At 44.2% G+C, this 1153433-nt stretch overlaps 21 protein-coding genes, 2 long non-coding RNA genes and 1 pseudogene across 56 annotated transcripts in view; 14 read left to right on the top strand and 10 right to left on the bottom strand.

The window, feature by feature from the left end:
* Nucleotides 1-52512, top strand: part of EFCAB5 (EF-hand calcium binding domain 5) — a gene marked incomplete at both ends in the record, with an annotated part of 137916 nt that extends 85404 nt beyond the window's left edge. Inside the window, 17 exon segments of the mRNA XM_081027072.1 lie at nucleotides 9993-10148; nucleotides 15217-15316; nucleotides 16623-17588; nucleotides 19029-19106; nucleotides 19203-19295; nucleotides 20777-20991; nucleotides 22282-22438; nucleotides 27705-27994; nucleotides 30115-30284; nucleotides 30755-30983; nucleotides 32557-32709; nucleotides 36230-36333; nucleotides 38317-38570; nucleotides 39888-40174; nucleotides 43243-43339; nucleotides 52321-52492; nucleotides 52494-52512. Of these exon segments, the coding sequence (XP_080883198.1) occupies nucleotides 9993-10148; nucleotides 15217-15316; nucleotides 16623-17588; nucleotides 19029-19106; nucleotides 19203-19295; nucleotides 20777-20991; nucleotides 22282-22438; nucleotides 27705-27994; nucleotides 30115-30284; nucleotides 30755-30983; nucleotides 32557-32709; nucleotides 36230-36333; nucleotides 38317-38570; nucleotides 39888-40174; nucleotides 43243-43339; nucleotides 52321-52492; nucleotides 52494-52512 (3540 nt within the window).
* A 7030-nt stretch (nucleotides 52513-59542) lies between these two features.
* On the top strand, nucleotides 59543-93416 carry NSRP1 (nuclear speckle splicing regulatory protein 1). 2 transcript variants are annotated; one of them, XM_081027833.1, is made up of 8 exons: nucleotides 59543-59602; nucleotides 60797-60890; nucleotides 81755-81811; nucleotides 83507-83582; nucleotides 85980-86108; nucleotides 87009-87216; nucleotides 88196-88304; nucleotides 89954-93416. In XM_081027833.1, exons 4-8 carry the CDS (start codon nucleotides 83517-83519, stop codon nucleotides 90993-90995), a joined length of 1554 nt encoding a protein of 517 aa, XP_080883959.1. In that variant the 5' UTR covers nucleotides 59543-59602; nucleotides 60797-60890; nucleotides 81755-81811; nucleotides 83507-83516; the 3' UTR covers nucleotides 90996-93416. The 2 variants fall into 2 exon arrangements, with proteins under 2 accessions (XP_080883959.1, XP_080883958.1); XM_081027832.1 differs by lacking the exon at nucleotides 83507-83582 and having other exon boundaries at nucleotides 59554-59602.
* Nucleotides 93417-97820: 4404 nt separating this feature from the next.
* SLC6A4 (solute carrier family 6 member 4) lies at nucleotides 97821-157588 on the bottom strand. Its single transcript, XM_081027831.1, has 14 exons — nucleotides 157555-157588; nucleotides 119322-119775; nucleotides 116974-117108; nucleotides 116316-116535; nucleotides 115065-115203; nucleotides 114406-114540; nucleotides 113938-114041; nucleotides 112747-112874; nucleotides 112369-112481; nucleotides 111451-111582; nucleotides 110296-110395; nucleotides 108782-108882; nucleotides 105012-105179; nucleotides 97821-101008 (listed from the first exon to the last, which is right to left on the bottom strand). Exons 2-14 carry the CDS (start codon nucleotides 119662-119664, stop codon nucleotides 100934-100936), a joined length of 1893 nt encoding a protein of 630 aa, XP_080883957.1. The 5' UTR covers nucleotides 119665-119775; nucleotides 157555-157588; the 3' UTR covers nucleotides 97821-100933.
* On the bottom strand, nucleotides 142154-184853 carry BLMH (bleomycin hydrolase). Its single transcript, XM_081027834.1, has 12 exons — nucleotides 184623-184853; nucleotides 184122-184319; nucleotides 181032-181141; nucleotides 180064-180205; nucleotides 179390-179478; nucleotides 177939-178031; nucleotides 162717-162872; nucleotides 161721-161879; nucleotides 161538-161605; nucleotides 160388-160505; nucleotides 157555-157624; nucleotides 142154-143143 (listed from the first exon to the last, which is right to left on the bottom strand). Exons 1-12 carry the CDS (start codon nucleotides 184633-184635, stop codon nucleotides 142992-142994), a joined length of 1368 nt encoding a protein of 455 aa, XP_080883960.1. The 5' UTR covers nucleotides 184636-184853; the 3' UTR covers nucleotides 142154-142991.
* A 78-nt stretch (nucleotides 184854-184931) lies between these two features.
* On the top strand, nucleotides 184932-227134 carry LOC308488268. Its single transcript, XR_013991882.1, has 3 exons — nucleotides 184932-185419; nucleotides 223559-223719; nucleotides 227021-227134. It is a non-coding gene; the product is annotated as an uncharacterized lncRNA (long non-coding RNA).
* Nucleotides 204909-218520, bottom strand: TMIGD1 (transmembrane and immunoglobulin domain containing 1). Its single transcript, XM_081027836.1, has 7 exons — nucleotides 218419-218520; nucleotides 216581-216684; nucleotides 214412-214690; nucleotides 210797-211075; nucleotides 207041-207144; nucleotides 205994-206034; nucleotides 204909-205468 (listed from the first exon to the last, which is right to left on the bottom strand). Exons 2-7 carry the CDS (start codon nucleotides 216660-216662, stop codon nucleotides 205465-205467), a joined length of 789 nt encoding a protein of 262 aa, XP_080883962.1. The 5' UTR covers nucleotides 216663-216684; nucleotides 218419-218520; the 3' UTR covers nucleotides 204909-205464.
* Nucleotides 227135-250393: 23259 nt separating the features above from the next.
* Nucleotides 250394-314466, top strand: CPD (carboxypeptidase D). 2 transcript variants are annotated; one of them, XM_081027830.1, is made up of 21 exons: nucleotides 250394-251183; nucleotides 256404-256651; nucleotides 275998-276140; nucleotides 276840-277009; nucleotides 277858-278207; nucleotides 278692-278883; nucleotides 280231-280398; nucleotides 284610-284719; nucleotides 291589-291691; nucleotides 292172-292314; nucleotides 293646-293815; nucleotides 295206-295529; nucleotides 297270-297465; nucleotides 300174-300309; nucleotides 303254-303385; nucleotides 304175-304270; nucleotides 304355-304419; nucleotides 307619-307750; nucleotides 308283-308468; nucleotides 308764-308863; nucleotides 310345-314466. In XM_081027830.1, exons 1-21 carry the CDS (start codon nucleotides 250441-250443, stop codon nucleotides 310569-310571), a joined length of 4134 nt encoding a protein of 1377 aa, XP_080883956.1. In that variant the 5' UTR covers nucleotides 250394-250440; the 3' UTR covers nucleotides 310572-314466. The 2 variants fall into 2 exon arrangements, with proteins under 2 accessions (XP_080883956.1, XP_080883955.1); XM_081027829.1 differs by having other exon boundaries at nucleotides 304175-304419.
* A 6559-nt stretch (nucleotides 314467-321025) lies between these two features.
* GOSR1 (golgi SNAP receptor complex member 1) lies at nucleotides 321026-360721 on the top strand. 4 transcript variants are annotated; one of them, XR_013991822.1, is made up of 10 exons: nucleotides 321087-321183; nucleotides 323531-323645; nucleotides 327796-327883; nucleotides 328227-328334; nucleotides 331404-331495; nucleotides 334299-334373; nucleotides 349003-349032; nucleotides 353750-353832; nucleotides 356676-357076; nucleotides 357369-358692. XR_013991822.1 is itself a non-coding variant. In XM_081027071.1 (9 exons), the coding sequence occupies exons 1-9, from the start codon at nucleotides 321153-321155 to the stop codon at nucleotides 356798-356800; spliced, it is 747 nt and encodes a 248-aa protein (XP_080883197.1). In that variant the 5' UTR covers nucleotides 321026-321152; the 3' UTR covers nucleotides 356801-360721. The 4 variants fall into 4 exon arrangements, 2 of the variants coding, with proteins under 2 accessions (XP_080883197.1, XP_080883196.1); XR_013991823.1 differs by having other exon boundaries at nucleotides 323531-323651; XM_081027071.1 differs by having other exon boundaries at nucleotides 321026-321183; nucleotides 356676-360721.
* Nucleotides 360722-388019: 27298 nt separating this feature from the next.
* On the bottom strand, nucleotides 388020-404982 carry TRARG1 (trafficking regulator of GLUT4 (SLC2A4) 1). Its single transcript, XM_081028750.1, has 3 exons — nucleotides 404139-404982; nucleotides 392117-392249; nucleotides 388020-390695 (listed from the first exon to the last, which is right to left on the bottom strand). Exons 1-3 carry the CDS (start codon nucleotides 404517-404519, stop codon nucleotides 390682-390684), a joined length of 528 nt encoding a protein of 175 aa, XP_080884876.1. The 5' UTR covers nucleotides 404520-404982; the 3' UTR covers nucleotides 388020-390681.
* Nucleotides 404983-411770: 6788 nt separating this feature from the next.
* On the bottom strand, nucleotides 411771-413096 carry BHLHA9 (basic helix-loop-helix family member a9; the record flags this gene model as incomplete). The annotated part of the gene is made up of 1 exon (XM_081028248.1): nucleotides 411771-413096. One exon carries the CDS (start codon nucleotides 413094-413096, stop codon nucleotides 412395-412397), a length of 702 nt encoding a protein of 233 aa, XP_080884374.1. The 3' UTR covers nucleotides 411771-412394.
* A 38163-nt stretch (nucleotides 413097-451259) lies between these two features.
* Nucleotides 451260-623504, top strand: ABR (ABR activator of RhoGEF and GTPase). 6 transcript variants are annotated; one of them, XM_081029805.1, is made up of 23 exons: nucleotides 451260-451412; nucleotides 528728-528912; nucleotides 550834-550932; nucleotides 558403-558588; nucleotides 564178-564285; nucleotides 567109-567169; nucleotides 572242-572294; nucleotides 572870-573010; nucleotides 574797-574918; nucleotides 576460-576625; nucleotides 580000-580122; nucleotides 580486-580561; nucleotides 581058-581162; nucleotides 582129-582203; nucleotides 585182-585279; nucleotides 585634-585765; nucleotides 614372-614431; nucleotides 614690-614799; nucleotides 615531-615670; nucleotides 616725-616859; nucleotides 617777-617882; nucleotides 620032-620179; nucleotides 620822-623504. In XM_081029805.1, the coding sequence occupies exons 2-23, from the start codon at nucleotides 528805-528807 to the stop codon at nucleotides 620909-620911; spliced, it is 2442 nt and encodes an 813-aa protein (XP_080885931.1). In that variant the 5' UTR covers nucleotides 451260-451412; nucleotides 528728-528804; the 3' UTR covers nucleotides 620912-623504. The 6 variants fall into 6 exon arrangements, with proteins under 6 accessions (XP_080885931.1, XP_080885934.1, XP_080885933.1 ...); XM_081029808.1 differs by lacking the exon at nucleotides 451260-451412 and adding an exon at nucleotides 485209-485728; XM_081029807.1 differs by lacking the exon at nucleotides 451260-451412 and adding an exon at nucleotides 489920-490632.
* Nucleotides 623505-623974: 470 nt separating this feature from the next.
* On the bottom strand, nucleotides 623975-631296 carry TIMM22 (translocase of inner mitochondrial membrane 22). Its single transcript, XM_081029811.1, has 4 exons — nucleotides 630779-631296; nucleotides 628213-628409; nucleotides 627456-627528; nucleotides 623975-626071 (listed from the first exon to the last, which is right to left on the bottom strand). The coding sequence occupies exons 1-4, from the start codon at nucleotides 631014-631016 to the stop codon at nucleotides 625995-625997; spliced, it is 585 nt and encodes a 194-aa protein (XP_080885937.1). The 5' UTR covers nucleotides 631017-631296; the 3' UTR covers nucleotides 623975-625994.
* Nucleotides 631297-643974: 12678 nt separating this feature from the next.
* On the top strand, nucleotides 643975-787029 carry NXN (nucleoredoxin). The gene is made up of 8 exons (XM_081029789.1): nucleotides 643975-644406; nucleotides 758832-758949; nucleotides 761017-761150; nucleotides 761613-761713; nucleotides 763202-763308; nucleotides 778679-778858; nucleotides 780855-780979; nucleotides 783924-787029. The coding sequence occupies exons 1-8, from the start codon at nucleotides 644035-644037 to the stop codon at nucleotides 784104-784106; spliced, it is 1320 nt and encodes a 439-aa protein (XP_080885915.1). The 5' UTR covers nucleotides 643975-644034; the 3' UTR covers nucleotides 784107-787029.
* Nucleotides 787030-791084: 4055 nt separating this feature from the next.
* On the bottom strand, nucleotides 791085-797842 carry MRM3 (mitochondrial rRNA methyltransferase 3). Of its 2 annotated transcripts, none has more exons than XM_081029791.1 (4): nucleotides 797521-797842; nucleotides 797095-797281; nucleotides 794103-794270; nucleotides 791085-792123 (listed from the first exon to the last, which is right to left on the bottom strand). In XM_081029791.1, the coding sequence occupies exons 3-4, from the start codon at nucleotides 794239-794241 to the stop codon at nucleotides 791576-791578; spliced, it is 687 nt and encodes a 228-aa protein (XP_080885917.1). In that variant the 5' UTR covers nucleotides 794242-794270; nucleotides 797095-797281; nucleotides 797521-797842; the 3' UTR covers nucleotides 791085-791575. The 2 variants fall into 2 exon arrangements, with proteins under 2 accessions (XP_080885917.1, XP_080885916.1); XM_081029790.1 differs by having other exon boundaries at nucleotides 797037-797281; nucleotides 797521-797836.
* Nucleotides 797843-797879: 37 nt separating this feature from the next.
* GLOD4 (glyoxalase domain containing 4) lies at nucleotides 797880-827099 on the top strand. 2 transcript variants are annotated; one of them, XM_081029793.1, is made up of 9 exons: nucleotides 797880-798039; nucleotides 800521-800570; nucleotides 801027-801147; nucleotides 805469-805613; nucleotides 808980-809116; nucleotides 809905-809991; nucleotides 810257-810370; nucleotides 810460-810546; nucleotides 823739-827099. In XM_081029793.1, exons 1-9 carry the CDS (start codon nucleotides 797950-797952, stop codon nucleotides 823745-823747), a joined length of 840 nt encoding a protein of 279 aa, XP_080885919.1. In that variant the 5' UTR covers nucleotides 797880-797949; the 3' UTR covers nucleotides 823748-827099. The 2 variants fall into 2 exon arrangements, with proteins under 2 accessions (XP_080885919.1, XP_080885918.1); XM_081029792.1 differs by lacking the exon at nucleotides 823739-827099 and adding an exon at nucleotides 815483-816801.
* Nucleotides 819423-819686, bottom strand: LOC308489127 (diazepam-binding inhibitor-like 5; the record flags this gene model as incomplete). The annotated part of the gene is made up of 1 exon (XM_081029804.1): nucleotides 819423-819686. One exon carries the CDS (start codon nucleotides 819684-819686, stop codon nucleotides 819423-819425), a length of 264 nt encoding a protein of 87 aa, XP_080885930.1.
* Nucleotides 820718-827098, top strand: GEMIN4 (gem nuclear organelle associated protein 4). 2 transcript variants are annotated; one of them, XM_081029786.1, is made up of 2 exons: nucleotides 820718-820787; nucleotides 823739-827098. In XM_081029786.1, the coding sequence occupies exons 1-2, from the start codon at nucleotides 820778-820780 to the stop codon at nucleotides 826906-826908; spliced, it is 3180 nt and encodes a 1059-aa protein (XP_080885912.1). In that variant the 5' UTR covers nucleotides 820718-820777; the 3' UTR covers nucleotides 826909-827098. The 2 variants fall into 2 exon arrangements, with proteins under 2 accessions (XP_080885912.1, XP_080885911.1); XM_081029785.1 differs by having other exon boundaries at nucleotides 820743-820787; nucleotides 823724-827098.
* A 1256-nt stretch (nucleotides 827100-828355) lies between the features above and the next one.
* TLCD3A (TLC domain containing 3A) lies at nucleotides 828356-852033 on the bottom strand. Of its 6 annotated transcripts, none has more exons than XM_081029796.1 (5): nucleotides 851677-851994; nucleotides 835274-835357; nucleotides 831717-831921; nucleotides 830532-830627; nucleotides 828356-830094 (listed from the first exon to the last, which is right to left on the bottom strand). In XM_081029796.1, exons 3-5 carry the CDS (start codon nucleotides 831876-831878, stop codon nucleotides 829825-829827), a joined length of 528 nt encoding a protein of 175 aa, XP_080885922.1. In that variant the 5' UTR covers nucleotides 831879-831921; nucleotides 835274-835357; nucleotides 851677-851994; the 3' UTR covers nucleotides 828356-829824. The 6 variants fall into 6 exon arrangements, with proteins under 6 accessions (XP_080885922.1, XP_080885925.1, XP_080885921.1 ...); XM_081029799.1 differs by having other exon boundaries at nucleotides 835257-835357; nucleotides 851677-851986; XM_081029795.1 differs by lacking the exon at nucleotides 851677-851994 and adding an exon at nucleotides 835827-836095.
* On the top strand, nucleotides 836216-847023 carry LOC308489128. Its single transcript, XR_013992047.1, has 2 exons — nucleotides 836216-836568; nucleotides 845743-847023. It is a non-coding gene; the product is annotated as an uncharacterized lncRNA (long non-coding RNA).
* An 11-nt stretch (nucleotides 852034-852044) lies between the features above and the next one.
* VPS53 (VPS53 subunit of GARP complex) lies at nucleotides 852045-987333 on the top strand. 2 transcript variants are annotated; one of them, XM_081029787.1, is made up of 22 exons: nucleotides 852045-852278; nucleotides 854275-854355; nucleotides 862093-862142; nucleotides 863750-863816; nucleotides 891026-891112; nucleotides 892910-893025; nucleotides 894723-894842; nucleotides 900357-900435; nucleotides 903536-903679; nucleotides 904141-904283; nucleotides 906813-906954; nucleotides 921757-921858; nucleotides 929528-929622; nucleotides 939926-940168; nucleotides 942807-942954; nucleotides 947648-947730; nucleotides 948713-948791; nucleotides 964139-964287; nucleotides 968311-968380; nucleotides 981129-981266; nucleotides 982794-982898; nucleotides 983388-987333. In XM_081029787.1, exons 1-22 carry the CDS (start codon nucleotides 852192-852194, stop codon nucleotides 983556-983558), a joined length of 2499 nt encoding a protein of 832 aa, XP_080885913.1. In that variant the 5' UTR covers nucleotides 852045-852191; the 3' UTR covers nucleotides 983559-987333. The 2 variants fall into 2 exon arrangements, with proteins under 2 accessions (XP_080885913.1, XP_080885914.1); XM_081029788.1 differs by lacking the exons at nucleotides 862093-862142; nucleotides 863750-863816.
* LOC308488322 (potassium channel subfamily K member 5-like) lies at nucleotides 874902-876346 on the top strand (annotated as a pseudogene). The gene has a single exon. The product of its transcript is annotated as a potassium channel subfamily K member 5-like (transcript).
* Nucleotides 987334-1000172: 12839 nt separating the features above from the next.
* Nucleotides 1000173-1008120, top strand: RFLNB (refilin B; the record flags this gene model as incomplete). Its single annotated transcript, XM_081028715.1, has 3 exons — nucleotides 1000173-1000388; nucleotides 1003115-1003224; nucleotides 1004928-1008120. The coding sequence occupies 3 exons, from the start codon at nucleotides 1000173-1000175 to the stop codon at nucleotides 1005256-1005258; spliced, it is 657 nt and encodes a 218-aa protein (XP_080884841.1). The 3' UTR covers nucleotides 1005259-1008120.
* Nucleotides 1008121-1017362: 9242 nt separating this feature from the next.
* Nucleotides 1017363-1020295, bottom strand: LIAT1 (ligand of ATE1; the record flags this gene model as incomplete). The annotated part of the gene is made up of 2 exons (XM_081030174.1): nucleotides 1017363-1017895; nucleotides 1020103-1020295. The coding sequence occupies 2 exons, from the start codon at nucleotides 1020293-1020295 to the stop codon at nucleotides 1017405-1017407; spliced, it is 684 nt and encodes a 227-aa protein (XP_080886300.1). The 3' UTR covers nucleotides 1017363-1017404.
* A 10455-nt stretch (nucleotides 1020296-1030750) lies between these two features.
* The window catches only part of RPH3AL (rabphilin 3A like (without C2 domains)), a 147571-nt gene continuing 24888 nt past the window's right edge, over nucleotides 1030751-1153433 (top strand). For 3 of the 14 annotated variants that reach the window (XM_081029478.1, XM_081029469.1, XM_081029465.1), the window contains exons 1-6: nucleotides 1054027-1054153; nucleotides 1079303-1079413; nucleotides 1083143-1083286; nucleotides 1086018-1086147; nucleotides 1116719-1116805; nucleotides 1145384-1145558. In XM_081029478.1, coding sequence (XP_080885604.1) covers nucleotides 1079337-1079413; nucleotides 1083143-1083286; nucleotides 1086018-1086147; nucleotides 1116719-1116805; nucleotides 1145384-1145558 — 613 coding nt within the window. In that variant the 5' untranslated portion in view covers nucleotides 1054027-1054153; nucleotides 1079303-1079336. Of the gene's footprint in view, nucleotides 1030801-1035363; nucleotides 1035524-1054005; nucleotides 1054154-1070556; nucleotides 1070689-1076774; nucleotides 1076817-1079302; nucleotides 1079414-1083142; nucleotides 1083287-1086017; nucleotides 1086148-1116718; nucleotides 1116806-1145383; nucleotides 1145559-1153433 lie in introns of those variants that run through there. The other 11 variants (XM_081029474.1, XM_081029470.1, XM_081029471.1 and 8 more) reach the window with 11 other exon arrangements.

Genomic DNA, 1153433 nt, shown 5'->3' with positions numbered 1-1153433 from the left:
GTATGAAGGTGGGGATTTTAAAATCACCATAAATTTGTTACCCAGAAATAACCATTGTCACCCTTAAATAAACATTATTTTAAACAGCTTTATATACTTTGTCTCAATAGATAGATGGGTATATAGATGTAGATGATCATAAATTCTGTTATAAGATTTTAATCACTTAAAATAAAAAACATTTAATTGTACTTGATTCTAATAGAGAAAAGAGAAACTGAAGTAAAAATAAGGAAATTGTTGAAATTAAACATATCTTCACAAAAGTTATTCTAAAATCATTCCAACACAAGACCATATGATGAAGATCAGGAAAGGTTGCAGTCATTATTTTTTTAAATCACATAGTTCAATTATAGAAATAACAGTTGACACCTTATAAAAAATGAAGGTATTTCCTCATGTTTTCCTATCTTTTTCCTAGCCAGACAATCAGCTCTAATTGTCTTTTGGAACAAAAATTAATATAAGACCCGGTCTTATTTTACTATAAGTAAAGTAAAAAATATAATATAATATAATAAATACAATGTAATGTAATGTAATATAATATAATGTAATATAATATAATATAATACTGGGTCTTATATTAATTTTTGCTCCAAAAGACGCATCAGAATTGATTGTCTGGCTAGGTCTTATTTTCGGGGAAACAGGGTACGTATCATATATGACAAACGAGGTCTGACAATTAAGTTCACGAACTCATCCAAGAAAAAGTGCTACATACATCATTGCTGAATATCACTACAGTCACCTTCGAAGTACTCCCCTTGGAAAACTATGCACCGACGCCAGCTCCTAGTCCACCCTTCAAAGCAATTTTGGAACTCTTTCTGGAATGGCCATCAGAGCCATTCCAGAGCTGTCATCGTATTACCCTTAATGTCCTGAATGTTATTCAAATGTCTTCTTTTCAATGTTTCCTTTATCTTTGGGTAAAGAAAGAAGTCATTGGGGGCCAGATCAGGTGAGTAGGATGGGTGTTCCAATACAGTTATTTGTTTACTGGCTCAGAACTCCCTCACAGACAGTGCCGTGTGAGCTGGTGCATTGTCGTGATGCAAGAGCCATGAATTGCTGGTGAAAAGTTCAGGGCGTCTAACTTTTTCATGCAGCCTTTTCAGCACTTCCAAATAGAAAACTTGGTTAAATGTTTTTTTGATATCAAAAAAAGGTTAGCAACATTGTTGCAACAAGTTCGCGAACTTAATTGTCTGACCTCATATATGTACGAAAGGCTCCATGTCACAATCACTTCTGAAACGGCAATTTCTGTCAAATAAAAACATTACACTGTGTCCTCATCCACCTTATTCCCTACATCTGGCACTGTGTGACTTCTGGCTCTTCCCCAAAGTCAAAATGACCATGAAAGGTAAACATTTTGAATCGATTCAAGACATCGAGGCAGCCATGACAGTGTAGTGAGACACTCACAAAAGGACTTCCAGAACTGCTTCAGAAAGTGGCAAGAATGATGGGATGAATGTGTTTGAAGCGAGGGGGAGTATTTTGAGGGGAATTAATGGCAATGGGTCTTTTACTGTAGTAATTTTTAAAAATTTAAACATTCACCGTATTTTTTTATCACACCTTGTTGTATGTGTATGTGTATGTATGTATGTATATCCATCAATTTAAGAAGAAAATGGGTAAAGGTGATGTATACCTACTAATACTTGATACAAACTCATTAGCATTCTACATAATACTTTTGTGGGTATCTATCCACCTAATTTCGTTTTAATGGATGGTTTGGGTTATTAATATTAGTTTTCCTGACAATTGCCAACTTCTCTTCCTGAAATGCAAAGAGCACATATTCAGGTACTATCATTATAGAGAAGTGCTGTTGCATCAATTAGAAACAAAGAAAGTACTTCTTGTATAGAAATATTTATTGAAAAAATTTAATTATCTGATCAATAAATCATTGAGCCATCTTATCTGACATAGAAGTAGTGTTTGGAACACTTGCTTTAAAAGAGATTTGTTCTAAGGCTATTTTGTCAGAACTGTTTAATGAAACTGAAAGAAAATAAATGTCAGGCTAAAAGGCAACATATTACACACAGGTGCCATCCAGTGGAGAAACAATGCCTTGCGATTGCCCCGCTGATTGTAATGAGTGAGCAGTGTGATTAGCACTTAGGAAGGAGAATATTTGGAGGAAATGGAGTCAAAGAGTAATAGTTAATGTAGAGAAAAAGACAAATGTAGGGAATGGTCACAGATGCCTGGATATGCATATCACTTTTCTAGCACGTCTGTTTTCTGGTGGATAAACGAACAGGTGATGATGTTTTTGTTTATTATAAGTTCTTTCACTGTTTGTATATTTTATTCTGGTAAATGCAGACCCAAAGTAAGTATTTTAGAATATTTATTCCTAGTTTTTTGGTTGTTAAGTATGTACTGAATGTTTACTCTGTGTGCTAGGAGAAATGTCAAAATAAGAAGTTGTATTTCTTATCCTTAAGGATGCATTGTTATGGGACTGTGTCTGTGGGTATGTGTAGGCATTTGTGTGTGTGTGTGTGTGTGTGTGTGTGTGTGGGTGAGCGCATGCGTGCACGTGTGTGTACATGCACGCATACATACACACACTGGATGGAACCAAAATAGGATCCAGGGATTGGAAGGATCAAAATGTAAGCAAATTAAGGACACACACCACAAAAAGACAATTATAAAGCAGTGAACAGGTGCAAAACATTATGAATTATTATATTCATCGCTGCCAAGGGATACAGAGTAAAAGAAAAATGAGACTTCAGTGGGGCAGGTTTCATGTAGGAAGTTCCTCTGGTGGTCATGAGTTTTGAATTTCTTCCACCTGCCATACCTTGTATCTCTTTACTTTGAAAGGAACTTTAAGAACAATGCTTTAAACATTTATATATTGACAGAACTAATTTAAAATATCTAATGTATTGGTTTCTTTGAGATTTGTTTCATTTTATAAGTTGAATATTTAGGTACATAAGAAATATGTTTTGGGAGAGTGTTAGTTAGGCTTTGTTTTAAATTCTCAGAATGCTCTGGTTCCCAAGAGATCTCACTCTAGGAGACAAAACTTACTATTTGTATAATTTTAACACTGGTATTGAGTTGTTCAAATAGGTATTGTGTTCCCAATACAAATTTGAAAAGGAACAGAAATCTTAACCTTTAGATTTCAGTGGGCTCCCACTAGCAAAATTAACTGTATTGTCTTCAGGCCAGGAGTAGGCAGGAGCTGATAAATGGATCAGTTCTGGAATTCCCAGATTTCAATCTTATAAAAGATCTACCCTTTCATTTCACTATCTGATTGGTTAATTTGTTTATCAACAGAAGACCATTTCAAGTATATTTGTTTTATCTAAACATCATTAACATGGTTATAGAAAATGTAGTTAACTTAGGTAGGAGGATTCTTTTTGAATTTTCTGGACTTTTGAGCTCTATAAATTCCCTTTGTTTTGATCAAGGCTTTCCTAATAATCTGCTTCAGGAGAAGTCTGGAGAGATAAGCATGTCTTATTTTGGTATTTTTTTTGGTATGTCTTAAGGCAAAGGTTACCTTGAGTTGTTAAAGTGCCCGTAACTTTTGAAATGATGGTTCCACAAATGGCTGTATGTCCCTCTCCCCAAAAAAAGTTTCTGTAAGTTGATTGGTGGTTTAGAACTTGGATCCGTTTTCCAAATAGAAGCAGTATTTTATATAGTGGCAGGGGTGTTTGGTTTCATTGTGCCTGAAGTGGAGTTCTTAGTAAGAGTGACTATTTCTGTGGGGAAAATACTCTCTGAAGAAAAGGACGTCATCACGATGCACTACCAGGGGAAGGAAATTTCTTTTCTCTAACCGTGTAATGACTACATACAAGACCTTCAGTATGACAAGAGTGCATGGAGTGAGGGGTAAGGATGGCCTCAGGAAGAGGTGAGCCTCCAAAGACTCCAGAGTAAGGAGCTGGGGGAGGTGACCTCTTATCAGTACAGATCCTCTTTCCCCATCTCTGGGGGCTCCAGAGATGACACACTTTTATTTCCACTGATATTATGAGTTGGCTCTGGCCTGGGTTATATTCTTTCCTGATTTATTCTTCTCACAGTTAGTTCCCTAAACTCTTGCCTCCGAAGTAGAGCTTTCTCAGACAAGAGTGAATCCTCTTAAAGGACTATTCTCTGGGGGAGTGTGGCCTGCTTATCTGTTCTGCTCACTCTAGGCACCAGAATAATGACTCAGATTATCATTTGTGTTTAACATCCCCAGTTATCCATAACAAACATTTAGATTTTTTTGTCTTATGATTACATAAATACAAAAATGGGTTGAGAATGGGTGAATGCACACTATAGAATAAAACTCTAGTTTGCTTTATGTCTAGTTGTCCCAATGGCATGGTGATGGGAAGATGCCGCAGACACAGTTAAAGGCTGTAGCGTTTCTTTTATGGCAAAGGATACTTACAGAGGTAGTTTGTTCTATAAAGCAAGATGCACCACAGCATGCTTCCAAACAGAGGTTCCCCAAAGTCCCTCACAGGAGTTAGACCATTGGCACAGATCAAGGTATAGGGTTTCAAAGCATCCTGGTTTGCCTGGGACTAAGGGGTTTCTCAGAACATGGGACTTTCAGTGCTAAAACCAGGAAAGTCCCAGGCAAAGTGAGGCAGTTGGTCACCCTAATTTAGGAGTTTGCTTTGCTTTGACGTCTCCCACCTGGTCATTGTGTGGATGCTAGCCACACATGTACCTCCTCAATGAGGGCAAGTGAAACAGTCCAATACCTTCCTGATTATACTAGGTAAAGTGAGGGTCAGTTTCCCTGGAACATCCTTCAGCAGCCTGGGCTTCAAGTGGTCTGAGGTTATATAATGGGCTTAAGAATAATTTTATGCAAAAACAACACATACTGTACAGTGGGATTCAGGTATTAACTTTTGATTGTGCCATACTGAGGAACTGGTGCACCCCTTGGCCAGAAGTAAATAAGGGCCATGCTTGTACCTGGATTCTCTTCTTTGGAACTCAGTCTGTTCTTGCTTCATAGTGGTCTGCTTTGAGATAGTCACTGCCTTATGCTGGGTTGTTTCTTATCAATTACATAGTCCGAGGCCTTCAGACAGACATGGTTCAAAGTTTAAAATTTAAATAGAGGCTCCATCAACTGTACTCAAAGATTGCCTTTCCTTTAACATGTTCTACTAAATCCAGGCTTTGTATTTTCCCTGAAATAGTATGTGTCTGAGTGGCTTTCTATTCTATCATTTGTAATTTTGTATTTTGTGATTTTTATTTGGCTCATTTTATTTTTCATGTGCTTTGAGCTGTGGCAGGGGAGGACAGAATGATCGCTTGGAGAGAGGTAGAGGCGGCAACATTGATAGAATAGAAAGCCACTCAGATACATACTATTTCAGGGAAAATACAAAGCCTGGATTTAGTAGAATCTGTTAAAGGAAAGCCAATCTTTGAGTACAGTTGATGAAGCCTCTCTGTTTAAATTTTAAACTTTGAACCATGTCAGTCCGAAGGCCTCGGACTATGCAATTGATAACAACCCAGCATAAGGCAGTGACCATCTCAAAGCAGTGAAACTACATGAAGAAACCTTGGGGGGGAAGGGGGCATTTTAGGCCAGGGAAATGGGGGGCCTGTGGCAAACTATCCTCTAAGTTGGTGTGTGTCTTCCTCGGTGGTCTTCAACTGCAAGGAATACATAAATCCATGAACTGTGTCATGAGTGCCTCCTTATTATTTGTAATAGTTTCCTAGGCCTGCCATAACAAAGTACCGTAGACTGGGTGACTTAAACATCAAAAATGTAATTTCTCACAGTTCTGGAGGCCAGAGGGCCAAGACAAGGTATTGGCAGGGTTGGTTTCTTCTGAGGGCTTCTCTCCTTGGCTTGTAGGTGGCTGTCTTCTCTCTATGTCTTCATGTAGTCTTTTTTCTGTATGTGTCTGAGTCCACATTTCCTCCTTTTATAAGGGCACAAGTCATATTAGCTTATGACAGCTCTGGGCCCCCCCCAGGGCTCACCCTAATGAGTAGATTTTAATTTAATTACCTCTTTAAAGACCCTATCTCAAAATACAGTCACATTCTGAGGAACTGGGGGTTAGGTCTTCAACATATGAATTTGGGGGAACTCAACTCAGCCCATCACATTGCCTAAGCTACCTTTCACCAGTAGGGGTAAAATTGTGTGTTTCAGTCTGATGATGATGATGATGATGATGATGATGATGATGATGATTAGATATTAAATGGGGCCTTTGTTCAATTCATTTGTTAAGCAAATTTTTTGAAATCAGAGGGGTTAAAGTATTCGTCTGCTTTGTTGAGTATATAATTAGCATTAATTGTTTTTAAAATTTTTCTCTCTGAGACAAGAAAGCTAATTTTCTGTCTAAATGCCATATGAACACACCACCTCATCAATTATAGATAGCAAATATAATCTGCGTATTTCAATATTAAAGTCCTTGTTTGCAGACATTCCTGAAAATGTTATTGACTCCCAAGGCTTACAAAGACAGTTTAGAAGTTAATACCTAAGAGAGTTTCCAAACATAGTTTTCTTTCTATTGTTCTTACATCAACCACTGCATCAACCCCCCAGTTGATCTGCAGTTAAATTAAGTGTGGATCCCAATGGCCCAGAACTGTAGAATCTAACAGTAGCTACCAACCTATGAAGTGTGACATTTATCATATTCTCAATATTTTGGTTTTCAAGTCAGAAAGGAAAAGCCCCAAACTCATTACACTGGAACCCAGCATATAGAGACAACTTGATTAAATACAGTTCAAGTGTGTAACAGCTCACAGAGCTATTAAACTGAAGGATATCAGTAGTTAAATATGTTGTTAAATTAATTTAAACACTCACTTCAGGATTTATGAATGTTAATTGATTTATTCCTTGGGAGGATATGAAAATGCAAAGGCTACCATGTGTTTTCACTTTTTCTGATTTTACAAGAGACACTGGCAAACTGCTGTAATTGTTCTATTCGGAATTTGATTTGCAGTTGAGTTGGCAACTGGTAGTCTTTATAGCATATACCTAACACTTACAGAACATGCTCGTTCAGAAAGCCCACAGGTTATAAATCCAGAATGTTAAAGTGTCTGTCGGAGAAATAGTTAAACCAATTCTTGATTTAATAGCATTCCCACAGCCAGAAAACTCGTACAGCTTTGAAGTCAATTCCAAAAAGCTTAATATAAAACAGGATGATTCTTTTAATAAATCAGTCCTTTTTTTCAGCATTAGAGGATTGTGCCACAGTATTTCCAGAAAATGTCAACTATTCAGTAACCCACGCCTATATAGTCATTTAATTTATGACAATGGAAGCAAGAATATACATTGGGGCAAAGATAGTGTATTCAATAAATGTTGCTGGGAAAACTGGACAGATATATGCAAACAAACAAACAAACAAAAAACAATGAAACTAGGACACCTTCTCACTCCATATACAGGAATAAACTCAAAATGGATTAAAGACTTAGATGTAAGACCTGAAACCATAAAATTCCTAGAAGAAAACATAGGAAGTCAACTCTCATACATTACCCCTAGTAATATTTTTACTGACAATGCTCCTCAGGCAAGGGAAACAAAAGAAAAAATAAACAAATGGGACTACATCAAACTAAAGTTTTTGCACAGCAAAGGAAACAGTCAAAACGAAAAGACATTCTACTCAATGGGAGAAGATACTTGCCAATTATACTCATACATCTGATAAGGGTTTAATATCCCAAATTTGTAAAAAACTCATACAACTCAACACCAAAAAAGCAGTCCAAGTAACAATTGGGCAGAGGACTTAAATAGACATTTCTCCAATGAGTACATACAGATGGCCAACATACATATGAAAAGATGCTCAATGTCACTAATTATCAGAGAAATACAAATAAAAACCACAATGAGATATCATCTCATACCTGTCAATGTTGGTATCATCAATAAATAAACAAGTGTTAGCGAGGATGTGGAGAAAAGGGAACACTTGTGCACCGTGAGTGGGATTGCAAATTGTTGCTGCCACTGTAAAAAACAGTATCGAGTTTCCTCAAAAAATTAAAAATAGAACTATCCTATGACCCAGCAATTCCACTTCTGGGTATTTATCCGAAGAAATCCAAAACATTAATTTGAAAAGATAAAAGATATATGCACCCATATGTTCACTTGGCTATTTACAATAGCCAAGATATAGAAGCAACCGAAGTAGCCTCAATAGGTGATGGGATAAAGAAATTGTGGTACATACATACAATGGAATATTACTAGGCCATAAAAATGAATGAAATATTACCATTTGTGACAAATGGATAGACCTACAGGGTATTATGCTAAGCGAAATAAGTCATACTGAGAAAGACAAATACCACATGATCTCACTTAAACTCATATGTGGAATATAAAGAACAAAATAAACAAAACAGAAACAGATTCATGGATACAGAGAGCAAACTGATGGTTATTAGTTGGAAGGGCGGTGGGGGGACTAGGTGAGAAAGGTGAAAGGATTAAGAAGAACAAATTGGTAGTTACAAAATGGTCACAGGATATAAAAAAGTACAGTATGGGGAATATAGTCAATAACATTGTAAAAACTATGTATAATTATATACATGTCTATCCTTTACACTATACATCTGAAACTAATATAAAATGATACTGAGTGGCAACCATAATTGAAAAAAATAGTCAGGGGATGTAAAGTACAGCATAGGGAATATAGTCAATAATATTATAATAGCTATGTACTGTGTCAGATAGGTAATAGACTTATTTGGATTATCACTCTGTGAGGTATATAAATGTCTAATCACTATGTTGTTTTGTACTCCTGAAACTAATATAACTTGTACATCAACAGTAATTGAAAAATACATTTTTAAAAATTAAAAAAAAACTCTCTTGCTCTGCTTTAAATTTTCCTCTTTTGATCTCTAAGCCAGTTAATAATGGTTTATGATTTATTAGCATGGATTCAAACCTAATGCATCTCTTACATAATACATTCTAAATTTTCCTGGATGATATTAATGAGGAAGTGAAATATCGACTATCCTTCATTTCAAAAATTATGTGTCAATGAAATATACCAACAACATGTTCCCTTTTAAAAACTGCATTAGTTACTATACTTTAATTGCATGAAACAGAAACCAACCGGAGGTAACGTAACTGAAAATGAAATGTGCAGAATCCAAGGGCAGAAATAGGACCTGACTTCAGGAAGGGACTAGAACAGGGACTTGGAAAACATCACGACTCTTTCCTCTCTGCTTTCTGATTCATCTGTCTATATATAGGCTTTCGTGCATCCTCACTTCACACATGGAGGAATCTGGCCACCCAACAATTCTTAAGTTCACATTTGCAAGTCCAGCCTCTCTCAGACACTGAGTGGCCATTCCCTCGTCCTAATTCCCCGTTCCCAGTGGAAAGAATCTGAATGGCGTTGTTTAGGTGAAGTATCCTCCCCTGGTCCAATCACTTATGGCTACGGAAGTAGGGTCATGAAGACAAACTGACTACCAGTACACATTTGGCTAACTGCGGTGCTTGGGGCAGAGGAGGAAATCATTGACTGTGAATTGGGCTACAACTTCGAGAGGAGTCCACTCAGAAACTCTTCCGATGCTTGATCTATTTCTCTCTATCATGAGATATTATAGTGTGAGGTAAAAAGTCTGCCCTATACAATGCTGATGTAATCTAGAGGGGAAACAGCTCCAAAAATATCTAGTCCCACTGGTGTATGGTGTTGGAACCTGTAGTAATCACCTTTTTCTGTGGCACAGCTTGTAGAATAGCATGAACGTGAAAATGCTTTATCTAAGGGACAAGCAAATGATATGGGGAGAAAAAAATTGCAGCCAATAATTTCACATACATCAACTGAATCCTTAGGAAAATCCAAATAAAGAGCATGGCTTCTAATCATTTATCTTCTTTTTCTCTGCAGTATATCTTTTCACAGATTGCAGACTTTAAAAGTGAAATGTTTGAGGAACTCCTTAAGCACCTTTGCCACTATGCAGATGAATTCCGGGAGGTCATCAAAGCTGATATGCGGAGGCAGATGTTTGCTGAACTCTTCCTGCATTGTGACAGTGGGAAGGTAGGGTAAGACCCTTAGCCATGCTTCTCAAACTATTGGTTGTGAAGGACCAGTTTTTAGGTTGTTGTTGTTGATGACTTTTTCGTTTGTTTTTGTTTTTAAACTTTATTGGGGAATAGTGTATTCCTCCAGGGTTCATCAGCTCCAAGTCGTTGTCCTTCAATCTAGTTGTGGAGGGCGCAGGTCACTGGCCCATGTGGGAATCCAACCGGCAACCCTGTTGTTCACAGCTCGCACTCTAACCAACTGAGCCATCTGGCTGCCCTGATGATGTTTTTAATTTCCAATCTGTTGTGGACTGATACTCAATGAAAATGCGTTAGTAGAGGGGTATAAGGACATACAAAACATAACCCACGTTATCTTTTTATCAGATTCAAATCTGATTTATTATCTGTTCCTTCCTCAAATTGCTATAAAATTTTCTAGATGCTATTCTCAATTTCTGTACCTTTCTCATCATAGACTTGTACCAGTTTACAGACCACACCTTGCATGGCATGACATTTCCCAATGTATACCTTGTCTCTAAATCTCTTTCCCATGCTTAAGAATGGGTTGCTTAAGATTGTTTTTGTTTGCTCTCTTTCCTGGTGGCTTCCTATAGAAAAGAGCTGCAGGGAATAGAAAGCCTACCACATTTTAATATGCTGTTTCTTAAAAACAAGAAAAGTTTATATCAAAAAGGGTTTCTAAAAATGGTATTTGGGAGGATATTGGGATGCCAGGATACCAAATGGATTGCAAAAATAGAGACAAACTTTACTGATACATATTTGTTTATGAACTTTATTTGTTTGTATCACCAACAAATATCTTTTCTGTTCCAGAAAAGATTTAAGGAAGCTTACCAGAAAAGATAAAATGCAACAAAGGAACATAACTTAAAAGTAGGATGAAAAAAGTAAAAAATACAAGAGAGGGTACTAAATGAAACCGGGAACAAAGCCCCACATGCATACCATAATGATCTAAATATGTGTCTACAAGTTTGAATTTAAGCTTCCTAGCAGTGAATGTGAAAAAGGAAACATGACCAAACACTCTATCAACAATGTTTATAAGATAAATACAAACTGGTGCTAAGAAGAAGTATAGAAACTTGGGGTTCAAAGTCGGGAGTTTATCCCACAAGTACTCATTAAAGGGGCCCTATATGTTAAAGTGAACATCCTTTATGATGGACTTATAATAAGTCAAACAATGACTTTCTTAGGGCAGTTTTTTATAATCACCTTAAATGTAGGCAAATGATACCATACCCGACTGCAATTCAGTGAAAGCAATTCTTAAAGGAGCCAATGTATTGTGGTCTAGGTTCTCAAATCCCTGATAATTTGGCTTAAGTCAGGTATGTATTTTATAAAATCTGAAATGTCTATGTGTCTTTCAGGCAATCCTCCTTGAAAATTCCTTCCTTTAACAATGTTGGATGACAGCAGGTCAAGATTTTACTTCCTGGTAAAAGCCTGGCTATCTACAGAGTACTGTTGGCCAATTTAATACCAATTTATGTGACATAACAAATACAATGGGATAATATTTAGAGGAATTAACTGAGGTTTGCTTGTGCCTTTTGCTTTCCTTCCCAGCATTCAAATAGTAGTTGTGTGCTGATTTTGTAGGGAAGGTAGATGCAGTATAGAATAAAGAAGTTAATTGTGTCTGAATATTTTTAACCAGTGGCCAACTCAAGAGTTCAAAAGCCTGTACTTTCAGTTAAGAATGCTGAGCGCTTGAGGAGAAAAATGAAGAACCATAGAATAAAGAAGAATGCAGAATATGACATCAAAGCACTTTTTCTATCACTGGGAGATTATGACCAGCTGATGGAAGAAGTAGGTTGGAGGGGTTGTGACTAGGGGTTAGAGATTGTCTGGGTTCCTAAGTCAGAGTTAGTTGCTGATCCCCCACCCCTGAGCCCCAATCAGGGTTGGAGGTTGAAAGCAATATTATAGACACTCTTGGAAATTCCAAGTAGGTTGAAAAGAAATTTAAGAGCAGGGCTTATGCTTCATTTCCTGGGTGTAGCTTAGAGACTGCAATCTTCGTAGAGATGAGGGCTTATGCTTCATTTCCTGGGTGTAGCTTAGAGACTGCAATCTTCGTAGAGATGTCCTGAACCCAACATGACATTAAAGAGGGAGGGTAACTACTATTGAAAGAGGAGTTTAGGTGGGTGATCTTGAGGTTAGTCCCACTCCTGTGGCTAGAGGAAAGGGGATGAGTGTTCCCAAATACTTGTGTGTGAAGGGGAGTGAATGTGCTGAGAAGACGGCAGTAAAAAGTTCTGGGAGTACCCCCAGCAAGACACCTAAAGTTCGGACAAGAAGAGCCATGGGCATAAGCAATACAAAAGAAAACTTCCAAATGACTCAATGGGATGAACTCCATACGGTTAGAATCAACAAGTACTATGGCTGTCACTGAAAAAAATGCCACTTTCTCTGATGGTGGGACACTATATAAGCTCCCAAAGAAAAATGGTCAAAAAATATGAACACACAATTTATGGAATCATTATATACTCAACAGATGAGCAAAAATATTTTAAATAGATAATACCTATTGCTGGTAGGGATAGAGGAATAGTATTTTCTGAGACATTCCTGGTGAAATTTTAGTATAGTATCTTTTTAAAGTAATCTAGATATGTCTATTTAAATAAAAAGTACTTACATCCTTCAACCAAGTGATCCCATTCCTGAAATTTTTATCCCAAAGAAATAAAAGCACTAGTAAATAGAAAATACATGTACAAGAATGATTTGTGTGGCATTGTTTATGAAAGAGAGAGAGAGAGAGAGAGAGAGAGAGAGAGAGAGAGAGAGAGAGAGAGAGGTGTCTTGTGTGTCTGAAGGTGGACAATAAAAACCATAAAAATTCAAGGTTTAACATTGGTAAATTTTTAACAGTTAAGTAGTCTGAAGCATGACAGGATATCTCAAGTACAAGGCAAATTGCTGTACCTTGCGCCACCTACCATTAAGAAAGAGGCACAATGCTTATTGGATCTTTTTACATTTTAGGAACAACGTTTACTCTCATGTGCTGCTTTTATGTATGAACTGAGCCATCAGCAGCCAGAGTGGGTCCCAGAGCAAGAAAAGGCTTTGTAGACTTTGTAGGCTATGGTACAAAAACTCTTCTTTTCCTCGTGCCTTCTCCCCTAGAAGGTCCCACGGTATTTGAAGTATATAAGAGGAATTGGAATGCTATGGCAATAGTAGAATCACAGTGTAGATCCATCAAGTTTTGGAGCAAAATCATGCCCCCTACTAAAGTTACCATTTTCCTTAGAGAAACAAGTCCTGAGTGTGTTTATACTATGAAATGCTCATGAAATCATACCCTTATTATTTGTATACTTTTCTGTATGTATGTTGTATTTTTTTTTAAAAAGGGTTTAGCTTTTAAAAATTACATGGAAAAAAAGGTTTAAATATAGCAAAAATAATAACAAAAAGAAGAACACGTTGGGGAGAATTTCCCTATTTTTAAGAACAGACTTATACTAACAGGCTACTGAACCTAGCATCAGACCCATGAGAATGTGGGAATTTAGTGTATGACATGGGTAGCAATATAAATCAGTGGGAAGGACAATGCTATTGGGACAATTGGCTTTCCATAGTAGGAAAAATATAAAATTAGATTTTAACCTCATTTATGAGGAAAAATAAGTCTCATATTATCAGAGACCTAGATGTAGAAAACAAAATTTTAAAAGTTTTAGAAGCAAATATAGATCATAACTTTTGATAATATGGGTAATATTTCCTGAAAAGTACTCCTAATAAGCACAAACCGTAGAGGATGTGACTGACACATTTGACTACCCCAAAACAAAAAATATTGATATGGCTAAACTCACCAAAATTTAAATTAAAAAATAAAAAATAAACTGGGAAAAAAAATAAAATAAACTGGGAAAGGATATTTGCTATGTAAATAACAGGATGATGATCATCAAAAGTTTACAAATTAATAAGAAATAGACAACTCTTCCCAACTGAAAAAGGTAAAAGCCATTCATAAAGGAGGGAACTCAAATACATAATTAACATCAAAATATATTTAATATCACTAGTAATCAGGGAAATGCAAATTAAAATAATTAGATGACATACTTTATCCATCAGATTGGGAAAAAATTATAAATTCTAACGATATCAAATATTGGGTGGATATGGAAAAATGATATCCTCATTCAGTAATGGTAAGTATGTAAATTGGCAACGGTGTATTGTGGAGCAGTTTGGCAAGAAGTACTAAGTTGAAAATACACATAGTATACAATCCATTAATTACCCTTCTAGTTATTTATCCTAGGGAAATGTTTACACATGTGCACAGGTGATATGTGTAAGGATGTCCATTGCGTTATTGTTTTGGTATCAAAATATTGGAAATCTAAATGAGAAATATTGGAAATCATCAAAAGAGAGATTTTTTTAAAAAAATTATATTTTCATATTATAGAATACCCTACAGCGGTTAAAAGGAATAAAGTCTATTTCTTTACATACATGTATTGGATCTCAATGTTGAGTAAATAAAAGCAATTTAAAGGACATATGTACTATGATATCAGTTATACATTTTTAAAGTAAATACACAAAATGTTAACAATAATCATTTCTGGGTGTTGGGAACAAAGTGTTAGTTTTATCATTTTCTTATTTTTCTATAATTAAAAGTTTTCTCAAAATAAAAACAGTGCAAAAAAAGAACAAGTAGGAAGCAGTGAATTATTCCTAGTGTCATACTCAGGTCAGATTAGCTAAGAATTGAACTTTGTACATTGGATTTAGCAATTAAGTCAGTACAACAAATATTTGTTAAGCATCTATTTTATTAAGTGTAAGGCATTTTGACATGTTGCAGAATGGGGAAGGAGAGTATAAGCCTAGAAGCAAGATATAGATAGCTTTCTTAATTTTGACTCTGCAGCTTTTATTTACATGGTGGTGGTGAGGGTGATAATAAATGCTTTAGTAAACCATAGTCCGTCTACACAAAAAATCTCAAATCTCCTATAAAAACTAATTGCAAACTTTCTGCTTAGGTAGGGTTTTTGGATCGGCAGAGGACATTGGCCTTGCTGGAAACCTTCTATGACCAAAGTTCAAAAATGCTTAGACGTTTACTCTGTAACCCAAGACAATGTAAGTGCTACTCAGAGGGAGTATGCTCAAGTTGGAATGAGGCAGTGCACTAATATGAGAATACAAGGTCATTTTATCCCTGTGGAATTTCTTCACATACATCTCCCTGAGACCCTGATAGCTATATCTGATTGTTCATTCCACACAAAATTCATTCTTTATCACAACTAGATGAATTTTTCCCTACAGAGCAATATTAAAAGTTGTCAGGCTAGAACTCAGCTAGAACTCAATTTTCAATTCATTCAAATGAAGAGGTGTTTTAGTAACAATCTGAATGTTTTAGAAATTAAGTTGGTAATGGTAATTACAATTTTAATGTGCAACTTAGAATTCTAAGATTTCTAAGAAAAATGTTTCCTTCTCACAAGCATTTTTACTTGTATGTTTTTACTGTACTTATACAGTGGGATATCTTTTTTATCTTACTACCCAAACAAATAAGAATACGGGCTTTATTTTTATTTTTTAAAGAGATAGTCATTGAATAGATGGGTTTTCCAAAGAATATCAGGATTTTATTTCTGTGTGAAAATGTATTACTTGTATACTTAAAAATCTGTGAGTGATATATGCAGAATATTCCCCAAAACGGTGGGAATTACAGTTTTATAGCTTAAATACTGTTTTAGCAGAGAGAGAAGATACAGTCTTATGGCATGGTCCCACTGTTGGTAGTCCTGAACACTGGGATTGTTTTGTTGTTGTTTTTTTTTAACAGTGGGGTTCTGGTGCACGGTACTCAGTCTTTCCCTAGAATTCTGAACCAGGTGTCCACATAAGGTGTGGAGGAAAAGAATTAAGGAATGAAGAAGAAAGGAAGGTAGAGAAGAAGAAGAGAGAAAATGAATATTGGCGGGGGTGGGGGGGATAGCCCAGTGAAAGATAGTTGTGGATTGAGACTTGCTTTTATTTTGAAATTGTAGATATGGAAAAGGTATTTAAGGTGGAAGATGTGTGTTCCCTGCCTCATCCAAAAGTAAAAAAGACCAAAGTAAAAAAGAAATTCTATTTGCCTTGGCAGTTTACACAACTCTCCAACTACCTAAAGAAGAATCCTGTTCATCTTCAAAACCACACCTTTTAGGAAAGAGATAATTTCTAATTTACAGTAGTGAGCACCTTTTATGTTCCTTTGGATACCTTTTTACTTTTTATTGTAAAGGGAAAAGTTACTGATATTTATTTAAAGCAGTAGACCTATTTTATAATCACTGTGCTCAATGCTTTTTTGTATTAACTTACTAGCTCTGATTCTGCATTTTAGGATCAATTATTTAGGTAAATGATTTGTTTTCTGCATTAGGGCCCTTCATTGAGTTTGAAGAGATAGACTTGCCTGAGTTCTGGGGCGATATGGATGATCAGAAACATATATATGAAGACTTTGACAAAGTGCTCTTAGAGATGAATACATTACTTCCCGAAAAACATGCTAGCAAAACCCAAAGTAAATTGTTAGAAAATCCAGAAGATCTACATAAACATAGAAAATCAACACTATCACCAAGCCCATCAGAAGAGCAGAAAGAAACAACTGCAGGACAAGAACCAAACGAAATTTTAACCAAAGAACAAGAACAGGACTCAGAGTCAGCTGGAGAACAGGAACTGTGCAGAGAATCAGTAACAGAACAAGGAACCTACATAGGGTTAACTCCAGAGCAAGGATCAATGGGAGAGTTAATAACAGAACAAAGACTTCATCGTGAGTCAATAACAGAGCAAGGCTCACCACCTAGAATGTCAACTTCAGAACAAGGAATCCATATAGAATCTACTGCAGAACACAGACTTGACAGTGAATCAATAACAGCACAAGGACAACACAAAGAGTCAACATTGGGACAAGAAACACACAGAGGGTCAACTGCAGAACAAGGATCACGCAGAGAGTCAGTAATACAAGGACCACAAAGAGGGTCAATTGCAGAAGGACCACGCAGAAAATCAGTAGTACGAAAAGGATCACACAAAGGGTCAACTCCAGAACAAGGATCACGCAGAGGGTCAATAACAGAAGAACCACTCAAAGGATCAACTGAAGAACAAGAACCATCCAGAGAGAGAACTCCAGAAAAACAGGATGTGGACTCAGCTTCACAATTAAGGGAAGGTAATATCTTAAGAGAAAGTGAAACATCTAGGGAGCACATTGAAATCCCTCCACAGGAAGAGCAGACTCAGGAGCAAGCATATGAAGAGGCACTAGTCACGATTTCTGAACTGCAAGAGGATGATCCAGTATCAAGAACAGAAGGTCACCTTTCAGGTAATAATGCAGTTCTCCCACAACGTTAGCTCTCTGTTTTGTGGAGCAGTTTTTAAAGTCTTCAGAAAATACTCATTTCAGTTAGGATCTTTTCTGGCATATCAGGTCATGCAAACGTCAGACATATTTTGCTACTCAGTATGAGTCTAGACCTTGAACCATCAATTAAGTGCAAACCAAAAAGCCTCTATTGTCAATTTACCTAGAATTCCTTTTGCATTAGAAGCCCATTTGTAAGGAAGAAACCTGGTAACGCTACATACAGAAATTTACACTGGACTCCTGAAAAAGCAGTAGAAGCCATTTTGTTTTAAGTGTGGTGTCTGGTATTAGAAACCATTTTTAAAAATTACTTTTATTTCAACTATAAAGTGGAACTTGCTTTTTCAGTTACATATAAGATGTATGTTCTAGAAGAGTTTCTGAAAGTCATATTTAAAACAGCACAAAGCATTTCAAATATTTATTCTGCAGAAGACTTTTCCTCTGAATTGCTTATGCCAATTTATGACCTTTTTTGAAAAATTCTACCCCTTTAGAGAGCCAATTTCAATATCACTTAAGGCCTCAGTTAGGCATAATTTTTTTTTTTAAGTTCTGCCCTTTAATTCTAAAGTCTACAGTCCCGAAGGAAATTCTTATTTAAAACTCCTAAGAGATGTGTAACCTGTGTTCTAGATTCTACATGATCATCAATTAATTTGATTTCTTTCTTTTTTTTTTTTTTTTAGCATTATGTTTATTTCTCCACAAAACAACTACTAATGTTTGGCTCTCCTTACATAGTAGGAATGCAGCTTTAAAACAAATTAGTGAAGTTACTATTCAGTCCGGTGTTATGTTAGTGAGGGCTTAGTTTTGACTATGTGTAACAGTGATCCAACATGACAGTGTCTAAGAAAAATCTCAGGAAAACAAAATAAAACAATAATGTCTACACAAGATAGGAGTTTCTTTGTCGTATAAAAGTCAAGGTACATGACAGCTCAGGCCCATGAAATCAGCAGTGGCTCCAGCTCCTTCTATCTTGTGTCTCCTCCAACCACATGATTTAAGATGGCTCACTAACATGTCCACATTCTGATAATCAGAGAAGGAGAAATGAGAAGGGATAAACATCACATCACACCCTTCACATATCATTGGTCAGTATTTAGGCATAGAGTGACACCTAGCTGTGAGGGAGGGTAGGAAATGTAGCCCTCCTTTTGCACGGCCAGATTAGGGTACAACAAATTGCTTTTGTGACAGAGCCACTCTCAACAACTAGGAGTTATTAAATGATATCATTGTGATTATAACACAACATCTATGGGAAAGTACCTGAAATAAAGTTTTTGGTATTACATATGCAAGGCATTTCTCTCATTCATTAACTTAAGAATACATAATAGAATATATAATGTCCAACTCATAGGCATTTTCTTTTGTACCTTTTAGAAACCGCAAAAAAGGAAGTTCAGAAAGACAAGTTCTGTGAACCCAAGTCCCCAGAAATAGAAGGAAAGTCATGGTCAGGTGACTCATTTAATCCTCCTTTCATTAATACTCTGGAACAAAAACACTGTGAAAGTTAAGTTAAATTGGCTATGTTGTGGAATCTGTATTTTATAGGTGAACTTTTGACTTGTAACTGGAAGATGAAGTATGCCAAATGTGAAGATGAAAAACAGGCAAACTTAATCTATGGTAACTCCAGATTCACAGGTACATGTTAACAACAAAACTAGGAGGGATAGATGGAAGTTCAGTTGATGGATTTAATTTACCCCGTGATAAAAAGTGGACTTAGCCAAGACACAACAGCAGGGTGATCCTTGCATTATTTTGTCCCTCAGCTGATGCATTCAAATATATACCAGATGAATGTTTTTGGTGGTAGTAGGCATGAGCTATTGATGAATGTTCTGTTTTAAAATATATTCATTAGTATTCAGTTGGGTTTTGTTTTTTGCCATTACATGGCCCTACAACTGCTTTGAGGCTATGGTCCAGGTATACAAAGGGAATAAAATATTAGACATTAAAACTCAACAAAAATCATTCCAGCTATTCCTCTCCCTGATAGTTCCACATCCAAACATGTGAGACTGGTGAGAATCTAGGGTTTTTTGAAGACTTATAATATACTCCACAGAGAGAGCAAAGAGTAGCTTTTAGATCTGAGGTAAACCATGTGTTTAACAGTGATTGTTCCAACAAGTACTCATATTTTACTACAATGCAATTTTATCATTTTACTTTTCATCGACAAGTAGTAGAACTAATTAGATCAATTTTATTCTCTTCCTATCTGCAATTTTTTTCTCTGGGTCAAATAACAAACTTTCCATCCTCAAAATATTTTAGTGAAAATGCATGGCATTGGTTAAGCTCTTGTGGCCTGCTAGTTCATGTTCTTCTCTTGGTCTGACTTCTTCATTTCAATTTTGCTTTATTATTTGAAAAAAACTGCATGGGTGATCATTTTTAAGTTCCATCAAATCTGATATTGAAGGCATGAATGAGTAAATGAATGAATAAATCAAACACAAGTCACTGGATTGAAATTTTATGAAGTATGCTTCATGTTATAACATTGAGCTTCAAGATAAATATATTCAAGGCTCTTTGGGGAAGAGGTGGTAGTGCTGGTATTTACAGATATATTTAACTGGCCAGTAGAGATTGCAGGGGGCTTTAGGCACAGTGATACCAAGGGCTCAACAATAGCAGCAGGACACCATCACTCTGCCTCTCAGCCCTGCTCTTCTCTGTGTCACTTCCAGTTTTAGTTTCTTTTTTCTATACTGCGACAAAGATAGCCACGAGAGTGTCTCTACGCCTACATCTTACAAGTTCAGGAATCAAAGGACAAAAAGAGTGGTTCTTGCCTAATAGTTTCCCAAAAAGTTCTGGGTCTAATCCTCATTGGCCTGTAGTGGATTATCTTGCTGTCGTATATGCATTCTGTATCACGTGGCCATCCTTGAGGGTGGGGGAGGCTCAGTACCACCTGATGTATCTAAACTGACAACGAGGGAGAGATGTTTTGTCAAATAAGAAGGGTGCTGTCCTCATGAAGGGAGCACGGATTCCTGACAGGGAAAAAAGTAGTAGATATCCATTACAATAAGTACTCATAGATTGTCCTAATTTTTGAGAAAATCCTTCCGTTTACTGTTTGGTATGTGTTTCCTGTTCGATAGACCTACATCCAATTATCAGAAATATCCAGTCTTACAAGGAAGTAAAAGGTCTGAGTGCCTTCAATGGAGTTTCCTTGAATCTGCTCCAGTTTGTACAACTCCTGGAGACATTTGTGGGTGAAGATACCCCCTTGAGTGTCAGTGAGACCCTCACCTCCTTTTTTAAGAGGGGCTATGTTGAAACTGAAGAAGAGAAAATAAGTGGCTTAGAAGAGGTGAGTGATATTGTGTATCAGTGAAACAAGTGAGGTCACTATTCTAAGTAAATCTCTCAACCTCAGTTGTTCTTTGTGTGGCTCTTCTTTAAAAATTTGCCATCAAACTTATCATTGTATTTCAATGACCATGGCCATTAAATATTTTATTTTATTGTCAAATATTCTAAGATCACACTCCAGAGCACTCATTCCCCTAATAATATCATGATCACTGATGGTAGGAGATGGTTTATTGTATAGCTTTGTTTTTCCTCCTCTGAAGTTTGAAGAGATTTTGAGGAGCAGATATGTGTATGAACAAAGATTGTGTGTGTGTGTGGGTGTGTGTACTGTCTGTCTGCTGTGTGAGTGCATTTACAAATGCACATACTTAGGGTTATTGTTATGGCTTGAATATATATTTTTATTTAGGTGTGCTGCATCCAGGCAGTATATATTTCCTTACTTAGGTGATAGATAAATGCACACACATTAGCTTACATTATAATTAATTGTAAATTATAAACAATTTATGTACTCTTGTATGAAATATGTAAATTAGATTCACCAGGCATATTCAGTAATCTCATCAGCCTTATGAGTCTTCTCAACCTAATTCTAGAGTTGATATCCCTTTTGCCTCCTAAATTGCATCTCCCCGCAATTAACCAAATGGTATATGTTCACTGTCATTTAGCAATTAAAACTATCTAGATGTTAAATTACTATCTAATTGATATAATTAATCTAGAACAAAATCTAAAAAGAAATTAATGTCAAGTCAATGTTAAATATAAAAGAATTTTTGAAATGTAAATATAAATGTAGGAAGGTAGAAATGGGAATGTATCAGTAATCCTAATAAATGTAAACTGATAAATCATAAAAAAATTTTTGAACAGTCTTTCATTGTTTGAACACTGCCATTCCTGCCCTTTCACTACAAAACACATCCCACCAAAAAGCCAGGCAGAGCACCCCATGTGTTTAATCACAGTCCTGAACAACCAGCGAGGGAGCGGAAAGGAATGAATTAAAGATTCTTAAGGAGTGTAGTCCTCTTCCTAAATTAATGTATTTTAATCCAATCAGAGAATGCATGTTTTTTTATCTAGAGGTAAAACAGAGAATGGTATTTAGAAGATCAAAATTAAGTGCTTCATTTTCCCATTAATATCATGCTTAGTCTCAAAATAAAGCTTTTTTTTTTTTAAGTACTGTACTTTCTGGGAAATGAACATAGGAGGCTGCCTGAGAGTACAATGAACAGATTGTCTTCTTTGCTTTAATAATCTATTTTCATCCTAGGTTAAACAAAATGCTTCCCGAATCCGACGGGGACTTCTCCTAGAAGCCCTTTTTCAGAAGTGGGACAGTGATGGCTCAGGCTTCCTGGATCTGAAGGAAATTGATGAACTCTTGTACACATACAAGGAAGGAATGGAAAAAGACTCTATGAAGAAAGGTAAAAATATAAGAATTTTCTTATGTAAGTTGTGGTAACATCTTAACTTCAACTTTCCCAGTACTATGGCATATATACAGTTAAACACTGATTATTCTAAAACCATGAAATACCACCTTCACGCCTACTAGTATGGTTATACATTTTTTGGCTTTATTGAGATACAATTGACATATAACATTTTATAAGTTTAAGGTGTACAACATGTACACACACACACACTTATATATTGTGAAATTATTCCCACAGTAGTGTTAGTTAAAATTTCCATCACCTCACATAATTACCATTTTTTATTTTATTAAATTTATTAAGGTGACATTGGTTAATAAAATTCTATAGGTTTCAAGTGTACAATTCTATGATACATTATCTGTATTACATTGCATGTTCACCACCCAAAAGTCTAATCTCTTTTCATCACTGTATATTTGACCCCCTTTACCTTTTTCTACCACACCCCACACTCCTTTCCCTCTAGTAACCACTATACTGCTGTCTATGAGTTTTTGTTTGTCTGTTTTGTTCAATTTTTGCTTTCAGTTTTATATCCCATATATGGGTGAAGTCATACGATTCTTGACTTTTTCCATCTGATTTATTTTGCTTAACATGTTATTCTCCAGATCCATCCATGTTGTCACAAATGGCAGTATTTCATCTTTTCTTGTGGCTGAGTAGTATTTCATTGTATATATGTACCACATCTTCTTTATCCAATCATCTATCGAAGGACACTTCGGTTGTTTCCATGTCTTGGCCACTGTGAATAATCCTGCAATGAACATAGGAGTACATATATATTTACAAATAAATGTTTTCAAACTTTTGGGGTAGATACCCAGAAGAGGAATTGCAGGATTATATAATATGGTAATTCCATTCTTAATTTTTTGAGGAACCTCCATATTGTTTTCCACAGTGGAAATACCGGTTTACATTCCCACCAGCAGTGTTTGAGAGTTCATTTTTCTCCACAACCTCTCCCACACTTGTTATTACTTGTCTTGTTGATCATAACCATTCTAACAGGTGTGAGGTGGTATTTCATTGTAGTTTTGATTTGCATTTCCCTAATAGCTAGTGAAGTTGAGCATCTTTTCATAGATCTGTTGGCTGTTTGTATGTCTTCTTGGGGAAAGTGTCTGTTTTCTTTGTTTTTGTTGTTGAGTTGTATGAGTTTTTTATATAGTTTGGATATTAGCCCCTTACTGGAGGTGTTGTTTCAAGTTTCTTCTCCCATTCAGTTGATTGCCTCTTTTTTTGTTGATGGCTTGTTTGTTTGTTTGCTGTGAAGAAGCTTTCTAATTTGATATAGTCCCATTCATTTATTTTTGCTTTTACTTCCCTTGCCTTTGAGGTAAAATTCATAAAATCCTCACTAAGAACAAGGTCCATGAATTTAGTACCTATGTTTTCTTCTATATATGTTATTGTTTCAGGTTTTATATTTAGGTCTTTTATCCATTTGGGGTTAATTTTTATGTATGGTGACAAATAGCAGTCTAGTTTCATTCTTTTGCATATGGCTTTCCAATTTTCGCAGTACCATTGAAGAGGCTTTCTTTTCTCCATTTTAAGTTTTTGGCTCCTTTATTGAAAATTGTTTGCCCATACATACTTGCATATACCACATTTTCTTCATTTATCTGTTGATGACACTTAGGTTGTTTTCCATATTTTGGCTATTGTGAATAATTCTGCAGTGAACACAGGGGTGCAGATATCTCTTCGAGATAATGATTTCATTTCCTTTGGATATATACCTGGAAGTGGAATTGCTGGATCATGTGACAGTTCTATTTTTATTTTTTTGAGGAAACTCCATACTGTTTTCCATAGTGACTACACCAATTTACATTTCCATCAACAGTGCACAACAGTTGCTTTTTCTTGACATCCTCACCAACACTTGTTATCTCTTGTCTTTTGATGATAGCCATTCTGACAGGTGTGTGGTGATATTTCATTATGGTTTTGATTTGCATTTTCCTCATGATTAGTGATGTTAAGCATCTTTTCATGCACTTTTTGGTCATTTGCATGTCTTCTTTGGAAAAATGTCTGTGCAGTTCCTCTGCCCAATTTTTAATCAGATCATTATTATTTTTTTGCTATTGAGAGCTGGGTTCCAATACTGGATCTTTCACTAAATGGTCTAAATGATCAAGGGCCAGTTACTGAACCTCCGTAGATACAAGCGTCTTCATTTGTAAAATGAAGGAGTTAGACATGATGAATTTTAGAATTTAAGGAACCTGAGCATGCTATTATAAAGATGTTCCATCATAAATGATGAAAGTACAGCAGTAGGGATAGGTAGAAAGCATAAAATGTAATGGGTTCAGCCCAGCACTGAAGAATGAGAAAAGTAATGAGGAGGCAGAATCTGCTGCCAGAAGAAAATGTCTGCAAGCGGGTAGAACAAATTATTCTCTCCAAGGGTAGGCTTATACAAAATGCCTCTCTCTCTGAACACATATTGGGAGCCACCTGGACTAAGAAGGTGATTGCTGAACTGATGGCCATATGGAAGAAGAAAGGCAGATTTAGTTTCTTAAAAAGGAAGACAAATTTAAATTCAAACATTAGCAAATAATAGATCGGTAAATCTTCAAACAACTCATTTGTTTTTTGTTTTGCTCTAGCCTTCATATCCATCTCTGCGTCCAAGGTTAAAAATCTGGATTTAAATAGGATAAAGTCACAGAATTAGAAATTTCTAGAGATGTTTCTGTTGGTGTCTTCAAAATGGAAGTTGTCTATATGTAAGGGGAAACTTTAAGCTTCTAACTTTTAATTTCTGTATTCCTGTCTAATACAGCCTAATTTTTTAAGCAGAAATATCACATATAAAAAGCTGTAGAACATGGGACCTGTTCCCACCCTGGAGTCACTCATGTCTCCAAGGAACCCTGTTTTCTTTTAGTGGAACATGGTAATTAGAAGCCAAGATCTGGGTTCTACACATACTCAGCGCTCTTAGGTCTCTGATCCCGTTTCTCATGGGGAATGTGTGTGATGTATACAAACATTTACATCTGTACATATTTATGTAAATATCTATAAAAATTAGAAACCATAAGTTCACACCCCTACCTCCAAGTCCAATCCAATAGCACAGGGTTCACTCTAGTTTTCTCCCTTTTTTGTAGCTCCCATATATCTTGCTCGTATTATCCTAAATGTATTTACAGTCATGCACCTCATGATGACATTTGAGTCAATGACAAACTGCATATATGACGAGGTTCCCATAAGATTATAATGGAGCAGAAAAATTACTCTCTCCCAGAGATGTCATAGCCGTGACAACACTGTAGCACAATACAGTACTCACGTGTGTGTGGTGATGCTGGTGTAAACAAACTTACTGCGCTGCCAGTTGGATAAAATTATAACACATGCAATTATGTGCAATACATAATATGTGATAATGAAAATAAATGGCTTTATTACTGGTTTATGTATTTACTATACTATACTCCTTATTGTTATTTTAACCGTATTGTTAATTTAGTGTACTTTTTCTATGTATAAAAAATAGATTTGGGGGTTCAAATATTGACATTAGAACAGGTGTCTGGCCCTGCTGTCTTCTGTGTGTTGACTCCATTTTCAAACAGCGTTTCTCGTTGTGACCAGGTCCAATCTCACATACTCACAGGTTTACTCAAGTCCAGTGAGAATGAGAAGGAAAATGTCCTTTTCCTAATCGTTCAGCCAAAGAGTCTGCCATTAGTCTGGACTAAACTAACCACTCTGACTAGGGGAATAGAATGTTCTGATGGGTGTAGGCCTGAGATGCATGCTTCATTTCTAGAACCACAAGTGGAACCCTTCTCAAACAGGTGAACTGAGGTGGGAATTTCCCCAAAGCAAAATTTGGGATTCAAGTACCAGGAGAAAGGTTAAGTGGATGCTAAGGAGCAAAAATCAACAAAAGTCTGTCTTCAGAAATGAGATGCTTTCATACAAGACGACTAAAAGTACCAGGCCGTATTTGTTAATTGTGAAAGAAATGGCATAGAATGGATGCTATTGTCTTTAGGGGAAGGAGAAATCACCGTGGAAGCCTTCTTGAGGAAGGAGAGATTTTGAACTTTAAAGGGGAAAGGCACATATTCTATGACTTATTAATTTATAATAAATGTCAGAGACCTGACACATGTGCACCAGGAGACATGTACAAAAATGCTCATAGCACTGTTCACAACAGCAAAATACTGGCAACAGCCTACATGCCCCCTGACAGGAGGATAAATAAATCAGTGGTGGGATACTTACAGAATGGATACATTGTAGTGAAAATGAGTAAGTCACAGCCACAGGGACAACATGGATGGATATGGTAGCATAGTGTTGAATAAAAAAGCAAGTCCAAGAAAACTGCATATAGTATGATGTCCTTCTTCTAAAGCCTAAAAACACATAAAACTAAACCACATATTGTTTAGAAGCACACACACACACAATAACACGACTGAGAAAGTAAAGGAAGGGAAAGATAAAGCAAAAGCAAAATTTCAGGATATTGGGAAGGGGTATAGGGACGCAGGGCGTTTAACAACAGCAGGGACATAGAGGAAGATGTAAGTTATTGGTCATGTTCAGGTCTGGTAGTAGATTCATGATTGTATTATAAAAACATAAAAGAAAGAGGTGGATGCAGAAATATGCAAGGCATGGTCAAGAACCATGAGTAGATGGGGATGTTGGAGCAAATCATTCCTATGTGGTATTATGGGCAAATATTATTGGAAAATTGACTGGATCCAAATATACTTTGAACCAGGGAATTGCATAACGCAAATTGTGTTTTAATTTAATTTTATAAATTTATATGTATTGAACCTTACTATTGGTAATTCAATTATAAAGTGATTAATACTAGTTTGGGATTATGGATGTAGGAATGGAGAGGAATGGCCATGAGATACCTTGTCAAAGAATAACAGGACAGAATTAAGTGACTTGGATATGGAAGGTAAAAAGTAGGGAGGGATCAAAATTGACCCTTGTGTTTTCACCGAAGTGGTAGAATTAAAAAAACAAAACAAAACAAAACCAGAGAAGATGACATAGGAGTCTAGCATAAGAAGTCACTGTAAGATGTTCCTTTGGGCTTAGAGATGGCTTTGATACCTGGTTTCCATGGGGAGCAGTTGTCAGGGGCTTCAGTTTGCTGTAAAAGGAGAATAAAAATGTCCCCCTGCAGACAAATGAGTCTTTGGTTAGATCTTGGTTTTGTGTTTATGTCTTTTAGCTAAACTACACATCCAGTTGCCAAAGCCACACCCTGGTCATGAAGTGAGATTGTCTTCCAAACAATTTCTGAAATACATAGAATTGGTCATATCTGAACTCAGGGGCAATGAAGATCATGTTCTGGAAAGTGTTGTGGAGTTTCTGACAACGGCTTTGGAAAGGAGCCATATAGAGGACCTGAGGAATCGTGCCAGACGGAAGTGGCTGCACCAAATTCAATGGGCTGCGGAGACCAGTGGGGTGTCCTTGGAGCCAGTGTACACTGAGACCTTTAAGGCCCTCACACAGGTACATTTTCTAAAATGATATCTAACAGGGAAAAGTTTCCTCGTTGTAGGTGATATTCAATGGTCGCAAGCGAGAGGAGCACGCTAAATTCTCTTAAAATTCGCTGGGTACTGCTGTAGATGATTTATTCACTCCAGTACATTACAATGACCCAAAGCCTAGGAGAGATGCAACTGGAGTGATTGCAGGTTGGCAAGGTAGAAGCAGAGAGGAAAGGTATAAAAGACAAAATTATGTCCTGGGATTTCTAATTTCATTTGTTCTGAGGGTCAAATAAGCCTAGGACAGACAATAGACTGATATTGAAAAATACCAGTAGGGAGATGTGCAAGCAGTTCAAGCTCCATTTCCCTTGCATGAGGTTTTGGGAATCAGTTTAAAAAGAAAGTATTTAAATTATAAAGTCATTATAAAGTAGAATTCAACATCACACGATATTTCCTAGCACTGCCTAGAGACAAACTGAGACTATTATAGAATCCTGACACTTAAAACACATGATTCCGATGGGCCACTGCCCACAGCTTTGGCAGCCCCTCGAGACTCCCAGCTTGCTGCTGCTCCCAGACAGAAACAGCATGGTGATTTTCCATATACGAGGTGTGATCAAAACATATGGAGAATGTTTAAATTTAAAAAAATGTATTACAGTGAAAGACACATTGCCATTAACACCCCTCAAAATACTCTCCCGGCCTTTGAACGCACTTATCCCATCTTCTTGCCACTTTCTGAAGCAGTTCTGGAAGTCTTCTTTCATGAATATCTTGAGTTGCTCTGTCGTGACTGCCTCGATGCCCTGAACTGATTCAAAACGTTGAACTTTCATGGTCATTTTGACTTTGGGGAAGAGCTAGAAGTCACACAGTACCGGATTCAGTGAATAATGTGGATGAGGACACACCGTAATGTTTTTATCTGACAGAAATTGCCATATACCAGAAGCGACGTGTGACACGGCGGAGCGTTGTCATGATGGAGGATGAAGGAAACACGCTCAAGAAAGAAGACTTCCAGAACTGCTTCAGAAAGTGGCAAGAATGATGGGATAATTGTATTCAAAGTGAAGGAGAGTGTTTTGAGGGAGATTAATGGCAATGTGTCGTCTACTGTAATACATGTTTTTTCAATATAAACATTCACCGTATTTTTCAATCATACCTCATATACCACAGATTCCAGTGACCCAGGGAAATTGTGTCATTCAGCTCAGCTAAGTAACAACACTTGGTTATTGCAATCATCTGAATGGCTGAAGTTTCCAATGTAGTTTGAAATGATGTGATGAGGAACTGGAGACCAGTCAAGAAAAATAAGTTATTACTTCAACTTGCTTCAGAGCTCTGCAGTACCTTAAGAGAAATCTCACAACATTTTTCTTAGTTTCTCTGTAGATCTTTTAGAGTAAAAAGAGGAATAAAGGCAGAAGAAAAAAAGGCATGAAAAGCAAACCCAAATATATAAAAAGAGGAGACAAATATCAAGGAAAGTCTCTCTCATGTTCCCCAGTTTATGGGCATGTTCAATATATGTGTAAACACATAATATTCTCAATAACATAATTTTTAGGTACAGGGAATTTTCAGTTCTTTCAATTAGAAATAGCAAGTCTGCAATCTGGGGCCCCAAGAAATCCTTTCCTAAAATGACATAAATCAAAAGTCATAGCTAACTATGTTAAGAATACCCTTGAGAGCATTTTTTTCCGCATTCATATCATAGTAGGTGGTTAAGATATATGAGTAAAATAAAGCCAGTTTCTTGTTCCACCTCTCAAAAAAACTTTTAACTGAAGCTCAGATAATATGATTACAGTTCAAAGGGATCCATGTTTTAAACCTCTGAATTTGGGTAGATTTTGAGAGATTTTTATTTATTTTTATTTTTTAGTAAACCAGTCTAGTTGGTATAAAGTAAATCCATTCCACTCACTATAACTCAGGTTTGGGGAACAGCTGTGGTGTCAGCCTTTTCCTCACTGCCCATGAACGGTAATATCTGCATCATTTATCCATGAAAATGAAATTATTGGGGTCAGATGCACAAACTGGCTAATCAAGGGAGACGTGATTAAGAGAATAGCTATTGGCAAATACGTGGTGAGAAACATTTTGTCATAGGACGCTCAAGCCCATGGACATAAGAAGATCAGTGCTCACATTTCCCTCTTAGAAGAAAATCTACTACTGCCTGTTCGAGGGAGTGTTCTGTTGAGGAACGTAGCTTGTACTTTAGATGATGCTCCATTTGTACTGAACAAAGTGCTCTACAGGGACATGAAGGGAATCAGGTAAGAATTTCTTGAAAAGGTTTCACCCTTCTAAAAATAATAATTCCCTTTCTGAAGTAAACTAGCATTGAACTCCCAGTTAGCTGCCCAGGCGAAAAATTGCCTCAGGCCACTTACGCCTCTACAGTGGGAGGTGATGGGTTTCCGGTCTTAGATGATTTCACCTGATCATTTCTAGAGCTCAAATCTTGCATGGCATTGATTTGCCATGCAAGAACTCCGCTTCACAAGACCAGCTCAATTATTTTAGCCTGCTGTATAAGTTATGTCTCCTGCATCCCGTTTTCTCAGTTATGGCCTAAGCTTGTTTTCTAAATCTTTTTCTCAAGTCAAACTGGTAATTTTTTGAGTCCACTGCTCTGACATATGATGCCAATGATTATGAATGGAGAATTGATTTTGTTTCCTGCATGGTTTAATCTAAAGCCCCTCCTGTACCTTTCTCCCATCTCCATATTCCTATTCCACAGTTTTACAGTAGTGGATGAAGGGACGCCAATACACGTCCCCCAAGTTCAACATCATGGGAACATTTTCTTCTGGAACCGTTCCCACCAGAAGTCTGATCAAAATGGATCATTCCTGGCTCTGCCTCTTCAGGATGCACATATGAGGATCTTTGGGGTCATGGCTGTTGACACGCTAAGAGATCCCCATAAAATAAACATCTTCTTACCTCATGAGATCAGATTCTATCAGGTAAATCATAGAAGAATTCTTCAATAGCAATGGTAGGATGGCCTCTCCTTCTATATTTTTTTAAAAAGCAAAACCTGAGACCAGATGAAGGTAGAGCTATGCATGTAGATAGTGTCATCATACTGATTCCAGTTCCCTGTGTGTGCATGTCAGTCTTTGGAGAGGTTTCCCCATTACACATGGAAGAACTCTCAGCCTCAGTTGCACATTATGTCTCAAAATGTTGGGGAAGATTGTTAATAAGTGTCCCATTGCATTAATCATAGAAACATAATTTGTATGCTGTAGAACTGAAATCCAACTATTAGACCACTAAGAACCACATACACATAGAATGAACTTTCAGAAAGGACATATTTATGTTTTATTGAAGTCGTACCTAGAAATCCTTTGCTCTTTCCACAAATAGTGCTAAATATGATATGCATTCCCATAACTCTTGATATCAGTGTTACAACTTTTGAGGATGAAGAATGAAGGCAAAAGCTTAAATGTTTCTTGAGTATTCATGTTTTCAAATTAGATCACAAAAAGGATAGGCGCTTTTAAGATTATAAAATAACTGGATCCTTGCTATAAACCTTTTAAATTTAATTTTTGTGACTAGAAATTGCAGTGAAGGCAGATTGAAAGCCCCGACGGAGGCAAAGGACTGGGATGTAGCCATAATGAGGAACTTGCTGTGCTTTTATCGTTTGTTCCCCTGTAAGCCCCTGGCTCTAGAGGTTTATTTACCATTATTTTAAAATCTCTCTTCTCACTTACTGGATGTATAACTGTGGAAAGTGGTAGAATCTTTTTCTGGGGACATCTTTTTAATAATAATAATAATAATGATAATAATAATAATAATAATAACAATAAGAATGATGTGAATATATTAAGAAGCAAAACGGAGGAGTATGGAGTTATCAGTAGATGAACTATATGTAGCCTTGTTAGAGAACATGTCAAAAATGAATTATAAGTTTATACTCTAGCCCTTGGAGGTAAAGGCTCCTGCGTTACCCTTACATGCCTTGGGTCCTAATATAAAATGTATATATTTTTGAAGAATTTGTGGTTCCTAGAGTTTTTTGACAAGACAAACAAGATGAGTTCTAAGGACTTCCCATTCCTTCTCTATGGTACAGGCTTTCTTTATGCCTGTAAGAAGACTGTGTAATCTAGCATGTTGCAGGTTTCGGAATCCAATGCATTCTGTACTGATCTGATGACAGTAGCCATGTAAAGATGTAGACATTAATATTGCATCAGGTCAGGGCAGCTCCTACTCATCTGCCCAACACTGGCCTTAGTTCTTGGCTTTGAAGCATTTTTTTCTCATTTCACAGTTTATCTTGTTCTGCTGACATGATTCGATAGTTGTACATACCATAAATTTTACCAGATGATTATCAGGAAACATAATTTATTGGGATCTTATGGTAGATCTCTCCATACACCTTTGAGTTCTTGATGGTCCCTTTTTCCATAGTAGAAGCTGGAACACTGCAGCTAATGTACTGATGTACTGCTAATTATTTTGCTCCTTTTAAAAAGAAAAGGCAATTAAAATTCTCCGTCTCTACAGGGTGTTGCCAATGCCTTTAGCACCGCCTATCACTATGTCCACAGCAGGGAGCACATCCTGCACGTCGTCATCACTGGCATCAGCTGGCTCTATGACGTCGCTCCAGGCATTAGCACCATTACTACGTCCTTCATTGAGCCTAGTCCAGAGAAGGTAGGTGAGGCTGGGCAGTGTTAGACTTTGCCAGGGTCACAGAGTTCCTAAACGTTATTGTCTCACTGATATTTTAAAACCACATTTAGTTAGCTATTAGGCTAACTAAAAACATATCTCCCATGACCCCAACTCAAGATCCTTGGTTGTGAGTGGCAGAATTCCAGCTCAAATGGCCTCAGTCCAAAGGGGGAATTGATTGGCTCATGTGACCAAAATGAAGAAAAGGCAGGAGTCAAGCTGGCTTCTAGGATGACCGGATCCAGGGATTTGATACCATCAGGGCTCTCTCATGTTCTTTCTCTCCCCACCCAGTTCTCATGTTTGCTTCCCTCTGCACTTTGGTTTTGTCCTTCTGGCTAAAGATGGGCTTTCTCCACAAGGCAAGCCAGATGCCTAGTAACTAGAAAAGAATCTTTTCTTCTTGTTCCAATTTGGAAAACCCAAGAAAGAAAACCCTTTTTGATCTACCCTGAGCTATGCCCCCTTGGCCAGGATGTGGAGTTTATAGTAACTGGCAAGGATGACAGGGAATTTACAATCTTGTTCTGGGCAAGGATGGCTAAACCTACATGAAAGCTGAAACACTTAAGGCAAGGTTGATACATTGACTACATAAAAAAGTAAAACTTTCCTGCACCAAAGTTAAAGAAGACATAAATTTCTTTTGACAAACTGGGAGGGAATTACCACATACCTGACAAAGGGTTAACACTGTTGTGCACAAATCAGTGAGATTTTTTAAAATCCAAAAGAAAAATAAGCAAAGGACAAGTCCACTACAAAAAACAAAAACAAAAACAAACAAAATATCTCATGCACATGGTTAATAAATATGAAAAAAAGTTCAATTGTTCTCATAATGAAATAAATACAAAGTTAAATAACAGATAACTTTTACCTACTAAATTGAAAAAGATGTTTTTATTATTATTATTGGGGAATATTGGGGAACAGTGTGTTTTTCCAGGATGTCAAGTCGCTGTTTTTTTCAACGTAGGTGTGGGGGGCACAGCTCAGTTCCAAGTCAAGTCCTTGTTTTCAATCTAGTTGTGGAGGGTGCAGCTCACTGGCCCATGTGGGACTCGAACAGGTGACCTTGGTGTTATGAGCACCGTGCTCTAACCACTGAGCAAACCGATTGTCCGGCAGCTCAGCTCTAAGCTCAAACTGTTGCTTCTCACTGGACCATGTGGGAATCGAACTGGCGACCTTGGTGTTATAAGCAGCGCACTCCAACCACTAAGCCAACCGGTCGCCCACCGGGGGCTCAGCTCCAAGCTCAAGCCGTTGTCTTCAATCTAGTTGTGGAAGGCACAGAGCAGTTCACTGGTCCATGTGGGGATGGAACCGGCAACTTGACGCTTGAACAAACTGAGCCATCAGGCCGACCCAAACAAGATTATTTTAACTGTAATTTGAAATGTTTGTTATATATCTAAGTGAAGATTACTACAGAGGCAGTTGGATATATAAACGTAGTGTCTGTGGAGAAATCGAGGCTAATGAATTAGTGGTATTTAAAACCATGAGACTGGGTTATACAACATTGTGAATGTATTTAATGCATTCATACACTTTATGAATCATACACTTATGAATGGTTAAAATGATAATATTATGAATGTGTATTTTATCAAAATAACCAAAACAAAGCAAAAACCATGAGACTGGGTGGGATGACCAAGGAAATGAATGAAGATAGAAAGAAAAAACCGAGGTCTGAGTCCAGAGACATTTCAAGCGTTTGGAATCACTGTGGCTCAAAATTCTATTGACCTTGACTTATAGTATGAAAAACATTTTATATCCTGACCTCTTACAAACACACACACACACACACACACACACACACACACACACAAAACGGAAGTTTCTCAAAACAAAATAATACCTACTTTTACTACACGTGATATTTTATGATACTTTCTATCCTATTTCATTCTTTAAAAAAAAAAAGTTTGTCAAAAGAGAAAAAAGCAGAATAGGATAAATACATAAGATAAATAATGTGTAATGAGAAAGGTGAGAATAAATAGATATTGGAAAGGTAAAGAGGAAAAAATAATAAGTCAGTAGCAGAAAAAAAATGGAGGGAAAAATAATGGCTGCTCTCTCTCTAAACGGTTTCCCAGGAAATTTTAACTAGGAGTTGTTATCTCACTACTGAATAATTGCCGAGGTACTTGCTGAATTTATAGTTTGTTAGTCCAAATAAAAGTAAATGAGAAACTTATTTTTAGTTATATTATTGTAAGTCCTTTATTTTTCATATTATGCTTCTGGTCTAGCAGCAGAATTTATCAACTTACATAACTTTGTGGGGAAAAAAGGAGAGAAACTATTTGGTTTTAGCTAAAGATTTAAACCTAGAAACACAGTCACGCCAAGATTATAACAAAGTGTATCAGTCTGGTACTAGGCGTAACACCAAACAACAAACTGTGGAAAAAATAAGTTAGGAAAGAAACTAGAAGCCCAACTGCCAATGTGGGATCATCTTTACAGTTTGCTAAGTGTGCTGGTGAAAACATTTCATCTAAGGAGTTTGGTAGAACACTTGAGGTCATGGAGTGTAGAGAGGCAAGAGAAAGTTTCACATTACAAAGCAGTTGTTCTTCCAAGCACCATTCATCATGTAGCCCTGTGGATCCTTTTATCACGGTTTCCCTTTTCATGAAAGAATTCTTTTAAAGAGAACATAAAAAAGCCTTTTTGCTTCTCCCCAGTGAATTTGTCTTTCCTATAGTTTAGTGTATTTTACAGAATATATTAATATTACTTTCTTATAAACAAACTAGTCTCGACCAAAAAAAAAAAAATTGTTGACCAAGACTCATTAATCCTAACTTATCAAATTGTAGACATTAGATATGTGCATTTTTGTATATCAGTTATACCTCAATAAAGCTGTTTAAAAAGACATTAAAATATTTTTATAACCCATATGTCGGTGATGACCTACAGTTTGAAAACCTCTTAGAGGTAAGGGAGACAAAGAAGCAAGGAGAATGAGAGAACCAGGAGAGAATTGTGTCCCATAAGCCAAATGAAGGAAATGCTGCCGAGAGGTAGAGGAAGATGAGGGTTAGGGATCTGACAATGAGAGAGTCACTACTATCCTTGACAAGAACAATTTTGGTGAAGTAATGAACACAAAGACCTCACTAAAGAATATTTTTTATTGTCCTTATTCGGGGGCGGGGGGTTCTGTATTTTCCAAGTGTCCTACAATGCACTTTTAATATCAGAAAAATAATATAAACACTCTATTTTATCACAATTGTAAAAAATAAGTTTGCATATTTAAAAGAATCTTGTGTTTTGAAATTTTTCTCTTGTGGAACACCTCATTCCTTCTACAATTTGATGGTATTAAACAAGTAAAATGTCACTATACTGAAAGCTAGAGGTCATCTAAACTTTTCTAATATTTTTCCTATATATCTGTTCCTAAAAGCTTTAATGAGAATATTACATCTAATTATTCTCTGTAATGAAATCTCTTCCTCTTTTCAAGGGTTCAGACTATGTATTACGCAACATGATGGTTACAGGGCCTCTGGGTCTAACAGAAATCCACAAAAATCCCCCTACCATCTTCAGGAAGACATGTATCTTCAGGTATGAGACAATTGGAGTGACAATGGTTAGTAAAATTACATAGGTTTCAAGTGTACAACCTATGAATATCACATTGTGTGTTCTATGTATCACATTGTGTTCACGCCCCAGAGTCAGTTCTCCTTCCATCACCACATATTTCACCCCCTTTACCCTCTTCTACCTTTCCCCCTTCCTTCTTATTCGCTGGTAACCACTAAACTGTTGTCTGTGTCTATGAGTTTTTGTTTCTTTGTCTTGTTCCTTTGTCGCTTTCAGTTTTATATCCCACATATAAGTGAAGTCATATGGTTCTCGACCTTTTCTGTCGGACTTATTTCGCTTAACATAATAATCTCAAGACCCATCCACGTTGTCGCAAATGGCAGTGTTTCATCTTTTCTTATGGCCGAGTAGTATTCCATTGTGTATATGTACCACATCTTCTTTAGCCAAATCGTCTATTGAAGGGAGATGCATCTTCATGTCTGTTTTGTTTCACTGCCAAAAGACACCCCGTCCTTGTGTGATAGATCTGAAGACACAACTTTCACCTCTCATTACTATGCATTCACTCTCATTCTCACTGGGTGTTAGAGAAAAACTCCTGTCTGCATGGGTCATATAAACTCCTTTTCCCCTCAAGACCTTTTAAAAATATATTTCTTTGGTATGTTACATTAAAAATGCATATTTTCAAGTGTTTTATTATCTATAATTTTTCTTGTAAACATGGAATCTAATAAAACCGCACCACGATTATGACAAATACAGCCACATCCCTTATCAGAGCTCCGCACCTCAAGGTTGGCTAGCTTGTGAACAAGAATATTTTATGCAAAGAGGGCAGACTGGATAAAATAGAGAGGAGCCAGAGAATGTTGCCTTTAATTTGGAGTCCCCAGTTCTAGGTTACTTTGAATGCCTCTCCCTTGTGGAATGCAACGAACACTTAAACCGTGGGCAGATGCAAAACTGGGGGGGAGGGGCAGTGTAGCTGAGTAGGCAATAACCTGTCTCAGACTGTAGGCTAATTTGATATTTAAGTACCTATGTTAATTAAATTTTAGTTTGGCCTCATACTGGAATGTTCATTCAGTTTTAAGTTCTTTTCCACATAGTTATTCCTTGTGCTGGTCAAGAGTTTTACGGGAGTGTTTGTAACACTCAGACTCATAACCTTGGATTTCTGTGTGTAACTTAGAGCGGGTGCATTGTGAGGAACCCCGTTGACCAATGAGCTTTATCATTATGCCTGGAAAGTTTATCATGATGCATCATTACTCACACTGTCGCTTTCCCTGGAGGAGTGCCCTTGAGAGACGGGAATCCCTCACCATGAGGTGCCTGAGTTACGTAAACACCCTCACCACACACACCCAGAGCCACTTAGAGCAATGACGACCAAAGACCTTTTCCTTGCCTCAAGGTGGAGCAGATTTTGGTACAGTCTGCCGTCCGGAGCTCCCCTTGGGGTCAGGCTGAGAGAGACTTCACCTGAAATGACATGCGAACGAAGCTTTTCCCTCTTCCCTACCCTGTTTGTCTCAGTCCCTTACAGGTTTCCCCTGAGAGCATTCCCTCAATAAGTCATCACGTAAGCTTCCCTGTGTCAGGTGCTACTTCTAGAGAACCTAACACACTCACGCTTCCTTCAGGCATTCAACCAGTACTTACTGGACAACATGTAAACAAACAAAACGCATTCCTTTAGATAAGTATAAGGATAGTAAAGACAATAAAGCACAATATGGTGATGGAACATGACTTGGGCTGCTGCTACGCTAGATTGTGTGGTCAGGGAAGGCTTCTCTATGAGGAGCTGAGGGAGTGAGCTGAGGGAGGAGCTCTGTGAAATCGGGGTGGAGTGACCCAGGCAGACGAAAACAGCTACAAGAGCTCCTGGGGTGGAGTGCTGCAGGCACAAAGAAGAGTGATTCAATATGTTTGGGTATAAACAGGCTGATGTTTTATATCCTTATGCTTACTTGATTTTGGTTCCAGAGATTTCCTCTTTAAGTGTACGGACAGTTCCGAAGTTGTTTTGGCCTCTGTCCGTGGAGAAAACCACATGGTAATTCCACTTCGTGAGAGAACAGGAGAGGCTTTGGGAGCTCTCGATTTCAACATTGGCGGGAGTAGGATGTTGTTGTATCGAGAATTTAAAGATCTACAAAAAATGATGAAGGTGATCCAAGCTGCCTGCTATGAAATACTGGGCGAATTATCTGAAGAAATAAAGAAAACCCGTGTCTTAGGTATTGTGACTATGGCGACAGTCTGCAGTTATGGATTTAATAAGTTTGGGGGGAAATCACAGACAATGCAATGAAGGATGCATTTTCTAAAACGAGTTGTTGCAAAATACAAATTTCAAAATACAAAAATACCTACATGAAAGGTATTCCCTCATGCAATCTTGGGCTGATGAATATGGCCTATAAATCAGAGTAAAGGGTAAAGAATAACATTTTGTGTGTGTGTGTGTGTGTGTGTGTGTGTGTGTGTGTGTGTGTGTGGCTAGAATCACATGGTTTTAAAACTGGAAAGACTTCTAAAGGCAATACTGAACTTTCATGTATTAAATGCTCCATATGTATCAAGCACATTAAATATGTTATTTCACTTAGTCTTTACCATAACTCTATGAGGTTAATGATGAGGCCTCATTTTCTAGGTGAGGAAAGTAAAGTTCTGAGAAACAAAACAACTTGCACCAAATCATACAGTTAACAAGTGGTGAAGGCTGGATTTGCACTGCAGTTTGGGTGGTCTTTCCACTATATTTAAGTGTATGGAGATTTCAGAAGTTGTTTTGGCCTCTGTCTGTGGAGAAAACCACATAATAATTCCTCTAGCATCAACTCATCGAACAGCTCATTTTACAGATAAAGAAGCTAAAGCCCATCAACATAAAGGTCCAATAGCAAGCTGGGGGCAGAACCAAAACCAGACCTTTGTCCTTGTGATTCCACACTCACTAGCCTACTCTTAGCACAAAACCAATTTAGGCAGAAGGGAGGGAAGAAAGCATGGAAACCTTTGGCTACCTAGAATGAAGTGACTAGAATTAGAAGAATGAACATATGTGTGATTAAGCTGAAAGTTTTCTAGCCATTATATAGGGTGGGATAAGAAGAAAATTCATGTCTTTTGAGTGTCCACTACGTGTATGGCCTGAGACTAAGCACGTTTACGTATACTCATACCATCTCATTTAATTCACACAGCTCACCAGGCACGTAGGGATCAGCCCCATTCTCACAGAAAAGGAAAAGGAGGTTTATTGAGACAACAAAACTAACAAGGGAGAGAGTAGATATTCAGACTAAGGTCTAACCCCAAAACACGAGTTTTCACCTTTTCTCAAAGCCTCCCTCTGTGAGCTTCACCAGGTGTAATTTCATTTCAGTCTTTTGATTTCATGACTAGAGAAACTAAGATTGTTTAAAACTATAGGATATGGTCTTCTTTTTCCTGAAAAAAAAAAAGGTTTACTATATTATGCTCAGAATCCTATGAAAAAGTAATGTATGTGCTGAACAACCATGTGGGATGTCATTCTGTTATCCCAGAGATTGAATATGGAGGAGAAGTCCAGCGGGCAGGAGTTCTCTTCTTCCGAATCATGCTGCAAGAGCTGCAGGAAAGCATCCGACTGCTGACCTCCATGAACTTTGTATCACTGTTGCTCTATGATTATGATCCTGTGGCAGAGCCAAAATCTCCACCAGACAGCCAGTCCCAGGAGTTGGAAGCTAATGCAAAACTAATACGTGACATCCTGACAGGGGTTATCTTGTTCTTTCATCCAGAGTTGGAATTATCAAGTGACTTGGAAAACTGGGATAAGTGTAAACTGGTGAGTTTTTTAAAAATAATTTTTTATCTTCAATTACAGTTGACATATGATATTATATTAGTTTCAGGTGTACAACAAAGTGATTAGACATTTATATAACTTACAAAGTGATCACCCTGATAAATCTAGTACCGATCTGACCCCATACATCGATATTACAATATTACTGACTATATTCCCCATGCTATACTCTAAATCCCCATGACTGTTTTGTAACTACCAATTTCTACTTCTTAATCCCTTCCCCTTTTTCCTCAAAGGACTGAGACCCAAACTGGGCCAAGGCATAGCTTTTATTGATTAACAAATGAGGAAGTAAAGTTTGTTAATCTCAAGATCTGTGAATCTCACACTTTATACTAGGAAACTGATTCAAACCAATCATCCTTGCCTGCAGACAGCCAGAACCATAAGTCTCAGGATGTATGTACCTCCCCAAGGTACAAAAACTTTATACATATGAATAGACGGAGAGCTGATGTTATCACTCCATTGAATCTCTTCCCAAGCAGGATGTGGGAAGGAATGTAGCCACAGAGGCAGAAGCTCTCCTTAGCCGGGGGAAGATAGGGGTCTGTGCCCACCTCTATCAACCCCGTGAGTTCTCCAGATGGCCCCCATGTGACTGTGCCTGGCTTAAGCTGTTCCTTCCTTGAAGAATCTTACCCGTCATTGACTAACCAGCCATTCTTTGGGGCCAAACAGGGAGACATAAGGTGTAAGCATAAAGGTGAAGTAAAGTCCATGAAAGGATCTGTCTTACAGACTCTCCTTTCTTTAGGCACAGGTACGAGGGGACAGACAGGTAGGCTGCTGTGTGGCAACACTCACTTGCTTGGGTTCTTTTTTCTTTTTGCTGTTCTGATTAGGTGTTTCCTGCTACTTTATCTTCCAAATCACTGATTCAGTTCTCTGCTTCATCTAATCTGTTGATTCCCTCAAATGTATTCTGCATTTCAGTTATTGTATTCTTCATTTCTGACTGGTTCTTTTTTATGTTTTCTATCTCCATTTTTATATTTCCTATTCTTTGTTGAAGTTCTTACTGAGATCATTGGACATCCTATAACCAGTGTTTTGAACTCTGCATTTGGTAAATTGCTTGTCTCCATTTTGTTTAGTTATTTTTCTGGAGTTTTGTTCTGTTCTTTCATTTGGGACATGTTTCTTTTTCTCCTCAGTTTGGCTGCCTGCCCTGTATTTGTTTTTATGTAGAGCTGTTATGTCTCTGGTCTTAGTAAAGTGGCTTTATATAGTAAATGTCTTGTGGGGCCCTGTGGCACAGTGTCTTTGGTCCCCTAAGCCAGGTTTTCCAGGTGTGTGCTTTGTGTGGGTTGTGTATGCCCTCATATTATAGTCCAACCTTGATACCATTGGTATGTCAATAGGAGGAATTGTCCCTCAGGTTGATTGGTTGATTGGTTGTGAGGATTGGCTGTGACTAGAGTGGGAGCTGTTATGCAGATGCTGACCCTATGAAGCAGGATTTTCTTTAGCAGGGCTCTGGTGTCATTTGTGGAGGTGATTGGATGGTACTCTGATGTGGTCTAAAGCTGGCCACCAGGCATGTTGGTTCTGGGGCTTTTGGGGAAGGGCTCTGGTACAGGCCAAGGTCAGCCACTGTCTATGCCCTGCCTGGGGCAACTTGGTATGAGATACAAAATAATATGCAGGTGGTTGCCACTTGTGCTGGGCTTGGAGGTATCTGGGAGAGGCTAAGCTGCCAACTGAGGTGGGCTGTTGCAAATGTTGGGCTTGGGGCTGTGTAGCAAGAGGTACAGGGCATGGTGAGTCCAGATGCTGCTGTGTGGTGTTTGTGAACCCTTGAGAAATTTCAGGAAAGTCTGCAGCATGAGCCAAGACAGACTGTTTGTATGGAAAAGCTGCTGAAAGTGGCTTGGGGGTGGGGGTGGGGGTCCTGCAAGGTGGGTGGGGTGGAGTCTCAAGGAATCACCAGGGTGGGGTGAATGGAGTTAGCCAGGTTTATGGAGACTCAAATATAGCACTCACCTGTGCGTGCAGGCTGGATAGCAAGAAAAGCTCAACAAAGGAACCGTGGCTTCTGCCAGCACTTTTGTCTAGGAGAAAACTGCCTCTCCAGCCCTCACCCTGAATCCAGTTCCTCCCTGTATGTCCTTGGTATCTTTCAAGCTCCTGTCCCAACACTGAAGCTCAGAGCGAGTGAGTTTGTCAGCGAGTCGGTACTCGTGTCCTTTAAGAGGAACACTTGGGATGCCAGCAGTCTTTTGTCTCACTCAGCCATGATCTCTGCTGGTTTTCACAGCCAGAAGTTATAAGGACTTCTCTTCCTGGCTCTGAAACACTGGGCTGGGAAGCCTGGTGTGGAGCTGGGAGTCCTCACTCCCCCGGGCTCCTCCACAGCTGATTTTTACCTACTGATTTTTAATCTCCACACGTGGGTGTCGGACTAACCCATATGTCTTTGCACCTCCTACCAGTCTTGACATGGCTTCTTCTGTTAACTTCCTATAACTATATCCTTAGTTATAGGACTTCTGTTTAGTTAGAGTTGAGGTGATTCTCAATGATGGTTGTTCTGTAGTTTAGTTGTAATTTTGATGTGGTCATGGGAGGAGGCAAGCACAGTGTTTACCTATTCTGCCATCTTGACTAGAAGCAGTGGTAAGTTTGTTTTTGTTTTGTTTTTGTATTTTTTTTTAAAGTACTCTTTTTTATTGAAAATGAACCCATACAAGTTTAGGTATACAAATCATGATTGCACAAATCGTAAGTGTCCAAGTGTTCAAATGCAAGAAGTTTTACACAATGAACATTTTAAACTAGCACCTAGATCAAGAAACAGATCATTAGTGGCATCCCAAAAGCCCTCTTTTGTACCCTCTTCTATCACCCCCAACACACACACACACACACACACACACACACACACACACACACTCCAAAGGTGACCAGAATCCTGACTTCTAACACCATAGATTGGTTTTGCCTGTTTTCAAATTTATATACATGAAATTATGTAAACTGGTGAATTGGGTACTCCAGTTCCACTTGCTGCTGAATCCATAATTTTTGTTTTTTGTTTACAGTACGTTAACAGATACTTAGTCGAGAATATTTGTTCCTTTGATCCAACTGCTAAGCATGTGCAAGTTAACGTAAAGCTCATTGGTGAATATATCAGAGGTAAATTTCCACTTAATTATGGTCTAAATCTATACTAACAGCAACAAAACACAGTTGCAATTCAGGGATATTTGAATAAAGCAAGTGGCTCATAAGTTCAATTTTTAAGAAAAAAAGAGTTCTGATTATAGTCTTCTAAATGGAGGGACACTATATATAATTTACTGCATTCCCCAAAGTGACTGCCTGTGCCACACATGTGAGAATTCAAAAGTACATCTATCTCCCACTTACTGATTACATGTGCAGTATTCAGTAAAAAATAAAAGTGAATAGAGGCTGTATTGAGGAGAGGAAACAAGTACATTAAGCAAAAAAGGCTGTGATTATCTTTAGTTTCAATGAAGAGCCAAAGAAAATAACAGATTACGAGTCTTTATGACTAGTATTATAGACTTTTTGAAGGAAGAGAGTCAGCAGGAATTGAAAGCAGTAAGGCTCCCAGGTTGGAGAAGGTGATGAGCTCTTTGGTAACACAGAATTGGCCACATATGAGAGTAAATATATATATAGAAGCACTCATTCCTCCATGGGTGCATATTACCCCATCAGAGACCCCAGGTCGTATATGTGAATGGAACAGTGAGGAATAAATTTAAAGTTTGTTTCTTTTTTGTTACTCATGAAAAACTAATCATTAATTGGGAAAATGGCTCTATAGCAATTGCACTCTAAAAGTGTCCCTCTCCTCCCTCTCCCTGTCTCCTACTCTCTGTGGAGACTGAACCAAATCAAAAGGGTTTCTGGACTTCTGTGATATATATTAGGCTTAGAGGCTCAGAACCAGAGAGACTCCTCAGACAAGAGGAAGGAAAAGGCAACCCAGAGGAAGACAGCCCCACTTGTCAGGGTGTCTGTGGCAGTGGACACATGTAGTACAGGGGAAGCACATAGCAGTGAGCCAGGACACATGGGTGACAGAGAGATTTTCTGGCTTAGGAAGGTGAGATACTCCCACAAGTTTGGGAGTGCTAGAGAATAAGAGAGAACACAAGAGTCAAATAAAAGTTAACATGAATATGGATTATGACTGATGTGCATAAAGATTAGCATTCTTACTTGGAATGGCGTCTGTTGTAGCCTCATGGCTCAGGGCTGATTCATAGGAGCCTCTGGATTCATAGGTGCTACAGGTATCATGTCTTCTAAGGAAGTGGTTCAAGGGAAACAATAACAACAGCAACAACGAAAACAAACACTTGTTTACGGTATACTTCCATATACTCAGTGTATACTTGTTGCCTGTTCACTGAGGACTTTAAAATCCTGAAGAAATGTTTTCTATGTCAGTGCCGCATTGCTGCTCTTCCCTTTGGAGCAGATTTAGTCCCCACCTTGAGCCCTGGTACCCCCCGCCCTCCATGTGTGACCAGTTTGTCGAACTGACATTCTCCCTGAGTTCCTATCCACTTTTGTCCTCGCTCAACCTGCCAGCCTCTTGGCCTAGAGCCAGACCCTGCTGCCAGGGTCGCTTGTGTCCTCTCAGACTGACGCTCCCCTTCTTGCGTGAGGACCCAGGCACCCACCAGTGTCCAATCCCGTCCCTCCGTCAGACAGGATCTGGGGATGAGGAGCAGGCCCCTCCACTCTCTGCCTTGCAGGTGTATCAGGAATTGGCTCTCAGGCCTTAATAAGCTCATCCCCAGACAAAGGCATCTTCTGTGGCTTTGTACCAATGCTTCAAGGGAATCTCTTCAGGCTCCACCTTCAATTTGCTTACCAGAATTACCTCCTATTGTCAGAGACAGAAAACATATGAATGTGCTTCCTCTGCTTGCCTCCACTTTGACCTGTGCCAGCTATTTCCGGAGCACCCTTGACTTCCAGTGCTCCCCACCACGTTCTCTTTTCCTACAGTGTCCTCAGGTGGCAAGAAGACCAACTGCAATTAACAGAGCTAGATTCAGCCAGAAACCACATCCCTTGGGCTCCCCAAGTACCACCCTCCCGCCTTAGCATTGTCACATCTCTGCAGCCACTGAGACAGTTCCTCAGCCACCCAGATACCAACCCTCTCTCTTTCAGATGCACTTGTGTCCGGAAATTCTAAGCTCCCTGTTTGGGGAAAGGAAGGGGGACTCTTTGAGGCACCTTTCTCTTTGTGCTGGAAAGAGAGGAGTCTTCTGGCATCGCAATCTGTCTGTCAAAGTTTATCTGAGCCTTCTGGTAGCATTAAGTAAGGCCCCTACTCAACGACCCCACCCAGCAGGAAATGATACTAACCATATCTGTAGTCCCGGCCCAGGATGGGGAAGGACGCTTATCATAGTTCCTAACCCACCAGGCCTTCCAAACTAATGATTTTGCCAAGAAGATAGAATTAGGGCTGATGATGTGTCCACACTTTCTCAGGCCTTCTGATGCCAACTCCTAGCGGACTTTATCCTAGTTCTAGAAAGGAGTCCTTTTTTAATGTTCAGGACAGGTACACTTTATTGTTTCCAGTTTTGTTGCGATAATGACATATAACATTGTATTAGTTTAAAGTGTACAGCATAATGATTTGATATATGTATATATTGTGAAATAATCACAATATATTTAGTTGACATCCATCACCACACATAGTTACAATTTTTACTTGTGATGAGAACTATTAAGATCTACTATTTTAGCAGCTTTCAAGTATACAATACAGTATTGTTAACTGTAGTCACAAGGCTGTACATTACACCTCCCAGAATTTATTTATAACTAGAAGTTTGTACCTTTTGACCACCTTCACCCATTTCCTCCAACTTCCAACTTCACCCATTTTCCCTATCCCCCGCCTTTGGCAACTACCAATCTGTTTTATTTACATTCCACATGTAAGTGAGATCATACAGTATTTGTCTTTCTCTGTCTGACCTATTTCACTTAGCATAGCGCCTTCAAGTTCCATCAGTGTTGTTGCAGATGGCAGGATTTCCTTCTTTTTTCTGGCTGAATAATATTCCATTATACATATGTACCACATTTATTTCCTTTATCCATTCATCTGTCAGTGGACAGTTAGGTTGTTTCCATGTCTTAGCTATTGTAATGTTGTAATGAACAAGGGGGTGCAGATATCTCTTCAAGATAGTGATTTCATTTCCTTTGGGTATCTACCCAAAAGTGGAACTGCTGGATCATGTGGTAGTTGTATTTCTAATGTTTTGAGGAACCTCCATATTGTTTTCCATAGCGGCTATATCAATTCACATTCCCACTGACAGTGCATAACTCTTCTCCTTTCTTCACATACTCATCAACACTTGTCATTGCTTGTCTTTTTGATCATAGCCGTTCTAACGGGTGTGATGTGGTATCTCATTGTGGTTTTGATTTACATTTCTAGAAAGAGGTATTTTATATTCTGGTTCATTCCAGGCAGCTGGGTGACCTTTAGATGGAGGCAGTAACTGGTGATGGAACCGCTTTGTTCAGCAGGCTTGGCTTACCAAGGCTGGGCTATTGCATGTGAATTGCCTGTGGCTGAGATACTTCCCTGGGGGGACCTGGTGACGCCAGTGATCACGCCCAGACAGCTGTACGAGCAGTCGGCGCATCAGTAACCTGCTACTCTCTGCCTAAAGTACTCCCAGTAATTGGCCTCTTCTACCTGAAGAACCCATGACCTGACCACCTTCTCGGATCTGTTCTCCCCACTCCACTTTGGACCTCTGCTGCCAGCCTCCCTGATCTTTCTGTAGGGCGCCCATACCTGTCTGTCCCACATCCCTCTCCCAAGAGGTTTGGACAGATGTTATACCCGGAAACGTTCTCAGACCTACAGGCAAGAAGAGCTGTCTCCATTAAAGTGTGACCAGAATCGTTTTGCTGTCTAGAACCTGTATTCCTGCCAAATGGCTATACTTCCTTCCTACACCTAAATCCAAGGGTCTATACATCCAAAACACTGGCTTCAGCAAGAGTTCCCTAGGCCCCCCTACTTTTCCTGCAAGAGTCCCAGGATTCCCCCTCTGCCAAAGCAGACAGAGCCTCAGTGCTATGTATTATCTATAAAGATGACGATGGAAGGAGATGCCCTGCCATCCGGGGAAAGGACTGCTGGATTCACAGTTGTGATTAACACTTGTCCGCAAGATTCATCCTCCCCAGGAGATCTTTTCTTAACTGCTACTTCCACTAAGGTGCCTCTAGTGAGGGAGGTTCTCCACCCCTCTACATTCCATAAGTGGATCAAGATTCTTTCCTTCACTTCCCACTGCATAGCTGAAAAGCAGACAGGAAACTTTCACAAGATTCTACCAACCATCCAGAAATAACAAATACAAATACAGTACGGGCTGAGTCTACAACTGTGAAGATGTACTTGGTTCTCTCAAAGGAGTCAGAACGAATGGACAACAGGATACCAAGAACATTGTTTTGTCCTATTCATGTGGACCTTCTGTATGCGGCCATTGGTTTGGACTTGGTACCAGTTCTCTACCACCTTTTTGTACCTAGTATTCTTGGGTGGTGGTCCCTTCCAGGACTCGTTGGAAGGGACCAACGAGTTGGCTCCTACTTGTAGTCAAAGAGCTGCTATCATGGTTAGACATGGGTTTAACAGGGAGCCTAGAGCGTGCCGTTTATGAATTGCTCATAGATTTCAGGCTCTAGAGAAGGAAACATCCGTTCAATTTTAGAATAGATTCCGTTTTTCCTGGCAAGAATCTCTTAAAGGGCCCTTTTAGTTAAGATATTACACAAGTATTCAGTCACACACTGTTCAAGAGAATATTTGGGGGCTTGGTAAAAACCTGGGGCCAGGATGCTTGACTCATTTCCCACGCAAGCAGACCTCTTCCATTTTCAGTCTAAGTCATGGCGGGCAGGGGGTGGGGGGATGAAAAACAAACAGCAATTCTTTTTCTGTTCCTTATCACACCTTTTGATTTTAAATTTTGAAGTTTTCCAACAGTATCTATTAAGATAAATAACTAAAAATGTTTTTTTGTCTAGTTAACATCACTGCTGCTTTCATATCTCCTAAAGGCAATTAAAATCAATTTAATGAGAACATTTTTCTATTTAAGGCAATTATATTTTTCAAGTTCCCTTGACACTCATATATATATATATTTTTCATTTTAGTGATGTTAAAACAATCTTTTATCCCAAAATGATTATAAAATTTATATTTTTATTAAAGTACTCTGAAAGATCTACTAGAACTAAAAGCCTTCTAACTAGAAAAGTCACTGGCTCATCCCCCTTCTCTCTTATTGCTCTCCCAGATCCCTTCACTAGAGGCCATTCTTTTAGACTATTTTAACTGTTTTATCTGGCATTTGCACATTTCTTTGTTTCTAATATTATGCAATATTTCTATCTTTTGATTCATCAATTTTAAACCTTGTCAATTGATTTCCTCATTGTAGATGGAAGTTTAGTTCTGTTACATCACCATCATCTTACCCTATCCTCCCAATGTAGTTATATTACAATGGAGGATAAAATCAAAATGCGGTGTTTGTATGATTTGGCCTATGCAAATATTACCCACAGCTGAACATTATAGCATATTTTGGTTGCTCCTTTTTTTCACTTTTAGTTTTTCATGAAGTAAATAATTGCCTTTTAGTTTAAAATTTGCTTAGCTTTCTTTGTACTTCTTGATAACTTTTATTTATAATGATTTAATCCCACTAATGTCTAATTTCTATTTTTTTAAAATGATTTAAAACAATGTATATATAAATATACATAAATTGGGATCATGCTCAACATTTTTACTGATAGAGGTACATGATCAAAGAATTTGGATTAAAATATGAATTTTTGTAAAGATGAATTGCATTGATTTCAATTCCTTCATAATTTGATTTATAGCTACATCATTTTAAAAAGCCAATACAATGTGATATTGTACAGATATTATGCTTCCAATAGGAATGGAACTAATATACTTGCAAGAACTTAATGTTCGGCCTGGAATAAACTTCCCCCCAAGCTTTGATAACTCAAGAAAAAATGTGTTTTTCCTCCTCATTTAATGCTGATTCTTTCCTGATAAGCTGGAAGCCACATTCACCAGTACCTCTGGGACCACATTAAATTAACAATGACATATTAAATTAACAATGACATATTAAATGTCCGACTGCCGTGGCAAATATGAGTTCTCCTGCCTACATAAAAACTGCATGAAATTTGCACACATATAGCCATTTAATTATATAACGTTGCATAGACCTTCAGCTCACTGCATGTGGCAGTAATGTTAAAGGATGACATAGGGTATGTGAAACAATAGAAATAAAAGAACTAAAACTAAGAGAACTAATGATAAGAAGAGGAGCATTCAGGAAATATTGCTGATCTTGGGCTAGTTGTTAGTTGAAAGAGGCAGTTAGTTACACTTTAACTTTTGGACTTAAAGCTTAAGCACTTCATTCTTTTTTGCTTTGCCCATCTTTCTAATTGTCTATAATTTCTAAAGGATTTAACTTAACCCAGTGTAAAGCAGTATAGTCCATAAATGGAATTTTAATTAGAAATATCCCATAGTATCCCACTGTTTCCAGCAAAATGAATTCCCTATGTAATTAAAAGTCTGATTAAATGGGAACCTACAAAAATACTATAAAATGGTTCTAAATAGGTTTATAAACAAATCCAAAAGTTTACTCAGCAATTATTTTAGGTCAGATGTATTCAAAAATTTACTATAACCCTTACCAAGGCAAAACAAAAACGCATAATTTCTCATGGTTAGAAAATTTTTTTTTTTTTAAGTAGTATATCTGTTTGAAAGAATTACGAATCTGCAAAGAGCTGGCATCCATCCACCACAAGAGGGCAGTAGTGCTCAACCGCTGTTAATGGATCCCAACAGAGCGATGGAGGCTTCATTAGAGGAATCATTAGAGCCAGTAGTTAACGCATCAATCTCTCATTGGAAAGGGCAGGGAAACAGGAACTACGGCCCAGACAGGCTTGGAGCCTCTGTCCCCGGTAACAATAAGACAGGAAATAAGCAACAGGGGCTCCTGAAAGGGAGCGACCTCGCTTCCCATCCTCATGTCCTTGAATCACCATGGAGATGGCTGACTAGCTTATTAATGGTTGCAGATAGGGGTCTGTTCATTTGGATGTCAGATAAGAACACTGTGGCAGGCGTCAATAGAGCAGAGCTCTTAATGGGGATTTAGGAAGGACAGAATAAAAGCTGCAGGGAGCAGCAGAGCCGTTATATCTCAGAAAACCAGTTAGGACTAGTTTTAGGAGTGTTCTAGAGTGCACTTTAATTTAGATTCATAACATTGGAATATTAAGATAATCAGAGTAAACTTTACAGCCTATGGTATTACCTTGTAGAGGTTCCAGGAAGCTAATAAGTACAAAAAGGAATCAATTATACAAATGCACCTCAACATTTTGAGTATGTATGTTGATTGTTCCAGTATTAGCTGCAACATAACATGAGATGAATCAGGTACTTTGAATATGCTCTCATGACCAGCATTTGTTTTTGTTTTTATTCATAATTGTCACTAATGTTGCTGAGCTATAATCTGAAATGACTTCTAGTATTAATAATTAACCTAAGTTAATTATTCCATTATTTAATGTTGTCTTAATTCAACATTTATTGAACACTTACAATTGGAAGAAAAAACAGTGTCTCTGTGCGTGTGTGTTAAAAAGTAATTTTAGAACATTGTGCCCATATGTTTTAAAGTCAGCCTCAAATGAAAATTGAGACTTGTGAATGTTTTCCACATTTTATGTGCTTTTCCTATCCCATATTGTATTGTCGTAGTAATACCCTCAAAACCATACAGAGGCTAAATCTAATTCAGGGAACCTTGTTCCTTCATGTTGATAGATGATAGGGAAATAAAATGTGTTCTGCTTTGTCATTCTAATAGATATCCGTAAGTGACATAATTGTCATTGGTGTTAATGAGCTATAGCTAGAAGATGGTATTTAAAACCTCTTAGTCAATTATAAGTATCATTTATGGTTTGTCCAACTCAAATCAGTAAACATTTATTAGGTTAGGTACTGCATTAGATCCTAGAAGTAACAAAAATAAATAAAACATAGACCTGAGCATGGGAGGCACCTGAAAGTAGGGATGTAATCAACATTTTTTGAGCAACTGCTCTGTGACAGATTTTTGCATATCTTTTCTCATTAATCCTCATAACAATCCTGAAGTATTATCCCTGTTTTATGGAAGAAGATATACAGGCTCAGAGCAATTAAATAACCTGCTCAAGGTCACAAGACTAGTTGGGGTAGAGTCAAGATTGGAACCCATATCTGTTCAACTCTAAAGTATATTCTCTTTCCATTGGACCATTCTATCTGAATACTAGTCATTGACTACTGGGAAAAAGTAACTTTCATAAATGGCAGTTTAATAGTTTGCATTTTAACAAATGAAATATAATGGTGTGTAGTGATTATATATTTAAAAATATTTTTAAATTAGGAAATATTCTAAACATAGAAGTTAGAGACTAACACGTGTGTAGTCATCATGGAGCCACATTCTATATCCAACCTTAACATTATGCATGTTTAAGTCGGACTTTTTTAAAGAAATAAAATATTATAGAATAGTTGAGACTTTCTACCCCTCCCTGATCCTATTCTCTTTTCTTCCTCCCTAGAGATAATACTATTATGAATTTGGTGTTTATCAGTTTTATTCATGATTTCTTACTTTCATACATGTTTGAGTCCATAAGTAATATATTATTTTGCAGGTTTTAAGCTATTTTTTAATTGTATCCAAAGAACATTTTCTGCTCAATAATGTTTTTGAGATTTAGCCACATGACATATGTAGCTCTAGTTTTTTAATTGTTAAATGCTGTGTAGTATTCCATTAGATGAATATACCAAAATTTATCTGTCCATTTTCCTGTAATTACATTTTTAAATAATATTCTGCTATGGTTTTAACTCAAAACATATCTAACGAATTTTCATCATAATACTAGAACTTATATTTTGATAATACTATCCACACTAACTTTTTTTTCTTGTGCAGATCATTCTCGAATCGAAGTATGGAAATTTGGTAATACTGTTATCGAGTACCTATACCACTGGCTACACATCTGTTTAGCTCTCATGGAGCTAAACAAAAAACAAAATAGTGCTATTACACCCCCGTTACCTTCCAAGACTGACTCCTGTGTGTATGCAAAAATGCCAGGTGGAGCTGCTAGGTAAATGCTAATGGAATTGGTGCTGCATTTAGAATACTTTAGTTGTGTTCAGTTTTGTTAAATATAAAATATTTTCAATTGGAAGGGAGTGACATATAGACATATTCTGTTCCTAAGACACTTATCTCAGCACTTTCTAAAACCAAAAGTGCTACCTAAGGAGAAATTTGAATCTAAAAAAATACCCAGTTAAGGTATCCATAATCAGATGTATGTTATAGAATATATTTAGAAATTTCCTTTTAGTTTTAGCTTTACATCTGCCATGGGATTATTATGGCTGAATGGGTAGAATTATTTTAACTCTTTTAAGGTACAAAGACGGAAGATTTATTTTAAAAATGGAAGGTTTTACATCAAAAGAGTACCAAATAAAGAATTTAAGAAATGGACTGGGAATTGTTTTTCTAATTTTTCAAAGACTTATATGAGCACCACTTCTCCCCTCTCCTCATCTCCCTCACCACCCATCTACCTTAACAACTTAAAAGTTATTTCAATGAGAAGAAATTCTTGTGGGAAAATGTTTGTCCATGACTCATGGGAAAAAGAAAATACCTGTTTTTGTAACAAAAACCTCTCAAGTTCAAGAACTGGAAAAAGAATTTATATTTGTTTAAAGCTTGTTATTACAGCAAACTTTACTGCTCTGTTGTGAGATTTCATCTTTGCAATAAAATATCTGATGACAGTGTCCATTTTTAATAAAATTTTGGGAAATTAAACTTCATTTTCTTTATTTGGTTGACAAAATGTGATGTGTTCCAAACATCTTATAATTTGAGATTGGAGGTCCCTTTTTAACCTTTTCTGATAAGATGGCAGTGTTATTACCAGTCCTCATCTCTTGGATGATCGCGTGCCCAGTTTCAACCTATAAGCCTGTTTCATATTTGGAAGAGGGCTTTTCAGGGCATTTACAGCAACATTTTCTAGGAACGATGTTCTTGAAGATATTAAACTGATAGCCACACATCCTGATGGCTTCAGAACAAGCTTCTAAAGAGTTCACTGTGAATACAAATGGCATTTTAGGCAGCAAGAAAGGGACAGTTTTGCAAAATGCTACCTTTTTAACCACTGTCATTCATGATAATTAATGAAACAGCATTTAGCTTAGTGATAATAAGTATCGCATATTTGCATGGTGCTTTATGTTGTCTGAAGTATTTTCACATACTACCTCATTTGACCCTCCCAATAACCTGTAACGTGGCAGTATCGATATTATTACCCCCATTTTATAAATGAGGAAACAGTCTCAAAGAGTGAGTTACCTAGATCTCAATAGCTAGTAAGAGACAGGATGGACCTAGCCCCCGTGTCCTAATTTCTGGTTTACTGCCCTTGCCAACCCTCCAGACATCTCATGAATGCTTTCCAACCTTTACAAGGCTAACAACCATGTTACCAGTCTTTTGGAAACTACTTTAAAATTAAACAAACAACAACACAGATTGATTGAATGTATTTAATCATCATTCAAGTAAAACACTATCCCTTAATACAAGGAGCTTACTTTTTTTAGTGAAGATGTTACTTGTAGTTCACAAAAATTGAGACATAGATTTATGTTTAAATCTATTAAATCAATAAATAGATTTATTGGTTTAGTTATACTTCAGAAGCTTAGGCTCGATTAGTTGTGTTTTTTGACTTTCTACAGTTTATAGGTAACGATGGTGTAGGTTATTCAGACTACTTTCCTTTCTAATTATGGCTTTTCATGGTCCAGGAACAACATACCGTTTCAAGACAATGATAATTGGAATCTTAGAAAAGCTCCTATTGGCTCCTTTAACAGCTTTAATGAAATATAACTCACATGCTCTACAATTCATCCACTTAACATGTACAATTCAGTGGTTTTTAGAATATTCACAGAATTGTGCAACCATTATAACAATCCATTTTAGAACATCTGTATCACCCCCATAGGAAACCCCATACCCATTAGCAGTCACTCCCCATTTTTTCCCACCCCAGCCCTAGGCAACTACTAATCATGCTTTCTCTATGCATTTATTTATTCTGGATATTTTATATAAATGGGATCATACAATATGTGATCTCTTGTGACTGACTTCCAATTCCTTCTTAATCTAAGTATGATCAAACAACCGGCTGCCCTTAACTTCCACAGACTTTCCCAATCCACTGACTCAGAAGACCCTTTTGCAGGTAACGTAGGGAATTTCATTCCTCTCATGTAAGGTTTCACGCAATGCCACTCCAATCTAACCTCATCCCACATCATCAACCCTGTATTCTCCCCTATAGGATCTTATAAAGACTTCTCTAACAGACAAGATCAACTAATTAAACATTGCCTATTTCTTTGTCCTTAGGGATGGTAATTACTCTCGATGGGTGTTCCATCGCCTTGTCATTTACCATATTTCACCTCTCCTCCATTTACTCTTCCATTTAGACTATCCTGCCCACAACCTGCAACTGATGAGGCACCTCTAGGTGGCCATATTTTGTTCCATGGCACCCTGACTCTCCAGCCACAGCTCTGTATATTGGGGTTGACCCCTTGTCAAAGGGAGACCAATTTGTGAAATGGCCTAATAAAAAAATACCCAAGCCATGGACAAATCAAACTGGAAATAACAATAGGAGCAGAGTTTAGAAGGATATTAAGTGTTTAAAGAGGGCAAAAGTGTCATATTAGGCCTTAAGCAAATTGAAGCATACTGCCTTCCAGGTGCTACAAGTTAGTAGAAGCTGTAGATAGAGAAAAGGTGTAGACAGAGTAGTTGGTTAAGGAAAAGAATGGACACAGAGACAAGCAGAGACTGAAAGAGTAGGGAAGTAACATTAGTAACATTGTCCAAAAAATTAAAAGATCAGGAGTTTGGGTGCTGAGGTCCCCACTGTTGCCTTGGATCCAATACCAGGGGACAGTTCTGTTCTTGAAGTCTTATTTCTGGAAGTCTAAAACAGTCGGAATTCTCTGTTGTATAACAATCAGGAGTATGATAGTGATGGCCTACCTTTCACTGCTTCTGTCCTTCCAGCATCTTCAATCAAAATTCCCAAACTTGGGTTTGCAATGTTAGAAGGCTTCTCTGTGTCTCTGATTCACATTGCAGGTACCATCATTGCTGCAAAACCTGCCAAGTGATTAAAAACTTGAACTCTCTGTAACACTGAATCTGAGAAATCAGCATCCTAGCTTTCAGAAAATCTCACAAAGGCAGTGGGAGAATACAGAATTCAATACCCCAACTCAAAACTTCGCATTTATGTAGGATATTGAGCTTTAACTTTGTGTTGACTAATTTCCCACTCAGTCTCTTCCAGCAAGAGTCTCTTCCATTCAGTCTCTTCCAAGGCCTGGAAGAGGGCTTTATTTTTACCCTTTATTGATTCTTTTTATTTTAAACAAAGTAACAACACATGCTCATAGTTTAAACATTCTGTTGTATAAGGTCTGTTAAGACCAGAGTATTTCCCAGCCCCACCTCACCCCTATTTTCCTTGCTTTGGAGTTAAGTACTTTCAAATCTTTTAGCTCAGGAGTTAGTCAACATCCCACTAAATCTGACCAGCTGTTACGATCAAGTTTTATTGGAAAAGCCATGCCCGTATTGTCTACGAATACTTTCACATTACACGTGCAGAGTAAAGTAGCTGCCAGAGACCTACGACCCACAAAGCCAAAATATTTACTATCTGATTCTTTGCATAAAAAAAGGTTGCCAACCCTTATTTTGGCGTAGTTTTGACAGGTACCTCCAGATTGTGACATAATATGCTGTGTGGCTACTTTTTTTTCTGATTTAGGCAATATTTATTAACCTCCCACTATGCAATACAAAGATTTAGCTCCTTCCTCAGCATGTGTGTCCACACACACAAAAATCATACACATTTCCCATCCCTCCATTCTTCCCAATATAATTACATTGTGATATAGAGTAGACAGATATTCAGTGTTTGCATTATTATGAATATGTATGCTATTTAGGGCTTAACCATGTAGTAAATTACAATTATTTTCCTTTTCCAAACATCTTTTTTGCTCTCCCTGGAGTTAATGTCAAAAGAAAACTTTTGGAGTAGCTGGAATGACTATAATATCACACAAAGTAGATTTCAGAGCAAAGAATAGTATCATTATAAAGGTTTTTTCATAATGAAAAAGTGGTCAATTAATTAAAAAGACATAATAATCTTAAATATTTGTACATCTAAAACAGAGTTTTAAAATACATGGAGCAAAAACTGATAAACGTCCAAGTCCATTGAGACAGAAGTAGATTACTGGTTGCTTAGAGTTGGAGGGTTTGGGGGAAAGTGGGAGTGACTAATGGGATATTGAAAATATTCTAAAATTGATTCTGGTAATGGTAGTACAACTTTCTGAATATACCAAAAACCCATGAATTGTATACTTTAAATGGATGAGTTGCATGGTATGTGAATTATATCTCAATAAGGGTGTTTAAAAAAATGATTATACTAGATAGAAATCTGGATCTACACAAAGATATGGAAATATTGGAAATGGTAAATATGTGGATAAACATAATATTTTCTTAAAATATTCTTGATAATTGTTTAAAGCAAAAATAATAATTTATTGTGCCTTTATAACATAGGTAGAAATAAAATGTGTGATAACTATAGCACAAAGTCTAAGAGAGGGAAAATGGAAGTACTGTTTACTTTTGTAAGTTTTTTTAATGCTATACATAACGTGGTATATTCTTACTTGAAGGGAGACTGTGATAAGTTAAAGATTGTACTGGAATCCGTAAAGCAACAACTTAAAAAAGTTGGCTGGGGCGGCAGGATGGTTCAGTTGGTTGGAGCGTGTGGCTCTTAACAACAAGGTTGCCAGTTGGGATGGTGGGCTCCACCCCCCACCCTCCACCCCTCCCATGCCCCTCCCCCCCAGCAAGTGGGGACTGGACTCACAGCTGAGCTGCGCCCTCCACAACTAAGATTGAAGGACAACGACTTAGAGCTGATGGGTCCTGGGAAACACACTGTTCCCCAATAAAGTCCTGGAAATACAATTTCCCTTCCTCAATAAAATCTTTAAAAAAAAAAATCTTAAACTGAATCATAAAAGGTTCCTGATTAATCCAAAAGAGTGCAGAAAAGGGGGTGGAGGGAGAACAAAGAACAGATGGAAAAAGTAGAAAACAAATTGCAACCATACTGTGGATGAAAAAGGGGCCACGTACTAAACCTGACAAGCTCAGGGGGTGGCCGCGTGGCAGGCCCTACAAACTCAGAGACAGAAAGTAACCACATAAGACGGTCTGAACATAAGAATTCTAACTAAAAGCGAGTCATGGAGGGTAGTCAAATCCTAGACCTGTAGCTTCCTTGACAAAGGTCAATTTTTGCCTTAACTGAGCCTGCCAATTATCTTTTTTAATCTAAAATAACGTACCTTTGAACTGTCAGAGTAATCTTTTTTTCCAGACAGACCCCTTAGGGCACAACGGCTGTTCCAGAGCAGAGACCACAGAACCCCTCATCGTTATCTTGTTTCCCACATACCATCTCTATGTGTTATAAATGTTAATTATTAACTATCCCGTATCTTGCTTTCTCCCGCCCCCTTATCTACCACAAATGGATTTCATGTAACCCTCTTTACATCTCCTCCTTTTACTCTAACGTATAAAATAAGCTGCAAAATAGCCATTCCCCGGAACATTTTCTCAATCCGCTGAGATTTTGCTTCCCAGCAACGGTTGTCACTTTGGCGGAAATAAACTCATAAAAATTCTCTACAGGTTTGGATGTTTCTCACCGGGACAATACTAATTACTACTTTAATGAAAGTGTTCTAAACACCCAGCTTAAAAGGAAGCACCTGTCTCACTGGATAAGAAAGCAAGACCCAAATGCATGCTATCAACAAGAGATCCACTCGGAATATAAAGACACCACTAGACTGACATAGGCTACAAGTAAAAGGACAGAAACAGATATACCATGCTAACAAAGCTCGTTATGTTCATCAAAGTGGGTAAGAGAAATAAAAGACTAAAAAGGGTCATGTCTTCAATTCCAGAGACATAATTTTTTTTTTACAGAAGAGTGGAGAATGTTTCAGATATTATTTAGGCATCTGGGTGAATCATTAGGACCCCTGTCTTTTCTGACTCATCGCATTTGAGAGAAACTCAGGAACGCAGAGTAATGCCACCGCAACCCTGTTTTCACTTGAGAATAAACTTCCGATGCTAGAAGAGAGGTACCATTTTTACGGACGAAGTATGACATTTTGACACGGAAAAAAAGGGTCATCTCTTAATGGTACAGGGGTCCACGCGAGAAGACGAAGCAATCCTCCATGTTTATATACCTCGTAACAGAACTTCAACGTACATGAGGTAGAACTGACGGAATTCAAAGAATAGACAAAACCACAACTAGGGTTGAAGATTTAAACCTCTCTCTGCAGTCATTGAAAGACTTCGTGGGCTGTTACGGTGTAAGACTCGTTTGGAACGGGCCGAGAATGAGCAGGTGCACAGACGGAACGGGGCTAGAATCTTTACAAGCCCATGGGATACAATGTTGATTCCTATACCCAACGGATACCACGGTATCGTTATCAAGTCAGTTTGGTCCTGTAATGAGACACTATTAGCATATAGATTTTCATCTTCTGCCCAATTACCGAGGCAGCGGTTTTCAAACCTGAGTATCAGAATTACCTGCAGGGCTCGTTAACAAGACTGACTGCTGGGCCCCGTCTAGAGTTCCTGATTCGGTAGGACTGGGATCAAGTCCGAGACTCTAGCTGCATTTGTAACACATTCCGGCTGATGCTATCTGCCGGTCCCGGGACCACACCTAGGGAACCACCAGGCTAGAATCTTTTCATTCCTTTCTTCCCCTTGATATCGAGGCACCCAATTGATTTCCAAATGAAATCGCGGGCCAAAGGACTCGGAGCCCAGCATCAGGCAACCGACTCAGAAGAGCGACACAGCCGCTAGGTGGGTGCCAGGCCGCCCAAACCCGCGCGAGAGTTTACGTGGCTGCGTCAGCGTCTGCGTCAGCGTCATACTGGCGTCGGCCACGTTCAGCGGACGGGAGCAAGATGGCGATCCCGGGCAGGCAGTGAGTGATTCGGGAGTTAGGGTCAGGCTGGGGATGGAGAAACTACCGCGACTGTGTCTTTGGCCGAGGAGTAAAAGTGCGCTGGAAGTGAAGGGGCTGTATCGTCAGGAATAGAGACGGGGGAAAGCGAGAAATCCTGAGGAACATATATGCCCCGCCCCGCCCCCCACATTTTCCAGGATGGAAGCCCGAAGTTTGAGGGAGAAACTTGTGAGGAAATAAAGGAAGTTAGGCTGAGGGGCAGAGAGCGAGACTTTTCTATTTTCCAAAAGCTCGGTCTGAGGCCCCTCAGTCTTGCTTCCTACCCCGCGCTTGAGTTTCTCCCCGTTTGGATGCCTTCAGGGGCAGTGAGAAGATAACAGTTCCTGGCTTCCTTAGAGGGCCTTGTTCTGCTGGGCAGCTCCAGGCCCGATTCCCGCCCTCCCTTCTCGTTTTAGGAATGTTGTGCTGAGAAGCCACAGGAAAGGGTAGGCATATAGGGAGTTGGGTTTTACGTTGCCGCAAAAGAGACAAATATTGTTATGTTCTGGGAAGTTTTACCTTTGGTGTATAATCCTGACTTTGGATGTGGCTTCCTGTGATTGCTGCATGTTAAAGGCCCAACTGTGAGAAACTAAATGAGTTGGCACTGATGCAGTGGTTCTCTCAGATGCTACAAATAAAGCAAGTGAGCGTAATATTAATAAGATGTAATGGGAATTTACCCTGTGGCTGCTTTGGTTTCTCAATCTTTAAAAAAATTTTTTTTGTGTGTGTGTGACATTCTCCAATAACTTCTTTAAACCCGTGTAAGTACCCAGTAGGAAAAAAAATTTTTTTTCTGGACTCTTGTTAAGACCACAGGGTAATTGAGAATATTTTCATTGTTAGCGGACATGAACTGAGCTTTCCACTAACGTGTTCTTTTTGAAACCTTAACTATGTCATTCACCATCTAAAACATTTCTGAACTCTTCAGTTACTTCTTCGATTAAAATGGCATTTGAGTTTGGCCCGCGTCCACAAATAATTAGAGTAATAATAATAAAATCTTAACATTAGAATTGTGAGATGATTGAAAATCAGAAAGTGTTATGTGTTCATAGGCGATGACATGTCTTGACTTGGTAGCTTCATCTGGAAGAGGTAGTGGATATATTGTGTTTTAACATTTAAATATAATGGTGTAATTTCTATTTCAAAAAAAATATGCAGGTATGGGCTTGTTTTGCCAAAGAAAGCACAGCAGTTGCTCCCTGTTTTGCAAAAACCATCAGTGTTTGGGAATGATTCTGATGATGATGATGAGGTAAGGGAACCTGTTTTTCTACCGAATTGTTGGAAGCGTATATTTTTTAAATGGCACTTATAAAGTTGATGTCTTTGCTTGTCTTAGTTGTTTGTCAATACAGTGTATCTAGATTATATTATAATTTACAGAATTATCAAAGGGAATATTTAAAGAAAGAAGCTCCATTGATATTTTTTCTTTATAAGTGATGCATGGATAACCTGATTTTTTTTCAGAAGCTATAAACTTCAGTTATTTTAAGCAGTTACATAGAGTAGTCATTTCAGACAAATAATACTGAGGTAACAAAATTGGTGTAAAGTTACCTGAAAATAAGCTGGTAAGATGTCACCAATTTCCTAGAAATTTTTATTAGCCAAGTAGTTTCTTATGAGACTACTTTTGTGGTTATTCGGTGTCATCTAAATGTAATTGCTGGTATAATTATGGTAGTGTGTAAAGTTACCATAGGTAGTACTACAATAATAACATCTAATATGAACATTTTATATTTCAGCAAGCCAAAACAGTGTTTTCCTGTGATACCCACAGGAAACAACCCCAAACGTGTGCTTATCTAATACTTCAGTCATTTTCTGTGTTTCTAAAAGACGTTTGCATCAATCTGGTACTTCCTTTGCTCTGGCAGAAAAATAGCTTCCTTTTCCATTTTTATTAACTATATAATAGTATAGGTAGGTAATTGAACATATTTAATACGTTGCTTCTTGCTTTCTTTCTGTTGAAGAAACTGACTCGAGATGGCTCACTTTTTTAAAAATTGAGGTATAATTTACATATAAAATTTGTGGACTTTTAAGTGTACAGGTTGATGACATCTAACAAATGTATATGCCCCAACATAGAACATTCCCCTTTCCCCTGGAAGTTCTTTAATGCCCCTTTGCAGTCAGTCTACTTACCCACATTTTGCCCCCAACAGTTATCTCATTGTGGTTTTGATTTGCATTTCCCTAATAGCCAGTGGTGTTGGCCATTTATGTATCATCTTTAGAGAAATGTCTGTTCATATCATTGCCTATTTTTTAATTGGTTATTTGTCATTTTGTTATGAGTTGTAAGATTTCTTTACATATTCTAGATAAAAGTCTCTTATTAGATATAATTTGTAAATATTTTCTCCCATTCTGTGGGTTTTTTCACTTTCTTGATAATGTCCTTTGAAGCACAAAAGTTCAGTTTTGAGGAAGTCCACTTTATTTTTTTTCTTAGGTTGCTAACTGCTTTGGTGTCATATAAGAAACCATTGCTTATACCAATGTCACAAATATTTATGCCTATGTTTTCTTCTAAGAATTTTGTCATTTTAGCTCTTACATTTAGGTCTATGATCCATTTTGAGTTAATTTTTTGTATACGGTATGAAGTAGGGGCCCAACTTGATTCTTTGCATGTGGACATCCAGTTGTCCAAACACTATTTGTTGAAGATTATTCCCCCATTGAATTGACAGCACCCTTGTGGTTTGTTTTAATATACAAATAATTTTTTAAATTACTTAACCGTGGACACAACAGAAAAATACAGCGTGCTTATCCTGCAGTTTCACATAAGCCATCGTGGCATTACATGTAATAATACAAAGCAACGTATACTCCATTTTGAGAAGAATGTGATCTAGAAATCACTAGAAATACAAGTGATCTAGAAAGTTTGCTTATGTTATTGCTGTTTCTTTTCCATTATGAAATGAGGCTGGTGGTGGCTGGACAGTGGGTACACTAGAGTCAGAAAAGATAGGTTGAGGCCATTTTGCTCTTTCTTTTTTCCTTCCCTTCCTCTATTTCTCCTTCCTCGTTTTACGTAGAGCGACTTTAATTCAGAGAATTGGTTACATGGTAGGTGATAGAAGACGTGAGTAGCCAAAAGACAATGGTGATGCAATGCAGGGATTAGCAGTAATAAGAAGCAAGGAATGATAAGTGGAGGGCTACAGACAGGAGATGGGTCCTGGGGTCCTGGGGCTCTGGTTACCTGGACTTTTCTAGAAGGAGTTGAAGCCACTGGGGAGATTCAGTCTTAGGTAGAAAGAAAGGCAGGGAGAAATACCTTGTCTTCTCCCTTTCTCCTACCCTCCAATATACCATCTTTATCTTCCTTTGGTAGAACCCAGCCAGAAGTCACTGACAAGGAAGCTGCAGCTTAGTTCTTAATGAACAGAATATAAAACTGTTCTTTAGCATAATTTCCTTACCTGAAAAAATTAGTCTGGTGAATTCCAGCTTAGTCTCATATTAGTAAGCGAATTTCTTAGTTGAGTATATTTAAATATTTGTGAGGTTTGATGATAAAATCTCTTATTTAAAAATTAATCAACAATTTAAGCAACAATAAAATTATTGGTGCTTTGAAAGATATTTTGGTTTATATTTATTGTTATATTTATGGCTCCACTCCTGAGAAGGGCATTTGGTATGCACCGGAGAGGAGCCGCTGTGAATCAAATCCATTTATTGTTTTCAGCAATTCAGCAGAAGCAATCTAGAGTCCAAATTTAAGATCAGACTTTCCTTCCTGTGATCCAGCAGAGGGGGCCCTAGCAAATGAATTCTATTTTAATACGTGCTGTATCCAGAGTTAGTTTTAAAATGGGACAGTGATAATCTAGCATCTTAAATTATTATTTAAATAGTTCCTCTTTTTAAAATTATCAGAACTAATTAGGAATAATCATCATTTTGTTCAAAGGTAGGAGAGAGGAAGAGTTTTTACCCTGGATGAGTAAGAGGTTTATATTATGTCCAAATGCTGCTGTCTGATCATAAATGTTTGAGTGGTTTTGCTGTGATAGCAGTGTGTTTATTCCATTTATTTTCCAGTTCTATTGCAACAACTTTCGTTACTTCTCTCTTGGATTATTTTAGTTTTTTAACTAGTTTCCTTATCTCCTCAAAGTCGGTTTGAATCACTGTTAGTTCTTCTCTTGTTCTTGAACCTAATTGTATTTAAAATCTAAACTGCTAATCCCGATACTGAAAGCCTTCCCTATCCTTTGGCTTCAAAATGCTTACTAGCATTTTCTCCAACCATCCTCCTCCATGCAAAGTACACTGTTATGTTTGTATTTTTTCACAAGTCTGCTTTTCTTCACACTGGAAGTCTTCCCATCCTATTTGTCAAAATTATAGCCAGCTTTCAAAACCCAGTGCAAAAGCTGCTGCTTTCAAGATTTCCCCCACTGGAAAGTCTCTTCCCTTTTTTGACGCTCCACCTTTCTTAGAGCACTTAGCTTTTTATACCTTGTATTGTAAGCTGTTTGCATACAATTCTTGTCACTGTATTAGAGTATAAGCTCCATCTGTCAGGATCTGGATATCTGTGCTGACTTCCAAGAATGAGTAAAATTATTTACTCAGATGTTTTAGCTGTTTATATTGTAAAGAGCCAGGTAGATATTTTAGGCTTTGCAGGCCAATTACTCAACTTTGCTCTCATAGTGTGAAAGCAGCCATTAGATAATATGTAAATGAATGAGAAAGACTAATAAATGTGTTCTAATAAAACTTTATTTACAAAAAGGGAGGTGGCTGGAGTTGGCTGTAACTTGCTGACCCCTGGTCTGTACAATTCTCAGAAATACTTGTGATATCCAATATTTCACAAGTGTTACAAGTGGTTAGTGACTAAAAGGTAGACGTTGCATGACAAGTCAAACATGAAACTTTCTTTGAGATATTTTTCCATAATAAATACTTGCTCATTTCAGAGTATAATGAATTTTCCTTTTAATCTTGGCAGTTCATATTCTTATTTCTAGACAGTAATACTCTTGTGAGATTCAGTTTTGCAACGTAGTACATATTCCATGAAGAGGTATGATCCATACAACCTGAGGATTGTTACTTTTGGGTAAAGGTACAAAACTCCTTACTCTCTTTAAAAGAGGGTACTAAGTTAAACTAGACAGCTAAAATCTATTAATAGTTTTATATCTATGTCAGGTGGATGATAGCAATAATTGTACTTTGAGTCACTCAGAAAGCTGTGGTATAGTCGTTTTATATGTTAAGCATTTGTTTTCCTAAGATATAAAAAGCATTTATAAAAACTAAGAAAAACACTAAAACCCCAACAGAAAAATGAGGAAAACACATTGATAGACAAATATAAAAGAAATAGAAATATCTAATAAACTTAAAAATATTTAATCTTACTGTATTTAACAAATGTAAATTAGGACAACCAGTGAACTGCCAGTTTGTGCTATATTAGCAGGTACTTTTAAAAAATAATAATAGCAAAATTTTGATGAAACGGGCACTTGTGGCAACATTTTGTTAGTGTAAATTGATGTCCCTTTTTGGAAAGAGGTTTGTAATTTGTATCAGTCCTTTAAAAGTTAAGTATATTTAACCCAGTGTATCAATCAAAGACGGAAACTGTGCCAATATTTTCCCTTCAAAAATTTTCTTGAAGCAATTGTCAGAAATTTGTATTAAAGACTTACAGGTATTTAAAAAGTCTTTAGGGTTGTTTATTACAGCAAAAACTTAGAACCAACCCAATTTTCAACAGTGAAAAAGCATGACAAAGTAAAGTGTGCTACAGTGTATATACAAAATTGTTATGGGTAAAAATCAAAGGAAAAAGTAAAGAAAACATTTCAGAATATTAATGGTAGTTGTCTTTGTGTGGGATTTATGGGTAGTTTTGTTTTTATATTTTTCTGTATTTTCCAAATTTCTACAATAATTTTATAATTGAAAATTTTTTAAAAAAATATTTATTGGGGAACAGTGTGTTTTTCCAGGACTCAACAACTCCAAGTCAAGTCGTTGTTTTCAGTCTAGTTGTGGAGGGTGCAGCTCACAGGCCTATGTGGGTATCGAATTGGCGACCTTGGTGTTAGTATGAGCACTGTGCTCTAACCAACTGAGCCAACCTACGCCCCTAAACTTTTATTTATTTAAGTATTTTTTTCCAGGACCCATCAGCTCCAAGTCAAGTAGTTGTTTTAATCTAATTGTGGAGGGCGCAGCTCACAGTCGCCCATGTGGGGATTGAATAGGCAACCTTGTTAAGAGCACTGAGCTCTAACCAACTGAGCTAACTGGTCACCCCCAAAAAGATATTTTTAAGGAAAAGTTTATGGTGAATTTTAAGGAATTTCTGTAAAATACTAAATATATTGCTATAATATAAGACTGGGTATAATAGATATGATATGATATGATATGATATGATATGATATGATATGATGATATGATGTAATTAATAATATACCAGGTCTTATATTAATTTTTGCTCCAAAAGACACATTAGAGTAGATTGTCCAGCTAGGTTTTATTTTGGGGGAAATGGTATGTTGGCACATGGGCAGATTATTTTTTAAAAATCCTTTTTTGGGGGGTGAGGGGGTGTCTGAAATAAAATGCATGAGCACTGTTGAATTTTTCAATTCTAGAGTATGTTTTTATAATTTCTGTCTCTATCTCTATTGGTATTCTCTGGTTGGTGAGACATTGTTCTCGTACTTCAGTTTTTTATACATGGTTTCTTTTAAGTTTTTTGAATACATTTATTCTGTGTATGGATCATACTCTCGTTTTTTTACATCTCATAATTTTCAGTCGAAAACTGAACCTTTAAAATAATATGTACAATGCAGAAACTAGAAACCAGAGCTTCCCCTCTTCCCAAGGTTTGTTGTTTTTGCTTTTTATTAGTTATTTTTCTGAACTAATTCTTAAAGTTTATATTCATTTATGTGTGTGGCCACTGAAGTCTTTCCTTGATTAGCTTGGTGGTCAGCAAATGATTTGACAGAGATTTCCTTAAACACTAGCTAATAAGTCTCCAATCTTCCAGGGGCTCTGTGTGCATGTTGAGACACACCTTCACTACACAGCGAGGCATTTTACAACTTTCCCTTAACTTTTACTTCTTGCACTTGCCAAGCCTCAAGGTCAGTTGTGAGAGCTTAGGACTTCTCAGATCTTTTCTGATCAAGCACAAATGCCTTTGTATGCATGTGGCCTTCATGATCCTCAAGTATATGTTGATTTCAAAACCCTTGTAGACTTCCGATTCCTCAGCTTTTAAAGCTCTTTTGGTTAGCTTTGTTTGTCCCAGCCATTAACAACTGTTATCCACTGCCTTAGGCAGCCCTGATGTTCAACAGTTGTCTTTGATTGTTTCTGACAGACGCCCACAGGGAAAAGGCTATTTTACTTGGCAGCTCTGTCAGGTCAAATAAAGACAGCCTTGTGAGTGTTGTCTTACAGGGATCCACCAGGGAGTTTCAATAATAATTCTCTGGGGTAGAGGTTTTGAAGGAAGTCTAATCCCATTCTCTCTTCAGTGGCTGCCAGACTGCTGGTTTCTACCATGATTGTGGGCTGTTGTTTTTAGGCTATGGTGGTACTTGGCAGGGGATGATGGAAATAGGGCAAGTTAAAATGCTGCAGATTTCTTACGGAGATCCTGTTGTTCTTGAATAAATGCTCCCTGGATTGCTGTAAGCCTTTGGTTAATTTCCAGAGTTGTAAAAAAGCTGATTCTGACATTTTTTGCCAGTTTTTCATGCTTTTATGGAGAAGAGAATTTTTATAGGTCCATACTCTGCCATTTTCAGTGACTTCCCAGGCTCTTTTAAGCCTCTCCAGTACATTTTTGCACACTTCAGATAAAGTCATCTTACTGGTTTTAAAATCACTATTGACTTCCCATTTCTCTTAGGATAAAGGCCAAAATCCTTATTTTTGACTTACAGAGTTATACATTGTCTTACTATTCTCTTCAGCCTCTTCTCCATTATAGTTTTCTATCTTGTTCATTTTTTTAAAATTTATTGGGGTGACAATTGTTAGTAAAATTACATAGATTTCAGGTGTACGATTCTGTATTACATCATCTATAAATCCCATTGTGTGTTCACCACCCAGAGTCAGTTCTCCTTCCATCACCATATATTTGATCCCCCTTACCCTCATCTCCCACTCCCCACCCCCCTATTTTGTTCTTTAAAATTGCTTTGGGTCTTGTCATCTAAGTGAATTTTAGTGTCATCTTCATTTTCAGAATAAGAAAACTAAAGGGATTTTGATTGAAATTGCATTGAATTTATAAATTAGGAGAGAAGTCATATTTTAATTCACTTTCATTTGTGAAGATTGCATATTTATTCAGGTGTTTTATATGTCCTTTATTACAATTTTATAATTTCTTTGGTGAAGTTCATATACGTCTTTTGTTAGATTTATTTCTAGGTACCTTATAGTCCTTGTTGCTGTTGTATGAGGGAATATCTTAAAATTTATTACTCGTTTATGAATGCTTCTGATGTTTTTTGTTGTTTTAATTGTAGCACCCGTATAGTTTTAGTAGTTTGCCTGATGATTCTTTTGGATTTCCTTTGTAGACAATCATATTGTCTGCAAATGAGTTTAATTTTGTCTCTTAATTCTTTTACCTTATATTTTTTTCTCTGTGGATCATATGTGTCAAATTGCATTGTGTGGCAGCTATAATATAAATAGAAGCAATGATAGAAATGTTACATTGCTGACTTGGAGGAATTGCTTATATAAAGTTTCACAAATGTGATGTTTGCTGTAATGTTTTATTGCTGTTTCTACTTTACTAAGAATTTTTCTCATAAGTGAATATTAAATTTTAATGTTTTTAGCATGTTAATGTATATTTACATTAATTTTTTTTGCAGTTAAATCATCCTTGCATTCCCGTAATACTTGGTTTGTAATTTAATTTGATTCATTGCACTCTACTAGTCCTTTTATCCGTGCTTTCCATTTTTGAGGTGTTTGGCTTAATTTCACTGATGAGTAGTTTTTCAGCATGTGCTCATAGGAGCATTATTTCCTAAGTTTTTTTGTTTTTAAGTATTTTTTTCAGTTAACATTCAGTATAATTTTATTTCCTAAGTTCTTGATTGTGAAGGACTGGTTGCCTATTAATTTTATCACTTAAATATCTACTTGAATGAGTGTAGTGTTTCAAGAATAACCGTTTATTTCAAAACCTACAGATATGAGTCACTTTTCCTGGCACTGAATATTCTTATGAGGAAGTATAATACTGTAGTTTTTATTTTTAATCCCACTTCTAGATGACTCTTAATAAGCTTGGACAACTGGTGAATATTTTCTTTATATCCTTCAAGTTTATCTTTATATCCTTTGTGTTACATGTGTTATTGTGTTTTTTGTGTGTGTGTGTGTGTGTGTTATTGTTTTTAATCTAAATATTTAACTTTTCCTTCATTTCATAGAAATTTGTCATTGTATTAGAATACTTCTTTGATCCATTTACTAGATTATCATTTTGGAGGATCATCTTTGTCTTCCATATTATCATGCATTTGTTCATTAGTTCATTAGTTCATTCCCCAAATAAGTGATTCCCTGCTCTGCCAGTGAAACAAAACACGGCTATGGCCCTTGTAGAATTTACATTTTAGTGGGAGGAGGAGAGGTGATAAACAGCCTAACAGATACGTAAATTACATGTTAATTTAGAAATGACAAGGATCAAGAACAAATAGGATTGGCTGGGTGAGATGAGATGGTTAAATAGATTTGGGGAGTAATTACTCAATATTTGTGTTTTTCTCTGCAGTAACCATGATTATGTTAGTTTGTTGTGTCATTGGAATTAACCCCTGGCCTTTCACAAAAGGTAAAAGAATTCAAAATCTCAAAAAGTAAGAGAACAAGATTTATTGAAGATCGGGCAGAGAGAACGTCCATGTTTAAAGAAGAAGGCTGCCCCAGGTAGTAAGGAGAGAAACACCGGCAGGGGGATTGCCAGTTCAGAGTCTTAGAATAGACAACTGCACCTAACATTTTAACTCTTTCTTATATAGGAAAGGGTAGGTGAATTTCCTTACAGCAGGAGATGTTACGTATAGACTGAGATCATTTGATTGACATATGTTGGTTATATAACTAATTTCTTCTGCACATGCTCTTCCCCAGAATGCATACAAAAAAAAAACCAAAAAAAAACCATGGTGGAGGGGGGCAGCTAATGTTCATTTTATTTTAATTGTATTATAATGAGACTAGAGTTCAAGTGACAGGTTTCAGCAGTTTGCACATGTGTGAGGAACCAGCTATAACCAGTTGGGTCTTATCTTCTCTTTTTAGGTGTGTTTGGACATCTTGATTGATCTCTGGAAGATGAGCCTGTGTGGTTCCTGGAGGGGGTGCAAGTCTGGGCAGTCCCTCTTCAGGCCCACTTTTATTAACCCTTTTTCTGCCTCATCATTTGTCAGTATTTCAGTTGTCTTTTCTGTTTCTTACTATTTCTAATTATTAGCTCTAAGGGTGTTTTAGTCCTCAGTGTTTTCTTAGCTCTGCAGTCTCCCTCTCTTATTATTCTATTATGTGATCATTAACTTGTTTGATTCAATTCATGGTCTTATTTTGTAAGCGTTTGACAGGGAAGAGAGAGAAGGAGATGGAGATGATAGTTTGAAGGAATAATGGTAGAGTTGTGGAATTTTTCTTTTTCTTAAGATAGAGAAAATTTGTTCATGTTTAAACTAAAAGAGAAAAAGCTAAAGAAAAGGAGAGATTTTACAGCTAAGGAAACTAAGGTGCCAGGAAGTTAAATAAATTGGCCTATATCACACACAGAGTACTTAGGTAATAGAAGTAGAATTTGAACCCAGATCTGCCTGATTCCAGAGTCCATGCTTTAAAACATTATAATGTAGTCCCTCTGAGACGCAATTTGTTTATAATGGAGTTTTAAAGTTTGAGAGAATTGAAGAAATAATAGAAAAAGGGTTAGTTGGGGAACTGGCAGAGATCAGACAAACTTCAGACAAACTTCAAAGAGATGTGGTTTTTGTCATGTGAAATTACACAATTCTGCTTTCTGTTGACTTAGGAATATTTTGAGGAGATGGAGCTATTGATTTTCAACAAAGTAGATGTTCTGTTGTCGAGATTTTTTTTTTTTTGAACAGTCTTATCCTAAGGGTTTTCATTGGGGGTGTTACTACTTCCAGAGGGGTATTAAGAAATTTGTGGAATGGCTTTTGTTGATCACAGTTACCATGTTTCCCCCCAAAAAAACCCCAGTTAAGATCGTCAGCTAGATAGACGCATTTAGTACGTTATGACGATGTTTCATAAGAAGGTGACATGACAGTATTTGAATAAATGTAAATTGTTGTACATGAAAAAATAAGACATCCCCTGAAAACACGCCGTAATGCATCTTTTGGAGCAAAAATTAATATAAGACCTCATCTTATTTTCGGGGAAATACGGTTTAAGACCCGGTCTTATTTTCAGGGAAACTGGTAATTGAGAGTTAGTATTGACACCAATTTTGGATGTGGGCCAGGGATGGCAGATATTCTGCATCTCATGACCCCCATCCATATAGGTAAAATCCCTCTCAACATGTTTATAAATAAAACCTATTTATAATTTTATGAGCCTAGGACCTAAGTTTTTATTACACACAAACTCAAGATATGTTTTGTACATTTTATTTTTATTAAAATATTTTAAATAAAATAAAATTTAAAATACTTTTTTTAAAGTATTGTTTTTTGGCAAAATACAGGCTAAATTTTTTCCTAATTTGATTATCTTCTAGATTGAGAGAAGATCATATCTTATTTTGTTTAGAACTTTACCAAGAGTTCACCATTTTAAGAAAATCAGGTCACTGTCACCAGCGTCACTTGGTATTTGAGTCACCAGTTCTTCAGTCAGCATTTGTGTTTTTGCATTAATAGTGATTATGGTGATTCTGCATGGTAGACTCACCATGGACAGCTTACTGTCTTCTAGCATGCTTGTGCACTTTCATATTGATGTATAGTATATAGTATACTATTACAAATTACTCTCCCTTTATTCTTTATAGTTCTGTAAGGATGTATAAATGTGTGTATCCAAAACTGGATTACAAAGAAGTAATGTAATTTTTAAAAATTGTGTGTAGAAAGTTTTTATTATGTATGCATTTCATTTCACTATTCTTCCTATAAAAGAGGAGTATAGAGTATGACAGGTTGAAGAACTACCATTTTGTGCCTTCCTCCCTGATATAATGGCTCACTTATTATATATTAAATACATTAAAGTTCCATAATAGGGAGGTGGGGGGTGGGAGGTAAGCGGAGGGGGATCAAATATATGGTGATGGAAGGAGAACTGACTCTGGATGAACACACAGTGGGATTTATAGATGATGTAATACAGAATTGTACACCGGAAATCTATGTAATTTCACTAACAATTGTCACCCCAATAAATTTTTTAAAAAGTTCCATAAATATGTGGGTCTGTTTCTCTGGACTTCTTTATGCTGTTCATTAATTTCTTTTTCTAATCCTAATAGTATTCACCATTCCCAACTACGGGCAGAAATGAAATCTATTATTTATCTTTTCCCAAAAGGGCACTATGTAAGGATTCGCTTGCTTTGCTTCTTCTAATGCAAAAACGAATTTGTCTTCTCTGTCTTCTGCTCTTTGTGTCCCTTACCTCAGAACATGTAGTGCCCTGGGAACCATTCCCGTCTTCTCTAGCATTCAACCTCTGTGGGTAGTGTGGTTTCTTGCTTCCTATGTTCCTCAGATTTCCTGTTCATTGAAGGTACCCCTTTATGTTTTCTAGCATGATGATGGATTTCTTTTTTGTCATTCTGAGGGTTTGGAGGAGGAGGAGATTGCAACATACGAGTATATTTATTTGGCTGCTTAAACCAGAAGTTTTGCATTGCTTTCCTAGTTTTAAGATCTTAGGTAAATTATATAATGTTTCAGTTTCAATTCCACATTAAAAAAATATTTATCTTTATAACATTAGTTACTAAAAGTTTATTTTAAGGATTAGAGATAGTATAGCCTAGTACAGTGCATGGCACAGAGTAGAAGTGTAATAAATGGTAACTGTATTGCTACAATAAAAATATCTTGTGTAATAGTTATCATTAATCACTAGTTATCTGAAAGTTTCTTATGCTGTCTCCGTCCCACTTTGTGTTTGACAGTCATATTTGGTAGCCTGGCTTTTTTGTCACTTTTTAATAGAATCTTAATCTCCATTTTGGGTTGTGGTCATTAGCTAAGAACCATTATATTAGAAAAATTCCCTAAAGGTAGTAATAATAACCATAATTATGTTTTTGAATTATTGTTTATTTGATTTGTTTACAATCTCTTCGCACCGTTTACTCATCATTTTTAACTGACAATTTCTGATAAGATAGTAAAAGCCTTACTTCCAAATTTGCTGTTAAATAACAAAATTAGCTTTCTATTTTTACAAAACCATATACATCTTCCTTATATACTGACAGGCTTTGATATTGCCTATTCTAACTTTACCATAAAAATCATTTAAAAAAAGTTTTTTCTTTATTTTTATGTTGTGTTTCAGTGTGTATAGTCAGACAAAAAGCAATAATCCCCCATCTCATTCTTGGATTTATCAGAAACTGAAAATAAAATAGATCAGATCACTTTCAGAAACAAAATTACTTTATTAGTTTCGTAATAATTTGAGGTTACTTTTAAGATAAGACACAGCATTTGGGAGGAGATTCATTTCCTGTCTTTGGGCTTTATCTGCAAGAACTACATCTTCAATGTCAAGAGATTGTGTTATTTATAACTGAACTCTAATAAAGTCTGTACTGGGGACGCTGCACACCTGACTTGGTCATTGTGGTTATATATTAGGTGCCAAACTGTTGCTTGTCTTTTGAAAAAATACATTTCCAAGTGTATTTCATTAAAATTTTGCCTGTGTGTGGAAGATGACAAGACCTTGACTGTTGATTATATGTGTGCTAGTTATTACCAGCATAGTTAATGATATTCCTTTGGAAAATAAGTTTGGGTTTCTAAGTGGAATAAAATGTAGTTTTCCTTTTATTGGTGAATTCAGCAGTGTTTGGAAGAGGTATCATTAATTATAATAAATACATTTTCAGTAGACATAAAACGTTTTTCTACCGCTTTTTTTAAAGACTAATGCAACATAGAGAACCGTGTTGTGAGTTTTTTCCTTTCATCTGCATCTTAGCGCTGTATGTGGTGTTCAAGAACTGTTTTCCCATGAGCAGATCAAACTTACCCTCCTTTTTGCATTCCTTTTGTGCCTCTTCTGCTTTTTGCTGTCTTCCGTTGCAGAGAAATCGTCACGTGAAACAAAGATTGTTTTTTCAGAACTGCATCCTTCATGACGTTTCATGTCTGTCTCTATATGTTTGTGTGTGTGCCTCTGTCAGTGTGTGTCTGTGTCTTCTTTCTGGAGCTGTGACGTCTCTTTGACAATGCAATAAACTTGTTTTTTGAAGCATACGGAACGGACAATTGTTAGTTGTACTTCTCATTTCAGGGCACATTCACATTCTTAGCCTGCACGAGGTTCTTGTTTTCCTGTTCGTCCCTGATCTCCTATCCCATTCCCCTTTAAATGCACTCTGATGTGTTTGATATGTATGCTTAAATATGTATGTATCCTTTTATATTGTGTTGTTTTGAGTGTGTATGTGTTATATATATAAATATTGAATTTCAGATGTCATCTTTTTTTCACTCAACACTACATGATATAGTGTATACCTCGTCGATTCTGACTACAGCGTATACGTCCACTGTATTTTATCCCATTCCCTCAGAGATAAGCATGTAAGTTACCTTCAGTTCCCTGCTATCGCAACATCATTGTAAAAAACATTCTCATACATGTCCCAATCGAAACCGGAGAGTTTCTTTTGGGGTATATACCCAAAAATGGGACTTCTGGGTCAGGGAGCATATAGATACATTATTTCACTAAGTGCTGGCAGATTGCTTTCTGGAATGATTATACCAATTTATATTCCCTTGGAGGTCACTGTTTCTTCATCTTCTTATCAACACTTCATAATATTTTCCATTCTTTGTTGTTTTACTTTGCATTTCATTGATTATTAATGAACTTGAGTATTTCTTCATGTATTTACTAGGCATTCCTTATTACTCTACTATAAATTTCTCATTTATGTCCACTGCCCTCTTTTCTATTTTCTTTCTTTTTTATGATTTATAAGAGTCCCGTATATGGTTTAGATACTAACTCATTGTTGGTTTTAAGATACTGAAAATCTGTTTAGTCTGTTTTTGTTTGTTTGCTTTTTGTGATCTCTATGGTGAAGACTGTTAATAAGTCAGCAAAATCTGTTCTTCCCTTCTGTATTAACAGTTTAAGCTGGGTTCATAGCTTCTCAGTTAGATTACATTTTCTACTTGATCATTAGCTAACTGAGGCCATGTGACTAATTTTTCCAATCAAATATGGGCAAAAGTATTATGTGCACTTCTACTTCAATAACTTAAAATAAATTTTTTTATTTGAGGTAATAACCTTGGTTTATAACACCATATGTTTCAGGTGTGCAACATTATGATTAGACATCAGTATAGGCTACATCGGGCTCACCACCAAAAGTCTAATTTCTGTCACCATACAACAGACCCCCTTTTCCTGTTTTGCCCTTCCTGTTTCTCTCCACTCCCCTTTTCCTCTGTAACCACCAGTCTGTTGTCTGCCTCTGGGTTCATATATTTTTGTCGTTGTTCTTTTGTTTTATATTCCACACGAGTGAAATCATACGGTATTTGTCTTTTTCCATCTTACTTAATTCACTTAGCATAATACCCTCAACGTCCATGTCGCAAATGGAAGCATGAATAATATTCCGGGTGTGTGTGTGTGTGTGTGTGTGTGTGTGTGTGTCACATCTGCTTTATCCATTCATCTGTCGATGGACACTTAGGTTGTTTCCGTATCTTGGCTATTGTAAATAATGCTGCACTGAACATAGTGTGCGTATATCTTTCCGAATTAGATATTTGATATATATGCACACCTGTGTTTGTATTCTTTGGATAAATACCCAGAAGTGGAATAATTGGATCATATGTTAGTTCTTTTCTTAATTTTTTGAGGACTCTTTCATACTGTTTCCGTAGTGGCTGTACTAACTTACATTCACCAACAGTGTATGAGGGTTCATTTTCTCTGCATCCTCTCCAACACTTGTTTGTCTTGTTTCTTGTCTTTTTAATGATAGCCATTCTAACAGGTGTGAAGTGATAGCTATCTCATTACGAAATTCACCATCTGGTCCATGAAGAGAGTTTTCTGACTCCTGCTCTAGATCTGTGCTGTCTAATATGGTAGCCAGTATGTCATAGAGACTTTTGATTTTAAACTTAAAATGAAATTTAAAAATTAGTTCCTCAGTCACATTAGTCACATTTCACACGCTCAATAGCCAAATGTGACTAATAGCTACCATATATAACTACATATTTTAGTTATTTCAGAAAGTTCTATTATACAGAGTTGCTCAAGATTTTTGGTTCTGGATTGTTTGATGTTGAAAGTTAGGTTGCTTCAAGTTTTTCACTAATGTGAATAGGTATCACACTATATAATGCAGTGAATATCACAGTACGTTTCATCTCTTTAGCTGGTAAGATTGATCATTTTTTCATATAGTTAATGGACATTCGTATTTTCTTTTTTTCTAAATGTTTTTATGCATAGTCATGTCTGTTTTTTCTATATGAGCTTATATAATGAAAAGTTGCTGTATTTTTCACAACTCTTAAACAGGCTTTGTACTTAGAAAAGAGTCATGTGAATATGGACAAATAAAACTCATAATAGAGCTTACTGAGTTGTAGGACCTTTTTAATAAATGATCTATTGCTAAGTTAAAAAAAAAAAGAACAGGAAGTTTTCATTTCTAACTTTTTAGAGTACAACATAAAATTGTACCCATAAGCCATTTGAAGAAGGATTGATTCTTGAACTGTTTTTTTCTTAAGCTGAGTTAATTTGGATAAGTAGATAGTTAAATCTCATATTTGAGAAAGAAGCCCATGTGATTTTTTTCCCTTTGTGGTTTATTAGTTATGGAATAACAGAATTTCTGCAAAAAAAGACATTCAGAACTTATTTTTTAATTTAAAAAATGTCAGTAAAGAAAGGTAATTTAATAATATGAATAATGGTCCAGTATCTGTATTTCCAGTGCCACTAGACTATATTTTGTGTATTGGTGAGGGAGTTCCAGTAATACATATGGAACTATTAATATTTCTCTTTGGGTGTTATCACAATCCAGGAAGCAGCCCATCTAGACATGCATAGTGATGTAATAAGGTGCACAATCGTGTACTTTCTCTTCTATTAAACCTGAGCTAACTGCAGAGATTTTTAAAATCGTCTCTCTTTTAGTCAGCTCTCTGTCTGACTGCAGTTCAGTGAAACAGACATTAGATTGATTAAAAATTTTTTGTTATCTACACACAGCATGGAGGGAGTAGGATAGATTAAGAAAATTCAGTTGTAGTGTTTTTCTTAAATCTGCAATTTGTGGTGCCTGTATTTGATGGCCACATCTTTATAATTGTATGTGTGTGTGTAGGTGTGTGTGTGTAGAGGGGGGTTATATATTATTAGTACGTATAAAATGGACTAGGCATTTTATATTCTTTTTCTTCACATCCATTTCTTATTTGCAGTTGAAGCTAATAGGAAACTACCGACTCATAGATTATGTAGAACATAAAAAATTAAGATGTTGACCAAATATGGCTCCTCCCCCACTCTTAGTGCTATAACACATAGTAGGGTCTCAGAACATGTTTGTTGAATTAAGTTGAAACATTTGTAAAGAACGACTACACGTTCTTTTAAAGGTATTTTCTTGAGATTTTTGATAGTCTATTTTGAAAGATCAATATGGCAGTTTTTATACTTTTAGGACAGTTAGAATGTTTGCATTTGAACTGATTTATAAATTGAATTATTTTCTTCTTTAAGATAAAGGCTCTTACAGGGAGTAATTTTTGTCTTCCAAAATTTAAACCTAACGATAATTTATGGTTTTATTAGAAGACATCATTAATGAATACTTTCTTGTGTTATCCTGTGATCTGATCTTCAGGCATAAAGTAGGATAATTAATTGCCTGCCTACTAATTTTGAAAGTAATTTGTTAACAACTGTATTGTGTGGTTTGGTCACATTCAACCTTAATCATTTTTTTAACAGCTATTTTTTCTTAGGTCACTTGCAGGCTAGAATATTTTGTGGCAAGAAGTGAAGTGTTTTGTAATGTCAGTACTAAGCAAAATACATTCATTTAAAATAATGCTTAATGAAAAAAGTCAGTCTCAAAATGATTCCATTTATTTAACATTCATGAAGTAACTAATAATTACAGAGAAAGAGAACAGATTAGTGGTTGCCAGAAATTAGGGATGGGAGAGAAGAGGTGGGTATGGCTACAAAGGATTAGCACAAAGGAATGTTGTGGTGATGGTACAATTAAGTATCTTGATTGTGGTGGTAGTTACAGAAAGCTATACATGTAATAAAATAGCATAGAGCTATATACATACACAGATATGTGCACGTGTAACTGTGAATATGAATAAGCTTTGTGGTTTGTACCAATGTCTAGTTCCTGGTATTGATATCCAGTTATATAAGATGTTAACGTTGGGGGAGGCTGGGTGTAGGACTTCCTGTATATTTCTTTACAACTTCCTGTGAATTTATAATTATTTCAAAATAAAGTTTAAAAAATATATATTTTTAAAAAGAACTCCCACCCCAAACCAAGGCAGTTATTAAAGGCAGATGTCCATTCAGTTGATCTTCCCTTGCTATCAAGGCCCACCATCCAATTATCACTATAGCAGTACAGCAGAGGACTCACTCAAAGAAGAGTTCTTGATAATCTACTTATGCTTTGGGACATTGTGTTTTACAAGTAGTTCCTGGTAAAACCACTGCTGGTTCTAGAAAACCCATTTCTAGCTATGCCATAGCTCCTGTAGCTAGTGAAGGATTCAGATGTATGCATCTTCCATTTTCCTCTTTTGATTTAGTGAATATGAAACCTTAAGGAATCTTAAAACACAAAAGAAGACATGTACAGCGTTTTAAATATTTAACAGAATAGATTTTCCTGTTTCCATAGATGCAAATTGAATCATACTATACAACTTCAAATAAAATCCAATCTTATATTTTATTAAATACACTGATAAATATTACTATAAAATGGAGCATAGTTTACATACTTTTCTGGTGAACACTTTGGTTTAACTATAATACTCCAAGGGTGGGGAACCTACAGCTACTCTTTCCTATAACTTAACTTATTTAAATATAAGCCTTTCTTTAAGCCCCATGCTCTTAAATATGAGCATGGTGATAATGATAGCTAACCCTTAATTGAGCATTTTGAACCAGATGCGTGCTAAGCATTTTTTACATATTATCTCATTTAATCCTCAGATTGTGAGGTAGGTACTATTATATATTAATAGGTGAGTAACATACCTGGAATAACACACCTAGTAAGAGAGGGGACAGATTGAAACTCAGATTCCAGAGCTTTCGCTGTGACCATTATTCTGTACTTCCTCCTTGTACCATACTGTATAGGCAATCTAAAGTTAGAGGCTGATATGTTGGTTCTTTTTGTTTTATTTTATTGATAACACACACGTATGAAATCTATTTCATCTCTTGCCGAGTTCAATAAGTTGAAGCCTTCCCTTACATATGCAGGAGGATCTGCTTTTGTCATTTTTTCCTTCTGTCACATAACCTTCCTCTTTATGGAAACCAGATTAAAAGTTGAGTCTTAAAATTTGTATTGGTATTTTAATTTAAGCATAGCTCTAAAAACTTGGAAAGACTTGATCTTTAAAATCTTATTGATCCTGCTTTTTAAATTTTACTAGTTATTTTTATCTCCAGTGTGGATCTAGACTACAGTTTCTTATGTTTATAATATGGAAGATTTTAAAATATTTAATACATTTATTGATTTTAATGCAGGATCACTCTTACAGAAACAACTGAAAGTTTTACTGCTACTCTTCATTTTTAACTTTTTGTATGTGTTTAAACAAGTTGTCATCACCTTTAATAGTATTGTCAGAGTTTCTTTAGCTAGAAAACTGAGAATCAGATGAGCTTCAGAAAGAGGTAATTCTCCCTGACCTTTTCAGCTTTAGTTCATAGTTACCTCTTTATCCACTGATGCTATTGGAATTCCGCAGGTGTAAGTCTGTTAATAGGATATGTGAATTACTGTACTTCCTCCATGATGTTATCATCCTATAAGTAATCACATCTGATTTTTTTCAAAGGTCAGACTTCATCCTTCTAAACAGCTATAAACAAGGAAAAGGCCTCTTGGATGTCTCAAAAGTATATATACTTTATATTGGAAAAGCCCTTCCCAGTCTGCTTATTCTACAGTCCGAAAAGTAATAGCCTTGTGTTTTATTTTTCCAAATTCGGTAGTTTGGGTTGAAGCAACCAGTTTTAAAGTGACAGCAGGTGCATTGTGACAGACTGAAGGAGAGAGAGGAAAAATAATAAAAGCAAGAAAAAGTCTGAGGATATTGCTAACTAACTCAGTCATCAAGAAAAATAAATTTACATGAATTATAGAGACATAAGAATATGTTGGGAAGAATTTCATGAGATGCCTATTAACGTATTTAATATTTTAATGTTTAAAATTGATACTCTAGTGAAAAATGTGCCATAGCATATGACAGATTAGCATAGCACCTGGCTCTATAAATGTTAGCTACTATTACTATTTTTTGTTATCAACATCTTTTCCTCTAATTGGAGTCAATTTACTATCTAAAATGTCCGTAGTTCTTTGCCTGTACACTTGTTTTAATTTATTAAGTAAGTTTTCTATTACTTGTATGGCCTTTGTGTATTAACTTTGTCTCCATGATCACAGGGAACTAGAATTAGGTTTGTTTATTTTGTTGTTTGTTGCCATGAAAAACAAAGGCAGCACCAGTTGATACTATACAGCTAAAACAGCAAATGCCAATAGTCTGGAGAACGATAGTCCTAGGCCTGAGGCTTATATTTTTAATTAAAAATAAATTTATCAGTAGCCTTATTTATTGTTTTTTAAAGATAATTCACACACCATAACATTCACCTTTTTAAAGTGTACGTTTTAGTGTTGGTTAGTATGTTTACAAAGCCTTACTTACACTTTTAAGGAAATATTTTACTTAAGTATTCTAATTTTTTTCTTAGGTTGCTAGGTACCTCCTATACTCCTTGCCATCTCTTAAATTCTTTTTGATTCAGGTCTAATGCCATGCCTCTTAGGAAGGCTTTCTTGATTCCTCATGCATTTAGTTTTCTTCTACTCTGTTCTCCCACAGCCCCTTTTTAAAAATCCCTTTATTGTATTGCTTATCACATTTATATTATAATTATCTCGTTAGTTATTTGTCTTCCCTTTCAGACTGTTTCTCTCTCAAGGACAAAGACTTTTCTTGTTTTTCTACTATCTTCAGGAGCTAGAACAATGCTTGATATGGTAGGCATTTCAGTACACATTTATTGACTGATTGTAACCTCAGGTTTACTGCCCGTAAACCTTAAGCATATACTAAGAGCTTGATATAGTATATTCAGTGGTGAATATTAAAATAATTGTGCTTTCGTTGCTGGGAATCATACCATTTTAGTGTTGGAAGCGACCAGTCCTTCCTCACCTATACGTGCACACTCACACACACATTCACATGAGCACACAAAGCAGATTGAAATCCATAGAGATTGGTGGCTTAGTGTGAAGTTGGAACTAAAAGTCCTATACTATTCTGTTTTCTCTTACACCTTACAGCCTTATCTGGTGGTTTACAATGAAAATTCATGTTTCCAAAAATTGAGGGAAAAGATCTTGAAAATGTTAATTTATAATATTATGTTTCTATTTTTAACTGTAAGTATGGAACCAGTTGCCAACTAGAATATTGGAAAAGAAGTGTTAAACAATGACAGCATTTTTCTGTGTCATAGACCTCCGTGAGTGAAAGCCTTCAGAGGGAAGCTGCTAAAAAGCAAGCAATGAAACAGGTAAGGTGGGAGAGTGAGTTAAATACATTTGGTGAAGTATTTCAGCACATATTTTTAAGTATTAGTTTTGGTATCTAGGTGCTGAGACTAAACAAAATAGGTGTGTATAAAGAAATAATTTTATCTTGACCCTTGTTTTCTGATAATGTGTAAGATGTTTCTTGATTTATATGGATTTCTGGTTACCTGTATATGTTTTAAAGGAAAAAACACAGTGAAGAATTAGCTCTTTATTGCTCTGCTGTAGATTAAACCCATTTCTGCTTTTAGATGACTGAGTAGTCGTGACACTGGATTATATGGTTTATTCCAGCTAGTGAGCTTACTTGCTAAAAAAAATTCTTCACAATAAGAGTGATTTCACAATTCCATAATTATTTGAAATTCATGTACGAAGAAAGGGGAATATCAGATAATTTTAATAGACTTGCTAACACCTTATATTTATTTATACAGTACTTTATATATTTCCAAGCAGTTTTTATATGCATACATTATCTTTTTACAAATTTTCACAAACCTTTCATGGTCCTGATTAAGAAATCTGAAACTTCAAAAGGATAAATTACCCCTCATGATCACACAGCTAATTACAGAAGTAAGCCTGAAGGCTTACTAATTTTTTCTATTACACCAATGTATCTTAGATTTAGCTGCTGTAGAACATAATGGAATTAAACAATGACAAAGTACCTTTTTTTTGTTTTAATTTTTTGCCCCTCCACATTTTCTATAAGTTTTGACATTCACTTGTCCCTTAGCTAACTAGAATTCAGCATAAGGATGAATTTGTTAGGTACTTTCTATGTGCCAGACATTATAGCAACTACTTCCTAAGAATTATTTTAATTCTTACCACAATCCTATGAGATAGATACTCATAATCCCCATTTCATAATTGAGGAAATGAAAGTAAAAAGGATTTACGTGACTTTCATGAGGTATGTTCAAATTAGGCAGGGAAATTTTAGCTTCTGTGTTTTACTGCCTCCCTGGGGAATGGACACAGAATTATGTATTTAGTTATTTTAAGATAATACCTTAGTTTCCTAGTGGAGTGTGTTGTGTAACTCAGCAGCCTCACAATGATTTCATAAAAACCTAAAATCATTAAATTAAACTGTGATTTCTTTGACATAAATACTGGAGTGCTTTGAATCCAAATTTTAGAGTTCACTGGAATTTTAGAGAACATCGAGTTCAACTTTTTACTGTATAGATGAGAGAATTAGTTCCAGAGAGTCTGGAAACTTCTCCAAGGTCATGTAGGTGTCTTGTTTTCTGGTGTTCTTTTGACATTTTTGTATTGCCTTTTCATGATCACTTAAAGCATAAATCCCAAATCTAATTTCATTCTTCACTCGGGCTTGTTCACAGCCACTTTTTCTATTTAGTGGGACTTTTTCATAGTTTGCTTGGAAATGGGGAATGCTGCTGCAGTTCTTCTAGTACCTCTAACCTGCTTGCTGCTGCTGTGATCTCCTGTCTGTACCACCTCCTTTTCACCTTATTTTCCATGTGGAGGTTTCAGCTCTTGTCTTCTACTTTTATCCCTCTTGTCTAAAACTTTTATCATGAAGAGTACTAGTTTGATTGCATTTATTAAATCTAAGAGAAAATACTCTTAGAAATGGTATACTTTACCTAATAGATCACTTTTTTCTTTTTTTTTCATTCTTTTATCTGAATCTCAAGTGATGACAACATGTTATTCGCTGTTTCATTGGATAAACTTGATATGTCATCATTAAATATTTGCTGTAGGTCTTCGGTAGGTATCTGTTGTCAAGTTAAGGAAGTTATTTCTGATCTTGATTTGAGGTTTTGTTTATTGTTTGTTTATTTGTTTAAATCATGAGTAAACTATATAGAAAAGATAATAAGTTTTATGACCATGCTGAATTCATACCAATAAAATAAGATGGATTTAACTTTAGAAAAATCAATCATAACTTCACATAAATGTTATACCCAACATAGGCATAACGTATTATTCTTTTTATATATCATTGCATTTGGTTTACTAAAATTTGATTAAGGATTTTTGTACAAGTGTTGAGTTTTGCATCACAAGTGAAGTTAGCCTATAATTTTTCTTATCCTTCACTGTAATTATCCAGATTGAAAAAAAATGTAAAAATCTGACAACTCCAAGGTTTGATGGGTCTTAAGGAGCTAATGATAAATATGTTTTATAAGTTTATTTCTACTTCGTTAATTTCTGCCTTACAAATGAGTGTTTTCTTCATTCTGCTGTCTTTGGGTGTATTTTGTTATTTTCCTGAGTTTTTGAGATGGGTGCATTAGCTCTGTTTTTTTGCCCTTTTTCTTTTCTAATTTATGTACTTAAAGCTATACATTTTCCTCTAAACACTGGTATCACTATATCTCACAAATTTGGTAAGTAGTATTTTTGTTACTCAGTTCAAAATATTTTCTAATTTCCATTATGATTGATTTTTCTAAATATATAGGGACTTTTTGTTATTGATTTTTAACATAATTTATTTGTGTTCCAACACATGTATTGTATTGTTTCATATCTTTAAAATTGTTGAGATTAAGTTTATGGTCCAATAAATAATTTTTATAAATATTGCTTCTATGCTTGAAAAATGTTCTCTATGTTTCCATTGGGTCAATTGTTTACCATGAATATTCATACTAATTTTTTTGTCTGTTCTATTGATTCCTGAGAGACATATGTTAAAATCCTCTACTATGGGTGTGGACTTATCTGTTTTTCCTTAGATTTCTGTTCAGTTTTTTGCTTTATGTGTTTTGAGACTGAAGTTAATAACTTATTTCTACAAAAGTGCTCTCCTACCACTCTCCCAACAGTACAAAGGCATGTTGTCTATTTAAAACAGCCTTACTGTCCCTTTTCCCTTGCTTTTTATTGTCGTGGTGGTTATTATTTCTTAGATTCTCCAGGTTGGGTTTGAGGAGGGAGCAGCAGCGCTAATTCACCATGTAGGCAGGAGAATCATTGTTTTTCCAAGGTTAAAGTAAATGTTGAAAAGTAAGAAAATTAAAAAATTTTTTATGTCTTAAAACAGTATTCCATTAAAAAGTTAGCATGTACATCATTTCAGAGTCTTAATTGTTGCTATGCAAAAACCGGAGAATATCAGGTCGGTTCTTTGAATAATTATAATATCACTCTGTCACTTAAAAAGGATCCCTCTTGTGTTCCACCTTGCAATAGGCAATGTAACAATTAAAGAAAAAGTAAAAATGTGTGGTCTCAGGAACTTACAAGCTAGTGCAACAGACTAAGATTTGTAAAACAACTAGAAAGCAATAACATCAAGCATATCATTAAGAGCTAAATATTGCAGTATAGAATGTGCCATCAGACAGAGATCATTGGAGGTAAAAGTCCTCAGAGATGGCCTTATTTAAGAGGTAGAATTTGAGCTTAGCTCTGAAGCGCAAGATAAGATTTTAATGGCCTGAAAGAAGGAAGAAGAACATTTAAGACAAAGGGAACATGATGAAAAAGGCAGAGGATTTTATATAATTAAAATTACAAAAAATGTTAATTACAGAATGTCCCCACTTTTCTGTTATGTTGGGAGCTTTTTATAAAGTATTTCCTACCATTTGGGAACTGAACATTCTATTTGGTAACTCAATTAAAAATGATAAAGTATAATATAGTATAATATAATACAATATAATATAATATAAGCATCTCAAAACCAAGGTTAGATATTTCTAAGTCATACCTTGGACCTTTTGACCTTTTGATGTGAATACTTCTATTTGAATAGCATACTTCTATTATGTACAGATGAATAAATAATAATAGCTAACGTTTATTAAACAATTACTTTCTGTCAGGCTCTAAGTATTTTAAGTTTATTAAGTTATTTAATGATCACAACAACTTGGAAGGTAGATAACAATTATTCTCATTTTTTTTAGATGAGGAAAACTGAAACACAAAAAGAGATTAAACAAACTTGCCAAAGTAGCTATTAAGTGTAGAACCAGGATTCAGACCCAGGTAGCCTGACTCCAGAATTGATGTTTATATTTTTTGTCTTAAAATGTGATTGACATAATTTTATCATGTATTTCTGATTTCTGATCCTTTCTCAAGAAATTACTTAGATTTTTAGCTGGCTCATATTTTTGAAACATGTTTAATTTTTTTTTTAAGACCAAATTGGAAATCCAGAAGGCCCTTGCAGAAGATTCTACTGTATATGAATATGACAGTATTTATGATGAAATGCAGAAAAAAAAGGAAGAAAATAATCCCAAATTACTCTTGGGAAAGGACCGAAAGGTTTGTAGCTGAAAATACAAACTTTCTTTGATCTTGATCTGCATTTTATATCTTAATTTTATTTCAGCATGAAGATGATCTAAAGCTTTTAGGTGTTTGAAGTGTGAAGAGCCCCTAGTCCAGTTGTTGTAGATTTGATTTAGAACTCAGGAAGCCTTACATTTAGTATTGCAGCAGGAACAAGTGAATTATCTTAACAATTTTGTGAATTTTATTTTTTACTTTAAAACGTTTGCAAATAATTTTTTGAAAAATTTTTCTTAGAAAGTCTTTGTCCTGCTCTTGTTCATCTTTATTTGTATTTTATCATTGTCATTTTTTATTACTTCCTATGTAGTAACTGAATCGTATATACATACCATGATCAGATTTTTAGTTTGAAAAAAAATTGAGGGCCAGGAGAATTGAAGTTAGTTCAGACTTTCTGTCACTCTTATTTTTTCACAAGTACAAACTGATTTTTAAAGGATCTTTGCATCTTACAGTATCTACAAATAAAGTGGTGGTATAAAATTATATTAAATCTATTATTTTAAATAATCATATTTCAACTAATGTGAAAAACTAGTAGGAACCTTTTCAATTTACTTATCTGTTGAAGAACCGTTAAGACAATACCATTTAAAAGGGTGAGAAACACTGGGAAAATTCCTTATTTAGTTTGAGATTTAAAAAAAAAAATAGTAAAATAGCACTTTGAATAATTTTTGTCTTTACACTTAACATTTTTATTGAAAATAACTTTAGTTTTAATCTTGCTGGTAAATTTATATTGACTTTTCAGAAGATGACATTTCTACTTGTTTGGCCTAGAAGTTTCTATCTTAATGAATTAATTATAAAAAATAGAATATTAACAATTATCTTTGACTCTTTCCTAAATCTTATTTTTTCACCTAGCCCAAGTATATTCACAACTTACTAAAAGCAGTTGAGATCAGAAAAAAGGAACAAGAAAAAAGAATGGAAAAGAAAATACAAAGAGAACGAGAAATGGAAAAGGGAGAATTTGATGACAAAGAAGCATTTGTGACATCTGCTTATAAGAAAAAACTGCAAGAAAGAGCTGAAGAGGAGGAAAGAGAAAAGAGAGCTGCTGCACTTGAAGGTGAAATGGAAGAGGGAGAGGGTAGAAGAAAACAAGCAGCAGAATTCTGCTCTGTGGTTAGCCGTTTGTTTGCTCTGTCCCCTAACTTTGTGTGGTTATAATTCATGTATATAAATTCAATGTACAAAATATGGTATTGTATAGTATCATAAAACAGAGGAGATTTTAACTGAAAACACAGTTGTACTCTTAGTAACTATAACTTCTGAACTTTTCACTTACATCTCATTTTGTTGCTTAAACTTCTGGTCATTATAAATCATTGCCTTGGAAAATGATTCCAAATGTAGAAACGTTGATTATAAGGCACAATACCATGACATTTATCAGCAGCAATACAAACTGAGATTTAAATCCTAGTTATATTTTCTGGGATGAGAAAACTAGAGGAATACCACCCAAGGAGCATCAGCTGGGCATTTAGAAAAACAATAACATTAATTCAAGAAAGAACAAAGATATGCAGAGGCCAAAGAATATCATAGTGCTTTATTTCAGTGCTTTCTACTCATGATTATTTCTCAGGATCTAACTAAAATATGTACTTATAGGTAGCTTAATTGGCAAGTGCTCATCAACTTTTAAGTGGAAGGAAACCAAATCTGTAAGACTTGGTCTAAGCATGTACTGTGTGTCATCTAGAGCACCAGTCCACAAATTTTCTATAAAGCACCAGATAAACATCTTATTTTAGGCTTTGTGTACCGTATGGTCTCTGTTGCAACTACTCAGCTCTGCCTTTGTATCGCAAAAGCAGACCTGGACAATACATAAACAAATGAACAAGGGCTAAGTTGCAATAAAAGTTTATTTAGAAAGATAGGCAGCAGGCCAAATTTGGCCTATAGGCTTTAGTTTGCCAACCCTGATCTAGAGAATAGTTTACATCCTGTGTATGTTATATACTCTCTACCTGTAAAACAACTGCATTTTTGCTTTGTTGAATATATTCTCACTTTTGCTTTCCTTTCCCTCTTAGCACGTTTGGATGTAACCAAGCAGAAAGATCTCAGTGGATTTTATAGGCACCTGTTAAATCAAGCAGTTGGTGAAGAGGAAGTACCTACATGCAGCTTTCGTGAAGCCAGGTGAGATGTGACATATGGAACATTTAGAAGAAAGATACTGTTCATGATCTGTGGTTATGGGATCGTTTTAACCCTCTGAAAGATAGAGGATTGCATATTGTTTTGTCAGCCAAACCTGACCTAATTGAATGAATGGGTAAGGATGTACAGTTTCTTAATTTAAAAACCTGCAGATTTAGTTCAAGGTAATTTTTCTTCTGCAGTAATCCTATATGCATGTTCAGGTAATATATAAAAAGAGACATGGGTGATTTTCATAAATAGGACCCAGCCTCCATAAAAAGTAAGATGCACATGTCAAGAAATGTGTGGCTGTTTAATATTAAATATAAAGTTTGGTAACAATGGCCACATCTCAGGTACTCGCTTGCCACATTTGGCTAGTGGCTACCTTATTATCAAACAGCACAGATATGGACATGACCGTTTCTATAGACATTTCTGCCAATACTGGCCTGAAAAGGAAGGATTGGAGGGGTTTTTGCATAAAATTGTAACGGTTTAAACAGGAATGGTGAAATGATTATGCCATAGGTGTACAGCTGAAGGTAAAAGGGAGAATTTTTTCTAACTTGTATATAAGTAAACTTTTTTGGGGGAACAGAAACATTCAGATAAGAGGATTTGGCTCTTTGCAGCTCGGGAAAGAGGAGAGGCAGGAGAATAGAATTAAGGATGAAGAGAGGGAATTAGGTTTATTCTTTCTACCCCAACCCCCAACTACTAGTTTTTGGTTACAAAATTGATGAGAATTATGATTCTTAAGTATATTTGAAGGTTGAGATTTTTGAATAGAAAATAAGTTTTTCTATTAGAGTTTCATCTGGAATAGTTGTGAGGCCGGCCATGATACTTCATAACGTCACTGAATATTGCACTTCTCAGAATCTACTAGAATTCCTAATTATTAGTGAGTACGTTAGCCAAGACAGTTCTGCTAGGAATTTCTAGAGAACCATACTTACTGCTGTTTGTATGATTAGTAAGAATGAATGTGTGAGTAATGTAAATAAACTAACCACACTTATTAGCTGGGAAGATGTAGATGATACAAACATTTATAGTGTTACTGATTGTAATAGGTGAATGTATTTACATATTTCCCTTTTGTTGTGGTAAGTGCCAGAGAGTATGTCAGGATGCTCGTGCCTTTTTAATCATAAGAGGGTTTATTTAGAGTTAGATTTTGTCACCATTTTGCTGTGAAAAAATTTCATTTATGTCCAGGACTTTCCTTAAAATTTTTTAGGAGAAAAATAAAAATCCAACAGAGCCACAATTTGAATTTTATGTTGTAAAAATAACTACTAAGATCCAGAATATATCTTACTTTTCCCAATTTTTCTTTGTCTATGCTTATTAGCAAAAAGACCTTGCACAGACCTCTGCCTGAGGGTTGTAGTGGTCCAGTACAGAAGGGCTTATTGTCTTTTTCATTTCTTCCAATAATGAAAATATTCTGAATGGTTAGAGAATGCTAGTTTGCAGATGTTTACAAGGTAAATAGACCTTTTTTACATTTGGATAATCAGAAAGTATACATAATTGTTATTGTATTGACTTAATTATTGAGAATTGTATGAATACTTCATTTGCTTACTAACTACAGTTGATAATATGGCATTTAGTGTTATATTATTTTTTTGAAGGTCTGGGATAAAGGAAGAGAAACCAAGGGGTTATTCTGATGAAGTAAGTTCAGAGAACAGCACACATGAGAAATGCATTCTCCAAACTGTTGTGAAAGTAGAGGAAAACCTAGATGCAGACAGTGACTTGAATGCTAGCAGCAGTGAGGATGATGAAGTGGAAGAAAAAGGAAACTGCAGAAGGGAAAAGAGCATAGAGCCCTCCATGAATGACTCCAAGCATCACAGGAATCAAACCCATTCACGGTCATCTAGTGTAGAAAGAGAACATGGTACCAAACACCACGCAAAAAGTTCCAAGTCAAAAGGACATGAGAAAAGGGAAGATCAGCATCAAGAGAGACAATCCAGGGACCAGAACTATTATACTGACCGTGATTACCGAAAAGAAAAGAAGGATTCCCATAGGCACAGAGAGGCTAGTCAGAGAGATTCCCACTGGAAGAGGCATGAACAAGAAGATAAACTGAGGGGAAGAGACCAAAGAGAAAGAAATGACAGAGAATGGAAAAGGGAGAAATATCCCAGAAGAGAACAAGAAAGAGATAGACAACGAAATGATCATGACCAACACAGAGAGAAAGGAGAAGAGAAGGAAGAGAAAAACAAAGAAAAGGAAGAGCAGATGAAAGCAAGGAAAGAAAGATATGAAGACAGTGATAAATACCGAGATAGAGAAAAACGAGAAGTAAGTGGTCAGTCTTCAGAAAGAAAGCGAGACAGAAAGGAAAGCAGCCCGAATTCTAGGGCGAAAAATAGGTTTCTTGAGCAGGAAAGATCCCACAAAATGAGAAACATGGAAAAGGACAAAGAAAGAAACACAGAGAAACCCTCTAGTTCTGAAACAGCACTGGGAGCAAAACACAGCATCACAGAGGAATGCCAAGAGACTGGCAAAGAACAAGAGAAACTAGATGAGGCAGTGAACAAGTTTGCAAAGCGGAACAATGAAGAAACTGTAATGTCAGCTAGAGACAGGTACTTGGCCAGGCAAATGGCACGTGGTAACGCAAAGACATATATTGAGAAAGAAGATGACTGAATATTCCTGCAAGATGCTGTGTGAACACATAAAGAAGTATGTTAACAGTGGTTGGGAGGATATTTTGAAAATATATTTTAAAAATTCATTTTTGATTTAGGTTTAAGTCAAAAGTCAGTCCTTTATCTTGAATGTTTGACTGAATCGATATATAATACTTAGATATGTAATACTGACTTATGAACCAACACATTCTTGGTTGTATTCAGGCAACCTAAAGAGTGTGCTAAATTCCAGTAGGAACTTTATGAGGAAAATTAGCTCCACTACAACCATTAAAAAATAATTTAAACAACTCTCCCAATGTTGGTATTGTTGCAGGAACTGTTTGTTTTATAAATGTTTCAGATAAAATTATGTGGATTTGAACAATAGAGAATATCGTTATACCTTGTTTTGAAAGTGTAAAATATGGATATACATCTTGTCTAAATAACTTTAGCATACTTGGCTTAACTGAAAATAAAAATAGTGATATGTTTATACATTTAATTCATGCTTGTATTTTATTTTAAAAATAGTCACTCATTTATGCCACAGTTCCTCTTTTTTTCCATTAAAAATCACTTTGATTCTGAAACCCTAGCAAGTTAGTGAATTGGTTATGTATATAAATTAGTTTTAGCTAAGTGTGAAAAGATGGAGCCATTTAGCCTAAATGAAATTAGCTAAAGATCCAGCTGGCCTATTTATGAACATGTCTTGTTTTATATAGCTTATTACAGCTTCCATTTATGTATCAGGAAAAAAAAACCCACTAGAATCTCGGTACTAAGTCTTTGAAATTTATTACTTGAAATTAAATATTGTAAATAATTTATTCATGGGAAAAGGATGAATGGTATGGAGAAAATAGTTCTCCAACAGGTCTTCCCATTAAGAAAGTGCTATTTATATCTCTTACACTTTATCATAAAGAGTTAACCCCATTTTATTTTTAGGATAAACTTAGTTTAATAAGAATATTGACTTTTGGAAAATTATATTAAGGATCAAATTAAGCATTCATAATCATTTTATTGTACTTTTGAAACCAGAAAAGTAACATGAAACCTAGTGCTCTTATCTCTTTAATGACACATTAAATATCAGTTACATCCTAATATTTTAAAATAGATCAATGACAAACACTTAAAAAGCACTGACTAAGTGTGCACAGAGGAATGCAGTATAATGTAACTATGAAAAAGTTAGGGTGAGATCATGGAAGACCACGAATGACAGGCTAAAACTCTTCAACTTTGATAGAGAATTTGGTTCCTTTGTTAGGGTGGTTATAAGTAGAGCCATATATTGAAAAGATTAACCATAGTATGCAAGATACAGTCTAGGAGGGAGAGACTGGAGTCTGAGGGATCTGATAAGCTGTTGATTTCCCTCTTCCAGAAGTTCAGAGACTTTCACAAAGTAGCTTGGATGCTTTAGCTAGGAAAAGCTATATACAGTTGACCCTTGAACAACATGAGTTTGAACTGTGTGAGTCTAATTATATGCAAATTTTTTCAATAATGTAAATGTATTCCTTATGATTTTCTTAACATTTTCTTTAGCTTACTTTATTGTAAGAATATAGTACATAATACATACAACATACAAAATATGCTGGCTGACTGTTTATGTTATTGATAAGGCTTCCAGTTGGTCACCAGTAGGCTATTAGTCAACTTTGGGGGGATCAAAAGTTATACACAGATTTTCGACTATGTGGGAGGTTGCTTCCCCTAACCTCACCCCTGTGTTGTTCAAGAGCCAACTGTATATTATTAACTTTGACCTAACTCCGGGAGAAGCTGCAAATTAAAGGTTTCTTCTATGTCCTTTCCCAGATAGATTTTTTTGCCTCTGGCATTCATTTACTTTTTCTGGAAACAGTGCCTTGACCTTGGGAAGTACCCCTTCACTACTCAGTCCAGTGATTCAAATGGGATCGAATAGGCTCCAGGAAAGGTATGTGACTCAGGCTAGGCCAATTCAGAGATTTGTCAGAACTTAAAAGAGATGTTTTCCACTAGCATTGGCAAAGGTGACAATGAGGTAAGTCCAGAGTTGCATGGGACAATGAGTACCTGACTGCCTGACAGGAGAAAGCCCACACAAAAGAAAACAAAGGAGAGGAAGACAGACCTGATGATTGCTTTTGAGTCTCTGGCTCTTGTGAGGCATATGTATTTCTTAGATACAGTGGTACCTCGGTTTTCGAACGTAATCCGTTCCAGAACACCTTTCGAGTTCTAAAACATTCGAAAACAGCCGACAGCTAGGCCTCAGGATCTTGCACTCAGCGGAAGCCATGTGACATGTTTGACTTCTGAGTCATGTTCGAAAACCGAAGCATTTACTTCCGGGTTTACGGCATTCATAAACCAAAATGTTTGTCAAGGGAGACGTTCAAAAACCGAGGTACCACTGTACTTAAATCAATACTGTTCCTTTTTCTCTTGGGCCAATTTAAATTGGATTTCTGCCACAATAGCCAAAAAGCTCTATTTGATACAAGGTTCCACCTACAATAGATCCATGCCAAGTTACAGAACCTTAATAAATTTAAAAATTGTATAACATGCATAAAGAAAGTACATATACCCAAACACATAGTTTAATGGATTTACACAGACTGAACACACTGGTTCAAAAATAGAACATTACGTGTACCACAGATGCTCTCCTCAAATCCCTTCCCAGCCTGCTCCCCACCTTGATTTTTAACACCATAGATTAATTTTGCTTGTTACCTAAATTGAATAGTATCCATCTACTATGGATGGACATGGAGTTGATTCCTATTTGGGGTTATTATGAATAATGCTTTTAGGAATATTTTTGTACTTGTATGTAAATTTTACGTATATATGTATATATACATTGTTTGTATGTATGTATTTTGATTGGGTAATTCCTAGGCATGGATTTGCTGATCCATAGGGTATGTATATGTTCATTCAGCTTTTGTAGATATTGTTTGTTTTCTAAAATAGTACCAAAATATATTCCATCAGTGTATGAGAGTTCTAGTTGCTCCACATTCTTGCTTATACTTGTATATGTTTAAACATCTTTTGTCTTTTTGTTTGTCTTAATTTTACCCATTCCAGTGGGTGGAGTGTTATCTCATGGTTTTATTTTGTGGTTCCCTGATAGCTATCATATATCAATGTACACACACACTATAGTCCTGTCCACGAGAGGATTTGGTATCCTCTTGGACAGGACTATCTGATACCGTGTTTCCCCAAAAATAAGACCTAGCCAGACAGTCAGTTCTAATGCATCTTTTGGAGCAAAAATTAATATAAGACCCAATCTTATATAAGACCCAGTCTTATTTTACTATAAGTATTAATATACTTATATTAATTTTTGCTCCAAAAGACGCATTAGAGCTGATTGTCTGGCTAGGTCTTTTTTTTTTTTTTTTTTGTAACAGACAGGCAGTTCATAGTATTTTTTTAAATTTTTTTTCTGGGGGGAATATTGGGGAACAGTGTTTCTCCCGGGCCCATCAGCTGCAAGTCGTCCTTCAATCTAGTTGTGGAGGGCGCAGTTTAGTTCCAAGTCCAGTCACCATTTTCAATCTTTAGTTGCAGGGGGTGCAGCCCACCATCCCATGCAGGAATTGAACCAGCAACCTTGTTGAGAGCTCGCGCTCTAACCAACTGAGCCATCTGGCCGCCCCTCCAGTAGCTCAGTGGCAGCACGTTGTCTTCAGTCTAGTTGTGGAGGGCACAGTTCACTGACTCATGTAGGAATCGAACCAGCAACCCTGTTGTTCAGAGCTCGCACTCTAACCAACTGAGCTATCGGCCGCTGCCGGGTAGGTCTTATTTGGGGGAAACACGGTAGCAATGAGCACAATTTAGTACCTAGATCTTGGTTTCTAGATAAATTCTTCACTAAAAGGAACCAGGGCTTGGAGAAATAGCTGTGGCAGAGAAAGTACAAGATGATACTGAAATATCTTAATCCAAATGGTGAGGAAGTTTTGCAAGAATTATGGGGATATGTCAAAAGACACAGAAGCCAGCTTGAAAGGATCTCACTGACTAAATATAGGACAATTTGAGCGTGAAAATAAATTATAATCCACTGAATAATTCGTAAAAAATAAATGAATTGAAACTTAGATGAGGAACTGGATATTTGCACAGTCTCAGAGTAATCCCTTCCTACAAAATACAAATTAACTACAAAAAGAAATAATGGAGAGACTGACAGACACTACCTAGGTCAAATGATTGAAGTTATTAACATCACCAGTACAGGGACTCATCATACAGTGTTCTGCCTGATAGGATGCAGTGAGAACATACCATTATCACGCTATTTCTGCCAAAAATACACAGCCTGAATTCACTATTCATTAGGAATCAATTATCAGACAAAACAAATTGAAGTACATTGAACAAAATAACTGGCCTGTAATCTTCAAGTGTCCAGTTATGAAAATCAAGAAAAGGCTGGGAAACTGTTCCAGACTGAAGGAGACAAAAGAGACATGAAAGTAAATGAAAAGTGTGATTCTGAAATGGATCCTTTTGCTAAAAGGACATCATTGAATGGGCTTTGAGATTAGATGACAGTAATGTATCAGAGTTAGTTTCCTGATCTTGATAGTTGCATTGTGGTTTTGTAGGAGAATGAATGTCTTTGTTGGGAATAGATCCCTCATGGTTTTCTTTTTTGAATTTAGGATCTGTGTATTTAGGCTTCTATGGATGACAACTTGAAAGATAGACATGCAGGTAACCTTTGGCCAGCAATCAGAAAACCTAGGCATAAGGCCTGTTCTGGAATTTTCCAGCTGTGTGAATTTGGGCAAATCAGTTAATCTCTCTGAGACTCAGGCTCCTCTTCTGGGAAATAACATCTTGTCACCCAGAGCTCTGATGATCAAGTAAGATGATCTATGTGAAAGCACGTTATAAAGCTGCACAAATTGCAAGGAATTACAAGTAGCATTACTAAAATTTAATATTTCTAATTTTAGGTAGGTTTGATGCTAAAGATTTGCAAATGATGTGCAGTAATATTTTGGGGAAATGTGTACATGTTTTGACAATATACAGTTAAAATTCAGATTTTTATTTTAACCTTAAAAGTTTCGAAGTTTTTTGTTGTTGTTAATTTTTTGAAACAACAAATCTATCATGTTAAGAGTTATCACAGTAATACTTCACAGCCTAAGACATTTATTGATGTGTTACAATCTAACTTGGAGCATTTATGACTAAATTGCTGCATAAATGAATACGGGGCCTTCTATGTATATTAAAGAGGTGACACTTTTATACAAATAAAACTTAGGTTTACTTCTGCCACTAAAGTTCAAAAATAAAATGTTTCATGTAAAATATAACATTGGTAAATTTTATATTACCACTTTACAAAGGTGAATAGTGGAAGAAATGTTCTTATTCTTAGTTGTAAGTCATGTGGAAGGAGAAAGGAAAGATGAGGGAAAAGAAATACCATTTATATAGTTCAATTAATCATAATCTAGAATTTGAAGTACCTTACTGATATGTCCAATACACAAAGTATCCTGAAAAATTGTAAGTCAAATCATTTTAAATGGCCACTGGAGAAATAGCTGCAAATTCTTTTTTGAAGTCCCTAATTTTATCTTTTAAACTATGCATTTTTCATATATCAGGTTTTCTTAAGGTATACCTTTTATATTAGAGTTTGAATAGAAATAATCTTTCAAAACACCTTTGTTTTAAATTAGCAAATGTTCTTATTTATAGAAATTTAGGGATTTTAACATAAAGGTAAGATAATTTCTCCCCAAATGTTTGTTATTTGGACTCTCAGTGTTCACAAACTGCTAGAAATAAATTACCTACTATATTTGGAGTCTTCAGTTAAATAGAATTGAAGGACTGGTATCTATCCTCTTCCCTAAATGATAAGGTTGTTCTTTAGCAGACATTAAAACATTTTTCTGATGAGGCGCTCCACCAATGCACACTGTTTCTAAAGTGGAATTGCCAATGCAGAAAATCTATTTGGATAGCTTAAAAAAACAAACAAAAACTTGTAGTGATGGTAGAGCAGCAGTTTGGCATGGATTTTGTGATGTGTTGGTAAGAGAAATACCATCTAAAATTCTAATTGAAATAAATTGTGAGTCACGCCCAGAAAAAGACTTCTCTTGAAAAGGTGACTTGTTTAGAAACACCTAATGTAGAAACAATACTGAATAGATTCCAATACTATATGAAACAAAAGGACAGGCATATTTAAGATCCCATCCTAAAATGTTTATTTTTTCCATTGTAAATGCGTACTAAACCAATTGAGAGGGATACTATTTCATTCTAGCGGAGGAAATAAAACTTAAGTTCACCTTTCTTTAGGAAGTTCCAGATTCCAAGAAGAGCAGAGAAATTAGGTTAGTTACCAGGTTTGCTTTTGCCTCTAGTTACCTGAACTTAAAATATTGTTCTATCATTGAAATTTAGAGACAGTTAAGCAATGAGGGGAAAGGTGATTTTACAGAAAATAAGAAAAAAGATTTAGAGCTTTGAAATAGTCCTTCCATGGAACTAAACACAATAAATTTTAATAACTAATCATTGACTTAGCTCTGATATTGAAGAAAAAAACCTCAAGACTGTTTCAAGTAGTCTTTGTATAGTATAGTATAGGGATGTTTCCTTTCTTAACATTTCCTTTTCCGTGTTTGGATTTATAAATTTCATTCTCTAACATGCATTATCTAAGCTCACCTTACAAATTTAGACCTTTCTGTATAACTCTCCTTGCGTTTTACATAATGCGTGAATTCCTTGATGACTTTAAAATACACAACATCCCACATAGCGTATGAGTATTTTGCTTTTATTACCTTACTTATGGGGATGACAGGTTGTGGCACAGTCTCTCTGAGCAACTTACTGCTCTTCTTCCCCACCCCTCCCTGATGACCGGAAAAAAAAAAAGAGAGAGGAGGGTGAAAAATATCCTCCAATTACTGTTGTGTTTAATGGTATCTTAAGCACCAGCTATTGATTTATGAGTAAAGAGGCATGCTGAGAAAGGAACCAGGCTTGTATTGTACCATTGGGTAGCTAAGCATTACCTAAGATACATGTGAGAACAGCACAGTTAAGCCATTGCATTCCATAGTTCTAAGCTTTGCTTTGACAGTGAACTCCAAATCAATGATACAACAGATAGAAAACTCGGGCCAGTCTTTCCTACTTATCAGAAAGAATACAATGCTAATTCCAGGAGAATAATCTCCCTTTTAAGGGGTGGGGGTGTTGTGTGTGAGTTAAGTGGAAATTCAGACTTGCACTTAAATTTTGAGATTGGTGGCACCAAATTAACAAGCTTAGTAAAAAGAGAATGCTGAGAGAATGCCTCACAGAATAACTTTTTGCCTTAATTTGAGATTTCATTACTTGATTTTGGAGCTATTCTGTTGATTTTGAATTTGTCAGGGGTCTTTGCATCCATCTCCAGATGAGGCAGCGAGGGCAATGAATTTAGGTTACAGGTCATATGCATTCCATGCAACAAGCAGAATAAATTTAAAATGGGTTGTAAGTTTTCTGGAAGAGAGGCAAATTCTTTGGACTTCGTTACATATCAGTATAGGAAACAACCTCAATTGAATCACCTCCATGCCTTTGTCTTGTGTCTTGCTTGGGTATTTCTAACTAATAAAATCATATCAAAAAAATTAAATTCAGTACTTAAATAACTTTATAATTCCATTTTTATTTTTTACTTTTATGCAAATGCTATATTAGATGTAAAAGTTCTTTTAAAAATTATTTTAAAGTCCATCTACCTACTCCTCCTTTAAAAAAAAATCCATAGTAGTATTGATAAATAGGGGTCAAGAAAATACAAACCAGGCAGAACAGAGGTTTGGGATTTTTTTTTAGTCTAGTGAAGTTTGAAAACTTTTCAAAACGCCTATATAATCCCCTTAACACCAATCTTGGCAGAACTCTAATTCTGTTTGAATAAGTGCTTTTAAAAAATATTATCTTTGGAGACTGCATAAGTGTGTGTGGAATGGGGAGAATCCATATCCGAATATAAAGCAAGTCTTAAAATTGCTAAGCTATTGACCACTAAATATGCTGCCACTTATATAACCTGTCTCCTTTCAGCATTCTAGAAAGCAAAAAGAATGGAAATAAGATAGGAAAAAGGAATGAAAAAGTGAAGATAATGAAGGTAGGTCAGTACTGAATTTTTTAAATCCCCCTCCTCTTTTTCTGTACTATTTCGGGAAACTTCTCAGTAGCTATCATCTATAAAGAAAATATCCCACTGGGAAAAGCAAAGAATCAGAAATAGAAGGATGTTGGGGGAAATACAAGAAGATGGCCAGGGAAGATTGTTGGGGAAAGGAAGCTGAGAGAGGAAGAACTATAAATGAATAAAAATAGGCCTCTGCTATATGGATCTTTCTATAAGATTGTTAGAATTATATTTGATTTATATAGAGGACTGAAGTGAAATGGGGCTAGATGACGGAGTCCTTTTATCATTGACTATGTTTTATTCCCTTTAAGATTTCGATAAGGAAATCTCACACTACAATGTAAAATTAGCTTCTCTGCCTATACATCTGAGAGTCACAAGCCACTGAAGGTCAAATTTACTTGATCTATATTAAGCGTATTATGTCGAATGAAAGGTTATTCACTTAACTGACCATTTCCCAATCAGCCTTACTTAGGCTCAATCTTGAAAATTATCTGGAGGAATCACAATCCTGGTAGCCTACCAGAAAGGGTCATGGGGTTGGGGGGTGGGAGGGGAGGGCCATTTAAGGCTATCCCAGACTCTCCAATTACTTTTGGATTGAGGAAGATCTTGGTATAGGTCAGGGTGCCAAATCTATACACCCGGTAAGTGAGAACTGGATTTATTCTCTCTTTCCAAAGCAAAGTAACCTCAACAGTCAGACTCAGTCATTTGAAGTATACAGAGCTTAAATCAGATAGCCAACTGAAAACCGAAGATGAATTTGTCAATATCCATCTTCAAAGTAGTAGTTCCTGGCCGAGCCACAGTGACTAATGAAACAGGCCAGCTTTGCTGTGGAACATTATCCTAAATGTTTAGCAGAGAGAGAGACAGGAAAATGGCAAGTGCGGCACATTCTAAAGCCTGGCCCAAAAAAAAGAGGTGTGTGAGCTCAGGTAGTGTCACTAGCAAAGGAAAAGGTGGCAGAACATGTTGTAGTAATTATGCTCTTCAAATAATAACACATTTGAGGAGGTGGACTGTGTGTTAATGTTAGAAAAATCAGGAAATTAATATAGTTTGTAATGGGCCCAAAGTATTGGAATAAAGATAAGAATACACTGAGACACCAGGATACACAGACACACATGTTCACATGTACACATTTTTCAGTTTAGTTTCTTACATCTTCCTCTCCTGACTCCACAGCAGCACATGGGTTACAGGGTTCTAGTAGATCCAGCTATAGAATTCTATTCTACTCAGAAAATATATGGCTAGCAAGACAGCATCCCTGTTTTCTCCACATGGTTTATGCATTCATAAACAGTGAAACCTTTAGAAGCAAACACATGTCACATACCAGTGATCACAATGAGAAATGATACAGGAGACTTCCACAGACTTCATTCCACACATAATCCTAACTGGTTATATGGTGGTTCTCGTCACCTTCATATGCACCCTCACACATCCAAAATAGTTCAGTTCAGCTGCATCAGAGTCTAACACGGTAATATGTCCAGGAGATTTCACAGAAAGAAGTGGCTGGAGGCCATAAGAGTCTGGGCACCGTAGTCTTTTGGGACTATGTCCCAATACATGAAGAAGGCCCTTCCATTGTCAGGCTTAGCCGGAAACTCATTCACTTAGAGGGAGAAGGCAGGCGTGACTTGTCAGAACTGGAGGAAGAGGTTGGGAAGCCATTTTCCTCTCCCTGAAGTGCTTTAAACAGCATTCAAGCGGATAGCCCCACAGGGAATTTCTGTTGGTGTTTCTGGAGTGATACTTTTAATAATACGCTGTTAGGAAGAAAATTTGATGTCATAAGCATTCTTCTAATTTAACAGTATTGAAAAAATTTTCAACATTAATATTAAAACAAAGTTTAAATAGCATTTTAATGGCATTTAATAGTAAGTTGGAATAGTCCCATTGACTCCTTAAGGAATTTCCAATTTATTTATTCTCAAGTACGGATAAAACTGGAATATTCAGGAACTAGACGCATCTATAAACTAATTAAGAAAGTCATTATATCACTAATGGGAGAAAATGATGAGCCTTCAGTAGAACCTCTGCTGGCCTATAACATACCATTGATGACCTGGGAAAGGGCATCTTTTTTTCTCGATAGAGGAGACTTCATGTGGCCACACAGAAGAGAGTGAGTCATGGATTCTGCCCCTCCCCCCACCTCACCTGTCCCCTCAGCCCTGCATACACACAGGCACATGGCACAGTGCCATCAGCCACGGTAACAGCCAGGATGTTACTGATTTAATGAATCCACCTATAAAGGAGTACTGGTTAGGTCCTAGGCGTACAGTGGTGCAAATTATCCCGTAATTAAATTTAAAAAGATGTGACCATTGAGATCATCACTCCTAAAGCAATCTCCTGTGCACAGGGGAAAGGCTGAGAATTTTTACTTCAGAAACAGCTGAGGTAGACAGAAGCTTTAAGACAGATCTGAAATATGCTTGGGCTTATGTATGAAATATACAGCCTGCCTTGTAAAATCATCAGGGTAACGTGAAGCAGCTCAGGGATGTGGAGAAGGAAAAACAGCAGCACTACAGAAGCTTAGAAAAATCTTTATGATGGGTACTAGACTTAATGGGGTGATCACTTCATAAGTTATATAAATGTCTGATCACTAGGTTGTACCCCTTAAACTATAATATTTATGTCAACTAATTGAAAAATTAAAACATATTTAAAAAGAAAAATAAGTTGCTTAGTAAAGTCTTTGATGGCAAAAGTCTGTACAGTAAGCAGGCAAAGTTGTATTTAAAAGCATCTTTTGATTTATTGATTTTAGGTGAAGCTCTACTACTTGTCCTTTTGGTTTTGTTTTGAAAAAATGTGTAGTCCCCTTCAATCTTTTTTTATTTCCTGGTTATGGAAGTTTGTTCTTCTTTAAGGAACAGGGCCTATGGAATTCAGAAAGTTCCATTCTCATAGTTAATAAATTCACAAAATTGTACATGTTGTGTTCCTAATGACCTTAATATTCAAATACTGAAACCTCATACTGGAAACCTTTAAAAAGGAGTCGCTGCAATGCTCATCAGCTACATGGACACGTCTAGTCATAGAAAGCAAAATTTCACACACCATCCTTCCCCACAAATGAATATATAACCTGATTACACAGAATTATATCTCACTAATTGGGAACTGGACACAGATCACTCTAAGTAGTCTTAAGTGTTGTGCAGAGAGAGAAAAGAGCACTTAGGTGTATGGGGGAGGCACGGCCCACAATGAACCACATTAAAGTAGAACATTTAGCTTTTATGCCCCCACCCACCCATTCTGCTGCCTTTCTGGATGCTGAGGCCCAAAAATGCCAGGCCTACCTTTGTTTTCCATATTTCATTTTCCAGTAGTAGTCTGACCTGGCCAGCCCTGGCCTTCTCCAAGGTCATAATCTAAGAAATGGATCACTGTTGACATCTTCATGAGCGCTCACTTATTAGGGACCATCTTCCCAGTATCTTTGTGCAGTTACTAAGGGCTTCTGTGACAATGGCCTAATCGAGTTGATGACTCCCACCTTGAGACTTCCAGGCTGCAGGTGCACGTGATATCCATTGAATTACAGGTGAGCAAGTGGTGGCTCCCTCCACACACTCCAACCTTGTGTATGGTTAGGGCCCAAAAGAGTTAATAAATTTACCTTTCTCTTAGTCTTTTTTTTTTTTAACCATACCAAAATTTCATATGAGGCCTCCCTCCCTCACAAGTAGAATGTAACAGATCATCAAGTATAGTAGTCACAAAGAATTATAGTCCCTTGGGGTTCTTGGCGAAAAGCATGGCACACTTTATCCCTCTCGGATACTAAGCATGCACATGGGCATATTAAGGCTTTTGCAAAGTCTCACAGTAAAGAAACCTATTTAACTTAATCTTAATCCATCATTCTCCAAAATTATTTCACTACATAACCTTTTCCCCCAGCACCCCAGCAGTAACACCTATTTGATATCCTGTTGAACTACTGCTCCTTAAAATACATTAACAGTTGGGAAATGTTAATCCAGTCCAATGAGCACATTTTAAAGATGAAGAAACTAAGGTCCAGAGAAGGTAACTTGCCATAGCTGACTAGGTCTTTTCCCTCCTGGTCCTCCTTGACTGGCTGTATCATGATGCTTCCTGGTAACACACTGTTCCCCATCTGATGGCCTATGGAAAAGATGCCCCTGCAGTCCACCGTACTTCTATTGCTAATGGATCTGAGCTCTTTTAATTATACATCTTTGGGTGGTACTTCCTTGTGACCAACAGGGAATTTGCAAGAAAGATAACCAAGAGTTGAGGTGCAGTCTGTGACCAAAGAATACTGACATTTATTAACCTGACTAGAGTTCCCACTCCTGACCTTAACCTCTGGGTTTGAATCAATAGAGCCAGCAGACCATCACGACTGCCTCAAAGGACAACCTAAAGGGACAAATTCAACGACTCTGGTTCTGAGCATGTATTTCAAGCAACACCAGAGTCCAAGGCCCTTTGGGAGGAATAAGGTTGTGATAGGACTGGTTTGTGGATAGGAAATGAGTAACTCCTCACAGAGTTCTATTCACTTAGAATTTAGCTTTTCTGTTTGGAAAAATAAATGAACTGGGTTCTCAGAAAGAGCTGTGGTTTAATTGCCTCATATTTTCTTGCTTCATGTTTCTCATGAAATGTTTTAGGACGATGAGTGTGATGGTCTCATGCTTGAGTTTTGCTTCCAAGAGCACACAGACCAGCCCATCTCAGTTCTCAGGTCATTAGAGAGTCTGGGCCCGTTTCCCTAAATACCACTCTTCACCTCTGAGCTTATCCCATACAAAAGCACTACCCACAGACCTGCAAGTGACCCGACCTACTAACTCTAACAAGACAGGATGAAAAATAGTAACTCATCTCTCCCTAACCTGTAGCACCAATTTCTATATTAGCAAACTACGAGTAAGAGCAAACTGAAGACAAAAGAGAAACTCCATATAAAAGTGAAAGAGCATTGGACCAGGAATCAGAAGACCCTGGATTCTGAGCCTCCCTGTACTGTGTGGCCTTGGAAAAGTCACTAAAAAAAAGGGAATTTTGAACAGCATTATTCCCAGTCTCAGTACCATTTTCTGCTAATAATAGCTGTGCATCCACCTCACAAGGTATTTTGAGATCATCTACATGAAGGTGTTTTGAAAATACACAATCTGATACAAACTGTAAGGTTCTGTTATTAACGTTTTTATAGCACATTATTCAGTATTGAAATGAGTCTTGCTATAACAGCAACTTTTTTTTTTTACTCCAATGGCTTGAGCTAAAACTATGATATTGTTGCCACATCCTTAATTAGTGATGAGTTTCAAAACAGCCCTGTCGCATTGCTGTTAGGAAACTGACCATGAATATTTCCCACCATAATCTCCACTCACATTAAAATTTGGTTGTTGCCCCAGACACCATGCCTAATGGCAAGCAAGTGGCAAAGTAGTTACCTGATGATTTTAGGACACTACACAAGCGCACGCCACGTGCTGTGGTGCACCCAAATCATCAGCTCACTCTTTCGCCGTTGTGTTTGACATTTATGGAAGATGCCTCAAGATGACAGTGGCAGCCATTAGAAATCTACATGGTGTAGGTATCTAAATATATAAGGTTGAGAGCCTTCTGGTGAATTTCATGTGATGGACTTATTTCCTTCTAATAGAGCATAACAAAAAAACCCTTTCGTCCTCAAATAATTACTAGTCTGAAAACACACACACACACACACAGGCACACACTAGCACATACCTCCTTTAATGTCCCTGGAGTGATGATCAGCCGGTAAGTTATATATGTGGGGATGCAGATGAAAGATGAGGTTCCTATGCAGTAACCCAGGATGATACTCCACTGAGGATAACTGTACTGGAAAAGTCGTAGCTGTGGCGGGCTCATCAAAAAACTGCAAATAATGAACTGAAACAAATTCCAACAAATGTGAAAAATCAACAATATCTGTGCAGATAAGAGACAATTCTGATACCATAAACACCAAATGCTAAAGGTAAGATACTTTCGGGAAATTCCCAAAATATGATATATCTTAGGTTGAACTCTGACACGTAGAATTCACTAATTTCTGTGCCTAAGCTGCAAAAATAAAACAGGTGCTTATCTTGATTTTCCTTCCCATCCCCACCCCCCCACTCTGCAGTGGGGCTGCCAGGGTCTCAGAATGTTATTGAAGGGAGTTACAGCACCCCCTTCATGACAAAAGGAAAGAGATTGGCACTGATCAGGAGTGTTTTGGGCCGTTTCTTTGGGAGAAATATGCTGGGTAACCTCTCCACGGCCCCGTCAGTCCCAGGACTTCCTATTTCTATCTTCTTTGCGTTCATTTCCCTCTGCATTTCTCTCCTGTGATTGTTTTGGTCAGATGGAAGTTACCTGTCTCCAGGAGGGATATAAAGATTCTCAAGACCTGGACAGGAAGCGGGTTCCTGGGTACATGTTCCTTCTCTCCCCTTTGCTGGAGCTCTCTGCTTTCTACCTACGTCAAGTGCCTTAGCCTGAGGTTTCAACAAGCATGGCTCTGCCGCGAGCATCTCAACAATGAATGGCCGCCGGCCACAGGACTTTGTAATGAAAGGAATAATGGAAGGGAAAGCAACTTAATACACTTTTTACTTGAAAATTCGGTGAAAATTTCGACCAAGAAAAATTCCACGGTGTGCTCCCAACACTCAATTTATGAGTTCTCTGATTTCAGTTTGGTTTCCAGAGAGAGTGTAAATATCAGTTTTTGCCTAGTAACCACTGTGCTGAAATCGTTATTGCTCTTGATTTAATTTTATTATTTCATAGTCATAAAGAAGACAGTAATGTAAATTATTTGTGTGGTTAAACATCTATTTATATCTTTTTTTTTTTGTCTGCAGGTAATAAAATGGGAAATTGTTAAACACACATCCATCTTCTGAACAGTGTTATCCTAAGTCTAGGAGGAAGCTTTCAAAACAGGAGCCGGGCCAATTGCAAACCCTTCTGTGGACTTACTCTTCTCACCCCCAGGTCCGGCTACTAACGAAGATAGTTGTGAAACAGGGAATGGGGTCTGGTCAGGAGCCATCCCTGCTGTAACTCGTCTCATCTTGATGTCAGGTGTGAAACCCAGCGTAGCTCAGGGAGGTCTCAAGCTCTGGCTGTGGCCAGTCAGTGCTGCTTCAGACACCCCTTGGCATGTCCCAGCCTCTCCTTGCTCATACGCAATATTTTCTTTTTTTATAACTTGGCTTCAGTGAAAAAGAATATTTTTAGTAAGCTACTCATTGTTTACCTAAAGCAGCCTTAAAAAGCCCAGAGCAAGGGAGCTGTTAAGTAAACCCAGAAGTGGAAGACAGATTTGCCTCCTCTTCCTCGTGCCCTGGAACACTTGCTTTTAGAGGACATGAGTACAGCGAACGTCACAGGACTTATGAGTAATGTGCCTAAACCCACATCTGTACGTGGCTTTTGTTGCGCACTGAAACTCATTGATAGTCCACCAGGAATTCAGCCAGTCCACTGGAAAACCAGAAGTTCACAGACACGAAAATACTAAAAGCCTGGGGTCAGGATTGGGGTGAGACATAGGAGGCAATCCCCTCGGGCACAACATTTAAAAGGCGCCAAAATTTTAGTCATCAAGATAAATAAGATTTGAGTGCAATATTTTGAAAAGACTGGATCTGACAGAGCCAGATGAGGCTGAGGTAAGTCATCCAAGCGTTGGGTCGGATCCTGTGTTTATTTAAAATGTTGACATTTTGTTCATCAGGAATTTTTTTTTTTGCATTGATTTTTAAAAATATTGCATTAAAATAGCATTTATCTCAAGGACTGAGATTTTGGGTGCCCCCTGAAATTTTACGCCTAAAAAATGCCTCAGTGTCTTCCCCAAACCTCAGCCCTGGGCATCATTTGCCCCTGTGTGGGGACTACTAAAGTAAACAAGCACAACCACTTCTTCCCTCAAGGACATAATCCAGCGTCTCTCCTTCCTTTGAAAAACAAATGAAAGGATTTAAATAGATTACCGAGAGGCACGGGTCATAATATAAATTAATAACCCATTTATGTCAGGACTTCTGCTTCTAGTAATGGCAGTCTAGGTGATTCAGACCAACTCTCTCACTGAAAACAATGAAAATTTCTGGATTTAAAAATACGTATGTTTTTAATTTATGTAAAAGCAACAGCAAGTTGATAAGGTAATGAGGAATTACCAGGCTAAGACCTGGGAGAACGCTGGAGCGCAGAGCATGGCCCAGAGACACTGGGCCCTGAGAATACCTGCTGCTCAGGACAAAGGTTAACTTTGGTTTTGGAAACCTCCAGATCCAGGGAAATGGAAGTCAAGGAAGGATTCTGGGGTAGAGAGAGAGACATGCAGCATTGCAAAGGCAAGAATGAGCACATTGTCCATCTTATAGGTTAATGTGTGGGTACAAAAAGGTACAAAAAAAATAAAGGACTGCCCTGAGAAAGTCAACACAGAGCACGAAAAGGAGCTGTTCTCAAAGAGGGGGGAAGGCATAGCCATACCCTACCGAAGGCAGAGATGGCCTAAGACGAAATCAGTGGCCCAGACACGCCTCATCATTCAGCTGGAGCTGAACTGAAGGAACAGTGTAACCTTTTTGGCTCTAAAAGATCAGAAAGCCCCCCTAGAATAAAGTTACACATAAATGAACAGAGAGTGGTCCTTGCGGATGTGCACAGAGACACTTTACCCCAGGCTACCCCAGTGCACACTTGGGATGTTAGCAGGGTGGTTTATCCATCTTGGGACAAACATCTCCTTCAGACAGACACCAGGAGGAAAGGCAGGGGCATGTGCAGCAAGGATGAAGTGAACCTTGAACACATCTTAGCCAATGGGCAACCCTTGGAACTGAACTTTCTCACCCAGGTCCTTTGACCATAAATGGATTCTACTTTTGATTCAGGTCATGCTTGAGGACCTTTTGTGGGGCGTCTTTAAGAAAACTCAAAATGATCAGCACCTTTCCTCAGGCTCATGACCAGCATGGTAAATCCTTCTCCGGGCTTGAACAGATCTTGTCACGTGACCTTGGACCCTTTACTTAACATCTCTCAGCCTCAATTTCCTTAAATGTACAGCAAGGTATTCGAACTATATTACCTCATAGAATTGTGCGGATTAAACAAAGCAATGGGCATAAGCTTTGCACAAAGTCTAGCCTGGCACTTAATGTTCATTAAATGTTATTTGTCATTATCACTGAGCAGGGGAGAGATGCAATAAACTGACTATATAGTGTTAGAAGAGTGATAACCCTGGAGGACACAGTGACCGGGAGGGGACCCAAGAGGGGCTTCTGGCATGCTCGTCATATTTTTGTTTCTTGGTATGATTTTCGTTACAGAAGTGTGCTCCATTTATAAAATTTCATTGAGATGTACACTTATGATTTGCGCCCTTTTCTGTTATATGTTACACTTCAATAAAATTTATTTTTTATAGGTGTTTGAGTGAATCTTTCTCCAGGGTCAGAAGGGGAAGGGAAACAACTCACCAGGAGAAACAGAGGGCTGATGGCTACCCAGCAGATCCTCCAAAACCATCCAGGACTGAAGCCAAGCATTTCCTTCACATCACTGCAGAACTGAGTGATGCCTAAAATCATCCAAAAGAGAAAGATTTTGATTGACCACAAGAGGACATGGATTGTCCTATCCCCTGATTCTCAGAGAGAGAGGCAGCTCTGGAATTTCTCAGAGGAGGGACTCAGGGGCACCAATCTGGTCTGAAAATGGGACATGGGGACCTGTTACCAAACTGTATGTGATAGCAAACAATGTTCTTTCTACATAGAGTGGGAAGATAGGTGGACATCTTGGGAGGGACCCAAAGTCCCCTCTAGCTGCCCACGTTGCCTTCCTAAGAGCTCAGCATATATTTTATTTTATTGTTACTGTAGAAGAGAAAGTTAAATTTTGTCTAATGATGAACCAGCTCAACAGACACTGACTTTAACCATATACTAGAAACTTTCAAGAGAAAAATTTAACAATATGGCCCATTCATGTGCTAGGTCAGAGTCCTCCTCTGAAAAGTCACTGGCATGGAAGTGAGAAGTGAGAACTCTGACTGGTGACAAATTGAGAAGAGGCACTTGCTTCCCTGAGAGTGCCCAGCAATTCTCCAGCAGGTCTATAGTGATTCATACACTTTGGACTCTGTCTCCGGAATTGCTGATGAGATGGGGAGGAGTTCTTTTTAAAAAACTGGGCTCCCATGCAACTCAAAATATGGGGCCCCTTCTTCATCCTATGTGTAATGACAAACATGCTAAAGCTGTTTTATTATCATAGAAATGAGGAAAATAAATACATTTTCAGAATGAAATAGTCACTTCTTGATTTTTATAGATGAAGAGAGGCATCTCTGAATCCGGTTGTCTTCAGTTCAATTGCCTGCGCCCATCTCCACCCAGGGGCTCCCGGGACCCCTGCCAATGGACCCATGTCAGCTCACTGTCTGCGCTCCCCCAGCTGGTCTCACCCTTATCAAATTCCATCCCAGGATCAGAGGGGGTGAACTGGGGGTTCCTCCAGGGCAGATAATACAAATAGGAACTTTCTTGCCTCTTACCTAGAAGATAAGCCCAGGGCTCTGGAGGGAGCTCTTGCGAAATTTAAATCACTGTCCCAGTAGCATATGGGACACTCTGCAAATACATTCACTGTGCACTAATTCTTCATGTTCTGTCCAATGCTTAGCCAGTCACTGGCTCTAAGCCAGTCAGGATCTTTCGCATCCACTGTGGATGAGCTGCAGGGAAGTGTCAGCCTTTCTCCACCAGGTAAGCATTTAAACTCAGAAGGAAAAAAAAGCCCTCCCAAGGGTACGAGTCATCTGTTGTGAAGAGTATGGAGGAGGAGATGACCTGTTTCTGGAGAGGGCACTCAGCTGAGCTTACTTCACAGACTCACCAGGAAGTGACCTTTTGTATACTGCCCTGCCCTTTGATGAAATCAGCCCATCTCTGTTCTGGTGGCTACGGGCTGGCAGAGGGAGGTATCTTACCATAGAACCAATACACAGCGACTGCTTCTATCAGTGCGACGGTGAGCACAGCGGGCCCTGTGGCGTACTCCTCCAGCAGCTTTACCACGTAGGCCCCTCCCTGGAAAAGAGATCGTGAACCTCGTTAAGGGCGCTGTGAGGCACTGCCTCCTATTTATGAACGAGGCCAAAAGAAGCTTCTTAACTTAGGATAATTCTGGAAAATTCCCACCATGAACCTAATATAAGTATCCCAGAGCCTGCCTCTTGGACTGGCCTTGTCCGAGTGGGCCAGATTTCATCCCATCAGATGCCTCTTCCTTCCCTATGGAACACTCTCTTCATGTTTCCTCTCCCCACTAAGTGGTAAGAGACAAACTCAAAAGGATTGATTTTCAACTTTCTTCAATTAACTGAACACCTACTGTGCTTTCCACCTTGGAGAATCCGGTCCCTAAAGACTTAATCTGAGACAGTCCGCAGTACCACACGCACTGAGCGCATTGGTCACGGTTTGGCCCTCTGTCCTAAGTCACAAATCCCTTGGGTCCTGCTCAGGGCCCCGCCACCTTCCTGAGGCTCCACAACCATTGGGGTCATGGCTTGACGGAGCAAATCTGCAAAATCCACATTGAGTCAGGAGGCACAAGCCTAAGATGCCGGTGGGTACTAACTGATGCCTGTTTTACAATATTTCCTTCAGCTACAAAGAAAAAAAATCACCACAGAGAGTAGGACTCCTTTACCATTGAAAGTTCTCAGAAGAGACAAAGTGACATTATAAACGTGAGCCATCAGCCTCCAGATATTCTGCGTATCAGGACATCTGGTCCTTATTCCCATGAAAGCAGCCTAGATGAAAGCAACTGGATATAAACTGGAAAAGCCAATCTTAGTTTTTCTCCAGATATTCTGCCACGCCTGCAATCTAGGTGGATCTACCGTAACATGCTAAGAGCCTCCAGATACCATGCACAGATTCTACAAACAGACACTACCAGAAACAACTTTTTTTCTCTGATCCTTGATGACAAACTTTTTTATAAGCAGTGACAACCTCTCTCCCTTCGGCCTCAAAGCCAGGGCACCATGAGGGATAGAAGGAAAGGAACCGCTTCTGTACCATTCTGTTTCCCTGGGGGAGGTTGACTCAAAGCTGAGGGCTGTGGTACTCACGAAAGTTAGGGTGACCAGGGACCCAAAGAAGCAGGTCACGACCACACCAAGGACTAACCCCTCCCGGCGCTTGGACCAGATGTGCGGGAACTCATCCAACACAGCCGTGATCACGCCCTCCAAGCCTGCAAACTGAGAGGGACACACAAACGGTCACAGGGGAGGCTTTGGGACGACTGTTACCTCCTAGCACAGTGAACAGGAGAGGGGTTAAGACTGCCGAGTGACCAGTCACGGCGATCCTGAGCAGCCTCCCCTACACACCAGATTACACTAGAAATCGATTTCCACTGTTTTACACTGTCATTGAGGACCCATCCCTAAGGACATCGAAGAAAGAAAACATGGACAGGACTTCTTTATGTGAGGTCTCTTGGGGAGACTTTGATTATACCAGAAAGGCCAACTCAAAGCTGAGACGCACTCCATACTACAAAGTGCAAGGCCCTGGGCTGGCTGGCTGGCAGGGCACTGAGAGGCAAGAGTGGCCTTGTCCTGGCCCATAGGTGCTGCTGTCTGGTCAAGGGACAGTGTATAGTTCACATGTCTGAGTCCCTGGCCTGTGCCAGCCACTTTACCCTCATTTTCCCATTAATGACTCTAGTGCAGTGTAGGGCGGGAAGCACAGTCCCGAGGAATGACAACGGGCTGGGGGGCACCAGGAGGGGGCAGCCAACACCCCTGGGGTGACCTGGATGGGAAGGAATGGACACGGCTTCTTCCTTCTCCTCCCCTCCTCCTCCCCTTCTTCTCCCCTCCTCTCCTCAACCTCCCCTCCTCCCCTCCATCCCTCCTCCTCTCCTCTCCACCTCCTCTCCTCATCCTTCCCTCCTCCTCATCCTCCCTTTCTCCCTTCCTTCTCTCCTCCTCTCCCTCTTCCTAAGTCTTGGAGTCCGATTTCACTTCCCATTCACTCACCGTGCTATCCAAGCCCAATGTGATTAACATCAAAAAGAAGATGATGGCAAAGAACGTGGACGCCGGCATGTTGGCTATGGCTTCTGCATAGGTGATGAAGAGGAGGCTGGGGCCTGAGACAGAGGGGGAGAGAGGAGGAGCCCAGAGTCTATTCAAGGAACCAGTCCTGGGTGCCAAGGGGAGCTGCCCCATTGCCACATGGCCTGAACACAGGCAAAGGGTTGCGCTCTCCAAGACAGTAAGTTTCTCTAAAACCTTTGAAACATTTAAAAGGACCATTTAGAAATAATTCAAAAGTTAACTATTGAAAAGATCCACAGAGCAGCAAAGCAATTCAGTGAGAGCAAGGGACCGAAACAGAGCCCAAGGGCCTCCTACCTGCATCTTTGGCTACCTCGGACACGTCTTCGTTCCTCATCTCAGCCATATACCCGAGTACCGTGAAGATGACAAATCCTGAGACAAAGCTCGTCATGCAGTTCACCACACTGGTCACCAGGGCATCTCTGGAGCAAAAACCCAATGGGGCTGAGACATTTCCAAGCCAGCCACGGCCAGGGTGAGCAGGCCCAGCTCCCGGGGGCTTCAGGCCTGTCCTGATGTCCCTTCCCAGTGCTCAGCCTCTGAGACTGGTTGGATCAGCCCTGACGCACACACATGACTGCCACACACAGCATGGGAGGGCAGCAAGTCAGGGGAGGTTTTATTTTAAGAGACAGTCCTGCTGCGAATCAGCACGACACAAGGCTTGGCGTGGGGGCCAGAAAGAGGTCTTGGCCTCACATTTGCGAAGTCCTCAGATTTAGACTTTTGACGTTACGTGTAAATGAGGTTACAACTGTCACAGAGATACCCAGACATTTACAAAAAAAAAAAAAAAGACCTCATCATACCACTTCCGGCTGGTGTCCCAAGGTAAGGCCACATGGCTTAGGGTGTATGCGAATTCCTTTTTTAAAAAAAAAAATAAATTCTGTAACTACCTTATGAATAGCATAATTAGATTGCTGGATGTTGTCATCTGTGACAGAACATTAAAACAAAGCTAACTCTAAAGATGAGTGATATTCAAATCACAATTGGTGCAGCACTCTCTGATTCGTCCAGATTCGTAAAATGAGATTTTTACCACAAAATCATGGCATTTTGTCTTGGTCGAAAGAGTTCAATCATTATACTTTCTGTGGATATATACAAAAACAAATCATCACAGTATAATTTTTGTTGTTAAACACAGTAAGTCAAATCTAAACCTTTAATGTCTATTGCAATTTTTATAAACCTGCTTTCGAATTTCTTAGTTTTTTTATATACTGAGATTCTCACAAAACGGTAGTGGCTTGAGGCTTCTTTCAACCCCCGAGTGGCCCGAGTGAGGCTACAGTTTGGGTGGATGCTCTGGCCATGGTGAATTGGTCAGTGACCTGGAGCATCCCTGAGGGTCAGTGTCAGCATGGCTTGAGCCCGGACAGGTTTGAGACCAACGGTTCGAACAACCCCTCCCTCCAGACCAGCTCACTCACACTCCCCCCACTTTTCAGCTTTGCTTGCGGGGCCCCTGATACTCACTGATAACAGTTGTTGTTGAATTTGTTATAGCTAGCAAAAGCCAGTAGGACCCCAAAGCCAGGACCAAGAGAGAAGAAGATCTGAGCGGCGGCATCCACCCACACCTAGAACACAGCAGAGAAAAGGGGCCCGGAGGGGCACCTGAGCCAACGCTGGGTACCAGCAGGATCAGCACTCTCGTGCCTCCACGGGGCCACATGCAGACATGAAAAACCAGCTCTCCAGGCTCATTCCAGGGATGGCCACATACCGAGGACAAACAAATGGGATTTCTCTACCTATCACGTAGGCATAAACCAATCCAGCGGCCTCAATTGTACTGTTTATGCTTGTATTTCTAGCTTTCAAGCATCATTGCAGACTTGCCACTGAACCCAAATTTCCGTTGTTCCCAATGTCCTATTTGGAGGACTAGCTTCAGTCAGTAAAATGACAGATAGGTATACACCGTTTTCCTCATTGTCTTACCCCTGTCTCCAGGAGTTTCTGCCAGTTGGGTTTCAGGTAGAAGACAACACCTCTCCAGGCTCCGGGGAGGGTGGCCCCCCTCACCAGCAGGATGGAAAGGATGATGTAAGGAAAGGTGGCTGTCACCCACACCACCTATGAGAAAGGAAACACGGGTTATCATCATGTGGATGTTGGTGTCTTTTATTCTTGAAAATCTCCAAGAAAGGAGATCTACCTCTTTTTTTTCCTGTAATTTTAGGAGACAGAGTGATGTGGCAGAAAGATCACAGCCTTTAGAATCAGACAGGGATCTGATTCACTGGTGGCTGGTCCTAACCACCTCTAAACCCATTCCCCATCTATAAAATGGGGGAAATATCTAGCAGGAGACAATCAAGTAGTAGCTAGTAGATATAAAGCACTGAACATGGTCCACAATGGGTTTTCAATAAATTATTGCCACTATTATTAATTGTGACACTACCAGTGTGTTAAAGGAATTTTAAAAATTATTTAATGGTTCTTGGAATTGGCCCATTTCTGGAATTTTCTAACAGACTTGGCAAAAAGACAGATTGAGCACCATGGAATGCGTTTGGTGTTGAAAGAAATAATGTCCCCCTGTTGGGGCTACAGGGTTCTGAGTTTGGATCAGCAGCCAGAGTCCTCCTCCTCACCTTGCCAGATGTTTTGACACCTTTCCAGATGCTAAAGTAGATCACAGTGAAGATCAGCATGATGCAGAGGACAAGCTGCCAGCTGATGCCCCCCAGGTCCTGGAGTCCCTTTGACCGATGGATCTGTAGGACGTGGCGCCTGGAGTCGGAGAGAAAGAAGGGCCCGTGAGATGGTCTGAACAGTGACCTGAGCATAGCGTCGGTGATGCCTCAAGGAGAGTGCCGGGAGAAGAAATGGATGCCGTGCTGCGAGGGCCAAGCGGTCACTACGCCTCCGGGAGAGCTGGGATTGGCTGTGCCCATCCTGAAGGAGAGAACAGCAAATTCAGCCCCCAGAGCCTGGAAGACTTCCAGCTCTCTCCTTTCCTGCCTGGGACCTCACCAACCAGGAAACATGGCCTACGTGACTGGCTTTTGGGTCCATGAAGACTTGTATGTGTGCATAGTGGACCCCTTCCCCATCCCCAAATAACTCTCTCTTTGGGCTGCCATTGCCTGAAATTCCAGCATTAAAGAATACTACAGGGGCGGCCAGATGGCTCAGTTGGTTAGAGCGCGAGCTCTCAACAACAAGGTTGCCGGTTCAATTCCCTCATGGGATGGTGGGCTGTGCCCCCTGCAACTAAGATTGAAAACGGCAACTAGACTTGGAGCTGAGCTGTGCCCTCCACAACTAGATTGAAGGACAACGACTTGGAGCTGATGGGCCCTGGAGAAACACACTGTACCCCAATAAAAATAATAATTTAAAAGAAAAGAACTATGTACTCCAGGGATTCCAGGGATTGTCTTCCAAAGGGTAGATCTCACTTATGAAGTGAACGCATGAAACCAGGAACTGTGTGAATAGTTTCAAACTACTGATGGAGGCTTTGCTTCCATGACACTGAGAGGCTGATTGGAGGGCCCAGAAAGAAGGACGCTGTTGAAGCAGTGGAGTCATTGCGGATTGTGAAGGTAGAGATCGCCCTGGACTTGTGGGGGCTGTCTGACATGGCACCAGAAAGGAGGGGATGGCACAGAGGGCTAGGTTGCAGAACACTCAAGGTGGAGTCTCCCAGCTCCCAATCCAGCCTGGGGCTGGCCCTGCCTTTCCCTCTCTCCTCTTTACTCCCCTCCCCCTGACAGCTTCAAGTCTCAGAAATCCAGCAGGAAAGAGGTGAGAGCCCCTTCCCCCACCTCCCTCTTGAGAAGCCAAACGCCAGGCCTGCCTGCCCCCAATAAACCTCCCCCTCACTTACAGGCACTTACGTGTAAAACTCCTCCGCAGGGGACGTGGAGTGGGGTGTCCATGTGATGTTTTCCTCAGACAAGTAGTTGGTGCAGTTGCCAGTGTTCCAGGAGTTCTTGCAGCTGGTCCAGGGCAGCTGGTCCGTGAAGGAGGAGATGAGGTAGTAGAGTGCCCAGGCCATGATGGTGTTGTAGTAGGAGGCGATATAAAAGGCAATAATGCAGATAGCGTACCCGATCCCTGAGAGAGAGGGGGAGGGAGGCCAGGTGGAAAAGGCTGCAGATGGTGAAAGATAGAAACGGTACTGGTGGGCACTACAGCCGGGGGAGGGGGAACCGTGGGGGGCTGCCATTCATTTCATTCCTGGAAGACTCTGGGAGATGGCGGAAAAGTGACAAGGTGGTAAACGCCTTCTGTGCATTTGCAAGGTTACATGTTGTAGAACATGTGTGTGTGTGCTGTTAATGCATTTGGTTTTCTATTTGGTTTATTTTTCATTGTCATTTATTATTTCTTTTCAACCATCTCATACCACTTGAGCAGTCCCAAACTTAATTACTGTACTCAAGTTATCTCCCAGGATTAACTAATTGCAGAAGAAGGTCCCCAGCTGCCATCCACCATGGAAATCACCACTCCCGTGGAAAACCTACCTACCCACCCAAGCCTTTCAGTTACCTTTGAAAATCGGGCAGATTTTCCTCCATATTGAAATGCATCCATTTCGGTGGTACTGGCCCAGCACGAGCTCCATGTAGAAGAGTGGGATCCCCCCAAAGATGGCCATGATGGTGTAGGGGAGGAGGAACGCCCCTGAGGCAGATGAAAGACAATTTCACTCCCTGCCCACATCCGTCCCAGGACGGCCCAACTGATCTGGACGCCAGGGATCACACCGAGAATCACAGAGCACCACATGCTCAAGTGTCACGCACTCCCCTGGGCTGAGTCACCTCACACTGTCTTTCCCTGGACTTGGTATTTTGTCAGAAGCAGTCGTAGACACAGCTCCACAGCACAAGTGAGGTTTTGGAGGAGGCAGAGAGGACCTGGAAAGAAAGCTGAGTTTGGGAGTCAACAGAACAGGCTCTGGGCCCAATTGCATTTCTCACTGCCTGGAGGACCCTGGACCACTTCTCCCCTCTGCGTATTTCTTCCCCTGTAAAATGACAGGATTGAGGACAGCTGAGATTCCCAAACTCAGCCATGCATCATAATCACTGCTGGACTTCTGATCTCCTGAAGCAGAAGCTCCAGGAATGGGTAGAACACGAAATTTTTAAAGCTCTCCCAGGTGATATTAATGCAGCCAGGACATGGACCAGCATTTGGAACCCTTGGAACAGGTCTCCTGTGACAACCTGTACAATGGCTGCAATAATCTATGAATCTCTGAATTAGTATTTTTGTCCATGTGTGTTATCCCTGGCTCCAAACACTTGATTATTGATGTTTGGCTACTTTCCATAATTCCACTGAGCCAGGATAATACACATGGCTCCCTCCTGAGCCACCTTTGCAGGGGTGGCAGAAAAGGGGAGTTAGTCACAGACAGAAAGGGTGGAGCTCTTGCATGTCTGGCGATGCTGGTGTTGCCTGGTTCTCATGGCTAAGGGAGAATTTGGAAATGACAAGTTGGGGATTGCTACCCTGCAGCCTGAGTTATAGCCCAAACGATGGGTCAGCTGTGATTTTCCCTAAGAACCTTCCCTCCCACAAAGTGCTCTGCACCTAGAAACCTGAAGTCAGTGCAGCTCAGAAAGGTCCCGCCTAACTTAGAATCACACGGGGGAAATCTGGATTGAGAACAAGAACCATGTTGTGTTCTCACGGTGGCATGTGTCCAAAGGGTTTGCTTATTCGACTTTACAGTAGGAAATGAGTGTAGGGGAAATGACACCTGTGACCCAGCCCCTTATGTAAGGCTCAGGCTAAAGGTGAGATCTCCGAGCTGGAGATAAGGCTATTCTAACCTCAGCTCCTCCCAAGCAGGGAGCGCTGCACTTCCAGCACCCCACCCCCACCCAAGAACCAAACTGCCTTTGCAGCTGCATGGACCATGGCCCTTAAAAGCAGTAAATCCAGGCAACTCTGTGTCAGGCCGCGGAGGAAATGAGGGGGAACACCAATGAATTATCCCCTAAACCTCATTTAGCTACCCTCCCAAATCTGTTGCCAGAGCTCCTGTCGGAATAAATATTGACTGATTTGACTCCCATCTCTCATCCTTTTCCTATTCTGATAGCAAGTCCCATGTCAGCACAGAGGCCCCACCCCTACGCACCCTTCTCTCCTACTCTACTCTCTGGGCCTCCCATATCCATGCCTACAGTCCGCTACTACTTTTCATAATCTTACTAGTTAACTGCCCTGGAGGCAGTGGGGGCAGAAAGAGAACAAGAAACAGTCTCTGGCCTCAAAATTCAAATATTCTTGTAGGAGATATAAGGTCCATCCACTCAGAGTTTGGGGTTGGCATGAGTGTCATACCGGGGCTGGGTTCACTCTGGGTCATGCCCAGATTGTCCCTTCAGCGCCTGGACCTGAGCTGACACCCTTCTCTGACTTCACACAGGTCCAAAGGCCCCAGGGGATCTGGAACCCTGGAGACACTTTCCAATTTGTCCTCACACAGAACTACCCTCTCTGGACTCATCTGAGCAGAACCTGCCAGCAGGAGTGAAGACCCCAACAAAACGCTGCTGGTTATCCCTCGCTGGTTGGAGAGTGAAGCTCGGAAAACACAGGGATGAGAAGGCGGCTCTCCAATAAATGGACCACTAATGATGCTGAACATATGCTAAGGTCAGGTTTGGGAGATTTCACCCGACGTCGTAACCCTGGGGGCCTCTGACATGCTGACTTAAAAGTGGTGGCTTATTGGAGATTTACCTTTTAGATAAGTTTCAACGTCTAAGCCATCATGTCCCCAGAATTCTATCACTTCAACAAGGCAGAAAAGATATGATTTATCCTCTGGCCTCCCAAGAGGCTCTACAGGCCACCCCTGGGCCCATGATACTGACCCCCTCCATTCTGGTAACATATGTAGGGAAAGCGCCAGACGTTGCCCAGGTCCACGGCGTAGCCAATGACCGACAGGAGGAAATCCACCTTCTTGCCCCAGGTCTCCCGTTCCCCCTCATGAACCTCAGCCTCTAGGACCGCGGTGGCAGCTGGGTCAGAGCACTGAGTGTCATCTCCTGCACGGGGGCTTGGTGCCACCAAGTACCCACTGGAGATTTGGCCGGACTCCAATTTGTCCTCAGGAGTGGGGATACCCTTCTGTAGAATTCCATTTTCCTGACAATCTTCTCCATCCTTACACACCGACAGCTCCTTCTGGGAATTTAAAGGTGTGGTATCCATCCTGTTGGCTAGTAGATGCTACTGACACCCATCTGCCGAAGACCTGAACTGAATTCTTAGTGCGCGATCAGTGGGTGTCCTCGGAGCTTTATATCAATGGGATTGAGAGCTCTGTTGGAGAAAGCACACAGAGAAATGAGAATGGAAATTAGGCATTTTACTTGTCTTGGGTATTACCTCATCCTACATCTTCAACTACACTAGCTAATGGGATTACAAGTGCATCTGTTAAATGGGAGACACACTATTTGCCATATGAGAGTCAATAAAATCAACTACATTTTTCAACCGATATAAGGTATCAAACCACAATCAAGTCATTCAAAGAGGAAAAACAACAAAAGAACAGCAACAAATAGACAGCAAGTCACCAAACTTTGGCACAGGCTCTTCAAGAATCACACTGGAGTTTACCAGTGACTCAGAAGAATGAAGAAGAGGGCTCGCCTCAGCCAAGCTTCTCAGAGCCCTTACTGTGTCCTGCACGCTGTGCTGGGAAAAGAATAACACATAAAGAGGCAGTTTCAGCCTGCAAGTAGATAAGGACACAACTCTCCATCTTGTAAGCAGAACACTCACAGTATATTTTCTGCACGCTGTAGATAGGACTTAAAAAGAGAAACAGCAGGGGATAGACGTGAAAAGGCCACCTTTTGTGAGGCACCCTTAGCTCCTTCGCTGCGGACTTTTCGCTCTCCCTGCAGCCCAGCTCTTAGAAGCCTTTGGGCAGCTTTAGCTGCTTCTGGCTGTGTCCAGTCCACCTGTGCTTCTCCTTTCTGTGTTCCCATTACACCTCTGCACTTCCGACTGGGCCTTACAATGCTTGCTGCTCACCATTCATTCTTCTTGCCACTCCACAGCAACTCCTGTGGCTAATCCACTTATTATTCTGCTACAGTGGCAGGTGGAATCACCTCTCATCCACACCGGAAGAGCCAGGGAGAAGAGCACAGAAGTTACGGATGCCGCATGGCTGGTGTCTCTGTCCCCAAGCGCTGCAGTGGGGAGAGCTGGCCCAGGGCTGTGTAGCCTTCTTCACATCGAGGCTGTGGGCTGGAGTGCAAGGATGTCAGCTCAGCTCACTCTCCTCTGGATTGAGGTCTGAGACACGTCAAACATGGGGTAGAAATCCGAGCCCTTTTGGACTTTAAACCCATGGCCTGTTATAAAGTGGTAATCAACCTAAACCTTTTAGCTAACTTCATTTCTTCTGGGCCTGAACGTTTCAAACTCCTGAAATAGTCAGGGAGTTGAAACCATGTTTCTGCTTCGCTCATACCTTTCTAGGAAAAGGCATCCAGGATGACGGCAACCACTCTCCACCACTGTAAAGAGCTGATCCTAACCTTGCCAATCCAACAGTCGGAGAACAGCTAGGAATTGGTGGCTAATAACAATGGCAGCTTATGAGTCCTATGTATTTGGGGCTTTCAGTGACTATAACTCAACTATCCACACAGGGAAATGGGAAAATAAAAACATAATTAGTGAAAAATTAGAACACAAAGTAGTAGCTTCACACTGGTGACTACATACATAAATATTGGGGAGGATTACACAGGAACACCAAGCGACCCAAGTAGTTGGAGATTTATGTTCATTGGGTTTTCTTTTCTGTAGAGGAGAAATTAAAAATGTTAAAGGGAATGACAGTTGCCAAAAATATTACAGCAACAAGAGAGAAACCAGCTCTATGGAGCTAGTGTGTGTGTGTGTGTGTGTGTGTGTGTGTGTGTGTGTGTGTGTGTGTGTGTGTGTTAGGGTGTGTACTGGGTTCTACTTTATCTAGCTATTTGGTGCCCACCCTGATCCTATCCTGGGCTCAAGGATGCAGACACCACTCATAAACGAATATGAATTTTTGGCAGAGTGATCTAGATAAAACCCCGTTCTGCTCATCTTTAAGCTGCTGCCCAGCCTCTACCTGCTCCCCGTTTCCTGTGACCTCAACTAGACTTGATGAACTTTTCAAATAACCACACATCCTCTCATCCACCATGAGTAACCATTTATGAGGCCAGGGAACTTTTTTTAAGTTCTTTTTAAATTTTTTAATTTTTATTTAGAGGTAAGATGTCAATATATTTAAATACACAGCTAAATTAAACCTGAACTTGGCGCTCTCTGGCTGTGTTGTTTGAAGAAGGCTTCTGCACTTCCCTCCGGCCTACAGCAATGACACGCTTTCCACATTAAACACTGAAGAGCTAGAAGACCAGATGGCAGAGATAAAGAGCTTTACTACGTGCAGCCAGATGGCACCCAACTGACAGAGCCTTCCTGCCAGTGACGCTTCACTCCCATAATCTTCCTTTCTCTGCCTTCAAAATTTCACCCAAAATTTTCTGAAGGAAATTCTTCCTATCCTTAAGACTGCAACTTTCCTCTCATTTAAATGTAATGAAAGCTCAAAGAACAAATGCATCGCTCAACCTTTCTCTGGCATGTTTACTACGGTCTGTGGAAAAAAAACGTCATCCATCTCCAAGGATACACTGGTAGGGGAATAAGCATTTAGCTATACGAGTGACTCGTCACCTTCAAGCCGGACTTGAGTGATTATACATGTCATTTACTTTCTCCCTTAGGGCACTCTGCAGGCAAGTTGGAAAATGTGTTGGTGAACTTTTGGGGGGCAATGTGTGTTCATCAGGGTCCTCGGGCTCAGCCCCCAAGGCATCTGACCTTGATTTCTTGGCAACTGTCATGAGTAGTTCCTAGAATAATAGTAATACACTGTCCTCTCCTTTTGTTCTGAGCATTACAAAGGTCTTGTTTCCTGAAATATCTCCAGCACTTTTTTAAAAAGGAAAATTTTTTGTCAGCAGGCTGAAATGGCCCAAGTCATCAGAAAACTTGGGAAGAGCATCCCTTGGTCAACTCATGGCCCCTCCCTAGAGGTTGGTCTCTCTCCATCCAGCTCTGCTTTCTGGGGTTCTCCTACTGTGCTCCCACCCCTGATCATAGGTGTGCAAACAAATAAGTTACAGCCACTTGAAGCCACCAGCCTGGTAGAGACGCACATCTCCTTTTCTTCAACTCACTCCTCGGTCTCTCCCAATAAAAAGAAAACCCCTCCAGTTACTACTCGGGTCAGCCAAGAGCGGAGGACCTGGCCTGGGCCCCTTTCTGCCTGCAGGATGCTGCCATGTGGATCCTGACTCTTTCCCACTTTCCTGATTCTACAGAACACTGACCAGCTTTGTCTCCTGAGACCAGCAGATAACAATGATTGACAGCAAGCTGGCCCAGGAATATAGAAGTAAGAGTTGTTAAGAAGATTGGTTTCCAAGAATGCTCTCTTGAAAGCTTTCTTTTGTAAAAGATATTTTTATTTTGCGGAGTCGAGAGATTGCAAATGAGGTCAGTATTAGAGCTCTGACCTCCTCCAGGTAGCCTCTGAGAATCTCCGGGACCAGAAAAAGCCTTTCTTTGCACCTTGAATGTGTGCCGTTGTCCCAGGCGGGGCAGGGATAGGCCGTGGGTGGTGCATGTAACCAGCTAGCTCCTCAGAAGGATGCCAGTGTGACCTGTCATTCATTCACCACGTCATTGCCATACAAGAGGGGCAGCGCAGTGGAGTGGTGCAGTTGACAGGCTGATAGGCCACTTCCTGTTCACACTCCTGCTTCCCTGAGCCTGGGGAGTGGACTCATTCACCCCACCTCCCCCTTAGTAAAAAAGATTGTTTCTATTTAAACTTTTCCTGATCACATCTCCACCCCTGTTTCCACAAACCCTGTCTCTGTAGCCAGGGGAACCATATCTGAATAAGCACATCATTACAGGTACAGTGATTAGTCATGAAACCACCCAGCCCTTTGGAAATGCCCATGATCCTACGCGTCTGTTTGACAACAAATTCTAAGCAGAAACAACAGAGAAATGTTGTACTTTTGAGTTCGCGTGTGGACATCACAGTGAGTTCATTGCTCAGGATGCTCAATTCCCATTTCAAAACCAAACCAAAACAGAAACCAGCACAAATTATGGGTTTACCACTGAGATAAGATAAGTACAGGTCATATAGCCAAGTGGCAATTTGCGTTCTCTATTCAGAGGGAGTCTAAATGTCTTGAGACACCTACCAAGGATGATAGGAATTACAGAGCTCTGGTTCCAACTAACGCGGTAAACACCAGACTGACTCTCTGCCACGGATCAAGCCTCATTCAGCCGTGAAATGCTGTTTGCCTACTATGTGCTAGGTTCTTGGAAACAAGGCAAGACTTCATGGCGTTCTGGGTGGGAAAAACAAGAAGATGCTTAAGGAGGGAGTGGCTGGTGCTGCGGCATCTCTGTTGTAAGCTGAGGTCTCTGCAGAATTGGTGCAGCATGATCTCCGGGCAGGCTCTGAGTTTCTCCGTGACCAAAAAAAGCCCCGGAAGCCTTCCTTTGCAACTTGAATGCATGCTGTTGTCCCAGGCTGAGCGGAGACATGCCGTGGGTGGAGCCACGCAACTGAGACAGCTCCTGGGATACCTCACATATCTAGCTCCAAATTGCCCTCAGGCTTCAAAAGTCTTCCTTTTGTTGCTATTGCACAGCTGCTGTCACAGGGTCCGAGGCTTAAGTTGATTCTGGCTCACAAGCTCCACAGTGTCAAAAGCAGATTTGTATTCGCCTCTGTTGAAGAGACTGTTGAGTTCTCTGAGGTGCGAGTGTAAACCACAGGGACTCTTGCCTCGCCTTTCAGACAAAATAAAGAGACGTCATGCTCGGAGGGGAGAGAGTAGAGAAAATCTGCTTGTGTTTCGGACTTAAGAGGTAGAAGTGAACTCCGCTCTCACAGCCATCTCCTTATCCAAAGAATTCTTTATACGAAGACAGTCAGTTCAATTTTTTTGGAGAGGAATTAAACAGGCTGAAATCTTTAGGGCCACGTGGGCCAGTTACCAGGAGAAAGGAAAAGGGTCTCCGTCCAGAACGTTCTGTGCCTAAGAGAAGGTAGCTTCCAGCTTCTCTCCAGCTTCTCTCCACACACAGTGTAAAATCTAGAGGGTTAGCCATTTGGGGTGGGGTTGAGGTCACTGCCCAAACTGGCCAAAAGTACAATGGATTATTCATTTTGACTTTCATAAAAAGAAATAGATTTGGCCTAGATGGGCATGAATAGTCCTCCTCTAGTGGGTATGAACAGCCAAGCCCTTGACTATCCACCTTCCTGAGGCATCACTGAATAGTCCCTGCGTGTCTCCAACCCACGGCTTTCTGGCTCACAGATCTGCACTGGAATCCCAGGTCTACCACTTCCTGGCTATGTGACTTTGGGCAAGTTGCTTAACCTCTCTGAGCTTTCATTTCCTCATGTATAAAACAGACCATTAAAGTTCCCTATTTCCTAATAGGCTGTTGTAGGGATTAAATAAAAGTACGACACATACGGAACTCAGTGTTGGGCACATGGAAAGCATCAGTAAATGATGGGGAGTTGATGGCCCCTGTGCCACCACACATATGCCACCCATTCTGCTCTTTTACTTCACACCCCAGTCAGGGAAACTGAGGCCCGCAGGGCTAAGTGACTCACAGCCCAGTGCACAACGAGTGGGCAGCTGGAGCCAGGAGCCCGGGCTGCCGTCTCCTTCCACACGCCCTTACTAGTTAGCTTGCGCCTCTCAATCAGTGGCTTAGAATCACTGGGAAGCTCATACACAGCAGAGCCCGGGCTGCTCCCCCAGAGATTCTAAGTCAAGAGATCTATGTGGGTGCTGAATTTTAAAAAGAACTCCAGTGCCTCCCCACCCGCACCTTTGCTCCCTCTAATGACCCTGCAGCCTCTGAGGCCTGGCCTGGCTTACGTTTCTATCCTCCCCTCTGCAGGAAGCTTCCTCTCACCACCCGAGGCCACGATGATCTCTCCCCACTCCATCAGTCATTGATTATCACGTATCATTTGTTATCTGTTCACATGTACTGGCTTTGCATTCCCCTGGAAGCAGCAGCCATGGCTTATACATCTCCGTGCTCAGTACATCACTGCACAGCTCCCAGCCCGGAGGGTCTGTTTCAGGTTTCTGGGCACAGAGCCCTGGGAACCACAGTGGCCTTGCTGGCAGGCTTGAGCCTCAGGTGAAACACTCCTCTTTTCCCCAGAGTCCCACTCCCAGGATCCCTGCCCCTCTTGTTCTCATCCACTGGGAAGATCTGCTGTGCATCCTGGGGACAGAGGGCAGGCTGTTACCAACAACACTTTTAATGGACTATGGACTGGGAAAGACTGACATGTCTTGGACGAAAGAAAAGCATGAGTTGTGCTTTTTAGACTTTGAAACAAGTGCCTGCGGGCACACCCATCAACGGTCTGTGTTCCAAATGTTCATTTGTGAGTCGCTTGTTTGGAACTTGGAATATATTTTCTACCCACAGAAATAAATGTTGTGAACGCTCGTTATCCTCCTAAGCCGGCTTACAAAATCCTAATTGAACTATAAACATACGAAAACATGTCAAATGCATTGCTAGGCCCTACAAAAGTGGGTGGGGGTGGGAGTGACAATGAAACTGATTAGAGGTTATTGATTTATTTTCACATTCTTTCTGGCTCTTGAGGAAAACTAAATTGAAGGACAGAAGGACAAGGAAGTAGTGAGACGCTTGTATAGATTCTATGGACGTGTCCTTTAGGCACCTTTAAAGAGCTTTAGAAACTGATGACACGAATTCCTTATTACACTTCACTACTTGCTTTTCTGCAGAAAACAAAACTGCTTTCACTCAGTTGCTGTCATGTTTCAACATGGTCAAGGCCAGGAAAGAGACTTGGGAAACTCAAACAGGTGATGTATGAGATTAAGCAGGATGAGGATCATCACATCTTCCTTTATTGTTGTAATAAGGCAATTTATGCAATAAATAGAAATCGAGACAAAAAAATGTGGGGGCATTTCCGAACACAGATTTTCTTTTCCTTAGTAATAGGTACATTACTAAGATGATTTTATTGTGAAACAGACACAATTAGACCCACAAAGGGAGCGGAGACAGGGAGAGGAGGCAGGAGAGAGAAGAAAACCAGCCCCAGGGCAAGTGTGTTATGAAAGGAGGGTGGAGTTACTTGTGGCAGCTCAGCCAGGGGGGACAGAGAAGGGGAGGAGAAAGTCATTTGAGATGGAGTTAAATAAAATGTGAGCGGTGAAAATAAGAGAGGGAGGACTGCGCCCATTTCTCTGGGGTGTGGGGGAGAACAAATGGGGGAGAACGAAGAGGGAGGGAGTGATGGGATTGGGCAACCGAGTGGCTGGAGGGCATGGAGGCCGCATGCAGCCAATGCTTCAGCCATAGAATGTTTGTGACTTGGGTGTTGCTTGAACTGAAGATGCCTATACTCTTAGGTCAAGAAGTTCTGAAAGGTTCTTTACAAGGAGTCACCTATGCTGTTTGGGGACCTTCATGAAAAATCAATTCATCATGACACAGCGCTGATCTGGTTCTCACATGCACTGAAATAAGGGTGAGAGGCATTTCCAATCCCTGGGAGTTTCCAGTCTCAAAAAGTAACCCTCGAAACTAACGAAAGAGACATCATGAGAGAGTGGGGAACATTTGAATATGGACTGTACATTCGCTAATAATATTTGATCAATGTTAAGTTTTCCAGGTGTGATTAATAATGGGGTTCTGTCATGTCGGAGAATGAATGTCGCTGTTCTTAGGAGACCCAGGCTGAAGTATTTAGGAGGAGCTATTTGGATGTCTGCCAATTCTCAAAGCTTCAACACAACAATTATTACATTAATTGATGTCATATATACAATGCATCCAATTACGTATATGTTACATATATAAACATTAGTGCCTAATTAGAGAGAGAGAACATTCACAAACGTGGCAAAATGTTCACAACTGGTGAATCTGGCTGAGGGTTCATTGGATCATTTCTCCGACATTTCAGTTGAAATTTTTCAAAATAAAAAATTGGGGGGAGGGGAGGAAATACTTCTAGCCCTCAGAGGAGCTGGGAAAGCTCCAGTCAGTCAAACCTCTGTGCTGCCCGTGGTGCACCCAGAATAGCATATCTCCTCTCTCCCCACAGTCCCTTCCCTCCCCTTTCCTCCCTGCCCCAGCTCTTTTCCTCGGAGACAAGGGAAAGAGCCAGCTAACTAGATTAGCGTTTAAAAACAACACACCCAGGGGAGAGAAAAGAACAGAGTGCAGGAGACTCAGGTTCCAGGCCTGGCTGTGTCCTCAAGGGCTGCAAGCGGGAGCAAGCCAGGGAAGACTGGCTCCCAGACAAGGCCCTCCCAGCTCTGCCCCTCCCGAATGCTAGGGAGCCCCTTAGTTAGAGGAAAAGATTCAGTCCGTGCTATTTTCATTCAGCAGGTCTGTAACAAGGGAAAGAGAATGTTCTTTTTCTTTGACTATGCCCAGGAAGACCACATCAAAAACACAAGAAAATGAAGGCCCACCGACTTGCTGCCTCCCACCGAGCCTACCACCCAGCCCCCAACTCTGATTCCCGGAGTGCAGCTGGCTCTCAGATCTGCCACTTGGCCTAATTCTCACCTCAAATAATGACACAAAACTGGACCTCCAGCATCCCAGGAGACCTGCCCCATGCCATCTGTCAGTGCCTGGGGACCCTGGCCACCGAGCTGGCCCTAGGACATCACCTCTATGTCTCTATGTCACTGGGGTTCATCTCTCACGCTGCAGTCCAGGGGTTTCTGGGTTAATGGAGGGTTATTTGGTCCTGGCTTTTAGAAAGCCTATGGTTTAAAAAGCTTTGGTCCAGGATTGGAGTGGCAGTGAAGGAGCTACTGTCAGAGCCAAAGGAAAGAAGAAAATAAGGCAGTCACACTTATCTCTACTCGTTCTGCCACCCCATTAGACACAGGGCTGGGAAAACACACAATTGGTTTAAAAATGTGTTGTTGACCTTCCATAAATGAGCATTCATCTTCCTAGTCCCCAAGAGCCGACAAAGGTCAGGCTAGAGGGGAATGCCCCTTCATAGAGATGTTACTCAGAGACTATTTCTGAATGTGGCCCCAACTCAGTACCATGAACTCTGCCTGGATATAAGGGGTCTGTGTCACCAATGGTGGGTCTGTGGCCACCCTAGAAAAGCAGTTCACCTCTCTGCCCAGGGAAAATCATTTATGCCAGGTTTCTTTTCAAGGATAGGTTCCTCTGTTTTCTATCTGGGTCTCTCCTAGAAGGATGAGTGTTTGTTTGTTTTTTCCTTCACGTGCTGTTTTGCCCAGTTAAACCCAGAAACTGCCAAGTACCCTTGGTCCAAGGTTGGGGTGGCAGTGCCTGGACCCATCAGAGCAGAGTGAGTCAGCATCACTCGCCCAGGTATGGACAAACGGGCACTTTATCAGACGTCTGACTCCACACCCCAGCCTGTTCTGTGCACAAACTTCAGGGGAATGCAGTCAATTGGCAAGAGCTCAGTGATTGGGAAGAAAACCCACACAGCCCAAATCTGTTCTGCCTGGAGGCCATTTCTACCACACCACACCCTGGGCATGTCAAAAAGGGGATTTGGGGAGTCAGGAACTCGGGCCACTGGTTGGATGTGGTTGAGGTGCAGGACTTAACTTGCATGTGTCAGAATGTGCAAAACCTCCTCCTTAGAGTGAAACCCAGGAGGCCCCCAGGGGACCCTGATTTGAGGGTACATTTGGGTCGAAAGTCCCTGCCCCACAGCATTTTGCCCCATCATTTCAATGCGTGTTTGCTTAAAGCAAAGAGATTGGGTCACAGCACAGAATGAGTCGGAGGGGACTTGGACTCATATTATGCAGGACCCCCTCTTTCCTCTCAGCGCTAAGGACATGAGACCCAGGGGGGCTGATCTATGATCCGGAATAACTAAGGTCCAAGGTACTTTCTTACATGGACAGAAAAATGACTGCATAATTTTCCCTTTGACCATCCAGTCATCTTTCTTAAAAAAGTCAAGTCATGACCATATCCTGTTGATTCACTAAGCCAAATTAAAACTAAACTTCTTCAGGCAGCCCTGCCTTTGTTCTCTCAGATTACGCCACTTGACATGTACGAAGGAGAAGAAACTGCCACTTACTGGCTTAATGTCTAGAATCACCTGTGTTTTTCTTTGGAGGGGTCATCCATGGTGTTTTTGCAAGCCTGCTCCATGAGATACCCCCCTCCAGCCAAGCACCCCATTCCACTGTCATCTCACCCATTGGTGAAACTCTTTGATACGCCTCTCTGACTTTCAGGAAAATGCCCAGGCAACTCTAAAAATACCCCAAGGAGGAATTTCTGAGGTTTTGCTGATTTCATTAAAATTTCCATGTTATTCCATCCCCACCCTCAACCCACCACCTACTCCTAGTATATGTATTTCTTAAGCAAGAAGACTGAAAAAAGTGGGTTTGAATATCTCTGCTGGTATTACATCTCCGAAATGTCCTAGATGGATTATCAGTGTGTTGAAAGGATTTTTGATTAATTGTGAAGCAGTCTCAATCTGCCGTTATTCAGGCTCAGTGCAAAAAAAAAAAAAAAAAAAAGAAAAAGAAAAAGACAAACCCATGCTCCAAAGAGCTTGCTCAGTTTACAGCAGCCCCATAAGAAACTGTCCCTCACCCATGCTGGAAGCAGCCACCCTCGCCGCAGTCTGTGGTAGGAAAACTTGAACCTTTGGGCATCAGCGGCTCCACACAAAAGCAAGCAGTGGACAAAGAAAGCTGTGCGTTTCAGACGCTAATGCAGCCCATACTGCCCCTCCACTTTATAAAACACAAAAATCCCAGTGTTGCTTTCTTAGAGACATTTTTCCTGTGTAACTGAAGGCAAAACACATTAAATATTTGATCTCGTGTTACTGTGATGAGAGCTAGCAGGCTCATAAATAATCCATTGACGTCTTTTGTGTTTTTTTTCCCTGGACAAAATTGATCATAAAAATACACACAAGCCTTTGTTATATCGGACTCAGAAATTCTAGCCCTCTCGAATCCTGTAGAACCCCGACTGAAAGAGAAATTCATTACTCAAAAGACCAAGTGCGAAAGGTAATGTGCTCCTTAGCGCACCTCAGCTCCAGAGAGCTTTTTCAAAAACAAGTCGGTGCACATTTTTCAAGCCACGGACGGTCACATACTTCCCCCGTGGCAGAGAGCTGGCTGGAGTTTGGGTTTTCACATCCATTCTGCATGGCCTGCGGGACGTCTGGGCGCGCAGCGGCTCTGCCAGCGAGAGCAACCCGAGCGCACGGAGACTCGTCCCACTTAAGTGTCATTCGGAGATTTCTCTAGGTAGTTGGGCATTGGTGTCAACCAGAACTCGCCCTGCAGAAGGGCGTTTGCATGAAGCCACCAGCACGCGACGGCAGTCGGTCAAGAGCACACAGAAGCTACGGGGTGAAAAGACTAAAGCAACTTTTCCCAAAGCGCAGGGCAGCACTTGGCTGAAGACCCTCTGTTTACAGGGTCTTCCTCCGGTCCTCGGGACACAACAAGCCTGCGCAGGCGACAGACGCGGGTCCTCTCCACGGTCCCCTTTGCCTCCTGCCGACTGCGCTCCCCGGGAACCCCCCGCACAGGCGCACGCACGCCCTCGCCGGTGCCGAGGAGCCAGGGAGGGACGAAGTTCTGGAAAGAAGTGCGGGTTAGAAACAAGAGTGAAAGCGGACCCACCTGCCGGGGAGTCCGTGGGCGGCGGGTCCGGGGCTCTCCGAGGCGGGGCGACCCTCGCGCCTTCGAGGTCCCCGGGGAGGCCGCTGCCTGTGCGGGAGCCGCGCCCGAGCCGCCGTATTTGTACTCTCGGCCCCTCACATGGTCTGATCTCTAGATATCCGCCGCCAAAGAGCTCTTTAAGAATTTTTGCGTCACTTTGAGCCGCACAAACTTTACGTTTGCCCGGGGCCGCGGCTCGCCGTTCCTCCCGGGCTGGGCGGTGACCGGGGGCAGGGGGCTGCAGGGGCGGTAAGTGGGGAGGGGGCGGGGAGGGCGCAGGGGAGACGACGGACACCCTCCCTGGTCACTCCCTCCCTCCCTCCCTCCGTAGGAGGCAAGTGCCCTAGAAAGAGAGGGAGCCCCGGGCGTTGAGAGGTTGGCAGCTGGCCGAGCGGAGCCAAGAACCCCCAATTTCCTGCTTGTTAACCTTTCGGGGGAGGGGGGCTCCTTCACGACTGACAGGTATAGTTCCTCCCCTACCAGTTGCTCCCACGTTTTTCATTGTGTTTCTGCTCCATGTCACTTCCTCTGAGCGATCTGCCTGGAGCACTGATACCTGCCCATCGCCCCCATCCCCAATCCTGCCCTACTTTTCTTCCAGGACTTAACAGCACCTGGCTTTCCTGAGCGCACCTGGTTCTCCTGCGGGGGTGTGAGCTAAGCCAGAGGGACCTTGTCTAATTCCTCGCCACCCGTAGGGCCTCCTACAGTGCTCAGCAGTGCCCAGCCTCCAGGCTCACAGTAAATACCTGCAGAAAGAATGAATGAAGAATTCTTTCCCACGTTGTGAACCAGCCCCAGTCAAAGGCAGTCACAGGGCAGATACATGGGTGGTGATCTGCAAAAACTATCTGCCTGTGGTTTGGGTGAGGGGATGTTACTACAGTACCCAATTAACCAAAAAGGTTCAACAGGGCCTTTTGTTTTGAATCATGTGCATATATTGCTTTGATAATTAAAAAAGAAAAAACTGAAGTTGAAAAAGGAATTTAATGTCAAGACATTTTTTTTCAGTATGTTTTTGTTTGTTTGTTTTACATTTGAAAAGAACAGATGTCGCACTTGCTTTGGGATATCCTGAAGCTGAGAGAGGACCAGGGCTGATCTGTCCCCAGAGGAGCAAGGGACCTAGCAAAGCAGAAAGGAAATGACAAGTGTGCAGCCCCCTTGGACTTGGAGCATTGGAACCGGGAAAGCTGAGCTCACACCCAGCTGAGCTGAGCAGGCATCTGGAGGGTCTGGGTTAGAACAAGTCTGTACCCGCGTGTGGGCGGTGCCCCCCATCTGGGAGGAATGGACACATGTGAGGTTTTGGTGCCACCTAGATGTCAGGGTGGCGATTGCAAGGAGAGTGGGTCATGCTTCTGAGCTCACCCAAGCTGCTCTGGTGAGCTAGCTGGCATTCAGGGCGGCAAAGCCAGGCGGGTGATTTCTGGGCAAGTAGAATTTCATCTCCTGGCTAAATCGGATGATTACGGTATCTGCTATATCCCAGGTTCCCTTGGCCTTCATAAACTAATGTGTAAGCCTGTCTAAACAAGGGGCTACATACAAGTAATGTATGGTTCCAAGGAAAGGGCAGGGCAGACCCAAGGGACGAGGGCACTGGGAGGGGGTCCAACGGCAGTGAGGTGACTTCAGTCCTTGGCTAAGGCTCTTGTCTCCACCCAAAGTGTTCTCCACTCTGGCTCAATGTGGCTTTTTAACACCATTCCACAGTTTCATGAACTGCTGAACTCACCACTCCTGGCCTTTCTAGACCCTATTCCTACCCAGCCACCCTGGGCCCCTCATGGAACTGCTTCCCTCCGTCTAGGTGCCTGGAGAGTGGGAGCCCCACAGACCTGGATTAAATCCCAGCTCTGACCCTGTACTGTCCATATGGGTTTATTCCCACACAAGGAAAATTCCTTCATCTCAGATTTTATGGTCTTCGGTTCCCTCGTCAGTAAAATGAGAATCGTAATAATGTTGGGTACCACCCAGCTGTGGGGAATGAAGGGGCTGACATGTGTGTGCGATAACCCCAGTGCCCTATTCTCCCAGAGAGACTTCCAACTTATCCTCTCTCTTGGACTGAGGGGCGCTGTCGGAAAAAGGCATTTTCCTCGTTCCTCATGGCTTCCCTTGCACAGTTCACACAAAATTGTCCCGGACGGTCCATCCTGTCTCTACACACATGCTTTCTCTTTCTCTTGTCCCTCTAGGTGCCTTTCCACAGAGACCACTTAGCTTCAGCTGCCCCACTTTCACCTCAGCAAATCCAGTCTCTCATCTCCTTACAGTTAACCCTTCCCTGTCCTGCTTCCCATTCTCAGTGCCACGACTGCCCTATCATTCTCGGCACCCTGACTCCCTCCCTTGCCAACATCCTCAGGTCCTGCACCATATTGTGACTGCCTGTAGAGCTCCACTTGATGGCCCATCTTTATCCCCAAATCAGGGTGAGTGGACAGATGTCATCATCTACTGTCCAAAACAGGGCAGCCCTTCCCAGCTGTCCACTGTAACTCCTTCATGACCCAGCTTCCTACTCCATGCCCAACACTGAGGAAGACACAACCTTTGCCCTTAGGAGTCAGGGAGAGGGGCCAAACATGGCCAGCTCTAGGGTGCCCTGAGTGGCAGCGGCATGAGGAAAGACGTGTTTTCAGGGAAGGATCCACTTGGGCTGGAGGTACAGCAGGGCGTGGGGTGGCTAGAGGCAGATGGATTCCTTAGAACATGAGTGTAGGGGTGAGGCAGGGTGGTACCAGTGCAAACAGGGAAGAAATGGACGTCAAGAACCAAAAGAAGAACCTGTGAAGCTCATGGACTGATTGGTGCATGGGGAAGGTGATGGAGCTGTCAGAGACGACGTGAACTTGGGTGACCGGGCGAAGAGACGGGCCAGGAGCTCACAGTTCAGCAATAACGTCTCTTTGTTCCACTAGCTCTTGCCCAGAATTAGACGGGCCTTAGCCCGCTATGAGCCTGCAGAGTAAACACAGTCTTCAGCTTTGAGAGGTAAAGAGCACATTTAAATAATGACCTCTCTCCAGCCCGCTGCCCCTCACCACACACAAACCACCACCACCAAGAAGACCAGCTTTCTGGGTGTCTGAAGGCCCAGCAGCTATTCCCCCAGGAGCCAGGCCAGGACAAACCATGGAGGTCTGAGCCTCTCCCTCCGGAAGCCTTGGTGCCATCTGTCTGTCCTGCCTCCGCTCTGTTTACACAATAATGGAAGATGAGCCCCACCCCTTGTTGTGGGCTTTTCCTCAGCATTCCCAGCCCTCAGAGTGCCTTCCTGCTCCATCCTTTCCAGGCACCGCCGCCTCTCGCCCCACCGCAAGTTTTTCCTGGGAGGTGAAATAGTTTGGGTGACTGTTCATGTTCAACCTTGCACGAATATAGCACCTCCAGGGCAGGATTTGCTGCCACTGTGAACCCTGGGCTTGTCCCGACAGAGGTCTGACATAGAAGGCACCTGGGGCAGGACCTCTCTGGTCCAGATGACACAAGGCAAAGGGAGCAGGAGGGAAAGCCCATCGGTGCTGAGGTGTGGAGAGGAACCCGAGGTTGGGTGAGGCTCAGCCCTGGGGAAGACAGAAAACATTTGGAAGAAGATGAATTGTGTCTTTGGTCACCTTTTCCTGGCCTCGTCTCTCCCATTCCTTATGAACCTACTGCCTTGGCCAGATAAACGCTCTTCCCCTAGATTTTATAGGTATGGTGAGTACCCTCTGCTGTGTCTGCAATCTTTGAAGCCAGGGTTTTTAACTTACGCTTCCTTCCTACAGGATTTCCTCCCTGATTGTGAACACCCTAAGCTTGGCCACCTTCTGGAGGGCAGCTGTTTTCACTTTGTGCCTTGGCAGAGAAGTTGAAATCAAGAGAAGCACAGAGTCCCCGGAAGGGCTCTCCCCGCCCCACGTACACACATTCTGTTATAGTCCTTTGATGTCTGCTACATGCCAGCCCCACGAGTCTCAGAGTTCCTAAGGGGTGGGGACCCACCTCTCTCCATGTCTCAGCACCCACCACAGTGTCAACACACAGCCGGCCCCATACACATAGGAACTGGCAGTGAATGACTAGGGAAATACCTGTTACTCATAACAGACGTACTGCAATAAAAACCAAGGCCTTAGGGACTGGTAAGCAAATCGTGCTGCATCAAACAATGGAGTACCACCCAGCTGTGAAGAGTGAGGGGGTTTTATCGGGCTGATTTGAGGAGGTTCACAAGATTTATTGTTAACTGAGAAAAAAAGGAAAAACACACAGCAGCTGTTGCTCCAATTTGGAGAGAGAGAGGCAGGCAGATGTGTGTATCGAAACCTAAGTATATAGAAGAAACTAGGAATAGTGAGTGCCTTGGAAGGAAAGGACATTAGAAGAGAACCCTGCTTTTTCACTACCCTTCTATACTACTCCAATATTTGCCACGAGTAGGTAATCATTTTATAAAACTTCTTCAGAAAAGCAGCATTTTTTAAAAAGTTACAAACGTGAAAAAAAAGGGGTGGCGGGCGGAACAAACAACACAGGAAGACATTCTAGGGGGCTCCAAGCTCATCACAAAGCAGGAAGAAGCCTGAAGGAGTTCTCAGGGGCACAGCTCCTCGGGATGCAGCATATGGGTATCTGTTTCCCAAATGGGGCCAAATTACTCAGCGCCACTGTCATTTTTCGGCTTTTACCCTTGGGAAGGAGGCAAATATTTTCTCTGATTTACTAGCAAGGATGCTGTGAGCCAAGAGGTGAGGTTCAGGGTTTTGCTCAGGATCTGATCAAGAGGGAGAGAATGAACTTTGGAACTCAAGTCCTCTGCTTCGTCCCTGAAGACACTCCTCTCCTGCGCCGCCATTTCCAGTTTTCCATAAAACATTCACCCTCTCTTGGGCTCTTTTTCCCCTCCAGGAACTCTGAGGTAACTTGTGCCTCTGCGTAAGAGAGGTTTACCCTTGGTCTCTTCTTGGCAAACTGATCACCCTCCCTCTGTGATGTCTGAGGTCACGGGTTAGAAGTTAGTTTAAACCCCGTCAGTGTTTCTCTCTTTTCCAATGTCCAGCCCTTCCATAAGGCGCTTACTAGAAGACCTCATATAAAAAGCCACCTTCTTTTTCAACGGGCTCACCTATATACATCTTATTTTCCCAACTAAATGATAGACTTCTGGAGAGCAGGGAATATTTTAACCCCTTCTCAGAGGGCCTGCCACAATACTCGGCGTGTTGGAGCAGCTCTGAGAGGGCTGGTGATTAACAAAAGCTGCACTTCACTGAGCATCCATCAGGCCCATCATCTGCATTCTCTTTGGTTCTTTTCCTACCATGTGGGTAAATAGGCTGTGTTTTGCTGTCAACGTTATTTAAAAGACATGACAGGTTTCCTTTTTCAAACTGTGAGTTTCCTATTTGATACATTTAAATAGTTCTATAAAAGTGGTATGGAGACTGAGCTCAGGGATGTCAGTAACCTGTCTCTGCCGACACAGGCTCCAAGCATCACAGCCGGCCTGAGTCCAACGCCCTGAATTTCCACTGTGCTGGGCAGACTGGAAACAGGGAAGGTGCAAGCAGTGAGCGGAGGCATAAACCTTTGTCGTTTCCCCTCCTGGACGCCTGTCACCTTCCCAAAATCTAGATAGACCTTTCTGTGAAGCCTTGAAACAAGAAGCTACAGGGGCTTTGCTCTCGTCCTGCTCGTCCCTGTTGAGCAAGTTATAGGGAGGCAGACTTCGGATCTATGTATAAACTTTTAATTGAGTATACCTGTCAGGATAGAGGGCATTTTCAATCAGTCAGCCAACCGTATTTACCACTCACTGGTGAATACAGCGGTGAACAAGACAAAACCCCTGCCAGTGGGGAGCTGACAGGGAGTATCGACTGTGGGGAAAACAGATATAAACATATAAACAAAGGAGATAATTTCAGAAAGTGATAAGCACTGTGAAGAAAATAAGACCCCAGTCCCAGCATAGTGACAGGTGTGGGCGTGATAGAAGCAGTGGGGAGGAAGCTGGCTACTTGGGTAAGGGGGTCAGGTGGCCTTGACATCCCAGCCATGACCTAAATCACAAGAAGCCAGCCACGCAAAGACCTGACGGAAGCGCTTCAGGAAGAAGGAATAGCAAGGAGGCGGGATGAGCTTGGTGTGTTTGAGGGACAAAGTGGGTTGGCAGGAGCAGAGCAAACAAGAAGGGAAATGACGTTGAGTGTGGAGAAGTGGGCAGTGGCCACAAGGGAGGGGGCTGTGTGCTCCTCTCACTGTGTCCAAGGAGGACTTACCTGTTTTAGACAAGTATCGAGGAGGTAACCCGTGAGGTCCCTGCCAAGTGCGATGCAGAGAGGCTACAACTGTGAGTTAAGTACACCCTGATGCACTCCACCATACACCCACCCTGCCTCAGCTACCCTACCCTTCTGTATGGCAGCTGATTTAAAACACAAACTGTCATGCGGTAGCCTGAGAGATGGTTCCAGAGCCCACCCCATCCACTTCAAGGGCAGCTACTGAACTGGAGCTTTTCTAGAGAAGTGAGAAAGAGCAATTAATATTCAAACTGTACCCAGCAAGAGGCAAGCAGAAGGGCTTCCCATCGTCACACCACCCTGTTCCCAAAGAACCGCAGCCTGTAGGAATTGAGCCCTCCCTCCCTCTTTCTCTCCCTTTCCCTTTGTAGCAATGTGTAGAGGCCTTGGAGTTTGAAAAGGGAAACAAAACAAAACTCTGGCCAGTTTATTCCTAGTTTTTGATCAAATCGTACCACAGACCCCAGGGAGACTCAGCTTCATGGTTCTGAACAAGTTGTCCTAAATAGGACAATGCACATCTGCAGTCACTTAAATGAAAAAAATCCAACTTAACCACTGACCTTGGCACCCATGCCACGTGACTGGAGAACCGGGAACTAAAGTGCAAGTGTCCTGGTCCTGCCAACAGCAAACTAGAGCTAAGCTGACATCTCAGGACAAGCCGGAGCGCGTGGATAGGTCCAATCACATCCTGAAGCCACGTTCCATTATCAGCTCCTGGCTTCTTGGACTGGACGTGTAGGGTCAGCATGACTGCACGTCTCAAGAGGAGTCTGGGGTCTGGCGAGGACTCTCCAGAGGTCACAGTATCATTCCAAAGAGACAGGGGACCATTCACTCACATCTTTCCTTTTCTGAGATCACCAGTTACCCAAATGTCAGTTAAGTTCTTCCAGCTCCGATCTCTGGCTAAAACTTTGGTCCATTTTTTATCTTCGGCAGAGAAGATTTACCCACCATTCTTTGTTTCTCCCCACTGGATCCTAATTTTATTTGAGAAATAACTTTTATTAAATATTTGGTTATGAAACTTACCTTTTCACCTTTATTGCTGGATTTGGTTTATATTTGGATTATATTAGGATTTACACATTACGTTTATGGGTGAGATTTGCGTTTTTTTCTTTTTTTTTTTTCTTTTACTATCCTTGTCAGCGTTATGCCAGCCTCATAAACTAATTCTTTATGCAATATAACAGTTCTTCACATCTTTCCTCTTGCGCTAGTCGAGATTCTCCAGAGAAGACTTCCAATCAGCTGGGCACTGCAGTTTTAGGAATCCAACGTGATCGAGGACATTCAGAATGCAAATACTCACTTGATCCCCACGTGGTACTTGCACCTTCAGCTGTTTCTAACACCCCCCCCCCCCCCCCGACCGTAAACTTTTGCCCTCTCAAAAATAAGTTGAGGTGGCACCTGAGCAGGGCAGGGACAATCACCTAGCTCCCTAGAGTAGGGAGGGGATCTAACTGACCTCCAACCCTTCAGTAACCCTCCTTTCACTCCCAATTCCCGGAGTAAGGCTGTATCTGAACTTTTTGGGGATTGTGCAAGGTAAATTGGTTTGCTTATCACTGGCTCTCCCCACCACTGGCTCAGGATTTATTTTTTTCAGCTCGGCTAAATCTTCTAACACCTCTATCTTCTTTCCAGCTTGTTTCTCCGTTTCATGTTCTTGATTAAGTTTGTGGATTGTTTTCTAAACAAATCCCTTTGTCACTTTTGACAAAGTTAAGAGTATCTTTTATTTTTCAAATATCTGCACCAATAATAGTATCCTTTTTTATTTTTATTTTGATCAGTCTTGCCCAAGATGTTAATTTGCTTCATTATTTTTAAAAGAACAAACTTGTGGCTTTGTTGATCTGTTTAATTTCTGCACATATCTTTCTTATTACCTAGTTTCTTTAGGTTTATTTTGCTGTTCTAATTTCTTGAAACAGATGCTTAGCTCAGTTTTCAGTCTTTCTACATTTAATAAATGTGAGAAATAAAATTAAGTATTGTCTCTCTCATTTTGATACATAGTATTTTTATTATTGTGCAGGTTCAATTTCCTTTATATTTTCTTCTTATGAGTTCATTTCCAAACATATATGGGTTTTCTAGTTACCTTTTAATTTTGGTTTCTAACTTAATTGCCCTGTAGCTTGCACTGCAAGATAACAGACCTTTGAAATTTGTTGAGGTTCGCTCTACTGCCCAACATATTTGGTCACCTTTTTTTTTTTTAACAGGACTTTATTGGGGAACAGTGTGTACTTCCAGGCCTTTTTTCCAAGTCAAGTCGTTGTCCTTTCAATCTTAGTTGTGGAGGGTGCCGTTCAGTTTCAAGTTAAGTTGTTCAGCTTCAAGTTTTCAGTCTTAGTTGTGGAGGGCGCAGCTCAGCTCCAGGTCCAGTTGCCATTGCTAGTTGCAGGGGGAGCAGCTCACCATCCCTTGCAGGAGTCCAACAGGCAACCTGGTGGTTGAGAGGACGCGCTCCAACCAACTGAGCCATCCGGGAGGCAGCTCAGTTCAAGGTGTCGTGTTCAATCTTAGTTGCAGGAGGCGGAGCCCACCATCCCTTGCGGGAGTCGAGGAATTGAACTGGCAACCTCGTGGTTGAGAGTCCCCTGGCCCATGTGGGAATCAAACCGGCAGCCTTCAGAGTTAGGAACATGGAGCTCTAACAGCCTGAGTCACCGGGCCGTCCCCTATTTGGTCAATTTTTGAAAAAGTTCCATGTATGCTTAGAAACAATGTGCTCACGTGGAAGGTCGTTAGATGTAGTGTTCTACAGATGTCCCTTACACCAAAATTATTAAGTATTTGACTCTTATATAGACACCTGAGTTTTTGGTCAAACTATCGATAATTGACAGGTCAAAATTTTCCATTATGATACTGGCTTACTTACCAGTTCTTGTTTTATATATTTTGAGGTAATGTTATTAGGTACATGCTAACTTAGAATCTGTATTTTTCTGGAGAATCGAGTAAACATGTATTATGTAGTGATTCTATCTCTAGTAATGTTTTTTGTTTGAATCTTATTTCCAGGCCAACTCCAGGGAGGCTGTGAATAACATACCCTAGAATTAGTCTGTTTGTATTCAGAGTGGCCCTAGTTTTGCTGATTAGTATAGCTACACCAGATTCATTTTGGTTAGTGTCTGCCAAGTACAGCTTTCTTATCCTACATTGCTAATATCTCTTGTAATAAGCTTATGGCTGAATTTCTTTGAAAAATCCAGTTTGACAATTTGTCTTTTTTCGGACCCTATTTTTTCATATAACCCATTTATATTGTAGTTATTGACACAAAGAGATTATTTCTGCTATCTTATTTGGACACTCTATTTGTCCTGCACTTTTCTTTCTCTCCCCTACCTTGTCTTTTTATGGATTGATTATGATTATATTCTTGCTTGGGAACTACATCCTGTTTTTTAGTAGTTAATCTTGAAATTTTTAGCATGTACAATTTGCATACCAAAGTCTGAAGTTAACCAATATACTTACCTTCTTCCTGAATGACATAAGGACTTTAGAATGTTTATTCCAATCATCTCCCTCCCTAATTATCTATTTCATGTGTTTTATCTTTTTTTGAACTCTGGAAGACTTACTTAGTCACTTTGTATTTATTACTTTCTTTGATCCACATTCTTTGCTGAGTTGCAGACCTTCCACACTGGATCACTTCCCCTCTGTTTGGGCAGTTTTTGAATGAAAATGTCTTTTATTTCTTTCTGGTTCTTGAAAAAATTTCACTGAGTATAGACTTCTAGGTTCACAGTTAATTTCTCAGAGTACTTTGAAAATATTTTTCATTGTCTTCCAGTTTATATAGTTGCTAATGAGAAGTTAGCTGTCAATCTAATTTTTATTTATTTATTTTTTGGAGATAATCTGGTTTTTTTCCTGGGTGCCTCTAAGCTCAATTCTAGGGCTCCACCATGAAGTATCTAAAAATGGATTTATTTATCTTGCTTGGAACAAGATTAGATTATTGTCAACATTTTGATTGAAGCTTGAGCCTTTATCTAATGTTATCTTGGAAAGTGCTGTGACAGACAATATCCCTTGCCTAGGACTGAGAAGAGTCTTGGAGACCCAGAAAGGTAGGGGGCTCAGGCACTGATGGAAATGTTGATTATCAGAGTGCTACACTTACTTGCTTTCACCAAAAGGGAGGCCCCGTCTCAGAGCCATCCATACCCTCCTGCCCATGCTAAGGCTGGCTCCAGTGAAGCGTCACTTGCCACCCCTGTAGGGAGGGACCCTGGATCTGGGTAAAAGAACAGTTAAGTGGCAGGGGCACCACTCCTCCTTACGATGGTGCCTGGAAGCCTCCACAGAAGCCAGTGAGGATCAGCGCAGGCTGGGAAGGGCCATACGTGTACATCCCAGAGAGAAGCTGAAGCAGGAAAGCCCTGAATCATCTTGTTGTTTTTTTTAACTCTGTAGAACATGAGCCACCTGGTTGCTTTTCTTTGTAGCTAAATAAAGGAATACTTTTTAGATGAAATAAAGCCAACTTACTCTCATTTAGCAAAGTGTTTTATTCAAAAGCTTTTCAGCACCATCGGGTTGTCAGAAAGAATGGGAACCGCTTTTTCCTGCCCTCCCAACTCCCAATTCCAGAGGCAGAAGGGAAACCATTTGGCTCGAGCTCCCCCTAATAATTATAATTCACATCGTGACCTAATAACTGTAATTCAGATCATGATAAGGTTTTGGTTGTTCTCTCACCCAACGTTCTCTAAGCCTCTACTGAAACCTGACTCAAGTTGAGCTGTGCTCCCTACAGTTCAGAACAACTGGAAGGAATCATGCCCGACTTGACCAAACCCCCATTCCTGGGCTACTAGAGGCACATACAATTACCTTGGAAAAATTGAATTCAGCGACTGCCATGTAGGAAGGACAGTGATACTGTCAGGGCAGCATGCAGTTCTGAGAGCTCAAATCTTAAGGTGACCCTCCCCTAACTCTACTCTAGACACAAGGAGTATTAGGTCCATTTTCTCTCCATACTCCTCAATTGCTCATCCTCCCCTGTCTAATGCAAAGACACTGAACCAAACCTTCATGACAGAGTGAAGACAAACAATTACATCAGACTAAAATGCTAAGAGATCCTGCGCTGTTGGAGATGAGGAGAGAGTGTGACCCGATCTTTCCCTTTGATTTTCTTTAAGAGTATTTTGTTTCAACATAAAGCACACGTCCCCAAAGAGGTTCCTGGAGGAGAAATCCAGGGGTCTGACTGTGTCCTGTGGGAAGACACAGTCCCCTGTGTCACTTTGGCTTCAGTTCCTGGATCTGTCCTTTGCAGCTACGTCAGGTTCCGCGGGAGGAGGAAGGAAAGGGAGGGGTATCACTTGGCCAGAGCCCCCATGGGGTCCCAGGCTGGCAGGATGATGGGCTCCTGCTCTAACACAGCCAGCACCTCTTCAGGGACATGCTTCTTGTCCACCACCACTTCGTAGACATATTCGGAGAACCACTCATCTGTCATGCACAGGTAGCCTGGAGGACAGGACAGAAGCCCGTAAGTCCGGAGGGCGAGGGGCACAGAGCAGAAACCCCACGGGCACTACAAAGAAGCTTGTTAACAAACTAGTATCTGCACGTGGTTCAGCTTTCCCATCTCTAATCTCACTTCATCTAAGTCTTACTGGCAATTCTGTGAAGCAGACAGGACGGGCGTGGCTGTATTTTTAACAATTAGAAAACGGGGGCTGAGTGACTTAGTGGCGTGCCCAGTCACACAGCTGAGATTCAGAGCGGGGCCTTGGGCCTCAGGCTGTTCCCGGATCCTGCGCTGGCCACTGTCCAGGCTGCCTCACTGCAGGTGAATGGGTGGTGAATGGGTGGCCCGAGAAGGGAGGTGGAAACGCTTCTTGTTCATCCAGTCACACCGAGGTGATGAATCCCTAGGGTCAGAAGGGCGAGCAGACCGGTCCCATTCTTACCCTACCCACTGTCTCTGCATCGCTGGCTGTTCTCCTTCCTTCCTCTCTGCCATAAATTCCTACAACAATCAGCTACGCTGCTAGGGGAATCCTGATGGGCCACATCGTCATTGCCAGGTAGCCACTTATTTGCAGATAGCACTATGTGAGTCAAATGATAACACAGTCCTCGCTTTCCCAGGAGGACATACGTCTGTGATGAGGAGCAGGCAGAGCTGGACGACTGAGGCAGCTGCTCAGCCTCTCTTCCTCATTAAGTCCCGAGGGTTGATGAATCTCTCCAGTGCGTAGGGCTGTAGAGAGACATAGCTGTACGAACAGCCCAGGTTGAGAGCTCGGCTCAGAGAAAAAGTGCCATGTCACTAGGTATCCATCATAGAAGACTGCCTGTCTCAGGTCCCACTAGGACAACACAAACTCCTCTTCGGGAATATACGTCCAACAAATTTAACTGGGGGAAATGCTTCACCTAAGCCATTGTTAATATAAAGAGCAAAATTACAGCAAGAGACTACAGTGTGTGTAATTTACAACAAGAATAGGCCAGGGAGTGAGCAGAGAGCACAGAAACGTGTCCCTCACAGGGACCCTGCATGCACCCACACACCCGAGGGTTCATGGGAACTAACAGTCACCATCACCACCATCTCACCATATCTGGCACCTACTATACATACACCAGACACTGGAGCCAATTTTCTCTGAAAGTGTTTGTGCAAATCTAGGCGTGTGCTACGTCCTTTCTCACTATGCAGTACCAAGAGAAAGGAAGATGCCGGTATTTCTCAAGGATGGTCCTCTAGGAGAGCAGTTCTCAAACTTCTTGGCTCCAGGACCAACACTGTACATTCTCACAATTATTGAGAACCCAAAAACGTGTTTATGTGGGTTATAACTACTAGTATTTACCACAATAGAAATTAAAACAGGAAATTAAAAATGTTAATTCACTTGAAAATAAAAATTAAAAAACATGAATATAAGTAACAGATTCTTTGGGGGGAAAAATTATATCTTCTAGAACAAAATAAATGTTAGTTAGAAAAGTGGCACTGTTTTACAATTCAATGTCTGGCGTCCCAGCAGACAGCTGGATTCTTCTATCTGCCTTCCGTGTTCAACCTGTTTTCTTGCTTAAGTCGATGAAGAAAATCTGACCTCACACAGATACTCTGCTGGAAAAGGGAAGACCTTGCAGATTCCCAAGAGGGTCTCAGGGACCCTCAGGGGTCCCCAGACCATACTCTGAGAACTGCTGCTCTAAAAGCAAGACTGTTTTAAATAATTCAAAGGCAACATGATGGTAAGTCTAATTCTGTGAGTTAAATGGTGTGACAGAGGACATTACTTAACTTGAAGACACGGCTGCTTTGGTGAGGTCATCTATGCCCAACGCTGCTCTCCACCTCTGACAGAAATCACAGCCAGCTCGTCCTGACGTGGCACAGCACGTTTCCCCTCACAAGAAAATGCTCTGGGAAAATGCTCACGGGCTCTGAGCAAGTCAGGTCAGGCTCCTTGCTCCCTGATGCTGGCCAGCCTCCTGATCCAGTGTTCCTTTCCTCACCAGGAGACAGAGAAGGAGAGCACCGACATACTCCAGCCTGCGCTGATTCTGGTTTAGGGCTTGATTGTCTATATACTCCCAAGTCCTTGGCTTTAATGGTATCAGTCAGTCAGGACCTGGCCCGTATTCACCATCACCTACCTACCCTACTGCCACTGAGTTTAGAAACCAAAGCTTGGTCAGCTAAAGGGCCAACCAGTACCATTTCTTGGTGCATCCCAAGTAATTGCATTCTGAGAAACTCAGCATCTGCCTTGCCCAAAAGGAACTTTCAGTAGGTAGGAGACCAGACTACTAAACCCTACACCAGTTGAGACATTAGTCATCCTTCCCCTCACCCATAACGCTGGTGGAATAAATCCGAAGATTCGCTCTGGACAGCGAGGCTGGTGAAGAAGGGTAGAGGCAGATTCATGTAATAAAGTTCTGTGTCCTCATGACAATCCTATCATCACACCATCAGATGAGTCTTCAAAGAACGCACAGAGAAAATGGACACTAAGTACATCTACACATCTTGTTCCACCAGCAGGTAAGATTAAGCCCTCGCAAATTAAAACTCCTATCAACTGCAATCCACCCTTTCAGTGTCCCTGCCAAGAGGACCTGCCTTGATTAGTCTCTCTCTTCAGGATATGAGTTCTTTGGAGGCCCACAAAAACGTCACAGTCTAGGTGGCTGCCAAGTAATTGCACTCTAAGTAGATAATGAACTTGTGGCTGCCGTAACTGTTGACTCTACGTGTCTTGGAGTTTGGCTCAAAAGATTAGGATCAGTCCGTCTGAAACCCAAGTTAGCAAAGTACCTACTCAGGCGGCTTTAAAGTGACCGTTTTGATGAGGAAAGTCTTAGCTTCTAGCCCTTAAGCCCTCTGGCCATTAGAAAAAGGCACTTCCCCAGGAAAAGGGAAAAGAAGAGGAAAATCTGCTGCAGGGATCCCAAGGTTCACACTTAGGGAAACAAATAGGTAAGTAGACAAAGAAAAGTCAGCTGAGGTGAAATTCAATTTTGTTTAAACTTTAATGTCTTGTTTACACGCAATGAGAAAGAAAGAAAAGAAGTAAACAGTCCCTCAGAGAAACTGGCAATGTTTCTGTGTTTCAGAGAAAAAAAGAGTAGTGTCAGTCTGTAAAGGGAAGAACTGTGTCTGCGAATACACCTCTAGACCGGTTAGACCAAACTCATTCGCTCAGAGACAGAATAGTTTAAAAAGGGTTAATTTAAGGAAAACAGGACCTTTACCGGAGAAAACAGTTTTCTGAAATCCTACTAGAGATCTAAGAGGTAATTAAGCCTCTCAGACTAAATTAAGCTGACAAATGCATTATCATTTATGAATTAGATATAGTTTATATTTTTTATTGACTTTGGTCTATAAAGTATTTCACTTCACTTCACTAACAAATTATTTGTGGTTATTTTATTTTCGCTATTTAAAAACAAAAGGTGTGACAAAATCAAGCTATGGTTCTGCTCGGAGGGATCTGTCTGGCAGCACGGAGTAAGGAAGCCGAGCGACCGAGGCCTCATTAAGTCACTGCCAATCTTCCACCTGACGGTGACAACTCTAGTTGGAAGAAAGGCTTCCAGAAAGGAAAGCAAAAACCTCCCTGACACTTGTCTCACATTTCAAACTTCCAGTAAGTACTAAGAAACCACGCCATAGAATATTAGTCATTTAAAACGGAATTGCAAAGACTATGTAGCAACATGGGAAAATGTTTAAAAGTGATGCAAGTGTTAAAAAATGGTATATCCTATATTATTACAACTATGTTACAAATCCAGATACACAGCAGGGGGTGAAGTAGGGGGAGGGGAACGGGATGAAGGGGGAAAAACAACAAAATGAGAATTTCATACCATAGGGTAGGTAATTTCCCCCCTAAATTTCTGAAGCATTATATTGCTTTTTGACTCCTTAAAGATTACCTAAGTAATTCATGTTCATTATAAAAAATTTTGGAAACGGGAGGAGGAGAAAGATGAGAAGGAGAAAGAGGTAGATGAGAAGGAGACAAATATAAATTTAAAAACTGCCTACAAGGAGTGATAAATGCTCTTTCAATTTTACATATATCCTTTGATAGCTTCTACATGTAGACTACACATTTAATAAAAATGAGACATCATACATGCTCTTTTATTACAAAGTATCACACATGCTGTGTTCCAATATTGCTCTTTCCAAACAAAAAATAAAAATACTTCTGTCTATATCATAATTTTCAAGTGCTGTATCTGTATGAGTAAACTGAAATGTATCCCATATTGGTGGAATCTAAATTGTTTTTTTGTGCTTCGAAACAACACTGCTATAAACATTTTTGTAACAAAAATCGTTGTCACATCCTTAATTATCTATTTAATTTCCTTATATCCTCATCAATACTTGGTCTATATAATTACAAGTTTCTCTTTGAGTCCAATTTGAACTGTGTGTGGGTTTGCTTGCTATTTACAGTTTTCTTTTGTAAAGTGCCCGTTTGGGACCTCTGCTTATTTTCAACGGGTGGTTTTGCTTTCTCTCATAGTAATCAGAAATAGTGAACTATAAGATAATAATCATGGTGGCAAACAGTTTTCCTATTATATAATTTGTCTTCTAATTCAGTTTACGATGTTTCCTAGTCCACTGAATTTTTTTATTTCTATGAAGCCAAATTTACCAATCTCTTCCTTTATGGCTTCTAAATTTGGTAAATGCATACAAATATCTTTCTGCAATTATAATAAAAAAATAAATAAGAGAAAAAAGTAGGGCAATGTTGTTAAGAAAACATTAGAAACAGTCTCAATGAAAAACTCATCACTCACTGAGGACTTGACACAGTCTAGTCCCTAATTATGAACATATACAATTTTAATGGATAATTAAGTAGTGACAGCCTGTCAACCACTTCTGTTAGGTACCCACTGTACAAAGCATGCCCTAACGCCTTACATTTGTATAGACTATGTTGCAAATGTGCAAAATGACACTATTCCTATAGAATGGAATTTGGCAATATCTAGAAAAATGTCAAATGCATTTAATTTACCCTTTTCACTAAGCAATGCGATTTCTGGGACTCTATCCTACAGACACAAAGAACTTGCATGCACACAATATGAATTATGCATTCTGTATTTATTAATGCATAATAATAACTAATACTTATTTAGTTCTTACTATGTGTCAGGCACTATTCTAAGCATTGTACATGTATTAATTCACTGCAATGTTATTTATAATAGCAAAAGACTGGAAACAACACAAATTCTGTCAGTAAGAGAACCGGTTAAATAAATTATGGTCCATCCCGACAATGGAAGATAATGAAGCTGTACTGACGTGGAAAAGTACTGATACGGACACTGATACGGAAATGCCGCCAAGGTTAAATGAAGTGAGAGCAAGATGCAAAGCAGAGTATAAGGTATGCTACCTTTGGTGCACTAAAAAACACTGGAAAGATATAAGAGAAACAAACAAATGGTAAGATGGGGATAGAATGGACAGTGACAAAGATGGAAACAACATTCCTCTTTATATACTTTGTATTTTGATTTTGGAACAATGTAATTTTATTATTTATTAAATGAATTACACTCTAGAAGCAAAACCTAACACACACACACACACACACACACACGCACACACATTTAAATCTATAGGGAGCTTACATTTCACAATGCAATTTCCCATCCATTATCCTTCTTTTGATCCTAATCCTTACAACTACAAGGTAGGCAGGGTTGGTACGAGATGTCTAAAGTCATGTGGCCAGTAAGTAAAAGCCTACACTCAATCACAGCTCTTCACTTCAGATCCAGTCTTTTCCAGGGGCTCAGCTTTCTCCAGTAGAGCACTCAGCAGCAAGCAATGTGGCACGTAGTTATGGCTTCAGCAACAGATAATAGCATGTAATCTAGCTTAGTGAGGCACCTCAGTGGAATCAATTCCATCTGCTCACACATCCTACCTCAATAGTCACACGCCTAGTTTTTGTGGAGTCCATTTATGAGGTATTTTGCATCTTTAAATCAAAGCAATGTGTTCTAAGTGCACGTATTCAGAAGAATGGAGAACAGCATTGGCTGGAAGTTAAAAACAAAACAAAACAAAAAAAACCACAACCAGAGGAAGGGAACCAAAACCACCACTTATGAGACAGACATTTGGACAGGCATCTGAGAAGAGGCTTCTTTTTCATCCAGAGTAAACACAGAAGTCCAGCTATGTGGTGAGGATGCATTCGTGCCCCGGAACCTTTTCTTGGTAAGAGAAGGGATACCCTTATAGCTGGATGTTAACTGCGGCCTCTTTCAGAAACAAAAGCTAAAGAAGATACGATTTCCCTGGTAAATATACCAGGAAAAAGCCGAGTGGAAAGTATGGTAGGGAAAGGGGGTTGTTTTGGTTTGTGGGTTGTACTTTTTTAAACCATCAAACCACAACAAAGTTATGAGGAAGTGCCCTCTGCTAAAGAGTCCAGAAGCCTGTTTGTCTCTGAGCTGAGGAGAGAAGGCAACACACCCACCAGCCTGATGCCCCCCTCCCCTGGCCCAGTGAGTATGATCCAGGCAAGTGTGAGAGCACACACAATTCTGCCAGGATCTCGCTGTAGGATAGCAGAGGAAAACACAAATTTTCAGGTGTCATCCACAGGTCTGTTTTCCTGCAGAAACTCAATGACTTCTCTCTGACCCCCAAACTGTCACTACTCCTATTTGTTTCAGGCAAAGTCTGCTTTTTGGTCATTCCTCAAAAGCTGCATGGATGGCAGGCCATGTTACTTCTTGGCCTCACTCCTTGACCTGCCTGCCCAAAGAAGACTCCACGTGGTAAGATCTACCCTTCTCAGCTACCGTTTCCCTGGCTGGCCTCCCACTTCCTTTCCCAAACAACCCACAACCTTAGCCATCGTTCCTAAAACTCCACTCACCCATGAAGAATCACTAAGGAGCCTTCACATTTCCAATCACTCACCCTCTCCCTTGCAGTTTATCTCCTATATTACTTTGTCCCTATTCCTGTGTTTTACGATATTTGTTCTTATAACAAATTACTAACACCTTATGGAGCAAGATTTACAGCCTGTTATTCCAGCTTCAGTTTTACAGCCCCACAGCCCCCGACACACACTGTACCTAGAATTTGAAGGAATTAAGTAATAAAATGCGGATGTGGCATAACAGGACCACTGATTGGGCTTCCACCCTCACCGCTTGTAAAGTTTCCAAAAATTGCCTTCAGGTCCAACCCCAAAGCCTTTTCCTTGACTCATTTTTCGGACTGCTCTGCCGTAGCACCATGTGCCACCAGGTTCTGCCTGCCACCACCTACTCCCCCTCGGCTTCTCTAACTCCTCACCTGCCACAATAACCCCAGCTTCAATGTCTTCCTATTGTGTCCCCACTGGGAGAGCCCTTCCTGGTTCTTCCTCTTTGTCCCCTGCCTTCTTGGAGAAATCATCTCTTCTCTTGCTTTTCTCAGTCTATTTATCCCCTATCTTACAGTCTGAGGAGCACTCCATGAATGTCACTCTGTCACATCACAGCCCTCTTCAAGCTCCCTTCCTGTGTCCCAGGTGAGTAAGTATAAATTCCTCTGAGGGTGAGAGACAGTCATTTCACCAAGGTCTGTGCACAGTTCCCTGCATCCCATCAATAAACATGAAGTGATGTTATTGCTAATGGGTTCCCCTCAGCACTAGGTTTATTCACCTCCACTGCTTTCTCTCCCGAAACGAAGCCCCTGTGAGTCATCCATCCAGGAAATGGGTGACGTAGCACAATGGCTGCACTGGGGGCCTGAAGCAGTAGAGACCCACAGCTAGCACCATGGGCACGTGAGACAGCCCTCCTCTGGGAGGGAAGGTTAAGGAGCCGTCTGTGCTCGTTTTCCTGCCCTCACTGATCTACAGGTAACATTAGCAACGGTCACATGATAGCTATTCATAGTATTTTTGTGCGCTTTTTATATGCCTGGCACAACTGATGTGCACATACCTTACATCAACTGAGGTAAGTACAATTCTTCTCCCCATTTGTAGTGGAGGCACCTAAGGCTTAGACTGGCAGAAGGTGGGTGCCAGGATGCGGACCCAGGCAACTTCTGTGCTTTAGCCTCTATCCTTCTCAAACCAATGTAAACATACCTTGGAGACAATCTGGTGAACATAACAGATCCTCTCAACAGGCGAAAGCAAACACACACACATAAATTTACATTATATGCGAGGGGATTTCTCCCTGAAACGGATGCCTGGTTGTAGGTTAGGAGGAGCCTCTGTCCCTTAGTTTGTTCTCCTCGCAAACGGTAGCCCTCTCTCCTAGTCACACACTTTGATAAGAAAGCAGCGGTCAATCTGAGAGCACATACTTCCTCTGTTCCACTCAAATGTACTATTTTTAGCCCGGTCATGCATGCTCTTGAGTTAATAAAAATGGAGCATGAGAAGTCCCTCTGCAAGAACTCAGATACCCTCATTTATGGTAGCAGCACTTTCCCAAGCCTGCAGACAGGAAAACCCTGAGGTGACATAACAAATTTATATCTTGCCCCTTTTCCAGGAAATCAGAAGCCTCTGCTTTTAGCGCATGTAATTTTCTTTTGTTTTGGCAAGTTCAGCTTAACATTGTCTATAATTTAAATTATTTGTGCCCAAAATCCAAAACTGAAACTCACCTGCAAATAATCAGTTATCTTTTATAGGTAACAAACGTTTTTAAGGAAGCTGCCTGTGTGAAATTAAGAAATCTGAATCCCAATTCTACTTCTGACACTGTGCAACTGAGTAAGTCAATACCTCTCAATAAGCTTCAGTTTTTCCCCCACATAAACTTGGCCATAATCACCCATGTTCAAATCCTGATGCCATGAGGAAAAATAAATACAAATATATTAGCAAACTTTGAATTCTTATGAAGCAAGATGCTATGACCTATATGTCCTGAGGACCTCTGACAGAAATTTGGAATATTCATTAAACTCTTTAGAGTTACATAACAGTACACCATTTGAAAATTGCTTTCATACATTATTTCATTTGATGGATATATGTAGACATACTGTAGGAGGATATATGTAGACATACTGTAGGACCTCATAAGGAAACAGTAGTTATCCATGTTACTGACGGAAAAATGGGAAATCATAAAGAGTTAAATTACTGTCCAGGATCTACAATCAAGAAATTAGTGACTGTCTTTCCTGGTTCCACAGTGTAACATTTTTATATGAAGGACATGACAGGTGTCGTGCCTAGCTGTGGACATACTGGCTCCAGAATCACATGGGGTAATCTGGCTGGTGAGGCAAGTAAAGGCCATACTGCTGGTTTTCAGGAAGCAGGAGAAGTCCAGATATAATGTGAATCAGCCATGTAAGTTTCTTTCCAGATTAATCTCTAATATGCCGAAGTATCTTTAACAGATCATCAAGAGACTCCCTTTTAGGAGGAAATCTGGAAATTTTACTGAAATGAAATCAGGAACTGAGAGACTTATTTGTAAGAAAGATGAAGAATGTGGTTTCAAAACAACTTCAAATGTTCATGTATCTGAAAGGCACAGAAGCAATTTGAAAAATGAAACACTAATCTTGATTCAAAATGAAAACCAGAACAAAATTTTTAAAAAGATAAAGATTTTTCCTTCAGTGACTACTGAAGAATTAGAGAATAACAGTCCCCCTACCCTCACTTAAATGTTATTATTTAGCATATTAAGAAACTAGATTAGGGGCGGCTGGTTAGCTCAGTTGGTTAGAGCGGTGCTCTTAACAAGGTTGCCGGTTCGATCCCAACATGGGCCACTGTGAGCTGTGCCCTCCACAACTAGATTGAAACAACTACTTGACTTGGAGCTGATGGGTCCTGGAAAAACACACTTAAAATAAATAAAAGTTAAAAACAAACAAACAAAGAAACTAGACTAAATAAGCATTAAGAATGATGCAATGACAATTCTAGGTTCAGAGCTCTGCTGTACCAGATTTTAGGGCTGGGGGGTGGGGGTTCCTTAATACTATTCTGTTTACATATGCTTGAAATTGTTCAGGATAAAAAATTAAAAAGAAAATTAAAACCATATTACACAGCAGCATGTGCAAAATAATTCTGGCAAATCTGGGGTACTGTGTTTCCCCGAAAATAAGACCTAGCTAGACAATCAGCTCTAATGCATCTTTTGGAGGAAAAATTAAGATAAGACCTGGTATTATATTATGTTATTATTATATTATATAAGACCCAGTCTTATATTATGTTACATAAGACCCGGTCACATATTATAGTAAAATAAAACCGGGTATTAAATTAATTTTTGCTCCAAAAGAAGCATTAGAGCTGATTGTCTGGCTAGGTCCTCTTTTTGGGAAGCATGGTAATTACATATAGTTTTTGCCTGACTCACAATGTGCTAACTTTTGACACAAAGTCTCACCAGATGCCCAACCCTCCCCCTCCTCACTCAGATTCCCAGGCAAATTGGTGCTTTAAGAGCCCTTTCTCCTGACATCAGACATTTACATGATGTCTTCAGATCCTTTATAGTTTTATGTCCTCTAGGTCACTAGTTTCTGGTCACCAAAGATCACGAAGTATCTTATTTCCATGAGTGGACTAGATATTACTAGAACAGAGAAGCTGAGAGGAAGCACATTTTAGTGGTTAAGAAAACAGGCTCTAGCGTCAGACTGGGGTCACTTTGGCTTAAAGATTATGCTCTTCTCAGATGAAATTTTACAAACTATTTACTCTAACAAGCCTATCATATTTTTAAAATGAGAGACAATGTAAGAAATCCGACGATATTCTTTCATCCAATTGTGAAATCCGTTTCTGACATGATCCATAAACAAGGTACAAAACGCAGTCAAGTATTTTAAGCAGCGGAGAAAAGAAAGCCATGTTGGTTGTACATGTTAGATACACATCCAATTTTCCGTTGGCTGACTAAGAAACTAGACTAATTCACCAACATGAAGGAATGCAACAGGCTCAGTAAGACAAGAATTAATTTCTCCTTTTATGTCTCTTGAGATCAGAGGGAACCTGTATCCATGTGGCGAACCAGTCAGGTTATTTGATTTTCTTTAGTCGTCTCTGGACAGGAAGGGTGATGAACATGACCAGTGGGGAAAGCGAAAGCCAGAGCAGGGCAGAGGGCAAGGGCAGCCTGCCCAGGTAACTCTGCTCTCTTTACCTCCAGCTTATACTACCAACACTGCTTTTTCAGAAACCATCAATGTTAACAGGTAGAAATCCCAAAGAGAATAGTAACAAACTGTTAACAACGTTATCTACAGAAACAAAATCCCAGCAATGCTGTTTAAGGTGGTCCCATCTCGTGAGAGCACAAACAGAGAGGTTCTTCCTCAGACGTGCTAGCCAATACCCACCAGGATGACAGACAGGAGGGCCCTGCTGGGTAAACACACATCACCAGCATAATAACATACTACACAGTCTCCTAAGGTCAGGCCAAGTGTGCCAATTAAATTAGATCATGTTTTCTTTCCTTCCTTCCTGTTAAGTCTTCATTACCAAGAAATACATGAGAATAATTTATTTTGGCTCTGAATGAACTATTCCCTACCCCCACTCAGTTCAATTTCTTATCTTTTGGCTCTCTACTGAAATGCTTTGCTCTGCATAATCTCAGGTATTTCAGTTGTTAAGAACAAAAAAAGTTACTTTAATCTTAACTGGACAGCTGTAGACTTCACGAGGAAGGATTACAGGCAGACCACTGGGATCAAGATCCCAGCTCTCTCAACACTCAGTCAATCTCGTGTATCTGCGGGTTCCACATCTATGGATTCAACCAATCGCAGACGGAAAATATTTGGGGAAAAAAAAGTTATGTTGTAGCTGATGTGTACTATGTAGTTAGGCCTACAATGGGTGTGTCTGTACTGAACGTGTACAGACTTCTTTGTTGTCATTATTCCCTAAACAATACAGTATAACAACTATTTACAAAACATTTAAATTGTGTTAGTTATATAAGTAATCTAGAAGTGATTACAGGAGGATGGGCGTAGGTCGTGGGCAAATACTACACCATTTTATATAAGGCCTTGCACCTCCGTGGATTCTGGTGTCCATGGCCTCCTGAAATCAATCCCCTGCGTATACAGAGGGGAAGACTGCAATAACAGAGTAAGTCAGAAAAACCAAAACTTTTGTTGAGTAGGAGTAAAGAGGTACAGTTGAATGAAAACAGAAAAATAGCAAAGTGGCCCAGAATCTTCTGTAAGAGTAGGTATTTAGGCTCAAAGTAAGAGACAATAACTCACACTACTCAAAACACAGAGCATTTGCCTGACTTTATGAGTGTTTATCCTCTCTTAATGGGTATCACTACTATCTATAAACTCAATGACTGATAAAGATAAAAAAAAGTCACAGAAACAAGCCAACAGATCCAGGCTCATCTAAACAAACCATAATTTTAGTCCTTTTCCTGGACACTAACTTTTATGATAACTAACCCAACTAGAGGAAAATGAGACCAAAAATGAAACAGAAGCTACAGAGGTTCATCTGAAGCAGTATCTTATGTTTTAAAATGTTACAAATGATCAAATCCTTCCAATTGAAGAAAAGCTATTCCCTTGCACTCATTTCTTAATAATCACCAATTTACAGATATAATTGTGAACTGTTTATTTTTAATCTCTCTGCTAGCTTTGTTAAGGTTTATAACCCCTCTCTACCTGACCCCAACGTGTATTTGTCTTAAAACGAAAATTCAACTTATAAGAAATAACCAATTAAAAATGTTGCACTTTTAATTCAAAATAGTAATTTAACAAGCACCATGTAATCACAGAACTGTAACAGAAACCACAGAAGGGGGACACGCAACTACCTTAAGATGAACAGAAATGCACTAACAACACTGTTTGTTTATATAGAAACACTGAGCTGCTGAGTTTCACAGCAGATCCCAGGGTTACTGAGCCAAAATTCACCAAAGATCATTTCGTAGGGAAATGACAAGACTTGGAAGGACAGATTAAATGGCCTTCAGGTTTGGGCCATCACATACCCACCTGTGCTGCTCAAATGCAGCCCACTCAAGCCGGGTCAAGTTCAAAACTCAGGTTAATAGGCTCTTCTATGACAAAAGTTTTCAAATAGAAACGACTGAAACCCCACGTGCTTACTTCCAAACCTCCACCCCCACTCTTCCTCTATCTTTTACCCTTGGAAATCCTGGGGCTCTGAGGAATAGTTGGAAAATCACTATTCTAAACACAGAGAGAGGCAAGAAGCAAAGAGTTGCTGAGATCTCTATTTCTTTTCTTTCCCCTTCTCTCCTTTCTTTCTTTCTTTTTTTTTTTTTTTTTAAAGAAAATTTTGGCTGCTTCCTGCTTGGGTGAGATGTATGCTGAAGTTTGAGTCCGAGTGTCTGGGTATCTCACTGGCTTCTCTATTTCCTTCCTCCAAGTCTTCTATCCAGTCTAGTAAGCTTGGTTCCTGTGTTTCTCCTAGCCAGAATCCACTGGCTAAAAGGAAGGATATGAACTCTGCAAAAGAGCTGCTACAAAATGCCACCAGCACATAGCACACATGCAAATACATGCAAATACATGCACACATGCACTATTACTCTATAGTAGTCACCACTTTTGGTTTGAAACCCTAAATATTAAAGCATAAAAGCTCATTAAAAGGCTTTGATTTACTATAAAAAAGTCTTTAAAAATATGGTCTCAAAAATTTGCAAGAAAATACCCTGAACTGTGAATCAATGGTGATCTCTGGGTGGTACGATTATCAGAGATTTTCATTTTCTTCTTTTTGCTTATCTGTATTTTTTTATTTTTCTACAACTCATATGTTACCTGTGGGGATTTTTTACTCTAATTATTATAATTTACTTATGACTTCCGCCTGGGTTTTGATTTTTCAGAATAAAACAAAGTGTTCTTTTCCTTTTTAGACTTTATAACTTCTAGAGTCTCCAATAAATGCCTAAAGTTTCTTGCCACCCATTCTCCCACGCAGGAGGCTCTGACTTTCCAAGGAGCTAGTGCAGTTAATGAAAATGCACCAAATGCTATATGGACTCGAACAGCAAGTGTCCTGGCAAAGGGCACTCAACCTTCTCATTGCCAACTTCTTCTAGTACAAAGAGGTCTAGTGGGTCAGCATGGTTTGGAACGAATATTAGCACACACTGATCTCAGAGTCAACCTGGAGGGTTCAGCACGCCATGATGGTCAGAGGGATCCTGGAGACAAGCCAGAGCCTCAGATTTTTCTCTAGAACAGTCTATCTAATGGGACCAATTACTGAAAAAAGCTGTACACTCGGGCAGCATTCCACCCCTCTCTCTCTTAGGAAGCAGAGAGAGCCGACGCCAGTCACCCTGCGTTGGTTTTACCAGATGAAGCTCACCTTTGTGGCCGTGGTCTTCACCCCATGAATTCTCCACTCTCCATTTCAGGAACACACTATCCCGATCATCCTGCGAAAGAGTGGATAACAGTGTGTAGTCTGAAACTAGGTCCCTCCTGGTGAGGTGTCAGGTAATTTTAGCTCTAATTCAGCCACTCAGAAGAAATAGCCTTCTCTATATACCCATAAAATACACGATCGGGGCCATATATTTTCTACTAGAACTAAAGATTAAGGGGTAGAATATAATCTTAACAAGCCATGCCAATGAATGAATGAAAGTTCCTGAGAAAATGACATGGCTATGTATGATTTTACTTCTGATACTCTAACAGAAGGGTTCAAATCTCTTGGGGTAAAAGTGCAATGAACCTAACAAAGCAATACATACTATTTTCTCCTTTACGTTCTATTCTGTACAGAAAATAAGCATATTAAAGTCCTACTTGGCTAAGAAAAACAAAACATTAAATTACTAGAGCAGTGAACACCATCTGAAAGCCAGGGACTCTTGCTTTTAATTGATCAGCATTCTTTGCAAAAGCATCCCACTGTATTTATTTTAGAAATGATTCTAAGATCTGGTCAGAGTTTTAAAAAGAAAACAAACACATTCTCATCATACTGCCTAATTTCCTCCATAGGAGAACCAAGTAATGATACTCTCCAAATGTGTTCTTTTACTGATTCGGTTACACTAATATTGAATTTAATACAATAGAGATTGAATGGCAAAGCAGAAGTAAAAAGACTATTTTCATAAAACAAAACCCAGGCAGTACTACTGCTCTCCCTCTTCTATCTTCATTAATAAAATAAGCTCAATTTTCATCTTCTTAAAGGAACAACGATATGCACCATGAAAACCTTCACTTGCAGTCTTTACTACAGTGACACAGAGAGGGATGACAGAAAGGCTCCATTTGGGAAAAGACTTTCTCTTTTATGTTTACCCGGGGAATTCGCCAATGTCAAAACAACTTAAATCTTTGTAGCATGAGAAGAGAGCTGGTTCCTGTATTATCTCCTAATGATTTCATCAGTCAACCCCCACTTGTATATAACTGCACAAGTCTCATCTACATGGGATTTGACTCTACTCTTGGCAGTTTTCTTGGATCTCCGTAATTTTCAGTCTCAGAAAGAGCGAACAACCAAACTCATAAGTTTCAAACACCCTTACCTGTACTATGCCTGAATCGTAGCACCAGGTACCTTCAAAACTACATCATTAAACTTTCCTACTAAGGTTAACCTACTAAATGTCTATTTTGGCTTTCTACTCCATCTTTCCCTCCCTTTTAAATACCGCTGCTAGAATCTCTATCACCTAAAGTCATTTATTTCAATAAGTCTGAAAATATTTCCTCTTCTTTCCTTTGCTAGTGAATTCCGGCATGACCCAGATCAAGACATTCCCTGTGTCATCTACAAATATAGAATGATACCTGGATCTCCCTCAAAGGGATTCTAAGAAATCAGCAACAAGAAAGACTATCCCAGAATACAGCTTCTGGCATTTATCTCTGCATTATCATTCAAAGGCAGTGCAAACTAGTTTTAGTGGTCAAAGACTCAAATTGGAGGGAGAAAAATCTCATGATTTTTCCAGTTATGATAATATAAATTCTGCTTTATACTATTAGCATAAACTCCAGTTATGATCATATAAATTCTGCTTTATACTTTAGCATGTAAGGTAGCTCCATTTCTGAGGAAGAAATGGCATGTTAATAAACCATGTCAATCAATGAATGACAATTCTTGAGAAAAATGACATGGTGTGTATGATTTTTTACTTATGAAAAAAGGAAAACTATGAGATAGAAAATGATAAAAGCCAAACCTCTCTTAGAAATTACAAGGTTTTTAGGTTTGTTTCTTAATAGTTCTCTAAATAATTTAAAAGTTTAACTTTAACTTAAGGAGCGTTAGTTAAAAATCCTCTGAAATTTACAATATAGCAGGTCCAAACATATAAATATGAAGAACTTAGTATTTTAGTAGTATTTTACTTACTTTAGTATTTTATTATTTACCGTATTTTATTAAAAGTTCCTTCTAAGGTCAAGGTAGTTAGTTATTCTATGACTTGCTCTCTAGACAGGTTAGGAAAAAGAACATTTTTGCTTAAGATGATAAAGAATTGAAGTAGTTTGAAGTATTTTCTTCCTTATGATCTCTGAACATAGGTGTAAAATATCCATTCTATAGCCTAAAAATGGGAAGGCTTATTTGTGAAAGATAGAATTTCAGTTGTAAAAAAAAAAAAAAAAAAAATTCAGTTGTTGTTTCTAGGACACAATGTCACTGTGTCCTAGAAACAGTGATATTACTTTTCAGAGTATTTCATAGGAAATTCAAAATACTTTACATCTAATTTCCTGAAGCCCTATATAAATCCAGTAATGGGCATGGAGTCCACAAATTACTATTACTGAGATTTTACTACAGAAGAATCTGAATGACAGATGAAAGGAAGGAAAGTGTGACCAGAAATCATCAAGTTAGGAACACTTTGAGTTCTCATTTAAATTCCTTAGTCAACAGAAGTTATTTCTCCCTGCTGATCTCTCTTCATACCAAGAACTCCCAAAGTTACAGAAAAGGATCCCTGCTGACCCAAATTCTGCTCCTCATGAAAAGTTCCTATTTTTATTACCTCTGAGCATGCAGCCAAACCCCAAGTGACGTGGGTATACTGTCTTGCTTGGAACCTAACTTTTAACAGAAATCACATACACTATGAACGGAGCTCTGTTGGATAAATAGTCTGCAGGGGAATGTGGGTCCATCTGTGCAAACACTGTAGTAGGCATGCTGAGGGTCATACCTTCTCAGAGACAGCCGTGAAGGTCATGGCGTGGGTCATAAGTGATTCACCAAAAGTCAGCCTCTCAGCTTTATTCATATTCTTCAAGGAGACACCAAATACTAACTCATGGTCATAGCTGTAGTAAAAAAAAAAAAAAAAAAAAAAAAAATGACACCACAGAATAAGGAGAGAGTACAATCAAAGGGGAAAGCTAGCTGCTGGTTGCCAAAGAAACATAGAACTTAAGGGGCCCAATAGCTCCAAGTAAATATGTACTGTAGCCCTTCAGAGAACTGGGTACATGCAGAATTTAGCCTCTCAACGGGATTCCAGTCTCAACGTGGCACAAGAGTACTCAAGAAAATATGAAGTGATTAAATATAAATTCCCCATATATAAAAGCTGACAAGATGGGCTTACACTGTCATTTTGCCAAGAAAACTTTAAAAAAAGCTTTTGAGGTAAGTCTTTCAAAAATGGTCTCTTTTAAGCTGGTAGAACGACCCAGTTTCTGAATTCTTTTAGACCATTGTTGATTGTGAAATTTAAATAATGTCAAAAACTGGAGAATATTTTCAAAGTTAAAAAATATCACTAATTCTTTTTGCAGATGTCTTGAGTAAATAACTATCCAGTTATTTACTCAACTTCCTACAAATAACAATTACTTATAAATAACCCTAAAGTGGTATACTTTTAAAATTCAAGAAATCTTACATGATTTAGTTCACAAATGAACCTTCGCTGTCATAAGCAATGTGTTCAAGTGTGTATGTAAATTAGTCCCAGTTGTCATAAAGACAAAATACGTAAGCATCAAAGTAAGAGAAGTAGCTAAGCGTGATCAAATAGCAAACAGTACATTCCCAAATGCACTGAGCAGATTTACACAGTGATTGATTATTTTTTCAAAGGGACTTTCTCACGTAGGATGGCTTTTGCGGCACACACCCAACAATTTCAATTCAGACACGAAGTATGATCTTGACTTCCCAGGTTAGCGCACATAAGTATGTGGGGTTTCTGCTATGAGTCCTCAAACTCTGTAAGATGGAAAGAAAGAGACCTACCCTCAGGCCAGCCTTACTCTCTGGGTGAACCTCAGCTGAGTGCACTCCCACAGAAACAACCCACAAATGCCTTCCTCTTTTAAGGTTCTTGTACTCACACGTTCATGTCACTGAGGCCCAGCTTGCTATTGAAGTGTTTCCCAACATCACAGCCAAACCACACAGCCTAGAAATAAGGGAAAGAGGAAGAAAGTCAATATAAATCCCATTTTCCTATTAAACCAAAGAAGTGGAAGAAGAGGTTTTAATCCCAATGCAGAAGACACAGAAACAATACCAACCTCTCCATCTTTAATGGAGGCAGCAACCATCTTTTTCAAGAAGTCAATGGGCTGGTTGTTATATAGAGTTTTTCTCCCTCCAACCATATTGCTTAAGTATTCCACAGTGTAAAGTTTATTATACTTGTGCTGGGGCCGAGGGTCATTCACTAAGCAAATCTATGAGATCAAGGACATGTTGATTAGAATATAAAAGCAGAAATGTCCAGGAAGACACACACATCTCCTTTAAGTTCATATGTCTGCAGCTCTGCCTACAAGAATAAGCATTACAAACACATTGTTAAATAAAGAAACAAAAGGTGGCAAAGTCTGTGACAGACATCCTTGTATATTTTAACTAGGGCAAGGGACACATGTGGGAGCGGCATCTTTCCTACTGGCAAGAATTGCCCCAAAACTTATTCCAAAGAATTGCAAGGTGGAGATCGCATTACTACAAGATTTCTGCTCTCAAGTTACAAGACAGGCTTAACAGCCGACCATACCTCAACCGAGTTGGGATTCCAAGCTTAAAGCAAGCCACTTGCTTAGGAGAGAGTCAAGGTTAAGATGACAATAAAGGAAGGGGCTCTGGTCATCTTGCTAGGGAGTGGATAAGACCTGAAGAGAGCAGGAAAAACTAGAATGGGGCACTGTTCTTTTTCACGAGAGTCCCCGGGGCGGGGGATGGGGTGGAGAATGGGGGGCACAGAACAGAGGTGCTCTGAAACCACAGTAAGACACACCCAATACACTTTTCTTTCTGCACCTGAATAATTCTTGGCCCAAATCATGGGGGCATATGGGAATGAAACTGAAAACTACTGGTCTACAGTTAGAAAAGTCTCTGAAGAGATGCACTGGGGATCCTAATACGATCAACTTTTTTAGGTCCATAAAATACCTCAGCGGAAGGGGGCTAAGTTGGCTTAGTTTCTAGTTTGATGATCATGCATGTTCACCCAGGAATCTTATACCCTTCCTTGTAGTCAACAGGCAGTGCCAGTGTCCAACCTTATTTTCCATATTGAAGAGTGGCTTGACATGTTCCCTGTAAAACTCCACGGGTGTTATGGGGCCAATCTTCTGATAATTTTTGTCTTTGTCTCGATACTCCCAGGTGAATGTCTCTGGTGGGTTACCCAAACAGATGCACACCACTCGGAATATCTGGAAGAAAAGGGGAGGACAGATGAGTGATGGCTACAGGAAAAGGGTTGATTGTCCTCTTCATTTTCCTCTAGCTTGCGAAACACAAGAAATCAGAGACTAAATTCAAGCCAGGAACTTCACAGGAAATCAATTATTGTTCCAAACATTGGAAGGTTGATATCTAGGATTTGGAATCAGTCAACTTCTGAGTTCTTAAACAAACACTCTGAACAATACAATTCTGAAATGTTAATATTTAGTGCTTAGTATTTGCCCTGCAAATAAAACTTCCTACGCCAAGACACTGCTCACCACTGATACACACGATCTGGGTTGCTGCTCTGCTGATTCTATTTTAAGTGACCAAAAAATGACATATATTTTATAAATGGATTTCCTTCCCTTTATTCTTTCAGGTTTTGCTTTGATTGTGACAGGGGTCTCCACTCAGAAAAGTCATTAACTTTTCAGCCTGGAGCTTGGAAATAATTAAAACTATAATAGTAAAGTAAATAGTAAATAGTAAAGTAAAATAATACGTTAAAAGTATTATTAGAATAAGACTAACTTTTAGTCGTAAGGTACCATTTTTGGGGTTGCAAGATATTTTCTAATGATGTCACAATACCTTCAAGTTAGCATTATTACAGTCCCAACAAAACATTTTATATTATTTTTATTTTATAGAAAGACAAAAATAGAAACAAAGAGACAGTATAAGGTCAGAGTATAGAAAGTACTTCCTCTTCTATATCAAATTTGCTGTGTCTTTAAAAAAATGTAACACTATGGTCTCCTCTTTTTCCTCCATGCCAGTCACCACTATGACCCAATTTCATCCCTTAATACCTGCATTATTTGTAGTACATGTTGTACATTCCATTGTATTCAAGAGATGAATCTGGTATTTAATAAGTGTGCCTATTTTGGGCTAGGTAATACATATCTGCTAGGTTCACTTAATTCTCAAAACACTCTCTTAAGATGTAATTTCCCTTCCTTGTTTTCTTTTTGCAAAAGAGATCAAGACTCAAAGAAATTAAGAACCTACGTAAGGTCCTATAGCCAGTAAGTGGCAGAACCACACTCTGAACTCAGGCCACATACAGTCCAAAAAAAAAAGTATTACTCCATGGACACAGGGTTTAAAAAAAGGGAACATTCACTGAATATTTATTGTGCCATACTACAATCTTTGAACACTATCTTTTATTCCTCTCAACAAAAGTAACAGATATTATTCCCTTTTTTTTTTTTTTAAAGAGAAGGAAACCACGGTTCAGGGAAATAAAACAGCCTGACTGAAGTCACAAAGCCAATAAATGGCAGAATTAGGATTTGAATTCAGATCTGACTTCAGTGCCATTTCCATAACACCATGAATTAAGCCTTTATCGTTCACTGTAACTTTCTGGGTTTCTCCAAAAGATAAACTTCTTAAGGAGAAGGACCAGGTCATGGATATTTTGTGTCTCCTACAGCATGTTGCACTATATCTGACCTAGATATAATAGCTGATCTCAACACTATTTCATTCTCTACATCACTACAGGATGAATAATTTTAGAAAAACCGCTTTCTCCAAGTCACTTTCCTGTTGAAATCATTAATGCTTCCCTGTCACCTCCCACAAATCTAAACTCCATGACCTGATTTCTTTTGCTTTCTTTGACATAGGCGTATTCCACTCCGTAAATATATAAAGTACACTAACCTTAAGTATACAGCTCAATTCAATTTTTTACATTCATATACACCCAGGTAACCGCCATTCAGATCAATATATAGAACAGTCCCAGGGCTCCAGAGGTTCCCTGGCCCCTCTGCTGTCAGTTACTCAAATCTCCCTCAAGGTAAGCACCGTTATGATTTATGTAACCATTGATTAGTTCTGCCAGTCCTTTAACTTTATGTAAATGGAATCATACGGCATACTTCTTCATATCTGGCTTCCTTTGTTGACGTAATGCTGTGAAATTCACTCACGGTGCTGTGAACAGCAGTAATTTGTTCTTTATGCCGTGTATTATTCCATCGTGTAAGTACATTGCATTTTTTCTACTCTCCTGCTGATAGACAGGTGAATTGTTTTCAGTTTGGGGTTATTATGAATAAAGCTGCTAACACTTTTATCCAACAGTTTTCAACGGGGCTGAAGACATTTACATGCTCACCAGCAAAGTGAGAGAGGTCCAGTTGTTCTGCCTTCTTGCCAATACCTGACACTGTAATTTTACTTTTGGTGGGTACGTAGTGGTATCCCAGTGTGGTTTGAATCTGCATTTCCCTGATGGGCCTGGTCAGATTGTAAAGGCCCTCAGTAACCTCGCCCAACTGCATTTCCCATCACGGACCCTGCACTGCAGTCGGGCCTGTCTGTCGCTCCTCACTGTCTGCTCAATGCACGCAGTTCACTGTCATTTGCATACTTTTGCTGTCTCCTCTATGCCTCACATCCCAATCCTAGTCCCATGCTTTCGAGCTCAGTGCAAGGTGCCTCTCCTCCAGAAAGTTGTCACTAATTAATTATTATAGTTCACACTAACTGCTCCTTTCTTTGAATACTCCTGGCATAAAAATTTAACATTTGATTCCATAGTGCCATTTACGTTTCTCTAATGTCTCCCCAGCTAGACTCCATCTACTAGGGACAGGAACTAGATCACAGACATATCCCAACGAACTCTACAAGAACCACATTAAAAACAGGTTCCTTAAATCAAAAGTTCTCATCCAAAGACTGATACGAAATTTGAATTTAGGAGTGCAAAGTGGGCTTCTGCTCTCTTTAAAAACGTGCTGATGGTAAAGCCTTACCCATATGTATGGGCAATGTTTCCCTAGACTTAACACCCAGAATTCGGTAGTGAAGTCAAACATGCCGCCAGCTCTAGTCCTTGTCTGACTGACAGAACACGGATTCACACCTGCCACAAGCTGATTACAGCAAATCATCACCTATCAATTCCATTTATAACTAAGGACATGTCCCTCTTTTTTCTCTAGTTAGGGAAGAACAATGGCTCCCAAAATACATTGCTATTTTCTCATTTCATAGATTAGAATCTTATACGTTGGAAAATTCTGTATTGGGATGGTGTGTTCCCCTAACTTTGTCTTTCTAAATTTCAAGAAGAGGTGCTCCAAATATGGGTAAGATTAGGGCAGACAATCCTACCCATATTGCAGTCATTCTTGGAAGCAGTGGAGCTATTTTATCTTTCAAATAATGTCCTACAAATTCTACGGGCTATTCCTATCCCTCTGGTCTCAACCAGGGCAAGACGATATGGCACAGAGGATAACCTGAGCCACATCCCAAAGGCACTCTAAAAGCGGGCAAAGGGAAGGCTTAGATTTTAGTAAAACTGTGATTGGAAGCATGCAACTTTTGTATCATTTGTTTACCACGATTAGAAATTATCCAAAGTCATTCACATTCAAGTCAGTTTGTAACACTGTCTGTGGAAGAAATATCTGGCTCCAAGCCAACTAACAATAGTTAAACAAGCCCTAATTAAAAATGTTCTCCCAAGTATAATCTCCAGGGTCCCTGATACTGTATTTTCTTGAGAAGGGACTCTGCTGTTCTGAAATGACACCCTGCTCCCAAAGGTACGGAACCGGCAATGAGCTTTGGATACCCAAGTCTGCTCTCTGGTGGACAACTCGGGAGCGTCACCTGCTTCTCACAAGATGCACTTGTCATGCAGGACAAAAAAGAGACTGGACGTGGAACACAAGTCATTATACAGAATTAAATCCCGGTGAATAACAGAATCAGGAAAGGGAATGAAAAGAAAGGAGGACACAGAAAGCCTGAGACATGGAACGTGGGGAAAGAATGTGTGGATTCCACCTTAAAGACAAATGATATGGGACTCAGTCAGTTCCGGTGCCCACAGCTAACTGGGGAGACAGACATCAAGTGAAAGAAGGAAGGCAGGACGTGATAGTTGACAGTAAGTCATAAATACTTACAAGGGTGAGAGTTTAAAGCCAGCTATAGGCAGACATAAGACTGGGTTGCTGAAAGTATAAAGTCTAAAGCACTGAAGAAACATTAATGACTTCTAGTATAAAAATGCATAGCTATAATGTCCTCAAGAAATCATCTATTCCAAGTTTTTAGTTTTATTGATGGAGAAACTAGGCTCAAAGATAAAATGACCTGTTGATCACAGAGTAGAATGGCCGCAAGTACACAAATGTGGTCACAGAAAATAGCTGAACTTTGAAGAAAGTTCAGTGCTGATGGTAAATGAGCTAGTTCCAAGAGGGAAGGAGTAGGGAACTGGCTGACTACTGACATGCAGAGAAAGGAGAGAGAAGACAGCTCTCTACTGCTTTCTGGTGGGGAATGAAAGAAAGGCAAGGGTCTATTAAAAAACAAGAAACAAAAAACCACTTGGACCTGCAAAAGCAGGCTGGGAGATACTTTCTGGAAGCATTAAGTATATTTTCAGGCAGGGAAAACATACAAGAAGGTACACTTAAAAGGTACGTGCCCTTCTGTGATGTTAAAGGAAATGAGCTCATATAGAGAACTCCTTATAGAGGATGACAGTCAAATGAAGATCTTGAGACTACTTCTAGAGTGCTGTCTGAATCAAAGAAATAGTTAAAAACGCCCTCTCCTGCCCCACCTCAAACCTGAATCTGCATTTTAACAAGACTCCAGGGAATTCGTAGGCACATTCAAGTTTGTTAGACCACATCTATTCTTTCCTTCCTCCAAAATCCTGGCTGCTTTAACTATCTCATTTGCACGTCCCTTCCCACACACAGGTTCCTTCACACTGCCCTCACCAAAGGGCCTTCTCTCATACCTGCATGCCCTTCACTTCAAGATACCATGACATCATCCGATTCTTTCCTTTCCCTTGTCCTGTACTTCAGCAAGTCCTGACAGCTCCACTTCTGAAATACGCCGCACGTGTATTCACTTCTCTCCATCCTCACTCGCACCAACCTGGTCCAAACCACGATCATCTCATACACACAACCACAAGAACCTAACTGGTCACCCGACTCCCTCTCCCGCTGTTTTACAAGCCGTTCTCAGAACACCCAGAGGGAATTTTTTTCAAAGAAAAATCAAACCATGTCGTTCAGCTTAAACCCCTCGAAGGTGACCCTACTTAAACACGCATACTCCTTCCACAGTCTCCAGGCCCCACGCAAGCAGGTTCTGTTTCCTCTACAGGATGTTTCCCACCCGCCCTCTTCCCAAGCTCAAGCCGCACTGCCTTCTTTTCCTCAAAAATACCAATCTTTCTCCCATCTTAGTGAGGGCTTTGGCACCTACTGTCTCCTCTGCCTGGTATGCCCTGTGTCCAGATCTTTACAAGGCTAGATTCTTTCTGTTACTCATGTCTCAGCTCAGAAAGACCTTTTTTGACCACCCTATCCATCACCCTATTTTATGTTCTTTACAACACATAGCGCGTCAGATAGTTCCTTGTTTATCTACTTGTGTATTCTGTCTCCCTCCACTAGTACGTAAAGTCCATGAGAGCAAGGGCCATGTCTACCTTGGTCATCACTGTACCCCGTGCTAGGACATGTTTTTGCTTCCCCAACTGACTTGAGGCTCTTTGCTGTTTCATAGCTGAAAATGATGAAGAGTAAAGACTCTTCCAATATAAATAACCTGTATTAAGATTCTTTTTCTTATAGAAAATGATAATCTTTGAGCTAGCTATACTGTGTTTCCCCGAAAATAAGACCTGATCGGACAATCAGCTCTAATACGTCTTTTGGAGCAAAAATTAATATAAGACCCGGTCTTATATTATACCCGGTGTTATAGTAAAATGAGAGCTGATTGTCCGTCCACATCTTATTTTCAGGGAAACACAGTATATACTTCATTTTTACTATTATTAGCTGTGAGGCTACAGTCTCCTAGAAGCAGCTGCATTACACACACAGCCAGATAAAAACAGAAAAGAGGGATAAGTCCAAAGCAGTTTAGAAGAATCCAAAAAAATACTATAATACTTTAGGCAGGCGGGGCAAACTTTTGGCCCCTGGGCCAAATCCAGCCCACACAGATGTTGAATTTGGCCTGCAAAGTGTTTTTCTTTATAAATTTTTTAGTTACGAGCATATTGAAATGGAAGATTTCCCATTTTTCTGAGAAAAGAAAACCCGACAGCAATGGGCCTGTGTTCCTACTGGGTAACAAGTGGCTGAGCTCAGTAGGGCTGCCTTCTTCTGGTCCGACAGCCATGACTGATCCTGCCTGCCTTACTCATATACTGAATTCCCTGCCAAGTGCTTCCTATAGGCTCTTACCCTGGGTCTAGGGAGCACCAAGAGACCAGTGAATAAAAATCAGGAGGATCTGTGAACTTGGATGGGAAAAGAAATTCCATTGTTATTTTCACAAACCTTTGAATTGTAGTTAGCATGTCCCTCTGTTATGAATGCAGACAGAAAGCCACAGCAGTATGACCAGTACTGCCTTTGCCACCAGTGGGCATCAGACAGTTTTATATCAATTACAGTTGTTGCAGATGTCTCAAAATATTTTTGATTCTCATTACTATTTGAAAATCATACCTATGAGACCCATTGTTAGATCTTGTCATTTAACGTTATTAAAATCAATAAAGAAGCACATACTGTACTCTCTTAATGTATTTTTTTTAACATTTATTTATTTTAAGTGTGTTTTTCCAGACCCATCAGCTCCAAGTCAAGTAGCTGTTTCAATCTAGTTGTGGAGGGCGCAGCTCACAGTGGCCCATGCGGGGATCGAACCGGCAACCTTGTTGTTAAGAGCACCGCGCTCTAACCAACTGGGCTAACCGGCTGCCCCTCTCTTAATAGTTTTATAACTGCATTTTAATATAGATGAATCCTTTGTAATCCTATGTACTTTTATTTTATACATTTGAAAACACATTTTGAGAAGGGGTTAGGGTTATCAGATAAAGCACAAGTCGCTCAGCCACATTTAGATTTCAGACAAACAATGAATGATTTTTTAGTATACATAGATCCCAAGTACTGCACGGGACAGTCTTACACTAAGAAACCATTTGATCTGAAATTCAAACTCCACTGGGTGTCCCTCCTTTTGTCCCCCTAAATCTGGCAACCCTGGGAGCGGTCCGTGGCTCTCAACAGATAACAAGAGGGGTTCCGGGTACAAAACAGTTGAAGTCCATCCCAGCCGCATTCTTCCCACTTCCTGTTGCTTATTGATCAAACATGTCCCCTGAGATATTAACTGCCTTTTACCTCAGGGATGTGCAGCGCGGTCCCCCTGGGTAGCCCCTGGAAAAGCCAGGGTGGAACCTGCGTAGTACTGTAGAGTCTTTCCCTTTGTTGGCTTTTCTTGAGACAATGCCAAGCTCAGCTCCCACCTCAGAAGGGGGCATGTACAGAGACAATGATGGCAGGAGGCCAGGTAACAGCATCAGTGTTGGTGCTATGTTCACAGGAAAAATGCGAGCCATTGTTGACCTGCTCTGGCAGGGAAGGGAGGCACAAGGCCAGGGTCTGGAGGACAGGCAGTGCCGAGCACGTCGGTGTACTGCAAACTGGGAGGAATACACTGCATTCAGTGGATTCGCCACCTTAGGAGTCGGGTGGAAGGCAGCTCTGCTCTCACCACAGACACTGGAAACCCTTTGCCTGTCACTCCTGTTGTCAGGATGCAGCAAGGCTACATTCAGGGCTGTGCTTGTGAGACGCACCCGTACTGGGTTTGGACTCCGAAGCTATTTATTCAAGAGTTAGGGACTGCCCAGAAGTCATTCTGGGGAGGGAGAGGTAGCACAAGAAGCTGTGATACATCAGCTTCCAGGGACTGGAACATCGGTGTCCAGCATTAGACATGTCTGCACCCAGTGGTGGCAGAATCTTCCAGAGAGAAACCAATTTTATTGGGAAATTTTGGATGTCATTCCTAACATCTCCACACTCAAAGTCTGGTTCTCCCCACCTTTCTGGGGATCCTGTGAGCTACCTATATCACCTAATATATGGCTCCTGTGTTTACATTAGCCAAGGTCTTGTACCTAAAAACCCTGACTGACACAATGCCAACAGGAAATGTCTATAAGTGGCTGAGAAATAGTTGTGAAATGTTAACCATTTTTCCTATTCCCTATGTCATTTCATGCCTGTCTTTTCTGGGGAGAAATATGATAGGTTGAAAACAAAGGGGATAAAAAGGACAATTTCTGGCGTCTAAAGGTTGGTGACCTTGGGAGGGTAACAACAAACGCCAGCAGATAAAATGACATTTCTGCCACTTCCAGACAATGGGCTCTCCAGGAAGATATTAACTTGAATGATATAGGAAAATAAAAATTTATCTGCCCCCCCCCCAAAAGTGAAGTCCAGAGGTAATTTGATTTTGTAACTCCTACTTTAGAATTAGACCAGTGTGGAGTTCACTAATATTGTCAGAAAAAGTTAGGAAAGGCTTGGGATTGGTTTGAATTTCATGATGGTGTACTTTTAACAGTCCTCCCTTTTCTCCTACCTCCTTTCCCCATACTTTATTCTCTGTAACTAAGCTTCATTTTGCTTTTCTTTTTTGTTATTGTTACCTGGCTGCATCTGTTACTAATTTTTGTTTTGCTTTTTATTTAAACTAAAAACAAAACAAAACAACAAAACAATTCACCCATTTCTCTCACCCTCCAGCCCACCCCCAGCCTCTGGCAAACACATACATCCATAATCTCATAACACATATATGGATATATATGTTATGTATATGTAACATACATTTTTTTAGATTCCACATATAAGAGAGATCATATAGTATTTGTCTTTCTCTGACTTATTTCACTTAGCATAATGTCTTCAAGGTCCATCCATGTTGTTTTATGGCTGAATAAGACACACACACACATACAAACACACACACACCACCATCTTAATCCATTCATCCATCAATGGACACTTAGGTTGTTTCCATATCCTGGCTATTGTAAACAATGCTGCAATGAACATTGGGATGCATAAAACTTTTCAAATTGTTTTTGTTTTCTTCAGATAAATACCCAGAAGTGGAATTATTGGATCACATTAATTTTCGAAGTACCTCTATATTGTTTCCCACAGTGACTACACCAATTTACATTCCTATCGATAGTGACAAGTTCTCATTTTTCCACATCCTCATAAACACTTGTTATTTCTAGTCTTTCTGTTAACAGCTACCGTAAAAGGTGTGAGATGATATCTCATTGTGGTTTTGATTTGCATCTCCATGATGATTGACACTGGGCATCTTTTCATATACCTGTTGGCCACATGTATGCATTCTTTAGAAAAATGTCTATTGAGATCTGCCCGTTTTTAAGTCAAAAATTTTTTTATCGAGTTATATGAGTTCTTTAAAAACTTTGGATATTAGCCTCATAAGATATATGATTTGCAAATATTTCTTCCCATTCAGAAAGTTATGTTTTCATTCTGTTGATCGTTTCCTTTACTGTGCAGCTTTTAGTTGGATGTAGTTTCACTTATTTATTTTTGCTTTTGGCGTCAGATTAAAAAAATCATCACCAAGACCTATGTCAAGATTACTGCCTATGTTTTCTTTTAGGAGTTCAGCGGTTTCAGGTCTTACTTCAAGTCTTTAATCCATTCTGAGTTGATTTTTGTGTTTGCTGTAAGACAGTGGTCCAGTTTCATCCTTTTGTGTGTTTTGTGTGTTTTTCCCAGCATCATTTAGTGGAGAGACTGTCCTTTCCCCATTGTATATTCTTGGCTCCTTTTTATAAATTAATTGGCCATATATATGGATTTATTTTGGGGCTCTCTATTCTGTTTTGTTGATTTATGTGTCTGTTTTTATGCCAACACCACACTTTTATTTACTATAACTTTGCGATATAGTTTGAACTCAGGGAGGGTGATGTCTCCAGCTTTCTTCTTTTTCAACACTGCTTTGGCTATTCAGGGTTTTTTATGGTCCCATATCAATTTTAGAACTGTTTGTTCTATTTCTGTGAAAAATGCAATTTAAATTTTGACAGGAATTGCACTGAATCTATTTACTGCTTTGGGCAGTATAGACACTTGAACAATATTAATTCTTCCAATCCATGATAATGGACTATGTTTTCATTTATTTGTGTCTTCTTCAATTTCTTTTATTAAAGTCTTGTAGTTTTCAATATACAGGTCTTTCACCTCCTTGGTTAAATTTATTTCTAGGTATTTTATTCTTTTTGATATCATTGTAAATGGGATTATTTTCTTAATTTCTCTTTCTGACTGTTCATTATTAGTGTATAGAAACACAACAGATTTTTGTATATTGATTTTGTTTCCTGCAACTTTATTGAACGCATTCATTAGTTTTGGGTTGTTTTTTTTCATTTAGTATAAGTGTTAACATTTTTCTGATTGAGTCTTTAGGGCTTTCGGTATGTTGTATTTCATCTGCAAACAGTGACATGTTTAATATTTCATAGGTACTCCATAAAAACACGAAATTAATGACTATTAATTTTTTCTTTCTCTCCACTGCCAAGCTCCTCGAAACTGCCTGCCTTTTCTAACCATGACTCCTCTCCATCTAGCTTCTTCCCTTCTCCATCCTACTGGTGCTGGTCTACAAACCCTATTTCAGAAAATCCAGCGGCCCCTTCTGTTTCATATTCTTCGATCTGTTGATCTAGTCCTCCCTCATCTGACACTGATACCAGCATCCACATTAAAACATAGTTCTGGCACTTACTTTTATAGAAAAGATGTTTTACGGAATAGTTCCCACAATTCTTTACTCGGACCTAGTCTAGCCTTCTATTCTCCTTCACAGATTTCCATCATTCCCAAGGCTTCAGTCATCTGCATTACCATCACTATTACTTTGCTAGATCATTCTTTTTCCTGAGCTCCAGGGTTGTTTTCATATGCTTGAAACCCAATTCCAACTGGACTGTATTGTACCTTGGGCCGAGGCACGAGGCACGGAAAAGCCATGTTCCTCCTCTCCACGGTGGCCTCTGAAAGGAGCTTCTCTTACTGGCCTATTTGTGTGAACCATGGCAGCGTTATCCCAGTTACCAGGCTTTTCATGGTGAATCCTCCTTTGCAGGTTAAGTTGCCAAGTCCTACGGATTTTTCCTCTAAGATCTCTCTCACATTCCCCCTCCCACCCACGTTCCATTTCAATTGTCACTATCCTTATTCAGGCCAAATTAGTACCATCTAGATGGCTACCTCTTTCCAATGGGTCCTTCTACCTCTACTTCTTCCCGTTTCACCTATTGAACTAAATTAATCTCCTTTTAAGTACAGCTTTACTTCACATGACTTCTCTACTGAAACATCTTCCTGACTTCTTATTTCCTACTGAATTAGGACAAACTCTCATCCTAGTATTCAAAGCTCTTGCCATATATATACATACATGTATATATATATGTGCGTATATGTATATATATATAATTCTAACTTTCTGCATATATGTATATATGTGTGTATATGTATATATATATAATTCTAATTTTCCATGTTTCTAGCTTCAGGATCACTGTGCCTCAGGAAGAAAAACAAGTAAACTATATGAATAAACAGTTCACAGAAACAATGCTCAGCCCCACTCAAAGTAAGAAAAATATAAATTAAAACTACAACAAGATAGTTTACCTATCAAATTGTTTACCTATCAGATAGGTTAAGAATCTAATTGTTTGATAAGTACATTGCCTGGATAAAACTAAAGGGAAACAGGTTCTATCAGACATTGCTGATGAGAGTGTAAATTGATATAATCCCCAAAGAGGACAATTTGGCATTATGTATCTAAATTAGAAATATATATTTTCTCTGACTCAAAACTTCTACTTCTAGAAATAAAATCAATAGGTATACACATACATATGCAAAATGACATATGTATGAGATTATTTATTGCAGTTTTCTAAAATAGAAGTTTGAAAATAACCAACATGTCCATTCAGAGGGACCAATTAATTATGGTTTATCCAGAAAATAGAATACTATGCAAATATTTTTTAAAATGCAGAAATTCTTTATGTATCAATATGGAAAGATTTCTAAGACACATTGTTAAGCTTAAAAAAACATTATACAGAATATGAATAATATATTAACATCTGTGCAAAAAAAGGAGGGGGGAATATATACTTGTATTGGATTGTTAAAAAAAAGATCTCTGAAAGGATAACTAACTGCTAATATTAATAACAAACTAATAAAACTAATTTTGGGGATATGAGGAACTGGGGGGAAGGAGAACAGGATGAAAGACTTTTCACTGTATTCCTCTATATTTTAATGTTAAAAAAATTTTTTTAATCAAAGACGTCTTTAAAATAAAAAACCAAAAATATACATAATGAGGCTCCATTCTCAGGGAAACCAATTTTGTAGGTCTGGAGTAAGCCTAGGACTATATACTGTTTTTAAGAGCTGAGAGCCACTGCTATAGAATTTCCTAAGCAAATAATAAAGGTTTCCTGTCTCTTTTCATGGCACTGACACATATTGTTACTAGTCTTTGTTTTACGTTTGACAGAGTTTTGGTAGAGGACACATGAATAATCCTAAGGGGATCTAAAGGCTTAAAAAAAAAAAAAAAAAAGAAAGAAAAGGAGAGTAGATGCACTGAGAAAAAAATACTGCAGCGGAGGTGATAACACGTTTCCAAAACGTATCTGCCTTGCCCTCATCTCAACAAGCAACTGCACTTCTCTTCTCTCAGAAAGAATGCCATTAGCATAAACCCTTTCCATTCAAAGCTTTCTGAGCTTCATGGCTGTTGATTTAAGTCATCATTCTGACGTGCCTACAAGGCTAGGCGCATCACAGGTACTCATCTGTGGCTTTAAATCCATAGCTCCACTCCTCATTACCAAAGAGTCAGGTTCAATAAAGAGGAGTTATTTGGAGGATTGTAAAAATCTAAAAACCTACCACACAGAATCCTATGGTCAACAGTTTGGACAGAATCATTAAGTAAATAATCCTATGAAGCATCCATACTCAGGACTTGGTATGGTGTTTTACTATTTTTCCATGGTAGGGGTGGGGGAGGAAAGATATATGAAACATATTTGCCCTAATTCTTATCTGCCAATTCTATGGTCAGGAGTGGATCTTAGATATAGCCTTTAAAAGATCATTAAAGCAGGGCCGGCCCGGTAGCTCAGGCGGTTAGAGCTCCATGCTCCTAACTCCGAAAGCTGCCAGTTCGATTCCCACATGGGCCAGTGGGCTCTCAACCACAAGGTTGCCAGTTCAACTCCTTGAATCCTGCAAGGGATGGTGGGCTCCGCCCCCTGCAACTAGCAACGGCAACTGGACCTGGAGCTGAGCTGCGCTCTCCAAGACTAAGACGGAAAGGACAACTTGAAGCTGAACGGCACCCTCCACAACTAAGATTGACACACTGTTCCCCAATAAAGTCCTGTTCCCTTTCCCCAATTAAAAAAAAATATATACATTTTTTTTTAAAAAAAAAGATCATTAAAGCAAACATAAAAAGCCAGCAGGATGCTGGGGATCTGTAAGAAATATTACCTGGGTCCTTCTCCATATTGTTTATACATAGAAACCTTCATCCTTACTATAGCGCACCATCTTACTGAACAACTACTACTGCTATATGTCAGCACAATGCCTTGCATTCTTATATTTAATTCCTTATCTGAGTCCCACAAAAACCCAATGAATATATTTTAAATCCCAAACTGAAACTCAGACAGGTTCAGTACCTTACCTAAGATCACAGAGCTGTTAAGTGATAGAGCAAGAATCGAAACCCACGTCCGTCTAGCTCCAAAGCCGATTTTTTCCCCACTACGCCCCTCCATACCTCTCTTAAATAGGAACATTTAGGAAGCATAGAAAAGAGTTAAGTATGAGTTAATTTAAATGCATTTAGAAAAATGAAGCCTCCGCATTTATCCATTCAGCCATAGTGTTAGGCACTGGGCTATACATGTTACACTTGAATAAACTGAGACTTGAGAGTTGAAGGAACCTGTCCCAGGTCACATGGCTGTTAAGTAATGAGAAGCCCATCTGACTCTATGGAGACCAGGCCCTCAGATACAGTCTAGTCCCCTTCTCTAAAATTCAAAGGAAAACATGAGTGTTGCCAATTGCAGTGAAAAAATAAGGCCATTTTAACTCCACACAAACAATCTTGAAAGGAAACTCTTAATGATTCCTAGTAATGGGTCCACAAAAAAAGGGGAATGTTTGTTCTTTTCTCAACACAATTTCAGGGATTTATGCATATTTATCTGGATTATAGATGGTATTAAGTAATATTCTTATCTGCCTTGATAGTAAACATTACTTAACCTTATATTTGTTTAACGCTTTTTAGGTTTTCCAAAATGTTTTCTGACATAATCATCAATACATTATTATACGTACATTATGTTAACTGATATAACCATCAACAATTTCCCATCTTCATTCCTATAGAATAAAGCGAAAAGTCCTGGTATATAATCCCCTCACAACTCTTCCTTTCTAGCTTAATTTACTACCAATCACACAAACTATGTTTCAACTACACTATTCTCTGAGGAATCCACCTTTGTTCATATAATTAATTCCTTTTGTCTAGAATGGTCTTCCCTATTATCCATCTGGTAAATTCCTACTGCTCTTTTGAGGGCTGGTTCCAATACCTTCCCCACGAAACCTTCAGCTCACCGAATTAGTCACTCTCCCCTATGTGACCACCAAATCCTTTTTAACACATCTCTAGCATAGGATTTACTATAATTATTCATGTGTTTCTTTCCTCCAAGAGATTGAGCTCCTTAAGAGTGGAGATTATGTCTTTTTCATCTCTGTATCCCCAGTGCCAAACTCATAAAGGGTACTCAATATTTATGAATTATATAGACTACCAAACTGGGAATTAGGAGATGGAAGTACATGCAAGTCCTGTACTAAAATACAAAGTTTACACCTCAGTTTTTACAGCTGCAAAATAAGTAATTTCCAATTCAATTCAATAGTTATTGCAATGATTACACTTCCTAATCAGTTTAACAGATGGGAATATTCTGAGAGTTCTTTAGAAGGATCACAAACAATGCAAATAATTGGTATTACCTCCTCCATCATGGCATCCTGTGTAGCTGTGATTTCTCCTTTGGTTGCTCCACTGTGTACCAGGTTCCGTAGTCGTATACAGAACTCTCTCATCTATGACAGAAAGTTATTTAGCACTCCAATATTTACCCAAATTCAATTGTAAATGAGCCTAACAGACCAACACTAGTTCTATTCTGAAATATAATTCAGCTAAGACCCAGGGCAAAGTTCATAAAATAAATGTTTTTTCCCAACCAATCCACTTAAACACATAGCTAAAAATACTTTCCATAAAAAAACAAACCGGACTATTCCCAAAGAATACTAGATGAACAGCTTCTGCTCTGTAACAGATGGCACTCTGTGACACTACATGCCTGGGTATGGGGAAAACATCTGATTCCATATGCCTCTTGCCCCTTAGAAAAAGCAGACTTATGATGATTATGCCACTAAGTCACTCTAATAGAGTTTTATTTAGAATTTTACTAAATAAAATTTAGTAAAAATTTGTCAACTTCTCTGCCAAATCATCATGACCACAGCTATGCCAACCCCCAATATAGTTTTCATTTCTGTTGTTTTCAATTTTGAGAGATGCCTAAGATAAAGGCGAGTCTGAAATCTAATCGTGGTGCTAACGAGGAGCTTGCTCCCATCTGAAATGGAAGCCAGTGCTATACCATTAACCTTTTGGCCTGTAGGTAAGGGCCTCCAGCATTTCCTGGGTGGAAAATAACCCACTTCTAATATTGGGCAAACACATCTACAGTTTATTTTTAAATGTAATTTTTCTCCCAGGGATGACAAATCCGATTTTAGCCTCATAGATCTGGATAGCAGATTCTGGCAACTCCCAGTTCTCAAAAAAGATGTCTGGTTGGCAAAGAGGTATCCCTGTAGGATTTATAACCCTCCTTGGAAAATGGGTTATGTGGAGAAGAGAGAATGATTTATTAAAATAAATCAAGCAATAAAAAGCACTTCAGAGACTACATCAACTCTTTAGTGTATGAATAAACTACCCTGATGTGGTTTGGGGAAGCCTGTGCACTCAGCATACTCTTTAAGGAAGTCTCATCAATAGGTCTTTTTGGTTTTACCAGTACATGAAGCTGTCCCAACCCCTCTCTTCTAGAACCAACTGACAGGCACAGCACCCAGTGTGCTTCTGGCCCATATTAATTGGATGTAGAACTTTCTTTCCTGAGTACCAATAAGAAAACATTAAAAATCAATAGAAATAAAAGTGGAATATGTTTAAAAAGAAAAAAACACACCCTAACCTCAATTACTTTTAAATTTAATATATAGCTACATTGCTTTTGAGAGACACTGAGTACGTATCTACAAGAGACACTTGTACATAAACTGTGCACTGAAATACCCAGGAATCCCCTTGGAGAATCAGTTAGGAATTTCAAGGTAAATAAACTCATTTCAATCCCACCCTGGTCCATATGTTGTACCTTGTGATTCAGAATATCATTCATCCTTCTGGATGCTTCTGTTGTATGAGATTCAGGGAAGCACTTCTTAGGAATAACACCATATTTTTCTAAAAGAAAATTTAGTGTTTGATAAGGTAAAAGTATATATACTCCAAAACTCCAGCATTAGAAACGATGGCAAAAATAGCTATTGCTTTAAAATACAGGCCATATTTGGGTGGTCTAATTCAGAGAACTTAACAATCTTATGTCTCATATTATTAAACAGATTATTTAATCTGCACATTTATCCATCTTTCTTAGAATTTTATTTTTTATCCTACTTTGTGAAGTGCTCAGCATGATCAGGTTTTCCCAAAAGACAACCATTTATAAGAATGAGGACATTTTCAGATGTGTTTCAATGTGTTTCTTGATTACATCAGTGGACAAGAGATAAGCTTTCTCATAGACAGTTAGTTCTAGTTAATACAACCTTTTCTTCTCCAACTCACCCTTCGCAGTCCTAGCTCCTTACCTCTAATTTAAGAAAGATACTTTAAAGGTGAGAGTATGAACTAAATGTTCTTAAAGCTAACTTTCTGGAAGACCAATTCGACTCTGACATAACTACCAAAAAACTGGCCTATGCCTAACTAAAGAGTGTTACTAGATAATGCTGAGTTTCATTCCCCCTAAAGAAAGACTCTTACCAATAATATTGACAAGCATATCCCATTGTCCACCATCATTCACAGGATTCGTAAGCAAATACTGCATTAGCCTACCATCCTCAGGTTCCTTTTTCTGGGCTGTGTCCACAAAAGCATTTAAGAAGAAATAACAGCGCTCAACCTAGAGTAAGAGAAGTTAAATAAAATTAAAGGACAAGAGAGTAATTCCTTTATTTGCATTATCAACAGAGCAGGAGTCTTGTAACTACTATAGCCCCAACACAGTATGTTGTTTTTTCCTTTTAAATTGAATATAATTGACATATTAGTTTCAGGTGGGGTGTTTTTTTGGCTTTTATTATGGAGGTATAACTCACATAACATTGTATTAGTTTCAGGTATACACAGTAGGTATTTTTAAACTAGAGTTGGTAATTAAATATCAGTATCTGGCCTCATAAAAACATTTGAAGTTTCTTCTTATATCTGTGTGTATAAATTCTAATAGTTTATCCAAAACAAGGCATTGCTTTATTTTGAAATAAAATCTGATATTTAGAGCCTTCAATCAATAAACATCTAATGGACATTTATATAATATACATTTTAAGGATTTAAAAAATTGAATAAAATTATTTACTGTTTTCAGACAAGTACTACTCAGAGAAGGGGAATTGGGTCCTAGAAAGACCAAATAACCTAAAGGAAGATGCTAAAAGGAGAAATTATTGAAAACAAAATAAAAAATTTTAAGTAAGTTAAGAAAGAAACAAGGAAGCAGCAGGGTGAGTCAGCAGACTTATTTCAGTGCAAAAAGTGGCCACTGACCAACCAAAAGCAGTTCTGCCTTTGAAAAAAAGTCAACTTTGATACTTTGGAAATCAGAATAAATGGTGTCATATCTATAATGGAAGGCAGACTACAACTGGAAAAGCAAGAAATGAAGAGATAGTCCCCACCAAGGCTGATACTAAAACAAAAAGAATCTTTCAAGGTCAGTCTCATACCTTATCCCAGAAAAAGACGTAAGATTGACTAAATTCAAATTCTTCAATATTTAATTTTTTCATGAATGGAAGTCTCATAACGTTCAGACAAGAAAAGATCCAGCATCGCCCTACAACAAGAAAGCAAACCAAGAAATTATGATGAGTATTCACATAGATTACATTGTTCCAACTGTATTTCCCAACAATGAACCCAAGACAAAATCTTGGGCAATTTAAGACTAAATCAGAAAGAGCAGAAAGATGAAAAACAACAAAACAAAATAAGAAAAGTAGTAATTACTATTTGCAATATATATGCAAAGGTTTACTATCCTTAACATATAAAAAAAATCTTTTTATATATCACATAAAGAATCCAATATAAATCACTGAGGAAAATTACATTAGAAGTACTGCTAAAAAAAACATGAGCAAAGATCACGAACAGATAACGGCTGAAAAAGATACAAATGGCAAAAAAAACTCACTTTTTAAAGCTCATCATAAGACACCTGTTAAGTGGGGAAACATTTTTAAATTGATAATGCGCAATATTGACAAGAACCTTAATGGGGAAATACCATTATTAGACACTCTGGATCTAAATAGTACTAAATATCTGAGGGCAATTTGGCAAAAGCTTTAAAAAGTCCCTACCCTTTAATCTGGAATATGTTATATGCTTCACTATAAGGCGGCCCTAACCTAAGTCAATTCCCCGTTTCCCAATAAGAATTTTTTTTAAAAAGTTGTTTATCTAACTGGATTATAGAAATATTTAAAGTACAGATGAAATAGTAACTGTCTACCTAGAATATTTAGTAATTTAAATACAGAGACAACTGAAATTGTGTTAATGCAATAAATTGATGTAGAAGCATTGTTTTTTCCATTTTCACACTGATTCATACTCTTCACATGCATTCTGGCACCAGTGTCTTTGCCATGATTTGATCCACTCTTTCAATCAGAGCACATCATTTCTTCCATCTAATATGTTTGAGTCTCAGCAATGTTTTGAAGCCATGCATGAGCACTTTATGCCACACCTCAACCATACATTATTCGTTTGTCCTTGAAGTGGATAATCACAAACTCCACATTGTCACCATTTCCTATACTGACTTAAGTGATCTTTACACGGCCTATTTATAATGATATCCAACACTTCCATGAAAGGTCATGTCCTAGGAATATACTGTATTCAAATGTTTTGCCTTTTCAAAAAACTGATTCATTCAATTGATCTCTATAAGCATCCCAAACTAGCACAGATTGAGGTCATTCCAGAGGAATGTCTTTGCCAAACTGTACTCTACTTCAAAATAAATTAACTGAGAATGGACATTATGAAAGTCTTTGTAAGGCCTCAAATACAGAATAACTCTCTTTTCTGAAGGAAAATTCAGAGGGGAAAAAAATTGACTTTTATTTGGGCATAACTTTTTTACTGACATGAAAATATGTTTACAATATATTGGCAAATGAAAAAGGTAGGTAGGTTACCCAACAACATATAAGGGATCCACCCATATTTCATACACACCCACCCACACACCCACATAGAATAAAGAACTGACAACAAATATGTACTTGTTGGTATTTTGCAAATATTCCTCATTGAACAACAGTCATTTTATAACAAGAAAAAACAATTAAAAATAAGTAACTATAGTGTCTTTTGAAAATCACTAATGACTTAGTATAGCTGATCTCTGCCTTGGGTTTATCTGTATGCCACCCCTCTCATATCCACTGTATTACTTCCCATTAGAGGGAATCTGTACGAACTGTTAATGTAAAAAGTGCATGAAAATAAATTACATAGCTCATGTGCTATTGTATCTTTTGTAAACCAAAGTGACACTACAGAATACATGAGAACTAATCTCTTCCAAAGGAACATTTTCAGGCTTTTCCCTAAGAGGTCACTGCAGTTTAAACTATGTGAGTACTACTGTGACATTACTAACTGTACAATTTGTAGCTTGACAGTTCACACCACCCCAAGCACTTTCTACTACGGCAAAACATTATTTACTCTGTTTCCCCGAAAATAAGACCTAACCGGACAATCAGCTCTAATGCATCTTTTGGAGCAAAAATTAATATAAGACCCAGTATTTATATTATATTATATTAATTATATTATATTATTATATTATATTATATATTACATTATATTATTATAATCATATTAGACCAGGTCTTACAGTAAAATAAGACTAGGTCTTACATTAATTTTTGCTTATATTAAAAGACGCAGTAGAGCTGATTGTCCAGCTAGGTCTTATTTTCAGGGAAACATGGTATTGTTAATGTCATGATTTTTTCCCTTGAAATCTAAAAAATTAACTTTACTGAGGTGTAATTTACATACAATAAAATATATCCACGTTAAATTCTGACTGGCTCTAAGCAAGCACTGATTTGCTTTCTGTCAAAATGAGTAAGTAGAATGGAGTAGTTTTAAAATGCATAGACTTTGTGAGAATGTCTTCTTTACTTACATTCCTGGATAACCAATCTTTCACTGTAGCTGTTTTTCTGACAGTGTTGCTAGAGAGCAGAGAGCAAAACAAGAGCTCTTGCCTGGTACGACATGAGAACTGAGTATTTTTCTGCATTACAAACTGGTCGACTTGTGGGAACTGAGCCCACTAGTACATCTGCTCAAGTTGCAACCAAGAAGCATAATTAAAAATAACATTTAATGGTATGTCGATGTGATTGTCTTTTCCATTTCATACATTTGTGTATGGCCTTGCGGAAATCTGGGTGAGTCCTTAAGGACATGAACATTTTTGCATGGTCTGTTTTGTAGCAAGAACACATTATCTCCAAGGCATGGGGCTGCAATCACATAACTTCAGCACAGAATATACTGAATGACATTCAAACAGATGATCATGGACTTGCCACTTCAGTGCTCAAATCAAACATACCAAAACGAGTCACAAAGTAATGTTCTTGAACCTGCCTTTACCTGTGTCTAGGAATTTACCACCAGTTCTTTCACTACAAACCTCTGCTCCCCTAAGACCATTCTTAAAATGGGACATTGTCAGGAAGGTCAAGTAAAGTGTGCAAAAACTTTTAAGACCTCACCTGAGCTCTTCTGGTTGGTGACTGGCTTGCCTTCCAGAGGCACAACGTGCTGGAACACATGCTGAGTACCCTGCACCGTGGCCCTCTTCAGACTGATGTCCAGCAGGTCATGTGTGGTCCCGACATTCTGGGCAAGTACGAACTGAGGGTCAGAATTCAGTTTCTGAATCAGAGCAGCTACCTTCTCCGAATTCAGTCCTGTTGGAAGACCAAACGGGATTGTAACACCAAAAGGAGGCTGCAGAGGGCTGATCCGGCATTCCCACACCCTGGCTCTTAACTTCCTAAGAACATCCTGAGCTGACCATTGCAATGGAAAAGCCCTTTTCCGGCGTCCTCCGCCAAGATGCTTTCTCCCTCCCTGCCGCTCCAGCCAGCTCAGAAAGCGCCGTCCCCTCCGATCCCACAACCGGCCCTTCCACGCCGCCCGGCCCCCGGGGCCCAGCTGAGCCCCCATAGGGGGCGCCGGCAAAGCCCCTGCGGGGACGATCGGAGCCTCACCCGCGTTGTTCATGGCGCGCACGCTGCCCAGCGGGGGAACACTAGCTTTCAGGGTTCTCAGACGAACGGCCGCGTCGCACACCGGCTCGGACTCCGCGTCGCGACCTGCCCTCCGCACCCCTAGAGCCGGAAAGAGGAAACCGGGTCGTGGTCGGCGGAATGCAGAGGCTGACAGACGGGATCCGGGGAGGGACAAAACTCGCAGCCTCGCGTTGCTGAGTCAGCGCCGCTGAGGCAGGCCCCGCCCCGGGAGAGCTGACAGGGGCGGGCGCGCCGACGTGCTCCGTCCCGCCCGCCTCGCCGCCCCGCGCGGTTCCGGAGGCTGGTCGGGCCCCCGCTCCCTCTCCCTGCTGCCCGCAGGTCGCCCGGGCGGCGTGGGCGTCCTCGGCCAACTGCGATCCCCCTTCCCCGCCACCAGGGCGGCCTTCTCACTGTCAGCTCGGAGCGGGTAACCTGAGGGTCTCCTCGCTGGGAGAACTGACCCCGTAAAGCCTTTTCAGAGGATAGAAGGGGCTCGAGGCGGTAGGGCGGAGCCGAGGGACCTCACACTTACGCACGGGGCTCAGGGTGGGTTGACTCATCACAAAAAACGTACCCAACAGCTCTACCTATAGACATCCTTTGCTCACCAATGACTATTTGTCAATGGCAACTTGTTGCTTGGATTCCAGTCGGAACCAAGGCCTGTATGGGCGAGGACATTGGTACCAAGTTCTTCCCCGCCCATGCAGAAGCGGCTTCCACCGTTCTACAAATATGCATCCGCTCATTTCAAGAAAACTACGCATTCAGAGTCGGTGAGTGTCTGCCATCTCGCCCAGCACGTACTGTGGGCGTTCACTACGGGGAATGACAGGTCAGTCTTCAGCATCCATGCTGTTTCGCCAGACCTACAAAACCTGCAAATGAGCCCCCCGCCACCCGTCCAGATAACAGCAGTTTTCCAAAGTTTTGAGATTGTGAAGTCCTTATGCGGCAGTACCTTGGTTTTCGAACGTCTCTGTTAACGAACATTTCGCCATAAATTTTATGGATCTATATAGTATCATTAGACAGTAAAATTCATGCTAAATTTGCAGTTTTAGGGGTTGATGTTAAAGGCCAGAAACGCATTACTTTCTATGGGGAAACCGGGCCTCGGTTTTCGAACATTTCAGAACTCGAACGATCTTCCGGAACGGGTTACGTTAAAAAACCGAGGCATATGTATATGTGTATGTATTTTTTTCGTATTCTAGCATCTCAACCCATAGGTGATAAAACAAATACAAATATACCTGCCTTATCATTGAAAACCTGGACTCTGCTGCTCACAACAGTGAGAGTCTTCTGTGGAACCTAGGTTCTAGGTCGTAAGTTGAAAGCCGTCACTGGTTCTAAGAAACTCTAATATTGGGGAAAACCCACACACAGACACCAGTCAGTCATTTGAAAAATTGTTACCAGAGACCCTTCCCCGTGGTGTCCAGATTCTTGTTATCCCAAACAAAGAACTGAGTGGCGGGACCCAGAAAGGCAGTGGTGAAAGAGCAGATTATTAGAAGCAAAAGTACACTCCAAAGGAATAGGAGCGGCCCAAGCAAGAGTAGCTCAGAAGGTGCCACCTGGCAAGGACTTGGAGTTTTTCATTTCTTTTCTCTAGAGGGGGCTACTCTTCTCTAGGTGTGGGGCCACGTGATCGGCACCTGTGATTGACAAGACGCTATTACCTCATCTTTTTAGACTGTGCATGTTCCTTCCCAGAATTCAGTCTGTTACAATGATGTTAATCAACTTCCAGGCATATGCATGATATTATAAGGATGGTATTATATAATGAGGCTAAGGTGAGATGAAGGTGGTTGTAGCCTTTACTGCACAGGTGTGAGTGACCGGTCTAATCTAGTTAGGCAATTTGTGTCTTCTAGTGTCTTCATAGCGGTTAACGTGATGGTAGATAAGGAAAAATTTGGGCGTAGGGGGAGGTTTCTGGGAGGTCTCTGGGCGGTTGCTGTCCATAGGCCGTGTCGAACGTGCAGGAATGTCTGGAGATCCCATTCCTATCTCGAAATTCCTGCCTCATTTCCCCTGAGAGGCGTCATCCCCATAATTCTTTATGGGAAGTTGAAGGACAGGAGGTCTCTTCTTCTGTATCTGCTTCCTGCTGAATGTGGCCATTGTCCCTGCCTATGGGGATTCATGGAACTCTCGCCTTATCTGATCTTAAATGAAAAGAAGGGGTCTCAAGATCCACCTGGAAGACCGCGTTGGCTTCCTTGGTTGGGGTGTACTGGAAGCCTTGCTGGGAACTCATTTGTACCCCAGTGGCCCCTAGATGAGGAGAGAGAGATTTTGGTTAATAGATTTAAAAGCGCCGGCCCAAGGAGCAGGACTCGAAGCTACTGATGCAGCGTGAAAGCCCATTTAGCTTCAAAAGGTCTGTGGCCTTTTCCTCTGGTTTTAACTAGTTATTCAGGTGGCGTTGTTTACCCAGGAGTTGGGCCTGGAATGGCCTGGAAGGAATGCTGGGCCACAATGATTACAAGCAACAAGCTTCTGGGTAATTATCTGAAGCAGGAAGTAAAAGACATTCTATGATTCAGGCTAAGAACAATATTTAGTCTAAGATTAAGAAATTGATTAAGACCAGGGACTAGGGAGCTAAGAAACTAGGGGAAAGGAAACTTAAGATTCCTGTAGTGAGGTGGCTCTCCCATATCAAAATCATAGCCTCGAAGTCCCTAGAGAGACAGACCTAGCTAAAGTTTGTGGATATGACATAGCAACTATCTCCAATTAACCATCCTATTCTGAGATTCTTCTGATGTCTGAAGAAAAGAGACAGGCTAAAAATTATGCTGAAAGAAATCATTGGTCCTTTCACAAAATAATATTCAAGCATCCTGACAATTTCATAAAATTTCATTCAATACCTACCAGGTAGCAGGCACTGGGCAAGCTGCTGATGATAAGGAGACTAACAAAGTTTAATCTTGCCCTTAGGAAACTCACAGTGTAGTAGGAAAGATGCGAAATATCTTTCAGACAATCTTTACTAGCATACCAGTAGTGCTGTAGAAGTAGTAAGGAGAGAGCTGTTACCTAAGGGCCAGAGGTGCCTGAAGAAAGAGGGGACAAGTAAGCATTATCTTAAAGAGTGGACGGGATTTTACAAGACAAAAAACAAACAAACAAACAAGAAGGCTTGCAAGGCATCAGCAAAGGCACAGAGGCTTTAAAACACATGACAAAATCATGTTTGTTTAAGAAACTGTGTCATGGTTTGATGTGGTGAAGAGCAAGGAAGGTGTTGAGATGTGGGGCAAGGTGTAGGACTGGAAAGGTTGGTTTGGGTCAGGATATGAAGGGTTTTATATGCAATGCCTGAACACTTGAACTTTATCCTATAGTTAATTGGAAGCCAAAATAAGTTTTTTTAAGATTTTTATTAAAATATAGCTAACATACAATATTATATTAGTTGCAGGTGTACACTATAGTTATTCAACATTTATATACCTAAAGAAGTGATCACCATGATAAGAAACCATCTGACCCCGTAACGTGCTATCACAATATTATTGACTATATTCCCTATGCTGTACATTTCATCCCCATGACTTACTGGTTTTATACCTGGAGACCTGAACCTATTTCCCTTCACTCCCCCCCCCCTTTTTAATTTTTCAATTACGGTTGACGTTCAGTATTATTTTATATTAATTTCAGGTGTACAGTATAGTGGTTAGACATTTATATAATTTAAGAAGAGATCCCCTGACTAGTCTAGTACCCACCTGGCACCATACATAGTTATTACAATAGTTTTATTGAGTTATTCCTTATGCTTTACTTTACATCCCCATGACTATTTTGTAACTACCAATTTATACTTCTTAATGCCTTTACCTTTTTCACTCACCCCCAACTCGCCTCCTATCTGGCAATCATCAAAATATTCTCTGTATTTATGAGTTTGTTCCTGTTTTGCTTTGTTTGTTTATTTTGTTCCTTAGATTCCACATATAAGCGAAATCACATTGTGTCTGTCTTTCTCTGTCTGACATACTTAACTTAGCAAAATACCCTCCATGTCCATTCATGCTGCTGCAGATGGCAAGAACCCATTCCCTTCCATGCCCAAGCAATATTATATTGTATATATGTACTACCTACTCTTTATTCACTCATCCATTGATAGACACCCAGGCTGCCTCCATATCTTGGCCATTATAAACAATGTTGCAATGAACATGGATGCCCATGTCCCTTTGAAGTTTTGGGTTTCTTTGGGTAAATATCCAGAAGTGGGATTATTGGGTCCTTCTTTGCATCTTGTTATAGCCTTTGTTTTAAAGTCTGTTTTGTCTGGTGTAAGTATTGCTACCCCAGATTTTTTGTTTGTTTCAATTTTCATGAAATACCTTTTCCCCATCTTTTAACTTACAGTCTGTGTGTGTTTTTTCGATATGAAGTGAGTCTCTTGTGGGCAGCATATACAAGGGTCTTGTTTTCTTATCCACTAAGCCACTGTATCTTTTGATTAGAGCATTTAATCCATTTACATTGAAAGTAATTGTTGGTAGATACAGCCATTTTCTACTCATAGTTGTGATCTTTCTTTTTTTCATCTTAAATAAGTCCCTCTAAGATTCCTTGTAATTCTGGTTTGGTGCTGATGAACTCCTTTAGCTTTTTCTTGTCTGGAAAGCTCTTTATCTGTCCTTTGATTCTAAATGATAGCTTTTCTGGGTCGAGTAATCTTGGTTATAAGTCCTGACTTTTCATCACTTTCAATATTTCCTGCCAACCCCTTCTAGTCTGCAAAGTTTCTGTTGAGAAATAAACCGATGGTCTTCTGGGAGCTCCTTTGTGGGTAACTATCTGCTTTTCTCTTGATGCTTTTAAGATTCTCTGTCTTTTACCTTTGGCATTTTTATTATAACGTGTCTTGGTGTGGGCCTTTTTGGGTTCATCTTGTTGTGACTGTCCGTGCTTCCTTGGCTTGTATATTTATTTCCTTCTCTAGATTAGGGAAGTTCTCTGTCATTATTTCTTCAAAAAGGTTTCCAATTCCTTGCTCTCTCTCTTCTCCTTCTGGTACCCTATGATGGGAATGTTGGTATGCTTGATGTTGTTACAGAGGCCTCTTAAACTACACTCATTTTTGGGGGGGAGGGGGGATTCTTTTTTCTTTTTGCTGTTCTGTTTGGGTGTTTTCTTTTACCTTATCTTCTAAATTGCTGATTAAGTTCTCTGCTTCATCTAAGCTACTGTTAATTCCCTCTAATGTAGTCTTCATTTCAGTTATTGTATTCTTTATTTCTGATTGATTTTTTGTTTTCTATCTCCATTTTTATGTTTCCTATCTCTTTTTTGAAATTCTTCCTGAGATCACTGAGCATCCTTATAACCAGTGTTTTTAACTTAGCATCTGGTGGATTGCTTGTCTCCATTCTGTTTAGTTCTTTTTCTGGAGCTTTGTTCTGTTCTTTTATTTGGGACATTTCTTTGTCCATTTTGGCTGCCTCCCTGTGTTTGTTTCTATGCATTAGGTAGGGCTGCTATTTCTCCTGGTTTTAGTAGAGGGCTTTATGTAGTAGGTGTCCTGTGGGCCCATTGGTGCCGTCTCCCGGGTCACCAAAGCACGGTGCTCCAGGTGTGTGCCTTGTGTGGGTTGTGTGCGCCCTCCTGTTGCACCCTTGGCTGCTGTTTGCACGTCAGTGGGAAGGATTGACCCTTGGGCTGATAGATTGTGAGGACTGGTCATGACTACAGTGGAGGAGCTGTTGTGCAGGGGCTAACCTTACAGAGCAGGATTTGCTTTAGCAAGGCTCTGGGTTTATTGTCTTTGGAGGTGGTCTGGTGATGCTCCGGCTCAGTCTGAAGCTGGCCACTGGCTGTGAAGGGACATCTATGAGGGGGCTCGCTGCAGACCAAGTTCAGCTGCAGCCTGTTCCCTGCCTCAGGCCCCCTAGCTTGAGCCACAAAGTCATCTGCAGACGGTTGTTGCCCATGGAGGGCATGGAGGTGCCTCAAGAGGCCAAGCCACAACAGGCTGGCTGCCGCTAGTGCCAGGCTTAGGGCTGCTCAGCCAGAGGTGTGGGACATGCTGAAGCCAGATGCTGCTTGTTTGGTGTTTGTGAACCTTTGAGAGATTTTCGGAGAGTGAAGCATGAGGCAAGACTGGCCATTTATACAGAAAAAGCTGCTAGAAACAGCTTGGGTGTGCCAGAAAGTTGAGGGGGCGGGGTCTCAAGGAATTGGGGTGAATCAAAGGTGTTAGCCAGGTTGATTGAGACTCGGATATGGTGGATGCCTGCATCTGCACTCTGGGAGGGGGTGGTTTTAACAAAGAAACAATGGCTTCTGCCAGCTCCTCCATCTGGAAGAAAGCTGCTTCTCTAGCTCTTGCCCTGGAGCCAGATGATTCAGTTCCTCCCTGTATGTTTCTGCCTCTTCGAGCTGCTGCCCCAGCTCTAGAGCTTGGAGGAAGTGAATCTGTCAGCGAGTAAGTCCATGGGTGGGCCCTTTAAGAGGAGCACCTGGGGCTGCAACCACACTTGTCTCACTCAGCCACAATCTCCGCTGGTTTGCACAGCCAGAAGTTATGGGGATGTCTCTCTCCAGCACTGGAACCCTGGGCTGGGACCCTTGTGTGAGGGCTGAGACCCCTCACTCCTCTGGGGGGGCCTCCACAGCTGAGATATCCCTCCCGATTTATAACGTTCACACGTGTGTGTGGGACCAGTCCATTCCGTGTCTCTGCCCCTCCGACCCGTTTTGAGGTGGCTTCTTCTGTATGTTCTTAGTTGTAGGGCTTTGGTTCTTCTAGACTTCAGGTGATTCTCAATGATGATTGTTCTGCAGTGTAATTGTAATTTTGATGTGGTCATGAGAGGACGTAAGCGCAGCATTTACCTACTCCACCATCTTGACTGGATTTCCCCCAAATAGGTCTTCAAACAAAGGAGTAATGTGCTCAGTTCTGTGTAAAGGAAGAAACCCAGTGGCAGTGGGGAGGGTGATGTGGAGGGGAGAGATTCTGGAGAGGGGTAAGCTAGTTAGGAGGCTATTCGAGTAGTGCGTGTGGGAGATGACACAAGCCTTAAACTGTGGGAAGCCAGACAGACAAGGTTCCTGCCCTCCTGGTGCTTACATTCTAGTGGAGGAGACAGATAAACAAATGAATGCAGACGATTTCAATAATGGTATAAAGAAAAGAATAGATAGTCTGGAAGTTTTCAGTTGAATGAGGGACTGGATGGTGGTGTCATCAACCAAGAGAGGGAATACAGAAAAATAGACATATTTGGGAGTATGTGAGTGAGCAGATAATGAATTCAGTTTGTGCCTTGGCAAGTCACAGGACACCCAAGAAGAGAAATCCAGGAAGCAGATGAAAAGATGTCTAGAGATTAAGTAGGACACATAGGTCTTGGAACAATGAAAGCAACAAGTTTGTAGAGGGAAAGAGTAAGGCAAAAAAGTGATGAGGACTGCGTATAGCACTTTGGGCCGCAGCATGCAGTTGTACAAGGTATTCATGGTACAAGGGGACCAGGCTGAGTGGGGTGAATGAGGCCTGAAGTCCAGCCCAAGCGCTGATGGCTAAGCCACACACCCTGGCCCAATTAGAGTATGATGTACCTTTTACTGCTTCTTACAAGGATGGCATATGGGGGTAGCATTTGCTTTAGAAACAGTAACATTTAAAGAATGGGTGAAGGCAAAGGAGCCAGCAGAAAAAGACAGAAAGAGCAGTCACAGAGATAGGAGAAGGCCTGGAGAGTTATGTCCTGGAATCTCAGGAAGGCGAGGAGAAGATGGTGACTGGGACTGAAAACTTTAGAAAAGTCAGATTGAGTTTGGCAAACTGAGTGAGAGGTGACGTGAGAAGGGACAACTTCATTGGAAGGGTAGGGTAGGCAGAAGCCATACTGCAGTAAATTGAGAGGGAGGAAAATATGAGGGAAGCTCTTTTGGGAGAAAAGGAAAACTTATGTCTTCCTGGAGGAGATGAAAGGCAGAAATCAGGATTGATGAGAGCTGGAATATATGCCAGAGAGTGTACAATTGCTAGAATAAGAGCCCAGGAAAGGAGGAGGGATGGAATCACTGGAGAAGGTGGGGGGGACCAGTTTTACAGCTTCTGCCACCCTTTTCTTTCCACTGATTACATTGCACCAGAGATTCCTATTATCATTTTGACAGGTCTCCTACTCTGCCCTCATTGTCAGGGTGGCACCCTTCATACCAGTTTTCCACCCGGCAACCCACACCCATGCACTCAGGCCCTATGTGGGCACAGAGAAGAGATACAGAAGAAAACTGGTTCCCCAGTGGGTTCGCTCCAAATGATCCACCCAGGAAGACATTTCCCCAAGAATAGAATTCTTATGCTCTACCCTGCTAACTCCATACAGAAGACATGTTCTTGGGCTCTATGACACCTGATGGAACAAAGCAACCAGAAACAGAATTCTAGTATTAAATCTGCAACATTAAAAATGAAAATATAAGTCCTGTGAAGTGACGTCATCTGCCATTGCAGATATTCCTGCTGATTGCTTCCATGGGGCTCCCCCCAGTTCAAGCAAACAGGGCCGGTCTCAAGGCAAATTATCCATCCTGTGACCCCCTCCTTTGCTCTTCACCAGTCTTTGACATGTGTTGGCCAACTGCGTCTACTTTGGCGGAAAAGACCAGATTTTTATGTTGGATGGAAGCCTGGACTAGAATCTAACACAAATATTCTGCAATTTTATGAAACATTCACATTGAAGTGTTGCCCACATTAGCTCTGAGATTGGATTTGTTCAGAAAGCCTCATGATATTTCACCAGACCTGATAGTAAATTTCAGGTCATACGCTGGTGTCCTACTGGGCCAAATTCAGCATCTAGATACATTGCTTGGCCTGTGTGGTGTTTTAAATTTTTTGAGCCAATTTTTAGAATTGGGAAGCTTTGTATACAAATCTGGGTTGCTGGCTTCTCTTGAAAATATTGTTGTTTCTTCATGATTGTCATTTCTCCATCAAAACTGAAACAAAACAAAACTGGTGGAGGGGGCCCCCGCATAATTTTCTTTTTTTGTTTTTCAAGTCAGACGGGTAATGCGCCATTGCCCCGATGTCGTAATAAGGTTTGTGGGAGGCACATCTCACGCAAAAGCGTGCACACCCAATCATCACACTTATGAACTACAAAAGGATCTATAATTTTCTTTATATCTAGCTTGCCGTAATCATTTACATTTATTGTCTGTGGATACTTGAGTTTTTCAACCTCTGATTTAGGGTGACATGGGTAGAATTTGGGAGAATTACCTCTCTCCTTCTGCCCTCACCCCTCCCCTTAACCCTAGTCCCTGCCTCCCTGGGATGAGCAGGACCAGCAGGACCTGACTTCACTAAGGCTTTCAGATACTGGATATTGGGACTTTCTGGGCCCAAAGAAGCTTGTATCCCTTCACTATGATTTTCCGGCATACAACCGTCTGAATATAGGTAACTGGCAGCCTCAGGACTTCTCCTACCTTCCCTGCCATTCCTACATTCTATGTGGACCTAACCCAACCCTTGTCTCCCTTTGCTCAGAAAACTTTAGATTTTAAGTGTGTTTCAACATATTCAACATTCATTGTAAATCACGTCTGGGCCTTTTTAAAAAACACTTCCCATCTTCTGGAATAACACTGTTATACCAACAACATTATTTATATCCTCTAGATATGACATTTATGCCACTCACTATTCCAGGTGCTAGCAATTCACAGAGCATGCCAGGCAGAGGAAACAGCATATGAGAAGGCCAAGAGGCATAAATGGGCCCGAGTGTGATTCAGGAACTGTGAGAAAGTCTGGTCAAGTTTTGCAGAGTATTTGAATTATGCAAATTTGAAGTCATTCCTAATAAACTATTAATAACACTGTACTACATGCACAAAATTTGAAGCAATGTTTAACATGAATTGCATGCTTTCAAAGCTGGTGGTAGCTCAGTGAATTAGATACTTTATGCTATTGCCACATGGCGGAGCTGTTTTAGCTGGTAAAATAGTATGTTCCCTTCAATAAGTTCACGTTTATCACTAAATAGTCTTGCTAAATACTATTACTAAGTAGACTTGAATTATGGATGTTTTTCATTGTGTGTGAAGGTTTCAGGAATGTATCCCTTGCATAAAATTCAACTGCACTAGAATTAGTGTGGCAAGAGTACAGAGTAAATGGTAGGGGGAAGGAAGACATGAAGAAAGTGTGAATTGAGGTTGAAAAGATGGTTTATAGTCAGATTGTGAAGTAGTTTGAAGGGCATGCATTCTTTATTCTTGGGGATATTACTATATCCACAAAATCCTTCCATAGGCAGTGAGAAGAATGGGAGAGAATCTTCTTCAAGTGATATTGCCAATAAAGGCAATAGGTTGGCACTATATTTTCCCCAAATATTTCCCTCTCTCTTTCCCCCTCATTCTCTCTCTCTCTCTCTCATTCATTTATTCAGTAGCTTAATGAACACCTACTTTTTGGCAGCAGCTGTGCTAGGCACTTGAAATACAAAAATGAGTATGACATTGGTCCCTGACCTCAAGGAGCTACAGTCCAGTAGGGAAAACAAAAACAAAAATTAATCACTATTTTTTGATTACTGCAAAAAATATTCAGTGAGCACTTACTATGTGCCGGACACTGTATAGAAATACACAAGACAGACAGACAAGGTTCCTGCTCTCCTCGGGCTTACGTTCTAGTGGGGGAGACAGATAACATACAAATGCAGATAATTTCAGTAGTGACATAAAGAAAATGAAACAGCATGACATGATAGTGACAGGCCAGGGATAGCGATGGTATAAGAAGCCCCTCTGAGGAGGTGACCATTTGGGCTGAGACTAAACGGCAATAAAGATCCAGCCATGTGAGAATCAGTGAGATAGTTGCAAGAAGAGGGGAAAGCAAGTGCCAGGGCCTCAGGATAGGAACAAGTAATGCCCAACAAGGGAGTAAAGAACTCAGTTTCTATACGGCACTGGGATCTGCCACCCACAGTGATAGCGCCATTCTTGAACTCATTCCCCTCAGGCTTCCTACTTCAAGTCCACTGGAAAAAAATCTAGCTTTTTCTCACTTCCTCCAAAAAGTGAAGATCATATTTCCCAAAAGCTTTGAGCAAAGTTCTCCCAAAATTTTATTGTCTAAAATGAGGTCATGTGCCTTTTCCTAAACGAGTCATTGGTTAGGGGAATGAGATTACCCTTGTATCAGTCAGGCCTATCCTGACTACAGTAGTCAATTTCCCTAATGGTGTTGCTTCTCCCGAGAGTGGGTGGTGGGGGTAGGGTGGGCATGGGTGGGTGGGGTGGATGTTGGGAGTCAACCATAACGTTCACTACACCATGGTAAGGAGTTTAGATTTTATTCCAAGTACAATGGTAAGGAGTGAAGGGACGTGATCAGATTTTTGTTTTCAAGGATACATTGAAGATATCTGCAGCACATTTAATAAGAAAAAGTAACATTAAAAAATATAAAGAACTCCTAAATATAAATAGGAAAAGGACAAACAACCCAACAGAAAAATGGGAAGAAGACCTAAACAGGCATTTCACAAAAAGGAAGCATGTCTGGCAAATAAATAGTAATGATGGAAATGCAAAATAAAATTATAGTAAGATGCCACTTTATGTAGCTAGATAGGCAAACATTTTACAGGCAAACATTAAAAAGTACTGTTGATAATCCTTATATACTGCTTATGGGTGTATAAATTAATATTACTACTTTGGAAAACATTTGTCAATATTGTGTAAAATTGAAAATGTACATACTCTATAAACCAGCAACCTTATTCCTGGGTATATAGTCTAAAGCTATGTTGTCCAATATGGTAGCCACCCGCCACTTGTGACCATTTATATTTAAATGCATTAAAATTAAATAAAATTAAAATTGTGCTTTCTCGTTTGTAGTAATCATATTCCAAGTGCTCAATAACTACATGTGGCCACCATATTGGACAGCGTATATATAGAACACTTTCATCATCACGGTAAGTTCTCTTGGAAAGCCCTGCCCTAGAGAAGTTCTTGCATACATGCCCTAGGAATCATAGTCAAGACTGTTTATTTTAGCATTGTTGGTGATTGCATAGCTTATCAATAAGAATTTGCATGGTGCTCACTTCGGCAGCACATATACTAAAATAAGAATTTGCATGAATTGTGACATACTCATGTGACAGAATACTAAACAGAATGTGGAAATCAACATGGATGAATTTCAGAAATACAATGTTGAGTGCACAAAGCAAATTGCAAAGTAAATGACATGCAGCCATTTTTTTAAAGTTCAAAAACAAGCAAAATTAAATAATGTATTGTTTAGAGATATAGACATACATGGTAAAAGAAATAAAAAAACACACCAAGGGCACATTAAATATCAAATTCAAGATAGTGTTATCTTTGGGAAAGCGACACAGTCAGCTTCAAAGGTGTTGACAATATTCTGTTTCTTAAACAGTAGTGGGTACTTGGGTGTTTATTTTATTCATTATACCTAATTTTATACATTATACTTCTGTACATATGAAATATTTTTTTCTTAAAAGGATCACTCTAGCTGCAGTGTGAATGACGGACTGAAGACAGACAGGAATATAAGCAGGAGACTTATTAGGAGACTATAACTTGCCCAGCAAAGGGTAAGTGTTAACCTGAATCAAGAAGGCAGTAGCGGAAATGAAAAGAGGAGGATGAATACCGCGTATGTTTGGAAGGACTAAATCACCTAACCCTAATCATTAGGGTTTAACTCTGATCATTAGCTCTGGTAAAGTTTTGCACAGTGTAATATGGAGCATGGAAGAGGGAAATCAAAGTCAGAGCTTTTAAGGAACCCTTGGAAGAGATGGCTGATATCTGAGTTTGGGATTGTTAGGAGTTTGTTCATGACATTCTGGTTGAAGGTAATGAATGGTTTATGCAAAGATCTTAAGGCGACAAGTTTCTGGAAACTGAATGCCTTGAGCATAGCTCTACTAAAGAGTGAGAGGGCAGGGACCAAACATGAGGGCCAGCTATGCTCACTGAGAGACTGTGACCTCATTCTGAAAGATGCAGGGAAACTGCCTCCATTTTTCTTTCATTTTGCCAGGGAGAAAGGAAGATTGCAGCGGACAAAAATAAGGCACTGATACAAAACTGTGAGAATCTAGCCACAAGGAGGTCCTGATTGGGCTAACTCTAAAAATGCTTCTTTTTGTACTAATCAGTTTTATAAAATGAACACCTATGATCACCAAAATCTAAATTTTGTGGAATTACAGAAAGATCAAAATGAAGATAAAAAGTAAAAGAAGGGGAAATGGAAGAAAAAATGATAGTGATAAAAATGGAGATATTGGACTTGAGAGAAAATAATAATTATTAATAAATACAATTGGAGACTGCAGATCCTGGTTTCCTTTTAGAAATGCTGTTAGACTGGCTTTGCTGAAAGCTGCAACAAGCCCATAGCTTTTTTTTATTCTTTCAGTTATGAACTACGTACTTTAGTATCTGAAACAAATATCTAAACATAATAGTTACAGCATTCTTATCCTCTTTTCAGAGACTTTTCTTGAGACTAAGCATAAAAATCTCAGAAATAAAGTTAACATGCAGGAGTTGGTGACTCAAATCCACCTTTCCAATGCATACCTTTTGTAATATTTTCTTATCAGACTTCCAGTTTTGTGTCTCAGGTTTTTTTTCTTTCAGTTAATTTTCTTTCATCTTTGTTCTGAGGAGAATGATTCATCAAATGAAGTAAAACTGAACACATTCACACGGTAAATGAAAAACTGAAAGATAATGTGCATCTCACTCTGAAAGTGGATGAAAAAAATTGGTGTCTCTTTTTAGTACTAGAAAAAGAAAGACTTTGTTTCTTAAAAACCCTCAATTAGACATCCTGATTTCTTATGTTAAATAAGAAAGGTAGCATGTAGTTAAGAAAAGAGGCCAAGGTTTGAAGTCCATTAGACCTGGTTTTACGTTCTAAGTACTATTTATGGGCATATACAGCCAGTACGTGAGTCTTAGTCTCCTCTGAAAAGTGGGGTACTATCTATAATAGCTAAAATGTATTGAGTGCTTACTATGCTGCAGATCTTACAATGTACAAATCTTAACTCATTTATTTGTCACAGTCACCCTAAATCAGGAGGTAGATGCTATTACTATGCCCATTTTACAGATGAGGAAATGCAGGCACAGAGAGGTTAGGAAACTTGCACATCATCACACAGCTAGCAGAGTAGTATAGAGTTAGGATATGTACTCAGGTATTTGATTCCAGCGACTAAGAATTTAAGCTTTCTAAGCCTAGGGATCAAAAGATATAATGTAAGTAAATGCTTTTTGAAACTTAAGTACCTTAGATATGCCAGTCTAAACAATAAACATGCAGATTTATAAATTGCTGAGTGTTGTTGTATGTTATTTTTCAACTTGCAACAAAGCAATCATTTGTAGATATTCCGTGGGTGGATGGTTTAGGTTTATGGGTGCTTTTACTCTAGGCTTTGACAAATGGAACATAATCAGGAAGTTTTCCTTAGGCGCATATATACTGCTGTTAAATTTTCATAGTGGCCCATTTTAATTTGACAGGTAGAAAATCATCATGACCCCTCATTGTGACAAATAAGGATCAGTGATGGAAGCCTTAATTAGATGATTAAGAGCATTGTGGAATCATAAAATGCATATGCCAAAAAATGCATATGCCTACATTTAGAATATTCGAAAGAGATTGTGTAGAAATCTTTAGCAGAAATGTGAACTTGTTAATAAATCATTAAATAGTTTCTTAAAAACAAGAGTGATCCACATCTCAAGTTGGAGCAAAGTCCTTCAGGTTGGTGATTTCCAAGTGAGCCACGTTTGTTATTAAACACTTTTATGAGTACCATAACTATAAAATTCAGGAATTCAAGGCTATGATTCTTTACTGGCAACAAAGTTTATATCCTTTTTGGTGGAATGTTTTGAATGATGCCCTTGAGCTGCCTATAAAACCTACAAATGACCCTGTTTGGGGCTGAGAATCTGTTGCAGAAGACGGAGGTAGTAAAGCCCCCTAAGAGTTGTTTCATTATCGTTCAATTCATTTTAATGTCCATCATATCATATGAGGGCGCGTGGGATCTTTGAGATTATCTTTTGGTCTAGTCCCTCAGTTTAGAGTCTCTGAAAGATTATGTGATATCCTTGTGGTAAGCAGCTCGTTAAGTGGCCAAGCCAGGATAAGAGGTCTGTGTTTTGAAGCAACTGTTTGTCCATCTGGTACCTTTACACACATCTGGTAGCTAAAACTTTTCCGTGAGCAATGTTGAATATACATAGCAGAGTTGCATTACAAACTATATGACTCCAACTACTCCCTTCAGCGCTGATCATGTTCAGTGATACAAGTGGGTTGTGGCTTATTCAAGGATTAAGTTCCAAAGTCAGGCAAAAATTAATTGTAGTCAAAATTATCCTTGGAAATTCCCTGGGAAAGAATCACTTCAAAGGCCTAAACGCCTCCTCTTAGTAAGTACAGCAGAGCAGGTGTTTATTCCAGTACGGAAAGAGATTGCTGTTTCTTTGGTTGAGAACCAAATGAAGTAGTTGGCTTGTGTGTAGGGGCCATGTAAGAAAAACACAAATCCTTGAACACTTGATTCATCCTGAGCACATGAGAAGCTCACACTTTAAGAGCCATGAGGGAACCAGCACTGGCTCTCCTCACCTTATGCTCACTTCAGGGCACATGTTTTGAATGGCAAGTCTCATGGCAGACACTTTTAAGTCTCTCTCTCTCTCTCTCTCTCTCTCTCTCTTTCTCTCTCCCTCTCTCTCCCCCTTTCTCCCCCTCCCTCCCTCCCTCCCTCCATCCCTCTCCTCACCACCTGCCTTTTTTAAACCCACTCTCCTCTTCCTCCCTGTCTCTTATCTACTTTCTATATTAATTCAAATGTTAAATGTGTCACTAATATGGATTAAATGAGTCTATATACGAGTATGAATGTCCCTGCCATATAAGATGTACTATATAAGTTAGTTCTTTTTATTTATTTTATTTTATTTTTATTTTATTTTTTTTAATTTATTAGTTTCAGGTGTACAAGACAAGGTAATACTTAGACATTCATCATTTATATCCCTCACACTGTGAATCCCCCTCCCCCCATCCATTATCCCTCCGACCTCACACCGAGCCATCATATTATATATATAAAATTATAGTTGGCATTCATTAATGTTTAGCTTCTGGTGTACAATGCCATGATCAGGCATCCACAGTATCTCTGAGGTGGTATATAAGTTAGTTCTTAATGTGAGAGGCAATTTTGCCTAGCGGTTAAGGACCCAGAAGCCATATTGCCTAGATCTAAATCCTGGTCCAGCCACTAATAAGCCATGTGACCGAGGACACATGACTTAAATTCTCTGTGCCTCAGTTTTTCTCCCCTGTAAAATGGGTATAATAAAAATAGGACCCTGTTATGTGATTTTTATGAGGATTTAGTGAGTTACAATATATTTCAAGTGCTTAGGACAGTACAAGGTAAGTGCATATAGGAGTGTAACTATTGTTATATGAGGTCACTATACTTCAGGTAACTCAGAGAATTAAATTTTGACAATTCCTAATAATTGTGTGTGCTAGTTTAATTTCTCATCTCTGGTTTCCATTCTTCCTGGCATATAGCAATCACCCATAAAACAACAGGGCCGAATGATTGTCCTGTACAAAACTGAGAGCAATTGTAGTATTTACTTAGAGCCAAAGGGCAGGGTAATGAGAAGCGTGACTGTTCTCACTAGCTGTGTGACCTTGGACTTGAGTATCTCCAGTTGCAAATCATAAATAATGACAGCACCACCTAGGAGTATATCTCACAGTGTCTGGGAGGATCAAACAAGATATGTCTAAAAAATGCCTTATAAACTCTAAGGTAACATGAAAATGTAAGCAATTGTTGTTTATAACCATAATTCAAACAGAGGCTGACACTGTTTTTTCTATCAAGATCATCGAGAGAAATGAAGACAAATAATTCATGAGTTTCCACAGCAACATTTTGCTGTAGGACTCTACTGGCTGGAATGCAAAATCTCCAATTGTTTTCTTAGTCTAGTGTACACAATTCTCTGAGAGCTCAGGTTTTTGGGAATTCTCAGTAGTATCCTTCAGGTTTTCCAGTATTACATAAGTGAAAATTACCCGTGATGTAAGTCATTTGCTATATAACAACCTTGATATTGCAGAGATAGGCTCTTGAAAGATTACCTAAGTGTTAATGAATTTGTGATTAATGTGTAGATTTTATTTTCTATAGTCACTGGCATGAGATTAAATATAATTTGGATTTTTTAAGAAAATGAGACAAATTCATTTTTTTCTGGCTTGCACTACTGATGCCCTATTTTTAAAAAATATGCTGTCAATACATATATCTATTCAAAGGGAAAAACATGATTTTATTGCAGGTTATCCAGCATTTTATATGACTCAGTGTCCCTGGTGGGAGGGATGGGGGTTATTATGAACTTGCCCCTGAAATTAAGCATTCTTCCCTTAAACTAGATGAAATGCTCCTGAATTCTTATAATGAAAATACCTACGTTAGTCAGGATAGGTTAAGTTATGCTGCAGTAACAAATTAACTATAAAAATCTGGTGGCTTAACACACAGGTGTACTTCACTTACATGTGAGCAGGTTTCTCTGTTCCACGTTGTTATTCAGAATGTCCGCCTGACAGAGGTTCCAGGATCTCTCCACAGCTGCCATGTCAGGGGAAGAAAGCACCTAACAAACAGGCACCCATTCTGCTCTATTTAGCCCAGAAGTGACACCATTCATTCTATCCATAGCCCCTTGACTAGCAGTCACGTGGATTATCTAATGGCCAGGGGACAGGGGAATGTGAAGAGCATAAGAATATTAAGGGAATGATAAATATCAGGTTGGTGCAAAAGTAACTGCAGTTTAAAAGGTTAAAAATAATTGCAAAAACCACAATTACTTTTGCACCAACCTAATAGCTCTGCCACAATCCCCAAACCCCTAAAGCAGTAAAATGCTCTCAATCACATTGCAGTACTTTGCCCCCACCCCCTCACCCCAGGACAGTGCAGTATAGAGGAAAGAGCATGAACTGTGGGGTAAGACTGCCCTGGCTTTGAATCCCAGCTGCTGTACCTCCTGCTAGTTGTGTGAGTTTGAGCAAGTTAATTTTGTTTCTCTAATCCTCAGTTTTATCATCTGTAAAATGGGGATTCCTACACCTACCTTTTCAGGCTGTTGCAACAATAAGAAATTATCTATGCAAACCTTTTGGTGATTAATATCATCAGAAGGATGAGCTTGGAAGCTGTTTTCAATGATTCAAAAAATCTAATGTCAGTGATTACGAGTATATTGTTAACCTCTAAAAGACTACATAGGTTAAGTATATTTCTTCGCTCTTAGGTGGAGTTACATCAGCTGGGTAATTGTGTTATCATTAAAGAAATTCAGATTGGCAAGTAGATTATCACTGAAAAATATTTTTAAAATTGTGCAAATAGATTACTATTATTTAATACATAAAGTTTGCTTGATAGACCACTTCTTTCAAAAATGAGGCCCAAGGATGAGAAAAATAGTATACAATGTGTCCTCATTGGTGGTAAGGTTGAGAAGGGAGCAAGTGGCTTTGGTATTTGTAGTCCTAAGGGACAAAAACCAGAAGAATGAATGTTGAAATTTCAGGTATCACAGTAGGTAGAGAAGACATTTGAGGAAAGGCGATGGAGGATTCTTTTGAATTTCATGTCTTTCTAAGTCAGGCTCTAACTTCTAATTTTAAGTAATAGACATAGTTTTTAATACAGGCTCTGTTTTTTCAAAACCTAAGCATAATAAAATGCAATGGCCATTTATGATATCACCATGCTCTGCTAAACTAGTTAATAGTCCGTGTTTGTGCTAATGTACAAGGTCACTGTATTTGTAAGAGTGAAGAAACTCTTCACTGCTGACCTGTAATTCTGAAGGATTGTTACGTGTCCTAGAACAAAGCTGATTCATAATTCTACTAGGTGGGGCAAAGGTATTACATTTTTCACTCTCTTTTGCCAACTCCTTCCAGCATTTCACTAAATTATTTGGGAATCTGTAGGGAATTTTCAAGTAACATGAAAATCAATGCATAATCCTCCTCCAAATCCAACCTCTTCATTTTCCAAAGACAGGGAGATGGACTTGCCCAAGGAAACACAGCCAAGACTAGAACTCAGGTCTTCTGATCCCAAGTCCAATCAGATATGTGAGTTTTTCTGTTTCCTCTTCCACTTAAACTATCCCAACCCACCATTACCTGAAAGTTTTCTTGCCTTTATGATCTCCAGGCTTCTACTTAATTGTCTAAACTTTCAGATTTTCACAGTCCTCCTACCTTGTCCTTACAGCACTTCCTCAGGGCTTCCAAATGCTACTTTGAGAAATCCTGAATGAGAGACAGGATCTGAATGTTTCCCCACAAAAACGTGCTGGGGCCTCCAAGAAGACAAAGAAATCTGTAAACTAGTCTTTATTAGTCTCTCTCTCTCTCCCCCCTCCACTCCTTCCCCCCCCCCATTCCATGCTGAAGTTTCAAAGGAAGCAAAAAGAAACCTAACAGGAAGATGTGTCTGTTCCTCTTAGAAACACATCCACTGAGATTTTATATATTTCGCTCGTTTCTTCTTTTTGCTTCTATGTCAATAAGGGGCTTTTACCACCTGTCTGACAGCAGATCTCTCTCTCTCTCTCTTTCTCTCTCTCTCACTGTGGAACATTTAGCTACTGCAATATTCGACAAAATTTTTTTTCTAAGATAGAGGGGGAGAGCACAGCAGAAACTCAAAGGTGGTTCTGGCCAGATCCCCTTTGCCCCCTAATCTGCCCCAGTTGTGTGGGAAAGCACAGTGGAGACTCTTATGGGGGAAAAAAATCAAGACAGAATGGAAGCAGAGAAAGTCAGCGATAAATTATTAAAAAGCTGCAATTTAAAATGGCGGTACAGACATAAGAAAAGCACAGGCTGACTCATAATTGATACAGCTAGATCTAAGCAGCTGACTATACAAAAAGAGGCAAAGGATGCTTGTAAACAAGCGTGACAGCCAGCCCCTGTCCCCTGCTGTTCTCATTCATCATCATCACTACATAAAACTTACAAACTTTGTGACTTGTCAACCACGATGAGATGAGAAAAATAAGGACATATGCTGAGTTTTTCATAATACTAAATTTCTTCCATTTAAAGAAGTATTTTATATTCTGAGATTATATCTTTCCTTTTTTAGTCCTAGAACATTTCTTTTATAAAACAACACTGAAAGTTGACGATAATTGATATTTTTTACGGGCTTCCTTAGCAACTTAAAAAATGTCTCACTCTTTGTTGCCCTCCCCCCACCTCCATTTGTGTGTGTGTGTGTTGCACTGATTTGTGAAACCCAAATATCTGTTCATCTCCTACCTAGAAAAATACATTCTAAATGGTAAGTGGTCACTTACCTTTTCAGAACAAATCTCAATTAACATACCCTTCAAGAAGAACACTTAACAAAATCTTACTTTTCATTCTTAACAGCTTTCTCCATAAAAACGTTCCACAAGTATATCAAATTAGCCCTAACAACTATTGTCAAGTACTTAATGAAACACTTCTTCATAACCTCTGACAATTTAACAGGAGTGAATTTAATAATAGCAATAAATACAGATGGGACTACACAAATGAAGAGGGTTCTGATGCATAATTCTGTCTGTATTAGGTGGCATCTCAGCTTTCTCATCTGAAATGAACCAACAAATTAATTATAGCGATCATAGCAGTAAGAAAAAAAAATCAAAATCAAATTGATACTCTTGGAAAGAATGCTTTAGTTCTTTTTACCCACCACCCACTTCACGTATGCTGGAGCCAACAGACTAAAGGAAGCTCCAAAGAGAAGGCAGGCTTTAGGATAAGGAATGTGGTTTCTGACCTTGTTGTGAAGGAGAGTGCAATAATGGCTTCTCCCATTTACATTGTAGGGCAATAAAATGCAGTTGCACAAGCATTAGCCCAAAATTGCTTCAAGAGAGAATAGGCTTACGAGCAAAGGTATTCTCAATTCTAGGCAAACTTCCAACCTGCCTCACCTATCTTCCTCTAATGTGAAGGCAGATTCTCCTCCACCCTCCATCCTCCTCTGAACCCCTTCACCTTCCGGCACCTCCCATCTCAGGAGGAATTTGCCTGGGATGGACTTTATATTGCACACCACTGCTACCTGTCTGCTTATGGAAGATCATTGGCCCCAGCCCAGAGTACTTACAGAGCCGTTTCTCTTTGAGGATCTTCACCCTTTATGCAGAGCTAAAGGCAAACGGAACAAGGGTAATGAGTTTGCCTGCTTTTCTGAAGCCCATGGATAAACACTTTGAATGCATCAGGGTGTCTCAAGGGACAGGAAACCCAAATGTCTGTCAATCTCCTACCTAGAAAAAGACACACTCACACAGAGGTGGCTGGAAAGACAGCCACCTCTTCACTAGTCTAAGCCTTATTTCTTTGGCCAGATTAATCATTTTTATTGAACATAGAGAATGTGTAATTCTTAAGCCAAAATGCTTCCAGGATTCTGAGGTTGTTGAGTATTTCTTTATTTTGTAGGAAAAAATTTTCTTTGATTTGGAACAGGGGGTGGGTGGATTTCTTCTGGGGAGACACTGTTGCTCTGAATCATACCCAGTTACCATATGTTTCAAGGAGAATGCCTTTTGTTGGAGAGTGAACTCAGCCTCAGCCACACTGGCCTTTCCTTAGAGACTTTCTGCCCGATTTGCTTCCCTTTGGCACTGGATTAACTGGTGGAGTCAAATACCTGGCATTAACCTCTGCATGCACATACTCTGACCTGCGTCATGCTAACCAACAGGGTTAACTATTCAGCAATTCTAACTCCAGCCCACCACAGCCAGGGCATATGGCTGTACCCAAGAGGTGAGCAGCAAGTGCCATCCTTTTCATGCTGACCTCGGAATCCAGGGCAGATGCTCCTATATTTATTTATTGCACCAAAGGTACTCAGAGCAACAATAAGGGAAATTTAAAAGGAATAAAAATCAGCCCCAATACCCTCTACCCCTAACACCACAGCAATTTTCATTCTGGTCTTGTCCATATGTACTTCTGTTCTTTGTAAATCTGTACTCATAATGTATGTGCAACTTTCATTCCCTCGAGCAACTTCCATTTTAGATCTTATGGTAGAGAGACCAGATTGTCCAATTATGGCTCCTAATGCTAGTCACTTACAGAGTTAGTTCTCTGCCTTTATTTAGATGACTTTTTACCTAAATGGCTTAGAATACTTAGATACCTTCATGATTCTTTTTCTTCTAGCAATCAGTCCAAAACACAGTGTCAGAAAGACCACAACACTGGCAGCAATAATGGGTTCTATGGGTACAGCCGCAGCTCTATCTGTTGAAAATGCAAACACATAAAACAAGAACTAACATTTATATGCTTCTAATTTATGTACGTTTCATATGTCCCAGCCACAGTGCTTTGCAACTTTACATAAGTATTATTAGCCCTGATTTTACAGGTGATAAGCCAGGGACTTGGAGAGGTTAGTTTACTTGTCCAAAGTCACAGAACTGGTAACTGGCAGAGACAGGTTTCAAATCCATTCCTCTGTGGAAGGATCATTTACGGTCGTATGAGTAACTGCCCCAAAGCAGGTCGTCAGACCATTTTATGCCATGTGGAAAGCAGAAGTAAGATGAAGTCAATGGTTTTTCCTGCTTTTTGAAAAGCCCGAAAGATAGTGGGAGGTGTCCCAGAGGGGGAAAGAGAGGGAGGAAAGCTTTAAGAGAAAAAAGTGGAAAGGTGAAGAGTCTGCTGGACTGACGGGAGAGATGTCTCTGGGCCCCAGGAGCAGTGGGGGCCCTTGTAGCTGTACTGTGATCTGCTCCAAGCAGGTGACAAGACATTATATAAGGTGGCTGCACAGTGCCCCTAGGGAAGAAGTACTTTAAGCACCAGCCTTGCCAACCCTTGTATAGATTTTTATACCTCTCTAAATGACAGGGAAGAACAGAGACTTTACTTCTAACTTGGACTAGGAAGAGATTAGCAGCAACCATGACAGCCCGGAAATGCAAGTTTCCTTGTTTTCTTACATTAGGTAGGCTCAGAGCTATTTTGTTCATCAGGCATGACGGGCACAGGTGCCCGTGATCGCAAGCTTTCCAAGAGCCTTTGAAAATAATTGAGACCTGAAAAAATAGTATTGGCTCCGAAACAAGAAAAAGTGACAACATTAATCAATATTAATAAATGTTTAAACATCTATAAATATAACTGTGTGTCCACTATAACTCACTGTTAAATAATAATGTTTAAACCTTAAGAATCACATGAACAATTTATAACAAGGTATGTACATTATAAAAATCCTTTCAAAATTTTTACAGCAGAAAAGTGTATTTAATGTGCTTCATTTTACTATGTTTGATAGGATATGGGATGAAATTTTCAAAAGTGAAGTGTGCGTAAGGTCAAAAAGGTACTTAAACGACCCTGTCTAAGCCCCTTGGTTCTGATGCCACCCTAGAAGGGTAAGGGCCTCCAATTATGGTTCGGATAAAATTTTAGGAATGTATAGAAAATCAAGAGTGTACTCTTTATTGTACAATTGAGTTTGTGGAGGAAAATATGTAGTCAACAAATATTTACTGGATGTGTGTAACTGTGTGTTGGGTGCAATGCTTGCCCTGGCAAAAAAAAAAAGAGCAGACATGGAAGGCTCCTGCCTTCGTGGAGCTCATATTCTAGTGGGGAAGCCAGATACTGAACAAACAAAAACTATCAATTGAGGTAAATATTATAAAGGACACAGAGAGTATATGAGGGGTGAAAGGCGGAGAGGAGGGGAAAGAGGAGAATTTAGATATATCTAATTTTAAAACCCAATGCCTGTATGACTCAAGATTCTGATATAGGTTTTATCCGTCCGTAGTTGTATGATGCATTAACCAACTACCTTCTAATTGTTCCCTTCTCCACTTTTGTCCAGTTCCTTCTTAGGATCATTTTGGGGAGCATAATAAATGGATCAAGCATCCTTTACTCTTGCTCCCTTTTGGTTGTTGCTAAAAATTATTCTCATAAGGGTGTGGGCTGCATTAACCTTCTAGAGAAACTGCTCCGTGGGCCTGGGCCTTATCATAAGCCCTGGCCCGTAATTGCCAACCCTGGGAAATGCCAAAGGGCTTCACCTTACAGGGGACCCTCTCTATTTGCAGGACGAATGAAAGATGTGAAAATGAAGGGGGAGCAACTGTGGGATAATTAGGACAAGAGATCAGAATTCAGTCACAAAGTGGAATCATCTTACCGAGCTCAATAAAATGAAGCCACGTGGGACAGCTTTCACTCCATAAACAAGCTGAAATAAATTGCCTGACCCATTGGCTCACTTTGGATTCCAAGTTTCTGTTGAAACCTGGCAAGTGTAACTGCATCTCTCCCCTTGCCCTGTTTTACTCTCTTGTTTGTAACTAGACCTGGTATTTTCCCCCCATGTTCCTTATGGTACAATAATCCCAGCACATGGGCTAAAAATCTTATGCTCAAGAAAAGACCCTTGATGTCATTCCCAGCTTTGCATGGCCTCATTTAGAAACTTCCCCACTGAGCTGTGAAGGTGAGAGAGGCAAACGTGGCATTCAGCCTGACCATCAGCAGCCCCATGCTTATGCCGCTCAGGCTGCCAACCACCAGGGAAGTAATAAAGCAGGATGAAATAAGAAAAACAAGTTGGTTTGGAAGAGCTCCACCCCAAACAGGATTCTGCCCACCTGAAAGCCAATTTGTCAAGCTGGCATCCTGCTTGCCACACAAGCTGTATACTTTTTTTTTATGTGACATAGAGCAATTATGATTCCGTCTGAACTAAGAGGGATGTTGCAATTCCCCGTCTCTGCATGTGGTCTTTATAATGAGTTAGACCGGCATGGCCCGAGGCCCCCCACCAATTACGCTTCTGTGGTCCTGGGGGAAGCCACAGATTTCAATATGGTGCCCCTTCCACTACTTCTGACCCCGTGAGTACTTAGGTTATTTATGTGTGTGGTTTCTAAAGCAGATAGCCCCTGGGCATACCGTCACTGTTCTGCAGGACAAATTACTGAACACACCAGCAACCACAAGAATGGGCATTCCACCAGCAGCAGCTCTTCCCTCGCTCCCTACCAGCCACTCTGTGGGGTGCCCGGACCCCACGAGGGGGAGGAAATAAGAAGCCCTATGGCCACATCAGTCTAACACTTCTGGCAGGGGTTCAGTTAGCCTCCTGGGAACTGGCAAGAAAGGCAACAAGTGGGCACAGGGAGACAAATGACAAAGTGAATGATGTTCTAATAAACATACAGGAGCCTCAGCTTGTTTGGCTGTTCCTACCTTCATGGCCCCAGACCAGGAGATGTGTGTGCGAGCATTGTCTGCATCTGCTACACCAGGTATCTCGCCTTTCTCTTTTTGCATGAACATGAAATATGGGGAGGGACAAATACTTAGAGCTTCATTTGTTCCTTGTATTGTGGGGATGATAAACCTGAGTAGCTATAGCATGAAGCCAAGATAAAGGGCTTTTACCTTCCATTTCCCCCCACTCCCTCTTCTGAATGGCCTACAGGTTACAATTTTAGAGTTAGGAGTGATTTTAGAGATCCATTTTCCTATCTAGTCAGTATCTTTTTTCTTTACGTGTTTCTGCCCTCTGTCTGTTGTTAGGCTGTGAACTCAAAAGTCCAGTTCTTACAAACCTTGTTGCCCAAGAGAATTCATGGAAATACTCCCTAAAAGCCAACCAGAATCGTCTTCTCCTATGTGGTTCTAGAAAAGGACCTTTGCTCAAAAAGCAGTGTCTTACCTATATAGAATGGGCATAATTCCCATAAAAGGAAGGACTAAAATTCTTAGTGGAAAACTAAGGGGGACAATTCTCCAAAGACCATCCTCGCTGCTAATCATAACTGTCATCATCATTTGTTGTCATGAAAAATATTTACTGAGCATCTATTCTGAGTTTTGCACTGTGCTGGATACTATTTAAAAAGAGAGTTACCTGTGACAAAGAGGTGAAAGTCCTTGGTCACTGTGTTCAGAGGTGAGTTTGCAAAACAGCGGTAGGTTCCATTGTCAGATTTCTTGACTTTCGTGATTGACAGCTGAAGAGACTCACTTGTCTGTTGGACTTGGTGACGATTTTTCTCTAAATTCAGGATGCTGTTGTTTTTGTACCACATCATTTGAGCCTGGGGGTTGGATTTCACATTGCAAACCAACTTCACATCACTGCCTTCCTCAGCCGTTTGGAAGTCATCTCCACTTAGGAGAGGAGGAACTGCAAGACTCAAGAATTTAGGTTTCATTAGCAGATAAGCAGTCGTTTACCATCAGTGTTCGGGGTCTTCCTTCAGTCTATCTCATGTAGTCAGTCATTCATTCATTTGACAAAAATTTATTGAGTACCTACTGTATGCCAAGCACTGGGCTAGGAATTGAGGATACAATGCTAAATAACATACATCCAGTTCCAAACCTCATAGAGCTTTTTCCTTTTTTCTTTCTGTTTCTTTTTTCCTTTTTTTTTTTTTTAAGGAGCGCGCAGGTCACAGTGGCCCACGCGGGGATCAAACCAGCAACCTTGGTGTTATTAGCACCACGCTGTAACCAACTGAGCTAACCAGCCGCCCCAAACCTCATAGGACTTTTAATGTGGTGGAGAAGACAAACCATGAAACAAATCTAGATAAAAATGAATCTGTGCCCAGTAGACAATTTGTACCACCACCCAAGAGTATAAGCCTTGTATCTACTCTGACAGTTAATATAATAAACCAATCTGGGCTAGGGATGGAGAAAACAGTATGATATTAAGACAGCAGGCATTGCAGTTAGCCCTAATTCCATCTATATATAGCCCTTACTGTGACCTTGAGAAATTAACTGCTAAGTAACTGCTTAGTTTCCTTATCTAAAAAGTGGGATAATAGCCACCCCATGAGTTGCTGTGAACATTAAATGAGACAATGCCTGTAACGAATTTACAACAGTGCTAGTTAGTACTATTATTATCATGGTGGTGGTGGTGGTGGTGGTGGTGGTGATGGTGGTGGTGGTGATGGTGGTGGTGGTTTTAAGAGCTCGTCACACTCTCTGTTTTTCCATTTTATCTAAGCACATTTGCCTCACACACATATTTACCAATGCATATTGCATTTCCTCAATTATTCTCTAGAAATAATGTCCTCCTTCTAGGTGTTCCAATTGAGGCAACTCTGGCATCTATGGAAGATGAGTGTGACTTTCTGAGTCCCTCTCATCCCTCAGTGTGAGCGATTCCTTACTCCCTCCATGGTAAGGGCAGTCGTGGACCCATAGATAGTTGAACACATTTATCTTCACAGATAATTCCAACCCTCGTCCCCACGAAGGCTTTCCAACATCTATGGGGAGAAATGGCTGAGCTGACTCTCTCTTCTCCTCTATTTGCATTTTCTGGCCAAGGTGTAGAAGAGTAATAAAATGCTTGAAAAGTGGGCAATAGGAGAGAGATTAAAGGTAGAGAAGGAAGAAGACAGGAGCTTGTATAATCTGCTCACTGAATAATTAGACCCTGAGTAGGATGTGCTATTAATAACTCTCTCAGAATGACATTTTGTTGCTCTTTGGAAGGAGCTTGAATTTCGCATCTAAATCTGAGGATTTTATGTGGTATCCAGATATGTAGGAAGCTGCTAGAATGGAGAATATAATTACCAAGTATACCAGTACCACCAATTCCACAGGTCCTATTAGTTATTTATTTTTATTTAACTATTTTTATGCTTATCAACTATACATGTGTATTCCATTTTTTAAAAATCAGTACGTTTCAGATACAGTTGAGGTCCTTCTTGACTCCACCCTCATCATTTCCTGGCTCCCCAGAAATACTCACTGCTATGAGTTTGATGTAAATCCTTGCAGATCTTTTATTTCTAAATAGTTTTTTACACATATAATGTACCTACAGGAAATATATCGTATTGTTTTAGGAGTGTGAGAAGGGTTTACATAAAAGACTTCAGTCTCTCAATTACTTGGATGTTTTTGGATATTACTTGGATATCTATATTGAATCACAGAGATATGGCTCATTGCTTTTACAGTGCTGTAGTCATATGATAATTCTCTATATAATTATATGTAATATGTATAATACATGACTCTTTAATCATTTTGATGGGCATTAGGTGTTTTCATTTTTGAAATGTTAAACAATGCTTCGATAAACATTCCTTGTATAAGTCTCTTTAAGCACATCACATGGGCATGTGTTTCTCCACATGTTAACATATAGAAGTAGGAATGCTGGGTCATAGAGTAGGCGCACTTTAAATTTTGATAGGTATTGCAAAAGAGGTGATTTCAATTTATACTTTCAGCAACAACATACGAAAGAAACTGTTTCTGCACACACTCCCCCAAAGAGTGTGTTATTAACTGCTACTTCTAACAATAATAATTTCTCAGGATTTAACATGCTATTCTTGTCAATTTTTATGAGCTCATTTTGATTGATCGATTCATGAGTTTATGTCAGTTATTGTCACTATGAATCACTAACCTGTTTGGGTTTTGTTTGTGTGCTTAGCAACAATATTTAGAAGGTGGTTATAAAGATTATTTTATTTTATTTTATTGTCAACACTTTTTTTTAAATGAAAGATGATGTTAAATGTTAATTCAGGCTAGAAAACTGAAAATCATTTTTTAAAGTCACCAAATCATCTTATTGGCATTTCTGTCCTGCCTCCCTTAGGAAGGTAAGGAACCTGGGGATTTGTGTTCTGTTCCTACTAGCTGCAGCTGTGATAATTCGGGCCCTTAGTATGAACCTCAGTTTCCTCATCTGTCATTTTTAAAGGATTACAAGACTTCAATGGTTCCCTTGATAGTCTTGGATTCTATCAAAGTAGGCAGGAAGAAGCTTGCTAAAAATCACATTTTATTAATTCATAGACAATGAAAAACAAAACTCCTTTGCTCGGAACAAGCAAATGATTCACTCTAGAAACTCAAGCTGCAGGATGCCAGTATTTTCCAGAGCTAGATTCCTCGGCATTTTCTCTACGCTTTTCTCCCAGGACCAATGGTATTAATTTTTCACAGAAAAGTTTGCTGAGCTCGAGTCCAGAGCTCTTTCTACTAAATCATACCACGTCATCACCCTATCCCACATCGCCCCTCATCACACCATTCACACCACCCTCATGTAGAACCAGCTTTCCACCCAAACCATGATCACCTATATAATATCCTTTGAAGGATCCCTAACCCCATAGAATTCCACCAGGGGGTTACCAATTTCTAGAACCCAGCCATCAAAGAGTTTCATCTTTTTGGATTTCAAACATGAACGGCCAATACATTTATGAAAAGGTGAAGACCCTCGTTCTCAATATGGAATATGAAAATAAAATTTCATATCAGGCTGGCAGATTTCAAACTCAGTGCTTAGGAGGGTGTGGGGAAACAGGCACCCTCATGCTTTGTTGTGGGAGCATAAATAGGGCAATTTGGCAGTATCAGGCAAATGTTAAAATGCATACACTTTTTAGACTCAGATTTCAACTACCCCTTAATGTAGTACAGACAACACAGACTAACCAGAAGTTCTCCCCCGTTTACTCACAAGTGACATTCAGCACCACTGAGACAGACACCAACTGATCACTTTGCAACTTGCAGGTAAAAGTGACTCCATTGTCATTTTCACTGATGGAAGAGACACAGACGGAGCTGGAATTTATTTTATTTCCAGATTTCAAATCCACAGTTCCCTCTTCTCGGTACCAGAGAAGTTCTTCCTCTCTGGTGTGGTTTTGAACAGCACATTCCAGAGATTCTTGAAAGCCAAGATGAGTGTTTAGAATATAGTTCTCAGTTTTACCATTCACAGTTAAAACAGAACCTGGGAGTACAGGAAGACATTATTAAGATAGAGTGAACAATATAAATGGCCATCAACAAGGGATTGGTTAAATAGATTTATGTTACATGAGGATAATGAAATACTCTGCAACAATTAAAAAGTCATATTGACCTCTATACTTTTATAAGGAAAAAGATCCATAATATATTGTTGACTAAAAAAAAGGAAAAGGTTAAAATGACAGTTACCAAATTTTGCTGCACATTGGGATCATCTGGGGATCTTAAAAAACTTACTGATGCCTTGCTCCCACCCCCAACCATTCTTATTAATTGATATGACTGCAACCTAAGCATTGTGTTTTTTAAAAGCCCTGAGGCAATTCTAACGTGCAGTGAAATTGGAGAACTGTGGGCTTAGAAAATAGTATGTACAGAATTATCCCATTTACACACACACTCACACACACACACATACACTTATCAGGAAAAGTGTTCAGAAAAATTCTATCTATGTGGAATCATATTGATAAAAATAGAGAAAAAAGTGCAGAAATACTTACCAGACTTAATTTGTTTACGTCAAGGGGTTGGAAGTAGCAAAGTAAAGGGGTGGGAGTGGGGAAATACAAAGAAAAAAGGAATATAGCAAAATGGAAAAATATTTAAGACATAAGACATAAGACATTATTATCTAATATTATCTAATATTTAAGACATTAGATAAATAGGCAGAATGTAAGTTACATTTCTAATATTACTATAAAAAAATCAAAATTGAATATGCATATGGGCAAACAATTCTGATTAGATAATCGGATTTGGTCTTGCCATTCTGATGTCTTAATATTGTTTTTGCAGTAAAATAAAAAGCTGTTTAAACAGCTGTGGTTTGTGAGATAGACAAATTATTGTGGGGTGGGTAATCAGGATATATACTAGCTTGTTTTCATCTCTGATTTTTAGAAATACACATATTCATTGTATAGTAACAAACCTGAATTTCAGTTTTTACTTTCCAAGTTCAAAAGCAAGTAACAAAAACTAAAAATGACTTTAGCTGTCACAAATTGCCCCTACATAACATCGTTAATATATTCTATAAACACATTAACTTTTACTTTATAAAGTATAATCTGGAGAAAATAATGAGATGGCTGCCTAGTATTTTTTTAATCTGGAAGAATATACACCAAAACGTTGAGTGGTTATCTTTGGATGATGGCATTCGGAGGGATTTTTACTCTTCTTTATTCTTTTTTATATTTTCTAATTTAATTTACAATGACTACATATTACTTTTAAAATCATGGTGGAGGAGCTATTACTTTCAGATTGGGGTGAGGAGCAAATGCAGGAAAGATTTTCATGTTAGTGGTATGTTCAGATAAACAGCAGAAGATTATTTGGATATGATTAGTAATAAAATGCATTAAAATGTAGGAAAATTTTGACTGTGGCTTTGGAGAGAATAGAATACTTTACCCTGCTTACAATATCAGAACCATAAAAATATTTTTTTGTTTAATTTTTTAGTATATTATCTGACTCCTGTATTCCAAGCTGTACCAACTCTGTAGACATTCCAATTTGGATTTTGGATTTTCCCAATGCCCACTGATCATTTTTTAATCTGAAATTTTTCTTTATTTAGAAAGAGGCCAAAGACAATAGTATGGTGGTTACCAGAGAGAAAGGAGATGGAGGGGAGGTAGAAAAGGGTAAAGGAGTGTCACATATATGGTGAGGAAAGGAGATTTGCCTCAGTAGTAAACACAATACAATATATGGATGATGTATTATAGAATTGTACACTGTATTAATTAATGTCACCCCAATTTAATAAAATTAAATTTAATTTAGTAAAATTTAAAAAAAATCACAATACAATTCCAACATAGAAAAGAGGACAAAAAGAATGTGAACTTACTGGTCATCTCACGTGGCAGAAATAAAATCAGTAAGAGGAGAAATCTGCATGTTTGCATTAGGCCACCACTCTTCCATGCCATCTTTAACGAATTCAAGTTGGATCTGCGGGGGGCAAAAGTGCAGTTGTTTCTGTTCTTTGGTCTACACTGAGTTTATGAACTTCCCTTTGTCTGTTATGCACTTAAAATGAGGTTCCAGATCAGTCATCCCAGTTATAACGGTACTATTTCTAGTTTTTAAACAAGCCTGTTCTGACTACTTAAATTCAAAGTACTTTTAGTATTAAGGATTTTTCCTTAAGATAACAAAAAGAAATCCACGAGGACATAAGCTATAAAATATAGGGCAGCTATAGGGCAGTCCTAGGGAAGATAAAGCCAGCCTTCCCCAGAAAAAATTGAGAATGTCATTTTACCGTGTTTCCCTGAAAATAAGACTTAGCCAGACCATCAGCTCTAATGCATATTTTGGAGCAAAAATTAATATAAGACTTGGTCTTATTTTAATATAATATAAGACTGGGTCTTATATAATATAATATAATATAATATAATATAATATAATATAATACAATATAATATAATACCAGGTCTTATATTAATTTTTGCTCCAAAAGACACATTAAAGCTGATAGTATGACTAGGTCTTATTTTTGGGAAAACACGGTAACAGAAAGAGAAATGAAACTTGCTTCATTCTCAGATGGTCTCTACTGAACAAAATAAATCTCTTGGGTCATTTTTGTCAAGTTGCTCTCTGGTAATAGAGAGTTTTTGAGACTATTCCAAATCTCATAGATTCAAATGATTTGTACCCTAGGAAACAGTCGCAACATAGCCTCTAGTCTTAAACCATGTTAATCTCCGCTTTTCCCCATCTTTCCACTACTGTCTGGCTCGCAGTACTCCTTCCCCTTGACCTACTCTGGACTACAAATAATAAGTAACAAAGGCCCCTTTACTCCCTTCTTCTGTGCTTTGCTGCTGCCATCCTTCTTCCTAAAATATTTTGCATTTCTATCTAGGAAAAGCAAGTATTTATTACTTCCTTTCAAGAGTACTACTACGAATATAGTAGAAACACACGTGGAATGCTCTCTATGTAACAGACACTGTGTTACACACTCTGCGTATAGTATTTAAATATCATTTAAACCCCTAACAACCTCATGAGGTAATTTCTAAAGGTTTAGAGAGATTATATAATTTGCCCAAGATCCCAAAGACAGTAAATGTCAGGGCTAATTTGAGTCTAGGACTCTTTAAGGCCATCGTCTTTACCACCCTACTGCCTAGATTAATAGTCTCTTCCTTTAAGAAGTGGCTGTTAATCCTTTCAGTCCCTGGCCACTCCTTAGACCTTCGCAACTTGGAGTTTTATATTAACCTTCAAGAGCTGAGATAGACCGATGACTTCTTCAAGCCAGCTCTGCCTCTTCCCATCCCAGGCCTGTCCTGACAGGAGCCAGTTTCGTGCCTGCCAGTCTCACCCTTTCTGGCTGGCAAACTTGCATCAATCTTTCAATCAGATGCAATGAGTACTAATATTGATTGTTTTTTAATTTAAAAATTTTGCCAAAGAGCTTTCTGTCACAGCATCGTAACAGTGATAATTTCAGAATTTGGTCATTAATAGAGTTTTCTCAAGCATTGTCCACTAAAAACTGAAAGTATGGGCTTCTTGGCAGACCTCATGCTACCCTATTAAGAAGGAATATTGATGTCTCCCCTTTGCTTCCACCCACCAAAACTGCAACTTTTCAAAATGAATTTCCCTCCCTTGACTTGTTTTTAGTTTTCTTGATGCTCTACTTTCTACACAGGTCTTACCACTTACCGGCTGAGCTCTGAAAAGCTGACTTCCTTGGCCAATTGCTCCTCCGTCTGAGAACCCAGAATCTTTTCCCTGTTACCATCTTTATAATACTTGAATTAGAATACTTTATGACAGTAAGGTCAAGTAAATAATTAAATTGGGTTCAAAGTCTGTTTCTGGTTATGGATTCTTAGAGAAGACAGTAATTAGGGAAGACATCTTCTTAAGTTCTAAGTGTTTATGTGTACCCAAGTTACTAGGTGGGGCCAGATATTACTAACAGGAATGTAATTGTTCCAAGACAGCCTGACCTTACGCAAAAATTGGTAGCTCATCTCACTGAACATTGTCATGCTCAAATGAGATGACTGTGCTTTGATAATCTGACAGCCTGAGAATTGTGATGGGGGCAAGTCTGAGGACAGGTTTGGTTTTCACAGCAGCCAAAACGTTAGGAGAGATTCCGCACAATTAAAATAGTGCTAGAAAAATCTGACTCACCGCTAGTGACCCAAACCCCCTGTGTAAGTTGTACTGAGCCAGCCATGGCAGGGACGGTTTTATTCCTCGGAGATTCTCGCCTGATTGGGGAATCCTTCCATTGCACTTTTAAGAATTAGCACTTGAGGAGAACTATTTTTTTTATTGGTTAAAACATACATATGTTGATGGTGTTGTTACAATGTGAATTTTATCTGGCAAGTACTATTGTTCCCATTTATACTAGACTAGAATGAAATAGTATTTACGGTTATCTGCACATTTGAGCACATTGGTTAAGCACGCCAGGGATCTGTCTCTTCCTAGCTGTGAGCTAGGAAAGTTATTTCACCTCTGTGAGCCTCAGGTTCTTTGTCAATACAATAGGGAAAATAATAGTGCCCTCCCTACAAAGTCATTGTGAGAATTAAATGAGATAAAGTATGTGAAGCAGCCACACAGCAAGCTTTTAATAAGCAGTAGCTATTGTTATTTTTAACATAGGCTGGGAAGGGCATAATAAATAAACACGGCCTCACTATAGCATTGTTCCAGTAAGAATCATAACTGAGAGCAGTTCCTGTCAGCTGGGTGGCAAGCACCACTTTAGCAGGTTTTGAGTTTGCTTCTCTAGGGTTCTAACAGCAGGGTGTTTTACTATTATCATTTTTAAATGAATTCAACAATTGATGTCTTGGTTCTGGGTCCCTCCAAAGCTGACCCTAAGACACAGCTTTGGCTGCAAGTAGTTTATTTAAAGGTTATCTCAGGAAGCACAGTAAAGGAGAGACAGAGGGAAGGGAGGAAAACCAGCAAAGGGTGTGATAATGAATAGATTTCTGCTGTGGGCAACTTCACTGGGGACCTTTTGACAAGCTCTGTGGAACACACTTCAGAATCAACTCTGGAGGTGGAAGGAAGCTTGGGTATTTATCCAACTTCTCTCCATCACTGGTTCGGGGACACTCTTGGAGTGTTGACTCCCCAGCACCTCCAGCCCGCCTGCCCTGTGAGGGCAGAGTGCACTGTCTCTGTCCAGCAATGAATTATTAGCAAAGACACTCAGGAAATCACCTGCTACTGTGTTTCCCCGAAAATAAGACCCAGCTGGACCATCAGCTCTAATGCGTCTTTTGGAACAAAAATTAATGTAAGACCCGGTATTATATTATATTATTATAGAAGACTGGTCTTATAGTAAAATAAGACTGGGTCTTATATTAATTTTTGCTCCAAAAGACGCATCAGAGCTGATGGTTTGGCTAGGTCTTATTTTCGGGGAAACACGGTATTTAGGAACTCTTTACAGGTGACCTCTAGGCCAACCAAGGGAAAGTGGGCAGGGCACCAACATCCCCTTTTACAACCAGATATTAAATGATATTAGGAAATATGGTTTTTTTTTTATGTGTGATAATGGCATTGCAGTTACATAGGAGAGTGTCCTTATTCTTAGGAGATGCCTGCTGGAATATTTGTGGGTTAAGTGTCACGATGATTGCAACTAACTTTCAAATGATCCAGCAAAAATAAATAAATTACACATACACAAAGCAAATATAGCAAAATATTAACACTTACTGAATCTGACTTAGATAGGGTTACACAGTCATTATACTAGTCTTTCAACTATTCTGTACATTTGACATTTTCATAATTAAAATATGAGAGGAAAGTAGCAGTTTTTATTGAGTATCCATATGCTAAGCATTGGGGATACCAGTACCATCCAAGCCAATATGCTGTCTTTTTCATGAATTACTAAAAGACTTGGCTTCTCAAGTCAGTCTACTGCCATCTGTATACAATTGTTTTATACACATCTATAATTTCTGCAAAATGAATGGTGCCCCCTAAATCCCACAACAATGATTGAGTCCCCTGGGAGATACACAGAGCAAAACAAAGCTCCTGGTCTTTAAGGGTCTTACATTCCAGAGGGGGAAAGTCAATGATGGTCAGGATCCAGGTAGAGTGTACTTGGTGCTGGGGAGGATGTCAGATGTTTAAAATGGTACCATGGCGCCCCTTCTGGAGAGTCAAAGAAGTGACAAGATTTGTCCAAGGTCCCGTAAGTCGTCCCTGGAACAGTCCTCTTTCCTAGACCTGATAGAGAGGGGAAACCATTTCATCATAAGTAGCTAAGCCGAGCAGTTAACCGTTAAACCCCAGTAGGTTGTCTGGTTGGAGTATTAACAGAGTCTAACGTGTCACATCTTCCACAAGTAACTCAGGTGCAGAGGGAGAGAAGAAAGGCAGCGCCGAATCTGGAAATTCCTGAGAGTAGAAACCAATTTGTTCCACAACAGATGCATGCACTTCTGGACAGAGAAGGGGGTCCAAGAACTGGCAGCCATGGCCTCCTGAGCATAAGAAGCACCTGGGGAAGTCTTCAGGCACCTTTCCTGTATCAGTTCTGATGAGACTCAGGAATCTCATCTTTAACAACCTACCAGGTGACTGACACAGATGTACAGGAATCTCATTTTGAGAATCATGGGACTAAGCATTGATGAGGGTGATGAAGGTGGAAGCCCCTCAGCTAAGGGGAAGTGCCTAGTACATGGTGGGTACTCAAGGAAGGGGAAGGAAGGAAGGAAGGAAGGAAGGAAGGAAGGAAGGAAGGAAGGAAGGAAGGAAGGAAGGAAGGGAAACAAGGAAAGAAAGGAAAGGAAGGGGAAGGATACCCACTCAGAGGTGAATTACAGGTGCAAGTTGGGTACTGTGCCCCAGAAGAGAATGCACACTGTGGGGACAGAGCTCCAGAGAGCAGTTTCCAGGCTCTCGGCCTCATGTGGAGGGGTGCTGGCTCGGATAGTAGATGGCTGTCAGCAGTGGCTGGTTGGCCATCAGCTGTAGCCATTGAGCCATTGGCCACTAATATAACTGCCGCGGCTACGGAGGGGAGCGGAGGAGAGTGAAGGAGGAGACTGAAGGAGAGTCAATTTTGGCCTAGCCACATCCTGCATTCTTATGTGGGGAGTGGGAGCTGAGACCGCGCCGGACGCCCCACATGGTACACACACAGGGCTGCTCTGTGGCAGACAGACTGCAGGGGCTCAGGCCTCACAGTACTTCCTGTTATATGGGAATGAAGAACAGGAGAGGGAAACGAGCAACCAGAATGCAGGAAAGGCCTGAGGGGCTGTGTGGGGACAGAGTCCCAGAGAGCAAGTTTCCAGCCTCATGTGGAAAGGTGCTGGCTCGGGTAGTAGATGGCCATCAGCTGTAACCAGTTAGCCATTAGCCACTAATATAACTGCCGTGGCTATGCTAGCGGGTTGGTTGTTTTTTGGTTGGCAGAGAAGTGGATGGCAGATTGCAGTTAGCAAGTGAGGTTGGTTGATTGGCAGAGAAGCTGACGGCAGGTTGTGGAACATGTGACTCCTGCTTCCTGTGTCTCCAACCCACCCACCATTAAGAATATAGTGGTATGACTCCCCTATCCATGGCTCCGTGGGTGTTCCTTTTTGACTTCGCCGTATCTTGCGTTCTTGTGCGGGGAGTGGGAGCAGAGTCTCTGCATGACAGGCTGTGTAGCTACTGCTGACCAGTGCCATCTCCAAAGACCTTGGAGCCACGGCCTTCATATCTGCTGTCACCAAAATTGATGTGACAGTGGCAGCAGCTTGGCAAATGGCTGGAGGTCATAGGCCAGCAAGGTCATCTAGCCAGGCTACTGGAAATGCAATTGAGGGTTTTACACTGGCAGAAAAGCTAGAAATCTGGCTGTCACAACCTAGCAATGATACAGTGGTGTGGGAACAGAGCCAGGAGTGCAGTTTCCAGGCTCTCGGCCTCACGTGGAAAGGTGCTGGCTCAAGTAGTAAATGGCCATCAACTGTGATTGGATGGCCATCAGCTGTGGCTAGTTGTCCGTCTGCCGTAACCAGTGAGCCATTCGCCACTAATCTAACTGCCGTGGCTACGCTAGCAGAAAAATTGGTGCTAGCAAGAAGATGGTGGCTGAGCTAGCAAGAGTGGATTGCAGTTAGCACAGCGGATTGCAGCTAGCAAGTGAGGTGGGTTGGTAGAGAGAAGTGGACGGCAGATTGTGGATAGTGTGGCTCCTGCTTCCTGTGTCTCCAACCCGGCCTCCAGCGAGAATATGGTAGTATGACTCCCCTATCTATGGCTCTGTGGGTGTTCCTTTTTGGCCTCACCATATCCTGTGTTCTTGTGTGGGGAGCGGGAGCTGAGACCCCGCATGACACCCCTACAACAGTGGTTTTTTGAAAAATCAAGTGGTGCCTTTTCTATCCAGAACCCAACACAATGTCCACTAAGCTGCTTAAAATTGGTCATGCGACTTCACAATTTCCAGCTTAAACAGTGATTAATGAACCTCTAACTTCCCATCCTCCATTAGGATTCCTTCATCACCAAAAACCTTAGGCCCTAAATCATGACCTAAAAAGCCTCCTGTCTAGGGTTGCCAAATTCAGCAAATAAAAATACAGGACACCCCATTAAATTTGAGTTTCAGGTAAACAGTGAATATTTATTTCGTATAAGTATATCCCATATAACAACTATCCATTAATTCACAATAAAGCCAATATTTCAGATACATTTTTACTAAAAAAAAACACGTTGTTTCTCTGAAATTCGGATTTAACTGGGTGTTCTGTCTTTTAGCTGGCACTCCTACATCTGTCTAATCCTTCCTTTTTTTTAATAGGTGAGGAAATGAAGTTCAGAGAGGTAAAGGAACTTGTCCAAAGTGATACAAGGTTTAGAATCCATTCAAGATCTGGCTGCCACACGACTGCCTTTTCGAAATACCTTACTTCAGAGTCTCCTAACTTGACTTCCTGAGCCACTGTGGATGGGCTTTAGAGGGTCAGTGAAATCCCTGATTTGTAGGCAAACGTGTGTTTGTGTGTATGTGTATGTGTGTATGCATGTATATGTGCATGTTCATATTTTTCTAGGAAGACAATCTCTGAATTTTTAAATAGCTTCTTAAAAGAGTCATGATTTTCAAAAAAATATTAAAACCCACTCTTTCACAGTATTGTGCTCTGCTTTCAAAATGCAGAATATCTATTACTTTGGGCTGAGGTCTCATTGCTGCTTCCCCTATAGCCCTTCATTCTCGCACAGCACTGGGCCCAGTCGTGCTAGGAAATGGGTAGATTTTGTCTGCAAGTCTACAGGAAAAGATCCACTATGTTCTCTACATGCCATGCAATAGAAGCTATCCTACTCTCCACAACCTGGCTATACCGAAACCAAACCTCCTTCTGATCTGTGCTGTATTTTCCTTTCTCCACCTCTTGGAATTGACACCCTGGAGTTGACAGGCCAACACCTTGAAGAGAATAGAAAGGTAGAAGGTAGCACTAATGTGATCTTTGAGATTGACCACTAGAGGTCTCTTCTCATCCACAGTGATTCTGAAGTTAGGCGTTAGGGATTAGAGAAGATACTTCCTTGGTCGGATGGCGGTTACAGGTGTCACTGGTGTATTCTGTACCAAGCGGCAGGGAGTAGCTGTGTGACACAATAGGTAGGAGTAATGCACAATACAATGGCTTCCCCAGAAGAACCTGGATAATGTCTCCCAGTATCAGGCTCAAAGGCAGAGATTTTTAAGGAGGAGCAGAGTGCTGAAGCTTCGTCCTCATCCAAAAGGAAAAATGCAGGACATTCCACCACTCACTGTCACCAGGCAAACATCCGATTTCCTTCTGAGTATAGTCTGGCTCCAGGGATATATTTACTAGAAGCTAATAAGGGTTTGGAACAGACCCTCATTAGCATAGGCCCCTTTCCTGACCCTAGTAACTTTATATTTGTAATTTTGTATTCCTTTCCTTAAAGAAGGCCCCCCCCCCCAAAGAATAGAAACACCAGGCCCCACTGGGCCTGGATCTAGTTCTGTCTGACTCGGGATACAGGATTTCAGAGAGGAAGGAGGTGAGGCGAATTGAAAACGGAAGCCTCCCTGCCGCCCCACCCCATTGGAGACTAATGAGAGAAGGTTTCCTGTGGGAGAGGGAGGAGAGTCATAGATGCGTCAAAGAACTAGGCAGCCGCTTAATTGGCAAAGAGCTGGAACTGTGGGGGCACCAGAAGTGAAGGAGCCCCCTCTTGTCTGCTGGGGACTTTTCCTTGGCCAGCAGGAGTTTGCCAAATCGTCAAGGGCACGGTGGTTCACTCAGGCCTAGAGCATCCTGTTGGCTGCTTTCTGAATAAACAAATGGTCTTGCCAACCATTGTGTAGATTTTGAGGGGGGGGGAACCATTCCAGTTCCAGAATTCCTATGGGCTGTGATGAGCCATGAACTTTACAAAACACTAAAGAATCAATCGGGGTTGAATGAACAATTCTGTTTGGGAGGTATGGATAGATTTTGGAATAAAAGTTAAAGCAATATCACGACTTTCGAAGCTGGGAAGTTTTCCTGTTTTTGAAAAAGAGTGGTGCTGGAAACCTGCAGCCTGCCCTGTGTTGGAAGTGGCTTGCCCTGACTGGTGCGAGCTGACTCTGCACGTTCCTTTTCAACTCTGCATTCAGTGACTTCAACTTGGTTGCTTGAAATCAGCCTCAGTGAGAATATTTACACCATCAGAATTGGCAGCCACTACAGATCAGAGCTCTTCTCTCCCGACCTGGCTGTTAGACTTTTTACCAGCACATCATTGCCTGTATTCCACTCCTAAGACACTCCCCATCCCTCTCTCACACACACACACGCACAGTCAGCAAGCACGTCCCCCTGTGTGTTGTGTGTGTATAAACACACAGAGAATCACATATGTACACGTTCCCCTTACAGCTAGCTTGGATATCAGCAATCCTCCTTGCTCCATCATACTGCTGTCTTTAGTGTTTTTCTACTCGTTACATCCTGATCCCAGGCAGTGATCTCTCTCTCTCACTCACTCTTGAATTCACAATTGTTCTCTCTCTCACGTCATGAGACCCTCAGTGTCTCAGGGAATAAGTCCAGGATTGTGAAAGCTTCTGAGGCAATAACATAATCCGAACAGTGGATTACCTTAGCTGTCCAGAAGTCAACAGGGAAGATTGTATCAACAACTGCATAGTATTGTCCCAATGAAAATTATGTTAATATTTGATCGGGGTTCTTTCAAGACATTCAGTTCTCACCAATGTGCATCCTGTTTCCCTCGCACTCAGAGAAATTTGAGATGAGTATCTCGGTGTCAGATGGACAGAGGCAGGCAAAGAAAACTCATGGGACTTGCTCTGGCCAAACCCAAGAACAACTGTCACTGCTCAGCCTGAAAACCTTGAGCTGCAAAATCTTACATGGGATACATAAGAGAAGGGACTGACATTTTCATGCCTACTTTATGCCAGGTACTCCTGCAACAAATTGTGTTTGAGGGTAGCATTATTATCCCCAATTCCCAGACAAAAGAGTGGAGGCCCAGAGAATTTATTCTTTTCAAGGATATATCGCTAGTAAGTAGTAAGTAGGATATTTTGTTAACAATTTAAAAATGTTTGTATCTATTGAGAAGTATCAAATATACTATATGTAAAAATATATATAAGTATTGTATTTTGCATATATGTATATATACATATGTACATATTTATACGTATATGTATACATATACATATACATATATACATATACGTATACATATGTATGCATATATGTATATATGTGTATATATATATTATATATATATTCAAATAACATGGCAGGATTTGTCAGGAAAAACCATCCCTTGCCCTATTTCTCTCTACCCCTTCCCTCTCCTAAATCCACTTCCAAGGCAACTCTTTTAGACTATTTACTGTTTCTTCTGGTCTCTATCTTTGGTCTCTATCATTGGTTAATGATATCTATCTTTAACCAGTAGACTTATTAGTAGAATAATAGGTGCAGTGAGTTTGTTTCATTTATTTTATGTCTGTACCCTCAATACCTAGAATAACACTTGGCACGTCATAAATATTTGTTGAAAAAATACCGTCATTTCTTGATTTATCAATCGACTTCCTGCTATGAGAGAGATAAGGACCCAATACACAAACATTTCCCTTTCTCCTCCCCAACTGCTTCCTAGTAGGGTTTATCAATATTTTAAGTTACTCAGCTGGTCACCTGTGTAACTGAGTAATGCACATACTTCTTTATTTCTTGTTACACAACTGCAGATAATATCTTCGGACTCCAGTGTGAGAGTCTTGATTTCAGTGCAGACCTGCCGGACTTGAGGAGCCACGCCCTTTCTTTCCCACACTGAGCCTACACCGACCACTTCTGGACCAGTGAGTGTCTCTCCGCCTCATTTTGGGAAATATATTTGAAAATAATAGGTACTGGAAAATGGATTTTGAACTAGAGGCATTCTTGGGCCAGTATATATTAAGAGAAAACAGTCTAAAGAGAATGGAGTGAGTTTATCAAACTAAAGTTAAATTTAGTTCAGAAGCATTCAAAAAAGTATGCACAGTCCAGAATTTTGACGGCAGGTTATAATTTGCTGAAAATCTCCTGTTCTCTAAGGTAAATGCCCATCCTTTCCACAAGGCAGGACTTCTATTTTATAATAGGGATACTTTTGGCCTAAGAAACTGGTGGATAACTGTGGGTTCTTCACTGCTCTCATCAGCACGAAATACCCCAGAAATGCCCCCTATGTGTACCCTCAGGCAAGTTATTTTCTTGGCATGCTGTGAAAAGGAGAGTGGGAGCTGAGCACGGCCCTGGCAGAAGCCTGGGTGTGGGTTTCACTGGAGAAAGTCATCGACACCGTGGAGCAGAGGCCACGAAAGGAAAACAGACATGGCCTTTGTTTTCCCAGGGGCCCCTGGCTGGCATTGCACCACACAATGCAAACACTGTCTACGTTGACAGAATTTTTGTTTGTGTCTATTCCCTGCCCGCTTCCAGAAGACGGATTCACTTGTCTTTTATCTGCACTTCCTTGTCCCTGATGAGTCCACTCCTTGTTCTTAAAGGGACCTACTGGCTCTGCACATCTTAGTTAGACAAGAACTTGACCTACAGATCTTAAATCTGTCAGGCCTTTGAACTTAGGGAACACCCAGGGCAAATGGCAGGAGAGCTCAGTTCAGGACCCCACAGCCTCCTGCTGGTCCTGCTACCTGAAGAGAACCCCAAGGACGAGCCCCTGCCTGACCTAGTCCTACCCCTGCAGATCAGCAAGAGCTTACAGCCCTCTGCAGATTGCCCCATACTCAGGACATGGCTGGTCAGCACATCCTTGGTCCTCACCCATTACCAGTGGGAACCTGGCAATGTTTGCTATAACTATGTGCACTATGTTTGTTGAAAATATCTTCCCACTGGAAGAACAGTGTAGGAAGTAGAGGAGCAGCTCAGGTCCTGGTAAGACTGGATTTGAATTGCATACTTTTAGGATCTGGACTTGAACAAAGCCACATCATTAGTTAGGATTAGATTCAGTTAAAAGTAACAGAAAAATCTAGAAATGACTTAAACAAAAATGCAAATTTCTTTCTTTCTTATATTTAAGATGTCCAGAGATAGTCATCCCAGGATTTGCATGGCATGCCATAGTGTCTTTGTTTCATGTTGTTTTATCCTGCATGGCTTCTATTCCCAAGGTTACCTCATGAGTTCCAGTCATTGCATCCATATTCTAGCCAAAACAAAGGAAGAAGGGCAAAGCAGGACATACTGCTTTCCTTTAAGGCCACTTCCCGGAAATAGTTTATACCAACCACCTATATTGCTCATCTAACTATGGTTTATATCTCATTGGCTAGAACATAGTCACATGATCACATCTAACTGCAAGAAAACAGATCATTATTGTCTATATTCTAGGCAGCCATGTGCCCAACTAATACTTGGGGATTTTGTTACTAAGGACAAAAAGAAAAATGGAGATTAAAGGACAACCAGCTGGCTCTAATCTCTGGTGGAAGAGATTGGCTCTCACTCACTGCCTCAATTCAGGCCACTCTTATTTGGGTCAACTGGCCTAAACAAACAATGTATAAAGTTTGAGAGCCAACTCCCGAGCCATAAAGATGGAACATGCTCTCAGGTCAAACCAACTCCATTTGAGGAACCAGGATGAATTAGGTTCTCAATGTGTCCTGGCTAAGAGAGCATGCTAACTGAAGGCAACCTTTGTCCATGCCATGCGAAAGAACAGTAGGCATAAACCTGTCCCACCAAAGAGCCATGCCATCTTAAGGGGGCGGGGGGGAAACCCACCAGCTCTATAAAAGATGTGTTCCCAAGGGCACTGGACTTCTAAATTAGGATTTGATTTACACCGTGCATCCATTTTCAACAACTAACATGGCTGGTCAAGTTTTATCTCCTGGATCACAGAACACAGAGAGAGGAGTAGAGAGCTTCCCTGTCCAAGATCTGATGACTTGTGTGCCACCTTAGTCTAGGTAAAGCCACACCCATGGAAGTATATGGTTAGGCCGCCTCTGAGAGGGACCCAGTGATCCCCACCTCCTGGGTGGGCTGGACCTGTTGACTAATTTCTAACAAAATAGGGCAGAAGTTACAGGATGTCACCTCTGAGATTAGGTTACAGAAAGACTGTGGCTTCTCTCTTGCTCGCCCTCTCTCATTCTCTCACTCACTTGCTCTGGGGGAAGCCAGCTGCCATGTTGTGAAGTGCCCCACATGGCAAGGAATGGGCCTCTCCAGCCAAGAGCCAGTGATGACAGAGGCCTGCCAACAGTCATCTGAGTGAGCTTGGTAATGGATCCTTCTCCAGTCGAGCCTTAATATGGCTACGAGTACGAGTATAGCCCCAGCTGATAAGCTTGACCACAACCTCACAAGGGTCCCTGAGCTTGCCCCACAGAAACTGTGGGATCATAAATGTTTGTTGTTTTAAGCTGCCAAATTTTGGGATAACTTGTTAGGCAGCGATACATACTATATGTTGTTTATATCTCCTTAAGAAATTTTGTTAGTTTATTCTCATTCTTGACTTTTAAAACCTGTTGCTCTATCAGTTTTGAAGTGACAGGTTTAGGTCATGCGAGAATTTGAACACAACGCTGAGATAATTCACTTGAAAATAGAGAAATATCTCTGTCGGCATTATAAGTACCATAAAGAAATACTACAAATTATTTCTTGTGTTTAAATAATTTGTGGGCATGCCTTTCCCTGGCAACATTCCTCCACATAGAAAAGCAATCTTATTTCTTCTCACAACATGCTAAAAAGACATTCACTCAGTGGTTGCGACCTGATCATATTTGTGATCTTCACTCTTTCTTTCATTCCCGATTCAAGGTCAGGGCACAGGTTGTCTGCTAACTGTTCTCTGAATGAAGCTGTGTGTGTATTGACATTCAAGTGCAATCTTTTTCTATAATTAACTCTTCTTTGCTAAACATATGGCCAGGTTTCTCAGTACCAACTCCAACATATATTTTCTCACCAAATAATTATTACAGATGAAAAATCTCTTTGCTCATAGCATGAGTCTGCAGTGATAAATAGAATAAGATATCATGGAGCATTTTCCCCTCATCTGTGTAGCACACATATGCCAAGGGCTGATTTTTACATAGCACATCAGCCGTTTCCTTCCTGTGTGAAAGGAAGCATCTTCCAGGATATACCCAAAAGAATTGCTCTTTCACATTGTATGCTGTTGAATCTTTGCAACAACCTATAACTTCACTAGATAAAGGACTTTTGTTTGCTTTCCCTTCAAGCATAAAATGTGCCATTATCTTTGTAATTGAATTTATACCTTTTTGGCAGTACAGTGATTTATAGCCTTGTTTTGCTGAAGAAATGTAGATTTCAATGATGTCGCTATGGTTTTGATATTTTCTGTTGTCTGCCTTTAGAAACAAACCACGTCAATTTGGAGAGTATTGTTTTGTTCTTATTTTAGAAAAAATATCACTTCCTTACTAGAGAACTCATTGTGTTTTGGTTGAAAATGACAATCATGGGTGGCTTTATGATCATATGTGAACACATTCATAATAAACAAAAGAATAGAGACGAATACATTGCTAGACCAGTACAATCCAATTTTAAGATACTCATCATCCATTTTATAATTTGCACTGCTATTTTTGGCTACTTGTGCAAAACAATCATATTTTCGGATGTTTATCCAATAACATACAGAATCGTACTCTACATTTTCACTAGAGTCCTGTTCACTATTTAACTTGATGATGCTCTTCTGATTTATGGCATTCACATTACAACCTTCATGATTTTTTTGAAAAACTTTGATAACAGGTTTATTGAGATATGATTCACATAAAATTTGCCCTTTTAAAGTATGCAATTTAGTGGTTTTCAGAACATAGAGTTGTGCAATCATCCCTACCGTCTAATTTTAGAAAATGTTTATCACTCCAAAATGTGCGCCTGTACCTTTTAGCAGTCACTTCCTATTTCACCCTTTTCCTGAGCCCCTGGAAACCTCTAATATACACTTTCTATCTCTATGGATTTGCTTATTCTGGACATTTTCTATAAACGGAATCACACAATATGTGGTCTTTTACATCTGCTTTCGCTTAGCATGATGTTTTCAAGACTCATCCATGTTGTAGCAGCACGTATCATTCATTACTTCATTCCTTTTTATTGTCAAATATTATTCCATCATATAGATATACCACATTTTGCTTCTTCATTCATCAGTTAGATATAGGTTGTTTCCATTTTTAAACTATTATGAATAATGCGTCTATGAACATTTATGTACAAGTTTTTGTGTGAACATGTTTTCCTTTCTCTTGGGTATATACCTATGAGTGGAATTACTGGGCCATATGCTAACTCTATGTTTAACATTTTGAGGAACTGCCAAACTGTTTTTCAAAGTGGCTGCATCATTATACAATCCTACCAGCAATGCATGAGGATTGCAATTTTTCTACATATTAGGCAATGCTTGCTGTTGTCTGTCTTTTCTATTTTAGCCATCCTGGTAGGTATAAAGTGACATCTCATTGTGGGGTTTTGGGTAACAGCTTTATTGAAATATAATTTACCTGCATAAAATTCATCCATTTTAAGTGTACAATTTCGGGTTATTAGTACATTTACAGTTGGGTAACCATCAACACACTCAGTTTTAGAAAATTTTCATCATCCCCCAAAGAAACTCGGTGCCCTTTAGCAATCTCATTGTGGTTTTCATTTCCATCTCCCTAATGAGTAGTGATGTTGAACATCTTTTTATGTGCTTATTGGCTATTTGTATATCTTCTTTGGAAAATCTTTCAAATCTTTTGCCCATTTTTAAATGGATTATTTTTCTTTTCAGTGTTGAGTTATAAAATTCTTTATGTATTCTAAACACAAATCCCTTATCAGATATATAACTTGAAAATATTTTTCCCATTATATAGGTTGTGTTTTCACTTTCTTGATAGTGTCCTTTGAAGCACAAAAAGTTTTTATTTTGAAGAAGTCTAATTTATCTGTTTTTCCTTTTGTAACTTATATTTCTGATGTCATATCAAAGATAACGTTGCCTAATCCAAAGACACAAGGATTTACTCCTATATTTTCTTGTAAGAGTTTTATAGTTTGGGTTCTTACATTTAGGTTGATGATCCATTTTGAGTTCATTTTTTTGTATATGGTGTGAGAAAGGAGTCCAAATTCATTCATTTTTATGTGGATATCCAGTTGTCTCAGCACTATTTGTTGAAAAGACTATTTTCCCCCATTGAATGATCTTGTCACCCTTGCCAAAACCTAATTCACCAAAAATGGGGAGGTTTATTTCTGAATGCTCAGTTTATTCCATTAATCTGTATGTCTATCCTTATGCTATTACCACACTGTTTTGATCACTGTAGCTTTTTACTAGGTTTTAAAATCAGGAAGTATGAGTCCTTCAACTTTGTTCTTCTTTTTCAAGATTGTTTTGGCTATTCTAAGTCCCTTGCATTTCCATATGAATGTTAGGATCAACTTATCAATTTCTGCAAAGAAGGAATCTATAGGAATTGCCTTGAGTCTATGTATTAATTTGGAGTATTGCTATTTTAACAGTATCAAGTCTTCTGATCCATGAGCATGGGATGTCTTTCCATTTCTTTATGTCTTTTTAAAATTTCTTTTGATAATGTTTTATAGTTTTCAGGGTACAAGTCCTTTTGTTGAATTGATTTTGATGCCACTGTAAATAGAATTATTTTCTTAATTTCATTTTCAGATTGTTCATTGCTAGTGTGCAGAAATATAATTGATTTTTGCATGTTGATCTTGTATCCTGCAAACTTGCTGGACTTGTTTATTAGTTCTAATATGTTTTAGTGAATTCTTTAGGATTTTCTATATAAAAAATAATCTGCAAATAGAGCTTTATATCTTTCTTTTCTATCTTGATGCCTTTTATTTCTATTTTCTTGTCTAATTGCCCTGAATGGAACATCCAGTACAATGTTTAATAGAAGTGGTGTAAGCGGACCCTTGGCTTGTTTCTGATTTTAGGGGAAAGCTTTCAGGTTTTTTTTTACTATTAAGTATAATATTAGCTGTGGGTTATATTAATATAGCAATGTACCACTTTTGAGCTACTAGTCTTTTTTTACTTTTAAAATGCAATGCACAATGAACATGCAAATTTAAGCATCATTCAGTCAGAGTTCTTAGTTGCAAGCAACATAAACTAACACTAGGTGACTTAAGCACAAAAGAAAATTTACTGAAAAGGTATTGCTGGGAAGAATGGAGAAGTAGGCTCTAAAAATGGTCAGAACAAAGAAGTCACAGCATCAACCAGGACCACAGCCTAAATATTGCCATAAATCAGTCCAGGAACACACTGCAACCATGACTGCTGAACCATTAAAAGCCACAGGTTGGACCCCATTCCCCAGTGGCACTGGTCACTACCCCACTGCTGAGACTGTAGCCCTGCAAATGGATGTTTCTGTGACTACTTCTGCCACTAGTCACTATAACCAATTCCTTATTCTTTATGCCACTTGCTCGCAAAGTTGGGGAATGATGGGATTAGTGCTCTTATAAAAGTGACCCCAGAGAACTCTCTTGCCTCTTCTGCCGTATCTGAAGACACAATGAGAGGATGGCCATCTACGAACCAGGGAATAGGTTCTCACCAGACACTGAATCTGCTGGTGCCTTGACTTTGGACTTTCTAGTCTCCAGAACTGTGAGAAATAAATTTCTGTTGCTTATAAGCCACCCGGTCTGTAGTATTTTGTTATACAAGCCTGAACTGAGACACCTTACATCTATATAGAAGTCTGAAGTCATTGAAGTGATATACATTGAGAAAACACAACAGAAATACACCATACACACACACACACACACACACACACACGGTGGCAAAAAAAATGTGTACGTATTTTAAGAAAGGAAAAAACTATTAAAATTGTAATACTTGATATATACCAATAACATTTGACTTCTGCAATTACAAGAGGTGCTCAAAGTGGTTTCCATCTGTGTAATTTTAATACAATTTTTTCCTTTCTTAAAATGTGTATACATTTTTGGCACCCTCTGTATACCTATATATATATATGTGTGTGTCTCTGAGGTAGAAAGCAGAGCAAATGAAATGAAGAAATTTCCTGAAATGAAGAACAAAATCTACAGATTTAAAGATGTACCCAGTTGTAGAAAAAATTAACACAGAGGCATAAAAACATGACAAAGCCACAGGAAGTGACTAAAATTCATGAACTAAATGAATAATCCTATGGGTGTCTAGGCAAAAAGCACAAGTCACTTACAATAGGAAGTGCTAAAGCTAGGTTCAAACTTATTCACAGCAAGGATCCATGCCGGAAGATGACAGAGCAATGTTTACAGAGATCTAAGGTGAAATGAGTGTGACCCAAGAATTTTATACCCAGCCAAATTTCTACCTGTCTTTGAAAGCAACCACCAAATAGTTTAAAATATGCAAAGCCTTAACTCAGGCAAGGCACATATAGATACTTTTTGAAAAAGCTACCTGATGATGAAATTCAGACAACTAAGACATTTCAGAATGAAAACTAGGGAATGCAGAATATAAGATATAACAGGATTAGTCACGAAGTCAACTCTATGTACATCTAGAAATAAAGCAAAACAATTGCAGATATTACAAAATAGGACCTATGTGTTTTAACAAGGAAGATGAGTTGGCAAGCAAAGTGAGGACATCCATGCAACGGTGTGGCCCAGCATCGGTGTCAGAGCCTAAGTGGAGTAAGGAGGTCATATGCTCAGGGGAGCAATCCAGCACAGGATACGTGTCAGAATCTGAGCGGGACTCTGTGTTGGAGAGCTGCTTGAGTGTAAGGAGTTGATGACTGAGCAGGTGACAAAGGGTGTTCACATTGAAAGGTGGTGGTGATGGTGGTGGTGGTGGTGGCTCAACAGGGTGTCAGAGTCTGAGCCAGATGAGAACGGTGTCCATGCATGGGGGTAACCTGGCGAGGGTGTCAGAACTCAAGCTGGGTGAAGAGGGCCTCTTGGGGCATAGCCACGCACAGGGTGTGAGAGCTTGAACAGGATAAAAGGGAATCCCCATTAAAGGGGCATAAAAATGTGTCGTTATTTGCAATTTTTCTGAATGTGTGTGGTTGTTTTTTTTTTTAAATAACTTACTTGGGATGAAACAACATAAAAAATATATTTAAGTCTTATTTGATGTATATGTATACAAAGACTCGGATTATCACATTAATCACATGACACTGACTCCTTTCAACTGTATCTTGCTTTTCTAATACATAATTTTGAATGTATCATCAAGAAATTTTGTTATGCTAATGTAATAAAATATTGTAATGCTACTTAAAGAATATGAAATGAATAGATTTCATGTAGACCCTCAGGATTTCTGGACCACCTCACTTTGCTTTGCCCATTCACCTGTTTCCAAGGCAGGCACATAAAGCTTACCAGTGTTCAGGCTCCCAGAATTTTCGGTGATTCTATTCACTGCAAAGGTTGAACCTTGAAACTAACTATGAATTTCCTTGTGGTTTCACACTTGTTTCATTTTCTTCTCACCTTGCCACCACTCATGCAAACTCAGCCTCTCTGGCTGTATCAGCTTTGGGTTATAGCACTTCCTGGCTTCTGGGAAACAGCAGCTGCAAGAGCTTTTGCTGGCTAAGCAAGTGCCCCATTACAGGCACACTAATTAGAACATAGGTGCAGGAGAGACACAAGTGCGCCGATGGTGTCAGGGGGAGAACATTATTTTCCCAGTCCTCCCTATCTATCATCCTCTGGTGAAGAGGCCTTTCTGGTCTTCAGTCTTTCAGTAACTGTCTCCGAGACTTTTTTTTTTTTTACCATTATACTTCTATTTTTATTGGTAAAATATTGCAATTTGGCTGGACATAATTATGAATTATGTCTGTCCATAACCAATTCCAAGTCATTTCTGCTCAATAGGTTATACCTAAATGTTTTTTGTTTGCCACTAGGAAAAACGTCAGACTTATCAGAATAGCCATTGATACGGCAAGATTAGGACAGGTGGACTCCATGTGTGGGGGAGCATGTGCATGCGTTCATGTGTTTTGACATTCTATATTATTTTATATTACTTTGAGGCATGCAGCACAGTGACTAGACATTTATATAATTTACAAAGTGATCCTCTGATTAATCTAGTACCCACCTGGCACTATACATAATTATTACCATATTATTGATTATATTCCCTATGCTTTACTTTATATCCCCTCTGAGACATTTTTGCATGTTCTCCACGTGAATGAAAGCGTGCTTTCAGGACACCAGAAGGGCCATATTAGGTCAATGGTTTGCTGAGCTTAGGGTTTTTACCACCGGTGGTGCCATCGACCCCCACTTTGTGGTATCTACTGGTAGCAGTTCCAAACTCTGGTATCCAAATTGGTGCCGATATGGGAAGAATTTTTTTTTTATTGATCTGTAATGAAATAAAAAGTGAAAATAAGAAAAAGGAGGAAAACATGTCCAAATGTCATATTTTGGGAAAGAACTGTTCTTTATCCTGAGACTGTCTTTCTTTCATTTTTAAATTTGAAAAATATTCCTCTTTTTATGAAATGCAGGTGATCGTAGATGGTGATTTGTTTGTGTTTTTCAGTGTCCTTACTGGCGAAGTGAAAAGTAGACAACCGTATGTCAGTCCCTGGGCAACTTGTTTTTAATTCTCTCTTTTTTTTAGATTGTGATAAAAGACACATAACTTAAAATTTACCATTTTAATCATTTTTAAATATACAGTTCAGCAGTATTTATGAAGTACATTCACATTACTGTGCAACTTTCACCAGTATTCACCTCCAGAACTCTTATCATCTTGCAAAACTGCAATTTTGTATCCATTAAACAATAACTCTCCATTTCCTCCTCCCATCAAACCCTGGCAACCATCATTCTACTTTCTGTCTCTATGAATTTGACTACTCTATGTACCTCATTTAAGTGGAATCTACAGTATTTGTCTTTTTGTGACTGGCTTCTTTCATTTAGCATAATGTCCTCTAAGTTCATCCGTGTTGTAGCATGTGTCACAATTTCCTTCCCTTGTAGGGTTGAATAATATTCCATTGTATGTATACACCACATTTTGTTTATCCATTCATCTGTCAGTGGATACTTGTATTGCTTCCACCTTTTGGCTATTGTGAATAATGCTGCTATGAACATGGGTGTACAAATATCCTTTTTTTAAATTGAGGTATAATTTCTGTAAAATACAATGCACAGATTTGAAGTGAACTGTTTATGAATTTTGATATATACAATATATTGATCAATGTAACTGCCACTCTAATCAAAATATGGAATATTTCTATTACCTCAGAAAGTTCCCTTGTGCCTCTTTTCAGTCAACCTCTTCTCCCAAACCCCACTGCTCTTATTTTTATCACCATAGATTAGTTTTGCCTGTTCTAGAACTTAATATAAATGGAATTATACAGTATATACTCTTTTGTGCCTGCCATTTTTTGCTCAATATGTTTTCGAGATTCAGCCTCATTGTTGTAATTCATTTCTTTTTATTGTTAAATATTATGGCATTGTGTGACTATACTGTTGACCCTTGAACACCACAGACTCGAACTGCATGGGTCCATTTATATGCGATTTTCTTAAAAAACTACACACAGTACTGTTAATACTTTTTCTCTTCCTTATGATTTTCTTAATAACATTTTCTTTTGTATAGCTTATTTTATTGTAAGACTACAGTATATAATACATATAACACAAAATGTATGTTCATCGACTATTATAGGTAAGGCTTCTGGTCAACTGTAGGCTATTAGTAGTTAAGTTTGGGGGGAGTCAGTAGTTATATGCAGGTTTCAACTGTGTGTGTGGGGGTTGGCACCCCTAATCCCTGTGTTGTTTAAAGGTCAACTGTATGCAATTTGATTATCGATTCTCATTTAGGTTGCTTCCAGTTGGGGGGCTATCATGAATAAAGCTGCTATGGAGATTCTTATACATATTTTTGTGGACGTGTATTTTCATTTCTCTTGGCTAAAGGCCTAGAAGAGGAGTTGCTCTCATAAGATAGGTATATGTGTAACTTTATTAGAAAATTCCAGACAGTTTTCCAAAGTGTTTTATTCTATTTTTACCATTTAGTTCCCATCCCCCAGCAATGTATGAGTTTCTGTTTTTCACCATTTTCACCGTTTGGTATTGTCAGTTTTAAAAATTTTAACCATTCTTGTTGGTATGTAGTAATACTTGTGTAACTTTTAGCACATCCCCCCAGGTAATTAATTTCAGGGAATATTGCCAAACGGCTTTGCTTGGACAGGATTCTTTGGCTAAAAGTTAAAGAAACACAATTTAAACTAGTTTAAGTGGAAAGCAAAATATATTGCCTCCTGCAACCAAACCATGCAAGGCAGAAGTGGAGCCGCCCTCAGGAGTGACTGAAATTACCTTCATTCTGCCATCTGTCCTCTACTCTCTGCCTCTTCTTTCTCGAAACTCAACTGTCCCCACTACTTGTATAGTGGAATTTTGTCTTCAAGCAAGTCTAGGCTTTTATTCACACAGTCTTCCAACAGGAGAGAGAAGAAAGTACCTTCCCATCAGTTCAGTTAGAGAACTCTGATGATCCTGGCTTGGCATACATTACATCCCTGAACCAGTCACCATATTTATGGTGGAGACCAGCCTGGGTTTGTGTGCTCGCCCTGTAGCTGAAGAATAGAGAAAGTGCGATTGTGCAACTACTCCATAGCTATGTTTGGAATGGAGAAGAGCAGCTTCCAAAGAAGTTGAGTACTCTTTGAGGCAGGTAAAACGATAAGTGTCTATGTACTCACCCTGAGTTTTAAGAAAAGTTTACATTACCACGAAATCCAAAAGTCTTAGAACCCTGGTTCTTTAATTCACTGACAATCTCAAGTCAGGGATGGAGCCCAGACATGTCTACTCTCACTTAACTCACTGTACATCTCTCAGCAATGAGCTTATCTAACCATCCATAAACCAATTCTATTTAGGTTTTGGCCCATATGGTCTCTCAGGCTACCCTAAGAACTGGGAGAGGACTGTCGCTTAAGCAACATTCTGTTGGGCCCAGTAGCCAAAATCCCCTCTAGGGCTCCGAGCAAGCCCACTCCACCCTGCTAACATGTTGACATTCTCTTTTCCCATCGTCTCCTTGACTATTTAATCTTGCCTTTAAACCCAACTCAATTCTTATTCATAAATCATTGGCTTTTAACTCCTTTTGTCCAGCTTTTACCTTTGGAAACGGTCTTTTTCTACAATTTCTAGGTTCCAAACCTAATTATTTTGGCTATGGGAAGCTATCTCGGATCTTTTCCTCCCTGGCCTTGACCCATTTCTGCACTGCTTTTCTCTGGATCTGCCATTCACCACGTCCTGGCTTAACATTATCTCCAGACTTCAGCTACTGAACTTGACTGGTACCTGAGCTCAGTTATATGAAGTAACCTCTAATTCTAGTGTTTAGTATGGACAAGTCTACGTTGTCTAAAGACATATCTTTCTGATTTGGGTCATATAACTTCCAAATTTCTATATTTTTAGGTAGTGTTAAAGGTATGAAACGATTTAATATATTATAAGATGGAAGCCATTCCAGCCCTCTGATATCTTGGTGTTCTTCTCAAAACCTTCTCCACATCTTGAAGCACAGCTACCAAAAGTGCGTTCAGCATCCTGATAGGAGAGCCCAGTGATTTTGTGAGGCTGGCGCCTTTTCCAGAATACCAATTCCTCCCCCTGTTGCCTTCTCATCCTCCTTCCACTCATTAACGAACATGGTGGCTACCAGAAATTGGGAAAGAAAACAGCAGTCATGATAAACAGAGAGGCAAGCATCAGCCCCCCATGAGCTTTATAAGGGCAAGGAAAGGGTTCTAGCACTTAAGGCACTAGCAAAGCGAGAAACAACCAAAATGAGAACGAGAGAAACATTTATCTTTAATTAATGTAATCTGAATTTTGTAATCCTCAAATTTAGAAAGAGGCTATTTTAATTCTAGCAAATATGTAAGGTTTGTGTCATTTTGAAAAAGAAAATTTGGGTTTGACTTTTCTTTTGGGAGGGGGACACCATCATCTCTTTCGTGCTGAAGGCCTCTGAGGCTCTTTTTAATTGTGTTTTCCTCACTTCTGTATGTCCAGAGCCTTGTCCTGGGTCTGGCATAGAGACTGTGCTTAGTCAGGGTCTGTTGGATGATTTAATAAATGGACGGAAGAGCTGCAGAGCTGAACAAAGTGCTGGGAAAGGGGTAAAGATGGGAGTAGGGTGGTGTTGGGAAGCAGCATTAAGAGAACCTGACAGGAACGTCTGCTCTGGAGCCCCCAGAGATTTGCTATAATTCTCACCCATGCTGTTTTATCATTGACTGCATCATTTCACTCTGTTTTATCTGGCTTCTTTGTCCTTTCCTTTCTTTGACTGCTGAGAAGAGTGATTCCCTTCTCTACTGAGCATATGAACTAGTAATTGCTTCTTACAAGGGTCATTTTGCAAACCCACTGCCTTATTCTGCGGCCCAGACCCTCAGAGTCTCCTAGGGAGCTTTGCCTCTGGTGTGCACTTGCAGCATTTTGGTTGCTGCTTTCTCCTTCTAACTGCTATACTTCCTTTGCACCATTTCTACCCAGACCTATAGCACAGAGAAGACTGCAGATTGCTCCCATAAATAGCATCAATCTCTTCACCTTCTGGAGCTTCAGCTTGTACTCTTGAGATGGAGTCCAGCTGGCTGGGTGTGAATGTGCTTTGTTTGTGCCAAGTCAGTCTCAGCAAGTATTTCTATCAGAATTAGAGGCTGAAATTGCTGGTTGCTTGGGCATCCCTGGTAACTGAATATTTTTCTGGTTAGGAGGTGGGAGTTGTGCTCTGGGGCCTTTATGCAAGAATGCAGAGTCCCAGTTTCTTGCTATTTTAATTGGAGGGTGTCTTTAGATCTGGGCATACCCTACTACATCCGGGCAAGAGGGCACTTGGTTCCTTTGAATTTATTGCTAGAATTTGTTGCCAACCTCGGGCAAAATAGGTATAAGGTGTAACCCAAGGAAAATGAGGCTATACTTAGCTCTTGCTCAGCACTGTCATATCCAATAGAAATCCAAATACAATTCCCATAAGCCTTAAAAAGCAAAGTGTAACTTCACTGAAGGTATCTTGAAGACATCTAGAAGAAAGGTATGGAGTCTATTACAGAGCACGCCTTCTCTCCTCAAGTCTCACCCTCCTCAGGAGTTTCCTCCACTCTTCCTTTTCTCTCTGAAATTCCCCCACCCTCCTGCACTCCCTTATTACTCTCTCCCCTCATAGAGAATGCAGGGTGTTGGTATTTTTACATTGTTTACTTAATTGAGGTAAAATTCACGTAACATAAAATTAACCATTTTAAAGCCTACAGTTCAATGGCATTTAGTACGTTCACAACGTTGTACAACCATCAGCTTTATTGTAATTCCACCATATTTTCATCACCCCAAAAGGAAACCCTGTCCCCGTTAAGCAGCCATTTTCCATCTCCCCCCCCCCCCCCCGCACTTATAAGTTTGAAAAGCTCCCCAGGTGATTCTAAAGGGGAAGAGGATTGAGAACCATCAGTATCAAGCCATCGAATCTTCTCTGGGGCTTCCCCTGCTGACATCTCCACTCTAATCCTGGTGGACTAAGCAGCCGACCTAAAGATCCTCTTTAGAATCCTTAGAATTGTAGGCGCAGGTTCAGTGTTTTGCCCCCGTTATATGGCAACTCTATCCCCCCCCTTTTAAGTATTTCTCTCCCTCTCCTGTTCCACCCACTGCATCCCACTCTCATGGGCCCTTACTCTCAAGTTGTTAAACAAGCCCTCTCTGAGGTAAGAATCCTCACCATTCCCACCCAGTCCCTGGGGTCCGCTAATAAGATCTCAAGATCGCTGGAGTGTTTGCCTTTCAATTTAGGGGAAAGCCTTTCAGACTCAGAGGAACCCCTCTCTAATGGCACATTGTAGGCACTAGACAGATGGGGAGAGGAAGTGGCTTTTTGGGGAATGAAGGAGGCTTTCTTTCTCAGTTTCTCCTTTACCTATGAATGAGGCATGTACTGAAAAACGTCTGAGGTTTGAAGCTGGAAAGTAGCGTGGCCCTAAGCATCAGTTCCTTAATATCTCAGAGCCTGTATTCTCAGCTGGACAATGGAGATAATAATAGCGACCTCAGAGGGTTGAATTTCAATAAGTTGCAACCTTAGAAACTGATTCTGTCTGAAAAGGAATTTGTCGAAAGGATATTGGTTGGCTCACAGACGTGCTAGGAGGGCTGGAAAACCAGAGGTTAACACAGATAGGTAAACTACCCCAAAGCAAGTGGCAGAATTTAGGAGACTGCTGCCACTGTCCCCAGCTGCTACCACTTGTTCTGTCACCAGCACTGGTGCTGGGAGCTGGGGTCCTATTTGCTCTATGGTTCCAGCAACTGTGTGTTGCTGCCACCCTCCCCCGCACCAGCCAAAAAGAATTATCCACAATCTCTGCTTCTTGGTGTCACCAGCTCCCAATTCAAAGTCTATCACAGGTTCATCTGCTTGGCCAAATCTAGGCTGTGTGCCCATGTCCTGGGAGGGCAAGCACCTGGCATGTTCAGCCTGTGTAGTGGGAGAAGGCCCTGCCTTTCATCAAGACCCTAAGGTAGAAGGTTCCCCAAGTGAGGGGAAGGTGCTCAGAGGATGGACAGCCAAAAATAAGGACAAATGCTCCTTTTCAAACCGTGAGGATGAGGGAGACAAGGTACATATTGTGAACGCTAAAGCCCCATGCAGGTATCAGTTATCAGCACTTGTACACACTGTTATTTCACTGTGTTACAGCATTTCCTCTTCCTTCTCCCTCCCTTCTTCCTTCACGTGCCCCTCCCCCATCCCAGGACTGGGCACACAGATACACCTCATAAATGCTGAGTGAATAAAATATACTGCTGCTTTCACTTGCATGGTGACTGAAGCAGGTTGGTATTGGTTGGTTGTCTTCCCAGCTTCCATTCCCCACTTTTCCTTTGCCATAGGTCCTGCTTTCCATTTAGGGATGCATGTAATTCTTGGGGCTCAGACTCCGTCCCCAGCCCCAGCAATGGAGTTCATATGCTAAGCAAAGCCGACCAGCATGCTCTGTCTTTCTGGCCATAGTGATTGGTTCAGGGGTAGGCATATGACCTAAACTGATCCAACCAGAGTGAAACTCAACAAAATTAGTAAGACAAGGCATCCTCTGTTTCTTGCTGAGTATAAATGAAAAAGTATGTGGCTTTGGGAGCTTCTGGAAGCCCTCTTGGGACGACAAGGGGACTCAGACTTAGAATAAAATCAATATTGTAGAAGGCAGGGCCAAGGGACAAAAAGAAACCAGGTGCTTCATGACTATTCAGCCACAAGATAAAGCTATGCCTGAATCCAGACTTCTCCTTTGGACTTCTTAGTTATATGAGCCAATAAATTCCATTTATTATTCACATTAGAATGAGTCAGGTTTTCTAATATGTACAACAGAAAGTATTTGATACCTGCTTCCCTCCCTGCCTGCCTCATGAGAATAGAACTGCTGTCCATTTGGTGCTGGCTAATACTGAGTTTTTTGGAAAGACAGATCAAAATCACTGTCAGGGCCTCATGATTGGGCAGCAGCACATTTATGCCCCAGCAACAGGCCTCACTAAAATTTAAAATAGAATAGGCCTACCAAAGAGCATATTTTGAAAGAGATTTTGATAAACATCTTTCATTTCTTTTTTGGCCTGGGGAGATAAAGACACCAAGGAAGTAAGAGCACACTCTTTAAAACACACACACACACACACACACACACACAAAACAATAAAAGCAAAACGTAGTCCATCTAACCCACACAGGAAGTACTAAGGAGTTACATCCAACCTGGCTGCCTTAACGTAGGTTCTCTAGAAGCACAGTCTGAGACAGGGATTTTTGTATGAATGATTAATTGAGGGAGTGCTCTTAGGAGAAATCTGTAAGAGACTAAGGGGACCAAGATAGGAAAAGAAGCTAAACAAGGATGAGAGCACTCCCAACTTCGCCTGATTCCACAGAAAGTTCTGGAGCATAGATTGCTCCCAAGTTGGTCCCATCCAGAGGTAAGGGACCCTGCATCTGTGAGACAGTAGGAGGCTCCTGGTGGTAATGGGTGGGGCAGGGGCAGGGTGCAGGCAGTTTGTGTAACTTTGCAGGAATATCTGGTAAAGCAACTCCTGTCAGCTAAGGAAAGTCTTCCGAAGAAGGTGGAGGTATAAGCAGTGGAGGGGTAGGATGGCCGGGGAAAGAGGATCTGGGTGGGGAACCAACAGCACCTGCAAGAACTGATGTGGTCAAAGTTGCTCTTGAAAATTCCCTTAATTTGCCCATTTTGAGACTTCACTCCATTGAAAAAAATTCCTCTTCAGAAATAAGTCATTCTTGTTTCTTGCTGCTTAGAACAACACATCAACAAATTTATGAAAAGGCTAATTGCATGCCGCTGTGTGTTTTCATCATCCTTGTGTTTTTCTATAGACAACGTTTTGTCAGTTCTTCTAATTCTTAAGTTAATGTATCTCTTTAGTCCTCAGTTAAGTCTTCAATTTCTTCCTCCACAGGCACTACCCATGTGTCTGGTAACCCGACTTATGCGTTTCATTTCTTTGTTAACATAGTAAACGCTCAAAATCATTCCCACATTCTTTCCCAGTTTTAATCAACATGCACTTCTGTGTTAGGCTTGGTTGCTTATATCTTTCTCTCACTCCTTCTCATGGTAAGTTAGATGTGCACACAATGTACATAGAGTGCAGACCGAGTTAAGTACAATGAACCCTGGAGTGTGATGGCAGGAGCTCTGGACACATATTGCAGAGAGGGCTAGAGTTCCCAGCTCTGCTGTGTGTCTAGCTGTGTGACGTGCCTGAGCTGGTTAGTGGCGATTTAAAAATGGAATCTTCTCTAGGCTTCCGTGCTTGTTCTCAGTTGTGAGTATTGATTAAGAGAACAATACTGGAAAGGACATGCGAACACAAGGTGGTATTATTAAGCAGACTGTATCGACCTGGTATTTTCTTTCAAATCCCAAATTTGATTTCAGATCGTTGTTTTTGGGTTCTAAGATGACTTAATCTCTTCTTAGTATTTCTTGGGCTGCAAGTTGCTCGGATTTGACTCTCTTGCAGAGGTGATGCAGAGCAAGTGGCTACTTGTCTGGGTGAGTTAACCGTAGGGAGACCTGGGCATGGAGCAAAATTGAAATGGAGGTTTTCACTGTGATCCAGTCTTTCCTCTCCCTTGTCTACAATCAGCTCCTCAGGGACCAGCCAGCCCAACAGGCTGGCTCTTCAGAACCCAATTATTTGGACTGTAACCACACTTTTCATGCCCCAGAGAGCCTCCTCCTCAAACCAATCAACCAACCCACCCTTCTGTTCCATGTCCCATTAGATTTCAGGTCTACATAACATGGTAGAAAACTGCTGGTCCCTACTAAGAGTCAATGGCTGAAAACTATTGTTACTATTTCTCTCTCCCACTCTTTGAAATGATTATTTCACACCTTCCTCTCTTTCCTCAAGCCTCCAACACCTACTGTAACATCCTTACAGCTGATGGCCTGACTTCCCATTTCATTAAGAAAATAAAGGTAATCAGCATTCACCATCTCCCAACACCTCACCTACCCACTTACTCGTACCTAAGCTCAGATATTCTGCCTTTCCATGTCCGACTACAGGTGACGCATTTCTGTTCCTACCCAGTTCTTCTACCCGGGTATTAGATCCTATCCCTTCTCAACTACTTATACTCAAAAGTATGGCTCCAGCAATTCCCCCACAATGCTTCATTAAAATTTCCCTCTTTACTTAATCATTCCAATCAGGATATAAACAACCTGTCATTTCTCCCATATTAAAAAAACAAAACCCGAAGTCCATCCCCATCCAGCTTTGTTCCCTTTTTCTATTCCCCTTTATAGCAGACTCCCCCAAAGAATTATTTCACCCACTCCGCCTCATCACCGTTTAGTCTCTCTTGAACCCACTCCATTCAGGTTTTCCCTGCACCATTCCACGACAACTGCTCTTATAAAGGTCATCAGTAACCTCTGCATTGCTAATCCAGTGGTCAATTGAATTTAGTCCACATCTCAAAGAGATTTTCTCTTGCCTTCCTTGTTTTGGATACTGGCAAGGCCATCTACTCGGTTACCCTCACCAGATTGTGAAATCATATTTTACTGATTCTTCGTCCCTTTATCCAATCTTGCTAATTCTTGTCAATTCAATAATCTAAACACCATTTTAATGTATCATCTTTCTGTCCTCACTAATCTTGGCAGAATCCGCTCTTGTCTGGATGGTGACTGCTCTTTATTCTGTCCCACACAGCCCCTGGAACTCTCTTGCTAAAACACAGATGTGATCCACACCACTCCTCTCAGAAACTGCTCTGTAAGTTTTCCATTTGCCGTGGAATAAAGCAAACCCCCTTTAGCGAAGTATTCAAGGCCTTTCATCATCTGGCATCATCCTCACGTCCTAGCTATGGCTCCTGCTGCTGCTCCTCCCAACACATCTTATATTCCAGCCACCATTCATGACATGCCTCTGTGCCTCTTCTCTCTGTCTCAAGTGCTCTTTTCTCTATTTTTTTCCTGTTCGAGAATTCTTCTTATTATTAAAAGCAATAAAAATGACGATTTCTGAAAACTTGTTATATGCAAAATATCTATTACATTAAATATTATCCATATATTATCTCATTTAATTCTCAGGGGGAAAAATGAAATCGCTTTTCCAAGTTAAAACAGCTAGAAAATGGTTGATCTAGGATTCGAACTTAGTTTTCCGATGCCAAAGCTCATGATCTAACAGTACTGGTGAAGTTTCCTTTGACTTCTCATCACAATTAGTTGCTTTTTCCTCTGCGTTCCAATAGCAGTTTTTGTTGTTGGTTTTAGTTCACTCCATAGAACTAATTTTATTATAGAGATAAAACACACAGGTTCTGAAGCCGGAATCCTTGGGTTTGAGTCCTGGATCTGTGGCTTGCCAGCTGTGAGACCTCATGCCTCAGTCTCTTTATCTTTGAAATGGGAATGATATTAATACCTACCTCAGGATTGTTGTGAAGGTTAAATGCATCAAACAACGTAAACAGTTTAGTACAGTGCCTTTTACATAACACTGGCCCTAGAAACACATCCTGTCTATGTTCTATCTCCCTCACTAGACCCTGGCTTTCCAGGACAGGTGAATCCCTCATTCATCCTCTAATCCTCCTGCACCCAGCACAGCAGACCTTTCACCGGAGTTAGTGATCCATAAACATTTGTCAAATTGAATGTATGAGTCTGTGAGTGTTTCTGCCAGACATTTACAAGTTCATGATTTATGCTGTGCTTCAGTTACCTATGATTCTTTTAAAGAAAGTGGTTACCAAAGTCAGGCAGGCCATCTAACAGCTCTGCCCTGTTTTTAAAAATCCGGGTCATAACTACTCTGCTGCTGGGAACAGGGAGCCTTTTCCCGAGTTACCTCCCTTGTGAAGCCAAGACTTTCCTTGGGGGTGGAGGGAAGGCGGGGGGCGGGGTGAGGCTGGAATGGGACACCTGTCACAAGGTTCAAAACTTCTCTGGGACAGCTGGAGGTATTTAGCTGGAGGTTTCCCCTCTAGTGAGCAGTGATCCGGGTCAGGAGCTTTAAGTTTCACTTCTAACCACTGGCACAACCTACCTGCTTAAAGTTGGAGGCTCCAGACATGAAAGAGGCTGCAAAGCCGCTGCTGGAGGCCTGAGGATTCCTGGGAGGCTGCTGACTCCGGTTAGATCATGTTATTTCACTGTCCTCATACTTGTTTACTCAAGTTTCAAGCCTGCCTCACTAGGTGAGGTGGCAGGAGTGAGGTGGCAGGAAGAGGTTTCAAAGGGGAGTGAAAATGGTAGAAAAGGAAACACTTGATTAGAGGTTAACCTGTCCCCTGAGGCTTCTTTGATTTGGATTACTGTAAACGTGCATAGTGTACTGACTAAGCACTCCCAGGGGAATAGAGGTCTCTGGACAGAGTTGGGGTTTTGTTTCTGATGAGTTGCAGCTGCTGTGTATGATGCAGGCTAGCCCAAATGAGGCATGGAGGAGGAGAAGCATTCACAGGACCAGAGTGATGGGCTTTCCTGATCCCCTTCACGTAAGCCTGCGCTGTCTGCTGTCCCACACCTCAGCGAACACCGGCAAGTTGCTTAGGCTGTAACTTGGAGTCAGCCTTACAATCCTCTCTGTCACCAGATCCTGTCCACTTTCCCTCGTAAAGGTCTTTCAAGAATACATTTCGTTCTCTCCATCTACACTGGCACTACCCTCAAGGGATCAGAGTCTCATAATGTCTTCTTGCATTAGAACTTTGTTACAGGTTGCTCAGGCTTGAGTCTGAGGTCTTCCACTCCATTCTCCAGGTTACTGCCAGAGGGATTTTTCTAAACCAGCTTCAAATCCGTCCGTGGCTCTCCATAGTCTTATGGATCAAGTGCTCCCCAGAGCCTGACTTGTGAGTTTCTTCAGGTGCTGGTCCTGCTTCTCTGGCTGGTGTCCTGCCAGGTCACCTCCTATGAGCTCCTTCACCTCAGTAATCTTGACCTGCATGGAGTTCCCAGAATGTGCAGTATTTGCTCTCAAGCCTTGCAGCCTTCTGTATTTGCTCCTCCTCCTGTCCAGAAGTCCTCCCTTCCCCTCTACCCCAGTTTCTCTCCTTCTTCCTTCCTCCTACTCAGGTTGAATGAGGTTAGCCTCACCGGGCCCCTATATCTCTATTGTAGCACTTATCACAAACTGTATCCAATTTCCAACTGAGCAGAATGATTTGCTTACTAGTCCCTAGCTCTGGCATACAGCAGTTGCTCAATAAGTAGTTGATAAACGAATGAATGAATCCTTTACTAGTCATATTCGGGTTCAATCATAGTTCAAGGAAGGGTCCTTGAAATGCTAGGCTCTGAAAGAACGAAATACAACAGTAATGACAATTATGTTGTTAGATGGGTAGAATTTCACACTTGATAAAAGGATTGTGAGGTTTTGTGTTTCTTCAAGTAAAAGTGACTAAAGCCTACTTTAAAGACCAGTTTGAAAGGCCTCTTTAGATGATAAAACACTGTGTTTGCCAGCTTTGACAGACCATTGAGGAGTTCAGGAATTATACTCACCAAGCGTTTCCAAAAATGTCATACCTGCTGCTTTTAAAATGTCATTCTAATGTTACACTTAAACAAATAACTCGCCCGGGAAAGTTGTGAGGGATGGCCAAGTGAACTATGAAATGAAGAAATCTCTCTACAGAGGGCTGAGACCAGCACACACAGGAGCTAGTTGACAACGAAATAACCCGGGGTGACACCGAAAAAATATGTACATGAACACAAAGGGAGCCTACTACATAACAGATATCCGCTAAACCTAAAGGAGACACCTCCTTTCAACACGGAGACCAAGACTGGAATGTCCTGCCTTGTGACGGAGTGAGGCTTCCACTGTGCCAAGTGTCCCATTCTCTTCAAACGCGTGCAGGGCGCTGGGCGCAAGCCGGGGCAGGACGACTCCGGTGCAAAGGGCTAAGGCGTTCTTTGGCTCTTCCAAGAGAGATCCTTTCGAACCTTTCGATTTTTGTCGAGTCCTCTGATCCTTTCGAACCTTCCGATTCTTTCGAGTCTCGGTCCGAAGCGTTAAAAGCGCAGCGGGGAAGAGCTGCCACCGAGGTGGGAAGGGGACTCCGAGCAATAGAAGTGAGAATGTAAGGGTTTCAGCCACACAGAAAAGACTAAGGAGAAGCGGAGCATATGCAGAAGAGGAAACGGGAAGTAGGGAAAGAGCGAGAGGAACCGTAAGCCCAGGGAGAGAGTGATCAAACTTGTCCGGGACAGGAGGAAGGCACGCCCAGAGGGAATTGGCTGCTTTAAGGACAGCCCCGCCCCCTGAGTGACGCAGGGCAGGCCCTCCGCGATTGGCTGCGGTCGGAGGGCGGGATGGGGTTGCTAGGCGCGGAGGGGATCCGGCGGGCCCTGGCGGCCCGGAGTGCGGAGCCGCGGGAGCGGAGCCGGGGTTAGCGGCGCTGCTGAAGATGGCGAGCTGCTGGGACGCGCGGCCGCCCTGGCGGCTCGGCCGCCTCCCGCTGCTGCTGTGCCTGCTGCCGCTGCTGCTGCTGCTGCGGAGCCCGGCCCGGGCAGCGCACATCAAGAAGGCGGAGGCGACGACGACGACGACGAGCGCGGGCGCCGAGGCAGACGAGGGCCAGTTCGACCACTACTACCACGAAGAGGAGCTGGGCTCGGCGCTGCGGGAGGCGGCGGCCGCGGGGCCCCCGGGCCTGGCGCGCCTCTTCAGCATCGGCAGCTCGGTGGAGGGCCGGCCGCTGTGGGTGCTGCGCCTCACGGCCGGCCTGGGGCCGCCGCCCCCTGACGGCGACGCGGGGCCGGAGGCGGCGGGGCCGCTGCTGCCGGGCCGGCCGCAGGTGAAGCTGGTGGGCAACATGCACGGCGACGAGACCGTGTCGCGCCAGGTGTTGGTCTACCTGGCCCGCGAGCTGGCGGCCGGCTACCGCCGCGGGGAGCCGCGCCTCGTCCGCTTGCTGAACACCACCGACGTGTACGTGCTGCCCAGCCTCAACCCCGACGGCTTTGAGCGCGCCCGCGAGGGCGACTGCGGCCTCGGCGACAGTGGCCCTCCCGGCTCCAGCGGCCGCGACAACAGCCGCGGCCGCGACCTCAACCGCAGTTTCCCGGACCAGTTCGGCACCGGCGAGCCCCCGGCCCTGGACGACGTGCCCGAGGTGCGCGCCCTCATCGACTGGATCCGCGGGAACAAGTGAGTGTCGTCCTCCCTCCCCCACAGGCCACGCGAGCCGCCGGGGCCACGGGCTGCGTTCCGCACGCAGCGGGCGCTCAGACGGTGCTTTGAGGCCCAAGGACCGGGGGTCGTTAGGGTGGAGGGCGACCTCCCATGACGGGAACAGGGCCGCACAGCCTCCTGTCCCGCATCGTGTCCGGGAAGCGCTGCCCGGAGGCTGCCATGCGTCCCGCGGAGGCGAGGAGAGCAGCTGGGCTGGAGGGGAGGCCCCTTGCTGGCGTGCTGGTCCCTGTCTGCACAGGACCGCAGAATCTGCGGGATGGAGGAGACCTTAAGGGATAACCTAGGGTAGCTCCGTCCTGCCTGGGGGAGCTGGCAGTCCTGCGATTATCGTCTTACCGTAGGCGCGGTGGTGAGCCCGGTTCGCGGCCACAACCTCTGAGATAGACACCCTTGATAGCCCTGTTTTGCATATGGGAAATGGAGGGTCAGATTGGTTAAATAATTTACACAGCAGAGTGTAGCTGGGACGGAGACTTAGGCATCTGGTTACTCAGTGCTCTTAGCAGCCGTAGAAGGGGACTGTAGCCCAGCAATGATAAAGGACGCTCCCGGGTCTTCCTCGTGGTCGACAGAAACTGGTTCTCTTCCAGTCTTTATTACCTCTGACTCAGCTTAGGAGCATATGGCTCTGGTTGGAGAATGTGCACAGGATCTGGAACCCTCATCTGTGAGCTGCTTCATTTTAGACTCTCGGAAGGGTTTCTGGCCCGTGTCATCTGTGCACTTTATTGGTGGGCCAGGACTAAATGGCTCATTGTCACACTTCATATGCACTGTATGTGGTATTGAGCACTAAATGGGATTTTAAAAATCAAAAGCATGAGGACCTCAAAAATGGGTATATAACAAGAGAATGTTATAAATACATATACCCAGTTAAACTTCACATGAATTGTTCCCACTGGCAAAAATCTGTGTGGGCTGCAATACTATGGATCATCTCTGTGGAAGAGGTAGAACTTGAACTGAGTCTGGGTAGGATTTTCAGCAAAAAGGAGGAGAAATATAAAGGAAGACGGAACTTACTCCAGATGGAATAATGTCTGAAGTGAGCGTGCACGTCTTCCCTTTTTCAAGGATCGGTTTTGCCAGCATATCCCTATTTTTTGTCTTCATAAGACTAATTAATCTCTCCATCTTGATTTGAAGATTTCTGAGTGACAGATAAAAGTAGTAATGAACAGAGAAGTTTCTCTGTGGGCCTTGGAATCATCTCTTCTACAAGATTTCAGTATATTTAGCACCCAGAAAATTCATGGGAATTGTGACAATTCTAGATTCTTTTTATCTTCCACCTTTCACTTTACTCCTTTTGCGTTCCCTTATAAATATTTAATTTCACATATGCTTTCTGGGGAGATTTTTTTTCTTTTAAAGATAACCGTGACATGATCACTAAACATTTGCATAAGAAATCCGACTTTAATGTACATCTTATTGTCAGAAGCTGATGATGACCAAGGCTTTTCTGAGATGATATATCATACACACTGTTTGCATTGCTTAAATGACATGCTCAAAATGCCCTGTCACGGCACTTGCAGGAATGTAAATTCTGTGACTAGATTCTTCTCTTTAGTATTAGTTCTGCTGTGACCAAAAATGAAAATGAGCTTTGTCTAAGATCCAAGTCAGCTTGAGGCTATACTGAAAGCTTTAAACTTTAAATCTGGAACCCAGAGTTTGCTCTCTGACTAACTGTTTCATATCGCCAGTATTTAATGATTATAAATTGTGGTCTGGACCAGTTAGTTCAATGGTAGGAGCTTGTGAAGATTTTTAAAAGTTCATCTGTGTCAGTTGGTATTACATAGAAAGGCATTTTGTTCTGCAACTGTGGACTACCCTAATCATACCCAAACGTTCTTCAAACGTGTAACTCTAACCAGAAGAGAAAGTAGACAACTACATAGGGTGAAAAGTACATCCATCCATCCTCAGACTTCAAAAATTAACTCAAAATGCACATTCTTTAATGATTAATCAGTTACAAAGGACACTGATATGTGAATAAAATTAAAAACACAAGCACACACAGAATTTGAGACTGATGCTTAAATATAGACTCAGCTTTATGGATAGGAAATTTGAAAACTGTGAACATTAGTCTGAATGGGGAAATTACCTCTTTTAGTGTATTTTATGATATAAGTCAGTTGAATAACTTCTTGATACCCTATTCATCCAGCTATATTAGAAATAGATTTTTGTTGTTATTTTGAATGTCTAAAATTTTCAGACTCATTTCCTCCGGCTTAGGAAAGTGAAGTTTATTTTCTCTGTCTCATTTTATACTTCACAGAATGGGTGTTTTTGAGAACTGAGACATATGCTTAGGAAAATACACAAAATTTTAACTCCCTCATTAAAATAAAGATTTTACAATGTACTTGACTCCCACATTTTTGTCACACGGGACTTCTTTAATTAAAGATATCTGCTTAGATTTTAATAGATTGGCATATCGAATTTTTTGGTATGTTTGTGAAAAGCATTATCATATTGTTGGGGTTGGGTGCAGATTACTTCTGGAGGCTTTTATGTATATCTACAATTTCCTGAATCTTTAGAATTTAGTTTATCAGACATCAAGTTCTCTTAGTTTTTAAAAGTTATTTATTTTAAAAATAAATAACTGGAGAGCATAATAGAGTCAACTTAGAGGTTTACTTTTTAATATCTTGTTTGTAATATAATATATTTAGCAGCTACTTTAAATCTTATGCAAGGAATAATATATGATGCTAAAGGCAAGTATGAGAAAAACTTCAGAGAACTGATTTGAATGGAAACCATACAGTACCTTGCAAGTAAAATTGCATTGGTATGCAAAGTTGGTTTGACAAAGACTGAAAGTGGTATGGTATCACTTTCTCTTGAAATCCTCATTATGAGAGTGGCACTGGTACTTTTAAAACTGTAAGTATAGTAAGGAAAATCTAATAATTGAATTTTATCGCTCAAGTAGATTGCAAATATTTCATTGTACTAAAATTACCACGTTTGCCTAGGCCATTTTAATAATATATCTGAGAAAGGTTGCAAGAAATGTTTAACAAAGTAAAAAATAGCATTTAGTAGAGAATTTTGGAATTTAAAGTTTTAATTTAAAGTATCTAATTAAAGTTGCATGTTTCACTTATTTAGAATACTCAATTATCCATTTTATTTCACTAGAATATGAATACCTTGAGGGCATTTTTGTGGTGTTTCTTCTTCACTGAGGTTTTCTCTAGTGTGTAGGATGTTTGGCACGCAGTTGACACTCAAGAAAATATGTTGCTGAATGGATTGCCTGAACTGGGTCAGCCTTCTTGTAACTCCCAAAGTCAGTAGGGAGAAAAAAATGATTTTATGCATACAAACTAGAAAATAAATTGCTAATACCTTGAGCCATGGGGGAGGGGTAGGTAAGGTGAAGTTAAAATGTTAGAATATTACTTAATTTTCTTTTTTTCTGTATCGTTGTGTCACCCAAGGGCTGGCATTGGAAGTGAGGAGTAGAATGATAGTCTGTAAGGCAGTGATTCCCTAAGCAGGTTGCTAGCTGTCTCCAAAGAGTGAACATTTGTTGAGCAGTTACTGTAAAGCTGTCATTGTGTTGGAGATGTTTCACATATATTATCTTATTTAATTCTCAGAACAACCCTGGAAAGCAGGTCTCGTTATCCCCATTGTACAGATGAGACAGTAACTAGGGTTCAATGAATTTAGAGGCAGTAACTTCTCTTGATCATACTGTTAGCGAGATAGAGGTCTGGGACACCGAATGTTCTTACCCCTATTCGGCTGGCTCCAAAGCCGGTGCTGTTGCTGCTACACCAAATGGCATTCTCCTCTGGTGTCTGGAAGAGTGCTAATCATAATTATATTCGTTTTTAATTAGTATCTTTTCATATTCTATATTAGTATTTAATCACTATCTTAATGGCTAGATTCTATCTATTGATGAACAGATTCTGTGTCATTTTCATTGTTTGGTCTCTGGGGTGGTGCTGATCATACTTAACGTAACCTTTCAAATTAGACAAATCATTTCTAGCCGATAGAAATAAATGTTATATATCAGGCCCCGTTACAATTTCTGTGGGTCAGTTCATTTCAACCACAAAAAGGCAGAAGCAAGAAAATCCAATTTAAAGTGCAGAGAGAAAAAGTATTTAATCTCTACTCATAGTGATGGTTTAAATTGTCATATGAGGGAGAGATGTATAAATAGGACTTTAGCATGTTTTTGCCTTTAGCTTTCACCATAAAAGGCACATTTCTGGATCTATAAATTCGACCAGATTGTAAATGTATTCACTTAAAAGTAGAAATATAAAACAATACAAATGTTTCTTTTATTTGTAGAATAATGGAGCAGCCTTGTCTCCATGTCAGTGTATTTTCTAATGGTCCAATCAGGAGCCTTGGGCCTAGAAAGAGCTGCTTTTACAGTGATGCAGTGGAAGACTAGTCTTTTATGTGCTGTATTGTTTTTCTCTGAAAGCAGCTCAGCGTATCAGGTTCCACAACCCCCCCCTCCCAACTCTGAGTCTTCTCAACTGTGGGTGGCTTCGCTCTAGAAAATGTGAGTTTAGTGTATTGTGAACCTGGAATAAGGTAAAATACATCCTGTTTTTAATTAGACTCCCTATCTTAAAAATTTCTTTGGATAGTAATATAAAAAGCATGAAAGTTATTAACCTAACTAATGTATTCAGCCACTATTTATTTATACAAGCCACGCTTTGTACGAAATTAACGCATTATGAAATATAACTATTGGGTTGATTTGTAGAAAACTGTCATTTTTGTAGGTCAAAACATGATTGAATATTGGCAAGTTCATATTGTTCAACCTAATACATGAATTTGGAATTCCCTGAATAAGACATCTCCTGAAACATTAATTTATACTCTGTTATCCAGCTACTTTTTCAATGATGGGGGGGAAATTTTTTTAAGTTATTTGAACTGTAAAAACTATTTGAAATGTTATATATTGATGGTGCTTTCTTTCCATTTTGTTTTTCGTTGTTGGTGGTTGTGGTCTACTTAAAACGGCTGATAGAGTTGTCTTCTAGGTCTCAAGAGAGATACTAAGCTTATTTATGAAAGAGGTAGAATTTTTAAATACATGGTATTTTTATGCTGTTTTGGGTGATATGTGATGTGGTTGTATTTTCAAAGGTTTGTGCTTTCTGGAAATCTGCATGGTGGCTCAGTGGTAGCAAGCTATCCTTTTGATGATTCTCCAGAACATAAGGCCGCTGGAATCTATAGCAAAACCTCAGATGATGAAGTATTTAAATACTTGGCAAAAGCCTATGCTTCAAACCACCCCATAATGAAAACTGGGGCACCTCATTGTCCTGGAGATGAAGAGGAGACTTTCAAAGATGGGATCACAAATGGCGCACATTGGTACGATGTAGAAGGTATGTAAAGCACTGAATTTGCTATATTTTTCCCATTGTTCATTCAGCTTTCTTAAGTATACTCTGAGTGGAAAAGAGGAAACTTTGAGGAATTCTGATGTTTTTAAAACTGTCTTTTTTTAAATTTTGAAATTTAAAAACCCACAGTAAATTTTGAAAGAAAACTACGCAAACACCTACGTATATAGCCTTCATTTAAATTCAGTAACTGTTATCTTACGAAAACTACGCAAACACCTACGTATATAGCCTTCATTTAAATTCAGTAACTGTTATCTTACCTCAGATATTCCAGTGTGTTCTCTCCGTGTCTCCCCCTCCCCCACCACATTCTCTTTTGCCAAATCATCCAAAAGTAGATTGCAGATTTCATGACACTTCACCTGTAAGTACCTCAGCATATGTTTCCCACGTCCAGGGACATTGTCTTGTATAACCATGTACCATGACTATACCTGGGAAATTAACAATAATTCCGTGTCATCCCACATGGTGTCCGTAACTCAAATTTCCTCTATTATCCCCAAAATATTCTTTATAGCTCCTTTTCCTACAGATCAGATCCAATCAGGGTCCAAGAATTGCATTTGGCTCTGGCGTTTTTTTGGTTTCCTTAATCTAGTACAGTCGTATCACCACACTCCTAATGACAGTGAATCCTTTGAAGAGTTTAGACCAGTTGTCCTACAGAACATCCCATATTATAGATTTGTCACTTTCTTTATAAGATTCAGGTCACATTTTTCCAGTGAGACCATTATATAGATCACATCATATCAGGTGAGGCTGCTGGTGACCAAGTTGGACAGCTTGGTTAATGTATGACCACCGGTGCTCTCCATTTTATATAGAGGCACATTTTCCTTTTGTATTTTAATTTGTGGGGTGATCATGGAATGATGTTGTTTTTAAATTCTGGTAGTGTGTGTAGGTGTGTGTGTGTGTGCGCATGTGTGTGTATAGGTGTGTATCTCATAAAATTTGCCATTCATTGTTACCATTTTTAAACGTAGAATTAAGTGGCATTAATTACATTCGCAATGTTGTATCACTGCTATCTATTTGCAAAACTTTTTCATCATCTCAAATAGGAACTCTGTAACCATTAAGCAATAAGTCCCTATTCCCTTCTCCTCGGCCACCGGTAACTTCTTTTTTTAATTTATTTTTCAATTATAGTTGACATACAATATTATATTAGTTTCAGATGTACAACATAGTGATTAGACATTTATATACTGGTGATGTCTAATCTACTTTCTAGCTCTGAATTGACCTATTCTAGACATTTCAAATAACTGAAATCTTGTAATATTTGTCCTTCTGTGTCTGACTCATTTTACTTAGCATAGTGTTTTCAAGATTCATCCATGTTGTAGCATGTACCAGAATTTCATTCCTTTTTATGGCTGAGAAATATTCCATGTTATGTATATGTGTACATTTCGTTTATCCATTCATCTGTTGATGAGCACAGGGTTGGTTTTACCTATTGGTTAGTGAATAATGCTGCTATAAATGTTGGTGTACAAATAACTGTTTGAGTCCTTGTTTTTAAATCTTTTGGGTATATACTCACAAGTTGAATTGCTGGGTCATATGGTAATTCGACAAATATGTTTAGTCTTTGAGGAATTCCCAAACTGTTTACTACATTGGCTGCAGCATTTTACACCAGCAATGCACAAGGCTTTCGATTTCTCATGGAATGCTATATTTAAACAAATTGTTTAAGTAAGCTTGAATTGTTTACCTTTTCTTTTAAATGTTATAAAAACAGCTATTGTCATTTTAAAGCGTTTGGTTTCCTTTGAATAATAACTTTTTTGTTTTTATATCCAGACTTAGAGTGTTTAGTTAAAAGTAAGCAGAAGGAACAAGTCAACCCATGGAAATGTCATCAGTATAAACTTTTTCTCTTAGAATCTGCCCATGATGAAATGCCATAGGTCTTCCTTTCCTTTTTAATGCCAGTTAGTCACATTATAACGTGTCTTATGACATTTCTCTTATGTGCCTTCATTTAAACTTTTGAAGTACTCTTTGACTTTTTATGTCAAGCCACATGTATTCAACTTGGGCCCTATGTGTGAGGATTCGATACTTTCTAGAGTTTTCTGATTCCCCTATAGTTTCTACCAGTGTTTCTTATACATCATCAGCATCTACAAAGAATTTTGAAATATTTAGAAGCAAAACTTTCTTCCTATAACAATTAGGGGTGATTTGAAAACCAGTTAAGCTTTTTATAGGTAAGGGATATACTTTAATGTTTAATTTTATTTCAATCTTCAGCAAATGTATTTAATAAAACCTGACTGCTTGAATTAGTAGTTTTATGATTTAGGCAAGTTGCTCCATTATTTGAGATATTATTTAAAATAATGGGTTAAAAATAATTTATTTTTCCTTTTTGGAGAAAGTTGTAAAAGATTAGGACGTTATTTCTAATTATATGGGAGATAAATCTGTTACACTATTTAAAAAATAAGTGTTCTGCCTTCACAGTAAGATTATTTAGTTAAATGAGGTAACAGATTTTTCTGATTCTTCAAATATCTGAAGACTCTGTATTTTGCTGCTGCCATTGATGTTGTTTTTATGAGCGTCAGCTTCTCTCCTGTTTTAGCTGAGTGGTCAGACGTATTTTATGTTACATTATTTCTACAACAGCTAGCTTATATCTCTTCCTACCTCAGCAATATTGAGCAGTTCCAGTATTTTCACAGGGCAAATTCATTGTTTATCTTATGTGGGACTGCATAAGTGAGATGTTGTAAGATGTGAAACCTTGTGACTAGGCATGTATTCAGACCCACACTGATGCTTTATGTGTCGTATTTAGAAATTCTAGGTCAAAGAAGTATGACTTTCAGAGCTGGAAGTGTATATATTAATCTAGTCCAACTCTTTTGCACTATAGGAGATCAAGGCCTGAGAGAAGAAATATTTTGTGAATAACATGTGCAATATTCACTTAGCAGGTATTTACTACGTACCTGCCATGGCCAGTACGCTGTCTGAGGTGATGGGGATATGGTGGGAGCAAAACAAAAACCATTCCTGCTCTCCAGGATGAGTCAGTGTAGTAGGAGTGCGATGTGAGCTGATCGGGCCTCGCCATCTTCACCTTCAGGGTGGGCTCAGCACATCTAGCTGCCTATGTCGGTGGGCCTTGCTTCTCTCAGACGTATCTCTCAGACCTGGAGCATGCATGTAGGCAATGCTTATCTTAATAAGGCTTGCGAATAGTCGTGCTACTCTGCTATAGCTTATTACTGTGAGAGCTTAAGTGGAACTTATTCAGGGAGCAGGCCTTCTTCTATTTTTTTTAACCACATTGTGCTGATTTATATGCCTCGTGTCTGTCATTCATTATTTTCTTCCTTCACGGTTTTGAAGGCATTATAAAAACCATCTGATGGTTTAGTATGTTTATTCCAAAGCAAGCAAATTTAATGAAACTGAATTGTAGTGTGAGTCAACTTTTAAGAATTGCCCTCTTTCAATTGATGTAATTTTAAAAAGACAAATAATCCCACTTTATTTTCCTGCAGATACAAGTACTCTGGAAGACAGTGTAGTGTTGTGGCTAAGAGGAGAGCTTTAGAATCCTGCTGCCTTGGGTTTGAATCCCAGCTCTGCCATTGTAGCCGTGTGTGTGAGTGTGTGTGTGTGTGTGTGTGTGTGTCTCTGTGTCTCTCTCTCTCTTTCTCTCTCTCACACACACACACCTTGGACAAGTTAAACAACTTCTCTAAGCCTCAGTTGCTACATATAAAAAATGAAGACAAATGATAAGTACTATCTACCGTATAGAATTATGAGATCCAAGTGAGAATGTATGTACAGCACTTAGCCTAGCACCTGGCACCAGGATTACTTATCTCTGGTAGAATTTGAATTTCATGAGGGCAGGGAGTTCAGTTTTATTCAGTTTCCTATTTCCAGCACATAGAACCATGCCTGGTATATAGAAGGTACGCAAAATAGTCTTTTTTGAACTTTTGAATAAATGAATTCTTGGCATCTGAAACATGAGTACATAGTTATTTAAAATCTTGGGTAGATGATGTTTAGACTAGATAATCTTACAAAAATGTATAAAAATATTCCTAATTTTGCTCCTACTCTGAGAAAATAAGCTTATCTTACCAGCAGATCTTAGATAGGAGTAAATATTTTTCAGACTTTTTTTATTGGGACCTACCATATAAAATACCTTTCATAATAGTAAGTGGTAATATTAGCATAGTGTTCACTAATTGCCCATCGTTAGCTAAGGACTTGACTACCCACAGTGAGTGTTATGTCATCTCCCCCCCCCCCCCCCCGTCTGTTTCCCTCCTTCCCCATCTCATACTTACTGTACAGTTTATGGACAGAAAGATATTTTCCAGGGTTTGTAATCCCTTCTCCTATGCTGTAGTGATTGGTCCATTTGAGCAGGTCTGAGTCAATTCGGAATGTTTCTGCTCCAGGCAATGGTTCAGGAATGGGCTAGTTATTAACATCTGGATAGGTTTCCTGAGAATGTCTGGGAAAGTTCTCCATCACTGTCATGGGCGAGCTTTTTGAAGAGATCATTTTTTTCACTTCTTTGTTTTGGATGAGGAAGCCTATTGATAGTCTCTCATGACTCTGAGGGAAAACCAACCTTAAACTGAATCTGACATCTTAGAAGGCAAAGCAGAGGGAGAGAAAGAGAAATAGGTCCTTGATCCTGTGGCTGAACCACTGAATCAAACCAAACCTGAATCCTACTTTTCCTCTGACTTTGAGATAAGTGAGCCAATAAAACACTTGTTTTAAAAAAAAAAAATACATTTCAGACATTTATGTACCTTTCATATATATATATATATATATATATATATATATACATATACATATATATGTGTGTGTGTGTGTGTACATAAAACTGAAACGTTTTCATGAAACAATACTTACCTTTGCAATGTATTCTGGTATTGTTTCTAGTCTCTATTTCATTACACAAAAAAAGCTAATCTCAATCCACTAATATATTTCACAATCCATTAATGGGTCATAACCTGCAGTTTAAAAACAAAAACATTGTTTTTGGTCACTCTATGGTAAAATTGATTTATTTTCATATTCTTAGAGGAATAAAATACCTTACAAGTTGCATTTGTTAACCCACTAGTGTATTTAGGGTTTTTGTTTTGTCCTATCTTGTTTATATATCAGTCATTTCCAGTGAGGACTGAGCCAGACACTTATCTCAGATGACCTACTTTTAGATTTCCTCACATATGAATGAGCACTGAGATAGGAAATTGGTCTGACGTATAGTTGTCAGGCCTACATGTTATTCTTGTGAGTCTGTGCATTCCATGATTAATTAGATCTGCTGCCGTGAGGCTTTCTACTTATGTCTTTTTAAACCACTACTAACTTGGGCCTGAGTCTTTTCAAACTGGTAATTATTTTCCTCTTCTGAAAGAAGAAGAAAATGTTCTGTGATTTATCAAACTTTCTTCCCTCTCCTTTTATGCTATGGGCAGAGAGTTCTGAAATGTAACCAGATAGCATATAATGTAACTGATTCAGATTTTGTGTGTGTGAATATAAACTCCTGTGACCATGTGGGCCATCATTCCTTGCGTAAAGTGGAGGTCAGACTGAGCAGCACTGATTAATGTGCTCTAACTGAGGTATATTTGGCTTGAAGTAGATTGCTGACAGAAAGGGAAGAGCATGGGGAAAATAATTACCAAACTGTTTTGAACAGCATAGCGGGTTATATTTGGTTCAAAAAATGGACTGGAAAGCTTCTTCTTAAAGAGCATTTTCTGTGTCATTAAAAAGAGCATTATGGATTAATCCACATGACACCCGAAAATTAGAATCTATTTAAAACAAAATGAAAAAACAAAACAAAGAATCGAATGGACAGTGTAGAACTGAAAAAAATACAATACCTGATGTTAAGAAATAGGCAAACTGTGTACAGCACAGGAAATAGAGTCAATAATAATAGCTTTGCATAGTGACAGGTGGTTACTAGACTTGGTGGGGTGACCACATCATAAGATATATAAATGTCAAATCACTTATGTTGTACACCTGAAACTAATACGATACTGTATGCCATTATACTTTTTTTTAAATTTATTGGGGTGACAATTGTTAGTAAAATTACATAGATTTCAGGTGTACAATTCTGTAATACATCATCTATAAATCCCATTGTGTGTTCACCACCCAGAGTCAGTTCTCCTTCCGTCACCACATATTTGATCCCCCTTACCTTCATCTCCCATCCCCCACCCCCCAGTATGACAGTATACTTTTAATAAACATTTTTAAAAAAGAAATAGAGAAATGCATAAATAAAGTAGGACATTTTATACATGCCTTTCTCAGTAATTATTAGATCATGAAGACAAAAATATCAGTAAGGGGGTGGCTGATTAGCTCAGTTGGTTAAAGCGCAGTGCTCTTAACAAGGTTGCCGGTGCGATCCCCACATGGGCCACTGTGAGCTGCTCCCTCCACAACTAGATTGAAACAACAACTGGACTTGGAGCTGATGGGTCTGGAAAAACACACTTAAATAAAAGTTTTAAAATATATGTGTGTGTGTGTGTGTGTGTGTGTGTGTGTGTATTAGTAAGGACACAGTAGATTTAAATACCATAAATAAACCCATTTGACCTAATGAACATGTAAAGAATATTGTCCTCATATCTAATTTTCCTACAGAATCTGTTTACTAATTTGAAGTGTGATGATAAGTAATTTATCATTGGTCACAGTTCTGGAAGATATGTCTGGTTTTATTAATTAATTTGTTTTTATAATTACATATTAAAAACAAAGTATCAAATGCACAAACACTTAAAGCCTTCTCATATATTTGCTTGTTTCACATTTTAATAGGATGGAGTCTAAACTTCTTGGCATGACAGTAAAGGTCCCACAGTCGGAGTCTGCTCCCTTACTTCTCCCCTCGCCCCTGCACTTGTCTCCTTCCCTCAGAACGTGAATCTTCACACAGTTGGGCTGTTCTGTCCGGAATGCTTTTCTCCAGTTCAGCTGTAACCTCCTCTGAAACCTCCTCTGTGGCAACTGTCACTTTCTTGCCTTCCTAGAGCTGTTCGTTTATACCATCAGTATAATGCTTATCTGCTTGTGTTAATAGTTTGTTTTGTGTCACCTGCTAGAGTGTGAATTCTTTGATAATAGGACAGTGTGATGCTTTTCATTTTGGTATTATCTTTATAGAAAATACTTTGGCTGGGACAGAGTCCTAGAGAGAGAGAGACTGGGGAAATTTTTACAATGATTTGGAGTGAGGCTGTTTTTGCAGATAAGAGCTTTATGCTCAGAGATGCAGTGGAAGGAAAAGGGAGTATGAGATATAGTATATAAGAAATTGTGCGAGAAAAATGCAGGTTGACTATCAGATAGTAGAAGAGTGGTAAGGAGAAAAAAGGACCCAAAGATACAACTTTGACAGTTTGAACCTGAATAATTAAGAATGATAATGGAATGGGAAAAACTAATTGAAAGAGTGTGTGTGTGTGTGCGCTCATTCTATTTAGATGGAAGAGGAGTGAAAATGGGAGGTGGTCCTTGAGGTACTAGTTACAAGTACCCAATGGGCAGTTGGGAAATAGGCTCTGGAGCTTGGGAGGGAGGTCAAGATGATGAAGAGACTTAGGAGTTAGGAGAGATGCAGAAAGCATATGGCAGTATGCATGATTTTGGAAATTGAATTCATATTGTTTCCTGGTATAATTTAATTACTTGAAACAAGAAATTCAACTAGAATATATGTAGTCATGCATTGCATAATGACATTTAGGTCAATGACAGATGTTATAAAGGATGGTGGTCTCATAAGATTATAATGGAGCTGAAATAGTGACGTTGTAGCCATTGTAACATCATAGTGCATCGCTCACCTGTCTGGGTCTGCTGGTGTAAACAAACCTGCGCTGCCAGTCGTATAAAAGTACAGCACGTACAATTATGTACAATGCATCATACTTGATAAAGATCATAAACAACCGTGTTACTGGTTTATGTATTTACCATACTATACTTTTTATCATTATTTTAGAGTGTACTCTTTCTACTTACTGAAAAATTGCTGAGAAACAGTCTGCTGGCAGCACCTCACACATCTTGTGTTTACCGAGCCTCTTGATTGCATTGTTTTCTCTTGTGCTTGATTTAATCTCGTGTTGTTTTGTACAGTCACATGCTGTACAGGCTTGTAGCCCAGGAGCAATAGGCTGTACCATAGAGCCCAGGTGTGTAGTGGGCTATAGCATCTAGGTTTGCATAAGTGCATTTTGTTATGTTCCACAATGATGAAATTGCCTAACAACACGTTTCTCAGAATATATACCTGTCATTAAGCAGCACATGACTATATGTCCATCTATCTACCTATCTATAAAGCTATTGAGACTATATAACACACACACAAACACACACACAAATGGGTGCTTTTTTACATCCAAAGTGAATGTACTTCATACTGGATTTTGTTATTTTTTTTAAAGAATGCTGAAAGTTCAGATATTCTCAGCCTATTGTTCATGCTTTGAGAATTACTATTGCTAATCAGCTGTGGAAAGTGCATTTGGTCTTATCTAATCTTGTACATTCAGGAGCTGGTTGGATCTCATTCTGGCTTTTTCTTTCTCACTTTTAATCTGAGTGCTACCTAATTTAAAAAGAAAGCAAAAAGCTAAAACAATTCTCAAACAGAATATTTGCTTCTACTTGAGTCATGAGTTTACTTTAGTGAACTGAAATATCACCTAATGTAAAATCTGACTTCTAGGAGCAGTGCAGTTGTGTATTTTGTAAAGTGATCATGGGCTGATATGAAGGTTGAGAGCCAAATACTACACACTACTTCAGGATTTGGCCCCTAAATCTTCAGATTCAGTGTTTAAGTTAGATGGGCTTTTTCTCCTTTTTTCGATTTAACTCAGGGGGTAGAGAATTGAAAAATGCTTTAAAAAGGATGGGAGGCGGGGATTCAGTTCAGAGAACTGTGTGTGAGAGAATGTTGACTGAGTTAGATAAAACTGAAAACAGATGCAGGACTGTGTAATTTAGTTTAACTTTGTAGAATCTTATCACTAGCAAATATATATTCAAAGGGAGTGGTGAAGGAAATGGAGTTTCATAAGATAAGTTGCTCAGAATACAAAGACCAAGTTCAGTTAAGATTTGGTCAAAATGAGGTTGAATTTAAAGACCAGGATCTGGGGAATTTTTTTCCAAGGGTAACCTCTGTGCTTTCCATCCATTTGACCCAGATGTTCATCTTAAAATTCTTCATGAACATCATGCTCATTAGGTTTTTAACAATATCTCAAGGAGTGCAAAATCATCACTTAATAAGACTTATTATCTATAAATAAATTGTTCACAACACTGAAAGTTGTGAGAACTTCTCACTATCCTTTGAAGTAGTTTTATTTAAAAAATAAACATAAAGCTCCAAATTTAAATATAGAGTGGCAATTGCCTATGTATATTCGTACACTCTCAAGTGCTTTTCCGAATAAAAAAATACATTGAAGTTTTTTTTCTGTAAAAGATTTATAGGATTCTTGCATAATACAGTATGATATTTTATAGTTATACTACTGAGGCAAATTGGAAAAAAAACTTGCTATGTTTGTCTTAACACTGAAGCATTGATTGTATTTTTTCTGTTGGCTTTCTGCTTGAGACATTAGAGAATTATTAGTGCCCCGTTTTTGAATGAAGGGTTGAATTTATTTAAGTTCCCCTGCCCCCTCCCCTTAAAACTGATCTCTGTAGTGAAAACAGTAATAGGGACTGGTTCCATGATAAAAAAAAAAAAAAGAATTGAATATCTTAAAGCATATGAAGATTAATTGTGAGACAGATGACTTCAAGCAGTTCAATGGGCATGAGTAGATTCTTCGATCAGAAAAGTTAGCCACCCATAACCATTAGTACTGATCACAATTTGTTACAGTACTGGACAGATTCCTAATGGTTACACTTTTAGTCTTATTCTTTGACATTGATAAAAAAATGAGCATTATAGGTTTCAGAGTACATTGCACTCAATTTTTTCTGAGCATAGAAAACTCTAGATTGGTAGGTAGGTTTAAAAGCAAAATTTATACCTTTTGTCTTCGTCAGCCCCCAGTGGCTTTCAAATTGAGGTATGCGTAGTATAGGGAGGAAGAAGAGACCAGTTAATTTGGATAACTTTAGGGAAACAAATGTGCAGATCTTCCATACCTGCTCTTTCCTAAAGTTCGTCTGCCTGAGAGAAATATGTTTGCTGCAGAGGTTCAGTCTCATATTCTCTTCTCCCGCTTGGCTAAAGACATACTTTTCTACCCATCTGAATCACACTATGGTATGTTTACTCAGTTTTACCAACTTTCAGGGCACCAAAACAAAACGGACAATTTGGTGATTAATAGTATAAAAGCAGCATTCTAAACTTCTCACTAAAAGACATAGTTTCAGTAACTATTACCTATTACATTTATTATTTGTCAAAATTTATGAGACTGTGCCTTTCTGATAAATTACATACCAGTAGTTATTGTAATCAATCTAGAAGACAAAATATTAATACTTAGAGCATTAAGATTATTGGAAAGTAAGACAAATTTAACACATACAAATTGTGTTTAAATTTGTTAAACACAAATTTAACACATACACATACATACATATGTGTAGATTGAAGTATACATAGATTGAAGTATTACAGTATGATCAGTGAAAGACTTTCAAGCATACAAGTATATCGCATTCAAATAACAATCTTTGGACGAAGTGGAATGGAAGTAAAACTCAAGGAGAAAAAGGGAAGATGTAGATTGCAAATTTTAAATAGATGATTCTATAGATAATCAAATACAGTATTTTTATTTAATTAGATGCATCTAAAAATATAAAAATTATATTATTTAAGAAATATTAAAATTTACATATTATTTTCACAACTATTCAACTTAAAATGTGTGAAGTGTTACATAATTTTTCAAAATTATTTTAGTAGGAATAAAAATGTTCAAGGTCATTGGTTTAGTTAGCTCCCTGAGAGACTAATGGATAATAGGGCTTACTTGTTTATGATTGTTAGTAAGTAGGACAAATAACACATTCTTTATATTTTTAGTAAAGTGCTTTGTTGCTTTGAGGTACGCCTATAATTAATATTTCACTTCCAAAATTAAAAATTTTCTTTGACTAAACATATTGTTCTGAAATCTTACATTTTATTCTTTAGTCTGTGTTGAGCCACATGGCATATCAGCTTAAAAAAAATAAACAAAGGTATTAACTGAATCTGGCAGTAGCTGTGGCTGTCAGCAACATCAGGCCTTTGTACAGACCAGTGGTTATTCTCTGTTGTAACGAGCTCTAGCTTTGTGTAAGGAAAAAATCAAGACAACAAATTTGAACCAGCTACTTAGTTAAGATTACTGTTTTTCCAGTCTTTGACATTTAGTATTGGAAAAGTAAATGTTAAGTTTAATCCAGATGGCAAATAATGCCTATTTGTAGCATCTCACAAAAATTCTTAAATTATTCATAACTCAGTTAATATCCCCAATTGTTTCCAGTTTTTTAAACAAATTTGAAATGGGTGAATAAAAACGTTTTGATATTCTAAAGTTAGGATAGCTTCATTGTTTTTTGTCAAAGTTAGTTTGCTATTCTGAGAATATTGATTGACTCCTATGAGTTTAGAAAGAGATAGATTGAGGTATATATCACACACGACTCACTAATTGCCTTCTGGGAATAGTTCACTATTACAGACTCAGGAAATGTGCCTCTTACGAGATTTCATCAAGAGAAAGTGTCTTTGTAGATAGCTTTCTGTTATTGATGTCTATGTAATTCCATCATGTTAGAGAAGATATTTTGTCTGATTTTAGTTCTTTTTAAATTTGTTAAGTTTTTTTTATGACCCTGGATAAGGTCTGTCTTGGTGAACGTTCCATGTGTACTTGAAAAGCATGTGTATTCTGCTGTCGTTTGGTGGGATGTACTATAAATGTCATTTAAAACTAGTTAGTTGATGGTGTTTTTGAATTCTCTCCGTTGCTGTTTCTGTCTACTTGTTTAGTTCATTACTGAGAGGAATGTGAAGTCTGCAATTATAATTGTGGATTTGTCCATTTTTCCTTTTAGAATTATCAGTTTTGTTTCATGTACTTTGAAGTTCTATTGTTGGGTGCCACATTTAGTATTGTTAGGTCTTCTTGGTGAATTGAACCTTTTATCATTGTGTGATCTCCCTCTTTATCCCTGCCACTTTTCCTTGCTCTGAAGTCTATCTGATGTTAATATAGACACTCCTTCTTTGGATTTGTGTTTGCAAGAATATGTTTTTCCATTTTTTAATTTACCTATACCATTATATTTAAAGTGAATTTCTTATAGACAGCATATAGTTGGGTCTTGTTTTTTTAATTCAGTTTGACAATTTCTGTCTTTCAAATGGTGTGTTTATACCATTTACATTAAATATAATTATTGATAAGTTTGGATAAGTTTTTTTTCTTTTTCTGTTTGCTCCTCTGTTTTTTTTATTCCATTGCTTCTTCTTTTCTGCCTTCCGTTGGATTGTCTGAATGTTTAGTAGTTGATTGTTTGAATGTTTATAGTGTTTTTACTATATCTATTTGTAAAGTTTGTTTTGGTAGTTGCTCTAGGAATTAAAATTTACTTACTTAACATTTCATAGATCTATCTAGAATTAGTATTTTACCATTTCAAAATGAATGTACAAATCTTATTTCCACACTTTTTACCGCCCTTTATGTTGTAGTTGTCATATATGTATTATACATATATACGTTGAAAACCCCACTAGTGTTATGATTTTTGCTTTCAACTGTCATACATATTTTAAAGAATTTAAGAGGAGAAAAAAAGTTTATTATGTTTACCCAGATATTTTATCTGTTCTGTTTATTCATTCCTGAAGTTCCAAGTTTTTCTGTGGTATCATTTCTCTATTGCCTGAGGAACTTTCTTTAGCATTTCTTTCAAAGCAAGTCTGTTTATGACTGATTCTTTTAGCCTTCACTGAGAATGTGTTTTTGCCTTTATTCCCTGAAGGATATTTTCACTGGATATAAAACTCTTGGTTCTGGGTTAACGAGGTGCGATTCTTTTTTTTTTTTTTTTAAACATCTTGTACCTTCTGGCCTCTGTCGCTTCTGATGAGAAATTCAGTCATTTGAATTGTTGTTCCCCTATATAAGCGTGTCATTTTTCTCTACTTTCAAGATTTTTTTCCTTTGTCTTTAGTTTTCAGCAGTTTGATTATGAAGTATCTAGGCATGAATTTCTTTGAGTTTATCCTGTTTGGGATTTGCTGAATTTCTTGAAATGTATGTAAGTTCCTATCTTTTGCCAAATATGGAGAGTTTTCAGCTGTTAATTCTTTGACATTTTTTTCAGCATTAGTCTCCTTCTGAGACCAATGACAAGAATGTTAGACCTTTTGTGTATTCCCTAAAACTCTGTTCATTTAAAAAAAATTTTTTCTCTGTTACATTGGATAATTTGTACTTATCTATATTCAAGTTAACTCATTCTTTCCCCTTGTCATTTCCATTTCTCTGTTTAACTCATCCAATAAATTTTAAAATGTTGGTTATTGTGCTTTTCACTTCTGAAATAATCCATTTTGTTCTTTTTTCTGTCTTCTTTTTCTTTTATTTCATTTCAAGAATGTGTAATCCTATTTCCTTAGAGCATACCATAACTGCTTTATGGTTAGTTTGATAATTTCAACACGTGTCATTTTGTGGTTGGTATCTATTGATTTTGTTTTCTTTGCAAGTTGTTGACATTTTCATGCTTCTTTGAATGTCAAATAATTTTGGATTATATCCTGACATTTTGAATCTTATAAGATCTGAGCCTTGTTGAAATATTATAAACCATAGTAATTTTTTGTTAGTTTGTTTGAGCAGTGAATGACCCAGTTAAGTTTTACAAGTTTTGACCCGTCTTCTGTGGGCTGTGATTCCAATGTCCATTCAATTTTCAAAGCCTTTGCACTGCCTGTTCAGATCTGTCTTGTGTATGTACCAGTCTGGGATGAGGGCAGTGGTCTGTTTTGTAGTTCACTATTCAGTGCTTCTGGTATGCTGTTTAGGGTCAGACCCACACATATGCATTTCAGGGTTGAGCCCAGCAGTTCATAGAAAGCTTTATGAGGTTCCGTTTTTGAGCTCCCTCCTCTCTATAACCTCACTTATATTCTGGTTTCTAAGGTCTCACAAAATAGATAATAAATAAACGCATGAAAGGATGTGCAGTATCATTAGTTATCAGGGAAATACAAATTAAAACCACAAGGAGAAACCACTACACACCCACTAGGGTGCTTAAATTAAAAAGGCTGACCAGTTGCTTGAGCAGCTTATTAGGTGAGGATTCAGAGCGACTAGAACATTCATGCATTGCTAGTGGGAATGTGAAATGCCACAGCATTTCACATGTTCTACTTCGGAGAACAGTTTGATAGTGAATGATCTGTGGGACTAGAGGCCACTGAATGCAGTTTCTTCTCTTGGTATTAAGTCTTGTTTTTAAGACTTCTGTCCTTCCCTCCAACTCCCTAACCTGGCAAAATATTTGTATGTCATTGTTTGGAGCTGGCTGGTTACAGTCCTATTAAAGTTACTCTAAAAAACTGATTAGATGCCACTCTAATATTATTGTAAACTTGGTGTTGCTCCTAGCTAGTCTTTCTTAATTGCTACCGAAGTAGAACAATTAAGGGACAGACAGAAGAATACTAGGACTCAAGCCTGTGACTGTAGTGTTATAAGTAGTCTACTTCACTGCCTTATGGCATAGTTAAAATGTGAGTTGGCCAGTTTTGCAATTTAGCACAGCTATTAAGTTTTACCTATGTAAAAAAACTTAGGTTAGTTCATATTTGCATTGTTTGAAATTATTTTTATGTGTTCTGCTTCCTCACCAAGACTAAACTCTGAATGAAAGTATGTCTCTTGCGTATAAATCCCTATAATCTTAGTATAATGTCTTACACACAATGACCATTGTACTGTGACCAATATAGCAGTGAAAATTGGAAAAGGTTGATATCATATACGATGAATAGTATGTGTATGTCCATATGGTATGTACATACCAGTAAGAGTTACCAAAGGTGATTATAGATCAACAATGACTAAATGTGACTGGGTAAAGATATGAAACTCAGCATCTCACCAGTTTCCTGCCAGACCCAAACTGAGTGCCAAGATGTTGAAAGATAAGAGAAAGCCAAAAGTGATACCTTGCCGTCTCAGAAAAAAAGGTTAAGACCACGTTACTGAACTTGTGGTTGTTATAAACCTGCATGTGTTTCGGGTAGAGAAAGTCTGTTTGACATCTCCACGTCGATGCTCAATGGGCATTTCAAATTTAATACATTCAAAACAGAAGTTTTAATTTCCTACTGCCCCAACCTCCTTACTTTCATTCCTTCAACAACTATTTATTGAAGGACTACTATTTCCAGGTACTGTTCTGGTGCTTGGAATATCCATCATGGGCATCTTAAGTATCTCTCCCCTTGTTTACAATCTAGCAGGGAGAAACGTTTAGGCAGTAAATAATAAACATAATAGGTAAATTATTAAGTGCTGTAGGAAACATACCAAAGTAGGAAAGGATGAGAGGAATTATGAGTGCTGGACTTGGGATAGTGATAGAAAGAAGTGAGTAGCAACTTTAAATGGGGAGGTAAGTGTGAGGCTCATTGTCAAGTTGAAATTGGAACGAAGATCTGGAGGCGAGAGAGTCAAGTAGGGTTATCTGGCAGAAAAGCATTCCAGGCAAAGGGAACAGCTGGAGCCAAGAGGCAAAGTGAGGAGATGCCTGGTCTATCCTGGCAAGGAGGCCAGTGTGGCTGGCCCAGAGCCAGTGATGGGCGGAGCACGAGAAGAGGTGACAGAGGGAGGGGGTGGCAGAGGACAAACCATGGAGGGCTTTCGGCCACTGTAAAAACTTTGGCTTTTTAGTCTGAATGAAATAGGGAGTCATGGTACAGAGGAATAACAACTGACTTCCATTTCAACACAATTACTGTGGCATCTCTGTTGAGAAAAGAATAAAGACGGGCAAAAGCAGGAACAGGGAGATCTGTTAAGAGTGATTGCAGAAATCCAGGCAGAGAAAGGATGGTGGCTTGTACCAGGGCCGCAGCAGTGCAGGTGAGGAGAAATCTTACGATTCTGGGTATACTTTGAAGTTAGAGCTAGCATGATTTCCTGACACTTTGCATGTGGAATGTGACTCCCAGGCTTTTGTCCTGCGCAATTAGAAGGATGCAAGAACTATTATAACCCAAATGGGAGAGGCTTCGGGTGGAGCAGGTTTGGGGAAGATGAGGATATGTTGAGTTTGTGATATCCAAGTAGAGATATTGAAGAGGCAATCGGATTTACAGGACTGGAGTCTGGGAAAGAAATCTAGGCTAGAGACAGTAATTTGAGAGTTGTCAGCTTGTAGATAATATTTAAAACCATGGGGCTGCATGAGACACCAAGGGAATAAGTAAAGTAAGAGAAGAAGACCAAAGGTAGAACATTAGGCATGCCATATCTGTTTCCTTTGTTCTCCTTTATCTTCCCAGTAAATGGCACTACTATCTCCCTAGTTTCTCAAGCCAAAAGTCTAGAAATCATCCTTGATTCCTTATAAACAAGTCCTTTGTACATCCAAATCTGTTCACTTCATCTCCACTATCACCAATCTAGTCTAAGCCATCATTCTCTTCTGATTCATCTCCCAGCTTTCCTTTGTGCCGACCCCCTCCCCAGTCATTTTCCACCCAGTCAGAATGATCTTCTAAAAAGACAGTTCAGATCATATTACACATCTGCTCAGAACCACCAATGTTCTGTGCAGCACGGGAAACAACAGAGTGAAAAAGCAACCTATGGAAAATATTTGCAAACCATATATCTGAGAAGGGGTTAATATTCAGAATATATAAAGAACTACAACTCAACAACAACAACAAAAGTAATTCGATTAATAAATGAGCAAAGGACTAAAAGAGACATTTCTTCAAAGAAGATATACAAATGGCCAAAACACATAAAAGATTCTCAGTATCATTAATCATCAGGGAAATGCAAATGAAAACCTCAGTGAGATACCATCTCTTACACCTCTTAGGTTGACCACTATCAAACAAAAAAAAACAAAATAGCATGTATTGGTGAGGATGTGGAGAATTTGGAACTCTTCGTATGGTTGGCGGAAATATAAAATGATATAGCTGCTGTGGAAAACAGTATGGAGCTGCCTTACAGAGTTAAAAATAGAATTACCATATGATTTAGCAATTCCATCTGCATATATATGCAGAAGAATTGAAAATAACATCTTGAAAAAATATTTGCACACCTATGTTCACTGTACATTATTCACAATTGCCAAGGAGCAACCTAAATGTCCATTGACAGATGAATGGACAAAAGAAATGCAGTATATACATAAAATGGAACATTATTCAGCCACCCAAAGAAAGAAATCACATCTGATGAAGGACTGTTATCCAAAATGTGCAAAAATGCCCTCAAGACTCAGCAATAAGAAAACAACTAGATTTTAAAATGGGCCAAAGATCTTAAGACACCTCACCAAAGAAGATATGTGGATGGTAAATAAACATGAAAAGACACTCCACATCGTACATCATCAGGGAAGTGCAAATAAATTAAAACGAGTTACTACTGTACACCTATCCAGAATGGCCTCAATCTGGAACACTGACAACAGCAAATGCTGCCAAAGATGTAGAACAACAGGAGCTCTTACGCATTGTTGGTGGGAATGCAAAAGGTACAGCCACTTTGGAAGACAGTGTGGTGGTTTCTTACAAAACTCTTACCGTACGATCCAGCAATTGAGCTCCTTGGTATTTATTTACCCGAGGGAGTTGATAACTTATATCCATACAAAAATCTGCACACAGATGTTTATAGCAGCTTTATTCATAATTGCCAAAATGTGGAAGCAACCAATATATCCTTCAGTACATGAATGGATAAACTGTGGGACATCCAAACAATGGCATATTATTTAGCATTAAAAGAAACGAGCTATCAAACCATGAAAAGACACGAGGAACCTTAAATACCTATTACTAAATGAGAGAAACCAATCTGAAACGGTTACATACTATATGATTCCAGCTACGTGACTTCTGGAAATGGCACAAACCATATGGAGATTGTAAAAAGATCAGTGGTTGGCAGGGATTAGTGGGGAGGGAGGGATGAATAGGCAGAGCACAGAGGATTTTTAGGGCAGTGAGACTATTTTGTATGCTACTGTAATGGTAGAAAAATATCATCCATTTGTCCAAACCCATAGAATGTACAAGAATGAACCCTAATGTAAACTATAGACTTTGGGTGGTAATAATATAGTCAATGTAGGTCCACCAATTGGAACAAATGTACACTTTGGTGTGGGATGGTGGTAATGGAGGCTCTGCATGTGTGGGGGCTGGGAAATCTGTACCTTCTGCCTCAGTTTTACTGTGAACCTAAAATTACCCTAAAAAATAAAGTCTGTTTTTTAAAAATCAAGTGACAGGGATGATAAGATAATAGGCTTTCTACAGAATGAGTGCGTGGGCTTCAAAAGGTGTAGAATAGTGAAAGTGGCTAACTATGGATGCTTATTCCCTTTTTTCTTCCCTCTACCATTAATACCTTTTCAAAGGGTTTTTTGGTTTTTGGTCTTTTCCCTGATTTGTGTAGCCGCGCCACACTTTTGTTTTCTCTTGCCACCCTCTTGATAAAGAGGAGTACAGTTAGAATAGGCACTTAATAATGCTTTGGCATGAATGTCTTTAACAGCTTTAACATCACATTTGCCCTGCATGTTCCTTCTGTCAAAAATATTAACTTCTCTGTGCCTCCCATCTGTAAAATGGCTGAAATAGTAATATCTACTTTGACAGTTGTTGTAAAGAATAAATGTCAGTGCGCACAAAGCTCGTAGAGCATGTGTGGCACGTAGAGCTGTTGTCATTATTGCTATTGTTATTAACTGATGTGTTCATGCTATTCATAACTTCATCGTATCACTCAGATGTATTTCCTTTATGTATATTCCTTTTCAATGTACATAGCTTTAACCTTCCTTCTTAGTCTTCTCTGTAATTCAAGAGCCTTCTCCAATTTCAAACAATTTAATGAAAAGAAAATTTATACATGCAGACATGGCAGATTTAGTTTCTTTGGTCTTTTTGAGAGTCGCATCCTGAGAATAAATTTTCTTTTTCCTTCATGTTATAGGTGGTATGCAAGATTACAATTACGTATGGGCTAACTGTTTTGAGATCACATTAGAACTGTCGTGTTGCAAGTACCCACCTGCTTCACAGCTTCGACAAGAATGGGAGAACAATCGTGAGTCTTTGATCACATTGATTGAAAAGGTAAAAGTAGCTGCCTGGAAGATTTGCAAGGTTGGGGTATGGAAATAATGGTTTAAAGAAGGGGGAAATTCGGTTGCATATGAATAACAGTCTATACTAGATGTCCTGTATTTGTTTTATTGTTTAAAATTGTGGATTATTTTTAGAAACTCTTGTGTTAAAGTCTATTAGAACGTATTTTAGCTGTGCCTCCTTGCCTTCTCCCCCTGCTCTTTTCCCTTTGGAGGGCTTCTTTTGACTGTCTTAGAAACCTTTGCAAACTGAAATAATTAGCCAAATTTGTACTACCACGTTTTTACAATGTCATGTGACTGTATTTGCTAGAGAGCCTTGACCACTATATGCACCATGGACATAAGTTTAATTTAAACATCAGGCAGGCTAATATACTACTGGGTATACCAGAAATTATTATCTACACCTTGTTGAGAAAAATTAGAACTCTAGCTTTGAGGAGAGGGGATTTCATAAGCACATTACCAGTCTAGATTTCAGACACATAGTATATCTTCAACTTAAGAATTTAATATTTTTGTCCATATTTTATTTTAACTTGGAGGGATTGAAAAATATTTCATGGAGATAGAGGGAGTAACCTTAATTTTTTTAGAAATTCTGTATCAATACAGAGAGGTTATGCTTTCTTGCCTTCCAAATTGATGTCTCTAAGCAGTCTACTTTGGTTCTTGTTTTCTTTAGGTCCACATTGGAGTTAAAGGATTTGTTAAAGATTCAGTAACGGGATCTGGCTTAGAGAATGCAACCATATCAGTGGCTGGTATTAATCATAATATCACAACAGGCAGATTTGGTGATTTCCACAGATTACTTCTTCCTGGAACTTACAACATTACAGCAGTCTTAACTGGGTAAGAATTTAACTTAGACTCATAAAATGCCAAACCTTTGTTTACTTCTAATACAGAAATATAGTCTAAGAAATGTTATTTACTGTATCTGGCTTTTATTTTTCCTTGTTTTCTGATTGTTTCCTCCTTTTACAATGAGAAAATACTGTTGTGGAGTCTTTTGTCACATAGTCTAACAATACAACTGTTTGTGAAGCATAATTGTAAAATTGGGGAAAAGAACAGTTTTAAAAGCTTGAAAACATGGTTATCTGTGTAAAGCATTGCCTCAAGACTAATTGAATACCCGAGTACAGGAAACTCAGTAAGAGTACAAGAAAAAGTTCAAGAAACACTGTAAAAGGTATTTTGAAAGGCTGTCTTTATCATTAGCTTTCTAATATATGAAATGAATGGTTTCCCACCTCCTCTGGAAGCCTTTCTGGAAGATTACTTTGCTAAGGATTTAATTGATAACTTATTTTGCACTTTCCTATTTGGAAAGGTAGTTGGAAAGTCAGTTTGATAAGGCACTACAAAGAATTGGATAATTTATCCCTTTGAGTATTGTAGCAATGGTAACAATGGATTATGACCGCCATCTTTCATCATATTCTCTCCCTTAAATGTAATTTTTGGTAAACATTTTTATCTGTGGAACCTGAGAAGATGGTAAGAGAAATAGTTCTTTAAAGACTTGGAGATTCTCTGAGATAATATCCTAAAAGTGTAGAATTTACACATTTATGTTTGAGTTTTGATAGACCACCAAGTGCTAGAGTATGAAAAGATTATTGTGCTTTCATAATATTAAAGCATTGTGTGTTTTAACTCCAAACCGTCTACTTCTAAAAAAATTTTTTTTTCAGGTATATGCCACTGACTGTTAATAATATAATAGTGAAGGAAGGACCAGCTACAAAGGTGAACTTTTCGCTTCGGCCAACTGTGGCTTCAGTAATCCCTGACACAACTGAGGTTGTAGTAACTGCAAGCACAGTTGCTACACTTAATGTTTCTCCTGGAACACAATCCTCTCACCAGCCAATTCAGCCAAAGGACTTTCACCACCACCATTTCCCTGATATGGAAATCTTCTTGAGAAGGTTTGCCAATGAATATCCTAATGTCACCCGACTTTATTCATTGGGAAAATCGGTAGAGTCAAGAGAACTTTATGTAATGGAGATTTCTGATAATCCAGGTGTCCATGAACCAGGTAATTGGTGTGGTCTTGCACAAAATTTCAGTAGTGCTTTTCAGAGCTATGTAGTATATTGCTATGTTTCATCTAGAAAGGTCACCAATAGCATATTTAACTGGAACAAAGAAAATGGAACCAATCTTGCCAGGAAAGAAGAAATTTCACTTGATAACTTATGTTAGGCAAAATATTTAACATACTGCATAGATTAGATTCTTTCTGCTAATAGTATTTTTATTATTGTTTCATATATATGTTATTTATATATAATACACATTATATATATACATATGTGTGTGTGTGTGTGTGTGTTGAGCCTGCTCAGATGTATATATTAATAAGGAAGTTGCTTTATAAGATGCTTTTTGCTGCTGCTTTTGTTGAAATATATCTTTTCTTAAATTTTTGGTTCAGGGTCTTTGCATATGTTGGGGAAAGTGGAGATAGTTTATGACAATGGAAAGGAAAAAAGTCTTCTATGTAATTATTTTGTTTTCAGGTGAACCAGAATTTAAATATATTGGAAATATGCATGGAAATGAAGTGGTTGGAAGGGAACTGCTATTGAACCTCATAGAATACCTTTGTAAGAACTTTGGAACAGACCCTGAAGTAACAGATTTGGTTCGTAGGACTAGAATTCACCTTATGCCATCTATGAATCCTGATGGGTATGAAAAGGCCCAGGAAGGTAAAACATAGCTGTCTATTAATGCTTAGCCTTTTTTATTCTATAGTATTATCTGGAATTTCTTTCTATTTTATTCTTATAATTTATAATTGGTTCTAGCTTTTATATTCTGGTATGAAAGGCTAGTTCATTTATTGATTATGTGATCAAGTTTATATTTAATGGAGTGCTCCACTTTGGTAATGGCTCTTACTTACTAAAAATAGATAAGATTTTTACAAATTGTTCCATTTTAACAGTGATTCTCATTTAATTATTATATCAGGAACCTTGTAAGTGAAAATTCAGACCAAGTGTCTTTTGAAGCTAGTAACTGTTTTGAGTCTCAGTTCTATCCCCCATGCATATTGTACACCTGCTATGTTGTTGACTTCCCATTCCTCTGCCTCCTCTGGGCTAGCCATCTCTCCCGGGACAATATAGTAAGGGCAACTTGCTTACACAGGCCACCTTATACAGAATACTCTAGGAGAGTGAGAATCTATCTTGTCCCAAGCTGTGGTTCCTTCCAGGCAATGATACCAGTGAGTAGAGTATCACAATATGGATATGCAGCTACATGATTTATTACATTCACTGACTGAACACTGGGAGAATCAACTAATGAATGACCAGGTTAATCCATATATGTATGTCATTCAAATTCCTTCCCTAAGGACCTCATCCTTTGTCAGCTTCATAAATCCCTCTCACATTCCTTCCTTGAGATCTTTCCGAAAGATGGAACTACTTACTACTAGTAAGCCCTCTAGTATGTTTTCTTCATTCACTTGCAAGTTTTTTCTCATTATAACCACAATAATAGGGCTCCTGCCCCATATTAAAATGGAATAAACCTAAGTTAAATCCTTTCTCCATCATCAGGTTAAACTTCCAACTGTAGTCATGGCTAACTTTCCCTTTTTGTGATCACTTTAATGTGATCCGCAGTGTTCTTCTTTTCATGTGGTGGGTTTCTTTACGATGTTTTAGTGACCTGTATACCAGTCCTATAGAGTCCCCCTCTGATCAGTCATGCGCACGTGGCATTGTGATCACGTCATTATATGTGGAATGTTGACAACTGAACAATACTTTAATATCATTTGGGTACAGTTGGATTTTTTCCCCTCAAAGTATGACCAGGGGGCAGAAACAAAAAGAAAATGTTTTTACCTCTCTGTTGAAAAGATCTGGGTGAAAGAGATTTTTTTTTTAATGTACAGTGTAAAAAAGATGTGCATTTTAATTAAAGTGTGATTGATCATAGTGAAGCCTGATGTGCTCACACTTACCTTTGAGTTAAGATATGTGTTGGATTAAAATGTAAGTGAAACATGGCTTAAATTTGAATCCTTTATCACACAGGAGATTCAATTAGTGTAATTGGAAGAAACAACAGCAACAACTTTGACTTAAACCGAAATTTCCCAGACCAGTTTGTTCAGATCACAGATCCTACCCAACCAGAAACTATTGCTGTAATGAGCTGGATGAAGTCCTATCCATTTGTGTTGTCAGCAAACCTGCATGGAGGTAATAGCAACTTGATATTCTACTTATTAATTCTCATTGAGAGCATTTGAAAATCCTGGTAGAATTTTATCTGTCTTAAGCTACCTTAAAATGTATATCCTGTTATTGCTTTTATGGCAGACAATGATAAAGTTTCTTTTTCATTACTTTTTAAGCCAATTTCCTGGCTGTTTTGACCTTCCTCTCCCACCCCTTTCCTCTCCCATATTCTTTCCCCCATCAATTCTTCCTTCTCCCCTTCCCTCCTTCTCTCCCTCCCTCCCTCCTTCTCCCTCTTTTTTTTTCTCTCTCTCTCCTCACTTAGTTCTTTGAGTGTTTTGTATTTATCCCTCAAGTGTTTTATATTTATTCCTCTCACTGGGAAGTTGGTAACATGCTTTTTGTCATTTACAAAAATTAAACACTAACAGATCCAAATGTTTAGTCCTATTTCTCCCTAAAGTTTAATAAACTTGTACGTAGCTTGAAATTTTAACATTCTCTTTATCTATTACTTGCTATATACTTAACTATAACACAATGACCTCATTCTCATGTAGTGTCTGAACTTATACACTTCCATATAATTCAGTAGGAATTGATCAGTTGAATAGGATTAGAGGTCAAGATTAAACATTATCACAATGTCCAGTTAGGGTTGTGTGAATAAGAGTGACAGTGTCAATATCCAAGAGAACTGAAAACATAGGTCTACACGTAAACTTGTACATGAATGTTCATAGTAGTATTATTCGTAATAATCAAAAAGTATAATAAAAAACTCGTGTCCACTGACTGATGATTGGATAAATAAAATTTGGCGTGCCCATACGATTGAATATTATTTGGCCATGAAAAAGGGCGGAAGTACTGAGGCATAATACTACATAGATGAACTTTAAAAACATTCTGAGGGATAGAGGCTAATGACAAGAAACCATATTATTTTTTTCAGAAATATTCAGAATAGGAAACTCCATGGAGATAGAAAGTAGTGGATAGTAGTGGGAGGGAATGGGGAGTAACTGCTAATGGGTACAGTTTTTTTGGGAGGTGATGAAATGTTCTGTAATTAGATAGTAGTGAAGGTTGTACAACTCTGTGAATATACTAAACAACATCGAATTATATACTTTAAATGGATGAATTTTCTAGTATGTGAATTACATCTCAATAAATGTAAATGTTTTGGTTTTTTAAGGGTCAAAGTGTTAGCTCCAGGGGCAAGGAGAAAGAAATGTAATGTCAACATTTGTTGCAATATCCAAAGAGGTAGTATCACAGTTGAGATTTGATGGCATATAAATTAACCTGCCAATTTAGTATGAGAGTACACACTTAAGAGATTTAGATTTCAGAAGTAAATTGAGGTTCTCCAAAAATTACTTTGACAGTTTGCAAGTAGTAAAAAAAAAAAAAAAAAAAAAATACTTCTGCCATTTGGTAATCATGAACAATTCTCTAAGACTCAAATAGGAATTATGAAGTTACAGCCTGGTTGGCACAATAATTTTAAAATAATTTTATGTATTTTATACTGTGTTTGATAGAAAATATGTTTTTATTTTGAGCTTTAAAAAATGTTCTCAGAATACAGCACATGTCATATGACTAAATCTGAAAACTTAACACTAGTTACATGCCAGTGAAAATAATTTACAAATTTACACATGTGGTATCAAGACCTTGGCATGAGGGGGGATTCATCTTCAATCATTTTTCTTTCCATGACATGTTTCTTTCCATGACTTATTTTGTTTTCTTATCTTAAAATCTTTAAATGGTTTTTAAATCTTGGCAAAGAAATTTAAAAGAGGATTTCAATTCAGAAGGATTCTGAAAGAATGTACAGAAAAGGAAGGTTCCTTTTTGTAAATTTTGATACTAATTTTTTACTGAGGTGAAATTCATATAACAAAATTAACTACATTAAAGTGAACAATTCAGTAATATTTTTAGTGTATTCACAACGTTGTGAAACCACTGTCTCGATCCAGTTCCACAACGTTTTTATCTCCTCACCTGCTAAGTTGCTCCCTGTTCCCCCCTTTCCCCTAGCCCTGGTAACCATCAGTCTGTTCTGTCTCTGTGGACTGGCCTACTTTGGATATTTCATAGAAATGGAGTCATACAATTTGTGACCTTTTGTGTCTGTCTTCTTTCATTTAGCATAATGGTTCATACTGTAGCATGTATCAGTACTTCATTCTTTTTGTAGCTGAATAATATTCCATGGTATGCATATACCACGATTTGTTTATCCATTTCTCAGTTGATGGATATTTGGGTTGTTTAAACTTTTTTACTATTATGAATAACACTGCTGCGAGCATTGGCACACAATCTCTATTTGTGTCCCTGTTTTCAATTCTTTTTGGTAATTTTATGTTTCGCTTTTTGAGGAACTGCCAAACTGTTTTCCACAGTGACAAAACTACTTTACGTTCCAACCAGCAATGTATCAGGGTTCCAGTTTCACCACATCCTCACCAATACTTGTTAGTTTTCTTTTCTTTTCCCTTTCTCTCTCTCTCTCTCTCTCTCTCTCTCTCTCTCTCTCTCTCTCTCCTTCCTTCCTTCCTTCCTTCCTTCCTCCCTCCCTCCCTCCCTCCCTCCCCCCTCCCTTCTTTCTTTCTTTTTGATTATAGCCATTCTAGTGAGTGAAAAGTAGTACCTCATTGTGGTTTTGATTTGCATTTCCCTGATGACTAATAATGTTGAGCATCTCTTCAGGTGCTTTATATATTTATTTTCTTTGGAGAAATATCTGTTCAAGTCTTTTGCCTATTTTTACCTGTGGTGTTTTTTTGGTTTTTTTTTTTTTTTGGTTGTTGTTGAGTTGTAATAGTTCTTTATATAGTCTGGATTCTAGACCCTTATCAGATTGCTGATTTGAAAATATTTTTTCCCATTCTATAGGTTGTATTTTAACTTTCTTAATAATGTCCTTTGATGCACAGAAATTCTTAATTATGATAAAGTCAAATTTATCTATTTTTTCCTTTCATTGCTCATGCTCTTTGTGTGGATACTAATTATTTTTAAAAAACAAACTATCGCAGAAGTAGTCTTTTATGACCCCCTTTTTTTTGTCCTTTTGAGAATTAGCCATTTGAAAAACAGTATTGAGTAGAAGTTGATGTTGACTTTTTTTGGTTTGAATTTTCAGGTATGGATCCAGGGTGAAATTAAATTTTTTTGAGAAATTAGTCTAAGAAAGGTGTTGAAGTACACTTGTTCTTGTTAGAACTATTTTGGGGAATAGAATGAGCATAGTTTTTCACACTTGCTCTTGAAAGAACATTTTTAAAAATATGTAAATGTTTGCTGTTATTTGTTATTACAGGATTACTTCATCTGAATTCAGGTTGAATGTGTTCGTTCACTTCCATTCTCATGAAATGGCATGATAAAAAAGGCAAAGATGAATGACTTATAGAAGCAGAATAAATGGACAGATAGACAAATGAAAACAATGTGATTGATACAAAAATAAAGAATTTGATCCTATGGTGGGGGAGTAGGCATGTGTAGCTCAGGGCTCTTGTCTGAGAAGCACCCTGTTTTATGTCCTGTGGGGAGCGTGAAGGGAGTTGGTATCCTTTATATATGTTTTAAAGTATCTCTTTCTTTACCTGAGGTCCTGAAAAAAAATCACGTAACTCCAATTGACTAATTTTTAATCTGAGCATAAGAGATATTAACTTTTTTTTTTCTGAGTGTAGATCTGGGCTGGCTCTGCTATCCATACATAAGACATTTAACCTCTGTTTTAGAATCCACAGCTGCAAAATAAGATGGATGGATTAATTGGACTTCAAGAGTCCCTTCTTATTTTAAAATTCCATGACCTGAATTTTACTGAAAAAGTATCCAATTTTGTTCAATTTATCTGATCCAAAATATTATAACAGTAAAATTGTTCAAATTAAGCCTATATACTTCAGGTTTCAGCTCTGACATATAAATTATACCTATAAGTTCAGGTAAATTCCCAAGATTTTTCTAGTTAAGGCAACTTTTAAGTGTCATACATAGCTATTTAATATTTCACTTACGTATTTTGATTTTCTGTGGAGGAAATTAGCAACTTTTTCATTTTTATTGAAGAAATTAGTCTTGGAAAATTGTATTGGTTTCCTGCCTCTGGCGGTATTGTGAAAAGCTTACTTTATGTTAATGATCCATCTTGAAATAGGTAACATGGTACATTTTCCTCTTTTCCCTTGTAGGTTCTTTGGTGGTTAACTACCCTTTTGATGATGATGAACAAGGTGTCGCCACATACAGTAAATCACCAGATGATGCTGTGTTCCAACAAATAGCACTTTCTTATTCCAAGGTAGGCTTGTGCCTAAACATAACAAGCTATACAACCAATTCTATTATTTTAAAAAAATGCATTAAGACAATGTCCTGCAAGTCTCAGGTCAAGTGCTTTCTTCTCAATTACACCTTTCATGATTCCTTCCAGGCAGCCTTACTTTGTTTTCTCCTGTTGACTACCTCACTTTGAACATATTGCATGTCTTTCCCTATTAGCTTTAAAGCTCAGGTAATATCTTTTCATCTACGGTTTTTAGCACAGTACCCGAAACATAATGCACGTTGGTGTATTTTGTTTGGCAAGCAATTAAGTTATAAACCTAGTAAAGTAGTCTAAAGCAGGCGTTGATAACTACAGTTCTGGGGCCAAATCCAGCCCACCACCTGTTTTTGCAAATCAAGTTTTATTGACTCACAGCCACATCTGTTCTTTCACACGTTGTCTGTGGCTGCTTTCTCTCTCGTCGTTTGAAAATAAGTCCGTGTGATTCGCTGTATTAACAGACTGAAGAAGGAAAACACTGCAGTCATCTCGGTAGATGTAGAGGCTGGAGCTGAGTAATAGTAACAGACATTTTGAGCCTATAAAGTCTAAAATTTTTACTGTCTGGTCCTTTACAGAAAAAATTGCCAACCTCTAGTCAAAAGTATTTAAGAGCCTATAGTAACATATAGCAAGAGAAAGCAGGTAGAAATTTCCATGTGTTCTGAACTTCCTATAATGAACACTATACTTTTACAATCAGAAATGTGTGTGTGTGTGTGTGTGTGTGTGTAAATTCAATTTAGAAATTGTTTTTAAAAAACGTTAAAAGTTGGAGCTTAGAACTAGGCTTGTTAGTTTCAATTTTTGATCTTAGTACTGACTCAATGATGTTATTAGTTATAGATGATGAAGATTGTTACTTCAACCCTATGCTCTCTAATCACAACCTCTATCGTTCCACTTTCCCCCGCCCCCTCATTCTCTACAAATAGACCTTGTGAGATTATGCAGAGTTTCTAACGGGAGTATATCTATCATTTTACTGTAAAGAATAGTTGTCTTCTGCTTGGGCACACCATTTTTAGAGGAATGTATGTGGAGTAATAAGAGAAGAATGGGACACCCTTTGAATCATCAAACTAAAATTACGTGATCAGATTTTGCCAATATCTCTGTGACATTCTGTGCCTATTCTTATAGTTCTGCTTTTCACCCTCATTGTGACTTCTAGTTCCGTAGCCTTTTTAAAATTTCCTTTGACATTTAACCCTTTAATTTGATTTCTACTCAGCCAAGACCCATGGACATACCTTTCAGTTTTGCTCTCATTTACATCTTAGGATCTTTTACACCCTTTTGACATATCTGCCTTGCTAATATCCAATCCTCAATAATTGCCCCCATTTCTCTTCTCCATCCTAGTATTCCAAATATAGTCCAAAAAAGTCACAAAGTCATGGCAGTTGACTACACTACATATGTATGCTCTCTAACTTCAGCTGAATACTCAATTCTACTTGACAGTATTTCATGTTTTGCTCCTTGACTCCATGGCTTGTTTCTCACTATGGTGATTCTAAGCCTTTATCCAATACCTGAGCCTCCTAATCCCAGCTTTACTCCTCTTATTCTCGGTAGATCACTTTGCCTTGAGTTAAAGTAGAACTTTGAGTAACATGATGTGAGTTCATTCAGATTATGTATTCTCAATTATTATTTATTTGTATCTTAACCCAAGTTCTCCTCCATTACTTGATCCCACCACACCTACCTCTTTTAGAATCTTGTCTTTCTCTTCTGTTATAAATGGGAAAGTTAAGAAAAACCTCAGCCTTCACTCTCAGCCTCATTTCTCTTGATTGTGACCAGTCATGATTATCATGGACCCAGCCCACCTTTGCCCACCACAAGGCTTCATGGTGAGGAGAAGCAGACCAAGAAAATCTGTAAAGACAGAAGAGGGGAGCTAGTGAAGGGCTGGCCTAAAGGTGATTTGGAATGACAACCAAACTTTAAATACACCCTAAATCTGAAAATATTAAAAAAGTAACTGGGCAGATGAGAGCACTGGAAAACAAGGAAGAGATTTCAAAGAACTTACAACTTAAAAACTCTGGTATGATTTAAAGAGATGGGCGCAATTGAAAAGGATAGGTGGATTTAAAGGGAAATCTTCCAAACTCATAGTTTCTGAGGGAGAGAAGGGGCAATTGAATAGTGAAGGGGAAAACAAAAAATATATAAAAAGAAAAATGGAAATACAGGGTTGTCCAAGACAGAGGAGAATCATAAAATCAGAAGACTTGCAACTCCACCCTTACACCAAGGCAAATAAACAAAAATACCACGCTAAAGTATCTAGACTGCTAGACTGACAGAAAAGGGCACCATTAACTAGGAATCATGTAAAACAGCCCAATAACGTAAAAATGAACATGAGGTAAATAAAACCAATTGAGAACTATTGCAGAAAATCGGGAAATGAATTTCACACATGTAAGTCTACACTCCAGATATACCCAAACACGCACTGAGAATATGAAAAGCCATAGAGGCTCAGATATTTTAAAAATGAAAACAGAAAGGGGAAAAAATAAGAAGAAACGAAGGACAGTTGATAGAACTCAGGAAAGAAATGGAAGAAAAAGACAAAATTATCTCCAAAATGAAGAACAGATTACAAGAGGTAAAGGCATTATACCTCCCAATTTCAAACTTAGTACAAAGCTACTGTAGTAATTAATGCACTATAATACTGGCATAAGGATGGGCATATAGAGCAATGAAATAGAATTGAGAGTCCAGAAATAAACACACTTATGGTCAATTGATTTTTTTGACAAAGGGCACCAAGACAATTCAATAGGAAAAGAACAATCTTTTCAGCAAATGGTGACAGGAAAACTGAATATTCACATGCAGAAGAATGAATTTGGACCCCTTCCTCACACCATACCTCACAACTGTCTCAAAATGGATCATAGACCTAAATTGTAGAAGCTGAAACTATAAAACTTAGAAAAAAATGTAGGAATAAATTTTTGTGACTTTGGGTTATACAGTGTTTTCCTAGATATACCATCAAGAGCACAAGTGACAAAAAATAGATACATTGGATATCATCAAAGTTAAAGCTATTTTTGCTACAAAAGCTACTGTATTAGTTTCTTTGGGTTGTTATAACAAAGTTCACATACTGGGTGGTTTAAGACAACAAAAACTTACTGTCTCGCAGGTTTAGAGACTAGAAGTCTAAAACCAAGGTGTTGGCGGGGCCATGTTTCCTCTGAAATCCGTAGGGAATGCTTCCTTTTTCTTCCTAGCTTCTGGTATTTTGATGGCAGTCTTTGGCATTCCTTGGCTTCTACATGGATTACTTCAATCCTCTTATCTTCACATGCCATTCTCCCTGTATCCATGGTCAAATTTTCCTCTTTTTATATGGACACCAGTTATATTGGAATAGAGCCCATCCTAATCAACTTATTTTAACTTGATTACCTCTATAATCAAATACAGTCATATTCTTAGGTACTTGGGGTTAGGACTTCAAGAGCTCTTTTTTTAGGGGGCACACTTCAACACATAACAGACAGCATCAAGGAAGTAAAAAGACAACCCATAGAATAGGAGAAAAATTTTGTAAATCATACCTCTGATAAGTATCTTATATCTAGAATATATAAAAAAATTCTTACAACTAAACAATAAATAGACACCCCAAGTGAAAAATGGGCAAAGGATCTGAATATGCATTTCTCCAAAGAAGATGTACAAATGGCAACAAACTCACAAAACTACACTCCATGTCATTGGCCATCAGGGAAATGCAAATCAAAACCACAAGGTACCACTTTTCACCAACATAGGATGACTATAATTTAAAAAACAGAAAATAAGTGTTGGTGAGGATGTGGAGAAATTGGAACCCTTGTGCATTGCGGGTGGGAATGTAAAATGGTACAGCTACTTTGGAAAACATTTTGGCAGTTCCTCAAAATGTTAAATACAGAATTGCCATATGACCTGACAATTCCACACAAAAGCTTGTACATGAATGTTCATGGCAGCATTATCCATAATAGTCAAACATGGAAATAGCCCAAATGTCCATCAGCTGATGAAAGGATAAAGAAAATATGGTATAGTCATATAATGGAATATTAATCAGCCATAAAAAGAATGAAGTACTAACACATGCTACAATATGAATGAACCTTGAAATCATTTTATGCTAAGTGAGAGAATCCAGTCATAAGAGACCACATATTATATGATTTCATTTATATGAAATGTCCAGAATAGGCAAATCCATAGAGACAGAAAATAGCCTGGTGGTTGCTTAGGACCTGGGCAGTGGGGGAGGAATGGGGAAGAGGTTGGAGGAAAATGGGGAGTGCTAATGGGCATGGGTTTCTTTGGGGGTGATTAAAATGTCCTCAAGTTTACTGTGGTGATGGTCGCACAATTCAGTGAATATACCAAAAACCACTGAGGTGTATACTTCAAATGGGTGAGTTGTGTGGTATATGAATTATGTCTAAATAAAGTAGATTTTGAGAACTGAAGAAGACTAAGGGGGTGGGGCATCCATTCTCAGTTCATACGTACATCGAAAAAAAGTCTAAAAGTTATATACCAAAATATTCATTGATTGATCATCTCTAGGTTTTTATTTTTCTTCTTTTTGCTTGCCTAGATTCTCTAATCTTTGTACAATAACTTATATTTTAAGTATAAAGAAATTCAGTGAATTCAATTGAGTAGTATTATACCAGTATAAATTTCCTTGTTTTAATAATTATACTATGGTTACATAAGATGCTAACATTAGGGAATAGCTAGATCAAGGGTATATAAAGCTCTGTACTATTTATGCAACTCCTCTGCATGTCTAAAATTAGTTCAAAAGAACTTAAGAAGTAAAGTGAATAGTCTCTACGTGTCTCCACTTCGTTATTGTTCTCTCATGCTTCTATATTTAGTGGTCTTTTGCTTGCATTGTTTTACCTGAAAGTGCCCCCTCAAAGGTTACCAGAAACCTATTTTTTTAAACTTTCTTGATCACGGAGTCTGACACTATTTTTTTCTCCCCTTGATCTCTGTCACATTATATAGCAGAGAGTTCCACTTTCTTTTTTTCTCTTTTCATTGGCTCAACATTGTATCTTCTACTTTTCTCCCCTTCTATAATACGTTTTTAGCCATTTTTGCTGTCTTGACAATTGCATCCAATTTCTTTCCCTGTCACCACTATATAACTGCCTCTTTAAAAACAATTATATAATAAAGTTATTGTGAAAAGACGAGAAAATAGAGGCAAACAAAAAGAAGAAAATAAACCTAGAGCTCATCAACTGTTTAATATCTTGGTATATAACTTTTAGACTCTTTGTATATGGACTGAAACTGGACACTTACATTCTCACTCTCAGTCTTTAAGTTGTCATACTGCTTTAAAATTTCTAATTAGATTTTTTAAAATTATCAAATTAGAGCAGTGAGAAGTAAGGGAGATAGTAAAATGCACAGGTGTTCATTATCTCTGACTGGGATTATTTCAGTAATACTCTGATGAGTCTTCCTGACTTTGGTCCATTTTTAACATTATTATCAGAATAAACTTCCTAAAGCCAAGAATATATCATTTGTCACCTATCTTCAGAGATGTTCACTGGCTTCTTATTACTCTGAAAATAAAGTTGAAATGTTAGTACTGTCTAGAACTATGGTGTCCAGAGTGAGATTTATACTAGATAATCCAGTACAATGTAGGAAGAATATATTAGAAAAATCTATATTTTAATTTTTATGCAGGTTTATAATACCCATATTATATTCGTACAGTAGTATATCTACATAATTTATAATTAAATGGATAGATAGATATTGATGGACATGGAGATAGAGACATAAAAGAGGTGTGCAAGTCTTTAGTAGAAAAAAACGAAGCAAGAGAGCATCACAAAAATCTAAAATAATTTTTATTTGATAAGAGAGCAGTGGGATCATAAGCCTGTAATTGGTATATTAAGCGTATGAAATGAGGTCATTTATATGTTTTAAAGTTAAATGGTTAATTCTCAGTGGCGGAAAATGGGAAATTATAATTTTTATCTTCATGCTTTTCTGTACTTTTCTATTTCCAAAAGAGAGAAATAAAATTTTGACCATCTTTCAAAGCTTGATTTCTTCAGGAAACTTCCCCTGCCAATCTAATCAGAAGTGAACTTTCTCTTAACTAGATTCCAGTAACATTTATTTGTGCCTCCATAATAGTTCTGGCTCTTTTTACTCTTCGTTAAGCAAGGTATTGTACGTGTACTATGCTAGACACAGTGCTAGAGGCTGAGCACACAAAGACTCAACTGTTTGGAGGAGTAGTTTTCTTCAGGGAAGATAAAGGTGCAACCAGTTGTAACAGGATAAGATAATTGTACAGAGTGCAGTCCAAGCATAGAGGGACCATCTTAGTCCCCCGTAGAAGTCGGAGAAAGCTGCTTACTGCACGTTTTATGTGAATGATTATCTTTTCTGGACTTTAAGATTCTTGAAAACATGCAATGAAAGTATGAATATGAAGTTTTTTGTTTTTTGTAGAAGAGTTGGGTTGGATTTAAAATTACTTTAATTGTAAGAACTAGTGTTTAGGTTTGTTTTATTAACAGAGCATGTTTAATTTTGATTTAAAAAATAGATAATAAAATCATATATTAAAAATCAAAATGACATAGGAAGCTATACATTGAAAAACCTCACTGCCTCCCCTGGCTCCATGCTCCTCATTCCCGCCCCTATATATACCCTTCTGGTAACCATTTTTATTATTTTTCCTTATCCTTCCCATGTTTTTGATGCAGATACAAACAAATACAAATAAAGATTTTCTTTCTCTTCAGGAAAATTCCCAGATGTTTCAAGGTAGACCTTGCAAGAATATGTACCCTAATGAATACTTTCCTCATGGAATAACTAACGGAGCTAGTTGGTATAATGTCCCAGGTAAACATTCTTTTATTTTAAGGCCGTATAACTTGATGGATTTTCTTTTCCCCTGGATGTTGCTGCTTGTTACTAATTTTTTAATTTTGAGAAAGAGTCATTCTTTTAAAAGTATTGTTTAAATAGTTTAAAACATTCAAATAATCTTGTCGACTATTTTTACATTTAACGCACTTTGAGTAAAAATAATGTACTAAAACTAGATGAAAGTGTTATATTTTACCTCTGACTATTATGAGGAACCTTTGATGTGCTAATAAGAAGAGTTGGGAAGCTACACTTGAATTCTTCTTCTGGAACGTGAAAGTACAAGTGTTATACCACAAGCATCGAAGAGCTCTCAAATGAACACGTTTTGTTATTCAACCAATGCTGAGAAAAGATGAATTTGGCTTTTTACCAGAAATATAGAAAGTTTACCTTTGGAATCTGAGCTAGTTAGAACTTCAGAGTGACTGATTTTAACTTTTTATCCTTTAGGTGGTATGCAGGACTGGAACTATTTACAAACAAATTGCTTTGAAGTGACTATTGAACTAGGTTGTGTGAAATACCCATTTGAGAAGGATCTGCCAAAATTTTGGGAACAGAATCGAAGATCTCTAATCCAGTTTATGAAACAGGTGAAGTCAGGAGTTAAGTATGAAATTTCCCCAAAGAGCAAGAAGATTTTTGTGTGTACATGTGGTTTCCATGCAGTGGTTTTAAAATACATCCATTTGAATTCCAGTTTGGCCTATTCATGTTTTAGTACATTTATCTAGAAAATTCATGGATGGGAATGAGTTTGTTTGTATGCATGGGGAAGAGTTGAAAATGATTAAACAGTATAGTAATTTTTTGCTCTTAATGGTTAGTGGTCACTTTTTACCGTCTTTGTAAAAGACAAACATAAATTTGATACACATGTAAGCATTTGTCAGGTGATACAAAGATGGGCTATGGGGTAAACATTTTTATTCTTTTTATTTTTGCCAATGGTTTAGTGTGAAATGATTAATGTCCTTTTTTTTGGATATGCATGGTGGTCAATCAATAAAGACTGTAAGAAATATGCTAATAATAGTTAATTATTAGGATAATCTGACAAATACTTTGTGCCAGTACTTTTCTGCTTGTAATTTTTGCTGAATGGAGTGGCCTAAAGGCTCTTGAGTTGGCATACTAATTTTTAAAAATATTTTATTCTAAAAAATTTTTTAAAATACAGAAAAGTTATAAGACAAAAAACAATAAACACTACTATTCCTTCATCTTTATTCAACATTTTTAAACATTTTGCTGTATTTGCTTTACTTACATATAAATTATACACACCCATATTTTTTCTGAACTATTACAATGTAAATTACAGCTGTTGATATTTTACCCCTAAATATTTCAAAATGTATCTTTTAGAAATAAGGATATTCTGTATGCTATCCCCAAATGCCGTTATCTATCCTAAGAAAATTAACACTATTCCCTAATATTATCTAGAAGCTAGTCCATATTCAAATTTCCCCCTGTTGATCCCAAAGTGTCTTTTTATAGTTGTATTTTAGAACCAGGATCAAGTGAAGTTTCATGCATTGCATTTGAATATCACGTCTCTTTACTCTCTAATCTGGAGTAGTGCTTCCATTTTTAAAAAATGACATTTTCCTTTTAAAGAAGCCAGGCCAGTTTTCTTAATGTCCTGTATTCTGAAACTGTCAAATGTGCTAAAGTTTAAAAGTGTATTTTTATATTCCTTATGATAAAGACAGACCTAGCCTATGAAAAATTAGCCTTTCAAAAACTAAAGTATTTTGTTTAATGGGTGTTTACATTTAGCTTTACTCTGAACTCCTAAATTCCTGTTTGTTCCACATGTTTACATTATTAACAATCTGTTATTTTAGATTTGAGCTCCCAAAATAATTAGATTTTGATCTTTACCACTGAAATCTGGGTGTCCTTATACTTTATCCAGGTTCATCAGGGTGTCAAAGGATTTGTCCTCGATGCCACAGATGGCAGGGGTATCTTAAATGCCACCATTAGTGTTGCTGAAATTAATCACCCAGTGACTACTTACAAAACTGGAGATTACTGGCGTCTCTTGGTTCCAGGAACTTATAAAATCACTGCATCTGCTCGAGGGTGAGTGACTGAATACTTTGAAATTGTGCTTGGGGATAAGATAGACATGGTTCTATTCTGGAAGATTATTGCCAGAAAGCCCGAGAGGCTAAGCCACCTTGAGTTTAATGCTGGGAAGTTTAGAGCTCGTTACACATTTGACCTCCTCTAGTGGCAAAGTGAGTACACAAACCCTCAAATGTAAGAAATCTATGAAATTATGCACTTTGAACAGTGGCCTCTTCTACCTTCCTCCTCTCAGATCACCTGCGCGTAGTCCAGATGTAAAGCCATGAGTGATTTCCTTCACTATTAGTAACTATTCTGGGAAGAACCTGTTAGTAGAGACCAAAAAAAAAAATCCCCTTTTGCTGGATACTTAGTCATGTTGTCCAAAAATACCCACTTTACATTCGTACCCTTTTAAAGCTCTTTCACAGACATTCATTTTTTATTATTGTCCGTTTGCTTTATTGCTTCAGTGAAATTTTGTTTCTTGTTGCTAATTCTCCAAGAAAGGCCATGTTCATATTTTTTACAGGTTTTCTTTCCACAAAGATACATGTACTTAAAAAGAGAAAATGAACTTATGACTTTTTTTCCCTTGGAAAAAACGTAATTTTCTTTATTTTCCCCTCCTTTACAAACAGCTTAGAATTGGAACCACCTGACTGTTTAATCTGAAACATCATTTTTACCCTCTTACAGTTTTCTTTTTTATATTTTGATAAGTAGAGAGGTTACCACAGGATATTTCCCTCCCCCTACTAGCTGTCTTATTTCTGAAGAGTTCATTTGAACACCCATTGATATAAGGGTAAGTATATAGTTTATAGTTTATGTAAGTATGTATAAACTATATAAGTAAGTATATAAGTTTATGGTTATTGCGACCTTTTTTTTGAAAAATGATTTTTAATTATCTAGTGGTCCATAAATGGATGACTTAGAATTTCACACTAATGAATAATGAATTTCATTCATTAGAATTTCACACTATGCTCATTTTTGGCATAGTACTAGAAAAACTAAAGCAACAAGGTATCTGAAAAATAGGGCAAGAATGATATGTTTGGGAGATAATGTCCTAAGTTAGTACCTCTCAAACTTTTCCAACCATGTATTCTGATGAGATATGGGGGTATTCACTACAAGTACAAATTTTCTTTTGAAGTAAAACTTTCTTTTAATCTTAAAAACTCATTCATATTTTACATTCTACTCACGTCTGTTCTTTGTTTAATATTTAAAACAAATATTAAATTATCACAAAGTTGAAAATTTGACTCTTAGGAAGATGTACCACATTTTTCTCATGGATTCACATATCCTCTGCACACCTTTCTTTGCCCAGGGCTCAGGTACTCCAGCTGCAAAACGTGTGGCTCTGACCTGTCTACTTTTATCACAGGTATAATCCAGTTACCAAGAATGTGACCGTAAAGAGTGAAGGTGCTATTCAGGTCAACTTCACACTTGTTCGATCTTCAACAGATTCAAACAATGAATCAAAGAAAGGGAAGGGGGACAGCACCAACACTGCTGACGCCAGTGATCCAACTACTAAAGAGTTTGAAACTTTAATTAAAGACCTTTCTGCTGAGAATGGTTTGGAAGGCTTCATGTTACGCTCCTCCTCAAATCTGGCTCTTTATCGATACCATTCATACAAAGACTTATCAGAGTTTCTGAGAGGACTTGTGATGAACTATCCACATATTACAAATCTTACCAGGTGCGTGTCACCTTCTTACTACCTTGCCTTTTCTTTGTTTCTTTCCTTTTTTTTTTCTTTTTTAAGAAATTATATTCAACATAAGCTGGGTTGAATAGTTCTTCTAATTTGTTTGGGAGCATAGAGGGTCGGAGTTCACTTATTTTGAAACATATTTGCGTGGAGAGCTTTGTAACAACAAATCTTGAAAACTTTTATGAGGAACATTGGAGTGTATGTCCTGTGCCTCCAGGAAATGTAAAATTACTGTTCCTAGTGGTTACTTTGATTCCTTTCCACTTTTCAGCTGCAGACTCATGTTCTGACTAAATATTAGTTTGTTTTATTTTGCTGGAAGCAAGGAACAAATTTGGAACTTTGAGCTCACCTATCAGGGATCATTGTTTTTTTCAAATTAGAAAATGAAGCCTAGTTGCTGTCATGTTCTATACTGCAGTTTCTCATCACAGCTGAATGGTTGCTTTTTCCTGAATCCTTGGCGACATATGTGATTAAGGGTCTCTGGAAAATATGCAGTACTGGCTTATGTGAAAGTGATGGCTGAGACAGCCTTCACCTTCACTTTCTGGGGCTTCTCTGCCTTGCTCTCACTGTTTCATTATAAATCCTCTTTAGGTCTTGTTACTCCAAAATTATTTCCTTGATTTGTTGATTTCTATTGTTTGCCTGTTTAGTGCCTTTACTTTCCTTTTGCCCTCAGTTTGTCATTGTCTACCACATAAGTAATGAACATTGTCTAGCCTTTTACTTTGTTTTTCTTCATTGGTCCTTTTAATTTTACCAGCAAATACTGGTTTACAATGTTCATGGATGCAAAGAGTGACATTTACTTTGGCAATACTAATTACCTCTCTTCTTCAACTGATTCTTGAATATTTCTGCCCAGTTCAGGTGTTAATATTGTCCATATTAGTGCCACATAGAGCTTATAGATTTTGTTCTTTTAAAATTAAAAAAAATTGGAAATTATTTTGCTATCCATTTACTTAATTCACTTAAGTTTTTTTAACCTTCCAATTCAAGAGAACTTTTTAGTTAAATATTTCCCCCAAAATATACAACACCTGCCAATGGTGGGACACAAAACAGTGTTAGGTAGTCCACCAATGGGTGCTAAGTGTCATTGAATAGAATTGACAGAAAGCAATACTTTTTCTAGTCTATTAATCCTTCTCAATTTAATGCTAATATATTTTTTTCTAACCCTTGTAAATCTCCCTTTATATCAAAGAAAGCAGGCCTTAAGATCAGACCTCTTGGGCAAGCAGAGCATTTTCAATCATCTTTACTGTGATACTGTTACTACATTTATAGTAAAGTATAAAGTATCTAATTTACATAAATTAATTTGGATTTGAAAAGTGAGGTTTTCTACATTTGTCTATATTTAAATTTTTCCACAATAAAAATGTAAATGAGGTAATTTGAAAGACGTGTGTTAACTAAATAGTAATGTAGATTGTAGAAGATAGGACAAATATTGTGAAGATGGTATGAGAATGATGAAATTTGGAGGAATGCTATATTGAATCATAATCTTTCCTGAATCTGATAATATATCACTTCTATTTGACTTTCTTTGTTCAAGGAAAACTAATTTTCTTGAGGTTTCCTGACACAATGATTCATTCTTTAAATACTTTTTAAGGCTTTTCATGTTTATTTTATTTTAAATTTTATAATTCAGCATTAACATAATGCTTGATTACTTGCTGACTTTTTGTTTCTGGTTTTTGAAAGTTTGGGACAGAGTGCTGAATATCGTCATATCTGGTCCCTTGAAATATCCAATAAGCCCAACGTATCTGAGCCTGAAGAACCAAAGATTCGTTTTGTTGCTGGTATCCATGGAAATGCTCCTGTTGGAACTGAACTGCTATTGGCTCTGGCAGAATTTCTCTGCCTAAACTACAAAAAGAACCCAGCTGTTACCCAAGTAAGAGAATAGCCTGTTTTGACATGTTAAAAGGGAAAAGCTCAGTGATACATTGATATAAAGGCACCGTTTTGAAATTTTAATTTTTTGTTAGGTTTTACACAGAGTCACTTTTAGTGCATTATAAACTTTACTCTTTAAAAATATACTATCTTTGTATATACTCATTGTTAATAGTGTCTTTCTTTTTTTTAAAGATTTTATTGGGGAAGGGGAACGGGACTTTATTGGGGAACAGTGTGTACTTCCAGGACTTTTTTCCAAGTCAAATTGTTGTCCTTCAATTTTTTTAGTTGTGGAGGGTGCTGTTCAGCTTCAAGTTGTTGTCCTTTCAGTCTTAGTTGTGGAGGGCGCAGCTCAGCTCCGGGTCCAGTTGCCTTTTCTAGTTGCAGTGGGCGCAGCCCACCATGCCTTGCGGGAGTCGAACCGGCAACCTTCTGGTTGAGAGCCCGCGCTCCAACCAACTGAGCCATCCAGGAGGCAGCTCAGCTCAAGGTGCTGGGTTCAATCTTAGTTGCAGAGGGCAGAGCCCACCATCCCTTGCGTGACTCAAGGAGTTGACCCAGCAACCTTGTGGTTGAGAGCCCACCGGCCCATGTGGGAATCGAACCGGCAGCCTTTGGAGTTAGGAGCACGGAGCTCTAACCGCCTGAGCCACCAAGCGGGCCCAATAGTGTCTTTCTGTTCTATTTCTTTGGTTAGAATTAAGGCACATAGAGGAAAATATATTAAAGATTTGCATTCAATCCTCTACTCCCTTATTTAATAGCCAAGTTAAACTTCCAATCTTTACTTACGATTTTGTGCATTCTAACTTGAGGACTTCCTTCCTAGTTACTGATAACTAGGATACTTCATTGAAAAATGAGGTGAAAGACAAATAGTTTTTCTTTTCATGTAGTAAATACAAAATTATTGGACATCTTGGCTGCTAAGGGATTTTAGAAAAAGCAATGTGGCACTGTCTACTTTAGTTATCCATGACTATAGAAAAGAACTTTGATTCAGAGACGTGGTCGTGTATGATTAAGCAGTCTGTGATCTCTTAGAGATCGAGTGGAAAGTGTGTGCATCCTTCTAGAACACTCAGTAATTAGCAGTGTCTACGTAGAATTTAGGAAGGACAAAGGAACTGATATTTATTTAATACCTACTGTGTGCTGGGTTCTATACCAAGTACTTTACATGCATCAGAATTTAATCCTCAACCCTGTAATTATGTTATCTCCGCTTTGTACATGTGAAAACTGAGGCAGATATTTGATAACTTACAGAGGTTACATGGACAGTAAGTGGTAAAACAAATTGAACCCAAACCCTATGCTGTTGTGTTGTACATACTGTCTCCCCTAAAAGAAATTTGGAAAGAATTGATGTCATGATTAGGATCAGAAGGGAACTGTGGGATTAGGTGAGATTAATTTATATCAGAATTGATCAAAAAAGTAATTTACAACCTTCAGCAAAGCAAATTCCATTGACTTCTTCATGTGAGTTATGAGTTACAAGGAGTATCTCAAAGACATTTTTTACTCTTTTATAAAATGGTAGAGTCCCTAAGACAGTAGTTGTCAACCCTGGCTACACATTAGAAACATCTAGGAAGTTTTTTAAAATACCAGTGACTGGGTCTCATCCCCAGAAGCATCAATATTCCTTTAAAAGCTCCTTAGGTTATTCTAATATTTGGGCAGAGTTACTACTGATAGATCTTATGGTTGTAAGAGACTGCATACCCCAGGTAAAACACCTACCAGGAGTTTCAAAACTCCAGTTTATGAGGATTTGCCTCACTGGTCTCGATGGGTTTGAACTAGATCACTTTACTTTGCCATTTATTTTGCGCTAAAGGTCAGAATTGTCTGGCAAGTTCAAGAAAATATACACATACCCAGAGACCTATAGTGAAACCCAAGCATGTATACTTTAGAAAAAGATCTCCCCCAGAGAGAGATTTAAGAACCAATTAATTAAAGGGTCTCAAATATTTTCAATCCATAGACTATTTTAACAGACTAAATAAACCAGGGATCACTTATTCTGATTTACTATTAGAAATACATAGGACGAAGTATATCAGAAATTAGTTCATGCCACATATGTAGGTATTGATGCCTATAAATCATCTGGAGGAGAAATAATGGGTAAGACAAATATCCTATTTCATTTTTTTTGACATGCTAATTTCAACTCTTCTGTCTCGTTGTTTCCAGATATACATTGATAGTTGTCAGATTATGCATTCCAGTTTTTAATCTGGAAAACACAATCTTACTGATTTAAGTCATTGGTCAGCAAACTTTTTCTATAAAAGGCCATGTAGTATATATGTCAGGCTTTGTGGGACAGATGTTCTGTGTTACAACTACTCAACCATTACAGCACAAAAACAGTCATGGCCTGGGTATGACTATGTGCCAATAAAACGTTATTTACAACAACAAGCAAAAGGCTGGATTTAGCCTGCAGGCAGTGGTTTTTGACCCCTGTTGTAAGTCATCAGGAGGTCTCTGGGAACATTAGTTCTACAGTAGTTTTTTGTTTCTTTTTTTAATGTACTTGGAGCAAGAATTTTTATTTTTTAAAAATTTTTGCTGCCTTTTAAAATCTGCGTTTAAAATAAACAAGATTTTCCATTTGAGGCATGGTAGCTATCTTTTGATTCCACATACAACTGATAAACTCATTGACTTCTGTTTCTGTTTTAGTTGGTTGACAGGACTAGAATTGTGATTGTCCCTTCTCTAAATCCAGATGGGCGAGAACGAGCACAAGAGAAAGAATGTACTTCAAATATAGGACAAACGAATGCTCGTGGCAAAGACCTGGATACAGACTTTACAAGTAAGGTTCATTGTTTGGCATTAAAGTATTTTGTAGTTTTTGAGGGAAGACGTTTGCTCTGCTTTCACATCATTTGCCTTCATTCAAGAGTCCAAATAACTTGATTTGGGCGGAGAAGAGGAGCCTTACATAGCTTGTAGGCAGTTGACAATGTTTTTGGGTCCTTTATTTGGCAGGGAGAATTGGTAAAGCGAATGATAACACTACTTTTGGAAGGTAAGTAACTGCCCTTTAGAGTAAATCAAAGGGTAATAGGAGGATAGAAATGTAAATTCTCAGGCATAGCCACAGAAATTTAACAACCAGCAGAGTAATGGAATGTTCCATTGGCCAGGTGGCCCATTGCAATTTATGAGGAATCCCAGAAGGCACTGAGCATGGGCAGCTCTATTAAGACAGTATAGTCCTATGACCACATCAAAATTACAACTAAACTACAGAACAACCATCACTGAAAATCACCTGAAGTCTAGCTGAACAGAAGTCCTGCAACTAAAGACATACACAAGAAGCCATCTCGAGACTGGCAGAAGGGGCAGAGACATGGGACGGGCTGGTCCCACACCCGCTTGTGGCAGTTAAAAATCGGGAGGGATGTCTTAGCTGTGGAGGTCCCCCTGAGAAGCGAGGGGACCCAGTCCCTCACCAGCCCAGGGTTGCAGGGATGGGGAGAGAAGAACCCACAACTTCTAGTTGTGAAAACCAGCGCAGATTGTGGCTAAGAGAGATGGAGGGTGCTGGAGACCCAGGCGTTCCTCTTCAAGGGCCCACACACAGACTTACTCGTTGAAGGACTCACTCACTCTGAGCTCCAGTGCTGGGGCAGCAGCTCAAAAGGCACCAGGGACATACTGTTGGTGATTCCCTGAGGCCCCTCCCAACCAACTTGTATGGACACATATATATGGATACATAAAATGGATACATATATACAGTGGAATATTACTCAGCCATAAAAAAGAATGAAATTTTGCCGTCTGCAACAACATAGATGGACCTAGAAGGTATTAGACTGAGTGGAGTAAGTAAGACAGAGAAAGGTAAATGCTGTATGATTTCACTTTTATGTGGACTCTGAAGAACACAATAAACAAACAAACAAAACAGAAACAAACTCATACAGATACAGAGAACATTTTGAGAGTTACCAGATGGAAGGGGGGTTAGAAGGATGGGTAAAAAGGGGGAAGAGATTAAGAAGTACAAATTGATACATGCAAAATAGTCATGGGGATGTAGGATATAGCATAAGAAATATAGTCAGTAATTTTGTAGTAACTGTATGGTGTCAGATGGGTACTAAATTTATTGGGGTGATCACTTCATAAGTTATATAAATGTCTAATTACTATGTTTAGCCATGAAATTAATATAATATTATATGTCAACTTTAATTGAAAAGGAGAAATATTATTTTTAAAAAAGAGACATTATAGTCCTTGGACCTGGGAGGCCCAGAGACCCTTTCAAAATGCCTATGAGGTAAAAAATTGTCATAATGAAACAAACGTATTACTTTGCCTTTTTCACCATTCTCAAGTAAACTGAGTTTTCTAATAACATAACTGAATGAACGGAAAGCAGAAGCCCATGAGAACCTAGGCTTTTATTAAAGATATCCATTTCTGATGTATTTATGAATTATAATAAAAAATGACTATGTACATTAAAAAAATAAAGTACTTTGCAGATAATGTTATTTCTCTTTGCTAGGAGATTGGTTGATCCTATTTTGTAGATGAGTAATGGGGTACTTTCATTCTAGGTGATAGATATAAGGTATAAACGAATACAGACATTTAGAAAATTTTTTGAATTTTTCTCCTTTATTGCAAAAATAATTCAAGTTTTTTCTTAGAAATTCAGTCGATAATATTGGTAGTTTTATTACTGGTTATACAGAGATGTGTGTTTTTCTCTCTACCCTTTCACATATGTGCATGTACACATACACTCACACGATATATGTGTATGTTTTGAAGGAGCCTGTTTCTTTACTTACATAGGATCATCTACTATACATATTGTTCTGCCACTTTTGTCATTAAATATATCATTGACATCTTCCCATTTCAGTAATTACAGATCTTTAACATTCTTTACCCCCCTCTCTTCTGCCTCCCCCCCCACACTCTGATTCAAGCTGTTGTTTCTCAGTCTAGCTGTGTAGGACACAGCTCCCTGGCCCAGGCTGGTGTTATGAGCCTTGCACTTCCCCCAGCTGAGGCCGTCGGTCAGCCGCTCACGGCAGCCCATGGCAGCCCAGCTCCAGGGAGAGCCATTGTTCACAACCTTAGCTGTAGAGGGTGCAGCTTACTGACCCATCGGGGAATCGACCTGGCAACCTCAGTGTTAGGAGCATGGCGCTCCAACCACCTGAGCCACCAGGCCGGGCTTTAACATTCTTATTAATGGCATCTTAGTATGCTGTCAATGTGTGGCAATATTCTTAATTTAGTCAATCATTTCTATGCTGATGAATATTTAGTTTCTTCCTAATTGTTTGATCTTGCAAACAATGCTGCAGAAAACACACTGCTTTCTGAAAATCTTATTTTCTTTCAACGATAAATTATATATTTCCTAAATTATTATTATTTTTTAATTAAAGTTTATTGGGGTAACAATTGTTAGTAAAGTTACCCTAAATTATTTTTAAAGGAAGATATGTCCACCCCTTTTTGTTTCCAGTAAGAATTGTCTTAAAAATCGCTTAGAGTCATTAACCTTTACACGTTATCTTGAAGTATGTAAAACTCAAAATAACCTACCTTTTAAAATATATATTTCTAGCTTGAGATAGTGGCTTATGGAGTAATAAAGTGTTTATTACAGATTTCGTAATTTAGCCTTCTGATTGTGGTCAAGTAGAGAATATTTGCTTGGCTACTCATACTAAAATTTTAAAACATATTATGTTATATTTTACTTTTTTATTTTTTAGATAATGCCTCCCAGCCTGAGACTAAAGCCATCATTGAAAATTTGATTCAAAAACAAGACTTCAGTCTTTCTGTTGCTTTAGATGGTGGTTCGGTGCTGGTCACATACCCCTATGACAAGCCAGTACAAACAGGTGTGTAGAATGTCACTTTGCATATATACTGTTTAAGCTTAGATAGGAAATTCCAATAAGGTAATGTCCCTTCTAAATGGTGAGACATTTTTTTTAATGGTGAGCATTTGAGCACACTCCCTGAGCAAATAACTAACCTAATAGGATTGTATGCATATATCAACAGTTCAAACAGTTCCTTGGAAAAGAACGATTAGATCTAATGATGGCCTAGCTAAGTGGGGCCATCGTGTCACATCTGTTCAATTTAGACCGCAATCATTTGTTGAGCAATTATGTCTATAGACATTGGGAGTACAGAAGAGAATCAGACACAATGCCTGCGTCAAGAAACTCGTACGTAACCAAATACTAACAATACAGAATTGCCCTCCCCTGCTTTAAACCTTGACTGACTGATTATACCTTATGGTGAGTTAAACAGTTGTTTGTAGAATCTCTCTGGGGCCATTATGTATGGAGATAGTTTGCATGGTTTTCAATGCAGCTTACAAGGAAATATCGTTAGTAGGCCACAGTTGCCCCAAAATTTAGTAAAACATACTAAAACAAGTTTGTATTTTGGTGTGGTCGCGTGCTATGTAAACTAACCATTAGTACCTTTTCATACTGGCAGGACGTGTGTCTTTCTAGTCTGTGTGATTATCCTGGGCTAAACAGAACCATGTGGTTCGTCATAATAGTTCCTCAGTGGTATGCAAGGAGAGAAAGATGACTTGTACCCATGAGTTGAACTTAGAGAGAAATCTTTTGGATTTCTCCACCAACTTCTGAATTTTTCCTTTGTAGTGGAAAACAAAGAGACTCTGAAGCATCTGGCATCTCTTTACGCAAATAATCATCCATCGATGCACATGGGTCAGCCCAGTTGCCCAAATAAATCAGGTAAGTATTTTCCCTACCCCTTGTTATTGTTTCTGCTTTGGCCTTATGGTCTCGTTGATCCCATATCTCTTAATGCTTTTGTAGATGAGAATATTCCAGGAGGAGTAATGCGTGGAGCAGAATGGCACAGTCACCTGGGCAGCATGAAGGTATACTTTATAGAATGCAGCAAGAATGGAATTATAAATATTGGCCATTGTCTTTTCTCATATAAGCAGAATGAACAGCGTCTGCTTCATGGCTTTCTTGACAAAATAGCCCTGAACTTTACCTCTAACAGCATTTTGGTTTTTTGCCATTTTAATCATTTTTGATTGTACAATTCAGTGATATTTAATTACATTTACAATGTTGTGCAGCCATCACCATTCTAAACCATCTATTTGCAAAACCTTTTCATCACCCGAAATAGAAATTCTGTAGCCACTAAACAATAACTTCTCATTCCCCCAATCCCTGGCAACCTCTTACCTATTTTATATCTCTGTGTATTTGCCTGGTCTAGATATTTCAGATAAGTGGAATAGTACAATATTTGTCCTCCTCTGTATTTGGCTTCTTGTGTCTGGCTTCTTTCACAGACTGTAATGTTTTTAGGGTTTATCCATTGTATAGCAGGCAGGTATCAGTACTCCACTCCTTTTTATGGCTGAATAACGTTCTGTTGTATGTATACACCACATTTTGTTTATCATTTTTATCTGTTGATGGATACTTGAGTTGTTTCTACTTTTGCTATTGAGAATAATGCTGCAATGAACAATCATAGACAAGTACCTTTTGAGCTTGTGTTTACAATTCTTTTGAGTATATACCTAGAAGTAGAATTGCTAGTCATATTCTAATTCTATATTTGACTTTCTGAGGAACCACCAAACTGTTTTCCGCATAAACTGAACCATTTTACATTCCCACCAACAATGTACAAGAGTTCCAGTTTTTCCACATCCATGTCAATACTTGTTATTTTCCATTTTTTAAATTATAGCCATGCCAGTAGGTGTGAAGTGATACCTCGTTGTAGTTTGGATTTGCTTTTCCGTGATGACTAATGATGTTGAGCATCTCTTCATGTGCTTGTTGGCCATTTGTATATCTTCTTTGGAGAATCTATTCAAGTCTTTTGCCCATTTTAAAATTGGGTTGTTTGTCTTTATGTTGTTGAGTTGCAAGAATTCTTTATATATTTTGGGTACTAAACCCTTATCAGATGTTTGATTTGCCAATAATTTCTCCCTTTCTGTAGGTTGTTGTTTCACTTTCTTAATAATATCCTTTGATGCACAGAAGTTTCTAATTTTGATGAAGTCATATTTACCTATTGTTTTGTTACTCATGCTTTTGTTGTCTGTCATACCTAAGAATTCATTGCCGAACCCAGGGTCATGAAGATTTACCCCTATGTTTTCTTCTAATGAGTTTTATGGATTCAGTAAGCTTTTACATTTGATTTGAGTTGGTTTTTGTGTATGATATGAAGTAGGAGCTCAACTTCATTTGTATGTGGATGTCCAGTTGTCTGAGCACCATTTGTTGAAAAGACTATTCTTTCCCCTGTTGAATGGTCTTGGCACCCTTGTCAAAAATCAGTTGACCAAAGGTGTATGGGTTTACTTCTGGACTCTCAATTCTATTCCATTGGTCTATGTGTTCATTTTTATGCCCGTACCACTGTTTTGATTACTGTAGGTTGGTAGTAAGTTTTGAAATTGGGAAGTGTGAGTACTCCAACTTTGTTATTTTCAAAATTGTTTTGACCGTTCAAAGCTGCTTGTAATTCCATTTGAATGTGAGAATTGGCTTTTCTTTTTCTGCAAAAAACAAAAGGCTGTTGGAATTTTGTTAGGGGTATGTTGAATCTGTAGATTACTTTGGGTTGTATTGACATCTCAACAGTATTGTCTTCTTATCCATGAACACAGTATGTTTTTCTGTTTACTTAGGTCTTCCTTAATTTCTTTCTGATAGCATTTTAGTTGATTGTCCATCCACTTCAAATTAGTCAGTAGTTCTTAGCAAATGGGTAGTTAGCTTGCCATTCCATTCACTTGTGCAATCAGAAAATTAGTTTCGTTCACTACCTGCCTTCCCTCCTTTATTTATTAAGAACTTACTATGTGTGAGGCACTCTGTTATATTAGTGATAAATAAAATATATCCTCAGGCCCATTCAGTAAGCTATGTATAAATAACTGTGTTACAGAATTAATTGATTTGATCTAGAAGAGAGCAACAACTCTCAACATGCCACGAGAAATTAAAGAGAGAAAAGGTTACACCTAGCCAGAGATGTAGCCTTCTCTTTATAGAGGAGATGGCATTTGGGTGCAGAGATGGTGAAACAGGACATTCTAGAAAGAGGAAGCAGTATGGCCAGAGGACAATAAGCAGTCTAGTTGTGTTAGAATATGGTGTATAATGGAAAGCAGTAAAAGACAAGAACGGAAAGAATTTGGGGCTTTGAATGCTTTGTTTTAGTAAGGAATGGGAATCCACTGAAGGTTTTGGGTAGGTATATAATGGTATAATCTGAGCTGTTCTGTGGGAAGACTCATCTCTTAGCAGTGGGTTAAGATAGTTTGGAGGAAGGAGAGTCCTTGTGCAGGGAGACTGGTTTGGAATAGCCAAGACAAGAAATAACAAAGGCCTAGACTGGGGTAGTAGCAATGGGGGCGGAGTCAAGGGATGAAGTTTCAGAGAATCTGTAGAGGTGGAATTGACAGGATTTGGCAAATTATGGCTGATAGCAAGAAAGTGAAGTCAAAACCGAGAGATTTCATGTCTTTGTGAGCAAATGAGTTAATACTATTAACTGAATTAGGAAAAAGAACAGGTTTGGGGGAAAAGGTGAAAGTTAGGTTTCGGAACCTGTCTACACAAATAGTTCCTGCACCTGGATAATTGCTATATTGCAAACAATGGCTGTTGTCACCGGCAGGCTTGAGGCTGCAGGTTGAGGGTATCAGATGGCGAGTGCTTGTGCTTCTACCTCCAGAGCTCCAAGAACAACCTGGAGGGAATATGGCCTACTGCATGTACTCATTCATTCATTCATTCATTCAACAAGCCCTAATAAACCGCTCTCCCTGCCAGGCACTGTGGGAAGCACTGGAAATACAAAAATGAATTAGACATAGTCCCTGGTCTCAAGGGCACTCTTAGGAGCAGCCATGTTTGTGACTGATTATAATACCAAGTGGTTTATTTACATTTGCTGTAAAATGCTTTACAGAGTCTTTGTTTACATCACCCAGGTTTTCTTTTTATTCCATTTGTTGAATTACAAAGCCTCACTCTTATTTTTACTTATTAATTTTCCCACATTTGTTTTTGAATTTTATATTCCAGGATTATAGCGTCACCTATGGCCATTGTCCGGAAATCACAGTATACACAAGCTGCTGCTACTTTCCTAGCGCAGCACAGCTCCCTTCCTTGTGGGCAGAAAATAAAAAATCTCTTCTTAGCATGCTGGTGGAGGTGAGTCTTTCCCTTTTAACTAGAGGCAAACTCCCAGGAATATGTTCAATGGAAACCTTTATCAAAACATTTTCTTCATCTTTTACCAAAAATTTATATTATTTATTTTAAATTTTAAATGTACGTAGGAAGAGTTTGTTCAATTTATAGTGCCTAAATAGGTGCCTTGATTTCACACATCTGGAATCTGCTATAATGTAGATAATGTCACCCTAAGAGATGTTACATGTTCTTTCATTTGAATATCACGTGAAGTTACTCGAGATTTTGTACTGTGGAAAGTTAAAGGCATCAGAAGATTTGGGTTCTAACACTTTAGGCTTTGACTCTGTTGGAGTTCTCCTTTCCCTTATCTCTATGCCTCTGAAGCAGTGAATGAGTAGCTAAGAAGGTCAGAGGCAGTGGAGAAGGACAACTAAGCCAGTCTTAGAGGGATTTTTGTTGTTTTGTTTGTTGTTTTTGTCATGCCTCAAGCTATTGCCTCCATCTGACATTATGAAAAGATAAATTTATGTTTTAAACATCTTTTCAGGTTCACAAGGGAGTTCATGGATTTGTTAAAGACAAGACTGGAAAACCAATCTCTAAAGCAGTCATTGTACTCAATGAAGGGATAAAGGTGCACACGAAAGAGGGAGGCTATTTCCATGTGCTGTTAGCCCCAGGTGTCCATAACATCAATGCCATCGCAGAGGGATATCAGCAACAACATTCACAGGTAAGAAACTCAGATTGAGGAGTGTCATGTAAATTCTTATTCTTAAAAGTTCAATTTTATTTTGAAACACTTGTTAGAAAATTTGTGAGATATGAAGAAATAAAAAGCATGACCAACTCTTGATTATGAGATCTTGTTATCTTTAGCAACAAAAGGGACATTTTTATAGCATTTTGTATACTTGAGATGACAGTGAATCATCTCTTCGGTTTACTATAAAGGTCATAGGAATACGGCAGGGATACAATACACCTTAAGTAAACTTTTTCATAATTCTCGCTCTTTATCTTCCTAGGTCTTTGTGCATCATGATGCCGCGAGCTCTGTGGTAATCGTCTTTGACACAGATAACCGGATATTTGGTTTGCCAAGGGAGCTTGTGGTAACTGTATCAGGTAAAGAAATTTACATTTTTAGTAGATGTTAACCCCAGTCCTGACATTTCTATTTTTTTTGTTGTTGGACAAGCCATTTTTTAAATTAAACTTATTGGGGTCACATTGGTTTATAAAAACTGACATTTCAATTTGAGAGTGGATATTCTGTATAATCCCCTGAGGCTAATCACTTTTCTTCTACTGTTTCCTTATCTAAACTTGATTTTTCTTGAACTCTGTTTTCCTGTATGTGTCCATGGCTTGCCCCTTCACATTTTCAGGTCTGTACTCAAATGTCACTTCCACAGAGAGACCTTCCCTGATCACCCTAGCTGAAATAGTCCCCCTGGCACTATCTCCACCTCACTTGTTTCTATTAAAGCTCTTAATCACTAGCGGACATATTATATATTTAGTCATTTATTTGTCTGTATTCAATCTCTCCCACTAAAACAGAAGCTCTGAGGGAGGTGGGAGTTTACCTGCATCCGCCGTGCCTAGAACCATGGTTGACATGTAGTGGGTCTCAATGAATGATTTGCTTTAAGATCATAAGTAAGTCCCTTGGAGGACAACTTGTTACTTCTATTTTTTCCATGACCCTGAAAGGAGGAAGTATTTGTTTTCTCCAGTATTAATGTGTGCCATTACTTGAATTACTAAAAGGTTAGAACAAAAAAAAAAGATGTGGTAAAATAATAAATATTGTGTTGTATTGTCTTTTTGACAGAGAGCCTTGGTTCGTTTCTAAGTGCCACTTGGACTTGACGCAAAATAACCAAGTTTTATTACAGAGTATGTGAGGGAAAAATCCTTAGTTGAAGGAGAGGGGCATATTAGAAACATGGTCAAATTACAGAACATGTTGTGGCATGTTTAAAGTAAAGAGTTCTCAGCTTGAACCAGATAAAATATGAATCACTTAGTGGTTAGAAACACAGGAGCTAGGATTCAGCCACAGTTTAAATCTGGCTCTGCCAATATTTGCTGTTATGAACTTAATTTTAATTATGATTTTATTATCACTTTTTCTTACTAAGACTCTAATTCTGACAACCTCATGTACAAATATTTTAAATAAATGAGAGGCTTTGAATGAGATGAAAATTTACTGGAAACGAAAAGAAGTCATTGATAAATTGCAGAACAGTAACAGTTTGATTTCATTGTAATAAATGAAAAATAAATATATGAGTTATATACATACACATGCATGAAGAAAAATCTGGGAAAATATGCCTAGGGTTGTTAAAAATGATTTTGAGGTAACGGAAATGTGAAGATGTGAGGCTTTTGGTTTGGTTTTTAGTATTTTTGCTTATCTTTTTCTAGTATACTATAAACGTACTGCTTCTGTAATCATGAAAGGTTTTTGAGTACATGAAATAAAAATAAAACAAATGAAGGGCATACTATAATATTAGAAGTGCCATTGTAAGAAGCTGCTTATTTATATCCTGAAAGTATAATACCATTCACGTCGTGGTTTTGTTTCTCAGGGGCCACCATGTCGGCATTGATCCTAACAGCTTGCATTATTTGGTGCATCTGCTCAATCAAGTCTAACAGACACAAGGATGGCTTTCATCGGCTCAGGCAGCATCATGATGAGTATGAAGATGAAATTCGCATGATGTCAACCGGCTCCAAGAAGTCCCTCTTAAGCCATGAGTTCCAGGATGAAACAGACACTGAAGAGGAAACATTATATTCCAGCAAACATTGAAACGCACACCTTGCATATCTCCCAGCATCAGTACCAAGCAAAATTACAGTTCCTTTTGGGAGACACTGCATTAAGAAGAGAGACTATCTTGCTTCTTCAAAGAGCTTTGGGAAGTTAACTTGCTAAATTTGTATTCTCTGTGAGTTTGGCTGGCAGTTTTGAACTTCCCCTCCTTAAAGTACTCTTACCTTTAAAAAAAAAAAAAAAAAAAAGAAATCTGCTTTCTATTTATGCAGCAGAGATGGGACAGCCACTTTGTGTGTTTTTTTAATTTAAGATAAGCTGTCGGAGCTTATGTTATAAGTACAAAAGCCAACTAGTGGATGTTGTATTTTGCACATCAGGTGTTTACTAGTGGCTTTAGCTTTTTTCTTTATTTTAAATGGCCAAAAGAATCCAGAATCATTAAGGCAGGGACAGCAGTCAGAATCTGACATAAAGCTTTAAAACTCGAGGTTTTCTCAACCTACTGAGGAGTTCTTTTCTCTAGTTATTAAATAGCTGGAGTTTCTCCCATTATTCAGGTTTAATGGAGGCTGAATTCATTTTTAAACATATAATATTAGGAAATGAATAAATGGGCTTTTGCATTTGCTTTCTACCTGTTCCAAGGCTAGATCAGAACTGGTAGGCTATGCTCTAAGCAGGATTTCACTACCTCTCTTGTAAGGTTTAGCAAAGTTCTAAATAGCCCCTTTTTAAGGGAGAACTTGTTGACTTTGTTGTAAAAGATCTAAATGTCTATTTGAATGAAGCTAAGAGAGTGATCTAGCAAAAGCTAAAACTCATGTTGCCTATCTTTTAACTTGGTAAAAACCCACAGGTGCTGCTGCTTTTATCTGTGAAGCACTAGTTTATTCTAGGAATGCTTAACTCTTTAATATTTCCCAAATTTGAACCTTTTTCTATGTTGTACACTTACGGTTTTCAGATTACCCAGCAATCTAGAAGATACGAATTCTTCTGAAAGTATCTGGAAGTGTGGAAGAAACCTACTTGCACATTCTTACCCTACATTTGAACACAAAATAACTACATTTCATACTCCAGCCCAAAACTATGCCTTGGAATAGCATACTGTTATTGAACTAGCTTGGTCAGTCTTATATAGACCTCTGCAAGTGATTGGGTTCTTGGTCCTAATGTTTCATTTGACAGTCTCTTTTTGATCAACCAATTTTGTTAAAAGTTCAGTTGAAAGCATTTAAAATGGCTCCCTCCATTTAAAAAAATGTAAACTATGAACTGCTGTGTGCTATGACACTGTGGTGACAAGAGGTTATTTAAAAGACCTGAAAGATTTGCATTTTATTGTGTCTGTTATTCAGTGGAAGTGATGCTTTTCGTAAGTATGAGTCTTACCAATGATCTAATGGTTTAATACCTTTGAATGTTTTAATGGCCAAGTTGCTGCTGAACTTATACTAATCAGGGGATCAAAAAACTTGCTCTCATCCTTTCAAATTGTATTCTATATCCATTAATACATCAATCATCCCAAAGCTTTCCTGTGGAGTGGTTTACCACCCACCTAGATCATTCAACCAGGTTTTGTAAGGAATGCACCCAAAATGGCTTTATAAAAAGAGATTTGGTTGAGCAGGAATAACAAAGTCATGGCACTTATTAATGAGTACCTGTGATAAATTTGGGTTGTTCACAGTTAAGCCATTCTGGTATTAACAACTCTAAATTTTGAGCCCATGCCACCCCACTCTTACCCCAGCACATACATGAAACAGTGTTGGTGGGGTGCTAATACTTAATGAAATATACGTGATTTAATTGCTTCTAATAATATTTCACATTTTCCTTAAGGGGATGATGTGGTCTTTTCAGCTTTATTTTTAAGAATGAAAAGTCAGAAAACAAACAAAGGGCCTATGAGTGGCTGGCTCTGCTTGAGACATTGCAGGTAGAAATGAAACAAAGTTGATGTTACAGCCTGTAGTTAATTAGGTCTTCGCTAGAGGATGCCTTATAAATTCATTTCTCTCTTGAATTAAACATGTCTTTAACTGTACATCACAGTGGCTGGATTCCACCCCTTTTAAGCATGTATAAATTTTTTTTAGAAATGAACGTACAAGTAGTTCTTTTTATCATTTTTTTTTTCTGAACGAAAAACCAAATTCTGCTATGAATCTTGAATCTTTAATGAATTTCTATGTAATGCATTATCCTAGAAAACAGGGCCTTCTCAGCCTGTGTTACCTATTAACGTGAATGTACAGATCGTGACTACTAGGACTGTGTTCTCTGCCCTGCTTTGTCTTTTATTTGTGGATCTAATCTAATATTAGACCACATTGACTGCTTAAGGCATTGAAGCCATATGGGATGAGGAATGCATTTTTTCAGTGTTTCTCCTAGAGACTTTCCATTTCCTTGGAGTCATGGAGGCAAGTAAGTATCACAGTATTAAGAAATTTGCCCAATCCTGAGTTGTGCCTTTCTTTACTCGTAAGGCATGGGTTTTGGTTTTGTTTTGTTTTGTTGTTTTTTTTTGTCCTGTGATCAGTTTGTAAGCCTTCTTCTCTCCCAGCTCCTTAATAAAAGCAAAGTGATTGAGTAGGTAATGTGCAAAGTGTCTGCCTGTGTAAATGTATTTGTACTGATGATGTAGTTCAAAGATAAACTCAAGTTAATTTCAGAAGGAAAGACTCTTTGGTTTTGATATATGTTGCTGAACATTTGGGTAGTGATTGGGATCCCATCCAGTGGAGGAATGCTTGCAATTCTCATTGGAAGGAATTTGCTTTGGGATTTTGTCATCCTCCAGAGAGGAAACATAATGTATAGTAGGCCCAGTGTGATCAATTGGTTTATCTTCAGCAACTTTCACCTGAATGGGATTTGCTGAATTAATGAATATTGAACTTAAAACTAATTATGAGTTGACAAATAAATAAAAGGTAGTACTTATGCCTGAGCTTATTGTGTTTCTGAGCTAACACCAGCTTACTCAGTAACCATGACCTATTCCTCCATTTTCATTTATTCTCAGCAGTAAATACTTTTATTTTCTTGTCACCAGAAATGCACTTGTGCCAGGTTTTGTCCCTGCTCTATTAAAGGCTTCTGGGCTATAAATGCTGAATTTGTGCCCTATGTTATGGTTCTCTGCTAGAATTGTTTTTTAACAGCAGCAACTTTATTGTTAGTACAAAAATTCCACTGTGGTTGATGTTCAGTGATTTTCTATCTAGCAACTTTTTGATGACTATCTGGGTTTCTGATTTGTCTTAAAGCAGATTTGGAGGGGGGGTGATTAGAGCCCTGACTAATGTCAACTGAACTTGGATTTCCAGTTCATAAAGAGGTATCTCCCAACACCCATTTCTTCTGTGTTTTGGCAATAATCAATATTCCACTTGACTTTCAGCATACTGTCCTAGTTGATTTTGATTTGACAGAATACATTATGAAATTTGAAAGTAGGCTACCATTTTGAGGTAACTGGATATAAATTATGTAAATATGTATGATTATGACTTTTATAAACAGCATAACATGAGTGTACTAGCTACATTCTATTCTGGCCATGCTGCAGATTTTCTGGAGGTATGACATAATGATATTTTGTTATACTCTGATTAAAAATCAGTTTTTCACCTCTCCATTTTTTCAGAGTGACATTCCCCAGCTCCAGAACAATCTATAGCTATTTATATGAGGTGCCCAACACTCATTCATTTCAAGTGCTTCAGTCTTTGGTTTATTTCATGCACTGTGCCTTCAAAATGAAGTTTTTAAAGGGGACTTTAAACAAAGTTGAATCATAGTTTTAAAAAGTCAATCTGTGTAACTTATGTGAAATCTAACTGTAATGAGGTCCTTTCTGTTTTTTATATGTAAACAGATCTACTAATCCTGTATAAAAGTTATTTTATGATGTTTGTCTTTCTTTGTGTTTTGTCTCATAATCTCTTTTCAAAAGCAATAGACCAGAAAACGTATTGTTCCAACTTGTAAGTTATGTATTTAGCTTTTCTACCTATGCAAGAAGAAAAATAGTGCTAGGCTAGGAATACAGTGTGTTACCTGTAGAGTGTAGAGTGTTTTTATCATCATGAATTGACCCAAAAGAAAACTATGTTTCTGAAATAATCACATCAGATAATAGCCACATTTCTCCTTTCTGTCTGTAGCCAGCCCAGTCGACATATGTCTAATCATTCCACAATGAACACCACAGAACTGGCCATGGAAATGTTAATATGCCCATTTTAAACTTGTTTGTTAAAAAGTTGGTCCTTTTCACAGATGAATCCAGTGAGAATAATTTGTCATGACATTCCTCGGCACAGTGGTGATGAATTCATTTAGCAATAATTTGTTGATACTGCTGCTCCAGTAGGAATTGGGAAAACAAAGTTACATAAGCAACATGGGCTCTGCTGACAAGGAACTCAGTCCAGACCAGGGAAATAGAAATGGAAATTAGCTGTACAGTGTTTTCCTGAAAATAAAACCTAGCCAGACAATCAGCTCTAATGCGTCTTTTGGAGTGAAAATTAATATAAGACTCAGTCTTATTTAACTATAATATAATGTAATGTAATATAATATTATATAATACCAGGTCTTAATAAGACCTCTAAAAAGAAAGTCTGCTCTAGAAGAAGTATAGCATAAAAATTTGACCCTGGACTTTGAAGTTGAACCAATCTATGATTGATTCTTGGCTCTGCCACTTGCTCCCTATGTGACTTTGTTTTTTTATACAAGTTTCTTAATATTATCTGAGTGTCATTTTCTCTACTGGTTAAGGAATAATACCTGATAGAATTGTAATGGGAACTAAGGGAAATAATGTTAGCAAAGGGCCCAATATAATATTTGACTTGGAATTGAATGACGATGGCAACCAGCATCATTTGCTGTTTTCTGATCCCTTTGAAAGAAAGTTATTTTATCAAATATGTGAACAAAGATCTGTTTACAGGCAGTCTTCTTAATTTAGAAAAAATCCTGAGACGTGAATACTAAAGGAAAAAAACTATGAAATTTTCCATTATGTGGTAGATTGTCTATAGCATGGCAGTAAGGTTTTTAAATTTGTGCCAAATGCTTCAGATTTGTTTTAAAATAAAATTAGATTGTATTTATGCTTATTTGATGAAAACAGCCTTAACTGCTACAAGAAGTCTCAACAGTGATGATGGTTCTTCCCCCCTCCCCCCAGTGTTTGAAATACTGTCCTGAATTTTTGTCAGGCATTTTCTTATAACGGAATCAAGAACCTTTTGGTTTGTATCATGAACAGTAATTTGGTTATGTTCAGTTTTTCAGATTTCTAGAAAATGATTGTTCTCGGCAAAGCTCAATGCTAATGCACTACTCAGATATGCTCATACACTACTCAGTTATAACTACTCAGTTATGAATGTCATCATGTAGGTCTTTATCTCTTATTCTCACTTGCAGTTAGAATGCCAACTGATTATGCTATTTATTGCAAACCTCAGATATATATATTGTTAATTATTACCCACAATGTAAAAGCAATGAAATCAGCATATAAAGCCCAATTGTAACTTTAGTATCACAATTTCCACCTTACATTAATCAGTACAATGTTAACAGCAAGCCTGGTAAGTTTTGGCATTTTGGTTGGGGTTAGATGGAATCCAATTCCCTATTACTGTGTAAACAAATGTAGGTGAGGCGAGTAAGATTTGGAGTAGAAAGATGTTCAAGTTTCAAGGCCATCCTGGAAGATGTCTGAAACCAAGAGAGTGAGAAGATCGATTCGATTGAAACTATGGTAACTAGAAGTGGGAGTACGATATTGAGATGGATGCCTCAAACTCAGCAAAGACTTGATTCATTTAGAAGCAATATGAAGAGGCAGTGAGAAAGCTGTAGGTGGAAAATAAAAGCAACGGGTGAAGATTTTAGATGGAACATGTACAAAGAGATACAGATTAATTAGAAATTGTTATAATATGGATTATATTCTGTGATTGTCATTGAGGTTGAGCCAAAGTGAAGGGGTCCAGGGGAAGATCCAGATTGCTAGATCTGAACCACGACTAATCTCAAGTATTTGAAGTTATTCCAAATAATTATTATTGTCACTTATTATGTATTGTATGGTTCCTAGCAAGAGTTTATTTTTTAAGATCAAACAGGTTTTTGATTTAGCGCTTGAAAGATACGAAGATGCCCAGAAGAATTGATCCTAAAGATAGTTAGGGAATAGGATAGATGGGGAGCGGGCCAATAATGGTAATGGATGAATTGGATGACTGCTGGGTTTTTCAAAAATAATTTTAGAATAGCTTTAGATTTACAAAAAGTTGCAAAAATAATACAGATTTGGCTGCTGGGTTTTTATTTGGAGGATGTGGATGATGGGAGAGCAAAAGAGGAAGAATTGTGTGTAGTTTTCAGCAGTTCTTGAATCCATTTGGAAAGGACGGGGCATAGGAAATGTGTCAGGTATGCATAGCTTGGGGATCCAGGTGTTAAGCCATGTGGTACTACTTCTAGGAGACTGAGTTTAAGTCAGATCTCTAGTGGAAGGTATCTGCATCCTAGATTTGGAGACCTCACAATTTTTCGAGGGCAATGACCAAATATGGACAAAGATAACCAATCATGTTGAGAAATAAGACACTACCAGTGAGAAAGCAGAAAAAGTTCTACACCGGTTTCAGATGTTGACATTGTAAAACAACTGTAAAACAAATATACTTAACTGTTTTCAAAGTAATAAAATATAAGTCTGAGACTGTCACAGAAAACGATCACATAATAGAACTTTCACAAATGGAAGTACAGAAACTAAAGTTAAATAGATAGTTGTAATGGCAGATTAGGCACCGAGAAGCAATGAACTAGAAGACAGATCCATAGAAATTCTCTCTTAGGTAGCACAGGCTGAAAGTTAGCAAATAGGAAGGAGAGGGTAAAAATGTGGATTTTAACACAAGACAAATACATGTTTGATAATCATATATTAAAGAAACAATCCAAGCAAGAAAAAGTAAACATCCATACCTAGACACATCAGTGAAACTGCTGAGTGCCAAAAATGAAACAATGAGTAAAGCAGTGAGAGAAAATAAATTAAGTTCAAAGTATTAGCAGTTAGACTAAGAGATTAGACTCACTCCCAACAATGGAAAACAGAATACAGTGAAATACTTTGAAAGTGCTGGGGAAAACATTAAATAACTTCCAACAGAATTCTATATTGAACACATCTTTCAAGAATGAAGGTGAGGGGCGACCCGTTAGCTCAGTTGGTTAGAGCGTGGTGCTCTTAACAGCAAGGTTGCCTGTTCGATCCCCACATGGGCCACTGTGAGCTGCTCCCTCCACAACTAGTTTGAAACAACTACTTGACTTGGATCTGATGGGTCCTGGAAAAACACACTTAAAAAAAGAATGAAGGTGAACTTCCAGGTAGCTGAAAAGATTCATGTCAACCTAAGCTATCTGTCTCCCAATATTTCATTTCAAAATAATGCAAAAAAAAAGAAGAACGAAAAAGTAAATCTATACAGGAACCACACTTAGCATAACTTGAAGGCAGAGAATTTTCAAACTGACTGGATAAAATGAGAAAAATCACCAAATCTCAGCATATTCTCTCATATGCCTGTCCCAGCCCCACCCCAGGGCAGGCTATGTGGAGAGAAAGCAGATGGAGACAAACTGCACGAAAGACAGAAGAGGGATGCCAGCGAAAGGGCCTAAAGTGGGTCTAAACTATTGCCTGAAAGATTAATTCCACCTTAAGTCTGAATGGTCTCAAAATCGTGTTCAAGGAGATCAGAGCACAAAGTATAGGGAAGGGACTTCAGAGTGAACCCAATTTAAATGGGCAGTCATGATTTAAAGGGGCAGTGTTGAAACACATAGCTTCTGCTGAAGGAAAAACATGGGAAAGAATGGAGAAGCCTGCTTTGACATTTAGGTGATGAAGGAGAAAAGAAGCAAAAGAGGAAAATCAAGAGTCCTGCAAGATAAATGAGAACTGCAATATTATAGCACTTAAAACCCCTCCCTAAAACAAACAAAAACCCCACTCAAATACCTAAACTTTGCTCTATTGACAGAAGAGACCTCAGTCATGATGCCTGAGAATATAAATAACATGATTATTGATAATGAAGAAATAAATTTGTCATTACTGGTAGGTATGATTGTGTATGTGGAAAATACAAAATAATCTACTGGTGAATTAGAAATAATAAAAATTTAGTTCTACTTTCAGTCATGAGTGGATTGGATTAAAACAGACCTTCCCAACAAGACCAATTAGAAAAGCTGTATTAAAAAAAAAAAAACTGCTTGAAGGATTGGAGAGCTACTTAAGGTAACAAGAACTGATGGGACATCAAGATCCTAGACCAAAGGGAGCTCGAGCATGAACATGATAGTAAAGTTTTCACTTTGAGGTATTTGTTGATTTGTAAATGGTGAATAAGAGAGACACTTAGTAGCAGAGAAGCCAGGCAAGAGGCAGAGAACCGGAGTAGAAGCTTTAGGTAATATCAGTGGGTCAGGAAGACTATAAATTCAGCACCTATCAAGGAAGAGGGTACTGGTCAGTAGGCTTTGTTAGGGCACTTGTGTGGCTACACATTAGAAGTAAGGACTCATCAGAAACAGACCAATTCTTACAAAAAATACAGTCCCACTTGGTCTTAGTTCCACGCTTTCCTGGAGTAAGCTGATGTGCCCTTACCTGAACTGCCTGTAAGAAGCAGCGCTGTCTCTGGAGGAAGGTATCATCTGGAGCCCCAAATGATTACTACAAATTGTAATCTGTTATATACAGCATCCAATGAAAAGTTACTTTTATTATCAAAGGACAATATCAAATGATGGAGGATAAAGAAAAAAAAACAGAAATAGTCCCATGGGAGTTACAGATTTTTTTTCCAGTTACCAGTCAATAATCAACCTGTGTCGTGCGGGTTGGCCTGTGGGGTCTCTGGTTCCGCTCCCCACATAAGAACGCAGGACGTGGTGAGGCCAAAAAGGAACACCCACGGAGCCATAGATAGGGGAGTCATACCACTATATTCTCGCTGGCGGCACTATAGTCTCACCGGAGACTGGATCCACACTGTCCACAACCCTCACTGCTCCGCTTGCAGGCTCAGCCACCATCTTCTTGCTAGCCCCCATTTTCTGCTGGCGTAGCCACAGCAGTTATATTAGTGGCCAGTGGCTCACTGGTTACAGCTGACGGCCAACTAGCCACAGCTGATGGCCATCTGATCACAGTTGATGGCCATTTACTACCTGAGCCAGCACCTTTCTATGTGAGGCAGAGCGCCTGGAAACTGCTTTCCGGGGCTCTGTCCCCACATTCTGAAAATTAAAAAAAAGTTTTGAAAGCAATGAGAGAGGAAAGATGCCTTAGCTATAATGGAAAAGCAATTCTAGTAACAGGCCAATTTCTCATGAGAAACTGTGGAGGCCAGGAGGAATTGTCGTGTTTTTCAAGTGCTGAAAAAAAGAAATTGTCAGATTTCCCAGATTCTATATCCGACAACATCTTTCAGGAATGAAGGGGAAATCGAGACAATCTCAGATGACGAAAAACTAATAGAATTGGTCTCCAGGTGACCTACTGTAAAAAATGGTTAAAAGAAGTTCTTGCAACAGATAGAAAATGACAAAAGAAGGAATCTTGGAACATCAGGAAGGAAGGAAGAAAAATGCAGAGTAAAATATGGGTAAACACACTAGGCTTTTCTTCTTTTGAGTTCTACAAATTATGTTTGACAGTTGCAGTGAAAATTAAAACATTTATCTAATGTGGTTCTCAATGAATGTAGAGGAAAGATTAAAGACAATTATAAATGGGAGTGGGTAAAAGGACAGGTGTGATTTAAATACCTTTACAGGAGGTAAGGTTTCTGCATTTCACTAGAGCTGGTAAAATGTGGACACAAGTAGACTGTGATAATTTATGTATCTATAAAGGGTGGGTTTGGACAGTGGGTTTAAACAGCTTGAGGGGACAAGATGAGGCACATGGAAGCAGTTAACACACACTTTCTAGATTTTGTGGCTGGACAGAAAAGAGGGCTGGGACTGTAACTGCTGCAGGTAGAGGAGAAGGTGGCCAGCGGAGAAGAGCACGTGTCGGAGATCGCGGGATAATGGAGCGCAGGCGCAGGTAGGACGAGGCGGTGGGTCTCGGGACGAAAAGAAGCACTGGCTCTGAGAAGGGAAAAAGGCTGGCTGAAGATACTCATCGAGAAAAGGTGAGGGAAACAGGGAATTGTGTCTGGGAATGACTCTTTTCTCAGCCTGGTAGGTAGGCCCCTGCTGAAAGAGGGATAAGCCCAGGCGAGGGCGCTGATGCACGTTTGGGCACGGCGAACGGATATGATCCCGGGAAAGAAGACAGTGTCAGGTGCTAAACTTGAAATTTTCAGTCTCGCCGCTCGAAAGGTGTAAAAGGATGAATTGACCACCAGGTGGCGGTGTGTGTGGAAGCTCACGTATCCCATCGGCCCCAGCGTCAGAGCGGAAGAAGGCGCGGAGGTGACTCTCTGGCTCGCAGCGCCTCTACTCTCCTATCCCGACTGACGTTGGACAACAAAGATGGCGGCAGGAACCAGCAATTACTGGGAAGGTGAGGGCGAGGCCTCCGGGTGGGACTCGCCTAGAGGCAGAGGGGTTGAGTGAGGATGGGTCTTGGACGAGGCCGCAGAGGAAAGAGCCTGGCGTCCGGAGCGGCCGGGCTGAGGGGCGGGGCTTGTCCAGGGGGAGCCTCGGGCCCGGGGACTGCGGGGACCGAGTGGTCGGGGGCAGGGGGCTGACCTGAGTGGCAGCGGGATCCAGGGCACGGGGTGGACGGAGAGGGCTGAGCGGGCATTGAGAGGAAGACGGCCTGACTCGCCGGAGGAGAACTGGGTTGAGAGGGTAGCGGAACTCGGACGGAAGGGCTTGAGGCATGAACTCGGAGAGGAAACGAGTGTTGCACGAGGGTATCCCGAGCGCAGGAGACCGGAGGCGTCCGCGCCTTGAGACAATTGAGTAGGAAACGAGAAAGGAGGAACTTGTCGGTCCGGTTCGTCGAGGGAAGCTGTACGAGCGGAATGTCTCCTGTCGGGTCCCCTTGGCTGCTGATTCCAGGCTGGGACTTCGAGGATTGGGTGTCGTGTCCGCGATTGGCAGGCAGAGGAAATAACTGCACCCTCTGCTCCGGAGATGGGTTTTGTCAAAGAAAGTTCAGAGAACCAGTGTGAAAATTGTATAATGATGATCGCATTTGCTATACCTGTTCTGTCGAAAAAAACCATCCTGTGATTTGGCGAAGTACTTTTATTTAATGACTGAAAATATAAAGTGGGCGCTTGGGAAACTCACTCCTGGACCAGGAGGGTGAGCAAAGAATAGAGAAGGCTCACCGTTTGCTTCGCGAGTGTTTCTTTGCTTTACTGCAACATAGAGACTACTCTTCGATTCCTCTTTCCCTTGGAACCTATTGCTACCCCCCTGCAGCCTCTGGAAACCACGACAAGCAGCCGTCTCGCTACTGTCGGCCACTGGGTCTAAGATATTTCATCCTAGGGTCATCCGTGCTTGCCTGTCGTACTTTCAAAATGCTTTTGTTGTACTGGTCGTTTTCTGCTAGAAAAGACAGTTACTCATCACAGAGAAGCGTGATTCTAGTTTAAAACATGTATTTAAAAAAAAATGACTATTTGAAATGTGTGTCCTAGCTAGAAAATATTTTTAAATTACGTAGAAGTTGCTGTTGGTTTCTTTGGAGCCATTAGGCTGTAGTGTTGTTGTTTTTTTTGAAGCACCAAGCTGTAATAATCATAGCAGCTTGTTATTGACAACCTACTCTGTGCCCATATACTTTAACTACGTGGTTACTAATGCATAGAAAAACCCTGAAGGTAGGGGTTGGGGGGGAAAAAAAGAGTTGAGGTTCCATAAACCTCCAGCCAGTTCTCAGAATCTCAGAACTGTAGGCTGAACTGAGCTTCTGAGATTTGGTCTCTGAGAAAATATGCTCCACTGTAGTTACGCTGCTTCTTCATACTTCTGGTTGCTGATAAGTATATTGAAATAATAGTTTGCATTTCGTGTTCCTGAAAGATGAGATCCTTATGCTATTCTTACCGTATTTCAGCCCTTTTATTTTGACCCCCCTCACCATGAATGAATGAGAGCACTTAACATCTAGATGTAGTTTTTCGGACTGGGGCTTCTCTGAGAACTCAGCCCCTTATGCCAAGTTCATCTATATATGCCAAACTGCTATAAGTTTCTCTGCTTGCTTGTTTGCTTCTGTTTTGTTTTTTTTTTTTTGACTTATGCTTATTTTTGTTATACCTATATTTGATCTCATTAATAGCACATTTTTAGTGTTAATTTCAGCCTCTCCAAATTTCTTTTAGTAAGTTTATTGAAAGACAATGTTTTTATCTTTGTCAGTGATTATTTTTTCTTCATGCTCAATCACTAAGTCATTCTGTTAAGAATTTCTTAAGCCTAATAAAGCTGTGGAACGTAAAGAGACAGGAAAATCCCTGTCAAAACCAATGATGGTTTCTTTTTTTATAAAGTTAGCTGGTAAATTGATATAATGCTGGTCATAAACCATAGTCAGTTCCTTTGTGATTTCTATTCTGTTTTCTCTGAATTACAAACATTATTTATTGCTATACAGATAATTTCGGGGATGTTAGAACAACAATTTGTTGTCGAGCTATGTTAGGGATAAACCTGAAAATTTGCATCCCCCCACTGTTTCTCCCGTTTGCCCCATCTGAAGTTTAAATAAGTGACAGTTTGCTTTCCTGGGTACGCCTTTGGCTTCTTCCTTTTAACACTTTCTTTATTGGGGAATCTAGATCAATATATGATCATTTTCTTAGTTTGTTTTGTTCAGAATAGTTTTGTTAGTTTTATGTGTATGATGGACTTTTTGTGTCTAATTGTTTGCTTTTATAATTTTGTTAAAGATCTCAGGAAACAGGCTCGACAACTGGAAAATGAACTTGACCTGAAACTAGTTTCCTTCAGTAAACTATGTACCAGTTACAGTCACAGCAGTGCTCGAGATGGAAGGCGCGACAGGTATAGGTACTACCAGATTCTGTCTCTTATGCCTTAAACTATATGTTTTTAAAGCATTAAAAAATAACCTAAAATATATAACTCTGTAATTCGTTCTATTCGTGACTGTTTGGTATTTATTTTTATGTTATTATTTTTGTTTTTTAGTGATTTATAAAACAATTCTTGAGACTTAGAGATCCTTAGGCAAAGATTGTGACAGTGTCAGGAGGAGGAAAATGTGAAGGCTTAAGAATGAGTTTGTGTTAAAAATAAGTTACTAGTTCAGCCAGTGTAGGAAAATGTGGTTAATTTGCCCACATTGTACTTCTTACATCTTCTGATTACTAAATAGATCTGAGGAACTACCCACATGCAAAGGACACATACTGCTATTCTGGCATTTTAGAATGAATCTAATGTGTGTAGCCTCGCTATAAATCAAGCTATTTTTCATATTGGTTCTTTTTTGAAAAACCAGTATACTACTTTATTGAGCATATAGAAAATGTATTATTTTAATTTTTTTCCAAATTGAAGTAGCATTGGTTAATAACATTATCTAAGTTTCAGGTGTGCAACATTGTAATTTGGTATCTTTATGCACTATAGTGTACTCACTACCAAAAGTCCAGTTTCCATCTGTCATCATACATTTGACCCTCTTTTCCCATGTTTACCCTCCCCCAACCACCCATCTGTTTTCTGTATCTATGAGTTTGTTTTTGTTTTGTGTGTTGGTTTATTTTTTTTTTGTTTTTTATTCCACATGAGTGAAATCATAGGGTTTTTGTCCTTTTCTGTCCTTTCTTATTTCACTTCACATAATAACCTCAAGGACCATTCATATTGTTCAAATGGCAAGATTTCATCTTTTTTTATGGCTGAGCAGTATTCCATTTTGTGTGTGTGTGTGTGTGTGTGTGTGTGTGTGTGTGTGCACGCGCGCGCGCCACATATGCTTTACCCATTCATTCATCGATGGACACTAGGTTGTTTCCATATCTTGGCTATTAGAAATAATGCTGCAGTGAGCATAGATAGGGCTGTATGTAGCTTTTCAAATTAGTGTTTTCATATGCTTCAGATAAATACCCAGAAGAGGTATTGCTGGATTATATGGTACAGCCCTATACCATATATTACATATATATACAAATATATTGGCAATATATTTTTGCCAATATATTATACGAAAATATATTCGTATCTTTGAATCTTACGTTCACTTTAGGGCATCCACTTATTTCAAAAAATATTAGGAAATATTTAAGACACTTAGAAAGAGGTATAAAGGATAATATAATGGATCCTCATGTACCTATCTCCCATTTTAAGAAATAATCGTTACCAATTCAGTCGAAGCCCCTGATGGCGTCCATTTTTTTCTCTCCCTGTAATCTCCGTATATTTTTACTGTACTGTATATATGTTCCTAAACAATTCGTAGTATCTTACTGTAGTTCTTTTGCAACTTGCTTTTTTGTTTAACATTATCTTTGAGATTAAGCTATGGATACATTTAACTCTGGTATATTCATTTGCTACATATAGAATTACCTTTATGATTATATCAATTTATTATGTAGATGGATATTGTTTTCAATTTTTGCTAATTAATAATAATTTTAATAGCTGGCACTGTTCATCATGTGTCAGGTACTGTTTTAAGAGCTGTATATAAAGACTGCTGGGAAAATTTTTACTTATAAAAATGTTTTTATCTATCAGTGAAATTGCTAGTAGCAGAGTTGTTAGTTGTTATCCTGTGTTTGTTTTACATACTTTTTTGAGGGTTGTTGGTGGTGGGATATTTTTCAGCTAATAACAATAAAAAGTGAGCTTGGATTTGAACCCAGGTCTTTCTGTCTCTATAGCCATGCTCTAAAACCATCTATGCACATTCTAACAGAAGACTCATTTCAACGCTATAGCCAAAGTGTTGCTTCTTTATAATAGGGCACATTATAAAAGAATGAATGATAACAGGGCCAACATCAACATATTGAGTCTAGGATCTGGGATCTGAAAGTAAGCTGTTGGCATGTCACAGAGCATTTATTTGCAGAGCATTGCTTTGGGCTTCCCTTTACTTAGCAAGTAAAGAGAGTTGAAGAATGTTTTTTTCCATGATTAAGTTTATTTTACCACTGCAAAGCCTATTTCCTGAATTTAGGTCTCCTACTTGGCTATGCCAGTGATTATACAATTTTAAAACTCCAAATAGTTAAGAGGTAAAATTACATGATGCTTTTTCTGTGTTCTCTGTACTTCATAAACTTAATACTTTCGTGACTCCTTTAAAGGCAAAACTATGTTGAAGACATTCTTTAAGACATTCTACAACAAATTGGGACTGACTTTGTGGACTTACTTCAGCCTCTCTGTCCTGTTCAGTAAGAAACCGAAGGTCCTGAGGCTCAAGATCCCATGTGCATTTTAAAGTCTTTTGTTTGTTGCCCAGGTGGAAAACATGTCAGAATGAATGAGTTCACTGATGACCAGAGTTTTCCTTCCAAGAGTAATTTTGTTTATTTTCTGTATTTTAAGAACTTAATGGTCAATGGATCATCACATACCTATAAATTGAATTAAATTTAACTGAATTTTATTATTGTGGAGAAGGAGTTTTTGACCATTTCCCTAGACTTCATATACTCTCCTGAGAATGGTGAATGTAGAGATTGCTTCCTCATTCATTCTACAAGTACTTAATAAGCATCTGCCATGTGTCAAGCTGTATTCTAGGAACTGGATATTTATCTTTGAATAAGACATAGGTAATTTCCTTCCTCATGGAGCTTACATTCATTGGTCAATTGTTCTTTTTCATATATTTGGTATGGGAGGATCTGTATTAGTAGTATATAAGTATTTTTGCCTGGGCACATTTAAGGGATAACCACAGAAACTTGGGTTGGCTCTGACAATAATAAAGAATTAGATATTTTTACATATTTTAACACAAATAAATTGAAATGTTTCAAGAAGAAATAAAAATTTGGACCTAGGTAAACATCTTAAAAGTACTTATTAGCTACTTTGTTGTCTATTTCATTGCTTGTTACTATTGCTGTGGAAATGTATGTGGAGAAGGGAAATAGTAGTCGCTAAGGTACTATTTTGATGTTAAATTGATGACTTGATCTGTTTTCATTTGCCATACCCCAATCATTGTCCCAGGGCAGGACAATGTCTTCAGTAAGATTGGAGAGCATGTCATTGCCTGGGTATTTGTCTGTGTTCAGTATAACTAAGAGCCATATTGAGCTGCTTGTGTGATAATACATACCACTTGGGGACCTTATGAAGGTTAGTGGTTTTTCAGAGGAGGCAAAAGAACTTTCAGGGCATGTGGTTTTAGAATTTGAATCTGTCAACCATAAGTTTCATTTGTAAAAAGTTATATTTTTGACTGTCTGAAATTTAGATTTTAAAAGAGTTCAAATTTTTCCCAAACAAAACTGAAACAATTGCGTAATGTAAGTGGAAATGTAGAGGGTTGGTACTAAACAACTTCCCTCCTGGACATGGCTGTCTATGTCAGTTCCTGATTATTTCATAACTAGTTATCCAATCTGTTGATCATTTAAATCTCTATTTTATTTTATTTCTACATGGTAAGAGTCAAGGAAAGAAGAGAGAACTTAATTTAAGGTCTATACTATGGCAACCATAAGGTCTATACTATAAGCAGTGATAATAGCTTTGCAGTAAAAAAGTTAAAAGATGATTCCTCACAGATCCCATAGCATAATCTATAATACATTTTATGACTCCTCGTATATGCAGTATTACAAAGTTCTACAGTTTTATTTCAGATGATATGTTCTTTTAGATTCAGCATTTAATTGGGCACTGCCATAGCTTAAGTTACTTTCATTTGGGAAACAGTAAACAAGCATTTGGAATTTCTTTACATTATTAAGATTGAATGTATTAAAGCTTGGGAAAATCTTACATTCAATTATATTTTATACTGAATTTAATATTTAGGATATGTGTGATCCATATAGGAAAACTTTTATAAAAAGTACAGCTTCTTAAGAAACAGAGAGAATGTCTCAGGAATTCTACCTGATCTCTTTAGGGATAATTGCCTTATTCTTTTAAGTATGTTTTAAAGGATTGGGTTTAAGTAATGGATTCTCTTATTTGTGCTTCTCTCTAGCTCTGACACAACACCCCTTTTAAATGGATCAAGCCAAGACAGAATGTTTGAAACAATGGCAATTGAGATTGAACAGCTTTTGGCAAGGGTAAGCTCTTTCTGTTAAATGGCTATTTTACTAACTGTGTACTTGTTAGATACGGTACTGGATTATATTAATGTAGACATGTTTATTGAAATCACTCTTTCATTCAAGATGTGTGCCTCCCAGGCCACTTGAATTTTGATGATAGCCATGGGTGTTATTTTAGCTTTTAAGTATTATTTGGCAGAGATACTGACTCCTTGCCTACTGTCTTCTTGTATTTGGTTGGTTTGTTTTGCTGTTAGCCAAAGGGTAAACAGGCATGTACTTTACTCTTATCTCTTTATAGTGCTTTTTACAATATTTTTATGGGTTTTTTTCTTCTTCTTTTTTTTTTTTTTTTTAGCTTACAGAAGTAAATGATAAAATGGCAGAATATACCAATAGTGCGGGTGTACCCTCTTTGAATGCGGCACTGATGCATACATTACAGCGACATAGAGACATACTGCAGGTAATGTATGGGGCTTGAGATTTTATGTTGTTATGGGATTTGTTATTTAATCCCTGAATAGAATGAGTGTGCATATGTATTCAAGAGAACAAAGGGAAAAATCTGGGAGGATAAATGCTATGCTATAGAAGTTTGTCTTGTTTTACCCTTTTTCTTGGTATTATAAAATTCTGAAAATGTCTAATAGCTGTTGCTTTTGCCTGGTAAAATTAAACAATATTCATCAGTAGGTAACAGTACTACTGCTAGCAAGGGAGACCTTGCTAGCTAACTGTAACAGTGAAATAGCCAATGGTCATGCTTAGGCAATAATATGGTGGTTTAGAGTATATTTTCATTAGGCTTTGAACGTAACATGGAAGGGGAGTAATTTACTATATTTAGTATATTATTTGAGAAAATGCTAAAAGTGTATGAAGGAAATGGAATAAACTTTAAAATTTACCTATGGGGATATTAAAAATATAGCAGGCAAATATTTTTAATATTGAAAAAGTCAGCAACCATTTCTAATTTTAAAAACTCTGTTAAAAATAAGAATAAAAGGATACTTTATTTGCCTGATGCAAAAATGTGTATATCAGATTAAAAGCTAGCATCATGCTTAATAATAAAGCACTAAAAACATTCCTATTCAAGAAAAAAACAAGACAAGTATACCCATAGTCACCACAGATATATAACATTGTTTTGGAAGTTCTTGGTGGTGCAGTTAGACAATAAAAAGAAACAAGATATAAATATTAGAAAGGACGAGACAAAATTTATATTATGTGGCAGTGATAAGATTATAATATATATATAGCTAATACAAACAAGAAATCTAAAAAAATATTAGAAACAAATTCAATAAGATGGTACAAAATTAGCATATAAAAGTAAGTAGTTTTTCTCATACAAAGAAAAAACTGTTAGAAAGTATAATGGAAGAAACTATAAATTCCTTATGTGTAAATTTAATGAGAATGTATAGGACTTGTATGTGTAGAACTCTACTGAGGAACGTAAAAGCTTTTGGATAGGAAGAATTCTCTAAATCTATCTATAAATTGCTTTCACGATGGAAATACAGGGTTTTTTGTTTGCTTGTTTCATTTTTTTTTAATTGGCAAAATGACACCAAAGTTTACTTGGAATCAGACATAACAATAATAACCAAGGAAAAACATGTAAAACTGAAGATAAGTAGTAAAAGATACCTAGTTCTACCAGATAATAAAACCTCTTAAGAAGCTAGAATAATTAAGACAGTTTGATTCTAGAGGAAAAGAGACCAATAGAACAGAATAGAGTTCATGTATAGACCCAAATATGCATGGAAACTTAGTTTTACCATAAAGGTGGTAAAGGTGGTATTTTAGATTTGTTGGGGGAAAAGAGAGGGATTATAAAATAAATAGAGCTTATCTTTGTAACAGGTAAGTTATTTATAAAAATTAAAAAACCTGAAAAAATGAAATAGAGCTGTAACAATTGGCTAATTATTTGGGGAGGGAACCCTCAAATTCTTATCTCATGCCGCCTACCCAAACTAAATTCCAAATAGATCAAAGACTTATATGTAGAAAAAGAAACCATAAAAGATCAGGATGAAGCCTGGGTGAAATTATACATTTCGGGTAGTAAAGTACTTTCTAAGCAAGATCTAATACCAGAAACTACGACAAATGACTAATTTGCTTAATGTACAGAGAAATAATAGAAATAAGAAAAAGATAACCTAATGGGAAAATGGGCAAAGGATATGAACTTGTTTACAGAAAATGAGTAGCCAGAACCATAAGTATTCGGCTACATTTCCAAATAAAAATATGCAAATAAAAATGAGACACGATTTTATATCTGTCAGATTAGAAAATATTGAAACATTTGTAACCTGTTATTGGCAAGAGTGTAGAAAAATGGGCATTCATCGATTTTGCTGGGAACATAAATCAGTGCAGTCTATCTATATGACAGTTTAGCGCTACGAAAATTTAATGTAAGATTCTTTGATCCAGTTATTCTGCTAGGTATCTACTCTTTAAATGCATTTTAATAAGAGAGAGAGTTCAATAAAATATATATACAAGAATGTTTATTGTGGCATTTTTTAAACAGCAAAAAGAATGAAAGCAACTAAAATGTTCATCAATAGGCAATTTATTAAATTATGATAGTCATAAGATAGAATTCTATATAGCTATTAAAAAGAATGTAGATTTCTATTTGCTAATATGGAAAGATTACTTGATATTTTATGAACTACAGAAAACAAGGTGTACAGCAGAATATAGTATGATTTCTTTAGCATACATGAAAGAAATAATAGATAAGCTTGTACATGCAAAAACGTATCCTGAAAGAAAATTAAAGAAAGTGATGAATAAAGATCTGAGATGTGGAGCAAGCGTGGTTTTCACTTTTTTTCCTTTTGGTGCTCTTTCAGTATTCTCCCCATGTTCGTGTATTATTTTTGTTTTTAAAGTGTCAACAGGGACTCTCTGAAAAATGAGATTATGATTTTCATCTTTATATATGTCTCTGAATTTTAAAAAAAGTAATGGATTCTCCTTACTGTCTTAAAAATATGGTAATACAAAAAGAAAGGAAAATATTTAAAGCTTATTTTGTTCTTTATGATTTTCTTGGTTCTGTTCTTTCTTTAACTGGTTTAAGAATTAAATTTCTGCAGGAGTTCCAAAAGGATGAAATTTTAAAATAAGCCCCATCAGATGCACTGATGAGTAGAAAGAGCCTCTTAAGTTTTATCCTAGTCTATTTGAAGTCATTTTATCGTAGAATTTTTTTCTTTACAATTCTGCTCCACAAGAAGACAAGGTATTATAATAGGAGATAGGAAGCATAGTGATTTAGTGGCACTGTTACCCTAGCACTGAATTGTTTTCATTTAAAAGGTCACGCTTCAGGAAAGTGATTATAATGTCATTTTTACCTCTTGGCAGTTTGATGTGTTAAATAGCAGTTTGCTTGTTGGAAATTTATGATAGGATGACAATATATAACTGGCTCAGTAAGGTGAAAATATATAATTAGCTTATGTTGAGACTGGATACTGATTTATTGCAGGATTATACACATGAATTCCATAAAACCAAAGCAAACTTTATGGCAATACGGGAAAGGGAGAATCTCATGGGATCAGTACAAAAGGATATCGAGTAAGTTACCTTTTATATTATTTTGTAGGATATTTATTCAGATTTAAATTTAGAGTATATCCATGATTAACCGTAAATTGAGTTGCAGAACCGTGATTTAGATTTCAAGGTTTCTAATTTGATTTCACTGTTTTTAAACATTTCTGCTTACAATATGGTCCTAACCTACGTGTTGGTCTTATCTCCAACTTCCCCTAAGTTTTTATCATGGGCTCCTGACAACCTTGACTCTCCTATCTTAATTCAAAGTCCAGCTTAGATGACATCTCCATGAGTTTTTCTCTGATCCTACTACCTACCTTAAGAATTATAACATTATCAGTAACTGAAGCTCTCTGTGTTTCCCTTCCTGATTACCACCTCTGCCCCTACCTTCTCCTTGCCCCAACAATTATACATTCAGGTGGCTATCAAAGTAGCTTTTACTTACCTAGAATCTGAAGTACCTTTCGTTCCAGATTTTGTACAAACTCATAGCCTTATGTCACATTATTTATGGACTTCAAACATTTTTATGCTGATCTCAATCCATAATTTTAAAGTTTTATTCTTCTATCCCTTTACCTCACTGCCAATATTATATTCTAGCAGTTTATACACGTACATATTTTTGACATTTTTTTTGCAACTGAACATAGCTGACAAGGTTAAATCCATTGACCATCTAATTAAAGTTGAAGACTTCCCCCTTTTGGATTGATACCTATCATTGTCTCACTTGTGATAAGTTTATGATACTTAACGTTTCATAAGTAAGTATGGTCCTTGTGTTTCATAAACTGTGGTATACATTATCATATCATAAACTGATGTAAATCACATGTACTCTGAGAAACATTTTCCTAGATATCCTTTATTTTGTTGTTAACAGTGAGACAGTTTTGTGGCAGAAATAATTTAATAGTCAATGCATTCAAAATTTTTCCCCAAAACTTTAACCCAGTATTATCCAGCCACCAAAGTTATGTTTCTACCTCTAGAAATTATCTTGGAAAATTAATTCTTATTGTTTGTCTCTATTTTATCTATGTTTTTAAAGTTTATTCATATGTACTTTGTGTAACATATAGGAGTAAAAAAATGAAACGTTTTGCCATAATTAGGAATTTTGTGATACTTTTAATTCTCAGGAACATGTAAATCTTTTTATTTCTGTACCGTCTATTTACATATATCTGTTAAGGAATGCATTGAGAACCAGTGTAGGGGATAACCTTTAATGTACAGGCATTTAGCTCCCCCACAACTTGTGGAAATCACTGGAATACAGCCTTATTTTCTGAAAGATGATCATAAGAGAAACATGTTCATCATTCGTTAAACTATTTCTTGATTACCAACAATGAATAAGACACTGTGTAAGTCATAGTAGAAGGTAGAAATGAAAAGATCAACTTGGCCCTGTAGGAGTTTATAATCTAGTTGCTAGAGGAGAGTAAGGCACGTACTCAAATGAATATAATATGAGGCAGAATACTATTAGTCAGATGAGATATAGTAGTAGTAACTGATATTTTAAAGTTTTTTTCAGTCACATACCACTTTTCCATATATTATATCCCTTTTGGCTTCATATAATTTTTTGGTATAGATAGACATTATTAGTTCTATTTTATAAAACTAGGTATTAACTCTTTCACTGCATTAGTTGATTTTAAGTTTTTCCAAAATGTGTCAAAAATCGACAAACAGTAAAAAATTGGTATTTTGACTATTTTATCATTTAATAACATTTTGAGCTGCTTTGTACATAAATGATATTATTTTTATTTTAAACCTTTACTATATGTTAATAAATTTACTATTATATTGAATTTTAGCCAAAAATACTCAACACATACTAAGTAGCATCAATTAGATTTAAGTATAGATAAATTAGAATCTACTGACTTTGATGACATAAAATATTTATTACAAAATGTCACACAACGTGGCATACAAAACATCTTCGTTGATAAAGCAAGCCACAGGAAAACATATCCGAACATCGCAGCAAAAGAGTCAAGAGACTTGTCTGAGGTTAACTGACTAATAAATGATGGAATATAGATTTAAATTGAAATCATCAGCCTTCCCAGCCCAGTGTGTTCTCAGTTCTATCATGCTGCTTTCCCTGGTGTTTTCTTTCCCGCTGCGCTTTGCACAGTAGCACTGCCTCTCAGCCAGTGGTTGAGTTTTAGCAGCATGAAGCTCTTTTGTCTTACTGCAGTAGTACGTGCAGTTACTTGAATTTTGTATTTTGTTCTTGATACTTTATTGTAAGTAAAGAACAGAAATATGAAAGTGTTGATAGTAATGATACAAAGCGTTTTCTGGTAAATTTTGATGCACTTAAGACCAAGATAGAAATCCTTAAGTATGCCAAAACTGGCAGATCTTTAGCTTCATTTTAGTGCTCTTTAGGCTTCAGTTGTTGGACTGCATGTACCAAATGGAATGAAGGCAACATTCCATTTCGGTAGCTTCCCCAACCTGAGTACTGTGTAGTAATCGTTCCAAAGTTTTACTTCCACTTGAACAAAATCAAGATACAGGAGATAAAAGAGAAAGGGAAAGTAAGATTGTTTGTTTAAGAATGTTGGATCACTTTGGTGAAAAATAATAAATTAGAGGCATTCATATTTATTTATACTACATGTCATTTTTAGAAGGAAATGAAAAGGATTGTACATTTTAATTGTTCATTCAAAACTGTGGAGAGGCTCAATTTGTCCACTTTGGAAATTACTAGACTCAGTCACTTCATCTTTTTTTGCAATCAGTATCTGCCAAGTGTGTTCTTAAATTTTCTATTCTGTTCTAGGTCATATAAAAGTGGTTCTGGAGTAAACAACAGAAGAACTGAACTATTTTTGAAAGAACATGACCACCTTCGAAAGTAGGTATTATTGAACATAGGCATAATATGTAGTTTTCCATGCTTATTAATTCATTTACTTATGTAAGAAACATTTTATAGCATTTATTACAGTAAGTGTTTTATCAGTGCTAATTCATTTAATTCTTCTAATGATCCTATTTGGTAGAAATGGAATTGCAACTCCTTTGACCATAATTAGGAAAGAAATTATGCTGTCAAATATCCAAAATCTGCATTCACATCACTTCATTGTTACCTGTAATATGTCTTTTATTGCCTAATGTTTCTTTTCTTTAGCAAGTCTATTGTTCTAATACTTTTGTCCACTTCTGTAGGTTATTAGTAATAAAGTAGCAATAATACTGATGCTGAGTTATGTTTAAATGGCCTGATGCCACTTACATATGTCAAGAAGCTTTATAAAGGATAATTAGCCATTCATCAAATCCAAAAAAAAATCTTATTTTCTAAGAATTCAGAAAAAAATACCTAAAAACTTGGATGAATTGTATATGTGCATCTTAATACAAGTCACCATACTATATCCTTGCTTCATCTATTTTTTTCTCTGAAATGTACCAATTTCTTTCATTATTCTATATTTTGTCATAGAACTTAAAGATCAGAAAATTATTTATTTCTGTGAGCTCAGCTCCTGAGCACTTGAGCAGCTAGTGTCGATGATAGTTACGTTATAAATTCTCTTATTTGCTGCTGAATGTCATAAATTAATCATATTCATATCAGCTTAATGTACTGTTCAATTGATTTTTCTTTAAAGACGACCACTTTAAATATAAGCTGTTGAAATCAGAACATGTAAATATCAAGACGTTTTTAGAAGTCTAGGTGCTTCCAGTGTCAAATAATTTAGTTTTCCCTTAATCTGTTGAATATTATTAATTGGCACAAGGGGGCAGTCTTTTCTAGAGTATGTGTAGTTTGCAGTTATTCATAGCTTTGGTTGTTCATTTTGTATTTGATAAAGACCACCATAAAAAGAATTTTTGCATTACATCCAAAACTATTAAATACAGAGGGTGCCAAAAAATGTATACACTTTAAGAAAGGAAAAAGCTGTATTAAAATGGTAACAGTGAATGACACTCAAGTCCACGTGATTAACGCCATCTTTTGAGCGAACGTCACACTACACATTGCTGCCGTAATTCAATTCAACTTCGAAAAGTAATACATAGATAACATCTCTTAAAATGTGTACATTCTTTTGGCATCCACGGTATATGCTTGGGGTACAGAGTAATTTCAGGGATATGATTCCCAAGTGATACAAAATAAAGATTGATTACCTTAGTGTTTTTATATTTATTGCCTCAAAAAGAAATAAAACAGAAATACAGTAGTTTCATTACTTTAAGAATGATTTGTTGCTGAAAAGAGTATACCAGAGTAGTTAAATGAATTACTATCCCTTATTTCATTATTTTAGAACATGATGTTTATTATAAATTTTATATGAAAATGTGCTATTTTGATAATTCAAAGAAAACTCATGGGGCATTCGGTTAGCTCAGTTGGTTAGAGCGTGGGGGGGGGGCGGGGGGGGGCTCTTAACAACAAGGTTGCCAGTTTGATCCCCGCATGGGCCACCGTGAGCTGCACCCTCCATATCTAGATTGAAACAATTATTTGACTTGGAGCTGATGGGTCCTGGAAAAACACACTTAAAATAAAAGTTAAAAAAGAAAACCTTCAGGAGTTTAATATTGTTCTTTTAACAGAAAAAAATACAATAATTCAGAGGCACACAGCTTAAATAATTTGTTTAGGGTTATAAAAGTGACTAGAGTATTGGAAATCAAAAAGGTATTTTCTATTTTTGTTTTTCAGACAATTTTATATATAATACATTCCTTTCAACATTCTTATGAGAAAGTTTGTGCTCATGCTGTACAGAGAGAAATTGAGTCAGATGAACTTGAATGGAATATAAGCTTCTGATGAATTAGGGGACTTGTTGAGACTGAAAACAAGGGCTTAGTCATTGCTCTTTATATTAAAACACAGCTTCCAAATACATTTTTGAAAAATCAATATTTTGTGTAAATTACAAATACTAGTTAGGTAATAACATTAGGGACTAATATATGTACAAAAAAATGCGAAAAACATTCTCTGTTTTTTTAGTGTTGTCTCCGTATTTTATTTGCTAAATGTTTTGTGGAAGAATTAGCAAGATTTTTTTTTTTTTAGAGTAACTTTTTAAATAAAATCTGTAAGTACTCTTTTTATTACCCATTTTAGAAATTATGAGTAATTCACCACAAAAAAGAAATCACTCATCAGTATAGATTCTGTAATCATTTTCACTCATTGGTAGATTGTGAGCCTTTTCCCATGTTATTTGATTTTTTTTAAATTATTTTTTGTGTTTTGAATAGTTTTTATGATTATTTTGTTCTTTTGATTATTCAAAAGTTATAATAGTTCTTTTGATTATTTTGTGTTTGAATAGTTCTTTTAACTTTTAATAGTGCATATATCACATAAAACAGATAAACCCTAATTCATGTAACTGTTTCCCTAATGTTGGCCTTTTGGATTATTTTCAGTTTTTACTATTTTTCATATTGAAGTCTTTGCATGTATCCATAATTATTTCCTTATGATAAATTTCTAGGATTAGAATTGCAGGATTAAGGAATATATTTGTTTTTAAAGTTTTTGATATAGTATTGTCAGATTTCCCTCTATAAAGTTTTTCTAGTTTAGAGTCCCATTAATAGTGTATATGTAAACATTCCCCAGAGCCTTCAGTAACACTTTTGTTGTTTTTTAAATTCATGCCACAAAAATAGGGAAAAATTCTCAGGCAATAGATTTTTTTTTTAATACAAGGAATAATACATTTTCATTAGAGAAAATGTAGTTACACAGCCAAGCAAAAGAAACATAAAGAATAATAGTTAAATTAACCTAAAAATAAGATAGACAGTAAGAGATTGTATATTTCATCAAGCCCATTTATAATTAATAGGCCACATTTGCTGCTAGGGTACTTTTTATTTTGATCTCTCATGAATAAAGTGTTTTTTAAATACCCAGTAACTCAGGTAACTAGTTTGATTTTGTGCGATAGGGTCAGACTTTTTATGGCTAGAAGCATATTTAGATTTTTATTTGATTCTTCAACTGTTGTTTTTTCTTATTACTGTAAATTTCTACACCTTGTTTCAAAAGTATGTATTTTTGTACTCTTGAAAAGAGTAAAACAATTTTTATAAATGAATGCCAAACTTAAAAAAAAACTGACTTTGTAGTGAATTGCTTTTACCAGCTCCCCTTAATACTCTTTCTGTCAAAAAATTAATATTGTTAGCTTATAACAGTTTATTTTAAGGATGACAGTAATTTCTACTCCTATATGGTGGATAAGGTAGCTTTCATTTTTTACTCACATTTTCCTGAGTCTCTTTCAGTATGTCAGTCAGAAAAAAATGTGGGCTTTGAATTAGTGTCAAGCTGTTTGTTTTTTGCTGGACTGTAGATGCCTTCCTGTGAGCTCTTTGGTTCCCATTTAGATTAATTTCTCTTCCTTTACGTAATTGTTCTCTTTCATTTCTCCCTTATATTGTCCTGTGTGAAAGAAGTATTCTGAGTTAGTCTTTTATTTTAAAGTTCTTTTTTTCCTCCTAAAGAACTTCTGCCTTTATGATCTGCCTCTCTTCATATTTATTTTTAAAGGATGTAGGGCTAATTGTATTGTTGCTATTTTTAGAGATGGGAAGTTAAGGAACTAAGAGAATAAACAGACTGGATTATCTCAAGCCTTAAAATGCTATCATTTGTCCAAAGTCGTACACTCAGTATCTGACCAGGCATTGATGCTTTTTCTCTAGAAGCGTTTCATCATTTTAAATAAAACATCTTTTCTGCATTACCCTAATGAAGCTGACAAATTTCAGAGATGTTCAGTAGTGGTGAGAAACTTGTATTAAGAGATAAGTGATCACAAATAGAAAGAGCCTACTCTCTTCCTGGATTTATTTAATGCCAGCGATTGTTACCTCCAAGGGAAAATTTTTACCAGGGCTGCAACCTCCCTCTTATCTGTAGTTATACAACCTCAGAAATCTTCAACTCGAACACCTCTCTATGACCAACACATTTTATCCTGCCAAGCCTGTCTACAGGGTCACTAGCTTTTCTCTTACATTTTTTTCCTTACAACCTCTTTTCCTAGGAAACCCAGCTACCCTGGATCTCATAGCTGATTAACTGAAATGCTCCCAACATTTGTCCTTCTTTGCCTTCCTATCCTTCTGCTATACCTTTGTAAAATGCCAACCCAATCCTTAGTGTGCTGTTCTACTCCTGTGTCTGAGGGCTACAGAAAAAGGATTCAATATACAGATTAACCTTGTTTTAAATTCATCATTTTCACCCTCATCTGAGTATTCAGCATTGCCCATTGCCATTCGCTTGCTTGACCCCATTTAGTTCTCTCTCTCATTCTGTTCAAGAACTTGACCAAAACTTCTCATTCTCCTTCTTGACTTTCCTGTCACTTCATCCAAAAGAAAGATCCTTAACTCCTACTTCACTGACATGTTTAACTTTTTGCTCTTTGCTCCAAATTTACCTGTAGGAGTGCCCTTTCTTACCGCTTTCTTTTCGTTTTTAGAGAATGAGGTGTTTCTCCCCAGGGGGCGGGGGCAGTACATCCCCCAGCCTTTTTTCTGTCCTTATCTGCTCCATCAAATATTTTACTCTTCAGTCATCTTATGTACTGGCTCCATCTCTGTGGGTTATAAATACAGGCACACCCCCTTTCATTGTGCTTTGTTAGGTGGTATCTGTCAGGTTTCTCCGCTGTAAAATGACTGTATTTCCAATTGTAATTAATTAATATAGGGGAAGATGCTTTGAGACTATGCACGAATTCTGTTTCTTGTCGAACTTGATTAACTTTACCATCCATTAGTGAATCATGCTTCCCCAGTTATTCCTGTGGTGTTGGCCTACTGGTGATTTTCTGTTTCCATCAGTCCTTGTACATTTGTTAGTTGTAATTCTGAGGAAGAGCTATCCTTTCTCCATCATTTATTTTACTTAATTATTTATTAGTGTGGACTCATAGCTACTTTCTTATACTAGGGGTTATAGTCCAGCACGGTTATTATTTTGTTGTTCAAATCGTTCCACCTTTGGCCACTGGGAGCTCCTTCACATTAGCTTCTGTCATTTGACATGGCCCATCCTTTTCTGAGCACTTTACTATCTGGCGCCACAAAATGTTTATGGTTTGTCTTGTGTTTTCCCTGCCCCAGCTCTAAAACCTACCACTTCTCCAAGTAACCTTGGTTCCTTTTATCAGCGAAGGGTTCAGATGCAAAGATCTGGGTGCTGATGTGCTTGTTGTTATTGAGGTGTCATTTGGTCCTAGGCTTTCTCTTGTTAAAAGTTTTCATCATGAATGGGGTTGAATTTTTTCATACCATTTTTTGCATCTACTGAGACGATCAGTTGTTTTTTTCCTTTAATATGATGAATGATATTGATTATTTTCAAACATTAAACCAACCTTGATTTCTAGAATAAACCCCACTGTGTTTTGATACGTTTATGATCCTTTTTATGTATCGCTGGGTTGATTTTGTAAAGGATTTTTACATTATGCTTGTGAAGAATATCTTTAGTTTTCTTTTTCTTAGATGTCTTTGCCTGGTTTTACTGTAAGGGTAATACTGGGCCCATTAAAACCAGTTCTTTCTGTTTGCTGAAAGAGTTTGTGCAGGCTCGGTATTATTTCTTTAAATGTTTGGTAGAATTTACCAGTGAATCCATCTAAGCCTGAAGTTTTAATTATGGCAAGACTTTTAAATTACAAATTCAGTTGCTTTTGTAGATAGTAGACTATGGCTCTTTGTATTTATCCCTGGGCCCTGGGGGATGGGTGACTGTGATTGGCCAGGCCTGTCACAAATGCATTCTGGTGGCCAGTAGACTTACTTAGAAAGTGTTTCCAGAAGAGAATGTGGCAGCTTCATGGTCCCAGGGAAGTTATCAGACAACTTCATTTTGGGTTTACTTACTCCAAGCCACACATAAGAAATAGTATTGTTATGCAAAATCTTTTTTTCTAGTAATATTTATTAAGTGGACTTTTATTTTAATATTCCACTCCTTTCTCTGTCCCCCGACCAATGAATTATAAACTTTTTATGCCCTCCCACCCCAGGACCCTACCTGGTTAACCGGCTACCTAAATCTCCCACTTCATGTCTTTCTTTCCATACCTTCATTTGTATCACTCTCACCCTTTGCTTCATAGGTACCAGCCATACAGGCTTCTATTCATTTCCTTTCCCAAAGATAAGGCTTTTCCCTTCTCAGCCTCTTTGTACTTATATTTTGTTTTATCTGTAGAATACTCTTAGTTTTTCTTTCTTTCTTTTTTTTTAATTGTGTTACCAAAACCCTTCTTTTAGTAAAAAGAAGGGTTTATTTGGGAGAAGAAAACAAAACCACCATAGCAGTGTGGGAACATACACCTTCCTCCGGCCATCCACATACAAAAGAGCTCGTAATTTTTCACGTAGCTTATCCATTGGCGTCTTTCTGGTATAAGCTCACTTGTCACCCCTTTAAAGTCGCCTTTTCTAACTATCTTGTCTGAAGTAGACTCTCCCTTATTAATATTTAACAAAGCACTTTTTTGTTTCCTTCATAGCATTTATGGGAATCTGGAATAATTTGTTCTTTTTCTTGTTTTTCTATCTGATTCCTTGAAAGTAAGCTTCATGAGGAAAGGGACGAGGTTAGTCTAGTTCTTAGCACTTCCTGTTATATCATAGATATTTAATATTTATTTGTTTGAATAAATGGATGTAAACAGATATTAATTTTGGCCCCCAGTTCCTCTTATATCATAGATATTTAATATTTATTTGTTTGAATAAATGGATGTAAACAGATACTAATTTTGGTTTCATATAAATGTGTATATACATGTGTGCTCCAATATAGAAAACCTTTTTCATTCATTTACTTATTCCCCAAATATTTATTGAATACATACTATGTACAAGGTAGTGGTCCAGATGCTATATATACATATGAAATCTGTTTTTGAGAACTAAAATCATATTTCATATGTGTATATAGCATCTGAATATTATTAGTGTAATGAAGTATTTTTTTGCTTTGCAAAATGAATTCCCCATGAAATACCTTTTTAAAATAAAATTATTATATAGCATATAATAAAAGTATTTGGCAAGCATCTCTTTTATTTACAGATGAGGAAACAAGATTCAGACAGCATAAGCCAAGGTCTCATAACTTTTTAATAGCTCTCACTAAATCCACATTTCCTAATCCATTTCCATATTGTCCCACATCACAGAGCCTCCCCTCTGATTTGCTTCTTTAAAATTTTATTTTTCTTGTATTAGGGAACCAGCAGGGTGTAATGCTACTGAGAATTGAAAGGCCAGTTGCTTTACCCTTCTCTAAAAAGTAAATGACCTGGCCTCTGTTTTGTTTTGTTTTTTTTCATCTTCAAATTGGGATAGTTGCTATCCCTTTATGTTAAATGATTTTAAGGGAGAATGACAAGGCATTTTACAAAATTAAAATTACTCTAAAGATCTAAAAGAATTTGTTTTAACTTTTTAAATACGGGCCTGTTTCTATAAAGCAAGTTACACTTAAATAAACAGGCTCATTTATGGTATTTAGTTGAGTATTTGTTTTGGTTTCATTCCATTTGACTAACAGATATGATTGCGTTATTATCTGAGATCACACACATATTTGTATTGTAATTGTACACTTGGATATAAATGTGTCTATGAATGAGTAAAGAATAATTATATTTTCGGTTGGAGGCTTACCTTTTCTCTGCTGACAATTTTTCTTTTGACTGTCTTAGTCTGTGTTTAGACTACTGATATTTTGAATTTTTTTAATTTACCAGACTTGTTATTTGGATGATCCAAAGGTGTGGTTTTGGAAATATTTTAGGTAGGCATTTTAAAAACGTTAAAAATGGTTTCACTTTTTGTTTCATGATTTTAGTTAAATTTTCCTCACATTCCATGGCTAATAAAAGCTGAGCTTCAAACCCAGGTCCTCTGATTGTGTTATTTCAGCAATACTGCATTGCCTCTCTACGATTTCATGTGGTGTCTAGTTCACATAGTTGCTAAGATAAGGCATTGTAAACAGTGAAGCTTTGTAAACAGTGAGGCATTTCGGCATAAAGCAGAACATACCTAGTAAGGGTTGTAAGAGTAAGAAAAGTACATACTAAAGGAGAAAACCTTTTACTGTGTATACATTGTTAATTTACATTTCTTAAATAGAATTGGAAATAGTTTTGATACCAGAATAATTTTCACAAAATGAAATTCTAATTGTATTAACGGGCTATGACCATATTTGAAAAAATATGAGACATGTGAACACCGTAATTTAGTGACCTTTAGAAGGAGTGCTTTTATCCCAGTTATTTTGGTATAGTTATATGTATATTATTTAATAAATGTATGATTCAATTAAATAATGGTCAGATTCATCTATGAATGAGATAAGATAGTAGACTCTTGGCATTCAAGATTTGACATTAGCTTTCTTAATATGGTTTTCTCAGTGTAGTTTTGTTGAGATACAAACTTGAATGTTATGAGTTAATGAAGCTGGTGTTGGGGAAGTCACTTGGCTAATGAGTACATCTAACCTGTCTGGACAACAGCATTTACACTTCAACCTCACTTCTAACTTCCTATTTGCCTTTTGTTGTTATTTACTTAGTGACTACCATGAAATGGTTTATATACACACATACATATGCTTTGTTTCTTTGTGAAACATTACTCTAAGGAGAAAACACCCATTATAAAGTGAGGTAATAATAGTGAGGTAATCCTAAGAAAACAGTGCTCTTAAGTAAAAAAGTGGGAAATTTATGGAAGAAACTATATTTAATAGTAGCCATAAACTTGAGCATATGCAAAGATCTTGAGATTTATCCCTTACCTATGTCAGGGGTCATTTGTATAATGAGAATTGAATTTGTAGCCTATGAGAACTGGTAGCATTTGATTATTTCACAATATATCTATCATTCCATTCATGGAATATTTTAAAATTACATATCAAGCGCTAATTGTCTTTAGTGGTACAGTTGTCTGCCATAATGAAATAGAAGACAAAGCAAATTAATATTATCCTGGACAGACTTTGCTTATTTTTATATTCATTTGATAATGTCCAGTTTTACAAAGCAGGGGTGACCTAGTTAGGAGCTTTTATACAGAACTCATTTTCCTTCATTTGGAGCTATAGTAACATCAAATTCATCTTCGGTTGGTACATGGCTTTGTGAAACAGTAAAACTTGAGTTGGAGGTGATCTGCTCCAGTGAGGAATATGTTGTATAATGTAAAATACAGTAGTCCTCCCTACCCATGGAGCATAGTGCCAAGACCCTGTGGATGCCTGAAACTGCAGATAGTACCAAACCCTTTTTGTACTGTTTTTTCCTGTACATAACATACCTATGATAAAGTTGAATTTACAAATTAGGCAAGGAAAGAGATTAATAGTTACTAATAAAATAGAATAATTATAACAATATATGCTAATAAAGGTTATGTGAATGTGGTCACTCATTTCAGGGATCCCTTGCTGAAGTCTTCATACAGGCTCAATGCTTTCTGGCACAACGCGTTGCCGTCCATTAGAACAAGTTTTCTGTTCCTATCTTCCACAAATGTAATGCCTTTTCCGTCCTAACTAAACACTTATCATGCTCTGTGGCTATAACTTTTGCAGTTTGAAGTATAACAGCAAAATTAGCACAAATGTCTTTTTCCTTCTTCACAATTTCACAGATAGAAGATTCGTTTTTGCCATAGATCTTAGCAACCTCAGCATGCAATTTTTTTCTTATTAAGTCAAGACCTTTCACCTTTTCACTGAAGGGAGACACTTTATGTCTTCTCTTTGGCAGATCCGAATTGCCAGCATCACTGCTCTTGCCCTTTTGTGCCACTACTAACGTAAGCGTTACTTGAACATTAACCCTGCGATTCCGGGCCAGTTGCTCTGATAACCAAGGTGGTACTCCGTGAGAGGCTAACGGATGGGGAACATATGCAGCATGGAGATGCTGGACAAAGGGATGAATCACATCCCAGTCATTTTATTCCTTATGCTGGACAAAGGGATGAATCACATCCCAGGCAGGGCAGAGCGGGACAGCGGGACATTTCATCATGCTGCTCAGAACAGCATGCAATTTAAAACGTATGATTTGTTTGTTTCTGGGATTTTCCATTGAATATTTTTCAGACAGTGGTTAACCACAGGTAACTGAAACTGCAGAAAGTGAAACCACGGATAAGGGAGGACTATTGTATATATCTTCCTCAGACACCGCCCCCCCGCCCCGTGGAAATTTACAAGGATTATTTCAGTGTTAACTCTGATTGCTATTTTATTACTCCAAGTGTCTCATTTATTCATTCATTTAGTAAACATTTAATGAGCGTCTCCTGTGTGTCAGGTACTGTAGTACACTCCCGGGAATCAAAGATGAATCAGATTCAGTCTCTACCCCAAGTGAACTCATTCTGGTTAGAGAAATAATAAACATATAATCATGGTATCCTGTAATTATCCTACAAATATTTAAAAAAACATAAAATGAGATAATATATATGAAAAAACTTCAATTTTACAAATTTAAGACATTTTTCCTCCAGTGCATGTTACAATGTTTGTTATGTTCTTGAATTGATGAAGAGCAAAGAACTATAAAAACATAATAGTATAAAGAGGAATTGGTTCTGCTTGTACAGATGGATGAAGGAAGGTTTTGCAAAGGATGTGACTTTGGATCTGGACTTTGAAAAATTAGCAATTTATGTTGAGAATCAGGAAAGGGGACTGTAAAGCAAGAAGGACACAGGCATAAAAGTGCTTTGTTCTATGTCAGCCACGTATCTAGTTTTATGCAGTTTACCAGATTACTTTTGTTTACATTATCTCTGGGGTTTTATGACAACTCCGTGAGGCAAGTTCATTCAGCCAATTGCTTGAGCCTTGACTAAAACACAGGTTCTAGGGTGTAATAGAGAGTAACTAGTCATTTTATTCCTTACAGTTTTCATGAATGTCATTCGTGATTGCTAGTACTATTGAATTTCTATGATAATATTTATGGAAGAAGTGTTTTTTCACAAGTATGTGAAACGTACATATAATGAAAACAGTAGTCCCATTTTATTTATGTAAGCAGATTAGTTTATATTGATACACAAGTTACTTTTTAGAGGTTCCAGAAACAAATTGAAAATGCTTACTTAAGATTTCATAGGTTCTTTATGATTCAGGCAGTTTTGCGGGATTTTCAGTCTAAAGAAACGACAAACAAATGGCAACTGTGATTCCCCACATTCTCTCTTAAGCTTTGTGTCTGCAGTAGTTGAACAAATTTGCTGACATTAATTTTTTTTTTTTTTTTTTTTTTTTTTTGCACTACAATGTTTGGTTAGAATACTTTGTGGGGGAAAGAAAGAAACAAAAACTTCCCCATTTAAACTTGATTTCTTGTTGTATATGTATTGTATGTAGTCAAGGCAGTGTGGCACTGGTGAAAGAATAGACAAATAGATCAGGGGACAGAATAGAGAGCCCAGAAATTGACCCGCACATATAGTCAATACAAGAGCAAAAGACCATTCAATGGAAAAAAAGATAGTCTTTTCAACAAATGGTGCTAGAACAACTGGGCATCCATGCAAAAAAAAAGAATATAGACTCTGACCTTACACTTTTCCCCAAAATAACTCAAAACAGATCGTAGACCTAAATGTCAAATACAAAACTATTTCTGTAGAGGCTGCACCAATTTGTGATCCAACCAACAGTACTTGGGGGTTCCCTTTTCTCTGCATTCTCACCAACACTTGTTTGTTGATATGTTGATGGTGGCCGTTCTGACAGGTGTGAGGTGATACCTCATTGTGGTTTTGATTTACATTTCTCTGAGGATTAGATGTTGAGTATCTTTTCATATGTCTGTTGTCCATCTGTATGTCCTCTTTGTCGAAATGTGTATTCAGGTAACCTGCCCATTTTTTAATTGGATTGTCTTTTTGGTGTTAAGTTGTATGAGTTCTTTATAAGATTTAACCCCTTATCCCATGTATCATTGGCAAAGAACTTCCAACACTGTGTTGAATAAAGAGTGGGGAGGATGGGCTTCCTTGCTTTTTTCCAAATCTTAGGGAGAAATGTTCCATCTTTCACTGTTAATTATAATGCTAGCTGTAAGTTTTTTAGATGCTCTTTGTAAGTTGAGCAAGTACTCCTCTATTTTTCTTCTTCTGAGAATTTTTCTCGTGAATAGGTGTTGGATTTTGTCAAATGCTTTTAAGCATAATATAGCGGATTACATTAAATGATGTTTAAATATTGAATCAGCCTGGCATCCCAGGAATAAACCCTACTTATAGTCATGATGTATAATTTTTTTATATCACGGAATTCTCTTAAACTTTTGGAAATCATGATTATCAAGTTTATTTGTCTCAAGAGCCCTTTGAGGAGCCCTTTACCTGATTATTAAGACAAAAATTGAATGATGACTGTGGAAAAGGAGGTAAGTTAAAATCTGAGAAAGACAAATTATAGGAGCAATCTTGTGTTCATTCTTTGATGTAAAAGGAACTGTGCTTCTTAGGGTATGGATAGTCTGTTCTCTGTGGCTATTTAAGTTGTCTAGAATGATGATAAAATTTGGAATGAAGAGATCCTCCAATGACCTGAGATTATTAGATTAGAGGGAAGGGAGAGGATAGAGAAACAGAATGAACTCAGAGTACACATTTTTGCTAGAGTAGGGATGAGTGATGATCTCGAAGTAGCTGGGGGAAACTGGAACTGATTGTGGAGAAAGAGAGGAGAAAGAGGTACCTCTTATCAAGATGGTAAGAGCCAAATCTCTGAAGTCAGACCGCTTAGGTTTAAATCCAAACTGTGCTGATGATTGTGTGGCACATGAACAAGTTCATTCTGTAGGCCTCAATTTCTGTATCTATAAATGATCAGAATGGTAGCCTCAATCTCATAGAGTTGTGAGGATGAAGGTACAAAAAAGGCATTTAGAATAATATATCGCTCATAATAAGCTCTCTCCAAGTATTAGGCACCATTAGTTTTAACAAAGTTAGCAAATGAATAGATTGTCTACTCTTTTGCACTTAGACGTTTATTTAATTGATTTTATCTTCATTAAAACTATTAACACAAAACTAGTTTGTTGAATTTGGCAATAGAATTATTTTCATATACGTCCTGGATTTTCAGTACAGTCATGCTTCACACAACGACATTTCGGTCAATAAAGACTGCATATGCCATGGTGGGCCCCTAAGATTATAATGCAGCGGAATTTCATGGAAGAAATGGAAGGCTCAAGAGGATCTTTTTTTTTCCTCTGTCGGGAGCATTATCTGTGGGGCTTAGCAATAGATTCCCTCACTCGCAGCACATCAATTTTGAATGCAGATTATCGCAGTCAGTCAGAGGAGCCTGTCTCCCCAGCGCTACATGCTCCCAGATCTAGCTTGATGGTCTTCAGAGTACATTGCTGTAACTTTAGAATACGTTGTTATTTATTACTGTTGAGATCCTAAGATCCTGTACAAGGACACAGGTCCTTAGGAGCTCCCTTCACAAGTAGTGAGTGCCACTGCCACTTTAGTGAAAGTTTTTCTGTGGGAGTATGGAGCCAGCCTATCCTTGTACATTGGAAACATTTTCAAGTCGTAATGATATAAAGCACAAATAAGTTTTATTTCTTCCATCAATTCCATGCCAGAGAGATCGCTTTGTGCCAGATAGGATCAATGGAACCAAAACAAATTTCCAAAGTCAAAATATTTCGTCCTCAGTTCTATACCCTCTCCATGTTAAACACCCCTTTTTTAATGACTACTACAAAGTTCTTTAATCTGACCACTGCTCCAACATGCAGTCCTTTATCAAACTTAGCTACCTATAAATTCCTCCCTAAAGTGATTTCTTGGGAGACTTTCTTTCCAGTGTGCGATGCATAAAGGCAAATATTTTATAGATCAAAAGTGTATTTGGTGTCTTTATTCAGATTCTTGAATTCTAAAGTGCGGTAAGCTGAGATTTGGTTTAGTTTCCCAAACATGAAGGAACTTTTTTTTTTTTTTTTAAATTTATTAGGGACATGAAGGAACTTTAGAGTGTAAATAATTATTACTTATAGGCATCAGAACTGTATTTATCTCTCCTGTCTCAAAAAGTTGTTGTAATTCTTAAGTTTAGAATAGCTGATAGTGACAACTTTGAGCTATCTAGATTAAAGAAGTTTCATTTATTTATGCTGACATTAAAACAGCTCTGACTTTAATCATTAATTTTCTCTATGGAAGAAATAGATTTAAGCCAACAAATAAAAGAAAGATGAATATTACATATGTGGATATTTCAGAGTCCAGAATTTTTTCAGATGTTTTCAAAAGTATGGGTATTCTGTTAAATAAATGGCTGGAAAGTTTATCTATAAAATGTAGAAAATTTATTTACAAGTTTTAAATGTGCTTTTAATAATTCCATAATTTGAATTTTCTTATTATTGCAGCTCAGATCGTCTGATAGAAGAGACAATAAGGTAGGAAAGTTTTTTTGTATTTATTGTGGGTTTTTTTGTTTGTTTGTTTGTATATAAATGAACAGATCAGGTTAACTCTATAATAGAGTTAAAGTTCATTTATCCTCCTTAAAGATGAGAATTTCATTAAATGGTAATGTGTTCTTACTGTGTCTTTCTCTTGTAAGAGATAGCTGAAGCCCAAAACATTTGTTTCCAGAATTACTAGAATTAGACTGTTTTATATAGGTTGATTTTTCTGATTAATTCATACTCAACATTTTCAGCCTCAAATCTTTTTACTCTCATTTTTTAATGGAAAACAGTCTTAAACATGGAATCTGGTAAATGCCTTATTTATACCATTTATTAGGTTGGTGCCAAAATCATTGTGGTTTTTTGCAATTATTTTTAACCTTTTAAACCGCAATGACTTTTGCACCAACCTAATATGTAGACTTGGTTTTCGGTTACAACAGATATAGAAAATCTGCTGTAATAATTTAATATTCTCTGTATTAACATTGAAGTAGTTTGTTGCTTAAGGGAAGGACATTTATTTGTTGGTTTGAACTGCTGAATTCCCTAGGTTTAGTGAATTTTCAATACCGATTTTAGGACGATAAGAAAGTAAGTTAACTAGGGATGGTCTCTAACTTTAGAATTCAGCAGTGTCTAAAGCACTGTTTTTCAGGAAAGGTAGCATGAAATGCGTGGAAACAGCAAACATGGGTATACCATAGGCCTTGGTATTGTGCTCAGGTGCTTTACACACTTTATTTTATTTAACCTCTTCAATAACCCATGAGGTAGACACTGATCGTTAGACACTACCTCCAAAACAGCAACAAAAAGTTAAGGTACGTTAGATGCCTGTGGTCACATGACTAATAAATAGTCCTCAAACCTGAGTCTCTCTAACTGCAGAACCAGAGCTCTATCTAAACCACTGCTGTATTTACTGTCTTGTAGAAAAGAGTACAAGCTTTGGCGTGTGATATGGTTTGAAGCCTGGCTGTGCTATTATTAGATCTCTGTTCTTGGATAAATTATTTGGGGTCTTCATTTTCTTATGTGTTTAAAACCAATGGAATTGGTGATAATACCTATCCTAATAGTAAACACGTAATATGAGTACAATGCCTGACTGATAACTAGGTAATCTGGTAGCTCTATTGTCAATTTTTTTTAACTTTTTATTTTGATATCATTTCAGATTTCAGAAAAGTTCCAATAATAACAAAGAATTCCTATATACCCTTTACCTAGATGTCCCAAATGTTAACATTTTGCCACATTTGCTTTTTTCACAATTTTTTTCCAAATTACTGGAAAATAAGTTGCAGACGTGATTCCTCTTTACCCCTAAATATTTCAGTGTTCACATCCTAAATATTTATTTATACTGATATGAACTCATGGATTCTTATTCAGTGGGTTATAAGTTTCTACTATTATTTAATAATCTTAATAAATTATAATTTCTTATAATAATATGCAGTTGTCACATCTTGGAATTTTGTTTAAATTGCATGTACTTCTATCTGAACAAAGTTTTCATAGAATTGCCTACTCGTTAACAGAAATATCTCCTTGTGACGCTTTCCCTTTCATCAGTACATAAGATCAGATCACACTTTGCCAGAGATTCCCTATAACCCTTTTTCTTTTTTCCTTCCCTTTATTTCTTCCTCTTTCTGCCTGATCTTCTAGGGCCAGGCTACCTTAACTCAGCTTTCCAATTCAAAGCTGGCCTACTTAAGGGATGACATATGAGTATAAAAATTTGAGTACCTTGTAGATTAGGAACATTTGAGAACCGTTGAATCACTGTTCCTGTTATTTTGCTAGTTAAAAGCAAAAAAACCACATTAATTAGAAGGTCTTTTATTTCACTAGTTCCCTTTGTTTCAAAATATGATAGGTATCACAAGTGAAATGCCATTGAATGTAAAGCTAGTTATGATTACTTACGGATAATATACAATTTTTTAGTGTCAAATAATTATTTTTATATATTCTGTATGTAAACATTTACTTTTTTCTCTTGGTGATATGTTTTAAAAATATGTACACAACTGATTATAAACTTTGGCATCAATTTATTGGCAAGAATTAATATTTTTAATATTTATAAGTTCTTAAGCTTTAAATGTATAACTAGCATTGTCTTTTGTTGGAAATACATGTGTCTGAGTAGTTCACAGAACAGGTAAGAAAGTTGAAGTTCCAGTAAGCACATCAATGATTTATCATTTTAAAAGCATTATATATTATTTGGAGCTTATGTTTTGCCTCTTAGTATCTGACCCTTGAAATAACAACAGCCTAGATTCCACTCAGCTTGATTGCCAGTGATGGAGTGAAATGGGAAAGTATGTCTAGATGTACTTTGTGTGGTACTGGAAATCATGCATATTCGACAAGATAATAACATAATGTATGTTGATATTATCCATTCTCCAAGGAATGCAAAGTGCTTTGTGGAAATTATTTTTTAATCTTCTGTATCCACTTCTGAATCAAAGTGCATGGGAGATGGTGATAGTCCCAATTTAAAAAACAGAGGCATATATGATTCAAAGATTGCCCTCAGCTTGCTCCACCCAGATTTGAATTGTTACTTTACACAAGAGCATAATACCCATTTGAAAATACCTTGTAAATTTATCTTAAAACAACCACATTTTAAATGTTTCATATTCTGTCATATATATATACTTAAACTGAAAAATTATGACTAAGAACTAAAGATAACAAAGTATCGTTATATATAAATATAAATATGTATAATATATATTACAAAAAGTACAATGTTTTTATTGTAACAATTTAAGTAATTCTATCAGTGTATAAAGAAAAAAGATTCATCTCCAGGTAATGCCCCTCCATTCCCCCTAAAGTAACTTGTATTACCTGACAGTTGTGTATCTAATACCTTTCTTACTGTAGTACAAACATACACAGAGATGTTTTGATTGATTGTTTCTTTAAAAAGGACTCATACTCTGCATATTCTGTGGTTTGCTTTAATCATTCAGTATATCATAAACATCCCTCCAGGTTGATAGAAATAATACCAACTCATTCTTTTTAATAACTATTATTTCATAATGATTATATCATAACCTACTAAACTATTCTACTGTTGTTTCCATTGGGAGGGAAAGAAGATTGGTGGGGTCTTTTTGTTTATCTTACCATTCCAAGCAATGCTTCAATAAGTATCCTTTGATTTATCTTCTTATACACTATTTTTTCTTCTTTGCCTTCTCAAATCTTGAAACTTCAGTTTTGATTCCTTTATCATTTGCTTGTAGTACTCGATCATTTTGCTCCAGCAGGATACTACTAGGTCCTGCCTGTCCAAAAATGTGTTCAGTCAGCTCCCTGAAATGTCAGGCTACTAGAGACTCTAAAGCAATGACCTACCAGGAGCCAGTGGATGGCCCAGCAGTTTTTCCTCTTAGGGGCTGGGTATCACACCAGCTGGTAGACTGTCAACTTCCTGCTGATAGGTCTCTCCGGCCATTTGTGGCAGTCCTTTTCTAGCTGCAGGGACTGGGGGCAGTTCAGTCCATCACTGCAACCCCTGTACATGCAGACCCCAATCTCCTACTGCCTGGGCTCCGCAGGATGCAGTGAGACCCAGGTCTTTGCCCCAACCTGGAAGAAAAATCTGGTCTTCCTGCCATCAGTTCCCTGGTTCTTCCCTTGCTTGAGACAGTGTAGCCCTCCCTGGCTTTCTTCCCTGGAGATCTCAAGAGAACTTGGGACCTCAGATGGACCCTCCCCAGCATGTCTGCCTTTGTTCTTGTGTTCCCCCATGGAGGTAATGAGGTCAGGAATTTGTGTTATGACCACCATCTTCCCAGAAGCTCCTCAGAAGCAGGAGGCTTTAAAAGAAATGTTTCACATATTTTCAGAATTACTCGAGAACATTCTATTTCCTATTGCTTTTTATGTCAATATCTAAAATAGTCCCCTGTGTGTAACATATGAAAATGGATACTGACCCCATCCTCTAGGATTCTAGTGTCCAGGGAGATAAGACTGTTGGCAATGAATAATCCTGGCAGTGATAGCGAAAAGATGTTAACTGAGATTCTCTTGAAAAGGACGTCAGAGTAGTCACACAGAAGAAACTATATTCTGCAAAGAGTGCCTTTTCCTTCTCTTTCAGTAGCTTGATGAATCTGTGACCTTTGTCATCTGGCTTAGAAATCCAGCGTAACTGTTGTATGTGGGTCCTAAAATCTGCTTGGTAGGTTCTCAAGTAGAACTTTGGAACATAGTCTTTTCAACTGAAGGCTTGTTATGTATGAGTATTTTGTGATATGTTGCACTTTGGGTTCTATTTTTATGGTTGTAATTCCCTACTTCCCTCTCAACAGTTTTTCCTGACTGGCCCCTTTTAAAACCATTTTAAGAAGCTCTTACAATATTTATCTATGATTTCTCTGTTAATATCTTATTTCGTTTGTTAACTTTGGGGAAAAAACACAGAAAATGGCTTATTGCTCCCCAAAGACATCAGAGGACAGCAGTGGGGATGGCGTGGTCATTCAGAAAAAGGACAATGGGAAGGTGACTTAGGAGGTGATTTCTTTTTCTTTTCATTTTTCTGCCCATTGCTTTTCAATATCATCTTAGTTTTCTGTTCACTTTTAAGGATATGATGGATCCATGCAGGATAATTTTAAATGCCAGTTTAATTAGCTTCTCTTCTCCCTTGCAGCATTGCTATGGCAACAAAGGAAAATATGACTTCACAAAGAGGAGTGTTGAAGTCAATTCACAGCAAAATGAACACTTTGGCCAGTATCCTTTTTGAAAATTTGAAATCTGTGGGGTTTAGGGGGTGGGGGGAATAAGTATGTCTCTCTCTCTCTCTCTCTCTCTCTCTCTCTCTCTCTCTCTCTCTCTCTCTCTCACACACACACACACACACACACAGCAGGTTGCCCTCATCAGTAGTAGCAGGAGAGGCCAGTCATTAATCACATAATATGAATATACCTTGGATTACTACTTGATGAAAGTTCATACTGTTTAAGTACCATTTCTAAAAGATTGCACAACAGAAGTTTATTAGTAGATTGAGAAAAAAATTATAAATGTGAATTTTCAAATTATTTTACATTTTAAAAGCTTTCATATCCATGTTAGAACTCCACACATGTACAGTATTCTTACCTAAACACCATAAATTACATGCTTTTTCTTTTTTCAGTTTGAAAAATAAGTCAGTGGCAGATGCTTAGCAGGGGAAGGAAGGAGACAGCACATGCACAGATGAGTTGTAACTGCTTATGGAGTATTTTCATTGTGACTTGTTACACACAAGCTGAACTCTAGGATAGATTTGCTACTTGTTTGTTGTGACCTCTACCTTTTCAACTCTTCAGTTTTCCAATTTAAGTTAGTATTACTGATACTTCGGAGAAATCCAGTGAGAAAACGGATAAGCCTGTTTACTCTCTGAGAAGCCAAGACTTTTAGGGAAAAAGGTTTCCTTTACCAATTACTAAGGGGGAAGGACCTATATTATTTTCAGAAGTTGATATTTGTCTTGGGTAATTTCAAGTCACTTAGTTTGAAACCTTACTTGCCTGAGGAAAAGAATATTCTGAAGTGTGTTGATTTTTTGTGAATTTTGTTCTTCCTTGTCACCCTAAATACAAAACCACACATCCAAAATTATTTATATTTTATCTAAGGCAGTACAGTTTAAGTAGTACTGTTATATACATTATCTCCTTTTATCGTTACCACAAATTACAATCATTCCAAAAGAATGTGTGTTAAAAAAATAAATAAATAAAATGTGTATGAGTTAGTCAGGACTCCATAGAGAGGTAGTGACAGAAACTGAATTCAGACAGACTTGAGAATGGAAAGGAGGGAATTAATTTGTTCCTATATCTATAAAATTCAGGGATAGAATTTGGCTTAAGGCATGGCTAGATTCAGGAGCTCAGATTTTATTAAATCAAGAATCTGCCTTTCCTTTTACTGTTCCCCCCACCTACTCTTTCTCTTATTTCTGTTTCCAGTGTGTTGGCCTCATTTTCAGGCAGGTTTTCTCCTCGTGGTGCTAGCGATCACTGAGAGTCACCTCCTACGACTTTAAAAATCCCCATGATAAAAGGATGTCTTTTCTAACAGCTGTGGCAAATGTCCCAAGAGGACTGTGGTTGCCCCCAGCCTGAGTCACTGCCTCTTCCTAACCCAGTCACCAACCGAGGAGGGAGTGTTCTTCCTGACCAATCCCGAGGTGGTAAGGCTGCATGTACACCTGCTGGCAAAGGACAGGGACATCTCCACCCTACTCCATGGCCTGAGCGGGATTCTGCTAAAGGGAGAGGGGAGGCTCCCTAAAGGTAAACTGGACAGAAGTAGGTCTACAATAGATGAGGTTTTCTAATCCCAGAAGTTTTCATACTTTCTCCAAGGGGATTGTCGATCCTTCTTTCACCAAGTAAGGCAAGTATGAGATTTGTACCTTGTAGAAGTTTCTGCCTATAACTTCGTGCTTCCTGTTCTTCATCTTAAGAGTTATTTCTGCAAATTGTTCTTTTATTATTAATTAAAAAAACACATTAATGCCTACAGTGTATAAAGCTCTATTCTGGATGCACAGGGCAATTGAAGATTAGAAGAAAACATGGTCCTGATGTAGAATACATCAATATACAAATGTAGTCGCTGCTGGGAGTCATTTTGCTACAGGAAAATGCAGTGAGGATTCGCAGGGAGAAGGGATTGTGTCAGCTTTCCAGTAGCCCCGGTGCTTTTGTGGTGGCATTCCTGATCTTGATGTAATACCTCTATTAGCAAAAGGATATCCCTGCAGGTGTAGAGTCAGAAGCCATTGCTAGAAACGCAAAACAGTGTAGGATACACGGGCAGGCACTGTGGTCTGCAACATACAAACAAGTAAGAGTATGAAGACGTTTTGAAATACTAAGTAAAACACAGTTGTGACTACTGTTAAATCCCTAAAATGGGAATTTTCCTGTCTTTCCTTTTTTTTCAGTTCCCCAAATAAGACAGCTAGAGCAGTTTAACTCACGTTCCTACCATATCCTGCCTGCTGATGCCAAAGAAAATTTAAAAACATTAAGTAATTAACAGAGCGTGATTATACAGACCCAAGAGTTGGTTCCAACCAATTGCCTGAATCCAAGGGGGCTTAGCACCCTGTGAGGAGAGGTCAGGTACTCCTCAAAACCCTCTGGCAAAACTTCTCAGTCTGCTGAGAGGAAGAAGGGAGGGAGGGAGGGAGGAGCAGTGGGGTGGAATGGGGATGACGGTGGCTTTACCTATGCCCCCCTCTGTTCCTGCCCACACTGGCTCCCACCCTGACCTAAAACCTGGCAGTAATCCCTCAATACATGGTAGGTGTTCCTGTTATTTTCTGCTCCGTCTCTCTCTCTGTTTTTCTTTTCATTATTCTTAGCTGTGTACTGGGAGACTCAGATTTGTTTGCGACCTGGGCATTTCCAGTTCTGGCATGTGTATTTACTAAAGACTCCCTCAGTGTGGTTTTCTTTCCATCAGTTAGTGTTTCTGGACTCCCCTGATCTCTATTTTTGTGGTTTCTGTGACTTTTCACTAAAGAGGCTTCTTCCAAATATGACCTTAATAAAGATTTCCCAAAGATCGTTTTCCTGCTGTGAACAGCCTGATCCAGCGTATCAACCTTAGGAAGCGGCGAGACTCCCTCATCCTGGGTGGTGTTATTGGGGTCTGTACCATCCTGTTGCTGCTGTATGCTTTCCATTGATGGGGCGTCTCCAGGGACTCTTGACAACCACCGCTTTCACGCCCTGATCTGGAAGAAGGAAGAGTAGGAAGGAGAAGTCTATTGCCCTGATAATTAGCCTGACCAGCAGGATGAATTCAAGACTCAGTAGTGATGGGCTCTGTGACGTGGTCAGGTGGAACTGAAGCCAGTTCTTCTGCGCTATGTTTTCTAACACACACTTCCTTCTGTTTTTAGTTTTAAGAGGAGAAAGAGAGAGAGAGAAAGAGTTCTCAGTTGCTTTTGTCTCCCCAGGAGGTAAGTAAACCAGTCAGAAACAGAGTTTCTGTGCCTCAGTGGTAGTGTAGAAGGCTGATGACAGGTCATGTCTCCTAGCTAGCCGGGCTCTTCAGGAAACCAGGTTTCTCCGTATCCAAAGACTGCTTTCCTTTCAGCCACCAGATTGGGTTGTGAATAAAAATAGTTCTTGTCCTTTTATTTTACCCTCATGATGAGAAATCACAAGTCATTTCTTGATAATCTGTGCTATAAATTTCTACTCTGTATCCCCAACTCTTTTGGTATGCAAGGAAAATTCCATTTTTCACAGATTCTTTAAGATGCTGACGGGCCAACTTCAACAGAGTTGAGGTTGTCTGAAACAGAAGACACACACTTCGAAAACGCGTTTGCCTTTATTTTTTAATCCCGTGCACACTGAGGTTAACTGTATTGCTGGAAAAATAGCAAGAATGACAGGCTTCTATTTGAAAGGATGCAGTTACTGTTTTGATTTTTTTTGTTTCTTCCATTGGGTTAATATTTGCTGCTACACGAAAATGAAATCTCAATTCTGCCATGAAAAAAGAAGCTAAGAGCCAATGTTTGTCAGTGTCCCCGGCTATTTCCCCACATGTCAGGATTAACACTGGTAATTGAGTGGGGACGGCTCAGTGTTCCGTGAGATCTGTTCAACAAGCCACGTGTAACAAAGACATTGATTGAGGGGTCACCATTCAGATAATTCCATTTGTAAATGCCCCACAATTTCCGAGCAAAAGCTTTGTGAACTATACTGCCCAATGTATCAGGAATTCTGTATTCTGTGAAAACCTATTCATTCCAAATCTGGTAAGCTTTTCCACACATCCAGAGAATGATTTCAGCTGTTGAAGGTCCATGTGACAGAATCTCTCTTCTGTCTGCACCTCTCTTCTGTTATCATCCCTGGACAGTGACATTTAAACCACTCACCAGAATTATTTTCAAGTTTAACCATTTCTCAATTTCTGTAAATTCATTACTTGTCTAACTGAATTACCACAAATAGTTTGAAGACTTCCAACATCTACAATCCTTACCAAGAAAGAAGGCTGCTTTTCATTACTGGAATTTATTATGGTATTTACAGTACTGACTTCAGATTGTGCCATGGGGAATAAAAGGAAAATAGCATGTAGTTCTTAACTACATCATAATGTGTTGATGGAGTCGTTTAGATGAACATGATACACAGGCTGATGGGTAGACTAACCCTGGTCTGGTACGGAGACTGAGAGGTTTTTCATTCTGGTGTCAAAGTTTTAATTATGTTCTGGGTGTGAAGGGCGTTTGATATATTTTTTTTAACTAGGGGGTTTATTTTTCTAAATATGGGTTGTTTGATCAGTAGTTGATTGGGGGTGCCCTTGAAAGAAAGTTTAAGTTTTCCCAATGTGAACCTTCAGTGATCAGGGAAATAAGTTCATTTCTCAAATTCTCTACTGGGGGAACAAAACTTGTCTCCCTTGACACTTTATTATCTTTGATTTTTCAAAGGGCCTTGATTGGTGGTTATGCGTCAGCTAGAATTTATGGGACTTTGGTTGCTACAGAGTTGTCATTTATAAAATTTGAAGTATCATAAATAAAGTTATTTATTTAATTGTAATGCCAGTCTTTTTTACTGGTCTGATTATTTGGTGCATTCATTGAAGCTGATTGTGTGACAGTAAAACCAGAACCTGAGCTAATCTAGCTTGCTGCAACTAAGTAAACACTTTCGATGACTGATGAGCCTTTCCATTAGGTTTCTACTTAAGTGAAGTAACAGAATTGTGTTGGTTATTTTCTTTACGAAAATAAAGAAACTAGTTCTTCCAAGGAAGTTGAAAAAGCGTGGTGTAGATGTTGGTGTCAGATAGGTCTGGCTAACCTCCCATTGCTGTAGCCCATAGTGAGGTGACCCGGGGCCAAATGTAGATAGCTAGGACAGAGTTCATCCTTTCCTCTTTCTTGTTTGCAGAAAGAAACCCTAGAGCAAGGAAATAGAAGTGTGCCATTATAAGGAGAGGCTCAATTTGGATCCCATATAGCTGACTGGAACTCTTTCAGTTTCATGCCATTTTTTTTTTTATTTTTTTATTTTTTTTAACCATCTTGGTTTTCTCTTCTTTTTTGCTGTCCTTACAGACCTGTTGGTAGGCCCAAGAGTCAATAGTAAACTCCTTGTTAGAGCCAGTCAGAACTGGGAGGTCAGAAGGAATTTTCTATTGCTAGTCCCAAATGTTGCCTCTTAGGGCAAGTGTTTGCCCTCAGCCATTTCTTATATAATACATCTTTCCTTTAGAGATCTTTTTTTGTAATCACTCAAAAACGTTTCCATTTCACTAAAAAGTATGAAAAATCATGGCAACGTAAACGGCAGAAAATTCCCAGAGGTATACTTCTGAGATTTTGTTTCTATGTGTGCTGATAACTTTAGTAAAAAAAAAAAAAAGTTTAATAATTAATCTTTTAACTCAAGTTCAAGCCCAGATATCCAAGTGCTTTAGTTGATCTGTCCTGCCTATCTCTACATTTTTTATTATTACTAGTAGATGCTGAAAGATTCCCTGTAACTTGCATTGGTCTCCCTTTATTTTTCTTATGTTAGGAAAGGGGCTTACCTTCTCCACAATTCCTCTGTCCAAATTCACTTTTACAGAGAATGCCTTTTCCATACTGCGTAGTACTCAGATCAGGCATAGGAGTAAAATCCTAAGAATGGAGACATCACGAGGGCACTTTTTGTACCTTGAACCAAATAATATTTAATTCTTTCCTATTGGATGCTGAATACATCTGAATAGAAAAATTGAGTCTTGATATAATGACTTTTGGAATTGAGGCACCTTGGATTTTCATTCCCACCATTAATTTTCTGTCACTGTTAATCTCAACCTGATGAAAAGGTCTTTAAAGAACTGGACTGGCCCTTTTGGATTTCTAACACCTCGTGTTTGATCATTAGCCAGATGTGATTTCGTGGGAACTGGGTTTTCTAGCTGGCAGTACGAAGCTGTTGAGGGTAAATGGCCATGTCTAGTGTTACACTGAATTTTGTGTAACTAATGAGCAAGTGTCACTAACGAGCAAACAGATTCCACGCAGAAAATTAAAGTGGTTGTGTTCCTTTCTCCTTTGGGGCTAGAGGTTGTTTAGCATCGTCTCCAAAAGGATGCAGAGCTTTTCATCATGGTCTTTCTCAGCTCATCTTGTTATTCCTTTGTAAATCTGCATATCCTTAAGTTTTATTGGGGAAAAGAAAGAGAAGGGACAAGTGACTCTGAAGCATGTTTACTGGGTAAGAAACAGACAAAGCTGACCCGTGTCTTGAATCCTTCTCATTTCCTTTGTAAGTTCTCACTTTAATATCAAAGTCTTTGCATTTATTGCCATCCTGTTCGCTCTCAGAGAGGGAGGGAAATCAGTTCCAGTCACACTTGACCATGATGGAAGATGTTTCCTCATGAAAAATGCCAATACAGATTTTTAAAAATCTATCCCAAACGCACTTTCTAATTTTTTGCTTTTAAAATGGCTTCTTGGAACCAGTTTTATTGTATTTGTATTTAATTTTTGTTCTCATCTAAATGTGCATCTTCTGACTGTATGGAAGAAGCTTTATTATGTAATTTAATAATAAATTAGAAATCTAAATGGTTGTGCGTATGGTTGTTTGTACTGGAACAGTACCGTCAAGGTGGTTTGGGGTCACGATTGTAAAATCTTTGGTTCTCATAAGTGTGTTTCATGATGTCTTAAAAAAAAAAAAATCCCAGGGTGAAACAATAGAGGTATGAAAAGCTATCACTTATCATTCAAAAACGTCCAAGAGAAACACCTACCACACGCATTGTCAGAAGAAAGACTTATAAAAGCTGGTGTTGGGGTTTTATTTCTTTACCATTAGAGTTATAATAGATTTTGGTTCCCCCCTGGGGTTGTTGTGGTTGGCGCAGTGAGACAGGGGAGGGTAAATCACATCACTTGGTGCAGACTTGCAGTTTAGAGGTGAGCTTATGTTACAGTGACTAAGTGAGGATAAACGTGGAAGGAAATGAGTCTTCATTAAGCATGCATCCTGGAGAGCCTGTGGGAAGAGAGAAGGAAGGACTCGGCTCCTATCTGCCATGGTGCGGAAGGATGAGTTTATTATCTGAGGGCACTTACATACGAAACCCTGAAGTTCTGTTTCCCACACTTGTCCTGGAAGCCTCCTCTTGTTCTGCACTCCACCTTCCGAGTCATGTCCTAGCCCCCTGTCGTCACACTGTGTGTGTGTGTGTGTGTGTGTGTGGAGAGGGGACAAGGTGTAGGACCTGCAAACTGTCCATGGGGTCCTTTGGATGGCTACCTAATGTGCCCCGTCCTGTGTGTGCACACCCCCACTGAGTTACATAAAAACCAGCAACACCGAGTGAGGTCGACTTCTTTTTACAGATAAGGAAACAAGCCCAGAAGGATTAAGTAATTTGCTCAAAATCAGAGTGAACAGTAAAGCAAGGAATTTTCATCTTGAGGGCTCTTTGATGCCAAATCTTGTGCTAGTCCCACAAAATACATTTTAAATCATGCTGCATGATTAGGAAAGAGCTATAAAACAACCACCAATTTTGCCTGGTTTAAAGACAAGACATTTAAAATCTGTCTCAAGCCCTGTGGCTCGATTATTTTCAAGGAATGCTAGCTATTAGCAAAATGCTTCATCAAAAGGACTCGTTTGTAAATCACTTTCCTTTACAAGAACTAATGCGTTGAAGTTGTAGAAAATGTTATTTTAGTGGCCTTAATTCCGACCAAAAGTCCTGCCCACCTCTGTACCTTCTAGTTTAGAATCTCAGGTCTTCCTCGAGATGGCTGACAGCACCCCAGCAGAGATCCTCGGTCAGTGCCACCCAATCCAGGGCAGTGTGCGTTTCCCTTCAGGTGGAATGGCTTTGACCGGCTGCCCCTCCCATTGTACGTGGCCTTTCCTGGGGAAATGACCTGAGGCTCTGCCCCGACGTGCCTTGTCAGATACAAGGGATGCCTAGGAGTAAAAACAGGCGGCTGGAGAATCTCACTGAAGATGGTGACTGTCAGGACATTTTCTCTTGTTTCTCTAAAGCGAAAGCCAGGGAAAAACAAGTATATTCGTCCCACTGAAGATACAGATTTGCTGGCTGAGTTGGAACAGAGAGAATGGCACTTTAGCCTGATACCTTCCGCTCCACTTGGCTAAGCTTTCCCACTTGGGCAGAGCTGCTCCGCTTTCAAAGCTCTGTATCACTAACTCTGAAGATGCTTGAAAGCTGAGAAGATTGGCTGCTGAAAGTCTGTAACTTTCTGCTTAGAGGAATCCCAGAGATCACGTGACAGTGTTTTCCTCACCCTTGTAAAATTATCTCCTCATTTTTCAGCCTCGTTTGTGGTATTCAGTTTCCCTCCTTTGAGGTAAAGAAGCTCTAAGGAAACAATCACTTTCCCTTAATTAGCATATTCATTTTAGATCTTTTCAAACATCCAATTGGCCTTTTATTAATGAGATTGTTTATTGCTTAAAGGGGAGCAGGCAGAAATGGTAACTACTTTTAACTCCGTGCCCCAAAAGTATGGTTTAAACATAATCATTTCCCCCAAAGTGACAAATTATCTCTAAACGAATGTGGCACTTAATTCTTAAAATTCTTCCACTGGTCGTGGATAATATGCTGAGACTATGGCATTTTGTATTTTTCACCCTCAGTCTTCTCCAATTCCCTCTCTTGTCCCTCATTGCGTGTCCCACAAGCTGGGGCCTTATTCTTCATTACTGGATTGCATGTAACAGCCACCCTCTGACCTAAGTGCTCTGCCTCATCTAACCCCTCTCACTACTCTGCACATACTTAGCTGCATAGTTTATCTTCCTTAACTTCCAACTTCTCATCACTGTTCGAGAATATCTGGCAGCAACCTGTCATCTATGCTGGTGTTATAGTGAGTTAATGCATGGAAGGTACGGCCAGGGTTTTGCTTCATTCATTCATACATACGTATGTACATACGTACATACACACACACGCACAGAATCCTGTTCCCTTAGTGAGGTGGTATTCTTGTTGTATAGTCCTTGATAAGGAAACAAACCCAAGAGATCAGAGTAGAGCAGGTCCTCAAATAACACTGATTTGTTCCCCCATCATTTCATTGTAACGTCGATGAGATTCCGTAGCAGCTTCACTCTTATATCAATTAGCCATTTGGTTTCATTATACATCATTTTTTTCTTAAAGTCGCAACCTATGCCAACGCTAAGTGAGGACTTACATCCTCCTGACAACCCTCAGCTTCCCTTTGCCTAACCAGATTCCTCATCCCTTGTGAACTATAATCAACAGCGAAAGGAACGAGGCTTGGGGTCAGAAGTTCCCGTGCTGGATCTGATACTTTTAGGCCATGGGAAGTCCCTGAATCACTCTGAGTTCAGTCTTCTCATCTGCAAAATGGACTCCTGCAACTCTATGCAGTTGTAGAAATCAAATTAAGTAAAAGATTACAATGGTACATAATTCCTCAGAATGTTCTCAACAAAGAATGCGGGGACCTGGGGAGTCTTCCATCAGACTCCGTCCCTGGAGATCCTGGGCGGTGGTCTGTTCATCCTGATATCATTTGTGTGGACTTTAGGCGGAAACTGCTGCGTAACTCTTCTGAAGTCAGTTACATCTGACTCCGAGCCCCCATCCTACTGGGCTTAGCAAAAAAAAAAAAAATCCTGGTCATCATTGAATCTCCCTCCCTTTGCCTCTTGGCTCGTGCAAAGCTCCCAAGAGCCTTTCCATCCAGAACAGTCGGGACAGGCACTCTGATCCACGCCAGATGCCACCGATGTGCTCACGTGGTCCTCCTTGAAGTCACCAGCTGCTTTGCTTCTATGTCACCTTCGGAGACAGGGATCTTAGCCAAGGAGCGCCAGGGCCTGGGGTCCAGCCTCCCTGGTGCACCCCAGCCCACCCCACAGCCATTCCCCTGACGTTCTGCCACGGCCAAAAGCTCTGAGAGACGGGGACGCTAGCCAGGAGCAAGGCCCAAGCTGGTACCAGTGACCCCTCACCTCCTACCACTTGGCAGCGCCCACCGCCCTCCCCCAGGACGCCCTCCCCCAGCGCTGTCAGTCTTCCCACCTCCCTCCCTCCCCACCCCCTCCAAGAGGAGCCACTGCTCTCTTAGAAGCAGGATGTTGACATCTTCTTTGTGGAGATGAAGTGAAAGAATGAGATGCAACATCCCTCAGTGACCCGTCCCCATGGTGGTAACCTCAGCACCTGGCACACAGTAGGCATTAAGTGGTCGAATAAACGGAGAATGAATTTTTAAAATGCCATGAAGTTTGAACACTAATTTGCTTGTGTTTGTAAGCTTCTTTGAGGACCCAGATCCCAGTTCTCAGAGGTGGTGCCGCCCATGTCCTGTTGTCTCCCTATAGCTCGGAGGGGGGTCCTCCCACAGCACCATATGATTTGCCGGTCCTTAAAATTGTGAAGTACAAGGTCAGAGTCCTTCCCTGGTTCTCAACGGGGGGCAATTTTGCCCCTCCCCCAGGCGACGTGTAGCAGTTCCTGGAGACATCTTTGGTTGTCACAACTGGGGGGCAGGGTGGGTGCTCCTGGTTGTTAGTAGGCAGAGGCCAGAGGTGCTGCTAAATATCCTGCAGTGCACAGGACAGCCCTCACAGTAAGGAACTATCCAGCCCCAAACGTCATTAGTGCCAAGGTTGAGAAACTGGCTTGAATGGAATTTGGATTGAAGTTGACACTACCCCCCAGGGGTGAAGATAAGTCACGTGGGTCCCGTAGCCACCAGATCCTCCTCACCACCGCTGACCAGCTTGCGCTGCTTCGGACAGAGCTGGCACATGATCCTCACTGCCCCTTGCCCGGCCTTTCCCTCCTGCCTCACCCCTTCACTTCTGCACCCCCACAACACACACTTGCACCCTCCCAAGTGACTTGATGTCCCCAGGCCCTTGGGAAGTTCTTCTTTTGGAATGGCCTCCTTGCCAAGCCTATCTGTGAAATGCTTCCTCCTTGTTTTTTAAAAAACCCTGCCTATGAGGAGTAACTGCTTAATTATGGGTCTGGGGTTTCCTTCTGGGGTGACGAAATGTTTTGGAACTACAAGAGGTGGTGGTTGCACAACAGTGTGAATGTACTAGGTGCCACTGGATTGTGTACTTTAAAATGATGACTTCTATGTTATGGGACTTTCACCTCAATTTTTGAGACAGGAAAAAGGACTACTTAAATGGCCTCTCCTCTGGGAAGGCTCCCTGCCCTGCCCCCTCCTTTGCGCCTCCTGTTTTTCTTTGTGCCCCCCCAACCCTTATCAATGAACGTAGTCGGTGCTCAGTAATTATTGAGAAAGAGAGCGGGAGAGAGAAATGGAAGGATCCAGTTGCCCCGGACTCAAGTATAGAGGCTGTAACGCTGGGAAACGAATGTCGTCAGATGCTATGGCCTCTTCGTTTCCTGCCACCTCTCTGTTTTCCAGTAGCCCAGGCCTTCCTTCCGCTTCCTGTCCTTGTGACCAATCAGGTAAAGCAGGCACCACGCTCCAGAGTACCTGATTTCCCACAGCGATTTCAAGGCAGTGCTTTTGCCAGCAAAATCTTGGTGATTTCCCAGGAGCGTGATCACCAAGGAAGTCCCACTTTGTGGAACTCAGATAGCTGTTGGGCACTGCCTTTCACCTACATGGGGACCGTCCCTTCCATTTCAGAGTAGGCAGGACTTGAGCCAGTGAGAAAAATGGGGCAGCTTCATAGTATCTATCAAAGTCGTCAATTACGATAACCTTTGATTCAGCCAATCCGCTTCAAAGAATTTATCTTACAGGCACAAAAAGATGTGTATATAGGATGTTCCTAGCAGCATTAACTAAAAGAAAAACTGTAAGTAACTTAAATGTCCACCAGAAGGAGGATGGCGAAATAAGTCACGTAAACCTATATATATCATGGAATACCATTCAGTTGTTGGTATTCCAAGAAAGGTAACTTACCGTGTACTGATATGGAATGGTCTCCAAGATAGGTTGTTAAATGGGGAAAAGGATATGCATGTGTCACATACACATATATATGTTTTTAAAGCAGTTGTATTGAAGTATAATGAACATACAGTGAGCTCCATATTATTTAAAGTGAACAGTTCGTTCATCGTTATCAAAATCATGAACATACTCATCATCCCCAAAAGTTTCCCTGTGCTCCTTCGTAAATCTCTCCCTCTGGCCCCTTCCCATTTTCTCATCCCAAGTAACCCCTGCTCTGCTTTTTGTCACTATAGATTAGTTTGCATTTTCTAAAGATGTACATAATGGCATCACACAATGTGCACTCTTTTGGAGTGGGTCTGGCTTCTTTCACTTAGCATGATTATTTTGAGATTTATCCACGTTGTTGTGTGTACCAATAGTGTGCCACTCTTTTTGATTGCTGCGTAGTGTTCCATTCTGTGGATGTACCACAGTTTGCTCACCCACTTCCCTGTTGTTGGACATCTGGGTTGTTCCCAGTTGTGGCCATTGCAAACAAAGTTGTTATGAACATTCACGTACACGTTTCTGTGTGGACATATATTTCCTTGTCTCTTAGGTAAATACCTCAGAGTGGAGTGACTGGACCAACTGCAAGTGTGGGTCTCATTTTTTAGGAACTCACCAAGTTGTTTTCCAAAGCGTACCACTTTACAATCCAATCCATGGGAGTTCCAGTTTATCTACATCCTCACCAACAATTGGTATAAGTCTTTTAAGTTTTAACCATTGTCATTCTCAGAGGTGTGTAGTGATGTCTCACCGTGGTACTAATTTGTATTTCCCTAATAACTGATGATGTTAAGCGTCTCTCATGTGTTTGTCACTATATCTTTTTTGGTGAAATGTCCAAATCTTCTGCTCATTTTTAATAGGTTCTTTTATGTATAGAATATTGGTAAAGAAGTTCAGGAAGATGGTATGAGCCGTTGCCTCTGGGAAACAGATTGAGCAGACCGGAGGTCCTAGATGAAAAGGATTCTTAATTTTTTACCCCACATATGCTACATTTTTTAATTGTGTAACTTATAGTTTTAAGAAGAGAAATAAGCTGCTTTGAAAAATGTCGGTATGGAAAGCATGTTTTTTAATGGGTGGATGGAGACTGTTCTGTTTAGCCAAGAGCAAACACTTCAGAAACTCCACACTGGTAGGAAATTGGAGCACTGAACCCTTAATAGCATCGTGAGCATTTTACATTGTGTCACACTGAATCATTTATGGTCGTGCACAAATGGCGTGGATGACATCCAGGCCATGGCTTCTCTAAGACCCCATCAAGCAGGACTTGGTATTTATATTTAAGTGAATACTGTTCTGGCTTTTTAATTTCCTTCCTCCTCGCGGCTGAAGGTGACCTATGGAATGAGAACCCAAGCGTGGCTCTCCCAGCTTGTGTGTCTGTGATAGAAGATTTTGTAAGGTGTCCTCACGGCCTGCTTTCTACTTGCAGCCCTGCTTCCCAGCTGGGACCTGACTTAGGTTTGTGTGTTGCAGACCCTGGGTAGGTAAGTGCCTCACCCAAGTTCCTGTCGTTTACAGGTGAATTCACAAGAAAAGCTTTATCTTTTAAGACTTCTTCGAGACTCTATTCTGGTCCTGCTTTTTGACCCACTAATCGGTTCATAAACATTTCACATAAACTAAAATGTATTTCCTAGGCTGGGACGGGTTCTATCGGATTAATATTTAACTCGAAAGAAACATGGACATTTGCTTTAAAGAAGTTCCTTATTCTAAGGAGGGATCTATATTTTTGTCGTGATTTCAATGGCATTGATTATTCTGTGAAGTTTTATTTCCGTCTACCACTCCCTGTGTCCCTCTTTTGAAAGTGGCAGATTCTTACGGATCAATTCACTGGTTCAGCATCTAAACTGTTTTTTTTTTATTACCTTTTCTCCTGACAAAATTAATGTCTGACAAATAAGGATCAAATTAAAAAATAAACAGAAAAGAAAAACTGCACATTTCCCCAACATCCTGTGATAATGGCCAACACTTGGAATGTTTTTTTAATTTTTTAAATATCTAAACACTTACAAGCATTTAAAAAAATTGAGACACAAATCATCTTGTGACCAGATTTTTTTCATGTGATACAGCGTGCACAGCTCCCCATCTCATTAAATTTTCATATGCAGCATATTTTACAAGGGCTGCATGAATTTTATTAGGTCGACACCCAACTCCTGATTATTTATTTGTACAAATATGACCAACACCCTATTTTTAAACTATAAAGTGGTTTCCAATTTTTATCACGTTATAAATAACTGAGCAACACTTGATTTTTCTTTTTTTTTTAAATCTTCAAAGCAGAATAATACATTCTGCCAACTCCCAGACTACTGTTACGTCTCTTGGTTTCTTTCTGGGTGTGTGTATGTATTTGTTTGTTTGTTTTTTGAATTGGACCCAGTTCAGCTCTCCAATTTATGGAATGGCTAGGCTATTTCTAGTGGAGGTAAGAGGGGAGCCCACGGAGGGTGACACCAGAGTGGAAAGAGCAGCACTCGCCTATTTAGAGTGCACCAGGAATAGTTTTCATGGAAGTAGGGCTAAGGGGGAGAACTAAATGAGCTCCCCTGAAAGGTTCCTTCTAAAACGCCAAGTCTCAAATCCCCCAGTGCTGCCTGTTCTTTGGGACACTCCATCTCCTATTTGTTGGTTCAGTACCATGTCATTCTCAATCTTTGTTGCATATTAGAATCACCTGGGAAAGAAAGGTTTAAATATATATGTAGGCTGGATCTACCCCAAGAAGTTTTAATCCAGTTGGACTCGGGTAGAGCCCAGACATCAGATTTTTTTTTTCTTAACTCTAGGTGATTTCAGTTGCTCTGCTTTATACCTTCTTATCCCCCCAGCAGGGCTTGGGTTGCTGGCCTTGGTGCTGAATCTCTCCAGACCTCCCACTGATCTTAGGGTGTCCCCACTTCCCATGGGGCTCTGCCAAAGTTCTAAACAGCTGTTTCCAAAAATGCTGATGCATGGAGGAAGCAATATCCCAGCTCACTCTGAGTGATTAGGCTGAATGATCAGCATTTTATTGCAGCTGCGTCCACCTCCCCAGACAGCCAATTAGCGGCAGAAACAGCAGACACTGCCTTAAAGGAGCTCTTTCAGGGCTGAGCTTTTAATGCCCAAAAGAAAATGAGCTAAACAATACTATAAGTAAACAATACGACAGCTAAACAATACTGTAGCTAAACAATACTATATTCACATCAGGCAAAAGCATCTTGCTTTGGGTTGCAGTGTTTGCTTCCTGGAGAAAGAGGGCCTCACCTTGAACCCGGTACTTGGTAGCACGTGGATGGATGGAGAAGAAGGAGAAGCATGCCTGGCATTCTGGGGATGCAGCCAGCTATGGAGGAACGAGCATTAGACCCAGAGTCAGAAGATGTGGGTTTGAATCTCAGTTCTCCTTTAGCCTAGCAGCATGACCTTGCAATTAATGCAGCTAATGGTCAATTCTTTCTCTATACAACAGAAATAAAGATGGCTGCCATAATTATGCTGTAGTTATGTTGTCAGTTTTGTGAATTGCCATGAGATCATAAGTATATCAACAAAGTCGGGTGCAGGGCTGACCTTCCAGGAGTGAGATTTGTGTGTTTGTGCTAATGGTCAGAAACCAGGTCTCCTCTTATACCTCCTTAGTTCCCTCTCTTGCTGATACAGGAAAGGAGCGAACACTCAGGGCGTGGCTGGCAGCCATCTTCAGCTATGGCAAGGACAGCGAAGGGGAAGAAATGTGAGATCTTCTGTGTGGTGCCAGGGGCCAGGCAGGCAGAAGCCAGCGATCAGTAGTTTAGCAGGCACTTCAGGTGATTCTGGTACACGCCAATGTCTGAGAACCATTGCTCTAGAGTCTTTCATGGTATAAATCCCCACAGTCTGTGTAACCATTCTATTGTAGATGGATAATTTTTATTTTTAGTTACAAACTTTGCTGCTCTGAAAATTCTTGAACGTGGGTTTTGGGACACATAGGTACACTTTTCTGTTGGTTGTATATACTTAGGAATCGGGTTGTGGGATTATAGGTTATGCATATATTCAGCTTTAGGATATACTGTCAAAGTGTTTTCCAAAGTGATTGTACCAATTTCTATTCCCACCAGCAATGTATGAATATTCCAGTTCCTCTCCATCCTCACCAACACTTGGTGTTGTCAGTCTGAATTTGCATTCCTCTGATGAGGAATGATGTGTAGCATTTTTGTATGCTCAGTCACTATTAGGGTATTCTTTATATAGTACCCCTCAAGTTTTTACATGTATTCATTGAATTATCTTTTTCCAGTTAATTTTGCCGTTATTGGATAAATATATTGCAAATACACCCTCCCATTTTGTGGCTTGTCTTTTCTTAATGGTGGTTTGTTGAACAGAAGTTCTTAATTTTAATGTAATCCCGTTTCTAATATTTTTTTCCTTTGTAGTTGGTGTTTTTTGTATCCTGTTAAGAAATCTTTGCCTATCCCCAAGGCCAGGGAAATATTCTCCAATATTTTCTTCTGGAAGCTGTATTGGTTTATTTTCTATGCTTAGAGCTATAATTATTCTTCACTTGATTTCTATGTGGATATGAGCTAGAGGTCAAGATTCATTTTTCCATGTGGATATGCAGTTGATCCAGCATCATTTATTGGAAAGGCTCTTTTTCCCTCACTGCACTGGTGTGTCAATTTTGTCATAAATCAAGTAACCACATACGTATAGGCCTTCGTTCTTCTCCACTGGCCTATTTTTTTCTATCCTGAGTTAATACCACTCTATCTTAATTACTGAATTTTATAATGAGTCTGATAGTATTCGTCCTACAGATTTGTTCTTTTCCTCAAAATTGTCTTGGCTATTCTTGGTCCTTTGCAATTTTTTTAAACTATGTATTTAAGTGTGTTTTGCCAGGACCCATCAGCTCCAAGTCAAGTAGTTGTTTCAATCTAGTTGTGGAGGGCGCAGCTCACAGTGGCCCATGTGGGGATCAAACCGGCAACCTTGTTGTTAAAAGCACCTCGCTCTAACCTACTGAGCTAACCGGCCGTCCCCATCATTTTTATATAAATTTCAGAATCACTTTTTCAGCTTCCACAAAAAGCTTACTGGATTTTGGTTGAGATTACACTGACTATGTAGATTAATTGGAAGAGAATTAACATCTTTACAATATTGAAATTTCCCATCCAAGTACATGGTGTTTCCTTCCATGATTATGTCTTGTTAATATTTCCGTGCCTTTTACTGGCAGATCCTAATGTCTGATCACAATCCATTTGAACAGAGCCTCTTTCCCTCCATGCCCTCCCTGTATGACAGACAGGGAGCAGGATATAAAACTGTGGGCTTACATCTCACACCCATTAGGGTGGTTACTATAAAAAAGAAAAGAACAAGTGTCTGTGAGGATGCTGAGAAATTGGATCCCTTGTACACTGTTGGTGGTAATGTAATTTCCAGCTGCTATGGAAAACAGTACAGCAGTTCCTCAAAAAATTAAAAATAGAATTGCCATGAGATCGAGCAACTCCATTTCTAGGTATAGACTCAAAAAGAATGAAATCAGGGTCTCTGCAAGATGCATGTACACTATATTCATAGCAATGTTATCCACAATAGCCCCAAACTGGAAGCAACCTAAGTATCTATTGATGGATGAATGGATCGACAAGACGTGGTATGTCTGTACAATGGAATATTATTCTCCCTAAAAAGGAAGGGTATCCTGACAGATGCAACATCATGGATGAACCTTGAGGACACTATGCTAAGTGAGAGAAGCCAGTCACCCAAAGGCAAACACGGCATGATCCCACTTAGACGAGGTACTCAAATTCTTAGAGGCAGAAAGTAAAATGGTGGTTGCCAGGCACTGGGGGCAGGGTAATAGGACTTGAGTACAGAGTTTCCGTTTTGGAAGATGAAGAGAGTTCTGGAGATGGATGGGGGTGATGGTTGCACAACAATATGAATGTTGAACTATACACTGAAACATGAGTAAGATGGTCAATTTTATGTTGTGTTTTTTACCACAATTTAAAATTTTTTAAAAACGGGGGGCTTAAAAACATTTAGGAGAGATTCTTTGCTGTTAGGGTGAAAGGCAAAGATGTTAGTTTTTATTCTCCAGTGGTCATGGCCATGTGTCCTTGCATGGTAACTTCAACATTTGTAAGCTTTTGTTTTCTCATCTGTGAAATGGGAAGACTAACCGCTATTTAAAATAGTTTGTCATGGGGCCGGCCCGGTGGCTCAGGCGGTTGGAGCTCCATGCTCCTAACTCCGAAGGCCGCCGGTTCAATTCCCACATGGGCCAGTGGGCTCTCAACCACAGGTTGCGGGCTCAACTCCCACAAGGGATGGTGGGCTGTGCCCCCTGCAACTAAGATTGAACACGGCACCTTGAGTTGAGCTGCCACTGAGCTCCCTGATGGCTCAGTTGGTTGGAGCTCATCCTCTCAACCACAAGGTTGCCGGTTTGACTCCCGCAAGGGATGGTGGGCTGTGCCCCCTGCAACTAGCAACGGCAACTGGACCTGGAGCTGAGCTGCACCCTCCACAACTAAGACTGAAAGGACAACAACTTGAAGCTGAACGGCACCCTCCACAACTAAGATTGAAAGGACAACAACTTGACTTGGAAAAAGTCCTGGAAGTACACACTGTTCCCCAATAAAGCCCTGTTCCCCTGTTTTTTTTAAAAAAAAAAATCTATTTTTTTAAAGATTTTTTAAAAATCTTTAAAAAAATAAAGTAAAATAAATAAATAAAATAGGTTGTCATGAGGATCACGTGAGAAGTGTATGTGAAAGTAAGTGGTACATAGTAGATGTTCAATAAATGGTGATTGAATGTGAATTTGTTCATCTAAAATAGAGCTTCTGAGAGTGAAAGGGAGTATCTTATGATTTTCCCCCAGGTAATTAGCATTAAGAACGAGACTGAAATTTTTGGTGAAATGAAAATCTGTGATTTACTACGAATTCATCTATGCTCCGCCTATCTGCCCTCTATTAGCCATCTATAAAGGGGGTGACTTTTTCGTGTCTGTCTGCTCTCCAATCACATGACCATGTCCCCAGTTGGACGGTTTTCTTAATTTCTGCATCACTGAATTTCTCCTTTGAACAGGGAGAAGGCTCAAGAGAGGTGGTTTTCCTTCCCTGCAAGACCAAGTATCCTCCTGAGAATGAGCGTCCAGGGCTCGACTCCCACCAACACCCCACCTCCCCACACCCTGTTCTGCCCTGGGGAGATGCCACTGAGTGAGGGAGGCTTGGGGCGGGGGTAGAGGGCTCTCTGGGGAGCACATTCTGTTGGGCATGTGGAGGCTCCTTGGGCAGGTGGGACTTTCCCCTTGATTGGACGGGCTAGTCAGGGCTTCCAGCAGGGCCAGGACCAAGCTGGAGGAAACGTTCAGGAACAGGCTCCCCGGAAACCTGAGTGGTGATCCAGAGATGAGAACCCTAAGGCTTCTCATTAAAAGGATAGTTTGGCCTGTGAAGTTAAATCCATACCAAATATAGTTCTGACTAGGTAAGTGCTGGTGGCTGTGGCTGACCAGAAAGAAGGCTGACAGCTGGGAAAGAGCCAGGATCTGGGGGACAGAAAGATCTGTGCTGTATTTTGAGCTAGAAACTGTCAGAAGCTCTTTTGTGGGATCACATTTGTAAACAGTGTGGGTAGGAAGCAGCAAATTGCAATAGTCATTCCAAAAGTGCTCTGAGAGGTTTTTAGTTTTGAAAGAACAAAGAGCCGGAGAGGTGGGATAATTTATTTTTAATTCAAAGTGCAATTGATATTTGGTTTCATTTGAAGTGATGAATATATACGACTGGTAAACTATTATCATCTCCTGCTTTAATCACAGTTTTTTCACAATTATCTAAAATATGTTTTACAAATATAGAGCTTGGCATTGCGGTTGGATTAAGGTGAACTCTTATATTAAACCAATCTGACAGCAAAAGAATCTTTATCTTTCTGCATTGATGAGAACAAAGGGTCACCCAACTTTAAATGCCCACAAAACTTTTGCCTCAATTCATTAATCAGCTAACCAAACCTCTTTATTGAATTCAACCTTATGAACCCCATTTTCTTATCAGCACAGACTACGGATAGAACAGTGTCCAAATGAAAAAGACATTGAGGTGTGCTTCAGAGCTTCTTCTTAATTAAAAGCCTTCTTAAAAGGTAACCTGTACTTCTTATTTGATGTTTTTTCTAACAGATGAAAAACACATCTGAAGATAGCATTATATCTGCAGTTCTCGATTTAATGCCATTGCTGACCAGCTTTGACACCTTGAGCAAGTTCAGTTCATGTCTCACATTTCTGTGCAAATGCCCCAAAGGTGAGATGTAGTCCCACATGAGGCCTACACAGAGCCGCTCCTTTGCCCTCAGTCTGCCCGATTAGTGGTGCTTGGGCAGAGGTGTGACTTGGACATCAGTGTCCTTAGACCACCTTCTCTGTGCTCTCCCCCATCCTCCCTGTGCCTAGGCCTGGGCTCAGAGCCGCCTCTGCTCTCCCCTACCCGACCCCACTGGCATGAAGAACGGGAAGAAATCAGTATACAAAATACCACGAACTAGGTGATCACAACGGAGTGAAAACATACACATCACCCTGGATTCATTCATTCATCACACATGCAGTAAAGCACCTACTATGTGCCCAGCCCTGTCCTGGGCATTAACTATACAAGAGAGACTTAAGACAGACTGTTTCTTGGGGTTCTGTTCAACTCAACTCTGTACACTGTGTACACACAACCAGCTAAATGAAACCCCAAAACCCAATGGCAAACCAAGCAACAAACAAGATAGATTTTAGATTATGGTGGGAAGAAACAGACAGTAAACCAAAAAATCAACAAGATGAATTCAGATGGCGGCAGGTGCTAAATAAGCCATGTGAAAAAGAGTGGCTGGAGTATGCAATTCCCCACTTTCTGTCCTGTCGTCATTATGTTGCTCTTATAATTAAACGCACTGCACAGGGAGCCACTGTTCCCGTCTCCTTGGTGTGTGTTTACCTCCTGCCTGTTTAACCAGCGCAAGCGCGGCTCCCATGGGCCATGATCAAAACATGAGTTCACTGCGTTTGGTTCCCCAGGGAGGGCAGCCGGGCCATGCCTGCAACTGTGTGTCCCCCTCTCTGGGGACTGTCCTGAGAACCTAGAATGTCTCCTCTAGCCAACCAGCGAAAGGTAGCCTGGCGGGGGACTTCCATGCCTGGGGCCTCCCTCAGTTTTCCAAAGCCCCTCAACACATGGATAGGTTTGGAGAGGGCTGTGGAGTCTGGTTCAACGATTGAAAGGAAATCACACGGGACCATTCTTACATCCAGGTTCCAGACTATTACATGGACTTTCCAGCATCCCAGTGGCCCCTTAAGTGGACATCTTGCTACAGCCATCGGCCCTCAGAAAGCTTAGCAAATGGAAAAGGGGCCCCGACTTCAGGAGGGGAAGGAGGAGGTATCAGAGGAATCTGCGTCCAGCTGGGGCGATGGGAGGGCATGGTTACAAAGGCAAATGGGCGCGGGGCAGAGACGAGGCTCCTGAAAGAGACAAGAGCCTGATGTGCTGGGGTGAGGGCCAAGAGCAGAATTGAATCCAAAGCAGAGGTCAGCAGAAGCGAATCCTGGGAAGGTCCCTGGAGGCGATACCAAGGGAGGGAGCTTTTCTGGACACCGGCCCAGTCAGTGCTAGGAGGGAGAGAGCTATGGGCTTCCAGCCCCTCTAAAAACACTCGCTCCATCCCACCCACCCTCTCACATTGTTCCCATTTTGTATGTCCTTTCAGCCAGGTGAAGCTGGCCTGTGTCAAGAGTTAGGTTGGGGGAAACTGAGGGGACCTGCTACTTCCGAGCACTGCAAAAGCCGCCTACAAGACAAAGAGCCCTTTTATTGTAAAGTGACAGTTACTGTATATTAAATACAAGTTCCTTTTTAAAAGCCTGGAAGAAAAAAGCTCAATATTCCCATTGATTGTCTCGGCTAATGGATTATGGGGAGCATTTTTCCTCCCTCATCCATTACTATTTTTTAAATCAAATTCTAAATTTTAAAAGTCATACAAAAATAAATGTCATAAGATTCTGAGGATATAGGTTTATGGAATAAAAATGGGAAGGCTGCTTTGATCGCCTCCCACCCCGCGGGTAACAGCTGATATGTTTGATGTATGTAACTATGAGTATTGCTTTTATGTTTAAAAAAAAAGTTTCAAGAATGAATACTGCATGGGCCAGAGTCCTAGAAAGTTCTTTTGGAGGAGGGTTGCTTAATGGCATCTGTCATGCCTGTGTGTGAGAGTCAGGGTGAGCATTGCACTATCAGGCAGAGGCCTCGGGACACTGGTCCTTGCACCACGGTTCTCCGGCTCACCGCATTCCTGGGAGATTCCCAAGAAGACCAGGTCTCCTCTCACCCAGAAATCTGTTCCTCTGTCAGGAAGCTATGCCCAAGGGGATCCTTGGAAAAATTCCTTGAGGAGCCTAGACTTCACACCAAATTAAAAACTGTGTGGAAGAAAATTCTTCATCCAGGGAAAAACAAGTGGAGAAACTTTGGAGACACAGGAGCAAATGGAAGAGAGAATGAAGGCTCCTCTGTCCCCAGTTACCCACCTTCCAGCTCTTCTGACCTCTGCCTGCCACTTTGTCCCCGACAGGCAAATTCATGGTGAAAAGGAGGCTCTCAGTGCTGGTAGCCTGGTGCTGCCGGGAGCCACGAAGAAAGGAAAGGCAGCTTCGAGGCCCATCCATCATTCCCGGGGGCTCCCCCAATAGTCAGGTTTGGTCAGCCTCAGCATCCGGGGCTCCCAGCTGCTTGGCCCTGGGAGCCGCCAGCATCTTCCCTCTTTCCTGACCCAGGTGGTTGCTGTGGCAACTAGTCATCTGCCCCTGTGGGGAGGCGGGGCTCTTCTCCCTGGCTCCTGACAGCGGTGGACCCTAGCAAGGTGTCAACAGCAAGAACTGCTCCTGGAGTACTTTCAGAATTTGCTCCCCACGTGCTTAAGCTCTGCTTGTACATTACCAGCAAGACAAAAAATGGGAGAAAAACCAGACACCTAAGTGCCCAGCAATGGGAGAAAAGACAAGTGAATAAATAATTGATGGCTTATACATATACAGCCACTAAAAAGGATGTTCACAAAGAGACTTCAATATCATAGGGAAATGCTTAGCTCAGCCAATGGAAAGTAGATTTGCAAGAAAATACTCCTCAAAGAAAGGGCTTGGCAGTGCATTAACTTTAGGAAGCACTGCTCTCTATCCTCTCTTAAAGATTCATGTTGTATGCCAGCATGTTAAAGACTGACACGCTTACAGTCAAGCAACTGTATTCAGTTTTATTTCATTCCGTGTTTCTTAATCTATTTGATGGCAGAGCCCTTTTCTGTAGAGCCCCCTGGCCCAACCACAGGGCCAAAGCATGTCTCCCTGCCTCATTGTCTCCCTGTTGGGGTGGTCACTGTGTGTCCAGCAGATGGCTGGCTCCCCATACCTCCCTGGAGGCCCCAGGAGCTCCTGGAAGCAGGGGCTGCATTTCCTATCTCCCTACCTTGCCCCCAATTCCCAACGCATGGCCTGGCACATGGGAGTTGGACTGAATTAGAGTCTGTTGTTTGTTTCCCATTTAGATTATAATGGTATGACTTTTCCTTCCTTCTCTTTTTAATGGTGTTTATCATAGATCTTATCAGAGGCCGAGCAATTAATCAACCCCACCATTGTCATTAATCTACCTGTATAGTAAGGGATTACTCACCAGTTGGGCAGGAGCCAGGAGCACTAACTGGCCTTCCTGACATCGCTGTGGGATGATCTCAGCGCTTTCTCACCTGGGCGTTGGCTCATGCCAAAAACAAAAACCTAGCCAGTCCCTGCCACAGAAACTAATATATGGAGTGAGTTTAGAGCAGGCGTCAGCAGACTGGTCCATGGGCCAATTCCAGTCCACCACATGTTTTGGTAAATAAAGTTTTGTCGGAACGCAGCCATACTCGCTCATTCACATCAGGCATAGCTCAGACATACTGCAGGTTCAGGTACCAGACCACCACAGTAAAGCAAGTATTGCAGTAAAGCGAGTTGTAATCTTTTTGCTGGTAGAGGGTCTTGCCTTCAAGTTGTAAAAAACACAATAAAGTAAAGCACAATAAAACAAGGAATGCCTGTAGTCTGGCTCCTTCAGGGCTACGTTGGCAGAGTGGAGTAGTTGCAACAGAGACCACATGGCCTGCAAAGCCTAAAATATTTACTCTCTGGCCTCTTACAGAAAAAGTTAGCCAATTCCTGATTCAGAGGATTTCCCAAGAAGTTTTATTTATGATAACTTTACCTTGTGTAATAAGGATAGGAAAAGTGTCGAGTCTGACAATACATTGCAAATACTGTTTCAAAACAAAAAAAAAGTGACCTTGTACTCACTCTTTAACAATTGCTAATTGCAAACTAACTGCAATGATAATAATAATAATAATATTCATTTTGGTCATCTTAACTCTTATTTTTGTTTTATTTTAAGATTTTTATTAAAAATACAGCTAACAGGGCGGCCAGGTGGCTCAGTTGGTTAGAGCTCAGTGCTTATAACACCAACATCACTGGTTCAATTCCCACATGGGCCACTGAGCTGCGCCCTCCACAACTAGAGTAAAAACAATAGCTTGTCCCGCCTCCCCACAGGGGCAATAGTGCAGAGTCCCCAGTGGATGGCTGGGTGGCTCAGTTGGTTATAGTGCAGTGCTCATAACACCAAGGTTGCCGGTTCGATTCCCACATGGACCAGTGAGATGCGCCCTCCACAACTAGATTGAAACACATCAACTTGACTTGGAGCTGATGGGTCTTGGAAAAACACACTGTTCCCCAATATTTCCCAATAAAAAAGAAATTTTTTAAAAATAATAAATAAAAATAAATAACAAAATATAAAAAAAAATGTTTTTAAACTATAGCTAACATATAACATTATATTAGTTTCAAGGATATACCGTGGTTATTTAACATTTATATACCTAAAGATGTGATCACCAGAAGTCAGCAACGATCTGACACCGTACTATACTATCACAATATTATTGACTATATTCCTTATGCTGTACATTATATCCCCAAGACTTATTTGTTTTATACCTGGAAATTTGAACCTCTTATTCCTCCTCCCCTCCCCTCTCTTTTAAATTTATCAATTGTAGTTGACATTCAATATTTTATATTTCAGGTGTATAGCATAGTGGTTAGACATTTATATAATTTAAGAAGTGATCCCCCGGGCCAGCCGGGTGGTACAGGCGGTTAGAACTCCATGCTTCTAACTCCAAAAGCTGCCAGTTCGATTCCCACATGGGCCAGTGGGCTCTCAACAAAAAAAAAAAAAAAGAAAGAAAAAAAAAAAGAAGTGATCCCCCGACTAGTCTACTACCCACCTAACACTATACATAGTTATTACCATATTACTGAGTATATTCCCCATGCTTTACTTTACATCCCCATGACTATTTTGTACCTATCAATTTGTACTTCTTAATCCCTTCCCCTTCTTTCACCCACACCCCAATCCCCATCCCATCTGGCAACCATCAAAATGTTTTCTGTATCTATGAGTTTGTTTCTATTTTGTTTGTTTATTTTGTTCTTAGATTCCACATATAAGCAAAATCACATTACATCTGTCTTTCTCTGTCTGACATACTTAACTTAGCAAAATACCCTCCAGGTCCATTCAAGCTGCTGCAGATGGCAAGAACCCATTCCCTTCCATGGCCAAGCAATATTCCATTGTATATATGTACCATCTACTCTTTATCCATTCCTCCATCAACAGACACCCAGGCTGCCTCCACATCTTGGTTATTGTAAACAATGCTGCAATGAATATATGGATGCACAAATCCTCTCGAAGTAGCATTTTGGGTTTCTTCAGGTAAGTACCCTGACGTGGGACTACTGGGTCCTTCTTTGTCTCTTATAGCTTATGTTTTAAAATCTGTTTTGTCTTATATAAGTATTGCTATCCCAGCTCTTTGTTTATTTGTTTTTTGCATTTTCATTTTCATGAAATATCTTTTTCCATCCCTTTGCTTTCTCTCTGTGTGTCTTTCAGTCTGAAATGATTCTCTTGTAGGCAGCATATTTAAGGGTTTTGTTTTCTTATCCATTCAACCCTCCTTTGTCTTTTGAAAGGAACATTTAATCCATTTACATTGAAAGTAATTGTTGATAGATATGTAGCTATTGCCATTTTATTATTATTTATTTTGATTTATATTTTTTTCATCTTAAAGTAGTCCTTCTAACATTCCTTGTAATACTGGTATGGTGGTAATGAACTTCTTTAGCTTTTTCTTGTCTGGGAAGCTCTTTATCCTTTGATTTTAAGTGATAGCCTTGCTGGGTAGAATAGTCTTAGTTGTAGGTTCTCGTTTATCACCACATTGACTATTTCCTACCAATCCCTTCTGGCCTGCAAAGTTTCTGTTGAGAAATCAGCTGACAACCTTATGGGAGCTCCCTTATAATTTACTAGTTGCCTTTCTCTTGCTGGTTTTAGGATTCTCTATCTTTAACCTTTGTCATGCTAATTATAATGTGTCTTGATGTGACGTATCCCACTGAGGGGGATTCATCCCAATGGGCTCCAGTGCCTGTTGAGACCATCCTTTGTGTGTGTCACTTGTGGGGCTAGTTGGGCAGTGCTCTGCTGTGATCTAAAGCCAACTTCCAAGTATGTAGGTTCTGGGATCTCTTAGGAGGGGCTCTGGTACAGGCCCAGGTAACCCACTTTCTGTGACCGCCTAGGGTCTACCTGGTAGGAGCTACAATGTTTGCTGCCTGTGCTAAACCTGGAGGCATGTGGGAGAGGCCACACTGGGAACCGAGAATGTCTGCCTCCAGTACCAGGCCTGGAGTAACTCCAGAAAAAGCCAGAACACCCAGAGGTCTGCTGCCACTGCCAACTCCCTTAAGGTTCAGCCACTGATAAATCCTCCTGCACTACAAGAGTTAAGTGAGGCAGGGTCTCAAGGAGTCACTAGAGTGGGAAGAGTTGTGGTCACCAGGTTAATGTAAACTCTGGTTTGGTGCCAGTGCTGAGCCTGGAGTGACTCAGCAAAAGTCTCAGAGCACACTGAGGCCAATTGCTGCCCACCTGGGGCCCGTGGACTCTGATAGTTTTCTAAGAAAAAGTGCAATGAGGAAGGGGCTGGCTGCTCAAGGAGAAAGTGTCTCCAGTGGTGATTGAGTTGCATGGGGAAGGGTCCCAGCTGAGTTAACAGGGCGGAGCAGCAGAGTTCACCAGGCCAATCAGATTCAGATTTGGTGGGGGTGGGCTCAACATAGGAAAGATGGCGGCCGCCTGCCCAGCTGCACAGGACTAGGACCTCTCACCAGAAAAATGCCAACTGTCCTCCAGTCCTCCTCTGAAGCCACACTCCTCAGTCTGCCCCCCACCCCCATATCTCTCCGAGGCCTGCAGAGTCACTGTCCCTCCACTGGAGCTCAAGGTAAGTGCCTGCGAGCGAGCGAGTGAGTCAGTGTGTGAGCCATTTAAGAGGACCTCTGGGTTTCCCGCAGCCTTCCGTCCCACCCGAATGGTCAGAATCCCCACTGTTTTACACAGCCAGATGTTGTGGGGGCTTCCCTTCCTGGCACCAGTGCTCTGGGCTGGGGAGTCTAGTGTAGGGTCTGGGGTCCGTCGTTCCTCCGGGGGGAACCTCTGTGGGTATCTCTTCTGATTCTCAGCCACCACAGGGACGTTTGAGTCTTGTTTGGCATCTCTGCTCCTCCTACCTGTCTCAACGTGGCTTCTTTGTATTTTTAGTTATAGGACTTCTGTTCAGCTAGACTTCAGATGGTTCTCTAGATTGATTGTTCTATAATTTAGTTGTAATTTTAACGTGTTCATGGAAGGAAGCAGGTACTGTGTTTGTCTACTCCACCATCTTGGCGCTCTTAACTTTTTGTTTTAATAGAAAGATGAAAGCAGTTGAATGCTAAGAAGTATATATTCCCTTCTGATATGGCAACCTGAAGAGTAAGTGGCCCAATAAGTAAGGCCTTGCTTCTGGAGAGATGGCGTAGTCAAAAGCAGGCTTCACTTAATGACAAGAGCAGGGACCAAAACAAAATTCTTCAAGGATGGCAGGGGCTCCCAGGCCTCCAGTGATCTGACCCTCCCTGCTTGTCTGCACCCACCCTTCCCAAGCATAATGTTCTTTGCAGCATATACCACTTCAGAACTCTGGCTCTTTACTCAGGCTGTCCTCCACCTGGGACGCCCTTCCTCACCCTCCACCTTTCTTCCCATGACAGCATTCACTCACCTCAGAGCTCAGCTCCACAGGGAGCCATCTGATCCCCTTCTCTGAGCTGCTGTGGTTCTCTCTGCTCACTGCCATCTTTTCATACAACCTGGACTTCAGTCTACATGTCTCTCCCCTCCTAGACTTTGAGCAAGTTTGGAGCACGCATTCTTCAATCCTGCACCCCTGCTCACATAACTAGGAAAAACATTCAGCACAGTGTAGTTCTAGGTATAGAGTCACAGAGGCGACATTGGGTATTATTTTGAAATATTAACCACATTTTTCCCTTTTTCTGTATTTTCTTGGATTCTTTTCTGCTCCGTTCATTTATATTCCTTATCTCAAGGCAGGACAAACCCAGGAAAAGGCAGAAAGTAAAAGGAGAATTTTACTTCTCGGCTTTGAGTTTCAAAAGCCTGGTCTTTAGGGAGGAATCAAAAGAAGTAAGGGCTTAAGAAATAGATTTAGAAGACTAAATGTAAGAGGAGTCACAGCAAAACTCCTATCCTAAGAATCTGATCAGAGGGGAAGTGAGGAATGTGGATAGGGGCCCTGTTTGCTATCTTTCTCCTTGGGTTAAATTCCTGTGATGGTGGTGGTAGTAGTGAGGAGTCTGATGCAACGCGACCTCAGACTGGTTTATAGGACCCAAGAACAGAAGGATGCTGAGCACCTGTCTCTGGTTGAGCAGGTAGAAAGGAGAACCTGGAGAAGATAGCATTACCCGGTGGATCTGGACAGGCAGCAGCTGGGACAGCCTGACAGAATTTCTGCCATCCCACATAACAAATGTGGCCAGGAACACTGTTTGCTACCCAGTATCTGTTCCTACCTCCTTCCTCACAGAACCTTGATTTTCCTGGGGCCAGCCGTGTACCCAGCTAAGAAGACTGTATTTTCCAGCCTCCCTTGCAGCTAAGGGTGGCCATGTGACACAGCTGTGGACGGAATGTAAAGCAGAAGTCACTAGATAGGACTTTCCAGGAGGCTCTTTAAAAGGGACTTATTCAGGGTTCATATGCCCTTTTTGCCCTCCTCCCCTTTCTTCCTTCTTGCCACCTGGAATCGCTGGAGCTGGGGCAGTCACCCTGTTGGCCGTTAGGTAGCCCTACGTTAGGATGGTGAAGCAAGAAGACTGAAGGCACCTAGGTGAAGACTTCATGGAGGCATTGACCTCTCTGGGCTGCCTACCTCTGGACTTCTTGTTAAATGACCAAAAAAATAACCCTATTTTGGAGGGCCTCCGCCAAAAACGTTTCTTAATGGAGTCAGTGAAGAAACAACTGAATTACCCCAGGGCATATGAGAAGGTACAGGAACAGCACAGCAAGAGCTGGGATGGAAGTGGGAGACTGAAGGTTGACTCAGCAGCCACCTGCAGGGACTAAGAGCGACAGAATGAGGATGTGTCAGCCACTAGAGTGAGGACCAGATGGTTGCCACCCCTGTCCTGGACACCTCAGCCTGCTGTCATCCCAAGGAAAGGGGAAAGAAATCTGAGCTAACTGAGCTTAAGTTTCTGCCATCGGGGCCAAATAGAGGCAAAGGAGAAAATAAATTTTGTTATAAAGAAAAGAAGAAAATGTTTCCTGCATACCTGGGGTTGTACATTGTACAGCACCCTTAATAAATATGGATTAAATGGAACTGTTGAACAGAACTGAGCTGATGGACTCCAATACCTGCAGTCCCACCCCTACACCGGGGAGTGCTCCCCTGCCTTTTCCCTGCCATTTTGAAGACCCTGAGACTCATGTGGAAAAGTTTAGTTGGAGAGGGAAAGTCACCGTTGGAATCTACATAATTCTTTCAGTTTCCCCCCACCACCACCACCACCACCTCCTGTCCCACACTGCCAGCCCCACTCACACCCTCATCCAGAGGTCCTACACCCCTGAAGCTCTGATTGCACCCCACCCCAAGCAGGCTTATCCATCATCCAGCGCTCACCCCCTTCCCAGCTGGTGCCCTCAGCCCTTCACCAAGACCTTGGCAACAATTGAAAAAGCCACCATTTGTTCTAAATGACACCAACAGTAGCAGTTCATGTTCATTGCGCAGTTCCTGCAGGTCAGGATGATGTTAGATCTTCCTCACGCATAGAACATCCCCCCTAATCAGAGAGGTTAAAGCGCTCAGTGTATGAATCACGGCATGACCCAGAAGCATGGCAAGATGGGCACCAGCTCCTGGGGCTACAGGCGGTTCTGTCCGAATTCAGACAGGTTCATTGCAACTCCAAAACTGCAAGACCTTTCCTGGGCCTGCCCTGTGGGCAGGAGAAACTTGAGATTCGGCAGGGTCTCCCCAGAAGCCTCTTAAGCAAAGTAAGCCCTGAGCTAGGATGCCTCCGGCCGGGTTTGCAATCCTCAATGCTTCCTTCTCCTGATGAATTATTCATGTCCATGACCAGAGGGCAAATTAATAATGCAGGAGGCAGAAGCCCTGGCAGGGCCCAGCCTCCATCTGACCTGCTCTTCCCCACTCCAGGGAGGGACTCTCCTCAGCCCTCCTGTAATGGGGTGGTGTGCCAGGCCTCTGTGCAGTGGCCTCTGAAATCCAGCTGTCCTCAGTTCCCAGGCTGGGATGAGGCTGCAAACATACCCAGGAAGGGGACCTTTAACAATTTCCATACCTCCTCTGCCTGGAGGGGCCTGTTTGGCCATCAGCACAAACGAACCATATGTACCTGAGCTGAGCGTGGGCATAGGAATTCCTGCCACAGGACAAGGGTGCAAGAGAGATCACAGCTTCTCAAGGTCCCTTCTTCCCAGGACTAGGACCTGAGGGCCGGAGACCCGGGAGAACCAGGGTGTCAATTGTGGTTGTGAGTAGAAGTTTCCATCCAAGCAGCTCTAAGATACCTGCTTGACTTTTCTCCATCCCTGAGCAGGTTCTAGCAGGTCCACAGTCGGGGGCCAGAGGCTGAGGGAAGAAGAGCGGTCTGTACTTCCCTGAAAAAAACGTACCTTTAGGGCACACTCACACACACACACACACACACACACAGGCCACCTTCTCCACAAAGACTGTAGCCTCACTGGCAAACACTCTGGGAAGTGGGGTGCAAACCTCTTCTGCTATGAGACCCCCAAACTTACATGGGATGTCTCTATGTCCTCTTTGCCTCTCAGTACTGCCTACATTTTCTCAATTTGTTACAATAGACCCTGTAGTAAGAAAGGAAAACGATGATGGTTTTTAGAGAGGAGATCAAAACCCACTAGAGAAGGTGTGCCTAAGGTGAGTCTGCCGCAAAGCTGAGGCAGAGCTGACCGCCTGGGCTTCAGGCACTTCGCCAGGAGCTTCCCCAGCTTTAAAGGGCAGTGAGCCGCCTGAGATCTTGGTAGGTAAAGGGCAGGTATTCGGAGTCATTAGGTCAGGGCGTGGCGTGAGTCTCTGCATTGCTGACAGCTCCAGTGAAGCCCTGCTAATGATGCAGGGACCACATTTGAGTAGCAAAGCTCTAGAGTGTAGCCCAGTGGCTCCTAACCTCAAATGACCACTGGGATCACCTGGAAAGCTTTTCAAAATCCAGATACTCAGGCCACACCCCAGACCACTTACACCAGATTCTCTACGAGTGGCAGCCAGGCATCTGCGTCTTTGAAAGTTCCCAGGTGATTCCAACATGCAGCCAGGATTGAGAAGCGCACTGTAGAGCAGCTCAGCTCCCGCCTTTACCTGAGGAGACTGAGGCCCGGAGAGAGGCTGGGGCCGGCCTAAGATGACACAGCCAATAAGCGAGAGGCGTGGGCCGTGGGCTGTGGCCAGAGAGCTTTCCTGTCTCCTGTCATGTGTCAGGGGGGGCTGGGCGAGGAAGAGAGCAGGGACTCAGAGGTCAGCCTGGGGTGCCCAGAACCTCCCAGATTCTGGGGTGCTCTCCAGGCTGTGCCCCGGGAATTGGTTATTCATGTTTCCCATGCATCTCCAGCCCTCAGGATTCATCAGGAGGTGCCATCAGACCGCCAACAGCCCTGCAGGTATGCAGACCAGATTATCACACCGTTTGTAGGTGGAGAGTCAAGATTCAGAGAGGCCAGGCTGTTTGTCCCAGGGCACAGCCATCTGTCATGTGAGGCCTCCTGCATTGTGCAAGCGCCAGCATTTCCCTTCCTGATTCTAAAACACATGTCCCCTCCTTTCCCCGTGTTAAAGTTTCTAAAATCGGGTTGTGTCTGACAAACGATGCCAAAAAAACATTCAGGCCACCACGCTAGACAACAAAGTGATGTGATTGTTCCTGGCAGTTTCCGTGTATAGAAGGTGGCTGTTCACCTGATCGTTGTTAAATTAGTAGCATTGCACTGGTGGCGTTTCAACTGAATTTAGACCCCCAGGTGGTGCTTACAATGCCTTTGGAAAGGTCACGCTGCAACCCTGAAACAAAAGGCTGTAGCCACGTCGGGCTGTCCCAGTGCCAAGCAGTGCGGTCAAAGGACATGGAAAGGGCGAGCTCCCTCGGACGAGTTCACAGACTTTATAAGGTGGGGGAGGCTCCCATCACGAAAGCATTCGCAAAGGACTGTCCTGCTGCCCCGTGTCCTGACTGTATGACCTTGGACAATTCACTGGGGCTCTCTAAGCTTCATTTTCTTCTCAGGAAAATGGGACGACACACCTCATCAGGGGCGGTGAGGATTCAGTGAGATGATTTGCACCAAACACAGAGCCCAGCGCCTGGCACATGGGAAGTGCTCCCCTGGCCCCTATTTTGGCTGAAAGGAATTTCCCCAAAGGGACTCAGCTAACACGTGACCAGGCAGGACTTGAACCCAGGCGGGCTGGCCTCAGCTCCCACACCCTGATCCACTCTGCTCCACTGCAGGGGTGCTGTGACCCTCCCTCCCTTTCGTCCCACCCCAGCCTCTAGCCCTGGTGTTGGCACCTCATCATGGCCATATGGCAATTTCTTCCCTTCCCGCTGGCTGCCCAGCTGGGCCATTCTGCCCACACCCACCTCCCCTCTTGGCCTCTTCCCCCTGAAGCCCTTGTCACCTTCCACAGTCAACCAAGCCACCCCTGCCTGCTCCGTCCTGCAGACTGAGAAATGGATCCCCCCTCCTTCTTCTCCACATAAAACTACCTCTCGCCTTCCTTCTGCAGGGCTTTCTCTGGGCAACAGCATGGCAGCAATAAGCCAACGTAGGGATGGGGTCAGTTCACCAGCATTCATTCAGTGCCTTCTGTGTGCCAGGCATGGTGGGACCTGAGACAAGTCCCTGAACCTCTCTGAGCCTCCATTTACCAATCTGAACCCCGGGATAACACTAGTCACCCCCTAGGACTGCTGTGTGAATTTCCCAGTGTATGTAAAACGCCCAACATATACCAGGATATCAGCAATTGCAAGTTTCCTGTCCCCTTCTCTCCATTCCTGAGATCTTTGTTCATATGTGCAAAGAACCACTGAGGGAAGATAGGAAAGATGGGCCCGGCCTTACTCACCAGAGAAACTGAGGCCCAGACTTGCCCAGGGCATGCCTTGCACTGGCCCATGGTGCCCAGGCTTCACCAGTGCCCAGCTCTCAGCCCTGACTCCAGCGGCACAAACACACAGGCCCATAGTACACATGTAGGGTGGGCTTTATTTCTTTCCATGCTGAGAAATACAGAGGAGGGAACTGGTGAGTGGGGCCAGCAGTGATGAGGGGTCGTTCTCGCTGCTCCCTATGGGACATGGGGAGAAGCTGGGTCCACACCCTGAGCCGGGGGCCACTGTGTTCAAGAAGCCAGCGGCTGGACCTACAATAGAGCTTGGTCAGCAGGACTGCTGTTCCCTCCAGCTTCAGGGAGGCCTGGGCTGCCAGGCTGCCTGGGAGGCGGGGATAGCAGGGGACCCTCCCTCCCAGTCTTATCTCTGCCAGGTTTCTCATCCTCGGGCCCTGTGCACCTCTCTGCCAGAGGAACCGATCTCTTGGGGTCTCTGCTCTTTCCACACCCCTTGGAAACCTCTGAGCTACGTCCTTGGTACGACTAGAAAACTCTCAAGTTGCTCTGGCCTGAATGGAAGAATGTTCCATCTTGTGGCTGTTCTGTGGCTGTGTGCTGGTGGCTTCTCTCTTTCTCAACTGTTCTGGGTTTTAAGTGTGAACACGCGTGTGTATGTGCGGGCGTGAGTCCATGGCAGGGTCTGTGCCTGTGTGTGTGACTGCAGGTGGCAGGGGGCGTCTGAGTGTGTGTGTGTGTCAGTCCCGTGTATACGGGCTGCAGAGGCCCACCTCTGCCATCACGTTTCCTATGAGACCATGGTTTCTTTCTCTCTTCTCCCAAAACTGCTGAAGCTGAGGACCCCTGGGGCCTGCTGGGAAACTGTCAGTGCCTGATCCCTCATTCCAGAGCTGGAGCCTATGAACGTCATATTCCATAGACCTCACGTCTCCCTGGCCTGACCTGACCTTGCAAGTGACACAAATACACTGGGCTCATCCCCACACTCCTCTGACAAATAGGGGCAACTCTATTTTGGCCTCAAACTTCCCATAAAGCAAACCCAGCCAGCCCCTCCTTTAGGGTAGGGAGAGGCCGAGTTTACTCCCTGGTGGGGGACTGACTCAGGAAAGCCTGTCCCAGTGCCCTGGGCCCTGCCCCCTCCACCTCCTGGTGGTCACTCCCAGAAGACTCGGGGATGCGCCCAGGACCCAGAGCCCCTCCTGGCAGACAAAGTCTCTGTGCTAACAGGCTCCCTCCCAGGGGTCTCTGAGGGTCCTGAATGGGTGCAGGGAAAACATTCTTGGCTCACCTGGGGCCACTCTGGCTGTGGCTGGGAACCTGCCCTCCCATAGAGTGCAGTAACCCTGGCTGCTAGGCAGGGCCTCCCAGGGCAAGAAAGTCTGGAGCGTGTCCCTCCGAGTGTCTGGAAGCCAAAGCCAGTAGGAAAGGTGGGTACAGGGGAGGCACCTGTGGGCAGAGCCTGTACCAGAGAGAAGTCTGGGGAGAATCTGGGGCCAAAAGCCAGGCAGGAGGCCCAGGGTTCCCGCTTGGTCCTTTCAGGTATCCCATTAGGTCCTGAGACAAAGGCTGTGGTGTCTAGCCCCCTGCCTCCGGGCATATGAGTGTATTCCTGACCTCAGGGTCCCCCACAGACTGGATCCTTCAACCAAGCTCTTCCCTCTGTCTTGGAATTCTCTACACCAAGAAACAAACCTTCAGGAGAACTCTCTTGCCCACTCCCTTACAGGGAGTACAAACACTGCTAAGGCCTATGGGAAGTGCCCACGGGAAGTGCCCCACAGGGTGGCCCAAAGCCTCTTCCAGGGAAAGCCTCTGCTGTTTGTGGGTGGCCAGGGGCACAGGGTGAGGCACAGAGCCTCAGGTGTGGCTGGGTTGGGAGCCAGGAGCTCCATCTGAGCCAGTCTGCATGGGGACAGTGGGGGGGGGCATGGCAGCAGAGAGCTCAGGCCCCCCTGCTCCTCCTCACTGGCTGACCAGGGGTGGGGCCATCAGGCCCTGGAAGTTCTTGTTTGGTGCAGGTAGGGAGCACAGGTGGATGGGGTCATCCTGGGAGCCTTGCCAGCACCACAGCTCTTAGCAGAGATGTTCCCGAGGCCAAAAAGTTCAGGGAGAGGTCTGTGGGTCGGCATTCCTACCGGTGCCTCCAGCCTGCAATGGAGGATTTCAGTGTGGCTGGCGCCTTTTTCCAGAGCAGCTGCTCATCTGTGTGCTGGAGATTCCAGGGAATATGCAGGGCAGCAGCTCGGCCTCTGAGCTCAGGGCGCCAGCTGGGATCGCAGCAGGTGTGTGGCACAAGGCATGCGAACAATCTGTTCTCATCCCTCATCCCAAGAAAAATACAACGGTAGCGCCCCGTCTGTGCTCCTGGTCATGCAGGGAGTGCGCTGCTTCTCTCCCCACCATAGTTCATGTGTTATGGGGCTGGTTTCTTCTCCTTCTGGCAGTAGATGCTGCTAGGTCGATGGGAAATGGTGGGGATAAGAAACAGGCCAGAACACTGGGGTCAAAATGCCGGGCTGCGTCCATGAGATTAAACCACATGATTCACTGGTTTCACAGTAAATTTAGTTTTCTTCCTTCCTTTCTTCCTCTCGTTTTTGCCATCTGTTGTGGGCTGACAATGGAGTGACTTAGAGGTTTCCCTCCACGTTTGTGCTTTTGGAGCTCGGGGACAGGTGGGCAGTCACTGTCCTGTCCGCCATGGGACGGGGTGTGTGGGTTGGGAGCATTCCACCTGGTCACAGCCTGCCTCTGCTCGCACAGAGCCCTGGTTACTTTTATTTCTTCGGAACTGTAAAGAAAAGAACAGAACGGCAGATCAGTGCTCAGAACACAGGGTCTTCAGGTCCCTGTTGTGAGGAGTTGGGGGAAATGGCAATAGGGATCATTTGCTTTGGGGCTCTTGGTGGAACTGAATTCCTGCCCATGAGTGGACTGCAGCCTGGGGGCCTGGTTCAGAGCCGGGCACGTGACCCCGGAACACAAAACTATCCATGGAAGCTGGAACTTCTTAGGGAAAGCAAAACAATTCCCTTTGCCATTTTAAGTTCCGTAGTTGTCACTTGCCATCGCAAAAGGCATGGCTAAAAGGACAAGCAGCAGGACAAAGGAGACTGAGGCATCCTAAGGTGACACTGAGGCTAGTGCCCTGGGAGAGCGGGGTCCTGCCTCTCACCTACCTACAGGTCTGTCAGACTCAGAGAGATCACAGAATGTGCTCCAGCCCAGGCAGATAGAAAGTGGAAGATGTGGCTTTGGACCCAGGCCGGCTGAGTCCAAACTTGAACTCTGCCCTGTCCTTGGTGGCGAGGACTGTCCACGACCCATGGCTGAGTCCCAGGCTTTCTGTACCAAGTTGAATACTCCACGCTCTAGGCCAGTGCCTCCTACACTTGAATGCATGGGCTGGGAATCTTAGGAAAATGCAGACTCTGATTCAGTGGGTCTGAATGGGGCCTGAGATTCTGCATTTCTGACACGTTCCCAGTGTCAGCAGTCTCTGCGACTGGTCCATGGAATGCATGTAGAGTAGGCATATCTTTAGAGGAAGAGCTTACGTTGATCACTGCAAGGGATAGAGATCCCTCAGGGATTCCCAGTGCCAGAGTGTGAAGGGAGGAGATGGACAGAGCTGACTTGCATATCCCAGAAGCTGCCTGGGCCTTCTGAGCAGCTGCCAGTCATCCTTGAAAATCATCCGGTTTGGAGAACTTCCTGGGCCACCTCTGGGTGCTCACAGAAGTGTTACTTCCTGCCTTCCACCACATGCATTGTTTACTTCTGGCATGTCCCTGCTATCTCAGGGACAGTGGCCAGTCCACGGTTTACGAAGACAGTCACAGCCATGGTCTTGGGTGACACTCACAAAAGCCTCTGTGCCAGAGGCTTCTTCCTCATACTTCAGACATAAAAACGTGAGACTCAACCAGACAGCCACTGACCCAGGACCCAGGGCCATTGAAGCCTCTGCTCTTCCCGCCCCCACCCCTTTCCTTTTGATCCACTCAGGCTTAGGACAAGTCAGACAGGGAGTCCCATTCTTCTGGTCCTTGCCGGAGACCAGGTTGCTTTCCCAGAGTGCAAGGATAAGCTGTGCCCCCCCCCCCCGCCCCGGGCTCTTACCTCCCCCACCCCTGCCCCTGCCCCAGGGGCCAAGCTGCGCCCTTAGCAGTCCTCACACCGAGCCAGCTGGTATGTGTGACTGGGCCTCACCTGCGAAGTTGACCGTCGTGGCCACGACGATGATGATGATCCCCATGACAATGAAGGTGATACTGAGCATCCGGGCCAGGCGGCCCAGCCTGCGGGCCCCGTCCACGTCCCCCTGCTGCACGCTGCTTCGAGACTGCAGAGAGAGGGTGGCAGACCTCAGGTAGGCTGTCCGTGGCAGCCCTGCGGTGGAGGGGGGAGGCCTGGCCTGGGCTTCCAGAACACACCCGGTCCCCACTGCAGCCTGCACTCCAGCAGCCCCCCGGAGGGAACAGGAAGCCAGCTCCTCCTGGAGAAGTGGCCAGAACTCAAGGAGTTAGGACCTCTTGTGGGGACCCCTAACCAAGCCTGCCCCTCACTGGCTGGGAACAGCTGGCGCAGAACCACAGGATGGTGCAGTGAGGACCGAGGGCCCGAGAGGGTGGACCAGGTCCAGGCCACGCGGAGCTGGTGTGAGCAGATAAGCCAGGTCCCTCCAGACACCAGGCTCAGGCTCAGTGCTGCAGCTACACCGACATCCTAAGGCAGCCGGCAGCCCCTGTGGCTTTTTTTTTTTTATTGGAGAACCATGTGCCCCTCAAAGACCCATCAGCTCCACGTCAAGTCGCTGTTTTGTTTTTTCAATCTAGTTAAGGGGGGTGGTGCAGCCCAGCCCCAAGTCAAGTCATTGTTTTTTCAATCCAGTTGTGGAGGGTGCAACTCACCGGCCCATGTGGGAATTGAACCGGCAACCCTGTTGTTCAGAGTTTGCACTGTAACCGCTGAGCCACCCAGCTGCCCCTTCCTGACCCTGTGGCTTTTTCTACAGGCCTGATGGGCCTGCCTCCTTTCCTCTGTGAGCCCCCTCCTGCCACAAAAGAAAATAAAATCACTGGGCCTCCCTTCCCACCCAGGAGTCCACACCCTTGTTCAGCGAAGCCCACTTCCTGGGTCACACCGGAAAGATGGGTATCTTGGGTTTGAACAGGAAGGCTAGGGCCCGAAGGAGCCACACATGGCATCACAGGGGCCCATTTGGTATTTCACTCCATCTCGGTGAGCTTGGTTTTTCTTGGCCCTATTTAATTTGGTTAAATCAGGTGCACGAGGGTGAGGATGAAAAGTCTAAGGACAGAGAGTATCCTGAGAGTTCCTGGGGTGACTCAGAGGTGTATTCCAGACATCTCCATGGAGGCCTGCGCCCCTGCCCATGATGGTTCAGGTGTCTACCTGCTGACCAGGGGTGACCTTGAGATTCCCCCGGCTCTAGAGCTCCTACATTGGACTTTCAGAACAGCATTTTTAGAGCTAAAGGTGTGACTGCTGTCAAGGCCTCAGGCCACGTCTTTGGTTATTTATTTTCTGAATATTTGAGGCTTCTGAGTTCAGCATGGAAATGTAGTCAAGTATTTTGATGCTGATGATGGGTATTTATGGAGCCTTTACTTTGTGCCAGGCAACTTGCAAAGGACTCTACCGAAATGATCTTACTTAGCCTCAGAATCATCTTTTGAGGTTGGCAGGGTTGCCGACTTTTGAAGAAGCTAAAGTTCTGCCTTTGGAGCCTCTTCTTTTGCTCGGCCCGCTCCAAACTCTTTGGAGTGTACCTTTTCTCCTAATAATATCACCTTGGGCCTTTGCCCCATTCTCTACTGCTGGGGTCCGCTTCTATCTCTTTGAGGTGTACTATCTGTTCTGTTAAACTACTCTTTCACCACTTTATTTCTGTGTCTCGTTCAATTCTTTGCCCGAGATGCCAAGAACCTGGACATTGCACCGAGAAGGACTCACTCTCCAGTAACAGGAGGAGAGCTGGGGTGGGACTGGCTCCCTCTGCTGAGCCCTAACCCCTCCTCCCCTCACCCCTACACTCTTGCATCAGACAGAAGGATCCCACACCCCCACTCCAGGGCAGTGGCGATGTTTTCAGAGCCACAAATCAAGAAGAGCCTGGTCTGAGAGGCAGGCAGGCATGCATGCAGTGCTCACATGGAGACTGGCAGGAAAAGGGGGGCTGTTTGAAATCCGGGACACAGCAGGGTGGAAGGAGGGCCAGAGCTGTTCTAATTCAGAGCTCAACACTTGGGAAGAGAGAGGAAGAGAGTTCCAGGCAGGAAATCAAGGTACTGCCTGTGCCCAAAGAGCTAGTAGATTGCATGAGCTAACTTGTGTAATCCCAGAACAGGGCCTAGCATTATAGGGGTGCCAAAAATGCATGCCTTAATTACTATTATTACTGTTGTTGTTACTGTGTCCTCTCTCTGGGTCCTCAGTTCTCCACAGTCCCTCTGCCTACCCCCATGTGAGGGGGAAGGTGTTTTCCCAAACGGGGTGGGTTTAGCGACCTCAGGATGGTCTCCAGGACTCTTCTGTCCTCTGCTGGGGGCGCACAGCACAAGCAGGGTCCCCTTCTCAAACCCATCTCTATGTCAGAGCCCAGCTTGGATTTTATTAATTCCCTGTTCATTCTCTCTCAGCTTGAATTTCCGGGAACATGTCAATCCATGTTGGGTTGTCCTAGTGTTGCTAGCCTTGCGAATAGGATTAAAATTAGTCACTGGAACTAATTCTGTTCATTCTATAGTCATCCATTGATTTTACAAATATTTCTTGAGCCCTATCATGTGCCAGGCTCTGTGTTGGAGGACAAGTTGCAAGGATAAAGAAAAAGATGGGCCCACCTCCCAGCATTCAAGAGTTGAGCGGGGGAACAGGGTGCCAAAAAAAAAAAAAAGAAGAAGAAGAAGAAGAAGCTAAAGTTCAGAAAAGTGACCCTTCCCTTTTCTGTTTGCTTTCTGTCAGCCTCCCCAGGGTTCTGTCCTCTTCACCTCTCAGAATTCTAACTGAGCTCCCACCCCCACCCTGTCGTTCCCCGTTCCAAGCTCCTTTCAGAACAACACTACCTGCCTGCCACAGTGGGACATCCAACTCGCTTTGCCCCACACCATAACATCCTGCTTCCCAGGTCTTCTCCTGGCTCCTCCTTTCACTTGTCCAAGCCTCAGTTACTGGCAACAGCCTGGAGTATTCCACGTGGTCACAACTCCTCTCCCATCCCATCCTGCTAATCAATTTCCTCTCCTCGTCAATTCTATTACCACTCTCCTCTCTAGGTCCCTTACACCTGGTCCAAGTTCCAGGCACCGCTTCTCATTCAAACCATGCCAACAGCCTCCTGAAGATCCCCGTGACTCCGGGCTCTGTTCTCCATTCTATTCCCCAACCACCACTACATCCCACAGGTATTGATGCCAGGCACCGTGCTATGCCCCTGGGATGCAGTAGAGAGTCCCAAGTTCAAGAGAGTCCCAGTTCCTGTGCTCAACAGAGCATATAGCCTGGTGGAGAGGATGGCCTCCCTTGTGATCACACAAATAGAGGTGAAATTGCGACTGTGGGCAGTGTTACAAAGGAGAGGTCCCTGGTACCGTGAGAGCTTATAAAAGGGGAGAGTCAGGGAAGACTCCTGGAAGAAGGACATTTGGATTGAGATGTGCAGGATGAGTAAGAATTAAATAGGTTTTTTGTTTGTTTTCCAAAGAAGAATGTGCCAGGCAAATAGAACAGCATGTGCAAGGGCCCTGAGGGCGGCCCTGCAGGCACATAGGTAGCTCTGCACTACATGGCTGTTGACTGAAAGAAACAGATTAGACACTGGACAGAGGCCAGTGTGGATGGAGCTGAGAGAGCGAGAAGGCGGTGGGTGGGGCCAGGCCAGACAGGGCTCTGCTCACACAGAGAGGAGGTTGGTCCTTATCCCAGAGGCAGTGGGTGCCAGTGAAGCTGTAAGGCTGGGGCAGGGGAATTAGTTCCAAAAGACCCCTGTGGCAATAGTGTGGGATGAGAGAGGAGGTAGGGAGTCAGGCGCTGATGCAAAAGTTCAGCAACATTTGGGTGGCTGAGGTAATCACTTCCGCCCAGCAGCTTCCATGGCTCCCCACTGTCCACAGAACAAAGTCCAAACTCAGGCTTGCTTTGCATTTCCTGATTTTATCCTCTACTAGTCTCTTCCACAACTTCTGGGCCTAGCCAGGTCGAGCCACTCAGGGGATGAGCACTGAATTCCATGTGCCTTTGTTCCTGCTATTTCTCCTGCCTTCACTCCCACTCCCCCACAAGGCCACGTGTCCTCCTCCTCTCCATCTTTCAATGGCTGGCTTTAATGCCACCCCCTCTGTGAAGCCCACCAAGATTCCTCCACCCCCACAGGAATCATCATAACCCTTAACGTGATTTGAACATTTACTTTGTGTCAGGAACTGTGTTAAGTACTTGCATCCAATAGAGCATTTGATCCTCCTAATACTCCTGTGAATTACGATTGTGATTAGGCCATTTTACAGATGAGGAGCTGCATGGAGCACAGGGCGCTATGCAGGCATGGTGAGAGAAGCAGCTGGGAAAGGCCAGATCAAGAAGGGCCATGACTCTCACAAAACAGAATCTGGATTTTTGTCCTATAGTCATTGGGGAACATACAACTGGATGAGACAAATAGAGGATTTCTTCAAGACAGGAAAGAACAAGACTCAGTGCAAAGAGAGGCTGAGGTCTGGACTTGAGCACAGGGGGATTATGGACAGTGGAAGAAAGCACTCCTGTCCTCGGAGGCTGGATGGATGTAGGTGCAGGTGAGCTTACACCTGGACAGGTGTGCAGCTGGGTCTGGGCCGGAAGTTACAAGTGTTTATGCCTCTGGATCTCATGGCTCTCAGTAAAAATAGACCAGTGTCGTCCAGGGAGAGATGAAAGAGAAGGTGGGTCTGGCTTGCGGAGGGGGCCTGGGATGAGACTCAGGCAGCAGTCCATCCTGAGACTGAGCAGTCCATGGGGACTTAGCAGGGGCCCAACCAGGGGCAGGGGCAGCCTCCAGCTCCCTACAAGGGAAGTCTGGATAGGAGCACAGGTTCTGGAGCCAGACCTCCTGGATGCCTGTCCCAGCTCCATCATTTACTAGCTGGGTGACTTTGGACGAGTGACTTAACCTTTTCTATCCTTCAGTTTCCTCAGCTGTAAAATTATGCTTCGATTTCCTCATCAGGTAAAAATATTACCTACCTCATTGTGTCGTTATGGGATTAAATAAGATAATACAAGTAAGGGGAAGCTTAGCGTGGTGCCTGGCAATTGTAGGTGCTCAATAAATATCATTATGTAGTAGTTTTGTTGTTGTTCTCAAGAGAGTCTCTTTCCTCCGCTGAGTTTGAGAAGGAAAAAGGATCAGAACCCACCAACGCCAGCAGTAGAGGGGTAATCTGTTCTAGGAGGAAAAGCCTATTTGATGGGTCTTGGTAAAATTACTAATAGCACCCTTGGCACTTTCAGAGCATAGAAACATCCCGGTTAGGATGTTAATTATATGTTCACCATATGTCCGAGAACCTGCCACTCCTCTTCTTTTGCTTTCTTTCCTCATCCTGCTCGCCCCTCCACCCCAGTTTGATTGCGATGGTGGTAGGATGGGACGATGTTGTCCTGGTATCTGTCTGCCCCAGTGGAGCACAGCCTTTTTCCATCCTCATCTTTGATTCCCAGCCTCGGCAAGGCTCCTCGCTCCGGCCTGGTACACCATGCATAGCAAAGCCTCGTTGCAGGGCTGTTTCTACAGCTCCAATTTCTGGGAGAGAATCCTAGCATCGCCCCTCCTGGATTTCCTCTCTGTCTCTCCCCACCTCAAATACAGTCAGGGAAGAATTCCCGACCTTTCAAATGTCCCTCACGTCTGACCTTACCTCTCCACTGTCCTAGCCCACTCCCTCGACATGTTTCATCTGAAGATTGCATCAGCCTCTTTCCTCCTCACTGGTCTCTCTGCTCCAGCCTTGCCTCCATCCAACTTATCAGCTAAGGTGAGATCTTTGAAATACAATCCTGGTCACATGACTCCCTATAAAAAGGATACATTTTTATGCCTCAGTGCCTTTGCACGTACTGTTGTCTCTGCTCAGATGTCTTTCCTCCTTAGCATATTTCCACCTCAACAGAGCCTCCTCAGCCTTCAAGAGTCACCTCCAATAAAATTTTCCTTGGCTCCCACAACAATTAATCAGCCCCTCCCTGGGGCTTTTGTAGCGTCTTACACCATTCTCTATTACTCCCTTACCACTATGTATCATTGCTTGTGGCTGTGCCAGTTTTTCTCTAGACTGTAAGCCCCTTGAAGGTAGGGACAATGCAGCCTTCGTATCTCGGTATCCCTTTTATGTAACCTAAGGACAGGCCCTCGTAGGTATTCAGTAAATGTTTGAGAAAGTAAAGAATAAAAGAAGAGAGAAAAAGAACAAGAGGAGAGAGTCTCTTTTCTAACCACTGAACTTAGCCAGTGGAATGCTCCAGTTAATAGAAGATTCACGAAAGAAATAAGGGCAATAGGTCCCACCCACTAACCCATGCCACTTCCTCCTCTCAGCGTGACCAACCCAGGTCACTCAACTTGGGACTTCATCACCAAGGCAACATTTGGAGGGGGAGGGGGAAACATACAGAAAGGATTCAGGGATTTCCAGGAAATTCGGCTTTAGAAATTCTGGGGCTACCTTGAGTCGTGACCAAGGGACTCGCTCTCAGCTGTAAGCCTGGCATGCAGAGGGAGGGGCGCAGGGTTTGAGATGAGTCCTGCCCCCCATTTTCCAGAGAAACAGTTGTGCGGTCGGTAATCATTCAGGACCATGGAGAGAGGCGTACGTGTGGTTGTCTTGGACGTGAGAGGTGAGGAGGGGCGGCAACAGGAAGAGTTTTTTTCAGTCTCACTAAGCCCAGTTTCTTCTTTTTATCCACAGAGACATAAGTCCCTACATCCCAATCATGCCTGTTCCTTTGAGCCCAAGAGACACTGTGGAAGGAGATGCCTTGGGAATGGCTGGCTGCAACAGGCCTGATTGCAGCGTCTTTGTTTTTTGTGTCAGACACGTTAGACACACTCTAATGTAAACCTCACAACTATTAGTTTTCTCTCAGACTTAGTTTTCTGATCTGTAAAACGGAGGGGAAAATAGCTGCCTCTAAGAATAGAGCCCTATTTTTAGATAGAGAAGTTCCTCACCGCTAGCTGGCACTCATTTCTGAAGACCCCCCCCCAATAGCACCAAATGAAAGATCTATCCTTTGATTCCAGGGGTGGTAGAAGACCCTTCATGTCTTTTTATGAGTAAATTATCAGCTGCTCTCTCATCCCCATTTAGTGGCATCAGCTTCTCTTTGTACAAAATGGCTTTTAAGTTGAAGGCACAATAATAATAATTGCAGTAATGGTTGTAATGACTATAAATTAATAGATCATTTGTGATTACAATGGCTGTGGGAATGATGAGGGAGAAAATAAATTCAGGTGAATAGATCAAGGAAGAAAGACTTTGAAAAAAGTCTGAGAGTGGGGTGGGGGTGGGAGGATGTTGGGGGAGCTGCCAGAGGCTGAAACCAGCCAGAGAAGGGAGGCAAGGGAACTTCTCAGGAAAGAGCTTCTCCACCCACGGGCTCAAGCCAAACCCCAGCAGCTCTGAGGCGAACTGGCCAGATGTGCCAGGGCTGATCAGCTATTAGTCCTCCCACGGAGATCAAGCACTTCCCCGGAGGTCAAAGCAAAGGGATGTGCTTCTCCACGCCCCCTTCCCAACTCTCTCTCTGCAACAGTGCAGTTGTTTCTGGAATGTCCTGACTACAGGTTAACCCTTCAGTTACTGGAGAGTGGGGAAGCATGGGGGTTGGGGGTCCAGGGGATGAGTCAGGGCATTTGTGATGAGTAGGAGGGACTGGAACTGCTTAGGGGCTTGAGAGCGCAGCTATTTACCAACTGATTCTGAAGTCTGTCAATATTGTGAGCCAGCGGACTAGCTGACCATCAGCCCCGGTTGGAGTTCAGCACTCTTGTTGAATGAATGGATGAATGCATAAATGAATGAAAGTGACCCTGCAACACATCAGTTAAATAAGTAGGTTATCAAAAATGCCTAAGAAAGGAAATGTTGAAGCCACTCTGGAGCTCTTCAGTGCTTCCACATGTTACAGGAACAACCTACAGAGAAGGGATGGCTCAGAGGCTTCCACCAAAACCCCAGGCAGGGCCGTCCACCTACCCCAGGTGGTATAAGGAAGGGAGAGACTCCATTATCCCAAAATAGGTTAAAGGAAGAATTGCCTGGCCACGGGGATTTGCCCCTTCTTTTGGCATTGCAAAGTTTCTTACAGTGTTAATAATAACAGCAACCATTTCCATTTCCATCCCTCCCAGCCCAGCCTCGTTCTTCAGACACCCCGGCCAATATCTTCTGTGCCATCTGGCCCTGCCCTCATGGCAACTCTGCCATCCCCCAGCCTTAGGTGGGCCCAGGGTCACATCTGTGACACTAGAACTACAGCTGGAGAAAAACCACATCCCCATGCAGGCTGATAACAACTCAGAGCCATGGTCTCAGCCTCAGCAGAGCACTTGGGCCGTCGACCTGCCTGTCCCTAGTTATGTCTCCTCCCCTCTGCTACCAGGCCCTTATTTCTCAGTCAATGACCTTGCCCTCCCCGTTCCTGGTGGCATGGAAGCCATGCTACAGCACGAACCAGCTCCCTTTCCTTTGAGTATTTCTCTCTGCTTCTGTCCTCATGGCTCCTAGGAAGGGTGGCCTCCTCCCGAATCTCATTTCTCCACTCTTCTCCACTCACCTCATCCTTCTCCTCTCCTTTTTGCCTATGCCTCTCCATCACCAGAGTCACCAGGGGTCTACAAATGGCCAAGCCAGTGGTCACTCCCATACTTATTGGACCTGATCTCTCCTCTGCATCCGACCACTTCTTCTTTCAAACTCACTTCTCCCTCTTTCAAACTCACTTCTCCCTTCAAACTCACTTCCGCTCTCTTTTCCAGCCCCCCCCACCTCCTAGAATCTTCTTTTCCAAACCCTTTTCTGTCCACGTCCCCCTGCCCACCCCTGAAATGCTGTGGTCCCCAATGCTTTCTCTATGATAGGCCCATTATTTTTGAGTTGGATAACCAGGAGTCTAAAGCAAGTGCAGCACTGACCGACCTCCTAAGCAATTCCCTCATCAGTGCCCTCCTTTCTAAGCCCATTACTGAGTTCTGGCCTTCACATCCTGCCTGGACAATCTCAAGAGCCTCCTCCAGAGTCTCCCTGCCCCCAGTCCTGCCTACTCTAGTTCATTTCCCACAATGCAGTTGACTGTTGGTTTTAAAATATGAACTGATCACATCACACCGCTGCTTAAAAATATTTTGGAGCCCTCAGAGCCACGAGGATAAAACTTAGATTCTTAGAGCAGGTCCCTGCACACCTCCCTCCACCACCACACTCTGGCACCTTTCTCATGCCAAACAGACCACATCTTACCCTTCTATTTCCCAAATGCCTAGCGTGGTGCCTGGTTCATAAAAAAGCACATTCATTCATGGGGGAGGGGAGGTTTAATCATCCTCTACCACTTATTTCCTTCCAGACAAGCGACATGCCATTCAAGTGAATGGTCGACTGAATGAATGAATGGTCTGTGTTACTAACTTTTAGAAGCTTTCCAGAAACCCCCTCTGCCTCTTGCCATGGCCCTGGTCTAGGCCCCTTTGTCTCTCGCCTGCGTTCCTGCAAAGGTCCCCTCTCCCGAATGCCAGGCTCAGAGGGGTCCCTGCCGTCCTTCCTCTCATCCTGCACTGATCCACCAAAATGGAAATCTGACAACACCCCAATCTGGCTCCAAACCCTACAGCGCATATGCTCCAACATGAGCGAAGCTGGAAAACACAATGCCAAGCGAAAGCAGCCAGTCTCAATGGACCACATACTGTATGATTCCATTTATCTGAAACGTCCACAAGAGGCAAATCCATAAAGACAGAAAGATTAGTGGTTGCTTAGGACTGGAAGGGATCGGGGTAAGGTAGGAGGTGGTGATAGAAAAAAGGTACAGGCTTTCTTCTGGAGGTGAGGAAAATGTTCTAAAATTGAGTGTGATTATGGTTGCACTTATCTGTGAACATACTGAAAATCATTGAATTGTATACTTTACTTGGGTGAATTGTATAGTTGAATTATATCTCAAAGCTCTTAAAAAAAAACAGTAAACATACGATGGCTTCCACCCCTCACCAGGGAGATACTCAGCTGCCACAGAATTATTGTCACCATGTAGTCACACTATGTGCTGGGTGTAGTTCTTAAGCAGTCTGTATGGCTCGTCTCCTTTCACCCTCACACAGCTCTGTAATGTAGGTGTTACAGTGACACCTGTTTTGCAGATAGGAATACGGAAGAGAAGAGAGGTTCAGCTGACTTGCCCGAGGCCACACAATTCCTTGTGGTTTTGTCTAGCATGGATACTTCTTGCAATGTGTTTGAAGGCTCTGTTTACAAGTTTCTCCCCACTGGACTAGGGGCTTCTGGGAATTGGTAATGACGTCTGGTTTACCTCCCTAGTCCCTGCCTCAGGTCCAGTGACCATCAGGCCTCATTGAAGAGCCTGAGGAGGACGGAGAAATGCCCAGAGGGTGGGTTCAGTGGTCTCATAGTCGGGCCCAGGTTTCCTTTGACAAAGGCAATTTCTATCCAGCCTGCACCATGCCACCTCCACTAGAAGACAGCTTCCACAACTGTTTTCTCCTGGGTCCTTGTGTGATTTTCTTCCCCAAAGCCTGTCTCCCCCACTGGGGCCTCTCCTATAACCAGGAGGTTGGCCCCACCCACAGCCATTGGCTGTAGCCCTGGGGGCTGGCCCTGCCCCCAGCAACCCCCAGGTATAGCAAGCCGAGCAGGAAATTCCTCAGAGGCCCCACCCTGGGCCCTGTCCAGCCATGACTGGTGCCCATGCCAAGTCCCTTGGACTCAGGGACGCTGCCAGGATCCACTGACATCCTGCTAGATGGGGCTGGATTTGATGGGGGTCAGGGAGGGCTTTCCTGTCTATGGACTAGGCATCAGTGAAGTGGAGGAAGACGTAGGAGGAAATAGGGGCTTTCTCAGAAGACAGCCCCAGAGGCAGCAGCAGTGACCACACCTGGGGGGGGTAGGGGGGTTGGGTGATAGATGACTCAGCAATGAAGTCGCTCCAGAGAAAAGCAGACGATGTCTCCCCACCCAATCCTCTGGCCCTGACCAGCTGGGAGTCGGCAGTTTACTTCCCCCTGCTCCTAACCTCATTCGGAAAGTCATTGCCTGTCTCTCTCTCTATACCTATCCAGCTCTAGCTCTAGCTCTCTTCTTCCCAGACCTCAAAAGTCATGTGCCAACATCTACTGACATTATCTGTGCGTTCTCCGTAAGCAGCTGTATGCAAATAGCTTGGTTTGAGGACAATCTAAGACAATTTAGCAAAACCCCACAGCACGAGTGTGTGAGGAGCAAAGACTAGCACACATGCCCTCCTTGGCAAGGGCAGCCATGCCCTCTGACACAGTTTTCACCCACGGCCCAAGCCTCCCCTACCCTGAGGACAGATACTGAAATCAATGCCACCACCAAGGTCCAGAGGACCTCAGTGAGAACTGGCCCCCAGAGGAGCAGCCACTGGGGAGCCAGGAACCAGGGCCCTCAGTGCACGGCAGGGAAATAAGACCTGGCAAAGCTTCTAAGGACACCCAGGTGGCCTGGGGTTGGGGGACAGAAGTTGTAGGGGGTTGGGTCCCCCCCTGAGTACACGGTCCCTGGGACTCCATGCAGGCTGCAACTTCTGTTGATACATAGCTCCGCTCAAGAATGACGCCTCAGGGTAACCCCCCACATACCCCACAACATGCAGGACCCCCAACCTGGCTGTCTTTCTGCAGTGCAGAGTTGAACTCCAGGGGGCCTCCTCCTCAGCAGGGTTGTATACAAACAAAGTGGAGATGTGATGCCCAGGAGCAGAGAGGAAAAAGATCAGCAATCAGAAGCTCTCCGGGCCCCTGGACCTTCTCCAGAGGGGAGGAGTAGGCGAGCTGGGAAAGGGAGTCTCTCCCTACGCCCCTAACACCTAGCTCTTTACACCCTAGGCAGGGTGTCTGGCGCCTGCCAAGGGAACATGCCTGCCGCCCCCGGGACCCAGCCCCTGCCCTGGAACAAAGAGCAGCACTTACCATGATGGAAAAGATGAGGGGGATGAGGTTGAGGGGCCAGACAGGGCAGAAGCAGGAGGCGATGGCTAAGAAGAGGTAATCTTTGGGAACTTCTTGGTCCTGGGCGTAGGAGATGGTAGCAGTGGAGGAGGCCCGCCTCGAACTGGCCCGAGACTGAGGGAGGGAGGCCGCCAGGTGCCCCTCAGATACCACCTTGAAGGGCAGGCCATGGCCATTCTGCTCCAGGTCCAGAGTTCCTGACAGGGACTTGGACAGCTTCAGGGGCTTGTCATCCTTGCCCTCCACCTTGGTGAGAAGCATCTCCATCTCCGGCAGGTCCAGGGGTGAGGAGGTCCCTGGCTCCCGTGCTGGGGGAAACTGAGACTGCATGGGATTGGCCATGTTGGCCTAGGCCTTACGCTGCTCCAGCTCCCGGCAGGAACAAGGGGCTCCAGAAGGACCTCAGCGCACCATTCCTCAGCCCAGACTGGGGGCCTCGAGGTCAGGGGCAGAAGGGTCACCTGAGGACCAAGGGCCAGCTGTGGGCAGAGAGGGCTGGCTTCTTCGAACCAGCTCCAAGTTCAGAGGCTGGGTCCTGCCTGCTGCCCCACAGAGTCCCTGGAAGCTGGAGCCTTCAGTTCCTTTCAAGTTCGAGGCCAACTTTGCTGGCGCTGCTGACAGCACAGATGGGCGGGGAAGCAACAGAAAGCAGCTCCAAGAGCAAAGAGCAGATGCTACTCTCCCTCCTGAGTAGGCTCAGACTAATTCAGGGCGGCTCTGTGTGTGTGTGTGTGTGTGTACCTATGCCACACAGCCTCCCGCCCTCGCTGCCCTCCTCAGAGATGCTTTTCCTTTTCAATTCTCCTCTCCCCAGAGAACCGCCCAGAAGCATTCTGCCTCTGCCCAGCCCAGCCCAGCCCAGCCCAGAGAGACTTGAGCCGGCCTCTGCTTTCCATTGCAGCCACAGGCTCCTCTAGGCTAGGAGCTCTGGAAGGGGAAAAAGGCAAAGTGGGTCACAAGGGGGTATGTCTTCCACCGTCCTGGGAAACTGAGCCCTCTGCTTTTCTCCTACTGGAGCAGGCTGGTGCTGTCTCCTATCTTTTCGGAAAGACTGGGCCCTGAAGCTATCACAACCCACCCTGACCCTGACCTCCAACTCAGAGCCTGGCTCCTGGCTCCAGGAGTGAAGGGGAGATGGGAGCACCGGTGTGGCTCCTGCAGGGCTCACCAATGGGTGGGGCAGATGGGGTGCTGGGGGGAAGTGTTGGCCCCATCTCATGCCCATCAGAGTATTTTGCGGTGCTGAAGAGCAGTCAAATGTCCTCCTGTGAGGGGCTTCTGGGGACACATGCCAACTCGGAAGGGCCTGGATTCTGGCTGCCTGTCCGCTCTCTTTCTTATTATCCGCCTTTGTTCTCTCTTACTTCTCCTCCCCAGTCTCTTTCCTTACATTGTTTTATAAGGATGACCTGGAGCCACCAGGGTGTGTGTGTGTATGTGTGTAGTTTAGGGGAGGATGTAGGAAACAGTTTAAGACCCTGGAGTCATGCACGATGGGGAGGTGGGATGGTAGAGATGGAAGGGGCTTCTGAGGTGAGAGTCCAAGACCTTTGATAACACTGATTAGAAAACTGAGGCCCAGAAATGGAAAGAAATGCTCATTTCAAACTATATCCAAACCAGACTTCGTCTCTGTCCGGTCTGGGGGCTAGTTTGAAGCAAAATGAACCATTTTAGTGGAAACAAATGGCGTTGGGTCGGGTATCTAGCTGACTTCAGAAATGCTGCTTCTAGCTTGGGGAGTGACAACTGAAAGAGGGAGTGAGATGGGTCAGAGAGAGGGCAGGACCCGCCCCCAGAGGGAAGGGAGGGGAGCAGCCAAGAGCCACTTGCTAAGGTCTGAGGGGGACCCTGGGGAACCAAGACTGGAGGCAATTAAGTGTCCACACTAGTTTGTGGCTTTGTGACAAATTTCAGGTTTGATAAAATATAGATCTCCAGGGCAGTGAGATGGAGGGGAACCTTCCTCACCTAGGTCCTCAGGGAGGCTCTTACCGCCCCAGGCCATGGTGAGGGAGGAATGTGTGTGTGAGCTGGGCTCCTCTGCCCAGGAACTTCCAGAAATGTGCTGATGCCTTTTAAAAATTATTATTATTATTATTACTATAACTATTATTATTTTATTATTATTTTTATTTATTTATTTATTTATTTTTAATTAAATTTATTGGGGTGACAATTGTTAGTAAATTTACATAGATTTCAGGTGTACAATTCTGTATTACATCGTCTATAAATCCCATTGTGTGTTCACCACCCAGAGTCAGTTCTCCTTCCATCACCATATATTTGATCCCCTTTACCCTCATCACCCACCCCCCACCCCCTTACCCTCTGGTAACAACTATTATTATTTTAAGTGTGTTTTTCCAGGACCCATTAGCTCCAAGTCAAGTAATTGTTTCAATCTAGATGTGGAGGGCGCAGCTTGCAGTGGCCCGTGAGGGGACTGAACTGACAACCTTGTTGTTAAGAGCCCCACGCTCTAACCAATGGAGCTAACCAGCCGCCCCTATGCCTTTTTAAAATATGAGAGCTCTTGCAGAGGGTTGGGTCCCTGAGATCCCTAGACTCTAAGTCAGTATCCAACTTGGACAGAATCCCATGTTACAACCTGGGAGTTGACCCTTGGGGGGCGGAACTCAGGCCCTCCACTGGGCCTACAGCTGCCCAGCCCAATTCTGTAGCCTATAGCTAGATGGAACTACTGAACCTTTGAAATGTGGCTAGTCCACATCGAGATGTTCTGTGAGTATAAAACACACACACGGAATTTTGAATACTTAGTACCCCAAAAAAGTAAAATATCTTGTTAATACTTTATACATTGATAACCTATTAAAATGAGAATATTTTGGATATATTGGGCTAAATAAAACATTACCAACATTAATATCACCTGTGTCTTTCTCCTTTTCTTAATGTGCCTGCAAGAAACTTAAAAATTACAAATGTGGCTTGTATTATGTTTCTATTGGGCATCGCTGGCCTAGGGAACAGAATGAACGTGACATAAAGGGGTCTTTTTCACTTAATAAAAACTCAGAAAAGAAAAAGCCAAGAAGTCCCCATGGCTGTGAGGGTGGGCTGGGATTGGGAGCTTGGGGACTCAGGTTTGCCCGCCCCTGGGCTCGTGATGCCATCTAGTGGCCTGGTGGCGCTGAGGGGAATGACCAGAGGTGGAGCGGAGACCGCAGGGAGGAGGGGCAGGGAGGGAGCTTCCGGTCTGGGATCCAGGGCTGCTGAGCCCATCCCAGCCAGCTGTGCCTGCGCCGGCCTGCGGGGCTACCTCCTCATTCCCCCAAACCCCAACTGAAGTCTTAAGTGGACGCCCTCGGGCCGTATTCATCATACAAAGGGGGGCTGGCCTGCACAGTATGGACTCAATATGTATTTTTTTAAAATCTCCATTTCACATAAAAACTTTAAAGTTTTAGACTTGTAACATGAAGATCTGAGGACCCTGGGCCCATTTTCAGCCCAGCCACAAGGTCAGCTGCAGCCTTTAAGAAGGGAGGGCATTGAGTTCCTCCAACTTCACCTTCCACCTGTCCTGCCTGATTTCAGGGGCCTGAGCTATGAGCCCCCGCCCAGCTAGACTGATGTATGGACCTCCTTCTGTTCCACAGCTGGCTGCTCCCGCGTGTGGACATAGGGAACCGAAGAAAGTCCTTGCCCTCTCTGTTCGCCTTTCCCCCTGGGCTGTGAGGTCCTGGAGGGGGCAGGCGTACCCACAGCTCCCCAGCCCAGAGCCTGGCTCACAGTGAAGACCAGCTGGGTGAACCAGAGGAAGGCCCAGGGAGTGTCCACACCAACAGCCACTCCCCCTCTGCCGCCCCCAACTTTAGCAGGAAGGATGCTGAGATGTAACAGTGGAAGGTGGACCTGCATACGGGAGGGTGGGGCGGGCAGGGAAGCAAACCTCAGAAGGGTAGGAAAGTTGGAACCTAATCCAAGGGGAAGAGGTAATAGAGCCCCCACAGCGCTTTCTCCCCTTGGCTCATTCAGTGTCAGGAACTCTTATGTGGCTGACAGGGCAGGAGCAAGTAAGCAAAATCTTCTTCTCGCTGAGGCCTTCCTGGGCCCAGCTCACCCTCCTCTGGTGTCTACACACACACACACACACACATACACACACACACACACACACACACACACGCCAAGTGTAAAGAAAACTTGATGTGATCATGCTCCCGACACCAAGCACCCCAGTTTCCCATCCGTGAGGTGGGGTCCCTCCAAAGGAGTCCACTCAAGATACTTCATCCGTGCTGTCCTTGCTCAAAACATTTTCTTACTCCTCTTAAAAAGAGGAGTCTCCTACAGAGACAAATCTTTCACCTTTTAAAAACAATGACAAAGAACCTAATGTACATTAACCCTGTTTACGTCCTTCTGTATTCTCTCAAGGTCTTTTCATGCACATACATGTTTGTCTACAGTTATAATCAGTGGGCACAGAGCCCTTTGGGATCTGCTCCCCCACCTCATCGTGATTTTCACCTTGATTGACTCCCAGAGTGCGCTTTGCCGGGCCTCTCTGGTTGGGCTTTGTGTTGTTTCAAATCTTTCACTATGTTGTACAGTACTGCTGGGACTGCCTTTTTGCAAATTTGTTTTCCTTTTGGGTTATTGTCTTGGAGTGTTTTTATTTTATTATGATTTTGCCAATTTGTTATTTACCAAAAAAGAAAGAAAGAACAGATGCACAGCACAACTAGAAATCTGTAAATGTGCCCTTTTTACCACATCCTCGACAACACTGGGTCTTATCATTGTTATTTATTTTTGCTGCCTGTCTCATTCATTGCTAGAGAGGTGAGGTACTACTGTTTCCTGTGATAGAGGGAGGGGGTATAAGGAAAGGGCTTGGAAGAGAAGCCAAGAGACTGAGTGCATAAGAGCCCTTTGTGAGCTATCAAGTTGCTGAACGTGCTAGAATGATTATTCTCTGCCCTTTAGTAGTTCTCTCTCTCTCCTTTGAACACTTTTTGAGTGGGTCATTGTTACTAACCTTATAGATACATAATTTCTGTCTTTATGTATACCTTATGGCCATCACTTTTAGCAGCTCAGTCTTACATGTTTTCTCTTTCCAGTACTTTCCATTTTTTATTCATTTAACACCTATCTTTGTACTATTTTTCTCTATATTTGGACAAACCTATCTGGTCTCGGTTCATAAATTCCTTTTCTTTAACAATCACAGATTTGTCTTTTCTCCACAATGACCAGTCATCTTGGAGAATGGATATGGTCTTGGGAAGCAGATTTTAAAAACTCAAGCAAAGGTTCCCGAAAACCTGGAAGGCACATAATTAAATGTATTCTGGCCTAGGATCCCCTAACGCATACATACACGTATACATACATACACGTATACACACACAAATACTCACACATCCACACATCTCTATAAGCATGCACACAATGTGTGCATGTCAAAAAAAACCTCCAAATGCTAGGCAAATACGTATCAGCAGGCAAACATACAGGTGTGTGCACTCAAACACATAGCCCTGATAAAATAATGATAATAACAAGTGTGTTGTAGACTTTAGTTTATAAAACACCTTCCCATGAATTCTTTCCTTATAACAACCTTGTGAATAGAATATGTTCTTGTGTGTGTGTGTGTGTGTGTGTGTGTGTGTGTGTGGAAACACATGTGTGTTTCCAGGACCCATCAGATCCAAGTCAGGTAGTTGTTTCAATCTAGTTGTGGAGGGCGCAGCTCACAGTGGCCCATGTGGGGATCGCACCAGCAACCTTGTTGTTAAGAGCACTCTAACCATCAAATATATGGTGATGGAAGGAGAACTGACTCTGGGTGGTGAACACACAATGGGATTTATAGATGATGTAATACAGAATTGTACACCTGAAATCTATGTAAATTTACTAACAATCGTCACCCCAATAAATTTAATTTAAAAAAAAAGAGCACTCTAACCAACTGAGCGAGCCGGGCGCCCCTAGAATATGTTTTAACAGCTTCCACTCAGTGAGTACTTGCCTGGACCAGGTACTGTACCAAGTGTTTTCAGTGCATTATCCCATTTAGTCTGCACAACAGCCTCTGATGTAAGTCATATCCTGTAACGGATGGGAACACCAAGGCTCAAAGTCATGAAGCGATTTGCCAAGGTCACTTTGCTGGTCAGTGAGGAGACAGAGAAATACCTCCTGCTGACCTCACACTTCTACACACTCACTCTTCCACCTGCAGAGAGTGTCCTCACCAACCTGGAGCTGAAAGTGCAGCTGGGCAAGAAAAACTCTCCGCTCTTTCTATCCTGGAATATAGGAAAGCAGGACTTGCTTGTCATATTATCGTGTTTCCAGAGAATAAAACCTGAGGCTGAAGCAAGATGGAAGCATTGTGATAAGATTCTAATAATACATAAACACTAACAATTTGTGGCACAGCTTCTTATTGCCAGCAACTGTAGGTTATGAAGGAATGTACGCTGAGGTGGAATCACCTGGGTCAGAGGTGAGGAACTGGAGGCTTAGTGACGTGAAGTGATGCCATGGGTCACACATGGAAGAAGCGGCCGAGTGGAGATTGGATCCCAGGCCCATCTGGCTCTTTTCTGTGCACCTCAGACTATCGCACTGCCTCTCCATGAGAGGGAAGGCTCCGTGGGCGGGCCTGGGGCCAGAGTCCCACAGTTTGCTCCTGGCTGGACCCCATGACCCTTATGACCCAGAGTCAAAGCCGTCCTGTGATCTGTGTCATAGCCACCTGCCCTGTGAAACCGGGAGTCTGTGAGCTGGGGACAGGATGCCAAGTGTGCCAGCCAGTCTTGGGGCTTGCAGAAAGCAAAGATATCTCTGCTTATGGCAGTGAGCCTCACCTCGACTGCTCTGGGGAACCCTCATTCCTCCATGGGGCTAAGAGCATGTCTCCAGCTCCTATGGGGTCCCCCATTCTGAGCTGTGGAACTCTTCCCCACAGCTGGCAAGAGCCCAGCTCTCCAAGGAGACCAGAAAGGCATCAGCCCTCCCCTGACATGTCTGGTTCCTTACCCAGCAAGCAGCACCAGTCCCACCAGCCCAGCCAGCCTGGGCGAGGCCAGACGCTCATGCAGGAGTGCTTGTCTTAGATGGGAGCAGTTCTCCAGGTATCTCTGGGGAGCTGGCTGTGCCTCCTATTTCCTCAGGGACCTTGGCCTGAGGCCTCACTTTCCTTAACCGCCTCCCCATAATCTTTCCTGAATTCCAAATCTGTCCCTCATCACAAAGGCCCTGCCTGCACTGGCTCCCTCTTCCCTGGAAGCTTTATCTTATCACGTGGGATTCAGGCAGGACTCGCTGACACACACACCACCACCACCACCACACACAATTTGGCCTTACCTTCAGCTTCCTTCCCTGAGACTGTCCCAGACTCTATTTGCACTGCCACTCTCACCATGACTCACTGCAGAGCAGACCTGCAGCAGGTCCAGAGATGGGGCTAACCATACCTTTAGCCTCCAGGTCCCACTTCCCGTCTCCAAATAATGTCCTCTCCCACAGTGCCCTTCACAGTGCTCAGCCACTCCAGGAGTTTTGCCATAACCCAGTGGCCCCATGGGTCTACCCGTGGGCTCCAGTCTGGGGCCCAACATGCCAGGGTGAGCCACCAAGGCCTGGAGCACCTCAGCCTTCCTACTCCCTGGGTCACTGAGCCCAGTGGAGTCCTGGTAGCAGACGGAGATGAGAGCTTCCTTTTTATTTGGCTGCTTCTGATTGCCTCGCCCGCCGGGGTCACAGACTTGGGGCATCAGCACAGGCAGGGGCAGGGGACCCCACACTGTGCCATCAGACCACACACCAGGTGCCACCCACACTCCTACGTACAAGTCTCCCTGTCCAAAAGCTCCCATTTTCCTGAAAAGCAACCAGAGAAAATAGGCCTCAGAGGCACAGGGATGCGAACGGCACGTTCCAAGAAGAATTCATCAAGTCCGAATGGAAGAAAGAGCCGGCAGGATCCTTCCTGCTCCTTTCTCCGACCTGCCACCCGAGGCTGGGATTGTGGAGAGTGGGGTGCGCAGCCTGAGGCTCCGGAGTTCCTTCCCACGAGCAAGTCCAACACCGCTTTTCCGCTCAGGCTTCAGCCTGGTCAGCTTTGCTCCTTCTGGCACGTTCTCTGCAGTCTTCCGTTGTGTAGTCATCCTGCCATGGGCTCCCCCCGGGCCAGCCTCCCCCCACCTGCTCCTGGCCAGGTCAAGGGTGCTGGGAGCCCAGCGCGGAGCCCACCCGCGGGTGGCCCAGCGGCCAGGCAAAGGGAGCCCCTGGACATCGGCGCCAGCTTCCCGCGGAGGCCTGGGCCAAGCCCTGCGCCTCGGCCGCCAGCCTGGGCCGCCCCAGGGGCGTGTGCGAGGAGCACGAGGCGCAGCGCGGCGCAAAGAGCCTGGCGGGCTGCGGCGCGAGCCGCGCTGGGCTGGAGCCCGCGTCCCCGGCGTCCCCGGCGTCCCCGGCGTCCCCGGCTCCCCCCGCGCGCGCGGCCTGGCCGTGGCACTCCAGGTGCCCGCAGGGCCAGCGGGGCGCGGGGCTGGCGCGCAGGACCAAGGAGAGCGCCGTTATGCGGTGGATGGCCCTGCGCAGCGTGGCGATCTTGGAGAGCCTCTTGCCGCCCAGGTCGTGCCGCAACGCCCGGCGCAGCGCGTTGAAGGCCTCGTTGTAGTCCAGGATGCGCTTGCGCTCCCGCACGTTGGCCGCCACGCGCCGCGCCTTGGACCGCACGGGCCGCGTGCGCTTCCTGCTGCTTGGTACCTCCTCTGCCTCTCCCAGGCCACGGGGGGCGCCGTTCTCCCTCAGCACCCCCAAATCCCTCCCGGCCTCCAGGCAAGCGTCCCCCCAGCCCTTCGCAGAGCCCTCAGCCGCCTTCAGGCCCCTGAGGCCTGGTCCTGGCACGTCCCGGTGCATGGCCTTCTCCAGGGCCTGGTGCCCAGGCTCGCAAAGCTGAGAGCCCACCTCCCCGGCGTTGGCTGCTGCAGGCTGGACACTCCCAGGACGGGCCCTCTCTAGCTGGCTTTATGGCACCAGAGTCTCTCTGCCTTCTTTATCCATCCATCTCCCTCCTCCAGCTTTATTACCTGCCTCCAGGTAGGTTGTGGAGGGCGGGGACCCAGAGGAAGGAAACAAGGAGGGAGGAAGCGTGCAGGTTCTTGTATGAGGGGACGAGACGGGCAGCCAGGCCACGCCCAGGACAGTGCTCCAGCCCCAGGGAGAGCTTGCCCTGCCTCACTCCAGGGCCTCTCTGGGGTGGCTGGGTTCCACATTCTTCCTCTCCACCCCAAACAGAGTTACAAATTTGGCTTCTGGGCGGGCGAGCACCGAAAGATCGCAGTGGTAGTTGAATGTATTTCAAGAACCTTGAAAGTTTCTGTCACATACTATACAACCACAGAGCTGTCATTGCGGAAAACATGACTGTTCCATCAGGGAGGGGTAGATCTGTTACTGCAGTACCCTGCAGGTTAAGATGGGCCTGGAGTTTCTGGCTTCTGCAGCTACCAGAGTGAGCAGTGGAATTCTGGGTTTGGGTTTTGATTAGGCCTTACTCTCCCCTCTCTCCCTCTGGCTCCCCTTTCCACAGGCAGAGCTGGGCTGAGTCAGCAGCACAAGGTGACTGAGAAGATTGTCTTGTGGTCTTCTGGACCCCCTGGTGGTACCCATCAGGGGCATTTTTGGGGGGTCAGGGCCCTTGGGCAGCCCTATCTCATGAGAAAGCACTGCCATGTTATGAATTCAGTAAATCACCTGGCACCCCCACCCCCAAGCATTTCAATTTTAAACAAGGTCTCAGTAAAATAGTAATGCTCAAGCCTAGAGAAAGACCCCCAGTGGAATTTCATGCATCCCCAGGTGACTTATTCGGAGCATCAAGGTCAATCTCATTCCCAGCCATGATCCAAATGCCTCTAAAATGCCAAGGCCTGCTGTGGTGTAGGCTGGGATGGCCATAGGGTTCCCATCCATCTTACCAAAGAGGATACCATTAACACAATTATTTAAAACTGAATTACTCCATGAAGAGAAAGAGCCAGGCACTAGGAAACAAATCAGTGTATTTATTTGTCTGATTATTTGTTTTATTGTCTGTCTCACCCACCAGACTGTAAGCACCCAATGCTGTTTGTATTTCTGAGGCTGTATTCCCCAAATCTAAAATATCTGTGAAATTAAAAAGTGAATGAGTGCTGGCCCGGTGGCTCAGGTGGTGGGAGCACCATGCTCCTAATGCTGAGGTGGCCGGTTCGACTCCCATATGGGCCAGTAAGCTGCACCCTCTACAGCTAAGATTGTGAATAACAGCTCTCCCTGGAGCTGAGCAGCCGTGAGCAGCCAGAGGTTGGCGTGAGTTGCCGTAGGCTGCAGAATGCTGCCATGTGCCGCAGTCCAGCATGAGTGGCCGACAGCGGGTGAGAGCTCCCGTGAGCTGCTGTGTGGGTGATCGGCGCTCATAATACCAGCATGGGCCAGGGAGCTGTGTCCTACACAATTAGACTGAGGAAAAACGGCCTGAATCGGAGGGGGGAAGGCGAAAAAAGGGAGAAAAAGAAAAAAAAGTGAATGAAAGCAGCTGGAACTGGATGTTTTCTCCTCTATGCTCAAAATGTTTCCCACCATCCCCACAACACACACACACACACACACACACACAGAGCTACATGCAATCACACAGAAATACACGCCTCAAGCAGAATTCTATACAGAGCGTAGGCCCCAGATAGCTGAGCATTCATGTCCACACCTCCAAGGATGTCAGTTTCAATGGGTCTCAGAGTGAGAGGCAGGGAATCAGGTCAAAGCCCAGACTTGTTCTTGAGAGTCCCATTCCCTGGCCACCTCTGCTCCCACCCTCATCCATGCCCCTTGGCTCCTTGATGCCACTCTAGAGAGAGTTGACTCACTGCTCTGCTCATCAGCCTTGCCCAGCCCCTCAGAAAAGCCTGACCCCTGCGCTCAAAGGTGGGCAGGCCAGGAGGCAGCAAGTGAACATTTAAGTCTCAAAAGGGCCAGGTGGAGAGGTGGTTTGGTGGGTGGGAGCCCTCTCTTACCCTCCCCCCCCCCAGCCAGTAGCCTCTTCCAGAACTTCCCCCATTTAGGGCATAGTTGGACACATGAGTGATTCTAGAGAATTCTACTGGACCTGCTCTAGTTCTGCCATCAACTTGCTACGTGACCTTGTGCCAGTCACATCCCCCTCCCTGCACCCTTTTGATTTTGTTTACAAGGAAGACATCTACAAAAGAGGATAGGAAGGACCAGCAACATAATTTTCAGGGCTCAGTGCAAAATGAAAATGCAGGGCCCCTTGTTCAAAATTATTAAGAATTTGAAGATGGTGACAGCAGAACACTAAACCGAGATTGGGGCCCTTCTAAGCATAGGGTTTGTGCAGCTACACAGGTCCCAACCCATTAAGCTGGCCCTAAGTGTAGCATAGAGTAGTGTAATGGTCATGATCACAAGATTAATTCTAAACTCACCTGATATTTGTCACTTTCATGAAGACCTTGGGGAAAGCTCCAACCCTCAGTTTTCTATCTGCAAAATGGGTGTGATATCAACCCCAGAGGACTCAGTGACATAGAACCTGATAAAGAGTGGGCCTCAAGAAATACTGCATCTTGTTATCTGGAGGATAACCTCAGCCTAAGCCTGACCATTAGTGGGCTTCCTCTCCCCAGTGGTGTTCCTGGGGAGCCCATACGACCCACGATCAGAAGGAAATCAATGGGCAAGGCCAGAGCACTTCCATCTCCATGGAAGGATGGAGATAACCTATCCAAGGGAGCCTTCCCTTCCCACCTGTCCCCAGGGCAGCCTTGCAAAGGGGAGAATCTGCCTGGGCCAATGCAGGAGCTGAGGGGAGGGCGCCAGTCAGGTGATAAAATAAACAAGCTTAAACTGCTTCCAATAGTTTTCCTTCTTCCGGTGAGAACTCACAGTCCACCATGCTACTTAGTTATAATTAGCAACAATAACAATAATCATCTTGATAACATTGGTACTGACTCCTACTGAGTGCTTATAGGCACGGTACTAAGTGCTTTATAAATATACATTATCTTAGCTTCACAACAATCCTATACAGTAGGTCCTATTATTAATGCCCATTGTATAGACTGGAAACTGAGACTGACAGAGTTAAGAAACTTGCCCCAAGTTAGAGGGCTGAGCTGTGGCTGAGCCAGAATTTCAAATCAGGTGGTGTGGCTCCTATTTGAAGACCAAGCTCTTAATCACTCTGGGCTGTACCTGCATTCTCAGTTCAAAGAACACCTGCACCCCAACCCCAGTCCCCACAGCCCCCACTGACCACCTGCAGGTATTAGAGGCCTGGCATCTGCTCTTTGAAACAAAAGCCAGTGAGATAGTCAGATAATTTCAACCAGGTGTGAAAAATAAAAAGAGCTTGACCAATATAGAGAAAACATGGAGGGAGGGAAAGGTGGGGAGGGAGGAAGGGAGTGAGGGAGGGAGGAAGGGAGCGAGGGAGGGAGGGAGGGCCCTCTAAATGAACAGAGACAAGCAGGAAGGAATAGAGAATACGGGTTGGAAGCCAGAAGTCTGGAGCCGCTCCACTGCCTGCCTCCTGGGCTGAATTTTGCTGCCTGTGCTTTTCTGGATAATTCAGTCTCTGAACTGATGATTGCTGGGACCCCAGGCACAGCACCAGAGAGCCAAAGCGACCAGCAAGTCCCCACCGGCTGATCCTGCTGCAGGTGAGCTAGGGCCCAGGGAGCCAGGAGCAGCCTGAGGGGACTCTGGGACTCAGCTCCCTGCATGCAGTGTTGGGAAGGCTTCAGATCTCATTGCCTGTCTGAGTTCTGGATCCAGTTCAATGGCCTGCAGTGGCCTGATTGAGTTCAGTCACCAGCCTCCAAGAATCTTGCTAACCTTTCCTCCTTTGTGAAACCAGCCCTTGGCCCTCTCCCACAGGGCTCCCCTGTGCTTAATCCCACCTTAGAACTTAATAGCTCATATTGTACTTTTACGTTCATGCTGGGTCCACATCTAGGTCACGTCTGTATTTCCGTTCCTAGCACAGTGCCTGGTACATGGTGAGTACAAGGAAATATTTGCCGAATGTTGAATAAACGGTTCAATCCCTGATACGAAGATATTCACGAATCTCTGGAAATTCCACACTGGTCTGATCAAACAAGCTGTATATTCAAATCCAGTAAATATTTATTGAGCACCTATTACATACCAGGCCCAGGGCTACAGGCGTTCACGTGGATTGACACCCATAAACCTGTGTGTGAACTTAAGTCTATAGAAGTTCATTATTAAAAATAAAAGGAAGTAAACCTTGAAGCCAAATAGATATGCTTTATAATTGCCCACTCATCCAGGGACCTGGGGGGAATTTGATGGTTTTCTTAAAGCTGTGGTTCTCAACATGTGGTTGGCACCTTAAAACTTCTCAGACACCACCGCTAGGTATTTTGAATTCAAAATTCTGTCTTTACAGCAAAGTGGTTTGCATGCTCAGAAAGATGTAATACATATTTGTTCTTTCAGAGTCTGGCTCAGGGCTTATTAAATGTTAGCTTGCATAAGAATTGTTCCAGGCTATATACATAATGCCTGGTGTACTGCAATTTCAGTCTTACTCAAGGATAATTTTGACTGCACACAATTTCCTTCTTGCACATTAATTAGAACATCCCCTTCCACGCGTTGGTTGGAGGGAAAATCCATCGCAGTGGAGAGCGATGGGGCTCAAAAGAAACAAAACCATCAGGAAGGGAAGGAAATGAACTTGAACCACCGCTGTCCCTGCTGACCCCCTAACCGCCAACCCTCAAGTCAGCACTATTAAGACATGAAGAGGTTAGTACAAGTAAAGCAAATGCCCAAACAGCACACATTACCCAGGGCTGGCAGCGGGCCTACCTTCCCATCCCTTCCCCAAACGGGTTTGGCCTTTCCTGCCAGTGTTTCATGCATTTCCAGGCTGGTTCCCTCTCTTATGCCGGCACATGTCAGGAAATGGCCCAGTTAATAAAGCTGGGGCGACACTCTCTTGACAAATGGTGGGGGCTGTCACTCTCTTGACAGATGGTGGGGGCTCCCAGAGACAGGCGCCCCCGTTGCACTCGGCCCCCTTCCCACGAATCCGCAGGGATTCCCTTGGATCGCTAGGTGCGATCCGGAACAGGGAGCTGGGGGGGGGGGCGGGAGCTCCCGGGGGGGGGGGGGCGCAGGCGGACCCGGCGGGAGAGGGGTCGCCGCCGACTTCAAAGCCGGCAGCAGAGCAAGTATTTCCGCGGCACCTGCACCTGCAGCGGGGCCCGGTCGCAGCGCCCGGCGGCAGGAACCCGCCCCTGCCCGGGAGCGCAGCTTCTCCAGGCCCGGCCGCAGGAGGCAGGCCGAGGGAGGAGGGGCCGCGGCCGTGATTTAGGGCCTGGCGGTTCCGCTGGCGGCCCCGAAGGTGCCTATTACCGCTCGGCTGAGCCTGGATTTCAGAAATTCCTGCTCGTCCTCTGGAAGTTCCGGCGTCGCTCCCCCGAGGGAGGACAGGACTCCCACCTTGGAGACAAAGCCGGGAACGGGCTTGCGGGAGAAACCGACCCTATGGGGCTCTAAGGATTCGACCCTCCCGGGAGAGTTGGCTTCCGGAAAGGTCTCTCAAAGAAACAGGGAAGAGGGGAGACATCGCTCGGTAGGAGGGCCAGTGGCAGCAGCCACGGGAGGGTACTGGCTAGGCTGAGGGTCCAGCCACGCAGGTTCCTGTAACTCCTATGAGTCTCCCAAACTTAATTCTCAGGCTTTCTTAACTTTCCATTGATCTTCTGAGATCCTTCGGATCTGCCCAATAACTTCCTCTTCTGCTTATGTGAAACGAATTAGATTTACCACCAAGAATGCTGACAACACAGAGCAGAAAGTAAGCAACCATCCTATTTCTTCTCTTTTTATCCCAAGCCAATCCTTGTACCTGCTATTTGCCAGCTTTGAGACCTGAGGCCAGTGATTTACCCTCCCTGGCCTCGGTTTCCTCATCTGTAAGATGGGTTAGTAACTGCCTCCTCATGGAGTTGTGAGAGTTAAAGGACACCCTGCACAGAAAGCCCTTAGTGCAGTGGCTGGTACATAGTAGGTACTCAGTAATATTCTGTTGTTGTTATTATTACTATCCTCTTTCTGGCAAACTTACTTAGCACCCCAGGGGTTCTTTCTTCCAAGCTCATGCAGGGATATGACCCTCTCCCCTGCCCCTATTCTCAGCCCACAGAGTAACATCCCTCTATAAAGCACATCCTGACAGTTGGTTCCTTCTTGGTCCAAAGCTAGAATATTTCTTAGCCCTTCACCTACATTCACCTCTGCGGTGCCTATAACACAGAACAGCAGAGTATTTATTAGCTGTATAGCCTCAGTTTCCTTGTCTGTAAAATGGGGATATGTTATACTATTGCTTCATCAGATTTGTTGTGAGGATTAAATAAAAGAGAGCATGACATACTCCCAGTATAGGGCCTGGCTCCTCTAAGATGCTTGGTGAATATTATTAACTTTCTCCTGCCTCTTGGCTCCCTTCCCCAGTCAGCCTGGCCACTGCAGCTGTAAATCATCCAGGTAACCCAGACTATCCTCCTCCCTCCCACCCCAGTACCAAACTCCTCATCACCTCCACCCACTAATGACCTAGTGATTGGCTTCTCATTAAAGCAATGACAAAGAGACCTCTGTGCTTTTAGCCAGGTTCTAATCAGCCATAGATCTGCCCCAGGGTCAGACAGGGGTGAAGTAGGAATTCTGGGTCTGGGGCCTGCTTGGTGTAGATAGAGGGCTCTGTCCATGTCTCCCAAGAGAGACAGCTTCTGCCCTGGTCTGCAAGTCTCAAGACAGGGTTCAGCTGTTGTAAAGAGGGGAAATGAGGCTCTTACCTAGTGTGTGGGAGACTGAGCCATGTGAGATTTCAAGGAGCCATTTTTGCCCTCATGAGGTTGTTTTCTCGTCTGTGAATTGGAAATAATAAATGAGAATATCTACCTTGTAGAGTTGATGTGTGAATAGAATGAGATAAATCCAATGAAAACTTCTAGCACTTTGTAGATTTCAGTAAATGGTAGCCATTATTATTGTAGTTGTTATTGCTTTCATGATTATTAATTTTTGTTTTTATTGGAATCCAGGTGCCAATTTTTCCAACTCTGTTTGGTGAATAGTTTATTCTGTCTCTGATTGTTTGTAATGCCACATGTCTATAATATGATAATGATATAATAATGCCACCTCCAGCCATCTCTCTTTAATGCCTGTTTAATCCCTTGGTCTCCTTGTTCATTGTCAGAATTGTCTTGGGTGTTCTTGGCCCTTTACACTTCTATGGGAATTTAGAATCCCTTCTTTTTGTTGTTTAATCATCCGTTTAATTATTCTTTTGTGATTTTTTTCATAGGTTGTCTATGTATGTTTCTTTTTCTAGGTGGCTTCCCTTATGGTGGCAAAATGGCTGCAGGAGTTCTAGGAATCACATACATACTCCATCAGGCACAAAAAGGGGAAGAGAACCTTCCAGGTAGGCCACTCCTGAAATCCTGTCCCATAGAAACTGTAGAATAATAAATGTTCATTCTTCTTTTAAGCCAGTAAGTTTTCAGGTCACTTGTTACACAGCAACAGATAAAGAATGCAGCCGTTACACCATCTCCCAGCCTTTCCTGCAGTTGTCTGAGTTCTCCTATGAATGTGAGCAGAAGTGATATGCGCCACTTCCAGGCCGGCCCATAACAACTTCCCTTCTGCATTCTCTATTCTTCTTGCCCTTCCTCCTGGCTCGAAGACCTAGGGCAGCCACCAGAGCCACCAGCTAAAGATGGCGAGCCTGGGCCCTTCCTCATGCCTGGAGGAGATCTGCCCAGGAAAATTGTCTGACTAGGAACACCCACATTGAATGACAACATGAGCAAGAAATAAACCCATGTTTAGACCACTGAGATTTGGAGATTTATCCACTCAAGTATTTGACATCACCTTAACTAATAATACACTGTCATACAGAGCTTTACAGATAACCTTTTTTATACAACCAGTGTTTATTTAAATTCGCTCATATATTTACTAATTTCTTTGCTGTTCATTACCTCCTGCATCTCAGACATTCCAACTGGGATATTTTCTTTCTGCCTGAATTCCGTTCTTGAGAATTTCCTCTAGGGAAAGACTGCTGGTGATGACTCGCTCACCTTTATTTCCCTTATGCAAGTCTTGGTTGGTGGTTATGTTTTTTTGAATTGCTTTGAAGATATGATGTTGTCGGTTTACTTTCATTGCAAATTGATGAGATGTCAGCTTCAGAGTAACTGTTGCTCCTTTGAAGGTAATTTGTTTTCCAGTTTGGCTTTGAAACTTGCATTGTTTTGGTTTTAATATTTCACTATGATGCACCTAAGTGTATGGGGTTTAAAATTATTTTATCTTCTAGGATTTGTTGGGCTTCTTGAATTGGTGGCTTGTTTCTTTCCTCAGCTTGGTAAAGTTCCTCACCTTTATCTTTTCAAATATTGCTTCTGTTGCACTTTTGCTTTTCTTTCTCATAGTTCTCCCATCACACACAGAATAGATGTTCTATCTCCTTCACATCTATTTTCACTTTATTCTACAGATAATTTTTTAAAAAGCATTTGCATAAGCTTCAGTTTAACTTGATCCTCCTAACTCCTTTTGAATTTACCACCTCAAAATAAAAGGAGGCAGAGGGCCTCTTTTGCCAATGAGGACTGAGTCTCTCTGCAAGGTTAAGACCTCCGGAGTGCAGCAGGAAGATAGTGAGGCACATGGCAGCAAAGAGGCAGGATAATCTAGTCACAAAAGTTTAAGCTCCAGGGACCAATAGCCAGGGATATGAGTCCTGAACCCACTACCCACTCACTTAGTGACCTTGGACGAGTCATGTAAATGTTTCTTGATTGGATTTCTCCATCTGAAAAATGGGAACCATACTGACTAACTTGTAGGGCTGTTTGGGGACGTTCATGAGATAATGAGATAATGAGAGTATATGCAAGATTCTTGGCATCGAATAGGCATTCAATAACTATTTGATGAATGAATTAATAAGGTGTTTAGCCCAGTTTGGCGCAGTCCCTCAATGAATGTTAGCTATGGCAATTATTATGTTTATATTTTATTTACATAAACATATTACAGTTTATTACTATCAAGATTGTCATTTCAACAAGGCCCTCAGAATTGGGGAGCTTCTCAGGTCTCTTCCCCCCTGCCCCTCCAGGCTCCGCGAGACGTGCCCAGCCCCCGCCGCAGGACTCGGACAGCCCCGCGATAAATCAGGCCCCTCAGGTCCCCAGCCTGTAATTAACACACCGCAGTGGGCGGGTCTGGGGCGGCCCCGCCCACCCTGTCCCAGGGGCTTCCTGCGCCCCCGCCCTCTCCAGAAGGGGGAGGGAGGGCTCAGGCTGCTGGGGGGTCCTCCACTGCCCCTTGATTTATCGCCCTCTGTGTGAAGGAGATTTACGAGCTAAGACCTGGAGCTAGAACCGTGTTGGAAGGCGGGGGCGGGGGCGGGGGCGCGGGGGGTTGGGGGGGTTGGGGGGGTGGGGAGGGTGGGGAGGGCGGGGAGGGCGGGGAGGGCGAGGGTGAACGCAGCGCCCTGAAGCAACCGAGACTGGTGGTGACCCGCGTTAGTCCTGCGGGCTGGCCGCACATCCTGCCACAAGCCGCTCGAATGGGAGGGGCCGGGGGCTCGCGGACCCCAGGTCCTGGCGCTTCCTTCACTGGGTCTCCCAGGGCCAGGATCTGAGCTGGGGATTCCTGGTGCTTACTGATTATTCCCTACGTCCTGCAGGGTTCTGGCATATATCCATATATTCTCCCATAATGCAAAGAGCCCAGGCCGGGACCGGACAGCTGCTGGGGATGGGGATGGGTCAGGGAAGGGGAAGAAAGGGAGTGAACATTCTCCAGGGAATGCTGAGGTCTCCTTAGCTTTAGAACAGCCCTTTGCCATAGGTATTGTTATGCCCATTTCAGAGATGTGGAAACAGCCTCCCAGAGGTTTAGCAGCTAGTGGGAGGTCAGGTATCGGGATTGTTGTCCATTGTGGGGCTGAGGCAGGCCCATAGAAACACCGTAAATGTCTTCACAAGGATTCAGTGAGGAAAGGGGCTTCGGCTCCAGGGGCCTGTGGGCAGATCTGGCACTTGTAACCAGATCTCACTCAATTGGGAATATTCCTGATAGGCAGCAATGAATCCCAGCTGCTTCTCTGGTGGGATGAGGCCTGTCTTCAAATACAGCCCTCCACCCTGCCCACTGTGGTGTGTGGCAGCTCCTGAGTGGGCTGGGTTTCCCCACCCAACAGGGTCTCAGCTCCCTCAATACTTATGTTGGAAGGAATAAGTATAACCCTCACCTCGGGGTCATCAGGACATAGAAGAAAGACCTTTCAGTGGATTTTGAGCCATACAGATTTGAGCTCAAATCCTGGCTCCACCTGTGACTAGCTGGGTAACCTTAGGTAAATAACTGTTAACTTCTCTGAGCCTGTTTCCTCATTTTAAAAATTAGGCTAATAAAACCCTCCTCACTGGGTGTTGTGAGGGTTAAATCAGATAAAATGTGGAATCATTTAAAACAACTCAGGGACTCCTGGCACAAATATTGTGCTGTCTAGCAAATATTTCCTCCCAGGGTACAGGGTTGGAAATTTTGTTTGCTTCTACGTTTTTGTTCAAATGAGCTCCATAGTCGACATCAGGACTCAGGGTGGAATTTCATAGACTCCAAGAATGTTAAGACAGGAACAGATCATCTTACTCCAGGATTCTGTACCTTGACTAACTTAAGATGTATGTGTGGGGGGAAGGGGTGACTCTCCCCAAATTAATTCATCAGTATTTATGGAATAGTTACTGTGTGTCAGGCACTGTTCTAGTCTATGGCAATAAACAAAACAGACAACAAACCCTGCTTCATGGAGCTTACATTCTAGTGATTAGAGACAAATAGATCAAATATATATTGTGTATCTAAAATGTTACCTCTACAGTCACGCTCAGCTTAGTGATGAGGATACTTTCTGAGAAATAGGTCTTTAGATGATTTCGTTGTGGGATCATAGCTGCACTTAGACAAACCTGGATGGCATCGTCTACATGTGCACCTGGGCTATATGGTACAGCTTATTGCTCCTATTACACTACACACCTATACAGCATGTTACCGTATAAAACACCAGATTAAATCAATCACAAGAGAAAATGATGCAATCGAGAGAGACGGGGTAAACACAAGATGTATTAGGCTGCTGCCCATGTAACGTGGCAGATTGTTTTATAGCAAACTTTTTTTATAAGTAGAAAGAGTATACTCTAAAATAACAATAAAAAGTGTAGTAAATACAAAAAAATCAGTAAATAGTTGTTAATTATCACTATCAAGTATTATGTACTACATGTAATTGTCTGTGCCATACTTTATACGACTGGCAGCACAGTAGGTTTGTTTACACCAGCATCATCACAAATATGGGAGTAATGCGTTGTACTAGGGCCTTACGACAGCTCTGATGTCACTAGGCAATAGGAATTTTTCAGCCCCATCTTATGGGACCACCCTCGCATATGCTTTATCATAGGTATGTATGTATAGGAAAAAACAATATATGTAGGGTTTGGTACTATCTGCAGTTTCAGTATTTTTGAATGTATCCCCTGTGGCTAAAGGGGGGGCTACTGTACTCAGTAATGGTGGTCTTCTCAGAGCTTCCTGGAGGAAGGCAAGTAAAAGAAATTAGCTCTCAGAAACATAGCTAAATTCTTTCCCCTGAAAGGTGTTCCTTTGGGCTATTTCGAAAAGTTTTCCTTCAAACATGGGTAACTTAGAAAAGAACTTTTTACTACTAGAATCAGAGACTTGGGAACTTTGGAATGAGAAAATTGGGCGATCTAAAGGGGGGGGCGGGGGGGGGGGGAGCAAAAGTTGAGTGGTGTCTCGGCGCCGTCTGCTGGTCAAGATGTGGAACTCCAAGGAGACAGTCAATCTAGGCCTCTAGGCCTGCCGCCTCAAGACTAGATCTTTGGGGGCCTCACGGAAGCGCAGATCCGTGATGAGAAGGGATATTGTTCTTTACTGCCCTTGGTCAGCTTCCTCCTGCATTTCCCTCAGGGGTCTCCAAATTTTCACCACTTGCGACTCACAGTCTTTTGATAGGCCCTCTTTCAGCAAGTACCCCACCCTCACCTCCTGACTCATGAAAGAACATTGAGGTTATTGGCTATGGCCCTCAACATCTGGCCCTGGCCCCAAAAAATACCTGTCTGCACCCACCTGTGCGTTTCTTTCTGCTGTCTGAAGCTAGTCCCTCCTGCTGAGCGGGGACCCTGTCCACTCCCATCTCACAAAACCTAGACTTTGTCCCTGTCTCTCTCCAGTATTTTTTTCTTTTACTTTTTTCTTTAATAGACGATTTTTTAAATGATGTTAAATTTACAGAAAAATTGAGAGGAAAGTACAGAAAGTTCCCATATCCTCTGCACCCAGTTTCCTTTATTATTAACACCTTACATTGCAATAGTACATTTGTACAACTAATGAACCACTATCAATGCATTATTATTATTAAGTAAAGTCCATCGTTTATTCCGATTTCCTTAGTTTTTGTATGATATCCTTTTTCGGTTCCAGGATCCCATCCAGGATACTAGATCACATTTATTTGGAATTTCAAATTATTTGGAATTTTTCTGCATTGGAGATTTGTCTCTTTTCCCCCATTTATTTATTTATTCAATCTTTTATTTATTTCATTATGAACTCATAGATATTCATCTAATATAAATTTAACATAACTTTGGGTTATAATCCAATATTTTATTTATTTTATTGCTCAAATTGTTCTCTCTCCTATATTTTTAACTTCTTCGGTGTTAGATACATAGTAATATAATCAAGCCTTGCTCAAGGATATTTATTGCAGCACTGTTTCAAATAGACAATATTGGAGGTAACCTAAATATCCATGAATTGGGGAATCATTAAATGAGTTTTGTTACAACCATTGTATGGAATACTGTGTAACTCCCTCCCCGCTCCCTATCACTTTCTTTCAATAAAAACAGCTCTTCGTATACTTGCATGGAAAAATATAGTGATTAAAGCCACAGGATCTGGAGACCAACCGAGTTCAAATTTTGGTTCCATGAACTTGAGCAAGTTATCTCCCTGAGCTTATTTCCTTATCTGTAAAATAGTGATTACAAGAGAATCTGTATCATAGGGTTGTTGTGAGAATTAAGTAATACACATAGAGTACCAAAAACTGTGCCTGGCATATAGTAAGCTTCAATAAATGTCAATTCTTATTGATGTTATTATGGAAATGATGATGATGATGATGACTGTTCTTAGGTCTAGTGAGGCTGAAGAACACGTACAGGTAGAATGGCAGGGAGAGGGAGATAAAGGAGAGAAATTGTGTTCAAGAGAGGGGAACATTGGGGTTTATGGTTTCAAAGCAGGAGCAGTTCCTGGGATGTAATAGCTTAGGCTGAGGTCCTGGAGGGGACAGGGTGATATGGACACACCTGAAAGCTCCTTCCTCCCTGCACCTGCAGGCATTCGGAGTGTCCATCCTTTGTGTCCCCTGGGGTCTCACCCAGGATCCACTCTTCCTACCTCAGCTTCATAGGAGCCTTTTGCCAATCCCTGATGCCTTTTCAGAGGTACCAGAGAATAAGTGGTCTGGCAGAGCAGTCAGGTGGCACACAGGCGACTGGTGAGAGCTTGGGCTCCCGGGGAGCTTCCAGAACATGAGGTTATTTTTACCCTGGCACAGATGTCCAATTCCCAGCTTAGGGAGGGGGCATGGTAGGTGGAAAGCAATTTTGTTTTCACCGTTTATTATTTTATTAACTACTTAGGATGCCACACACAGTGAGCATCACCTGGTTTTATTGCTAGGTTTCCTTTTCACGATTCCTTGCTGCTTATTACTTCAGAAACAACATTCTCCCCTAGGGGCCAGAGAGGGATCAGGGAGAAAATGAAATTGACCAAGTGACAATGAATGAGGGCAAGGAAGGGATAAATATTCCATGCTGCTCAATCAGCAGTGGGATTGGGTCCAAAAAAACACTTAGCCTCACAAATTGCTCTCTTATCTTCCCTGTAGTGAGTTTGCTCCAAACGGTTTGGAAAACTATTGCTGCTAATCAAAGGCGGCAGGCCCTTTGCTGGAAGGGGGCCAGCATAAGGCCCAGCAGGAGTCTGAATTGTGCCTGGATTCATTATCTAGTCCAGCGTTTTAGTGGTAGGTTTTTGTTTGATTTCAAAGTGAGATGGTTAAGTCATTATTTGTTAAATTATAGCTTTTAATTAGCAGATCTATTGAAATGAAAACCTGACAGAAGCTCACATGTCTCTAAGTTTTTGTTTGGAATTTATAATTATCGTCTGTTAAAGATTAGTTGGGGGCGTTAAAGTCTTTCATTTAAGAAAATCCTCAAATTATACGCTGTTGGGGGAGGGGTGAATAGAGATGTCAGTAAGCTAGAGATAGACCTTACAAGTGATGCTATGTTCATCAATACCAAAGCCCAGGCTCCTTGCATTTGCAGAAAAAGAGAGGGACAAATGTTTTATAATAATTCATATTTTTTTCCCTAGAATAAGCCCAAGATACAAATTAAGGCACCAAGAGGGTAGTGAGTTGGCCAAGAGAGTGGGTAGCCAAGGCCCTGGTTACAGATGGAGTTTTGTTTACCACTTACCCTTTCCTGAATCTCCCAGAAGGTAAGGAAGATAAGGGCTCAGGATCAGCCTTGGTAGATTTTCCCCCTTGGGAATTAGCTTTCTGCAATCTATAGGAAAATAGTTCAGACCTAGCGTCTAAAGCTGCCTTCTTCCTAGTACCTGGATCAGCCGATGCACCGCGAGTTGCAGAACGGTCTTGTATCCAGCAGGGGGCGCGCCACTGCCTTATTTAGAGCTCTCGCCTCCATCCCTCCGGAAATCACATCTCCGTGAGCTGTGTGATTTTCTTCCAGTCTCTGTGGGTTTTTCTTTTCTGGTAACTGCCAGGGTGCAGATTACAATTTCTGCGCGTTGGGCCTCGGGCTGTGAGCGGCTGTTAAGGAGGGTGCCCGTTTTTCTTCATCTTTCCACACCCAAAGAAAGCATCACTGCTCACTGCACAGGGGACCCAGGCAGCGAGAGGCCCCAGAATCGGGGACATTTCTCCCAAGACTCCTTGGTCTGTGCTCCGCAGGTCCCACCGACAGCGGATGGTAAGCCTCTCTAGAGCGCAGGGGGACCCCACACCCACTGTCCCTTCTGCGACCTCCTCTGGTGCTTCGACATCTAGTGCCATTGGGCCACAAACTTCATTAGGGCAGAAACCAGGCTTGTCCTGTCATCTATTACCTGCACCCAGCACAGGGCCGACACAGGCACACAAAAAGTACTCAGTGGATGAATGAATAAATACATGTAAGCTGTTATTTTAATTATTTCATTCTCTCGTGTACTGAGCATGTACTCTGTGTGCCACGCACTGGGAAATTCATTAGAGATTGAAAATATAAATCCAGTCCTCAAGGAGATTACAATCTGGAGACAGAAACAGGCATGAACCTAAGCAACAAGAATTTCTACCTTCCCCTGGTTTGTGGCTAACTTCATTAAATCAGCAAAATCACACTAGTCACATAAGTAGGGGTGCATACTGGCTGAATGTGACAATTTCCTTTTGAAATTCAACCACTTCTTGTCTTGATGATGAGCTTGACTCCTGTCCACTTCCCAGAGTTGTGAGGGCAGGGTCAGGTTCCAATTCAGGTTCCAATCCCCTCAGTCTCCTATGACTTTGAAGCCCCAAATTAAACTCTACACCCTACACTTCCTATGAAACCAGGCCATCTTGCAAAAGGTTGCTTTTGACCCAACACCTTTTGGCTGTGCCTCAGGGTCTTTGTGAGTGATTTTTCCTTTGCAAGGGGAGATGAGAACACAGCCCATTAATAAATAGCACTTTGTCCTAAAGAAGTTTTGCTGCTAAAGGGGTTTTGTTTATTTTGATTTTGCTTTGGACTGTAGATTTGATGCTCTGCCTCCTCATCTTGCTTTCATCTTTTTTTTTTTTTTTAGATTTTTTTTATTGGAAAAGGGGACAGGACTTTATTGGGGAACAGTGTGTATTTCCAGGACTTTTTATTGAGGAACAGTAGAGTGTTTTTCCAAGGACTCATAAGCTCCATTCAAGTCAAGTTGTTGTCCTTTCAGTCTTAGTTGTGGAGGGCACAGCTCAGCTCCAGGTCCAGTTGCCCTTGTTAGTTGCAGGGGGTGCAGCCCACCATCCCTTGTAGGAGTTGAACCAGCAACCTTATGGTTGAGAGGACGCGCTCCAACCAACTGAGCCATCTGGCCACCCCGGAGCTCAGCAGCAGCTCATTGACTTCATTCTAGTTACACAGGTCGCAGCTCGCTGGCCCATGTGGGAATCTAACTGGCAGCCCCGTTGCCCAGAGCTCATGCTCTAACCAACTGAGCCACCTGTCCTCCCTTTCATCTTTATTTTTAATGATCACATTTACTCCATTTATAGGAGCAATCAAAGAGATAAAAACCTCCCCCTTTGGGGGAGAACAACACAGATAAGAAGCCCAGAAATAGGAATTGTTTTCTGAGGAGCAAAATGTCAAATTTTATAGGAGATTAGCTTTGGGAATTGCAGGAAGGATTATCATTATGGCCTGAAGCAACTAGACACATCTCTAGAATTCTGAGGGCTGAGAAACACAGAATAAAGTTTGGGAAGTGGTTGAACATAGTTTGTTCTCTGAAAAAGGCTAGAGCATGAAATAAGTAAAAGAAAAGATTTAAAGCTTTTTGACTCTTGCAACAACAAAAAACCAAAAATTTAATCTTTATAATTTCATAGTATTGAAATTTTACTAGAATTATTTTTTTTAATTACACAATTGCTCCAGCTCCAGCTGTGTGCACTACTGTGAATCAAATATTGTCTGTCATTTAGATTACAGTTCTCTCTTTCATAGCCCCCCACCTCCCAGCAAGGGTACGGACAGCTACAATTAAAACCACTGTACTACGTGGTTTCACAGGGGAATTCTACCAAGTCTTTAAAGAGAAGATAACCCCAGCCTTGTTTAAATAGTTACATACTAGAAAAAAAGAAGGAAAATTTCCAAAATCCTTTAAAAATAGCACAAGACTGATGCCAAACCAGTAAAGACTTCACTAAATATATAGAGTATCTCATTAATTAATATAAATGCAAAAAGTCCAAATACAATATTAGTAAATAGAATATTAAAATTTTAATATATTAAAATTAATATATCATGACGATGTGGGGTTTATTCCAGGAATTCAAGGATGGTTCAACATATTAAACTCCACAGAACTTCCTTTTCTGGTAGTAGTGGAACTAGGTAATTTAGAACAATTCTCTCCATGAATAAGAATTAAAAAGTTAGACAAAGTATGACAAAAATATTTTTTTTAAGCATCAAAGAGTTAACAAGATAGGGATTAATTACTGGATGAGATCTGGGAGAGGTTGGAAATGCAGCTGGATGAGCAAAGCACTTGGGGTCACTTTTTCCAGAAACATTTGCTGAGCGTCTAAGGAGTACTTTGGGCAATCCTACAGGGATGGGGGACAAAATATGGAATCTGCCTACAGTAGGGACTCTAGTAAACCACTCCATCTCACAGTCTTCAGACAGAATCCAAAACCAGTGGGGGAATGAATTGATTTCTCAATATATAGTATTGGAACAACTGAGTAGCCACTGGAAAAACAAAGTTGGATCCACACTTCATATTGCATAGGAGGATAAATTCCAACTGGGTTAAAGTTTGAGATGAGAAAAAGAAATGAAATCATGAAAGTAATAGAAGAAAATGTGAGAGAATTCTGTTATAACTCCAAAGAGAATGAGGCCTTTCTCATCATATAACAAAATCCAAAACCCACTAAAAAGAAATTAATAAAAATGGGATATACAAAAAATTCTGCAAGGCAAATAACAAAGTCAAAAGGCAAATGACAAACTTGGAAAAATATTTTCAACTAATATCACAGGCAAAGGATTAATTTACCTAATATTTAAAGAGCTCCTACAAATTGATGAAAAAAAGATTAACAACCCAAGAGAAGAATGAGCAAAAGATATAAACAGATGGTCCACAGAGAGAAAAAATGGCTTTTATTATAAAAAGCTGCTCAACCCAAGTCATATGATAAATGCAAATTAAACCACATTGAGATATCATTTTTCACCCATTATACTAGTAAAAATCCAAAAATTTGATATCTGTGGGCCAGAAAGCAAGCATTCTAATACATTGCTGGTAGGAAGGTAAATTGACACCCCATATCAAGGGCAATTTGTCAGTATTTATCAAAATTACAAATGCATATAACCTCTGATCCAGTAATCCCACTTCCAAATATCCTTACACATGTGCAAAATGACATTCATGCAAGGTTATCCATTATAATTATGTGATGGCCAAATATTAGAAACAGCTAAATGTTTAACAACAAAGGATTGGTTAAATTATGGTACCTCCATATGTTGGAATATTATACAGATGTAAAAAGAGAGTAAGAAATCTCCTTATGTATTTTATGGAAAATTCAGCAAGATATGTTCTCACAGGGCTGGCCCGGTGGCTCAGGTGGTTGGAGCGCTGTGCTCCTAACACCGACCTCACCAGTTCGATTCCTACATGGGCCACTGAGCTGCGTTCTCTACAGCTAAGATTGCGAACAACGGTTCTCTCTGGAGCTGGCTGCTGTGGGCTGTCAGGAGCAGCCGTCAGACAACCTGGACAACCGACTGCCTCTGTCAGGAAGGGAGCGCAAGGCTCATCACACCAGCATGGGCCAGGGAGCTGTGTCCTACACAACTAGACTGAGAAACAATGCTTTAACTGCAGTGGGGGCTGGAGGCGGAAGAAGCGGGGAGAAAAGATATATTCTAAAAACAAAAAAAGGCAAGATTCAGAACAGTGTACTACCATTTGCGTAAACAAAGAGAGGGGAAAATAATGTGTATCCATAGTAGCTTCTATATACTTATAACTTTTCCAGAAAGATAAACAAGAAACTAAAAATAAGAATCACCTGTTGGGGGAACGTTGGAATTTAAGGGAATGGAGAAAAGAGTGGGAGGGAGACTTGTACTACCTGCGGTTTTTGATGTTTGAACAATGCAGGTGTCTTATTTATTTACACTTCTGAGGTGTACTTTTCAGTGTCATAGCCAACTCTCTTAACCCACTATTAAAGCAGCAAATGAATTGTATTTCCCAGCAACTGGAAGAGACTGCCCTGAGCCAGACCCACTTCTGGCCGAGGGCACTGATTTCTAATCACCAGCTGGGCTTGGGATGGGTCTGAGGTGGTAGGAGACACAGTGGCACTGATAGGCCCCTATGTAGATTTTGCCCCTAACTTTGACTTAAAATTTTTTTTTAATTGTAGAAAAATATGCATAATATAAAAGTGACAATTTTAACCATTTTTAAGTGTATAATGCAGTGGCATTAAATACATTCACAGTGTTGTGCAACCATCACCACCATCCAATTCCAGAACATTTGCATCAGCTCACACAGAAACTGTACTCATCACACAATAATTTTCCATTCCTCCTTATCACCAGTCCCTGGAAACCTTATTCTGCTTTCTGTCCCTATGAATTTACCTTATATAAGAGGAATCATACCGGATGTGTCCTTTGGTGTCTCTCTTATTTTATTTAGCATGGTATTTTGAAGGTTCATCCATATTGTGGCATATACTAGAATTTCATTCTTTTTGTGGTTGAATAATATTCCATTGTGTGAATATACCACATTTTATTTATTAATTTATCTGTCAATGGCTATTTGGGTTGTTTCCACTTTTTGGTGGTTGTGGATAATGCTGCTATGAACGTTGGTGTCCAAGTATCTGTTTGAGTTCCTGCTTTCAGTATTTTTAGGAATATGCACATATACCTGAGAGTGGAATTGCCCTAATTTTGGCTTTTAACTAAGTGAGTTAACCAGAGCCAACACTCCTCAGAGATTAAGGACTGGATGTTAAGAACCTTGACTGTGAGGATTGGTTAAATTATGATACCTCCATATGTTGGAATATTATGCAGATGTAAAAAGAGAATAAGAAATCTTCTTATGTATTTTATGAAAAGTTCAGCAAGATATGTTCTCACAGGGCTGGCCCGGTGGCTCAGGTGGTTGGAGCGCTGTGTTCCTAACACCGAGCTCGCCAGTTCGATTCCTACATGGGCCAGTGAGCTGTGTTCTGGAAAGTAAAATCCCTCTTCTTTTGGGGGAAAAATGCCAATCAGGAAGAAAGTTGAAGTGCAAACCATTAAACAATGTAGGACAGCCAACCACCATCTATACATAAATATATCACAACCAAAACAGTGAATTAGGAGCGTGAGGCCACTAAATGGCCACAGGCTTTGATATCTCCTCTTTGTTTCCACACGACCCATGGTTGTGTTTGTATCTTACATCAGTCTTCATCCTAGGGTGGAAAGGATTTCAAAGAACTCCTGACACCCCTCCCTCGCCACCATCCCCATAGGAAAGACAGATGGGTCTGCAGCTTCCACTTCATTATCCTAAATTGGAACGAGAGCAGTGCCTCTAACTATCACAGTTTTTTGGCACTCAACAAAGTAGCCTGTGGTGACACTAATGTATCGCTTGCTAATGAGAACTCTGAAAAAGCCTGCAAGCTTAGTAATTTGCTGATTGCCTTACTATGACCTCCTCTGAGAGGCCTGTGGCCAGGGGCACCCTAAATGGCATTAAAACTGTGCCAAGGCATCACTGAATTAGTGAAACGAGCACTCTGCCCTGCTCACTTCTCTGGCATCAGTTTTTACTCATCCTGGAGAGTGGGTGAGCGGTTGTTTCCAGCACAACTCCCTCAGACATCTCAAACCCTCCCACAGTGGGTCACCTGAACACTCCCACTTTCAGATGCACAGCTGGCCACCAAGATGTGCCCGTTGGGAACACAGCTGCCCCACATGCACCCTGGGTGCCATTCACACATGACTTGTGTGCCAGGAAGGTGAGTGCAAAGATAATAAGGGAGGGATAGTATATTTCTCCTCCGCCTGGAGAAGAAAACAAACACACTAGAATAGTGAACTCTCAGGCATGAGAGAGTTCTTTGAGGACTCTTAGTTCAACCCCAGGCAGACATTTTTGTTTGCCAATCTCTCTTCTCCTGCCAACACCGGGCCTGATTTCTCATGGGGAAAACCCTTCCCTGGTGCTGAGCCATGTGGTTTAGGTACAGTTAACCCTACCCCCAGCTCCAGGATGGATCCTGATTGGCTTAAGACAATGTCCCAACTGTTGTGGCTGCTCACTCGAAGGTTGTGAAAGAATTCACGAGGCAGGTAGAAATACAGAAGGAAGATTTATTAAAGTAAGAGAAGAGTCTGGGCAGAGTCTGCTGGAAACTACTGCATCGAGTCTTTGTTTCATCTCAAGTTTTGTATTTTCTAATCAGGATGTAAATTGCTTTGGCCTATAGTGGAATATTTTACTGAGTTCAGCTTTGTCCGTTGGGGTGGGGGGAGGTGCGGTTAAACTGATTATCAAAACCTTTGCATATGATGTAGATTTAAGTTGCAGCCAGGACTGGATCCCATACCAATGCAAAACCTCTCCCAAGTGACTGGGCCTGCAGGGGCCAAGTAAACAGAACCACTGAAACTGCGTAGTAAAAGTATAGTAATCAGTCACTAAGGTTTGGTGGGAGGAGAGGGAGGCAAAGAAAAGAAAGCTTTCTCCCTGATCACTGCACTGTACACCTGAAGCTGAAGCTGAACAATAATGAATGTCAACTACAATTTTATATATATAGACATATATATATATATATATATATATATATATATATATCCAGATAGATAGATAGATAGATAGATGATGGATAGATAGACAGATAGTTACAAGAAGCAGAGTACAGCACTAGGAATAGACACAGTGGAAATATAATGTCTGTGTGCGATGTCAGAGGGGTAGTGAATGGGGGCGGGGGTTGTCACTGTGTGAAGGATATAAATGATAAATGTCTAACAATTACATTGTTTTGTGCAACTGAAACTAATAAAAATTAATTAATTAACTAATTCTAAAAAATAAAAGAAAGCTTTCAAAAAGTCCCAAGACAAATTACTTGTTAAATTGAATCTCAAAATAGAAGATTTAGTGCCACTAGAAGTGGCACTAGAAATAGAAGATTTAGGGGCCATTACAATAGCCCCTGTCTCATTACCAACCTCTGGATGCAGTGATTGGTTTAAAATGGATAATTAAACCAAGCCAATAAGAAGCAAAGAAATGATTACTGGGGTTTCTGGAAAGTAAAATCCCGCTTCTTTTGGGGGGAAATATGCCAGTCAGGAAGAATGTAGCCTCAGGAGTTTCTGGCAGCCGTTTTTTCACCATGAGGGAGAGCATGCCTGAGATTAAAACCAATGCTGAGGATGATGAGAAACAGAGAGAAGCTGGGTCCTGGGCCCATTGTTTGAACGTATATCAAGCCCCCACCTGAAGTTAGCCCTATCTCTGGACTGCTCAGTTATGTGAGCCCATACATGACCTTTATCTTTTAAGCCAATTTGAGTTAGGTATTTGCAATATAAAGTTGTCCAGCTAATTCAAGCCTTCATAATCATTGCCACAATAACTCTAGTACTTCCAGTGAGAAAACAATTGGTAACTGTTTCTGTGACGTATTACTAGATGTTCAGCAGAAGATAAGGGCAGGAGAATGTGAAGCATGGAAGGAGGAAGTTTGGTATCTGCCCCAAGGGAGTGACAGTCCCTGCTGAAAACCACTTATTCCTAAGGGGAGATACTGTGTCCCAGGTGACGGCATTAGGGCTACCCCTGTATCCCCCGAAAGAAGACAAATTCATCTCAGTCTGATCTCCCCATATGATTCCCATTTCCTCTCTCTAAAGTGAGGATGACGGATTTGGTGAGCTATGATGCCCGTCTAGCTCTAGCATTCCACAGGTTCTTGTTTCCGTAGAAAGAGCACAGCCTTTGGAATTTCACATACCTGAGTTCAGATCCTGCCAGCATCCACTGACCAACCTCAGTCGAGACACTTAGTATATCTGACCCTCAGTTTCCTCAGCTATAAGATAAGAATATTGATTGTAGCTTCCATACAGTGAATTTTGTGAGGATTAAATGAAATACTGTGTATCAAAGGTGCTAGCCCAGTGCCTGAAATGTAATATACACCTTACAAATGTCAGCTCTCCCGACCCCATCCCACCGCCCTTCTCTATAAATAGAACAAGAGATTGACAACCTCCTGGCCAATGGGCCAAGTCCGGCTCCTGCTTTTATAAATAAAGCTTTATTGAAACACAACTATGCTCCTTCATTTATATATTATCTGTAGCTGTTTTCTAGCTACCTATTTTCCAGCTACCAGAGGAGTCTTGAGAGGTGCAGACGGAGACTATATAGCCCACACATCCTAAAATATTTACTCTCTGGCCCTTTAGAGAATAAGCTTGCTGCCTCTTGGCGTAGAACATAAGGCATGAGCTGGTATAAGGAAGTCAGACGTGACTCAGCAGGAAGGGGAAATATTAGAAAGTTATAAAAGAACTTCATGTTGCCCTTTGAGCCTTTCACGCTGACCCTATGGTCATGTGACTCTTCATTCCAAGGGTGGCAGCCAGTCCCTGAGGAGAGTGCCCTGCAGCAGGGAAAACTCCCAGTTGAAATAGTTGAAGTTCGTGCAGGATTCAAACCTCCCCCAGCATTTGGGTAAAGGGGCCAAAAGGAAGGTTGTCTCCCGTAACATATCACACACACAACACACACACACACACACACACACACACACTGCTTCAAGGAAATTACTAGAGTTTTTTTTTTAGTACAAAAAAAAAAAGGAAATATTACAATAGGTGTCCAGTTCTGTCCTAGTGTGAAGAAGAAACTACTTCCTTTGGGGCAGCATTTTCAGTGGGCATGGCCTCTGGAAGGGATTCTTCACGCTGGGGTCATGAGCACTGCTTGATTGTGGGATGATCCGGTGGCCCCAGCACTGACCATTTAGAATACCCACTGACCAGGGCAATTTATGGGTTTCTCTGCACACGTAACTGTCTGAGCAAATGACATGCTCCACAGATCTATCTGTTGCTATTCTAGGTGACTCAACCCATGGTAACTCAGACTATCCCTGCAGATTAAGTGCAGTTCGCCCTCTTCTGAGCTGCATGTCAGTCTCCATAGAAGATACCATCGCTAGTAACTTGGCTTCTTCAAACAGATAACAGGAGGTATACATGCCACTGAACAATGTGTTGTTTTTCTTAGCAAGACATACCTTGTCAGGTGAGACCAGGGGCCTCCGTCTGTTCTTGGCCCTGAGTAACACAATACCTCTGGGCAGTTTTTTGTTTGTTTGGGTTTGGGGGAGCGGAGGGAGTAGCCTTTGCTCTGTGAGTAAAGCTCACCTCTGAGTATCCCATTTTCTTCCCAGAACTCAGGGCTGGAAACCACTCCCATCCCCAGCAGCCCACCTAACTGGAGAAACAGCTTTGATGAACCTGCTCTTTCACCTTCCCTCCTTTCTTTTCTTCCTCTCTCTGTTAGACACCACACAAACTGTTGCTTATGACGACTCTGTTTTTCATGGGTTAACTCTTTTAATCCTTCTGACTATCTTATGAAGTTGGTAATGCTATAATCCTTATTTTACAGATGAGGAAACTGAGGCACACGTCGTTAAGTGATTTGTCCAAGGTTATGTAGCTAGCAAGGGGCAAGGGTGATAGTCAAGTTCAGGTTGCCTGGTTCGTAATCACTGTGCTTTATTGTTTCTCTAGAAGACACACACACACACACACACACACACACACACACACAAGCACTCGCACATTTGCACATTCCTGGTCTTCACCGATCTGGACCCTCCTGGGCTGGACATGCCGTGGGCTTCAGGGTTCAGTGAATCTCCTCTCCTAGACTTCACCATGCCCTTTCCTGCTGGGCTGTGCCCCTGCTCTGAAGGCAAGTCCCTTTTGTGACTATCACAGTTTGCACTGTGCTAACCTCGGCTCCTCCAGGATCTGGGCGTGGCTGCTTTAACTCTTCAGTTTAGGAGCTGGTTACTGCAGCTCCTTGGGTGTGACTTTTCTGTCAGTGACACCAGAAAGAATCTTGCTGGCATGGACTGGGACCACCCACCACCAGTCCTGACCCGGGAACCCAAATGGGAGAAAAGAAATGGCTGTAAGGAACCACTGTTCTTACTTCTAAACTAGGAACTCTGCACAAAAATGGAAGAGTTACACACCATGCCTTGAAACCTGGAAGGGACTGCAAATCATTTACTCCAACTTCCCTGTTTTACGGATGAGGAATTGAAATCTAGTGTGGCCATGCATTTCCCCAAGACACCCAGCTGGCTCACAGCAGCTATGCAAATCCAGTCCCAGTTCCTCTTCCTCCTTTTCTCCGTATCAAATGGTAAAGTCCATCATTGTCAGGTACAGCTGCCTGTAGCACCAAGTGAGGGCAGGTGTTTGATCTGGCTTTCCTCACATCTTTTTCTTCTGAAAGATACGTTGACATGGGGGGCAATGACTGACATCTCTCATTCCATTCCAGTCACAGAATGTCAAAACCTGCAGGGCAGTGGCTCCCAGAGCGTGGTACTCACGCCACAGGCGGGTGATACGTGAGATGTTTTCAGGAGGTGCCCATTTTTTTACTTTAAGAGTAATGTATTTATGTAACTGTGTACTAGGGAAGTATGTAACTACTTAAGTTCTGACAATTAAGTTTGTGAACTTGTTGCAACGATGTTGCTAACCTTGTTTTGATATCAGAGGGATTATTCATTTTGAATTTGTACCAACTGGACCGACAGTTAACCAAACATACTATTTGGAAGTGCTGAAAAGGCTGCGTGAAAAAGTTAGACGACCTGAACTTTTCGCCAACAATTCATGGCTCTTGCATCACGACAATGAACCAGCTCATAGGGCACTGTCTGTGAGGGAGTTTTTAGCCAGTAAACAAATAACTGTATTGGAACACCCTCCCTACTCACCTGATCTGGGCCCCAGTGACTTCTTTCTTTACCCGAAGACAAAGGAAATATTGAAGACATTTTGATGATATTGAGGACATCAAGGGTAATACGATGACAGCTCTGATGGCCATTCCAAAAAGAAAGTTCCAAAATTGCTTTGAAGGGTGGACTAGGCGCTGGCATCGGTGCATAGCTTCCCGAGGGGAGTACTTCGAAGGTGACTGTAGTGATATTCAGCAGTGAGGTATGTAGCAATTTTTCTAGGGTAAGTTCGCGAACTTAAATGTCTGACCTTGTAGACACCAAATCCATTTATATTTACTACACTTGTATAGGACTGTCTAGGAGGGGGCTTAGTAACTAAAAATATATTCAGTAAATAATAGCATGGGTGATTTGTTGATTAGGAAAAAACATACTATGCAGATGACTGAAGTTGGGAAATGCTGTTGTGGAGAATACCTACAATTTGGGAGGAAAGGCTTAAACCAGTAACTTGCCTAAAATAAAAAGACATACCCTCAGCCTTATTAATTACCAAAGAAATGCAAAATAAAACTAGAATGAGATAAAGAAAACCTATTTATTAATGAAAATATAATACATATAAAAGAAGTTGGCTCCGTAAAAAAAAAAAAAAAAAAAAAAGATACAATTTTTCACCTTTCAGATTGGTAAAGATTATAAAGTTTGTTCTCACGTTGGTAGCACATATACTAAATTTAGAATGACACAGAGAGGATTGGCACGGTCTCTGGGCACAGATGACATGCAAATTAATGACAAAATCCATGAGGCTATTGTATGAGTAATCAAATTAGTATTTTTGAGAACAGGAACTCTTTTTTTTGAGGAGAAAAAGAAGGAGATAGTGAGATCTATGAGATTAAGTAAAAAATTTGTCAAAGAATATTAAATATATATTTAAACTATGTCATGACTAATGTATATATTTTCTAGCTTTTTCTACTAAAAAGACATTTAAATAATGACCAACTCAATAGAAATAAAAACCTCTACTATCCTGATTGAGGTGTCTAAATGCCATTTCCCACTACAAGGAACCAGGGCTCTTTGGGAAAATATCTAATTTTATTTCCCGGACAGGAAATATACAAGATAAATCTGGAACATCTTGTCAAACAAAAGAGCAGGAAAGCTATCAAAGACCACTGCATTGATGTCGAAAGACTTTGAAAAGCAACTTGAAGAGGTTCCCACTGGCTAAAGATGGAACAAAGGTAATAATTACAGTGGAACAAAATGCATAAATATGTTTAAATTCCTGAAATTATCATTATACTAAAAATAACTCAAAGCAAAAGAAAACCTCATTGGTTACCTTTCAAGGACTCATTACTTTAAAAAATTGGAGATAAAGGTAAAGAATCGCGCATCTATCATGTGATGCCTTTACGAACTGTACTTCTGGGCAACCAAATAGTTGATGAGGGGAAGTTTCTCTTTATAGACATTTGCCAGCTACTAAACGAAGAAGGAATGATGGCATAACATCATTTGCAATTATCATCAATGGCTACTTAACACCACAAGAAGATACATGGCTAGACATGATGGTATGATGTACCTTCTGAGGGAAGAACAAAACTCTACCTGTGAAGCAACCTTACCTCCTCCCCCAATTAAAGCTGATCAAGCCTTTAAATCTAACCACCAATTCACAGGAAGGACATGGCAAAAGATACCACATACCATAAAGTTAGAATCAACAAAATACAGACTGTGGGAGACTCTACAGGACTAACCATCTAATTTCTTTAACAAATAAATTATGACAAAGGCAGGGATGAGGGGTGGGGCGAGAGACATGGAAGCTCCATGCCCCTCCCCCATACTTTGTAGTATGCATCTCTTCCAACTGGCTGTTCCGGTTATAAAGCTGAGGGAAGAGAACAAAATACAGCTGCAGACACTATCTGAGCAGAAATTCCCTTCAAAAGTGATTGTCACGTGGCGTGACACAATGGATCCATGGAGTGTAAAAGGATCCGATATGTTGTTGTTAGTGTAGTTGTTAGTCAGTTAGAAACTGACCCCAATTAGCCAAAGCAATCTTGAAAAAGAACAAATCTGAAAGCATCATACTTCCTGATTTCAGACTATATTACAAAGCTATGGTAATCAAAGCAGTATGGTACCAGTGTAGAAATAGACACATAGACCAATGGAAGAGAATTGAGAACCCAGAAATAAACTGTTGCAGACAGGTCAACTAATATTTGACAAGAGAGCCAAGAATACTCAATGGGGGAAATGCAGGTATCTCTTCAAGATAGTATTTCCATTTCCTTTGGATATATACCCAGAAGTGGGATCACTGGATCATATGGTAGTTCTATTTTTAGTTTTTGATGAATATTGATACTGTTTTCCATCGTGGCTGTACCAATTTACATTCCTACCAACAGTGCACAAGGGTTCCCTTTTCTCTACATCTTACCAATATTTTTTATCTCTTATCTTTTTGATAATACACATTCTAACAGGTACGAGGTGATGTTTCATTTTGGTTTTGATTTGCATTTCCCTGATGCTTAGTGAGAACCTTTTCATATACCTACTGGTCATTCAAATATCTTCTTTGGAAGATATGGTCCTCTGCCCATTTTTTATTGGATATTTGTTGTGTTGCTATTGAGTTGTATGAGGTTCTCATATATTTTGGATATTAACCCCTTATCAGATATGTGGTTTGCAAATATTTTCTTCCATTCCGTAGATGACCTTCTCATTTTGTTGGTTTTTTCTTTTGGGTGCAGAAGCTTTTTAGTCTGATGTATTCCCACTTATTTATGTTTGCTTTTGTTGCTTGTGCTTTTCGTATCATATCCAAAAAACTGTTGCCAAGACAAGTGTCAAGGAGTTTTATCCCTATTTTCTTCCAGGAGTTTTATGGTTTCAGGTCTTACGTGTAAGCTTTTAATCCATTTAACTTTTGTGAGTAGTGTAAGATAGACATCCAGTTTCATTTTTATGCATGTGATGATGCAGTTTTCCCAACACCATTTAAATGTTCTCACCAAGAAAAAAGTGGTAACTATGTAAAATGATGGGTGTGTTAACGAACCCTATTGTGGTAATGATTTCTGAATATATACGTGTATCAACTCATCATGTTGTATACTTTAAACTTATAGAATGTTATATATCACTTATGTCTCATTAAATCTGAAGGAAAAAAAGAATGAAGTTGGACGTTTTTCTTACTCCATGTACAAAAATTAACTCAAAATGGATCAAAGACCTAAATACAAGAGCTAAAACTATATAACTCTTAGAAGAAAACATCGGAGTGAATCTTCATGATCTTAGGTTAGACAATGATTTCTTAGATATGACACCAAAAGCAGAAGCAACCAGGTTAAAGGTAGATAAACTGGACTTCATCAAAATTCTAAATTTCTGTGCATCAAAGAACACTATCAAGAAAGTGGAAAGACAACCTACAGGATGTAAGAAATATTTAAAAATCATATATCTGATAAGGGCCTAGTATCCAGAGTATATAAAGAACTCTTACAACTTAACAATTAAAAGACAAATAATCCAACTGAAAATGAGCAAGAGATTTGAATAGACATTTCTCCAAAGAAGATATACAAATAGCCAATAAGCACACAAAAAGATGTTCAACATCGTTAATCATTAGGAAAATATAAATACATCAAAGCCACAATGAGATACCATTTGATATGCAGTAGAATGGCTATGATTGAAAAAATAATAAGTATTGGTGAGAATGTGGGGAAATTTAGAAGCTTCATAGCTTGCAGGTGGGAATGTAAAATGAGTCAGCCACTTCAGGAAACTGTTTGGCAGTTCCTCAATAAGTTAAACATAGAGTTCATCTGATCCATTTCTAGGAAATACCAGAGAGAATTGAAAACATGCCCATGCAAAAACTTGTACTTGACTATTCATAACAGAATTATTCATAATAGCCAAAAAGTAAAACCAACTCAAATGACCATCAACTGATGAATGAATAAACAAAATGTAGCATATCCATACAATAAAATATTATTCAGCCATACAAAGGAATGAAATATTGATACATGCTACAACACAGATGAACCTGGAGAACATTATTAAGTGAAAGAAGTCAAAAGCAAAGGGCTGCGTACTGTATAATTCATTTATAGTAAAGGTCCAGAAGAGGCAAATCCATAGAGACAGAAAGTTGATTAGTGGTTTCCTAGGGCTAGTGGGCTGGGGGAAAATGGGGAGAGACTGATAATGGGTATGAATTACTTTTGGGGGTGATAAAATTATTCTGGAAATAAATAAGGGTGATGGTTATACAAGTGAGAAAATATACTAAAAACCACTGAATTGTACACTTTAAAGTGGCAAGATTTATGGCATGGGAATTTTATCTCAATAAAAAATCAAAACAAGGGGCGGCCTGTTAGCTCAGTTGGTTAGAGCACAATGTTTGTAACACCAAGGTTGCTGTTTTGATCCCCGCCTGGGCCAGTGCGAGCTGCGCCCTCCACACCTAGACTGAAACAACTACTTGACTTGGAGCTGACGGATCCTGGAAAAACACACTTAAAATAAATAAAAGTTAAAAAGAAATCAAAACAAAATGAATAATGAATCTACACTAGAGCTACTAGAACTACTAAGTGTAGTGAGGTCTCAGGATACAAGGTCAATATACAAAAACCGACTGTAATCTTATACACCAGCAATGAACAATTGAAAACTGAAGTTTGAAACAACTCCGTTTACAGTAGCATCAAGAAAAATAAAATTCTTAGAAATTGAGCAAAAGATGTACAAATACATACACTGAAAACGTGAAGCTTTGCTAAGGGAAATCAGAGAAGACCTTAATAAATGGGGAGATTCCGTGTTTGTAGTTTGAAAGACTTAATATTGTTACCATGGCGATTGTCCCCAAATCTATCTGCACATTCAAAGAAATCTCAATCAAAATCCAAACAGGCTTTTCTGGAAAATTGGCAGGCTGATTTTAACATTTATGTCAAAGGCGAGGGACCTGGGAATTACCAAAATAATTTTTTAAAAAGGACTGTTAGAGGACTTACATGCTCTCAGACCTATAAAACTATGGTAATCGAGACAAGTGGTATTGCCATGAGCACCGACATATGCATCAATGGAACGGAATAGGATCTAGAAATGGATTCACACTTACATAGTTAGTTGCATTTTTCATAAAGCTGCCAAAGTAATTTAGTGCTTCAACAACTGGATACCCACATGGAAAAAAACTATCAAATGTCTAGCAAAGAACATAGGAGAAATCGTTGTGGCATTGGGTGAGGGAAAGATTTCTTAAACAGAACACAAAAACTATTAAAAGCTTAACAAAATGGACTTCAGCAAAATAAAAAATGTTCACTGTTCAAAAGCTACAGATAAGAAAATGAAAAGGCAAGCCACAGACTAGAAGGAAATTATTTACACAACACGTATCTGACAAAAGGCTTGCATAAAGAATATAAAGAGCTATTCAACTCAATTATAAGGAAAACACCCAATAAAAATGAACAAAAGATTTGTACAGACACTTCACAAAGAAGATATACAAATGGCCAATAAGCACCTGGAAAGATGTTACACACCACTAGTCATCAGGGAAATGCAAATTAAAGCCACAATGAGATACCATTACATACCCTCTAAAATGGTGTAATGAAATGAAAACGTAGTCCACACAAAGACGACCCAAATGTCCATCAACTGGAGAATGGATAAATAATAGGAGTATATTCATAGTATGGAATGCTACTCAGCAATAAAAAGAATTATGTAATCTTTACCAATTCTCATATTCTCATCAAACCATAATTTATTTATCTGCACGATGATAATACTTCTGTCACAGAACTATGATGAGGGATAAAAGTGATAACGTACATTAAAAGGCCTATCCTTGACTTTGGGGGTACGGGGATGGGAAGGAAGGAAATATAAATACACATAACATAGATGAAACTCAAAAACATTATGCTAAGTTTCAGCACTCAGTCAAATACCAAAGACTACAGTCAGTCATATAAAATTCTAGAAGAGGCGAAACTACAGTGACAGAAATTATAGGAAACTACGGTTGCTTGAGACTGGGAGTCAGGAAAAGGTATGGACTGCAAAAAAGGGCAGGAGGGAACTTTTTAGGGTGATGGAGCTATTTTATATCTTGTTTATTGAGGCGATTACATGACTGTTTGCAATTACCAAAATTTATCCAACTGCATATTAAAAACCACTGGATTTATTGTATTGTATCTCAATGAAGCCAAAAATTAATAAAATATTGATGTGAGGTCCCATTCCTAAGATTCAGAATGAATTGGTATTAGAGGAAGTTCAAGACTGGACAGTTTTAATAACTCCCAGGTTATTCTAATTTGTAGTCAGGAGAACTTTTGCATTCGAAGAAGCAAGCCTAGTGGAAAAGGTACTCAAAGGAAGAGACCTCTTTTTCTGTGTTCACACCTTCAGCACTCAAATTTGCAGGTCCCACCATTGCCCAGTCCTTTCCGGGCTATGCTCCTTCTTCTGGCTGCACTGTTTCCATTCTCCATTCTAGTCCAAACTCCCAGCCCTTTCAGATAACCCTGAAGAAAGCCAGGGAGAAGGCAGTTCACACTGAAGTGTGAATGATTGATAGTTAAAATTTGTGTTTCCATAGAGGCTGCTTGTTAATTTAAAGGAATTTTTTAAAAAGCAGAGCTCCTGGCAGCATCACCTCAGAGATGTCTTTCCACTCTTCCTTTGGGTAAGGGTGGTCCTACTTTAAAATGGCATGCAGTTAAGGCCTAAAGAGTCCAGGTAGAGTATAATCATTCACTTATTCACCATTCATTCCTTCATTCCTTCATTCACTCAGTAGACACATACTAGGCACTGACTCTGTTGGCACCATGTTAGGGGCTGTGGCAGTTGGAGGAATAAGAGATGCCAGCTGGCTGGAGCCAGGATTTCCTCAAAAAAGCCGTGGAATTATAGTGTGGTATGACCAGTGCTGAGACCAAGGCAAATCCCTCTGTAGATAAGCATGCGTATCTGGACTTGGGGAAGGGAAGGCTTTACAGAGCAAGTCATAGGCTAGAGAGGCTTGGACAGGCAAAAAGGACCAGGTAAAGGAGGAAATAGCATGGCAAAGGAAGACATAAGAGACCAAGGGGTAACAGGAAGAATGCTGAAGCACCTTGTGTGGCTGTATCAAAGAGGGCACAGGGAGGCTGGAGGGTGTCTTGGTGGAAGGAGCCGGAGGAGGAAAGCCGGAACGGACACAAGGATCTGCTGTACATAATTTAGTCAGGATATTGTCCCCGGAAGCAGGAGTGAGGGAGAGGGAAAGGGAGACAGACAAGCAGGGAACGCCAATTGAGAGCTCATTTTGGATTGGTTACCAGTGTGAATAACTGGGCTCATTCTTGTTGGAGACCACTGAGCATCAGAAATGCCCTTCAAAGACAGGCGCCTGGGGCACTTATTAACCAGCTCCCAATTTCACTGGCCATGAAATGCTCAGAGGATGTTAACTTCCCCCATAGAAACTTTCACCTGGGATGCCCTTGAGAGCTTTGTGACTGAGAAAAATCCTAGGGCAGAAAAGTGGAGAGTAGTAGGGGTTGGCACTTGATGTGAGACCCCGGCAACCCATGGAAACTGTCCACAGCAGCAGCAGCAGCAGCAGAAATTCAAGATGGCATGGGACATAAAATGCATCTGCTCAGAGGGTGACTCAGAGCAGGGGGCTGAATGGGTGCCACCAAGAGAAGAAATTCAGTAAATGAGGTTGGAAAAGTAGGCTGAGGTGAGAGGACCCATTGTGAAGATTCTGATATGCCAGGTTACAAAGTTGAAACTTTATTTTCCAGGCCCTGGCACCTAGTAGGTGCTCAACAGATATTTATTGAATGAATAAATGCTAATGACAGACGTGCCTGGGCCAAGTCCTTACAAAGCTACTGGACTTTAGAATCCAGCAGATTGACTGTGTGACCTTTGACCTCTTTGATTTTCATTTCTCTCTCTCTCTCTCTCTGAAGTGACAACAATAATACCTTCTTTACAGGGTTGTTGTGAGGAATTAGATGCAATAAAAAATGTACGACATCTAGAAGTGTGGACTCAATAAATGTCAGCCACTCTGCCTCTGCCCTCATGATGACCCATAGCCAAGTAATAAACCGAACCATCTACCAGCTACATACAATGAAGTTTGCTCTTGGGATCTGTTTATAGAAGATGTATGCTGGCGTTTCCAGCTATATTGGTCCTCGTGGAAAAAATTAGTGGTATTGGTAACAACTTCCTTGGACCAAAGGGGAATCATACTGCTGCTTTAATTAAAGGACAGAGTTGAAACTGTCTTCTCAGGGAACTTATAAATTCAGAAATTGATGCTTGTAGTAACTTACAAGTTTTTTTTTCTTTGTGCATTTAAATATACATATTGAAACATCTTCCAATCAATATGCTATTGTTGACTGGGGTCATCCATCCCTGCCCTTCTCATTCTGAGATCGTAACAGAGTCCAAGATGCTTATGGACTTCGTCTAATGGAATACCCTGCACTGGCTGCTGTAGGCACTGGGAGCTCCTCAGTCCTTCCCAGGGGACAAAGGAGATTGTGGTGGCCTCTGGTAAGGTAGGGACAGTCTCTTCGACATATGAAGGTAAGGTGGGAGGGAACACTTGAGGAACTAGGTAAACAATTGAGAATTCACACAAACTGGGGAATACTCAATTAATGTATTTGAAAACATATCCACTCCCCCCATAGCAGTCAGGCGAAAAGACAAAACACTGTGATGAGTCATGCCAGTGGCACACCAAATTAAAAAAGGAAGAAGGGATACTGGGAAAATGAGTAAACACACACTTTGTCAAAGAAAGAAAATCTGGAATTGAAAAGCCGCTGTGGGAAGCAAATCTGCCCCCAGTCTGGAGTCATTCACAGCTGGAGAAGCCAAGCAGGAACCGCAGGATGGGGAATTCCTTCATCTGTTTGTCCATCCATACATTTTTTCATTTCCTTCATTCAACAACATTTACCTACCACATTCTTCCAGAAGCGTCAGGAATACAGAAATGGAAGACACGATCTCTGCCCTTGAGGGATTCTGAAAGTAGGGGAAACAAAAGATGTCACTAATAATTATAAGAAAATGGAACAAGAGCAAAGATAAAGACACGTACAAAATGGAATGGTGACACGAAGAAGAGGGAGGGGGCCAGAAAGGTGGGGATGCTTTAGCTGGGTCTTAAAAGAGGGCTGGAGAACCCCAGACAGCAGGGAGTTGTGTCCATGCACAGGGACAGGAGTTCCAAGGAAGAGGAAAAGACACCCATCAATTGAGCCATCTTTGGGGACAGCATAGAGTTGGTAAGGCTAAAGTACAGAAGGAAGGCAGAGAAGATGGTTGAGACCAAATGTGGGAGGACCTCCTCTGTCACGCAGAGGAATCTGGACTCCATCTGTAGGTGACCAGGAGTCACTGAAGGATTTTGAGCAAAAGCATGGCATGATCTCATTTGTGGTTAAGAACTATCTTCCTGGTAGCTTCCCAATATCCAGCCTTGAGGGATTGATTGAAAGGGATTGAAAAGCAAACTGGAGCAGGATAGTCTGTTCAGACGGTTCAGGTGACAGGCGAGTGGCAGGGAGGTGGAGAGAAAAGGTGGTGGGGTTTAGCGTCAGTCTCCAAAGGGCACTGAGGATAGGAAGAATTTCCAGCTGCCTAGTCACTTAGTTTCTTAAAGTATCAATTTCCTCATCGTTAAAATGAAGGAAATGTGAATCAAAGATAAGGTCTCCCCCTTGCGGCTAGCACAAGCCAATTTATCAGGACCTCTCTCTGCAGACAGTAGGACCTCACCCAATAAATACCCTGGAAAAGTGTGATGCAACCAGGTATGGAGTGGAGGGCGAAGCGGGAGTCCCCCATTCACCCCACCCCGAGGGCCAGCGCAGGTGCCTGTACCCAGCTCCTTCTTTCTTTGCTCCGTAGAATTGCTGAGGCCACGAAGAGGAGGTGGACTGGAGGGTCCTCTTAGACACGCAAGTGTCTAAGGCCCCTATTGTCATGTTTCAACTCAGTCACACGGGAGTACATAGCCATTTGGCTATGTCCAATTGCCCATTTTTTCCCTGAAAAGCTCTAGTGAGCACTGGAGAGAAGGCTTTCAAGGGACTCAGAAAATCCAAAGTTTTATCCTCATCTTTGGATTAAACAGCTCCGTGATTTTGATCAAGTTAGCTCAAGGTGCTCAATAAATGCTGGCGAATGACAACCCTGAGGGTCAGCCGACCACCCTCTTGCACACTTGCCCTCGCCGCCGCGCCACATCGCCTTGGCCCCACCTTTCCTTCTGGGTCCCCGGCGCCGCCCTGACCCTGCGTAGGGAAGGCCTTGGAGCGCCGGGTGGAGGAAGCTTGGCCCGTGGCCCACGAGCCCCTGCGCGCTCCCTCACCTGGGCCGCTCGGGGCCGCGCAGTCCCGCGCTCGGGTGCAGGGAGCCCGCGCCGCGGCGGGAGCTGCGCAGCCGGGGTGGCCGGGAAGGCGCGAGCCGGGCCCACCGCGCCTCTGGGTGCACCGCTCGCAGGCCCGCCCCGCGCGCTCTCTCCCAGCCTCCCCGCCGCCAGCGCAGCTCCGGGGCCCGCCGGCAGGGCCTGGCCCGGCGCCACCGAGGCTCCGCCCCCGCCGCGGCTCTACAGACGCGGGAGCCCGCGGGGCACCCGGCCCGGGAGTGGGGGCTGCGGACCCGGCCGGCTCGGCGCGTTCTGCCCGGGGCGGACCACGGGCCACCAGACGCCTGCCTCCGCCGCGGGTAGCAGCTTACGTCAGGGAGGCGAAACCCAGAACAAGAAGGGGAAAAAAAAAAAACCGCACGAGGGCGGAAGGGGAAAAACTTTATTTTTTTCTCTCATTCTTTGCTGGGGCTGCAGGGAAGGGCAGGCTACGGCGCCAGGGCGGGCTCCCGGGAGCGAGCCCGGCGCGACCCCAGCCCGCTGCGCGCGGAGGAGCTGGGCCCCGGAGAGCCGCAAGGGGCGCCCGGCATGTGGGACCCCCAGGACTTCGAGCGCCACTGGCAGGCCGAGTTCCCCGGGGAGGCGGCGCCAGCCATGCGGCTGGACTCAGTGCTCGACATGCAGCGGGAGCTGGAGCGCTGCAAACTGAACCTGAAGCGGCTGCAACAGGTGTTGGCAGAGGAGAAGTTTAAAGTCTTCTACCTGCAGGCAGCCCTGGCCGGGGAGAAGCCGGAGCTCGGCTGCGGGCCCCTGGAGGGCGCAGACGGCGGCAGCGGGGGAGCTTCCGCGGAGGAGCCGGCGCCCGTCGCGCCGGGGCAGGCGCAGCCACCGCCGGAGGAGAAAGGCTCGGCGCGCGGCGGCGAAGACCCCCTGGGTCTCGCGCGTCTAGACCCGGAGGTGGCCGCCCAGGCCGAGACGCCTCCGTTCGTGTGCCTGGACCTTCCCGCCTGGCCCGGGGCGGCGGGGGCCGGGGGCGCCGTGCGCACCTTGACCGCCGCCATCCACCAGCAGCTGCTGCAGCCTCGCCTCCTCTTCAGGCCCCGGGCAGACTGCGAGCCCCCCGGTCACGATGGCACAATTCCCAGCGCCCCGGGAGAGGAGCGATCCTCTGGGACCCGCGAGGGGCGGGGCTCGGAGGAGGGCGAGCTGGACGCCGCGGGGGCCGACGATGGGGGCGACAGCAGTGACCACGACTTCGAGATGGTGGATTTGAACGAGAAATTTGTCCTAGGCCACTTGCTCGTGGCCCCCTGCCGGCTCGGGACCCGCGAGGAGGCCGAAAAGCCGGCGCGGGCGTCCAGCCCCCCTCGCTGGATGCACCTGATCCCGGGGGGCCGGCGGCAGCAGCGCCAGAGCCGCGACCTGGAGCAGCTGGAGTCGGAGGCCAAGGACGGGAGGGGCTCGCCCCTAGCGGTGGACGAGCCCCCACGGCGCGGGGCCCGCGAGCACCTCCCCCGGTGGCGGCGCAAGAGGTTCCTGTGGGTGCCGGAGCGAGACTCACCCAGCCATAGCTCGCCGGAGAGGAGCAGTGACTGCAGCCACAACAGTTCGGACCACGAAGACGGCTGCTCTGCAGGTAGGCTCACCTCTCGCTGGATCGTCTCGCGCTTCCTTGGGGGGGGGGGGCTTCCCCAGGGGTGCTGGCCGCTTCCTGCACCCCATCCCTGGCACACCTTGTTGGTCCTGTTTAACTTCAGGCTTCTCCTTTGAAGGGAGATACGATTTATGTGTTTACCTTGAAGCCACTGGTGGAACTTAAGAAAAGAGAGTGCAACCTTAAAGATTTCAGCTTAGGCGAGTTTATGAAAACACGCATTATAGCGATGGCTGGAGGGTGATGGAATGATGCGCTTGGCTAGACCGTGGGAGGAATCTTTTGCTGAGGCCTCAGCCTTTCTGCTCTGACTATTGCAACATTATCCGTTCTGGCCCCTTTCAACCCATCCTCCACAGGTCCCCCCAGATTCCTTTGGGCCCGCCCCATGCCCCTGCACTGACACCCGCTAGTATCCTCTGCACGAACTCCAGTGGTTCCCATTTCCCCTGGATTCCTCCATATGGAAGTCTAAACCTTCCACTTAATTTTCTGAATTTATCTCTCCTTTACTCCAGCCTGTTTTGGTGTTTGGGCCAAATTGAAACAGGCTCTCCTTTGGGAAAATGTACCTTTTCCTCATGGCCCCCTGCCTTTGTTGACTGGCCCCCTTCCTACAAGGCTGCGCTTGATCTGTCAGCTTCCTAGGAGCCTAGGAGCCTGAGTGGGAAGAGAAGGCTTAGAATCATAGAGTCTTCAAGCTGGCCTAGTGTCTAGATATCATGTCTCATGCAGTGCCTTTATTTGATAAAGGAGTTAACCGAAGCTCAGAACGATTTGGTGCTTGGTTGGAGAGAGCTGAGACCTCTACTGGGACTTCCAGTCCTTTGTTGTTTCCCTTCACATCTGCCCTCTCTTCCCAGGACAGGACCTGGTCTTAGTCATCTTTGAATCCCCTTACACATAGTAATAAGTGCTCAATAAATATTTCTTGAACAAGTGGATGATTGCACGGAACTGACTGTCTCCCACCCACCCAGCTCCTCATAGATCAGGGCGTGGGAATGGGGCTGAGGAGGAAAGGACAGCCGTGTGAGGTGACCTGTGACTGCCCCCTTTGCTGCCCGAGGGACAGTCACAGTCTCCTCAGCTATAGGGAAAGCACAACTTGGCGTCTGGGTAGTTCAAGCTGTGACCAGGAACTTCAGATGCTTTCCTGCTAAGTGAAAAAAAGAAAAGAAAAGAAAAGAAAAGAAATCACTGATGCTGGGATTGTTCCAAAATCTCCATTATTAGATCTTAGCTGGATAAGTTTGCATTTGAATGAAAAACTGTCTGCTTTGCTAAAAGCACATTTGGAAGATCCATCCAGTCATTTGTTGTGATCAATTACGCTTATTCATTAGCAGAAATTGGCTGCATTTCCCATAGCTCATGCTTTTGCCACTCATGCTAGTAACATTTTTTATGTGCCCCTTTAACTTAAAGGAAGAGTCTGAAGATTTCACTCTAGTGCCAAGTTCCAAATGGAGGCTGCCCAAGTGGCCCAGAGGTGCTTCGGAGCTGGCTCCAATCCCATCTCCCCTCAGACCCACACCAATCACCTTGCCAGGTGTGCCCAATGCACTGGAGTTTCCCCAGGGAGTGACTTATTTGTGTGAGCTATCTCCTCTCTTCCTAAGGGTACTCTAGCACATAGAGCATCCTGATGTCAATGAGGAACTCTGTTCCCTCTGGCCTAACAATTTACAAAAGGTGCCCTCTCTGGGTGGATCAATGATAAAGATTCTCCTTCTTCTGGACGGCAGACTCCAGCCAAGGCACATGTTTGGCACTCGTGGCTTTGGCTAGGGGTGCCCAGGCTGTATCTCCAGCCCCATTCCAGGACCTCTTTGCAGGGCAAGCTTGGTAGGGAACCCCTGCAGAGCTGCATATGGGTATCCTGCCTCCTGTCTCCAAAACGTCTCCAGTAAGGAAGTGAATGGGGGTGGATATGCACATGCATACATGTATGCCCACACCTCCACACACTCCTATACATGTGCACACATGTGCACGTGGTCACATCCAAGTGCACATGGGCTCACAATCTAGGAAGACATACAGAGAGTCACTAGAGTGGAAGGATTAAGGGCAGGTGTTTTCACACTGTGAGTAACAGCCCACGGAAATCAGTGAGGTGAGGAATGAAAGCATGGTCAGGCCTTCCTTGGTCACCCTTGGCCGTCCCTGCTTTCTTTTTCTCCTCACTCACCAAATTACCATCTCAGATGGTACAATTTTGCACGTGGATCGTATTCATCTTTTTCTCCGGTAAAATGCAAGCTCCCAGAGGGTAAGGATTTTTGTCTGTTTCATCCACTGACTTAGCCCCAAAGCCTAGAACGTCTAACATGTATTAGGTGTTCCATACATATTAATTGAATGATGTATTTTTTTAAATGGGATGGAACAGGATAGAAAACATCGGAGTGCATTGCACATGGTAATGGTGAATATTATTCTGTTTAAGAACTTTGTTTCAATTATGTATAAATGTGTGATGTAGCATCGATCCTGGTGTGGAATGTGTTTCCGGTGTGGGTTGGACAAAAAGCTTTGAAAACGCTGATAAAAACTATGGGCCCTTAAGCTAGACTGCTTGTGTGACCTTGGGAAAAATTATTTGAATTTTCTGTATTTCAGTTTTCTCATCTGTAAAATGAGGCTAATAAACACTGCTTACCTCATGCTGTTGATAGGAAGAGTAAATGAGATATTATTTCTAAAGGGCTTTGAACAGGTCCTGGCACATAGCAAATATCCATAGTGTTTACTAACCATGACTACAGGTTATTTTGATTTGATGCTTCAAAGCGTCTCACTCCCAGATCATTCTGGATCACAGATGGTTTGGTTTCTATGATGCATGTGTTTTTCCTGGCTCAGACTCTTCCTAGAACCTTCCAGGCAGCAGAGCAGAACCCAGGGCAGAGGGGTCATCTGCACTCTTGAGGCTCTTTTGCTGGCTTGGCCCTCATGTTGTTTCTCCCTCTCCACCAGCAACCATGCCATTTTCCTGTGTTCAGATATCCTTGACTAAAGGTTGGATTTATTGGGCAATTCAGGCTGTGCCTCTCTCTCAGGGTTTCTAGGAAAGAGAGCACATGAGACCTCTTTTTAAAAGGTCCAGAGGCAGAGGTGCTCCTGCCTCTGATAAGGGCTGTTTTCTCTTAGATGAGGGAGGGGCAGAGCCCTGTACCGAGACACATGGGTTTTGTTTTGTTTTGTTTCTCCGTATAGCAGCCAAATCCGAGTTCAAATAAGTTAAAACCCCCATTCTTTTAGTATCTTCCTTTGAGCACCTGGTAGCCTAGGCCACGTTGCCATGGATGAGGGTTGTGGAGTGAATGGGATGGGGGTTGGGGGCTGCAGAGCTAGAAGCAGCTGTATTAGGTCATGTGTGCCATGGAGTCATACCTGTGTCTGTATCCTGTCCCGGCCTCTCACCGGGTGTGAGGCCAGGGGCAACCCACTTACCTTTCCCCAGTCTCTGGCAATTAGATGGGAATGATCGGAATAGCTAACACTGAGGGCTGACTTTGTGCCAGCTGCTGTTTTAAGCATTTCACACCTATGAACTCATTTATACCGCACAACAGCTGTATGAGACGGTCACTATAATTATTTCCACTTTACATATGAGAATCTTGAGGCCCAGAGAGCTTCAATAACCCTGTTCAAGGTCACCCAGCTTATAAGCGGCACTTAGGATTTGAACCCAGGCAGTCTGGCTCCTGTGCCTGTGCTTTCAAATAATAGCACCTCCCTCTCAGGACAGTTAAGAACGAATACAATAAAATATTGAAAGCATTTAACAAAGCATCTGGAACACAATGCCCAGTACGTGCACACCTGTGTAGCGTATATGTGTGTGTGTGTGTTATTATTTTTTTTATCACTAAAGTCCCCAGCAGACCGTGCATCTGCTGCTGAGGTCAACTTTCAGGGCTCCTGGGTAGACTTGGCCTCAGATCCCTGGTGGATCTGAGACCTCTCCTCACCTGGGCACTCTTGGGCAGCCATAATGCATAACCACAGGAGAAGGCCTTGGTGTTTTACCTTTCACGCTGACGTACTTCTGGGCTACCCCTGCTAGGAAGGTTGAATGACATGTCCTTCTTGGGGTTTATGCATTCCTTCTGCAGCCTGTGGTATCCCCTAGGCCACACATGTACTCCTTGTAGACCAAAATGCTCTCTTCTAGCAAAGCCCAAAGATGGCTTTCAGGGTCAGGCACCCTTTTGACTGGCAGTGACTATTCATCTGATATTCTGGTTTTAGTTCAGATGACAAAGTAAATATCATTATGATTTTAAATTGATAGCATTTTCTCCTTGCATTAAACTTTGCTCAGTGGAGAACAAGCAGTCTCCATTTTTGCTGGCCCTTGGAATCCATCCATCCATCCATCCATCCCACTCAACAAGGATTTATCGAGGTCTTACTTCATGCCTCTGTGTTAAGGGCTACGACTGCAAAAGTTGGTGACCTGCCTTTAAGGTTCTCACTGACTCTTTGGCTCCTGGGGTAGAAACCATAGGTTTTAGGTAAAGAAACAACTTTCTAGCAGGTGACTTGTTAAATCCTGAAAGGAGCGGCTAAGGACTGTTACTTAGAACTTCAATGACATTCAAGAGCCTAGAACAGGAAGAGATCTTACGGTTAGTCTAATCCTGCCCCTCTCCAGACAGATAAGGACCCCAGAGTCCTTAAAAGTAAACTCAAGCTCATGTGCTCATGACCCTCAAGGCAGGGTCTGTGAGTTGGATCTAGGCTCTTTCCATTGGATCCTATGGCTTTTCCTTTCCTAGGATTTTAATCAGAGAACACCAAAGATGGGAGGCCTGTCAGTCATAGTAACAGGAGCAGCAGACCATCGCGTGAAGCCTCACAGCCATCCCTGCAGGTGGAAATTATTAGTCCCATTTTATAGGTGAAGGGGCTGAGGCTTGGAGAGGTCAATTTACCCAGAATCAAACTGCTTGTCTGGACTTGGGTCAGCACTGGAACTTGGGTCAGCCTTGTAAAACTGACACTCTTTTTTTTTTTTTTTTTAAGATTTTATTGGGGAAGGGGAACAGGACTTTATTGGGAAACGGTGTGTACTTCTGGGACTTTTTCTAAGTCAAGTTGTTGTCCTTTCAACCTTAGTACTGGAGGGCGCAGCTCAGCTCCAGGTCCAGTTGCCGTTGCTAGTTGCAGGGGGCGCAGCCCACCATCCTTTGCAGGAGTCGAACCGGCAACCTTGTGGTTGAGAGCCCACTGGCCCATGTGGGAATCGAACCTGCAGCCTTCGGAGTTAGGAGCATGGAGCTCCAACTGCCTGAGCCACTAGGCTGGTCCCAAACAGGACTCTCTTTAACTTGCAGCATTTAATGCTGTTCTGGGTCAGCTGTAGAATTCTAGATTCTCAATGTGAGAAGCCCTACCATCAGATTCTGCCAAGCTGCCGATGCAGACTTTTTATTTCTAATCTTCACAGGAAATGCATTTCCTGCTAGATACTCATGTTACCTAGTTCATTTGTAACCTGATGGGTTTTTTCCCCCTTCCTGTTAGTAACTAATGAGATTTTTTTGCTCCAGAAGGAATTTCTTGTGTTCAGTGAATGTGTTTGAATAACTTAATTCAAAATACTGGATTTTCAGCCTTAGCCGTGATAGAGTAATTTTTATTTCCATTCCCTGTTGCGGAGAGATATTAAAAAACTATTTGAGACGCATGAGCTGGTGGCTGGCTGTGATTCATTTGTAACTGAAGTTGACATTGCGTTACTGTTTGCTTTGTTCTTCAAAGCTGGCCTCTCCCCTCCTCTCACCCCCATCATAACACCGTCTACACTTCATGAACACATTACCAGCCAGCCAGAGTGTCTGGGTGGGTTTGTTTAACAATTCATTCCTCCTCCACAAGTAAGAAATGTGACCAAGCCTGAACACTTTTCTACTCTATGTTTTTCTTTTGGCTAAGAAACTATTCACAAAGCGATTGGCTCTGTATGGGGACAGAGTCCCAGAGAGCCTTTTCCAGGCTCTTGGCCTCACATGGAAAGGTGCTGGCTTGGTTATTAGATGGCCATCAGCTGTAACCAGTTAGCCATTAGCCACTAATATAACTGCCATGGCTACACGAGGGGGTTGGTTGGTTGACAGAGAAGTGGACGGCAGGTTGCGGATCATGTGGCTCCTGTTTCCTGTGTCTCCAAGCTAGCCGCCAGTGAGAATATAGTGGTATGATGCCCCTATCTATGGCTCCGTGGGTGTTCCTTTTTGGCCTCACCATATCCTGTGTTCTTGTGCGGGGAGCGGGAGCTGAGTCCCTGCGTGACACTCTGTATTTGACTGTGGATATTTATGTTTTAAAAGTCAGGATCTTCATACATGTTCCTGACTTTGAAATAATGGTACAAAAACTTTTTGCATCTGAAAATTGGGCTTGACGTTCCCCAGCTGGCAAGATTGTGAGGCATCCATTGGATGAGTTACTAACTTTCTCTCAGCTCCAGGTTGCTTGTCTGCCAAGTGGGTGTGATAATGATAGGACTATGTCATAGACTTGTTGTGACATTTCAGTGAAATAATGTATTTAAGTGCACAACAGTCGGGCATCTAAGAATCTTCGATGGTGTTATTGTTATTATTTTAAGTACAGGAACTTTCAGTTGGCTAAACCAAGCCGCAGCTCATAGTCACGTCTCTCCATGTCGTGAAGTTCCCCAAACCTCGTCATCTTCCTCTTTCTCTCCTTTCTTACCTCCCTCCAGGTCCAGAGGTGTTTTGCTGCTTTGGAGGGAAACAAGCTTTCTTGGTCCTTTGTGGTCCCTGGTCTTTCCCCAATCAAGCCCTGTCTCCGCAACATCTATAAAACCGTCATCCGGTTTCTTCTTATTTCCTACTCTCTACCCATTTGCATTCAGCCAGTGCTTATTTCTGCCAGTGTCTCTTCCTGTGTTCTTTCTGACATTTGAGATGCCCTCCTACCTCCATTTGCCCATTCACAAAGCCAACCCTTCCTTTAAGACCTGGCTTTTTCATGGAATCTTGTATTGTTTAAGATGTGGGTTTGCTGCAGATGACAAAACCCCAGAAAGTGGCTTAAGCAGGATGGAGGTTTATTTATCTCTCACGTAAAAGAATTCCAGAAGTAAGCAGTCCAGGGAGAGGACCAGGACTCCACCATCATCAGTAATTCAGGCTTCTTTTTTCTTTCTGTTTTTCTGTCTCAAAGTTGCCTCAGGGTCCAAAATAGCTGCTCGAAATACAGCCATCACACTCATGTTTCAGACATGAATTAAAAGAAATGGAGGAAAGATGTGAGAATGAGTGGTAGCTGTTGGTCTGCCTTTTAAGTCACTTTCCTGGAAGCCTCTCGACAATTGCTCATTAGCCACTCTAGCTAGCTACAAGGTAGGCTGGGAAATGTAGTATTTTATCTGAGCATACGGTCACCTTCTATAAAAGAGAGGGCTCTGTTACAAGGGAAAATGGAAGAATTGATACTGAGTAGGCAACTAGCAGACTCTGACACAAGCCTTTCCAACTACTCCAACCCATCTTGTGGTTCTTAGAGGGAGCCCCACACTTGCACAATTGTCTTATTGTGCCATCTATTAAGTCATTGAACCAGTGAACAAATAATGACTGAACCACTGCTCCGTGCAAGGCACGATGCCTTTTACATATATATATACTGTGAAGTGCTGCTCCCAAACGAAGAGGTTAGCAGGCTCCCGGAGAGCAGAAATTATGGCTTATGCTTCTTTTTCTCCCTCACAACTATATTTCTCACAGGGCTGAGGACATGGCAAGCACTTGGTAAATGCCTGGTTGATTTCAGAATAGTCACAAATGAGAAGCTCAATGAAAATATCAATGCCTTGATTTGGTGCTGTGCTGGACAATTCTGTTTGGGTTCATTCTGGTGTTGAGGAGTCATAGCAAGAACTTGATACATGGTGTCTCTGCCAACATTAGGGTTTCAGGGTACCCCCAGGGACTTCTCCAGGTGTTGAGAGAGATTTGACGCTTTTGGAAACTGGACTGTTTGCATACACAACTAGAACGATAAGCAGAAATCTCTGTGCCCCACCTGCCTTATGTGCCACCGCTCTGTCTCTGTAGCTGTATTTACAGCACGTGAATCGCTCTTGCTGTTTCTGCACTGCATAGCTGCAGAGTAAACCTGCGTCAGCTTCGGTTTGTGTTTCTGCCTTCCCATGTGATCCTTGCTCCAGTCTGCCTGAGACAAGACTGTCTGAAGGGAGGCTGCCTATAGCTTGTGTCATATCTTGTATCTGCTGAGAAAATGATGGTTTTAAAGTTTTTACTGGCACTTAGGAGGAAAGGAACTAGAATGTATTTAGTTTCTACAAGGTACTGTGTTAAGTGTTTAAACCTACCTTATCACATTTAATAATTAGAAGAGTCTACTGTTCTGTTCAATTGGAAAGTACTACTATTCTCATTTTGCAGGTGAGGAAACTGAGTCTCTGACTGGTTCACTGACACGCCCAAGTTTGCTTAGAGCTAAGTAGTAGGGTTATTTTTTCCTCCTATTTAAAAAATTAATTAGTTAATTTTATTGAGAGATAATTCACATACTGTACAATTCACCTTTTTTTAAAAGTGTATATCATGTTTCCCCAAAAATAAGACCTAGCCGGACAATCAGCACTAATGAATCTTTTGGAGCAAAAATTAATATAAGACCCGGTCTTATTTTACTATAAGTAAAATAAAAACTTATAGTAAAAACTTATAGTAAAATAAGACCGGGTCTTATATAATATAAGACTGGGTATAATATAATACAATATAATATAATATAATATAATATAATACTGGGTATTATATTAATTTTTTGCTCCAAAAGACGCATTAGAGCTGATGGTCTGGCTAGGTCTTATTTTTTGGGAAACATGGTTTTTAGTATATTCACCAAGTTGTACAACCATCACCACTCTCTAATTCCAGACCATTTCATCAGGTGGGGCTGTTTTGAGTCCAGGCTTCTCTTCCAGTGATGCCATTTTCTTTTCTAATGTGCCACATGCAGTGATTTTAAATAACTAGACCAGCTCTTGGGGAACATCAGGGCTTGTTTGGATGAGATATGTACATAAAAGGACCATCCGCTTCTTCAGTCGCTTTCCCATCACCATGATGGTCCAGATGGCCCTTTGAATTGCTGCAGAATGGGGCTGGCCTAATTCCTCTGGCTCCATCTTACCGGTACCGTTTGTGTTTTCTAGACTTGGCGCAGGGAGCAGAATGTCCCAAACTTGAGGTTCTACCAGCACGCCTCATTCCTGCTCTTGGGGTTGTGATTGGCATGGAGGGAGGGGCCCTTGTACTGACCTGTGTCTTTTTTGTCTTTGTAACCCCAGAATGTCATAGCTCCTGGCATATAGAAGGTACTCAAGTAATGAAATGAATGTCCAGGTATTCATGAGCGTTAATTGAGTACCTTCTATATGCCAGGAGCTATGACATTCTGGGGCTACAAAGACAAAAAAGACACAGGTCAGTACAAGGGCTACTCCCACCATGCCAATCACTGTCAGCTGGGTTTTGGAGAAAGGGCAAAACAGAGCAGAGCTCCCAGTGAACTCTCAAAGGACATATACTAGAGTGAGAAATAAGCCATCATTATTATAAGCCACTGAAATGTTTGGTGCTGTTTGTTACTGCAGAATTGCCTAGTGTATCATGACTAATACGAACACCCAACCTATATTCATACAGAAGAGTGGCTCTTCTGAGCTTAAGAAACCAAAGTATTTTCCTCAAAACCTCTAAATTCCCGTCTCACTAAGGCCAAGTGGTAACCATAGCTGTTTGTATGTGTATGTGAGAGGGCGGATCTCAAAAATGTAAAAAACAACATTAGAAATGGCTAAATTGTTTCTCTATTGTTTTATTTGGTATTTGCTAGAAGGACTTATAAGACTCAACAGCAGATTATACTCATGGCTAAGATTTTTTTTACAGAGGATACAGAGCAAAAGCAGCAAGAAAAATATATGTATCAGCAGACTCCAGAGAGGTCCAGCACAGGCTTTTCACGTCCTTCCTTGTCTGAGGCCATATAAGAGTGCTCTGTCTCTAATAGCAAATTACTAGGACATGTGTGGAATATCTTGCCTCGAGAAACTCGGTTTGAGACTTTCAAGGGGGCTGGTCACATAGGCGAATCCTGCTAAACAATTAGCCATGGCAACGAAAAATAAGAACCCCGAAAATGAAACCAGATATACATCCCAATCTTGATGTTTGTGCAAAGGAACCTGACAAGCCATCACAGCATGGTCCATGGTGCCAGGAGCAAAATCATGAAATCACTAATATTATAAAAAGGATACTAGAATTTAAAAACATGGAAACCTATTTTGTCCACAATGTCATTGATCTCGTAGTATATTTATTTGTGAAGGTGGAAGGCCTAAATGTGCCCAGATCTCTAGATTGCCCAGATCTCTGAGAAATGTGATTTCCTTGGCGATTTTGTACATTTGGAATGAGTGTGACGCTCAAAAAAGTTCCAGAAGTGCACTGCAATTTTCCAAGGTCTTTATTAATTAGATTTTGGGGGTCATCCTTGCAGCCTACTCATCACTTACACCATAATTTAATTCAAATCATAAAAACAGACATAAACAAAAATTTGAAACTATCAATCTATAATGGGGAGATATCGGACTATAATGAAATAGTTTTGCGATGCCACATATGTAGTAAAGGTGCATATTACACATATATTTTAATCAGTACAGCCCCATGAGACTAAGGATTATTATTCCCATTCTATAGTAATAAGCCTAGAAACATTAAGTCACTTGCCCAGGTCACACAGCTAATAAAGGGCAGAACTAGAATTGGAACCCAGCTCTTTCTGGGGCCAAAGTTACTCTACTCCATCTCTTCACTAACTCTTATTCTCTCCAGGCTGCAGGTCCTCATCTCTAAAATAAGGTGATTGGACTAAGTGGTTTTCCAGCTCTAATTTAAAGAACACCAGTCAGTTAGATGAGCTCGGACTCTGTACCAAGTAATGGTTAAGAGCTTGGCTTGGAATCGGAGGAACCCAGCTTTGGATCCAAGCTATAGGCTGCTTTTTATTTTGTGCCTTTAACCGAGTTACCTCAACTTTCTGTAAACCTATTTTCTTTTCTGTACAGTGGAGATGATTATACATCACCTGGTATTATAGAGATTAAATGGAGTGATCTTTGGAAAACATGTGGCATGGCCTGGCATACAGTAAGCTCTGTGTAAATGTAAACAGCCACTGGTATGATGGTCAAGGGCAACCTGTCTGGGACCACATTGCCTGGGTTGGAATCCCAGCTCTGCTACTTAACTGCTTTGGGACCCTGAGCTAACCTACGTTCTTTGTGCCTCAGTTTCCATCTCTGTAGACTGAAGGTGATTAATAATAAGATATCAATGCCTAACAAAGTTGGTGTGAAGATAAAATGACTCAATATAGAAAGCACTTAGCAGCTGACACACAGTAAACAGTGTGTATTGGTTCCTTTTCTTATTATCATCACAGTCATGACTGGTTTAGCCATGTCTGTTGCTGAGATAGACAGGAAGGGTGAAAAATGGTATCTTACTCATCTTGTTGCCTGGTCATATCCTTAACGGAAACCTGAGGCTTCTGGAAATCCTGCAGTTTGAATAATCCAAGAGCCAGAGTAGTGGAGCATCCAATTACGGATGCCTCACAGCTGCAGCCCTGGAGGAAGGTGAGACCTGGGTGCTGTCTAGCTGAGGTTGTGGTCCTGGTGTGGAGAAAGGCCTGCTTTGTATGCAGCTGCCTTGCCTTGGTTCAGCTGCAGAATTGCGCCTTTTTGTTTTACTTTAAAGCATCTTGAGGAATTCAGAGCCCTCACCCGCTGACAGCAGCGAAAGCCACAGAGTGTCATGTCTCTGATGAGCCTTGCAGACTCTGACAGCCCCACTGTGGCAGCCATGCAGGGAGCACACACACGGGCCTGCACGGGCATCCACAGGCTCCCTCTGAACACAGGCCTCCATGCCGGATTTTGTTATGGGGCTCCCTGAACATCCCTAGGACCGCCTCATGCCTGTTCTCTTTATCTCAGAAGGGCACAGAGTTGCTTCCTGAATGCTGGGCTTGTTGGTAACCTTTGCAAGCTGGCAGTGAGAAAACAGAAATTAATTATTCATATCAGCGGGCCTGAAGGAGCTGTTGTTTGCCGAGTTGACTCCCCTTCTGGCTTCCAGACCCAGAATTCCCCAGAGCCTATGGACAAGCAGAAGACAGTGTGGTCCTTGGGTACAGCTGCTCTGAAAGCGGAGGTGGAAAGTGGCCAAGCCCAGGCTACACTCGGTCTGCTGATGGACTTTGTTTGGGCTGCAGTGGGTTAAAACAAAATGGAAACAATTTAAAATGAGGCTATTTTATATAAAATTGGGATTTCTGGCTTTTCTTGAACGATGGGAAAATCTATAATACATGTGGAAGTCATCAGGCGCAATAGCTGAACTCTTCAGTCTGGATATGATTCCCTAATTGCTTCAGACTTCGTCTGATCCCTCTACCCACTCACATTGTGAGAGGTGTGTGTATAAAGTAGTGAACAGAGCAAGACTCTGGAGCTCGGCTGCCTGGCCTTGCACCCTGCCTCTGCCACTGACTAGCTATGGGCACTTAGGCAAATTACTTAACCCCCCGCGGGACTCAGTTTTTTCATCTGCAAAATGGGTATTATAAAAGTTTACCTCACAAATTTGGAAGAACTAATGAGTTAGTGCTTAGAACAGTGCCTTTTGCATGTTAAGTGTTGCGTAGGCGTTAATAGCTATTAGTATCACATGACCTGGCTCGTGTTGCAGGCATTTGAGATTACAATCCCTGTGTTAAAGTTTTCCATAGAAGGAAAAAATGTATTTCTTTCCTAGCCTTTTAACTCACCTGTAAGCATTTACTCCCTCCTCCAGCCCCCAATCTCAGCCCCTTGGAATGTAACACTTAGAGTAGTGCCACCTACTGTAACAAACCAACTGGCACGTGTCAGCCAGCAGCTAACAGGCTAAATTTCTTCTGGTTCACATTAACAGTGAATGTAGGTGCTCCTGATGGGCAGGTTTGCTTCCCAAGGTCACTTGGAACCCAGGCTCCAGAACTCTTGTGGATCTGCCCTCCCCTAGTTCCTGCCTGGGAGTTCTCAGCTTCAGAGGGCAATGGGGGAAAGAAGGGAGTAAAGATACATTTGCTCCTTTTCTCTCTTAGCACAGACGTGATACCCATGTCTTCGGCTCATAGCCCACTGGCAAAGACGAAGTACCTGTCCCCTCTTAGACGCAGATGTCCTGGCAAGTGTAGCCCCTGCCTGGGCAGCTGCTCCCCAGCAACAGCCCTCCTCTGGGGAGGGGACTGGGGCAGGAATCCTTGGTGGACTCCGGCTGTCTGCCACCAAGGCCAGTAAGTCCCAAATCCCACATCTCACTGGACCTGTTTTCTTGTTGCCTCTTTTAGCCTCTGAAATGTTTCCAAGGGTGGGTGCCTTGTTTTTATTTTTTGGTTTGGCTTATTCGGGAGAGAAGGAGAGAAACAACCTTTCGGTTTTGAATTCTATGCTTCAAATTCATATGTACCATGAAAGCATTGATTTAGGATATCAAAATTAGATTTGGGCCATAGTATTTCCTCTGAGTTGCTTACTTGGAAGAAATACAGCTTGGCTCTTGTGCTTATATGTGCATTGAAAGAGCTGCCAAATGAGAGGGTAAAGGACATTTATAATCAGAGTTTTTAGAGACACATCGTAAATCTAGTAGTATATAAAACCTCTCCTGTTTTCTTTATTTAAATTGGGTTAACTGTAGACATTTTAGCATCTAGTCTTGTTAAGTAGGTAACTTAAACTTGTTAAGACAGGTACTCATGAGAGATATATATCAATAAAATATATGAGTATCATAGATTTCAAAAACTGATGAAAGTCAAAATAAATTTTTAGGTTGGAGGGAACTTCTAATAGCTCGTCTTTAAGATTAGAAAGGGGAAAAAAAGTACGAGTCCCAGACAGCATTTCACACCTCTTCAAAATAGCAAGCGTCTTACACTGCCTTTTTTTTAACCAGTTTGTTTCTTTGGAACCACAGAGCCTGTCATCTTTGAAGAAGTGAGCTTAGTATGAGGTCAGACAGTGTCTACTGCAGTTTGCACACAATCTCTGAGACGCCACCACACAAGAATCGACGCATTAGGAAAATGACCTTCAACCTCTGCCACCTTAATTCAGGCTTAATAATGTCTGCTTAGCACCTAAAATGGGGTCATCTTCCTGCTCTGGATGCCCCTTAGTTTACTCTTGGGTCTCAAATTGACTGACAGCTTTCTCTGTCCTCCCACATCACAGTTTTGAGGTGAATCCATTGCAGGCAGGCACAGTGCGGAAGGAAAACCGACAATCAGCAGTTTCACGTCTAACCACTTCTCAGCCTGACCTGAGCACGTTACAAAATCTTTCTAAAAGAGGTTTTAGAAACTGAAAAGTGGAAATAGCCAGCTTTCTCCTTTGGTCCCGGGCGGGCACTTGTGTAGTACCCTGTCTTGTAGACATCTATGTTAGAACAATGGGTGGATCTGTGCTGGGCTGTATAGGGTGGGTTGACTCTTGCTGATTCTTTGTGGCTCCATTCAGGGATTTGCTGGGGAATTCCACACTCCTTTAAGCTGTTTGGCAAAAGGGTGAAAAATCTTTTGAGTCCACACCGTCATCCCAGATAGGGCTCCTCCCTCGGTGCTTGTCTCTGTATCTCAATTTAACAGGGGTTTCAATCTGCCTCTTATTATGGTCGTTTCAAGGTACCCCCCAGCTTACAAAGCTCTCTGAAAATAGGACTTCGTTTATGGTGGTAAAGGGTGCAGTCTCTGGAGCCAGATTTATTCGTTGTGAGGATTTAAAAAAGTTAGTTCACCTCCCCGTGCCTTGGTTTTCTCATCTGCAAAAATGGGTGTGTTAATAGCATCCACCTCCTGGAATGTCGGTGAGGATTAACCAAATCAATCCACGGGGTAAGCATTCAGAACAGTGCCTGACTGACGTGTAGTGAAGACTCACCAAGTAACTCCTATTATTTATTATTCACCCCCTGTTTTCCTAGCATCTGCCTTAGTGCCTTCCGTGTCCTACCTGCTTGACAAGTGTGTGCTCGTTAACCTGAAAGAGTGATGGAGGAAATTACTAAACTGTTAATCTTCTTTTGGAATAATCTACATAAAGAAGTGACTGCAAGTCAGAGTTCTCTGCAGGAACACTGTAAAAAGACAGATTCCTGTGCTTGCCCCCCTTTCCTCTCCCCGCCCCCCCCCCCCCCCCCCGCCCATGTGGAATCTCAGTGGATCCAGGCAAAACCTGGAATCTACATTTTTAACAAGTCCAGGGGGTTCTTAGCACCCCAGAGTTAGGCTTGATGTGAGGGGATGGTCACTGTCTTTTTTTTTTTTAAATGTGCATTTTTATAGTTTGTTTTATTGAAAAAGACATTTTATTACAGTTGTCACCAAATATGGAAAACAGAGTGAGGCTACATACATTATATCCCTTTTATCCCCCCAAATGTTTAGTGTGGTAAAATAATCATAACAAAATTTATCCTCTTAACCATTATAAGTGTACAGTTCTGTGGTGGTAAATACATTTGTACTGTTGTGCAATCATCACCACCATCCACCCCCAAAACGTGGTTCATCTTGCAAAACTGAAACTATACCCATAAAACAGCTCCCCATCCCCCTTCCCACTGCCTTGGGCAACCACCATTCTACGTCTGTCTCTATGAATTTGACTATTTTGTAAGTACCTCATATTAGTGGAATCATACAGTATTTGTCTTTTTGTGACTGGCTTATTTCACTTAGTATAATGTCCTTAAGCTTCATCCATATTGTAGCATATGTCAGAATTTCTTCCTTTTTAAGGCTCTTTATTTCCTTATTTTTAAGGCTAAATAATATTCCGTTGTACGTATATGTATGGATAAGCACATTGTGCTTTTCCATTTATCTGTCAATGGCCACTTGGTTGCTTCTGCATTTTAGTAATTGTGAATAAGGCTGGTGTAAAAATACCTTTTGAGACCCTGGTGTCAATTTTTTGGGGTATATACCCAGAAGTAGAATTAGTGGATCATGTCTAGTGAGGCCCTTTTTGCCGGCACAGCCCCAAAGGTTCACATTAAAAGGAAGCCAAAACAAAAAATAAAACAAAATCCCCTGTTTACTTAAGAACTTTAAGTGCTTCTAAGCAAAATGGGGAGGGAAAAGCCCTTTTGAGTTGGTGTGTGAGTGGATAAGGAGTTGCCAGACAGTGGATAATCTATTTGTGTTAGGAGCCAGCAAGCAGTCAGAGAGAGGAGAAGCCCAAGGTGACCTCTGGCCTGAGAGCACACATAGCAGCAGGAAGCTGAGTGACATGTGGTGGATGGGACAGAGAAGTCCCATTGAGATCCGCTATTTCAAAACACTTGGCCAGGTGTGCTTTGAATGATGTTGGTGGCTATCTTGCTGTCCCCAGGTAGTGATTGTGGTGTTTGAAGGTGTCACGTTCTGGCTTTGAATGCTCACCCACATTCATTCCTCCTGTTGAGCTCTGGGGAAGGAGGGCACTGGGTCACATCTCACCACCCAGGTGACAAGCGACTGCCCCAAAGTCCCAACACAGGTAGGCTGAACCTCTGCCTCCCCAGATTCCATTACTTCCTGCCACTACTTTCTCCCTCTCAAAGAGACCAGCCTTCAGTGGCTTAAATGTAGGTGCCATGAAATACATGTGTGTGTTTTCTTTAGGGGCAGAGATTGATCTGTGTGGAAGTAAGACGACAATTTCACTGAAATTTGAAAGCTGCTGAGTTTGTAAATAGGCAAACCTACTGGGTTTTGAAAAATTGAACTTTTTTTCTGGTGTTTTTTAAAAGTCACTGTGGAGAGCAGGGAGTACTTATAACCTCCAAGACAATCAATTAAAAAATAGTTAACAAAACACCTTTACTATAATACTCAACGTTTATGGAGTATCTAACTCACCAAGCATTAGAGAGTTAAAAGAGAAAGATTTGGATAATAAAACATCACCCACCTCAAAGTAGGTTCCAGGAGGAAAGCATTGTATGTCTGATTTTATGAGCAGGAGGTGTCAATTCTGGGCTACCATACACTCCTTCTTTCTAGGAGAAAGGGATACAGGCACCATTAAAGCAACCTTTATCGACGCCTGAATTGTGCCAAGCCGTGCATCTGGGGAACGGGTGCAACCCTCTGCTTTAAGAACCTTCAGTCTCCCTGTGGGAGTACACAGGCTAGTAAACAGCTTTACACTGCCTAGATATCCATACACTAGAGACCCATGCTTTCACTGGCTCACGAGATACAAGGCAGGCCTTTATAAACTGTTGACCGCCGCTGCTGTTCAAATACTAAACAGAAACAACCACGTCTTTGCTAGCTGACCAGTAGTTACGGAAGTGGTAGCACCCACTCCACAGTGTTGAAGGCACATCCTCTGGCACTTTTCTTTATTTCCTCAGTTCCAGTGTCCACTTGCCTACCAGCAGAAAGCCCATCCGATCCCTGTTGAAGCTCTTCCTTAGAGAGTCAAAAAGGGCGCAGTGGTTGGTGCCTCTACACCCCGAGTTGGCAGAGAACCTGCGTTTCTTTCGCAGTACTGAGACCGTGCCAACAGATGACCCTGGTACGCAAAGGTGGTGCGGGAATGCACTGATCTAGACCCACCTATTGAACTGCCATTGTCCTTGGAGGGGAATATGTCAATTCCTCAGTGCTGAGCTCGGCGGGGGGCACCTGCTCCTAATACCTAGTTCCTTCAGGTCACAGACAGATTCCCATGTGTCAATCTGCCCAGGAAAGCCAAGCAGGACAAGTTCTAGCATCCACCACTTCCTTTCCATCCCTGGGGACGCACTGGGAGTGGGGAGGGGGGTCTGGCTACTTCTCTTTTTAAACCATTAGAACACAGTGGGTCTTCTTAGCACCCTCTTTCCTCAACTAGAGCAAAGAGGCCACCTCTGATATCAGTGGCTCCAAAGTGGTGGATCTTTTAAGAGAATAATTATAAGGTTATAAGGTCTGTGATTCCAAAGCATTTCTACACTGGAGAAAAGGCAACAGGGACAAATCTAATCCCCAGCAAAGTATCCTGATTTCTGCTATTCCAAACACCTCCACAATGAAAATGAAAAATCGTGGACGGTACACAACCCATGTGTGAATAGCCATGAATTTTTCTCTGGAGACTAGCTAGACATGGAATTGCGAAATTGAAAATTATGTGCACTTAAAATTTAATAGATGTTGTCAAACTGTCCTCCAAAAATGTTACTCCAGTTTATATTCTCACTGTACTTTTAGAGAGAACCTGTTCACTCTCTCACCAACATTTGTTATTATTTTTCACTTGTGCCAATCTCATGGACAAAAAAAATGGCATCTCAATGTACCTATGACCCTGATTACTAATGAGGCACTATATCTTATATTCTTTGGCTATTCCTATTTCCTCTTCTTTGTGATATTCTTTGCCCATTCTTTTTGTTTGTTCGTTTAATACAAATACATTTGACACTTCACCATTGAATAGTATGCTAATTATAGATTTACTTAAGTTAAGGAAATTTGTTGTCTTTTTTATTGCTAGTTTCCAGGAGTATTATTTTGTTGTTGTTCTCTTTAAGCAGAGATCAGTATTAAATTTTAACAAATGCTTTTCTCAAATATGTTAAGATGATTGTATTCTCCTTTCTTCCTTAATCTATCAATGTAGTGAATTGCACAAAAAGATTTTCTAACATTGATCTAGGCTTATATTCCCGGAATAAACCCCATTTGATCTGATTTACAGGGTTGCAGGCTGCTCTATTGTTCACTAAAAAACTCATGCACACGACAGCAAGTTGTGCAGTGTGTAACCTGCACAACCATGCATAGCGGCCTGAGATGCACTGTTTGTTTAAGAAACGCTGCTGGATTCAGGATGCCAATTGCAATTAAGATCATTTGCATCTCATAGAAAATATGACTTAAGTTTTCTTTCCTTTTACTGCCCTTATCCAGTTTTAGTGTCAGAATTATGGTAGTGTCATGAAATTAGGTAGTTTCCCATCTTCTCCTATGCCCTGAAACAGTTTATGTAACATGGGCATTTTCTGTTGGTAAAGGTTTGGGAGCTCTTGCCTTTATAACCGGGTCTTGTGTGTAGGTCTTTGCCTACTTGTCCACTTATTTAAGGGTTAGTCCTTTTTCAAGTTTTTTGTTTTTCTTCCAAACCAATATTTGGACTTTATATTTTCCTGAAAAATTGATCACTTCAACTTTTTTTGATCAAGTTCATGCTGTGAATTCATGCTTTAAGCGTATCCCTCTGTTCTAAATAAAGTCGTGATAAGTAAAAACATTTTTTTAAATTAAAAAAGATAGAGATGTACTTAAAAATAAGATATACATCTCCATGCACCAGAAATGGAATAATAGCCACAGAGTGAAAAAGGGGGCTGAAGCCAGAGCCTGTTGGGCTCTGGGTCTGGGGAAAGGGAGATGGGAGAGGAGGGGTATCTGGCTGCTGCTCCTGCTTCCTGTCCACTGGTCTCCCAGGTGGCTGCACCTGGATGCTTTCCTGCTGCAGGATCGGCTTCTCCCCTGCACCCCACGTGCTGGCAGCATTTCTCTCCTGGGCATTTTGTGGTCTGTGGTTTCCTCCTTCGATCCCCTTCTATCAGGGGTTACTTAAAATTCCTGATCCTTGAGAATCCCCTGTGTCATTTTCCTGGGCTGTTACAGGTTTTGTGTTAATATGTGATTTATAGCATGTCTAGAGATTTGGCTTAAGAAGGAGAAGCATATGACAAGTTTATCATAATAGTGTAAAACAAACAAAAACACTACATGCCCAGTCTGCCACCTTGAACCAGAAGCCCCAAAGGAAAACTGAGTTAGAGCTAAATCTCAGTTTTAAAAATTAACAACCTAATATACCATGAATCAGTCCCTGTATTATGCATAAATGTATTTTCAATATAAAAGATGCAAGCAGTACTGAAGTCTTTGCAGTAAAACATCCCAGTTCTTTTTATCTCTCCCCATCACTTCCAATCCTCTCTCCAGAGGAACCTGCAGTTAATAGTTTGTTGTAGGTTATATATCCTTCCAGTCCTTTTATGGCATACGTACAAGGATTTGTACATAATTTGTGTATTGTTTCATTTATTCTCACAATAACCGTAAGAGGTTAGTATTATTAACACCATTTTATGGATGAGAAAACTGAGGCCTAAGAAGGTTGGATAATGTGTGAAGGGGCCCACAGCTAATTAGTTTGAATCCATGCTTCTCACTTTGAAAAAAAGCCAGTGCTTCTTTTTCAGCAGATCAAAGCACTACTCTTGAAAAATAAATGAATGAGTCTTGCTCAGTGGTGTATTTCTTACAAACCAAAAACGGTCTGAGGGAGTCCCAAGGGACACTGGGGTCTCTCAGCTCTGCTACTCTCTCGTCTAGCAGCTTCCTTTGGGAGACCTGAGTGGGCAAGCCCTTTGCCTGATCATTTGAATTTCAGGAGACTTTTAATCTGGATTTCAGATCTTCCCTCTTGCTATGGGCATTTTAAGCCCCGTGAAGAGAGATATCTTGAAGTGCCTCCAGGAAAGGTTTTCAAGTTCTAGGGACCCTGTTTCCCCAAGTGCCCCTGGGGGAAATCCGGGAGACCCTGGTAGTGACGTCAGCTGAGTTTGGGGAAAACCAAGAGGAAGTGGGCGGACCACGCGCCTTGGGCCTGCTTTTTCGCACATTCCCTCTTTGGTCCAGGGATTTTCCCAGGGGACCCCGCCCTGAAACCAGGAAACGAAAACTCTTTGATCTGTTTATTTTAAAGCCAGAATAAAGGGTTGGAGCTGGTTTCACCTTCCGCGTCTGCCGGCGCCTCCTGGAGTGTACCACGCTTCCTGCTGGGGGTTTGGCGGAGGTGGGGCAGGACGCACACGGGCGCCTCACCCCCTTGGCGGGTCTGGTCTCCGAGGGCCTGGGGAGAGCCTGGGCCTCCCTTCATTTCTCGCACCTCCACCACCACCAGGTGCGGAGGGTGTCGATAGCCTTCCGGTGGGTTGCGGCATCTGCCTTCTCGCACATAAACAGGGTCCCAAGCCCTGAGTGCATTTGCATGGCAATAACTGTGTAAACCTCAGAAAAAGGGCATCTCCCGTGGCCCACCAAGCCCGGCTTCTAGAGCAGCGGCCGCCGCACAGCTTCCGATTTGATGTAGGATTAATCACGCGTGTAGGCGGAGGCAGTTCGGCCGCGGGTGCCGCATGTCACATTTAAATGTCACAGCGCCTGCGGCGTCGCCCCCATCCGGCCCCGCCCCCTGGGAGCCCTCGGGGAGCACCCCTGGACTCAGAAGCCCCATCCAAGGGGTCTCCCCAGGAACCACTGCTCACAAGCATTCACGGAGAAAATAGTAGAAAGCGGAGAGGGCTGAATCGACCCTTTTCGCCGGCAGCTGGGGCCTCCTCGTGGAAACCAGAGGGCCCTTTGTCTTCAAGCCAGCTGTTTCCAGCCGCAGTGTTTCTAAACCCTAAATTTAGACAGACTTTCATCAAGGGTCTGCGGATTAGGAACAGATGACTGAATCATGTTCTCTTCCCTAACAGGGTCATCAGATTTCATGCAACATTTACCAAGAGCTAGCATGTCAACACACGAAAAGGGCACGGTGGGCACCATAGCGGGGTCCTCCAGAAGAGGGTTGGGAAGTTGGGCCTTGTTGTCCACAGGGAAAATGCCCTTAAATGTGACTTCATAGTGTGTGTGTGTGTGTGTGTGTGTGTGTGTGTGTGTGTGTGTTCGTGCTTGGCACATTTGTGTTTGCGGACTGTATGGTGAAGAGTATATGAAAAGGTAGCAATTTGCAATATAGAAAGAGCGATCCCGTAGAACTCCAAGATAAGTAATAGAAATAGATGAGATTTCTTTTGATGTGAACTGTGGGGCTATAGCAGAGCTGAATTTGTTATTATAAGAGGTCCTTCTGGATGGCAACATGTCCCTAAATACTGAGACATACCCTAAATTGTGTGTGTGTGTGTGTGTGTGTGCATTCGGATGGGTATACATTAATTTCTGATTTTAAGAAAAAAATTTTTTGGTTCAACATGTTGATTTAGTGTTTACTCTGGATAATCCAAGATATCCAATTTTAACAAAAAACTACCCATGTATCTTTTTTGTCTTTGGGCACACTTAGACATTTCAGACCTCAGTTTCCCTTGTGCTCAGGGAGGTTGTTCGGCCTTGGTGCCTTGGAGAAAATTCTGTTTGTTTAGAGAGTGTATATTGTATTTAACTTTTCAGCTTCCATTACCCTTGGAATCTTTCAGGGAATTGAAGTCTAGAAGCTCCTGCCTCTTTTAAGCGTGAGAGCCCTGAATTTAAGGCTAGGGGTTGTCTTTCTAGATGGATCTTCTTTTTCTTATTCTAACTGCTATTGAATAGCAAAGTATAGAGGGGGCACACTTCTGAGGAATAGGGTTGCTTTGACTTTTCAAAACACTAATGAGTTGTTAACTCTGCAGTGACAATGAGACACCTACAGAAAACAAAGTGTGTGGTTAGGTGTTGGTAACCTTAGTTTTTTGGGATAACTACCATGTTTCCCAAAAAATAAGACCTAGCTGGCCCATCAGCTCTAATGCATCTTTTGGAGCAAAAAATTACATATGATATGATATGATATGATATGATATGATATGATATGATATGATATTATGTTATATTATACCCGGTCTTATATAAAACCCATCTTATATTAAAAATAAGACCGGGTCTTATATTAATTTTTGCTCCACAAGATGCATTGGAGCTGATGGGCCGGCTACATCTTATTTTCAGGGAAACAAGGTACTCACACTATCTCTTTACTAGGCTTGCTGTAATCTTTTTTGGGGGTCGGGGAGCGGGGAGGGTGTTGTTTCACATTTTGCGTTGTTTTGGCCCTCAGGGGAGAGATGTAGTCTGCGTGTGTGGCCCAGCGGACGTAATGATAATCACGAGCATTCATTGCTTGAGTGTGTGTGACGGAGCAGGCGCTGTGTTGTGTGTCTTACATCTGTTATCTCATTGGAGCCTCTCAACCATTTCATCTGAGGCAGTTACCATGGCCATCCTCATTTTACAGTGAAAGGAACAGAGGCTCAGAGAGGTTCAATAGCTTCAGGACACTAGGTCTCGCACCCAGGTCTGTTCTAGCTCCAGCACCCACATCCTGACCTAAACCATTCAAGTCTGCATCCGGAAGAGCAGCCCAGAAACTGGCCCCATGAAGCCATTGCTAATGGGAGCCGCTTTGGGTGACGCTGCTGCATGCAGGGGACCGAAGCTCTTGGCCTCAGTGCCCGGGGGGAATTAGCAGGTGTCCTTAACCCCCCCTTTTTGGAAGGATGGGTGAACCCCATCGGGGAGCATCAGAGAAGAACCACGACTGTTTTGGCAGTTCTGCTTTTGTACAAGTAAATAGCAGTCTCCACCTTGGCTGGGACATAGGAACCTTTTGACAAGATTGGCATAACTGATACCTGGCCCACGCTGCGGCATTCTCTTCCAGGCTGTCAATTCTGCTTTATCAGCAGCCATGCGCAGCAGATAGGATGTCTGCTTGGGACATGTGCCCTTAGCCCCACTGACTGAGTATGCAGGTGAACTCACCTGGACATCACCTCATTTCACCTGCTGTGGGGGCTGGGATTGCTGCCTGAGAGGGAGTTGCATTGATTTTTATCATGGCCATTTGGGGACTTCTAAAATCAGAAATGCTTATGAAGCCTGAGGCCCCTTGGGAGGGTTTGTTAGAAGTAGAAAGCCATCTCTCCCCTCGCCCTCTCCCAAACTTCCTAGTCAGTGTGCCTAGGATGGGTTGAAGGTGTGGGGGCACACCGATGTCAGTCTCAGGGTGCTAGGCACGTCGTGGGGCAGGGAGGTGCACCTGCCTCTGACCGCTGACAGCTTTGTCTGCTGACCCCCATATGCTGTGCCAACACTGGTGTTTCCTGCGTGTGCCATAATGTGACAAAGCTTGGAAAGGACTTCTCTCCTGTGCTCCTGAGATTGGAATGGCAAACCCAACCCTCCACTCACTTTGTCCTTGTCAGGGATTAGGGTTTGGGCAGTGAATGCAAACGTAAATTTCTCCTTATTATTCTCCCTGCACCCCGCTCATCGCCACCTCCTCAGTTTCTGTGGCTAAAGCGCTGATGTCACTAATACAGCCCCCCATGAGGCTGGTGGGTAGCCCTACTCAACCCCAAGACTTCCTTCTAATCTCAAAGCTATTGCCCAGCCCTGAGGAAGGAAGAGGGCTGAGGCACTTCAGAAGCAGTTCTCAGCTTCCTTCTGACGACACGACGGATGACACTTTCTGTCTGGTGACCCTGGACAGCACTGACAAGCTGTTAGTAGTCCTCCCTTCCACAAGGAACCAGCGACGTCTTCCTTGCACTGTGAACAAACTTGGACGAGGAACTAGAGTTTCTGTTCCCTCCAGAGGCTCATCTTTGTGTTTGGGGCCCAGCGGACCCTGAGTGAAGCGAGGTCCTTCCTTGCTTACGGCGATAGCACAGGCCCTGGATGTAACAGGACAAGGGGACAGAAGGAAGGCTGGACTGGCCAAGAATCAGTGGCTGAGCAATTCCCAGCGCAGTCTGGGGAGCTGCTTTGATGATAACAACGGAAAGACCCGCATTGTATGCGTGCCAAGGAGGGCTGGAAAATGCTAATCAAGGTGGTGCATTTAGGGATCACATTTCACTCTTTTATTGTCTAAAAATTTTTTTTATTGTGGCTTTATTACTTTTGCAACAGGAAAAAAATAGAATAAACTTATAATTTTTGTTTTTTTTTTAATAAACCTCGACAGCCTATATGTTTCACACCTTCCATGCAGCCTTTTGATGATGTGTGAAATGCCTACAAATGAGCAAATGACGAGGTGCTAATTGCAGTGTGGCATCTGAGCCAGCAGCTTGGGTGTTCTTCCGAGCAGGACCTTGGCACCGAACAGGACCTTGGCACCGAGCAGGACCTTGGCACCGCTTACCTGTTTCCCCATTCTTCCCTGCTACCTGCAGAGCTGGAGAGAACTTTCCAGCTTGTAGGAACTAGGTGTCTGTGACTCTGACCACTCCGGAGTGAAGCTCCACACCTTCAGGAACGAGGGTCTGGGAGGGAGATAGCCTCCTCCTACGAACCAGGCACCTGTGCATGCAGGACCAGGCAGGCCGGGGGGAAGTCAGTTCCTGGTATGTCTGGACCATGCTCTCCTCAGCAAGACAGAACCTATTCCTTTTTGGCTTTGAAAACCACATTAGAAATCAGCAGAAGTGCTGCCTTGGGTAGATGTGTCCACATGTACTAGTGTTGGGGTTAGTGGTCTTTGTAGGAAGTCAGGGCTCCTGGTAGGCCTGGAGAGTTATGTGGCGAGCTTGCCTGTGTAGTTCCATGTGCGGCGTCCCAGAGAACCAGGAACTCAGAGGGCCAGAGCGTCTCCGGTTGCTTCCTCATCCGCGGAGAGCTATGGTGGGAGGCCAATAGGGGCTCTTTTACAAAAGCAGCCCAGAAAAACCCAGCCTCCTTAAGAGCCCCTGTATGGAGGCTCCGGCCAGCCAGGTGCAGAAGCAACAAACGTTCCTGTCTCAGGCCTCTTGCATGGCTTTGCTCCACCAGTCAGCTGGGTGCATTTGCCCCAAGAGCCAGGGATCCAAGGTGCAGAATAGGCCTGGAACCAGGTCCAGCTGGCATTAAGAGGAGGTACCATGTCCTCCTGGCCTATACACAGTGGTTGCTACTGTCTCCCGCTTCGGGCTGCCTGGCATACATCCCATGTGCAGGGGCCACCTGCAAAAGTCTCCCTGGGGAGACTGAAAACCAAGTCATGATCTCATCTGGGGCTGCACTGTTCTTCCCTGGGTGGTCCCAGTCTCTCTGTGTTGGCTGCGGGGAGCGGGGTGCCACCACCCAAGGCTCTGGAGACCAGCCTGGGGTCCAGGAAAGGGAACCCCTTCCAGCACCATACCCCCTCCACTGGTGATCTGTGGCTACTCTCATGTGATGAGCCTGTGACTTCCTGGAGGAAAGAAACTTGCATAATCAGACAGAAATAGGAACCTGGAAAATAACTCAGTGGGGCGTGGGGGATTGGGCAATGAGTTGTCTAGAAGACTTTGGGCCCTGAGATGAGTGTTAAGGTGAGGAAACACGTTTAATCTGTGCTATGGCTAAGACCCAAGGGGGTCCCTAGAGCTTGGGACTTTGGAGGAGTCCAGAGGCAGAGGGACAATAGTTTCCTGTCTGCGACCTGTCAAACTAGAAATTGAGCATGGGACTCACCCTGGAGGGGGTAGGCAGGGGCGGAAGTTTGAACCCATTCTGCACGAAGCTGAGTTGCTGTAGCTCCAAGCCCCCAGGCACCCCCCTCTCCACCCCAAACCATGAGATCAGACTCTGTTTCCTGGTGCTTCCAGAATAGGAATGATTCTCTTTACAGGCTCCTTACACTACTCAGCTGAGTCTGGACCAGGCAGGAGTGGGCTGCCTTGTGGGAGACATGCCTCAGAAGTTAGATAACCCCTCAGGATTGGAAAGTGCTGGTGCCCAGGTGGCACTGCTGGGGACCCAGAAATCTTCAGAGCTTTTGCCCTTTGAATGCTATAGGAAAGTTTCTCAGAAGTACAGGTCCTTCCTTAGGAAAGCGAATCTCTCATCCCTCACCATGTGGTGGTATCATCCCCCAGGGCCCCTAGCTCTGTTCAGAGCACAGAAAAATTTCAAGAAAGTTCTGAGTGTACTGATCCTCTTCTTTAGGGCCGGAAAATTTGAATGAGGCAGATGTAGAGCAGATACCCCAATTTTCTCCTGCATTCCCCTGAGAGATTAGTTAAGGAATAATTTTCCCTACGATGCTTCTTACAATACGTGGCTGAACCTGGGCCAGGCAGGGCTGGGGGCTGCTTCTGTGAGAGACATGCCCCAGAGATTAGGTAACTCTTACAGCATTGGAAAACACCCTTACCACCAGGGACGCTCCAGATACCTGCCCACAGAGTAGTTGAAAGACCCAAGAGCTTGTCAGACTTCAGTTGAGGAGAAAGAGGGTGGTAATGCATCATTGTGTCTTCTTTTCCTTGCCACTCCCCCCGGAGAGTAGCTTTGAGAGCTTTGCTGATAAATTCATATTAGTGTCAGGTGCCAGTGCTACCTGGTATCTCGCCGTCCTTGCTAGTGAAGAATCTTGTCCTATTAAAGGCTACAGTGCTTTCTGCAGCATCGCGACTGGTGGATGGTTATGGTTGTTTGGTGGCTGTCTTAGCTCAGGCTGCTGTAACAAAATACCGTAGACTGGGTGGCTTAAACGATAGACATTTATTTCTCACAGTTCTGAAGGCTGGGAAGTCCGAGATCAGGGTGCCAGCATGGGTGGGTTCTTGGTGAGGGCTCTCCTCCTGGCTTGTAGTGTGCCACCGTCTTGCTGTGTTCTCCATGGGAGAAAGAGAGAGGGAGAGGGAGAGGGAGAAGGAGAGGAAGAGAGAGAGAGAGAGAGAGAGAGAGAGAGAGAGCTGTTTGCTCTCTTCCTCTTCTTATAAGGGCACTAATCCCATAATCGGGGCCCCACTCTCATGACCTCATCTAAGCCTAATCACCTCCCAAAGGCCTCACTTCCAAATGCTGTCACACTGAGGATTAGGGCTTCAATCTATGAATTTTAGGGGGACACAAACATCAGTGGTTGGGGAGCTTGGGCTCTAGCCCCAGTCAGATCTGAGTGAACTTGTCTCCATCACTTACTAGAGGGGTGACCTTGAGCCTCTTCTACAAAGTGGGGAACATGATCATATCCTCCACACAGAGGGGTCCTGTATTAAAAATGAGAGTGACATAAAAACAGAGTAGATTGATGGTTACCAGGGGCTGGGGTGGGGGTAGGGGGAATGGGGACATGTTGGTCAAAGGGTACAAACTTTAAGTTACCAGATGAATGAGTTCCGGGGATCTAATGTACAGCATGGTTACTATAGTTAACAATACCATATTGTATACTTGAAGTTTTCTCAGAGAGTAGATCTTAAACCCCCACCTGCCGCCCCCCAAAAAGGTAACTGTGAGGTAATAGATGCATTAGATGTGTTAACTAATCTTATTGTGGTAATCATTTCATAATACATGCTTTTATCAAATCATCACATTGTATACCTTAGACTTACACAATGTTATCGGTCAATTATTCAATAAAGCTGGAAAGCAAAAAGTTAGAGGGAAAGTAATATACTTAACACAGTGCCCAGAACATAAATATCGGTGAAGCCAGGTACACATTGACTGAAGAGCTTTCAGTAACTAGATGCCTTGGCCCACAGACTCACAGTGGGGAGAGGTGGGTCCTAAAACTTTCTGTGAGTGTTAAGGGGTATGTGTGTGTCCCAAAAGGCTTTTTTATAAAGACAGGCCCTAAGAAAGGCTGCAGATTCTGTTGTGTCCCTGAATTCATGCTGAGGCCACACATTATATTAGCAATAGTCTATTGTCTACCCCACTTCCCCAAAGAATCTTCTCTTATCATCCATTCTAGTTCCTCTCTTCACCCCCATTTTTGCCTCTGGGGGCAATTGCTTTTGCCCCCATAATGCCCTGCCTCCCCACCCTACCATTTTTGCCAATGTAATATTTAGTGCCAGTTCAAATGGCACTTCGACTAAGAAGCATTTGGTCATCAACTCAGTTCAAAATGGTGACCACCCCCCCTCCCTCCATAACACACTATCCAGGCCACTGTCTGGACCCACCAGGCACTGACTTGCCTCTTGGTGACTTCTGTGCATGTCTCAAATCCATTGTCATAAGCATCTTAGGCAAACGAGCCCTGTCATATATAAGGCTCAGGGAATATTCCATGAACTAAGGAATAACTTTTCTAGCCCTCAAAGCCCACTGCACTTCCTGAAATATTGGGGACCTGAGGAATAGGAAAGAGGAAAGGTTTTTCCCCTTCCCTTATAACTACGAGGTATAATTTAAAAACTATATGGTGAATTAAATTTAAAAAAATTTGTTACAGTGAAAGACACATTGCCATTAATCCCCCTCAAAATACCTCCCCTCGCTTCAAACACACTTATCCCATTGTTCTTGCCACTTTGTGAAGCAGTTCTGGGAGTCCTTTTTTGTGGCTGCAGTTGGGCTGTCGTGGCTGCCTTGATGTCCTGAATTGATTCAAAACGTTTACCTTTCATGATCATTTTGACTTTGGAGAAGAGCCAGAAGTTGCATGTTGTCAGATCCAGTGAATAAGGTGGATGAGGACATACCATAATATTTTTATTTGACAGAAATTGCCATGTACCAGAAGTGATGTGTGACACAGAGCCTTTCCATTGTGATCACAAAATACAGTGAATGCTGCTGCCGAGTGCCATCCAATGGAAAGGCAGGGATCTTCAACATGGGAGGTGGCACATTAAACTTTAGTAACATTGCATGACAAGTTTCAACTTGTTTGGTGTGTTCGGGTGTGAGATATGGTTGAGGGAAGGTGTGTTTTAAAGTGTGCCATAAAGCATACTCCATCATGACAACACTCCGTGTCATACATTGCTTCTGGTATGTGGCAGTTTCTGTCAAATAAAAACATTATGGTGTGTCCTCATCCACCTTATTCAGCGGATCTGGCACCATGCGACTTCTGTCTCTTCCCCAAAGTCAAAATGACCATGAAAGGAAAACATTTTCAGGACATCGAGGCAGCCATGACAGCACAACTAAAGACACTCACAAAAGAGGACTTCCAGAACTGCTTCCAAAAGTGGCAAGAATGATGGGGGATTAATGGCAATGTGTCTTTTACTGTAATAAGGGGGATTACTGTTTTGAGGGGGATTAATGGCAATGTGTCTTTTACTGTAATAGATTTTGTTTTATTTAAACATTGACTGTATTGTTTAATCACACCTTGTATATCCTCATTATTTCTCTCTCAGGAATCATAGATGACCTTCATTCCTGCATGTCAAGGTGAGGAAACCAAGGCCCAGAGAGGGAAAGGAAGTTCCTCCAGGTCACACAGCAAGTCAGTTGCAGAGCCAGGCTCTAGATTCAGGGTGTGGTCAGTTTAGTGCTATTTCCCTTCTGTTGGAGAGAGGTAGTGGAGTATTGAGGGGCTAAGACGTAGATTCTGAAGCAGTCGAGGGTTACTGTGATAATTCAATGATTTAATACATACAGACTCCTTAGCTCAGTGCTGGCACAGAAAACACAAAATAAGTGTTTGTTGCTATCACCTTTATTATTTCTCGACCCTTCACCGACAACCACTGCCTCTTCCTGCCAAGTCCCTTCATGTCAGGGAAGACAAGAACCCTGAGAATATTAGCTATGCCAGAATATTCTTACTAGGCAGCAGGTGAGAAGCTGGCAGGTAGCTTAGAGGACTAACTATCTGGGGTACTGATTCCAGTGGCCTAGGATGATTTTTTGGACCATCACAGACCCAAGGCCAGCAAATCTGACCTTGACTAAAAATTGGGTGTTCAGTTTGTCTCTTTGTTTCAGTGAAGGGAAAACGAACCTTCTTCCCTTTTTGCAGGTGCCTAGCAGACCAGCTGAGTCTGGGGCAGTGCCCTCCAGAGCTCTCAGGCCTGCCCAGTGGTCACCATGGCTCAGTGCAAGCAGTAGTCCCAGAGGTGTGCCCAAGGCCTGTCTGTCTGTCCATTCGTCAGCCAGTCTGCAGAGTATCTCCAGCTCGGACCGTGGGGGGATAGAGTCCCTAGAGCAGTTTCCATTATCGTTTTTCTCTCACTAAGCTGAAAGCAAGATTTTTCCAGCTATCTGGTTGGAAGGGCATCAGTGAGTGACAGCTTCAGCCTACAGCCCCCTGAGACAGGGGTGGTCAGGATCCCTGCTGACAACCGGCATCTGTTTTTTCAGATTCCCAACCAAACAGAAAGAGGAGACCCAGGGCAGGCACCCACTCAAACACTGCTTTTTCCCAGGGAAGAACACCAGTTTGCCTCTTTCATCTAAAAAAAACAAATTTAATTGCAAATTTGGGACAGGACTAGGAAGAACTCCGAGAATTGAGACCAAAGTTCCCTGAGTGGGATGAACCATTTCTGAGTTCCTATTCCACTTCCATGTCAGAGTCTGATTGGGTGAAAAAGAGTGCACACCAAATGCTGGCCGCTCAGCACGGGAGCCCTGTGCATTGGGAGTTTTTAGCTGGGATTTTGTGTGAGCAGTTAGAGAATTAATTGGAGCAGCCATTCTCCTGCCCCAAATCTGATCCTATGATCCTGTTGTTTTTTCTGAGTCTTTCTGGAGAGTATGGCCATTCTTTATTATTATTATTATTATTATTATTATTATTATTATTACTAGGGAAGGAGAACAGGACTTTATTGGGGAACAGTGTGTACTTCTGGGACTTTTCTAAGTCAAGTTGCTGTCCTTTCAATCTTAGTTGCAGGGGGCACAGCCCACCATCTCTTGTGGGAGTCGAGGAGTCAAACCTTGTGGTTGAGAGGATGCGCTCCAACCAACTGAGCCATCAGGGAGCTCAGTGGCAGCTCAGCTCAAGGTTACATGTTCAGTCTTAGTTGCAGGGGAAGGAGCCCACCCTCCCTTATGGGAGTCGAACTAGCAACCTTGAGGTTGACAGCCCATTTTCCCACCAACTGAGCCATCTGGCCACCTGGGCAGCTGAGCAGCAGCTCATTGACTCCACTCTAGTTGCAGAGAGCGCAGCTCGCTGGCCCATGTGGGAATCGAACCAGCAGCCCTGTTGCCCAGAGCTCACGCTCTAACCATCTGAGCCACCCGTCTGCCCCGAGTATGGCCATTCTTGACATGATGTTGAAACCAGCCCAGACAGTTCTTTTCCAGTTGGTGAAGCTAGGCTAGCTAAGGTACCTGTCCTTCCTCATTCCAGGCCCTTTGTGACCAGGACCATATTTGGTCATTTATTCATTCATTTACTCACTCATTTATTCATTGAAACCACTATTTCAAGGTGCTCGGTTTACAGTGGTGAATGAGAGATGTGGTTCCTACCCTCTTGGATCTCTCAGTTTAGCAGACGAAACAAGCAAACAGGCATTGAGTGATTCACAAGAGCACTAAGTAATCTGAAGTGCAAGTCTCCCTGGTCTGGTGGGTAAGGAAAGCTTCTTAGCAGAAGTAATATTTACATTTAGATCAGGAGAAGAGTAGGAGATATCCAGGCAGAGTCAGGGGTAGAGCATTTTAGGCAGAGATATCAACCTGTGCAAAAGTCCTGAAAAAGCAAAAGAGAGCAAGGAGGAGAAAGTGCCAGATGAAACTGAAAGGAGATGCAGGGGCCAGGCCACAGGGGCTTTTGTGCCACCAAGAGGATATGAGTCTTTGTTCTGACAGCCGTGGGAAGCCATAGATGGGTCTTAGAAAGGAGTGATCTGCCAGATGTGTTTTAGAAAGTGCTCGCTAGTTTCTGTGGGCTGCTGGGAAACCTACTTCTCCAATTGACCATTCTAGCTGTGACGCCAGCCTTGTGAGCCTGGGGCTGCTGAAACCAACAGTCCAGCTCAAAGGTGGCCACTGTGCAGCTTTCACTGACCACCACAGCCAGTTCCATTCTTTTCCACTTTTCCTTCATTTGAATACGTGTCACATGAGTTGGTTTCTCACGTCACCTACTGGTACCGGACTGTGTTCACGAGACTGAGCTGACCCGCCCAGGACAGGGTGCAACAAGTTTGGGAAAGGGGAAATTAGGAGTCACAAAGTTTCATAACCAGAATCTGAAAGTGCCTTTTGTAAACGACGCACGTCTTGGGGCTGTAGGGGGACAGAGAGCAGGGTGAGGCCGAGTCATCCATGTAGGAAGGCAGGCAAGGGTAGTCCCTTGCAGGAAGGGGATGGCTGGTCTTCTGTGATTTCTTCTCAGAGACTATCCACTGGTTCCTAATGACCTGAGCTAGCCCACTAGCCCATCTGCTTCTTCCTTCCAGGGGGCATGACGATACAATGCAGGCTGGGTGCAGGGATGTGCCCAGCTTCTGGGGAGGGGTAGCCAGAGCCACTGGCATCCCTTATGGAGGTGGCCTGGGCCAGAGGTAAAATTTAGGGAGGACACCAAAGGGAAAAGAAGAACGGGGGGTCTGAGCTTGCCAAGGAACTATACTCAGTTCCCCCTAATCAAGTAGTGTTCTCAGCGTTGTTGGCATTTGGAGACAAACATTCTTTGGGACAGTTCTGCATATTGCAAGACATTTTAACTTCTCTGTCTTTAAAACGCTCCTGCATAGTGCAAACACTTTCTGGTGGGGCAATACCAACTACCCTTCCCCTAACTGAGAATCACTGTTCCAGTGTTTATGGGGACCGAGTATGTACAGCTGTGCTTTAGGTCTTGCAGCTGACAAGCAGGAGACTAGGGAAATCCAGGTATCTCAAATCTCCCCTAAGATATTCTCAAATATCTTAGGGGAGATTTGGATGATTATTCTTAGGCCCCTCTTGGGGGCTCCTGCTGTCTCCTAACCCCAAATGGAGTTCCTCCTGACCTCCACCCTTGCTGCTCACAAGGGTAACCTGCAGCCCTGTGCAGAATCTGTGGGTGCAGCTGAGATTTGAGTGCAGGCCTTTCCTTTCTGTGGCTGAGGTGCTGCTCTGTTGGGTCACCAGATGGCGCTCAAGAGGGCCCACTGTCTGCCGCAGGAGGTCTGGTCGCAGGAGTGACTGCAGAGGGAACTTGACTTAAAGAGGCCCGGTCCTTAAAGAGACAGGGCCACACACGCGCCAACTTGAACGGTAACCCCAAAGCGAGACTCCACGGATGACGAGTCCCACTGGCGAGGCTCTGATGCTCCTTTGTCCCAGCCTTCGTGAATGTTGAGCTGCCACTTCTTGAAGCCAGTCTCCTTGACAGCCTGCCCCTGTGGCCACTCCTGGGCCTGACAGGGCCAGGGCCAGCCTGGTGGGTGGCGTCAGAACTCCTGACAGAGCAGCGCAGGGCTGGGATTCATCTGCAGAACTCTGGCTGAAAGAACGAGGAGCACAGCCAGCTTCAGGGGAACGGTGATGGTGACGACAGAAAGGCAGAGGGCCAGCCTCTGAGTTCTGACCCCAGCTGGATATGCCCCTGCTTTGTTTCATTGGAGCTGATAAGGTTGGAGCCATTGAACTTTCTTTCTGGATTTGGGGACTTAGAGAATCCTTCCGTCTCTTCTGCTGGCCTCTTTCCGAGTGCTGATGAAGACGTGGTAAGTAAATTAGGAAGAGGGCTCCAGACCCTACTGCTGAGCCCTCTGACCATCTCTCTAGGGAATCTCTCATGGTGCCATCTGAGCCATGTTGGATGGGGGCCACTTGAGCGGGGGCTTGGCACGAGACCCTCCTGAAACTGCCTCTTGCTTAGCTAATCTAAGGCAGCTACTCTGCCCAGAAAGCTGGATGGATGGTGTGACCCTGGCCATGGGAGCGGGCTTCAACACACTCTGGGTACGCTACAGGGACATGGGTGTCACTGTGCTTTCTCCTGGCCGTGGAACTGAGGGAGGCGGCAAGAGGGTGAATGCAGTTCTTCGGTTTCCATCTTGCCAGAGCTGCAGAGCTTTCCCATGACTCAAGCTGACACAAAACTTTGGTAGAGAAATGAATAAGTTGGGAGGGCTGTGAGTTAATCTGTGCTGCCTGCAGATCTCACTGTCTGCTGGGAAAACAAGGAGGCTAGAAGAGGCAGGGAGGAAGAGAGCCAAGGATAGAACTGTTAGGCCAAGGTTTCTCCCGTAGAGGTGATTCAGTGGAAGCCTGGGGAATTTTCTTCTTTCTTAGGCACAAGGGGTGGAGGGGAACTGAGAACAGTAAGTACCACTTTACTGTACCAAGGTAAAGGAAATGAAGCAAGGAGTGGGAAACAGACCACCCCAGGGTTTGCTAGGAAGCAAAGTGTATAGTCCCCTAGGGCGAGTAGAAAGCCAGGAAGTCATCTACCTGATCCATCTGGGTATTTACCTACAGATGTGAAAACTGAGGCTGGAAGGGCTTGAGACTATGCCCAAGTCACAGAAGCAGTAGGGTTTGGCAGGGCCTAGAGCTCAGGAGGCTGTCATTGGATTGCGTGTAGCTTGTCTCCAGGGTCATCTGGCCTGTTGTAGTAGATGTGGTTTTCTTTGGGAACCGGTTCTCTTTTGCTTAATCATTGGTGACCCAAGGGGTTCTGAAATTACACTGCCTTGTACTCTTCCTGTAGCTCCGATTTCTTCCTCCTAGAGTTTAACTTCACTGTGTTTGTTCATTTGTTCACTCATTGTAGCCCAATACAGAGATTACACGTGCGGACTCTGGATTCAGAATCTCAGTTCATTTCCAAGGTCACCACTGCTAGCCAATTGTTTAGTCTTTATGCTTCTGTGGAATGGGGAGGATGGTAACCTATCTCACTGGCTTATTATGAGGATTGAGTTAGATAATCTGTGGGAAGTACATAGAGCAGTGCCTGGCACTGAAGAAGCATTCAATAAATGTTAACTATCATTAACTTTATTTATTCAACGTGTATTATTGGATACTAATCTGTTGGGCTTTTTCCATCCTGGCCAAATGGCTGGTAGAAGCAAGAATTGGTTGTTGGAGAGACAGTGAGTAGCAACCCCCTGGGAATTAAGGGCGAGGCCACAGACCTTCAGAATGGGACATATCGTCTCCCCACTTAGCCCCTCATCATCAGTACCCCTGGCAAGGCAATTGACTCTTAAATCTCCCTGAAGTCTGGTGACGAGGCAGGTCGGTCAGGATGGGAGGGGGGACGCTGAGGGCAGCCTGAGGGCACAGGCCAGAGGGAGGGTCAGGGAAGATGGAGGGCGCTCGCCTCAAGGACTGGACAGCGAATGGTTAGTGCGGGCTTGGGGGACGCAGTGTAATGGGTGCTGAATCAGTGCCTTGTGGTGAACAGACAGGTCTGCACTTAGCTGAATCAGGGTGACCTGTCCACAGAAATGCCCCACTGCCGTTCAGACAGATTGGGGTTGCTGAAAGAGCACTTCACCTTTGTCAAAATGCAGATGAGAGTGACTCTTGAACTGATACCGTGTCTCCCCCAACCTCCTCCCCACCCTTAGTGCCAGGAATCTGGAGGGTTCTGTTCTAGTCTCAGATGACCCTGGTGCGCAAAGGCCCACATCCGTGTCTCTGCAGCTGAGGTTAGAATTGGGCTGTGTGGTGCAAATATCTTCTGGAAGCTGTCCAGGAAGAGCCTCAAGGAAACTTTGAAGTAACTGCCCTTTCCCTGGACACGTATGTGTGAGACAGGTGTGTGGAGACAGAAAGGGGCTGGAAGGGTTTCCTAGAGGGTGGTCTCTAACCCATGATCAGCAAAGATTCCCAGGGACCTTTGCCACGCCGCTTCCACCAGTAAGCTGCCAGTGGAGGGCAGCATGCATGGCATTTAAGAGCATGAGTGGATGGCTGGGGTTCAAGTCCCAGCCCTCCACTTACTGGCTGGGCAGGTTACTTAGCTGCTCCGTGCCTCAGGTTTCTCATCTGGAAAATGGGATAACAGTGAGGTTCACAGTGAAATAATCTTGTAAACAAAACACTAAGGTCTAAGCCAGGTGCGCTGTAGGCATTTTCTGTTAATTATTAGAAGTGACCCTCCATACTGCCTCTAAGATTCCTTTTTCCGTCTATCCTGTTTTGTGTCCTGGGGTGGAAGGCCCAGGACAGGATTGGACAGAAGGTAGAAAAAAGCAAACTATGGCGATGCTAAGGAGAGCAACTGTAACATTTTTAGCTTGAAAAGTGCTGAAAATAGCTTGTTCAAGTTTTTGTAGATAAAAATGTAAAATGTATGCAAATGTATGTGACTCACGCAGAAACATACATTCATGGCCTGCTTACAGCCAGTGCCCGGATGTAGCCATCAGGAAAATCCCCACAGTGTGCAGAGAGGGCCCAGACTGCCTTGGTGATGGTGGTGGTGGTGGTGGTGGTGGTGGTTGGGGAGGGGGCAGTGCTCCTGCTTGCCTGGGCTGTGCTCCTGTTGACATTTTTCTTCTGGGTTCTATGCCTTTGGAGAGTTCCATGTGGGCAGAAGAGAGCCCTGGGCCCCACTCTGCTCCCCCATGCTCACCGTCCGCCCTCTGGTTCCGTGGAGAGCCCACTTGCTCCCTCTTCCATTCTGCCTCTATTTCTGGAGCATCTCATTGGAGATGCACGCCCCCCTCTCTGCCAAGCTCCAGGTGCCTGCTTGGTCTTCCCAGTCTTGTATGCAAGACACGATGGTGGGAGGGTGACAACTGAGCAGGGAGGGGCCACAAGAGTGGGAGCCAGAGCCTGAGGCAGGAGGGCTGGGTAGAGGAGAGCCGAGTGGATGCAGGGAGGGCCCAATGTTTCCTCATGGTTCAACTGCAGCTACCTGAGGAGGCTTTCCACACTCCAGAGTATCTTTCCCTGCTTCTCGCAGGGGCTCCCCCTACCTGTGTAAGCTGGTGGCCACCATCTCCTTTCGGGCAGCTCTGGGCAGCCTCTATGCAAGTGAGTGTTGGGGCTGGGTGCAGGCTTCCCTTCAGCATCGTGGGTGAAGGCCTGCTTCTCCCCTTAAGAAGAACTAGACCTACAGTTTGGAAAGATGAGGAGACCCCCCCCACCCCCATCCCCACACACACATCCTCCGTGGATGCTGGCCCCCCACAAAGGCCAGGAGGAGATTTCACCTTGCAGGCCTGTCTGTAGAGCTGGGTCCCATGAAGTGCTTGGGGGTGGGGCGGCGGGAGGGTCTACTCACTATCTGAGGTGAAACCAGCATAAATGGCCCAGTGGGCCATTCATTCCCTTGGTGGCCCCACTGCCTCCCTTCCCTTGGGCTCAGGAGATGGACCACCCTAGGCTGACCTGCTCCCCTCCAGTCCCTTCTCCTGAGTCCTTTGGCCCAAGGTGGCCCAAGTTGCCTTGGGTCGCATGGAACCAGCACCTAGGGGCCACTGCTCCTGGGGAGTGGTCTTAGAAGGGATTTTGTTTCTAAAGGTTCTGTTCTCAGAGGCATCTTGACCCCAAACTTCCCTCAACTTGTATGTGATTATGCATACATGGTATGCCTGCTGGGCTGTGCTAGGAATCCCCAGAAAAGGCTCCTGGAGGGTACCTGGCAGAGACCCTGGAGCCTCTCTGTACCCCAGTTTGTCCTCCACAGCCCCACACTGACCCCCAGCCTCCTGCCTTTCTCCAGCAGCCCACCCCTGGCGTGTAGTGCAGGAACCGCTTGGCTTTTAGATTAAGGGTGTTTAAATAGATGAAGCCCTGTTAAGGTTTGGAAGGAAAGAGCTCCAGGGCAGACAAGGCTGCGGACCGGCAGGACCTTAACCCCTTCAGCACCACCCGCCAGGCTTGCCTAGGGAGGGGCCTGGCAGCCGCACCGGCCCCTTGAAACTGCGCTTTGAGATCCTGGGGTGTCAGGTGATGTCACCCCTGCGGGCCCATAGGTCTCCCTGCGGCACCTAGTCTGCGGGTTGCCAGAATTCGGCTGGGCCCAGCGGGGGGAGGAGGAGAAGCCTGAGCCTGCGCCGCAGCCGGGAGAGCCCTGCAAGACCCTCCTCCATCACGGGTCGGAGCCCTTCTCGCCCGGGCGTCGGTGGGGACCCGGGCTGCTTCCCACACCCCCACGGGGTCCGGAGGCGTGCTGCGGAGGGGAGGGGGCGCGGGAGCCTCACGCCCATTGGTCGCTGCCCGCGTCCCCCGCCCCTCGGCTCCGCGCAGCCCCCGGGAAGTTGCTAGTTGGAGCGCGGGCTGCGAGGCCGAATCTCCGGGATCCGCAGCGGGGCTCGCGGCGGACGCAGTGGCCGAAAGGGCTCCCGGGGGCGCTGGGCTGCCCGCGCCCGCCCGCCTGTGCCCTCCGGGCAGCGCCGGCTCACTCCTCCCTGCTACCTGTTTCCCTGCCTCCCCCAGCCTCCACCCCGCGCTGGGCAACTTCGGCCTCCGGGGCTGGCTGCCCCTCACGGCTCCCGGCCGGCCCGCCCGCCCGCCACCGGCGCCCTCCCTCCTTTGTTGTGCGATGAGGGTCGGGTTTCCGATCTGACGGAGCCGCCACCGCCGCCGTGCGGAGCCGCGGGCATGGAGCCTCTGAGCCACCGGGGCCTGCCGCGCCTCTCCTGGATCGACACCCTCTACAGCAGTACGTGCGCGCGCGGGGCCGGGAAGGCCGGGTGGGAACGGGCCCGAGTCCCGCGCGGCGCCCCGACGGCCCTGGGGCCCGAGGTGCCAGGCTTGTCCGGGGAGCCCGGCGCGGGCCTGGGGCTGCGGGCACGGTCGGCCAGGTGCCCAGCGGGCTGGGAGGCGGGAGAGCGGCGTGGGGCGCCCGCGACCGGCCGCAGACAGGGTCCCCAGAGCGGACTTCAGGTGGGTGGGAGGGGGGCAGCGAGTCGCCTGAGCCAGGAGAGCTGTGTCACCCCTCTCCCACCTGTTGTGTAACTGAGCACTTCCCAGCCCTCAGGAAGAGGAGATAGCCCTTGGGGGTGCTGCCTCCCCTCCCTGGCTGCTCCTTCTGTCCAGGCTGAAGCAGAAAGGCCATTTTGGCAAAGCCCTTGGGGCCGGAGTTTGCCACCTCAGGGACCTCCTGAGACGGGTGTGTGTTTTGGGGTGGGGGTGGCTGGGAAGGGAGACTGTGTGTGCAGATCTCTCCGTGGGGGCCATTTGGATGGAGCTGAAAACCCCCGGCTCTGCAGTCTTTCCTGCCCCCATCCTCACCCCCCCCAAGAAGAAAAAAACAGACCTTCTAGGCTTCTCCACCCCCTTGCTCCCAAATCTGCCCTGATCATGTGATTGCTCTTGCGCTGCGGCTGAGGATGTGTAACTGATCACTCACACATTCTGGGGGTGAGCGTCCCCCACCCCCAACCCCCTCCACCTTCCTTACGTGGCTAAAGCACTGCATGCACTTCTCCCCACCCCTGCCTTGAGACACATTCTCCAACGCTCTCAGGGATGTAGGAAGAGGATCCTGTTGGCTGGCCCCCGAGGAAGATAGGAAGTGGATTTCTCCCTCCCCCGTCACTTCAGTAGGACCCTCCCACTCTCTCTCGCTACTCTCTTAGCCCAGAAACCTAAGGCGGGCGGCAGCAGTTGGGGGAGGCAAGTGGAGCCAGGATCTGGTTCTGGACACTGGATGCCATGAGACAAGGACATTTTTAAGGGACAACCTGGTATCTGTCATGTGGAGGGTGGGGGGAGGGAGTGGACAAGGATAGTGCCTTGAGCTCTAGAGGCTCCTCGGTGCTCAGCATCCAGCCTCTGACCTCTGCATCCCCTTGGATCCCCATAATTCCCCATGCCTTCTCTTCCCTCTTCTCCCTTCTCCTCCCCCTCCATCCTTTTTTCCTCCCTTTCCTCCCCTTAGGAGGTCTCCTTGTGATGGTTCATTCTACTTTGGTTTTTCAACATCAAAGGGGCAAAGAGGGATCCCCTGGGCACGGGTCCTTTCGCCCAGCCCAGCCACTCCATCTGCGCCTTCCCTTGTGGAGGCCGGCACTGTTGGGTGAAGGTCAGGGCCCACGGCTGTGTGGCGTGTGTGTGCACGTGTGTCTGCATGAATGGGGGCACACATCTGTTCAGAGTCCTGCTGCAGATCAGCTCCTGGCCCTCAGGAAGGATTAGTGACCTCTTAGCTGTGCTCTTGCAAATAACAGTCATAACAATGCCTCGTATTCACATGCTGCTTGTGTTCCTGAATATCTCTGGCTCTTTGTGAAACCCAGTATTGGTTTCCCTGTTTCCCAAAGCATAGAATCCTGGCTCTGGCTTTCTCTTCATTGCCCTGAAGAACTGTCTCTGACCTGATTATTTCTAAATTTTCCTATCTCCCCCTTCTCCCGGCGCCCCTCAACAGAGAAGAAAATTGCCTGAGGTTGCCTTGAAATTTTCTGACCAAAGGAAGGCAGGTCCAGGAAAGTGAATTAGACGAAGGGCCTCTTTGGGGGTGTCTGTGAACCAGCGCTGACTCAGGCAGGCTAGTATCTGAGCTGTCTACTCTGCTGCTGCTTTTACCCTGGCCTCTGGCTCCTAGGGCAGCCTGATTGGGGGCGGGGTGGGGGGACTGACTTGGCAGCAATGTGAGGAGTCCCTGCCTCCTTCTTCAAAACAACTTATTTGAGAGCTGGAGAATGAGGCTTCCTGGGGAGGTGCTGTGCAGTCATGTTTGGGCTGTTAGCCATGAAGTTTCCTCTTGACAAGAGCCTAAATTAAAACAAATACCCAGCCTGTCATTTGCCTGGCAGCAGGGTTTTGTGGCTCCCAGAGGAAGTTCCTTTGTCTCCCGGGAAACTGTTTGCTTACAAGGCTCACAGTCCTGGGGTGCAAAGTTACCAGCAGAGCCAAATCCATCAGGAATTGTAAAGGCGAGGTACCCAGGGCACAGGGTAGCCAGGGTACTTCTTAGGGATGTGAGTGACCCAGCGATAAGTCTCCTTCTAAGCTGGTGATGATAGCATCTAACCGTGATAACGGCGTCTCCTGAGGATCTGCTATGTGCCAGGCACCACGTTCCATCCTTTCTCTCCAAACCTCACCCCTTGGCAAGATGGGTCGTCTTACCTCCATTTTACAGAGAGAGAAACTCAGTAAGTTCCAATCATTACCCAAGGTCCCATAACTGATAAGTGACAAAGCTGGAATTCAGATCATACCCTAGGAAGACTGAATTTCACCTGGCGATGTCTGAGCTTATTCAAGGCCTTGAAATGTCATGAAGTGGGGAGCATCTGTCTCTTTGGTCCTCTGTCACAGAGTTCTCCCTGAAATGGTCCAGCAGGGTATGTGGCCTCAGTGACTGGCCTGTCCTTGTACCTAGGAACTGGGACCTGGTCCTGGAGCCAAGGGATTGCTGGTTGAGGCTCTGTCTGAGCTCACTGAAGCCAGTGATTCTCTGCTCCGAAAGTGCCCCATGCCAACCAGCCCTTCTTCACACGCTTCCTGATTTCAGAGTTGTCAGCGCATTTTTTCTGGCTTCAGCATCTGTGCTGGGGGAGTGTGTCTACTGCCATTATAGGGTGATGGTCATTTGATAGGGGTGGGCAGTAGACCCCCTCTCCCCTGTGGTACAAGTCCCGAAGGGCTGCGGTGATGGTGATTTGTCTGACTCAGGGAGATGGGTGCACTCCCAGCTGCCGGAGTGAACTGGGACCGATTGGAGCTGAGTCTTTGCCCCTGAGAAGCTGGAGTGGCCAGTGAGGGTTCCAGCCACTCCACTTCCTGTCTCTGTATCACTCATTTTCCTACACTAATGGAATACTGTCAGCGTCACCCCCGAGTGCTTTGTCTACATTCTTTCCCTGGAGCTGGTGTGATTCTCTCTGTAGGGCTGTGTTCTTCGTTTTATCTTCTCTGTATCTTTTTTTTTTTTAATTTTTATTGGGGATCTCTGTATCTTTCATCACCCTTTCCACAAAACACGTATCACTTTCTCTTGGTTTTCTCTATACCATGGGATTAGGTTGACTAAATTAAATTCTGTGGAATCACCTCAAAGTGGTGAGGCGGGGCGGGGGGGTTTGCTCTGAAGCTTCCTCTGTCCCTCGAAGTGGAGACTGTCCTCCAAACAGATCCAAATTCAGATGTGAATGGGCCCAGGTAGGCTAATAATAATTTGGCACATCTTCAAATGGAAAGCCTGTAGCCATATGTTCAGGATTTATTTAATAGAGAGCCGAGGGCTAGATGTAAGATCTTTTCCTTTGCCCATTTCAGCCTCTTTTTGTCCCAAGCCATTCAGCTCTGGCCTCAAACATACCTACGCTGTGGAGCCAGGCAAAAGCCTGCAGTTACTTCGACCTCTCAGAAGGCAGAATCAGCTCTTGTTATCAGAACCTCTTTTGGAGCTCACTTCTCTTACCCCAAGCAACATTTCCAAGGGCTATTTCAGCCTCTCGTGATATTTCCATGCCCACTATAGACTCAGCGCTTTGTCTAAGGGCCAGGAAAGCATCTGGGGCTGTGAGGACACCAACCCATTCCCAGAGGAGCAGGAACCTGCCTCAGTTTCCCACCTTATTCCTGTGTTAGCCACTGGCGTGGCAGACTATGTAGGTTTGATCAGAGCCACTCTCTCACCCAGACCACCCCTGATGTGTTAGTGAACCCCTATAGATGGATATTTCCTTTTCCTCGGCAGCCCCAGGCGTAATACCAGCCCATAATTGTCATGGCTGCTGGAGTCTCAGAGGTGGGGCTGGCAGAAGAATGAAATCATCCATTCAGAGAAACGTAATTTGTTGTTGTGATGGCTGCTGTCGTTCTTTGGAAAGAGGAAGAAGTGACAGGAACGCTCGTGAAGAATTAGCTAGAAAATCCTGTGAGGTGGGTAGAAGATGGGGGAATAAATAGTGAGAAAACCCCATTCTGTCTCACGCTTGTGGGTGGGATACATGGAAGACTTGGGCTGTTCTCTGAGGTATGGTCTGTTTCCTGGGCTATTTGGGTGCACACGCCTTGTGGACACTCCTCTGTAAAGCGAGGCTGTGATGTCTCCCGTGGGTACCATGTCGATGAGTCAATGTTTATATAAAGTGCTTTGAAGATGAGGGGTGCTGTTGAACGGCTTGGCTGTCCAGCTCATCATGGTCCCCAGCGGTGAAAGGAATCCGTGAAAGGCTTGCGGAGGAGTTTGGAAGGGAGTAGGAAGGGGGTGTGAGGGTCAGAGTGTTGGTCCAAGTTCTTAGGTGCTTAGTCCTGTGCTGAATAAGCCCTCAGTACTTTTTGGTTGTGTGAGCGAGTCTGGGAGTGAAAAGAAAGCTTCTGGGTTCTTGGCTGCTTGCATTCCTTACTCCACTAGCAATCCCAGAAACCCGTGGCTGGCCCATTCACAAGTTTCCAGCTGTGTGGATTTGGTAATTGAAGTAGCTTGTAGTGGAGTCGGAGACCCCCCAAGGGAGTCCCACGCGTTGCTAGGGCTTGTGATTCTGTGATTGGAAGACTGCACTGCCAGTGTTTGTGCTGTGGCTTTGGACTCGGCTTTGAGGGCAAACCCGGAAGTAGGCGGCTTCAGGACAACTCGACATCATCTCCATGCCATTTGTCTCTGTCGGGCCCCTGGTGTGGCAGGCTGAGGCCATCCATGGGGCTTGAGGTACCCATCACATCGTACCTACGGGGCCATGGCACTTGCCACTGATGCCAGTAGGAAAGGCCTGCAGGCTTCCCTGTCTCCAGGGCGGCTTGGGAGAGGCTGATGTTGACTTGTGACCTTCGCGTGCATTCTTTGGGCAAAATAGAGGCAGTGGGAGCCGTGGACGCACCAGACGGGCAGGGGGAGCGTTCTGCTTGTCCCTGAAGCTTGGGGAGAACACGTCCGGACCCCGTAAATGGGGAATAAGAAAGAAATCAGGGCAACAGGCAGACTTTAGGATGCCTCCCCGAATGGGGGTTGGGGATGGACGCTCAGTCCAACCCTCTTCTCAAGGCACAGGCAAAGAGCCCTTTGAAGTGGGGCCGAGTGGCACTATGACCAACTGCAGACGGGACAGCCCATTCTCTGTCCCCAGATTCAGACCTGATTCGGGCCTCTCCCTCAGTTTGCTGCCCTTATGCTTTATTCCTGTCTTCTCTTCCTGCCCTTGCTTTCCCATCACATGTCGGAACAAAAGATGAATATGGGTTGACTGGCCAAATCGAAACCGACAGCGTGGTCTTCAGAAGGTGGGGTCAGATGGGGTGGGCTCTATGGCCACCTAATTGGTCAGGTGCTAGTCCCCTCTTTTGACCCTCACCTGTGATGCCTTCACGTCCCTCTAGACCACAGGGAGACATGGCAGATGCGGTCAGGCATTTTGCCCAAGGTGACCAAGGTCTCCAGAAGGGATGGGGTGGCTGGGAGGTCTCAGCCACCCAGTCCTGATGGAGCTCAGAGTCCTTGTCACTCTGGTTGACATGGCCACTGGCCTCTGGGGTTTCGGTGGAACTGGTGCTGCCTCGAGAAGCCCTGTATTGACTAGGGATCTGTGGGTTTACTCAGGGCTGCTGGGGAAAGATGTGGCCGTAATTACGTTCATGGGAGTGAAGGGTTGATCCTATTAGGATGCTGGGTTCACCCCGTCCTCCTGGGCATTGCCTCCTGGCCAGCAGCAAGGGTTTAATGGCTCGAGATTACAGAGAGTCCAAAGATGTTGTGTAATTAAGCCCAGTTGTTTTCCTAGCTGGAGGATATCTACTCCCCACAGCAGCAATTGATTTCCTCGCTTGTGGTCGCCCTGTTCAGCTGCATGTTACCCTCAGCCTAAACAGCCGATGGACCATCTTTGTAAGTGGGTTTCCCCTTTGAAGGTGCAGTTTTAGGAGAAAAACTTCTTTCTGAGAGTTTTGGGGTCAGGATGGCAGTGTGTGCTATGTGGTGGTGCCCCCTGGAGTTGTGCAATGGGGACCTCTTTCGGAAAGTGTCTGGATTCTGTGAAGGGACATAGAGACCTCATCCTTGGGTCTCACACCACCACGGGACCCAATGAAAAGAAAGCTCATCCGTCCTGCTGGGTTCATGGAAATTAGATTTCTCCATTTGGTATAGGAAGGATGAAAGAAAAGATAACATTTCACCAGCCCTACTATGTGCCACATGCTATGCTAGGTACTTTCCTTACATTATCCGAACAACCCAACAAGGTACCTGTTATCATCCCCATTTTATAGATGAGGAAACTGAGGCTCTGAGAGGTTAAGTTATTGCACAAGTTCTCTCAGTTTGAGCTGGATAAAATCTCAGATTACTCTGACTCTCTATATAAGCCCATTCAGCTTCCAACAACAATAACCATTATAGCCAATATCGACTGAGTACCTACTATGTGCCAACAGTGTTCCAGACGTTTCCCATATGGTATCACCAATCTTCAACAGCCCTTCTCCTATGAGGCAGGAATTATTATCTCTGTTTCATAGGGAGGAAACTGGGGCTCAGGGAAGTGAAGTAATTAATTCAAGGTCCTAGAGCTAGAATACAAGCCAGGAACTGAGCTCAGGTTTGGCCTGACTTTAAACTGCTCTTTCTGCCTTGCAGTGCCAGTGCAGGCCCCTTGGCAGCTGGTCTTTCCCCGAGGTGGACTGATCTGGTCATCTCTCTAGCTAGCATGACAACTGTGAAGGCTGTCTTGGCTCCCCCCATGGCATTTGGGCAGCTCTCAGTCCTGTAAGTGCTCACTAATTGGGCTGCCTCTTCCTAAGGGGTGATCCTAAGAAGATCTTTCCATGGGCGCTTGGAGCCCATATTTCAGTGTTACCTTGTCCCTGAGATTGTTGGCAAGAAGCACTGATTGTGTGTGTGTGTGTGTGTGTGTGTGTGTGTGTGTGTGTGTGAGAGAGAGAGAGAGAGAGAGAGAGAGAGAGAGAGAGAGAGAGAGAGAAAGACAGAGACACTGGGGGGTTGGGGGTAGGGATGGGGTACAGCTAGTGCCCAGTTTCCAGAGCAGAGCAGGGCTAGGGGCAAGGAAGTGGGGACTGCAGGCAGAGAGGACTTGGCAGAGCCCACATGTGCTGGCCCTCCTCTCAGGCCTTTTTAAAATCATCTCCACAGCTTCCAAAGGAAAATAAAGAGAGCCCTGGGCCCTAAATCAGGCCACTGCACACCGAGGTCCTTTGCTGAGGCTCGGAGCCATCTGGGCTGCAGATCCAACTTCTGCATTTGAACTCAGCTGCATACAGCATGTTAATGATGGGGTAGATCCCAGCAGACCCTCAGCCCCACTCCCCACACCCACTAAGACCCCCCCACAACCCAGAGTCCCCTGTTGAGGTCAGTCCCCTGGGGACGCCTGTGCTGGGGGGCTTTACACCTGAGCAGACCTCTCTTGAGCTGGAGCCAGACTGGCTGGAAGAAGATTGGAGGGCTTGTTGCACAAAGCCTTTGTGTGTGGTGAATTTTTTGGATGTGGTAAAGGGGATGAAAGCTGCCCTGAGCTGACAACCAAAGCAGGAAGGTGAAAGTGGGATAGTGGGAGGGGCTACTCCACAACTCTGTTCACTTCCTTGCCCTTTGCTGCTCAAAATTTCACTGGCAGCCTACTTCCTACACTTAGTCTGTAGGCATTTTTAGGAACCCTTGCTTGGTTGGGTGTAGGGACCCATGACCCCCTCCACTCACTCATATGTTTGTAGGGGGGCACATGTGGAATTTCAGCTGCCCCTAAGGTCTGAGCTGCTCCCGACCCTTCCTCTCACCAAATATAATATAATATGATGTAATATAATATAATACCAGGTCTTACTAATTTTTGCTCCAAAAGACACATTAGAGCTGATTGTCCGGCTAGATCTTATTTTCAGGGAAATACGGTAGTACGTGTCAGCAACAACATAATATTTTTTTCAAATATTTCCATCCATGATTGGTTGAATCTGTGGATGCAGAACCCGTGGATTGAGAGGGCCGATGACGGTACATGCATTTTACATCATAAGCCAGTATTCACACGAGCAAAGTTTCATGGGACAATACTTACCCTATCACAGGTGCAATGCACTCATATTTTTATGCTCTTCTGGTCTATTCTATTCCATTCTACTCCATTAAAAACAAACCCCAAAAGTACTGGTCATGACCTACTACATTAATTTCATGACCTGCCATATGAAACACAGTGGATGAAATGATCTCAAAGGGCTTTCTGAACTGCAAGCAGGAATAATTTACCGAACTGCAGTCCTTTATATACTGTTGTGGTTTTTGCCAGATTCACACGCTTCTGTTATGGACTTCATGTTTTTCTTTACTGTGATTCATTGTTTAAAATATAACTTAGAAAGGAAACTAATGGGACATCGGTACCACTTGCAATAGATCAAAAATTACCTTACAAATAACTGCTCGAAAAACTAAACGATGTTATTCATCCTAGTGACGCACTGTTGCCGTTGGAAAGATCTAGGTCTGAGCCTCCCGTGTTTTTATTTAAAGGAAAGGAAAGAGAGGATAGAGGATAGAGGGATGTGAAAGGGATACTGGTACGAAACAGAGTCTTTCTTCTTCAGTAACAGGAAAGATTGAAAGGAATCCAGAAGGGAATGATTTTCTCAACATGCGATTGAATGTGCTTTAATGCAGATGGCCACCGAGCAGGTGCTCCTCACGGGCTCTTCTGGTCCGGCTCCCTATCTACCCAGAGCCCTGCAACTCGTGTTTCCTGTGATGGAAGAGGGGAGGGGAGAAAACGATTTTTTCCTAGGACCAAATATACTAGAGCCGCCGCTCAAATTCTACTGTGCATTTGAATCACCTAAGGGTCTTGTTAAAATGCAGCTTCTCACACCGTAGGTGCGGGATGGGGCCTGAGGTTGTGCATTGTAGCAAAACCCCAGGCAATGCCCACGCCGCCGATGGGGGTGTAGGTGCCACGATTTGGGTAGCAGGTCTCCAGGGCCCTTTAGTCCCCACTCCTAAAGGATTGACTGCAGACCTTGAACCAAGTCAGACCCTTCTGTAACTCTGGGTTCTGGCCGGATAAAGGCAATCCACGGCACATCTCTCTTTTGCGCCCGTTTCCCAATCAAAATAAAAATGGAGCAATTGATTGGACACCGAATGGGTGATAGACTTGCGCTAGTGTTCTCACGTTCATGCTATCATTTAGTCCTTAGTAAATCTGTGAAAGGCTCTTACCCTCATTTTCAGGATGAGAAGAAGGAACAGCCATTGTGATCAGCCTCTGCTGGGGACTTCCGCCGTGGTGGAGGGGGACACCTGCCATGCTGGGGACCTACCAGTTCTCCTCTGCCCACCCCCTTTCTGAGGTGCAGAAGCTCAGGCGTCTGGTCTTTATGAGTGCTTCTGTCTAGACAAAACCCATGCCCTCCCCACCCCCGTACCCCCTGAAGGGACAACTTCAGTGTTAATGGAGCAGAAAGCCTTGGTTGTTAATTTTCTAGTGCATCATTGAGAGGGCTAATGAGAGACCAGCTGGTGTGCTACCCACCCGTGTAGAAGCCCCATTTTCCCTTGATTTAGGTGGGCAAACGCTTTGCAGACCCGTGGCAGCTTCTGACCAAACGTCCCACCCTTGGGCCTCGATGGTGCCCACCTGGGTGGGTCAGTGGGCACCATGTGTTGTCTTTGGGTGCAGAACCTTTAGAGACCAAATGCAAGAGCTGGTGATGTCTCCTGCTCCCTGGAAAGGAAGGAAGGAAGGGACCCAAATTTGATGTCAGAAGAGCTATTTCTGGCCTTGGGGCCCAATGGTGGCTGGTCAGCTGCTGCCACAGCCAGGCCCTTGCAGTGACACCTGAGCTTCCTCTACCCCCAACCCCACTGAGACACCACCCCCTTTCCACATGGCTGTGGCTCCACTGCACTCCCACCCACCTCTCCTTTGTCTAGAAACCTCCCGTGGGGCATTTGCTTTCCACCACATTCAAGACGCCCTCATTTGGATTTTGGATTTCCCCGCAGCATACTCAGCAACCCCGCCCCCCCCCCCCCCCCCCCCCGCCCCCGCCCCGCCCCAGTCAGTGAGGCTTCTCACCTACCCACAGCCAGCCTCTGCTCTGGGGAACACCCTCCCACCCAGCGCTAACCCTCTCTGTCCCAGAGACCCCCCCCCCCCAGAAGTCAGAACACGGGTTGCCCTGGGACACATCACTGAGAATTTTCTTATCTAGTGTTTTATAATGTTTACCTATACAGTGTTTTGTGCCTCTTGTCATTTCTTCTCTGCCCGACTCTAAACTCCTCAGAGGCATGAAGAAGAATAACTAAGGCTGCCATTTATAGGGTGTGACATTGTCCTTAAGTACTTTACAATGTCCCATTTAATTGTCAACCTCCCAGGGAGGTCCCGACTCTTTTTACTCAGCTGGATGGATGAGGAAACTTCCCCCAAGATTCTACAGTGGTTAAGCAGCTTTTCTAAGGTCACACAGCCTATAAAGAGCCGAGCTGGGCTATGAACCCGGATCTTTGTGGATGACCAGCCTGGGCACGTGGCCAGGGGTGCCATGTGGGGGACACACCAGGCCTTCTCTGAATGAGAACCTGGGGGTGAGGCCCAGGCATCTGTGTGTTTGAAAAGCTCCTCTGTGTGCCCAGCTCCATTCGGGAATCTTTCCTGCAACACCCAGCTGTGCCCCTAGCGAATGGGAGCTTGGAAATGCTTTGTGATTGGTTGGGGGGTATGAAGAAAGGGAATGTCCTGGGGGCCTGGGGTCCATTTTTCTAACTGGAGGGCCACCTAAGAATCAAGGAGCGGAGAGGGTGCGAGGAGGAGGTAGAGCTGGGCATAAGGAAGGGGGAGAGAGGCCTTCCGATGGCATTTCTGACATGCCGTCAGGTGATGCCCAGGCTGGGTAGGAAGGACCTAGATTCCTCCGAGCCTTCCTGGAGGATCTGGTTCAGCCAATGGCCAGTCTCACACCTTCCCCCTCCCTCCTTCCTGGAGGATAAAGTCCTTGGCGGAGCACAGAGCTCTTTCAGACGCTGCTTCCGTCCTGACCACCCTCCCGACCCTCCATCCACACTGAATTCCTTCAGCTCCCCAGACACACTTTTCTGTACATGCTGTTCCTTGGCCTCGAGGCCGCCCCTTGGCCTTTCTTGGCCAGGTGACATGAGGCTGAATGTCACCTCCTTGAGAAGTCACAGACTAGGGAGTGGGCTCTAGACCTAGACTCCTGGCCCTGTGAGGAGCCCCCAAGAGGTTTCTTGAACCATTCCCTGTCCCTGCTCCCAGCAAAGGTTAGCCGTGGTCCCTGGCCTTGCAGAGGTGTGGAAATCAGGTGACTGAACTGTCCTGCTTTGAACACCATTTCTTGCCACCTTTGAGTAAAAATAGAGCTGAGAATGACTGAAGTGAAACCCCCACTTGGAATCTGGGAGAGCAGAGGTGGGGCCCCTTCAGGGGAAGGTGCATGGGGCACTCTGGGGGGCCCGAGGCCACCTGTGTAACCTCTGGGGAGGGGCCTTGTGACCTGGGCTGGAGCTCGGGCCACTGTAGTCATGCCCCAAACTCTGAGACTCTGTTAGTACCGAGTGCTGCTTTCACTTTAACAGTTTCTCTCTTGGCCATGGAAATATTTCAGGACTTCCGGAGGGGTTTCCTTTGGTGCTTCCTGAGTTTTCTCCTGGGCTTCTTGCCTCTAGGTTCCAGCCCCAGGCAGGGACAGCTCCCGGAAGGGCTGTGGGTGCCACCCTGGCTGACTATAGCCCTTGTTGGGAGGTTCCCATCCCTGGCCACCCACCCTCCCTCTTCTACTGGAAGGTTTCCTGATGCACTGGTTTGGGGGAGAAATACCTCCCTCGCTCTGGGAAAAAATGGCTCTTCCTGCATGCAGGCTCCGTCCAGGGGCTGAAGAGAATGCTGTGATGTAGGAAGGTAACAGGGCTCAGTTTCTGTCGCTCTAGGCCTGTTTCCTCTTCTGCAAAGAGGGGTGCAGCTGGAGGGAAAAGCGTGCTGCGGACAGGGAGCGTAGCCTTTGACTATGTGCTGGGACAGTTATCTCCAGACACTGAGCCCCTTTGAGTTTCGTCACTCCCACCTCTAAAATGGGAACAACCTTACCAGCCTCACTGAGAGGGCTGCCAAATTTTTTAGAAATAAAAATACAGGATGCCCAATTAAATTTGAATTTTACATAAGCCATGACTTTCTTTCTTTCTTTTTATTTTTTTTTTTAGTATAAGTATATTCCATGCAACTCATCCGAAGTTCAAATTTTACTGGGTGTCTTGTCTTGCATTTTCTCTGGTGTCCCTACCACCGGATTAAATGGTACCTATGTAGTAACACTTAGCAAGGGGATCCATCTAGAGTTCTTTGCTCATTTCATTACTTTCTTCTCTCCTCTGTGCCCCCCCCCCCACCCCTACAGGCCAAGCCGATAAGAAATTTCTGTGGAGTTGTCACAGAAATCCTGAGGTGGTTTTTTGTAGTGTTGACACAAAAAAATAATGATGTGATGAATGGAGAAATGCTAGTCATAATGGCTGTCACTTACCTAGCACTTACTATGTGTCCTACGTTGTTCCAAGCACTTCCTGTGTATTAATTCCCTTATTCTTGACAATAATCTGATGAAGAAGACACTTACGTCCACTTAACAGATGAGAACACAGAGGCACAGATTAGGTAAGTAGCTTACACAAGGACACTAGCTAGTCCCCCTGTTCTCTCACTATTAAACAGGACACCAGGCTGCATCTTGCCTACCAACTGCCACTGTAAAAAAATGTCAAGTTTCTTTAAGCTCAAGGGCATGGAAACCTACAGAGATGGTTTCACAAAGCAGGTGATAAGGCAGCATACTCCCAGAGGGAGCTGTGACTTCCTCGGTTCCCCTGAGATCCTTGAATGGAGGGAGGGTTCAGCCAGGCATAAGGAGCTCACATCTTCCTGCCCACCGCCCCTGAATGTCATGGAGACACTGGCCGTGTGCCAGCCTGTCACCAGGTGTAAGACACCCCGCTGCATCCCTGAATATTTGTTCAGACACTGTATAAAGTGAAGGTCCCTAAAAGACTTGGGCTTCAGGCCCGACTGAGGTCCGTGCCTGCAAATCCTCATTATTCCTGGTCCTCCCCAGAGACATTCCTCCATACCTAACTGTGCCACGGTGTGATGTCTTCCTTCTCCTTGAGAGTCTTAATCATTCTCCAGGATAGATATTTCCCCCCCTTTATAAAATGAAAGCATGTAGTTATGAAAGACTAGAAAAATACCTAAAAGTAGGAGAAAGGAAATCCACGTGCCATTGTCCCACCCTCTGAGAAGAGCCTTTCCTCTTTGCTCTTCTGTTGTCCAGGGTCTGGCCATGTGGCCCAACTGTGTGCTCCTGGCCGAGATGACCTCAAAGAGTCCCATGTCCTAGTACCCACCCTGGATGCTTGTGCCAAGGGGGATGAATGGGAAAGAGGGTCTGGAAGCCAACAGGTGGCATCTCCTCTTCTCCAGCTGGCTCTTTCAGACGCTGAGGGGGGGGATCAGATGCTTGCAGCTTCTCTCTCTCTCAAGGCCATCCCATGTTCCCGCCCCCCTCTGTACCCCAGCCCATCACAGGAGCACCGTCTGGAAGTGCCCCTTGTTACAAGGGCTGCCCCGTCCTTGCCCCGGCTTGTAAACAGAGACCGGTTTCCAGAACGCTCATGGAGGCAGAACGAGTGGCTCGCTTGGCCTGAAGCCCAGACGAAAGTCTTCCCGCATCTCATCCCACCGCAGGCCTCTCCCGGGGTCCCTTCTCAGGATTGTGGTCTTTCCCCATTTTCTGAAGGTGAACCCCAGTTAGTTCAAAGAGAACCCTGAGACCAAGAGCTTGGCTTGCTGTTTCTGCTACCAGCTCCTTGCAGTTCTCTGCCACCTTCCTTTTCACTCTGTCCCCTCCCCACAAGTCCCCCGAGGGACTACTCAGTAAGTGGTCAGGTTCTCAGAATCCCTGGTTCATCCATCAGGAGACCAGGGTCCCCATCCTGGTGATGTCCACATCCTTCAGGGTCCAGCAGGAAGCAGATGGCACACACACACTGGGGAGTTTGGAGAGAGTTTCTAAGGGGACCATGACCAAAATGTGGTCAGGGTGAGGGGCAGATCTGGTTCCCACACCTAGAGACACAGAGATGGTGTGAGAAGCTTCCTGGCAGGAGCTGCAACCTTTGATTACAGCACACAGCCTGGGTGGACCATAGGAAATATCCCAGCCTCACACCCCTTTCTTCCTCTGATGTCTGTTGAGGCAGAAAGCAGGGTAGAGAAGCAGGGAGAATGGACCTGGAGGGGCACATTCCAGGAAACTAGCCCATGTCTAGGTAAAATCATCCCACCGACTCCCTACCTGCAAAGTGCGCATTATAAATACCTGCCTCATGTATGTCCTGGGGTTGTGGGAAACGTCAGCTAAGCTGATGATTGGTTACAACGTATGTTCCTATGTTCATCATACTGTTTTATACCCCAGTAAAGGATCATTGTTATTGATAAATGCTCGCTGAGTACCCGTCACAGTGTGAGTCTTATACATTGTCACTTCTGCTGGGGAGCTTCCCATCTCTAAGGGATATGTAGGTAAAGGAAAAAAAGTTGCAAAATTACAAAATTACAAAAGCCTGGATTTGATTCCCAGAGCCCCAGCTTAATGTTCGTGTGGCATCGGATGAGTCACTTCACGAGACTCTCTGCAGTGGAGACGGACTCATGGGGCTGCTTTGGGGTTCAGAGGAGAGTGGATGCTGTCGTTACTATTAGTCAGCCATGTGGCGGGTGCTGAGGACCTCGCAGGTGTCCTTGGCCCGGTTGTAAAGACTTGACTTCTAGGCGAGTGGGCCTTTCTAAAAAGCCCAGGATGGGGTGCTGAAGAGGAGGCAAGATTTTAGGGCCCCCGCCTTGGTGTACCTGAGAAGGGATGGTGTACCTGGGCTAGAGGTCTGCAGGGTTCTCTAGAAGGCAGTGAGGCCTGGCTGCCACCTGCCCCCTTCTCTGGCCCAGGGCGCTTGTCAACAGTACTCCCTGGAGGCCCAAAGGGTAAAGAATAGCAGCCCCATCAAGTGACAGTGTCTTCACTGGAGAAGTACCCCACCTTGGGAGATTTCCATGTAACTGAAGGTTTGTTGAGTGAATGCATGAACAAATGAATGGATGAATGAATGAATGATTGTGAGTCTGCATTAGAGGTTCTCCTTATGGCCAGACACCTGGATGTTAATACTGATTCTATGAAGTCATTACATCTTTGAGCCTCAGTTTCCTCATCTGCAAGATCTGGGTATAATCCACATGTAGTGTGCAGTCGCAAAGCTGACATTTGAACAAATTCAGTTATATAATGTGTGGCGAGTGCTGGGCCCCTAGAGGCACCTATTAAGTGTCACTTTCTGCCCTTTAGCAATGCACGTGACTAGGCCCCGAGGGCTCTGATCCTGGCTGTGTTTGTTCTTTCCTCTGGGGGCCTACCTCCCTGTCTCCAGGCAAGGCCTGCTGTGTGTGTCTCTCCTCTCAGCCCTGAGGGACCTGTTCTCCCGGGACAGCACCCCGCTGCTTGGTGGCAGCCTCACGCACAGGGCCTGCAGTTCAGGGCAGCTTTCCCCCTCCCTCAGCCGAGCCCAGGCTCCGAGGCATGGGTCTCAGGGTGTCCCCACTCAGCTTCACTGACCCAGGCCCAAGGAAAAGGAACTAACTCCTAATATGCACAGTAAAAACCATCACTGAATTGTGTTGAGTGCTTCCTGTGTCCAGGCACTGATCAGTTCGTTCATTCTCCTGGACTCACCAAGTCCCCATGGCTAGAATAGCATTTTGATGTAACTGATTTCCTTTGTGGTCCTATGCATTGTGTTCATGACCCACGGCGCAGGAGAGTGAAGGGTCTCTACTGCTTCCCAGAAGACTGTGAGTTCAGGGTTCCCTGTGCTCTGCACAGAATTTGGCCTTTTCTGCGTAACCCTGGGCCGTGACTATGCTGGCGGCTTTCACGGAGCTGGGAGGTGCGAGACCTGGGCTCTTGTTCTAATTTGGCCACACACCTGGTATGTGATCTAAGGTGGGTCCTCCATGCCCTCACCTGTAAAATTAACAGTTGGATGACCCCTGTGTGGTTTTTATTTCTATTTTATATATATGACATACGTCATCTATGTGAAAGAGCATAGAAAGTGTCTGGATTTGGTTTGGTAAAGACTTATGAGACAAACATCCATTTGCCCTTTGTTAGGCTTGAAGGGGCCACTGGCACTCAGTCCTAAGAAGCTGCCATGTGCCTCACTGTTCGTTTACTAATACAGAGCACCGCAGACTGGGGGCTTAAGCAACCCCCCTGGAGGTGCTGTCTCCCAGTTCTGCACTCCAGAAGTCCAAGACCAAGGTGTCGGCAGTCTTGGTTCCTTCGAAGGCCCTGAGGGAGACTGTTCTAGGTCTCTCTCTCAGCTTCTGGTAGTTTGTTGGCAGTCTTTACATCCCTTGGTTTGTAGGCACATTGCCTCCATCTTTGCCTTCATTTTCACATTACCCCCCTCTGTCTCTGCAAGCCGATCTCCACTTTGTATAAAGAAACCAGTCATGTAGGATTAGGACACACTGTAATGGCCTCATTTTAACTTAATTACCTCTGTAAAGACTATTATTTCCAAATAAGTCACATTCTGAGTTAACATATCTTTTGGGGTGGGGGGACACACTTCAACCCATCACACTGTCCCCTCCCACTTCCCCCCATTGCAGACAGGCAACCACCATCCAGAATTTTGTGTTCATCATTTTCTCCTTTTCTTTAGAGTTTTACTACATAGGTACGCACTCCTAAATAATATAACTGGGTAGTTTTGCCCGTAATTTATATAAATAGAATCATAGTATAAATATTTTTCTGACTTGCCTTTTTCTGCTTACAATTATGTTTTTGAGATTCATCGTTGTTCTCTAGATTATTCATCGTCAAAGCTGCGTAGAATTCCATTATAGGAATAAACTACAGCTTATTTAGTAGAAATAATGGTAGTCCTACATTTTTGGACAAAATCCATAGTAGGAAAATCATTTTATAATGCAACACACATAACACCATATATGTCTATATACACGTGTGTGTATACATATCTGAACCAAGATTCATAAAACAATACCTGCCCTTAGTATGTGAGATGCTCCTTTGCAATCCATTCCAAAAGGGGACCTGCCGAACTGACCGCATGATCCACTCATGGGTCAACCTGCAGTGACTGGATGCTTCCCTCATGTGTCCAGGTGGGCAGCACAGTGGTCCTACGCCCAGCAGGCAGGCAGAGGGCACGGCCCCGATGCCCTCACCAGGGCTGTCTGCCCACACACCCTTTGCTGAGAGACCACCGTACCTTTGGTTTCTCATCCGTTCACCTGTCCTCCTGTCAGCTTCTCCCTACTCTTGCTGGGCACGTTCTAGCCATGGCCTTGCCTTGTAGTTACTGCATCTCGTGGGCTATGGCCTGCGAGACCGGACCCCTGGGCATGTTAGAAGTGCGCTGTTGCACTACTTATGTAGTCAGGTAGCAAAAGAGAGGGCGGTGTCTGAGACAGGCTGCTCGGGTTCCAAGTTTGGCCACTCAGCAGCTGTTGACCTTGGGCAAGACACGTGACCTCCCTGTGCCTCAGTTTCCTCATCTGTAAAATGGGGATATTAATAGAACCTACCTCGTGAGGTGCTATGAGGTTAAAATGAGTTAATTTATTGTGTAAATGTGGGCTGTTATTACTGTGCAACAGGGTCTGAAATCTAATTCCTTTCTAGTATCTAGAAACAATGGCTATGTTTAGAAGTCAAAACACTGTTAAAATGAGGATGGAGGTGGATAGAAGAGCTTGTTCTGGACTCAGGCTGCCTGTTTCGGATCCCAGCTCTACCATTAACTAGCCAGGGCAAGTTAGTTAACCTTCCTGCACCTCCGCTTACTCATCTACTAAATGGGGGCAAAGTAGAACTCACTGCACAGTTGTTAAGAGGATTAAGTAAGGTAATGCACATAAAGCTTGTAATACAGCATCTGGGTTCACCTGCTCCCTGGGTACCCAGCCAGAAACTCAGGAGGTGGCTTTTCTTTTTCTTTTCTTTTTTTTTCTTTTTTCTTTTTGCTTGAAACGAAGTTTATTTTCTCACAGGGTGCTGTTACCCCATGTGAAGGGAGCAGTCCCCTGGTTCTATCTCAGCAGAGGCTCATTTCTTGGAACTGCTCCATCCCTGAGCCCACTGCAGCTGAGGCCAGGGCTCTCCTGTCACAGAACAAAGTCGCTTTCCCTTGGGTGGAGGCTGCTGGGTTGTGTGTCTGAATTCAGGTCCCCCAGAGCTCTCACTGTCCGCACTGAGGATCACACCGGCATGAGGCCTAGTGAGCCCTAGTGAGCTCCTTTTCTTCTGTCCCTTGATGGCCAGCGGACGCCCACCCTGCTCACCCATTCTTGTTATAGACATGGCTATAACGAGGAGGAGGATGGGATGGGGTGCTCTCCAGCACTGTTGGCCGCCACCGGCACCTGAGTTGTCATCTCTCTCCAGGCCTCCCCAGTTGGTCAGCCAGACCACCTGTCTGCCCTGGGCACCCCCACCCAGCCCCCTTAGGGCATCCATAAACCAAAATTGGGTCAGGTCTCCCGCATGCTTAAAACCTTTCCATGGCTCCCCTTTGCCCTCTTGGAGGGAGGAATACCGCTGCCTACCATAGCCTTCTCCGGCCGTGTCACTGTCCCCAACCCTCACCTGGCACTTACACTTTCTGCTTCAGTACCACTGAACCCGCCAGTGTTTCCTCAACTCTGTTGATTCTTGTCTCTGTGCCTCTGCAAGTCTCCTTCCCTGTTTGCTTGCCTGAGGAAGACTTTCAAACCCCGTTCACCATCACCTCCCTCAAGCAGCCCTCTCTGACTCCCGGTAGAATGAATCGCTTCAAGAAAACTCTTAACATCATGCAGTTGTTCAGAACATGGACCCTGGAGAAAACTGCCCTGGGTGTGAATCTCGGACCTGCCATTTACTAGCGGTGTGATCTTGAGCTGGTTCCTCAACCTCTCGATGCCTCAGTTTCCTCATCTGTAAAATGGGGCTCTCAGAGTACCTACCCCATTGTGAGGATTAAGTGAGTTGCGACGTGTACAGGCACATGGTGGATGTGTACTCTCTGCCCACTGGATGTGAGTCTCCTGAGGGCAGAGGCCGAGTCTGCTTTGCCTCCCATTTGTGTCCCTCTTGTGCAGCACAGTGCCTGGCACATAATAGGTGCACACCAGGTGTTCTGTCTATTGCATGAAAGGAAGCCATCTTTACCGTCTTTGGAGAAATGTCTATTCAGATCCTTTGTCTATTTTTTAGTTGGGTTTTTTTATTGTTGAGTTGTAAGACTTCTTTATATAGTCTAGATAGAAGTCCCTTATTAGATATATGATTTGCAAAGATTTTCTCTTCTGTGGGTTGTCTTTTTACTTTCTTGATAGTGTCCTTGGAAGCACAAACGTGTTTCATTTTGATGATGTCCAGTTTATCTATGTTTTCTTTTGTTGCTTGTGCTTTTGGTGTCATATCTAAGAATCCTTAGCTAAATCCAAGGTCGGGAGCTTTACCTCTGTGTTTTCTTCTGAGACTTCTATAGTTTTAGCTCTTCCATTTAGGTCTTCAGTCCATTTTGAGTTAATTTTGGCATATGGCATGATGTAAGAGTCCAACTTCATTCTTTTGTAGGTGGCTCTCCAGTTGCCCCGGCCCCATTTGTTGAAAAAACTTTTGAATGGTTTTGGCACCCTTGTTGAAAATCAGTTGACCATACATAGATGTGTTTCTGTCTGGACTCTCTCTACCCCATTGACCTTCAGATCTGGACAGCCGCCTCCAGCTCTAACAGCTTAGCCTCTCTGCCTACCTCCTCTCAGTGATCGGGGAGGCTCCTGCAGGACGTGTTGCTGGGATGTCCCCCAGCCCAATGCATCTCTCTAGTGAGCGGCCCCAGGAGACCATCACTTCCTGCATCTGTCAGGGTGGCCATGGGGAGGCCCAGTGGGACTGGCCCCCGCGGGCACACGGCAGGGTGCTGTGGAGGCATGCTTTCCCTCCCTCCGCCCGCACGCCTGCACATCTCCCAGTGCAGGGTGCCAGGTCCCAGAGCAGGGCCTGTTTGTGCCATGGCCCCTTCCTGATTGGGTAGATGCCCTTGGTGCGGGCCAGGTAGGAGGGAGCATAGGCCAGAAGAGGCTGTTGGGATAGAGAAGGGCGTGGGGCCTGCCGGATGGAGCATCCCTGGTGCTAGAGGCACCTTCACCAGGACGGCAGCCTTGGGAGGAGAGCCCTGCAGCCATGGGTAGGCGCCGGGAGGCGACAGAGGGCCCCTAGCATTGCCAAGCTCTCGTCCTAACATGGCTCCCTTCCCTGTTTCCTGGGTGTGTGTGTGTGGGGGGGGGGGAGTTGGGGGGAGTGACCTGACCGCCCTCCTTTCTGAGTGTTCAATCTGTGAGGTTGGGTGACTTAGACATTAAGAGGTCGGGTGGTTCTTGGCCTGTGTGTCCTTCGTGTAGGACTGTTGGACTCCAGCGAGATGCCCAGGGGAGCCAGAGACCCTTTTGGAGTGGGGTAGAGAGCTGGGAGGATGGGGCGCAGTGGTATTCTGGGGACAATTTAGCTTGCAGGGGCTGGATTTATGGGTGCTTTAATGCAACTATGGCAGAGACACAACTGAGCAGAGAACGGTAAAGCTGCACCTGTTGAATTCTGAAGAGCTGCCTGTCTGCGGGCTGAGGGAATCAGGGGTGCTGAGCTGGTGGGGTGCTGGCTCAGAAGGTTGGTAAGGGCTCACGTGATAGCAGAGAGGCACACGGTGCAGTCTGTCTCCCCCTCCTCCAGATTGCCTAAGGCCTTGGAGATGAATCTTCCAGAAGTGGCAGCCACTGCAGTGACACCATGTTTGTTAGGGACATGGGAGGGGAACCCCCTGCTCTCTTCAGAGCTCACATTCCTTGGATCCAGCCCTCAGAGCAGAACTGGGGGGAGAACAGAGAATTCTGTAGGGTGTGTGCCCATCTCCTCCCTCTTCATTTGTTCTCCCCAGTCACCCACCCTTGAGTGGGAACAGAGCTGTGTAAGCTGAGTTGGAGTTGCTCACTGCCTGAGAATTGCATCAGCCCCCTCCGCCTGGCAGGCTGGAGCGGGAGCCTGTTGCTATGGTGACCACTAGACTTCAAATCAGTGAGAAGGATGAGTTAGTCACAGGGTGTGGTTTTCCTGCCTAGTGATGCCGTCATGTGATAGGCACACGGATCTGTGAGCCTATATTCCCAGCCCTTCCACAGGGAGCTGTGCCATCTGCTTAGGTGGGCATGATGGGGCAACTGCTCCAAAAGCCATTGACCAGGTGGGGTGTGTGTCACTAGAGAACACAGGTGGTTCCCTTGGCCCTTCTGCCTAATTCTGGGGGCAGTGAACCAGATTCTGGGGGAAGAGAGGGGTCCAGGGTGCACCCCGTCATGCAGAACAGTGGCTGAATCCCGGCCAGTAAAACCTACCCAGGCTGTGTCATGGATATTTTTCTAAACCACCTGACAGAGCTCATCATCTTGCTAAAGATAACGGACTGCTTGGCCAAGCCAGCACAGAGCCTCGGCTCAGATCTCTTCTCTCACGTTTTGCCTATAATGGGAGAGGAGGGAAACAGTCCACGTTCCAGACGCATTGAGCACTTGCTGTGTGCCAGGCACTGCACTAGACGCTGCCTCCTCATCTTACCATCTCCTGCCCTCTGTCCTGCAGATTGGGTAATGCTGTCCCGTTTTGCAGAGCAGCAAACTCAGGGACCTAGAGAGTTTAAGTGACTTCCCCAAGAGTTAAACCTGAATCTTTGGGGTTTAGTTCCAGTGTTCTTTTGGATTCCCGGTGCCCCCCTAGAACCAGCAATTCTTGTCCAGTAATGAAATACACTGTGCATGTGCTAATGGGAAAACCATAGTAGTCTCTCTCCAGAGAAAAACACAAGTTTGTGGGACATGGTTGGCTTGAACGGTTTCTGATTTCTGAACGGGACGAATAGAGAAGTGGGTGTCACCTGTGGACAGAGGCAGACCCAGGAAGCAGTTGGAGAGTGGAGTCAGGGTGGGGCATTGGCAAAGCCCATGGTACATAGACTGAGATTTCTGCCAGGAGCCCTCCAGGGGTGAGTACTGCTTGTCAGATGAGTTCTCAGCATGGAGGGTTTTGGTGAACTGGTCCAGGGTGAGATGTAGAACCAGATGAGAACTAGGGTCTCGGCGAGAGCCTGGCAGTCATTTGATCTGACTTGCTGAGCGTATAAGGCATAGGAATAGCAGTTAGTACTGAGAGGTGCTGGCACTCTTCTAAGTGCACTTTAGATATAATTACTCATTTCATCCTCACAGAAACCCTGGGAGTCTGGGTGCTATTATTCCATTTTGAAAATGAAACAGAGGGACAGAGAGGTTATATGACTTGCCCAAGGTCACACAGCAGGTAAGGGGTAGAGCTGGATTCAAGCCCCAGCAGTCTGGCTCTAGAGCATGAGCTCTTGACCAGACTGTTCTACTGTCTCTGCCCTTACCTTCTAGAAAGACGATCGTGAGCTAGCATGCATGGCCCACATACGCACGCCGATATACCAGCTGCACTTGTGAATTCTGTGTGTTGATGACCACTCCCTGTGCATGTGCAGGAGCCCAGGGAGACCTGTACCTGTGTGTGAGTGCTTCTCCCTTCCTCCCTTCCTGACTTCATGGTTCTCAGGAGGCTGAGGGCTCTGCCTCTTCTATGTAGGACTGTGGAGGATACTGCTGCAGACAGCTGCCTGGATTGCTTCCTAACCCTGTGGAAGGGCCCCAGGCTCCCAGGAAGGAGCTCAGATCTAAGGCCAAGAGCCGTCAGTGGCCCCAGGAGGAGCAAGCAGCGAAAGTGGGAGCATGGTTGCCATGTGTAGGGGGGTCGTTCTCTTGTGCCTGTTTTGGTGCTTGGGTAACCTGTGCGCTGCCCACACAATGTGCAGCTGTCTCCAGCCCTTGAGAAGACGTCAGACAAACTGGGCTACTTCTCAGCGTCTTTCCCAGGGCCAGGATTGTGGGGAGAAATAATAATAATAATAATAGCATCAATCAGTGACAACCACAAAGACTACTTACTACATTACTTACTAAAGGCACTGCTCTTAGTGACTAACTCGTTTAACTGTCACAAAAGCTCTACGAGATAGTGTTTTTATTATTATCTTTATTTGATAGGGGAGGAAACTAATGCACAGAGAGGTTAAGCAAGCTGCCCAAGATCACACAGCTAAAACTGGGATGTGAATTTGGGTAGCCTGGCTCCAGAGCCAGTACTATGTCCATTCATAGCTCCTAGAGGATGCCTCCAGACCCTGTGACTCTTCTCTTGTCCCCCGTTCAGAATCGACTTCATTTTCTTGGGAGACTGGGATGTGCCCACTTGCCTGCCCACAGAGTCTATGCATGATATGTGGCCTCTAATATGAGCCAAGCCCTGGTTTTTGTGGGGACTGTACCCCTTCTCTCATCTCACACTCACAAGTCCAAGCATGGGAAGGATGCTTCCAGGAGCTCTCCTGGGAGTCGAGGTAATTGACCTTGGCCACTGCGGCTCTGGCCTCATCTTGCTAGCCTGCCCGCGCACAGATGGTTCCAGTGTAAACACGTGGGGCAGGGCAGGTCCCGCCAGCCCTGTGGGCCCTGGTACCTGTCTCTCTCAGCCTGTCTTCTCTGGCCTGTGGTGTTCAGCCGCCCTTGTTTTGAGGGCCAAATTGAAACATCTCTTTTGCTTTCCACACACCATCCCTTGTCAGCCCCTGGGCCCTGTCTGCTCCTCAGCTTAATTCTTGAAGGAGGCTGCCTTCCTGTGGGAGGTGAGGCTGGCATCTCTCATTGCCAGGTGGAAGGATGGAGCGGTATGGATCTGAGTGGAGTACTTGGAGGGTGCCAGAGGGGTAGGGCAGAGCCAGGGAAAGCAGTGACCTGGGGGAAGTTCACCCTGCACTGGTCTCCATGCGCGCTGAGACCTTGCCGTTGGCATTGGTTGGGTGTGGGGTAGGTTGAACTTGGTAGTGGGTGCCTAGGTACTACCAGATAGGGGAAGAAGTGTTCGAATGGAAGCTGACAAATGTCTGGCAGCCCCTGCCTAAGGCAGAGCCAGGCTTGTCTTATGCCAGGAAGTTGGCAGCAAAACAGAAATGAACTGTGGAGGTGGAAGCTGCCTTTGTAACTCAGAAGGTGACTCCAAAGTCCGTTTTGGAAGCTGAGTGGGCTCCAGGCCTGGTTTAGTCTCCTTGTACCCTGCTAATCCCCATGACAGAGTTTCTGTCTCTGGTATTGCTCCTTCCCTGCCTGTCTTGGTTTGTTTGTTATATTTCATTCATTTCTAAAATTGTGGTAAAATGCATATAACAGAATTTACCATCATAATCAATTTTAAGTATGCAGTTTAGCGGCATTAAGTACATTCACAATGTTGTGCAACCATCACCATCATCCATCTCCAAAAGTCTTTCATCTTGCAAAACTGAAACTCTGCACCTATGAAACACTAACAACCCTTCTCCCCCACCCCCCAGACCCTGGCAACTATCTTTCTACTTCCTGTCACTATGAATTTTACTATTCTAGTACCTCATATAGGTGAAATAATATGATCTTTTTCTGACTGCTTATTTTACTTAGCATAATCTCCTCTAGGTTCATCTTCACTATAGCACCTGTCAGAATTTCCTTCCTAGTTAAGGCTGAATAATAATATGTATAGATCGCATTTCATCTATCCATCCATCAGTGAACACTTGGGTTGCTTCCACCTTTTGGCTATTGTGAATAATGCTGCAATGAAAATGCGTGTTTCCGTCTCCGTTTGGGCTTGCTTCACATGTCAGCAACAGGCCATCCTTGGCTCTTGGTTAGGGATAGGCCCACTGACTCAGTCCCAGGAGAGTGGGTAGGTCACCAAATTGGTGGGGAAGGCTTGGCCCTCTGGTGCTAGCTGCTAAACCAAAACATTAGGCTGAGGACATTCCAGATTTCTTTCCCCTCTACCCTCAGAAGAGGGGGCTGGGTTCCTGGTTTTCTCCTGAACAGGAGGAGAGTGGCTGTGGGTCACCATGAGCCCAGCATGGGTGATATTAAGAGAAAGGAACTCTCATGCATTGGGAAGAACATATGGGGCTTCTTGGGGCCTAGGGCTGGCTGGCTGACCTTACATGGAGGAGTTGCAGGGGTGTTAGGGTAGGCTGGTTATGCTGGGGAACCAACTTAATCGTGAAGTCCCTATAACTCAACACAAGCAGGATTTCCTGCTTGCTCACACCCAACCATCACAGGTAGGTGGGGACCTCTGTTCCACACGGTCACTCAGGGACCCAGCCCGATGGAGGCTGCACCAGCTGGAACCCGTGGTCTCCAAGGTCATTGCAGCAAGGGAAGGAGAATGGAGAATTGTGCATGAGTGCTGACCAGAGCAATGGGACTCAGAAGGTGCCAGGGCCTTAAGGAGGAGGTGGGTCTGTCTGAATATGTGCCTGTGTGTGCAAAGGGCAGAAACAAGCTGGCTGGGCGAGCCTTTTCCCAGCGCAGCCCTCACCTGGCTTTGCACCAGCCCAGAGGAAAGGTGGTGTTCTGAGAAGAGGCCGTTGACTTGGGTAGGTCCTGTCATCTCCTCTCAGTAGGTGACAACAGGAAGCTGGAACAGGCAGACCCACTGGTACTTGGGAGATGAGGGAATGAGAGAAGGACTTGAATTTTGAGGCGCCCTCTGGTGGCCCTGTTCAGTAGTAAAATTATTTTTAAAGTCCCGGAGGCTGTGTGTGGAGAGCCAGCAGCTTGATCTGAATGCCAGTGAGTCGGCCTCCTGATAGCGCTGGGCAGAGGTCAGGCTGTTTCTGGGGGTGTATGTGTGAGGTGTGTGAGGGTGTGCAAGCCTGTGCAAGTTGGGAATGTCTTGGCTGACTTCTGCAGAGAGGGGAGGGAGCCTGGAGCCACTTGGCTCTGGGATTTAAGACCCCCCCCCCCACATACTCCCCGGTGGAAGGCAGGGGTCATAGATTTCTGATCCTGGCTGCCACCAACAAGCGAGGCTCCTCTGAGAGTCTTCATGACCTCTCTGGACCTTATATTACTTATCTGTTCTTTGAACTGGCCCTTACTAGTACTTCTCAGCACTAGATTGAGAGTCATTTAATTTTTCATAAATACCCTAAGGACTCATGAAGCCACGTATGGAAGAGGGGCTCTGAGGAAGCCATCCCAGGCGGGTAATAAGTGGGATTGGATTCGAAGGTCATTGTCCTAATGGTCCTTTGATTCTCCTTTCTCATCACCTCCTGGCCACTTCCTCCACCCCACACCCCACCCCCCAGCCTCTTTGGAGCCACACGCTATTTTCCACCAGCATGGGGGAAGGGAGGGAGAGCAGATCAGATCAGTCAGGGATCATTACTTATCATCATTTCATGACGGTTTAGAGGGGAAGGAGGAAGCCAGATAAAGCTGCTAACTCTCACAAGGGCCAGCACTCCTGCAGGATTTGTCAGTGATCTCCTGGCCCCAGACCCTAAACAATTGAATTGGTTGCTATGGGGAGAGATTAGGAGGAGTTTTAGGGGCTTGTATCAGCCAGTAGGCAGTTACAAGCATCTGCTACGTGTGAATACTGTCCTGAGTGCCACGAATAATATGAGCTAAATGGAAGGGGGCCGTCCTTGCTCTCCAGACTCCTGCCACCTAGTGGGGAAGCCAGAATGTACCAAAGGCCAAATGAAGATGAACTTGACTTTCTTTGTAGAGGAATTTTATTTATTTTTTTGTCTGCTTGATGGAATGCTATACTGTTTGTGGAATACTCTTCTTCTATGGTATCTCTCATTGCTCTTCAGAGCAGCCCTGTGTCAGGAGCAGGGCAGCTGTGTCACTCCATTTACCGTGAGAAAGTAGAGGCTCTCAGAATACGAGCAACTTGCTGGAAGTCCTATAGAGCTGGAACCAGAACTCACATCCGTCTGACCTCTGGCCTTAACGCATTGTATCCCACTGACTGGCTGATGGGCTACTGGTAGTAGAGCTGGGGGTGCTGAGACTCGCGGGGGGTCTGTAACTATCACTGCATCCGGCACATAATATGATGAGGAGATGTTTGTTGAATGACCATTGCCCATTTACCCATGAAGTAAACTTCCCTCCATTATGGCAAGGCCATCCGGCCATTCTGCACCAATATTCCTATATATTTATTTTATATATTTTCCTACAGAGTAATTAGGGATTTTAGGCCCCGCTGCCTGAATGGGAGATTATGTCAAAATGCAAAAGGCAATGGACTTGGTCCAAAAAGCGAGTTGTGCTCAGGTGTTTATTAGCCAAGTGGCAAGGGACGAGACCCAGAACTTCTGAGCCTCAGTTTTACCCTGTGTAAAATGAAGGAATAATATCTACTCTGACAACCTGCCTGGGTTGTGAAGATGAAATGACATTCCGGCTGTGGGCTTGATGTGTACACTGTAAAATACAGTTCAGATAATAACGTTTCTCCTCCATCCCTGAGCCTGGACACTTATGCAGCTGTTCTCCCTTTCCTGCCCAGGGCCAGCTGGCAGGTCCCCAGCCCCTCTCCTGCCTCTTTTGCCCCTACTGCTGTTGCCCAATACCTAGGATTTCTTTGTCTCAGGATTTGGAGCCCTGGCTTCTCTAGGCGGCCACGGTCCCTGCCTCCCTCCTCTAGGGAGCCTGTAGGTGGAGGAGCGGTCGCGTCTCCATGGCAACCTCAAAGGCCGAGCCGCACCCCCGCGGGGGGCCTTGAGTCTGTTTTCAGCAGCGGGGGCGGAGCCAGAACCCAGCGCTCCAGCGATGCGACCTCCAGGAATGAGCAGCCGCGTCGCCTCTGCCCTGTCTTCCAGTTGTCCCTTTGCTGGGTTAATGTCCCTGCTCCAGGCCTACCTGGAGTCCTGGAGGTGAGGAGGAGTTCATCTTATGGTCCAGGCGGCGGCTGCAGGCTGAGGGCCCTGTCTGAACAGGACACGGGCTGCGTGCTGCCTGCAAGCCCTCATGTACGGAGCAAAGCCCTTCCCGTGCGCCTCTGCACCTCTTCCCAGGCAAACCTCCCAGCCCTTCAAGACTTAATTCAAACCCTGCCTCTTCCAAGAAACCTCTCCTGTGCCTCTCGTACATCCTGGCTGATGACTTCTTTGGCTGTTTCAGAGGAGTTGCATTCAACTTGAAGGGGTTTGACCTCAGGGTCGTTGCCTTAAACCGGTGGTTCTCAGCTTTTACAATCCATGAGAGTCACCTGGGGAGCTTTTAGCAGCCCGGCTGCCTGGGCCGCCCCACACCAATTCAATAATGGATCTCTGGGTTGGGAGCCAGACACCAGTCATTTCTAAACCCCCCAGGGGATTCCAGTGTGCAGCGTAGGATGGAATTGGTGTCTTAACGTTTAAGATTTAAACTACTCAGAGGGTCCGAGATGTCTGGCTTGATGTTGAGACTACTGAAGGAATTGTAGGCTGACCGAGGAAGTTGAGGGAGGAAGAAGGCTTGGCAGAGCTTAGCCTGGCTGTGTTTCCAAAGCCCTGGTTTGGTTTTTTTGTTTTTCAAGGACTAGGAGATCCCCAAGGGCACTTACTGCTCTGGAAGGGGACCGGGGTAGTAGTGGTAATAGCTACTGTTTACTTGGCACTTGCCCTGGGCCAGGTGCCTTGCTTGCATATGTTTTCTCATTGCAACCCCACAAAAAACTCTTGTGGTATAGATATGGTGTGTTAGTCTCATTTTATAGGTAAGGAAACAGGCTCTGGGAGGTTAAGTAGCTCGCCCTAGGTCACATGGCTATTAGGTGGTAATACTGGGATTGGAACCTGAATCTGACTCAAAGCCTACGCCCTCCATCACCTGCTGTCCTGGCTCCCCACCCCCTCTTCCATCAGTTATAGAGCAAGGGGTGCAGAGAAGGAGGTGGCTTGTCCCATGGGAAAGATGTTGACCCCAGGACGCCTCATTTGGTACCCACAATTGAGGGGCTCCTGATGGTATCCCCTGTGTCATCTGTGCTCACAGACCCCTGAAGATCCCGTTCTCCTGTTCCTTCAGCCAATCTCTACCGAGAACGGTTCTGCCAGATGCTTCCCAAGTTCTTTAACCTACGCGATGTTATTTAATGTCTCACAACCAGCCTATGTTATCCCTGTCTCAATGATGAGAAGCTGAAGCTAAGAGAGGAGACTCAGAGCCAGCTGTCAATCCGCAGGGCTGATAAAGCCAGTTTTCCCGGTTCGACAGCAGCTCAGCTCTGCATGGTGAGAAGACCCTGGACTCCATGTCTGCCTTGGGGTCTTGGCTTCTACCATGCTGGGGGGAGGCCAAGTTGCATAGCCCTGTGTGCCCCTCAGCTGTGGGAAGGAGACTAGAGTCACTGTAGGGGTTGTCAGATGGCCCTAACTGTTGAGCTGATCTGCGGGGAATGTAGGGAAGACCCAGCTTCATTGGAGGAGTTAGGGGACTTGGAAAATGGACCCATCTCTGCACCTCCTGGGAGAGAGGCTGCCATCAGGAAACCACGTGTACACAGGTTCATAGCCGGGTCCAGGCAGGCCTCAGTCCAGTGCCCAGCACCCAGCACCCAGGGCAGATCCGAGCAGGGAGCGGAATCGTTTTCTGGGCGTTAGTGACAGGAATGGCAAGTTGGAAGGACTCTACCCACACAGGAGGAGAGCTCCTGGGACCTCAGCTTTAGTTCCACTGGTCGGTTCATCAGTGCCCTGAACAAAAGGGTGCAGTCCTGCCCCCCTCCTTTGCAACACTGTCGCCCTCGCCGAGAAGGGCCTTTTCCTTCCCCTCCTCTCTCACGTCTGTCATGCCACGCTCAGACTCTTCGCCATACGGACCTTTTCCTCCTCTGGCTTTGACACGGGTTGTTTCTTCCAGTCGGGGTCCCGGAGAGCAACCCACCTGTGTGGTTTTTCCTGCGTGTACGAGTCCTACATAGTAGTATAATGGTTAAAGCACAGGTCCTGGAGTCAGACCTGCTGTGTTCGATCCAGTTTTCCACTCAGCCACTAAACCTTGGGCAAGTGACTTAACCCCCTATGCCTTCACTTCCTCGGTTGTAAGTGAGCGTCATAATGGGACTGCCTACTTGGTTTTTAAATTAAAAAAACAACAACACACAAAACTTTTTAAAGTGCCCGAATCTGAAGCATACAGCGTGTAACCACCCCCCAGATACAGGATGTTTCCAGCACCCCAGAAAGTTCCCTGATGCTCTTCCCCTGTCAGCACCCGCTGACCACCACCGCCCACCCCCAGGGAGCCACAGCCGTGAACTTCATGTACATGGAATCCTACGGCACGTGCTCTTCTGTGTCTGGTTTGTTTTGTTCAACATAGTGTTTGTAAGATCTGTCTGTCCCGCGGTTGCTGTGAGGTAGTGCACAGCGCAGGCCTGGCACAGGTGACAGTGAGCATGCGTGGGGCTAACTGGGAGATCCTGGAGGGCAGGAATGGAGTCTGCGCATTGTTACTCTGTCACCGCCTGATGCCGCGTGTGGCACACAGAGAATTTGGATGTTCTCTGAAGACTTTTGATGCTGCTTCAGTGGGAATGATGGTCAGGCCTGGGCTTCCCTCAGTTGTACTCCCAAGGTCCCCCCGCCCCCACTCCCATCAGTTCTAAGGCAGAAAATAAGTTTATCACCTAACATTAGCCTTTGTACCACCCCTGCTGGGAGGGCAGGACCACTCCACACCTAGAACTTTATCCTGCACCCACAGGTTCTTAGAGTGTCCAAGAAGAGGTTGGAAAGATCCTCAAAACTGCCCTCAGCATCGTTTTTGGAGGCTGGGAGGACCAGGATGTATTCTGGCTGTGTCCATTGGTCATTGGTGCTAGACAGCCTCAGGGGAAAGTGGTACACAGCTTGACACCTGTGTGCCTCTACCTTGCGCCTGCCAGGGCTTAAGATGGTAGAAATGAGGGTCAGTCATTTGGCTTAGAACCTGTCCCCCACAGGCCAACTCTTCACATTGCCCAAAAAGAGCACGTCTCCATGGTCTGTTACTGGTGGTCTCAGAACCTGGCACATGCTCCATCCATTACTGGCTCTGAATAGGTAACCCTATGCTGGCGTGTGGTCCCAATCTGCGTGTCCCCTAGGATAGCTGGAGGTCCCAGCATTCTGCCTACGTGGTAAGTCAACATACGCATTGGGAGGAATTACGTAAAGTTAGCGATATTCGGCAGTCATGTAGCTAGCCAGACCCCGCAGTGGGTATGATCCGGATCAGTGGCCCTTGCTGGGTCCTGCCTGACTCTTAGCTTGGCCCAGGAGGCCCTCTGTGCTGGTCTATACCCACTTCTCCACGGCGAGCTGCCTCCTCACCCTCCTGCTCACGCAGTGTTCTAGCCATGCCGGGCTATTCTATTTATAGTCCCCTTAAGGGGCCCTGCTGTTTCACACTGTGTGCCTTTGCCAAGCCTCTTCTCATTGCCTAGAACTCTGCTCCCGTCCCCCATCTGCCTGGCAAGCACCTACACATCTTTCAAGATGCAATTAATAATAATAGCTGCTCAGATTTATTGGGTGCTTACCATGTGCTAAGTGCTTTGCATTATCCAGTTTAATCCTCGCAGCAGCCCTGTGTGCTCAGTCCCTGCGTCATGTTCTTTCACGTTCATCGGTTTACCCACGATCCGTTTATAAGAGGCCGTTTTGTTCCAGGCACTCTTCTGAGTACGAAGAGGTTAGGAAGCGATGGAGCCTGGATTGGAATCTAAGCTGTGTGGCCCCGGCATCCTTGCTCTTTGCCACAGTGAGAAGCCTGCTCCCTTCAAGTATCACCCAAGCCCTTCTAGCCGTCCTCTTACTCACACTGTTGGCTGCTCCCTCTTCTCTGTCTCACCTGTGAGGTACTTCTGTCATAGCATCTAGAATGTTTTGTTGCTTGTTGGACTACCTTCCTCTGCTGGGCTGTAAAGGTATCACTTGGGAATGTGTTCATTTTAAGTGGCAGAAAACCCACCGTACGAGCTTATCTTTCCCACGTAGCAGGAAAATGAGGTAAGCTGGTGCTAGTGTGGCTCAGTAGCTCATCAGCATCAGGGAAATGTCTTCGTTCTTTTGCGATGAGTTCCTCATGGCAGCAATATGGACACTGTAGCTCCTGTCATCACATCTGCCTTCAAGGCGAGAAGGCCCTTTTTTAATTTTCAAAGCAAAGGCCTTGCCAGAGGTCCCGTTATATTTCACTAGGGTCTCATTGACCAGAATGATGTCACATGGCCACTCCTTGTTGTAAGAAAGGCAGAGAAAATGGGTATCTTACCTGGAACTGGATCCATGGCCACCTCATATAAAACCAGAGTGCGGTAAGCAGGGAAGAAGGGAAGACGGATATTGGGTAGGAGACAAGCAGCGTCCGCTAGGGTCCTAGAGAGCAGAAACCACGTATTAATTTCTTCCCAAGTCCCAGAATCTAAATGCTTTATAATTGTTCTGTGTTGTTGCCTTGTAGGCTTTATTCTATGCATATACAAACATTTCTATTCTTTTCAAACATAGTATCATACTATACTTTCATTTCCTTTTCATTTAATCAGGTGATGTACATCATTCATATTTTTTTATCATCCATATAATTTTTAACAGTTACTTAATAGTCCATCTTGCAGAAATACCACAATTTACTCAACCAACCCCTATAATTAATCATTCAGGTTGTTTTTAATAGTTCATAAGCATAAACAGCCCTATGATTAATAACCTTGAAACTTTATTTTTATGTACATTTAGAATTACTTTCTTATGACTCAGTCTTGGATTATGTTGGGTTTAAAAGCTGTACCAACTATTAAAGCTTTTGATACCAGTTACCAAATTGACTTCAGAAAAGTTGTGCCAGTTGTACATACCCTCCAAGAAGTTCTGAGTGTCTGTTCCCTGACAATTCTCGGTATTTTTTTTTTTTCTAATCTTTGTAATTTGATAGGAAAAAAACCACACACACACACTGGGCATTAGTAGTTCTCTTTTTAATTTTCATTCCTCTAACTTACTTAGAAAATTGAGGTATTCATATTTTTTTCTCATTGGTTTGCAAAAGTGCTTTATATGTTCAGGAGACAAGGGGGTTCCCAGGAGAAGGGTGTAACTGAGCTGGATTTGTAGGCTAAATGGAGTTTTACCAGGGGCGGCCGGTTAGCTCAGTTGGTTAGAGCACGGGGCTCTTAACAAGGTTGCCAGTTCGATTCCCACATGGGCCACTGTGAGCTGCGCCCTCCACAACTAGATTGAAATGACTACTTGACTTGGAGCTGATGGGTCCTGTAAACACACACTTAAATAAATAAAAGTTAAAAAAAAAAAAAGAATTCCACTGGATTGGACAAGGGATTAGGAGGGTATTGTAGATATAGGAACAGCATGTGCAAAGGTCCAGTGATGGGAAACAGTGTTGTGTGTTTGGGGACTGTATTAATTTCATAGGAGCTGCCGTAAAAATAAGAAACACACAAACAAGAAAACCCACCAACTTTGTGGCCTAAAACCACAAGAATGTATTTTCTCAGTCTGGAGGCCAGAGTCAAAAACCACGGTGTAGGCAGGGCCATGCTCCCGGCCAAGGCTCTAGGGAGAGAATTCTGGCTTGCCTCTTCCAACATCTGGTGACTCCATGCATTCCCTGACTTTGGCAGCCGAACTCCATCTCTGCCTGCATCTTTACATGGCCTTCTTCTGCGTGTCTGTGTCTTTTCCCCTTCTGTTTCCTATAAGGACACATCATCAGATTTAGGACCCACTCAGTTAATCTAGGAGGATCTCATCCTTAATTTAATTACACCTGCAAAGACTTTTTTCCCAAATCAAGTCACATTCACAGGTAACCAAGGTTAGGATTTGGACACATACATGTGGGAACTGCTATTCAACCAAATACAGGGACCTAGAAGATATTCTATTACAGGGCAGCAGACTAGGGTGCTGTAAAGGTAGAGTCGGGTGCTAACTATGAAGGACCTCGAGCTGAGGAGATTGACTGTATCCTTGAAGTGAATGGGGAACTGTTGAATTTTGACCAGGGGAGAAACATGGTCAGATAGGCAGTCTGGCTGTCATGGAGAGAGAATGTTGGAATTGTCTTCATAAGAGTTAGTGAGGGTCAGGAGGAGGATGGGAAATGGGGAGAGTTCAGAGTGTCGGAGATGAGGAATCTAGAGTGTCTCCTAGGTTTCCAAGTTGAGTGATTGGCATAGTAGATGGAGATGTTCAGGAAACCATCAGAGAGACGCAGCTCATACCTCTCCCCGGCGTATAAGTAAGATTAGGGAGAGGGAGCAGAGCATGAGTGACAGAAGCCTGGGGGAACACCAATTTTTCCCCATCATTTGATTGTGAAAAATTTCAAACGTACATAAAAGTTTAAAAAATGATACAGGGAACACCCATGTACCCATCATCTGGAGTCTATAATTACCTTTTTTCTACACTTGCCTTATCACACATCTATTCATCCCTCTGAATGTCACCAACCCGTCTTATTTTTTCATGTGGTTCAGAGTAAGTTGCCGACATCAGTACACGTTTCTTCAGTACGTTAAGCATGATTTCATTCACTAGAGTTCAATGTTTAGTGAAACACACAGATCTGAGGTGTACTATTTGACGAATGTATCCACCCGTGTACCTGAAATCCCTGCCAAGATACAGAATATTTTCATCACCCCAGAAAGTTACCTCTGCCCCCTACAGTCACTTCCTCTCTCTACCCCACCCCCAGAGGCAACCACTACTTGTATATTTCTTTCATCACAGATTAGTTTTGTCTGTTCTAGAACTTCATATAAGTAGAACCATGTAGGATGTGCCCTTTTGTTTCACTTAGTAAAAAGTGTATGAGAGTTATTTATGTTGTGGCGTGTATCTGTAGTTTGTCCCTTGTTATTGCTGAGCAGTCCTCTATTGTAAGGATATATAAGGAATACCAATTTTTTTAAGGGGTGGGAAGAAAAAGAGGATTCCACCCAGGAGACTTAGAAGAAACGGAGATGGCAGCCAGGAAAGCACCCAGACAACATATCAAGGAAAACCATCTGGATCCGTTACAATAAGATTTGAGTTCCTCTAATAACATAAAAACTAAATAACAGTGGCTTAAATAACATAGGCATTTTTTTCTTCATGGAAAAGAAGTCCAGTGGTAGACAGTCCTGGGGTGGAATGGGGGCTCATTGTGCCATTATCAGCCCAGGTTCCTAACTTTCTGTTCAGCTCTCTTCACTGCTGGCTTCTATCTCCTCATGCTTTCATATTTCTGCTGGGGCTCCAACCGTATCATCTGCTTTCCAAACGGGCAACAGGAGGAGGAAACATGAAGAGGCACCCCCCACACACACCCAAAAAGCATACTTTTCAGCTAGAACAGTCTCTTTTAGCAGCCTTTCTTAAAGTATCCAGTTAACATCTCATTGGCCAGAAGTTAATCCCATGGCCCACACCACTAGGAAAAGTAGTCTTTTCCCTGGCCGCTTGGCACACTGCCACTCCGAATATAATGAGATTTATGTTCCTATGAGGGAAGTGGATATTGGCTGTCAGCGACCTTCTCTGCCTTCTCTCTTTCGAGACCTGGTGGCCAAGCCATGGTCCACTGCTATCTGGGGCCTTCCATCATCCGAAGCCCGTGCTTGGCAGATTTCCATCCTCCCAAGGTCCCAGGGTTCCTTCCTTCTCTGAGGGTTGTTTTCTCTGTCTTTTCTGTGTCCCTCTTCCTGGTAGGGTCCTCCTGGGTCTCTGACTGACTGTCTGGGCTGTCAGGGTCTTCTGGAGGATGGAAGGAAAGCAGAGGTATCCAGGAACATTTGCAGAGAGGTCTGTGGGCATTTGCCTCCACCCCTGAGCCTGCCCGCTCCTGTGGCTAGCATCTCACTCTCAGGCACCCTTCCCTTTCCTCTTTGGTAAGTCTGCTGACAAGGAGGGCTCTCTCGAGAAGATTTCTCTGGGAGGTTAGTGAGATTCCGAGGGGGAAAAGATGGCATTGGGGGGCGGGGCAGAGACCTTCCCGCCCTGCTGTGACCCAGGGGTGCCGCCGACGTGAGCCTCATCACCTTCCCTGTTCTCTCTTCTGCTGTTGGGAAAGGTCTTGAGTGAGGGATCTGGTCCTGTGACCCCTGGGAATTGGTCAGTGTACGGGAGAGCCAGGGTGGCCTGCTGGAATCTGAACTGTTGGCCACGCCAGAGTTCACCATAGCTCCAACTCCCAGCCTTGACTTCGGGCAGTCATAGGGCAGCGTGGAACCTCCTGGGAGAGACATGGCAGGTTAACATGATGTTTCATTTCTTCCTCCTGGTGCTTCTCCCAAGAGGACAGGTCTCAGCAAACAGGCAGCCCCCCTCACAGTGCCAGACTCGGGCAGAATGGATGCTGCGGCTCTTTCCCCTCCCGACCCCTGGCAATAGCAGAGTTGGCTCACCCCCTGCCCGCCTCAGACACAGGCCCGTAGCCTCCACGGCCGTGGGCCCTATTTGCCGGGTACGTGGCATACACACGTCTCAGTGGCTGATCACTAGGTCCAGTGGTTCTTCACGTGTGGCCTATCCTGCGACAAAATAGCCCATGTTCCCTGACAGCTTAACGGACTGTCCACACGGGGACTGGAGAGGACGTCGCGGGAGCAGGTGCAAGGCTGGGGGAAGCTCTTGGCTGCCAAAGGGCCAGATTGGGCTGAGTGCGGCTGTGGCCCGGAGCCCTAGTGACCCGTTGACACCATTCTCAGGCTGCCGGCTGCCTGGGGGCTGGTGTGTTGTGACACAGAAGGAGCAGCCAGGTCCCAGTGGAGACCTTGGCTCAAGCCTCAGACCTGAGAGGAACCGTGCATTTCTCTGCTCACTTGTTCCCTCCACACGAGTCTCCAGAGGTCCTGCTGCTGCACGTGGGCCTGTGGGTGCTGGGCACGTCGTGGTGAAGGAGAGACCCTCACTGGTGGGCTTAGGCCTGGGGCCTTTCTGAGGTGCTGCCCTGCGCCCCCAGGAGCTCAGCCTGCTGTCGGAGGAGAGAGGTGCCTGTGCGTGGGCTCTGGAGCCTGAGTGGTGCCAGCAGCCACGGGGGTTCACAGCAGCCGGACTTCCTACAGCCTTTGCTTCCCTCCTGCTCTGAAGGAGGCCTCCATTGAAATGATAGAAGTCAATGCCGGCTTTTCAGAAGTCTGTGTTCAGTCGTGTCCCTGCCAGGTCTCTGTGCCGCCTTCTCGCCCACGCTCTGCCAGCCTTGGGCTCCATCCTGCACGGGGCCTTGTTCAGAGGGGTGAGGGCTCCCTTGGGTGCAGTTCCTCAACCCCCACCCCGAAACCTGTTCTGCCCCTCCCCCCCAGGGATTGGGCTCAGTGTACAAATGGTACCCTAGGAGGAGGAGCTCAGGAAGTGACATCGCTCGGCCCGCCCCACCTCCTTATTCCCTATAAAAAGCAAAATGGTGACTCAGAGAGGAGAGTTGGAAGCGTCCTGCCTCCTGCTCCCACTGTTCATTTTTAGACTTGGAATTAGGCAGGAGGCAAAGGAAACAGCAGCTCGAAATACGCGACCGGCATGCTATTAAGCGGGTGGCAACAGCGGAGCCGTTCCTCCCTGGCTCCCAGCAGCCCCTGAACTGCTACCCGTGCCTGCTGGTGCTGCTCAGCCCTTCACGAAGCCTGGGCCCCACGCAGCCCCTGTTCGTGCCGGGCCGTGGATGCTGTGGCCAGGGTGATGGCCGCCGGGGGCCGCCGCAGGCGCCCACTGCGCTACCAGTCCCTGGCCGCCCTGGTGGAAGACTCTCAGTGGCCTTTCTTGTTCCTTGTCTCAGATTTCAGCTACGGGGCAGACGACTACGACGGAGAGGGGAATGAGGAGCAGAAGGGGCCCCCAGAGGGCTCGGAGACTATGCCGTACATCGACGAGTCACCCACCATGTCGCCCCAGCTCAGCGCCCGCAACCAGGGTGGCGGGGACAGCATCTCCCCCACCCCACCTGAGGGGCTGGCACCTGCGGTAGGTACACCTGCTTTTCTTTCTGGGTATAGGGAAGAGAGGGCTTTCGGGGAGGGTGGAGGCAGGCGTCGGTGTCATGGGCCAGGCTCTGCCTGGGACACTACTTGGCGAGCAGGACTGGGGACATGAGGATCTGGCTAGTGTCGCTGCCCTCATCCTCGCATTCCAGTCCTGAGCCCCTGTCAGACTAGGCTCCTCTCCCACCACCCGCTGCTCTCTCTGCCTCCTCTTCAACCATCTGCTCCCCCTCCCTGCTGGACACCCTCACCTCCTCTTTCAGTCCCTCTAGCAGGACGGGCCCTGAGGGAAGGAACAGGCTCTTCTCTCTGGGCCCGGGCTGGGCAGTGGCTGCGTCTGTGACCTGCGGGCTGTAGATGTACAGATGCCCGCTCAGCAAACCAAGGCGGGACTCGGCGCTCACCATAGGGTGGGGGGAACTGCTTCTGTAACATTCCTTGAGGACCAAGGCCCCCTCCAGCCCTCCTCTGTGGACTCCGGAAGGGAGGGAGCCCTAATGGTGTTCCCCTCGCCTCTTGTCCACTGATGGATGCTTTGCTCCAAAGAGAAGCGTTTGATAAGGGATATTAAGTGTGTGCTCTGAGACAGGCCAGAGGGCTGGAAATGTGTGGAGGTTTGCAATCCTTGTAATTAATGCTGTCGCTGGCCAGGGACTGGTTGTGTCTGGGCCTAGATTGTATGCGTGTGTCTGAGACACATGAGCAGATGAGACAGAGGGATTCCTGGGGGCTGTTTTTCTGAAGTTGGGGAGAATCAAAACTGTTACCCCATTGGGAGAGTACTCCATTAGAGTACCCAGTCCTGTTTGGTAGAGGGCTTGTCCAGGTGTGTTTTGTGTGCGGGGATCCCCTTTCTTCCCTCTAATACCCCCAAGGAGCAATCACTGAGATGCTGTGAGATACATGTTCCCCTTCTACAGGGCCCAGCACCCCCCAGTCTGGCTGGGGATGAATGTCTGGATGCCACCATTTCTTGAGAACCCCTTGCTTCCTTCCCTTCTAGGCTCCTTGGCCACCCTCCACCTCTCTGTCGAGCTCTCACCCCCCTCTTCACACACCAGGGTGGCTGTTATAGCCTTTGGCAACAGGGCCTTGGCAACCAGCTTCCCACTTGGGGGAAGCCACATTGTTGCCATAGCAACAGAGGCAGAGCTTAGCGGCTACCAGGCAGTGCAAGTTTGGGAAGGGATGGTGGGGACAGGTGGTAGTTGGAGGGGATGGGTGAGGGTGTTGGTGAGGTCCAGGCCCCCCACAGCCAGCATTCTGGGGTGTTGCTCTGTCATTCTAGGAAGGGTGGAAGGTGAGAGATAGCCATCGTGGACATACCAGGCAGGATTTTTGCTACTGATGGAGGAGAGGGTATTCTGGGACTTGAAATGAAGGCAACGGGGGAAGCGAGGAGAAAACTCTGGCTTCCCATCTCTGTGTTTAGGTCTCTGACCACAACAGGGCTCAGAGATCCGCTGGGATCTAAGCTTTTACCCCACTGGGAGCAGGTGCAGGAAGATTTCCTGTAGGACCCAACACAGGGCGAGAAACACTGGCTGAGAGAATGTGTGGCCAAAGAGAGCCGCTCGCTAAAGAGAAAAGTATCTTTGCCATTTCATTCTCCCCTCTCTGCCTTCCTCCTCGCTTCCTGTCCTGGTTTCTTCCCTCATCACATGACCACCTTGCTGGAGGGCTTATTCATCGATTTTTAGATTCCCTGGTGAAGGGTACCGTCAGGTGCTTTCACTCTCCAGTGAAATGGGTCACAGACATAACGGGGAGATGCCCGGCCTGGAGCTCTGAGGCTTCGGGCAGTGACTTAACTTCAGTTTGTGGCTGCCCATTTTGCCTCGGGGCTTATGAGGGAATAACTTGGTTTGAGGACTTTGAAATCCAGACATGCTGCAGTGACAGACTGAAGTGCTTGAAAACCCAAGGATTGATTTTTACACTGCTGATTAGAAGTCATGCAAGGCAGGGGTGAGAGCTTTTATGTACCTTGGGGACCCTAGGTGACACAGCCTACTGCCCCCCTGCCTCTACCTTCCCTCCTGGAGTTGCATTTTTGCCCTTTCTTCTGTGTCGCGGGCCCCATCTAGTGGACTCTGCAAGTATTGCTATTTACATTGGGGTGCAAGGGAGAATTGACACACCTCTTCCTGAGTACTTTAAAAATAAAGAAAGAAAAGAGAAAGCTAACGTTTCTGCTACTTGGCTCTGCTCATTTCGCCAGGCAGGTCCCCTCCCTACCAGGCTTCCTGTTTGGGTCTTGGGCACTGAGGGGACTTTTGGACCAAATTAGACAATTGTTCTCGATATTTAGATTATCTGGCCTCTGGCAGCTTGGCATTCCACACCCAAATATGCAGCCAACTTGTGCCTGGAAGCCCAAGGTTTGGTCTTTGTATTAGTTGGGATTCTCCAGAAAAACATAACCCATGGGGGAGGGCAGGATATTGATTGATTATAAGGAATTAGAGGCTGAGAGGTCCCAAGGCATGGAGTCAGCAAGCTGGATACCCAGGAGAGCTGGGGTTCCACTCTGAGTCTGGAACCAGCAGAGCCAATGGTGTAAGTTCCAATCTGAAAGCCATCAGGCTTGAGATCCAAGAACTGATGTTTCAGTCTGAGTCTGAAGGCTGAAAAAGACCCATATTCCAGCTCAACACGGAGCTGGAGGAGTTCCCTCTTACTCAGTGTACTTTTTGTTCTATTCGGGTCTTTAGTTGATTAGATGTGGCCCACCCACACTGGGGAGGGCAATCTGCTTTACTCGGTCAACTGATTGAAATGTTAATCTCGTCCAGACACCAGAATAACATTTTGCCAAATGTCTGGACACCGTGGCCCTGTCACGTTAACACACAAACCATCACAGTCTTACTCTCCCAGCAGCCCAGAGAATGGCATAAACATGAGCTTTGGATAGATACACATCTGCTCTCTCAAGCTGTGAGATGTTGGAGGAAGTGTCATAAACCCTCTGAGCCTCAGTTTCCTCATTTCTAAATAGGACTAACTACCTAAAGGGTTGTTAAGGGGGCAGACTGGGCTAGCTCAGAGAGACCTACAGCATTGGGCCTGGCTCACTGTGGGTGCTCAGTCCCCGGTGACTGGGCGCACAACACTTTCCTCAGCAGCTTTTTGAGGGGTGGGGTGCCAAGAGCAGTGCAAAGACCCAGGCTAGTAAATATTTACTGGACAATGACTGAATCTGCTTTTGCAGCCTTCTTTCTGGGGCTGGATTAGTTCTGCCAGGTGTGGAAGCCTAGAGGAAGCCAGAGCTCTGTGATGTTGGCAGGACACACACTTCTCCCTCACTGGCACACCCCCCTCCAGCCTTGTTCTTCCGTGCAGTACCTCCCTCCGCAAGGTGTCAGGGTGAAACCCGAAGCTCTGTCCTAAAGATGCCTCGTTGTCCCCAGGCCCAGGCTGAGCAGAGCCTCTGGCAGGGCCAGGGCCACACACCACTGTTGGCTCAGTTCAACGGAGAGTGCCTGGTTTCATCCTGAGAATGAGGGCCAGGGACTCTCCATCTCAGCGAACAGGTGCGGCATCCCTCCCTCTGCCAGGACCATGGCTTTACATGGTTTTGCTCCCCAGACACCAAGACTCCTCTGTCTTCCCTCTCGGGAGGAGCAGTAAAAAGGGGGCTACAAGACAGAGAGAAGACCTGGGTGTTGTCTCAGCACTGTCATTTTCTATCTGTGTGATCTAGGGGACGTCACTCATGCTTTCTGAGCACCAGTTTGCTCATCTGTAAAGTGCAGATACTGAGAATGTCCGCCTGACCTCGCACAGCTGTGTGACACTTCTGTGAGATGGTGTGAGGCAGAGCACTTTGTAAACGGCAGTCTGGGGACTACTCAATATCAGACTCATTCTGTACTTCCTGTGGTACCCAGAACAAGTCAAAGGGTGTTTAATAAAAGGCAGAATTGAGGGGTTCAGATGCCAGCTAGCAGGAGGATCTGAAGATAAGGGTGGGGGAGGGTTGAAATGATCACCATCGTCATCCTTTTCATCTCCCTCCCCCCGTTCCCCTCCCCTTCACCAGCACAGCTTCTTAGACTTGCTCTGAGCTCGTGGCTTGTCTCGTTTAAGTCCAACCACAGCCCTACATCCAATGATCATCATTTTGCAGTTGAGGAAACTGAGGCTCAGACAGGTGATGTAATTTGCCCAAGACCAGCCAGGGGAACCGAGAGTTAAACTTGGGTCTTTCTAATGCTGGAGCCTGCCAGGTCTGCTCAGACCCCACCTCCCTTGTGAAGCTTTTACAGGCCATCGCTGAGCCCTTCGTGGTCTGGGAGGCGCCCAGTTACTACTAGCTCCATGGTCCCCACTGGCAGCTCCCAGGCGGGCACCTGCCGGTACTCACGCGGTGTTTGTGGAATTGAAACGATGGCCCGGGAGGAAAAAGGAGGGCAGGTGCAGGCTTGTGGGTGAATTGCTGCCCCCTCTTCCCTTCCTCAGTGCCTTCTGAAGACTTGGGGTTTGGGATTTGAGGTTGTACAACAAGGAATTTGCTGCTACGTAAATGGAGAGGCCACATGGAAAGCTGGGAGCATCTGAGATTGTGTCCCAGCGTGCTCCCATCGGATGGCGCTCAAGGCCTGGGTTGGGTGTGTTTGCGGCTCTCATGCTTTTGATTGCCTCTCAGGTGTTCCTTGCCCCTGCTGGAATCAGAGACGTGCTTTCCTGAAGTTGCCAACCTCATGTCTCAGCAGGCTCGCTCTTCATTTCTCCCCTCCTGAGTCTTTGGTCCCCGCGGCAAAGAGAAGGAGACTGTCTCCTTCCACGTGCCAGGTGCTATGCTGGGAGGCCGTGGGCCTCATTGCCACCTAACTCCAACCACGACGGGAGCCCCCCATTTTGTAGATGAGTAAACTAAGGAGCAAGGGGGTTCCTTAGCTTATCTGAGTTGAGAAGGAGGTAAGTAGGAAGTAGGGAGACACCCTCAGCCCCCTGCACAGCTGGCCCTCCCTGTCCTCTCTGGCCCATCCCCCCTTTCACACCTGTCTGAGCTAGTCTTACCTGATGAAGCACACTGGGAACTTGGAGCTCTCCCAGCCTGTCTGGGATCTCCCTCTCCCTGCCAGGCGCTGGGGTCATAGTTCATCACCATTTTACATCGGCTAATCAGGCCGCTTCCAAAGTAACATTCATTCAATTAAAGTTTGTTGATCTCCTACAGATCCCAGGTACATGGGCCAGACCCATGCTCTGCCCTGGAGCCCTGGGGTCTTTGTAGGTGGGACTGGGAGGCTGGCTGACCCACATAATCACCCCAACAGGTGTTACATTGCCCCTGAAACAAGTACAGGGAGAGCCCCTGAGAATTGAGGCATTTGGCCGCCAGAGGGCAGAGGCTGGATGGCCTGTGGGCTTTGTGCTCTGCCGGCTCCAGAAGGGCAGAGAACACCCCATCGCAGGCTGGCTCTTACCCCACGGACTCTATTTTCCATCATTGTTGCCCAGTTTCTCCACTAGTGGGTGCTAGTGCCGTCTTTCACATGGATGACACTCTTGTCCACCTTGGACTGGTTGCTTCTGTCTGGAGACTCCTCACCCTCCTGCCTGTGTGGCGGAAGGAAGAGAAAAAATGGACACACTTTCCTAGCATTTACTAAATGCTGGGCCCTGTTCTGGGACTTTGTAATATTAACTCATTCAGTCTTCACCACAACCTGTGTAGTAAGTAGGCAGCATTATGGCCCCATTTTACAGACATGGAAACTAATGTGGGACCTCTTCCTAAGGTCCCACAGCTGCTGGTAAGTGGTGGGGGACTCAGCACCACTACTGTCTGCTCCCGCTTGTGTTACCTCTTCCCGCCGGTGTGACTTTGGGCAACCTGTAGTGTCTTGGTTCCCTCAGCTGTAAATGAGAATAAATACCTCCTGTGGAAGAGCTGCTGCGAGGACCAAGGGACATAATGACTGTGAAAACACCTAGTGCTGTACCCCATGGAAGACCTGCTCCCGAGGTGATGGCTGACCCTGAATCTCTCCTGGGATGTGCACTCAGCTCTCCATAAGCCCCTAGCTCTGGCTGCTCTCTGGCCTTCCCGTCCTGCTCTAGTCCTGGCAGAATTGGTTCTGCTCCCAGTGGCATTTGCCGGGTGAAGGCCCCTCTGGAGGGTGCCACCTTGGGGGATTCAGAGGAAGGAGAGAGGCACCCCGTTGCTCGGAAAGGGGTTAGAGTGACCTTGGCCCATTTCCCACCTGGCCTTAATCTGCTTTCCCTTTCCCCAGCCCCAGCTGTGGGGGCGTCCCCTGTGAGCCCATCTTGCAGGACACCAATCTACCATGAGGGTTTGGGAGTTGAGGAAGCAGGGAGTGCTGGGCAATAGAAATCAAGTGGTGCTTGACCCGCTGTATTTGGCACTGGTTACGTGCACTCTCCTCCCTCCTCAGCCTGGGTTCTGGTTCTGGACTGTTGAGAGCAGGGTTTGTGCTCTGGAAATGGCCAGAAGATTATTTGTTGTGGGAGCTTGTCCTGTGCATTGTAGGGTATTTAGCACCATCCCTGGCCTCTACCCACTAGGTACCAGTAGCAAACCCCAGTTGTGATGACCAAAAATGTCTCCAGACGTTGCCAAATGTCTCCTGGGAAGCAATATGCCCTTGGTTGAGAAACACTGGTCTAGAAGGAGGTTAGAAATGTGCGAGTCTAGAACGCTGGTTCTCGGGGGAAGAAGGCCCCTTAGGGGACATTGGGCATTCATTAAGTGGGCAAAGGTACGTGCTCAGAAAAGATTGAGTGGGTGGTAATGGCCCCAGGAGGCGTATGAGACAAGGTAAGTCAAGGCATTCTGGTTGGGCGGATGGTTTCTATATAACCAGTTTCTATCGCTATAGGACCTTAGGGCTATGGGGAAGCCAACAATCTCAGGGTCTTAGAGGGTGACATGCAATAGAGGGTGTCTGTACAGGAATAGGAGGGGACTGCTCACACTAGTCCCTTTTATACTTGTTGCATTGGAAAGTATTACCCAATTAAATTAAAGAAAATTATCTTGTGTTGCCGTGGAGAGCAGGATGATGATATAGTATCTACTATGAGGTAAGATTTGAATAAATATTAAGGAGAGTATTTCAAGTGTTAGAATTGTCTGGCAGTGGGACAGGTAATGAGCTTCCTGTCCTTGGAAGGATTTAAGCAGAGGTTGGTGACTAAAGGTAGAGAGGAGATTTTTTCTTTGGAAGAACTGAGTGACTTTTGGGTTCCCTCTAGCCCCAGGAGCCCACATCATATGACCAGTTTCCATAGGAACCACCCACCCAACCTGAACCCTTGATTTATCTTCTTGGGAGACCCTTTTCTTGGCCCTGTAAGCCTTTTGGGGTCACTTCCACTCACTAAGTATTTTCTGAGCATGCATTTTTTACAAAATATGCTTCTGGGTGCTGTTGGGAATTAGTATGAACAGGGGTTGCCCCCCCCCACACACACACACAAACACACCCTCCCTCTATTTCAAGGCCATCTGTACATCTGAAAGATGTATAGCGTCTGAGGGAGGAGTCATGTGACCTCAGGTGGGGGAATCAGGAAGGAGGCAGCCTCAGAGAGTAGATAGTGTTCTGCCTGGGCACTGGTCAGGAAAGATATTCTAGATAAAGGTGGAAGTTCTGGAATGTGGGTAAACCTCTGGAGGTTCAAGAAAAGGAGGATAGTCTGGTGTGACTGGGCATTTGGTTCATTGGAAGAGGTGGGAGGTACAGCTGGGGAGTAGGCTAGAGATCCCCACTTCTGTCGTCCCCACACCTATCACCACTACCAAATAAGAAGAGAAAAGGCGGTGCTTAGGAGAACTTGACATGTGCCAGGCACTGCCGTATATGTACTAGTCCTTGCAGCAACCCTAGAGTTCATGCTGTAATTATTCCCATTTTACAGATGAGAAAAATGAGGCCCATGGAGTATGAATGACTTGCCCAGGGTCACACAGCTGGCAAGAGGCAAAGTGAGGATTCAAATCCAGAACCCACGAGAGTTTTTTTGTTTTCATTTGTTTTACTATAGAAACAGTGTTGTGTACTGGCTTATACCCAACACTTGCTTTATGTAATTAAACTCTATATAAGATTTATGGAATGACTTCTATAACAGAGAAAGAGAAGGCAGAGGGAGGAGCACAGTTATCAGGAAGATGCTGAATCTGTTTCCATCTGCGCCTGTAACCGACCACCTGCCCCTGGTACTGGCCCCTTGAGGTCAGTTCTCCTTGGCCCGGGGTATACTGAGCTTCAGAAAATCCAGAGGTGGGGCTTGAACTTCTGCCAAGAAAATTGGGAGGCTGAGAAGAGGGAGAAGGGGCTTCAAACCAAGGCCTGGAGGAAGGCCTGGAGGTGAGACTGTGCCTGGCCCTTTCTGGAGGCAGCAAGCAGCAGAGGTTGTGAACAGTTAGATCTGTTGAGTCATCAGCAAGAGTCCCGCTGCCCTTGTTCGGGCTGGCGTGGCTTCCTGCTGGGTGCAGGGGGAGCCAGTGTCTTAGACAGTGTAATCTGATGTGTATGTGGGGCGATATGCATTGAAGACTGGTCATGACACTCCCTGCTTACAAGCGGTCAGTGCCTTCCCTTCGTCCTGTGGCAAAAGCCAGCCCTTAGCCATCCCAGGCTGTCAAGGCCCTGCCTGGCCTGACCAGTTGACCCCTGTCTACCTCTGCGGGCCTTGTTGCCTGCCAACCATGCCCCCAACTAGAATGTGAGCTTTGCAATGAAACTTTGTCAGTTTTTTAATGAAACATTTGCTCCTTGCAAACTCCAGTGCCTCGAACTGTGCCTGGCACACAGTAGATACTCAGTAAATGTCTGTTGAATGAATGAAAGAACACTCTCCACCCCATCTGAACTCATGTCATTTTGCCTCACACAGTTCCGTCTGCCCTGCAGCCCCCTCTGACGTGGCTAATCCTTATGCATTTTTAGGTATGAGTTTTAATGTTAGCTCCTCCAGAGAACCTTCCGTGACTCCACTTTTGCTGTGTCAGATATGCCTGTCTTGTGCCCCCAGAGCTCACTCTACTTTCGCAATCATAGCACTTACCACACTTCTTTTTTAAACTTCTTTGTTTTCCCTGATTACATCACTGAAAATTCGAACTTTACAGAAATACATAATATAGAAAGTGAAAGCCTCCTTAAGTCCCATCCTATAGTGAGAACATCTGTTAAGAGTTGGTTGTATGTTTCTCATTTTCCTATATGACATATTTATGTGCGCACACACACACACACACACACACAGTGGGATCATATTTCATACTATCATGCAATTTGCTCTTATTTTACTTAGTAGGTGGACATGTTGCATATCAGTAATTAAAGGTCTACCTCGTCCTTCTTTATCATTCATTCATTCATTCATTCACATCCAGAGAAAAGGCCTGGCATTACCATCACTCTGTATTTCATTTTATGGGTGTACCGTAACTCACTTAACCAATCCTCTTCTGATAGACATTTGGGCTGTTTCCAGTCTTTCCCTAGTAGAAACACCAATGCAATAAACACCTTGCACATAGATCTTTGTGCCCTCATACAAATGTTTTTGCAGAAAAATCCTTTAAAGTGGAGTTGCTGAGTCAGAGGGTGTGAACATTTAAAATCACAATAGATATTTCCATGTTAGCCTTTCTGAAAGAGTTATACCTCAGCGCTACAGTTCTGAGACTGTGCCCCTCCCCTGGCACTGTCTCGGCTCACAGGGGTCCGTCTGTCCCTGAGGCCATCCGTGTGTCTGTCTGTGGCTGTGTTCTGAATGTTAGCACAGTACCTGGTGCACAGTAGGCAATTAATAAATACTCATTGGTTGAGTGGGTGAGGGAATGAGGGATGGAGAATACGTGTGCGAGAAGGCCGTGGGGTTGAGGCAAGTACACTCTCGGTGGCTTTAAGAGTGTGGGCCTGGTGAGTGTCCTATAGCTCAGTGGGTGCCCCTTGCCCAGGGCGGAGTCCTTGCCCCTCCTCGCTCTTCAAGGTGTGGTTCTAGCCACTTCTCCAAGTCCACCTCCTGCCCCTTTTCTCTGCTGTCCTCCAGCCGTGCTTTCTGGGATTCCTTATAAAACATTTTCCTGTCTTGCCTTCCTCTCTTTGCCTGGAAACCCTTCCCCTTTTCAAGGTGCCGCTCAGAAGCCCCTCCCCCCTCAAGCTTTTCCTCTCAGGCAGGGTTACTGCCTTTGTCCTATGTTCCCACTACTGTCAATCAATGAGAACTCTGCCTTTGCTCCTGTGTCCTTCACCCGCTAAGGAGAGCACTCTAATGGCGGCCCCGCGTCTCCCCGATGTGTGTGTTTGTAATGCCAGGCCTTTTCTATGGGTGTGAATGAATGAATGATGGACAGAAGAGGACAGGCAAGAACAGGAGTCAGAATGGAATCATGTGTGGTTGTCTAGGTGTGAGATGCTGCAAACCTTGTTTGGGGGGCGGGGAGTGGCTTTGGGAGAAGGAAAACAGGAAGAACCAAAGGAACTTAGTAAAAGGGATGTGGGACCTGAGGGAAGGAAGAGTCACAAAATGGTGGCCCTGTTAACAGCCGTGGAGAAGCCAGAAGGGGAAGCTGGTTTAGGGAAGGGGAAGGGTCATTTGGTTTGGAGATATGGAGTCGAGGGGCTGTTGATGGGACTTCCAAGTCAGGTGATTCCGCTGACAGCACAGATGTCACACTTGGAGCTGAGCAAGATGCTGGAGTGGCAGTTGGTGAAGGGCTACCACTGGCCTAGAATGAGACGGGATGAGTTCTCTAAGGGCTGAGGCTGGGGTCCTGAATGGGTGACTCCACATTCCTAGGAGGCAGGAGAAAGAAGGGCCAGTCTAAACCAGAGTGGTCAGAAGTAATACGAGCATGGTCACGACAGCTGGGGGAATTTGAGAAGATGCAGACTGCAGAGGCCACGGAGTAGAGAGGGAGGCTTCTGATTTTGGAAAAAGGCAATTTAGGGGACTTTGGATTGAGCTGCTGCTCTAGAGAGGATCCTTAGGAGGCGGGCTGAAGGAGGTGGAGCATGGAGGCCGAGGGGAGGAAGCTCGGGGCTGGCGCTGGCTCAGAGCATTTGTAAGGGAAAGGAGGGAACATCAGTGGGACTTGTGAGTCATTTCCCCTCCAGGGGGAGGACTTAGGACCTCTGAGTGGCGTCTGTGTGCCCGCTGGAGATGGAAGGCCATTCGAGTTATTCACTGGAATTTCCAGCCAACTGGGATGGGGTGGAGTAGAGATGCTGTAGATATTCAGGGAGCAGCTTCTGAGAGGTGTCAGGGTTTGGGGAAGAAGTGGGTATCAGTCTTGTCATTCTGGATAGGGACGTGGGGAAGGGAGTTAGGGATACTCTAGATTTCTCAGGGCACCTCATACTCCCTTGTTTGGGGAAACAGACATAGGAGGGGCGCTTGGGTTTGAAGGCCCTTCTATCATGCCACCTGCTTGTCTGGGGGCAGCCTGCAGGATGAGACACAGAACTTGTGGCACAGAGCCCTGGGCTGGCACACTTGTGTCCTGGGGAATGCTAGGCTTGGTTGTTCCCAAGCCCTGGGAACAGCCTCACCCGCCCAAACCAAATGAGGAATTATGGCTGAAAGGGCCCTTCAGATGTGCCCTGGCTATTTATAACCCAGCTAAGGCAAGGACGGGGAAAACCAAGGATTGAAGGAGAGGGTGGGGTATGGGGTGGGGTGTGACTCTGTGGAACCCTGTCAGCCCAGAGGCCCCAGAGAGCCTGCCCAAAATCCCTTGTAAATCAGCTTTGATGACAGGGAGGAGCCTGTCACTGGTGAGGACAGGTTCTCTGCTCTAATAGAATAGCAGGAGCCCCCTCCCCCCCAGAGCTTAGAGTGTCCACAGACTTTTTGGGGGAGTTGGGATAAGAAACTAGGTTCATTCTTCTCCTTTTCCCTTCTCTCTCCTCTTCAACCCTCTGCCCAGTTTGGAGGCTCAGGCAAGCGCCCTGTTTTCAGCTGAGGTACCCAGTGGAGAGGAGAGGTGCTGACACCAGGTGGGCCAAGGATGGTGCACAGGTGACCCTCTTTTGGAACTCCTTTCCAAATCAATTCCAAAGAATGTGACTCTTCCCCCTGTGGCCACACAGCTGCCACCTTGCAGGGGTTGTGACGTGTGTATAAGGATGCTGATGGCAGACACACGAGAAATGGGTGGACAGCTCAGATGCTGTATCATGAAGAGCCACAGTAGCTGGTCATGGCACCTGTGTACTGGGAGAGAGAATTGTGAGCTAGAAGCATCAGGAAGGTTTCAGGGGAATCCCTGGCTAGAGATATGGGGGGGGGGGGCTAGTGGGAGATTGGGGGGTGTTGGCTTGAGTGGGGCTGGAGCTTTGGGGCTCACCACCCAGAATCCTGAGTTTTCACTTGATCTACCTAATTGGTGGCACCTATTATATAGATTTAGAAAGGTAAGGGGTGGGTTGGTAGTGAATGAAGCCGAATTTGATTCCACGATGTCAGATCCAATGAGGAAAGGGGACAGAGGAGATAGTCAGGGAACCCCCTCCCTGACACAACTCCCAGTTTTCCCCTCAAAGAAACAACCAGCTGCAAGAAGGTAGCAATCTTGTCTGTGGGCCTAATTCAATGCACAGATGTCTTTCATTTTGACCACACCAGGTTTTCTGTGTGTTTTTTTTAATGTAATTTATCTGCCATCATTTAAAAATCGAGAGCTATCACATAAGAACCCAGATCTCCAGCTTTTCTTGAGCAGTCCTTGATGGAGCAGCCATGAGCTGGAGCCCAGGGGTTTCTTCAGTTCCACAGTCCCCAGCTGGTTCACTTCGCTGATTGAGCTTATCTGCACCATCATAGGTACTGGAGTGTGTAACCTTTGCCCTGGGTGTTGTGCAAGAGCTTTTGGAGGTGCTGCCCCAAACTTCTCCTCCACAAGAGTGGGTGCATGTCCATCTCTGGATCCCAGCTGGGATCCCTTCACTCTCTGGAGGGATTCAGCTTCAATAACTGTTCAAGCAGCCAAGGGAAGCGAGCTAAGGGGTGGGCAGGGCTGGCCAAGTTCCCTGTCCTGGGTCACATGCACCCTCTCCTGTGGGCTTGGCTCTATTAGGCCCAGGCCCCACTTGAGGGAAAAGAGCCCCGAGGAGGTAGTACTGCTAATCTCAGCAGCATCTGGGAGTAGAAGTTGCGGCACCTGCAGCGTCCAAGGTGGCCCTGCTGCAAACCCTGGCTGGCACTTGTGCTCTGTTGTGGTGAGGCAGGTCAGGCCTCTTTGCACAAAGCCTTGTTCCTCCAACCTAGTTGGGTCCGGAAACTGTTTTCTCACCAGACCTTGGACTCCCTTTCATAAAGGTGTCAGAGCCTGAGGCAGAGGTGAGAAGGGGACTCAGGCTTGTGGGGATCCCAAGGTGACACTGAGGTTGGCCCAGGTCGTCCACGAGGCTGTGCGGGCAGCTGCTCCTCCGCTCCTCCCCCTGCCGGCACGCTGGGCTCCGGAGAGGGGCTGTAAATAAAGCCTGTCTCTGGGAGGCAGACCTCCCCCTGCGACCGGCCCGTCTGCGGCCTCCTCGCCCCTCCTCCGCGCTCCAGAAGCCTCTGCCAGCCCGCTGGCCCGGTGACCACAGAGAGGGAACGGCTCCACCTCGCAAGTCAAGTCGTGCATTTCCTGTGTATTAATAGCAAACGCGAACCTCGCAGCCCAGAAAGGGCGGGATCGCAGGGGTCGGCGCGGCGGCGGCGCCGAGACAGACCTCGGGAGCGGCGGCCAAGGAGCGCGGGGCCCCGCCTGCGCCCGGCCCGCGCGCACAGCAGGAAGGGCCGGGCGGCCGCGCAGGGGCGCCTCCTGCTCCGCCGGCGCGCCTTCCTCCGCTGACAGCCCTGACGTCCAGGCGGCCGCGGCCGCCCGGAGCTCCGCAGGGAGGCGGCCAAAGCCTGCGGGACTGCCCTGGAGGACCCGCTCCCCCTTTCTCAGGGTGGGGACGCGCGCGAGGCCGGCCCGCAGCCCCGCGCTCAGGAGGGCTGGGAAGCTGCTGCAGGAAAAGGTTCATAATGGAGCCTTTCATCGGGAGCCGGTGGCCAGGTGCCAGGACTGACTCCAGGGAGGCCAGCATGCTGGTTTAGGCCTGCCCTGCACGCTCTTCCCCTCCTTGCCCGCCTGCCTCCCTCCCGGGCGGCGGCAACGGCTTCTGCTGCTGTTGCTGCTGCGTGGACCCTGCTTCCTGTTTGCCCTCCGCGGCTCCGGCTGCCATGGAAGAGGAAGAGGCGATAGGCTTTTTGGACAAGGTTCTGGAGGATGAAGATGTGTTTCTCCTGGAGGAATGCGAGCTGGGAACCCCGACCAGCCCTGGCTCAGGGTCCCCCTTCTTGGTGGCTGTGAAGGTGGGAATGTGACACGCCCTGGATGCTTGTCGGGGGAGGGGGCAGGGCTAGCAGTTCTCTGTCTGCTGCCGAAGCCGTGTGCGGGCAGAAATGGCTGATTGGTGCACAAACCTCACTCAGTCTGAGAGAGGCTGGCACATGCCTGCGAGGGGATGTGAGGGGCTGTGCTCCCTGGCAGCTGTTCCTGGGGGAGAAGGGCCGTGCCTGCCTCCTCTGGACCAGTTGTCTTCAGGGCGAGTGGTTGTTGGCTTTCCCCAGCTGTGCTGGGGGCTTTCTCTGACAGTGACATGAGTCACCTGGTGGGCACGTCAGTGGCGTGAGCCTGCTGCCCCAGAGGAACTGGCTGATGTGAAAGCAGGAGGCCATACTTTATTGTTTCCATGGCAACAGTGGTATAAGTGCACTTAATGAAGTTCAGGCAAGGGGATCACTCTTCCTAGGAAGGAGGTTTGGTGAATCTGGGCCAGGGCAAGAGAGCATTTGGAGAGAGAGCGAGCCAGAGATCACTGAGCTTCCTTGACAGAAAAGAATTGGATCCGCTGAAGATGGGGAGGTGACAACTGGCTTTGAGGCAGGAGCCAGGCGGGTAGGCCCTTTTCCTAAGGCGGGCATAGGCACGAAGCATCTGCTGGACCCCAGCCCACCCACTCTGGAGCTGTGGGCATGCTCCACAGCAGTGCCCCCTAAGAGAAGTTGCCTTGAAGGTAGAGCAGGAGAGGAGTGGCTGCATCAATCCCTTCCCTTCTCTTCACCTCCTTTTTCCCCTGGAAACCACACCAGTGCTGCTTGAGGCATGGCACACCAAACCGGTCTTTCTGTCTCCTAAGACCACTTCTAAGCGCGCTAACCTCAGCCTTTTGCTCACCTCTTCTCCGTTCTGTGGTTAGGAGGGCCAGTTAGAAAGTATGGCAGGGAGTTTGCAGCCTGCAAGCCAGGTTGCCTAACAGAGAGCACCCATCTGTGGACCCCAGGCAACACTGCACCCTAGAGGGTGTGGTGCACAGAGCAATGCCGTGGGCAGGAGGCTGTCACTGAGCCTCTCCTGGCCTCTTTGTCTCTCCTGTAAAATGGGGCTCACAGCCCCACCCCACCCACGATATAGTGTGGTTCTGAGGAGGAGCTAATGGAGGTAAAAATAGACTGCAGGCCCAAGTAGAGGTAGAGGGCTGTTGTGTGGAGTGTGGGTGGAGCAATAGCTGTAGGCCTGGGTGCAGAGCAGAGAGGAGCTGTAATGGGAGGCTGGCAGTGGCTAGCGTTCCACTCCTTGTTCTCTCATCTGGTGTTAGCTCGGAGCACTGGGAGTAAGTCACGTTCTTCAATGGGCCCACGAAGGCCTTAGGGTCTGACCAGCCTCCGCACAAGGAGAGGCTGGGAACATGTCTGATTATGAACAAGGAGTTCTGGCTGGGAGCTCAGTAGTGTGTGGATCGAAGTATGTGGGGTTCCTAATGGGCCTTCTCTGAGAAACGCTTCCCAGCACAGATGGGGTTCCGCTCATCTGATGCCATAGGGGTCCACCCTTACTCTGGTCTCTGGCTTATACCTCAGTCTCAGCCCAAAGTTTATTCTGCTTGGAACTCTAGACATCTGCCTCCTCGAGCATATCCTATTCTCGAGGGCAAGGGCCACGTTGTATTTATTCATTGCGGAATGCTGCATGGTGTTTGGTGCTTGGCTGGTGCCCAGTGCATTTGTCAAGTGAGTGAGACTTGATGAGGCCTGCAAAGCGTGCACCATGTCCCTGGTCTTGTTCCATCTCAGACGTGGTCTAAGGAGGCAGCACATGGGTGCCTGGGCACATGTCGCCCCTAAACACACTGACCCTCCTAGATCCTGTTTCCTCCTCTCTGCCTTGCTGCCTCAGTGTTCCTGGACTTGTCTCTAGCATGGCGGGAGGGAGCCTTTTCTGGGAGATAGGGAATTCCAGGCCCCCTATCCCATCCTGAACTCCTGTAGGATGCTCTCCACCTCTACCAGGCCTGGCCACTTGAGAAGATAAGCAGGGTGGCTGCAAAGAGGCGGTGAGAAACCTTGTTGATTCATTCAACACCACCATCAGGTTGTGTTCTAGTCAAAGCACTCTGCCTGACATGGGGAGGAGATGAGATGAACAAGGTCGGGTCCTTTCTCACAAAGCGTTCACAGGTCAGGGCAAGCGGGCAAGTGCACAGATAGTAGGAATATAATGAGAAAGTCGTCAGGGCCATGAGAAGGATTCTGATAAAAGGGGACTAAATTCGGAGGAGGAGATACCACTTCTTGTTGAGTCGGGGCTGGACTGGGTGCACGTGTATGGTCGGGGCATTTCTGGAGGGTGTGCTCCTGTCCTGGGCTGCAGACGGTCTTGGTCAGCTCTTGTAAGATAGACATTTCCCAGCAGCTGGTAGGAATCCAAGACAGTTCTCTCTCTGCTATTACTTTATTTCAAGAGCACTCACCTTAAACAGTCATCGTGTTCCTGGGCATGTGTCCAGATGCCAGTCCTATAAATCAATCCTGTTTTCAGTGTCATTTCCCAGATGCTTCATCCTCCTGGGGGACAGATGTGAGAAGATGACAGTAGTTTTCCCTAGAGCTGGGGTTGGAGCTTTCTGTATCTTTTAACCCACATTTCCCTTTGAGGAGTTAATGATCATAAAACTAATAATAATGCGAATACCGACAGCAATATCACCTCCCATCTGCAAAGTGTTGTATGCTTTCCAAAAATCTTTCATGCAATTCTATTTATTGGTACGTATGGCTGATAGGGACCTTCCCATATAAAAGCTGCGATTTAAGGGAACTCATGTCAGGAATAAAAATCCTTTTGCAATGCAGATTAACCCTTCAGGTGTTACTCTGTGCCAATTTTTAATGGGTTGTCTGAAATGCCTGTATTGCTGTTTCACCTGTCCGGGTCTCTTTTCCTTCCACAGGCAGTGATGGCTGTGCCTGGGCCCCAACTTGGGTATTTCCCAAAGTGGGAGCCACATATGTTATGATTTAAGAGATGATTTTAGGTGGCTCCTGGATATATTAATATATTTTGTGTTTTAATAGTTAGGTATATATTTTAATGTATATTAAAAAAAATATGATTTGCACATCTTTCCTATGATTTCAGATGTCATACATGGGATAAGGCTGTGCTTTTAAGAAGTCAGTTGTCGTAAAGAACAGTATGAAGGAAATAATAGTGCGTGCAGGTGGTGTGTGAGTATGACAAAACTACAACGTTGGGATGAACAACTGAAGTTTAGAAACATTGATGAACCCATGGGACTGTCTGAAGCTTCAGATAGCCGGGAGCCCAGAGTACAGAGATCCACCCTTCAGGAGAGTGGGGCTGCTGGAATTTGGGCTTCGTTCCCCAGCAGTTGCCCCTGTCCTCTCCGCTCTATAATCTGCTGAGGAATTAGCTGAGAGACACCTCCCTGGCGTCTGGCATTATGGAGAGGAGAAGAGTGGCTGGACGTCCCTGCGTTGTCTCCACTCATAGAGGGGCCAGCTGACCTGAGGCTGATGCTTGGCATGGACACAGCCCCTAGACCCAGTAGCATTGACTTGGAGCAGATGCTGCTGGGTGCTCCTTGCAAACTGGGGTGGCCCATGAGCTGAATTCTGCTGTCTGCACAGCCACTTGGCCTAAGGCAGCCCTGCCTATTCAGTCCTCACTGTTGCCTTGGAGGAGATCAAAGCGCCTTGGCCTAGAACCAAACCTTGGAGGTTTTATTTAGCCCTACTGTAGTAGTCCAGGCCAGAGCTGGCCAAGCCCTACTTGTAGGCACTGTCTCTCCCAGAGTGACTGGACTGGACTTGGAGGCCTTGAGCTGACAGATTGTCAGCCCATCAGATTGTGTAAAATATTGGGAGTGAATGAGCCCACCGTGGCTGTGTTTCATAAGCTCCGCTTGGGGAGGAAGTGAAGACAGTGTTACTGAGAAGGCAGCTTTCCCGTGCTGGGGGGCTGGCAAGCAGCATGACGTCGGCTAGGGGACCATGAACTCTTTAGAGGACTCGCCCTGGGGTTTCTGGGCATGGGCACCTCTAGAGGGCTCTGGGGGGGACAGAGACTGTCTCCCTCTCTTGTATTCCCAGTGCCTGGCACCTAATGGAGAATGAATGAATGAATGAATGAATGAATGAATGAATGTTGAGCCCTGGCATTTATGAGGTAAGGATAGCCTCACAAGGATTCAAGAAACAATTGTGAATTTCCAAATGATTCTAAACCAGGAACATGTGGGGTCTGAGGAAAGCAAAGAAAAGATAGAAGAGGTTTTTGGTGGTAGCTGAGACGAGACCCCCCTGTGGTAAGATGCACAGAATTTAATTTCACCTCCTTTCATAGCATCTCCACCCTCATGCCAGTGAAAACATCAGAATGAATGTGGCCCAGAGTGAGAGGACTCTTGGGGGTGAGATCTTATTCCCTTTTGGGGAGCTCTTTCAAGATTGGACTCTGAGGTGGGAGTCTCTTGAGGAGAGGGTCTTGCTGAAATGGGCTGACACAGGGGTCTGTGCTCATGCCAGGGAGGCTGAAGGCTTGGCGGGAGCTGCGAAGCACCAGGTCTCCATCCAGGTCCTCGTCCAACCAGCTGTAGAGTTAAGCTCACAGTGTGCCCCACGTGACTTCCAGGCTCTCAGGCAAATCCTCAGTTGGCAGGGAATAAGAGGAGAATGGGGCACAGCAGGAGAGCACGGCCCCCAACATGGAGGGTGAGTTCCCATGTGTCAGGCTGGGGAAGCAGCATGGTTTGTGTGACGCGCAGGGAGGCCGCCTCGGGTCTGACCTTGGGGGGCCGGGGCTGGGCCCTGCTCCAAGCTCTGATCTTCTTTCTCAGAGGATATGCTGCCCGCCTGCAATGTGGACAGCTCTAGGCAGCTGGCAGTTTCCACTCTCTGTGGCTCGGGAATAATGGTAACACCTTCCAGACTGTGGGATTCCCGGGAGTTCATCCATGGAGAGCACTTAGAACGGTTCTGGTACCTGTGAAACCATCAATAAGTAACTATTGCCCTTCCCCAAGTCTCGGCATCCATACTTGTTTCCTAATGCCGCTGAAACAAATAACCACACATTTAGTGGCTTAAACCAACACAAATTTTTTCACGTACACACAAGTCCACAGAGGTCTGTAGGACTGCGTTCCTTCTGGACGTTCCAGGGAAGAGAATCCGTTTCCTGGCCTTTTCCAGCTTCTAGAGGCTCCCTGTATTCCTTGGCTCATGGCCCCATCCTCTGTCTTCAAAGCTAGCATCTTCCAATCTTGCACCCAGTCTCTCCCCCGCTCCCTCTTTCTGTGGCCACTTCACCTTTTCTCTGACCCTCTGGCCTCCCTCTCCTAGGACCCTTGTGACACATGAGGTCCACTGGATAGTCCGTGATAATCTTCCCTTCTAAAAATCCGTAACTTAATCATATCTGCAGAGTCCCTTTTGCCATGTAAGAGAACATATTCACAGGTTTGGGGGATTAGCATGTTGACCTCTTTGGCAAGACACTGTTCTTCTGTCACAAAGTCACATACCGTTTCAAAGACTTGTGGGGGCAGCAGCCGCCGCCACAGATCTGCTAACTGGTTACTAATGGAAGGCTAAGGATTAAATCCCTCGCCTGGGGAAAGGGTGGAAAAGCCTGTGGGAACTCGCCGGGGAAGGGAAACCAGCTGGAGGAAAGCTGCTCTTCTCAGGACTTGGGGAATTTCTGATAGTTTCCTACGCGCTCCCGGCCTACGTTCAGGGATCTGTTGGAGATTCCGGGTAAGCTGCTGATGCTTGAAAAAGGTGCATGAGGGTGAGGAAATTATCCGAGCAGTGGAAGAGCATGGAATTTGGTGTTCAAAGGACTGGGGTGAAATCCCAGCTCTGCCACTTCCTGGGCTAGCCCCTCCCCTCTTTTAAGTCTTGTTTGTTTCCATTTGTATAATGGAAACATATAGTACCCACCTCTCAGTGAGACATTTGAGGGCTAAGTGAGAGAGTGGAAAGGACTTACAAGGCTTAATAAATGTTAGGTGCCTACATGTTAGGGGTGTCACGTGGTGCTGGGCTTCAAGGAAGTACCCAGGAGGGTGATGCAGGTGCTTCAAAGGCCCCGCGAAATCACAGGGCAGGTAACCGGATGGGGCACGGGTCAAGCTGGAGGGTCAGTGCCGCAGACTCTGACACGAGAGCTGAGAGCTGCTGCGGCTGCTGCAGGCCAGAGACTTCAGCTGTGCCTTAAGTGGAGGTGGGATTCAGACAAGAGAAAAGCCGGTAAAGGAGAAGTCGCTTTTAGGCAGCAGGGGTAACAAGAACCAAAGTTCAGAGGCGAGCACACTCCTGGCACATTGCGAAGGCAGAGATCTGATGGCTTTTGGGCGATCAAAAGGATCAGAAGAGGCACTAGGAGCCACTAAAGGTGTTTAAAGAATAAGCTGGACCCTGTGTCACAATTTATATTTGCATTTACTTTTTTTTTGTTAAACATCTTTTTGTCCCACTAGATTAGAAGCCACATGAGAGGAGGGGCTACTGTATACTTGTTTCCTGTTGTGTTGCCAGGGTCTGGTGGGCATTCAGTACATATTTGTTGAATGGATACATAAATGGGCAAATAACCGAATCTCCAGGTCATCACATTTTGCCGTATTGATATTAAGTCCTTGGCAAGCCTCTGGTGGAAGGTGGCATTCTCAGAAGATTGATCTGGCTTTGGTGTGTGGAGCTGAGGAGGGAGGAGAGAAGCAGAGGTCAGTTAGAAGAACGGAAGGGGGGTGGAGGGGACACCGGTGAGATGCTGTGGGCCTTGACCACTGCTGGGGGAGGTGTGGAACGCAAGGGAAGAGTCTTGGTGAGAGATTAGCAAGATGGGCCTTGAAAGCTAAAGGAACCTTTGTCTTTACCTTAGAGGAGAGTGGGGGATGGGGAGGCCACTATGGGTCTGTGCCTTATACAATGGACAGTCAGGAAAGGGCGGGAGGTGTGGTGGCGGTGGGCTAAGAGGGATAAAGGTTGAGGGCCCCACAGTTAGCACCTTCTGTTGTGGGAGTTTGCCCCTGGGGTCAGGAAGATAGAGTCTGAGGTTTAGCTAGAAGGCACACAGCTGGGGTTCCTATGGCCACTTTCATCCCATTCTCTCTGCTCACAGTTTATATATCACTTCCTCTGAGAGCCTCCTGAGGCCCCTGCTGTGCCCTCCCATGTGCCGAGCTCTGCCTCAGTCATTTCTCTGATTTCCCTTCTTAATTATGTCCCCCTATTGAATTGCCCCCACTCATGAGGCCAGGTCCTTCCTTATCTTGCTGATTATTATAAGGTTCGCTAGGTGGGTGGATGGATGGATAGATGGATGGATGGATGGATATAAAATAAGGACATGTGGAATAAAGGATGGGAGAGAAACAAAGCAAGATGTTAGCAGTAGGAATGTGGGTGATTGTTTTTCCTTTTATATTTCTATATTTGCCAAAGTTTCTATACTAAGTATAGTTGGCTTTTATCTCCTGTAGAAGTGTTAGTTAAAGAAGCGACAAATGATAAGGAAACAGGCCACAAAGGATTCTAGCCTCCTTTCTCATGAGCTGTTGGCTTCTGGTTTGTGCAGGTGGAAGCAGGGAAAGGCCTGGAGATGAGGAAGCTGGTTCTCTCGGGGTTCCTGGCCAGCGAAGAAATCTACATTAACCAGCTGGAAGCCCTCTTGCTGGTGAGTACGTGTTCTGGGGCCTTCGAGTCCCTTTGTCGGGTTATGATCTAAAACTGCTTTTGGAGTTGGAAAGGAAGGAGGACCTGGACCAGTCCTTGTCTGTGGGCAGAGTCTGGGGTACTTCTCTGCTTACAGCTCGGTGTCAGGCAGCTGGGGCCATTGCCAGAAAGGTCTCGGCCCCGACTCTTCATTACCTGCCCTGGGAAAGCAGGATTAGAAGCAGTCAGGTTGGGGGTGGCAAACACTCCATCACCCATGACCATGCACCGGCATTACTAATCCATCTGTCCAGGTGGAGGCCTAGCCATCTCCTGCACTCTGTGCTCCGGGAGTCTCTTATCAATCATTCTTTGTCATACCTGGTCCCCCCTGGAATGGTGAACCATTCGTGCCATGCCAAGGCCCTGTGGCAGGAAATGTGTGGTGGAGGGTTGTCTGTGCCATTTTGACACATGCCATGGCTTGGAGGCATTAGACCAACTCCAGTCCTCTGTGAAGGTGCCTCAGTTTCCTCTCCAAGATGGAGGCATTGTTGTGAGAATCAGACTGGGAGGAGAATACTATTGAAAGATTTTCAAAAGGTGAAAGTACTACAGAGATGTAAGGTGTTTCTGCCTTTGAAGAAAGTACTTCTTAGATGCGTCTGGAGATCATGCCGTGATTGTGGCAGGTAAAGTTGTTTCCCTGGGTGTTCTGCAGTCAGACGTAAGAGGATACAAAGGAGGAATAAGACATGTAGGTGTAGCTCGATAGAAACTCTTACAAGAATTATAAGATACAACATATATGTGCTTATGGGATGGGGTCACCCAGTGTCCCAGGGGACTTGGCGTTTGTTCGCCAAGAAGAACTATTGAAATGTGCAGATACTTTGCAACACGCTGAACAGTGTCTGTGGTACATCCCTGGTGTTTACTGGAATGTGCAGTCGTATTTTCAAGTGAAGGACAGTGTGGTGGCAGGGACCTCGGTTTGGGGCCAGAAGTAGGGCAAGACTTGGCTCTGCTATGAATAGTACACTTACTGCAACTGTTTTACAAACTGGGGGTCTCAACCATTAGTGGGTTGTGAAATCAACGTGGTGGGTTGAACCAGCGTTTAAAACCAAATAAGAAAACACCAGCATGTATCACCATAATAAGTACCGTTTCATGAAACTTTCGGTTTGCTGTGGGTATGTGTATATGTATGTACTTAGTCCATATTATTTCTTACGTGGGTTGTAGGGTTTGAAAAACCACTGGCTTTGGGTAAGCCATGCATAACGTCCTTGAGCCTGTTTCCTCATATGAGGATGAGACTAATACCATTACCTTCTCTCTCTTTATGGAGTTGAGAAGACCAGGTGATCCTTTTTGGAACCCAGTACAATGCTAGGTACTTAGGCACTCAAATATTAACTGAAGGACAGGCAGATAAACAGTCAGATACATGTGACATACACCTTCTAAACTATGAATTACTGTACCAAAATAACGGGGCGTAGTTGTCATTAGTAGTAAAAGGGTGCATATTTGAAAGGAGTTCAAACAAAGGAACCAGAGCACGGGGATTTGAATCCTTACCTGACTGCTTACTCGCTCTAGGCCTTTAGCAGATTAATGAACCTTTGGGCCTCATTTTCCCCATCTGCAGGCTGGGTATACTATGTAATAGTAGTACAGCCTTGTTAGAACATTGATGAGATGCTGTAGAAACTTAACTCTTGTTTATATCAATTAGCTATGGTAAAATTGGTTTTGCTTAAAGTTGCAGAACCGATGGATGACATTAAGTGAGGACTTACTGTACGCTGTCCAGGGGGTTGTTGTGAGGATTATATGAGTTTGTCTGTGACGCTCTTAAAAAAGAGCCAAAGTCTTAGCTGATGCTATTATTTTCTCCAGTGCTGGGAGAGAATGCAAGTTAGGGCCTGTTTTTCTCTATCAACACACCCTTTGCCTGAGGAAAGGGGCGGTGCCTGTCCTCCTCTCTTCAGAAGCGTGCCACTCTTAGATTCCAACTTGAAGCTCTCATCTGTCATTGGGCCTAACCTGAGCTTCCGTTTGCCGGGGCAAAGATAACAACAGATTTAGGGGCCAAGACACTCCCTCCCTGCCTCGCCTTTCAAACAGCTCCTGCCTCAAAGGCAAAAACTGTGAGACTGGGGCCCCTCTTCTCTCCCCAGTTTGTTCATCCGGGGCCCCTGACGGGTTCTTTCTGGAGCAGAAGCTACAGTGTGGGGGGGAGGGACCAGCTGGGAGGCCTGGTCTGGGGCTTGAGGGCTCCAGGAAGGGGGGGCAGGACCCTCTACTGCCACAGCCTCAGCTGATAAGCCTCCGAGATAAGGCACCAAGCCTTCTCTTCTCCCTGAGCTGGGAACCGTCCCCTCTCAGCCCCCCTGTAGCTAATCCCTTTGCTTTTGGAGGTGATCTGACCAAGGGGCTCAGAGAAGAAAATCTGTCCTCTGCAAGCTCCCCTTCTCCTCCTACGCCCAGATCTCCCTCTTTCTCATCACCCCACCCCCATTCCCACATCTCTGCTCCTAACAGTGTTTGAATGTTCTCAGCTTAACACTTCCTGATATGCAAACAACTAGATGTGTGTACCTAAGACTGTGTACACACACAGGCACAGACAGGGACGCCACACTGGAGTCTCAGTTCCTGCCCCCAGGTTGCTGGCTGGGCAAGGTCTGGTCATCTCCTGGAACCCTCCAGGTTCCTGGTGGTCTCAGATTATAAGTAAAATGGTCCTGGGAGCCTGGGCTGCGGTGGGGGTGGAGGGAGACAAACCGAATGCTTGTAATTCGGCATCTCCCCGACTCTGGGTAATGAGCTGGGTGGGCACTGCCTCTGGCTGCACCATCACCCACAGCACCTCCCACCACTGGGCTTGACTAACAGGCAGTCCTCTCTCAGACTCTCATTCTGGCAGTTTGCTTTGTAGTTCCTCGGCCCACGGCTCTCAGGTTCCTTATCTGTGAAAGAGGTTAGTGACGCCCTCCTGCCTGGGCCCCAGGGAGGAGGAGGGCAGCTAGGTGTTAGTAACAGGCCTTGCTGACAGCCTCCAGGCCTCTGGGATAGGAGGTGGAGGAAATGGGCGATTTCTTTCCCGTTTCGAAAGGCAGGTTGCTGGGGCACAGAGCAGACCAAGGCCTGTATGGGGCTTCACCAGATAAAAATGACTGCCTTCCAGGGCCAGCCAAGGGCGCACACCCAGTGCTTTCCCCTCCCCCGTGAACTCAGGGCTGAGACCGTAGGTCCCCAACCTTGTCCTGAGAACTGTCTGATGGCCCAGTGCAGCCCCTGTCCATGTGACCCGCTGCTGGTGAGTGCCCATTTCTTCCCCTTTTGTAGACGGAGTGGGAAGTTTAGGAGGAAGCAGAGCACTTGTTGTCTTGTCCCTGCGTGGGCGGTAGATGGGTGCTTCCCCAGCAGCTTCTGAGAAATCCAGACTTTTTTGCCTTCCCAGGATGGTTCTCTCCCTATTTCCTTTATTCCCCCCTCAGTGGGAACGGCACTGGAGCAGCGACAGGGATTGGTGGTTTTGGGCCTCTGTGGTGACTGGGACCCTCCATTGTCTCCTGAGTAGAGGGACTAAGGATAAACTGTGACAGTGATCCTGAGGGCCAGTCTGTATCCTTTTCGGAGCCCTGGGAGCCTTGAAGCTGAATGTGGCCTCTCACCTTTCTCATGGCTCCCGGTTCCTTCTGTTTCTTTATGAGGCCTGCTTACCAGGCCTCACCCCTCCACCTGCTCAGATCTTCCCAACCTTCACGGCCTGTTTCGGTCACCTCCTCTGGGAAGCCCTCCAAGTTGCACCAGCACAACCTCGAGACCACTTGGTTGGTACTTATAGGACAAGTCAGGTTATACCCTATCTTGCTTTGTCTGCTAAATTGTTTCATTTATCTTGTTCCAGTTTACCCAAAGAGATTATAACATTCTCTAGAGCAAGGATCATGAGTCATAAAAATAATCTTCTAAAAAGAAAACTGGATCCTGTCACTCCCTTGCTTAAATCCTTCCAGGGAAAATCAGGTCATTGCTTAGGCTTAAAAGCCACGTTCCTTCGCCTGCATGATCTAGCCGCTGCCCCCCCTCCTGCCCTGCTTTAGGTCCCTCTCTTTACCCTTGCCCACTGCATACAGGCTCACTGGTTGTCTCCCAGCTTCTGTCTCACTGAGCCTGTTCCCGCCTCAGTACTGGGCCCTGAGGAAGTCCTCCTGGAATACTGTTCCTGTGTCTGTGTGCTTACATTTCAGGGTAAATATCCCCTTTTTGGAGAAGCTGTCCTTCAGCACCTGACTTGGGACCCTTCTGACTTCCCTCATTGCATATATGTGTGATTATATGGTCGATTGCTTCCTTGTGTTTTGTCTCCCCTCCTAGATGGGAGGCTCCATGGGGCAATGATTTGTGAACCACAGAACAGCACCCCTCTGAAACCTCCTCCCCTACCCCAGTCTTGCCTCACGGTAGATACTTGGTACATTATTTGTGGGGTGAACAATAATAATAGCAGCTAACATTGATTGATTGCCTTCTACCGTGTTTCCCCGAAAATAAGACCTAGTTGGACAGTCAGCTCTAATGTGTCTTTTGGAGCAAAAGTTAATATAAGAGCTGGTCTTATTTTACTATAATATAAGACCAGATCTTACAATGTTGTATAATATAGTATATATCATATCATTTCATATATCATATCATTTCATATTAAAGACCCATCTTATAGTAAAATAAGACCAGGTCTTAGATTAATGTTTGTTCCAAGAGACGCGTTAGAGGTGATTGTCCGGCTAGGTCTTATTTTCGGGAAAACACGGTATGTAGCAGGCACCGAGTCAATATTTTAGATAAATTATGGCTTTCGATCTTCCTATCCGTGTTCTTGAGAAGGTAATATTCTCCCAGATTTACAAATGAGACTGCTGAGGCCCAGAGATGCTGGGTAACTCGCCCACTGTTAGTAAGTGGCAGAGTTGGGGCTCAAACCCACACTGCCTGGCCTGCACCAGGTGGAACCCATTCTACTTCCCTCGCCAAGGGCTAGACATTAAGGGTTTGTTGGTTCCAACGCTGAGAGGGTCAGAAGGGGGCCTTCTGCTTTCTCCTGCCTGGACTTTATGGAGCTGGGAGGATGACGGAGCCAGAAGTCAGAGCGCTCATCTGAGTCCATGAGACTTTCTCTGGTGGACAGACTTGGGCGCTGCCACCATCAGAGTGAGACAGATATGTGAGGAGAGAGTGAACCCTGGCTGGGAGTTTGCTGCTGAGGCTGGCTCGAGCCGGTGGTCGTGTCTCAGAGAGAGCCAGCAATAAGTTCGGCCTGCCTCGGTGTAGGTGTTCCCTCCAGTCTAGCATTGGGTCACCCACTCCCTGCTAGAATGCTGCTCTTGTCGGAAAGCTCACTACCGGATCCTATGACAGAGTGGGGGACAGTTTTAAGGAGGCCACACTTGACCCCATGACTTCTTGCTGCTCATGAGTCTGCACAGTGACCCAGACTGCGTCAAAGACCCCTTTCCATACAGCCCTTCGTCACATGAGCCGTGGCTGACTCAGGCGTCTCTCTTCCGGTGCCCTCCCCTCCCTTGCCTTCTCTTTGTGGCGGGTTTCCAGACCCTGTCTCCTGGAGGGCCTTTGGAATCCAGGCTGGGCATCTCTGAGGGCTTTGAGGCCGAAGGAAGGTCAACCAAGGAGGGCCTCTTTATCCTTCAGTATCAGTGTTTTGTTTCAACTATGAATTGTAATACCTTTTCCCCTGATTATATAAAACTAGTGTTCACTCTAACCTCTGTGCTGTACACCTGAAACTGATGATATTGAATGTCAACCGTAATTGAAAAATTAAAATTTTTTTCATCCAAAAGTAAATTAAGCAGCAAAATAAATACATAAAGTTAGTGTTTACTTATTGTAAACACTAATGATTTAGAAAATGCAGAATATTATTCTGAAGAAAATGCAAGGGGGGTGGGAGAGGGAGATGAGGGGAAGGGGGATCAAATATATGGTGATGGAAGGAGAACTGACTCTGGGTGGTGAACACAGAGTGGGATTTATAGATGATGTAATACAGAATTGTACACCTGAAATCTATGTAGTTTTGCTGACAATTGCCACCCCAATAAGTTATAAATAAGTAAATAAATAAATAAATAAAATTAAAAAAGAAAGAAAATGCACCCAAGCCCCATTATCACACAGTCCTACTGTTGGGCGTGGAGGTGATGGCTTCCGCTCCCAGCCATTGTTGGGAGAGGATCGTGAGTTATTGTCTGTCACTTCACCGTCTCCACCTGCAGGCCAGGGAGCAGCTTGGTGTAGACAACAGAGATGACAGATAGGTTTCATCATACATGTCAACCTCAGCATTGAGAAAGAGTCTGAGACTACAAGCAGGCTCAATGAGGAAGATCATTGTGATCGCTTAGCCATGTTTGCCACGGGTACAGGAAGTAGGACAGTGGCATATGTGCCGCCTGTTTACTCTTTGTCTACCAAGTGATGAGAACTTGAAATACTGGTGCCGCTGAGATTGACATTCAGTCCCTTGAAGACTGCACTCCCAAGTCTTAGAATCACGTTCTGTTTCTTTGTTGTTGTTTTTTTTTTACTTTATTGGGGAACAGTGTGTACTTCCAGGACTTTTTTCCAAGTCACGTTGTTGTCTTTCAGTCTTAGTTGTGGAGGGCGCAGCTCAGTCAGCTCCAGGTCCAGCTGCCGTTGCTAGTTGCTGGAGGCACAGCCCACCATCCCTTGTGGGATTCGAGGAATCGAACTGGCAACCTTTTGGTTGAGAGACATCGCTCCAACCAACTGAGCCATTCGGGAGGCAGCTCAGCTCAAGGTGCCGTGTTCAATCTTAGTTGCAGGGGGCGCTGCCCACCATCCCTTGCGGGACTCGAGGAATCGAACCAGCAACCTTGTGGTTGAGAGCCCACTGGCCCATGTGGGAATCGAACCGGCAGCCTTCTGAGTTAGGAGCAAGGAGCTCCAAACGCCTGAGCCACTGGGTCAGCCCAGGTTCTGTTTCTTGGAAGGAGACAGCTGAGGGATTCCCAGTCAACCCTCCCTTCTGCTGAAGTGTGACTGTGAGAGGAGAGCTTGTGTCTGAGAGCAGGAGGCCACTGTGGAAGAAAGATGTGGAGCCTGTTAAATTCAAAAGTGAGCCCAGTAGTACAGACTGCAGGCCGGGGGTTCCTCAGGGGAGAAGGGTGAGGGAAATGTATCCCTTAGGCCTGGCAGGACTGCCTGACCAGGCTCTGGCTGTTAGGTTCCCTCTCCTTGCAGGTGCACATGGCTTGTTGGGGCCTGTGGCAGCAGCTACTTGACACAAAGCACACTTCAGGTGTCCTACGGTCCGTGGCCTTGTCAAGGGAGAACCTGGGCAGCAGGAAGAGCTAATCGTTGCCCTGGGCCTGCTGACGTTCTGGTTTATTTGCCCCTCACCTCTGCTCTGTTTTTCCCTCCTCTCTCCCAGCCCATGAAACCCCTGAAGGCCACAGCCACCACCTCCCAGCCTGTGCTCACCATCCAGCAGATCGAAACCATCTTCTACAAGATCCAGGACATCTATGAGATCCACAAAGAGTTCTACGACAACCTCTGCCCCAAAGTGCAGCAGTGGGACAGCCAGGTCACCATGGGCCACCTCTTCCAGAAGCTGGTGAGTCTCCTGTTGGTGGAGGGTCCTCAGTGGAGCTACTGGTGTCAGGGGAGGACTGGTCAGCCCCAGCCCTCCTGGTCTCCCGGAAGCTTTCCGAGTCCTGGAGGAAAGCCTGGGCCTCTGCTTTATGGGAATGCTGGACCTGCGGCCTCAACTCCTGGTCTCCGCCGTGAAACCTAAATGTTCTAGGGATGCTGGTGACAGTCCGTGTGCATAGGTGCTCCTGACAGGGCACGTTTCTCTCTCCTCCCTGCTGGGCTTCAGTCCGCTGTCCGTGAGCTAACAGAGGGGTGTGTGCCCGGTGGACAGGCAGGGACTGCTCGTCTGAGACCCCAGGCATTCGCCGTACCTGAGCGCTGCCTGTGAAATGCAGTGGTCAGCTGGGAGACTGTCAGCGAAGGATCTTCTCCTGAGGACTTTAGAGCAGAAAGCACTAAGCCTAGTCATCCCGCCACTGCAGGGGAGGGACAAGGCCTGAGGGGGTAGAATCCACATGGAGGCTTAGTGTTGGGAAAGGCTCCCAGAGGTCTTCTAGGTCCCAGGGCTCCTGGGACACTGTCTCCCCGAGCTCTGTGTATGTCTCTGGCTCTGTCCCCCGGAGGAGCTCCAGGTGAGACCCACAGCACCCCTCGCCCCCACCTGGCTCTCCCCTTCATAACTTCTGCCAGCCTGACAGGTGGGAAGGGATTCACTGGCGGTTGTTCTCTAGTGTGAATGGTGGGGGGCAGAGAGCAGCACATCTCTCCTTTTCCTCCCTGCAATGGTGGGACTGGTTGAGTGGACAGGTCTCTGCTTTTCTTAACACTGGAGAAAACTCTTGCTTGGCTACTTACTCCCAGGGCCTCCAGCTCAGCATGTTCAAAATTGAACTCATTGTCTCTGAAGTTCTTTGCTCTTCTTCCTGCCTCTACCATGTTTCCCCAAAAATAAGACCTAGCTGGATAATCAGCTCTAATACGTCTTTTGGGCAAAAATTAATATAAGACCCAGTATTATTATATTATATTATATTATGTTATGTTATGTTATGTTATGTTATGTTATGTTATATTATTATATTATATTATATTATATTACATTACATTACATTACATTACATTATATTCCCAGTCTTATAGTAAAATAAGACTGGGTCTTATAGTAAAATAAGACTGGGTCTTATATTAATTTTTGCTCCAAAAGACGCATTAGAGCTGATTGTCCAGCTAGGTCTTATTTTCGGGGAAACACTCAGTGGGTACTGCTGCTGTCTCATCCCCCATCCATCCGCACCTCCTTGGACTCCCCCTTAGCACCTCCCTTCCCCCGCTCCGCCTCCCTCACCCCCTCCTCCCGAGTCCACTTCTTAAAAGTTCACTGCCACCTGCTTCCCTCCACCAGCTCTGGTGCCCTCACCTGGACCACTGCGGTAGCCTCAGGAGTGGCTCCTGCCTCCAGGCCGCCCTCCCTCTCCCCTTCCGCCTCCTACCTTTACTTAGCAGCCGAGAGGTACCTAAGCTCCTGACCAGGCCTCCCACTCCTCTGCTTACATCCTGTCAGTGACCCCCTTTGCCCATGGAATGCAGACCAGGCGCCAAGGAGACCCTTTGAGTGCTGCTCTCTGGCCTCTGGCCGCTGTCTCCCCCACCCTCTGTGCCCCTGACGCTGAACTTTCTGTTCTCAGTTCACACTGCAGGCACTCTTGACCTCTCTGTACTAATGGCTCTAGCTGCCTGAAATGTCCTTCCCCGTCGGGTGTGGCTTCTCCTGGTCAGTTCCCAGCCATGAAGTGATGTCTTTGGATAAGACTACCCCAACCCCTCGAATGCAGCCTCTATGCGTATCCCTCAGTGAACACGATAGCAGCCTGACTCCCCGAAACCATAAGCTCCCGGAGGACAGAATGTATTTGCTTCATCAGTAGACACCCCCTCCACCGACCCCCCCCCCAGGACCAGCCCAGTGCTCAGTACATGAATGAATGAGGGAGTAAGTGAGTGCACCATGACCTTGACCCCCGGGACTAAGGAGAACTTGGAAGGGCGGGGAGGGCGACATCACAGGATTCGAGGCCTGTGTCCTGAGAGACCAGCAGTGTTGTCGGGACAAGCGCAGCTTTGGAGCCAGGTCACAGCTGGGTTTGAATCCTGGTTCTGCCACCAATTAAACCTGTGATTTTGGGCAACTTACCCAACCTCTCCGAGATGCGGCTTCCTCATCTGTATAAATGAGGATAATAAAAGTATTTATCTCATTGGATTGTTGTGAGGACTGAGTGAGCTAATACCTGAAAAGTGCTTAGAACAAGGCCTGGAACATAGTAAATTAGTAAATACTCAATAGTCAGCCATTTTCATTACTGTTGTTATTATTGCTATTACTATTATCATTAATAATAATATTAGGAAGAGGTGCCCCTAGAAGGTGTTGCAGAGGAACTCCACACTTCTGCTTCTGGCAGCCCCAGAGTGGTCACCCCAGGTCAGGGATGGTGAACATCCAGCCCTCACTCCGGCCTGGTCCCCGGAGCTGGACCTGATTGGCTGGGGGCAGTGCTCTTCAGCCCTCAGGAGGGCAAAAGAGAGCAAACCTGGGGGCAGGACGGCGAATAGCCCAGAGCACAGCGCAAAGGCTTTCCCAGTTTATCTTTGTCACTTGGACCCTGCTGTCACCAGGGTCCCCCGTTTTGGTCTCAGCTCCACAGGCCTCGTCATGAATTTGCTCCCCACCTTGCCTCCCACAGCACCATGAACTGAGGTCTGAAGCCCCTGGGAAGGCCTGGGTAGAGTCAGGGCCGGCCAGGCCAGGCGTCCAGAGGCGGTTTCTTTTCTCTGGTCTCCGGGTATTTGATTATCCATCACGGAGAGAGGGGAATTAGCATCTCTGCTGTTTGTTTTATGAGGTCACCCCAGCGCCAAACTGCTGTTTCCAAGCAACACCCACTTCCCAGTTAACTGCCCTGGCAGGCTGGGCCTTGCGCCCTCTAGACGAGGGTGCCCCATGGGGATGACAGCACCTGGGGTGGTCAGTGGCTCCTGAACGCAGGCCTTCTTCCCAGGCTCCTGCTTCTGTTTTACCTCCTGCTGCTCCCTTAGGCAGTGGGATGGGAGGGTACCGTTCCAACCTGGCATCCAGCCTCCTGGGAAAGGGGACAAGGAGGGCGCATACCTGGAAGAAGAATAGCAATGATTTTTACTTCAGTTTAGGAAGCGACTGTCTAGCTCATCCCCTGTAGCCTGGGACACCAGTGGGCCAGTATTCTGCCGGAAAAATAAACAAACTCCATCCCTTCCTGCCCCTCCCCCAAGATTTTTCTTTTTGAAAAGCCGGGCTTGTCTGGGGCTGAGAGACCTGCATGTCTCTGACTGTGGCTTTTCCGCAGGCATCCCAGTTCTCACTTTTCCCTCTGGCTTTCCTGGACTCCACTACCTGCTTCCTCAGGCTGCTCCAAGCCCCCTGCCCCACCTTCTTTGGGTCCTTGAGGAGCACAGGGATTCTGCAGTAAGCAGAGTGGTCCAGGGAAGGGCTTAGGGGCAGCCCACTTTCCCCAGCACTTTGGTGAGAGCGCCAGGGAAACCTCGCAGCTACTTTACTGAAAAAAATTTAAATCAAAAAATATAGAGAATAATGTAGCAGACAACTGTGTGCTCACCTCTCAGAATTAACAGATGCTAAGCTCTGAAGATACACGGCAGAATATTTTAATCAAAACAATAAAGCATTGCAGATGCAGACGAAGTCTCTCCCGTCCCCTTTCCTCTCAACCTAGAAGTAGCTACTGGCATGAATTTGGTGTGTAGCCTTCTAGCTTGTAGTTTGTGTTTTTACTACATATCTATAGCTTTTTCTGGCATTGCATGTACTTTTTAAATGGACATAATGTACATATATATATAAATATATGTATGTATGTATTCTCTGTATGTTGATATATATATATATATATACTCTACCAGGGGTGCCAAAAATGTATATACATGACTTGTATTCATCTTTTGTTATTGGTATATATTGAGTGTTACAATTTTAAATACAGTTTTTTCCTTTCTTAAAATGTGTATATGTTTTTTTTGGCACCCTCTGATATGTATATTATGTATTTTGCAATTCAATCAACATTTGTTTTAAAACTTGTTGGTGGTGCTACACATAGCTCTAATTCATTAATTTTAACTGCAGCATGTGTGTGTGTGTTCCCCTTATTATGAGCATTTGTTTCCAGTCTTTCTACAGAAAGAAGAGTGAGGTTGTGAATCCCCACTCTCACATTTTCTTGGGCACCTATATATGCAAATTTCTCTAGAGCAGCACTTTCCAGTGGAAATATAAGCGAGCCACAACTAGAAATTAAAAATTTCTCGTAGTAGCCATGCATATAATCTAAAATTTAAGAGTAGAAACACACAGGTGAAATTAATTTTAAGAATATATTTTATTTAGCCCAATAGAGTTACAATATTATCGTTTCAACATGTTATCAATATTTTAAAAATGAGATAATTTACATTCTCTTCTACATATGAAGCCTTTGAAATCCAGTGTGTATTTTACGCTTATAGCACATTTCAATTTGGATTCGCCACATTTCAGGTGTTCAGTAGACATATGTAGTGAGTGGCTCCTGTATTGGATAGCAGAGCTCTCTATGCAGAAGTGGATTTGCTAAGTAGTAGGCTGAACTGTGCATATTTTTAACTTTGTTAGTTATTAACAAATTACTCTCCAAAGAATTGTATTAATTTACACCCCCACAAGCAGTCTATACAAGTTCCTATTTCCCCCTCTTTCTTGCAATTCCTTGATATCATTAGACTTTTAAATTTTGGCCAGATTGATGGGTATAAAATAGTATCTCATTGTAGTTTTAATTCAAATTTCCACCCTTTGCTCCCTTAAGAGGAAGTGCACAAAGGCTTTCCTTAAATGTGTGAGGGATTGAGTGACTGTGCCTTGGTTTCCCCTTTTGCGGAAAGGGCTGATGGCATCTGTTCCGCCTCCCAGAAGAGGTGAGGCTCTATGTGGTGACTTGTAAATGAGTAGTGAGGCAGGGCCTCTGGCTCCTTGGGAGCTTAGGAGATGGGGACAGGGACCTAGAAGCTGAGGGGCGTGGGGACTGTGCCTTCAAATACTGTGCCTCACACTCCACATGGGGAGTGAGGCACTGAGCTGGCCACACGTGCCCACCCTGCTCCTCCCCTGTCTCCCTGCTCCAGCGAATTCCAGGACATGAAAGAGATGTGAGGCATTCAGGGGTTTCAAACCCAGAGAGAACTTGATGATGCTAAATAAAGCCAAATGCTGCTGATGAGTTGAATTTCTAGCATACCAATAAAGGCCCTGCCCTGGGGGTTCCCCCCCACAGCCCTCAGTACCCCCTTGTTAACCTTGCTGGCTAAATCCGTTTCCATGGAAACTGTCAAGTTCAAAGGGATACTGTAGTATGTATATTCATTCTGCCTTTCCCCTCTGTTCCAGCTAGCCCTTAGAAGCTGAGTTAGAGGTTTTGAGTGTTAAGGGAACTCCAGGTGCTCTGGTTAAGCTTTCATCCATTCATTAATCCTCTCTCCCCATCCCACTCCTGCCCTTCTCTCTCTCCTCTCCTCCCTGCAGGCCAGCCAGCTGGGCGTGTACAAAGCGTTTGTGGATAACTATAAAGTCGCTCTGGAGACAGCTGAGAAGTGCAGCCAGTCCAACAACCAGTTCCAGAAGATCTCTGAGGTGGGCAGCTCCCTGCACAGCCACCCCTATGCCTCAGGGATTTGGGGGGCTGCTCCGAGCCTTCCAGCCTTTGGGCCTCTCCTTTTTCCTGCTTGCCAGTTAGAAAAATGGTTCTCATGATGGGTAACGGCCTGCCATTTGTTTTCTTGCACTTGACATTTTCCCTCTTAATGTAAGAACACCAATTTGTTTGATTCTTGTCATTCTGTTTTAGGTTTTTCTGTGTTAGAACAGGGAAGCAAAAAAAGGGGGGGCAGTATTTCCCACACTGTGGTGATCTTGAACAAGTCACTTCCCTTCTGTTGGCCTTTGTTTCTGTAGAGTCAGGTATCTAGATTCCTCCAACTCATCCCGCACTTGCTTGATTAGAACTACCATGGACACTGTGTAAAATGCGGATCTTCAGGTACCTTCCCTATAGCTTCAACTTCAGTAGGTTTGCCGTGGGGCCTGGGAGTCTGTATTTTTAAACAAGTTTCCCGAGTTATTTTTATGATCAGGAAGATTGGAGGAAGGCTGGACTAGGTGGTCTTTTCAGATCCTTGCAATCCCACAAACAGAGAGCACAAAGGCCACTTATGTGGAGTAGAAGCCGACGGCCCCTCTGGCTGGGAATATGCCTGTCCTGCTGCTGCAGCGAAGCCTTCCCTCCATGCTCCTCTATAGGGCATCGTCTGCCATCAACACTTCTGTGTCCAGGAAGTGGCAGGGCTGGACTCGAGGATCCTTCAGGAGCACAGCCCAACTCACCCCGTTAGCCAGAACGACCTCAGTGAGCCCCCCACTTCTGGCCTTGTAGTCACAGCACCCAGCCCCAAGTTCAGGGCTAGAGAACCTCTGGTTCCAGGATTGGGGAGCTCCTTCTGCAATTTTGGAGGTCCTGCCTTACAGGCCCCTCTGGACCTTTTGCTTTCTCATCCTCGGCTCTGATGCTAGAAAAGTTGGTGAGATGCAGGGTAGTTCTCATGAAACTACTGGGGTTAGGGGTTATACGCAAGTTTGAAATTTGCCTAGAGGCAGCACGGAGTTGGACAGACAGAGGTGAAAATGTCCGTTTGATTACTCATCAAAGCCAAATTGGCAAAATGTGGACTTGGATCTGTAGCCACGTTGGACTTGCTAACATTTCCACTCAATAATTACACACTACGGCTGGAGGCAGAGAGAGGAGGCCTGAGTTCAGTTTCTTCTCCCAAACCCAGGGATCAGGTGAGTCCGCCTCCTCCTCTGAGGACAGAGTGAGGGGTAGGGAATTCCCTCTACATGGAGGCACGAGGCTGAAGAAATGGTGCTTCCCCCCACAGCTCCCAGCCCTCCCTGGGAACAAACTGGATTCCCTGATCTGTGTTGAGAGAAGTCCAGCCAAGGGTGCCCAGGTACCCTGGGTCATATCTGGTCCAGAGAGTGGGGGTATCTCCTTAGTCTGGGCTAAGAAACCCAGCCTACCCAGAAACCCCTATTCTCATCCCTAAGCCCCTCTCAAAGCCTGCTGCCTCCAAGGGCAGAGCCAGGCTCATGGCCTGCTGCCAGGTGGCTTCTCACCCTGACTCATGCGCTGACGCTGTGACTTCCTACTGGCACTGTCACTTAATTACTGCAATTAGGCCCTTCTCCACTGCAGCGGGAATGATTTCATACTTCTAGGCTGCCCTGAAGGGGGCCATGGAGAAAAATTCGGTAAAGCTGGGAACCGCACACCAGCCAGAGACACAGCCTTGAGGAGATGAGTGACCCCCCCTTCACCCCACCCCCAAGCCCCAGACTCAGTCCCGGAAGGTGTTCTCTGTCTAGAAACAGCTTGAGGCAGGACCAGGAAAAGGGGTGTTCCCGCTGCCTAGGCATTTCCTCCCTCCCAGGCGAAGCAGGCACCTGGGTATCTGACCTTGGCCTCGCCTCGACCCCACCTTCCCGCTGACATCCTCTTTGGAGCCCTCTTCCCTGCACTCAACGCTCCAAGTGGGGATTGCATTACATCTCCAGTTACAGGCCACGCTGGTGGGTTGGCAGGCGCTGGAGCTGGCCCTCTCTCTCTAAAGGCAGATAAAACAAGTGTGGATCAAATAAGCTGTGCTGGAGTCCGTTTGCAGCACTCACTACCCAGTCATTTTGCCTGGGATCCAGGAAGACTGTTGCTTCTTTCTCTCTGACTGTTTCCTCTCTGATGCCCAGCACAGGGTGGGGAATGTCAGATGGGGCCGGGGCCTGGGTGAGTCCCTCCCCATGTGGGTGATAGGGGTAGGATGTTGCTCAGACTGCCCGTGGAGCTCAGCCACTCGGCCTCAGGTACACCACCTCCCTGCTTCGCCCTGCGCAGGTGTGCGGGACCCCTTACTCCTTATCCCAACAGTGGGTCATGCCCCCGGTATCAGCTGCTACACCTGGTGCTTGTCCACTCAGGCCCTGTGTGCCCTGGGCTGATGTGCCCAGACCCCCGAGGAGTGGCTGTGGTTGGGGATCCTGCTCTTGCCACTGCTCATTCTCTGGAAGGCCCTCAGAGTCACCAGGGCGGGGCCTTAGTGCTGGGTGTGAAAGCACCGTCGTCGTCACAGTGCCTTCTGGTACCTAGAGCCCCTCCTTGCCTACATCCAGCCTCTGGACTCCACGAGGCCCCGAGGCTCCTGGAGGTCGTGGGTGTGGTACCGGTGGTTTGTAGGCAGTGAGGTAGAGGGGAGGCCGGTGCCCATAAGTCTTTGTCTTCAAGTCTTTGTCTTCTCGTACCTGCAGCCCTGCGTTTCAGAGCCTTTCTTCCTGCCACGCTCATGATGGGGGATGGGCAGGCTCAGGGGACTGGCCAGGTAGTGATTCCTCTCCTCTGTTTGGCAGGAACTCAAAGTGAAAGGTCCCAAGGACTCCAAGGACAGCCACACGTCAGTCACTATGGAAGGTACCTTGGGGGACGGGCTGGATGGCAGTCACCTTCTTTTGTCTGGCTTTGTGGACTGTGGTGCCCTGTTTGTGTGAGCGTGTGTACGTTGGTGTGTCAGTGTGTGTGAGCGCGTGCACGCGAAGAATCAGCCTCTGTCCCCAGGCAGCCAGCCAGCTACAAACGTGCTCCTTCTGAGGATGCCAGCGGGCAGCTAGCTCCCCTCCTCCTCCCTCCTCCCATTTCTACAGGCTCACGAGCTGTGCCGTGAGCGCCCCTCTCCTCCCCTCCCCTCCCTTTCCCTCCCCTCCCCTTCCCTCCCTTCCCTTTCTCCCCTCCCCTCCGCTCCCCTTCTCTTCCTTCCCCTCCCCCTTGCGAGAGGAGCACTCGGAAGCAGTGGCTTGGTTCTGGAGGCTGTGCAGCAGCAGCCGGCAAAGGTGGCTGAGTGGCTGGGCTGCTGATGGGAGCCAGGGAGCGATGGCCACATGCTCCTGCTGCCGGGATAGAGGCTGCCATGGAAATTCTCCTCATCGTTCGCTTCTGCTGTAACTGCACCTATGGTAACCCAGACCCCCTCTCATGGGAGGTGGTGTATCTTCCCACCTCTGGGGGCTAGTTGGAGTGGGCTAAAATGTGGCCGGCGAGGTTTGGGGGGCAGCAGGGAAGGGAGGGGAAGCAAGTGGCTGGATCTGCATTTACCCCATTCCGGCCAGCTTCCAGCCTGGAGTTGAGGTCTGAGGGCCACTCAGGGCAGCGTGCCTTAGAAATGGAAGGACCAGGCTAGAAGGGTCCTGGTACCCATGGAGGATCTGTGTGAAATTGGTGGCTTAGCTTGACGGGTTGTGGGCAACTTCCTGGAGAGGCTGTTAAGGACAGAAGTGACAAGACCTTACCTGGCAGGTGTGGCACCCTGGGCCGGAGAGGGGTCAGCAGGGGCCAGTCGGAGTAACAGATGGTCGGGACAGCAGTGCCTGGGACCGGGAGGGCGCCAGCCCATGCTAGAGGGAGAAGTTGGGAATTTCTTTGTTTCCAGAGGGGCGGAGGTTGAGCAGCCAGGGTATTGTGTGCTCAGAGTGCACATGCTGCCTTGGAGACCGGTTCTCAGTACGGCGGTGACGCGGTGAGAACTGGATCCGGTGGGGAGAGCAGGAAGGAATTGGGCTCCTCTGATGGAGGGTTGTTTCTAGCCACTGGAGAGCCTTGAGCTGAGGTCTCGGCTAAAGCACAGAAGGTAACCGAATGCTTGTGGGAGAGGGGGGCGTGGCAGTCTGCTGCTTCCTGAAGGTCACACACCCACCATGCAATGGAAGGGATCAGAGCATCCCCTTTGCAGCTCCCTTAGCGAGGAGGTCCTGGGACAGGCACAGGCTGTCAGCCAGGCTTTTGCTCCCAGGAGGCTATACCAGGCCTAGGCAAGGAGGTAACCAGAAGCCCATGGGCCCTGCTCTCTGAGGCAAGAAGTGTCTCAGGGATGACCCAAGCTGCTTTTGGCAGGGATGTGGGACTCAAGTGTTGCCTCTGGGCCCCTGTGTGTTGGAGTGGCAGACAGCTGGCCCTAGCTCTTCCTGTTAGGCCCCGTTTCTTCCCTCCCACCAGGCGTTTTGTCTTTGCACCCTTCCCAATCACTTTGCTTTCATATCTCCGTGGTAACCCAGAGCTTTTTGTCAAAGGCTGAATGGAGGAGGGTGGCAGTTTGCTGGAGAAAAGACGATGAAGTTCTCTGGGCTCTTTCTCTGAGGCCATTGTTGTCCCCTCACCTTCTCAGGCTGTCCTGTGTCGAAGACTGCTCATGATGGAAGTAACCCCTGAGGTAGCCCCTCTCCAGCTGCCCCAGCAGGACAGCTGCGGGAAGTCTAGTCACCTGCCAGAAGCCGCCCTGTGCCCCTGCCCCTCAGCTCAGGTTCTGACAGGCTGGGGACAAGGGGAATGAGCTGGACTTGAAATAGCCCGTTCCAGGATCAGAGGGGAGATGCTGTTTGGTCTGGCCCTGGAGTTGGTCAGGTCTCAACCCTGCCTGCCTAAAAAGAAGGATTCTGCCCTTTGCTCCCTCTTCCCTCCCAAAAGGGAAGCTTAGTCTTAGAGGAACAGGACTGGGACCTGGATTTCAGGGTTTCTTTGGTCCCTGTGATGCTTTTTTTGAAGTCAACTTCAAAGTGAGGAATGGAAAGTGAATAAGCCTGACTGACCTCACTGTGTAGAATCTTCGCAGCCCCTCCCAGGGATGCTGGCTTTGGGGGGTTCTATGGAGACTGTGCAACTTGGGGTTCACTCTGGAGTTGTCTGCCTTAATGGTTATTTGCTGAGTGCCCCCTCTCTGCAGGCTTTCATGCTGTTGGGGATGCGAAGGGAGGGCATGTGTGACCCAGACCCCTATGGAGAGGGCTCACCTTGGCAACACGAGAAGCCAGCTCGCCCACTCCTTCCTGGTGAATCTTTCTAAGAGTTCTCCCGAGGGTCACTGAGCTTTTGCAGGTGCTACCCTCCCCTATGGAAGAAACCAAAAAAAAAAAAAAAAAAAAGGAGCATGGGTAGACCTAAATTCAAAATCCAGCGACCACTTATAGCAAGTTATAGAATTTATCTGTGCCTTAGAGAAGTTTCCTCATCTGTGAAATGGGGCTAGTGAGAATTGCTTCCCATTTGAATAAAAGGAAACAATGCATGTAAAACAGTGCTGTTACGAAAGAGACACAGAGTAAGTACCTGGCAGACTAAAGAGAGGCCAGCTTGCTCGAGTCAGTGGTCTGACTTGTAGGCACTGAGAATGGAGAAGTATTGTTTGCAAAAGATCTGGTCAGGGAAGACTCCCGGGAGAATGGGGAGAGACAGGCATTACAACTTGGTGACCGGTGTCTGCCCTGGGAACATGAACAGCATGGTGAGGAGTGAGGAGAGTGGAAGAAGCAGGGCAGGAAGCAGGCCCCCTGCTTCCTGGAACAGGTAGAACAGGTGAAGGGGGAAAGGTGGGCTCTTGCATTCTCAGGAGAAGCAAGCGTGCAGGGGATGTGGGGAGCACAAACATCAGGTGGCTCTTCCTGCCCTGGTTCCTTCCGTATCTGACTGTGTCCCCAGGGCCCTCTCCTCCTTGCACTTCCCTCTCCTCTCACTTCCTCCCAGCTGCCTTCTCCCCAACCTGGGGCTGAGACACAGGACTCATTCCACAGCCCCCATCAGGTAGACTCTTGAGGTGACTGCAGGCATATTAATAACCCCTCTGAAACCCAACCCACCATTTGTGCAGACCTCTAAGCTTAGTCAGGGACCTCTTCCTTCTGGGACCCGAGAGAGGGACAGAGGGAGCTGACACTGCAGTATCAGCTTTCCCAGAGCTGGAACTCAAGGGCCCATCCTGGCGGGTGTCTGCTGAACTCGCACTTTCTCTTGGGTCTCTGGGGTTCTTGGGTATGGTTTCCCCCCTAAGATGAGCTAAGCCACAGGTGGATACTCCAAACAGCCTCAGAACTGGCACCCCCCCCCCGCCCCGGACTGATAACTGGCCTCTACTCTCACCATCCCAGGATACCCCAAGCTTGGTCCTGTCCATTCTGGCTCCCGTAGCCCGTGGGGAGGGAGTGCTACCAATAAGTCATGGGAAGTATTTTCGCAGAAATCAGTGGTTTTCAATCATTCCCACATGTCAGAATCAGCAAAGGAGCTTTTTAAAAATGCCGATGCCCAGGTTCCACCCAGCAGACCTTGGGATTTAATTGGGGTGAGAGGAGGGAGGCAGGAAGCTGTATTTTTATTTTTTTATTTGTTTAAAGAAGGGCGCAGCTCACAGTGGCCCATGCGGGATTGAACCAGCAACCTTGGTGTTATTAGCACCACGCTCTAACCAACTGAACTGGCCACACAGCCCCACCCCCGACCCCCCACCCCAGTGTATCTTTTAAGAGCTCCCCCAGTGTTTCTAATGGGCAGCCAAGCAAAGACTGCAGATAAGCCTCTGCACCACTGCGACTGCGTCTTCTCCATAGAGAGCAGATTGTTCCCGAAGTGTCTGCTTAGTATTTATATTTAGGGCTTTGGGGGCCTCTTGGGTCTGGGAGCTGGCTAGGGCATGAGAGTCAGCTCTGAGGCCTGTTACAACCTGGTCCTACTGGACACCCTCTCAGACCAGCATCCTGCCTCTTATTGGTCCTGTGGCAGGAGGAGAGAGGTCACGACCTCATGGTCAGCGGCATCCAGGGGCAGGACTGACACTGAACCACCCGTGTCGGAAGAGGCAGGACACAGCTGCCTACAGGCAGCTTCATTTGGAAGTGTTGGTAGGCCAGCTGCCACTTCCACCTGTCCCTGTGGAATCCCAACTGCCCTCATTTGATGTACTGGTCACCAAGGGGTGTGGTGAACGGGGGCCCTGCTGAGCTAGCATTTCCCCAGTCTCTTTGGGGCTTCCACAGGCCCCACCTGAATTCCTTCAGGAAATCTTTGTCCCCTCAGCTCTCCCTTGCTTGAGAGCAGAGCCTTTCTGTGGCGAGCTAGCCTGCCTCCCTCGGCCTGTCCTATTTTGTGGGTTTGAGGGTGTGGAGAGGAGTCTTCTGGAGAGGAGGCTGACTCGGGGGTCAAAGTGAAGCCTGCCATTCCCCGCTGGGGGTGCCAGGCCTTGGACCAGAGGAGCATGAGAGTGAGCGGGCCTAGGGGAGCTGCCCTCCCGAGAAAAACAGAGTGTCTCCCTGCCACATTCTGGGGCCCCAGGGGTGACGCAGAGTGTGCTGGAGCTCTGCAGGGTAAGGCAGGGCGGCGGTAGCTGTGCGATTCAGGGTTGGGGATACAGAGGAGCTTCTGCGTCGGGTCAGGCCAGGACAGGCCTGGGGACAGCCCTGGAAGAAATCAGATGTGGTGGGAGACAAGCTAAGGAGGCAGGAGAAAGGAGGCCGGCTGTCAGGGCTGCGAGCGCATCTGCTTGTGTTGTCTGGCCCACCCTGGGGTGAGAATGGAGGTGCATGTTGCTGTGGAACCCGCTTGTGGGTGGGTGTCCTGCAAGTGGGTCTTCGAGGGGAGTGAAGAGGGTCGGGGGGCGAGGCTGGTCCGTAAGGTCTCACGCTTCTCCTGTCTTGTCACCTGTCCTGTCTCCCCGCCTTCCCCACCAGCTCTGCTCTACAAGCCAATTGACCGAGTCACCAGAAGTACCCTGGTCCTGCATGTGAGTGTCAGCCCCTGACTGTCCCAGGACGGGTCCGCAGTTCCGTGGGAGACCGAGCCCGGGGTGGGCAGGTGCTGGAGTCAGAGAGCAGCCCATTAGGAGAACCGGGCAGAGGGTCCCTGGGCCCCACCCGGGCCTGCCTGCTCTGTAGTAACCATGCCAAGGGGGCCATGGCCTCAGTGTGACTGCGCTACGGAGCTTGACCTTTGGCCAAACACTCCCTAGGAGGCCTGCACTTCCTGCCTCCTACCCCTTGTCTAACAATCCCCAATGTCCTTAGAGCAGCTTCGGGTGGTGAGAGGAGTGTCTCTCCCAGCTGCTCAGTGAGATGAGACTCCACCTGGCTGTCTCCCACCCCAGCGGGGAGAGTCATGACTGTAGTGGAGATAAAGGGGAACCACTGCCTTCACCCCTGCTGTGCTGACCCTGATTTTTAGTTCAGATTTTGCAGGCACGACCTGATGGGAGTGTGGATCCCCCTCAGAACTCTCATAGTGAGACCTGAGTGCTCCCCACTGTCTTCTCATTGAGCCCCAGAGCGACTCCCCTCAACTCACCACCCCAACCCTTCCCAGGACCTGCTGAAGCACACACCTGTGGACCACCCAGACTACCCGCTGCTACAGGACGCCCTCCGCATCTCCCAGAACTTCCTGTCCAGCATCAATGAGGACATTGACCCCCGCCGGACTGCGGTCACAACCCCCAAGGGGGAGGTGAGCTCAGGACCCAGCGCAGCCTCACCCCCAGGCTGAAGGGGGCACCGCGTACCCGGTGCACCGTCCCTGCTCTGCTCCACTCCCGGGCACCACCGCTCTGTGCCTCTCCAGCCCTGATGCCTCATTCCCATCCTGGGAGAGGCCTCCAGGCCCTGGGCTGACAGCTTCAAGTCCAGTGTCTCATTAATCTTCACAGTAGTTCACTGAGGCAGAAGAGGACACTGAGGCCCAGAGAGTCTCCCCAGGTCTGGCACAAGGTCTCTTGGCCGTACGTGTCCGACTGGATTCTTTAGCTGGGGTTATCTCTCTGCAAGCTCCATGCACTGTTCCCCACACTGGGGACTTAGGAGCCCTGGCTGTCTCATTCTGGAATGCAAGCAACACCCTCCGGGCAGTATGATGCCCTGGGGGGCCCCTGGAACATAATGGTTCTGTCTGAGGGAGCTCGGAGCGTCGGAGAGAGCGGGAGCTCTGAGCTACCCCTGATTAACCAGTATGAGCAGGTGGGAGGCGCTAGGGAGTGAGCCCCCCAACAGGAAAGGCTGGCAGGAGAGGTGGTTTATGTGGCCACACTGCTGGAACGTCCCAGGTGGGCTCCTACATGTAGTACAGCAGCTCCTGTTCCCTGGGGGCCCTTCTTGGTAGAAGGGTGGGGGTGCCTCAGTGAAGAGAAGCAATTTGAAGCTGGCTAGCCCACATACAGTGCTTCCTCTCCGAGGGAGCTAATTAAGTGGTGTCTAGGAATGCAGCCTGGCTGGGTTTATGCTCCTCTGTTACCTTTACGAGTCTCCAGTGTCACCTGGGGAGGGAAGTGACGAGGGTGACGGATGGGCACAGAGAGTTGTCCCTGCCTGCAGCTGCCAGCCCTGGTTTGCAAACCCTGGAGTGTTACTAGTTTGTTTGACCCGGGGATATCTGAAAGATTTCCAGAGGGCTTAGAGCACGATCAGTTTCAGATCGTTTTCATTGTATACACTCAGCATGCTCCCCTACATATTGTAGCGTAGGCGGTCACATGAGGAATAATACAGGGAAGGATGGGACAGCTTGTGACAGCCCCAAGGAGCCTGTTGCCCCTGAGGGTGGAATTGTGCAGGGAAGAATTGTGGAAGTTCTGCCTGGAATAGTGCTCTTGACCATCCAGCACCCAGGTTAGAGATGGCTGCAGGTTCCCCAGAACACTGACACAGCCCCATAGAGGGTAGCGCAGGGCCTCCCATCCTCCTGGGGGTGGCTGAAGAATCTTCTCAAGAGGTAGAGCAGCATCAACAGGCCTGGGTGGGTCTGCAGGTAAAGTTGAACTAAAACTAGATCAACTTCTTAGGATTAGGAGGAGGTTATAGGGTGGTGGTTGGGGTGGGGAATGTTTATGTCCTAAGATAGAGGAACTGAGTCATCCTGAACTAGGGTCCATCCAGGTGGGAGCTGTTGAGAGCTGTGGAAATGTGTAAAGTTACCATTTGTTGGTCACATATGATGTGCTGTCTTACATACACCATTTTGATGATCCTTCCTTATGGGCAGGCATTATCCCCATTTTACAGATGGTGAAACGGAGACTCAGAGAGGTCAGGGAACTTGCCCAAGATCACAGTTGGGAAGTGGCAGAATCTGTATTCAAGCCCATGTCCATCTGACTCAAAGCCAGTGCTCTTAACCGCCAGACATTATGGCCCCTCCCTGCAGCCTCTCCCTCCCCCCCCCATGGATGTGTCCCCAGTGCAGGCTGGGCCCTGGGCTGAGTGGCCCTGAGCAGGCGGGGTGGGTGTGCCATCTCCCTCAGACGCGGCAGCTGGTGAAGGATGGCTTCTTGGTGGAAGTGTCGGAGGGCTCCCGGAAGCTGCGGCACGTCTTCCTCTTTACAGATGTCCTACTGTGCGCCAAGCTAAAGAAGACATCCGCAGGGTGAGTGCGTAAGTGCCGAAGTCAAGGTGGAGGGGAACTAGGTCCTGCTCCCTATGGAACCCCACAGCAACCTGGGGTAGTCTGCATTTCTATTCCTTTTTAAAAACGTATTCATTAATTTTATTTTGCTACATAGCCGTTTTCCAAAAATAAATACTCATGTTTTTAATTATAAAGATAATATAACCAAATTAGAGACCAAAAACCCGTCACTCACCCGAGCATAAGTATCAGTCTCCTGCTGCTATATTTCCTTCCAGTTTTTTTTTTTTAATGTTCTTATGTTTTTTTCATCTACTTGTAATCAGAGTGAATACCCAATTTGGGGCTCTGCTTTTTCCATTTCACGTCATAAGCATTTTCCCTGTTGCTGCCTAATCTTCATAACCATCATTTTACTTTCCCTCATGATGTTACAAGTGGATATGCCATAATTTACTTAAGCATTCTCCTTTTATTAGGCATCTCTGCATTTTTTGCTAACCGCAAGTCTGTGAATAGTCATTAAAACTGCGGTTACCATTTATTGAGTGCTTCTGCCATGCCAGGTGCCATGACAGATGTTTTGAATATATTATTTCTAATCTTCCCAACAACTTGATAAAGAAGGTATTATTATCCTCGTCTCACAGATGAGAGCAAAGACTTAGAAAAGTTCAGTAAGTTGCCCAAGGACAACCACCTAGAAGAGGAGGAGATGGGATTTGAACCTTAATCTGATTTGAAAACATCTTTTCACTTCCCTCTATATATTTACTGTTATGGGTCTGCTCTGTGCGATGAGCAGAAAGGGTTATTCAGCATTCATCCCACATTCTTCCACCTACTGTGTGCCAAGTACACTCGCTGACAGTCCAGGGGACACAAGCCCTATGGTCACTGCAATGCTGAAAGGCCAGGATGAGAGGTGCAAACCTGATCCTGGGGGAAGTGAGAGGAGGAGAGCTTATCATGAGCGTCAATAAAGGGGATGACTCTCTGGAATTAGATTTGAGATAATTCTAAAGCAGAGATAGCAATCATAAGCTATGTTCAGTCCTTTGCCCGGGGCAGACATTACTAATAAACCACAGCACTATTTCCCCACTAGGCTGGAATGCGGTTTTATAATCCTCAACCTAGTACTCCATCTGACCTCTGTTGATCAGAGTTGGCATTCAAAATAACATTTGTATTTCATCTTTAGTGTAAAGGATAACGAATATGAATTAAGTATAGATAAGACTGAAAGGGAGGAGAAAGGATGGGATGGGGAATAGGAAAGTGTGAGCACATTCTTGCTCCTATCCTAGAGGTCTGGGATGTTTAAAAACACCAGTCATATGGGACCAGAAGACTGACAAGGCCAAGGTCCAGATGCCTCACTGCCATTATTCCACGTGTGTGTTTCCTGATTGGGCGGGCTCCTCAAGGACAAGGGATCATTCTTACCTGTCACCTGTTCTCAGTAAAATCTTTCAGGTGGTTTTTATAGTTCTAGCAGTTCAGGCTTAAAGAGCCAAGTTCCTTTTGGCTCATGTCTTCCTCTGGCTTGTTTGCAGGAAGCACCAGCAATATGACTGCAAATGGTACATCCCCCTGGCTGACCTCGTGTTTCCGTCTCCCGAGGAGTCTGAGGCCAGCCCCCATGTGCACCCCTTCCCAGACCATGAGCTGGAAGACATGAAAATGAAGATCTCCGCCCTCAAGAGTGAAATCCAGAAGGAGGTGAGCAGAGCCTGGCATCTGAGCTGGGACAGGGAAGTTGGCTGTTTTTTATTGGGGCCCTTTGAACTGGGTGTATCAGAGAGATGGAGGAGCTGGGAGCCTGATAAGGAGAGAAGATGGAAGAGTGGAGGCTTCGAGCATACACATGCTTAGGGAAAGATTTCGACTGTGGCAAATGGAGGGTGAGGAAAGGAGTCAGTGCTCAGAATTTAGTAGGCTTAATTATGGGAAATTCCCTGGAGAACAGTATATGTCCAACACTGCAGAAAAGGGAAGCAAGAAAAGAAGGCCTTCTTAAGGAAAAGTGGGATATGTCCAAGAGAAAGGACCTGAGTGGCCTCTCAGAAACTGACAGATCAAGTGGGCAAATAATTAAGGAGAGAGGGGCCTTGAATATGACAATTAACACATTTGATCTAAAAATGCACAGAAGCTTGTGCCTTGAGAGAGAATTGAGATTCTTATCAAACTCATGTGAAATGTTCACAAACATTAAACATGCATTAGGCTGCAAAGGCAATCTCAAATTTAAAAAAAAAAAAAAAGTCGATAGCATACTACACATGTTCACAGGCCACAATGCAGTAAAATTAGAAATCAACAACTAGAATATAGTTAAGTATATGCCTGGAAAGTTAAAACCTTCAGGGTAAAGAAATCAAAATGAAAACTGCAGACTCTTTATAACTGCATGAAAAATGAGAGCACTACATATCAAAACCTATGGGTTATAGCCAAAGTGCTATTTAGAGGAAAATGTCTAGCCTTAAATTCATATATTTAAAAACAGTGGCTAGAAGAAAGCATGCGGGAGGAAGCTTCCCCATGAATGGCGGGAAGGGCATGGAGGAGCTTTGTTGGTTGGCCTGGTCTCTTCCTCACCCATCCAGGCTTGGCTTAGACCTCAGCTCCCCTGGGGAACCTTCCCTAATGTCCACTCACCACAGTCTGGGCAGGTGCCCTGCTTCCTGATTCCTGATGTTTGCCATTTTGCTTTATTGGTGCTGAATTATAATTCCACGGTCAGCTTTCTCCGTTCTCCACTAGGATTTGAACTCTAGTGAGGGGCAGTTTTATTTAGTTCTATGTCCCTAGCACTTGGCATGTAATAAATAGATGCTTTGTAAACAATTGTTGAGGAACAACAGGGCCAGATGGCCTCTATGTCCCTAGCACTTGGCACATAATAAATAGGTGCTTTGTAAACAATTGTTGAGGAATAATGACCAGATGGCCTCTAAGGATCTTTTTAACTCCGACATCTCTCCTTGAACAAGGGAGAGGAAGATCACAGTAGTAACCCCAGGGTGTTTGGGACTGAGGATCAGACTGGGGGTGTACCTGCCCAGGGGGAGCAACCTGACCAGCACCGGTGTCCTCCTCCTGAATGGCTGGGCCTCATGGAGCCGGGGTCCCCCTCTGGCTCTGCCCAGCATCCCCACTCCAGGGGCATCTTGCATGGATGTTTCTTACCTGGTCCTGGGAGCCGGCAGGCTTCGTGCCTCCCTCCTGCCCCTGGTGTGCAGACGTGGCTTTCCGCTCCGTCAAATCAATGCTTACTGAGCACCGGGGTATACAGATGCCTCAGGGAGTTCCTTGTCCAGTGGAGAAGGCAGACGGGCCCATCACTGACCACAGTGTGTGGGACATGTGACGAGAATCACTGGAGAGACACAACAGTGACATTCTCTGAATCACAGAAGAAGCAGCGATTTACTTTTTTAATAACATTTTTTAAAAATTTATCGGGGTGACCATTGTTAGTGAAAACACACAGATTTCAGGTGTACAATTCTGTATTACATAACATTTTTTTAAACATAATTGTTTTTTCTAATCACCAGTGTAACCCTGGCTTGTTATAATAAGAAAAGCGTACAATACCCAAGTGTATAGAATAAAACTGATCATCGCCCACCCCCCTGTCAACCCTTTGAGGTGTATTCTTCTAGACTCTTCTTTGCTAACCCTGGCGGGTGCGTGTGTGTGTGTGTGTGTAGGTCAGTGAGATTAGACTACACATGCTGTTTTGCAATTGGAGCTTTTCACTTAACGGTACACCTTAGAGCTCTTTGGATCTGTCCGGTTCTTTATACAGCTGCTTCCTATTCTGTGGCTTGACTGCACAGCCCCAGATGGGGGTATTTAGATTGTTTCTGGTTCTTTACTCTTCATAGGCAAGTCTACAGTAAATAGCACCACACTCATATTTCTTCTTTCTGGTAGATTCCCTGCGAGTGAGATGTCTGGGAAAAGGGTTCGTGCATTTAATTGCCAGGCTTACCTCTGAAAAGGTTGTATCCAGTTATATTCCCACCAGCAGTGTGTGAGTCACTAATGCCCCACATTGTCACCACTGTGACACCACAACAGTCAGCCACTGTTATAATTTTGCCTGTCTAGTGGGTAAATAATGCTGCCGAAATGAATTCCAGCTGTGGAGTTTAGGGATGGTGTTGGAACCGAGACTTAAGCATAACAGCAGTTAATAAAAGGGAAGGGGTCCTTTATAAAATATAAACTTGGAAACTTGGAGAAGGGGACACTGACCGAGAGGGAATGGCTTGTTAGAGAACAGGGACTGATCCCATGAGGCTGAGGGAGGATGGCGGGATCGCAGGCAGGGCGTGGAGGTGGGGACCCAGCCTGGGGAGGCCCCAGGAGCCAGGCCAGGGGTTGGGGCTTCATGCTGAAAGGTGTCTCAGGTTTTTAAGCAGGGTGTCTTGGTGGTACCCAGGATTTAATTTGTAGACGGGACTGAGTGATGACAGGGAGAGGCTAATGCCACTGAAAGAAGGTTTTATTCCTTGTAGTCTCCTAGAGAAGGGGACACATGCCACACCATGTCGGACCACATGGGAAAGCCAGGTTTGGTCAGGAGGCAGAAGGAGCATGGGAAAGCGTGGCCCAGAGCTTGGATTGTGTTTTCCAAGAGAAAGGAGGGGAGGACGGGGAAACAGCTTAGGACTGGCTACTGTGGATAATGTCGGTGGGCTCTGGGCTATAGGGGCTGTCCCTAGAGTTTTGGCAACTGGCCCTGTGTGACTTAGGGCAGAAGTGTGTGTCAGAGTTAGATAAGGGAGGTGGTTGGAGATATGGCCTCAGGATTAGTTGGTTTGCATATGAAAGGTCCGCTCCCAAAGGAGTCTTTTACTATGTTTGGAATTAGCTTGCTGTGGGAGGGGCAGTTTTCTCCCTGGCCAATTAGCCCCATCCCCACACCCACCCCTATCCCCCAAGATATCAAAGCATCATAAAATATAGACAAAGAAAAAAAACCCTATTAGCACACAGGGGAAAGTTGTGCTTAGAGCCGCTAGGTTATAAGTGGAGTCTGAGTGCTGGAAACCATCTGTGCCCTCCATCCCCTGCAGAAAGCCAACAAAGGACAGAGCCGAGCCATTGAGCGCCTGAAAAAGAAGATGTTTGAGAATGAGTTCTTGCTGCTGCTCAATTCCCCCACAATCCCGTTTCGGATCCACAATCGGAATGGAAAGGTCAGGAGTGGTGGGACAGGAAAAGCCAGCCCCGTTCCTCTGTTGAGGGCTGCCCACTCTCTATGGCCTCTGGCCATGACCTGTGGAAATCAGGGACTCAGGCCCCCAATTCCCAAGAAGGCTGCCATGGCTCCAGCCCTGGATTCCTTCTCCCCACTGGTGTGGAGCCAGTGCCCTCTGCTGGCCATCAGTGGCACTGCCACTCCTGTCACTGGGCTTTCCAGGAAGGAGGCCCTCCTCCAGCTGCCTCCTTCTCCAAGCGTAGGGGTGCCTGGGTAAGAAGGAGCCTTATTGGAACCCCAGAATCTAGGAATGTGCTTGGCCTAACCGTGGTCACTCCATTGAATTGTCATCTCTCTTCAGAGCTACCTGTTCCTATTGTCCTCGGACTATGAGAGGTCAGAGTGGAGAGAAGCGATTCAGAAACTACAGAAGAAGGGTAAAGTCCTGCCCCACTCTACACTGCCCTGATAGGGTCCACAGCAACCATAGGCCTTTTGTATTTCCAAGCACTTTCATATCCAGTATCTCCTCTTCGGCCCTCAGTCACTCTATAAAGTGCCAGGGCAGGTGGCACGTAATTATGGATCAATTGAGGCCCAAAGAATTTAAGGGACTTATTTAAGGCATATAATAAATTTGCAAAAGGACTGGACCCAGAGCCCAGGGTTGTCCGTCTCCCTCTTACCCCCCCCCCCGCCCATCTCTTTCTCGCTGTCTCTCTCGCTCTCACTCATACATACATGAGTCTCTTCAGTGAGACTCTTCCATTCTTACCCCTGTGATAGCACCCATGCGAGTGTTTACAAGTCTCGCCCTCTCTGCCCATGACCAACTCTGCCCCTAGAGCTAAGCTTTTCCCTCTGCAATAGCCCCCAAAGAAGAGCAGCAGGTCCTAGTGGACCTGTGGTGACATTTCTTGCCTCCTCCTACAGATCTCCAGGCCTTCGTCCTGAGCTCAGTGGAGCTGCAGGTGCTCACGGGATCCTGTTTCAAACTTAGGACTGTACACAACATTCCTGTCACCAGCAATAAAGACGGTAAGATCTGAAACCTGAGGTTGCCCAATCAGCAGGTCCCATCGCCCAAGGTATCTGCAGGCCCTTCTACGAGGACCTAGCCAGACACTTGGCTGTACATGTCTGATCTCGGCATATCTGGGCTTGGATGACTCAGTTGCCAGATATACAAAGAACTGGAATAGGGTTGTCTGTTCTCCAGATGGCCCCAACCCCTCCGTGGCTCCCTCTGGCTTGAGAAGAATCTGGCCCCCTGCTGCCCTGGGATTGTGTTAATATGTTCATGAGGTAGTCAGAAATGGAAGCAAAAGACTGAAGCGTGGTCTGGGGAAAGGGTAGATGGATTAGAATAGGGTATGAGACATAAAGCCAGAAGTTTCCAGGGACCAGATCTTGGAAGGCTTTGAATGCCAAGCAAGGGAGTTTGTTCAAGCAGAGGAGCCTATGGGAGGTTTTTGAGCAGGGCAGAGCTGTGATCGGGCTTGGTAAGTGGCCTAGAGTGGGTGGAATCTGGCTGCCCGGAGGTGCTAGGAAGGGGTTTTGAAGGCAAGCTCTCCACTGATGGGGGTCATTTACCCCCTGTATCTCAAAGAGGAGGCAGAGCTGAACCCTCTCTTCCATTGGCACAGAGTGACGTATGTTGGTTGATTTTCACTTTGCAAGGCTGACCTGAGGAGGGCAGCCACGGGATAGCAGGATTCAGAGGGAGAGGGAAAGTATCCCTGGGGAATGGTATGAAATCCCAGGTCCAGGAGGGAAGATGTGGAATATCCTCCTAGGCTGAGTGCAGGGAGAAGAGATACCAGCTTCCATTCCAGGAACGGGGCTCTGGAAACGTCTTCCTCTGGCCACCAGGTGGCGCTGTGAGACCAAGTCTCAGGCTGTATCTCCTGCCCTTTCGGCCTCCCAGCCAGTCTGGGGTGAGGAGGGGACCCAGCAGAGGAGCCTCTCACCCCCACCCCCACCCTGGGGGCCTTTCTCTTGCAGACGATGAGTCTCCAGGACTCTATGGCTTCCTTCATGTCATCGTCCACTCTGCCAAGGGGTTTAAGCAGTCAGCCAGTAAGTACCCCTGACCACCAGCCCTAGGAAGAAACGGGGTGGGCCGTTGTTCGTCCTGTCAGAGAAACTCCCTGCGGACCCATTGACGGGGCCTCCCTCGGCCCCCCTGCTCTGCTCTGGTCTGCCCAGGCTGGGGCCCTGGCAGCTGCCTTGAGATATGGGGCATCCCCCCATGTGCCAGGAACCAGCTACTCTAGGTAGGGGCATCATCCCTGCCTTTTGTCTCCGTCTGCTCTTCCCCAGGCCCTCCCCCACCCGAGGTAGCTGAAATCCTGGACACAAACCTCATATCTACCGACTATAAGCTGTGTGATCTTGGGCAAGTCTCTAAACCTCTCCTAGCCTCAGCTTCTTTCGCCATAAAAAGCAATCACACTTGTTAGTATTGACCTAAGAGCAGGATTAAATAGCACCGAATGTGTAGTGCCAGCATACTGCCACACACATCTCCTTTTCTCCCTTCTTTATTACCACCTACTAAATCTGTGTAGCTTGTAGTGTTTCCCAAGCTACAGTTACCCTTTTTATCTGATTTTTCTCCCTGTAGGAATATGTGAGTCAGTTAGGTAGCTAATAATTTCTCCCCATTTGCCAGATGAGAAAACTGAGTCACAGAGAGACCAAAAGGACTTAACATGACACAGGATCAGAAACCCAGGGCTTCTGACTCCTCTCCTTAGCCAGCACCTTCCCACTCCCTTCTCTTCCTCAATGGCAGGGGAGGCCTGCCCTTTTCTTTCTCCTTGCAATGCACCAGGCAGAGATTGTGCCTTTCATTGACTTGTGTTTAATAAACATTTACTGTGAAGCCTGAGTTCCTGGGGTAAATCAGCCTCCCTCTCCCCAGGATAAACCATGGTTACAGCACCTGTCATACTGTTTTGTCACTTAAAATTGGCTTCTCCCACTGTGAGTTCTTAGATGGCAGGAACCATGTCTCCTTTATTCTTGGATGAATAGGAGTTCAGAAATGCTCAATGAAGTAGTGAATCTCCAGACCCTTACTGTGTGCCTGGTACCTTACAAGGTGCTGGAGAAAATTCAAAGGTGGCCCGTGTGTAGACAGTGCCTTGGCCTGGTCAAAGCCTTTTCGGTGTATTACCTGCTCTGATCCTCCACTGATACCCTTCTCATTTTATGCACAAAGAAGCTGAAGCCCCAGGGTTCAAGGGGGTCCCACAGGCAGGTCACACAAGTGGTGGAATCGAATCCATGTCTTCCGCCACCAAAGCCCACACTGTTCAGAGAGCAGCCGTATTTCTCTCAGTGTGGCCAGGACGCCCACACTCGTCACCAGGGCTGTGCTGCTCATGTACGCAGCTGCTTCTTGGACCCTCCCCAGACCCATGGAATCCCCTCCTGGGGAGCACTGCCCTGGAATATTCCTGGTTAGTAAACTCTGTAGGGCTGTTAGACCCACCCAAGTCTGAGGCCCACGGAGCCATCTCGCCGTGCCCAGATATCTCACCCTTCTCCCTGCTCCATGCTGGCTGGAATGGGCCTTAGGGAGCAGGCCCGTCTAAGTGGTTAAACATGGGGTGAGCTGCTATGAAATTTCCTTACCTCCAGAAAGTCTTCACCGCCTCCTTCCTCCAGCCCCCTGACCCGCTCACATGTTCCCTCTGACGCGAGGGGGTTCAGACTGTGAATCATCGTGTGGCTTCCTGTCCTAGTGAACTCATTCACCTGCACAGTCAGACCTACATTGTGGGCGCCATCATTGCTCTGGGCTCACACGTGAAAGCACTAAGGCAGAGAGCACACACCCAAATCCACACATGATGCCGGCCCTTCCCGCCCCTCCATCTCTCAGCCATGCAGACCCACAGTCTGATCTGCTACAGGCCAGGGGCTTTGTGCCTCTGGCATTATTCACCTGTTAATCAGCACCCACAGTCCTGTGGGCTCTGGTACCCAGTTACAGCTGCCCTATGTTGCACCCAGCTAGGGACCACCTGGGGCAGCTCCACTCTCCATTCTCACGAAGAACAGTCAGCTGGGCAACACCCGGGCCTGAGCTGTACGTCTACCCTCTGACCTCTGACTCCTGCTGCCTCAAAGCCACCCCCCGGCACACACCTGACAGCTCCCATGAGGGGGTTGGCGGGGACTGCCGGGTCCGAGCCCCAGAGGGAGTGGATGGATTTGCAGCGTCTCCTGGGGTGACCACCCAGTATGTGGCCCGGTCAGTTGGGTCTCAAGGGAGAGGGGAGAAGATTTTCAGCTTTAAAGGCCATGACGCAAGATGCAAACCCTAGGGAAAGCTCCCCCTCCCTCCAGCCCTCCACCATTCGATCACCTGAAGCCCTTGGCGGGGGGCGGGAGCTCCACACATTCACTGTGTGCCTACTATGTGCAAGCCCGGTTTTGGGTACCAAGGGTACACTGGTGACACTAAAGTAACAAGGCCGTGTGGTGCTGATATAGTGGAGGGAAGGGAGACAAGACACACACAGAAAAGGGAACTTATGTCTAAGTTAAGTGCTATGAAGAAAACAACAAACATAGCTTTTGGAAAGTGCGGGGCATTTTGGTTATCTCAGGGACTGTGGGTTACTCCAGCTTTCAGTCCACAAAAGCCAAATGCCCTGCAGAGACTCCTGCCTCAGATTCCAGTGACACCCTGTTGAGGGACCTGGGAGCGGTGGGGGAGGGGTGCTCTTCAGTCAGTGTGGTGGGTGAAGATGTGGCATGAGGCCTCAATGGTAAGGAGGCAGCCAGGCAAAGATTAGGGATGAAGGGACAGCAAAGGCCCTAAGCGGGGAGAGCTGGGCACGTTTGGGGAAGAGGCCAGCATTGCTGGAGGGGAGTGAGTGAGTTTGGAGGGGCAGCGCCAGGTACGAGGAGGGCAGAGAGGTAGGAAAGGCGGACCCCAGGGCCACGCTGTGGGGATTTGGGATGAGTGGATAGACGCATCCTTTCCCTCCTGAGTTCCTGGGCCTCGGCCCTCAATGTGTTTCTGCTCGTCTCCTCTGCAGACCTGTACTGCACCCTGGAAGTGGATTCCTTTGGCTATTTTGTCAGCAAAGCCAAAACCAGGGTATTTCGGGACACAACAGAGCCCAAGTGGGACGAGGTGAGTGGAGGGGGCTCATGTCTCCATAGGGACCCCTGAGCTTGTCACTGGCACGCCCACCCCACTCCCTGTGCTTGTCCTATTGGCTGGGATGGTTGGGCCAGCTCCGGTCCTCTCTGCCCTCCGCCCCTCCTCGTTTAGCTTCTGATCTCACGTCTGTGTCCAGACACGGGTTTCCGCTCAGGCCCCAGACTCCATTTCGTCAGTGATTTGGAGGCCCCTGAAACCCCAGAAAGTGAGGAAGTTCCCCCCTACCTTGTGATGTGGTCTCAGGGGCCCTTCTCACGTACTTCTCACCACCTGCCAGGCAATCATGTCTCCCAGCTTCAGGATGCTTGTTCCATCTTTCCCCAGGAGTTTGAGATTGAGCTGGAGGGCTCTCAGTCGCTGAGGATCCTGTGCTACGAGAAGTGCTACGACAAGACCAAGGTCAACAAGGACAACAATGAGATCGTGGACAAGATCATGGGCAAAGGGCAGATCCAGGTGAGGGTCCAGATGCAGCCAGGGCACCCAGCCGAGGCTTGGGGAGCTGCCAGGCGGTGGGTCCAGCTGGGACGGTGTCCTTCTCACCCGCCTTCTTGGCCAAGGTGCTTGGCCCTTTGTGACTCGGGTTCAAAGGGGGTGTGAGAAACGTTCCGCAACGTGGTGGTTCTGCTCTGCTGGAGATGGCATTTTCTCCTCGCCCCAGACGCCCATGCATACCTGGTTCCTTGGGCTTCCACCCCTGCCTGAGGTGGGTCATTCACTCTCCTGCAGTATCGACTGGAGTATCGACAGCTGCCTTTGTTTCCACATCCCAACTCGAGTCTAAGCGTGGCTTTTTTCCAGGAATACCATGTTGAGAGGGATTCTGAGACAATATCCATGAGTGCTGTGTTTGATTAGCAATGTCTGCCCCAGGAGGTATTCAGCCGCAGCATTTGGCTGGGCTTAGGATCTGGCTGGGTTGCTGGGGGGCTCGTCTCTGGTTTGTTGCTAGGATTGCTGGGCGTACTCATCTGTCCCGGGAGTTCATTGGCTTCAGGTGGACTCTGGGGATGGGTATCGGTAGAGGCAGGTTCTGAGTCAGTTAAGAGTGTAGGAGGTGTGACAATTAAGTCCATGAACTTGTTGCAACAATGTTGCTAACCTTTTTTGATATCAGGGATTATTCATTATGAATTTGTACCAACTGGACAAACAGTTAACCAAGTTTACCATTTGGAAGTGCTGAAAAGGCTGCGTGAAAAAGTTAGACAACCTGAACTTCTCGCCAACAATTCATGGCTCTTGCATCACGACAATGCACCAGCTCACACGGCACTGTCTGTGAGGGAGATTTTGGCCAGTAAACAAATAACTGTATTGGAACACCCTCCCTACTCACCTGATCTGGCCCCCAACGGCTTCTTTCTTTACCCAAAGATAAAGCAAATATTGAAAGGAAGACATTTTGATGACATTTGGGACATCAAGGGTAATACGATGACAGCTCTGATGGCCGTTCCAGAAAGAGTTCCAAAATCGCTTTGAAGGGTGGACTAGGCCCTGCCGTCAGTACAAGGGGCGTACTTCGCAGGTGACCATAGTGATATTCAGCAATGAGGTATGCAGCACTTTTTCTAGGATGAGTTCACAAACTTAATTGTCCGACCTCGTGTATGCCTCAGCTATGTAAGTCTTGGTACCCTGTCAGTATATGTAGAGACAGTTCCCTTGTTTGCAGCCTGTGTCTCTGGAAATCTTTTCCAGTTTTGAAGATGGCTGATTTCTCATTTACCTGTCGAGAAGATGCAGGCGTGGGCAGGCATGAAACCATCCACATTCCATCTGGCACCCTGTGTGGCCTCATGCTTATGGCACAAGTGGCCTAGTTTGGGGTGGATTCTGTGACCATGGAATCAAGGGAAACAGTAACTGGCACACACTGGGACTAAGCCATGGGCATTAGGTGCTCTGGGCTTATTCATAATTGTCCCGCATGGGATCTGGGTGTAGAAAGCTGAATGCTTTTTTACAGGAAGTGTGTGTTCCCTGATGCATTGTTGAGGCTGCAGAGTTTGGTATCTGGCTCTTGGCTGGGCGTTCTTGGTAGCTCTGCCCCTTGGAAACCGTGTGTAGCCTCCCATCCCCCAACTTGTTTCAGGCCCCAGTGTTTGAACGGGGGATGGTACCATTCGCTGGGGTCCTGGCCATCTGCTTCAGGGCACCTTGAGTTCCTGAGCACATCTTTTCTGAACGCTGTGGAACCTGCACCCCACTCTTGGGCACTGTCGCCAGGGAGATGGTGTTGCCAGGCAACTAAGCCAGGCCTTCGTTATTTTATTCATTACTTAGGAAATGGGGACTGATGAGAGAGAGCTCCCTAAATTCAGTCCCAGAAACCTACTTCCTATGAGGGTAAGGAGTGGGAGCCCCAACTCCACATCCCTGGCCTGGCCGGAGGACAGGCAGGGAAGGGGTTCTGAGCTGGCCCGTCCAGCATCAGGAGATACCCAGACAAGAAACATGACCAATGGCCAAGCTCCCAGGGTCATTGGTGGCTGTGGGATGGAAGAGCTTGAGTATCCAGAGCAGCCAGCTCAGAGAGCTCCGAGGACACTGACCCCTCCAGAACCCAGATTCCAGGGCTCATGGCATTGTCCCCCCGCTGGACTTCCAGCCCTGTTGCTTCTTCCTTTTCACTTCTGTCAGCCGCACAAGCCCCAGGGGAAACACACCATAAATCATTACATCTTGGAGACAGGAGCAGATGGAGGTGGTGGGGGCAGGGGAGGAAGCCAGGTTATGTTTGGCAAAGCAGAAAGCGCAGTCTGGTAAGGAAAATGTTTCTGTGTTTAAGCTTCGAGGAATGTTAAATGCCTGGGAGTTGATATTAAAAGAAACACAAACCTCCTTGCTGCCAGCTGACCTGGGCCTGTGAGCGGCCAATTCAGAGCCAGCGTCCTCTGGAGGGCTTTGAAGTCTCCCAGCCCTCAACTACCCAAGACAAGTGCAACCCTTGGCCCTCAGCCACGGAGCTGTCTTACTGGCCTTCCTAGGGATTGGGGAGGGGACAGGGATTGGGGTATCCTCGCCGGGGGTGTGCCGTGCCTTGTAAAGTCCCACTCACCCTGCCCTCGGAGACACTAAGGATGACCAGGCAGGGGAAAAGCCTGCACTGAGCCATTCCCACGTGGCCAGGCCCCACTGAGCCATGGGACGGTCTGTTCCCACAGCTCACTGCCACCTCCCTTCCTGAGATGTAGCCAAGGAAGGGAATAGGCACCAGCCTCTGCTCCTCGGTTCTGCTCCCCTTTAGCAGGCACTAAGAATGGAGCTAAAAGTGGCTTGGCAGTAGAGGCTGAGGCCTTGGGGCTGTTCAGGTGGCCTGAAGGAAAGGCCAAGGGAAGTAGGTCCCTTCCATTTACCCCTCCCCCTTCTTTCGAAGCCCCTCCTGGCTCAGCCCCTCCAGAGACAGCAAGGGACACCATTTCCTACGCTGCAGGCGTTTGCTCCAGGAGGAGTTTCCCTCTCTGGGTTTGCTTGCTGTGGCAGTGGGTGCAGGGAATCTGGAGCACCAGCCTGGGGAGCGGACAGACAAATGGCAATGCTGACTACCAACATGTGTGCCTGGCTTTTGTGCTCTTGGAGGCCCATTCCCAACGTTACCTCGTGACCCTCGCAGCAGCTCTGCAAGGAAAATTGTATCCTCCCCATTTCACAGATGAGGACACTGAGGCCCAGTTGTGCACAGGGAAGGCGCTGCTGTTTCTGTGCTGTGTTCCTGTGAACCAGGCCTTCACCAGGGAATCTCCCAGCCTGGGTGAAGGGCACTGGAATGGCTAGTGGCCTGGAGGATGAGCCAGGCTGATGTTCCACTCCAGGGTGCTGCTTTATGACATAAGGTGCGCCTCAGGTTTCCTCTGTCTGGAGTGCTTTTACCTCTGGGGGAGGTAAATATCCAGGGGACATATTTGCCAGGTGCACCTGGAGGGAAGCATGTATGGAAAAGAAGCAGGGCGGGGAGTTACTGTGTATCTGCAGTGTGCCCCCCACAGGCTGGCTGCCCCGAGGGGTGTAGGGGCCTGGCCTCAAGAAATCGATGGACACATTGGAAGACAAGTATATCAGGATATGCCAAGCCACTAGAGAACAAGGCAAGATGGCAGGCACGATGGTGATGATTACATCCGAGAGCTGACTGAGAGTGTACCCTCGCGGGATCTTCAGAATACCCTATGGGGTAGGAAAGTTATCACAGTCTTAAAGATCAGAATGCTGAGGCATAAAGGATTAAGTTCCCTGTCCAAGACCAGGCGGCCAGTGGGCAGGACCGCCAGGCCTGGAAGCAGGCTGCAATCCGAGCCCATGCCTTGCCCTCTCCAGATGCTTTCCTGGTTCCCACCGTCCTATAAGGAGTAAGATGGAAACTTGTGTCCAGGAGTTCAAAGAAGGAAAGAGCCTCGTGGGCTGGAGACAGGGAGGCTTCCAGGAGGAGGTGGAGCGAGAGGGATTTGAGAGCACTGGGTTTTTTAAATTCCAAAAGCAATGTTTATATTAGAGAAAATGGCAAAAAGAGTAGAGAGACTTGAAATGTAATCACCAACTATCCCTACTCCCATACCTGTGAAACAGCCATTTTATTTGTGCGTTTTCCCTTCCTTAGGTATATACATTTTTATATAGTTTTTATCACAGTGTGTATTTGGTAGTTTTTCTATTTTCATAAACCCCTTTTATTCTAGGGTTGTATGTAGTCTTTGTGATTACCTTTTTGTGTTAGATTATTAAAAGTACTTCATAGACTTTATAAAAGTCATTTTCTATAATGGTCAGCACAGCATATGAGTGGCCATTTTGAAGCTCTGTGTTATTCTAGCAAGCTGGCAGGCTCTGGATCAGCAGAAAAGAGAGGAGGGTGGGCATTCCGGGGGAAGGGCCTCAGGAACGAGAGCGGGGAGGCAGGAATGTGCAGGAGTGTTCCAGGGAATAAGGAGCCCGCCAGCCCTGAGCAGGAGGGGTTGTAAGCACGAAAGTAAGAGGGAGAGTGAAGGAATGAATTAAGGAAGGGGATTTGTAGGGATTTAGGCCAGAAGGAATCCTAGAGGGCACTTAATCTTGTTTTGGAGGGAGAAGAAAAGAGACCAGAAAGGGTGAGTGACATGGCCACAGTCACACAGCTCATTAGTGGTTGAGCACGGGCTCCAAATTCAGGGACCCGATCCCAGGTTGGTCATGCTTGGTCAGCTGCTGGACAAATGAGTGAATAAAGATGCCCATAGATGGGGCAGGGGCAGCCTAGGGTGTCAGTCTCTGACTCCCAGGGGTCTGTCCTTTGTTGCTGCAAATTTAGTGGAAAATCCCACCAGCTTGGTACATTTCTCCTCTTCTAGGCTCAGGAGTTCTCCCTTTCTTCCCCAGGCCTAAGGGGCCAGTACCTTCAGATTCTGCATCCAGGCCACCCCCACTGCCCACCTCCTCCTTGCTGCTCCTTGAACAGCTCAGCCAGGAGGCCCCGTCTTCTTCTGCCTTGGCTCCCTGGTCCCCGGGGACTCCTGTGTGTTTATCTCAGTCTATTTCCAACCCCTTCTGCTCCAGGCTCCAGATGTGCTGTGCCCAACTGGGACCCACCGGCTGGCTGATTAGCATATTCCCAGGGTCTAGCCCTTGTTGGCTGGCTGGGCCAGAGAGGAGAGCTCTCCCCGAGGACCCCACAGCTCAGTTCCTGCTACTGACTCCAGACTAGAAAAAGGTTCCAGACCTTGGAACTACCTGAGCTGGGAGAGCCCCTCTGGGCTCCTGCTCCCCCTTCCCAGCTCAGCCACAACCCTGGGGATGGCTCCCCACCCTTGGTTCTATTCCCTCTGGGGTGGAAGGCCTCACTGTCTATTCCCTTTCCTATGAGCCTTCCAGGCATAGTCCTCCCTGGACATGGGACTGCTCACGACCCTAGGGCAGGAGGAGGCAGGGTTCCAGGCCCAGGTGGAAGACCCCGCTATCCCAACCCTGGGGTGGTAGCACCCCCTCACCCCCAGTTGCAAAGTTCAGGCCTAATGGGAGGCCTCGCTCTCTGTCCTCGTCTTTTCTGGAAGCTTGGTGCATGAAGTCTGAAGGGGAAAAAGAGATAATTTCTTTGACATTCTTGACCTGGGCCAACCTTGGAAGCTTGAAGGGGTCAGAGCTATTAGAAGGAGGTCACGAAGACCATTCCCCTGCCTTCAGGACTGGGAGTGTTCACAGAGCCCAGATTGGTAAATCTGACACTATCTAGACCCTCTTTCTTTTAAAATAATTTTTAGGTGTACAATTCAGTGGCATTAAGTATTGTTGTATAACCATCACCACCATCCACCTCCAGAACTTTTTCATTTTCCCCAACTGAAACTTCATACCATTAAACAGTAACTCCCCATCCCCTCCCCCCCAGCCCCTGGCAACCACCATTCTACTTCTGTCTCTGTGAACTTGACGCCTGTGGGAACCTCATAAGTGGAATCGTACAATATTCGTCCTTTTGTGACTGGCTTATTTCATGCCTCAAGGTTCATCCATGTAGCATGTATCAGAATTTCCTTTTAAGGCTAAATAACATTATATACATATATACCGTATTTTGTACATCCATTCATCCATCCGTGGCCATTTGGGGTATTTCTATCTTAGACTTCTTACATTTAGATGAGGAAAAGAGCCTGGTCTCTGAAGATGGAGATTTTTATGGCCTCCTTCTCTCCAGACCCTGGGGTTCCCATCCCCCAATTGCTCAGCCCTCTCTGGCTGTAACAGAGAGCAAGGCCTCACAACCCCAGAGCACCACTGGTCACCATTAGCTTCTTCCAGTTGAGGAAAACAGTTGCACCCCTGCCTTCTCCCCCAGGTTAGGCATTCCTGACTCCTTGACTCTTCTTTCCTCAGCTCTCTCACTTGCCTTCCTCTCAGTCAGCAGTTTAGATTGTTGAGTGTGGAGCCCAGTTACCCTGATGCTGTGGGAAGAGCACTGGGCTGAGGGTCGGAAGACCTTGTCCCGGGTCCTTTGACCTGGGGGCCTCAGTTTCTTCATCTATTAAATGGGGAAAATTATTCCCACTCTGCCTTCATCAGCAGCTTGTTGTGAGGCTCAAAGGATGGAATGTACCTGAAGGAGCTGGTCAGAGCTGTGATGTGCACATCCATGCTTTCACTCATTTATCATCCTTTGCTGTTTACTGAGCATGTGGTGGTAGCCACTGTGCTGTGAGTCCAAAGACCAAGCAGGACCTCATCGTGTGGTAATGAAAACAAGGGAATTCTGATCATTCGGCCAATGTTGAAGTGGCTTTGAGCCCAAACAGCTCTGGGGTTCAGAGTCAAGCTTTCTCCCTTCATTAGTTGAGAAAACAGGATAAGTTACTCTACCTCTCTGAGCCTCGGTTTCCTCACCTGTAAAATGGGCTGTAATGACAGCCGAACGTGAAAGTCCGCGAAGCCCGTGGCACAGGGCGTGGCACAGACTCAGTGCTTGTTTAATGATGACGGCCTTTTGACCAAGCTGGCAGGTCCAGGTACTATGCTTTCCTGCAGGGATTCTGGGTGCAGCTTGTCAAACAGCCCCACCCCCACCCCCCATGCAAAGGCTGTCACCTGCGAGCGACCCCTGTGTTTGGGCCTTTGGCTGGCTGAGGTCACATCTGTTTTGTTAAGGAAATGGAGTCAAACCCAGCTTTGATGTCGGACCGACATGAGAGTGGGCAAGGAGGTCCAGGTTGGGGCCCTCACTGCCCAAGGTTTTCCTGCTGTGACCCCCGGGCTGAGTGAGCATCTCCAGGCTTGTACCCCTTGGAGCAGTTCTTAGCTTGTAGGAGTGTGGTCAGGCCCAGAGCACAAAGTGAGTAAGGAGCCAGGAACAAGGGGCCATTGTCAGCTGGGAGCTGCTTCTGGTTTCAATTACTCTGCAGAGTGAGGAAATTCAGAGTGAGCGAGCGTGGGTCAGGAGCTTGCGAGGGCAGGAGTCAATGGCTCCCCCGTTCCAGGTCCCTCCCTCTGGGCCCTGAAGGGTGTGTTGGCCCCGTCTGAGGGTCAAGCATGCCAGCTTTATTTTCCTGGGATCCCGAGCTCTGGGGCATTGGTGTGGCCAGAACTGATCTCCTTCACAGCTGGTACCAGGAGGTACCTGGGTCCTTCCCTGGGTAGGATGACAGGCAGGCATGAATGTGGGTCCTAGATGCCTTCTCCCATGTGTCCTTCAGGCCACACCAACCTCAGCTGGACCCCTGACCCCAGGTAGTGGCATGGTTTTGACTAGGATGGAGGGGGCAGCTATGAGAAACCCTTGGCCTGTGTGGCTGGCCAGAGAGCTTTTTGCCTTTCATTTCACTGCCCCAGCCCCTAACCCCCAGTCTGGCACCACAGTGGCTGTGATGGGTGTGACTTTCCAGGCTCTCGATGGACCCTTCCCCGCCCCAGCCTAGGCCAGATGTGGATGGCCAGAGGGAGCCTCCCTCTGCCTATAGAGTTCGTATTTTACATCTCTGCTGTTCTCAGAGCAGGCGCATGTGGCTGCCATCACTGTGCCAGCCCAGAGGCCCACGGGGAAGGGGGGCTTGAGCACCAGAAGAGTTCTGCTCCTTGTCTCAGACACTGCCTCCTCCCAAGGACCGCCGTGACTGGAGCCATTGTCCTGCCCTGGCCCCGCCCACCCCAGCTGTTTCAGACCATTTGTTCTCCAGCACCCCACCTGCTGTCACTCTTCAAGGCAGGTCTGGAAGCCTCCCATATACTTGGGTCCAGGCAGCAGGATGGGGAATCCTGAGAGAGAGCCCTGCTGCTGTCCAAAGCCTTTCCCAAACTGTAGCACAGCCTCTCCCTTCTCCCCCTGCTCAGCGGCCCCCTCTCCCAGGTGTTCCTGATTTGGGGAGCCTGGACTCAACCCAGTGGATACTGGAGACAGGAAGCATTCAATAGGAAACAGATGGAGACTCGAGGCTGCCTTTCTCCCTCCTGCCCCATTTGGGAATGTCACCTTGGCAGGCAGGATTGGTGCCCACTCCCCACCCACCTCTGCGGGGTGGGCGACAAGCAGAGAAGGTGATCCAGAGAGGACCTCGGGAAATGATTTTTTCAGGCCCTGGGAACAGACTCAGCAAACCGCCCAAGAGCAGAGCTGTCCTCTCAGCTCTGGGACTGGGGGCTTCCTTGACTCAGAGTCAGAAGACCCGGGTTTGATTGCAGCTCCCCCACTTCATAGCAAGGCGGTCTTAGGTGAGCTCTCCAAGTGCTTCCTCTGGAGCCCGTGTGAGTATTAACTGAGTCCACAGAGGTAGCAGTACCTGGCACACAGCACGCTCTCAGTATGGCTGACTTCCCTGCAGGCAGAGTCCTCCGCGAAATCAAAAAATCTGGTCTCTAGAATTGTTCCACTTGTGATTTGTTTTTCCCCAAAAAACCTTTGGGAAAAAGACTTAGAGGAATTGTTCGGGACCTACCTGAGTGAGGGCTGAGGCTGGATGTGAATGCCGATAGGGGCACTTTAGGTGGGTTCTGCCAACTCCTCACGGTGGGGGCGGCAGGGCCCGCCACGGCCCCTCACTGCTGGCCCAGCCTTTGCCACAGAGGGGTATGGGCAGTGATGGCACTCGGTGAGGGTCTGACCCCCAGGTACAGCCTGCTCCGGGCTGGGTACAGTCTGGTGATATCCTTGGAAGTAAGCTGACCTACTCTGACTTTGGGGCCAAGGTGTCCCAGAAAGCACCAGTGTGACTGACTTGATGAGATAAGTGTCATCCCATTATAAGGCCCCGGAGGGGAACTCACACCAGCAAAGCAGAGGCCCAGAGTCTTCCCAAAGCAGAAAGCGAAGAAGAGATAAAACATGAGTTTCAGATCTAAGACTCTCACCGGAAGTTTCCTTTAAAAAGTCCCTCGTCTCCCTGGCCTCCACATCTGCTCCACCCTGAGGGAGAGCAAGGGCCAATGGCCATGGTCAAGAGAAGCAGCAGTTCTCATGAGAACTGTCCATTGGACATGCTTGGAGCCCATCCCGTTGAAAGGAGGGTCAGGCCTTCTGATTCTGCCTGCAGAGTTTGGGGATTACTGGTAGGGACGTGAAGTGCCCTGAAGGCAAGGGTGATGGACAGAGGACACGTGAGCAGGTAGAGTTCCATATCCCTACTTCAGCCAGGGGCTTCTGCTTCTGCTTGTGCTTTTATCTGATTGGGGAGCAGGGAGACTTTTGCATAAGATTTCATTTGGAAAGAAAGGTGAGGCATGTCCCCTGCTTAAAAAAAAAAAAATTGATGACTATTTGTCTGATCCAAGCTCCTGATTTGATAGATGTGGTAGCTGAGCTGAGAGAGAGAAAGTGACTGCTGAGTCCGCAGTGACCAGGCAGGCTCGTGCCCAAGTTCCCTGGCTCTCAGCGGCTTCCTGCTGTTCACTTGCAGCTCAGAGTTGGCGGGGAAAGAGTTAATAGTAGAGAAAGAGAGAAAAGCATGGAGGCTCAGTGGACCCTGACCTTTGAAACTCTCCTGCCTGAGACTATATCTTCAGCACGTGGCCTGGGAAGTCCCCTGGGGGGCTCTGTCCACTGGCTGTGCTGGGGGACCCTGGCCACACCCATCCTCCCTGAAGGAGAAGTGGCGGGAGCAGGCAAGGGGGTCTGGGCGTTGCTCCGGCCATGCGTTATGTCCATGCGTTAAGTAGGGAAGGAATGGATGGACATGGGGTGGGCGTGCTCTGCCCGCTCCATCCCTAGGTGGGTGTGTTTTAGATAAGCCAGACATTCCCAAAGGTTCAAGTGGGTTTTCCGTCCTTTTCCATGACCAATATGCCGAGAGAATCACTTGGGGTTGCCAGGGACACACCGCCAAGGCAGTTATTCTGCAGTGGACAAGCTCCAGGGCTGTTTCAGCCTCTCCAGCCCACCTAGAGCTGCCAAGCACCCTCAAGACTCCAGCCTGGGGGTGCCAGGCAGAGTGGAGAGTGAGGCTGCATGGGGAGCAGGGCGTGCTCTGCGCTGTCCCATGAATGGGCCTCTGGGGAGATGAGAGGGTCATAGCACACCTTGGGCAGGCTAGGTCCGGGCTGTGCAGCAAGTAGCTTTCATCCTAGCTGCCGCCTGTCCTAGTACCGTGCCCACGTTAAAACTTGAGCCGACCCCAGAACCTGCTCCCCACCCCTACCCTGGGTATCCATCTAAAGTCTCCAATAGCCGCTTATCTACAGAGTCGAGGGTCCAGAGCTTAGAGAGGAACCTATGCACAGCTGTTTAGCAGGCAGGGCCCAGACCCTGGGGAGTTCTGGACTGAACTGCCTGAGAGAGCCCCTGGTCATTGACAGAGCCCCTGGTCATCATCTATTTGATGATGAATGAATGGATAAGTCAATGAGAGAAATGTAGCTTCTAAGCTCAGCTCTGCCTTTGGCCGCTTACTCACTTTGAGCAAAGTGAATCTGTCCCTGGGCCTAATGCAGGCCTCACACTTAGAAGATACTCAGAAAGGATGGATGGATAGAAAGAAAGAAAAACATATAAATAGGTCTCACTTTCTCATTCTGTGAAGAGCACTGCCCTTCCCGTCGCAGGTTTTGGTTAGGACGGGTGCAGAATAAGGTGAGAACACACATTAGGAATGCAGGGACCACAGAGCCATTCATCTTAAGGGGGCTCTCCCATCCCCATTTCTCACAGTTCCCCTGGGATGTGCCATCTTCCTCACCAACTCGCACACCCTCCACATGGGCCCTGCCATGCCCTGCACTTCCCTCTCTGCCTGGACTCCTGAGCCCGTCTTTGAGCAGGAACCACTGCTGGCTCCCTTTCTGATGCCCTCCCAGCCTCAGGCCCCACCTCGCTCTCCACCACCACGTGCCTCCCAGCCCTGCTCCCCCGGGGCCTGCTCCATGCTGTTCTCAGGGGCTGAGAAGGAACGTCCTTGGACCCCAACCACTCCCTCCCGGTCCTCATGCGCAGTACGATCCCAGGCTCCTCTAGGCTCCCAACTCCAGCACCTGGACTCTCTGGGTGGCCTGTTGGGGCTCTGCCCTCTCCCCTTACTCCCAGAGTGTCTTCTCTGGGGTACCTCAGCTTTGGTCTAGCTGGCTGCTCAGAAACCCCCCTTCCTGGCTAAGTGTCATTTGGCTGAGGACATGAACAGGGAGTCAGGGTTCTAATCTAGGCTGGGGGGTGGGAAAGATGAAAGTCGTTTCAGTGGGGAAAAGGAGGTCACTCCAGGGAAGTGGCAGCAGCATCCATCCCAAACTTTTGAGAAAGAGCCTTCCACCTCCCGTTCACAGGCTGGAGGGTTTGCCTGGAAGCTGTCCCCACCCCCAGCTGTCACCCAGGCAGCGCTGGTGGCAATTCCTGCCTCTCCCGCCCACACATCTCAGGCTGCATATGTTCCCGGTTGACCTTTTTTTTCTTCTGTAATGCCACAGCTGATCACTTCAGCCTGATTTTGCCTCAGTCACAGCTATACTGTCCTGTCCTATACTGTCCTATACTGTCCTGGCCACCCCAGGTATATACCCCAGAGTCTTGCCCTGCACCTCCCTGGGGCAGCCCCTCATTCCTCTGGCAGAGAGCCTGGGGGTGCGGGGGGATGAGAGAGGCCTGGACGGTCTACTAGGAATGTTGTTAATTCCAAAGGCAGTGACGTCTGTGCGTGTGGGCCTTACCGCCCAGGCTCTGTTTATCCAGACAGGGGCCCTGCGTGTCCTCAGAGGCGGGTTCTGCCAGGTGCGGATGGATGGAAAGGGTGGACGGGGGGAGGGGATATGGTCACTTCCTGAGTGTCCAGCATAACCTGAGACTAGACCATCCAGCCAAGATGAGGAAGGGTCCATGGTGGACTAGAGGCATCAGAACTCAGACTGCTGCTCTTGAGGAACGTGCTAGAAACATGTGTCTTGCACAAACTCCCCTGCAGCCTCTGCTCCTAGATCATTGATTCCAGAAAGGACTTCGTTAGGCTTGGGGAAGAGAAGGCTAATCTGTGCTGTCCCCAGAGACAGCCTCCAGCCCATGGGGAGGAAGGGAAAGATGATCAACTCAAGGGAAGAGCTTCCCAACAGCTATCCATCTGCTAAGGTGCTTATGTCACCATGGAGACTGGTTGGCTATCTTTCATCCAATCAGAGCTGGCTTTACCCAGACAAGTGTTGAGCCTGGGGTTCCTAAGACAGACAAGCATCGAGCTTTGGGAACAGGATCTTTTCTGTTCCCCTTTTCCCACACCCCTGCAGATGGGGGGCAAGCATATCTTGTACACCATTCCCCTAAACTGCATCCTGGGAAATGTGACCCAGATAGAGGGAAGAGGCCTTAGAAAGCCAGCAAAGGGCTGCTTCTGAAGTTAACCAGCCGGTGGTGCAAAGCGCTGAATGTATGTCTGCAGCAGGTGAACGTGGCTTGCAATTATAATGGCACCTTACCACCAGCCAGTTACACAACCAGCAATTGCGCATTAGCTGAGGGACGCAGAGTACAGCTGTGGTGGATGCCCTTTTCCACAGCTCTTTGGGCTCATGCAACCCGCCCCCTCCTGGAAGCCTTTCCTGATTCCCTCTGGATAGACATTTTTCCCTTGACTTTCATGGCTGTGCTGTTCTTAGGGCATAGGACCGGATTTCTTGAGGGCAAAGTGAGGGCAAAGACAATGCTTTGCCATCTTAGGGCGACGACACAGCGTCGGTGCACAGTTGATGCCGTGTTTCCCCGAAAATAAGACCTAACCAGAAAAGAAGCCCTAGCATAATTTTTCAGGTTGACATCCCGTGAACATAAGCCCTGATGCGTCTTTTGGAGCAAAAATTAATATAAGACCCGGTCATATTTTCAGGAAAACACGTTATGTGCCAAATGCAGGAACATCTGTCTCTTGTTAAGAGGTGTTTAAGCCCATGTCTCCTCTCCTCTCTTGTGCTGTCAGCTTTGTCAGGCACAGGCTTTTGCTTCTTTGTGACTGCTCAGCCCCTGCCCAGGGCTGGGCACACAGGCCCTCAGTCAGGGTCTCTGGAATGAAATGAATGGGATGAAGAAACGAGGATTGCAGGACTCAGCAAAGCCTTTCTGGAGGAAATGGGTGTTGTGGCAGCTGGTGAAGAAGCTCTCTGGTACCTAATAGGACTGGAGAGACTCTCTTCCGAGGTAGCACCCAGGTGCCCTAGGGGAGGCAAGTGAGGGATGGGTTAAGAAGGGTGGCTCAGGCCTCAGGTAGGCAAGGGACACAGGGGTGTCCCTGCTCTGGGTCTCATCTCTCATCCCGTCGCCCTCAGGGTGCTGGGAAAGCTGTGTGGCTCAGCTGCCATTCAGTTGCAGTGGCTTCGGTAAGTTTAGCTCAGATACCAGGAGGCTGTGTGTGCGCACTGTGTGGAACGTGGCGCCCTGGAGGAGATGGGGCGGGCATGGGCCCCCTGCGGGGACACCCAGAGCCCAGCGGGGCAGCCAGGCCGAAGGCAGCGCAGGACCGGCTCACACCAGGTACATAGCACAGCTGTGAGGGAACAGGCTTTGCAGTCAGCCAGACTTGTGTTCGTGGCCCGGCCCAGCCTGGCCTTGGGCATACTGCTCTACTTCTCAGTGTCCTCGCTTCCCTCAAGTGGGAAACGGGAATGCCAGGGCTGACTTCATAAGGTTGGGGGAGCATTAAGTGAGTTGATCCACGTGTGGGTTTAGCATGGTGCCCGTTGCATAGCAAACTCTCAGTAAAGGGCAGTTTTTATTATGACCAGGTCTTGGCTATCAGCAGTGAAGTCTCCTCTTTCTCAAAAAGTACCCCAAGACCTGTTTACTGGTTGAAACCCAGCAGGAGCATTCCAGAGGCCAAGGGCAGGTTCTATACCCTGACCCACCTGCCATGGAGTCAACTAAGGAATGTCCTGACTCAGCTCTTTTTCCTGAATCCAAAGAACCAGCCACACTTCAGCGAGGCCCAGCCATTGTGAGCGTAGGTGCTTTGGAGACCTGGCATTCCCCAGCTGCAGCTGCATGGCCTCCGGTGAGAACTTCACCTCCCTGAGCCCCAATCCTCACAATTCTAAAATGGGGACACTAATGCCAAAGTCACAAAAAGTTGTGAGGCTTAAATGCAATCGGATATTTCTTTGAAAGCCCTTTGCATGAGACCCAGCTCATGGCTGGCACTATGAAAATATTGCTTTCTTTCCTAATCTGTGCCTAGCTCTGCATGATATGACATCCTGGGCGCCTCTGCGTTTGCGTACCCTAAATATTTGGGGTTCAGGCCTTTCTCTCTTCTCCGAAAAACTTGTATTGGAAGTTTTTCCAATACTCCACAATTTGTATTGTTACCTTGCAAAATGAATCACCTCTTACTCTGGTTAGAACGTTCACCAACTTGAGGGTCAAGGAGAAGTTTGTACTTTTCTAGCTCCCAAGGCATCCAGCACAAAGTAGCTGATTTCCAGGGGTGAGTTCTCTGCCCCTGACAGCACAAGCCTTTTTTGGGCTTTTCTGACATGATTAAAAGTGGCCATGTGAGGAGTACTTCTTCCTGGACGCCTATGACCAGTGTCGTCCTTGGCTTTTGCTCATGTCCCCAGAGGGGCCCATAGTATAGTGGCCAATTGCCTCCGGAGCCCCTGATATCCAGGAACCTGCCCCATGAGAGACCGCCCTTGTTTTTCAGTCTCCGCAAGGGGAGGTTTGTGAGTGCCGGTTCCTGTCTGTCTGGCCGGGTCACCAAGTTGGCGTTGAGGGAGGCGCGTTGGGCAGGAGTTGGGGCAGGGGAAGCAGAACTCCAGGCTGCGCAGGCCCTTTGCCAAGAGGAGGACAGCTGTTTATGGCCAAAACGGAGCTCCTGGCGCTGAGCCCTGGCCCCTGCCCATCCCCTCTGGCTTCTCCCAAGCTGCCCTCACTCCCGCCCCAGGGAGCAGCCTGGTAGCGAAGGGGTTAACCGGGGATCTGGAGGGGAAGGGACTGGATTGTTTTTAGCTGCTTGTCAAACTTTATTTAGTAGCGGCTGAAGGGAGAAAGGCAGGGTGGGTGAGGAGGAGCCCCAGCCTGCCAGGAGTTAAACCCGGAGGTTGGTTTTTTTGGAGGGGGCAGCCTCCTGCGCCTGAGTCACTTCCTTCGGTGGAGGCGGGGACCTCCCCGCGCTGCCTCGGCTGGCCCTCTGTGGCACACGCACTTGGGCACTGGGACGAGCAGAAGAGAGGGCCCGGGGCGCAGGGTTCCTCCAGGCAGTCTTCTGGGAGGAGGGACACAGAAGGGAGGAGAAAGCGGAGCCTCACACCATGCGCTTCCCAGCCGAGCTCCAGTAACCGTGCCGGCCGGCTGGGACTAAGCGCTTTGCACGCTCCCTCTCTCTGCTGCTGGCTCCCGCTGAGCCCGTGGTACCTGTGCTGCTCCCGCGTCCCCCGGAGCTGTCGGGGCCGCCGGCATGACCGACGTCCTGCCTCAGCCCAACTGCAGCCTGAAGGCGGTCTGCGAGCCTCTGGAGCGCTGCTGCCTAGATCAGCTGGAGGAGCCTGGGAGCAAGCGGCCCCCCAACACTGGTGCCCGGCTCTGGGGCCGCGTACGCAGCAAGCTGCTCCGCCAAAAGGTGCTAGAGGGGACTGGAGGGGGCCAGAAGGGTGGACCAGAGGGCCTAAGAGGGGGCTGGGGGCTGGAGGGCCACTCTGCCCCACTCCCTATGGAGCTCCTTTCCTGGCTGTGCAGCCCTGGGACAGAGCCGCCATCTGCATGTGGGTCTGCTCTACCTGGCTGGAATTTGTTGATGAAGGCTGGTTGCTAGCCCTGACAGACCCCCTGGCTGCTTTCTCTGCATCTGTCCCTGTCTCAGAAAAGTGGGGTTGTCTCCTGTGCGAGAGGACTGCCTGGCTTCTTTCTGAGTCCGTAGGGGCAGGGATATGAACAGACTGTTCAAGGGCTTCTGGGTCTCAGTGGCCCCCACGGTGCCCAGCCCAGACCCGACCCCCTTCTATCCAGTAGACATTGCTGGGTGCCTCTTTGCCAAGGGGCACTGGCAGAGGCACTGCACTACTGTTGGCTGTGTGAGGTTTCTTTGTTGGGCTTGTGGCATCATTCCCCACCAGGGAGAGAGCGCAGGGTTGGAAGGAGGCAGAGCTGCTGAGTCTGGGGGCTGTAGGCTGCTTCTCCAGGGACCACCCAGCTGACTGCTGGCCCAGGGCCAGCGAGGCACCAGGCAACTCAGTCAGTGTGCCAGGGGTTTCCTGACCCAGCGGGCAGCTCAGACCAAGCTGTGCCAAGGCAGACTGCCTGTCTTGCGTGTAGCCCCAGACCCTGGGTGGGGATTAGAATCGGAGATAGAAGCTGACTATCCTGCCGCTGGGCAGGCTGCCTTGGGGTTGGCTTTGGGCCCTGGCAGGGGGCATCCAAGGAAGAGTCAGACCCACTGCCTGGCGCACAGTAAGTGCTTCATAACTGTGGACCACATTAACCGCCCGAGCAAGGTGTCACAGGCCTCCTGTCCTGGCCCGCCAGGGCTGTGCCCATCCTTCAAGGTGGTAATAAGGGAGGCTTTGGCTAGTCTGTGTGGCTGATAGGGATTTGCAAGCCCTCCTCTGGCTCTGAGGGACACCCTTTGCACAAGTCCTCACGGCCAGCCAACATAGAGGCTCCTGGCACCTGCCAAGAGGAAGAGATCATGGGCCCGCTGGCTCCTGGTCTAATCTCATCCCCTGCCAGTGGGGCACACTTGACCTCCCAGAGGTGACATCAGTCCTCGAAAGTGCTGGGCAGGGCAGCAACTTGAGCTGTCCTGTATTGGTCACTGTCACCTTCAGCCTCTCTGGGGACCAGGCTAGCAGAACCCTGCTGGCCTCAGCTGCTCCCAGAGCCCCTCTGTGCTGAGGCAGCTGTCTGCACCCGGCAGCATGGAGCCATCCCCCTTCCCAACCCCTGCTGAGGCCAGCAGACACCAGCTCAAAGCTCCTCATCCATTCCCAAACCTCAAGGTTGGCAAAAAACTGACCCAGCAGGTTCCTGGCCCAGTGCCAGCCGACCAGAGCCCTTCTGCTTTACCTGCCCCTTTGAGGAGCTGTCTGGCAGGTACGGGGCAATTTTTAAGCCCTAAAATCCCAGACTTGCACTCTTTCCCTGCATATTTGTGACTGGCAGAATCCAGAAGCCACTTCAGGAATTCTTCAGCCACCTTTGCCTCTGGGCGTGTCTGGTGGCTCCGTGTGTCGTGTGTCGGTGCTTCTCTAGCCCGAGCGCTGAGTGGCAGGTGATGCAGTCTCCTCATCCCTACCGGGTGACAAAGTATGTCAGTGTCACGGACACAAGGGTCTACAGCATGGGGGAAAGAGGGACATTCGTTCACCCTGCGGCATCTGCCTTGCTGTGCCCGGGCTGGTGGGTGAGCAGGCGGGCTTGTAGGGCCAGGCCCACTAACCACTCCCCTTCTTTCCCCCAGCTGCATTCACCTATTTTTATTTTATTTTATTTTTTTTTTGCACTGCAGTAGGCTCCTTGCCAGGAAAGGGGGCTTAGATCAGGCAGCCGCTTAGGTGGGGTGGGGGGATGGTGCCAGGTCCTCCCCAGCCTGGCAGGGAGCGGGGTCGCCTCGTAACTTTGCCCTAAGGATTTGATGTAGTGGTTGCCCGAAACACCTGTGGCCCTCCTGTTCCCATTTAACTAAAGATTCATTAAAGGCCAGAGGGGTGGGGCGGAGGTGGGTTGTCTCCTCTGGGGACGCTGTGCTGGGGCCAAAGAATCAGATGAGATGGAAAAGTCCCAGTGTTCACCTGTAGGGCCGCCGGCCCCAGGAATCTGCAGGTGATGGAAGAAGGGAGGCAGGGACCACTCGTGGGCTCTCCTTTGGGTCCCAGAGGAGCGGGGTTGGGGTTGCTCTTGTTCCCAAAGAGAGTTCTGGAGCGGAAGCCTCCTTCTGGCCTCTCATTTGGCTGTTGCTTTGTTGTGCAAGCGTTTAGCCCAGGAGACACGTGGCATTTGGGTTTGTGGGTTCTGCCAGTGCTCTCGGCATTTTATCCTCGCACTGATACTTTCCTTTGCCTTTCTTCTTCTTTTTTTATTTGCTCCAAATCACACTCAAGGAGACCAGGCTCCATGCCTGTCCTGCCTCCCATCTTACCTGCTTCTAGATCCTTAGGTTGCACTTTAGAGGGAAAGGGCCTGAAAGAGGAATCCCAAACCCCACCTCTGGAAGTGTCCAAAAGTTTTAATGGGGTCACTTGTGGGAGCCATAGAGGGCCTAGGAGGGCCCCCGTGTGGCTGAGACAGAAGCCTTTGTCTGGGGGTGGGAAGGGGGAAATCCAGACCCCACTGTCACTCCGTAGCCAAGGCAAAGAGGTCCCAGCCCAGACCAGGCCAGATGCCAGCTGGAGGGGGGGAGCCAGGCAGAACTAGCAGGGTCTGGGGGTGTGGGGGTGAGTTGAGGATAGCTCCTGATGGCCTTGTCGCTGGGGTTGCCACGTGGGACTAAGAATTCCCTACCTCCGAGGAACTTCTCTCCAGAAGCTGGAGGCCAGCAAGGTGAACTCAGGGCTTTGCCGTTCAACCCAAGTGAGTCTACCTGCTCTGTGATGGGGTTTGCACCCCTCTGCTTCTAGGGATAGTCAGAGGTGTTACCTGAGGAAGGACAGGACGGGGAGCTCCCTGTGGGCCACTTGTCGGGAGCCTTAGGGCTCAGGAGGGTCACTTTCTGTCCCTTTAAATGGACAGTTCTTCCTGACAGATAGCACCAGGTACGTAAACCACGCGTACACCCCCAAGGCTCACTCAGGCATTCACTGGCTGTTAAGGACACAGGTACTAGGGTGTAAGATAGAGATGTATTTGGGCCTCGTTTACTTTATTTCATGATCTGACTCTGGGCATCAAGAAAAATCTTGAAACCTTACACAACAGACATCTATCCTGCCCTGGCTGCCCACCGCTCGGCCCCGCCCCCTTCTCCCATCCCACCCCCCTCCACCTTATTTGCTAAAGGGAAGGGACCTGCATCCCTTCCCTACACTATGCACACACCCACCCACACCCTTATAGTGATCCCACAGCTGTAGGAAAGGGACAGTAGAAAGGGACCTTCCCCTCAAGTTGGACACCCCTGTACTCTGCCCGTTTCCTCCAGGACCTCTGTGTGGGTCAGGAGTGTGACTAGGCCGCTGGAGTGTTGGGAGAAATGGAATGACCTCCCGGCCTTGCTGCAGCCACTATGCTTCTCGCAGCCACTTGCTTATTACTCCCCAGAGTGAGAAGACCTTACTCCTGGGGTGGCCTCCTCACCCGAGGCTTCTCCACTAAGCTGGTTCTTGAGAGGCCTGTGTGATTCCACAGAGCAGGAGTTCTTGACTCTGAGAATCTGCTGAAGGTGATGAGCCGCCCAGACACATAAATTGTCTGATACTTCAGAGAGGGTCACGGACCCCAAGGTGAGAACCACTGCCCTAAGTGAACTTGGCCAGTGCTGTTTCTTGGCATCTGGAGAGGTTAGAAAGGGCACTGGCCCTCCCCACCGTCTCTGTGATCCAGGTGGCTTGGCCAGTCAGCCATGCTGGGATTGGTGCCACAGCTTTTGGATGGCTCTGGACCAGGGGGAACTGAGCCTGCCAACCAAGGTGGTTCCTGAAAGGCCAAAGCTGCCTGAGCCCAGTGTTGTTTTGGCTGAGAAAGTGGCACTTACTCCTGAGCCAGAAGCTGGAACTATCTCTATCCTGGACAATGACCCCAGCCAGGGTCGGCACCTCCAGTGGGCACAGCCGAGCAGCAACAGCCACAACTCCGCTTCCCATCAGATGCCAGAATGCCTCCTCTGTGCCCTGCCCTCCTCCTTGGAGAACTCCCACTCCTCAGGCTTGGGTGGCGCAAGATGCACCAGGCTGGTGGGAGTCAAGAGGCCTCGTTTTTCTCAGTCTCTTGTCTTAACTTGCTGTGTGACCTTGGACAAATGTCTTCACCTGTCTGATTCTCTGGCATCAGTCTAATGAAGGCGCTGTACAGGATGATCCCTAGATCCAGTTCATATGATGATTTTGGCCGTGTCTCAAGATTCCTATTCCTAAGCCTTAAACTCGCAACACGCTGGGAAAGTCTGGGAGGGAGAGGTCACAGGTCTGACCCTGGGCCAAGGCCAGCCATTCACTGAGCACGGGAGAAGAGAGGCGAGCAGGAATGTGCCTCCTCGACCCCTGTCCTGAAGGAGCCCTGGCAGAAAGGCATCATTTTCTCCTTCCCCCCACCTCCCAATTCGTTCCTTTGGTACCCTGGCTTTTTTTTTTTAATTTTAACTGGGGAATATTAGGGAACAGTGTGTTTTTCCAGGACCCATCAGCTCCAAGTCAAGTCGTTGTTTTCAGCCTAGTTATGGAGGGCGCAGCTCACTGGCCCATGTGGGAATCGAACCGGCGATGTTAGTGTCATGCGCGCTGCGCTCTAACCAACTGAGCCAACCAGCCGCCCTGGTCCCTGACTATTGATGGGCACCTCCCATGTGTTGGGCACTCCAGAGGTGGCCCAGGCGGAGAAGCCTTGCTATCGCGGAGCTTTCTGTGTGTCGGAGGGGCCAGGTGATTAAATAAGATTCCTTCTGGCTGGACGAGTGCTGTCAAGAAAATTACACTGGGCAATGGATTAGAGTAACAGGGAGGGAGGCAGCTAGCTTGGAGAGAGAAGTTTGAACCTCCATTTAAATGACAAGAAGGTTTCTTGAAAGATCCAGGGCAGTGCATTCCAGGCAGAGGAATTAACAAGGTGCAAAGCCGGTTGCCGGGCGACCATGGTGTGTTCAGAGAGAGACTCTGGAGGCCACGCAGAGAGTGTAGTTTATCTCAGACGGAGTGGGCAGTGGCCAGATTGCGTAGGGGCTCACAAGCTTGCAAGCTAAGTGCAGGGGGAGTTTACACCCAGTTTTCCTGATGCTGACACCCTCTGAGCACAGGCTGAGTACCAGGCATCGTTCCCAGCCCTTGATGTGAGTTAGGATGATAACCTGCGAACTGCTATTATTACCCACTTGTTTTACATACGAGGAAACTGAGGAGCAGGGAGTGCTACCGATCCGGTGTCATGAGTGGCTGAGTGCAGGACCCAGCGCTGAAACCCAGGCAGCCTGGATCTTAGCCATCATGCCACCCTGCCAAGGAGGAGGCCCAGCTCCCACTCGGGGCCTGTGGCCGTTTCCCAGTTGTCCGTAGGCTTGTTGTGTGTGGTTCCCAGCCAGCACGTTGTGCGTAGAAATGGGCGGTTACTTTTGATGTTTGGTGAAGGTGAGACACGTGGCAGGTGGGACGCAGGGAAGAGTCCCCTGGGCGGCCCCTCAGTAGGCACAGGCAGTGGACTTGCTGGTCCTCTCATTCTCACTCACAGGCTCCATGCCCCGGTCGCCTTCCTGGCCAGGAAACGGAGGATGAAGTCAGCTTCATAGAAGGACTTCCGTAATTTTTACCAAACTACTCCAAGTGCAGAGGGAAGTTGCTGAGCCCATGGTCCAAAGGGCCCTTGGCCTATCCATGGTAGCGAGCATGAAACTTCCCAGTCAGGACCTCAAGTAGCCTCTCACCTTGGACTTTGACCCTAAAGTGTCCCCTCCCTTCGGAGACCGGGCTATGGGGGCTGCCTCTGTGTTGCTTTGACCCTGACCAGTTCCTTTTCTCGAGTGACCCTGACCTTGTTATTTGGTGTCCCCAGCCTGGCCCTGAGCTGGGGTGGGGCAATGTCCTGGCTGTTAGTGTGAGGCCTGGTTCTGGGGTGACGTCTGCAATCTGTGCAGAGGGAAGGCAGTGGTGGGTGGGCCAGCTCTGAGGAGACAGGGTCGGCCGTGGGGCTCTGGGAGAGACTTGCCCAGCTTTGGGGGCCTCTCGAAGCAGCCCGGTTTTGAGTTCAGGGTACCGCTGTGCCTGGGCCAGGGGCTAAAAGTGTGGCAGCCACCGGGCAGGCTGAGCCGCTGGAATGTGGAGCACTGGGAAAGGCAGGTCAGTGGTGCTAAGGTTAACCTGCCTTCAATCAAAGCCTCATTCAGAGCTGCTAAACCCTTTCCATATGTGGGCCTCTGGGAACTTCAAAGTTCTGGGGAGGGGGAAGGGAAGGCAAGCGGAGGCGAAGTGGCCTCATCCTGGTGCCTTCCAGAAGCCTGTCTGTGCTGGCCTGGGAGTGGGTGCCTGACCCTGCAGGTGAGGGCTGGAGGGCAGAGCTAGCTTGGCCTGGGGGCAGGGGGCTCTGGGAAGATGGCTGAGTTTACTGAGCCTGACCCGGGTCTCCCTTGACCCAGTTGCTGAGCAGGAAGCCGGGATAATAGGCCCTGGTGTCCCGCTCCCACTCCACCCTGCCTCTCTGCGTTTCTCTCCGAGTGGCCACGTTGACGGAATCCTCCAGTACCCTCCCCAAGAGGGAGGAGAGGCAGGCTTTTGGCAGCTCTCTGTTCCCCCCATTGCCAGCCCTCCCATGCCGCTCACGCCTGTGGTCTGTCCCAATGACAGACTGGCTTTGGTATCCCAAGGGAACCCAGCTCAGAGCACGTGGATGCACTTGGGGAAGGGCAGGATCGCCACGGTGGCCACTGGCCTGGGAGCCACAGGAAGTGGGGCCCCACCCCCATCCTCCCCCTCCCAAGTCAAACCAGACACCTGGCTCAGGGACTGGTCACAGCCCAGCACTCAGCCTCTGGCAGGTATCCCCAGAAACACGGCCACACAGCTCCGCTTCCGTTCAGTACCCTGCTCACCTCTTAGGGTGACAGCTTCAGTGGACGGAATCGACTGCCCTTGTTGTTAAGACGCACTTAGGTTTTATGAGCCCTAGAAACGGCTCTGGGCTTCAGGGGGTGTCCACGCCCCCACAGGAGAGGCCCAGGATGCCAGACCCGGGCTCAGAGAGCCAAGGGCGGAGCGGTGCCAGTGAAAGAAAGGGCAGAGGTCGGTCCCCGAGAGGGACAGGGGTCAGACAGGCTGTGCTGGGGAGGTGTGCTGTGGAAATGCCGGAGCGAGGGTCTGAGGGAAGGGGTTCCACATGGGGGCTGTGGAGAGGGAAGCGGAGGCCTGGGAGTCCTTGGGACCCTGGTGAATACTCAGTGGTGCTCGTCACTATGTCCCATGAATGGCTGTTCTGGGCCTGTACCTCCCCTTCTACTGGGCCTTAGTTCTGGTTCTGACTGGTCACCCCACTGCCCACAGACGGGGCCACCATGGGCCCCTATTGTACATTGAAATAGCCCGCGGGATGGTGGGGTGAAGGAGTGGCAGCGCAAGTCACCAGAAGACTTGTGGGCAAGCTGGGTGGTTGAGGGCATGTGGTATAGTGGGAAGACTGGCCCGCCATTAGAAAGACCCAGGTTTGAATGTGCGCTCTGTCACCTTTAGGGGGAGCAGGATAGGGACCCCAGCCTCGCAGGTTCCTCCGAAATCCCGAGCATTGGGAGGTGGCCATGAGCAGCCCTCAAGCCAGAGGGAAGGGAAGTGTTCAGCTCCCCTGCTCCTGGCTGGTGAGCAGCGGGCTGAGGGGAGGCACTTAGACCTCTCAAAGGAGCCCCCTGAGGATATTCCCAACACGAAGGTGATAGCCACGCTCAGCTGGACATCGTCCCCTGGCCTCAGATCCTCAAATCCTCTCAGCCCCCTGCAAGACCACGGGGGTGCTTTCTGTCCTAAACATGAGGTCGCCGAGGCCCAGCCAGGGGAGAAGGCCTCCCCAACCACCTGCCAAGCCCTCCCTGAGAATCTAGTCTCCTTACACGGGGACCAGGATTTTGTTGCAAGGAGCCTGGTGGTTCTCTCAGGTCTGCTGATTCTCCTTGGGAGAGAGAGGTCTGCACATGCAGATGTGAGCCGACCAAGTCCAAACGCAAAGGCAGAAGCACATGACGGAGCTGCTCCCAGGGGCTGTGTATGGCCCTCTCAGTCAGTATGTTCTGTGGTCTGTTTCTGTCTCTAGTCCCACTGTGTGTGTGTGTTACCTGTAAGGTGAAGGAGGGGCCCTCTGGAGGTCTCTGCGGGACCGGTGGTTGGCCCCTGTCTGCTGGGGCTGGAGGGTGAGAGCGGTCAGGTGTCCCCATCCACTGCCATCCCAGGGGCTGGCTCCTCTGCCCCTAGCACTAATCTAATCAGGAAATAGCAGCGTCCACATTTCCCAGGGGTTATAAATAGCCACAGCAATTCAGGCAGCACGATTTCTCTGGAAAATGTGCCATGTCCCTCTCCACTCCTCACCCTCCCTTCTCTGTATTTAAGTGACATCCTGAAATAGACTTTGTTTCTGGAGACTGCTGGCCTCCTGGGAGACAGAGCTTCGTTGTCGGGAGCCCAGGGGCTGGGCAGGCCCTCGGGGTACCAGGGCACACCTGTAGAGGGGATCAGGAATATGACCGTGGCGGGAGCTCCCAGTAAAACTCAAAAGGGCCGCCTCGGACAGGCTGGAACATGTGAAACAACAGCCAATGGTACTGGCAGGCTGCAGAGGGACAGCTGTTAGTGCAAGCGACAGAGGGGACCTGAAGATTCCTAACGCCAGGAAGGCTTTCTGGAAGAAGCAGGGCTCGCTAGCACTGGGCCTTAGCATCAGGAATTGCTCTTCCTGTCTCAGGTGCTCCCAGGAACATGTAGGGCTGCTCTCTAGCTGCTAGAACAGAAGAAGTGGGGAGGGAAGGAAAGGAAGGATTGTGCTGGCGGCAGCCTGCCAGCACCCAGGTCTGCCCATGGTGCCAAAGCACGCACCAGGAGCCCTGATGTCTCCTTTCTTTGTAAATAATGGTAACGGCATTCACCATGGTTACTGAAAGGTGCAGACACCAGGCCAGGTGCTTTACATATCATCTTGCAGGTTTAGCAGAGCAGGTGAGTCAGGGAGACTTGATTTTTGTCCCCCAGCTCTCACTTTCTTGACGTGTGGCACTGGGCAAGTTCCTTGTTCTCTTTAAGGCTCAGTGTCCTCGTCTGTAAAATGGGAGCAACTAGAAAGGCTTACACCTCACAGGCTTGTAATGATGATTAATTGAGGTGCTGTAATAGAAAAGGTCGGTAATAGTGCCAGACTTAGAGGAGATGCTCATAGTATGTCATTTGATGTTACTTTTTTCCGTAACAACCCTCTGAGGGAGGTGTGGACACCCCCACAAGGAAACTGAGATTCAAGGAGGTTAAGTGACTTGCCCCAATTCACACAGTTGAGTGGAAGAGCGAACATTTGGACCCAGATCAGTCTGACTCAATCACCACACTCTCCTCACTCAGGCTGAGTCCATGGCAGGTCAGGGGAGGTTGGGGTGGGGGAGTGGCATGAGGTCAGTTTGGCCAGCGGCCAGGACCCTGGAATTCACCTGAGGTTTACGCTGATTTAGAGAGGGGCGTGCATTAAAAGGGGTGGTCACATGAGGGGACTTGGGATGCTGGGTGAAAAAGGGGATTAAGAAGTACCGATTGGTGGCTACAAAATAGTCATGAGGATGTAAAGTACAATATGGGGAATATAGTCAATAATATTGTAATAACTATGTCTAGTGCCAGGTGGGTATTAGACTCATTGGGGGTATCACTTTGTAAAGTATATAAATGTCTAACCACTATGCTATACACCTGAAACTAATATAAAACAATATTGAGTATCAACTGTAAGTGAAAACAAAAAAAAGGAAAAAGGACTTACGAGAACACTGTAGGGAACGTGTGGGAGTGGTCACATCAGAATGTCTGTCCCAAAGGTGGCATCTGCCTCCATCGACCAAGAGCAGCCGAGATCTCCCAACTCAGGTGGCCACTGCTGGAGGACAGGGTTGGGGACAGACCCAGGCCCTGTGACCAAGACCCCGCATTCTGGATGGGATGAGGGTCCAGTGAGGGTTTGGGACAAAAAGCAGTTTGTGGGGGGAGGCTTCAGGAAAGTGAGGCCGTCGGGGCTTCCTTGGGGACCCAGTAGGATACTTGGCCCCAGGCCTTCTGGCAAAGAGAGCCTGAGCAGCCCCAGGCTGCTGATTCCCACAGCTTCCCTGTGTGCCTGAGGCAGTAGTGGCTGGGGTGGTGGGGGGCTTCGTTCTCTCCACACTGCTCTCCTTCTCTCCTGTTTGCAAGTCCGTCCCTCCTCTGGGCAGGGAACTGACTGCTGAAGGCTGGGCCTGGGCGAAAGCTGGCCCAGATGCAGCCCCCAGACGCCATCAGGCACTTGGGTGCCCCCTGTCCCCAGCTGGTTATGTGTGTGACAGCAGGTGCCAGAGGGATTTACTTTGGGCTCTAGGAAGCCCCAGGGCCCATCCGTCCTGGGCTGACCTGGACCCAGTTTTCCTCTGTGCTGAGGGGCCTGTTGGAGCAGCAGTGTTCAAACTGTGGTGCACATGTCCCTGGGGGGTGCAGAGACTTCCCAGCGGGTACGTGGCAGGGAGTTTGAAGGGAGTCAGCCACAGATCCTCAGCTCCCAGGGCTGTTATTGCCAAACAGCGGTCTTGCTGGGAGCACCTTCACCTTCCCCTCTCTTCCTCTGCGGAGACCTCCTGGGGGGCCAACAGAGGGGCCGCTTGCCATGTGGGTGTAGAAAGCGAAAGATTTTAATGGGTGGGTTACAAATCCTTTCCCGTTCTTTGTTTTCTGCAAAACTAATAGAAATAGTCAGCTGAGAGATCATTTAGAATAAATTTTGATACTAGGTATATATGCAATTTAAGGCAAAGAATGTAGAAAGAGGTTAAAAATGGCATAACGTTGCTAGAATAAAACTCTTTTCAGCCCCTTCTACTTCTTTGTGTGAACAAGCTGTTTCATCCTTTACATCTTTAAAAACACCCCAAAAATAAGAACAGAATCAATGCTGAGCCCTGTTTCAGCCTAGCAAAAAATAATATTCATACACATCCATGAGCTCAACCAGAAAAATGCTCTCCCCATCTCCTTAAGAGATGCAGGTCCACCAGAATGGTACTTGGCTGCTGAATATTTATTAACACGTGATATGTTGGTTAAATTTTTGGATTGTGTCCTGCTAATCATTGTAATAACTAAAACAGAATATGTTTTTGCTATTTGGGGACTTGTGGTCGCGGGAAATTTTTCATTTCCTCTTACACAGACATTTTTGTTGAAGCAAAATAGAATAAGGTGAGGAATAAAAGCCTTTAAACTAGAAAGGTACAAACTAGGACAACATTCTTTGGTAGAAATAGAATAGAAACATAAATTCAAGGAGAAAAAGAAGCAATTCAGGGTTTCTACAAGGGAAAGAAGAGCTTGTTCATGTCTTTTTTAAGTGGATGATGGTGGGTATCAAATCCCTATGGTGTTTGGATTTCACGGAACACATTTAAAAGAATGAGGTAACAGTTTTATTTTAAGATGTAAATATTTACATTATTTTGGAAATTCTATTCCTTGCAACTATTTAAACTTGCTTTGGAACTATTCAGATGTTGATTTAAAAATGTGCCAGGGAGTGCATAGTTTTTCAAATTTATTTTGTGGGTGCACAAGGAAAAACAGTTTGAAGGCCACTGGGTTAGAGAAACAGAGTCCTGTCTAGTCCCCTGTGAGAGAGGCCTGCGAGCCTCCCATCGCCCCTCCTCCAGGCAGGGGTCACTCCTGCAGAGTGTTAGCTTCTTGGGGGACAGCCACTTACCCCAAGTTATCTCACTGAGTCTTCACAACAATCCAATGAGGTGAGTTCTGTTACTGGCAAAATGAACAGATGAAATGAGGCTTAGCGAGCAAGGTTAAAACTTCCCAAGGTCACACAGCTGGAAGCGGTGGAGTTGGGGTTCAGACCCAGCAGACTGACCGAGACTGGGCCCTTCACCTCTACATTGCACTGCCTCCCATTCAGCACCTCCACAGCACAGGCTACCTCCCCTCCTTACTTGACCAATTCAGGTGGTCAAGTAAGCTGCTTACTGTTTGTGGGCCTCAGTTTCTGCATCTGCGAAATGGGTGGTAATCCCGTCTCACAGGGGGGTGGTCAGGAGTAAATGAGATGTGATGGGCAAAAGTGCCTACACAATGTGCCCTACCTCCTTCACAGAGTGGGGCGGGGTGGAGGGCATCCTTCACTCACCAGAGCAGGAGGGGCTGGGGACTGGAGCCACCCTGAAAGGTTGATTTCAACCTGAGCATCAGGCCCCCATTCTGTCTTCCTGACCATTTAGCGAACTTATGAGCAGTTGGTGAGCAGCAGAGAGAGCTCTGGCTTGGTCTCTGAGTTATCATCTCTCTCTCACTCATGTCCTCTTTCTTTTTCTCTCCACAGTTGGATCCACAAACTGTAGAAACCAAGAACTGGCACACAGATGTGATTGAGATGAACGGGGTGAGCCAGAGAGATGGGAAATGTCTGCGCCGTGGGTGGGCAGTCCGGCCTCTGGCTCATGTCCTCAGGGTGCTGTCTTGTCCCTATCCCCTTAGTCCAGCCCCTCTGCTCTGCCTACACCCTTCCCACTCCCACCCTGCAGATGTTTCAGGGAGCCCTGGGTACTAGAGGAAGGCCTTGTTTGCAGTCCTGGGGAGGGGGACCCTGGGTTTGGGGAGCACTCCTCAGCCACGCATGCCCTGCCTCACCCCCAACCAGATCAAAGTGGAATTCTCCATGAAGTTCACCAGCCGAGATATGAGCCTGAAGAGGACCCCCTCCAAAAAGCAGACTGGCGTCTTTGGGGTGAAGATCAGCGTGGTGACGAAGTAGGTGCTACCTCTGGTGTCCGAGTGCTGGCATTTGCGGCTTGGGTCCCTGCCAGCCCCTGGCTTCCAGCCCTCCCTGACCGCTTCTGGCCCCCAATCAGTCACCCTCTAGTTCAATAGTTATGATGGCCAGTTTGGAGGCCAAACGTGGCCTGCAGAGGTGTATTCCCTGTGTCACACGCTGCTTTAGAAATAAGTGAGCCAACATTGAAACATCAGGAGATTGCATGTGAAAATCCTAGATCATCAGCTTCTCGTAAGAAATGGGAAGATATGACAACGATAGGCCCGTGTTTTGACTTGGCCGTGGCAGGCTAGAATCCAAGGGGTGGCTGGCTGCCCCTTGGGACGGGGCGTGCATCCTCAGCTCACCACCATCCCCATGTCTCCAGGATCTGACCCATACCTCTTGTGTAGGTTACGTGCTGAGTCTTCCACAGCATTTGAATCTGATACCTCTGTTCTAAGGATCATTCTGTCCTCAGTCTTTGGGCTTATCTTCCAAAATGTCCTCCCACTTTTGTCCTTTGCTGTCCCTCAGCACACCGTCTTGGGTGGGCTGTGTGGGGTGGGGATGGCTGGTCTTTCTCAGCCCTTTCCTTGCCCCCTAACTCCGGATCCCAGAGGCTAGAGCACTTCAAGGCCAAGGGACATGGGGAGGAGGCCACATAGCTATCATTGGGAGGCCTCCTTCCCCCCTCCCTCACATTTCCCCTTCCGCACCCCCTCAGGCGGGAGCGCTCCAAGGTGCCCTACATCGTCCGACAGTGCGTGGAAGAGGTGGAGAAGAGGGGCATCGAGGAGGTCGGCATCTACCGGATATCCGGGGTGGCCACAGACATCCAGGCGCTGAAGGCCGTCTTTGATGCCAGTGAGTCTGGGAGGCCCAGCCCGGGTGGCAGCGGGGAGAGGTTGCTCCAGCAGGCTGGCAGGGGTGGTAGGAGAGCCCAGTGGAACCGGCAGGGCCTTCTCTGTGGAGAGGCCCCGAGTAGCCGATTGCAGAGGAGCCCTGGTCTGTGAACTACAATCCATAGGGTGCACCTTTTCCGAGTCCCTGTAGCAAGGGCTCGTCCTGCATTTTCTCATGTAATCCCCAATCTCTTATCCATTGCTACCGATAAGGAAACAGGCTCTGAGAAGCCGAGTCACTTGCCCAGGATCACCCAGCTTGTAGATTTTCAGATCTTTCTGAACTCCAGAGTCTGAGTTCCTGACTATCTTGCTAGCACCTGGGTACCTGGGGGCTGCAAGGAAAGGAAAGGCTTGGAGCCTGGGCTAGCTGGCTCAGGCTCCCCTCTGCTGTCTCCAGGGCCTTGAGTGTCCTTTGGGAGGGGCATTGCCGCCTTTAGCTTGGGCTGCAAACTCCTCGGTCGTGGACTTGACCTTTCTGGGTCTTCCTTCTCCCATCTCATGAGTTCAGGCTGCAGCAGCAGCAGCGTGTCCAGTAGTCAGGAAACCAGAACTGGCCCGGCAGTGCTGATTCCATGGGAGCTGAGAAGGTGCCCATGGGTGTTCAGGAAGCCTGGGGTAGGGGGCTGGGCACGTGTCAACACACAGCTTCTCTCTGCAACCTGGAAGCTCAGGTTTTGTCGGGACCTGATTTTAGGTGTGAAAAATGTCCAGTACCTTCCAGAGAAGGGCTTAGCCATGGGGAGACTCCGCTTGGAAGGAGGGTGTGAATGTGGATCCCAAACTCCGGCTGGTGCCCCCCTTGCCCTCCCCCACGGTGCTGAGTCACGGGTCACCTGCGGGCACTACCTGCTTCCTGCCTGGGGGAGACCAGACCAGAGACAGAGTGGGTGGGGGCACTGCTGGCGGGTAGCAGATGGAGAGCAGATGGCACAGAGCCAGCCGACCAGCTAAGGGCTGCGTGGGGGAGAGGTGGCTCGGGCCCGCGTGGCCCTGACCTCACACCTCCTCTGCAGATAACAAGGACATCCTGCTGATGCTCAGTGACATGGACATCAATGCCATCGCCGGCACCCTCAAGCTCTACTTCCGGGAGCTGCCCGAGCCCCTCCTCACAGACCGACTTTACCCTGCCTTCATGGAGGGCATTGGTGAGGCTCTGGGGACCCGCAGGTGGGCTGAGAGGCCTCCTCGCCAGCAGAGTACGGGGCAGCATTAGAGTCGGTGGCTTCCCTTGCTCGTGGATCTGCCCAGTGCACCAGGGCGCGGGGCTGAATGGCCGGGGGGCAAGGTGTGGCCTGCTGGGCCCTGAGCCAGAGGCCGGACCCTCTCACACCTGCCTCTCTTCCCTCTTGTCCTATGAGCTGCCCTCTATGCTTCCTCCTTGGACACTCGCCTCCTTGCTTGGAAACCTGTGTGTCCGGGGAAATCTGCCCTGGGGTGGGTGGTCAGGGGCCGGCACCCCAGAGCCAGGGAGAAGCCTGTTCGAGCTGATGTGCACTAGAGATGGCTGGTGCTGAGCCTTCCAGAAGGAGCCCTCTCTTATCTCTCATCTGTGCCATGGCTGCGAAGGAAGCCGAGGGTCCTGGCCCACGGGGCTCTGGCCGCATCCCTCCTGCCTCTTCTCCTGGGGCGGATCAGGGCTTCAGCCACTACAGGGAACGAGGAGCCCCGTGGAGGCCGGCTCACTGCCGCGCTCCAGCCTTGGAGGTGGAGAAAGAAAGCATTCACGCCAGTGTCGTCGTCTTAAACTGAGCCTTACAGACTGGCGATGTGGAATGGTACCAGCTGCAAAGGCGTATGCAGTGAGGGGAGGAAGGGCGTCTGCTCCCCACCAGCCTGCCTCCTGGCTGAGCTCCAGGTTGTGGGTGCGGCCTCCCGTGGGAGCCAGCTGTTAATAGCCTGCCCTCCGGAAGATACCTGGCCCTTCCCTGCAGGCTCTGCTTCCCTGACCCCAAGCGGCCTGGCCTCTCCCTTAGGGTCCCACAAACTCCTGACCAGGGGAGCACTGGCTAGGGTCTCCCTGCCCTGGAGCCGAGCCCCACCGTAACCCCTCTTCTCCCCCCAGCCCTGTCGGACCCTGCTGCCAAGGAGAACTGCATGATGCATCTACTCCGCTCCCTGCCCGACCCCAACCTCATCACCTTCCTCTTCCTGCTGGAACACTTGAAAAGGTGAGGGCAGGGTGCCCAGGGCAGGGCACCGCGGGGACGACCATCTGCTGTGGGGCCCACCTCCTCATGGTCGCTGGTCTCTGCTGGGCCATCCATAGCAGGGGGCTTTGCTCTTCAGATGCTTGCACTCACATTCTTCTGTGTTAAGAATGATTTGACTCCTAACAGCAACCTCAAATATTGGCCATAAAATGCTTAGGAAGGCAGGGTTAGAGCCGGGGACTAGAGGTGGACTCTATAGTCAGCGCGTCCGTCAGTCAGCTTAGCATATTTTAGATGGAAAGACTAGACAGCGTCAGCGTGCACTGCAGGCTGTGGGCACGCATGCTGTCCTGTTGTCCTGTTCAGTTACCTACACCCACGTGTACTTCACGACGTCAAGCGTGTTTGTTATTATGGGTCATGGTCCAAAAAGTTGGAAACCCTCTGGTCTTGACCATACCTCATCTAACAGATAAATAGGGAAACCGAGTCCCCAGTCCAGCAGGGACTCGCTGTGCTTCGCAGGGCTGTGTCCTTAAAATCCTCCCAAATCCTAAACTGAGGCCCTTCCCACCTTCTCCCCTGCTCTTTCTATATCGGGTCAAACCAGCAGCTGCTACCGTTGACGCCTGCGGCAAAGTTCAAAGTGAAACGAGCCCTCAAGGTGGCCTTGTCACTCCCTTTTGAGCCCCGGACTGATCTGGGGCATGAGTCGGGGAAGAAGAGTTCCTGGGTGTCCCTCACATCCGCCAGCCAGGACCTGGTTGCTGAGTGCTGTGGGCCGGGTGCTCCCTGAGCTCAGCTCCAGCCCTCTGGCCCGGGCTCCCAGCGATGGCTCTGCCAGGCCAGGGGAGGGCCAGGGGAGACCTGGAAACGCCGGGGCTACTGTCTTGTTTTCCCCATTATGAGACATTTTCCCTCTGGTTTGGCCAGGACCGAAGCTCCAACCAATTCCCAAATAGTTTGGCGAGCACTGTGGGGAGGACGCACAGAGGAGGAGCGGGAAGGGAAAATTCATTATGTTTTCTACCCTGGGAACCGGGCACAGTCTGTTCCCACATCTGGGCCTCTGGCAGGGGGAGTGGTGGTGGGGGGGGTGCGTGCGTGTGTGTGTGTGTGTGTGTGTGTGTGTGTGTGTGTGTGTGTGGCGGCAGGGTCAGCTGCACAGCTGCCTCCTGGCATGGCAATGTTTGTCTGCCCGTTTCCAAAGCAGTCAGCAGGAACATCCATGACTCCTGCCTGGAGGGTGGGAATGATGGGATAGTTGGGAGTGGGGTGAGAGGCGCTGCTCGGGGAGGGTGGGTCTCAGCCCCAGAAACATGTTCTAGGACTGGGGAGGCCCACCGCCTCTCTGACCGGTTGGGCCATACTGGGCTGGCTGCTCTCACTCACAGCCCCTGCTCTCACTCAGAGGAAATAGCCACGGAGCATCTGGCCAATTATGCAAGAGAAGCAGAGGAAGATCCAAAGGGAGGCAACTCTGGGGTCCCATGTGGCAGATCCTTCTGGAAAGTAGAAGAACAGCCCCTGGGCTCCATCTGAGACTAGGGTTGTTCCGACCACACCACAGAGGGCAGAGCGTCAGCTCTAGTTAGCAACTGCTGCTGGGGCTCCAGCTCCCTCCCTGGGGCCCCTGCCCCACCCACTCTGACTTCCTCCGGGCCACTCACCAATGTGACTGGTCATGGGTGAAGCGCAGTGAGGAGCGGGGGCTCTGGAGACAGGCTGCCTGGCTTCACATCCCAGCTCTACCACTTGTTAGCTCTGTAACCTCAGGCCAGGCACTTAACCCCTCTGTACTTTGGTTTCTGCATCTGTTCAGTGGAGATAATACCTACCCAAAGGATTGGGAGGAGCACGAATTATTGTTGAGAAACTTGTTGGCCCAGTAACATCACTCTTTCTAAGGCAGAGGTGTTGGAGTGTGTCCTCTTGGCTCTAGCAGTTTACCATCCATTCAGGGAGGGGGTGGCCCAGGACCTGGGACTCTGTTATAGGAACGTACTGGGACAGCGGTGGGGACTTGGTCCCTTGGCTTAGTCCCCTCCCTACCATGAGGTCTCTACCCTTAGGAGAGGAAGGAATCTTTATAGGGGTTCTTATACCTAAGACCAACAGCCTGGAGCTCCGAGTGGCGGCTAAGAAATGACTTTTTTCTCCCTTTCAGGGTTGCTGAGAAGGAGCCCATCAACAAAATGTCCCTTCACAATCTGGCTACTGTGTTTGGCCCCACGTTACTGAGACCCTCAGAAGTGGAGAGCAAAGCACACCTCACGTCAGCTGCAGACATCTGGTCCCATGATGTCATGGCCCAGGTATCACCACATTGCCCGGCCGTGGCTGGTGGAGGGGTGGGACAAGACCCCGTTAGGCATCGAAAGAGAGTGGCTCGGAGTCCCACACCCCTTCCTTCCTGAGCAGCTGGGTTGGTGGTCTATAGGCTGTCACCACGGAGGCAGGGCTCTGGAAAGCCCTGCCCCTCCAAGACCAAAACAACAAGTACGAGCCCAGACTGGGGGCCCAGAGAATGTCTGTCCCAGGTGCCGGCTGCCATCCTGGGAGTGCCTCCGTCTCAGAATGGAAGTCCGGGATATAGGAAACATCCGGGGGCCTTGTCCTCATGCATGGAAGTTCTAGGATTGCTTCCAGGTCAGGAAGCATCCTTGGGATCCCTACAAGGCCCAGGGCAGGGTCCAGTCTGAGGCAGGGCCGCCAAGCCAAAGCCAACCTCTGGAGCAGGAAGCCCCTTATGACAGGTGGGGCAGCGGCCCCAGGCTCCGCACCCTCTGCCCTGCAGCGCCCTCTACTGCTGCAAATGGGCGGATACACCTGGGCTACCAAAGAAAGGGAAGTGGCCAGAGCCAGTGACCCCAGCCCAGGGACCATTTCTTCTCAGCTGATCAGAGGAGGGCCATGAGAACAAGGACCCTGCCTCAGTCTCCCCTGTCTCCCCACAGGTCCAGGTCCTTCTCTACTACCTGCAGCACCCCCCCATTTCCTTCGCAGAACTGAAGCGGAATACACTGTACTTCTCCACCGACGTGTAGCCACAGGTGGGAGCAGCTGTGGGGGGTGGCCCGCGCCAGCCTCTCCAGCCAAGGGACCCAACACAGACTTGAAAGACTACAATAGAAAACTCCCAAACCCAGCACTCCAGACTCCAAGGGCCGTAGATTTCCAAGAACTGGAATACGTGCATCTTTTGTGCCACCTTGTACAAAGCCAGCCGACCCAGCCCCCAGCCTCACCGCCACACCCCGGGCTCCTGCCCTCTGTACCTCTAGTTGTGTCTAATGCTCCGTGCTGTTCAGGACTTGTTTTATGTCTATTTGTCATGCAGAAAAGGTAGTGACCAATCCGGTATGGGCACACAGACGGCCTGCTTTGTTCTTTCATTTCCTCCAACACTTTCTTTCCTCCTGAGTCCAGTCCAAGGGCTTTTATTTGGCGCTCTGTAACTGCTGCCAGCTTATCCTCTCTGGCCCTGCTCCCAGATTTCAGTCTCTTGGCAGCCTCCCCTTGGTGTTCTCCACCCTCTGCTCCCTCCCGGCCTGCCCGCATGCATGTGCAGCCTTGGGTTTCGCTCCATCACCTTGAGCGTTCTGCGGTGGCCCTGGGTGGCGGCGGCCGCAATGGCCCATCAGACGCTGCTGCGTGCTATCCCCTGGCCCTTCCTTGCCCTCCACCTGTGGAAGCACACCTGCTTTGCCTTGCTGCCTGTGCAAATGTTGGACAAGGAGACAGACTGTCTAATCCTCAGCTTAGCACAGAGCTGGAGAGCAGATTTCTGGAATTTTTCCACCTGCGAATCTCCCTTTCTGGGGTTTATCTGTTCTGTCTCCTGCCCACCAATGAGGCATCTTGACTGTTTCTTCTACTGCTTTTCAGTTCCTTTTCCCCTGGTGGTCTATTTCCTTTGAGTGTGAAGACTCTCAAGTGACCTAGTGAGATAGCGAGAGGGCCAGGAAAGAATCGTGAGGCGGAGAGGCGGCGGCTGAGGAAACAAGACCCTTTGAACAATCAGAGGAGTGCCATGCAGCAGTGGGTGTCCTGAGTTGGAGGCAGAGACTGTCAACAGCAAGGACTTGCAGTGGCTTTTCCAGTGGAGCCAGGCCTTTAGGAAGGCAACTATGGCGGAAGCAGTGTCCAGACACAGGCAGGCTCCATCCAGGAGGCTAGCTCGTCCTGGCACCTCTCAGACCTTGTGGTACCTTTGCCTTAGTTTCCCCACACATTCTCCACAGCCCAGCACTGCCACGGGGCAGCCCCCACAGCCACGTGTGCTCTGGGGCCACGGAAAGGCAGGCATGGGCCAGCAGTAGTCAGCCATCATGGTGCCGCGTCCCCGCCCCTGGCTTCCAGATGCGGCCTCCCGGGTGAATGCTAGGAAACTCTACAAGTTAGGGAAGGATAGAGGAGTCACAGGCACCTGCCTCTCCTGGGACTGGGGTTTGCTGAGGGCCCTCATTGTTGACACTCTGCTCCAGAGTCAGGGATCAGCAGGTTCCATTCCCAACTTTGAGGCCCATTGCTTGGTACTGGAAAGGAGCGAGACGTGTCCCCAAATACTTGTTTCTACCCATGTGAGCAGTAGCTGCCTATGGCGGTTAGCTTAGAAGGGCAGACACTCCCGGGCTGCAGGTGCTTGAGCTGTAGCCCAAGCTCCCTGGCTCTCCTCTGTGGCAGAGAGTAGATTCTAGGCCCTCAGGATTGGAGAGAACAGCTCCCAGAGCTTGAGCTCAGGGCTGTGTTCAAGAAGGGTTTGCTGGGCCTAAAGCTGTAGCACACTTGCTCGATGAGAGGCAAGGCCCTTCCTGGTCTTGTTTACACCTGGTGCCCGATCTTGGGCAGAACGGTACACATTCTGTGCACATGGGAGGAAAGAGATGCCCAAGAGGCAGGAAATAACTGACCACCTCGTTGCCAGTTAGCAGCTTAGCTAGGAGCCCCGCTCCCTGGGGCAGGAGGTGGGGAAAGAACTTGATCCCAGTGTCTGACCAAGCCTGGAGTCTCTGCTCGGCATTCGGGAGGTGGTATGTGGCATGGAAGGCTCTTGCTTCCAAAGCCATTGATGGTAATGAACTGGAGGCCCAGCTAGAGCTAGTTACAGCCAAACGTGGGTGCCTCCCACCTCCCCCAAATAAGGGATGTTTGCTTTCCAGCATCAGGTAACTACTGTAGCCCCCAGAATTGCTTAGGCAGTGTGAGAACAGGAGGAAGGCTAGAAGGGCTGATCAATGCAAAAAGCTTAGAATATTTATAAATTCCACCCCCAGAGTGGGGAGGGGCGGGTACCAGAGCTGTACTAAGCTGCACCCAGGAAATAGCCCACGGGTTCTCCTGAGACAGGGACTGTGCGCCCAGAAGCCCAGCCATTGTGCCCAGCAGGAAAGGCTGTCCCCACAGGGGCCCAGCACACAGGCTACAGGAAGCCTTGCTGGCATCGGCTGCGGGCTGCCGGTTTTTGCTGATACAGGTAGGACGGGACCCTTCATTAATATTTGACTTTAATAAGTTGGTAAGGATATATTTTTTTGTCTGTTCTGTTTCAACTTATGTAGATTATTATAAATTGATGTAAACCACGTGAGGAAAATGTTAATAAAAAAATGCAAAGCCCCAACATTTGCACACAAGTCAGCCCGGTGGTGTGGACATTTGTGTTCTCGGTAGTTTAGGGAAGACCACCAATCTAAATATTTAACTCTTCCAGCTGCACCCAGATGTGCGTTTCCAGGAATCTGTTTACCTAGTTCACTCCCCCGGGGTTTCCCTATGGCCTGTGGCGACTGTGGCAGTTTGGGGGGAGGTGAGCCCCAGCCTTGCCCTTCACAGAGGCCTTCAGGTCAGCCACCAGCCAGTCCCTTTCATGAAGTACCAACATCCCACCGGGGACCTGCACACGTTTGCCTCAGAGAGATGGCAGGAAGTTGGCCATTCAAGTGGAGGCTTCTTGTTTTATGTAAACTTTTCTGTGCATTTTCCTTGGAAGTGGCTCATCTTTGGGGCGGCCTTTTGGCCTCATCTGCTTACAGAGAGGCTGGGTCCCCTAGAGGGCTGTTACCCTTTAGGGGAACCCATGGGGTTAATGCAGGCTCCCACCAGCAAAAGCCGTTGAATAATATGTTTATTCTGGAGATCAGGAACAGATGTCTCTGAAAATTGGTGTTTGGTTTATGAGCTCATACTGACTCCTTAGCCATCTAAAACAGGAAACTATTCATCTCCTCTCCTGATTGAATCGTCAATGCGGACAATGCTTCACTTATTGAACTGATGGCTACTGGCAGCCCCGGGGCTCATCTTTTCCAAGGCAGTCGTGAGAGCAGCACGTCTTGTGTTCAGTAGTTCAGTGTATCGGACCTCACGCACGAGACGGCTGATAGGAGAGGCCGGGCATCCTAGCACTTTGACATGTGCCAGGTAGGAGTGTCTGCTCTTGCTCTAGAAGTGCTTATAGGTGACTAACTTAGGGACAGTGTAGGAGACACTTCTAAATCTGTTCTCAGACCTCTGAGGATACTCCAGCCAGCCTAGCAGCCATGACGCCTCATGCCTGTGGGACTGGGACGGGCATTATATAGGATTCACCATAAAAGGACATGAGCGCTGTGTACTAACTAGCTCATATTCATTCCAAAGGAGACAGCAGCCATGGCCAGGGGAAGGTGTTACCGGCTGGGTTTGACATGATCACTCAGACACACGCGCACACGCACACTCATACACACACACACATACACTCGGGATGCCTGGACAGTTCGGCTAACTCTGCATTTTGGTTACGGGTGGCTGGGCTAGAGCACAGCAGACAAAGGGGAAGTGGGGGAAAAAAGGCAAAGGAGTTACGTACAGTAGAAGAAAGGAGATGTTACCACTGGCTGAAGGCAGCAGAATTACGTGGGCCCCGCCAAGGCTACCTGCCCGCCCCTCAGGGCAAAAGCCTGAGTCCATCAACTTCATCTTGCCATCAAACCACCAGAATAAAGCAGCACCCACGCCAAATCCCAAACGTAAAAGGCTTTTTTTTTTTTTTTTTTTTTTTGCCTATGGCACACAACTAAACTGAGCCTCTGTTGTTAGAACTACCGGGTCAAGTCAAAAACACTAATATGTTCAAAACAGAACATATACCAGAGAACGGGGGTCTGGTAAACAGCCCATCCACCATGTCTGCTCTTACCCAGCAGCTGCTGTGATTTAGTCATCAGGACAATCATTGCAGGACCCCTCACACGTAGTCCTGGAGCCAGAGCTGGTCCAGTGGGCAGAGCATAAAACCAGTATATGGTTCAGACTGCAAACATTCCTATCAGCCAGCCCATAGGAGGGTTTCTAGAAGAAGCCAGTGGGGCTTACGCATGAAATTTCAATGCATCTTTGGAAGTGACTAGGCTGCCTTCTGAGAGTAAGGCCCTGGCTGATGTAACAATCTCGTGAGGATAACACCACCCCTCTACAAACCCTGAGAATCGAAACATTCCCAGACTGCTCAGGAGCTTTCTCCCTTTGTCCCTTTGGATGTTCCATCTCTGGGCCACCTGGCACCATTTTTGGGAATTGTGGAATTTGAAAATAAAAATAAACCAACTTTTGGAACTGTAACATAAATATATATATATATGTTTTTAAAACAAGGATAGCAGAACGCTAAACCAAATGACATAACTGGTCAGAAGGCATACACTGCCCTTGCCCTACCCTGATATGTGACACGGATGACTGCTTGGAGTTCCAAGGCAGAACAGCTTCCTGGGGCTACATAAGGTCACCTCTGTTCCCACCACACCAAACAACCAAAGGGCCAGGTGCGGTGAGGACTGAACCTTTGTGGACCCGAGTTCCTCCAGGTCAACATGCTGAGCCCTGATCTGCCCAGAAGAAAGACGCTAGCACAGCCCACCCCCTGTGCGGCCTGGCTGGGGTCCTGGCTGGGGTCCAGGAGCAGAAGGTGTGGCTGCTCAGACGCTGGAGGCAGATCGCGGCCAGGAGGCTCCCTCACAACACCCAACGATGAGGGAAAACAAATGCCTTCAGTCTCGGAAACAGTGCTCTGGAGTGGTGCAGAAAATGTCCTCCAGAGAACCGCACGGATCTTGGCCTGGTATCCTTCCCCGGAGGCAATCACTCTCACCGCAGGTAATAATCAATTGCAGCAGAGAAAGCAGCAAAACCTCCACAACCAATGACCCCGGCCTTTAAGCCAGCTGTAAAGCAAACAGAAATGACATTACCTATAGTGACAGATGCTGGGTCAGGCTGCATTCACAAAAAGTCTGCATATCCACAGATACAAAGAAACCAGCTGAAGCATTCTAAGTCCTTCAACCTATCGGAGATCTGTAAGACTTCAGTGAAGCCGTGTACATGATCTAATCCAGGGTGCTTTATCTAACTGTACATTCGTTTAACTTTTCTCATTCCAAAGAATTAATATTTCCAGTCTCATGAAAATAGCCCCTCACAGACAGGAAACTGGTTAAGAAAACCAGCCCTTGGAATCAAGTGAAAGCATATGGCCTGTTACCCTGATTTGTTTATGGAATAAATTCCTGGGAAGGTGATCAAAGCAGTCCTAGAGGGAGCTGAGCTTCTCAAAGGCCCTGACAAAGCTGAGCGATGGGAAGACCAAAGAAGTTACTCTCTAAACCATAAATGACTGTTTGAGGAGCAAAAGCAGGTTTTTAATGATAGCAAATCATCCTGCCTTGCAGCAAAAGAGAAAACAGGCTTTTCTGCTTTGGGTAAGTAAGGGCGCAGAAGAGGGAGAGTGGCCCAGCCATGGACACTGTTAGGAAAGTCAAGTCACTGACATCCTACGTGACAGGGAACTGACTGGTTTCTTCCTTTGTTGTTTCCAGCCGATAAGCCAACATTTCTCAAATATCTACATTTGGCTTTCAGTGGGTAGAAATCTAAGAATCCTCAGCTGCATGAAGACATTACCATGACAACTTACACACAAAATTAAAATTGACAATTGTTTCTACCTACCCAGAAATGCATGGAGCTGCAAGTTCAGCAGGGCCTGCTATGTGGATCAATGATCCTCCCCAGGGCTGAGTGGGACCTAGCTATGTCTCTGTACTATCCTGCCTATCAACATCCTTCAGGAATTCATTACTGTGAGGAAGTTCTTCCCATATTTCCAATTTGGGGGTAGTTCTTTTTTTTCTAAGATCGACCTAGAACTACCAGTGGTTCTCACTGGGGAGGCAATTCTGCCCCTCAGGGAAATATCTGGAGACACTTTCAGTTTTCACCACAAAAGGGTGCTCCTGGCATCTAGTGGGTAGAGGCCAGGGACGCTGCTACACATCCTTAAACACACAGGCCAGGCTCCCTCTCCCTCCTGCAAAGACTTACCTGGTCCAAAAGGTCAACAGTGGCAAGGATGAGAAACTGATCCAGATACTACAAGTCTCCAAAATCGAGTTGACACGGAAGCAAATGTGATTTGTCAGAAGGGACGAGTATCAACTGACCATATATGCCTGGGGCTGTCCCTGGAACACTCGTATGTTTAGAAATGTCAACTTCAGCATGCTGTCCAAGGCCACAGAGAAAACCACTCGAGAGTTGTTTACTAACCTCTGAAACCAATGGTTCCTCCAGTGATGCAGCCACTAATTACACTGTTCTTCCAATCTGATTTTCCCCGGTACTGCGGGTGGAGAAGTGCAGTTTAGAGCCAAACAAAAAAGCCAGACAAGACAATTAAGGAAAAAAACACAGGGTTTCTAGCCGGCTAATTTAGTCCCCCCACCAAAGGAAACCTAATCTTTTTCTCTTTCAAAAGTATATACCGTGTTTCCCCGAAAATAAGACCTAACCAGACCATCAGCTCTAATGCGTCTTTTGGAGCAAAAATTAATATAAGACTCGGTCTTATTTTACCATAAGATCGGGTCTTATATAATATGACACCCGGTCTTATATTAATTTTTGCTCCAAAAGATGCATTAGAACTGATGGTCCTGCTAGGTCTTATTTTCGGGGAAACAACGGTAGTTCCTAACATTTGAACATGTTCACTGATGTTTCCAGGCAGGGGGACCAGAGTGTTGAAACCAAGCCAGTGCAGTATTTAAGAAATGAAAATCTTTTCTCGGGTTCCCCAATAAGTCTCGTGTTTAAAATCATTAACCAACTTCTACCCTTTAAAAAGAAGTAAACAATCATGTAAGCCCCAATCATAAACACAAAAAAAGTCTGCATTAGAGACTATTTAATGGAAGTTCAATCTAATAAATATCAGACTTTTCTGATTTGCTTTCTAGTAATAATAAGAGCATTTCTCTTTCGAAGCTGAGCAAGCAAGGCTTTCTCAGGAGACAGAGACACTTACAGATTCTACCAAACACTCAGTGCAAGAAAACATGGCGCCCACAATGGCAAAATTTTTGGCGTAGGACATTCCTCTCTGTCCCATGTCTGTAAGAACTTCTTTTGCTGTCGGCGTCCGGTAAGGATCCTTAGGGTCAAAGCCTACATTGGTATCAATGCCGGCAGTGAACACCCCAAATGCACCTCCCAAGACAAATCCTAAAAACAAACACAGAGAGGAAGATTTCTTGGCATGATTTCTGGATGACTGTAATGGGCTCATACTCAAAAAGCATCTTTTGGGTGGCCACCAGCAAAGAAGACACCCCTCCCCTTGCCACTCAAATTCTCCACTTGGCTTCCACATTACACAATCCAGGATCTACCTTGTTGACAGCTTCTTCTGTCTCCTCTTGGATTTCTTCCTCCTGTCATTTTCTAACTTTCCTCAAGATTCAGTCTTTAACCCTCTGTTCTCTTTCTACACTCACACGTATTCACCCTTGAGTTCAGCTATCAACTCTGCAAATGTCACCTTGACAATGGTGATATTCAGAATAGTCATTTAGTAAGTGCCATGTCCCAATTCCTGAGGTTTTATAGTCACAGCCTCACTGTTCACAACAATCCTGTGAGGGAGACACTATTATACTTTCCTTTCTGTAGCTGAAGAAACTGAGGCTCAGAGAGGTTAAGGAACTTCCCTGAAGTCACAAAGTTACCAAACGGCAAACACCACACTGCTGTCCACATCGGACCTTCCTGAGCCTGTTGGACATTTCCATATGGATGTCCTCTCCTCACCTCCAGGCCAATACAATTGACCCTTGAACAACGCAGGAGTTAGGAGTGCCAAGGCCCCTGTAGTCAAAAATCCATGTATAAGGTTTGATACCCCAAAACTGAGTTGTCCCTCGGGGGGATTGGGTCCAGGACTCCCCACAGATAGTAAAATCCATGGGTGCTCAAGTCCCATAATCAAGTCACAAAATGGTGTAGAGCGACGCATACAGTCAGCTGACCACATCCGTGGCCTCCCAACCAAGGATCGAAAACAGCACAGCTATTTATTGATAGAAATCCATGTATACACAGATCCGTGCAGCTCAAACCCATGTTGTTCAAGGGTAAACGGTGTATGTTTGATGAAATCATGGTCACCTCCCTTCCAGACTTTCTTGTTATGGCTCCTTCTTTCTCGTCACTCCCGCTCCAAACCTCAGGGGCGTTTCTTTGTTTGCCCTACAAGTCCAAGTCCAATGATCATCCGAGTCTAGGGTTTTTATCACTTCCAACCTGGAGCACTACAAAGACTCATTTATTTCACCAAATATGTGATTTATCAGGATCAAACACAACAATGAACAAAGACCCAGCCCATTCCTCATGAGCTTCAGTCTAGTGAATTTCCAATATGGTCTCCCTATCCACAGACTTCTTTCCTTCAGCCCACTCCATCCTGAATCATCATGTTCATTACCACTTGTTACTCTTCTAAAAAAAAACCATCCATGACTGTCCTAATGCCTATAGACAAAATGCCCCAATCCCCCACTTTACCCCCAACTTGAAATGACAATTCTCTTCCTCTGGGTCCACCCCATTCTCTCCATCCTTCAACAGCTCCAGTCTCACCTCCTTCCCCGAACCACGAAACGTTCTCTCTGCTTTCTACTATATTTCACATTTTCACTCTCACTACATTCGTTTGTCTTTCATTCTCAATGAGATTTCAACTCATCTGCAAACGTGGTCAACCTCCTTAGCCTCCACCCAGGAAGGACACCACATTCTCAAATCCTCACAAGGCTAAAAAAAAAAAAAGCCAAGTCCATACTTCTTTCCCCCTTGTTCACTACTGTCTAGTCACACTGGCCACACTGGCCTTGTCTGTTTTTCCAAACTAAAGCCAGTTCCTTTGCACTCGATGTTCCTATGTCTGCGGCACTCTTCCGCCAGGCTCAACATTCTTCCATCTACAGAGCGTGCCAAAAAAAAAAGGTATACACATGTTAAGAAAGGAAAAACCATTAAAATTGCAATATGCAATACATGCCGATAACAAACGATGACTACGAGCCACGTTCGACTTCTGCCATTACAAGAGGTGCTCAGAGTGGTCACCATCAGCGTCCAGACACTTCTGATGACGGTGAACTAGTGCTTGAGCAACAGCTGACCCAAGTGTCCCCTTGTGTGCAGTTTTGTGGCACCTCGGGTATACAGAGGGGGGTGTTCGCTTCCTGAGAACACAGCTCTAGTCGCTGACCCTGTCTCGCCACCGCCCGGCACGTGACAGCTCCTCACTAACAGTTTCTTCCAAGAATGGTTATTTGAAAGTGGAGGAACGAATGATGAATGAAGTCAACTATTTCATAACCTCCAGGCCCCGACCCCCGGTCCCGATTCTGAGGCCAGGGCCAGAGGGCCTAGAGACGGCCGCTGGAGCTCACGGAACGAGGCCGGGCGCCGTCCCAGCCCAGGCCCACGGGCCCCTCGCCTCCCGGGCGCGTGGTCCTCTCGGCGGCGAGGAAGCCGCCGCCACCCACGCCCTGAGCCTCCCGAGGGGGCCCCTCGCCTCGCCTCACCTCCCACGCAGGCCAGCGCTGCCTTGAAGGCGCAGCTTTCCATCGCTCTCTCGATCATCTTCTGCTCCTCGCTCTTGGCCGGACTCGGGATGCCGCCCAGGCTCCCAGGCTCCAGGACCCGGGGCTGGCGCTTGTCACCCACGAGGTACTGCAGCAGAAGGCTGTACTGCAGCGGGGGTTCGGCGGGGCCGGCCGCCTCGGGCGCGGGGCCCCCGGCACTGGGGGCAGTCGCCGCCATCACCAGCGGCCCAAGAAACCCAGACGTCCTTCGCACAGCAGAGCACACACGCTGCGCGCGGGCGCCCTGCGCGCCCAACCCCTGGGCCACCGCGGCAGATTCGCCACGTCCCGCGAGGCCGAGGAAGCTACGGGAGCAAAGTCCATGCGCGCGCACCTGGCGGAAGAACCGGTACGTTTCCCACAAACCTCCGCGAGGACTGAATCCAGCCTGTGCAGCATTCGCAAGGGCACTGACACACGAGATTCGGATTCACCAGAGGCCCCTCATCTTCCGGGCCGCAGCGCGGTGCCTACCGGGATTTGTAGTTCTGACATGTACACCCAACACATTTCCCAGGAAGCCCTGCGCGGACACTTGCGCTTCGGCCTCCTCGGGAGCCTCTGACAGGCGGGACCCCAGCGGTGGAGCGCCGGCAAAACTGCAATGCGCCTGGGCGTCGGTAGGGGGCGCTCGCGCCTCGCCACTGCCCTTCCAGCGTGTTCCAAGGTGTTATGAGATGTAAGTGATGGAAGGTGCTTTGTAAGTAAATGTAAAAGCGTGTTAAACACGGTAAGGAGTATACCTTGTTTCCTCGAACATAAGATGGGGTCTTATATTAATTTTTGCTCCAAAAGACGCATTAGGGCTTATGTTCAGGGGATGTTATTCTGAAAAATCATACTAGGGCTTCTTTTCCGGTTAGGTCTTTTTTTGGGGAAAAACACGGTGTGTTTTGTTCGATAATTAAACCTTTGATGGAGAGCGGGGGCAAAAAAAAAATCAATGAACAAATGGTGACACTAACTAAGGAAAATCAGGGACAGGCTCTTTCCCGCCTTGCAAGATGGAGGGTGAAAAAAGTGAGAGCCCGGCATTAAGGAGAAGAAACCTGAAGCCAAGCAGGCTGGTGCTGGTGGCAGGGTTAAGAAAAGTACCCTCCTTGCACCACCTGTCACATGTGGTTGCATAAGGCAGGTGTGGTTACCTGGTACCACACCTGTTTGGCAAGAGTTGCTGGTTAAGAAAGAGTGATGGGTCAGGTACCACCCCTACCGGGGTGAACTGCCATATCATCTGTCTCTTTCTCCTCCAGGGTCGCTCCTGGACAGCCCGAGGTCCCTCAGACATGCCTACATAGCATCTCTTAGGTTGGCAGCAAGTGACGCAAATAGCAGCCAATTTTTCCAGGCAGAGGATCCCCGATTAAAGTGATTTCCACTCCCTTTAGTCCTCTAGATTTCCGTCCAGGAGCATTGACTGTTACACTTGAAGTACTTGCAGAAAGGTACACCACCTGAATCGTGGTAAACCCTGAGGTGCAAGGTAAACAGCTCAGAATTTGAGAGGCACCATGGTATGCCAGTGGCCCATTAGGACAAACGTGGACTTGCAAAGCCAAGGTTCTCTGTCATGTGCCGTATGATAGTCCTTCCTTCATCTGTGAAGGGATGGGTTTGGTAAATTGTCATCTGGGGTCCATGAACATGATTCCACGTGACTTGGCCCTTTCATTTTAAAGAAAAGGCCCAGTCAGTTTACAAGAAAGCAAGGGATCAAAAGTACGAAGTGTTTTTGCCAAGTTTGTATATGTTTCCCCAAATTCAGAGCTATTATGCTAGCTTGTTACTTGATAATATTTAATACGTATAATAATAATAATACTTTTCAGTGCCTGAATACAGTTGTGATTGGAAATCATTTGTATTGGAAACCATTTCTATCTAATCATTTTCAAAAGGAAGTTAACTCACCCCCACTTCTTGGAAACAGGAGTCAAGTTGTGTCCAGTGAGAAACTTCTCCTTGTCCTCCCCTCTAAGGGGGGCAGGATGAGTTCTCTACTGTTTAGACTTCTGAAGTAAAAGAAACAAAGTAAACCTTTCTATAGGAGGGCAGAAAAGGCAGTAAGCTAACTTGATTGTTAGTAAATACTGCTTTATTGCTGAGGGCAGAAAATTAAGAGACTTTTGAAAAACTTTGTTTACTGATTCTTATCTCTTGAGGTTAAAACTTTGAGATAATTAGCAAAAAGGAACCAACAAATTAACTTGTTGGTCTCTGATGAGAATTTCCTAAACCATAGAGTAAATATTATTTTGGTTGTAAGCTACAGAAATCAACCCTGGCCAGCTCCCACAAAAAAGGGGGACTTCTTGGAAGTATAGTGGGGTGACTCACAGAATCTAAGGAGGAGCTGAACCACCAAATTTTGGGAAGGTTGGGACCCAGGGCTGCCCCGGGGACCTTAACAAGCTCCTTCAGGATTCTTTTTCCAGGTTGAATTGTTTTTTCTGCATTAGACAGCTGCTGTCACCTGGTGGAGGACAGACTCCCCCACAGCTCCAGGGTCACACCTTCACAGTTCCTACTGACCCTCTATTTAAAATTTTGATATTTTTGACCCTCTATTTAAAATTTTGATATTTTGTTCATTGTGGATTTTTTTCTCTACAATTTTGATTTTTAAAATATTTTAAAATGTGATTTTTAAAATATTGTTTATTTTTATTATTGAGTGTTTTGCCATCCCTTTCAATTTGTGCCTCCCTCATTACCCTAGTCCCAGCCATGAATTTCAGGAAGAGTCTGTTATCAGAAGTGGGATGCTGGGGGCCAGGTCCTACACATTCACAAGAACTGATTATGAAATTTTCAGGAATTTTTTTGAACTGGTTGTTTGCTGGCCATTACTAAAAATTAAATACATTTACAATTAAATTATATTAAAAACAAAGGTAATACATGTCAAAACCCATCACCTAAATATTTTACTGTATTCTACTAGTATTAGCTATGCTCTCTCTTTTTTTTTTAAAGATTGTATTGGGGAAGAGGAACAGGACTTTATTGGGGAACAGTGTGTACTTCCAGGACTTTTTTCCAAGTCAAGTTGTTGTCCTTTCAATCTTAATTGTGGAGGGTGCCGTTCAGCTTCAAATCGTCTATCCTTTCAGTCTTAGTTGTGGAGGGCGCAGCTCAGCTCCAGGTCCAGTTGCCGTTGCTAGTTGCAGGAGGTGCAGCCCACCATCCCTTGTGGGAGTTGAGGCATGGAACTGGCAACCTTGTGGTTGAGAGGACGCGTTCCAACCAACTGAGCCATCCGGGAGCTCAGCGGCAGCTCAGCTCAAGGTGCCGTGTTCAATCTTAGTTGCAGGGGGCACTGCCCACCATCCCTTGCGGGACTCGAGGAATTGAACCGGCAACCTTGTGGTTGAGAGCCCACTGGCCCATGTGGGAATCGAACCGGCAGCCTTTGGAGTTAGGAGCATGGAGCTCCAACCGCCTGGTCCACCGGGCCAGCCCTATGCTCCTTTTTTAATTATTAGTTTCAGGTGTACAAAACAATGTACTAGTTAGACATTTATCATTTATATCCCTCATTATCTATGCTCTTGAGGCTCTTTGTGTCCGTTGTATTTGTGTGATAGAAATGCTATATAACAGTGGACTGCTGCACATTTTAATGCCATCAGTGGCATCATGTTGGCAGTGTGACATCAGCCGTGATGGGAATACAGTCATGCGTCCCTTAATGATGGGGATATGTTCTGAGAAAAATGCCTCCTTAGGCAGTTTTGTTGCTGTGTGACCATCACAGATGGATGGTGTATAAATGATGCTTGAACCACATGGGGGTTCGGGGTGCTGATTCCCTGTGCAGTCGAAAATCCATGTATAACTTTGAACTGTACAGTCGGCCCTTCATATCCATGAATTCAACCAACTGCCCATCAGAAACTTGCGCTGCGGTTGGGAATCCATAGCTGGGAATGCAAAAATACTGTTTTCAATCTGTGGTTGGTTGACTCCATGGATGCAAAACCTGCAGATAGGAAGGGCCCTGCATTTATTGGAAAAAAAGCCATGTCTAAGTGGAGCTGTGCAGTTCAAGCTGGTGTTCAAGGCTCACCTGTCCTTGAACATGATACAGCCTATCGCTGTTACTGTATTTACACCAGCATCACCACAAATATGTGGGGAATGCGTTGCCCTGTGACATTCTGCGGGCTATGACGTCACTGGGTGATAGGCGCTTTTCAGCTTCGTTATAATCTTATGGGACCACCATCCTGTACGCTGTCGTCATTGACCTACATGTTGTTACGCGTCACGTAACTGGATGGACACCACAGAAATCGGCAAATGCTGTAAGTCAGGGCTTTTGGGTTCCTATGGTTTAACGTCTACCAGCATACCATTCACTACAAGAAAGCTTAGGGAACCAAGAACACCCTCCCCTTTCTGAGGAAACCAGGAATTGGAGGATAGTAGGGCAAAAGAGTGAAGAATGGACTGCTGGCAATATCTAGAAAAATCCCAGGAAATGTGTGAATGTTCCTGACTGATCATTAGAAAGGGGGGGGTTCTCACTTCCGTGAATATCACACCTTGTTTGGCATCAGTTTGGACCCCCTGTGAGGCCCAGGAACTCCTCTGGCCTTGTATGTGTACTTCTTGCTTTTGGGCCTGGAAACAATGGTGAAGCGGGCACCTCGCCACTTGGGCCAGGGACTCTCAGAGATGTTTGTCAAGTAAGATGAAGGGTTCCTCTAAGTGAACAGTGGCCGTTCGGTTCAAAAGGCTGCACAGAACAATTTTCATCAAGGGCTGCAAGAGAGTTGGGGCATTATGTATAGTTCAATGGCATCACAGATGTGACAGGCAGTGGAGGGTTCTTACTTTAAGGGTCTCTGGGGCCCCAGAGAAGAAATGGGGTGGTATCTAATGAGCATCTACTGTAAGCTGGTGTTGACATACTTTTGGCACCCCTTGCGTTGGGCTCGGAGATGGAATATCCTATTGCCTATTCTTATGGGAGAGGGTGGAGTAGCTCTTAGCTTTTCTCTCTGAAGTCACTTCCCCACAAGAGGATGTTTATAGTCTGGTGTGGGGTGACAGATGGGATAGAGCTTGGCATCACTGCAGAAGACTGAAGTAAAATAGAGGGGGTGGGGCCTCGAGCCATGAGGGTCTTGGGGTTTAATGGGTAGCAGTTGACTAATAGCCTCCACCAGGCTTTGGACGAGCTCCCCACACTCTGCCTCCGGTAAAGGTAATTTATCAGCAAAATCTATCCATATTCATGGAGGGGAGGGATCAGGTAGGGAGCTGGCCTTGCTGGACCAAGGAAGGCTTAGTCCATCCGGCTGTTCAAATACTCTCAGTCTACATGGGTGGTTCTCAACCTCTAGTGAGCATCAGAAGCACCTGAAGAGATTGTTAAAGTCTTGATTGCTAGGATCAGAGCTTCTGACTCAGTAAGGTCTGGGGTGCGTGTGAAAATTTGCATATCCCAGGTGACACTGAAGCTGCTGGCTGGGAACGACATTTTGATCACCACTGGTCTGCGTCATTGTCTACAATTACCTCTCACTGGAAGTAGATTCTTACACTACTCGGAACTCCATTGAGGTGGGGAGCAGCTGTTCAGCTACCTGAAGCCCGGATGGAGTACATGATGGAGCCAGGGTCTTGAAGTAGGGTGGCAGTGGGCCAGCGACGAAGGGAAAGGTGGCACACTGCCAGTTTCATCTCCATCCTTAAAACAAATTTTACTTGCTCAAAGGGCTGGAGTTCAAGGGTTTGGGCCAATTTGTTGTGAAGAAAGCCACCGATCAATTCCTACCTGGTCTTTTGTTTAGCTCTGAATCGAGGAGCCCAGTTTCACAGGTCTAGCAGCCACACAGATGGCCATGACCCAAGTGGCGACCAGACTTGGACCTTGATTCTGTTAGGAGGCCTCAGGGAGTGTTTGCCCCGTGGAAGACCTGGACAGAGGCAGACTTGTTTCTCTGCTTTTCCCTCTAGACACAAAACCATCGGTGATCCCTTTTCCCACTCCCCATACTCAGAGCTTTCCATGTCTGATACTACTTTCATAGCTGAATGAGACAGCCTGGAAGTTCTCTGGGCTGAGAATGAACTTTTCTAGGAGTGGGACAGCAGGAATGCAGCTTTGCTGGGGCCACAGCACAGGCAGGGCAAATGGAGTTCTGTATTGTTTGTTATAACTTTTTTTTTTCACATTAAGACACTTATAATTGATTTTTTTTTAAATGTACAAAGAGCCGTAAGGTAGATGTCTTGAATGACTCATTCAAGGAAGTTCACTTAGTCCAACTTATTGAAGCCTATATCCTTCTCATACTGACAGTGCACTGGCTGCTCGTATCGAGGCCGTGTTTCCTGGTCGGACCTACCAGTTTGAGCAGACAGACGCAGCAAGAACGAGAAGCCTGGCCAAATGTTCTCAGATGGCTCCGATAGAGCTGCTGATGACCCATCTTGCTCTCTCAGATGCAACGAGGCAAAAGGCTGTTATAATTTCACATTACAAAAAGCCCCAGCTGCATCACCTGGCACTCGAGAGCCGTTAATCTGCAGGGAGCATGGACAGACAGGCCTCGATCGGACAGCGGAATAAGAGCCTGGCATTGAATGCGTTGCTCAGGCTTTGCTGTCTCAGACGGACAAGGAGAGTTTGTAAGATTGAAAACAGAGCCAGGACTCAGGATGCTGAGGCCAGCCTGGGTTTTAGGGGAAAACTCCCATCCCTCCATCCGTACCCAAGAGAAGAGACTTTGGCCCAAAGTCGGCTGTCTGAGGTCTCAGGAGGCAGCACCAGTGTGAGAGCTGGCAGAAAACTCTGTGAACTGGGACCGAACAGACTGAAGTCTCAGACCCCAGGAGGAGGCCTCAGAAAGCAAGGAATAATGGCTTGAACCCATATCAGGGGAGCAGTTAGAAAAAAAAAATCAGATCTCCAAGTCAGGTCCCCCGAGGTCAGAGAGACAGAGTAAGAGGTTCGCCTATGGGGGTGTGGCTTTTATTGTACACCCACAGGTGGAAGCTGTTATGGGGCTGCTGGTTCCAGTGGGTCTAAATTAGCAGTTATTTTCCTCTTCACAGCTGCTCTTCCTGAGTTTCCCATCTGGGTGAGTCTCAGACTCCTTGCTTCCTGCATCGCCTGCAGACCTTCTACATGTCTTTCAATTCTACCCCTTGCATTTTATACTCATTGCCACTGCCGTATTTGGGCTCTAGTTATTTTTCATTTCATAGAAGCTTCATTGGTCTTCACGCCTCCTGCTTTGCTCTTTTCTAAACCATCCACAGAGTGATCTCTCAGCTCAGAAATGCGATCGTGTCCCTGCTTGGAATTATTTTCTGTGCCAGGATAAAATCTAAACTCAATGTGTTGCTTTTACAACTTGTGCCCAGGAAGACACATATGCTTCAGTCCAAGTTTAGTTCTTACTCAGACATTTTCATTCCCAGTTGTCTGCTTTCGATATCTCTTTTGGATCGAGAGGGAATGGCTTGGACTCATTCTTAATGATCGGTAGTCTTCAGTGTTTGAGAGATGAGTTTGGACTTTTTGATTCCGTGTCTGACCTGTGTCCTGTCCTCAATCAAGTGTAAATTATTAGAAAATATTTATTATTATTATTATTATTATTATTATTATTATTATTTCTTCATTTTTTTTGCCTTTGACCTATGATAGCCATCATGAGAAAACGTGTCCTGTACTATTTTCAGGGATAGAGCCTTAGACTCTAGCCTGATTCTGGTGGGTGGTCTTAATGTTCTGTAGCAGACTTGAAAGTTTTATTTACTCACCCATACCCAGCCATCCAGATTTGCTTACTATTTCTCGTGCTGTTGCTTTGGTTTTGCTTCTGAAAAAGCTAGTGGAGATCTGGCAGACAGTCTGGCAGTCTGGTGGATTGTAAGGACCAACTTCAGACTTGGTGAATGAATCATGCATTTTGGCTGTATCTGCAGTAGGGTCATATTGACAAGTTGTGATCTTGCGATTTGACCTGAAAATTACTGGAGACAAATAGAAATATGCATAATGCTTTTCTGGTACTTTGCATTTTTAAGTTCCAGAATTCAGAGGCTTCAAGAACTGGAGACCAGGGGGCAGCCGGTTAGCTCAGTTGGTTAGAGCTCGGTGCTCTTAACAACAAGGTTGCTGGTTCGATCCCCACATGGGCCACTGTGAGCTGCGCCCTCCACAAACTAGATTGAAACAACTACTTGACTTGGAGCTGATGGGTCCTGGGAAAACACACTTTAAATAAATAAATAAATAAATAAATAAATAAATAAATAAATAAATGGTAGAACTGGAGACCGGATTCCTTCTGTTTTTCTGAGGAATAAAATAAATAATAAAGAGAAAAATGATGGTGACTTCCCAAGTTCCATATCAAGTTGGTGCCAGAAAGATGGCAGAAGTACCACACTTCTCTAATCCATGAGGACAACACCCTACTTTCCCTTCCTTCATCTTGATCTCTGCCAAGTCTCACCTCTATTTTGCTCCTCTCACCTCTCTATCAAGCAATTTCCCTTCTCAGTGGGTCTGCTGCAAAAAATCCAACTTTTAAAACAGGAAAAGATAAAACAGATATAAAAACTGTGATATAGCATTGATCTACAGGTAAAATCTTGTACAGGGAACTCCCAATTAAATGGAATACATTTTTTGTGTAAATCAATTTTGATTCAAATTTTGTTAATCAGTTATTTGAGTTATGTGGAGTTTGAAAGCTTGTATAATCAAAGTGTTCATTTTGTACTATTATAATGGAATTTTGTGCTGTTATAATGGAATTTGTATTTTATTATAACGCAATTTGAATTTTTGTGTGTGAGATATTTTTTCTTTTTCATTCTGAGATGTCCCGATTTACTTTAAATATTCTTTTTTTCACTTGCAGTGTCTGATCTTTTCAATACGTTCTTATTTGAAATTTCAAAAAGTGTGTTTTTCTTGGACTAGTAATAGATTCCATATTTTTCTCACATCTATTTCCTTCAGTTCCCTTCCCCAAGCAATCTGTTACTATTTCTTAATGTCTTCCCAGATATATTTCATGCATATATAAACATTATTTATGCATATGTATATATTTCCCCCCCCCTTAAAAATTTACAAGTGGTAACCTAGTATATCCTACCTATTCTGCATCTTACTTCCTCTTGTGCTACATCTTAGAGATATTTCATGTCAGTGTATGTGAGGAGACCAGGAATCAAGAGGTGGAAAATGAAGTGGCATCGCTCACTATTACCCCAGTTACCCACTAGCAAAACTTTGGCTTCTCGTTCCTACAACCTTATGCTCTGCCGGCCTAGATATCTCAGTTCCAAAGGGAAGAGGCACAACGTTGGTTTCATTGCACTGGAAGTCACGGCCCAGTCACTTTGAGTTCCTCCTGCCTCTGAATTAACAGGTGAAGGAGGGAGTTACTGTGCTGGGTAGGGTGATTGATCCTGGCTACCAAGGGGAAATTGGATGGCTGGTCTACAGAGGCGGTACGGAAGAGTATGTGTGGGACATGGCGGTTCCCTTAGGACATCTCTGAGTCATCACGCCCTGTGATGAAGGTCAATGGGAAACTACAACAGCCTCATCCAGGCCGGACTCCTAATGGCCCTGATCCTACAGGAATGGAGGTTTGAGTCACTCCTCTGTAAGTACTAATTTTACATTGTAGTATTGAAGTTGCAGGATATCAAGGAGAGGAGTAAACATCATTCAAGGACTTTACTTCCTCTTCTGGGGAAGGGGTTAGTGCGTTTTTGGTTATACACAGGACAGTCATACCGTTAGGTGGAATTATAATCCCCTTATTGTCTCCATTTGGAGAGTAAGTGTGGTTTAATGAGAGGCATATGGATGCCAAGTTGCCGAGGCGCAGACTTGGGATGTTTAATTTTCTGTGTCAACTTGACTGGGCCACGGGGTGTCCAACTATTTGGTTAAACATCATTCTGGGTGTGTCAGTGAGGGTGTTTCTAGATGAGAATAGGTAGCCTAAGTAAAGCAGATTGCTTTCCCCAGTGTGGTGGACCTCATCTAGTAGGTTGAAGGCTGAATAGAACAAAAGGGTGAAGTAAGGTGAAGTAAAAATTTTCTCTTTCCACCTATCTTCAAGCTGGGACATAGGTCTCCTGCCTTCAAACTCAGACTCAGAGTGGAACTTACACCATCAGCTCTCCTGATTCTCAGGCCTTTGAACTCGGATGGGAACACCATTGGCTCAGCTGGCTGACTGTAGATCTTAGGACTTCTCAGCCTCTATAATCAGGTGAGCCAGTTCCTTATAATAAATCTTTATATATTGATTCTTGTTTCTCTGGAGAACAAAGACTAATACAGTGTACAGAAAAATCTTTCTTTCCAATAACCAGATTGTATCCCTAAAGATGAAAGTACCGTAATTTAATCATCCTCATTGATACACAATTTGGCTCTTCCTAGTGTTTTTCTAATTCCATCAGTGTATCAATAAATATCTCTACATACATGTCTTTGTGCATGTATGCTACTCTACCCAAAGACCAAGGAATGTGATTTATGAATCTTAAAGGTGACAAATACATATTTGTTCTGTTTTATATGACATCATGTACCTTAGAATGCAACTTTCCAATAGGAAAACTCTGTAATGTATATGTTCTGTACAATGTCAGGCACGTTGTAGCTCCTTAATACCTATTTTAAAACAATAATAATTTTTAGAATAGCCAGTCGATTCATGGAACATAACTAGCTAAATACCAGTAGGGACATTCTCTTTAAATGGGTCTCTTGAATGTCATAAGCAGAGAGAGTGCTTTCCACAAGCCAAAGGATGTTGGCTATTCTTTACAGGAAGCCAAATGAGTCTCCTTGGGCCTCTTCTTGTAACAAATACCCACTAGAATTATGATTTTTGAATCATTTCCATTGCAAATCCCCTCTTTCCACACCCCTTTAGAAGGCAGCTGTGATATTTGGCTTCTAACCAAAGCCTGCTGCACCAACAATTCTCTAAATTTTATTTATATTTCATGTGCAGTATGTTCAAACTCTCACTTTCCCAGGTGCCAGATGCTGGTTTGGACACACTCCAGTGGAAAGTGCTTTCCTGTAAAATAATAAAAGTAAAATGCTGAACAAACCTCCTCTTTATATCAGACTTGCACCTAGTTTACCAAAGTTAAGTACTCTAATAATGACTTCACTATTTTCCCAAATTTACAATCCTCCAAATTCCCTCTTCACCTACCTCCACACCAAACTGTCCTTTAGCTTCCACAGGATATAAAAGCTTATAGTCCTTTCACATTTCATGAATGTTCATTTGAAAATGTCAGAGTATAGGAATCTATCTGTCTCATAGACTTTCAGTTGTGCCTGATATAATCCATATTTATAAGCCGAATGTCAGATATTGTTTGGATAAGATATAAAGCATTAACCCATTTACAGGATTTTTGAAGCTATCTAATAAGTTAATATCTGTTATGTTAATAGCTTTAACATGTTTTCACCAAAAAGTGATGCTTTCTGCAGTGGCACAGAAATTTGGCATGACTCTCTAGAATTTGCCTTTGTAATACTGTTCTTACCTACTTACAGGCAGCCCTCAGTCCAAAGCTCCCTACTTGTGAAATGAGCAGCATTAGATGAATACTAAGAAAGTGGATATACTTTTGAGAGATTTGCCAATCCACTCTTGGCTTCCACCTCCACCTCTTTCACAGGCTTATGTGGTAACATTTCACTGAACTGAAAACCAGTACAATTCCTTGTTCCATCCTAGAAAAACTGAGAACCTTAGGCATAAAAATTTATGTTTGTGCCAAAAGCTTGCAGCTATATTCTGAGATTTAAATGAACTCCATAAAGGGTGCTATGATGTGTGTGTGTGTGTGTGTGTGTGTGTGTGTGTAAAGCCGCTATAAAATAACAAAAATTTCTGCTTGGCTGACAAGTATCTCTTCACATATTCAACTCTGGTAGATCTCATTTTCTTGTTCTCTTTCCATTAGATGGCGGTAGATGCCCAAGAAATAACTTCCGAAAGGATGGTAGCGGGTGAGAGGGGCGTTTATTCCTTTCATCCGGTTGTGGGTAACTGAGCTGACACACATTGAAAGTTGTAGATTGCGGGTGGGCATGGTATACATTTGATTTTTTCGCATGTGTGTGTCGGGGGGGCCGACTTGCCACAGACCACCTGTTTAATCTGGGTTCTGTCTAAGCATAGAATAGCCTCTTGCCAGCTGTCAAAAAAAATCCCTAGAATTTTTCTCAACTATCAGCAGACCTAAGCTATGGAACCCATTCAGGAGAGCAGCCAGCATTGATTTAAAGATGCTGCGGCATCTGTTGAATACATTTGTGGAGATGGAAGAGAGCCACTTGTTAGTGGGGAATGGCCACTGCGACTTGTGGACCAAAATTGCACAGTGCTATCTGCGATCAACCTACGCGTGTTTCTCGATTCTCTCACCTGTGCCTAGCACCAGATCAGAAACTACACAAGAAATATCAGGTGGCGTTTTCCAGTCTTCTCATAATAGAAAACACAAAACATACACACAGAGAAATAAGTGCCCAGCAAGACCTCGCCTGAGAAAATGATACTTGGGTGGGGAAGATGGTAAGTCCTGTGAGCATTAGGAGAGGTCAGTGGGGGTCGAAATGGCGAAGGGTCAGGCTTTGTGTAGGGAGAGAGAGAAGGAAGAGGGGAACAAGCAGGGGTAAGAGAACTCGGGTCGGGATACCGTGGGAATCTTTGGAAAAGTCCGGAGAGCACTGAGAATTTGGGAGGGGAGAGGAAACCGAGGGAGAGGTGAGGCCAAGTCCCCAGCCTCGGAAAGGCGGGCTCAGCGGACCCTTCTCTTTTCTTTACTCAGGCCCCGAGCATTCCCGCCGGAGTGGAGCATTTCCGGTCAGCTTCCAGCCGAGTCTGTCTCGCAAGCACGTTAGCCACGCGTGGGAAGCCGGAGCCCGGTGCCCCCACTGCGGGCAGTACCGGGCGGGACTGCGCGGCCCCGGACGACCACGGCGGGGGCGTGGCGAGGGCTGGCGGAGGGGGCGTGGCGTGGGCGGGCACGGGTGGGCGGGGCTCTCCTCTCGCCGCCGCCGCCGCCGCCGCCGCAGCTGCCGCCTCCGCCCGCCGCGCGGACTGAGGGAGCGGGGTCGCCGCCGCCTGCACGCCCGCCTGCCGGGGCTGCGGTGGGCCAGGATGTCGGGCTTCCTGGAGGAGCTGCTGGGGGAGAAGCTGGTGACTGGCGGCGGCGAGGAGGTGGACGTGCACTCGCTGGGCGCCCGCGGCATCTCGCTGCTGGGGCTCTACTTCGGCTGCAGCCTGAGCGCCCCCTGCGCGCAGCTCAGCGCCAGCCTGGCCGCCTTCTACGGCCGCCTGCGGGGGGACGCGGCGGCCGGGCCGGGGGCCGGGGCCGGGCCGGGGCCGGGGGCCGGCGCGGCCGCGGAGCCGGAGCCTCGGCGCCGCCTGGAGATCGTCTTCGTGTCCTCGGACCAGGACCAGCGGCAGTGGCAGGACTTCGTGCGGGACATGCCGTGGCTGGCACTGCCCTACAAGGAGAAGCACAGGAAGGTGAGCGGCGCGGGCCTCGTCGCTGCCCCGGCCTGGGTGCACACCCCGCGCGTGCCCTGGAGCCAGGTCCTCGCCGTCCCCCGCCCGCCCCCCTCCCCGCTACCCCCTCTGTCCCTTCCTCCATCTTTGCACGCGCTTCCCCTCCTGTCCCTCAGTGTCCCCTTCCCGGGTCTGTGCCCGCTCCCCATCTCGGGACCCCGCGGGTTGGGGCTTCCGCGGCTACTCCTCGGTGCCTGTGCCAGGCCGCACCCGCGGGGGAAGTTTGACACCCCTCTGTCCCCGCCCCTGGCTTGTGTCTTGAGGAGTCAAGAGCTCGGTCCCCACAAGTTGGGAGCCTCGCGGAGAGGGTGGCTTCGCTCGGGGGTCCGGACTCCGTAACCCCTGCCGCGGGCCAGAGGTGCGGGGAGGGGCCGCTTCCTGCCCTCTGCCACTGGACTCCCCGCGATACCTGTAGTGGGTGGGGGAGGGCGCTAGCCCCCTACCCATAATGCCCAAACCAGGAAGTTTTCTTTCTTTCCGAGAGAAATCTGCTTTCCTGGGGCCCTCTACCCCTGTGACCCGGGACTCGGCGGCCCAAGGCAGACCTCCCTGCGCCCCAGGGAGGCGGCAGCTGACCGTGGCTTTGGGCGAGAAGGGAACTCGCTCCTCTGCCGTTATCCCTCTCTCCGCACCCCCTTCCCCGCCCCCGGCCCGCTGGCTGAACTAGTCACCCTGGAGCTTTTCATTGTCTGACTGTCCATCCATCCTCCCCAGATGCCTCCCAGGCACAGCCACAGACCCGTCCTTGCAGATCTGAGTTGCTTGGTTGGTGGGCCACTGTCGGATTGGCATACTTCGAATTAAATGCTGAACTGATCCCATAGGTGCAGATTGACCGGAAGAACGAGGATTGGGGGAAATTTATACTTCACTGTCAACTTCTCATTCCTCCCACTTTGCTGCTGAAGTTAGTTTGGGATTTGAGTATACCTGTTGGGTGAAGATGTCTTTTAATACAACGAATCCAGGAAATTCTGTCATGAATCGAAGCAGAAAAAGTTTTGGGGCGCTTGCTTAATTAGTGTGTCTGATGCAAGGTGTGAATTCAGCCCCTTCCCTGTCTGAGGAGAATCTCAGTTTATGGACAGAAGGGCTGTTCTGGGGGCCTTTGGGTTGCCCTAGAGAGGATGGTAATGGCATGCCATGTGTTTCTTTTATGTGTACAGAACCTTGTTGAGAAACATGATTTAGATTGAGTGAGAGCAAAAGGCTTATACTGTGACCCCAAATGTCTTGAGTAAATCATCCACTCTGAAACAGTGTAAGGTACAGACCTGGGATTTAAAGCATGAAATACAGTTTAACAAATGCAGTTTATACATTGAACACTGGGAAAACATGGGCTCACTAACCACACAGAGGCAAAACTTGGCACTTTAACCACTTTTTAGGTGATTTTGCCCGTCTTTGATTTATATGTTTGATAGTGCATGGCCTGTCCTTTTTTGCTTTAAAAAATGGGAACCCTTTGTTTTCCTTAGTGGTTATTTTTATGATCCTTTTGGGGAGGGGTGATGTTCAGAAAGTGATTTACCAAAAATGTATTTTCATTGTTATGGTAAGTTTCTATTGTAGACCAAAGTCAGCCTAAAATAATTTCCTTATTGGGCACTACCAGTGATTTCTAGCTTTTGCAAATGTACCGTGGTGGTAAAACGTGACAGACCTAAGGCTTATTTTTGTGTTTTTCACAGCGGGGGAAATTTTTGCTGGATAGTAAAAATATGGAGCAGATTGAAATGTTCTGCAAGCGCATAAAGCTTTTTCTAGAAAAAGGAGAATATTTGATATGACATAGGCCATGCCTGGTTCTCTATGCCCTGGCCAGTCCCTTTGCATGAAAAAAGTGGTCTGTGGCTCTAGCCTGGACCTGCTGATTTCACCAGAATAAGAGTCTGGATGACACAGAGCAGACATTCATTTGAAAATACAGTTCAGAATGCTGCACATGCCTAAACCATGGTATGTTAGCATTTAAAATTTTCATTTTTTGCTCAGTTTTTCTGACTCACATCCTATACAACTCACTTTGTTCTCTAAAGTGAGCCCAGTTTTGAGGACATAGTTTCTGCTCTTGGATGTTCGTGACTAGGCAAGTCAAGATCTGATGCCAGAAACATTCTTGCTCAAAGGTGATACAACCAGGTAAAAAGACTCCAGCTGTGTTTCTTATGGAAACCACACTCTTGGATATTACAAAAGCTGTGTACTCACTTTGAAAAGAATTATTTCCCCCCTTGAAGCCAGAGACATAGAACAAATTCCTTTTCTGTAATTTTGAGTTTTCGTCTATCTTGTTTGAAATTGGGGTGCGTAGAAGTCTGTGAGCTTTTGATGCGAATTCCATGATAAGGACAGTTGAAAAGCGCCCCTAGTTCAGGGTGCTGGGTGGGTGAACACTTACCTTCTTGTTGATGGACTCTGTCCACGTTTCACCAACTGTAAAAATAGCTTTAAAGAAGAGAATTTTGTTTTACACTGAGGAGAAACCAGAGTTCCAGATTACTACATTTTTAATGTTCTCATTAACATTTGTTCTTTAAAACCATTCGTATACTTCTTCCCATTGGGATAACAAAGAATATGGTTCTAATTAGTTATTGGCTGGCATTTCTGTAAAGAAAATTGAAAAATTATGGTGGGGGAAGAAAATGCCGTGTGGTATTTCTTTTTTTCTTTTTTTATTAATTTCCCCTTTATGTAGTAAGAAAGTCTGGGGATGACTATGTACGTTAAGCCTGCATTTTGCCTGGCTCCTCTCACCTTGATTAGAGCTGTGAGAAAACAGCAAATAAAAGGATTCCAGCATCTTTTAAAAAAAAATTCTTTAAAATTTTTTTTTCCTTTTTGCATCATGAAAGACAAAGACAATAAAATGTTAACAACGGTTTCTGCTTGCTTTAGTGGTAGGTGCGAAAGTAATTGAAGCTTCGTTTTTTGGCTTCCAACCACACACATATAAATAGCTGTCTAGAAATTGTAATTAGATGATAACAGAACTTTGAGTGAATTTGTAGGAGCCGTTTTGGGAGGAAGCATAATCCTGAAGTTAAGGCAGTTAGATTTCTTTTAAGAAGCAGGTTTGTTTTTTGTTTTGTTGGTAGATTTTTCAAATTTCTGGGAACAGAGAATGTGATGGATAGTTGGAAAGTGGTGAAGATTTGGACTTTTGGGATTTGACCTATCCCTTTCGATTAGTATAAGTTAATTAACTGACAGAACTGGAGAGCTGATCTCCAGGTTTTTTGCTTTAGCATCATAGAGGATGAGAGCACTGGTTTTGGTCTTAAAGCCACAGGACTCAGCTTTGCCTAGGCTGGATACCTGATGGGAAACATTTGGTTAATGAGGGTGTGCTGACATCAAAGGGTACATACAGGACCACTGGTCTGGTGCTGGACAGGTTTGCTGGGGTCTGGCTTGGTCCCAGAACTTCCTGGCTGACGGGAGGAGAAAGTTGTGGGAGAGCAGCAGAGTCGGGGCACTGGTCTAGCACCCCTGGTCTGTCTGCTGCAGCCAGGGGAAGCGGAATCTTCCCGCTACCCTATGTCTGTTGCTTGCTCTGGTTCAGACTAAATCAGAGGTTTGGCGTAGAATTCACTTGAATCCCTTTGGTTCTTTGAATGAGGCAAGACTTGGTACCAACGCAAACAGTCCTACAGCTCCATCTCTCTCAACTCTTCCTCCCTTAACCCAAATAATGTAGCCACTAAGGAAATGATTTCCATGACACTGACAGACCACTTTCGAATTGTTAAAAAAAAATGGTAAAAAGGCAGGGCTTTGCAAATTGGAGTTTTCTCTCTTCATATAAGGAGCCTGCACCAGCCCGGACAGGCTCCCTCTCTTGCCTATGTTGCCAGGATTTGGAAACGACAAATCGTGTAGTAAAAGACAACAGTCCAATGAAGGTAGTAGGAGCAATTTTCCTTGAGCGGCTTTTTGCTTGTTCCGTTATTTGTAATGTGTTTTTTAATCTCATTTTTCTTCTCTGCATAATGAAGCTGTCTAGTGTAGTGGCTAAAAATAAAGATTCTTGTCTCTCTGCCTGAGTTCAGATCCTGGCTCTACCATTTGTTAGCTCTGCGACCTTGTGCAAATTACCTTACATGACTGTACCATCGGTTCCTCGTCTGTAAAACGGAGATGATAATAGCACCTGCCTTATGGGATTGTTATAAGGTCTACACGGGATAATATATACATACCTGGCATATAGTAGGTGCTCCGTAAGCGCTAGCTATTATTTCTTAATAAATTATCATGAAATTTAGTAATCCATCTTCTAGCGTGAGCCTTTGGAGTATATCACATTACAAAATTGCAAGACTGTTAGGAGGTGTAGTTTTTAACTTTTCAAACAAATGACTTACAAGCATGCAAGGGGGTAGGGTGAAGGAGTTGAAAGATTTGCCCTAGAAGAGATGATATGTGAGGAGAACGACCTAGAAGAATGAAACAAAAGCAAATGAATATTTTTCAAAAACCCATCTGTTCCTTAAAGTGTTGATAGTCCTGATATTGACTGAGCTCCATACTTCTATTTGCCGGTGAAACAGAGACAGCAGCTCAATGAAGCCCAGGCAGGAGGAAGGGTAATAACTTGAAGATGATGAAGCACCCGTGTGAGAGAGATTAATTAGGTACTTGGTGATGGTTTTGTGGCATGCCAATGCTATTGGGCGTGCCTTCCATCCAGCCTGGCTGCTTCGGTCTGAGCAGCGTGGAGGTTTCGGATTTGCTGCCTTTCCACGTGGGAAATGGACCCTGCCGGGTCTCGGGAGCAGTAGAGACCTCACCCCCTCGCATGGAACCGCCTCCCTTCCCAGCTCTGGAATGCTGTAGGATAGGTTTGCTCAGACTTGTAGCCATTGCGAGTTCAGTACTTGTCTTCTAATTAGCGGCAAAGGCCCAACTGACTAGCTGTCCACAAGTTTTTTGCTAATTGATTTGTCTTCTGGTATGGACTGGGATGTAAACCAGAGCCCCGAGGAAAGCCGTGTGTTTTGAGGTTACAGTCATTGATTTTATTCTTATAGTTTTGTTTTTTTCTCCCACTCTCTTTATCACTCTTCCTTTTGGCGTCAGTCCTTGTTTTAATATCTGCCCTGTGAGAGAGAGGGCTTTCTGCTGTATACAGCTGGCTTGGGGGATGAACCAGTCCCTTGGTGGGAGGGGGGGTCTACTTTTATCGTGATAGGGCTTGGGGCTCCAGCTAGCCTCATGCTGAACTAGTCGGGGCTCCTTCCTGCAGGATAGATAATGTTGCAGGAGGAAAGCATGGAGGCCTGGCGTAGGATGTGTTTTCTCACGTTCTGAATTCCCAGCAGTGCACGGTGCTAACCACCAGGGTGCTTAGTTTTCTGTATTTCATTAATTTACCATTAGGCTTATTCAGAGGTACTCAAAGACAATGGCTATGAATGTAGAATCCTTTTGCTGATTCCGACTTTCATGAAGTTCTTGCATCAGTTGCTGGATACCTTACCATTCTTTTCAAAGTTAATAGTTCCTGAGTCTCAGGAGTCCTTTGTTGTTCTCTTCCACCCCTCACCTCCAAAGGCGCCGAGTCTTGTTGATTTGAGCGCCTTCATTGCTCTCGACTCTGACCCTTTCTGTCTATCCCTGTCCCCACTGCTTGAGTCCAGGTGTCATGTGGACCTCTGTGACAGCAGCCTTCTCCTGGGCTGCTCTTTGCTTCCAGTCGTGCCTCCTGAAACAACGTTCTAGACCAGCTTCTTAAACCGTCTGTAGACAGTAATCCGTTTTGTTTTGTGTTGTTCATTTCCAATCAGTCACAGGCCAGTACAAGTGGCCCTGCCACACCTGACTCCTGCAGCCTGAACCACATACAACTGTCCACGGAGTTAGCAACGCACAGGCTGGGCTCTGTCCTGTTCAACAAGATGAGATCACGGATTACAAGCTTGGGGGTAGCTGTGAACATTTCTAAATGCTCCGTCTTAGTTTCTGTACTTGTTGCCTTGTGGGCCAATGGCAAACAACTCATGGGCAGGTACTGGACTGTAGACCCACCTGGAGCAGAACTGCCCTAGACTCTCTCCAGAATGGAGTAAGTCCAAAAAGATAATGTTGATCATGTCATTCTCCTGCTTAAGAATTCTTTAGTAGTTCTTTTTTTTCATTTTTTAAAAAATTTTATTGGGGAATATTGGGGAACAGTGTGTTTTTTTCCCAGGACCCATCAGCTCCAAGTCAAGTTGTTGTCCTTCAATCTAGTTGTGGAGGGCGCGGCTCACTGACCCACGTGGGAATCGAACCGGCAACCCTGTTGTTCAGAGCTCGCGCTCTAACCAACTGAGCCATCTGGCCGCCCCAAACTCAGTAGTTCTTCATAGCCTTTGGGGTCAGGTCCAAGCGCTAGAGCACGCTCCCTGACTGTTCACCTGCCTCATCTCTCACCTCTGCAGTGTTTTCTGTCTCCTCCCATCTAGCTGAGTTTGGCACTTCTACACTCAGTCCTGGTTTCCCTGCTCTAAGAAGCTTTCCTGTCTCTTTCCCCCAGAGGTGAGATGTTTCTGTGATAGATCGCATGCACAGGTGCCCCAGCACTTAGCCTTTTGTGCTGGGTGTTTTGTGTTTTTTCTTTCTTCTTCTTTTTTTTTTTTTTTTGGCTTTTTCGTGAGACAGTAAGCTCCTTGAGGACAGAAACCAAGCAAAAGGAGCAGGAGATGATCAGTGTTCAGCTGAGAATTGGATACTATAATCACAGAAAGCAGGCGGGCGACTTTTAGATTGGAACTTGAAAGCACGGTAGTCTCTCCACATCGTGTGAGTTGGAATGTGCACTTTCACTATTACTTAGCTTGATTTTAAAATTTACTATTAGAGTTGGGCCTTAATTGAATTGTATAATTGTATATACCCACAGCCTGTGGGTGTCTTTGTTTTTGTTTCTTAACGAGTGCTTTAAAGAGCACTTAACTGAGCAAATGGATGCGTAACTGCATTGCCCTGTAATTCTGTGCTTAAAAATAGGAAAAGACTCGACTCTCTATTTTTGAACGTCCGTTAAAATAGTCTCCTATCTGCAGACCTATCATTCCATGCTTTTATAGTTCATACTTCATTTGTGTTTCTCTAACATCTTTCTTCCAAGAAACTCAAAATGCATGCATATTATGCCTTCCAGCAACTAGTAATCAGAAGATATTATGCTTTTTAACTTTTCAAAGTATGTTCAAGTTGCAGAATTGAAGCAAAGAGAACCGATTATTAGATCAGGGTCACAGTGTTGGATGAAAGGCTCAGCTGAACTCCCGTAAATTCAACTCGGTCTTTTCTCTGTTCATGAAATTGTATCTTAAAAATGTTCACATCAAACATTCTCCATGGAAGAGGAGGGAGTCGAAAGTTCTCTTTGCAACAAATGGCTTTTGGCGTGGATTCACTCTAGATCTGCATAGACTCTGAAATAAGCTAGAGGTAGTTTAACTGCTTAAAGCATTTGCTGTTACTTGGAAGACAGAACAGTCCGAACTTCTTTTCTGTCTCTGCCTTTGGTGGTGGTGGTGGTTTTTAAGGGTCTTTTAATGATTTGCCTTCCCCCCCCCCAAGATCAGCTAGTGAAGTGCCCCCAGCTCCCCTTCATCCTATGCAAAGCCCGCCGGCTTCTTTACTGCTTTTGTTCAGAGACAAAATTGAACTTCAGGTATCCTGCCGAGATCCTAGGACTAAATCAGTCCTCCCTTTTATGAGGATTTCAGAAACTGCTGTTCTAACTTCCAGTGAAATTTCCAACATGTGCTTTCTGCTTTATGACAAGTAAGAGGTATAGTAATTGAAAGTTGCTTGAGTGCTGTTATTCTGGAGTGAAATCCCGTAATGGAAACTTTTGTTCTGTGGCATCTGTGATTAAAAGCAAACATAAATTTTCTGCTGCTTGCACCAAATATACACTCTTGGACCAGGTATACAATGTATTTTTGTGTGAACCACTCTTCAGCAAATCCTTTTGAAAAAGCAACGTAAGCCTAAAGTTCAGCATTCCTTTCTATCGCATATCCCCACTCCCCATCGGATCATTTCGATGTAGACACCAATTACAGGTAAACTCAATCACAGTCCTACAGTTAATAATACTTTTGTCTTGGATCATTGTTGAATAGCCATGAAAGAGGGTGTGGTGCGTTTTGCCCTTCAAGGAGTAGGGTTTCCCTCTTTGTTTTCCTAGGAGAATTTTATCCAGATGAATCGGTTTTACAGTTTTTATTTGTCTTTTTTGGTCAATATCCCTGGGATAAAAATCTGAATGGATTTAGTCTGTTTAAAATCAGAAGACGTTGCCCTTTTTTTCCTTTTTAAATGAGATTAGGTCAAGACAGTTGGCTTTTGATGGTGGTGGCTCACAGCTGCCTCATCTGGTACTCATTTTTCAGGGTTTGATGTGAAATATAAAGATTGGGCAGAACAACGTGCAATAGGGGGGAAAAATCACAATTTTACCTTCTGAGCTCTGAATGGCAGTGCATGTGGGTGTGAGGGCAGCGTTTTTTTAAGCTTTGGGCACGAGCTTGACTGCAACTTAAAGCATTATATCCACAGACCTTGAAAATGACTCTGTTATTGTAAGTGGATGTTTAAAATCTGTTGCCTAGTAGATAAGACTGTGGGCTCTGGATCTGGTTTTGAATCATGTCTTCTTCACTTTCTAGCAGTGGGATTTTGATGCCAGTTACCCAGCCTGTGTCCCCAGTTCCTGGTCAGTGAAATGGAGATGGTGGTGCCTACCTTATAGGGTTGTTGTTAGGGTGAAATGAGTTAACATTCAAAAAGTGTTTAGAACAGGGCCTGGTGCATAGCCAGTGCCATTTAAATGTTTACCCCAGGCACTTGGATTTCATTGCATATTTTATGGTTATTCAGATTACAGGAGAAAAGAATTTTCAGCTTTTTTTTCTTTTCCTTTCTCTGTATCCCCCCATTACCCTCAGCTCCTGGTTCTTTGCGTCTTGTGGCCCTATCACGTAATCTGGTTTCCCTTCAGTTTCTTACTAGTTCAGCAATAATTACTTGTCAATTGTTGATTGGAGGACATATCCACGTCTTTGAATATGCGTATAACTCTAGACCCGCTCTTTGACGAATTGGGTGCTCAGTTGTACTTGCTCTGCTTCCATTTTCTCTTTTGAGCTGGGAGAGAGTAAGGGAGAAATACTGTTTTATGCATATTTATTTTAACTTTTTATTATGGAAAACTTCAAACATTGCACAGGTAGAGAAAAGAATACAGCGAACTCGCAGGTACCCAGCAACCCAGATACGATGATCGTCCACTCCTGGACGCCCACCTCCAGCTCCTCGCTCGATTACCTGGTAGCCACTCCTGGACATCATATCTATTTCCTTAACAAGCATTTCACTAAGTAACTTGTTAAATAAGTAATAAATAACCACAGTGTCAGATCACACCTAAAAAAATCCAGTAATTCCTTAGTACTGGCAAATAACCAGGCAGTATTCAGATATCCCCAGTTGCCTTCTAGTTTTTTTTAGGTTGGTTTTTGAATGCAAATAAGGTCTATGCACTGCATTTGGTAGCAATATCTCCAAAGTTTTTTTAAACTTGTAGTTTCCCCTCACTATTTATTTGTTATTCCCATCCATTTAAACTGTCTCTGGGTCTGCCCCCTTGCTGCATTCCAGCCGTTTTAATCCATATTTTCCCCGAGTCTAGGTCTGTAGAATTTTGACTCCTGGGCTTGAAAGTGTTCTCGTCTCCTGTAACTGAGAAGTCCAGGTGGAAGTTGCCTGTGGACACGGGTGGCCCACATACTGTCCTTAGGACAGGGGGCCCTTCTTTGTCCCTGTGCTCTTCTTGTGTCTGTGGGGTCCCTGACCCCTGGCAGGCTGTTCCTCGGAGTGACAGGGCCACTAGCAGCTCTGGGTTTGCTTCTGGTCCTCTCAGAAACCCCGCAGGAGGCCAGCTTGGTCACCCTCCCGTCCCAGAAACTGTCCCCATGGCCAGAGTGTGTAATACTCTGATTGGCCAAACCTGACTCACACCCACGCCTGTGTAGCCAGAGGTAGGGTCACAGCGCAGGTGGACTGAGCATCGGGAGGATGGCGGGAGCAGGGGACTCAACAAGCGAAGTGAGGGCGTGTTAGCAGAGAGGGGTAGGAATGCCGGACAGACGGATCTGGAGCTGCCCGCTGGAGCCGTCTGCGCTGACCCGGGGACAGCCTGCCTAGCCTGTGCTGGGGCGTTTCTGACGCCTGCAATGGACCGTCTCTCGAGACGGTCTTTCTGACATCAGCCATCTTTCCCCAGGGGACTGGCCAGCTTTCAAAGAACTGCAGACAACTCTTCTCTCTCCCAAGTGACAGTCCCTAGGTCTTTTGACCATTTCTCGTGTGGTGTTGGTTCTCGTTTTCTCACCTTCCTGGCCACTCATACCTGAGCCCTTTCCAAGTTTGTCTGGGACCTGTCACAGCGTCGTCCCCGAACCTGAACACAGACTCCAGTGTGGTCTGCCCTGAGCACAGAGGCTAAGCTCTCTTTGTTCTAGATATTATGTAGACTTACATGATCATAGCCGGAGATGGCATTAGCTTTTCTGACAATCCCATCACACTGCGTTGACTCACTGACCTTTTTGTCAACCCAAACTCCAAAGTCTATTTCACCAATCTTATCCCTGAACAAATGAGAAGAGTCCCACATTTTGTATCGAGCATCTTTAAGAATCAGTGTACAATGCTGTATACCTGCAACTAATATAAAATAAGATCGAATGTCAACTGTAATTGGAAAAAAAATCAGTTCATTTAGACTTGATCAGCTTTTGCAGTGTGTTGAAATCTTTTTCTGTGCCATTGTGGTCGTCCATGATGATCTTAGCCCCTTCTGAGCTTCAAATGATGTGATCCCTTCCAGACATTGACCAGGTTTGGGGACGGGGCCCCAGGGCACAGCACTGGAGACGTCCTCCAGGCTAATGGTGGCCTGTAAGTCAGTCGTTCAACTTACTTCAAATCTAGCCAATTCTAAATCTGCCTAATTGTATTATTCTTCAGCCCACATTTCTCCATCTAGTTAATATTGTTTATTACGGGAGATCTTAACAAGTTGCTTGCTATAACTTAGATATTTGCTCTTTCCCTTTCAACGGACGTTTGACATGACTTGTGTTTGGTGCACACAAGTTCACCCAAGTTGGTGATATTCTTTTGAAGTGGATCTTCTTTTCCTGAGGGTGTATTGAATCACTGTAATAAGCCGTAGGGTCTTATTGAATAAGCCGTAGGGTCTTATTGAAGGGTGGACGTCGACATCGCCAATCTGTGGTTTGCAGAACTTCCCCCCGTTTTGCCCTTTTGAAAATGGATATTCCTTCCACCTGTTGGTTGCCTGTGATGAAATCACTGACAACAGTTAGGGGATGTGATGGGCACATTTTCTCTCCCATGGATGTAATTCACCTTACAGGAAGAGTTGCTAGATCAACCAGGCGTATGTGGAGTGTTGTTACATTTGATTCTTGAAGAGTACCTTGTAGGAATAGCTGTAGCAAGACACCCCTGACAGTGTGTAGTGGAGAACGCCCCATTTGTCCAGGAAACCTCGACCCTGCCCTTTCTGAAGGCCTTGTGGCAATAGTGGTGGCCTTGTCCCCTCCTCCCAACCCCCTCCCCCACCATCTCATTAGGGCACTAATAGAGCCTGAGGGAGTCTTTTTCTTAATGCCATTTCTCCCCATCAGGCAGGCAGGAGGAGAATCTGGCTGGCTAATTAACTGTGGCATTTTATTTCAAAATTAGCAAGAGACAGTAACTAGCTACAACACAACTCGGTGTCCTTGTGTGGATAGATTTGTTTTCTTAATACTTGACTTTTTTAGGACGAATTCGTCTATTCTGAACAATTTACCTTATTTTAAAATGGATTTATTTTCTTACCCAGGTATAATTGCCCATTTAAGATGACACATGCAAATGCTTTGCAGTTTGGTGCCTAAGAATCCTGACATTGCACATGTTAGGCATAAAGATGCATTGGAAAAAAATGCCTGAAAACACTTTCCGAGGGGAAGTCACTTTCCTAAATTTGCAGAAGGTCGCTGCCTTCAACCCTCGGATGCATTGTTTTAAGCTTTTACAAATGTTCTTAAGAGTAAAATACCACTTAATACCACTTGAGCGTATTCTCTTTCATTTGGATTTGTGGAAAGTATTAATTTGCAGGGACTGTGGAGGAACCCTCTTTTTGAAGAGCTTTTTGAAGCACTGCTTTCCTGGGAAGGCTCAGTTAATGACGTTTTCCCTGAGATCATGCGTCTCTTCTTCAGTTGATACAGCCACGAAGATAGTATTATAGTTACCAGGCGAATCCAGATCCTTGGAACAAAACACGGTACGCTCCAAGGAGAGTGGGGTTTGTTTGTGTGAGTGGACAGCACAAATTATGGCTTTACTGCTGTTTATATTAAAAAGCCATTTATATTCCTTTCCTCAGCATATACTTAAACACTATTTTTCCACTTATTAACTTTTTTCCATTTGCAGGAGGAAGCCAGCATTTCATTTTTTGGGTTATAAAAATAATCCTCTTCCAAAGATAAACACAGTTAATAGTGTCTTGTATATTCTTCCAGAAAAAGAATAGGCATACACAGCATATATAAATGCCTACGCTTAAATATTTTTTTACACAAATAGATGTAGCATTTGAAATTCATTTTTATTTTCTGAAAGGATAGCGCCTTCACATGTTAAAAATGTTCAAATAAAATGAAAGGCATACAGGGAAAAGTACAGCTCACTCCTACCATCAACCGTAGTTTGCGGCCACCATTATCAGTTTATGTATGTGTCTCTTCAGAGGTATTTTGTACATTTATATAAACAAGCATGTGTGTGTGACCCTGACACACACATACTTTAAAAAAAATATTTTTAACCAAGCCTCTTAAACAGATCTTGCTCATTTTCTTGGCTGCCCGCAATACTGTGTTTCCCCAAAAATAAGACCGGGTCTTATATTAATTTTTGCTCCAAAAGACGCATCAGGGCTTATGTTCAGGGGATGTCATCCTGAAAAATCATGCTAGGGCTTATTTTCTGGTTAGGTCTTATTTTCGGGGAAACACGGTAGGTGCTGCTTTTGCTGTCTCAGGTGGGTAAAGATTAGAAATGTCACTGCATTAGCCCTGTGTCACTTTGTGTCATGTCTGCGTTGGTAATGAACTCAACACAGAGGTGAGGAACAGAATCCCCCAAGCACTGCTCTCCCTAGAAGGAAAATGGCTCAGATAGCATGCTTACACGGTGGGCTAAGGAGAGCTCTGAAAGCAGTCTTCCCCGTGCTCCTGGAGCAGCCCCCTTTAGTGCTGACACAAAGCAATGAGAAGAGTGGCTGTGGGATTGCCACTGCTGTGCCCTGCCATTTGGATAAATGACGAGGTTGGTTCTCTGAGGCCGTCAGTCTTCCCCTCCGAGTACGCGGATTTGTTTATACAGGGACAAAAGCCTTCCCCACGCCGTGCACTTGTGTTGTGCTGTGCCTTTTGTGGTGACAACAGATATGTTGTTTTTAGGGTAGGTTTTTATTTACTAAGGTGTGCTGCATTTTTAGAAAACCCGTCACTCCCAAATCCAAAGGTATGAAATAAAGTAAGGGACCATGATTATTATTTTCATTACAGACGGACCTTCATTTTATTAGGCCAAGTTGTTTTCGATTGTGAGCTCAGCTCCTAAGAGGTGCTGAGGATGTGATTTCTGCCACTTAGAAAAACTCCCCTACAACATCTTTGGAACGCATCTATTGCTTTGAGGAAAATGTTCAATTTATTACATGAAAAGTCATCCTACCCGATATCCCATGCGATCCTTCCCCCTCCGCCTAGAAATCCCTTATTCTTCTCTGTATGAGGCAGCTGAGGAAACTGAGAACTCATTCGGTTGTAGGTTCATACAGGGTGGTCGCTTATGAAAAATCAAAGGGCTGCTGTGGGAATTAAATAGATAATACACATTATGAAAGGCAAACTTTGCAAAAAAATCCAGTGAATTTTTAAAGGGGATTTGATTTAAGACTGGAAGGGGAATTGGCGTGTTTAGAAGTGAGAGGTGTATCTGAACAGATGATCCGTGCAGATGAAATGTATGTCCTATGGGTCAGAACAAGACTATAATGATACGTGCCTCATCTTACCTTCGTGAGGGTCTTCTTCAAAGCTGTACAGAATAGTAAGGCATTGGAAGTGCTCTAAATGGGCATCAGGGAGTCGTTACGTAAATTGCAGTACTCAGAATCACGCAGAGTGGCTATTACAAATGGAGTTAATGAACTTTGCTGGAACACAGAACTAGACTTTAGATATTGTATACAAAACAGCAAGATCCCAAATTATACACATACCGTGATTACAACACTTGTTTAAACCAATGCATAAGAGGAAAGATTGGAGTAAATACCCCAGATTGCTTATCGTTCTGTTAGGGTAGTGGTGTCTACGGTGGTGGGTCTCTCATTTCCAAATGTTCTGAATGTAATCACTTTTGTAATGAAAACAAATATATGTGCGGCAGATAATGGTGCTTTTGCCTGAAAGAGTGTACATCTGGTTTCTGAAGGCCTGTTTTAGTATACTTTTTTTTTAAACCCCTTTTGATCTAGTTAGAAGTTTGGTGGCATTTTCAGAAGCTGAGTACATTACCTTGCTTAACCTTGTGTCTTATTGAGCAAAGGAACACCAGGGGGAAAGAATCAGCTTGCAGCCTCAAGAAAGCTTTCTGGGAAGAATCACTTGAAAGTGACCTTTTAAAATGAGGGAGAGGGTAGTGCAGTGGATTAAGAAATAAAGATATTCTAAATATAAATAACCATGTAGGAATGAAGGGGAAAGTTGAGAAGGAGAAAAAGTTCATTTGATCCAGCCAAAGAAAGTAAGTATGGGCTGGGGAAAGACGATGCATGTTTGAAAACTGGTGAGTGACAGAAGCTCCCTATGCTCGGTGGGAACATTTTACCTTTTATGAGGAAAACAAAAGTTTCTTTGGCAAATGGCCGGGAAAATACATTTTCAGTAATGCTGACATGGAGGTGTGATTTCATGGGTGAAGACGCCGGGGACGCTGACGGCAGTGGTCTGTTTGCAAGCTGATAGTGGCCTCTCTTAGGGGTTTGGGCTTGGAGTGAGAAGGAAGGTCTGGATTCCAGACATGCCACATAGTAAGAAACAGATGCTTTTCTACCAACGAGGCCAGACTCAAACCAAAGAACCTCATCCTGGACCATGTTGTAGAAATGCATTTTCTAGACTCTTCCTTAGATCATAAAGAAGAAACTGGGTGAATGGCTTCTGTTTGTTAAGTAAAGCAAAGGAAATTCCTCTAGGAATTTGGCACTCCTGTATGGTATTGGGGAGAGGGGAAGTGATGCGAGGAAGTAAGAAGCTCCCAAACCGGATTTCTCACTTCTTATGTACGCATTACAAAATCAAGTTTGTTCTTTTCGTTGCTTTGTATTGACACTGCCCAGCCTGGGTCAGTCACCTGTTTTTTGAGTATCTCATTTGCCTCGGGCAGTGTCAGGATGCAGAGAAATTTATGACACACTCCCTTGCTCTTCAAGGCCTTTATAATTTAGCTGGGGAGATAAGGCACAATACACACACACACACACACACACACACACACAAGGCACGATATATATGTGTGTGTGTATATATATATATATATACATAAATATGATTTAGAGTCTCTATAAGATGAAGTGTGGTGTGTCGCTTCTAACAGGGATGGGGTCGCCCGCAGGAGCTCTGAGAACCTAGAGTCCTGTGACCTGGTCAGACAGCAGCCGGAGGCCGACCCCTCTGGCGGATGACATGGTTTTTGCCTCCTCTCTAGCTTTGAGACCTTGGGCAAGTTACTTTAATCTTTCCAAGCCTCAGTTTCCCCACCTGTAAAATGGGAGTGATAGTAGTACCTCCCTCGTAGGGTTGCTGTGGAGGTTTGAGAGGACAGAGCATAGAAGTGCTCAGCACAGTAGGAGGCACATGGTAGTTGATCAGGAGGTGGTGACTGTTCCATTCTGCCAGACCAGAAAGTTTCTGAGGGCAGGGACTCTGGGCGGGTGATCATTGTTTTACACATTTGGTGTAACTGATTAATAAATATTGGGCACAAATGTTTATTGAAAGAATCCATGTAGGGTTTGGATTGAGAACTGAAGAGTTGGCAGGACTCAGGTAGAGAGAGGAATGGAATTCTGAGCAGAAGGGTGAGTCTCAGAGTTAAACAAAGGCATACATTCTTCTGTATATTTGTGCTATAATCATAATTAAACAGATGCTCTTGTTACAGAACATGGGGCAATGTGGTCATTGAATGTTAAACTGGAAAGAATGTTGGGGATTATGTAACAACCCCCTTCCTTTACAGGCAAGGAAACTGAGGCCCCGAGAGGAGGCGGCCACAGGGCTGACCGACCACTTGGTCCCATGTCTCCGTACTGCTGGGTCAGTGGTATTCCTTGGCGTTTTTCCTGGTAGTCCTTAAAAAAAACGTACAAGCAGTGACTGTAAGACGTTGCCAAATTTTGCTCCTAAAACAGCGAGATAAGCATCCTGAAAAGAGGGAAATGCCGCAGTCCTACTTTTCCTGAGTAATTTTGTGTATCTTGGCCTCTAGAAAGTAGGACGATTTTCCTGGTCCCAGGAGCCGGTTCCTGAGAGCAGAGCCGTTTTCCGGTGGAAGGGCTGGGCGCAGGCCCGGGGTGCCAGGCAGACCTCTGTGGAAAGCCTCAGTGGCTGTAACTCATTGCTGTAAAAACAAACACGTTACCTCACTGAACAACAGCACAGAGCACTTCAGAAGGGGATTACCAGGGCTGAAATGTGGGAAATGTAAAGAGAGGAATTCAGAAAGAGCCAGGTGCTTCATTCGGTGCATCTCGGCTGATGAGACTCTGAAGTGTTAAAGAGAAATTCCATTCGGATGACTCGGCAGCCACAGTATTTTTTCCTGTTGGGCCAGCAGGGAAGGGAGAGGAGGCCTGTTATCCCAGGGTCTGTCCAGGCAGTTAGCGCCCTTCCCGTGTTGAGGGATCGCTGGGACCTGAACCCTTGGCACCCGGCCCCGTTGCCCTGGGGTCACGGGAATTTGCCCTGTGCTTCCAGGAGGTCATGTCAACCGGAGAAGGAAGATAGAAGCTGGAGTAAAGCAGAGTCAGCACGTGACAGCCCTGGACACATACTTGGCTTCATCCTCGAGAGTTTGGAAAGAGGGCTGCCGGGGCAGGCCAGCTATTTCACGAGAGGGAGAATGTAGACGTTCTGAAACTTAGAGGGGGACTTGCTTCTAAAGCCAGTGCTTATTCCTGAATCATCATGGTGGGCACTCAAGCGCTTTCTGAAACCCAGCACAGGTCTCCTTGAAGTTGTGATTTGCAGTTTGCTGTATACAGAGAGGAGATGTGACATGGAACTACAGGTGACCGTGTGCACGCATGGTCATCTCCCTCCATGCTGACAGTGAACTTGTTTTATGTGTATTTCTGTTTAAAGACATCTTATTCAATACACTCATATATTGTCAATTCAGTCATACTGAATTTTTGGCCACAGCACTATCTCCCAGGTCTGAATGAAGCTTATCTGACACACGTTTTTCTCCTTAAGGCACATCACGTAATGTGTTTCCCCAAAAATAAGACCGGATCTTATATTAATTTTTGCTCCAAAAGACGCATTAGGGCATATTTTCAGGGGATGTCTTATTTTTTCATGTACAACAATCTACACGTATTCAAATACAGTCATGTCATGTTCTTCTGGAACATCGTCATAACGTGCTAAATGCATCCATCTGGCTGACGATCTTAACTGGGATTTATTTTCTGGGTAGGTCTTATTTTTGGGGAAACACAGTAGGAACATTAGACAATACTCCAGCACTGCTCTTGGGGGCCACTTTGAACAGTGAAATCACCAACAAAAAGCACAGAAATGGGGCACTAAATGGACCGCCAAAAGCACACGTGTTTACAGCATGAGTTGAAACAGAAAGGCAGCGTTTTACCTTGTTTAACTTCAGCTGGGAACGTGTGCAGTGGGTGACTCAGATTTTTCACCACCCTGTGCGTGTCCGAGAACGATCACGAAGGTGTCGCTAGCTTGATTTGGGGGTTACAAATAGATTTTAGCAAGTAGGTGAATTCACATGTATGGAATCCATGAATCATGAGAATTGACTGTACCCATTTCTCCCAAATATTATCCTAAACGTGCAGAACAACATGTGGAACTTCATATTGCCTGGCTTTAGGGCTCACTCCTCTAGCAAGTTCCTTTATCCCCTCTCCTTTTTAATCCTGTGGTTATTTTTTTAACAAAATAGAAAACACAAATTTGCCAAAATACTTGAAGTCATCCAAATGCCACCAACCAGAGATCATTACTCTCTACATTTTTGTCTCTTTCTAGAGTGGTTTCTATGCAAATACTTATCCGTCATGGGTGCTGTCACAAGTTATATATGTGTGTGTGTGTGTATATATATATATATATATATATGTATATATATATATATTTAAAACAAAATTAGTATTATACCATACTTACCGTTATGTCATATGCATTTTGTAGTTCCTCACTGCTGGAGCCTACAGTGAGAAGCAAGAGTGAGTGGTGAGGGACGACACCACATGGGCAAGTGGAGAGGGGGCAGAAACATGAAGGGACATTAGGCGTGGGACCGTGTCCTGACGGGGGCCACTGATGGGCTCTAAGCAGGGATAGTCCATAATCAGATTAGATAGATAACCATGGTAGCTGTGTGGACATTGGACTTGAAGGAAGAGGCTAGAGCCATGCTGTCCAGCATGGTAGCTGCTAGTCACGTGTGGCTGTGAGCAATGAAATGTCCTTACTGCACACTGGTCCTGAGATGTGCTGTGTTAAACACTGGGGGTGCCAAAATGTGCACAAGTGGACACTTTGGTCAACATTGCTCAAGCAGTAGTTCACCGTCATCAGAAGTGTCTGGACGCTGATGGGAACCACACTGAGCACCTGTTGTAATTGCAGAAGTCAAACGTATCTTGTATTTGTCTTTCATTATCAGTATGTAGTGAGTATTAATTTTAATACAGTTTTTTCCTTTTTTAAAATGCGTATACATTTTTTTGGCACCCTCTGTATATACTGCATATTGCAGATGGGGTATGAGAAAAAGAATCTAAGATGTCTCATTAATAATTTTTTCTATCAATTATGTGTTGAAAGGATCATGTTTTGGATATATTGCATTACATAGAAATGTTATTAAAGCGAATTTCACCTGTTTCTTTCTACTTTTTAATGTGGCTAGTAAAAAGTTTTAAATTGCATATATTTCTATTGGACAGCACTAGCCCAGAGGGGGAAAGATGATCAGGGCCTGCCCCAGGGTAGTGGGGATGGGATGATGGGAAGCATTAGGCGATATACTCGATAGCTGTGTCCTGGCTTTGGAGGGGGCCATGGACTGAATATTTACATCCCTGACAAATTCATATGTTGAAGTCCTAACCCCCAATGTGCTGGCATTTGGAGGCGGGGCCTTTGGGAGGTAATTGGGGTTAGGTGAGGTCATGAGGGTGGAGCCCCAATGATGGGATTTGTGCCCTTATAAGAAGAAATGAGAGCTGGCTCCCTGCTTTCACCACATGGTAGCAAGAAAGCAGTAGTCTACCAACCAGAAAGAGAGCCTTTACCAGACACCAAATCTGCCAGCACCTTGGATCTTGGATTTCCACGACTCTCCAGAAGGGTGAGAAATAAATGTATGTTGGTTAAGCCGCCCCATCTGTGGTATTTTGTTATAGCAGCCTGAGCTGACTCAGAGAGGGTAAGGTAAGGAAGGAGTTTATGGGATCAAGGCATGTCACCAACTGAGATAGGGAAAATGGAAGCAGGTATTGGTTTGTGGGGGAGGCCAGGGAAAGTAAAAGCAGATAGAGATGTTTGGCTGTCTCACTGCTTGATTACAGCTCTGTAGAGAGGCAGCTTTATGTCTCAGATCTGTGAGTCACCAGTAAATAGAGCCATGAGAGGGACTGAGCATCCCAGAGAGTGTGTGGAGAGAGAAGGAGGTGGCCTGAGGGGAGAACCTGGGGTGCACCAGCATGGACCTGCGGACAGGACAGCAAAGGAACGAAGAAAGGGGCACAAGTGCGAGGGGGTCCCAGAGGCCATGGGAAGATGTATTAGAGAGGGGGGTGAGCATGAAATTTAAGAAGGGTGCTATACATCTTTGTTAAGCAATCTTTATTATGAGTAATAAGAATACTTAGCAATTATACAGCATTTACTTTGTGCCAGGCACAGCACTGTAGCCTCCATACAACAGCCCCGTGGGTCGCCTGCTGTTATCCCCATTATACAGATGAGGATACTGAGGCACAGCGCTGTGAAGTAACTTGCCCAGAGTCACGTAGTAAATGGCACCTGCAGGACCATGGCACCTGCATGATCAGTGTGACTCCAGCCCCCATAGTTTGACCTAAACTTTTTTGCAACTTCCAGATTTGTCTTGGCAAGGAGTGGGTCACTATCCTTTTAGCCTCAGTCATAAGTCAATTAGACCACACAAAAAAATCTACCCTTCCTCGAGTGCTGGCCTTGTGGGAGCAATGGTGATGGATGGCACATTGTGGAGAATTTTGCATTCCAGGGTGCTGAGGTCAGTGTGTGTGTGAGCCGAGTGGCAATGATTTTCTGGGCGCGGGCTTTGGTCCTGGGACAGCCTGGCTCCCGTCCACTTCTCAGAATGGATGAGCCTCCACGTTCTGGGTGCCTTCTGGCTATTTATTGACTGTGCTGTTCCGTTGCTTTCCTGCTTCCCATAATTTCTGGCCTTATGGCTGTTCCACTAAAGAATCTATGGGACCCTAGGCTAAGAACAGGGTTGGAAGGGCTCCTTTCGTCCATCCCTTTGGGTCTAGACTTGCTTTACTGGGAGGAATGCTGGCCCCCACCCCCAGCCCTGCCCAGACTCATGCCTGAGGTTTTACTGCTTTCGTTCACTTCCATACATGGAAGTGGGGTTGCCAGCCTCTGCCGGGAGAGTGCCTGTAGCAGGAGGTTTGTTTCCCCACAGCTGACAGACACCCCGTGGCTCACAGTTTTAAATGTATTTATTGAAAAAGACCAGGGATTTATCCACACATGTCTGCAAAAAGAGAACTTGGGCATCTCAACAGAGCATAGACAGTAAAAATTGCAATATAGTTCCTGAATGCTGTGGGTTACAACACTTATAGCCAACTTTGTGATTGTTAGAAAGTTCTAATGATGTGAGTGATAAGCTTTTAAATCTTAAAATAGGTAAAGAAGCTTTTTTGGGGGAGGAGACCATTTTATAAACATACGTATGTGTGTTTATGCACAGATGTTAGCATACATACACTTTTCTCACTGACCTGAGAAAAGAAAAGAAAATCTGAGGGGGCCGAGCCAAACTGTATAAGTACTCTAATGAAACGAAGTGACAAGAAAAACACCTACCTGGGCTGTCCATCTTCACAGGTATAGACCTTGAAATTGCCACGTAGCCAACTGATACATTTTTAAAAACTTTTTTGGTTCACTCAAGGAAATGCTTTTATAATGGGCAGTGCTTTGGTTCCACCTCTTTCGTTTTCTTCTTTCATAAATGATCAAGGATTAGACCTTGTAAAAGTTAGACTTCTACAAAGTAATAGTTGACAACAGTGGATTCTAAAGGAGTTTTGGGAAACAAAGAATGTAGTATATTTCTTATGGAGCTATGTTTACTGGTTTGTATGCAATTTGTCCTCTTGCACCAAATTTACCATTTTGTCTGATTCTTTTCTCTGCTACCATCTTGGGCACCATTCTTTGGATATATTTTGCTGGATTTTCTTTGTCATCTGCCTCACATCTCTGAGATTTCTAGTAGTGGAATCTGAATTATTTGAAAGCCATAAATCAAGATTGTAAAATTCTGGAAGCACGTGATAAACTCTGTTGCTTTTGGGGACTGGATGAGGGGGTGAAAAGACTGATGCTGGCTTGCCAGTTTGCTTCCCTCCACCTCCCCCGAAATACTAGATACTGTTCCTGCTGTAGAGAAGAGATTAAAAATAAACCCAAACCTTCTAGTCCTTTCTTACCGTGATTTATTTGCAGCTTAAAATAGCAAACCTTAAACTTCCCGATCTCTGTCCTTGCTTCCTTCCCCCACTGGATCCCTTTCTTTAATTGTATAAAAAGATTTTGAAATTCTTCCTTGATTCTTTCCTGCCTCCAGGGAAAGGGGTGAATCGGCACCAGCTTTCCAGCTAGAGTCCGTGATGTTGATCTGAATTCCTTCTCCTGATCTTTTGCTGGTTAAGATTCCCTGCTGGGGCACTTGGGTGTGTGTTCAGAGGGCATTGAATTTGTAAGGTGGATGGAACTGCCTTCTGACTTAAAGCCTTCTTTTAAGCAACACTCACTCCGCACTCCTCTCTTTTTTTTTTTTAAAGTGATTTCTCAAGCCGCAGGCTGTCATCAACCTACTAATTGTTTTGCCTCCAAGCAGGACCAAGACTTGGGGCAAATTACTTCTGGCTGTTGAGCTGTTTGTTAGGCCTCAGCGTTGTGTTCCCAGAAGCGGCTGGCCCACTGGCTGTTACCACAAGGTGCCGGGCTTGCCGGGGCCTGTGCCAGCCCCAGCCGCTGCTCCCAGGTTGGAGCTGGGGCTACATGCTGAGCCTCCCAGGGAGGGTGGAGGCCCTCACTTTGCTTCCCTTTCCAGTTTGAGGAAGGGAGGTGGGGAGCTCCCAAGTCCAGTGGCAGGAACAGGAGACTCTGCTCTTCCTAATGTGAAGTATAGATTCCATATTTTGTAGGGAATCTCCAAGTGCAGGAGGCGGGAGGCAGGGACTCAAATTCTGTTAGGTGTACTTCAAGAACTTGTTCCAAGTGAAACATCAAGTGGTGATTTTGAACCCTGGCTGATCGAGTCACCTGGGGGGCTTTTAAAATGCACATTCCCAGTGTTTGGTCACTGTGACACGCCCAGCATATCACGTAGTGCCTGGTACACGCATCGTATAAAAGTAGTTACATGCATGGGCAATACGTTCTGTCTGCCCTGACTGTCTACGTACCGTTTCTTAGCCAATCATTCAGACACACGGAGTGTCGAGTAAGCTGTAAGATGTATCGTACCTTCCCCTAGCAAGTCCCCAGTCAGTGATGCCGCTCTGGTCCATCCCAGGTAAGGTCCTAATGATTATTAGAGTTAATGTGCTCTCGGGTCCTGACCATACTCCTATATCGACTGCTTTGTGATCTAGGAGGATGTCGCGCATATATGTCATAACAAGAAGAAGAATTACAGCTTTCATTTATTGGGCATGCACGTCGCCAGGCCCTGTCTCAGCACTTTGTATGTATTTGTTTAATTCTCACAGAAGCCTCTGCGCGAGGCACTACTGGACTGAGTAGTTTTCCTAGTCACGCTGCTACGTGGTCGAGCCCAGATTTGAACTCTGGCCTTTTGCCTAGGCTGTCCTGGGCTGCCTGACCGCTGCCCACGGCTGTCATGTCAGGAGGCCCCTTCCAGGTGCCCAGCACAGAGATGCAAAGGACGGTCCCTGGGCTGCCTCGTTTAATTTTCACAAGAACCCTATGTGTGTGTCACGTGCCTTAGAGTTGGCTCCGACTCCTGGCAACTCTGCATGGATGACGTCCACAGTGTCCTGTCCTCAGCAGCCCCGCTCAGCTCCATAGACTCATGCCTAGGGCTTCTTCCATGGAGTCAGTCCGTCTCCTACTCGGTCTTCCTCTGTTCCTGCTGCTTTCGATTTTTCCCAGCAATACTGTCTTTTCCAAAGAACTCTGCCTTCTCATGATGTGCCCAGAGTAGGATGGCTTCCGTTTTGTCATTTTTGACTCCAGTGATGGATAGCCTTACTTGGCTCTAGGACCCACGTGCTCTGGCGGTCCAGAGTACGTAGAGCTCTCCTCCAACACCATCTTTCATGTATTTATTTTTAAAATTTTCAAGCACAGTTGACACTCGTTATTGTGTTATATTGGTTTCAGGTGTACAGTATAGTGGTTAGACATTTATATAATTTACGACATGATCCCCCTGAGTAGTCTGGTGCCCACCTGGCACTAGATATAGTTATTACAATTTTTTCAACTATATTCCCCATATTGTACTTTATATCCCTATGACTATTTTGTAACTACCCGTTTGTATTTCTTAATCCCTTCCCCTCTTTCACCCAGCCTTGCAACCCTCCTCCCATCTGGTAACTATCAGTTGGTTCCCTGTATCTGTGAGTGTGTTTCTGTTTTGTTTGTTCATTTATTTTGTTCTTTAGATTCTGTCATATTTCAAATGAATCTGTTTTGTTCCTATCTGCCTTCTTTACTGCCCAGCTTCTGCATCCGTACATAGTAATCGGGAATACGAGAGTGTCGGTGATCTTAGCGTTGGTCTCTAATGACACATCTTTGCTGTTGGTCATCTTTCCTAATTCTCCCATTGCTGCCCTTTCGAGTCTCAGCCTTCTGTTGATTTCTTGGCTGCAGTCTTCATTTGAATTGCTGACAGAACCAAGGTAAGCAAAATCTTCCGCAGTGCCCACTGAGCTAAGTGGCAGAAGCTCTCAGTCAGTTGACCTTCCCTCCAAAGTCTGTTCTTCCTGTGCCCCACGGTCTCTGATGGGAAGCATGGTGTTAAGCACATTTGGGAAGCAAATGTGGCTTCTGTCTTTTGGCAGGAATTTTCTCGGCCAGGGTATTACTGAGGATAAGGCAGGCTACTGTCTTGAGCACACCAAACACTGACTCTTGGAAAAGGGAGAGTTCAGGAGAGTGATTGAAATCCCTCAGTTCTCTGCAGACGGCCTTCTGAACTTTCAAGCACACAGAATCCATCAACCCCTTGTCTTCTTTTAGCTAACCCAGCTCCCCCAACACACACACACACACACACACACACACTCACACACACACACACAGTCATAGAGTCTATCCCTACCCCAGGGAAGAATGTCTGTGGCAGTAAAGAAAGAGCCCTTTGAGCAGCCACCAGGGTGAAAACAGCCAAGGTCCCAGGACCCCAGGGACATTTCCAGCCTGTGGTTTGCTGCTCTAACCCAAAGGAGCTCCTGGTTGGCCGATCTTCTCTGAAAGATTAGAATTTCTGTGAAAGGGCAGAATGAACAAGATTCTTGAGAAAGAAGGTAAAACGTAATCTGCGAGATGAGCGGTGGTAGCACATGGGGGAAAACCGCCACAGACAGCACTATGGTGGGAAGAGGGGCTGGGACAACAGTAGGCCCCTGTGGTCTCCTTTTCGGCACTTTCCCCGGACCCCTGTGTTCGTTGGATTAGGGGAAAATATCCGTACTCTTAGTGTCCACTGACTTCTCAGTGTTTCACTTCTATATCTGTAATCTAGAAAATGCTTATCTGTTCCCCAAGGTTCCTGTAAGACCCAGTTAGGATTTTAGGGCAGGCTGTCAGGCAGCACAGATACCTACTGTCCCCTAACTGCACGAAGCACGGGGAATTTCCACAAAGACTTTCTTTGTGTGCTTATGAAACATAGGATTAATCTCTTCTACAAAGAAACATGATCCTCGCCTGTTTTTCTGGAAACATACATCCCTTTTATTATGTCTTCTATTTTCTAACCTTTGATAGTGACTTAGGAGGGAAAAAGAATTTACTTTTGTCTCAGCTCTGGCCTGTGTAAACCAGGAGTGTAAAGTGTGAGTCTGGGGGTGATACGGAGTGGTGGGCTTGGAGCATACTGGTGAGAACATCTTTCATCTCAAGGGAACAGCCATACTGGAATGCAGACCTGGTTCGTCGGCTCTTCCAAAATGTTTACCAAATGTGGTATCTTCTGTGGCGTTAGTTAATTCAAATTTAAAAAATTGTGTGTGTCAGATGACACATCTCAGGGCCCAGTTTGGCCCTTGGGTGGTCTCGGTGATTTTGGCCTTAAGAGCTACCAGTGCTGCGGCAACTCTCAACCCTGTGCTCTGTTTGTACCTGGTGATCTGTGGGGTACGGGAGGGAGTTTTGCTCAGGGAGTCGCGGGAGCATTCAGGAGTCTGCAGTGCATGTTTTCCAAGGAGTGTATGGTCTTCTGACAAAGCAAAGTCCCTGCCTGGTCAGAGAAGCAATAAAGAACAAGAGAAGATGGCATTTAGCCATATAGAATGGTGTGGAAGGAGATGGAAGGCAAGCCTGGAAGCCCCTGGAGTGGTCGGAGAAGGCTGCCCAGTGGCAAGACTTACCATGGGCCGGGAAAGGGAGGAGAGAAGGAACATCGTAGGGGAGATTCTCCAATGTGACTCAAAGTGGTCATCATACATACTCTACATAGCACTTGAAAATGTCAAAGCGTTTTCCCCAATAGGTATTCCTGACAGCAATGCTGCAAGATGTGGGAGCTCATATTTATAGAGTTTGAGGGAAAATGTACTAGGGACCGAGCACCCTGCCAATGCTTTATATACTCTCCCCTATATTATCCTCCAAACGACCCTGTGAGATAGGTAGAATTTAGGTCCATTTTCAAGTGAGGAAATGGAGGCTCAACAATTAAAGTGACTTACCCAACCCATGCAAATTAGCAGGTGACAGGTAGGATTCAAGCCCAGACCTATCTCCAAAACCCAACTTCCTTCCTTCACAAAAGTTTTCTGGACCAAGCATCTGTGAAAGTCAGACCCAGGACTCGAACCGAGGTCCTGAGAGGGCCCCAGCTTGTTGGGAGTAGAAGAAAAGAAGTCTGCACGGAGGGTGGGGCTGGAGAAGTGGGCTAGAAAGTTTATACTGAATTTATAGTGATGTAAGCAGCCATTAAAGGGTTTTAAGCAGAGCCATGGAATAATGATTGTGGCGTTTAAGGGAAATTATTCTGGTATGATTTTGTTGGAGGAACTAAAGGAGGAAAGGCTGTCGTGGAAGGCTAATGAAAGGGCGTGGGCCAGGGTGCTGACCGGGCATGGCTTGTCACAGGGACAGGACCAAAGCCTTGAGAAAACAGGGTGCAGCCCCTTTTGGCACTTCCACAAGTACTTTAAAGACAAATGCTTGCTGTTGCGAAGCGTTAGTATGTTGTTATAACCGAGGCAACTATTCCTAGAGTTCTCTGGTGAGCTGTTTAGGCATCTGACTCCATTTTAGAAAAATCCATTTCCATTTTGCACCCAATTTTCTCTTCTCAATATGTTTCACAGTTGGTAGGTGGTTTGTTATTGTTGGTTTTTAAATTTTCCCCAGCGCCTCCTGGCCCTCGCCTGAAAGTAAACACTGACCCTATTGGCCACAATTGAAAACATTTTAACCTCTGCCCAAGCATTTCTGGATCTTTCTCTTTGTTTAGTTTCTAAGGGTGAGGAATAGAAACTTGCTGGGAATCCCAAAACAAAGCTTAGTGTTTGGAAGTGGAAGTGAGGGAAGGGATTTCCTTCCCTTCCTACTTCTCTCTCCACTTTCCCCACACCAGCTGCTTGCACAGAGACTTTTCCAGAACCAGGTAATTTGTCAGAGATGAAAGAAAAAAAGCTCTGGTCACTTTTAGCTGTCTGAAAGAAATCAACAACAACAACAACAACAACAAAAATCTGCCATATTTTTGGCCCTTTGCCATCTGTTCAACTAACTGAAAGAGGCCTCCTGTTGCTCAAAGCATGACCACTGCTGAAGCGAAGTGAACAGGTGAGAGAAACCACCACATGTACGTGACCCACAAAGCAAGGCCTTTGTGTCTGACGGGAAAACAACTTTTTGGGGAGGCAGTCCTTATACAGGGAGGGTCTGGATAAACGTTTTTGAAGTCAGCAGTATATTGGATCTCCTTGGATTTGGGGGCTAATACAGATGAGATATTACCTCGATTTCACACTCTTGTTATAGAAGTTTTAGCAAGTCATACAGCAGGTGATTTTTTTTTAAGTGGAAGAGTTATTGAGCTAAATGACTTTTTAAAAAACAAGTTATACTTTTTATTGTAGTTAGAATATACATAACAATGTACCGTCCTTAAGTGTACATTGCAATGGCATCAGGTACATTCACATTGTGCAGCCATCACCGTCCATCTCCAGAACTTTCTCATCTTCCCAAACTGAAACTCTGTACGTATTAAACAATAATTCCTCATCTCTTTTCTTCTAGCTCCTGGCAACCACCATTCTACTTTCTGTTTCTATGAATTTGATGAAGTACCTCATATAAATGGAGTCATGCAGTATTTGTCCTTTTGTATCTGGCTTATTTCACTTAACATAACATTTTCAAGGTTCATCCATGCTATAGCATGTGTCAGAACTTCCTTCATTTTTAAGGCTAATATTCCATTGTCTCTATCCATTCCGTTTTGCTTATCCATTCATCTGTCAACAGTGAACTAACATGTACGGCCTCTTTTAACTTTGTGATGTCATGAATCTCTGATTTTCTTTTTATAACCCTATTTTTTTTTTCTATCTTCATAAACTAGGACTGGCAATTATGGATTCTTTTGGGGGCGGGGATTAATTTAAATTTTGTTAGTAATGTTGTTTTGAAGAAAGATATATGATGTAATGACAGGGTGTTACTTGTTTTCAATGTCTGAAGGCTGGAAGCAGTAACTTAAAAAAAGTTTGTCCATTGTGGTGGGTATACCCACCTCGGGCGAGAGCTCAGGACCTGGCCAGGGAGTCCTTCTGCCTTCCCACAACCTCTGGTCAGTAGATTTCCTTGGAGCCTCCATTTTCCTGCCTGTTAAGAGTCTGTCGTCCACAGGGTCACTGCATGCAGGACAAGTATCTCAGTTGAGCGATTTCAAGTTTGCAAACATTTTAGTCGAGAGAAAATTATGACACTTGAGAAGGGGCTAACCCTAATATTTACCTTGAAATCGACAAGTTATTTAAAAACAGTGAAATAGGTTGGCACAGGGAGGGGAGAATGAAGTCTATTGCCTGTCTACCCTGTAGTAAATTAGGGGAGGCAGATCCTGTGAATTTATGGCTGTGCAGTGGAATCCTGGTTTTAAGGGTTCTGGAAAACCCGCTGGGTCGTTAGAAAATAAGGCAAACTGTAAGGTGCCAATCCCGAGTAGTGTGACACTTGTCCAGGCTATAGTTTCGCAAGGGGAGCTGCCTGTGACTTCAGTGGAATTGATTTTGGGTATCCCTGTTCTTGCATTTTAAAGTTGCCTAAAGCAATTTTTTCTTCTTATAACCAAAACATCTGTTGGGATATTTTTCCCTTTTAAAAGTAATGCAGAATCATTGTAGAAAATTGGAAAACATTAAAAGTATTCAGGAGGGAGAAGTCTTATTGGCTTCCTACCAGAGGTAATTGATATTTTTTTGTCACAAGGCAGCCTTACCTTTTTCTATGTATGCATATTTGCATGTAAGTATATGTATGTTTTAAAAGATTATCTCTAATAGCTACATGGTATTCCACTATATAAATGTACCGTGCTTTAACAATTCCCTATTGTGGGAAACTTAAGCCAGTTCCAAGTTTTGCTATAATAATCAGTACTATTGTGAAGTTTTATAAACATTTTCTTGCACGTCTTTGGTTGTTTTCATAGGATAAATTCCTAAGAAGAATTGCTGGGTCAAAGAGTCTATTATGTTTTTAGTTATTATTTCCTTCTCATCTGTTCTAGCCTCAATTTCATCTTCTTTTTCATTATTTTAATTTCTTTTGACTTTCCCTGTTTTATTTTTGTTATTCTTCTCCATTCTACAGTATTGGTTCTTTTCAGTGTCTTTAAATGGAGATTTTTTAAAAAAATGCAACTTCATTTTTAGTTTTCTTACAACATTTCCTGCTTTTATTCAGTCCCTCCGTCCCCCTACCTTCCCCCCCTTTTTTTTTAAACATTTTGACCTAAATAGCATATAGTTTCCACTTTTATCTTCTGTTTCCAGTGGTCTGCTTTCGGTATCTTCAGTGTGGCATTTTGCTGTTGTATTGTAGACTATTTCAGGAAGCTTCTTAGAGTGTATTGTTTATTTGTCCTCGCGTGCAGATAGTTTTGTCAGGTCCTGTATTTACCCACAGACAGGGCGTGTAATTTCTACTTGGTTCTGCTCCGTCTGCCTTGTTGCCAACAGAATCTCCTTTCAGATCTTGAGTTTGTGAATATAAATTTATGTCACTATTTCAGCTCTTCAGTAACCCTCCCCATAGGAGGTGGGAAGATCCTGGACACATGGGCCATTCTAGCAAGAACGTCTCTTCTCTCTCTTCTGTTTGCTGGAGCTGCTCAGATGGGGACGACTTGATGCTTGGGGCTTTTTCCTGCTTGAATTCCTGCTAACTGTACACTGAGACTGCGGCCTGCCCACCTGTTTGTCACATCCTGGCAAGCTCTTGCTGACCTGCTGTAGACACCTTGGCCCTTGGACCGCCTACCCTAGCCTTTTCAGGTACTGCTTTCTAGAGCAGTGAACAGTCCAAGTGAAATGTCCTCCAGTCCTGGCCCCTCAAAGAAAGGGGTCATTAATGAGGTTCCACCAGGGTCTCTTTCACTGAATCTCGATGTACTCCAGCTCTCCTCAGGAGGGCGATTGCAAATCTGGCCTTGGTAGCTTTTTCAAATCTGGTCCCAGCTACACTGTTTATACCTAGCCGTGATTCCCTCTCCTCTTTCATGTCCTTATACCAAGCATCAATCTTCTGGGTTATTATTTAGTCTCTACTAACCTTAAGCCAGCGTGGATCCCTGTTATTTTCCACTGGGCACAACATTCATTGTTCCCGCGCTGGCCTGCTGCTGAGAGCTGCCCTAGGCTGTGTGACTTCAAAGCCATTCCCCCTGAGGTAGCCGTCCTTAAACCCAAACTAAAACCAAAGACATTTCTGACCTCTTTTAATAATAATAATAATAATAATGATAATGATAATAATAAAACCCCCTGTGAATTCTCTGCTTTTCATGTGGTTCCTAGCCTCCCTCTGACAGCATGACCTGTTCTGGGATTGCCAGCTCTGATTCCTTTGATGTCTGTCTCCAGGATACCTCCCTGGAATCTGTGCAGAGAGGAGTGAAATTGTCTGGTGCAAGTGTGTTGTGGGAGGGGGAGGTAAGGAGAGACCCCGGTAACTTGGTGGAAATGAGGTTGAACTGGCCATAATCTGGGAAGAACATATGTTCTCCTTGATAATGGCGAATATTTCAGTTTTTCTTTCTTTTCTACCCGCTCTTCCCCTACCAAGTTTTCTCTTCAAGTGCTACCTCCGTATTCATTGTGTAGTGATCATTGATTGGTGGTTTTCTTGAGTTATTTCTTATTTCCTAAATTCTTCAAGGCAGGGGCTTGCCTCTGGCCACTTCCCTCTCTGAAATGTGTGGGTTCTCTTTTTTGGCCATGCCTCTCCCTGTTTTACAGAAAAACTAAAAAACAAACAAAAAAACACCCCACAACCACCTTTTTTTTCTTATTACAGAGAATTTTAAATAGACCTAAATATATTTCAGAGTAATATTATGAACCCCCGTATTCCCATCATCCAGTGGCAACAGTGATCACCTCATAACCAACCTTGTTTCATCTATACCCTCTCCCATCCTACCTCCCCATCATTTTGAAGCAAATGTCAGACATTTTATCATTTCAACCATAAATATTTAAATAGAAGGTATCTGTAAAAGGTAAGGGTTTGAAAAAGAACCAATACTATCACTGCACCCCAAAATTAATAGTTCCTTAATATCATCAAGTATCTAATCAGTGTTCAAATACTCCATATCTCGTTTTATATATATTTAAGGGTCAGCTTTTAAAATTACATGTGTGTCTTGATTAATCTCAGTTTTCATTCACTTAAGTATTTACCCAGCCATAGGCCTACAGAGCTCTCATGGAGCAGCCCACAAGCTAGCAAGGGGAGGCCTACAGAGCTCTCATGGAGCAGCCCACAAGCTAGCAAGGGGACTTCAGTGGAAGGCAGCCCGCTGTCTAGGATGCTTGCCCAGGCTCTCATCGGGAAGGTGGCTGGCCCCAGGCCACAGACCTTCCTAGCCAGACAGCCCCTGTGGCTGGAGCCCTGAGCTCCTTCTTCCTTTTGCAGCCCCTGGAGGCTGTGGAGAGGTTCCTCATAAACTCTGACTGTGTGGGGTCACAGAAAAGTTTTGTTAAATGTGTCGTACCAAACTAGAGCATTTACAAATGATATTCCTTTTTTCTTATTTAACCATCTTGGAGAGCACTCACTTTGTACTGAACGCTATTCTAAGTGCTCATACATGTTAGCTCTTTAATTGTTGTAACAACCTTAAAGACTAGCTTACATTTACCGGAGGGAAAGGCTTATTTTCTCTCTTTATTAGTAAGTATTTGGTGATGGTGAACACGTCCTGCCTTTTCTGGGACACTCCCGGTTTTATATCATTTTTTTTTCCAGTAAAGGTGAGTTTATAAATGGGAACTGTCATGCCTATGTAAAGTGTTTCATATATACCTTCAGGTTCGGAGAAAAAAATCTATTGCAAGACCATGTATTCTGCAAACTGTTTTAGCCAACAGCCCTGGTGCCTGCCTGAGATTCCATATGCCTTTTAAGTCAGGGGTCCGTAGCATCACCCTTCTTTCCTCACTGTGTGCGCGGCCAGCAGTTGGCATTCCAGAAAGGAGGCAAGCTGACACATCTCACTGTTTTCTCCCTGCTTCTCTCCAGCTCAGTGCGTTTCATCCAAGTCTATTTTCTCCACAGCAATCTTCTGTCTTCAGGTCACTTTTGGGGACTGGGAGGTGTGGAAGAAAAAGAATCATTGGGCCCAGGTGCACAATGTGTCCACTGACAGAAGGGGCTTTCCCTGGGGCAAATGCTAGCCCTGGTCTGAACGGTGCACAAGCAGTGTGTAAGGGTTACAGCTGTCATGCAGTCACTCTCCAAGGCAGGCACAGCTGCTCAGACAGGGGGCAACTCTTCCACTCTAATGGGAAGAAAAAGGTAAAACAAAACCGGAAGAATTTGTAATGGACAACGGTTTTGGTTCTAACGAGAGAAGGTGGTTTTCGCCAGGCTCTCCAGTGAATGGTTGTTACCCCTGATTGCGTGTCTTCATTCCACAGGCTGAATACAAGTGGCATGCCAGTGGAGAGACCCCAGCCATCCTTTGGAGGACAATTGATGTAAGCAGGAGGGGGCCTAAGGATAGTGTAGCCTCATGGCAGCAGGGCTGCAGGTTTTATTTTGGGTCAGTTTGCAGGCTGCGAAGCAGACTCTCGTGTGGCTGGCATGGTATGGAAGGTGGCTCTGTTTTCTGAAGACCTGCAACAGTGAATACCTACCTTAATAGCATTTTCTCCCAGAGCGCTATCAGCCTAAGCTCCTTCTGTTATGGTCGTGATCTGCATAGCTCAGGGTCTTATGCACGGGAGGAGCTCAATGAATACGTATTGCATGAACCAGTGCATAGCTCATTGATCAGAAAGCTCTTTTATCGCAGACCTCCATGGATCCCAAAGCTGGTGTCTTGTCCTTTTCACACGACTTTACCAGATCTTTTAACATTGTCACCTCTCGGTTGCTAGGGTGTTGTTTATTCTTCCTTGGCCAGGAGGCTCGAGGGCTTTCTGAGCTTTCTTCCAAACACACCCCAACCCGATTTCATAGCTCTCAGTTTCAAGAATTGCCATTTCCCAAACCTCATCGCCTGGTTGGCTACCCACAAAATAGCATCTGGTTTCTTCTTGTCCTGTCGGCACAGCCGTTCAGTGGTGGCCCCCCACCTCTCAGTGTTGTTAAGCTGAGGGCATTTGGGGCCGTCACAAAGACCACATCATGCAGGAAAGGTGGTGATTTTGCTAGAGAATCCCCAGAAAATTAGGAATCGGGGTGGAGTCCTGGGGCTGTTTGCAAAATGGTGCAGCGATGAGTGGCCGCACATGAAGACTCTGTCCAACTAGAAAGTCAGCTTGGAAACGGGTCAGGAGAATGTTCTTACTTGGGTTGGAATTTGGCCAGACTTGGGATTTTACTGACCGTCAACTCAAGAACTGTTTAAGAAGTGACCCCCTGGTTTTCTTCTTATTATACTAATTAAATTTCTTGCAGTCAGCATTAATTACTTTTATAATCACGAAGTTAAAAAAGAAAATACCTACTTAAAAATAAATGGAAGTTCGAGAACACCATGTAATTTGTTAAACCGCGTAGGGAGGCCTGCACCCATGTCTTCCCCCAGTTGTTTATTTTTCAATTAATAAAGGGGAAGGCATGTTTGTGCTCGAGGCTTGAGGACCTTGGCTGCTTGTGTTGGAACCTGTGAATTGAGTCCAAATTGATAGTGTTCTGGTATTCATGTAGGTTTTTATTTATTAGTATCATTAGTTTTTATAAAAACAGCTTAAGGGAAGGCCTATTTCTCCAACTGACTGCTAGAGTTCAGGATAAACAGCTTTGTGACCAATACGGATCTGGATTTACTGTAGGGGTCTTGAATTTTTCTTTTTAAATGCATTGTTTTAAGTTAGTGGGAGGCAAAGATGAAAGGACATTTCAAGATAAGCCCTGTGAGTAATTTTGTGTTGCAGCGAGGAGTGGAGATGGATGGGATTTGCTTTGGCATTCGTGCATAGTCCCGATGTAGAAAGTATCCTGAAGCAGAAAACCGCCCGGGATTTGTGGGCAGTGCAGGGGCCCTTGTGTGGGCTCGGGTTTGGGAACTAGCATGTGGTGAGTCTAATATTAGGAGGTCAGTGCTCACTCTGCCCCCATCTTTATCCTTAAAGCTCTGTGTCCCTCTCACATTGAGCTCCGAGTCTCTCCCCAGCCTTTCTCTTGTGTTCTCTCTGTGAACAGTCCTTGAATTTATTTCTTGGCTGCTCATCTTTTTAGTAATCAGATTTTCTCCCTTGCCAAGCTCTTTTCCCAACGGCCTAGCCTCAGTCTGAGGATGCCCATTCACCAGTTATAATGGTTCTGCGTTTTAGGGGCAAAGGTTGCCTTCCGTCAGTGGTGACCACAACCAGAAATATAAAATCATACCAGAAAAACCGAATACCTTTTATGCGATTGGTTATATTATGTCTTGGTCCTGGCGGCACTAAATTAGCTTGCATTTTGGAACTTTTGAGAAACAGAAATTTTTAGTCCTCCTAGGGGATTCAGGCTGCAAATATTAAAAGTTGGTGGGAAGGGACTATGCCAAGTGGTTGTGAAGATTGAAGTTGCACCGTTAAAGAGCATCCCTTGCTTCTTCCTTTCTAATTTCTTTTGTGATCTTGGACAATTCAAATCAATTGAAAGAATATTTTGACTCACCACTGACCAATCGCCTTTCTGAGCCTTTGTTTCCTCTCCTTTAAAAGAGGAAGTTAGTTGGAAAGAATAATTCCTAAGTTCTCTCCGGCTCCAAAATTTTATGTGAACATCAGGTGGTTATGTGGATTTCTGAATTTGAGAGATGGGAGATATTTAGATTTTCTAAGAAAAACTAGTGTACTGCTTGACTTGAAATAAAGAAATCATAAAAATAACCTTCAAATTAGTATAGTTAATGTATGAGATAATAAAGACTACTGATAACAGGTACATTTAATCAACAGTTACTATACGTGGGACATTGTTTTAGTTTTTTGTGGTTTTTTTTTTTTTTAAGATTTTATTGGGGAAGGGGAACAGGACTTTATTGGGGAACAGTGTGTACACCCAGGACTTTTTTCCAAAGATGTCCTTTCAATCTTAGTTGTGGAGGGTGCCATTCAGCTTCAAGTTGTTGTCCTTTCAGCCTTAGTTGTGGAGGGCGCAGCTCAGCTCCAGGTCCAGTTGCTGTTTCTAGTTGCAGGGGGGCGCAGCCCACCATCCCTTGTGGGAATCGAACTGGCAACCTTGTGGTCCAACCTTGTGGACGAGCTCCAACCAACTGAGCCATCCGGGAGGCAGCTCAGCTCAAGGTGACGTGTTCAATCTTAGTTGCAGAGGGCAGAGCCCACCATCCCTTGCGGGACTGGAGGAATTGAACTGGCAACCTTGTGGTTGAGAGCCCACTGGCCCCTCTGGGAATTGAACTGGTGGCCTTCAGAGATAGGAGCACGGAGCTCCAACCACCTGAGCCACCGGGCCGGCCCTATTTTAGTTTTTACGTGTGTTCATTTATTTGAGCTACATAACAACCCTCTGAGGTAGGTGTTGTTATAATATTAACCCCCTTTTATAGATGTAGCAACTGAGGCACAGGGTGGTTAGGTAACTTTCGTAAGATCACAAATTGTAAGTGAGGCAGCGGGGATTAAAATCCAGGCAGGCTGACAGGCCAAGCTCTTCCCTGTCACGCCCGACGGCCACCGTAATCCACTGTTCATGAATGTGTTGTGCTGCACCCTCAGTGGTTCCCCAGCCCTCGGGCAACCTAGAGGAGCTTCGGTGCTTCTCACGATGCTGAGTGCAGTGGCAAGATGCAGGCTGGTAGGACCGAGAGTCAGAGGTAATAGGAGAGAGGGGCAGCAGGTTGGTCTGAATTCCTTGTCTGGTGGGCAGGGAGAGACCACAGACCTCGTAGTGTCCTTGTATCCAGAGGAGACTGAAGCAAACAGAACACAGATCTGTTTCTTCTCTTGGACCTTCCCAAGCCTCCATTCACCCTTAGGCTGTGGCACTACCCTTCCCCCCCCCCCCCCCCCCCCCGCGGTTTGCTTTGCACCTGGTGCTTTGTAGTCCTCCTGTGCACGGGTCTTTCTTCAGTGCGTATTCACTCAGGGACTCGTGAGAGCAGTGGTTCTCGGGGCCTGCTGCGCCCATGCCCCCCACGCTGGGTGCTGCCCCATTCCAACTCCAGGAGCAGTTGTCGCTGCTCTCCAGCAGGCAGCCCCCCGGCAGGCACGTCCCCCGGACAGCCGGCTTCCCGCCCACGTCCCTCCGTCCCTCCGTGTGCCGGTTGTTCCCCCACCTGGACTGTCTTCCCTTCTACTCTCTGCCTGTCCAAATCTGGTTGTGACCGCCCTGAAGCCTTCTCTAACTCTCGGAGAGTCCCTTGTTGGAAGCTCTGGTGTTATTTCTCTTGTCGACAGTTTGGCACTTGTTCATGTTGACTTGTGGTTTTCATTTTGCTTTCCAAACTGTATGATGAGCACTTTGAAGGAAGGGGAACGGGACTGAACATTTTAGATCACTCGGTCTGTGTTCACCTGGAACTCAGGACAGTTCTCAATTGGTTTCTGGCATTTTCAACTTTAATGTCTCTTAGTAAGGATGGTTAGGCCCACACGTCAGCCCACCGACCTCTGGACCTCAATTCCAGAAAGGCTGTTTTCGAAATGGAAGTGAGTCCCATACCTATGAAGCTGGTAAAAACCGTGTAAAATTCATTACCCTACGAAGGAAAACATGCAGAAAATTGTAAATCATTAATGATAGTCATCTGTTCCTACTAAGAGACTCGAGGGTAACTGTGTTATCCCTGGGGCGTCTGTTAATAACAACGTGCTCTGTGTCCTGAGCCAGGTATGATAAGGTTCCTCTTGTCTGCCCACATTGATTGGTTAGTAGCAGCTTTGTGAGGTGAGTGTTAAGAAGGATTCTGAGGTTTTGTCTGATTGCTGTGTCTGACGAGGGCTCTGTAGAGGGAAATGGTGGCAGCCGTGCAATGTTCTCTACCCTCCTGGCACCCTTGATTCCTTCCAAACAGAAGCAAAAATGAGAAGCTGGCAAAGCATGCATTCTGGAGCCCATCATCAGAGTGTATTCGGATGCAAGGTACTGCTTCACCACTCCCACTTTGGTCTATTTTGAGTCAGAAATAGCTAAAGGATATCTGAGACCTCTGTCGAGAATGTCAGGAGCCAGAAGTGAAGTGCCTCTTGCATCCTTATAATAGCAGATGACTTATGCAAAGCCAGCCACAAGGCACTGGCAACCTACTCAGCTGCTCAGCCACGGGGTCACCCAGTCCACTCACTGCCCACAGATGGCTGTGGCAAATGGGTACCTCTCAGAAACCTCTTCCAGTGACAGGAGGGCTTCCCTGTGGCTCCCACCAGAACTCACCCAGGGCAGGCAGGCATCACATCTCTCTGGCCATGGCCCTGGGGAGGGAAGCTAGTTCTGGAGATTGTTTTAACATGCGTATTTTCTCAGAAGGAGCTCAGGCCTTTGCCTGAAATGGCCTTAATGGATAGTTAATACTTTAGCTGAGAAGATGATCGCACCCAAACCTGCCAAAGTTTTGGTTTTCAAACATGAGTCTGCCTCAGGATCACCTGGAGGACTTGTTAAAATACAAATTCCTGGGCCCCACCCCAGAGCTTCTGACTAGGTAGGTTTAGGGCGGGGCCCCAAAATTTGCATTTCTAACTAGTTCTCAGGTGATAACTGCTGATGCTGCTGATGGCTGGTCCAGGGACCCCACTTTAAAAAACGACTCTGCGGGACAAAACCATGCAACGCTGGTTGGGAGACAGGTAGGAGACACATTTTTTCAGATAATCTTTGTCTTAGCTTTTTTCCTAGGATTCCAAGTAGATTAAAAATTTTTTTAAAAATTAAATAATGGATGCTAATGGCTACAAAGAAGTCCAACAATATATATAGGCTTATAATAAAAAGTGATCTTTCTGTTTCTTTCTATTCCTAAAAGCTACCACTTTTAAGTGTTGAGGCTTTTTTCCTTTTTTAAATTTTGGTAATTACATCCGTATCTTTACATAATATATGTTCCGGCTGCTATTTCTCTGTCAATCCCTTTTCAACATTATTGTTATTTTTCTGCTAGGGTAGATGACTATTTGGCTTGCTCAAACCAACCTTGCCTTGCTTCCCTACCTGGTTCTCTTGATATAGTTATATCACCATTTATGGTTCTCTTGAGTACACTTTTAGCTCTAAATAACATGCTTATGCCTTTAATCTTGTCCTTCAGTAAAGACTTTTTACGATTTGAGAATGTTGGTATCTTTCTACTCTGCCCTTCCGTTCTCCTTCCCCTCCCCCTCCTGTTTTCTGTTCTCTTTTCACAGCAGCCCAGCAGCTTTACAGTCTGGATTTAAACCTTAATTTTTACTTTATCAAAGTTGGTGATATTTACATTCTATTTTATATAACTGTGATTCATGCTTTGTGTGCAGGTGGAAATTCATGCTGTCTGCAGTTAAAAAAAATCTATAAATATTGTTCAGGGTAAATTCAAGTGGTATGTGATGAGTACATTGTTTTTTTGTGCAGCTTTTTGTCTTTTCTGAAGCTTATCATTGCCTTTTCTCCCCTTGTATTGTTTCACTATGTCCTCAATTTTTGCCTCCAAAACTCGAGTCATTCAGGTATTCTACTGAGTCCCCCTTTTGCCTGGGAGGGCCCCCCTTTCCTGGGACTTTCCAGTCATCCTCCATTCCAGACAGGTTGTTCTCTGTGTCTGCTGCATAGCTGTCATCCTGGAATTGGTTTCCAATTGGATTTTATTCTAACTCCAGTCACTGATTGGATCCAAGTTATTTTGTTTTTTTTTGTTTTTTTTGTAGCCCAGATACCAATTATGAGTGTTACCAAGGAGATCTTAAAGAGCAAAATGCATTTTCAAGAGCAGAGCTTTAAAATTTAGTATGTGAGTTCAACACAGGTTAAGTGTAAATGAGAATCAGCTGTCTTTGGATTAAACGCTACTATACAGCTTTTTAAAGAAGATTAAAAAAGGAAGTAAAGTAAGGATTCCAAATGCTGTCCTCTTTCCAGAACAGCCCAGCAGCTTTACAGTCTGGATTTAAATCTAACCAGTCGGGCCAGCATGGAATCAGGGATTGAAGGGTGCATGGTATGGTGGGAAATGGTAGATTAAGATTTAACCCAAATGCTGAGTTCAAGTCTTGCCTTTGGCCCCTGTTAGCTAGTTGATCTCCCTTATAATACCGTATTTCCCCGAAAATAAGACCTATCCAGACCACCAGCTCTAATGCGTCTTTTGGAGCAAAAATTAATGTAAGACCCAGTCTTATATTACACTGTTATATAAGACCCAGTCTTATATTAAAATAAGACTGGGTCTTATTAATTTTTGCTCCAAAACACGCAGTACAGCTGATGGTCGGGCTAGGTCTGATTTTCGGGGAAACACGGTATGGACAATAAACTCAGACTTCCTGAAGTATTGGGGAGATTAAATAAACCAAAGGATAGGAAAGCACACTGAAAAACTGAGATCTCTGTATGTACAGGTTGTCATTATGAAGTTGTGAACAGATGTTGGATCTTGCTGCAAGAGCAAAACCTGCAAAGACCGAAAGTAAGAAAAATTTGAATTGGAGTTTAATGCACAATCAAAAAAATCTGTAAGTTGGATACATGGAATAATATGAACCAACATGTGATTGCAGTAATCACTAATCAACTGCCACTAGGGACCAGGTGGGCCAAGTGGAAGGAAGTGGTCTTTGTGGGTCCCCCAAATAGAGGCTTGTCCAAGGGGGAAAGCAACACGCCCCTCTAGCATACATTGCCCTGTAGGAACGAGGTCTGCTGCTTCTTCAAGCTTAAAATCTGGATTTTCACTTGAAACCAGCTAATTTTTATATGCTGTTAGCCAGTTTACATTTTTTCTTAACATTGGGCAAGCCAAACAAAGCATATACGCAGTTCACCAATCAAAGGCCTCTGCTTTACATATGCAGATTAAGTTCATAAAAATTGTTCTGAATATTGCATTTACACAACTGATTATAGTGTCTTCTCCTGGTTTAGGGGTATCTGCAGTCAAATGCTCTACCCCTGAGCTGCACCCCTTGTGATATCTGTAGGTATGAATAATATTCCCCGAATTCCTTTTTTACCAAGGAATTAAGAATAATGTGGAGCTGAATGGCCAGACTAGAGTCCTTTAGAACACTGTGAGAAACTTCCCTCTAGGTCAATATTCATCCAAGAATTTGCACTTGGGAGCATGTTGGGTCAGCCACTCACCAGTTCACCATATCTGGTCCTCAAGGCTCCAATGCTTTTTTTATGATGTCAGGAATTCCAGGTATACTGCCTTTCCCCAAATACTCTTACTTTTGAAGTGAAGTATGAAGTTAGTTAGCGATGTCACTTTTTAAAGAAGTGCTGAGCCGTTATGATCCCCATTTCCCACCCTCGGTGCTCACCAAGCTCTTTAATTCAGATGGTGCCAAAAAATTTATACACATTTTAAGCAAGGAAATAACTGTATTAAAACTGTAATACTCAAGATACGAGTATACCGATAACAAACGGTGAATACAAGTCACGTTTGACTTCTGCAATTACAAGAGATGCTCAAAGCGTGGTTACCATCCGCATAATTTTAATACATTTTTTTCCTTTCTTAAAATGTGTATACATTTTTTGGCACCCTCGGTTGTAGCCCGTTTGTATAGCGCTTTATCTGCAGAACACTTTTATCTGTATTCTCATTAGTTCCTTACAACAGTCCTGGAAAATAAATAAGTCTTCCAGATTTTGTGGTCAGGGCGTGCTTCAAGCTCACAGTCTGGTTTTCCTCTATCTATGATGTTGAGCTTCTCCATTTTGAACTATCACCAGCCCAGCTTCTCAGAGGAGTTGACTTTGTCAGCCCCCGCCTTTCTAGCTGATGAGATTCTAGGTATAGCAAAAAGGAACATTAAGTGCAGACTTGAGTAATGAAAAGACAGCTGGTGAGGGGTTGGCAGGGCTTTCTCCAGATGGTTTTTTGAAATTAGCTTCACCCCTCTTCCTTTTCGCCTGTCTCATTTTTACCTGCTTCGGTCCTTTGTCCTGGGAGCCTGGTGCCCTCTGACTGGTATATAAGTCCCCTTACTGCTGCCCTGCAGCCAAATGAGCCCCAAACCCCTGCTCCCTTTTTCTCCTTTCACCTCCTACGCCTGTACTCCTTTCAGCCCTCCATCAGATCACCCATTTACCTTCCGGGGTTATTATACACACTTTTCCTGGCTGCATTGGGTGGGAAGATAGGCAAACATATTTAAGAACAGGCCTTTTCATCACCTAGAACCACGTTCCCAAGAACACTTGGGATGCTGCCATTAATAAAGAGAGGGAGGGAGGCGGAGGCTTGGGGGTGGGGTGGAGAAGCCACTTAGAATATGCAGATTTAACACTGTCCTGGTTTTTTGAGGGCTTTAAGCCATCCCAAAGGTTCCTGACAGGTAGTAATTTGTCATTTTGCTGAGACACAGATTTGAATTGTAGTTTGGTTTTAACTTTTACCCAATTAAAACTTGCTTTGTGAAAAAAAAAATAGCTCTCTTGGAAAGAAAATCAGCTGCTAGTATTAATGATGTTAGGAAAGAAAAAGCAAGATGTGCAAAAAAGGGATAGATCTTAGCCAAACAACAACAAAAAAAAGAGGATAATTTAAAGACTAGATGATGAATTTTGCTGTGCCGGGAATAAGTCCACCATATACTTCGTAGGGAAAGTAGGAAGTTCGTGAAAATTTTAGCAGTTGCTTGAGCCAGGGCAGAATTTTTTGTGGTGATAGAGAGTTTTGAAGAAGGTTGAAAAGGGGGTTAACTTGCAGTGGGAGGTGAGACGTTAAAAAAAAAAACCAAGAGAAAGCCAGAAGCTTCTACAACCCTTTCTGTATTTATGGGTTTGGGGATTTATGAAGCTGTCTGGTTGCTCTTCTCTGGAATGTCAGGGCTGTGTTGCACCCCTGTCCTTGGATGTGTCCAGGCAGGTGCCACATGGCCAGCTGTCAAGACTATTGTGAAGGAAATTCCTACATTTGGTTCCTGGGAGGCCTCATTCTTTGACATTCTAATTTCTCTATCTCTTCCTACCATCCTTCCTTCTGCGCACTTCTGTGCACCTCTTCCTTCTGTGCACCTCTTAGCAGCCTGAGTCAATCGGTGTTGAACTGAAAGAAGCAGAGGTTTATGGTTGCTTAATCCTCGCACCTGAGTACACTGGCTACTCCTAGTGCCCTCGGCCAAACTTCAAAGCAAGCAGTTCCTTTGCCTTCCCATCTGTTTTAGAATCTCCTCCCACTGCCACACCTCCTATCCTCTGACTGTCTGAAATTGCCACCTAGACCTGTCTCCCTGCTCTGTAAAACTCTAGCATCTGCGTGCCTTACTTGGTAGTCTTTTCTAGTGATGGGAGTTTGGCAGATGAAGGTAATTTACACTTAAAGTGTGAAGGAGGCTTGATCTTTGAATGTTGGTATTTTAAAACCAAATGAGGCTTTGTGTTTGCCAGAGGCTGGGGGGTGGGGCATGGTGCATTCGTGTTTAGTGGGTACAGACTTTCAGTTTGGGAAGATGAAAAAGTTCTGGAGGTGGGTGGTGGTGATAGTTGCAGCATAATTTAAATGAAATACTTAATGCCACAGAACTGTATGCTTAAAAATCGTTGCAGTTTTTACGATGTGGTTATTTTACCACAATAAAAAAGAATTTAAAAAATATAATGAGGCTTTCACAAAGAATATTAGACAAAGTATTAATAATGGAAGATCTTTTAGAAAATTTGGAAAATACAGGGAAGCCCAAAAAATCAGGAATCCTAAATCTCCCTATTGCTAACATTCTTCACTTTGCTGTTTGTATGTCCTTCCAGCCCTTTTTCTGTGTGAATGTAATCTTTATACAGAAAGGGGGACTAAATCATGCATACTGCTTTGTAGTTTCTATCATGGATATCTTCCTATGTCATCAAATATTCATCAATACATCCTTAGTTTTAACAGTTGCTTGATGTTCCATCATTCCTGACGTCCAGATAAGGCCTGTATGTATTCTCATTGTAACCTATATAATTATTTCATACCACTTGTCAGAGTTTGTAACGCCCATGTTTTGGGGAGTGCTTGATGTCTGTCTCCCCATAAAGGTATAAAGTTAGTGAGGATGGATACTGTGTGTGTTTAGCTCACCATTTTATTCCCTGTACCTAACACTGCCTGGCCCGTTTCAGGTCTGCAGACAAAAAGTGAAGACATGAACACCTCGTTGGACATTTCATTTTCCAATTTTTACTCATTTTATACATAAAAACTCATTTACTTCTTTAGAGAAAACTGTACAAATCCATAAATGTTTTCTTATTAAAATTCTCCGTAAGTCAGATAGGTATAGTGTTTCTAATTATTAAAGTAATACGTGGATTTCAGAAAAACATGGAAAAGAATAAAGAAAAAAGTGACGATGACAATCACCCACAGTCCTTTTTCTGGGCTCTAGAATAAATAGCATAATTTTCTGTTCCTTAGAGTTTGAAAAATTGCCTGTGACCCATCCGAACCCAGTGTCTTTTGGGGCAGGTGGTAATTTGATAATAATGTATAGATATTCCATGATTATTGTTATAGTCGAGCATTTTACTTCTCAAGTTAGTTTTGGTCTTTCATGTTTTCCTCTGAGAGTATCCAGTGCATCCACGTGAGCTTTTAATTGGTGAAATGCTGAGGAGAGATTTAGTGAGTGAAGTGCTCAGCCTTAACCAGTCTATGAAACAATAGCTCGCTTTGCCGTCATCAGGTAAGACAGAGGCCTCCAAAGATGAAGACACCTGACTTCTGGGAAAAAGTAGCAAAGGGTGGGGATGTATTAAGCACACTCCATACAGGGGGCAGGGAGTCTCTGGGGAAGGAGTTGCCAGGGTATTTCACAGTTTTGTATGTGCGAAGGACCAGGAGGCTTTGTCTCCATAGTGACCTTGGCTTTATTGAGGGTCTCTTCAAGGCTGAATAGCCATCACCATTCACAGTGTAAAGTCAGCTTGTCATTCGTTGAGCTGCTGGCCAGCCTCACGTAACACCTGCTAACTGGAGATAATTCGTGCCTACCTAGTTCTTCTGAGGGCTAAATGAGATGGTGCAGATAAAAGGTTTCACACTCCCTTCATGGCTATTTTCCTTATTCTTCTATGCTAGACACTGTAATAGCACCCCCTGGGGACATAAATTAGATGACTAAGAAAGTGCCCTGTGAGTAGGGAAGACAGAGGATAAAGAAGTCTAACGCAGACTAACGATGGAGAAAGGAATAGCCCTCTGAGGAGGGAGCTCTGCCGATGAGACGTTTGCCACTGCATGTTAAGAAGAAGTGATGGCAGCTGGCCATAGGAAGGGTGAGGCAAGGAGGAGTGTTCCAGACGGGAGACATATGTGTTGAGGGCAAAGGGGGCAGAACATGGCATGTTCCACGGCAACACAGAGGCCTAGTCATTTGTCGTAGCTGTAGTGATGCCGATGGAAACTGGAAAGGTGGGTCGGGGCTAGATGGTAAAGGCCCAAAGCGCTGAGACCCGTTCCTAGTGGCAGGCAGGAGCCATTGAGAGTTCTAAAGTAGAGAAATGGTAGGATCCCAGTTACGGTTCAGGAAGGTTGACGAGGAGAGAGGCTCCAAGCAGGGGGCAGTTAGTAGGCTGTTGTGGCTCGGAAGGTGCAAAACAGAGAAGTCCTGACCTGGTGGGATAATGGCAGCAAGGAAGGTAGAGCCAGAGAAATCTAGAGGAACTTGGGAACTGAGTGGACATCAGAGCTGACATGAGAGGAAAGAGGGAGGAGATGAGCATAGCTCAGGCTCCCAGCTCGGGCTGTTGGAAATCACATGCAGTACCTCGTAAGAACTGAGAATGGGCTTCGTCTGAACCTTTTCGCACTTTCTCACATCTCGCTTGCTTTTAGCCCCACACTTGAGCTCCCTAGGTCTTTTGTTAAGTGCTTGCTTTTGGAATGTAGCCCTTTGGTTTTTATTGGTGGCTCTATCCCATTTCCGATGAACGATCCTTACCCTTGGAATCCATGTCCATAAATACAAGGTTAACCCATTTCTCTTTCCCCGTAGGGTCACAGATAGCCACTAATTGACTAGAATTATGGCCTTTGCCCAGCACACCGGGCAAGGGTTTGAAGCAGGGAGCCGAGGGTTGAAGAAATTCAGAGGAAGAAGAGATTTGGGGAAAGTGGTAACCTCAGTTTGGACATGTTGAGTTTGAGATTCCCTTGGGATAATTAGGTGACAAGAGCAGGCAGATGGAACACGGAAGAGAGGCTGGATGAGGAATGAATGAGGAATCATTAGCATACCGTGCTTAGTCCAAGCTGTGGGAGGAGATGAGTTTATCTTATGGGAGGAGGAGAAAGCCCTGGGTGGAACCAGCAGCCCCGGCATTTAGAGGGGCTGGTGTAAGAGCCCAACGAGGGCAATCACAGAAGCAGAAGAGCCAGGAGAGGCGAGGGAAGAGTTTCAAGGAAGAGATGGAGGCAGTGGTCTCAGAGGGCAGAGTGGACTGAAAACGAGGTAATGAATTTGCCATTAGAAGTCACCAGTGGGAGCAGATTCTGTACCATTGCAAGGGCAGGAGTCCTCCTGCAGGGAGCCAAGGAGTAAGCAGGGATAAGGAAGACGTGGTGGTGAGTCCAGAAGCTTGGTGCTGAGCAAGAGAAAGAAAGTGGTTGCTTGAGGATAAGCAGCTACTTTTTTGGGTGGTAAAGATCTGACTGAAGGTTGACGAGAAGGAAAGGGAGCAGTAAAAGACAATACTCTCGTGTTCGTGCCAGTCACTATTCTAGGTGCTTTGTACAGGTGGTCCCCCTCGGGCTTCACTACAAATCTATGAAGATAGATGCTCTTCTCTGCATTTTATAGATGAGAAAACGGGAGTCACCAAGAGGTTGTCATTTTAAAGGTCGCCCAGCATTTAAGGGGCAGGTTTAGAATAACAGCAAGCACACAGGTGGAAGCGTTGGTGGTGGGAGGTGGGGTACCAATTTCTGAGATTGCGGGAAGGAGATGAGGAGGGAAAAAGCGGGAGGAGAGGCTGGAAGAGTCCTTACTGGATGCCCTCTGTTTCCTTGGTGAGGATGAGACGAGATTGTTGAGAGTGAATGGTTAAGGGGTAGAAGACCTGGTAAACTTTGAAACAACTGCTGTGCGTACAAGTCAGGGAGCTGAAAGAGAATCACTGAAAGGATTCCTGGGCGGTGGAATCTTCTAGGTGCCTTGGAAGGCAAGGAGCTAGAGAGTAGATTAGTAAATCAAGAGCTAATTGAGAATGTAGTATGTGCTGCCAGTGAGAGTCTAATTGATGAGACTGACCCTGAGGTGTAGGCTGGACAGTAAGTAAATCCAGATATGGGTGGAGAGCCTGGGTGGGGGGGCGCTGCAGATCTGGAGGGAGCTGGCCAGGGCTGGTCACTTGGGGAGGGAGCTGGACACTGGGGCTGCGGATGCTGGAGAAATTGGGTTCGTAGACTGTGCCAAGACTAGGCAGGCACCAGGGCCAAGGGATTTGTACAGGCACTGCTGAGTGGTGAACTCAGGTTCTAGTGGGGCCTTGGTGTTCTTAGGTGTGAGAAGATAGCCGTATTGGCATCTTGGCTTCTTAGGTTAAATCTGAGCAATCGTAAGATGTTGCCAGATTCCCCAAGGCCAAAGAGATAGCTGGCTGGGAGAGATGAAAGCACAGGAAGCAGGAATTTGAAGATTGCAGTTTTGAATTTGGGGTGTTAAAGATTCAGGATGTCGCCATGCTAACGTGAATTGTAGGCGACGGTCCTTAGCATGGAGGAGGTTCTGGAACGGGGTGGGCAACCTAGACAGATGATGAAGACACCTAGGACTCTAGCGGGGAGTTGAGGCAGAGAGAGACGGAGGTACGTTTTTTTCCATGTCCCGGAGGTTAGTGAATATCAATTTGCAGGATGAGCAGAGGGAGGTAGAGCCAGATGAGCTCACCCACCAGTGTGGTCTGCCAAGATTGAATGGAAGGTATTTCCAGGTGTTTTCTATCAGGACTGCTTTGCATCTAGGTGAATTTTCTGGATTCCTTTCCAACATTATTTTCCCACTTGTTTCTTGCCTCAGAGCTATGTACTACCTCATAAACGCTGATTGATGCCATGCTCTCTCCCATTTGAGGGCCAAACGAGATGAATGCTGGGATTTCAATGAGTGAGGCCGGAGGGGACACAGACTCTAACCCCCAATAAAAGTAGGCATATAGAAAGGGATCTGACTTAGTCTTCACAAAACTGGCTGCGTTAACTTCCAATCATGCTGAGATTATAGAGCTTTTTCATCGTTATTACAATGCTCGCATTCAACAGCATCTCAGAATTAAGGAATTCTCACACTCCATTGACAGACCCCTGTAACAAAGGAGGTTTGATTGGAATAATCACCCCCCAGAACCATTTTTAATAAGGAGAGAAGCTGTGCAGGCATGATTTAACTGATTTTGTTATCTGAGTCCTTAAATTCACCGAGGGTTCAACCAAACCCTTTTTCAGCCTTGAAACTAAGACAGAAGGTGATTAGAACTGAAGTGCATTGTCGACACAGTAGCCAAAATGAAGACGGGGATTACGCGCTCCCAGAGTCCAGTTCACAAAGTTAATAAAATGCTGTGACAAAACTCCCTAATGCATCTTGTTTGGGAGCCCCCAGCTTCCTTTTAGATCCTCCTTCATTTTCCCTCCACACTGAATGTTACAAAGGAAAATAACCTTAATCAAGACCAGATCCCTCTGGGCCCAGGGTTCTGTGGCTCTGTTTCTGGCACAAAGGGCCAGGCCTCGCACAGCCTCATTTGTCATTCTGTGATTACAGAAGGAAAGAGCTCTGTTATCTTGGGAGAAGTGATACTGAATTTTCTGGGGATTTTGTTTCTGTTTCTGTTTTTGGTACTTCTACGAGGATAGTGTTCTAAGTTATTTTCTGATTTAGACACACCACTTTACTTTTTAAATGAAACGAAGCCGGTATTTCATTTATTCCACAAATCCTTAATGAGTTTCAGTTACGACGTGCCCTGTACAGGGCCACGTGCCTCCCGTAAAGTAGGAGCTCAGTCAACATTTTATTATTATGCACTAGGGGTTCTCGTCCACAAAACTGATTACAACACACATTCGTTTTCTTTGCTTCCATGCCGTCCCCCTTGTTTGGAATGCTCTTCCCACCCGTCCCCACTCTGCTCCTCCTCTGAGACTCGGTTTAGCCATCACCCCCTCTGCAAAGCGTTAGCTGCTCGTCCCCACTGCTCCCGTGATGTGCTGTGTGCGTGCCTCTTCTCGAGCTGGAAGCTGGGGTTCACCTCAGGAGGTTGCATCGGGTAGGAGCGCCCGCCTGGGGTGGGTCGTCTGAATTGGGCTCAGATGGTGCCTCGGGTCTGAGCCAAGTCCTTGAGGGAGGGCTGAGTGTCGAGGCAGGGTGCCTATAGGCTCCAGCACTAAGTTCAAGGAGTGGACGGGACATCAAAAAGGGGACACGAAGACAAGGGTCAGAAAAGAGGTGGCAGCGTGATCAGAGAGTGGGAGCAGATTGAAAAGGAACCAGGAGGATCTGGGACAGTTGCCACAAGTGACAGGGTGGCACCTGGGGCTTGGCTTTCAGTTCATGAGTGAAAGCGTCCCAGACACAGATCGCTTCATCCCTTTGTTCACATAAGAATAAGCTCTCTCATCGGAGGTAAAAGTCTATTTGACTTGTAACTCCAATGTGTGAAATGGAACAGGTCATATAGTGAGTGTCTCATAAACGTGATTAATGCGTGGAGAGACAGACCTACTGAAAATATCCGCCTTCAACTTGGTTAGAACATTTCTCAGGAAGGAATCTAATATATACAGCATGGTGACTATGGTTAACAATGCTGGATTGTATATTTGAAATTTACTCCGAGAGTAGATCTTAAGTGGTCTCACCACATGCATACAACAAATGGTAGCTGTGTGACGTGATGGATTGTTAATTAGCTTGAGTTAATCTTTACACAATGTATACGAATATCAAATCATCACAGGGTACCCCTTAAATGATATACAATTTTGTTAGTTATAAGTCAGTGAAATTGGAGAAAAAGAAAGAACAGTGAAACACTGAGAGAGAGAGAGACAGAGAGAGAGAGAGAGAGAGAGAGAGAGATTCTAAGGAAGAGGTTACGATGGTGATTAACCTAGAAGCCTGTTACGAGCATAACTTACGAGCATAACGTTAGGCTCCAAATACTTTGTGGTAGTTTCACCACTCCAAGATCACTGCTCCATCTTTTCTTCTTTTTATTCCCCTATTTGCCCATACACTGACCTCCTGGCTACGGGGATCCCTGGGATCCCTGATCACTTAGAACTTTGATTCCTTGGATATTTACAGTAGCTAATCCAGCTGGGGTGCAATTTCACATCTCACCAGGAGGGACCATCACTTAACTAGATCCTGAACGTTTTGGAATATATTTATGTTTGTTTTCATTCCCTACTTTTAGGTCAGTAAATTTGGAATTTAATATATTAATTTTACTTAAAACAAGGGATTTGACCTTTAATCATTTCCAAAAGCCCCCTGTCAGGGAAAACTATGTTGAAAATAATTTAATTTTCAGCAGGATGGAGAAGAAAAGAGTAAAATGCATCCTGACCACAGGAACCTGAAAGCCCATCACTCCTTGTGGTTTTTCCTATTTGATACTATGCTTTCTGGAAGATGCAATTTTCCCCTTCCATTTCTGTTGTCGACATGCCAGGATTTCCAGCAAAGTGGCCCCAGTATTTTGCTGGAGGTTACTTTTCATTGGAAGCCATTCAAATAAAATCATCATTCTGTTTCTCCCTTTTCATTTGACATTTGACTAAAACAATGCTTTGGCAGCTAGACAGGGGCTCTTAAGAGCTTCAGTATTTTTCTCCCAGTCGTTGCCTTTCAAGAAGCACCCTTTCAAAATGTGGTTTAGAACTGAGCATAGAAATAAAAACAGAGGACTGATTGCTTTGAGACCCAAACTCTAGGGAGGAGGGGAAAAGACCGGGTGGGGACACCCTAGAGGTTCCCGCTCTGCCCCCTGTATGTAGTCACCCATTTTAATGTTGCCTTTCCTGGTCTCAGGACCGTCCCACTTGCTTTGTTGGGTCTGCGTTTGTGTCATTGCCAAGTTTCCAGCCCCAGGGCGTCCTTGTTATATGCTGTGTTTGTTCCTGCACCAAAGCTGGTGTGCGTTAAGCTATGTACTAATTAATTCTCACTTTTATTCCTTTCTTAGAAACAATTTGTAGATGTCATCCACAATTTTACTTTTCTGAAGGTTCTAATCATCCCACTTAGTCTCAACTATAAAATCCTCTTTTTTGAATACACGTTCCTTTCTGCCATCCCCACCCCCTTCAGTATTCTTATTCGTCCTATTTCCTTTCTACCTCTGCCCTTGATTCCAGGAACTTCTCCGTTCCTCCAGGAAATCCTGATTTCCCAAACATGGCTCGGGTATGCCTCCCATGTATTTAGCAGTACTTTGTCCTTCCCATGTCATAATACTCGCTCTCTGTTAACTTGCGTGTTGAGTTCATTACTTTACTTAGTGGACTGTGAGCTCCTCCAAGGTTAGAAGCAAGTGTCTGTTAATCATCTTTTGTCGGCATCTAGTCCAATGCTGGCTGAAGGTAGCGTTTAGTAAATATTTGTTGAATTGTATATATTCCTGTCTCCTCTGGGAATCTCGCTTGCTCCATCAATTGCAAACCTCTGTATTTATTTTCAAGCTTTCCTCTATTGTCTCATTGTTTACCTGCCTCCTCAAAAAAATCTTCCTTCTCTCTTAATGAACTCTTCGCTAAGTTCTTGTCCCATCACTCTCCTTTTTATTTCCAAGCTTCTCTTTGGAGTAGTCTACACACTGCCTATCTGTGTTTTTCCCTCCCCTGATTTCCAGTCTGATTGATTATGCTTCTTGTGTTTTTCCTTAGCACTTGGCGCATTCTTCCATGAAAAGACTTAAAGCAGGTTACTTTCACGTGTTTCAGTCTCTCATCAGACTGTATACTTCTGGAAGGGAAGGGGTCTGTATCTGCAAATCCAGACATGTGGCAGGTACTCAAGATATAAACATTTGTATGGGGTTTGTTAAATAAAACCCCCTACAAAGAATCTTTATTTATCATTATGGTGGCACAGATTGTTATTTTTTAGCTATCCCACTTACACAGACATTAATTTGGTATCATCATGTTCAGATACCAGGTATAATTAGAATGCAGTGAAATGCAATAGAATACAGTTTAAATCTTACCTGAATTTGGTGAGGACACACCTTTTTAATTAGAGTTACTGTCCTTGCCATAACGTAAGTGACCTTATGCCAGTGGTGGTGAAGAGAAAAATCATTTTTTAATGTTTTGGTTTTTTTCCTACTTCATTTTTCTCTGTTCTTTTACTGGAAAGGATAAGACGAAGAAGGTGCCAGGAGAGAAAGAGTTATCTGTGAGAACATCTGTCATTTGTTCTTTGCCTGGGGACTTAGTAGGTAGTTGGAGAACCTGCCTCGTTATCATTTTTCTCCCCCTTTTGGTCTGTGTTGGGCCATAGTCTCTCCGGGAAACTGCCCAATTCTCTTTTCTTTGCCTATTGAACTGGCAAAGAACCTGGGTGTTGTGTTGAAGAGTCTCTGCTGTGGCAGGGCAAGGGCCAAAATCTTCATCTGTAATCACTTCTGTTTTGAAACAGCTAAGCCAAAGCATCTTTTACTAGAGGCGAAGGGGGTTGCTGAACTCTGGGAAACTGACAAGCATGTGGACTTTTCAAACAAAAGGAGAAAATGTGCCTTTCCAAGCAAGGATCTGCAGATGACATTTCAATGAATTGTGTCATCGGGTACTGGCAGTGGTTTGGTTAACAACTATTTGCTCTTTCAAATTCTCCCAAATTCAGGGGAAGGATTTTTGGTGACTGGTTGTTTTTTCTGTCTGACTTCCTTTCTCTTGAAAGGAAGTTAACATATATGCATATATTCGTGTTCAGAAAATTAAGCTCGGTTTTATTGGTGAATATAAAAGAGATGACTCTGATAGAAAACTTTTATGTGGTCCAAACCATAGTCTGGGAAAAGATATTTCCAACGCATACAACAGAATAAAGGGCCATTTTTTCCCTTAATGCAGAAAGAGCTCTTAAAATCAATTTGAGTAAAGAATTTAAACAGAGAAAGGAGTATACATATGTGTATAAACATGAAAAGATGCCTGGTTCTGTTTATAATGACATAAGTACAGTTGATAAAATGTGATATGTCACTATTAGAAAGGCAAAAAGAACATTTGAGAACATACAATGTTGGCAAGCGTGTGGAGAAACACACACTCACACATGGATAGAGGGAGTGCTGACGGCTGCAGTTTCTTTGGCAGTGTCGCTCAAAATTAAAATGTATGCAATCTTTGACCTACCAATTTCTAGGAATTTATCTAACAGAATTTACAAAAAATAAAGATGTCTTTACAGAGATATTCATTATAGCAATATTTTCAGTTAAAATGTGAAACTGTACGTGACTATGAGGAAAAGACAGGTTAGATAAATTCTGGTACATCCATCAGCTATTGAAAAGATTTGTAAGTTGTGCTTCGCGTAGTGTGCTTATATTTAGCTTCTGTGCCCAGTATCAGCTTATTATCTCTCAGCTCCAAATTCATCCTTTAATTGCCTGATCTGTGAAAATGGATCTGTTCCCTTTAAATATTTTTCCTTTCGCAGCTGAGAGATAATAAATTGATAGCTGGCCCAGATTTTTAAAAGCAAGTGGGTGGGGAGAGATGATTTTTATACTTACATAAATATGCACATGCATGAGCATCTTATGGAAGCTACGTAAGAAACTGCTGGGTGGGGGGCTGGGTTACCTCTAAGGGTAAGACTAAAATCTGGGGTTGGGGGAGAGAGAGAGAGACACTCATTTGAAGTTTTTTTTTTGTTTGTTTGTTTTTTTACCATGTGCATATTTTGTTTTTATAGTTAGAGAAAACTATAAAACTTGGTTAGACATTAAAGAAAAAAAAGACTTGCATTAATGGAGAAACAGACTTACTAGCTGGAAATGTGAACTATTGTAAAGATGTCATTTCATCAAAATTAATTTATAGGCCTAATGCAGTCATGGTAAAGAAGAAAATCCCAGGGTGGAGGCAGGGCATGGTTTTTATTGTTAAGAAGCTTAGAGTATAGTTTGGGAGACAGAAACATAATGTTCACCAAAAATGCCTTGAACAGTTATAAAGCCATATATCAAGTGCAAAGCAATAAAATTGAATACATATGTATTGTGGGAACTTGGAGTCCTTTGAGAGAATAGACAGAATGGAGTTAATCAGCAAAGGATACTTTAAAAAAAAAAAAAAGATAAGCTGTAACAAGAAAGAATTTTTCTTAAAATCCATATTCTCCCCCCTCCACAATGGAAACCATCCTCCCAAAGGCATTTTCATCTGGGAGGGAATTTTTATCCAGGGAGGCAATTCCTTCCACAGTGTATTTCATATTGAGAAGACCTGTGTGAGAAAAGTCTGTGGGTTGTGCCCACATTACTTGTTCTACTGCCGAATAAAGTGGCTCAAATGCCTCTATTTTTGCACTTTTGAGTTTGCAAATGACTGAAAATTAAGTAATCAAGGACAGACGGGATTGGGCTGACTGTACAGCACATACAATTGCTGGAAGAATCTGGAAACAATACTGACCACATTTGTTGGCATTCATTCATCGAAGCAATAATGCTGTATATATAGAAAGTATGTTTTTCGTTTTTTTAAAGTCATCAGTTCTGAGTATTTGTTGCAATTGAACTCTAACTTGGAACTGATGATAAATTCTTTAAAAAGCAAAAAAAAAAAAAAAAAACACACACAACAGACAGTATTATGCATTGGGAACTTAAAAAAAATTCCCACAGCATTTGGAAAACATTTTATCATCTCTCTATACGAGTTACAAGGATTAGAATTTAAGACATTGATTGTTTGATTTAAAAGGTGTGACATGTTGCTTCAACCTAGAACTGGATAGAACTTTTAGTAGAAAAAACAATTGCTTAAAAAGCAATTGCTCTTGTAGGTCTTCATGAACTCTTCACTGTGAATGGGTGAAATGACTTTTAAGATTTTTCTCCTGGTAAATAAATAAATTGCCTTTATGTTAGGAGTATTTCATGATGATTTAAAAATATATATTTATAGTAGATAGCAATAGGTATTAAAGGAGATCTCACTGGCTTAACAACATTTCTTAAGATATTTATTGTGTACCATTTCCCATTAGTTTATAAGATAACACCACTCACGCTAGTTCTTTAAGATTTGTTTTCTTTGGAACACAAGTTTATGAAACCTCCATTTTTCAGCCCTTGAAGATCTTCAGCAGAAATAAAGAAATGCTGTCTTTTGTGAATAGTCAAAGGTCATCATAGTTTGGGTGGCTTTATTGTTTTTCCAATCAGTGCAGGTCTGTTAAAATGTTTTATTGAGACTTTATTCTAAAGGCACACCAATATCTCCCAGGGAGGACAGTGGTGCAATGTTTGGGTTTATGAGCATTTGTAATTTCAAATTTTGCCACATCTTACGAGATTTATGCTGAGAAACAAAACCAAAATGCTTTTTTAAATCATTTAATTAATCTGTAACTTAAAAGAAGATATCGAGATTTGTTCTCTTGCTAATGGACAGATTACTGGCAGGGAGTATATTTATTAAAAGTGCTAGTCTTGGTTTCCAGTTCTTTAAAACATGAGGATCTCTTTTTTTAAATTAATTAATCAATTAATTAATTCATTTTTATGTATTTTTTCCAAGTCAAGTTGTTGTCCTTTCAGTCTTAGTTGTGGAGGGTGCAGTTCAGCTCCAGGTCCAGTTGCTGTTGCTAGTTGCAGGGGGCGCAGCCCACCATCCCTTGCGGGACTGGAGGAGTTGAACTGGCAACCTTGTGGTTGAGAGGACGCGTTCCAACCAACGGAGCCATCCCGGAGCTCAGCGGCAGCTCAGCTCAAGGTGCCGTGTTCAATCTTAGTTGCAGGGGGCAGAGCCCACTATCCCTTGTGGGACTTGAGGAGTTGAACTGGCAACCTTGTGGTTGAGATTCCATGTGGGAATCGGACTGGCAGCCTTCGGAGTAAGGAGCATGGAGCTCCAACTTCCTGAGCCACCGGGCGGCCCGAGGATCTTTTTTTAACATCAAAAGATTTTATGGACTCCCTCATGTGATCACTGTCATACTTTTGAATTTTTGGTCTGTAGGCGCTTTGTGGTGGTCATGTGAATGGAAGGACCTTTGTAATGATCCCAAGGCCCTCTTCAAGGGTCCTCAGCCTTGATGGGGGAACCTCTGCCATCCACTATTCAGATTTAACCATAATAATGGCTTCTGTCCAGAGAGGTGTAACGTAGGTTTTTGAAACGACCAAATTGGGCTCTAGAGGAGAAAAATCGGGTCAGAATTAAAACCATTCTTCCTTTGTGGTTGCATTCCTACTCTGAGCAAGCTCTGTGGACCACTCAGTTAAGACAGTAAAAGTTATTATGATGATATTTTGTTTTAGAAGGTTGACACCTATTATATTGATACCTTTAGATACAAAGCAGGAATGCCTTTGATTAGATACCTCAGGTTTCTATAGGGAGGGAAGCTTGAGGGGAGCCTGGAAGGTAGAACAGAGACACTGCAGGTAAATGGGCCAAGCTGCTACTGGGCCTGTTACATCAGACGGTGCTGAGTCTAGCCCTGTTGAGTTTCATTTTCGATGTGCAGCTCAACAAGTATAAAAACAAAGTAGATATTCATCTAGATTCAGGAGAGAACTACTTTCATTTTTTTCTGTCTCCCAGTATAATTTGTGACCATTTATGAACGCGGAAGGGTCTGACGACAAGCCTATTATATCAATTTGAGAATACTCCAGATCTGATATCCGAAAAAAGGTTCAATCCATGGTCAATTCCCCTCTCCCCAGAGCACCACCATATGAAAGTCTCTGAGCAGTCGGAGAACCTGGCGAACTTTGTGTGGACCCAAGATTTCCCAACACTCATTTGGCCGTGGAACTCCCGCCTCTTCCTCCTTTCTCTTCATGAAATGCCTGGAAACATTGTGCGGAACACACTTTGGGAAAGGCTGGTCGTAGGTATAATCTGGATTCCACAGACCTGATGCACTTGTGGGTCAGCTGTAAAGCAAAGGCGCTGTCTGTCATCGATGGTCTCCATGACCGCCACTAGGGCTAGTTAGGGTTCTGTGTCTCCAGGGACGGGTGCTAATGCCAAGTATGTCAGGCGGCCTTTGGAAACAAGGATTTGTTCTCTTGTTCTCTGCCTACCATTAATTCTTGAACATGAAAGCGTTCTCTGCTGTCTCTTTATACAAGTCGCTCTTCGCAAAATAATTACTACTTAATCACCACGCAAGGCTTGCAGTTTCATCTTCATTATCTAACAGGTTGGGGTGGGGCGGGGCCTCTAGCAGGTTTTTCGTTCAGCTATCAAGAAATATTTAGACATCAGCTCTTACCTCAATGTTAAAATACTGATTGTTTCTAACCACCCAAATACACAGATAATTTGTGAAAACTCTTTAAGAGTCAGAAGGCTGGAGGAAAGGGAACAAGATGGCGTGGGTGGGAGGATGGGGTGAGGAGGTAGATGTCCTTTATCTTTATTCACTAGTTCAGAACAAGTTTTTTGAATTGCCTGATTCTTTTTGAGGCAAAGTTAGCTAGTTCCCTCTGGAATTTGCTGATCAGTGATGTCTTCTTGTTTTGAAAGCAAGGTCTTCATTTTAACAAAATATCTATTCAACAGAATAGTTTAAATATCACTTGGAAATTAGGATGGGATAAAGAGTCTTAAAAGAGTTTGATTCTTTTTTGTAAAGTAGGTTTATAGCTTCTGGTATGGTAACAGTATTAGGTGTTTATGGATATGCATTTCTTTCTTTTTTTTTTTTAAGTATGGTTTTCCAGGATCCATCAGCTCCCAGTCAAGTAGTTATTTCAGTCTCCGTAGTTGTGGAGGGCACAGCTCACAGTGGCCCCTGCGGGGATCGAACTGGTAATCTTGTTAAGAGCACCACACTCTACCCAACTGAGCTAACCGGCGCCTTGGATGGATATGCATTTCTTACTGTTTAGATGCCCCCAGGAAGGAAGGACAGCTGTGTGCAAAATGTTTATCGACTAAAGAGAAGGATGCTGTTGATTTGCAGGAATGATCTGTTCTCTTACAGGAGCTGTTATAACAATAAGTAACATTTGCATACCATGGTACAGAGCACTTTCACATGCATTATGGTATCGCTGCGGCACCACAGCCCTGTACGCGAAGTTGTATTGCCATTTTTATCGTCTCCATTTACATTAGATGAAGCTGAAGCTCAAGGAGGTTAAAATTACTTGCCCAGAGCCATTGAGTAGTAAATCGGCAGGCATGAACCTACATTTTTTTTTCTTTAAAAATGTACTTTAAAGCATTGTATGTATGCATTGTGTACAGGCCAGTCATTTAGAAATGCACCACTTAGACGTAACCCGGAACGCTGAACCTTTCTCAGTTGTGCTGTACCAATCCCTAGAGCTGTGTAGTTCATGTGGTAGGCACCAGCTCCGTGTGGCTCTGGAGCATTTGAAACATGGCTAGTCCAAATCAACATGTGCTGTGTTTAAAACACATACTGGCTACGTATGAAAAAAAGAATGTACAATTCCCTATTGATAATTGTTTACATTGATTATATGTTGAAATGGTCATATTTGGAATATATTGAGTTTAAAAAGTCGTAAGATTAATTTCACCTGTCTCTTTTCACCTTTTTCACGTGACTGTTAGGAAATTTAAAATTATATGTGTGGCTTGCATTATATTTCTATTGGATAGCAACGGCTAGGACCATTTTTCATGGTGTACTATAGCACAGTTTGTGTCTTATGCAGATATTACGCGTTTATATTTTACTGCCATTCTGGCATATAACAATGCCCCCATTTGGGGGGAAGGCGGGCACGAGTGACCTAAACGTCCCTTTCTGTTTTGAAGACTACTTTAAGAAGCTGATAAATTATTTTATAATAATTAATGATTAATATAAGCTGATAAATTATAATTATTTTGCAATATAATTTCTTTGGTTTAAATGACACCACCTTCCAGGAAAGGCTTGATCCATTGGCACTGTACTATGGGTGTGAGAGTATGAGTGTGTGTGTGGCACACCCGTGTGTGTATGTGCTTGTGTGTGACCAGGAGAGAGGAGGAGAGGAAGATGGGAAACAGATTCTCCCGGGGCTGTGCCAAACTGTGCAAGTCCCCACCCTTAAAAGAGTCTGATTCTTTGAAGGGTGGGGAGTAAAGATTTGGATTCTCCCACTACCTTCTCCCCACCGTTGAAGAAATACCACCATGTGGGTGAGTCTGTTCCTAATGGTAGTGTGTTGAGTCAGAGCAGGGAAAAAGGATGAAAATCACCACATTATACAGAAATATTTTATAGCCCTCAGCTTGCAGTAGAAAGAAGACCGTGAGGAAAGGTTTTTCTTCTATGAGTCCTTTCTGATTTGTTGTGTCCCTTCATTTCTTCCCTGGTGGCTGCGGGGTATTATAAAAGCGGAGCCAGTTGTTCATTGGCTAGAAGGCAGAAGTCGCAGGCGGCCCCCAGGTGTCTTTCTCACACAGCCTGCTCTGCCAGCCCCTTTCCAGGCTTTGCGGGGCTTCCAGGATAACTGTTAAACCAGCAGATGTTGTGAGGCATGTACCGACAGAGTTTGGTCTCATTCAGTCTGATTATTAAAATTCTTGGCAGGAATTCTACATGAATCACCTCTAAAAAAATTTACATTAAAGTGAATGCTACAAGTCTGACTTCAGCCCACAAAACTGAGAAAACTCGGAGTTCTACGTCCTCAACTGTGGCCTTATCTCCTGCTGGTCCTCAGACTAGTGACGTGGCCGCACAAACAAAGGAACATGACTTTTTATTAAGAATCTGTGTGGGGGTGGGGTGGGGGCTGTGCAGGGGTGACTCCAGGAGGGAGTTATTCTGATCTGGGGATTAAGACAGATGTCAGGTCCTCTGGTTGTGGAGTTAGGCAACCTCGGTTCAGATCCTCCAAGCCACTTACGGGTTGGATGACTTCGGGTCGGTTCCTTAACTTCTCTAAACCTTAGCATTGCATCCGGGAAAAGGGGATAAGGCCGCAAAGAGCTGTCATGCATACTAAATGAGCTCACGCATGTAAAACTTGTGGCAGAACGGAAGAGGTAAGCACCTACTGACTGTGAGCTGCTCTTGTTGCTGCTCTCGTATGGTGATCATTCCTTGTGCTGCTGATGTTGGGTCACAGCACAGCACCGGGGGTGCTTGTCTCTGCATCGCTTCCCTTCACTCCCTCCCTCCCTTCTTGGTCAACAGTTTGGGGGGAAAGAAAACTAGTCCCGGAAAGGCGGTGGCATTGCCACTGAATGACATCTGACTTTAAGTAGCCTTCTCTGCTCACCCTTGTGGGGGGCAGGGCAGGGTAAGACAGCCCAGGGAGGAAGCATCTTTTCTTGGGCCCTCTTTTGTCGTCACTGCTGTCTCCCTAATCTACGTGTGCCTGCCTCTATGTAGGTGTGCTTCACCAGGATCTTCCAGGTTCAGAAAGACATTCTGTTGCCTTCTGCGTAAAGGTCGTGGCTATCAGACAGTGATACTGGAAGTGAAAGTATTTTTTCTGTCACCTGGACCGTTTCTAGGCATGAATAGTGCTAACATTGATTTATGTCTGGGATAGGTGTTAGAGATTTGTTCTGTGTATGGGTGGGAGCAGTGAATAATAGATACCATTGGGGAGAGGTAGGTGGACAGTAGTAATACTTTCCCTTGGTTTCAGGTTTAGTCTTGACTCACCAGCTGGAGCTAACACCCGGGAGTATTTCTGGGAGATGACCATGGAGGGCTGGAAGAAGTGCCGACTGCTCTTGCTGTTCAGCTGACCGACAGATGGAACTGCATTAGGCCCTGTTTAAATAGCAGATTGAGGGGAACGTGCATGATGAGTGTTTACAGGACAAATTCCAGTTGATTCAGATTTCGCTAACATTTATTGGGTGCCTGCAACTTGCCAGACATCGTGCTGGTTTTAAACGACCCAGTGTCCTTTCATCCTACTCCTTTTGTCTGAGGTCTGTCCCAGCAAGGAAGCTGAGGCCAGGGCAGTTCAGGACTTGAGTCGCATTGAATCCGGGGCAGAGCTGGGAGGTGAAACCAGGTCTCCTGTGTCCCAGGCTGAGGTTCTAACCTGGCATAAACTGCAGAAAGGGGGCTGTCCCTGGGGAAGTGGGGAAGTGTTCACAAACACTGGGGAAGTGTCCACTTCTATACCAGGTACTACTGTTATCTCACTGAACTCAAGAGAGCACACCTCCTCTCTCCAAACCCCCACCTTTGGAGAGGCTCAGGGCCGCAAATTAGAACGCAGCTCTGTCTTCCTAAAGTCCGTGCTTGTCCCTCGGAACCACCTTGCTCTCAGAAGATGTTTCCAGCCCAACAGATTGGGTCATTTTTCACATCTGTGCAGAACGATCCTGAGCTTTTCAATATTGCAAGCCTTTCTTTTCCTTGAAAAGAAAAAAGGCAGAACTTTTTGGCTCTCTTCTTTGTAGGCGTTAGCTTTTGAGTGATTTTTGGCTTTGCTAATAAAGCGCTAAAGTTTAGGCCCAGTCCCAGTGGTAAGAATGTGAAAAATTAATGTCATTCATTTTTCTTCTCCTTGAACGAGTGGAACCCTTTTGCCTGTAAATAAACTCACCACCTCCCCCTTCCCACCCAGGCAGGATCCTAAATGCTAGCCACGGTTTGCCAAGAGCTTTCTGTGAGGACAGACATTTCCTCCTGACATTTCTACCTGAATTGTGCCTGTCTGTTTCTATAAGAAGCAGTGATAGCTGGTGCCGGGGAAGAGCTTGGGTTTGGGAGCCAGACGCCTGGTCCAATTTCCTGGCTTTGTGACTTGGGCAAGTCACTGTATCTGAGCCTCAGTTTCCCCATCTATAAAATGTCTCTTCTCATAAGCATGTTGGCTATATCTTTACTGAAATTTCAGTGTTAAAAACTGTAGCTTGAGGAAAATAATTTAACAAAAACCCTCTGATTTTCTGTCTGTAAAAATTTATAAATTGGGCAGGATCCTCCCTTCAGGAAGCTTACTGTTTATCAGGAGAGAACACCTGTACCCAAATCTCCGCGACAGAGAGCAGAAAATGGCATATGCCTGGAGAGAGGCAAGAAAGTGCTCAGTTTTGTTTTTGTTGTTGTTCGTTTGTTTGTTTTAAGGCTCAGTGCTAGTCCCTCTAGCTACAATAATGACTAAAGCACACTTTGCCCTCAAGGAGCTAAGTCTCCGTGGGGAGAGAAGCCAGCTATGTTTTCTTTAAAGTTCTTATTAATATCTGCCATTTTCTCGTTTATGATTGTTCTCTTGCCGACTCTTCTCTCGGTAGAATGCAAGCCCATGAGAGCAGGAACCCAGGTGTCTTACTCATGGTCATGTTTCCTGCATCCAGCACCTCAGTATTTGTTGGAGTAATTGATGGACCGTTGCATGATTAAAGGAAGTAAGGAGACAGTTGTGATACCGTAACATAGGTGCTAGAAGAAAAGCCAGCGCGGGCAGGGTGGGCACACGGGGGAGGAATCTGACCCCTCGCCCTTTTGGGGGTGGGGAGAAGGCTGGGGGTGAGGAAGGGAGTGTTAGTTTTCCTGAGAGAATGATACCCCAACTGCTTCCTGACAGCAGAGTAGGAATTAGGAGATTAAAAATGAGACCAAAAGTGTTCCAGGCAGTAGAAAATGAAGGGGAATTTGTTCCCTAAATTGCACAATGCATAGGACGAGGACGGTGGTTCTCAACGGGGGTGGGGGGTCCACATTGCCCCTAACGAGTATTTGTCACAACTAGGGGGAAAGCTCTAAATATCCTACAATGCGTTGGGCAGCCCCCCACCACAAAGAAACCCTGAGCTAGGTAGGGGAAGAACCACTTGGGAGGCCTGGGAGAGGAGCTGAAGTAAGGACAAAGAGGAGTAGCCAGAGGGAAGAAAGGGGTATCGGGGGTGGGTAGTTACTTGAGAATTAAATCTTCTCCAGCAGCTCCATACACTGAGAACGTGTAGATGCACCGCGTCAATTCATCCTTAAATAATCCTCAACCAAGGATTCATCTAACCCTGAGCTGAAGAGCACACTGTACCGAGGAAGTCTTTGCTGGTCGCCTGGGGACTGGGCAGTCTGAAGCTAATAGGCTATGCTGTCTGTAATTTCTCCATTTCCTTTCAATAATAACGGAACATGCAGGATGTCAGTGAGGCTGCTCAGCATTTTCCCGCTCTTATTAAATTTCAGTGATTGCCTTTCTGTATCTGACTGATGGGCTGCAAATGCATCCGATCCTGGAAGGTGCTTTCAGAAAGAAATCAAGTTTCCTCTCAGCCACAGGGCCCATCTCGCTGAGTGACTGCCGGGCAGCCCACGTGGCTGTTTCCCCCGTGCTGCAGCACTGATTCTCTCCCCACTGCTTTTCCCAAATGGGAGAGTGGAGAATGGGGACAGCCCTTACCTTCCGCCTCCCTTTCCCCAAGGCTGAACATTCATGTTCTCCTGTGAGCCTGACTTGGGCTTGCCCAGGACCTGCCAGGAGCTGAAGGTTGTTTTCTTTTTCCCACAGGAAATAATTTTCCTGGGCACGGCAGCCCTGGGTTGCCAATCCCTTGCTTTCACGAAAGCTCACGCATGTGTGACAGTGGCACTATTGTTGGGGGTGCTGGAGTTTCCACTACAGATCCTGGGTTTATCTGCTGCAGCCATATTTCTATGAGAGGCGTAATTTAGACAGTAAGGCATAAGAGGGGACTGGTTTGAAAAAAGAGGGAGAAGATTCTCTGTGGTATGAATCCACTGAGAAATGGGGTGAGTTGTTGAGTGGGCACGTGAGTGGTTGAGCCTTGAGCAGTTTTGGGGGTCAGGGCTGCTTGGTCCTTTTTATTGTCTCAGAGATCTGGACAGGTTGAAGTGTCTGTTAGTCGAGGGTTTGAGAGAGTTTTCAACTGGATGAGAAGGTCCTGTTACGAGGAACAGCTCTCTCTGTAAAAACAAATGTTAATTCCACAGAAACTTCTCTGGTCTAGGGTTAATGAGATGAGAAGTGAGGGGGACTGGATAGCTTAACAAATGTTTAGATTTAGTGAAAAGTGAAGTCAAAATGCAAATAGAGATAATAGCTGAAACCATCTAGTGTGCCAGGCACAAGGTTAAGTGCTAGACACACACGATCTTATGTAATCCCCCCAACCACCTGGGAGCTGTAGGAACAATTCTTAAGGCCCATTTTACCAAAAGGTTCAACCTTGGAAGAAATTAACAATGTGGAGAACAATTAATGATTGGGAAAGATTCGGTCTTTTTGAGCTGGAAAGTATTATTTCAGCAACTTTAGAATGTGTTTAAATCTGATTGTCCCTATGCCTAGCTTTGTCATGGTAGCACACTCAAGAGTGTTTCTCCTGATTTATGGATTATCATCTCTCATTTTTCTGCTTCTTTGGGGAGGCTCTTTTCTTCCTTTTTCTTTCAGAGAGGATGACTATACAGGGAAGGGGGAGTGAAAGGAAAGGAGGAGAGAGGAAGGAAATCAGGTCACAGACAAAAGGGAGAGGCAGGACTCACGGGACACCTCTGCGTGACCCCCTGGGCTGCAAGGGGGGCTTTGTCTTTGCCCTCGTTTCAGATGTGCGTGTGCGCCACTATCTGCCAAATGGATTTTAACTTTATATTGTCATGTTTCAATTATGATTGTAGTGGAAAGGAGTACGGGGTGTGATCAAAAAATATGGTGAATGTTTAAAAAAATTCATTACAGTAAAAAACATATTGCCATTAATCCCCCTCAGAATACTCCCCATCACTTCGAGCACACTTATCTCATTGTTCTTGCCACTTTCTGAAGCAGTTCTGGAAGTCCTCTTGCATGTCTTTAGTTGCAATGTCCTGAATCATTTTGACTTTGAGGAAGAGCCAGAAGTTGCACGGTGCCAGATCCGGTGAATAAGGTAGATGAGGACACACCGTAATGCTTTTATTTGATAGAAATTGCCATGTACCAGAAGTGATGTGTAACATGGAGCGTTGTCATGATGGGGGATGATTTACTACACACTTTAAAACACACCTTCCCTCCACGGTAGCTCACACCCAACTGACTGCACCGAACAAGTTGCAACTTGTTGCACATTGTTACTAAGGTTCGATGCACCACTTTCAATATTGAAGATCCCCGCCTTTCTGTTGGATGGCACTCGGCAGTAGCATTCACCGTATGGTCACAACAGAAGGCTCTGAGCATTTTGTTGCCGGGGACTTGGCTTGCCCTAACTTCAGGGGTTCTCAGCTTGGGACAGTTTTGCCCTATAGAGACATATGACGATGTCTGGATACTTTTTAAAAAAAAATAAACTTTATTTTTAAGAGCAGTTTTAGGTTTACAGAAAAATTGAGCAAAAGTTCAGACAGTTCCCATATACCCTCTCCTGTCCCCCCAGTTTCCTTTGTTCTTCACAGCTTGCATTAATGGGGTACATTTGTTAAAACTGATGAGCCATATTGATATGTCATTATTAACTAAAGTCCCTAGTTTACATTAGGGTTCATTGTGTTGTGCATTCATTCTATGGGTTTCGACAAATGCATGATGACATTTATGTGCCGTTACAGTATTATACAGTAACATTTCTCACCTCCCTAAAAATCTCCTGTGGCTTCTGGAGACTTTTTTTTTAAAAACCACAATTACTTTTTTTTTTTTAAATTGTTATTGGGGAATATTGGGGGACAGTGTGTTTCTCCAGGGCCCTTCAGCTCCAAGTCGTTGTCCCTCAATCTAGTTGTGGAGGACGCAGCTCAGCTCCAAGTCCAGTCGCCGTTTTCAATCTTTAGTTGCAGGAGGCGCAGCCCACCATCCCATGCGCGAATTGAACGGGTAACCTTGTTGTTAAGAGCTCGTGCTCTAACCAACTGAGCCATCCGGCTGCCCCTCCGGAAGCTCAGCGGCAGCTCGTTGTCTTCAATCTAGTTGTGGAGGATGCAGCTCACTGGACCATGTGGGAATCGAACCAGAAACCCTGTTGTTCAGAGCTCACACTCTAACCAGCTAAGCCATCCGGTCGCCCCTTCTGGAGGCATTTCGATTGTCACAACTAGGCGGGTGTTCCTGGCATCTAATGGGTGGAAACCAAACATTCTGCAGTGCATAAGACATTGCCCCAACAAGATATCATGGCGGTACAGATACATGTGCAGGCGTGGTTGTGTGTCTGGTGGGGTGGGGTGGGGGTCATGAGGCTCCAGGGCTGGAAAGGAACATGGTGTTTGGATGCTGGGAGGCCTGGCCGTGCAGTGGCAGAAAAGAGGCACCTGGGAGGATTTGGAAAGTCCTGAGGAGAAAATGAACTGTGACTTGCAGGCAGCATTCGAGTCATAATCCCTGCACACATTCCTTTAACTCGCACCCTCTTAAATTCAAACCCTGAGGTCTGAGTCCAATTAAAATGCCAAAAATTATAATTATCGGGTTGCGTGTGGTGGGGTTAGCTTCGGTTACTCTCCAATTTTATGCGGTCTCGGATCCAGTCAGAACTAAAAGCCCAAGTGTTGAGTTCAGGTCCCTTGTGTTTAAGTAATGTGGTTATTTTCTCACTGCCTCGGTTTCCTTTTCTGAAAAGGAAGATCGTTGTCGTTCTTGTCTTGACTTACAGTGTCTTCCTGAGTTGATATCTGCAGTCGACTGCTGTTAGCTCTTGAGATGCCAACCTTGTGGGGTGGGCCACAGCACATTCTGTTGAAGACCTAAGCAATTAAACACTGCCCAAGAAGCAGCACTTTTATGGAAATGGCTTATGGGATGGAAAGGTTTGTGGGCGGGGGCAGTAAGCTCCGTGGTGACTGCTTCTCAAGACGAGAGATTTATAAGGGAAGAATACAAGCTTTATAAAAGTCGGCAGCTTGTACACATGGAGGGCCCCCACTCATGAAGTGGGTGGTGCCGCTGGCCTCAGTCTTGCAGACTTCTTGTTGCTCCATAAATCTTACTGAATGGGGGAGCAAGGGCTTTATTCCTGATAGACGTGGGAGGGCAATCCCCAAACCAGACTCACTCCCTTCTAGAATATAAATATGGATAAAGTGAAATCATTTCTTTTCATAATTTAGTTCCTCCACCTTCAGCTTTCTGAAGTCATGAAACTTCACATGTCACAAGAAATAGGATCTTTTGAAAAATATCTTCCTTTGTGGGCACATCTTGGGGCTGGAGAGGGAGAAGCTTTGCAGAACAAAAAGGTTCCAACTGAGGCATGTAAAACAAGTTTTATTAAGACTTTAATTATCTCCCACCTGCTGGTACTTTGTGACGTTCAGAGGAAAAGGGCTAATTGAGAACAGCATTTGATGTACTGGGTTCTTTTCTTGAAAGGGATTTGTTCTTAATCAAGTTTATTTCGTAATAAGTAGGTCCAGACCCTGAGTTCACATTTGCCTTTTTGACACTGTTTAATTAAGATCCATGACACATGAGGTGCCGACTTGTGTTGTTTTGAATTTAATGTCTTAGTAAGTTTGGGCCTTTGTTTGGCATTTTTCTTTCAACGAATGGTAAAGATCTTGAACTGGCCGCCTCTGCATGGTCCTTGCAAATGGGGTACATTTTGTAGGACAAGTCCCAGGAGAGTGAAAACAAAGCATTCTGGTGCTTTGTTCCTCACTCTGAAGTACAAGAGGTATCTGTGGGCTCTGAAGTATCCATGGCCTTAAACTTGAAACCCAGGCTCCATACCCATTTTGTACTCTGCAACCCCCAAGGATTACTCTCTCTGCGTGTATCATTTCTCTCTACCTTCCTACAGTCTGGGTTTTGACTTGAATTGCAGAATCAGTCCAGGTTTCGGGACTCAGACCTTTCAGTATGTTGCAGCAACAGTAACTTTACCACTTATGAAGCATTTAACATGAGCAGGGACTGGGCTTAATGCCTTGCCTTGTCACTGAATTCTCCAAGAAGCCAAGGGTCACACAGCTAGTGGGTGGCGGAGCTGAGATTTGAACCCGTGTCCTGACCGGAGTCAAACCTTTAACCACAGGCTATGTGGTGCTTTCTCTTTGTGCCTAAGACTTAGAAAAGCTCTTTTCTGTTTTTTGTTTTGTTTTGTTTTGAGTCTGGAATTTTGAGTGGATCAGTCAGTGTTTGTGTCAATTCCAATGTGTCCAGAAAGTCCTCTGACATCCCAGCTGTGTTTTTTTCATTGTGATTGATAATAGCATTTGTCTGAAGATCTCGGGGCAGCCTGGTTTTTTGAAGTCTTTTTTAATCTGGCTGAACTTTCACCGGCCCTGTTCTAAGATATGGATTATTCTTTTTCCTTCTTTCCATTAACAGCTCCTGAAGCCCAGTCTCCAGTTCTTTTCCGCACCTACTGTGGTACCTGCACTGCATTCCTCACGTGTAGTATGAACCCACGTTGCAGGCAAAGGAACCCTTACTGAGCAAAGGCTGTGTACCAGGCGTTTTCTTGGACCTGGATTCTCTCTTCTATATAGTTGTCTTAGCAACCTATGTAATAGTTACAGACATCCCTGTTTTACAAATGAGGGAACTGAGGCTCAGCATACTTGCTCTGGTCTTCCTGAGTTGTCGGTTGTAATGGAACAAGGAATCAAGTTCAAACCCAGGCCTCTGTGACACCAGAGCCTGAGTTCTTTCCACTCTGCATCCTCCCTTTCCATTGAATGGGAATTGGGTTAAATGGAATTTTTGCTCTTTCTTAGGAAAAAAAGAGGTAGTGAGTAGGCTTTAGAAACACATGGAAAACCTTTCTCTTTTTTCCCCCAAAGCCAAAGAGGCCATCTCCGTCATGGGGCTGACTTACATCAAGTGAATGGAAAACCTGGGTCATGGAGCTGCCCGAGCCCGCATTTCTGTTTAATTGGCGAGCACACACTTCCTTTGTGTTTGTTTACCTTACGGCTAGTTCTGACAAATAAAACGGATTCTTTTCTTGGCCTCTTCACTTGGGAGGAATACAGGACTGAGAATGCTTGGATTTGGCGAATCTCCAAATAGGTGGTGCCGTAGGACGTATTCTAGTTTACTTGGGTGACAAGAGCATCTGAGTGACAGCTTCCTGCAGCACTCTGCGTCACACACACTGCCCTGGTTACTGCAGAACTGCGTGCCCCTCCCCCTTCCCTGTCCGTCACCATTGTGGTCTCTTGCCTGGGAGAGGACTGGCCAGTCCCCTGACAAGTATCTGCTGAGCTCCTACTAGATAAAAGTTTGTTGTGACCAGGTTGTCGAGCAAAAAGGTTAGAATAAATAATAGAATGAGATCAAGGCATTCTTCCTTCTTGATTTAGGTCAGGATCCAAAGCACCCAGAAGAAGAAGAGCCGTTATTTCTGCACCTTCTTTATGCCCTGTTGTGTCCAGATCACTGGAAAGATTTCGAGTCACTTTCTAGAACTGAAACTTTCAGGACCCAGCGCTTTGCCTGAAGAGCCTAAAAAGTCATTGTGTCCTTGGGACTTTATTTCCTGTCCCCTCTTCCCTTTCTCCTGCTGATGTTTTTTTGCCTCCGCCACCAATCCCTGGGTGTCCCCTCACCACAGTGACTTCTGGTAGCTTAGCAACATTGATTCTCATGTACCAAAGCCTCCTGTGCACTGCTGGCCCTCCCAACGCAAAAAAAATCCTATGAAAGTTTGTCAGGTATCCAGCAGAATGTATCTTCTTGGACTAAATATCTTTTGGCTTGGTACAGGCAAAGCCCTTTCGTCCAGGCTGGATGTGAGGAGACCTTCTGCTTGCTTAATTTATTGATTTTTTTTTAAAAGCCAAAGCAATGTGAGCAGAGCCAAGAATAACGTTGGCGAGAGTCTGTACAAGAACGTACCCCTGCATAGTTTCCTGACAGGAATCCGGTCTGCCTTACACTGGGGACCCTGGAGTGTCTTTGATTGAGAAATCCGGCCCTAGGATCAGCGTGTGATGGGTGCTGACTGCAGAGCCTTTCCCTCCTGATGGGCCGCCCTCCTTGCCGCAGCCTTTTTCTGCCTTTTGTGTGGTTCCCAGCCCGGGTTTTGAGCTGTATTTGGAGGCTTTGTTTAAAATTTCCTGAGGGACATCAAAAGCAAGTGGCACAGTCCCCAGGTGGGCATAGAGCCTTTCTTCAGAATGGGGCGTGTGCAAAAAAAAAAAAAGACAAGACCGTTTCATTCCAGAGACGTTTCCTGGCTGAGAAACTGAACAGGAGAAATGGAGGCCTGGAGGTAGGGGGATGGACTACGGAGTCCAAAGCCTTTTTCAGCACCTACCTCCTGATCAGACATGTACATCCTATTGATACAGTCACCAGCTAAGCCTTGCCTGGTCCTTACAGGACCTGTCATCCCGACAAGACGCTTTTTCTGGATCTCTCCCTTCTACCAGTTCATCCCCCCCAGGAGACCTGGCTCAGAACGGCTTCGTCTTAGATGTCCTCTTACCCCTAACTGAGCAGTGCCAGACGATGCACTCAGCTAGATTTGTCTTTCGTGCATACCTCGGTCATTCTCTCGTGTCCTCAGCTATATATCTGGGGGGGGAAATAATAATAATAATAAGTGGGCTTTAATACTTCATTTGCACCGTGTCTGTAGAATTAACAAGTGCGGGAAGGTGGGTAGCCCTGCAAGCAGTGTGTGACTGTTACCAAGGTGAGGTCAGTTCACCTTATTGGCGTGGATTAATCAGACGTGAGAGTATGGAAACCATGGTTTTGATCTCTGGTTCCTTAGGTTCTAGATTCGTGATGGGGATACAGCTGCCCGATAACTGTTTGTTCACATTCTAGAAACATGTTTCACCAGGACATTCAGAGCTTGGTGAGACACTTGGGGTCAGCCATCAGCTCAGGCTAGTGTACTCATTCACAGGGGTGTCTGAACGTTTGTATTTCCATCCATCACACTAGATCTTCCCGTTCTCTGGGGACCTAGAAACCAAATTAGGAACCAGAAGGTTTGTTGGAAAGGCAGGCGATGGAGAGCCTGTCCCCAGCTGCCATGTCCACTGAATCTCATACTCCCAGAACTTGCTTTTAGGAACCCTGATTTTCTTTCCTCTTTGCTGGCCACAGCCCACATCACCATCCGAAGTGCCCCCAAATCTTTTTTCAGATGTGCTCATCCCACCGATTAGACCGAGGTCTGTAGTCTTGTTGTCCCCATTTCTGTACTTCGAACTCTGGGACAGTTACCCCTGAAATCTTCACTACGTGAGCTTTCCTCAGTGCTCATCTTTGTGGCAATTTCTGATTCTTCCAGGGTCATACCTGCTTTTGGGAGAGAATTCTGGAGGGTTTCTTCATAGGTGATCTCTCTTGAGAGGAGGTTTGAGTTTCTTAGCTGGGGATATTTAGAGCCTGCCTTTTTTCTTTCTTTAGCCCGAGGTCAGGAAGGTGGTGTAGGAGGAGTTTAGAGCCGTGGATGTAATGGAAATTTGAAGCCCATGTTGGTTGAACTCCAGGAACAAAGACTACTTTTACAACAGCCAGGAGCAGCTTCTGCTGGGGAGCTCAAGGGGAGGAAAGGGGAGAAAAGGAGAGGCGTCGGCTGTGAACAGGGTGCTTCCATGTCTGAGAAACTAAGATTCAGTGAGTCACATTTTTTCATCCAATTAAGCTCTCTTCTTCCCCCAGTCTTCACCTTCCTGGTCTCCTTGGCATGGTTCTTGCACATGTTGGTATGAAGAAAGAAGGAATGGAAGGAAAAATAGAAAAATAGTCCCTTTATTTTTTCCCTTTTAAAAATGGGAAGTTTCATATTCTGTGAATTATGTCCCAGACACAATGGAAAAGGAAGAGGCTGGATCGGTTGCTCATAGATCTTTCTCTTACCCCACCCTTCATCAGGAGAGATGGGGCCACCCACCGCCAGTTGTCTCCTAGTGCCCCATAGTCTGGTCCTTGGGGAGCCTGTTGGCTTCCGTCTTGTTGTCACACATGGCCAGGAAAAGTGCAACTCACTTTCCTCATGTTTTCTTGGGCTCTGCAGGCTCTGTTCTCCCTGTGACTACAGTGCTCTGAGCAGTTTGCTGCTTTTTCTCACCTCTTGGGAGGTTGCGAGCTGATGGCCTTCTCACATCCTCAGCTGTTGATGAGTCAGCCTCACCTTAAGCAGACAGCTTCCCACGAGGGTCTTCTAGATTCTCACGTGTTGCAGCTTCTCCTCTCAGAATGGACCCCGACACATCACCTGTCCCTTCGGGCAATATTCATGTAAACATGTCCTTCTCAGCACTGCTGTCTTCACCTTTTTGGCTTGAAAGATTGTTGCTATTTGAATCCAGAGCCGTTAGAGACTATAAACATATTGTGCTCATTTCTCTAGATGTTCTAAGCATTAAGCCCTGTTCTTAACTATAACTCTCCACCACAGGGTGGGTTTAAGCAGGCAGAGGTGTGGCATGTGGGGTGAGCAGGAAGGAGGGCCTGCTGTTTAGTGGTTTGGCAACTGCCGAGCCGTGCAGACCCCACGCTGCTCCCCTCCAGTCGTCCCTCTTTCAGTGGCCATGGCAAGGCCACAGTTGCCGTGAGTCTTGGTTTCTCATTCTATAAAAAGTGACTACACGTCTATACAGAAAACAGCATCTCAAAGCAGTAAAGAGGTTTGTCATTCTGTCTTCTTGCACATTGTGGCGAGTGGGAAGACTGCAGGTTTTTGGCATTAGAGCTGCTTTCTCTTCTACTGAGTACCATTCCAAGGCTCTGGTTCCTTAAACAAAGTTCCTTAACCTCACCGAACCTCATTTTCTCATAGAGACATGGGGATGATAATGATGCCCATCTTTCCGGGCTGTCCCGGGGACTAAATACTACTGTGTGTGTGAGAGGCCAGGACAATGCGAGGTATACTGTAGACACTTTATAGAGGTGGCTGTAAGGATCTTGTGGTTAGAGAAGGGAGTAAGGCTGTTGGGATACCTGAGGATTGGCTGTGGTGAGTGACTTGTCCCTGGGAAATATTTTGCAGGCAGCTGGGTTTTGCCATAGCATGCCAGGTGAAAAACCTGGGCATCTCGTCTGTTCTAAGTGTTCACTTGGCTTGTTAAAATAGTACAAAATGAAAATATGAACTACAAACCATTTTGTGCCCTCACCTATGTGACATTCATTCAGCAAATAGTTAAGCTAGTACCTGTATTTTCTTAGTGCCTGAAAAGTTGAAGAAAATCGCCCTTATGTGCAGTTGAGTCCAGTTATTCAAAACAAAAAAACAATCATTACTACGCTAAGTGATAATTGCTGTTAAATGAGCTAATATATGTGACGTGTTGGTACTTGGTGCCTGGTCCCATCATCTGAAGCCATCTTACAAGCATATACGCCCCATACCAGTGTTAGGATGCCTGGAGGCAGAGGGCAGAGGAGGGAGACATAGAAGAGAGACTTGTAAGAATAGGTGACCTTGATCTTAGTCTTAAGGAAGAATAGACAAGTATGAAAAGAGGGGAGGGAGAGGAGCGATGAGGGGGAAGTAGCAGGAGGGTGCTCTAGGCAGCTGTAACAGCTAAAGCAGAGTTGCTTGAGGCACTGAGAGAACTGACATTGCTTGCCTTGCTAAATAAATAGTTTGGTCTTTATCCTCAGGGTGATTGAGAACAATGGGAGGGTGTTAAGCAGAGGCTTTTGTTTTTGGATAAGGAAAGATTAGGGAGCTAGACTGGCTGTGGTCTGGAGGCAGATATAGGAGGTGTGACAATTAAGTTCATAAACTGGTTGCAACCATGTTGCTAACCTTTTTTTTTTTAAATATCAGAGGGATTATTCATTATGAAATTGTACCAACTGGACAAACAGTTAACCAAGTGTACTATTTGGAAGCTGAAAAGGCTGCGTGAAAAAGTTAGACGACCTGAACTTTTCAACAACAATTCATGGCGCTTGCATCACGACAATGCACCAGCTCACACGTCACTGTCTGTGACGGAGTTTTTAACCAGTAATCAAATAACTATTGGAACACCCTCTCTACCCACCTGTTCTGGCCCCCAATGACTTCTTTCTTTATCCAAAGATAAAGGACATGTTGAAAGGAAGACATTCGGATGACATTCAGGACATCAAGGGTAATACGACAACAACAGCTCTGATGGCCATTTCAGAAAGAGTTCCAAAATTGCTTTGAAGGGTGGACTAAGAGTTGTCATGGGTCTATAGCTTCCCAAGGGCTGTACTTCGAAGGTGACCATAGTGATATTCAGCAATGAGGTATGTAGCACTTTTTCTAGGATGAGTTCGTGAACTTAATTGTCAGTAACCTGAATCCAAACTCCAGCTGAGGTAGTTGGGATGGAGGGTTGGATTCAGGAGCTATCTTGGAAGTGACTGAGTAGAAGAAAGATGGAAGAGTGTGGAACACTCCCAGTTTTCTGGCTTGGATAGAGGGTGGTTGGTGCCATTCACTGAGACAGGTAATAACAGCGAGAAAGGAGGGGTGTTGGGGGAAGGGGTGTAGAGGGGGGTGATTACTCAGGAAAAGGTGAACATGCCCAATCGGCAGTTACCATGTGTTCACTCTGGAATTCTTCATTATCTACCCCTAGATGGAAGAACAATTCTTTTCTTTTTGGCATAAGTTTTTTTTTTTGAGGGGGCGGGGTATAATTTAATAAAATAAAGTGCACAAATCTTACACATTCAGTTCAGTGTGTTTGGACAACTGTTACGTAAATATTCAAAATGAGACATAGAACGCTTCCATCTCCCTAGAAAATTCCCTCAGGTGCCTTTCAATCAACCACTCCCCCTCCCCCTCACATCACTTATAGTCTTCACTCAGTGTAATTTACTTTTACCTGTTCTAGAACTTCATAGAAATGGAATCGTGCATTTGCAATTAATGGCTATAAGGTTCATCAATATTGTTGCATGTATTAATAGTTTGTTCTTTGATATTGCTGACAACTAGTCCATTGAATGAACATGTTAGAATTTCTCCTTTCTTCTGTTGACGGAGGTGTGAGTGGTTTCCAGTGTAGGGTAGGGGAAGGCTGCTTAAACATTCTTGTACAAATTTTTTTGTTTTTCATTTCCGTTGGGGAAATACCTATTAGAAGAATTGTAGGGTTATAGGGTAAATGTATATTTACTTTCATAACAATTCTTCAGAGGGCTGTACCATTTTGTACTCCCACCAGCAATGTTCTGGTGTCCCAACTACTCACCAGCATTTGGTGTTGTTGGTCTTTATTTTTCCTTCTTTCAGTGTGTGCCAAGTGGGTTTAATTTGTCCTTTCCTGGCGACTAATGATGTTGAACACCTTTCTGTACTTACTGGCCTATTCATCCTTTTGAAGTGTCTGTTCAAATCTTTTGCCTGTTTTTTATTGGGTTGTTCATCTTTCTGTTGTTGATTTGTAAGAGTTCTTTGTATAGTCTGGCTAGGAATCCTTTGTCAAATGTGTATTTGCATAAATATTTGGTTTCACTTTCACTTGGTTCATCCCATTCTGAGGTCCTAAGCATCAGAGGCATTTTCAGGAAACGATAAGCAGAAAGGTGCTTTAGTTCTTACAACTATTTCTATTGTTGAAAGACGGTATGGAGCATTGTTGGTGACTCTGGGTCTAGATGGCGACTGGAGCTGAGCCATGCCCATATAGGTGTTTGAGAGACTCTGTATGTTAAGAAATATGTTCATTTGTGGTGCCAGGGAGTCCTTCCCAGCTATTGAACAACCAGTATTACAGTCTTTCCAATATAATGTTCCTTTGCTTTATTTTTAAAAAAGATGGTAAATTCCAAACTTCAAGTTTCACAGTAGAGAGAATATTCTAAGGAACGCTCCTGTCTCCATCACGCGCCTCAGGGGTTCACAGGCCAGTCATGTTTTATCTGTATTTCTCTGCCCTAACTCCTCCTCCCCAGCCCATTTTTTTCCCATCATAAATGTTTTTTGGTATGTACTTCTGAAAGATAAGGACTCTCTAAACACACACACACACACACACAGACACACACACACACAAAAACCAAATACCATTATTACATCTTAAAAGTTAATAAAAATTTTATAATAATGCTTTGTTTTTTATAGTTTGTTTGAATGACCTTTGTCTGCATTTTGATCATCATGGACAGAAGATAAGCTTGCTCCCTTTTATCCTGACTGGCTCTTCTGACATCTGCATGGAGGCTCTTTCGGGTCACATGTTCTCAGGGCACACTCCCATGTTCTGTCAGTCCAGCTGTCTGCTTCCCCTTCACGTTTTTCCCCCTGAAACGTTTATGTCCAGTATAATATACTTACAGAAAAGTGCCTGACATAAATTACAAGTTAATGCCTTATTATAACATGAACTCCCACGTAACCATTATCTAAATCAAGAAATAGACCAGACTCCTGTGTGTTCCTTCGCTGACACAACCAACCCTCTGCTCTCCTTCAAAAGGGAACCATTGCCCCGATTTTTATGGCAATTACTTCCGTGCCTCTCTCAATAATTTTCCACCTAAGTGTGCTTACCTAAACACTGTGGGTTACTTTTGCCTCTTTGGGAGCTTTATATTAAATAGAATTATTTATTAATCTTAAAACGAGTCATATTTGTCAGACTTTTCATTTCAGGTTGATGCTTTTGTGTCACGAGAAGAAATCTTTCACCACCCTGAGGTTTTCTTTCGTCCTCAGTTTTTTCTTTCACCTTCTGTTTTGTTTGTAAGGCTCATTGTCCTGCCTTTCCTGTTAGGGCTCCTTTTCGCTTTTCAGACCAATTTTCAATCTAGCTTTCCCCAGGAAGACGTTCCACAACCATTCAGACTTTAGCTGATTGCTCTTTATCCTAGCTTCTCATACCCTGTTTCCCCGAAAATAAGACCTAGTCGGACCATCAGCTCTAATGCTGACCTAGTCTTATTTTACTAGAATGTAAGACCAGGTATAATATAATTAATATAATACCGGGTCTTATAGTAATTTTTGCTCCAAAGGACGCATTAGAGCTGATGGTCCGGCTAGGTCTTATTTTCGGGAAACACTGTAGTCCATAACACTTTCTGATCACGTAGGGTGTGCACTCACTGAGCAGTGGCCAGGACTCATGTTACCCTAGCACAGAGGACACCGAAAGGGAGGGAGAAATTTACACTGACGTATTTCAGCCACCAGACCCTGGTCTGATCAGCGTCTTGGAGCTCTGGCCCAGACTGGGATTTGCGGAGGAGGGCCTCATTTCAGATAGCCTTATCCTATCGTCAGACCACATGCCCTATTTAGTTTCTGGTTAGAAGGATCTGTCTTTCACAATCAGCTTATTCTTTTGGCCGAAAGGATGCTCTTTTCCTAAAAAAGTGTAAAGAATTGGACCAATGGTTCCCTAGCTCTACTTCCCTGGGGGAGAGGGAGCCCCTTTTCCTCTTTTCCCTGCTTCTTCCTCCTATTAGAAGTCTGGGTGTGCCCACGCAGGGCCTTTTGGAAGACTCTGTGGCTTTTCTGTGGCCTCTCTATTTGGATCTGTTTGTTTTTGATCAGAAAAATAAACACTTACTTTGAATTTTCTCCCTGACCTATCTGCTGAGCTAGGTTCACGCGATCTTTTTAACTCTACCACATGTGAATTACAGGAAATGCTCTCCGGTTGGGGAAATGGGTCATTTCCAAGATTTTTCTCTCCAGGAAAAGTATAATTTATTAGTTTACTAAGAAAGTCTGAAACGGGCAGCAAAGAAGCACTTATTAAGACATTTTCTTCTTTTATGTGCCCCTAATCACAATCTTATCGTAAACCTCAGCCCTGGTCGTTAATCCAGTTATTTAATTAAATTCTTTCCTTTTACATATGAGGAAATACAGAAATATCATTACACCCCTCCTCCCACCACCACCATAAAAATGGAGAATGATTCACTCAAGGCCATGTGTTGTCATTAGAGACCAGGATTAGGAATTATGCCCTAAAGGAGGATAAGACCATCCCCTCCACTCCCCAATAATGATTTTTTAAAAAAAATCACTGTGATCTTACTATTGATTTGCATGGTTTTTTTGTTTTGTTTTGTTTTTAATTCTTGTTGAAACCTCATCTTAGAATTTGGTGCATCAGAAGCTTTGCTTGGAATAAAAGTGGAATTTCCATTCTTAATCAAACAAAATAGACCTCAGAGATTCTACTTGAAAGATGAATTGGTCTCAGTGTCATTTTGTCGCTGTTTTTTTAATTGGGGGATATTGGGGAACAGTGTGTTTCTCCAACGCCCAATAGCTCCAAGTAGTTGTCCTTCAATCTGTTTGTGGAGGGCGCAGCTCAGGCTCAGCTCCAAGTCCAGTCACCGTTTTCAATCTTTAGTTGCAGGGGGCGCAGTCCACCATCCCATTTGGAAATTGACTGGCAACCTTGTTGTTGAGAGCTCGCGCTCTAACCAACTGAGCCATCCAGTCACTCCTCTGGAAGCTCAGTGGCAGCTCGTCGTCGTTTTCAATCTAGTTGTGGAGGGTACAGCTTAATGGCCCATGTGGGAATCGAACCAGCAACCCTATTGTTCAGAGCTCGCGCTCTATCCAATTGAGCCTTCCGGCCGCCCCTTGTCACTTTATTCTTAGACCAAAACAATTCTTTACCACAAAGGGCAGTGTAGTGGAATTCCATAACTGTGAGAGAAACTTCTAGAGACCTCTGGCTTGAAACACACACTTAGCCAAGTTCTTCTGAACCGTCTTTTTTGCTGCCCCCTGCTGGAAACCAATAGGAGACCATTACAGAAAGCTCCTCCCCGTTCGCTTTTCTCTGTGTGAGATGTGACCTCCCAAGATGGGGAAAGGTAAAGTCAGCAAACTGTAGTTTCATGTTGGACATCTCCAGTCAACAGCCAGCCAGTGTGTCCTTTCTTACCTGATTGCAGGAGAGACCTCAAGTTCCATGCATCCAAAACCAAACTCCTTCTCCAACCTCTACCAGTTTTTCTTCCCCTTTGTTCTGTCCTTCTGCTTCCTTTTCTATCCATCCATCCATCCGTCCATCCGTCCATCCGTCCATCCGTCCATCCGTCCATCCACTCACTCACTCATTCATTCAACAAATATTGGAGCTTTCAACTGGTTCTAGCTGCTTTTTTAGGCTCTGGTTAACTCCGATAACAGTGTCATACTGACTCATTTACCCAAGCTACAAACCTTGGCATTTCTCAACTCATTCCCCTCTTCTCTGAATCTCATTTGATCCCAGTGCAATTGGTCCTGCAGTCCCTTAACTTGTCCAACGACCTCTAGTCTCACCCTCTCTCCACAGCTCCCAGAATGACCTTTCCACGCCACCAGTTGTTTGTCATTGCCCTACATACAAACATTCACTGCTGATGGATTAAGTCCCACACTCCTTGGCATGGACTACAAGGCCTCCCACCACCCACCTTCACCTGGCTTTCTGTCATTGTTTCCTGCACTCACCTTGGCACTATACCACATTGATCCACTCTGAATATCTCCAAACCACCACCCACTGTCCCACCTTTGCTGGTTCCTTCACCAGGCATGCCCTCCCCTTCTGTCTGGTAAAGTACTCACAAGTAAGCTGTATGCATTGTCCCATCAGATGTCACCTGCTCTAAGAAACCTTCCCTCCACTGGGCAGTTAACGCTTTGCCTGCAGATCTCTTATGGCATCTATCACCTGTATTGTAGTTCTCTACTTGTCTGTCTCCCCCTTCAGACTACGTCCCCAATGTGTAGCCCAGGTTTGCTAGGTCTGGTCTTATTTCCAATAGTTCGTTTCAGCGATGACATGAGTTACAGTCATACTTGTCAGCCCAATGGCTCCAGGCTCACCGTCCGCCATTGTTCCCCTGCCCTCCTGAACAGCCTCCAGGGCTTTGTATTCTATGGTATTGAAACGTGCGGTTCCCCATGTGTACTGGGCTCTACCCTGCCTCTCGTTCTGTCCTGGGTGCCTGACCTCATTCCGCCTGATAAAATCCAGTTCATTCTTCAAAAAGCAGCTCAGCTGTCTCCTTCTTTCCTTTTCACCTGCTCTAACTTGCAACAAGATTAAATAATAAGAATAGCTAATATGTGTGTGGCACGAAGTGTAAACCCCAGAAACTGTTCTTGCCACAGAGTAAATGCTCAACCAATGGCAGCTCATATTATTTTGATTTCAAAGTTACTCTTTTCTCTCGTCATTTTTGTCTTGTGTCCCAGCTAATGTATTTATTCGTCTGGAGCGGATTCTGGTTCTCGGGCAGGACTTTTTTCTGTGCATTAATGACTGATTGCCTTTGGGATAAAGGGATTGTGCTTAAGAGTAGAGAACGCATGCAGGAGAAGAATAGGATTCTGTTTTAGGAGTGAGTGTTGGAGAATTAAAAGAAGCTGAGACGTGTTCATCCTCCCCAGACCCCAATTTGCTTCTTTTTCTCCCCTCCCTCTTTTGTTGTCCTACGTAATAAATGAACTCCCCATATTCCCCCCCAGAGAGATGGGTTAAATGCAGGTTTAAACATTTTTCCTTAATCAACTCTGGGAGGATTTGTTTTATCTTTGATGAAAGGAGGCAATTTTGTACACACTCATTGGCTATTATTATTAATATGAACGAAGCGTCTAGAGCTTTACTTCCTCCAATATATGAAGCGATTTATAATAAGGATTTGGTTCATGGAGTTATGGAGGCTGAGAAGTTCCAAGATCTGCAGTTGGCAAACTGGAAATTCAGGAGAGTCGATGGTTTAACTTCCAGTCCAAGTTCAAAGGCAGAAGACCAATGTCCTAGCTCAAAGACAAGAGAGAGCAAATTCTCCCTTGTTCAGCTTTCTTTCTCTATTCAGGCCTTCAACAGATTGCATAAAGCTTACCCACATTGGGGAGGGCACTTTGCTTTACTTAGTCTGCCAATTCACAAGTTAATCTTACCCAGAAACACCCTCATAGACACACCCAGCATAATGTTGAACGAAATATTTGGGCACCCTGTGGCCCAGTCTAGTTGACACATCAGATTAACCATCACAGGTGCTTGCATGCCTATACTCATATTCTCTCTCTCTCTCTCTCTCTTAGTGATGTGGTTCAGTGTCCTGGCCTGTGAGTATTTGGCAGCTTAGCTGAAAGATTGGGACTTGATACTGGAACTCTTCATTTCATCCCAGGTTGTTCCATTTACAGCTGGTATTACTGCAGGCCTTTTGTGTTCTGTATTAGAACCACAGCCCTCCACATTTTTATTTTTCATTTTTTGCCACAGCACACATGGTTTATGAAATTCCATGCATAACATACTTCTATGGGCAGGTTCAAATTTTGGCAGTTCCTCCCCCATACCCCCACCTCCGTGTAGTTCCGCCGATGCCTTGTGACATGTTTGTAAAAGTGTTTTACAAGTGTGGGAGTGACTCCTAAAATGTTCACCATGAATGTAGCATAACTAGATCGAGGCCGGATAAAACATGTAATTCCCAGTTAGCTGGTGTCCTTCAACATTTTCCACTCAGAAAGCTTATCAAAAACAAGTGCATCTGTTCTGATTTATATTTGAAAATTAATGATTTACAGACTTCCCTTTCAGTGATGTTCGTACTAGATTGTTGTCTCATCATTGAGGTGATCGGACTAGACTAGTCTTTAACATCGGAGCTGTGGGATCCTGAGAGGCCCATGGTCCATTGGTTCATGGTAGTTACAGACATGGCCCCAGAATTAGAGCCGTGAACCTCACCATGCTTACAATCAACGCATATACCGGGTTTCCCTGAAAAATCACACCTAACCGGAAAATAAGCCCTAGCATGATTTTTTATGATGACATCCCCTGAACATAAGCCCTGATACGTCTTTTGGGGCACCAATTAATATAAGACCTGGTCTGATTTTTGGGGAAACACGGTAGCTCCAAATCTGTAGGTGATTTCAAGCTATTTGCTCAGAGGGAAGGACCATGAGGATAGGATTTCTCTTGCAACCTGGCCCTTCCTATTCCGTGGTGTTCCTTAGGCCTCCTAACTCTTACCAAATTATAAAAGTGAGACTGTGAAAGCTTGCCCCTGACCCTTTCACATCACACAATAAATCCAAGGTGCTCCCCCTGTTACTAATACATGGCCGAACTAGCACCTTGCTGAGTGAATTCTTCCTTCGTTTTGCTAGTCTGTGACCTCTCTTCCTGTGTTGGAGAATTCGGAAATGATTCAGAAGCTAATGGCAACCAAAAGAATTCCAGCAGGGGTGTAGAGTCGGGCTTCTCAACCTTTGCACTGTTGACATTTTGCTCCAGATCATCTTTCATTGGGATGGGGCCGTCCTGTGTGGTGTAGACTAGTTAACAGTGTCCCCCTGCCCTCTGCCTACTCCACGCCAGTAACACCTGCTCTCCCCAGTTGTGACAACCCACAATGGCTGCAGACATTGCCAAATGTCCCCTGGGAAGCAAAATGAGCCCTAGTTGAGAACCGTTGGTTTAAAGCAAGCATTCAAGGGTGGGCCCATCCCTTCCTTGCTGACCAGCTGGCCTTCCCAGAGACATGCCCCCTTTGACAGTGGGTGGGGCAACAACAGGTTGACAGGCCTTCACTGAGATCAGAGAAAAGGTGAGGAGCTGGTTCCCAGAGACCCCTGGAAGAAGAGTTGGCAAGACTTAGCAATCAATTGTCCTTGGAATGCAAAAGAGTAGAGAAAATGAAAAACAATGACAAGATTTTACCTACTTACCACTTTTTCCCTTTCCTTTTCACTCATTTCTTCAGGCAATTTACAGAACTGAGTATTTGAAATGATGAGTCTTTTCTTTATGGGTAGAGCTAAGCAGCTAAGTGTTTCCACGGAAACCTCCATACACCAATTATTCTTATAGCGTCTTCCTAAGGTATTGAGTTTAGATGCTGCAGAAACCACACTCAGGGGAGAAAATACATGGAAGTGAACAGGGACGGGAACTTTGCCAAAACGCCTTAAGTAGAAGGTCCCGTTTGCAGCTGAGGGCCATGTCAGGTACTTTAGAGACCTCCCTCCACCTTGGACCCTATGTAAGTTCGAAGCCCCTGTTGGATCAGAACAGAGATGTGTCAGGCAGCCCCCTGCAACCTAACATCGCCTGCCCAGAGCTTCCTGACCAGAAAGCATGAGCTGGTACCTGGTGCGTCGGAGGCTGGGACACTCCTGGGTCGGTGTCGGGAGCTGCAGGAGCAGCCGCCGGTGCCAGTTCTGAATCGCCTCCTCAAGCCTCTGGCCTGTGGTGTAACCCAGTGTGCGTCGTGCCTGCCTGCCCTTTAAAGACAAACAGATTTGTGGTGGGAAGTTAACAAATAATGAAACAGGCAAAGAGATGCGAGGAAAGGAACTGTTTGTGGATGGGGTTCACCCAAGTCTTGAGTTGTATGAGAAGGGCCAGGCTCTGGAAGGTCGGAGGTGACACTGAAAGACCTTCCAGCCCTGGCGCTGGGAAGAGCTGATGATAGGGGCCTCTGTTGCTCTGCATCTTTCACTTGGGCAGTGGTTTCTGAGATGAAAGGAAAGCATCTTTTCCTCTCTGTCCTGATTAGATATTTGCTTTCTCTGCTCATTTACTCCTTCTGCATACGTGTGCCAGAGGTGAACCTGGCGCAAGGCCTGGGTGATGCTGGGGCTACCGGGGCAGAGGGCGGTCGTGGGGTGGGTGGGGGTAGGAGAGAACTGTGATGCATGATGGGATGGCATTGCGTACACAGATGAGACGCTCCGTACCCGCACCCGTCTGGGAGAGATGAGGTCAGGGAGATTTCCCAGGGAGTCTCATCAAGTCTTAAAGAAAGAGGAGGAGTCAGATCAATGGGGATAGGGAAAGGGCAATTCAGACAGAGCGAATAGGATATGCAGAGAAAGGACAGAGGGAGAGGGGATTTCAGGGGACTCCGAGGTACAGTTGTGAATGAAGTATGAGGTGTACAGGTGGGCACTTGGAAAGAGCCGTAGGAGCAAAACATCTTACAGGGGAAGAAGTCGAGACTTCTTCCTCTTGAAAGCGTCAGAAGGGTTTTAAACAGGAAGTGGTTTTAAATAGGTGTTTTAGGAACATGTCACAGATGGGTAGGAGATGGAGGTAAGTCGTCTCAAGAATGGCGGCAGGGAGACCACTGTGGAGCTGTTGCAAGGGTCCAGTGAGGAGATGATAGACAGGACGCCCCACGGGCCTCGCCCACACCATCCCTCATGTCCCACCTGGACCCCTCAGGAGAGCTCTGGTTCCTGTAACTCGGAGGGTCTTGAATGGAAAGCAGAACCCTCACCTGGGAACTTCCCGCCCATTTTGACATGCTCTGCATATCCTTTGCAAGTAAATGGACTGCGAATACATTTGTTTAGACTTTTAAGTCTCCCACGTTAAGCTGCCTATCTTTCTCTTATGAATCACAAATTTGGGGTTATCCAGAAGGACAAACTGCCGTTCTCCCAGGCTTTGAGAAAAAGCCATTCGTGTCTTCTTGTAGCTACATAGTTTCGCTAAACTTTTCCTTCAGCAAAGGGAGAGTGTACTTTTCTCGTAGTGCAAATCCTACCCTGAATACAATCGAAGGGACTGGAAAGGATTCCCTGGAGAAGCCAAGGGAACTTGCTGACCAAGTTGGCATCAATTTTCTTTCCTGTAAAATTTTTCCACTCAACTATTCCGACTCCAGACTGAGCCTGGCACCAGCCGAGGGTTTGCAGCAAAGAAGTTTTTGAATGTTAGCTTTGCCCTGACCCATGTTCAAATCATTTATTTCACTAGGAGTATCCATTTTGAGATAGCAAAGTCGATTAGCTCACATCCAGCAGTGTAATTGCTGATTCAGTTAAAAAGTCTTCACTTGATAGGGCCTGGTCTTAGGTGAACGATCTCTGAAGCTGCCAAAACTTCTCCTAGAAGAGGGAGCCTTCCCCTTTTTTTCTTTAATTCCGAAAGCAGAACTACATGCACGTGTAATTCAATTTTTTAAAGCTGTACTAAAGGATATAACGGAGGTATAACTCGCTAACCATACATCCTCCTGGAATATGATTGTACAGAGGGTGCCAAAAAAATGGATACACGTTTTAAGAAAGGAAAAACTATCAAAATTGTAATGCAACGAATGATGCTAGTGTTCACTTGGTTAATGCCATCTTTGGAGCGACCGTCATGCTACACATTGCTACTGTAATTCAATTCAACTTCGAAAAGTAATATATAGATACATCTCTTAAAATGTGTACATTTTTTTTTGGCATCCCCAGTATATATAATATATCCGTCTCGATGCATTTATAAATCATGCGTATGAGCATGGAAAATGTCTGTTATTTACCAAAAAAAGAGTGATTTTATTCTGTATCTTGACTATCTTTCCCTTTCAGAACATGCTGACCTACTTCAGTCTTTGAAATACCAGCGTTGTATTCCATTGAATGGATAGAACATAATTTACTTTCCCAGTCTTCTCTAAATACTCATTCCTCCCCTCGTCTTTTGTTCTTTCCAAATAATGCTGTGACAAACATTCTCGAACATACATTTATTTTGCACATGCGTGTGCATCCGTGGGATAAACTTCTAGAATTGCAATTGTTAGACCAAAGGCTGTGTACATTGTGAACTTTGGTGGGCGTTGCCATGGTCTTTCACGTAGGGGACAGCGCTGGGCTTGCTCCGTAGAAAATGTCAAGCTGCAGCTGCTGACAACCGGCTTAAAATGCTGGTAGTTTCCTCTTCCCAGAAAAATATTGCTGCTCCCTAATCCAGAGGCTGTAAGCAAGTGCATTACAGACCGTACGGCAACAATTGGCAAGACAAATGACCTCTGGGGACCGCGGTTTCTCATCTCTTCAGTCACTGTGGGCAAGATTATCTGGTTAGTCCCATTCATGATTTTACATAAAACCAGATAATGTTCTCATTCTGAGACTCAGAAGCCTGGCGTCTGGGAGAGACTTACCCAGGAGGCAATACGCCAGAATCAGCCTGTCTGTGTCCACATCCTTCACTTCTCACCATCATTTTAAAGAGTGGGAAGGCTTTGGGGCATCTGGCCCTGCCCTGGGCAGGAGAGAGCCTGAACAACTCCTGGTCACCTACATTTCTCAGAAGATTTCATAGCAGTTCACTTCATTGTGTCTCATCCTCTTTGCTCCTTTAATGCCAAATACAGTCCTTAAGGAGGCCCCTTAATTAGAAGGGCCTCAGAGTGAGGGACAGGTAATTATGGTTTCCATTACAATTAGCTTGGAAATGACCTCCGGGTGAAAGTCTGGTTAAAAAAAAAAGCACCCAAAACAAAAAGCATTCTGAGATGTTGGACCAGAGAATCTTCTAGAGAGGGAAGAAATGAAAGATGAGCTCTTCCAAAGCGTCACAGTCACATGGGTCTCGCTGACGTTTATCAGGGAAAAAGCCTGAACAAGGGCAACAGTTCAGATGGCAGACGTGAGCTGTGCCTCTATTGGAGTTCCTTCATATGCCAGCCCCTCTCTCCGAGCTAACAGCTTGGAGGTCGGTGTCTTAGTCCTACCTTGCACGTGGACCGAGAACACGGATCAGTCTAACTTAGCATTCCCCAACATTCTTGTACACTCGAGAACCAACAATTTCAAGAACCATCGTTTAGATTTCCTGAGAAGGAAATGGATTAAGACTTACTCTCTCTACTCCCAGTCTTTTACTTTGGGACATTTCAAACTTATCAAAAAGTTAAAAATAATATGATAAATGCCCACCATGGACACCTCAGCTAAATTTACCAATTGTCAACATTTTGCTACGTTGAGTTTCTGACGTGGTTCTGCTGCTGCTGGGAGCTGGTCGGGGAAGCTTAGTTTTAAGACCCCCTGACAGAAATCTATGCATGGAGAAGAACAGTGGGTATACTTTTTTCCTGAACCATTCAAAAATACGTTGTATCCATCATGATATTTCACTCCTAAACATTTCAGTATGTATTTCCTAAGAACGAGATGTTCTCATCATAATAATAATACCATCGTCATACCCAAGAAATGTAACATTGATAATGAAGGGTGTAGGTCGTTTGACTTGTAGAATTTTCCAGTCTGAATTTGTCTAATTGGTACTTCGTGATTAGATTTAAGCCAAGTGTTCTTGTCAAGAATACTACAAAGGTGACGCATGCTTCCTATTGTGTCTCACCAGGAGGCCCATAATGATTTTCTTCCATGATCGGTGCCTTAGTTTGTTTGGGCTGCTATAACAAAAATACCACAGACTGGGTGGCGCCAATAACAAACATTTATTTCTCACAGTTCTGGAGGCCGAGAAGTCCTAGATCAAAGCACTGGCAAAGTCAGTGTCTGGACACAGCCTACTTCCTGATTCATACGTGGCTGTCTTCTCGCTGTGTCCTCATTTGACCTTAAGAGGACAGGGAGTTCCCTGGTATCTCTTTTATAAGGACACTAATCCCATTCATGGGGGCTCCACTCTTATGACATAATCACCTCTCAAAGGCCCTGTCTCTTAATACATCACACAAGGGTTAGCATTCAATATATGGACATGGGCGGAGACAAACGTGTAGGGAAGTTTGGTTAAGGTAATGTCTGCCGGATCGCTCTCTTATAAAGGTATTTTCTTATTCATCATTAATGAGCCATAAATGGCATGATACTTTAGGACCATAGGAATATTCTGTTTCCAGTAACTTGTCACACAGTGGCTTTAGCATCTATTGATACATTGACAATCCTTACCTGAATCGGTTTTTACATTGGTCATTGCAGAATGTTGATCTTTAAATTCTGTCACTCCTTCTACATTTATCAGCTTTCATTCTTTTTGTAAAGAAGAGACCCTTGTGCCCCCTGCCTTTTAGTATCACTTCAGACTCATGGATTTAAAAAAAAGTTGATTGCTATAGTTCACTAAATTCATTATTCTTTTTAGTGCTCCGGTTATCCCAAACTCAGTAAATGGGAACCTTTTCTAGATGGTTCTCAGGTCCTTGTAACATGTCTTCAACGTTCTAATTGAGTATTTCTTTGCTTTTCTGACACACAGCAAGACGTTCAGGCTCAGCTTAGCCTTTCCCTGCCCTGGTCTTGGAATCAGCTATTTCGCTAAGAAACCCTGGCTCCTTTTGGTGGAGAAATGGTGTTTAGAAACCAAGATCTGGCATAAAGTGTGCTCATTGCTAGGATGTCATTGCCTCAGACATTTCAGTGGAAAGAACTGAGAAATACAACCTGAGCTCGTAGTGGTATGTTACATTACAAGACACTTTCTTACTCTCCCCATTGCATATTTCTGCCCCTGTTGTCTCTGAGAACCTTGTTTATAGATTTACAACACTGGTATTATGGCCAATGATAAACCTACTTAAGGAAAGTTCAGGATTTCTTTGTAGTTCACTTTGTCCTTTGACTATATCCAGATGAGGATGAATGGCCAGAGAACTGTATCCCAAAGTCACTTGAATGATTTCACTTTTTTTGTTCAGATACTATAATAATTATTACATATTGTTAGGTTCCTATGTTTCTGTTTATATTCAACTTCAGGATTTGCTTTTCCCCTCATGCTTATTAATTTTATTATTTTACTATTAAACCATAAAATATTTACATGGTTCCAATGTCAAAACTGTTACTGAGAGAAGTCCCACTTCTATTGCCAGAAGTTAACCCTTTTCATTAGTTTCTGATTTGTCCTTTCTATCTTTTTTATTGTGAGAATAACCAGTACCCGTCTGTATTAAGACCTGTTCTTCATGCACATGCAGGAATGATCTGAGGTGTTGGTTCTCAGGGTCAGCCATGAGTAGAGGAAACAGCTTAGAAACAGTGGAATGTAGCATTCCCTATCTCGCCTCGTTCTGTTAATTTGCTTAGCTTTGTCAGTTGCATAGTAATCTGAAAAGGCAAAGCATCATGTGGGAGGATTGCTAACGGGTCACTGGGAGGACCTGAGGTGCAGGCCCATCAAACAGGATGAAGATGTCTGAGTTTGGTTCTGATGGTTCATTTAATTGCTTTTGACGGGAGTGGAACTGGCTCCGGTGTTCCCAGAGCAGATCTGGGATCCGTGAAACAGATTTTGACTAAAGCAGATAAGTTGCTTCTCTGGCGGGTGTTTGCGTGCAGCTGTTGTTTTGTACTTGAGTAATTTGGGTTTCCCTTTCCTTTTCATATAATATTATCTAGTTTTAATCCCCTCCTGCATCAGAGCTGCAGGGAACACATTTTTTCCTTTGGAATAAACATCTTGGGGAAGTTAACTTTTCACATTTGTTGTTGTTGTTCTTTCTTTGACATTAAAGAGCTTTTATAAGCAATTAAAACTAGGAGAAAACCCAAACCCCAAATTCCCCTAAACTCCAAATGACCTTAGTAGGAATCTCTTCCAGTATTTCTGGTTTTAACTCTTTTGGTGAATTTAGGGAGTGACTTTTTATCCCACTTCCAAATGACAACGTTGAACTATTGGTATGTGGATAAACACATCTGATAGATTCCATTAAACGTGGCTTTGGGGACAGACTGAGAAGAGTTAATTTTAAAACTATAGCTGGACAGGAAACTGGATCTGAAAGTGTTTCCTGGAATGACTTGGTATTTTTCTTGAGTGGTGGATGTTCTCTTAGTAAAGAAAATTCTCCCAGACAGTGGAGGTAGGTTGGCCTTTGAACCAGATCCTTCCGATATTAAATCTTTTTTCAGTTCTTCCTTGGAGGATCAAGTCCATTTTGATCATGTCAAGGTACTCGGAGGAGAATAAATACATTCTGAAAATTGATCACTGTCTGCTCTTGGCTAGATATGGGATAGAAAAGGAAGCGTTAGTGTTTTCACTGATATTTTCTGTATCTCAGTCATTCCTGTCATTGTGGTTTTGTCATGTCAGAATACCAGTTGTATTACTATTTACTTCATATTTTTCTTTAAATATACTTATTTTTAAAAGTTAGATTTATATCACTAAAAACGGAGATGAGCAGGTGTTTGAGAAATGCTAATCATTCACTGACATCAAACTAAGGCCTTCCCCCGAAAGTAATTGGAAAGACCAAAAGAAAATTGAAAAAGGAGTTACATTTGATCACTGTGTGGTTCAGAGTTAGTTAGTGGGGAATCCTTGTAACCACCTAAACAGTGATCTCCGTCAGGTATAAATAAGGAATTCCACTTAGGAAAACATTGCCCGCTGCCATATTTTGACTGCCCTTGTGGTATTTGGGAAGGTGGTAAACATTGATTCGGTGAGCTTTTATGCTTAGCCTTTTAGAATGTGCTTTAATACTAGGGGTTTCACAGTCACTTGACATGTCTAAAAAAAACCATATTTCAGATCAAGACACTGAAATTTCCTCTAGAAATAGGATACATGCATCATATTCTAATCTATGTTCAAAAAAGGATTTGAGTTATAAGAAAGCATTAAACGTGGCAGGATAAAATAAATTAAAGGTGAAGCAAAATAAGACAAACGAGGAAATGAAATGTATAAGAAAATAAGAAAACCAAGGAAGGGGAGGAAAAATAAAATTATCATGAGATGAAAAATGCGTGCCAGGGTGACCTGTGTACCTGCAACATGGGAACATAAAATTTTGCATGAGCTTCCTAACAGCCAGTGAGGAAAGGGAAACTGTTCCACAGTTCCCCATGCCTGTAAGATAAAATAAAACCAACTGCTTAAGAAAAACCTGAGCATTTCTTCCAGGAACCCTTGTAGAGAAATCTGTTTGGTCTATTTGGTGATGCTTTCAACAATATCTTATTATTAGTGTATACTTTTTGAAGGTAATGATCGATCGACTGTAATGGCATTCCACCAAAGAGAAATTTAGTAAAACTGCTTCCAGGAGTAGTCAGTATGAAGTTTAGCTCCCTGCTAAAACAGGCACATGTTTTGGAGTATCTGGAAATGTATTCTTCAAGCATTCCTCCCTAAATGTGATTTCCCTCAGGAGGATGGCTATGCGTTTAATATTGTACTTCCAGGATTTGCCTGGATCATAGGTGAGCTGGGGGGTAGGTTGGCACCCTCTTGTGACTGCCAAGGAGCTCGGTGAGAACAGGCAGGAAGGCCGCCCCATTCTGGGCTTACCGGTGGGAAGACGATTGGTGGGAGGCCAGAACTCCTCTCAGAAACTCATTTGAATCTGCTCCAGATAGATGGGGAAGCACCTGATTCCCAAGTTGCACTCGCGATGGCATGGTTTGAAACTGAACAATGTTTAATTAAACATTGTTAAATGCATACAACCAGTCTGTCCCCTTGGCCAAGAAAGAAAAACCTCAACAAATCCCTCATAGATGACCTAGCTTTGATCCTGGTTCCTGGTGGCCTCTCTGTGATGGTAACTAAAGGAAGCAGCTTGTCACCTGGGACTGTTACTTAATTTACAAACCCACTGAAAGCTGGGAAGTGGAAGTGTCTACTGAAAATAACAGCTTTAGCTGTAGAAGACTTGGTGTTTCACCCTTGTGGCAACAGTTAGTTAGCGAAGTCAGTTATCCTTCTGAAATGATAAACTTGCATCGTGGATGGATGGCCTCTGTATTTTTTTGTTCTAGAGAGGTCTGCGCCCAGCTCCTTCAAAGGTGGGCTCGGTTAGTGGATCGTGAGAAACAGGTTACAAAGAAGAGATGATAGAATGGAAACCCGTTCTAATCGGGTTGAAACTGCTGCCTCAGGACAATTATTCTCACTGTTACTCTCAAACTGTTATAGTCCAGGATCTCCACGAGCCTCTTGAGCCCGGAGTGGAGTTCAGGCTCTTGACCTTTGACCTTTTCCTATCTGAGGAAACAAAGGTTCCACTCTCTAAGCCACAGATCATCTGATGTTCCTGGTCAGTTTCTCCACAGAGTGTTAAAAAGTGTAACAAGAGTGTGAGGTGGCCTGTCCCTCATATAAAATATTGGCCTGAGAAACCTCAACTCATTAAGCAAGTAACTAATCAGCACTCTCTGTTGCCTCCTTTGTCAGGCCTGGGTCAGTCTCCCTTACGGTGGATGATATGGCTGGGCCTTGTAAACTGATTAGCTGGAGTCTACCTTGGTCCAGGTGAACTTGGCCATCCAAATGCAGAGCAGGCTCAGACTTGGAAATCGGAGTTTCTAGTGAAAGACCAATGGAGCCATATTTTAAGACCTGGTAGGTTCCTGGCCTAGAGCATGCCCTACAATGACTTCAGATTCTTCTCCTCCCAGAGCACATCCATTCAGAAGCCCAGAGGAAAAGACCTCGAGGAGAAAGCTTTAATGAGGGGTTTCGTATTTGTTTCGTGCTTCCCAAAGCCTTGACTTTAAAATGCCCATCTCCTCTTACATAGGGTGTTAAGCATTGTCTTTCTTCCACCATCATGGAGAATTTTGGCAGATGAAAAGCTGTATGGAGCCTCTATCCCCATCTCCCCGAGGGGACTGCTATTGAGTGGCCTGTGTCCTACATTTTCTGCTGGTTTTGATTGAGTTCTCTGGCACACTGGATAGGATTTGTTGTAGCGCATACATTCCCCCTGCCAAGGTACACAGAGTCTTTCGACCTAAAGGCTTGTTTTATGATTTCCCCCTTGCTAAACTTAATTTATTCTATATATCCCATGGCAGAGCTAAACATTTCTTAGTATTTGGCTGCCAGAACTGGTGGGAGATCAGATGGGGCCACGTCTATACTTGTTGAAGAATGGAAGGATTACTTCCTTTTGGGGCATATTTTCAGAGAGAGTCATACTAATTAAAAGAAAACTTTTCAACAAACTTATTCATGAATAGAATTTATGGGATAAATCAATCCTAGGGTAGCAGCCAAGTTTTTATTAGCCTTAGAGAAGGTATTTTTGGATCGGGTAGAAAGTGGTTCCTTCCCTCTACTTATAACCCGGGCATAGCTCTCCTGGATCTCTTAGGGCACGTGGGGACCCAGAAAAGTCAAGGGCTGAGAAGAGCAGGGGAAGTTGAAGGTTTTTAGCCTCTCACATTACTTACTATATGTCAGTATATGAAAAAAAAAAATTAACTATTGGAACTCCACTACGGTGAGCAGATGGGATCGTTTAAAATCCCTTCAACTAAAAAGTATCCCAACTACAGGTTTCCCTCTTCCCAGGACCTGCTATGACTTGGACATTCAAGTAGCTAGAAAAGCTTAGAAGAATGAGGTATGGTGGGAAATGAGAATTAGAAATTGCTATTCTAGATTCATTCATTTAATCAGAATATTATCGGATGTCGACTTTTGTGCTGAATGAGAGCTAGGGCTCCATGGGTCAGCCGAGGGTCAGCCCTGCCCTCATAGAGCTACACAGACCAGTGGAGAAGACAGACGTTACTCGACAAGTCACACAAATATGTAATGAAAATCGTGGCCAGGGCTGTGAAGGAAGAGCACCAGGGAGGGCTTGAACATATGATGGGGAGCTGGTCTAGATTGGGGGTGAGCAGACACAGCTTCTCTAAAGAAGTGCTATTTGATTCGAGATTTGCAGGCTGAGTAAGAAATAACTGGGAACAGGGGAGAGCAGTATGGGCAGAGGGACTATTGCGAAAGAGCGTGTGTAACTCAAGCATCAGTAGACATAGCAATTACCTGGGAGCGTTCTTAAAATGTACATTTTTGCATCTCAGCCCCAGAGAGTCAGATTCAGTGGGGTCAGAGGTGGGACCCCAAAATCTCTATTACCCCAGGGGCTTCGGATACAGGTCTTCTTGGGAAATACTGCGTTAAACATTGTCAGTGAAGCTCTTTCTTTCCAGTTTTCAACTTTTGCTACCGAGAACCCCAGGCCTCCCTCCGTAAAGGTGGATGCAGTTGGGTTTGGTATAAGTGGAACCTCAGCTGCTCAGGGGGTCTTGCCAGCTTCCTGGTCATGGTGAGTTTTATAAGTTTCCTTGATGGAGACACCACTGGTCGTGGCCCAGGCAGGTTCTCACCTGTGGGGTTTGTGGGGAGGAGTCATCATGATGCCCCCAGACGGCGGGGGATGCGAGGCTGAGCCAGCAGGGTTTCCTCCTTGGGAAAGAGCTTTCTGGAGGCTGTGGGGCCATGGCCAGCATGTGGAGGTAAGCTGGGCCCCACAAGATTCTTCTCCCCGTTCTCGCCACTGCTTCCATTGGCACAGGACCTAGGGAATGTAAGGTGGCAGGGTTGGAGCTGCTGATTAAACTACATCCTGCTTTTTTCCTTCTCTTTTTCACGTCTCTGGTTCTGTCAGGAGAGTCTCGATGCACGCTTCCTCTTTGGAACACTCGCTGGTCGCCTTTGCAATCAAGAAAGCAGACCTCAGAGCCTCCTGTAGGCTACAGGGGCTGGATCAAATTTAGTAATTGTTTGGGTTTTGTTCTTTTTATTTTGACACACCCTCTATTTATGGTAAGCAATATTGGTGTTCTACTTACAATAGCAATATAAAATTTACTTTCTAAATACATTTGCTTTTACAAAGAGTTTATTTACAGCAAAAGAAGTAAAATAAGAGAGTTAGGGGGCATGGATTATAAATGATGTATGTGAACAAACTGAGTTTGGGAAATAATGGGCCATGGAAGGAGCCATCTGGATTTTCGATCTAGTTTAATCCTCACAGCAACCCTGTTTTCTCAGTTTACAGAAGAAGTGACTTTCTCAGAGAAGTAGAGCAGCTCGCCCAGAGTGGCTTTTGCCGCTCTGTTCTCTCAGCCTGCTCTCTTGGCTGTGACTCGGGGACACAGTGAGCCACGTACTCTTCTGTGACCCCTCCCCTTGCCTGCTGGCTCTGCCTCCCGCTTTCTGGATACCTTCCCTTCCTATCTGCAGCCCAGAGCCGCTCTTAGAGGAGCAGGCAGAGCTCACCTCATGCTTGGTCCTGGCCCCCTTCCTTTCAGCCTGGGGAACTTTGGGTCAGAATGTCGCAAAGCGAAGGACAGAGCTCCAGGAGTGCAGTTTCTTCCTTTTGGACACGGATTATTCTGTAGGTGGCTTGGAGCCCAGTTTGAAACTTGTCGGCATTGAACCGTTCAGTCCTGGTAAAGGTTGACGGGCTTATTGTTCTCTTGCACATGGTCAGCGTGTCCCAGAAAGTCCGTGCTCCCTCCTTCTGAAGAATCCATTTGTGTGTGGTTTCTATTCAGAAGTCCTCAGCAGTTTCAGTGCCTAAACAAGTGATTAGTGGCATAGCCAAGGTCTGATTCACTGGGACCTTTCTGTTCTGGGGGAGAAAGCCAGTCCAGTGGCAACCTCGGAAACGTGACACTCTGTGTCCGTTTTGGTTCTGTGGCACTGGAGGCTTCTGGGAGCAGCCCGCAAGAAGGAGCTAGTGCGCTTGGCCGTGGAGTGTCCGCCAAGGGCAGCCTGTGTCTGAGCTGTCTTGGAAAATGGTGGAGATGACTGTGTCTGCTTCTGAATGTCTCGCATGCTATCATACCTTGGGAATGTGCTGTTCAAAAGTGGCCATTCATCTTGTCTGGAGAAAAAACCTCAGACTTTCATCTCTCCTGGCTCAGCGCAGGGCAGCGTGTTCTGGAGCCAGAGAGAATGCAAAACCTTGCTCTCCTTGGGACTCAAGAAAAGGGGGGCTTTTCTCTGCAAGTTTGGTACAGTTCGTTCACGGCCACCTTCCCTTTGACTCACCAGTTGGAGAAGCAGGCTGATTTTTCTCCCGTCCGCATAGAGTAGTTTAGGCTCCCATTTAAAAAGTACTGTACTTGAAAGGTACTAGTTCACTTGCTCCCACCCCTGCATCCATAGCACACAGTCAAGTTTCCTCCCCGGGGTCCCAGGATCCTGTGGGGATGACAGAAGAAGGATATGTGAGAACAGGATTTGAAAAGCGTAAGAGCATAAAGTACTTCGCTTTTCTTTCGCTGGTGTTTGAAGCAGTGAGGATGTCGTAGTACACACGGGCCCTCCGTACACACATATCCACACATCTGTCTTACTAGAAATTCATTCAAGCTGGCACAGGTAGATTGGGTTCGGCTAACAGGACACAGTTGTCAGTCACACGGACTCCAGCTCCAGGAAGCTGAGTTCAGCAGGCATACAGCGGGACCAGAGTGGGATTTCAGAAACAACACATCCCTCTCGTCCCTGGAAACACACCCTCCTCGTCCCCGGCAGCTGCACAGTTTCTCTCCTTTGCGTCTCTGTTCTCTGACTCTCTGGTGTCCGTCTGCCTCACTGTCCCTTCTCTGTCAGCTCGATGTTTCTCTGCGTGTCCCTGGTCCAGCAAGGCTACTTCTGACTCCACTTGTCATGAGTTTTTGTCCCCTCCTCCACCACGGTCTCAACAGTACTTCTCCGCCTTTTTCACATGCCTACCTCACGTAGAAAATGATCGTGGTTTGTCTTATGAGATACAGAGACAAGGCAGCTTGCTACCAGAGGCCAAGGTCTGGTGGCAGAGACTCCAGCTGCTCCAAGGGCTGCGAGGATCAATATGGCAGCCTGTCACCTATGTGTAGCACACTGGTTGGTAAGCTCTGTCCTCACTGAATCTGAGATCCATCTTGGTATCCAATTTCTAAGTTCCCAGGAGAGAGTATGATTGGCGTCAGATCAGGTATCTGTACCTGCGACAGTCACTGGTGGCCCGACACTGGCATCCATGGTATAAATATGTCCCCAGGCTCATTTGGGACAAGGACTGGCGTCCCGGGTGGAGTGTCCCAATAGCAAGCAGGCTCAGGTACGAATCAGCCTCCTCCCTCCCTTGGCGGCAGAGACCTTTGACCTTGACTTCTATACTCCTACACTACCCGGCACAAATACTGGGTAGGTTTTAGATGCACAACAAATGTCTATTGGTGAATAAACAACGAGGCCTGCGTATAGTGTAGACCTGATGTTCTACCAAGCAGCATCTTCATGTGGGACCCTTGACCTCTCTAGAAAACTCATCTCCCCCACCCCTTACATCACGTCCTTGGACTCTGCTTCACCCCATGTCTCTAGCACATGTAGCAGCCCGGAGCATTCACGCTGTTTTCCTCTTTCTTGTTACCATCTGAAGTCTCAAACCGAGAGCAGTTAACCAGCGAGGCAGGCCGCCTGTGTTTTTCCTCTGTATGAGGCATTTGGAACCAATTGTGTGATGGACCCTTTGAGTTAGCTGTTTAGAAGTGAAACAACACACATTGATACTGCATTGTCAAAATGGCTTTCCGCCCAATGTCTTGGACTTTTGTGTTTCTGTGGAAACGCCCATCTAAATTTCCTGCTGGGTTTTTTTTCTTAATGGCCAGGCATTAACCTGGCAAACATGACTACAGTATTTTTAAAACTCTGCTGATGTTAAGCTAACAACAGCAGTACCTTTTGGAGATAAGAAACCAACATTCAGTAATTGGAAATAGATTGGAGGCGGTTGACATCCCGTTGAGAGTGACAAGAGGCCACAGAGAACATCTGCTTAATTAATAGTTTTATCTTGGATCCTTCACTCAGCCTGTTTTATAACAGCTTTGTTTGGCAGAAAGAGAGATGTGAATTGATGTTTCTTTGTAAGGATAGGGGAATGTAGTGCTTGTTCTGTGTTTGCTCCCATATTTATTTCTATATTGGGTATGGAGCTCTTTTTTACTTCTTCTACATGAATCACTTGGGTGCATAAATTCAAGGACATATGTTTGCGGCTCTCACACATCTGTCTTGAATTTCATCTTTTCTACCCTGCCTTCTACTTTCCAAACAATTTACCTCCCTCTTTCTCTCTCCCTGCTGTTATTTATTTCATTGTGCTGTGGAACCCTTTCATTTCAAGATCTGGCAGAGAGGAACAATGCAAGCCACAATCCATTTCTATATAAAGGCATCTTGGAGCATGGCGGTCACAGCTTCTTAGTATAGGATGCGATTCCTTTCCCCCAGGACGCAGCTGGTCCCTAGCAAAATGGCTGAGGCTGGTTACAGAGCTGTTGAGGAGCCTGGCTTGCTGGGTTCCCAGGGAGGTAATGTTGTTGCCACCATGGACCCATGTTTCCTTTCCTCCCCTTGTCATTTGGCTGGGGCTCTGTGAGACTTCCTGAGGCAGGAAAGTGGTAACAAGGGGTTTAACGGGGCACTCGGGAAAGTTCTGCCAAGAAACAGAGTTTTCTATGCAGCCAGGGCAAGGGGGGAAAAGAAAACCACCCTGATGAAATAACAATCAAGTAGGAAATTGAAAGGACTGCTCTGCTGAGTGCTAATGGCTCCACAGTGGACCAGGTATGGAGGGCGCGCTGAAATGATAAACATCTCTGTAAGTCTCACAAACCACACTTCCTGCTCCTACTTTCATTTGGAGAGTGGACATGGAAAGCTCAGCCTGCTGGCCTGTAATTTATAGCATTTGGGTTAATAGGTGTTATGTAATCGCATTCCTCATCTGCTGGAAGCTGCAGAGAGTTTGGAGCCTCTTTGCCTGATTTCTTTTTTTGGATAGCAGTTTATTGAGTAGCTGTTTAGGAACGATGATGAATGTGTGAAAATGAAATACCAGCTTGCTTGTTTTTCACGCTGCCTCCGTAGGGTCCAATGTGAGAAGCTGGGAAGCGTTTCTTTCTCAGCGTGAACACCACCACCACCACCACCATCATCATCATCACCGCTATCAAGTACCTACCATACGTAAGGCACTAAAGATGCAAAAGCAGCGTAAGATTTAGTTCCCAGCAGGCATTCAGCTGATGAAGGAGACGCAAGATGGTCTTTGGGTTTCAAGCCCTGTGAGGGTGGCAGTAAGATTCTAGACGGGTGGAACTCTCTCTGGCTATTGACTTGGTGGATCACTTCACGTCTTGCCACTCCGTTTCCAGAGTTTATGAAATCTGCCTCTTTTGGTCATTGGAGCTTTTTACTCTGGTACCTGGTCCTAGGAGTTCTATCATGTGCAGTAAATCAGGCTGGATGTGTCCTTCAAGTGTCGAATTTGAGAATTAGTAGAAAAATCAGAGCTTGGAGTTCCAAGGTCATGGCTTGTAGCCCCCTTAGAACTGAGGAGGCTGGGAGAACCCTGTTGTTCTTTGGGAACCTGAACTAACGCCATCTCTTAGGGGAAGTTCTGTTTTTCAGGTGAAAAAGACTTAATAGTGTGGATTTTTTTTTTTCCCGTAACAAAACCAAACCTTGCTGGCCTGTTTTTTGCCAAGCCCCTTCATTAGCGATGGCCAGTTTCAACGTTGGTGGCCTTACATCTTGTGTTGAGCTATGAGGGATGGATTTGTTGGGATGAACTGATGGCATGTACCTACCACCTTCCGACTAAGGAAGGGAGAGGGTGGGAGATATTAGTGCCTTGACAAGCAAGTGCCTCCAGCAGAATTCCCAGACCTATAAGGAACGGCAGTCCTCCTTCCACACAGTCCTTATTCCTAGGGTTTCTTCCTTCCTTGTTTGTTCTGTGTCAACCTTATGGACCCTATAAAAATCTGGTGTGCAGATGCTCAGAATTTATTTCTTTTGCTATGAACTTCACATTCTGGGTAAAACTTGTATGGTGACACGTCTCTCAGAGGAGGTGGCAGATCAAGGATCCCAGTGTTCAAGTAAAAATACGCTCCTCAGAGTGAATGTGGGCAAACTTGAAATCTTTCCCGGTAATATCAGCAGAGGGATCCACCATGACACAAGCCACAGAAACCCTATCCCCCACAAGAAGTGATTGCCTTTGGAGCTGGGACGTGGTCTCTCAGATTCCAGACCGATTCTGGCTTCTAGTCCTTTCTCTTGTACGAAAACGCCAGCCGCTTCTCTAGTTCTTCTTTCTTTGTAGCATTTGGCCCTAGCCTGTTATTACTAGCCACCCCCTTGCTGTTCCAAACCACTCTGCCCAGTAGGGGTTTTTATACCAGATGAGGCTTTAGGAAATCCCTCCGTCAGCTTGTGAGAGCTTCAGCACAGGGAAATGGAGCAGCCTTTCACTCCGTCTGTGGTTTCAGCCAGAAAACTTGGCAGCCATATGTCGCTTTGTACTCGCAGCAAACTGCTCATCTCCTGGCTTGTTGAGTCATTAGGGCAGGAAGTTGTATGGCATAGCCAATGAACCTCTTTCATTGGTGTTATAAACGATACCAGGTTCCAAGTGTTTGGGAAGGGGCTCTCCAATACCGCAGTGAACTAGAGCGATTGAGAACTATTTTGCATGTCAGCACTTTTGAAAGGGTGGGGAGAAAACACTTACAGTTTTGTCTTTGTATTTGTGTATATCATTCTTATCTCACTACTTTGGTGGTATTGTTGATGGAAGCCTGTCTGAAGGTGCAGCTTTTTGAGAGGAAGGTTAGTAGCAAGGTTGCTCGGTGAGTGCCTCTGAGACGGAAAGGTGCAGAGCAGAAGGAGCCGCTGATGCCTTAGAATGTGCTTGGTTCCCTGTCGGCTTCTTCGACTTGCGTATGGACTGCAGCCTCTTTCCCCGGCTCACCCTTCATTCTCACCAGTAACCCCCGGCAGCCTTCGTCGCCAGAATCATAAAACTATAGCCCACTGCCGGTACCAGCGGCCAGGCCTTGGAGCCAAGTGGAACACCATCTTTTTGTTTTTTAACTTCTCGTGCCTACCTCCGTGGTCACCATCAGCCCCCTGTGTCCTGGTGGTTGTGGTCAGAATGAGGGACCAGTTCTTAGTGGCGTTCTGCCACTCCTCCGTGTTGAGAAAGGAGAGCCACAGCGTGCATGCTAGTCTGGAGAGGGTCTTCATTTCTGTGAAGAAATGGAGCTGTGATCCCACCCAGGGCTGTTGCGGAGACAGTAGAGCCTCCTCTGCTCTCCCTTTCCTCCGTCAGGGTCAATCTGCTTACCTTCTGGCAGGTGTCTTACACACTATTCCTTATTTATTTGTATGGGTTGGTGAAGGTCCCAGCCCTGGCAGGGACTGGTGGCTATGGGGTCCACCGGGGTCAAATCTTGCTTATTAAGTGCTCTTGCAGTTTGAGGACCACGTGCGGGGCCCATTGCCCTGCATGGGCTTTCTGATACAAGATCTGGAAGGGCGCACATTAAAAGTGTTCTTCTGAGAGTGCTTGCTGTGTGCCAGGGACAGTTTTGACTTCCTATGTATTATCTACGCTCCCCGTGGAACCCTAGGGGGGAGGTGCCATGGGACCGTTTTGCAATCGAAGACAGTGAGTCTTGTGGAGGCTAAATGATTTGCTCAACATGGCACAGCCAGGATTCAAACCCAGGCCATCTGTCCCCAGAACCTGTGCGCTTACCCGCTACGCTCTGCTTCCCACCTTGACGCAGCGAGGATTTGGGGCTGCCGGAACACAGCCGCCCCTTGGAGTAGGACTAAGGGGCAGGGTTTGTTTTGTATTTGAAACCTAATAGTAGCAGATAGTGTGCAGTCCTTTATCCTGGTAGTCGGCAGTGTGTTTGACAGCACTTTGGAGTGACAAGTGGAGGTGGAAGCCTAGCTTGCTCTGAACTGGTGAGGTGTGTGCTGGAAGGCTGGCTGCCGATGGGGAGAGACATCTCTGGATAAAGAGCTAAAAGGAGAAAGTAGCATATCCGATCTTCCACCTCTCATACTAGCAGCAAACTGATTTCTGTTGTAAAAGAACACCTCGCAAAGCAAAGTGAGGCTCCTAAGAACGTAAGAAGTCCCCACACCACCAGGCTGGGAGTAACTGGCATTTACTCGGAAGCCTTATCTCCTGGCCTGGTTCCTCTCTCTACAGGTTCCCAGACTGAGAGCTGATACAAGGCCCAGGGGGTCATTTCTCCCGACCCCCTCCACCAGAACGGACCTGTAGTCGACCTGGGCCTAAGCGAGGGTGAGGCGGGGACCCCATTTCCCCACTTACGGTCAGGGAGAAGTGGCAGTATCTCTTTAGGAGGTGGCATCATCACCATAATTATTTCTACCATTTATCGAGCACTTACTATCTATCAGGCAGTGTTCTGAGTGTTAAACGCATATCCATCTAATTAATTCTAACAGCAAAAATATGAAGCAGATATTGTTAGTACCCTAGTTCTACTCCTGAGGAAACTGAGGCTCTGAGAGTGAAGTAACTTGCCCAAGGTCACCTAGCAGGTAATGTAGGAGACTTGGGATTTGAATCCAGGATGTCTGGCTCCAGGACCATGTTCTTAACCATGTTCCCTATACTGTACTACCCACTGATCAACAAAAATGTCGACTAAAGTTTTGATCCAAGGACCAGACTCAGCCGTGAGCTGTTGGTGGTTGTGGCCGTCCCGTTTGGAATGAAAGTGGTTACGTGGCAGATGTTGGAAAGGTACGTGTGTTTGATTTAACACTCCTGGCATGTTCACTAAACTAGGATGGAGCCGGTCTTCCTTGCAGCCCTTTTTGCTCATCTCTCCTGGCAGTAGGAGCCATGCTCTCTGCCTTGTGTTCTGCCCATACATATGTACTCGTAGCTTCACTTTTTAGCTATTGCAGTCAAATATATATGTAACATCAGATTTACTATTTTAAGCATTTTCCACTTCCAAACTGTAAAGTTCCTGAAGGCAGGCCCAGTATCTCTCACCCTTTCATTTCCCCTGCAGCACTTTGATTAATGTTTAAGTAAATCACACCTGATAAAACTCTGTTGGATTGCACACCCAGCTAGGTCAGCTGTAAATCGCTTAGGAAGCTTCCTGTTCTGAGATCTAGAGAAATGAAGAATACACTTTTAGTGTCCCTTCTACTCAGTCTTTTCATTTTCTTTTAACACAGCCTGGAGTAGCAGAGGTGGACCCCAAAGGAGGGTGTGTGGTGTGTTTAATGCCTGTGCTTTGTCTGCAGGTAGCAGAATGGACACGTTATTTTCTAAATCTCACACTCTTGTGACCTTGGGGCATAGGTCTTTTTTCTGAACCAGCCATAGTGAATGGAGAATCTATTGTTAATGTAGCTTTATTACTATAAACCCACTAGCAGAGTTTTGATTTCTCCTAAGCCAGTGATGGTTCTGACCATCCTGGCCAAGCCCACCTGCATTTTTTCCTTGGTCTCACCTGCTGTTCCGTTCTCTGTGTTCGCTCCAGGCAAAGGAGACGGGAAGGTGAGGCGAAGGGTGCAGGGTTCAAAGGCACGGTTAAGGGAGGCGACCTCTCAGTCCACTAGTACTTGTTTTAGGTAATTTATTCTGCCATTTAAAGAGTCTTCTGGACCCCCAAGTATCCCAAGGATCTAGGGAGAGTCTTGGTCACCAAAAACCCCTTTAAATAGCTGAACTTGACTGCTATCGTATTTCCCTGAAAATAAGACCTCGCTGGATGATCAGCTCTAATACATCTTTGGACCAAAAATTAATATAAGACCCGGTCTTATTTTACTATAATGTAAGACCGGGTCCTATATAGTATTATGTAAGACCCGGTCTTATTTTACTATAAGACCGGGTCTTATGTTAATTTTTGCTCCAAAAGACGCATTAGAGCTGATGGTCCGGCTGCGTCTTATTTTCGGGGAAACACGGTAGCTAAGCATCCGGCCTGACTGACCCATCCCGGACTTCACGGTGTTTTCTCTCTCCCTTCCTCCATTCATTTTATCCAGTTGTTCCTCTATTTGTTCACCCATCATTTATTGAACACATAACAGTACAGTGCCAAGCACTGTACGCGGCCGACAGCTGTACCAGACTGTGAAAATTTCAGTCACAGGACAAATCACACAGTGAGAATCATGCCTCAGAAACAAGATTTGCTCTTAACTCCGAGGATGTAAGATAAGGACATGGTCCTGCTGGAGCATTTAGAATGGTTCTGGGATAACAACCACCATAATAATTGGCGTTAATAATAGTGGTTATAATATAATACCTCATCTATGCCAGACCCTGCTCTGAGCACTTTATGTCACACATCTCATTTTTACAACCGTCCAATAAAGTGTGGGTACTATCACCCCCATTTTACAGATGAGAAAACTGAGAGAGAGAGTTAGGTAGCTTGTCGGAGGTCACCCTCTGGCGAGTGGCTGGAGCAGAGTTAGACCCGGGCAGTCTGGCTCCCGAGCCTGTGCCAAGTAACGTCTGGTATCTATACCGCGGTGACATTTGGGGGTGAGACAAGGGGAATTTCTCCTTTCAGACTGTATATATCATGGGCTTTGGTTGTGTTTGCTTAGGAAGGGTAAGAACACTTGCAAGGATCTGTTTTCAAAAGCGGCTCACAGGAAAGGTGGTGTTGACTGTGGTCAGCTTTTGGTGGAAGGACCGGAGTTGCCTGCGAAGGCTCCGGCTGGCCTCGCCAAGGTAGATTAATCCTGCATCTGTGTTAGCTTTGGCTTGATCCCACGGATTGGCAGCAGCTGTTGAGAAATAAAAACTTAGACCCCCAGTCAAATGCAAGGCCCAGTCCTCAGAATGAGAGGCAGATTCCATGTCCCCCTCAGGCACTGGGGCTTCTCGGAAATCACCAGGTTGTATTTCCCTGTGGCCTCTGTGGGTGCTGACTAACCCCTCCAGTGTTTCAGATTAGCTCGGCTTTCTAGTTTGCATTTTTACCGTCTACCAGTCCCCCATCCTGTCGTTTTTGACATTTGCCTCCTTGTTTCGTGGGTCCCTGTAAAAGTGTCTTTGACCATCATTCCTAGGATGACATCGCTTCAACCACAACCTTGGAATCATTAACCAGAACCAGCCTCCAGGCTAAGGAATGGGAACTTTTCAGTAATCCGATAGCTCATTTTGTCATCCTTTTTGATTTTCGCCAAGTTAAGCTAATATCCTCTGCTCTTTCTTTTTTCTATTTCCTCTCTGTTGCCTTGCCTCTGAAGTCGGTGAACACTTAGATAGTTCTAGGCTCTGAGGTTTTGCTTCGACCGAGTTTATCGGAGCTACCTGGCCTCTGGGTAGCCGGGAAAGGAGGTGCTTCAGAAAGTCCAACGTGTCATGGAAACGAACTTTGGGTGGACTGTTTTGCCAGGACAGTCCCTGGAAGGAGAACGGGCATTGGCTGAAAGTCATCTGGTCTTTCCCAGCCGCAGCAGTGCCTGTCAGGGTAGCCCTTTAGAGTGCTTGTCTAAGGTGCCATTAGCCTTTTTGTGTGCCGCGGGCCAGTGGCTGTGAATCCGCGCTCTCAGTCCAGCCTCCTGGTTCAAAGGCTGCTGGCATGGGAACTGCCTGACTCAGCGCCGTCTCCTCCTACGCTCTTTTGTAACAGACTGTACTGTATTTCATGCTTCCATTATCCAAGCCAGAAGATGAAGAAATGAAGTAGGAATTCCTGTCAGAATCAGATATTTTAAAAAATTCCAGATCCCTTTTAAAATCTGGAAATCCAAAATGGGAGGTAGGAGGAAGCAACACGCAGACCACAGAAAACTGGCCAAAAAATAGGGATGTGTTTTGCAAAAAAAAAAAAAAAATTGTATGTATATTGCGCTTACGGCAAAAATACAGAAGGAAATCCCCATTTCTGGAGGAGTTTTCTATACAGCCTCCTACCTATATATGGCTGATGGATTAACTTTAAAATAGAGTTGACAGGAAAATGTTTTTTGAAGAAGATGCTGACAAGGGGGAAAGCAGCATAAATTTGATTCAAGATATTAATGGTGTGTCCCGTGTACATAAGTGCGTTAGCTTTCAGACCATCTCCACAGAGACCACCTCATCTAGATTCTGTATTCATCCTGGGATGTGGGTATTAACTGTGCCAAGCAAGGAGGCAAGACCTGCCCTCGATCTCGTACCATGTCACCAACTGACGTCTAATAAGATGTCAGGGCCAGGATGTAATCCCAGGCCCCCGAAATTCTGTTTTCTTCCTTTAGTACCATGTTTGTTTGGTGTTTTTTCCCCCAAGAAGGAACTTTAAGATAACAAGGATTCACATATGCTCCCGACTTTGATTCAACACTCTAATACTGCACCGAGGGAGAGGATGAACTCACTTATTGGGGATCCTTAAAAGTAAGTGCAGTTAGAGCTCAGTCCTGGGTGGTGCTGATTTTCACCACCCTGAGGGCAACGGGATGAATTAGAGACCACAGGAGCTAATCAGCTCTGAATGAGTGTAGGAGTGAGACTTGCGTCTTCCACTCTTCACTATTGCATCATCTTAGAGTTTAGGCAAATGCTGGTTTCTATTAGAGGGAACTTTCACGACAGGAGTAAAGATGGTGCAATATCGTAGGTCTCCCAGTTGAATCAAGGTCAAGTTATGCACTAAAATGAACTCTTAAGACAAGGGGGTCTTTACCTGGGATCCATACAGGCATGAGATCAGACGGGTTCACTAAAAAGCTTCAAGGGATTAATGGACGCTATGAAATTACACATAGATTCTTGTGCATGTGCGTTTTTCTCTGGGGAAAGGATCTATAGCTTTTATTCTCAAAAGTGTCTGTGACCCAAAATTGGTTATGAAACCACTGTTTCTTAAGAGGCCTTTTAAAAAACCTTTAGTAGACTTCAGGTGTCACACCCAGCTGAAAAGGCACAGAAGTGAATCTTGGTGATCATTTCTTTAAGCTCACGTATTTCTTATTTCCAGTCAGCCTAAGAAAACTATCATCAAAACAGACTTATGTGACTTTTCTAACCTAAGGTTCATCTCTGATTTGGATATCAAAATTGACATGAATGTTCATTCCTGTGCCTTCTGCACTGTTTCAGAGCAGAGTAACTGTGATGCTACAACCTAAGAAAAATCGTCCCGTGCAAACCTAGAAATCACCGATGAATGACATAAGTTCCTAAAGAAATCATTATCATATAAAATTAGACCATCATGTGTCTTAGTCTACAAAAGGATCAAATTTTCAGTGTCAGATACAAGTCTAGAAGCCTAATTTTTTTTTTTTTCACTAGACCACTTTCATTTACTTGGAAACAAAAGATTCAACAACTATGGATAACATATAAGCCAAAGCCTCCTGTCTTCCTTGAGTCCCAGTGGGAAAGAAAGACGAGGACCCCTAGTGAGAGAAGGAAAATAAGGGTCATAGGTGCTATATAGTTCTCCTGTCTCCAAAGAGGATACTGAGAGAAAATAAATATCTGTGATGATTTGGGATGGAGCAGAGGCAAGATGTCTTAGTCTCTGCCTACATGAGGGACCCAGAAAAAAATGAGTTCTTTCTAATCTATCAAGGGGGGAGTCTTAAAAAGAACGGGACTAAATCTCTTGGACTATCCCAGCAGGCCAGCCTTCAGTTCCTCCTTTTATGATGTCAGCTGGGGGACTGCTGCATGGCAGCCGATTGGCTTGAAATGCTTAACATTTCAAGTATAATATGGATGTCTACATTCAAACTGCTCTAGTTAATCATGTTGCGTTTATCATCTTCATGTTTAAGGCTCACAGGCTATTGTACAATTTACCTCAGAGAAGAGTCTCGCTACCCCAAAAGAGAGATTTGTTACAAGATGCCATTTGCTTTTGGGAGCCCCAACCACCAGGGGAGATATGATTGTAGTGATCCCTTAAAAATACACGTGACCAGGGAAGAGTTTCTTTATGAAGTCAAGGATGGTTTAACCTTGGAGTGACTACTAAATATACAACAGGTCAAAAGAATAACCATAAAGGAATCATCCATTCCTGATTAAAATTTTGGTCACAATGTTATGGAGTGCTATTTTTTGTTGATAAAATACACATACCATAAAATTTACCATCTTAACCATTTTCAAGTATATTAAATACATTCATATTGCTGTACAACTATCATCAGCATCAATCCCTATAACTTTTCGTTTTATAAAACTGAAACTCTGTATCTATTAATAATTCCTCATTCTCCCATGCCCCAAACCCCTGACAACAGTTTATAATTTCTGTCTTTATGATTTTGACAACTCTAAGTACCTCATATAAATGGAGTCATACAGTATTTGTCTTTCTGTGACTGCTTCTTTCATTTAGTATAATGTCCTCAAGGTTCATCCATGTTGTAGTATGTTGCAAAATTTCCTTTTTTAGACGGAATAATGTTCAAGACTATTTTGTTTAACATGTTAAAGAATATTTGCCTCAATCCAGTGGCTAATAATACACATGATAGTAAAATATTACAGGTATATCCATATGGTCAGGTAGACGATAAGGGTGCTTGCTATTTAATACTGTTCTGGAAGTTCCAGCCATTATAGTTGTATAAGAAAAGGAAATAAATGGTGTAACTGTTGAAAAAAAGAAGATAAAGTTGTCTTTATTTGCAAATAGCCTGGCTTTCTCTTCAGACTATAAAAGTACTTTGAAGAGTATATATTTAAAAATTAGCTGTTTTTATAACTCTACTTTCCCATTTGTGATATAGATCCCACTCTTTTGCCTATTCAAGGACTTTGTTCTTGCATTTTTCCTTCTCATCAATTTTTCACTCTCTCTTCTGAATTAGCACCAATGGCATATTATATAGTATCTCCCATCTTTAAACTATTCTCCCTCTGGCTTCATCTTTAAAATATCCTCCTTCTGACCGCATCATATATTTTTCTAGCTACAGTCCCTTCTCTGCTCCCTTTATAGCAAAACTCTTAAAGAGAATTGTCTATAGTCCAATTCAGTCCCGTATCTGCCATTTCTCTTTCTTTTTTTAATAATCTTTCTTCTTTTTATTATGCTCCTCTAGTGTTTCATATGTTAGCAAGAGGACTCGAATTTTCTGGGTTCCGGGCCCACTTTAGACGTGTGCTAGACAGAGCTGTGCCCCATTCCCTCCCTGTGCTACTCCAGTCCTGTCTTTCAGCTTCACCACTTCAGTAACTGCTGTCTGACCCTGTCAAGGCCGTATGTGACCTTAGTTGCCAGTCCACTGGTCAGTTCTCATTTTACTCAACATCTCAGCAGGATTTGACACAGTTGCCTACTCCCTTCTCTTCAAAACCCTTTCTTCACATGCTGTGTGGGAGTCTCCTCGTTTGCCTCCCGTGTCACTTGTCACTCCTCAGTATTGGTGGTCCCCGACTCTGCCCTGGGATTTTTCTCCTATAACCATGTCCTCTCCTTGGATGACCTCATTCAGGCCTATGACCCCTAACAGCATCTGGACACTGATAATCCCTGATTTATAGCCCATGCCCACCGAGTCTAGATTCGTAAATCCAGGTGCCTACTCGTAATCTCCACTTGCGTGTCTAACAGGCACCGATCTTGATGTTTCCCTTCCAAACTTCCTCCTCCATTGCTCCTCACCTTGGTTAATGAGACCCCTCGAACACACTTTTGCTCAAGCCCCCAAACCACAATACATCCTTGATCTTTTTCTTTCCATCACCCTTTCCCCAGATTTAATTTGTCAATCTGATCTATTGACTGTCTTCAAAATATATAATAGCCGGGCAGCTGGATGACTCAGTTGGTGAGAGCGCGAGCTCTCAACAACAAGGTTGATGGTTCAATTCCCACATGGGATGGTGGGCTGCGCCCCCTGCAACTAAAGATTGAAAATGGCAACTGGACTCTTGGCTGAGCTGCGCCCTCCACAACTAGATTGAAGGACAACGACTTGGAGCTGATGGACCCTGGAAAAACACAGTTTCCCAATAAAAAAAAATTTTTTTAAGTCTTTAAAAAAAAGAAATATGTGTGTATGTATATGTATGTATGTATTAGCCTCACTCTCTCTGCCGCTTCAACCCAGGTCCTCACCACTGCTCTTACCTCCTGCCTGGGCTGTTTGTAGTAACTTCCCCAGTCCGTCTCTTGCCTTTCACTTGTCTTTCCCTGCAGTGTGTTCCTTCACAGCAGCCAAAGTGACCTTTTAAAATATAAATCAGATCATAACACTCCTCTGCTAACCTTAATCTATTCCACTTATAATAAAATTCCATTATTTTTACCAGTCTACAGGGCCTTAAACATCTGGTCCATAATTGCCCTTCTGACCTCCCCTCCCTGGCTCTCTCTGGCTCCATCTATTCCAGCCTTCCCCAGTCAGCCTCCCGGCCTCTACACGGGTTCCCTCGACCTCTGGTAGCTTTCTTTGATGCACACATGGCTTGCTTATTATTGGTGTCTGTGTGCAAGTCATTTCTTCCAAGATGCCTTCCTACATAACTCTAAAATATGTACCACCCCGCCAATATGCTTTGTTCTTATTCTGCTGTTTTCCTTTTTGAATAATGTTTTTTATTATTTTTCGATTGCAGTAGACTCACAATATTATATTAGTTTCAGGTGTACGACACACTGATTAGACATTTATGTAACTTACGAAGTGATCACCTGGTAAGTTAAGTACCCATCTGACACCATCCATAGTTATTCCGGTATTACTGACTATATTCTCTAGGCTGGACTTTACATCCCTGTGACTGTTTTTATAACTGGTAATTTGCACATCTTAATCTCTTCCCCTTTTCAACCTATATCCCCAACCCCCCTCCCATCTGTCAACTATCAAAATGTTCTCTGTATCTTTGGGTTTCTGTCTTGTTTGTTTGTTTGTTTGTTTTTTAGATTTTACATATAAGTGAAATCATATGGTGTTTGTCTTTCTCTGACTTATTTCACTTAGCATAATACCCTCTAGCTCCATCCATGTTGTTGCAGATGGCAAGATGTCATTCTTTTTTATGGCTAAGTAATATTCCATTGTATGTATGTCCCACTTTTTCTTTATCGATTCGTCTATTGTTGGACACTTAGGTTGCTTGCATATCTGGGCTATTGTAAATAATACTGCAGTGAACATAGGGATGCGTGTTTCTTTTCAAATTAGTGTTTTGGTTTTCTCCAGAAAGATACCCAGACATGGAATTACTGGGTCCTTCTTTTGTTTTAAAGTAATTTTGTCTGGTATAAGTATTTCTACTCTGTTTTTTTTTTTTCATTCCATTTGCATAAAATATCTTTTTCTGTCCCTTTACTTTCAGTCCGTGTGTGTCTTTCGATCTGAAAGGAGTCTCTGGTAGGCAGCATATGTAAGGGTCTTGTTTTCTTCTCCATTCAGCCCTCCTGTCTTTTTTTGATTGAAACATTTAATCCATTTATACTTAAAAGTAATTGTTGATAGATATGTAGTTATTGCCATTTTATTATTCATATATTTTCTTTCTTTTTCAAGAAATCCCTTTAACATTTCTTATAATACTGATGTGTCATGGTTTGGGCCTCTTTGGGTTCATATTGTTTGGGCCTCTTTGTCCTTCCTGAACTTATATGCCTGTTCCTTCACTGGGTTAGGGAAGTATTCTATCATTCCTTTTTTAAATAGGTTTTCAATTCCTTGTCCTTTCTCTTCTCCTTCTGGTACTTCTATGATGCAACTGTTGATATGCTTGATGTGGTCCCAGAGACCTCTTAAAGTAGCCTCATTTTTTTGGATTCTTTTTTCTCTTTGCTGTTCTGATTTTGTGTTTTCTGCTACCTTGTCTCCCAAATCACTGATTCAAACCTCTGCTTTATCCAGTCTCCTGTTGATTCCCTCTAATGTATTTTTCATTTCAGTTACTGTAGTCTTCGTTTCTGACTGGTTCTTTTTTATGTTTTTTATCTCCATTTTTTAAATAGAGTATTTACCAAATGTTTTATTTGTGGTTATCTAACACAAAAATGCATGGGAAAGACTTTGAGGGTTTTCATAAGAGAGCAAACACAAGAGTCGATGAAAAATATAGTATGTAAAGCAAAAGTAGAAGAATTAGCAGTATTTTGCCTGAAAGGCCTAGACAGATTTAATCTGTCTCCATTTCTGTGTTTCCCATCTCTTTGTTAAAGTTCTCACTGAATTCATCTTCTCTTCCTCTAAGTTCATTGAGCGTCCTTACAACCAGTGTCTTGAACTCTGCATCTGGTAGATTGCTTGTCTACATTTTGTTTAGTGTTTTCTTTTTTTCTGGAGTTTTGTTCTGTTCTTTCATCTGGGACGTATTTCTTTGTCTCCCCATTTGGGCTGCCTCCCTGTGTTTGTTTCTATGTATTAGGTAGAGCTGCTGCATCTGCCAGTCTTAGTAGAGTTGCCTTAGGTAGTAGGTGTCCTGAGAGGCCGAGTGACATCGTCTCCCTGGTCACCTGTGCTGAGTGCTCCAGGTATGTCCCTTGTGTGGGTTGTGTGTGCCCTCTTGTTGTAGTTGAGCCTTGATTGCTGTTGGCATGTCAGTGGGAGGGATTGACCCTCAGGCTGATTGGTTGTGAGGACTGGCTGTGACTACAGTGGAGGAGCTGTTGTGCAGGAGCTGGCCCTAAGGAGCAGGATTCACGTTGGTGGGGCTCTGGTGCCTGCCCAGCCTGCCCTTTAGGTGTGTGATGGGTGGAGACAGTTGCGTGGTGCTCTGGTGTGTTCTGAAGCTGGCCACTGGGTGTGTTGGTTCTGGGGCCTTTTGGGGGGGGCTCTGGTGTAGGTCAAGTTCAGCTGTAGCCTGTGCTGGGTCCTGGGCCACCTGATATGAGGGCTCTGTTTTCATTTTATCATTTATAAGTGTTTGAAATTATTTTTCTATTTATATTCTTATTTATTTTCTTATTTATTTATATTCTTATTTATATATTGTCTGTCTCCCGCACTAGAACAGAAGCTTTGCAAAGGCAGTGGCTTCATCTGCCTTGTTCTTTCTTGTATCCCTTGTGCTTAGAACAGGGATGGCACATAATAAATACTCAGTTACTATCTGTTGGATGAATTTCAGCACCTACCAGTTATAAAACATACCGGGAAAGAAATAGTCTGTTTACACATACACACAATCACACACGTGCGCCTAACATCACAAAGTACAAGATAAGCAATCAAAATGCAATATCATTTTTTTTTCCTGTCAAATTGGAAAAACTAAGGTTGGTGACAATATTGGTGAGGGAACTAGGAAATGGATACACTCATTTGCCACTGGTAGAAATATAAAATTGTCTATGCTTTCCTAAGTGGTGAGTCATGCATGATTTTTATCTCAATTTTTGCATCTCATTTTTTCCAGTAATTATTTTTCCCCCCAATAATTTTTAAGCCAGAAAACCCTGATAATCTTAATCTTCTCCCTCCTTTTTATTTTTTTTTTAAATTAAACATGGTCAGATCCTTGCACCGTCCAATTTATGAAGCCAATCCCAGCTTCGGATAATCTTGTTTTGTTGTTGAACCTCTTCTCTGGGCGGCCGGATGGCTCAGTTGGTTAGAGCACAAGCTCTGAACAACAGGATTGCCGGTTCGATTCCCACATGGGCCAGTGAGCTGTGCCCTCCACAACTAGATTGAAGACAATGAGCTGCCGCTGAGCTTCCAGAGGGGAGACCGGATGGCTCAGTCGGTTAGAGCTCGAGCTCTCAACAAGTTTGCCGGTTCAATTCCCGCATGGGATAGTCGGCTGTGCTCCCTGCAACTAAAGATTGAAAACGGCAATTGGATTTGGAGCTGAGCTCCACCCTCCACAACTAGATTGAAAGAACAATGACTTGACTCGGATTTGATGGGCCCTGGAAAAACACACTGTCCCAATATTACCCAATTAAAAAAAAAGAATGTTTACTCTGAATCTTGTATCAGGTTTCTCTAGGATGATGCAACACTGGTCATTGAAAATTGTATGTGCAGAATCGTTCTTGTTCTGAGGTCCTGGGCTGGCGTGGGGAGCTTATTGGAAATGTGAGGCTGGGGAAAAACATGCAGGCGAAGGCAGGGCCCACCCAGTTTTAAGTGGGGTCCCACCACCCTTCCTGCCAAGACCAGGTCTCCACAGACAGGGGGAGCCTAACATTTCTTGGCAGGTACCCTGTCCAACTCCCTCACTGCCTGGGATTGAATTAAAAACAATAATAATCACAGCCATGCATGCATTTCCCTCCGCTGTATGCAGCTGGTCTTCTGATGCCTGTTTCCTTTGACGTATCTGTGCCCAATTCGGCCTGTTCCCCGGTGGCCAGCCCTCCTATCTGGGCCCCACACCCGGAAGGGAGGCTCACTGCTGAATCACCAATGGGGCATTCTTCAGTTTCCCCTTGTTTCTTTCTTTCCTGGAGGAGCATTGGTAGTTCGACGTTTCATTTCCTTATGTCATTTTCTGGGCTTGGCAATTAAGTTCCTGTGCACCCAGTGTTTAGCCCACCTGAATAGTGTTCACGCAGACGGCCCTGAGCAAACAAAGGAGCCCACACATACTTGGCTCCTGGCCCTGGGCTGTTGCAGTTACATTTCTTCAGCCTCGTCCTACTTAGATCCTGGCCCTCTGACAGTGTGCAGTCAGCCTCAAGAACCTGCCAATAGATTGTGGCTTGTTTTGAGTGGTACCCAGAGCTGAGGTTTGGGGGTGGCTCAGGATATTGCTTCCCTAATGTTTGCTGGCTGAATGGCACATGCCAACGACTGCCATATTCCAGGGAACTGGTGAGGTGGTGAGAGGGGCAGATATGAAGTACTTGTCATCTTTTGGATACCCTTGTCCTTTCTCCCTTGGAGTTCAGGGGACACAGCGGAACAGGGGAGCACCTTCCTGCAGATAGGGTGGAGAGGCACCAGTAAAAAAGCCTCCTTTCCTGCCTTAATCACCTGGCACAGGTCTGATTGTCTTCAAAGGATGTATGATCTATCGTTGTCTTCATGCTTGTTAGAGAAGGTGCCCAGAGGAGAGGTGGAAGAGAACCCTCCTAGAATAACTGTTATCCATCCCTCGTCAGCCTCTGCCACAGCTTGAGCCTGGGTGGGGCTCAGACTCAGGGTCCCTTGCTCTATTACAGACCACAGGGGCAAATGGAGTTGTAGCTTCCGATCATTTATTCATTCATCTGTACTTTAGTGTTTTCCAATCCATCTACCCCTCAGGCCTGAGGGGTTCCAAAGAACTCTGCAATTAATCCAGTTTGGACGTAACCACCATCTTTAACTTTTCTTCTTACAGCTTAAACTTTGGAACAAATACCGAATTTCCAACATTCCATCACTCATATTCCTAGACGCCACCACCGGGAAGGTCGTGTGCAGGAATGGGCTGCTGGTGATCCGCGATGACCCAGAAGGTGAGTCTATCCTGTGCTCCTCTCTCCATCCTGCTCCGACCTCACCCCATTGCTAGAGAGCACACACAGGAAATACAGTGGACCCTTGAACAACATGGCTGTGGGGCATAGGACCCTACACCGTCAAAACTCTGTGTATGACTTTTGACTCTCCAAAACCATAACTACTGCTAGCCTCCTGGCGGTCAGAGGCCTTTCTGATTACCTAGAAGCCTTACCGATAATGTAAACAGTTGATTAACACCTAATTTGTATATGTATGACATGCCATAGTCTTACAGTAAAGGAAACTAGAGAAAAGCAACTGTTATTTAAAAAATCATAAGGAAGAGAAAATGCATTTACAGTACTGTACTGGATTTACTTATCGGTACCATAAATTAACATCCTCTGTTTGAGGCTATATGGTTCATCTGTAAATGGTTTTCTAATTGATGGTTGAAAAAAAATCTGCGTATAATGGACACACACAGTTCACCCGGGTTGTGAAGGGTCAACTGTATATGTAAGTGGGTTTATTCAGCTAAAGAATATCGTCCTGATGAAATTATAGTATTCTCCAGGTCACGGTTAAGATCGTTAAAGGGATCAGGATGTCCCTCCTGGGAGCTTTAATTCATAGGCCAAAGGAGATTGAATCTGAGAAAGGAAGTTTAGCTTCGAGGCTGAGGAGGCACTTGAGAAGCAGCTAGAGCTCAGACACTGGCTTCGGAGCTGTTTGAACGGCCGCTGTCACCTTAACAATGAGAGGCAGGCTAAGTGATTCTGGGTTGTTTTTTCTCTTTAAAATATTAGCGTAGCACAGTTGCAGCCTCTGTTTCCTTCCTGGTCTCAGGGGTGAGTGCACCTCATTTCTAGGTACTGCCCAAGTCCCACAGACCTTGTTCTTGTTGGCCAGCCGGGTGGGTGGCCATGCATGGCTGGGTTGGTCTGCTCACCCTGCTCAGTGTCTGTCCAACATCCGTTTCTCTCCCCGTGGCACTGGAGTCATAAAAGGGTCATTGGACCGTCCCTCCCTCACTTACTGCTCCAATTAGAGGATTCAAGCCTGGTCACAAATTTTCCTGGTAAAAATTTCACCTGCTTCAAAGAACTGTCCTTTGTGAAAACCAGGCCGTGATAGAACCAAGTCTCTATCTTCTCAAATTTAAACACACACACACACACACACACACACACACACACACACACACACACACACACACACACACACATATACACACACACCTGTGAAGCTTGTTAAAATGCAGATTTTCCCCTTACTCCCCAGATTCTTGGATCCATTTGTTCAGGGTGGGCTTGGCCACCTGCATTTCCAACCAGTCTCTTCTCTTCCCTTCCATCCTCCCCCCACCTCAGGCAATTTTGATGCATGGACCACCCTCGGAGAAAACACTGTTCTGTTGAGCTGGGAGCATATTATTTGCTTTTCCTGCCTGGGGCTTAAGTGTCATCAGAATGTAGACCATCTGGGTTGAGAGGGTTTTACTCTTTCCTTTCCCTAGGCTTAAATTCTCCTCTCATTTGGTTCCCTGGGCCCCAACCCAGACCATCTGAACCAGAATCTCGGAGGGGTGGGGCCTCGGAGCATCGCATTTGAAAATTCCCCAACTGATGCTAAAATGCAGTCAGAGTTGAGATCCACTGAGACTCCAGGGTTGGAATTGAAGACACTCGTGCTTAATATCTGAGGCAGTGCTTCCCCAACCTGTCCCCTCATCAGCGTTACCTGGGGAGTCTGTTTTGCTTTGTTTTGGACATACAGCCTCAGCCATGCCCCTGGATCATGGGACTTGGGCTGTGACCTCGGCTACTATTCTTCAACATCCCCCAGGAGATTGAGCCCTGTGATCATGCAAGTTCGAGAACCCTTGCCTTGAGAGTAGGTAGGGCTCCGTCAGGGATAGGCTCTGCTTTTATTCCTGTGTTTTTAGCTGCAGATCCTATGGGTATGTTAACAAATACTATTTGATGATAAAGTTGTCATGCTCTGCAGCCCTGAGGCTTCTCGAGTCAGAGGCCACATTGAAGAGTCTTAACATTGTCACTGTCTGTTGCCTGTTTCAGGTTTGGAATTCCCTTGGGGACCTAAACCCTTCAGGGAAGTCATTGCAGGGCCCTTGCTTAGAAATAATGGGCAGTCCCTGGAGAGCAGCAGCCTGGAGGGGTCTCACGTGGGAGTCTATTTCTCCGCACACTGGGTGAGTGTTTGGTCCTTCTTTAGCCCAGATGGAAGGCAGCAATGATGTCACCACCAAGACCGGTTTTGATGGGCTTCTGGGAGGTGTAACTGCTGGCATAAAGTCCTGGCATTCTTCCTTTCTCCCATGCCCGATGCATTGTTGGCATGCAATAAGTGTGTATTATTATTATGAATGATAATAGCAGCAAGAGCATGACTTCTTTTGCCTGGTCTAAAAGGATAGCTCTCCTAACCCATTCTGATGAGGCTTCCAGTAGCCCCAGAGGGGTTCCTAGAACTGCTGCCTGGATGTACACCATGACGAGAAGCACGTTTGTTTCTGCCTCTCTCGTAAACCAGGTGGGGCCATCCCAGTCCTACTTGGGTCTTGCTTACCTGGCCTCTGGTGGCACGTGGTTGGGAAAGGGGACCTTGAAGCTGCGACGTTATCACGCTGCAGGATCCCGCTCTTGTCTTTCAGTGCCCACCCTGCCGAAGCCTCACCCGAGTCCTGGTGGAATCCTACCGGAAGATCAAGGAGGCAGGCCAGAAATTTGAGGTCATCTTTGTGAGTGCAGACAGGTAATGCGTGCCGGGGCAGATGGCAGTGCAGCTTCTCCTTTCTGCAGGTGGTTGGTTAACGTGTGTTTCTCTCGCCTTACACTTCTCACTTCTTTAGGGTAGAGCTTGGAGGTAGAGATTGGAGAAGACATATCTGGGATTACTGGCAGACACAGAGATGCATTTCACAGTAACTCTTGGAATTGTCTGAAGGGAAGCCGAGAAAATCTTGTCCTTGCTGTGCCTATGGGGGTATGCCCCAATTCAGGCCTGGGTCATTTGAGATTAGGATGTGTTTTTCTGATTGGTTCCGCGTTTTGGATTGTGGTGAAAGGATATGGACGGGGAAGGATAGAAAGAAAAGAGCCAGAGGCTATTGGAACCGGATACCTCTCTTGGATGGCTATGCAGTCATTTTCAGCTCTGGCCAGGTACTTTGTCGAGGAGCTATCAGAAAAACCAGAAGGGCAGACCTTCTTCCTGGAGAACATAAGGTCCTTGTAGCCTCGATTCCCTCTGCTTCTTGCCCTCTCACTGGTTTTACTCATCAGTGACCTTCCTTCATCACAAAACTCCAGCCCCAGATCAGACTGAGCCACGAGGCGCTCCTGCCTCTTCCGTTCCCGTCCACAGAAGGCTCTCTGAGATGCCAGCACACTGACAGCGTGGGGCGGCCTTGTCATATCCTTGACACCTGTGCCATTGGCCTGTGGTCCCGCCCAACTGTCACACAGCTCCCAGTCTCTGTGCCTGTGAGTGGGGGAGAGCTTGAGGGCATGCTAGATGGAGTGATCCTTTTTTTAAAGCTTTCAAGAATACCAACTGTGTGGAAGTATGATTTCCATGCAATGACATGCATACATTTTAGGTATATAGTTCAATGGATTCCGATGAATATATGTACCTATGTAAGCATCACAATTAAAATATAGAACATTAAAAAAAATAAAGATATAGAACATTTCCACCACTCCAAAGACTCCCTCGTGACTCTCCTCAGTCAATCCTCACCCCCAAACCCACGTTTCGGGGGATCCCTGATCTGCTTTCTATCACTTGATTCGATTTGTCATTCCTGGAATTTCTTTTATGTAGAACCATAGTATTTATGCTTGATTTAAAGTGGGGTCCCGTAGACATCACTGTAAAAATGCACAAAATAGAAGAGTCACTCGGGAATGCAGTGTCTGAACATCTAGGCTTCTTGTAAAAGTCATACCCATCTGCGTTAACAAATGAAAAGTTGGACATGAGTTGAGCTGGTAGGATTCAGGGGAGCAGGCTCTCAAAATGGCCTGGCGTTTTTGTTCAGCATCCATGTGGGATAGAGGCGTTTGCTTCTTGGTGAATGCCAGAATGGGGTAAGAACCCCCTCCCGGTGTCCGAGGTCACAATGATTAGGAACCTCAACAGCCGTCGAGCCCTGGGCACAACGTGGTAGAAGGTGGGGAGCGCCCGGGGGTGGTACATTTGGGGCTCACAGAGCCTTGTTTCCGTGTGTGTCTCTAGGTCAGAGGACTCGTTCAAACAGTACTTCAGTGAGATGCCCTGGCTCGCTGTCCCCTACAGCGACGAGGCCCGGCGGTCGCGCCTCAACCGCCTGTATGGAATCCAAGGTAGGCATTCCCCGCTCCAGGGGCGCGTTGGGAACCTGCCCGGCAGGGTGCACCACGTCTTCAGCTTTCCTTTTAGAGGGAAAAGAACATCTTTATTTCCATGACTGTTGACTTTCTTTATCGTATTAAAAATCACATACGGTGAATTTTATGGTATGTCTATTGTACCTCATGGAAGCTGTTTCTGAAGCAAAGTACTTGTCCAGGTGAGACAGCTGCTTTTCACCCCCTGGCCGAGTGGATTCTGATGTGGTTGGGCCACGGAGCACACGTTCCCCAGTGACTCAGCCAAAACCCTCTCCTTAAGGTTTTACTGTCAAACAGACCTGAGAGTGATCTTTGGTTCCATCATTCAGACTCTTGGAGCCTCAGTTGCCTCATCTGCAAAATGGGCATGATAAATCTCTGCCACAAAGAATTGCTGGAGACATTAAGAGGATAATGTACATTAGGCACCTCTCGTGGTTCCTGAAGCATGTAAGCAAGGACTGCGTGAGAAAATGGATAGCCTGAGAGTGTTGAACACAGCGACTTGGAGTGCTAGTCATGGTGCTTTTTTCAGAAGTAATGACTATTAGTGAGACAGACTCTGTTTCTGTTCTTTGTTATGTGACTCCCTCCTTCCAGCCTTCACCCAGCTACATGTTTTCTTGGTGAAGCACTTAACTGAACTGTTAAGCGTTAAACTCATTCCCTTTGTATCAGTTGTACCAGGTGCTGGTCAGCCCTAGACAGATACAAGTAATATTTGAGTTCTCCAGTGTTCCTTGTGTTCTACGGAATGAAAAAACAACACAGTACATTAAGATATTTACGCACAAATTCCACGTCTTATGGGGGAACTCATTAGATTCTTTTACCTTTTTCTTAACCATTTAGAATAAGCATGTGGCTTTGTTTGGAGCTAGTAAAGTTTCAAAATATTAATATTTAATTTTAAATCAGTGCTTCTCAGTTTGCAAGGCGCATAAGAATCGCCTGGGGATCTGGTGAAAGTGCAGATTCTGAATGGTGGGTCTGGGGTGGGGCCGAGATCCCACATTTCTAGCAAGCCCCCAGGTCAGATGCTGGAGCTGCTGGTCCAGGGACCACACCTGGGGTATTCGCCGTCTAGGTCTGTTAATGCTTAGAAAATGTTGGTGGCTCATGCCTCCTATTAATACAAAAATGGATCCTTTGCCAAACAGAAGTCACAGGACATGATATGGTTTACTGACCCAGAAGGAAAGACACCAAGTTGGGGAACTTGAAGGAGATGTCACAGGCTTATTTCCTTCTAGCACTCTGCCTGCAGAGACTTAAAACATGTGTGCCTTCGGGTAGGAATGAAGGGTTGAATTGCCACTTCATGGGGAAAAGTAAAACTTCACCTCTTTTAATTCATTTATTCATTCATTCAACGAATGTTTGCTGAGGGCTGACCCCTTACTGCTGAGTGACTGTGAGCAAATTACTTAACCTCTTTTATCAGTAAAATGGGAACATTTCAGTGTTGGGCACAGGGTAGGCACTTAATAAATATTTAACTCAGAAAAAAAGGAGGAAAATTTTGATTTTACAACCTAAAAAAGATAAACTTTTGGATGTCAACAAGCTTTAACAAAGGCAACCAACAATATTAATAACATGTATGGCAAAAAATCAATATCCTTCATAGAAAAAGAGCTCTTCCCAGATACCAGTGCAAAAGAGAGAAAATTTAGACAACAGAGATATGAAGTAGACAGTTCACCCGCTGCATAGTCAGGATGAATGTGAACAATATTCAGCATAATTTACTTTCATGAATTACAGGTGAAAACCCTGGGTTTGTATCTATCACATCTGCAAAACACTCCCACCCACCCTTTCTCCCCTCATCCTGAGACGAAAAAAAAAAAAAAAAAGATAACCCCCAGGGAAGGAAAGAGAGCAGATTGCTAGTAGGAATATAAGTCAGGACAACTTTTCAGGAGAGCAATTAGCAATATACATCAGAGGCCTTACAAAAAAAATCTCTAAAACCTGTAATTTATAAATCCCACTTGTAGGAATTTATGCTCGGGAAATTATCCTAGAGCACCCAGCAAAGGTTGAACTTCTCTAGAACAGGAGGTGTACTTCGGTTTTTCTGTTTTTTTCTTTTACCTTTCATACACTTTGAATTTCATTATAAATCAGGCTTCTTTCTTTGCTTTAATCACTAGGAAACCCAGGTGTGAGTGTGTAATTACCTTCAGCAGTTTTGTAAAACTGACTGTTTCCTGCATGCCCTTGACCCTAGCTTCATTTTCTCTTCCTTCCTTGTTTTCCCATCAGGTGAATGTTTTCATTGGATTAGATTACGCACTTTTTAGACCATCTTAAATCCTTTTTGGGAAAAAGATGGAGTAGATTTGAATGCATGAGAGTCTATTTCTCGAGCTCCAGGTAGCCACCAGTACTCTCTGTACTGAGCTTGCTGAGACATAGGAAACCCTTGAAAGGTGGCCCTTGAGTGGACAGGATGAGAGTTACATTGGGAAATAACTAAAAAGCAGCGTATGACCATGTAAAAACTATTGGTGCAGTAAGTGCCATTTGTACAGGGGCTTAGAAGACTGACAGTGTCCCAGAGAGTGCAGCGGGTTCGGGGCCTCACTCAGCCCCCCACCCCAGTCAGGAGGCCTCTCCACATTTCCAAGCACGTGTCATCAATGGAGCAGAGTCTCTTCCTCTCCAGGATAGGGGGTTGGGTTGTCCTTTCCTGGATGTGGGGTCCAGCATGGTGCGAGCACAGCTGGTGGTCAGTGCTTAGGCCATGGGGTCACCTGACACTAGTAAATTACCAAAGGAGGGTCTCGATACACCATAGCCAGTTTGAGGGCGGCAGTCTGCGCCCTCCCTGTGCTCTGTGAGGTGCTTCTGAAGACCCTTTGGGTGGCTGGGGGGGGCAGATGCTTAGGCACAGAACAACAGTCTCAGAGGGATCATGAGTTCAAGTTCCAACACAAGTTTTGGACACACTGCTAAGGCTGGAGGGCGCCCTTCTGTGGAATGTTGGCGGAGCACACAAAAAATCAAATTGATCGTTTTCTTCCTGCCTTTAGAAAGCAGAGAAGGGAAATCTCCTTTCGGGTTCTCCAGTTGTCAACATGTAAATATTATAAATGGAGGAGCCGCGGTTGTTAGGTGTGGCCCAGGGAGCCAGAAAGTGGGTGGCCACAAGTGAGGAGGGAGAGAGTGGAGAGTTCTCAGAGACGCATTCATTTGGCACATTCTATGAAGGCGCTGGCCATGTGGGGATGAGAAGTACAAATGAGGAGCCCTCATTTGAGGATCGGAAAGCTGAGGTGGAGCGGCTCTGTGCCCAGGCAAGCGGCAGCCAGCCAGCCATGCCACAGTGAAAGAATGTGAGAGATTCACGCGGAACCCAGCTCTGGCCAGTGAGCGTCCGCTGCAGCCCGGCCCTGCACCTGGCTCGTCCTGCTGCTGCTCGGCTGTGGCTCCGTGGCGTACACTCCCCTGCCATCTGTTCCAGTCTCTCTTCAGCTTGGACCTGCCTGCTTTCCCAGCTCCCCACCTCCTGCGTCCTCGCTCTCGGGTTTACAGTCTTTGGCACAGTGTTTTATGCCAACTGCTCCTTGATCACTGATCTCTTGGGCTAAGCGTTAGGACTCATTTCTGTAAGCAGCCTGTCAGACCTTGCCTCCTGACCTTGGTCTGTCTGCCAGTGGCCCTGTCTGATCAGAGATGCACTAAAGCATGTGAAATACGAGTGTAGAAGAGCAACACAACGTCCTTATCAAGGTAGCATTTAATGAAGGGCCACACGATGGAGTAATCCGAGTTCAGGGGGGATTCGCTTGGAGCTGTTGAGCCAGGAAGGCTTCCTGGAGGAGATGGCTATGGAGCAGGGCCGTAAAGAATGGATGGTGTTTAGATAGGAGGCTTGGGACATTCCAGGGCACAAGCCGGAATAGGATGCCCATGGTCTACTATAGGACAGAGTGGGCAATGAGGCTGGTGATCCACAGCGTAGAGGGACTCGAACACCTTAGCTTTGACTCTTTGGACTTTGGGAGCCTTTTGAAAATTTTGATTTCGGGGAGATCAGTGCAGTAGTGACATGTAAGCCACTCTGGAAGAGAAATCCCAGAGGCAGGTTATTCACTAATGTTTCTTTTCTTTTTTTTTAAATTAAGGTAAATGGTATATAACATGATATTAGTTTCAGGTGCATAACATAATGAATTGATATTGGTATACGGTACAAAATGATCATGACAATAAGTCTGGTTACCATCCAGCACCACACATTTGACCCCCTTTACCTATTTTGCCCACCCTAACCCCCTTCTCCTCTGATAACCACCAATCTGTTCTCCGTATCTGTGACTTTCATTTTGTTTTGTTTTTTAGATTCCACATATAAGTGAAATCATATGATATTTGTCTCTGTCTGACTTATTTCACTTAGCATAATGCCCTCAAGGTCTATCCATGTGGTTGAAATGGCAAGATTTCCTTATTTTTTATGGCTGAGTGGTATTCCTCAGTGGTGTGTGTGTATACACGTGTGCGTATATCACCTCTTCGTTATCCATCCGTCGATGGACACTGAGGTTATTTCCGTATCTTGGCCATTACCAAGCTATCTTGGTAAACAATGCTGCAATGAACACGGGTTCATGTACATTTTCGAATTAGTGTTTTCATTTTTTTCAAATAAATACCCATAAGTGGAATAGCTGGATAATAACTCGTGTGGTAATTCTTTTCTTTAAAGGAACTTCCATACTATTTTTCCATAGCGGCTGCACCAATTTACATTCTCATTAATAGTGTATGAGGGTTTCCTTTTCTCCACAGCCTTGTGAACACTTGGTATTTCTTGTCTGATTGAGGATAGCCATTCTAACAGGTGTGCCGTGATAGCTCAGTGCGGTTTTGATTTGCATTTCCCTGGTGATTAATGATGTTGAATATATTTTCATGTGCCTATCGGCTATTTGTATGTCTTCTTTGGAAAAAACACCTATATAGATGTTCTCATTTGTAAATCAGACTGTTTTTACTATTGAGTTGAGTCCTTTATATGTTTTCGATATTAACCCCCTATCCAAATATGGTTTGCAAATATCTTCTCCCATTCAGTAGGTTGCCTTTTCATTTTGTTGATGGCTTCCTTTGCTATGCCAAAACTTCTTAGTTTGATGTAGTCCCACTTATTTTTGCTTTTGTTGCATTTGCTTTTGGGATCGGATCCAAAAATTCAACGCCAAGACCGACGTCAGGGAGCTTATCACCTATGTTTTCTTCTCGGAGTTTTATGGTTTTAGGTCTTACATTCAAGTCTTTAATCCATGTTGAGTTATTTTTTGTGTATAGTGTAAGAGAGTGGTCTAGTTTCATTCTTTTACATGTGGCTGTCCAGTTTTCTTATCATCATTTGTTCTGCCTTGTTCTAAGGTCTTGCTCTGGCCTCCCATCTCTTCTTGCCTCTGGCTTCTTCTTCTCCACTTGACAGAATGCTTAGGTCTCTCTTAGCCATAAAAAAAAAAAAAGTATCCCATCACCCTCTTCAAGCAACTGTCTCAGTTTGCTCAGGCTGCCCTGTAAAACACCATCGGCTGGGTGGCTTAAGCAATAGGAATTGATTTCTCACAGTTCTGGAGGTTGGGAAGTCCAAGATCAAGGTGCCAGCTAATTTGGCTCCTGGTGAGGCTTCTCTTCTTGGCTTGCAGATGGCTGCCCTCTTGCTGTGTCCTCACCTGGAAGAGAGAGAGCTCTGTTGTGTCTTCCTCTTCTTTATAAGGGCACCAGGCCTATTAGATTAGGGCCCCATTGGATTGTGACCTTTATCACCTCCTCACAGGTCCCATTTCCAAATACAGTGAGGGGGTTAGGGCTTCAATGGGAATTTGGGGGCAACATAAACACTCACTCCATAACAGCTACCATCCCTATCACCTCCTCCCAAACACTAACATTCCCAAAGATACTTGTACTGCCTCAAGCTTCTTCACCTCCTACCAGGCGACAGGCCTTATGCTAGTGGGACGGACTCCAGCACAGTAAAGACGGGGTCCCCACCCTCATAGCGCTCAGGGGGCCGCTTCACCTCTTGTCCTCCAGTCTCCGCACTGAGCTGAAAATGGCCTCTCAGGTCCCCGGAGGCCTCCTATTCATGGACTTATTTAACAAAATATAGTTGTGTGCCTGCCATATGCCAGGTGCTGGTCTATTCATGAGCTAAAAAGATAAAGGTACCTGGCCTCATAGACCTTACATTCTAGCAGAAAGAGACAGGCAATAAACTTAATTTTAAAAAATTAAGTATACAGTGTTTTATGAGTGCTCTAGATAAAAGGCAGAGCAAGGTGAGGAATTGGGAATACAAGGGTAGGATTAATGGTTAGATACACTTACAAACTTAATTCAGCTCCTTTAAACATTTTTAATTGATGTATACATTTAAACCTTAAAAAAAAAACACTTATCTGAAAGATAAACAAAATGTTCCCAAGTTCTTAAGTAAGTCTGTTAACTCTAGTAAGTTAACAAGTTTAAGGGTTGTAACTTAAAAACCATAGATCAGAATCAATTTCTCAAATTACATATTTTTTAATATTGGAATCACACAACTGACCTGTTACTCTCTTGGGCCAGATTCTCTTAAATAAAAAACAAACATGGAAGCTAAATAGCAACTATGCATGGAGGTCTTGCCACACAAAAACATTAATACCATGGGCTTGATTCACATTTCTAAACTTAATTCTAGATTTGAAAGATGCTCAGTTATTAAGGAAATAATTATATCATTCCAGTTATGTCATTTTGGAAGTCTCTTCCCCGCTCACTGAGGTCACACACGTGGATAGCCCTCGTCACAGTGCTATCTCCTTGCCCTCCAAAGAGGACGGTCTCTTCATCGTGGGAGCTCTGGCAGTTCAAGTTCCTGGTGTGGTAACATTGCTGAATTCTCTCTAGCCTTGGAAGCCAGCAGCTCCTCCCCAGGCTGCACCATCCCTCAATTGAATTTGCCGGTCTTTGCCTCTAAGGATATTTAAATACCTCCAGTCTAGCTCTGACTACCTTTGAACTTGAAGGAGTTGTGTATTCTTTCATACACTTCACAGCATCACACACAAAACATATTTTTGATTGAATTCTGTATATTTCTGAGCTTCGTGTGACTCTGTGGTTACAACTTCCAAAGTCATTTAACTGATGTGTTGGTACGTACGAATGGTCTGAGCTGTTTTTACTCGCAACACTTGACACCAAATGTGTGGGACTTTTCCCCCACACACCAACCAGTTCTTTGACACCTGCTGTCATATACATACAATTCAATTCAGTTCTGACACTATGACCTGGAGTGAGGGTCAGACCCCACAGGGAAAGGCTCAGGTCCAGCAAAATAGAAAAAGAACAATGCATAACAACATGATGGGGTTTATCCAGGGATGCGAGACTTGTTCAATCTTAGAAAGTCAATCTATGTAAACCACCCTATTAAAGACTAAAAAAGAAAAACCATGTGATCCTATCAATCGATGCAGTAAAAGCATTTGACAAAAATGTTATTCATGATAAAAACTTACAGCAAATTAGGAATATAAGAGAATGTCATTAATCTGATAAAGGGCATCTACCAAAAAACAAAAAACAAAACCCATCAAACCATAGTTAACATATGTAATAGTCAAAGACTAAATGTTTCCCCTCAGAGATTAGGAAAAGGCCAGACCACTCACTCTCACCATTCCAATTCAACAATTCAACATAATATTGGAAGCCTTGACAGGGTCAAAGAATAGAATGTCAACATACATCAGTTGTATTTACATATGTTAAAAATGAACAATTGAAAACCCAAATTTAAAACACAATGCCATTGAAAATAGCTCCAAAAGAAAAAAACAGAAATATTTAGGTATAAATCTAACAAAACATGTAGGATCTCTATCATAAAAACTATAAAATGCTGGTGAAAGAAATCAAAGAAGACCTAAATAAAGGGAGACACACTCTGTTCATGATTTGGAAGACCCAATAAAGTGATGATGTCAATTCTCCCCCCCCCCAAATAAAAGGGAAAGGCTCAGGCCCACAGGACTGCCTGCCTCCCCCCACTTCAGATGCCACTTGCAAGTTCCAGGCCTCTCCCACTTTTGACTGGCTATAAATTGGTGTTCCTGGGACCCCCTCCTCCGGTCATTTGCTAGAACAGCTCACAGAATTCAGGAAAACATTTTACTTACTATTGCTGGTTTGTTATAAAGGATACGACTCAGCAACAGCCAAATGGAGGAAATGCATAGGGCAAGGTTTGTGGGAAGGGGCACAGAGCTTCCACGCCCTCTCTAGGCTCACCCTCCTCCCAACCACCTCTATGGAACCAGCATCAGCCTGGAAGCTCTCTGAACCCGTCACTTAGTGGTTTTTGTGGAGGGTTCATTATGTAGGCATGATTGGTTAAATCATTGGCCATTGGTCATTAATTCACCCTCCAGCTCTTCTCCCTTCCCCAGAGGTCGAGGTCAAGGGGGTGGAGCTGAACATTCCAACCTTCTAATCATGCCTTTCTGTCAACCAGCCCCCATGAGGAAGCTATTTAGGGGCTCCCAGCCACCATCATCTCGTTAGCATGCAGAAAAACACTCAACGTTCTCAGATTCCAAGGGTCTTAAAGCTCTTGTGCCAGGACCTGCGACTAAGACCAAATATAACAAAAGCTGCTCCTCTAATCCCTGTCATTCAGCAAATTATAAGGGTTTTAGCTCTGTGCGAGGAACTGGGACTGAAGACTAAATATTTATTTCTTATTACAGTATCACAATACACATACCCCATATACACACACACTACACACACTACACACACATACACAACACACACCACACAAACACACACCACACACATCATACATGCACAGAGTCAGTGGTGGGTTCTGCTATTTGGAGCGTCTGGTCTTCAGCACATCCTACAGGACTGTCTCTGGGAGCTCATGCTCCCTGTTTGACTTTATATGTCCTGGCGCTGGCTCCATTTTTGTCTCCTCTGAGTCATTTTACTGAAGGTGCTTTCACAGAGCAGTACTAGGTACACCCCCCACTCCCCCCAAGGTGAGCCACCCCCACCTGCCCTTCCTCTGTGCCTTACAGTAAGGGAGTAACTTGATCTGACAGTCACTTTGTATATTGAGGCAGGGAGGGCAGAGCTCCTGTGTTATCCTGACAGGCTCCTGTGAAAATGGGCAGTGAAAAAAGGACACGGACTCCTCTGAGCATCTTGGGAGCTGGGCTTAGAGCGTGGCTGGATTCCAAGTACCCCCCAGCCCAGTGGGGGAGGCCTTGCGTAAAGCGCACACAGTTTGTTGAGGTGTCTGTCCAGCTGTGGAGGGTGAGTCTGGGTCTTGAGGCCGGTGCGCCTCGAGTCACCCATTTTCTATAGCAGCAGGAACTGATGCTGAGTTTGCCCCAGGCCGGCCGGGCCACAAGTCCTGCTGCTGCCTGCAAGCAGGTCCCTGGTCCCCTCAGGCGCTCTGGACTAAGCCCAAGCTGTTAACCAACAGCCTTCACCCGGCTACCTGCGTTCACCAAGGGCCTGGCATTGGCCTCCATCCATTTCTTTTGTCTTAGGGGAGTAGCCGCGTTGCCCTGAGTGGGACGGCCTCCACACTCCCAGCGCTTTATGCAGACTGTGGAATTTGCAGCCCTATAAGCTGTTTAAAAATGTCTTTCTAAGGAAAGGCTTTAGACACACTTGGCAAAAGGCAAATCCCATTAGCAATTGTCTAACTAATCCTGGCTGTCAGAGAACACCGAGTTCTTTGCAAGGAGGCTTAGAGCCCCTTCTCTCCGGGGTTAGGGGCCCTAGTTGGGTTTGTTTCTCTCCCCTCTCCAGCCCCCAACCTTTGGGGAGGGCAGACAAGGCCTAGAGCGGACCTTGGTCCTGCCACCAGATCAGGTGCTTTGGGCCTGGCGGCCGGGAGGCAGTGGTGGGAGCATTTGCTCCCCCTCCTATTTATCTTCCCTTTCACTGTTGCCTGCTTGTTCCTCTTCTGCCTTCTTTCTTTTCCCCCTTCCTTCCTCTTCCATTTCCCACCTTTCTCTTTTTCCCTGCCTTTGCCCTCTCCCCTGCCTTTTTCAGAAAATACGTTTGAGGCTAGTTCTATTTCTTTTATACAGAAGCGAAGTATTTGGAGATTGTAGTTTTCGCTCAGTGGAGGGCGAGGCCCGATGCTGGTGTGTTCTGTGGCCAGTTCTCAGTATTAAAAGTGCTGGTGCAGCTTATCTGGAGCTCGCCTGTGGACCTGGAGGGAGCCGGCTCCATGGGCCAAGGCTGGAGGCTATCTCGCGACCCACAGAGCAGCTTCCATGTTCCGTTTTGTTTGTCTTCTTTTATTCTGAGAACATTAAAAAAAAACAAAAACAGGAAAGGACAAAGAGTAATGGAACGAGCACCCACCTAGAACTGACAGTTTTGCTTCGGGTATTTAAAATATAAGCGATTGAGAGCATTAATACAGACAAAGGTACAGTTCCTTTCACACCTCTGTAGTGCCTTTCTCCTTCCTTCTCCGCCAGGAAGAAACGCTGCCACGCATTTAATATATATCTTCCCATAATCTGTTTTCATCTTTTAACTGCATGTATATGAATCCATGAATAATACATGGTCGTGCTGGATGTGTATTTTAGAAGCATACTTAAATGCGGACATGCCCTAATGTCATTCTGCAACTTGCTTTTCTCACTTAGTGTTTTCTTCAAGATTTCTTCCTGTTGCTATTTATATCTGGTTCATTTCTTTTCTGTGCCGAGAAGTGTTTCATTGTGTGACTAGACCCTAGTTTGTGAATCTGCCCCACTGTTGATGGATACTTGGTTGTTTCTGGTTTTTCTGTATTACAAGAACATCGCCATGAATGTCTTCATGCCTGTCTCCTGAGGCAGGCACGTGCCTGAGCAGCTTTTGGGTCTGCTGGCCACGTTCAAGTAGGCCCAGACCCACCCCTGTCACCTCCCTTGGGTTTCTCTGAGTTTCACCACACAGACCAGGTGCCTTCTTTTTCTCCTCAGCTCTCTAAGCAAAGGAATATAAGACCGGTCTATCACATCACAACACAACACAACACAACACAACACAACACAACACACACCAAGTCTTATATTAATTTTTGCTCCAAAAGACGCATCAGAGCTGATGGTCCGGCTGGGTCTCATTTTCGGGGAAACACGGTATTGTCATCACCACCCACCCCTACTGCTTTTTGGTTCTTGTTCGGTTTTTATTCTATATTAATACATTTATCCTAACACCATTTCAGAAAACGCAGGCATGCCTACCTCACCCACGTTCCTGCCTCACTAGCACAACTATTTTCACTTTTCAAGTCCCTTTTGATCTCTGTCCACACACGTACCTGCTTATCCATAGTTGTAATTATACACATAGCATTGCCTAGTCTGTGTTTTCTATTTAACAATCCATTACTAACTTTTTCCATCATGCCAGTCTTTATAATAATCATTTCCATGGTCGCATAATATTTTGCCATGCCAGTAGGCCCAGACCGGCTCTTCCTGTCCTCGGGTCTGCTTCTCCTCCCATTTCTCTTCTCAACTCCCAGCACTCACAGATCGTGTTCTCATCTAGCAGCAGAGAAAGAAGGCTCTTTGGGTTACAACCCTGCCCAGCTTCTCTGCCCTAGACCCCACCACCACTTCAAAACTGCCTCTTTCCTTGGCAGTAGAAATGCAACCCAACGAAACTGTGCAGCAGTCTGAGTACACATGGCTCTGAGACTGTTTTAAATATGCACAAAGAGGCCCCTTACAGGAGGAGACAGTTTGGAGTGCGCTTCTTGGGCCTTGTTCTTTCTTCTCTAGGTTCAGAGGGAGATGGTCAAGGGGAGTTTTAGGCAGGAGGCTTGGGGCAGAAGCCCTCCTGAGGAGGGTAGAGTATATGTTCTATGCCCAAAAGTTAAGCTTGGGAGGGTGCAAGTAAAAGAACAGCAGCTCTGGGCTTGGCAGACTTCACACTGATAACTGGAGCCCTTGCTGCGGTTCTGACATGCTCTCGGTGTTGTTTTCTGTAGCCGACTTCCTCCCGCAAGCATGGAGCTTTCTGTTTATCCTACGAGAGCAAGGCACCCGTCTTCTGTGTCTCTGCCTTGTCATGAGCCACAGTCAACATAGAGATGATTAAAAAAATAATGATGAACTTATTTATTAATAAGACCTAATATTTAGGGAGCATTTACTGTATACCAAATACTCTGCTAAAAAGCATTTTATACTCGTCATCTGTTTTATTCCTCACAATAACCAAATAAGATAGTTCTCATTTGAACTGTCACCCCCATTTGACAGCTGGGGAAATGAGGCTCTGAGAAGTTAAGCAACTTGCCTGGAACGTCCTTAGAATTCTAACTGTACTTCTCCTCGCCCCCAACCATCCCAGCCATCCCAGCTGGGAAATGGAAAGTTTAAGTGAAGCAGAGATGAGCTGCTCCTTTTCATTCCCTCCAGAGGAGCCCCTCACTGGTGTGGAAGTTATTTCATATAAAGGCATCGATTAGAAATTTTCCATTCCCTTTAAGTTGCCTATTAGAGGCTTCGCTCTATTTTCTCCTTAGAAGTCTCTGCTTCAGGGAACCCGCTTTCAGGGAGGGGGAGCAGGGAATGCATGATGGGAGAGGAAAGGGAAGAGATGATTTGTAGTCTCAGCCTCCTTCCCCACAGCCTTGGAAAGGAAGAGGTGGGTGGTGCAGAGGCTGGGGCCTTCATGTGCCCTAGTCTCCAGAATCCCCAGCCCAAGTGCGAAGAGCCCCACCCCCACCAGTGGGTGGCCTGATAGGAAGAGCAGCAGCTTGTAGAACAGGTAGACCAGGGTTCCTGTCACAGCGTGGCCACTTACTAGCCGGATGACCTTGGGCAGGTAACTTGACCTCCTGTAAAAGGAGGATGACCCCAGTTCCTGCACCCATCTGCTATGAGGACTGGGGACTGAGTAGGGGGTGTCTGTCACACCTTGCACAGAACAGATGCTCTAAAGAGGGGAAATTCCCCTCTCACCTGCTCATTCATCCCTGGAGGAAAGCACGCCCTTAAGGCTCTCGGGCCAAGCTAACCAAGATCTGGTGGTGGGAAGGGGGCCGGCATGGTGCACGTAGATTCTCTTCCCATCCACGTGCCAGAAATGGGCTTCTCTGGGTTGTAGTCTGACTATGGCTATTTCACCAAGTTGCTTTCTGTTTATGTACCACTGTCACATGCACTTTGTTACCCTGCGCTCTGGGACATGGGCTTCGGTGCTCAAAGCATCAAATACATACAGGGGCTGCTTTCCCACAGTCGTGGGGAAAGGGTGGGGAGACCCACAGCCCAGGGGAGCTGTTCCTTGGTGGAATCAGCTGAGGACTCCTCCGCAGCCAGCTGGGGGCTCCAGGTCCTTGCCCTGCTGTCCTGGTCCCCACAGGCGTGGACCCATAGAGGCTGCAGCCATGGGAACCAAGAAGGCCCCTTAGTCACTTGGAGAAACTGAGGCCCCAAACCTGGAAGTGGACTTCTTTGCCTTCAGCTTTCCCTTCTCCCTTCTCTGTTCTCTGTGCTTGCTTGTCCTCCACAGACCAACTTGGCGTCCTATATCTGGGTTACAAACGGGCTGGCTGCTGTGTCTAATCATAGCAGTGGGCGGGCCCTGCTTTAACCCAACACTAGTAATTGCCCAATTTCAGAAATACATTGACTGATTAAAGAACTTCGCCAAAGCATTTCTGAAATGGGGCACGGTGGAGAGGAGGCCCTCGTCTGCAGCCGGCTGGCTATGCCCCAGCCCCAGGCTTGGTGAAGGCTGCTGACTCAAAGCCCAGCCTGATTCTCGGGGATGGGGACACACCTGGTTTGAGCCCCAGGCCTCCCGGGGCTAATGTGCAGCTGTGAGGATGAGGCTGGAAACGCCCGTCGCCTGTGCCCCGGAGGCCTGGATAGTTCCGAGCTCATCTTAAAGCCCCATGAGAACCGGCTGTGATGGGGTGGGAATGGCTGTTCTCCAGAGCCCAGCTCCCTCTGGGCCTGTTCCCCAGTAGCCAAGCCACTTCTTCTAGTAGTTGTGAACGTAATGTATTTGTCTATTCCTTTTGGAGACAGCCCCACCACCACCTGCCTGCTGCGCCCGTCCTGTGGCAGGTCACAAAACACCAGAGCCATATTTCTGGTATCTCTGCATTCCCCCTCCTCCCCCCCGCAATGAGAAGTAAAATGTCACTGGAGTGAATTACCAACGAAATGTTTTGGAATCTATAAATATTACATTGCTTTGGCTTTCACTGGCCCGTATGAAATTAAAGCCCTGGTCAGCTTCAGAGGAGAGGCAGGTGGTTAGTGCAAGGTGGGAGGGACCACTGCCGGTGGAGAGAGAAGTGACCCCAAAGGGCACGGTCAAGGGTGACTCTGGGGGCTGGGGTTGGTGGGGGGTGGCCCTGGCTGGAGGAGAAGCAGCAGGGTGCAAAGGACAGGGAGGTGGAAAACCCAAATGCATTTGTAACCCAGGATGGGGATTCTCTGATTTTTCATTTGGGTCTTTATGGTGGGGGTGTGTGGAGTCTGCAGGGAGCTTTGTGTTGCATTTCTTACCCCAGCCCAGGAGTCTCATGTGAGGGCAGCAGCGTTGCCATCAGCATGTTCCCTCCAGGGACTGTCCCCCTCAGAGCGGGTATTGGAACCTCCCCTGGCAGCAGGCTGGAGATTGGGGGTGGGGTTTCTGGCTTGCTGGCAGCTAGCAGTCCCCTTCCTGTTCTACTGTGGCCGCCCCTGCTCCAGGCTCCTTCCTGAAACCGGCCCCCTCTGTGAATGCTCACACTGGGGGTGGGGGGGGGCCCCGCTTCTGTCTGTGCGAGGACACCCATCGCATGGTGGGTCTGTGCATCTGTGACAAGGACGCTCGCTACCTGGGAGCACGGTTTTACACCACCTCTGTTAGGTGTTAGACTCCTGGCAGGTGGGGGGAGCGGCTCTTGCTTCTTTGGGATCTGTTTGGGCTCTTTGGGATGATTGCTTCCATGTGCCAAGACCCTGTGTGAAGTGCTTTAAATGCACAACTCATGGATCTTACATAGTGGGATAAGATAGGACCTGCAGTGCACCCACCATGTAGCAGGAGAGGGTATGAGGCCCAGAGGGGTGAAGGGACTCGCTCAGGGGCCCACGGAGAAGTTACACGCAGACCCAAGGGCATTCTGTGGCTCTTCTGCTGCTGAGCCTGGATTCCATCCCATGGCTTTCTGACTCTTAATCCTGAGCCTGTATCTTGTCCTGGGTCCTCCCGTGAACTGGGGGAGGGAGCTGGCTGTTCCTGCTGGGGCCTGTGGCCAAGTGAGCTCTCTCTTTTGCAGGCATCCCCACCCTCATCGTGCTGGACCCGCAGGGGGAGGTGATCACGCGGCAGGGGCGAGTCGAGGTGCTGAATGACGAGGACTGCCGGGAGTTCCCCTGGCACCCCAAGCCCGTGCTGGAGCTCTCCGACTCCAACGCCGTGCAGCTCAACGAGGGCCCCTGCCTCGTCCTTTTTGTAGGTATGAAGCTCAGTGGGGACCGCAGGACAGATTCTCCTTGGGGGTGGGTGTCTGTCCCAGAGCCTCTTTTGGTCACGGAACAATGCAGGGGCTGGGCCTTTGTCTCTCCCAGCAGCCTTGCTTTTGACCCCAATGATTTATTCATGGCTCTCCCCCTGTGGGAAGTGTTCTGGGAGTTGCCGCTGTGCTTTCCTTCCTAGCTGCTCCCAAACTGCCAGCTGGGAAGAATAGGTCAGGCCCAGAGATGCCCTGGGCCCCTGATGGTAGGAAGGAGGTGGGGCTGCATGCAGAGCAGCTGCAGGGGCGGCGCCCCCTCGGGCCCAGGCTTACCCAGGGCTGCCTCTGCTGAGCACCTGTGTTCTGACCAGCTGCCCCAGCCTCAGGCCGCATCTGAGGGGCCAGGTGCCCCTCTCAGCCTCCCCTGGCTCGCCCACTCTGGTGCTCAGTATTGGATCTGAGGACAGTGTTGGACCAGGAGGACACAGGAACTTTACTCTCGGCTCCCTGCAGCCCCATGGGGTAACCCTGATTCCTTGTGCAAACGGAGCAACTGCTGCCAAGGGCCACCTCACCCTCGGCCTTGGGACTTGTTGCTCAGCTCCAACTCAAAATAATTTGGGGTACTAGGATCATGGCTGAGATGCTGCCATACCCACTTCACTGAAGGGGGTTAGGGGATATGTGTAACGTCCTACCCCCATTCTCTGAAAGTCTGGTGTGGGAGGCTTCTGGCGGGGGTGGGGGGGGGTGGGGGTGGGGGGGGTAGGGGGAGCCAATACTTAGACTCGGGAATTCTTAAGCAAACTGATTTGCTGTTGGTCCAGCGCTTCAGAGGCCCTGGGGAGAGACAGGACGGCCTTGGGGCTTTCCTGCCTGCTGCAGGCTCCCACACCCATGTCCTGAGGCCTGGGAAACAATTCTGAACTGAGGGACAATTGGGAACCTCACTGGCCATCTGCAGATGTGGAAACAGGGTTCCCGAGAGGCAGAGTTCCCGGCATCACAGAACTAATTAGATGTGCGTTTAGAGCAGGGTGTCCAAAAACTGCGGCCCACGGGCCAATTGCGGTCCACAATCCATTGTTAATTGGCCCGCAGCAAATTCCAAAAATATATTTAGTTTACTTAAATAAACCAGGTGAGGCAATGCGTACTTCACCTCGAGTGAGTGGCCCGGCTGTTTGTGTATTTTACCGCATATGGCCCTTGGTGAAAAACGTTGAAAAAAGTTTGGACACCCCTGGTCTAGAGAGTTTCCCACAGAGTCTGCACACTACAGGACTCGGGTGGTGTGGCATTTCTGGGGGGAAAGCATCTGCTGGCACCTGCTTCCCCACACCCCATGCTGCCACTCTTGGGGGTGTTTCTCTTGCTGTCAGTTATAGGGTCCAGCAGGAGTGAGGGCCGCCCCTCCCCGCTTGTGTCTGCTTTCATACTGCTGTTTCACTAGAGGCAAGACATGCCCTATAGGGGGCTCTTGGGAGCCAGAGTGGGTGGTTTCCATGCCATCAGCTGAGGCTGGCTGCCAGCTGTGCCTCCCCGCTGCCACAAAGCTGCTGACCGGACCACCGCACTACCCACTAGCACTTCTGCCATTTTCCTTAGGAAATCAGAGATCTGAAGTTGTAGCATCTCATTCTGTGACTGAGAGAAAATCTACCATGGCCCCAGGTCCTGGCTTAGGGGAAGCTCGGCTTCCAAGGAGGGTTTGTGAAGACTTCAGTGACAAGGCTCACGTTTACCTGGGGCATCCGTGCTCCTCAGCGGGGTGGGTTGTTCCTGGGGGTGGGTGCAGGAGGGCGCTGTGCGGGCAAGTGAGCACACGCATCCCACCTTCGTGCACCCAGGAGGCGAGACCCGTGTCCCCGGGAAAGTGCTTCCTCCATTCAGGGGCTGCCCAGATGTGTGTTTCAAGCCCTTCACCCAGGCTCCTCCAGGGGGCACCACTCTTTGACAAGCCATTGTGCTTCTTCATGTCTTTCTCTCCCCATCACAGATTCTGAGGATGATGGGGAGTCGGAGGCGGCCAAGCAGCTGATTCAGCCAATAGCCGAGAAGATCATTGCCAAGTACAAAGCCAAAGAGGAGGAGGCGCCGCTTCTGTTCTTTGTGGCAGGGGAGGTGAGTGCCCCCGGGGCCGGTCTGAGGGTGACTGTTAGAACGAGAGTGATGGGCTTTGGGGAATGTTTGAAGAGGCCATGGGGTCTGGGGTGACAGTTGCTTCTGGGAGCGCCCACAGACAAATGTGGCGTGAAAGGGTGTGTCATCCTGAGTCATGGAAAACCAGTTCCTGCCCTGCTGCTCCCTTCGTCCATCATCCTCACTCAGCAGCCTCAGAGCAGCAGGACCCCCCCCCCCCAGGAGATAGCCCCTCATGCACGTCTCCCACATCACCGCTGCGGAGAGGGACAAATCATGAACAACACACGTGTCCTTGGGGCTAGGTCCAAACCAGACCCTTGATGCTTTGCACGCTATGTGCTTGGTTAGTCCCTTTGCACTGGCCTGCAAAGTGGGCTTTTCCCATTACAGGGATCCTGCTGGGGGCCCCAGCTCTGACCTGCAGTTACCCAGCCAGCCCACAGAGAGTGCTGAGGTTGGAAACTGCTAACATCCCTCTCTTTCACCCAACACCTGTGCCGTGAGCTGGGTTAGAGGACTTTTCACAGGGTGAGAAGGCCAGGCCCTTCAGTTGGGCCACCTCTGCCAGGTTCCTGCCTCCCCTAAGGGGAATCTCTGTAAGATGGCTGCCGTCGGCACAGACCCTCTACCTTGGACCCCACCCCCAAGAGCCATCCTCCACTCATGCTCCACCGCCACGACCCCCGCCCCATAACCAGGCACTCACCATAAGCTGGTTATTGACAGACACATTTTTAGCAGCCCCCCCTGCCCTCCTTCCACCCATATGTACCCCGAGTTGGTCAGAGCCCCATTCTTGTTTCACGCTGTGTTTGGATCCCAGGAGAGGCAGTGACAGCCAGAAACCCTGGACTATCACCCATTCCTCATGTCAATAGGCACCCCGGCTAAGCCCTGCTGGGCCCCTCGCAGGCAGCTGAAGTCTCCCTGCTTGGCCGTGGGGTAGACGGAACAAAGCGGGTTCAGAGGGCTCTGCCTTGGGGCTACAGGAGCCCGCTCCACACAAAGCACACATAGAGGCTGCCCTGAATTAATTCAACTCTAAGCCCTTTCGAATGGCTCTGAGAAAAGATGGGTTCAGAATGGAGAGGGCTGAGCTGGGCCGGGGGTGGGGCTGGAGGGCTCCAGTCACTGCTGTAGAAATGTGGCTGAAAAGGAGCATTTGTAGGTTTTCTATATACCAGGCACCAAGCCAAGTGCTTCTCCTGTACTGTCCTATTTGTCCCCACCTCTCTGGCTGGAGACATAATCATTACGTTTTGACAGATGAGGAAAGTGAGGCTCAGAGAGAGCAAAACCACGTGGAGTCTGGTCAGCTGGACTGTGTGTGCTGGCTGGCCCTCACGCCTCACCTAGCTCCAGGTGAGCTGGTAATAAATCCATCGTAGAGGGCACGAGACCTGGGCTCAGAGAAGTGACTTTCCAAAGTCACACATTAAGTAGATGGCAGAGAGAGACGTGAACGGGGGTGGGTGTGATTCCAGCAGCAGAGCTCTGCTCCTTTTGTCCTGTGGTCCAGCAGATGGACGGGCCCAGGCCCAGAGGGAAGGATGTCTGGACCAGGAAGTTGGACAGAGGAGCTGGGGTCATCCACGGTTCCAGTTCCCCACCTGGCCACCTCGTCCGTCCTGGGTGTTTCACCTGGGCTCTGGGCCTTCTCTATCCTCGTGCTCAGAAGCTAGGCAATATGGAACAGTGGTGGGCAGGGGGTGCTGGAGCCTCAGGCAGTTACTGAGCCTTTGAGCCCGCACTCTGGCCCTCTCATGTTCCACCCAGGGCTAAGGGGGACCCCTCATTTATCTTGATCCTGCCTGCTCTGATGGGCAGAAGTCTTCCCTTCTGAAACCTTAATAGGCATTAATATTCATCTCCCCGTGGTTTGCTCACAGGGAGAGGGGAGGGGAGGCAGCGGGAATTCAATGTACAGTATTTGTCCAGGTGTCTCCCTCCGTGTGTCATGAAGATTGTTTATTAACCAATATGGAGGGACTGACTTGGGTGAACGTGCCAGAGACGGTGAATCACCCAGCATTCTGGGGTGGGGAAATAGACAATCACTAATAATCTAAGTCTTTGCCCTTTGTGAAAGGAATGTTTTTAGTCTCAGAAACCAATGAGCTGTACATTTCATGCCTCCTGCTCGCCGTCATGTAAGGCCAGGAATACCCTATGTCCTTTCTCTGCAAGGCAACTCACGTCTTTCCATTCAGTTTAGAATATTGCACACTGTATAGTGAGACCAGCTCGGGATGGATATGTAGAGTCCATTTTCTGTTACCTACCAAACAAGGATTGACAGCGGAAAAAGTCAACTCAGAGGGTTGCTCCCTTATAAATCTTTCTCTTTGTCTTTCTGTGTTTGCCTTTATACTTAATAATGCTACATCTGGTATTAGGGGAATTCTTCTGGACAGTCACTGGGAATATGTAATAAAGTGCCAATTTCTGGCTCAGATTTCCGGCTCAGATAAAGAGTGACTCATGTAAACTTTGGTAGCTCTGTCTTCCTAACTGGCTGTGTGACTCCTGCCCCCTGAAACCACAGAGGTGGGGTGGGGGCAGTTCTGTTTAAAAACATTCCAGAGCTGAAGTCCAAATTGGCCTCGGGCCACAAACGATTGAGAGCTGATTGCAAAAGTAAGTAATCAAAGGACATCACATCTTGACAAAGCAGAGGACCCAGTAAAGTTGCTTCCGTGCTAATAAAGAAGACTTGCCTGGAGGGTTTTGGTGATACAGAGAGAACTTTCCGAACCAGCCTCCATGAGGCAGCGCAGGGTCCACTGCTCCCCGTTCTCAGCGCATCTTTCCTGGAGGGGGCCCACTCTTCAGGGTCATGATGGAATCTGGGGAGCCTGGGCCCAGGGGACTCGACCCTTTCTTGAAAACTTACTGGTTCTCTCTCCCTTCTGGTGACTTCCAGGATGACATGACTGATTCCCTGCGAGATTATACCAACCTGCCTGAGGCCGCCCCTTTGCTCACCATTCTGGACATGTCAGCCCGGGCCAAGTATGTGATGGACGTGGAGGAGATCACCCCCGCCATTGTGGAGGCCTTTGTGAATGACTTCCTAGCAGAAAAGCTCAAACCAGAGCCCATCTAGTGGGGCTCCGGCCTCGTGAGACGTTATTTAAAACTCAGTCTTCTCCTCCTCCTCCTCCCCTTCCTTCCCTCCACCCATGGACTTTTCCAGCGTGTCCCAAATCACACAACCCAAGTGTCCAACCTCTCTGTGGTGCCTTGTTTTCTGCATTAACTCCTCACTAGCACCCTAGGGTGCGCACCCTCTCAGCAGCAGAAGAACCCACCAGGTTTGGAGACTCTGCTTGGGACTCACGGGGCTGCCGTAACCCGGCCAGAGCTGGGGCAGCGTCACTCTCTCAGTCACCAGCCTTTGGTGACTTGAGTATTTGCCAGGGTGTTCTTCTGCCGAGTGGGCATGAAGGGGACAGTGCATCGGTGCTCTGGCTCTGGTGTCAGCGTGCACACGCAGAGCTGACAGCTCAGTGACACAGGTGGGGCAGGGAAAGGGCCGCAGCTTTATCAGGCCTCAGCTTAGAGAGCTGCTGGTGAGAACCTCCATTCCTGGGTGACATGGTCTGTCTTGGTCTGAGGGAGAAACACTAACTTGTCAGTCAATTCTTGGGCAGGGGATCTCCAGACCTCAAAGAAAACTGGTGTTCTTTTCTGGTGAGAAAAAGAGGAGCTACAGTAATGATTCAGAGTAATTGCTGCCTTTGATTGAGCTCCTACTATGTGAGAAGAGCTTCTCATTCCTTATCTTTCTTCCTTGATCTTGACCTTCTCTAAGTTTCTGTCTTCTCATACAAACAGCCCCTGCTAGCCTGGAATTTTGTTAATAAATTCTTTTCCCTTGGACATCTTCCCAGGAAGATGCACGCGGCCCTGTTTCTGGGAGCAGCACCTCCTCACCAGCCAGACCTCTGACCCAGCCCAACTCTGGGCCTGGGGCCGCAGGGGCGCTGCTGATGTGCCTGTACCTATCTTGGGTGACCCCTGTCATTCTCTTTTCTTTTCAGAGCAGAACTTAAAAAGAGACAAGAAATTACCAGAAGCCTAGCTTTTCCCTAAGAACCTGCAGTAAAAGAGCTGTGCCCTAGGGTGGGAATGAGGGCAGAGGACACGGCGATGAAGAAAGAGTAGGCCTTGGATCCACTCTGCTAGACCCAGGTAGTTTGGCTCCTTCTTTGGCAGAACTGACCACAAAAAGGAAAAGAACGCCTGTGTTCTAAGGATTTGGGACGGAGGGCTTCACCTAGGGATTTGCAGGGTTTTAGCCTATCTCAACCAGGTGTCAGCGTCTTTAAACAATTCCAGGCCTTACCCTTGGCTCCACTTCACAGCACTCTGCCAAACAAGCCCATTTATTTGGAAAACCCAGCCCCCCAATTAGCTGTAACACCATTGCTCCTTGCTGAATTGGATTGTTGATTTGTAGTTCCGGAGGTACAAAATTAGTTGGTAATTAGACTGTTACTTGATGTCACCAGCCTGAAATGCAATCAACTAGTAAGAAATAAAAGCAGGCATCTCTGGATGTTACCCATCAGTTGGCCTATTCTGTCCTAATAACAAAAATCTTTTTGCTTGTGGTGCTGTGCTCTCTTAGGAGGTGGGCAGTGAAGGGAGGAGGGACTCACGAGATCCTTTGGACTTTTGTTGGCTACCTGGTAGCTATGTGTCAGAATTTTCGAGAACCCTGAGACCTAACCTGGTCATCTGTCACATCCTCCAGAAGCCAGAAAGTTCATGTGGATTAGAATACCAGAGCTCTGGCCACCATCGCTCCTGATTGAACTTGCCCTTGTGGAGGGTGGATTCTCAGATGACAGACACCTTGTGGACCCTCAGGGCTCATTTGTTCCCTCCACCTTGTGGACCCTCAGGGCTCATTTGTTCCCTCCCTCAGATGACAGACACCTTGTGGACCCTCAGGGCTCATGTGCTCTGCAGCCTGAGAAGGCCAGGGTGAAAACACGAGGAACCCCAATGGGTCTCCCAGTGATGACTGGGAATATAGTTGGAGACCCGGAAACCCTGCACTGTCACCCTGCCGGTGTCTCCCTTGCAGGGTGGGTTGGATGTGGGGACGAGGTGAGGCTGACTTGCTTGGAAGATGGACAGGGTTTCTGTCTGTGCCCTATCTTGTGATGCCCTTGGAGCAAACAGGTGGTCTCTCTTGGTAGCTACTGATCTTCTGGGCAGAAGGAACATAGTCCAGTGAGGAGATCCTGTAAGTCATAAGTCATGGCAGCAGAAAAACTAGGTCATTTGGTTGACTGAACTACCTGCCACGAATGCCAGCTGGATCCTTGACGCCAGAATTCCCCTTTGAGTGGGTATCTAGGTTAGTGAAGATCAGTGGGAAGGTTTACTGGAAAAGGTGCTCTGGGTTTATATAGTGGCGACTTTAGGAGGAAATGCTGGGGAGGATCCCTTCACCAGTGCCTGTGAAATCGCCTTGTCTCCACCGTACAAACGATCTGAAAGGTAATTGATGCAGACGAAGTGGGTGGCTTCTTAATTTCCATTAAGCAGCTCCAAAATACCTTAAAATGCTTGTCGCTAATTGAAAGCAGGTTAAAACACCAGCTGTGGTATATTCAAGGGCTTCCGACAGCAGCTAAGGAAGCCATGCCCTGCAGGTGGAGGCAGGGTGGTGGCTGTAAAAATGCCACCCTGGGGTTCCAGGTTTGTGTTCACCACAATGATTTCCAGATCTGATTCTAGCCATTTTCACAAGTGATGAGATTTTCTTTTTTATTGTTTTACCTGTTCGGAGTTGGTGTTACAGAGGGCGACTGAAAACCAGCTTCCTTTCCAGGAGGGAGGTGGCCGCCGGCTATGCACCCCCTCCCCCAAGTGTGTCCCCGAAATCAATGGTTCTCCCTTATCTGAGCACATGGAGCCAGTACTGCTTTTTTGGCATCAGCCAAGCTTTGCGTGGTGATTTTCAGCCAGACTTTGTTTTCTCCTGTTGCCTAATTAAAGACACTGAAAAGCTGTTCTCTCCTCCTGCTGCCTGGTTCTGGGACAGCAAACTGAATTCTGCAATGCTGTCAAGACAAAGTAGGACATGGTCCAGCAACAGATCCACCGGATCTAATAAGCTGTTGCATTGTCACCTTAGGGAGGAAGCCACGCGTGGGGGCATGCACATGTGGAAATGCCGTGCACTGGAATTGTAGCGCTGGGAGGGACCTGAGCGAGTGAGGGGCCCAGCAGCCTCTCCCGTCACGCAGGCCTGGGCGTGCACGCCTTCTGGGCAGTGCCATTTTCCCCTGGCCGCCTGGGCAGGCCCGAGCCCGCCCCGGAGGACCAGAACGCCACCGCAGCACAGTCTGTGGGGAGGCTCCGCCATGCCCTCCACAGCTGTCCTTTGGGCGCTGCTGTGCAAACAGGTCTGATCAGAGGCCTGGGCTTGGGCATCTTTCAAGTTCACCCCGAAGTGGTTGTGTCCACGTGAGCACTGAACCCACGTGTCTCTGAGCTAATACCCACAGGGACAAGTGCACCCCCTGCTTTCTTCCGGGCAGGCAGCTCCTGGGAAAATGCTTTGGGGGACAAATGGCTGTTGTTTATTAGCTTCGTTAATGGTGCTAATGGTGCATGTGCAGTGGGTGAAATATTTTCCAGGAAACAAAAGGCTTGTAGGTAGGAAAATTGTACATTGGGTCTGCTTTATGGTTGGGGTTTCTCCATCTACTGGGGGAAATATGACATTAGGACATTCTGAGCATGCCTTATAAGTGAAAGCATGAAGGAAATACGCTTCATTTTCAAGGCATAAGTATCACCCTCTTGATGTTTGGAATACTTCCTATGCCAGGAAATGTTATTAGATTTGAGGTGGACTTGTTCTGAGGGTCAGTTGGATTTCCATTAAATAATCTGTCAAGGCATGAAAGCCTCTGTCCCCAGGCCTGCAGGCCAATGGGAAGCCCCAAGGAGACAGCTCAAGTCTGGATTCGTGGGCGTTCCTGCCTCACACAAATAAACCACCGACCCAAGCCCGAACTACGATACAGTAGGAGGCAGGATCTTAGGACCAGGGCCAAAAAATGAATCCCCTTTGGCCATCAGAGGATATGGGAATGACCAACCAATCACGAGCCACAGTACTGGCTTGCAGTCAGCATGCGCCCTCACTTCCCATCACATTGGTGCACGGGAGGCTGGGAGGCCAGACCCCGCAGCAGCTGCATTGTCTCCCCAACCTTTTGTTTCCTTCTTGCATTTCGAGGAAGTAGCTTTGGTGATGGCCCTTTCCACCTATTAGGTTTCAATTGAAAAAAGTAGCTCTTCCCTGCGAAATAAATGTAATAACAGAACCAATACGGTCTATAACGTACTCAAGACTTTTCAGCCATACTTAGCCTTCCAGCAGCAGCACCCGCTTCCTGAGGCTTTCAGTGAGGACTCGATTTGCAGCCGCTCTCTCAGCTACTCCAGTGTAACATGGGAACCTGGTTCAGAGACCAAGTCACCCAGAATAGTCATCCTGGCGCAGCCATTATTTTGGTTTCCAGCTTATGACCTTTGTGTATTGATGAAAATCGACAAAATAAGATCTCGGAGTTTAAAGGTGTCTACACGAGTGTTTCCTAAAACAAAAATTTAAAGGTAAACCAGTAAGGTCTGCTCCTGCAGGCGGGCAGAAGCAGCTTGGCAAGGAGGGGAGCCCCAGGTGGTTTTCAGCACCAGCCATGGAACCCTGGGGTTAATACTGTTTCTGTGGTTTGGGTAGCAGAATGACACAAGTGGAACTAAAAGCAGCTCAGCTTGGATGGTGGTGACATTTGTTGCTGTTAACCCTGGGGCAAGTGGTAGGTCCCAGGCGGAATGAGTCCTAAGGTTTGCTCATCTTTTGGGTCTCAATAACGGATTCTAACCAGGAGCTAGCAGCTGTGACTGGGGGAAGTTTCAGCTCTTCCTGCCCCGAAGTGCAAAGTCAAGGGTTCCCACGTGGCAGGGGACATCATCACCACCCAAAGCTTCTTTCCCAGAGGGCTTCATTCAAAGGGTAAAGTTTTGTGTTTTCTGTAGCCACTTTCCATTTCTGTGCATTTTCTCCCGTTTTTGGCCCAGTGTCCTCCTACACTTCAGATTCTGCTAAATGAGTGACCAATGCGCCTCCTACTTCGGCACCTCTGAGGGTAAGTGGCTTGCAAGAGGCCTGTGGTGGAGGGAGACTTTTGACTCCACCCTCTCCCATTTAAATCCAGGAAAAATCCCCACCCCTCCATTCAGGTTTGGGAGTGGTTTTGAGGCTTGGCTGCCACCTCGTGGCAAAAATCTTTACAGCCACGCTCAGCACAAAGGCAACTGGCAGCTTGGCCAACCTTCAGCCAAGCAGTTTTGCTTGTCATATGCTGCTCAGTTCTTATTCTTATTTCCTGGGGAAATGGCGATAGGACAAATGTTGGCCTCAAAATTGAGAACTGAAGATAGAGCTTTTCCAGTATCACTTGGCAAACAAGAACTTGACCGCTTGCTTCCCCTGTAGTCGTTTGAAAGGGAAATGGGCCCGCCCCTCGGTTAAATCCCCACAGAAAAATACAAAAGGAACTCACAGGGCATGGCACATAAACACTGACTATAACGTGAATGGAATACAAATTTCTTTTCTTACACCCAGGATGATAAAATAGGCTTAGAATCACTTGCCAGGTATACCATTTTGCATCGCTTTGTTTTTCTGAACAAGAACAAGGTGTAAGCTTTGTTGTTCTTTTGTTGATTTTTATTTTGTAATAAAATTCAGCGGGAACGGTAAGCCAAGGACAAAGAGTACAGGAGACTGGTTTCATACTGGAAAGGCACGCGCTTCCTTTTAGAGATTTAATTCTTTAGCATTTTTCCAAGGTGTTGCGAGACCAAATGTGATAGACTCAAGTGGTCCAGTTCTCTGGGCTGCCTCCCGGACTTAGTATCATGGCTGTGAAGCTGGCAGGCGAGGCCCCAGCCTTTGTGGGCTGATCTACTTTCTTTTTTTTAAATTGGGGAATATTGGGGAACAGTGCGTTTTTCCAGGACCCATCAGCTCCAAGTCAAGTCGTCATTTTCAAACTAGTTGTGGAGGGCGCAGCTCACAGTGGCCCATGTGGGAATCGAACCGGTGACCTTGGTGTTATGGATTGCGCTCTAATTAACTGAGCCAACCGGCTGCCCCTCATCTGCTTTCTAAAAGCTGCCCGTCTCAAGAACAATCGGTGGGCTGCTTGCATCAGGCATCTGTGTGGGGCCCTGGGCTGGCCCAGGCCAGTGGGGCACCAGAGCAGCCGCTCTGGCGGGTCAGCCTGGGAGAACATAGCCAACCAGACTGTTCCTGCAAAAACCCCTCCCCTCAAACACGCCAAAGCAATCCCACCCTGCCAGTTGGGGGACGAGTCATGCTTGATCTTTTGGTTCTCTTGACAGGAAGTTTTACCAGGGAGCTGGTGGAGCCGATGGGGAAGGGAGAGGGGCCATGATTTCTCTTGGGCATGCCGGCAACTCAGTCTCCTTAGAATGAGCAGCTGAAGGGCTCCCGAGGAATCCTGGTCAGTAAAGGAGCCTCGGTATGGAAGGGACGTGGTGAAACTCCACTGCTAGCACCATCCTCGGCTCCAACCACATTCGCTGTGGTTGCCAAAACACTGCTGGAAATAGGTCCCCCACTCCAGCCCCACGGACCCCCTTCCCACAGTGATTTAAAACACAGTGCTTACCATCTGCATTTGCCCTCGTGTCCCTGGCTACGTCCCAGCTGGCACCTAGTAGGTAAGGACCCAGCTTGCCCTGGTCCCCTGGAGGGTTGAGAGAAGAACAGCAGGGTCTTACTGGAGTTGCAGGCCCAAGCTCTCATCTGCAGAACCTCGGCCTCTCCCCTGGAAGGAGCTTTCTGTTCACACAGCAGCCAGGAATGCTGGCATTTGCCTAAGCAGTTCTGTTCCTCTGCGCAGGAAGGGGGATTCATGTAAGTAACTCATTTGCGTCATTACATTTAACCAAACGTTGTATGTGAAGTAGGACTAATAGCAGGAAGCTGGTAAAAAGCATATGGCTTTCCTGACAGATGCAGAGTTAAGCTGATCATGTTAAATCCGTTCCCTCCTTTTCTGAACAGAGTCCTCAAAAAGGTATCCGCAGAGGTGCTAAGAAGGTATACCATCACCTGATGAAATTAAGCTGTTTCTACCAGCTGTTTTAACATGGTGGGGAAAAATCATGTTACACGTACACAGTGGCTGTAAGTCAAGGCCTGAACAATCGCAGAGATTGACACAGCCAAACAACAGCTAGCTACTGAATGCCATCACCTGGAGTTCTCATGTATATATAACAGTCGGGCGAGATGGGAGATCTCAGGAAGAATTCTGACCTTTGTTGTTTTTGAGGATAAGCAGAAACACATGGGAAATCTTTCCCCAAGAATCATACAACAGCATCACGCCTACCTGCTGCCTCCTGAATGTGGCCTAGAAAGCCAGTTACCAACTCTGCCAGCCTCCTAGCAGTGCAGGAGGAGCTGGGGACAAACTCAACGCAAAGCCTAAGCACCGTGTCCCCTCAATGGTAACTCCTGTCTCTGCTCCAGTGTGCCGCCCGTAACCGCAGTTGTCTTTTCCCTTCAAACAGCAGGATGCTGGCGGCCATGGCCGAGTTCAGGCTGTCCACACCAGGCACGACAGGGATCAGAAGCCTCTTGCCCCCGGTGCTCTCGGCCAACTGCAGGGACTCCAGGCTCACGCCGTGGGTCTCCCCACCTATGACCACAGCTGCTGGGGCCTCTGTCCAGTCCAAGTCGTAACTCTGGACCTCAAGTTCAGGGAGCCAGCCTTCACTGGCTCCGGTTTCTACATCCTCCTCCTCCTCCTCTTCTTCCTCATACTTGTGAATCTTGGACAGCTGTCGGTCACACACCCAGCCATAATCACTGGCTTTATTAGACGTCTGGGCCTGGGCATAAAGGCCACAGTTGTCCGCCACATAGACCCGGGTGTCGGGGGGCAAGTAGTTGGGCACGGCTTCCCAGTCCAGATTGTTGACGATGGGCACCTGGAAATGCGCACCCATACCTGCCCGCAGCACTTTGGGCTCCCAGGCATCCACACAGCCTAGAGAATAAAAGACAGGATCCAATTAACATTACCAGCCTTTTCAGGAGACGGGACTCTGGAGGACATCAGATGAGTTCTGGATCAGAAGATGAAGCCCCAAACAATGTCCAGTTGTGGCCATCCTGACAGCTGGCACCTGCGCCTCCCCGATTAAGGCAGTGTCCAGCTAAGGGACTGCAGGAGGAAGTCCTTCGAGTGCTGACACCGATTTCACTCCTCCCATCAACACTGACCACACACGTGCCAGGCACTGTACGGGACATGCCCGGAGCACTCAAGTTCCTAACCTCGAGGAGCTTGTGACACAGCCGCAGCACGAGCAGGGTTAATAGCAAACCTTGTACAAAGTAAGGCTACGAGGAAAACCATCCCGGAGCACAGGCTGCTGGGCTGGATCTTCACGGGTAGGACCTTGTCGGAGAAAAGGCCCAGGCAGAGGACAGTCACAGGAGGGGAAAGTGCACAGTCCGAGAACTGTACGTAAGGTGAAGCAGGCCCACGAACGGCTGGGGGAGTGGTGGGAGACGAGACGGGAGGCAGGCAAGGACCCACCTAAAGGAAGCTGGGTGTGCCAGGCTGAGGAGTTGACAGTTTTACCTAGAAGACAGTATGCCACTGAAGGATTTTAAAGTGGTGACAGAATCTGGTTTATGATTTGGAAAGGCCCATTTGGCTTCAATATTGAATCTGGATTGGAACAGGAAAGACACTAGAGATCGGGAAATTAGATTGGAGGCAGTGACGTGATCCAGGGAGAGCCAGGGAACAGCCTCGTCCTTGGCACACACCTGCTCTCACACCACGGTGAGAAGGCACGAAGAACTACTCTTTCTGCAGAAGGCAGTGCTCAGCCCAGCCACTTCTGTGCTTTGGCAGACACTCCGCCTTTCCCAGGGCCACACGCTGGGAGAGAGAGCAGCACGAGGGCACCCCATCTACCATCTTCTCATTCCAAGTTATATGTAAGAGTGGCGCCAGCTCCCCTCTAACTTGTAGGGACCACAGGACAAGATGAAATCCCCCTCATCCTTACATCCCAGATACTGGACACCACACCAAGTGTTCCCTGCTCTTTCCCTGCCTCTTCTCCACAAGCCACAGCATCAGTGTGAAAACCACACCGCCTGGGTTACACAGGTACATTTCCAAAGCCAGGCCTGCTCTCAGAGCTCTCAACAGTGGGTGGGTCAGCAGGTACTGACGACAGAAGCACCTAGCTCTCACGCTGGCAGAGAAATGCACTCCAACAAGGTGTGACTGAGGGAAGAGATCAAAGGAGCAAGTAAGGCAAGTCTCAGCAATAGCTGCCACTATTTACACTGAACGGTAGCTTGAGTGTTTCTGATGAGTGATCCTCTCCCCCCAAGTTGTTATAGGCATTTTAGGCACATCCCAACTGTTAGTGAGCCTGTTTAGAACTAAGCCTACTAATCCCTATTCCTGCTGAGAGGAGACAGAAAAGAAATGTAACGAGGCTTGTGGGGTGTTTGACACGTGGGGCGAAGGGAAACGTATCACGGTTTCATAATCATACTGTTGACAGCATTCCTTTCACAGGATTCAAAATGTCAAGAGTTACAAAGGTCTCGTATGCCCAACAACTTGGGAACTCAAGATCATTAATTAAAGGACTTGAAACCAAGTGTTCAAACTGGCATCTATTTCTTCCCCTGATTGATTGTAAGTTCTTTCTTTAATAACCTAGCAGGTGTCAAAATAATTTTAAAAGCTAGTCCACATTTACTGAATTACTGTGTGCCAGGCACCTAAGTACTTTATGTGCATGTCACTTAATCCTTAAAACAACCCTACTGGGTAGATTCTGTTATATCAACTTTACAGATGAGGAAAGTGACACTTAGAATATTGCTCACAGATCTGGGGCAGATCCAAGAATCAAATCCATGTATGTCTGCCCGTAGAGCCAGCTCCCTTACAAACGGCCACCCAATTCACCCCGTCACATATGCTCTTACCTTTGGTGAGTAATACTTTGCTGCAGCCCGCCCCAGCAGCAGATCTCAGAATCGTCCCCAGGTTCCCAGGGTCACGGAGATTGTCACAAATCAACAATAAGGGCAGTGAATGGTGAAGCTGAGTCTCTGGGTATGCCATCTTAACATGGTCAGGTTTGGCAAAAATCCCTGAGGAAACAAAACAGGTGGTTCACCTGTCTGATGTGGACATGGGGAATAATTTGACTTTTCATTTATCCCTTTCTGTATTCTTAATTATGTAATACACGAATACATTCTGACTAAAAAAATTCAAAAAACATAAAATCCTACCAGTGACCCCCCCCCCCCAACTCCCCGCATAACTGTTTTCAATCTTGGAGTGTATTCCTTTGGAACTTATTCTATACATCTACCTACATAGATGTACACCTACTATATACAGGTGCTTTCTTTCTTTTACATATAAAAATCATACTCTGTTCTATAATCTACTTATTTAACTCTATAACATGTCTTGGAGAACTTACCATGTCAGTACACTTGGAGCTACCTTATTCTTTTAACTGCTGCATGTTATTTGGTAATGTGAATGGACCACATTTATTTAGCTCTCCCCCAGCTAACTGACATTTAGATTATTTTCAATTTGCCCTATTATAAACAACCCTGCAATAAACATCCCTGTATGACTCTATGTAGATGTCCAAATATTTCCCCAGGGAAATGGACAAATGATATGTATGCTCTCTTAATGTTCACAGATACTGCCAAACTGCCCTCCCCACAGGCTATTCCAGTTTATTCACACTGAGAACACATAAATACCTGTACCTAGTTCATCAGTGAAGGCAATGGAATGGTATCAGGCACGCGTGTGCTGTAAAAAGACCCTGCATTTAAGAGTCACACGTAGCCACGAGAGCATTCAACGGGGCAGGAAACCTTTGAAGTCCTTTGACTTCTAAGGCTGTAGTGACGACAGAGCCCCGCTCACATTGTTGGATTACACTTAGAGACGTGCCTGAACGCTGACAGGTAGTGCTACATCTTATCTCTCTTTCCTTTTACCGCCCCCTTCTCAACTCTGAAATCAAACATGATAAGGATACACTAAATAATACGTATATTTAAAAGCCATGAAATGATGAAAACAGTCATAATGATGAAGGGGCTACGGAAGTGCAGGGTGGGCTGGCCACTGTTAGCACATATGCCCAAAGTGGCAAGTACGGTGAAAATGAGTGATAGCCATAGCATGGAGCAGGGAGTAGAGGTGTAGCTAATGATAGTATGTGGTCACACAGCAGCCTAGCTGTTTGTCCCCCCCAACCTTTCCCTAAGGAAAGAAAAATTTGTGGGACTGTGCCTCTCTGGGATGGAGTTAATATCCTAAGTCTCTCCATCTGGTCTTCAAGAGAAGGGTCTGCGGTCCACAACAAGATTCCTCGAGGGAGGAACAACTTAAGCCGAACGGAACCCCATTAAAACCCCAATGAGCTGTTATAAGAAATAATAGGAGAGAGCCTTGCCCCTCCTTCCTCTTGTTCTTGTGGGAAGCTGCCGCTTGCCTCTGCTACCCCCTCTCACCTTATTGTGAGAGAGGCCCATTAGAGCGTTAGACCAAGCTCTTTGTGCTCAGCTCATGGCACAGTTTCACCACAAGAAACTCTCCCCCAGGGTGCTGCACACCACACCTTAGTCATCTTGGGACGATATGCTTCGGCTGCTTTGGGACAAATAATTAAATATTAAAATTATTTTTTTTTAATGGTATAAAAGTTTCACAAACCCTGCCTCTAATCATGTGATGTTCATTGTTTGTAACCAATAAATACTGTCAGTAACCCAATTCGGGGCTCCAATCTCTTAAGGCTGCAAGTCCCTTGGTCCTCTGTGATTTAACTGTATATGAGTCTCTGTCTCTTTATTATAGTTTAACCCTCGCCGCCTCCCTCGCCTTCACACGGCTTGTGTGGTGCAGGTCGCAACAACAGTAGTTACTTACAGTGAGTGGAAAACTTCAATAGTTCATGTCCCCACCCTAGGGGAGAGTTCTGAGCACGGGTGCTCAGATCTCTGTGACTTGCTGAGTTACAGAAACAAGAGATGGTCCCCAGCATTTTGTCTCCCAATTAATATTAGATTGGTGCCAAAGTAATTGCAGTTTTTGCAAATTGTTGTAACCTTTTAAACCTCAATTACTTTTGCACCAACTGAATAGCTTCACCATGAGCCCATTACAGGGAATACACATGGATAATGGGGACGAGAGGCCCTGGCCTAAACATCAAAACTTGAAGATAACCCTCCCTGCCCCAACCATCCCTTACCATCCAAGGGAAACCTCTACACTTACTGCCATTCAATTCTCAGATCTTAATTATAATTCCAGCATCCAAAAGGTACAAAGAATTTAGTCTTTCCATATTTAGAAAAACCTTTCTAAGTGCTAGTCAACATCACAGTTACATAAAACCTTAAGTTAGATTCAACCAAATGAAGACAAGGTTTCCTGTTCAATGGGCTAAACAGGGCAATAAATTGCAGCGTACTGCTGAGACCTGCTTCTAGAATAAGGGAGTCAACAAAAGGTATCACCACGCTGGCATAGGTTTTAGAGATGGAGGGCTAACATTTTGGTAAACATTTTCTTATTTTTTAGTTAGACACTAAAGGTTGAAGAAATGATCTAAAAACATAAGGTTTGAGGAACAGTGGTTGTTCCTAGGGACCAAAAAGAGCCATAATACAAATGATGACCAAAAACAGGCTTCAGTTTCCACTAAAAATACTATAATATACACAGATTTGAGAACTTTATTTTTCCGGGTGTCTAAAAAAAGTTTAGGCAATAACATTTGGAATTTGGTTTAAATAAAATTTGTTGGCCTAACACAGTCTAAACAAATAGTCCTAGGTCTCTACTTGTAGCGACATCGTATAACCACTGACCCATTATTCCTTGTGGTGTTACTAGGTCGGACCAATCCTTGATATCCTCAAATTTCACCTTAATGAGGCTGACACCTTCCAGCTTATCAAGGGGCAGCTCCTTTATGTATTCCAGACGACTAAAGAAGAAAACTTTGGGCACAGCACCGGCTTTCAGAGCATCTGCAATCAGCCTGCGACCTTCCAGCAGGATCTTCCCTTGCTTTTCCCGAAATGGCCTGGACCTAACTATTGTCATCACGTTGCTGTGGGTGGAAACAGAAAGGCTAGTAATTATCCACATTCTTGTAACGGAGACACCTAGTTCTAACAGACATAAAGAGCTTCAGAGCGAGAAACAAATTGATTCCGAAGAAGATGTTAATTCTGCCCTCCATGCACAGCTTGGTACCGGAAGTACTCCAACGGGAGGAAAGAGGTGAAGGCCCCGCTGAGAGGCGGGAAGAGAAATGGGGATACCCGACAAATGTCAGGAACACATCACCTTAGCCTTTTGTCCCCGGGTAAAGCTTTCTCGTAGCGAAGCCCTGACTCTTCCCAGGTGCGGGGCGTCTGGGATGGGGGCACCTGCTTCGGTCGCTGCACCTGGGGACCGGCCTCAGCCGCCGCCTTCCGGGGCGGCTTCCCAGCGCCGGGCTTCCGATCCACCACCTGTCCGGATGGAAACAACACTTTCACGGGGCTCCGCCGCAGCGCTCGGACCCAGCGCCGCGGATCGAAGTCCCAAGGCGGGACCACCGGCAGCAAGGGTCGGGTGGCCCACCCCACGCGCTTCACCAGCGCCGCCATCTTCCCCCGCGCCGGGTGTTGCGTCACGAAAGCGCGCCGGCGACAGCCAGTGACGTCACCGGCCCGTGTGCGTTACCTGTGCGTGGAGCGGCGCTGCACGCGAGACGGGTGTGTGTGGCTAGTCATGGCCACTCGCCGAGCTCTGCATTTCGTATTCAAAGTGGGAAACCGGTTCCAGACGGCACGTTTCTACCGCGATGTCCTAGGGATGAAGGTGCAGTTGGCGCCGAGAGGGTGGGAGGGGCAGCGGAGCCGCACCTGGCCCAGGGAGGGGGGAAATGGGTTTGTCGTCGAGGTCAGCTGGCACTTGGGTGTCGGACCTTAGCCCCGGACTCCCCATTAGCCCTGATTGGTTTTCAGCGTCAGGAAACTTTGCGAGTCGCCGGTTGGGTTAAGTGAATGGATTTATTTAAATTCATGCATATATATATGTATATATGTGTATATGCATGCATGCATGAGTAACTGCCCTTGTGGAGCTTCCAGCCTGGTGGGAAAACAAAAATTTATATACTACTCTTCCAATGAACAATAACTCAGTCTCTTCCGGTTTGGGAGCCCTTTGGTTTAGATAGTCGGCATTCTGGGAGCTCTGTTTCTCCCAAGGATGATTTGTTTGAATGGTCTCTTGGATACTCAGTCTGGTTTGAATGCTCCCGCTCTCCTGTCTACAGTCGAGAACGAAGTGTGAACTTAGAACCCATTCTCCTCTCCAACACCCTGAAGTGGCCCCCCTTCAGCCCTGAGTAGCTATAGGGTCACCTGGGTGACATTCTGCAGGGGTCACCTGGGTGACAAATAGGCGGAAGCTGTTGGGGAGCTCCTGATAAGTAAGCCAGGGTGCAATTTAATGTAGAGACAATGCAGAAGACTACCGTGCAAAGAGTTGCCGGAACTCATCACTCATGTAAAAAACATACTGTCGGTGTTTCGTGGTAGTGCGTTGAGTTTTAGTGACAAAAATGAAAATGAAAACATCTGTCCTCAATTAAAGCTTCTGGCCTGGGATGGGGTGGGAGTGAGAATTAGGTTTGTACGTAGCTAACAGCAATGGAAGACAAAAATTTGATAAGTGATAGAAAACCACAAAGCGCTCCTTTAATGTGTTTCCTCATTGATTAAAGAGTTATTGTGAAGATTAAACACATTATTATATGTGTAACCTTTGCCACATCGTATGTATTATATAAATGTTAACTATTATCAGAATATTAGGTTGGTACAGAAGTAATTGCGGTTTAAAAGGTTAAAAATAATTGCAAACACCGCAGTTACTTTTGCACCAACCTAATACAACAGAAGAAGAGATTTAACTGCAACCTGGGTGGTCAAGGAATAATTCATGAAGACCTTGCATTTGAGTTGACCTCTAAAGATAGGATTTCTTTAGAACCGAGATTAAAGGGGGTAGTATACTAGAAAAACTGAATAGTCGATGCAAAGATGTATATGGGAAACAACACTAGTTTTATGTGCCTTTAGCTTAGATTACTTAGTTGAAGTTGAGGAAATGGGACATCAAGACAAATAGATTGGGACTGTTTCTGATAGTATCTTGAATTCTATGCTAAGGAATTTAGATTTTTATGCCACAGTAAGTAGGGAGTTCCCTTACATTTTAGAACAGGATGATGGTGTGATCAGAGCTGTGCTTTAGGGACATAATTTTATGGTGGTGTCAACGAAAGAAACATCCAAACCTGTAGGGAATTTTTATAAGTTTATGTGAGTCAAACTGACAAAATTGCCGGGAAGCAAGATCACAAATGCTCCAGAGAAAGAGTTTTGCAGTTTTTTATACATTTGGAGTAAAGGAGGGAACGTAAGGAAGATTATATGAAGGAGGGAGACAGTGGGGATTGGATTGCAGGAGAGCTAACAAGATTAGGTGCTCTGTTGAGGGTACTTAGGCTTCTGAGGGGTGAGAAAAAGAGACATGTCAAAGGTGTGTTAACCCTAGATGCACAGAAACAATGGACAGGCAAAGATAACCCTTTTACTAAAGAAATGATATGCTTGGGGCATGACTACCCATCATGACCTTCCCAGTTAGGAATTTATGATCAGATCACCAGTGACTGAGGTTACTTTCAGTCACTGGACTTTTCAGGTTTATTATAGAGCCCCTTTTTCGTCCATAGTGGTATGAAGGAAGGAGGGCAAGAAAGATGAGTATTAATAGTTTATGAGACTATTAATGGGAGAGAAGTGATGGGAGCTTGAACTGGAACAGTAGAAGTGGGAATCAAAAAGGAAAATAGAAACTAACACATTGAGAGCCTACTATGTACAAGGTTCTGTGTCAAATGCTTTAATAAATTATCAATTTTCATGCCATATTAGGAAACTCAGATCCTAAACAACGGTCTCAGAGTTACACAACTACTAACTGACAGCCAGAATTTCAAAACAGACTTCTCATTCTGAAGGCCACGTTTTTGTGACGACACAGCACTGCTTCCCAATCTAAACAGATTTTACAACTTTGCTTGGTTGTCTGGCTCTTGGTGTCAAGCTGTTCTTTCTCACTTCTACTACTTCTAGACTGGGAAAGATATAAAGCTTATTATCTTTTGTTTGTTTTACAAGTGAAGCTTATAAATGATAATGTTTGTGTTTTGACGTTTTCGTTTGTGTAAAATATGCTGTGTCCAGTAGTAGTAAAACTTGACAATTTATTCTAATTCCCTCCCAGATTCTGCGTCATGAAGAATTTGAAGAAGGCTGCAAAGCTGCCTGTAATGGGTATGACACCTTGTTTCTTCATATCCCCTTTAGGCTCCTAATACCCCTGGAGATGAATACATCTTATCGAGTATCTCTTTAAACTTAGAAGTCATGGCAAGCTGGGAAATTCCAAGGCCTCTTGGGAATTGGATGCTTATTTGTGGATATACAAAAACATTAAATTAAGGCCAGCTTGGAGGGTGGCCTTTATGAGATTCTGTCCCCTACTTTAAAGAAAAGATAAATGAGTCTTTCCCTTAAGTAAGTGCCAAACAAATGGTCTTTGGAGCCTTGGGTGATGGGGCACATGAGCACTGTCCACAGCTGCTCTTAGCACCAGTTGGGGTCATCTCATGGGTTCTTAGAAGACCAGAAGGGACTGCCCACCTCTCTGTCCCAATAGTTCTTTGGGTGAGGCCTGCCTACAGCACATTCTTCTGTGGTCACTGGAGTAATTTACTTTCATTTTTCTAGGCCTTATGATGGGAAGTGGAGTAAAACAATGGTGGGATTTGGACCTGAGGATGATCATTTTGTGGCAGAACTGACTTACAATTATGGCATCGGAGACTATAAGCTCGGCAATGACTTCATGGTAAATATCATTTTGTTCCAGCAGATTCTTGGCTGTACCTTTTATTGAGATCACTGATACAGCTTTAGGTATCAGTGATGATAACCATTGAATTGATGTTTTTTGGGTACAGTTTAGTGATATTTTCTATTTAAAACAAAACAAACATGCTTGGGTACCCTGTCTCAGAGCTGGATTCAGGATGAAATGTGTTCTCCCAATGTGTGGGAATCAAATCCAAAACTTAGAGACAGCTTTGAAGGACACAGGATACCTCTAGGGGAACGACTGAACCTCAGGAGGTCAAGTGCCAGAGTCATATTGGTCTGGTCAGGTCCCAATCGCCATCCAGAGAAATATTTTCTGTCGAGTGGACTGTTGCAGTTGGGCTAGGCTATTACGGCCAATCCTAGTCAGAGAAAAATCTGAGAAGGTTTTACGGATAAAAAGAACGTATTCATTCATTCAAGAACTCAAGTCATGCACTTATAGTAATAGGGTCAACCATTTATTGAGCAGTTATATTTGCTAGATAGACTGTCACTGGGACCAAATACATAGCAAGATAGGAGTAACTAATTTTTGCTCAGAATCTACTAAGCAGATCTACCTCCTGCTAGATGTTATTTTGGTCATTTGATCTCACTATTCCTGTTAACTCTTGTTAAAATAATAATATCTAGATGGAAGTTTTTATGAGGATCAAATATCTATAAAAGCATTTTGTAAATGGAAAGGGCTATTCAGATTTCACATATTAATATATTTGTTTTTCTTTTCATGTTTCTCACTAATTTATTTAACAGATATTTATTGTGATTTACTATATGCCTTGTATCTTGTTAGGTTCTGGGGATAGGATAGAGAGTGAAGCATGTTCCCTGGCCTAGGAGCTTCCTGTCTGGTGGGGGAAACAAATGAATAGACAAGAATACAATGTGATAAGTGCTAAGATTGGGATAAGGACAGAGAGGTGTGGGAACACATAGGAGGAATTCCCAACCTGTTCCCAGAGAGATGAGAGTTCAGGGAACGCTTCTCAGAAGTGCCATCTGAACCAGGTGAGTAAGATTGGGTGGAAGGGTGAGATGAGAGTCGGCAGCATGTTTACAGGCCCAGAGGTGGGAGGGACCATGGCACTCAGAACTGTGAGGAGCATAGTCTAGCTGGAGCTTAGTGTGTGACCAAGGGAGTGGGTAGAGTTGAGGCTGGAGAAGTAAGCTGGGGCCACATCACATTAAGATGCTTAGACTTTATTCTGGAAGCAGAGAGAAGCCATTAGTAAGCAGAGGAATGGTACAGTACTTGTAAGAATCCACCTGTTTAGAGCATGAAGATGGGATTGGAAGGGAGTAAGACCGGACGTGAGGAAACTAACCCCAAGGATAGCACGGGAAGTGACTAGTAGCTCCATAAGTAACGTGGTAGTCGTGGCAGAAGGAGGTGAACGGATATGAGAGATGTTTAGGAGGTAGAGTTGATACGGGTTGGTGACAAAAAGTATGTGAGAGTTTGTGTTTCTCCTTCCCTTTCTTTTTCTTTCTTTTTTTTTAAATTTAATGATATTAGGTATAGTTGATTTAACACACACATATCACTTTTTTTTTTTTTTAAGATTTTATTGGGGAAGGGGAACAGGACTTTATTGGGGAACAGTGTGTGCTTCCAGGATTTTTTCCAAGTCAAGTTGTCCTTTCAATCTTAGTTGTGGAGGGTGCCGTTCAGCTTCAAGTTGTTGTCCTTTCAGTCTTAGTTGTGGAGGGCGCAGCTCAGCGCCTGGTCCAGTTGCTGTTTCTAGTTGCAGGGGGCGCTGCCCACCATCCCTTGTGGGACTCAAGTAGTTGAACCGGCACCCTTGTGGTTGAGAGCCCACTGGCCCATGTGGGAATTGAACCATCAGCCTTCGGAGTTAGGAGCATGGAGCTCTAACCGCCTGAGCCACTGGGCCGGCCCAACTTTTTTTTTTTTTAAGGAGGGCATAGTTCACAGTGGCCCATGTGGTGATTGAACTGGCAACCTTGGTGTTATCAGCACCATGCTCTAACCAGCCGCACCCCTCCTTACCTTTCTTTTCTTTACTCTGCAAATTTAAATCAGGGAGAGAAGAAAGAGCCAAACCGTTTTGGTGCCATCAGCATTTAACTGGCTCCAGGCACGTGTTGATTGCTGGACTGCAGGGGCTAGTGGTCAGGTAGGTGGAGAACAGCTTGACTCCTCCACCATGGGCTTCCTGAGAGACTTTGGTAGTACAGTATCCCTGACAAAAGGTACCTTCGATGCTTTTCAGTTCATGGAACAAAAAGAAAAACAGGTTAAACAGAACTCCCATATCTACAGAGGGTGCCCAAAAAATGGATACACATTTTAAGAAAGGAAAAAACTGAATTAAAACTGTAATAATAAATACCAATAACAAAAGATGAATACAAGTCATATGTATACATTTTTTTGCCCCTCCCAGGTATAAAGAACTCCTGTATATTAGAAAGAAAAGATCAACAGCTTAATAATTTTTATAAAAAGGGCAAAAACTACACAAAGACAGTTCACAGAAAAGACATTAGAAATGTCTCTTAAACATCAAAAAAGATGTTCAGCTTCCAAGCTGCTATTTGCCACCTGCCAGACTGGCAAAAATAAAAAAGGGTGATAATGCACTGTGGTAGGAAGGGTGTTAGAAAACTGCCCCTCTCATACATCACTAATAAGAGTGCAAATTGGTACAACCTCAGTCTGGCAGTATCAAAATAATTAATGCATTTATTCTTTGACCTTGCAGTTTTACGTCTAGGAATTGGGTTTACGTATATGTTAACAAGTATGTGAAATGACCTGTGTGTTAAGTTATTTATTACAGTATTTGTTCGTGTAACAAATATTTATTGAGTGCCTCTTCTGTGCCAGGCACTATTTCGGAATCTTTGGCTAACCAGTGAACAAAACAAAAATCTATGCCTGGCAGGGGCGGCAGTCCAGGGCCTGACAGACAATGACCAATAACAAATCATATAATATGTTATTTTAATGTTGATCATTGTTATGGGGCAAGAATAGAGCAGAGTAAGGGGCATTAGGAGTATGGAGCAGATGGCTGGTTTTGATTTTAAGTAGGGTATTGAGGGAGGGTGTCAGGGAGGAGCTGACATTTGAGAAAAGGCTCAAGGAGGTAAGGGAGTTAGCTGTGTGGATATCTTGGGGAAGAGCATTCCAGGTAGAGAAACAGCCTGTACAAAAGCCTTCAAACAGCTCCTAGCATGTTCAAGAAAATGCAGGAAGGCCAGTGGGGCTGCAATAGAGAGCAAGGGGAAAGGAGCAGGAGATGGGGTCAGAAATGACACGGCATCAGCTTGGAATGGGCCAAAAGCCATCCTTAAGTGAAATGAAGAGCCAGCAACGGTTTTAGGCAGAGGAAAAACAACATGGGCTTGCTCTCTTGAGAAGAATAGACTATAGGGTGTGTTTCACAAAGCTTACTCTGGCCGCAGAGTGGATAATGGATTGACAAGACTGGAGAGAGGCTGTTCCAGTAATCATGAGCTAGAAACGAGGCTAACCTCATCAGAAGGCATAAGTGTGCATTTTTAGGTATTTTGATTAAATTTAAATTAAGAATGCCTTGATAGTTGGTTTAAATTTTTTTGTTTAAGAAGCAAAAATAAAAAAATATCTTGAATAGGTAACCAGTGAGCCAAGGTAAGATCAAGATTTCTCAGATTAGATCTTTGGGGCTGCCAGGTGGCTCAGTTGGTTAGAGCACGAGCTCTGAACGACAGGGTTGCTGGTTTGATTCCCACATGGGCCAGTGAGCTGCACCCTCCACAACTAGACTGAAGAAAATGAGCTGCCGCTGACCTTCCAGAGGGGCGGCCGGATGGCTCAGTTGGTTAGAGTGCGAGCTCTCAACAACAAGGTTGCCGGTTCAATTCCCGCATGGGATGGTGGGCTGTGCCCCCTGCAACTAAGATTGAAAATAGTGACTGGACTTGGAGCTGAGCTGCGCCCTCCACAACTAGATTGAAGGACAATGACTTGGAGCTGATGGGCCCTGGAGGAAAAGAAAAAGATTTTTCTGACTAGATCTTTAAAATTAGGAGAGATTATCTTTGGTATTAAATGGACCAAACTTCTCTGGCATGAATTTCTGTCCTATGATTCACAAAGTTTGGACTATTTGTAGGAGAAAGACATCCCCAAATCTATTTTGAAACCACTAGACGAAAATTTTGAATGCCAGTAAATCTTAGGTGATATGATGTAAAGGCAACGGGATTTGCCCCATTATCTTGTTCTATAAAAGGTCTGTTGTGATTATGCACTTGAATGATGTTGTTGTTTGTCACAGGGTATCACACTTGCCTCGAGCCAGGCTGTCAGCAATGCCAGGAAGCTGGAGTGGCCACTCCGTGAAGTTGCAGAAGGGGTTTTTGAAACTGAGGCCCCAGGAGGATATAAGTTCTATCTGCAGAACAGCAGTCCACCTCAGTCAGGTAATTACACTAATAAAAGCCCTCTGTGTCAGGGCACCTCTGATGGAAGGAGAGAGAACTGGATTTCTTTCTCCTGTGGAGTCTTTTTATACTGGCGTACATGTCTTTCCCAAGCTGGTATTATTTGTTCTTGGAGAGATTTTCTTCTCATTAGAACTTTATAAGGGATCTAGATTGGTTCTGTTCTACCGGTAATATAGCTATTTAGGATACTTTCAGTTATAACAGAAAACCCAACTCAAACTAGCTTGAGCAGTAAGGAAATTTTTTAGCTCACAGGGCAGACATTCTGTAGGTAGGGAAAGCTTTCAGGGTTAGTTGATTCAGGAGCTTAGGAATGGCGTCAGGAACCCCAGTTTTCTCTCTCTACATTCTCTTGTCCTCACGAGTCCACTTCTAGAGCCGGTTTCCCTCATGGTTGTAGGGTGGCTGCCAGTAGCAGTGGGGGCTACATGCTCGCACATTCTCTTCTGGTAAGAGAGGGAGACCGATTGCCTGTTGCTCTTCGTTAAGAGCAGAGCAAAACTCCTGGAATCATCCAGCAGACTTCCTGGTCAGATTTGATTCACATGCCTGCTCCTGCACCAGTCACCAGCAAGAGAAATAGGATTATCCTCAGACCAGGTAGTCGCGCGTCCCTCCAGCTGAGGCCAGTTTCGTAAACTGTAGCGCTGACACTCAGTGAGGGAGGGAGGAGTGGAACGGAGGGGTCCACTGCACTGACGGCCACGGGGAGCAGCACAGAAGCTGCCCGATGTGTTTCATTTACAGCAAAGGCGTCCTCCTCTTACGCGGTGTGTGTATTTAATTCCTGCAAATTCTGCTACCTGCTCGGCCAAAAGGAAAAAAAAACACTGTTGAATAGCAAGGGCAGTTTTGCCTGCCATTTCACTCTGAGCACGTGCCCCTCAGTGGGCCTGAGATGGGAGGCAGGTTTCTCTTTCCTCCACTGTCTGCCTCAAGTCCCACATGCCCCTCATACTGAGTCCGATTGCTGTCTACTTGCTTTTCATCTGGAGCTCCGCAAGAGAAAGAGCGATCCGTGCCAGTGTGGGAGTTCAGACTGGCGCTGTGGGACTTACTGGGAGATGGTGCTTCTGTATTTCACTAGTGATTTAAGGGATTTTTATGATGACTTTATTGATAGGTGACTGTTGATTTGTATACTAACTTTAAAGCTTAACTCCTGCCACTAATTCCACTGCACATTTTTCCCCTTGTCTTGATGTAAGATAATGGAGAGCCCCACATCCCTAAGATGCTTTGGAATGATAATACCTTGAGGCATTAACTTCTGATGGGTAGTATAATCAAGTCTATCAGTCGAGCTGGCGAGCTGGTGTCCATCCTTCCTTTGACTCACAAACAAGTGTAGTTCCACCCACTTGTTACCATTTCTGCCCCTGCTTCCTGCCCTATCCTTTCCGAGTCGCTGGAATTTGTTGATCTCTCAATGAACAGAGAAAACTCAAACAGTCTGCCAGGGAGACAGACAGACCTTTGAGAAACACCTTGCCTTAGTCATAATATTGCTAGAAACGGAAGAAAAATGTATTGAGTTTATCATAGTTACATGTAGACTTGGAACAGCTCTTCAGAAAGCCAATTTACAATATAAAAGTTTCCAATAATGTTGTGTTTTGATATAACTTTGTAACTTTTATTCTTTTGACAAAAAGTAGATTTTTTTTCCTAGACAAACAGCTAAGCAAAAAAAAAAAGAAAACAGTACCCATATATCCAGAGATAACCACTGTTAACATTATCAAGTATATCTTTCCAATCCTTTATCAAAAACATAAATATACAATTAAGTGTATATATACATTTTTTCAGATTCCATTGTCTCCCATTGTAGGAAGATAAACAGTTCTCTGTTGTTGGATATTCATGTTGTCCCTGTGTTTCATTGTTACAAGCAACACTGTGATGAGTGTCTGTGAAGAAAGCCCTTCATACATCCACAATTACTTCTTTAATTGCTGAAAATGGAATGGCTCTTTCAAAAGCAGTGTGCATTTTGTAGGCTTTTGGTATATTCTGTAAAACTGTTGCCCAGAAATGGACTAATTTCTACTCGACCAGTATCATGTGATCCTGGTCTCCCCCTGCCCTATCAGTCAGCGCTGTGAACTTTGTGAATTACTTGCCAATTAGATAACAAAATATTTTATTTGCTCATTTGTGAGATTGAATTTTTTTTATGTGTTCATTGACCGTTCCAATTCTTTTCCTTTTTTGGGGGCGGGGGGGAGGGAACAGGGCTTTATTGAGGAACAGTGTGTACTTCCAGGACTTTTTTCCAAGTCAAGTTGTTTTCCTTTCAATCTTAGTTGTGGAGGGTGCTGTTTAGCTTCAAGTTGTTGTCCTTTCAGTCTTAGTTGTGGAGGGAGCAGCTCAGCTCCAGATCCAGTTGCCGTTGTTAGTTGCAGGGGGTGCAGCCCACCATCCCTTGCAGGAGTCGAACCAGCAACCTTGTGGTTGAGAGGACACGCTCCAACCAACTGAGCCATTCGGGAGCTCAGGGGCAGCTCAGTTCAAGGTGCCGTGTTCAATTTTAGTTGCAGGGGGCACTGCCCACCATCCCTTGTGGGAGTCGAGGAATCAAATTGGCAACCTTGTGGTCGAGAGCCCACTGGCCCATGTGGGAATCGAACCGGCAGCCTTCGGAGTTAGGAGAATGGATCTCCAACCACCTGAGCCACCGGGCCAGCCCCTCATGGGTTCATTCTTTAAACTTAATCCTTTAACCCATCAGGCATGTGTTTCTGTTTTTGTTTGTTTGTTTAATTTTATATTGGGGAACAGTGTTTTTCTCCAGGGCCCGTCAGCTCCAAGTTGTTGTCTTTAAATCCAGCTGTGGAGGGTGCAATTCAGCTCCAAATCCCATCGCTGCCGTTCTCAATCTTTAGTTGCAGGGGGTGCAGCCCACCATCCCATGCGGGAATTGAACCGGCAACCTTGTTGTTGAGAGCTCGCGCTCCAACCAACTGAGCCATCCAGCCGCTCCTCCGGAAGCTCAGCGGCAGCTCGCTTTCTTCATTCCAGTTGTGGAGGGCGCAGCTCAGCGGCCCATGTGGACATCAAATCAGCAACCCTGTTGTTCAGAGCTCACACTCCAACCAACTGAGCCATCCGGCCACCCCAGGCATATATTTTGCCATTTAGTTTAAAGGTGTAACTTTTTCCCACCACATGAGATGCCAGTTATCTTAGTGACATTTATTGAAAATGCATTCTTTCGTACTGACTTAAAATCCCTTTCTCATAAACTAAATTCTTGCATATACGTAAGCCTGTTTTGGGTCTTTCTGTTCTATTCCATTGCACTGACACATCTATTCCTGCTGTTTTATTACCCTACAGATCCTGTATTAAAAGTAACTCTAGCAGTGTCTGATCTTCAGAAGTCCTTGAACTACTGGTCTAATCTACTGGGAATGAAAATTTATGAAAAAGATGAAGAAAAGCAGAGGGCTTTGCTGGGCTATGCTGATAACCAGGTGAGTGATCTTGGAGAGCAATAATCTGTTACTTTGAGTTTGGCTTATGACTGAGGTTAACATGAGGGTTATTCCCATAGTTTCTGCACACTGATTCAATATTTATACAGATAAACAGAAAGGAGAAAATTAAAATTGCTGATAACCTCACCACTCAGATGTTGCCTTTGTTTAGATTTGAGGATATATCTTTTCCAAAGTGGAATTGCTGGGTCAGAAGAGACGTAGATAAAATTTAGTGCTGTAATGATCATGTATTTTTATCTTTTTCTTTTTTTAACTAACCTAGCATTTGAGCATGATTTTAGTCCTTGCGTTTTGACCCAGCAGGTCTATTCCCAGTATTTTATTTTATAGACATACTCATCATACATGTTCACAAAGAATGGTGTACAAGGTTATGTGTTGCAGCATTGTTTGTAATAGCAAAATATACGAATGTAAATGTCCTATGGATTAGAGAAATAGTTCAATCATTTATACTTCATCCATAGAGTGGATTACTATGTAGCTATCAAAAATAATGAGGTGAATCTTTATATGCTGATATGGTAACATTAATTGAAATAAAAGAAGGCACAGGATGTGTCAATTGTGCTACCATTTGTGTAAAAAAGGTGCATGCCGTGTGTCTAAAAGAATACACAGGAAACTGCTGACTGGTTGCCTCTGGGGTGAGAGGTGGAGGGCAACTTCTTTTTTACTTTATTCCTCTAGCACTCTTCGAATTTTCTTTTTACCGCATAACCTGTTCCAAAAAATAACCCCACTTCCTTCTTTCTTTTCAGTGTAAACTGGAACTACAGGGAATCCCGGGTGCAGTTGATCATGCAGCAGCTTTTGGAAGAATTGCCTTTTCTTGCCCCAAGAAAGAGGTAATGTTTGGTACGAGATCTATCGTTTAAGCTCTGTGACTACCTAGTGCAACCGCTAAGAACCTTGGGCCTGCCTTCTTCATTCTGGATATGGCTTTGGTAGCAAGTTCAACAGTTGTCTCGAGAGCGGTTGACATAATGAAATCAAACAAGTGATGTCTGGGTTCTTTCTGGTTGATCTGCCATTCCTCTCGCACTGATGAGGACCACAGCATAGGAGTGGGACGTGGCCCCTCGCTCACTTTTCCTTTTTGTTTTCCTCAAGTTGCCAGACTTAGAAGACTTGATGAAAAGGAAGAACCAGAAGATTCTGACTCCTCTGGTGAGCCTGGATACGCCAGGGAAAGCAACTGTACAAGTGGTCATTCTGGCTGACCCTGTAAGTATTACTCAGGAAGGGACAGGCTGCACCATGGGTTTCTTCTATGGTGTCTTTTTGCCAAATTCCTTTTGTCTTTATTGGTGTAGGATGGACATGAAATTTGCTTTGTGGGGGATGAAGCATTTCGAGAACTTTCTAAGATGGATCCAAAGGGAAGCAAATTGTTAGATGACGTGAGTTTCATTTCTAAATTTCTATCACCATGGGCCCAAGGGGGGTGGCGTTAAGTGTTATATGGGGAAGGGCCAGAGTAACAGGGACCATTTCTTACTTTCAGAACCATATCCTTTTGCGGTTGAGGTGACTTTTGAGCCAGGGACTTGTGTCTTCATTGCCACCTATATGGCTCTTACCTGAGTATAGCATTGGTGCCCCGCCACTACCTCAGGCTGCCTTGGGGAGCCACTGCTACTGTATCCAGCATTATTCTGCTCAGGGAATGGAATGCCTGGATACCATCCCTTCTCACTTCCTCAGCTCTTTTGGTTATTGGCTCTTCATTCTATAGCATCATTCTCTTCCTTTCTAGTGACTTATTCTCATCAGCAAACAAGCTCCATTATCTTCCGGCTTTGAAAAACTTATTATAAAAACCTATTATTTACCCCATATTTACCCTCTTCCAGATTTCTTTTTAACAATCTGCCTATATACTGTTTCTACTTCTTACCTCGCATTCACACTTCAGTCTCTCCTGCACTGGTTCCTGTCACTCAGTGAACTGCTCATTGTAACTTCATCAATGACCTTCGTGTTGCCAAATTCAGAAACTGCTTTTCTGTCCCCATCAAACTCAATCTTTCAGCAGCATCCAAACCACTGTTCATTGCTGTACCCGTTTTTAGCACATACCTGGTATGTAGTAGGCACTCAGTGAACACTGTTGATGATTCAAGGAACGAATCAATCTATCCCATGTCTGTCATTTGATATCTATGTGACTGACCTTAAGCAATTTACTTAAAGTCTCTTAATTTCATTTTTCTTACCTAAAGATTTGAGAAAATAAGATTATCTACCTGATAGGATTGTTGTGTGGTTTATAGAGCTTGCCAAACTGCTGACATAATAACGTACACTCGCTCAATTAATGTTAATTAAAGTAGGAAATGTGGAGAAAATAGAGTGTTTACAAATTTTCCCATAAAGGAAAATAGAGTCACAGGCAACCCCCCAGCGGGCAAGTTTGCTAGACTCTTTCCTTCTTGCTCTTTCGTATCACTGGCCAGCTCCTTCCTCTTTGGAGCTCTCCTCTCCTTTGGTGTTCATATCTCTTTGGCAGCTTCTCCTCAGTCACACACTCTGTGTGTGTCTGATCCCAAAGTGCTTTTACCCACAGTCCCACTTTGGCTCGGCAACTACTGTTCTCATTTCTGTCACATTAGTTTTGTCTGTCCTTGGACTTCATATCAATGGAAACATTCAGGAGGTATTCTTTTGTGAATGGCTTCTTTCACTCAACATAACATTTTTGAGATTCCTCCATGTAATTGCACACATCAGAGTTTTTTTGTTTGTTTCATTGCTGAGTGGTATTCATTTTTATGACTAGAACAATTTGCTTATCCATTTTTCCAATGGTGGACATTTGAGTTGTTTCCATATTTTTATCTATTATAAAGGAAGACTGTTATGAACAGTCTTGTGTAAATTATAGACATGTTTCATTTCTCTTGGGTAAACATCTAGGAGTGGAATTGGCTTTTACTTTAGAAGAAACTGCCGGTCATCCAAAGGATTGAATCGTTTGACATTCCTGTCAGCCATGTCTCATATGAGAGTTCTAGCTACTCTGCACCCTTACCAACATTTGTGTTTCATTTTGTTTTGTTGTTGTAGCTATGCTAGTACATGTAAAATGGTTTCTCATTGTGGTGTTCATTTGCATTTCCCCACAACTGATGTTAAACATCTTTTCATATGCTTATTTGCCATTTGCTTATCTTATTTTGTGAATTATATGTTCCAGTCTTTTGTTCATTTCTTTCTGTATAGATTTATTTTTATTTATTTTTATATTTTTTGTACAGATTTATTTTTAATACTTCATCATTAAAAATTCTAAATATACACAGAGTACAACAAATCCCTATTGACTGTCACTCATCAACTCTGTGCTATAATTTTTCATCATTCCTTCTATGCCACTTTTTTTTTTTTTGCTAGGGAATATTCATTCGAAAGCAAATCTCAGATACCCTGAATACTTAAGTATTTTACACATTTTAAGATGATTTAAAAGAAATAAAAAATTAAGGAATTTTCTTAGATACCTCCATGTAATTGACATCATCACACTTTAAAAATCAATACTATATCCTTAATGTCACCTAAAATCCAGTTCTTATTAAAATTTCCCTGATCCCCTAAAAATGGTTTTGTACAGTTAGTTTGCCATACATATTTTTAATTAGCTTTAATGTGATTGGACTATATCAATACAGAATAATTTATATATGATTCATTGAGTTTTATGATAAAACTAGTTAGAATCTTTTTTACATTTTTTACATTTTCACCATTCTAGTCTATTCTCTAATCACTAAATATGAATTTATTTTTACTCTGTATGTCTTTGCTCACATTATTTTATTGTCTTGGAATGCTCCTCTTACTTTGCTTATTTTTTAAGACCATCCAAATCCATTTAAAAAAATTTTTAATTACTTTTTCTTCTTGATTTGTTCGAGTTCTAGATACAAACAACTTGTTAGATATCTGCAAATGCAAGTACTTTTCCCAGTCTATGTTGTACCTATTTATTTTCTTAATAGAGTCTTTTGAAAAGCAGAAATTTTAAGTCTAGTTTGTAAACTTCCCCTTTTACGTTTAGTGTGTGTGTGTGTGTGTGTGTGTGTGTGTGTGTGTCCAGACGAATGTTATAACCAATGAAACCTCTTCATCTGGATAAACCATGAACATTTCAAACTCAGCATGTTTATAACTTAATTTACCTCACCTCAAATCTATTCTTCTTTTAATAATATTAAAAGTTCCCATTTATTAAGCATCTCCTATGTTTTTGACATATGACGTGTTCTTAAGTGCTTTATATATATATATATAGTCTTTAATTCTTTCCACCGTCTGCAAAGTTGATAGCATTCCACTTTTAGATGAGGAAACTGAGGCTCAAAAAGATTAAGTCACCCAATATTATACATTTAGTAAGTGGCAGGGCAAGGGGTTGAACAGAGGTCTTTCAGGCTTCACAGCCAGGTGTTTTTTCCTCCTCTATCCTCTGCTCCCTCCCCTGAACAGCACTGTCTATTATCCCAATTGTTTAAGCTAGATCCTTAGAGCCATTTTAAAACAATCATTTAATATTCTTTTTACTTGAGAATAGTTTTAGATTTACAAACAGCCATTTTGGAATATTGTTTCTCCTCACCCCTAAGTTCTGTTAGCTGTTAGTTACCAAGAGCTATGAGTTCTGCCTCGGAAATCTCTAGTCTTCCTTCTGAAAAGGCCATCATTGTCACCTGTAATACTGCAGAGGCTGCCTTCCTCCTTCCAGTTAATCCCTGCTGCCAGCATTCGCTTTCTAAAGCACAAATCCGGTCATTTAAAAAACTTTAATCTTCTGATAGCTCTCTGTTGCCTCCAGGATACATTCCGAACTCTGACAGGACATGTAACATGTCTGGCCCTTTCCTGCTCTCTGACCTTCTGTGGGCCTCTCCCCCGAGTTCACCTCCATTCCAATCCCAGTGAATTGTTTATATTAGCGAGATTTATCTTCTTGCGTGTAACTGAGGGGTTTTTTTTCCTCCCATCTTGTTCAACTCATCTTTCAATACTCAGAAGCTTTCTTGGGTTCTCCATACCAGAGTTTGTCGTTTCCCCCACTATTTATGGCTCCTCAAAAAAAGAAATTTGTGCATCTGTGTGGGGTTTTTGTGTTTGTTTGTTTTGTTGCATATCTTTGATTTTTAAATACTTTTTATTTTCATCAAAATCCAATAGTAGTAAGATTTTATATAAACGCAGGGCAACAATGTCTGCCCCCTTACTGAGTCCCACTGCCCAAGGCAGCCACTTTCAGCTTCACGTTTCTAAATAAAAAACATGTATTTCTGTTTCTTCATTTTTAGTTGCAGACATATTTTGACTTCCTGTTGAAGTAGATGAGTGTTTTTACCCTATTTCTCCAGCCAGTTAGTTACTCCTTTCCTTTCAGTTTGCTATCGCTTTATCATTCTATTATAGCAAATGCCCAACACACACACACACACACACACACACACACACACACACACACACACACACCCCTACCTTCATGCAAAATAGTTGTTTTCATATTTCAGCTATTTATTATGTTCCTCAAAGCCTCAGATTATATCATTACTGCCACACCCAAACCCAACTTAATACCTGGCTCATAATGAAAACTGACATTTTTAAAGATATTTCTGTACTTGGCTTCTGACTGAATAAATACATGTATTTCCTTACCACGCAGTTATGTAGCATATGCTTGATTGTGTTGGACAGGAAGTTTTAAGAGACTTAGGTTCTAAGCCTCTGCAAGCCCCTGATCTCAGCTTCATGGAATAATAAGATAAAAGGACTCTGGTGGAACCAAAACATACTGTTACTAACACGGCTTCCTCTTTAATTAAGTGGCCCAAAGCTAACCAAACAGTATCAACATCAGTGGAATGGCGTGGGAGCAGGCATACAAGAAAGGAAATTGGTCCATGCTCAATAGACAAAACGTCAGAATAGCTTTTCATACTTGGTGTCATTATTAGACTGGGTTTCATGAGCACTACCTGAGGCTCCTGAGAGCCTACCCAGGTGCTAAGAGTGTCCGCACTTTCTGTTCCCCCAAAGACCCCACAGCCTGGTGTGCTCGGTCCTTGCTCTCCTGTCAGTCAGCCACACTTCTGGCTGCAAGATCTTTATGAAGTGAGAATTCAGAAGCAGTTGCTCAGTACTCATCCGTATCCTCTGTCCAATTAAACACAATACATGCTCTATACTGAATGAACATTTTTCACTTGTTAATGTCTTGATCGTCTATACAATGCAGTGAGGTACAAAGTGAACTCTCTGTTTTCTCTTATGGACTTAGAATAAATATGTATTCTATTTCTGTTTCTATAGGCAATGGCAGCAGATAAAAGTGATGAATGGTTTGCTAAACAAAATAAACTAAAGGCTTCAGGTTAGCAGAAGACACCACATGGAACGAGCACTTACGATTCCTGTCTAGCACCTGTGAGGCCTGATGTGGCCATTATGATACACGCTCTCACAACTTGGTTGTTTTCTGTACAGGCTAGGGTGGTAAAGATTTGTGTATTTTAATCTTTGAAAGCTCTGATTTATTTTAGGTATAAAATCCTACTATTATCAATCCAATTGGAGGAGAACTCTTGTTTTAATCTGCGTTGTCACTGGAATGGCACGATCTGTGTGTCACTATTAGATTAGTAAGAAATTATTTTTGGCCTGGGGGCAGCTGTATGGAACGTTACCTTTGGTTGGGAATGATGGGAATTTTGACAAGCATGTAGATCTTAGGAGAAAAAACTGTTCAAATGAATCCTACTCAGGTGCTTTTAACAGGACTATTTCCAGCATCTGATGATACTGTGCTGTTCTAATGTCTCTAGCACGCTAGCACGCCTTGACGTTTAAACATTTTTAAAGAAATTATGTCTTTGAACTAAAAGATTTAGTTAACACCCCCACATTCCTTACTTTAAAAGTTTTCGCAGCCAGAGAAAACAGATGGAAGAATCTCATAATGTGTTGTGCTACCTGCCTAGCTCTGTGCGGTTTCCTTATATAATTTTTTTTTAAACCTCACAAGAAGAGAACATGTTGAATTTGGAATAGATGATATCTTCAGCATGAAAAAACTTTTTTTTTAATGTCTTCCTGTAGTTTGCTGTTTTGTTCTATAGAACAAATTTTGTAATCACTGGAAACAGAATTATATTGGACATATTTATTATTAAATGTGTTTTGAAGATGTATTCTAAAATCAAGCTGTTACACCAACCTGTAAGATTCCTTATTTGAAGTGGTGGCCAGGTTCAAATTTTAGGAAGGAAACTGAGGAGCTTGGAAAGGACTGACTCAGGATACCAGTTCCAGAATAATACGAGTATATATGAAATGACTCATAAATCAGAGTCTCTCCTCTTCTCCCGTGCTGGCAGGTGGGTTATGGAAATTTCAGGGTGCAGCTCACCTTCTTACAGGTGATCTTACCTTCTCTGAGAGAAAAAAATCCTTTTCCAGCTTCAAGGCACTTTTCATTCAACTTAAATTTTCTGTCTTAGGGAAGCTATCGTGAGTTTCAAAGCAATCCAAATTATGTGTCCTCCAGACATTTGGTTTCTGTTTTTTCCTGTGTGTAAGGAAATTATTGTACGAATTTTGAATGACCAAATAAACCTCTGTGTCTCTTTGGACTATGATTTGTTAATTCTCAGGTTATCTATTAGATTATTAAGTAATTCTTGATGTTAATCTCTAGTAATTCTGTTCTCGTGAAAAGAAACTACTTTTCCCCGTATTAGGCTGCTGTGATGTGGCCTTCTGAGCTTGTTACAGTAAAATAAGTGGTTTATATTAAGTACTGAATGACTAATACATACTAGATTCCTCTTTATCTGCTTACCTTGTATTTTAACATACAGACCCCCAATTTTTTCTTTTAAATGTACAACTAGCATGATAGAAGTTGGTGCAATTTACCTACCTGGGAAATTTGGGCTTTATGATACCGGCCCCCTTTTATTTATCTCATCACCTGTCATTTTTCCTTTGTTGAAATCTTTAATATTTTATTCATCCTAAAACCCTTTCACGTACAGCTTTGGCCTTTTAAAGGAATGCAAAGTTTACCTCTGCACAGTACAGCTAGTAATTTTAAACCAAAAGTTATGATTACTTTCTCACCTCTGGAGATGGTGTGATCAACTAGAAAACAAAGTTAGAAATGCTTCTGCCCAAGCTGTTGTTTTTAAACAGATGAAGCTGGAAATTTTTTCATTTTCTCCAGAGTTGTTTTTTTAGAGTAGTCATTATTTTTTTACTTGAAGGGTCGTGGAGTCCTAGTGTATTAAATTTAATAAGTTCAAATATCCCTTGAGTTTACATCCAGAGTTTTAGAATGGCTATGTTGCAAGAGTTCTCCTTGGTTAACCTGGAGAGTTAGTATGAAATCCATCATTGCTTGACATCTTGGTGGAATTAGCAAAGCCATGGACCTTGAGTGCTCCTTTATGTGACTTTCTGCCCATCCTACCTATCACACAATACAATTGTGGTTTTAGCAGCGTTTTCAGGAGGGCTCAAACTTGTCCACTGAAATGTATGATAGGAGTTCATGGGAAGTTCCAGTGTGGTCTAAGATTTTATTACCGTTACTGGGAAATACATAGGAAATTTATGCAGGCCTAAATGATCACCAAAGAAGTGCCCTTGCCTCAGACCTCTTTGTGAGGTAATGGAGTCAATGGTTCAAAAATCAAAACAATAAATATAAAGGTATACGTTGAAAAGTCAATCCCACTGCCCTCTTCCTCTTACTTATTAAGCATCAAAATATATACTTCTCCCTTTCTCCCTCAAAATTCAGCACGCTGTGTATGCTATACCTTGCTTTAAAAAAAAATGTATCCTACAATTGTTCTACGTTTTTACTTGATCAGGTTTTACAATGACTTACAGAATTGTATGGCTATATCTACAGCTCCTAAATTGACACCGTAGTTTAGAGCAAAATAGTTCATTATTTTTACTGTTCACATTTAATGTGAATCATGGTTTTAAAAGCATCAAAATGTGTTCATAATATCCTCTAACATTTGTACTGTGTGGTTCTTGCCCAGTTTACTGTTATAAGGAATCGTTCTTTAGTCGCTGTGGTGTCCTGGGTATAGACTTCATTCATAGGTAATATACTTAGTCTCTAGCAACTTCCTGAAAATCTGTGAACAGAATATCTTGATACCTGGTGAGATTTTGTTTCCTTTGACATTCCTCTGAAGTATGTATAATTGTTGCTTCTATTGTTTAATGGTTCGTCATGAACTGAAGCCAAACTGAGGTCATGATCTATGAAAATAATTTTTAATTGAAGTATTGGAAAATTCTATACCGTCGCAGAACTTTTGCTCTGAAATGTCTCTGATAATATCATTTACGACTCCATAGCCCAGTGCATCATTTTGCATTGATGCCTCCATTATAATCACTAAGAAGCAGAAGCTGAGCTCGGGCAGTTTGGCCCTTGCATGGGTCAAGAGGTGAGTTATGCCCCTAGAACAAATCTCATGTACATACATGTCCATATTGTCCCACAAACATCCCCAAGCAGAAACCAGGATTAGTGACGAATAGTCCCAAGAAAATTTTGGTTGCTAAGCTTTAGATGAGTCTTTCAGAGTCTGGAATTTTGAAACCATCTGTTCCAGTGTTTCTCAACTGCTGTGTTGTGATGTATCAGTTACTTCACTAAAAGTCTGGCTTCCCTCAAGACATTAACTTCATCAGGCCTGTGTTCCAGGAGGGGCTTTTAGTAGTAGGACCTGACTTTAGTTTTTTGGAAGACAATGCCCTTTTCTCCTTTATAATATTGGGTGAATAGTGAGTGGACAGCCCCTGAACAGATAGGGGCCTCAGCCTCCTCTCCTTCCCCGCATCTCCCCAGAAGCTGAGCCTCTCTCACTGACCTCAAACCTTGGACATTTTCATAGGATGATTCTTCCTCTCCCCCACCCCCATTCCTGCCAAATAGCTCCATATAATCTGGGAATAGGAAGGCTGGGAATTCTTTACTTAGAATCATACTAAAAGCCTGTTTTGATGGAATTTTCCCTAGAGGAGAGATGCTTTTTATACTTTTTGGATAGCTCCCCAGGACTCTCTTCCTCGAGTTGATTGCTTTACCAACAGCACTCACTCAAGCAGTTTAAGTGATTTATTGATGTCTCAGCGGGACATTTCAGACCTCAAGTTCTCTTAAGAAGTCCTTTTCCCTACCAGAGGAGCCATGCTACTTCATTCTGTTGGGCACTTGGTCCCCTTAACCAGCGTCGTTTTTCTTCAGTTCTTCCACTTTAGCAATATAGTTCTTCATGGCGTCCATCTTGGACATCCCTTTGTTCTCGTTCCATGCATCCCACTTGGCCTTGGCTTTCACGTCTGTGGCAGGCGGGGCAGGGATGTTGCAGTCGCCCTGGGTGGCCTGTTTGTAGAAGCTGTACACCAACAGTTTCTCCTGATCACTCACAGGTCCCTTCAACTGCTTGATAGCGGCGCAGGCCATCTCAAACTCCACTTGGCACATTGAAGGAGCTGGGGCGGGGCCCCTCGGTCTTTCCTAGGTGATACCTGGTGCTAAAAGCTGGAGAGTTACAAACACTTAAGGCTGAAGAATTAAGTCTGGGAAGAAGGGAAAGGGAGGAGATAGGGTAATGTGTGGTAAGAACCCAGAATATTTGTGTGTTCTCAGTGAGAAATCAAATGTGCCTTTTTATAAAGTACATGCACATTGCAGACTGGGGCCTATTGGGTTGGATGGATCTCAAATGTGCCTTTTTATAAAGTACATGCACATTGCAGACTGGGGCCTATTGGGTTGGATGGATCTCAAATGTGCCTTTTTATAAAGTACATGCACATTGCAGACTGGGGCCTATTGGGTTGGATGGATCTCCCCCCCAGTTCTGGCTCGCACAGTGCCTTTTCTGGAGAGGACGACAATCCATTCACATTTCAAAAGAGTCTATGATGCCAGAAAATCAAGGAGCTGCTGCTGTCATCTGAAAGAAGAGCTCTGGGGGCGACTGTGAGGCTTTGGGGCTAGGCGGTTTGTGGGTGTGAGTCCGGGAGAGGAAGCCTGTCGGAGAGTGGCGTGTCTGTGCTGGTTGGTGGGCAGCCGGGGGAGGGTCAGGCCGTGTGGGTGAACTCTGTGCGGGGGAATCGAGAATGCGAGGCCAGGGACGGAGCTAACGGGTAGGACCCACTGAGGTCAGGAAGCAGGGCTGGGCAGGGGACTAGACAGATGGGTGGCTCAGCGGAGACTGGAAATGGAAAGGGCCGGGCCGGCGGAGAGGAAGGAGCGCCGCCCACGGAGGGAGGGCGGAGTGGGTACCGGCCGGTAGGCGGGTTGGAGGTCCAGGGCCGGTGGGGGGCGCTGTGGGCTTGGCTGCCTGGGCGCTGAGGGCTCGTTGGTGAGGAGCGCGCGTGCGCGCGGAGCCGAGCGCGGTCTACCGCGGATCGCGCTGAACTGAAGCTGAGCAGGGACTGTGGGCGGGGACTGAGGCGCAGCCTAGTGTCCCCCCGCCCCCCGGCACCGCCCATTGTGCCGTAGCGCCTGCGCAGCACGCGCCACCTTGAGGGGGAGGGGCGGCCCGCGCCGCCTCCAGCGACGCCGCCATGGATTTAGGTGGGTGTCCCAGGTCCCCTTCCCCTGGCCGGCTGAGCTGCGTCCCGCAACGGGCGGGAGGGCGGTTCTGAGCGGGCCCGGGCTAAGGGAGGCCCTCGGGGGTCGGGGAGGGGGTTTGGAGGTCGGGGGTGTCCTCGGAGACTGGGGCCGTGAGGCCGGGCTGCAGCGCGGGCCCCACCACTCCTGGGCTGGTCTCTTGCCCCCTCAGGCCACTTTCCAAGGGAAGGGCCAAGCGGAGGTGAAGTTAGATTTCCTGAAAGTGGAGAGGGTTCCTACACGTGCTTTGGAAAATGCCGGGCAGGGAGGACGCCCGGGGGAATCCCGGATGCCCCGACAGCCTCTTTTATTGCACGTCTAGTAAGTTCCGGAGCAAGTGTTTTACGCTCATGAGTTCCTCATCGATAAAACGGGGACGATAATGTATCCACCTCAGAGTTTCAGGGAGTTTTCACTGAGACCACGTGTGTACAGCGTCCGTTATAGCCCCATGCGCGTAGCTAGCGTTCATTAGACTAGCAGTTGTGGGCAGGGGTTGCAGCAGCAGAGAGGGCACGTGCACCTTGATTCAGAATCCTCGGAGGCAAAGTTTGGGAGAAGGGAGGGAGGAGCTGGCATAAATCAGTGGCTCCTTGCCCAGCCTCTCACGCTTCTGGACATGCTCCTAAAGGGTTGAGACCAGGAGACTGCTCGGGGAGAGCTGGGTGAGGCACCCCAAGCTGTGCCAGTAAGACTAGGCTGTGAAGACAAGTTGTGGTCTCTGACCCCAGCCAGCTCTTAACGTGGTGGAATGGTAGAGTTGGAAGAGTTTGGAGCCCAACAGCTGTAGCGATTTATTTCTGTCCTGGTGGAACTGCTCTGTAGTTACAACATCCTGAGCAAATTGTTTGAGTCTCAATGTTCCCATCTTTGAAACAGGAATACTACAGTCCTTAAAAGGTTGATTTGAAGATTAGAAGAGATCTTACATGCGTACCACCTAGTGCTATGCCTGGCACAGAGTAAACACTTGATAAATATAAAGGAGTGGGCACTCACAAGCACCAGTTAATCAGTAGTGATAAAATACTTGAGAATTATCCAACTATTAACTGCTCTTGGGACTTACTCCTTTGTAAGTAGCACGTGTGTGTCCTTACTGCCTCTGGAAGGCCAAACATCCCTGGTGAGCTGATAGTGCAATAAAATTCAATTTACAGAGTCATAGGGAACATATTTTGGCACTCTGGAGAGCAACCTAAGCCAGAACGAAATTCTAGAACCTACAGAGAGACCCCTTAGCCACCTGACCCTCCCTGGGTGTGGGCCTCTGCCACTGGGATGCATTGCCTTCGCCACTGGGCTGCATAGGATTGCTGATCCTGTGGCCTTTTGCTGCTCCCATAAATGATCGAAGGAGCAGGATATTCTTTAGTCTGCTGGATCAGGAGTGTATTGGCTCCCCGCCTGGGGCAAGACGGGTTCTTGGGGGCCTGAGGGATTGAGGAAAGGGTGGCATCTCTGGTCCCTGGGAAAGGGGAGAGCAGTCAGGATTATTGAACAGTGAGCAGTGTTTGTACTCTGATTTAGTTTCTGGGACAAAGGAAACACCTGAGAAATAGCTATGTCTTTTTCCTGTTTCTGAGCTGGGGAGGCAAAAAGTAATGACAAGATTTCTGGTCTTGCGGACAATGTAAAGGTTTGGGGAAACAAACATTTATGGAGCACTTCATCAGGCTCTTTGTAGCCTGATTATTGGAGCTTTCTCTTATTTAACCTTCAGCATCTCTGGGAGATGGGATCAGGAGCTAACCGTGAGCACCATCCCACTACCAAAGGCTTGACTAGTGTAAATCATTTGGTTCTCACAGTCATATGAAGTCTGTATTATCCCCACATGTGCAGAAAGGGGGCGCTCAGAGAAGTCATTTGTCCCAGATCATACAGCTTTTAAATGGCTGAGCTAGGATTTAAATCATGTCTGGTTAAAAATCCCAAGATGCCTTCCTTGATAAGTCCATGTCAGCTCATGGCTCACTGAAGGAAGGCCTTTCTTAATGTAAGTGCAGTATTTTTTGTATCTGTCCTTTGGTTTCTACCGGAGAACCAGGACCATGAGTAGCCTGTGCTCCTTGATTGAAGGAACTATGGGGTGAATCATTTCCTGAAAGGCAGAACAACCGAAACCTGTTTGCAGGACAAGGCTATGAGAGAAAGCAGGCTGTTAAAAAAAAAAAAAAAAAAATGGAGAGAAAGCAGGGAAGGTAGGGCTTGTCTGATTGGCTCTGTTCCCACAGCCCTCGGGCTATGCGCCTTTTAGTTTGTATCATCACTTAGAAGCTCGGTTGTCAGGTCCTGCAATACATACCTGCAATGCATACTTGGCGGCCCCTGTAGTTTGACACTATCCTTGTGCTAGCTCTCTAAACCCTTTCTCCCCGAATCCTCTGCTGGCCCATCCTTTGCTGGAAGGTCTAGCCTCAGGAGTCCAGCTTTCCCTGTTCAAATGCTTTTCCTGCAGGATCCATTCACTTCCTTGGTTTCAGTGATCCCCTCTGGGTCACACTTCACGGCTGATCTTCCTCCGGAGTTCCAACCCTGCATTTCCATTGCTGGAGGACAGCTCTATCTTAATATTCTACCTCAAACTCCAAATAACCAACACTGAACTGTGTTCCCTCTAAACCTGTCCTGATTCTCCTGCGTTCCCAATTTCCAATGGTACCTTGTTGTCTTCTCAATTCCAAGCTAGAGAGCTTGGGAGTCCTTTATTCCTCAGGTAAGTCTTTTTGACTCCAGCTCTGCAGTGGCTCTTAGAACCATTCCTTCTTCCTCCTCTCCCACTGATCCTATTTAGAACCCTAATCTCTACCCTGATCGTGACAGCCAGCCTACTGACTGTTCTCCTTCTAACCTTTGCTTACTGTTTGGAAAATTTCACCACACTCTATCTTATTCAGCTTCTCTCCGTGCAGGACCCTTGAATATCTGTGAAGAAATGACTGTTTTGCACGGAGGCTTTTTGCTGGCCGAGCAGCTGTTCCGCCCCAAAGCATTGGCAGAATTGACCAAGTCTGACTGGGAGCATGTGGGGCGGCCCATTGTGGAGGCCTTGAGGGAGATCTCCTCCGCCACAGCGTGCTCCCAGCCCTTTGCCTGGAAGAAGAAAGCTCTGGTTATCATCTGGGCCAAGGTCCTTCAGCCTTCTCCCATCGCCCCTTCTGACACTGAAACTCGGTGGCAGGAAGATGTATTCTTTTCAGTAGGCAACATGATCCCGACCATCAATCACACGGTCCTTTTTGAACTGCTCAAGTCCCTGGAAGCTTCTGGACTCTTTATCCAGCTCCTGATGGCCCTGCCTACCACCATCTGCCGTGCAGAACTAGAGCATTTTTTGGAGCACATGGCTGTTGACACTTCTTCAAAGGATGTGGCCTTCTTCCTAGAGGTCTGGTGGGAAATGATGAAGCACAAGGGTAATCAGCAGGACCCCCTGCTCACACAGTTTAGGACAATGGCCAATAAGTACTTGTCCTCTTCAGATGAGTTCTCCCATCCCCCAAAGAGGTTCAAGTCAGACCCAGATGTGTGTCCTACCATGCCTCTGTTGGCCATGCTGCTCACTGGGCTGAAGCAAATCCAAAACAGAATCCTGTGCCCCGGGATGAAGTGCTGTGCACTAGCCAACTTGGCTGACATGCTCACCGTGTTTGCACTGATGGAGGACGACCCTCAGGAAGTATCTGCGACTGTGTATCTAGACAAACTGGCCACAGTGGTCTCCGTGTGGAATTCGGACACCCAGAATCCGTATCACCAACAGGCACTGGCAGAGAAAGTAAAGGAGGCAGAACGGGACGTCAGCCTGAGCTCAATGGCCAAACTCCCGAACGAGACGATTTCCGTTGGGTTTGATTTCATGCGCAGCTTGCTGCGGGAATGGGGGGAGGAGCTGCAGGCCATGCTCAACAGCAGCCAGGGGACGAATTATGACAGCTACCGGCTGTGTGACAGTTTGACTTCCTTCAGCCAGAACTTGAAGCTCTACCTGGATACCACCAGCTTGCCCAAGGAGGAGAGGCAGGGGGTCTGTGAGCTGGCAGATTGTGTTGGGGACTTCCTGAGGAAAACGAATAAGGTGCTGAACAAGGGCTTGGAGAAGGACCTCACCGCCTCGATCGCCATGGCCATCATTGAGCAGAAGATGGACCGGCATATGGAAATGTGCTACATTTTTGCTTCTGAGAAGAAGTGGGCCTTCTCGGACGAGTGGCTAGCCTGCTTGGTTCATAACCAGGTTCTCTTCCAAGACCCAGACTTGGTGTTAAAGCTGCTGGAAACAGTGGTGCAAGTCAGCACGACAGACAGAGCCATTCCCAAATCTCAGATCAAACAAGTGATCGACTTGATCCTGGAATGTTATGTGGACCTCTCATTGCCAGATAAAAATAAAGTCCTTTCAGGTGTCCTGCTTTCCTGGGGGCGAAAGGGCCTCTCTGAGAAGTTGTTGGCTTACTTGGAGGGGTTTCAGGAAGACCTCAACACGACTTTTAACCAGCTTGCACAGAGTGCCTCTGAACAGGGCCTGGCTAAAGCTGTGGCTTCTGTGGCCCGCCTGGTAATACTGCACCCAGAGATCACAGTGAAGAAAATGTGCGGCATGGCGGTGGTCAATCTCGGCACCCACAAGTTCCTGGCTCAGATTCTCACCGCCTTCCCTGCCCTTAGGTTCTTGGAAGAGCAGGGTCCCAATCCATCCACCACTTTCGTGGTGTCATGCCTCAAAGAAACCGTTTGGACAAAGTTCTCTACACCCAGGGAAGAAAAGCAGTTTTTGGAGCTCTTGAGCTGCCTGATGAGTCCTGTGAAGCCTCAGGGTATTCCAGTCGCTGCTCTTCTTGAGCCAGATGAGGTGCTAAAAGAATTTGTCCTGCCTTTCTTGATACTAGATGTGGAAGAGGTGGACCTCAGTCTGAAGATCTTCATCCAGACTCTTGAAGCAAATGCCTTCTTAGAGGAATACTGGCTCCAGACCTGTGCTCCGTTCCCCCTCATCTTCAGCTTGTGCCAGCTCCTGGATTGCTTCAGCAGATACTGGCAGCTCCCCAAGGAGAAGCGGTGCCTCTCTTTAGATGGGAAGGATCTAGCGATCCAGATCCTGGAGCTCCTCTGTGAGATTGTATTAGCTAATGCCGAGACCTTTTCCCCAGACACATGGATCAAGTCCCTGTCCTGGCTCCACCGGAAGTTGGAGCAGCTAGACTGGACTGTGGGCCTGAGATTGAAGACCTTCTTTGAGGGCCACTTCAAGTGTGAAGTGCCAGCCACACTTTTTGAGATCTGTAAACTTTCTGAGGATGAGTGGACCTCCCAGACCCACCCTGGGTATGGGCCTGGCACAGGGCTTCTTGCCTGGATGGAATGCTGCTGCATTTCCAGCAGCATCTCTGAGCAGATGCTCTCCATCTTGGTGGTGGATGTGAGCAACCCTGAGGAGGTCAGGTTGTTCAGCAAGGGCTTTCTGGTGGCCCTGGTGCAAGTCATGCCTTGGTGCAGCAGCCGGGAGTGGCAGTACCTTTACCAGTTGACCAGGAGACTGTTGGAAAAGCAACTCTTGCATGTCCCTTATAGCCTGGAATATATTCAGTTTGTTCCTCTGCTCAACTTGAAGCCTTTGGCCCAGGACCTCCAACTCTCAGTACTCCTCCTGAGAGCTTTCCAGTTTCTCTGCAGCCAGAGTTGTCGTAATTGGCTTCCCATGGAAGGCTGGAGCCATGTGGTCAAACTCCTCTGTAGCAGTCTGACCAACCTCCTGGACTCGGTCAGGCTGATACAGTCAGTTGGCCCTTGGGCCCAAGGTCAGGAACAGGACCTGACCCAGGAAGCCCTATTTTTTTATACCCAGGTATTCTGTCACGTTCTGCACATCATGGCCATGCTCCACCAAGAAGTGTGTGAACCACTATACGTTTTGGCCTTGGAAATCCTTACCTGCTACGAAACCCTGAGCAAGACCAGCAAGCCTTCTGTTAGTGCCTTGCTCCAGAAAGTAAATGAGCAGCGCTTCTTAAAGTCCATCGCCAAGAACATTAGCCCTGAGGAGTGGCGCCAAACCCTGCTGCAGAAGATCAGCAACTTCTGACCTTTGTAGATCAGAAAACAGCTGGGCATCTCTTGGATGGGGGCTATAGGGGCTAGAGTCGAGAAACACAACCTTTTCAGTTATGTGAACTTGTACACAAGCTAAAAAGTATGGCAATAACAATGTAAAGAAAATAGTTCCTTAGGTATTTGTAACATACAACCTGTAAGAAAATTTTCTTTTGCGTTTCATCTTGTCTCGAGTCTTTCTCATCAATAGTCTATGCTTAGATATGCTGAAATTGGGCTCAGCGAGGGTCTTAAAGATCAAGTCTGACTGGGAGCACGTGGGGCTGCCCATTGTGGAGGCCTTGAGGGAGATCTCTGCCACAGCATGCTCCCAGCCCTTTGCCTGGAAGAAGAAAGCTCTGGTTATCACCTGGGCCAAGATCCTTCAGCCTTCTCCGGTTGCCCCTTCTGACACTGAAACTCGGTGGCAGGAAGATGTGTTCTCTGCAGTAGGCAACGTGAGCCTACCATCAATCACACGATCCTTTTTGAACTGCTCAGGTCAAAAGGACTTAAGGAACAAGGGAGAAACATTCATAACTGGGCTTCTCACCCTAAAATTTGGTTGAGTCCAAAGGTGAAACCACCCAAATGGAAAAATAAGGTACGTGTGTTCTTTTGCACTGAAACTCTCTTTAAGAGTCATTTCGTGATCTCTTGGAAAGGGCAACTATTAGGAAAAGAACTCTGTTCTGCCACCAATTGGCCATGTGATTTGTGTGCCCAAAAGCCCTGCGCCACTGTAAAAGGAGAGGTTGGACCAAGCAAATTTAGTGTTGGGAGTAGATTAATGACCTGAAGAAAAATGGGTGGCTTCTGAATTAAGGACTTCTGCCATACAGCCTTATCTCTATCCATTCAATGGACCCAGAAGGGGCTGTATTAAAACTAGGTCTAGTAAACACAGCAGAGATGTGTTTAAAGGATGAGTGTAATTATCTTCTGCCTGAAGTAGATCATGGTTTTAAAGGATGGGAGCAGGGAACGGTGTCTGCAGAAGCACAGAAATGTCAATTTAAGGTGTCGAGGCCGTATTACAGAACTATGAGAACTGGTTGGTGAGGTACTTAATTTGGGAGGCAAGGAAGTGGAAAAGGATATACTCCATCACCACCTTCATATCCATGCCCTCACTCAAAATGGGGCATTATTCTGGTTCCCTCCCCAACCTAAAGTGGCCTGGCCCTGTGGCCCGCAGTTGGGTTTCACCCTCCTACTTCCTAACTGGAATTCACTTAGGAAAAGAAGAAAGGGCCAAAAGTTACATGACTACTATGCTCGAACACTAGGACCCTGCAGTGTATTCTGGGAACCATGAGTCACAGAAACATGTTAAAGTATGAGGTAGGCCCTCTTGGTGGCTGAGAGGCTCCCCCCAACACCCCACCTCTGCCAGTTACATGGCTTTGAACACACACGAGAAACTAGCACTCAGCAGCCAGTCAAATCAGTTTACGGAATGGGTCTTACAGGAAGTCGGTATTAATGTGGTTCACAAATGAGAGTAGGGAAATATTAGTGCAATTTAATCACCACAGGGGTGATTTATAAAGATATACTGATAGTAAAACAGTAAAAAAAACATGACAGCATTTTGCATTTTTTCAATGACACCCATTAAAGACAAATAGTCAAAATTTGAGACACTGTTACATATTCAGTACTTTAAAAGTTCGTGGGCAACAATGAATTAAAAGGCACTTTGAAAAATCTAGTTTTCCACTACCAATTGTAAAACAACTTCATGGTAGCACAGTTTCTAAGACCCATCCTAGCTGATAAAGAATGATTAGTGTTGGCACCACAGGACCCCATTTGCAAATGGTAGTGAAGGAGTCGGTCCACAGGACAGATTTTGGTCGGGGCTGCCTTACCCTCTTTCTCTCTAGCCTTCTGTGGCTCAGTGGGGGTACACTCACATAGGAACAGACTTGGGACCACAAGCTCTGGCTAACCAGGAGGCAGTCTAGATGAGACTTCTCATGGTTTGGAATATACAAGTCCATTTCCACTTCATGTGAAAAGGACAGTGTCAAAGAGTGGGTAACCCAAAAAATAGCTTGGTAGCCATCATTTCACTTTACCCCTATCGTTCTTCATAAGAGCATCCTGTGCATATGGATATGGGTAGGGAAAGCTGGGCTTGAGGGAACATCCTAGAAAGGGGATAGTATTTGAACAAGCTCACAAGTTTGACGCTGGTCTTACCAGGTCAGCCTGCAAAGGTGCTGACCTGTCGGCCTCCCTAACTACTCAAGTGCTTCAGGTTCCCATCCCTGCCTCCTGGCCCTCCCCCCCATCACCAATGAGACTTCTGATCAGAAATCAGTAGACATGAGAATTCAATGTTGGCACCTGGATGAAAGGGTGAGGCAAAAAACCAATGGGTTATCTAGTAAACAATAGAAAACTACTTACCCACACGATTTTCCCAGGCCAACATCATCAGAAATTATTTTAAGAACTATGTCGTCACTTGCCTCTGCTGGCCCGGTATGTGTGGATACTGCCCTGAGTGGTTGGAAAGGTGGGTAGCCACCAACATTAGGGCCAGGTGAGTGCCCAGACACTTAACATCCTGGTCCCCCGAGCTCTGCAGCCCAAGCTCCTTCCTCCCAGAGCCCTTAAGACCCAAGGAAAGATCCTTGGGCTTGCATTTAAAACCACCTTGCTGCCCATGGAGGTCTGACAGGATCCAATAGTTGTTACTAAGAAAAAAGTGCTTTTGCAAAGGTTAAAAGAGGGAGGTAATAGGAATATTCTTTAGAGAAACTCAAACCCATCTGCTTATCAATACCCAAAAGGCTGAGGCCGCCCAAGGCACTATTTGGTCCATGGAATACTGAGTGGAGGAGGCAGGTGTGTGAGGAGGCAGGAGGTGCCCTCACTGCCTGACTCCTGGGAGCGATTATCCATCCTTTCCAGCTGGGGGAGTGTCAAAGAGCCGGGCTGCCTTCTTGCACAGCAGAGAGAACCAGTAGATCTGGGGAGCGATGAGGAAGGCATTGGCCATGTTGCAGTATAAAGGGATCCTGAACGGCACTTGGAACAGGCTTAGTCTCTGGTGGTGGCCGTAGGACCAGTACATGAAGGGGAAAAGGAGGATCCGACAGGAAAGGAAAGTGGTCAGCGTGAGGATTCCGTTCACCTTGTAGAGAAGGGTGTGTTGCTGCTTCAGCTGCAAAAGAAGAGGGAAGGGTCACCAAGAGGTTGGACCTTCAGGCAATGACTAGCCCACGTCCCACAGCAGTCAAGGCCACGCTTGGAGGAGGTGATTGAGCACTGCCGTATTTATATATGCATATAGCCTCGTAAGTTTTCCAGTAGTGATGTCGCATTTGACCTAAGCCACCCAGCTGACAGGAGCACAGGAACAGTGGATGAGAGAAAATCTGTGGCCAGGGAAAATATATATATATAAAGAACTGTATCAAATGTGAATCAAACGTACAATTTCATCCCCTTTGGCTCAGAAGACCGACAGACTTTTAAAGTGTTCAAGGGTCTCCTATCCCACTTCCTGGCACTAAGGGATTTCTCCAGACCCCACAACCTACCAAGGAAAAGCAGAGTCCATGCCCTCTGCACTATTTCTGCCATTTCATTCATACATGCCTGAATCAGAACTCTGCCCAGTGACACAAATGGAGTACTCAGTTCTGCCGTGAAGATGCAGCCAACAAAGAAGTCCCCCAGCTCTCCCCTAAGCCTCTGCAGAGGAAAAGAGGAAAAGGGGGAATAAGACATGGAATTTAAGGAACCACTGAAGGGAAATTCTAACTAGGGCTGTTGAAAAGGGTAACCATGAGAGACCAGGAAGGGAAAGGGAAATGCTAAATGGGCAGGTGGAGACCCAGTTAATACTCTGCTGCTTCCGCAGCAGTGGCACTTTGATGGTCAAATCCTTAGGGTCCAGAGGCAACTTCAGATCGGCTGATTGCATCACACACTAAGCTTTGAATTTCAATGTCAGCTGGAAGGAACTCTGCAGCCTACTTTTGGGTATCTAACTTAGTCATGCCAAGGGCACTTAGCCAGTTCAGTTCAACAAAATACGTGCCAGGTCCTGTGCTAGATGTTAGGGAGACTTCTTCAAGAATGTCATGCATTCTACTGTTCCTTTCATCTTCGCTAGGAAGCATCATAACATAGAATACCAGCTCTCGTCACCTAGTGCTACTGCGTGAGATTCATAAACTCTGAAAGCCCATGTCTCTTCATCTATGGTTTAGGGTGAACAATTTCTAATTAGTATTTTTAATCATTTCCAATTATTAGGAGCTATGATCTTTTAAATCAAGCACCTGTCACCTGGTAGGCACTCAGAAATTACTCGTTTTCTTTCTGCATCCCCATCTCTCTTATTGGGTAGGGTTTTTATGGGGAAAATGGATCTAGGGAGAAATTAAGAGACTTTACTTTGAGAGTCTGTATTTTTGTGATATGAAAATAATGCATACAGTACTCTGGCACTGTTTGAGCTCTCCTTTTTTTCAAAATAATTTGTATTGTGCTTTGTTTTTATATGAATTAAAGGCAGAACCTTTGGCAAAGGCTAGGGAATCACAAGGGGCTGGGGGATAGCTGGCGAGGAGAATCACAAACATTTCAGATTGAATTTTTCTATATAATTTTCCCGGGGGATTTCACTGAGGAAGCAGCTGGCACGAGGAAAGTCAGTGCGGTAGGAAAGAAGGAAAAGGGGGGCAATCCTGACTCTAAGTAATGGTCAGGACACCCAGTTCATCAGGAGAAACGAGTGACTAAGGCTGCTGGTGGCTATGTCCTGGGAAGCCATACCTGCGTAACTGGCACAAGGACCAACAGAATGACCACATGGTGTGTGATCATGAGGCGGTTTTTACTTAGGAAGTTTCGAAAAATGGTGAGGGTGTGTCTGCGGTCCTGTTCTCTGGTTCGGTACCATTCACAGAGGTACATGGCGTAGGTGTCATAGACCATGTACGGAATCAAAAACCAGACATATTCTCGAGCAAGCCAGTGTCTGAAAGAAAGCATATGAGTGGTCCATGAAGTAATTATGGGCATCGATCACAAAGGCTCAAAGCCAGCCTCTTCTCAAACACATTCCCTTCAGCTTTGCATTAATCAGCTGTTTTGACTCCAAATGCTTTACAATGAAGATGCTGAAATTGATGAACAAGGACAGTGAACAACTTTCTAAATCACCGAGCAAAGTCATGAGTGTCAAAAGGCAGAAAGCAGGAATGCGCTCAGCAGCATGTGTTTTAAGTGACTGGTTGTCCCTATTTGACTGATTTAGCTACTCACCTGTAATGGATTTTCTGGCGTTTCGTGACATAAGCTGACTTTGATATAGATATCGCTACCAGTGATTCAACAGCCCCACCAAGAAACTGGTTTGGAAGGTGTCCCGAATCCCAATCCAATATTTCCAGTTTAACTCCACTCATTGCTCAAGAGTTGGGAGTTTCCTCTTGCATCTGCTTGTAACCCCACTCTGGGGAGTTTCTGGCAAGTAACCCTGGCCTTTTTCTTTACAGTTCTATAGCAAATCCCAGTTCCACTCATTAAGAAAAATATGTCTGGAAATGAGCCCAGAGCTCAGGGGCTACCTTACAGCAGCCAGATACCAGAAGAGAAGCTGGGACAAAAGAGTATTCCGATTTATTTGCCTAAAAGAGTTGAATCAATATTTGCTGAATCAAAATGATAGTTTATTACTGTCCTAGAGCAGATTAGAAGGAAAGTCGCTGTAATTTCTACAATTTTGTTCCCAAATGATAAATCATAATTCTACAGAAAATTGATGTGGGAAAAAGAAAAAAGCAAACACCTAAGTTGAAATCATGTACTATGCTGGGAAGATTAGATTCACTAAGTCAGCCAAGTTTTATTGAGCACCCATGTGTTAGGAGAAGAAACAATTTTGTTTTAAGTTTCTCAAACTAGGGAACATTAATCACCTGCAGAGCTTGTTAAGGGCCCCACCCCAATCCCCACCGCTGCCAAGACTAAATGGTATGCCTACAGCCCTCAAATCTGTATTCGTAACTTTGTCTCGGGTGAGTTCCTAAGAAGCCAGTCTGTGAACTGCAACATTGGGAATATACACCACAGAAGGTGCCATTCAAGTTTCTGTTCCTGAGTGATGCCGCCACACTTACCACAGCTTAACTTCAAGAATGAATAAACAATGAAATAGGCAAACAAGTAAGGAATGGCAAGTATAATATACATGCCAGGGAACTGATGAGACAAGTTCCATTTAGGCAAAAAGATACAATATTTATTCTGCTGCCCATCTATGGTCTCCATTGCTTTCTGGAAGCAATTCCAAGTCAAATAACTATGAAGAGCTACGAAAAGCTGAGCTGGAATATAACTGGCCTCATCCCTTGAGTGGAGCCTAAGTAAGGTCTTAATATTTTGCCCACAGTACTAATTCAGTAAGATCTGAAATTGTGGCTGTTGGGTAGAATTCTCTGAAGATTTATTAACAAGAGATTTGGATTATAACCTTAACTACCACTAGCCTGAAACAGCTTTTTTATATATATAAAATGAAGATAATAATCCTTGTCTTACTTCCTTGACAGTTGTTATGAAGATTAAAAAACTGAAAGTGTGGAAGCCCTTTTAAATGTAAAAAGTACTATCCAAATATAGTCCAAACGTGTACTATCCAAATAAGTGCTTAAATTGAGAAAATTGCCTAGAGCTGTGACTCAGCCCTTCTAGGGACGTGGACCTCTTTAAGAATTTGATGAAATCCTTGCCCTACACCAACATTCTGCATATAATTTGGGGGATGTATGGATACCCGCGCCTATGTCTACACGATAGTCTAAATGAAAAGGCATAGAGTAGAACAATATTTGGGTGTATAGTATAGGAGTCCTAAAAGGCCTTTTCTTTTTTTTTAGATGATCTAGGCGCTGAGAGAGCATCCCTGTGTATCCACGCACAGGTGGAGGGCACAGAAATGTGTCTGTCTCCATTTTGCAAGCAGAGAATCTAGGCATAAAGATACACAAAGGAAGGACTTGAAAACCAAACGCAAGTTTGCTACCATGCTCAAGCGACTAAAACACACCGCTTCTGAAGAGAAAACACACAATAGTGGCGCCCTAGAACTGAAAGCTAATAGTGTGTAAATGTCTCTTTCTGAAATGTGTAGTGGTCACCTTGTTGCGTGCGCTCCTGTCAGCCCAAGATACAGCTGCGGAGGCATCATTGGTCTCAATCTTCGCACAAGAGGCTGGTTTCAAGGTCAGTCTGACAAACTGGGTGGGAGCAGTGAGGGGGTTCGCCTCATGATCACAAAATGCTCAATTAATATGAAAGCTGAACCCGACCAAATGCTATTAGCCTTTGGTGCATGTGATGCAAGTCCTTTGACCTGCCTTCTGTCAGCATTTACAATTCATCACCAAGAACTGGTTCTGTCTAAAAAAGAGGTGTAAGAAGAAAAGCACAAAAATCATGATGGCAGGCTTAATCCCAAGTAAGATCCAGGCACTAAGTGTGAGCCAGATGTCCCACTCAGGCTCCTCTCCCATTCCAGTCTCAACAGGTAGAAAGAGGGACACTTGGCAGAATCAACATGACAAAAGGATCAGGACCCGCTCTCCCTGTACATTTGACTACCACCCTGGAACTTAACTGGCAGAAAGTGAGAGTGGTTCTCAGAAGACAGGTGGGAAAAAAAAAAAAACCGGCTTCAAAAACAAAACACCATCACTACCCAGGTCTAAATACTACACAGAGCAGACCACCTGGTCTTTATGATTTGTTTCACTAGATACAGGTTTTCTGACCTGTCTGCCGCCTTTGGACTGAGCTCTTAACACACATACAAGTCAGTTTTCTGAAAGCCCCAGAAACCTCTTCACCGCCTTTAGCAAATCCAGAGGAAAAACAAGAGCATTTGTAAGGCCAGGGGTGGTGGAGTCGTACCTCTCCACAGAAGGGCTTCAGTCACCACACTGCACATGTATTGGCTGATGAATGCTCTAAAGCAGGACCCCGGTGACATCACTTAAAAGAACCAAGAGCCACCCTCTCACTTCTGAATAGTTTTCAGATGTATCTCTCCTAAAGAACTTGGATCAATGGGCCACGCTGTCCTCTCACATGTCACCTGAAATCAGGTTTAGACTCTGTCATTCTCTAGCAATTCTTCAGCTTACTTTGTCCTAAGGTGGCCATGCTGAAAAAGGTAAGGAGAGGAGGCGGGAACTACTTATGGTGCCCAAGTTTTCCCACAGCATGTGCTGAGAAAGAACTAGTGCCTGGGAGTGACTGAAATGTGCAAACTTCGAAAAAGTTCAGCGCTGACACGTGTGCTGCTTTCACCTGGCATTGGATGTTACCTGTCGGAGACCACGTTTCTACAGGCGCGGATGATGACGATCCCTGATCCGGTGGCCAACACAGCCTGCGCTGAAGAAACCACCCTAATGTGCGGCAGAAAAGGAAAAAAAAGGGAGGAGAGTGGGGAGGTGCGCGCTCAATCCAGCCCCGTCGACAGCATAAAGCCAAAACTCTTCCACCTGGCTTTTTCCCTGCCCGCGCCGGGAGGAAATCGGCGGGGCCGCCGGCCGACGTGGGTAGCAGGCCCCCGCGCGTCCCTGTCAGCGTGGGCAGCCCTCCGCCCCGCTCCCCTCTCCCCGCAGCGCAGCGCGCACGGAGCCCGGGAGGCAGCCCCCGCGCTTCCTGCCGCCCCCCCGCCCTCACCCCGAGCAGGGGCGGGCGCCGTGCAGCCCGGGGGGGGGGGGGGCGGGCGCCGTGCAGCCCGGGGGGGGGGGCGCCGTGCAGCCCGGGGGGGGCGGGCGCCGTGCAGCCCGGGGGGGGGCGGGCGCCGTGCAGCCCGGGGGGGGCGGACGCCGTGCAGCCCGGGGGGGGGGCGCCGGCCTCGCCGCCTACCTGGTGCTGACCATCACGCAATCGTGGTAGGTCCATTCGGGCCGCGCGCGGCGCAGCCACCAGGTGGAGAGCACGAAGAGCCCCGGGAAGAAGAGTGAGCCCCAGGCCAGCGTCAGCAGCATGGGTGCTCAGGGCTCGGCGCTCGCGGGGCGCCCTCGGCGAGGCTCGGGTCGGCTCCGCGCGGCTCGGAGACTGGCGCGGCCCGCCCGCCCCTATTTCTACCCTCCACCCTCCACCCCCGCCCGGCCCGGCCCGGCCCGGCCCGCCGCGACTCTGGCAGCCGCCGGCCTGGCCTGGCGCCCGCAGCGCCACTCCCCGCGTGACCAGGCCGGCGGCAGCGATAGGCGCTGGCGGTCCGGCCGGGGCGGGGTCTCGCCGCCCCCGCCCCTGGGCCCTGAGGTTTCCCGGGGTATCCCGGTCCGCGCGTGGGCTGTCCGCGGGGGCGAGCTGCTGCCCGGGCCCGCGGCCGCGGCGTGCGCGGCCCAGTGGGTTCCGAGTGCGCCGGCTCTGCGCCCGCGACAAGCGGCGAGCCGGTCACCGCCGCCTCCCGAACCGCCGCCCGGGCCGACGCCGTGGCGGGAAGGGCCGAGGCTCTCGGGGCTTCTGTTCCGTCACGGCGGACGCCCCCCCCCCCCCTCCGGGACCAGCCTGGCAGATGAAGTGCCCGCACCTGCCGCAGCCCTCCTCTCCTGCCCAGCCCCGGAGGAGAGGCGGTGTGGGGAGGGCCCCCTGAAAAAGCCAGGTAGGAAAACGCACTCAATCGAGACTCCCTACCATTAGGGCGGGGGGAACCCTCCAGGCTGGGACATGGCCTGGCGCGAATGGTGCAGTGGGCATCGCTTTGGGGGGCGGGGGGTGGCAATGAAGGAAAGGGCTGGTGAGCTTGTGGCTATCTGCTTATCTGTGGCCTGGCTTATCTACCATCACTCTTGCTTCCAAATAGGAGTCTGAAGGAAATGGTCTTTCTGCAGGCCAAAGATGGCTTTTGTCCTGCCAACCGCTGCAATTTCTCCTAAGGGGATTGCTCTGAAAAACATTAAATCCTACTACAGAATCCAACAGTTGCTCTCTCAGCAACTATATATATCCAGGTGGAATATCACCTCTGCGGACTTTCTGGGGTACTGGGGTACTGCCTCTTGGATTTGGGTCAAGGTGCTACCTAATCTTGGTGACTGTTTTGTTGTTGTTGTTGTTGACAACGGTTCTTATTTAAAAGTTCCGGGCCAGGTGCCCAAAATTGCAGTGGGCTGGAATCAATTCATTTTCACTCAGCATCAATCATATGGGCCAATACAGTAACTTCAATATTACTGGTTTGTCTCCTTCCTGGGACTTACCAAAGTTTTACTTTGCTTTGGTCTGTATCTTTCTCAGCTAACAAATGTGGGGAGAAATACAATTCATTTATGCCTGTTGCACTTGAAAAGTACTATCTGAGTCTCTTCAAATCACCATCATGCAAAGTGCTGACAAAAGGCCCTTAGGAAGATTCTGTCTGGAACAGCCCAGCCCAGCCTCTCTGGGCCACTGTTTCCTCATTTGTGAAATGAAGAGGCGGAATTACAAGCTTCTCAAGGCTCGTCCAGGTCTAAATTCTTAACATTATATGACTTTTATAAAGTAACATGATCTCTGTTAGATGCCACTTAAATTTCTCTACCATGGCAGTTACCGGTGTAGAAGCAAATATAAACATAGCTTTTAACATCTTCTATATGTTGTTAAGATGAGGGAGTTAGCCAATATTTAGGAAGCAGAAAACCTAAAGAAAAGTCTGAAATTTCTTCCACTTTGGGCAACATCTCTACCTCCCAAATTCACTGCTAACATACTTGGTGAAACGAGAAAGACACTTCAGTTTGGTAGCAAGATATCTGGCCAATACAAAGCTTTCTGTATTTTCACATTTGCATGTAGACAATGGACAGCTATCTGTAAACTTTCCATTCTCTCCGGAAGAATAAATCCTTGTCCATTCCACTTTTTATTCCCTACACATTTATCCCGGTCCCCTTGAGCTCCAGATTTTCCAGAGAGAGACAAGTGGTTACAAGTCCTCCCTGCCTTCTCTCCTTAATGGATTCAGCAACGTGAACCAAGGAGGCTAACACTTTTACGGGGCGGGAACCAATCTATACCCTGCACAAGAAGTTGCTTTTACAGCTCTTAAGGAGTCTATGAAATGAAAACAAAACAACAGATGTTTCATATACAGAAAATGGCAAGTAAAATCGGTTTCCTACACCATGCTCATGAAGTCACCAGAATGTTTAGGTTGAATCACCAGAAAGCCAACAAGCATAAACATGAACCTTGACTTTTCAAGGGACCAAACCCCTGTGGGTAAATGATAAAGCCAAATAAAAAGCACCAAGCCTTTTAAACCCAAACTTCTACTCATCCTTCAAAAGTCTTGAGTCAAATGCTTCCTCGTCCAAGAAGGTTTCCATTTACCTGTCTCTCCAAGCAGATTTATAAGTTCATTGTCAAACCTATCTTTGCATTTGAGTAGTGAGCATGTTTTTTATTTGTATGTACATTTCCCCACCAAACCGTTAGCTCTTTGAAATGGGACCATGTCTTTTCATTTTGTTTCCCGAGTTAGGCCTGGCACATTGCAAGTGCTCAAGGAATGTTTGATACTTTTTAAGCTAATGTTTATTGAGTACTTACTATGTGCCAGGCTCTATATCAAACATTTTGCCTGCAATATCTCATTGGGTCCTCACAAAAAATCTATTACCCTCACCGTGTGTGTGTGTGTGTGTGTGTGCGCGCGCGCACAAAATGAGACTCAGAGCAATTAATATATTGCCCAAAGTCATGTTGCTGGTGGCAGAGTTGGGGTTTGAACTCAGTACTTTCTGCCTTCAAGGTCCGGGTGCTTAATGACTATACCACCTTCAAACTTGAGAAGCAGAGAGTAACTCTTTCACAATGTAGTTTCTGATTAATAACCACTGTTCCTAATTGTTTACTCACAAATATAAATGTGTGGGGTGGATTTTATGAGCTCTGATGCTGCTGTTATTAACACCATTTTATATACACATAACTTTATAATCTTTCAAAGCATTTTCACATATATTGTCTCAATGGGTTCTCAAAGTAATCCCGTGAGGTAGGTGAAAATATTATTTTCATTTTACAGATGAAGAAATTTAACTGTAGGATGATAAACTGACTTGCCACCCTATGAACTGGCCAGTCTCAAGTTAAAACCAGGGGCTCCCGATTCATGTTCCAGGGTGATTTCCAAAACTTCCTGTTGTAGGGTTGGGATTTAAGGAGTTTTAAATTACACTTCTTGTGTGGGTTTCAAGAGTAAAGTTTTTATGACCAGATATTAAGATAAGACTCATTTACCAAATCAGAGTCTCACCCCTTGAACGAGAATTTATAAAGCTCCCAGTTTTGAAGGGCTGTGATGGGATTTCTCAGTGGTTTCTTCTGCCTCTGAGGTATATGACCCTGTTTTTTGGTCCCCATCTCTCTCCTTACTTTAGTCTCAATCTGGAAACCAGTAGGGTATAAGATGCAGGACTCTCCCCTATGTCTGCTCCCTGGTTTTTCAGCCTTAAATTAAAAATACCACGTTGACTTTTAAAATGCTCAATGAATATCATGATATGTGATATGTGGGCTGCTATCTTTGATCAAGGGCACTTTCTTTTTACCCAAAAATATGCATCTACATTTTTTAGGAAAAATGATTTAGTTGGAAAAACGATTGAGATCCACACATGAAACATTGAGCTCCAGAACTGAAAGAGAACTTGGAGGTCTCCGTCTACTCATCTACTTAAAAAATCATAGAGAAAAAAATAACTTATGAAATAAACATTATTTTGTTTAGATCTGCACTTCATTTCTGCGTTAGGGACCTTTGAAGCAGAGCCAGAGCAGGAAGGAGGACAACAGGAGAAATGAAGTGATGGGAAGAGACATGGAGAGAAAGACATAGCACAAGAAGAAGATCCATTGGAAAAGACAAATAGATACAGTTACGAGAGAAAAGGCCAAGATACACCTGTAGACACAGGAAAATGGACATAGAGATACAGATCTAGAGACTGGAATTCACAACAAGTGAGCAAGAGGAAACGGAATGTAAGACATAAACGTAAAATGAGTCATACAAATAGAAAGTGACAGGCTTGTATGGATCGTTCCCTTTAGGCGAGCATCAACAAAAGCCATGTTACGAGAAACATGGCACAAAGAAGGAGGCAACTTGTTCTTACAACTGAGAATGTGGCCAGGAGGAAATTAATGGCCTTCCTCTTTTGTTCTCCTGCACTTTGCACTCCATAAAACGCCTTCTCCGTCTGGCCTGGCACTGATATCTGTATGTGCATGTCCCTTTTAGACTGCATGCCTCTGATGGGCACATAGGGCCTGCTGTTGGTCCAGAAGGCAGCCATGGCATCCCGCCCTGGGGTCAGCATCAGAGGACCAGAGTTCTAGTCCTGACTCTCCTACACATAAGCTGTGTGACATGGGGAAAACTACTTACCCTCCCTGTCAAATGGGGGGGTGCCTCTACCTACCTTATTGTGAAGATGAGATATTTTCAAAATATATGTATACTATGTGCTGGGCACAGACAAGGGACTGTTTGTCTTTCTCTTGGTGTCTCTGCAGCACAGTTACTCGCTATTCAACTTCGCAATAAACATCCATGGGATTGAAGATGTCCTGGGCCTGGTCTTAGCTTCCAGAGTGCAACTTCCTCAGTTTCATTCTGGACTGTCTGCAAAGGCAAACTGTGAGAAGCACAGTCACACCCCAGCACGTGGCTTCTACAAACAGTGGGCACAGCTGCACACCACAGGGAACTCTTTGCTCCTGTACACAATGATAACGCTCCCTGTCAATAAAAAACCCTAATTCACACAAAGAACTGATTATGTAATTCCTGTCTTTGTGCATTGTTTTATAGTTTTTAAAGCACTTTCGATGCAAAACTGGTTGTTTGCCAAAAGTCGCACAGAACTAAAAAGTAGTGTGAGTTGTAAACTCACTTTTAAAAGTATATTCAAGGACATTGAACCATGCGGGAAATTACCTTTGAAATGAGTTAGCACCAGCAAATGGCTGTGAACAAATTCAGCTGCCGTCCTGAATTATCAGGTCAATAATTTTCAGTGTCTTTATGTCTCGTAAGTCATTTCATAAAATGGTTGGTGTTTGTTTATTATTTTTTTTGCTTTACGTAATTCAGATGACTTATTTTTTAGTTTTCTGATCATAAAACTAATATGTTAAAAAGTAAAACATGCCCACATTAGAAATTAATAATCACAACTGATGCCATCACTGAGAGATACTACGCTCAGATATTAGCATTTTGGCAGAATTCTTCCCAGTCCTCTTAATATGCATTTATTATGTATTTGATTGATATTATGCTTTAAATTAAATTATTTTTGAATATTAATATTTCACTTATAGCATTTTCAATGTTATTAAATTCTCAGAAATCTCATTTTTAATATCAAGTAATTTGATATTTGAATTATTATAGATTATCTTTCAAAGTGGGTTATCAACGGTTTTGAAAAGAATTTTTAACTGGGGAAGGGTACATTTGTTTTGGTAACTTTAACCTTAAAAATAGTAAGATTCCCATCCCTATTTTCACTCAGGTTCTGTCTTTAAAGTGGGCCTCATACTATCTATAGAAATCCAAGCTCCTATGTAAATATCTAGGTTTTTCCTTTTTACAGGCTGAGCTCTATTAACCTATTTACTAGACTACAATTATGTAGGCGCTTGATACATGTTAAAGGAGTGAAGGAAAAGCCATTCTTTGTGAAGCTAAGTCTGTAGTATCTTTTACCATGCACTCCCAATTTCAACCCCAAGAGTTCATTGCTTCTCAACAAGATTGTTGGTGAAAACCTAAATGGCCAGAAACTAAAAACAATGCAGAGAAAGCTGATCAGTTACAAGGTCTTAAAAGTGTTTCTTCGGGGGCGGCCGGTTAGCTCAGTTGGTTAGAGCGTGGTGCTCTTAACAAGGTTGCCGGTTCGATCCCCTCATGGGCCAGTGTGAGCTGCGCCCTCCAAAACTAGATTAAAACAATTACTTGACTTAGATCGGATGGGTCCTGGAAAAACACACTTAAATAAATAAAAGTGTGGTTTTTTTAAAGTCTTATTTGGGAAGGAATTTTCATTATATATAACAACAGGAACCTCAGCCTCAAGCATACTGGCACATGCTTATGTGGCAGTTGGCTGTCACCACTTATCTGTGACAGACCTCATAAACTATTAGTGGTCAGTCTAAAGACTGAATGAACGTGGAGTTATGAGCCAGGCTGAAATACATTTTCCCTCCAGGCAGAGCAACTTCCCACGTTGCCAGCTAACAGGATGGAGCTGCCAAGCCTCGATCTTAGAAGGATTTAGAAGGTGTTAAATAATATTAATGTAAGATAAAGAAGGACAGGGAGCACTCGCTACTCAAGATTCTGCCACGTTGCTTCTTCCTTGTGTTATAAGTTCTCATGCAGTATCTGTGGCTTGACTGGTTTGTCTTTATATGTTTTCTTTGATCTAGACTGTAAGTACCACGTTCACTCGATCTGCTGCTGTTTGACCCTCCACTATTGGGGTCCTAGCCAATATAACGACACATACATAAACCTTCACAGATTTTAACATTGGAAAGGAAGAGCAATAACTATCACTGTTTTCAAACAATATGGTAATTTATAAAAACATATAAGATGAACTAAAATAATTGAGGTAAGGTAGCTGGATACAAGATCAACATACAAAAATAAATGACTTTTCTATAATCAGTTGGAAGGTGTAAGAAGAAAAGGACAATTTACAATGTGTTTTTTCTAATTTGTAAAACTCCTAGTTTTAGATCCAACAAGAAATATGCAAGACCTACATGAAGAAAGCTACAAACCTTCACTGAAAAACATAAAAGCCTAAATGGAGAGCACAGCCCTAAAGGAAAGATTCAATATTGTAAACATATCAATTTCCCCCCAATTGATCTAGAAATTCAATATAATCCTAATCAAAATCCCAACATGTTTTTAATGGACTCAATATTAACTCTTTCTAAAGCGTATGTGAATTAGAGATCATGTCAAAGGATGACCAAGAAGTCTTTGAAAGAAGAACACTGAGGGAAGGGGAGAAATGTACAATATATCAAAACATCCTACAAATTATTATAATTGAAACAGTGTAGAAGAAATGAACTGATCAGGGGAACAGAATAGAGTCCTGAACCAGACCAACTGAAGCTAATTTGGGGCAAGCACATCGTACTTGCGAGGAAAGGAAGGACTGGGTAAAGAAGCCACAGAAACCATTAATATTCTGTTGGAAAAAATTAAATTAGTTGACTAGTGACCCCCCCATTCAAGTCCACTCAATTCCTCAGAATGTGACCTTATTTGGAAATGAGGGCTTTGCAGATGTAATTACAGTAAGGACTGAGATGAGACCATACTGGTTTAGGGGAGGCCCTAAATCCAATGAGAGTATCCTCATAGGAGACAGAAAAGGAAGGACACAGGTACAGAGAAGACAACGTGAAGACGGAGTGAGAGACTGGAACGGTGCATTTACAAGCCAAGGAATGCTGAGGACCGCTGGCAGCTGCCAGAGGTAGGGGAGAGGCATGGAAGTGTTTTTCCCGCAGTGTCTCCAAAAGGGGATCAACCCTGCTTGTCACCTTGATGTCAGACTTCCAACCTCCAGAACTGTGAGAAAATAAATTTCTGTTGTCATACGGCACCCACCCTGTGGTTATTTGTTATGGCAGCCATAGGAAACTGATACAATATCCTGCCACACCCCAAACATAAATTCCAGATATATCAAAGATGAAACATGAAAAGCAACACAGTAAATGTATTAGAAGAAAATTTTGAAAAATATTTTAAAAATTCACAGGCGAGAGAAAGCTTTCCCAAACAAAGCATAAAACCCAGATGTCATATAAAAAAGGACGGACACGTCTGTGTACATTAAAAAACAAACAAACTGTCCATCAAAAGGCACTATTAACAAAAGGCAGGTAACAGTTTAGAAAAAAATATTTGTAGTATATAGCAGAGCAAGGGTTAATATCCAGAATAGTTAAAGAGATCCTACAAATTATGAAGAAACACAAATGACCCAAAAGAATTATTCAGATGATATAAACTGGAAATACACAGAAGAAATACAAAAGGCCAATAAAAGCTTTGTAAGCAAATATATCAGTATATCAGTATACATAAAGATACAAGGATATGGACACTTTTTTCAATACTGGAAGAAGCTTAAATATGCATAAGGATAAAGCATTGTTTGTAATAGCAAAAAATTATGATCAATCTAAATATCTAATAATAAAGGCATAAAATAGTTTACAGTATGGTCAAACTATGGAATACTAGATAGACATTAAAAGGAGAGACAGACCTAAGTACAGAGAAAGATCCCCACAACATACTAAAAGGAAAAATAACAAGTCGTGGAATAATAAGTAGTGAGATGTAACTTAGGATTTTAAAAAGGTGTGAATGGTACATATATTGTTATATAATCATGCAAGGAAAGGTTTGGAAAGAAAAACACCAAATTGCTAACAATGTTTCCTCTGGGGAGAGAAGTGTGTATATAAGTGTGTGTTGGTTTTGTGTGTATATGGGGTGAGGTGAATTAAGAGTAACTTACATTTCCCTGTGTTGTATGAGTTTTTCCAATAAAAACAGTTCATTATATATATATATATATATGTATATATATATATATATATATATATATATATATATGAAAGGAAAATCAGAACAAGCACCTAGAAAGTACTAATGACTCTAACTGTTCAACCAGCTTAACTTTCTGTGGAGCATTGTTCAGTATGCATGTGAGTATTTTGAAATCTGATGAAGAAAAGCACGCTTCCTTGAAAAATACATGGAAGGTAATATTTCTTAAAACATGACATACGTGTAACATGCTTTTGGGATCATCATTTTTTATTAAATGTCAAAGTGTCCCATAAGCTCTTGGAAAGCAATGGTTTTGATTTGTCCAAGATTTTTCCCTGCTGTAACAGGACCTAGCTCAGGTTAGAGAGGCAGAAGAGCAAAAGTGCTGAACTACAACATAACAGAACTTGGTGTCAGTCTAGCATGTCAGTACTTAGCTGTGTGACCTTGGCTCCTCACCATACTGTCCTACCCACCTCAAGGACTATAGGAAAGAGTAAGAAATGATATACGAGTATATGGAAACATTTAAGCTGTGCGCATGGAGGACTACGCAAATGCACTGTATTGTATTACTCCCTAAAACCATTCACTATCATTTAGCATCGTGGATTACATTTGCCAATAGAATGCTATGTTCTAAACCCAATGGATAAATGTGCCCAGGCAAGGACAGTGAGGGCGAAGAAAAAGAAATTGAGAATAAGCAGAGTGAAAATTTTCACAGGCAACTGACAATATGTGCTTGACACTAAGCAGAGAAACCTAAGTGTGGATATAAAAAATGTGGAGCCTACTGATGGCTGTGAGAGTGGGCTCTCAAAGCAACGAGTCTCACTGGGGGACTGAGTGGAGGATGCAGTCAGAATCTGAACAATGTTATATTTAGGAAATAAAACTTTTTACTGGTTTTCTGATGTGGACCTAAAAAATTTTAGCTCGGCAAAAAATTCTTGGCTGGTGGAAGATGGCTATCAGCTGTGTATCAGTGATTGTAAGATTGGAGGGATGAGGCTTATACCTCTTACCAGAATATTGAGTGAGGGAGGGCTTGTTCCCCAGATTTTTATGTTTAGCAGAAGGAGGCGTGGGCTTAAAAAAAGTTTAATACTCAGTGGAATCCCCCCTCACCCCGCCTTAAATTTGCATGCAAAATGTGCATTTTTCTTGATTTCCTCCAAGGGCTCCAGACTCACAAAAGATTAAGAACTACTGCTGTTGACCAGGAGAAGAGGAGCAGCTGAAGATCCAGCTCAGGGAATGCAACAGAACTCAGCAGGAAGAAGTGGGGTCAAAGAAACAAGAAAACAGGACTGGATGTGAGACTGGTGGTGTGGAGTACTGAGGGTGTTAGTTACCATGAATTAATGGTAGCTACATTGTAATGATTGTACTAGCTAGGTAATGTGAAGTTTATAGAGTGTTGTTGTATTTGTTGCAGTGTGTAAGACATGTTCAAAAGGAGTTGTTCTTTTGCCCTATAGAATGATCACTTTGTTGAGTAAGTGAAGGAATTACTGACTATAACCCAGTGCTGCCGGTGGGGAAGGGGTCTAATTTAAAAAGCATCTGGATTCAGCATATACGCAGGACTGAATGCGTGAGCGACGACCGTGGGAACAGGGGAGCTACTGAAGCTGGCTGGAGATTATGATCTGTTTAGCAAGACGGGGCATGCACAGAGAACCAGAGTACCAATCAAAGCAAAACTGACTGTCCAGGATATGGAAACATTCAGAATGATGTCACTCAGGGACAAATGCTGGGGTCCAGGATATTCAGAAAATTCAGGAATGAAGCACAAGAACCTGTCATCATAAAAAGCCACATGCTAAAAACAGTCTATAAAGGAGCATGTTGAAACACGATTTCAACAAGAAAACAAGTTGAACACGATTTCATGTGGAAATTAAACTATGTTCTTCCACTACACTGTGGCCTGAGAGCTTTCGCCACCTGTAGTGACAGCAAGATCTAATGGGAGCTTTCTCTGAAGATTAGTAAAGTTGAGCATCTTTTCATATGTCTCTGGGCCATCAATATGTCCTCTTTGGAGAAATGTCTATTCAGGTCCTGTGTCCATTTTTTGATTGGATTGTTGGTTTTTTGTGTGTGGCACTTGGTCGGTTTTGTTGATTGCTAAATTCCCAGCCTTTAGCCTAGTGCCTGTCACCAGCAGGACCAGCAGGAACATGGAACACAAATTTACTGAATTTATTGAATGAGTGAATGAATGGCAGGAAGTTATCTATGGGACCTCGGGCAAGTTTTTTGTTTTGTTTTGAACTACATCTCCATTTTCTCATTTGTTAAATGGGGATGATGGTAACGACCAATCTCAGGATTGCCATACATATTAAAAGAGACAGTGCATGCTTAGCATGGTGCCTGGCATACAGCAAAGGCTAAGAAATGTTAGTTACTATTATCAACATTAAACATAAGCTCTATGAGCAACCAGAACTCTGAGTGTGGTTGTGCTTATGAGTCCAAGGGGCCATGTGGAACTTTGTTGAGGGTATTTTTGGTTATCACAATGTTGGGAGAAGGGGCTATGCTACTGGCATTTAGTGGGTAAGGATCAAGTAATTCGGATATCTGCAATGTTTTACAAGAAGTTTCACCAAAAGCCCAGCTGTTTAGGAGAAGGTCATTACAGGGAGGGAAGCTTAAATGGAATAGAGAAGTCTTGATCTTATAACATACTTTGCACAATGTATAGTACAACTACTTCAGAAACAATGAAACCACTACGTAACTTTACTAACCATTGTCACCCCAATAAACTTTAAACAAAAAAACAACAACAATGAAATCAGTAGCAAATGTAACAGGATATTGGAGATCCCTTTTAACCTAGAAGGAAACACCAAATGGACGGAGGCCACATGAAATTTACAGGTCTCACTGGATTTCATTAACAAAGGCTGTTTTAACACTACTCAATACTTCCATCCTGTATACTTATGGGTTTTTTTGCACAAAGACAAATGTTATGAAAATTCCTCATGTGGGGGTGCTTGGGTTTTTCCCATTTTACTCTGATGCTGACCTCAGAAACGCACCCCCACAATTCCCCGATAGCCTGCTGTAGTACTTCTTTTCCAATCCATCCTTTTCCCATTGCTTATTCAGGATAGGGTCTCCAAGGTTTGTGGGGGGTTTTAGATGTTAGAGATTGAGTTTATGCCTCATTTGGTGAAATTTCAATGTAGAAAGTATGTTTTCTGTGATACTTGAACATCAGCTGCACCCTATCCCACAGCATAACAGGAAATTGTTTAAAAATAAAAAGCCTGGCTCGTTTGTGAGAATCTCTCATGCTCCTATTTTCATACCCGAGTTTCTCATATCTGTAAATTTCCATTATATGTATCTTCAAAGTGTGTAATCTGTCTTTCCAGGCTTCCTCCTTCCATTAAAAGTATTTCCCTCTTCTGCTTATCATAAACAAATCAGGCTAGCCTGTTATTATGTATCTTAACGCAGTGTTTTTAAACATAGTGTCCACCTTTACCTCTGCTCTTTTATCTTCCTACACTTTTTGTACTGTGTAACGTATATTCATTATTAGTATCTTCTCTGCAAAAGGGGAGACAGGAAATGATGGAGTTGGGAGTTTCTGAGTAGCAAAAGGTTTGGGGTCACGGGAAATGCCACTGAGAGTTGACCGGTGGGTGTATGAAAGGACAATCAGTGGCAATTGGACAGCATGAATCTGTACTGGAGACAGTCACCCTGGTTTCGTGACTCTCCACAACAAAGTGGGCGTCTCAGAAGTAGAAAAACCAAAAATGAGGGGACTAGGGCTGATGACAGGCATGGTAAACCCGGTTATGTCACACCTCCGCCACAGTCCTTCAAAGGCTTTCCATTCTTTCACGTGACTTTGGAGAGCTCCACCACCTGGCACTGCTTATTTCTCCAGCCTCCTCCCTTGCCTTTCAAAGTCCCATTACCCTGGCCAGTTTCTTCCATCTTCGTGGCTTTTGGACACACCATTCCTTTCATCTGTCATTCCTTATTCGCACCCCCCACCCTTTACTTCAGCTTAAAAATCACTTCCTCAGAGAAGCCTTTCCTGACACCCAAATCCAGTCAGAACACTGTCCCTAATAGTCTCTCAGCATATGCTTTACTTGTCGTTCATAAGGACTATCACAATTGTGTTTACTTGCATGAATAGTCTTTTCAGACACTGAAATAGTTCCATGGAGACAGGCACTTGGTCTATTTTTTATTTTTTCACTTACAGTTGACATTCAATATTATTTTATATTAGTTTCAGTTATACAGCATAGTGGTTAGACATTTATATAATTTATGCAGTGGTCCTCCCAATTAGTCTGGTACCCATCTGGTATTGTACATAGTTATTATATTATTGACTATATTCCATATGCTGTACTTTACATCCCCATGACTATTTTGTAACTACCAATTTGTATTTCTTAACCCCTTCACCTTTTTCACCCAGCTCCCCTCTGGCAACAATCAGTAAGTTTTCTGTATCAATGAGTCTGTTTTTATTTTGTTAATTTTGTTCTTTAAGATTCCACATATAAATGAGATCATATGGTATTTTTCTTTCTCTGTTTGATTTATTTCACTTAACATAATACCCTCTAGGTCCATCCATGTTGTCACATGTGGTAAGATTTCATTCTTTTTTATGGCAGAGTAACACTCATTGTATACATGTACCACAGTTTCTTTACTAAATCGTCTATTGATGGGCACTTAGATTGCTTCCATATCTTGGCTATTGTAAATAGAGCTTCAGTGAACATAAGGGTGCATATATCTTTTCGAATGAGTGTTTTGGATTTCTTCAGATCAATACCCAGAAGTAGAACTGCTGGGTCATAAAGTAGTTCTATTTTTCATTTTTTGAGGAACCTCCATACTGTTTTCCATAGTGGCTGCACCAATTTGCAATCCCACCAATGATGCACGAGGGTTCCCTTTTCTCTGCATCCTTGCCAACACTTATTTGTTGATTTATTGATGATGATAGCCATCCTGACAGATGTGAGGTGATATCTCATTGTGATTTTAATTTGCATTTCTCTGAAGATTAGTGATGTTGAGCATCTTTTCATATGTCTATTGGCAAGGATGCAAAGAAAATGGAATGTCCTCTTTGGAGAAATGTCTATTCAGGTCCTCTGTCCATTTTTTAATTGGATTTGTGTGTGTGTGTGTGTGTGTGTGTGTGTGTGTGTGTGTGTGTCACTTGGTTGGTTTTGTTGATTGCTAAATTCCCAGCCCTTAGTGCCTGTCACCAGCAGGATCAGCAGGAACATGGAACATAAATTTACTGAATTTATTGAATGAGTGAATGAATGACAGGAAGTTATCTATGGGACCTCGGGCAAGTTTTTTGTTTTGTTTTGAACTACATCTCCATTTTCTTATCTGTTAAATGGGGATGATGATAACGACCAATCTCAGAATTGCCATACATATTAAAAGAGACAGTGCATGCTTAGCATGGTGCCTGGCACACAGTAAGGGCTAAGAAATGTTAGTTACTATTATCAACATTAAACATAAGCTCTATGAGCAACCAGAACTCTCGTACTTTGCTGGTAGCAATGCAAAAAATGATATAGCCACTTTGGAAAACGTTTACCAGTTTTCTTACAAAGTTAAATACAGACTTAACACACAACCCAGCAATCCAACGTCCAGGTATTTACCCAAGTGAAATGAAAACATATTCACACAGAAACCTGCACATAGCAGCTTTATTTACCATCAGTCAAAGCTGGAAACAATCCAAATATTCTCCAACCAAAGAATGGATAAACAAATGGTGGTATATCTCTAGAGTGGAATGTCACTCATCAAGAAGAAATGAACTAATGATACATGCAACGATATGGATGAAACACAAGTACATTATGCTACGTGAAGAAAGCCAGACTCAAAATGTGGCACATAGTGTATGATTTCACTTACATGACATTCTTGCAAAGTCAGACTATGGGGACAGAAATCAGGTCCGTGTTTGCCAGGGGCTGGAGTGGGGCATGAGAGAATGTGGGGGTGACGAGGGGATGATCGAGCTGTCCTAGGACTTGAGTGGTAGACACAGCTCTCAAAACTCACAGCATTATACACTAAATGCGTGGACTGTGCTGTATGAAAACTATTTCTTAATGTAAAATATGAAACAATCCAAGACAGGTGGATGTAATTACCTTTTCTTTTTTTTGTTTTTTTTTAAAAAAAAGGCATTTATATTTCTGCTTATGAAAGTACTACAGGCTCATTGCAGACATTTTGGGAAGATACACAAAGAAGGTACATTCCACCACCCGCAGAAAAGTAAATATTCCTTGCTGTCGTTTTTATAGGCACAAAATGCACACACATATAAACTGGGACCATGCTGCACACGTCTGCTTTCTGAAATACACATTTTGCTTTCTGAAAGAGTTTATGCACAGTTTCCCACGTCATTAATTTTCAACCACGACGTTATGAATTAATAATACTCTATCGTATAGCTGAGTCATATTTTTAATCCTTTATTGTTAGAAATTTTGTTGCTTCCATTTTTTTCTTTACTACATTTTGATAAAATGAGAAAAAAAGAAAGCAAGCTCGGTGGGACCAGGGACTCTTCCATCGTGGCGTTTCCCAAGGTTTCACCGGTACAACCTGCCTTTGACTGCAATTCTCGCACTGTTTTCCGTGTCTAGAGGAAAAGTGGTTCCACAGGGTTATCTGGCCTCTTGTTATTTCGTGATGGTAGGGCTGTACACCCTGATATTACCTGTATGACTAGCTTACAATTGCACAGTACTTTCCACATCTAACCTCGCCACGTGCTTGCAGGGTTACAAGCAGATGGAGCGATTTGCTCAGGATCACACAGCTTAGCAGTAGTGGCGTGGGGCTGCGGACAGTCGCGTCACAGAAGGGACACGTTTCCCCAGCTTCGGGGCGCTGCCTGATCGGGCTCCTCCCCCCCCCGCCCGCCTCCCCAGGAGGAAGCTGCAGACACCCCCAGAAAACTGCCTCGAGCTTGGCACACGGGGAACTTAACTCTAGTCAACCGGACGCTGTCTCATCCTACGTATCGTCCTTGGCAACATCGCCACTTACCCGCTGGGGTCATTCCTCCCCCGATGGCAGGGGGACACCTACTGCCACTGACCAAGGGGGCCCTGGTGGCTGAAGGATCGCCGGCGTCGCGGCCCGTGAGGTTGCTGTCTGCCGGTGGCGACGGTGCCGGGCTTACCCTCGCTAGGGGGCCCTGGGGGGCAGTCAGGCCCTCCCCAACGCCAGGGCCGTCCGTGGGGGGCGCGCCTTCGGCGAGGTAACGAGGGCCCCAAGCATCTTAAGGAGAGCTAAGGGCAGGAAGGCGCAGGGCTGCCGGGGAAGGCTCCCGAGAGGTGACAGGAACGCCTCCTCCGGGCAACCAGAGGTCAGTCCTCCGCTATCCCAGAGTGCCCCGGGTCCCGGAAGTGCCTGGCTTGCCGGAAGTGCCGGGCTAGCCGACAGAGCCGAGGCTCGCCGGCCTGAGTGCTGCCGGGGCGGGTTGCGGTCCTGTGGCTTGAGTGACTGCAGGAGGTCCGAGTCGGGGTTGAGGTGGGCCTCGGGAGGAGCCGGGCGGCGGGATGATGGAGGAGGAGGACCTGGAGTTCGTGGAGGAGCTGGAAGCCGTGCTGCAGCTGACGCCCGACGTGCAGCTCGCCATCGAGCAGGTGAGCGTTCCGCCCCCTGACGGGAGCCGAGTGCGGAGCGTCGGGCAGGGCACACGGGGGTGGGACGCGGAGGCGGCAGTCTTTGGACGGAGAGGTGGGAGCCAGGCCCTGAAGCAAAAGGAAGGTTGGAGGGGAGGTGGTGGTGGGCAGAGGTTCCTGAGCCGAGGGGAGGGAGAGAGCCCTTTCGAGGCCTTGATTGTCCTCGGAGGGTGGGCCGTCCTGGTGTGTTTAGGCAAAGGAGCTACGCTCCTTGAAAGGAAGAACCTAGAAGAAGTTGGCTTCGTGGGTAGCACCCTCAGATTTGGGGGATTGTACAGCTGTGGTTCATTCATTTGCCAGGCCGGTGTGCCGCTGCTCCCTTGTGAGTGACGCGGCATTGAGGGGACGGGGTCACTGTAATTTCTGCAGCGTTTGCAGAGCAGAGGAGAGACGGTTGAAAAAGGCTCCTTTTGCCATAAGTGCAAACCCTGCTGTTGACTAGTCGGGGTTAGGGTGAAGAATATTCCTAGGAGGTCTTCCTTCCCTAGTCTCTTTTCAAGTTTATTGAGTTTTTTTAAGAGTCATGATATTAGAAATAGTGATTTAGGCCCTTGAAGAAGGTATTGCTCCTGATAAAGGGAGATCGCCCTCGAAAGACTTGGCATAGGGGGCGTGCTGTAAGAAAAGGAGGGTAATGCCCCATTTAACAGCCACTGGGAAGTTTTCCGAAGTAAAACATTACTACTACTATTAGTAGGATGTGTGTAATAATATGCTAAGAGTTAACATTTGTTGGACATTAACACTTACTATGGGTCTGCCACTGTACTGAGTCATTTGTTTGTATTGTCCCATTTCTAGATTGTTGGAAGTGCATTTTTCTAGGAGTGGTTGAATTATCCATACAAAGCACATTTGGCCCATCCTGAGGATGCCAAGCCATTGGGCAAGGTGTTGAATTGGTCTAAGGCCACACTGCTCCCCACCCACTTCTATCTGCCAGACAGAGACATGCATTTCATTTGCTTTTTGGACCAGGTGGACTCTAATGGAAGAAACAAATATCATTTGCAGTCAATTATTGTTTGACAAGGATTTTAGAAAAGTACCTTTTTGCTATTAGTAAGATTGAGTTCTAGCACAGGTTCCTCTAATAAGCAGACGTCAGGGAAGAATTTGCTTCCCAAAATAACGATCTTGAATTGGAGAAATCCACTACCCAGGGGATCACATGACTGCTTTTACAATCCACCTTGTTACACGTTCAAATTGCAACTTGTGAAGGGAGTTAGCTCTACTTCTCAGAAGGTAGCCCTATTTCTCAAAAGGGAGGGCCAGTTCCTGAATGCCTGCTCTTTATTTCCTGACACCATCTGAAGCATAAAAATTGCCTCAATGCAGTGAATTACAGTAGTGCCTCGGTTTTCGAACATCTCCGTTGAAGAACATTTCGGTTTACAAACGCCGTAAACCTGGAAGTAAATGCTTCAGTTTTCCAACATGCCTCGGAAGTCGAACATGTCACGCAGCTTCCACTGAGTGCAAGATCCTGAGGTCTAGCTGTCCACCATTTTTGAACATTTCAGAACTCGGTCTTCTGGAACGGATTACATTCGAAAACCGAGGTACCACGGTATATTGCTGAGACTTCATTGGGACATAGTGCATGTCTGTTATCAGGACTTCCTTAACACAACATGCCCTCAGCTGGTTTAATCCGATATGCACAATGCCCACTTATTTTTCCTCGTCCTTGGGATTTCATTGATATCTGTGGAAGTTTTCATGGTTGCACATTCTGGTAGTTGCACCAAGATGTTGAAATTACAGATGTTGGTGAAAATTAAAGATATACTTTAGCAGATATTTTATTGAGCATCTGTTGTGTGTTAAGCCTTATAAAATGAAAAAATATATGGTTTTTGCCTTCAAAGAATTGACAGTGGAGAGAAAAGAAGTAATACATAAAACAAGACCGAAAGGTGACTGTTATTTGTCATCCCCTATCTTTGTCTAGGTATTTCCAAGCCAGGATCCTCTAGATAGAGCCGATTTCAATGCTGTGGAGTATATCAATACCCTGTTCCCAACAGAGCAAGTAAGTATAGCGTTTCCTTCGTTTCAGTGGCTTCTCACTCATCCTTAGTGTTACGATTGGTGTGTTTTACTACATAATCTAAGGGGCCTTTATAAACAAAGAGAGTTACATTCAAATCAAACTCCATTGTAAACAATTGGGGTGGGGCGGGGTCAGCTAATACCAAATACTGTTGTTGTGTTAGGGTGGAATTCTTTGTATAGCGAGCATAATATTAGAAACTGTACCTTTAGGTTGTAAGAGTCCCCCCAAATTTTCTGTACTAACTTGGGAAGTGGAAAGGATCTTTAAAATGTAATAGAGAAAAATAAGAGTGAGGTGGGCAGAATAAGCCTAGAGTCATAAAGCTACTTTCACTCCTATTTCAAGATGTAAATATTCAGGTTTTTTGCTTTATTTTGTTTTGACGGGTGATTTGCCTAAACGTGTGGGTTTTTCTTACAGAATTGTTTTTTTGGGTGTTTAGGTGAGAAGTGGACCTGAATTAGGTCAGCTCAAGTTCTGCTTGGTTTTTCATGCATTAACTCAGCACGTAGTTAGTGGGCACCTGTCAGGTGTTGTCAGTTACTGTGCTAGGCCCTGGGGATTCAAGGATGAATAAGACCCAGTCCACGCCCTTAATGTGTACGTGACAAGTGGGAGAGTCATTGGTGAATGCTGTGAGAGACATAGGCAACGGTTCCGTGAGAAACCAAAGAACAGTTCTTCCTAGGAAAATCAAAACCTCAGGGAGGAGACAAGCCCTTCTTCCAAGACTTAAAGGATTTGTTCATTCATTTAGTGAAACTCAGCCAATCACTTAGGTGTCTGTTAAGTACCAGACACCATTTTAGAAACTGGGGAGAAATGGTGAACATGACAAGCAAGTTCCTGGTCTCGTGGAATCTAGTGTGGGGAAGAAGAATAATCAGATGAACAAATAAATAAACAAGAAACGATCAACTATGGTTGATGCTGTGCTAAAAAACAGGTGCTGGGATACAGCATGACAGCCTTCGGGGTGGGGGGCTCCTTTAGATGGGTGTTCAGGGCAGGTCTCTCTGAGGTCCTTAACCGTTCCACTGAGACCTGAGACCTACGAAGGAGCCAGGCTTGTGGCAATCTGGCAGAATACTATTCTAGGCAGAGTGAACCACTAGGTAAATCTCACAGGATGATGGGAAAGAAGGTCATTCTAAACACAGGGCAAAGGCCGAGTTTGCAGAGGGAGCAGAGCCTCATAGGAGACAAGGCTGAGGGTAGGCAGAGCAAGGATCCCGAAGGAACAGTGTTCTCTAGGCTTGGAGACCACATGCCTCTCAGTAAAATAGTTCCCACACAACTGATTTTCACTGGGCTGAATATTAAGCCTGTATCTGCCCCCCCCCCCAAATATTACGTACATATCCTAGCACCAATCTAAAATACGTTAGGTCTTAGTAGTGTTTGCTATGTATATAAAGAATAAAAATAGAGGCTTTAATCTTTTCGTCTCACACCCTAATGGATATTATTGCAAACCCCTTTGGGGTGCACACACCCTATTCTGGATACTGGTACAGTGGTACCTCGGTTTTCAAACATCTCTAGTGATGAACATTTCGGTTTACGAACGCCGTAAGTTTTATGGATCTATGGTATCATTAGATAGTAAAATTCATGCTAAATTTGCAGTTTTAGGGGTTGATTTTTAAAGGTCTGGAATGGATTAATCCAGTTTGTATTTCTTTATGGGGAAACTGTGCCTCGGTTTTCGAACATTTCAGAATTCGAACGGTCTTCCGGAACGGATTCGTTACAACCGAGGTACCACTGTACTTTAGGCAATGGGTGTTCATTGAAGGACTCTTGACAGGATAATGATGGGATCAGATTCACTTTTTCTTTTTTTCTAGATTTTTTTTTTTTTTTAATTGGGGAAGGGGAACAGGACTTTATTGGGGAACAGTGTGTACTTCCAGGACTTTTTTCCAAGTCCAGTTGTTGTCCTTTCAATCTTAGTTGTGGAGGGCGCAGCTCAGCTCCAGGTCCAGTTGCCATTGTTAGTTGCAGGGGGTGCTGCCCACCATCCCTTGCGGGAGTCAAGGAGTTGAACTGGCAGCCTTGTGGTTGAGAGCCCACTGGCCCATGTGGGAATCAAACCGGCAGCCTTCGGAGTTAGGAGCATGGAGCTCTAACCGCCTGAGCCACCGGGCCGGCCCCCAGATTCACTTTTTAAAAATGTCATTCAATAGCAATATGGAGGATGCCCTGGGGAGAGGCAGAACTGGAGGCAGGAAGACCAGTTAGCAGACCGCTCTGATAGATCACGTAAGAGGGATGATGGGAGCCTGAGAAGAGGCTGGGATGGAGAGACAAGTCACAGAATGTGGTGGTTCAAGGGATGTAGAATCTGAAATTCACTCAGTTACTTATCAAAACACCTCCTCTGCCTAGGCCTGTAAGAACTTTGGAGCTAGAGAGGTGAGCAAGGCAGATACACTTCTTAGCAACATAGAGTTTCCAGTCTCCCTTAATAGATAATAATGACCACATCGACAGATTATAAGTCCATTATTATGGTTTTACAGTGGGTTCGTTTGTAAAATTATTAATCACTTTGTGACTTGCTCGCAGAGAGTTCTAACTCCTGGTAGGTAGTTATATAGTTATAATGAGAGTTTACATTTATTGGATGCTTACTGCGCACCAGGCACCATTCTAAACACTTAACAGTGATAAATTCTCCACTTGAACATGCTTGTTTTATGGTGAAAATAAGGAGGCCCAGAGAAATAACGAGCGCTCAGCTTAAAGGCGATAGCCTTGCCATGAAGGAAGCATGCTAAGTACTGTGAAAGCAGTGCATACAGGCCCTTCCTCGGAGAGATCCCAGGAGGCGTCCATCGGGCAAGAACATTTAAGCCATGAAATTATAAGCTAAATGAAGGATTTTCAACTTCGATTTCTATCCTGGCAGACTGAGTGGGTGTTGGCACCTTTACCCTATGTTGGGAATAAGGAAGAGGAGCTTTCAGTGCTAAGTAGGCTAGGAGGAGGTTATAAAGATGAGCTCCGTTTTGGACATCCTTGGGCCATCTGGATGGAAATAGGTAATTGGATAGAATTTGAATCTGAGGCTCATAATCCCCATAATTGTTACTATCTTGGCATGAATCCTCCTAAACTTTTTCTAATGGACATGTTAATTTTTTTTTAAATAAAGTTGGAAAAAAATAGCACCATACTGTGTGATTGTCTTTTTTGAGATTTCACAGATAGCCTTTAGAGCTCATCATTTTTTTATGAAAGAGGAATTCTGGGAATTAGCTGGACATAGAAATTTGGGGACAACTGACATAAAGCTAGTTTTAGCCGTGAAAACATTTCATTTACCTCACCCTATCAAGATTGCTGACCCATCAAAACAAAAGTAAGTGTTAGATTTGAAAATTATATAGGAAACCACCAGGTTCTCACTGCTTCCTGATTATGTTTTTGTATGTATTTGTTTTTAAACTACTTGAACGTAACACAAGACGTTTGTTGTTCCACAGATTCAGTTATATGTCTTGTCTCATTTTGCCCCCATGTATATGATAATGTGTAGTGAAGTTTCTTAGGTAACTCAGAAAGTTTATGACCCAGGGTTACCTTTATTTTCCCGACCCCAGATTTACACTTAGCAGTTCATCTTCCAACCCAGATTCCCATGGACTGTGATGAAAATGTAATAGAAAGTAGTGGCATGATTTATAATTTATTTCAACTATTGTTAGATCTTGGGCAAAACCCATCTATATACCTCATGAACCTCTAGTAAATACTTGTGAATTACGAGTTTAGAATATTTAAAGTAGATGTCAGTATGTCAAGAATAAATTTAGTGTCACTCTGAGGCGGAGGGTGTGTGTGTGTGTGTTTCTATTGAGTGGCAATTCCTGCATGTCTGTGATTTCCTGGAGGCAGGAGTGTGGACTGGAACGGATCCCAGATGTTTCTAACTTCCCACGTCCAGGTGGGAGGCCTCCAGATTCTGTATTTAACAGGGTTCCCTGGGTGGTTCTGAAGAGTACCCAGGTTAGTAGGCTGGTAGACAACTGAAGAAAATAATTTGTCATGTTTTCATTAGAGGTTTGATTAGGGGAAACTCGATGAAATTTTATAAAAAGTTAACATAAATAAGAACTTTGAAATAAAGTCATATGCAGCTGCTTATAAAGGATTTTTAATGACCCCCCCCCCAATCTCTGCATCTGTGTTGTTACTTGAAAAAAAAATAACATGCCAAGTTGTGTATCATCCCAGTTTAATTTTTGGTTTTAAAGCCATATATTTGCATTGAAGGAACAGTAGAGGCACTATACCAAAATGCTAATGGTGATTATACTCTGCTGGGGATGAAGGTGATTTTATGGATTTTCTGTCATCAGCAAGAATTGCCATTAGAAGCAGGAAACACTTTTCAATACTGAAGACATTTTTAAATGATAAAATTAACACTGTCTGACCACATGACAACTAAACTAGACGAGTGATTCTCAAAGAGGAGATGTATCAGCTCCACCCAGGGTAGCCAATCTGGATTCCTCTGGGGCGTTTTCCTAACTCCCAGAGAGGCCTCTACCCCAGCGAGAATTACTGCCATCGAGAGGCACTGAACTGATAGCAGGGAATGTGTCACATCCCTCAGGTGTGGGGTGCAGAAAACTAGGTCAAGAACCATTGTGTTAGAGGTTTCCCAACTCCTAATAGATCCGCAGTAAATGTTAATGTCTTTTCCCTTTTGCATCTCCAATAGAAAATCTGGAAGATAAAGGGAAAGTGGTCACCCATGGGTCCATCTAACATGCAATCGAGCGTTAGAATTTTAGGGTATTTCTTTCTGCTGTTTTAATAGCTACATTCATGGGATACTTTGATATTTTTAAGTGTTTTCCCTCTTGTTAGCATGTTATCATAAATCATCTTTTGTTGTTTCACAGCCTCCCTGCTCGGTGTCTTTTTTGGTGTCATAAAAGTTCATCGAATAAATATGGCCTGATATGTTTAACTTTTCTGTTGGTGGCCATTTAGGTCCTCAGGTTTTTGCTCTTTTAAATGCAGTTGGACATCTGATGGCATAATGTATTTTGAATTATTCTCCTTAGAACAGTTGTTATGGCTTAAGCAAGACCTCCATGTCTAAGGAGTATTAAATTTAAGCAATGGTTACTGTACTACAAAAAGCAATATTTACTGATGTGAAACGACCTCCAAGTCATATTGTTAAGTGAAAAATCCATGGCACAGGCAATGTGCATTATATAAAGAAAGGGATATAAGTTATGGATGTGCTTTAAATACATAGACTACCTCCAAGAATGTGGAAAAGAAATTGGCCCAGAGCCGTGGCCTGTGGGCAGTAGAACTGGGAGGTGTAGGGCAGGGCAGAGAAGGGAAAGCAGCACTTTTCACTATTTACCCTCTTCTATCCTTTGAATTGGTGGTCATGCACATATTTTGCTAGTTTGAAATAGATTATACAGTTCTTACATTTTGACATAACGTCCCATTTTCAGAAACGATGTAAGAATAGTACAAAGAATTTATGTCAACCCTTCATCCCAAATTCCCCAAATGTTAACATTTTCTTAATAGTTGTTTTGAGTATTCCCCCCCCCCCAATTTTAAAAAATTTATTGGGAAATATTGGGGAAAAGTTCCTCTGGGGGAACATGTTTCTCCAGGGCCCATCAGCTCCAAGTCGTTGTCCTTCAATCTAATTGTGGAGGGCGCAGCTCAGCTCCAAGTCCAGTCGCCATTTTCAATCTTTAGTTGCAGAGGGCGCAGCCCACCATCCCATAGAGGGAATTGAACCGACAATCTGTTGAGAGCTTATGCTCTAACCAACTGAGCCATCTGGCCGCCCCCACAAAATTTTTTTAAAGGAGTGGGTCCCAGCAGAGATAAGCAAGGCAGGAACTATTATGCCCATTTTGCATATGAAGAAATAAAAACTCAGAGAGGTTAGACAGCTTGCCCTCTAGACACACAGCAAGTTTGTTAGTGGCAGTTGTGCCAAACCCAGGTCCTCCCACAATTCGGCTCCTGTTACCACCGTGGTACTTTATACCCAGTCCAGTTTTGAAGTGACCGCCTTGATGTTAGATTCTTCAATTAAAATAACTTCTCTTTTCCAAGATTTATCTTTATCTCAGTCAGTTCTTGGATTTCTGAAAATTCTGAGTAACTATTGGCTTTGTCAGAAGAGTAGACAAGATGTGAATGGCCCTATCTGACATCTCAAACACTTATGACCTTGTTTTTTTACAAGCTTCTGGTCCCTTCCTGCCAGCACAGGTTGCCAGTAGAGATTTATAAGCACAATTCCTCCATTACCCCCAATTCTTCCTGAGGGTGAAATATCTATGGTGGGAGAGACAGAGGACTCATGCAATTGTATTTTGAAAACTTGAGTTAAAATGGTGCTGTAAAATTGTACCATCTCTATTCCATTAGGGGGCACCATTTCCTCACATTTTCTGCTTGCTAAGGTTGGAAATCATCGCATTGGTTTTTATTGTTATTGTCTTAAAAACAGGACGAACTTTCTAATAATTACAGTAGCAATGTGTAGTCAATGTAGAGCAATTAGAAAATACTTAGGCAAAAAGAAGAAAAATTTAAAACCCTTCCTTTTCATAGATTACAACTACTGCTACAGATTTCATAGATTACAGCTACTCATAGGTATTCTTCTAATCTTTTTCTAATGGACCTATATACACTTAGAAAAATAGATTTATGTGTTTATTGATGTGTAATATAATATGGAGGAATACACAAATCTTACATGTATAACTTGATGAATTTTCACAAAATGAATGCAACCATGTGACCACCACCTAGATCAGAAATAAAACATCTTTAGATGGTCCCTTCTTTTGCCTCCTTACTGTCACTGTCGCCCCCAGAGATAACCACTATCTTGGCTTCTAACACGAGGCAATAGTTGCACTTATTTTTGAACTATATAAATGGAAATACACCCACCCACCCACACACACACACACATAAACACACAGTACCATAAAAATGTATACACATTTTAAGAAAGGATAAAACAGTATTAATATTGTAATAGTCAATATGTACCAGTAACAAAAGGTGAATACAAGTCACGTTTGACTTCTGCAATTACAAGAGGTGCTCAAAGTGGTTACTATCAGCGTAATTTTAATACCGTTTTTCCCTTTTTTAAAATGTGTATACTTTTTTTTTGGCACCCTCTGTATGTGCTCTTGTGTCTAGCTTTTGCGTTGTGTGTATAACATTATGCTGCTAAGATTTATCCATGTTGTTGTGTTTATAACCATTCATTTTCATTGCTGTATTTTGTCACATGACTTTGTATTGATTCTATATATCAGGGGTCAGGCACATTTTCTATAAAGGGCTCCATAGTAAATGTTTTAGGATTTGTGGACCATTCAGTCTCTGTTGCAATTACTCAACCCTGCCTTTGTAGGGCAAAGGCAGCTGTAAATAATATGTAAATGAATGGGCATGGCTGTGTTCAAATAAAACTTTATTTACAAAAAAAATAGATGCCAGGCTGGGTTTTGCAACACTTGCCAACTACTACTGTGCTTTTTTAAAAAAAGTAAAAATTGTGTCATACTGTATGATTAAATTTTCTGAGATGTCATAAATAGCTATTATAGCTCATCCCATCCCTGTGAAAGAGGAATTCCAGGAAGTAAAATAATAGCTGGCACTTTTCCTTCTTCATTGTAGTCCCTGGCAAACATAGATGAAGTCGTGAACAAAATTAGACTGAAAATAAGGTAAGTAAACTGTATGATTATTAATAATGAAAAGTATCTTGTTAATTTGCATTCTGGATCACACTTATCTGTGAGAACACTGAAATCTCAGATTTTCTATAGATGGTAATTTTTTAAAAAGTCATCCTTTTATTTGGGTTGCCATATGTACCTTGCTGCAAAAAACTAGATTCTTTGTTCAGTCATCAATTATTTATGAAAAGGGATGGAAGCTGTAATAGGCTGTTCAAAATAGTTAATTCTAAAAGGAGGCAAAAGCATTTCTACTATATTTTTAATGGTTTTATTTCCCTAATAGATTTACATTTTTTCTTCTTCTTCTTTGTTTTTTTTTGTTTTTTTTTTTTTTTTTTTTTTTTTTTTTGGTATTCCCAAGGCTTAGATATAAAGGTGGGCTTATATGGGTATCCCCTGGCCACAAACCAGCTACCAATGTAGTCAGATCTGCTGGTTGACCTGGGTGGTGGCCCAGGATTAAACATTGTGATCAGTCTAGGATGTGATTGTCTGGGATGGTCATCAAATGTTCTTCCTGCCCAATAGCCTTGTTCTGGTTTGTCCACCTCTGTATTTCCAGTTTTGATACGTGGTAGATACTCAATGTTTGTTTACTCATTATAATAGTGATTAGTAGAATGGTTGATGTCATTACTTTAAATGTAGTTTGGGGTTTTTTGCGTATTTTGTTTTGTCTTGTTTTCATTTTTGACGAGGATAAGGCTTTATTTTGAATCAGGAGATGATCTTTTTTCCCCTTACAACCTTTGAATTTTCTGGTGAAGCCCTCTGTTATTAACGTTTTGTTCAGTTTGGTGCCTTACGAAGTGCAAAGAAGCCTGTTCATCGTTTTGGTGGACTATAGCTGTAACAGTTCTAGCAGAGACCACTGCGTTGGCCAGGGTTTGCACAGATAATGGAAACACCCTCATGATTCCAAAATCCCTTGTGAGCCAATTATTTTCAGCTTTCTCCCCCCCCCCCATACCTGTAATGGATCCTTCAAATGAAAAATGAAATTTTTCTGATATCAATTTCTCTGGTTGAGGTGCCATTAAGAGGTCCCTGTTGAGCCGCAGGAGAAAGAGGAACTGAAGGCCACAGATCTGTGTCCCGCACAGGTTGCACAAACAATCACGGCCCAGCAAGCAAAGCACTGATTTCCTGTATTACCCTGGCTCCTTCTCCCTTTTAAGCCTCCTGAGGAAGTTACTAAGGAAGGATTTTGTGAGGGGGGGTAATTTGAATTCTCTGGCTTCCTCCCATCAAGTTTCAGCAACTTTCTCATTCCTGGTTTACTCCATGAAAAATACTAAAAGTTATATGGGTTCTTTTTGGACAGCTCTGAATATTAAGTGAAAATAGCCTTTAAAAAAAAAAGCAAAAGCGAAGATGACTCATCAGTCTGTGCTGGGCTTGGCTTCTTACACTGCTGGCGCTGCCCCACGGGGTCCACGGCCTCAGTCTTCCTTGGATCATTCACGCTTGTTTGGTTTTCTGGACAAGTAGTGCAATCTGCAGACATTGATGGATAAATTGCTAACATTTTTTCTTCTGGTCAACATAGACTAGAGAGTATTTTAATGAACTCCTTTAACTTGTTTTGCTAGGAGACTGGATGACAATATTCGAACTGTTGTAAGAGGTCAAACCAATGTGGGGCAGGATGGCAGGCAAGTAAGTAACTTACTCCCCCATATTATTTATTCTCCCCTAATTTCTTTAAAACGCAACAACCAAGTGACCAGAATGTCGATCTGCCTTCCTATAGAGCACCTTCTTACTGATCTGTTTCATACACAGCAGCAAACATATGGCTTGCCCCAGTAGTAACAGAGGTAGGCTGCCCACACAAACCATGAGCGCTCACTCGGTGTCCCTCACGTCAGGAGTATATATTGTACCACGGCTCACCCCAAAGCTGGGTGGGGCATTCGAGCTAAAATGAGAAAAATGACATTTTCCTCTCTTTCTCCTTAAGTGTCAGCTGTCTCTTACGCCCTCTTTTATTTTGTGTACTGTGGCTAAATAAGGTTGCTCTTTTTTTGCATCAGCTAAGTTGCTGGGATTTTGGTATTACTTTTGTTATTGCAAAAGGTAGCAGTAACGTAGGCATCAAAAGACTCAAAAGAGTAGAAAGGCAACCTACAGAATAGGAGAAAATATATCTGAATCATATAATCCAGTAAGGGATTAATATCCAGATTATACAGAGAACTCCTAAAATTGAACAACAAACAACCTGATTAACAACGGAGAAAGGACTTGAGACATTTCTCCAAAGAAGATATGAGATTGGTCACTAAGCACATGAAAAGACGCTCAAGATCACTAATTATTAGGGAAATGCACATCACAAACTACAATGAGATGGTAGGATGGCTGCTATCAAAAACACACAAAACAAGTGTTAGCAAGGATATGGAGCAATTGGAACCTTTGTACACTGTTTTTGAAATGTAAAATGGTACAGCTGCTGTGTAAAACAGTATGGAGATTCCTCAAATATTTTTACAAAATAGAATGACCATATGACCCACAATTCCACTTCCAGCTATCCACTGAGAAGAATTGAAAGTAAGGTTTTTATAGGTGATGTATTACAGAATCGTACACCTGAAATCTGTGTAACTTTACTAACAATTGTCACCCCAATAAACTCTAAAAAAAAAAGTAAGGTCTTGAAGAGAGATCTGCACACCCATGTTTATTGCAGCACTATTCATTCACAACAGCTAAAACGTGGAAGCAATCCCAGTGTCCACCGATGGATGCTTGGATAAGCAAAATGTGCTAATACGTACAATGGGGTATTATACAGCCTTGAAAAGGAAAGAAATTCTGCAATATGCTGTAATATGGGTGAAGCTTAAAGATATTATGCTAAGTGAAGTAAGCCAGATACAAAAGGGCAAATATTGTACGATTCTACTTATATGAGCTACCTAGATTCATAGAGGTGGAGAATAGAATGGTGGCTGCCAGAGGCTGGTGGAAACGGGAATGTAAGTTATTGTTTAATGGGTGTAGAGTTTCAGTTTCACAAGATGGAAAGAATTATGGGGGTGGATGGCGGTGATAGTTGCACAACAACGTGAATGTATTTGACACCATGGGACTGTCCAGAAAACAGTACAAAAACTGTTAAGATGATAAATTTTGTATATTTTACCATAATACAATTTCTAAAAATCAAGATGGAAATAAAGTTCACATATTGCAAAAAAAAAAAAAAAAAGCAAATAATAATAAGAATAATATGACACAGCTCTAGTTCCTCATACCTAGTTTTGCTGGCAAACAGGTAACTATAGATTCATTTCAGAGTTTTACATTTCCTTTGCATCTAGCTAAGGAGGGCTGTTGGAAGGGAATGAAGGGAAAAAGAAGTGTGTGAGGAGGGGATATTCTTTAATGATTCAGGCACCAGATGTTATATATGAACCATTTTCCTTTTCATTTGGGTTTTCTTCTTCTGTTTAGGCATATTTCAGAAATTGCTATCTAGCAGAAATGCCTTCCCTGGTCTTCATTTCATACAGCGTCTGGGCCTCCGTTTTCAACACTAATTCAGTTTGGTCAGGTGTGCACCTTTGCAGTAACCTTGGTTCTGTTATTTGTCCGGTTTGACATTTTTCGGTACAGCTAATTTCTTAAAAATTATGTTAATTATGCTACCCAGATTTTTAAAAAAATTATGTTAAGTATGCTACATACAGATTTTTTTGGAGGGAGGAATAAGTTGGGGGTGTACTCCTGTGTAGAAAGTTCCTCATCTCGTATTCCTGTTTCCTCTGCTAGTAGCTCACAGGTATGATGAGTCTCTTTCTTTTACATTTTTAGTTTTATCCATGTCTCTATTTTTCCTACCTTTTTTTTGTAGTTTTTTTTTTTTTTTTAAGATTTTATTGGGGAAGGGGAACAGCACTTTATTGGGGAACAGTGTGTACTTCCAGGCCTTTTTTCCAAGTCAAGTTGCTGTCCTTTCAGTCTTAGTTGTGGAGGGTGCAGCTCAGCTCCAGGTCCAGTTGCCGTTGCTAGTTGCAGGGAGCGCTGCCCACCATCTCTTGCAGGAGTCGAGGAATCGAACTGGCAACCTTGTGGTTGAGAGGATGCGCTCCAACCAACTGAGCCATCCGGGAGCTCAGCGGCAGCTCAGCTCAAGGTGCTGTGTTCAATCTTAGTTGCAGGGGCGCTGCCCACCATCCCTTGCGGGACTCGAGGAGTTGAACCGGCAACCTTGTGGTTGAGAGCCCACTGGCCCATTTGGGAATCGAACCGGCAGTCTTCGGAGTTAGGAGCATGGATCTCCAACCACCTGAGCCACCGGGCCGGCCCCTATTTTTCCTACCTTTTATGACTTTCTTTTCTTCTTAGTAATCATCTTCCATTGGTCTGTTTGTAAGTAGTCTGCCTACTTCCTTGTTCTCACCATCAGTATTTGTGTATAGACATATTAGGTTCCTAAAACTGATCCTAGTTCCCACTCCTTGCATGGTTTTTAGTTCTTGTTGCTTTGTTTTGTCCATTTAGGTTTCTTCCATGAGGCTTGGCTTCTCTGGAAGGGGAGGCCCATGTGAATGGGACCCTTAGAGGTAATTAGGAGTAGCAAGGAGCCTGCAAAATCCCCAGCCTCATTCTGGGCTTTAACTTTCTTACTACGTGTCTGATCATGTCATCTACCTCTTCAGAAACCTCAGTGGTCTCTGTCTACCAAATTAGACCCGAGTTCCTTTGCTTGGCATTCAGGGTCTCAGCCTGCCTTTCCAATTTAGTCTCCTGTTGCACTTCATTCATACTGAAGCCTCAGTGCTCTGCAAGCATGCCCTGTGCTTTCTGGACTTATGATTACTGTATTTTGCCATGTATAATGCGCACTCTTGCCCAGATTTGTGAGGGAAAAATAAAGATGCGCAGTATACAGGGTTGTACTAATTCCGTATCTATATAAATGTTTTTAATTCTTTTATTTATGCTTATGAGTTAAAAAATGTAACTGTAGAAATCAGTAACGATATCTGTATGCAAAATAATACCCTGGAATACGATAATCAGTTTTGTTGAACTTACTACGGACTTGCAACATAGAGTTCTTCACCTTCTCTGAGGTGTAAATTTGTTACCGGTACATAAAATTTCTTGTACGTTGTCTCTGTTCTTGTGTTTTGTAATTATTTGTTACATAAAATTTCTTGTACCATAATATGTTGAAAAATAAATGCTAAAATTCCTTTATAATACAAAAAACAAGTACCTAAGTGTGAACAAATAAAAATTTGAGTTAAAAAATTAAAATGAAAGATTATTTCCTTGAAAGTTTGGGCCAAAAACATGGGTGTGCATTAAACACGGAGCGCATTATACATAGCAAACTACAGTATGTTTTTTGTGGGGTTTTTTTGCCTAAAATGCTCTCGCTCCTCTATTTCTTCCAGTAACCTATTTCAAAATCTTGCCCATCTAAATCTTACCCTTCTAAGACCCAGTTCAAATACTACCTTTTTCACGAAATTTTCTGTTTAGCTCAACTGGACAAACCAAAGGAAACAGAATTTTAGAACTAGAAGGGACTCGTAAGTCATCTGGTCCATTCTTCTCATTTTACAGATGAGAACATTGATCCCAGTATCCCTCAATTAATTAGATGCATATCCTTTCTGTCTGCAGGCTCTCACAGCCAGCCCCATGCTTGTACTTTTCATGGCTATCCTGGTCTCTTTTGACTTACTAGTGAACACGTCTTGTCCTCTTGACTAATTTATAAGCTCCTTGAGGCAAGACTTGTATCTTTCTCACCTTCACAGTTTCTCAGAACACACAGTCCATGTGTAGTAACAATATATTCAATTGTATGGAATATTTGGTCTGTGTTAGAGTACTCGTTAATTATAAATAAACAAAAGCTCTTTACCATAAAAACATCGTTTCAATCAGTATGTATGTTCCTTTAAAGTTGTTTAAAGCTTGATTTGTGTATGACTAGTCCCAGCTTACTATTATTTGAAAGAATAATGCTAATGTTTAGTGTGATTCAGCCTACATTTGCAATGGCTCACTAGAAACCTTAATATACATAAGAGAGTCTCAGGTATTTAAAACTTCAAAAATGTGAATATAAAGTGAATGATTCATCAAGACTTTTTGTTCGGTCATGCCATGTGGATATCTTTTAGTTATATTTTAACCTGTGGTCGGTCACAAACTAGCGGTATTGGAGAGCCAGGCCCGGAATTAGACAGCCTGCAGGAATGGTGGCCTTCCTCACCTCACATATTAATAGGTTACAGGTTGCTGCAGAGCAGAGCAGGTCATATTTCAGAGAGCAAGACCACATTTTCAAGCATGTTTAGATAGCATTTCAATCTGTGATGGAATTTTATATTCATCTCCTTAGAATCCAGACAAAAAGGAAGCCCAGAAGAAATAATTGCTTTCCCTGTCATCCCCTCCATCTGTCTTTTCCAACAGTTTGTAATGCAAGCTGAAGCTGAAGTACAGACTTTTTTTTTCCAGGGAGCTTTTGAGTCCTGTCTTGTCAACTCCTAAAGGTGAAAACCTTGCTGTCCAGCCCTGGCTGGCTGGTGGTTTGCTGAAGGGAGACTCTATTTGACTGGCACAGACTTGGGAGAATTATGGATGTTCCCAAATTCTGAGTTTTATACGTCAAGAGGCCCCAGGTTTTTCTCTTCCCTGGGACAGAGGAAATGTTTGCTTTCAGGACTTGTTTCCTGAGCTTCTGAGGAACACTGAGGAGGAGAGCAGTAATACGGACAAAAGGAAGTTTTCCTTTTATAAATTTCACCTTGATTGTGATCAGCCAGAACCAATAATGCTTTTATCTGTGTAAATAAGGGGAAAGTATTTACTTCACATGTACGGTGTCTTAAAAGACATTTTTAGCAGAAAAGTTCTTTTTGAAAATCAGTGTGTCTGCCTCAATAATTATCTGTGAGGAAGGAGCGATTTAGAAATTGGGACACAGTGAGGCAGTTTCTTTAGTTTCTTGAAATTTCTGAAATGCTGTCTGCTTGGTAAGCACTCTGCTACACATCCTAGAGAGCCAGCGGACCACCTTCTACGTGGGTGGACTTGTACTGGTCTAGTCTGTGACCTCTTCTAATCAGACTGTGATGCTCATACAAAGTTAACACAGCACTGAATTCTCCCCATTTGTATCTGTTGAAATCATCAGGCAAAAGCTTTAACTAAATGCCCACATGTTTGAAACTTTGTGGATAAGATGAGTCAATTCAACAACTACTTGATCTGATATGCTGGGAAACTTACGTAGCTTCCCAAGAATTAAAATGAACACTTGAACGTAGGTAGAAAGAGAGGTGAATAGAGAGGAGTGGGGTAGAAGAAGACAAAATTGGCATGTGAAATTTCAAGAGTGGCCAAACTTTGGCCAATTCCCAATAAGCTAACTGAGAATCACTGAGAAAGGATCAGCCACCGAGCTTCTGTCTCTTCAATGGAGCTTGGCTGCCATGTAACTATTACATCAGCGCAAGGCTAATTAGTCTTGGGAGGAGAAGAGAATTAGTACAGTATTCCCCCCTTATCTGTGGGGGATATGTTCCAGGACCCCTAATGGATGCCTGAAACTGTGCATAGTACCGAACTTGAATCTCTTCACTTAAAGGAAGCACTTTACGGCTTCTCTTTGGCATGTGTGACTTGCCAGCATCACTACTTTTGCACTTGGGGTCATTGTTAAGTGAAAAAAAGGTTACTTGCACAGGCACTGCAGTGCTGCCTGATAACCCAGACGGCTGCAATGTGACTTACAGCCAGGTAGCGTGTATAGCAGGGATATGCTGGACAAAGGGAGGATTCACGTCCCAAGCTGTGCTGGATTTCATCTTGCTACTCAGAATGGCACGCAGTTTCAAACTTAGGAATTGTTTGTTTCTGGAATTTTCCATTTAATATTTCTGGATTGCAATTGACTCCAGGTAACTGAAGCCACAGGAAGTGCAGCCACAGATAAGGGGCAATACTGTATTGCTACCTCCAGCTCTGCTCACTAAAACTTTTAGAAGAAGGAAATTTTAGATGTTTACAAATCCTTTCTATGACATCTCTGCCGTTTCATTATCCTGTTTCTGCTTGGACACTTGTGGTGATGGGGAACTCACTACTTTGTTGTTCCACGGGACAGTCTATTCCAGTTTTCTAGACCTTTCATTGTAAGAAACTTCTTTCTCAGACTGAACTGAAATAGTATTAATAAAATACACCTCATTGTAACTTCTCATTGATCTTGGTTCTGCCAACTGAACTGGTGTAAGCCTAATCCCTTTTCCTTATTACAGCTTCTAAAATTTAAAATGGATATTGTGTTCCTTTTCTAGGCAAATTGTTCTTAGTTTCTTCAACCTTATGATATGATTTCCAGACCCTTTATTATCCTGGTTGCCTTGCAGTTTGTCAGCACCCCTCTTAAAATGTGGTTCTTGGCCGGGAGTAGACAGTATTTGAACACTCGGTGGGACACCCTACCGCCTTGCTCTAAACTGGGCTTGTTAACCTGGGAACTGGGAGTCCGGGGTGTCTGTCAACTCCTTGAAATTAATTGTAAAATTTTATGTGATAGCCATATTTCTGAAGAGAAGACTCCTTGATTTTTCTAGATTCTCTAAGGAGTCTGTGACTCTTCAAAAGTTAAGGGCCATTGATCTAGACACTCTTCTTCCATTACTTTGGGTTGGGTGAAACTTTTGGCAGCCATATCACACGACTGGCTTCTATTGAATTGGCAGTTATCTGAAACTCCCAGGTCAAGAGTTGCAAACAGATTCCTACAGAGCTAAGAAAGGAACCTAAATGGCTTCAGCAGGCCAGTGTGCTTCTATATGGATCCATTGGGGGAATGAATGCTGTCTAAAGGGGACAGCCACAGCTCAGTTCTAATCAATTGTTGCCACGTCTGAATGCAAAGCTGAAGTTGCCAGATCTATCAGTTTTTCAAGAGAACCCAGAAATCCAGATTTTTATGTGACGCTCCCAATTTTTAAATGTTGGCTTAGTGTTTTTCACAAATACTGCAAAAGCCAAACAAAACACATCTGTGGGCCAACAGTTTGCAATATCTGCCCCAGGTCTTTTTTCATATGAACTGCTTTTAAACTCTTCCCTTCTCTGTTTGTTTAAGAGATTCTTTGAAATTAAGTGCTGGACTTTATGTGTCTCACCCCTGATTTCATCTTGCTAGTTCTGCTTGATTGTTCCAGCCTGTTGAGACCTTGTGGAACCTTGATGCTCTTCCCATTTTCTCATGAGCAGATTTGCCAGAGATGCCTTCCATGTCTTCATTCAAGTTGTAGATGAAAAGGTTGAATAAGACGGTTCCAAGCCATGTGGCATGCTGTTTGAGACTTCTTGTTCTTCTCTTTCTTATCCTCATTTTAGTACAAAATGCCAGGCCAGAAAACAAAAGATTTCGTCCTGTCTTCAGTATCCGTCCAGGGCCGTATTTCTTATTTTTCCATGTCTTCATTTTCCTCAGAAAAGGAGGCTAATCATACTTGCCTTCTTCTTTTTTCATAGAGATGTAAAGATTTATTAATTAAATCAGTAAAGCTTGCTGCCTTCCAAGGAGAAAGTGTTCTTTGCTTTTCATCCTCAAAATTAGCATATCGTCTAATTCAGGCATTAGAACAAAAATAACTGCTCTCCAAGAACCCGAAGTAGGTAGATAGTGGGACTTCACAGCACAGCATTGATCTTCATTATGTGGGATTTTTGACTCTGTAATTGTCATCTCTCTGGCAGGATGATTTGAATTCTCTCCATCACTTTAAATTTATCCTTTCTCTCATCCTCTCTTTGGGTGGAAAATGAAGCCCAACGATGGAAGAAAATAAACGGCATCAGTATTAAAGGAATCATAAATAGTTTGGGGGGAAAAAAGGCAACTGTCACTTTGTTTTCTCCTACTGAAACATAGTAAATCTAAAGTAATTGAGCTTTTAAAGCACAGACTTAAATTTTTCCATTAGTGACCGAGAATGGCGAGTCATTTTTGTTTTCCTTTAATTTTTTTGAATTATATTTTTCAGAATGTCTGCGGACATTCTGAAACTTCAGAAATTGCAAAGGCCTAATATAGTCGATAATATTGTAATAACTGGGTACGGTGCTGGATAGGTACTAGATCTATCAGGGTGATAGATGGGAGTGGGGGTGAGGTCAGGGTGAAAAGGGTGAAGATATTAAGAAATACAAATTGGTAGTTAATACAGTATGAGGAAATAACAGTGTTGTAGAGATCACATAAGGTGCCAGATGGGCACTGGACTTATCAGGGGGATCATGTCCTAGACTGTGTAGAGGCCTGCTCACTGCGCTACACACCTGAAACTGCAGTAGAATGATATTGAATGTCAGCTATAACTAAATATATAAATATATACATAGTCACGGGATGTGGTTTACAACATAGGAAAGATAGTAGATGGTATTGTAACAGCTATATAAGATGTCAGAGGAGTAATAGGGGGTGGGTTATCATTTTATGAGAGGTTTAAATGTCTGTTACATTGCTTTGTACACCTGAAACTAATAAAAATAAAACTAAAAAGAAAGAAATTGCTTAGACCTGAGATTGACCTGGGAGTGCGGAATGATTCAGTGGGCAGTGCTGCATTTGGGTTGTAGTTCAGACTCTTGTGGGGGCACAGTGTCCCTGGTTTTAATTGGGGATCTCCACCATTCCCTAACCAGGATTTCTTACTCCTGGTGCAGAGGTCAAAGTTGGCTTGCCTTTATTTTACGAGTTGAATCCAACTGAATGTTCAGTTTTGCCTAGAGCACTATTGACGAGAGCTGAGACAAAGACTTCTAGCATGTCTGTCATGTAGCACTGTACTAACTGGGTTCAGTCCTACCTCTGTGCTTCATCCTGTGAATTGCACATGAGCCCCAACAGCACTTTTAGGCAGAGTGATACGTCTACTCCATACTGGAACCCTTTGCTACTTATCCTCTAAAATCTCTTATTTTCAGGCAGTGTATAAGGAATCCAAACAGCTGTATCTCCTTGTACATAGAGGAGAGCCTCTGTGCACAAGAATCTCTAAGAATTGGAGCAGTTGGACATTGTCACTAATGTAACATTGGTTGCCAACCTGGTCAAGTGAAATCTTGAGCTTCGAATTTAAATTCTGGCTCTGCCACTGTCTGTGTGACCTTGGACAAGTTACTTAAGTACTCTGAGCCTCACATTCTTTAACTGTGACATGGTGATAATAATATCTACTTCAGCGTGGTGGGGATTAGAGTTAATTATTTAAAAACACTGAGCACAGCATCAGGCTTAGTCTTGCTTGGTAGATGGCAGTAATGCTGCTGCTAATTATGATGGAACCCACTGGAAGATCAGTGTGCTTAACTCTGTGTATCCAGGCATTTGTCAAGTTCCTGTGGCTTTTCCATCAGCTCCACTCCTTTCCATCCCTACTGCCCTGCTTTAAAGCAACTCTAAGTTTGCTGGATTTGAAAGCGTCCTTGCTGTCCCCAGTGTGCTGTTCTCTGTGAAAGAAAATTGCAGCACAGCTTCCCTGTGTCCCAAATATGCGCTGTTGCATCAGAGGAGGTAAAAGGCCCTGTTCCCTTGTCCTGTCCTTAAGACCTACACCAGACATTTGTCAGGTTCAAGGCTTTTGAGGGGTGGGCTTGAGCAAGGGTGAGGGTTATCAGGGCTTCATGGTTTTGGTCCAGCGCCCACTAATGTCCTCCGTATCTGCACCACCGAGGGATGTTCCTTCTGGTCTCCCACTCCGCCTGCCCTTTTTCTCATGAGCACCCAGTAGAGGTCTTCGCAAAGAGCCTGAGAGCGGGTGCAAACTGTCTATATGTGCAGCTCTCAGAAATTCTGTGCTGTTGCACTAACCCCACATTTGGCCATTAGTAATTTGTTAAAATTTCTAGTTGATTCCTTCCTACCTGATTGTATAGCATCTGTCTTCCTCTTATATTCTGCCACATGTGAGACTTCCTTGGGTGTGCCCATGTCTCCTTGAGGAGCCTGTCCTTCCTTGGATCTCACGATACTTGGTTGCCTTCAGTTCTCTGATGGTTTCAAGAAAAGTTGTGATTTTGTCATTTATTTCATTTTCATTGTTAATGTCAGCACAACCCTCTTGCTAGCTTTCTACATCCTAGGCAGAAGCAGAACTGACCAATGGATTTTAATGTACCAGAGTATAATTCATTAATAAGATTTCAGATTCCATATTCCATATTAATAAGATTTCAGATTCCACATTTCACATTCCATAGTGCTAATGTTTAAGAATCTACCACTTGTCAAGTTTTGGTGTAGCTTCAAAGGGGATTATCAACAAGTACCTGGCCTCCCACTTGGGGGCCCGACACACAGGGGTGCACTCCGTGGGGCACTGGAGAGGCGCGCGGAGGCTGGCGCGGTGTGTACTGCTGTGGCGCACGGAGGGCGGCCCTTGTGTCGCACCGGAATGGGTCCTGAGTTCCCCTTTTGCTTCCACGCTCCAGGGCGCCCCCTTGGCCTCCTTGGTGTTGGGCCACCCACCGCCGTGGTCAGGACCCGGCCCAGTTCCCCACACTCAGGGGGCCAACTTGGAGGAACAGCTTTGCCCGGGGAGTAGCGTCAGGGACACGGGGCATTATGCACGCGGAGCTCCAAATTCAAACAGCTGTGTCCAGAGGCCAGAAGGTGGGTAGACCTGGAGCCGCCGGGGCTAGGGGACTCTCTATCCAGGAGGCAGCCTCTCGGGAGCCATGGGGGCCCGGGGCCCTCTGCTCAGCTCCGCCATCATCTTCTACCTGGCCATCCGGGCGGCGATCGAGGTGCTGGAGGAGCCGCCCTGGAAAGAGGCTGAGAGAAACTACTGTTCACAGAAACTTCATCTACTCAAGGAGTTCCCACGCCGGGAGGGCTGGACAAGATCCTGCAGGTGGTGTCTGATGCTGCAGGCCAGGGCGGGCGAGCACAGCCCACCAGACCTTCAACAACTGGAACTGACCCAATGAAATGTTTTCAGCCGCAGCCATCACTATCATCAGCTGTGGCAACATGGCCTCCAAGACCCCGCTGGGCACCTCTTCTGTGTTTCCTGTGGTCTCTTCGGGCTGCCACTCTGCCTGATGTGGATCAGTGCCCTGGGCAAGTTCTTCCGGGGACGTGCAAAGAGGCTGGGCCAGTTCCTCACCAGGAGAGGCATGAGCTGCAGAAGGCACAAATCACAGTGCACCGCCATGTTCACTGGGGCGTCCTGGCCCCCCTGGTGATCCCGCCCTTCGTGTTCATGGTGGCCGAGGAGGAGGGCTATATCAAAAGCCTCTACTACTCCTTCATCACCCTCTCCACCATCGGCTTCGGCGATTTGGGGGCCAGTGTGAACCCCAGCGCCAACTGCCATGCTCTGTACCGCTACTTTGAGGAGCCCTGGATCCGCCTGGGGCTGGCCAGCCTGTCCCTCTTTGTCAACTGGAAGGTCAGCATGTTTGTGAAGGTCTACAAGGACATTAAGAAGCGGTGGTGGCAGTGGGAGGAGTCCTTCCAGAGCTCCCCACACTCTGCAGATGGCGGGGTACACAGTGTTTAAGGATGTCAACATGTTCAGCTTTCTGTCCAAAAAGGAGGAGACCTACAATGACCTCATCAAGCAGACTGGGAAGAAGGCAGTGAAGATGAGCGGGGGGTGGGGAGAGGGTCCCGGAGCTGGAACCAGGGCCAGGGCCTCAGGGGAGTGGGCTGCCAGCCCTTCGGGCCTCCCTGGTCCCTCTGGTGCTCTACTCCAAGAACCTGGTGCCCGGCTTGGAAGAAGTGTCTCAGACACTAAGGAGCAAAGGCCACATGTCCCGGCCCCCCAGTGAGGAGGCCCCAGGATGGCTCCCCAACCCCCAGCGGTTCAACATCAGTGAGGAGGGGGAGCCGTGGGACACCCAGGACTACCACCCGCTCATTTTCCAGAACGCCAGTATCACCTTTGTGAATGCGGAGACCAGCCTCTTGGGCGAGGAGACGTCCAGGTCCTTGCTGGAGGACAACCTGGCCGGGAGGAGAGGCCCCAGGAAGAAGCCAGGCTGAGGTGCCCAGGAATGTGGGCGAGCTCCCCTCGTCAGACAAGCCCACCTTCACCGGCACCAAGTCAGAGCTCTTTGTGCTTTATGAAGAGCTTATGAATGAGTGCAACAGGGCTCACTACCCCCGAGGCACGTAAGCGGGGCCGGCTCCCCACTCTGCTTTTGGTGGCTTCTGTTCCCTCATCCTGGGGCATTCTATGGTAGCTGGGACCCCCAGGAACCAGGAGTGGGAGCCAGGGGCCGTCCTCACTTCCCATCCCCTCCAGCTAGATGCTACCTGTCAAGCATGTCGCGTGCCCAGGACGAGTCCTCTGTGTGCCAGTGAAACGGGCACCCTAGCAGTGGGAGGTGTCTGTCCTGAGCACCGCTGGTGGATTTGATGGCCCAGACATGTATTGGCTGGCAGGTCTGGGCTTGAAGAGGCTACTGCGTGGCTCCTCGCCTCCTCATTCGGTTGAGAATATCACATGGTTCTCTTAGGCTGGGGCCGCGGCCATATGACTTTACAAGTATTCATGAGCTCCTTCTGTGTGCGCAGCACTGAGCTAGGCCTTTCAGAGAGAGGGGGAGGCAGTGTGAGACCCAGGCCCTGCCTCTGCTGCAGGTACAGCTGATGGGTGAGGGCCTCAGCAGGAACAGGGTCCTGTGTGGGGTGAGGATTTCACCAACCCCCAATCCCACCTGTCTGCCTGACTGGCCCCTACTGCAAAACTCTGTAGGGAAGAGGTCACCTCGGGGAAGGGACCGAGGAGCTAATGGGTGGGTGCTGCACCACTCCTGATACAGAGTACCCAGAGCAAGTCACAGGCGTGCCTGGGTCCTAGTCCTCTTGTGTGTGCTGGGAGAAAGCCGAGCCCAGAGACCAGTTCTCTGTCTCAGATACCCTTTGGCAAGGAATGGTAGATGCAGGCTCTCTGCCTCCTGGTAAGTGGTGGAAGGAAGAGAAGCTAGCAGGCCATGGCCACGAGGCTAGGGTTCCTAGAGCTGCAGGAGGGAGCTCAACGCTGGCTCATCTTGACCCCACACCCCTTGTCTCCTCTCTGCCCAGAACAAGGCCTTCACAGCTCCCCAAGGTGCTCTGGGTGCACACGTGGGGAATGGCCAAGTATGTGAATCAAGCTCCTCACTCCAGCCACTGTTCCTCGTGTGTGTGTGTGTGTTTGTGTGTGTGTGTGTGTGTGTGTGTGTTTGATTTTAATGACAGTGTCTCTAGTTAGTATATTTCTTCATCCACTTACTCAGTAAATGTTTAGTGAGTGCTTTCTGTATGCTTGGCACTACTCTAGGCATTAGAGGTGATGCAGTGAACAAAGGAAAGACCCTTACCTTCTAGAGCTGATGCTACGTGTGACGTTTTGTCATTTCTAGATCGTTTAACTATTAAGGAGTTATCCTCATGACCTTGGTTCACTAAGCTTGTTTGCCAGAAAATAGATGTTACATTTTTTTTTTAGATGTTACATTTTAACATGCCTTTTCAGCCTCTACTGATATGATCATGCTTTTCCATTTCTTTATTAGCTTAGGATTTAAAAACATTATATATATATATATACACATATATATATATATTTAACCTTCATTAAATGCCTTTTGGGTCATTGTCTATTGGCCTTTTAATGTATTGTTGAATTCTGCTATTTTTATCTGGGATTTTCTTTCATGTTCAAAAACCTCATTCCTTTTTTATGACTTAATGATATTCCATTGTGTGTACATACCATATTTCATTCATCCATTTGTTTGTTCATGGACACTTGGGCTGTTTCCACCTTTTGGCTGTTAGGAACAGTGCTGTCATAATCAACATGGACATACAAATATCTGCTCTAGTCCCTGCTTTCAATTCAGTTTATACCTAGGCATGGAATTACTGGGTCATTTGACAGTTTTTAATCATTTCAATATTTAATCTCTTTGGAAACATTGTTTTTCCATATTGTTCTGAACTTGAATAGATTTCTTTTTCTGCTAAGTAAGCATGCGTTCCTATTTTCTCCTCATTTAGTCCATACAGACTATGTGTTTCAGATTAGCTGTAGGAGTCTTAAGTTTCTGTGTTAAGAACCTAAGGATAGTGATGGTGGCTGTCCCTCCCCCACCCCCAAAAAAGAAAGCCACCATGTTTATTTCTTTTAGTTAGCACGTCCAGCGGTTGCAATACTTCCTTCCTGACCTTAGAAACACATCAAGTCCCACTGGTGTGCAACAGGATTATTGAAAATGGTTTTAGGAAAAAAGGGTGCCAAGAAGAAACACTGACATTTATTCTTCTTCTGAGCCATCTCCATATAAACTGGTACTCTTCAGGAGCCAAGAAAGAAGGTCAGGCGTAACTTTTGCCATCTGCTTGTTTCCATGTTACAGGCAGTCACAAGTTGAAACTAGAGTTTCTACATCTAAAGAGGAAACTGCCATTCATCACTACTGTAACTGCTCTGGCTATTACCCAGGTTACTCTTGCTTTTGAATGCTAGTAGTTAGTAATTTTGGAAGGAAAATTCCATTCTTAGTTTGAGGTTGCACATTAGAAAAATTGCACTATTACTGCTGATGGCAAAGCTTTCTGGGTTTCAGGTCCTTGACACAAGAAGCCATTCAGCTATGTTTAAACAATGGATGGGAATTTGAAACTCTGTCTTCATGTAAGAACTTGACCTCTTTTTTTTCCCTCTTCCCTCTTTCATGGAAATACAGGATTTAGAACAGTATGGATTCAGTGCTATAGTGGTTCTGTCAGCATTTCCATAAATCCCCATTTTCAGGAGCCTGTAATATAGCTATAAAATTTCCTTTGCTCTTATTTGGAGTCTGATGTTTCCTCTAGAAGGGGATTAGTTTTGCAAAACCAGATATGATGCTTTGTTAGTCTGTTTGGTTTGGTGTTCTATAGTAGTCTAGCTTTAAGCTCTAACATACAAGATACTTACCGTCTTGATATTGGATCACATGCCAGGATTTCTGATTTTCGTTTCCATGTTATATTGTGGGCTCTCTGAATAGATGCTGCGTTCATCTCTAGGTATTGTATACGATACCTAGAATATGGAGGTTAGGCAAAATATATTAGTGCTACTCTTATAATGGCCCCCAACTAGAAGGGGGACATTTCTTCTGGACATACACTTACTGACAAGTAAATTTAATGATCCAAATACCGTCTTTTTTAAAGCAGAAGAGGTGAACTGAGGGATCTTTCCCCCATCTCAGACCAGATTACTCACCTTTGTCTCCTTGTCATACTTCTGAACTATTGTTGTTCCCAGTCACATGGGAACAGTAGGGACAGATAGCCCACTCTTGTTCTTATGATATTTGTGCTCTGCCAAGTGCTATACTTAGACGTTCTGATCTTTGGAGATTTCTGGTGACTGGTTTAGCATATTGTGGTCAGATTCCAGTACAGTTGTCAGCCCTGGAGTTATCCAGATTTCTAGAATTAAGAATGTACTGTTGTAAGACTAATGTATCTTTCTTGATTGATTCACTGTAAGCAAAGCCACATTTTGAGTTGCTTTGGCAAAAGGTACATTTTGGGTCATTTGTGTTGATCTCTAATGCTTATGTTTCTATTATAATATAAATGTGGTCGTCTTACATTCTACAAAATAAATTTGCACATACTCTTTTACTTGATCCTCACAAAGATGTGAATTTGGCCATAGACATGTTATTCGCCCCCATTTTACAGATGAAGAAAGAGGCTCAGATCAGTTCTGCGACTTGCCCCAAATCACTCAGTGAGTTAATCACGGATCCAGATTTTCTGATTCCAGTTATGCTACATACTTGTCCATCCCAAATTCTCTTTTGAAATAGTGACAAACTTTAAGAGCAGGTTTAGGAGCTACTTTTTTTTCATGGAGGAATCTGAAAAGTTAACTGGTTCACGAGGAATGCTAGCAGTGACAGTGACCGTGGCCTCATTAACCAGCTGGGTCCCTCTCAACCTGAGGAAGAAACTGGGCTGCGAGAGGAGCGCAAGGGTGAAAGGAGCCAACTGTGTGCACTGCCTCCCTGTGGGACTGAAGAGAATTAAGTGAAATAGAAGAACCTCACTCAGGTGAAGCCTCCAGGCTTCATAGCCTTAGGGCTTTTGGTACAGAGGTATCTCTCAAAATCAGGAGAAGGAATATCCACATGTCACCACAGAAGGGTGTTTTCTCTTGAACGAAGACCCATAATATACATGAGTTACTAAGGGACTAAAATGAGGAGTAATAGTAAGATATGGGGGATCAGAATTGAACTTGGCCGCTGGGAAGTCCTAGCTTTTTGTAGGAAGTAGTTCTTTTGTTAAACTTGGACAAATTGTTCCTTTCAATGTGCCCCATTTCCTAAGGTATTGAATTACTGTACCTTTTATTCAGCAAAAGCCGCCGAGACTGTTGCTTAAACGTTTTCTTCTCTTTTGCCATTTGGAGGTGTTGCTTTAAATGCAGTCATTCATCCTCAAGGGTTACATTTCATCAAAGGAAGCTGTGCAAATGCATTCACCACTCCTAGCTACTTCAGGGCTCATGGATTTTAAGTTATGGGTGATAACAGATATAAGCAGAACTTTCAAATGTCAGTGTTTAGTCTTGTTTGGGCACTGCGGAATTTGTGTTCCATCCTCGTCTTGTGACTTTTCACTTCTGGCTTGTCTCCCAAAAACAATAAAAATGAACTGGTTCACGTTTGCAGTGAATGTGGTTTGCAGAAATCGTAAATAAAAGTAACTTCGGTGTAACAGAGCATTTTAACAAATAAGGTGAGAATTACTCCGGTTGCTCTTTACCTTCTTTCGGTTCACAAACTTGGAAAGAAATCTGTGTTTAAAATAAAACCCCTTTCAATGCAAGGCTTCTGAATGGGCTATGGAGGGATTAGTGTTAACACCAATGATTGTCATCTGGTGGGTGCCCATCCGGCATTTGCCCAGGGCTGGCAGACCTAGAAGGACACGGGGAAGCACGAGGCTGTGCACATGCAGCCATCCACGGCTGTGACAATCCGGTAGCCGGGCGTACTGGTTGGTACCATCGTTGGTAGTGGGCTGCGTTGTCATTGCCGAGTCTTCTTAAAGCGTCTCTGTTCCAGCTGGCGATGCCCTGCTTCCATAGTAACGACTCTCTGTCATTTCAGAGGCCAGCAGTACCAAAAGAAGGGACATTTCATAAACACAGTTTGCTTACTCGGTGGTGTCTGCTTTCAGTGGAAGTCACAGGGGCCGCTGTTTAGGGCTCATGAGATGTGGAAGACTCAGAAATGTTTTTGCTCTCTTGAGGAATCCTTCACTTTCCAAATGATGCATTCATTACTCATACCTCTTTGTATCATTCTTCTCTTACAGTTTTATCTCTTTCTTACATGTACTCTTTACAGCTCTGTAAAAACACATCCCCATCTAGTGACCTTTTTCTCTCAGTATCGAGCACAGTACATGTAATAGGTATTCACTTTTTACTGAAGGATTGAAACTTTTCAGTTTTTTTGAGTTTGGAGAATGTGTCATTCTCAACATAGTTTGAAGAGACCATCCCCCGGATCCAGGAGCCGTTCTTATGCCTGTAGATGTTGAACTTAATCATCATGCTTAACAAAGCTCTACAGGATGGGTCAAAACCTTTGTCTCTTCTTAGAGGGATAGTCTCATCTGAAATAATGGCAGTCTGTCTGGGAGATCTGGGAATACTATTAATAGTTGCCATTTAGTGAGCCCCTGTTATGAGCTGAGTCCTTCATCAGGACTCAGTTGCAAAAGACAAAATCCCAATTCAAACCACCCTAGGCATAAAGGGGGATTATTTAGAAGGCTGTTGTATCATGTTTTGAACGAGAAGTGGAACAGTCAGACCGTGGAAGAGTAGTGTCACAGCTGGGCTTGTCAAACAGCTAAAGCCTGGGACGGGAATATGCTCAGGGTTCTCTCTACCTGGAGACCAGCCTCCTCCCCTCCTGAGGTACCGTCCTGCTGTCTCACTTACTTCACGTCTTGGGATTTCCACCACCAGAGAGAGATGAGCTCTTCCCCAATTCATTCTGGAAAGTCACAGGAAAACTCCATTTAGCCCAGCTTGGGCCTGACCTGCTTCTGGGACAGCAGACTCTGTAAGAACACAATGAGAGGAAGATTCCCAGGAAGAAGGAGGGGTACTGGGTAAATAGTCCCAAGGTGCTCACTACTGAGCCCTGTGTTCTTTTTTTAAAAAAGTCTTTGAGGTTGGTGCTTTTCTTCCTGTTCCAGCGATAGTGAGCCTGCGTCTCCTAGAATTGAAGTGGCTTGACAGAGATGGCACAGTTCGTGACAAGACCAACATTCAAATCCCAGTCTGCTGGTTCCAAAACCCTTGCTTTTTATTAATTCAGTTCATTGGTTTTCCAAACAGTAGAAAGGGAACCAGCAGACAAATGTAAAGTTGGACAAAAGAAATGATAGCAGAATAGTGGCAAAATATTTTCTTTCTGGCAATCTTGAAAATTAGCATCTCATTTTTTCAAAGAACATAAAGCCATACCAGTTCTGAAAATCGTCAACCTTTCCCTCCTTCCTGGCAGTGGCAGCAATGGGATCTCAGTTTAAAATCTCTGAAAGACTGCCTGTGGACTCACAGGCTAAAGGCAACATAATCCTCTGATAGAGCACACTGCCAAATTAGATGCGCCTAAGAGCCAGAGGGGATGTTAATTTCTTAAGGCATTTCCATTGACTCAGATTTCCCTCTGTCTACACAGGTGGCAGACAACAGTTCTGAAAAAAAAAAAATTTAAAAAGACGAAAGAAGAAAACGGTAGAGTCTGTGCCAGGTTCCGTGCTCCTTATCTTCTGTGCGCGTGACCTGGGAGGGATTGGTAGCCTGTTCAGAGTCTTATTTCAGGACGCAAGGAAAATGAAGAATAATGGTTCCAGTTAATGATGCACAAAAATACAGAGATAGCATAATTGGTTCTGCTGAATCTTCTAGGCTCGCTCAGTGGGTTGTTTTGCAGAATTTGAGTTATTAAAGAAGACCACTACAGGAACTCTTACCTAATAGTTCTGGTGCTTAGTTCGGAAACTCCGGTAAGGGTAGATTGAATGCAGACATTTTTGGGTGATTAGTTCTGTTTTTAATCCACATACAGCTTGGAATGGAAAAGTAGCCACCATTTTATTTTAAAAAGCGTCGAGGGACAGTGCCAGAATCTTTCTTGCAGCACATTTTCTGATGAGCCAGGTAGTAAAAGTATTTCAATGTTTTTTAAAAATAAAATCTTAACCTTTTGTAGGCCTTAGGATTTTTCCGATTACAAAACGCTCTTCTCCCTGTGGAATCGATTACCAGAGATTAGATATCAAATATTAGAGTATGTGTTGAGAATGGACTTGCTCGATGGAGTGAATGCTTCAGAAGAACCTTTTTAACTAGAAAACGAATTATATTACATTGCCTTGACTTCCGTACATTGTTGTAACAAGCAAAAGTATTCCAGCCTGAGAAAAAAATCTGGCAGACAGTTTGTTTTTAAGACTGAAATGTAAGATAGTATGCTTCTTATTTGTTTGTTGGAAGAAAAAAGTGGTACCTTCAGCAGAGATACTAGTTAGTTCTGTTAGCATGCCAGCTTGAGAATCAGAGAGAAGTGGAGATAGAAACCCTTTCTCTGAGAAGGGATCGTGCATCTCTTCAGACCTTAGCTTGGCCCTTTTGGCCTTTCTTAGCTGAATGTCTTGTGTCTTAGGGTGCTTGGCAAAAGACGGTGGTTATAATTCCATTTAGTGTATCACTATAACATGACATGACATGATTGACGAGATCACAGAATTCTGTGTAAGGCATGCGCAGAAAGGTCAGTCCTTTCTGGTGGGCAGTTGCCTGCAGAGGCCGCTGGAGTGCTTTTTTATACCATGACCCAACAGTTTTTAAAAGCCGTCAGTGGGTTTAGAATTCACTGACTCCTAGTAGCATCGTGGGCACTAGACGCCGTATTAGCCAAATAGATAAAGTTGCAGGAATTGTGATGCTGTGTTTTAGAACCTCTGCTTTTAGTGGGGCCTGGAAGTCAAGGAACGCCGTGGGTGTCGGCACTGCCACTCTCTGAGAAGTGCTCCATGGTACTTTCATCAGTTGGCAAGTTTTTGTCTAGTTCCCACTGTGCTCTAGCTTGAGTTCGATGCTATAGGTGAGGTGACCGTATGATTTATCACCATGGTCACTTTTGAGAGTGAGAAGGAGCTATTTATTCATAGTGCTGCTGACACAGTTGTCATAAACTGGGCCTATCATTGTGGCAACTAGAGGGGATGATTGATTACTCGAGCTCTTACGGATAGAAGAATGCCATGCATATGCGTGGTCCGCACTCTGAAGGAATCTTGTAGCCCAGTTAGAGAGCTAATGTTTACACAATAAACAGTCCAGGAACGTTATTTAAAAAGTCCTTGTTTTCCCTAATTGCCCCGTTACTCCCACCACCTACCAAATCAGCTTCTCTTCTGTTGTGTCAACCCACCGTACGCACGTGCAAGCATCTCTCTCTCAAAATCGCCCCCTTTACCGCATCCATTGCCCCATTTTTCTTGTTTTATAGCAAAAACTTATTGAGAAAATACCCTATACCAGGGGTCAGCAAACCTTTTCTGCTTTAGGGCCCATTAGTAAATATTTTAGACTTTGTAAGTGCCGTATGTTCTCCTACCACTCGTCTCTGCTGTGGGGCGGTGAAAGTAGCCACAGACAGTGCCTGAACGAATGGGATTGGTGTGCTCCATGCAAACAGTGTTTACAAAACCAGGTTTCAGACTGGATGTGGCCCACGGGCCACCGTTTGCTGGGTCCTGCTCTGTACTCACTGTCTCCACTTCATCACGTTGTCCCTGCTGAACCAGCTCTTGTGAAGGTCATCGGCGACTTCCCTGCTCTCAGATTCAGTGGCAGCTCCGTCCTGATCTTACAGCCTAAGACATAGTGGCTCTTTTCCTCCACCTTCCAACACTTGTTTGGCTTCTGGGACACCTCAGTCCCTGTTTTTCTCTCATGTCACTGCGGGTTTTTCTCTTGCATCTTTTCTCCCTCCTGCTTTTCTTCTAGACTTACGAACATTGGCATGCCCGAGGGCTCAGCCCTGGGCCATTTTCTTTCTCTTCCCTTCTTGTTCCTTCTCTACTCTCTTCCCAGATGACTTCTTCCAGTCCTACAGAGTTAAATAGCATCCCCAAACTGATGACTTCTAAATTTAAGTCTAGCCCGCACCCCCTCTTCCAAGCTTCAGACTCACATGTCCAACTTGGTCTCCATCTGATCTCAGATAGATGGTGCACCCTAACATACCGAGATGGGAACTCTTGATTTTCAGTCCCCCCCCCACACACACACACACCTGCCTGGTAACCTGCTCCTTCCCCTGTCTTTTCGAGCTTAGTAAATGGAATAATTCCCTGGCTTTTCAAACCCAAATCTAAGCGTACTCCTTGATTCTTCCCCTTCCCTCTCATCCACATCCGGTCCACCAGTGAGTCCTGCAGATTATATCTTCTTATCAATCCCAAATCGCTCCCCTTCTTCCCAGCACCACTCGCTACCTAGTCTAGACCATCGCCATCTCTCACCTAGACATGTGGAGCAGCTTCCTAATAGGTCTTTCTCTCCTGATTGCACTCCTGTCTCTGTATGGTCCCTTCCCCCCACAGCAGCCAGTCCCTTGCTCAAAAGCTCTGCAGTGGCTTCTCATTGCACTTAGAACAAAATCCCCATGCTTTTAAGCAGGCCTTTGAGAGCCTTTATTCTCCAGTTTCTGCCTCCTCCTCCAAATTGTTTCTTAACACTTCCCACTCCAATACCACTCTGCCATCCACTGGCTTCCTTTTCTGGTCCTTCCAAACACCAAGGTCCTTTCTGTATCAGGGTCTTTTATGTGCTGTTCTCTCCAGTTGGAGTTCCCTTACTCTAGATCTGCAAATCCTGACTCCTTCTCATCCTACAGATCTCAGTTCGTTTGTTCTTTCTCAGGAGACCTTCTATAACCATCATTGCGGGTACTCTCATCACACTGCCTAATTCCTTCATTGCACCTGTCACACTCTGAGATTGTCTGGTTGATTGATTGATTGTCTTCTCAATACTCCTCCGCCTGCCACTCCTCAAAGTGACATTCCTTGAGGAGAGGGACCATGTATGTCTTGTCTACCATTGGATTCTCAGTGCTTAGAATATGCCTGGTACGTGGAAAACAATAAATATTTGTTCAGCAATTGAAGGAGTGAATTAATGAAATACTAGTAAAACTGCCACCGGAAGCCAGAGTAACAGCTTAGATATAGGTGTTGTTCAGTTACAAGACAATGAAGGTCCATGTTGAGAATTTATTTATGATAGAGTATGGATTTGAAAAATAGCACATTCTTTAGTAACTGCCACTCTTATAGCTGTTATTTTAAAACACTCTGGCCCAAATAGTAAGTTATGAAGTTGTGACCTCCTTCAGAAAGACGCCTAGGACCGCCCTTCCTTCTCTCTTTGTCTTCCTACCAAACAAACCCCAATCGCCAGTCTCTCTGGGTCCCCACAATGCACTGTACATATCTTTATCAAACCTCAATGTTCTTAGGGTTTATTAGCCTATCTTTCTACCTTTCTGTAAACTTCTTGAGAGCAGGAATTGTTTTTTATCCCTGTATCTCCAGTGTAGTGTTTGTTGATTGAATAAAGTGAATATTAAAATTGGTTGTAGTTCTTGAGGAATATAGCCAAAGAAAAAATGACTCTGCAGTTATTTCAGAAGGAAAATTTGTAATCTGGTGTGTAAAAATATATCTGAAATAATCTAAAAATACATAGTTTATTAAGAGACCATCATTGAAAAGTATCTTTCTTAAACTGAGAAGGGAGGGAATATATGGAGGGCTTTTGAGGTAGATGAAGTTCTTCTTTATATGTATATAAAACCCAATAATTTATCATAATTTACTATTATGGCTGCAACTTTACACAATTTGATGGCATGGCAAGTGAAAAATTTTTTCCTGTCTAATTTCGTAGGTTCATTAACCCAGCATTTTTTCCCAGTATGTGAAGATTGCATAACTGATTGTGTTGCTTTAAAAAGGGTTTGCAGTTGAAATGCTGGCACAGCCATAACCACTACGGCTAATGTATTGCCTGACTATCCCTGTGAGCAAAAATGGAGTGTGTGTCTGTGTTTGTGTACATCGTGATTGACTGGTTATAAATTCAACTTAATGAACGTGTACTGAATACTTACTGTATTATCCCGGCACTACCCTGGGTATTGGGGCATCACAATGAGTGAGACGTGTCCTTGCCCTCTGGGATCGCATAGTCCAACCAAAAGATAGAACCACAGAAACGTATTACAAATGTTAAGCATACGTAAAGGACCATGGGCACCCACATGGTGAATGAATGGATTGTACTGTGTGCCTCGTGTGTGTTTATATGGGAGAGGGTGTTGGAAGGAAAGAGGAAGTCGGGGGAAAGGATGGAGAAGAAACAGCCCTTAACTAGCCCATAGGAAACAACAAAGATTTGCACACCATCAGTGGAGCATGAAGGTTCACTCCTTTTGGTTATAAACAGATAATCTGATCATTTATTCCTTATCATTTTTGTTTTGTTAGAACTTGATTTGTCATAATATTATGAAACCCAAGGTTGTATGTTATAGCAGTAAGCAGTGCTCAAAAGAATTTGGTATCTGGTTTTTTAGGAGGTGAATATGAGAAACATGGAGAGAATTTTTTAAACTTATTTTTAATTATCACTGACATACAATATTATGTTAATTTCAGGTGTACAACAGTGAATAGACATTTATATACCTTATGAAGTGATCACCATGATAAGCCTAGTATCCATCTGTCACCATACATAGTTGTTATGATATTATTGACTATATTCCCTGTGCTGTACGTTACGCCGCCGTGACTTACAACTGGTAGTTTGTACCTCTTAATCCCCTTCACCTTTTTTATGCATCCCCTCCCCCCCCTCTAGCAACCATCAGTTCTGTGTTTATGAGTCTGTTTCTGTTTTGTTTGTTTTGTTTTTTAGAGTCTGCTTATAAAGTGAAATCATATGGTATTCATCTTTCTCTGTCCGTGTTATTTCGCTTAGCATAATACCCTCTAGGTCCGTCCATGTTGTCGCAAATGGCAAGATTTCATTGTTTTTCATAGCTGAGTAATATTCCAGTGTGTGTATATACCACTTCTTTATCCATTCAGCTATCAGTAGACACTTAGGTTGCTTCGTATCTTGACTACTGTAAACAGTGCTGCAACGAACATAGGGGTGTATATATCTTTTCAAATTAATGTTTTAGTTTCCTTTGGATAAATACCCAGGAGTGGAATTGCTGGGTCATGAGGTGGTTCTGTTTTTAATTTTCTGAGGAACATTCCTATTGTTTTCCGTAATGGCTGCACCAGTTTATAATCCCACCAGCAATGCAGGAGGGTTCCCCTTTCTCCACATCCCTACTAACGTTTACTCGCTGTTGTCTTTTTGATAGCAGCCGTTCTGACAGGTGTGAGGCGATAGCTCATGGGGTTTTGATTTGCGTTTCCCTGATAATCAGTGATGAGGAGCGGGGAGGTGGAATGATTGCGTTTGGATTCACTCGGGGAGTAGCTGAGAATAGGAAGTGTCACAGTGGGCGGGCTGAGAGGTTGTGTGTGAGAGGCAAATGTTGTCACAGGAGAACAGTACACCAGGGGTTCCAAAATATTGTATACTCATGACTTGTATTCATCTTTTGTTATCGGAATATGTTGAGTATTACAATTTTAATAGAGTATTATCCTTTCTTAAAATGTGTATGCATTTTTTGGCACCCTCTGTACATGTATATGTTTATCTTTACACATATACATAAAGGCATTTGCTCTGGTTGGCCATATATCTGGAAATAAACCTAATATTCGTGCAGCTTTTTACACCAATTATGTCACTAAATTTTCTCAACTGACCCTGGAAGGAGGTGCCATCATCACTACAGTTCAGACAAAGAAACTGATGCCCAGAAGGAACAGCTAGTGTGTGACAGTGGAGGCTGGCTGGCAGATGGAGGGTGTTCTCATGGTGCCACGGCTGTTTCAGGGGTACTAAGTCCTGGAATGAGAAAGACAGGATGGGAGGAAGCTCAGGGGAAACAGTTGTGAGGCAAAAATATGAAGCATCTCTTTCGGGTGGAATGGGACTGAGAGGAGCTGCTCAGTGTGACCCAATTCTATTCTATTGCCCCTTTTCCTACTCTGCAGGTAAATTTATTTGTGGCTGTGGTAGCAAAGCCAGCTGTTGTTCCAAGACCAAACTTTCTGATGATTAAAATGTCTGTGTCCCAGTGGCAGAAATTACAAGTAGAAAGCTCCTTTGCTCATAAACCTTTGTAGCTACAAGTAAAGAGATCCCGCAGAGCAAACGCACGCTGCCCCAGGAGGTGGTGTGAGCAGCTGCTTGAATGGTGTCACCTCAGACTTGGCAGCACACGGGCTAAGCAATGACTTCTTCAGGAGTTTCTGGACCTTCGTTGCAGAAGCCATACATAGTCACATGCCACAGCTTAGCCTCCTTGTCGCCACATGTGAAACCCCTGTAAATCCCAGTGGTGGAAGACATAAAAGAAAGCCAAGTTTGGAATTGAGCCACACGCAGGGCAGGGAGTTGCAGAATAAGAAAGAATTCCCCATATCAGAAGAAGTGGACAGCTCGGGAAACCTGGGAAGGGAAGGGAGATACAGTCCCTCCATCTAAACAAGAAGGAATTTCCGGCAGAGGAAACCAACTTAAGTTTGCTTTTGGAGGATTTTTTCTTTTTTTAAGCAAAAAAAAGACAGTATGTGAGTTCTTGGTGTAGAGGTAGCTCTTCCATGAGGTACTGCACAGGTTCAAATACTTTCGTCAGGGCTTTGTCATTCTCCCTTCATCTCAGCTGCACTTTCCGCTTTCATCTGTGATGGTGTCCGTCTCAAGGCGGCTGGCTGTTTTTCTGTGCAGGCCGAGATGGCCACACACAGCTCTAGGGTTACACTGGCCTTATCATTACATTTGTAAAGGGCTGTGAGGCCCGGTCAGGACAGGCCACTCTTAAATCCAAAGTAAATAAAGTGCTTGGGATGGAACGAGCGTGAGTTCTTCTGCTGGCTGCTGCATCTCTCATAAGTACATGTGTTCTACATGTGTGTGGCTTTTGTGCCCTCCCGAATCCCTGAATATTGCTTCCCCTACTCGCAGACGCTACTGTGGGTTGTAATACTTCTAATGCGTGGCATGCATCTTTATAGGTTTTTATCTCAGTGGAAACATTTGGCTCACTGTTCAAGTGCCCCTTTCTAACTTCATCTCATTGGTTTCCAGATAGGGCACTGTAAATGTCTTTAAGCCTTGCCACAGTACTGGAGTCTCCGTGCACAGTTGTGAGCTTTTTGAAGGCACAAGTCTTCTGGAACTTCCAAAATTCAGATCTTTCCCTTCCCCCCAATTTAGAGCCTCCTCTGTCTTTCTACAGGTTTTGAAGGTTACTGCACACGTGGGCGCACGCACACACGCATGTGCATAGCCTGTTTATTTGTTGTCATCAATACGTGTGGTAATCACGGAGATAGAGGGAAATAGTTTACTTTTTAAATTAAAACTTTATGATGTATATTGGCAAGAATCCTGTGTATTTGCCTGTATCCAAATGCTGGACTCTGTCTCTACTACTTTGGTCCAGTAAAGTTGTCAGCATAAGTGCAATGAATCAAGAGGGCTTTATTGATTTTCTTCTGAGGCTGGACTTGATTACAGTGTAGGGACTGGTGCTGTCTTGTTTTTCATTTATTTCTCTTATTCTAGGCACTTGAAGAGGCCCAGAAAGCAATTCAGCAACTTTTTGGCAAAATCAAAGATATCAAAGACAAAGCAGAAAAATCAGAGCAAATGGTGAGTTCAGGTTTCTTCCTAACTGTTGCACACCAGAAGAGGAAGTTAGCATCTCATCCAGTCATATTAATGGGCTTTTACTCCCACTGGCTGCCAACCACAGCACCCACGTCTCTAAAGCCAGCCCTGGGAGTACATTCTCCATCAGTTCAGGAGGAGCTGCTAGAGATGAGTGACTCACCAAACCTGCCGCCCTGCATTGGCAGCCCTCGTGTTTAAATAGGGAAAGTCGTCTTCAACTTTCCCCCCAAATAGTTTCCTAGTCCTTTTGGATTCCTTTCTCTAGCATTTGTTCATATCACATATTTTATATCACGCATAGTACTAGCCTTATGTTAGTTGCTCAATGAAGGGAAGACATTATTAAGATATATGATACATAACTTGGTATCACATGAAAACCAGAACTGGATCTGGGAGATGGGATGTATCCTGCTTATGATGCATGCTTATGGTTTTGATTAAGTTCTCCTCCTACAAATCTGTTTTCTCCCATGATGTACTCGGAAGGCCCCACTGCTGACCAGGAATCCAGCCTCACCCACTCGTACTCCGTGGGAGGCACTGTGAAATGCCAGCTTCTGGGCTCACATTCTGACTGCGTAATGTACTGCCTCTGAATTCCAGTTTCTTCAACTGTAAACAAAACATCTAGCTCAAGGCGTTGTAAGAATTAAACGTAAGAACACCGAGCATAGTACTATGCTCGTGTTAGTTCAATGAATGGAAACCATTAGGAATGTCATTTATCCCCCCTCCGTTTTTTGGTTACAAAAAAACCTTGCAGGTTTGTGGGTGACGAGCTGAGCTGTGTAAGTCATAATCTTTATGAGTGCACGCAGGGTGGTCAAACTGAAAACTCGGGTTGCGTGAACTTAACTCACTATCGGGTTTTTCACTTTTAATGGAAGGTGTATCTTTCCAGTGCCTAGAATGTTTGAGCCTGATACCCAGGGCACCTCCTTCCTTCCAGGTATCAAAGAACCTGGGAAACCAAGTTGCTCTTCAGAAAGTTTCTTGGTCGACATGTACTCAGGCAGTTAGTGGAAGATTTCCCGTAGGTGTTAATGAAGTTGGAGAATTGTTCCCACTTCACTGCTGCGTGCATTTTTCTAGTGACTGAAGTATACCTGTGTTCCCAGATACAGAGTTTCTTCCTCTTGGACCTGCTGGGTCAACACTGGTGCAATTTTACTCCTCCGATTCCTTTCTCACTCCCTGAAGGCTGAGCCTCTCCTCTTTTGACATTACGTGTTAAGCTTATGTTCCGGGGGTTCCGTTTTAGTCTTCTCGAAATTTGAGAGAAAGGCTTTCTTTTCTGGAGATCGGGCTGTAAACCCTAGTTCCATGAATAAAGACCATCTCAATAGAATTGGTCAACTAATACCATACATTCTGTACTGGGCCTAGTAGTGACCTTGTTCAAGACCTTGTTCTGACCTTGTTCAAGACGAGCGGCACCGTACTAGGCTCCTGGACCCTGCAGGCTCCATGCTTAGTTGCAATTAGGATCACTCCATCTGGGGAGGAAAAAAAAAGTCCGTTTCATTCTCACAACTGAGGATTCTGCAACCCTGGGTAAAGTCTTCCGAAAAAATGCTAAATTAAATTTAAATGGGCTGATTGGAAATGATTGTGATTGTATATTGTGTGAAAGCCTGTGTTTTCCCCAAGGGCTAACCTGAGGGGTTTTTTCCTTGCTTCACGTGCATTATTTTCTTGTGGAGCTACTTGCAGATGGGTGTCCATCTTTCTTAACCTTCCTCCCTTTTTCTCCTGTGGTTTTTCATTATTTAGGTTAAAGAAATCACCCGTGATATTAAGCAGTTAGATCACGCCAAACGCCACCTGACCACCTCGATCACAACGCTGAACCACCTGCACATGTTGGCAGGTGGCGTCGACTCCCTCGAGTAAGCAGTGTCACCTTTCTCTCTCTTGGGTTCACAGGAAGTGAATGTGTCATGCATAGAAAATGGCATCATAGGTTTATTTACTTCTCAGCCGGGAGAGTCTCACCATCCTGCGCCACTTTCTGCAAATCCATCTCCAATGTTCAGTCACCAGATTTGCTTTGTGCTCCCTGGTGTTCAAAACCTAACAAACACCTGAAACTTTGAAGTGAGGTACAAGAGAGTCTGAAGGGGCCCCCGAAAGGATGTGGAGAATGACTCCACGAATACAGGTCATTTACACGTGGTAGATCTCTGCCATTGAGGCCCACAAGCCGATTCAGGTCTGTAAACCCTCCCAATGGCCTTGGCCTTGGCAAGTTTTCCTGCTTGTGTTGGGCTGAGTTGCACTCTCGTTGAATGTACCATATGGAAACAGATCTCTGATATATCATTCAACCCACTTTTTTTTCAACCCACTTTTTCCAATACAGTAGCTTCTTGTTTGGTTTATGGAGGACCTATAGAGAATGATACATGAGGACATGAGAAATAGTATTAAAAGGAAGAGGTGATTATTTATCACCAAGAGGGAGCCCAGAGGCCTCCTGTATCAACAAGATTCTGACATGCCAATTCACTTCTGTGGTCTGTCTCCGGCTGAGAAACCCCCCTGCCCCAGCCTCAATGTAATCTCATGTGTGGACAGAGAAAGAGCATCTTCACAGAAATTTAGCCCCAGAGTTGGGGGAAAGGGGGACAGGCTCGTTCCTGATGTGTCCCAGGCACTGGTTGCATGATGCTTCCGTGAACCCTGGCCCATTCTGTGAGGAGTGATCAGAGAGAGCAGCAGACCAGCGGGAGACTAGAAGAGCAATTTCCTTGTCCCTTCCTCCAGATGCTCGGTGTTTTCCACAAACTATTCAGTCAGGCCGTGATAGCAACGTAATACCTTGGCTAGACCTTGATCCTGTCTTTTAAAATACCTCTTAAGGGAAGTAATAAATTATGCTTTTAATTTAAAAGCCCAACCCTAATGAAATATTTAGACCTAATGGTTTGTCCTTCCTTGCTGTGTGTAACTATTGATTTTATCAGCATCCTTTTATTTATGCTTCATTAACCTTAGCAGTAGGGAAAGTAGACATCTGACACAGAGTTGCTTAACATTGGCTGAAAACCCACAAATTTAGTTAACATGTAAATGCATACAAATGCCCTTTGTTGGATCCCAGGAGGATGTGTTTGGTTTGCCCATAAACTGTAATCCTCAAGTAGTAACATCATTCCCCTGTTGTCTGTCAAAAGTCTGCTAATCCCATAATACCCAACCCAAATCCCAAATCCATAGTCTTCCCAGATTTCCCATCCCCCCCACCCAATGAGAATCCATCACTTAGACATTCTTTTGTACTTCCCATAGCACATAACTAGTGCTTCTGTTTAGAACTTAGTTCATCCTACTTGGTATTAGTTAGATGTGTACTTGTTGCTCTCTCCCTTACTGAGTGATGTCACCTTGAGGATTTGGACCAGGTCTTCCCCGCCTCCCCTCCCCCCCACCCTGCCACTGCACAGCACCGTACTTATGCAGTGCTCAGTAAATGCTTATTAAACTGAGTTTATGTCTGTTTCAGAGCTCAGAGTAGGTTGTTCCACATCTCTGTCTTGTGTCCTTACTGTTTTTCTAGAGTTCTCGACTTCTTATTTCCTTGCAGAGCCATGACCAGGCGAAGACAGTATGGAGAAGTTGCTAACCTTCTTCAGGGTGTAATGAATGTTCTGGAGCACTTCCACAAGTACATGGGAATTCCACAGATCCGGCAGCTTTCTGAAAGGTAAAATGTTATTGGAGAAAATGATCTTCCCTTTTAAGAAAAGATGGTGCCGGGAAGTGCTTAAGCTCTTCGCTTAGTGTATCCATTATACAATCTATTTATAATGAGTTAGGTCAGATGTCGTCTGATCTGACTGTATCACACAGATGTCCTGTCCACCACACTTTTACCAACTCCTGATTCTGTCTTCTAAAGCTGCCTATGTCAGTTGCTGGCCTGCTATCAGTGGAGTGGCAGCTGGCAAGTTGTATATCTGGACAACTCTCAATTGTCCACATTTGTGAGGGAAACCATTCCAGTTGTCTATTTTCTTGTAAAAAACCACCACAAGACTCAGAGTTTCTAGTCTGCCACTTCTTTTCTTGCCTGGTTCTGGATTTTTATTAAAACATTTTCATTACTTCTAAGGATCTGGGGCAGGAAGGGGAGATTGCAAAATGTGCTCAGTGTGCCATCTTACAGTGGAAATGTCAAAAAACTATTAAGGAATGTTGGAACAGAGCTTGGCAGAATCCTAGGGAAATCACCACCCTTTCCCTCATCCTTCCTAACAGCTTCACACTTAGAGATGGCTAATCGCCATATCACACTGGGGGTGGGAAGCAGCTAAGAGGGCAAAATGAACAAAGCTTTATGAGTTGCAAGAAAGAAGGAAGCTTGGATGGAGAAGGCAGACTTGCTTTCAGTACCTCATGATAATCCACAATTGATCTTTTTTTCCCCCATTCATTTATTCTATCCTTCATGTACCTAAGAGATATTTACTATGCACCTCTATTTTCTAGACCCCGTGTTGGAGTACTGAAGGCACAAAAGTAAAAAAATACACATTCTCTTCCTTGAAGGAGTTCACCATTTTTGTGTAAAGAGACACCCTAATAGAAAATTTCAGTACAGCATGGATATAGCAAAACTGGTATTTGCTGTACAAGGCATGGCAGGATCTTAGAAGAGGAATGATAGTCTCACCCTTCAGGGGCTGAGGGTAGCGTCACAGAAGAATTCAGTTTCAATCTGATCTTAAAAGAATGGGTAAGATCTTAACCACCAAGACAAAAAGGTTGGGGGAGCAGAAGAACGAGAACATCATGGTACTTTGGGAGGTGATGGGGAGTGACGGGCTGCACAGGTTGGTAGGGTCAGAGTTAACATGCCTTGCTAAAGAATTTATCCTTTATTGGGTGGACAGTGAAAGATTTAAGCAGAGAGGGGCATGATCTCATTTGTATTCTGTGAAACTCTGGTGATGACAGGTACCAGAGACTAGCGGTTGAGACTATGTTTTAGACTAGAAAAGGTGAGAGCCTTACCGAGACAGCGACCCTAAAGCAAAGGAGCTGGATTGAGCATAGGTTACCACTTCGTCGTGTATGATGGGGATTGTTGATGGCAGGAATGTGGCAGAACTGAATTTGATTTCTAAACAAGCAAGCTAGAGACACACAAACATTCCCCTAAAAAAGACATTCCCCCCAAAAAAGAAAAATCTGACATTCTGTCAATGTATTTCAGTGCTCCAAACGTTCGTTATCATGCAGGATTGCTGCAAACCCAGGAGGACTGACTTTTCTTCTAGTTCGCTGCCCAACCTCTATTTGCAAAAATTTTGCGTAGGTTATTAAAATTTTGTGTAGGTTATAAAAATTTTGGGTAGGTTATTTTGTGTATGCTATTAAGTAACTCTAAAAATAACACAAGAGAAGAAACCTTGTTTTCAGTGCTTGCCTACAGTTGTTTTTCAAGAGGTATTAAAAGTTTGAGGACAGTCCAGACTTCTTGTTTTTAGCACCATTTCTGGTGATTTTCCTTCTTGATGTTTACACAGCGATGGTAGAACCATCTGGAAATAATAGAAATAGATGTTTGTTTGGGGGGAGGGGAGAGGGCAGGCGAGTTACAGCCTATGCATTGCTTCAGTTTCTCTCATTTAATAGCTTGCTGTCTATAAATTGTAGAAATCATGCAAAAGGTTGCATTCTGAAATCTTCGCCTGTACATTTGAAATATGAAGTTAATGGACCTTGATTTGAAAATAGCTATTTTTTTCCAACTACCCTTCTGGAAAATGCTTAAACATTAATGTAGCATTGAAGGAAAGATTTTTTTTTCTTTAATATTATCTTTACATTTCAAATCCTCCTGATTTAAGAATATCCATGAAAGAAAATGTTTCTCATAATCAGTCAGTATTTCCTGAGAAAGAATGCAAGATTGTTGCATTCACTTGAAACCCATGAAAGCCTTGAATTAAAAACTATGTTTCAGGGCTATTTCTAATCTGGTATGTGAGAGATACTTGGCAGGTTGGGATCACATGGTACAGTGATAAAAGTAAAGTAGAGAATGAAAAGGCCTGATTAGCTGTGTGACTCTGACAAGTTTTCTGAAAGAATTGTTACAAAAGTGTAAGCGTTGTACTTGATGATCTCAGAAGCATCTACGGAGTCACTCGAAGATTCTGGGTTGAGATTATAGAGCCTGTCTGTTTGGAAATGGAGTGTCTTAGACTCCTCTGACTGACCATTCTTTCCAGGACAGACTGTGTATTTGGGAGGTCAGTTTATTGTGAACTGTTGCGGATATTTCCTTTGGGACTGTCCTTCACAAGGGAATAGAAGCACCGGGGTCACTTTATCCACAAATGTCTAAATAATTTTCATAATTTGCTGTCCCTCTGCTCCTACCCCTTGTGAAAATTGGTAACACATTTAGGAAAGGGCACCTTTAAACAGCGCTTAGTCACATGGCATGGAGGATGCTAGAAGCCAGTTGGTTGACCGTCCTTTCTGGGCCGCACAGTGACTCATTTGCTAAGAGTGATGAACATTTTGTTGCCAGGAGGCCAACCTTATTTGGATGCCAGGAGGAATTTTTATTTACTATGCTACTCTCTATCAGTTGTGGATTAATTGTCATAAGAATGACTAGGAAATCTTGGTAGTTCAACCTGTATATATGCTCTACTAACCGAGTCTCAGTCGATCCATCTCTTTACAGTTAGGAATTTACTTTTCATTGTTAGAAGAGAAAGGAATGTAAAGGAGGGAAGCTGAAAATAGTTTCTTCGAAGTGATGAACTTGTTTCTAGGATCCTGTTTAGACAACTGATTGTAAAGACTGCTATTCACATCTCACCCTGAAAGGCATGGAATCATGGTTTGGATTTATAGCTACCATCATGACTATCAGTAAGGGGAATGGTTGCTCTTTCATCTGAGTCACTGACAGACCCTCCAGAAACTGGAAACATTTATGTGCAGAAACTTATGTTTCTGTTCCGACATTACTGACACATCCGACTTGGCGTCACCTGTAAAGATGGCTGCTGCTGCCAGCTAGCACTATAGGAGGGGGTTTGTAGAATGATGCGTACCGGCGAAGGGTCAGTACAATGGATATTCTTGGATGTTCAATGGATATTCTTAAGTCAGGAGGATACTGAAGGGCACCTCGGACAGGCCTCCATCCCCACCCACCCTCTTATTTCGCAGCTGTTCTTAGCTATAACTCACATGGGGGAAATGAATTACTCATGATTCCACATAGCTCAGGGGTGGCACAGCTAAGGCCAGGCTATCTCAAGAGGTGACTTTGGAAATGGACGGAAGAAGATGGCAAGGTGGTCTGCAAATCCCAGTCTGGTACTTTACCCTCTCTTCTGCTGGACGTACCGAGCCTCTGACTGACTTTCAGGCACTTCAGTTTCCAACCTAGCCAAAAGATGGAGTTACGTGATGGTGGGATAAGTGGGGTGACAGAGGCAGAGCTGGGACCTAAGTATCAGTGAGACGCTCAGGAGCCCCGAGAATGTGACTGTGAGTGACCCTGGCCGGTGCGGGCCTTGTCCTTCGGGTGTTGTCGCTGGGGCTTAAGAGGGAACGTGCTGTCTGTGTGCTGCCAGGAGGAGAGCAGGAGCAGAGGGGCCTGACGCCCTGGAGCTGTCTTGTGACCTGGCTCAGGGGAGACTGTGCCTGGCCCACTGTGTGGAGTCACAAGACTTACAAGATACGATTTTACAAAAGCTTATTCTCTTCTTTCCTATCAGAAGTGTTTCCCATTGTTTATTGGGCAGCTCTAGGTGGATTGCCCTGATTCTGCTTTGGGGGGCTAGTGCCGTAATAATAGCCTTATCTCGGTCATTCCTAGCCCCCTTGAAAACTGACTAAAAAGGCTGCAAACCCACCTATCAGAGTGGTTTTAAACGTTTTGAAGATAGTGGGAAAACCCTGGAAAGTATTTGAAATAGAACATAATTATAACTGCCACAGAAAAATCAGACTGTTTTGGGTCCCGCCTATTCCCCCATTAAAAAAAAGAAAAAATCTTAGTAGGTTGCTAGGCACTGCCTAGTAGCCAGAGAACTTGTGGTTTTGAGCTGTGCACTATTTCTAGGACTTCATAAAGTTAGTTCCAAAGTAACAGGGTGGAGACCTAGAAAGGGAGAACACTATTTTCTGGTGCTTTGAGCAAAGATAAAACTTGCTTCGGGCTCAGGGCAGTTCAGCAGCTGCCTCAGAGCCTCTCTCCTCTCCACCCGGGCTCTGTTGGGGCTGGCTAGTGCGGAGGGGGCGTGCGGCTAGTGCGGAGGGGGCGTGCGGCTGGTGCGGGCTCGCGGCTGGTGTGGGCGTGCGGCTGGTGCGGGCTCGCGGCTGGTGGGGGCTCGCGGCTGGTGCGGGGCTTGCTGCTGGTGCGGGGCTTGCTGCTGGTGGAGGACGCAGGTATAGCAGGGGCCTTTCCCATCCCAGCTGCTTTTCCTTTCCCTTCCATTGAAGCCGAAAGGTATTTATCGAGCTCCTAGTATACATGCAAGCGACCGTGTTCAATATTGACCTCCCCTTTCTAACTGCTTCTCGTTGTTGTAACTCAGTCTTCCTAATCACGCTCTTCCCAAGTGAACCTCCATCTTCATTTAAAGGCTTTCACTGTCAATTAGCAGTTCATTTGATCCTTTGGGCCTTTTTTCTTTTTACCTGAGGAAACATTCTTTTTGTTCATTTGTTAAAACTTAGGATCCTGATGTTGGTTTCTGGGTTGGAAAAAAAACCAACTCTGCCCTCCCATTTTTTACTCCCAGGTGCGGGCGAGCAGTTATACCCATAATCCAAAATGGCTTGATATTTGATATGGGCATTATACAGCATTTTCCCACAGCATAACTACCCCCAAATGACATTTTGTAAAGGTTAACATGTACTATCTCACGATAGGCGTGGGATAGAGAAAATCCATCATGAGAATAAATTGGCTGGGTGGGTCCTGGCCATGGTCCTGGTCAGAAACGCTTCCAGCTATTAGGTTGGTGCAAAAGTGATTGTGGTTTAGAAGGTTAAAAATGATTGCAAAGACTGCAATTACTTTTGCACCAACTGAATGGTTTGTGACCTCTCTTGTCTAGCCACCCCTCCCCCTGCCTGATGATGTCTAAAGACTTCATCAGTTCTGACCCCTAGAGATCTTCATTTGTGGATGTTTGAAAATTACCCCAGGCAGTGATATGTCCTCTTTTTCCTACAGGGTGAAGGCTGCCCAGACTGAGTTAGGACAGCAAATCCTGGCTGATTTTGAAGAAGCTTTTCCTTCCCAGGGCACCAAGGTATTGTTTTGCATTTTCCCTCCAATCTTTAGATATTATCCTCATTCTAATTCACATTCACTACAGTTACTATTTCCGTTTATCATTCCAAAAGAGTTTGCTGGCAGCCCTATGTCTGTTTGCCAAAGGTTCAGGGTAGGAGGACATCCTTGATTTTAAATATCCCAAAGCAATGTTGATTCCTCATCTGTGTTCTCTCAGCATCAAAAAGTGAGGATTTGTTTTCAGTCTAATTTAATGTGTGTCAAACCTAATCTCTTGTCTGCCCAGTAAATTCTTTTTTTCTCTTGGCTGTGTTTACAAAAGAAATCTTCAAGCTACAGTGTTTTTTAGGATTGTTACATAACTTATTGGTTACAGTTTGGGGAAAAGACAACTGGGAGAAAAGTCCACAGGCTTATGTAACTTGGAGGGACGTGGGGAGGAGACTCGTTTTTTAATGATCAGAGACCTGTCCTTTGGAATTAATCCCTTTTGCTCTCACTGGTAGCATAGCTGTTTGTGTTGTGTCTGGGAAGCCCACCGTATTTCACTTGTGACCTCTTGGTTCCACCTCTCATGTAACAAGCTTTGCCTCACTTGGCTGTCATCGTGCATGGTTAACTGCTTTTAGCTCTGTCCTTTAAATTGTAGCAGACGTAATCTTAATGCTTTGCATGTGTCGGGGAGGGAATAACCTTCAGAAGCTTTGTTTCTCTATTATTTGAGCTACTTCAAGAGAAAGAATTGTCTAATGTAGAAGTGAGCTAGCTGAAGTATACACGCGCAATCAGCATTCCTCACTGAATTTGGTGGGTGGAGATGGCGGATATATATGTTCATTTATAGAGCCAAGGAACGCTTCCTGGATCTGCTGTATAATTCAATAACTGGAAATATCTTAATCGTTTTTCTTTGTGCTCCATAAAAGAAACTTAAGAAGTAGTGGGGGTAGCTGCTCTGGCTTTGTAGATTATGACTTTCTCTAGGAAACCTGCTCCTGATTTTGATGTCTGCCCGTATTGTGGCTGTCTTCTGGTAATCATATTGTATTTGTAAAGCATGTTTCTTTGAGGACTTCATATCCTAATTCATTTGGTATAACTGTGGAGAGTGGATGTTGGAAAGCCATTCTGTGAAAAGGGATTGTAAAATATTCACAAATTATAAGCACCAGACTCTTCTTAGTCCAGGATCTGCTTTACTACATACTCTACTGTCCATCCCAGTTTCTAGAACTTTCAGGAAGATGTGGATGAAGCCCAGTTTCATTATTTAGGAGAAACTAACTGTGACCTACATTTTATCTTTTTCCCAGATCCCACCAGGCAGATGAAGTTAAAATGGTTTTCTTTAATAACTCGCTTCCCTTTTCTCTGACTGGGTGACAGTGGTTTTTTTTTTTCCAGTTTTCTTTTTTCCTCTTTAATGGCTATTGACTTTTCTTAAAGGTTTTTTTGCTATTATTTCTATTTCACAAATGGAACTCACAGTATTAAAAAAAAAATTATCCACTGTAACCTACGAAGTTTTTTGTTGTTGTTTTGTTTTGTTTTAATTTTATTGGGGGATATTGGGGAACAGTGTGTTTCTCCAGGGCCCATCAGCTCTAAGTCGTTGTCCTTCAATCTAGTTGTGGAGGGCGCAGCTCAGCTCCAAGTCCAGTTGCCATTTTCAATCTTTAGTTGCAGGGGGCCCACCATCCCATGCAGGAATTGAACCGGCAGCCTTGTTGTGGAGAGCTCGCGCTTTAACCAGCTGAGCCATCCGGCCGCCCCTCCTGAAGCTCAGCGGCAGCTCAGCTCAAGGTGCTGTGTTCAATCTTAGTTGTAGGGGGTGCAGCCCACCATCCCTTGCAAGAGTCGAACTGGCAACCTTGTGGTTGAGAGGACACGCTCCAACCAACTGAGCCATCTGGCCACCCGGGAGCTGAGCGGCAGCTCATTGACTTCATTCTAGTTGCGAGGACGCAGCTCGCTGGCCCATGTGGGAATCGAGCCGGTAGCCCCGTTGCCCAGAGCTCACACTCTAACCATCTGAGCCACCCGTCTGCCCCTTGAAGTTCTATTTAAATGAAAAAATACGAACCCATGAACCCATGAGTTTTGGCTTCTGTGATTTCTCTATCAGGTCAAACACTTTTGTCTGGAAGCAAGAGCTGAGTAGCCTTTGTGCTCAGTAGATGATCTGACAGCCACTCGGCATGGAGTTGGTCAGCATTTTAACAGGTTAGCTCAAAGGCAGCTTAGGTAACACCTATGAAAAACTTGAATTTCAGTTGAGATGGATAAATTGGACAGACTTGACAAAAACAAAACAAACACAAAGATTTGGAAGAACCTTCCTGATCACCTAGTTAAAGTCCGCTGTTTTTCAGATGATGTTGAATAACTGCACCAAAGCTGCATGGCTGTTTGCCAAGCCAAGAGTAGATTCCAGGTATTCTTTTTACTGTAATGCAGTCAGCCAGCCATGTTCATTCAGTGAGTTACTATATAAAGAAAAGTTCAGTGAGATTGAATTGCTTTTGATAATAACAAAAGCCTTCCCATTTTGATGGATCAACACAGTTCCTCCATATCTTTCTAATATTCTTTTTAGATAAAGGGGCTGATACCATACTGTTTCACCTTTGGCTGCATATCTGGGTGTTTGAAACAAGTCTGGTGGTTTAGAACCTGGTTTTAGGTTTTAAATGCCACCATACCGTTTGACACAAATGTAGCACCTTAAGAAATGGACCCTGAGGTCGGAATCGGGAAAGTGGCACATATGAGTGAGACTGGAATCATTCTGACTCTTAGGACTCATCCAAAAGTGTTTCAGTGTCCGTGTTCAGAAAGCAGAATTCCCTATGTTCGTTACTGGCCCTGTCTTCCAAAATGTCTCATTGCTGATTCAGAGTAGCTTTCATCCTGGCTACTGCAGACTAGCTTAATGATTCTCTCATCGAGGAACACGAAACTGAAATATCCATCTGACACAGCAGAAGAATGAGTATCAGGGGAGTGGGAGTAATAATAACTCCAAGAGCGGAACAAGAAGTAGCAGCTGTCAGAGGCCATGAGATTTAGAGGTTGTTTCTGGCTTTTGAACTGGTGTGTGTTGTTTGTTTTAACAGAGGCCCGGAGGACCCAGCAATGTCCTTCGAGATGCATGTCTGGTTGCTAATATTTTGGACCCCAGAATCAAACAGGATATCATCAAAAAGTTTATTAAACAGCATCTGTCAGAGTATCTAGTACTTTTTCAAGAAAACCAAGATGTAAGTATTGACCAAATGAGATCAGATGTTACATTTGAATTGAATTGAAAATTGAATGCTCTCAAGTCTACTAATTTTTACTTTATTGGTATTACTGTCTTAAAGTGTTCATTGTTGAACCGTGAATCCTAAAGGCTGACTTTACAAGTCAGGGTTCTTAACCATTTTGGGGTCACTGACCCTTCGGAGACATTAATGAGAGCTACAGGTCTTCTCCCGAGAAAAAGGCACCTTTGCAGAATACTTTGCAGACAGTTTCAGGAAATTTATAGACCTCTGAAGCTCAATCATGGGCCCCAGAGAAAGAACTTCCGGATCAAGTAAAAAAAGTAGCCTAGGTTCTTTAAAACCATGACAAATAAAGAGTTTGGTTGTGTTTTTCTTGGTTCTGTGCTTTTGTTCTTTCCTTACTGTCAGCACTACTAAGTACTGGGGTGGATTTTGTTCCCTGGTTTCCTAAGGTTGCCTGGCTGGACAAAATCGACAGACGCTATGCCTGGATCAAACGCCAGCTTGTGGACTATGAGGAGAAATACGGCCGAATGTTTCCACGTGAGTGGTACATGACCGAGAGGATTGCAGTCGAATTTTGCCACATCACAAGGTAGAGTCCACTTTCTGCTGGTTTTGGTGTTAATTGAAATCAGTCCCCTCTCAGTTCCATGTTGTCTTATGGATTGGAGTCACTTCCTGATGCTACCAGATGATTGGTAGCACCCTCATACCCCATTACCGCCCCACACTCTGCACCCATCTTTGCTCCACAACTTTCCTTTGGCCTGGCCCTTGCCTTGAATAACCTGCCTTCTTGACCTCACCAAATCAAGACTCATCAACCGAACTTACCTGCATTGATTCATCACCCCACATCTTCCCCTGTGTCTGAATCCCTTATATCAGTTTGCAGAGTATACATCCATCAACATTTTGCTTTTCTGGCTTGATAGCTCCATAGGGACAGGGGTAGTATCTACTTCAGTGACATAAGAGACCGTCAGGAAATATTTGTTGAACAAAATTTCCCACCCCTAATATAGTATTTATAGTCTTTGGATAGTAAATAATATTGGCGCCTCAGTGTTCTCAGCATTTTAAAGACCTTCACTCATTCATCCTGTCTTCAGTGTCCGTGAGTGTGGCCCAGGGCCAGATAGTCCCTTGTTACCTAAGAATTAAAGCCCAAGAAGGTTAGATCAGTGTATCTAACTATGGCAGTGCTAAAGCCAGAGTCCCATTTTTTTTATTTCTCACTTGCAGCTCTACCATAATAGTAGTGGTAACTGGGTTTTTTTAGTTGTATATTCCCTTCTAATAGTGCACAATTACATTAATTCCTGGTGAATAAAAAAAAGTTCCATATCTAAGCATAATTCAGCCACCTTAAAGTAATTCATGATAGTCATCTTTCTTAAAACCAGAGAGAGTACAGTCAAGTTGCATGCTTTAGGCATGTTGTGGCACGGGTGAGAATGTTTTAAGGGATAGTGGCTATTTGGTTTTTTTCTAATAGATTTTATTTTTTAGAGCAACTTTATTTTTTTTTTAATTGAATGTGGTTTTTTTGTTTGTTTTAAATTTTATTGGGGAACAGTGTGTTTCTCCAGGGCCCAAAAGCGCCAAGTCGTTGTCCTTCAATCTAGTTGTGGAGGGCGCAGCTCAGCTCAAGTCCAGTCGTCGTGTTTAATCTTCGTTACAGACGGCACATCCCACCATCCCATGCGGAAATCGAACCTGCAACCTTGTTATTGAGAGCTCGCTCTAACCAACTGAGCCATCTGTCCGCCACTTTTTTAGGCAATTTTAGATTAACTGTGAAAGTGAGAGGGGGATACAGAGATTTCCCATATACCCTTGCCCTGCACACGCACAGCCTCCCCAGTTATCAGCATCCCCACCAAAGTGTACATGTGTTAAATCGATGATCCTACACTGACACGTTATCATCCAGAGTCCATAGTTTACGTTCGGGTTTACTCTTGGTATTGTACCTTCTATGCGTCTTTTCTTTTAAGAAATACATTTGCTACCATATGCTACCATAGATTTAGATAACCTTTTCATATTGATTCAAGGTCAGTTCTGATTGTCACTTTTCTAAGTCCTGAACAGCAAAGAAAGAGCGAATTCCTTGAGGAATTAATAAGCAGTGTTCTTTAGCCTGTAGTCCAGTGACTTGCAAACTGACTCCTCAGGAGACTGGAAGTACTAAAGCCAACAAACCTGCTACTATGTCAGCTAAAGGCAGCATTGCTGCTAAGCTTCATTGTTTGAATCTTGGCTAAAATCCTACAGATACATAATTCTCAAATAAACTCAGAAGATCTTTGTTTGATTTTGTCATTTATTTGTGGGGGAAGATAATGGCTCAGTACTCACTGAGAGCTGTCGTGTCACTGCTCCGGAACAACTTACATTCTGAACAAGAATGCTTGAGTGGCACATGAGCAGGCAGGAACCACCTGAACACGTACGTGTTACTTTTCACATGGGGATTCCAGTCGCCCACATGTATTCCCAGGGTTCCTGCTCTCTGATGAAGGAGATGGTTATTGAGCTCTCTGAATGATGGAGGGCTTTGTAATTCAGTAATTAATACTTCTGAAATTACATAAAATATATGCATTTTTATAAAATACTGAGTGTTTCGTATGTAGTAGTAAGATTATTGAAAAATTTAAAAGCATAAAAATACTAGTAAGAGTGTAAACAAATTGGTGTTGTTAATCCTTGATTTTTTTTGACTGGTGGACAATTTCACCTTAAAAATTCTTATTTAGATTATGTATTTCTATTCCACAAGCATTAAACTAAGTCAGTAACAAACCTCGGGATCGTGTACTTCTTTTTTTTTTAAGTTTATTGGGGTGACAATTGTTAGTAAAATTACATAGATTTCAGGTGTACAATTCTGTATTACATCATCTGTAAATCCCATTGTGTGTTCACCACCCAGAGTCAGTTCTCCTTCCATCATCATATATTTGATTCCCTTTACCCTCGTCTCCCACACCCCTCCCCCCTTAACCTCTGGTAACCTTTATTTTTTTTTTTTAATAGAAGCTAAAACCATTTACTTTGTCTTATCTTGAAAGAGCCGTTTGTTTGACAGTGTTCTTATCTCTTTACTTTGAAGGACAGAACTTGGCAAGATTATGCGTACCAGAGCTAAGGAAATTGAAGTGAAATTGCTTCTTTTTGCTATTCAGAGAACAACTAACTTTGAGGGGTTTCTTGCAAAACGCTTTTCTGGCTGCACCCTGACAGATGGAACCCTGGTAAGACCTTCCTGAGGGAGGCCAGCACGTGAACTCCATGGGTAGGGTGGTTGGGCTTCGTTCACTTCAGTCTTTCACAGTATGGTGATTCCACCATTGGCTCAAGTGCTTAATCCCCCATTCCAGGGATTTTGCTCAATTCCTGTGAGCAGTGATGATGCAGAGTACTCTGCATGGATTTATTGTTTGTCTCTTAGGCAGTACTTCATATTTTTAGAATGGCCTGTCATCATTTTACCGAAATATTGGCCCCATTTTACAGACTATCAATTTTGTGAGTCAAGGAGGCCTGACTTATTCAGGCCCAAATACCTTACTACTTTATTAACTATCACATTGTATTATAATTAGATATGTGTTTACATGAGGGTTTCTTTTCTTAATGTCTTCTGTGAGCAAACCAGGTCAGCACGTGTCTATGAACTTAAAAGCCAATATAGAGATCTGCATGTCAGAGAGATACTAAAAGATTAAACACAAAGGTACGAGATCTGAGGATTATGCACCTCCATTGGAAAGGTGGAATATGGTGGTGGTGGTGAAAATCATTTCATCTCCCTGTAATCAAAGACTAGGCAAAAGTGTCTCTCTGAAAACCTCTTTTTTGGAAATCCAGGCCCCCTGCTAACACAGTACACTTTCTTCTGATTTCCTATCCACGGGGAAACCAGATTTTTATCTTTTATAGTACTTCCTGTGTATATCATTATACACGCACAGACCGTGAGTGCATGAATTATGGCTGACTCATCTCTGTTCCCTAGTCACGCAAAGAATACGTAGACCACATGCAGGCAGGTAGGAACGAAGTGAGAGAGAGAAAGAAATCAAAGCTGAGAGGGTCAGACCTGTTGAATTGCATTTGAAACTGGATTTGTGTGTTTTTTAAACTGCTAGTAACAACAGAGAAGTGATGTGATTTGGTAGGAAAATCCTTGGCCCAGCAACCAAGAGAAACTTGTGATCATATATCATGACTCTGCTATAACTCAGTGCACTGTCTGCTGTGTGAAATGACTAGACAGGTTCTCCTTCAGTAACAGAGTACCAGGGGGAATGAACAAGACATAAAACCCAGAAACCACAAAGAAAAGTCCTGAAAGATCTAACAACATAAAAAGAATAAAATTCTGTTTGGAAAAAGAGACCATAAACCTAATTAAGGGGTAAACAACAAACTAGGAAAAACCAGTGTAAGCTATGTAAGACAAATGATCAATATCCACCATACATAAGGAATTTTTAAAAAATCAGTGCGGAAAAGACCCATTAGAAAAATGAGTACAGGTTTTAGCAGGAAATTCATTGAAGAAATACAGTGGGCTAATAAACATGAAAAAACAACAAAATACCAATTTCATACGTCAGGTTGGCCAAAAATATTATAAGACTAACAGTACAGGATTTTAGTGCTAGTATACAAGTTGATGCAGACTCGTTGGAGAGTGAATTGTCGTTATGTAGCAAACATGTAAATGCCGGGGCGGCCGGTTAGCCAGGTGGTTAGAGCGTGGTGCTGCTAACACCAAGGTTGCCGGTTCGATCCCCGCATGGGCCACTGGGAGCTGCGCCCTCCTTAAAAAAAAAAACACAAAAACACACAAATGTGCATGCCTTGTGAGGCAACAATTTCATATCTAGATATGAAGTCTACAAAAAAAAAAGCCACACATGTAGAGGATCCATTAACAAATCCACCAACAAAGAGATGAATTGCAGCCTTAAAAGCAAAAAAAAAAAAAAAAAAAAAGATTTCCATAATGTCCATCGTTGAAGAATGGTTAAATCAAATGTGGTATTTTATTGTACACTGCGGAGTAGTGTACAGCAGTTTAAAAGTGGTAGAATGGGAGATAGATCCAGTTGTGCTATCATAGAAAAAAAACCCTCTCAAATATGTTAAGTGCAAAATACAAGCTGCAGGCCAGTACGTATGGTATAATTCCACTTACGTAAAAAGCAAAAAGCGTGTTTATGTATGTAAGTGTGTATGAAAAAGGTCTGGAAATAATAACAGCGGATATCTCTGGGGAAGGAAGTTGGAGTGAGAGTAGGTAGAAAAGCAAGGAATTTTTTTTTCATTCTACTCTGGTATTTTGTTTGAATTTTTCTTATACAGAATCAGTTGCGTTCTTTTTAAACATATTTTTTGCATTTACATACTTTATTTTTCAGGTTGTTGTGTTTTTTTTTTTTAAATGAGGGAGATGGGCCAAATCAGTGACTTCCAAACTCTTTCTTCTAACAAACACTAACGTGGAATCCACACAGAGAATAATAGCTAACATACTTTGAACGTCCACTGTGTGTTCCATAGTGTGCTAGGTGCGTTTGCTTATAATCCATCACTTGGCTTCCTCAGCTGGAGAAGGTTGGTGCTGTACTCATTGGCAGCTTACCCGAGGCTGTGCAGCTTGTATGTAAATACAGCAAAACTGAGCTGCAGTGATTGAAGCAGGGGAGTACGTGCAGAGATTGCTCCTGGAGTCCCGTTCACTTGTTGACCCTTCACCTTTGCTACCTTCTCTACCCCCCAACCCTTCCACTCTTAAAATCCTGGGACTTCAGTGGGATTTCCTCTTTGCCCGCCAAGGCCTGCCTCAGAGTAGGTGCCTCAGGGCACTGGGCTCACTAGTGGTGGCGACAGCACTCGGTTTTAAGGCAAGACCACAAGGCCCTACCTACTCAGTGCCACTCATGACTTTATCAAAATAAAATGCGGCTGACCCACAAAGCACTCTTTCCGTACTTAACAAATATATATATGTGCATGCTCTCCTCTGCTTGTTAATTCATGTTCAGAATTGATTTCTTTTTAGTAACAAGGGAAAAATAGGCCACAAAACAAACAAACATGCAAGTCGCAGAAGGAAATAGGTAACAGCAATGCCACTGAAAAAAGCATGCGTCTCTCCTGAGAAGTATTTGGTTAATGTCAGCGCTCGCCTGATTTCCTCATGCTGGCTCTTCTTTCTGCCCTACCCAAGCCATGCTTTGGGCCTGGTTTCAAGCAGAGACTCACATGGCTCTCAGTTCTGCCCTACAGAGATCTGCTTGGGGACGAGGAAGTTTAAGCATTGAGCACAGGCCCCACCTGGGAATGCCTCCCTGAGTGCCCACGGCTTCCCGCTGGACAGGGTTGGTAGAGCATAAAGACAGGCTCTACGAACCAGTGATCCAGCTAACTATGGGAAATAGGTCCCAGTGAAGGATGCTTGAATAGCATCAGTGCCAAACACCTGTTTTGAGCTAATCTTCCCCGCCTTTGGCTGGACCCTACTTCCTGGTGATTTTGGTTTCACATTTAGGGAGTTACAGGGTTACAGGGGAACAAATGGCCGAGGATAGCCTGTAAACTTGGGGCTGTCCCAGAACACATCAGGTCTCTCTTGTGCTAGGAAATGCCCCAAAAGTCAAAAGAGCCGGAGTAACGTGGTCAGGAAAGGCCCCTCTAGGCAAGGTGAGGCTACTGAACAGGGCAACCATGTAGAGAATGTGAAAAACTGGCAGACGCTGTACGGAAGTTTGTGAAGAACAGTGCTTTTCCGTAGAGAATAGGATTAGGGACGGCCGTGTGGCAGGTGGCTGACTGGAACCTCTTCTGTCTTAGAGCAGACGGGCTGGAGGTGCTGCGTTTCGGCAGCACTGCCTCGCTCCACATCCACTCGCTCTGCCAGGGCCCTGCTCCTGGTCGGCAGCCTTCTGCCACCCGGCAGGTGCTGTGGTCGGTGGTGGGCATGGTCAGCTAGCAGCACTTGAACCTTTTCACCCGTCCCTTCCTTTTTGGTCCTCCGTTTTTGAAATTTTCTGCCATAATTGATTTACAGATATCTCCTCCGATTGTTCAGTGGTTGCTTCCTCTCCTATCGAGTTTGCAAAGAGTTTCAGGTTACAAATCCTTGGCCAGAAAAATCCTGCTGAACCATGAGTTCTTTATCCTCCTCCCGTTGGTTAGCTGTCTTCTCCACGGGTTTCTCAAAATTATTCAACTTCTTTAAGTCAAACACTTCCCCCCGGCTGTTCTTCTTTCCAGTTATGATGACCCAGCAATTCTGCATTCCGAGTCCTGACAGTGACTGCTCCGTAGCCTTCAAGGATTTTTCCTTAAACATTAGTTTCTAGAAAGGCACCAGAACTCCTATGGTCTCTTAAACAAGGCAGGCCAGGTCTTAGGGAATGGTTCACTGCAACCTGCAGTGGGAAGATGTGAAGGCCGTGCTTCTCTCTGTAGGTGACACTCACTTTGAGCTTGGTCCTGCCATCACTTTGCCGTGGACGAAGTTGAGCCACACCTTCACCTATAGCAGGGGCCCGGTCAGATGAGTCGTGGCCACTGGCCATGCGCCCAGCAGACAACGCCGGGAAGAGGTTGGCCTGGGCTGGCCCAGGGCTCGCACCGACCTGACTCCCAGTCTACCTGTTGAGCACTCCACCCGAAGACTCCTGTTCCTTGTCTCTTTAACCTTCTCCTCATGCTGCCTTGCTCTCCAGCTGGTTTTTGTTTTGTTTTGTTTTTTAAAATCTTTTGTGGCCAACATTTTATTTCCGAGTATCAGAATAAACTACAAAATGAACCAAGGTATATCTTGGTATATCTTGGTATATCTATAACATATGCCAAATTTCATAGAAAGTTAGTGAATTCCTTGGAAAGTTACGGAGCAGATAAGTCAGCCAAGGAGCCAGGTTGAGCAGAGACCCTCCCAAGCCCATCTGTCTCCACCCTTGTCTGATTGACAGTGGAACAGTGAGGGTGTGCTTGAGGGACGACAGCTCCCCTGGGAAGATCTGCCTCAGCTTAGCTCCTCCTAGCTGATCAGCATGGTGCATCACCTCTTGCTCTGTCGTGGCAGATGGGACTTTGACATCTGCTAGAAACGTAAACTGAGAGAACCTTGCAGACAGGATTTGTTTGGATTTTATTGTATTAACCCTAACAAGTTTGTAATGTCCAGTGCTGTCACTGTTACTGAAAGAATTGAGCTGCCACTGCTTTTTGCTAATTGTCTCAACTCCTGACCCTTTAGGAGGGATTCAAAATAGTCTGTAAATTAAAATGCCTTGAAATTAAAAGCAGATGTCTGGATGTGATTTAACTATACCCATATGCATCATTAGTGACTCGGTGATTATATATTCAAGGTAAATATTATATTCAGCCTCTATGAAAGCAGAGTAGATCGGGTTATGTTTTTATGACTGGCTCAATGAATTTGGGAGATTTTTTTTAAAAATAAAATTTAATTTTTTCCCATTTCTTGCAGCTGGGTTTCTCCTTTCCTTGGCCATTGCATAAGTTGCCTTTCTAAATAGAATCGTCTTTTGGCTTATAGGGGTCATTTTAATATACAGTTTCATTTGCCCAGTTTTTAAAATTACATTATAAATATGGAAGCTGTAGGTATGATTTTTGTCCATGCAGATTGAGCATAAGAGTGTTTGTAAAAGTCTCACTCCTTACAAAAGCCCACACAGAGTGGCTCCCTACACCTCAGTCTTCCGCCAACTTAACTCCTGCATTAGGGAGAGTGTTCAGAGGAGGCAGAGTCTGGGCAATTCTGCTGCAGTACAAGGTCTTCTGTCCTAAAGAAGGACATAGCTTTCCCTTACCCAGTGAGCCCCCTTTCGTGTTTCAAGATATTTTATAAATGCTTTATTTGGTGGTAAAGGAATATATTCCTTCATTTGAATAATATCCTATTAGGAAATAAACTTCTGTTTGTATCTGAAAAGAAAGTAACACATTCTCAAAATAGAAAATAATGGAAATTACAGGCAAGAATGGAAAAGCAGAAGAAAAAGTCCTTCGTTTTCCCATCAATCAGATGAGGGTTTTGGTATGTTCATTCTGTACATTTTAAGCAATTGAAATTGCACCTTTTAAATACATTTTTCTCTGCTTATTTGTTTAAATTGAAATGTAATTTATATAACAAAATTTCACATAAAACTTCCCATTAAAAGTGTACAATTCCTTTTTTGTTTATTTTTTAGTTTTAGTATATTCACAAGGTTGTGCCACCATTTCAACTATTCAATTCCAGGATATTTTCACTGCCCCCAAAAGAACACTTCATCCCACCCCCAAAACACAGTTGCTTCCAATTTCCTCCTTCCCCCCAACCCCAGGCAACTACTAATCTACTTTCTATCTTTATGTCTTAGCCTATTCTGGACTTTTTTATATAAATGGAGTCATATAATTGTGGCCTCTGTACCTGGCTTTCTTCACTTCACATAGTGTTTTCAAAGTTCATCTATTGTATAGCATGTATTAGTACTTCAGTCTTTTTTATGGCTGAATAATATTCCATTATATGGCGATGCATTTTGTTTATCTAGTTGTCATTTAACAGACATTTGAGTTGTTTCCTGGTGTACTCGTTTTTTGTATGAACGTATGTTTTCAGTTCTCTTGCAATTACATCTGGGAGAGGAATTGCTGGGTTATATTGTAACTCTATGTTTAACTTCTTGAGGAACTGCAAAATTGCTTTCCACAGCAGTTCACCATTTTACGTTCCCACTGTCAATGTAGGAGAGTTCTGATTTTTCTACATTCTTTGCTATTTTCTGTTTTTTGTTTGTTTTTTTTTCATTAGAGCCATCCTCATGGGTGTAAAGTATTATCTCATTGTGGTTTTGATTTGCATTTTCCTAATGATTAATGACATTGAACATTTTTTTCGTATGCTTATTGGCCATTTGTGTATCTTCTTTAGATAAATGTCTGTCAAGTTCTTTGCCATTTTTTTTATTTTAAGATTTTATTGGGGAACGGGAACAGGACTTTTTTTTGGGGGGGGAGGGGAAGAGTGTGTACTTCCAGGCCTTTTCTCCAAGTCAAGTTGTTGTCCTTTCAATCTTAGTTGTGGAGGGCGCAGCTCAGCTCCAGGTCCAGTTGCCATTGCTCGTTGCAGGGGGCACAGCCCACCATCCCTTGCGGGAGTCGAACCAGCAACCTTGTGGTTGAGCGATGCGCTCCAACCAACTGAGCCATCCAGGAGCTCATTGGCAGCTCGGCTCAAGGTGCCGTGTTCAATCTTAGTTGCAGGGGGCAGAGCCCACCATCCCTTGCGGGAGTCGAGGAATTGAACTGGCAACCTTGTGGTTGAGAGCCCACTGGCCCATGTGGGAATCGAACCAGCAGCCTTCGGAGTTAGGAGCATGGAGCTCTAACCGCCTGAGCCACAGGGCTGGCCCCTCTTTTGCCCATTTTTAAATTGGGTTTTTTGTCTTTTTATTATTGAGTTGTAGGACTTTTTTATATATTTTCAATATATTCTATATATTCTTTATATTTTTACCATATATCAGATATATGATTTGCAAATATTTTCTCCCATTCTGTGGTTTGTCTTTTTTTTAACTTTCTTAATAGTGTCCTTTGATGTACAAAGGTTTTCAAGTTTTATGAAGTCCAACTTATCTATTTTTCTCTTATTATTTGAGTTTTGGTGTCATATTCAAGGTCACAAACATTTTTTTTAAATATAGTTAACATGCAGTATTTTATTAGTTTTAGGTACACAAAACAGTTACTCGACTAGGGTTCCCTTTTCCCATCATCCTCTCCAACACTTAACTCTTTTTTGTCTTTTTGATGATGGCCATTCTGACAGGTGTGAGGTGATACCTCATTGTGGTTTTGATTTGTGTTAGCCTGATGATCAGTGACATATGTCCTCTTTGGGAAAATGTCTGTTCAGGTCCTCTGCTCATTTTTTAATTGTTTGTTATTTTGATGTTGAGTTATATGAGTTCTTTATATGTGTTGGATATTAACCCCTTATTGGATGTGTCATTTGCAAATGTCTTCTCCCATTCAGTGGATTGCCTTTTTGTTTTGTTGATGGTTTCCTTCACTGTGCAAAAACTTTATTTGAACGTAATGACATTTGTTTATTTTTGCTTTTGTTGCCCTTGTCTGGGGAGACATATCTAAAAAGATACTGCTAAAACTGATGTCAGAGAGTTTACTACCCATGTTTTCTTCTAGGAATCCAAGGTCACAAACATTTCCTTATGCTTCGTTCTAAGCGTTTTATAGTTTTAGCTCTTACATTTGGCTCTTTGATCCATTTTGACTTAATTTTCATATATGATGTGTAAATAGTATTATTTTATATCCTACTTTTTCTTCATATGTCTTAAGTGCTTTCTTAATTACTATATAATATTTCATTATACAGGTGTTCCATAATTTCCCTAACTATCCTTTTCTTGTTGGACCCTTAGGTGCTTGTCATTTTTTTCACTTTTATAAATAAAGCCACAATGAGCATTTTTGTGAACAAGTCTTTGTTTACATGTGAGATTATTTTCTTACGATACAACTGGAATTATAGGGTCAAAAGGTAGGAGCATTTTCAAGTTTAAGGTAGTCTGTGTTTTAAACTGCTTTCTGTGTTCTTGTCTCTTATGAATATTCCTGCTTAGTCTCTCCCATCACTGAGCCTTGATGTTAGTGATAGTTTATTATGATTCGGAAGAAATAGTCACTCTTTGTTTTAGTGCATTTTATGGTGCTAATGCACTGATGCCTAATGTAAAGGGCCAACTCTGCCAGATAAAGATAAAGCGATCTGAAAATGTTGTTTTCATTATGAGAGTAACGCACGCTTCCACTCCTAGGTATGTACCCAAGAGAATTGAAAATTCTCCTATGTTCATACAAACCCTTGCACACAAATGTTCATAGCACCGCTATTCACAGCAGTACATCCACAGGTAGATTATTATTCAGCCATTAAGAGGACTGAAGCACTGACACGTATCACAACATGGATGAACCTTGAGAACACTATACTAATTGAAAGAAGCCAGACAGAAAAGGCCACATACATGACTCCATTTATATGAAATGTCCAGAATAGGCACATCCACAAATGACAGAAAGTAGATAAGTAGTTGCCTAGGGCTGGGGGAGAGGAGGATTGGGAAGGGACAGCTAATGGACATAGGGTTTCTTTTGGGGTGAAAAATGTTCTGGGCTTAGATAGTGGTGATGGTGGCACACCCTTGTGAATATACTAAAAACCACTGAATTGTAAATCATCTTAAAATGGTGAATTTTACATTAATTGTATCACAATTTTAAAATATTAAGGGTTTTAGAAAATACTGTCCGAGTTTAGTTATAAATCATCTTCACTCTACAGATAAATAATTTCTCTACCAGAGAGAGAGAGAGAGAGAGGAGAGAGAGAGAGAGAATACATGCCAGTTAAAGCTCAGAGAGAATAAAATATTTTAAAAGAGCAATGTCTTCCTTCTCAACTACTCTAAATCCCTCTCCCCAGAGATGTCCACTGCTTGATAGTTTGGGGTATGTTTTTGAGACTCTCTTACACACACATGTTTTTTTTTGTTTTGTTTATAGAAAATGTTGCCGATATGTCTGAAGAGAATATTATTTAGTACTTCTCATCTGATCAGCATTTATTCACAAATGTTCCCAGCTCCCTCTTTATACGGGGGCTTGGGGAAAGATGAAACATGGAGTAAGGCAGATGCTTATGGTCTAGCAGGAGAATTGTCACCACAGTTGTCACAATATCAGAGATGAGCGTGGTGGTACCAAGAGGGGGTACCAGCAATAGTAAATCAGTTGTGCTTTGTGCTGTGCCCATAGCCCTTTCAGCTGAGGTCTCCAGGCCGTCTCTTTAAGGACAAATCAGGAATTGGGCTGAAGTAAAGTCTTTATGGAATAAGAAATGCAGAAATTGTAGAACGTTCATTTCATAACTGAAAGCTTTCTCCTCTAGGGAAAGGAAACACACGAGTCTTGAATGTCAGAATTCCTTCTTTGATCATTTGAAGTGTCTAGCTAGGGCCTCAGAAGTGGATTTGTGCAGGCGGACCCAGATATGGATATACTATTGACTAACGCCAGGCTCTCTCTTCCTAACAGGAAATTAGACCGCTTGGCTGTCCTGTGGCCCTTACTGTTTTGGAGGCGTTGGGAATCCCATGTGGTTTAATTAGTAGGAATTAACTTATTATATGAAGAATTTTTCTATCCTATATAGACTTGAAATCAACTGTCCCAGCAAAAAAAAAAAAAAAAAAAAGCTTTTAAAATTCGAAAGTCGTTCATTTCTTGGCAAATTTTTGGTTTCATTGAGCAGCCCCGGAGCTCATGGAATATGTCATTTGAGTTATTTAAAATCTAAAGCCAAACTTGTAATTCTCTATGGTTTACGACAACTGCAAAGCGAGAATGAGAAGTGTGGTCTGGTTGGCTCCGACAACCGGGCTTGCTCGTGCACAGAAGGCTGGGTTGTGCCGCTGATTGCTCTCTGCAAAGCCATGTCCTTTCATCACAGCAAATTAATCTGAGCAGTAATGTAGTGCTCTAAATAGCGGAGTCTATATCCGTCCTCGGGGCTTCGTAATGTCCCATTTACCAATAGCCTAGTGGTTCCTGCGGTACTTTAGGGGCTTCGCTGGAGACCAGGGAGGAAGGGATAAGCTCAGTGTGCCTTTGCCTTGTAATCTGATGGGCTCATTGCTTTCATTTCCTGGAGCTCTCCCAAAGAGACTAAGTAGTACACAGGGACAGGATCTTACTTGTGATCAAAAGGAATTCTATTTACGAGACTGCTTAGTCCTGTGCTCCCACTTCTTCCTCTTCTGAGAGCTGCTGTATCCAGAGGCACAGCCGCCGTTCTTCTTCTTTTAGTTGCCTGCCCGTTAAATACTAATGAACACTCCCACTCACCAAGTTTTCCCCATGTGCCAGGCGTTGTTAAGCTGCTTTATATACCTGTCTCACGCTTTACGTACATTATCTCATTGAACCCTCATGACAGCTCTGTGTGGCAGGTATTATTATCCTTTCACATTGCATGTAGAAGAACTGAGGCTTGGAGAAGGAAAGCAGTGTACCCTGAGTGATAGGGCGTCGCCCCGAAGCCAGGGTTTATTACTCAGGTAATGGGGACATCTGCCAGGCAGTTGCTCAGGCCAAAGAGGAAATGATCCTTGATTCCTTTCCTTCCTTAACCCTCACATCCACTCCCTAAACAAATCCTCTTGACCTTATCTCCTAAATATGTCCCAAATCGGGCCACTTTTTTCTATCTCCACAGCACTAGCTTTGTCTGTTCCCCTGTCAGCCCTTGCTGGGAACACTGCAGCAGTCTCATACTTACACTGGTCTTGCTGCCATTACAGTCCATTCTCCCCACGGCAGGGAATGAGATTTTAAAAATCTAAACTAGATCATATCACTTCCCTATTTAAAACTCCCACTGACGGCCCAGTTGCAATGAGGAGAAAGCCTAACCTTTACCATGGCCCATGACTGGGCTCCTGCTGTCTCTGTCCTTATTGCCCCTCACACGTACCAACCTCACTGCAGCCTTTGCACGGGGTCCCCTTGCGGAGAGTGCTCTTCCCCAGATCTTTGCCTGAGTGGCCCTTCTCCTCTGTTCAATTGTCACCTCCTCAAAGAGGCCTTCTCTGATCTTTATGTATACGAGGCCAGACAATTAGGTTCACGAACTCATCCTAGAAAAAGTGCTACATGCCTCATTGCTGAATATCACCAAGGTCACCTTCCAAGTACTCCCCTTGGGAAGCTATACACTGATGCCAGTGCCTAGTCCACCCTTCAGAGCAATTTTGGAACTCTTTCTGGAATGGCCATCAGAGCTGTCATTGTATTGCCCTGATGTCCTGAATGTCATCAAAATGTTTTCCTTTCAATATTTCCTTTATCTTTGGGTAAAGAAAGAAGCCAATGGGGGCCAGATCAGGTGAGTAGGGAGGGTGTTCCATGCAGTTATTTGTTTACTGGCTAAAAACTCCCCCACAGACAGTGCCGTGTGAGCTGGTGCATTGTCGTGATGCAAGAGCCATGACTTGTTGGTGAAAAGTTCAGGGCGTCTAACTTTCACACAGCCTTTTCAGCACTTCCAAATAGTAAACTTGGTTAGCTGTTTGTCCAGTTGATACAAATTCATAATGAATAATCCCTCTGATATAAAAAGAAGTTGGCAACATCGTTGCAACAAGTTCGGGAACTTAATTGTCAGACCTCGTATAGCCGATATAAAGAAGCATGCCCCCAAACTACCCCAATTCCTACGTTTTATTCTCATCGCACCTTTTTTATCTGTCTTATTCCGGGTTGTGTCCCTGTTGCCTAGAAGAGTGCCCAGAACAGAGGAGATGCTCCTCTCCGGCTCAAACGTCATTTCCTTGGGGAAGTTTTCTGGGACTCTCTGTTGCATCCTTTCACAACAACCCAATTTGTCCTGCCTGGCCCTCGTCACACGTTTGCGTGATTATTTGAGTAACGTCTGTCCCATCCGACCATGATCTTTGTGCGGGCTGAGCGTGGTCTGTCTTGCCCACTGTTTTACTCCTTGTGCCCAGCACGTCATTTGCTAGTGGATGGATGGAGGGATGATGAATCACTTTTCTTGCATCAGCTTGGTCCACTCTTGGAACATGTTGGCCTCAAATGAATGAGTAAGGGGTTCTTTAGTGCCCATGACTCCCTCAGGCGTCACATCAAGATGTTAATAGAGACAGACAGTGGGAATAGGAAAGAAACCTTGGCAATCTTCTGACCTGTAACACTGAGCAAGTGGCCCGCGCTCTACAGCCCCAAATGCCTTTTCAATGCTGCCTTTTATGTTTTACGTCTTACTGCTTACATCCATCCATCGGACATTCCATCAGTGAGTGTGGAGCCCAGAAACACCCTCAATCCACCTCACCGATGTCCACTTCTTGTCATAATTCCCGCAACACCTTATTTTTAAAATGAGGCCCACTCGTCTGTAATTGTGAGGCATTATTATCAACCCCGGTAGACCTAGCCATAGGCGAGGAATGATTAGTTCAAAAACTCAAGTCCCATTTCTGTCACTGAGTGATTTTGAACCGAGCTTTTAGTTTTAACTTCAGGGACTGACTTGCTCTCCCCATCTCCCAGGGACCAAAAGACTTGGCATCCTAGAGATTTAGCTCAATGATATGATCCCCAAACCCACTGTTGAGCCAGTAAGTTCAGGAATCCAACACTATTAACTCATTTTTGTTGTTGTTGTTGAAGCTTAGGCTTTGCAGATTCCCCTTCTCACCATTCCCCTCTCCCTTACAGAGACAACTAAAGCTTACAAATACTGTTTTCAAAGAAACATTTCTTTCTAAAAATAGCCTAATTCTAAAAATAAACTTAAATAGCTCTAAGTTTATAGGGATTTCTTTTTTTTTCCACATCAGGCAAAGAAGCCAAAAGTTGGAGCGTGTAAATTTTAAATGTTTGCTTGGTTGTTAGACCATATTGTTTCTCAGCAGGATACCACAAAAATCATTATCTTACTAATGATTACCTTGAGCTAATGCATTAATCACAGGCTTTCTTCATACACTGAAGCTCTGTCTCGCTATATAATAGCATCCGAGTGTTTTGGCCAGAATTCAGTAGTTTACGTGAGTGTAAGCAGAATTGTTTGAAAGCCTAAACCAGACACAGGTGTGGGTTTTGGGGGTTTTTTGTGTTTAAATTTTATTATTTTTCTGCGTGGTTTTTTTGTGTGTTTTTTTTTGTAATGTCTTCAGCGGATATCCTGGCACTTGACAAAGTCATTCACGCTGTAGTCCATCTGCTGTCCCTCTTGGCTTAGGGGTTAGTTCAAGTTGCTCCACTGATATATGCTAAAATGTCACAAGCACATTTTAGAAATTCCCTCCCCACCTGGCTTCTTGTCTCCAGAGAGTCGTTCTTTGCCCCTTCCCCTCATCCCCAGCACTGGCCAATTCCTTTTATCCTGCTTGTCCGCTTAGTTTCCTTTCTGCTGGAACTCGCAGCTCCCCGACATAAACAACATCTCGAGATCAAATTTGTAAAAAAAAAAAAAAAAATACCAAAGAGCTGCCTTGATTCTGTTGTTGCACTGGAATTGTCATCATCAGGGCCTTCGACGCATCATGCGCTTCACCTAGGATTTCACACTATCACATTTGATCTTGCAAGTAGTCCTGTGACTGTCTCCTCGTGCAGCAGCTGAGGCTGCCGCGGCTCAGAGAGACTAGATGATTTGGCCAACGCAGCAGAGTTGGAGCTAAAACCCACCTCTCCCGCCTCCAGCTTTCCCACTGGCCTGTGGGCCCACTCAGTGATATATTGTGAAAGAGTGGTCATTCGGGAGCTGGGAAGTAATTTTTCTCAAGGAGATTTTGTTGTGGTTGTTGTAATAGGACTTATTTGGGAAGGGATTTCTGTCTGTAATCTAGAATACATAAGCTTAGCTTTATAGTTTGTTCTTGAATTCAAACCCGTCTGGCACTTTGATTCATTCATTCATATATATGGAGCAGCCATTACATGCCGGGCAACAGAGATAGGATGCAGAACGAGGCAGACACAATCCTTGCCGTCACAGAATCTAGCTGGGAGAAGACACATAAATGGGCCATTGCGATGGTTTAATAAATATTTGGGTAGGAAATGTACTGGGTGGGATGGGAGCCTGTGGCAGGGACATCTGACCCAAACTGGACAGACAGGGAAGGCTTCACAGAAGAAGGGACTTCTATTTTGAAGATAGAAGGATGAGTGAGTTTCAGCCAGATTGGGATTGGGGTCAAGTGGGGTGGGCAATAAGGTTTTAAGAAGATGGAAAAGCAATGTGAAGGCCCAGAGGTGAGAACGCGGCCCATGTTGTCTCAGTTCTTGCTCAGTAGCTCAGATTTCATGACATAGCTGTTGGAGAGACTTGGAAAAAGCATGTCAATAGGGAAAGCACAGAAACTACTTATCTCTTTTTCATGTCTTTTTAACAGAAAAAACTCGAGTCTCCACTCGCATCCACCAATCCCTTCCTGGAAGATGAACCAGCATCAGAGATGGAGGACCTGGCAATGGAGAAAGGAGATTTAGATCAAGTAAGTCTGGTTTGCATTTCCATGTGCAGCCTACATAATGTTTGTTTCTGAAAATGGGTCTGTTTGCGCTAAATATGATCCTTTGGCTGTTGGCCACATTCAGAGATTACAGCCTTGGTGGTCTTGATAGAAAGCCTTTATCTGAAAGTGCATTTAGAAAACTGAGCAAAAGAGCAACCTTTCCTGCCCTGTCCCTCTGCTCCCGAAAAACCTCACCACTGCAATTAGCAACACACTCAAGCTTAATCAGCCCTGTGATGGGGCAGCAGAATTCTGCCCTGCTTCGTTCATCATCTCCTGCACTTGTCAGCTTAGCTTTCAGTTGTGCTCTCATCTGGTCCGGCGATGATGTGAGAGGCGGAAAGATCCCCAGTGAAGTTAGCAGCACCATCAGCTAGGAGAGGCCCCTACTCAGCGTAAGCTGATCTCTTTAGGTCTGGAAGCCATTGAGGAGGCCTGGAAACATCAAGGTGACCAATAGCATATTTGGAGAGTTAGTTTTCAAAGCACGCTAGCACTTTCATTTCCTTTGCATTTTTCTGTCCAACTCTTAAATTTCCTCTCCCTTCATTCTACAGAACGGTGTTTTTGTTTCACTGCCATTTTATGACAAGAGCAATAAATCAGAACTTTTCCTGTCTGGATTAGTTATTCTTCTTTTTAATTTTCTACACTTGGCTGCTAACTAATTATTTTATAGTATTGTTTTGCTTCAGACACCACCAAAAGGGAGGCTGGCTGGGAAGACCAGCTCTGGGAAACCTGTAGCCACACTCTTTGCAGCTAACCCTACATTCCTAGCACAGTGAGGGTGGCTGTACAATCCTAACAGGAGCCAAGAAAGCACAATTTCCAGGAGCAGTTCTGAAGTGATGCAATAACACGTGTCTGGTCCATTGATTAAATAATTGTAATAACATGAACACCTCACGTTTTTATGGTGCTTTATAGTTTAAAAGTCTTTCACATGCTCTATTTCATTTTGTCTTCACAGTGTCTGCCTCTCATTTTATAGGATTTTATATGAGCTGCAATGCCTGCAACTCAGAGAGGTTAAGTGATTTGCCCAGGGTTACAGAGTTTGGAAGTAGAGGAGCTAGGACTGGAAGCCAGGTCTAGAAATCAAAAACTAGAATTCTTTTTCTGGCACTCTTTACTACATAGAAATGTAGTATCTATTCATTTCTGGGACATAGAAATGAATCCCATGAATAAAAGTGAATGAATAAAACTGAAGGGATACCTTGAGGCTATATACCAGAGGTCTGTGGGATTAGAGGTAATGGATTTAAAGCCATCCTATCAGCCAGCATGGGAGCAAACAAAAGATAGCAAAGCTATCATTTAGAAGGACAGATAAAGAGTTTCCCAGACAAGATAAAGCTAATGGTCTTCATCACCACCAAACCAGTATTACAAGGAATGTTAGAGGAACTTCTTTAAGATAAAAAAAGATCAAAAATGTGATAACAAAATGGCTATAACTACATATCTATCAACAATTACTTTCAATATAAGTGGATTAAATGCTCCAATCAAAAGACATAAGAGGGCTGAATGGATAAGAAAACAAGATCCCTCAGACATATGTTGCCCACAAGAGACTCACTTCAGATCGAAAAACACACAGAGACTGAAAGTAAAAGGTTGGAAAAGATATTTCATGGAAATGAAAAAAAATGCAGGGGTAACAATACTTACGAGTATACCAGACAAAACAGACTTTAAAACAAAGGCTATAACAAGAGACAAAGAAGGACCCACTAACTCTACTTCTGGGTATTTATCTGAAGAAATCCAAAACACTGATTTGAAAAAACATATTCATCCTTGTGTTCGTTGCAGCATTATATACAACAGCCAAGATATGGAGGCAGCCTAAGTGCCCATCAATGGATGAATGGATAAAAAAGTGGGACATATATACAGTGGAATATTACCAAGCCATAAAAAGGAATGAAATCTTTCCAACTCCAATAACATGGATGGACTAGAGGGTGTTATGCTAAGTGAAATAAGTCAGACAGAGAAAGACAAATGCCATATGATTTCACTTACATGTGGAATCTAAAGAACAAAATAAATGAACAAGCAAAACAAAAACAAACTCAGGTACAGAGAACATTTTGATGGTTGCCAGATGGGGGAGGGAGGATTAGAAGGATGGGTGAAAAAGAGAAAGCGATTAAGAAGTACAAATTGGTAGTCACAAAATAGTCATGGGGATGTAAAGTACAGCAGAAGGAATATAGTCAATAATATTGTAATAACTATGTATGGGGTCCGATGGGTACTTGATTTATCAGGTTAATCGCTTCGTAAGTTATATAAATGTCTAATCACTATGTGGTACACCTGAAACTCATATAATATTGTATGTCAACTGTAATTGAAAAATAAAAACTTACTTTAAAAAAGCATCTGTCACATTGTGGGAGGAAAGACTGGCATGAGCAGGAGGAGTCTGGATATAGAGCGCATGCTTCTGTGTATCTTCCTCTCACAGTCGGTCACCTTCCCCCTTTGAGCTTGCTTTGTGTAGTAGTGCCATTTTCAAGGCCCTCCTGTCTCCCCAGTACTAGGGACTGCCGTTGTCACATCCAGAATATGCTCGCAGTGTTGCCATGGAAAGTTATCCTTTTGGTTCGTCATCCCTGGATGGGATTAAACTGGATTAGGATAGAGTTCCCCATTGGCTATATAGTCAGGTTTGCCATGTCAAATAAAATACAATTTTTCTTTCTCATGGAAGTTTTTGCTCATTCTGGAAGCTCAAGGTTATGGTTGTAAGGCCCAAGATCTGTTCATTCTAAGGACACAGAACACGGATACACGGGGTAAAGCATTGTCATATGGTGGGGAAAATGTCAGACTCTGGTCTGTCACTAACTGACCATGTGACCTTAGGTAGTTTTTTTTTTTTCTTTCTCTATAGACTTCTCTAGTTTCTTCATCTTTATGTATGCATGAAAGTGATGATAAAAATCTCTTAAGTCTGAAGAGCTCATTCAGTGTAAGTATAAAAATATAGATTCTAAGTGATAAAAGAAAATGGCTACATGATATTCCGACAAACACAGGCTGATCAATCTTCCGCAGGCCCTGTGCTTGAGGAGACCCCGCAGAACACTCAGAGAGCTGCACACACTAAAAGCACTGCAAGAGGGCCCAGAGTAAAACAGCTAATGGTTTTCAGACTGTATTCCTTGCTGCCCCGTCAGATATCACTGTGGGGAGTTGGGAGGAGACCAGGACCAGGGCGCTGGGTCCTTCTAGGCAGAGCAGTTCTAGTGTGAGTCACTTTTATCGTGGACTTGCAGGTAAAATTTCTTTTGAACCAGGGGTTTTAGGTCTGTTTACAAAGAAAGTACTAAAACCCCTGGACTCGATGATCCACCTGCCATTTCGTGAGCTGTTGCTTATTAGTAATAAAACTTGTACACCAGTGACCAGTGCCTCCTCACATACCATCCCAGACCTTCCACTGCCTTACCAGCACTTGTCTTGCTTGTGATTGATTAGCTGGCAGCTCCAGGGTCTCCGTCTTCCCGACCACTTATTGGCTTCAGGAGCTGGGTGCACAGGAGCCCTGTGGGACGTTGGGGAGCAGGTCCACAGGATGCTAGTGGTGGGTGCGGGGAGTGCTGGCTGACCCAGCCCATTGCCACACGACAGTTTGCCCTCAAGGTAAGGGTCATTCCCTGCTCACTACTGCGTTTTTGGCTATTGAGAAGGGAGAATGAACTTGCAAAGAGATGTTTAGTTTGAACAATCAGTTGCCAGCATATTCCCAATGATAAAAATGGCACATGAAAAGAGACCGAAGGTGCTCAAAGTAGAAAAGAAAGAGGAAGAAGAAATAAGGAATTTCTGGTTAAAAATGTACCCTTCTGGTGATCCGAGCAGTTAGATTTAATCTGTTTACATTGGATAGTAATAAAAGGAAATGGGACCAGCTGCAGACCTCCTTACTGTGACAACAGTAACCTTTTATTATTCCATCAAACTCCAGGAGGAAATAGCTTAAACATCTGCAGCTTTTGGACGGCATTCACACACTCAGAAATCCAGCCTGAATGCTACTGCTAAATGACTTAGTGTATGCGTTCAGCTGAGAATCAACCCTTTAGGGAGCTGGGCAGTGCGAAGGGAGACACCAGTTTGCAATGCAATTCCAGCACCTATTATCTAAATATGAGCACATTTGTAAAGCAGCTACAGGCAGGAGGCAGCCCTATGGGAAAAACGGAAATGTCAGTCATTGTCTGCCATTGTTCCCCTCTTGCTTTCTGCACACACTAAAAGCACTGCAAGAGGGCCCAGAGTAAAAGCTGTGGTGACAGGTCTCTCCTCACTGCCAGGAGCGGTGTTAGTGGACAGAAGCTGGGCAGTGCAGTCACCTGCGGTGGGGCTGGGCCTCCCGCTCTGATTTTGCAGTTCTCTGTTCTCTGAGTGTTCTGCGGGGCCTCCTCAAGCACAGGGCCTGCGGAAGACTGATCAGCCTGTGTTTGTCGGAATATCATGTAGCCATTTTCTTTTATCACTTAGAGTCTGTATTTATATACTTAGACTGAATGAACTCCTCCGACTTAGAGATTTTTATCATCACTTTCGTGCATACATAAAAGGGAGAACATAAGCAAAGTAAAATAGGTTAAGATATTCCTACAACTTCTTCACTTTCAGAGTCCAACTCTCCTGAACCACTTTTTCAAAAACTTTATTTTGAAATAATTACATATAGACTCCTAAGAAGCTGCAGAGTCCAGAGGGCCTGTGGGCCCATCTCCCAGCTTCCACCAGTGCTGACAGCTAACAGAACTATAGTGCATTATCAAAACCAGGAACAAGTTCTAACCTCGTTTTTTACTCAGGCCTGGATGTCTGTATTTTCCCACACGTTACTGTCCTCCGGGCCATCTAGGGTGTGGGTGATGCCATTTCTTAAGTGCTCCTCTGCTGTCTATGGATTATCTGCGAGGCCACTGGCACCCATCTCTCCACATATTTTTTTACTTTTTAAAAAAGTAATGTCAAACTTAGAGTCAAGTTTTAAGAATGTTACAAGGAACTCAGATATCTTTTACTTGGGCTCACCAATTGTTAACATTTTGCTACATTTACTTTTATCATTTCCACCCTGCTCTTCCTCCTCTCTTCCTCTCTCTCTCTCTCTCCCTCCCCCCTTCTGCCTCCCTTCCTCCTCTCCCTTTCCCCCTCTCTCTTTCTCTTTCTCTCTCAGAACAATTTGTAAGTTTGCAGATATTATGCCCTTTACCTCTACATATTTTACTATGTATTTCCTAAGAAAGACATTCACTTAAATTACCACAGATCAAAATCAGAAAATTTAATATCAGTTCACTACTATTATCTATAGACTTTATTTAAATTTCATAATGTAGTCATTCTAAAGTGATAAAACATTGTCAATAGTTGGGAAAGTACACATAAATTAGTGAGTAAATAAAGCCAAATACAAAATAGACACGTTGATTTAAAACCTGACAACATTCTATGTTATATAAACTCCCGTTTATAATGACCAAAAAGTATCCTGTAGATGTGTGAATATTTTCGTCAAGGGAAGAAAATATAAATAAAGGGAATAATTACAATACTAAAACGATGATTATATTTTAATTGATAAAAAGTTACCTGGGTATAGTGGTCGTATTTTCCAATTCTAAGTTCAGAATATCTAGGCTTACAAAGGTAGACAAATTAAATAGCATTGTCTATTCATTTAACAAAGCACCTTTTTGAAAGGAATAAGAAACAGATAACTGACTTGGAAAATATCGAATAGGTAAGGACCACCCTCTCACAACCGTCATACTACTCATGGATCTTTCGTTTTTAACTAACGGAAGTATGGGAAAACTCTTGGGCACCTAGGAAGTGAAGTGTAACTTTGGATCCAGCCAATTCAAACTCAGTGAACCCACTCTTGGGCGTCTCTCGTAGTCTCAACAGAAGGCCTGACTTTGGCAGTGGCTTCTGGGTGATGAGAGAAAACTGCCCAGATTGTAGTTATTCTTAGGGAAGACCAGAGTTTCTAGGAATCTTACCAAAACAGTTAAAGACAAGGCACTCTTAGAAGGTGAAAAGGGAAGAGAGCTACTAAATACGAGATTGAGTGGTATATGTCTAAGGTGGACATTTAATTTTTGGTGATCATTACCAGTTTTACAGATGGATGTAACCATGCCAATGTATCATTTTTTTTTAATTACTAGAAGAAGAGAATCATTTCTGTCTGTAATTAGAGGCTTAACTTTTCTTGTATTTGTTAAAAGATAGGAGCTGTTCAATTCAATAAGTATGCTGTAGGTTCCAGTTTATACCCAAATTATACTCTAATTTCAACCTCAGCAAGGGCACAGGGCCTTTTGTTGACATTTGACAATAGATAGAATTGACCTTTTTTTAGGAATAGAAAAAAATACAGAGAAAAATCTTTATTTTTTAGATGGTTTGAGAAGGAATTAAGTAGCAAATACAGTTTTTAAATGCTTGCTTTCCTGCCTAGATGACGTATATATCAGTGTTTTCCAAGTGTCAGTTGGGAACCAGTGCTAGTCCAGTTTTTCATTGGTCCAAAGGCAAAAAATACAGACAAAACAGCCAGCCTATCTATCTCTGAGTATGTATGTATGTATGTATGTATGTATGTATGTATGTATCTATCTGGCATAAGGTCACCAACTATCTTTTCTTACAAAGGACTGACTGCCTTTATGCTGCTATTTTCTCCATATATAATGTTTGGGTATAAAATACTCTTAGGAACTTGTGGTGAGAATAGAAAGTAGCTATTAGGTGGGTGCAAAAGTAATTGTGGTTTAAAAGGTTAGAAATAATTGCAAAAAATGCAATTACTTTTGCACCAACCTAGTAAGAAGTTTGCAACCCAATGTTGGTCCCCTATCCTTTTTCTTACATTTACTTGTTAATGAAATTCAACAATCTAAGAACCACTGCAGGAAAGCAATGATATCATAGAAAGAGTTCCAGTTTAGGGGATAGGAAACTTTACCATGTGTTGCTAGGACCCTCTGGACCTCTCTTTCTTTGGGTATAAAAGAGAAGTAAATTCCTACATTGAGGGTTGTTGTGAGAAATAGATGAAATGGTATTTCGTTTCAAAGTGCTTGGCTCATAATAACAATCAGTAAAATATCAGTAAAAAAAAGTGAAAGCACTTGATAAATTTTAAAGCACTATATAAATACCAAGGGTGCCAAAAAATGTATGCACATGTAAGACGAAATGTATATCTCTTTAAATGTTAGCTTAAAGTTCATATACATGTTTTTGTCCCCCTTGGTATTAGGTGCTGTTATTAGCTAGGATTTAAATTTTGAAAACATCAGTCAGAAGACGAATAGCTCCCAAATTGAAAACTTATGTGCTATCAAAGCAGCTGTGAATCTTTCACCATTCAAAGCAAGTAAATGTCGCTAACAAAGCCGGCTTATTGTTCACAAATTGGCATAAATTATAATGCATGATATAGTCCCAGTTTAGTTACAATGAATGCCTCCTATTTCTATGTTAGGAGCAAATTTGGAAGGAGTGTTTTCTTTGAAACTGCTTGAAAATTTGCAAAAATGTCTCAAGTATAGGGTTTCTTCCTCTTTTTTTTTTTTTTTTTTTTTTTTTACAGCGAAAGAAGCCTAAAGCCCCAGACAATCCATTTCATGGCATTGTTTCCAAGTGTTTTGAACCTCATCTCTACGTGTATATCGAGTCCCAGGACAAGTGAGTGATGAACATTTTGCTGTTTTCTTTTGCATTTCTCCCTCCCCCGGTCGTGGCTGGGCCACCCCAGGGCACAACTCCTTCCAGAGGCCGACAGAGGGACTTGGCGTGCTTCTGACCCTCCCCGGAAACCTGTTAAGGATATTTTTATATCTCTTGAATGGTATCACTTATTGTGACTATAAATCTCAAAAGCCTGAGTTTGACTCTTAACAGGATCCCCAAGGGATCCCAACACCCCCTTCCCACGTGGGCACTGAGCCCTTACATAGCTATAGATGTTAACCTACAGACTTTCTACAATGTCAGGTGCTGGAAAATGTAGAAAGAAAACCTAGTCTCTAATGTAGATGTTATCAAGTGTAATTTAACTTTTCATTTTTAAATAATTTAGACTTAAAAAAAAATTACAAAAAAATCTCATAGACCCTTCCCCCAGAGAATGTTCACATTTTTCATAAGCACAGTTATCAAATCAGGAAGGTAACGTGGTCCCCGTGAATGCCCTTTTCCTGGTCCAAGATCCAGTCATGCATTGAGTTGTCAGGTCTCTTTAGTCTCCTTTAATCTTGAATGGTTTCTCAGTCCTTTCTTTTTCTTTCATGACCTTGACACTTTTTAAGGAGTATTGACCAGTTGTTTTGTACAGTGCGCTCAATTTTGGTTTGTGTTGTGATGTTTCTTCTTGATTAAATCCAGATTATGCATTTGGGGCCAGAATACCATAAAAGTACTGTTGTGTCTTTCTCGGTACATCATATCAGAAGGCAGGATTTGTCCCATTACTGGTGCTGTTGACTAATCACTTGCTTTAGGTCATGTCTGGCCAGCCTTTTCTGCTGTGAAGCTACTGGTTTTCTCTTTGTAATTAATAAGTATCTTGTGGGGGCGTCCTTTGGGACTATGTAAATACCCTGTTTCTCATCACACTTTGCCTACTCAGTTTGACTTCCCTTAATGATTCCTGCCCGAAGCAGTTATTACTGTAGTGTTTGCCAAATGTTGATTGTCTCTTTCCATCATTTCTCCAGCATTTACTAATTGGAGCTGTACTGTAAGGAAGAGCTTCCCCTCTCCCCGCTTTGTTTGTTTATGTCAATACGAACTGATGGGTGCTTATCGTTCATGGATCATCATCCATTTAATATATGTGCTTTTCACAAACTCGGGTTCCAGAAAATTTGTACAAAGCAAATTTTCTCTGTAGCCACGTTTCCTCACAGCAAGAAGAGTATGTTCACGCTTTGGTATCCACTGTTGAGGTGAAGGAGGAAGACCCCCTCCTTATCCCCGAGTCTTGCCCACAGCCAGAGCATGCGGTCCCTGCCATACCGGAGGCAGACTTGGAAAAGGTCGGGTTTCTGGAACAGGCCGAGCTGACCGGAGACAGGCTGGCCCAGGCTCCGAGAGGAGGTCTGGTAGCCTGAAGAAGGCACGTAGTACCAGACAGGGGCTCACGCCAGGCAAACAGCAGCCGTGAAAAAGTTCTTGGGGGCAGTTCTCTGGGAAAGCATTTAGGCACTGAAGTCCAGTCTTGTTTCATCTTTTTTTTTTTTTTTCCCTTTTTAAATGATTCTTTCATAGGTTAGCAAAGTCTTGTTTCAGATATGTTTCAGGGATAAACCATGAGAGGAAGAGAATATTTCAAGTGGGATCAGTACATGGAATATTATTAGTTATTAACCTACTTGATTTTATACATAGCTTCTATGCTTTTCCTCTCCGATTACAAAATGTTTCATGTTAAAATCCCAGAAAATGAACTCTGTAAAAGAGCTTCTGAAATTAACAAAATCCTCCTCACTTCTCCCCTCTTTCCACAAAAAAAAAAGTTGCCTAGACATTTTTTGCCTTGTACGGTCACAGTTTTCTTCCTACTCTCTATCCATTGGGTTTCTGTCTGCAGGCACACAGAGGGCAGTAGTTACTATTGCTTACTGGTCCTTTGAAAGCACCCCGTCTTCCATATTCAGAAAGTCTTCTCTCAGGAAGCTAATAAGACCCCCCTGAAGAGCGGGAAGAAGGATCCGTTATTTGCTTACAAGGTTAACAGGTCTTAGGGCAACCCACCTGGATGACAATTTTTGGACAAAGCCCCTTCTTCTCTTATCAACCCAAATTCTTATTTTTAAAAAGGCTTAAAAGCTCTTGAGTCCAGGGTTTACAGTGCATATCTGAGATAACCACATACTTTCCCAAAACCTACCTGGTCTTAAAGAATCAGTTTTCCAAATTATTATAATTCTGGTGTCTACTCTTTTTACGTGGCCTTGATTCATATAAAGCATACTCATTGTTCATGATACTTTGGGCAAAGAGCCAGACCTTCCTTCCTTAGGGACTCTCCATTTCTCTATGAAAAATGAAGTGCTGGCCACTCATCCTGCCGTTTGGCCTTCCTAGGATGTTTCCATTGCACGAGGGAAGGAGCGGAAGCTGCTCGTAGGAGAACTGCGTAGGTTGTGCTGTTGTCGCTCCAGAATAAGCAGCAAAAGCTTGAAGTAGAAAATAGAATTCAAGAAATCCATTTCCTCATCTGTTAAAGGAGAAAATCAGACGAAATAATGCCTAAAGCAGTGGTTATTAACCTTTTTTTGAGTCATAAATCCCTTTGAGAACCTGATGAAAGCCATAGACCCTCTTGCCAAAAAAAAAAAAAAAAAGAAAATTCCTCATAAACCCACACACTATTTTTTGACTACAGTTTCAAGAGGTTCTATAAAGCCCTTCCTCCTTTAAGTCAAAGAATCCTAAGGCTGGGGAAGAAACTCAGGCGGGAACTGATTTTGTACAAATTACTACTCTTGTAGCTCTGACTCAGAAATCTTCAAGGGAGGAAAATCCTAGACCATTCACAAGCTCCCAGATGACAGAGACCGAACGCGTGGAAGGCGCGTGAACCAGACAGACCTGGATTTGAGTCAGAACTCGGCACTCACTAGCCTGGTACTTACCCTCTTCGAGTTTCCTTTGTCCTCTCTGCAGTGAAGTTAATGATGCCCTGCTCACCGGATTAGTGGTGAGGATGAAATACTGGCACTGGCACAAGTAAGCAGTGCTCAGGCACTGTGACTGCCCCGCCCTGCCCTCCCTGCGGTCTTGTTCTGGGCTCTTAGGCAAGTTGGGTGGCCTGATCAGTGTCACCAGCTTTCTTCTGGGCCTGGTCTGGGGTGCATCCTCTCATCTCCCCAGCCTCCCACCTGCCAGAGGAAGGTTCTGGCAGCACCTGCCATAGCCACAACCTAAGCAGCAATAGAAGGACTGCGGAGCTGGTACCCAAGGAGGAGGCAGGAAGCGGGGATGTTCCCGAAGCCACCTCGTTAGCAGGTTGGGCTACGGTGTCCTTACCCATGCTTCAAGTGGCTTTCCTAGTTTTTGTTTATATTTAAGGAGGAAGTTAGTGTATTTTCTACTCTTGAGAATGTAGTGACTTTCTTCGGCTGACTTTTGCAGAAGAGATTTCTCTACATAAGTACTTTGTTCACTCCATTCCGTGATATTCTCAGAGAAATGATTAGTGACTCCATTTCTGCCCATTCTCCTGAGTTCCCCATCATAACTTTTGTTGAAATAGAGCTCCCCCTTTTCTAGCTTCATCAAGCCTAGAATTTCTCTGTAAATTGATTTGAAACTTTCAGACGAGTTATAAGAATTGTACATAGAACTTCTGTATATCCTTCACCCAGATGCCTCAATTCAGTTATCTCTCCTTCCTCTCGCACATACACACTCACAAGAGCACACACACATATATATGCACATACGTATTTTTTTCTGAGCTATTTGAATTCTCCAATTACAGGCAAGATGCCCCATTACTCCTTAATATCTCACTATATATTTCCTATATATAAGGACACAATCTACATAACCACACTACAACCACCAAAATCAGGAAATTAACATTGCCATTTAATCCATAGATCCCATTCTGTTTCACCAGTTGTTCCAATCGTGAGTTTTTTTAATAAATCCAGAATCCATTCCAGAATCACTGCTGCATTTGTTTGTCACATCTCTTTGGTCTCTTTCAGTCCAGAACAATAATTCAGCCTTTCGTTATCTTTCATGACCTTGAAAGTTTTGAAGCGTAGAGGCCAGTTACTTTGTGGAATGTCCTCCAATCTGATGTTTTCTCATGATTTATGATCAATGCAGAAGTGGTGCTGTGTTCCCAGTAAATTCATGTCAGGAGGCACCCAGTGTCAGTTTGTCCCACAGCTGTGTTCATTTTTATTATTTGGTTTAGATGGTGTCTGCCAGGTTTCTCTATTAATAAGTATCAGGAGAAATTTTGAAACCATATAAATAGGATTTTCTTCCATCTTTCACCTACTTATTTTACCACCCATTCATGATACTTGCCTGAATCATTTATTATTACTAAGATAGTTGCCAAATGATGATTTTCTAATTCCATCATTTCTACTACATTTGTTAGTTGGCAGTATATTTTAAGAAAAAGCTTTCTCTTCTCCCTATTTATTTGTTTTTTTTCTTTACCCCTTCGTTCGCCTCCCCCGCCCCCTCTGGTTTAAGCCGTTGTTTCTCGGTCTAGTTGTGTAGGACACAGCTCCCTGGCCCATGCTGGTGTTATGAGCCTTGCGCTCCCCCCAGGAGGCAGTCGGTCACCAGTTGTCGGTCAGCTGCTTACAGTGGCTCACGGCAGCTCTTGCCGGCTGCTGGCTGCTCACGCTGGCCACCGGCCACTCGTGGCAGCACACAGCAGCCCACCTCCAGCTGCTCACGGCAGCCCAGCTCCAGGGAGAGAGCCATTGTTCACAGTCTTAGCTGTAGAGGGCACAGCTCTCTGGCCCATGTGGGAATAGAACCTGTGACCTCGGTGTTAGGAGCACGGCGCTCCAACCACCTGAGCAGAGCCACCGGGCTGGCCACTTAAATAGGGATTTATTTATATGAGCGTGGGCTTGTGGATTCCTATTTTGTTCAATGGGTTGTAGCCATTACTGTCTTTCTGTTTTAACTTTATGTTGGAATAAATTTAGACCTACAGAAAAATTTGAGAAATAGTACAGATTTCCCACATTCCCTTCTCCCAAGTTCCCCTAATGTTAACATCTTACATAACCATAGTATAGTTATCAAAACCATCAAGTTTTCGTTGGTACAGTATTATCACTAAATGTCAGACCCTATTTAGATTTCACCCATTTTCCCACTGTTGTCTTTTTTTCTTCCAAAATCCATCATTATTTATTTTAATGATCAAACAGTCCCTGATTTGGCCATTGGAATCCCTTCAAACTGGTTTTTCCCTCATCGTGCATGCCCCTATCATTTTGTGAGCACTTCCTTTCTGGCACAAAATATACCAGGCTCATCTTGTACTCTTCTACCCCAGCGCTGGAGCCATCCCTTTTTTCAGGATCCCTTATTCCTTTGGTAGGGAATGATGTTTAGAAACTTAAGTTATGGGGTGGCCAGACGGCTCAGTTGGTTAGAGCGCGAGCTCTCAACAAAAAGGTTGCCCGTTCAATTCCCACATGGGATGGTGGGCTGTGTCCCCTGCAACCAAAGATTGAAAAGGGCGACTGGACTTGGAGCTGAGCTGCGCCCTCCACAACTAGATTGAAGGACAACGACTTGGAGCTGATGGGCCCTGGAGAAACACACTGCTCCTCAATATTCTGCAATTAAAAAAAGAAAGAAACTAAGTTCTGGGCATTGGTATGTTTGTTAATGCTTGAGTGTCATCATGCTTGTAGGTCCTTTCAGCTGAGAAAGTTGAGAAATAGATGTATGTGAATAGACGCATACATCTATATCTATTTTTATACCTCTTTCTATATTAAAGCCTGTGAGTTATGCTGATACCTCCAATTCTAACCTAACACTGCAGAGTTTATTTTAGCCTCCTCTATTACATGTCTGTAACTACATCTACAGCAGTGAGAAACTTGGCTCCCGGTATCCTCCCTGCATTTGCTTCTTTGCTCCATTTCCCTGTGCGTCACCCATCTCCCAATTGGGCTCAAGCCACACCTTGGCTCCCGAACCCCACTGGCCACACTAGAGCCAATCCTCAGCCCCCAGCCGAAGGGAAGGCAAAGAGGTGCAAACCAGTTTGTGTACCCTTGAATTAATAAGTTCTGCAACTTCCTGGGGATCTTAAGCTGCTTTGCTCATGCCTACCTCCGTGCCACTGTGTTTAGACTACCATCTTCCCCTCCCGGTGCCACCACTGCTTCACTTTCCAATTAGAATATTGTTTCTATAAATGTTGACTGCAAATCCACCAGAAGAAACTGCCTTGGTCATCCATAGGGAAGCTTGGTCTACAATGTGGTTTTTCTTCTCTTTCTGTTTTAATCTTTCCCTCTGCTGATACCACCCTGCAGGGTGGTCTAGTCCTAGGTCATTTTATGGGTCAGTTGAACTCCCAGCAGTATTTTCCATGCCCCCCGAAACGCTTGTACAATTCTTGGGCAAAAAGCCCAAGCTACACGGAAAAGGGTAAAAGACACTGTCTACATCTATGACATGTTTCTTCAAGCTGGAGAGAAAGTGAATAACAGTAATAATTGTAATACCATATATATTTGTATAGTGCTTTACAGTTTTGAGATCAAAGCAAGGTCCAGTGAGTGGATAGAGCTTAGCTTTGGAGTCGGACGGACCCAAGTTCAAATTCCAGCTCTGATCGTTCTGTGACCTGGGGCAAATTACATTATTTTCCTCAGTCTCGATTTCTTCATTTATAAAATGGGGACAAGGCCTTCTACTCGGGTCTGTTGTGACGATTAAATGAGGTTCTATTTATAATGCACGCAGCACATGCCTAGTTTATAGGCTTATAGCTTAGTGGGAGGGATAGACCAACGAAAGATGTGGTGCACAGCGTGAAGGCACAGAGATATGAATAGTGGGACTACAGAGGAGTGTATACATCAAACTGCAGGCAAACTTTTCTCCACTCATATCTCCTACTTCCGCCAAAGTCCTCTCGTCCTTCCCACCGTCTATCCCTCAGACCATGTTCTGTGCTCACTCTGTGCCTACGTTCTCTCACCGAAATCTGCTGTGAGATTTTCTCACTGGTGTCCTCTGTTATTTCCCTTGTCTAAAATAAACTGTTCATTTTGTGTATACCGCCAAATTAGCATTTCTTTTTTTCAGTCTGGGCATATGAATATCAGAAGCATGAGGGTCCTATCTGTCCACCAAGGCCAAAGCTCCTAATGGGCAGACACTGTGTCTTCATCCCTGCAGCACTTTGGTCCGGACGTGACCCTTTGTAAACTCTGATTTGATTGTAATCGCTTTAGGATATGAAAGGTGCCTCCTTGTGATTCCTGGCAGTAGGTCAGTATGCAACATATTGCTTTCTGCAGTGGTCCTATCAGAAGATCTTGCCAAAACTTGGGGTAGCGTTTGGTGCTTGGAAGAAATGATAATCTTTGCTTTTTTTCCTGTCACCTGAATTCATTTATATCTGATACTAACACCACACAGAGCCTTGCGCATACTAAGTGCTCAGTCATTGGTTGATTGGATGGGATCGTCTCTTCAGACTAATAAACCTTATGCATTCCCATGGGAGTAACTTTTACTGTTCTCTCCTGTGAAACGTTGATTACTTGTTTTCTAATATCTTGTATAGCATAGAAGTGTGTCGATGCAAAGAGTGGGAGATGGAAGGCTGGGGGGGAAGGTTACTCTGACTGGTTTCTTTCTCATGCACACCAGAGAGCAGTGTCAAAAGGAATCTGGTAGACGTTCTGCAAAATATGGAAGAGTTTTAGAGTTCGGGATTTTTTTAAGTGAAAATTTATTTTCTATGATCGTAATTTATAATGTTACTCATCGGGTTGGCTCTGAGATAGGCAGTAGGTGAGTAAGCCTCCTGACTTCAGCTTCTAGGGGAATTAGGTAAGTGGTTAAAGTAAACTTCAGAGTTCTGGCCCCTGTTTGGGTTGGCACCGTAGATTTGGAGATTAGACTCTCCTAAGAAGACTCAAGTGGAACCTTTGGCTTTTCTGTTCCATGCTCTCCTCCACTGTACCAGCCTCCACCCCCTCTCCACTTTCCCAGCCTTCCATTCCCACCCCTTAGCAACGAAGTGTGGAGGTTGAGCAACTGAGTATGTACTGGGCACCAACATAATTGGGAGATTAGCTTTACACATAAGCATGAGGGTGGGTCTATGGGAGCAGAAGTGACATAAACCTGATCCTTACTCTCCAGGAGCTTGTAATAATATACATGAAACAGAGAAGATTCTACTACTATAGAGCAAGCAGATTTCACCTTTGTACCAACTTCAGCTTATTAGAAGTGGCTGGTTAGAGTGCTGTCTCAAGAAGGATTCTGAAATAACACCAAAGATCAGTAAAAATGATTGCGATTATTGGCCGTGGGCCCATGGTGGGATAACGTGAACATGTTTCTTGAATATTCGATATCTTTACAGTGTATATTAAAGTGTCAGTGTGTTACAGATGACAGAAGTTGAAATGGAGATAAAGGATTGGTGTACGTAGGAGTTGTCTGGGTGCACCCTGAACTGAGCTCAAAGGATGAGTAGAGAAGTAGTGGGAGAACATATTGGGAGGGGTGACGGGGGATGCAGCGGGGGGGGGGAGGGGGGGGCGGAAAATCCAGGCAAAAGCAGAGTCAGAGAGACAGAGCAGGGTGTAGTTGAGGTGACTTTGGCTGGGGCATAGGGTCGCTGTGGACGAGAGATGGGAGGTTAACTGGAAAGGTTAAGGCAAGAAGAGGTTGTGAGGAATGGAGGTGGTGACCCTGGAGGGTTGTCCCTGCTTGCTAACCATCACCACAGACAAAGACCTAGCCTAGGCCTGAAGTTCTTTAAGGGCAGAATGGCTACATCTGGATATAATAAACTTTCAATAACAAAAGCTCTTGAGTAAAATGTCAGTTTTCTCCTATTCCTGCTAATTGATGCTGTGTATGGTTCTTGTCTTTTTCTTCCTGGCTGTTATATAAATACATTTTAAAAGCACAGCTGGATTCCTATAGCCTTAGACAGCCACCTAAAAAGATGCAAAATGTCCAGAGGGGGTGAGGACCCTCCCATTTTTCATACAGCAGAACTGTGCAGAGACCAATCTATACAACTCTGCTGGATTTTACCTAGTGATGACGCATTGTGACTGAGGCACACGCAGTAATGTTTGGGAAATGGGAGAAAAATTGCCACCACCATCATCTTCGTGACCTGGGGCAAGCCTGGAACTGCTCATGTCCTCTTCTCCCGAGATTTTTTTATATCTTTGATTCTGGAAATTTTGAGGCAGAAACTGCATTAAAGGAGAAAGAAAACACTAGAATATTTCTTTACAGTTTCTCTTTGTTTAGGCACCTATGTCATGGACACATTTAGGTGACTGACACTTAAATACTTGCTGACATCATAACCTTTTTGTGTTTTAGGAGGAAGCAGGGTAGAGTGGGTAAAAGCATGAGGTTTGGAGCCAGCGTGCTTGGTTTTGAATCCTGGCTACCTCACTTTCTTGCGCTGTGACTTTGGACAAGGTCCTTAACTTTTCTGCAGTTTGCGTTTTGAAAATGAGGATAGTAATGATATCTACTTCATAAGATTATTGTGATGGTTAAGTGAAGTTCGTTGAAATGATGTTTATAAAATGCTCATGTTAGCGCCTGGTACATATAAGTGTTCAGAAAATGATCGCTATTATTTAGGGCTTTTATTTGCGGAAAGGGGAGATGGTACTACCATGTTTCCCTGAAAATAAGACCTAGCTGGGCAATCAGCTCCAATGCGTCTTTTGGAACAAAAATTAATATAAGACCCGGTCTTATTTTACTATAATATAAGACTGGATCTTATATAATATAATACTGAGTCTTATATTAATTTTTGCTCCAAAAGACATATTAGAGTTGATTGTCTGGCTAGGTCTTATTTTCGGGGAAACAGGGTAATATGGCAGTGGGACCAGTATGTGCACTTAGGTGGATTCTGGGCTCAGGTATGCCGCTAAATTGAAAGGTAACACCCTTTCTAGTCCTTACCTGTTTCATCTCTTAGAGAGCCCAATAATATCTCCCTCACAGGGGCCTGGGGCCAAATGTAATCATGAAATGCTTTGAAAAGTATAGAACAGCACACAAATGCCACATTTTATTGCTGCCACATTGTTATTGTAGGTATAAGGGGGTGGTTGATGATATTGATAAAAACAGGTCCAATTTTAAATGTAAAAAGTGTTTGGAATGATTTACTCATGGCAGTCAAGCATATTTTATTTTTTTTGCTTTCTCTTGAAATAACATTTCAGGTTTTCTCTCTCCCTCCTAGAAACCTTGGAGAGCTGATAGATCGGTTTGTGGCCGATTTCAAAGCCCAGGGGCCACCTAAGCCCAACACTGATGAAGGGGGTGCCGTGCTCCCCAGCTGTGCCGACCTCTTCGTCTACTACAAGAAGTGCATGGTGCAGTGCTCTCAGCTCAGTACTGGGGAGCCCATGATCGCTCTGACCACCATTTTCCAGAAGTACCTCCGAGAATATGCCTGGAAAATCCTCTCTGGCAACCTGCCCAAGTGAGTCCTGTTTTTCCTGGTCTGAGTGGTAAAGTATGATTTTAAACATACTTAAGTATGAGTATCTCTAAGGAAACCCACTCTGGAGTTGTGAACTGAACTGCTAAGAGTATCACAAGGAGGAAAACAACCTTCCTGAGTTCCCAAGGGTCCGAGACTGTTTTCCTCTCTAGATGGGATTCCACAGCTGATCAAGACCGTGAGAGGACATGCCCACAGTGGCTGCCAGTGTAGGTCAGTTCTTACCACGGTGGTCTCAAGGGAGTCATTATATGTGTATTTAGTTTACACAGATTTAATGATAGGTACTTGGCCAAAAAAATGCGGGAGTGGTGGAAATAACTTTTCAACAGCATGGGCCACTTCATTCAGGCCCCATTCAATGAGAGTATGTCCTGGGATAAGTAGATGGGAGGCATGGGTCTGCTTTTCCCTCGGTCTGATTAGTTCCAAAGTCTCTCCTATGGTGTGTGTACCTTGCTATGCTGGATAGTCTAATGGTTACAGATGTGGTAGGAATTGGGGGAAGAGCGTTGCGTAGCACAGCCCCTCATTATAGTGACTTCACTATATTCACTGGGGCATCGGAATATTGTTACATTGCTTAAACTAAATGGATTATTCAACGAGAGGTTTAGAGATGGTTTGGTTGTACTGTAGCAATTTTGATCATAATAGAGTATGATCTAAAGTAATGCTTCAGAATTTAGCATTCATGAATCATCCCCATGGCAATATTCAACAATTCTGGAATCCATTTCTGTCATTGTCACTAAAATGTGTCATATATGAGACTTTTACACTCTTTGGAGGAAAGAAAATAAAATCCCTATGCTCCACAAGAGATTTTGAAATAACAGATATGTTTCACCAATGAGAATTTCTTTGGCTATAATAAAAATTATTTTAAAATATTTAGTAACTTTTACCCTTTTATTATGAAAATAATACAAGTTCTTTAGAGTTTAGAAGACACAGAAAAGCACAAAGATGAAAATAAAAATTGCCTATCATCTCAGCACCCAGAGAAAACTACATTTTGCTATATGTTTTTCCATTCTCGCTTTTGTTTGTTTAACAGAATTGGGACTGTCCTGCTTAGAGTTATACACCCTGCTGCTTTAACTTAGCATCATCCTGTGAGCATTTTCCCACGTGTAGTAGTCAGTGTCACAGCAGGAAACAAATAGTATACACAGCTGGGATATTGTTACTGAAGCGACTATTCACAGAAATAGGGGCAAGGTGAAAGGAACCAACGGGATTCTGAAGCATCTAAATAAACACAGTGGGTATTTATTACTACTTGCAAACTCACTTAAGGGCTAGGGCTGTGGACGAAGGGCTGCCCCAGGGAAGCTGTCATGATAGAGGCCCACGGTCACTGACAGGACCACACCGAAGCAGAGGAAGCTTGAGGATCAGTTAGTTAGTACTCAGACTTCTCGCTCTCTCTCTGCAACGTCCTGCGGTATCTCCCACGGGCTGAACCCAAACAGGAGGCCTGAGGGCCAAGGAGCCTGGGTGATACGTCTGGAGAGGTCAGTCTCCTGAGTCACAGAGAAGGGAAGAGAAGAGCAGAGAATGGATCTGGGAGGCCAACCGAAACCAGTTAGCACTCGTGACAGTGACTTCATGAAATATTTTGAATGATGCCATGGCAGCCAGACATATAGAAGAAGCTCTGACAGAACTTCTGACAGCCTCGGTGATCGTTCTCTTACTTAATGGTGTAGTTGGTCCACCATTTGGTTGGGCTCTCCATTTTGGCATTTTAAATAACACTCAGCACAGCATCCCTGAACAGAAGCGGAACTACTTACTGTCCAATTGTCGGAACATTTTTTTTAAGTTCCTGAAATATACCTCCAGAAAAGTTGTACAATTTAATGCTCCCAACCAGTAGAGGAGAGTGCTAGTGGCCTCACACCCTTATAAGTGCTGGAAATAAAGATGTCGTCAAATCTTTGATTACCAGTAAAACCGGGCCTTTTCTTTTCTTTTTTAATAGGAGAAATTTCTCTTCTATTTTTAAGGTAAATGTCATGGGTTGTATCTTCTTTAAAAAATTAGACTCTGACAGTTGAAATAGTAGGAAGCTTTATAACTGCCTTTGGTGGACTTGTGATCTGATCAGTGGGCAGGGATGAGATGCCGTTTGGTTTTTTGAGACAATCAGGGCTTTGGGCAGGAACCATGGCTCAACATTCACTTTTGTACCCCTCCACAAGCACAACATACAAATTGCTATGCAGAGTTTTCTTAGCTGAGAGAAACAATTGGGGAACCAGCCTTTGTGCTCCGGATGGTCCTGAATGAGCTCCACAGAGCAGGAAATGGCAAGCTGAGCCGAGAGGCTGCTCAGCAGCTTTCTCTGAGGATCAGCGTCATCATAGTGAGCATGACTGATTACTGGCTCACTGCTGGAGTCGTCTCTTCCTACTTCTGATGGTCAGAGAATTTAAACAGATGATAGTCAAGGTAAGGTCAATAGGAAAAGGGCTCATTGTATTGTGGATTTGTTTGGGCCATGTCCAACCTTTCCTTCCCCCTTTTCTTTGTCTTACGATGTGTCATTTCCAGTTCAAGAAGCAAATGAGAAGTCCCAGCCTGACTACTTCCTGTTCCTTTTCCTCAGAACCACAAGCAGCAGTGGAGGCCTGACCATCAGCAGCCTCCTCAAGGAGAAGGAGGGCTCCGAAGTGGCCAAGTTCACTGTGGAGGAGCTGTGCCTCATCTGCAACATCCTGAGCACAGCGGAGTACTGTCTGGCCACCACCCAGCAGGTGAGCCGCCCTGGCTGCCCACTCTCCGCCCCCTTATCCTGAACCACGTGGGCCACATAGCTCAGTAGGTAAGAGTATGGACCCTAAGAAGGCCGCCTTGGGCAGACCCGTTGGCCTCCCACAGAGGAAAACTGGCTGTCCAGCCAGAAGACAGCCGAGTTGGCCATCTTACAGAAGGGCCTTGTTAAAAAGTTCCTGGGCAAGAAAATATGACCAGTCTCTTCCCAGGAGTCGTGTCAGCTACATAAAGGGCATGCCCTCTGAAAAGTGGGTCAGTAGCCCCATCTCCTGCATGAGACGAGCAGGAACAAACTTGATGGTACTAGGACCCAGCCTTTGGTGGCGATGAGTCACAGCCAGTTATTCCGTTCTCAGAAGTATCACTAGGCTAAGCAGAATCCTTTGGGCTTTCTGTGTCTCCTGGAATTCACAGAGCGGTCTCAATCTGCCTGAACAAATGACTATTGTTTGGATGCTGACGCTCAGGAACTGTGACGCTGGAAAGGGTGATGCCTCTCCTGGAGCTCCTCATTAAAAGGAGGAAGACCCAGAATAATTTTCCATTCAGCCTTAGATGTAGGATTAGAAGTTCCTTTTCACATGTGGTCTGGAGGTCACCTAAGGCCAAGAGAAAGTAATTGGGGAAGGTTCTGCTCTTGCCCTTTTTTGGTTTATTATTTATCCACATCATGATCATAGGAAGGCAGTCATAAGTTGTTGTTCAGAAAGTACAGCGTGGAGCACCTGTGAGCTGGAGCAAGAATACAGGTGGCCAAAGAAGCGTCCCCCCAAAACTTCCCAGTTGGGGTTCAGCTAGCCAGAGGCGGAAGCAACAGTGTACTCCGCTTGGGGACTGTCATATTGAGTCACACAGGGAAAGTTCTGTGAAGGCTTGTTGTTAGAGCCAGATTCTTTTGTGCGTGTGTAGAAAGAGAAAGAAGACACACATGTAAATACCGTATTTTGAAAGTAAAATAACCATGGTACCAAAAAAAAAAAAAACTATAAAAATGACTCCTAATCCCGTCACCCTCAAATAATCATATTAGCAATTTAGAGGGCTTTTTTTCCAATTGTTTCTTGTCAGCATAGTTCTACATGCTATAATCTTGACTTAATTTTCATATCCTTTTGTTGTTAACATCATAGCATTAGCATTTTTCCTGTCACTATAACATCTTTAGACGATCATTGTTATAGCTACAAAATATGCCATAAATTATTTAACAGTATCCCTGATAATTGTTTATGTTGCTTCAAGTTTTTGCTTTTATAAGTAATCCTACAAGGAACATCCAATATGTTTTCTATTATTTTTCTAAAACAGATTCTTAGAAGTTCTAGAAGTACTAGTAGATCAGAGACCATTTTGATGATTCATTAATAGATGTAGCCAATTTTTTGTTATTTAGTGAAAATTATTTTTACTGATTATAAAAGTAAATACATTCTTAGCCTCTATTTTGTGACCTTAAATACAAACATTTTCCACTGAAAGGAACCAGAGACTCTTGAAGAAATGACTAATTCCAGGTCTGGGGCAGTAAATATACAAGAGGAGCCTAGAACATGTCATATAAAAAGCAAGAAAAGTATTAAAGCTTATGAGAGTCATTTCAGAAGTACTCAGGACCTGTAGTAGGTTTAATGTATAAAAAGATATGTCCAGGCCCTCACCCCCAGTACCTATAAATGTGACATATTTGGAAATAGGATCTTTGAAGATATACTTAAGTAAGGATCTCAGGATGAGATCATCTTGCATGTAGGGTGAGCCCTAAATCTAATGACCGGTGTCCTTAGAAAGGAGAGAGGGATTTAACACACAAAGACACAGGCATGTAAAGATGGAGGCAGAGATTGGAGTGACGCGTCTACAAGCTAAGGAACACCAAGGGTTGCCAGAAGCTACCAGAAGTTAGAAGAGAATCCTGGAACAGATTCTTCCTCAGAACCTCCAGAAGGAACCCACCCAGCCAACACCCTGATTTTGGACTTCTGGCTTCCACAACTGTGAGAGAATACATTTCTGTTTTAAGGCACTAAGTTTGTAACAATTTGTTACAACAGACCTAGGAAACTAATACAGGAGCCAACATGAATAAGCTCTACTAGTCAAAGATGAATTAATTTATCACCTTTGAAGATACTAAGGGACCACAGGGATGAATTAAACTGATAAATAAAAGGAAAGTTTTTATCCTGCCGTTTCTATTTGACTTAATACCTCAGGCTAACCAAATCATGGACAATAGGAAGTATCTCTTTATAGCAGAATTTTAGCTAATGAAGAAGAAAAGATAGAATTAGAATCTCATTCTTTTGTACCTCGTAATGGAATAATGGATCTGGGCATTAACCATCAATGGCTGCTGACATTACAAAAAGAGACACAACCAAATATCATATGTCTCCTGATACACCATCAGGAAGTAGTTTCCTAAAAAGAAAAAAAGGAACCTGAATCTGATCAAGCTTCTGCAGTTGACCCTTGAACAACACGGGGGTCAGAGGTGCTGACCCCCTGCACAGCTGAAAATTTACATATAACTTTTGACTTCTTAAAAACTTAACTGCTATTAGCCTGTTGTTGACTAGAAGTTACCAGTAACATATGTAGTTGATTAACATATTTTGTGTATGTATTATATACTGTATTCTTACAATAAAGTAATTTAGAGAAGAGAAAAGATTATCATAAGGAAGAAAAAATACACTTACCGTAGTTATTGAAAAAAATCTGTACAAGTGGACCCACACAGTTCAAACCGTGTTGTTCGAGGGTCAACTGCACATCAAACTACAATTTACAGGAAATACAAGGGACAAAGGAACATGTTCATGCCTTGTGGATGCAATCAACAAAATCTAAACTATGGAAAAAATCTACAGGCACACAACCAAGTTTCCTTAAGGAAAAATTACAGGAGTAGAGGGTAAAAAGAAATGGGGGGAAAAAACCCAGATACTTAAGAATCCAAGCAATAAAGAATTGGAAAATAAAATTTAAAAAACAATGCCAGTAATGTATCACTATTGTTAACACTTTCATACTTAACACACTTTCATAGAGTAGTTCATTCATTCAAGAAATCTTTATGAAACACATATATGTACCAGACACCGTTTTCGATATTAATTAGCAGTCATGAACAGAGTAGACAAGTTTCTTTCTCTGGTGGAACTTAGAACTGATGGCACCAGATAATAAATAAGTAGGCCGAGATGTAACTTCAATTTTGTGTTAAGTGCTAGGAAGGAAGCAAATGACACAGTGCTAGTTAGGGAGTTGCCCACAGAAGTAGAGTGGTCCAAAAGGGCCTCTCTGAGGGGGTGACATTTGAAGCAGAGACCTGAGGGTTGGCAAGGAGATGCTAAGTGAGGAGCTTGGAAGGGTCGGGAGGTGAGGGGAGCAAAGCAAGGGAGCTGGTTAGGAGCGGTGAGCAGGGAGTGTTTCGGGGAGAGGAAGTGGGAAGTGGGAAGTATGAAAGCCCTGAGGGGGAAAAGACTTTGGCATTTCCAGAACTTGAACTGGTTGATGTAACTGTGAAGCCAGGCATGCAAGGGGAAAAGCAAAATGTGGGCGGGAGAGAGAGACAGGACCCAAATCATGGTTAGATGATTTTATTTTCAGCACTGAAGAGTTGAAGCATTTGTAAGTCTGTGCCATAATTTGTTTCACCAGTTCCTTGTGAATATATATGTAGATTGTTTCCAGTTTTTCTATCATAAAAAGCACTAGAGCTTTATGAAAACAGGATCTTATCTGTTTTGTTCACTGAGTAACTCCCTAACTCAATTACAGAGCCTAGTACAAATGGGCTTTCAGTAAATATTGGTTGAAGTAATGAGTGCTGCAAAAAATACCTGCATATCTTTGTGTGGTGTTCTCGTTCTTTCATTGAAATACTTTTTTAGATATAAAATTGCTGGCTTAAAGAGTGTGTAGATTTAATTTTTGCTTTTAAAATAAATTGTCCTCTAAAAAGGGTACACTAACATACACAACCTTCAGAGCATTTTTAAATTTAAGATAAAACATTCATTATTCTTAGAGTTTGTGTAATAAGGTCTTAAGTGCTAGATGAATCAATTCCCAGGATGTTTGGAGGATGTCTGGTCAGTTGTATTTGATTTTGAGGTGGCTGGGAGCGTGGCCAGTGTTTCTGTCCTAGGCTGTGGACTGCTGAAGGCAGAGTCCGTGCTTCTTTTCTTTGCCTCAGTATCTCCAACACCTTAATACAGTGGGTGACACATAGTAGCACTCAGTGAATACTAGAATACTGATTTTACTGCCACCCACCGCCAGCAGCTTCCAGTGTTAGGGGAGAGCCTGCAGTTCACCAGGCAAAGAGTTCCTAAAATCAGTGTCTTTTTAAAATGAATGAAATGAATCATCAATGTGTCATAAGAAACAAGTACAGCTCAGTACTAAACGGCACAGACGGGTTCTGGAGGAAATTTGATTTTGGGTCCTACCACTTACTATCCTGGGTTGGTCACTTCTCCATTTCCTCATTTGTAAAATTGGGGTCATAATAGAATCCTCCTCATGGGTTGAGAGAATTAACTGAGTCAATACATGAAAAGAGCCTGGAATTGTACCTGAATCATGAAACTCAGTGTTAAGTGTTCTTATTATGGTAGCCCTCCGGATAACCATGAAGCGTGTTTCTCTTTTATTTTCTAACAGCTAGAAGAAAAACTCAAAGAAAAAGTTGACGTCAGTCTGACTGAGCGCATCAACCTGACCGGAGAGATGGACACTTTCAGCACGTATGTACCTTGTACACGTTTGCTCACGGCCTGCCCTCCACGAAGCAGCACGTCTCAGGCTTCAGGCTTAGGTCACTACAGAACCTCAGAAGTTTCCAGGGCTTTCTGTTGGGGCAGGATTATTCTCCACTGGCCACTAAGAAGAAGCACTAGAAGCTGGTGCAGCTGCCTCCCGCTGGCCTCCTGCGGTTACTGTTAGCTTACCAGTCTTTATTGTTGCCCTATCTAGAATAACGAAAGGGAAGAAAGCCTCCTTTGACCATCCCTGTAGGAAGATCAGGTCCAAGGCCTCCTATGTGCCCCCCTAAATCTGCAGAGGGCCAGCCGCTCCTCCAGTGTTTTAGACTATAAAGTGGATTTTAGCAGCTTGATTTTAGCCATGGGAGGGTGTGTGTGTGCGCGTGCGCGTGCGCGCACGCGTGTGATGGGAGGCTGTCCAAGATGTTCAAACTACAAAGCCTTCTTGATGCAGTTCTTTGCCTGCTGTTACCTTGCAGCAGTTTTGTTGCGGTCGTTCAATGAGATTGGGATAGGCCACGCTTCAGCTTTCTCATCAACCACTCATTGTGGAAAAATCAAACTTCTCTTCTCACTCGTATGTTATTTTTTCTCCTTGTCTCAGCTTTCTTTTTTTTCCCCCAAGTTCTGTTCTCATTCAGACATTTTCACAAACAGGTACTTTTGGAGACAGATGTGAAGGATTCCGGGTGTCATAAACAGGGAGACTAGCTGTGGTGAAATTTTGTGCCCTGAGTGGGGACAAACCTGAATGAGACTAGGACATGCAGCAAGAATGAGGAAAGAGCCAAAATGGTCCTCATGGTCACTGATTCCCTTTAGAAATGAAACTCGAGTTTTCTGACTTTCTGACGAAATGGTGAACTAAGTTTACACAGGTGCCCAACCCATTTGGAGGGGCTGTGTCAGTCATTCAGAACGTCGTTGTTTAAAGTTATGACCATAGTAATTGTTTGGTTTGCAGCGTCATCTCTAGCAGTATTCAGCTGTTGGTTCAGGATCTGGACGGTGCCTGCGACCCTGCCCTGACTGCCATGAGCAAGGTAAGCTCGTAGGAAGTGCTTCTTCCTACACTTCCAAGAGCGACCCCCGATCCCCTGGCCTGGAGCTTCTTCAGGCTCTTCAGTGCCTAACCTCTCCGCTGTGAGGAGAATGGAAGACTTCTAGGAGTTTCCAAAAAGTGCTCCGATTAGCTTGCACCTCAGTTAGGTCAATTGCTTGTCTTTTGAGAACACGACAGGGAGCAGATGTGTTCGGTTTGTCTAAAGGAGATATTATCTTTGATTAGCATCAGACGCATACTGAAAACCTTAAGTGGTCTCGTCAGAATGGGCATTTTTGTGAGTGCTCACATCGGTAACTTCTGACTCATCTGCAGTCTTGCCCACTGAGAGGGTTTTCCAACTCCTCCTGAGCTCTGATGCCAGTGCGGGATTATTTGATCAGGTTGCAGACCGTTTTCTAATGTTATGGAGGCCCCTCAGTCAGCTCTCAACTCCCCTCCTTTGGCACTTACCACATGCTGCCTTGTGTTGCTCTTTGGCTTTTATGTGCCTGTGTCTTTTCTTCCTAAAATAATGTAAATTCCTTAAGTACGTGGACCATATAGACCATAGAAAATTCATGTTTGTTGATCACTTAAGTTGGAGACAATTTTTCATTGATTTCTAAGCTAATTATCATGAAGCTACCCACTCTAGAACCTTCTAGAGCATGGGTCGGCAAACTACAGGCTGTGGGCCAAATCTGGCCCACTGCCAGTTTTTGTAAATAAAATTTTATTGGAACACAGCCATGCTCATTCACTTATATATTATCTATAGCTGCTTTTTTGTTACAATGGCAGAATGAAGTAATTGCAACTGAGACCATATGGCTCACAAAGCCTAAAATATTTACTGTCTGGTTCTTTACAGAAAAAGGTTCCCAGAGCTTGTGTTAGCATCATAGACACTTGTAGCATTTTCACAAATTGTAAAGAACTTCTCTGGGGTGTACTGGCCAGTAGCACAGCACAATGGAAAGAACACTGGCTTTGCAGTCAGACAGACGAAACTCTTCTCATTTTTCCTTTGGGGTTGTTGAGCAAATGACTTAACCTCTCTGGGCCCAAGTTACCTCTTTTGTATGTGAAATGTGGGTATCTGCCTCCCAAAGTTGTGAGGATGGAGCACAGAGAGCAATGGACGTGGTGCCAATAAATATTAGTCCTCTTTCCTTCTCGTCAGGAGTGGCCCTGTCACAAGATTATGTAAGCAGACGTTTGGTCTGAATTTGGTTTTGTAGTAGATTGTAAATATTTCAGAAAAACAGGATTAAACTCAAAACTTAGGCTTCAGGATTTTTATGAAGTTGAGCGGGAGGTCCTGAATAGCTGATATCACAAAGTTTCTATTCAAAAGGCCTATCAGATGTGGATGTGTATTTTCAGTATAGTCAGTATTTACAAGCAGAAAACTCTGAGCAGGCAGGTTGAGGCTAACACATTTTCTTAAAGGAACATGGCTCTGAAGATTCATTTTGTGGGCTCTGATTATCCCGTAGCTGCTGGCGAATGTTCAATACATCCTGAATGTGATCTGTTCCAGCTGCCATCTCTCCTGAACTGCCATACACTTCAGATTGGAATGCAGCTGGTGAAAGAATTTTTACATTTACCAAAGGAAGAGTGAATTTTTTTCCCCAGTAAAATAACAATTGGAGGGGCTTTAACACTCCAGGTGTTGCTTATATGAACTGTCAGTTCACTAGGTGGATTTCCCTCAAGCTCCCCCCGACTCCAGCACCCATTTCTCCCCCAGACCCACATCGGCAAATACAGACACCATACCTCTAGAATCTTTTGTTTATATCATAAGAAAACCACAGACTTGGGAACGCAGCAGCTGGGAGGCCATTACTCTTTGTCTGAGTCTTCTGGAGTTCTAGCAAAATGAAATCCATGTGATGAAAATGACCAGATGTAAACAAGCCAAGTGGTCACAGATTGATTCAACATACACTGTCTGTTATTTGTGCCTGCATCCTGTTTTGTGTAGTTTCTTCTAGGATTTTTTAAAACTTTTGTTTTGTGATCATGCTCATTTCTGTCTCCGATTCTATCTTTTTTGCTGCTAATTGAACAGTTCAATTCAGATTCTACCCAGCACAGTGATGGGAGTTGCAAGGCTGCGAAAGACATAGACCTTATGTGAAGGTTCTTAGATTCTAGAAGGTGTGGAGCAAGAGATGTGTGAGATGAGAGGAATGCTTAAATAACTGCAGGATAGTACCATAAGAAAATCAATACCAAAATCAGCACCCTAAGAAAAGTACAAAATGCACCCTTTGTAAAAGAGGAAAGAGTTTGTGTCCAATTGGGGAGGCGAGAAAAGTCTGCGTAATTACGGAGGTGGCATTTGAAGTAGACCGTGAGGGATGGTGAAGGTTTGAGCAAACTTGTGATTCGGGAGAGCATTGCCAACAGGGGGACAATATGAGCAAAGGTTTGTGAAGTAAAGAAAGGTCAGAACTTGGTCGAAATTGCTGATCTTATTACCCATGTTTGGAATTCCACAAGGTGCTCTGTACTTGCATTCACAAAGTCAAGATTGGAAACAGCGTGCCTTCACGGAGTTTATATTCTGATGAGGAGAAAATTTTGAATGCTATAAATAATTGTATTTTATAAAGGGTGAGACAGTGAGTGCTGGGCTTGCCAAACTGGAGTGGGATTGGATGATTCTGAGGTGATGGAAGGAGGCTTCTTTGACAAGATAGATTGAGCCAAACAATTCAGTTACATCCTATTCCTGGGAGGAGACGTCATTCTCATGAAGGCACCCCATAACCTCCTTCTTGGTTAGCAGGTGGGCCTTTCATGATTTGTCCCTTCACTACCGTGTTTGCTTTGTGACTCCTATGTGTATATCTATACTCCAGCCTCGGAGCCACTGTCACTTCCCTGAATGCATTACTTTTTTGTGGCTTCTGTGCCTTTTTTCATTTTATTCTTTCTGCCTAGAATTCTCTTCCTACTATTGTCTGCCCAATGAGTACATCCTTTAAGATCCCATTCAGATGTCTGCCCCCTTTTTAAAATTGAGATATAATTTACCTATCACACAATTCACCCTTTTAAAGTATATAATTCAGTAGTTTTTAGTATGTTCACACAGACCATGCAACCACCACCACTAATTCCAGAACATCTTCATCACACTAGAAAGAAAACCCACTGCCATTTGCGGTTCCTCCCCATTTCCCCGACAATCATTAATATACTTTCTGTCTCTATGGAGTTGCCTATTCAGGATATTTCACATAAATGCAGTCATACAATATGTGGCTTTTGTGACTGGATTTCTTCACTCAGCCTAATGTTTTCAATCATCATCCATGGAGTAGCATGTGTCAATATTCCATTCCTTTTTATGGCTGAATAACATCCCATTGTATGGTTACACTACAGTTGGTTTATCCATTCATCAGTCAATGAACATTTGGGTTGTGTCCACATTTTAGCTATTATGAATAATGCTATGAATACTCATATACAAGTTTTGGTGAGTATATATGTTTTCAGTTCTCTTCATATATACCTAGGAGTAGAACTGCTTGGTCATGTGGTAGCTCAATGTTTAATATTTTGAGGAATTGCCAAACTGTTTTCCAAAGTGACTGCATCACTTTGCATTCTTACCAGCAGTGTATGAGGGTTCTCATTTTTCTATATCCTCACCAACACTTTATTTTTTAAATTATAGCCATTCTAGTGGGGGGGTTGAAATGGCATCTCATGGTGGTTTCAATTTGTATTTGCATTTTCCTGATGGCTAAGATGTTGAGCATTCATGTGCCTATTGGCCATTTGTGTATCTTTTTTGAAGAAATATCAATTCAAATATTTTGCCCATTTTTAAATTGGGTTGCTTTCTATGGTTGAGTTGTAAAAGTTCTTTTTATAGTCTCAGTACTAAGCCTCTTACCAGATATATGCTTTGCAAATATTTTCTCCCTTTCTGTGTGTTGTCTTTTCACTTTCTTGATCATGTCCTTTGAAGTACTGAAGTTTTTAATTTTGATGAAGTCCAATTTTTCTATTTTCTTTTTCAGTGCTTGTGCTTCTTGTGTCATAGCTAAGACACCATTGCCTAATCCAAAATTATAAAGATTTACACCTGTATTTTCTAAGCATTTTATGGTTTTAGCTCTTATATTTAGGCCTTTGATCATTTTGTGTTAGTTTTTGTATATGGTGCGAAGTAAGGATATAACTTCATTCTTTTGCATCTACATATCCAGCTGTCCCAGTACAATTTGTTGAAAAGAATTCTTTATCCATTGGGTGGTCTTGACACTCTTGTCAAAAATCAGTTGACCATAGATGTATGGATTAATTTCTAGACTGTACAAATTCTATCCCCTTGATCTATATGTCTGTCTCTAGACCAATACCACACTGTTTTGATTATTGTAGCTTTGTAGTAAGCTTTGAAATCAGGAAGCGTGAGTCTAACACCTTTGTTCTTTTTTAAGTTTGTTTGGCTATTTTGAGTATCTTGCAATGTCATCATTTTCTTTGTGTCTCCCCCAGAGTTTCTTTCTCTCTAAAGTCACTATAGTATGTAGATTCCTCTCTATTTTGTTATACAGTTATTTTTATATCTCTGTCTCCCCTATTAAGCTTTGAGCAACTTGAAGGCTTATTCAGTTTTGGATCTACATGGTATAGCATAGTACTTGCTTAACAATAGTACAGTAAGTCACTTAACATTGATAGGGTTCTGCAACTTTAAGTGAAAAAACATACAACGAAACCAGTTTTACCATAGGCTAATGGACATAAACAAGAGTTAAATTCCTACGGCACTATAACAAAATGACATTGAATGAAACGTTATTTGAGAACTTGCTGTACTCCCTTGAAGGCGAAGAAGGCAAGAAGAAGAAAGAATTAAAGGTCATTTGACCAAAAGAATGGTGATAATGTGAGACATAGGTAACTGCACTGAACATATAGCTGTGTGAGGCAGGTAGACATAGAGTAGGAAACCTGGGTGTCTTTATAGGAAGTGGCCAGATCGTAGACCCTGACATCTTTAGGCGCGCACAAGTGCCATTGAGGATGATGGGATGCTCCTTGATGGTACTTAATGGCAGGGCTTCTTACTTCAACAAGTAGCATCCCGGAGCTGAGTGAAGAACGGTCAGAATCAGGGAATGCCCACATCCAGCTATTAGCTCCCCTAGGTGTAGGCAAGAGCCCTGCTGCTGGAAAAGGAGAGGAAAACACAGAGGGTCGAAGTTTGGCAGAAAACATAGGCAGGAGTGTGGCAGAAAACATAGGCAGTCCCACGTAGAGGAAGTGAAATATGGTGAGAGTTTACTGGTCTCTCTGAAACTGTATATTTGAAATTGTACTAGTGTTGCTGCTAGGTTATATCAAAATTGCCACTTTCGGGGCCGGCCTGGTAGCTCAGGTGGTTAGAGCTACATGCTCCTAACTCCAAAGGCTGCCGGTTCGATTCCCACATGGGCCAGTGGGCTCTCAACCACAAGGTTGCCAGTTCAATTCCTCGAGTCCCGCAAGAGATGGTGGGCTCCGCCCCCTGCAACTAAGATTGAACACGGCACCTTGAGCTGAGCTGCCGCTGAGCTCCTGGATGGCTCAGTTGGTTGGACCGCATCCTCTCAACCACAAGGTTGCCGGTTTTGACTCCCGCAAGGGATGGTGGGCTGTGCCCCCTGCAACTAGCAACAGCAACTGGACCTGGAGCTGAGCTGTGTCCTCCACAACTAAGACTGAAAAGACAACAGCTTGAAGCAGAATGGCACCCTCCACAACTAAGATTGAAGGGACAACAACTTGACTTGGAAAAGAGTCCTGGAAGTACACACTGTTTCCCAATAAAGTCCTGTTCCCCTTCTCCAATAAAATCTTTTTTTTAAAAAAATTACCACTTTCCCCTTCCATATTTGCATTATTTTCTTACATAGCCTCTATGAGATGGTAATAAGTTATCATTTATGGGGCACTTACCAGGAATCAACACCCAAGTGCACTTTCTAATTTAATTCTGATGATAAATTTATAAAGTGGCTAAGCTATTTCCTTTATAAAGTAGTTATTTCCTTCTCCTTTTCACAGATAAGGGAACTGGAACTCAAAGAAGTTAAGTCACTTATCCATGATCTCTTAGCTACCCAGTGCCAGAGCCAGGATTCAAACTCAGGTCTCTCTCTATGCAGGATTGTACCATATCATATATACAGAATAAGAGTAAGTCATTTTGGCATATGTGGAAACTGAGGCAACAGCAGCTTAAATGACTTGCTTGAAATTGAAAGAGCGATAAGTCAGTGTGTGCCCAGTACTACTAGATTCACGTGAGTATTCATACATACGTGATTATGAACTCATTAAGCATTCTCAAGCATCCTGTTAGATATTTGTCTTCAGCTTTTTTTGATCTGACACCATGACTTTCCTACAGGGGAGAAAAATAGGTTGATCAGCCAACCCAAGTATTCCAGTCTGCTTTGCATATTTCTCCCTGAAAACTCATGAATTGTTATGCTGGTGTGTTTATTTGTTTTCTTTTTCATAATATGCCCAAAGCCATAAAGCTTTAATAACAGTGAAGCCAGAAATAAAACCAAGTTTCCTGGTTCTTGAAAAGGCAGTTGTTTGAAGTGTTTTGGTAAAAATTAGAAGAATTCTGGTTTTTAAATGTAAATTCTGTAAATCCTTAGAAATTAGTATGTCTTATTATGGCCTTAGAGGCGGGATTTTTTTTTTTTTTTTAAATTCTACAGCTTCTTTTAAAGGGTCCATTGGCCCCCTGGTCCCCTCCTTTTTCCTAAGGCTACAAACATCATGAAGTTGAAAGAATCTCTCTTTCCAAAATCAAACACACTTAGCTTTTTGCCCATTAATGGTAGTTTTGGAACAAACCAGAAAGAAGAAACTGAACAAATTAAATTTCCTTACAGTCTGGCATGTAATTTCTATTAGATTTCAAGATTATGAACATGTACTAATTTAGGACTCTGCATTACTATCCCCCAAAGACCTTTTGAAATAGCTAGAACAATCTTCTAAGCTGTTCTCGTTTTCCTCAGTTATTAAAATGTAGTTCTATTTCAGGAGGCCACAGAACAGCATGGTTGGGAAATCTTCAAGTTCACTTTCCACCAATAATCAAAGCACATCTTTTTTTATAAAAAAGTTTTGTTTTTTGCATTATGACCAAAGAAAATTACCTTCATTATAGAAAATACAGATTTTTTTTAAAAAGAAATTTTAAATCACCCATAATTCCAATTAATGGATATATTTCAGTCCTTTTATGCATATATTTTTAAAAATCAAGTAAGTTCAGACTTTACATGCTGTTTTTCTCATTTAGCGGGTTCTAATAGTTTTCTGTGTCATTTAATCTAGAACTACAATATTTTAATGATTGCATAGTATTCCATAGCAGAGTATTTATTATTAAAATCATAATAATAGTTAACATTTACTGTGGAATTAATACATGCCAGGCACTCTGTTAAGAGCAATGCATGAATCGTCTGCCAGTGACTATATAGATTTTAGGTATTATCATTATCCCAGTTTTATAGCTGAGAAAACCAAGGCTTAAAGCGGTTAGTTTACTTGCCCAAGTCACACATTTAGCAGGTTGCACAGACAGTATTAGAACTCATGACTGGTGGACTTCAGATTTCCTCATTTTAAGTACTATATCTACTTCCCTTAAAATTCACTTTTGATGGATTTTTAGGTTATTTCCAATTTTTCACATTTATAAACAGTCTGGCAATGAATGAACGTGTGTGTGTGTATTTCTAAACATTCATAATTAACTTCAGATTCATTGCCTTAAAATAATTGCAGAAATCAAAAACTATATAAAATGCTAAGATTTTTATTTATTTATTTATTTAATTTATTTATTTATTACTATATTACTGACTATATTCCTTATACTATATATCCCCATGACTGCTGCGTAGTAACCAATTTGTACTTCTTAATCTCTCCTCCTTTTGCACCTATCCCCTCAACCCCCCTCCCATCTGGCATCCATCAAAATGTTCTCTGTATCTATGAGTTTGTTTCTGTTTCATTTGTTTATTTTGTTCTTTAGATTCCACTTATAAGTGAAATCACGTGACATTTGTCTTTTTCTATGTGACTTACTGCACTCAACACAGTATCCTCTAGGTCCATTCATGTTGTTGTAGACGGCAAGATTTCATTCTTTTTTAATGGCCAAGCAGTATTCCATTGTGTATATGTACCACCTCCTTTTTATCCATTGGTAACATTGATAACATTTATGACATTAATTGACACCCTGGCTGCCACCACATCTTGGCCATTGTAAACAATGCTGCATTGTAACATATGAATGCACTCATCACCTCAAAGTAGCGTTGTGGGTGTCTTTGGATAAATACCCGGAAGTGGAATTACTGGGTCCCTTTTTGTCTCTTGTTATAGCCTTTGTTTTAAAGTCTTTTTATCTGTATTACTACCCCTGCTTTGTGGTTTTGTTTTTTCATTTTCATGAAATATCTTTTCCATTTCTTCACTTTCTGTCTGTGAGTGTCTTTCAATATGAAGTGAGTCTCTTGCAGGCAACGTATGTAAGGGTCTTGTTTTCTTATCCATCAGCCACCCAATCTTTTGATTGACCATTTAATCTATTTACATTGAAAGTAATTGTTGCTAGATATGTAGTTATTGACAGTTTATTAGTAATTTTTTAAATTATCTTTTATTTCCTTATTGAAGTCCCTCTAACACTCCTTGTAATACTGGTGTGATTATGAACTCCTTTAGCTTTTTCTTGTCTGGGAGGCTCTTTATCTGTCTTTCAATTCTAAATGATAGCTTTGCTGGGTAGAGTAACCTTGACTATAGATCCTTTCTTTTCATCACATTGAATATTTTGTGCCAATCCTTTCTGGCCTACAAATTTTCCATTGAGAAATCAGCTGACAGTCTTATGGGAGCTCCCTTGTAGGTAACTAACTGCCTTTCACTTACTGCTTGTAAGATTATTTCTTTATCTTTAACTTTCAACATTTTAAGTATGATGTATCTTGGTGTTGGCCTCTTTGGGTTCGTCATTTTAGGATGCTTTGCACTTCCTGGGCTTGAATATCCATTTCCTCTGCCAGGTTATGGAAGTTTTCTGTCATTATTTTTTCAACTAGATTTTCAACTCCTTGCTGTCTCTCTTCCCTCTCTAGTACTCCTGTGATGCAAATGTTAATAAGCGTGATGTTGTCCCATAGGTCCCTTAAACTGTCCTCATATTTTTGGATTCTTTTTTCTTTTTGCTGTTCTCATTAGGTGTTCTCTGCTACTTTATCTTCTAAATCACTGATTCGATCCTCTGCTTTATTTATCTACTGTTGAATCCCTCTAGTGTATTCTTTATTTCAGTTATTGTATTTATTTACTTCTAACTGGTTCTTTTTCATTTTTTTTATTTCCATTTTTGTGTTTCCTATCTCTTTGTTGAAGTTCTCACTGAGATCATTCAACATCCTTATAACTAGTGTTTGGAACTCTGCATCTGGTAGATAGCTTGTCTACATTCTATTTAGTTCTTTTTCTGGACCTTGGTTCTGTTCTTTTATTTGGGACATATTTCTTTGTCTCCCCATTTTGGCTGCCTCCCTGTGTTTGTTTCTATGTATTACGTATAGCTGGTCTATGTGTCCTGGTCTTTGTAGAGTGACCTTATGTAGTAGGTGTCTGGTGGGGTTCAGTGGCACAGACTCCCTGGTCACCAGAGCCAGGTGCTCCAGGTATGTCCCTTGTGTGAGTTGTGTGCCCTCTTGTAGTTGAGCCTTGGTTGGTGTTTGCATGTCAGTGGGAGGGTTTGACCCTCGGGCTGTTTGGTTGTGAGGACCAGCCATGACTACAGTGGAGGGGCTGTTGTGCGGGAGCTGGCCCTACAGAGCAGGATTCACTTTGCAGGGCAGCTGGGTGATGTTTCATCTCGGTCTGAAGCTGGCCACTGAGCATGCCAGCCCCAGGGTCTCCTGGGAGGGGACCTACTACGGGCCAAGTTCAGCCGCAGGCTGTGCCCTACCCAGGGCCACCTGGTATGCACCACAAAGCGATCTGCAGATGACCACTGTCCACGCTGTGGTTGGAAGTGCCTCAAGAGGCCAAGCCACAAACTAAGGCCAGCTATCACCAGTGCTGGGCTTAGGGCTGCTCAGCCAGAGGTATGGGACACACTGAAGCCAGACACGCTGTTTGTTTGGGTTTTGTGAACTTTTGAGGGATTTTAGAAAAATCTGCAGCATGAGCCATGGCAGGCCATTTATATGGAAAAGCCACTGAAAGTGGCTTGGGTGTGCCTGTAAGTTGTGTGGGATAGGGTTTCAGAATCACCAGGACTGGGTGAACAGATGGTGTTAGCTAGGTTGATGGAGTGGCCGCATGTGTCTGCACACTGGGAGGGGGTGAGCTCAACAAAGAAACAATGGCTTCCTCCAGCTCCTCCATCCAGGAGAAAGTTGCTCCTCCAGCCCTCACTCTGAAGCCAGACAATTCAGTTCTTCCCCATATGTCCCTGATGCCTTTCGATCTGCTGCCCCAGTGCTGGAGCTCAGAGCTAGTGAGCCCATCAGTGAGTAAGTCCATGCACAGTAAGTCCTTTAAGAGAAGCACCTAGTACTGCAGCTGCCCACAATCTCTGCAGGTTTTTACAGCCAGAAGTTAGGGGACTTCTCTCCCTGACACTGAAACCCTGGGCCTGGGGAGCCTGGTGTGGTGCTGGCACCCCTTGCTTCTCTTGCAGGGACCTCTGCAGCCAAGTTATCCTTCCCAATTTTTAATGGTCACACATGGGTGTGGGACCAGTCCATTCCTCGTCTCTGCCTCTCCTACCAGTCTCAAGGTGGCTTCTTCTCTATGTCCTTATTTGTAGGACTTCAGTTCAGCTAGACTTCAGGTGATTCTCAGTGATGGTTGTTCTGTAGTTTAGTTGTAATTTTCATGTGGTTGTGAGAGGAGGTGAGCACAGCATTTACGTACTCCACCATCTTGACTGGAAAATCTAAAATGCTAAGATTTTTGACAGATGTTTTCAAATTGCTTTTACAAACGATTGAATAAATTCACCTTTCCATTAGCCAAGCAGTGAGTGGGAATATATGTATAATATATATATTAATTATTAATTATATTTTTAATTATTAATATATATATTAATCTTCTTAAAACCTTTCTTATTTCACTTTGTATTCTGGATTTTCTTGGTTTTCCCCTTGGAGTTAAGGAACATGTATCCTTGACCAAAGAGGTAAGAAGAAGCATTCCTTCCTTCTCGTCTATACCATTACCACTACCATATACACACACACACACAACCTCACACTGTGTAGATTTTGCTTGCTCCAGTTCCTTCAGCTAATTTCAAGTTCATTTAGGTGGCAACACTTCTTTTGGAAAGCATGGTAAAATGGAAAGAACGTGAACTTTGGAGTTAGGTGAACCAATTTCTAGATCTTAGCCTTGCTAACTTCTCAGTTATGCTTCATTAGGCGAGTCATTTATTGTTCTCTAGACTATCTTATCATCTATAAAGCACTGCATTATTATAAGTAGCAAGTCCATGTGAAAATGTCAGTCATGGTGCTTGGTACATACCATGTTTCCCCCAAAATAAGACCAGGTCTTATATTAATTTTTGCTCCAAAAGATGCATTAGGGCTTATGGTCAGGGGATGTCATCCTGAAAAATCATGCTAGGGCTTATTTTCTAGTTAGGTCTTATTTTCGGGGAAACATGGTAGCAGGTGTTTGAAAAACGTTCCTTCTCCCTTTTTATTCCCCACGTAGGCTTGGTCCAGTGCTATATATGCAGATGGTACCGATAAATATAGCAAATGCTTGTTGTCTGAGTAAGAGTAACCCAGCAAAGCCCTGAGCAAAAGGGCTTGCCTGAGCAAAAGACATTGCTTGGGGCCACTGTCCCAGCACCCTTAACCATAACACTAGACTCCAATTGTCTGAAATGTTCCCAGAATCCAAACGTCTAAGTCTGTGCTCTGTATATCTGTAGCCCTGTGATCAAAGTGAATAGGTGGGAATTTGAATTTTCAGTTGAGGAAAATTAGTTTCTCAGGATACTTCTTTCCAAGCCTCATATAGCCATAGAGAAAACCAAGTTGTGTAGTAAGCTGGTTCTCTGATAAGTGAATTGGTCAGAATTCTCTGTTATAGTGGGTTCTTTCTAGGAAGTGATTATCTCCACAACCTTCTCTGGGACGTGTGGACATCAACCACACACTCCTTCCTTAGGCGACAGAAACCATGGGCACTGGTGATGCCCTGGGCCCTACAGTCTGTCCCTGTGGCTGCATGTGGGGTCCTGGAGGCTCTAGCATTGTTTTTTTGGTCATTTCCTTGCTTATGTTTCTGTCAACCCTCTGTATCTTAGTTACTACTTATTTGCAAACTCCTCTTTTTACGATTTAAATAGTACCAGTAGTATCCAACCCATCCCACCTCTTAAACAAAAAGCACAAAAGGAAAAACCTTAAGTATGGAGGGGAAAATTTTAAATGTCAAGTGCCAAGTTTACCTGGAAAACTTGAAGTCTTATTTCTGCTGACGGGTTTTCATGACGTTTGTTCTCCCAGTACAAGCTACTGTCCTTTTTTTTGAAAGAGTGATTTGGTTGATCGCTATATATTTCATTAACTTCTCCTTGAGAAACCAGGCTTCCCTTGAACTACGGCCCTGTAAGTGCTTTTATTCTTTTTTTTTAAATTCTTTTTCAGTAAGTGTCTAGGAAGCAGCCTGGTGTAGTGCTTGGGCTTCAGACAGATCTGGGTTGTCGCTTCTCTGTGACTTTGGGCAAGTTACCGTAACCCCTTTGAACTTTTTGAGTTTCTTCATTTACAAGCTGTGATATTATGAGATCATGTATGAACAGTAGATGAGATGATGTGTTCCAGGCACAGCAACCTGCATGTGGTAAGTCCTAATATAGGTACGTTGGGACATTCACATGACAACCCAAACCCTAAGTCATCTACCATTTGAGGCAATGACTGGACAGAAGCAGTGCTAAATATGTTTTGCACATTTTGCTAATAAATAGTAAAAGTGATGTTAACTTTCTTAGTTCTCCAGTACTTCATATTGTTTTCTTACTTCATCGAGCTGACTTAAACTTAAAATCACAACTCCACTTGACTTTTGCTAATACTTCTGTTAGCAGTGGAGTTGTAACTGGCTTAAGTATTAAAGCAAATCACATCTTTCTACATGTATTCCAAATGTGGGCAAGTGACATGGCCACTCGTGAATAAGAGGAGTTCACTCACCAGCGGGAACTTGAAGTCCCACTCCCCACACTCCAGCTTGTTTCAGAGTTGCTTTGTAACCAATGACAGGGCATGTCGCCACCTCCCTTTATGGTCTTCTTTTCTATGAATGGAGAACTGTAATGTTTAACAATTGTCTATTAACTTCTTGGGATGTTGAAATATAAAATGCTGCCAACTTGGAAAGCTCAGTAGTCATCACTGGAAGCACTTCATGTGGATTGTAGGGTGGGGATGTCAAGCTCCTTTCACAGTTTACTGTGTTTCCCCCGAGCATTCTGCTGTGAGTGTTGCTGCAGAGCTGGGAAAACAAGGTGAAGTGTACACATTGACAATACTTGTCAATTTTGGCCCTGCCCTATGAGCTCATTTAAAGTCACCTAGGGTGCTCATTGTTTAGATGGATTCAGTCTCTAAAATCAAATGGAAAAAGAAGTTTCTTGAATGAGATAAATGAAAATAAGGAAAACATTACACATAAGCAAAGCATTAACATATAAGGTCAGTTCATATTAGACCTTCGTCCTGTTTTCTCCATTGTTTGTGTGTACTTTTTCCCCAGCTAGAAATTGCAGTCCCTTTTCTATCTGGAGCTTTGTAGTGAAACCTTGCATAACACTTAATGTCTCTGTGCCTTGGTTTTCTTTTCTACTCGTATAACATGAAGATGGACGTCCCTTCCTGCTTTTCTGTGGTTCTGTGCCTACACATCCCTAAAGCTTGTAGAATATAAGCATCTGCTGATTTGAAGAAACATTGGGAGAAAACTTAGCGTCGCCTGAACTTCCTAGGAGCTGGGGAATCATCCATGTACCATACGATTCTTTTAAACAAGTTCTCTCAGTATTGAATTTTTCCTTTCCCCAAGAGCTCTATAAACATAGTGTTTTCTTGCCAGAGACATCAAGGCCTCAGAACTACTGCCCTCCTTCTATGAGCACATTATATGGTTTGTGTTCGGCTTAGGATCTTTTTAACAGACAGCCGTGCTCCATGCTGAGAGGCTGACTCAGCAGAGTTCTTCCTGGACACACCCACTCTTTTCAGGATTAGCGTGCCCATCGGCTGCTGCTTCTCACAGGCGGGATCCCTTCTCGTGTGTATATCCAAGCAGAGAGAGACACTACGACACTGCTGCTTTCTCCATTTTGCTGTAGATGTTCTCCAGAACATTTCCCCTGATTCTGCTCAGGTTGTGAGAGTTTGAGCCAAGCAGGTCTCATGTTTGTTCCTGGCTTAGTCAAGGACCATATCTGTCCTCCCAGTCCCTGTGCCTGTTTCTTTCCCTGTCTTACCCTCTGACCTGCCCCTTCAGGGTTGCCAGAGAGCCTCTCTCCTTTCCCTGGATTGAAATCCTGACAGAATCCCAAAGGTTTTAGGAGTAAGAGTCTAATGTTTTATTATGGAAAATTTCAATGACATGCAAAAATAGAGAAAACAGTATAATGAACCTCGTGTACCCATCACCCAGATTCACTAATCTTGTTTCATGTACTCCTTCCAACCCCAGATGTTTCGAAGCAAGTCTCACATGTCATATCATTTCTAGTGTCCTTTTTTAAAAATCCCCAACTCCTCCCAATTTACTTGAGAGAAAGGCATAAGTTAACTCTTGGCCGTGTTTCATTTCATTTAACCCAGCCACCTCTCTGGCCTCCCAAGCTACCATCTGCTCAGAAATGGATGCCCCTCTCCTGTTCTCTTACAATCCCTTTCTGGTGGGATAGCTGACAAAAGAATAGGATCCAATTCATCTGTCTGGTGAGGGTTCCTTTAGAAGATGGCCTGTTAGGTGGGAAGGGAAGGCCGTTTCAAGCATGAAAGCGACAGGGTAAAAAAAGATGCCTGAGTGACAGCTCACTGTCAAGAATAAGGTAGGCATGCTTGTTTTAATTAACAATCAGTCACGACCGATGGGTAAGAGAAACTCCCCAAAACAAAATGGCAGCTGTGATGGCACGCCCCCCTGCCCCTTCCTTAGTAACAAGTAAGGCTGTCCTCCTGTGAGGGATCTAAAGGCTTCTCCGGTCTCCATTTTCAGATGCAGTGGCAGAATGTGGAGCACGTTGGTGACCAGAGCCCCTATGTCACCTCTGTCATTCTTCACATTAAGCAGAACGTTCCTATCATCCGTGACAACCTGGCTTCGACGCGGAAATACTTCACTCAGTTCTGTATTAAATTTGCAAAGTAAGTCCTGGCACGTTCCCATCCCTGGGTTATTTTGATGCCATACTTGCCATAAGTATGCCCATAATCCAGGTGTCCCCACCATCCATCCAGCTGGAGCTTATTCTGGTGCCAACTGGCCAACGAATTTTTTGTACCCAAAGGGAAGTATAACAGTAAAACTAAAGTCACAGGAAAGAGTCACAGCAGTACAGTCAGCAATCACATCAAGGCAAAGAGAAATGAGCGGGAGGACCCTGTTATTTTGAATCACGTGGACATAACTGTGCCCCTGCCTCCGCCCTTGTTTGAATAATTAAAATTCTTTTTCAGTGATTTCATATATACATTTTGTCTCTTCAACCAGATTATAAAAGCTTTTTAAGGATAGGAACCATCGGTTCTGTCTCTTTTGAGCCTTCTCTTCCTCCTTCCTCACAGTACTTATTACTGCGGCTACCAGAATTTATCCACCTGTGGATGTCCTTGAGTCCAGGGAAGGTACTAGAAATTGGTAAGAACAAATCAGGGAGCTTCTTTGCAAAGATAGATAGGGTGAACACTGAGCTGCATGTCTTCCTGCCATATCCTCGTGTGTGGCCATTTCTCATTGGATGTTTTGAAGCAGGGAAATAGTTTGGTCCCTTGCCAGTGAGCCAGCATTTGGCTGTAGCACTAATTCCCCTGAGACCAGACTCTGTAGCGGGTCAGTGCCGCCTCTGTCCAATTACCAAGCAAGAGTTTTGGCAAACTTCTCAGGGGAGGGCTGCAGAAAGGTCAGCCCACTCCACGCTACTGTATTTAGGTTCTCATCCAAGTCCCAAAGGGTGAGATAGGACTCCAAGTTTCTGTCTTCCGCAAATCTCTCCCGTTTGTATTCAATTAAGGCTTCTCCTCTCCCTCACAAATAAATCCCTAAGGAACAACAATTATGGAGTGGCTTGTGGTGTCAGCTTCAGTTTCCAGTTTGTCAGGAAAGGATAGAGTGGACTCTCCAGAGAGGCGTTGATGTTTGCAGTATGGCAGATGAACCAGGAGTTGATATTCCTTCTCTCTTTGGGTGCTCGTTAGTGTGTGTTAAAAGCGTTGCTGATAAATCACATGCTCCCTGTAGCACCTGGTAGAAACAGTATCTCTGTAAAAATTGGCTATAGCCAAAAATCCCCAGTGTGGTTGCACACAATTGAGTTCACGTTAAGGTGAGTCAGGGGTCCATTTACGTGGCTCGTCCCGGAATCGGCCTCACAGCCTCTCAGAGCCCTTTCACTTTATTTTACTAAGCCCCTGTCGGGTGAGCTGGGACGAGGATGCCCATCTGTCACATCTGGCAAAGTTTAATCTGGGATCTAGAAAGGGGCTTTCTGTTTTAATCCTTGGGACCCTCTCATGCCTGTAGAATCCCAGTGGAAGACGAAACCTCAGCAGTGTGGGCTTCCCCAGCCAAGAGCAATAGCTGTCCCCACCCCAAGCGGCTGGAGGAGCGCTTAGCACTTACCCCCTACATTGCTAGAACTTCTCCCCCAAAGACAAGTTCCTGGTCCCTTACATTTTTCTCTACCACCGCCGCCCCCCCCTCCGTAGACTAGCACACACATCTAATTCAAGGGCATAACCGAAGCCTACTCTAGCGTAAAGTAACTTAGTGTTAAAAACGCTGTGTACCATTGCGATTTGTCACCAATTCAATCTTACATTCTTGTTTGGCCTGGCTCTGGTTTGAAAACTCCTTTCTAAATCGTCCTATTCTCCCTTCCGGTCAGCAGACCTTCCCCTAGATCTGATCTCTGGCATTTAAATTCCTTTCCCTTTAACTTCCTGCCCTGCAGAGCTATAGGTGTTTCCTTTTCCCTCCATTTGGTCTCTGAAGCAACAGCCTTTCCTATTTAGACATTCAGATCACGCCCCGGATTGAAACTACTATTTGAAACACAAGTGACTTCCCTCATCCACCAAGCTGATCCTCCTCCATTCAGTAATGGAGCTAATAAGACAAATCTCTTAACAGTGGTGAGGGGGATAAAATGAGAAGTCGTGTGTAAACTTCCTGATAGAGTGCTGGCACCAAGTTGACATTCAAAAAGTGGCAGCTGCTACATTATTATTTATTGAACACTCATTCACTGAGCACCTACTAGGTCCCAGACACAGAATTCAGTGCTTTGGCTTAATAGACATGGTCCCTATTTTCTTTTGCCTTACAGTCAAGTGGAGAGAAAAATAAAGTAGGTTAGATGTTTGGCCAGAGGTCTGTGGACTCTGTAGAATGTGGTAGGAAGAATATGGTGACTGAGGAAAGGCCTCAGACGAGAGCTGTCCTTGAGCAGAGTCCAAGAGACGTGTGTGTACTGACCCACAGGCTTTAGGGAAGAGCCTTCCAGGCAGAGGGAACAGTGCAAGCAAAGGCACAGAGGCATGAAATAGCCTGACCTGCAAATTGCTCAACTGGGTTGAAGCATGGGGTGCCAGGGCTTAGCATAATGAGTCTGTGGACAGAGTATCAAGACAGTCAAGGAAGGCCTTGACTTCTGCAGCTGTACAAGACTTTTAATTAGGAGAGAGTTTTGATCATGTTTGCATTTGAAATAAATCCCTTTGGCAGCAGGTGGATTACAAAGGATGAAGCGGAAGGCTAGGAAACCAGTTAGGAAACAACTGAAAGAGCTCAAGTGAGAAAGGGCAGCAGTGGGAATGGTTGGAAGGACATATATGGGAGTTCAAGGGGAAGAGCTGGTAATTGGTTAGATATTGGGGTTGAGGGCAAGGGCGCTGTCTTGGGTAACTCCTAGTTTCTGACTTGGGTGACTGGGTAGATGAGGGCCAGTCCACTGAGCCTGGATTCTGGGGCAGGGCTGAGTCATGGATATGCCGGGTTGAGGTACCAGTGGGCCATTCCAGTGGGATGTTCAATAAGTCACTGGATATTAGAGTGGTCACAAGTGTAGAGGAAAAGATGTAGAGAGATGATAGGATGTAGTTCACAAGCCTGAGAGCAGCATTTGAAGAGTGAGAAGAGGGGTGCTAGCCAGCCTTTTTCTCAACCTGCAAATCCTGCTTGATGGCCACCATTCCTCCTTCGGTCCTGGGCCCTTAGGACACCTGGTCTGTCACTCTGGACCTGGCCTTGATTATGGGCATTTCTAGTTTCCTCACCTTCTGTATCAGCGCAACCCAGCATACCCTATTCAGGCCTCTTCAGTTTTTTCTAAAAATCCCTCCTGACCTATTAAAATTTCTCTTTCTTTCCCCAAACAAGCATCATTATCAGTACACCTGGCCCAGATTGCCCTGCAGTCCCCGATAAATTTGGAGAGATGATGTATTTCATTCCTGATCTGACAGTTACTCTTTAACATTTATTTCGTATGCGTGTTTTTGCATTTAAGATCCCATAACTACCTCATGTATATTCCATCCTCATATCTATTAGGATATTTTCAGCTACTAGTAACAGAAGCTCTGACTCAAATTGACTTAAACGGAAGGTGACCTTTTTATTTCATATAACCAGGAGCCCAGAGTGGGGATAGAGCCAAGGGTGGTTGATTCAGTGATTCAGCACCATGAAGGACCCAGTTCCTTGACTCATCCCTGCTGACCTTGGGGCTGGCTTCCTCTTCAGAAAGGTGGAAAAAAATGGCTGCTCTACATGAGATGACCAAATACAAGAATACCCTAAAAATGAAGAGAGCATTGCCCAAGCCATGCAATAAAATCCTTCCCTCCAGTCTGACTGGGCCAGCTTAGATCAGGTCCGCTTCTCAGGACCAATAGTTACCACGGGAATGCCATACTCTGCTGGCTGAGGCTAATTAGAATTCGCCTCTGTAGTTTAGGAGAGATCAACTTCCCCTTGACATCCCAAGGCCATGTGTACCTAAATGATGCCGAGGCTTTGGCTGGAAAGAAAATGCTGGTAGGCCACAGAAGTATCTACTTCGATTCTCGGTTTCTGTATGGAAGAAATGGGACCTAAAAAAATTTGTTTCTGCAGTTCTTTACAGAAGAGAGAATAAGCCTAATTTGCCGCTTCTTTTTTATCCACAGCTCCTTCATTCCCAAGTTCATCACCCACCTCTTCAAGTGCAAGCCAATTAGTATGGTGGGAGCAGAACAGGTAAGATGAAATTGGTATAGGGCCTTTTCCTTATGGTTTTGGACATAGGTCAAACACATATCTTTCCAGTACAGATCTGCTCTAGAGAAATAAAATCGCTGATTTCCCCTCTTTGGGGATAGTAGGATGACCTGATGGCTTAATTCAGACATCCATTTATTTAAATTTTTTTTGTTGATCACCTAGCAAGTTTTGGACATAGGGTATACCACAGTGAACAAGACAGAAAAGATCTCACCTTCATGATGAGAAGAAAAGACAGATAATATACAATTTAACAAAGAAATTAGAAGATAATTTCAACTTCAGTATGCTAAATGGTATAAAACTGGGTGATGGGAAAAAATATCTTAGGGGCATGAGGAAGTAATGGCTTTACGTTGGAAGGTCAGAGAGGGCTTCTCTGAGAGCTGGGGCTTGAGAGAGACTAGAAGAAAAGTGTCCAGGGAGAGGGAGCAGCAAAGGCTCTGATGATTTTGGATCCCGTAGTTGCTGAGACAGAGATCACTTATGAGTAGCAAAAGGCTTATCTTTTTGATGCTGAGAAACTGTTTACCTCACCCAAGAAGCCTTCCTGGATTAGCCCCACTCCGTCCGCTTGAATTCTGTGCTTCACGACATCTCTTCTTAGATTGCATCCCCTCAGCACTGCGACAGCCAAGTCACCTCCTTTCAGCCACCACCTACTCAGTTTGAGTTCAGAGAGTAGTTTATGATACTTTTAAAATGAGGCAAACAGTACAATTCAGCCCCTAATTCTCTAAAAACACCTACTTAAATGCAAACGATTCATATACTGATCACAAATGATCTCATATATTCATTAAAATAAATCTTCTCCAGGCTCTATCCAGGCAACACTTAGTGAACCCATTTCAGCTATTTTTTTTATATTTGAAAGAACTCAAACTACATTTTTAAGCAAGAAGGTTGTATCATTCAGAACATTTCCTGCTCTTCCACCGAATTAGTCGATTTGGTAGCGGCCCAGCCCTCTCCCAGCTCAGTGACTTGCCCTCACACGGGGCTCTCAGCTGTGCTGGTCAGGAAGACGGCAAGTTGGCATGTGCCCAGTGCACCATGGGTCTCAGGAAGCATCAAAGCCAGAGATGTAATACCTGTGACTATCAGGAATCTCTCGAATCTGATAAGTGGCAGTGTGTTTTATATTCTTTTTGTAAGTGAGTGGCCTTTCGAGGCTGTAAAAAGGCAGTACGGTCATGGGCTTAGAATCACAGAGGTCTGAGGCTGGATCCTGTCTGCAGTGCAGCAACTGTTTGTCCTTAGTCACGTTACTTAACCTCCCAGCACTTTAGTTTCCTCGTCTGTAAAATGGGGTTAACCCTCACAGGGTAGTTACTAGGATTAAACAAGATAATGCACAGAAAGTACTTGGCACAATGTCTGGCACGTGGTAAGCCCTCAACAAGTGCCAGCTCTTAACTAATTTAAACTTCCTCGGACCAGGGACACGACTCCGTTTCTGCTTTCATTTCCCATCTCCCCTCATAGTAACGCCTAGTCAGTGCTTGCCGCTGATTGTCTGGCTGACCAGCTTTAACCAGAGTCAAAAATACTGTCCCAGAAAACGCCTTGGGAAGTTGCGTGGATTCAGACACTGACTATGCCTGGCTACGACGTTTCCGTGTTTTGAAACTCTTGCCCCTTGCACATCCCAAGCATAGAACTAATTCTCTCCGTTAGAAACAGCAGCCCAGGGCCCTAACATGTTGTCTCCAGTTTCACTAGTGCATGTTTACTGGGAATTGATTCTGTTCACCTCACTGTTGTGTGTAATCAGAGAGGATGTGGCATGATTACGATCTATGTGTCTAGAAGAAGCTTTAGAGTTCTCAGTTACTAGGTTTCTGTCTGTAGACATGAGGCCACTGGAACACATCGACTCGTTGAGAACGTGTGTTCATGACATTGCAGCTTTGCCCAGGCCTTGCTAGCTGATTTCGTGTCTACTAACCCTCATATTGTCACATAAATCCAATATCATATCTATTTTCCTCAGATTTTCTCTTCTTTAAAAGAATGTTAAAATAATCAGCTCAGACTCAAAGCCCATATCTTCAAAAATATCAATTTAGCCAGTATTTAGTTCTGCTTTGAGATGTGGATGAGAAAACCATCTGTGAAACTGGAGTTTTACTTTCTCAGACCCCAGGCAAATATGAGTAAGTGACTGGGGAGCATGGATCTCCACAGGCCCAGCCTGGGGGAGGGTGTGGGTGGGAACTAAAGGGCAATGTGGCCCTTGAAGGAGTCCCACATGAAGTTCAGGTTTAGCTGGCTCCATACTTGGCTCAAGCGTCTCGGCTTAGAAACCCAAGCAGTTGCGTAGCTGGAGGTGTGATCACACAGGCAGTGGAAGCATGGGAATCAAGAAGTTAACAAAGAAATGGTCATAGACTGAACATCTCGTAGCAGCTATAATCCAAGCTTTAATAAAACTGTAAATTCAAAGCTAACATTTCATCTCAACTGCCTCCGCTTGCCACAAAGGTACCAGATCCTCCATTTAGATTACACTTTAATACTTGTGCTGAAAATAGGAAAGGAGACATCCTCCTGCTCTTCCCAATTACTGCATCAAGTGAATTATTTATCTTGGGCCCCAGAGTCCTCTTGAGCGATTGCAAGGGTACGTGGAACTGAACCATACCGGTATTTGTAATGCTTCTCACTGGTTTGTGATTTTCAGAGAATCTGGTGGGATTTGCAGGGTCATTCGTTAGTCTTACGGCCGTGGCATCTGTGAGTGAGTGCACAGCAGAGATGGAATCCATCCGCACAAACTTACCACAGAGAAAGCAGCACCACATGGTGTAGGGGAAGAGCCCTGAGACCCCAGCTCTGGTCCCCACTCTGCTATTGAGGGTCCCCGTGATCACAAGCAGTGGCTTCCCTGCTCGGGGCTCAGTTTCCATGTGTTTCAATGAGGGCACTGAACCAAACACTCTCACACGCCACTTCTAGATTCATCCTCAGGGAGTCGGAAATATTTTGAGCAATATATTTCCTGTCTATGAAATTATTTTCTTGTCCTTTGTATTATCTTTATATGCTATATTGACTTTTTTATTGGGATAAAACATGCAAAGCATCAATTTACCGTTTTAACCTTTTTAAGTGTACAAGTTAGTGGTATTAAATACATTCACATTGTTGTTCTGCCTTCCCCACCATCCACCTCCAGGGGTTTTTCATCTTCCCAAACTGAAACTCCGTTCCCATTAAACACTGACTCCCCATTCTGTCTTCCCCTCAGCCCCTGGCAACCATCATTCTATTTTCTGTCTCTCTGAATATGACTACTCTGGATATCTCGTATACGTGGAATCATATAACAGCTGTTATTTTATGCCTGGTTTATTTCACTTAGCATGTCTTCAGGGTTTATCCAGGTTATAGCATGCTTCAGAATTTCCTTCCTTCTTAAGGCTGAATAATAGTCCATTCTATGTATATACCATATTTTGACCATATTGACTTAAATTCACATAATTCAAAACCATGTGGGAAAAAATATATAAAGCAAGTTTAGATTTTTTTTTTAAGCCCAAACACCAAGGAAAGAGAAAAAGAAAATCACATAGTGTGTACATCGTTGCAGTTGGAAAAATAAGGAAGCAGGATGGTTATTTTCAGGTATAGGTCTTCGCGGGAAATATCCTAAATGTGACAGGGTGTTTTTAATCACTCCTTAAAAAAAGTGGATTGATAAAATTTAATGCTTATATATGGTAAATTAAAAAAAAAAAAAACTTAGCAAATTAGGAATAGAAGGGAAATTGTTGAATCTGACAAAGGGTATATACAAAAACTTATGAGAGGGTATGGATTACAGGGGTAAATTCATTTGTCAAAATTGTACAGTTAAGAATTGTCCATTTTAATATATGTAAATTTTACCTAAAAAAAATTAAGTTGAAGGGAGAGGGAGTGAATACAGCAGGGTTTCTTAGCCTTCGCACTATTGACATGTGGGGCCAGAGAATCTTATGTTGTGGGAGCTGTCCTGTGCATTATAGAGTGTCAGCAGCATTCCTTACCACTACCCACTATTGCCAATAACACCATCCCAATATTGACAACCAAAAATCTCTCCAGACATCGCCAATTATCTGGGTGGTGGTTGGGGGGGATGGACCAAATCACCCCCAGTTGAGAACCACAGGATTTAGAAACACAGATGAAGTGAGATGAGAATGACAGACTGCCTTTGGTGGTTGCAGCTGGGTGATGGGTGTGTAAGGATTCGTTGTACTATTGTGTGGACTGTTCTCTATGTTTGAAATTCTCCATAATAACAAAATTTTTATAGAAACAATAGTGGTCCACCCCCCACATATACTCACTCGTGTAATCCAGAATAAAATTTTATTTTGGGGTCGACACAAAACTTCTGTACTTTTGCAATTAAATTAACTTCCTTCTAGATTTTCTGATTGTAGAACGTGAGTTCAGAGAAGCTAAACTTTCTCCTTCCTTTTTTGTGTGCATGTGCTTCTGCTCAGATAGTGGTAAAGCTTTCTTCCTTTTACACAGCACTTTTCTCTTTCTAAAGAGCTTTGTGAATCTCTGATCTACCCAACCACTCACTTTTCCCTGTCTGATTTAGCTCTAGCCCATCTTGATTTCTATGAGACCATCCTTTCCACTGAGAGCTCAAAGCCTCTTCTGTCACTCAGTCAAAAGGGTCCTCCTGTATGCCACACACAGTGAGGAGACAGGCACTACAATTCTCCAGAGGCATTTACAACCATCAGCAGAGTGGTGAAGGATTAGAGATGGGAGGACCGAACAAGCTTGTGAAACAAATGGATCAGTCAATGAAAAAAATTACAATAAATATCATTCTTAATGGTCAAGTATAGGAAGATTTTTCTCTTGACATTCGGAGTAAGACAAGGATGTCTGCTGTCACCATTTCTGTCCCACAGTGCCCTTGAAGTCCTAGCCAGAACAGTAAGGTAAAAAAATAAAATAAAAATTTTTTGAAGAAATACAAGATATACAGATGAGAAAGGAATAAACCAAACTGTTCTTTTTAACACAGAACACAATTGTGTATGATAATATTCAAAAGAATCTACAAATAAACTATTACAATATAAATTTAACAGGGTTGCTGGATATAAGGTCAGTTTTAAAAAAATTATTTTTAATGTTTTTAATATTTCTATGTACCAGCAACAATCAATTTAAAAATTAAAATTTTTTAATGAAATAATTTACCATAGCATCAAGAAAGCATTAAACACTTAGGAATAAATCTATCAAAAAATGTGCAAGTCTTCTACATAGAAAAATGACACAATTTTAAGACACATTAAAGAAAGCCTTCAAAAATGACAGGATAGCTCATGTTCCTAGATTAAAAGACTCAAAAGATGTAAATTCTTCTAAAATTAATTCATAGAATTGGTACAATCCCAGCAGGGGTGGGGTGTGTGTGTGTGTGTACTGATAAGCTGAGTCTAAAAGTTAGATGGAAATACAAAAGGCCTAGAACAGCTAAAATCATTTTAAAGAAAAATAACAGAGTTGGAAGATCTAAACCTCAGGATATCAAAACTTAGTTTAATGCTATCATAATTAAAGCTCTGTGGTACTGGCACCAGGGACAAATAGGCCAATAGAATTGAGTTCAGAAATAGACCCACACATATATATAGACACTTGATTTATGGCACTGTAATTCAGTGGAGAAGGGATGATCTCAATAAATGGGCATTTGGATATCCACATGGGGGGAAAAGTTCATCTTGACCGTTACCACACACTGTATATACAGACGATGTCCAAAAACCTAATAAACTTATTAATCATCCAGGGAAACGTAAATGAAAACCCCAAGGATGTCAGAATGGCTAAAATTAAAAAGACTGACAATACCAAGTATTGGTGAGGATGTGAAGCAACTGGAACTTGCGTACACTGCAGGTAGGAATAGAAATTGGCACAGCCAAATGGGAAAACTGGCAATCTCTACTACAGCTAAACATATGCCTACGCCATGATCCAGCAGTTCTACAGTTGAGCAGATTCCACCCCAGAGAAATGAGGGCATACGACCACTGAAAGACATGTACAGGAATGTTCATCGCAGATTGAGCAGTAAGCCAGTGTTCAGCGATAGAGGGCTGAAGAATGCTCACCTTCGTTGAGAAGGAAGAGAGAGCATTGATCGGAAGAGAACATGAGGGAGCATTCTGGGATGCTGGAAATGTCCTATGTCTTTGGTTAGGCAATAAGACATATACGTATGTAAAAGTTTATCAAGCTACAGGCTTGGTTTTTGTGTACTTTACTGTATGAAAGTTATACCTAAATTTTTAAAACATGAGAGAAAGAGAAAAAGCAACAGCATGTCCCCAGCTTGGTCCATTCATTTGTCATATTTTGAACTGTCACTTCTGTGCCACCTCATTGAAGACCTTTGCTGTGCATATACGGTTATTTACCTTCTAGGAGTGTACCTTTATCTTATCTACTCAAGGTTTTCATCACTGCTGATAGTCATGGTGTCCTCCCAAGAGTAGGAGGCACTTTAAGAAGTGAACTTCTCAAAGCTTTCCTGCGTGATGATGGCCTTCACAAGCATAGCATGTACCCCAGTAGCCCATCAACAACACGAGCCACACCACCCAAAAAATTATTTTTGAGGCTCAAACAAATTTAGCCAATGGCTGACCACCTCTTGCACAATACCTCACGCCTAAGGAGATAAACTATTAGCTATCCTCAAAGATGAAAACCAGCAGATTTTCCTAAGTGGGGCCTTTCCCCTTCATTTCCCACAGACAGCTGCTAAGTCTGTCAGACTAGCTCCTGCCTTTCCTGACTGCATTGCTTTTTGTAAAACCCAAGACCATGGTTTCCGTCTCTTCAGCTGTCTAGTGTGGACAGAATTTTATTGACTGGCCAAGGATTGGAAGTGTCATATCTCAAGATACAGGAGACACTAGAAAACTATGGCTCATTCAAAACTCTTCCTGTCACTTAAGACTATACAATTATTTATGCATATAATATATCTCTGGGAAGTAGAAAGTATAGAAAAGTAGGAAGTATCCCCATAGATTTTGTTCCTACCAACAAATAATGCTAAGACATGGCTTTGATTTTGACAAGCCTCTAAAATTTTGCTACAGGGAAGATAAAGTCAAATCCTCACCAAGCCTCAAATAGCATACTGAAAAAAAGAAGTAAGAAAAATATCTCCAGTTAATAAAAGTATAGAAAATAATGTCAAGAATACCTGCTCACCACTCAGTCAAATCTTAACATGCTCCCACATTTGATTTAGGTCTGTTTTATATAAAGTAAATCATTACATTTATTGCTGAAGCCCCCTGGGGACCCTATCCTGCTATTCCTCTCCCTCCATGCCCAGAGGTAACTACTATTCTGATTTTGATTTTTATCATTCCCATATGTGTTTTGATATGTTACATGTGTATATATTCACAAATTATATGTAATTTTGTTTTGTATATTTCCAGACTTTATACAAATTGTACTATACATATCATTCCCCTGTTTCCTTTTTTTTTTTTTTTGCCCAATATAATGTTTTTTGAGGTTTATCCATGTGGATATATGTTGTTCGAGTTCGTTCATTTTAACTTCAGTATCACATGCCATTGCATGAATATGTCACCATTTGTTTATCCATTCTACTGTTGATGGACATCTAGGTTGTTTCTAGTCTTTTGCTTTTACAAACTGGATACAGGAAACATTTTTTTTTTTACAAGAGCAAGAGTTTCTCTACAGGGTATGAGTGCTGTATTGTGGGTTAAGCATGTCTTTGAGTAAGAAAATATTACTGAATTTCCTCCAAAGAGCTTTAACTAATTTATATTTGCACCATAAATGTGAATTTCATCGCACCATATCCATGCCCACACTTGGTATAATAAACCTCTTTTACTTGTGCCTATCTGATGAATACAAAATGTTGCACAATTATGGCTTTCATTTGCACTTACTGGATGACTTATAAGGTCATGTATCATTTCACATACCTTGTGGGCACCTGAGTTTTTGCTTCTGTGAATTGCCTGTTCAGATCTTTGCCCCACTTGTTGTTATGATTGCTGCTCTTTTTCTTATTGATTTGCGGAAATCTTTATGTGTGCTGAATATTATTCCTTTCCCGATATTGTAGGTACCCTCTCCCCGTTTGTGCCTTGTTACTTTCTTTATGTGTCTTTGGATACAGACTTATTTTAAGGTAGTAGATTTTTCTTTCTTACCTGTGTTTCCTGTTCTTCTCTACCCATCTTCTCTACTTCTTTATAAGTAATAAAAATAATCTCTGTTTTCTTCTTTTTCTATCTAGGTATTTAGTATACCTGGAATTTAGCATACTTATTCTTGAGAGGCATGTGTAGGGTTACCGCTGAGGAAGACTAGTGCTTATTTCCAGTGAGGCTTCGGGAAGTGTTCTGATGCTGGGCTCTTTGCAGACTATGCTCATCTCTGCTCTGCGTGCTTGGGTACCTTTCTCTGTGAGCCTGTGGCCTTTTCAAAAAAACAGATACTAGGAAAGCAAGAATTTTCGTCTCTGGAAACCTAGCAAAATCCAAATGCCCTAGCACTTTTCCTGGTCTGCAGTGGAATAACCTACAAAGTTTGGCTACATTACTGCATGAAATTACTCTTTCCTTAATGTAGCTTCCTCCCCATTTTGTTAAAAATAAAGGCTTTATTTTTTTAGAGCAGTTTAAGGTTCACAACAAAATTGAGGGGCAGGTACAGAGGGTTCCCGTATATTCCCAGCCCCCACGAATGACAGCCTCCTCCAATATCTTCGTCCCACACCACAGTGTACATCTGTTACAACTGATGGACCTATACTGACAGATCATTACCACCTAAAGTCTATAGTTTTCATTAGGGTTCATTCTTTTTTTTAATAAATTTTATTGGAGAATATTGGGGAACAGTGTGTTTCTCCAGGGCCCATCAGCTCCAAGTCGTTGCCCTTCAATCTAGTTGTGGAAGGCACAGCTCAGCTCCAAGTCCAGTCGCTCTTTTCAATCTTTGGTTGCAGGGGGCGCAGCCCATCATCCCATGTGGGAATTGAACCGTCAACCTTGTTGTTGAGAGCTCGCGCTCTAACCAACTTTTTAGCCATCCAGCTGCCCCTAGGGTTCACTCTTGATGTCATACATTCTAGGGCTTTGGACAAATATATAATAACATGTATACACCATAATGGTATGAGACAGAGTAGTTTCACTGCTCTAAAAATCCTGTGTGCTCCACCTGTCCATCAAACCCACCATCTCCAGCTCTTAGCAACCACTGATCTTTTTACTGTCTTCGAAGTTTTGCCTTTTCTAGAATGTCATATAGTTGGACTCATACAATATGTAGCCTTTTTAAATTGGCTTCTTTTACTTAGTCATATGCATTTAAGGTTCCTCCATGTCTTTTCATGGCTTTATAGCTCATTTCTTTTTAGCGCTAAATAATTTCCATTGTCTGGATGGACCACAGTTTATCCATTCAGCTACTGAAGGACCTCTTGGTGGCTTCCAAGTTTTTGGCAGTTATGAATAAAGCTGTTAAAAGCATCATGTACAGGTTTTTGTGTGGACGTAAGTTTTCAACTCCTTTGACTTGGTACCTAGGAATGTGATTGCTAGATTGTATGGTAAGAATATGTTTAGTTTTATAAGAAATCATCAACCTGTCTTCCAAAGTGGCTGTACCCTTCTTGCATTCCCACCAGCAGTGAGAGTACCTGTTGCTCCACATCCTCACCAGCGTTTGCTGTTGTCAGTGTTCCAGATTTGGGCCATTCTGATAAGTGTGTAGTGGTACCTCATTGTTTTAATTTGTATTTTCCTGATGACATACGATGTAGAGTGTCTTTCCATATGCCTATTTACCATCTGTATATCTTCTTTGGTGAAGTTTCTGTTAAGATCTTTGGCCCATTTTTAAATCAGGTTGTTTGTTTTCTTATGGTTCAGTTTTAAGAGTCCTTTGCATATTTTGGATAACAGTCCTTATCAGATGTGTCTTTTACAAATACTAGTATATTCTCCCAGTCTGTGGCATGTCTTCTGATTCCTTTGACATTGTCCTTTGCAGAACAGAAGTATTTCCTTTTAATCAAGTCCAGCTTATCAATTATTTCTTTCATGGATCAGGTCTTTGGTGTTATATCTAAAAAGTCATCACCATAACCCAAGATCATTTAGGTTTTTCTCCTAGGAGTTTTATAATTCTGCATGTTACATTTAGGTCTGTTATCCATTCCGAATTAATTTTTGTGAAGAGTGTAAGGTCTATGTCTAGATTCATTTTCTTGGCATGTGGATGTCCATTTGTTCCAGCACCATTTGTTGAAAAGACTGTCTTTGCTCCATTGTATTGCCTTTGCTCCTTTGTGAAAGATCAGTTGACTATTTCTGGGTTCCTGTTCTGCTGCATTGACCTATTTGTCAATTCTTTCACCAATACCCTACAGTCCTGATGACTGTACCTTTTAATAAGTCTTGAAGTCGAGTAGTGTCCGTCCTCCCACTTGGCTCTTCTCCTTTAGTATCATGTTGACGATTTGGGGTCTTTTGCATCTCCATATAAACTTTAGAATAAGTTCATCGATACCTCACCATTTTTTGAGAGGAATATTTCCATCTAAATTATTCCAAGGAAAACATTGATATATTCTCCAGGTGTTAATACCATTGTCAAAATTATAATCACCATGACCGTTGATAGTGTCTCTCATTAATGAGTTTATCTTATCTTTCGTCAGTAACTCTCCTGTCCATAGGAAAGTATAGGGAGAATGACAGAAGGCAGGGTGTCCCAGGACCCAAAGGGATCCCACTCCGTCCCTGCTTGATATCATAATGAAGGCCTTTTCGAGAGGAGCAGGCAGTGGCAGGTATGGCAAGCCTTGTCCTGAACATAAGGCTGACCCTCCGAGTTTATAGTGGTGGTGGTGATAGTGGGACTGTCACCCACTGCTACATGTGTCTGGTTGGTGAGCATGTGATTCCATCCTCCTAAACTCAACAGGCCAGAGTATATTAGGCTTCAGCCATTTCTATGATGCCACTTGGTAGCCACGAGCAGCAGCAGGTTAGCAGTACACAGGGAGTCAGCAGGGAACAGTGTGAGCTCAAAGCCAACACTACTCTGTAGCACTTACCTGGGCAGCAGGAAAAGGAAATACAGCTTCCTGGCCACCTTATCACCCAACCCGTCCATCATGTGAGATACTTTTAGCAATTTATTTCACCTCTAGAACTTTGATTTTCTCACCTATAAAATGAGAACAATAAATACCTGCAGGGTAGGGTCTTGTAAAGATTAAATGAGATGAAACATTCCTAGCATCATTCCTGGCAATTGGTGGGCCATCAGAGAAGTTGATATCCTTCCAAATAATGAGCATCCAAGAGAACGGCAGCGACAAAAACGGCAGATTTTTGTGAAGACACAGATGTTTAAATTTGGTTTAATCTCCTACATCCTCACTAGCATTCAGAGACATTCATTCACGTGCAAAGAAAATGAATCTAGACACAGACCTTACACTCTTCACAAAAGCAGTACTGAGTCACCATTTTTTGCCTGTTGAATAAGCAAGATTTTCATGACAGTTTTCAGGGCTGATGAGGGTGCAGTCTGTACTGGCAGGTATGTAAAGAAGTACATTCCATTTGGAAAGCCGTTCAAGATATCTATCCAGAACCTCAAAAATGTTCTTATCCTTTGATCTGTCCTAAAGACTCTCTCCTAAGGAAATGCCATTAATAGATGTAGAATTATATATATTAAGCTGTTTACCGCAGCATTCGTTATTTATAATAATAAAAATCTAGAAACAAATTATGGGGAAATGATTAAATATATTCAAGTTACACACACACACACACACACACACACCAGAGAGTACTGTATAGGCATTAAAAATCATTTTTTAAGACTGCTGTGGGACCAGAGCCAGGAGTGCAGTTTCCAGGCTCTCGGCCTCACGTGGAAAGGTGCTGGCTCAGGTAGTAAATGGCCATCAACTGTGATTGGATGGCCATCAGCTGTGGCTAGTTGGCCATCAGCTGTAACCAGTGAGCCATTGGCCACTAATACAACTGCTGTGGCTACGCTAGCAGAAAATGGGGGCTAGCAAGAAGATGGGGGCTGAGCTAGTAAGAGCAGATTGCAGTTAGCACGGCGGATTGCAGCTAGCAAGTGAGGTGGGTTGGCAGAGAGAAGTGGACGGTGGGTTGCAGATAGTGTGGCTCCTGCTTCCTGTGTCTCCAGCCCAGCCGCCAGCGAGATGTAGTGGTCTGACTCCCCTATCTATGGCTCCATGGGTGTTCCTTTTTGGCCTCACCATATCCTGCTTTCTTATGTAGGCAGCAGGAACAGAGACCCCGCATGACACCCTGCATGACAACTGCCAACATGGGAAAATAGAATTCAAAAAACTTCATATATTAAGTGGAAAACCCGGGTCATAAAACTGTACACGCAGAGAGATTGGTGGAAATTCTACTACCTTTAACTATGGCTGCTTGTTATTTTTCCTGGGTGCTAGGAATTATAACTAATGTTTTCTTCTTTTACATTGGTTTATTTTCTGAATTCTCTCCAATGAGAACGTATTACATTGAAAATCAGGAAACTGTTATTAATCAGCCTGGGTGTACTAGGTGTTGTGTCCATAGGAAGTGACTTGTAATATTCTGCTTTGCCCCCACAGCTGCTACTGGACACCCATTCCCTGAAGATGGTCCTGCTCGATCTACCTTCCATCGGCTCGCAGGTGGTGAGGAAAGCACCTGCCAGTTACACTAAGATTGTTGTGAAAGGCATGACCCGGGCGGAAATGATCCTCAAGGTGAGACTTGTATCCTCCTCGGGGTTTCTATTAAGAGAGGCTGGTGGTCTGCTCGCGCATTCCGAGGAGTACTGGTTTTGCAAGCACAGGTTAGGGCCTGTCCCCGTCCGTCCCAGAGACTTGTCCACATTCTTTGGTGGACTAAATTTTGGCCTCATCAGATACTGTTGAAAATCAGTGGACAGTTCCTTGGAGGTCAGTAATTCTTCCTGACAAATGAGTTCTCCATTGTAATGAGATGCTCTTGTAATAAGATTTGGCCAAGACTGTGAGTTAGGTGGAGTTGTCTCTGTGAGTCAATGTCTAAGTCAGGGGTCTCTCTGCTCCTCAGCAGGAATTTCCGGCCCAGCTATCAGTTACTCCCTCTCACATAAGCCTCTTTGGCTTTCCAAACTCTGCAACTTTACAAGAACTCTGAACGGATGTTTCAGAAACTAATCAGTGGATGGGTTTTCTAAAGCCCCATTTAACAAAATAGTATATGATGTTGCGAATGTCTGAAGTCCTGAGCACCTGCATCTCATTTCCACCTGTACTTGTTGAGAAAAGAGGGGGCTTGTTTGGGAGAGGGGAGAAGGCTAAAAAACAACTAGAGCTATGATGGAATGCCCTTAAAAATACAGTGCCTGCAGGCTCTTCAGGCCGGTCTCCGAGACAGAATGACTCAAATGATGGCAGGATTAAAAAGCAACCATGGGACCTGAGACACTGGAGGGACCAGGTGAGGGTCCTACACAAGCCTTGAGCTTATGGCCTGAGGAAATTGGAAGCAGCCCGATAATCAGTTTCTTCCGCAGCTGGTTTACTCACCAGGGAGGAGAGCAGAGTTGGGGAATTATCTGCAGAGAATTCCTGAGTGAACTGTTCCTTGCCATTCTGAGTTACATGCTCAGGAATTCAAAACATAACCAGTCTGTTGGAGGAAGAAAATCAGACACTGCTTTTCAAAAACCAAATGGAAATGAATGTGAGGATTGCGATGCCATTACTCTCCTCCTGCTTGTGTGTCACTTGAATGAAGTTCCAGATTGTAAGCCTCGGAAAGAGTGAGGCAGCCTTGGGTTTTTGTTTTTGAGAAAATCCACTTAAATCAGTGCCTTTTGCTGCCTACTCCTCAGGAACAATGATGTGGGAAGACAGGCAGAGTAGGTACCACGAACCCACAAAATGTCTCAAACAGAACACCCTCTAGCACAGTGTTTCCCAAATGGTCCTGATATTTAAAATATCCCCTGGGATTTTAAAAAAAAAGGATATCCCCTGGGATTTTTTAAATATCAGAATTAGAATCTTCAGAGGAAGGACATAGGAACCTGCACTTTAAAAGCAATCCAGATGATACTTACGATTCAGCAAATGTAGGGGACATTGCTCTAATTGAATGTTGCGATGAAATAGGCCATCAGGACATTTCTGCGTTTGGGGTTGCTGCCGCTTAAGGAAATCTTGCAGAGTCTATTACGTGGTCCCCTGCCCTCCCATCGTGAGCCTTCCGTGAGGCCTGCTCTTGTCTCTCTCTCTTGGCAGGTAGTGATGGCCCCTCACGAACCGTCGGTGGTGTTTGTTGACAACTACATCAAACTGCTTACGGACTGCAATACGGAAACCTTCCAGAAGATCCTGGACATGAAGGTGGGCGCAGTGTCTCCTCCGGGCCACTTGTACATCCTTCTCACACTTGGTGGTTCTTAGCTGGGGGTGTGGGGTCCCTGGGGAGCTTTCTCATGGTGCATACGCCTGCCCCATGCTGCCAACCAGACACAAAGAAGCCTTTTGAAGAGAAGGATCCCGGGCATACGACCTTCCTGATCCTGAAGTTACCTCCCTGCCCAGTCGAGGACCACTGCTCAGCCGAATGAAGAGGGGTATTCCCCTTCCCCCACCCTGTTTACCTGTCCTTTCTTCTCTCTCAACCCCTTCTCTCTCTCCTGTCCTATTATCTTTCTTTCTTCCTCTGCTTCTTTCCCAGGCTACTACCAGGGCTGGTAACTCCCCGGAAGAAAGTGTTGATCCTCAGCCCAGAGTAATTTTGCTGTTTGCAGAGCCTCAGTTGCAGCGCCTTCCCCTCGGGCAGTCCAGGGCCCAGACTTCACCTTATTCTCCTTTCTCTTTCCACCTCAGGGGCTGAAGCGGAGTGAGCAGAGCAGCATGCTGGAACTCTTCCGCCAGAGGCTCCCCACCCCGCCCTCAGGGCCAGAAGGCTCCAGCTCACTGTCCCTCCTGGCTCCCACGCCGGAACAGGAGTCATCTCGCATTCGCAAACTGGAGAAACTAATTAAAAAAAGACTGTAGGAGCAGACAAGGGGCACTTTCCCCCCTGGCCAGTGACCCTCAACGCCCAGCTCCCTGGAAGCCCCCCACCGCTCCTGGGCTCACCCTGACTCGCAGATTATCAATCTTGAAACTTCCTGGGACATTGGGGTGGTTACTGTGTGTCTCCCAAGCCCTGTCTTCATTCCTGTCCTAATCGGAGAAGCCGAGTAAGGGCCAGGTTACAAAGAGGTGATGTCGGTGACCTGATTCCTGCAGCAGTGGCGATACTAGGTGAAAGTCCCCACACTTTGCTTGCTATTTCTGGGCTGCTCTCGACTAGTCCAGTTGTCACTGACTGTAGTCCCGCCGCCCCCCCGAAGTCATACCACCTGGCCTGTAGCCCTGTTCCTTAACCTGCGCCTATCCAAGCAGCTTGAGTGACAAAGCCCATACTTCACTCACCCCTTCCTCTGCTGCTGTTTGAGGTTGGCTATAGGGCCTGAGTTCATGCAATGGCAGATTACATGTGTAGGACACGAGCCTTTCTATATGAAGGAAATGGAAGCAGGACCACTCTTCCGTGTATCCCAGTTTGGGTACATATTTTGTTTCTGGTACTTTTCATGACTTGGCCAAGTTATCCCTGCATTCTCCTCATTTCTCAGTCACTATCTCCATTTCCCTCTCCATGTACAGCGAAGGGAAGATTTCTTCTGTCTCTCACCCAAGAGGATTGTGTGCTCCAGGCCTTGGAAGCAGGTGTCCTCTGGATGTGTGGCAGACCCAAAACTGTGTCTGAGCATTATTTTCTCCATTTCTTTATTCCCACTCTGCACCTGGCTCCTAGGGGAGGGATTGCCTTCTGTGGAGGGAAACCAGGAAGCTTTCCTAGAAAAGAAAGCTTCCTAGGCTTTCTCAGATGAAGCTATGAGAGCCCAGGAGTCCAATACCCTCTGCTCCCCTTCCTACCCATTCATTTTCACATCCAAAGCACTTTCCAGATCATCTGAAATGACAACAGTAATGTGTAGTGCCAGAGACGCATATTACTTTATTACTAACGAAAAAGAACCCAGATCCGGGGCTACCTAAGGAACAGAACACTGATCTTTAATGCCACCTCAAAACCTGACCCCTGGCCTGCCCCACCGTGTCCACCATGGGCTCTGGGCCAGCGCAGCTTGACGGAAGAGAATGGCCCCGCAGAACGGTTTCGGTCCTCGCGTCTCGGGAATGGGCAGCATAGTTGCCCTGATTAGTCTGGTTCACTGGAAACCAAGTCTTCGTGAACTGTGACCGTGCCCTTCGGGTGACTGCTAGTATTGTCAGCATTTGTTCAGAAATGTGAGCAATCTGTTGACCAGGTAGGGTCGGAGCTAAGGAGGAAGGTGGGGCTCTTTACAGAGAATGCCCGTAACAGGCCTCAGGATAAAATTGGGATGTCAAATCGTGCTCAGGACAAAGGCAGTTTCCTAAAAATCCTGAAACTTGTGACAGCCAGACAGTAGGAAATTTTAAGGTCTGAAAATCTGACCAGATGCGGATTATTTCACCCCTCCTTGTTTTCTGCACTGGTCCCCTTCCTTCTCCATCAGCCTTTCGCCAGACCCAGGCCCACCGTCCCAGCTTTGATTTTGGCCCTCATTTCTTCAGCAGCCTCCAGCCTGTTCTTGCTAGTCTGACTCTTAGGTATTGAGCATCTCAAACTCGAGAACACTGAGAAGAAAGCAGGTGGTTGAAGAAAGAGGTGTGGTCTTTAGCTGAGCTCAATTAGTAAAAGATGGCTCAATACCGTGTTTCCCTGAAAATAAGACCTAACTGGAAAATAAGCCCTAGCATGATTTTTCTGGATGCTCGTAATAGAAAAGAAGGCCTACCATATTTCCCCGAAAATAAGACCGGATCTTATATTAATTTTTGCTCCAAAAGATGCATTAGGGCTTATATTACGAGCATCCTGAAAAATCATGCAATGGCTTATTTTTCGGTTAGGTCTTATTTTCGGGGAAACACGGTAGGAAGGGTGGCCAGGGGGCTGGGAGAGCACCTGGCAGCTCGGCAGGTAGATTTCACTGCGCCTCATATGCCGTCTGTCTGGTCGCACTAGCAAAGTCACACAGCGGCACTAACTGAGGTTAACATTCTCTTCCCACTTTCAGAAACAAGGAACAGTGGGGGGTCATCATAATGGCATTGAGATGTCAAGCCCTGTTTTCTGCTAGTTGGTGGTGACAGCCAGGGAAGTTGCCTTCTGGAGTTGTTATACTGGCAGTAATCTCCAAGGAGTCAACAGCTGTCAGTAGGAGTTACATAAATGTCTCACTGTTGGGATCTGAATGCTGTGTGTGCATCTCGGAAGGACAGACTATGTTCCTCAGCTGCGGAAATGCATCAGAACCACCTGGGGCTCTTTCTACGAATACAGGGGCCTGAAAATTCTGAACTCGTAAGTCTGGAGTGGGGCCTGGCCTGGAGGTTGAAAAGTTCCATAGCTGATTATAGTGTTTTCTCTTTGTGAAGAACCATTGCAATAGAGAGAAATTTGCTTTATTGGACAGTTCCTATAGCACATAAATGTGCATTTTTTCTGCTCTCTACGCACGTGTAATTACTGTAAAGTGTAGCTGTTACCAACATGGTAAAGACTCCTTGCTGATAACCAGCAGCTTTAATTTTAAACGTGTGTTGATAGTAGGAACCATGCCATATTGACGGATTTTTCCTGTGTTGATGACCCAGCCCCAAACAGAAGCTTTATTTATTATGGTCACTTCAAAATAATGTATATAAAGGAGCACACCTTGATAAAAAAAACAAAAAAACAGTAGCTAACTACTCTGTTAATAAGCTAAACTTAGATATTTTTTGTTCCTCCTACTCTTACTAGCTCCTTTTAAAAAAAGTCACTGTATGTGGTTAAAATAAATGTTAGTAATTTATACTTGATAGTTCGCTGCTGCTCTTAACGATGGACAGACTTCCCGAGAACTGGCTTGGAGGTGCCCAGGCTGGAGAAAAGTTGTGTTCAGATCATAGCCATGCAGCGGGAACCACAAAGGACAGTGTGTTTTGACCTCCAGACTCCGTTCTGGAATTGAAGCTAACTATTGTCACTCTTTCACTTGAAGAACAAAGAACCAGTACCTAGGATTCTGCCCAGCCCCTGGAAAAGGGCGCCCGCTTTCCCGTGCCGAGGTTGGCTCCTCAGTGCAGACCAAACAGGACTGAGAGCAGACTGCCACAGACCAACTCCGGGGCAGGCAGGGCGAGCGCACAGGTCCGAGGCTGCTGCCCGATGCAAGGGATGTCCCCCCAGCTCATCCTGAATTGCCACTGGACAAGGAAACCTACTTCCCTGTTTCTGGAATGCTAGGGAAAGTGCCAAAAGTTCACAGCTGGAAATGTAATTCTCCCCAGGAAGAGAAATCTCCAAAAGAACTAGCTAGCTTGAGGGTGAAAGCAAGTGTTTCACACTTCTTGTCTACTCCACATGAGATGGCTAAAAATAAAATGATGAGAACAGCTCTGGGCCACTTAATGCCTTGGAAACTTGGGCATATGAAGACCTAGCATGCGTAAAGAGTACGGTTGCATTTTATATAGTAAATAAAATTTTCTGGTCTCATGCTAGTGGTTATCAGAATAGATAGCCTCCCGGACCCTCACAGTTCTATACCCGTGGGAGATCAGTTTCCATAAAATAAAGAGATTGCTTTTTCGTGTAAATATCTTTCATTTTCCCCATCTGGAAGTAATTTCTTAGTGCATATTGGAGCATAAAATACTACAGTTAATTAAAGCATTACTGGATGTCATCTGCTAGAATGTATTTCCTTACTGTTGACAGAAAACAGAACGGACTATAGGAAAGAATTAGCAAGCCCATGAACCCTGGGCTCCCCTCTCAGTGTCTGCCCTTCTCCCTGGTGACGATGTGCCCCTTCCCTGACGCCTAAGGAAGCAGCGCACAAAGTGAACTGTTCATCAGCGAGGTCCTGGCACGTCCAGCTGCAGTGGAAACCCTGTCTTAATATGTAGAAAGTGTCCTGCTGATTTGCAAACCTTGCGCTCTGAATTTCTCTCCTGTTGACTTTCCCTTCTCCACCTTACTGTTCCAGTCACAGCCTGCCTTTCCAAGCTACTACCGAGGGAGGGATTGCTCTCCTGTACACAGTAAATTAATCCCATTTCCTTAATCACCGGGTGGGCACTCTGCAGTGAACATTTTGTCAAGTATGATGATTCTGCCAGCAGTGGAAAATCTTGCGACACTTCCATCAGGTTGGCTTTGAGATCGTTACCTAGTTTCCATTCTTTACTTGCACCAGCTCCCCACTTTGAGGGTTGCCAGGGATCAATCTGGTGAGAAAAGAAACACTTGTGTATCACCCACCTAGAACAGCAGTACAAGATGATTTACCTGTCTGGGTTTTCTTCCTTCTCACCTGCATAACTGAGCGTAAGCAGTGGGATGTGAGGAATGGATCTGTTGGAAACAAAAGCAGCCTGGGATTGGAAACTTCTGCAGAACACCTGGTCTCCACATCTGGTTCTAGCATATTGACATTGGGCAAGTCATTGACCCTCCGAGCCTCAGTTTTCAAGATCTGTGAAAGGGGAGCTTAATAGGACTGTGAAGTGCACACAAGACCCAGTTGTGCACACATGCTCTGGAGGCCGTAAGTATGAGATGAGAAAGGATTGTTGTCACTTGCCTGGCCTGAACCACATGTGGCTGGCTGATGTGGTGTGTAACACCAGGTGGCTGGACCCCTGTTCTTGCCCTGGGCGGGCTGGAACAAAATGGCCAAGTGACATACCCTGCTGCTGTGTGCAGGCGGCATCCACAGTAAGCATCGGAATAGCTGGCCTTGGCCTTTGTAGGTCAGGATTGTGATGGCCAACTTATTCAAGAGTTTTAAAAGACTCTTCATACTCTATTCCCCTTGTGGCAGCTGCTGTTTCCGTAACATTTAGGAAATGTTGACACTTAGAAGAGAGCTGCAGACACTGAGAAGAGAGCTTCCTCCCTCCTGGTGGTGTTGGCTGGGCTGCCTGTTGTGGAAAAGGTGGCACGTTTCCTCTGAATGCAAATTATTAGGGTTACCAAAGGCTTCCTTCCAAAAACACTTCTTTTAGATACGGTGTCTGGTGTCCACAGACCAAATTTCAAGTGGCTGTTCCTGGAAGGGACAAAATTCTTGCCTGTACTCTTTTTTTGGTGTTTTATTTTTTTTTTTAATCTATAATGCCCAAAAACTCGATAAAGAGAGATTATCTTGGGCCAGGCGGTCCAAACTGGGAAGGCTGGGGTGCAGCAGCTATTTGGGTTACTTTACAGTTGCCGTTCAGAGTTTAGATTTCCCAAGGCCAGCTGAATCCCTGTAATCAGCTGGAAAGTACTCACCTGGCTCTTTCAGGCTCCTTTGGGGATAGTGATACAGGGAATGCTGGTGACAGAGTGATGTTCAAAAGTGAAAACTGTTAAATGCTTTGTCCCCTAGGAATGTTTATCACTTAATCTGAGGTCTCTGGTAGCTTCTGCTCAGTACTCAAATGGAATCTGCACAGTTGGCCTGCCTCCTCCTGTTGGGGTAATTTTTCAACAAGTGAGAAATCAAGAACAGCTTCCCAGCAAACCTCCCTCGATTTCTGGAGCCAAGGAAAGTATCTGCAAAGTGGGCTGCAGCTTTCAGGGGTACCAGGTGAAATGGTGGCAAGAAACTCTAGACTCTTTGTTTCTTTGCTTTGCGCCGATGGAACCGGAAGGCGCTTCCCAGGGAGAGGGGAAGCATACCAGCTGCTCAAGAGACCGCATTCCACCGAATTCTTCACAGACTCAAGTACTGTGACTGGGCTGACAGAAGCAGCCCCTGAAGAGCTTCAGCAGACGGATGGAAAGAATATCCAATGTGTAAAGAAAATACTAGTTCTCTCGTGCAGATACACCCGCTACCTCATATCCTTGCCTGTCTCACTGCTTCCGCTGCTCTTAACAGATCCCAAGTGTTGGCTGGCTCTGTTGTCAGAGGAGGGCGCTGATGGTAGGTAAGGTCACGTTGGTTTAGCCCTGGGTCTTAGCTGCTGCCCAGCTACTGTCTGGCATGCAGATGACGTCTTTGATCCAACGGGAACTGAGAGGTCTGGGCCATTCGATGCTATTTGTACACATTGCGGGTGGGGGAGAGGGACGTGGATACTGGTATTGATTGTGTTAGATACATTATGATATCAGACAAAAATCTCTGTGAAGTAGGTGTGATTAGCTCCATTTTGTGGATATGGACCTGGAGGCTTGAGGCAAATGACGTTCCCAGAGCTCCGTGGCTACAAGTAGCCACGCCAGGATTTGGCTCAGGTCTCATTCCATCATTTGTGCTCTTTGCACTGCACCAGTGGTTTTCAAATTTATGAGACACAGCATTACATGGGACTCTCATTCTACAAGAACAGACGTATCTTATTAATATATTATATGAGTTCAGAAATCTCTCAGAGCAAATCAGTAAGGACACTGAAACTATTTCAGTAAGTATAAAGCATTTTAAATCTAAGATTAAAGATGACAATTTATACCAGGGGTGCCAAAAAAAGTACACAAGTGGACACTTCAGCGTTGCTCAAGCAGTAGTTCACCGTCATCAGAAGTGTCTGGACGCTGATGGGAACCACTTTGAGCACCTCTTGTAATTGCAGAAGTCAGACATGACTTGTATTCATCTTTTGTTATCGGTATATACTGAGTATTACAATTTTAATACAGTTTTCCTTTCTTAAAATGTGTATACATGTTTTTGGCACCTTCAGTATATTATCAACCCAGCATCCAATTTATTTCCGTGTTTTGCTTTGGTTGCACGGCATAGAGAAATCTTCATTTAATCCAACTAAGAATTTGCAGATGGTATCCGTTTTGTTTTAAACAGCCCTCCTTCCAAGCCCACATACTCGTCAGTTACACAGATGTGACGAGGGTTCTTTATCCTGAGGTTGGCATGGACGTGAGCAGCCCTGGCAGCTCAGGCTAACACAAAGACCGTCTTCGTATGCTGACACTTGTGTCTATGACACATTTGAGGGTGCATGCGGTGTTATTACAGTTTTGAGTGTTCAGTTTTTAAAACAGCTTTAACATATGCATTCTTTAAAGGAAGTTAGAACAAACCTCTGTGGTGCTCCTTTGCCCACCAAAACATCTCTGAGGAGTTCCAGGGTTCCCCAGAAGTCAGTTTGGAAGCTGCTGCCCTCATGAACAGTGGATGTGTGTGGTTTTTGGCAGGTTCATCTTTGTGCAGGAAAGAGCACCATTTTATTTGAAGTTCACCGCCCATCAATGACACATCTGAACTGTCATCCAAATCCTGTGCAAATGGCCCTCGAGGCCACCACTGGGTTGCTGCCTTCAGAAAGGACATCAAAAAACAGGAACTCCTGGTACAAAGCATTCTGTGTTCTCATAGCACTGCAACAGGGGTGGGCCGAGGGGCTTGGGCAACGTTTGAAAGGAAGCCCATCCTTCTTTCAAAACCCCCGCGAACCCCAAATCACACCTGCAGCCTTGCACATCTGTGTATGCAATGCCTCCTGACCTTTGCAGGACCTGAAACAAAAAGTATAACATTTGTACTCCCATTGCCTCACACTTGGGCAAATCAGTTGAAGAATTGCTGGACTGTGGCCGCCTCAGGCCCTTACCTCCCACAGCCCCAGGACCAAGGGGTCAGTGTGGGCATTTGCTGGGCACTGTCACAGTGGCCCTGCTCTCTGGGTGGGAAGCTCCGAGTTGGAGCATCGCTGTTAGGTGGTGTGTTGGTTTGTTTGTTTTTAGAACTGCAGTCAAATTCCCTCATTTCGCAGACAGGAAACAGAGGCCTTGAGCATTTCAATAAGTTGCAGGCTTACCATGAGAGAGGACTGGCAAATTCTAAGCCAGCCTTGTATATCCCTCCTTCAACTCACCGTACCACTTCGCCTAACTGTCCTTCCCTGGAGTCCACACTCCTCCCCACTAAGTTCTCAGAGCTTGCCCCCTTTTCCCCTCTTCCCGCAGAGGTGAACGGGGGGGTCTCTGCGCTTTCCTGATCCTGCTGTGCTCCCAGCCCCCATGTGACTTCTCTGTCACTTTTGTTACCATTTCAAAGGAGGTCTGCTGCCACCAGCCACAGCCTCATCCCCCACTTGCATGCCCTCTCATTCAGCATCCATCTCAACTGCCTTCCAGAAACTTCTCTTGAAAGTCACCGGTGATTTTCTTGGGGAGCTTTCATTCCTTTTGCACTGTCCATTTATTCAGTGAGTCTCTGCTCCCCTTAGGAATTCTCCCTTAACTCCTCCAATGCTTTGCTTTCTTGGCCCCAGTACTTCTGGGTCTCCTTCACTGACTTCCCTGCCCTCAGGAGCCTGAACTGTGCTCGAGCCCCAAGGTCACAGGCCCCTGTGCTTTTCACTCCGGACTCCTTCAGGGCGTATGTCTAGCCATAACACATGGAAACACCAGCCATGCCATCTGAGGTTTCTCATTTTTTAGCTCACAACCCTCCTCTGACTCCAGTCCACTTGTATGTCCCACCGTTAGCTTGTGTGTAGCACCTCCGGTTAAACGCAGCTCCCTTCCGGGACTTGCCATCTCTAAATTTCACCACCTTCCTTTCTAGTTCCTCAGTCTCAAGTTCCCCTCCAGTTCCTCAAGTGTCTACCCTTGACAACTCTCTTTGTCAACCAGTGTGGATAGTTTAGCATAAAAGGTTTTTCTTAATAATGAGTACACAAACAACAGTCACGAAAATCAAGGGAAAATCTAGCTTGCCCCAACAAATCAAGACTCTCTGTCCCGGAAGGCCCGGGAGCTGGGGTTCAGCACATGGGAGGCCTTCACCATGGTCTCCTGCGGGGCCCACCCAGCTCCTCTCTGCTCTGAGGGTTTCTCAGAAAGAGCTGGTGTAACCCTCCCTGCCCTCAGCCTCCTCACTCACAGCTGGGAACACTGAGGGTTCTGAGTGTTTCCGCAATGCTGTTCCTGTTTTTTCTTTACCTTACAAAATGTTGCAATAGTAACCCTAATGGTTAATAGTAAGCCTGATGGTTAAAGTACGATATGAACACTCCTGTTATTCCAGCAATATGGAAATAAAGGTCCTACTCTCCTGAACTTTCTCTGTATGCTGTGGGGGAAGGGGCACTTTGCAAACAAAATTATTAATATTAAGCATATTTGCATATTTCTGCAGCTAAACAATATATATCTTGGGCATCTTTTTCCTCATCATATAGAGCTTGACTCATTCTTTTTAATGACCACATGGTGTTTTATAATTCAGGTATACCATCGTTTATTTAGCCATTCTCTTACCAACATACAAATAAGTGGTTTCTGATTTGGGGCTGTTAGAAACACATCGTCAGTGAAAATCTTTCTGTAAATATCTTCATTTACCCATGCTTTTTGTGAGATAGTCCCTTAAAATTATCCTATTCCCATTTAGAAAGAGTAAAGGACAGGTACATTTAAAATGTTGCTGACGGGGTGGTGAGCACAGAAGGTGACACATAGATGACATATGGGTGGTGAGCACAGAAGGTGACACATAGATGACATAATTGTATTACATAGTATCACAGAATTGTACACCTGAAGCCTATGTGATTTTACTAACCATTGTCACCCCAGTAAATTTAATTTAGAGAAACAATGTGGCCAGCTCTCACCACCTCTCTACACAGGTGGTTTTGCTGCACACCCCCTCAGGAGCGCGCGCGTGCTCACTTCTCCACATCCTCACTCGCCCTAGATGTTTTTTCCTGTTTCTTGATGTAGAGGCTGTAATTGCAGCTCTATTGGTAGAAACCTGATAAGAAGAAGTTCCCCTTTGGTTTTCATTGCACAAAGCCACATGTGACCCAACCGGTGCTATGTCTTGCTGCAAGAAAGTTTTCTTGTTGAGCAAAAGACCCGTGGCTTCCCTCATGGTCGGGGCTCCTAGAGTACGTACTTTGTTGGTTTCCTCATGAAAGCAACGGCCGTCCTTCATACACGTAGAGAGGTAATAGTTTGCCATTAGATTGGACAGCTTTCCTATCCTTTACTTCTCTGCCTTCCCCACCACTCTCCTCTGGCGGAGATGGCATACAGATGGTATAAAGGTTCGCTCCTGAACTCCTGGATAGGCTTTTGTGATTCCATACAAGTAATGGAGAGGAAAGGCTTGAACGTCATGGCTGTCAAGGCAAGAGTGTTGGAACAGTGTTTTGTTTGGTTTTATTCCTTATTCTAAAAGTGTACTTAAAAATTTTTTAAGACCCAAGATTCAGGAGGACTTTGCATGCAGTCCACACCATCCTCCTAGGGACAGTCCATTGTCACATAAACAATTTTTTCCCCATTAAAAAAATGACCAGAAGGTAGGAAAAACCACAGGGAGCATGACTTGGTTCAGAGGCTGTAGGCCCCTGAGAAGAAATACAGAATCTCACCACCCTGGGCTGAGCCCCAGGATATGAGAAACTGCCCCATAAGTTGGAGGGAAACCCTGGTCCAGAAGCTATTGCCTGGCTTCAATTACCCTGAGAGACCACAGGCGCCATGGAGAATTCTCGTGTTCAACAAGGCACCTGAAGGAGGAGAAACGGTGTCTGAGAAGGTTGTCCAGCCAGAGAGGCCAAAGGAAGGCTGCACCTCACCAAGTCCTTCACACCCCATCCCGGGGAGGTGGTGACTCCCGAGCTTCCAGAAGTAGTGGAAGGGCCAGCTCAGTAGAAGAGACCTTCGGTTAGGACAACTAGGATGCAGAACATTTGGCATAGGGACATCAAAAGCAGAGGATGGCATTCCACAGCCACACAGAATAAGTTACACCTCATATGAGACCAGAGAGGCAGGAAGAAGAGCATCGGCCACGTGACCTTGCTGCCACGATATTATGGAACCCTCCCCAGATGTCACCCAGGCAAAAGGGACAGATGAGAGCAGTAGGTACCCCCAAACCTTTATTTCCCACAAAATAAGAAACTACACTGAGTTAGCAAGACCGTTTTCCCACCTTGAGAGAAACGGAGGGCCTTATGGGCTAAGTTGAGTTCAGCTGAAAAAATAAAAAGAGCATTAATTTTGTATGCCAGAGGTCATGGTCACAAATCCATACTCACTACAAGTGTGAAAGGAGAATTAACAGCTTGTCCCCACGTCCTAAGAGGAGGGGCCGGAAGGATAGGCCTGGCTCAGGGGAGAGGGATTTGGAATTCACAGGGGTTTTTTGTTTGTTTTACCATTTGTTTCTCGAGTTCAAGTTGGAATCCCAGGGCGGGAGGCAGACAGACAGGAAGCTACACTGCTTCAGGACCACCCTTTAAACGTAACCAGAAGGGGCAAGAGGTGCTTAGCTACAGATGACAGCCCACGGGGCTCTGGCAGCCACGCCCCCCCCACCCCCCACTAGCGATGGCCGCAGTGCCCAGGGCTTTGGGCAGTGCCTGGTAAGAGGCAGAGAAGCAGTGCCCAACGCAGCCTGGCTGCAGCCTCTCCTAGGTACCTGGTGGAACTGATGGTGGTCTCAGCAAGGGCACCCTGTCAGAAGGTCATCGTGCAACATTATCACACAACTCAGCAGAACCAGAGGTTAGGGCGGTTGGGCAGGAAAAGGAAAAGAAAATTAATAGCAGCCATCCCATGTGTACGACCAGATTTATGTATGAGCATACGAAAGACACCTACAGAGACTTCCAAAACTACTTGTCAGTGGTGGGCGTCATCCTGCAAAAGTGCTGGGCAAGAGGCAATAAATTCCAGTTAACTCCCTCACCTGCTACAGCCTGGGAAAACGAGACACACAGAGATTTTCTCTGGTACCTCTCCACTCCCCCCAAGTTCTTCCCCACCCCTGGCTAAATTTCAGTAAAGACTGAACACTGAAAAACATTTTTCAAAGGCATGGAAATGTCTTCAGCAAATATCAGGAATTCCCAACAGTAAGTACATAGCTGCAAACCACAGCCGCCTCCTGCCTGTGTGTATTCTGCTTTGAATTTGGGGTAGGAGAAGCGTACACTTACAGGCTAGGGCTTCTGGGAAGGACGCAGTGAGTCAGACCGCCATTGTAAAGCCAATTGGCCACCCCCATGGGCTTCCATTCTCCATCCCTTCCCACGCGGCCCCTACAGACCCAAATCCCTAGGTGGTCCTGAAACACCATGGAGTCTCCAGGCTGCCTTTGGAGTGTGGCTGAGCAGACCAGCCACTTGCTCCCCAAGGAGAATGACAGCACACCCTTCAATCACACTTTTCAGCCAAGGAGTCAAGGGTCTTAATTTCAATTGCTCAACTAAAGGCTATTTTTCTGGGCTGCAAATCCTTGTCCAGTGTGAATATGCAGAACTGGGCCAGGAGTGCAAGTGCGTTGATGCAGTTCCAAGGAGGCCATGTGCCCCAGCTCTTTGCAAAATCCCATCTGGGTTTTATTTTGCAGAGGCCATGACCCTTCTCTGTGTAACGTTTGGGAGACTGGCTCTCGGATTACAAATAGGAGGAACCGAGGGTGGAGCCTGTGTTTGGCTGCGGTTGTGGGGTTCTCCACACAGGGGACGTTGGCCTGACATCACCCTAAGCGGCATTCAGTATCTGGGTTAGTGTTGCCACCCCGGCTGGGCCAGATCCCATCTCTCCACCTGAGCTGGTGGTCTCCAAGCTGAGCGATCTGAAAAGGAACTGGCCTGTTCTCTCAGGCCCACTTCGCTCTGAAATTGCCCAGGCAGAACCTCGGTGTTTGTTTGCTCTATCTAGTTCATCCCAGGGGCTCAGGTTATACACCTACCTCCCCCGTGGGGCACACACTCCAGTGGGCTGTGTCGTGTCCTAGTACGTCTTTTTCATTCAATTCCTTTCTTTATTGAATATGGCAGGTCCCTTTCAACATTCTTTGAAATCTTATAACCTTAATCTTAGAATACTTAAGGAAACAAAATCAAGTTCTTTTTTGTTTTTAAGCATTTTGGTTGACATGGGTACATATGAAGGAAAGCGGGGACCTGATTCAGCACTAAGGCAAATCCACTGCATCATGACTCCCAGAACAACGGGATTCCAGGGCTTGGGACTGCAAGGTGCCACGGGCACGGGCCATGAGCCAGCATGCTGGAGCCGGCAGTGTTTTTAATCTGCTGTCTGGCTGGGTTGACTGAAGACAAGCTATTCCAAAACAATATGCCGCAGCGATCAGGGGGTCCCGCTCTGCTCTTGTCTGACTCAACTGCTATTCAGGCATCAGCTTAATTTAGTGCAGAAAAAGGGGAAATGTAGGATTGGCATTCATTGCGCGGCAGCTTTTGTTCCTCAGACCTTGCTGGGCAAGGCCTCAAGTCGGAAGCCAAGTTTTGTGAGAGCAGGGGCTCTGTGATCCGCTCTGAGGAATGGCCACTCTGTGCAGGCTCTGTGGTCTCACTTTGTTTTGTGAGACTCACCCCTGCTTTCTAGGTGCACCCCAGCTGCTCCTCCAAAGGCCTGTCTTCAAAGCCAGAACAGGAGAGGGGGAAAGGTGGACTTGTGGTCTTTCCCAAGCTTTGGTTGAGCTTTTTAAAGAAACGTCTGTTGGAAATCGATCTGGAATAAGATGGAAGACAATGATAAGCCCATGCAGTGGGGCTCTTCCAAAGGACAGCAGTAGATAGGCAGTGTGAACTCATTGCTCAGGGCTGAGGAAACACAGCCGACCTCCAGGGTCTGAGCTGCATGGCTCCCACGTAGTTACAAAGAAAGTCGCCTGCTCTCCCACCCAGAAAGACTCACGAGCAAGTTGAAGTTGGGTGGTTCCTGTTGTAAGAGCCTCTCCACTGTTCTCCACCAGGACTGCCATGAGTTGTCAGAGATGCCGACGAAGGCCGGATCCCTAGTCGGACAAAGGTGCCTCCCACCTTCTCCTCAGTCTCCCCGAGAGATAAGCTCGGGGCTTATCTCTGAGCTCTTCCATGACAGACTGGACAAACCTGGGCTTTCTCCCCATTGTCTTTTGATTGGCTCTACAGAATTCTAGGAGCCATGGAGGGTCAGACTTTGGTGCAGCTTACTGGGGGAGGAGCACCTGAGTGGTTCATGGGACTCTGTATGGAACCATGGTCTCCACCTCTTCTCTGTCAGTGTCAGCTCTGGGGCTGGATTCCTCAAGTCTCTCCAGTCCCTTGCTTATGTATCAGTGCTGAGCTCCTCCGTAAGGAAGGAGGCCATCGTGGGCCATCAAGTTATGCTTCAGGAGTTCCTTGGCAGTTGTCCTGAGGCCGACCTTAGGATGTCCTCTGGACACATCCGTTAAAGGGTTTGCCGAGATGCCCTCTGGAGTGGAGGACAGGTTGTTCTTGGATCAGACAGAAATGTCCCAGGATGAAAGTCAGTGTGTGGATGCTTCCTGGGTCAGTTTGAGGGCCAAGATGCCCATGTCAAGTTCTGGGCCAGCTGCTTGATGACCCCCGTGCCACGGAGGACAGGGTTCCTCAAAGGTGTCCCTTTGATCTTGCTGGACTCTCCAAAGCTGGCAGCTTCATACCCTCTTGCTCACTTTGGTAGGTAGCTGTGATGTCTCTGTGGGTCTTCTGTCAGAATGTGGATAATCTAAGCCCTTCAGAATTTCCCCTGAGAAGGTGGCAGTGCTGGGCTCCCTCCTCCCGCTCCCCCCAACCCCAGGCTCTGAGTTTTAGCAGGTCCAGGTGGCGATCTCTTCCGAGCTCTGGACAACAGTCCACACTTTGATGGAAAGAGCGGCTGCACTGGCCTAGGACAGTGACCTTCCTCAGTCTTGTCCTCTATCTCTTCCAGGCAGATAACCTGGAAGGCCACCACCTCCTTGGAGCAACTGCCATCTTCCTGGACACCTTTCCCAACCTGGCCAGGCTTAGGGAAGAGTTCTCAGGATATACCTACAGATGCTGGTGGGCAAATTCCCTTCAGGGCACCGAGTCCTCCCACTGCCAACAGACCGCCCTTTCCACAAGCCCAGGAAGCACTTCAGTTCTTCCTGTGATGCCCTGCGTGGGGGTAGCCTGGGATGTCCAGATGGTGGGGTCAACAGGTGTAGAGAGGCATAGCCATGCCGTTTGCCCAGCCTCTAAGACCCCCAGCTTACAGTATGTCCTTGCACTAATTAATCCAGGACTGTGATTCTGTAATCACAGGCCCTAAAGGAAGGAACGACCTCCCAGCACGCATGTACCGGGTTTTATTCTCCATGGAGGATATGATCTAAGGCAAGCTGCCTTGTACGAGCTGTGTGAAGTAGGTCAAGTCAAATCCTTTCTCTATTTCCTTACCTGAGAATGAGGAGTGAGGAGAGTAGGATGGTTCGACTTTGCCAGCAGACCTCTAATATCTACCCACTCTAAATTCTGACTTTAAGAAGTCACAAGTAGGACAAGTTTCCTTTGTTCTTGCCAGGACATAGAGTGAGCTGCCATTACGGGGCATGCACAGAGCCCACCTCTCATCTAGCCAGGAATTCTCCTAGCCCCCAGGCATGCCGCCTCTTTAGTGCTGGCACTTGTGGGTTAGGTCTGGGCACAGCTCCAGCGTGAGGCTCTTAGCTGAACACCCATCAAAATCCCCCAGGTTAGAGTGGCTGGTGGGGGGTGGGGACTTCCTATCCTTACGGGTAATCATGGAGGTCTCTGTGAGAAAAAGTACTAGACTGAGGACAGCCAATTCTACAGCTGGCAAGCTACTGAAAAGAGTTCCCACTCAGATAAGGCCTCACACTAAAAAGGAGGGGAGAAATCCCCAGTCTGGTTTCTAGACGGGAACTCCTATGTGTGAAAAGCTGTGGCCCCCAACAGGGAGCCCTTGGCTTTTCAGACAGCCCGAGGGCAGCCTGCGGAGCTGGATGTTTTCCAGGTCCCAGTCAGAGCCCACCGACTTTCCTCGACCAGTGTGGCCATAGCCTGTTCAGCTGAGCACTCAGGCCAGGGAGTGATGTGTCCCTGTGGGAGTCCCCTGAGGATACACGGAGTAGGCCCTCTTTTCCTGCGGGGCAGAAATGAGAGCCAGAGGCTGACTTGAGAGCCCGCCCTGCCGAGCCAAGAGGCGGCTGGAGCCATATGAAGCGCATTAACTATTAATAATTTCCAGTTGTTTGCTTGCTGGGTTCGGCCGGCTCCCCAAGCCTCTGCAGGCCGGGGCTGTGCTCTGGCTCCCCCAGACCGTCAGGGCTCGAGATACGAGCGCCTGGCGGGCCCTGCTGGCATAGGGCGAGGAGACAGGCGCGGTCAGGGGTCCCAGGCGCGTGGGGTCTGGAGTCTACCCGCAGCGGGGCAGAGGGCCGGACGGCACTGGACGGGGAGGCGGACGGGGCCCTCCGCGCGGCCCACGCGGCGCCCCCGGCGAGCTGCGATCCACCGCTCGGGGCGGGCTGGGCGGCCGGGCGGAGAGCGGCGCCGGCGGCGCACAGCGGGAGCGCAGCGGCCCCTGGCGCCCGGCCTCGCGGCTCTGCCTGTTCGGGGCGGCCCGGCGGGCGGGGCGGAGGGCGGAGGGCGGGCCCGGGGCGCGGCAGCCGGCGAGACCCGGACGGCGCGCGGGCGGCGGGCAGGCAGGCCGGCCGGGCGGGCAGCGGCCCTGGCCCGCGTCTGCGCCCCTCGCGCCCCTCGCTCGCCCGCGGACCCTGCTCCAGCCCCGCCACGCGCACAGCCATGGTAGGCCGGCTGAGCCTGCAGGATGTGCCCGAACTCGTGGACACGAAGAAGAAGGGCGACGGCGTCCTGGACAGTCCGGACTCGGGGCTGCCCCCCAGCCCCAGCCCCAGCCACTGGGGGCTCGCGGCGGCCGGGGGTGGTGGCGGCGGGGGGGAGCGCGCGCCGCCACCCGGGGCGCTGGAGCCCGACGCGGCGGCGCCCCCCGCGGCCCCGGTGAGTGGCCCCGCACTGGCCCCTTCCCTCCCTACCCCACCCGCAGCCGGGCCTCGGGAGACCACCAGCCGGTCGTGCGGTCCCGCTCCAGGCGCGCTGTCGGCATCGCCACCGGTCGGTCGGGACGTCGTGGCCATCGGCGGGAGACCAGGGCGGGAGCGCTGCGAGAGCCTGGCCAGCTGGAGCCGGTGGCTGGAAAATTGTCATCGCCTGGGAGGCGCGGGTGCCCCGGGAGAGGCGAGCCGCCGCCTCCTCCCTTCGGGGTGGCGGCCCCCGGGGCTGGCAGGCTGTGGCTCGGCCACATTCCGGCCCGGGTCTGGCGGGAGGGGGTCCCGGGACTCCGGAGGGGAAACCTCAGCCTTTCCTGGACTGAGAGCCGGCACTCCCGGGCTTTGCCCCCCGCCGATGGCGGCTCCCGAGGGCCTTACCCCTTAAGGATGGTCTTCGGGAGGGAGGTGTGCCCCAACTGCCCAGCTCCCCAATTCAGAGAGCAAAACAGGCCAGCCTTTGGGGACTATCTTAGTGGCCTTGGAGGGGCGTTTTGAGAAGGGTCACCCCACGAGCTTCCTGAGGGCCCCCTTTGTCCTGTCACCTAACCCGTGTCTGACACATGATGGGTGGGAGGCGTTAGGTGGGTGGAAACTTTAAAGAATGAATCCTTTTATTTTTTTAGAAAAAGTTTTATTTAAAGAAAAACACCAAGTTTCTTTTGTCTTCGGAATCACTCAGGTGGTGGTGTTTATTGCCTTTACCTAGAGTTCAGGGGAGGCCACATCCTGTCTGCAGTGAAAGCTCAGAGCAGGGCTCTCAGCCCACACCTTCCCCCTTGGGGTGGGTGTTTACAGCCCTCTCCCTTGGGGTGAAGTACTGGCAGCTGCCACTCCGTAAGGATCCATGCACTTTGGTAGTGCATGGAATTCTTGACCCACTGACCCTGTCTCTCAGTGGCCATCGGTGCTTTCTCTCATTTCCATTGGAAGGCAGCGCTCACTTCAACTTGGCCTTCAGAACCCTGTCCATCTGGCCCTTTCTCGTTTCATCTTCTGCATCCCCTGACCACAGGCTGGTGCTTCTGATGCTGCTCTTTCCACCTGGCATGCCTTTTTTCCCTCTAAGCCCACCCCCTCCTACCTCTCCCAAAGCCCTGCTGGCCGGTCAATGCCCAACTTATCACCTCCTCTGAGAAGTCCTCCTTGATGTTTCCCAGAGCCATGAGGGAGTCTGTGGCCTCATCCCCATTCTCTGGTGGTACCCTTTTTCATGCATCGGTTATAACTCCTGCCACCCCCAGCCTGCACCTGGAACAAGGTGTGTGCTCAGTGAGTGTCTGTTGGGTGGGCAAGGATGAGGGAGCAGAGAAAGCAGGGTCAAGAGAACCGACTGCTTGTGTGAATACCTGGAAGAAGGCGGTAGAGTGAATGGTGGCTGTGTCATCTTCAGTCCCCAGGACTGTCTAGAAGGTGCCCCCTGGGTTGGGGAGTGTCCAGCAGCCAGAGAGCGGAGGGCAGAGCAGGGCCCACTGTCCAAACTTGGGGGCTGTTTCTGAAAGCTCTGCAGTAGCCAGTGCCCCCACTTTAGCCCTCTCCCATCCGCTGACTTTTGTTCTCAACCACAGCCCCTCCCCCTACCAGGACTTATGAAACAATTCACCGGGGCGCTCCCTCTCCCAGACCTACCCCGTCCGTCCCCTTTGGCTTTTGCATTTTCACCCTATACTTCCACTTGACACCTTGTCCTGGTAACATGATAAGAGTTTCAGAGTCAACTTTCTAGAAGTGTCTGCTTCCTTCTCTGTCCTGGCAGATGTGGGGGTGGGGCTGCCAGCTCCATATCCGGCCCACCTGTAGATCCTTCTCTCAGTTAGGCAAAGAAAATGATGGATCCCCAGGAAACCCGGGAATCCAAAGGGCTGCTCTCTATTGCTCACTTAACACAGAAGCCCTGATTCCAGTCAAATCAGGTGAAAACTAGCACCTGTGTCTAGGAGGGAGCTGTCTGTTACGCAGGCTGCTTGATGAATCAGAAAGTCAGAAGCTTGGACCGGGCTGGAAGCCGGTTAACCTCTAGGCATGTGATGACGTGGGGAACGTTCTGGTGTTCATCTTACTAGTGAGGTTATGGATTCCTCCATCTTGGTTGGGTGTTTCTCCTCCCCAGAGACAGAGGAGGTGGGGGAAGTGGAACTGAATCTGCAGTGTAAAAAAAAAAAAATCCCTGGTAGAATTATTGTGTTTCGGCCTTTTCTAAAGTGTTGCTGAGACAATGATAGGGTTGGGGGTACATAATTGAGGGTTCTGGTTAGTGGCGCCCCAGTTCAGCGAGGTTTTCTGACTGCCTTGCCTCGAGATGACGCAACAGCCCCCAGGTCTGGCCACAGTGATGACACTGAGCTTGCGTTTGTTTCCTCTTTTCTACCTTTCACAGAACCTCAGTGTGGAACGGGCACCCCTTAAGTGTACAGATAAGGTCTCAGAGGACGTGTAAATGTGGCCCTTGTGAGGTCACACAGCACGTTCATGAGAGACCTGGGATTCAAACCCAGACCTTTCGCGTCCCTATTCAGTGCCCTTTCCATGCTATGGGTCAGCCCTTCTCTGGCATCATTCCCGGGCTGGTGGGGGGGACACACAAGTCATGGTTGGCCCTTCACATGGAAGCACAGAGCCAGGATCTTCTGTGGGGGATACATTGGCTTGACCTGTGGTCTGTATTCTCCATCCTTACAGAATCCAGCCTCTCTCCCTAACCCCCTGGCTTCCGCCTGCACACCGAGGTTATGCCCCCTGTCCTTCGGCGAAGGAGTAGAGTTCGACCCCTTACCACCGACGGAAGTAAGGTAAATATAACGAGCTCTGATTGTATTTTATTTTTTAAAATTTAATTTTTTTATCCCAGAAATTAATGCTTGTTATTTTTAAACAAATCAGTTCATCACAGAAGTGTACCAACGACTAGTCATAATTTCTTGGGTACTCTCTTAGATTTTTTTCTACATCCTAACCAATTAAATATTATAGACATATTTTAAAAGTAAAAAACGAGATCATGTTACCATAAAGCCCTACAACTTGCTTTTTTTGCACCTCATATGTCATGGCCACCAGATCTTAAATTTTCTAATAAAGTGATTTCTTTCCAAAAGCGGCTCCCCCCACTTCCCCACCCCCACCCAACCTCCCACCCCTGCTTCAAGGTGCTGTCACCTTGTTTTATGTTATAATTTCACTGGGCAAGTACCATTCTTCCTTTGGGAATTATCGTATCCAGGATTATCTGGGAGCAGAGATTTACTGAGAGGCTCTGTTCAAGATGTGTCTTTTTAGAGAAAGGAATTTTACTTTTGGGACCTGGTGGTTTTATAGCTGGAGTTTCAGTTGCCTTAACACAAAGGGCCCTTTGACATGGAACAAAGGAGGCTCACCATTTTGAAGGTGAGCAGTTCAGCCCTTTATTTCTGCAGAGCTTGTGTTTTGAACAAAATGAGGACATGACCTCATGACATTAGCTTTCACTAGCCTCTTACCTACTTGCCCAAGGAGAATAGGCGTTTCTGTCCAACTCACTGAAAAGAATGTTGCTTCTTACTTCCTGACCGTGGGTAGGGGCTGATGAGGGCAGTGTTGTCAGACGTGTTTATGTGTGATGCTTGTATATGTTTCAGTATCTATGAAGTGGTAATAATGATACAGTAAAATGAATTAATGCTCTTCTTACATAAAAAAAAATGTAACCCCCAAATTATGAAAGGACTTTAAAAAAATAAAGTAGCTGCTGGATGTTGGGTTATTTTATGGAAATCAAGACTGTAATTGGCTTTGACTGATAAGGTCAGGTCTTGGAGTCTCTGGGTTTGAGGGGGTCTCCAAACCGAAGGCCCAGGTGGACCAAGTGTTGGTACTTGGTATCGCCGAGCATTCAGAATCAGCATCTAGGATTTCTGGGTTCCTTCATCTTCTCACTAAAGAGTTGACTGATCACTTTAGGGGAACAGAGGAACAGTTCACCCTCAGTGTGGCAGAAGAATCCACCTTGTTATACAATAATCATCAACAGCACTTGCTGTGTTAACACTCTGCCCAGTTATTATTGGGCATCTTTTACAGAAAGAGGAAACTGAGACTTGGAGAAGTTAGAAGTTAAGTTAGTGAAGTAACTTGATTGAGCTCCCATAGCGTAAGTGACTGGGCATAGACTCCAGGCACTGCTGCCCGCAGTGAGAGGCAGTGAGTGCAAGGTAAACTCTAGAATCTTGTTCACCTGTATTTCAATCCCAGCCCCACTACTCACTCCCACTGTGACCTTAACCGCTGCACCTCGATTTCCTCTCCCAGCGTTGTTAGGACCATTACATTAGATCCTGGAAGTAAAGTGCTTCGAATAGTACCACATGGTGGGTGCTTCATCCACTCTATGCTGCTTCTGACTAGAGTGGACACATCTCGGAGTTTGTACCCCATGAGAGGTTCAAGGTCATAGTAGAGACCCCTATGCCCGTAGCTCAGAGGAATGGCATCATGCTGCCTTCCATCTCCCGTCCAGGTACACTTCCTCGGTCAAGTATGACTCAGAGCGGCACTTCATTGATGACGTCCACCTGCCCTTGGGCCTGGCCATGGCCTCCTGCAGCCAGACGGTCACCTGCATCCCCAATTGTACCTGGCGCAACTACAAAGCCGAGCTGCGCTTCGAACCCCGTCACAAGGCCACCCGCTTCCTCAGCACCACCATCGTCTACCCCAAGTTCCCCAAGACCGTCTACACCACCACCCTGGATTACAACTGCCGCAAGACGCTGAGGAGGTTCCTGTCCAGTGTGGAGCTCGAAGCCACAGAGTTCCTGGGCAGTGATTACCTCTCAGATGAGTGCTGACTCAAGCAGGCTGGGTGGGGCTGGACCAGCTCTTCCGCTGCCCTGGCCAAACGGGGCCACACCGCCCTTGAGTGTCACTCATGCCCCCAGGAGTCTAATCTAGAGATACCTCTAAACCCAGTATGGGGAATCAAAAAAAATGTCACGGCATCTTACAATAATTAAGAGAATTTGATTCTTAAAAAATGTTCCAATTGTTTGTAAAAGGAGTGTGTTTCTAGTTTGCTGCTGCCTCGTTTCCCCAAAAGTCTCAATTGGATGAGAAAATAAAAAAGGCAACTACAGCAAAAGGAAAACGGCCACAGTTTGAAATAGGGAGGGAGGGGAGAGCTTCTCTTTCATTGGTCAGTTTGTCTGAGGAAGAGCGTGGAAAAAGTCTCTGGAATGGAAAAAGTGAGTTTTGAGAAATTTCAGCGCCGGGTGTCTTCACTGCTGTGAAAGTGGTGCTAATTCAGTAAGCTGTGACACCCATATGGGTTCAATCTGTGGAGAGTTGAGTTCCATTCCATTTTTTATTTCCATTTCCATTTCTATTTCCTGTTAACCAAAACATTTGGAATTCTCTAAATCTTTTTCATGACATCGAAAAACCCCAAACTGCACTATATAAGATGCCTTTTTAAAAAAGAAAGAAAAGGTTCATCCTGTTTTCACCTCTTCGGGAGGGTCAGGTCAACTGGTGGCTGAGTTTGGGAGCAATGGCCTCCGTTCCGGTTCCTTCCACTGGTTGCTTCTGAGCTCAGGCCCTGGCAAAGCGCCTCGCACCCTTGGCATCTGGTTATGTCTCTACAGGCTTGTGTAACTCTCCTGATATGTGTTTTGGGGTTTCCAAATACTTTCCTATTTTTTCATAAGGCAAGACATAGCAGAGACACACGGCATTTTCTTTTGAGAGAAATGGCACTTTACAAGAATGCTGAGGAACAATGCTTTTGGGGACTCCACGAGGCAGGTGTCACTCACGATGGGAACAGGTGGCTGGCCACACCTAGGACCTGACAGCGTCTGTCTGTGTTTCAGGTGATGTGCTTCATCAGGATGGGGGTCCTCTCCAGGGACCCTGGGTCAGCTGCTCTTAGGACTTTGATCATGTCACCATTGCAGGGGAATCTGCCAGTGCCTTAGGTCTAAGCCCAAAGCAAGGAAATTGCCTCCCCTCCTCCCCCAGGGGAAGCAAAGGTAAACTCAAAATAGGGAATGATGTCACAAGTGCATCCCCAAACCTGCGTGCTGTTGTCACGGTACATGTTTAAGTTTTCAGTTTCATGTAAGTGACACCCATGGCGTTAGGTGTGAAATAAAGAAACTTTGTAAATTCAGCTGAACTGGCCTCCAAAGCAAGGACAGGGCCTGGGCCAGGAAGCTGTGGTGGGCCACGCTCTCTCTGGCTCCACCCACTACCCGCCCTGCCTCATCCCAACCCTTACTTCTTCCTCCTGCCAATCCTTGAGGTTTTTGAGTGAAGAAAGTGGCAGATGGCTTTTTCTCTTCCAATACTGGAAAGAACAAATTGTGAATATTTCCTCTGCATACATCCAAATTGTGTCAAGGGCTTAGGGGTTACTGAGCACTGTAAGCTCAGACTCCCGCTATATTTCTGGGTTTCTTTTGACAGCTTCTATCTGTCCCGAAAGCAGAATTGATGGCTCTCTGGTTACCCTGGAGCCACAGCAGGGACTTTTGTTCCGATGAGAGCAGGTGTGATGATAATCACGCTCATTGAAAGTCATTGGAGGCCTATAGAGCCAAATTGTCTTCCGATTTAACAACGTTTAGTCTGTCATGCTCCTAACTGACGGGACGTGTCTCCTCAGTGGAGCCTGCAGTGGGCTGGACAGTCCCGAGTTTGCCGCGCTGAGGCTCAGCGGAGACCCCTCAGAGGGGCACTCGGGGACTCTGTCGTCTCCTTAGTCAAGCAGAGCAACAAATACTTCCTGTGTTTGGAAGAGTACATGTCACGGCATTTGTCGATAAAAATGGATTTTTCTCTCTGATTCCATAATCTTGTCATTTAAGACAACTAACTGGTAAATATAATTTTTAAATTATGTTAAGAGAATTCCCAAGGCTTTGGTCTGGCCCCATGGGGACAGACCACTTGAATGACACTTGGGGACACTTGAATGAGCTCAGAACACTATCGTGGGCAGCAAGACACAAGAGACAAGTGTGGGAGAACAGCACCAACCTTTGATCACAGCAAGGTTCTGAGATATCCATATGAGATTTTGTTTTAGGGGGATTGGGTAAAGTGCAGGCAAATCATTCTAGGTGTGGAGAAAATCTGAACTCTATCAGTAAAGTAAGTAGAAGTGAGTGATTGTGAATGTGTAATGCTAATGGAAAAGCAGGTTTTATTTTAAGTTATTCACTAGGGAACCGACTTTAGTTCTTTCTAGTCGTTTTTCTTCAAACCTGCTTGGCCACAAGTTGCAGGAAAGGAAGCATGTGAAGATACATTGGGACACTTCAGGGTAGAAAAATGACATCGCTCAGTGGTGGATTCATGTTTGTTTGTAAGGTGGAAACAATGGTTTTTTCAAAACTCTCTCATTAAAACCAAACATTCCTAAGTGTATCTGGGAGATGCAGTTTGCTTATCAATTAAAAAGTCTCTTTTTTCAGTCTGTTAAATTATGGCTTTCGTGTAATAAGGATGATTGTATTTTCAGAGAAAAACTGTTTTCTTTTCAAATCCAGACCTTTTAAAAAAGAATGATTACTTTTTCACTTGACGCTTCCTGTTTCTAACCTTAGGAAATTCAGAATAGTATTTAACAAAAACTATTTTTTAAATTTATCTTTGACAACTGTCCCACTCCGTTTTGCTTTGTGACTTCTTCATTTAACAATAAATTATCTAAACAACAACAACTTAGAGATGCCTCTCTTTTTAAAGTAAAATTGTAAGTGTTTTGGTTAAAAAAATGAGAAAAACAGCTCCTCATCTGGAGAAATTTTAAAATGGGATTGTATTTTAATTGTATAGCACTTCTGTTTAGTATATGCCTTCCCCTGGGGGTACAAGATATCCAAGGGGTTCCTGGGCACAGATAGTTTTAAGGAATTGGTTCCCAGATTCACTGCGTACACTTTCCTCAAACCCACCTGCCCTGACAAAGTAGCTGTAAGTGATGATTTCGGAAATGTCCTCCTTTCCCAATCTACCCTTGCAAATTTCCTTTCTCCCACTTTGCAGAAGACACACATGCCTTAGTCCAGGGGTGTCCAAACTGCAACCCGCAGGCCAACTGCGGCCTACAATCCATTGTTAATTGGCCTGCAGCAAATTCCAAAAATATATTTAGTTTACTTAAATAAACCAGGTGAGGCAATACGTACTTCACCTCGAGTGAGTGGCCCGGCTGTTTGTGTATTTTACCGCATATGGCCCTTGGTGAAAAACGTTGAAAAAAGTTTGGACATCCCTGCCTTAGTCTAAACCATCCTTAATTTTATTGTGGGGCATTGCTCTGGGCTGGAAAAATCTGTAGGAACTAGACAAAGGAACACTTAGAGGCATCAGTGTCCGGGCGCCAGGACCCCACTATAGGACTTCGTGTCTATCAGCGTCTTACACATAATTTTGTCAAGGATGAAGTATGGGGGCGGAAGCAAGGTTGGCCTGTGTGGGGAAGTTCTCACAAGGCAGTTGGAATGATGACATTTTTCATTTAATACCCACGACAGCTCTTCAATCTCGGACTATTGTCTTCCCTGAGGGAAGCAAAGAGGGTGGATGAGAGATATTGAAAGCAGAGGCATTTTCGTTCACTCAAGCATCAAATCCCTGGTAAGACCCTGGGCCTTATCTGTTCATCTTTGACTTGCGACTCAGAAATAAATATGTCCCAGGAAAGCATATTATCATTCCTATATATATATTTTTAAAGCCAGTCTCTTTTTAACAGAAATGAAGTCTAATTTGGTTGATTGGGATGACAACGAGGGCTAATACTGCCGATAAGGTTATAGGTTATACATTTTCCATAAAATGAATGGGCTAACCAGCAGTTCCAAGGTTTTGTTGGAAAAATATTTAAATTGTGTAAGATTAAAGTTAGAATAATTGTGTGTGTGTTTGGAGAGAGAGGCAAATGTGTTGAAACTAATAATGTTTCAATCTTCCCCTGAAAAATACCTTTCTGAGTATGTCAGATTAAGCTGGTGCCCTCCGGAGAAAAAGTAGTAGGTATAATTAATAATAATATGATAAATCTTAGGAAGGCTTTTTGGTATACTTCTCAGAAATTTAAGAAGTGAATGACCCTATTGATTAGGTAATGAATCCTTTTGCAAGGAATGCCTCTTTTCAAAATGAAATTCTAATGATTTGATTTCAGAGTAAAATCACTATCCATTGGCTTGTTTCTGTTACTGTTTCCCAGCGTGCTTTCTATGGAGTAAAATAAGGTTCCCTGATCGAATAAGTTTGGGGCAATGAAAAGCTGACTAATGCTAAATGTATTTATTGCATGGCTTCTTGGATCCTTGCATTTATCAGCTTTTGCTGCATAACCACCACCACACAAAAAAATCACAGTGGCACGTGGAAGTCAGCATTTATTTGTCGCTTACAAGTTTACAGTTCTCATAGGACAGTTCTGCCCAAGGCTGGGTGTGGAGTTTAGGTTTGTTCCTCTTGTCTCTGAAGCAGGCTAGGGAAGTTACCTGGGGCACGTTCTTCTCATGGAAGAGATCAAAAAATCCCAGAGGAGCAAGTAAAAACATACAATACCCCTTAAGTTCAGCACTGGCACCCTGCTACTTCCATTGCCCATGATCTGTTGGTCCAAGGCAATTGCATGATCAAACCTAAGATCAGCCAATCAGGGAACCGTACTTGCCCCAGGGATGTGGGGAGAAGAAATGAGTATTTGCTGTCCATATTCAAAGCTACCATATTTGATGTCACATGTTGAACGCTACCAAAGCTTTTAATATGTTAATGTGCATTGAGAAGCTTCAAAAGGAAAATCTAGTACGTAGCATTTTCCAAATTCATTGAGCCAGAGAACCCAAGAGCATTTCATAGGACTAATTAAACTGACAAAAGACAGATTACTGGGAGAAAAGGCATAGCTATTTTATTGATGTTAATATTTTTGCGTTCATGAGGGCCTCACAGAAAAAGAACTGAAAACTCAAAGAAGCAGTTAGACTTGGGAGCTTACGTACCATTTTAACAAAGGGTGATAAATTGAGGAGACATGACTAGACAAAGGAAAGGGGGGGCCAATAAATTGTGGGAAAGTGACTAGGAAATATATTGGGGCAACTAATGGAAGATAAGGATGACTTTAGTAAGACCTGTTTATGCAGACTCCTCTTCGTGCTGGCTCTCTGTCTCCGCTGATAAGAGTTGCTCTCCTCATTCACAAAGGGAATGTGTGCCCTGTTTTTAAGTTCTTTAAGCAAAGAACTTTTCCTACATCTGTTGATTCTCTAGTTGCCTTCAGCTCCAAATATGCCGAAGTGGCGTATTTTGGAGTGACGTATTCTGGACCCCTTCACAAGACCACCTGGGTTCAAATCCTAGCTCCATCTTTTACTAGCTGTGTGACCATGAGCAAGTCCCCTAAATTCTCTGTAAAATGGGGGTAACAATTTCTTTTTTCCCCGCTTCTTTCACCTCCCCTCCCCCTAACTCTGGTTCAAGCCGTTGTTTCTCAGTCTAGTTGTGTAGGACACAGCTCCCTGACCCATGAAGGTATTATGAGCCTTGCACTCCCCTCAGCTGAAGCAGTCAGTTGCCAGTTGTTGGTCGGCTGTTCACAGCAGCTCATGGCAGCTCTCACTGGCTGCTGGCCACTCATGGCAGCACACAGCAGCCCACGGCAGCACTCAGCAGCTCACACCAACCTCTGGCTGCGCACGGCAGCCCAGCTCCAGGGAGAGCAGTTGTTCACAATCTTAGCTGTGGAGGGCGCAGCTCACTGGCCCATGTGGGAATCGAACCGGTGACCCTGGCATTAGGAGCAGGGCACTCCAACCACCTGAGCCACTGGGCTGGTCCCTGGTTATTTTCACATAGAGACGTTGTGAGGATTATATGAGTTAATATACATGGAGTGCTTGGAACCATACCTGGCATGCGTTAAAAGCTATCCAAGTGTTTATTGTTTTAGTTATCTTTTGGCTTGTAATTTCATTTCCAAGAATGTACCCAAAGCACTGGAAAATTGAACTCAAATGTGCATATAAGGATGTTCCTTGCAATGTTGTTTAGAATAGCCACACACAAAAAAAGGAAACCAAGTAGATGTCCACAAATTGGGACTGAATAAATTGTGTGTACAATGAAATACTAGGCAACATTACAAAGTATAATGCGGATGTCAGTTTAGTGATTTGGAAAGATATCTGTCTATATCGTTAAGAGATCCATTAACAAACAATATGTGTATTTTTACCTCATTAATTTTGTTTTCCTGTATGTAGATACATGAATAGAAAAAGACTGGCAGGATGGATACCAAACAGATGAGACTAGCTCTCTGAATAGAGGGACTATTATGTGTTTTAAAAACTCTTTTTTGCATATCTGTGTTTTGTAATTTGTCTGTAATACACATGCATTCCCAATATAGTTTGCAAAGTAAAACCTGAGCATAGAACTTTGCACAGCTTTCTGATGATTTATGTGTAGAGAAACCAGGGAGTTAAATGGTTCGTCTGTCCCTTAGACCTTAGGTTGAAGAACTGTAACGAGTCAGATTTTACCCTATTTGCAAGCTAACCAGTTAGCCTGCCACATTTTCATGGCTGTTGGCTAAAGACATGAGACTCTTGGGTCAGAGACAAAGGACAGTTTATCTGTCACTGCAATCTCTAGGGCATCAGCATTGGTGCAGGTTTCAAGCCTTGCTTCATTCCCACAGAGGAATGTGAAGAGGGCCAGGTGGCACTGGAACATAAGAGGTTGTGTTACAGGGGAGGAACTCTGAACTTAGGAACTAGAATCTTCCATAATAAGTAATGAGCACATCTGCCCCATGCTCTGCAGGGAGACACTCCCTACCTTCCAAAGCTGTTCGTCATACCGACATCCTTCAGAAGAGTCTGGAACAAAGGTGACTTTCCTTACAAGATGTGCAGACATATGAGAGACATGGGGGGAATATTTCCCAACAACCAGAGCTTCTCAGATGTTAATGGGCGTATGAGTCACCCAGAGATCTTGTTAAACTACAGGATCGGACTCAGGAAGTCTGGGGTAGGGCCGGAGAGTCAGCTAACAAGAGAGTTTCTAACAAGCTCCTGGCCGTGTTGGCGCTGCTGGCCCCAGGCCCACATTTTGAGCAGGGCTTTAGGCACCACACTCAATACTGTGGGCAGCAGTTGCCGGCCACAGTACTGGCCTGTGGCGTTGTGATTAAGTGGGGATGAGTGAGTGAGGTGGAACCCTTCCTAAACCCTTCGCAGGGATAATCAGATGTGGACGTGTCAACCATTTCAAAGGCTGGATTTGACCGTGAACAAGTTTCTGTGGGTCAGGAAGCTGGGGGTAGCTTAGGTGGACACTTCTGGTTTAGGGTCTCTCACAGGCTGTAATCAAGGTGACACTTGGCGGGTGTGGACATCTTAAGGCTTAACTGGGGTAGACCTGCTCCCAAGCCCACTCATGTGGCTTTGGGCAGGAGACATCCATTCCTTGCCACATGGGCCTTTCCTCAGGTGGCCCACAACATGGCCGCTGGCTTCCCCCAGGACAAGAGTCCTGAGAAAGGGAGAGAAAGAATGTGTGCTGGATGGAAGCCACAGTCTCTCTCTCTCTCTCCCTCCCTTCCTCCCTCCCTCCCTCCCTCCCTCCCTCCCTCCCTCCCTCCCTCCCTCTCTCCCTCCCTCATTAATAAATGTTATTTTGAGGGCAGTGTCAGGTTTACAGAAAAATTGAGCAGAAAGAAGTGCCATTTCCCATACACTCCCCCAACCCCACCAGTTTCCCATTATTAACATCTTGCATTAATGTGGTATATTTGTTATAATTGACGAGCCAATACTGACACATTATTATTAATTAAAGTCCATAGTTTAGGAGTCACTCTTAGCATTGTACATTCTGTGGGTTTGGACAAGTGTGTAATACTATGTATCCACCCTGAGGCACCACATAGAATAGTTCTCTCCTTTTCCTGCCACCTGTATTCCACAATCATCCTTCCCTCAAACACAGTGTCTTTTCGTAACTTCATCTTGGAAGTGACATTCCATCACATTTGCCATATTCTATTCATTAGAGTCAAGAGGTTCCACCAGGACTCAAGGGGAGGGTGTGAACACCAGGAGGCAGAGATCATGGGGAGAAGGGGGAGGGACACGTGAACCACACCAGTCTACACAGAACTTGTTCCATCCCTGGATTCGACTTCCTGCAGAGTCTAGTGGATATTCACAAGGCTTACACTGTTCCCAAGTCGCCAACCACTGCTGGTTGGAAACCCAAATTCTACTCATGGTGGGAGTGTCTTTTTTTTTTTTTAAAGGGGATGGGCTTTTTTTTTTAATTGGGGAATGTTGGGGAACAGTGTGTTTTTCCAGGGCCCATCAGCTCCAAGTCAAGTCACTGTCCTTCAATCTAGTTGTGGAAGGCGCAGCTCAGCTCCAAGTTCAGTTGCTGTTTTCAATCTTTAGTTGCAGGGGGCGCAGCCCACCATCCCATGCAGGAATTGAACCAGAACCCTGTTCAGAGCTCGCGCTCTAACCAACTGAGCCATCCGGCCGCCCCGGGAGTGTCTTATTGAGCTGATCACGTAGGGACATTCTAACTATGTGACCATCCCCAAAGGTTGAAACCCACCCTCTAGGCTCCACCCATACCAGGTGCAAATCATAACCCCAATTATCATTCGTAAACAGTGCTCCCCGGCTGATACATTCTGTGCCAAAACAATCCACGGATCCATGGTTCCAGAACACAGTTCATCTTTAGTTCAGCTTCCATAGTGTTAGCCAAAGGTCAGGAGTTCTGGAGATATAAGCGTGCAGTCAATCCACACCAGTTGAGATTAATTCATGCTGTGCAATCCACCCCCATGACCCTTGATCGGGTTCTTTTAAAAATGAGTCATTCTTCCTTTGGAGGCTGATGGACAAATGTCTGTCTACTTGGCATCTCTCTAGGAAATCGCTCTGTATTCTGTGTAGGTTCTATATAGATTCTATGTCAATCTGTTCAGCACCTGTGCCCAGAGGGGTTGCTCCTATCTCCCTAGGTCTGTGCAGCAAATGCTCCATTTCCGTGGCCACTGTGATTAGTCCTGTGATGGGCTTATGACCTGTGCCAGACCAGAGACCTTCTCTGGGATTGACATGGGCACTAGATAGTGACACAGGAGTGACTCTTTTTTTTGAAGAACTACGAGGATGTCAGTGACCATCTTGGCAATCCTGTTATGAGAATCTGCCTGAACATGAAGCTAATACAAGAGAGGCAGAGGCAAGATATGGAGACAAATTCTGATGATACAGTGTGACCTCCTGGAACCAGCCATGCCTGAAGCCAGAAGCCAACCCTGGACTGTTGGCTTTATAAAGTCAATCACTCCCTTCTGTCGGTAAGCCAGTTTTCCCTGGGTTTTCTATTCCTTGTCATTGGAAATGTCCTCACTGATACACCCTGGGTGTGAGAAATATACTTAAAACATCGAACCCAGCATGGTTTGAGTTGGAGCCACTTTTGTGCTTGTATTAGGTTGGTGCAAAAGCAATTGCGGTTTTTGCAATTATTTTTCTTTTAAACCGCAATTACTTTTGCACCAACCTAATAGAAGTGTAACCCCTCCCTGCTTCCCCTAGTTACGTCTTAAGTGCAGGCTCCCATTTGGCTCCAGGCTACAAGTAGGCCCTTTCTTGTTTGGCCCAAAGCTCCCTCCCCAGAACACAGGACTCTGAGACCCTTGCTTCATTCCTCCTACATTCTCTCTTGCTCCAGACCCCTGTAACTTATTTTGTGGTTTATTTGAGTTGTATCTAGCGGCCAGCCGCTGAAGCCATGTTTCTTTGTGAAGCTGACCTTTCGATGAGGTGAGCGCTACAACATCACCCAAGACAATTTTTCCAGTGGCCGTGCAGCTACCCCAACCTAAAATATCATTGCTGAAACTTATACTAGATTGAGTGCTTCCTGGGGGCCAGGTGTTATACTAAATGCTTTATGTAATTACTGCATTTGATTCTCACAACATGGACGTAGGTATTTGTATCGGTTTCCAGACGTAGTAACGAAGACTCAGAGAGGTTAAGCAATTTGCCTGAGGTCACACAGCATAGCACTGTGGTGGGAAAGAAATCAGTTCAGCTCTGAGGTCAAAGCCCATAAGTTTTACCACTTTCCCAGAATATCTCATGGCAGAAGGGCGACCACAGGCCTCCCCCGTCCCCTGCCCCCATGGGAGACAATGCCCAGCAACCAAGGCATCCTGAGGCAGTTGTGCCCCCACACTCCTCCATGCACCCCTCCCTCAGCCTTTACAGTGATCCAGAGCACAGAGGACATGCCCGCTCAGCTGCTGCTCTGCCGCCTTTCCCGTGAACACTGGGGCATGGGCAAGGTCCCATGGCACATTTCCTGTCTGCCTCCCATGGAGCCACACCAAAGCCCTGTGCCCCTTCACTTGATTCCGTGGGTGCTGCTCAGCCTGGACAGTGGGTGACAGGCCTCGGCGCAGGGAGGGCCCTTCCCGTTGGCATCAGGGCCCCTGGCAGGCACGCCTGCTAACCTCCTTTCCAGGGGAGGGCAGGACTCTTCCAAAAGCCCCTTTGCTGTACTTTGCCAGGGTGGGGTGGCCAAAATGCGAAACCTCTGTAACTGCCCTTTTTAGGAAGGGGGAGAAGAGGGCTGCTCTGTCAGCGGGGGGGAGAGCAGGGACCAAGACAACCGCTTTGTTTAAGTTTCACATAAGCTTTCTGTGATATTTTGTATTGACGTTCAACTTCTCCTGAGTACACTGCATGTCTTAACTCCTTGGAAGGCAGGGACCTCATCTAACATCCCCACTCTGTGCCTCTCGGGCCCCGTGCAGTGTTGCATACAGGTGGCCAGTGCTACCCGAGACCACCATGGTTTTTGGGACCTTTCAGGCTGCATCTTGGCCCCCACAACTGAGGTAGGTGTCTAGGCCCACAGGTGTGGCAGGCTAGAAACACCAGGATATCAACACCCCTGGGCGCAGCCCTCAGCCATGGCACACAGGTGGGGTCAGCCTGACAGTGTCTCCTTGTGGGATTAAGCCTCAGTTGCCCAGGACAGACACTGGTTGAAGAGTGTGCCTGGATATGCTGTCTTCCCTTCCCTGTATCCTCTCTACTGCTTTTCCCCCACAAATAAAGTACTTGCACTTGAGTCCTTGTCTCAGGGTCTGCTTCTGGGAGAACACAAAGTAAGGTAACACACGGCCCTCACTCAGTAAATATTTGTGGAAAGGAAGAATATTCATTTAGGATAAGTAGTATAGTAGGGCCTTTTTAACGCTCCAGAACTTTGCTTCAAGTACTGTTTGCTTCAAGAGGGGAGGATCATATTTATAAGAGAAACAATATTCCTTTTGGGTCTTCTCATAATCACCTCCCAGGGATGAAGTTGTGGAACTCACTTATTTTGAAGACCACGTAAGGGCAGGAAGTGTATTTAATTAAAGGAAAAAGTCTCCAGGATATTTGGGGCATTTTCCTTGAGCCCATAGAAACAGGCTGTGTGTGGAGTTTTACCCATGAAATTAGTTTAAGATTTAGAATTGACATAACCTACACACTTTCTCTTTTGGGGGGGCAGGGGGTTAGACATCTAACTCTGATGAGAAATTAAATAATAGAGAAATGCCAGCTTATTTGAGAAAAAGGAAATTCTGATAAGAACTGCTTCAGTTCAGTTCATTAAATTGCTTATGCAACAAATACTCAGAACTGATGACTTTAAAAAAACAAAAAACATACTTTCTATATATACAGCATTATTATGTTCAGGAAGCATGGCTATCCTGGGCAATGAAGGGCATCTTGGGGAAAGGATAGGTTGACGTTATCAACACACCAGACATCTGCTTCCTTCAGATGTAGGTCTGATTTCCTTTTCTTCTTCTTCTTTTTTAACACATACACTTGAGGTAAGGATACATTATAAGCTCGTCAGTATCATGGGTGGATTTTCACTCCGGCAGAGTAGTAGCCAAATCACAGTGCAGGAACTTTGGAGGGAGGTTTCCTTTATAGCCGTGATGAGGGCGGTCAGCCTTGCCTGACGGCTGCCTGCTATCAGTGCCACAGTCTTTCTCTGAGACATAGGCGAGGTTCTCAGGGGTCTCATTGGCACAGGGGTCAGAGTGGAAACCCTTGAGGGCCAAAATCCTGTATCGCTTCCTCCGGTTCAGTTTATATTGGCGAATCCTTTCTTTTTCTGCCTCTGGGTCGTCGAGAATTCCATCCCAGCGCAGACTCTCATTGACCTGGTTCGAAAGGTGCTCTTCTATTTCAGCAAAGTGGGGAAGACTTACACTGGAGGAGAAAGAAGGGGTGAGCTTGTTTTCCTCTTTTCCCTGTCTGTGCTCTTGCCTCGGGCTGTGATCTTTGCTGGGACTCAAGACGCCATGAACACATGAAGACAGCTGCTGATTCTTTAGGCCTTGATTCTGTTGGTTATCTGCTGAGCAGATGAGCAGTGTTAGCATTTGGGGTGATGCCTGCTCTCATTCTGCTTGATGATGATGCCCAAATCACCAAAGATGTGAAGCAGTGGCAGCCCCTCCTTACCTAGGGCTCAGGTGGCCAAGCCCACCAGCCTTGTACACACCCACTGGCTATATGCTTTTGGTCAAGTCAGTTTGGGGAGGGAGGAACCATTTATTGAGCACATACTATGAGCCAGGATAAAGGCTATGAGCCCTATTTTCCAGGTGAGAAAACTGAGACTCCAAAAGTCTCAGTAATTTGCCAATGTCACATGCAAGTGCATGTGCTGGGGCCAGGAGTTGAATATAGACCTGACTCCCAGAGCCCTGTTCCTCCACTTCACCTCTCCACAGGCTCATAGAGGTGCTTTTCAGTTCTAGGAGTCTGTGACTACCTCCAGTCTAGACTTCTTCATGATGGAGGAAATGGAGAACAACAGAAAAGCTTCCTACATCTGACTGTGGAAAGCAATATTATGCCAAGCCAGGAAATACTTCTGCTGTGTGGCTTGTACTGATTTTTTTTTTACATTAATAACATTCCTGAATTATATAACACACATATAAAACACTATAAGTTATGGTTCTCTCATCCTCTTATCCTATTTTTGGCGAGAGAGAAATTCCCCCACCCACCCCAAAAAAAAAGAGAAAAGAAAATAAGAAAAAAAAAATTCTCTTTGACATTTTATAATTCCTATTGCCCGAAAACTATTTGGTGTCCCCTGCTGACAGTATGCGGTACCTGCCACTATAATTTCTAGAGTCAGAAGCTAAGCCAAAAAGACAATAAATTTCCTAATTTGGTTTTGCAGACACACATAGGGCTTTTTGACCGGCACTCCAGAATTGTTTTATGCCTTTTTATCACGATCCCACCTGAAGAGGTAATTATAATCTTCCCATTGTTTCCTTCCCCAAACTACAAGTTTGACATGGAGAAGGTAGCCACTTCCAGTTTGCCAGGGGTACCAGCTCTGCACACAAAGGGCCAGTGTTTGGAAACTTGAACCCAGGACTAGCCACCTTGGAGGTCAGGGCTGCTGTGCCAGGATCAATGAGAGCGAAAACCCTGGAGGGGGACCACACAGGTGACAGGGGAGAGTTAGCACTCACAGGCAGGTATATCCTATGTCACTGTTACTCCCTTCAGAAAGTGGGTGTTCGGTGCCTTTGTCAGGAAATCAAGGAATTGTATGAGAGGAGTTCACTGAGATGTAGGGACTCGGTGGGTTTGTGGCAGGTGTTGGTGTGTATATATCTGTGACGTGTCCTCAAAAGAGACTGGAGAACCTGCATGCATATGGTTGTGTGTGTACAGGAACTGTCTGAAAGGGGCTCTATGCATGTGAATGTGTGTGCCTGTGCTTTAGTTTTATTTGGTGGTTATACAGAAATAAGGGGTGTTGTTGAAGGTGTTTGGGATTATACAAGTATGTAGCAGTGACTGGTGTGAGGGTGTGTGTGCTGTGGAAGGCTGGCCTTAGCACATGGGGGTGGGAGAGGACAGGCTGTGCAGGGATAGTATTACTTTATATACATTTACTGGGTGTCTACATAACGACTAGAGGCCAGGTGCCCCTAACCAATAAGGGACCCGGGAGGAGCTCTGCGCAGAAGGCAGGAGTCCCCTTTTCAGTGTGGGAGGAGTGTCTACCACTACTGTTGATAACTTTGGCCTCAGGAAAGCCTGTGTGTGAAGACGAGGGCACCTCTGTAGGACTGCTTGAGATTTCTGTGGGAAGGTGTGGATGTGTAGACTTGCGAGTTTCGGCTGAGGGCTTGGGAAGTTGAGAGGGGTGTCTGTGTAAAGCTGAGTTGCCGCGTGGGACTGGGAGGCTCTGTGGGAATAATGCAGGGTATCTGAGAGTGGGGTGTTTCTGTGTGGACTCAGGGATGTTGAGAATTCTCGATGCAGGGTTTGGGATCTCTGCTCTTTGGGGAGGGTTTCTGTGGACATGGATGGTCTTGATGAGCAGGGGTGGGCATCACTGCGCAGCAGCAATAGGTGGTATGTGTGGGGAGCGGAGGACCTGTTTCGGACTGGTGAGTTTGTTTCTGGCCTGAACTGGTCCCCAGGTAGATAGATGGGGGTCTCCGTGAGGGACGTAGGAGGGTGACCTAGGAGGAGAATGTCGGGTACGGGAGCTCGGGCTGCCACACTAGCTGTTCCTCTTACCGTCCCTATTGCCCGACCCCTTGGTCTTTTTCTTCTTTTTTTTGACCTTCCGTTTGGTCGGCTCGGAGGTGCTGCCGGCGATGGGCGGCAGTCTGGACCCCTTCGAGCTTGCAGTGCCGCCCTCCCGCTCTTCCTCGTTGTCCTCGTAGTTGTCGCCGTACCTCAACGCCGCGGCCTCACTGCGGGGCTCCATCCGCCCGCAGGGCCCCTACCTGTGCCAGGGGCAGCCCGAGCCCCAAGGCGGATCCCGTGGCCCCGGGTGCGTAGTGCCTGGCCAGGGCCACGCGTCTCCATAGCAACCGCGGTACACCGCGCATGCTCAATGCGGAAGCTTCCGCCTAGGTGTCGCCCGTGCACTAGGTGTGCACATGCGTATTTCAGTCTGTTTGAGACAGTTGGCGCGCATAGGGGAAGCGTGAATAGAGAGATTCTACTACATGCTTAGGCTGACACACATCTCGTGTACTCTTGTGCTGTATGACACGCTGTTTGTTCTCTCCAAGATTTTATCTCCCGAGTTCTAGCCTCCTACATGTACCCTGCCCTTTCAAGCCCAACATGTCCAAAACAAACTTACTTCTCCTCCCTTCTCCATCTCAGCGAACGAAACAGCTGGACGGGCCAGACACCTGGCAGCCTTCCGCGTCCCCATTCTCTCCCTGCGCCCTCGCCTAAGCTAGGACTGACCTCCACGTCTGGCCCTTGGACTTGTGGTTCCCTCCTAAAGGGTCTCTGCTTTCAAATCCTCCCCACAAATTCGCTCTCCATACAGCGGCTACAATGAACTTGTTAAGACAACTGGATAATTTCACTCTCTCGTTTAAAACCCTCCAGTGAATCTCCATCACAATTCATAATCAAGTTTGAACTGTCGTTTGACTTACAAAGTCTGGTATGATCGATCACCTGCTTTCCTTTCCAGGTTTATCCACCACAAATGGTATTTCCAAAAAATAACTGCAATAACATCTCTTATCCTGCACATTCTTCTAGAATCCTGCCATTCCCACATCCAGAGACAGAGTTTGATTCCACTCCCCTTCAATCTGGGTGGATTGGTTGACTCACTTGTAACCAATTGTATGTAGTGAAAGTGACATGGTGACTTCTTAGACTAAAGCCATGAAAGGTAATGCAGCATCTATTTTGTTAGCTGAAGACTTGCTCCTGGAGACCTGAGCCTCCTGCTGAAAAGTCTGAGTATTCTGAGGCCACTATGCTCTAAGGAAGCCCAAACTAGACCACATGGAGAGACCCTAAGATTGTGTGAAGGGAGGGGGGGGGGAGGTGCTCCAGTGGCTCCAGCCCCTACTTTTCCACATTCAGGCATTGCCCAACTGCAACAGCAGGAGAGACGCTCAGGCCAGCCCCACCCAAGCCCTTCCTGACTTCCTGGTTCAAAGAAATTGTGAGAGATACTCAAATGGTTGCAATTGTTTAAGTTACTAAGTTTTGGGGGTGAAAAGTTATGCAACAATAGATAACCAGCACATCAGTCTTTGATTTTCACCATTCTAGTGTGTATGAGGTTGTATTTCTCTGTGGTTTTAAGTACCATTTACCTGATGATTAATGATGTTGAGCACTTTTAAAACTGCTTATTAGACATTTATATATGAGGTCTGACAATTAAGTTCGTGAACTCATCCTAGAAAATGTGCTGCATACCTCATTGCTGAATATCACTATGGTCACCTTCGAAGTCCTCCCCTTGGGAAGCTATGCACTGATGCCAGTGCCTAGTCCACCCTTCAAAGCAATTTTGGAACTCTTTTTCTGGAATGACCATCAGAGCTGTTATTGTATTACCCTTGATGTCCTGAATGTCATCAAAATGTCTTCCTTTCAATATTTCCTTTATCTTCATAAAGAAGAAAGTCTTCATAAAGAAAGAAGTCATTGGGGGTCAGATCAGGTGAGTAGGGTGGCTGTTCCAATACAGTTATTTGTTTACAGGCTAAAAACTCCCTCACAGACAGTGCCATGTGAGCTGGTGCATTGTCGTGATGCAAGAGCCATGAATTGGAGAAAAGTTCAGGTCGTCTACCTTTTTTACGCAGCCTTTTCAGCTCTTCCAAATGGTAAACTTGGTTAACTGTTTGTCCAGTTGGTACAAATTCATAATGAACAATCCCTCTGATATCAAAAAAGGTTAGCGACATCGTTGCAACAAGTTCGCGAACTTAATTGTCAGACCTCGTATCTTACTTTGTAGATTGTCTGTTAAAGTCTTTTCCCATTCTGTAATTGGAATGTTTGTATTTTTATTGTTGATCTGTAAGAGCTTTTTACATGTCTTGGATATAAACTCCTTTCTCAGGTATGTGACTGCGAAGATGTTTTTCCAGGTCTGTAGCTTGTTGATTATACTATTTGGCTTATTTTCCTGAGCATAATGTCCTCAAGGTTCATCCATGTTGTAGCATGGGTCAGAATTCTCTTACTTTTTTTTTTTTAATTCAATTTTCCAATTACAGTTGACATACAATAGTATATTAGTTTCAGGTGTACAACATAGTGACTAGACATTTGTATACCTTATGAAGTGATCGCCCTGATAGTACCCACCTGGCACTATACATGGTCATTAAAATATTATTGACTGTATTCCCTATGCTGTACTTTACATCCCATGACTGTTTTGTAACTGGCAATTTGTGCACCTTAAGCCCTTTCACCTTTTTCACCCTTTCCCCCACCTCCCTTCCCATGTGGCCTCCAGCAATTTGTTCTTTGTATCTATGAGTTTTTGTTTCGTGTGTTCATTTATTTTGTTTTTAGATTCCACATATAAGAGAAATGATGTGGTATTTGTCTTCTCTGTCTGACTTATTCTACTTAACGTAATATCCTCTAAGTCCATCCATGGAGGTGCACGAGATAAGATTTCATTCTTCTTCTGACTGTGTAATTGTATATATGTGTCACATCTTCTTTAGCTAGTTGTCTATCAATCGACACTTAGGTTGCTTCCATATGTTGGCTATTGTAAATAATGGTGCAATGAATATAGGGGATTGATTCATTTTCTTAATGATATTGTTTGATAAGCAGAAATTTTAAATTCTGATGAAGCCATCTGATCAATTTTTTCTCCTTGTATCCTGCCCAGGGAAATCTTTTCCTTCTCCTGCATCACAGAGATAACCTGCTTGCTTCAAAAAGCTTTACGGTTCTAGGGTTTTAGGTTAGGCCCGTGATCCATCTCAAATTAGAAAAAAAAGTCAGGGGTTAAGAGTCATTTTTTTCCAAATGGATTTCCAGTTGTTCCAGCAGTTTTCATTGAAAAAAGCGTTTCTTACCCCCATTACCTTCACTTGGCATTTTTGTAGAAAATCAATTAACTGGATATGTATGAATCTATTTCTGGATTCTAATTTGTTCCATTGATCTATTCGTCTCTCCTTAAGCCAGTGCCACACTGTCCTGATTATTGTAGCTTTATAGTAAGTTTCGATATCAGGTAGTATAAGTCCTCCAACTTTATTCATTTTGAAGATTATTTTGAATATTCTAGAGCCTTTGCTTTTCCATATACATTTTCAAATCATCTTGTCTATTTCTTCAAAATAGGCTGCTGGGATTTTGATAGGGGTTGCATCAAATCTATAAAGTTTTGCACTCCTACTCAAGCATTGTGGACACACAGCGTTCTGTAAAGGACCCTCCTGTTGCTCTGTGTGTCCTCAGTCCTCTTGTCCACTGGGAAGCCCCCCAGCATGCCTGCAGATAGCCTTTGCTTCTAGGAACCAAGTGAAATGTAAATGACAGAAGTCCTTTGTGCGAATGACCACCTGCTAATGGAGATGTCTGGGGTTTGCTTTCCAAGCACCCTGCTGTCCTCACCCAGGTGCTTACAGACAGGTGCAGGCTGCCCTCACTTTCCAAGAAAGGCTGGCCTGTCTTCCCTCTCAGCCCGCACTCCTTGCTGGGATACTCATCTGGCAGGAGGCAGCTTGACCCTGTCTCTTCTTGATTTTAGTAAAGGTTATGTCAAACTAGCCAGTCAGGTTTGAAAGAGAAAATTCATATCCAGCAAAGGAATTCCATCTCTTGCAAGCGGAAAGAAATTGGGTGAGAATATCCCTGTTTGATAGATGAGAACACAGACAGAGATGCAAAGTGACTTGCCCAGCCTCTTAATGCTAATTAGCCACCAGGTTGAGTCTGAAATCCTCATCCCCAGTCCCACAAATCTTTCCGAACTGCAGTTGACTTTACAGTGACAATCACTGACCAACATACGAGATGATAGTATCTTCACTATGTGTTGCAGCTTCCTTGTTTAAACTTTCTCCTTCTGGTCTCAGTGGATGTTATTGTCATGAGCAGGTAAGAGCTGAGGTTTCTTTCTCTATACGGATTAAGTTTTCCCCTTTGGCCAGTGTTGACATGAGCTCGCCTGGGGTAGAACTTACGGCTTTGTCTCTTCCTGCTGTCTTCTCAGCCTGGGTCCATCCAACTTGTTGGTCTGCTGGTTCCAGTTCTCTGCTGTGTCCTGCCCACTTCCTCCATGCTGTCAGTTTCTTCTCCAAGGCAGACAGGCAGTGTCCACTCTTCAGTAATACCAGCCTTATATTTGGGCAAGCAGGAACCCTGCCCTTGACATTGTTCTTCACAGAACCCTGCTCTGACTCTCCCCTAGCTATAGCCCACGTTGAGGGACAGGAAGTCTGTGGAATCAAGGGGTCCTGCCCACCCAATAACTATCTTGCCCCTCCCTACTTCTAGCCCACAATCTGAGTACCTGGCACCTTGGAATTTCTTGCTTAAATGGCCCCAGCTTGCTTGTAGGTCCTTTCTGGGCCTGTTTCCTGAGCCCATCTTCCTGAGCAGCTTTAGGCCAAGAGCAGCACATATGGAACTCAACAGGCAGGCTGCGGAGTCCAGACCTAAGCATTCTAAGGCCTTCTCCGTGTTATAGGTTCAAGGGCTGTGTAACCCAATGCTTTGAAAAGCCAAAATTCAAAACATCGGTGTTTGGAATAAGGAAAGATTTGTTGGTCAAGAAGGTGGCACCAACCAAGAAGATGGGAGACCCTTTCGTGCCTCAAATCCATCTTTTTTTTTTTTAATTGGGGAAGGGGAACAGGACTTTATTGGGGAACAGTGTATACTTCCAGGACTTTTTCCAAGTCAAGTTGTTGTCCTTTCAATCTTAGTTGTGGAGGGTGCCATTCAGCTTCAAGTTGTTGTCCTTTCAGTCTTAGTTGTGGAGGGCGCAGCTCAGTTCCAGGCCCAGTTGCCGTTGTTAGTTGCAGGGGGCGCAGTCCACCATCCCTTGTGGGAGTCGAGGAATCGAACCAGCCAAATCCATTTTAGGAGCCCAGAATTTAGGATGCTTTTTCTGTCAAGGGAAGGGAGAATGGGCAGGACAAGGTGTAGGACCCAAGGAAGAGGGAAATCTCCAAATCTCTTTGTTCCCAGTTGGTTCTTTATGTTCTTTAACTCCTCTGAGGTGTCCCAAGATTAGCTAGCATATTTTTTCCCTTCTGTTCCTGGAGGCTGTTTTTGTGGAATTCTCTAGACTATTAGCATATCTACAATAGAAACTATTTGCCGGAAGGCCTTGGGAGAAATGCAGGCTAGAATTTATGGTAGGAATCAGGCTGGAGAGAAGCGAAAGCATTTCACCTTGTTATATCAGTGCAGAAAGGAGCTGGGAGTGGGAAGAGGAGGGAGCAGGCTGTGGGCTGGGGAGCAGAACCCCAAAGAGCCTGAAATTCAAAATTTAAATCTGGCCTTCCAGATTGTTATGAAGGTGTTTTTGTCATGGTAGAAAGATAGTACATATTTTATTTAACAGTATGTCAACTTAATTTATAACTTTTAGACATACGGTCTTGCCCTGGGCTTTGCAACTGTTAAGAGCAAGCCTGCTTTTCGTTTTTCCTCCTTTTATCACCCACTCCAACCACCTCCCGATTTTCATGTCATACTTGATGGTACCTTAGGGTAAAAAGAAAAAAGAAACAAAAAGGAAAGGAAAAACCCTACAATCAGTTCAATAGATTTCACTATATCCATATGATGGACTACCTGGGAGCTTCTAAAACACAATGAGGCAGCTTGATGTAGGCTGATTCCAGACCGAGGCCAAGAGTGTGTTCATGATAAAGCAGCAGAAGTGTAGAGCAGTGTGGATGGTTCGCTAACACCTGCTACCCCTCCCTCACTTCCCTCTGGCCCACGGACCTCCTTGCTGTATCTCCAACATGCCAGCGCAGGACACCTCAGTCCCGGTTTGGTACTTGAGGCTGCCTTTCCCATGAAACACTCCTGCTCTAGATGTCCTGCCTTCACTCTGAAGAATACCAGAACATGCCACCCCAGAATGTGCGTCTTGGGCCTATAGATTATTTTGAGCTAAAGGCCATTGAGAACCAGCAGACACAGGAAAAGCTCTAAAACCAGGGCATATGTTTTCCTCTTGCAGGGGAAATTTATATTTATAAAGGTAATTTCCATTTGTAGAGGTGTCCTCCGCTCTCATACCTGGAAGAGGGGAGCTCTGAATTCAGAGAAGGCACTGGCTTCAAACTGCATAACTTACCTTACTAAACAACCCTCCCTTCCCGTGCTTTTCCTGGTCACCTTCTCATAACTTGCCTCCCTTCCTCTAACTTTCCTCCCTTGCCTCTCAAAACCACTTTTCCTTTGTGTAGCCTAAGATGGTATATAAGCCCCCTCCTTTTAAAAATATTTCGTAGTAAAATTAGTTAATAACATTATATAATTTTCAGGTGTACAAGATTATAATTCGACGTATGTGTACTTTATTGCGTGTCCCTCACCTGAAGTATAGTCCCTTTCTGTTACCGTATATTTGACCCCCTTTACCATCTGCCCCCTGTGGTTACCACCATTCTGTTGTCTGAGTTTGTTTTTGTTTATTTGTTTTGTTAGTTCTTTACTTTTTGTTTTATATCCCACATATGGGTAAAATCATATCTTCCTTGTCCTTTTCTGGCTGATTTATTTCACTTGGCATGATACTCTCAAGATCCATCCATGTTGTGGCAAATGGCAATATTTCATCTTTTTTATGGCTGAGTAGTATTCCCGTGTGTGCCTGTGTGTGTGTGTGTGTGTGTGTGTATGTGTGTGTGTTTACACCACGTTTTCTTTAGCCATCATTCATCAATGGACACTTAGGTTGTTTCCATTGGCCACCTCCTTGAGCCACATTTTCCTCTTTGCGAATTCTGCTGTGTATGTAATTAAAACTTTGTTTCTTTCGTTAATCTGTCTTCTATCAGTTTGATTCAGGGGCCCCTAGGAGCGTAGAAGGATAAAGATTTTTCCTCCCCTACAAAACAAAGGTTATCTTCTCAGAGAAGCTTTCCCTGACCACTTCCCCATGTTCCTTACTGTCCTTTACTTTCCTCCACAGCATTTATCACCACTTGACCTACACATTTTAGTTGCGTGTTTATGTATCATCTGTCTGTCTCTACTAAAACATGAGCTGGAAACTTTGTTTTGTTCACTGCTGTATCTCTAACATCTAAAGCAGTAATGGCATGCCACAATCATTCCCAAAATACTTATTAAATAACACATGCATGTAAAAAAAGTATATGCCACGTATATGTATATGCCTGGCATAATGCTAAAAGGATAAGAAACAGGTAAAGTGGTTGTCTCACTGGAAGAGGGAGAACACAATGAGTTTTCCCTCTCTCTTCTTTTGTGATATTTCTCTTTGCTACCACATACATATAATATTGATTTAAAAAATGACTTTTTTAAAGTCCCATAAATCAACAGGAGTAAGAATAAAACAATTGTGGTTGAGTCTCATGATGGAGTATTATATGGGAAATTAAAAAAACCAAAAAGCTATGGTCAAATGTGACCACATGGATGAATCTCTCAAAGTCTGAGCAAAAAAGTTGCAGAAGAATACAAACAAGCAAATTCATAGACAGAAAACAGATTTGTGGCTGCCAGGGGAGGGAGAAGAGAGGAATGGGGAGGAAGTACTTCATAGCTATGGGGTTTTCTTAAGGGGTGATGAAAACAATTTTGAAACTAAAAAGAGATGGTGGTTGCACAACCTTGTGAATGCACTAAATAAATGCTGCTGAATCAGACACTTTAAAATGGTTAATTGTATGTCATGTACTTCACCTTAATTTAAAAAAGCACAGAGAATGTTCCCATTTACATAAGGTTTAAAACAGTTTAAAACACACACACACCAGTATTACATATTTGAGGACATATGGGCATATAGTAAAAGTATAAGGGAATGTAGGGAACCGAGAAATGCTAAATTCTAGATAAGGTTACCTCTAGATTAGGCCACAAACACGCACAAACGGACAACCATGTGAAAACACAGCAAGAAGGCGACTGTCTACAAGCCAAAGAGAGAAGCCTCAGAAGAAACCAACCCTGCCGGCACCTTGATCTCAGACTTCTGGTCTCGGAACTGTGAGAAATAAATTTCTGTTGTTTAAGCCACCACTCTGTGGTACTTGTTGCGGCGGCCCGAGCAAACTCATACGGATCCAGTGTCCTCTCCCTTTCCCTCAAGCTGCTGCAGGCCACAGCTTTACTTCCACACTTCCTATTCTCCACCTTTCATTATGTGACTTCCTAGAGGGTTTAGCCACCAGAGCAGACAAATATGTAGCACAGAAAATGGTGGGAGGGCCCAGTCATCTGCTACTGACTGAATGACTCATCCCCTCATCTCCCACATTCAGCATTTAAAAAAACCCATCTTTCAGCCCTGGGCTGGGACGATGCAGGAGCTGGGTCTCCAGAAAGAAGAAAGTGACAGTGAAGATGCCAGGGGCTTAGGGAACTACTTTAGCTGACTGAAGGCCTCCACGGGAGGAAACCCAGTGGGCCTTGACTGCCCACCCACCCCACTCTGGCAGGATGTGTCCTGTCCTGGTTATTTTTGTGGGGTTCAGAACAAGTTACCCCAAGGCATACCTCTGTGGTATGCAGATTGTTTGAGCTAAAGGCAACTTAGCTCAAGAGAAACTTCTGCCCCTCCCTTTACTACCTAGAAGAGCTTGAATTAGAAACCTTGCCCATAAGAGATTATCAGAGATAACCTCTTTTCAGCTATCTATGCGGCAGGGCAAACTTCTATTTATTGAACGTCTGCTCTTCTTATCACCCTGTAATGGCTCTTTCAAGACCCCAAGGCACCTTACCTCATCCCTAGCTCAGAATGTCTTATGAGGTCAGACAAGTAAGTTCGTGAACTCACCCTAGAAAAAGTGCTACATACCTCATTGCTGAATATCACTATGGTCACCTTCAAAGTACTCCCCTTGGGAAGCTGTGCACTGACACCAGCACCTAGTCCACCCTTCAAAGCAATTTTGGAACTCTTTTTCAGAAATAGCCATCAGAGCTGTTGTCGTATTACCCTTGATGTCCTGAATGTCATCAAAACATCTTTCTTTCAATATTTCCTTTATCCTCAGGTAAAGAAAGAAGTCATTGGGGGCCAGATCAGGTGAGTAGGGAGGGTGTCCAATACAGTTATTTGTTTACTGGCTAAAAACTCCCTCACAGACAGTGTCGTGTGAGCTGGTACATTGTCGTGATGCAAGAGCCATGAATTGTTGGCAAAAAGTTCAGGTTGTCTAACTTTTTCATGCAGCCTTTCAGCACTTCCAAATAGTAAACTTGGTTAACTTTCTGTCCGGTTGGCACAAATTCATAATGAATAATCCCTCTGATATCAAAAAAGGTTAGCAACATTGTTGCAACAAGTTCAGAATTTAATTGTCAGACCTAGTATTTAACAAGCCCTCAGGTGCTTCTTACACGAGAGGCCCCAAGGCCATGTTTGAGAAACTGGTTTAAAGTACAAACACCGTCTCTCAAATAGATACACACAACCAGAAGCCTTCTTCAGCCAAGCACCCACAGTAACGATCTCTTGCCCTAGAAACTCCGGGGTCACCCTGCCTACTGGCTCCTACCAGTTAGTGCTATTTATTTGTCATGGGCCCACTTATCTCTAGGTTGCAATCTCACAACCTTTGCTGGCTGGATGTTCATTACCCAGCCTACTCTGCAGCACCCAGACCTTCACCTCAGCCTGCAGTCCCTCTGAAGCCTTCCCAGGGTGCCCAGGGATGGAAACTGCCTCCTCACTGCCCACCTTCTTTCCAGGGTCTCTCTTTGAACCCATAGTCCCAAACCCTCAGGGAAAAAGCAGATAAGAACCCTTAATGGGATAGGGAGGTCTCACTTCCCTTGGCCTGCTATGGTTTATTAATGATAAAATGCAGTGGGTCCAGTAGCAAAGAACATATCTAGCTCCCAGATCTTGGTTTCTAATACTATTCCCCAACAAAAGGAAGCAGGACTTCTCAGAGAAATGGCTGATTGTAGGACGGGGGCAGGGAATTTACAAAAGGAGCCTTGAAAATCTTGTAGTGCTAGAAAGTAAGGACTTGAAGCTGCTTAGGGAAAAGACAGTGATGTTTGTTATCCAGTAACAAGAAGGGGCCAGCTGAGACCCGTCCCATGCCAAGGATAGCCATCCAGAGGGCTCCCCCTGTCTGCCTACCAGGTGACCTCAGGCTTGGGTTCTGCCCCACGCCGCAACAGGTCCCAGGTGGGAAAGGGCGGGGCAAGGCAGGGCGGGCGCCTGGGTCCCTGCGGCCGCCGCCAGAGGGCAGCCAGGGAGCGCGCCGGGCTGCAGGGCCCAACTCGCAGGTAAGTCCGGTTAAAGTGGGGCCGCCCCCCTTTCCGGGCACAGTCTCCGAGGGTTGGGGAGTGCGTTTGGCTTCGTGGTGGGAGCCCATGGGGTCGCGCTGGATGGCCCTGGCCCTGTGGGTAGGAACTGGGAGCCCTTTGCGCCCGAGGAGGGGGCGAGCCCTGGGCCGGTGGGGCGCGGGCAGCGCCTGGGCTGGGCCTCCTGAGCGGTTGGCGCTGTACGTCTGGTCTGCAGCTGGGCCGGGGGCTCCCTGGGGAACCTGTCCAGCTCCCGGAGCTGGTGGGCCGCAGGGGCAAGGCGGGGGCGGCCGAGTGGGGGAGGGGCGTGGGTGGCGAGAGGGCGGGCGAGGGCGGCCGCGGACACCAGGCGGCGCTGGGGTGAGCAAGCCCGGCGAGCGAGTCAACAAGTGCGTGTTTACCGAGCGCCCGCCGAGGCGCGCACGTGGGGTGGTAGGGACCTGGGTGCCCTCGGTCTGGCCTCGGGGGAGGATCCCACCTTCCAGACGACTGGCATGCGGCGCCGTGGTGGGCTCCGATCCTGGACATTTGAACTTTCGCCCGTCACTAGGTGTCCAGGTGTGTGCGTGGGTGCAGGATGGAAGCGTTTCTCACTGGCCAGACAAGATTCTTCCGGTTCTCCCTGCCCACCTGCAGCCCAAGAATCTTGACCCGGCTGTTTTCCAGTCCTCCCGAAACCCACTCCCTGCTGTCAGGCCCACCTCTGTGCCCCCCCCCCCTCCCCGGCAGAAAGATTTGGAGGGAGTGTTGAAATCCATCCAGGGCGCCTCGCTGCTTTCAGGTTGAGGGCTCTGGCCTCCTTGGGCTGCAGTGAGGGCTCCGCTGGGAAGTCGGGGAATTTTGTCCCATGCCTGGTTGCTCAGAGGCCGAGGACCTGGTTTTCCCACCTGGGTGGTCTGTAACCCTGCCCCACCCCCACCCCAGAGGTTGTCCTGGGGAGAGATGTGAGGTGGAAGAGGGAAACCCCTCCTCAGTGAGGGCAGGGCCGGGAGGATTCCTGGCTCCATCTGTGCAGCTGGGTGGGGACCTTAGTTCCTCCCAGCAGTCAGGGCTGGGCGCCTCCGCCCTGGCCACCCTGGTTAGAGCATTGGCATTGCCAGGGCTGCAGTCCAGTCTCTGCCTCTCCCCGCCCCCACACCTTGCGAGACTATGCCATGTCCCTCCATTCTCCTGCCTCTTACATCCACTTGGCCTCCCATCTCTTGGGGGAAAAAAACATACGTGGGAGCCATTAGCTTCGTTTCCTCTTTTCTCTCGCTGTCACATTTTCCCGACAAGTGCTCCGCACCTGCTGCCTGCCTCGGCTCCACGCCTCCCTTCCTAATCCTCCGCAGCCTGGCTGCTGCCCCCCCCCCCCCACTTTGCTGAAACTGCTTCCTTGAAAATCATCTTGTTTCCAAACACTGTGCTTTTGTACGCCGTCCATCTGCCCAGGAAGCGGACCCCCATGTGCATGCGTCCTCTTTGCAGCCTTCTCTGCTGTGATTTCTGGGGCACCCCTCCGTCCTGGCTTTGTTCTTGTTTCTCCAGTTTCTTCTCCTCTTCTGACCCCTCTTCCCTCTTGTCTGGGGCATTTTGTGAGGCCTCATGTTTAGCTTCTCAGGGAGCTTGCTCCGGGAGCCCTCAGGGAACTCCCCCTCTAGAGTCCAGCTCCAGTCTTGGCTCTTTGGGTGCCCAGTGACACCCCAACTCAGCGTGTCCAAGGCTGGCCTGCTCCTTCTCCTGGGCAGCTGCCCTCACCTAGTACTCCTTAACAGTGGGTTCCCTCCACACTCACTTTTCTCTGAAGTGTCCCTGCCTCTCCCTGTCCCTTTGAGACCAGGCCTCGAACACCTCAGGCCCCTGCAGAGGCCCCTTCGCTGGTCTCTCTGATGCCAGAATCTCCTTCAGCCCCCACTTTCCATTTGGCATGTCGCCGCTAGCCTGCTGCTCCCTGACTACTGTGTTTACCCTGTCGCTGAATCTTCTTCCCTAAGAAGTCTTGAGAGACTTTGGGTTTCCTCCCACACAAAGCTGGCTCCTCTGTCTACCTCATGTGGCTCCTTAGTCATGTGGCCTCACTCTCTAGAACCAATTTCCTGTCCTGAAACTTCTTCCCTACCCTCTTCTCTTGGCCAGCCCTTGTGCCCTTTCCCTTTGGGACCCAGTTCAGAAGCTATTTCCCTGGGAAAGCTTTGCCCTTCCCCGCTGCACTGGCGGGGCCTTCCCACTCCACTCTGCCCTGGGGCCGCCATTACAGCCTTCTGTCTGCTGATAGCAGGTTCCTTTGTGTTAATGAATCCTCTTCCCTTCCTTTTGGATCCCCAGGATGCTCAATGAAGGAATTCCCTCCCCCAAACTTCCAAAAACACCTCTCATCATCCCTCAAACTCGACCTCCCTCCTGGACTGTTCCAGTCTTCCTTATTCCCATTGGTCTGCCCTCCTGCTGAGCTTATTGTTGAATTCATTACCGTGTGTGCCACCCAAGTTAATACTGTGTTCTCTGCTACTGTGTTTCCCCGAAAATAAGACTGACTCCTATATTAATTTTTGCTCCAAAAGACGCATTAGGGCTTATGTTCAGGGGATGTCATCCTGAAAAATCATGCTAGGGCTTATTTTCCGATTAGGTCTTATTTTCGGGGAAACACGGTATTAGCTTCCACTTGTATCATGGGTGTGAGAGAGGCCTATCCAGCTCTTAATCATAGCAGCTGTTTTTGAGTGGTCATTATGTGTTGAGCATTTGCTGATTTTCCAGGCGTTCCCTCATGTGAGTTACCCTCCAGCGCCTAGAACGGTGGATGCTGTGATTATTGTCTTTATTGGGCTCCTGAGGACACAAACCCAGCCAGCTCCACACACCTGCCTGAACCACACAGCTTGTGGGCAGAGCAAAGGTTGGAACTCAAGTCTGTCTAACTCTGAGGCTGCTTTGCGATACTAGAATTTGCTGTTTGTCCAGGAAAGTGTATGCCTCAGTCCAGGGAGTGTGTTATAGGTCCTCTCAGCACCTGGCTCGTACACAGCGTCCTGGTGTCTCAGTCAGTGGATTGCTCGGGACTCCAGAAAAGGACTTTGTCACAGAACAGATGGTTAATAGTGGGACCAGTGACTCAGGGACGCTGTGACATCCACAGATGGTTAATAGTGGGACCAGTGACTCAGGAAGGCTGTGACATCTGCCCAAGAGGCCTTCAAAACAGGCTCTGTGTGTGTGTGTGTGTGTATGTGTGTGTTTTAAGTAAGAGTTGTGGAACAGAGAACCCCTAGGGGCCCTCAGGTCATTTTTGTCCCTTAAGACACTTTTAACTGCTTCTTTTGGTAAACAGAATCAATCCTCTCCCCCACTCCCACCCCCAATAGTACCCCCTTCAACTAAGTTTCTTTAGGAGCTGTCCTTCCCTTTCCTCCACAGGTCACTGTCATATGAAAATGAGTTCCTGCTGTGAAATACAGTTGCCATGGCAACCATTAGTGAGAGACCCCAGTCTGTTGCTCTTAGGTCCCTGCACTGTATGCTTTGAAAGGTTTTTTCCGTCTTTGTTACCTAAAAAAATGAAATAATCCACTTATTCTCCTTTTACATGGACATGTAAAACAGTTTTTTTTTTTTTTTCAGGCAGCAATTTCTGGGCACTGTCGGTGCCCCAGCAGCTTGTCTCCGGGCTGCTGGCACACCATTAATAATGACCCTGGATGGCACCCATGATTTAAGTTCCATTTTGAGTGAAATTCAGTGCCCTGTGTGTGAAAAGACAGTAGCCGAGGCCACCAGGCATCCGTGATGACGGAAGAGGCAGAGGGAGACACAGTGGGTTGGAGTGGTGGGGAGGGCTTTTTGGTGCAACTCTGCTCCAGTTGGGCAGGGAAATTGTCTTCAGTTGCTGTCTCCTCCTGTGTGAGGGCCTTGCTCGACTATTTTGGAAGGGGCTACCCAGAACAGGGTTCCTTGGGTGCTGAGAAAGACAGGGTGCCTCTGGTAGCGACCCTACCCTTCCAACACTGATGAGTGCTTACGATGTGCAGGCACTGTTCCTGTATTTAATCCTCAACCAAATGAACTTAGATGTATTATTATTATCCCCATTTTACAGGTAAGGAAACTGATGCACAGAGAGGTTAAGGGCTTGACAAAGGACACACCACAAGTAGGTGGTAGAATCAGGCTTTAGTCTTAGGAAGTCTGACTCCTATGGCCAATAACGCTCTTTACTTGCCACCATGTAGACAGTGTTGGAAAAAAGAAAGGGTACATTGGAGAGGTGGGACAGATTGACTTTTTCAAGATGTGAGGCTTAAAGCAGTAGTTTTCAACTTTTTATATCTTACGATGGACAAAAGGCAGCCGTGAAAAGGCATGCATTAGAATGTTCATAGCAGTACTGTTTGTAACAGCTCCAAACTGGAAATCACCCAATGTCAATCAGCAGTAGAAGGGACAAATAAATTGGGCTGAATGCACACAATAGAACGCTAGAACACAGTGAGAATGAATCATGTACAGCTACGTGGAACAACATGGATGAATCACACAAATACTGTTAAACAGAGGGGCCAGATGAAAAAGAGCACGCGCTGTGTAATTCTATTTCTATAAAGTGCACCTAAGGCAAAATGAATATAAGTCGTTGGAAGTCAGGATCGTGGGTTCCTGGAGGCGCCAGAAAAGCTTCGGGAGGCTGGTAATGTTTGGTTTCTCTATCTGGGTGTTGGTCACGTAGGTGCGTTCATATTATCAAAATTCATCAGTTTTGATATGTGTCCTTCTCTGTGTGTGTCATACTTCCATAAATTGTATTGCGACTGGGAAAACGGCAGCAGTGACTCTACACCCACCACTGGATACAGATACTCCATTCCCTTATCGGGGCTACACCCTGACTTCACTGTCCCTGGAATCTTGGGTTTCTTGTGAGAGGTGGGGGCTGACATGAGGGTGGGCACCTAGGTTCTGGAGGACACAGCTCTGGGGATGTGGGAGCAGAGCCAGGGGCAGCCCTGGTTTCTTCCTGTCCCCCCACTCTGTTGTGTTTGGGGAGAGCTTGCTAAGTTAAGAGGTGACTGGGTGGTTTCTGCTGAGTCTGTGAAGGAGCCCATTTCTTGCTGCCTTGAGGCCTGGGGGTGGGGTGGGGAAAGGGAGCTGATGTGAATCACCGGCTGCTGGTTGTGGGGTGTCAGGCTGGCCTGGAGAAACTGCAGAATATGGTGGGTGCTGCAGCCCTCTGCACAGACATTCTCCGACAGCAGCGAGCTGCCTGCAAAACACCACATTTCAAGGACTGCACCAGCCTGTAATGTAAGCAGCCTTCATTGGGAGAGCAGCCCCTCCTTTCACATGGCAGTTACATGCTGCTAAAAATACCAGCGTAACCTGATGTCAGACCGCAGTTCCATAGTTAGCAGCTATGTAAAAGCACTTCGTAAATCCTGGACAGTTATCCAGTTGGGTGTTGCAGTGACCACTGCAGGCATCAAGATGAAGTTGGTGGCGTGTTTGCCTGGGGAGGAGGGTGAACGATTGTCAGTCTCCAGCCCTCCCTGACTCACTCACCTGCGTTCGTGCCTAATTTAGGTATTGGTGCGTTTGCATCTTTGGGTCTGGCCCATCCAAGCAGTTGAGTGATGTCAGGGTTTGTAGTGTCCTCTTGCCCAGCCCCCGCCCCCTTCTCATTCACTGCTAGTGCATCCTCTGATTGACAGAGATGCAGCCTTGGGGTTAGAAGGGCCTTCTCCCCATTCAAGAGTCCCCTCAGTGAGTAGCCAGGGTGGGCAGCCATGTGGCTCATGCTCAGGTGCTGCCAGGGAGCGGGGCAGCCCATCTCATTGTTGGATGATGATTTGAATAGTAAGGAAGAGCGATGGAACAAAACCAAGGCACAGAAGATGCCAGGTAGGCCAAAATGCCAGGCTGTCACTGACAAGAGGAAATTTCACAGGGATCAGGTTTATAAGGCCGTCGGAGCCGAGGCTTGGAAAGGAACATCACAATGGACATCAATTTGGCAGGACCCGTTAAAAAATGCATCTGCTCTGTGGCATAGGCAGGATCTGCCCTAAAGAAACCGTGGCGTGTGTGCACAGGTGGAAAATTCTGGGACAGTCTTTGTGGTGGTTTGCTATGGTGAAAAACTGCAACAGTTTGAATGTTCTGCTGGTGGGGAAATAGTGACGTAAATTCGAATTTTCATGCCTGGGAATACTATGCAGCTTTGAAAAAGAATTCGTTAGATCTTTAAATAACAATATAGATGAATCTCTAAGATGGTAAGGTGAAGAAAAGTTTCAAAGTGACAAATACATCATAATGCCCTTTGTAGAAATGGATACACGTAGTCCTTCTTCATACTTTATATGAGTACAGATATATGTGACACATACCTACATGTAAAAGCATATAAAAAGGTCTAGAAAAATGCATTCCAAGCTTATATTAGCTATTATCTCTAGGGAAGTGTGATGGAGACTAGAAGTGTGTATATGTGTGGGGTGGGCGAGATGATCAGAGAGAAATTTAGCCTTCTCTGGGACATTTTAATTTAAAAAAATAATGTTATGGAGGTATAATATATACCTGAAGTAATTCACTCATTTACGTGTGCAATCTGCTTTAAATTCTTAAAGGGAAGAGTACTTGTATAATTAAAAGTTAATGTCTCGTCTAACCCCCTTCGTTCATCTCTGTCTGAGTCACTGAGGCTCACTGGATGTGTTTCCTCTTCTGAGCTGAGATCTGCCTCTTTATTGCTCTGCCTCTGACTCTATCCCTTTGGAGCCATCTCAAATAAGTCATTCCTTTTCCACGGGGCAGGATTTTCACCGGGTCAAGAGCCCCCTCCTGCCTGCTCCTCTGGCCTCTTTCAGGGGTTCCTTTATAGGGTGATATGAGTCATGCATTCCAGACCTGGGCTGGGCACCTGGCTCGTCAACCATCGTCAAAGTTTTGCAGAATTGAACCCTTTGCCCCCTACGTTGCTTGACCATGACATAACACTTCTTACAACTATTGGTTATTTATTATGATTATTATTATAAAAGCAATTCATGTTCATTGTGGACATTTTAGAAAATACACAAAAACAAAGAAGCAAATAAAAATCTACGATTCCCAACCTCCAGAGATAACCACTGTTTAATGTTTAAAAATTGGGACTGTTCTATATGTAACATATTTACCTATTGGCTGTCATACGTAAGACATTTTTTTTCTCAGTTTAGTGTTTGTTTTCCTATTACTATTTTTAAACACAGAGAAGTTTCTAATGTTTCTGTGGCATGGTGTACTGAATGTGTTCTTCCAAAAGTGCTAGGTTGAAGCTTTAACCCCCAGTGTGATGATATTTGGAGATGGGATGTGGGGAGGTAATTAGGGTTCCATGAGGCCATGAGGGTGGGGCCCTCATGATGGGATTAGTGCCCTTATGAGAAGAGACACCAGAGAGCTGGCTCGCTCTCTCCTCAGCATGCACTGAGGAGAGGCTATGTCTGCACACTACGGCCACTCACTGTCTGCAAACCAGAAAGAGTCCTCACCAGAAACCAAATCAGCTGGCACCTTGGTGTTGAACTTCAGCCTGCAGAACTGTGAGAAATAAATGTTGTTGGAGCTACCCAGTCTCTACAGGATTTTGTTATGGCAGCCTGAGCAGACTAATACATGTAGTTAACTCCATCTGTCCTTTCATTTTATGATTTCTTCCTTTGCTTTTGGGTTTGAAAGGTCCTTCCCACCCCAAGGTCAGATTAATATTCTCCTCTGTTTTCTTCTGATTCTTTATCTGGTTTCAGCTTTTCATTCAGCACTCTCTTTTATGTTCCACTCTAATTCAATCGAAATTTGTTTTGGTTTATGATGTGAGGTAAGACCCTGATTTTCTTTCCAAATTATTGACAATTCTTTCAGTTCAGTTTCTTTCCCCAACAACTACATTTTAAATTTAAATGTATTTTTTGAATATACATCACAATCATGTTGTTTAAAATTCAAAAGGTTCAAAAGGAAAACAATGAGTATCCCCCTTCTCTCTTATTCCTTAGCCTCCCAGGTCCAGTAACTGGTGTGGTAGTAACTAGGTGTTACTAGGTTATAGATTTTGGTCTTAGACACCAGGTGTCCTCCCTTCTTTTTTCATTTATCCTGCACTATCACATTTTTTATTGTGACTACATATTTGAACCCCTGGCAGTGCAAATTCTCAGAATTTCCTTGGTAATGCTTGCCTATTTATTCATCCTTTTATGTGAAATTCATAATCATTTCATTGTTTTCCTACAAATATTGTTAGAATCAAATTTGGAATTACATTAAATTTATAAAACAATACTTATTGAGTTTTCCTATCTAGAAGTATGGTCTGTCCTATATTTATTTATTTCTTCTTTTCTATCATCTTTTCTTTTATAGCACCCAGTAAATTTTCATAGAATTCTTTATGGAGGTTGTGAACATTTCTTGTTAGGTTCGTTCCTAGGTGTTTTATGTTTTTGTTGCTAGGGAATAAGGTGTTTTTTTTTCTTCTTTTTACATTTTATTTTTAACTAGATATTGTTGGAATATAAGACAGTTATTGATGTTTTAAATTATTGTGAAATATGTATACAAAAGAGCATATAAAACATGTATGTGCAGTGTAAAGAAGAAGAAAGCAGTCATATGCCCAGCTAACTTAAGAAATAGAGCACCAGTAGCCCTTTAGAAATTGCTTTTATACCTCTCAAATGGATATTCCTCTCTCTCCCTCCCTCTCCCCGTAGACAATGCTAACCTGAATTCTGTTATAATCATTCACCTGCTGTTCTTCATAGCTTTACCATATAGATTTATATCCTCAAATAAAGAATTGTATGCTTTTGAACTTCTGTAAGTGGAATCACACTTATTCCACATTTTTACTAGATGTGTGTGTGTGTGTGTGTGTGTGTGTGTGTGTGTTGTTGAGATTCATCCTGATGTTGCATGTAGCTATTGTTCCTTCCTTTTTTACTGCTATGTGTAAAGATACCATATTTATCTGTCCCTTTCACTTGTTGATGGGCATTGGGGTTGTTTCTGCTTTTCTTGACTATTACCAACCTCCCTTCGATGTGTAAGTTTCCCCAGGATGTATACTTGGGAGCAGAATGTCAGGGTCACAGGCTTCATGCGTCTTTTAAAGTCTGAGGCAGTGTGTATTCTCTCCAGCCCTGGGTCAGAGTGTTGGTGGCTTTATTTCCTCACCAGTACTTAGAATCGTCCTCACTTTGGGTTTTTGCCAATCTGGTGAGTGTGAACCGGTATCTCATTGGGGGCTTACATTGGCGTTTCAACGATTACTACTAAGGTTGAACATGTTTGTGTTTCCTCGTTTACACACCTGTACTTTACCCTTTTTCCCCCCTATTAGACTGTTACTGATTCCTATGAGATCATCTCATTTTCACATTCTGGTACTAATCCTTTGTTTATTATGTGTTGCAAATACTCCTCTCAGTTTGTGGCTTGCTTTCTCACTATCTTAATAGCATCTTTTGATGAACAAAACAGTCAAAGCTGAAGTCAGCAAGCTTATCATTAACTGAAGTTCAGAATTCTGTGTTTCTTTTCTTTTATGGCAAAATGTGTATGCAGTGAAGTGCACAAATTTTGTTTCCCATTCAGTGAGCTCAGATAAGTGCCTGTGCCTGTGCAGCCTGAACCCCATTAAGATAGAGAATGTGATCATCACCCCAGAAAGGTCCCTCCTGCCTTTCCCAGGCAATCCCTGCCCTACTCTCCTAGAATCAATCACTATTCTGATTTTTTTCCACCATAGATCAATTTTGCCTGTGCTCTCACTTAATATAAATGGAATCACACATGCATGTACTCTTTTGTCGTGGCTTCTTTCACTCTCACTTGACATAATGTTTTGAGATTCTTCCCTGTTGTGTGTGTCTCAGTAACGGCTTCCTTTTTATTGCTGAGTAGTATTCCATTGTGGGAATATGTACAATTTGCTTATGTTTTTCGTTCTTGGCTGTTATAAATGCAGTGGCCATAAGTCTTTTTGTTGATATGTTTTCAATTCTCTTATATATGTTATTTCTCTTCTGTTTTACTTCTCTGAAGAGTGGAATTGCTGGGTCATAGGTTAGGTGTGACTTTTTAAATTGAAGCATAAGGTTCATTCAGCAAACTGTGTGGACCGTAAATGTATGGCTTGAATAATTTATACAAAGTGAACACAGCCGGGGGGCCATCACCCAGTTCAGGGGGGGCTGTCCATTCTGGGATCTGAAACTTGAGCAGAGTGAAGCAAGAAGGGAAAGGATATTGGAGCCACTTATATCCATAGTGGCAGCTGATGAGACTCTTGCAGCTCCTAGGGTTTCTATTTTCTTCCACGTAAGAATCTTTAGCCTTCCCATCGATTCTAAACTACCAGGTATCCCTCCAGTAAATTCCTTTCTGGTTCTATCAGCCAGACCTGGTTTCTGTTGCTTGCAACTGAGGAATCCAGGTGGATAAAGTGTGCCCCACCACTGGCACCATAAATTTAGTGGAGTATGTTCCTCTTATTGCTACAACTCAGGGCAGAAGCTGCCTTTAACCAATTCCCGAGTTTTTACATGACCCCACTTGAACACTTGGATTCCCGGGCCGACAAGGTGAATTCTCAAACAGGTAGTCACTTTACATCTAACTTAAAAAGTTTGCAGCAAAGCTACTTCAAACATTTGGGCTTGATGAGGGATTGTTGTTTGTTTATTTCCCTTTTGGAAAAAATTTTCTCAGTCCCCAGTGAAACATTAATGGAGAACACTGACTTAATTTAGAAGGTAAAATGTAGGAGTGCGTATTATTTTCTGGACTCCATTTTTGGAAACCAGGTGTATTTGTCTCGCTCCTCAATGTAGAGGGGGGGGGAGTTGGATGAGGGGCTATTGGGTGCGGTGCTCAGAAAACAATGGGCTAGACCCAGAGTTCCTTTCCTTCCTGCCATCCCTCAGGGATCATTTGCTTAAGAAGTCTCAACATTGAAACTGTTCTTCTCTAAGTGGGGCCTCATTTAAAAGTAGAAAAGAAAATGAATTCTCTTGTTTCTTTTTTAACATCATCAAACCACATGGATTAGTGACAGGAAAGGACCCCCATTTCAACGGGCCTGAGTTGTCCAGTGCTGGTCCTTGTTGTCAGGGTCTGGGAAAGTATTTGATCAAAGGGAAGTTGCCATGGATGAAGTTTGCCAAAAAAAGGTCAGGGATGAATGTGACATTCTAACCCCAAACAGTCAAAATCAGTCCAGGCCGTGTCTCAGAGCAGCCGCCATGTTGCTGTGTTTCCCCCGTTGACGTTCGTTGGCCTTGCTTGGGAGCCGGTTCCTGTAGTAATTTTCTCTGCCTGCCAGTTCCAATCCTGCTGGCGGTTCTCCTCCTTTGCAGAAGCCACTATTTGGGGTCTGATGACCCCGGCCTAGACATAATGACCTTTCTCCCACTCTCTGGGCTTCAGGACCTTGTACTTTTGTTTTTTGATTGTACTATATTTATTAGTGGGGACATTGGTTAGTAAAATTATATAGGTTTCAAGTATACAATTCTATAATACGTCATCTATATATTGCATTGTGTGTTCACCACCCAGAGTCAGTTCTCCTTCCATCACCATGTATTTCATCCCCTTTACCCTCTTCTACCACCCCCCCGCCCCACCCCATACCCTCTGGTAACCACTTACCTGTTGTCTATGAGTTGTTGTTTTTTTGTTTTGTTCCTTTGTTGCTTTCAGTTTTATATCCCACATATGAGTGAAGCCATATGGTTCTTGATTTTTTTCTGTTTTCTTTATTTTACTTAGCAGGATAATCTCAAGATCCATCCATGTTGTCACAAATGGCAGTATTTCATCTTTTCTTATGGCTGAATAATATTCCATTGTGTATATGTACGATATCTTTTTTATCCAGTCATCTATCGCAGGACACTTTGGATGTTTCCATGTCTTGGCCACCGTGTATAATGCTGCAATGAGCACAGGGGTACATATATATTTACAGATAAACATTTTCTGATTTTGGGGGTAGATATCCAGAAGAGGGATTGCTGGGTCATATGGTAATTCTATTTGTAATTTTTTGAGGAACCTCCATATTGTTTTCCATCGTGGCTGTACCAATTTATATTCCCACCAGCAGTGTATGAGGGTTCCTTTTTCTCCACAGCCCCTCCAACACTTGTTATTATAAGTGTCTCTGATGATAACCATTCTAACAGGTGTGAGGTAGTATTTCATTGTGTTTTTGATTTGCATTTCCCTAATAGCTAGTGAAGTTGAACATTTTTTCATATTTCACTTGGCTGTTTGTATCTCTTCTTGGGAGAAGTGTCTGTTCAAGGACCTTACACTTCTGACTTGAGCTAAACAGACACTGGACGTGGTTCTTTACCATGAAGTCTCCCCATCTCAAGAGTGCCACAGGGCAGGTAACTAATTGCTCTGGGTGTCCTGCTTGGCCAGAGCTGCAGGAGGCTGTAGACATGTTGGGTCTGCCAAAGTCATGTTTGCAGGTTGAATGCCATATAAGGACGCCATATGGAAGAGGGCTTCAATTTGTGTAGTTTATGACGGTGATTTTCTAACAAATGGATGCGAAGCATCTTGTAGCATTATCAGTTTATTACAACGATTTTCAAACAAATAGAAGAGAAGCACCTCCATGAAAGGGTGAGTACCTCTTCTCATTTCCACAAACATGTCTTGCGGGCTGGGAGGACCTCAGACTTCCCAGAAACCCGTCTTCCCATTTGCGTGTCATGTGATGACTGGGTCATGCTTGACAGAGCAATGGGGATAATTTATTTAGCAAAGGGGGAACTTGGGAGAGAGACGGCCCTATGTGGAATCTGAATCGCCTTTATAGAATTGAAATTTTGCATCCGGGCACTATCTGAGGTCAGGACAGCGAGGAAAGGCCAAGGGGGCAGCCAGGATTCCACTGTAGGCTAAGCTCGCCTGGTATGGACCTGATGTCCAGAGAGCCGGCTCACACAGCAGCTAGTTAGGGGTTGAAGGTTTGCACTCCAGGGGTCATTACCTTAGAGGACATTCATTGTACATCACCTTCAGTGATGGGCTTTGCTGACTGATATAGAACATGGAGTCTTAGAGCATTCGTTTTGGAATCTGGGACAGACATGGGGTATGGCAGACTGGGAGGAGCTCGAAGTAGACACACCTGAAAGAGGGCTGGGTGGCAAGGATAATATACCAGGAGTTCAGGGTTAGTGGGGGTAAAAGGGAAGCTGTGTCTCTAGAGCTTGGCAGGTGGGAATCCAGGCAGGCTGTCTGCAGAGGACTCACCAGGAGGTAATGGGGTCCTGACAAGCAGGCTAGGCCAGTGATGAGCAGTCTCAGGATGGGAGATCAGAAGTGTAGGGGATGAGACTTCACCAGGAAAGCAGGTTGGCCTGTAGCCAGCCCTGCGCCAGAGGCCCAGTGCTCGGGGTCTGCAGGATGTGAGCAGGTCCAGCATGAGCGAAGCAGAAGCTGGATTGCTTAGTGGTTAAGGGCTTGGGCTCTGGCTTCAGACTTGCAGGCTCTCGTTTTGGCTCCACCATTCCCTCACTCTATGGCCCTGAGAAGTTGCTTTGCTTCTGTGGGCCTCAGTTTTCTAATCTGTAAAATGGAAGTAATAATAGTATCTGACTCACTATCATGAAGATTAAATAAGAAGTCTTGGACAAAGCATTGAGAACAGCGCTTGCCATGTGGCTGGTGGTTATTACTGTTAGTATTGAGGTCTGCCTAGTTTGAACTGATCCATGCCATTTTGGCCTTGGCGCTGCCTGTGAGTGGGGTTCACACTCAGACTCAAGTACTGCTGCTTTGATTTTATATTGACGTCTGTATCCCACGTGCTTATCTTGTTTCTGTGGGTGCCGGTAAGCTGAGTCAGATGTGTTGCTCAGTTTAATCATCAGATTGTTGGTGACATCTCATCCTTCTGCTTTCTGCTTGGCCTCTGTTCTCTTTGATCCTTAAGTTGTTTGTTTTTTTATTGCATGCAGCCCCCAAGCTGCCTCAAGCTCTCCTTGAAATAGGCAGTTATAAATTTTGAATGAATAAATGTAATTGGAGGTCATGCATCGAATCAGTTATAGGGTAAGGAGGGATGCTCTGTCTGCCTGTGTCCCTGTCCCTTCCTCTTACCTGAGTCTGGGCGATCGGTTGAGGCAGTAAGAAGGGTCAGCCCCTGGGACAGGTCAGAGTGCATCTCCTTCCCCAGCCCCACAGCGAGAAAAAACTGCAGATTTTTCTGCCTGTGAACATGGACTCTCAGACTTAGTGGTGGAATTGGTGAGGGTGCTTATCAAGTTCCTACTGTGCACCTGGCACTGTGTAGGTACTTAATACACTTTGGGCTGTTCCAGGAGGCTGCTACTAGAGGTAAGTGTCCCAGCTGTGGGACTGAAGAATTCTGGGAAGTTTATCCTGTATTCTGGAGGAAGGGTATAGATCTGCCCATAGAATCAACCTGGACCCTTTTGTGGGCCACATGGAGGACAAGAGTTACAACCTTCCCCAGGACTTCTTCCAGTCTTCAGTCTTGCCAGGGCATATGTATCTGTCATCTCTTGCCACAATATTGCTGTGTAACAAACCGCCCCCAAACCCACTGGCATGTGGCAATAAGTATTAATTCCTCCCACACATACGAGTTGTGACAGTCAAGTTCACGAACTTGTTGCAATGATGTTGCTAACCTTTTTTGCTATCAGAGGGATTATTCATTATGAATTTGTACCAACTGGACAGTCAACCAAGTTTAGTATTTAGAAGTGCTGAAAAGGCTGCGTGAAAAAGTTAGACGACCTGAACTTTTCGCCAATGATTCATGGCTCTCTCATCACGACAAGGCACCAGCTCACACGGCATTGTCTATGAGGGAGTTTTTAGCCCGTAACAAATAACTGTATTGGAACACCCTCTCTACTCACCTGCTCTGGCCTCCAAAGGGGAGTCCCCAAAGGCCCCCTTTCTTTACCCAAAGATAATGGAAATATTGAAAGGGAGACATCTTGATGACATTCAGGACATCAAGGGTAATACGGTGACAGCTCTGATGGCCATTCCAGAAAGAGTTCCAAAATTGCTTTGAAGGGTGGACTAGGCGCTGGCCTCAGTGCACAGCTTCCCAAGGGGAGAACTTTGAAGGTGACTGTAGTGATATTCAGCAGTGAGGCCTGTAGCACTTTTTCTAGGGTGAGTTCACAAACTTAATTGTCAAGACTTCATATCTGTGGGTTGGGTGAAGTCTGGCTGACCTAGGCTGCTCTTGGTGGAACTTGGTTGCTTTCAAGCTGTGAGTTAGGTTTAGGTTTGGTCCATGTGTCTCATCCCACTTGGGCCAACGGCTACCAAGGATTGTTTGTGTCATGGTGACAGGAAGGAGTGCAAGCTCAGTGGCACAGTCACATTTTAAGCCTTTGCTTACATCATATCCTCTGATATCCTATGGCCATCGCAAGCCAAGGGGCAGGGAAGTCCACAGCCCACAATTCGGCCATGGCAGAGTGTGACTATCTCATACTTTTACAGGGAGTGAAGAATTGACACCGATAATTCGGCCTACTTTAGCATCAGTTTCCTTCATTTACTCAGTGAATATTTTTTTGAAAGGCTGCCATGTGCCAGGCGCTGTGCTACCTCCGGGGATAGACCCCACCCATTCTTGCCTCGTGGAACTTACATTCTAGCGATGGGAACACACACTAAAGAGCTGCTACTGTCATTAGTTGTTTATTTGTAGTTGTGACCATCGCTACAAAGGAGAAGTACAGAATACTGCGGGGCTTGTACAAAAGGGCCAGAACTAGTCCAGGGAGTAAGAGCTGGTTGAGCTCAGAATCGAAGGTTAAGACTTAATTAGGCCACTGAGCCGTAATAAGATTAACAGCTGGTGTTAATTATAAGATTTTAAAAACAGAGTTAATTGGGTCGAAGAGTTTGGGGAGCAGGGTTAGGGGAAGCATTCCCCATGTAGCAGTATCAAGGTACCTGCAGGGGAAGAGTATGGTGTCTTAAGGGAAATACAGAGGCCCCAGGTGGGCCGGGTGGGGGATAGGGTGAAGGGCAGATTTCGGTTTTAGCACCGGAGCAATAGGAAGCCACTGGAGGATTTCCAGTTTGAACAGCTCACTGTGCCTTTTTGAGGAGGACAGATTGGAGAGGGTCAGGAGTAGATTTGGGGAGGCATCTGCAGCAGCTGAAGTCAGAGGAATGTGCATTTCAAGGAGGTTATCTTTCAAGGTCACTAGATGGAGCCAGACCTGGGTCCCTGTGGCACAGAAACCTGTGCTGTCCACCAACCACTGTTTAGAATCCTCCCAGGTGTTTGTAAATCATCCCAGAGAGTGGCTGAGGTCTCCTTGCTTAACAGGAAGGTTGGAGGGAAGTGAACACATTAATCAGGCTGACTAGGACCTGTGGTATCTACGGCTAGCCTCGTTGCAAACAGCAGAGACGGAAGAAAAACGAGAATTTATTGTTGGGACACTGGAGTAACTCACAGAAGCCCAAGCCTCTGGAAGGGCCGAATGGAGCACGTGGACCAAAGGGCAACCCAGGCACCCTCTCTCTGCCTTGTGTTTGCTTCAGTCTTTGTTTCAGCTCACTCTCTTCTTTTCTGTCACAGAAGACCATCTTGCTGTTTTCTGGGCATTTCTGCATGAGGACAGTGGCCCCTCCATCAACTCCTATTTGCATCTCACTATTCCAGAGATCAATTGAGTTGAAGTCTCAACTTTAGTCTCTTAGCCCATTTCCCAGATTCCCAAGGGAGGGACCTCAACCTGCCAGCTCAGCTGGGTGAACCCCTGGAAGAGTCAGCTGGGCCTGAGGGAGCTGGTCACAGTGTAAACGGGGGCTTCTGGGCAGCTATGGTAAGGCCACAGAGAAGAAGGGGCATACGATAGCATGTCAGGTGAGCTTCTGTCAAAGTCCCTGCCCCACTTCAGATAACTCACTGCCTGAGATCAGTCTGTCCCTAAGGATAAACTACACGAGACCTTATTTTGTCACTTGAACTGGTGTGCAAACACAGCCCTCTGACTGTCTGTCCTCCCTCCCCTTTTTGCCTTCACTTTCAGCCTTTGACTGGGCAGGGAAGAGTCCAGAATTTAGAATTAGTCTTGTTACCATTGTGAATTCTGGCAGTTTTCCCAGAAAAGAGAGGCTTTGCCCGTGCCCTGCTGAAAAACTTGTTGAAAAGGACGCCAGTTATTGTTATTGTCACATTTTCACCTGCTGTTTGAAACTCAGTGGTGCTGGTTTAGGTACCGGGAAACCCTGGTGATTGTGAAATAGATGGGCCTCTGATTGGGGACAGGAGGAGCCGGGAGATGTCTGTGAAGTCCTGTGGGGTGCATGGATGAGAGTCAGCTGCCAGTGACCTCACACCGCCCCACCATTTCCACCTCTGCTCATTTTCTTTCCACTGGCCTGCACGTAATGCATGCCATGTGCCCTTTCTTTGTTCAGGGGATGCTGTAGTCAGGAGATCACTGGGGAAGGGTGGTGGGCCAGGAGCCCCAGGCCCTCATGGCAGAGGCAGCCATATCCAGTGCTGAGTATGATGGATCCTGGATGGGGCCATTTCTCTGTCTGTGAGAAGCAGGGAATTGAAGTCCATCAGTCACAGTGCTCTCCGACATCAGGAAGAGGGGACAGAGAAGAACGCTGCATGCACACGTGGCCTCGGAAGGCTCATTTCTCTGTGAACTCCTGCAGCATTTATAGGAGGCCATGCGGTTTGGTGTCTTCTTATTTACAGCTGTGTGCTTGTTGCCTAGGATGTTGTTCCCAATACTGACGATGATACCGGTGGGTGGTGGGCATGTTGCTGGTGCCCCACTGCTGGTTAGCAGTTGTGAACCTCTCTGTTTAATTATGTTTACAACCAAATGCAGTATGTGGGGCAGATTGTTTTACATGCATTGAATAGATGATAAAACCTCAGGTTGCTTCTGTGTGGGGAGGGATTTGTGGATGTAATTTTTTTCCCCTTCACAGTCATGTAGCCAGTCAGAACTGGGACCACAAGCCTGGCTTTTGATCTCTAGTCCCAGACTCTATTCATGACCAAGTGCCACGATATTCTGAATTCTTTCAGGCAAAGGCTATCTTATTTTTCATGGTTTTTCCTGTCATCCATCCATCTCTTCATTAATTCCTCTATCTTGTTCCATAAAGGAATCAAGATGCCTACAAGAATATATATGTCTTGAATATATAAGAAATAGAAAAATATGTATTTATAATAAAAGGATAATGTAGATACTATATGCCAGAGCTATATGTAGCTATCATATTTATATATATGTATATATCTGTATATATGTGTATGTAATTGAATAGAAACCCATAAAAATAAAATTAGGAAAAATGCAGATCAACTAGAAGGTCAAAACCAGAGAGAGAGAGAGAGAGAGAGTTAGAATACATATTCAGGCCATAGAACTGTACACAGTTTACTATATTTGAACCACAGATTTAGCTCTGAGTTGATTAGCAATCAAAGCAGGAAAAAAAATATGTACACGGTTCATGTGGCCCATAATGAAAAGGATACCAGACGCTGAGTGCTTTTCCAGGCAATTAGATCTGAAGGAAGTTTCTTGCCTGGGTGGTCATCTGCGGGGCCCTGAGTGGCAAAGAAAATATGTGTCACATATGCCTGTGCTCTCTGCTGCTGCTCCCAGGGTAGACATCACTAGTCAATCACCGCCCTTTCCCCTGGAGGCCAGAGAGAGCCTCACAGTCCTTCCAACATGGGGTTCCAGGCAGCCATTACCAATGATTTGGAATTGGCATGCAGGATGAAACCCACTTGCTATTCCAGCACTGAGGGTGATGGCTGTATCACGGGTCATGAGCAGAGCCACATTAAGTTGTGGCAAGCACCTCTGCAGGGGTGACATAGGTGGACATGTTCTGTTGACCGTTGGAGGTGTGTTTGCTGTCAAACCCCTCTAAGTGCCCGTTGGAGTGACCTGTCAAGGTGATGAGAGCGGGTTAGTGTGTTTGGAGGGATACAGGAGGCACACTAGGAATTTCTGACTCATTACAGTCACTCACTCGTTCCACAGGTATTTAACACACACCTATTATGTGCCTAGAAAATGAGCCTGACCCAGTCTCCTCACCCCTGTGGTCTGGGTTTAACGTCACGTCCTCAGAGATGCCTCCTCAATGCTTCCCCTACGTCAGAGCTCACAGATCATGTCACACTGCACCTTTCTCTCAGAGCCCGCATCACCACTTGTACTGATATATTTATTTACGTTTATTCAGTGTTTTTCTCCTCTCCCTTAAGATCTGAGTCCCCAGGTGGCAGGGACAGCATCTGACTCGTTCATCATTGTATCTCCAGTCCTAGGCCAGCACACAGTAGGTGCTCAATACATGTCTATGGAATGAATGAATGAATAAATGAATGAAAACTTAAAGAGGGCACAAAGATGAAGGATGTGCAGACTGCCCAGTAGAAGATAAAGACATAACTATAACATAAAGTGGCAAATGCTCACTGCTGATGGGAGGGGACAGATGAGGAGCTAAGGGACTTCAGGGGAGGAGAGGCTGGGGAGATCAAGGAAGGCTTCAGGGGTGTAGCATGCTTTGATGGGTCTGGAAGGATGAGGGGGAGGGGAGGGACATCTGGAGCCCTGGGGGCAGTAAAAGCACAGGCTGAGAGGCAAAGCTGGAGGAGAGAGGAGCCAGAATTACTTTGGGGTGCTCTTGCGGCAGTAGCGGGGAGCAGGGGCAGCTACACCAGGAAAGGTGGGTCTGAGCCAGCTGCTGGAGCATGGCCCACAGGCTTGATTTGGGCAGCAGAGGGGGAGGCAACAGATTTGTGAGTGGAGCAGGGATGGGGTGAGAGGGACCTCAGGCAGTCAGGGGCAGGCTGCAGGAAAGCTGGGGAAATCAGGTAGGCCTGAGTTTGGGCCCGGAGTGGAAGAGGCGGTCCCCAGGGAGAACTCACAGTCCTTACTCAACAAACTCAGACTGATATCCTGTCTCCTGTGCCTGTTAATCCTTGGGGACGACCCTGTGGTAGGCTCTGGCCCCAAGACCCCAAACTGCTCCCAGCCATGCCAGCCACCCCCTCACCCACCATGGCCTGGCCCAGTTCTCCAGAGGGGCTTTATGTAACCAGTTCTCCTAAGAACACTGTTGCCAACATAGTTCTAATTTTAAAATAGAATAGGTATTTATTTGTAACATTTGTAACATGTTATCTTAAGCTTCTTTTATTTTCCAGATACAGATTTGTTTTCCTCATTTCCCCTTCTCTTGAGCTTTTGGAGGAGTTTTTTTCAGTCCCTTTATCTAGGGAACTCTTATTTCCTATTTATATTAGTTATCAAATTACCCTACTTCATGTATGAGTCATTCAGTTTATCCCTTTTGGCCTCCTTGTTGCAATCTCACATACGGATTTATTAAGCTATTTGGCACCTCCTTTCATGTTCAAACCCATCTGGTAAGGTCTTGACTGGAGAGTGAGGAGATCCGGCAGCTATGGGGCCGTGTTGCTGGTGAGTCCTGGACCACAGGGTGTTGCTGAATCCAGAGATGCTAACGGATGGACACACTCCCCACGTATTAGTGCCCAAGGTTTTCGAGTCAGCATGTGAGGCTTTCTTGCCACGGGCACTCTGGTTGCGTAGGCAGGAAGATCCTGGGGTGGTCAGAGGTGCACGATGGAGCCTGGAAGGCAGACCAGGGTCTGGGATGCCATGGGACAGCTCAGGCATCCTTGGGGCCATGAACAAGTGGGTGAACTTCTTTAGTGGTCCTGGTGTCTACTGAGGGAGAGACTTACACTTGGTGATGGAAAGAGGAGCCTGCCACACTGTCCAAGGGCCGTGGAAGAAACCCACAGAGGAGGAGCTCCTCTGGGCCTATGGCTGCTGCAGGGGAACCACCGTTGGCCTGGGAATGAACATTGAGTGCCTCAAAGGAAAACAGCCACCGTCCTGGCATCTCCGAACCAGACTGCTGCTGGCACAGACGTCGCAAGAGTCAGTCACACACGGGAGCAGGAAGCTCACTTCAGGCTCACTTATGTTAGTATGTATGGTGCATTTCCACTCCTTCCCATTTCTGGATTTACTCAGAACCCTTGATTGCAAATGACAGAGGCCCAGCTCAAACTAACTTAAGCAAAAAGGGGACTCCGTGGACCTGGCAACTTGGGAATCAAAATAGCGGGTCAGGTCTGGCTGGATCCAGCAATCGGTAGTGCCGGCAGGATTATGTACCTCTGCCTCTCAGCTCTGCTTGGCTTCATTGTCAGGCTGCTTCCCAGGGGCGGCAAGATAGGCACTGGCCATCCCAACTCAACGTTGTTCTCACAGCTTGCTTTCATAAGGAAAGAGTGCATTTTCCAGGAACTCTGGTGAGAGCCCAGGGAGGATTCTGTACGGCTGGGCCTGGGTCACATACCCAGCCCTGAGCCAGCCACTGTGCCCAGGGGGTGAGGATATTCTAATTGGTTGGCCCCAATCACATTCACTCTGAGGAAGAGGAAGGAGGGGCCAGGTTCTCCCACCCAGAAGGACCAGGCAAGACTCACCTGGCCTGGAAGAGGAATCCTGCTCAAAGCGAGCACTGCTGGGCAGACACATGTATGTCCGTTACGGAAGACCGGCAGAGGCCCTGGCCTTTGCACATGGCTGCACAGCTGTCTGGAGTCTGGAGGCAGTTGGAAGGGCGCGTCACTCTCCGTTGTGTGGAGTGGGCGCACTGAAGCCTCTCCACACCTCAGATCTGGTCCATCCTGGACCTCCAAACCGAGACAGCCTTTCTGTGCAGCAAGCTGCTGGGATTGCGTGGAAACCAGCCTCTGGCCACTGTGTTTGTCCCAGGTGTTTGTCCCAGGTCGCCTGGAGGCATTGACATCATTTCTCAGTCTCTTTGGCCTCTGGTCCCTGGATCCATCCATCTGGCTCTCGTGCCTGCGCGTGGCTCCATCCCTACTGAGGTTCGGGTCTTCCTTCTGGATGTTTGACTTGGCTCAAAGCTCTGCTTGATTGTTGTTACCTGCACTTTGTAACCCGTGGTCCTGCCCGGGAAGGGCAGAGTGGCCAGGCTAGACCTGGCAAAGGATCTCCTGTCTCCCACTGCTTCTCCTGAATTCAGAGCGCACGCTCAGGACCAACGACCGGCTAGTTCCCAGCACACCCGGGGCTGTGGCAGCTGCTTTCCACAAACACAGACACACGCTTACATCACTTTCTCCTGTTTGGTACAACCAGCGTCACACATTAGTACATCTCAGTACTTTTAGCTGCAGAATCTTTTCTTCAAATGAAATCTTCTCTGAAAGTCCAATGTATGAAGCAGCCAAGGGCCAAGTTGCTCTGGGTGGGGTTGGAATACACCCCCACCCCTTGGCTTCCCTTTATTCCATGTCAGCAGACCCAAAGAGGTGCGTGACACCCCCTGGGCTCCTCGGAACACAGTTTGAGAACCTCTTTGTGATTATGTCCATGTGTCCTTCTCAGTAGCATCTGCTTTTGTTCCCCCTGGGGGACAGGCTGCTGGATGTGGTGTTTTTCTTATCACCACAACACTGTTTTCTGTCAGTAGCTTGTTTGCACTGTGGAAAGGTCAACGTGGAGAGTCCTGTCACCTTCCTTCTCACTATAAGCAGGTGTCAGGGTGTAAGCATTCCCCAGGGACGCAGAGGCTCACTTTACTACCCTGTCCTCTTTAAGCTGCATTTGGGAGGTTGTCCTATTTACAGCATTGGTCACCTTACCTGTGCCTCAGTTTACCTTCTTTCTGGGGAGCCACATCCAAATGGGTGGGTGTCCCACCCTCAGCAGCTCAGGCTTCATGAAGTTATGAGATGCTGATGTCCCATGCATGACTGCTGCTTGGAATGAATCGTTTGGATACCTTTCCATGAAATGTACTCTTTCTAACAACAACAAAAAAATCCTTGAAAGTCATAAGAGTGGCCAGGCTAAAAAAAAAAAAAATTAACACCGAAAAGAATGCAAATGCTCCCAAAGGAGGCCTCTCTCGAACAAGAAATGTCCTGTGTTCACTTTTAGAAGGCTGCGTTGTCAGGAGAATTTGTCACTAGCAAATCGGCCTTGGGCTGGCTTTGGCCAGACTTCCTTCCACCGAGGAGAATCCAGGCCTTGGTTTGGCTCCAGCTGGGCCTTCCCAGTGGCTGCCACTTATTGACTTAAGTCTGGGTGATTCAGGTCTTCACCAGGGTCGCCCCTGACAACGTGTGTCTGTGTGGGAGGGAGAGTGACCTCCTCCTGCCGCCTGGGGCGCCAGCAGACTCAGGCTCTGGAGAGAGCCTCCCTCGGTCCTGGTAGGTGTTTTGGGGTCTCTGGCTGCTAGGAGACAGGAAGATGACTTTTGTATTTCCTGGAGCCAGGGGCCTAGTTCATACAGGGTTTTCCCAGAACTTTGCTAACTCCTGGGGAAGGGAGTGTGTCTGCACTGGGAGACTGTCGGTTAATGGTTGACTGGAGACTTATTTTTTTCCGGGTTGCCACAGGTCTTGCTGCTTCAGAGGAAGAGGCAGCAAGGGTCGGAGAAGAACCGGGAGCCTTCCCGGCACCTCCTGACTGATGCTCCACTCTCTGTGCCATGCTCTCAGACGCCCCAGTGGACGGGGATTGATGAGAGGGTGGTGCAAGGCGAGCATGTGTGTTTTGCTAGAAAGTTGGGCAACAGATGGGTTTAGGGCCAGGTGATGAATGGGACCATGTTAATACACCTGAACAAACCGGAACCTTCTGTTCCATAAATATTTTTATTGCATGCCATGCTGTGTGTGGGCACTGGAAGAGGGGCTGCAGCATCTGTGCCCCCCAAGTGCTATTTGAGATAAACCAGGACAAGACAATGATGAATTCCCAGAAAACTGGGAGACAGGACCAGAAGGAGGCAAAAATAAAGTGCCAAGGTAGCAGTTCTTAGAGTGTGAGAGGATTTGAAGTCTATTATACAGTCCTATTAAGTATATCGTCCAGACAAGCATTTAAAACACTTTAATGATTATATATTTATTTTCATGTGTATTAGAACAAAACTTAGTTGTCTTTGTTTGCCTTCTGTTTAGGGCAGATAATATAGTTTTCTATTTATGGTAGAGATATAAAGTTTTCCTTTGAAAATAAATTTGCGTAAAAGAGGGAGTTCATTTAAAGGAAAATACTAGGTAAAGAACAGTACAGAGGCCACGTGGAGATGGCAGGTGGCATGGGAATACCTGAGGTTTGGGGACAGCATGCTAGAGGAATTCAGAGGCGAGGAAAGGAAAGAGCTCAGGGAAGAGCCAGGTGGGATGCTGGAGGAATAGTGTGTGTGTGTGTGTGTGTGTGTGTGTGTGTGTGTGTGTGTGTGTGAAAGCTACAGGGAGGTGGGAGAGGTGAATCCATACTGACATATCTGGAAATGTGTATGCAAATCTTGGTATAATCCATTTCCGTTCCAACGTATGAGGGTGGGTTTGGACTATATAGTGGAAGGCCATGAATCCCAGGGTAAGGGCTCTGCACTTAATTCAAGGGGCAGTGGGAACCATGGACGGTGGCTGGGGAGGGGAGTGGTACATGGCTGTCCTTGGAAAGGCTCATTTATTGGTTATAGTGGGTATCCAGACTAGAGGCAGGATGGCTGGTCTGGGGCCTATGGAAGGAGAGGATAAGAAGCCAAACGAGGGCCATGGCTGAGAACCAGCAGCCCGGCCATCCAGCCTGTCTCCCACTGGCTCTGGCGGGCCGCCTAGAGACATTGGAAAGAGGCAGGTCTGGGGTGGACGAGCCAAGCCTTGGTGTCTCTGGGGAGGCAGTGAGAGCCAGGCAGGGGTGCGGGTCAGAAGTTGTGTATGGAGGGGTGGGAGGGAGGTGCCCATCTCTCCCAGGGGCCCAGTGGCCTCTTCCTGGTGTCTCCTGGCCATGTGTGGAATATTCTGGGGGAAACGGGTGGGGTCAGCTGAAGGAAGCTCCTCCTTGGGCTGGAGCACCAAGTTCCTGTGGGAGGAGGAAGGGCTCAGTTTCCTACCCTGCCGTTTGGCCCAGGCAACCTGGCCGTCCGCCCCAGGCCGAGATTTCATTCATTAGCAGGGCCTGCGGTCATCTGAGTCACAGATTTTTTTTGTTGTTGTTTAACCCTCCCTGTTCTTCCTTCTAGTGAAAAAAAGTTCACGAAGAGTTCAGAGATGGGCTTGGTTTTTAAAAAACAGGTTTTTTTGTTTTGTTGTTTTTCTCCTTTGAGGGCCTACTGTGTGTCAGGCACTACATTTGGAACTTTTACTCTGTCATCAGAGTTCACCCCGGACAGAACCTGTTGAGGAAGGTATTCTTACCTCCACTGTACAGAGGAGGAAACGGCGCTGGGAAATAGAACTGGTCCCCAAACTTTATGGTTAGAATCTGCAGAGCCTGATTCCAAACTCATATACTGGTGTTGTCTATAGGAGTGAGGCAATGGACAAGATACGTAACATGGGAGAAATAGCTCACTGTCTGTTTTCTACTGTCTGGATGTGGGCTGCACTCCGCAGCGTGCTGGGTTGCCTCTGTAAAATGGGGGTACTGACAGCACCCGAAAGCATGGTGGTAGGGATTCCATGAGTTATGATACAGGCAACTGGCTGTGCATTAGCTGCTGTTACTGCTATTGTTACACAAAAGTAGAGTTTGCATAATTCTGAACATTGCTTTTACTGGAAGACATTTGGGAGGGTGTCACTTAGCGTGGGGGAGAAGCATTGTTATCATTTTAAAATAATATGTATGGCGTAGAATGACATCAAAGACATTTTGCCTTTGGGCTGGCTGTTTGTGGTACCTGGATGTCAGGGAGTGTGTGTGTGTGTGTGTGAAATCTGTGTTCTCTTTCCTCTATCATTAGCCTTACTTAGGTGAAAGCTGGAGAATCGAGATGTACTTTGCTGTTTTCATGGGAACCCAGGAGGTCCCAGGTCTCTGATCTCACCCACCCAAGTTGGTGTCTCTGCCCATAACGAGCTGTTCTGAGTTACTTTCCAGCTCTAAAATTCAGAGAGGCCGCCTCTTCCTTTCTGGCAATTCTACCAGGATGTCTCTCTTCCTGGAATGCCTGCCAAGTCCCTACTTTTTCCTTTTAGCCCTCCCCCAGATGCTTCTCCTTTGAAGCCGTCTGGGATTGCGGCAGAGAGAAATCCTGACTGCACCTCACTTTGCTCCCACTCTGCTTTGTACAGTTCCAGCATTTATTAGAGCCATTGCCTGATTCATTCGGGGTTCATCCCGATCGTGTGCCGCCCACACTGGGTATTCGCAGGGAAGGAAGCAGAGGCCGGCCCTCTCCCCGTGGACCTCACAGAGATTAACAAGGAAATAAAGAATAAGTGCACACATTCAAATCGTGATGTGTGCGTTGCAGAAAAAGAACTGGGAGCTAGTGTTTGTTGACTTTTCAATCTTCTGCCCTGGGCTGTGTCTCCCTGGAACAAATGTTCCAGGGAATAAAGGCATGCTTTCCTCACATGCAAACAGGGAGGATGAGAGCAAATCATCAATCAACACAAAAACATTGGGAAGGGAAGGTCACATTACACATGTAATAGTGGTGGTATCACTAGATTCTTCCTCACTGATAGAGATTAGGGTAGTAGTCTTTTTTCTCTATAGAAGAAAATAAAAATTTTTTTCCCAGTGCATTGATAGTGTTTGACTTAAAAAAAAAGAAGCAGAACTGTTTTAGGTTTACATAAAAAACTGAATGAAAAGTACAGACTTCCTAGCTATCCCCTTACCTCTCCCAGTTTCCCATTATTAACATCTTGCATTGATGGGGTATATTTGTTACAATTGATGAGCCAATGTTGATACATTATTATTAAATAAAGTCCATAGTTTACATTAGGGGTTACCCCGGTATTGTACATTCTATGGATTTTGACAAATATGTAATGATATGTATCTACTGTTAAAGTATCATACAGAATAATACATTTACTGCCCTAAAAATCTCCTGTGGCCCACTTACTCATCCTTCCTTCTCTTCTCCTGAACCTCTGATCTTTTCACTGTCTATCGTTTTGCGTTTTCCAGAGTGTCCTATAGCTGGAGTCATACAGTATATAGCCTTTCAGATTGACTTCTTTCACTTACCAGTATGCATTTCAGGCTCCTCCATGTCTTTTCACAGTTTGAGAGCTCTTTTTTTTTTTTTTTTTTAAATTAATTTTATTGGGGTGACAATTGTTAGTAAATTTACATAGATTTCAGGTGTACAATTCTGTATTACATCGTCTATAAATCCCATTGTGTGTTCACCACCCAGAGTCAGTTCTCCTTCCATCACCATATATTTGATCCCCTTTACCCTCATCACCCACTCCCCACGCCCTTACCCTCTGGTAACCACTAAATTATTGTCTGTGTCTATGAGTTTTTGTTTCTCATTTGTTTGTCTTGTTCTTTTTGGTTTATATACCACATATCAGTGAAATCATAGGGTTCTCTGCTTTTTCTGTCTGACTTATTTCACTTAGCATTATTCTCTCGAGATCCATCCATGTTGTCACAAATGCTCCTATATCATCTTTCCTTAACGCCGAATAGTATTCCATTGTGTATATGTACCACAACTTCTTTATCCATTCATCTATCGAAGGACATTTTGGTGTTTCCATGTCTTGGCCACCGTAAACAAAGCTGCAATGAACATTGGCGTACACGTGTCTCCTATAGAGAAATGCTTTTATATTTTTGGGGTAGATACCCAGTAGAGCGATTGCTGGGTCATATGGTAATTCTATTCGTAATTTCTTGAGGAACCTCCACACTGCCTTCCATAGCGGCTGCACCAGTCTACATTCCCACCAACAGTGTATGAGAGTTCCTTTTTCTCCACAGCCTGAGAGCTCATTTTTGAGGCTGAATTTTATTCCATTATATAGATGTACCACAGTGTGTTTATCCATTCAGTTACTGAAGGACATCTCAGGTACTTCCAAGTTTCGGCAATAATGAGTAAAATTGGTATAAACATTAGCGTGCCATTGTGTGGACATGAATTTTCTTGGCATGTTGGGTAAACGCCAAGGACTGTAATTGCTGGATCACAGTTGGAGAGTATGTTTGGTTTTGTGAGCTACTGCATTCCAAAGTGGCTGGACCATTTTGCAATGAATGAGCGTTCCTGTTGCTCCACTTCTTCGCCAGCATTTGCTGTTGTCAGTGTTCTGGGTTTTGGCCATTCTAATAGGTGGTATTTATTTCATTGTTATATATCAGTTGCTTTTCCTTAATGACATATAATGTGGAGCATCTTTTCACATGCTTATTTGCTATCTGTATATCTTCTTTGGTGAGATCTGTTCATATCTCTTGCCCATTTTTTAACTAGTTGTTTGTTTTCTTATTTTTGAAAAACTAGTGTTTCCCCCATTTACAATCTTGTTCATTGCCTTAGACTTACCTGAAAGGATAAGGAGAAAAGGTTGTATGGGTATGTGGGGGTGATTGGCCTGGGAAAAGGCCCCAGAACACACAGAGTTATGTTTAGTGTTGAGAAGTTGGGATACCCTTGGGATACCCTTGAGAGTCAGAGCTTGGGCTTGGAGTCCAAATCCTGGGCTTTGGGTAAATCATTCACCTCTCTGAGCCTCAGTTTGCTCACCTATAAAAATGAGGGTGTTAAAACCTGCTGTGAAAAATAAAGGAGATGATTCTATTAAGTGCTTGGCACCAAGTTTAACAAATAGTAATGTTTGATAAATGCTAGTTCTCATAGATAATTAACAGACGTACCTTTTTTCTCCTATGTGACATTGTGTGTTTCCCTTGTGTCCTGATCTTTGAGACTCCAGAGCTCTCTGGAATCCCATTTGTCCTTATAGTGCAAAGTTGGGGTATGCGAGCATATGGGGAGCGTACTGTGCCCCAGCCGGCACCCACTTCCCTGTCTTAACCCCTCGCCGCCTCCTCTCACTTCCCTTGTTGCAAGACCCGGATTCGTTCTTCTTACCTTTTTTTTATTACTCTTTCTGCAGGCCATGTCCTCCGGGCTGCTGTTTCTTCATGCCTGGCTACAAATATAAACTCCCCAGCTATTCCCCATTCTCACTCCTCTGAGGACAAACCCCAGGCCCGTTTTGAGAGTTCCTGCTGATGGCAGTGAGGAAAAGTCAGACAGGCAGGAACGTGACTAGGTTGGCAGAATCCTCCCAGCAGTGGCTCTAGACTGGCCAGCTTCTGTCTGCTTTAGACATGGGCCTTGGGGTTAGTTCTTGCTATGGCCTCACCAACAATCCTCTGCCCTGCCCAGAAATGACGCCCGTTGAGCATGTCCCACAATACAGAATGAAAGGCTCAGAAACTATCCACATCCACCGTGGGTTGCTTGGAGACAAAACTGTGCCGTGCCTTCTGAGGTTCCTTATAGAGTGGTCAGGCAAGCAACAGGACTGGCCAGACACAGGCAGAGGGCAAAGTCTGCAAAGCCACTGCTCCCCCACCAGGGAAGCAGCAGGTCAGTGGTTATGATCATGGCGGGGAATGGAGATATATTATTCTATTATGAACTGACCTCCTAGGTCATTGAGTCAAGCGAATGAATCCATGTAAAAGGCTTAAGAGCAGAACGCACACATTCAGTGTTAAATAAGGATGTCAGCTGGTATCGTTATAATCTGCTCAGACCCTTTCGCCCAGGGCACCCCTACTCCCACTCTCCTTTCTCCCCACCCCATCCCATGTCCCATCTCCCCATCCCAACTGCTTCAGTTCCCTCAGGTGAGCTTGGGGGCTTGAAGGTGCATTTTGCAAGAGGGCTGTCCTTAACCCAAAGGCATGACCTGTGAGTTCAATTTAGTGCAGCAACATTCATTGGGGTCCCCCAGCTGTGCTCTTCTGGGCACGGGGAGTTCCAAGTCTAATGATGCCAAGGACGATGGTGGTGGCGGTGATGATGGCAGTGAGTGATACAGGTCCTGCACTTGACGTGTTCTCTGCATTACCTGTACCATCTAAATCAGGGCTTTCGAACTTGGCACTTTGAAATCGTCAGCTGGATAATTTTATGTTGTCGGGGCCTGCCCTGTGCATTGTAGGAGAGTTAGCAGTATCCTGGCGTCTACCTACTGGGTTGTAGCTAGTCACAGCCCCAGCCTCAAATGTCTCCAGACATGTCCAAATGTCCCTTGGGGAACAAAATCACCCTGACTCAGAACCACGGATCTCATTTTTCCTTCCCAGTAGCTCCAGGAGGCTGCTATTCCTTTTACAGAGGAGGCAACTGAGGCTTAGAGAAATACAAAGTTGCTTAAGGTCACAGAGCTTACTAATTCACAGACTCAGAGAGTAACCCCCAGATACCTGACTTGTAACCATTGCCCTTGATTACTTGGCAGAAGAAGAGTATTTGTCAGCCCTGGGCAGGGCCACCTGGGGTACCTGACAGGGTTGGGGCCTGCGTGGTCAGCCCTGCCATCCATTGCCGAATTCATTTGGAGCTACTAAAAACAGTGGCTGTTGCCCGTTTTCTAACTTGGAGTGAACTGGAAGAGCTGAATGTATTTACGTGGAGTCTGTCTCCAAGGCCTCAGGCCTGTGACATGACAGGGAAGTCCCACTGCTTCTCCTTCCTTCAGGCAGCCCTGTCGCCTGCAGACACCTGTGGGAGAAGGAACAGGCGTGGGTGTGTTTTTCTGCAAATGGGGCCCTCTAGGCTCCTTGCCTGTTTTCTCCAGCTCAGGCTGTGAGTCTGGATTTACCGGATGAATGCTCAAAATACCCATTTGTAATTTTACTTTTAAAAAAAAAGCAATAACTTATGAAAAATTTAAAATATACAAAGCAAAGTTGAAAGAACTTTACAGTAAACACCTATATGGCTACCACTTAGATTCTGTTATTAATTTTGTACTATTTCTGTTTCCCTTTTCTGGAACCTAGGTCAGCATTGTTTCTGGCTGGTGGGTCAGTGGCTGGTGGGGTTAATTCCCCATGAGAGAAGAAATTAGTAACATAGACAGTGGTAATGAGGCATTCAGCAGGGTGGTGGGGGAGGGAAGGATCGTGGGTGATCCTACTCATTATTCAAGCAAAACGAGTTAAATCAAGTTACTACGTTTAAAATGGCGTCCAGTAGTTAATCCATATCATCTTAAAGTATAGAAATAATACAAGTGCAATAGTTTCAAGCAATACAAGTCGTATAGTAAATTGCTCGACACAAAGAAGGCCACATTTGGGAAATTCTAAATTATCGTCCTTCCTTTTCCTCATCTGGAGCCCTCCTTTGTCTCAGAAATAGGTAAAGACCCTGGCAGACACTCTCACCCCTTCCTCAGTGCTCTTTCTCCCTCCACCCCAGGTGCCATGGGTGGGGGAACCCACTGTCACATCTTGAGCCCCCCCTTCACGTTTCCCAGGTGGGACTTAGCTGCTCCTTCTGGCAGGGAGAGGATGTCCCCCTGCCAAGGGCCGTGCCATCAAACCACACCACATCGCATCCCCTTTGCTATAAGTGACTCCAAACAATGGACACCTTTAATACAAAGTTGTGTGTTCTTTTTATTATGAAAAAATTTTAAATTTTTATTTTATTTTTTTTAAAAGATTTTATTGGGGAAGGGGAACAACTTTTATTGGGAAACGGTGTGTACTTCGAGGACTTTTTTCCAAGTCAAGTTGTTGTCCTTTCAGTCTTAATTGTGGAGGGCGCAGCTCAGCTCCAGGTCCAGTTGCCCTTGCTAGTTGCAGGGGGCGCTGCCCACCATCCCTTGTGGGAGTTGAACCGGCAACCTTGTGGTTGAGAGCCCACTGGCCCATGTGGGAATCGAACCGGCAGCCTTCGGAGTTAGGAGCATGGAGCTCTAACCACCTGAGCCACCAGGCTGGCCCTTAAATTTTAATTTTGAAAGAATTTTAGACTTACATAAATGTTGGGAAAAAGGGTACAGAGGGCTCCTGTATACCCTTCCCCCGCTTGCCCTGTTAACATCTTATATAACAATATAACCGCTGCTCATTTTCTTTCCTTATCTTTCACAACCTTCAAAATTTTTGAAGACCGCTGGTCCGTTATTTTATAGAACGCCCCTCAGTTTGGGTTTGTCTGATATTTTCTCATGATTAGTTTGCAGTTATGCATTGCTGGCAAGAATCTCACAGAAGTGACATGTCCTTCTTAGAGCATCATCTGAGGAGGTACACGACGTCCGTATGTCTGGTCACTGGGGATACTAGTCTTCAGCACTTGGTTAAGGTAGTGTCTGCCCCGTTTCTCTCCTGTCATGTTACTATTTTTTCCTTTGTAATGAATAAATAAATATCTTGGGAGAGACTGTGCAAATATCCCGTTTCTCCTCAAACTTTTGTCTACTAATTGTAGTAGCCATCCATGCGTCTTGCCTATGAGAGTTATCCCAGTGGTGTTTTAAGGGTGATGCTTCTGTTTTCTTCATTCCGTTTACATTTACTAATTAGAGCTCTTTTGGGAGAGAGCTGCCCCTCTCCCCTGTTTGTTTATTTATTTATTTATTTATTTATTTATTTATTTATTTATTTATTCAATTATTTATAAAAAGGACTCAGGTATTTCATCTTATTGTGGGCTATCATCTAATACTATTGTTACTTCTTTTGTTGCTCAAATTGTTCAAGCTTTAGACATTGAGGGCTCATTAAAAAAGTTTTTGTTGTGCAAGTTTTCAACCATTACAGAAAAGCTGAACAGATAGTACAAAGAACACCTGTCGGCCCTTCACCCAGATTCATATTTAATCATATTTGCTTTCTCTCTCTCTCTCTCTTTCCCCTCCCCCTCCCCTACAGTGTTTTCATAAATGTACCATCTGTTGTTTTCTTTTTATTGAGGTTAATTTGCAGTTAATCTGTCCCTGTCATCAGAGGTTGATAGTAAAATGTAAGTGGCCAGCTCTTTGTCCCGTGGAGACTGTGTACCTGGCTGCCCTACTCAGACCCCAGCTTCATTCTTCACTGTGCCCCATGATTTTTTAACAGCTTCATTGAGCTATCATTCACATACCATACAGATCCCCCATTTAAATTATACGATTCGGTGGTTTTTAGTTTTTTACAGATGGGTTCAACCCTCACCACAGCCAGTTTTAGAACGTTTTCATCGCCACAAAGAGAAACCCCATGTCCTTTAACTGTTACCTGCCCTCCTCCCCGCTAAGTCCTACACAACCACTAATTTACTTTTTGTCTCTCTAGATTTGCCTCTTCTGGACATTTCATATAAATGGAATAATATGCTGTGTGGTCTTTCGTTACTGGCTTCTTTTAGCTAATGTTTTCGAGGTTCTTCCCTGTTGTAGCATTAATCAATACTTCATTCCTTTTTATGGCTGAATAATATTCCATTGTATGGTTTTACCATATTTTGTTTATCCATTCTTCAGTTGATGGACACTTGGGTTATTTCCACCTTTTGGCTATTGTGAATAGTGCTGCTATAAACATTTGTGTATAAATTTTTGTTTGAACACCTGTTTTCAATTCTTTCAGATATATACCCAGGAGCGGAATGGTTGGGTCATATGGTAATTCTATATGTAACTTTTTGAGGAACGGCTGTTTTCCACAGCGGCTGCACCGTTTTACATTCATACCAGCAACATACAAGGGTTCCAATGTCTCCATATTCTCACCGATGCTTGTTAGTTTCCATTTTTTAAATTATAGCCATCCTAGTGGGTGTGAAGTGGTACCTCACTGTAGTTTCGATTTGCATTTCCCTGATGACTAATGATATTGAGCATCTTTTCATGTGCTTTTGGGCATGTGAATATCTTCTTTGGAGGTATGTCTCCTCCAGTCCTTTGCCCATTTTTTTATTGAGTTTTAAGAGTTTTATATATATATTCTAGGTTCTAGACCCTTATCAGATACAGGATTTGCAAATATTTTTCCCCATTCTGTGGGTTGTGTTTTTACCTTCTTGATTGACAGTATCCTTTGGGGCACAAAAGTTTTTAATGTTGATGAAGTCCAGTTTATCTACCTTTTTTTTTTTCTGTTGTTGCTTTTGCTTTTGGTGTTATGTCTAAGAAACCAAATCTGAGTTCATGAAGATTTACTCCTATATTCTAAGCATTTTATAGTTTTAGCTCTTACATTTAGGTCTTTAAATTTAGAATTAAATTTTTTGTTTCTTTTTTTTGTTTGTTTTTTTGCGGGTTTTTAAAATAACATTTTTTTATTCGTTTCAGGTGCACAAAACAAAGAATTAAATTTTTCACATGGTATAAAGTAAGGGTCCAACTTCATTCTTTTGCATGTAGCTACCCAGTTGTCCCAGCACCATTTGTTGAAAAGACCTTTTCCCACTGAATAGTCTTGATAGCTGGTTGAAAATCAGTTGATCATAGATGTTTAGGTTTATTTCTGGACTCTCAATTCTATTCCAGTGCACACATCTTAATATCATCCGGACACAAGTTTGTCTTGCTCTCAGGAAGCATTTGGTCCAGTAGGATAGGTCTGACATAAACCACCAGGACCTGGGAAGTGCTGGGAAAAGGTAAAGGGTAAGCATTTATGAAGATGTCTAGGAAGGAGCAGTGCTTCAGGCTGGGGCAATTGGTGTGGAGTAGGAGGTGGCTGGGGGCTGCTTTGGAAGAGGCGTGGATTTGCACGTGGCAGGTGATGCCAAGTGTTTTCCATTTGTCTGGAGACAGATTTGCCAAGGTGAGATAGAGCCTGTGGATGGCCATGAACTCCCAGCTGAGGACGGGGGCCTGACTTGGAAGTGTCTAAGCAGAACTAGACTTTTAGAGAGCCCATTTGTTGGTAGGATTGGCTGGGTCTGGATGGGGGAGCCTGCAAGCAGGGGAACCACTTAGGATCCTTTGGGTGACTGAGGTCTGAGGGAGCACCGGGGTCAGGCAGTGGGAAAGGTGGGGAGCAGGGGCTGTTAGAGACCTGTGCCTTCGTGCCTCTCTGCTCTGCGGGCATAGGATGACACAATAGCAGCAGTTGAGGTAGGATAGCGGAGGCCTGTACTGCTCATATGGGCCTTGCGCCTCTCATGACAGCCGCAGCCTGGGAAACCCATTCCAGCCTGCCTCCTCTGCAACACCTCCAGGCTGCTCCAGCCTCGGTAACTCCGAGCCTTTTCAGAGCTCCTGTGTGGCGAACTCCTGCATATCTCAGTTTTTGTGAACTCCTGGCACACTCTTGAGTGCTAGGAGCGTGGTAGATGTTTGGAGAATATTCCTGGTCTATTGCTTTCATTGGTGCCACATGCTAAAGCCAGGACTCCTTGGGGACAGGGAGGGTAATAATGCTTGGGCTCAGCCCAGTCAGTTGGGCCAAACTGCTTGCTGGGGGCCAGTTGTGTGGCCTTGAGAAGTGGCTTTGCCTCCTAAGCCTCGGGTCTGAGCCCCTTCTTTGGGAGAGAGGATGGTCATGCCATTCCCTGGAGGTTACGATGAACTTCAGGTATCAGCCCAGGGCAAGCACTCGGCAGGTAGGCTGCACCCATCAAGTGGGCTGCTATCCCTTCCCAATTTGGTAGCTCAAGGTCAGGCTGAGCATATACAGAACTGTTTTTATTTCTGTGCTCCTCCTAAAAGCCTTGAAAACTATTGGCAAAATGCTGGTGGTTCTGCTTGGCCTTTTCTCTGCTCATTTTCTCTGTACCAAGCCACGTTCTGGGGTGGTCTCCTCTCTCACTCTCAGGTGACTGCTCCCCCCGCCTCCAGGTGCCTGAGTCCTCGGTGGTCCTCACTGTGGTCATTTGTGACGGCATCCCCACTTGTGTGAGGTCTTAGCCTTTGCCGGCCGAACAGGGAGGGTGCAGAGAAGTTGACAGCTGGCCCCCAGGCAGCACGGTACTTAACCTTGGAGTTGGAACAGAGAAATGTCTGTTTGCGTTTCCATGAACAAGTGGGGACAGCTGGCCCACAGATAGCAGGCTAGGTCAGCTGGGGATTGATTGCCTTGGCTATTGGCTTTAAGCAAACAGCCAGGGCCTTGGTCCCTGCCCCAGCTTCACTGAAGTGGGTGGAAAAAGGATGAAGTCCCCGGCAGAGCCTGACGAGAACCACCAGAGAGCTGGTGTCCTGGTGGAGCTGTGCAGAGGCCCTGGGGGAGGCAGCAGTGTGGGAAGGTGCCCCCTGGGGACCTGGAGGACTGCCCCTGTCAGCACACCTGAGGATTGGGACTTTACCACGCAGGTGAGAAGGGGTGGGTCTGTTTTCCTTCCATAGGTTTCTGTGCTTCATAAAGAGGTTTCTCTTGGGCTCCTCCAACAAGCAGCTCCCAGATGTAAGCTAAAATCAGGTTTCTTTTGCAGAAATTCTGTTTGCCCAGGACTGTTCAGGCACACAGAGATTGCATACATGGAAGCAGGCTTGTATTTCTGTACTAAAAGACAAGCAGCATTAGCACCCCTCACTGCATGCCCCAAGCCAGGTGCCTGGCAGCCCCTAGGAGGACTTGGACATTTTCTGAGCAGAGGGTCCCCTGGGCTGCTTACCCTGAAGGCTTGATTATAATCTGATAACCTTTGTGTCCAGCTGTAATTCCATCTCGTGGTCTTCTTATTGTGTGTGTGTGTGTGTGTGTGTGCCATCGACCCCTTTTTTGACAAGTCTGTGGAACATTTCTCAAAATAATGGTTTTAAATGCACAGAGGAAACCCATTATATTGACTTATAGTTACCAGAATATTTTGTAAAGCCAAACTTTTGATATAGTAATCTGTGTGCTTCTTTACTGACGCATTACAGTAGGTCTAATAACTATTATAATTTAAAAGTAGTGATGAGCATAAATAATATTTCAGCAGATCTGCAACTCTGTATTGTGCAATTCTATTGCTGACTAAGGCACAGGTACTAATAATACCATGGTGTGTTGCTGATACTCATAAATAAAGGAAATAGAAAATTTCAGGTGTAGGTTAATGAAAATAAAGCTATAATTTGTGCCCATCCGAAGTCACAGCTCCCCTGTTAACAACTCCCAAGACAAGCAGTGACCAAAGGAGATCGCTTTTCTTAATCCTCTCTTTGCATCAACTGTCTCCCTGTCTCAGGTTTAGACCCCTGTCCTGGTCCTTAGCTCCCCAGGAGTCCAGAGGGCCCTTTAGAACCGCTTAAATATCCATGCACACAAACTAGAGGGTTCACCCTGCCTGCTGACCCCCACCCCCGGGGTAAGTCTCCGGGTTGTGTTTTCCCCGTGTGTTATGGGTTAAATCGTGTCCCCCAAAAGGATATGTTGAAGTCCTAACCCCTGGAATCTCAGAATATGATCTCATTTGGAGAAAGCAGCATTGCAGATGTAATTAGTTAAGATGAGGTCATATTGGAGTCTCCCTTAGTCTTAATCCAATAGGACGAGTGTCCTTATAAGACGAGAGACACAGAGGGAAGATGGCCATTTGAAAACAAGAGACACAGGGAGACAGCCATGTGGAGATGCAGAGGGAAGAATGCCTATGAAGATGGAAATAGAATTGAAGTACACACCGAGGCGTGCCAAGGAGTGCCAGCAAAGAGAAGAAGCTGAGAGAGAGGCAACGACAGATTTCCCCTTAGATCCTTCAGAGGGAATTCTGCCCGACTGACATCTTTGTTTTGGACTTCTAGTCTCTAGAACTGTCTTAAGCCTCCCAGCTTGTGGTAATTTGTTACAGGCCCTAGGAGACTAATGCCGTGTACCTGATGGGAACACCTGGGCCTGGCAACCAGCCTGTGAGGCTACCCTCCTTCCCGGGTGTCCCCAGGTTGAGTCTCGCCTGAGGAATTTGGTTACCCTGCAGCCTCAACTCTGTGAGCGCCTTGATCCGGGACTTTTCCCTGCTCTGTTTCAGGCCTGTCAGAAATGACAAAAGCGAGCTGTGCCTCTAAGGACTGGCGCTTGACGTGAGAGGTGGAAGGGTGGGATGCTTTGCATCTCACCTTGGTTGGAGGCTTTTCATGCCTTTCAGCCTGGCAATGAGATAATGGTTTCCGTGCAGCGAAGAGACAGGCAGGTATTTGGGTCCACTGGAACGGGCGTTGTAGATGAGGGCTTACTTTCCTGGGGAGAAGACCCCACAGCAGTAAGTGAGGCCTCCGATCTGTGCGTCACGTGACACCGTCTGCGGGTACAGCAAACAACTCTTGCTCACCCTGCAGCACACTGAGATGCTGGGCACCTGCCTGATACATAATCGGCACTCAGTGCGTGTTTGTGGAATGAATGAGGGCAACGCAGCCCAAAGTGGCTGCCTGTCCTTTTGAGGACGACAGCAGATGCTCAGCTCTGAGGCTCCGCGGGATGTGCCACGGGAGGAGCCGTGGGACATCCGGGGTTGACTGCCCCTTGAAGGACACAGACAAGAAAGGCTACAGGAGTCTGAGCAGGGGCTGTAGGGTTTTAGAGAGCCCCCCTGCCCTGAAGGGGAGGAATCTGAGCGGGTCCATGAGGACCAGGTAGGGAGGACCAGTTTGTCTGACTCGTACTAAATCCTCCTTATAAAAGGATTACTGGAATAAATTCACGCATAATCCCAAACTGTGCTCCTCTCACGTTATATAGTGCCATCAAAGTATCTACCTTTTTGTTCCACTTTGTGCGCCTAATCTTGCTGTCACCCTTTCCAGGTCGTTTGTCATTTTGACGTTGACTGTGGCTGGATGTGCCACTGTTGACCATTCCTCAAGAGTTGGAGTCCTTTCTAGATTTCCCATGGTTTCAGCTGGTGTAAACCACTTTGCAGAGGCAGGTGTCCCAGGTGAGACCTGTTCAGTGCATGGGCCTGAGTGTGGCTGGGAGGAAGGTAGGTTAAAGCGTGGGGGTCACACTACAAGGCCTTAAATTCCAGGTCAGGGAGGCTGGGCATGATTCCGTGGGCTGCAGTGAACTCTTAAAGGTTAGTAAATGTGTAGTGGACCCCTGCCATGTCCTGGGGACAGTGCTGGCCCAGGGAAACCAAGATGCATTCTGTGAGCTGCAGTCTGAATAGGGGTAATGGAGGGAAAGTCCACCTGTGATACAAAGTAGAATGAAATACTGAGGGGAAGGCAATGGGGCCAATTTTGAATGGGAGCTGACGGGGGAGGAACTAGAGAGTTCTCAGAAGCGAGGTGCTGGGCCTCTGTAGGTAGACCATGTGCAGGAAAGGCAGTTCACGTAAATTCTCGGGACAAGGTTGGGCAGCCAGAGTTCATCTGAGTTCCTGTGGACTGGAGCGTGAGTTTGTGGAAGGAGGTGTGGGGAGGTGAAACAGGAAGGGTAGTTGGGGCCAGATCATGGGTGACCTAGAGTGCGACTTGGGTGTTTTCCTTTGGCAGTGGGGAGCCATGGAAGGTTTTTGAGCAGGAAATTGCATGGCCTGACCTAGACTTTAAGGATGACCTCTCTGGCTGCAAGGGAAGGGAGTGAGGTAAGCTTCAGGAGGTCCAAAGGCCAATTGGGAAGCTCTTGTCACAGCCTGGGCTGGCGTGGAGGAGAATCAAACCGGGAGAGCAGGGGAAGAGTCACCTGTAGAAGCAGACAGATATGGCAGGACAGCTGCTGACAGGGTGAGTTCTAGGGACGTTTGTCAAGCAGTCGCTTCCCTGGGGCTCCTGTCTCATCTCCGGACTCCCTTTGAGCCCTGTCTCATGCATAATCAGCCCCAGACACGCAGAGAGGTTCCTTCAGGTTTCAGACAGGCCTTTGAGGCTTCCTGTCTGAATCTTTCATCCTCCCAGAGCAGCATGACAAGTAGAGGAAATGTTGATGTTTCCGTGCACCTTATCTTGCTGCTATTATCATGTTTCTCGTATCATAGTAACACAGGAGATGTCAGGGCTGTTGCTAAGGGTTCCCTGGAATATTAATACCTGGGTGTAGAACGAAGGGCTCTTACAAGGCCTCAGGAAGCATCGGCTTGGTGGCAAGTATTCTTTTATATTTGTCCCCGCTTTTTCTCTCTCCTGTAGACCTCATCTCCTCCCCTGCCACCCAGTCCATGCACAGCTAGCTGTCTTGGGGTGGCACACTTGGCAATAGAGAACATGCAGCCTCTGTCCCTTCCCCATGCCCAGGGCAGGCGAGATGAAAGCATCGCTGTGTTCTTTCCTACAGAGGCCGCATGCAGGCCCTGCATTCTTTCCAGGGCAGCTCTCTAGGCCTTAGCTCCTGTTTGGCACTGGGATGAAGCCCCTTTTCCAGCCCTGCACAGCCACCTGAGAAGGCTCCAGCCCCTTCCCCAACCCCCCTCCACAGGGCTCTTGCTCTGCTATGTGGGTGGGGAGCAGCGTGGGGTTTGCTCGCCCCTTTGTCTCCTGTTTGCCTCCTCATCTGGTCTTTTGGCCTTCCCACTGCTCCCAAGTTTGAAAATCAAACTCCGAACAGCTCTGGGAGGGGGTTTAGCCAGCGATGGAGGTCAGGGTTGGGATTTTATGCCCCGTGTGTCCGTTATCTGTTGCCGTGATAGCGCTGCATGACACCCACCCCTAAACTGGTCTACAACATGTATTTATTGCTCCTGAGTCTACAGGCCAGCTGGGCCGCACATTTCACTCATCAGGGCTCGGCAGCTGAGAGAACACCGGCCGCTAAGAGGAAACCGCTCACGCCTCGCGTGGAGGGAGCATGCACTTTGGTTCTCTCTCCGTGCCCTGTACGTCCTCACTTGCTGGTAACTCCTGTTTTCCTTTGCCGTGGCGTCCCCTCCTAGACCTCGTGGTTTCCTTCAGCTCTTACACTCTCCCCACCGCTTTCCCGCCGTGTCTTCTATCATTTCTTCTCTTCCCACGAGGTCGTCCATTCACACCACACCCAGTTGTATCAGTGAAAGTTCCTCTGAAATAAAATCAAGGAGGCGGAAAATGCGAGGGTCTGAGGTGGGAACAATAACCACACCTAGGGAAAGGTTTGTGTGAAAAGGAGCTGTCCTTGCTTGGTCACTGCCTTTGTCCCTATCCTGGTCTCGCTTAGGTGGGGTAGAGACCCTACGGTCCTTCTCTAAGGGGAGGTGGTTTTGCCCTCGGGTATCGTTTTCAGTTTGCTACATCTTAGAGACCACCGCAGGCTGGCCATGTCTTCCACACGTTAAAGCGGTTGTGAGTTTTGGAAAACTGGGTGTCAAACGGCAGAGTTTTCCTGGATTAGCAGCCATGTGGATGGAGTTCACAGACCCACAGGCGTTTGCAATCATTTCATCCGCATGGTGACCCTGTGGTGGAGGCAGAGACCCCGCCCTTTTCAGGGAACCCCAGGCTGCAGAGGTGTTAGGTGACCACCAAGGTCGGTCGGGGTTCTAAGACCAGCACTCCCCGTTCCCAGATTGTGAGCCTGCAAATTCATTAAAGGGGGAGAAGCCTTCTTTTAAGCAGACTCGAATGTGTGCGGAGAGCAGACCTTTGTTTTAGTGATTAGAGGACTGCACGCATTGTTAAAACCACTTATTGAAGATTTTCAGGTAAATTCTTCCGTCTTCGAGTTCCGACTTCAAAAATTACCAAAATCTACATTAGGCCCACAGGACACAACTGCCTTCTGCAGAACGTCTAGTCATGAACAATCCTAGATGCCCTTTGGAGAGAGCAGGCATGGGGCCTGCAACTGAGAGCTTTGAGTGGTTGTAAATGTTTCTGTAGTAAAAGTCATCTCAACAATACATGACAAAAAAATACACGTCCTTTCCCTTTTGGGAATTGATCCTAAGGAAATGCTCCGAGATGGGCACAAAGATTTAGCTTCCAGGATGCCCATTTGAGTGTTGAATATAATAGAACAAAACTGGAAACAATTGATGTGTCCCCAAACAGGAAACTTATAAACTACATGCAGAACACTGAGTTACAATTAAGAATCCTGTTTTTGAGGACTTTTAATAATGTGAGCAAGTACAATGTGATAAGAAAACAGAACAGTGTATGTAATAAGAACCCAGTTTTATTTAAAATCTAGATACAAATACCTAGAAAAAATGGAAGATCTTACATTAAGACGTTGAGTCTTCATCTGGGGGTGGGTGATGAGTGAGTTTTGGGTGTTATTTCTTTCTAGTATTTTTCCATGCCCAGGAGATGATCACGAGAGATACACTGTGACTGTTGCCCTAGAACCAGCTGTGGCCACAGCATCGGCCTGCAGTGACTAATGCTCTCAGGGTGAGGAGCTTTTGACTTCAGGGAGATGAGAATTGGATCTCCCTGTAAAAATGTGTTTGTTTTTCTCAGATCTGCCTCAGAATGTTGCCTGGGGCTCCATTCCCCAGGAATTTTCTCAGGAAATCATCACCAGGCAGCTCCTGTTTCTGTCCCCACCACCCTCACAGGGTCCCTTGAGCCGCTGTGCTGCAGGGTTTAGAAGCATTCAGGAGGGTGCAGACTCTATTGGGTTTGTCTCACCCAGCGGGTACAGGCGGCACCTGGGGGCCTCATGGGCACACTGGCCCCTGGGGAGGTGGCTCAGCTGTCAGATGGAGCCCCTGGGCATGACTACCCCCTTGAGGAATCAGAGGAACAAACTGCCTGTGAGTGAACAAGTCACAGAGGTTGTTAGAGCCCATCTCTGTTCTGAGCACGTCTGGCTTGTCTGAATTCTTGTTCGGGAAAGGCCATCTCTGATTAAATCAGTTCAATTGAACAGATATTCACTGAACAACTACTTTGTAGCTGGCTCTGTGCAGAGATGGAGAGAAAAGGAGGGCACAGCCCCCCAGGGAGCCCACTGTCTAACAGGGAAGGAAAGATGGAAACATGTTAAAGAAGGAAGATCTCGGGGGCCAGTTCTCAGGTAGAATGTCCACCTCTCCCAGGACCGGCTTCCTTCCCCAGCAGAACACACATACTCACATACACACCACACCCGCGACATGCCACACACACACAGTACACACACATACCCTCTCCTTCAGCCTCTTTCTCTCACAGCTGGAAGGACCTCAGAGACAGGGCTGGACCGTGTGCTTTTGTAAGCTCTCCTGGCTTACAAAAGAAGTTCAAGCTCCACGCAGCCCTCTTTCCACAAACCCTGCTACCTCTGCTCCCCTCTACGCCCTTGGCCAGTCCCGTCCTTCCCCTTGTGAATGTGTGGGTTCTCCTTCCCTGCTTTTTACTTACCTCCTTTAAGCCTTTGTTTTGTTCCCTCATCATTTGATTTCTGTCCAGGACAGACTGACATTTATTAATCCAAGGGCACATCCATATTCAGCTCACACGACACTGCTCTTAGGAGGGTATGAGTCACAATACAGCAGGGCCTTGGGAAGGGCCTGCCTCCTCGAGACCCTCACTAGATGGGGAGCAGAGCCCAGGAGGGGTACGTGGAGTGATGGTGAGCACACAGTTTGGCAGAAGAGCCACCTGGTCAAGGGGGTATGAGAAGCCAGGGGCAGTGATTGGCTGGTGAGTCAGGGAGCTGGCAGATGGCTCAGACTGAAATGGTTTGGAGAACCTAAGCTGGCTTTGTTGGCAGTTTCTTAAAATATGGCTCCTCTCCCACCATCTGTCCCGAGGTTGCTCTCTGTGGGCAAAAGCCAGCTGGGTCTTCTGAGGTGCCAGTTGCAGCCCAGGGCATGTCCAGCAGCTCCTGGGGGGGGGGGGCTGGGTTATCACTTGGAGCCAACCCTGTGAACTTGCTCAACCACAGAGAGCATCGTTGAAGACCCTGCCAGCCAGTGAGCATGTCCCCAGGCCTCGGGAGGTGACACCCTCCCATCTTCCTAGATCACTCTGTAGCATTTGACTCTATGGGCTCAACTTCCATGAAGCTCCAGGGGCAGGAGGGGTGGGAGACATGGGAAAACGCTCCTCCTCCTGGCCCTGGCAACGGATCCCACTTCCCAGGTTAGAGCAGTCACCAGCCACCCGCCCCAGGACACTTCTCTAGTCCCCTGCCTGCCACCTATGCCTCCCTCCTGCAACTTGGCAGGGTGAAAACCGTCGTTAGAATTGCACCGGGCAGTCCTTCCAGCCTGTCCGTCTAAGCTCCCTTGGGTACCGATGAGGAAACTGAGGCCCAGGGAAGATAACTGAAGTGTCCCTGGTCTTCCAGTAAGTTTGCATGAAAGCCAGATTTTCACGTGTTGTTTTTTCTCTCCTAGTTGAGTTTTATCTCCGCCTTCCTCACTGCTTCAAAACCCTTCCCTCTGAACTTAAGGCCCAGTGACCCGATGCACAGCCAGTAATATTGGTTAAGGGTTAGTAGACTGGCATAGTTAGCTGTGTGACCTTTTCTCGGTTTCTTAACCTCTCTGTTTTCTGTTGCATAGAAAAACAATTAGATTTAGGAAAAATAGAACAGACTGGGTGGTCAGTGAGTCGTTTTGGCGGAAGTTAAAAAACAAAGAAAAGACAAGGAATAGCCCTCAAGTTGGTCAGAAAACAGATAAATGTTAGTTTGGGGGCTCCCTGGCCAGTGATCCCAAAACTCTGGCTACACTAGGAAGTGACCTAACGGGGGAAAATGAGGTACATCGCTTAGAGATTTGTTTGGGAGTGATTCGTTTGGAGCTGTCAAGACTTGCTGCGTCTCCACCTAAGTGTGCTGCTGTCTTCTGGATGTCCCCACTTGTCCCACCATAAAGGAGGTAAAGGTCTGATTATGAGAGCACAGGACCCCTTCTTTCTCCCTGCCTCTTTCCACTGCCCAGCTCCTCATCCTTTTTGTTCAGAAGCTTCGGCAGAAGATGGACTTCACACCCTGAGGTTCCCTGGCTTGCCCCTGTCCTCTGGGGTCACCAGTGGTGCTCTTTGCTTCTGTGGGGGTGCCTGGCAGAGAAGAGGGGCCACTCCATACTCACAGTGCCCAGCTGCCCCAGGATTGGCAGGGAGGCTCAGGGCCTTCCAGTCCTGGGAGCAGTGACCTGAGACATGGCGCCCCCTGCAGGCCAAAGCAGGAGCGGCAGCATCTGTGAGGCAAAGACAGGTGGCTGCAGGGGCACCCAGTTCACCCAGGGCACAGCCTCTCCCAGTCAGAGAGACCATCACTTCCATTTCTTGAAGCTCCCAGAATATAGTAGTTTCCCCTATCACTTTCCATGGTTTCGCTTTCTGTGGTTTCAGTTATTTACAGTCACCTCGGTCAAAAAATATTACATGGAAAATTCCAGAAATAAACAATTCATAAGCTTTAAATTATCTGCTGTTCTGAGCAGCATGATGAAATCTAGCGCTGTCCTGCTCCATCCCGACTAGGACATGAATCATTTGTGCAACGTATCCACCTTGTATAGGCTGCCCACCTGTTAGTCTTAGTAGATGTCTTGGTTTTCAGACTGACTGTCCCCAGGATTGCAGTGTTGTGTTCATTACCCTTATTTTATTTAATAATGACCCTCAGGCGCAAGAGTAGGGGTGCTGGCAATTCACATATGCCAAAGAGAAGCCGTAATGTGCTTCCTTTAGGTGAAAAGTTGAGTATAGTGCAATAAGATATTTTGAGAGAGAGAGAGATTAACTAGATTGACATAACTTTTATAATGTGGATTTAGTATATTGTTATAATTGTTTAATTATTGTTGTTATTCTCTCACTGGCTATAAATTAAACCTTATCATAAGTATGTATGTTTAGAAAATAACATTGTATATATAGGGTTTGGTGCTCCCTGTGGTTTCAGGCATCCGTGGGGGGTCTTGGAACATATCCTCCACAGATGGGGGGGGCTACTGTATTTTTAAAATAATAGTAAAGAAACAGGGCTGTAGTGTGTTTTAATGTTTGCTTGGAATAGAATAACATTTTTCACACCCACCCAGCTGTGTAACTGTGCTATTCACAAGATAATAGAAATTAAAAAACAAAACAAAACAAACCATAATGCATAGAAGTGGAACATCCGTTTAAAGTTGTTTGATAAGTATCATTTTTTAATCCCACCTGTGTTTTCCTGGATTGTATGTTGGCTTCCTTTGGGAGAAGGTCAAGACTTTCAATCTGAGGAGGCTTTGATGATGGGGACCCCCCAGTGCTGGGGCTGGCCATGGGGTCTCCACACATGTCTCTTTCCCTAGGTGGCCCACAGTGGAGGACAGGTGCCGGCTGTGCCGAGTGGGACAGAGAGACCCAGGTAGTCAGGGTGGTGGGTTTGGCCCCTATGTGGGTCAGTTAGCTGCAGCATGTACACTGACCCCTGCTGGTTACAGCAATGGGTGACACTGGCCTGGAACAGCCTTTCTCAAACGGTGGGCGGGGGGACCCAACAGGTTACGGGGTCTACAATGTCAAAACTATTTTTTTAAAAATAAATTTCATTGGGGAATATTGAGGAGCAGTGTGTTTCTCCAGGGCCCATCAGCTCCAAGTCGTTGTCCTTCAATCTAGTTGTGGAGGGCGCAGCTCAGCTCCAAGTCCAGGTGCCGCCTTCAATCTTTAGTTGCAGGGGGCACAGCCCACAATCCCATGCGGGAATTGAACCAGCAACCTTGTTGTTGAGAGCTCGCGCTCTAACCAACTGAGCCATCCTGCCGCCCCTCAAAATTATTTTTTATCATAATAAGACATTTGGTCTCATTTTCTCACATATTTACATAAGATGAAAAGTTCATTGATACGGTTTCAGATGCCACATTGTAATTGTAACTAAGCTTTAAAAAACAACCAACTACTATTGAGTTTTGGTCCAGTATGAAAGAAGAATAGCCACAATTATCTGAAAAGGCTATTAAAATGTTCCTTCCTTTCCCAACCTTTGTATATATCTGTGAGCGTCTGGATGTGCTTCACGCACTTTAACAAAACCACATATCACAAAAATTGAATGAAAAATCAGACATGAACACCAGCTGCCTTTCGTTAAGCCAAACATTACATAGATTGGTAAAAATGTAAAATAATGCTATTCTTCTCACTAAAAGCGTTTTTGTTTTGAAAATATAGTTATTTTTTTAAATATGTGAACATCTAAGGGGTTTATTATTTTGTAATGAATTATAAAAAATTTTTTCTCAGTTTTAATTTCTACTGTGGTAAAAACATCAATAGATACAGCCCATCTCATTTGGAGTCCTCAAGAATTTTCATAGCAGTTTAATGAGATGTAGTCCCCATACCATAAAATTTGCCCTTTTAAAGGGTACAATTCAGTGGTTTCAGTGTATTCACAAAGTTGTGCAACCATCACCACTAATTCCAGAACCCTCCATCATCCCAAAAAGACACCGAAACCCATTAGCAATCACTCCCCATTCTTCCCTTCCTCCCACCTCAGCCCCTGACAACAACTAATCGACTTTCTGTCTCCATCGATTTGCCCATTCTGGACATTTCCTATAAACTGGACCTTACGGGATGTGATCCTTTGTGACTGGCTTCTTTCACGTACCATAATGTTTTCAAGGTTCGTCCATCTTATAGCAGGAATCAGTGCTTCAGTCCCTTTTATGTTCAAATAATATTCCCTTGTATGATATGCCGCATTCTATCCATCGTGGAATTGTTTCCACTTTTTGGCTATTATGAATAATGCTGCTATGAACATTCATATACAAGTTTTTGTGTGGGTGTATTCCGTTCTCTTGGGTATGTACCTATTCGTAATTTCTGGGTCATGTGGTAACTGCGTAACATTTGAAGAACTGCTAAACTAATATCCAACCTCAGTAGTTTTTAAGAGTGCAGAGGAGTCGTGCTTGAGAACCACTGGTCTAGACGGGATGAGACCAGGGGAGTGTGGAAACATCAGGACAGACCCTCGTCTTTGCTCCTGGGTTTGAGATCTGCTCAAACTCATCTCTCTCTCCTCCTCTTCCCCCCGACCCCAAATCCTTGGTGGCAAGGAGAAAGCCAGCTAAGCCACACTGTACGGTCGAACCACCAGGAAGTTCTGGAGCAGGGTCGCCTCCGCACGGGATTTCCAAGGGTGCCGGTTTCATTGCATTCCTGATGGACAGTGTCCCCTGCGGGTATGCAGGGTGGCGGTCCTGGTGCAGCCGTCGCTCCCTGCCCTCCTTCCTGCTCTGGAGAGCACTGTGATGTTGTCAGAAACTTTCGGGGAGCAGAGTCTGTGAAGACCTTGTTTGTGGAGCTGAGGGGGGTGGCTGGCGTCAGCCACCCCCACATGCCTCTGGCTGCTGCTGCGAATGCCCCACGTTTGGGAGCTGTGTAGGGTTTGCTCAGGCTGTCCAGCCGTGCCCTCCCCCCACCACCCACCCAGGCCCCTCCTGCTAGGCAATGTGCTAAGCACAGCAGAGGCTGTACGTGGAGGGAGTAGATCATATGCCCTCCAGGATTTGCCAGCTAAGTTGAAAATCACTGTGGTTGCCTCTTCTTTCTGGTTCTAACCCTCTCATGTCCCGCCCGTCATGTCCAGTCTTGTCACTTAGCCACGTGATCCACCCAGACACCCCTCCCAGTATCATGAGCATTTTGAAAGAGTACCTTCAAAAAGGGAACAGTATTTAGCTGGAGGACTGATTCTGATGGTGAGATTCCAGGCGTCAGTGGGGATATCGTATGGGGATAGGTTGGAAGTACAGTGTTTGGAGCCTGAGGGCCCCTGTCTGCCAGCTGCACCCCATCTAATGACGTGTTCTTTTTTTCTTTGTCTCACCTCAGATGTGACTCCTCACTCTGGCTGGGGGCTCCAAGCATGGCTGACACCATCTTTGGCAGTGGGAGTGACCAGTGGGTGTGCCCCAATGATCGGCAGCTTGCCCTGCGAGCCAAGTGAGTACCTTCAAGGCCCAGCCAGGTCTTCCCCTCCCTCCCTTCCCTGCTCCCCTCCTTTCGTTGGCAAGATTCAGTCCCAATGACCCAGAGACAGAAATTTAGAGACAAGTGCCTGTCTAATAAACTCCATACTCCATGCCCTGAGTTGGGCACTGAGCAGCCATTCACTTATTTAACCGTCATATGGAGTGTATCCCCATATCTCAGTGAGGAAAGTGAGGGCTCCTTGCCCAACTCGCGTACTTATAATTGTCGGGGCTGGTACCCATACCCAGATCCTCTGACCTACGTCCTTTCTATGATATCACCAGTCTGCTGTGCGAGCTAGACTGCTGCCTTTGCCTTCTTTTTTAAGAGCATAAACCTCCCCCTGTCTTTGAGCCGTCAGTCCCTGAGCCCCTGGAGGCGGGAGCCTTTCATCTGTGGAGCCCCACTTCATAGATGATGCCTGGCACTGCCAGACAAGACAGAGTGAAGGCTGAAGGCTTGTCAGATGCATGAAGGGCTGCCCCCTGACAGAAATACATAGCCAGCCTCGGGGTTTCCCAGGGTTCCTTCACGCTCCTGTCAGGGTCTCCTGTTTCGGCCTCTCCTCTTGGGGTCCTGGTTTTCTTGTTATCCCTCAGAGCCTGGTGACCCTTCAGCTTCAGTTTGGTCACGCCGTCTCCACCCACTGTCCCCCTGTGGCTGGAAACCAGGGGCTCCCAGATGCCTCTCCTGCCTTCCTGTCTCCCTATCTGTCTAGGAAGTTGGGGGTCCCTGGTGTCAGAGAAGCCCAAGAGTCCCCTTCATCTGTCAGACAGTACCAATTACAGGAGCATGCATTTTCCAAATGGGAGTGAGTTCAAAAAATTTGCAATTAGATGTTATGAGCCTACAGGGACACAGAGCTGAAACATCAAAGGGGGAGAGAAAAAGTAATCCGATATGTCCAAGAAGAGTGGAGTCCTGCATGATTTGCAGGAATCTTTGTACGCCAGTTAATTTGTCCCTGTCATTGGGATGGCTCAGTCCTGGCAGGGGGAGAGATCAGGGAGGAAACCAGCCCCTCACCCTCTCTCCTCTGATGGCAGGAAAGATGATGTGTCCTCCCTGGCTGGATCCAAGGAGCCAGGGAGAGCTGTGTTCTTATAGGGGGGCCTGGTGTGACCCCTGGCCACCCCTCTAGTGCTCCCTTCAGTTCTCCCTGACCTTGTCTTGTGCCCAGCAGCAGCCAGAAGCTGTTGTAACACCTTTTAGAAGAGCAAATGTTTTTATCTCCTCCCCGGGGTGCGCTGCCTTGTAATGCCAGGCTCCTTGTAATGCCGGGCTTCGTAAAGGAGAGCACTACAGATCCCTGTATCCAGATACTACATCAAGGGTTCCTCTGGGAAGCCTGGGGAAATTACCTTCCCTGGCTCTAGCAAGCTCTGTCCTCCAGCCACCATCAGATATTTTCCAAACCCCTACTATGTGCCAGGGTACTGGTGACACAACAGCAAATGAGACCAACATGGGCTCTCATCTTAAGGCACTGATGGGAAGGAGTGAGCATTATACACGTAATTACCCACGTGCTTTGATGGTGGAAACAGGCCGTGGGGGTGAAGGGGAAGCTAACTTAACCTGTGGATTAGGACAGGCTTAGCTGAGAGTGTGATGTGTATGTTGAGTCCTGGAGGAGGGGTAAATGTTAGATGGAAATATGGGGGAGGAGCTTCTTGGCAGAAGGAACAGCATGTGCAAAGGCCCTGAGGTAGAAGGACCATGGCATGTAGAGAACCGGACAGAAAGCCAGTGTTGGCGTGAATGAAGAGATTGAGCAAGGTGATGAATGGGTGAAAGGAAGATGGAGAGGTGAGCAGGGTCGAGATGAAGCAGAGCCTAGTCCTCCAGAGACTCACATTCTGGAAAGGAGACAGAGGGTCCCAACTTGCCTCAAAATAATGTTTAAGCATAATGTTTAAGCCCTGTGATGGAGCTATGCCCAGGTCTCATGGAAACTCTCAGAATGGACAGGATCGAAGAAAAACCTCATGGTGAAGATCATGTCTCAAGTCTTAAAAAAGAATAGGAATGAGCCGGTGGAAAGAGGGTTTAAGGAGAGCGACAGGCTCTCCAGGTGGAGGGAACAGCATGAGCAATGGTGTGAAGACCTCACGTAGCCCAGCACACAGGGAGCTAGGAGCAGCTGTTGGTAACGCATGCCGTGTGAGGCCGGGGGAGCCGAGGGGGGTGTACAGATGGGAGCTGGGCACCACTGAAGGTTCTTCCTCGGGAGTTGCAGCCTGTCCGTAGCTAACAGCTTGAGTTGGCCTCCTTTGGCTGTGTGAGGGGGCATTGCACCTGCAGGGGAATAAGATGCTCTGTGGGGCCTGACTGGAAAGGGGTAGTGAGTCTGGGGAGGAGGTCACGTGAGAGAAAGTAAATTGTTGGGGCTTGGTGGGTGATCAGATGGAGACAGGAAATGAGGTTCGGAGGATGGCCTGGGGGAGCCTAGCAGGGCTGTCAGCAGCCTCGAGATGGTAGCTCCCCTGGTCAGGAGGCCTGCTGATTCCTGACTTGCCTTTAGAAAGCCATCTAACTGCACCCTGCCTCTTTCCTCTTCTGAGATATGAGGAGGCCTGCCTTGCAGGATGACAGGAGGTTCCGTGTGTGGGGGAGACGAGCGGGGGGGATCTATGGAAACCTTGGCTGAGGGCGAGCCCAGATTGAGTTGGCTGGAGCTGTGTCCGCTGGGGCTGGGGCTGGTGCTGGTGTTGATGCTATGCCCTCCCCCGCTAACTGACTAGGTGAGTTCCCCTTATTTATACTTCCTCCTAAGGCCCACCTGCATGTTCCCCCCAGCGGCATATCTCTAGCACCTAACAAACCTGGCATCACAGTAGATGTTCAATAAACTATGCATCGAATGAATAGCTCTTACAATTTTCCATTGAATAAATATTTGTGTAACTGATTGGGCATCTGTCTCCCCCAGCATACGGTAGTTCTTCAAAGCAGTGACTTTGCCACCTTGTCCATCTCTGTTCTCAATACCTGGCAGAGAATGTCTCGGAGAAGCAAGGACGTAGGCCAGGGAGCTTGGGGCTTGGTCTGCTGCTGCCGCTCCCTCCTCATCCGGAAAAACAGAAAGTGTTTGCGTTCTTCCCCACAGCCCCTGGTATCTGCCTCAGGAGGTGTCATTCCTGCACCCGTGGAGTGGAGACTGCTGAGTCCCCTGGTCCGGCCCCAGCCCCATCTCGCCATCTTGCCACCTCTCCTCTCAGGCAGCTCGGTTACCCTCCTGCTCTTGCACCGTCTAGTTCTTAAAATGCTGTGACTCTCCTTTTATCCTCAAGATTCATTTTTAACCTCATTACAGTTCTTTCCTATTCCATAGTAAACTCCATCTCATTTCTTACATAACTCAGATCTAGGGTTTCATTCCTCTCTTGATAATCTGTGCTACCGCCCTCAAAACCTCACGCACCGTGGCGGTGGCCTTCTCCATTTGGGCAGCGGGCACGTCCCAAGCTCCTGCCCCCAAGGTGCTAAGGTGGTGTCATCATCTCCGCGGGGCCCAGCAGCTGGAGGACAGCAGAGCCAGCACTTGGAACCTGACATCTGCCCTGTTTCCTGAACCCCTTGCCCGCAACACACAGCCACTGGGCCCTCCCCTGACTGTTCTCGGGGGGATTTGTGGATGCGGTGGGGTGTCGGGGTTTGCACTGAGGTGGTCTCAAGGCCTCTGTGTTCTCTCTCGAGGCTGCAGACAGGCTGGTCCGTGCACACCTACCAGACAGAGAAGCAGAGGAAGAGCCAGTGCCTCAGCACGGCCGAGGTGGAGGCCATCCTGCAGGTCATTCAGAGGGCCGAGCAGCTCGATGTCATGGAGCAGCAGAGGATTGGGTGAGTAAGGGCTGCCCCCCGCTGGGCAGGAGCAGACCAGTGAGAGGAGAGCAAGGCCGCTTGGTGCCAGATTAGTGGGCGGGGAGACGAGCCCTAACCGCAAAAGCTGGCTCTTTACCATGGGGAGTGAGTCAGCTCTGCCTGAACACCCCTGGAGTGTAGACGTGTAACTCAGCCGTCAAAGCCTCAATATACGCCTCTGTAAGATGGGGATAGCGGCTGATGTGTGGGCCCCAGACTGTGGGGGGATGAATGAGTATGGCGAAACACGTTAGGATTGTTCTGCTCTGCACTCTCAGGGTCCGCTGTGATTCAGCAGGGAGGGATTTAAGTTGAGGCTGAATCTGGGTTGTTCCATCAAAGACTCCAATAGGAGACACTCTCCAGCTTGTTCTAAGCTCGTCTCCTGGCCTTCGGCATCCAGAGCTGACCACTAAACGGTCTTCAGACAGCTTTATTGTGTCTTTTTGTTTGTTTGTGTAATTACAAAAGCAATTTATACATCCTCTAAAATCTGAAAAACACAGAAAAGCACAAGTGGGAAAACACAAATGCAGTGTGTTGCCTTGGGCAGGAGTGAATTTGATTCTGATCTCTTTGTTCTTCTATTTATCTTTTTCTAGTAAATATATGATGTAAAAAAAGTCAGACACTGGAAGAATGCACAGCCCTAGAAAGTGAAAGCATCACTACAAAGACCACTACTATCCCAACATTTACTGTACTTGCCTCAATAATACTGACCTGTTAAACTGTCATTGTATTACACAAAGGGGTTAGCCCAGACTAGTTGTCTGTCTTTTGCTTTTTCCCCCACTCTGGGCTCTGGCCCTGTGCTGCCCGGGGCCCTGCCAGGCTCTCTGCAGCTCTCGCGCTGATGATTGATTGACATTCCAGTGTTTCATCCCTCAGGCTCCCCCAGAAGGGGATGCGGGGAGTGGTGGGGGTGTTTCATGTGGGTTCCCCTATGCAGTGGGAATGCATCTGGGCTGTCGTCTTGCACTTCCCTGTGCTGCTCACATTGTCTGGCCCGCTCTGGGAGCACTGGGTTCGGCAGGGTAAAGAGTGACCCAAAAGGCAGTGCCTCAGGTTAATGATCACAGAAGGAGGACGTGTGACCCGTGTGCTAGGAGGTTTCGTGAGTTAGGAGCACAGGGATGTACCGACCGGGAATCCCTGAGAACAAGTGGGTTAGGCCAGGATGGAAGCAGGGTTTGCTCCCAAGTCCCTGCAGGTCCCTGGGTGGGGCACGATGATCCGTGTGGAAGTCAGGAGGGCGTGTGGGGAGAGGCAGCCTCAGTGCCCAATCTGCTCTCCCTTGCCCCTAGGAAAGGCCTGATCAGCTCAGGGGAGAGCATGGGGTTGTCCTGAGAGGGGGGCCTGGGTATGGACCTGGAGTCCACCTCTTAGGAGTTGTGTGACCCTGGCAAGTGACTTCCTATCTTCTGAGCCTCAATCTTCTCATCTTTCAAATGGGGGGAAGTAGCATCCTCCTCACTGGGGGGTTGTGACAATTAGAGGAGATAATGTATCCGCACTCTGCCCTTCATTCATTCAGGCATTTTCACTGCATGTCCACTGGGTACTGGCGATACAGTGGCCAACAACACAGAAGTGGCTGCCAGTTTTGTGGAGATTATAGTCATGGCATTACAAGTTGTCGTGAAACGGGTCCTCCTGGCCTAAGGGACCGTGGGACCCCGGGAAGAGGCGCCGACGCCAGACTTAGGGGGTTCATCGCAGGCTCCTGGCTACTCAGCCTCAGAGCTTCAAAGATGGGCTGTTTTTCTTTCTTTCTTCAGCTTCTTCAAATGAAAAAGTTTCTGCATCGTCCTGGATCCCTTTTACCTCCCCGCACCCCATAGCCATCCAGGTTGCCTCTGAAGTACAGCCTGTCCCCGTCTCCACCCCCCTTCCCTGGACCTCCTGCCATCGCCTGCTGGCTTCCTCACCTCCTCTCCCCTTGTAATCCTGAGTGAGCTCTTAAAAATGTCACTCAGATCCAATCACTCCTCTCCTTAAGACTCCTCAGTAGCTTCATGGTGATTTTAGGGAATAATCCAAACTACATTTTGTGATCTATTAAACCCATGTAATCTGGGCCCTCCTCGCCCCTGCAGCCTCCTTTTATCCCAGCTCCCGCTCGCTTACAAGGCAGTAGCCACGCTGCCCTGCTTACCAGGCCCTTTCCCACCCCGAACCTTAGCCCTGACTGGTCCCCGGCCTGGAAGGCTTCCTCCCCGAGCTCTTCACATGGTCTGGTTCTCGTCACCCTTTAGCTCTCAGCGCAGACGTTCTCAGCGCAGACGTTCTCAGAGCGACTTCCACCATGACCACCTGACATGCCCCTGGCCCCGCCCACTTATTTTAGTTATTTTAGTGCTTCCTTCTCTAAAGTCAGTTTGCTGGTTTACTTATCTCCGGACTTTCTCCCTTTACTGAACATAAGTTCCATGAGAGCAGGGACCACGTCTGATCTCTGGCTTGTTTGCTACAGTAAATAATCCCAATGCCTGACACATCATAGGTGCTCAATTAATACTGGTGAGTAAATGAATGATGAGGAGTTAGCCAGGGAAAGAGGTGAGGCAGGGAACAGTACCCCAGGTAAGGACACAGTGCATGGGGCTTAGAATGTATAGTGTTGAGGCCTCGTGGCAACCGTGTCTGGGCAGCGGTCGGGGTGGAGACAGGAAGCACATCCCATCTAACGCTGTATCCTGTGCTACAGGCGGCTGGTGGAGCGGCTGGAGACCATGAGGCGCAACGTGATGGGGAATGGCCTCTCCCAGTGTCTGCTCTGTGGGGAGGTGCTGGGCTTCCTGGGCAGCTCGTCGGTGTTCTGCAAAGACTGCAGGAAGGTAAGGCCCTGCTCTGGCCCTGCCGCTCTGGCTATCCAGCCTAGACCAGCTCTCCTGCTGCTCTGTGGCTTTGCACCCAGGCTCCCAGGAGTGTGTGTGTGTGTATTTGTGCATACATGGGTAATCACATCGTATCCTATGCTTCTTGGCAAGAAGGATTGGAGCCTGAAAGTCAAATGGCCTGGCTTCTAGGGCCAGCCCTAGAGGGAGTGGACCTCTGGGTCTCACAGGCACAGTTATGAATACAGCTCTTCCACTAACCATCTAACCTCAGAAAACTTGCTTAATAGCTCATGCCTCATCATTCTCATCTGTAAAATAGGGATAATGATAACATGTGCCTTAGAGAGTTGTGAGTATTAACTCTTACATGCAAAGCTCTTAAAACCTTGTCTGGCACGTTACGTACTCAGTACATGTTTTTAGTTGTTGTTAAGTAAATACAGTCCTTCTCAGGGCCAAATAATATGCTAGGGTTGCACTTCTTCTTCTGTTGGTCTGGTTTCTTGATCCCTGCCCTCTCTCAGATGAGAATTAGGGCCAGCCCGGTGGCTCAGGTAGTTGAGTGGCTGTGGCCAGCAGCCAGCATGAGTGACCAGCAGCCGGTGAGAGCTGCTGTGCGCTGCTGTGAGCAGCCAACTGACTGCCTCAGCCGGGGGAAGTGCACAAGGCTCATAACACCAGCATGGGCCAGGGAGCTGTGTCCTACACTACTAGACTGAGGAACAACGGCTTGAACCGGAGGGGGCTGGGGGAGGCGGAAGAAGAGGGGGGGGGAATAAAGAGAATGAGTTTTGCATGAAGGTCAAATGGATTTTCTCCTGTTCTTTTTCCTTTTCTTTTTTTTTTTTTTGAAAGTGCCTCATTTTATTTATTGATTTATTATTTTTAAGGAGAGCACAGCTCACAGTGGCCCATGCAGGGATCAAACCGGCAAACTTGGTGTTAGTAGCACCACACTCTAACCAACTGAGCTAACTGGCCACCCCCTCCTGTTCTTATTATACTCTACCAATCATTCTAAATTGTACCACATACTACATTGTTTCATATTGAGTCTAATATGTTTGATAATAACTTTTTTGTTTTTCCTGGAGTTTCTAATTGCCTTTCTTTTTTTATTGACCAAAGAATAATGTGCCTTCTGATCCTCAAGATTATTTAGCATCTCTAGTTTATTCTCTATTACATGGAGTCTACGTTTTTTCCTTCCAGAAACCCTTCTAGATTCTTATTCCTGCTCGAGCTTAGACTACTTGCGGCATAGCTATAATCATGGGACTACCCTTTACTGCCCTCCTAGGTTAGACACACTGTTCCCAAGATGCCATGTCTTCTACTTTTTTAGTTTTTCACTCGCATTTTATTGGAACCAATGCTCAAGTAACTTCCATGAGCCAGTCTGGTGTTTTAAGCCTGGAGTTATTTTGGTGAACAAGACAGAGAAAGAACCTTCTCTCTTGAGGTTACACTGGGTGCGGGAACCAAAAACTTTGATCAAAAATGATCAAATAAATAAGAAGACTTCAATAAGTAATAAATTCTGGGAAGAAGTAATAGGGGATGTAAGACTCGGGGTGGGGTGGGGTTGGTAAGAGTTGAAAGGACTATAAAATATGAAGTCAAAGCAGAACCATGAACTTGGCAACCTTGCCAAGGGCATTGTCAGAGGCATTCAGAAGCTGGATGATAAAGGTGCAAAGAGGTTAATATGTACAACAAATAAGTGGGAAAGCCAGGATTTCAGCTAAGATCTTTGTTTTCCCCCCTGCTCTGTAACATGTTGTGAACTGGGCTGAGGAATGTAGATTACCTGGTAAAGGGTCTCAAGAACAGTATGGCAGGAGCCTGGGTGTCAGGGAGGGGATGGGCACTCGTGTGCCAGCTTCTCCTTAAGCCCTCCATAGGTTCTGGACTAAGATACCAACAAAGAAAGTGGGCACACGGACTCGGAATGTCTTGCTCCCAGCACCTAAGCAGGTAGGGTTATATTTTGTGATTTCTGCCTGGGAGAATAGGGCCCCAGCATCCTATTTCCTCCTTCTGCCTCTCAACCCCACAATTGCTGTAAATGTTCAGGTTTGCAGGACCATGATGAAGGGACAGAGCCTTATCTCCTTCCCCTGGAAAAGCCTGGGGCTTCTGCCACAGAGGCAGGCTGTTGCCCCTGCTGCTGAAGGGTTAATGCCAGCTGCTCCATGGAGACACTCCCTAGGCCACAGTGGCAGTCCCAAGAGAAGACCTCAGCTGGATGCGGGGGTGGGAGAAAATGCTCTTCCAGACACTTTTGCCACCTCGACCCCATGGTACCCTGGGGCACTGGGCTAGTCCAGAGGACAGTTCCACTTGAAATTGTTCTTATGTTGCAGGAAGCTAAGGACTTGGTCCTGGCTTGGGTGGCAAGGTGAGGAGCCCTTTGAGCTTCTGAGGGGACTTGTTCCTGCATGAAAGTGGGAGGAGAACATGCTAATTAGGGCCACAGCTTAATGGGCATTTGGGGGGGGTTTCTTCATCCGTCTTTGAAAAGATTGTGTTGTTCATTCATTCATTCATTTGTTCGTTCATTTATTCATTCTACAGATAGTAGAAGGCCCACTGTGTGTAGGCCCTCTTCTAGGTGCTGCTGATCCCATGAACAAGACAGATGAAATCCTTGCTCTCATGGAGATTATTTTCCAGGGGTGGGAGAAGAGAAACAACAAATAAACAAGCACACATAATGTCTAGTAGTCTGAGGGCTCTAAGTGAATTATGACAGGGCAATGTGATAAGAGTATGACTGGGAGGGCCTCTGAGCTCAGACCTGAACACAAGCAAGAGCCAGCCCCCAGAAGATCTGGGTGCACGAGTATTTCAGGCAGAGGGAACATCAAGCACAAAGGCCCTGAGGCAGAAACCGTGAAGGCATCTGGGGCAGAGAGAGCGAGAGTTGGGCACAGCTGATCACACAGAGCCTCGAAAGTCAAGGTCAGGAGTTGAGATTTCATTCTACGTTGAATAGGATGCCAGTGGAGCATTTTTAAGCAGGGGCGTGATGTGTCATCTGATTTGTTTTTAAGAGATGAGCCTAGCTGCTATCTAGCGAGTGGATTGCAGGGGGCATAGAGTGAAAGTGGGAGACGAGTTAGGTGGTGATGGCTGTCATTGGGAGGGATGGAGTTGGGGACCAGACAGAATAGGGGCAGGGCCATATGCTAAGCGAATCAGTCTCTTGAGTGTATTCTAAGCAGATGGGGAAGGGTCAGAGAGCATGACTGAGGGCCCTAGGAAGGAGAGAGGATCCTAGAATGCAGTGGGGCCAGGGCAAGAGGCCACTTGGTCCGCCCTGCAGGGTGAGTGGGTGGTGGGCCTCCTGGGCTTGCCAGTAAGTGCTGTTCCCATGTAGACGGACTTGGATTGTGGTCCCAGGTTGGCCACAGCGCAGTGACCTTGTACAAGTCATTTAACCTGTCTGAGCCTCTGTTTGTTCATCTGTAAATGGGGTAATAAAGCTTATGTCATCACTGGCTGGGTGTGAGGAGTAAATGAGCTAATAATGCAGGGAAGCCCTTAGCAGAGTGTCGGGTCCATTTCGAACACTCGGTAAAGGATACCTGCTGTTGTTACTGCTATCATTATTACTCCACTTCAAGGTCCTAGCTGCTCAGGCTGCCCACATGTTACAAAGAATGGAACTTGCTTCAGTCAGCTCAGGCTGCCCTAACAAAATACTATAGACTGGGCAGCTTCAACAACAGACATTTGTTTCTCATATTCTGGAGGCTGGGAAGTCCAAGGTCAATGTGCTGGCCCATTCAGTTTCTGGTGAGAGCCCTCTTCTTGGTTTGCAGATGCCACCTTCTCCCTATGTCCTCACTTTGTGGAGAGAAAACCCTGGTCTCTCTTCCACTTCTAATAAGGATACCAGGGAGAAGGTGGGGCCCCACTCTTATGACCTCGTTTAACCTTAAAGTATCTACTAAAGATTCTATCTCAAATACAGTCACATTAGGTCTTCAGCGTAGGAGTTGTGATGGGCTTCAGTTCGGTCCATAGCACCCCACATTCTCCTTATTAAAATTCATGTTTTCTTGAACTTAAAATTGGAATTCCCACAGTTAGTCCCATATTTTTCATAGTTTATATAAAAGCCTCTGGAAGCCTTTGTAGCTCTCCAACCTTGGATGTCTTGAGCCAGCAGGGAAACCAAACTGCTCAGGTTCTTTGCAAGTTCCTCGTACGAAACTAACACTCAATCATTTATTCAGCCTGTTGTGAACTCATTCTGGGTTAGGGGAATCCAAAAGGAGAAGGGTCCAAAACAGTCACTTCCCTCAGGTCCTGATGATCAACATGGGAAGAGAGTGTCCTCTAGAGTGATGATGACCATGGCTGAGACCAGGGTTTCCAGGACTGAGAGCAGTCAGGAGGGCTGCCTGGAGGAGCTGTCTCCTGAAGGCTTCTCAGAGGCCGATAACAGAGCGCAGGGCATTCCAGGCAGGGGAGGAGAGCACAGCAGAGGCGCATAGCTGGAAATGGGCTGGGCAAGCACCTGACTGTGAGCATGCAGGCCCCGAGGCCAGGGAGAAATGTGTTGAAAGAAGAAAGAACATAGGAGCTGACATCAGATTTGACTTAGAAACAGGGGACTTTGGAGGAGGGGCAAGGGGCAAGATCAAGGGGGCCTGAGGAGCTGAGATCTTGGGGTAGGAGATGGGGCTCGTTAGAAGGAAGAGTTCTCTTGAGGGCCAAGCTGCATTTGATCAGAGTTGGCAGGTCCTTAGAGCCCTGGGTCCCCCAGGAGATAATCACAGATGATCACAGACACCCTATGGCCACTCTGTCGGGTGGTGGTCACTTTGGAGCAACAGGAGGCCCAGACTGAGCCTCAGATCCTTCTGCAAAGCTTTTAGCCCCTGCAGGGGCTCTCTGGTATTTGGGAGGGGAGGACATTGTCATCCATTCACTCAGCGGGCAAGTATTTATTATATGTCTACTGGTACCGGCACAGAGGAATGCAGTGTAAAGACACACAGATCCCTGGGGCTCAGGAGGGAGCTGTTAAATGTCCGTGGATAATTAATTACAGTTATGTTTGGGGTTATGGAGGCAGCCCTGGGAGCCTGAGAGAGCTCGAACAGGGTACTGGCCTAACTAGGGGCATCAGGAGTCCTCCACTGTAGGCTCACCAATTTCTGGGGCACCTCGCTGTGTATTTCCATCTCCACTTTCCACCCCTTCACCTTCTTCAGTGGGTCCGGGGAGGAGTGTGGGCCTGGGCAGGCTGCTGAGAAGAGATGCTGGAGAGATCTCTGACATGGGAAATGTTCACCTCCAGGCTTCAGGTGCTCCCAGCCCCACGGAGCCATCCCCTGCAAAAGCCCTGGCAGCGTTCAGCAGCCACAAGCTAACAAGCGTGCATGTGGGATCCATGATGTACCCCTTGCCGCAGCATTCGCTCCATAATTGGGCCCGCATGCCCCGGCTGCCTGCCCTCATTACAGGAGGGCTGTGGTAGAAAAGGCGAGGGGCTGGCTGGTGAATTAGAGAGGCCTGGCACTCCTAATGGCTTAGGGTCTGAGTCAGCCAGCTTTCGGTTTAACTGAGAGTTGGGCTTCACCAGCGATGGGAGGTGGGATGGGGCTGCAGGAGAAGAAGCCACCTGAGGCGTTCTCGTCATGCAAGGGAAGCAGTAGGAATTTGTCTGGGCTCAGCCAAAATGTGTGGGTGCAGATGAGCCTGCCCATGTCTCAAAACGATGGTCTCAGTAATGTGAGCTGAGTCCCTGTGAAAGAGGATGAGGCAACCCGGTAGCCCTGTGCTCTGCTCAAAGCCTTTCGGAAAAGTCCAGGTGTGTGTGTGGGGGGGCACGAGGGGAGTCAGGCATCCCCTGTCCAGGATGGGGAGGCACTGGAGGGAAGGGGCCAAGCCCAAACTTGATCCCTGCCTCCTACCCTGCTCAAGGCTCTGAGGAGCTGTTTGAGGGGGGTCATTCCAGACCCCCAGCAGGGGAGCTGGCAGTAACCAGGGACCACTAATCCCATCACAGGAGCCCACCCTGGTGACCTCATGGAACGCTAATCACCTCCCTTAGTCTCCACCTTCAAACACCATCACATTGGCAGTTAGGGCTTCACCATGTGAATTTGAAGGGACACGAACATTTGGTCCATTACACCTACTGAACAGATACGGAGGGGAGGGGCGCAATCTGTATTTATGAAGCCCTCCAGGGGATTCTGATTCTCCTTATGTTTGAAAACCCTGCTCTAAGGTCCCAGCCCCAGACCTGGCTCAGGGCGGTGGTGAAGGACCTCAGTGGCTAGCCTTCCCTCTGCTTGTCTTACTCCCTTTGCCCTCCCCCCATACCCTGCCCCCGAACCACACAACCCCCACCTCCCTCACACCTCACCTCCATCTTCATATAGCACACCAGCCTATACCCCCACACTCCCACATGCCCCCATACCCTCTCATGCCCCACACCACACATCACATTGCTTACCTGCACATGCACACACGCACACAAACACATGCACACACACACACTCACACTCAGGATCCCCAGTGCCTTCCTTCAGACCGCCCTTGCTCTTGCCAACAGTGAACACTGAGACCATTGTTTTCACCTTGTGAGTCTATAAAATGCTTTCACAACAGTCATCCTGTTTGGTCCTCAGGACAAAGCTGTAAGGGCTACAGGGGAGGGGAGGCTATTCCAGAGTCACAGGTAGAAGACAGAGGCTCAGTGGAGGCAGTGTGGCCTGCTTGGGACACCCATCTGGATAGTGGGGAGCTAGGTCCCCCAGGGGCATTCGTTGTGTCGTGCTGCCCTCCGTTCCTTCAGACCAAAGCATTCCTTCTCGTGTGTTTTCCCGTCCTTGGAGAAACAGGGATAGCTTTCGTAAGAGCACAGGAGAAGAGATATATTCAATGGTTAAATATTGAAAACTTTTCTCAGAAAATCAGGAGCAAGACAAGTTCTTTCTATCTTTACCACCACTTCTATCCAGCGTTGTACTGGAGGGCTTGCCAGTGCAATCAGGCAAAAAAAAAAGAAAGTATGGCAAAGCGTTGGAAAACAATAGCTAAAACTGTCATTATCCATGAATAATGTGATTATGTCACGAGAAACTCTGACTCTAAATACAAATGGCTAACATCAGTAGGTGAATTGAGCAAGGTGGTTGTATACAAGTTCCATATACATACAAGAAAATTGGTATTTCTGTATACCTGAGACAAAAATGAGAGAAAGTGAAAAATATAACTGATGACAAAGGGCACCCTGGTATGCGGTGGGGAAAAGAATGGTCTTTTGGATAAATAATGCGAGGTCATTTGCGTGTTCATATGGGAAAAATGTATCTTGACCCTTACCTCACACTGGGCACAAAAGTCAATTCCAGAATGATTTTAGATTTAAATGTGAAAGGTAAAATAATCAATATTTCGGAGAATAAAGAAAGAAGAAAAGAAAGAAAGAGCGAGTGAACACAGGAGATGTCACTCTAAGGTGGAGGAGTGGGTGCCTATGTCGGTATGGACGATGCCTTTGGGGACGCCGGGAGCACCCGGAAGGCCCAGTCTAGAGGCCGCCCTCCGCCTGTACTCCAGCCGGGGCCAGCAGTGGCCAGCTGGCTGCCCTCACCACTACGAGGGAAAATAGCTTTTCCAGCCCCTTTCCCAACCTTCAGAAGCAGCCAAATGTTCTCAGGATGTTCCCACTGCAAAAGCTCAACATGTAGGATGACTGAGCTCCAGGGGCCACAGTCTGTGCGGGTGGGAGGACAGGCAGCACCTTTGCTAGACTTTGACCTTCTTTGGAGCCAGCTCAGCACCCTAGGCCAATCCTTGCAAATGAAATTGAATTTTATGAAGGGCTTGTCTCTGCAAAATTTTTTTCATTCATTCTTTCTACAATGTTTTATTGGGTACTGACTATATGCCAGGCCCTGACTATATGCCAGGTGATGAACAAGGTAGGAGGTGGCCTCACCCTCCTAACCACTGGTAGGTAATAATAAGAACAAGTACTTCCCTCTTTTACTCTGCCAGACATTGTTCTAAGGGCTCGTCACATGTTAACTCATTCAGTCCTCCTAACAAACCGTATGGGATTGGCGCTATTATCATCCCCTTTTACAGATGGGCAAACTGAGGCACAGAGTGGATAAGTACCTTGCCCAAGGTCGCTCCGTTAGTTGGTTTTAGAGCCAGGATTTGAACCCAAGCAGTCTGGTTCTGAGCGTCCGTGCCATTGACCATCGTGCTACTTCAACCCCACAGAGTTCATGACCTAGAAAGGCAAGATGGACAAGAACAAGTAAATACAATAATTCCAGAAAGTGACAAAAACATGAAAAGTGGGGGAGGGGTGTAGGGCACTATAAGAGCCAGTGGGGAGGGAGTGAGAAGGCAGCTATTTTATTTTGGATGCACAGCGTGGGCCTCTATGAGGAGGTGAGATTTGAGCTGAGACCAGGACGAGAAAAAGTCAGATCTGGCAGAAAGTGTCCCAGGCAGAGAGAGCAGCATGCATGAGGGGCTGGGTTGGAAAGAATGTGGCATAATCAAGAGCAGACAGAAAGCCAGCGAGGCATGGAGAGGAGAGGACCCCACAAATGACTTTTCAAGTTTTGTGGCCTGGCCTTTGCTGAGCCTGCGGAGTGGGGGCTGCTCCACCCTGCGCCTTGGATTAACTTGAGTCCCCCAAAATAGGAGGAGGCAGTTTTTTAAATTACATATTTTGAACTTTATGGTAAAATGTACATAACATAAAATTTACCATTTTAAGTGCATGGTTCAAGGGCATTAAATATACTCACTTTGTTGTGTTCCATCACCACCATCATCTCCAGAACTTTCTCATCTTGCAAAACTGAAACTGTATACCCATTAAACATTAACTCCCCATTCCCACCCACCCCAACCCCTGGCGTCTACCATTCTACTTTCTGTTTTTGTGAATTTTTTTTTTAAATTGGGGAACAGTGTGTTTCTCCAGGGCCCATCAGGTCCAAGTCATTGTCCTTCAATCTAGTTGTGGAGGGCGCAGCTCAGCTCCAAGTCCAGTCGCCGTTTTCAATCTTAGTTGCAGGGATCGCAGCCCACCATCCCATTGAGGGAGTTGAACCCTCGTTGTCTTCAATCTAATTGTGGAGGGCACAGCTCATTGGCCCATTTGGGAATTGAACCAGCAAACCTGCTGTTAAGAGCTCGCGCTCTAACCAACTGAGCCATCCGGCCGCTCTATTTTTGTGAATTTGATGATAGTTACCTCATGTAAGCAGAATAATATAATATTTGTTCTTTTGTGTTTCTCTTATTTCACTTAGCATAATGTCTTCAGGGTTCATCCATATTGTAGCATGTGTCGGAATTTCCTTCCTTTTTAAGGCTAATATTTTATTATATATAGGTATCACATTTTGTTGATCCATTCATCTGTCCACTGACACTTGGGTTGCTTCACAGTTTAGCTATTGTGAGTAGTATTCCTATGAATATGGGTATGCAAATATTTCTCAGAGTCCTTTCAATTCTTTGGGGCATGTGGTGTGACAATTAAGTTCGCGAACTTGCCACCGTGCACTTATAGTGGCAGCCCTGTACAAACAGCTTGATAAAGTTTCATAACCTTGGTATATCAGGGTCTCACAGCTGTGTTCTTGATGTGTGGCGGTGTCTTACTGAGTGGAGTATATTATTGTTGCGTGTTTTTGTGTGCCATCGTGAGAATGTCTGAGTTTGAATTCCAGCAACGAACAAACATTAAATTTCTTGTTAAACTTGGCAAGAGTGGAAGTGAAATCAGGGACATGTTAGTCCAAGTCTATGGGGATAATGCCAGGAAGAAAACGGCAGTGTACAAATGGATTAAACGGTTTTCTGAGGGGAGAGAATGCCTCACTGATGAAGAGAAGGCAGGGTGACCAATAACGAACAGAACTGATAAAAACATTCCAAAAATTCATCAAATTGTGCATCAAAATTGTCCATTGACTATGAGAAGCATAACAGACCAAGTAAATATCAATAGAGAAACAGGAAAATGTTAACTGAAAATCTTGGCATGAGAAAGGTGTGTGCAAAATGGTCCCAAAGGAGCTTATCAATGAATAAAAGCAAAGGAGAGTCGAAGTTTGCCAAGACCTTTGGGAGAGGTAAGACGATGTTTTGGGCTGTGTTATCACTGGTGATGAAACATGGGTGTACCAATAAGACCCTGAAACAAAGCGTCAAAGTGAACAATGGAAGTCAGCCAATTCTCTACGACCAAAAAAGTTCCATCAGTCCAAATCAAGAGTCAAAACAATGTTGCTAACCTTTTTTTGATATAGGAGGGATTATTCATCATGAATTTGTACCAACTGCACAAACAGTTAACCAAGTTTACTATTTGGAAGCGCTGAAAAGGCTGCATGAAAAAGTTAGACTAATACCGCCTGAACTTTTCGCCAACAATTCATGGCCCTTGCATCACGACAATGCACCAGCTCACAGGGCACTGTCTGTGAGGGAGTTTTTAGCCAGTAAACAAATAACCGTATCGGACCAGCCTCTCTACTCACCTGATCTGGCCTCCAGTGACTTCTTTCTTTACTCGAAGATAAAGGAAATATTGAAAGGAAGACATTTTGATAACATTCAGGACATCAAGGGTATCTCAATGACAGCTCTGATGGCCATTCCAGAAAGTTCCAAAATTGCTTTGAGGGGTGGACTAGGCCCTGCCGTCAGTGCATAGCTTCCCAAGGGGAGCACTTCGCAGGTGACTATAGTGATATTCAGCAGTGAGGTATGCAGCACGTTGTCTAGGGTGAGTTCACAAACCTAATTGTCAGACCTCATATACCCAGAAGTGGAGTGGTTGGATCATGTAGTAATTCTTTTTAATTTTTGGCGGAGTTGTCATCCAGCTTTCCATGGCGGCTGCACTATTTTCCCTTCCCACCAACAGTGCACAAGGGTAAGAAGGGGCAGTTTTTCCACAGAGCCTCTTTCCTGAATGGGGGTGTGATGAAACTCATCCGTGACCCCCACTCCCTCTCCAAGCCCAGCCCTCAGCACCTCTGTCCCTCGGGTGCAGCCACAGAGGCATAAGCCTCCTGGAGCAATAGCCATTTCATCTGAGTTGCCTCTATATTGGCCTTGCACTGCCCTTTCTCCTCCTCCACTTAATTCAGATGTAGAAGAACATGTGTTTGTGTCTCATTACAAAGATGGATTTTTTTTCACTCAGCGACTGATGTTTCCTAAATTCCCAGAAAAAGTCACTTAATTCGCCTGCCCTGAGGGCTCGCTCTGGCTGCTGCTTCATCGCCCAGGCTGCTTGGCAGGAATTGACTTGGCCACTGTTGCCAGATTGGAGTCACCACGCAGCATCTTGGAACATTAGCCCGCCCGTCTGACAGAACAACTCCATTAAGACACACGTATTTCTTGCTGTTCTGGAGCCTGTGGCATGGCTTTTCTTCCCCCCAGAGTAGCTGTTTCTTGCTGTTTGGTGCAGTCCAGTGACCATTGTGTTCACCCCATCGAGCACTGACCTTCAGCTCAAGGTCAAAGGCAGCTAAGCCGCTACCAAGAACCAGGGTGTGCTCAGGGAACCGCTCGACCCCTGGTGGCAAGGCCCAGAGCTTCCTGGAGAGAGACGAGCCTGATGGTCATTGAGTCAGTTCCTGCAGCCCTCTAGAGACCCTGACCACTTAGCTCACCTTCATGAAAGCCCTGCCCTCCAGGAGCTCACCGCTGGTGATATATGCTGCAACACAGTGGGAGAAGTGCTGTAGGAGCAAAAGGCGTGGCGTGATCTCAGAGCAGAAGGGTGGCAAGGCTGCCACCTGGACAGGTGTGAGAGGCTGCAGAGTGGAGCTTATGTTTGAGCAGGGCCTGAAAGGGTAGAAACTGGGCTGCCAGGGGAGGGCATTTCAAGAGGAGGCACAGCTCTGTAGAGGCAGGGTGAGTAGAAAGTGCAGGGACTGATGGACATTAGGCATAGCTAATAATTTGGGGTATGAGGAAGCAGCGGGGAGGGAGGCAGGCTGAGGGGGAGAGGAGAGAGTGAAGTAAGGATCGTGAAGGGCCCTGGGTGCCAGGCTGAGAAGTGTCCTGCAGGCAACAGAGCCATCAAAGGGTGCTAAGCAGGGATGACAATCATGCGGGTCTCTGGGGAGGCTAAGTCCAGAGGCAGATTTGGGGTGGGGAATGTGTGGTACATTGGAGAGAGCCTGTTGGATGCTGAATTATCCAATTAGCAATAACACGGGCATGAATTCAGGCAGGAACCACTAGAATGCAGATTCAAAAGACAGTTAAGAGTTAGAAATAACCAAAGCTACCGGTGATTGATAGCTCATTCCAGGCCAGGCCCTTCCCCCACTTAATTATCAGCCACCCCGATGCGCACTTTGCCCTAGTGTGTGGAGGTTAAGTCCCTTGCCTGGCCACAGGGGTTTTGTGGGCACGATCAGTGGCAACGTTCAATGGCCTTGCCCAGTGTGCTGCACTTATACTTGGGGCCCAGTGTGCAAGGCTGGGCTGGAGCAGGAGCAGGCGTGGGGAGGGGCTGGGGGTGCAGGTAGGGCTGAGGGTCCTGGGGAAGCCATATGGTCGTGTAATCTGTGGGCTGGATCCCAGGCTGATGGTCTGAAGAGGGGCCCTGGAGGGAGATGAGCAGCCCAGAGGTGGACATGGGAGTGACTGACCTTATAGGAGAGCACAGAGGTCCAGGTCGAGGAGAAGACTCCCACCAGGTAGAGCATGGTGGAAGCGTTGCTTGGGGTCAGCTCTCTTCTCCCCTCGAACCTGCCTAAATGACCTGTCTGGAGACATTTCTGTGACCTGTTATCCCGCCATGGATGTCATGCTGTTGAAGTGTCAGAGCCTCTCTGTAAGTAGGTGAGGCAGGACTGGTCATTAGACACCTGCTGTATGTGGTCAAGTCACCCAGGCGTCAGGGGCATCACATTGAGAAGCAACAATCTCTGTAAATGCTGAGGAAGCTGCTCACTGGGGCGTGGGGGGCAGAGAGGTTGGTGAGAGCTGGGCCTCCGCGGAGGGGTGCTTCTCCCCGCTTAGCCCCTCAGCTGTGAGGCGTCTCCATCCTCCAGATGGGCCCTGGTGGGGCTGTCCTCAGTGTGACCACCAAGAACACAGGGCTTCTGTGGTCCATCTCCACCAAGCCCCAACTTGGGCTTTACCCTGAGTAAACTGGGCTTTATTACTGCCAGTGCCTAGACCCCCAGCTTGACTTCTGACTATGTTTCCAGATTTGACAACTCCTGCCCCCTCCTGGGCTGTGCCCCCGGGAGCCCACTCCGGCCATCCTGGTGACTCCGCCCCTTTCCTCGTTCCACTGCTGCGCCAGGGACCCAAGAGCTGGGTGGGTCAGCACCTGCTTTTGTACAATCCATGAGCTAGGTGGTTTTTACATTTGTAAATGGTTGGGGGGAAAACATCAAAGGAAGAAGAATATCTGTGACATGTGAAAATTATATGAAATTTAAATTTCAATGTCTATAACATTCGGTTACAACAGGCCACACCCATTCATTTACATATCATCTATGGCTGCTTCAGTGCTATATTGGCAAGGTTGAGGAGTCTGCGACAGAGAGCCTAGACTATTTACTTTCTGGTTTTTTACATAAAAAGTGTGCTGACCCTTGTCCTAGCCCATTTGCCCCTCACCCAGGGTGCCAGGCCACTCAGAAGTGAGAACGAGTATGACTTCCTTTCCCTCCCAGTCATGTGTTGGTGGGGTTCAGGTGGATGGTGCCAGGGTTGGTTGCTTGGGCTTCAAAGTACTGAAGGATTTAGTGAGATGTAGACCTTTTACTTTGTGATTGGTTTTCTTTTCCTGGAATTTAAAAGAGTAATTGACACTTTTGCATAGAGGTTAAGAGCCCTGAATTCAGACTGTGTGGGTTCTCCTCTTGACTTGGGCAGTTAACCTTGCCTCTCTGCCTCAGTTTTCTCACCTGGAAATTGGGACTAATAATAGTACGTTCCTCATAAGGTGGTGTGAGGATTGAAATGAGTGAAGTACATGATAAGCTCTTAGAAACAGTGCCTGGCACAGAGTAACTGCTCAATAATTATAAAATCAAACAATACAGAGTGTATAAACTATTACCACGCCCCTGCCTTACCTCCAATCTTAGTAGCCTGGGCGTTTGTCTTTCTCTCTCCACAGGCATACAGACATTCACTGGTATATATGCATATATATTTTTTGAATGGGACCATCATAGACTACCCTTGCTCTGTAATTTCCTTTTTGCATTTAATAGCGTATTAAAGATATCCCCCCAAGTCTAAACATGGAAATCTAATACGATCTTTAGTTGCTGTTTGATATAAGGGAGTTTTTCACATTTTCCTGAAGCCCTTTCTTTTCTAGGCTGCTCACACACCCTGTGGGGGGCAGGACCGGATGGGGGTGCTGGGCCAGGCCCACCCTCTTTCACTCCAAACACCCTTCCTCCTGCTCCCTGCTGTGTCTGGACTCTTCCTAGTGTTCCAATCTCTCCCAGGGCCATAGCCCGCTTTGCAATTTGGCTTCTGCCGCCTTCCTCTGCTCAGCGCTTTCCCTGCCCCTCATACCCTCCCATGTCTAAAATCTAGTTGAGGGTGTGGGTCGAGTTTATTTCTCAAAAGTCCTTTTGGTCGCTGTGTAAATCAGAGGAGGGACATAGCTGGTGGAGTGGGAGGGGGGCAGTGCTGCCTAAATCCCTAAGTGAAACATCTGCATCTCCGCTGTACTTGCCTGCTATGCCTGCAGTTGCAGTGAGTGGACCAGGCATCAGCACACCTGGCCACAGTCGCAGCTCTGTTCTGAACTCCCCATGCGACCTTGGATAAAAATCCCTTTATCTCTCTGCGGCTCTTGTCTTCTCCTGTAAAAGGGAACAGTGGGAGGAGAGGGTCTCTCAGGCCCTGCCATCAGTGTCGTCCTGTGAAGTGCAGGCTCCGTTCAGCCCTTGCCGCCTTACTGCTCCTCAGGGGCCCCCACGGACTCCCACAGAATATAGTGGCAGCAGCCGCAGCTGTGAGCTAAAACTCCTTTCTCTGTGCCTCCGAACACAGCTTGGTTTATTGTTTTAAAGGCTGTGGCGGGTTTGCTTCCTAAATCTCTTTGGCTCAGGCTGTGATGAAGTCTGTGTCCTCTTAGCAGGGAAGCCAGTATTGAAGTTGGCATGTGCTTCTGAGACGCCCCCCACCCTTCTGCCTCTGATGTTTTTGTGATACCACATGACCCTCATGTTGCCCCAGAGCTAGGCAGGGGAAAAGCAGCTACTATATGCATGTTTCAGATGGAGACACTGAGGCTCAAGACCGTGACTTGCTCCTGGTGGCACAGCCGAGGCCGTGTAATTACGCCTACAGCTCAGTTCAGAACTTTGCCCACATACCCTTTGGGGAGTAAAGAGAGCTAAATACATAGGAGACCCCAAAGGGAGGTGATGTCTAGTGCCAGCTTGCCAGTTGGGTTCCAAGGCCCTTGACTAAGTGTCCCCCAGTAGAGCGGATTAAAGCCCTTAGAGCCAATAGCCATCCCCAGTAGGGTGTGGCATGCTAGGCCCCCCCTAAGGCAGACCCCTCACAGAGCGGGCCCGGGGTTGCCCTGGTTTGTCACACCCCCAGGGCAGTAGCTGGACACATGTGGGGGTATGCAGGGGGTTGAGTTTTTGGTGTTGAGTCATGAACCATAGGCACTGTGAGGCCAGCCCCTTGTTGAATGGGCAAAATTGTCTGCCTGCTTGATTAGGGGTGGGGGACTCTAGTCGGGCTTCTTCTCAGAGACGCGTGTCTGGCACCCCCTCAGGCTCCTTGCCACCAGAGCTCAGTGGCTCTTTCCCCTGCGTCTGGTCAGTGTACATTCGAGAGAACTCAGACAGCAGGAAGCAGTGTTGGCAAATGTATTTAGCAGCTGTTACCAGGAACGGTAATTTTGTGCAGCCTCTTGTCCTCGGTTGTGGTAAATAACAGATAATGACATTTCCAGTTGGTGGTGTGGCCGGGCAGCGCACACACGGGCCTCACCTCACCGGCTGCACCCCGCAAGCTGCCACGCTAGGGAAGGCCTGTGATTCTTCCTTGCTCTCCAATCACCCGTTCTTTCTGCTGCAGCCTTTCCCACGTGCCTATTTGCTGTTCAGCGACCCTAACTGAAGGTGGATTTAGCCAGTCGGTCTGTTCCCCCTCAGAAAAGCATCAGAGCCCCTGTCCTGCTGGTGGGGGCAGCTAGAAGTGGGGGGGAGAAGAGGGAGCCAGCTTTTCTCCTGAGGCTCCCTTTAGCACGGGTCTCCCAACCAGGAAAGAAATCAGGCCTTTCCAGAGACCCCGCTGCTCAGGAACCATATCTGCCATGCTGAGTTTCCAGGCACAGACAGGAGTGTAGTTTGCGCCCACCAGGGAGTGAGGCCTGAGCTCGTGGATGCGCTGCGGGGCCTCCCCACCAGGCAGCTGGCTGCCTGTGGTGGAGTCTCATTTGCTTTCCAGCTCATTCTCTGCTCCTCTGCTTGTTTATCTTGCTCAGGTGCAGCTCTGATCAGTGTGCTCTGCCCTCCCCCTGAAGTCTTCAGTGGCTCTCTACTGCCTACATAATGAAGTCTAACCGCCTCTACATGGTGTCCAGGGCCTGCAGTCCATTCCCTAGGTACAAGCTGCTGACTTGAGCAGCATCAGTGAAAAACCCGGGCTGGGAGTTCTGAGGCCTGCGGGTCAGGCCTCACTGCACCTGGCCCAGACCTGTCACCGCTCTCCTTGGAGTTCTGTTCCTGCACATCACCGGGGTCCCTAATTAATCACTAGTGCTGCTGCTACTGGAATGTTAAGAAACCTGAGGCTGTTTGTCTAGTCTACTGTATTTTTCAATATAAAATTAAAAAAAAAAAAATCAGGCCCAAGACAGGTATTTTCTGGCTTCAGGGATATTTACTGCATCCCAGGCACTGGAGGGGAGCACAGAGAAGAGAGAGGATATTTTCACATAAACTGACCTTTTGAGAGTTTTGATGATCCTGGAAAGTCAGAGAGGGCAGTGCTGACCTCTGGAACGGGTGGGGCTGCCAAAGGGCTGAAAGGTCCCTTTCTGAGTTGGTGGGGGGAGTGAGCTGGGACGTGTAGAGGGTCTCCTGACTTTGGCCGGGGTGGGGTGGGAGACCTATGGCACTTTGGCTTCTGGTGGACCCTGACTGGCCCTCTCCAGTCTCCCCAAGACTTTCCCACTTCTCACTCCATTCTCTTTGGCCCGGCAGCTCAAGTCTGTTGGATGGTAGGCTGGCTGCATCTAGCCTCAGGCCCGTGGGTATGCGTGGGTCCCCTCCCACCTCCCCCAGGTCCTGGCCCCCCCCCCCCCCCCGTGCAGGCCCCTTTCCTTTCTTATGTTCTCCCAGTCCACCAGCTCCATCCCTAAGAACCGAAATGCTCAGGTCTCCTTCAGCTTAAACACACATTTATTAAACACCTACTGTGTGCCAAGACCAGTCCAGGTCTGGAGCTACCTCAGCGTTAGGCAAAGCGTTGGGCCTCTAGAAGTGCCGTTCTGGCAGTGGTGAATCGATAACAGACAGCACACAGATCGATGTAAAAAGTTCATTGATCTACAGGGCCTCCCCTTGAGTTCCCAAGCTTCAGCCAGCACCATAGGCTGGCCCTCCCTCTCCTCTGTCACCTGGCTTTCCTCCCAAGCTCTGGCCTGGGTAACAACTGCTGCTGGGGAGCTCTTCCAAGGGAGTCCACTCACACTGCAAATATCAGTGCATCCAAAACCGAATATTTCACCTTCTGCTCGTCCCCACTCTGTTAACATCACCACCGTTCATCCTGTTGTCTGGCTGGCAGCCCCAGGATAACCCAGAGTCCTTCCTTTTCCTCACTTCCCATACCCAGCTAGGAGCTGGAAGTCCGTAGGCATCTCAGAATGTTCCAGAAAAAGAGCTTCTGCTGAGAATACACAGGTCAAATTGATAGGGAGAGAGTGACTGAATCCATATTCTCAGCAGAGGCACTTTATCTCTAGCCACCATAGGCCCCAGGTGTTTATAGAATCCCAACCCCATTGGCACATTGTGCTTGTCACTCAGCCCCTCCCTCCATTCCTAGTCAATCATATGCCAGGCACCTGCTAAACTTGGGGATTTCGATACCAGTAACAATGTCCTTTTTCTTGACCACCTCCATCCCTGGAGAGACAATTTCCATATGATGCAATCAGTTCTCCTCTCCTGACATTTCACTGTGGGAGTACATAGGAGGGAGTAAGGAGTGCTTGGGGTGGGGTGGGGTGGGAGGTCACAGAGGTGAGTTGTATCTGAAGGAAATGTAGAAGTTCACTAGCCATGAGGCACAGCCTGGACAAAAGCATGGAGGAGTAGAAATACGTAGAGTGTCAGGAGCAGACAGTAAAGCACAGGGGACGTGCATGGTGGGCTTAGTGAGGCTGGAGAGTTAGGTGGGGGCCCGGGAGGAAGGTGCTGGTATACAGGTACATCCATTTTCTTGTCTCCCTGCCCCTCTGCCTGTGAGCCTCACCATGCTCTCTGCCTAGCCCAGGGCCTGATAGCAGCAGGGCCTTGGGAAGTGTTGGCTGAATGTTCCTGCTATCACTGGCCCCGTCTTGCAGCTAACATTGCTGCCCAGCAAATTCCAGAGGAAGGGATAGTGTAAGGTTAACCAGAGCCCCTGCCTCACCTTCCCATGGAGATTTCAAGCCTCCACAAGCAGGGCAATGACGTCTGTGTCTTTGAGGTCAGGCCCCCCCAGACTGGTCACATGCCCCAGAATTGTAGAAATTCAGAGCTAGGATCTCAGCAGACCTGGCCAGAGGTTCCTTGCATAGCCAGTAATGACTGCAGTGAATGCCTCCCTCCAAGGTGTGACTTTGTGGTAGCCCCTAAGGAGCCAGGCTCACTTGCAGCCATTAGCTCAGGGGCTCCTGAGATGGACTCGGCAATTTCAGGACTCTGGACATGAGGACAAAAAAAAAAAAAAAGATCCACCCTCTTCCTTGTCTGTGGCTGTGAGAAGCAGGCTCCTTTATCAGGGCTTGGGTCTGGTTACTGCCAGAGGGGACAGGCATGCCCCTGGGTGAGAAATAGTGGGAGTCCCAGCCCCAGGGCTTCGGGAAACAGAGGTTGGTTATGCAACCAGGGCTCATCTGGTAGACTGGAGCTGGCTTTGTCTAGCTTTCAATTCCCTGCATTCACCTTCCTGGCATGGCTAATGTCTGTCTCAGAAAGTGGGTTGCCATTGTCCATTGCTCTCTCTCAGTGACGTCCGTTTCCTAAGCCCCATAAGCATCTTTCTCTGCAAGTGTGGGGGTCATAGAGAACGTGGGTCAGAGGCAAGATCGGGAATAGGACCTGAGTCCACCCTCCACTGACTATCCTTGTATGACCCGGGACAAATTACCCAAGCTGTCTGCCCCAGTCCCATCGTTGTTAAACGAATAATCTGTGTAAAGCACTCATGCTGTGCCTAACACACAGTACACGTTATATGGACTCTTGCTTTTATTATTATGGACTGGGTCCCCATCGGGCTCTGCCGCCTCCTCATTACATGGGCTAAGCCAAGCTACTGAACATTTCTGGGCCTCCGATTCCTCATCCATGACGTTCAGATCATAAAACCTTCTTCAAGGGGCCATTATGAACATAAACGAGATTAAATGTGATAATGATAATGTGTGCTGAGCGCTGAGCTTGGTGCCAGGCAGAGAATAGGTGCTCAACAAATGGTGGCTATTATCATTATTTTGAGTTGTGACTCTAAGTGACCATGCAGCAAGGAGCAAGATGGATGTAAATTGGCGTCCTCCACCTCCTGGGCCTTCCCCTGCCCGGATTCCCTCCCAGCCAGAGTGGAGCTGGAGAGCCGCAGGTCACTGTGTGTTGTGGCCATCCTATGGAGGCCACCTCCTGTCATCCCCCAGTAATTCAGGTAGAGCCATGTGGACCTGCGTCTGGGAGTCTGGGGGACATGGTGAGCTCAGGTCCTGTCAGTTCCAGGAGCCCAGGCTGGCGGGTGGGTGCAGAAGCAAGGGGTTTCTTTGACCTTTAGGGATGGAAGGAGCTAAGGAAGTCTCCAGGTGTATAGTCCCAGAACTTGTGGGAGCCAAGTAGGATGGAGCAGGTGGTGTTCAGAGCTTATGGAAAGCTTGACAAGGATCACGGAGCCCTCGCATATGGTGGAACTCCATCTACCATATATTCTTCCTCTCAGGAGGCTGGCCCAGGGACAGGGGTGGGCCCTGAGGTACACACCAGGCTCGGGAGGTTTTAGGAGGGTTGTGTTCGAGAACCCCTGATAGAACCCTTCTCAGAAGAGTGGCAAGTTCTTATGCACATTGTTTTCTAGTCCTCACGTAACCTGGGAAGAGTCAGTGCTATTGCCCATCCCCACACAAGCCCCATGACACCCCAAAGGCCCCCTTAAGTGTTTGATAGGACGAGTGTGGAGTCCCCACACGGCCTCCTGACCAGGAACTGATGGTGCTCCTTCTCCTTCTCTCGTTAAGATTTTAGAGCAGTGTCGTTTAGCCATTCAAAACCAAGGCTCTCTTTTGTTAAACGGGGAAATCTTCCTCTATTTTTAACACTATTTAACACTGTCATTATATTCAAAATAATATCCTATGTTTGAAAAAAGTGAATATAATATTGACTGTGTTTTTTTCCTGCTACATATGCCCCATCCTCAGGCCCCAGAGGTCTGACCCCCCCTCAGAGGAGAAGGACTCCAGATGGAGTCGCAGATTGCTGGCCATAATGGGACGTCCATGGAAACCCACGTGAGGGGCTCACCCCAGCCTCTGGGGTGGACATCTGGTCCTTGCCTGTGATGGAGTTGGATCTGGGAACTGTTCCTGGCTGTCTCCTCCAGTCCTCTGTCCCTTCCATGTTTATGTGCATAATTCCCTTGTGCGTACACAGTTCTGCGTCAGCACTCTTCAGTTTGGGTCACACTTAATGCTCTGTGCACGCAGGCCAGCGTTGGTACGTCTCTTGCCCCCCAGACACTGTCATGCGCCCCCCCTTTTTTTAAATTAGTTTCAGACATACAGAACAACATTGTGATCAGACATTTATAAAACTCACAAAGCGATAGCCCCAAAAGTCTACTACCCACCTGACACTGCATAGGTATTAGAATATTATTGACTATGTGTCCCACGCTGCCCTACACATCCCTGTGACTATTTCCTTGTTTTAGTTGTTAGCACTTCGTAACACCTCAACACCGGCGCCTAGTGTGTCCTCGGCAGGTGCCTGTTGAATGGAGTGAATTCCACAAGACCAAGTGCCTTGGCTCATGTGGTCCCCCTTTAATCAAATATGTTAGGGATTGGCTGAGTTTTTTAAAACCTTCCTCTTAGTTTCAGATTGAATAACCCCTCTCCACTCCTTTGCCCAGCTCTTGTTTGAAACTACAACGGCCTCTCCTTGTGTCTCTGTCACCCACACAACACGCCCCTTGGGTCTCACTGAGACAGCTCAAACCTCCTTTGTTTCCCATGTTCTCCTGGAAAAGAGGCAAAAACCAGGCACACAGTCTCTGGTCTGAGAAGTGATGCTGATAACTAGGATCAGGAAGAGTTAACAGGGCTGGACGGGCGGGCCAGCGGGGGGAGAGGGGGGGTGGGCAGGTGGGCAGCCGGCAGGCAGCCATTATCCTCACTTCAGCCAGCCTGGTGGTTCCATCCTGCCCGAAGTCCCCCTTCCCCCGTCAGACACACTCAGTGGGGCACCAGTACAGACATACTCCAAAGCCACATGTAGCGCGTGATTTCTTATGTGCTCGTGAATGATCATAAGCTGCTTCTGTTGCCTTTTTAACCCTCCTCTCCACCCAGGACATGGTGCTGACTGACTAGTCCATGGCAGGTGGAGGGAGGAGGTGTTTTGGAAGCTAGTCCTGAAATCTGCAGTGCTTCCTTTTCCCTGGGAGAGGTGGCTGGGGGGCTGGGAGCTGGGGCTGCACAGGCCTGAGGGTTGTGGGTGGTCCCCAAGCAGTACCAGTGGCTCATCTGATGGAGGGGAAGGGTGGTGCAGCCTTCTGGAAGCCTGGGCGAACAGAGAGGGCCCAGCCGAGACTGGGTACTACATCTTCCACCTGCAGCCGGGATGGAGGAAGGCTGGCGTTTCCCTGGTGGGGCATTAAAGTAGGAAGCACAGAGAGACTTGTCCTCCTTCTGAAGTTCTGCTCTGGTCACCTCCTGGCTTCTGTCTCAGACCAAGGGGTCAAGGCTAAGGTCAGCATGCCCTCAGCCCCGCTGGCCCCCGGGCTGTGTCCTAATGAATGGAGGAGGGGCTGCCTGTGCCCTCTCCCACCTGACGCTTGATCTGGTCTGTAGTTCTGGAGGAAGGGCCAGCCCTGCCTTCACTTGGGGCTCTGGGGAGATTGAGGACTTGGAGAAGTCTCTTGTCGGGGCAGCTCCCTGGGGCTCAAACAGCACAGCGCTCACATCCCAGCTCCCTGTGGTCCAGTGACTTAACCTCAAGCCTCGGATCCCTCACTGATAAAACAGAGACAATAACACCCACCTCCTAGGGTGGTTATGAACATTAAATGAGATTCTATATAAAACACCTTGCTTGGTGCCTGGTGAAGTATACGTTGCTCGGTAAAGTATATAACTATTTATATATACGTCAATATCTAAATTATTTTAGGTCATTTGGCAGGAGGACCTGGGTTCCAGATATTGAATCTATGGCAAACAAGGCCGTTTCCTGGCCTCTGTAGCCCGGGTCCCCAGGGCTGGTGAGGTACCTCCAAGCCAGGATGGTGAGCAGGACTGAGCCTGTAATCAGAGGGGGCAGTGGCCCAGAAACCCTTGGGGGTGGGGGGGGCAGGGCTGACTCTACTTTTGAGCCAAGAAGTTCTGTCTCCCGCCTACCAGTGCATATGTTTCAGCTTCCTTCATCCATCCTGACACACAAATATCTAGATCTGGTCAAAAAAAGGAGTTGGGGCGAGTGATTTCCCAAAACATTTAACATAAGCTTCCCTTAAATAGGAATTCTGCTTATCCATTTAAAATAGATTTTGACTGAGCACAATTTGATTTGCATTTTGGCCGGTACCCTTCCAGATATCTTTCTGTGCATATATCGATGTCTAAATAGCTACAGGCATGTATGCATATTTATATGGTAGAAAATCACACTGTGCATACTGTTTATAACATGCTTTTTTTAAAAAATTTCGTTTATTGTGAATGTTGCTCCATTTCAGTACCTATACAGCTTTGTCGTGATTGTTTTCCCTTTTTCTATTTATATCATTATTTTTATTTTTTTAATTTTATTATTATTATTGTTATTATTATTATTATATTCTTTGCTGCATAGCGTTCCCTAAAACACGTCGGATTTTTCCTTGTTGAAGAGTTGATTTCTAGCATTGGGAACACGTCGTGTGATGTGAAATGCATATTTGTGGGTTCACGTCTTCCCACTGCTGCCATCATTTGTACGTAGCCGTTTCTTCTCTACGTTATTGGGATGGGGGACGACTGCGCCATGAGCCTCTTTTGCAACCTAGTTCCCGCGAGCCACCGTCTCACTACAAACTTCAGTTGGTTGGCACTCTTGGGAAAGTCCTTTTCCAGGAGTCTTGCTAGTTCTTCAGCTCCTCCGTTTGAGGGGGCACTCGTTGAGGACAAAGGGTTGTGCCCTGTTCATCCTCATCACTCCTAGAACAATGCCTTACATCTGGCATCGAATAAATGTTTGTTAACTTGAAGCACCAAGTATTTTCAAATTAACCATTTTCATTATTGATGTCTGCAGCGCAGCGTACATTTTCCTGGCCTCCTTGTACAGAACATTTGAGCACAATTTCATCTTTCTTTGGTTGACTGAGCATGATGAACCTCGCTGTCTGTGTGATAGATGATAATTCCTCAAAGCCCTCAGGGCCTGTCAAAGGGGCACGGCTGTGTCCCGGTGACGGAACGCTCTCAGACCACTGTTTCGGAGAGGCGTTGGTGTCTGCATGCTGAGCAGTTTTGTTGTCACCCCTTTACTGGCACGGCTTCCCCTCCCTTCTTCTGATCAGTGTCAGCTCGGGAACCCCGCCGTGGAGCGGGGAGCTCTGGATGAAATGGGTGGGAAAGTCAGAGTGAAGACGTCAAGGCCCAGCCTGGGAGCAAGGGGCCTGGGCTCTGACGCACCTTGCAGAGAAAGTACACTTCTTGTAGGCAGGAGCGGTCATGTAGAGTGGGTGTGAGTGTGGGGGCGGGGGGCAGGACAGTACACATCCCTGCCCCCACCTTTAACAAAGGACCCTTGGCGTCATTTCCCCTGTGGTTGGGCCAGCCTGGACTCACACCCCATCTCCTGAGATGAGGCCGGGCCAGCAGCCTCCCACCCCGGGACACTCTACCCCGTCACCGTACTGGTTGGCGTCACTCAGTGTGGATGGGAGAGCACCCTGCCCTGTGCTGCCCAGTGAGTGTTTCATGTCTCTGTGTGTCTTGCCTTCCAAGCAACAGGCCCGTCCTAGGAGGGACCACCTCTTGCCTTCTCAATTGTAACACTAAAAGTAGCTCCTGTTTGTTCATTCATTTATTCCGCAAATATTCATCGTGCCAATCACTGTTCACTGGAAAGGTGAACAAAAACAGACATGGCCTCTGCCCTCAGGGAGCTGGCAGCCTCAGAGAGCGGGCAGCCTGGTAGGGGAAGTGGTGGTAGTCACATGGCCACATGAATGAGGGTAAAATTCCTGACAATGGAGGAGAAGAGGCAGGAGCATATTATGGAAGCTCGAACCAGGTAAGAAGTCAGGGAAGGCTTCCTTGAAGAAGTGGTGCTTTTGCTGAGGTCTAAAGGATGCGTTGGCTAATGAGGAAAGAGCGTAGCCAAGTGCATCCCAGACAGAGGGAGCAGCGCATGCCAAGGTCCTGTGGCAGGACAAGCACGGCGAGGACTAGGGGATTGGCTTGGGGCTCGGAGTGTGAGAAGCGAGGTGGTGGAGCAGGTGGAGGGCTTGGCAAGGAAGTAGGGTCTAGCCCGAGCAGGCATCATACACCACGTGGAAGGGGTGGTCTCTATCCAGAGAGCAACAGGAAGTCTTTGGAGGCTTTTAGGCTGGCAGGGATGGGAGGAAAAAACATGATTAGATTTGCATCTTGAAAAGATCACTCTGGCTGCCGTGTCGGGAACCAACTGGAGCCTGGCCAAAGTGGGGGTGAGGCGATGTGCTGGGAGGTCCTGGAGTAGGCCAGGCACTGGAGGTGGCAGCACAGATCAGCGAGGGTGCGAGAGGGGACTGACCGTGCGAGCACAATTTAGAGTTCTTGGTGATGGATGATTTGGGTGGGAACAAGGGAGAGTGAGGATCAAGGATGATTCTGGATTTGGGCTTGTGTGACTGATGGGAGCTGACTGATGGGTGCTGGCATTCTTCATTCATGCGCGTGGGAAAGGACCGTGGTTATTGCCTCTCTTTACCATATACTGTGCTAAGCACTTTTATGAATCATCTCCCTTGATCCTCCCAATTGTGGCGTGGGTCTGCCTGTTACCACCATGTTATAGAAGGGGCTCAGAGAAGATTAGTAACAAGTCCAAGGTTATGTCTAAATGGCAGGCTCTGTGCTCTCCTGCCCCAGAGGCTGTGTCCTGTGGGCTGTACTCTGAAGCGTCCCCTTCCCCATGGGTGTTCTCAACTGGGATATTTATTTGCAAAAGGAATGCATGGAGTGCCCAAGGCAGGAGTGAGGAGAGAGCATGTGCAGGCGGAAGGCCCGGACTTCTGTCACTGCTGCTCTGAGCTGGATTTGGTTTGTTTAACACTCAGACACAGTTCCAGGCTACAAGAAGCACGAGGCAGCCAAGCCCGGGAAGCCAGCGCTTGCTCGCCCAGGGCACTTCTGCTCAATGGAAGCCCATCTCAGGCAGGGAAGCAAGTGACCACCCCCGGCCCCCAGGGCTGTCCTTGACATGGCTGTGCAGTGTTTCCTTCGCACTGAGTCAATGTCACAGCTGGCTCACACTCTTTCTCACTGGCTTTTTAAAATACTACCTGCTTAATTTTCTTTTTTGGAACCTGGGAATAAAGACCAAGTCCGTAGGGGACAGGGCTTATTATTCTCTTATTGGTCCAAGATTTAATAGAGCAGCAATTTCGTATTATTTGAGCTGGAGCAGTTTATTTTTTTGCTGGCCTGGATTCCCCAGCCAGAGACACCGTACAACCAAGAGATGGCGGGATCTGACCATGGGTTCCACCCGTGATGGCTGGTAGCCTGAAAACAGGGCTGTGCATGGGCAGGGAGGCTGTGCCTTGTCATGCTACCCCCCACCCTCCCACAGTATCCCACAGGGCAAGGAGAAGAGGGACCATTTGGAACATGCCACCTATCCACCCCCCACCAAAACCCCCCAGAATGGGAGCTGACCATCAGCCTTTGATCCAGCCTCTGGAGGGCAACTGGCCCACGCCACTCCTGCCCCCAGGGCAAGTGGTTCCATGTGCCATGGTCTTTGGGTAGAAAACAAGACACAGCTTTGTGCACTCTCTAATGTTGTCCTGCCCACAAACAGCATAGCTGTTCAATCAATCAGATGCTATTTACTGAGGGCATATGCACCCCTATCCTTCAAACCCTGCTTAAATGTCACTCCTGCAATGCAGCTGGGCACGCCCCTTGTACTTGGCAGGCTGACCCGGGACCAAGCATTGGGTGATTCTCTGGGCGCACATGAGGCCAGGGCCCTGCCTCCCCCGCCACCCCAACACAGGGCCATGCTCCACGTGAGCGCTTAGCAGGTGATGGTTACAGGAATCAGTAAATTGGAGGGTGGGTAGGAGTCAGGAGACAGGGGTGGGGTGGGGTGGAGACAGGAGACAAGCTGATGAGGGCAAACTCGCGAGCATAGTAGTCAGATTGGAAGTGAGGCCTTGTCGGGGAGCAGTGGAAACAGGCCGTTGGGGCCAATGGTGAGTCTTAAGATGCCAAGACTATGGGATTTATAGACGATGTAATACAGAATTGTACACCTGAAATCTATGTAAATTTACTAACAATTGTCACCCCAATAAAATTAATTAAAAAAAAAAAAAAAAGATGCCAAGACTAAGGGCTGGGCCCTCTGGCCCAGCACTACCCAATAGAAATTCCTGCAATGATGGAAATGTTCCATTTCTGGGCCATCTGATATGCTAGCCACCAACCACGTGTGACTGTTGAGCACTTGAAATGTGGTTACTGTGACTGAGGAACTGGGATTTTCATTTTATTTAATTTTAATTCATTTGAATTGAGCCACATGTGGCTGGTGGCTACCATCTTAGATGGTGCAGGTCTGGAAGGAAATAGTGCAAATTTTACAACAGGGCACAAGGGGGTGTCCCTAATAGTAATGACCAGCATTTATAATGACCAGTATAAGTGTTTATACTGTGCCGGTTGATTTTGACGTGTATCTCAGTTAACCCTCAAGACAACCCTAGGGGATAAATATGATCCCATTTTACAGATGAGAACATCTCAGGCTTAGAGAGGCTTTGAGTAGTTTGCCCAAGGGCCTAATCATGCCTGCCTCAATCCAAAGTCTGTACCCAGAGCAGCAAGCTGAAAGGCCTCTGAACGGGCTCAGACGGTGTTTCTGGAACATGAAGTTGGTGACAGTACAGGATTAGCATGAGGTGGAGTGGAGAGCCCAGGAGGACGGGGGGCTCTACGTGATCCAGAGTTGAGAGAGATGGTGGGTTCATTTCTAGGGCTCCCAATGTACAGAAGCAAAGGAAGGGGCCCAGTCCTGGTTGGGGGCTGTGTGCCCCCCAAATCCGTATGTTAAAGCCTTGACTCCGGTGTGATGGTATTTGGAGGTGAGGCCTTTGGGAGGTAATTGGGTTTAGATGAGGCCGTGAGGGTGGGGCCCTTAGAGGGATCTGTACCCCTCTAAGAAGAGGAAGAGACCAGAGCTCTCTCTCTACCATGTGAGGACACAGTAAAAAGGTGGCCATATGGAAGGGTCCCTCACCAAGAACCCAACCATGCTGGTACCCCCGTCTGGGACTTGCAGCCTCCAGAACTGAAATCAGTGTCTGTTGTTTAAGTCAGGTGACTTAAGCTGTCTGTGGTGTTTTCGTTACAGCAGCCAGAGCTGACTAAGACGGGCAGAGGCCACATTCCCCCATCCTTTGCCAAATGTGTGGGGCAGAGCGGCCACAAACAGAGGGAGTCTGTGGGGAAGCCCGAGGGGTGTCGCTGGGAAGGTTGCTGGGCCTTGGCTCCCTGCCTGCGGCTGCAAACCTCTCTCCTGTGAAGAGCGGCCACCCTCCCTCCTGAGAGATACTGAGGAGCCAAAGCCAGACGCCCCAGCTTGAGTCTTTGCTTCAAGAACTAATGTCATGTCGCTTCTCTGCCCATTCATTTGAAAGTCCTCAGCCACACTGCCAAGTACATGAACCAGCTCCCTGGCACCCGGCAGCAGAGGGTGTTACCCAGCTCTCCTGAGGTCTGGAAGAAGGGAGCCTCCCAAATCCTGATCGTCCCTAACTAGCTGTGGGACCTCTAGCAGTCTTTAACATCTCTGAGCCTCAGTTTCCTCATCTGTATAATGGAGATCATAACACCCACCTCCTTCATACGTTGTTGCCTGGCACACACAGTTGCTCAGTAAATGGTAGCAGCTGGTCTTCTTTCCTTATTCCCAGCACCATCATCTAACTGGGAGGGGACAGAGCACTCTGTGTGTTTGCACAGAGAGCTGACATTGAACCCTATAAGCCTATAGAAAATTCAGTAGGAAAATATCGTCTCTCAGGGAGGGCCACACTTATTTTCACATGTGCACCGTTTATTTATACCAGATAGTGGGAATTAGCAAGGAAAACAGTCTCAGCATCTCCTTCCTCTCTCTTTATCCCAGGAGGAGAGGCTTGCGTGTGTTTCTTGAGGCCCACCTTGTGGGCTTATGGGGGACCCTGTCCTAGAAGTAGAAGAGTTGGAGCAAGCATTGGGAGGGGTAGCAAGAGGCAGCTTGAAGGGAGAAGGGAGAAGGGATGGCAGGTCCAGGGGAACAGGCCGCTGGCCCCAGCTGGGCACAGATCCCAAACGCAGGCCTGGCACAGAAGTGGCTGGGTCCCTTCCCCTTCCGAGGGACTGTGGGAACTCAGAGGGAGAGCAGCACAGCAGTGAACACCGCATGCAGGGTACCCTCCCCAGAGGGGCCGCACCTCAGAAGACCCCAAGTCCAGGATCTTCAAGAGAGGTGGGGAGGAACGCCATTTGTGAGTGGGATGGAGTTTCTTGCTAACCCAGAGAGCTGGGAGCTTGGAACACATGACATTTTATTTGGAGAAATTAAAGAAAAGTGACATTTCTCATATATGAGTATTGGAGGATAGTAAATGCATACCCCCCAAGAACGTATCAGAGAGCTGGCTCCCCGCCTCCTGCGGTGCTGGGCTCAGCTGCCCAATCAGGCAGTGACGACATGCTCTGGGAAGCCAAGTTGGTGACATTTTCCTCTCCGTGGAGAGGTGTGCTTCTTGCTCAGTTGGTAATCTGCAGAAAAGGCCAAGCAACAGATCCAGCCTTTCCTCTGTGTGTGTGGGGGGGTGGAGTTGGGGGGGGCCGGGGGAACCCTCAGCTCTGCAAGGACCAGGCAGCTTCCACATGGCAGCTTAGGTTGATTGGCCCCCTGTGACAATTTTCAGAGAACCTGCTGCCATCTCAGGTTCTCGGGAATAAGTCTCAGCCCCACCAAGACCCCTCTGCCTCCCGGCACGTCTCATCTGGCCTTTCCCACCCCTGCGTGTTACTGTGCTTTTAGGGAAAGCAAAATATGTATTTAGAAGTTATGAGCTTAAGCAACACTTTAGAAGGAAAAACACTGCAGAAACTGGGTTCTGCTTACTTACGTGTCCGGAGAAAATTATATAATGACTCCAGGGTGAGACCGGAGCCCGTTACTTACTTGCTGGGTGAACTTGGCAAATTCTCCAATGACCGCGAGCCCCAGATCCCTCACCTGTAAAATGGGCCTAATGCTTCCATAATGGGGTTCTTGGGATGGTTCAGTGAAGAGATTTGGCATAAAGTAAGTGCTCAAGCTGTTACTGGTGTTTCTCACTGTATCGTCTCACCTAGTCAGGCGCGTGTGTGAGTTTTTTGTGTGGTTATGCATCTGTATGTTTTCTCTATTGAGTAAGATCATTTCCTGCCCACCCTGCCCTCATTTGCAGGGATGGACACAATTTGCAGTGTACAGGCCTTTTCATATTCCGTTACGGTGCCTGGATCTTCCTTGGGTGTTGGGCGTTTGGGTTGTTTCCAGTTCTTTGCTTTTGAACATGATGCAAATGTGTTCCTCACAGAATGTAGTCGTGGGAGTGAATCTGCCTCACAGAGATCCATGGACGGTACATCCATTGTGCCCCAAAGCCACCCGCAGGTTTTCGATGATCTGGGCCCTTTGGGTTACCTACTTCTCTGCCCTGAAGCAAAAGCCATCCCCTTGGAAGATGGCAAAGCGTTCCTCGGTGACCGTTCTCCCAGCCCCTCAGCTGAGGACGAAGCAGCTGAAGTGTTTACGTTCCCGTGTCCTCTCTCTTGTAGAAAGTCTGCACCAAATGTGGGATCGAGGCCTCCCCTGGCCAGAAGCGGCCCCTGTGGCTGTGTAAGATCTGCAGTGAGCAGAGAGAGGTAGGGTACCTAGCGCAACGAGGGGGCAGGGAGGGGGTGCTGGGGCAGGGTCTGGGCGCGTTGCATTTGGGGAAGTTTTTGGTGGGTCACTGGGAGGGGCTTCTCTGGAGGTGGAAGGCCAACCAGGGGTGGCCAGGGAGAAAGGTGGGGTGGGGCAGGCTGCTGGCTTGCCCGTTTCCACATGCAGAGGGGGCAGTAGGCCCTGCTTCTGCTAGGCCTGAAGTCCGTGGTCTCAGTGGGAAGCCCCTCACACTAGTGTAGGTGCAGGTGGCATTTTGTGGAGGGCTGTTATTGCAGTAATAGTCACGGCCACCCCAGGGGGAATGTTTGTTATGCGCCTGGTACTGCTTTGCATTCTTTACAAGTATGAATTCATTTCATCGTTTCACAACCCCCTAGGTGGGTGCTATTAGTATCCCCTTCTACTGATGGGGAAATGGAGACACCGGAGGTTAAGTAACTCTTGAGCACTGAGCTAGTTAGTGGAGGTGCTGGAAATACATGCAGCCATGGTCTGCTGTGATGGTGCCACCCCCGGAGTCCCTTCTGGTGCTAAGGTTCTATAATTCTAGTTCTGACCCCATTTTAGGGGAAGAAATCAAGGCTCAGTGAGGCAAAAACAGACGAGGGACTCGAACCTGCATCTCTTAACCCCAAACCCAGGGCTTTTCTCACTGTATCAGGATTGGAAGTGGGACCAAACCTGAGCAGGATGTTGGCAGGCGGCTTCTGGGGAGGGTCATGGGCTGGGGATCATGGGAACAGAATGAGCTGGGCAAAGGGAGCGTCCCCCTTGTTTTCCAGATGTGGATTTTTTGTTTGTTTGTTTTTTTGCTTGGCACTTGGTATGCGTTTTACTCTGAGGATCCATAAAATGTCTTGTGTTATGGAAAATTCTCAGCCATGCTCTCCTTGATTATTGCTGTCCTGCCATTCCATGTCTCATCTTCTGGAAATCCTGTGGGATACGTTGTAGAGCTTCCCATCCTCCATAGGTCCCAACTGCTCTTTCTTGTTTCTTTCTTTATCTTTCGGGGTAAATCCTTCAGTATTGCCTTCCAGTTCACACGAAATCTTTTGAGACCTTGTCCCACCCGTCAGTGGAGTTGGTTATCTTTCTTAGCATTAGCTTTCCTCGGGTGTTCTGGAATTGGGGCTTGCGTGCTCATCGTGGGTGGGAGTCAGTTTCTCCCTCTTTCTCTCCTGCTGGTCACCCCCACCCAGCGCTCCTTGTTGACTGATTTTGCAGCAGCCCCCACCCAGGTCCTAGATGCCCCAGGGCAGAGCCAGGTGTCTTGGCTTGGTGATGAGCTGTGTGTCCATGGTGATAATGGGATTTTTTCCCAGAGCCAGTCATCAAAGCTGCTGGCAGCCGAGCCAGGCTCTGGCTGTGTGTATGCTGCTTCCAGCTACCTTCAGTTCTTAGATAACCTCTAGTTATTAGATAAGCTCTAGTTCTTAGATAAGCTCTAGTCTGGGGTAGGGTGGGAGGCTGTGGCTTTTTTCAGCCTCTTTTCTCAGGTAGGAAATCCCTTCACCGGCCCCCATTTTCAGTGACTCTGGCTCTGGTCCCCCACCTCCCATGGGGCACTTTTAGTTTCTGTGCCCCAGAAGACCAAGCTCCCAGCTGCCTCCACCTGCTTCTTGACCTAGAACTCAGCAGGGCCTTCCGCCCCTCAAAATAGTAAACATTTGGAGTTTCTCATCCATTGATATATATGTATCTTGTTTTGGAACACAGATAAGTTTACTTGTTGTTTTTAGAATATTTTTATCTGTCATCGCTGTGTCTGTGGAACAAGGAAGGTATTCAAAGTGTGAACTAACTAACATTCTGTCTTGCCTGGAGGTCCCTGTTTTCTCATCCCAAAAAGGAGATGGTAATCTCCATTTCATAGAGATGCTGTGAGAATTCAGTAAGATCATTAAAATGTACAAAGTGTACAACATGTCTGGCAGAGGCTAGGTACTCTGTAAATATTAGAGGCGTCCCTCTCACACCCAGCCGGAAATTCCCCCTTTGAACCTGAGCTCTTTTCTGGTCTTTTTTTTCCCTTTTGGTAAGGAGATTAAAATCTCTTATTTTCATTCACATTCATGTTTCCATTACAACCAAGATAAAAAATTGCTTTCTTAAAATAAAAAAATGAAGCTACAGTCCCTGGAAGAATTTCTAAAGGAAAAATTAATGGAAATAGACAGCAGGGCAAAAATCAAGATTTGCTAACAATCAGTAAGAGAAAGATACAGAAAATTGAGGACAAAAACTAAAGAAATCAAATAAAAGGGAAAATTACCGAGATGCAGAAGAGAGAATAGACCTTTTTCATTATTAGTTTCAGGTGTACAAAAACAACATGAGGATTAGACATTTACACTCCTCACAAACTGATAACCCCAACAAGTCTACTACCCCTCAGATGTCGTACATAGCTATTACAATACCATTGGCTATGTTCCCTATACTGTGCTTTACATCATGTGAGTATATATATATATATTTAATTATCGTTGGCATTCAGTAGTATTTTAGTTTCAGGTACACATTACAGTGGTTAGGCATTTATATAATTTAAGAAGTTATCCCCCCAATAAGCCTAGTACCCATCTAGAGATCCTCCTGGTCTTCAAGGGGTCCCTCTTAAGATGCAGATATCCACGAGAGAGGAAATTCCTTAAAACAGTATCTTGTGGGAGACACCTGAGCAGGATAAAATGACAGCCAGAGCTGAGCTGTTGGAGGACAGAGGTGAAAAGCTGTCACAGAAAAGAAGATGGATGAAAGGAAAGACGAAGGCAGCAAGCGTAATAATTTCGTGGAGCACCGAAGAGGCAGCCCCACCACCAGTTACCTTCATATCCTTGATAGTCCTGAGCTACCTCGTGCAGGGCCCACCACCAGCCCTTCCTAATCTCCACAGCACTGCGGTGCCCAGAAAATCCAAAGTAGCTTAAGATACATTTTCTTATCTTTCCTAAGGCAAAGAATTTGAGGCTGTACATTATGCTATCGGTTTGTCCTTGACTTCCTAGAGGCCGATAAAATGTAGCAAGACGAAGAGTGCTGCATTCCCTCTGTGCAGCACCAGGCCTACTGTGGACATTCAGTAGGCAGGGATGAGCCTGAAAGTGTGCGTGTCTGTGAGTCCGGGTGCCTGTGGGTACCATTCCCAGGTGTTGCATTTTCCTGCCTGCTTTTGGGGTGGGAGAGTGACAGGGTAATTGGTTTCCTAATTGGCTTTTTTGTCAAGTAGAAAACTATCTAATCACAACAAAGAGATAGCTAAATAGAAGGAGCATTTAAAATGTCATTTTAAGTGCCGCATATAGCTGGTTCTGAGTCTGTGATAAAAATTAGGAATTCTTCCCTGCAGAAGAAGCCATGTCCTGACAGAACTTGAGCTTTCTGATGGAAACCCTTACTCCAGTCTGCCCAAACACTTTTATCTTTCTTTCCTTTGGATGCTTCACATCCATTATCTCTTGCTATAATTAATTGTTAAGTATTTTTTTCTGGAGTGGGATGAACGCTGGTTAAAGGGCCTTGGGAGATCAGGTTGGTGTTGCTGCCTGTTTTGTGCACTTCACAGCGGATCAGTGTATGTTTCAACCCTTGTCTTGAGGGTTTAACAATCTAGTTCATTCAGACACGCAGCACGTGTTTATTGAGCAGCTTCTATGTGCCAGGCAAAATAGCTCTTTGCGTGGGAGGGAGACCACAAACGCACAGCACAGTAAATGCTGCCATGTTGCAGATGGCAATCAAGTGCTCAGGGTAAAGGGGGAGGGGTGCTGCAAACAATGGGGGTAGCTACTAAAGTGTTTCCCTGAAAATAAGACCTAGCTGGACAATCAGCTCTAATGCGTCTTTTGGAGCAAACATTAATATAAGACCTGGTCTTATATTATATTATGTTAGATAAGACCTGGTCTTATATTATAGTAAAATAAGACTGGGTCTTATATTAATGTTTGCTCCAAAAGACGCATTAGAGCTGATTGTCCAGCTAGGTCTTATTTTCGGGGAAACATGGTATTTTATATGGGGGTCAGGGAAGGGTTCCCTGATAGAATAACATTTGAGCAGAGTTCTGAAGCCCACTATGTGACTGTGTGTACAGAAAGTATTCCAAGTACAGGGTATGGTATGCGCAAAGGCCCTGAGGCTGGTATGTGCTTGGTAGTTTTGAGGAATAGCAAGGAGACCAGTGAGACTGGCTTCTCAGGGTCAGGATGAGTCAGGGTCAGGAGAGGAGATCAGAGACAAGCAGGGGGTCAGATCATGTTGGTCCTTATAGACCATTGTAGAGACTTTGGTTTTTACTCTGAGTGAAATGGGGGGCCTTTGAAGGGTCTGGAGTGGAGGAGAGACATGATCTGAATCATCCCCCTTTTTTTAAAAGATACTCTGGCTGCTTTGTTGAGAATAAATTGTAGACTACAATGTCAGAATCAGTATCATGGCCCCAATATATTCGAGTTCTTGACTGTTGTTACCTTTAGAAGTTTTCATTTTAAAAAATATTTTACGTGGGTGGCTGGTTGGCTCAGTTGGTTAGAGCATAGTGCTGGTAGCACAAAGGTTGCCGGTTTGATCATTGCATGGGCCTCTGTGAGCTGCGCCCTCCTTAAATAAATAAATAAAATAATAAAAATGCAATAGTTTTAAATATATATAATATGCATTTTACTCTTTTCTGATTATAAAATTATAATATGGATCATTGACATTTACAATGTATAGGAAAAACAAAGTAATACACACTCCCAAAAAAATCCATACTCTTTCTATTCAATCACTATTAACATTTTGGCATGTTTACTTCTGTTCTCTTTTTGTGTGTGTGCCTTTTTTCTTTATATTGTTGAACCCATGTTTTAAAATTAACGTTATATCAGAAGGAATTCTTAGTGTAATTAGTAACTCTTTGTAAACATTCTGTCATATGGATATTCTGTTAATTCAGGACATCTAAGTATTTTCCTTTTTTCCTTATTAATAACTGCAGTATATATCTGTACATAGGTCTTGGACTACATTTTAGATTATATCCTCAGAATGCATTCTTAGAAGGGAAAAATAAACATCAGTGTCTGTATTCCTTTTCTTATAGACCTTTGAGTTATTACTGTTGATTTATTTCATAATTAGCTGGTGTATAATTTTATGTAATCTTTTTAAATAAGGGCATGTGGATGGTGTGTTTTCTGAGTCTTTTGCTATCTGATAACAGTTATTGCCTTTCTACAAAAAAGACAACTTGACTGATAATACAATTGACCATAATCTTTCCCACTCAGAATTCTTCGGATTTGCCCCTATTGTTTACCAACCATCTGCGAAAAGAGCCACCATGAGGGAGAGGCAGCAAATAGAACAGCTAGCAGAATTAGTGCCCAGAGACCTAGAGATCATAGTGAAACTGTGAAAAAGATACAAATAAGGTTTTAGAATTAACTAAAAGAGGTAAGAGAAGGAATAGAACCAAATTGAATAAAGAGGAACTTTGAAAAAAGAATGAGCAAATTTGAAAAAAGAATCAAATGAACCATTTTCATTTCTGAAAACGGATGGCATTAATGAATTTAAAAACTCAATTGAACTATATACTTCAGTAATTTTTTAGAGCAATAAATCTTGTCATTCCCATTAACAGCCATAGATATTTTCTTAGCATTTGCTTCTTAGTGATGGTTTGTTATGTTTGATCCCTGGTTGGCACTTCCAACAACCTGGAGTACCGAGTCTTTGATTTAAACCAATGGTCATGAATAGGATGTTTTTGTTACCGCAACAAACAGTACTCTTTGTCTATTTTACTGCTTGCCTTTTTAAACTAGCTGCTAATGTATTTGTTTTCTCAACTCGCTGCCACACCCTATTTTCATTCCCTCTGTGAATGGGTACGTTCTTCAGTCACTTTCCTGGTTTCCATGCTGGTAAATTAATAAACTCTGACGTGTTCAAGACTTAAAGAAACAGAAAAGGGAATGAAACCGTCCTCAGCGTACTGGTTAAATAGCACATCAGGCACACCTGAAGAACCCCAAGAAGGACCTTGTGAAGCAGAAGACGGTTCCCAGGATGCAGCATAAGTGAGGCCCTTGATGTCAGAGTTGAGAGAAGAGGAAGCAGGGTGACAAGATCTAATACACAACATAAAGTAGTTTTCAAGGCAAGAACGGAGATATGGGGGGAAAGTCTGAAGCCAGACTTACGCTTTTATTCTCCTTTAAATAACCTGGTGGTGGTGGTGGTGGTGTGTGTGTGTGTGTGTACATTTGCCAATTATAATTTTCATCTGGATATGCCTATGTCATTTTCATTGGGTTTTGCCTAGAACATACATATTTGGGTCTTTGATTCAGGGAAGCTTTTCAGTTATCTTTTTGCTTATTACTTTGTTCGCTTCGTCTCAGGAGCACTTTTAATTGGAAGGTTGCATTTCCATTCTGTCTTCTGTATTCATCATCTTCTACCAACTCAGTTTCAACTCCTTTAATTTGGTTCCTCCATTCTCAAAAATCTTAAAGCTTTTCTTCCACGTCACTAATTCCTTTTTTTTTTTTTTTGGCCTGACTTCGGTGGTTATTTGTGTCTTGTGCATGTGCTTTTATCCATCTTCACACACCCAGGGTTTACAAGAGGCAGTACACACACCTCTCCCCGCTCCTTTCTTTGTCCAGAATTTTACCTCTGATGCTCTTCTCCACCTGTGAGAAGGCACCAATGACCCACCCGTGACCTGGCCCTCTGACCATTGGAATTAGGGAGGACATAGAAATCTGCAGATGCTGCTTTATGCTGTTTCCTTGGCTCTTCCTTCCTCTCCCTGCTTTCCCACTACTGAGCTTTACTAAAAGAAATACACCTTCCCAGATGCAGCTCCCGGTTCAGCTCCTTCCCACGCCTGCCTGGTTATTTTCTGTGAGTGTCTCCCAAGGATAAAGATAGGGTTGGAGGAGGAACAACAAGCCCCTGTGTGGCACCAAAAACCCACAGGCATGCCATGCCAGGAACACTGCCCAGACTTGAGCCCTGCACCCTGATCCCTGCCAAGCAGGCAGGGCCCAGGAGGCCAGTAACACACTTTTAATCCAGCCCACTTGCCTGCTGTCCAAGGGGAGACTGGCTCTAGGTTGACATTACATCCCTCCTGTGCTGGGGTTTGCGTGCCCTTTCCTCATGTGCTTTCACAGGTATGTTAGTGTGAAGTTGGGACGGATTGCATCAGGGGCTTCTAAACATATGACGTGGCAAGCCGGAAATTAATTTCACATACTGTGTAGCCTTTAAACCCATTCATTTGAAAACACAAAGTGACTCACTCAAAGTTATACTGTAATCAGTGGAAAAGTTAATTGGAATCTAGATTCACCAGGATTCTAGAAAGCATTCCGCCAGCTTCTGAAAGTTCCCTTTGGAGTAAGAAGTCTTCTTTAAGGATGCAGGCATTCTCTGAAGGAGGTGAGCTAGGAAGGGGTGAAGGCCAATTTGTAAGTAATTGAAAGCTGATTGATACAATTAGAGTGCTGTTCTCTGTTTAGCATTCTCTCTGCCTTCCCAGATTCACACGCATCCTGATTATAGCTCAGCGGGAGGCGGGGCAGTACCAACACCTACTGTGTTTCCCTCAGTGTTTTGCATATAAAAGGTGCTCAGAAAATATTTGTTGGTTGAAAGAGACATTTGCAAAAAAAGGAAAGCTGGTTCCTTGTTCGGATCACTTTAGAACGTTTTCCCAGCAGGGTGCTTTTGAGTTTGCTGAAATGTTATTACAGACGGCCCTGGCTGGGGTCCTACAATGCCCTTGGATACTTGGTTTGTATTTCCTTCCCCTGGCCCCTCTCTTGCTTGTTGATTGACTGAAAGAGGAATTTGTGAAGTAGGAAAGTGGTTTCACGGGGTGGTCTTTAAATCATCTCCAACCCACCCAGCCTGCAAGGTGACCAGTAACCCATTTAGGACCCCTGGGGAGAGTCCACCTTGACTCAGGCCTGCAGAAGGCTGGGAGAAGCGAGGCTCCCTCGCTCCCAGGCAGCTCCCATGCGGAAAAGCCATGCCGGCCGAGCCCAGCATCCTTGGGGCACCTGCCTCTCGGGCAGGCAGCCTGTGCTCACTGCAGGCTGCCATCTGTTTCCCCACGCTGGTTCTCTCCTGCTCCTACTGTTACTTGCAGTTTGGATTTTTGCTGCAAACAGCTTTGCCAAAGGGCCCCTCTAGAGGCCTGTGAGTGCAATCAGGAGTGGATAGCTGGCGCTCAGGTGGGTGGCTGGGTGGCTGCCTGAGCTCTCTGCCATCTGCATCTAAGTCACTCTGGGCTGCTGTCGGGGCGTCCCCAGGGGACCCAGATGGTCACACTTCCTCAAAGTGTTGGTCACCTCCCACGCACCACAGCTCTGCCAAGCAGACCCACTATCGGTGCAGGCTCCTGGCCTCCCCCACATGTGGAAGTGGCAGGAGGAAGCTCCTGGCACCCACCAGTCCCCCTTCCTCCCTTGGGGGTACGGAGCTGTCTCCCACCCCTTCCCTGCCCCTTGGTTGGGATGCCCACCTGAGCCTGTGTACTGGAGAAAGAACTTTCCTCTCTGAGATGCTGCCCAATCCAAGAGAGAACTAACTTTCTCACTACTGTGCTCCAGTCCCCGAGCCAACTGTCCTACCCATGCATGCCAAAGGGATCCAGTCTGGCATTCGGGAGTGGACATTAACTGAGTACCCACTACAGGACAGACAGTAAATATCTAGCTTCATCCTCACAGGAGCCCAGTGAGGGATGTGACAGATGGGGAAACAGAGAATTAAAGAAAGGAGATCACTTGCCCAAAGGCACCACGTAGTAACTGATGGAGCCAGAGGTTGAAGCCAAGTGTGCATGCCTCCAAAACTCCTTCTAACAACTTTACTTTCTATTCATTTGTTCCTTCGTTTATGCATTCATATAATAGTCATTGAATATTTACTATGTGCTGGGCACTGTTTTAGATCTTTGGAAAACAGCAATGAACAAAACAGCCAAATACCAAGTATGTTAGATATTGAATGGGAAGAAGAAAGAGTAGAACAGGGCAGAGGGATCAGGAGTGGTGGGTGCAGGGTAGGGAGGGACACTGCAGTGTTAAAAGTAGACCAGCCACCACGTCACACCCATGAAGATGGCTAATACTTAAAAAGCAGAACATAACAAGTGTTGGCGCGGATGTGGACAAATTTGAAGCCTTGTGTGTTGCTGGTGGGAATGTAAAATAATACAGCTGCTACAGAAAACAATACGGCAGTTCCTCAAAAAATGAATGATGTAGCAATTCTACTTCTGGGCATATACCCTAAAGAATTGAAAACAAGGAATGAAACATATTTGCACACCCATGTTCATTACAGCATTATTCAAAATACCCCCAAGGCGGAAGCTACCGAAGAATCTACCATCAGATGACTGGATAAACAAAATGTGGTCTATACCTATTATTATCCACATTATTCAGCCTTAAAGAATGGAATTCTGACACATATTACAACATGGAAGAACCTTGAAGACATTATGCCAAATGAAATAAGCCAGACACGAAAGGACAAATATTGTAGGATTCCACTTATATGAGGTCCCTAGAATAGTCCAATTCATAGAGACAGAAAGTAGAGTGGTGGTTGCCAGGGGCTGGGGGGAGGGGGAATGAGGAGTTTTTGTTTAATGGGCACAAAGTTTCTATTTGGGAAGATGAAAAAGGTCTCAAAATTGTGGGGATGGCAGAACATCAGTGTGAATATACTTAATGCCCTTGGACTGTACACTTAAAAATGGTTAGAATGGTAAATTTTATGTCATGTATATTTTATCACAGTACAAAAAGAAAAAGAAAAAAAAAAGCCAGGAGACCAGCCAGGGTGGGCGTCTGTGAGAGGATGAAATGTAAGCAAAGAGCTGAAGGAGGAGTAGCAGGAAGGCCAGCAGCTCCCTGGGGAAGGACTGGCCCGATGGGGACACACCATGCTGAGCCAGCAGGGAGCCAACAAGGCTGCTGCCTTCCACATGTCAGGTCCTGGGTTCCCCTGAGGCGGGCGTGGGAGGGGTTGGTCCCAGGAGGCTCTTGGCCAGGCTAAGTAGGGAGGTGGGTTGATGTGGTCCCATAGGAAGCCCCTTGGCCCATCAGGAACATGGCCCGTAGCTCCTCGTGCCCCATCACTAACACAGCCATCCCGGGGTGCTCAGCCGTCATGGGGTTGGGAACCCTATGGTATGTGTGATCAACATTGAGAATAGCAAGGTGAGAAGCAGGTTCACTATCCCTGTGGATGTGCTGGTGAGACAGCATGCTGACACCACAACCCAGCTCACCGCCCCCATCCCCACCCCTCTTCGTTAGGCCTCCACAACCTGTTATACCCTGCTATGATACCCTCCTGTTTGTAACCCTAGGGAGGTGGGCAAAAATCCAGGGAGAAAACATCTGAGTTGGGTCATTTACTGGCATTAATTTGAATAAAATTTTGGATCCTCAGACTTTCCTGTCCGTTTTTCAGATGCCCAATGACATTGGCTGGCACGATTGTGCCCCTCCCCCTAGCCAGCTGTCTCAAAGATGAAGACTGGGGAGTAGCGTGTAGTTCTATCTTTCAGGAAGTAGTTATGCTCCTAGGTGGTGTCCAGCCTGGGAAAAACACACCCATCCCCTCTCCTAAGGAAATAAGAAGCCTGTCCTATTTGGGTGCCAGAAAATCCCTCTGTGAAACAAGGAAGCGGAAGAGAACCAGCCTTTGTTGGGATCCTCCTGGGCCAGGCATGGGCTCCATGTCCCCATTTTCCAGCCAAATGGGACCTGAAGTGACAAATCCCAGGTGGCATAGCAGGGACATGCAGAGCCTGGATTTGAACCTGGGCTGTCTGACTATTCCATTAGACCAGCTTCCTCCTCCTGATTTCTACCAAGCCAGAAACCCCTGCCTTCAGGAATCAGCCCTCAGCCCTTCCTATTCAAGAAAGACAGGATGAATGAATGGAGATGGCCCTTCAGCCTCTCTCTCTCTTCAGTTGCCAAAATAGTGATTCCCAACTTTTTGGGTAACTCCTGGGTCCCTGCCCCACTTCTCCTTGCCCCAACTTTGTACTTTGTTACAGCCCAGACTGGACTAACACACCCACAACTGAAGCCCAGCCTGGCCCTGACCGTTACCTACTTGCATCTCTGAACCTGGTTTTGGGTCCCAGCACCTGGTTGATCCTTTGACCCTTGAACTTTACCTGCTGCTCCCAACCTTGCATCAACATGAGGGTCACGTCAGAGTCATGGGCCAGCTCCTGAGGCTGTTTGCAAATTAAATCAGAGCGACTCATTCAGATGCTCCCAGCTGGTTCACCTCCACGTTGCGCCTGGCGTTTCACCTCTGCGTGTTGCTGTTACCTCCTATGCATGTCGCTCAACCTTGCACCCCCCTCCTGGCTGTACAACCTAGAGAAACTCGCACACGGGCTCCCCAGGAAACCGAGTGCACAGAACAGTATTTTTCTAATAGCAAAACACTGGGAACAACCCAAATGTCCTTTCATGGTGGAATGGATCGATAAATTGTGGCTAGGAAATAATATACACTTGTGAAAAAAGAACTTCAGCCAAACTCATCAAAGGACAAATTAAAAGTACAGTGAGCAAAAGAACAAAAAAACACCAAAGAATACACGATTGAAAAATATGATGGTCAAAAACAGTAATATTACTAGTAAATATTTTACTTAGACATGTACACACAAGTGGTTTTCTAAAATAGAAAGAAAACCATGGGATTTCTTAACACAGGATTCCAGATGATGGCTACTTCTGGAAGGCAAGGAGGGCTTACAGGGATAGCTCAGGTCTGGTAATACTTAATTTCTTTTTTCTTTTTGATTTTTGTTGGGGAATACTGGGGAGCAGTGAGTTTTTCCAGGACCCATCAGTCGTTGCCCATCAATCTAGTTGTGGAGGGCACAGCTCAGCTCCAAGTCCAGTCTCAGTTTTCAATCATTAGTTGCAGGGGGCGCAGCCCACCATCCTGTGCGGGAATTGAACCAGCAACCTTGTTGTTGAGAGCTTGCGCTCTAACCAACTGAGCCATCCGGCCGCCCCCAATACTTAATTTCTTTATGAGTTCACAGATGTTTACTTGAATATGGTTCTTTGAAATGTACTGTGCTGTCATGTACCTTTTTGTGTATGCTAAATTTCACAGGCGCACACCCAAAAGACAACAGGAGACCACTAAAATCAGACCCAAAAAGCTGGAATCAGTGAAGTGGAGAAAAACCTTTACAATCTCTGAGAATGCAGGAAAAGAAAAACAACCAAAGAGCTGAAAACAGTAAGGGAGACAGTAATGAATGTGGAAGACAGAGAAGGCAATGAAACCTCAGAATTACACGTTTCCCCGAAAATAAGACCTAATCAGAAAATAAGCCCTAGCATGATTTTTCAGGATGACATCCCCTGAATATAAGCCCTAATGTGTCTTTTGGAGCACAACTTAATATGACACCCGGTCTCATTTTCAGGGAAATACGGTAGGTTTTCCTCAAGAACAAACAAGACCAATTGGAAATGAAGCAATAATCAAATCCATAACTGAAGAAAGTGTCTCCTATTTGAGACTGGCCCCGGCTCGGCCCATGAGCACTGAGGGTAGGGGTCAGCCCAGAAATGGTTTCACGTTGGCTTTGGAATATATTTCTGAGACTGTGTTCAAACATAGGATGTTTGTTGTTCTGGGAATTGAATCAAAATCACAAAGCTCTTCTGAAAAGACCTGGCTGGGTATAATTGGCCTGTCCAATTTTCTGATCCAGCCCTATTCATTTCCTGTGGGCGGCCCACTCCATCTGGGAACACAGGCTGGCTCTGCAACCAAACACCGCTGTAATGCATTTGCCCTCTCTTAGATCTGTGTTGGAACAAGGAAGATCGTTAAATATTTGGGATTCAAAGGGATTTCATGCTGCATGCAAATGAAGAGTGAGAGGAGGCATACATACCATGTGGACAAAGCAAGTAATTAAGACCAATAGTGAAAGCGTCCTTCGCCTGCAGGGATTTGTGGAACTTGTAAGACCATTCTGGACAAAAGGAGAAGACAGCATGTGGGACCAGATAGAAAAGGAAGATAGGGATCCCTGTTCTCAGTGGCTTATAGGTCATGTGGGGAAGGGGCATACCCCTCAGGACACGGACCCTGAGTGTGGGCCGTGAGGAGGGCGTGAGGCCAGAGTTGGAGGCTGGCCTGCCCACCCCCAGAGGTTCTCCCTGACCCAGAGCACACAGCTCCCGGCCATGGAGAGCCACGGTTGGGCGTACCCTCTCTGGGAAGCTGGTAAACGCCGCTCAGCTGTAATTGTGCAGAAGCCTCGTAGGATCCCGCCCCTCAACAGGGGTTAATGGAAGCCAAGCATTTTCTCTGGTTCTGAAACAATCTAGCCAAAGTGTTTAAATTATCTGTCAAGAAAACAGCACCCTCGGAGTATTTTTTTTCTCACTGCATTTTTTCCTTTCCACTGTGCTGGCAATTGCCTGCCTCGCAGACTGACCTGCTTGTTCGAAAACCCACTTGAAATGAAGAGGAAATTCGCTCAAGCCCTCGCAAGGGCCCATGCTGTTGGGCTGAGCAAGGGGCAGACGTGCACTGTCTTTGCTGGGGCTTCATTTCCAGCCTGTCTCCTCGTGTGTGTGGGGGGGGGGAGGGGGGAGGAGCGGGGTGGCAGGGAGGATGGACACACACACACACACACACACACACACAGGTTTTAAAGTGATATCCATTAAAATGCAAATCTGGGAGAGGTCTCACTCAGCTATCCTATAACACCTGGATTCTGAGTTGGCATTTAGAAGGATTAGTGGAGAGTCAAAACTGGATGGGATGAGAGGAGCTCTCCCAGCACTTCTCAAAGTCCCTGGTGGACTCCCGATTGCTTACTGGTGCTCTCTACACCACAGATCAGGAAAACATCCCAGACCAGAATAGCTCCTGAAGGCAGAGCTCTCAGGGGGTAGAGAAAAACAGCCCTGGCCCTTTGTGGATTTATGCCACAAAGGCCGCCCGACTACAAGAACATTTGATCTTTCCTTTCCGTAACACATACCGTGTTTCCCCCCAAATAAGACCTAACTGGAAAATAAACCCTAGCATGATTTTTCAGGATGACATCCCCTGAACAGAAGCCCTAATGTGTCTTTTGGAGCAAAAATTCATATAAGACCCGGTCTTATTTTCGGGGAAACACAGTAGGAGGTGCTGGATAAATGTCATTTGAATGAATGAATATCTACTAATTCCCTCTTCGGAAGTTGTAAACTTCATCGTTCTGAGGGAGGCGAAGCAAGCAATGAGGAAGATGGCTACTCTAAACTCAGTTCCACCAAGACAAACGAAAATGGCAAGAACATGGAAAATATTTAAAAACAAAACAAAACAAGAAGGGGGGAGGGAAAACGGAAGGGAAAGAAAACTGTCAGAAAATCAAGTATTTCAGTATGACAAACATTTTTCCCTAGTTTTAATTCTGCTAGTTGTGTTAGACAGGTATATATGTGCATATATAACTTTTTACATTTTCAAACCAATATTTGTCTAAGTGCTTACATCGTAATAGAAAGTCTATTAACTGTAACCCAGGAGACTGCCCAGCCCCTTGCCATGAAGAATGAGGAACCCAGTGCTTTTTTCCCAGCCATGTCTTGCTTTTCCTTGAGATAATCTGGCATTTGGGATCAGATTACTGTTAACTGATTATTTTATATCTGCTTTTTAAGCATTATTTCTTTCACATTTTTATTATTTTGTAGTTATATTTACATTAGTTATTTAGACTGAATTCTGTCTTTACTTCATTGACCACTGTGAATTTTCTGATACTATTAGAGTCCCCCATTCCAGAGCTTTTTATTTCAATTCATCTGTTGGTCAACTGATACATATTTTTGAACCATTTTTTTTAGGAAGACTGGCTGCATCTCTGTTTTCTGTTTTTACTGATCCACAGTACTTTTTTGAGACAAGAATCACAACCATTTCCTGGATTACAGAGGCAGTTGGAGGTGCCCTCTTAGGTATTCAGGATGGCAGGTGTCAGGGTCTTTCTTGGGTTGTCTCTGTGTCGTTACAGATGCCTGAAACAGGCCTTGCAACCTGCTTCCTGCCCCTGTGAACAAACATACACAGTCAGTCACATACACTATTAATTCTGAGTCTCCATCCTACTTGATTAGGACAGAAGGTAATCTAGCTGTTACTCAGAACTTTAAGGTAGGATGGTCCCAATCTGGTTTGAACAACAGATAGTATTTCTGGCATAAAATAATACTAAAATCAGATGTGTACGGCATGTTAGCACATGTCATGTCAACTTGGCTTGTTCAATATCAGCTTGTCGCCCTTGGCTGTAATCATGGCTTTTCATACTTGTCACCACGGAAACCTGGTTAGATGGTACTCACTGCCTAGCTGTCTTTGAGAGCAATATCCCTTCCAACAAACAGCTCGACAGGAAGGACCCTTCCTGTTTTCCAAGGGATCCATTTCTGCCTGCTGTTATTGCTGGGGAGCCCTGGTCCCCTTTGAGAAACTGTCCATGTTCCCCCTTTGTCAAAATTCTGACTTCTGGAGGTTAGGTGGGTACAGTGACATCCATGCGGGAGCTTGTTTTCCTTCAGGGACAGAAATTTCAGTGTTTTCTTCAGGGACAGAACTCGTGTGGGTGTTTTCAAATTAACCATAACTTGACTACGCCATCTCCTATATTGCTCCACTACAAAAAAATTTAATTACTGATTTCCTTTTCTGAGCTATTAGCCGTGAACGAAAAAGGGGCCATATACTAAATCTGACAAGCTCAGGGGGGCAACTGCATTTTTATTATTTTACAAACTGGGGCATTTTTATTATTTTACAAACTCACCTCCCTCCGTCCTTACAAACTGGGTGACCAAAAGTAACCCCACAGGATGGTCTGATCGTAAATTCCTAACTGAGTAGGTCATGGCGGGTAGTCACGTCCCAGGCCTATAGCTTCCTTAGCAAAGGTCAGTCTTTACCTAGTTCTTATGCTTCTAATATAACACACCTTTGAAATGTCAGATTAATTTTCTTTTCTAGACCCCACGAAGGCACAACATAGGCACCCTAGCATGAGACCACAGAACCTTTCATTGTTATCTTGTTCCCTAAATATCATCTATATGTACTGTAAATGTTAATTATTAACTGTCCTGTACCCACCAAAGTAAAAGAAGTATGTGTTTCTCCATTTTGCTTTTTTATCTAATCCTAGAGATTTGCCCGCTTCTCTTTTTCCCCTCCTCTTTAATCTACCACCGATGGGCTTCACGAGAAGTACCTTCCTTACGTCTCCTCCTTTGATTCTAACTGCAAAAAGAACTGTAAAACTGCCATTCTCTGGACCATTTGCTCAATCCGTTGAGATCTTGCTTCCGGGCATGTCCTCAAAAAACTTGGCTCCAATAAACTCTTATAAAACTTTTTGGTAGGTTTAGACGTTCTCTGGTTGACACAGCTTTTCTCCCTTAAGTCATATCCAGATTCAATATACTACCAGCCATTGACTGTCCCAACTCCCTATTTGTCAATCTGTTATGAAGCCCAGAGATTTAATGATATTGACATCCAATGACGAGTCCGTTATACTTTCATTGTAACCAAAATAATAGCACGCACATGGTTAGAAAAAAATCCAGTTGTTCTGAAGAACTTATGCTAGAGATTGGCAGTTGCCTGCCCGGCCCTTTCCTCACTCAGCCCATCATGCACAGACCACTTGTTTTATTTCACAAGCCGGTTCCTGCCATGACCTTCATGATTTATCAAGTTTAGATACTCTCTATTGACTCCATGCTCTGAAAGGTGAGAAGCTGGTTAGCGTGGACTACTCTGCTTTCCCTCTCCTCCTAATTTTTGGTACTTTTATTATTTTTAGCTCTCTGATTAAATTTGTAACTTTATACAATATGTGCCTCTTTCTTCTTCCATCAACTTTAGCAGTAACACCTTGGCTCCTTCTCTATGAGTTTTGGTATGGATGCTTCTGTTCTTCCCTCTCCTGTTCTCACCTCCCTCCTTTTCTAAATTATACTTTTACTAATAGATTGTCAGAATTATACATGTAGATTGTTCTGGAGCCGTAATTAATTCTTCCATGCTTTGCGATTTGTGCCTGGATCTTAATGTACAAAGGTGACTGAGTGACAACACGGAAAAGCTAATGCCCCTGAAAGAATTTATTGATTATAGTTCCCACGAGAAGGGAGCATGCCATGTCACCCAGGGTCACATGGGGAAGCACCAGATTCAGTCAGGAGGCAGAAAGGAGGGAAGGGAAAGCTTGGGCACGGCCTCTATTGGGGTTTCTACAGACAAGGCAATGCGGGGCAGGGTAAGTATCTTAGGATTGGCTAGTTTGAATAGTTCTGGCAGATGTGAGGGCATAGGAGCTATCCCTAGTTGTCTGGTACTTGGTCCTGGGTTGATTTGGGGCAAGGGGAGTATTGGCTTTGTGTGTGTGTGTGTGTGTCTGTGTGTGTCTGTGTGTGTGTGTGTGATAAGAAAGGTGTTTGGGGGTGTGGACTCACCATTGGTTGGGGGCTTTGTAATATGACTGTCCCATACCCAAAACAGCTGCCTCACTGGGGAGATGTAAACAACTCTGGCCATTAGTTCGGCCCTGTGATTTATCGGTGCCAAATAGGCAAATACCTAATCTAAGAAAACACAATTACAGCACTTTGTGTCTGGGTCAGTTCTAAGAGCTGAATATCAATAAATAGCATTTAATTTATCAAACCTGTCTATGATTTTGTAAGAGAATTAAGAGGGCAGTTTCTGGAGCCATGCTGCCTGGGTTCCAACGTTTGTTCTGTTCTTCCCTGTTTGTGTCACGTGTTCTCTCTGCACCATTTCCTCCTCTGTAAAACAGAAATGATAATAATACCTGCCTCATAGGATTTTTGTGAGAGTTAAGTAAGTTATCGTGTATACAATTCTTGGAATGGTGCCTGACACGTACAAAGTAATCGATAATTATTAGGGATTTATTTTTTTATTATTTTGTAAACATTAAACACCTCAGTGTTAAATGGTATATTGAGGATCACATTTTTCATCATTACCTTGACCTCTGGACCATGCAAAGGAAAATATACCTAGTATCATGATCAAATGGATTCCTTTTTAAATGCTCATTTCTTAAAAGCATGTCACATTTTAATTTACCTGATATTTGGACCATGACTTTCTGGCATGATTTTCAGTTTTCCATGGAGTTTCTTATTGTCCTTTCTTCTTACTGACAAAAGAATAATGAAACCTATGTCTTTTTATGTAGCTTCTTGATTTTGCCTTCTATGGCACAGAGCCTTCTCTTTTCTGTCAGACCTTTTCCAGCTCTAGCCTGCATGAGTTCCTGAAAGCAGTCTTCATGGGATTTCTCTTCCACTCCCCTCCTGAGTTGGAGACACTATTTCCAGGATCCTCTGTCTTCCTCTTTCTTGTTTTTTACCTGTGTTTTGTTGGAGCCCATCCTTAAGTAACTTCTTAAAAAGGGAACGTGCAAGGGAAACTTGCAGTCTTGCAAGTCTAAAAATGTCTCTATTCTGCCCTGTGTGATTGACAGTTTAACTGATAGATTCTAGATGCATAATTTTTAGCACCCAGTGTTGACAATGATAAGTCTGATGCCATTGTTATTCTGGTCTCCTTGTAGGAGACCTATATTTTTCTTTCTGGAAGCTTCTAGGATCTTCTTTTTATATTTGTAACTAAGTGATTTTATGACTATGTCTACTGCTTTTTTATTTTTCGCTTTTCCTGCCTTATATTCAATAAAAATCTTTTAATCTGAAGACTCATGGTAGCTCAAGGAATTTTTTTTCTATTGCTCTTTCCTTCTGGGCAGTCCATTATTAGGAATTTGAGCCCTCAAATTGAGCACTTTTGTCTCTTATCATTTCTTGCATATTTTTCTGTTTCTTCATCTTTGTGTCCCACATTCCAAATTTCCTCATTTTTATCTTCCAACCATTATTTTTATATTTCTGCCTGGTATTTTTAATTTCCCAGAGCCTTTTGTTATTCTCCAGTCGTTCCTTTTTCATAGCATGTTATTCTTATTTGAGGAATGAGCCTATATATTTTAAGACTCTGAATTTAACTTGTCTATTTTATTCAATTAATTAGCAACATATCTAATTATTTAAGTGTGGAGGCTTAAATGGCTTAAAACAACAATCTTTGATTTGCTCACAACTCTGCAGTTTAGGCTGGGCTCAGTAGGGTGGTTCTTTTGCTCATCTTTTCTGGGGTCATTTCATGGTCTGTAGTCATTTGACAGTTCGACTGGGGTGGAGGCCCAAGCAGGTTCACTACTCTGCCGTCGGTGCTGGCTGTTGGCCGGGGTATCTTGGTTCTCCTCTTTCTGGCCTTTCATCCAGCACACTGGACTATCGGTAGGCTTTCTCATATGATGGCAGCAGTGTTCTAAGTGGTGAAAAAGGAAGCTGCTGGGAACTTTTGAGGCCTGCACAGAAGTCACATGTTCTGCCTTATTCTGTGGGTCAAAGCAAGTCACAAACCTAGACCAAATTAAGGGAAAAAGACTCCACCTCATGATGGGAGGAGAGGAAAATAATTGGTGGCCATGTTTAATCTACTACAGCCTCCCAGGCAGCTTCTCCCTCTGCCATAACAAAATGCCATTGACTGGGGGGGCTTGAATAACAGGAGTTTATTAATCACAGTTCTGGAGGCTGTGATATTGGCTGGAAGTCCAATATCAAGGTGCTGGCAGATATGATTCCTGGTGACAGCCCTCTTCCTGCCTCGCAGATGGCTGCCCTCTTGCTGTGTCCTCTCACAGAGGGGAGAGAAGCAAGCTCTTTAGTGTCCCTTCTCATAAGGATACTGATCCCATCATGGGGGCCCCACCCTCATGACCTCGTCTAAGACTAATTACCTCCCAAAGGCCTTATTCCCAAGTACCATCACATTGGGGGTTAGGACATCAACATGAATTTGGGGGTAGGGCACAATTCAGTCAATAGCCCCCTCTAAGAGCCAGTGTTGCTCTTAGGTAACCTGAGTTTTATATGAAGCCTTGAAATTTGCATATGTGTTCAGTAGTCTCAGCTGACAGGTATTTGTTAGGTATCTAGCAAGTGCTAACATGTACTGGGTGCCCTGGGAGGCTCCTGCCGTCATGGAGCTTCTGATCTGGTGCAGGAAACAGATACATAATAAATAGGCGATCGTGTGTGTGTGTGTGTGTGTGTGTGTGTGTGTGTGTGTGTGTGTGTGTGTGTGTATTGCAGTGGGAGACCTGCATGGTTTTGTGGACACTTCTGGATTAAAGTAATTTCCTAAAGGCTGGATTTCCTTATCCCAGCCAGAGAAGAAAGAATAGCATGTGCAAAGGCCTGGAGGCAAGCGACAGCCTGGCGTGCTCAGGGAATGACAGGGGCTGTGTCTGGCTTGTCCAGAGTGTGGGGGCTGAAGGAGGCGTGAGAGGAGGCTGGAGTGGGAGGCAGTTCTGGGGTCTTGTTGGCCATGCTGTGGAGTTTAGCTTCCTGTTAGAGTCCCTGGGAGGCCAGGGGGGAAAGAGAGAGAGAGAGAGAGAGAGAGAGAGAGAGAGAGAGAGAGAGAGAGAGAGAGAGAGAGAGAGAGAGAAGAGAGAGAGAGAGAGAGAGAGAAAGAGAGAGAGAGAGAGAGAGAGAGAGAGAGAGAGATTTCAAGTTCAAGTAATAGGGTATAAAGGGCTGTGCTGCCTCTCTACCAAGGTGGGTTGACCCTTTAAGAGATCCTTTTTAAAGTGACCAAAGTATAAGCAAGAAGACCTCTCTATAACAGGCCATTTCCCATGGCTTTTCAGCACTGGGCCAGCCTGGAACTTGTTAAGCAGGCAGAACATGGTCTCTTTGAAGAGGTGTTCTGATTCCGCTCAAGGTGGCATAGAAGGCTTCCTGGGGGAAGTATCGCTGGAGACAAGGGTGAGGGCACTCCAGGTAGAAGGAGCAGCATGTGCAAAGGCCACAGACTATCCCCCTGCTCTGACCTGTGGGGTGAGGGGTGGAGAGCCTGGATCCCTTACCTGAGCTCACACAGGTGCACTCCTGATTGCATGGAGGCGGAGAGAGGCAGTAACACACGGAAGGGGCAGAGCACTGGACAGGGACAGAGATCTTCACTGCCCCCTCTCCATCCTCCCCAGGGGCTGGTCCCTACGCCTCCCCTTCCTTCCAACAGGGCCTGGCAATTACCACCTTCTCCAGCCACAGCTATTTAGGAAATGCCAGTGATTAGCGATTGTTATCACGGTAATTAAAATTCCCTGGGAACAGCTTGGCTAATATCCATCAGTATCTGCAGTCAGGTTGTCCGTGAGCTGAAATTGTAATGAAAACCTGGAAGCAGAGCACAAAGCAGTGCTATGGGGAGAATTTAATGATTTAATGCCGTTGGCCACCCCAGGCAAGTGCCATGGCGGCTGTGCGGGTCTCATTAAATGGCATTTTCAAGGCTGGCTGCTTTGCTGGCCTTATCACAGCAAACCACACGTGGGGAGCAGAGTGGGGTTTTGCAGAATCGCACAGCTCCAGATAGTGAACCTTGTCTGATTTGTGGCCCTAGACAGGGTGGGATGGAGGTTAATTCCCAGAGAGGGCTTTTCCTGTTACCGTACTGGGGGCAGGGGCCAGGCAATGCCAGGCAATGGGTGATGGGCCTGGAGGCACCGAGCAGAAATCACGTGATTAAAAGCTACTGTGGTATGTTTTGCTGGGTGGGGGTGGGCAGGGAAGCGAGAGAAGGTCTGGGGATGTGCGTGGATTGGCATCGGGGCAGGAGGGATGGCTGGTCAGGACTGAGCCCAGCTAGGATCCCTCATGCCAGTCCTGTTCTCCCACAGGAGGCATTTCCCAAAATACTGACATTATGTCGTATGCACCTCCATATCGGGTGATACACCTGTGTCCCCTGCCTCAAGGACTCAGAAAGTACTGCTCTGCTCCTCAGGCTGGTCCAGGATCCCCGGCCAGCCTGCCTGGTCTCTGCCCACCGTGGTGGCCTCAGGCCTCCACATGGACTACAGTGCTAACCCGAAAGAAGCAGACAGAGCCCAGGGCCCCTTCCAGTGGACCCACAGGGAATGGCTGGCCTGCCCAGTGGACCCTGGGGAGGTACTGCAGGCCTGGCAGATCCATGGATCATTGCCTCTGCTGAGCATAAATATCGGGGTGAACTGTATGAAACTGACTGGGGTGTATAGATCACAAGTGGTTGAATACTGTTTAAAAATGTCGAATATTAGCACGTCCATGCATTTCAACCTAATACTTTAAATTCTGTGCTCTTTATCCTGTTTTCCAAAAGCACTTGACAGATCAGTGTTTTCTAAGCGGGAGGTAGGGGTAGAAATGGATTATTGCAACGGGAGGTGCGGCTGATGGGTATGGGGCCCACTGGCTGTAGTATGTCAGGTTGGGCATGGGCAGCCAGGACTGTGGGTCTCACTGGTGCCCCAGGAAGGGCTGGGAGCATGCAGCTGCTTTGTGCTCTGGAGTTCATGGTTCGGGAGGTTCACTGGCGCCGGCTCTGCACCGGCACGCCCTGCTGGGAACTTCCTGTTTATCCTTCTTTTAATCTGAAACAGCAAATCCATTTGGTTAATTATAAGATCTTGGATGAAACTCTCAAGCCACTTCCCCAGGAATGCTCAGACTTTATGAATTGGCACACATTCCAACAAACAACCCACAGCTGCCAATTCAGCCATTCTACAGCGTTTATCAAGCACCTACTATGGGTCAGTAGTGCTAGAAGCTTGAAGATACAGTGGTAAGCAAAAGCGCCCTGACCCTTCCTCCGGATGGTGGACCCTCGAGGGAGAGACTGATAAAAATGAAAGGACCAGCCAAAAGGTGGAAGCAATCCAAGTGATGGTTGAATGGATAAAGGAAATGTGGTCTTTGCCTACAATGGAATCTTATTCATTCTCAACAAGGAGGGAAATTCTGACACATGTTGCAACAAGGATGAACGTTGAGGACATTATGCTAAGTGAAATAAGCCATATACTGTAGGTATGTCAAATACTGTTTGATTCTACTTAAATGAAGTACCTAGACTAGTCAGCGTCTATACAGAAAGAACAGTGGCTACCGGGGGTTGGGGGGAGAGGGGAACGGGAGTGGTTTAATGGGTACAAGTTTAAGTTTTATAAGACAAAAAGACTTCTAGAAATTGACTACCCAATAATGTAGATGTACTTAACACGACTGAACTGTATACACTTAGAAATGGTTAAGATGGTAAATTTATGTTATATGTATTTTAACACAAACTTTTAATTAAAAAAGAAAAAAAGAAAGGAACACGCACACTCCTGAGCTGGCACCATGGTCCCAGCTCCACAGGAAAAGTGTGGATGCTGTAAGATGAGGGCTCCCTGGGCGTCAGGGACAGGCTTGGCCCTGTGATGTCCCCAAACACTGCTCTGCAGTGTTTCGTGATCTGTCCTGATCAAAGCCACACAACAAGGAAGTATGAGCCACATCTCTGAATCACCCTCAGCGTTGTCCCATCCACTCCCCTTCAAAAAGGGCCTCGGCTTGCCGGGCAAGAGGGGAGTGTGCCCTCTACCCCAGACGGTGTGCCCCAGGCCCACATCAGGTCCCCATCCTTCCTCCTGTGGCACTTAATTCTGGTGACCTCGGGACATGACAAGCCCTCCCTCAAGCCCACCACCCCATGGTCACTGCTCCTAACCAGGGTCCCTAGACCAGATCCTACCAGGAAGTGTAGCATGGGGTCCTCGCCGGAAGACACTTAGTGCCCCACTGGGAATTCAACTTTTCTTCCTGGAGAAGAAAACATATGTCATCATCTAAATGAACACACGTCCCTTGACCTGTTACTCCCCAGGATGTTTTCTCAGGCAATAACTGACACCTGTCTGATGATAGGTGTACAAGGTGACGGTTACAGCACTGCTCATGGGAGTGAAAAATTGTAAACAATTTACATGTCCATCAGTGGTGGGCTGCTTTAATTAAGTTTAATAAATCCAAACAAGCCATTAAAACATGATGGAGAAGACTATTACTTACTAACACAGAACAGCTGCTATATTATGTAGTTAAGTGAGGGCAAAAACAGGTTGCTTCTGCATGATCCTGTTCTTAAACAAACAAAATAATTGTGTATATACCCAGAAAGCAGTGTGAAGAATTCACAGCACAGTGTTAAACCGGGCTCCCTCTTTGTGGTAATGTTATGAGTGACCCAAAGTTTCTTTTTTTTTTTTTTTTTTTTTAGATTTTTATTGGGGAAAGGGAACAGGACTCCATTGGGGAACAGTGTGTACTTCCAGGACTTTTTTTTCAAGTCAAGTTGTTGTCTCCCCAGTCCCAGCCGTGGAGGGTGCAGCCCAGCCCCAGGTTCAGCCGCTGTTGCTAGTTGCAGGGGGCACAACCCACCATCCCTTGCGGGACTCGAGGAATTGAACTGGCAACCTTGTGGTTGAGAGCCCACTGGCCCATGTGGGAATCAAACCGGCAGCCTTCGGAGTTAGGAGCACGGAGCTCTAACCGGCTGAGCCACTGGGCCGGCCCCCAAAGTTTCTTCATGTTACTTTTTTGTTTTTGTCTTAATTTTGTATGCTAAGTATGTAGGAGGTCTGACAGTTAAGTTCAGGAACTCACCCTAAGAAAAATGCTACAGGGCAGCCAGATGGCTCAGTTGGTTAGAGCACATGCTCTTACCAACAAGGTTGCCAGTTCAATTCCTGCATGGGATGGTGGGCTGTGCCCCCTGCAACTAGATCGGACTTGGACCTGAGCTTCTCCCTCCACAACTAGATTGAAGGACAACGACTTGACTTGGAGCTGATGGGCCCTGGAAAATACACACTGTTCTCCAGTAAAATTTTTTAAAAAATGCTACGCACCTCTGCTGAATATCACTGTGGTCACCTTTGAAGTCCCCTTGGCAAGCTATGCACCGACTCCAGCGCCTAGTCCACCCTGCAAAGCGATTTTGGAACTCTTTTTCTGGAATGGCCATTAGAGCTATCGTTCTATTACTCTTGATGTCTTGAATGTCATCAAAATGTCTTCCTTTCAATATTTCCTTTATCTTCGTGTAAAGAAAGAAGTCATTGGGGGCCAGGTCAGGTGAGTAGGGAGGGTGTTCCAATACAGTTATTTGTTTACTGGCTAAAAACTCCCTCACGGACAGTGCCATGTGAGCTGGTACATTGTCATTGTCGTGCAAAAGAGAGACCCTGCTCGCTGCACCATTTGTCATGCAGGGTGGCCTGCGGGTCCTCTAGTCCTGCTCCCCACATAAGCTTGCAGGATATGGCTAGACCAAAAAGGAACGTCCACGGGGCCATAGATAGGGAATTATATACCACTATAGTCTCACTGGAGGCTGGATCCACACAACCTGCAACCTGCTGTCCGCTTTTCTGCCTGCCAACCAACCAATTGACCAACCAATGCAGCCGTGGCAGTTATATCAGTGGCTAATTGGCTAACTGGTTACAGCTGATGGTCAATTAGCCACAGCTGACGGCCATCTACCACCCGAGCCAGCACCTTCCCACGTGAGGCTGAGAGCCTGGAAACTGCTCTCTGGGACTCTGTCCCCACAGTCATTATGCAAGAGCCATGAATTGTTGGCAAAAAGTACAGGTCGTCTTTTTCACGCAGCCTTTTCAGCCCTTCCAAATAGTAACCTTGGTTAACTGTTTGTCCAGTTGGTATAAATTCATAATGAATAATCCCTCTGATATCAAAAAAGGTTAGCAACATCGTTGCAACAAGTCCAGGAACTTAATTGTGAGATCTCATATGTCTGTCTCTTCTCAGGTTAAAAAAAAAAAAAAGACAAAGCAATTTCCTTGGTAGGGATGGGGGAGGCAGTGAGATGCATGTCCTAAACCCACCCAGGCCCCACCATTCACACTTGGCTCTTGAGGGCTTGATTCATGTGGTCCCCCAAAGGTCCAGCCCATGTTGGGGGGCAGGAGTTGGCATTGCTTAGGGGAGGCAGGCAAGGCCAGCACTAAGCACAGGCCTTCGCTTAGCAGAGGGAGTCCTAGGGAACCCTTTGACGGCTCCCCATGGCCTCTTGGGCTTGAGCATATGTTCTCAGAAGCCACGCAGCAGCTCTGCAGGGCCAGGGTGGCCTGAGTGACTGCTGCTTGTACTAGTTTCCTCTCCCTGTACGGTACGTCCCTCCCCTCTAGGTGTCCAGCCTGTAGGACACTTAGTGTTCATGATTAAGACCCACTGAAGAGTTCATCCCACCAGAAGGGTTAGCGTTCATCCCACCAGAGGGGTTACTCACCACCCAACCACAATTTAGTGAGCATCTACTTTGTATCTGTAAACTGCTGGAATGAGACTCTACGGCCTCCAGTTTGTGGTAGAGGCCAATAGAGTGGTGGGCTGGCCTTGGGCAAATCACTTAACTTGTCGGAGCCTCAGTTCTCCCATCTGGAAAGTGGGGATAAAAATAGAACTTCCTCAAAGAATTGTTATCAACAGATGCCTGTGGGAATGGGGGAGGAGACTTTTTAATTGTGCGTGTGTGATTTAATTGTGCGATTTAATTTAGATCATGTGCGTGTGTTACCAATTCAGATAAATAATTATTTATTGCAGGAGGGCTGTGAGAGGATCAGAAAGGGATTTTCAAAGGGGACTCCACGTAGCATTCATCCCACCAGAAGGGTTCTGTGTTTTGCAAGAGCCACACAAAAGCAGGCCCTTTCGCACAGGATAGCTGGGAGGGAAGGATGAATGATTTGGGCCAGGGACAGGGTTTGGACTCTGTGGTCCTGGCACTCTGGAGCATAAAGAGACAGCTGCTGTCTACGTGGAGACATAGATGTACGTCACTCAACAAGTGAACAGTCAGTGCTGTACAGCTAAGTGCTTAGTTTATGCAAACCCATGACCAGGGTTGAGTTGCCAGGTAGGGTCTATGTGGGAAGCACTGTGTATTCTTTCGCCCTGTTGGAAAACCCTGTGCACATTGACGTATTAAAGGCTCTGAGAAGTCCTGCAGCCACAGAGCGTGGTTTACCCTAGCACTTCCCAGTGTACATAATCAGGAACCAGTACTTTTATTTTTTCTTTCCTTTTTACTTTTTAAAGATGTTATTGGGGAAGGGGAACAGGACTTTATTGGGGAACAGTGTGTACTTCCAGGACTTTTTTCCAAGTCGAGTTGTCCTCTCAATCTTAGTTTTGGAGGGTGCTGTTCAGCTTCAAGTTGTTGTCCTTTCAGTCTTAGTTGTGGAGGGCACAGCTCAGCTCCAGGTCCAGTTGCCGTTGCTAGTTGCAGGGGGCACAGCCCACCATCCCTTGTGGGAGTCGAACCGGCAACCTTGTGGTTGAGAGGACATGCTCCAACCAACTGAGCCATCTGGGAGCTCAGTGGCAGCTCAGCTCAAGGTGCCGTGTTCAATCTTAGTTGCAGGGGGCAGAGCCCACCATCCCTTGTGGGGCTCGAGGAATTGAACCGGCAACCTTGTGGTTGAGAGCCCACTGGCCCATGTGGGAATCGAACTGGCAGCCTTCGGAGTTAGAAGCACGGAGCTCTAACCACCTGAGCCACCGGGCTGGCCCAACTTCTTTTTTTTTTTTTTTTTTGTGTGTGTGTGTGTGTGTAGCCCCTGTTACTATCCCACAGAACTAATGTGGTGCAGAGGAAGCTTTGGGGAGTGGGAAATACTGTTCTGGAGAGAATCAGGGCAGACTCTGGCCTTCTGCTCGTCTCCCTTTTGAGGAGGGGATTTAGTACACTGATTGTCCACGTTTGTCAGAGGAGAGGAGGGCAGTGATGATCACGAGCAGCCCCTCTGTCGAGTGGCTGCTGTGCCCAGCACTGGGCCGTGGGCCTTACATTCTTTTATAAGTCTGAGCCTTACGTTCATCTGTAAGTCTGTTCCTCACGGCTACCCTGTGAGATGGACCCTGTTCTTACATCCACCTACTAGTAATGAAGCTAAGGGTCATGATGTGTCCAAACTCACAGCTGCTGGGTGACAGACTTAGGATGGAAACCCGGCACGTCTGCTCGGAACTGCCAAAGCTCCCTCTTTTTTGAAAAGGTCACATCCTTCCTTCACACTCTCTCACTCCTCTTACTAAATACCTCGAATGTATTTCCTTCATCAGAAAAGAGAAGAGAAAGCACTGGGTGTTGTTGGAAGTAGGCGTCGAGTTCAGGGGCCTTATCTCAGTTGCTGCTCTGAATTCTCCTCTGTGATTCGGGCCCTTTCCGTGGCCATTGCAGATTGTCTCATCCCCAGAGCTCCCCACACAGCTGCCAGTATGCTGCGTGGCCCACCCCACCTCTTCTACCAGCCTCTTGTCACTGCCCGAGTCCCCAGGGGAAGGGTCGGGCTGGAGGGATGCAGGTGGCATCTTTTGAGCACTTTGCAACTTTGCACCAGCAGGGGAGGGTGGGCTTCCATGGGAGCTCCGTACAGGGGGGCTGCTCTGCATCCTGTTCTCTAAGCAGGTGTCTCTCTTGCCCAGGTCTGGAAAAGATCAGGGGCCTGGTTCTTCAAAGGGCTCCCCAAGTACATCCTGCCCCTGAAGACCCCAGGCCGGGCAGATGACCCCCACTTACGACCTTTGCCTGTGGAGCCTGCTGAGCAAAAGCCCAGGAGCACTGAGTCCAGCCGAGTCTACACGTGGGCCCGAGGGAGAGGTAAGTCCCTGTTGCTCTCTCTTCCTGGAATAGCGATGTTCAAGCCATCGGTGAGCCAGCCCGTGCCATGGGCACCAGGGCGATGCCCGCCACTTTCTCCACATAGCTCATCCTAGTGTTTCATCCCTCTCTGTGCCCTCGGCCCCCACCTGCACCCCTGTGGGCGGCTAGACCTCAGTGCAGTGATTACTTGTAGCTGCACTGAGGAGGCTGTTTCACAAACAAGCACACATTTGGGGGCAGGGACGCTGTGAACAGTGCCATGGGTCTTTGCAGAAATGGGATGTCAGTTGAGGTCTTTTTGCAAAGTACGAAAATGCATCTTTCCAAAGCAGGCCTGTAGCATCTCTTCTCAGCACGTTTTTTATGTCTGAGTAAGGGGGGAACTCCTGGTTTCCCTGGTTCTAATGAGCAAAGTGACTTTGTGCCCAGGGGCTTTTGGTATTTGTGGTGGTTGCACTGTTGTGGGTGCTTCCCAGCCCCCCGCCCCCATCAGAAGGGGAGCTCTGCTCCACTGGTGAGAATAGGACCTGGTATGGCTGATACACGTAGCTCTCCACAGTTTACATGACTTTAATGTTCGTGGTTTTATTTTCAAAGTTCCTGGTCTCATAACAGGCGCCAAAAGTGGACAGAGGAGGTATTCAGCAGCCCCATCTTATAGATGAGTAGCTTGAGGCCCAGAAAAAAAGAGGGACTTACCCAGCTGGTGTGTGGCAAAGCTGAGACCAAAAGCCTCTGGGCTCTGGCTCCTCCTGCCCTGATGAGCCTGAGTTTCAGCCCAAGACTCAGGTCTGAGGATCCTAAATGAGAGAAGGCAGCCAGAGGGATGGGCTCATCCTGATGCCGGGGCAATGGGCCCAAAATAATAGATACACAGCTGTTTCTGAGGGGCTCTGCAACAGCTCCCTGTCTGGATTATGACCTGGTATCCAACTATCTTTATATCACTTGGGCTTTTTTTTTCTTGTTACAAAAATAATGCGTGTTTATTATAAAATTGTGAAGGTTGTCAAATGATATAATTTAGAACTTAAAAATGCCCTGGAGGTTGGCCCTTCCAGACATAACTGGCATTACCAGCTGGGCGTCTGCTCTCCAGATCTTTCCTTCAGCATCACTTGGCTCTTTCTGCAGCAGGCCTTCTAATTCTTGCTAATTCTCCTGGATGCTGTTGGCACTTCTAATTCCCATGAGTTCACCTTCCCTGCCATCACTGCCACAGACAAGCTCTTGCATGGATTACTGGGCCAGTGCAGGCGGAAACTGGGCAGGCAGCGAGGGGAGTGGCCCAGCTGGGACTGGCCTGAGGGGGGTGCTAGCCCTGTGCCACCCTGCCAGCCCCCTGAGAGAGCCTGAGGGAATTTGTTAGGGAAGTGGGTCTCTTCCCTTCTGTATGGTTCCCGCACTCAGTGCTGGGCCTTTCTCCTGTCCCAGCCCTGTCACAGTGCGTCCATGTCCCTCAGACTAAGGGCAGAAATGCAGCCATGGAAACAAGCTGGTGGACGCTGTCAGGTTTAGAATATTGCTTCGAGTGGGTTGAGGAGAGGAGGCCCTGAGGCCCCCACCACACACACTCATGCGCGCACCCCTGGGGGAGAGCAGAGCCTCTGTCTCCTCCTCAGCCCACAGACACAGATGGCCTTTTAATTATGTGGGCAAACAGGCCAGCAGCCCACGCTTGGAGTCGGCACTGTTTATTAACCAAGTTTGTACTAAAGCCAGGCCAGGCTATGTGGAGGCCCCCTTGTGTGAACTTGGTCTCCCTGCGCAGACCTGATTGGAAGCCCCCCAGGCTCCCAGGGCATGAGGCAGTGCTTCCTCCACTCCAGGCCCCAGGCCAGATGCTTTGCAGCCCTGTGATAATCCACATTTTCGTGCTGAGCAGGAGGTGGCCCAGACAAGTGACCTACATGTCTCGCCCAGGGGCAGCAGGACGGTGAGGGCTGATGACCCTGCGCAGGTTGGTGTCTGCGCCCACCCAGAGAGGGGTGCACCAAGAATGCGGGGGGTGGGGGGGTGCATGTGGTGGGCAGGACTGAACTTGAGGAAACCCACCACTGAGGGAGAGGGAGGAATAGGAGCTGGTGGAAGAGGCATTACAGAAGAAGCAGGAGGAAAGCATAGAGATTCCATGCCTTGGAAGCCAAAGTGCTAGGGGTTTGCAAGGAGGGGTGCTGGAAAGCTACCAAGGCCAACTGTTCCTGACCCAGACCTGGCCGTGCACCCACAGAGGCACTTTGTAGCAACCAGATACTGGGAGAGACCAGCGGCCCAGGCCAGCTGGAACTATCCTTACAGCTGGTCCTGAGCCTGGCAGGAAGGAGGCTAGCCCTTCTGTGGCTTCTTGGAGGTCCACGTGGCCTTGTGGCCATGCCTGCCTCTGGGAAGCCCCTCAAGATGCCAGGGGCTCCAACGTTGGTCTGGATTGAGACTGTCAGGTTCCTGGCAGTAGACAGACCCCAGCGGGCAGCCTTGGGAGTCTGGCCCAGAGACATCCCCAGGCCTCTTCAGTCCCCTGCTGACTGGGAAACCAGTTGCTGTTTTCCCAGCTTTGAGGGTGGCTTCTCCCCTCTCCCCCCCCCCCCCCCCCCCGCCTCACCGTCCATGGCCCCCAGGTGCTATGCAGCTGACTGGATCAGAGCTGCAGTGTGTGGTCTAGACCAATGCCTGCCTGGCAAGCCTGGCCTCCACAGTGCCCCCATTCAGCGGACACTGAGCTTCGGACCAGGGGGAAACAGTGACCAGCAGCCTCACACTGGAAGCTGCATGCTGGCAGGTCTGTGTATGGCCAAAACAGGCCGCTTTCTCAGCATGGAGCATGGGAGCGGCACGGGATAAATGCTTATTAGATGAATGAATGAACCACCCACCCGCCCCAGGATATTTGAAAGGCCTCTGGAGGCATTTCATTAGGGCCTGCAGGCTCCCATAGGTCAGGGGTCTGTTGGACAGACCCAGGAGACACTGAGAGGATATTAAAACCATCCACTCTGATGAGGGGCTCTCTTCGCAGGCCCCTGCCTCCGGGGACGCCAGGGCCATCATCCCCCACCTGCCCCGCAGTCCCTGGCATGGAAACTGATCCTGACACCGGCGCATTCTCTCTGACCCTCTTCCTCATCCCCATTCCTCTCTCTCTCTCTCTCTCTCCTCCTGCCCTTGGGGCTGGTACACTTGGGGCCCAGATTATCCCCCCTATTCCAGCCCACGCTGCTTTCTTTTTCCTGCCCTGTTGTAAGAAGAACGGTAATCAATAGATACAAGCCATGAATTCTTCAGTGCACAGAGACATCAAATGAAATGTATTGATGTTTCTGAGGCGGATTCCTTTTCTTCCTCCTTTAAATTTTCTTTGTTAATTTTTAATTACATAAGAATACATCGTATTTTTAACAAATTAATTCAAAAGTATATGAAAAATTGAAATCTCCTCTTGCCATCATCTCCAAACTCCTTTCTCCCTGTTCCTACAAACGTGTACTTGATATCGGGTTATTTTTGGTTTGGTTTGTTTTTTCGCTCTGATTTTAACAACAAAAATAGGCTCTTTCCCATAACTCTGCATGTTGCTTTTTTCACTTGAAAGAATATCATGGGCATCCCTCCAGGTCAATAGCTATAGATTTTACTTTATTCTTTTCAATGACTGGATAAAATCCCCATCATATCGTTTATTGTTATTAAATTATTCACCTATTGATGGGCATTCAAATTGTCTCTAGCTTTTTATCACTGCAAGAAGCAATAGTGAGACATCCTTATATGTACGTGACGCTTTTATTTCCATGGGGTAGGCTTCCAAAAATGGGGTTCTGTGTTTTAAATTTTAGTAGACATTGCCAAACTATATGCCAGAAATGTTACAGTCTCTTATACTCATTTATTCTTGCATCCTGGCCTGCCATGAATATCATTGGTATTTATAATTTTGCAAGTATACTAGATGGAAAAGGATATTTCATTATTTTAATTTGCACATTTGAGTATTTTCCTATCTTTATTATTTATGGATAATTTAGGTTTCCTCTTTTAAAAATTGCCTGTTTAAGTCCATTGCTCATATTTTTATTAAGTTATTTTCTCTTATTGATTTGTAGGTGCTCCTTATATATGTTAGGGTTATTAAATGGGTTGCAAATATTTTTCTCCTTGACTTTACATCTTGTTTGACTTTAGTCCTATAGTATTTTGCCATTCAAAATCAATTTTTTCTTAATTTTTGTGAAGTCGGGTGTGTCTTTCTTTTGCCTTGTGGTGTCTAGGTTTCATATCTTGCTTTGAAATGTCTTCTTCTCCAAGGTTAAAAAAGTCTGCTAAAGAAAAAGTTGAAGTAATATAAGGAAAAAAGAGAATTACTTAAATATGATAAAATTACCCCAAATTAGAAAAATCGAACACCAAATATCATATTAACTGATAAAGCACTGAAGTCATGTTCTGTCAAAATACCAGTCACCGTCATTCAACAGTATTTTAAAGTATTTAATGTAATAAGGCAAGAAAATAATCTGTTACTATTGGAAAAGAGAAGAAATTCTCTTCTTTGCAGATGGTGTGACGAAGAAAACCCAAGAGAGTTTACTAAAACAGCCCACTAGGATTAATAAGAGAATTTGGGAAGTGACAGAACAAAGTAAATCAATAGTTTTATCATACCCATACTAACTATTAGAAATAGAAATAGGAAAATCCATTCATAATTGCAACAAAAATTATGAAATTCTACAAATTTTTGTAGAGAATTATAGGTCCAACATGAAAAAATTGTAGGATCTTATCACAGGACAAAAAGTAAGATATGAACAGAGAGGCAGATAAGAATCGTGGTTCCTCCAAATTCATAAGTGTAACAACCATTTAAGTCCCAGTAGAGTTTTTAGGGAGGAATGGACTCAAACGTTTTCATTATCCATTGGATAAACAAAAGGTATCATAATCATACAATGGAATATTATTCTGCCTTAAAAAGAATGAAGTACTGACACATGCTACCACATGGATGAACCTTGAAAACATTATACTAAGTGAAAGAAGCCACACACAAAAGGCCGAGTCATGTATGATTCCATTTATGTGAAATGTCCAAAACAGGCAAATCCATGGAGACAGAAAGATTAGTGATTGACAGGGTCTAGGGAAGATGTGGGAAGATGGGTAGGAACTACTTACTAATGGGTACAGGGTTTTTAAAAGTGAGAAAATGTTCTGGAATTAGATAGTGGCAATGGTTGCACTATAAATATACTAAAAACCACTGAATTGTGTACTTTCAAGGGGTGGATTTTCTGCTGCATGAATTATAGTTCAATAAAAAACTTCATAAAGAAGTTAAAGAATGTTTTAACAAAATGTTTTTCTAAAAACAATAGCAAGGAAGGAGTTGCCTGTCCAAATATGAAAGTGTACTATAAAGTTACTGTAATCAATAGAAAAAGTATAATATTGGCACCAAAATAAATAGAATGTCTATTTATAGAATAAATAAACAGATAAGTGGAACAGACTCGAGAAATAATAGACCTAAGACCTACGGAAGCTGAACATTGGTAGCTTTTCAATTCAGTGGGAAAATAACAGGTTTATTTAACAACTGGAGCTAGCATAATTAGATTTCCATCCCATTCCATGTGTATCCAGAAACACATTGCAGATAGATTAAATTTCTAAATGTTAAAAATAACATAATGAATGTATTAGAGAACAATCAGAAGTGGTGGTTGTTTTTTTTTTTTTTTTCCTGTGTTATCTTAGAGACAGCTGGTGACACTCTGGCACCTACAGCCAGGTGGGCTGACTACCTGAATTTGCTCCTCACTCCCTCTGGACACTGGATATTGATTTTGGCCAAGCATTTGCCTGCAGACCCCTTGGTGAGCCCCCTATAAGCTTGCTCATCGCAGACCATTTGTTCTTTCTTCAGGATGGGGTGGAGAATAGTGTGACCTGAGTTTCTGCTGGTGACTGGCCCTGGGTCTGGCCTGGCTACCTCTGGGGAGAGGTCTCCACCCTCCCACCCAATCAATCCCGATGGAGTATGTGCTCCACGCGACTTTTCCATGGCAGATCATTGCTCCAAGTTTATGGCAGCAATGAATAAAGTCAGCTTTTGCGCACTCCCAGGTCTCTTTGTTCCCCTATGAAATATAAGGTGTAAATGGTGGAACCAGTACTTCGGGGGGATGGGTCTTAATCCCTTTAGAGCTGGGCCCACCTCTTCTGCAGTCTTCTTTTCCTTTGAGCTGGATTCCTACCCTTGAGCTGTGTACAGAGGTATTTGCTAGGAGGAGGAGTAGGGGGATACCTATTGACCTTGCATATTTGGGTAATAAGAAATTACCTTTTCTTTCTCATATACTAGAAAGCTTAGAGGAAGGTATCTGCAGCTTTGGTTCAGCAGCTCAGTGACATCAGGACAGATGTTTGCTGTTTCCCTCATGGTCACATCATGGTTGCTGGAGTTCCAGCCATCACTATAAAGAAAGGAAGATCAAAGGGGAGGCTGGAAAAATCAAGCCTGTAGCTTCTGCAGCCTTTCATTGTAATAGAAGCAGGCAAGAGAGGTGGGGCTGGTACTACTACCTTGTTTCCCCAAAAATAAGACCTAGCCGGACCATCAGCTCTAATGCGTCTTATTTTACTATAATATAAGACCCATTCTTATCTAACATAATATAAAACCAGGTCTTATATTAATGTTTGCTCCAAAAGATGCATTAGAGCTGATGGTCTGGCTAGGTCTTATTTTCGGGGGAACACAGTAGTACTAGAAGAACCTGATTTCCTATGAGAACTGAAGAGCTGAATTTATTTGACCATAATCGTTACATGTGGAAATTAGTCTCCGATAGGACACTCCAGGGCTGAGGATACTTAACAAGATGGGACTTCTTATTTTCTTCAACCGTAGGAAGCAGCGCTGCCTGGGTCTGCTCTGTGGCTGGCCTGCCCTGGCTTTCCCACCTGTGCCTGAGCTCCTAAACCAAGGTGGGAGGAAGGGAACTGAAGCCTAGAGCCCATACAGTATTCAGAGGGCTTTCTAGGATGTGTGTTGTTTTCTCAGATGGGAGCAAAGAGCTGAGGTTCGTAGGATGCTGACCCCTGGATCAGTGAGGTTTTGGGGTGTTCACCTCTCCCAGGGAGCCTGGGGCCAGGCGGTCGGGGGGAGCATTGTCTAAAGCATTTGTCGCTGCCCTGCCCGGTGGCCTGGCCCGATGAGGCAGGCCTTTCCACTTTACCCTCCATCCTAGACCCCCACAAGCCCCCAGCTGAGGGGGGAGCTTTGAGCTCCCTGTAATCATGAGGCAAATCCACTTTCCGGTCTCCTTTGAAGCCTGAGTGACAATCCTTCCCCAGGACCCTTCGTGGGGGCCTCCTGCCTCCTGCCCTGGGCCATCCCCCTGAGGAGAGCACCAGCTTCCTGGATGGATTTGAACAGAATTACATACTGGTTTACTTCAAGGGCTATTCTGAAAAAGTACTTAGGTTTCAGATTTGTTCCCGCTGAGTAGTTTTAAGAAAAATAGGAGTTTTATTATCACTTTGTTGATTCACTAGGTTTTAAACAATTTTCTTTTTTTTTAATCAAAAACTGTGGTTCTGTTTGCAGTCCCGTGAAAGCAAGCTTCGGAGTTGTTTGGGTTGAGCAGTCTGGTTCCGTTTCCGAATGACCCCTCAGCTAACCTGCCCATCCCCCACGCGACCATCTCCTGTCCCCCCTGGAAAAGTCGAGTGACTGGGTGCTGGGCTGGCCTCAGCCAGAGCTATAGCCAGAGCTCCGTGACTCATGGTCATTATCTCCTCTGATGTTCAGAACAGCCCGTGGGGCAGCTGCAGATGGCAAAAAGGACTCTTGGTGATGGATGAGGAGGGGAA

Source organism: Rhinolophus hipposideros, assembly GCF_964194185.1.
Source record: "Rhinolophus hipposideros genome assembly, chromosome: 20".
Lineage (NCBI taxonomy): Eukaryota > Metazoa > Chordata > Mammalia > Chiroptera > Rhinolophidae > Rhinolophus > Rhinolophus hipposideros.
Note: the sequence above shows the minus strand (reverse complement) of the source record. Positions and strands in the feature narration are given on the sequence as shown.

What these genes read in the sequence shown, in the direction of transcription:
- TIMM22 (XM_081029811.1), bottom strand. Translation starts at nt 631,016, where the DNA reads ATGGCGGCGACTGCCCCCAGTGCCGGGGGCCCCGCGCCCGAGGCGGCC. An exon ending in AGCGCTGGCCTGCGTGGGAG is followed by an intron (nt 628,410 to 630,778) that starts GTGAGGCGAGGC and finishes GTTTGTTTTTAG; the next exon opens with GATTTGTCTTGGGAGGTGCA. An exon ending in AGGAACCATTGGTTTCAGAG is followed by an intron (nt 626,072 to 627,455) that starts GTTAGTAAACAA and finishes TTTGCTTTACAG; the next exon opens with CTGGCTTAAAGGCCGGGGTC.
- NXN (XM_081029789.1), top strand. Translation starts at nt 644,035, where the DNA reads ATGTCGGGCTTCCTGGAGGAGCTGCTGGGGGAGAAGCTGGTGACTGGC. An exon ending in ATCTTTGTGAGTGCAGACAG is followed by an intron (nt 761,714 to 763,201) that starts GTAATGCGTGCC and finishes GTGTGTCTCTAG; the next exon opens with GTCAGAGGACTCGTTCAAAC. An exon ending in CCGCCTGTATGGAATCCAAG is followed by an intron (nt 763,309 to 778,678) that starts GTAGGCATTCCC and finishes TCTCTTTTGCAG; the next exon opens with GCATCCCCACCCTCATCGTG.
- VPS53 (XM_081029787.1), top strand. Translation starts at nt 852,192, where the DNA reads ATGATGGAGGAGGAGGACCTGGAGTTCGTGGAGGAGCTGGAAGCCGTG. An exon ending in ATCCGGCAGCTTTCTGAAAG is followed by an intron (nt 894,843 to 900,356) that starts GTAAAATGTTAT and finishes TTTTTCCTACAG; the next exon opens with GGTGAAGGCTGCCCAGACTG. An exon ending in TTCTGTATTAAATTTGCAAA is followed by an intron (nt 964,288 to 968,310) that starts GTAAGTCCTGGC and finishes TTTTATCCACAG; the next exon opens with CTCCTTCATTCCCAAGTTCA.
- MRM3 (XM_081029790.1), bottom strand. Translation starts at nt 797,825, where the DNA reads ATGGCGGCGCTGGTGAAGCGCGTGGGGTGGGCCACCCGACCCTTGCTG. An exon ending in CCCGGGGACAAAAGGCTAAG is followed by an intron (nt 797,282 to 797,520) that starts GTGATGTGTTCC and finishes TTCCACCCACAG; the next exon opens with CAACGTGATGACAATAGTTA. An exon ending in CAAAGTATTACTCACCAAAG is followed by an intron (nt 792,124 to 794,102) that starts GTAAGAGCATAT and finishes TTTATTCTCTAG; the next exon opens with GCTGTGTGGATGCCTGGGAG.
- ABR (XM_081029806.1), top strand. Translation starts at nt 528,631, where the DNA reads ATGGCCGCCGGGGGCCGCCGCAGGCGCCCACTGCGCTACCAGTCCCTG. An exon ending in GCCACCTCTTCCAGAAGCTG is followed by an intron (nt 558,589 to 564,177) that starts GTGAGTCTCCTG and finishes TCCTCCCTGCAG; the next exon opens with GCCAGCCAGCTGGGCGTGTA. An exon ending in AGAGTGAAATCCAGAAGGAG is followed by an intron (nt 576,626 to 579,999) that starts GTGAGCAGAGCC and finishes CATCCCCTGCAG; the next exon opens with AAAGCCAACAAAGGACAGAG.
- GLOD4 (XM_081029792.1), top strand. Translation starts at nt 797,950, where the DNA reads ATGGCCACTCGCCGAGCTCTGCATTTCGTATTCAAAGTGGGAAACCGG. An exon ending in GCGATGTCCTAGGGATGAAG is followed by an intron (nt 798,040 to 800,520) that starts GTGCAGTTGGCG and finishes ATTCCCTCCCAG; the next exon opens with ATTCTGCGTCATGAAGAATT. An exon ending in AGCTCGGCAATGACTTCATG is followed by an intron (nt 801,148 to 805,468) that starts GTAAATATCATT and finishes TGTTTGTCACAG; the next exon opens with GGTATCACACTTGCCTCGAG.
- NSRP1 (XM_081027832.1), top strand. Translation starts at nt 59,583, where the DNA reads ATGGCGATCCCGGGCAGGCA. An exon ending in ATTCTGATGATGATGATGAG is followed by an intron (nt 60,891 to 81,754) that starts GTAAGGGAACCT and finishes TCTGTGTCATAG; the next exon opens with ACCTCCGTGAGTGAAAGCCT. An exon ending in TGCAGCTTTCGTGAAGCCAG is followed by an intron (nt 88,305 to 89,953) that starts GTGAGATGTGAC and finishes ATTTTTTTGAAG; the next exon opens with GTCTGGGATAAAGGAAGAGA.
- CPD (XM_081027829.1), top strand. Translation starts at nt 250,441, where the DNA reads ATGGCGAGCTGCTGGGACGCGCGGCCGCCCTGGCGGCTCGGCCGCCTC. An exon ending in ACATTGGTACGATGTAGAAG is followed by an intron (nt 256,652 to 275,997) that starts GTATGTAAAGCA and finishes TTCATGTTATAG; the next exon opens with GTGGTATGCAAGATTACAAT. An exon ending in ATCACTGCATCTGCTCGAGG is followed by an intron (nt 293,816 to 295,205) that starts GTGAGTGACTGA and finishes CTTTTATCACAG; the next exon opens with GTATAATCCAGTTACCAAGA.
- SLC6A4 (XM_081027831.1), bottom strand. Translation starts at nt 119,664, where the DNA reads ATGGATACCACACCTTTAAATTCCCAGAAGGAGCTGTCGGTGTGTAAG. An exon ending in CGAGGTAGCCAAAGATGCAG is followed by an intron (nt 112,482 to 112,746) that starts GTAGGAGGCCCT and finishes CCTCTGTCTCAG; the next exon opens with GCCCCAGCCTCCTCTTCATC. An exon ending in TCAGCCCTCTGTTTCTCCTG is followed by an intron (nt 105,180 to 108,781) that starts GTGAGTTGTTTC and finishes AATTTGTTTCAG; the next exon opens with TTCATTATTTGCAGTTTTTT.
- TMIGD1 (XM_081027836.1), bottom strand. Translation starts at nt 216,662, where the DNA reads ATGGCATGGAAGAGTGGTGGCCTAATGCAAACATGCAGATTTCTCCTC. An exon ending in TCTGCCACGTGAGATGACCA is followed by an intron (nt 214,691 to 216,580) that starts GTAAGTTCACAT and finishes CTGTACTCCCAG; the next exon opens with GTTCTGTTTTAACTGTGAAT. An exon ending in AGTGGTGCTGAATGTCACTT is followed by an intron (nt 211,076 to 214,411) that starts GTGAGTAAACGG and finishes TGAGTCTTGCAG; the next exon opens with TTCCTCCTCTCCTAAGTGGA.
- GOSR1 (XM_081027070.1), top strand. Translation starts at nt 321,153, where the DNA reads ATGGCGGCAGGAACCAGCAATTACTGGGAAG. An exon ending in TTGAACAGCTTTTGGCAAGG is followed by an intron (nt 327,884 to 328,226) that starts GTAAGCTCTTTC and finishes TTTTTTTTTTAG; the next exon opens with CTTACAGAAGTAAATGATAA. An exon ending in CAAAATGAACACTTTGGCCA is followed by an intron (nt 353,833 to 356,675) that starts GTATCCTTTTTG and finishes GATTTCCCAAAG; the next exon opens with ATCGTTTTCCTGCTGTGAAC.
- TRARG1 (XM_081028750.1), bottom strand. Translation starts at nt 404,519, where the DNA reads ATGGCCAATCCCATGCAGTCTCAGTTTCCCCCAGCACGGGAGCCAGGG. An exon ending in CCCTCATCTTTTCCATCATG is followed by an intron (nt 392,250 to 404,138) that starts GTAAGTGCTGCT and finishes CTCTCTCTGCAG; the next exon opens with TCTCGAAGCAGCGTGCAGCA.
- TLCD3A (XM_081029794.1), bottom strand. Translation starts at nt 835,948, where the DNA reads ATGCTGCTGACGCTGGCCTGGGGCTCACTCTTCTTCCCGGGGCTCTTC. An exon ending in AGAAACGTGGTCTCCGACAG is followed by an intron (nt 831,922 to 835,273) that starts GTAACATCCAAT and finishes GCTTTCTTTCAG; the next exon opens with ACACTGGCTTGCTCGAGAAT. An exon ending in ATGGACTCTGCTTTTCCTTG is followed by an intron (nt 830,095 to 830,473) that starts GTAGGTTGTGGG and finishes CTTCTTTTGCAG; the next exon opens with CTGAAGCAGCAACACACCCT.
- BLMH (XM_081027834.1), bottom strand. An exon ending in CCTCCATTAAAGATGGAGAG is followed by an intron (nt 161,606 to 161,720) that starts GTTGGTATTGTT and finishes CCTTATTTCTAG; the next exon opens with GCTGTGTGGTTTGGCTGTGA. An exon ending in TCACGGCTGTCTCTGAGAAG is followed by an intron (nt 157,625 to 160,387) that starts GTATGACCCTCA and finishes ACTCTTTCGCAG; the next exon opens with GATGATCGGGATAGTGTGTT.